The 1,153,433-nt window shown below is 42.5% G+C and overlaps 39 protein-coding genes, 1 long non-coding RNA gene and 1 pseudogene across 62 annotated transcripts; 26 read left to right on the top strand and 15 right to left on the bottom strand.

Moving 5' to 3' along the window:
* The first annotated feature begins 35,763 nt into the window (after positions 1–35,763).
* On the top strand, positions 35,764–96,253 carry LOC122395279 (zinc finger protein 768). The gene is made up of 3 exons (XM_043392723.1): positions 35,764–35,770; positions 43,710–43,810; positions 94,467–96,253. Exons 1-3 carry the CDS (start codon positions 35,764–35,766, stop codon positions 96,126–96,128), a joined length of 1,770 nt encoding a protein of 589 aa, XP_043248658.1. The 3' UTR covers positions 96,129–96,253.
* A 167,101-nt stretch (positions 96,254–263,354) lies between these two features.
* LOC122395337 (serine/arginine repetitive matrix protein 2-like) lies at positions 263,355–264,533 on the bottom strand. Its single transcript, XM_043392812.1, has 2 exons — positions 264,390–264,533; positions 263,355–263,891 (listed from the first exon to the last, which is right to left on the bottom strand). Exons 1-2 carry the CDS (start codon positions 264,531–264,533, stop codon positions 263,355–263,357), a joined length of 681 nt encoding a protein of 226 aa, XP_043248747.1.
* A 107,015-nt stretch (positions 264,534–371,548) lies between these two features.
* On the bottom strand, positions 371,549–471,269 carry LOC122395420 (WD repeat-containing protein 47). 5 transcript variants are annotated; one of them, XM_043392979.1, is made up of 11 exons: positions 471,209–471,269; positions 438,879–439,578; positions 438,054–438,657; positions 437,514–437,862; positions 426,777–426,887; positions 426,507–426,585; positions 387,752–387,948; positions 379,268–379,437; positions 378,055–378,362; positions 375,993–376,215; positions 371,549–374,885 (listed from the first exon to the last, which is right to left on the bottom strand). In XM_043392979.1, exons 2-11 carry the CDS (start codon positions 439,557–439,559, stop codon positions 374,740–374,742), a joined length of 2,868 nt encoding a protein of 955 aa, XP_043248914.1. In that variant the 5' UTR covers positions 439,560–439,578; positions 471,209–471,269; the 3' UTR covers positions 371,549–374,739. The 5 variants fall into 5 exon arrangements, with proteins under 5 accessions (XP_043248914.1, XP_043248917.1, XP_043248915.1 ...); XM_043392982.1 differs by lacking the exons at positions 437,514–437,862; positions 438,054–438,657; positions 438,879–439,578; positions 471,209–471,269 and adding an exon at positions 429,177–429,722; XM_043392980.1 differs by lacking the exons at positions 426,507–426,585; positions 426,777–426,887; positions 437,514–437,862; ... (1 more) ...; positions 438,879–439,578; positions 471,209–471,269 and adding an exon at positions 418,202–419,864.
* LOC122395421 lies at positions 441,491–444,329 on the top strand. The gene is made up of 5 exons (XM_043392984.1): positions 441,491–441,610; positions 441,940–442,296; positions 442,455–442,626; positions 442,848–443,221; positions 443,732–444,329. Exons 1-5 carry the CDS (start codon positions 441,590–441,592, stop codon positions 444,146–444,148), a joined length of 1,341 nt encoding a protein of 446 aa, XP_043248919.1. The 5' UTR covers positions 441,491–441,589; the 3' UTR covers positions 444,149–444,329.
* Positions 471,270–471,781: 512 nt separating the features above from the next.
* On the bottom strand, positions 471,782–788,093 carry LOC122395262 (E3 ubiquitin-protein ligase MYCBP2). The gene is given in 51 exon segments (XM_043392706.1): positions 471,782–472,824; positions 472,925–473,295; positions 473,359–474,131; positions 474,211–474,435; positions 474,500–474,871; positions 474,942–475,370; positions 475,427–475,617; positions 475,687–475,801; positions 475,868–476,274; positions 476,352–476,481; positions 476,553–476,938; positions 477,018–477,189; positions 477,246–478,787; positions 478,922–479,151; positions 480,404–480,594; positions 480,667–480,847; positions 481,082–481,439; positions 481,520–481,948; positions 482,020–482,226; positions 482,298–482,660; positions 482,867–483,089; positions 778,659–778,803; positions 778,945–779,154; positions 779,233–779,339; positions 779,420–779,745; positions 779,825–780,111; positions 780,179–780,446; positions 780,518–781,153; positions 781,228–781,370; positions 781,451–781,585; positions 781,652–781,841; positions 781,921–782,101; positions 782,177–782,403; positions 782,480–782,607; positions 782,679–783,122; positions 783,202–783,454; positions 783,532–783,728; positions 783,811–784,011; positions 784,111–784,245; positions 784,317–784,399; positions 784,458–784,623; positions 784,694–785,083; positions 785,168–785,369; positions 785,445–785,663; positions 785,744–785,911; positions 785,987–786,304; positions 786,374–786,576; positions 786,652–786,805; positions 786,872–787,114; positions 787,186–787,249; positions 787,742–788,093. Coding segments are annotated over 51 exon segments (13,929 nt in total). The 5' UTR covers positions 787,837–788,093; the 3' UTR covers positions 471,782–472,708.
* Positions 485,925–515,983, top strand: LOC122395263. The gene is made up of 4 exons (XM_043392707.1): positions 485,925–486,606; positions 511,928–512,347; positions 513,250–513,542; positions 513,980–515,983. The coding sequence occupies exons 1-4, from the start codon at positions 486,388–486,390 to the stop codon at positions 515,736–515,738; spliced, it is 2,691 nt and encodes an 896-aa protein (XP_043248642.1). The 5' UTR covers positions 485,925–486,387; the 3' UTR covers positions 515,739–515,983.
* Positions 755,703–777,590, top strand: LOC122395264. Of its 2 annotated transcripts, none has more exons than XM_043392709.1 (3): positions 755,703–755,775; positions 763,192–763,924; positions 771,638–777,590. In XM_043392709.1, the coding sequence occupies exons 2-3, from the start codon at positions 763,763–763,765 to the stop codon at positions 772,991–772,993; spliced, it is 1,518 nt and encodes a 505-aa protein (XP_043248644.1). In that variant the 5' UTR covers positions 755,703–755,775; positions 763,192–763,762; the 3' UTR covers positions 772,994–777,590. The 2 variants fall into 2 exon arrangements, with proteins under 2 accessions (XP_043248644.1, XP_043248645.1); XM_043392710.1 differs by having other exon boundaries at positions 755,729–755,775; positions 763,195–763,924.
* A 2,768-nt stretch (positions 788,094–790,861) lies between the features above and the next one.
* Positions 790,862–791,844, top strand: LOC122395430 (DNA-directed RNA polymerases I, II, and III subunit RPABC5). Its single transcript, XM_043393001.1, has 2 exons — positions 790,862–791,153; positions 791,519–791,844. The coding sequence occupies exons 1-2, from the start codon at positions 791,059–791,061 to the stop codon at positions 791,625–791,627; spliced, it is 204 nt and encodes a 67-aa protein (XP_043248936.1). The 5' UTR covers positions 790,862–791,058; the 3' UTR covers positions 791,628–791,844.
* A 143-nt stretch (positions 791,845–791,987) lies between these two features.
* Positions 791,988–805,148, bottom strand: LOC122395429 (proton-coupled amino acid transporter-like protein pathetic). Of its 2 annotated transcripts, none has more exons than XM_043392999.1 (10): positions 804,863–805,148; positions 795,520–795,562; positions 795,356–795,432; positions 795,168–795,266; positions 794,696–794,846; positions 794,484–794,605; positions 793,910–794,274; positions 793,658–793,841; positions 793,363–793,529; positions 791,988–793,267 (listed from the first exon to the last, which is right to left on the bottom strand). In XM_043392999.1, exons 2-10 carry the CDS (start codon positions 795,520–795,522, stop codon positions 793,026–793,028), a joined length of 1,410 nt encoding a protein of 469 aa, XP_043248934.1. In that variant the 5' UTR covers positions 795,523–795,562; positions 804,863–805,148; the 3' UTR covers positions 791,988–793,025. The 2 variants fall into 2 exon arrangements, with proteins under 2 accessions (XP_043248934.1, XP_043248935.1); XM_043393000.1 differs by lacking the exon at positions 804,863–805,148 and adding an exon at positions 804,280–804,407.
* On the top strand, positions 804,500–824,395 carry LOC122395427 (ras guanine nucleotide exchange factor B). 3 transcript variants are annotated; one of them, XM_043392997.1, is made up of 5 exons: positions 804,500–804,627; positions 821,384–821,494; positions 821,799–822,029; positions 822,123–822,383; positions 822,741–824,395. In XM_043392997.1, exons 3-5 carry the CDS (start codon positions 821,838–821,840, stop codon positions 823,938–823,940), a joined length of 1,653 nt encoding a protein of 550 aa, XP_043248932.1. In that variant the 5' UTR covers positions 804,500–804,627; positions 821,384–821,494; positions 821,799–821,837; the 3' UTR covers positions 823,941–824,395. The 3 variants fall into 3 exon arrangements, with proteins under 3 accessions (XP_043248932.1, XP_043248931.1, XP_043248930.1); XM_043392996.1 differs by lacking the exon at positions 804,500–804,627 and adding an exon at positions 819,970–820,811; XM_043392995.1 differs by lacking the exon at positions 804,500–804,627 and adding an exon at positions 819,970–820,943.
* LOC122395278 lies at positions 808,459–813,434 on the bottom strand. Its single transcript, XM_043392722.1, is given in 8 exon segments — positions 808,459–808,700; positions 808,770–808,899; positions 811,383–811,587; positions 811,643–811,824; positions 811,908–811,959; positions 812,405–812,594; positions 813,212–813,353; positions 813,426–813,434. Coding segments are annotated over 8 exon segments (1,152 nt in total).
* Positions 814,318–815,973, top strand: LOC122395277 (the record flags this gene model as incomplete). Its single annotated transcript, XM_043392721.1, has 2 exons — positions 814,318–815,202; positions 815,563–815,973. Coding segments are annotated over 2 exons (1,296 nt in total), but the record flags the coding sequence as incomplete, so codon positions are not given.
* A 353-nt stretch (positions 824,396–824,748) lies between the features above and the next one.
* Positions 824,749–825,665, top strand: LOC122395426 (uncharacterized protein KIAA1143 homolog). Its single transcript, XM_043392994.1, has 3 exons — positions 824,749–824,942; positions 825,229–825,361; positions 825,462–825,665. Exons 1-3 carry the CDS (start codon positions 824,832–824,834, stop codon positions 825,629–825,631), a joined length of 414 nt encoding a protein of 137 aa, XP_043248929.1. The 5' UTR covers positions 824,749–824,831; the 3' UTR covers positions 825,632–825,665.
* Positions 825,666–826,436: 771 nt separating this feature from the next.
* On the top strand, positions 826,437–838,061 carry LOC122395194. 5 transcript variants are annotated; one of them, XM_043392588.1, is made up of 11 exons: positions 826,437–826,551; positions 827,938–828,085; positions 829,005–829,104; positions 829,464–829,556; positions 830,058–832,442; positions 832,540–832,628; positions 834,056–834,193; positions 835,379–835,555; positions 835,766–835,888; positions 836,141–836,245; positions 836,357–838,061. In XM_043392588.1, exons 4-11 carry the CDS (start codon positions 829,487–829,489, stop codon positions 836,669–836,671), a joined length of 3,402 nt encoding a protein of 1,133 aa, XP_043248523.1. In that variant the 5' UTR covers positions 826,437–826,551; positions 827,938–828,085; positions 829,005–829,104; positions 829,464–829,486; the 3' UTR covers positions 836,672–838,061. The 5 variants fall into 5 exon arrangements, with proteins under 5 accessions (XP_043248523.1, XP_043248521.1, XP_043248526.1 ...); XM_043392586.1 differs by lacking the exon at positions 829,005–829,104 and having other exon boundaries at positions 836,357–838,060; XM_043392587.1 differs by lacking the exon at positions 829,005–829,104 and having other exon boundaries at positions 826,440–826,551; positions 827,961–828,085; positions 836,357–838,060.
* A 1,037-nt stretch (positions 838,062–839,098) lies between these two features.
* On the top strand, positions 839,099–842,738 carry LOC122395077 (poly [ADP-ribose] polymerase). Its single transcript, XM_043392390.1, has 3 exons — positions 839,099–839,340; positions 839,673–839,814; positions 839,899–842,738. Exons 1-3 carry the CDS (start codon positions 839,227–839,229, stop codon positions 842,613–842,615), a joined length of 2,973 nt encoding a protein of 990 aa, XP_043248325.1. The 5' UTR covers positions 839,099–839,226; the 3' UTR covers positions 842,616–842,738.
* A 147-nt stretch (positions 842,739–842,885) lies between these two features.
* LOC122394978 (eukaryotic translation initiation factor 3 subunit I) lies at positions 842,886–844,756 on the bottom strand. The gene is made up of 5 exons (XM_043392217.1): positions 844,608–844,756; positions 844,094–844,340; positions 843,731–844,011; positions 843,455–843,655; positions 842,886–843,209 (listed from the first exon to the last, which is right to left on the bottom strand). Exons 1-5 carry the CDS (start codon positions 844,608–844,610, stop codon positions 842,961–842,963), a joined length of 981 nt encoding a protein of 326 aa, XP_043248152.1. The 5' UTR covers positions 844,611–844,756; the 3' UTR covers positions 842,886–842,960.
* Positions 844,757–845,291: 535 nt separating this feature from the next.
* On the top strand, positions 845,292–847,749 carry LOC122394977. The gene is made up of 6 exons (XM_043392216.1): positions 845,292–845,524; positions 845,819–845,995; positions 846,064–846,475; positions 846,547–846,740; positions 846,829–847,287; positions 847,364–847,749. The coding sequence occupies exons 1-6, from the start codon at positions 845,330–845,332 to the stop codon at positions 847,436–847,438; spliced, it is 1,512 nt and encodes a 503-aa protein (XP_043248151.1). The 5' UTR covers positions 845,292–845,329; the 3' UTR covers positions 847,439–847,749.
* Positions 847,750–849,575: 1,826 nt separating this feature from the next.
* On the top strand, positions 849,576–853,995 carry LOC122395469 (AFG3-like protein 2). Its single transcript, XM_043393086.1, has 13 exons — positions 849,576–849,854; positions 850,538–850,658; positions 850,736–851,057; positions 851,150–851,243; positions 851,308–851,473; positions 851,559–851,685; positions 851,856–851,974; positions 852,066–852,341; positions 852,428–852,655; positions 852,732–852,958; positions 853,097–853,273; positions 853,363–853,581; positions 853,658–853,995. Exons 1-13 carry the CDS (start codon positions 849,771–849,773, stop codon positions 853,919–853,921), a joined length of 2,424 nt encoding a protein of 807 aa, XP_043249021.1. The 5' UTR covers positions 849,576–849,770; the 3' UTR covers positions 853,922–853,995.
* Positions 853,996–856,741: 2,746 nt separating this feature from the next.
* On the bottom strand, positions 856,742–857,776 carry LOC122395175. The gene is made up of 2 exons (XR_006258958.1): positions 856,936–857,776; positions 856,742–856,783 (listed from the first exon to the last, which is right to left on the bottom strand). It is a non-coding gene; the product is annotated as an uncharacterized LOC122395175 (long non-coding RNA).
* An 8,349-nt stretch (positions 857,777–866,125) lies between these two features.
* Positions 866,126–874,061, bottom strand: LOC122395174 (cell wall protein DAN4-like). Its single transcript, XM_043392559.1, has 4 exons — positions 873,722–874,061; positions 867,639–868,820; positions 866,515–867,006; positions 866,126–866,185 (listed from the first exon to the last, which is right to left on the bottom strand). The coding sequence occupies exons 1-3, from the start codon at positions 873,885–873,887 to the stop codon at positions 866,567–866,569; spliced, it is 1,788 nt and encodes a 595-aa protein (XP_043248494.1). The 5' UTR covers positions 873,888–874,061; the 3' UTR covers positions 866,126–866,185; positions 866,515–866,566.
* Positions 874,062–909,649: 35,588 nt separating this feature from the next.
* Positions 909,650–925,744, top strand: LOC122394945 (protein snail). Of its 2 annotated transcripts, XM_043392140.1 has the most exons (4): positions 909,650–910,122; positions 923,009–923,675; positions 924,058–924,060; positions 924,707–925,744. In XM_043392140.1, exons 1-4 carry the CDS (start codon positions 909,804–909,806, stop codon positions 925,341–925,343), a joined length of 1,626 nt encoding a protein of 541 aa, XP_043248075.1. In that variant the 5' UTR covers positions 909,650–909,803; the 3' UTR covers positions 925,344–925,744. The 2 variants fall into 2 exon arrangements, with proteins under 2 accessions (XP_043248075.1, XP_043248074.1); XM_043392139.1 differs by lacking the exon at positions 924,058–924,060.
* Positions 925,745–949,277: 23,533 nt separating this feature from the next.
* LOC122395436 (juvenile hormone esterase-like) lies at positions 949,278–952,825 on the top strand. Its single transcript, XM_043393014.1, has 10 exons — positions 949,278–949,555; positions 949,645–949,776; positions 950,288–950,447; positions 950,521–950,706; positions 950,795–951,006; positions 951,093–951,249; positions 951,345–951,481; positions 951,555–951,702; positions 951,797–951,926; positions 952,223–952,825. Exons 1-10 carry the CDS (start codon positions 949,352–949,354, stop codon positions 952,422–952,424), a joined length of 1,668 nt encoding a protein of 555 aa, XP_043248949.1. The 5' UTR covers positions 949,278–949,351; the 3' UTR covers positions 952,425–952,825.
* Positions 952,826–959,792: 6,967 nt separating this feature from the next.
* LOC122395069 (juvenile hormone esterase-like) lies at positions 959,793–963,261 on the top strand. The gene is made up of 10 exons (XM_043392375.1): positions 959,793–960,076; positions 960,383–960,514; positions 960,955–961,111; positions 961,188–961,373; positions 961,449–961,660; positions 961,753–961,909; positions 962,065–962,201; positions 962,274–962,421; positions 962,504–962,633; positions 962,804–963,261. The coding sequence occupies exons 1-10, from the start codon at positions 959,882–959,884 to the stop codon at positions 963,042–963,044; spliced, it is 1,695 nt and encodes a 564-aa protein (XP_043248310.1). The 5' UTR covers positions 959,793–959,881; the 3' UTR covers positions 963,045–963,261.
* A 702-nt stretch (positions 963,262–963,963) lies between these two features.
* On the top strand, positions 963,964–967,710 carry LOC122395070 (juvenile hormone esterase-like). Of its 3 annotated transcripts, none has more exons than XM_043392377.1 (11): positions 963,964–964,061; positions 964,190–964,412; positions 964,687–964,818; positions 965,348–965,507; positions 965,585–965,770; positions 965,875–966,086; positions 966,175–966,331; positions 966,574–966,710; positions 966,786–966,933; positions 967,026–967,155; positions 967,238–967,710. In XM_043392377.1, the coding sequence occupies exons 2-11, from the start codon at positions 964,218–964,220 to the stop codon at positions 967,449–967,451; spliced, it is 1,671 nt and encodes a 556-aa protein (XP_043248312.1). In that variant the 5' UTR covers positions 963,964–964,061; positions 964,190–964,217; the 3' UTR covers positions 967,452–967,710. The 3 variants fall into 3 exon arrangements, with proteins under 3 accessions (XP_043248312.1, XP_043248314.1, XP_043248313.1); XM_043392379.1 differs by having other exon boundaries at positions 963,966–963,997; XM_043392378.1 differs by having other exon boundaries at positions 963,988–964,061; positions 964,175–964,412.
* Positions 967,711–970,540: 2,830 nt separating this feature from the next.
* Positions 970,541–973,542, top strand: LOC122395276 (juvenile hormone esterase-like). The gene is made up of 10 exons (XM_043392720.1): positions 970,541–970,735; positions 971,202–971,330; positions 971,463–971,625; positions 971,694–971,879; positions 971,975–972,186; positions 972,389–972,551; positions 972,641–972,777; positions 972,848–972,995; positions 973,078–973,204; positions 973,326–973,542. Exons 1-10 carry the CDS (start codon positions 970,541–970,543, stop codon positions 973,540–973,542), a joined length of 1,677 nt encoding a protein of 558 aa, XP_043248655.1.
* Positions 973,543–974,275: 733 nt separating this feature from the next.
* On the top strand, positions 974,276–977,839 carry LOC122395275 (acetylcholinesterase-like). The gene is made up of 10 exons (XM_043392719.1): positions 974,276–974,482; positions 974,761–974,898; positions 975,027–975,186; positions 975,340–975,525; positions 975,986–976,185; positions 976,399–976,561; positions 976,730–976,881; positions 977,023–977,170; positions 977,362–977,494; positions 977,599–977,839. Exons 1-10 carry the CDS (start codon positions 974,276–974,278, stop codon positions 977,801–977,803), a joined length of 1,692 nt encoding a protein of 563 aa, XP_043248654.1. The 3' UTR covers positions 977,804–977,839.
* LOC122395361 (juvenile hormone esterase-like) lies at positions 977,806–987,144 on the bottom strand. 3 transcript variants are annotated; one of them, XM_043392855.1, is made up of 10 exons: positions 986,939–987,144; positions 985,979–986,116; positions 985,425–985,584; positions 985,170–985,355; positions 984,447–984,655; positions 984,037–984,199; positions 983,814–983,920; positions 983,545–983,692; positions 978,396–978,528; positions 977,806–978,064 (listed from the first exon to the last, which is right to left on the bottom strand). In XM_043392855.1, the coding sequence occupies exons 1-10, from the start codon at positions 987,137–987,139 to the stop codon at positions 977,875–977,877; spliced, it is 1,635 nt and encodes a 544-aa protein (XP_043248790.1). In that variant the 5' UTR covers positions 987,140–987,144; the 3' UTR covers positions 977,806–977,874. The 3 variants fall into 3 exon arrangements, with proteins under 3 accessions (XP_043248790.1, XP_043248793.1, XP_043248792.1); XM_043392858.1 differs by lacking the exons at positions 983,545–983,692; positions 983,814–983,920; positions 984,037–984,199; ... (1 more) ...; positions 985,170–985,355; positions 985,425–985,584 and adding exons at positions 978,605–978,752; positions 978,869–978,975; positions 979,621–979,783; ... (1 more) ...; positions 980,407–980,592; positions 980,664–980,823; XM_043392857.1 differs by lacking the exons at positions 983,545–983,692; positions 983,814–983,920; positions 984,037–984,199; ... (3 more) ...; positions 985,979–986,116; positions 986,939–987,144 and adding exons at positions 978,605–978,752; positions 978,869–978,975; positions 979,621–979,783; ... (3 more) ...; positions 981,117–981,254; positions 981,787–981,997.
* A 2,810-nt stretch (positions 987,145–989,954) lies between these two features.
* LOC122394989 (solute carrier family 26 member 10-like) lies at positions 989,955–1,007,050 on the top strand. 4 transcript variants are annotated; one of them, XM_043392234.1, is made up of 14 exons: positions 989,955–989,978; positions 995,925–996,038; positions 997,955–998,116; positions 998,519–998,629; positions 999,238–999,410; positions 999,494–999,661; positions 1,002,189–1,002,290; positions 1,002,550–1,002,683; positions 1,002,759–1,002,921; positions 1,003,743–1,003,919; positions 1,004,469–1,004,741; positions 1,004,939–1,005,100; positions 1,005,615–1,005,741; positions 1,006,004–1,007,050. In XM_043392234.1, exons 2-14 carry the CDS (start codon positions 995,942–995,944, stop codon positions 1,006,177–1,006,179), a joined length of 2,025 nt encoding a protein of 674 aa, XP_043248169.1. In that variant the 5' UTR covers positions 989,955–989,978; positions 995,925–995,941; the 3' UTR covers positions 1,006,180–1,007,050. The 4 variants fall into 4 exon arrangements, with proteins under 4 accessions (XP_043248169.1, XP_043248168.1, XP_043248167.1 ...); XM_043392233.1 differs by lacking the exon at positions 989,955–989,978 and adding an exon at positions 992,061–992,189; XM_043392232.1 differs by lacking the exon at positions 989,955–989,978 and adding an exon at positions 994,754–994,812.
* A 293-nt stretch (positions 1,007,051–1,007,343) lies between these two features.
* On the top strand, positions 1,007,344–1,008,148 carry LOC122395181 (signal peptidase complex subunit 1). The gene is made up of 3 exons (XM_043392569.1): positions 1,007,344–1,007,475; positions 1,007,613–1,007,672; positions 1,007,744–1,008,148. The coding sequence occupies exons 1-3, from the start codon at positions 1,007,431–1,007,433 to the stop codon at positions 1,007,924–1,007,926; spliced, it is 288 nt and encodes a 95-aa protein (XP_043248504.1). The 5' UTR covers positions 1,007,344–1,007,430; the 3' UTR covers positions 1,007,927–1,008,148.
* Positions 1,008,149–1,015,892: 7,744 nt separating this feature from the next.
* LOC122395274 lies at positions 1,015,893–1,017,643 on the top strand. Its single transcript, XM_043392718.1, has 3 exons — positions 1,015,893–1,015,913; positions 1,016,883–1,016,941; positions 1,017,397–1,017,643. The coding sequence occupies exons 1-3, from the start codon at positions 1,015,893–1,015,895 to the stop codon at positions 1,017,641–1,017,643; spliced, it is 327 nt and encodes a 108-aa protein (XP_043248653.1).
* A 1,162-nt stretch (positions 1,017,644–1,018,805) lies between these two features.
* LOC122395273 lies at positions 1,018,806–1,020,654 on the bottom strand (annotated as a pseudogene).
* Positions 1,020,655–1,023,601: 2,947 nt separating this feature from the next.
* Positions 1,023,602–1,026,275, bottom strand: LOC122395272 (glycine-rich protein DOT1-like). The gene is made up of 5 exons (XM_043392716.1): positions 1,026,270–1,026,275; positions 1,026,006–1,026,197; positions 1,025,387–1,025,396; positions 1,024,255–1,025,035; positions 1,023,602–1,023,775 (listed from the first exon to the last, which is right to left on the bottom strand). The coding sequence occupies exons 1-5, from the start codon at positions 1,026,273–1,026,275 to the stop codon at positions 1,023,643–1,023,645; spliced, it is 1,122 nt and encodes a 373-aa protein (XP_043248651.1). The 3' UTR covers positions 1,023,602–1,023,642.
* Positions 1,026,276–1,032,987: 6,712 nt separating this feature from the next.
* On the bottom strand, positions 1,032,988–1,042,145 carry LOC122395487. Its single transcript, XM_043393110.1, has 2 exons — positions 1,039,837–1,042,145; positions 1,032,988–1,038,619 (listed from the first exon to the last, which is right to left on the bottom strand). Exons 1-2 carry the CDS (start codon positions 1,040,250–1,040,252, stop codon positions 1,037,872–1,037,874), a joined length of 1,164 nt encoding a protein of 387 aa, XP_043249045.1. The 5' UTR covers positions 1,040,253–1,042,145; the 3' UTR covers positions 1,032,988–1,037,871.
* Positions 1,042,146–1,042,565: 420 nt separating this feature from the next.
* LOC122395488 (acanthoscurrin-1-like) lies at positions 1,042,566–1,052,524 on the top strand. Its single transcript, XM_043393111.1, has 3 exons — positions 1,042,566–1,050,026; positions 1,050,388–1,050,455; positions 1,051,304–1,052,524. Exons 1-3 carry the CDS (start codon positions 1,049,847–1,049,849, stop codon positions 1,051,764–1,051,766), a joined length of 711 nt encoding a protein of 236 aa, XP_043249046.1. The 5' UTR covers positions 1,042,566–1,049,846; the 3' UTR covers positions 1,051,767–1,052,524.
* A 116-nt stretch (positions 1,052,525–1,052,640) lies between these two features.
* LOC122395271 lies at positions 1,052,641–1,053,969 on the bottom strand. The gene is made up of 3 exons (XM_043392715.1): positions 1,053,943–1,053,969; positions 1,053,714–1,053,784; positions 1,052,641–1,053,536 (listed from the first exon to the last, which is right to left on the bottom strand). Exons 1-3 carry the CDS (start codon positions 1,053,967–1,053,969, stop codon positions 1,052,879–1,052,881), a joined length of 756 nt encoding a protein of 251 aa, XP_043248650.1. The 3' UTR covers positions 1,052,641–1,052,878.
* Positions 1,053,970–1,066,335: 12,366 nt separating this feature from the next.
* On the bottom strand, positions 1,066,336–1,067,149 carry LOC122395236. The gene is made up of 2 exons (XM_043392664.1): positions 1,067,098–1,067,149; positions 1,066,336–1,066,862 (listed from the first exon to the last, which is right to left on the bottom strand). Exons 1-2 carry the CDS (start codon positions 1,067,125–1,067,127, stop codon positions 1,066,599–1,066,601), a joined length of 294 nt encoding a protein of 97 aa, XP_043248599.1. The 5' UTR covers positions 1,067,128–1,067,149; the 3' UTR covers positions 1,066,336–1,066,598.
* A 1,078-nt stretch (positions 1,067,150–1,068,227) lies between these two features.
* Positions 1,068,228–1,070,808, bottom strand: LOC122395154 (palmitoyltransferase ZDHHC3). The gene is made up of 7 exons (XM_043392526.1): positions 1,070,576–1,070,808; positions 1,070,286–1,070,452; positions 1,070,042–1,070,227; positions 1,069,837–1,069,973; positions 1,069,538–1,069,622; positions 1,069,259–1,069,471; positions 1,068,228–1,069,187 (listed from the first exon to the last, which is right to left on the bottom strand). Exons 2-7 carry the CDS (start codon positions 1,070,364–1,070,366, stop codon positions 1,069,026–1,069,028), a joined length of 864 nt encoding a protein of 287 aa, XP_043248461.1. The 5' UTR covers positions 1,070,367–1,070,452; positions 1,070,576–1,070,808; the 3' UTR covers positions 1,068,228–1,069,025.
* A 94-nt stretch (positions 1,070,809–1,070,902) lies between these two features.
* LOC122395153 (vacuolar protein sorting-associated protein 26B-like) lies at positions 1,070,903–1,076,169 on the top strand. The gene is made up of 6 exons (XM_043392525.1): positions 1,070,903–1,071,329; positions 1,071,447–1,071,590; positions 1,072,594–1,072,988; positions 1,073,084–1,073,190; positions 1,073,396–1,073,607; positions 1,073,698–1,076,169. Exons 1-6 carry the CDS (start codon positions 1,071,327–1,071,329, stop codon positions 1,073,965–1,073,967), a joined length of 1,131 nt encoding a protein of 376 aa, XP_043248460.1. The 5' UTR covers positions 1,070,903–1,071,326; the 3' UTR covers positions 1,073,968–1,076,169.
* Positions 1,076,170–1,077,509: 1,340 nt separating this feature from the next.
* LOC122395152 (motile sperm domain-containing protein 2-like) lies at positions 1,077,510–1,080,080 on the top strand. The gene is made up of 9 exons (XM_043392523.1): positions 1,077,510–1,077,722; positions 1,077,996–1,078,139; positions 1,078,247–1,078,424; positions 1,078,502–1,078,871; positions 1,078,962–1,079,037; positions 1,079,101–1,079,207; positions 1,079,299–1,079,499; positions 1,079,574–1,079,711; positions 1,079,787–1,080,080. Exons 1-9 carry the CDS (start codon positions 1,077,641–1,077,643, stop codon positions 1,079,964–1,079,966), a joined length of 1,476 nt encoding a protein of 491 aa, XP_043248458.1. The 5' UTR covers positions 1,077,510–1,077,640; the 3' UTR covers positions 1,079,967–1,080,080.
* A 1,445-nt stretch (positions 1,080,081–1,081,525) lies between these two features.
* Positions 1,081,526–1,088,731, top strand: LOC122394993 (transcriptional repressor CTCFL-like). 3 transcript variants are annotated; one of them, XM_043392243.1, is made up of 13 exons: positions 1,081,526–1,081,747; positions 1,083,795–1,083,967; positions 1,084,054–1,084,277; positions 1,084,348–1,084,712; positions 1,084,824–1,084,993; positions 1,085,081–1,085,217; positions 1,085,339–1,085,489; positions 1,085,591–1,085,732; positions 1,085,819–1,086,091; positions 1,086,159–1,086,295; positions 1,086,565–1,086,707; positions 1,086,787–1,087,014; positions 1,087,239–1,088,731. In XM_043392243.1, exons 2-13 carry the CDS (start codon positions 1,083,838–1,083,840, stop codon positions 1,087,290–1,087,292), a joined length of 2,154 nt encoding a protein of 717 aa, XP_043248178.1. In that variant the 5' UTR covers positions 1,081,526–1,081,747; positions 1,083,795–1,083,837; the 3' UTR covers positions 1,087,293–1,088,731. The 3 variants fall into 3 exon arrangements, with proteins under 3 accessions (XP_043248178.1, XP_043248177.1, XP_043248179.1); XM_043392242.1 differs by having other exon boundaries at positions 1,087,230–1,088,731; XM_043392244.1 differs by having other exon boundaries at positions 1,081,528–1,081,747; positions 1,086,589–1,086,707; positions 1,087,230–1,088,731.
* Positions 1,088,732–1,106,390: 17,659 nt separating this feature from the next.
* LOC122395269 lies at positions 1,106,391–1,153,148 on the top strand. The gene is made up of 2 exons (XM_043392714.1): positions 1,106,391–1,106,772; positions 1,152,231–1,153,148. Exons 1-2 carry the CDS (start codon positions 1,106,701–1,106,703, stop codon positions 1,153,146–1,153,148), a joined length of 990 nt encoding a protein of 329 aa, XP_043248649.1. The 5' UTR covers positions 1,106,391–1,106,700.
* Positions 1,153,149–1,153,433: the final 285 nt, after the last annotated feature.

The raw sequence follows: 1,153,433 nt of genomic DNA, 5'->3' as shown, positions 1-1,153,433 counted from the left end.
CGATTCGGTTCGCAGAACCTTTCACGACGGGCGTGTAGATTGCACACGTACACCGTGGATGTCGCATTATCGAACAGCTAGTCCATTGAGAATAATTTATCACACCCACACACGCCAGATATCTCTTCTCAATTATCAATCCGCAAGACCGCGCGTCGAAAAAGAGAAGGACGCGACGCGCGGTTGATGAACGAGCCGCTTGAAATATCGTTCGTAAACGACGCTAAACGATCGACGATAATTAGCTAGCGCTTCAATGGCTCTAATTAAATCCAGAAGCTTTGCTCCGTCGCCTCACGAGCCCGATCAAGTTCACCTTGCAATCGATTTCGTAAGTTGCGCTCCATTTGTATAAATCGTGAAAAATAATTTCTCGCAATTAACCGACACGATCTTCTTCGATCTAAAAAATAAATTGTGTGGTTTTTTTCTGTGGATATTCATAACCCTAGAAAACATCCAACGTCTCTTCGAGTCGCTATAACTTCGATAAAAAGATCGTATATAGAACCGGAGACTTTTCCTTTCCGAGATATAAACACGTTTTATTTACGATGGAGTAATTTAGAAATGCTTGAAACGTCCTTAATGAGTTCTGGATTTTTCTCGACCTGCCTATGTATCTGCTTTTCAACTCCGGGGGGTCGAGCCTATCTGCTTCGGTTAATTGTACCAGATGGGAAAAATCCAGTTTCTCTAAGTCGACGATGCGTCGAAGAAAATGATAACTTTTAGCGGGACATCGTTTCTGAGAAAAGGTCTTTCGATAGAGACGTCGATCTTCCGTGGTGTTCCCGTTAGTTCTTCCATTCACGAGGCGAATATCTGCCCACTCGATATTGAAATAAGCCATCTTAATAACACTCTTAATTATGAAACGGTTAGACACAGACTGATTTACTGCGATATACATTGTCTCGACTGTGAAACGTTTAGACATACATTGATTTACTACGATGTGAAACGTTTAAACATAGGCTTACTATTCTACCCCCGAGCAAGCCTTATAGATTCGTTTATCGTATGTAAAAATTATAGTTCCTAATAATAAATCAATCAATAAAAGCAGACATTAATAAAGTTACGTAATTTTATTAGTAGAAATGAAGAGACACGTATCGTTTCGCTATCACAAAGTTGAGCATAGATGCAACATATTTATGACAGATTGTAAACGCCTACGGATAGATTCAATTAATTTCTTAGCGGTAACACGCGAGATATTTCCACATAATTCCTTAACTATAATTTTAATGCTGAAAAATTATTTTGCCTCGAGGACGTGGCATATTTTCCACCATTCCTGCCAAATAGCATTGTAGAACGTCTTTATACATGTGCTGATTTATAGCACCATTAATATGATAAATCTCACCTGTTCCATAGGATGTCATACACCCTCGTATCACGATGGAGCCTCCGTCGTGTTTTAATGTTTGCTTTAGACGCTGACGCTCGAGACCTTCCCTTTTTCAATGCCAGGTTTCGCCATCCATACGTACTCGATTGATTTTTATTCCGATCGATCGTATCGCATCCAATCTCTCGTTTCGCAAAATGTCATCTATATTTCTTAATCGCGGGGCAAATGAACCACAATTTCTACAAAGTTATTTTTCTTACTTTCTCCTCGGCGGACGATTCTTTGTCCTCCTTTGTCGCCGCTATCGCCGTAATTGCAATCGTTATATCGAAAGTCGTTTCACCGATATAAAAAAAGACGTACGATTGTCCACTTAACGAAAAATAATTGTCTATGACACGCTTCGAGCGGCGAGTAACGCCGTTCCCATCTTCTCCGAACCGGTCGAGTACGGTCGTTCGAGTTTTAGTACGTCCACTCGAGGTAGAAGGCACGCCATCTCGGATCCTTTGTGGAATATTTCATCGTCTGATTAACGCTCCGGCTCTAATCACTCACACGCGCGTTTCTTCTTAACGGGCTCCACGGCCGGTCGATGGTTAAGCCGCGTTCACAGACAGAGGCGAGTACGCGACGGCGCGCGCGCCTGGCACACGGGTGCCTCCGCTAGTCCGTCGTGCAACACTTGTCACGCCGCGATAATCTGACACTGAATAATGAACTGTGAATAATTACGCGAGGCGAAAGGCGCGCCACCGGCTCGTCTGGTCGTTCGATGGCCGGTTTCGATGCATTGGTACTCGTGGCCCCGCGGGGACCATCGGGGTTGTGGGTGAGCCTTCAAAGTCGAGGTCACTGGGCGGCCTTCCAAGGTAACGAAGAAACTCAAGACGCGAGCGTGGAAATAAATACCGGTTCGCAAAAACGAACATCTGGTTGAAGTCTTCGGCTTAGACGTACGTACGAAGACGTACGCCTCCTCGTTCTCCAACCGACCATAACTCGAATACAGATTTTCCATAATCGATGGGGTTTCGTCGAGCTGGACAATTCTTATCGATAGCAACTGGTGGAATAACTACGTTTAACTTTAATTTCACTGTACTTTTATCGAAACCTCTTCAAAATGTTCAAAGGGATTCCGGCAATCTTTTTAGCAAGATTTCTATTTTGTTGTGCGTCTACCGTTATCGCAGAGCAATATTATAAAATCTAAAGTACCTTGCATTGGCTTACGCGGTATCGTGTTAGACTAGCTTGCAAGTTATACGTCTGATCACACCCAAGTCGTAAAGATACGATAGTATCTACTCTGGGCCTGGTGCAGACACCCGAGGTGTTCTCCAAGGGTCACATCTTGGCCCGTTAGACTTTTCCATATTTATTAACAACATTATTAAAATTTTCATGAACAGTTAGAGCTCACCGCTCGCAGATAACTTGAAAGTCTCTGGTAGAATAACCTCAGAATTCCCATTGTCTACGATCCAACCTTTGCAGACTTGAAACCTGACGACAGGTTACAGTCAATAGTTCAACACAGTTCGAGAATCCCACCCCCTAGAAATCATAAACAAATATATTGAATTTTCGACGATCATTTAACATTTGTCAATTTGGTAATTTAGTCGACGTACATTTTTCCTGAAAATAGTGCAGGATAAACATAGGAGATACTACGCCAATAAATCTGGCCACCGGTTCTCCTGGTCTTCCACGAGTCCCGGTGATGTGTTTCCTAAGGATTAACACCCTTGACGAAAGAAGAACTATGTTTGTCCTTACTCTTCTCTACAAAGTACTCGATGGTCGCATAGCGAGCTCACAATTCCCCGAGGAAATTAACATAAATGCGCCAGAAAGACGAGTCGGGCATTTCCTTTTGTTCGAACGTAAGTTTCATACATCTCGATAAGAACATACAAATTCTATTGCCGGATTATGCAATTGGAAAAACAGCGATCGTTTGAATTTCGTTCGAGAGTCTATTAGATCCATACTTAGAGAAACATGTATATTCTACAGATTTCACTTTTCGATAGGCAGCAGTTAGTCGTCGGGATTAAAACATTTTTTTTAATGACATACATAGTTACGTATACTTATTCGATCGAAATTTGTCTTGATTTGGAATTCTTATTTATGATTTTCTGAAACAGTAATGGAAGTTATAACTCGCGTGCGTGGAAGGTAGCACCGAAAACGTTTTCAATTATTCCTGCAAATATTCCCACATGTATTTTCAACGACTTCAGCATCTCATTACTGTGCGTTGTGACGACAATGGGCATTAAAATCGACGTAGAAGCTTATAAATACTGCAAGAACCAAGATGTCCACCGTGTGCGTATCGAGGAGGAACAAAATGTCTGACGGACGTAAACGTAAAAAACTAGAAGCAAAATAGGCAAATCTCGTCGCGACTCTGCACGTCGATGAATAGCCGACCAGAGACAAGTCATTCCGTATTAATAACGCGAGCCATAAGTCGAACGCGAAAGGGTGAAACCAGAGGAGAAAGGACCTCGAGCGAATTCGTTTCGTTTCGAGTGAAGGATCGGTGCGAGCACGTACGCCGATGATTTATTTGTGAATCAACAAGCGCGTCTAGGAGCGAGGCGGGTCGAAACGGCGCGGGACGAAGACGAAGCGAGTCGACTCCGCCGACTCATTAATTTTCTCTATTAATGACTACAATCAGCGGCTGCGAGTCTGCTCGGTGAGCGCTTAATTCCGTTCTCGATTACGAATGAACCACGGGACGCGATGTTGACGCTTGACGGCCATCGAAGCCAGGCAATCATCGAACGGTCTAAGATCTCTGTATCAGCCGCATAATACCTTCGATAAGCAACCCGGTCGGAGATTGATGCGGATTAATCAATCCCACCGAGTGTATCGCTTCCGAATAGCTGATCTGGATTAGAACTTCGAAAGACTTACCTTTTACGTTTTGGTCGAGTTTCTTAAAAGCGTGTTCTCCTGGTGATTCGAGATTATTAAGATTCTAGAAATTGGCAAGGTTATGGGAATCGAGAGGCAAGAATATTGATTTTGAGGCCTCTTAATGCAATTAGAAAATGTGCAAGGCTGATGTACGACGAGCGACCCTTAATAAAGCGGCGTTGTTCAAAGGCGGGACCACCTCGTGGTATTTTTAGCACTGGGCCAGCAGGAGGATAATCTTGGCACGGAGGGGTGGTAGAATGCATCACCCTGCTCCTCTCTTTCGCAAGCGAACTCGTCCTTCGTTGGTTCCTTCCTTCCTGTCCTCAGCTGTCCGCGTTTCCCACAGTACTTCTCGAAGGGGTGACCGTTGTTTTGGATACGGATAAATTTCGACCTCCTCTCGACCATGAAACTTTTCCCCTCCGAGAAACCATTGTCGGTTTCCACGACGCGCAATTTATCTGGGACATGTCGTAAAAGTCTTCGATTGTGTTTGCGTCCGGTTCCCTGAAGCGACCGGTGAAATTTCAAGGGTAGACGGAAAACTCGTACCCCTTTTCTCCGCGGACACTCCGGTCCGGTACACGCTGGAACTGATTTTCTGATGTGTTGGAACGATACCACCTCTTCAACCCCTTCGTGCCCGCAGCGTCGCTTTCGATACACGCCAGTTTCATAGAGTTTCTATCGTTGTAATATGAATCTTGTGTCCTTCTTTTATGGACTATTTTTTTAGGGTGATGGAATCAATTTGTATTATAAACACTTGGACAAGAGATCAGTTCTCACGATCGGATAGTACCATCGACCTTCCACTTTTATTGTTTCCGTATCCATCTACGTCTTTCAATAAATTGTGTAGGGGCAGTAGCCCTAATATGGAATACTTTTTACTTAATATGGAATACTTTTTACAAAGCTGATGAACTTACCTTATTAGGTATAATATTAGATCAAATATCACCTTGCAAACACTCAGACTGCAGTGTTCCAAATTACACCCTATAATTCTGTGTAAAATATTTTGAAAATATGTAACTCGAGGATTTTAAAGTATACCAAAGTCCCGGTGTCCCCGAGATCGAAAGATTTAAATTTCTTTCGAATTAAAAAATATCTCCAGTAAAGACCAGGGGCGTTAGAAAAGAGGGAGCGTCTCGAGTGGTGAACATCTGTTCCGAAATTCCTTCACCCTTGCATCTGTCCCCCGTGACGTAATCTGACGTTACACCCGGGTAACGGGTCCCTTTTCCGTGACGTCAGAAGGGAAGAGAAGAGAACAACCCTCAGGTTTTACCGCGGGACGAGCGCGCGAGGGGAAATTGGCGCGGGCATACCAGAACACCGAAACTCTCGTCGTTCCATGAAAACGATTGCCGGTCTGGATCGTTCTTATTCTCGATAAAGTAGCGGGCAGAATTTTTGCCGCCTTTAAATCGCGATAGTAAACGGTCGTTCGGGGTTGGTTGCGCGTCGCGGCGGCCGCAAGAAAGCCGGCAAGTGTTTGCACGTTCGAGTGTTCGTACGAAGCGGAATGTCGTTCGGCGAAGCGACGGTACGCCGAAGAAATCGTCGAGGGAGAAGAGGAATCGAACGATTACCGAACGTGACTCCTCGAGACGGCTGTAGTAACTTATGTTAGAACTAACCGGCAATAAGAATAACACAGGAATTCTGTTTTTCCGTTCGACGCGAGAATTGAAGCGTCTCCCGCGTTCCATAATCGTCACTTTCGTTTCAATCGCGATCGATTGATCGCCACGATTCGAAACGCCCGCGCGAAAGCAAAGCGATCGTGATCGAGGCGTTCGCTTGTACTCTGGCTTGATCGTTAAATTTTCGTTCGAAACATGTTTTTGTGCAACATGTAGTTCGTAAGAAAAATTACAGTCGACTGGTTCGGTTATATTCAATTTGGATATTTGGGGGAACTGACAGGTTTTATAAAATTTTACCGTCTAATATAAAAATTACAATATTTGTGTTTACTTTAAATACAGTAATAATAGTAGGCCTCTGTTGCATACGCTTTTAAAAAGAATTCAAAATTTGACCTGAACTACGATTTAAACTCTTCCTTGTTTCGCGCGAATTGTGACGTCTTTCGATGTCATCGATACTCGTGACACGAAGCGCAAGAACCGATCGATTTACTCGCCTGTAATTGCTCATAATTGCTCGTTCTCTTTTACATTCTCGCAGCATATTCTCTAGCGTTGCTTTCACACCTGTTTCTTTGCTGTATATAAAACGTAAATAATTTCGCAATGAAGTTGTCTCTGGATATAAGAGTCGAATGATTAACTGTATCAAATACCTTGCAGAAATCGGTATAACTAACATCAACTTGCAAACCTTTTTCAACTGAGTTTTTCAAATGATAGTGATATTCAAGGGATTATAATATTTTTGCAGAGAAAAGACAGTTTACAAATATTTTTGTACGAACCGCGTGTCAATTGTTCGAATAGCCTGGTGCGTGGAAGAGGGGAGGGAGGAAGTTTTCTCGTGGGCGTTTACGAGGATCATTTATATTTTTTCGCGTTCGACGATATGAACCGGGAGCTCGTTAATGCGCGTGCACGCCGGAACATAATGCGCCATCAGGCACGCTAATAGTTGTTTCGTAGCGACGACAACTCGGTGAAATAGGTCCTGTCGCGGATCGTGTACGCGCGGAGTCGTCGCGTCCGTGTAAGTGCCTGGGTCTGCCCACGCGTTCGGGATGATTCACGCGACGCCTCTTCGAGGAGCCCGCGGAATGGTAAAATTCCCCGCACTTTTCCCTCCCGGGGCCGTCGGTTTCATAAATGGAAAACAGAAGCGCCGCGAATGCCTCTCGTCTCCTGTTCCACGGTTAAGTGGAACGGGAACTCCGGGGCACGGCTCGACGTTAAGAAGTTTTACACGCGTCGTTGGGCAGTTTCAGCTACAGGCAGAAAGAAAAAAAACCTTAATCGACGATACACGACGACGAACCAGTCGTGAAGTATTGGATGAAATCGCCGTCGCGATCATTTCGCTCGGCGTATACGCGCGGGAATATTTCTCGTGCCCGAACGAATTCCCGGCGTCTACAAATCTCAATTAACCGACCGGGTCGAAAGTATTATCAACGTTAATCACGGACGCCCTACCGATAAGACGCGTACTCGCTCTAGATCGTAGTCGAGTTTCACGACCACCTAAACGATACCTCTGGTCGCAACGACGCTCGAGCCTTCCCTTCCAATTAACTTATCTCGGCAATTGAACGGAGCCTGGCACCTCGCTATCTTAATCCGCGCGATCGTTTCGCGCTATTCGACGATCGGTATATTCAAGGACGATATTCCACGACGACGACGCCTCGGGGCTCGAGATTACCCCGGGGGATCGGTCGCGCGATGGTCCTCCTCGGTGCTCGTCGATTCGCGCACGGACGCGTGTAACTCTCGTTGTAACGAGCACCGTTACCACGTCGTAACGGCCAAGTAATGGGACCTCTTACTAGAACAATGGCGTTGGCGACACGCCGCGTACAACGCCGGTTAGACACCTTTGCTCGTGGGCAAACAGACTTCTTTGGCTGGCGTCCTTTCGTAAGGAGACACCGATGCGTGGCAGACGCACCATTGTGTCCCGAGCGTTGTCAGCCACCCACGCGACCGAGATCCTTAAAACCGCGATCCGCGAAGCGCCTGTACCCCTCGCGAGTTTAATCCGTCGCTTACATCGAATCGACGGCTCGCATAAACGGCCACTTTTTAACCCTTTGCACTCGTGTGTCACCATTCTACATTTTATTATTATACGCATATTTACATCAGTGTTTCATTCTACGGACCCCTGTTACAATGTTTTCTTTTAGTTTCTGCTCAAATGTGCGAGTAAAAATAAAATAAAATAAATAAATAAAAGATAACAGAATTTTCCTCTTTTGTCCTGGCTAATTGACAAGTTAAATTGTCATTCTGATTGCATATGAAACAAAATTTCGAGTTGATTGGTAGCCTTCTCAAATATAGTTAATTTACTCATCGATGATATTAATCTTATCGATAGACGGTGTCTCCGCAAACAGGTGAACAAACGTTTAAGACTTGGTTTCTGTTAAAATCATCGATACAAAATGTCTACTTCGGCGAACGCTACGGCTGTGTTCGTCCATAAATATCGATACACAATGCGTAGTTACGCGTCGAGAGCATAAAACAGCGAGCATTAAAAGGATATAATAAATGCATAAAAGAGATCTACGGCCACGCGATGAAAAGAATCGAACTTAATAAGCATTCTTCTGCCGTTGACATCGACGTACAATGTACGGTCTGGTATAAAGGCTCTTATAGAAGCGCAGGATTTAAACGCGTTAAATTTTTATATCTTCGCAAATCACTTTTATCGGCTGTTATTGTCGAAAACAGAGAGGCGCAGGTGTTTCGAAGAATCGTTAACTACGTTCGGTTAGACGTTTGAGATTCGAGGCTGCGCCAGCCTTCGGATTTCCCAGCAGCCCCCCCCTCTATCGCAAGGTGGGGTAATGACGTACCCTGTGCAACGAGGGTGTGTCACGAAAAAAGCCCAGCCACCTCGGGTTCCGTCGTGGCATGCACCGCTAAAGCTGCTTACTTGCATTCCCACACGTGCTCGCCCTTCTGCGGGATACGTGGTTTGGGGGGGTAGCGACATACCCCACGTGGGAGTGCATGCTTGAAAAATTCCTTCACAATACTCGTTCCCCCACGGCCTGGATCCAAAGAAATATCATTGTCCTCCGCGTAACGCGTTCAGTTATGCATTGTTTGAGCGCGAAAACCTGAATTCCCATAAGAACCTCTCGGGCATCCTAGGATTACGAAACTATTTTTCGAATTCCCTCTAGCGCTCAACTCTATTGTATTACGTACGTCGTCTCGCGAGTCTGCGTATTTGCGAACTTTTGGTTTCTCTCGAATCTCGAATAAGATGTTTACATGTGTAGAATTTAGTCCTGAAGTGTGTCTCACATGATACGAAACACACTGTATAGTTAAACCATGAGACGATTTCTTTACGTTCAGTCTTTTACCTCTGATACGAGTGTTTTGACTTTGATTCGCCAGAATTTTGCAACAACAAAGATTAATAAAACGATGAGACGACCCAGAACTATGCGAACGTAGCATAGTTTTAATATCTTCGTTTTAAATCTTGACGAACAGCTGTAAGCTTCGAGAATGTATCTCGGGGATTTCCAAGATAGCACGTCCCGGGGTCCCCAGGCGGTATTTTTGGCGGGAAGCAGCACCCTCGTGAACCCTAGTGCTCGATGTATCCTGCAGGACGGATCCCTCGTATTGTTCGAGCAAGGACGATGACGTGGCGCAAGTGTGTAACTAGTGACGTAAATGGGTCTCCACCGGCTTTTTGGCGGGAAGGAATAAGGTGTCCCGGTTCGGGGTACGCCTGCGCAGCTTGCGCGATTCCCACACGAGGAGGCTGCATGCTTCGAGATCCCCCTGGTCGTTCCTCGTTAATAACTCCCTCCGCGACAATAGACGGACCGCTTCTCGTGTTCTTGGGGAGGGGGATGGCGACTGGAAGGAGATTGCCAGTTACCACCTGGAGGCACCGTGCGCTTCAACGTGGGAGCCCCGCGCCTATGCCACCCCAAACGAGAGCCCAAGCCTCTATGGCGCGCTCCGGAGATTCTCGTTCGTGGAATTTATGGTAAATGTCAGGTTGCGGAAGCCACCCGTGCCGGGTGAACGTTTCGTCGTCCAACGCGAAACTGCGTTCCCGCGCGATCTGCCCACCGGCTGACATTCTCGGGAATGAACGTTCCGGGAGACGGTAAACAAATCTCGATCGAAAAATAGCTGGGGGGGAACTTGGGTGGCGGGCACGAAATACGCGCACTACGTGCATCGTCGAACGACAATCCGAGGTCACGAGGCTCTGACTCATCCCGATCCTTATCGTTCCTGTCGACTCTCTCGTTGCACAGGAAAGGTATCCGAGACAGGTAACCCTCGGTTGCTCGGAGATAAGTCACTGCATGTCTAAGCGTCGGACGATTATCGTCCTCGTCGATCGTGCTTGATTATCTGCAATTCAAAATGCCACGAAGACGACGACGACGACGGCGCAATAGCCGAGCGAGAACCATCCGCCTTTATGCGGGAGTCCCGATGCCACCGGGGTGCAAACTTTTCACTTGCCAATCAACCGCTATTACGACATCCTGACCAAACCGTATCCCCTTCAGGACGCGAGGCTGGGAACGCGCCACAGACTTTCTGTCGCGCGACGGCGAGATCGGGACGACGAGATCGGGACGACGAGATCGCTCAGGCACCAGAGGACACGGCGCGACATTCGATCCCGAACACGATGAAGAAATCGTATATACTTGCAGGGAACACTCTTTCGATATAGCTATAACCCTCTGCTGAATATTTTTATTTATTTACGGTTAGAGCCCATTTATACGCAAAATTACTTTACTGCACACTGGTTAGACCAATCTTGCTACGATACCTACATTCACGCTCTTGAAGGACCACAACACAAATTTGTACGCTTGGCTGCTTACCATAGTGGTGAACACTTGAACACCGCAGAATAGTAGCTGACTTACTATTTGTTAACAGGGTATCTTTGTTATGTAACTATCTTCTATACTTGTAGAAGACTGTTGTTAAAGTATAGGAAGAAGAACGAAGGAATCGAACGTTCAAATAATGGAAGGGAACAAAGTCAAGGATGAGGGAAAATGAATACATCCATTACAGTATCTGCTAAAGATCTTTATTTATTTATCTATGGGTAGAATCCATTTATATACAAAATGTAAAAATTAAAATGGATTAAACCGTTGAAATTAATTTAATAAAAATTCGATACATTCCTAGCGTAAAAAGCTTCGTATAGAACGAGTGCCGGGTCGACTCCACGCGACAAACAACGGGGGATAGTTTGTTTCACGAGTCCAGCAACGAGCCCCAAGAAGGTCCGTTGTTAACGTGGTTCATTCTTAGATCGAGACCAATAGAATCACGTCTGAATCTTTTATAAGTAGGAACAATTACGACTCCGTAGCCGGGGCGGCTTACAATCGCATTGTTGGCCGCGGAAGAGCGACAATATTGGAACTTAATTAAAATACTCGACCGCGGGCACGTAGAACAGACCCTACGGAGGGCGGTCGTGGGAACGGCGCGGAGAAGGGATTTTCGAAAAAGGATATCGAGAAACTTTTTTTCTCTTTTTTCGTTCCGCCTGGTTCGGTCCGCGACGGGACACGTAGCAACAGTTCTGAATGCCTCAGGGTCGCCGGGAACCCTTTACCCGGCAGCGACGACCCCTTCGAGACGCGGACGTCTCTAATTTGCATTCGCATGGCACAATCGTGGCCTCTTTTCTCGCACGTGTTCTCTCGTCGTCCTCCTCCGTCGTCGTCGACGAACACGGAGCAAAACGTGACGTCACGAGGTTGGAAGGAACCACCCCGTGCCGGAGGAGAACAGCTGCTCGCGATTTCTCACGCGCCCCGAAAGCCACCGCGAGACAATTGAACTTGATTCCGGTTCACCCGGGGTGGTTCCTTCAAAGCGTACGTGAGACGAGAAGGAGGAGAGGGAGAAGGTCCACCCATATGGGCACGCACCTTCCTTCCATGCTTCAACCAGTATTCCTCTCTCTCTTCCTTTTCCTCTCTGTCTCTAGCTTCCGGAAAAATCGATAGACAGGTGGAGCAGATGTAATCAGAATCTCGCCCCTCGCGAGAAGACCGATCGAACGGTTCTTCTAGATGGAGGACTTTATTGTCGCGGATTACTATCCAAACGATGTTCTCGCCTAGCGCTCATCTGTTCGACGCGAAACATTCTTTCAGAGGGGAACGAAACGATCCACCGCTTTGATGTTTTCCACGAAACAACGATCTTCGGGGGTTCCTTCGAAAAATGGGCGATACGAGTGATTTTCTTCATCGGATGAACCTTGTGATAAAAGGATATTAGTGTACGGAGATCCTCTTCAGCAATAGTGATTATTAGGGGTGTGCGAGATCGAAACGAGTCCTCTATAGTATCTTGTTAATCGAGAATATCGAAAATTTCGAAAGTTCAAAGAGTTTGAATGAATGATAACAGGAATATACAAAATAAATGCCAGGAATGTAATTAACTATAATACTTTATTTAGAATTTACATATAAAAATGCTAATTTTTCTATATTGCCTGATAATAGCATATGTATTAGAACTCAGTACGTGACGTTGAATCTTGCATCTTGATTCTGTGAAACACCTCCTCGATGTCCAGCAAAATTGATTCCTATATTCCCAGACAGCAAGTCTGTAAAAAATAAGTTCAGTAACAAATTATGGGTATGCTAGTTTCCAGGTGTCTAAAAACAAAGTTTCGTTTCCGTGGACAATTTGAGGGGCCTGGCAGTCAAGGTGTTAAGATATCTTTGTGATAATGCGTACCGCTAGATACTTAAAAGAATGAAAGCCCAAGAGAGAGGGTAGCATAGCGAACGCGGTGACATTCTAGGTGCCTTCGAAATTTTGTAAAAAATATTCTAAGCCCCTGCTCCATAAATGTAACGCTCAATCGGCGTATTATTCGCGAGGCGAGCTCTCGGATTCAGGATTGCCGAAAACCTTGCGGAATATTCTGTCACGATTCTTTTTGTAGGCTACGCGCGCAGAAGCGCGTTCCTCCTCGATCCAGGATCTGGATCCTGATCAAGGTGGCCCGACGGCAACCCGGCGTTTATCGATACCGAACTATCTCCAGACGATTCGGCGGTTCGGTCTCATATTCAGAGCAGAGGTCCTTGCATCCTGATCCCGCTGTTTGGCTCGGCTAGATATCCTGAGGTAATATGCATTCGCCGGCCAACCGAATGAATTATGCAGAATCCGAGAGACTCGATCCGCAGTTTCTCTTTATGCATCGATCTCTCTTCCTTGTCTCGTTTTCCTTTCTTTTTTTTTTTATCTCCGTGCGTCGCGCGCTCCTGCTGACCTAGAACCTAACGTCTAGGAGTCGACTCTCGTCTTCGTTCTGTAGAAAAATATTTTTCGAAAAAGTCCGAAAACTGTACTGGTCTTCTTGAAAAAGAACATTAGACGATAGTTGATAAATACTTGTATGAAATTTAGGTGAATAAAGGATATTGGACGCTACAGGATTAGCCGGACAATAACGGTGTCTACTCGTCATCGAGTCCCTAAATCTATTCTTTTTGAAAAATTACATTAAATCGTACGTAAAGGGGTTAACGATGTATGTATTTTATAGTATAATAACAGAGAGTCTATGCTGTTGGTATTCGAGTACTCATCGCGGTGGGATTAAATGCGATCGCCAGAAAATGGATAGTCGTAACAGGTGAAGGTTAGCGATACTGACGTAAGATGTGATTAGGTTATCACGTTAGAGTCGTGTCATACCTTTTCGTTAAACACGCCGGACACGTTGAACCACGCAAGATAGAAATCAGCCGCGAGATCTGACGGAAAATGAACGCCGATACACGGACGGCCGCCTGAAAGCAATTAATTTCCCTCGCGACGGGCGACAAGTCGGCGTCTCTTTTTTTCTAACAACGGTTACACGCATGTTGCTAAGCGAATCTAGGTCCTCCCCGACGGTTGAAACTGCACTCGATAGGCTCGCGGTATCTAAATTCATTTATTCGGCCGCGTTGATCGACGCAGTCCGATTTCCGCAAACGATGCTAATGCCGGGCAAACCGGAGCATAGCAATTCGTCGGTTTGCAATTGCCTCCCACCACGACATTCTACGCGATCCCGAGATCTCTGTCAAAACCGTTCTATGCGTCGCCGAATACCCGTCTTACACGATTTCGATTTTATTCGCCTCGACGTATATATTTGACCTTTTCGCATATAAAAGGGGGCCGCTTCAACGATGGATCGGGGACACCAAATCAGCGAAAGCAATTTTTAATATAAAAACATGCGTAGGAATACGTCATTCTTTGGGGAAATATTTTTTATCGCGTTTGGAAACCACTGTATCAAACTCGATAATTCGTTGAAACCCTTAGAATCAATTGCAGGAATTTGATGTTATACACTGTATGTGGTTTACTCACGATGGTGTATCGTTACAATTTAGCAGAGTCGCCAAATAGTTCGCGAAAGTTTATCTAGAAAATGGATAGGTTGTGCAGGTCCTACGCGTACCCTAAACTTACATCCACCGAATTTCCCCGATGTTTGAAAGATTGAGCAATTGTACGACACAATGACTCGCGTTTGGGCCGAAGGTGGCCATTCGAAACACTTTCTACAAAGGTAAGCAGCTGCACGAATTTAGAAAAATACGTAGCTATAATACGAGAAGAAGATCAAATAGGGGACTTCTCTCGAGCAGAAATTTTCCTTTTTGTTTGAGAAAGTTACCCTCCAAAATTTTTTGGAAATGTCTGTTTTATAGGTCTTCGAATATCGTAATAGATTAGTTACAAAAATGGGTTACATGAAATTGCAATTTCTTAATCATTTTTCCTAACGCTAACGATATATTTTAAGGAAACTGATTTGCATCGACACCCTGTATCACGGTCGGAAAACAAAGCGTGAAATTATTCAGTTTACACCTGTAACATAAATTCTTTCGGGCTCATGCGTATGCATAACGCCTCGCAGAGATCGTTGCCGATAAAATTAATACAAACGAATGCCAGTTAGCACACTTCTCTTTTTTTTCCACGCCCCTCCGGCTCTTCGATCGCGTACGACTTTTCCGTAACTGTGTCGTCGAAATTTCTGTAATACGCTTCATTCTCTCTCGTTCTTATAAATTTATAATCAAGTTCCACATTTCGTGTGTCTTGTTTTATCAACGGTTTTTCTTTAGAATCGTTACGAATCGAACGTTTCAATCCTTTGTCGATATTAGATTCCGAAACGGGGGCGTGACCTCTAAGGGTGACGTCTCACAAACCAAAGGGGTGTGACAAAAAACTTTTAACAATCGTAGAAATATACGTTTCTCGTGTCGTTTTAAACTCAACACGTTTTGCAAATGGGAATTTGTTAACAAGAGGCGTTTTAAAAAAAAAATCGATGTGTCTTTTGAATAAAATAAGTATGTAGTATCTTGTTGAATATGTAGACGCCGTTTTACGGACGTTTGGATTTAACGAAGAGCCCCTCCCCCAATTAGTCTTCTAAACCTCGGTTTTACGTTGTAAAATCAGTTCTCTTTTTCTGGGCCGCGTTACATCGAAACCGTGTAAAAAAAGACCGCGCAAAAAGAGAATCGAGTGTACGCGACACGGTCGAGTGGCCGGCTGCGATCGATCGATCTTGACCACAGCGCGTATAATGTCGCGAGAGAAGGTGCGGAGCCGCAATATTCATGCATATTAAGCCGCTCTCTAACCCGTGGCTGATTACCGCAACGCGAAAACGGTTAATTGCCGGAGCGCCGACAACGCGAGAAGGGCAATAATTATCGCAGGTGTCTGCAACTATGTTGCTTCTCCGATAATCATTTATCGGAGGAACGGTACTTTGGATTCTACAGTTCCTGTCCAATAAATCGCGTCGTCTCGATGCTATCTATCGGGCACCATACATCTCGCTAGGTCCTGTTTTCCGCGAACAGACAACTCACGCGGTCATTTATTTGCCCCGAAAAGACGACCAAAATCATTTCGTTGATCCGATAGCAATTAATTTATACGATATATTAGTTCTCGAAGGATAACGCTCAAGTGGACTCTCAATCTCAACTGAATTATTTTACTTAATGTTGATTTTGGTAAATCAACTAATGGAGGATTACATAAATTTTGAAACTTGCAGAGGCTCCAATAATCCACTTAAGGGTTAAATAATACTCATCCTTTCGATCGCTTTTGGTTTTATTTGCCATTCTTTCGGAGTAAATGTTCGAGTGCTGAAAAAATGGCAAATCTCGAGATGGTCAAGGTTATCAAGGCGATTTGCACGGTCGCGCGGGTTTACACATATCGTCTCATGAATTTCTTTTGGGCTCTGCAGAGTCCATTGACTTTTAGATGTTCGAAATTAAAAGCGAGCGTCATCGAGCGTCGTCAGGATTTTCGTCGTTCCGTTTCTAACCCAGACGAATAGCATAAACGGTCAAGGACCTACTTTGACTGGCAGATCGAGAAGATGTCTAGCGGACTCGTTCGCGACTGTCCGAAACATCTGGCGCGAGAAGTTTCAGGATCATCGATCACTATCGCTCCACGAGCGATCGGTAGAATATCGGCAATCATCGTGTAACGAATTTGCATCCCGTAACGATGTCATTTCGTATTCGTTATCGATCTGTAGAAAATTAAGCCCGGTAGACCGACTCGTCGCGTTAGAACCGACACGAAAGAAAATCCTGAAGACACTCATTTTCCAACATCTTTAACTTCGTCCCCTTCCATTGTTTGAACGTTCGATTCCTTCGTTTTCCTTCCTATATTTCGTTTAGTATCGAATATCAGGGTTAACGAAGAAGAAGCGTCGATACGTTTGTCCCCGGTGCTGACGAAACGTCACAATTAACGAGACCATTAATGAATTTGCTCGACCGAGAGTCAGGTGGATACCGTTGCCGAGAGATACTTCCAGCTTCTACTTCGGCCCGTTAATGAAACGTCCAATTGTCGCGATGCTGATTAATCGTCGGTCTATCGCCGGGGCGAGATCTCGCTTTAATTTAATTGCCATCATCGAGCAACTCGAGGAAGCGACCTCCTTCTCGCTCTCGGTCGTTCCTTTCTCCCGGTCGGGGAGAACTTCCCGGCCCCCTTGACGCCGGTGGTTAATTAACCGAAGAGCCCAGCAAACGAATGAGAAATAAACTTTCAGCCATGACGAAGGATCCCTCGAGCTTCGATCGCCGATACGACGCGCCGCGCGATTTAACACTTCGCCTACCGGTCTGTTTAGGTCCCGATACGCCGTACAGTGTTCCAAAAACGGCCATTTAGACATTCAAACAGTCCAATTTTTGACCATCTTCAATCATTTTACTTTAGATGTCAACTCCAGTTTAGGACTCGAGCCCGACGACTCTCAGAACAGGTGATTTATCACGAATTTCTTTACAGAAATCTATCAACGGTATCCAATCAAACTCTTTTTAGCATCTATCCTTAAAATACTCCTTTTCCCATTATTCCTGTTTTCTATTATTTTCTTTATTATTTACATAGATTAAGTATCTACGATCGTTCCTAAAATTCTTTTCAATCGAAATTCTACAACCGTGGACGTTTAGTTTTCGAAACGGAAAATCGCCGAAGGGTTAAGGTCACCGGGACCTGTCGCGAATCGACTTTCGAACGTCGAATTTCACTCATCCATAATTCGTCGGGTCGCGTCCGCGGAATACGCTAGTCGCGCAGCGTGGCTCAGAGAACTCATAGAAATCCTCGCGGAGAAAAGCAAAAGGGAAACCTGTCCACGAGGAAGACTTCTATTCACGGTGTCGACGAGCGAAACGGCCGCGACCGAGTGACACGGCGGACAGGTTCGTTTGTTTATATCGGGCAAATTAGATTAATATTCCGCGAACGTACCGAGGACGATTCTATGGATTTCACGCGTGCCTGCCATGCAACGGTCGGTTCCGCGACTCTTGGTCTCTTTCTCTCCTCGGAGAGACATCGTCGAGCGCAACAGGAGGATTACACAGTGTCGTTGGTCGCGGCTCGACAACGCGACAGCGACGGAAGATGAATGCTCCACGCTTTCGCGAACCCGCTCCCTGGGCGGGACGCGTGTTTCCTCGGCCCGCGAGCGCACGCATCTATGATGAATGCTCGATGTTAACTGAAACAATAATTCAGTTAAGACTACCGCTACTCTCGCCCCGACGCGGCTCTTTCCATTATATATTGCACCAGCGCTTGCTACGCTTATTGTTACGTCGATGTAATGGATTCCGAAGACCGCTCGAGTAATTCACGTACAACGCGATATTACTCGCGGAGCTACTCCAATTCGTTTTGTACGTCTAAAAGATAACGTTCGTGCTCGGTGCCAAATGTTCGCTGTCTGGAATCTGCCTTAAGAAAGATTACGGTGAATAGGAATTTTCAAAGTTCTACAAATTCTTGACCTGCTTTTTCTCGCAGATTTAGAGTGTCTAATATAAATTATATTGTCTACGAAATAGTTAAAATTCCTACAGAAAAAAGGCTATTTTTTTTTTAGGTTAATTTAAATTTTCCTCGCGCGGGGAACGACGTTTGCAAGCCAAATGGCGCCAAGAACGTCGCGCTGGTCCATTAAACGGGGTCTACACGCACGGCTTCTCCTCACACGCATGCGCAGAAACATGGATATTTCTAACATGAGTGTCGTTTCTTTATTTGCGCAAATATTTATCAATTTAGAAGACAGGCTAAACCGACAAGTAGAAACATTGAAACAATTTCATACGTCGGAAAAATAGAAATAAATGCACGGGCTCATTTGTATTGCTCATACTGTAGAGAAGGAATTCGACTCGCGTGCTGACAGTGCTGATGGCATGAAATTCAGAGTTGAAGCGTATTATTTGTATTATCTGTCCACGGAAGGATTTTATGCACGAGACAACCGAGGTGTAAGATCTTGCGTTGTAATAAACCATTCCGATTCGCGTGGAAACGTATCGGTGTGGTCGTATTTACGAGTGGGGGGAGGGGGAGAAATACATCGAGGACACGAATTTTGTACGTATTGCACGCGAAATAAAATCAGATATCGTAGAGGTGAAACGCGTAGAGTGAAATGTTTGGAATAGTTGCGTATCATCAACATAGGTATAGATAACGCAATGTCTAGCAATGTGGCAGTTCCATGTTGTATGGATACGTTAAATAGAACTTGATCGGTAGAGAACCCTGTAAAACGCCACGGTAGATATACTGCTTGGAGGAAAACGTCGGAAATGGATTTAATGCCGTAACTTGTTACAACGGAGGTGGAAAATATGTGAGAAACCAGTTTAATGCGGTATCGATTATAACTTAACTATGTACTGAGCTTTACCTGCAACAAGTTAAAGCAACACTTCGCTTAGTTGTGTTCAAAGGCGGACTTGTTGCAATCGCGCTCGTCTTATTTTAAAAATCAATTCGAACACTATTTTGCAACGAGCAACGGAAACGTGTAAAACTATAATCAAACTTTAAACGCCATAAAAATATCGATTACTTTTTTACAATCGTCAACAGTGTTTTGGTCTCTTTAGGGAGAAGATATTTTCTCCAGAGAAAAATTGAATGAACGGGGAAGTTGGATCGATTTCGTTCGCCAAGAAGTAAAGTTTAGAGAGATTCTCGAGGTGTTAAGGACCAAAGTAATTTGTAGGATCGGGGGAACGAAAGTGGTTTCGGAGTATACGAAAATCATCGTTTCTACGTTTCGTCTGCGTGATCTTGACTCTCGCGGGAACGACGACGGAGCGTAGGAGACGAGGGTCCCTCAGCAAGTATAATTATTAGTCACGCTGTGGTCAGAGAATTGTATATACCTGGGTGCAGCCACAGCCTGGCTGAAACCAGCGTAGATTCCATGTTATTTCCGCTGATTACATTCATTATCGGATTTAAACTTAGTAGACCCTTAGTTAGAAGCATTCCGAACATCTCGTTGGTCCTAACCCACGAGTAGAACCGAAGACTTTGGGACCCAGGCTAGGCAAGAGCCTCGTATTAGTTTCATCGAATCGATCGTTGCGTCTTCCCCTTAAAATTGGACCTAGACGTCCGTCGATCTTAATATTTTCCAAAGTCTCTTCTTCCAAGGCGTCTCTGCCTCGAGGCTCTCCGCTCCGACAGACTCGAGCACGTTATTTACGAGTTTCGGTTGCTCTTATCGCGGGCAAATGTTACGCCCACGCACGATAATGCAAGGCGTCAGGCGTATCGCGGAGCAAAAATATTTCGCTCGCCCGAAAATCGGGACTTTCGTCGGTCGCGAGGAGATACCGGAGAGGCCGCGGCGAGATCGTTCGAATCGGGTCGCCGCGGGTCATCGGATCAATGCAAAATATTTACTGACACGATACGTGTTTACTCTGTGCCTCCGACGAATCGTGCTCCATTTTTCAGAGAACTTTTTTCCAGGAACCGTAGAGGAAAACTCGCGATGACATCGATCGAAATCAGTCACGGATCTAGATTTATCTATATTAAACTCTCGAATGATCCAATTCAAATTTTATTACTGTGATATAGATGCAAGTATAGAAGATAGTTACATAACAAAGATAAACAGAAAAACAAAATTGAATGTTATGAAATATGATACTGACTGACAAAGAGATGCCAAATAAAGAACATTTAAATGATAGAATTGAATGTTTAAAAACGTTGATCAAACCATGTGCAGTAGAACATATGATTGTAAGGGTTATAGAAGCCATAAAGTGTTCCATGTTTGTTATTCTAGACGTGAAATTAAAATTGTATTATCAACTCTGTAGACAGAATAACGATGGGACACGATTGTCGCGAGATACCATGATCTTGATGTTCGAAGTATTACGGAAACTTTCCGCGTCGTGTGGAACGACAGATTCCGACGTCGGTCGTGTCAAGGCGGTCGTTTTCGTCCAATTACCAGTCGTTCTTGACCGCGAGCGAGTGTTTTCGCGGCGGGTGGCTGACACGGAACAACAAATATCGTGACGATGCATCGCCGCGATCCGATCGATGATCGACGCGAGTGAGAAAACGCTCGAATCAGCGAATCGTTCGCGACGAATTTTAACGTAGGATTAAAGACATATAGTACACTGAAAATGAAAATATTAACGCAAAAAATTACAAATAATATATAAGTGGTATCACCAAAATTCTAAGCAATTTACAATGTGATTAAAGACCTATAATAAGGAGCAAAACGTTGAAAATCGCAACAACGTTATTCTTCTTTACTCTTCCGTTCGCCGCAAATCGTACTGTTGAATTTTATATTTGTGAACATTAACCTCTTGCCTTGCGATTTAATTCGTGATTGTGTGTGCCACGGTTAGGCGCTGAATTTCTCACGCATTGGAACGGACGTTCAATCTGCATTTGTCAATCAACTACCAGCCAAAAAAACCGTGACAAGAGGGTTACAGAAATTTTTTTAACAGGGAGTATCTTGTTTTTTGGGTTTCTCAAAGTTTCGTAAAACAATGTTTAACCTCTTGCTTCGTCTATACCACTAAATCATTTTTCCACCGAACAACGGGAAGATTCCTTTCCTATTTCGATATCTGCTCGCGTCAGAGCCAGCTCGCGAGTACCGCGATCAGCGAACAACGTCTGAGACGCCCACACCGATAGTTACGCAAACAACGATAATCCCTGCTTATCGGCATTTATTTATAAATCGCTCGGACGACTCGTTTAAACCTTTCCTTTGATCGACGCGCACCGGTTACCGTGACGAACAAAGAAACGGCGCGTAAGCAGAGTCTTCGACCAAGAAACCGAATCCAACCATCTTCGAACTTCGCCTTAGGGGTGGACTCGAGCCCGACGACTCTCATAACAGGTGATTTTTCACGAATTTCTTTACAGAAAGCTATCAGCGATATCCAATCAAACTTTTTTCAACATCTATTCTTAAAATACTCCTTTTCAAGCTTTGTTTATTATTTACCAAGCAACACCTGTCTGTGCTCAAAAGTTTACATTGAAACAATTGATTTGAGCATTTAGTTTACTATTTCTGGACCATAAAAGAGGTTTCCCTCCTCATTGAAAAGACTCGTTAGACTCTTTAATTAAGTTTGAAGACTCAGTAGCTATTTTTTATTATAATTTGCATCGTTGAAAATCGAAAATAAACATGGTATGCTATCCAGAATGTAAGAGACTCGTTCGTAAAACGCGAATTAGTGCCGAAACGCAGCCTCTGAAATATGAAAAGTTGCCGGGACCGCAAAGGGTTGAACCGTGATGCACGATCCTCTTTGAAGCATAAGTTTGACTCGCCGGGACACCTCACGAGCCTAAATAAAACTCGTCGAATCAATATCGCGAATTCTCTCACGAACTCGTGGCGCGTCCAAGCAACGGGGACGACCCTTACACGAAATTCGACAACTCGTCGAGTGATCATCGCGTGCCGATCGCGTGCTACGCCGTAGCGTTTCGTTTAAACGACCGCTATCGACCAGTCAATTACCACCTGGAATATACATTCGATTAACATATTATATTTACTCTGGTATAATTAATCGAATTCGGGCCGACTGATCGCGGCGGCGATTCAACGCGAGGGGATGGGATTTCGGGAAGGGGAAAACAATTAAGGCCGATTCGCACCTGTAATTGCAATTATTTTAATATCGTTTTGTATCTACTGACATTTTATTTTGTCCAACGTCACAGTCATGTTAAAATACATCTTAATTCACATGCTCCCTGCAAATTGTAATCCTCGTTGCACCATCGATGCCTAATGTACTGTGCAGGTCTGAAAAGATGTCGAGGCGAGATTATTCCTTTGTCGATCAGAGAGCAGTACTCGAGACGCTATGTTTTGTATCGATCGTACTTAACCCTTTGCCATACAATGACGAGTCAAGTTTCGCAATCATGAGACTACACATTTTTACATTCACGAGATATTCGTCAACAACTCTATTCTTTTGCGTGACCATTGTACGAATAAATATAAAACAACATCAAATAGTATACGTTTGAAAAATTACATTAAATCGTTCGTTAAGGGGTTAATTATTTTTAAAAGTTTAGTAGGATGTAAATTTATAAAGTTTCAGGGTACGGGGTGTTTTCGAACGTGAAATTTAACGTGACGTAATTTATCGAGCATCGCGTCGTTGAAGATACCGGTGCGAATCGACCTTAAGCGAAGAGCGTCGTTTGGAGAGGCTGCTGGTCGGAGGAAATCGCGGACGAAAGCTGCGTGGTTCCTAATTATTATCGGTGGTCCGTTGCGTGGGCTTGGACGTTGAATATATCGGCTCGGAAGAAGCTCGATATATCCGTGCTCGGCCGCTATCAATACATTAATTAAAACATCGTTGCACGGGCGCGGCTGACAGCGCGCTCACGCCCAGGACCGATCGGTCGAATATAACGCCTGGCGGTTTTATTTTTATCCTCCACCCTTCGAGTCATCTTATTTTCCCGATCAATTTTTATCCCTTCGGGCCCATCGAGTTCTCTTTCGCTCGGCTGCTCGCTCGCATTCCACCGCGGTCGCCTGTACGGCGATCGCGCGCGTCTTCCGCATGAATTAATCACGCGGCTCCGCGGGGCCACGCATCATCGAGATACCGTCGTCCCGAGACGTGTAGATCGGAATTGCTCGCGTCTCTCTGCTTCCAGTTAAAAAATTGCCGAATCGACGAATCACTGCGCGCGTCGATCTACCGCGGAACCGTCAACGGCCAAGAAAAGCTCGATTTTTATACGAACTGTTCAAACCCCCTTAACACATATGTATTTAACTCCTAATTAAAGTATTAACCGAAAGTTTTACTTATGGCTGTACGCCCTGTTACCTTGGTCCATTCAAACGAAGTATGAAAATAAGATAAGATTGGTCATGAACAACTCAGAACAGATTCAAGAAGACGTTGTCAAATACTCAATGTAAAGTCCTGAGTTAACACATTGGACGTTTCAACGCGTACATACGTGTTCGAACTTGGATCGCATGCTAAAACATTCGAATGTTTTTATTTATCTCGACCAGTCTCAGCCCTCTTTGTGAATTTTCCAATACAGACGAGAGGGCGAAGGATTTTGTTCTCCACCCTTCGGTACCGAGTGCACGATAAAAAGGGAGATTGCGCAACATCGAGTGGAATTGCGACGCAACATGTGCTCGCCACGTCGCAGAACCGAGGGTGCAACCAGTTGCATATCCATCGACTCGAGCGCCACGGAATAACGCGCTTCGATCAACCCTAGTTCGAACAGGGGTGGCGGAACCGTGACCGTGGAGGAGAGGGCGAGGGAAATGGGGGTCGTGGTTGCTCCTCGGGCCGAGTACCTTTTGCAAGGGAGGAGTCCGCGTCGGTGACGTCGATGAGGAAGCGGAGGAGGTGGAGAAGAAAAGGGGAGGAGAGGAATCACAACGCGGCGTGGGAATCAGAAGGGAGAGACCGCCTCGCCACCCCTCTTTCCCGGTCCCTTCAGAGGGCGAGTTTTGTAAATCCGAGACACAGTTCCCGTCGACGATAATCGTTGCTACTACGTAGTCTCGCGTGGGCCATCGGTGACGCGCGCCAATTTATCCCCAAAAAATTGCCAAAGGACTGTACTGCGTTTCGTGCGTCACTTTCTACGAAAACGTGTTCTCCGATCAGATGGAAGTTACTTTCGTGAACATTTCACGGCGCTTTTGAGTGTTTATCGTGGTATAACACAGTGTGTCAGTTTAATAATTCGAGATCTGGTTTCTGGTTTTCATCGAATCGAGAGTGAAATTTTTGGACGGTGACTCACCGTATGAATTCTTCCAAGTTCACTGTCAACAATATGGTATCGGAATGGTCGAAGTAACTTACCCCCTGGAAACTCAAGTGAAGAAAATCAAGGTGGTAAGTGAACTACTTCGTTTACTACATTTCTTCTTCTGTCTATCAATCTCTGTTGCACCTAGAATTTCGTCTACGTCGTTTTGCAACGTTTCAGTGATATATCGACGCTCGTAGTACTATCACCTTTCGTTGCAATATAAAATCCAACTGTCTCGAGTTTCTCGTTTCTTCGCTTTCTTCGCTCGCGATGTCGTCATAATTACTTTCACAATTTTAATTGTCAACGTCGGGAACATCTGGTTTGGAAGTCTCTTTGTAGACTGTCTATGAATTCCGACCATCTCGAATAGTGCTCTCCTACCACCGAGAATCCGTTTGCGAACACGATAAAAAATTACTTGCGTACTATCACCTATGTTGACCCGAAGCGACCATATTATATAAATAGATAAGCAACCTTCCGAGCTCCTGGCAGTCCCAACGCGAGAGTACTCAGACAAAGAAATACCTGGAGTGGGGGTCGTGAACTGCGATCACTCGATTTTGTGCCCATTCTTTTCGAGAGACGTTAAAAATATGTATAAAAATCAAACACAGCTAGATTTCTCATTATCTGCGAACCGATTAGCGTGCGTTTTTCTAATCGCGTTAAAAAGAACTGTGTAAAAGTAGAAAATAAAAACACAACCATAGGGTCAATTGCCTTAATATGGCAATATTAATATACTTTCCATTATACAGATGTTTCACTTGCTTGCAGAATTTTTATAAAAACTTAAATATTATGAATTTGAAGGAAAGTTTATGCTCTTTTGACTGGTAACAGTTTAGAAAATGTTTACATTTCTTACTGAGCTCCTCATTTTCAAGATTCAAGATACATATCGCTAAATAGACTGCAATTTCAACAATTTCTGTCTCGCTGAATAATGTTCTTCAAGCAATTTTCCAGACTAAATTGTTGAAGCTTTCGTTTGCATTCTGTCAAAATCCTTATTTTTCACCGCAACATCATGAAACTTTGTCATTTAATTTCCGAATAGTATTACTCTCGAAAAAAAAAATTCGATTTTCCTGGTCCCCTCAAACCGAACCCTGAACCGCACGGAAAATCGCGCAGGACTTGTGACGGAGAAAACGTTCGTGCAGGAAAGCGCGCTGCGGAGAAGAGTCGCCCCGCGTGAACCGTCACGGAGTAGGGGGCCCAGAGGAACGAGGGGAGGTCATCCCCTCTTCCGTTGACCCTCTCTATCCCCCCACCATACGGCTCGTGTCGCGTGTCCTACCTCCCACTCCACCTACCCCATGTACCGCACACCGACGCGAATCGGCGTAACGCACACACGCTTGGGCAGCCGTGAAACGAGTCAATGTGCACTGCGAGCGGTTTGCAGTTGGTGCGCGGTGTTCCGCGGTCGGGAGAGACGAGGACGCAGCCGCTGGCGGGAAAGAAAGGAAAAAAAAGGGGAGGGTACTGTCGGTGGGTTAAGAACCATTGAGCGGGGGGGAGGGAGGGGGCGAGGGAAGAGCCAGAAGAGTGGAGTGCAGAGCACCGGCAGAGGGTAACCAGGGACAGGGGAGGGGGCGAAGGAACGTCGTACGTGTTTCGAGGTGCACGCACGCACTCGTGTGTTGGCGGCCACACGTGCGGTGGAGAGAGAGACACGACAGGAGAGCGGTGCGAGAGAAGAGACGAAGGAGAGAGAGGTGACTCTCCTCAGGGCTTTAGTTGCCGACTGTCCGCTACTACGCGCGGTGTTACGCCATCGTCATCGTTCGCCCTTCTCCTTCTCTCCTCTGGCGGCGCTCCTTTCGTCTTCCTTTTCCGCTGAGCGTTCTCGCGTCGCGGCGCCGCGTCTCTCTCATCTGTTGCCGGCGCGTTTCTTTTAATACGCTGGTTTTCGCGCGGCCCTCCTCGCTTTGGCGCGAAAAACTTGGACGCTGCCACCCGGGGGTTGGTTCGCGCGCGGTTCCAGCGACCACCGGACAACGAGACACAGGGATACGGAAAGTGAGTGGCGAATGCTTTCGTGGCGAGACGGAAGAGGGTGCACGCGCGCGCCACAGAGGCACCGACGACGATTCATGAGAGAGGATTCGCGCGGAGACTCGAGAAGGTCGAGGATAACGACAACAGCGATCGCCGAGGAACGTCGAAATCTCGGCTCCGGAAGGCGTCGCGTGCCGGTGACACGATAACCGACAATATTATGAAGACTTTGACAGGGACCGTGTGGGGGAATCCGAATTAGAAACTGGCGCACGACACCGGTATCGGCATTCGGAGTAAGAGGATCGTCGTCGAACGTCGTGACTTCGGAATAATTCGAGATTTTCTGGACGAATTCCAGGCGAGGAAATTGCCGAAGAGTGCTCGACGGAACAAAAAACGCGAACAAGTTTCATGAAACGAGTGAAGTGGTGTGCTAGAAGTGACGGGTGCCTGGTCGAGCGTGTCTTTCGTCGCCACGATTGAACGACCGTCGACAAACAGATCCACGCTGCCGTCTGCACGAGAGGTGAGGATTCTCTAGCGTCCATTTTCTATCGAACGTTTTCTAACCCGATTTACTAGAAACCGCGCTTAAAATAATCGCGAGAAATCATCGAAATTGATTTCTATGTACTGTTGCACAGAGGGTGTGTAAAAAATATTTTATTATCAACTAAATACCGAATAACACCGTTCGAATCGCAAATGAATCGGTGAGAAAATGGAGTGGCACCCCCTCCATTGTATTCCAGGGTTAACCCCTTCGAACGTGCTGACAACATATGTGTACAATGATATTTTGGAGCGAATAATTTTGAGATATACAATATATATTGTGAACGTTTATTATATACATTTACAGTACACAAAGTATGCAATCATTTTTCTCTTAACATTTTATTTACGAAATAATTACTAGTTTAATATTGAGTCGATTATTATCTATGTTATTTCTTTCGAGGAATGAACTTGTTGCTTCATTTCAAACTTTGATTATAAAATATTACAAACGGGCAAAGTTTTAATGTTGCAAGTATCTGAAGAAACGGTAGCCTACGATAAGATATAATCAACGATGCAAAAAATTGATCTTGTGTAATTACGTAAACAGTAGGTGGATATTTGTCCAACTTCGTTTGGCAATACTAGCAATCTTCGGGGACTGTAATTTTCTGACAATGATCAAGATAAGCAGCGAGGAACACTGTTCGAGGCACGTCCTTGTTTATTAAATACAAGTATACAATATTTAACCCACCGGACGCAGGCAACGTAGAAACCATGTTCTGCACAGGAGCATGCTACTATCGCGTTCATCTTAGTATTTTTATTGTTTATATATTACCAATTTTAAATAAGAAATATAATTTATTCTGGTGTTTACTCTGGTGTAAATCGAAGACAACAAAGATACGATTTAAAAGATATATATTAATATAAAAGCGATGTACACTTTTCATATTTAACGAACAAGGAGTCTCAAGAACCATCGGAGCTGAACGAATAGTCCAACTGCTATTTACACGATTACTCATCAATCTGATGATCTGTGACCGAATCACAGATTTCTTCCTACAACGTATTCGTTTAAATTTATTTTGTATCGCTAGTCCTCGATATAAATTTATTATTATTCGAGTGCTCCAAGTATTTATATTTAAGAAATCTCTGGTTCCCTAAGGAATTATTCAATTACATCCGACGATGATATCGCGTATCATTTATGGTCATAGGCACTTGTCCGTAGACTTCTATTTCTAATTTCCTAGCTAACGTTATCTAGCTTTGATTTTACTTGCATTTTGTATAAAACATCCACCGTTGGAACATAATCCGTCGGGATTCTGCTTGCATATTCTCCAATAGAATAGGCGAATCGGTCAACGGGAAGTTAGATACTTTTATGCCATTTCCTGTAAACTATAACGAGGGTTTCCTTATTACTACAAATAATCGTAGCCTCGGATCTAGTGATATCGACGAAATGTACGTCGTCTCGAGTATTCCGGAGTTTGTTGATAAACACGCCCAACGATTTCGACATTGTACAGAGCTGTCGATCCTTGGAATGTTTGCAACATCAAATGTACAACGTGTACTCTAATACTTTTTACTCGGAATACAAATTTATTTATAATATTGTCGCTCATTTCGTTTCATTGTTTCATTTAGCGACTCTTCAAACTCGCTCATCGGATCCCACGTCTTCTGAACTTCCTGTCTCTCGTCACTTAAGAAATTCTTTACCATAATATTGCATCGAACCTAACCCAACCTTTGGTAATGTTACATGTGGTTGTTTCGATACAAATTCTTAAGGTGTTATTTTTCTGTTTCCGGTTGTAAGCCGCTGGCGTCCTTAATAAACCACTCGGGGGTTGAATTCTATTTTGCGTGGATGGCGTAACGCGGCGCTGCCTCGTCTCGATTAACTCATTACAAAGTGAGCGCTGTAAAACAGTGGACGTCGTTTCGCCGTCGTGTCGAGACGTCGTAAACCGACGTGAAACGTTGTCGTTGACGTGTAAGCGTCGTTGAATGCGTCAGTCGTTTATCTGGCCCGGGTATCGGAAGACTGTAGCGTACTAATTGCTTCGAGACGGGGGTGGAATGCTAGGCTTAACGAGTAAAGTCGTCATTAAGACGAACGGTTGTTTTGCTTATCGGGGATCGCTAATTACCGGCACGGTCGTCGCTGGTATCTAGCTTTCCATCGCCGATACTTATTCACTGTGCTCCTTTCCGCGTCGGTAATTAAATCACTCTTTGTTCTATTACATTCCTCGCAACCCCCCGCGGTACAGGGACCCGGCAAACGTAAAGCTGTCAGCGAGATAAGAGCGTTAACTTTACGGCGCGTTTTCGCAAAACGCATTCGGGCTGTAAGAGAGAATGCCTGTCGGGTGATATCATTTACGGGGAAACGTTCCACGGAGAGCAAGTTTAACGAGCAGCTATAAAAATATCTAATAAGCTACTGGGAAAATAATTAATACCGGCAATAGCATTAATCGTGGCCATTGGTGCGGTAATTATATTTGAAATACTACCGTTATGTCTATCGTAAAACTATATATCGCGGACGATTGTTCCTCCTTTTTGGGTACCGGTTCGCGGAGCAGCCTGCCGGCGTTATTTTCGAGGTATTAACGGAAGAGAAAAAGATCACCCGGTGGACGGGGTCGTGCGTCGGGGGAAAAGTTCTGCAAACGGTTCGTCGAGTGCTCGACTGTAAAACAACGGGCGGCCGTGTAAATCGAGCGGTGTTCGGTACAGGGGGGAGAAAAAAAAGAAGGTAAAAGGCGAGACAGTGGGTCCACAATGCAGCTACGCGTGCCGCGGGTAACGCATAATAACGATACTTTCATAATTCACGTGTGCGCGCGATTCCAAGCTTTTACGTAACCGGCGAACACAGCAAATATCCGTGGAACGTCGCGCGACCAAACCGAGACCACGATTCCTACGATTTTCTTTCATAACCGACGCGATCCTCGCGATCCTGGTATCTTGGACACACGAAGAGATCATTTTAACGCTGGTCTGTTGGATTATTAATAAATTTACTGGCTTATTGTACGGTAAATAATGGGGTTAAACGTGCAAACTGGAAGTCATTCTAAGCCTACCAGGGCAAGGATTTCAGGGGTAGGTTCAACTTTCTCTGAATCAAACTTTTTCCTTTTGTCTGAAAATCTATATAAATATTATATTACAAAGAGAACATCCGTTGCTGGTTACTTTATAATCCCCGCGGCGTTGTAGAACATATTTCGTTACGTTGTTTCACGAAAGAGCCGAACAGCGAATAAAAATAGCCAGATCGTGAAAAAAAAACACGTTCTACCTGAAACTACATGGCTAATCTATTGGTTATATCAAAATTACTCGCGTCCACTCTACCTGAAACCGTACAGGCTGGCTAATCTGTTCGAGATATATCGAAATTAGTCGCGGTCGTTCTACTCGAAACAGTAGTCGATCACAAGTGTATACAGATCATAGCGCGCTTATCCCGAGCAATGCGTAATTCAGCTAGTAAATTACATAATAGATATAAATGTCATTTGTAAATATATAAAAGTCAATTAATAAACGTTTTATGAATTCCAGTTCGTAATGAGGAATGGGTTATAGAATAGATAATAATTCGTGAATGGGCATAGCCGGGGTAACGAGGTATAATATTCTCATGCGCGTTAAATGTAATTAGGTATCTGGTAAAATAATAAAATTCTAGAACATAATTCTCGTTGGCGTAAATATACAATTTTATTACAATGATCAGAACGTCCAATTAGTATTGTGGCGATGCATAAATAAACTATGTATGTTTTGACCTAGAGTAAAATAGAAATTAAGGAAATAATTTCGCCCAATATTTTTATTCCAGTATATACATATACACTGATCGATCGTGGGTGTATTCTTGGTCATCTTGTTGGCCACGTTATTCTTCAACATTTCAAGATACAAATATGTTTTTTTCGTTCCTTATGTCGACGGCGTTGATCGGCGTGCGTGCTTTGATCTAGAATAAAAAATTATTATTTCAACCAAAATCGATTGAAATGATGAAGAATATACGTGGAAGGTGGTGAAAAGTTTCATGAACCCCTTATGCTGCAAAAAGATTGTCAAACATCGCTTCTCGTTTTACCACTTTAGATGAGTCTCTCCCCTTAAGAGAGCACGGTTGGTAACCCTGTTCAGGGGCAGTCTTTACAGCCGTGTACATTACAATGCCGTGCGTTCAGCCAGGTCGCGGAAACGTTCTGTTCTTTCTCTCGTCCGACGCGTATCGCGGGTTTCTCCGTATGCGGCTGCCCCGACCCACGTGCTTTTATTTTGCGCGGGAACATAATTATTGCTTTCCATTAACGACCCCGTATTATTACCTGGCTATTAAAGACTCCGATTAATTGGCTATATAGTGCTATACGTGGAAGGTAAACGGCGGTAATAAGCCGTTCCGGCGATCACGGAACACAGTGGAGCACGTTAACCGAGTTAATTAATTTATTTTCGATCAATGAAGATGACACCGGCGAAAAGTTCGTACTCGAACGTCGACGCTCTTTTTCGTTTCCTTCGACCCGGGGCCTCCGGAATGACCGAGTAATCCTCGAGGTTGATCCTTGGAGCGCAGCAGGACGTCCCCGCGACAGGACAGTTACAACGGCATTAAAATACATTCGTGAAGCGGTCAGCGTGTTAGCGTCGTAAAGAGATTCCAGGCGTCCTGACGTCGCGCGTTAACATTGTAACCCCTGGTTGGTATTCCGGTAGCATGGCAACCGTACCGACCGTACTTGCCCCGTAGCATTTATTACGATCTTGCTATACATGTAACGCGTAGAATCGTCTCGCGTGCCCAAAGTCGTTCGCCGAGATCTAGCGTACGCACGCGTGTCTCCGATTTTGCATGCAACCCGGCTAAATTATGGCACGGCTGCCGGCCTTCCGAAGCGAATAATTACTTCGGGAAATTGCCGCTTTAAAAAATTGGTTAATAACAGCCCGTACCGCGAGGAACACGCGGCTAGGATGCATCTCCGCCGCCAGCTTCCTGTTTCGCCACGAAACCGAACGTACCGCCAAAAATATTTACACGTTACCTACGGGACACAAGTATTGGTACAGCATCGTTGTGTGCTGGTACAAATGCTTATAACTGCTAAAAAAATTGATTCAAAGGAAAAACGTTTTGACTGATAAACTTTACATAACAGAAGCAATAATATAAATACATTCATTCACGAAACAATAAAAATGTATTCATTGAATATTTTATGGGTGGACAAAAGTATTGACACATGATGCTAAATGTAGTATATCCGCATTTGTTTGAAAAATTTCCGATCGTCATTTTGAAATGTAGATAGGAGACTCCCTAATTGTCATTTTTAACAACGATCATCCTAAAGTTTAGTCGTCTAGCAACAGGGAAAGTAGGAAAAGGTAATAATGTCAGGAAAAGCGAAAGAAACCACAAGTGAAACCACAAGTAAAATGTAAAAATCTTATAGTGAAATATCACAAATTGTTAACAGAAGTCAGAAGTCAGAAGATTTATAAATTAATTAAATCATCAAACCACAACAACCATGCTGTGCCAATACTTATGTCCAGCATTGTATATTCGATAATAACGAGAAAACCGTCCGTTTAGAGTTCGTAATAAATAACTTGGGTGGGTATTCGACAAAAGAAATGATCTTTTATCGAGAAATATGGTGAACGATAAAGCGATAAACGAGTTTACGATACATTCCAAATTATTAAGTTTGCACAAATTATATAGTACCGTACGTTCAGACCTTGTCGGACATAGTTTGCCCCCGGTGCGGGCCATTAGATATTTTGTACGTAGTTAAGTTTTTTAAATGGCCACTAACGCACCTATACGACGCGTATATGTTTTACAAGCTCAGGAATGCGAGGTACACATAACGAACATCGTGAAACGGAACTCGTTCGTAAACCGAGTTGCCTCTGTAACAAAAACTGTGTAACATGTACCAAGTCTTATGACCGCACGTGAGCGAACCACGTCAGCACGTGACCGTCACGGGCTGGACACCGAGGGGGTATTCCCGTTTGGGGACGTCAAAATTATTATGCAATTATAGAACAAGGATCGTAAAATTTTTCATTATCTTTATTATTCTCACAGCCAACCTATTTTTATTTCGACTCGCTGCAAAGACGAGGTCCAAACGTTTACTAGACCACGAGATTGCAAATTCATTTCTGAAGATCTCGTTCCTCTTCTATTCGGATAAAGTTCCGGCAATCTTTGGCGCCAAATTGTACTAGCTCTGGAGAGCCAGATGTATAGCGCGAGCATTTACATCTCGACACGCGAGACCCCTCCGACTCTTTTCTCCGGAGCTGTTCGTGGCCTCTCGTCTGGCTCGATTCTACAATCAGCCTGGTCCATTGTTCCGCGTTCGAGGATCGTCTTGCGTGGGCCATCGAGCTTCTTCCCCAGGCCGATCAGCTTTTTTCGTACACACAGAGCGCGAGATCTTCCTAACGCTCGAAGGCTGGTACAAGTGACAGCGCGCGTCCGGAAAATAATTACATTATAACAAAGATCGTATCCTAAAAAACATTTGATATTTTCATTTTTCGACGTCTACTGATATTTTTCATCGGATATTTATCGTTGAACGCCACTTTAGCCTCGTTCTTTCCATGGAAGCGAGACAGCTGTCGGAGCATTAGATAAATCGCGTATCGAGACTTGGCCGGAAGTTCATCCTTGGTCGTGGAAATCTGTCCCCGGCGCAATCGGTTGTCCGGCGTTCGCAGCCGTGGCTAACGACGAGCGATAGAATCGCGATCGACGAGTGACTTTTTCGCTATCTCGAGGAATCTAGAGCCCGAAGAGGGACACGTACGAGGCACGTGCGATAGGGCAGACTTGCAAATTCGATCATCCTAGGAGCAGCTGCCGTCCAAAGAGCTCGTCGAGTATCGTAGACGGTTCGGAGGCCTAGATCCGCACGGGGAGACGGAAGATGGTCTGGGCAGACAGACAAACGGAGAGAGAGATTGACAGGCGGAAGGTCCTGGTTGTCCAAAAGATTACGACGTCGGTAGCACGTGCCCCATTCAAGCCAACGTAGAGGGGAACCACCCTCGTAACTTAACCTAACCTAATCCAACCTCCTTGCCGTGGCTATTCAGACCGTGACGATGCAGGCTTCTTTGTGACCCCGGGTTCAATCCGAGAAGCCAGCGATTCAACCGTCTATCCGTCTCCTTTCCTTTTCACCTTCTCCCCCACCTCCATCGGGCTTTCTCACTTTTTTATCGCGCCACGCATCAGGAAGTTATAACGTCTGCCCTTCGAAGTTCTGGCTTTTGATTCTCGAATTCAGACGGCCAATTAGAGCGAAACGCGCCGCGAAAGAGGAAACCGGCAGAGGCTGGTCGCGACACGTCGTGTTCCTTTTGAACAATTTTTAATCATAAATTTCTTCGTTGTTTAACACTTTGACTGCCACGTCACTCATATATGAGTGACAGAACTTTTAACGGTGGAATTGAAACGATTAACTCTCAAGTTGAAATGTTAAAGAAAATAAATTTTACAGAAGTTACGAAAGTAAGTACTACGACAAGTCTGAAGTTTACGATTGTTCAAAGTTTTAGGCAGTCAACGTGTAAAATGAACGCGCTACGAAGGGAAGTGTATATTTCCAGGCCACGAAAAAGTTTGTCGACCCTTGCATCTGGTGGATGACAATAAAATCTTAAGCACGGTATATAAAATAATAATAAAAGCGCCGCGTACTAAGGAGGGTAATTTGTCAGCGAAAAACGGTTCCAGGGCGCTTCGTGCACATAAATCACAGGAAGTTTCGGATAGTTAGGCCGTTTACACGCCCTTCGGAGTCCGCGGGACTCCATTTACGAGCGTCTCGTGAAAGAGTGCGCCGCCGAACATCGGTTTCGCAGCGACTCTGACTTTTCTTCGTAAGGAGGCGAGCAAGAGGGAGGCATTGTGAGCAAGGCCACCCGCCGATACTGTTTGGCCCATTTAAAATCGGCACAATGCTAACACGCCTCGAAATTGTAACGAACACCGATGGTACTGACCATTGTCCGGCCCAAGGAGGAGCACGAGCTCGTTCTCGCGCAAGGACGAAGAAGAAGAAAAGGATCTGGGGCTTCACGAACCTCCTTAGAACCATGTTAAAGTCATTCTTGCGAACTTTTTGGCGTCAGGATTTACCACTAAGGAAATTACAAAAATAAGTGCCGGAACAAATGTTTTGTTACGTAGTTTACAGTGGTCTAAAATCAAAATTTTAGTGTCACGGAATATTATTCGATCTAGCAGCGAACTTAACCCTTTGACGTACGATTTCATTCCAAATAATTGTTTAAATCTATACCATTTAATTTTATTTAAATTCGTGCAAGGAATGACTACACAGAAGAATAAATTTAGATACATAAGGCTGGATGACGAGTGAGTAGCTTCATGATGACAGGAAGTTAAGGGGCTTAACGATCGTTCCATCCGAATGAGACTGTTTCGATGCTCTTTGCGATTTACAATATCGCGAAAATGAATGTTTCATGCGCCCCATGGTCGTTGAAAGAGTCCGAGAAGCGGTCAAAGGTATCCAGGAGGCAGTAACTTAATATAACTCCCGCTCCCATTATGTATCCGAGCAAAAGAGAACAAATAGAGACACCAGAGGGTTACATCGCACCCCCACGGCTTTGGTTATGCCCGTCGCCATTGTTTCGCGGATAACGCGGCCGGTCGAGTCTAAAATAGCGCATATAGGAACGGAACACACACGCTCAGTTTACACGGCAAGCTGCAACAGCGTGCCTCGTCATAACGGTCGTCGACGAGGTTACGGGGAATACGGGCGACAGGACAGGCAGCCAGGGCCATTATTGTGTACGGACGACGATCTTTATGTAAGATCTTACACGGGGACCCATGGGGTCCTGCGGCGCACGCCCATGCCAGTGGAGGGTGGCTGCGGTTTCACTATTTCTCTCCCCCTCTTGCTTCCTCCTTCAGAAGCACCTTTAATCTTTCTTCTCGTCCCTTCTCTCCCTCCCTTTTGCCGCCTCGTAAATCTCTTTAGGTGTTGAAACATTCGAAGGTAGGACGGGTTTTGTGCCACGGGGTCGAACGCGTCGAAAAGAAACACGCTGCTACTACGGGGACGATAAGGACCTTTTATCGCCTCGCGAACGCTCTGGACATCCTTGATACTTGGAAGGAACGTTTCTTTAACTAGCATAATCGATAAAACCAGCAATTTATTCTATTTAAGGGGTTAAATTTTTTATATTAGGCTTTCGAGATAGACTTACGGTATTCATGACATCGTTTCATTCTTACACGTTGAACGCTAGGGGAAAATGTTTGTTGAATATCTCACGAAACACCCTGCATAGTCGTCAAGTAGACTCTCAGTCTCAACTGAATTATTTTACTCAATGTTGTTTTCTTCAAAGCATTCCAAAAATAATGAACTGATGAGGAATTACATTGAAATATATTAAGCAATTATTAAAGTTGCATTTACGGGATAAATGAGTACGATACTCATGAATCGTACTCGTTCATTCATACCCGAGGCACATAAATCAATAGTATATCGCGATAGCACGTGACAACCAGAAGCAGCAGCATTCATAATTTCGCGCGTAACGAGACTGTCGCATTGCTTCGCCGCGTAACAATTAAGCCAAGTCACTGACACGTCTTAATTATGCAAAAAATCAAATTAATGGTCCGGGAGTTGAACGGCTCGCGTCCACGGTGATGTATTGTTTAACAGATACGCGATAAACGAGATGATCGTCGCGATATACGTCGAAAATTAATTTAAAAAAACTCTCGGAAGAGGTTCGAGGAATCGTGAGGAATTTTAAACGATAAAGTTAAGAGCAATTTGTTCGATGCGATAAAAAGTTGTTGGTTTACCATAATGGCAACTGTCTTGATTGATATAGTCGTACGGAAGCTTCCCCGCTTCGTTTGGCTATATTGAATTATGCGCAACGAAAGACGATTAAGTTGAAAAAAAAAATATTTAAATTCGTTACGGTCGATTTGCTCGGTTTCACGGAGAAATCGCGACGGCAGGGGTCCCGCGAGCGAAAGCAGCAACAGGTGGTAAAGAATAGGAGACACGAACGCGTGCGGAAACCAGTTGCGGAATCGAATCCTTTTCCTGCGCGTTTGTTGGTCGTCGGGACAATTGCGTTCGATTATTTCGATTCCCCCGTTGCGGGGAATTGGCAAATTTTTCTGAAAGGGCTCGAACAATAATGGGTATTGTCAGCCAGAAAGTAATGCCCAGGAAATTATCATATTTATATATAATGACAAAATTTATACAATTTTTATCTCAACAGTATGAGGAATACAAATCGCACGCGAAGACAAAGTTTGTAAAAATTTGAAAGATTTACTTTTTACGTGCTTTGCCTCCTCTACTTTTATTCCGATACTATTGGTGTTGTTTTTATTGTTCCTCGTTGGACCAAGGGATTTTTGACTCGATGGAACGCAAGACCGCTCGAACCAGGAACTCGATTAGCACCCTGTACCCGACGTCGTTCGAAATCCTCGAAGTAACGGGGCGGTTCGTCGTAAAAAGCGAGATCAATCATGTCACAAGCGCCTTCGATCTTTACGGTCGACTCTCACTCGCAATCTTCACGGTTGACAATTGACACAATCTTCGGTCATTAACGATCTTGTAGCTACACGGTTGCTCGTCCCAGATACTTGTGTCTTCTTTCAGAACGATAACGAGGTCTCTGGATCTCAGCGAAGAGTTTCTCTTGTTCTTTGAATTTTCCGTGTTTCATAAATATTATAAGAAAATTCAGAAAATCTTAACATATTGTTAATCTGCAATTTTACCCAGAATTCCAAACAGAATGAACAAAGTTTTTTGGAATAGAGAATGCAAGTGACCGATCCAAGACGAAGAATATTTGTAAAAAGATCGACTTTGTCCTCTCGAGAGTAGCGAAAGAAAATTGTATGTCGTTTCGTAAGTGTCGCGCGTACGAACACGATCGGTTGGTAGTAGTAGCGGTAGGTTGGTAGGGGCGAGCCCTAATGAGGATCCCCTACCACAGACTGTCGACCGACCGCCGCAAAGTAAATGAGCAGGTGCCTCTGGTATGCGCCCCGCCTACGCTTTCCACTTGCTCTTGTCCTCTGCACGAGTTGTCCGAGAACTTCTTCCTCTTTTTCGTGGCTGCCAGGAGATACCATCGCGGAAAAGTGGTTCTTGATATAGTACCAAAGACGGCCTGTCGCGACAAATTATTGGTATTCTTCCCCTCCTTTTCGGAGACTCAGATCGCATTAAAGCGTATTAAGCACGGCTAGTGTCATAATTCAGGATTAATACCTCGGTGAAACGGCTCGGTGTCTTCGTTAGTAAGTCGGTGCTTGGGTACTTTTTACCCAATCGAGACGAGCAAAATTGTATTCCGAGTAATTGGTGAGCAATAAGAAGGACGCGCGGCAATTTATTCGTTTACTCGATCGAGCAGCTTAATTCTTAAACGAATATTCCAGGAATTATCTTATTTCGGATCTTCCTTAAGTATTCAATGTTTATACACTAAAACAGGGGTAGTGGATTGGAGATAGTTAGGGAATTTAAAGAAATTCTGAGCAAATGGCGTCTCGACCAGGATCTTCGATCTATTTCGCGGGGAATTCGAAACTTCTAATAGTTCGAAAACAAATATTCGTACAAACGATGCTAACTCAGTTAAAGAGTAAAGAGTAAAATTTTTATCCGGATGAGAATCCTGGTGGCGTTGATCGTCGAACGGAAAGAGTACGCGTGTTTCAACGATTAGACCTACGCGGAGTTTAAACACAGGAGGTTCAGGAAGACGTATTTGTACGATCGATGCTACTCGTCCATCGCGATCAGCGAGTTTACCTGCCCGTCGTCGGTCGTTAGACTTTTCAACCTTGAAGGAAGACCTTCTCAAGGCGAGTAGACGCCGCGACACGTCCGGCTAAATCGGGAGGAGAGTTCTCGGAGCTAGACTCCTCTTCTGGAGTATATACGTGGCCGTGAAGTGGTCTTCGAGACAGAGCAAACGCCCCGTGATTTTTTAAAATACGCGGCTTGTGCTGTTGCGTGTCCGCGAACGAACGTGCAGACGCGACCACGTGTTTGCTTAAAATCTTGACGCATGACCGGGACGATTTGTTTTTCCATTTCCAGGGACGCGGCTACTTGCCCGTAATAAGTATAATAGAGATCCAATATTTTCACGATTCCGTGTTTGCAACAACCTCGAAAACGCGGCGAGGCACGAAAATTTCAATTATTTTCTTAGATGACAGAGGTACACAGATTTCCACGTGGAATTTATTAAACACTCGAATCGATAACTCGGTCAGGATCGTATAAAAATTCCAGTTTAACCAGTACCTGATTGTTCCACCCCTTTGCTCAAAATTTCGTTGGTTTTTGTTTACTCGTAGCAATTATCGAACGATTAGGACGAGATCCGATCCTGTTCGTTCGCCAGTAGAAGAGTCATCGTCCGTCCTTCGTCGATCTTGCGCTATTGGTGACACACCGTGTTCGTTTCCTTCTTCTCGATCCTCTTTCGTGACCAGTACCGGCTTCAGAGAAGGACAGACCTACGCGTCCTACGGACCTTCGTCGCGGTATGTACTTAAATACGTGGAACGAGAAGGCTCCTCATCTCGGACGACCGACCGCAGTGCATCGTATCGTATTCTGCCGCCATTTGTCTTCGCGATCCGGGATTACGTTACCACGATGATACACGATGACATTTATTTTGGGATTTGTACGGGTCGCCGTGGCCCTTTTCTCCGCGTTGTATCCCGCGTGAACGCGTCTTTCGTCGGACCTGCCTACGCATACGTCGTGTAATGACCGGGGAATGTTCTTAAAGTTCACCCCGTTAATGCATGTTAAGGGTATCGATAACGATCGTGCATCAGCTGTGACGAATCTAGCGAAAATATCGCGAAAAAGATTCAGGGGATTTCGAGGATTCGAGCATCCTCGCCCCAGCATTTATCTCCATTAACGATGTAGGGTGAATTTTAACCCTTAAGTGGACTTTCAATTTCAACAGAATTATTTTAGAAATCAATTTTCCTTTAAAGCATTAAGGGTTAAAAATACTGTATAAAACATCAGCAACTGGAAATGGTGTCTCCCCATTACCTCGAATAACTACTAAACGATCGGAATTTACGACCGTTAACACGCCTCTTATCTAAACACGTTGCGACAGAAGATCGATCGATCGTGGTTCGCGATCCGAAATTTAACAATCCCGTAAAGATTGTGTAAACGCAGATGCAGTTAAGAAGCCAGCCCTACCCCCCGAGATACGGAATAAAAAGGGAGCGCGTGGCAAAGATCAAACAGCTGGATCATCTCGTGCGTGCCTTTGGGTAAGGATCTTTTTCTTGCGGAAAAGGTGGGTACGCGCTCGACCCAGGTGCAACCTCGGAAACCTTGGAAGGCGTGCGTGACAATGCTCGTACGCGCGTGTGGGATTCGTCGTGACGTGAAAGTCGTTCGGAAGAAAAGAAGCGTACGGCTTCTTTTCCAACGGAAGATGACGTTCTTGACCCCCTACCCCATCGGTACCGCAAGGAAAACAGAAAAACTAACCGCGGCTGATCGACGGGCAACCTTATACGCTCCAATTCAAACGCACCTTGTTGATAAGTTAAAAAACAACAAAGGGAATGATTTTTGATACTAAGTAACAAATTGCGTGGTCGATTCGTTGCATTTATTGAACGTTGCCCAGGCAAGAGCATACAAAGTAACGACGAAAAAGACTGACCATTGTCTCGCCTACAATTTCAAGGCTTAATCTACAGCCTTGAAGGCGTTCTAAATAAAAATATTAAACCCGTGTATATATTCTAGACGTTTTTTAAAAATTCGACCGTGAACAGTTCGTACAAAACAATGAAAACAATAGAATCAATCTTTTCAAACAGTGTAAAAACACCGAGTAAAAAGAGGATCGAGTCTGTTACATTTCACCAGTTTCTTGACCTTTGATGATCGTTTCAATAACAAACCGATTCGCATTATTTCATACGTGTATGGGGGTATTGTATTAATGCCCGGTAAACGAGCTGCGTAACGTTTAAAAGGAAATAAGACGTGAATACATTCACGGCGCACGAGCTCCTAAAATAAATCGACTCGAGTATTCTGCACTTTACGGTTCTCCGTGTGGTATCGGACCGACGCGTCGGTTCTTCCGTTAAGAAAAAAAAAAGAAGGTAAATACGAGCGTCTAGAAAAAATTCAAATGGTCGAGCGTCCACTTAGCGAGTACTCTCGACATAGTGGACACGTGTCTAAAGCGTGGCTAGAACCTTAACCACGTGTCAATATCTCAAGGGACGTTTGTTTACGAAAGTCATAGAGGAGGCGAGACGCGTTAGAGATTTTTATCGAAGATCGTCGGGAAAAAGTCGACGAGCACTCACTTACGCCTACCGCGCCTATAGGTCGTGAGTTCCTAAGCGCGTTTCGCGGTGCAAAAAGAACTGGAACTAAAAAAAAAAGAGTTGATCGTGCGTGTCTCGTTTCTTTCGCGCGAAACGATCCGCGAAATCGGACTCTGTGGCGGGGGCCGTTCACCGGGTGTCATCGAATTCTGGTGTTTACGAAACGCGCTCGACGAGGAGGAAAAAAAAACCGCGGTCACGTGATCGGTACAGGCGTACACTTGTTGCGCACGCAGGGAAAACGTAGCGCGGGCAAAAATGGATGCCGCGGTTCGCGACTCATCGGTTCGCCATGACGCGCAAGAAACGGCCACGATCCCCGTTAATTCCTAGGATTCTCAGCGTCCAACGCGACGCGTTCCTTATCGAAGAGCTTTTGCGCGCGCAAGCACGCACCCTGGGCGCGTGGGCAGGCCCGAGCGGAGAAACCAGTAAAAGAGAGACTTCCCTCTCTGTCGTTTCGTTCCTTCTTCCACCGGCGACCGAATCCGCCGCGGTTCCCCGTCTCTGTTTATCCATCGGTTACCTTGCCGGTAAAAACAGCACGAGGTGGTCGGTCGTGCGAACGCGGGTAGGGGGATAGGCGTGGTTCCATTCTCGTAGGTGCACTCGGAAGCGATAGTGTTCGTGCGCCCACCTCGCGCCTACTGAGCTCGGTTAGGCCGACTCGTACACGAAGAGGGGCGAGTCTTCCCGAAGATCGCGGGTGGTGGGGGTAGCTGGCACGGTGTCGCAGAGTGGGGAGAGAAGGGGAGTTAAGGTTCGCACACACGAAAATCAGTGGGGATGCTGCCTGTACACGTGTAGAGGAAGAGAGAGACGGTGAGCGAGAGAGGGGGCGAAGGGGGTCGAGCACGGCCGAAGGTGAAACCCGCGAGCCGTCCTAGCCTCGCAGTCGGCGCGAGACCGCGCTACTGGAAGGGTCGGTGTGTTGTCATATATGTGTATGTACGCAACGCCTCTCTCAGATTCTCTCTTTCCACCACTCTCGCTCGCAGTCGCCACGCTCAAGCGAGACAAGCAACAACGACCAAACAAAACCATTAGACGAGCCAACGAGCTTAGAGAAAAGACGAGGAAAGAAGAGACGAAACCGTGGCCGCGTGTCGCGAACCACCCTTTCCCGCTCGTCGAGTGACCCGGACGAGAGAAAGAGAGAGAGATTTTTTTTGTCAGCTCGTGCGCAAAATCGCGAGTCGAGGCATCGGCTCGCCGCGCGATCGAACACGAAAACGCCGCCGATCGGTCTAGGATAAACTCGCGGTGTTCGATATCGGGCGCGATCCGAAGAGACAACGCACGATCGGTCGTTGGATACCGACGGGACCGAAGAAGTCTGTGATTCCGATGTGCCTGGTTGTATATTATTTACGAAACGTATCGGTTCGCAGCGTGTTTGTGCGAACAGAACTGGGGAAGGAGTGCGTGCGCACGAACGTGTGTGTTCACCGAGCGAAGGATACGCTTTCCGGTGACGTTCGATCGACGATCGACGAGGAGAACCACCCCGTATCCTCCGTTGTTCGTAGTGCCATTTCTTCGACAGGAGTAAATAAATTAAGTAGTGAGAGACGGAAGACGAGTGACGTGCTGCCCGCCGCAGAGATAGGGAAAACGTAAACGAGAGATAACGGAGGCGCGGCCGCGTATTGTGTGTGATATTCGATCGCGATCGATCATCGGAGGATTCGTTGGTGTTAATTGTTGTTTAATGATAGTCGTATATTATCTCTCGGGTTGTGTTGCCGTCCGTGGAAGAAACTCGTTGCGACGGGCCGGAGACGATCGCTGGCTGTGATAACGAACGCTATTCGTTCGAGTAAGTTTTAGTGCCTGCCTCTGTGATTCGTGACATTATTGCCGTCGGTAGTTACGTCCGTAAGCGGCCGTCGAGCCCTCTTAAGTGTCACACGCTGGAAGGAGTTGAATTTCGAGAGCATCGGATGCGCGGGAGCCTTTAACGACCACCGGGTAAGCCATTCAAAGGCGACTTTACTTTATCGAGTTGTATCGTAATTATTTGACGTTCTCCGATTAAATTCAACCTACAAATATATTAAATTAAATAAAAGAAAAATGGAGCCCATACTGGTGAATCGTTAAAATGCTAAATTGGTATCTTAACACGGCTCCAATTTTAGTTCTTTTGCTTTTTATCAATTACCACGTGGTACTACCAACACTCTATGGCTTCTGCTCTTTTTTTTTATTTCTCACGACAAGTTTACGATCTTCGTTGGGTAAACGATACAAAGATTCGTCGATGTTTTAATTACCTAAAACTTTAAAGTTTACAAATAGAATAATAAATTTGAAAAAAATACTATCGTATTAATTAAAAGGAACGACAAATAATTATGGTAGAACACAGTAGTTCGTAAAGTTGACATTGACGTCAAAGAGATACACGCGTTATCTACGTGTGAAGTGCCCACGCAAAGGGTCGTGCAACCTTAATTATCGATACGAATTATTGTGTCCGTCGAATCGAAAATAAATCAGTGGCGCGTTCGATCCTATCGTTTTTACGCAACGAGATGCGCACGCGCGTTATGCGATTCTCAGGCCCTCGAATTACGCGATCCGCGGCAAGTGTTTCGCACAGAGATGGGCAGAATGTGATTCGAGTAATGTACGATGAATAATAACTCTATATAGTGATTTCCTCGCAACTATCGTTTCATTGAACGATAATTCAGGTAAATCTTCACTCCTGCACTGTGAAAATTCGATTACGTTAAATCAGACCGCAATTTTTATTTGTTTCGTGAATTTGTATAGGACTTGATCGTAACAAAAGAATTTAAGTGAACGTAACGAAAGAAGTCTATATGATTAAATAATTTTAACATCGAAATGGAGTACGTTATACATGGTGTTTCCCACGTTTCTAGTTAAATCGTAGGAGTGTAATTTATAGAAAAATATTATACGAAGTTAGTTTGTAAACGTATTATTAGAAAATTATAGGCAAATATTGGGAGCAGTCTGAGACACGTCAAGCTCAATCTGTCGATTGTGTTTATACTACTTATATTTATACAATGTTTTTTAATTTAACAATGATCGCATGAAATAAAATTTTCATTTGAAAATTGCGACATCGATATACATTGTATGGAATTCATTGTGCTCCGAAATATTTTACAATTTTACTGCACGTCAGAAATGGAGCATTCGTTGCACGAGTTCTTCGTGTGTATTTACTCATGTATCGTAAACTTCTTATTTTAGTACTTCCCCTAAGTAAAAATTTAAGAAGCGCGAGTGACTTCAGGCCACGTTCAATATTTGCCCATAACTTTCTAATAAAATATTTGCGAACAAACTCCATATAACACCTTTTTCTTATTTTCGCTCGTAGATTATGCTCCTACGGTTTGCCCAGAAGAAACGGAACCATTGAAATCGTTTAAATTATTCGCCAATAATTATTGACAGAAGAAACGATAAACTTAATTGGATCACGAGTTTAATCTATTCATTAAATAATGAAAAACAGTTCTATTAATCACAATACTGTTACAGTCAAATATTTGAGTAGTTCAAGTACTCCGATCGTCAAACAGCCATTATATTTGCACAACAAATAATTCGTCAATGAGTTTCTATTCCTTCAACGATCATTTTTAATACAAAAATTAGGTTAATCCGTCTGTCTTGAAATCGACACACTTGAAGATTATAATTAATCGAGACCTGTTTATCTTTTATTCTTTATTCGGAAGCTTCGTCTGGATGAGAATTGTGCCCGTCTCTGCGTCGTTCTGCGCGCCTGGATGCGTGCAAATTGCACGAAAATAAAGTTTCGCGTGTAAACAGTTTAGCGACGCGATCGCCAATAGTTGATATCAAAGCCGCTTTTTTTGTTCACCCTCTGTGGAGTGCGTTTATAATCCGTGTCAGCACAACTCGCCTCCCATCGTCGCGTGCGAGGGCGGTTTAGCATCGTGCGCCCCGGGCTCGTTGGAGCGTCGCGGTGCTGAGCGTCGGAAGTAGAGCGGATGCGCGCGTTAGGGCGGACGCGTATGAACATCTCTTTTCACGCTCGACCTTTTCCCTTCTACGACGTCGTAACGAATTTATAAACTCGTTTAATTTTACCATCGACAGATCAAACTGTACGGTTTCTCTCTGCCCAGCGACGATTCTTTACTCGAAAATTTACGATCGCCCGATCGTCGACCATCTTGTTCGTCGTTTTCGAGTCAAAATTCAGGGAGGCAATATTTGCATCTCCTCGTTTGTCACAAAAAATAACCGTTATTATATATTCTTAATTCGTTTGCCCTCGATTGGTCCCCATTTGTAAGACTTGTTAAGGGTACTTGGGAAGTGCGTGTAGATTTCGAATTAAAAATGGTCTTGTCCAGGATAAATTATAGAATTCAATTAAGATTTAATTAAACTGCTCCCTCTTGTATGATTTATTAAAATGTTGCGAAAGTTTCCGTGAAAATTATTAATCGCTTCTGGGTTCGATAGCCTTATGTACAAAAACTAATTTATTCGAGACACATGTTTAAGGTTCGGAGCGAGTGTATCGTCGAATTAGTTCGAGTCGAGCGACGACAGATCGACAGGTGCACGACGCGTCGTACGCTCGAATTCGAGAGGGTAAATCACCCTATTCGCGCACGAACCCGCACGCATGGCAATAGAAATGATCTATAACTATAATCAGCAGAAAAACTAATACGTTAGACAGAACGAAAGTGTGTTACAGTCACAATAATTTCTACATACTGTTTGGGCATTGTAGAATTTATACAAAGATGAACTCCTATTTTCTATAGTAACCGAGTTTTGAAACACGAAGTTTCAAACAAAAATGCGTGCATAACCGTGCACGATTTTACAAAATATTGTCTGAAAACGATACGTTTAATTATATCGAACGTCCCGAACCCGGGGAAAGTTCGGAGCAGGGGAGTTCGCGGCACGTAAAGTGTTAAAAAATTTGAGTTGCACTCCGTTTGTTGGTTTGTCGGGAAACTCCGTGGGTCGTGCATCGAGTACCTGCGGCGTCACGTGCGAGGGTGGCTTAATGTCGGAAGTGGAGCGAACACGCGCGTCAGCCCAGCCACGTAGAACGATCTGCTACGACCAATCTCTTTTACGCGTCTCCCTTCACGGCTCGTGACTTTGATGCGCGTGCTAAGCGTGACGTGCGCGTGCTAATCCTTTGTGTCGATGTTGCCAGCGTACGAGCATCGCGCACGACCGTTCGACTAAAAATTCCCCTCGCGTAAATGAAATTCGCGCGCGTCGCAGAGCAGACCTGAATTTAGTCTACCCTTTTCCTTCCACTTCCGTTGTGGTGTCTCGATCGTTTCTTTGATACGTATCCACGCGCCGCGATATCGATCACCAGACAGACACCATGCGATTCCAACACAAATAACTCTGGACGATGACTTGGCTATTCAATTCAATTCTTTGCCTACCTCTGCTAGATTTCGAAAAATTTAATCGAACAGGTGTTTCGACCCCTATTTTAAGGGTGGTTTTCACTCCTTAGGATGGGCCACATTTTGTGTCTTTTCTACTACTAAATTAAGCACACTTTCTTACGAAATAGATAGCAAATACTCTAAGCAAACATATTTTGTCCTATATAATCACTTTAAAACAATAATATCGTTGTGTTTCCTTAGAAGGTACATCCAAATGGAGTTCGATATGGTTTGTTTTAAGACTCTAGCAAAGACTGCTCGAAAGCTAAGATTATAAAAACTGCACAGTCGAATAATAATCAGAAAAATGGAGGAAAAAAATGGTTTAAAATCGTTTGGTAGATAGTGGAACTAAAACATGACCACAGAAAACGGAGTATCGTGTTGCCCGTGCATGGATCGCGATCAGAGTTTATTGACGCTCGCTAGTGGTCAACGCAACGTTAATCGTGCGAACCGTAGCTCTATTGTCTTAATCGGCCCTCTCTACTGATAAGCGAATAAGTCGTCGGTGCTATTTCGTCGCGTGAGAAAGAGAGACGAGGCGAGACGGTGCACCAGGTGTCAGGTGTCACGGCTGTCCGGTTTCGTTTGCAAACACGCCGAACAACAAAAACGTTTCTTGTCGATCCTTCTCGAGTGCTCTTCCAGGTGGTTGCCACCGCGTATGCTTCTGCGCGACGCGAGAAAATATTGTTTTTGCTCGTTGACTCCATAAAACGCTACTCGAACCCGATCATTTTTTCTATTTCCTTTTAGTCATCGGGAATCGTTAATACAGCAACGAAGGGTACTGTTACCGTACATTCTATCAGCCAATACGAGCGACAACGTTTTTTGCAGCGTTAACGCAACGTGGACGTTTGACCTGCGCGACAGGCGTGCCAACGTAGTTCTGCGTTCCATTGGTCCGCGGTTCTCCATTCTATTTCATTCGGAAAAGTTCCAACGCGAAGCTCTTCGATCGGTACCTTGGAAAGTCGCGGTGGCCATTTTGGAGAACGTATAGGTTTCCTGTCAAATTCCTTTAGAATAAAGTCTTTGGATATTAATTCCAAGGAAACTGCTGCAAAGGCTTTCTCTTTTATGTAACACTCATTTGTATCCTATAGAGCGAGAAATCTTTTTTTTCTAGTATACGTGTCGTTAAAATAACGCACGGGGTTAATTGAAGGGCCATTTTTAAATTCCGTTGGCTGAGACTGATGTATGTGCTCTTAGAATTGGTTCTTTTTGTGCGTAATAATTAAATTCGTAGTATTTAAAGATTTTATAAAAAGGGGTTCTTAAAGAAACGGATTTAAGTAGCGCTGGTCTAAGGCTAGGCGCACATCGAGCGCGGAGCAACGCTTTGCATCGTATAAATTGAATATCAATTTATTTACACGAATATTCATTTTAAAAAACAAATAGATACATCGACAAAGTTCGACAAAGATTCGATCGGATCGGTTTCAACCGGTCGATACCGAAAAAAGAACGGTATGCAACGCGCGAAGGCCTCGGGCAATAATTAAATTCGAATAAAGCCAAGATGCAAACACTGTTGATAAGGCTATTAATAACCTTGTACAGAAATATTAAATCGGCGAGGACAAAACGATCATGAATAGTCAGTAGCTTAAGACGATGCTGAATAGGAGCATAATCGTGATCGATTCCGTCCATATAGCCGACCCAACCTCTACGCAACAAACCACAAGAATTTATGCCGAAGCTGTTCGAGCGCAGCAATGTATTTCGCTCGATGGGGTGACCAAATTACCTTCGCACGCTCCAGCCAGAGTTGCTCAAATTTTATTTACGAATAACGAATACAAATTTCAGATTCGTTCGTGAACTAAATCGTTTCCGTTTACGATTCATTCGCAAATTGTAACCCCTTAATTTCTTTCTTAATTCGTCGATCGGAAATAGCTGGAGTATTAAATCAATTTTGAGATTACTGATATTCTTCGGAGCAAAATTGCATGGTAAGTGGAAAAGAAGGATGACTTTATGAATTCACATGGGTCCAACAACTAAACTAAGATCGAGAGTCCACTTAAAGGTTAAGGGTTGCATCAAACTTGATTTACGCGGTAGAGTTACATTTATCGGGACTAATGTCTTCACAATCTCTGGTTCATTTCCGATCGAGTTTCGGTGGGAGGAGTGCGTTGGGTGCTCGAACGAGGACGAGGAGGAGGAGTACAAGTTTTCGCGAGCGTCCCTGTAGGTCGAGCATCGGTGCTCGGGAGACAAGAGTACGCGCGCGAACGACAAGCCGTGCGCGTAATCGTCTTCGGATCCGAGCCACGTATAATCTTATCGGCGGAGATAGCGCGCACTTTAATCCTCGCTTATTCTATTTCTGCACGGCGACTGTTCCGCCGCGATGGAAAGAGCGAGAGACGACCGATGGCGGAGGGGTGGGAGACAGGGGGAAGATTGCAGGGGCTGCGTCAGGGAGCGACCGAAAGGCCTTGGATCTGCATAGCAAATTGGCGATCGATATACGGTCACCGTACGGGGAATCGCGCGAGCCTCGAATTAAAGCTTATAACTTTCATGTCCGGCGCAATGTATCATTATGCGCAGGACGGCCCTGGTCTTGATGCAGCTGCCCGCATGCGGCGCGCAACCAACGCGCCAGCGACCGGCGGGCGCGAATATGTGCATAAAGCACGATAAATCGTCCACAGGAGATACCGATCGACGAATGACAAGTCGGGCCCCGATGGGCGGCGCTACGCGATCTTTTTCGCTTCCGACCTCTCCGATAGATCGGTCCCCGAGAAATCCTCAGTCCGACACGTTGGGGTCTATTAGACTAGCTTTGAAGCTAGGGGCACGATTTGTAGAACGGCACAGACGAGGTATACGAGTAGATCTTACGGACTTGCGGACCTTATGAACTTTAGTGGCCCAATCTGATTGTCATGCCGACCGGAAAATTTTTCGGCGAAAAAAAAATTTTCAAATCGTTCTACAAAAATTATTTTTAGTTGCAAGAGTCAATTACAATCATTTATAGTCAATAGACATATCCCCGAAATCTTAACCATTTTTGAGAAAAAAATTCTGTACCGAAAATAGAATGTCTGACCATGGAAGATGATAACTTTTTAACAAAGCCTCAATGAACAAATTGGTATCCTTGATTTTCGTCTTATTTCGGCCTCTAGAATCGCCCATCTTTCTCTGGCGAGTTTGGGAACATCGTCCTAAACATCACTTGACCATCTCTAGAATCCAAAATCTTTCGAATATCCTACACATACACGTTGAACGTCTTCTGAATCACAAATCGAGGTTCCTACGTTCCTTCCACGTTGCTTCCCCAGAACTCTTAGTTATTCTATGGCGATATAGAACCACGAGTCAGAATGGTATCGTCGATAGTTTCTTGACGCGTCCGAGTATCCAGGGGTCCAGTAGCACTGCGAATACGAATTCGTTCGCGTGGTGTCGATAAATCGATCCCAGGGGCTGATTGAACCGGATCCACGGATGAAATGAACGTCTTCCTCGGCGGCCGCAGACGCACGCTGCCCGCCAAGAAGAGAAAGAGAAAACGGTTGGGACCGGTATCGGGATCGTTGCCGATTCGTTCGTGCGGGGATGTTCGAACATGAGCAATCTCTTGTGGCGCGGCGCCGCAATTAGGAAATCCATTTGGCGTAATTGCGCGAACGAGCGTTGCTCGCCGGTAGCTCGCCGGCGCGCAGCTACCGCGCTTAATCAAACGCCCGTAGTCATCCACTTGGCCATTTACCTATACCTATAGACCGATATCGAGCTGCCAGGCGTACCTGTTCCCTGTTCGGTACGCGCCACGGATGCACACGGTTCGCGAGATACGCATCGGGCGAGGTCTCGCGAGCCGATTCCATCGAACGATTCGACGAGATCGGGTCCAGTATCCGCGCCGATCTCGCTAGCCAATCGTCGATCCGCGCCGTGATCGACGGGGACGATAACAAAGATGACGGCGTTGATCGTTGACGATCGTAATGGCCTCCGATCAACGATTTAACGATCACCATTTGGCACTACGCGAAACTGGTACCGTCGAAATGCTGGCTGTACCGGATTTTAACGTTGGCCAATGTTAGTAAATGACACTTTATCCAAGAATATAGTGAAATAAATCGGTATATAATTATGGATTCTATAGCTGAACTGTTAGTTAAGCTAGACTGTTCTGTACCCTGGAAGGTCCTGCAGACCCGAATGATCCCCGAAAGAGGGAAAAGCCGACCAAAGTGTGTGGAAACTGAGCTGAATCTTTAAGATATCCATTGATACGCGTTAGACCACCTATCAAGGTTAATTTGCCGCGAGCCTTTTTACGGCATAATGCAAAGGAGATGGTTAGGAAACCGGTTGTTCAAATCGTACTCGACTGTTCCCAAATTTGTACCTCTTTGAACGCATTCACTGTCCGTGACCCGTACATGGGTCGCGCCGCTGCGCTATTGGATCGGCCGTCGAGTGACTGGACAGTGAACGCATCGGAAGCGATTAATTTGCGATTGAAAATAATACAAAAAATCGATTTATACTTCTATTTGAAGTTTCGAAAGCGAGAACGGCAAATAAGTAATAACGTTGCAAGAGAAAGTTCGCGGAAACACAAATTTTAATTTGTATCTGCGAAGTGTAGGTTGAGCGTATTTATCGAATATCACTCTGGCGGAACGATGATTTAGAAAGACGTATTGTTCTGTCGAGGTTTCGATGGGAAGGATGCGTCGGGAAGTAATTTAGGAACAGTACCATTTAAATTTCAAAATAGAAAGTGGACTCTAATGAGATTGAAATTAAACGTTCGGTTGTTACGCGCAAAGAAACAGTGATTCATTAGACTATTCGGAACATTAGAAGCACTCGACGAGTTCCAGGAAGCGTTTTGCGCCGCGGCAATTTTCGAATATTAGTCTTGGGGAAACGAGTTTCTTCTTTCGATCGACGACGTCTCGATTCCTCGCTTCCAGTTCCCCGGCTATAAACAGAGATTTACAGTTCGAACATCGAAACGATCTGTTGTTCTTTCAGCAACCACGACCGTTGCTCGTGCAATTTCGAGCGTACGCCCACGGAAATCGGATGACGCTGGCATAATGATCGGCCATTATGGTAATCGTATGCGAGGGCAAATCTCACGCGATGATACACGCCGTGAATTGTCACCTGCGTGTGCAAAGAGTGTACACGCATCGGAGATATGTCATGCAAATTGCACCTTCGACGCGCTCGTAGACCGCGCTATAGGCTATTACGTTCGAAATGCAATCGACTGCATAAAGGACATTCTGCATTGTTAGTCTAATGATCTAATGAACTAAACAGACGTCGACGGAAGAAAAGCTCGAATGATACGTTTGAACCGCGCGAAACGAGGCTACGACGGCGAAAAACCAGCGACAAAATTTAGGTTACGAACGGTACTCGAGGTCGATTAGGAATTAACACGTTCCAGGAACGTGTATCTTTCGCGCGTCGCGTGGAGATCATTTTTCGTGCGTCGTTTGTTCCACTCTATCTGTCCGTACATAATCAGCGTCGGTGGCCGGATAAAATATTCCGGGTTCGAAGCAGTGGTTTTCAAATTTTTCTTCATCAAAATTCGTCGACATTTAACTCTTAAATGGATTATTGTTTAATATATTATATATCCAATATTGAGTAAAATAATTCATTTGAGATTGAGAGTCCACTTAAGGGTCGATACAGTTAAAATACAGTCGTGAAAGTGTTTACTTCGGATCGAATTTTGATAAAATAAAATTGGTACCCATTGCCGTCAGCCATTAATTGTTCTACCATCGAGAGATTACGAATGTTAAGAGCCACTGGCTCAATAAGATTTAAAACGCCAGCACGATACCGGCGATAACAACAACTTTGTAGGAAATTATAAGCAAAAAAACAGCAATGGACGCAATGGCGCGAGGCGTGTGAATCCTCGCGCGTGTAATTCGTCGAGCGGACGATAATGGTACCGAACGGACCGGCTGCGTGGGTGGCAGTCCGTGGAGTTTCTTCATCGGCTCGCAGGTGTAACGCTGGTTAACATACGACCAATCCCTTTTGACGATATTTTATCCGCGTTGTCCCTGAGTCGATTCTCGACGAGAATCACGTGGAAAGCACACGCTTGCGTAAATCCCGTCCGTTTCTCCCGGTTTCTTCTCTCCTCGTGTCCTCGGGCGTCGTGGATCGTCGAATTATTGTCCTCGTGAATCTGTCCCCACGGCGTCGCGGCATAAATTTTCATTTCGTGCGTCGAACACCGTCAACGTTCACCGTTATGCTAATTCCGCCTTTCTCCTACGCCGTCCCGAACGATTTCGTTTCCTCCGTCGTTTCGAGGAAGCCCCGATTAATGTCTACGATCGAAACCGACGAACGGTGCTCCTTAAGGGGGTGGACGGAGAATCAGAATTTTAAATGCCGATCTTTCTTCGACCCATTGACCGCGGAGGACTTCAAAGCAAAACGCTTTCGTTTAGCATATATTTATCTAATTTATGTATCATCGAATATAATACGGAAAAGAAATTTAAGTGGGTGGAATAAGTTACGTGATATTCATGGAAAATCTACGCATGCATAACTGATCGGTTGTGCAAAAAATATGAAAAATAGAAAGCGCAATACGGGTTGCATAAACCTAATCGTAAACGATTCTCTTTGTTTAGCGATACAATAGCGTTGGTATTCGTCTAATATTTTATAACCATTCACTTTATATCTAATATATATATCTAATGTCTTAATTTCGGGGAATTTTTCGATGAATCGTAGCCGAGGTTGCGCTGGAAAAATTTAAAGAACTGTTTTCGAGGCTCGCTCGGTCCCTTTAATTCGACGCGATTAAACATTTTCATATTTTTTATCTGACCGTTCGGATCTGCGGATCCGCTGGCGCGCGTATGTGCGCATTACCGGTTCACGGTACGCGAAAGAGGTGGAGTTTCGAGAAGATAGAAGCCGCGATAACGCGGAGGCAAAGGATAGAGTTGTTAACCGTACCGTGAAGCGTTGTGCAGGCGTTTGCCTGGCAGCGTACCCGGTGGATGAAAGCGAGGGTTGGCGCGAGAGAAAAGCCGCGGAGGGGTTGTTCCGTCGACCTTGACCGTGAATTCATCCCCGCGCGCCAGCCAGCCAGCCAGTCAGCAGGTTGGTCGGGTTTGCACGCCAGGATGCACACCGGGGACTATCTCGTCTCGCCGTTGCTCCCCTCTGGAAATCAATATCGCATTCTCCTGTGCCGGTAGAAACTGTGCCAGCCTCCGATCTCGTCCGGGATACGCGCTTACGCAGCCCCCGTCTCCTCCACCGCGACTATCCAACTCTAAAATACTCAATACTATTGTCCATCCGCGAGATGTTGGCAAGCAGAATGGCATAAGGGACAGAGAAGAGTAGCTTGTTCTACTTATCCCCACTTTCGTCGTTTCACTAATCGAACTCACATTCCTTTCACTTGCCATCTTCTCGACTTGCTTCTATACATTCGTAGAAACGATCAGATCTCGTGTCCACGTGCTTAGTTATTATATTTTATAATAGGACTGCTGCGTGGGATAAGCAATTTCGTCGACAAAAAATTATTATTCCACTATTTTAATTAAAAAAATAAAAAAATAAATATTGATCTTTACAAATTTAAAGAAAACGATTTCTTATCGAGACAGCACCTTTCGATAGTCAGTTTTATAATCCACGAAAAACCTACCAATTTGTCCAACACGTAATGTACACATTACGTAATCAGGTTCGAAAACATTTTGAAATTCGTTTCACCTATTTCTAGCCACGTTACGTTGTTGCGGTTCAACGTCTGCGGAGTCCGTTACAAATGTTGCACGGAACGGTTACGCTCGATTCTCACTATACAGCACTCGAGGAGCGCGACGTTTACGATCGACCGAAGAAATTGTAACACACGCTCCTGCTGAGAAGTATTTAATTGCTCTTTATGCACAGAGGCGGCCGGAAACGAAAGTAACAAATTTTCATGGTAATTTTTTTCTGACTCGTTTTTCCATTAAGCGTAACTCGGTGCACTAAACGTGGGTAATTTTTATTCGATCGTACCGTTTACGACTAATCGTTATAATAAGGTAATAATTTTTTGTATAAATATTTCTGCTAACAAGCCATTACTTTGCATTCTTTTGTTGGGGTTATTTATAATACACGTATTACGTTACTTTTAATTACCAACAAATTTTCATCTTTATTGCAATATACATCAGCCTTGAATAGGTTAATGTGTGCAGCGAATGGGAATGTGGGATTTTCTTATAAAACTTTTTATTCAACGTATCGTAGAATGGTTACAGATGGGCGAATCCTTTTTCTTTCCCAAATTACGTCGTGTCCCTTGAGCGCAGATGAGAATCAAGCTTTACGCAGCACGTTCCAGTATAAACCACGTTCTCCGACGAGAAACGGTATTTAAGCCGAGTATGTTATTATGTAGATTTTACGGCAAGCATTGTTTCGAGTTAATGAGTAGCTGTTTTTAACGAGGGCAACTGAGATAGTTTGGATCGGTCAGCGCGTCGATTTAATTAATCGCCCTATCGATGAACCGTTTCCTTCTGTTTACGAATTTTATTCGAAACCCGTCTTGAACTTTGTTTATGTCATCCTCTTTGTGCTAGTGGATTTCGTGAGCCAAACGCTACTAAAGCCTTTCCGCTTAACGAACAGAACGAATCCAATCTCTTACATTGTTGACTAGAATTCAACAGTCCATTGTTGCAGAAATCAGGTCGCTACGAAACACGTTGAGCAGAACAGACTTCTACGAATTCTCCTACCGAGTATAATAGTTCAGGAAAATAATTCTTATTCACAACTTCTTCGTTTTAGACGTGCAGTACTGTTTAGTATAGTGTTATTAGATATTCAAATTGAACTTCTTTCTATATTCTTTCTCTTTGAAACTGTAACTGCAGATCAGCGATACCGACATTGTAGACATTCGTGAAACGTAAAATTAATGAATGGCATAGACGATGAAATTTAATTAACCTTCAGCAACGATTGTATAATCGTACATTTGCTGTGAAGTTCAGAGGGTTAATCGCGTAATTATGCTATGTTAATTTGATATCCAGTATTACTGAATTTGAACAAGCGTTGACAATAATCCCAGAACACCTCTGTGGCGTTACGATACTGTTACGTTGGGCACACAAGGCTGCAAAACGATCGAGCAGAAACTTAATTTTCGTTCGAGATTTACGATCGAACCGATGTGAATTTCAATTTTGCAACGTGCCGGGGAACGACCGCGCAGAAATTATGTATTGCTCGCTATCGATTGGCCGGACCGTGATTTTGCGTCGACCGAGAAGCAAAGAAAAAAAACGATAAAGAAAAATAGGAGGACCGTGTCTATCCCTGGATATAGCGGTGTAATATACTTACAAGTTGGACCGATAGTCGCTCGTATCTGTCGACGTTCCGTGCCCACGTCTCGTGTCATACTCCCACTAACGCGAGCTGGTTTTAACGGAGTAATTAACGCCCACGCGGCCGCGCTTAGCTGCCAAGCGCGATTGACTTTGCTCTCTCGGGGACAGGAAGATTTGTCTGCACGACGATTTTCGCGAAAATCTCTCTCGCGGGCGCGCCAGAAGCTATTTCGCGAAGAATCGTGCCCTCCTACGAGCGATCAATCCCGAAATATTAATAACAGCGACCAGAAAATCTTATACGAACTACTTGCCTGGAGTAAAATGTCTCTAAAATTGTTTCACACGAATTATCGAAATGAAAGATGGTCCAGGAGCATTCCTCATTAGCGTTTCAGAGCAATTTGTATGAAAAATATAAACGTGGAAATCGAGGGCGGTGTCTTGTCGATGTATCGTACATTGGCAAATATTGTTGTCGCGAATGCATATACTTGGTAACAGCTCGTTCAGATCGGACTGCTTCTAAGAAATTGACAGGTGAAGGATAATTTCATAGGTGTTGGCTAATGAATTAATTAAAAAGCGAATTGAACGAAGATTGGACTTGGCCGGATTGCAAAAGCACGCTACCAATGCCATATGGAATATAAAAGTTCTTCGAAACTAAATACGAATCTATCGAAGCGGAATAAAAGATTGAAACGTTACTTCTTGCTCGAAATAAAATTTACTACGTTTAAGATGATCTTCTAGCAAAGTTGAAGTCAAAAATCCCGCTTCCTTTTTGTTGTCATGATTGGCTAAAGGCGGGTGGGACCTTAAAGTCGATCTTTAAACGACAGTGGCTTTAAATTTCGCTGCGAAAAGGTGCTCCTTTAACGTTTGGTATCGAACGGACGTTTCACCCCGGTCGTGCATCGCGAGAACCGCGTTCAGCGTGGTGAGCCACGAGTTGTCCCGACTACGCCGCTCTCTCCCGGAATTCCTGGTGTTTATATAGGTCAGGAGAGGCGCGTGGCGCCTATCGATCGACCCTGGAGTTGGAGTTCAAGGTCGCGCATCTCGTTTCAGAGGCTGCGCCGCGCGCGACTCGCACACGTGCGATCCTGTGAATCCCTCGTCGCTGGCTCCGTTTCGATCCCATGCGTTTCATCGACGAAAAATGTATAGTTCGACCAGCCTAAGTTGGTACTCGACGCAGTGGCTACAATCTAGACACTGGAACGATAGCGTGGAATCGCGAAACATGTTGGAACTCGACAATTCAGGATAATCCAATTCTAATAATAAATTTTGCAGTTGCAGTTTAAGTCGATAGCTCAAGTTTAATGAGATTCTTGAGTGCTTTGAGCCGTGGAGCAGTAGTAAGGATGTGACCAGGCATTGAAACTATCGTTCAGACTGGCTATCAACTGTTATCTGATACCGTTTAAAAGAACTAAGACCATGAAAGGAGATGTTTATTTAACTTGTCGACTCGTACACAGTATCATTAAATAGAAAGCAAGCTACGTCACGTTGTTCGGTTTTTTGTACCGTGACTCTTATTTATTCAAAGACACCGATTTTTAGGAACGTCCTATCTTATTAAAGTAAAATACGTCGATTAAACGTCACGTACATCGTGTCAAAAACCAGTCTCGGAAAAACCTGCGTTTCCAGTTATTAGGCCTCGTATTAGACATTGTAACAAAGTCTTTTTTTTTTTATTGTTTTGTCATTCACGGAGAGACGCGTCTGCTATCGACGCAAGCTTCGGGAACGTCGTTTTATAAATAGCAAAAATAATAACGGACCAAAGTGGGAGCCCCGTGGCGTGCCCCAGAGGAAACGGCAACCGGTTTCGAGTAGTTACTGTGAATCTTAATTATCTGTAGACGACCTAATACATAGTTAGGTACCTGTCCACCGCAGTACGTTATCGCGATTACCTAAAAGCGGACAATTTGCAGAACAGAATATCGTGGTCAACCATATCGAAAGCCTTATTACACCGCGTATAAATTACATAAACTTTGCTCATTGAGTGCAGATACAGAGTTGGAAAGTAACGCAAGATTAGTCTCGGTGAAACCACGTTATTTCTCGCATATACAATAATGCTAGCTACTAAGAACCAGAGTTTCCGCGCTGCTACAGATTACAGCAGTTTATTAAAATTTTCGCCTCGACGTTTTTCACTTGTTTGCAGAACTTTTATAAAAACTTAAATATTATGAATTTATAGAAAATTTGTTGCCTTTTTGACTGGTAAAACACGTTTTATGTAATCAAAATGGAATCAGAAGTATATGGTCCCTAATATGAAATATAAAATATTGAGATTGCGTTATTTTCTTCAATATTCTTTTACGAACAATAAATGACAATCACGATTCTTTAATATTGCGGTATTCCACATTAAAAACGTAATCCACATTAGGTCAACTGACCCTAGTACAACCGGCGATCAGTATAAGTAGAAACAGCGAACAATGAACAGACGCGCCAGCCAAATCGTACGCGTATACGAGTAATATTAAAACCGAATTATCTTTGGAACAAAGTGTTACGAGAAAAAATTTTATTCTGCGTTTTCGACTTATTTTAGCACGAGGAATCGCTCGTTTTTTTAACCAGACGCAGTTCACGTAATTGTTATTATTTTTCGTTTACAAAAATAATTTGTATACTTTAAATATTACTAAATACGTGTGCCATAACCGATGCACAAGCAGTTTTATAGTTTCTTTAAAAAAAAATCCTGAAAAAGCTGTAAATATCACATTCTGGACAAGTGTACCCCCTTAAAGCGTCGATGAAACCTAGGCGATGTGGTTGCAAAATTAAAATAGACGAGCGCGTGGATAAATAATTAGAGTTTAGAATTAATCCTGGAGATAATTAACGAGATTGCGTTTACAGGGAAAATTAATACCAAAAGGAAAGGAACGGGGGACTAATCGTGGATGGTCGTGGTCGTGGTCGATTTACGATGGTCGCTGTCGATCGACAGTTCATTCCCGGGGTCCGGTTCATCCCTCGATCCGGTTATTGGCATCGGTTATTTCGTCCGTGGTTTCTCTAGCGACGTTACTCGCTTCCGTAACGGCCGCTGAACGATCGCCGGCGCTAGAACGATCGTTCTCTATGGTCGAACAGGTAGCTGGGTTGGGCCAGGTCGTTAAGAAGGTGTACATACCTGGCGCGATCGCGAAGTCGCCAAAGAGCCTCGGCTACCGGAGTTAACGAGTCTCGGCGATGCCTGAACGACATGGTCTCCTCTTCGTCGTTCTCGTCCGCACTCTCTCGTCATCGCTGTTGTCTTCGTGCTGTTCCCTTTTCCCTTTTATTCGATCCGCGCCAACAGGTATTTGGCCTCGACCGCGCGTGGGTAGACAGATACGGCCCGGGACGTGGCGGGGGAGGCCGGGAGGCGAGGGGAAGAAACGCATCGAGATATCGATGACCAACCACGCGCCTTCGGCCGAAAATGAGGAACGACCACCTTACCCTTCTCGTATGCTCCCAGAGAGAAGGAGAGTGAGAGGGAGAGACCAAGAGAGTTATCGACGATCGGATCTTCGGTTCCTCTGGTTCTCGAGGTGGGCTCACGCTTGACGTTCCCCGCTCAGTCGGCCAGTGGTTCCCAAAAAAGAAGTTGGTCGTTGCCCTTGCCGGCCGGGGCAGGGGTATCTCTACGTGAGAACGGTCCCCGACGCGTCCTTTTCGAACGCGATAATACCGTTAATACGCGTTTTTCGTTACTTCATTAATCGGCGGCGACACCTGCCCCGCGAGAGACCCGCTACCCGGCCAAAACACGAAATGGACGACGGTCCTCAGCTGCGGGCATACTTTGTAATAAATTATTTCGCATTAAAGTCAACGAGGCATTTTAAGACCCCGGGTATATCGAAAGCACGCGAATCGACGATCCCGCGGCGCGCCGTTGATCGTCGCCGAGAGCAAACGCTTCCCATCGCTGCGCGCTACTTTTAATTAATCCTCACCGTCACCTGGCCGACGAAAAAATTATGCCATTAACTGTCAAGACTGTAAATCCGAGTTTCACGTGGACGCTCAGGTGCAGAGGGCACTGTCCACGGGATGCTCCGCGGTCCGTGTACACCTGTTACGAGCTGGACCTCTCGCTCGCCCCTCATTTGTAGGTATCTTGGCCCTCCCACCTCTCCCGTTATTTGTTCGTGCAGGTACCCTAACTGCTTATGCTCGCTCTTCTCCTCTCTTCGGGGACCCGCGGCCTCGCGCGGTCATAAATTCTCTTCGCTGCTACTTCTTCGCCTTGTTCTTTCCTCCTTCTCCGCCTCCTGCTTCGCATGCGGGGCCACCATATTCTACCGACAGTTTTTCTTCGCCTTATATCCCGTCTACGCGACTCTCCATTGTGCTGCGCCGCCTTTAAAAGGCACTTTCGTGCGTCCTCGCAGCGCCGACCAAAGGGTATCGATGTTCGACAGTTTTCCTTACGATCGTCCACGGTGTTTACCTGTGAGCCCGGACTCAGGCAAGTTTTATTTCCGTATAACGGATATAAACGTTACGACCTTCTCCTTTATGCTTCTACGGTCGCAAAATTTTATTTGTACAACGAATAAAAATTTTGGATTCACTTGTCCTAAATCATACATTGTGCACATTTTTGGAACGTTCCAAAATTATCAATAAAAACGAGAACTTTTAATACGTTTGCTACGATTAAAATTAATTAATAACTTCGTTGCTCGTTATTGTGAAATAGACACGTAATGTTTGAGTAGGTTCATAGCATTTCGTATCTCTTCGTGTATCGTGTTTCAGTATTAAAATATAAACAAGTACACGGACGATCATCTTTAGAGGCTCTACATGTTTAATAAATAATAGCGCCGATAGCAGGAACAATAATTTCAATTAATTCCGGAAGTATTTACATTCCTTCCCGATAGCGCGGCGATAGTTTCGTTTCGATCCCGGGCTGTCTACCGTAATTTATTCGGCATGAAACTTCCACGATCCGGTCGCTGCTTAGCGCGTCTAAATCGACGATGAATACTTATAACCGTAACGAGTTAACCGATAATTATCAGTCGAGACTCCCCAGCGTCGATACCAGATCGGCGTTATCGATAGATAGGCGTTAAATATCGTAATCGCGAGAAAATAATCGACATTCAGGTGTAATCAGCGTGTACCAGCTGCACCGATAAGAATTAATTGGCGTACGTTTTCATTTTCTTTTATATTTTCCGTCGTTTTTCCAGCTTCCCTTTGTCACTCTTCGATGGTAGCCCGCGGTGGATCGCGATTATCGCTTCGATCGATCTCGAATCGATATTTCGCGCCATTGTATACGAGGCATGAAATCGTGCTATCGATCTCGCGACTCAACGAAATTTCAACGCGACAACGAGTTTCGATGGTTGGAAGGCGACACTGTCGAGCGTGGACTAAGTTCATTCGTACGACTTTAATGACGCCAATTGCAACCGGTTATTATAAAGGGCGAGTCGCGTGAAAATTTGTGTCGTCGCCAGTAGCGAATCTAGACACGGACTTGGGGCAAATTTTACTCACGAATACAAATTTTTTTAATGCCTGTTTAGTTTCTTGGAAAAGGCTCGAAATCTGGGGAATATCTCTACCGCGTTACAAACGTTCGCGAGCCTTCTATTTCCATTAATATTTATTCATTTATTTATTTCTATAAACAGAGATGACCAATTAGTGTACATTAAGTTATGAATATTACAATGATGTTAGAACGTGACGCAACAAGTTTGCACAGTGAGTACAATCCGGTAGTTGAGTCTGTGGGAACGATTTCATGAACAGTAGATCCGAAGGAGATACAGGATCCGTCAAAGAAGTCTAATTTGCTATTTATATCCGCGAGATTACGTATTCCGCTGATAGGATCGGTATTGTATAGTGTGGAGTCAAAAAACAACGAGAAACCTGCCAATGACTATCATTTTGTAATTATACCTCGAGTATCATAGATGGAAAAAATGTTAAACTTTTGTATAATTAAAGCGATATAATGTGATTTTGTAATTCAGCTAATTTTCCGAGCAAATAACGTATCGAATGTTGTTATTCGAAATGTTTGTCTAGATAAGAATTTTGCCCATCTTTGGCGCCAATCGCGCGCTATCGTAACTCGCGTAATTGGTGCTAATCATTAAAGACACGTTCCGTTGGAGTTTTTACGCTGTGCGTTCGTCACGAATGTTAATCGTTTCCGAGGCACGTTCGCAAATAATTACGCGTAGGGCGTGATTAAAATAAAAAAGGTATCGTTTCTCGCGAGACTCTTTGTTTGAGATCGTTCAGCTTGTCGGATAACTTAGAATATTTTTGGGGGCAATCGAAAATACTCGGCGACACTTTCGACTTTACAAGAGACGAAAAAAGAAAACAAATCCCAGAATCGTTGTAGAAAAATAAAGGAAACGCCCGATGTTTCTGAATGCGTGCGAGCTTCAACGATGGAACATGTCGAATTATACATTCAAATGGGCGGAAGACATATGTTGAACATTTCTTACGATGAATAAAAATATTCCCGTAACGTGAATGTGTGACCACTTTATACAGACGAGGTACATCGACGATAAACTAAGCGTTAAAACCGCAGAGATAGATGGTTTTTACATAACCATACTCTTTCTCGTTGTACTCTTTCTAAACTTCTACGACGCGAGCCGCAATGTAATATTCCCAACTGTTTTTATCGTTTGCGTGACTAACGACGATTTTCAGTGTTCACCATTTAATCAATTTCATCATTAGCAAGTAATATACAAGATAGCACAAGTAATTGCAATTTTATTTTGTTAAATGAACATTGCTGATATATCGAAACTAACAAATTTAAATCACCCCACTCGACGATTTATTTTCAAAGATACAGAAAACGGTTATGGGAAGATAATTTTTCAGGAGCAACGTCTCTAATGAAGGTAATTTTTTCCCCAAGACTGACCACCATCGACGAGTCCGTCGATCGTTAATTACCTTCCTGGAAAGCCCCGGCGAGAAAAAGATTCGATTCCTCGTAGCTTTAGCCACGGAATATCCTCTTAATTCGGTTCCATTCGTTAGGCGCGCTTCTCGCGAGTAATGTCGATCGTCGGCGTCCAAGTGGCTCGGTAACGGGTCTATAAATTCGCGGGAGAATTAGTCGTCGAAATAGGAAGCGACAGGATTACCGTGGCCGAGGAAGGAAGGAGGAAATCCCCGGGGATCGATACTCCGCAAATTCGAGCAACGTCGATTAATTTTAATTGGGCCGTTCGTCCCGTCCGTCGCGCTTACTTTTTCTCCTTTTCGAATATCCGTCTCGCGGAATATCTTTATCGATCGTGATTTACGTACCGCGATCGTTTCTTTAATCGGATCTGCGTACGCGAGGCCGCGTACACGGCCCGTAGATTATCCGCGGTGAGATGATGGATAACGTGTGTCCCTTTCGTCAGCGATCGACGATTCCCCACACCGTCTCGATTCTTTTTTCGCCCTCCAAGTACGGAGTTCCCCATCGAAGGTCGGGATTGAGATTTCAAGCGACACACGGTGTTACGCGGGGTGTCCCCGTTGGGTCGTGGTCGATTTTCGATGGCTCGTTCCCTCCCGATTTCTTCTTTTTTCCCCTCCCGGTTCCCCGGGAACTCGTTCGTCCCGCGAAATAAGAAAAGTCGCGTGTTACACCGGCCTCCTTGGCTGGGACTTTGCCCTTTGCAACGATTGGCCCGTTGCATTACGTCATCTCTCGGCTACCTGCAGTCTTGAAGGGAACGAGAAAACGAAGAAAAAGGTAGCGCCTCGGGTCTGATGCAAACGAGCGAAGTAGGTCGTCTTCCTAAAGCCTCGGCGTCATCGGAATCCTCGGAGACCCTTCTTAGGGGTTCTCAATCTGGTTCACGGGTCTCGTTCTTCCCTTTTCTTTTTAGCGGCATTGCGGGTTCCGCCGCGTTGCATCGTTAACGAGTCGCGTGGCGTGCGACGGTGCCTCGATTTTTCAAAGATCGTTACCCTCGATGGCGAAATAAACAAACCAGAAACCGTCTTTCGCGTTTCCGGGCGCCTCTCGACCACGTCCTTTATCGATAAGGGCGCTTTTACGCCTGAAATTGAGCGCAATCTTCAAGGGAAGCGGCTAACCAAATACGGAAGTAGGTCGACGTATGATAGTTGGAAATCGTAGGTGTGTTTCACAACTGAAAATGTCTGCCCGTACTTCCGTTAAAATTTCGAACGTTCGGAGCGAGCATGCAACACTTTTTGTCTCGTGATTACTATTTATTAAACGGTTCTATTATTCTCGAGTCTGCTTAAATATTTTTATTAGCGGAGAAAATTACATAAAGGGAGATTTATTATGGAGTCTCGAATACTTCGATATTTTTGCTCCTCGTAGTTTGGTAACCGTTGAATATATATACTTTTCGACGAACCTCATGTTCTTCTAATACTCGTAAAATTATAGTATCATCGAACTATCGAATATTTCTACGTTTCAAGCAATAATTTGATGTCAGTGTAGAGGATGAGCTTATTTGCTACTCTTTCCCGAGTATCCCATCGAATCAGAGTCGGATGAGTCAGCTTGAGAACCGTCGTTCGGTTTCACCTGCTCCATAGAATCGTTGGTCGGTTAATTACGCGAGTTAGGAGGCGGCGGTCGGCGGTAGCATCGCGCTATCATCTCCGGTGGTTCTACCTTTCAATCCCAACCCCCTGTGCCCCTTGTTTCCTCCACGGGCGTCTCTCAGCTCCGAATTCCTGAATTCCTGAACTCTCCGTTTACGACGAAAGTCCATCTAGGAGGCCCGTGGAGCCCGTGTCCCATTCGTTATTGGCAGATAAGGCAGCTTCTCGTCCCACGATACGTTTTTAGTCGCGACGAAACGGCCGACCGGAGAGATTCGCGTCCACGTTCCTCTCGTTACGATCCTACGTTGACTCGCAACCACTTTCACCGTTTCCCGTTCAACATTGTGCCAAAACTTTGTTCTCCAGCGAACGTTTCCGCATTCGTTCGCGCAGGGTGCATTCTGACGCGCGGAATTCGCTTCTGGGGGCCGATTCGGACGCAAGATCGACGGAAAAAGCTCGTACAAACGCGTTTAAAAAATTCTTAACCTCGAGAAAATTATTATTGTATCGTATCAAATAGATACGACGAACTTGACAACCTTACACAAATGGTTTTAGTATCAGATTATGCCATTGAACAAATTTAAACGAGTCTTTGTTCGCCACTAGAATCAATGGACGAACACATACTGATTCTATCAGAAGTATCTATAATAAGGATTGATGTGTGCCTTGTTCCACGTTGTTTTTCAGGTATTGAAGATTCTAGCCTTTCTTGTAGAGGTTAGCATTGTATACGAATAAAAACGAGTGAAAAATTTTCGAATATAAATTAGGATTAATTTCGAATAAGAGTTTTTTAAACGGATACCTTCTGAGCAATTTGGAGTTGGCAACCGTCGAGTAAGATAACCTGTTACAGAGGACAGTATTTCAAGTAGCGTTGTTTGAAATATTTCCAGGTCTGGTGTACAGAATGCCGCGGGTTCGCGACCAGGAGTTTATTCCCTCCGCATTCTCGGTTTGCGTCGCTGTCGGCGGAACGCGCTAGCGATAGAAGTCAGTCGGGTGGCTTGTACCTGTTCTGGGTTTAATGGATACGTTTTGACGCTTTTACGATTCGCCGTGAGGTCGACGTCTCCACTCGAAAATAGATCGTCATTTGGGACATTGTCGCGCGAGTATCTTCCATGCGTTTGCACGGTGGCGAGTGACGAAGACGAGAGATGGAAAAAGAGAGAAAATCGCCACGGAGTGGCAGTGAGTGATTTAGAAAGCGACGCGTCCGCCAACGCGTGGACCGATCCTCGAGATAAAGCTCGTCCTACGCGTCGAGCCTCTGCACCTTCGTTCCGATCTTCTGCCGAAACGAGGGTCGCGTCTCTGCGACGAAGTTGCATTAGATTGCACCAAAATGACCCAGAGAACCTTATCAGGACAGTTACGAGATCGGATCGAAGAGTTCGAGACTAAGAGATTCGTTATTAATCTTAAAAATAATTGCATACGATTGCTTTTCTTCTAAATTTGTTTCGTATTTTTTTCCAAATTGATTACCAAACAAAAGCATCGGAAAAAAGGTATCACAGTGGGTGGAAACAGTTGAGTATTCACCAGCTCATGATTATAGCGTCATAAGTTCTGAGTTCCGAGTGCCTCAAGACGGGTTCACAATACGTACTGTCCCGTGAATATTTTGCTGCGTCGATCAACGAACCGCGATAAGATAGCGGCGATGATTATTCAATCTCTAGCACTAACGGAATCCGATAAACGGTATTTAGATCTACCAAGAAATTCAACGATGGTTCGGAAATATTTTAACCAAAAGCGATCTTTCGCTAGAAGTTGGCTTTAATAACGAAAGCAAGTGTGTTGCTTTCGTGCGATAATCGAAGCGATAAGGCAAGCAGAAGCATAAAATTCGACCGTTTCAATAATTTCTTACAACGTGTGATAGATCGCACGTCGTACTCGTATTAAATATGAATTTATTTTTTGCTTTATTCTTGCAAAGAAATTCATATTACGAGGATTGAAATATATCAAAGTCTAGCAAATATACTCTCCAATTTTCTATTAGAATTTCAAATTATTCGATTTTATAGTATCCAGGTAAAAAGTTCTACTAAAAACACCGTCTTCGTTTCGCTTATAAACGAGAATCCACCCCTAATTGGTAGCTCGTATTTTCAGATGTCTTGCAAGTAAAATGTATTGGGTATCGTGGAGGTTAAAAAATGGCAAAGTACTGGGAATATACTCCACAAATTTACATTAAAATTTCAAATTATTCGATGTTGTAGTTTTCCAGCAAAAAATTTGAGGATACGCCCTTAGAACCGGGCTGGTCGTCCTGGCGGACTAGCCGAAAATTTACGAACTTGTCACGCATGCCGCAGATAATTCCTCGCGATGATTAGCCGTAAATTATCCAAAGACTATCGGGCCAGAAGGGGTCCTGGAGGCACGAACGATCCGCCGCGGACGTGTTCTAAGCCGTCCCTCTCGCGTTTCTTCCGTCTCATGCGCGTTTATTTCTGCCAATTTAGAGAGGCACCGATGGAACGGAGTCCGGTGCCACGGAATTCTTTCGGGGAACGACGGGGACGACGTCGCGTGGGGCCACCATTACGTGGCCCCGTCGAACAGCCGTAATATCGCGCGATACGCCGCGGAAACCTATAACGCAATAATGTGCCGACTTTATGCGACGATTATCGCAACGGCTCGTGGTGCAGAAAGACGGCGAGATCCCATTAACCGGGTATGGTGGGCGCCCCAGCGTGTGGCACCTGTCCGGAATTGCGTGTCCGCCGCGCGCTTGTCTGACCGCCCTCTCATCCTTGTGTGCCGTACTGTTTTAAAAGTCTGACCACGGCCCCTTCCTCCGAACGACGTTCCTTTTTGCCAGGCGACAACCTCCGTTGAAACACTGGCGATTTACCCCGCAAAACTAAATCGACAGCCGGAGAATCTGTCCCCTTTTTCCGTAACTTTTTTAAGGAATTTTTAAATCGAATTTGTAAATTTGTAAATTGAAGATTACTGTCCTTGTGTATACAGCAAAGTTAACCCTCGAGTGGACTCTCAATCTGAACTGTATTATTTTGCATTTAAAAAATAGTGAGTCCTGGTAAATATTTTTCGGTAAGAGTGAACCCATTGTACCTTGTAAATGGGATTCGAGCCCACGAAGTTTAATTTCTTACGTTTCTAAAATGATCTACCGATAATGGTTTGGAAGCCAGCAACCGAGACACGCAATCTCTTACGGTAAAAGTAAATTAAAATCGAAGGGGGACAATTGCGGTGGTTGGATCGTCAGCTCCCTTGGCTACTTTCGCGCTACTAATTCAGCCGACACGCGAATCGGTCGGCGTCGTTCGATCCCAACGATAGAGCGTATCAAAGCGATAATTACCCTGGTCGATAACAGCCGAGCCGGTAATTGACCGGGAGGCTTCCCGCCGTGTAACGTTGCAACTTATTGTGGCCCCCGACACACGGTGCCACTTTAATCCCGCAATATTCATCCCGTGGCGGCGTAGATACGCCCGCGTAGCAACAGCGGGCTTAATGAGACGGTCGGTGTTTAATTTGTTGCGGCGAGTGTGCGTGTAACGAGACGGGAGTCGCGCGGGACCAGGGCCCAAGGAAGGTTCCGCCGGAATTCTCGCGGCGATCTCAGCCCGGATGAAAGCGGTTACGTTCCGTCGAGCGATAAATCCTCGGTATTAACGAAGTCACCGGGATGCACGCGAGATGAAAGTCGATGAATGGAGATCGTTAACTCTCCGTCTCTCGTTTTAGCAAAAACGTATCCTTGGCGAGGGTGGCCGCGAGGAGGGATCGTTTCTCGGAAAAAAGCCGGGGGTCTCCAGGTTGATACGCGACCGGCGTACTCAACGATCGTCGTTAAGTTAGCTTAAAAATCGCGATTCCTACCGTATCCTCTTTCCTTCTTTTCTTCGTCTCAATATTAGAACTAGCGATCAACGGGGGGATTGCAACCGTTGAATTTTCAAATAATTACTGGAACTATCTGAAAGTAAAATGTGTAAAAAATTCAAGAAAGATTTTATAAGCATTTTTCCATTGTAAAGGAGTTCGAAGTGGCGGTCACCGGTGACCACCGTGGCAGCGAGCGCGTTAATCGCGGCGATTCGATGCCCCGTCGAGCGTGCGACGCGATGGAGGGAGGAAATTTAAAAATATACGGCGCAAAGTAATGACGAAGTCCGAGACAGCCGTTAGTTAAAAATAATAACGTTCTCAGGATCGATCGATGTATATGCCGCCCGCGAAAGGGGGTGGCGGGAGGGGGCGGAATAAAATCGACGACGCGAAGAGGAAGCGGCCGAGGGGGAGACGACGTGTAATTAAAACACGTTAATTCGAGTCAATTAAACCGGACGCTTACGAAATCACGGCCCGCCGGAGCACGCTGCCCGTATTCTTAATTACCTACGCCCACGAACGTGTTTCTTCTTCCTCGTCCGCCCTTCCTTTCTTCTTTCACCGCGCGCCACGATCGAATACTCCAGCGCGATAATTAAGGGCTCCGCGCAAACGGAGCGATTTTTAACCAGATATTAGACGAATCTGATAACAAACATCCTTACAATTTTTATTTATTTTTCGAAGATACGACAACTTTCATTTCTTCTTATTTAAAATAAAAAAAAATTCCCAAACAAGCTATCGAACGTTAACCCCTTGGCGTACAATGAGGAGTCTGACTCGTTATAAGTACTTGACATCAAGTTTTACAATCATGAGGCTACTCACACGTCATCAAGTCTTATGTATTAAAATCAACACATTTTTACATTTACGAAGTATTCATAAAACAAATCTATCAAGGGGTTGATCGAGATATAATAAAAGCGTATGATTTTCGTGTGGGAACAAGGATAGATCTACCGATCTTTAAGGGTCGAAACTAGAGCGTTCGGTGATGTTTTGGTCGTTCGCGGCGCGAATAAACGCGGCTCGATTGCCGCAATAAAAGCGTTTCACGTGGTTTCCTTTCGCGCTCGGTACACGACGCGGTCGGACGGGGGGAAAAAGGTTGTACAAGAACGGAGGAATCGAATGCTCGCGATTCCCCGTCAAGGATCGGTTGGCCAACTCCGAGAGAGGCTGCACGGAATTCTGGGCTGCGCCCACGACGATACAATGTAGCGGGGAAAAACGCGATCGACCGCGGTGCGCTGCGGTGCGCGAAATTTTTGCGACGATAAAAATGAATGGAACAAGAGGCTTCCGCGGACCTTTCAGCCCGGGGAAACCGCAAAGCGAGATACAGAAGCGGATCTTGCTCCGAACGCGTCTCGTATCTGAAAGCGCGTTTGTTCTTTGATCGCTGCCCGTCGCTTTCTACCACGGAAGCCTCTCTTGTAATTCCGCCGCCTTTGTGCCCCGGTGGGATTTCTACCTTAAACCTTACACGATAATAGGATATGATCAACGTTAGTCCTCCCCGCTGTTAGGAATATTTATTTAGATAGAGAGATATCTAAATGCACTTTAATCTCTGAGAATCTCGATAAACAACGCTTCCTCGATCAGCTGAAGGTTTGGTTGAATATTACCTCCCTTCTAAAACTTATAAAACAATATCCTTATGACCACCAACCTGTCGATTCTTTCAGATTAGAATTTTTTAATATCATTCTATTATTATTTACTTAGTTACATGCAAAAGAGGAAGTTGTAACCGCGTATCCTGTTCCCTGATCAGATTTCGGACCAGCCTCTTTGCGTACGCTCCTTCTAGCTGTAAATTTCTTTCTCCCCCGCGCGAATAACCGCGAGTCAAGATTGATCGTTCGGTCCCGATTCGTTGTAAAAACGTTAAGGATAAGTTTATCGGACGAGGGACGCTCGGAAATCTCGTTGCTAGGCAGCTCGTGGTGATTTTCTGACATTCCATTCCCATTCAGCTATGCCAGATGCGATCCTAGCGAAGCGTTTAATCGTTCCGCGTGGTGAGTCGACGGCTGACCAACGACCGGAAAAGACTCTCGTGGGCGGACAAGGAACTTTAATAATGAATTTTCTCTCCTGCGTAATCCCGATCGAGCACAGCCACTGTGCGTGCCCCTTTTTTGCGCGGGTTAATAACACCGCGCTGGCAACTCGGTCGCGTCTGGCGCGCGGCTCACAAACACTGGGGAACATTGTGACGGAAAAGGAATACGGATCGACGCGATCGATCTTCCGTCGATTTTTATTCCGACCGCGTAAATGTTTTCTTTTTTGCCGTGCGATATAAATTCCCCGAAAGGAGGCGAGGCGGTTAGTTTTTCGAGACAACGGACAGACAGTAGTAAACGAATAAGCTTAATAAGAAAAAAAATACGTTCGTGTTAACATGAATTTTTTTTTTGCGTTAAACTCATTCATCGTCCTTTGCTATGGTAATGGGATATATTTTTTCTTACACTCGTTCGTTAACAGGAACGTTTCTTCCTTATCCCGCGAGTAACAATAAATCTAGATAGGACTTACAGATCACAATGAAGTTGCCAAACTTCTGCGAAAAAAAAATGTTGAACGTGGGCCTTGTAGGAGCGTTTTACAAAGTAAAAGATCTCCAAAAAATAATGAAAATAAAGGAAGCGGAATTACGGGTTTCGGCTAACGAGGCGTCGAGATCGCGTCGCGGAAAGCTCGTTTCGGCGGTGGTCGCGTTTCCGTCTCGTAAATCGCGATGGATTGCGACACACCTCTGGATATCTCGTGGAGCGTAGGCATCGGGCAAGAACGAATCGACGCGTTTAGCCGCGAAAAAATGGAGGATACGCGTTCATAACGAGGTGCAGTGGCGCGGCCGTAGCATGCTTCTGGCGTGGCACATACAATCGTACGAAGGATTACTTAGCGCGGTAATGACGATCGGTCGGCAGATGGCGGCCACGATAAAAACTCGCCTCACCGCGACCGTACTCGCCATATAATACCTTCTCCATCCGTCCATCCATCCTTACGTGTCTTCCTCCCCCTGCCCCCTTCCCGCGTTCGTCTTCGCCGGTCTTTCTCGCTCCACTTCGTTTGTCTGTTTAACGGAGGCCTCTGCGTCGCGACTGGTCCTCCATTTATCATGTTCCAATAATTCCGTGGGTAATAAGATTGATTTGTTCGGGCCTCAACGATCTCCCTTATCCAACGGGACCAGATTTTCAATAACCATCCGTGTGCTCGACACTCCCAGAAATTTGGAGGACACGTGATATTCGTATTAACCCTTTTACTATGGTCAATTTTAACGCAGGCACAAGTTGTGTGCGGAAAACTTCTTCACTACTTGAGCAACACCTATATAGAACACTCATGGGCGTTATACACACACGTCTTTAGTAGTCAAAGGGTTAAAGAACCCTTGGAGTCCTGTATCTGCCAACCTTGTTTTGTTAACAGTGTATTGGAAAACTGTGCGTAAAAGTAGAGTTTAAGTCGGACCAATAGTTTTATCGAAGGTTTTATCGAAATGGGCGACTGACAGTTCGCGGTGTTCCCACGTTAGTAACGGCATTGAAGTCACCGGTTTTCGAGGTCTTGGAACGTTTACCGAAGTGGTGCGCGAAATCGACAGATGGTCACGCAACGGGGTACCAATTTTCTCGAAACTTTTTGTGGAATCTGGCGCCAAGCAATCTCGCGACGCAACATTGTCTCGGGGATATCGGTTTCGCGGTGGAACGATCGTCGAACGAGCTTCGAAGTGCCGCAACGACGCTGTACAGTGGTCGGCAGTCACACGAATGTGGTCGAAACACCCTTTCGTGATCTTAAAAATCCCATACTTCCGAATAATCGATTATAACCCCTTCTCTTCTCTGTTACTCGTAAAAAATATTTGTTCATTCGATATTGTGACCTTTGTGTCTTGGATCCTCTCCAGAAATTACACTACCTTGATTGTTCTACTAGACTATTTTTAACCCTTAAGTGGATTATTGGATTAGTGGATTATTTTTTAAATGCTTTGAAGGAAATTTGATTTCCTTGAAGTAAAATAATTCACTTGAGATTGAGAGTCCACTTAAATACAATCAAAGTGAAATTTTAAAAGGCTTGTCCTCGTATGCCAACCGTGCATATCTGTAAAATTGTTGAGGTCCATCAGGCGGCTTTTCGGAATTCCGTGGCGTTTCGACAGAGCAGGGTTTGAGAAACACTGTCACGCGGTTAATCAACACTCCATTCGACGAGACGGTTTTTGTCGTTGCCGCGGCCCGGTGGCAATTTCTTGTCCCGCCGTGAGATTTAATTTCGTAATTTTATGAGCGCAACAAGAAGCGCACGTCCTCCTCGGGACCGCGGCGATGTGTATCGGCGCACGGTGTTGTTTTCATAGAGGTAGGAGATGCTTGACGACGCAGTGGACGCCCACGCCGCGCGTATTAAATGTCGAGTAAAGATAATCTCGTATTGATTTACGCGTTTCTCTCGTCGTTTCTAGCTAGATGTTTGTTTCTACGCTGCTCTCGCCTCGGTACGCGCACGTAACGGTCGACACATTAACGAGAGGAAATACAAAATGTTCAAAACTATGGATAACTCTGCCAATTAAAAGAATATAAAATATTCCGTTCCCAACGGAATTAATTAAAACCATTTTTATGGGGTATTTAATTCCCTGTCAAACTCAAAGGAAATGGCCTGTGCAAAGAAAATTTTGCAAGACACTTTCTCGTCCGGAACATCTAACAGTCGTACAAGTAGAGCAACTCATTATTAAGCCTGAGTATTAATTGTTTTACGGATGCCTAAACGATCATGGGATAATTTCTGTTTCGAAAGGCGAAATAAAATTTATGCGATGAAGGGTTACGGGAAATAGAACAAATCGAAAGTAAAACGAGCAGTACTCTTTTATTGAAATTACGCCGAAAGACATTTGCCGCTATGAAATTACGTGGAAAAAAAAGGTAAATGGAGCTCGACATTATTTAAAATCCGTTCGATCACTGGGTAGATGTACTTAAAACTCTTTTTATTTCTTAATTGCTTCCTTCTTTTTTCTTTATTTCTGTGCCATTATAGGTTGGATAGCGTAGCCGAGTCTCACCTATTACACCGCTCTGTGCGTGTACCTTTTTATGCTCCAATAAAGATGTTATTATTATTATTTGTTGTTATTACGAAAAGCGATCTGTAACACCAGTGCGTTATAATTTGATGCATTTTAAGAGTTTAGTCTACTTAAAATAATAAAAATAATTATTATTATTATCTGTAATAAGAATCTGTGTGTGGTCACTCGGTTAAAATATGTAGACAATTAATTCTCGAGTAGAAACGTTAAAGAAATTAGGAAATAAATTTGAATAGAATTCGTGAATTTTCAAACAAGACTTTTAGGTTTATAGTTTCCCAAAGTTTTGGTCCAGTGAACAATTATACGGTTTTGATCTGGCAGTAAACGTGTTAACGATGCATGAATATGCAGTAAAGTAACGTCTGTTGCCACGATAATAAAGAATGGGGTATCCAGTGGAGTCGATAGTCACAGTCGACGTCCACGGTTCGATTCGATATCTCGATAAGGCGGTATCGCTCGGAGGAAGTTTGAAAATCCGCGGGCAGACTCTGTTGGGTCTCGGGAGCCATATAATTTCAAAAGGCTCTTTCGACGTCCGTCGGTGATTTATGTAGGACGCGTCGCGTGTTGCGGTGTACAGAAACTGCCGCAGTCGACGGGCAAGCAGTACTCTGCTCGCCGATTCCGTCGCGGATAATCCTATAAACTCTAGTATATTTCACGTTTACGGTCCTCGACGCCGCGCCGTTGCGTTTTAACGGATCGACAAATATTTATCGTTAGTGTTTAAAAATGTCCTTCCAAGCAATTTCTTCGAATTTATTTCAAACGTTTCCACCGCTAGTTTTATGACCCTCCTCGAGCCTCTCCTCTCAATATTTAACGTCGTAGACTTGATTTTTTTTGTAATAACGAGTTGCAAACATGTTCTCATTGGTCGCGAGCATAGTCAAACAATTAAAAACAGGCTTCGAACGCTTACTTTGAGAAGGCAAATCTTTTTCTCTAATAGTATCATTTAAAAACCCGTACACACGGTCACCGTAACCTCGAACCAAATACTTCTAAAGAGGGCCTAAAAATAGAGGTCGAAACGTCGGCGGAAAATTTAAATCAGGTCTGACGAAATATAAATGCACAACGTGCTCTGAAAGTCCAAATATTACTTTGAACAATCTTATAAACCACAATCGCAGAGCACCGAAGAATTTTTATATTTCTTATAAACTTGCACCCATATTGTTTATTCCTGATTATAATTGAAACTATTATTTATTTATTTTTTTATCCTATATTCTAAATTTCTGTCTAGACAAGAGATTCACTCGTTTCTTTGATTTATATCGTTTTATTTCTCCATTTTCTCGGATTCGTTTGTTCAAGATCTAGGTGTTCAGGTATCCCAAAAAGAGGGGTGCGTAAAAATGCAACAATTCGATAGAAATCCAGGGAATCCAAACGATGGTTACCATCGCGTTTAACGTCGTTAAGCCCGCATAACGGTGACTGTCCCTTGTCTTGTCCAGTGTTTTGCGCGAGACCGCACTGCTGAAGTTCCTTTCCGGTCGTTCTTTTCCAGCCTCGCTTTCTTGGCTCTCCGTTTTTTCCCGATACAAATACAAACAAACCTGTACACGGATTCGCAGCCTTCTACCGCATTGTTTGCTAGATAAAATCTAATACATGCATCTGCCTCCACGAAGGATAACTTGTTCCATTCAAACTTTTTTTTCTGCGTTTTTCGGAACAGGTTTGTCGTTTCCTTGCAGTTAATCGACTCCCTTTTCCCGTGTCTTTCCGGGACGTTCGTATTCGCTTAATCGCGTATCGTTAAAAATAAACAGAACATTTTGTTTCTAAATGTCTGCCACAGAAATTGTTTCAGAAATATTTGTAATTTATTCGTGGAAATACATTCAATTAAAAATGATTTAATTTGTGGTAACTCCGTGGTTCCTCGATCTTTTGGACGCCGATTCGCGGATCGCGAAGATCGTCGTGTCTCGCAGGTGCATCGCGAAAAGCCGTGGACTGTTAAACGAATCGTTTTGTTTCACGGAATCCTCGCGATGCACGCGCGCGAGATCTGTCATTTGCATCTCTAATGCGAGAAGAAGTGCCGGGAACCAGTCATGGAAATTGGTCGTATTTCGATGTTGCAACGCGAATAAAGTATCTCGTTATTAGCGTCGTATTTGTTATTTATACGCGAGATGTCGACCGTTAAACATTTCACGCAGAGAGCTCTGCCGATTACGAACGACTTTACCGCCTATGTTCGAGACGTTGAATGCGTTTCTCGTGTTCTACGTCGTTTTTATCCGTTCCCGAATTACGCGCATCCTTTCGACCCGTGCAACGCGATTTATACGCAATAACGAAGACAGAAACGTTCCCGCGGATGGTCGATTTCGAACGCGCGTTCGCCAGAAACAATTACGATCGCGATTTTTCTGTCGCTGATAAGCAAGTTTCGCGACGAAACGAAAACGGCCGTGAAAAAAAATATGATTATTCGACGTTTCCGTCGAGAGCGTGCTCGATCGCCGGAATGCAACAATAACAAAATTCCGAAAATGCGTACACGCGGCACGCACGTTCACTCACGCGTGTTCGCGCGAGTAGGCCATCGTTTGTAATATTATTCTCAACACGGAATAAAGGATAACGAGTCCCGAAGATTTAGTCGTGAATTTTATTGGAATAATATTGTATTCCTCGTTTTAACACGTTGACTCCTCATATTTATTTTTCGAGAATTGGAAAATATTTGTTAATTTCAATTTGTATCTACATAAATAACAATTATCGATTAGCGACTAGACTTAACTTGGTACGAGGAAGTGAAATCGATCGTTCGAACATGGAATCCCCATTTGTTAGTGATATCTGCTCGTAAATGAGGACCCGTAAATAAGAAACGAACGAAAGAGATCAAAAGAACCCGACCGAAGTTTGAAATATACGGCAGACTGTTGGCTTAAACGCGCGAGTTAAATTTCTTGCGCGAAACGTGTAATTTGGTGGTCGGTTGTTCAGTTTCTATTCTGGGCCCGGTTCGTTACATTTCGTCTCTTTTTCCACGGGGGGGGGGGGGGGAAGGAACGCTCGAAGTCCGTTTCCGTTAAAAGGGTCAGATCGCCGGTGTACCGTCGCGTTAATTAATCGGCCCCGTTTAGAGCGCCTCTAATTGGAAATTTCCATTTTCCTTCGAGCCTGTGCACTTGACTCTGCGATTCCCGGCGCGTTTAGCATCGACGGGATTGGCAACCAGCGGGACGTGATCGCGATTTAAACGTTCGGCTAAATTGGCGGGAGAGGCGTGTAACCCCCGGTGCAGCTGGCATTTTTCTGCTCCTCAGCCTTGACGGAGTTTACAAACTCGCGCCCGTTCCAACGATTCCGCGTGTTTGCCAATATTTGCATCACAGACCCGGAATCGCCGAGAAAAACACGAGGATCCTTCGATGAACAAAGAAACGAACGTCTGTTTTGGACGTTCCTTCTTTTCTTCGTGGCTGTCAAACTTGGCCAGAAACAAGGAAAAATCGGACGAGACAGGACTAAAGTATTTACACTGTACGATTTTTTTAGTTTTCCGTTCGTTTTTCTCGAAACTTCGGTTACTTGGACACAAGCGTGTTAGCTCGATGAGGAAATTGGGAAAAAGATGAATGTTTTAATTCACATCCGGAGGGCAGAAAATTGAGTTTACCCTCGAGAGACTGACAGTTGACCCGTATGCAATTTCGCGTGAAATTAGAATTTTTCAACATCGAAATTGGGCGTACTTAGTTTAGATCTGCGACAGGGCACGCGACATTCATTAAGTTTTTCGAGGTCAACCGACGAGGTGGGCCGTTTTTACACGAGGCTCGAACGGCGCCCCGTGTAATATTGCGTCCCTGCCCTCTTGTTTCTGACCGCCATTCAGCGCCGTCCCGTTGGGGGTGGTTACTTTACGTGCTCGCTAATTTGCACTGGCCACTCATCAACGCCCGCCGGCTTATTACTCGGCTTCTTCTCCTCGTTCTCGTTCCATCGTCCTCTCCTGCTCCAACCTTCTTCCCTCACGATTTCCATCTTTCCATTTCCGACGCGCAAACGATGCAAAGTGGAAATAATAATAATATTTCCAACGAAACTTGTGTTTCTTCTTCAAAGACTCCACATCGTTGTCATTTTTATTAAAGTCGTTTTAAGTCTACAATAGTGGAGTTTAATAACTCGAGCATGGGCTTGGTTGGACGCCAGGGTAAGTGGAAACAGCGGGTAATACGCAGACGCGTAGCAGAGAAATGTTTAAGATAAAGAATTTTGTTCTATTCGACTGGTGTTTCTATACGAAATTCACTAGTGTTCCGTGACACCGTGTATATTTCAGGTGATAAGTTGTCGAAGAGGGCCCTCGACATGGGTCGAAACGTCGCGCAATAAATCACCCAATAATCGTATCTGTGTTTTGCTCTGCCAAACATCAAGCAGTTCTTCGTTCCTCGTCCATTACTAATTTGAGAATTTACGAGCAAAAGAACACGGTCTTTTTTACGACATAAATTAGTATTCCAGCTCGAAAGATAGGCCTGTCGAGCAGTGTAGTTATTGAAACTTTTCGGCAACGTAGTGTCTCCGACGAGCACCGCAGTCAGGAGTGCTTCAAAGGGTTACATTTGAATAAACCTTAGAGATGGTTTAACCCCTTGACGTACGATTTAACTCTAAATAATTGTAACATACTTGTAACAAGTCAGACTTGTCATTGTACAGCAGGGGGTTAACATAGGTAACACAATTAATTTGTAGACTCAATAGTAATATTCTTGCTATTTTAAGTAATTGAACAATCTCTAATAGTGTCGACTGCCCAGACCAAACCCCTCAAATTGTCCACGAAAACGAAACTTTGTCTTTAGACAGCCGTTAAACTACTCGCAATTTCTCATGGAATTTATCTTCACAGCCTCGTTAGAGCTCCAACAGTTTCGTTTAGATTTATTTTCTTTGACGTCTAATCTCGAGAATTTTTTTAACGACTCGACAGTCGATGCGTTAAGGTGCGTGCACGCGTCTATCTATCAGTCTTAGCTCGTCATAGCTTGAACACGTTTGTACGCGACAACGATTACGCTGCAGATGCTGCTAAATCGTCGAGATAGCGGGTACTGAATCCCTAATCGCGACGAACCCGTTTCGTCGACGGAACGTCTCACCGTCCGCGACACTAAATAACGCGTAATGGGCTTGTAAAGGCGCCGGGTCCGCGGACACGATGGATATTAAATGAGCGGGATTAGACGGGACATCGGATGCTCGTTCTCCAACGGCGGATAATTAAGTTTTGAGTGGACTGGATTCGAGCTGGTCGCGCGCGTCGCGCGGTTTTGCATTTATTGGCTCGCGCGGTCGGGATAACCGCGGCTCGATGTTCATTTTCACTTAATCGTCGATAATAACAGGCGCACCGCGCGTAAAGTTGCATCGCGACGCCAATTACCGGACGTCTTCTAGTTTGTAACCGCCTAACCGCTCGTCGCGATCGAACGTCTCTTCACGCCTGACTGTCCATTGAGTTTTTTGTGTTCAATGAATCAGACGCGTTTCTATTCATCGTTCGCGTCGTCGCTTAATTCTCCGCGGCAGCCGTGGTTTGTATTTTCTTGCGAACCGCGATCGTACATCAACGTTTCTGAAATATTAGTCGCGAGTTAGGCGATAAGGCTGATTTATGTTCGCTGCTCCCGGGCGCTTGATTGCTCCCGGCCTGTCAGTACCGCGCGATACTTTTGCAAAATCCTGATGCACCGTGAAGTTCTTTACTTTGTATTAGCGACGCGCATCCGCGATGCGTCCCCCTTACGAGAAATCGTACAGATTTTATTGTGGAACATCTCCTTGTAACAGTTTCCAAGACTGATGACCGAAACTTTGGAAAGTGGCTTCTCGGTCAACAAATAGGAGCTTTTTTATTTTCGAGTATTTGGACAAGCTTTTTTTATTAATTTCGTTCGCCTTTGTTCGGTATTCGAGATAATAATCGCGCCCTTTGATGCGAGGCGCCCGGTAGGTACTTCGAAGCCCGCCAGAAATTACGAGTCTCTGGCTTGGGAGCAGCCAACGCCAACCGACGCAAAAAACGAAAGAAAATTACGATCGAGAAGTGTTCTAGAACGAGAGAAGAATTCGTAGCGCATCAACCGTCATCAATCTCGACTTACCGCTCCTGCATCCGTTCCCTTGAACCGTACGACTACCGTCGTGTCGCGGGAAACCGATTTATAAATCTGCTCCCTAATCGTTCCGCAATTAGGTTCACGTATCCAGTGGCCCGTAACTCATCCGCACGGTAGCAACTCGTTTCGCGATCGCGAAACGATTGCTCGTTGGTTCGTTTCGAGGATCGCGGCTGCACGATTATTGGGTCATTCCGAACGTGCGTAGGGGTTTTTTTTTTCTTTTTTTAATTTCGTTCGAGCTCCACAAATAAAATTATCGTACTTCGCTTGTAACTTCGCCTCGACGATGGAAAATATCGTTTCGTTTAACGACTCTCGCCGTCTGCCGGCTACTTTCGTAATTGCGTTTTCAAGAGACTTCTAATTGCTTCGAACCGAGGCTCGTACCGCCGTCGTCTCGCGTGCTTCCATTCTATTCAAAATTAGACTTCGATGCGAGGCTTTCACAAATCAGAATTTTAGTTATTTATTCGTTGTCTTTATTACACCGCGTATAATAAAGTAGCTGACTTACTCTTTGTTAACAGGATACATAATGGTCTGATCTCGTGACCGAATATCGTTGAAATGTTTAGATTTAATGTTCATTCACGCGAATGCTGCACATGGTTTGATCGATGTTTTTAATCGTTCAATTTTATCATTTAAACGTTCTTTGCTTGGCATCTTGTAATTATTCACAGTCAGTCTCATACCTCATGTTACTCAATTTTGTATCTCCGTTTATCTTCTATACTTGTGTCTCTTTCTGTATTAATGGGTATTTAACCCCGTGAATAAATAAATAAATCAGTACAGAAACTTTAAGTAAGATGAATATCTTTTATTATATACTGTACATGAAAATATTCAGTCCATAATTTCTCTTCGTATGAAAACTAGCTTCTGCATCTCAAAGGGTCAAGTGATCTCAATTATATCTCACTGTCCCGGGACAAAAGATTTCCCCTGGATTTTCCAAAGACGTAGACCATCGTACGAGCTAGAAATTTTTCTCGGTATTCGATCGAGTCGGTGATCGGGCGCATAATGGAGGCAGAGGGTTAAGTGCGGGAGCTAACATCGAAGGGGGGAGGGGGGCGCATAGCCACTAAAGTGCGCCAGACTGCGTTGCTATTTAATCTCTGCTCGAGCGACTACCGACATACACACACCGACCGCGGGACTGCTTTACGCGATGGCGTGCAAACTGCTCCACCGCTGCGAGGGAAACAGGGAAATAGAGAGGCGGGAGGGTGAGGATTTGCATACGAGAGATCGGTGCTCCGCATATGAGGGGAATGTTTACGATATCCGCATAATGAGGGCGTGGGTGTTTCTATTAAGGCGCGCGGTCAGACCCTGCACCGGGCAATCGTGCCCTATCCGAGCCACCGATCTCTCCGTTTCTCTTTCCCTCCGACGCTCTGCCCTCCGTCCCCCTCTTCGTTCGCGTTCCTGTTTTCCATCTTTTCTGTTTTCTGCTTCGTTTTCTGCCTTCCTAGCATTTCCCTCTCGTCGTCCTCTTAGTTCCTTACTTCCTGTGATACGACTGCGCCACTGCATGCGTCTCCGCTGTACACAGGGTGGCCTAACAAGGGAGTCACGGGATTTCTCGGCACAATGGTCGATCGGCGATTTAATTCGTTTAAAATGGAATTTTCTTCTTTACGTATGGGAAACTCAATGAGACTGGATTTTATAATACTTTCTCAGCGATTAAATGGAGAAAAGGCAATACTATAAGCAATAAAAATGACCAGCAAAGTATTGTATACTGTTTCACAGGAACCTCCTATTCCTTCCCTCTCGTTTCAGCGGCAATTGTTATTATTTTGGACGGTTAGGAGTGGTATCTGGTTGGCGCGTACGTCGCGGATAAATTATTAGGCTAATGCTTCGCTGGAATCAACTTAAATCAGTCATTAATCGGTAACGGCCGAGGAAATTACGCGGCAACCGCTGGCCTAGACGAACGGAAAGAGACGGAGCAGTCGGGTAATAAATGACGTTGTCTAACGGTATGGTAGCTAAATGGTTAACCGCACCGGGTTAGTTTTTATCGTTATTAGCGATTTTCATGCACGGATCGGATACTTTCTCGCGTTTCTAGCGTGCGACCCGGACTTTTCCGTGTTCCGGTGAAACACGGTCGAGGAAACGATCGCCCCGTTGGAACGACACCCTTCTCGACTGTCGTTACGATCCTTGAACTATGTGTGATTGTAATAAAATTCTTCTCCTCTCGTTCAGCGTTTGCACCGCGATGTTTGGTATTTGAAAATGTCTGTTCTGTATCGCGTTTAGATCGAATCGAAGATATCGGGACTGCGTAAATCATCTACGACGGATCGTCGTGTGTAACCAGCTCGAGGAATCGCCCACACACGCGACAACGTCGCTAGCCAGCCTCGAATTAACCCGCAATTACGCGATAACGATCCTCGTGCGAACGCTGTAAAGCTGATACAATGAATGTTATTCGTCTGCAAAACTGAATATAAGCGTTCTCCATTAATCAGATATCGGATTGAATTTTATTTTGAGTCCACAGGACCACACCTTAGGTCCTATTACACCCACTTTTCCAGGTTTACATGCTTTTATAATTGTTTTCTATCGTTAGTCAACGTCTGTGAATGTTCCTTGTACGCTAAACTTTGGTTTCTCTTGCACTGTTTTGTATAAAAATAGCGTAAATATGTACTCGGTATTCCACGATGTCTTGAACGCCAGTTACAGGAGAATATGATTGAGAAATACGAGTGAACGTGGATGTTCGATCACCACGGAATAGAATACCTCGGGCTGTTCTTCGCCTGTTCTGAGATCTGAATACATATATTCAGCGTTTCAGATGTATCTTAATTACAAAATCATTCGAATGTGCCCATCCCTGCCTCGGGACTGCAACAACATTCTACGTCGAGGGTCAGCCGCGTCATCTATCGCTTCATGGTCGATCTCGAACAGACTTGACAACGAGAAAAATAGATAATACTCGGAACGTACAGAAATACAGCAAAGTTCGAAATCTCATATTCATTTTCGATCGACGCTATTTCGAAAATTGGTATTTAAATATTAATTAGAAGTACTGCTACTCGAGGACCACGCGATATCCCTTTCGAATCTTCGTAAAGCTCGTGCAACATTCCAGATGGAGGATCGGTCGCTGTGTATCGCTTCGACGGTTGATCTAGACTTACATCGCCGACTTGGCCGCTCTTCTCCGAGCAAATACTTTATTCTCGACCCTGTCGAACATCGACTGTCGAAGTAGGTTATTTACTTCGTCACGGTTTGGACGAGTTACTCGCGGCGCGTTCGATTCCCATTGACGTTCGCCGCGGGCTGATTTTCTCGTTCGATTCATCGGCGATCCGAGATGCTCTCGCGATCGAAGCCAAGCTTTCTCCCAGATTTTTCTCCAATTTCCCGACCGTTCTGTTCGTCCTGCGCGCAAAGTCCAACGTCTACCAGGTCTACGCGTTCCCGTACTCACGTGCTATTCCCCTGTCTGCAGTTCTGCTGCACTGCGGTGCCATGATTCTCCCGATGCGGCTCGGGGACAGCTTTGCGCAGCGTGCTGCTGCATTACTGGCAACCGTTTCGAAGCGCAGCGTAAAAAAAAATCTTTATTTCCACGAGGAATCCCGCGGCCACCCTACCTGGGCTCAAAATTACCGCGGTCGTTGCGATAACGTGGCTTTCGCTAGACTTTAATGTGCGCGCTCGACTCGGGAATTTTAACAAACTTGCAATTTTGTTCGATGAATAAATAATCGATGAGACCAAAAACTATGTATTCGTCTGATCATAGTGTTTTCAATACAGATAACAGTTAGCAATTAGCAAGTACCTCCCACGATTAACGGGTAGTCGGTGTATTTGTGCGAAAAATTGTCTTACGTAAAGTTTCCCCCGTTGGTGAATCTTGCGACAGGGAGTGACAAAAGCGACAAGAACGACGGTTTCTCGAGTCGAGTCCAATTAAGACGACTTTCGCGCTTTCGATTGTCCTCTTTCGAGCGTTCACCTCTCTATAATCAACGAACTCGTCGTTTCCACGGGAGGCGCGGCGCCTTTTCCGCGATTCAGGACTCTTTTTCCGCGGATCCGGACTTCTGGTAATCGAGGCGCGGCCGAGTTTCACGTTCCAGTTGTTATTACGGGTCCGCGTTATCTGCTCTCCGGAGAGGATTTTACGAGAGTCGTTGCATTATCAGACGTCGTTGCACGAACCACACGCTCCGCAAACGACGTTGCTTCTTGCGCGGTCAATGTTATTAGTTCGTGGAATGCTCTAGCCTGGTGACGCAAAGAATCGGGAGCAAATAGGCAAGCAGGAGCAAATGTTAAACGAACGAGCTATTTATTTTCAGCGCACGCGCGTCACTGCGCCCGTCTAGTTAAGGAAGCCGACCGTGTTCTGCCATGCTTGTTGTCACGCTCATTTTCATTTCATTAGAAATTCAGGCAAATAAGCGTCTCGATCGATGCATGTAATATCTCGAATTATCGGAACGTCACCTCTTCCGTGTCTCTGAATCCGTGAACACGGACGCTTAGGAATTCCTCGATCGGCCTCGCCGCGACTCCCAATGATCCAAGAAGTCGCGTAGATCGGTAATTTTGCAACGTTATCGCTCGTAATATAACCATTTCGAATTTAAATTCGCGCGGAAGGTAGACCGTCAATGTATTTAATTTTGAATTTGTATCGATCGAAATTCAAACGACCAGCAGGTTATGTACTTCACGGCTATTCGATTACGAGATATTCACTTTTGCTTTTCGTACGAGTGCTTTATTAACTCGGTACATTCTATCGATTCCTTTGAGATGCTTTTAACGAGGCCCTTCGAAATGTCTCTTAGGAAATCAAGTTCCCCGGTAATTAGAACGTTTGCTGGCATTCCTTTGATAAGCAGTATTCCAATGTAATTCAATTAGTAACGCAAGTCGAGGTAGCGAAAGTTGTAGAATAAAATTTGCCCTGAATTATTTCCAGAATTTATATACGGAATACCCAGGTGTCCGAGAGACAAAATTCATTGACTCCAAGAGCTTTTTAGCAGCTTAGAGCAAGCCGTTTGACTCACTGTGCCGGGTCTCGAGAGCGTTAAATCCGTCCCTGGCGAGTTGTACTTTGATCCCAAAAGCGGATCGTGAACGGTGAGCGGTTAGGAGCGAAGATGTCGGAAGGTCTGTTCGCGCGAGCGATCACGGAAACGAAGAATCCACCCGCATTAATCACTCCCAGCAGCCGGTACAGGTGATTCCCTGGACGAAAGGGCTGGGGGCAGAGGCGTTTCTACGGATTCTCAGCTGCTGGTAGCCGGCTCCTTTTTAGATTCCGGTCTAGTGACGGATCGCTAATGATTCTCCCCGCGCTGTCGCGTACTGCGTCGGTAGAACGAGTCGACGGAGGGTGGATCGGCGCGAGTCGTAAAAAGACCCGCGGCTACGACGACGGGGGAATCGCGAGAGTTTAATTACCAGCGGCCTGCTCACGTCACGGAGGATGTCAACCGTGGCCGACCGACTAACGACTCCTCGGCTATCCACCAGAGAGGTGGAGATTCGCCTACCGATAACGATCGTTTCAGGAGCGCGTTTTCAATGGCGCCGCGCGGCTCGAGGCTGACGCGCGCGCCTTCCTCCCATCCTTCGTTTCTCTAATAGGAGAGGGAGCGCCGGTTAAATAATTACGCCGCGGTTCACCGTCCCCGGCATTTAAATAAGAACGTCGTATCGAGGCTCGTCCATCTTGCATGGCGGCGAGCGAAATGACGCGTTAAATATTAACGCGAGAGCCGTGGCGCACGCGCGTCTACGCCACCGCAGAGACAAGGAAGGGAACGGAAAATGAGAAACGGAAATGGAAATGAGTTAAGTAACGTCTACGGAGAGAACGAATCGATTTAGAAACGGATCGAGATACAACGATTCCAGCCGGTAGAAAACCTTCGAGGGAATCTATTGGATCCTCCTCGCGATTGAATATAATTCGCTTGAAATATGCTAGCGATAGCGTCTTTCTTCTTTTATTTATAATATAACCAACGTAGAAGGCGGGAAAGGCAAACACCACTCGAGTTCCGAGAACCATCGAAGGGGAAATAACCATACATAAGTTAATTAACATAGTAATAGCTTTCTTCTTATTGCCTTTAAGTTTCCTTCAAATTTTTGAATAGTCAAGTTTAAATTGATTCGTACTAAATTAATATCATTCTTAACGATTTTAAATGTAAACAGACGAAAATGACGTCTTATTAAGCGACGGATTACGTCGGCCAGGCCGGTCGTTGGGGGCATCAACAAGTGGAGGCGAAGGGCATCGGCCGTTATCATGGCGTAGTGATTCAGCGAATTCCCAGCGTCCCTTTACAGCGGCACCGGCCAATCGATTACACGCCAATCGGATCAACGGATCGCGCTAACTAGATCGTAAGAAGAGACCGGTGCTATACCAACTTGTAATCGCGGTTCGTTCGCTACCGCCGGAGCCCTCGACCTGTCGTCGGGTTGCTCGTCGAGTCATCGGAGATCGGCGTCGTCGTAGCGATCGTTCGATCGTAAAAAAGAAAAGAAATGGTCGCGAGGCATCTTTCAGTGGGACCCGGAGGAGTTTATAATACCTATTGGGTCGTTTTCTAGCCGCTTTATATGGGGGCGGAAACGGAGAGTAGAAACCGCGGAGAGTACAGATTTATGGAGCTTCGATCTTCTGTTGATCGTCGCTACAAGAACCCGTGCTGCACGAGTTACCGTGTACTTGGACGTTTAACGTTTGTTCGTACCAGTTCTCTTCGGATTTTGGTTTCGTTCCATTTATTTGTACGAGACGAATCCTTTTAATAACACAGGCAATTTTACTATTTTTCTTGCAAAGATCCAGCTATGTTCTTTAGAATCTGTGTTACGAGCGCGACTAGTTGCATATTTCAAGCGCATAAACGTCCTTTGCATAAACATCCGCAGTCCAATCGCGAGGCAAGGAGTCGAAAGTCTCGCTCTCGTTTGAACTATCGATCCTCCCTGTTCGGTCAACCCTCGATACCGAGGAGTATCTTCCCTTCTGACCTATTTTTCTCTTTTTCTTCCTTTCGCGATAACCTAGAATTATATCCAAACTATCTGTTCTTCCGTTTGTTAACAAAAATTCACACATTTTTTAAACTACAATAGTTGTCGTTCGAATAACACTGGAATGAATCTCGAAAAAAATTGTAGGTGATATCCCTAGATATTTAGCGATGGTATCTTTGTGGTATGTTGGTGAACCGTTAACGAAGGGACGTAGGAGGAATCCGCGTAGAAGCAACAGGACTTCCTCCTCGGCGTGTACCTTTTGGGACAGTTTTAAGGAGGCGACGCGGCGAGGCGAGTGTCGCGCGACAGATTTTATCGTTGCTGGAAAATTACGGGTTATCGACGCGGTGATTAATGGCCCCCCTTTAGATATCGGACGGTAATTAAACGCGCCGTAATTTGTGCGCCGCGAAAGGGAACGCGCGCCGCTCGGCTGACAAGCCAACTAGGGTTGATTTAAGGAGCTATACGACGCGAACCTGCGTTCCTCTTTTCTCTCTTCGTCTCGTCGGACGTTTTCCTTTTCTCCTCTCGTTGGTTACTGGCAACGCGCGATCCACGGGGGTTGCAAGTACGAAAACTTCGTCGGTCGACGTTGCAACGATGCTTTCGCCGTTCATTTTATTTTTTTTTTATTTTTTTAAATCGCGACTCATCGGCCAATAAATAACGCTCGACCGTCGCCGTTCCCGGGAGACGCAAAAAGCAACTATCATACTTAACGTCAACCGGGAATGGTTGCAAGTATTTTATTATGTAAGCTCCCTTCCCTGGACGTCTCTCGTTCTTTTCGCGACGCCGATATCTCCCCCATGAGGCCACGAGCCGGGCTTCTTTTCCACGAAAACACGTCCTGGTTCTTTTCCCCCCATCGCGTTGGCACCGGAGTGACGACTTGGACGACAGGCCTGCGCCCCGCGGTTCGATCCAGAAAATCTCTGCGCAGATCCTACGCGCACGCGCAAACCTCTCTCGCACGCCACGATCCTCCGATGCGTTCCGCTTCGATTCCACGCGCGCGACACGTCGTCACGCCGCACGACGATTATTAATTATCCGTCCTGGCGTGTTCGATCCCGCCGATAACGAAATCAATTTATCCGACTTGGTCTCTCTTTCCGTCCGACGGGCGCCCAACAATTGATTTACCCAGGCGCGGCGATGGATCACCATCGACGAGAACGATCTCTCTTTGCTTCGTTGACCCTTTCGCTGAATCAGAGTCGACTGATTGCGAACAGACACGTCGGTTCAAATTACTTCTACGCCAGATTTTAGGCTTCGTTAGTATCAATGTTTATATTTAATTGATTACCTAATACTCTGTACGTATGATTTCTCTCGATGTTCCAAGCCTGACATTGGTCCTAATTCCCGATCTCGTTCCTGTGGAAGAGACACGTACGGACGGTTTCTCTACCCGTGGCCTATGTAGATACCAACGATCAGCTTCTCTTCGGTAGCCCGTCTGGTTTTTTGGTAGCAGTTTGCCGGAGACCCGCCGCCACCGAGTCGAGCCTGCCTGCCCTAAGGCCACCTCTTTCCTTCCGAAGGTGGAATGGTGAATGGACGCTCTAGCGACGGCTTCGAACCGTTCTCGGTCTAATCTACGTGACCAAAACTAGATCCTAACAGAGTCGAACAATATTTTATTCGAATATGCGAGTCTCGGTTTTTGCTCAAAGAAGAACTTAGTTCTATTCTTGGAGGAGTTACACCAACCTTGTAAAGTAATGACTAGATATAGGAAATGAACCTTGTAGATAATTAAAATTTATTCACGTCGAATATTTTAACGTGCCACGCTCTATTCGTAAAATCTGACTACCTCGATCTCTTATTTTATTATATTACAAACTTAAGCAGCAAACTGGATCCAAGAGAAGACTTTCCTACGCCAATTAGAGCCTGGTGGGACTTCTAGACCCGTTCTTTTATGACTCGGATAACGACGAGGGGGTCAATTATTTCGAATCCCTGGTAGCGCTTCGCCAGGGGGTGGAATACGTTCGCGATCTTCAGATTAGGAAGGTTATAGACAAGCCTGGGTATTACTAAATGTATCTGCGTTGAATCGACGCTCGTTCTACGCAAGAACATATCGAAAATATTCAATATAATTTTACTTTAGAAAACACTGGTCCGTGGAAAGTTAGATGGAATCGAATTAGTAATTAACTCGTAAACAGTATGTTGGATCGTCTTTGCGATCGTCGATCTGTTGGCTCGTAAACTTCGATGCGGGCGACCGGTGGACTCGAGAAAGGAACAGTTTACAGCTGTTCGAGATAAGTTCGCGGATATACAATGGCAAATTGCACGAAAGAATTTCTTTCTCGTCCCTTTCGGGACGACGAACGAGTCTCTTGATGCGGGCGACGGAACGAGTGGCTTTGAAGTTTTCTGCCGATCGAAGGAAGGCGACAGAGGCTCCGTCGAATGACCAAGCGATTCTCGCGGGTGATGTAACGCGACGCAAAGAAATTTCGGAAATAACGGGGAGAGGTGAGGCCTTTAATAAATCTCGCTTCTTCGCCATTCGGTTTCGAGAAGACTTCGTCGACCTTCTGGCGAATAAAATAAATTTTTACGCGGTTTCGAAAGAACGATTACTGAACCGAACGTGGCCGTGGCGACCGTGTCGATCGAATTTGCAACTGTTTAAATCGATGGAAGGCAAAAGACATTCGAGATTCGAGACTCTACATTTTACGAATTTCCACGCCACGATGTTGAATTTGTTGGACGAGATTGAGACCGTTTAAAAATGATTCGCGAGCGGATCGCGTCCATCGCCAGAGCGACGAAGCACCCGGTATACGGACGGATCGCGCAGGAGAGAAAGATCAAGCGCTCCACCCACGCCCACGTCTCAACCTGTTCTGTTTCTCCCGTCGAGCCGCGGTTACAGGTGCCTCCCCGAGGGCATTCCTGCTGGAATTCTTCACCGATGATCCTTCGCTCGACCCTTCTGCAAATTCTCCTCAGAGTCGCGTCGCGGTTCAAACGGCCCATACGTGATCCAAGTTTATCGGAGGTTTGCCCGCAGGTTTGATACAGTGTCCTCATGAAACACAGCGCCAAGATGGTCCACAAATCCCGCGGGTAAGCCTCCGATACTACGTGGAAAATGACCCGTTCACAAGCTCGAAGTTCATTGAAAAGTTGTCTCGATAGTTGGATAGACTTTCAGAGCAGAGAGTTAAATGATAATAAGAAAATGAATACAATTCTCTGTTCGATTATTTTATTTTACAAAGTATATCTCTCTTTCAAATGCAGTGACTGACTCCTTGTGTAAACATTCACTCTTTTCGAGAACATTTTGAAAATGGAGGATGTTGCTTCTCCTGGGTGAAAGATGGTGAGGCTCCGGTTGGGTGCTTGATCCGCGACGAAAACTGAGAAAAGACTCGAGGCGTCCACGGGACATCGACGCGGAGGAATCTAACCAGTCGATTAAGTTTCTCCTCTCTAATGAAACACGGTAATCGGGTTACATAATCGGTGACGCAAAGCGACGACCGTCGCCGGGATTGATTTCTACGAACGGTCGACGCCGCGTCCAGGCGAATCAGCCTCAAAACGTGACCGGCCGACCATTAAGCTTTCCCGAATGCCCTTCGACAGAGTGTCGGGGAATAAAGTCCCCCCGGGTGGCGGAGAAAGGGAAGTCGGACGAGTAGAAGCACCGGCCTCTCGAGTTTCACGTGAAACTCTCTCGGTCGGGTCTCGATCTCTCGAAGCGTGCGAGCGGACTGCTTGAAATAATCGTTCCGATGGTAGAAGAGGGGGAGTTCTCGATGTCGCGAAGGAACGAGGGGCAAAAAGGAACAGCGCGGGGAACACCGAGTGGAAGCAGACGATGCCTGAGAAGGGAGGTGGGATGATGTAGAAGGGGAAAGCGGAGAGGATGGCAGCAACCGTACGCCCACACATCCTCGACGGGGACCTGTTCTCGGCTTTTACGTTCTGACATCTTTTCACTCCGTTTACGAGTCCCCTTTACGTTTTACGACCGATCATCGGGGGCCCTTTCTCTCTGCGAGATTCTACCGACCGCGCGGACGGCCAACGGCAGAAGGGAAAAGAGAGAAACGAAGGAAACAAGAAAACGATCATCGCCGCGGTAGGAAGAACAGGGACGCCCGGGGACCGCCGTGAGACTCGCTATCCGCTGCGGATCTTTCGATGCCAGATACGAATATTGCGTCGAATGGCCACGAGTATCTTGCCACGGAAAATGGAAGTCCATCGACGGTCGGATACAAAGGAGATCGCATCGATAGCGAGACGGTTGTTGGGCTCTCGGAACCGGCGGATGCCCGGCCGGTTCGAAATGAATGTTCATCGGTGGCTCTCGATACAATGTACGGTCTCTATCGTGGCTCTCGATGCGCTATGAATATTACCCGCCAGCTCCTTGACGCGTTTGCGCTCGGTGGATCGATGAATCCCAAAGCCGGTTCCCTTAACAGGCCCGGGGCAATCGTGTTCCATATTCAATTACACCCCCATACGATTTTTTACTGCGAAACGAATTAAATAGCTCGATGTTGTAAGAATTATTGTCGTTGGTGTCGATGATGTATTTAGGTTTAGAAAGGTTTTTGAAAGGTTTGTCCGTGATTAATCTTTTTCACGAAGAAGACAATCGATCCGCACCTGTGGGCAAATCTCCGGGTAAACCTCGACCGTGTATGGGCCATTTAACTCGACGGTCGTTGCCGCGAGCTTCCGCGCGCTTTTCTGCGTTAATGCCGGTCAGGCATTCGGCTGTTTCGCCATGAAAGGATCCGTCGGCGCGAGGAACTCGGGATCAAATCGATTTCAAAGAGCGGTGACTGCGCGCGTACGCAGAGGAATGCGATAGGCTCGAATCGCTGGAAAGTCTTCGTCGGGACATCTGTGTCGCGGCCGCGCCTTCCGGGAACGCGAATTTCTATTCCGCGGATGCGATTAATTGTCGCGCTGGAAAAGTCGTCGTCGGGGATACTGGACGGAATTCCGGATACGCGCGATGCTTCGAAAATAGGGCGTCAAACTTCGAGTATAGATCTTGGAAACCTTCCTTCTCAAGATTCCTTCAAGTAGGTTTAATGTTGAAGACAGTTTATGTTTACATAATCAAATGCGATTTTTAATCTTCTAAAGTTACGTCGTTCGTTTCCTTTGGTCAGATATACGATGCTTTCTGATTCGTACTATATGTTCTTTTTTGGACTCTGTAGAGAAGCAATTTGAAACTATTTTAAAGTTTGGTTGCGCACCTACGATGCGATTACGAATTCCCTGCGTTCGATTACTTGGTTGGAGGGGACAGCATCGAAGAGACAGGCAATATCGCAAGTTTTATGGCGTCCCCGGACTAGTCCGGCAGCTTCTCCTCGGAACGGAAACTCGCCTACACCGAAAAACGAGGATTCAGCTCGATTCATCGTTCGTACACGTTGATTCATGCGCTCGGTGTGCGCCGCGCGCGATTTAAATTTCAAATAGTCGCCGGATACACCTCTCGGACTTACACGTGGTTTTATGACAAAGTGCCGTTGTCGCGTCGAACAAGACGAGCCGTGTGGTCCGCGGCCACATTAAAATAAACAGACAGAAAAGGTCTAAGCGACTACGCGAGCGAATTTCTGCTCGATCGTGGCTCGTTCCGTGCCGTATCTTAAAGACTATACAACAGATTTTGGTGTAATTTGGGTGTCATGTAGTCTGCGTAAAATTAGGGAAGTTTTAAGTCATCGTTTGTCTCGTTTCGAACTTATTTAAATAGTACAACAAGAAGATATAGAAAAGCAGTATAGAAAACTCAGCGCATTATTCAAAGGCAATCTACTACTATTTTTCAACGTTTCTTGTTCAAAATAATTTTCCTATTAACACTGAACATCCATTAATTTAAAAATTTCACGAAAAATGTAATAAAACCAACGTATACGTAGGAATGAAACAACTTGAAAATCGTGTCGCATTTTGAGAATCAAAGACGATCGAAATTGCGCGCGCATTCAACGATACGCAGCGACATGCGTAGCAGATTCCGGAACTTTGCGCGTCACCGATGCCATCTCGGAAGCGCATTCGATCGCGCGATCGTGCACCTTTTGTTTAATTGTTACGCGAGGCTCGATGACAGATGGTCGGCCGACACCGTTCCAACGCAAAAAATCAAGCGGATGCTCTAATGGTGATTTACTACGACCGCGATTCGAGTTTTGGCTTTCGTTCAACGTCGCGTCCAGTCTTCTGTTGCCTCGATAGATATCCCTGCGGGTCGAAGGTCCACCCCTCTTCCTGTTTCTTCGTCGCGCCTCTGGCGCGTTGCATCCATTCGGTGAGCAACGATAATCCATATGGAGTTTTTGAAAAATTGAAAAGAATAGAAATTGTATGCCTTAAATACCACTACGATACGTACTTGTACAAAGATCGAAGTCTTTATCGAAGCACAATGCAACATAACCTAATTCATTGACAAGGACAAAATTAATTATGACGTAAGCACGCTCGATCGAAATTAGTATTTTAGCCTCGTTTTTTCCTAAACTTCACCGCGGTGCTTCTTCGGTTCGCGTAATGGCGGCCGGGCAGCGGACGACGCGAGATAAGCTCGTGGGCGTACCGCGTGCACGGAGGTGTTCCGCGTGTCCGGCACTAAAAGGATGATTCATAATATTACGCGTAGCCAGCGATTTCATAAGCAATCGGAAATGAGCGCGCGGGTAGAGGCTGTAATTTAACAATATCCGAGATTACAGGGGATCAAAGAGAAGTAAGAGCGGCGTTTGGCTGTTTCAGGACGAGGTGGGAGGCAGTACGGTGGTAGCCGAGGGTGTAGTAGGCGGCATAAGGGGCCCAGGCGGCGGGTGCCGCGCATCCTCGATGACGATGGCCGAGAGCGCCGTGGAGGACGCTGCAGCCGCGCCCCCAGGTCCGGCCAAGCCGCCACCGCCCTCCTGCACCAACAACAACACCCTGGCGGCGACTGCGAACCGGAACCATCGAAACCTGCGGAGACGGAAGCGTCTCGATCAGGTTCTGGACATCCTGCAACATCGAAGTTCGCCCAGCGAGGGCGAGGTGCTGAGATTCGAGGGCAGCGGTCCAGTGTCCGAGGAGGAGGAGGACGTGTTCGGTTCGCCGAGGTCGTCTTCGAGATCGGCCGTGGACGCGCCGTCAGGCATAAGTTTGCTGCCCCTCAGGCTGAAGAGCGAGGAACCTGTGACGCCCACCGAGGATGAGAGCACCCCGAACGACGCCGATCAGCAACAGCAGCAGCAGCAGCAGCAGCAACAGCAGCAGCAGAATCATCATCCTCATCATCCGCACCATCACCCGCATCATCATCGTCATCGGCACAGGCATCATCACAGGAACAACGCGAATCACGCGTACGATCACCTGCACCCGTCTCATCAGAGATCCTCGGCGCCCAAGTACGCGGGCTGCACCTGCGTCCAGTGCTCCCAGTCCGTCACCCCGCCGATGGTGCTGCCTTCACCGATCTCTCCCCTGACGCCCCTGACGCCGCTGACGCCGCTCACCCCGCTGACATTGCCGCCCCTCACGCCCGGATCCCTCTCGTCGTACAGCTTCGAGCACTACATGCACACCAAGTACCTGCCGGACATCTTCCGTGGACGCAGCCACTCGGACTCTGACCTGGTGCCGGGATGGGACCAGAAACCTCTGCCCTCGTCCGTGTTCGTCAACCATCCGCTGAGGAGCGGCTCTCTCGAGAGCGACACCACCAGCCCCCAGGAGTCCCCATTGGATCTCTCGATGAAGAACCTGATGGCGACGGCCGCGGCGGCAGTCGCCGGGAGACCGCCGGCCCTCCAGCTGCTGCCACCCGGGATCGTATCGAGGAGCTCGGTGAGCGTACCCGTGGTGAAGGGCGACGTCGCGTCCCCGACAACCAAGGAGAGTGTCGCCGTCCGCTACAACCTCGAGGTCTCGCCCGTGGTGGAGGAGATGCCACCGGGCGTCGACGTGGCTTATGTCTGTCCCGTGTGCGGCCAGATGTTCAGCCTCCACGACCGTCTAGCGAAGCACATGGCCTCGAGGCATCGCAGACAAGGGCCCCAGGACGCGTCCGCAAAGGCGTATCTCTGCGACGTATGCAAGAGAAGCTTCGCCAGGTCTGACATGCTCACCAGACACATGAGGCTCCACACGGGCGTAAAACCGTACACGTGCAAGGTCTGCGGCCAGGTATTCAGTAGGTCGGATCACCTGAGCACGCACCAGAGAACGCACACCGGCGAGAAACCGTACAAGTGTCCCCAGTGCGCGTACGCGGCCTGCCGCAGAGACATGATCACCAGGCACCTCAGGACCCACGCCAGATTCCCCGACGTTCAGACGCCTAAGAGCGAACCCGGCCTCCTTGCCGGCGAGGACAGCCCCACGTTTGCGCAGGAGATGGTCTCCCCATCCGCCACGATCAAGGCCGAATGACGACGGTCCGCTGGATGACCACGTTTCTCTGCCGCGGTCCACCGCGGATCTCGAGGAAGGGGACGTCCGGCATCGACGGAGAGGCCCTTGGCCACCGTCCCGAGGTCTCAGCGACGTCGACGACAAGACAGGGGTTGAAGAGGTCAACGGCGGAAGGCAAGGGACGATCGATCCTCTCTGGACCGGGTCGCCACACAGGGATCGCTGAGTCTAGAGTTCAGTGGGCAGTCTGGTACTTTTCTGGTTCTTCGTGATTTAATCATTTTTTCTTGTAGAAGGCACGAATTAGAGACATAACTCTTTTAAACGCTTCGTGCGTGGACATCTAAACGCAGTCTTCGATATTTTTTCTTGGTAAGTTTAATGGGATTCCGATAGAGGAATAAAGAAGAAGGTGCGAGGCAAACTGATTTCAGAATCTGAATATTTTATTGGAAACGTACATTGTTTGGTCACAAAGGGGTTGATTGTAGTTTAGTACGGGATATTTTTTGTTGGTTTGAAACGGAATAAAGAAATTATTAATATTGACTACCTCTATCGTCAACCACCGTGAAGTCAAGATTGAAAAAATAATCAAAGTAGCACCACTCGTATATACAGTTTCTTAGTCTTTCTTCCTTTTCATAAAAGAGTTAAAAAGAATTCGATTTCATAGTTCTAGAAAATTGTCAGTTTGTCGAGTTTCACAATTTTCAAAACTTCAATTCTCTCGAGAGGATCTTCGAGAGAACGAGACAAAATCGATCCTTTGATCCGAAGGTACCAGACTGCGTTTTTAAAGGAATTCTTCGCCGTGGCGGAATTCCGATAATTTCGGAAAGAAATTTGCCCCGCGCGTTAAAGTCGATCCGTCGGTCTTCGAATTTTACGCGAGTCGTTTTAAGGCGCGTTTAAGGCTTTTGACAGTATTATCGTATTTCCTCGTCTTCCCCGTTGCTTCCTCCGAACTTGCGCGTCGCGCATCTTCCGAGGTTCTCTGTCGCACGTCAAAGTCGCGGTTGCTCGTGGATTTCTCCAGCAATGCTTGACGTTTCGTTGAAATATGCGTTTCGTTTTACACGCATCAATTTTGTTTTTTTCCTTTTTTTATTTTATTCGCGAAGAAGAAGGTTCCCAATTTCTTTTCATTTTAATTTTGAGTCTCTTGTCCGTAAGGATCATTCTTTTTCTTGCGTACATTCTGTAGCTTTTAACGCTTTCGATGTTCGGCCATGACTTCGAACGAAATTGCGATCGTTGCTGGAATCTCTTCGACTGCCCAATTTCCGTTAACACATTGATTGCCAGTTTGTGAAATTATAGAGTGAACATTAGACGTGTCAAATATTTAAATGGTTTACTTGCTATTTTACGGCAAGAAGTTACAAGAATTAGGATTCGTTGGAAGATAAGCAAAATTCTTGTTTATACGTTACTCGTTATATAAAAATTCGTGTTATTCGTAATTTATAAAAATTTGCCCGTCTCTGATTCCAATCGGTGGGAGCGCTTCAACTCCTAACTGGTATTTTAACGCCCTAATGTATACTATTGACAAATAGAAAATATCAATTTCCTTGTACAACTGTTATTTTATACAGTTGGGTAATACGATATTAATTTTAAATACGAAAGTTATCGATATCGGTTAAGGGTTGAAGAAATTTCGAATGATTGGAGCCGGGTCACCAGGGACCACCATGGCAGTCAAAGCGTTAAACGATCTCTTCCTCGATCGATACTCGTAGACTCGAAACCCAAGCGATCTGAAAGCATTCCCACTGAAGCGCGCGCCACGAAGATCCACGGTGAAAACGGTGCTTGAAGGCTGGGCGTCGATATCGGTTCGCTGGTATCCGACCTGCGATCGATCGCGATCGTATCGCTGTGCCCGAAAACGCTCGTGAATCTCGCCTTCCGTCGAAGCGTTCCGTCGATTCGCGAACGAAGTTAAACTTGTGCCAAATTTTGTCGATCGAGAAATCGTTGGCGATGCGAATCTGTTAGCGATGTTCCTTTAGCCCAGCGTGGTTGGCGTTGGAAAGAAGCGAACGATTTCCAAACGAGAGACGTTCGTTTATCGGCGCGGTTCCTCTCGACTCGCCGTGTAAAAATTCGCTCTAGACGTTGACGCGCTGCCCTCGAGACGATTGTTTGAATGTTTAGACCGGTTACCGAGGTTGCGTCGGTAGAGTTAGTTGTTAACGATCGAACAGGAGAGAATGTTTTTTTATTGTGCGTTGCGAAATTCCTCTTGAACGGCGTCGTGATATAATATTTATCGAAAATTCGTTGTTACGCGCGACTGAGAAAACGGTTGGGAAAACGCGAACGAGGAAAATCCAAGCCCGATGACGAAGGACTAGGAGCGACAAGAGGGCTGGGAGTTCTTCCTAGCGAACGGATGAAAGTAGAACGAACGTTAACCGTACCTGCAGAAAAGAAAGAAACTTAAAGCATAATAAAGCGTCTAGACGTAACGTTAATTAGTGGGTAATATTGATATTATTATTGCGTTTTTATTATTATTATGAATATTAATATTATTATTATTAATATTATTCGCATTGTAACTGTCGGCGTGAGATTGTTTCGACGCGCGCGCGCGCACGCGGAGGAGCAGAGAAGATATTTTTTTATACAATGCGAAAGGATCCGCGAAAAATGTAGGTGGAAAACCAGCGGAGGGGGAGGATAAAATCGTTCGCAACGTTTCACCGAGCGCGGTGTGCGAGTTGTTTCGTTGATAAAAAAATTTTGTTAAATCGAAAAACCGCAGCGGAAATGGCTCCGTCGCAGCTTCTCCTCCGGGTATTCGCCATTTTTCCCCGATGGAATATGCTCTCGCGATCTATTGGCGTTTTTCGATCGACAGATCGATCCGACGAATTGCGGAATCTCGTCGACTCGGAGTATCGAATCACGACCGTTGTTGGACGATTCGTGCTGCAACGAGCTGCAAGGAATGCCTCTATGATGTTCGCGATGCGAGAGAAATCCGTCTTGTCGCGCATAAATTTCGTTTCTACGACGGTAATGCTATTAGTTGTTAGTTGGCGCGAAGAGACATCCTGACCAATGACGAAGTGACCGTTTTCAAAAGTTCCGATCGCTGAATCTGAATCGTAAGGGGCATTCTCTCTGGCTCTCCGGTAGAAATACTCACAACTTCGTAAGGCGATTGCGGAGTTTCGCGGTTCGATTCGATCCACAGGACAGCTCTCTGTCTCGAACGCTTTGTCGACGGGCGTTTAAAGTGGCCTTATTAGCGAAACGGAATGAATTGGCCGCTCAAGGTCGTCGAACCGTTACCCCCACCATTTGGCTTCTGATGAAATATAGTTAAAACACTATATTCGATACATATCACTGTTACATTAAGTTACGAATGCACACGTTTGGATAGGGATGCAAAGAAAAGTCAATCTCAAACAAATAATTTTTTTTTACGTGAACACGTATCAGTATTTTTCTTCATATTAATTATTTGAAATTTGGTACATATTCTCTGTATTAGAATATAAACCAGACTCCTAGCAAAGTTTGGCGAATAGAAATTTTGTTCTTTTGCTAAAAGGCGCCTTTTAAAAAAGCGGAGGGTGTGAGGGAAGTGTCCCCGAGCGACCAATTGATTCCGTCTCGACTATAGCGGCGGTGTTCGCGAGAATCGGTGATCTTGTTAGAAATTGGGTCACGTGGGAGAATTTCGTTTAGTCAATTTAGATGTAGTGTCGCGAAAATCCTGGGACAAACACTGTTTCGTCGACAAAGCGCGTCGGGCATAATTTTGCGCGCGTATGCGAATTGGCTGGAGACCACGCGTGGTATCTACCACTTCAACCTTGCTCAACCTCGACCGTTTGCCTTTTTCCTTGCCATAACTCGGCCGTTGTCCAGTGGGTCTCCCGTTCGTGGCCGCGGTAAGAGGCATAGTGACGAATATCGCGAGTCACTCCCGTTTGTAAAACACTTACGACGCTCGTTCGTATGGACACGCAACGCATACACATACACGCACACACGCGCGCATACACACGTACACAGATACACAGATACACAGTGAGAGGGAAAGAGAGAGAAACACACACAGGTGCGTTGTAAACGAAACACGGTGGTGAGGTGTGCGTGCCGTTTGAACGCGCACACGGGTATGTATATCTGTATTTTTGTATACCGAGGTTTTTTTCTAATTAGTCTACCGTTTAAGCGTTTCGAGGAGGAACGGAACGAGTAATTAGCCATTAAGAAGAAAACTGTCGCTCTCTGCTTGCCATTTTAGCTTGCCCCTGCCGATCGAACGATTACTCGGAAGGCGGCTTGTCGGAGGGACAAAAGAAGAACACGCGAGGGGGAGACCGCGAAAGGCGGAAGGCCTCGTTCTCTTTTTTTCTTTTTTTAAATAGATACGGGCAAAATTCTTATCTGAGTAGAAAATTCCTAAAAGATAAACAACCGTTACGATTCGAACGACGCAAGTAAATTTATTTGCTAATTATTATTCTAGCAAAAATTTGCGTGTTTCCGATTTCGTATATTTTGAGCCTTTCTCGCAGTTTTGAGAATCGCACGACGATGTTCGTCGAGATCGTCTTTTATCGCGTCGCGATAATCTCTTTAGTTTGTTTTTTTTTTTTGGTTTTTCTGTTTTCTGTTTTGTTTCGTACTACCGCGCTCAGCGGAAGTACCTTTTCGCCTCAGAAGCGAAGAAAGCACGTTTTGTTTCGATGTTTGGCAAATACATATTTGAGTTTCGTTCGGTACTGAGACTTCCGGCTCGACGCGCCGTCCTTCCCGCGATTCAGCCTTAAAACTGAGAGAATCTCTTGCGCAAGAAGCCCGTTTAACTAAACACACGAACAGAAGAATGAAATGGAGAGAAAGGGAAACGATGTGTAAAACACGTTCAACGTGTCTTCAGGCAATTAAGCGATCGCCGTGCCAGACAACCTGTTCTTGTAATTATTAACACTCACTTAGCCATTCGTACGATTATAATTATTTCTATTATTATTATTATATTATTATTATTAATTATTACGCCTAGTTACGTTGTTAAGTGATTAATCATGTTTAATGCTTCTATTATTTATTTTGTTATCCTATTCGCAAGTCAAGCTTCCTATTTTTCGCCCTGTTCTCACATTCACCCCCCACATCCTCCAGCTCCTTGTTCCTCGTTTCATCGAAACAGCCCTTGCCCGTTTTCATCGTCGTAAGGGCGGAGAAGAATGCTCCCACTATCGTGTGCACCAATGGCGCGCCTGCATTTATATAAATTCATATCGTTCGTTCAGTTCGTGCAGTTCGTTTCCGACGTCCACGACGGTGCAGCCGAATTTCGAGCTTCTTCTCCGCCCACCTGTGATCGTTCTGCTTTGCATCGAATAATCGATGAACAAATAAAAAGAGGAAAAAAAAACAAAAAATAAATAAATACGAGGGAACGAACGATGAACAAAAAGGGCTTCCCCTCCAGGACACGTTGCGATCACGTGACTCTCGAGCGAACACGCGTTCTGTTTTGTTTTTTTCTTTATTTTTTTTTTTTTTTTTTTTTTTTTTTCTTGTAATAACGACGAACGAGTAGGAAACGATTAAACGCTCACGAGGGTTTCTGTAAATTATTGATGACGACGATTGTGTATGTTAATTTATAAATTATGTTGTGTTTACGAATCGTGCCAGAATGGAACAAAAATATAATTTTTCAACGAACCCGCCCCGCGCCTTTTCTCATTCTACGACCTCCACGATCCATCCAGCGTTGCTCCTAGTTTTAGTTCGGTCTTTTTATTCTTCTCCTTTTGCATTTCTATCAGCATCGATTCCGAATTAGAGCCACCGTTCCTCTACGTGTATTATAACACGCATGTATTGTGCACGGATCGTTTGTTGTCGACTAATCAAATTCTCTGTACCACCATTATTGGTCGCATCTATAAATGTATTGGAAAAAATCTAAAATTGGGGATTTCTGAAGGGGATTAGGAGATTTTAACCCCATCCTCTTGTTTCCTAGCACTCGACAACTTACGATCTTTGAGCAGTACGTGCCGCCATCGCGGAGAACACGGATAGATGGCAGTGCCTCTTATTTTACGTGTATTTAACCCTTGCGGATCAGACGGTAAGATATGTATATACGTTATTTGCAAGTAAATAATTTGTGATGTATAATATACAGGGTGGTTAACAGGTGAATAATCTTTTAGAGGGTGATTTTATAATACCCCCGGCGCAAATGAAATAAAAGTAAGATTGTATGTTATCGTATAAAATTTAACCTCAATTATAAGTGAAATTCGTAACAATGGAAGTAAAACTATTGGAAATAAACGTTGGATACGATAAAGACAACGTTGGAAAGCCAAACGTTGATATTATTGTAAGTGAGTATTGAACGTACCGTTGACTTTTACAGAGATTTACGGGAGTTAAATCGCTGCGCATTCTTAATCGTAAAATCGGACAGGAATAGATTTTCAAAAGAATATTTATCGCCGCTCATCCTTTTATAGTTATGGCGCTGTCATATTTTATACCACTGCTATAACCATAATCCTTACCACTGCTAGCAAAGGTTAATATTACCTCTCAGGTAAACGCGACACCGTTAATTAAGTACGAGTTCGTAGTATAGTCGGGCTCCTTGATAAAGCGAATCGTGATCTTTATCAAGCGTTTACGTTAACTTCTCGTAAACGTTCGACTAATTGCTAAAATCAACATATTTCTCAACGATCTTAACGGGAATTTAAGTAACGTTCATCGGGGATCACGAATTCTTTCCTCGTCGAAACTAGACATACTAGAATTAACAAATTTTTCAGCAAGTGACCTAAACAGAAACAGCTCGCACGAACAGAGGAGCGAACAAAATAAAATCAATTTCTAATTTCGTATTAAGGAAGTTCCATAACTGTTTCGACCCTTGACTTTTACCACTTCCATCGAACCAAGTCGCTCGTCGGTGAATCGATAAAACGTTCCTAGCTCCGTTTTGCTGTCGTTTTTTGCCCAGCACCTGTTCAAAGGGCCCGAAAATGTGGCGCGAAGCGCAGCCAATCGGAACGAAACGGGGCCTCTCTTTTGGTCCGGTTGACGAATTGTAACACGGACGATATTTCGTTCGACAACGTGCTGACTCGATACGTAGTCCCCGGCCTCGTCGCCCGATGGAAATAAAACGACGGCGCTGGATGTTCTCGGATCGAAAATATTATTCCGGGGCGTTCTCCGGATGATTAATTTTCGCGGTGCACGCGATCGGCAGGTTGAGCGTTTTCTGTCCGCCGCGAACATCCGTGGACGTGATTCGCGTGTATGCGCCACGGGACCATGAGTATCACGTGATTACGACGGGGGCCGTTTATTTCGTTCGCGTCCGGCTCGACTGACCCGAAATTGAAAGCGAGAGAAAGGCAGGCGCGCGAGTATCGACGTTGAAATTCGTTAAAGGGTCGTTTTCTTTCGCTGCTTCTTTTTACCGGTCTCTCGTAATCGCGTGACGAAATCCACTCTAATAATCCCCCGTGTTCCTTCGTGAGCGAATCCCTTTTCGCGACGAATTCAATTTGTCCTCCTTCTCGAAATCGTAGAGTCTCGAACGAATTCGAGAGACGACATCTTTCTTGGTCAAAAGCGCGGAAAAATTAACGGTATTTTAAAAATTGATTTTATCGCTAATAATGAGAAAGTTGTGCGTAAAAAATTAATCGCGAGTGGGTCTTGGTTGCACTTTACCTGTAAATAATCACGAGCTATCTGCTAGCATCGATAATAATTAAATCGAACCCAGGAAAAAGGAAGATCGACCGAGACATCTCGAGAAATTCGGCGAATTTATCTCCGCCCAATCACGGCGCGTACTTCCTTCACCTTTCGACCCTCGTCCTTAAATCTCGCCGGTAGATTACACGTTTAATTATGGGATCGATTACGCCGCCAAAAGATATCTCGATCGATACCCCGGCCCCGACTTCTCGTTCATCAAAGCGGCTTTCTGTTCTCGTTAAATCAAGATCATGACTTCCGACTTAAACTGCATGCGCTCTATTTGATCGATATCGCTATTGAACGGTCATCCGAATCTCGTTTAAAAACACCGTGATGGACGTTTGACGGCAAACAAAACTAAACGGGCAACAAAAAATGGTAGGTAGAGTGACCATGATTTTCCCGTTTGAAATTCTGCTGTCTCACTTATCGCGATCTGTTTGATCGACGCGGCTACTTAACATTCGTTTCGAGTCTCCGTCGAAAAATATCATTTTCCTGCCGTTTCGAACAACGATCGAAGCAAAGACGAACCAGAACTATTTATACGATCGATTTTATAATATACGGCGAGCCGATTTGTCACGGACTATCAGAGATAGCGGTAAAATTTTTTCTCGATCCGTAGAACCATTATGTAAAAGATTTTTTGTTATTTTGCCTAGTGGCTATTAGATACAGTAATGTTTGGTATCGTTCGAGGAACTATTAATTATATTCTTTGGGCATAGTTTTCACAACAAAAGAATCGAAAGTCAGCTTTGACATAATTTACGTAGAAAATTCCTGAATAACAACGACGCGAGCACCCTGCGTAGAAAAGGAAAAAAATTCCTGCGAATTTTGTACGATGAAGAAATGACTTGCAACGTAGTCGGAGGCGAGGGACGACGGCGGATAATAAGATGAAAAAAGAAGGTAGAAAAGTAAGAGAAAGGGCCGATGGTGTATCGAGTGTGCGAATGCAATACCGTGACACCCGCGACGTTCGAATTTTACGAAAAGCAATGCAGGTGACGGTGCATTAAAGGGTGTACAAGGTCGTTATCGCGCGAACGCATAATAACGTTCGGGTTGATTTACGCTACGCCCGGGATTTCAGGTATATGTCTCATTATACGAGTATTATATGCATATAGATAGGTGTGTACATGCATATCGACGCGGTCGTATCCTGTTCGCCGCGATCGATACCCCGGATAAGTGGTAATGGAATAATCGACGTTTCGTGTAAGGGATATTCGGATAATCAGCCATCCGATGCGCGATATCTCCATAACAATATCCGGTGACATAGTTTTTCAAATATTCACCATTATCGTCGAGTATCTGGACGGCGAGACGTCGTGAGCAGATAATCGGAGAGAGGGAAAGTTATAACTGGATTAACGGACCATTGTCAAGCTTATCTTAATCGTCGTTTATAAGCTACCGTTGTTCGTCGCTCGAAATTGCAAATCGGTGTTCGACGTCCTCCCGTCGCGAATGTCAAAACACGATTCCGTTGACGTTTCGGAGCGATGCTACGCGGGAGGATCGAATTCTTTAGGGATTGTTGGATAAACAATGAAAGAAACTAGTGTCAACATGTGTCATTTTCAGTTTTGCTCTTTCGACCAGCGCGGTGTTCGACGTTTACAACGATCGAGTTACGCGGATTGCGTGTTTATTTTCGCTTTCAGTATTTTGATATCGTTCTCAGATGCAGGGAGAAAGAAGACGTTCTAGCTATCTTAGAAAGAACGTGACGATACTACAGTATCCTGAGGATTACGAGCCGCGGAGCCTTGGAAAAGTGCTGACGAACCAAGAGGGTCATCCACCTCTAATCTTTCCTCGGCAGAATCTTGCGATTCGTAAGTATATCTCTTTGCACAATAAGAAAACACGGGCATCTTAACCGTATCGCAAACTAGTTGAATCGATCTAGTTGATTGGCCTCTTTCGAGGGGATATTCAGCTCTTGCGTTTGTATCGCCCACATCAAAATAAAAGAAAATAGATACACCGTCTCTAAAATGTTATTGTTCAATATTTTGGACTAGCAGAGCAGCCCAGAATCTTATCATGATTCTTAAAATGAACTCCAGACGTGATTCGTAAATTGAATATTTCTGCCCCCATTTGAAGCTCAACGATATCGCTATATTTAAATATCTGGTGTCGAATTTCGCCTCACCGTCTCATTTTACGAATCGTTGCTGTATTTTCAGCAATTTTAAATATATTCGCGCGAAAAAATATTGTACACGCTTGTTGAATACAAGCGGACGATCGCGCTACGAAATTCTAACTCGGATAAAAATGTCGTCCGTCTTTGGGGCGCAGACTTTGTTGGCGCGGAGTGGCGCGATTCTCGCGAGCCGTCCGCGTCGTTTTTACGCTTTTTCTCGCATGCACGCCGACGCACGCGCTACGCTGTCCTCGCGGATATAAATTATGGCGGGTCCGCGTCGGCCCGTTCCGGGCTGGAGCAAAAAATCCGCCGTTGCCCATTAGAAATTATAAGTGCTGCCGGTCGACGCGGCTTCGAGCGACTCCGTCGACTTCTATCACTCCTCTCCTTTTTTCCCTCCCCCGCGCCCACTGTTCCCCTCGCCGGCTAGGCTCTTTTTCTTCCTCTTCTTCCCTCGATCAGCCCGGTGAACCGGCTGATCGTACTACTTGTCACTGGTCCTCGTTCCACCCACGCCGCGCCACGCTCGCCTTTCTACGCCGTGGACCGGTCCGACTTTTTGTCGAGACCACCTTTCCCCTCCCTCGACCCCCCTCCCCATCCGGATCTTTCTCCTTTTACTCTATTTCTATCTAGTTCAAAGCTTTCGACCATCCAATTTTGGTTCTATCGATAGCCTATCGAACGAACGATAACAATTTCTAAAATGTTATCGTCGCGTTGCAAAATTCTGCAGCCACCGCGGCGCGGGTGGTCATAAATTCTGACATTCGAAATTATGTAGCGAACGGACCTTCCAAAAACGTTTGACGACCAGATATAACACGGTCAGTTTTGCCCCGTTGCGTTGGTTCCGCTAGCTTTTTCGCCCGTTCGTGCCCAGTCGCGAACAATAGAGCTAACAAGGAGAGGATCCCAACTGCACCACTTCGATTTCATCGAGTTTTTGTAAGACGATTGCATGCTCGATGTTACGTGTGAAACGTTTGACACAGCTATTTCATAGTATCAAAGATGTAAACAACTGAATTTACGTAGCTCTTCGTCTACTGTACATGTTTTAATGTTTGTTCATATTCTGTGCTTTTTACTGCACAATTCTCCTCCTATTGGAGAATATTGGTATTCTAGAATATAAAGAAATATTAAATCACGTTGCATTATGCGGAGAAACGAAGAAAAATCCCTGAATAATGGGAACGTGGTACTACAAGTAGAATGAGGATAGCGTTGAGTTACTTTGTCTGACTATAACGTCTGACCCAATACGTCTCTCGCGGACCGTCTTCCCTTCAACACGCTTCGTAAATGCACTCAGAATGATAAGAGGAATTTTTGCGAACGTTTTATAAACGTAACTATCGATCTTCGTCAGGATAAATAAAAATGAAACAATCGTAACGTTTAAACTAACTACAGACTTGTTTGTATCCGCTAATAGCGTATGTAATTTTTATCGACGAACGAGCATTTCTATTTCCAATTTATACACTTCCTCTATCCTGCCCCCTTTCTCTTTGTCTTCGAGCCATGCCTCGTGCCACTCTCGCGGAGAAAAATATCGATCTTGTATCGAGATACGCTCCGACCTGAAATGTGTTGTCGCGCCCGCAAATCGGCACCGTCATCCGGTCGTTACACCTCGCGATAACAAGCTTCGACGTTTTCGATTATTCCAGCAGCGTTCTTCCTGGCCCGAAGACATATCCGATCGCGAGCTACGCAGCTCGTTCCTTTCGTTCGTTTCCTCCGGGCGATTCTACCAGCGTCGAGCATATCTTTCCGCGTTTCGTGCTGGTGGAAGTCTACTTTAATCCTTTACAACCCTATTTCTCTTCGAAACAACCCAAAAAAGCTTTGTACTCTTTTGATAAAATTCTTCCCCGAGGCCCTGATTACAGGGATTATTTAAGTACGGTTAAAACTTTAGGTACGGAGAAGCTGTATTAGAGATATCTAGGAATTCTCGAGCGAGTATAAATTGAATAACTCTGAACTCTATTCCTAACATGCGATCCGGACGGAATGGAGCGTGTGAAAGTACTCGAGTACGTTTTATCATCCACCGTAGTACACAAAAATCAGATTCAATTCCCGGTTCAGCTACTGCACAAGCCGTTTTAGAACTCCGGCTGACACTTAACGGATGTAATAGAACTCACTCGGAAGAGGCGAAATTCATTTACGGAACATAAACTTGTTTACTGTATATCGCGGCGTTTGCGGAGGTTTAAATGCCGCGGTTTTTAGAGGTCGACGTTACTTGCATTTCGAACAAAATAATTCAAATCTACAGAGTATCTTCGATCCGAAGATTCATAAGAATCGCATTATTGAGAAGAAATTTGATTCACATATCAAGTTTGGGTAACTTGGTGATCGCAAGTACGCTAAAACGCAATTGACATTTTACGCATTATTAAGTTTTAAAATTGATTTATCACTCAGAAAATAAACAGAACGTTACTATGTATACTTGTAGTTACACAAACTTTGTAGTCGCGTCTCGGTAGGATTAAAATTAAGATTAGGGATTAATGGAGCTCGTAAAAATGCAAAATTCTTTTATGGAACATAAACTTCTTAAGATTCGCCGGGTTGTAAATACCGCTGTTTATAGAAGTCGAAGCAGCGTAACGTGCTTATCAGCGTAATCACCGTAAAACGACCGATGTTCGTATCGCCGTAAAACGACCAAACCGACCGGGCATCCGATTCTAAACTTTCAATAGCAGTTTCAAGGAAACCCGTGACCGAGCCAAGTCCCAGATGCTCGGTGCGTGGAGCATCGATTCCATACAAGTCGACTCCGATCGCCGGTCCGGGATCCCATTCAAAGCGCGGACCCAATAAATTGTCATTCATGACAAACTGAGGACAAAGTAAAGGCGCTGCAGCATCGACGTGGTATCCAGGATTCACGACGGACGCTCCGCCGTGCCGTGGTGGCCGCGACGTCGCGGCGTTATGCCGTATCTCCGTGCAATAGATCACCCGGTTGGCGTAATCGACGAGCACCCACCGTACCGGCTGTCGACGTCCCGACGTTCCCACGACGCTAATTTCTCCACCGTCCCTTCCGACGGATTCTCCCCTCGCGCGGCATATACTAATTGTGGCGCCACAACCGAGTCACACTCTGTCACACAACCAATCGCAAACCTGGATATCATCCACAGTGGACGTACCAAAGTTATTTTAGTACCGATTTCTACTCTGCAACACGGGACGCGGTAAGGATGCATGGAGAGTGGGGTAATTTCAATATGGACGAATCATAAAACTATCGTTTGGTATTGTAGATCGTTATCGATCTTTTTTATGGGAACATATTATAATTTAAGTTGTTGGTTTACTAGAAAAAAAAATAATACTAATAATGTAGGATGACGACTATATGGCGTCATACGAGCGCAAGGGTAAAACCTATAAAGTACGAGGAACAAATAATTTAATAAGAACAGTTTGCAATATTAATGTTATTGCAAGTATCCTCAGAGCCTCGTAATCTAAAATCCTGCAAAGTGGACCGAAATCGGAGGATGACAGATCAGAGACCTCTTCTTGTTAGTTTTTCCATTAACCGAGTCGTCCTCTCGCAAGAAGTTCCCCGACTTCTGCGGCTACGATTGGACACGTTTAACGAAGCTCAAATAACAATCAATTTCTGACCGTTCAATTATCAACGAACGTCGGAAATTTGTGGAAGAATTCGTTTTTCAACGGTTGATTCGACGCGGAGTGACGGACACGAACGAACGCTAGTTTCTTGCAGCAGGTTCGTTATATCCGGCCTCGCGCGCGCAAGGACTCGCTCGTCCTGGCCGTTTCTGCGCGGATGCCCGCGACCCGCGGAATGCGTTCTTTCCGTGTCGAGATTTACTGCGTCATCTGGCACGGACGGCAGCACGCCGTGGAATGTCGACTGCTCGTTGCCGCCCCGTACGTAGATATCGACCGAACGTACTCAATTCTCTTGTTACGTGGCAAATACGCTCGAAAAAACATCAAATACAAAAAAAAAACACAGTAAAAACAGACGTACTCCTCGCGGCAAAACACGGGATTTGCTCCGTAGCTTGCAAAAACCAGGTATTGTGGACAAAAATATTTACGGAGGAGAACGTTCGAATGAATCGGGCAAACATGTTTTGATGAAAAGCTAAATATATTTAATTCTAAAGAATATAAAATTCTCTCTGAAATTTATAGTATTTTACTATCCCACGAGAGCTTACGAACAACGCGTTTCATCGTGCTCGAGAGCGGGTCCTCGATAGAGTTTCGCCAAAGTCCTTTGTCAACGAGCAAACATCAAAGACCAGCGTAATCTAGCAAAGTCAATCGCATTCCTTCGACGTGGTCGCCAAACAACTCGCTACGCACGCGAAACGAATCCCACACGTCCTTACCGTGCCAATCTCGATTCAACGCCCCGAAAGGAAACCTCGCGACGCTAACGCGTTCCGTGGCCGCGTGGGCGATTCGTGATCTTATCGGGGATCGCAATGATCGCGAGTTACCCGTGTCTGTCCCGGTTGTTTCCTGTGCTACGCGCGACCGGTGACGAAAAACTCGCGTGTATCTGTCCGGCTAGGAAGAGATCGGGATTAAACGATCGTTCGCTATCTGCCTACAAACCTTTTCGCATTTCGGTGCTTGTAGAGCAACGATCTTATCGAGTCATGGCGGACTCGCGTGGCGTGCGCTGGGCGAAACCGGGCGACCGGATCGGCTCGGCGGCCAGAAACTTTTCCAAAACGGGAACCACCGGTTGCGTGGCACGGTTTCGTCCGGCCGGTGGTTTTCCGTCGCGTGGGCGTCGCAGATACAATCTGAACAGTAGTCACATCGTGCTCGTACGAGCGTCTGTCTCTATTAACCGATTAATTTCTCTCGACACGGCACCGGAATGCACTTAAGAGATTACGCCAGGTGGTACATGAATATTAAATTATTCGACAATATTCTTTTTATCAATAATAATCACGGGATCGCAGAGCCGCGGCCGATCTTGTAGCTTTTGCCTGCCGGTTCCGTTCGCCGAGGACGTCGGAGTATCTAGTAAAATTAGATCTGCTCTACGTTGTAGATAAAAAGATATCGATAGAAACGTTTCAAAAAAAATCGGATGCCCGAATATTGGTTGGATTTGCACAATTGTATCTTTAAACGAAGGTCTCACTGTGTAAATATAATTCAACAACCCGTAAACTATAAATATTAACTATGATATTAACTATAATCTTATCTTATATTAGTCTCTGAAGGGTAATATCGCGATACAGTAATGATTCTGAAAATGAACACATGATTCGTAAATTGAACATTTGTTTCTTTTCTGATTAATATCCGAATTATCCGGATACCGTGAAGGGTCTGAATTATTTTATTACTATTTCGAGTATTGGAACGTCGTGATTATCCGTCAAATGCCTTGTTAATCTTGTAAATGTTGATAAGAGGCGCGGGAGAAGGTGGGATTGAGACGCGCGACCACGGGGCGCCTGAAACTACGCGTGGAACTCGTTCGCCGATGGTGCGTCGCGTTAATTATAAAAAATGTATAACGCTCGATAATTTTAAATATTGCCAGCGACAGGTGCGATGCGCCTCGCGTGAAACCGAACGGCTTAAAGCTGGCCGCCGTTTATCGAACGGTGTGCGTGGACCGATCGCACTATCGCGCACTTTCCTATGCGAGTAATTGGCTCAATTTCATTCGACGCACGCCGCCGCGAAAGATCGTGTGATAATCCGCTTCCGTTCGCTCCGGGGGAACCTGTTCCGTTCGGCGCGATCGTTCCGTGCGAGAAGAACCGTGAAAATTGCCCGTGAATTGTGGCTGACATTCTGTTTGCCATACTCTCGCTATCGTTTACTAGATCTTACGCGTTTGTTGCAAAATACATCAACTCGGAAATCGCCGTGCTAATCTTTGCGGGACTCCACCGAAAATCTGTTACGAAAGGGACGATGGAAAATTCGTTGTTTTTTCTCTGAGATGTAAGATGAAATTCATTGCTACCTACAACTTTGCGTATATATATTACACCGGGGCTTCACAGATAAGACACTCTGCAGCGCGAAAGAGAACGATCGCTCGTTACCTACTCGCAAACTATTATTAATTTTGCCTTGTCGATCGATTCGCAGAGATACGGATCGAGAAACGCAACGATGCGCGCTAGATGGTATTCCGTGGCGGCGCTAATTGGTAATACATACAGGGTAAGTACCTGTTCGTTTCCGTAAAGATGGATAAGAAACAGCGGAGGAGCGTGCAGGAATGATACTAGTGTTATTTTGCTTTATCATTTTTGCAAGTTCTCGGTTTCTAATCAACAACATTATCAAATAATATCACTACACCCTAGTATCCCAACTTTGTTCAAACAGAAGACAGGAGTTGGCGAGTTTTATTTTTAATTTAAACGTTATGGTGTACGAAGACGAGTGGGAATAACCGTGCATCGTCCAATAATTCCCCGGGCAAGCGGTTCTTAGACTCGATTATTAACCATTCGAATCGTTTATCTAACGCGATCCATCCGATTAAGCTTCGATCGGAGGATCGGTTGAGTTATGGGGCACCTCGTGTGTTTCGACTCGTTGCAACCGAACGTGTCCGGGCGGCACGTCGATTCCGTCCCGGTGAAATTCTTGCCGCGAGAGTCATAATTATTCCTTACAGTCATTAGTCGCAAATATATCAACCGGTTGACACGTGAAAACCGCTGGGTAACGTTCACCCGTGCGCGCGCCCTCGCTCGCACTCGCAGATATTTATCAGCGATATCTCACGCGCACCTTTCTTCGTCGTTGCGAGAGCCGCAGGTGAGTACGCGTTCCTTCGCAGCCTGGCCAATCGGCGCTTTTCAACGCGGTGATACTTATTTATCGACGCGAAGTCTCCTCGCAGCCGACTTTCAGCGGCGGCAGCGGCGGCGGAATGGAGGAAGAGACTTCGACGGCGGATCGGCGACCGCGAGGGGACGGAGGGCGCAGGATCGGATGAAAAGGATAAGTGTTGGGAGTCTTCGAGCGTACTCCGTCCGTGAGGATAGCCAGATTCGTGCCTTGAACGCCAGAGCACTTTGTATTAGTAACGGCGATCCATTTGAACGAGTTATCGAGCCCGAGACCTGTGGGAAACGGGGATTCTGCGCCGACGGCGCGTTATAGATCAGATCCTCTTAACCCTTTGAACTCGCGACGATTTTCATTTACCATCTACAAGGAAGGAAAATTTGGAAAAACTTGCCTTAAGGGGGGAGACTCATGTCAAATGCTAGACTGAAGTCGATAAAACGTAACGAAAAAAAAATATTTGTATCTTGAAATATTAAAGAATATATGTAGAAAGTGGCGAGAAGTTTCATCAATCCCTTATGCTTTAAAAAAATTGTCCAATATCACTTCTCGTTTTATCATTTCACCACGCGTTGACTATTTATGAGCAAAGATTATTTTGTTAAAGAGTATGTCTCGTGTCAAAATATTTGTCGGTCGCAGGAAATGTTGAAAGAATATAAAACTTGGTTATTATTACTTTCTATATAAAAAATGTAATTATACAGTGACTGTTATTATATCGATATATTGGTTCCTGAAAAACGCGTGTCTTTTAATGATTTTATGTGCGTGGCACGTAATTCTGTCGGTTTCTCGTGGTTCGAACCACAGTAGCACCGAACGGAAATGTTTTAAAGCAGAAGAGCGTTAAGATAATTGAAACGATAATCGTCGACAAGATCAACACCTTTTAAATGTATGGAATAAAGTTGCCATTGGACGGGTACCCGCTTTCTACGAGCAGCAGATGCAACAAGATGGGTTGAAACGTGACGATATCGATTAAAAGAAATTTCAAGCTTGCAAAGTTTTATTAAAATCGGGAGGGAACGGTTCGCGAGTGCACCTCGCCAGTCACGCAAGTTTCTTCGCGTACTTAACTGCTTGAAATTAAACTTTTTCTCGTTCTCGGACTACCTACATAATTCCTATTTGTAATGGCACGAATCCTTTAAACATTCCACGCGAAGATGTTTTTAATGCCATTAACCGTAGTTTTCCTAATCTTACGGTACTTTTCAATTTAGAAATTATTACGCGTCCTGTTTTCTTGTTTGCCCCACGCGGTTCTACTTTACTGCAAGGTATTATTAAATGCAAACACATACGTTGCAATTTTCTTGCTGAATTGTGCCGATCGAAGGTAGTTGTAGCAGCAGAAGAATGTTTCGATAGCAGGAGGGATACCCTGTGAAAACGTGTTGACGTAAATGTTGCAATTATCGACACATTTTGCGCCGGGCGGAAGTTCGCATTTGAATCGCGATCTAGAATTACATCGTGGCTTTTATATTCTCCGTTAACCTGGCGTACCCATTCGATAAGTTGGATGTAGGTTTTTTGTTAGGCTAAATCAGAGTTAGGTTTCATGTTTTCGTTTTTTTAGAAAAGCCAGAATATTGTACGTATCCCTAGGTACAGGTAGCCCTCCTACAACACGACATCCTATAACACGGTTTCGCTCTAATACGATAACAAAATTGCGAAAACTTGTTTTATTTAGAAATATTAAATAAAGTATTTAAATTTAAATTCTATAGTAATGGACAGTTTTGCTTGCTCTTGTAATCGTGTTTACCGATTTCTCTGTCCAAATAACAGAAACCAAGATGGCAGAAGCGCTCGAGTGGCAGGAGTTCGGTTAATGGTTCTACTGTAATCGATAAAGTGCCTACGATACGAGCCACTCCGGCCCGAAACACGCAACAGAGTCACCGAAAGCGATCGGCGTTCTCGCGCAGCTTCCACGCCGGACTCTAATTAGTATCGACGTCCCTTTTAACGGCGCCGGCGTCCCAAATCAATAAGGAATCATCGGAAACAGGGAGTGTAGGCGGTTGGTCGTTACTGTCGTACATATAAACGGTACTTTAAAGACTACGCTCGCGGCTGTTTCGATCGGTCCCCGGGGACCACACAGAGTCACCGAATCTGGCGGCCTTAATTAATCGGCGTTAATTCTTTCCGGCTCTGTGGCGAGAATCCAGCGATCGTCGGAATCGAAGGCGGATGGGAACTCATGGGTAATCGGTGGAAGATGGTCACGGGCCGCGGCAACACGAAGAGAGAAGGAAGAAGAAGGGCGACAGGAAAGGCAGGGTGCAAAGGGAGGATCGTAAATTTCCGTTATGGGACTCCTCGTAAAGCCGGCTCCGGCCGGCGCGATAAAAAGGCCAGTCCACAGGTTGCTGCTCCCGAGAATGATTCTTCCTGCCTCTTTTTTCCCTATTTTTTCTCCTTTTTCGATGCCCTCCCCCTCCATCGCGGGAAAACCGTGCGGCGAGGAGAGGCGGCTGTCGTGCGCTCAAAGGTGTCCCTTAAAATTCGTGGGACACCTCGATCGGTAATGGAGACGAAGAGAGAATGGGCCCGAGGGGGCAGAGACGGGACAAGGGAACCGCTCGTTAAGGCGGCTTCGCTCATCGGCTCGTCGCCAGGGTCCGTAATTGCCGCTGCCGCTCGCCCACGCAAAATCGCGTCAGGCGTAAATACGGCTTAATGCCCTACTCCGCCCATTCCTCTTGTTCCGTGTCCCTTTTTCTTGCCTGTTTTAGCCGATGGAATTTTTGTACGCCCGATGGGAATCATTTGGCTACGGATCCTCGCGCGACGAGGCCAATTCAGTCGGTTTAGCATGTTCGTTTCGAGGTTTCTCAACCGGTGTTATATGAATTAAGTACATTGTTCGAGCGTTGTCTTTCGCAAGCATCCTCGAGGCAGACTTCGTCGATCGTTTGTCGAGACGATGATTGCCGTGGAAACGAATTGAATGTCCTGTGCGTGTATTCTCTCGGTTATAGTTGTTGGTTTTCGATGCTGTTTCGCAGCAACATCCGGCATGTTCTTACAAGGGTGATAATATTCGAAGATGGTCGCTCATATAACTCGTCGGGTATAGAATGCAAATGCATTAAAGGAGGCGTTTTAAAACGGTGCCTGCAGAATTTTTAACGCTACGGGTTACCAAAAGGTGTCACAAATTGGATCCCCGTGCGAATTTAATGACGTTCTAAAACAATTACACAAAACATGTCTAAGCTCATCTCTAAGCAAATTTGCCGATGCTTCGTCCATCGCGAAGTCAGTGAACGGGATTCGGAACCAGCTTCTCTCTGTCGGGAATTAATCCGATTCCGGCGATCCCGGAAATATCCTGTTCCCGATTCCGCGCCGGCACGGCTGACGGATTCGGTTATTCAGATTCTGCACGGAGATCGTCCTCAATAATAAATCAGCTCGCTCAATTAGATTACCGCGAGTGTCAGTTATCGAGGACGATAGCTATATCTTGACAGCGTGTCAGACTCACGCAAATAACTTGACACCGTTGATAAGTTAAGCCGCGTATATAGACCTCCCGCGGTATGAAAAATATAGAACGATCCCTGCCGTCTCGAATTTGCCTTCGAGTTTCCACCGCCTTGGGCGATATTCTTGACGAAGACGGTTCTGAAAATTTACTTACGTCAAACGGTGCGACGTTTATCGGTTCTAAAAATAATTAAAACTTCTTTATTTCCTATTAATCTAGGAATTGTAGTAAATTTAAGCTTATTGAGTAGGTTCCAACAGAATAAAAATTTACTCAAACGTCCTATTATTCTACAAATTATTGTTCTTTTTTTAAAATCGATGATACGTCCTGAAGGTGCAATAACAGCGACCCATATTTTGCACACGAAATATCAGTTTAAATATCGTTAATGTAGGTTGATAAACTGTCTCAGATCCCGGCTACGTCTCGAAGTACGTTGGCTAATAGAACCTGATTCCTCCCTTTGTTTTCCCGATTAAGCAACGACTCGTTCGTATTGGCGAACCGGGTATAAATAATGTAGAGGCATCGGTCGTTAGTTCTAAAAGAGCTACCTGGTTGCTCGCGTTTCTTCGGACCGTGGTTTGCTTTTCATTCAGGGACAGATTGCCGGGAAGAGCGACGTCGACGTCAGTCAACGAACCGGTGACGGTGGTCCAAGATCACTTGTCGTCGAACGAACGAGATTAACCAACCGGAGAGAACGCTGGCTAGATAGATCTGTTGTTTCAACTTGTTTTAGATGGAACGGGGCACTCTTTGATGGAAGTCGCGCGTCACGATTATTTTGTATGGTACTTGTAACTAAGTTGCGCTCGCTTCGAGAAGATCCGTTGTTTGTTGAAACTGGTTAAAAGGACATTTGAGTGACAAGAATGCTCGGGGCTCGAGTCGCGGAAATAAATACACTCCGTTGCGAAGGACAGATGGCGTGAAATTGGCGGGAATTCGTGTGTTCCTTCACAGGCAAGAATAGCCATTTTATCGACGACAGAAATATATTAATTAACACGGCAATTCCACGCGTCTAATTTATTTTCATTCTACGTTTCGACTATCCCTAACCCTTTGAAACAACAATGGATTCGAATATCCAGTTCGATACGATAATTATCGAGCTTCCAAGAATTTTTCATCGATTCCTAAAGTTTAACGACCTCCCACTCCTCCGGTTCCCTAGGAGTCCTAGGGACGAGGAATCGAGGAAAGTAACGTGTTCGCGAGGCCGTGGTATCGTAAACTTGAAAAATAAGCTAAAATGATAAATTAAAATAAGAATACGCCGTCGACAATACACGCGAACGTTCGTCGCGTACACGGCGTCGTTTCCACAAATAACGACCGACCAAAGGCGACTCGGCGCCGCGTGGAAAGCGACATGAACGATCACGGCGTGACCGTCGCAAACTGGAAACGACGCGATTGGTCGGGAAGATAATTCAACCGGCCGTCGATCCGCGCGACATCTTAGCACCCCGACAGTCCTGCTGACGCGGAACACGATCCCGCGCTCGATCGGTTTAAATAATTCCCCGGCCGGCGATATTAATCGACGGATTCCGTGATTTTTCACGCGGGGAGCGGGCGTAACAGGTTGTTCTGGTGCGCTCGCGCGGAGGTCGGTGACTTCCACGGGGAACGGAACGACACCCGCGACAGAGCGGTTCCACGCAAGCCGGCGAGGGCTTTTCGATGTCCAGGCGGCGGCTTTCGTCGACAGATACGTCGCACGAACCTCTACAGGCGAGTCGATCGATCATCCGTGGCACGAATGTAAATCGATCGTTCCTGACCGATGTTCGAACGACGGGGACGTCCGACACGAGGACGACGCCGAGTACGACCCGACGACGATCGTTCCTCCCGCGCAGACCGTCGACCGTCAACGGCGGTACCTCGAGAAGACCGCCTACGTCGAGACCGGATTCTCTATTTGGCAACTTGGCTGCCCCTCCCCCTCCTCACGCGCGGCTGTACGCTTCGATTAGGTTTACTTACGACCGATCTGCTAAGGGCACGCCGGGTTCCACGTCCGCGGGGTACCTGTCAGCGCTTCCGTTTACCACGGTCGATCTTTAGTTCGCCCCGTGGGGACATCGATAGGCGCTGTATACGCTTTTCTGCCTCTGCCCTGACAATTCGATGCAGTGGCGTCGCACAGTGTTCGAACACGGCGATTTAGATGCGAAACAGTCCAATTTTTTACCATCTACGATCAGTTTACTTAGTAGATATCATTAAGTTTGTAAATCCTAGAGGATCTTAACTTGAAACATTATTTATCCCTAAAAAAAATATTACAACGATTTCATTTTGTACTGTACGAGTCTTGCACAGGAGGGTACACACTTTATTTTAGAATAAAAACAATTGATCAAAATTTATTATTTAACAGTGTTAATAATCGTTCATAAACTTGTTCTTATAGATTTATGCACTCTATTTGTGAAATATAATTTTTCGCGTCTAAATCGCCGTTTTCGAACACTGTGCGTCGCGAGCACGGACGCCAATGTTGGCACAGTGCGTACAACGTGGTGGAACCGACGCTCTTGACGCGTCTTCGATGCTTCCGAGTACTGGGTGCCACAAATTTCGTACACGTTGCACTGCCAGACCAAAGCTTTCATTTAAAACAAAATTTAAAACATATATTAAAATTTATCTCGGTACTTATTTTTGTTATCACGCTAAATTTCGTTGATATTATTCAAATTTATTTGCTTTAACGTTTTAGCTTGAGAATTTTTTTGCTTTAGTTCCAGCATGAAAAGTCTTGTGGAGTACGTACGGATGTACTTATCTTGAATTAATTCTTTTAATTAAGGTCGAACACAGTTTTAGCGAGCGCGAAATATCGGTCCTGGATAAGGAAATGCGGACCGTATTGGGACAGACGCGTCAGCCAGCCTTCGCGACTCCCGCGACTAATTGTAAAATCGACACTGTTCGCGTTCATTTACTTGTGGTGCAATATTTTTAAACCAGGATTGTGATCTTGAGTATTCGTATTTCGCTTTGATACTTTAAAAGTTAGAATTTTGTGAATCTCATCTATTAATCTTTTTGGATTTTTACTCCACTGCTCGATCGTATCTCGTTTCTCAACATTGATTTCAAAAACCTGAACATCGAGGATAGACAATAGAAGAATAACATTTCCCAAGTCATTCTCTTAATATTTAAATAGTTCCACTAAAGATATACTTAAATAACAGAACAAAATGCCACCTAGATCGACGATCGAGGTTTCTCCTGCAAAAACTCGCGCGTAATTGAGTTCTACTTAAAAAGACTGAAATGAACGTTGCTGGAGATCCAATACTCGCCTCGATACACCGAAGTCGCGAATCATCGTTCGAAACGAGCAAAATTCTCCTTTGGATAACAATTTCTAACGAATAGAAGATAAACGATTTATCCGTTATGTCTCAAGCAAGAGTAAAAATTTCGACAACAAAGCGAACTATTTCTAACTAATTGTTCCGAATGAATTGCCGTACTACGTTGGTCGGATCGGTGATCTGTCGTTCGAATAAAATTTTTCTGGATTCCGGTCTTCTAGATACGCTCCTGCGAAGAACGATCGTTGCACAGGGATACGTACGTGCACGCACACTAAGCGCCGTCCGGTTGGCTATCCCATTAGGAGTGTGTCAAACCCCGCGACATTTATTGAGCACCGGCGGAATGTCCCGAGCCCGAGCGGTCTCCGCTCGGCGCAGCTTGCCTGCCTGCTGATTTTGTCCAGATGTGGAGCTGAACGCCTGGCGTCGCGCGGCGGTTCGCCTAAAATGGCCAGGCCTTGGCCAATCTATAAAACATCGGTCGCTCTATCAACGGCCCTAAACGCTTTTGCGTTCGAACGCGCCCGCTTCTTGCCAGTCCTGTCCGTAAACCGCCGCCACCGATGACACCGGCCGCTCGATAAAAACGGAACAAGAAAAACCCGCGTCTACCGGGAATACCGCGGTCGGGAACGGCCGTTCACGACAATATTCGTAATAACCCTTTAGGGAAACCGTATTGCTCGGCGTCGGAGCACGAGCTTCCGACGGGCGTAGCGTTCAGCGTGCGTGGCGCGGTTTAACTCTGCCTTTACAACCGCGGGAATCCGCAAGAAACGACCACCGTGCGGCAAAGAACCACCAGGCGTTTTTATCAACCGTGTTTCGAGGAGGCGGTTGGCGAACGTTTACGGCGACCGATCGATCGGTACCGCTGTCCCGATCCGCCGCAACGTGAATCTCGTTATCGTTCGCCGTCGTTTCCGGAAGCCTGCTTCGAACGCACCGACCAGGCGATAAATTCGAACGAACCTTACGATGCCGAACGAGAACGTCGTGAATATCTCGATCCCTATCGCGCTTAGTTTTTTCCCTTTGTCAGTCGATTGGGAAAATGCGGCACTCGTTGACGATTTTAACCGATAAGCGTCTTGGTAGCGGCCTTTATCGTTGTTTGGAGCTTTCTATAACGCGCGATGGCAGTGGGGGACGAAGAATATAGAATGGTGCTTACACAGGGTGGGTTACCAAACAGGGAGTTCGGCTGCTCTAGAGCCCCATTAATACGCGTTGTTTGCATGTTGAAATATTAAAATCCTCCAATCCGTTCGAAAGTTATGATGTTTTGAATATACGTATGAAATTTCAGGGGAATCGGAATTTTAGGGTCAGACATTGTATTTTCGGTAATGAATTTTTTTCTCGAAAGTGCGTAGGATTTCGGGGATATGTCTATTGACCAAAAATGACTATAATTGACCCCAGCAACCGAAAATAATTTTTCCAGAATGATTTCAAACTTTTCATTTTCGCCGAAAAATTTTCCGATCGGTATGGCAGTCAGATTGGGCTACGAAAGTCCATAAGGTGGAAGGTCTACTCGTATACTTCGTCTGTGGTGAGAACTACTAAAATATAATAATGAAATACATAGAGGCAACGGTACACGGACAATTAATTTTTGAAAGAGTCGCGTAACGGTTCTGTCGACTTCCCCGTCGATTCACGATTGTTCGTAAGAACAGAACGCGGCTGGTCAATTGGTCGGAGCGGTCGACAGGTAAGAGGAAGGCACCAGAGTGCAGTCTCGGTCCAGTAAACCGTATCCTCTGTTTGAGAAAGTTCACCGTATCCTGGCGAAAGCATTTGTACTTTGTTTCGACAGACGTCGGCGCTGCTAACAATAAGACGAAGTGCTCTACGGTCGATTTCCTAGTTTCTATCTCGTTTCCAATAACCGCAACGATTACCGTCCGACGTACGATCGCTTTTCGAGCTAAGAACGTCGAATATGGATGGCACGGACGAGGGAACGAAAGGTGTTCCGTGGAATGCGAAGATCCATCGGGGATCCAGACGTCTCGGCGCGGTGGTACGCGAGTTTCCAGCCACGCTGTTCCGCGAAACGAGCAATTCGAAGTCGAGCTTAGGGTAGAGAGAAAAAGCGTCTATGCCCGCGCTCGTAACTCCGTCCGAGAGACAGAAAGGATAGGCCTCGCTCTATCGCCTGGGATTTTCCCATTAATTACTGTCCGCGCCGGTGAGAAGCAGACTGAGAGGAGCGTGCAGCTCTCGGTCGCGCAAAAACCACGATGGTGCGAGCGGGACGGCAGATCGGTACGATTTATTGCTAAATCGTGCAAAACTAATAACGCTCCCCTCGTCCGTCCGTTCCAATCGACCTGTTACACGCTTCTGGACTGACTCCATTTTTTCCCTCCCCTCCTCCCCCCGCTCGTCTCTCTCTATCTTTCTCTGTTTGCCGTCCGAACCGGAGACGTTCACCGTGTGCTCGTCGCCGATACGATACGTCCAGCCTGCTTGTTGTTCCCGATTGATCATGATAATTACCGGCCCGAAGCGGGGCTCTTATTTACAAATAAAGACGGAGGCCTGTTACGCGGTTTTGTCGCGGTTTCGCAACGCGTGCTTCGCGTTGCGGTCGCGTTTCTGCTCCTCGACGGAAACAGGAAGCCGCTCGGCGATACCTTCTTCGATCAGATACAGATTGGGTACAGTTACCGGCGTTTTCATCCCGCGGACTAACGCCCCGCTGGAACGGTCTCCGTACCGTTTGGCGGTTTCTTCGTTTCGGGGCAACGATCCAGTTCAATTACGAGAAAACTTGTTCTGTTCTGGAAACGAAGCTGCGCGACGACCATCCAGTCTTCCGTCTCTGGCTAGCTGTTTCGAATCAATGAAAAACAATCCGTTTTTTCCTCGTCCCTTCTCGCTAGCTGTCCTCTTCTTCGATGTAGCTGCATATAAATATTTACTGACGTCGAATTTCGCCCCCGTCAACCCCGTTCGTCTCAAGAATTATTACCGTAACCCGCGTTTCGGGATGTTTAAAGAACAGAGTACGATTTCCGCGGGATCGTTCGCCTTGGCAGGACTATTCTCCTGAAAGTTTAGCCAACACCTTTCGTTCGACAATCCCGCCCGCATTCTCGGAACGTACGTGCGTTCTCGTGGGTCGGTCGTTCCTCGGTCTCGAACGACGATGGTCCCTGTTTTATTCATCACACCGCGAAACCTTTTTCCCGGGAACGCAGGATCCCAGGACGAGGATCGAATGTCCAACCTCCTCGTCCGCGATCCTTGGACGTTTCTCCCGCTCCGTGGTCTGGAATACGCGCAAACGAACGCGCGACGCAGCGACCGTAAATACGCGCGTAGAAGGGAGGAACAGGAGGAGGAAGAGGGAGATTCGCGGTTACGTTCGCGTAGCTCAAACGTATTTCTCGTGGATCGTCGGCGTTCGTCCCGCTGAAGGGAGGATTTATTCTTCGTCGATTTACAATGCTTTATGGTGTCGGTCTCGCTGCTTCAACAAATAATTGCCAATTAAACGTCCCGCGCATCGATCGTTGAAGGCTGCCGGTTGCGAAAGCACGGATATCCTTCCTGTCGACGGGGCCCCGAGCTCCTTGTTCTCCGTATTTCTTCGTGTCGATTCGTAATTTTGCGTGGGTACCATTCAAGACGAGCCCATGGCTCTCTTTCGTCCCTGATGAACATTGCGTTTCACCGCCAGCGATGCTCGTTCGATTAAGCACCGCGGAGCGAATATTTGTGGACTGTGAAAATGGCACTCCGGGAATCCGGTGACTTCTTCGCTTTGATATTCGATCGTTTACTGAATTTCGTTTTGTACGAAAAAGTAGTATTTACACGTTTGCATCTATTTAAAACAGCGTTTGAAAGGGTAAACTAAGAGTTTCAGGCAAGTATGAAGGGATAATTATCGCTGCATATCTAATATATCAGAACAGGATGCTTGGTTATTACACAGGTGTATCCCAGCTGCTCAACAACCGTGAACATTTTGGTTGGTCACACAAAAGTTAACCTGCTCGTGTCTTTTTTTTTATGAAAGTTTCAGGATTTATAATATTTCAGCAACGTTGTAACATCGATCGAGTAACGAATCGAACGATAATCTGCTGCTGTTCGAAAGTCCATTGAAAATTTTGTTCAAAAAGGAATTAAGCAGTTATGATTCTCTCATCAGTAAGTGTGATAAATCTTAGCCTGTCCATGATATGCTTGTAATTATGGTCCACAACGGACACGGGGTGACCGGTTTGTAAGAAGCGTACCTAATAAATCTGTGTTGAACCCTTTCAAGCTACGTTTTGTACTGGACATAGCGCGGAGAACTAATTACCGATGCATACCAAGATGCGGAAGAACTAGAGAAGAATATAACGTTTTAAGTCAGCGCTTCTCAACCTGTTCTCCATAGTCGGTAAATACAGCTTCGAAAAGATTGAGAAGCACTGTCTTAACCGAAGAATCGTCACGAGTTCGGTACCACTTTGAAACGGCGTCTCTCGGTGGCGATCAGGAATAGAATCCTCGTCAAATTCGATTTGTAACGTCCCGGTAAAAGGGAAAACTCGTTTTTAATACGCGCTGAAAGCCCGACGACGAGATAAATTTTCGAGAAGTTCGATCACGATCGTCTCTCGCTGTGCGAGCTCGCGGCGTGTTCCGATGCGGCGGCGCGAGAACGACCAAAACGCCCCCGTTTCATTGTCTAGCGGCGGGCAGAATACAATACTCGCGGCTGCCTAACATGAATAAATGTATTTACGATTTGACGTAGGTGTGCCCGCATACCCGGCCCCGGCAAAAAATCGAAACGAGCCCGTGGTTGGATTCCGCGGTCGGAACGACCGGGCCGCGTCTTCTTCGTCCGCCTCGTTCGAGGAAACACGCAACCCGCACACGGAGGACGAGTTTCGTCCTGCCGTACGGAACCAGAAGAAAGAATCCTGCATCGACAGCTTCCAATCGCTCTCAAACCGTGCAATTGTTACTGATCGTTCGCGAAATTTACAATGATATTTGGGAACCTGACGATTGTTTCATCAAGTATTTAGGGAGGCATTGGGCACATTAGTTTTAAAAAATTTGTTTAACACGTTCACTGCCATATCGAAACCATATAATATTCTGCAAGACTAAAATTTTGATTTTAGACCTCACCCAAAATTCATGAATCCTATTCAAATGTATTTCAGGTAACATTCTAATCTCTTATGATCCATTGGAGAACATTAGACTGAAAAATTGTATCCTACGGCATTTTTCGGAATTTTTCGTTGGACGCGCGTTGCAATAAAGTCGGCGGCGATTTGCTCGAGCGGGTAAAGGCGGTTTCGTTTGGTCGATGGACATCGAGGTACGGTGACGGTTCGAGAGTGGTCGGCTCGGTGGTCGACGCGCACGTCCTTTCTGCTTCGTTTCTGGCGCGTCTTGGCAAGAAAGGTGCTCCGAAAGTTTATGGCCACGGAGAGGAAGTGAAGGAGATATATGCGCGCCACGCCGTACACGGGGATGCACCGCGTGTATGCAGACGCGTGCAACGCGGCATAGGTACTTCCACGCACGTCCGAGTGAACCGGCGAATAAATATAATGCCTGGCGTGGGCGGCCATTGTTCGCGAGCGTAAAGTTGAAACGCGCGAGAAACCGACCGTAAATCGAAGATTTCGAAGTTAATGGTTAACCGAGAGATGCCTCCTCCCCGTGGGAAGATCTTCCTCCTGGACGACGTATCTGTTTCAGTCCTACTTGTCCAAGGTAAACCTTTTGTGTTACACTTTTGAAAATGTAAAGTCGCCCCTCAATATTGGACGATTAGAATATTTTCAATACTGGTTGCCCTTTAAATTCATTTGTTTCTCAGGCCAAAACGCAAAAATAAATTCATCGATAGTATTAGTCGTAGGGAGAGTTAGTCAATAAAGTGTTAGTGAAGCAATTTTATACAAAGAAAAATATTTAATAGCTCGAATATCCTTCGAAGTTGACAACCACTGGCATACGGACAACGGTTCAAAAAAAAAAAAGAAAAAATGTGTCGCATAGTAGTTGAAAGAGTTTAACTTCTGCGATTAACATGCGTTTGAGAAATAAAATTATCTTTTATAAAATACTTCACTTTGTCGTTTCGCAGATCTCGAAGCTGAATCATGAAATTCGTGATCAATCATCGTGCTGTATTTACAGCTACGCTAGCTTATAAAGGTTAATATTGTAATCGATCATCGGCAACGTATACCAAACAGCACTTTTCGCGTCTCTCTAGAAACAAGATCGGGGTCTGATATATCGGGTGTATGTTAACGCGCGGAATCTACTTCAACGGTCGATCAGAAGTAAAAAAACAATGAAAAAAGGTGGCCTATTAAACCTTTTACCCCGAATTATAGAGACGATATTATAAAATTTCTAAATAGAATAGTAGTTTTCGATATGTACATCGATTTTGGAGGACCCCTTTGATCGAAGATCCTGGATAAATGCCTTTTTTGCACGTAGTATAATGCGCGACTGCCTGTTTGGCCTTGTTTCCGAGTTATAGCCATTTATGTCCTCTAGTAATGTATAGCTGATTACCTTTATAGGAAGTTCTCTTCAGCTTGAATGCAAGCCTGCAATCGTGTTATAGAGTTTCTCAATCTTTCAAAAATTCCAGCTGTTTGTCGGAACATTGGTAATGGATATTGAATAAACGATCAAGTGGGCCTAAAAATAAAAACCTAGTGGATTTACGGTATCGAAACCGAGCATATTAGGGAATAGATGTACGATCCAGCTATTACAAAATCTCTTCAAGATTTATGCAGCCTATATATCTAGTAGATCTTCGAGTAATTCATGTAATAGAGTACTTAGGAAATTTACATAAGATGTACTTGTTAATCTACCTATTAAGAAAAGCAAAGTATCTTGGAACATTTTATATAAACAGGTTGCTAGAATCAGTTATAGTAGATAAGGTTGCGATTCAAAGTAGTCAGACTACAAAAATTACAGTAACTCAGGAAGACTGTCAAATAGAATACATGTTTACATGAACATTCCTCGTTCTTTTTGTGTATCTAATCCATCATTTAAGCGATTCACTGTTCAATTATTAGACTATTTTAGTTGCGTATGTTCTACCTTGTCTCCCGACTGTTAATACAGTAGCGATTCTTAAAATGAACAGCTCATCATTTCCTACATGTCAGGAGTTCATTTTAAGAATCATTATTTGCAAGAAAACTCCTCGTTCCAAAATCCCAGATAAATGCAACAAAATGAGCCTAGGCTATAGTCGGGCGATTAATCTTTGAAGTACCGATTTTCAGCTCGCGATCTATTCGAAAGGATCGAAGAAGACCGGAACCAGTTCGATCGGTGCCGCAAACCTGTCGACGCGAGTTCGATGGTTATGAATGGCGTAAGGCGGATCGGAGCCGGGAAACGAGCACGAAGAGGAGCATCGATCGGCTCGTTAGACGGTTTCTCGAGTAAGTACACGTGTCCATACACGCGTGGCTTACGTGTGAGCAGCATGGCGCGAACTGGCAGACGACCTCGGTCCCGGTACGTGTAACGCACGGGATCCCCGTGCTGCAGGGAGCCGCTTATTACCGATGCGAAATCAATTTCAATTTCGCGCAGCTTCACCACCTGCGAGCCCATTCGCGGACCCAACAACCTCTCGCGTCTCGCTCCGAGATTACCTGGGCATCCTTGCGTGCGCGTCCATGTACCAGCACGATCCTACGACCAGTGCATTAACCCATCCATCTTGGGACGCTGTGTTTAGAACGTAGATTTCAAGATCGAATCTAAGGGGACTCCTAACTCTGGCTCTAACGACGAAAAATGCTATTCATTTTTTTTTGTAGGTTCAAATTTAATTTCAATTTAATTTAAATTTTAATTCAAGTCTTTGCATATTTGTATATTAGAAGTTTTCTTCCCTAGATAAATAATTGTTGTTTTAATGGAGCCAGTCACTCTCGAATGACCAATAGCCCCACGCAATTGCAAGATCTCTACTTTTGTTTGTTTTTCAAACGATATTAATTATTGTGCAATTTGTCGACGCGGTTAAAGGGATAGAGGCAATCGTAAGCAAAGCAAACGGTACCACCGTGATCGGTAGCATTCAGCTGGCCGCGATCCGCAGGATGAGGCTGGCCAAAGCAGTTATAGAAGCGTAGCAATCGCCACGAAGGAGGTGAAAGAGGACGAGGCGGTGGTCGGTGTATCTGCTCCAGGTTGATTGAGGTTCGTGGGTGGCCCTGGCGTCGACGCTACCCGGTAATGCCCCCTAATCACGGCCAGCCATTCACCATTACGGTGAAATGCGATTTTGAGCGATACCGGCAGCACCGAGACCGGCGCAATTGCGCGCAGTCCCGCTGTTTTGTGTATTTTGCCGTGAAAATGAGAAAAACGCGAAATTCGAACGACGCGTGGAAAAGCAACCAGAACGGCCACGTTCCGCAGAAAAGCTGGCGAAAGAAACGCAAGAATTGCAGAGGGGCGATTATTTTTTTCAGTTAAAAAGCAACCATTTTCGGTGGAATTTCTCTTTGACAGTAGATTCTACGAAAGTTGAAGAGATTTTTAACGCCATTTTAAAGCAAGCATCGAGACCACGACGTCTCGAAAAATGAAGTTTAGGCCTCGTTGTACAAGGTAGCACCAGGGTGGGCCATCGTGGCGACACGCTTCCGAGGTAATGGATCCAGTCAGGATCGGGCGTGTAGTTTTTAAGCGCGGACATCGATAGCGCAGTAATGACCGTAATGATAATGATGCTTCAGATAACGATCGGTGAAAACAGAAACAAAACGTCACGGGGTATCGACGTGCATATAATAAGGGAAGCGTGTTTGCTCGTTTTTCGGTGCGCGAATAGGTATTTATAGCGGCTGCTGCGTTCGTACTCCTCCGTGCAAGACGATCCTAGCTTGAAAAAGTGTTATTGGCATGATTAATGTCTGGTGAACGCGTACTGGCACTAATAAAACGAACGAATGGGTTTTGGACCCCATTTCCCCTATCCTTCAATTTCATTTCTGATTTTCGTATAGCCGGCAGTTTAGAGTTCAATGCTCTTATATCGAGTAAAAAATTTCGTTGCAACAAGGGGAGTTCTATTGCATATGTTGCATATATGAATTTTCGCCATAATTAGCTTTTTGTTCGCCGCGAGTATGTTACGAAATGAAAATACATAGTCGTAGACTATGGCCGTGCAAGAATTGCCGTGCGTATTTGCGCGAGCACGGTGAACGTCATCAATGATGAAAGGTTCGCGAAACTTTTGATACTTTCACCGTTCGTTCGAGAAGACCATTGACATGCATAGAATTCCTTTGTGTGTATGTAAGTACGCCTGCGCGTTTACGAAATTCTAACGCAGGAATGCTCGACTTTGTTTTAAACGTTGCCGGCATAAAATCGGTAACGATTTCTCAGTGAACGTAAGTTGCAGTGAATAAAATCAATTAACGGTTTTCAAGCGCATTTTCGTGTTTGCGCAACGGGGGCATAGCGAGGCGAACGTGTTAGCAGGACATAAACTTTAGGAGCAAAAATGACAAGCGGCGCGGAAGTAAATTTCGCCGGGCGCAAAAATTTGCTTCGTTTAATTCCAACCCGGAGAAAGGGATACTGGATCGAATTGAAGAAAAAAAATATTTTTGATACGCTTTGAGTCAGTGAGTATCTCTGAGACCAGGTATCGAAAACGTTTCATGGTTAATTGTTTTTCAACGCTTATGGTTCTACTTGACTTTCTATTCTCTTAGATAAATCTGATTTCTTTTAATCATATAAACGGTACTTAACCAGACCTGACCGTGTTTACCAGTTTTCGCTTTCTCCTTTTTTAAAATATGAGTTTCGAACGATTATAAATTTGTTTAAATTGTAATCGTTTCAGATCTGACGATGATCGAGATACGGTGTCGAAACATTGATAGAACTCTACTTGTCCGAGACTGAAGTTTCCTTTTTGTTTGTCTAGAATAACGAAAAAAAGAAAAACTCGCACACTTTCCATCGCATTATACGACAATACTTGCACGAGCAAATCAAGATAGAATTAACTTTCCTATTGTACAAATGATAGTGAAAGAGCATTTGTACGCGCTGATATATAAGCTTCGAGCGTTGGAACCAGTTGTACCGGTGACACGTTTAAATTCACCCGAAGGCACGAACAATGAGTTACGCTGCAAAAGGCGGCCAATAATTAAGTAACAACCTGTATCGGTCTGATCGATGAACTTATTAGAAATTTGCCTCGCTCTTTATCGATTATAAATATTAAACGAGCGGAAATTTCACTTCTGAAGACTGTAACCAATAATAGACGGTTAATTGTAAGCTACCGTGCTTGACAATTCCGTACGCCGCGCGACTCTAATCGGTGCAATTAATTTTAAATTTATAAGGTCATTTAGTCCAAGCACATATTTAAGATATTGTGTGAGATTGCGTGTGAGTAATGTGACGTAATATTTCTAGAAATAATTAGCCATAACCGCGTATTATTCCAATTATTAACCGGTTTTAATTACTGTTTACGCTAACGGGAGGGTAGTATAAAGAAAAATCTGAAATTTCTCCGATCTATCAAAAAGGTTCTCGCTTTACAAAATGGTAGCGACGACAGTAGTTAACGAATTCTACGTTGCTGGCTACAAATATCGAATAGATCCGCGATTGTGATCGAGGTAAACGAGTACTCTGCAATTTCTTGCTCCCTAATTTCGGTTTCGCAACGCCCACGAATCTTTTCGCGCGTGCTCCCGTTTCTCCGCTCCCTGAATCCGAACCCCAGCCACCGTCTCGACCACCGAACGGTAGCCCGGAATTGCACGTTGCTCTCACCAGTGGACGATGGATGCAAGAGAAACGGCGTAACATTAATAATTACCCGGCACTTTCCCTTGGAAAACCAGGAAAGCCTGAGGGACGGACTACGACCAGACGAAAGCGCCCGATTGCGACGATAACGCGGAACGTTCGAATTACCATTCGTCCTTTCACGTGCTGGCAGTTCCAATACCGCGGGCCGTTTAATTTATCACATCGCATTGTGCCGCGACGGGGTAGCAATTCCAAGAATATAAATCGTTTCTAGTCTCGTGAGCCCATACCACCGCAATCTAGGCTGCTCGTGCTTCACCCGAACGCGAAAACTGTCCGATCGCGAATCATCTTTATTGGGGATTAATCGAATCCGTTTACTTTTACTAATACGAGTCGCTTACGAATTTTAAACTCCTCTGTTTCGAGTCAATATTTTACACAAACATTCTACATTTGACGCGCGGGTTTTGAAAATTTGGATCATGTAATGTGCGTCCACGAGAAGTTGGCTAGCGTGACGGCACAGGGGACAAGGGAGTACTTCACTTGTTCCACCCATCTCCACTTTGAACCAATAGCGACGATACGTGGGGATCTAGGCGCCAATTAGACCTGCATTCTTTTCGCTAGCCAACTTCTGGCGGACGCACAGTAGCTGTTGGGTGTCATCCGACACTGTTTAACAGAAATAACACTGTAGAAGGATAAGGAAATTCTAAAGGAATGCCAGGAAAATGTCACGATCAAGGATCTGAGTCTTTAGTCGTGTCCATTGCAAATGTTTGTCGATTCCTGCAAGGCGAGGGAAGCACCGGTTCTCCTTCGATCGGTGAAGCTAAGAGGAACGTGGACAGCGAGCAGTAATTTTCGTTCGGTAGTACGCTCCTCGAAGGCTGACCACAACGTCTGATCCAACACGACTCTGAATCCCTTTCAGGACCGATCTCACTTTCTCTCATCTATACCACAAAACGTGTACTGGATACGACGAGAAAAAAGAAAATAATTACGGGGTGTCGATTCCCGAAACCGAGACGATACTTCGTTGCGTGACTCGGTGGCTAGTGGACTCGTCGTACAATTCATTTCGTACACAAATAATGAAAGGAAGATGGAATGTCGGTCGCGGGATGCGTGCATGAGCCGAGAATAGGACGAAGGGGAAACGGTAGACGCGAGACAAATTTCAGACCGATCGTTCGACCGGGCAAACGAGAACGCGTTCGATTTCGACTGCGAGCAGACCACGCGACGCTTCGCGGATTCGTCTCGGTTTGAATTCAATTCGCCGCTTCCGTTTCGTGCGTGACCGACGGCCACCGGAGAGCTTCGATTCGACGTGCTCGTTAAATTATCTCATTATAATTCAAACCTTCGTTCGATCCACGAAAGTGGAATCCACGTAATCGAATGCAACGCTCCCTCTGGACCACAGGAAATTTGCGTACGGGATACTCTTAGCGCGTAGCTAACAAGACTGTTAACCGCTAAATTAATCAGCGGCAGAAAAAGCCTCCGTGCTCATTTCACACTTTATTTAATAATCGTAATTGCGAACGTGCGCAGAACTTGTATAAAATTCTTGATTCTATGAGTTCCAATATATTATTAAAACATTTTAGTACTGTTTGTTGATTCGTTGTGATAAATTAAACGTTTGATGTCTAATAATACAGGCGAATACGGTTCCAAAATCAGCGATATTTCCAAGGTGATGCAATTTCGATGGCCGCTACTATATCAGACGTTCATAAATTATTTGCAGCGGTCGATAGACGTCAGAAGCCGCAACGAACATATTGGCCAATTGACGCCTCGGCCACCGCGATTGCTGCGCAGTTCGTCCATTCCGTAACCGAAAGGGTTAATCTTCCATTCGAATCCCGGTAACGGTCTACATCTGCGGTTTAATCAACATCCGTTGCATCTTCTGCATAGTCGAACCGTCACGGTCGAGGAAACGAATGAAGCGAAGCCATCCTAAGGAGTTTGCGGTGGCAGGAGAAACGTGCTTGGAGGCTGTCGTTTCAAACAATCGAATGCTGTTACACGGCAGAACCTCCGTTATCTGTATTAATAGGCAGACAAAAATGCTCGACCGAGGAAATTTCTTGATAACAGAAATCAATGGCGGACGTAAGCGGGGGCAAATGGGTCAATTAAAATGCGCATCGTTCGAGAGTACATAATTTACAAACGAAGATATACAATTACGTCCACACCCAACGCCTTTAAAGGTGGCATTTGACTCTCCGTGCAACGTCTATTATATCTATCTATCGAACAATCCAAGCACCAAATGGCCCATATAACAACTACCAGCATCGATATCCAGCTCGATCGATACGGAGGATTAATCGCGTCCCGGGTCGGTTTAAGTGGTTGGCCAATCTCGGCGGCGGTAAGAAGTCAAAAATCATTCCTACGTCCGCACCCCCTAAGACTTGCACGAAGCTCGGTCAGAAAAACTCGATTTCCGACAGGAGTCGAGCGCATAGCGAAGGAGTAACGATCGGTACGATAACAGCGCGCATTACGACAATACCAGTCGTTACGAGCCAGAGCCAGAGCCAGTCCAGGAGAGGTCTTTTGCTTAAGGCGAGCTCTCGGCGTGGTTTCTTGCTCCGACCCCTTCTCGTCCGTTCCTTCGGAATCGATTTACGAGCAAACGCGTGTACACCGCGCGTTGCGTCAGTCCTGGTGAACAGCGGCAGCAACGGCGGCACACCACCGCCACCGCCACCGCCATCGAGACAACCTCGCGAAACCTCGGGCAGCGCCACTTGGACGGCACGTGTGCACACGCACACACCACCCATCCGCGGCTTAGACACGCTTCGTACCACGCTCTAGCGTGCAACGCGTGCGTACCGCTAGACGGGAGGCAAGTGGCCTTACAAGGACGTGCCGCGACACGTTCGGCCTGCAACAGTACGAATGCACCGCCGCTAACGCCACTGCGCATAGACGATTTACATCGGCCGTACCGCGCATGCGCGATCGCTACCGCCTACCGGCACGCGCACATGCGCGCTGCACGAGACACGCCACTACCCGAGACGGGCAAAATTGAATTCGAATAACAGATGACCAATAAAATCAACGCGCGCACGATTCTCTTTCTGTGCGGTAGACAGGAGAGAACGAGGGACAGTATCATGTTTGAAACGCGGCTTTGTTTTACGCTGATCTCTAATATTTTCTGTAGGATTGTAGAATGAAGAATGTGGAATCTTTATAAGAAAAAACAAAGCACCGTCGCGCGTTCACAACGTCGTCAAACAAAAACAAGTAAACGACGGTTGGCAGGCCGATGCTGACGTAGTCATGTACTGATATTGATTTTATTGATTGCATCGGCGTTGCATTCCAACATTTTTTATGTTAGTAGTTCTGAACCCTTAAATAATGCCCGCACCGTCGCGCAAAAATTGTTCGACTACTTCGTGTACCACACTCGCCTCTGTAAATATTTGTACGCGTCAGTCGACGTACATATTTTTTTACTCTGTATGTACACCGACTCTCTTATTAAATCTATTTACACGTTCAACATTTGGCGATTGCTGGGACTTTTAAACAGGCAGGGCGATTCTACAAACTAGGACAAACTGTAAGCTTTCTAACCGTAGGTGAAGATTTCTTAGTGGGAAAAGTTGAATCTCCAAAATAACAATTAATTGTACAAAGTGTAAAATGTTTAAACGTTCATGAAATATGAAACAGCTTGTAAGGTATTGTGTTTTTGATCGTTTTTCTCGACACTTTTATGTGGAGAGCAACGAAAAGGACTGATTTGTGTAAATACAACGAGCGCGGGTGTGAGTTTCGTTTTGTCTTCGCTTAGAAAAAAGGCCCGCGGTTTGGAATCCTGTGCGCCACAGTTTTGGAAATTTCGAAATTCGTCATGTACAGAATCTTAAAACGTTTTCATTGTACAAACAGAGGCGACCGTAAACTCTGCGGGGCTATTTACACCGGTCGACGTGTATACACGGTTCAGCAGGTCCACGGTACCCGATGAGCATCCCCGACGTAACAGCACGTGCTTCGAAGCCACCGATGACGCAACGCGTATCGCGTCCCCGGCGTTCCGGCGATGAAAACAAATTATTTCCTTCCAATCCCGCGGGCCGCGATTACGGGAGGCAGGTGGCCGCATGCAAATAACGCCTGGGCGAATCATTCGAGCAAAATGGCAGCGGCCTCGGCGTGACGTAATCGTTCGAATCGTACGCGCGTGTCCAGCGATGCGGTTGATAGAACGAATCTCCGCGTTGATTGCACTCGTAACTCCGGCTGCGCCAGCGTTTTCGCGCGTGTTTACACGCACTGGGCGCCGACGATTCGAGCAGGAAGGCTGCGAGCGATTAATAAATTAGACGATACACGCGCGAGTCATCGTGTGCGTTGCGCGACTCGCGAATAATGAAGACTTTTCTCTTTAAATGCTCTTTAACTGCCTGTTCGCTCAGTGGCAGCCTCGGCCAGGGGTTAGGACAACGTGCAAGAATTTCACCGTTCTAATTACTGAATTATTATAAAATATTTAATCTATCACTCTTGTGGATCAAATTTGGATTTGAAGAGTGTACGCAAAGATTTAGCATGCTTTCTCATAAGTGCTCGATTGACCACTTATACGTACACTCCTCGGTCATCGAATGCCCCGGTGTCTAAGGCAGGAAATGTTATGGTTGCCTTACTGATGAGTTCACTACTAGGCCCAGAAGTATGCCTTTCATGGGGTATCGATCAGAGAGTAAATATGGATAAAGAAGACATCCCAAATGAGAAAAATCGTCAGAAAATGAAAGACGTTTAGACGGTTCGTTCGGTTGGACTGGTTCTGGCACACCGGAACGAGAAACCCTCTTTCTCCGATCCTGCCACCCGCTATATCCCTCCGTTCGCGTCACTTCCTCGCGATATCTTCGGCCGCGGGCAGAACCGAAGACTGTCGAAAGTGAAAGGAGCCGAAGAAATCAAGATGGATCGCGCGTTCGTTGTAACGCAGGTTTTCTCGCTGCGTGCTGCACGCACCTCCGCCTTCCACCTTCTCTTCTTCCACTGGTTCAAGGACTCCGAGCTGTGGCAGTCGATACCCGGGCGTCGATAGCATCTCTCGCTCCTCGTGGATGACGAGGTGAAAAAAGACGAGGCCGGTTGTCCCGATCAAGTGAACCGTGTTAACGTCAGGCCTGTTAACGGGGAGTCGAATTAGTATCGACGAGGGTGAATCGATCGGTCCCTGTTCTCCTCGTGCTCCTTTTCCGTCCGCATCCTTTCGTGGACCGAGCCGCGCGCTCCGCGGTGTGCCGTTAGAAAATACTGCGCGCCGTTCCGCGCGTTACTTTCGGCACTCGGGGCCACGTTCCAGCGGATTCCGTTATGTTTCTCTCCATAAACCCTAAACGACGGCCTTTATAATCCGGCGAGCGTGGTTTAACGTCCCTCCTTTTAGTCTTTCCTCGCGTTCATCTCGACTTGTTATTAGGTTCCCCCGGCGTTGTACGCTGGTTCCTCGCGGAGTATGCGAAACGGTCGTTAAGAGAAAGTACGTAGGCGTACTTGTCCAGAATCGTCGGATCTTTATGACGCGAACCAAGCGGTAGAGATTCCTCCGCGGTGGATGTTTCGGGGTCTTTGCGAGAAATCGGGGGCGGGGACGACGCTGACAGGAAACGGACTTGGGGACGCAGGTTGATTTTATTTACCTCGGGTTTTGTTTGCAAAACGTTCGTCCGCTTCACTATCCGATGACGAACAAAACGCACATTCTACCCTTTCGCACATAAACTAGCGTTGAATAAAATTACAGCGCAAATTAACGATAAAAATCTCGTGCATTATGTTGTAACGATATGAATGTAGTTACAGTACTATGTAAGTACATTTGTATGTATTTGAACAAGACCAACATTGCTTTATATTGCAGATCTCGAGGAATCGTAACTCGCGTTTAGCTCATAAAAAGTAAAGATAAGCACGTGTCTGGTTTAAAACTGTACTTAACATAATTAGAACGTAATCAGTGTTAGCAATTGTAATTAACGAACCGCTTACATTCTGAACGGCATTCCAGGCAGGGATCTACGTACGAAGAATGATCACGGTCCACGCGCCTCGTCGAGCGAATCGATTCCCATCGACCCAGAATGTTCGATTGCATTATGCTTCCTTTTTTTCTCGCCAGAATCGATTGTATCGCGAACAACGTTTACGTCTTTTTACGTAAATGTCGCGGACGCCACCCGTGTAACGACCGTCCGCGACGCGTAACAGGCGAATTATTCGACGTTATTACCCATTATTAACTACTCACCCGTGGCGTGACGAATTTGATAACTCCGAGGCCCTAATTTATTCGGTCAAGGCCCATTATATTTTCAGCCGTAACAGCCAGCCCCGCTCATTATGCGTACGCGAATCCGTTAGCCCGCGAACGGCCGAGACGTATCGCGGTCGCGTCGCGCGAAGCGAAACTTTAACGACCACTCGTTACGTCAGTTTCGACTGATTGTTCCGCGCGGATAAAAGGATCAGCCCGTGATGAAGTCGTTCGTCAAAAGTAATCGGACAATCATCGCTGTCACACGATTCGTGGCTCGAAACTTTCCAGCGTTTGACCTTCTGTCGCAGTGGTTTTCAAACATTCTGCACGGCGCCCCCTTAACGTAAAGAAAAGAAAATTTCTGCGTCTCGTCCTTTTTCGTTGAAGATTTTCTTCCGCGCCCCCTCCCACCCCCTTCATACTCTTACACGCTAGGGTATACACCTGAAAATAGTAAAAGTCACTTTTACCCAAGTTTCATAGACCCGTTTAAAATCGAACGATCGAAACGTGCATATGCTTCCATACATATAAATAAAATGACAATTTTGGAGAGGCTCGATACACCTTCGGAGGTAAAAAAGAAACATTACAAGATTTCCAAAAGAACCGGTAAGGTGGTCCGCGGCAGACACAAACGGCCTCCCGAAAGGGCAGCTCCCACATCGAAAAGCAGATAATTCGATGTTTATGTTAATTCGTGCTTACCACAAACAGAAGGTTTAATTTTCTAGAACTTCGTCCCGTTACGCAATCCGTGCATATCATTACGTTCGGATTTCACCTTTTCTCACAGCACCATAGCGTCGGATTATCGGGCCGTGTCATCTCGAAAAAGTTTCGATCCCGCGCTTCCCCCGCCGCCTCCATCGAAAATCACGAGGATGATGTCGACGAGAAAAACGCGTAGGCCATTTCCCGATTGGATTTCTGCCTTCGTATTTTTTTTTTCCTTGTCCCTCGTGTGATTTTTTTCCTTTTAATTAATTCTGCCGGTACGAAAGGCAGGACGGGAAAAGAACTGTCGAGCGACGTTTGTCCTCGAGGCCGATCTTTCGGAGCAGCATCCCGGTCCAGACTTTCACGGCCCGCGCTCTCCGTGTGCTATTGACCCTTTTTCACTACAGGTGAGCTGGGAGGGGCCTTGGACAGGTAGATACACCTAACCCGCGTACCGTAAGAATCGAGAGCCCCGTCTAACGGGTGTTCGTGTGCGAATCCCATTATACTCTTTTTCTGGCGGTCGGTGCTCGCTTTACGCTACGCCACACGCGGTAAAGGGTTCCTTGCTCCAGATCGTGTCATTCTCATTTCATTCTGCAGGATAATTTGCATTTTGCTAAAACATATTTTTGCTTACTGTGACTTTACGATGACGTAGTTCAATATCCATTTTATTTTATCCAATGATTTTGTATAAAATCAATTTGTTTTTTGTCAAAAGACAACGAATTTTCCTGAACTTTATATTCATCTGCTCTGTCTCTTACACGATACATCTCATTGAATCGGTCACCTCGATTACTGCATTAAATGTTTCGAATCCGCTGTAAACGGGCTACAGAGCTGGACGAGCGCGCGCGTCAAAGCAGAAGCAATTAAAGACCGCTATCGACGGGCTGGGGTCTTCGTAAAAAAGTCACCCGGTATGTAGCGTGGAACGATGCTGCGTAGATATGCGGCGAGAGTGAGCATAAGGTGCACAAACTACCATACATGCCCTTGCACGGTGCTCGCGTTACGACACACGCGCTCACACATGTATTGGTCGCGCGTGTGCGTGCTGGCCATCGCTGTATCGTTATGGCCATTAAGTACATTGTGCTCGAAGGTGTTTCCTATAATGGATTCCTGTTGTTTATTAACGGCAGGCCCTTCACAGAGTGCTGCCGTTCCCTCTTCAACGTCGCGCGTCCGCCTTGAGTTATATCGCTGCTTCGATTTCGTTCCAACGGATCTCTGAACGATCAAGGCCGGCCGGAAAAGGATAAGAAGATCGCGGCGTCGATTTATAGATCCCGCGACGAGCCTCGACGATCGCTGCAACAGCAGCGAGGCGTTAGAAAATTAACGCGCTGTACTACGATTTAATTGTGAGTAACTGTACGTGGTATTTAATGTTGACATGCATCTCGATTGTGGTTACGTTGGCAACAGTGTTTAACTGCATCTAGTCATTGTGTATAGGGCTATAAAAACGTTGGATGAAATAAATAAGCCTACTTATACGGTGGTGATGAAGGAACTTCACCTAACGTCAATATTACTTTTGTGCAATTTATATAAAGTGTATTTAGGTTGATAGACTGCAAAGCAGACGATTGTGTTGTGAACTACTTTTATTAATATTCACACGTATAAGTTTTATGTTTACTCTAGGGACGAGGTACCAAAATGGCGGCGTTCTCATCCGCGGAGGGCTAGTCCCTAAGTTTCTAGATCTTCAGCTGTAACGATCGACACGAAGGAAACAAAAGAAAGGAATAGAGAGACGCGATGGCTGAAATATTAATCCTGATAAAGCGTCTGTTCGCCGGGGCTATAGAAAATTGCCTCAATTTAGTCGCGAGATAGCTATCGGGAGGCTTTTTTCCCCGCTTGAAGGTATTCGTATCCTGTTGTTGATTATCCGCGACGTTGCGTAGACAGTCGGGCCCCTCGTGTTCGTTGGGTCGGTGGCGTTGCGGCATCGACGCACGTGCGTCCACGCGGAGCGGAGCGGCGCGGCGCGGCGCCGCGGGAAAGGCGCGTGCGGATTGCGAAATAACGAATTTAACGAAGCCGGATAGAGAGAGAACAGGTGTACGCGGCACGATATTGGAAACTCGGGCCGCGCGAGCGTGTTTTAATAGTGTTTCCAGTCTTCTGGCCGACCGCGGCATAATAATCAGAAACGGGGCAACGCGGAACCAGGACCGCAACGAGTCGTGCACCGTTCACCAAAGGTAGGCAAAATTTTATTCGTCTTTCACCTTATCGACCAGATGAGCGAATCAATTCGAGCGACACGATAGTCAAAGTGTTAAACAAATAATTATGCTTTCCCTCATCGAGTGGAAGTTGCTATTCTTTTGTACCCTAAGCGAGGGATCTTGATAATATTTGTATTTGTCCCAAAGTGCATTCTATTTCGAGCATATTAAAATAAAGTGGTCGATTGAGATCGGTGACGGGTAGAGAAGAGTAAGTTCCCTTGTTAGAATTTTAACTCTGGTAGCTTTATCTTCCGTAGAGAATGAATCGAGGTTGAAAGTAGGCTAATACGAAATTCTTCGTTCGTAATCCATCGAACGACGATAAACTAAAATTAAATTTAACGCACGATTCGATGGGGAACAGTCGATAAAGGGGGTGATATTTTGCTGGTAAGTATATGGAATTAAACAATAGAACAGAGGTTGTAAAAATCGCGTAATAGGAAGGCGAGAATTTCGACTCGAGCAGACGCAAAATAATCGGCCGTTTTATACGTTCGACAACCGGTATTCAGTTTGAGATAAGCAAAACACGAGCACCAACGCCCGAGGAAATCGTGGATGTCCTGCTGATAATGGCCAGGGAAATATCGTGATTATCGCGCTACTGCCCGCGGACTGCTTTGATCGTAACTGGCCGTTCCTTGAATAATCTAACGGTAGCCGCTCGTTTCTGGCCCGAGAATATTGGGTTCGTTTAATGGCGCTCGTAAAACAGCTCCCTCGCGAAGCGCGTTCCTCTGATCGACGCGCACCGTCCGCTTCTTCAATCACTTATCAATACCAGCGGGTAAGTGAAGATATTTGCGTTCGACCTTGACTTTTAGAGAATTTTGTGCAGCCACGGGAAAGGGACGGTAAGTAGGCGCCAACAATAATAGTTACGGGACGATAATCCACGTCCCATAAATACTGTGATCAGGGCTCTGTACGGTCGGTCGTTCGATTTTAGTTGCGCGTTTCAGCTCCTTCGATCCAGCGGTTCTTTCATCAAATTTACAAAACAAGAATATTATTATTTTTTCGGTAGCACCTTCCAAAACGACTAAAATTTCTACTTCGACTTCGTCGTATCCCTTGAGATTGAAAGTTAACAAATCATGCCAGCAACAACGGAAGGAGATCCCTGTGGCAGATCGCGCGCCTGATTGATAATCGCATCGTGCAAATATCGCAATTATCTCGCGTAACCCGAGCACGAACCTCTGTGCCAGCCACTGCAACGCGTTGCTGGTTCTCCGGTCGCCGATATCGGGACTCGTGCAGTCCTCGAGCCCTTTGTTGGCCATCCCTGCGGCCGTGGCGTCCGTTCGATGCAAGCTGGTAAATATCGAGGCGATGAGTCGCCGTAAATTTCCATTTCGCGATTACGAGCGCATCGTACGGCGAAAGATCGAGCATCGAGCGATACGCTAATTTGATCGGTCTATTCAACGCGCGATGCTTCGTTAAGGAGCAACACGTTCCTTTTTTCGGTGCGTGCCGGTTTTTTACGGGAACCCCACTTTGTCGGTGAACCACCGTTCCTTCCGTTCACCCCTTTTTACGTTTATTATACGCAGAAGCCACGGGTCCCCCTCCTCGCCAACGCGATCCAATTTTTTCCTCGCTTCTCTTTTCTCGCGACGCGACGATCCGATCGAGCGATCGTTCCGGTTATGCGTGCCCCTTTGCTTGCCGGGCTTTTCATCGTTTCACGGTCGCGACGCCTCTCGATTCTCCTGGAGGCAATCGCGTTCGCGAGCGCTTTTTGCTCGGGCTCGCTGGAACATTGTGGTTTCCTCGGGCAGTCGCTGTTTCGCCGATTCTAATTCCGACACGTCGCCATTTTTTCGGCTTTTCTTTCGCCGGTTGATTTTTTTGCCTAGGCTCGATCGACGAACAACCACGACCGTCTTCCTTTTGGCTTCTCGATGAGATTGTTTATTGCTCCGGAGGATATTTGCGTAACGCGGCGTGCGGATCTCGACGATCGCCGGGGGACGTAAAAAACACCGGAGCTTCGATAGAATGCTTCGTTCTGTGAATGAGGTTTCTCTTTTCTCAAATTTCGTCGATGTTTCTACTCCCGTCTTCTTGTCGATGAATATCTGTTTATACCCATTAGAGTATATATTCCGTTTCTACGTAGAAATATCTCTTTTTGAAGAAAGATGTATTAAAAGTGAAACATTTGAGTAAATATTCAATGCCTTTGCATTTGCTACCATACGATGAAATGGCTATTGATTTATACTATGTGGTAACGCGTTAACGAGCAAAATAGATGCAAAGTAAATAAACGAGTATACATTTCCACGACTATTATTCTTACTGCGTAATGAAAGGTGTTCTATGCTGCTGGCCGTAGTTTGTAAAAATCACTGATATCTTGTACCATTCTATTGAGAAAACACATAATGCAGCGAGCTCCGTTCATGCCTGAGCACAGTAATTATGTTTCATCATATTTGATGACCAGAAAAGAAACCGTGGAGTTGAATAACGTTACGCGCACTCGGAATGTTAAAATACCGTCGACGCGAACAGGTACGCCGCAGAGTCGATGAATTTTTAAACGGTTGGAAAAATTATATGAAGTTGAATGGCAAATGTCTGTTAACCAATGGCGAATCGTTGCACCGTCAGGGACGAAATCTATGCGGGACGATGCGTTAGCGCGAACGATCCCTTTGTGCGATGGCATTCGTGGCAGAGAACAGTCGGAGGAAAGCAACAGGTTGACAGTTCCGCGTGAAACGGTAATTAAGGCCTGGCTGGTTGACTCCAGCAATCGCGCGATCGAACCTTGTAATCATGTTGTAATTACCGTAAAGCGATAGAAATATCCGGCTGCCGCGAGATGAGTCTCCTTATTTCCCCCTCGGGTTTGCTTCCTTTTTGCGGGGATCATCACGCAAACGAATTATCTTAATATAACCATATCAAGGATGGGACGGTGAAAAAAGAAACGCACGAAAAAACGACGACTGTACGTAAGTCGTCTGTAATCATAGCGCTCGAACGTACTCATCTTCCAGTCAGCGCCGATTACACGTACAGGTTGACCAGAACCAACGTTGACAAAATATTTTTCGTTCTTCTAACGTTATAGTTCTTTCATAATTTGTATATAATGTATGATTATTCAAACGAACGCGTGATCCGTAAGTTTAACATCTTTCCTCTTGGAAACAGTAAAACGTGAAAGATGACTTAAAAAAAACTTTTCTTCGATTGCTATAGAGTGATGTTTATCTTAAGAATCATTACTGTACTCTTTTCAACATTTTCTACAGAGGAGGAACGTGTTCGCGAAGAGACCATGCTCGATTATGTTAGAATTGCTCGTATTGTTTTTATTTTCCTCGCGAGCAAGGTGGACATAACGCGATTTAATGGCGGGAGAAATCGAGTCTCGGCGGGCGAACGATAAATTTCAAAGGAATTCTGACGACCGCGACGACGAGCCCGGGCAAACGATACGATTTCAAGAAATAAAGCGAGAGACCTCTGGGGCCAACTTTCCTGAGATTCTTACGTCCGGTTATGTCGTAATTGTTTAATTCTCCGTGAGGCTGCAACGGGTCAGATGAAAGGCGACAGATAGGGTCTTCCGCGGCGTGGTCGTTTTATGGTCGAGCTGGGGGGAGAGCAAAAGGAGAGGTCTCAGAAATGCACGTAGGCAGACGTCTCATTAACGAAGCGTGGCCAGGTAACAGCGACTGGTTACGAGTGAGCATTTACACGTGGCAACGTGTTACACGGATATTATGGTAACTCTTATCTATGGTTGGCATTTGCTCGAAGAATCTTCGAAGATGTTCCGCGGCCCCGAGAAGATGCTTTCTGCGGAAGCATTCCTACCAAACGATCTTACGAACGTCTCTCCAGAAACGAATTATCCCGATCGTTTGACCGTCTCGAACCACCATTTTGTATTTCGGTAACGAAACACTTCGTATTTAGGCTACCATATTCTCTCGATATTGTCGCAAAATTCGCACGAATTATTTCCTAATCGTTTCTATGTTCGTGAATTAATTAATAGCAAAATTAAAGTAATTACAATTGTTCTGACACACAATAGAAAAAAGTTAAATACGAATATCTGAATAACAATCTGAAAATTTGTAATTTCTGAAGAGAACACGATCGTTACAAAGCCCATCCCCGAATTTATATTTTACCAACAAAGTTCAGAGAGCTCTGCCAAGAGCTTTGAAACGTTAAGAAGTTTACCGAGATGCTCGTGCATCGCGGAGGATCCTGAAAATTATTTCGAGCACGGTAGAAGTATCGTACAGCGTGGGACCAGGTGGATCCGTAAAAAACGGAAAATATGGCGCCGAAGAGAATTTCTTAGAAGCGAAGGTACAACGTCCTAGCGGGAAACGTTTCGGGCCCACGCTCGAAGCGACCGTTCCGCGTCCTCCCCGCGCCACTGAACGTCGGTGGATCGAGTACCACGAAGAGCACCATGACCTAGAACCATGAATCACATCACGGCCGAGAAACTTCAAGATCTTCAGGGTACCTCGGGGAACAACACCGTCTTATCCGCGACGATCTTCGTACGGTGAGTTTCAAGAAGCGTAGTGCCCGGGCCCCGGGACGAGCCGTAACACCTGATTTTTCTTATCTGAAGAATTAAGGAACAGGGCCGATGACGAGGTCCGCGGCGGAATAACGTTCCGTGGAAGTGATACCCTTCGGCACGCGGCAAAGGGGCCGACCGGACCGGGCGAGGGTGTTAAAATCCTCGTTATGGGAGCGCAAAGGGCCGTGAGTAAGTTCAACGACCAACCGGATTCATGATCCCATTCCGGATCGTCGTATCAGATTCTGGGAAGACTCGTTCCCTGGCGTCCTTTACGATTACCTTCGGCGTGAAAATCTGTCAGAAATTCGACCTTTTCTCACGCTCGCGGTCCAGCGTCGCCAGAGATACCGTTTCCGCGCAATAAATACCGCCTCCTTGCCTTGGTTCAAACGAGACACGAGGGTGGCTCGACGATAGGTACTCGACTAGTTTTATCCTGATGGAGATATTAAATATTGATAATTTATGATGGTTCGAATGGTTCGCGGCCAGACAACACTTTTCGGACGTAATACTTTTCATATGTATTTTATTTTGCTTATTTTTCTTCTGTCAAAAATGGCAGTGCATATACTGAGAGAGTCAAGTTATTCTACCCCGAACAATTTATATTCTATTAATTTCTAGATTCAGCTATTCCTTTATGCGAGAGCAAGTATAAAAAAGGATCGACTATGGTCGCAAAGTACCGGACTGGTTCGATGCTCAGCAGCGAGCGTCACGCATCGCCGAGCAGAATATCAGGAACAAACGCCAGCGCCGGTGGAATAAATTCATTTTCGAAGACAGTATCTCTTCGTCCGTGCTGCTCTCGTTCGTAGATCGTATCCCCGGCGGCGAACCGAGTAACAAAAAGGCATGAATAATAAAAAATAAAACGAGGGAAGAAGAACGAAGGCAAGAGAAATAGAACGAAGGGGGAACAACGATCTGCCTACGCCCACGCGGCTCGCCCACAACCCCCGCGAGCAGAGGGAATTACTTGGAAGAGTTCTCTCGATAAGCCTCCCGTTCATCGGTCACGTCTTAATCGACGCGAGGCTCTCCGACAGCCGCGGTTGGGGGTCGATACATCGACGTAACCGAATCGTTCGTCGAACCGAGACGATGCCCGCCGCTCGTGGCACTCGTGGCACGAACAAAACGACAGAGAAAGGTATTTAAGAAACGGTCGGAAACGCGGACCGGGCCAAAGGGCAAGGCCCCTGCTTCGCTGTTCTACACGGATCGGCCATCACCGGCGCGCTCGTACGCGACGACCACCTGTGCGCGCTCGATTAGACGAGGTCGCTTATTAAGTTCCAGAAGAAAAGTAATTGGCCAACGTAGAGCGTCGATTGATTGTCGCGCAAGAACAGGGTCAGCGATAAATCAATTCCTCCTGGTACCGATAGGCTACACGCTGTTCTCCGCTCCGTTAGTCATACTCTTCCATTTTCCCCCTAGCCAACGCCGCGACAAACCTCCGGACAACCTTGAATTAATTAATATGAAACTCGTCGAACGCATGTAAAACGTTGAAAGATTTTTTTTGGACTTTCCAGAGTCGATTATAAATTTACTGGTCAGTGATTTGTAGAATTATAGGGGTAGTTCAAGTTACGGTTTTGCCGATTTTGAAATTCTTTTAGAAATATGCGGCGTTAAGTAATGCGATTTTACATTCGAGTTGAATCATCAGCAGTCTTTGTATCAAATGCCGAGTGCGTGAAATGGAAACTTTGGCCCGTCCCGAGCCGAGGGGGGCGAAATAAACGACCAAAAATCAGATCAATCCGATGATAAGAACGTTGACTTGCCACTAAAGATTCGATTTGAATACCGTAAAGTCAGTGTCCGTCGAATGTTAGCCCGAGGCAAGGTTTGCTCGATGAGGCTTACTAATGACTCCAACACAGCGAAACCTTAACCAGACGTCAATTAATTTTTGTGCCTCCGATCGGTACTAAACAGTTACTTTCTTTACGTGTATTCAAAAGAACCTACAAGGTCGATAAAATTACAATAAATCAGTCATTCGTACTCATTTTTTGGCCGATATAAAAGTTCCGTTATTACAAGGTAGTATTCCCAACCCTTATTTCATTTATCGGAAACTAATTAGGCATAAACTATAAAAATATAATTTAATATGCGGGTAACTTGGCGTATTTGTGAATTCTACAAATTCCGTTTCATCAGAGACCCTAACAAGCTCGAAAAGGGATCGATTTGGCGGGTGGAACGACCCGTTACACCTTTATCCGGGATTATCCGCGCGATTGCATGTTGGATAAGGTTTTTTGTCCCTGATCGCCAGGTAGACGTCGACGGTCCCTCTTCTGCGTTCGTGTTGCGGTCGCGGACCGAGGAAGTCGCGGGGACCCAGGGACCGCAGTCGTATATTTTCGTCGTGGATAAGCGTGGGCCCGCTCCGGACCACTTATCGCGCCGCGCCGGCTCGTATTATTTAATTAATGAATACTCAATCGGCGCCGATTGACACGCGGCGATAACTGTTATTACGATTTTTACACGCACGGGTGCCAGGGAATACGTGTCCGGCCGATATCCCGCGATAACTCATGCGCCGTACAAATGGAATCGTGAGACCACTTAGCCCCGCTGGAGACGTCCGACTACATCGACCTAATGATTCCCCGAAACCAATTTTCCAATGCTTTCCCCCATGAGATTGCGTTAACGCCGGAGCGTGAACCGCGACCAGACGTTTTAGAACGTTCCACTAATCTGTGAGAAGTGTCAGCTTGTAAATGGTGGCCGAAGAGTGGCTTAATGGCGCTCTTTTTAAACGCGACCTCGCTCGTTATCGCCACGGGACGTTTCAATTAAGGTAATTGCGCCGGTAGTCGACGGTGCGTCAACGGTGGACAGTTTTCGAAAACAAAACGTAAAAACTTACAATATCGGCGGCGTCACTTCTGCCAAATAGGGGCGGATCTACCGTGGCGCTAACGAAGTTTCAGCGTCGGTTAGGAACATCCAAGAACCATGTACTCGTTGATTTTTTCTCATCAATAACAGATGTAATCTCGTGGACGGGTCAGAAGATTTAAATATCGTTACCCCGAGTGGGCAAATAAAGGATCGCGTATTCCGAGAGTGGCGTCTAAAGGAGAAAATAAGTCAGAGCTAATTGGTGTGGATGACTAATTGATTCAAGCATTTATCGTAGAACACTTCTTCGCGAATAATAAAATTTACCGATCGGCTACAACGTCGCCACTAGCGATAGTAGAAAGTATCTATAAAGATATTATTTTAATAAAATACGGAGAGGGGCGCTCGGAATATAAATAATAATTTAATGAACACATTACAACCCGCTGAAATGCGATAATAAACGAGCAAAAGTCGGGCGTGCATTAACCCGACGACTTTTATTAACGATCCCGAGGATCCGTGCAGCGGATTTCGTACCCGCGGAGTGATTCATTACGAATCCATCGACGGTTTCGACGTGTGCCTCGTAAAATCGATATTCCCCTTCAACCGGATTTCAACCCCGTCCCGGGCCGTGAAATAATAATCGACACCCGACGGGCGGGGCAGAAGGGCGCCGTTCGCGTGTGACTCGCGTTAATTACGCGCGACCATTAGCATTTAAATCGTTTTTTAATTGCAAACCCCGGTGCTATCTCTCGTGATGCGTTGCGTTCTATACCTGTTCCACGAGAGCTCCGAAGGATTTCGAGTAGCGCACGCCACGAAACCGGCCATCCGTCGATTATTTATGGTTCGCTATGAGATATTAAGTACCGTGGGACTCGGACGGAGCCCGTAGAAGCTAATCCTCCGGCGAGTGTCACCTTTTCTCTCGCATCCCATTTCTTTTCCGCTCTGTCTCCTTTCGATCTTCGCGTTTCCTATTATGTAGATGTCTGCCTTCTCCTTTACTCCGCGTCCCTATCTGTTCCTATCTCATTCACCTTCTGGCATCGGTGCCCGACGACGAGACCTTGATGACAAATCCAAGTACGTCGTACCAAGTCGACAGGTGCTCCAAACACGCCTCCACGAGATTCGAGCGTTTTCTAGGAAACTTTCGAAACACCGTAGCCGTGACGTAACTTCGCATAATACGCTCGTTCTTATTAATGTATTCCAACGACCTGCTGGAAGTCGGGAGGTGTCCCCAGTTTGGGTTCTCCGGGTCCTCTGCTTCTTAGGCCCACCCACTGACACGCGCGAATGTCAAACCTGGAACTGGCGACGTTCTAGCTCTTGGCTGTGGTTGTCCAAATCATCCTTCGGACTACGTCGCATCGTATTTGCATTATACACCCACTCTCGAGCTCTTCCTTCTCTCTATTTCCATACATTCAAAATAATATCGATGTTTGGTTGATGTTATATAGTATTGAGCATCGATCAATTATTCGTTGCAAAAGTAACAGCAAATAATCAACCTCTGCTTGAAGATAATATCTGGCTCATCCATATGGTCCAAATAATATTCAGAAAAATGTTTCTTATTACTTCGATACAACTTCATTTCAGCTACTAGTTCCCTGTATAATGAACTAGAATATATGAACCATACGTTTGGAGAAAGAACAAGCTAGGTCGATCATTTTCGTAATTACATTTGCGTGGTAAAAATTATGGTCTGCCGGGACTTTCGTCCAAGAGTGTACGTAATTGCGCGATGTCGCGCGATACCAGTAGCGATTGTCAGTTCGCGCGAAATCGCTTGTAACGTAACCACAGCCTTTAACGCGCGATCGATCAACCTGCGAAGCGTTCCTTCGTTTGCATTACGAACGAGTTGCATTCGCGCGATCGGTGAATTACGACTCGATGCAAAGCGCGTACGTGCGTAACGATCGATGGATTTTCTCGAGCGGCTAATTAATAGCCAACGAGCAAAACGTACGCGTCTTTCTTACCGCCAGGCGACTATTATCTCCGGAGCGGCACGGATTAACATGTAAGAAGTTTTTGCGATCCAGCCGCGACGACCAATCCCTTTCACTGAATCGATCAACCGCACCTGTCCACTCTTTCCACTTTCCGAAATACAGGGGCAACGTATCATCGGCCATTTTGTACTCTCGGGCGAGCTTATTTCGGGGCGTAAAACGTAAGAATTTGGCCATAGTTAGTTTTCCAGTACCGGTAACAACTATATTAAGGCTGAGATCCTCTAATATTACTCCTGATCCCTAAGCAAAAAATTTCTTCCGCTCGTCGACGATTTTTTTTGTTTTAATTTAGAAGAAATCGATGAAAATTAATGCATCCTAACGTTCGATCGCACAACGACTAGTTCCAACGAATCGTGAACCAAGGTAATTGTCGACCATTTTGTAGACTATTGTCCCCGTTCGAAACACCGCGTCCGTACCTCGGTTTCGCGAGAATTAATTTTGCGTAACACAAGTTACTTTCCGCGAATGATCGAGTTAACACTGCGATAATAACTCCGACGGTTAACGTTTACACAGGTGCATCGAGCGTGAACGTGACTCGGGCAGCGTGCTGCCAGCGATGCTTTGCATGCATCGAGCATTCGGTAGCTACGATAGAACCCCGCTGAAACGCGCATATTTACGACGGGCATTAATCTGCGAAGGATTTCGCGGGACGACGGAAACGCGCATCCGAAGATTTTAAGCGCAATTTTATAGCGCGAGTAGAACCACAGGAAACGAGCCTACTTTTGTTATGTCCGACAACATAACGACGAAGGATAAAGTTGCAGGAAGATCACATGGTTCCTGGCAAACGCTCGATTACCCCTGCGATCGCTAACGAGTCCATTAGGCCACTAATTTATGGCACCGTGGCACACGAACGGCATTTGTTACGCTAGCTGCCATGTCAACTGCAAAGCATCTTGTAGTTCGATTTGTTTTACTAATTTTTTCTCTTTCTTTTATCTTTAATCCTTTGCACTCGGAGACTTTTCTATTAACTCAATCACTTTAAAACAATAATATCGTTGTGTTTCCTTAGAAGGTACATCCAAATTCTTTGCTGGATGCCCCTTCAGAGGGGGCAGCCGAGTGCAAAGGGTTAATACTTCGTGAATATAAAAATATGAGATTCGATGACCAACGTCGTGACTGTGAAACTTGTTTTCAAGAAGGGGTTAATGCCACGATTTTTGTGTACTGTACGCGAACAAATACTTTTTATTTAATAGTCCTGAGTCAACGGAGCTAGCGAACGCGTTGGTTCACGGAAGTGGGAAGTTCCTAAAACCGTTGGATATCTGGCTGCTCGGGATCTGTCGCCCCGGCCGGACAACATATTTCTCGATCGTACGATCGGCGAAGAGAGGTCCTCGTACGAAAGAGAAACGAAAAGGGGTAAAAAAAGAAAGGAGATCTCGAGGAAGCACACGGTGTCCAGGTCCGAAGGGCGGTGTCCCCTCCGGGGCTGTGCGAGCATGGGAGGCAGGGTGCACACGGTACTCGCGCGACGCAACCGGAGATACGCGGCCTGGTAAAAGGTGGTACGCGGTAAGCAAGTACCAGCGGTGCTGCCCTGTCGTCGACGAGGATATACGAGCGATCGCGCGCTGATGAATCGCTCGAAACTTCGGGACGCCCTGGGACGGTCTGGTATCGGCGCTGGTGTAAACGGAACCGTAAATCCTCCAGACGATAAATGACAATTGCGGCTGACACGATCGGCTGCCGTCCGGAGTGTCGAGTCACCGTGCTAAGCGGGGCGGCGAGGGACCAGCGCGGACGGGGTGCTAGCGCAGAGGTAGCCGAACGCGTGGGTGGACGCGAGATAACGTGTCGCATTACGTGGGACGTTAATAAATTATTATTGCGCCCCGCGAGATCCCCTGCCGCGGAATGATATCTCTATTGTCCTTCGACGAATTAATAGCCTCCGCTATTGGCGTGCGTGCACCACGCGCCCGTACGCTCGGAATCCTCGCGGCCGCTCCTCTAGCTTTCTACAGATCGCGGGACGACGATCGTTAACGCTCTTCTACCACTGTATCCCTGTACCTCGTCCACGGTAACCCACCAGTCTCCGTATGCGAAAGTAAAATTAAAATGCTTTATCAAAATTTTGTTACGCATAATTTAAGGGGAATTCGAAACTTTATAACTCCAATTTCTAAAATTTTTTCGAGCCCCCTTCCCTCGATTTCCAACGAAAGCCAGGAGAAAAAAGAAAAAGTTGCTCGGACCGTCGAGTCATCGGTATAATTTAAGGTAATTGAAATTGTCGAGGTGTACCATTTCCCATATAATTACCCAGAATAAAATTCACCCAACAATGTCGACTTGGCCCCTGGGATTTGCTGGCCGGGCACGAGGCAATGGTCGCCGTGATGCGATGTCGCTTGATAAGTCGACGTTCCCGTTCGATCTCGCGGGACCGGCGGATACCGTTCGCATAAATTTTCGCCGCTGAACGGACGAACGTTTTACAAGGCGTTTATGGGGTATCAGAGTCGGTGCCGTTACGCTGTCGTGACAAGCGTCCCGTGTCCGAGAGAGTAAAGAACGAGGAAACTTCGACGCGGTATTGTGAGATCAGTTTCGTGCCCCGTATCGTGTTTCTCGTGGATGTTTCGTTCACGACGAACGTCGAGGCAGCTCCACGAGCGACTCGAGGACGTCTTCATTGTCGGCCGATTTCGTCGTGAGACCCATCCGTTAACAAAGCGAGGAAACCCGACATCGACGATCTGTTATCTAATGGGGAACGAGTTTATCCGTTTCTTGCCCGCGACGAGAATACCGTGTCAGTTGTGGCTGGCTTGGTATTCCTATCGGGACCAGACGCTGAACATACTTCATCGCGGAACGAGAAGCGGCGGAGTATCCATCATCGTAACAATTAGCGAGATTCGCGTTCCTTTATCGGCTGTGACGTGGGTGGTGTACGCGGAGGACGAATCTCCGTTTCCGAGGATGATTCAACCGTACGATTGCGCCCATGGAGCCTTAGGATGCCTTCGTCCCGTTTTGGTAGCGGAAACCATGCTTTATGACTCATTGTCTGCTTTGTTTTCGGTTGCCCGCGCGTTTCAGCAAAAAAGACGCTTCGACAAGGCATCTTAAATGGGGTATAAGCGAAAGCCCCCATCAAATTTTAAAGAAATGCCATTGCAAGCACTCTTTTTAATTTTACGAGACAATAATAGTGATACTAACGATGGAAGACAGAATACGAAATGTGTATATTCAAGGCATAAAACATTGGTAGCAGCCACGTTGCTCTGATCGGTAGTGTTCATATTTTCTGGAAACTGGTTCTTCATAGTTTCCTATACTTACAGTATCGGATAAAGTGTCAACGATTAGTCGCTGCTGTCGATAATTACAAGCTCGGCGATTTTATTATTTTCAAGGTGCCATAATAACAAGGTGCGTAAAAAGTGACTGATATTACTTTAGATGTAGCGAAAGTAGCAAATTCCGTCCTTAAATGTGAACTCAACGACAAAGTAGCAATTAAAAAAAAATGTATATTTATCGTCTGTCATACATACTACTATCAACGATCATGGTAGACGCAAAAACGGTGACAAAAAGTGCTTCGTTACGATATGCAGAGCAATAACCAATAGCTTGGGGCTTGTCAAAATCACGTACTTATCGCGACGGAAAGGTTCGACTTGAAAATTTTAACATTTATTCGTACTAAATACATCGACGCCATCGCAAATCTCACGTTACATCGGTAAATCTGTTCTGTCGTTTTTATGTTCTCCCCTTCTCTTCGCTGGATCCCTTCGTGGCGAGAAACGGCTCACGCGAGGGTCGACCGACGAACGACGTTGATGTCCGGTTTGGCAACGTGACAACAATTAACTACTATATCGCTAATATTGTCCACACTGTATCGTCGTTGATTTACTACAGGTACTCGACGATTTCACCTACCACTTACTTAAACGCCGTGCAATCGGACGTCGTTTGCGCAACGTGGCGCTCCGAACGAAGGGGGAAAAAGGCAGAAAAATGGCGTCGACGCACTACTCCACCGGTCGACACGTCCGACTATCTTTGCCGAGATTAACACCGCGACGTAATCATATTGATTCCACGGGTACGGTAATATAATTGTATAAATACACGGTACCGCAGTTCGAAGGAATCTCGTCGTTGCACATGGGCGTATCACATTGTCGTACTCGTCCATTAGGCTAATGAGTGGCTGCACCGTCCGCGGCGAACTCGATTTCGCGATTAGCGTCGTTCATTTTGTCCCATTGGCCCGAACGAAATTATCGTCATTACCTTGATTTAACGATAGCAACAAAGTTGGAAAAAAAACTGCTACCGCCGCGTAAACCAGACGGAAGTGACCGTTGCCGTCGTGCCTCGGGCCTCGCTATCGACTCTCCTCCGCTCGAGAATTTAGTCGAGGACCGCCATTTTAAAAAGAATCTTTATGGGGACGCGCTTACTCGGTCGGCCGCTCCTCGGCCATAGCGCGATGCTTTTTACCACCGTCTAACCAACGTTAACAACATCTGCTGCTGACTCGACAGTGCCCACCTATTAAATTAATTTGATAATGCAAGAATTGGAAAATTAATCTTGGCGTATCGAAGAGAAACTTGGATGGAGCTAACAGAATATAAGAACCGTGTCGACTTCTTCCCGCGTGATCCGCGGGCTTAAGAAGGTTAAGCACCACTGGATCAATCGATCGTTATGCAAGGTGGCGCGTATTTCATAACCGATGACTGATTTATGGTTCCTTAACAAGTGTCCATGCATTACACGGCGCATATTTTTAAATTAATGTCGTCACCGGCGCCACTGACAACCCTGTCGATCGTCCATTTCCGTATCCTGTTGCAACGTTATCGCGTGGCACTATTTTATTCCTCCAAGGACATCGGTAATTACGAACACTACATCAAAATCGGGCTAATTTCTCTTTGTCCTGGCAATAAATTCTTCCGACATCCGCGGCCGAAGATCATTCTGCGCTCTCATCTCTCGATTCACCTGCGGGCGGCGCAATCTGGTAGCACCTGCCGATCGAATTGGTCGGGCGACTCGGCGAAAAATAGTGGCACGCATGAAACCTTCGTTCGTAGTACCACAAACGAGGTACACGAGTAGAAGTTACCGTTCCAATGTATTTTGTGGGCCAATTCCCTGGGACTTTAAGGCCCCATTATCGTTTCGCTGCCACGTACAGGAATTCTTTTGTTTTTTTTAACGGGAGGAAAGGTGTACGGTCTATCGGTAATACAATTTTTAATCTTTCGATGATAATTTGATACGACACGAGACAATTGTACACGAATGTGCGTATAAAAAGTGGTTCCCTTAACCGATCGACTACTAATGCCTTCGCCTTAATAGCGTTCGCGTACGAGCGTGACGCGAGTTGCACGTGTCTTATAAATAGACAGCGGCGTTTATGCGTTCGGTCGCTAGACAGTGGTGCGATGGTGGTTTCAGCGTGCACGTTGAACCGCTATTATAAGGACAACCGCAAACCTGTCAGCGATCCCTGCCGGACGTCGAACGCACGGGAAGAGGGAGGTGGTGTGGGCCAGCAAGCGCAAGCACGCGAAAATCCCACCTCCGTCGTCGGCTGGCCAGCCCGAGGGAAAGCTTCCGGTTCGGTCAGGTAGAGAAAACGCCACCTGTCGCTCGTGTGTCTCTCCTCGATTTTGCCCCTTGCCTCTTTCGACGTCCTCGGAGGGGAGAGATAACTGATCGTGATGAGAACGATACCTGATGTTGCGTGTTAGCGCGTAAGTACGAAGAGTTCAGAGGGAGGACGAGATAAAATCGCGACCACCGAAGAAGAAATATTATCCAAAGATGTCTGGATAGCTAAATTAAGAGAAGCACGCTCTTTGCTATATTAGGATATTAGCTGTATTAATAAAGGTCACAAATAATTGGACCGTGAGAAATTCTCCCTATTTCGTGGAATCTAAATTTACGTCACCGTACGGTTATATTTTTGCACCGTAACGTAGAATAATTTAATCGTTTTACAAAATTACTATACGGTTCTAATAATACGAAACACAGAAAACGCGGTGGGTAGTCAACTCGTCAAAGAATTTCAAGCATCGCGAATAGGTATACAGAGAAACGTGGATAGATAGTTTTTCCTTCCAGGAGCAAGAAGACTCCCACCGACGCCCGTGTATAAAACTCATGATGGGGGCAGCTGTTCCCCGTCGGAGATACATAATGCTAATTAAACAACGGATAATTTGTCCATTACTATTTTCGCGGCCGGTAACGCGCCACCTAAACGACTGTCTCCCGGGTCTATATATAACCTTTTCGTTAGCCGTTTCCATGAATCAGCGTCGCGAACCGCAGCTATCTCATTGAAACCGCGCGAAAACGGCTGAATGAGTTTCGTGGAAGCGTATAATGGAAGCGTAGCCACCTCCACCCATGTCGGTGTTCGCTCGCCAATTGCGTTTCTGTCAGCGTCGCGATGCCAGGGCTCATCGGCGAGCTCGTCGGCAATGGTATCAGTGGAAACCGCCTTCGTCGCGGAACAGTGGCCGTCGTTGTTCGCCTAATGGGCTCAGCATTTCTCCGTCTGCTTTCACAGCTGATTATGACATGTTGGTCGCGTCTGCGAGAATGACAAAGAGGGAGAGGAAAAGAGAAAGAGAGATCGGGATACCCCATACTACGTGCTCCAGGCACCGTAACGTCATTTGCCCGACTAATGACTCGCGGACACTTAGCGAGCAGCCTGGCCCTTCTTCGCGTTCCCGTGGCGTCGAGACGGCTCTATTCGAGAGGAAAGTGTCATTCGCATTAAGCAAATCCCGGTGCTACTATGTACCAGGGCACCGCACATAATTCTTTGGCATTAACCGTGCCGCTCGATGCACGATTTATAACGGACGTCAGTTTTCAAATTTATCGTAGAATACGGAGCCTTTATCGGCGAGGAAAGTCGTTAAAAATTTCGACCGATGAAGCATCGAGTGGTAGTTGGAAGAGTTTGGTAGCAACTCTGTCATTTTTTTTACGAAGATAAAACCCCTTACGTTCACAAAAACTAGTTCTTCTTCGCATTCTCGTTGGTTTAAGATGACTCCGTTCGAGAGGAAAGTGTCATTCGCATTAAGCAAATTGTAACAGGCCACGGTGCATAAATCTTTGACGTTAACCGATACATAACTTAAAATGTACGTCAGTTTTCGGATTTATGAAACGATGAAATCTTTATCGGAAAGTCTATAAAATTCTTGCTGTGTCAGGATCTAGAGACACTGTTGCTGTACGAGATTTCACGTTATCGTAGCGCTTTATTAATGCCCATGTTAGAGACTTTCTTAGTTCGAACCTTGCCTATTCTTAGACACTTGGAACGCAAATGAACACAGGATTATAACAGGACTAACGAGAATCAATAGTTCCGCTAAAGCTTGGGTGTAAACTTCTCTGTCCAGCGCTTTCGGCTCTAGTGACTTCTGCCGCGTACGTTGAAGGATTACGCCTCTTCCGTTGACCAGAAGCTGGTAATGACTTGACGCTTAGCGAACGGTCCGGGTCCTACTTTGCGCCCTCGTGGCTTCCAGACGGCTCCATTCGAGAGGAAAGTGTCATTAAGCAAATCCGGTGCTACTTTTTACCCGGTGTAATAATTCTCTGTGCGTTGGCAGCGCCGCTCGATGCATAACTTACAGCGGACGTCAATTCTCAGATATACAATACAGTAAAGTCTTCGAAATTATTGCCCACGCGTTGGAGGGACTGAGACAGTAGTCGGAAAGAGCATTACGAGGACTGGTAACTTGGGTGTGGAGAAACTCGTAATTATTCACGAGTAGCAAACCTGGTCCTATTTTGCATCCCCGTGGCTTCGAGACGGCTCTCGTTTGAGAGGGAACTGTCATTAAGCAAATTCGATATTACTTTTGTGATGGTGTTTCGTTCTGAGTCTACATTAGACACACTTTTTACCAGTGCAATAATTCTCTGTGCACTAATAGCGCCACAGATATCAGTTTTCAGATTCGTGATACACCCAAAGTCTTTATCGATGTGACTTCAAAGTTCTTGTGAATAAGCGTCGAAGAGGCTGACACGGGAGTATTCAGAAGTAGCAATATCGAGTCTGAAGTTCGAGCGTAGGAGAACTTCTTAAGCTTCTTCGGCTTATCTCTGGTAACTCTAGCTGTACGTCGAAGGATAACACCTCTTTCGTTGACCAAACCTTGTAATGACTGGACGCTTAGTGACTAGCCAGGCCCCTCTTTGCGTCGTCGTGGCTTCGAAACAGCTTTATTCGAGAGGAAAGTGTCATTCGCATTAAGCGAATCCGGTACTACTTTGTACCAGTGTACCGCGTATAATTCTCTGGCATTAGTCGCGCTGGTCGATGCATGACTTACAACCCGCGGCTTATCGCCGGTGTCCACTCGCCGTCAGAGGTCCGCGTGGCCGATCCGCGACAACGGAGAGGAGGAAAAGCCGATCCACAAACGAACCGATTCTGGTTCCTGCGATTTTTCCTGATCGACACGCTGTGATAGATCGTAGATAGTCACGGCGATTAAGGGACTTTTCTCTGTCGGCAAGCGATCGGGTAGAACGGTAGCAGGTGACAACTTCATTCGAATTGGAATATACTGTTCACGTTGAGTGCACTCGCTCGCCGATAGATAGGACTTCGCCGGATAATCAGCAATAAATAAGTCGACTTTGAACCGTAGCTGCTTATCTGCCGCGCAGTCAGGTTTAATGAGATTAGCGATCACTTTGGAACCGGTAGAAAACCGTTTCGCCGCCGCGAGGGATGTTATTAACCATCGGGACAGTTTGGCCACAGACGAGATATACGAGTATACCTAACATCCAATGTATTTCTTCGGCCCATTTTTATGGGACTCTAGAGCTCCATTAACATTTCTTCTTTTATTTCCTAGTCTTGAGATGCACTCCTTCAAAGTGGAACAAAATGTTAAAAAGGTCGAGCATTAAATTTCCAGGGGATCCTTGTAAGATTTTTAATCTTCGACATCATGGTGGTTTTAGTGGGTCGTTGGTTATTCCCTTGTTAACAATGGTTAGGCAATGGTCATCGATGGTCAGCCGTGAGGCTGACATCAAAATCAAAGGTCCAGGAATGGCCAAGTGGTAGGACCAACCGAAATAGTTCTTCTATAGACCAGACTGTCCTTCACTGTCAAGTTTGTCTTTGCGTCTCCCCACTCTTCTACCTTAGGAAGAGGTATGTGGAGAGTCACTGCTAACATACTCTTTCAGTACCTCCAGGACTTTCAAGCGGATCGGGTCTAACGAATTCGGGCTCTTATCTCTGGCCATTAGTGAACCGGGCTGACCACTGGTGACCAGAACTGACCAGGACTGAACAGGACTGACCAGAACTGACCAGGAGTGACCACCACTGACCACTACTGACCAGTGCCGAACCGTGATGACCGACGGTAAGAATTGTTTAAAATTCCTCTTCTCACTTCTAGTTTATCATCTGATTCCAATTTCGCTTTAACGAACTGCCTACCTACTATTGTCATAATAGGAATATTTTCTAACTTTACAGCTGACCATTGGTAACTACCCAGTTGGGAATCGGTTATGACGGGTCTCCATTCGCAGCAACCTCCACGTGGTGAGACCTGGGTAATATTATTTAGCGTTTAATTAATAATCGTATCACTCTTAGCTGAGTAATGCAATTATTAATTAAAAACTAAATAATATTAGCAAATTGGCTGCGATCCGCCTTGCATAGGTCATCATAAATATAGAGCTTCTTCACTAGATTAGTTTAGATTCTTATTACGTCTCCAAGATTCAATGTTTGAGAGTCAATGATCCGTGTAAATGTTCAGGTCGACGAGAGTGTTTGTGAATGTTTCGTATAATAATGGTTATCACTGTTAGTAACAAGTTACTAAATTCGTACATGGGTGGTAGCTTTATGGTAAACCTAAACAGCGAAGAAAGTAGTAAGGTGCAGTTTCGTCGGTGGCATGTTAAGTCTCCGGTGAGTCTATCGGGTTTATGACGCAAATAATATTTCCTATCTGCTACATTGGTCTTGCCTGGAATAGCAAGCCGTTCGTGAAATATATTTTGAATAGGTACGACGTGCCATAAACTTGGATGACGAAGGCAGCACCGCTTAACTGCGACAGTAACGGACTGTCGAATAGCCCGCACGTGCTCCGTTTCGCCTACCCCGAGTCTTCCTTTAGAATTTCATAACTTCCTCACACGCGGTCCCAGGAATCCAGGCACGCGGCAGAAAATCCTCGGAGTTGCCAAATATGGCACTCGTCGATTTAAATACCAAGGGAAACCTGGCACCTTCGTAACTCCGCTATTCTGACATAAAATAGTACATCGACTAGAGTTCCAAGCGGTATAACCTTCTGATCCAAAGATGGCGAAACTGAAACTGACTTAGGTACTCGAGGACTCTTCTTGGCCCAAGCACATTTGATTCTAAGAACGTTTTCTCTCGAGTTTTTCTTTCTAGACCCGAATCTACACTATTTCAACAATTAATCCAAACCAGTATTATTATTTTCTTCAATAATATTGCACATAAATCTTAGCTTTTGACTCAGGATAACTTTCGAATACAACTCTCAACTCAAACTATTTTATTCGATTCCAATTGCAACCAAATTGTAGTAACTTATCGATTCTAGATCCTTGGTTCAAGAATGAAGTATTCTTATAAATTAGAACAGAGAGAACAAGCTCGAGAGAGGATTCGAAAATGTTGAATTTATCAGTAATAGCGGCGTCGACGATCGAAACGACGCGGAAGTCATCTCGGGGACGCCCCCGTCCTGCTCGCAGGAAACGATTCCGTTCCGTCGCGAACGTGGAAACGCCGTCTTACACCTAGGCGGTGTGACGTCGCCAATTATTCATCGCGTATGGTTGCGAGTAACAAATCGCCAGTCAAGTGGCAACACCGTCGTGCAGCTTGCGCAAGCGGGGCGAGAAGACGCGATCGCGAGAGAAACGGAGAGAGAAGCCGACCGGTGAGGCGCGCGAAGGGGTTTCTCGATAGATAGAGAAGGGACGAGGGGGGGTAAGGCGAACTCCTCCCACGTACGTCTAGATACGCGTCGCCAGAACGTAAATTTAGCACTAACGCATTATGCACGCTCGGGCTGCGTTGCATTGGGCGTGCGATACCAGTAACAGTGGCTTCTGCGTACGCTCTGTCTCGAAACGTTGCAATGTTGCGCGCGATAAAAATGGAAATCAAACTTGTTTCGACCAGGGGGGAGCAGGGGAACCTGCCTAGACGGAAGCTGGTATCGTTTCGACGGACTCCCGTAAAAGAGTCCAAGGGACGAAAGCGATCGAGGGAGAATGATTAATCGCGTCATGATTCGGTATCAACGCCGAGTGGCACGGCGTAAAATCGAGTATACAACCCCGGACAAACGGATAATGCAGCAATAAATTTTACGAATTTTTATATTCAAACTCAAAGTTTCGCAAGCAGTTGATGGCACGTGTGTAAAAAAATTAAGTACGAAGATAGCGACTTAATATCATTTTATTCGAGGTCTAGCAAGTTTAACCCTTTACCGTACAATGACGAGTCTGACTCGTCACAAGTTCTTTATGTCAAGTTTTACAATCATGAGGTATTCGTAAAACAAATCTACTCTTTTTCGTGGCCATTCCTTCTACGAACGAATTTAAACAAAATTAAATAGTATACGTTTAAAAAATTATTCAGAATTAAATCGTACGCCAAGGGGTTAATAATGCGTTAAATTTCCTTCGTTTTGTATCAATTCCATCATTCGTTTCGGCAGTGATTAATACGAGGTTTTCGTTTTTCTTTGTGGAAGTTCGTGCAATTCTCGTATAATGCATTCCTTTAATTGCATTCCTCGATTGTATCGAATTGCTCCAACGCGAAACGCATGCTTCTCAATTTGCTTCTCGATTAGTTTTTTACGTGTTACTATTAGGCAGATATTCGACGCTGCGCGGTAAATCAGGTTCAACGAACTGGCAGAAGCGATAAATAAATAATCTCCGATACGAGCAGAGTGAATTGGAAGTAGAAGAAAGGCCGTCCCTTTGAAAATAATCGTAAATCAGTACTAAATAACGAGCGCAAGGTCGGCAATTTCGGTTTTTAGTTCGTTCGGAAATCTTAATTAGTCCTTTGTGTACCCCGGTGGACGCGGTGGCTCGCAATCGGTTTGATTAATGCGTGGTTTAGCGTGGCTCCCTTTGTGAGCGACGTTAGCACGCTTAAGAAAACACAATTTACACCGGGCGTTGTCGCGGTGGCCGTTTTGCGCGTCGCGTAGCCCGCTAGCCAGTCTTTGTGCCCGGCATTGAAATCATTATGATTTAGAGATCGGAACGGGAGAACGAAAATTGAGTCGGTGGAAGCAACGCGACATTACTCTCGTAATTATGGTATTTATACGCTCGTAATTTTCTGTCAACTTGATAAATCCCGCGCGATCAATGGGCGAGACAACGAGCGCATCACTGCGACCACGACGACGGCGTCGCCCGTTGAAAATGGAAGTTCAGGCCTCGACGAGCCCCTCGGCGAGATGCCGTTTCGTTATTTTCGCGCGGACCCTTTCGTCCTTTCGCACACGAAATATTAGAGGGGCATCGATCTCTCGCGAATCTAATTTACCCACTTCCCGGCCGAGCCCAACCGTATTTTCACGCGTTATTTTCCAACCGCACACTCCGCGCGAGCACCAGTTCGGTCCCACAATAGTAACACGAAGACAAATGTTAGCGATAAAGTCACGCGAATTGATGTGCGATGTACAGTTACTACCTTCCCGGTTTAGCGATTATTCGTCCTATACTTAAACTGTAATAGTCATTTTACGTTCGACTTTCCCGCTCCGGTGCAATCTTCATACTTTCTCTCGTCGCGAAATTCCCTGAGATCTAAATCTCCAACGAAAGTGTTCCCGACCTGTCCCATTTCTATTTATCGACACGAGTAATTCTCCGCGCCTCCCTGTCAACGAAGGATAACAGGAAAGAAAGAACGTACCAGTGTTTCCCAAACTGGGGGTGCAACCTCTAAGTAGGAAAGGTGCAAAACAAAAAATTTTTTCAGAACGATCAAAACTATTTTTCTTCCTGTTGTTTAATTACATATTTGCAACTATAGTTTGTCTAGAACGATTATCGTAAATTCGTGTATTCGCAATTTTGGAAGAGACGACGGCGAGGGTGGTGCCAGACAAGGGAAACAGACTACGAAAGAACCGTCGAGAAATGGCGGCTAGACCCGACGACCGAACAATGCCGGTGCTTTCACTCGATTCGTTTCTCCCAGTCCCGTGTTCTCTCGTGAGTTTTTCGTCTTTCGATCGCAGCAGTTCGTGGCGAGATAACGTCGCTGCAACGATCCCGATTTCGCGATAAAATGCGGTTGCCACTATCCGTTAAAGCTGCCATTAGCCCGAGCTAATTTATGCATCGGCGTTTACCGTTTCGCGTGCAACTCTCTCCGCGGTCGTTCGATGAAGCCGACGCGGATTTCTCGGGATCAGGAAATGAGACACCGAGATCAAAAAGCGTCGTGGCGTTCGCCGATACCGCGAGCACACCGATAAACTAGATTCGGTAAAGAATAATTACCCCTGGCACTTGGGAACGCAATCAGTGCCAAGGTAATAAAATAGGCGCCACGAGCACTCGTCACGTACTTAACGATAATCGGTGCTTTCGCCGATAAAGGTTAGGTTAATAACAGCGTATAGCTCCGCCTCGCCTTTGTGCCTAACGTATACTTAGGTTCTCCATTTTTCTTCCGTTTAATTCTAATTTTTTAATGCACGTCGGCCCGATACAGAGGTATTATTAGAATCCCACACGCAAAGATCGGAACAGACATTTGTTATTGTTAGCATCATTCAGTATTTATTATTATTTACGCGTTCTGGATATATTCTGTTGCATTCTGAAGGTAATGTAATGATAGTTGAAGTTACATTGGTATACTTTGATAATTTAGGAACCCTTAAGTCTTTGCTGATGTTTACCGAGTCCTATTCGTTCCTCCTGAATCTCTGCTAAACTTTACAAGGAGTTGACTCGAGTGGAATGTCTAGCCACGGTAGCAAGGTTATTTATAAATAGAATAAATAGGAATGATCCTAGACCCAACCCTTGGGACATCGGATGGAGTACCGGATTGGAGAAGCTATTATTGAACTTTGCCAGAAATGATCCGCCGGATAGATAGTTGGAAATCCACGAGAGTACATTGCCTCGAATGCGTATGATTCGGTGTTTCTCAACGAGAGTTGCATGAAATTGTTTTAATAATTGGTTCAGAGTCCATAGATTTATTTTCTGTATTAGAAACGTAGGTGGGTTTGGATCGTTGGTTGTCGAGGCTCTCGCGACAAAAGCCGGACTCTGTATTTCGGCAGAGTTAAGTAAAATGTTTGCTTTGCAACCATAATTGCAAATCATTAATCGCGTAACATTTTCCCCGACTACGAGGCTCGGTTAATACGGAGTAGGACTTCAGTTATAGAATCGCAGAGAACAGAGGCACGATGCACGCGTCCGTGTGGATCGCGCTCACCGATCTCGCGCCTACTTGGGATAATTGCGTCGAAGACGGGGTGATTAACTGACTAGTGTGACTGCATGGATTGTGGGTCGGCGATCTATTTCGATCTGGCCACCATCTTCCCTCGCAAAAGAGATCTACGGACCGCGTCACATTGTTCCAATCCGACTTCCGGTAAAACGATCGTTTTTCATTGGTATCGTTTCGCAGAAAATCTGTGACTACTCAAAAAGAAGATAAACAAACGCGATTGCATAATATTTGTTTATCGATTAACATCGACGAGATCGTGTATTTTACAGATACTCGAACACGACGCTTAAAATAAACGACACTACGGACCGAAATTGGGCGCACCTTGAATTTTCAAGGATTCGAACAATTATGTAAAATCATCGTATTACATAATGGTGATGTAATCAATTATATTTCGGCACTATATTATTAGCCAGGATGAGTCATTCGAGGCAGGCCATTCTAATGACTGCCACATATTTGGAGTTGTGACGGCTAGCCCGGGTTTCTAGGCGAAAGCGATGATATTTCAATTTCACCATCGTCTTTTTGTTCCTTTGGCGACGTACTATATTATTGTATTTATTTATGCATTCTTTTTTTTTTATCATTCGACGCTTTCGCATTTGCAATAATATTTATAAAAGTTCTTTTTCTGAGGCAGGCGCTGGGAATTCTTTAGTACCGAAGATGGTTGTAAATATTAAAAATTAATCATATTCGTATTTAGAACAATGACGCTTAAAGCGTATATGACAAGGTTGTACTCAGGCATTGCAATCAAGATGAATTTTCTTTCAATATACAGACAAGTTTCTCAGATTAAAAAAAAAAATTGCAAAAATATATCTTCGATCAAAGTTTTCCCATTCAAGCAACGAACAGCAGCTGATTCCTAAGAGATCTAACAAGCTTCGTAAATACCAGTACGATGGATAACCATTGTATCCGAGTATGTCCCGAGGGGATTCCCGTATCGCATCCTGCACCGACCCGTACTCGTACCCGGATAATCGTAACCCTGGTACTAATCGGTTAATTGGTTAACAGCCGAATCACCCTATTATCTTCGAGACCTTTGGCTCCCATTGTTGGGGCGGACACGGTAGCTCGCAATCTCGTCGAATTACCGGGCCGATATCGGTGTAAGAGATAATTTTTTTTGTTCGTGGCAAAGGTCGCGACGAACACGGCTCACCCGCGGCAACGCGAACGTAGAAGCGAAACGAAAAGAGAAGCGGTGGCACGCGACTGTTTCGCGCACTATTATTTGCCCGTAATTTATACAGCGGCCGGGATAAAGTGAGTTATCTCCCGTGGGTAGCCGAACGCGCGAGGGGAGCAGCGAAACGCTCGGCTCGGCTCCCGGCAAAAAGAGAATCCGTCGGGTTTTCGCGCATCCGTGCGTGCATTACCGCCTCCTGATCCCCTTCCATTCGCTTTCATCTCATTACACCTCACCTTCTTATTGCTCCCTTTCGCTTTTGTCCGTCATCCTCTGTCTCTCTTTCGCGGCGCATCCCCGGCTCCAGCGTCGCTTTCATTTACCGCAAGCACGCGAACCCGAGCGGGCGGAGTCTGACCTCCTCTGGCGAACAAAAGCCGACTCTGCCTTTCGGGAGCACCGTGCAACTCCTTTTTTCTCATTCCCCGCGACGCACAGGGAGCAGCCCAGTTGGAACAAAACGGAACAGCAGGAAAGTTTTCAAATTTGCCAAGGATGTTTACAGAGGCACGTTATTGCGTGTATAGATAAATAGATGGAAATTGATTCATCATGAGTGTATAGTAAATTGATTCTGACCGTGGTTCGAGTTCTTTTCTCGTAATATGAACGTAATTCGTAAGTTGAAGCGTTTCAAATCGCCACCCGCTGAGCTGCGAGGAAGTTCCCCTAACTTGAGAAAACTAGAAACGTTCAACTTACGAATCACGACTGGTTGATTTTAAGAATCATCGTTGCAAATCCTTTTCCTCGGGACCCGGTGGTAGCAGGCGGTCATTCGACGGCTATCGGAGGAGCTGGGAACGTCTATTTTGTCCCGATCATCAGGAACCGTGCTATTTTCGATTTGTACGAGGCGCACGGCTATTCAACGACCGAGGTGCCGTGTCGCGCACCGGCAGCTTCCTGCTGGCCTCTTCCACGGTCCCTGACGAGTGGGGGCTTAATGCATTCTCGACTGAATGGAGAGCGTGGAAGCGATTTTCCTCGGCTGCTCAATAGCGGTCTCGTCGTTTTGCTCGTGATGCCGTGAAGCATCGCGGCGGTACGCGGCCAACGGAGGGAGGACGACGGCGACGACGTAACATACGCGTTCTGCTCCCTACGCCGCCAACTCGAATAATTCACATTGTCCGTCGGGAATGGTAGGCAGTCCAGGGTTTTCTTTTGCCAATTATTTCGGGACACGTTGGTGCGAGGAAAGAAAGACCCGCGGTAGCAGAATAGATCGCGCGATTTTCTGCGGACTAATTTAGCTGGGCGCGTTTAGTCGCGTTCGGTCCTCTCTGCGTCTCCTTCGACCGCACGGGGCTCCGTCACCTTTTCTCTCTTTCCGTTCGATGTTCTCCTTTTTTCGCGGACACGCTGACGGACCGTCCTGTTCCCTTTTTCCCCGGGGTGGAAGCCAGCTCGATTATTCCCCTCATTAACGCCATCCATATCGGTATTCCTCCTTTCTCATTCGACCACACCCTTGGCAAGCGAGCGATATGTTACGCCGGATCGTCGGTGTACATCGTTCGCGTATCGTCGCGCTCGAAATCGCGCCGGAGAAAGCGCCGCCGCCGACGCCAAGCCGGCGCTCTTTCGACCAACGTCCGATCTTTATCTGTAATAAACGATAGAAGGGCCGATATGATGTATGGCTGTTTGCACTTCCATACTTTTAATTACGACGCCGGTCGTTCGGCGTCCGAGCAAGTCTAACTTTAGAGAGTCGATTTATTCCGGTTCGCGTGCTCGCGCGAGCTTCTCTTCGTCCCGTGCCACGAACCGCGGAAATTTCTATCGAAGTCGATGAATCTGCCGGATAACGGCAGGATTAATGGTGCTCGGATCGCTCCGGGCCGAACGGACCCGACGCTCGGCTGTTTCCTTTTTGACATTTCTATATTTCCAATCCGCCCCGATGCTCGAATCCTTCAGCCGCGATGCTCATTTTCTCGAATCTACCGTTTTCATCGCAAATAGTCCATTCCTGCGCTCCGCTCCACGCCCACACGACAATATTCAAGATGGCGGCCATTTCAATTTTCGCACGATGGCTTCCACTCAGACCCTCCATACTCCAATTGCAATTTTTCGAGAAAATTAAGCCAAGGCGAAAGAGTTTGATCTGCCTTCCCTTAAACCACTCGGGTTAACACCGTCTTCCGCGTATAATCTTCTAATTCGTTCACCATTTTGGTCTCTATTCTGCTAGAACCCTGTTTACTCCTCGCCACGCGCCATTAATCATCTTGTAGTACCTTTCTTCGATCGTGTTCATAGCACTTAAACTATGTCAAAATGGTCGCAGAAGTTCAGAAGTTCACTCATCCTCTTCCATCCCTTATAATGATCGCAGAAGAAGAAGAAACGAGCAGGATATCAGGAGGGAAGAAAACGAAAGGAGCGTTTCGTCCTGGGTAGGGACATGTATAGGAATAGGTGGACGGTCGAGTACTTGCGAGGGAGTGTAGCCCTCTGCTAGCGAGCGCGGAAACTGTCGCTGTGATTTAACACAGAGCTAATCACAAGTAAAACTAAATCGAAATTGAAGCAAGTAAAAATGGTATCTAGGAACAATTGGAAGCTTCTCTATCGGTGTTCCTCGCGTTCCTTCCGCAGTGGCGGGTTCCGTGGTCGTTCGGTCGCAATTTTCGATACGCTTTCGCCCATCGAATTAATGCTCGCGGTGTTTCAGGGATCGCGCGCGCCATTCATAACGCGAATGTTATTAGTGCAGATCGCAGTCAGATATACCGCCTGGTCGGTCGTGTGGTTAAAATAAAGATGATGAATGCCCGGCCGTCCCTCGCCGCGGTGCTGGATGTAGATTAATATCGACCCTCGCTCACTCGCTGCACCGCGAGTCCCCACCCTTCCACTAATATCTCCTGAGTCTGGATGGTACCGTGTCCGTATAATACCGGGTATCCTGCAACCTATCGGCGACGTTCGCTCCCGCTAGATTAGTTCTCGCGTCCTGACAGTGGCTCCTTGTCGGGAGGGAAACTGGTCGGGGTGGAGCAAGGTGCAGCGCGTTCGAACTTGGTCCTTTTTGCGACATCACAGTCGGCCGTGCCGATCGAAAAATCGTCCGCAGACCCGCGTCCTGCATTGTCGGATCGCAATCTGAGAGATCGTTCGAGAACTGGTCGAGGATGTGCCTTTTACTTGTTAGCCGCTTTCTCGTCGTTGACCGAGCGGCGCGAGGCGGACTACGGCCGTCGGAGGTTAAGTTACGGGAACGGGTCGAATTAGAATAATTTTCCGATTGTCCAACGTCCAACCTGTAGTTTCCATTTGCGAGCAGCGCGCTGGTTCAGGAAGCAGAAGCGTACCGTCGCGCCGGTTAACTCCGACTTTAACGCGATGTTTATGCGGGTCCCGTTTGCGGTTGTCGCGACGCTTCCCCTTGTTACGAGAGTACATAAAATCGACAACGATGTCGGGATTTTTTCCTAGATATATAGCGAAGATACGGTCGCGGAAACGCGTACTCGAAACATTTAAGAGCTTTTCCGCGTTACGTGGCGGCTAATATGCACCGTGCGGCACGGCAATTTTAGTTTAAGCCGGGATCAGGGCGGCTGATCGACGGCGCAAACTATCCCGGTTCTCGAATCCCGCTCGAAACGATCTCTCTCGGTTCTCTCATTGGAGAACGGTTCGATGCATCTGACGAAGGTGCTCGCCTCTGCCGACGGCTGCCTGCATTACTATATTACTTTAGCCGGTGCAACGGCAGCATGTGCAACCACATATACGACCCGGCCTAGCGCGCGACATCATTTTAACATACGCGGTTCGTTAGAACATTAAGGACGACAGCCCGTACCCTCCGTTTTCTCTTAACCGGCGACTTCTTTGGATCCCAGTGACTCTCATACTTCGACACTGAAACGCGTTGATCGAAATTACATTCGAATAGCGGATAACGCGATCGCTGATATTTTCTGTTAGAATTTATTTTTCGAGACAATTACTTATTTTGACAACTGAAACTCACGAATCCCATCCATATTTATTTTAGCCCCTTGGTCAGATCTATCAAAAATATATGGGTGACATGCTAATTAATCTAACTATACCCAGATTCGTTCTACATTATATGGTTTGTATAACTGCATTAAACATATAACAGTCAATGTCGAGTATCTCTCAATTAAATGGAAGTCTAGAGTTAAATCCCGAGTGCTTAAACTGTGGAAGTTGTAGGGTCTTTGAAGATCGTCGGTCTAGCAATCGTTCCCCGGTTCGGAGCGAATATTTTTGTCCCGTGCGAAAATGATGTTTAACGAGAAGGGGGCGTACTGCTCATTTGTCAGGGGCGAAAGGGGGGAATAAGGTTGAACCTGGTTATTCCACGATTCAAGCGGCCGTTCATCCAATCGCAAACGAGTACTTGCGCCTGCGTAGGCAGCAGTCACGAGCGCTCGAAGGACGAACGATAATGTCCTGGCGTCACTTGAGACGCGTTCCAGATCCTGTTCGCGTTATCCGGTCGAGATGGTTCTTTTTGGCCCGACAGAAAACGCGTTCGCGTACACTTGACTAAGCTCGAACTATCGTCTTGAACCTCAGATTGTAACTCATAACAGAGATCCGAAGATTAGATTCTTGCATCGTAATGCACGCGATATCGTGGACCAGCGAAACGAGGGCTTTTGCAACGGAAACGATATCGACGATCGATAAGGTCGAATTATTAGAGATTACAATCGTTAATCGGTGCTCGATTAAGCGTATGTCACTGGCGATTGGAACTAATTGATAGCAACTTTCGGCGATTTATATCATTTTCGACAGCTGCGTTGAACAGTTGATCCAAAGATTTTTAGATGGAAACGTTTCTTGCACTATTATAATTCGTTATTCTACCACGATGTTATCGCGACGACCTGATTCATTAGCGACTCGTGAATGGTCTTTTTATTTTGAAAGATCATACGAGATATTTCCCTTAGGAAAATACCCACTGTGATTCGACGATAGCGTAACACAACCGTTAAATTAAGGCGAATGGTCGTCCGAATCATACGAATCTCAGACGCGTCCTGTCGATCGATTTCTTGGTGTTGACGATTTTAACGTTTTTTCGCGCAGTACGATTAACGTCGATAGTCGCGGGGTTATTAAGAAGCTCGTTATAACGCATCGGGGAAATTAGTTTTAGCGGACGACTGACGGATGCTAATGACCGAACAAGGTTCAGTGGGAACTGGCAAAAAGACTCTCGCCGAAATAGAAAGGTAAAAGTGGAGAGGCGAAAGTATCTCTAAATCATTCCCGCGCGGCCACGGAATTGGCCAGACTGGAACATTACAGAAGAATGCAGGTTTTCATTGGCGAAAATTTGTGACTCCGCGAGTCCAGTGGCCCCGGTTAATACGCGAGACATTCTCAGACGGCGTCGCCGCGAATTAATATAGCCTCGACGCCTCGGTGCATCGGGGATTATAATTGCCTGAGAATAATGAGAATATCCCCCGGGAATTATACTCGCGACGCTCGGCCACCAAGTGCCTCTAATGCAATTCCTAATAAATCCTAACCGCGTTTGAGGTACAAATGGCTTGCTTGTCTGTGTCAAAAATTTTATCCGTACTTCCGTTACGATTTTGCACCGTGTCCTCGCGCGTCTCGTTGCCTTTCTATGCTCCGACGAGCATAAAGGTAGTTGGAACAACGATTTGTTTCGAGCCTCCGCGCTTGTCGGTGGTTCCTTCGCCGTGAAAGTCAAACTAGACGCGAAATAGTATATTTTACGTTACCGTACACGCGTCTCTGACCAAAAGAGTTTTCGAAAAACTTTGATCTATACCAGGGATAATTGGAAACGTAAGACGATATCTTGAACAAGGAATACTTTTGCTCGCTTTTTTGGTAAGCCTGTTCCAAGAAGCCTCCTTTCCCCGTTCCTGCTATGTACTTAGGGTTCAGCCTTACGCAACCGTCCCCGTTTAACGCGCTAACCTCTTTCATCGGTGACAAGGGACGAAGGAGTTGTAGCCATCGGGCCTTGTAACGTTGGACGTTGAGCGATGCCACCGAGACGAGCGATTGTGTTCGCAGATATTTTACTAAGTCGGGAATCGGGCTAAATTTAGGCCACGAAACGCCACGCGAGAGATCAGGATAGCGTCGACGAGTCTTTGGCTCGTTAATTGTTCCCCGGTCCGTCGGCGGGGATCGAGAGACGCTCGCGAAACCGGCCCCCGGGAAGGTTTCATCGAAAAGTCCGCGTAGAACCGGGGGTGAATGAATTTAATTCCGTGCTGGATACCATTCACCGTCGAATCCTCTCTTTCCCGCTCGTTGTTCTTTCGCTTTGTTCGATCAAAGGGCATTCCTGATATTCCTGGAACGGCCGGACCCGGGGTTAACGGCAGATTAAGGCTTGATTGATCTGCTGGTCCGCGGGATTAACTCTTTGAATCGGTATGCCGGTGGTTGTTTTCGCGACTAAAGATAGACGCGAGCGCGTTCTAATCACTTCGTGAATGACCAAGCTCCCGAGAGAGCCCCGCTGCTAAACGGAGTTCCTCCCAAGGGACCAGGCCATTCGCCATCAAAATAAACGGGGATCGACGATTGGCTAGCCCCCGACCATCGATTATTCTCATTCCGAATTTAATCGGTTGCTAACGAAGGTGAAGAATGCAACGACTTCTACAGGCACTCTAGGAAGAACCGCGAATGATCTTTGGAGGTATATTTATTTATTCGATCGAGTGTTTGCGAGAGAGCATAGTCAATGAAAAGAGTTTCGATAGAAATAGGATGCAATCTGTATCTGTAAATCTAGCGCTAACAGTAATAATTTAGTAAATTTCTGGTCGCTAGTCTGTTTCCCGTAAGTCCGGAGGGACCAGTCCGTCGACGCGGGACATTTTGAACAGAAAAGGAGTCGCGGTGGAACAGGATCGGCGGCTCGAAGGATCGATTGGTCTCGTTATTGGTTGCGGTGTTCCCGCGTCGCGGACTGCTAATTCCCGGCAATTCCCTTTCCTCGCGTTTGGAAAGGAGCGCGCGCGTCGCCGAATTCGATTGGCCGTTAACGGTGCAACATCGAAAGCTGGCCGGGCAATAATTACAGGTTCCGGGCGATCGTTTTGAGTGGCTGGTCGGCGTTTTATCGGCGCGGCGTCGCGACTCGCGCCGTGGAAAGGCGTAATGAAGCTAATGGCGGAGGCACGGTGGTCCCGGCGATAGCAAAGGTCCGATTATATCGATCTCGATCGGCGGTCGTCGAAGCCTGGCGGACGTTGGACGAGCACCGGGACGGCGGAGGAGGTCGCCGCGGCGCGGTTCGCTTGTAGAGGGGCGCGCGAACGTTCCCAAGGAGGGTGGGGAGATGTTGCCACAGCGTTACAACGAGGCGGACCATTAACTATTAAGCGTGCAGATATGCATATGAGACGATTGCAAGTGCGTGGGCTCGCTCCAATCGGCGGCCACGATGCTGTATATTGCCGAGATAATATCCCGATCTGATTGGACGGTTATAAACGGGATATCGCCCGCGCGGCTTTAACGCCGTAACGCCGCGTGCAGTCGATAATTTTTCGAGGGTGCCAGGCCCGATATACGATATGGGATTTCGTAAGAGCGAGTCACTGCTCCGGTCGTGTTCATTTGCAGCAAAAGGAGCAACGACGTACGAGGAAGCGTACATTGTACTGACTGGATTTTTCGCTCGCGTCAGCTTCGTATCTCTTACCCCCACCTGCTCGTTAGGGAGTTACAATTAATAGCGTGGATTCAATACGCGCATTAGGAGATAATGAATTTATTGTTCGTAAACGGACGGCCGGGAGACCATAACGATAAATTCTGATTGACGCGAGATAAGCGGGTGGAAATGATGCACAGAATTCGGTGCGATAACATCGGTATGGTGAAACGGTCAGAGATACGGAAGATAGGAATATGTAGATTAACCAGAAGATGATACCGATACGCGTACGTAAGAGTCCTATGGCGCCGATGGTTCTCAGATTTTTTCCGTCGGACCGGTAAATTTGTTTTTAAAGTCGTAGTCACCGGTAAAGAAAATAATATCGGTACTGTACGTTTAATTGAGAACAGGTTGTTTGCACTCTGCTCGGAATAAATTCAAGTATGGAAGAAAGTCGTAGATTGAGATTAAACTCTTTTTTTTTATTGTTCAATCTCGTCGCTTTGGTCGTTGGAAAGATGTTCTTATACATTAAAAGAAACGAAAAGGTCTCGACGTATCCTAAACACCAGTCAGAAAATTGTAAAACCTGATTCAACCCGAGAAAAGTTTGTACATTTAACCCTTCAGTGGACTCTCAATCTGAACTGAATTATTTTACTTAATGTTGATTTTTACCAAATTGGTAAATGGGAATCAAATTTAAACTTGTGGAGGGCCGCAGTGACCAGAATAATCCATTTAAGGGTTAAAACTGAATGCCCGGGCATTTGCCAAGCCATCCACGAAGAATAGAAGTTTAAAAATCCCAATAACAAGTAGGCTAACCGACGTAGAACTATGGGATGCTCGAGAAAGAACATCTGTGACGCTTCGAAGCAAACATGCGAGGACTTCGCTATCCGCCTTTCATAATCGTCAGCTTTCATGGCGTAACGTGTTTACATTGATCGGATCTCCGATAGACTGCCTAGCTTCCGGAGCTGCGATTATTCCACCCAAACTAGGGCGATCGTTCGACCTAAAAGCGGATAGGGAAGGCGCTAAACGCATAGTCGTGGAATATTTATGAGCCGGAAATCGGTGTTAGGATGTAACGATCACCTGCACTGGATGCACCAAGCGACGCGTACCGATTTCCTGGCGAGTATCCTCGACGGCGGCGGGCGTTTCCGAATAAATATACCAAAGGACCTGTTGGTCTTTGAATCCTCTCGAGAATCAAGACGTTTCCTCTCAAGCTTTCATCATACCGAAGGGTTAGGCGCATCTGCTTTGTACCTGCTTGATCGATTTACGAAAGGAGTGCTCTTCTATCCCGGAGCAGGGTGTACGCGGTACAAAGGGGAAAAGCAGCGGGAGACGATGAAAAAGGTCGTTTATTCGGTTTGGTAGATGAACGCAGGTTCCTCGGGGTACGCACCTTCATTTCGCATGGTAATGATATTCAAACTGAAAATACACACCGGCCGATCGACGAGGATCCCGGCAGCAACACGGGCCCCCCGGATACCGCGGCGATCGACAGCGAACGTGACTGTCCATCAATCTCTCCCGCGTTATTTTTCGTAATCGTCAGGATACCCGGTTTTACCAGCAATTAGGACCGACTGTCCAAAGGTGTCCGGCGGTGGAAACGTTCACTCGGGAACGGACACCCGGTTAGGCGAACCTTTCGAGCAACGAAACATCATTCCGCTCAGTCGAGCACCATTTCGATTATGTTTGCGTAAGAATTTCGCAAAGTAACACGGTCTGTCACCGCGTGCTCGATCACATGTCGGCCGTTTACTAACGAGGATTAAAAATAAACGCTATTCGCGGCTATCGATACACAGTCGTTGCAACCGTTTGCTACGGAGCAGCAACGCACAAGAACTCGTTCTACTGGATGCATTTTACGATTGATCGTTATCTCGCGTAGGAATCACTCCGCTATTAAACCAATTTCCATATTCGAGAGACAATGTTGTAAGACACCGGGCGCCCGGCGAAAAGTAAATCGGAATCCCAGCCTGTTCCCTATGGCCAACAGTATCTTATCCGGTCGCGCGAGCGCGTTTCAAACACGCCTAGCTTTTATCTCCTTTTCGTTCCTCTTCCTCCCTCTACTATTTCCTTCTCGTTAGCGTTCGCTGACCGCAATAAATTTGATTGGCATTGGTTTATACTCGTCGTGACTCCTAGGTTCGTTCGTTTCATTCCGTTCCCGTGGATATTTAGGACGGCTGCATTTCGATTAATCCGGAGTCTCCGTCGGGGACCAACCGCGCGTTTTTATCGTATTCAAACGAACTTTCGAAACACGGTAATATTCTCCAAGACTGGAATCTCGAAAAAGGCCTATCATTGAAAACGTCGTTTACACCGTGAATGCTAATCGTATCCAACTAAAGGTTATTAGGTACGAAACGGTAACTGCCTCTGAAATCCATGATCTATAGTCGATGAATGAACGTAGGAATGCGTATTTTCCATTTAATCGTTTGCATATGGAAATATAAATTACGTTCCTTTATTATATTTATTTCAACGTTTGTCGTAGTCTTTCGAAACTTTTTCACAGCGTTCGAGATGGAACGATTATCCCCTGATAGTTGGCTACGGTATTTGTCGAATGTTGAATTTCTGGTTTCTTACAATAAGTTTAATATCTCGAAATTAAATCGGTCGAAGTAGCGTTTGTCCATTAGGTTTCGTGATATTTACCACTTTGCTCATGGGCACTGCTTATCCGTAACGAGTTCGCGTATCTGCTTTGGAATGTTGTTAATGTTTGGGGAGGCTTGGTTCTGTCGAGATGTCGAGGTGTCGAGCTCAGCAGCCGTTTGTCGAAGTATGCGCGTAAATGATATTCCACTGCTGCACCTAAGTCTTCACTTTTTGGTTTAATTGTTGGCCCCGCATCGCTTTCTAATTCCAATTGGAATTTATCTCTGTCATAACTTGTTCTATTCTATTTCTAACGAAGAAATAAATATTCCTTTGCAAAAACTCGGCTGTGTCGAGTTCAAATTCAAAGAGTATCCACCAGTTTTCATCCCTCGATGATCGCGTTAAACAGCGAAAGGATTAACGTCGCTCGTTGGACGATATTAGACGAAACGCAGGTAATCCGATTCGTCGCAGCATGGATCACGGAGCACGTGTAACGTTTCGTGCGGTTCGTTGGACGTTTCTTGTCCCCCCCGGTTCGAGGTATCGTCGAGATTCCCCCCTGTTCTCTCGCAAAAGTACACTTACCTTGCGCAGGGTAGGTCAACCGAAACCTCGACTACCGGGCCAGGCTTAAAGAATATAATGTAAGGATCGTCTGAAAGGAGGGAAGGCACGGGACAAGATTCTTTTATACGTCGAATTCGAGCCCGAACCGTTGGCGAATGCCTCGGGTACACACACGCGCGCCGCGATTCAAAGCGTCTCAGCCGTTTCCATCTTCTTTTTTTTCCACCCGTGGCTCTGTCCTGTCTCGGGCCTGGTGGACTTCCGATTTTGGCACGCGTCCCTCGGTGGCTGAAATCCGTTGATGGAACGGCTGCTAGAAGACGCGTGGAACGAGTCGATTTTTTTTCGCGGGGAGAAGAAACCGTTGGCGCGATTCGTATGCATCGACGCGTCCGGACGGAAAGGGAAACCGGGAGACTTCATTTTTATGGACCTGCGTAGGAATGTGCGATCTGGGAGATCCGAACCGCTGTTACGGTAACGCAATTAAAAGAAACGTGTAGCGTTTACGAACATGGTTACGAGCATTACGAACGTTTCGACCACTGGGTTTTTAATTTGACGTAGTAGCTTGGTAATTGTGAAATTTTTAGGTGATTTTTATTCAGACGTATGGTTAAAAGCTTTTAGAATCTTCGTCTCTTTCTCGTGATGCGTGTAATTGCTGGTCGTAAATATAAATTTAGTTAAATTGAATTATTTTTAATGAAGACACGAAATATATTATAATCCTTTTTTATCTAGACTTTTATTTTGATTTCTTTGATATTTCTCTATTGACTTTCAAGGGCCAAGTGTATGAGTTGACCTACTTTGCATGCCCATTCTTATTATGTTATATTTTTCCTATTTCATCGAGTTTTGATTCGTTAATGTTGTCAGTGAAGCATGTACACTATTATTTCGAATTTATAAGAATAAATAAACGATGCCCATAGATGTCGATGACTCGAAGCTTCTAAAAGTCTATTTTCACCCGTAAATCTCGAGCACGTGGCACAACCGCCTTTAATAAATCGTTTAAAGGGCACGTTCTCGCAAACCGAGAGTTCCGGGGCCGCTTCCCGGTCTTTTGGTGCGTTCTTCCGAGCAGGTACGTAGATCGTACGTTACGTAACAGCCCCTGTAACGTATACGCGTCTACCTGGAGCCCCTTCGGAGTGAAAGAAAGCAGAAAAAAAGGGAGTTAGGAGGCAGGGGGATGGCACGTGCCAACCAAACAGGGAGGGAGGTGGCCCCGATCAGCTGCAGCTGCGCTTTCGGTTTTGCTCTTGGCTGGCAAGCGGCCTTTTGCTTGGCTCCCAGCCGATCTTGACCCGATCGTATCGAACGACGCAGTCGGCCCGCTGTCATCCGAAAACGAATGACAACGTTCGAATCTCCCCGGAGGCCACCACGGCGCTCCTCGCAGAGGCGATAATTTCACTTTTCCCTCGTCATTTATATATTTTTGGAGCGCCTGTCTCCAACGTCTCCACAGAGAAAACTCGTACAGAGCATTTAAAACAAGACTGAAATTTTGTTTTCAACTGTAAACTACGCAATCTAAAATTCTTGCGGTACTTATTTTTATATCCCATCCAAATTTATTTCCCTCAACACCTCAACTTGTCATCCACGTATGACTAACGTGGCAGTCAAAGTGTTAAGGGCGTAGAGGACTAGCGTAATATCGGTCCAGGATTCTTTGGGGTAACCGAAAGGACGAAGAACAATTTTGGATGTTGGTATTGGTCCATTCATCGCGTCTCCAAGTTTCGGAGCGTTTCATTCCGAGTTCGACGTTGCGTTCGACGTAATGTCAAGCTAACTAACCGAACTCAATGTTTCTCGTTACGCGAAGAAAAACGTTCCAGGGCATTGATTGCCGTCGATTTCCAGTTTCAATCGGTGAAATTAATCTTTCAGGTACACCTGGCTAAAGTGCTTCTCGGCGAGCACAATGGCTTTTGTTGGAAACGCTGTAACGCGTTTGACCACCCTCGCGGGGTTTCCGTGTTTGGACACGGTCGCTTTTCACGTGATAAACGATCGTGGGTGGTTGGTCAAACGGTCAACGTACTATGTCGTCGTTTGTCGTCTCATTGTGCTAACTACAGGAAAACACGAGACGCATAGACGTGTGCACACCCTCGTAGAACCTCCGAGGAAGCCCGTTTTCTATACTCCTCGCATTTATATCACCGGACCGTGGACGGCTACCAGCTGGCAACCATAAGACTCCCGTCATAGGACTCGGATTTTTCCTTCTATTGTCCCTTGAAACACCTTGCGCGAACGTTCGTTCGACACATGCCACTCTACGACGGATGCGAGCACTTAGACACGAGATTCTATTCCTCTATCGATCCTGGAGATTCGTTTCGAGGTGATTACGAAACCGTCTTCCCACACTTCTCGGTGATTTATTATGAGCGAACAAGGAAACGCGTAACTGTAAAGCATAATTGACCGTCCAGACTGTTGCATTCGATCTGTCTTTCCTTTCGAAGCCCAAATGAAAATTTCGATTCGGATAAATACTCGCGAAAATCATTTATTTCTCTTCAACGGCCACGTCAAACACGTGGCCCTCGACTCTCAGAATTATAGGCACAAATATACTCGATCGGTAGAGTCACGAAAAGACTAAAAGGTAATAATATTTCTCGACAATATTAGGTCAATGGTCGAACCAAATCCTTTTCGTCTCACTTTCGTGAGTTTTACTACTCAATTGATTTCGAACAAATAATACTTGAGTAAATTACACAGCAACCTGGAAACTCTCGAAGCATTTATCGAGCGATAAAGTCGTTCGAGGAGGTATCGTGTAGGTGTCTGCGTAGAGTTGTACATTAAATTCAACAGCTCGCGAAGTACCGTTTACCTAATTCTCGGGAGTCGAATAAATATTCTTGGGGATCGTCTAATGTGAACATCTGGATTGTCGTTGCACCATCGGAATGAAATAAGGCCTGTCGTCGACGAAGAAGAAATATTCGCGCGTTTAATATTCGAGGAACGAGGTTTCGATCGTTGAATCGCGCGGAGTGACTTATGGAAATTCTAGCCTTATCCCGAGCAAATACAATGATAGGAATGCATCCGCGATTCCAGGATTTACGGCCAGCCTCGTGCATTGCGTTCCGCCAACCGTCTCTTTTCAAGTTGACCGACAAATGCGCTGCTCGTCCTCCTGTATAAACATTAATCGATATCACGCTTCCATCGTTTAATGGTTTATTTTTTCACGGCGAGATGCGATCGACCGTGATCCACGCGATGCACGTGGCAGATACAAGAATCGATCTGTATAAATTCTTGCAGCCGTATAGATCGGACCATTATTTATTCACAAGTGAAAATCGTGTAGCGTACAATGATACTTTGTAGCAATTTACAAACGAAACCGAGGATCGCGTGTACGGTGCTCTTTAGAAGCAACGTAGAAAATGAAGAGAATGTTCATTTAGTACACTCTAGATATTGGATCATTATAGGCTAGAATGTTGTACCTCCGAACAGTGCTTGTTTTAATTGGTTTCGATGATTCATAGCGGCAGCGAATAAAACTAGTAACGTACATCGACCGGAGCGATAGTTGCAATCAATAACAACACGAACAATAAGTTGGCTATTCGCAATTAGCGAATTTTTGTAATTTCAAGATCTAGAACCGTACTTTTTGGTTTCCATTTTATTTGTAACTTTATTCATGATGTATAAGGTATGCAGGCGATTACGAATTACTCAAGATAGACAGTAAGTAGTTGCAATTTTTGATTAACGAGTTGCCAGTGAGAGAACGATGCGTACGAATTGCAAATTCCACAGAAAGATTTACGAAGCTTTGCGTAACGAGAGTATTCTGTCAAAATCAATAGGAAATATTCGCAATTTATTCGACGATTAATTTCAAACGTTACCGGACATACTAAGCTTGAAAACATAAGTAATTCCTGAAGTTCGAATATATTATTTAGGGGAATGTGTATAAGCGATTCTACGAGTATCCTCCGAGAATCGCGTAGTGAATTTCTACGTTGCCCAAGGTTACGCGACAATATCTCATTGTGTAAGAAAATTTCTTCAGCGACGGTAAACGCTTTAAAAACATAGCGATCGCCTTGCGATGGCCGATCGGAGGCGCGTGCTTAGCGGAAAAAGCACAGAGGAACAGTTACCTGTTAATTCTCGCCGTATTTACGTTTCTACTTAGGATTAAGGCGAAAATATCGGAGATGTCTTTAGCAAAGCGCAGTATATCAAATAAAATGCCGTTAATTTATTCTACGACGACTTTCATGTGATTCGCGAAGAACGTGCTATCGCTCGGTCGTCGTATAACATTCAGGTTCTTTGCTCTGTGCGTGTTCTACTATCCATGCGTATTTACAATACCGATCAAAAGTTTCGACACGCATCTTTCTTGTTTCTGAAGTACACGTTGAAAAAAAAACGAGATACCGATACAGCGATGATTCTTAAAATGAACACGCGATTCGTAAACTGAACATTTCTGTCCCTCCCAACTGGAGGGATCCCTCTCGTAGCCAGCGAAGCGCTAACACGACAATTGAAACACGATACGATCTGTGTATAAATATCTGTTGGTGTTGAATGAACACGTCGACCCCCAGAGTATTGTTCATTTTAAGAATAAGTGTTTATGTAATTAGATGAACGTATAATCATATTTTATAATATTGCGTTCAGATAATGATTATACAAACGCGTAAACATAAGGTTTACTTCGACAACGAATTCGAGCATCGAATCGAACGCCGCCAAAACTTTTGGTTGATAGTGTACCTGGTGCGCGCGACTCACATTTTGTTCATGCATCGAAATTGTGCGGACCCTTCGAGGTCAGCCGATACTCGTTAATTAAAATAGCGATCTGTTAGCCCGGTATTAACGCGGCTTTATTGCCGCGCGGAATTCATTGAAGCGTTCGTACGCCGCCAGTCAATGTAATTACCCTTACCGTTTCTGCCAACGGTGATCGCTGGCGATTCTCGTTAATGTCCACCCGGCGCGTAGAAATAAACGCGCGGCTTTCAAGTCGGTCTCCGTATACGCGAAAGAAACGACGCGAGCGGCCGGCACAATTGCCGTTCCGTTAAGTCACCTTTATGACGGGTTTCGTTTCCTATCGTTGACGCGAAATCGGGACACCGCTGAGCGCGAACCGTACGAAGCATATTATTTGCCCGTAATGGCGGCCGTCTAGCGCTCGAGCGGGAAACACCATCGTCCGGCGAGCGAGCCTCGCAACAGGTGAAAATTACACCGTGAAATCGTTGTCTCGTTGCACCTTTAACGTTAATAGATTCGCGGTAACGTGCGCGCGCGAATAGAACCGAGCGACGCCGTGGATCGATGCTGCCACGCCACGGAAGAAAGTCACGTGAAAGTGCATCAAATTTCTCATTAATTTCGGGATAATGCGGTACACGAGCGTGTTCTTTTCCCCCTGCCCAGAAATTAATATTCCACCGAAGATTCTCCCTTGCGCTTAATTCAAAATGGAGCAGCTCGCCGGGGCAGCTGGTTTCGCAACGTGCCGCTGCTCACCGCGTCGTTAATTAAATATCCAGTTCGTATGGGTCCTGATCAGTCACGGTGTAAACGCGGAATGAAAGTACCCGACGGAGGCATACGCCGCAGCCTTGTATTATTTTCAGCGGACACGCGCTAATCTCGCAGGAGCTGGTGGACCGTACGCGCAACCGACAACGCGGTACTTAATAAAGCCTCCGCACGCGTAAATCACCGTCCCTTCGAACGAGCACGTGCCACGATAAATATTTAACCGCGAGTGACGTTTCTATAAATCAGTTCTCGATCTACGTTCGCCGCGGCGCGCCAGCGTTTCGCGATCTGTCACGTCGGAAGCATATTTTCGTCGAGGGTTGCTCGAGGCGGTGCTTTCCAACAGGTGTGAACAGTTGTACACCGGCGCGCGGGTGTGCCGCGAAAAAGATTGTAACAAGTCGGTGGTAGAATATTATTTCTTGCTATTAAGCGTAATAAACGGTAGCGGGACAAAATTGTATGCATTTATTGGACCGATCCTCTTGAGATTCAACCTAAGATTATTCTCGACTCGAGTCCGATAGTGCTAGCCAACGTATAAATAATTGGAGAAACGATATCTGTCTTGAACAAAAATGACCAAACGTATTTTTTAGCTCCCGATCATGTCGTAAGCCCTCGAGTGATTTTAAGCGTACATAATGGGACGATTTAAGTCCACTGTTTATGCGACTGCCTGGGTTTCATGCGGCCAGATAATCGCGCGTTTAAATTCGATGCGAATCATCGGAATAAGATTTTTGGCGTGATAGCGAAAGAGTGCGGATGCGATGAAAGGGCGTAAGGTGCAAGCGTTTTATGCTTCGTCGATATTCGACGTTCCCTCTGCCCTTCTGGGTCGGCCCCAATCATGTTCGGGAACAATTTGACGGCAGGTGCTCTAAATTGAAAACCTCTGGTTGCACCTTCGTCCACTCCGCCCCTGAAACGCATCGGCCCCGGCGTTCATTAGGCGGGGCCACCTACGACAGCGGCAGGAGAGTATGAGAATGACTGTGTTTCTGTCATTACCGTCAAAGTACAAGGTAAATTCTTCCGGTGGTCGATCGGCAGATCTTATCGCGACCAATGAAATTACTGGCGGCTTCGCGATGGGTAAATTCCGCCAGTGGATTAGCATCTTCGGTATTATTCACAAAGTAGTAGATAGTTCTGAATTTATCTTCAATTTTTCACATTGTACTCGTCTCGTCAAGAAAAGTAACCCTAGCAGGTCCTAGATTAGGACCAATAAAACGTTGCCCGTCTTCGCGCGCGAGTAACTTGGCGAATTATTAGTAAATGAACGCCGTCGGGCAAGGCACACCGTTATTGGCCGATTGTATATTTCGCGCCGGCAGCGTTTAGAAGCTAATTGACTTCGGGGACTAGACTAGATGTATTTAAGAAAGCCAGATCGCATTAGCGGCTTTTAACGTAGCCCGCGGTACCGGGTTTCGCACCAGGTGGCGGTGGACGGTGGTTAAAAGCGGAGTGGTGCCGGGCCGCTTATGTCTTCCTCTGGTAATCTGCTGGTACCTCCTGCCGGTCGAGACCTCGTCAAGTTATGACGCGGTGCACCTGCCACGGGGAACGATCATGGCGTCCGGTTGATTCCGGCGAGCCGCAATGACGACGCCGTCCCGCGATAGATTGCCGATAATTTATTTATTAACGAGCCCTCGCTCGCGGGTCAAGTAATCCTTGATACCGGCGGCCACTTCGCGTGGTTAATTCCTCTTTTTGCACGTTGTTTTGCTCGCCGTTAGGGATTAATTACTCCGACGATCGGTGGGCGGTAAGCGAACGCGTCATTGCGTCGACTCGCACGACCAGACGTAGCCAAGCAATAGCTCGAAGGTGTTCCTACGTTAGAGGGGAGGAAACGTATCGATCGATCGGATCGAAAACCGATCTCGATTCGATCTCACTTGTCGGATCGTTAGTACGCGCGACTAATGATGTATCGATTGTGCTGCTCGTGTGGTCGACAGGTTTCCTCTAACACCTGGATTGATGTAAGTGCGACCGCCTTTCGGTACACAGAGCTACCTCGGTTCTTGCATTAATCTGCGTTAGGGATACTTGCGATGGAATCACTTCGAACGCCGTTGATGTTTCTGCGGCTCGAGCGGCGGGCAGCTGTGCAATTAAAGCCCCGAATTAAGTATATGGCGATTGTTTCGATCGATAACGCAAAAATTTCAGTCGATATGGTCGGGAGAAAAAGGCAAACTTCTTTTGGTCGCGAGAACAATTCGGAATGCTCGCGACCAAAAAGAGTATTGGGTTAATTAAGGTTACATGAAAGTCCGCGGGCTTGAAAAATATGGCGTAACCGAGCCGAGGAATGTAAGACAAACATTTCTACTTATCGAACGTCAGCATTGTCATAGGTTTATTTTTGCATTATTAGTTGCATTTGAAGAATCTAACAATATTTCACGATGCGTTTCGTACAGTTTTTCTTGGAAATCCGAATCGAACGTAAAGTCTTGCGCAAGAATCGAGGGGAAAAGCGAACCAGAGAACTACGAAGCTATTTTTTCGTACGATTGATACAGCAATCTGCGTTTGTCTCGCTTATTATGTGTGATTACGTAGCTACGAATCGCAGAAACAACCGCGATAGAATCTCCGAGAAAGGGGGTGGATAATGAAAGACCGCTTCATTACAAGTAATTACGCGATTGTAGCGAAGATTACGATTCGCCGGTGATACGCTTACACGTGTACCTATCAATTTAACCATCCCACCTTTCTAACTAATATCTGGATCGTGCCTATTTGTTACGTTTAATGCTCGCGCGATTCGCATCCAAGTACAAGAACATCTGCATGCTTTCGACGAATCGTAATACAAAATACGAGAATATTGCTTCAATTTGCAACCTGCATTCTATAATCCTTTGCACGATATGGCGTATCGAAGCGAAAAACAAGATTCCCGCCAATAAATAACGAATGTTAAACCGATTTGGTATCTATGCCATCACGTGTACCGTAATTACGAGAATTTTGCGATGCTGCGAGTCTCAATTATGCGTTTCTGCGACGATACAGGTATTTCTCCGTACGTTTTACCGCAAACTAAGCGCGCGAAACTAATTTAGAGGGAGAAAAACATTGTTTTTAATTCGACACACAATTATTATCAGTGTACACTCGGTCTAAAAAATTTCTAAAATATATATTAGACATTCAACAGTCCGAACATAAGGAATGGAATAACAAATACTGTTCGAACCACTTTCGCTATAAAATTGAAGTTACTCTCTCTTCTGACAGTATGATTGACTTTTCACTCGTATCGCCTAACGTACAACCATAAAGTTTGTACTTGCGTCAGCGAAATAGGAAGCAGATACCAGCGTTTCGTTGTTAAAGATTATCAAGTATCTGAACTCGCGCGAAGAATTTTGCGGAAATCGAGCGCGCCGCCTATTACGGAGCTCGACATCGTTCGTTTCAATGATATTAATAGCGTCGGGTAATAGAACCGTTCGCGAAGAAAGTAGATGCGCGATAGTAACAACGATATTAACACGGAAGTTACAATTTCATCGGAGTTTTTTTTACCAGACTTATCTTCGACAGAGCCCTTCACTTCGCGGCGAACGTTCGAAACCGACGATAAATCGAACATTGTTACAATCATAAAGGACCCACTTTCACCGAGGTTCGACGTTCGTGCAAGTCACCCACGCCCTATCCGAGCCAAAGAGTTTCTTCTTTCGATCAACGAAAGAAAGGCGGACCGTCTCCTGTGAGACATTCGACGAAAGTGCGAAATTCGCGGTCGCGGCGTGATTAACGCGTCGCGAGCAGCTTAATGCCCACTTTGTACATCATCATCGGCACGGTCGGCCGAACCTGGCAGGGGACAAATGACCGTCGAATAAAATACACGATCATTATCACAAATCACGCCGACAAGCAGCGCGAGGCCGACGAACGACCGTGGATCTCGCGCGTTCGTACGAATCCTCAAACTTTTTCCAACTTTCAATCCTTTTGAACGAAGGCTCCAAGCCATCGTAGACGCGTAAAAGAAACGACACTGGATAAAATGTAATAAGAATAAATTATTTAAAAGTCAAACGTTGACCTGATGTGTCTACGATTTCTTCTACGGTCGCGGTTGCTACCTGAGAAACCCTCGATTACGCGCACAGCTTATAATTGTATTAGAAACTATTATGCGTTTTCATTTGTATCTTTACCAGTAAGTTTATATTACTTAAAGTTGGATGTAATTACTGACTAAGGCATAGATGAAACGCACATTTCTTGCACTCTTTTCTTAACTATCTTTATAGGCAGGTTGTAAATTAAATTAGATCTATAGTTAAGTAGGCTATTATAGTGGTCTCACAGACAGATGGTTCATAAGAAATAGGAAAGCATTGCGATGTTTAATTATGTACATTGCCATTATATAGGAAAGCTATTTATATTTAAGTACGAGCGCGCAGTTACGAGTAATTAGTATTTAGCAAGTAATTAATACCTGTAATTGCTCATTTCTATTTAATTCTTGCGAAACATGATGCTTCATACTTAATTGACTTATGTTATGATGAGCCTTTACCAGGCAGGTTCTTTTGAAATCCAATTTCTTCCTTGATTTTTCGAACAACGATCCAGCTACGATCGTTTTTCAAATATGTTTGGAGAATATAGACAAATCATATTAAAATTCTTTACATCGCGAAGGAAGGGCAGTTGGAATGTTATTAAAATTACTTTTTGCGTGCAATTGAGCACGACCTGAAAAACGTGTCTCTCCAGTACTAGTTATTTCTACTTGTGTTGGTATTTTTCAACATTGATTATAATACGTTATTATCTACTTTTCGTTGATTTTACCGGTTTGTAATTTGATAGGATCAGTTGCAATAAGTTTGACCGCATCAACATCGATGCTTACGAACAGTCAACACAAGTAGAAATAACGAGTAATGGAGAGACACGTTGTGTATGTTGGAATATCTAACTACATATTTCCCAACGTAGAGTCACGTTGAGAACTCCCTTGCAAATTTTGTGTCATCCCTATAGTCATCGTGAATTATCGCAAATATTTCGGCAGTTATCGTCGAGTATTTGGCTTTAGAGCGACGATCCTTGGCGAAACTGAAAATTTCCGGGGCGCTCGTGTGCGTCGGTGAGGTCAGGTCCGGGTGGGAGGACGCTTGGTGGAGAACGCATCGAAGGGACGGGACGAAGGAACGCGTTTCAAGAACGACGAAGAGAGATCGACTCGCATCGACGCGTTTTAAGGCTCGCGCTCACGAGTAGAGGGCGGTTCGTCCCATTTACATCGAAGGCGGCCCGCGGAATGGCAGTCGAAGGCACGAAGGCCGGCAGCAATAAATAACGTAACTCCGCCCAAAATATAAATTGAACGCTACCGGTGTGTGGTCCCGTATGGGTGCCTCTGTACGCGAGCTACCAGCCACCTATTAAAACCGTGCGATCGTGTGTGTCGCGACCGCGCTATCGTTGCCTCTGCGCACCACGCTCGCGTTTACACGTGAATATTAATACCGCGCGGGTTACACGCTATGAAATATCGACTGTTTTCGTACCGCGTGCACGTCGCGGGGCCTCCGTCCAACGACAGGTCGCGTGATCCATATAAAACGCGAATACGGATTATAAATCGTCCATAGATCGAGACGACTCTCATCCCTCTTCTCGAAAATCGCGCGGTCGACCCTCGAGTTCCGCGATCTCTCCTAATCTTACAAAATACTGTCAAAATATAAAAGATCGCAACTCTAAATGTAATCAAAATTAGATCATTAATAATGCAAATCTCTAATGCAAACCACGATCAGTGCTTACTCGCGACACTACTCTGAAAGCAAACGCGAAAATATTTATGGTTCGCAACGCTAAAAGTAATCACGATAAGGTCAAATTATGCGCAACGCTATCTTGAAAGCTAACGCGATCATTTGTATTTAGCAACAATAATGCAAACCGCGACTTGCCCCAATAGACTGGTCGTTGTGATACAAGTATCATCTGAAAAACTAAAACTACAACTACAGGCGAACATAATGACATAGTAGTAACGATGACACTCCATCCTCATCCGAAGATGAAGATGAAGAACCATTTGTTGTAGCCCACTCTTGCGACAATTTGTCAGGGCCTCTTCAACTCTGAGAGTCTCTTCTTTCTTCGGCGGTCCTGCCGAAGCCTGAAACTTAAGCCTAGACTCGAGATTCCGTGCATTACACAGCCGGGTGTGGAGAAACTCGAGCGGGACGAGCGTTTCGAGAAACCTTCCGCGACAGAGAACGCGAACGCGAAGAGCGACTCTAAAGTCGCGCGATTTGAAGAATCGAAAGTAAGACCAAAAGAAATAGTACGATATGTATGAATCAGCTAACGATTCGATTCTCCAAATCGAACTACAGGAATAGGTCTGCCACGGAAATAAAATCTGTAACAGCCCTATCATCCTGACCCTACCTACTTAGGTCTAAACACACACACCAGAAAGTAAGCTACCTACCTACCTAATCCCATATTTAAAAAATAGCAAAACGCATTCTCGCAAACAAGCACTCCACGGTTCTCACACATAATGGCCGGGCGCAACCTAATCTAGAGAGGACACCCCGGGGCGCCTCCGACACCCGAACATTGAATACAACATTCACAGTCTAAGGTACGTACCAATTTCCTGAAATCGGCTGACAAAGGCTAGTGACTATTGCGTTTTAATTTTACATAGTCTGATAAAACTATACGTTACGTCGTACATGTCCGTGAACTCTTCGACAGACATTCCTTACAGATCGTCGTCGGCACGTAATTCGAGGGGTCTACAATTTCTTGTACCCATCTCGAGAAAATGTCGTAAAATTCTCAGGCTAATATTATTAATTACCCAAAAATTATTTGAAAAATACGAAATAAAAGTTTAATAATTTTATTTGATTTCATAAAAATATATTATTACGAAATACAATTTCATTTTTAAAATATAATAAATTTTTAAACGACGCAATTTCCACGTCCTAACCACACACACACACACCCATGAGGAAAGTACGTCGTACACAGTACGCGTTTTAATTTTACATTGTCTGATAAATTATATTTTATATGTATCCATCTGCTTTCGTTACGTCGCGTCGTACGTGTCCGTGTGCTCTTCGACAGACATACCGTACAGATCGTCATCGGCACATAATTCGAGGGGTCTACAATTTCTTGTACCCATCTCGAGAAAATGTCGTCAGTTTGTTCAAAAAATCCCCAAGCTAATAATATTAGCCATTCCATAATTATTAGAAAAATAAGAAATAATATGTCGTCCGTGTGCACTTCGATAGACATACCTAACAGATCGTCGTCGGCACATAATTCGAGGGGTCTACAATTTCTTGTACCCATCTCGAGAAAATGTCGTCAATTCTATGAAAAAGTCCCCAAGCAAATATTATTAATTACTCAAAAATTATTCGCAAAGCAAAAAATAAAAGTTTAATAATTTTATTTGACTTCATAAAAATATATTATTACGAAATACAATTTCATTTTTAAAGTATAATAAATTTTGAAACGACGCAATTTCCACGTCCTAACCACACACACACACACATGGGGAAAGTACGTCGTACACAGTACGCGTTTTAATTTTACATTGTCTGATAAATGATATTTTATATGTATCCATCTGCTTTCGTTACGTCGCGTCGTACGTGTCCGTGTGCTCTTCGACAGACATACCTTACAGATCGTCATCGGCACATAATTCGAGGGGTCTACAATTTCTTGTACCCATCTCGAGAAAATGTCATCAGTTTGTTCAAAAAATCCCCATGCTAATAATATTAGCCATTCTATAATTATTAGAAAAATAAGAAATAATATGTCGTCGGTGTGCACTTCGATAGACATACCTAACAGATCGTCGTCGGCACATAATTCGAGGGGTCTACAATTTCTTGTACCCATCTCGAGAAAATGTCGTCAATTCTATGAAAAAATCCCCAAGCCAATATTATTAATTACTCAAAAATTATTCGCAAAGCAAGAAATAAAAGTTTAATAATTTTATTTGACTTCATAAAAATATATTATTACGAAATACAATTTCATTTTTAAAGTATAATAAATTTTGAAACGACGCAATTTCCACGTCCTAACCACACACTCACACACACACACACATGGGGAAAGTACGTCGTACACAGTACGCGTTTTAATTTTACATTGTCTGATAAATGATATTTTATATGTATCCATCTGCTTTCGTTACGTCGCGTCGTACGTGTCCGTGTGCTCTTCGACAGACATACCTTACAGATCGTCATCGGCACATAATTCGAGGGGTCTACAATTTCTTGTACCCATCTCGAGAAAATGTTATCAGTTTGTTCAAAAAATCCCCAAGCTAATAATATTAGCCATTCTATAATTATTAGAAAAATAAGAAATAATATGTCGTCGGTGTGCACTTCGATAGACATACCTAACAGATCGTCGTCGGCACATAATTCGAGGGGTCTACAATTTCTTGTACCCATCTCGAGAAAATGTCGTCAATTCTATGAAAAAATCCCCAAGCCAATATTATTAATTACTCAAAAATTATTCGCAAAACAAGAAATAAAAATTTAATAATTTTATTTGACTTCATAAAAATATATTATTACGAAATACAATTTCATTTTTAAAGTATAATAAATTTTGAAACGACGCAATTTCCACGTCCTAACCACACACACACACACATGGGGAAAGTACGTCGTACACAGTACGCGTTTTAATTTTACATAGTCTGATAAAATATATTTTATATGTACCATTGATTTTATAAAAATGTATTATTACGAAATGCAATTTCATTTTTAAGTTATAATAAGTTTTTAAACGACGCACATCCACATCCTAACCACACGCACACACATGTGGGATGTACGTCGTGCACAGTACACTAACGCAATGTCAGCCGCTAATAAAGTATACTCTTATAGTCATCGTGCTCATTGCCTTTACTCATGCAAGTAGCACCTGGGCACTTGGACGAGTGCAGCCAACGAACACGGAAAAATAACCTGAAAAGCCTGAACTAAAAATTTGATATACATTAATATTGAGAATTTTATTATGAAAGAAAATTGTTGCCTTCAAAATTTGATTATTTAAAAGAAAAGAATTTAATTAAGATTTAACAAGAAAATAATTTAATTAAAAAGTTTAAAATAATTCATTCAAGTAATTTTAAAATTTATTAATTTATTAATGAAAATATTCAACTAGCCTTGGTACCGTTCCGTCATCAAAGTAAATTTGCTAAAATATGAAAACAGCATAGAATGTACATTACTTTGATTCAGATCTACCCATCAGAAATCTATCCATTACGAAATGTTTTCTTGTACATGAAATTCATAATGTTTTTCAACGAACAACGAAAGACTTTAGTATCCTTCATAGATAATCATCAAATTATATTTTAAAGTGAAGTGAAAGAAATATAAATAACGATCACTATTCAATATGTGAACAATATTATCAATAGAATCATTATTGCATAATTAATGTATTCAAAAGTAAAAACATTTCCATATTGGATTCATATTATATACATTTTTGTGTAATTTCATTTTAATAGTACAGAATTACATGCTTAATTTTACATGGAGCATTTACCACCTTAAAAAACGCGGAGTACAAGAAAACCCTGAACTAAATAACAAAACAGTAAAAGTTACTACTCGCAGGTATGGAAAATACCCGCGGTCATTATATTCGCCAACCACGTACACAATCAGTCACCGGGTGTCGATTCGGACCTTTCGTCCTTCGACATGATCGGGGACCAAAGGAACAAAAGAATTCATGCGACTCACCAATCGTTGAGTGCAATGAAATAATACCGTCGTTGATGATGTTACCCGCTCGACTCTGGTCCAGTGTATGTATGTCATCGGCGAAATCGTCTGCATAGTCCTGCCGGATTTGTGGATGTAATGATGAAATCTAGAAAAACTGTGAACAAGTAGAAAAAATTAGAAACTGACATTAAAATTGTAAACATTTCATAATTTAATATAAAAAATTCTACGTTCAAAACTACTCACAAGTTTCCGATAATTTAGACAATTTTAAACTAACAGCAAAATTTGAAAATAACATTTTTTTTAAAAATGCATAGAAAAATGTATGATATACTTACGTTTTTTGCTCGTAAAGCTTCGCTCGAAAATCGTCTACGGTGATACACTGATTCTAATCCCGATAACGAGCAATATTAATATTCAAATAATAATTGAAAAAAATAATAGAGACAATAGTATGCTAACGCGACCGAAAATCAAAATCGGCGTACAAATGACTCTGCGCGAGTAATAAAGTAACGAGAGCCACGATGCTCTTTAAAAGATTTATTAATACGCGGTAGACACTGACTCGACCTTCGCGTTTGCCTGAAATGTAAACGATACACTATTCGAAGCAACTGTGCTTCAAAAAAACAATAAACTCTTTACGAAACAACAACTGTTTTTACCGACCGCATTGCACGCGGTCATCAAAATATCTGAAAGAAAACCTGGAATGAGAAATAAAGAACAATTAAAAAAGTTTGTTTTACTGCTTTTTTTTCTTATTACGTTTTCATTTCTCATAAAAAATACTGTATTTTAATCAAAGTAACTGTTCAATGTGAAAGCATTACATCATAACCTTTAATTATTAACACATACCCGACATAATTCAGAATCTATTTCATTTCTATCTCAACTCAGATCTGGCACCTGTGTTATCGATTTAACTCTACATTAAATACTGAATCGACAAAAAAAACAACGATTTATAAATATTTATAGATACATACTCACTTGTTAATACAAAGTTGATTTTATCGATATCTGACTGCAAATTCCTTCGATCGAAGTTTATAGACATTATGGCGTCGTGTCGATGTTGTACCGGGTAGTGTCCCCACCCCCCGTCGAATTGCACCAATGTTCGTAAAAGATATAAAACACAAATTACGATTCAATGCATTAAAATAAATGTACCTATCTGTTAATACAACATCAACTGAATCCGAAATGTGACCTCTGAGTTGGTACATTCGTTCAAAAATATCATTATTGACGACAATTACATGTAGAGGAGAAGACGCGAGGCAAATTAACCTTTTTTCGCGATTCCGAATGAATGTATAATAGAAACGTGTTCATATTAAAGAAAAGTACCAACACAAAGTAGCGAGGAGTAATAGTAGCGATAAGAAATATTTATTGAACAATAATTAAAATAAACGTACCTTGTTAGACAGCCTGTCAACGTATCGACAGAAGCCGTGGGTGGTGGGGGCGAAGGGGTTACGTAGATCAACGTCTCGATTCCAGATATGTATCTTCGAAGGAAAGGTTAAAACTTATATCTTAAATAACTGAAAACAAATAAAGTAAATACAGAAAATAAATAAAATAAATACAAATAGATGTTAAACAAACAATTAATTACCTAATTTATTAAATTTATACTTCTGTGACGTCACAATGTGAAGCAGCCAATCAGTGGTGCTGCTTGAACATCGAATATCGATCTGCTATGCAACACATAAGTAACTAGATCGATTGAAATATATTAATTCTAATCATAGAAACACGTAATGTATAAATACTAACTTTCAATGTAACTTTGGCAAACGAAATTTATTTAAACAAGAAAGCAACAAAAAATTTAAAACAACAATATCAATTACGTTTTTACGATGTTTGTACTTTATGTTGTAGAATACTGACTCCCACTAAATACTGTCGTAGTTTATTATTTGTTTGTACCTATTTCTTGTGTATTTTACAATATATTTTCAAAGTAATTTATGTCTGGCCATTGCTAGAATTCGAAAGCCAGAATCAGTAATCCGATACACTTTTTATGTTCTGAACGCTCGGTTAGGTTGTGTTTATATTCTTGATTACCGGCCTCTCGTCTTCACCTTAGAGCTGGACTGCCGAACTCCTTGTCCGCGTGACACGAGATACTATTGTTTTTCACGTCTACACAATGCAGAGTCTGTGGCCTTAATCAGTGAGCAGCGAAAAAACTCTCGTTTGGGCCGTCTACACCATGCATCGTTTATGCCTGGATAGCAGACTATTAATTTGATCTACATACAGTGCATAACCTGGTGGTTACCATTATTGTGTCAAGCCCAATGTTATCGATACAGAATCAAGATAGAGCTTTATATAAATATCTAGTGAGGATTAAAATAAATAACTTTAGAAAATATACTATACATGAAAGAAACATTTATATGAGAAACGAATTGAAATTTAGATTGAAAATCAATGTTTACGTATTATATGTTTCTACAGTTAGAATGAAAATCTTTCAATCGATCTAGTTACTTTCGTGTTGCATAACAGATCGATATTCGATGTTCAAGCAGCGTCACTGATTGGCTGCTTCTCATTGTGACGTCACAGGAGTATAAAGGTAGTAAATCATTAAGTAATTAATTTTTTGTTACGCAAGAGATAGTTACTGACGAGTAATAGACTACGACAGTATTTAGTGGGAATCAGTATTCTACGACATAAAATACAAACATCGTGAAAAATGATTAATCTTGTTGTTTAAAATTTTTGGTTACTTTTTTGTTTAAATAAATGTTATTTGCCAAAGTTACATTGAAAGTTAATATTATTTACACATTATATGTTTCTATGGTTAAAATTAATACATCTTAATCGATCTAGCTACCCATGTAACCAATAAGAGATCGTTATTCGATGCTCAAGCAGAGCTAATGACGGCTTCGCATTGTGACGTCACAGAAGTATAAAGGTAATAAATCATTAAGTAATTAATTGTTTGTCTAATATCTTTTTGTATTTATTTCATTTATTTTCAGTTATTCAAGATAACCTTAACCTTTCTTTCGAAGATACACATCGAGAATCGAGACGAGACTACGTGACCACCTCACCCTACCCCGCACTTATGAATTCGCGCAGTAAACGTGTCTCATTCCTCGTCTTGAAATTGGTGTGATGAGGTACGGTGACGTGTTTAAATCGCTATTATTGTGTTACAGGTATATTCATTTTAACGTGTTTTGAACGAAAATTGTGTTTTACTTTTGTTACAGCCCGTGATTGCAATTGAAGCACGTGGAACGCTACCGGCATGCAATCGTCGCCATTGCTTCGAAATATTTGATACTTGACTGACGTGAGTATATGTGCATGTATATAAATTTTGTATATATTTTTATCGAGTTCTTTTATTATATTCATTGTAAGTCTGCTGCAAGTGTGCTTAGTTAACAGCTTCTTTGTTTTTCAGACATTTAAATGACCACGTGCAATGTTGTTCGTAGAATCTGCGTTTTTTTCGTTTAATAGTTTTCTATTTCTCGAAGCACAATGGCTTCATTTAGAATATCGTTTAGAGGTTAGGAAAACGTTAAAGTCGAGTCAGTGTTGTGCGCTTGTAAACTTTTTCCCAGAGCATCGAGGCTCTCTGCTTTACGAATCGCGACAGTAGAGTCACTTGTTCGCCGATTTCATTTTCGGTCGCGTTAGTGTACGATTCGCTTTTTTTTTCGATTATTGTAAATTAGAATTGCTCGAAACGGATATTAGAGTCAGTGCATCACTGAAGTGGAACAGGAATTCCGGGCAATGCTTTACTAGCAGAAAATGTAAATATTATTATATTTTATACTATGTACAACACTTTTAAGAAAAAGTGTATACTTTCAAATTTTAACTAACTGCTCAATTTAAAAATGTCACATTATATTAATAAGAACTAATTAACTAAGCACTAGAGTGCTTTCCTACTTTCTTTTTTTCTTTTTAATTTATTGTTTCTGATGGGTCATACAGTGTTTTAATAAAAGTAATGGTTCAATTTGAAAATATTATACTATATTAATAAGAAACAATCATGTAAGCACTAGTGTGCCTTCCTACATTCTTTTTTTCTTATTACTTTACTGTTTCTCAAAGGAAATACTGTGTTCTAGTAAAAGTAACTGTTGAATTTGAATATTTTATATTATATTGAAAAGAAACAATTAAGTAAGCACTAATGTGTTTTTCTACTTTCTTTTTTTGTTTTCACTTTACTGTTTTTCATATGGAATATTCTGTTTTAATAAAAATAACTCTTGAATTTGAATATATTATACTATTTTGTTAATAAACAATTGAATAATCACTGGTGGGCTTTCCTACTTTCTTTTTTTGATCTCACTTTACTGTTTCTCAAGGGAGATACTGTATTTTAATAAAAGTAATTGTTGAATTTGAATATTTTATATTATATTGGAAAGAAACAATTAAGTAAGCACTAATGTGTTTTCTATTTTCTTTTTTTGTTCTCCATTTACTGTTTTTCATAGGGAATATTCTGTTTTAATAAAAATAACTCTTGAATTTGAAACTATTATATTTAATTAATGAGCAACAATTAAATAAGCACAAATGTGCTTTCCCACTTTCTTTCTTTCATTCTCCTTCTTACTTTTCTGTTACCCCTAGGAAATTCTGTGTTTTAATAAAACTAACTATTGAATTTGAATATATTATACTATATTATTAATAAACAATTGAATAATCAGTGGTGGGCTTTCCTACTTTCTTTTTTTGATCTCATTTTACAGTTTCTCAAGGGAGATACTGTTCTTTAATAAAAGTAACTGTTGAATTTGAATATTTTATATTATATTGGAAAGAAACAATTAAGTAAGCACTAATGTGTTTTTCTACTTTCTTTTTTCTTATTACTTCACTGTTTCTCAAAGGAAATACTGTGTTCTAGTAAAAGTAACTGTTGAATTTGAATATTTTATATTATATTGAAAAGAAACAATTAAGTAAGCACTAATGTGTTTTTCTACTTTCTTTTTTTGTTCTCACTTAACTGTTTTTCATAGAGAATATTCTGTTTTAATAAAACTAACTCTTGAATTTCAAACTATTATATTTAATTAATAAAAAACAATTAAATAAGCACAAATGTGCTTTCCTACTTTCTTTCTTTCTTTCTCCTTCTTACTTTTCTGTTTCTCCTAGGAAATTCTGTGTTTTAATAAAACTAACTATTGAATTTGAATATATTATACTATATTATTAATAAACAATTGAATAATCACTGGTGGGCTTTCCTACTTTCTTTTTTTGATCTCACTTTACTGTTTCTCAAGGGAGATACTGTTCTTTAATAAAAGTAACTGTTGAATTTGAATATTTTATATTATATTGGAAAGAAACAATTAAGTAAGCACTAATGTGTTTTTCTACTTTCATTTTTTGTTCTCACTTAACTGTTTTTCATAGAGACTATTCTGTTTTAATAAAAATAACTCTTGAATTTGAAACTATTATATTTAATTGTGCTTTCCTACTTTCTTTCTTTCTTTCTTCTTCTTACTTTTCTGTTTCTCATAGGAAATCCTGTGTTATAATAGAAATAATTTGTTGAATTTGAAAATAATATGTTATATGAATAAGAAACATTTAAGTAAGCACTAGTGTGCTTTTCTACTTCCTTGTTTTCTTCTTAATTTCCTGTTTCTCAAAGGAAAGACTTCGATTTAAGAAAATCTTATATTATTAAATTATAATAAATTGAAAAGTTGCTTTCAGGAAAACACAGTATTTCCAGTTGGAACCAGAAAAGTAAGAAGGATAAAATAAAGTAGGGAACCACACTAGTGCTTACTTAATTGTTTCTTATTTCTGATTCCAATTTTTCTTTCAGAAATTTTTATGACAGTTTCCAATTTGTTCTATTGTTCCACAGTTTCCATAGATTTCATCATTCCATTCACAAATCCAGCAGGACATTGCAGACGACTTCGCCGATGACATACACTGGGCCAGAGTTGAATGGACAACATCATCAACGACGGCATTATTTGATCGCACTCAACGATTGGTGAGTCGCATGAATTCTTTTGTTCCTTTGGTCCCCGATCATGTCGAAGGACGAAAGGTCCGAATCGACACCGGTGACTGATTGTATACGTGGTTGGCGAATATAGTGACCGCGGGTATTTTCCATGCCCGCGAGTAGTAACTTTTACTGTTTTGTTATTTAGTTCAGGGTTTTCTTGTACTCCGCGTTTTTTAAGGTGGTAAATGCTCCATGTAAAATTAAGCATGTAATTCTGTACTATTAAAATGAAATTACACAAAAATGTATATAATATGAATCCAATATGGAAATGTTTTTACTTTTGAATACATTAATTATGCAATAATGATTCTATTGATAATATTGTTCACATATTGAATAGTGATCGTTATTTATAATTCTTTCACTTCACTTTAAAATATAATTTGATGATTATCTATGAAGGATACTAAAGTCTTTCGTTGTTCGTTGAAAAACATTATGAATTTCATGTACAAGAAAACATTTCGTAATGGATAGATTTCTGATGGGTAGATCTGAATCAAAGTAATGTACATTCTATGCTGTTTTCATATTTTAGCAAATTTACTTTGATGACGGAACGGTACCAAGGCTAGTTGAATATTTTCAATAATAAATTAATAAATTTAAAATTACTTGAATGAATTATTTTAAACTTTTTGATTAAATTATTTTCTTGTTAAATCTTAATTAAATTCTTTTCTTTTAAATAATCAAATTTTGAAGGCAACAATTTTCTTTCATAATAAACTTCTCAATACTAATGTATATCAAATTTTTAGATCAGGCTTTTCAGATTATTTTTCCGTGGTCGTTGGCTGCACTCGTCCAAGTGCCCAGGTGCTACTTGCATGAGTAAAGGCAATGAGCACGATGACTATAATAGTATATTTTATTAGCGGCTGACATTGCGTTAGTGTACTGTGCACGACGTACATCCCACATGTGTGTGCGTGTGGTTAGGATGTGGATGTGCGTCGTTTAAAAACTTATTATAACTTAAAAATGAAATTGCATTTCGTAACAATATATTTTTATAAAATCAAGGGTACATATAAAATATATTTTATCAGACTATGTAAAATTAAAACGCGTACTGTGTACGACGTACTTTCCCCATGTATGTGTGTGTGTGTGTGAGTGTGTGGTTAGGACGTGGAAATTGCGTCGTTTCAAAATTTATTATACTTTAAAAATGAAATTGTATTTCGTAATAATATATTTTTATGAAGTCAAATAAAATTATTAAACTTTTATTTCTTGCTTTGCGAATAATTTTTGAGTAATTAATGATATTGGCTTGGGGATTTTTTCATAGAATTGACGACATTTTCTCGAGATGGGTACAAGAAATTGTAGACCCCTCGAATTATGTGCCGACGACGATCTGTTAGGTATGTCTATCGAAGTGCACACGGACGACATATTATTTCTTATTTTTCAAATAATTATGGAATGGCTAATATTATTAGCTTGGGGATTTTTCGAACAAACTGACGACATTTTCTCGAGATGGGTACAAGAAATTGTAGACCCCTCGAATTATGTGCCGATGACGATCTGTAAGGTATGTCTGTCGAAGAGCACACGGACACGTACGACGCGACGTAACGAAAGCAAATGGCTACATATAAAATATCATTTATCAGACAATGTAAAATTAAAACGCGTACTATGTACGACGTACTTTCCCCATGTATGTGTGTGTGTGTGTGTGTGTGTGTGGTTAGGACGTGGAAATTGCGTCGTTTCAAAATTTATTATACTTTAAAAATGAAATTGTATTTCGTAATAATATATTTTTATGAAGTCAAATAAAATTATTAAACTTTTATTTCTTGTTTTGCGAATAATTTTTGAGTAATTAATAATATTGGCTTGGGGATTTTTTCATAGAATTGACGACATTTTCTCGAGATGGGTACAAGAAATTGTAGACCCCTCGAATTATGTGCCGACGACGATCTGTTAGGTATGTCTATCGAAGTGCACACGGACGACATATTATTTCTTATTTTTCAAATAATTATGGAATGGCTAATATTATTAGCTTGGGGATTTTTTGAACAAACTGACGACATTTTCTCGAGATGGGTACAAGAAATTGTAGACCCCTCGAATTATGTGCCGATGACGATCTGTAAGGTATGTCTGTCGAAGAGCACACGGACACGTACGACGCGACGTAACGAAAGCAAATGGCTACATATAAAATATCATTTATCAGACAATGTAAAATTAAAACGCGTACTGTGTACGACGTACTTTCCCCATGTATGTGTGTGTGTGTGTGTGTGTGTGTGGTTAGGACGTGGAAATTGCGTCGTTTCAAAATTTATTATACTTTAAAAATGAAATTGTATTTCGTAATAATATATTTTTATGAAGTCAAATAAAATTATTAAACTTTTATTTCTTGTTTTGCGAATAATTTTTGAGTAATTAATAATATTGGCTTGGGGATTTTTTCATAGAATTGACGACATTTTCTCGAGATGGGTACAAGAAATTGTAGACCCCTCGAATTATGTGCCGACGACGATCTGTTAGGTATGTCTATCGAAGTGCACACGGACGACATATTATTTCTTATTTTTCAAATAATTATGGAATGGCTAATATTATTAGCTTGGGGATTTTTTGAACAAACTGACGACATTTTCTCGAGATGGGTACAAGAAATTGTAGACCCCTCGAATTATGTGCCGATGACGATCTGTAAGGTATGTCTGTCGAAGAGCACACGGACACGTACGACGCGACGTAACGAAAGCAAATGGATACATATAAAATATCATTTATCAGACAATGTAAAATTAAAACGCGTACTGTGTACGACGTACTTTCCCCATGTATGTGTGTGTGTGTGTGTGTGTGTGTGGTTAGGACGTGGAAATTGCGTCGTTTCAAAATTTATTATACTTTAAAAATGAAATTGTATTTCGTAATAATATATTTTTATGAAATCAAATAAAATTATTAAACTTTTATTTCTTATTTTTCTAATAATTATAGAATAATTAATAATATTAGCTTGAGAATTTTAGAACGAATTGACGACATTTTCTCTAGATGGGTACAAGAAATTGTAGACCCCGCGAATTATGTGCCGACGACGATCTGTAAGGAATGTCAGACTATGTAAAATTAAAACGCAATAGTCACTAGCCTTTGTCAGCCGATTTCAGGAAATTGGTACGTACCTTAGACTGTGAATGTTGTATTCAATGTTCGGGTGTCGGAGGCGCCCCGGGGTGTCCTCTCTAGATTAGGTTGCGCCCGGCCATTATGTGTGAGAACCGTGGAGTGCTTGTTTGCGAGAATGCGTTTTGCTATTTTTTAAATATGGGATTAGGTAGGTAGGTAGCTTACTTTCTGGTATGTGTGTTTAGACCTAAGTAGGTAGGGTCAGGATGATAGGGCTATCACAGATATTATTTCCGTGGCAGACCTCTTCCTGTAGTTCGATTTGGAGAGTCAAAACGTTAGCCGATCTAAACGGATTGTACCGTTTGTTTTGGTCTTACTTTCGATTCTTCGAATCGCGTGACTTTAAAGTCGCTCTTCGCGGTCGCGTTCTCTGTCGCGGAAGGTTTCTCGAAACGCTCGTCCCGCTCGAGTTTCTCCACACCCGGCTGTGTATTGCACGGAATCTCGAGTCTAGGCTTAAGTTTCAGGCTTCGGCAGGACCGCCGAAGAAAGAAGAGACTCTCAGAGTCGAAGAGGCCCTGACAAATTGTCGCAAGAGTGGGCTACAACAAATGGTTCTTCATCTTCATCTTCGGATAAGGATGGAGTGTCATCGTTACTACTATGTCATTATGTTCGCCTATAGTTGTAGTTTTTTAGTTTTTTAGATGATGTATCACAACGACCAGTTTATTGGGGCAAGTCGCGGTTTGCATTATTGTTGCGAAATACAAATGATCGCGTTAACTTTCAAGATAGCGTTGCGCATAATTTGACCTTATCGTGATTACTTTTAGCGTTGCGAACCATAAATATTTTCGCGTTTGCTTTCAGAGTAGTGTCGCGAGTAAGCACTGAACGTGGTTTGCATTAGAGATTTGCATTATTAATGATCCAATTTTGATTACATTTATAGTTGCGATTGGTTATATGCCTCGCGTTTGCTTTTGGTGTAGCGTTGCGAATAATCACTGGTCGCGTTTGTTTTGATGTAGAGTTGCGACATATAGAATGCCTGAAATATGACATTGGTATTTGCTTCGGCTTGGTGTGACAGTCAGATTGGGCCACGAGGCTCCATAAGATGTAAGATTTACTGGTATACCCGGTCTGTGCTTCCACATAAATCAATGATCCACGACTACCGGCTCGATGGGAAACGGAGCATAGAAAATCACGGGGTCTCCGTCGATCGGACTTTAGTTCTCTAGCTGAGCGCAGTGCGCGCCGAGACAACAATGGTGGCGCATTAAGACGTTCAGGCGCTGCATCCATGGCTCCCCGCAGTCTCATTGTCTACGGCGCGATTATCGCGTCCATTCGTGGCAACTTTTTTATCGGGCGCGTTATGTCGCGGAGAACAATGACACAAATAATAAGTACGAACGATAAGAAAGGGAGTTTACAATGGCCGGCGCGTACGTTGCCTAGGAACGGAACGCCGAACACGCTGCACGCGCGTATCGAATAATAAAAGATAATTACGCGATACACCTTTTGTTTGCGTTACGGGCACGACGTTGCGCAACACGGCCAATTTACAGGCGATTTACAGCGCGGTGGTGGGCGTTACGATACCGACGATGGTATCGATATTCCCGAGAAATTGTGCCGCTGTAAAATTAGTCTCCCGTGGCAATACGTACGACCGTCGAGCGAGAACGAGCGCGAAACACCGCGTATGTATTTATAAATTCCCCGTGAACTTTCCTCGATCGACGGAGGGAGAAAGGACGCGATAAGGCGTCGATTGAATGGTTTGTTATCTCCTTTGTCACGGACGAGGGAAAACTTGTAGAATGCGCGCCGCCGATGAACATTTTTTCCCGTAAGATATCGGGCGCCATGGAAATGTTGAGTCGTATTTTTCGGACTGCATATTTCACAAGTGTTGGTTTTTCTAGCTCAGGGGTTGACAAACTCCTCGAAAGGGTCGAATAATAGGAATTTTAAATGTTAACCACTGTTAACACCATCTCAGATTGTTGTCGCAACCATCACATTTTGGTTCTCTGTAACTGTAATTTCCTCGTAGATGAATTTAAAACAATTTTTATTAACGAAAGAAAACGTAAGTAGTATCTCGAAACGGAGTTATTAACTACGCTGTGCCACGCTTAGAAGTTTCCGATCATTAATTTCAAATTAGGCGCCTAATTTCAGATATCTCTACCATACTCCGTCCCGACCGCGTTCTCATGTTGTAGAGATACCACTACCAGTTTTCGGTCACATTTCATTCGTACGATCGGTCACGTTAATTCGATCCCCCCTTCGAAGGAAAGTCATTAGCGTTCGACAACTCCAAGCTGTTTCGTGTAGGAGTGGAAACGAAGCCGGTGCTAGTGATTTTTCCTTCGTAATGGGAAACGAATTAATATGGCTGGTTGTACCTACTTAATTCACATCGTGTCTCGATGTTCGTTTTCGTCTTACATTATACCACGCGACGAGAAGCATTTCTCGTCTTACGATGATACAAACAACGATATTATTATTATCATTTTCCATTTGTTTTGAAAGAATCCGACACTACTGAGTATAGATCTCCGGTAAATTTGCAAAGTTTCATTTAAACTCTGCAGTTTCAATCGTTCGTGCATATATTTTATTAACCCAAAGATTATCAAATTGATCGAAAGCGTTTATTTTTTCAACGATGATATCTAAATTTTGTTACTCGAGTACCCAAACATACGTATCTCTTTGTTTATGAACGCGCAACATGTGACCAGTCGTGATACTTAGACAGCACGCTCCAGAGACCGTTTTAGCGGGAGTTCGTTTCGAGCCGCGGTCGAAGCCAATATCCTGCTTGCCAATAACCGTTTTCCAAGCTCTTTGTCCACGGCGATAGGTGTACAAGCCCGCGTACACGGAACCCGTTTACACGCTCGCAACGTGGAAGTGATTCTTGAGTGATTTTACACGCTGCGAGAAATTCGCACGGGCGACGCCCGGAACGAATTTACGAGTCTCCCATTCTTCGCGAACTCGAGGCGAGCTGGCTATTATTTCCCGACACGCGGAGATTTCCACCATGTTCGAACGATCTCGTGCCTCTGGGCGATACGAAACTAGGTCTCGAGGTCTAAGAAAATTATTCTTCTTTAAACCCAATTTTATATCGTATTTTACCACCTACGTTCTACGCAACGTTTCTATTTTTAGAAAAGAATCGTTTTCAGTTATAGAAAAGAGTGCAGTTTTCCTACGATAGAATCACAGATAATATGATAATACGATGATTTAGAAAATAATAAATTAGCTTTGACACAGATTATTACAGTAGGGCGTAGAGGGGTGATGTTATTGCATTGGTATTCAAAGTTTACGAGTAATATTTGAATATCAACCGAATATCTACATATTAGAGAACTCGAATAGCCCCAAACCAAGAGAATCTTGAAACCAAGCCGCGCCCCCCTGGACCACGGTAACGGTCGTTCCCGACAAGCAGACGCGATCGCGATCAAACATATCAAACCGTTCGGATTTAATAGACCTCGTAGACGTTCAATTAAAATCGCTGTAATATCCGTCACGAGGATTTTTCCCCGCGGATCCGTGATTCAATAACACACTGTTATCCGATCGTGTAACGCCTGGTTGCAACATGGTAGCAATTCACGGTTCAACTACTGTGCGCCGACGATTTTCTTAATCGCCGCTCGCCTTGTCGGCCGCGTTTCCGTATCGAAAACGAGCACTGAAAATTTACTTTCTAAGCCAAAACCGTGTACCACACTTTTTTCCGAGTTTCTCGTTTTTGTACTCTTGGGACAACTGGAATTATCGTGTACATATCTCCGCGATTGCTCTTGGAATAAATTAAATAAATAGATGTTCTCGATGTCACTTTCTTCTTCTCTTTATTGGCGTGTTAGAGCCAACACAACGATGTCCTATTAGCGTCTACACGCGCTATAAATTCTCGAGAATAGCACAATTTATACTGCAGCGATAACAATGACAGTCGACAACACTAGGACGTTGAAAACGCCCTTTGGAAGTTTATCGATTCTCGATATCAGGATTTTTATGCGCGTGGAATTACATAAGGGTGTTCACTTTTAGTAAAACAAATTCAACACCAGCACGATTCTTGTCATTAAATCGGCTGTCTCGATCGTTGGCGGAACCTTGATCGCTGCAAGAATGCGGGGCCCCGATTTTCTGCAATAATCGAGGTTCTACTGTACACGAGCTGGGAGCAGAAGAGGAGTGATGGAGGTAGCGAAACGGAATGGCTGTCACAAAGGAAATCGAACGATGAAGATTGAGAGAGGGAAGAACAGCGAAGGATGAGACATCAAGCGACAAGGAAGGTGGAGATCTCGACGATCACGCGGGCGAAAAAAGGAGCAAACTGGTAGGCTTCCTCCGGCACTCACGATGCTTCGCCTTAATTACTTCGCTCGGTTATTAGTCTACGGACGTATATATTCGTCGGTGCGCGTACATACGTATCCGCGGCAACCGATAAGTGATTCGTATTAAGATCTCGCTGGGCGTGGTGATAAATTACACGGTGACTTACACGAGGTTGTTCGCGTACGGCAGCAGCAATTCCTGTGCGTGTGCAGCCTTCGGCGAGAAACCATCTGCGTAGACGCGAACGTCCGAACACAAACGGAGACTCGCGGGTAATTGGATAATCGATTTCTACCGTTAGCCAGAAAATCAAACAGAATGGAAAGCTACGAGTGATTTGTTAACGGGATTAATATTCGTTAGCGGGACCAACGGCCTGCGCGAACTCGAGAGAACTTATGAACAGCCTCGGTTCGAACAGAGTCCAAATTTCTTCCGTCGTTCGAGCCAACGTTTCTGTAAAACACGAAGAGGGTGAAAGACGGCGAATCGAAATAGATACACGCACGAATAAATCTTTCCTCCGAATTTTCGATATTTTTGGGTTCAACCTTACTTCGTTCCGCCATAACTCGAAAACTGTACAACTGGTAATAGCGTCGCATAGTTTACGGTGAGAGTCGCACCGAGTATCTCGCGATAGGTGCTGTTTGAAATAATGTCCAACCCATTGATCGTATGAAATAATGGCGTAGATTTGAATACAAAGGACCAGCGTATCATGTGATTATAATCCTATTCAACGTTTACAAAACGCGAGAAATAATGAAGTTGGACAACGTTACACGAACATTATCTTAGCACCGATGCATTAACCCTTCCACGGTCGTGTGGTTTGTGGGCTGACTAGCCACGCGATCCGTTGGTGAACATTCTAATAAACGTACATATTTATAGTTTCACCCCTTCCGGGTGAACATCGAACGGCGGAGTCTCGGCGTTTTACATGTACAAAGAAGGACCCACCAAAGACGTTAGCGAAGAAATAACGGAGACCTAGGCACACAATGGCGAAACGTATTGCCGGCGTAGAAGTTTCTGATTCGAGGAATGGAAATTGCCAGCTCGTGCCTAGCGTAACGAGAATTCTTCGGACTCGAAACACGCGTGTCGCACACAGGTGTGTACCTGTAAATGACGCACAGCAAGAAAAGGACTAGCAAGGGGAAAAAAGAGGACCAGTTGACATGGAAAGGAAGGAGACGAAGAAGGAGAAGATGAGGAACAAAAAGACGAAGACGAGGAACAGCGGGCGCTGCCACTCAGCGGTCCATAAACCGTATGAAATATTAATAATGGCGCCGCTCGCCGGTGGACTGCAGAGCTCTCTGGGACTTTGCGAAAGAGGGACACGTCCCACGGGACGATCGGTTCGTTAACCCAACGTCGGTGCCTACCGATCGACGTCCCGATCTTCCGGCGAATTTTCTACGATTTTTCCTTCGCTTTGCGCACCGATCGTTTTCATTAAGGTTTATCGCGGCTCGACGAAACGTTAGCATCGACGTATTTTAACGGGTAAAAGGAAGAAACTTTGCGTTCGAGCGAACGACGCATCAACGAAGCAAATCTTCGATCACGTTCGGTAGCAAATAATTTTTTCCCCCTCACTGTATGATCAACAGATGCTGCCCTTGTTGACAGTATACGCGATCGGCCTGTCGCGAGACAATAGAACGCAACCATTTTGGAATTTCATAGTTTCATCAGAGTCAGTCTGACGTATAAATTCACCGCGCACCTGCTGCGCGCGCCTTTTGTTCATCGGCCATTGTTTCTCAGTCGTGACGGTTCGGTACCATCCAGGAAATTGTGTTTCTTCCATGAAAGTATAAAATCGTCAATTACTAACTGGCGCGGCATGTAACTACTTTATCAGAGAAAATGAAAACGAATTACCATCGAGAAGCAACGAATCGAATTAATTCTTTAGAAACTTCTACGAGCACGAATTACTTTCCTGGAAGTACACGATCACGTCTATTTGATTCTCGTGTTTATCATTTTTCCTAGTTTTCGTATCGCTTCGAACCTAATCGTAGGTACCATGAGAGGGTATTTACGTTGGCATTGTTGTAATTATTTCGTAGGGACGATCGTAAAGACCGACGCGTTGTTGCATGGCTGCTGTGGCCTCTTCTTCTCGGACCTTTTCTTCTTGTTGGTCGTTCCTTTCTGCTTCCTCATCATCGTCGTCGTTCGCTTCTCCTTTTTCTCCACCTTCTCCTGCACTTTCTCTTTTTCTCCCCGGGAACTCGTCGCCCGTGCGAGCACTACCGATCCTCTCTCTCGGGCAGGTGAATATTATGCATAATGAATCGTCCACCGTTGCGCGCTCTTACCTGGAAACTCGAGGCGTGGTTGGTCGCCGGAGAAAAAGGAAGCGCGCTCGATGGCCTGATCGCGATCGACACCGCGGTTCCTGGTTCTCGATCGGAGATACACGTGATTGATACTCGACTGCCGTTTGCGTCAAATAATTCGTCCACGGAACGCCGAATCTAACCGCCGTAAATTTGTAACTTCGTCGCAACAGTGTAATTCGGGGCAGGCATTCCGCGATAAATGGTACCTGCATATATTTTATCGATTAAGGTATACGCGTAAGCCGCTGCCCGAAAGTTTCGAGCACCCTTCGATCTTTTACATAAACGAACGTTCGTGTCTCATATATGCAAACGTTTCACCGAAAAATATCGTCCATGCATATTAATTGGGCATTACTCGCGCTTAATCTTAGATGAAAATTATAATTTAATTACAATTTATACATTTTATCGTTTCGAATTTTGTAACGATCTTTCTCCGCGTTACTTCTTCCGAGGAGCGAAAATTTCGAGCAACGCGCAAAGTCGTACGAGCGCGTTCGAAGCAAAAACTTAAACGATCGAGTCGGAAAAAGTCGTATCGATTACTTTTGTTCGCCTAACGACCGGTAAGGTGAGATAATTGTTCGATAATCGGTGGGGTTAATTCGTCGTGGATGAAAAAACCGAGCGGAATACTCACCTTGTCTAATTAAGTACGCGTTAATATAGATTAACCTGTTGCGAAATTGTAAGGTGCAAATTTATCGATTCCGCTTTTTACGCGGTTTCGGGCAAAGTTCGATAGGTTGAAGATCAACCAAACACGGAAAATGTTAGAGACCGTCGTGTCGCGGCCAATCGGCGACAGTCACCGCCTAGTCGATCGAAAGAAGGGAGCGAATCCGAGGAAAGAAAGAAACTGTCCAGGACTCTGGCGCAAGGATACCGATCTTTCACCGCGCTCGGTGGGGAAAACTTTTAATTGCGCCGATTCCAGGCTGGTCGTTTTTAATGTATGACGCTCGAAAAGAGAAACAGAAGAAGTGGAAGTCGTGTTCGGCGTGCTATTGGATCACTTATTAGGTTCGGTAACCGGCCGCGTAAGGACGAACGTTACTACCGCAGTTCGGTGTGATTTTACGCAGTAATTTCGCGGAATGAACGACGTCGTTTGGCGTGGCTTAACACCGTCGTCGGGGCTTGCAAGGTCCCAGGCATTTCACTAAATCTCGCTGGAAGAAGCATCGACTATTCCGCGAGAAGCAGTCCATATTTAGTTGGACCCTCGATGTCGGGACATCGGGATCAGGCGGTTACGAACATTCTCCTTATCGTTCGCCGGGATCTGTTATCAGCCGGCGAAACTGTGATGCGCGACAGAATAGCCCGATAAGAGATAAACTTTATGAGATTCGGCTCGTCGATAAAGCGGCGTGTCTGTACGCGGAAATACGGCGGTTAGTTGGTTTACGAAACGATCGATCGTTGACGACCGCTCAAGGTGCTTTAACGAGGAAATTAAGAGGAGGCAGCCGGGGCCCCTCGAAGTTACGAACTGGGATAAGTGTATTAAAGACACGTCTGCCAGGACCGAGCGTTAGCTCTTTCTTGGATCCATCGATATACCGGTGATTAGCAGCGTTCTTCCAATTAACGGTGCGCGCTTCTGTTGTTGCCGAGTGTCGTTTATTGAAAATCGAACGCCAGCACGCTCGTGTAAAAGGTGAACGTGATCTCGCTAGATCTGTTCGTGCATACTGTTTGCGCAGAAAGTCTTCCGTGGATTCTACTAAATTGTTAAATTAAGTACCCTTCGGTTGCTTTTCAGGAGCTAGACGTTAACGATCCTCGATCTCGTAATAAAATGCCGTTTAATGGTTTTTCTAGTTGCGCTGCATCGACAGCGGTGAACGTACACCGCGGAAAAGAAGTTACGCAGATGCTCGCGGATAACGGGCAGCGCGGATTATTTGTTAATCGAATATGCCACGGACGCGGTCATGAATATTCAAAGAAAGGCTTCTCGCGGGACGGTTTTTTGTGCGTACTTTTTCTCGTGAACGATGCAAGAGACTGGGGGACAGGATGGAAACTGGGCAACGATTATGGCGCATAGCTGTTCTTATTACCAAGTCTAAACCAGGAGTACGATTATGCTGAATGAAGGCGCTACCATTCTCTCTCCTCTTTATCGACGATTTTTCTTCCTCCTCTTTCTCCGTGGCGTTTCCATAAACAACCGTTTACGAGCGCGCGTCGGAAGCCACGCGTTCCTTTAAGGTCCACTCTCCGATTTTATCGAGACCGAAGTTCTTCGCGTTTATATTTTATAGAGTTCCCCCGTTCGGCTTTAGCACCGCGAATTCCTGACGGACCAGCCGCTATTTATAATTGTCTCGCGGAGACGTTCGTGTCCTGTCATCGAGCTTCTTTTTTCGACAAATCCGGCATGCTCGAGTGGTTTGGACTATCTTGTATCCGTAGAAGCCGAGCATTTATCCTTTTCTCTCCGCGCACAGTGGCTGTTAAATGCCTACGCGACCGCAAGACATTCCTAGATAGCTGCCCGATTTTTCTTCCAAGATACGTCGAATTAAGGTCTCCTGGCTGTGCACATTTATTTATACATACGACGCAAACCGATGGAATTACTCTAAATCTGTTATCCATCGTCGATATTTTATGGAGAATGCTCTCCTGCGAGATATCTTGTCGTTTCGAAAAACAGCTTTGAAGTTTCGCGTTAGGACTCCAGGAACACAAGTTCTTTTAAGTATGGATATTTTGAGTAATCGGCTAGTTCCGCCACGCAATCATTTATCGAAGCATTAATGCGTCGTTTGTTCACGAAATAAATGTGTTGGCGTTGTCAGAACGGTTTCTTTCATCGAAACACGATTCCAGCAGTTGCTGAATCTTCGCTCGCGTCCTCGATGTTTTGCTAGCTTCTTCTCGGCCATGATTTACGTTCGCCTGTCGGGCGTAAATTATAATCAACTTCCACCTCCTCGCACTGTCCAGGATACTAAACTCCATCACTGATAGTTTTCCTCTTGCTTCCCTCCGACTTTGTCCTGCATTATACTCAATCACAAGTGGTTGCTTCGTTTCGGTAACGAGCGCGGCGAGCCAACATGGCTACTTTTTCTTCGGCTACCGTCTTTTTTCTCACCAACTTTCGATTTTATGTAGGTCCCCTGTTCGTACAGGGTGATTCCTTCGAGTCGAGCATGATTATCGAACCGGTAGTCGAGAAACGACTACCTGCAAGATTTTAGGATCTTCTTTTTGAAGAAACAATGTTCCTTATAGGACGGTTCACACTTCTTGGTCTTGAATTATTTTTAAGAAGTATTTATAATTAATTGATCGAGGTGTAACAATTATAATTACATTTATCGAGCTATATTTTTTACATTTTTATTAAATTGACACGTTTCAGGATACGATTTTTGTTATACTCTCTACTCTTTTGAAAAGGTTTTGTTATCCTACATACAACCTTTACAACCTCCATTAGCAAGAGTACAAGCTTTACATAGCATATTAGTAGATCCTTATCGTTATCGTTACTGTTATTCTCATTGTTGTCGTTATCTGATACCTATGTATGATTAATTACGTTATGCTATCGTACTCGAGCAGATTAGAATCGTGTTGACGTGCTTGCCATTTCATTCCAACATGTCCTCTCGCAAGTGACATTGAATGGCTGTGTAACTTGGCGCAAAGAATTTGCTATGTTTATACGACTTCCTTTTACGTCAAAATTAATACGATATACAGTTACTTCCACTCGTGTTTGCACACTATGTATACCGATTCGTTGTACATGAAAAGAAACTTGTATCTTATGAATTCTTTCCCACTTATTTTTACCAAATGTTATTTACACTGTGTTACTCCTATCTACGAAGTAGTTCTTTTTTGTTTTTACCCTTTATAATATTTACAGACAAGTATAAACAAAATTACAGAAATACTTACCCTTGCAGACTTATTCATACGCATCTATGATAAAGAAAGAGGCAAAGTTTAGGCCTCTAGAGAGTTAAATAGTTGAAAACTTTGTATTGTTACTTATTGAATTCCTGTAAAAAACGAAGACGTTGATGATGCTTACAAAATTGATACCGACCGTGTTTACGTAACGATGATTTCCACGATTCCGGTAGCGAGTACTTTTATAGTCCGTCGATTTCCTTCTCGCATTCTTTTTTTTGCATCAGGTCCGCGCGTTTTGCGTTTAATTGAACGTGCCCGCCGGATAGCGAATAATCTCGCGGAGTAAAATCGTTTTACAACTCTGTACGACGTTCGTCGTCGTGCAGAAATCGTCCCGGGAATCGGCGTCGGAACGGCGAGGGCGCTCGTTGGCGAAATACGAACCAGCGTCATGCCGCGATTAGCGTGGTTAATTTCGCCCGGTCGATCCGCGATTAAAATTTCATTCTGCTCGAACTAATTGCCAATGTTAATACCCGCGTTCTTGCCACGGCGGAGGCTACGTAACCGTGGGATTAGTAAACGTAATGAGCTCCCGGTCTTGCCATTAGAGATTTGGTATCTGCTAGAGGGATTGATACGGTAATTTACGACGCCGTCTTTTATTGCATCGCGGTTCATGCCAGTTTCCTCGTAATTGCGATTCCGTTTCAGAGGAAGCACGGACTCGGTCGATCCGTGGCACGTTTACGTAAGTCGTCCAAGATTTTAGGCGAGATCTCGTTTAAAACACAGGAAATCCTTCCACCCTTATGGATTCACTCCAAACGGGGCACGTTTCTGGCTTTTACGTCATTTTGCATTTCACAGAAATTTTCGATTCTTCTTAAGAAGGGGAAAAAAGTGAATCCACGAGGGGGAGGATTTGTCTTTGAACGAGATCCGAAAGTTTTTCAGATGACCGGTACGGTCTCGAGTACGGTTTCGCAAGAGAAAATAGTTTAGCGCGCGGATAAGATCGAGAGAATCGATGATTAACATCTGGAAAAAATGTTGGACACTGGATAATCTTGTCCTCGTCATAAGTTGTCCAGTCGACCATGCTGAGCCTGGTTTGCGCTGGCAGTTAGCTTATCGCGGTAAGGTCAGCCTACGTTTGACCTTCGTCGTCTATCACCGTGCTCGATGGCGTGTAGGAGGCAGTAATCTCCGCGGTACACGGGTTTACCACCAGCAGCGATTCGTAACTGCGTCTCGGCTACCAGGAGAGCCGCGTCTGCGTCTGGATTTCTCTCATGAGGCCTCACGGCGTCATAGTAACGAACGTTTCCCAGTTATTCGTAGGTGTACTGTTCGCGATAGGAACGACTCCCGCGAAGTTGTCGGTTCGAACACGCGGTTACGTGCTCGTCGCTAATAACGCGAACGACCGCTTCGGGCGAAATACGCCTCGGAGAATGAATGAACCAATTATAACGTTTCCGTGTTACGAATGTCTGCGAGTTATTCGATTATCGTTCGCGGCCGTTCGTCTTGCTTCCGATAAATTATCGACCCGTACTCGGGCCAGATGAAACGTTATTATCGAAATAGCGATTCACTTATGAAGATGTAATCGCCACGGGATTCCATCGGCATTTCCATGCGAGGCGATCAAGCTCTGAATACGTCGGCGTCACGGTAATAACACCTGGTAGTTTCAGGTTAAGTTAGCCATCAGGCTAGCTATTTTTTATTCGACTGTATTCGCTGGATCTGAAAGAGAAAACGAGGCAGACGCGCGAAAAACATTTAATTTTATGGGAGCGAGGTGGAAGGCTAAGGTTCGCGGGACTAGCAACCCAACTTAACTCGCAATCTAACTTGAACGTAAGATGAAGGATCGAGCGCGAAAAGATGAAGATATATTAAGGCGAAACGATGGCGAAAGTAAGAAGTTAGATTTTATAATATATCGCGGATACTTACGCGAGCGTACACTGGCGATCGAGATACATAGATCACGAATATTTATCCGACGAATAAAAGTTTCGAAGCGAAACGGAGGGCAGTGAAGAAAGATCGGTCGCGCGAGGCGGATTCTGGGTCCGATACTCGCGTACGCGTTGAACGTTCCATCCGAGGAACCGTTATTATCGAAAGCAGCGATTCACTTATGAAGATGTAATCGCCGCGGGATTCCCCCGGGGTTTCCGTACGCGAAGTGATAAAGCTCTGAATACGTCGGCGCATTAAGGCGGCGGATGCTCGACTCGGAACGGGCTGCTATTAAAACGACGGCAATTAAACGGCATCTATCAACATCCTCGGCATCCCGGGAATTATGAAAGCCCCCGACGAAGAGTTAAGTTTCCGAGCAAACCCGACGCGTTCCCAGTCTCGTTTTACCCATTTCACCATGGTGTCGTTTCGACCTTGTAATTACCTTATCCCTTCTCGCTTCCACTTTTAGCGGCGGGTAACGAGGCAAAATTTAACGCTCGTCCGGCGATGCTTCTCGCTTCCCTGCCTCCTTCTCGCTGGCTCCGATTAAAAGTCGGAGACACGCGGGGAGGACATCAGACTGGACAGGCCAGTTTCGTCCCGCGCACTTCGGCTTCTAAAATAAACCCGCCGAGGAATAACTCTTCGGGCGCGCGTGTGTCGCCGTCTTGCTCGTCGTCGTCGTCGTCGTCTTCGTCGTCTTCGTCGTCGTCGTCGTCTTCGTGGTCGTGGTCGTCGTCGTTGTCGTGGTCGTCGTCCCGCACGTACGCGCGGTCCGGTATCAGGTGCGTACGCAGTGCGTCATTTCGATAGGATCTCTCGGCCTCGGTGTACGCATCTCGATTCGATACGGCCGCTGAACATTCCGCCCACTTGCTGCCACGGCTCGTACTCGAGAAACTCGTGGGATCTTCATCGAATTTCGTCTCCCGCGTCCCGTCCGCGCCGAGATCCATCCTAGCGATTGCCGGCTTTAAGACGCCTCGGCCGCTGACGAGTCGATATCCCCTGTAATGAGGGCTATTACAAGGACACTGATCGACACGACGATACTCCGTCGTGTAATTAAGTCGCAACGAGGTTCGCGCGCACGCGTTTGATTAATAGAAAATATTCGATCGTTCGGGGACCCGAGCTGAAATGGGACCGGTCGTTCTCAGGGTAAAAACGTATTAACGACTACAAAGTGGCCGTCGATATTCGTACAGGGAATGGGAATCGACGTTCAGAGGCGTTGAGGAACGTACTTTGATCCTCGCGATTGCTGAAACGATCCTGTTGTATAAACTCCGCGGGAACGAGCAGTTGTCGTTAGACGTACGATTTTATGTTCGGAGGTTTAAACGTAGGTTGTGCCAGTGGTGTTTAAATATTAACAGTTTCGCTAATTTGATAGCGTACCTATTTACAACGTTCTAAGTTTGATCTCGAAAAGTGATTTGTCAGAGCGGACTTCTATAATTTTGTTTCTATAGATGTATTTAAATTTTCCTAACGCTCGCCGTTGGGCCGAAGAATACTCGTGTGGTATTCATTAATCAAATTATCAGCTACAATTCAATGTAAATGTATGGGTAGGGATAATTGGCGATTAATGTAATCGGACCTGTTTTCCATGATACGAGATAGAGGGGTTAATCTTATGTCAATTTCTTGAGTAATCGATCGCACGAGTTATTGGAAAAAGTTTCATTAAATGCCATAGGTCACATGTGGTTTATGCATAACGGTGCACCGTCATGTATCAACCGACCGATCGGACAGATCTTGGACGAAGTATTTTCTAATAGGTAGATCTAATAATAGACAAGATCTATCGTCTGGCCTGTTGGGAATCCCTGAACATATCTTTGTTTATTCAACGGGTTATCAAATTCGGCAAATTCTTAGAATGTTTGAAAGATTGATATATCATAGGCTTGAATTTATTCAGGCGGCCATTTTGAACACTTTGTGTCAAGAAAACTTTACCAATAGAATACTAGCTTAGGGAAGAAAATAATATAAGGTTTATATAAACTTTTATGCGTCTCCGAAAAATGAAAGTTCACGAAAGGAGGGGAAAACATTAATTCGTACACTTAAAAACAGGTTGATCCAGATAGGTATTGAGTGTGATTTGTAGTCGTGGAACGTTTTATCTTCGTTTCGTTCAACTAGTTAACGACGTCAAATCGCGTATCGTAAAAATGTATAGTTAAAAGTATTGTTTCGCGAGTATTACCGTGAAGCAACCATAAACATAAACGCTCCTTGCAACAGGATCGGGTACGGCGATTGAATCATAAAACGAGAAAACCCAAGCGAAAAGTCACTTGGATGGGATAAGAACTGTGCGACGAAGAGCTAAACGCAACAGTCGACGCGTCGAAACATCCCTAGAAATCGACGGTCTCTCGGATCGTCGTTAGATTGGTTTATTGGACGAATCGGCACTTAACGATCATTTCTCAGCGCGCAGTCGGGCTCGGGACGAGTAATCAAGTTGCTTCTGACAGTGTGCTCGGTGTTTTCCGTCTTATCTCGTATTCCATTACGCGGACAAGCTCGAGGACGACGGGTGGAAAGCGGCTTTAATGGCGGCTATCAGATCCAAAACCAATAACCTACGCAGGATAAGCCGGGTCGGGATGGATGGTGTGGGCAGATAATCACGCGAACCACGGGCACCCCGACGCCACACGTCCTTTCTCTTGCCGCGTGGCTCCTTGGGCGTACCTTGAGCGCGTGTACCAACACTCGAACGAGAACGCGATACACATAAGTAGCGGGCGAGAGACGCAAGTTACAGCCGGATCCCACATCGTGGCTCGACGCCGATCTTTTCCCAGCTGTCGTGCCGATCAAAACTTTCGATATCGATTGGATATAATGACGCGCTCGTAACTATTGGATACTGCGGCGAACCGCAGCCCTGGGTTATACCGCTGGTAGGCCTGAAACGTAAAAAAGAAACTCGCCTCCACGCAGCGCACGCACTTGTATGGAAATCGCCACCGCGGCGACCGGCAGCGATCGACCGAGCACCCTTCCGCGAGGCTTGATCGAATTCCGTGGCGATTTTCAGAGAACCGAGAAAACGTACAGAGACAGGGGTTGTACTTTTCTACTCACCGTGAGTAAATTTTGCAAGGCACGCGAACTATTCAAATTAAGAAATAGTTGTTTTGGGACTACCTGATTGGTCAGTGGCGTCGAGTGTTTTTCGATTTAAGGGCGTAACGTCACCCCTTGAAGGAAAGTTTACGCATAGTTAATTCCCTTATAAAAGTCAGGCATTCGTTAGGAAAGCACTTGCTGTAAACTCGAACAAATCGATAGAATTGCTATAAAGTTTATTACGACTTACATTTTATATCCGTATATCAACGATATCGTCGATAGCGATTTTATTACAAACGTCTCATTCATGTTTCTCAGCGCGGACAGTAAAATTCATTCACGTTCGAACAATGACGAGCAAAAAGTGCTTAATGGAAATTTTTCGCACGGCGTTTTTGCGAAAGTATTTTACCCCGGCGTTATCGAATCATTTTAATTACCAGACAGTACTCTTTATCCGGTTTCATAGATACACACTCAAACAGGGTTACAACTGTTTCTCTCCGTAACCGCGGTTCTTTTCTCTCTTCGTTCCTCGCGGTTCAGTTCACTCCCGTTTTTATTCCGTTCTTCACGGTTTGTTTAACAGGATACGGGCTCGCTACCGCAAACATTCTACGTTACGTTCGTGGATTAATTTTTTCACCGCGGTTATCTCTTATCGATGCATACACTGTGGACGATGCACGCGTTCAGAAATCCGATAAGTTTTTGCATCCCTGCGTAACGATTCGCATCGTCCGGAACAGAGGCGAGAATCCGTTCAAATTGAAAAATTTTCATTCAAAATAAAACGTATCGTTCTCTCTTGTGCTATTTTAAGGGTAGTTTCGCATTTTCATTTAAGAAGTCGCACGCGTTGAAAAAACTCGAATCGATTAATTATTTTTACCCGACAAACCAGAGTCCCCCGGTCAGGTACGATCACGGTAATCGGGAAATTATGCGAAAACGTCGCGGCGAGCGGGTCTCGGGCTCTTCGTTCCCGATCCAGGAGGACGGAACGGGAACTGCTTTATCGAGCTCGACGACGATGCACAATGCGTGGAGACGAAATCCGCGTTTCTCGGTAAAAGTTGGCCTCGTTGCAAAGAAAGCGTGCCTCGGTCGTACATCACCGTAGGATTACCGGCGAACTCGTCACGGACGTCTCCGTGAGGATAATTCAAACGGTCCGGCGCGAGAAGAATCCTTGCCGCCAGTTTTACGGCGCGGCGTGTTCGTCACCGAGAAAAATCTGCCGCCGTCTCTGGCTGACCGTGACAAAGTGAGTCCGCGCGGGTAGCGTAAGCGCATTTAGCCGCGGGGACCGCGGACATCTCCATTTCCTGGTTAAACGAACGACGGACGCTTCGCGGCGTGACGCGGCACCGCGTAGCCACCGTTGGTCAGCCGGTCGACAAATTAATGTCAAAGGCCAGTAATTGGAGAGACGGCGAGGGAAAGAATGCCCGACCGTATCCACGAGGCGGAAGCCCGCGTTCGAGGATCCTCCGTAATTCGACGCTAGATCTAATCTGCGTTTAATCCCGGGATTGTTCGGTTCCCGGGACACCGTGCGCCGCGGTACGTTTCTACGGGCATCTCGTCGGGGCTATGAATTTTTCTCGAAAACGTTCCGCTCGTCGTGTCTTAATCATGACGGTTTTATCCGTCGGATCTCTCCTCTGCCCACGGGTTATGTGACTTTCACGTATTAATTAGCGGCTAACGCGCGCAACCAGCTGGACATTTACAGCGTGGGCAGAGACGTTCGTTTGCGCTACGTCGACGATGATACCTTTCACGCCATCCTCCGTAGCTGTCCGGCTCGATGGGCAAAATTCTTATCTAGATTGCTGAATATGATTATCCATTAAGTCGTGTACAACGTCGGTTGTAATATATTTAGTATAAACGGAACGGGTCTTGTCCCTGGGCGTCTAATGAAAAATTTACCTGGACCAGAAAGCGAAATACTTGAGAGAAAACGTTCTTAATATTAAATATACTTGGAGTTAAGAACTACGTAAAAAGTTTCGTATTGAAAACTATGAGGGCTTGAAAAATATTGCTCGGTCGGGGTACCCTGCCAACAGTTAATTCGCTACTGGGTCCAACGATGCTTAATCTCTTTGACAGTGAAACTGAGAATATAATTTGTATAATTTTTAAATGCCTCTTCCTGACATTTGGGGGCTCCTTTTTATTTACGAAAACAATTACTTTATTATTTGGAACATTAGCCGGTTCTCGGCGCGTGTAAATTTCGGTCGGAAACGACGCTCGCGATAGCTATAGGCGAGGCTCCAGGGTCGCAGCGAGCCGGACGTTCTTTAATAACGAAATTGCGAGGGTTTTACGAAGAATAATCGTCGAACAATCGCGGTCGAACCACGGTGGAAAAAAAGACAATCGCCCTCTGAATCCTACGGGCAGTTTTGCGGAACGAAACACGAGTCTCAAAGCCAGAAGAACATGGCTCGGAGGCAGTCTACTATGTCAGAGACTCCGAGTAACGTTTCATCTTCAGCTTTTGAATTCTGACTCCTCAAGGTCTGGGTAGACAGCCACCTGACTCGCCTGCTCGAGGGTGCAATCATGCGCACGCGAGTCACGGAACGCTACTTGGCCGTCCCTCGTTCTTCGCGCTTTGCTTGTAAACATTTGGTCCAGCCCCGACGGAAATTCTGTGCTATAATTGCGCGCCGTTTTAAGAGTTCAGTCACTTATTCTTCTTTCTTCGTTCCATATTCTCCCTCCTTTTGTTCAGCGATACCATCAATTTGGTTCGATGACTCTTTATTAGAGATTTCTGCTAATTTCCATAGAGGACTTCGTTATTAACCCTTTGGTACTTGCAGTGCGATTTTTCAACCATTTTTGCCATTTAAATTGCTTATAATCGAGTAGATTGCACAGAATTCGATCCATGCAACTTTTATACGATAACATTTAATACTAGATTTACGGGCATCGATTGCACATATTTTTATTTAAACCGGTTACGTTGACAGTCCCATCAAAATTCTGCTTTTAATTAGAACATACATTTATATCTTTATCTAGCGCTAACACAGATTAGTCGAGTCAAAAGTTATTTAAGGCGACGTAGTATTCGCCCTGTGTGGTAATCGGCCAGCCGCAAAATCAGCTGCTAATGGCAGAAAAAGTGACCAACAGGTTCAATATCTAAATCGCCTGATCTAGAATCTGACGTTCCCCTCGGAGGTGTCTACCCAGCCTATGGCGGACTTGTTCACGTGCAAATGCGCGTATCTGGAAGGGCCAATGAAATTACTGATTCGACAAAGTGGAGGGCCCCGAGATCCGTGCGTGACCGTTGCGTTTAGATGACGACGAACGATGCAGCTCCGACATATGCCCGAACTGCGCCGCACACAAACGAGCCCCGCCAACATATGGCCGTCGCGCATATCATTAACAAATCGAAGCTTCGTGCGTCCAGCGCGCTATCGCGGAACGAGGAAACGGTCTTTAATCGTGTCTCGTGGTCGCGAGGGACGTCTTACTTTCGACGATTCCCATTGAACGATTTTATCGGTCCCAGAGACAAAATGCGGTCGGCTGTTCGCGACAGACACACGCTCGCGCGCGCGTTACCGCCGTCAGCTTCGACTTTTACACCTGTGACATCGTCCATAAATATATATTTATCGAACTCACGCACCCAAACACCATCCGGTTCGATTATCGCCACGATCCCACCGACGGTCCCCGGGTTCGGGTCCGTTCTCGTCCTTGCAACGGAGGGGGGCCAGCTGCGATCGCGCGTCCTGTTCGTTTCACGGATAGCCATATCTAAAAGCCGTCCTCCACAGTGATACGTAAAAACTTCATCGTGCACGCATGTGCCCAATTTACTCCCGTTTACTGTTTTATTAGCTTCCTTCCTCGGTCGTTCTCGTAATTGCAAATTGATATACGAATCTTTCTCTTCGGCAAAATTGGGGATTCGCATATATCGATAAAGTTGTAATTTCGGTTTGCAATTGCGACTTTTCTTCGGAGATTTCGACTTGGGCGTTTAATTTATAGATGGAATGTTCGGGTTTCATGTTCGTTTCAATGTACAGTAATGATTCTTAAAATGAACACCAGACGTGATTCGTAACTTGAACTTTTCTATCCTCCCCTATTGGGAGATCCGCCTCGGGGCCAAAGAACCGTGTCGAATTTCACCTCCGCTGTACGAAAGATGAACCCAATGTTCATGTTAAGAATCATTACTGCCCAGAAGTCTGCGAGGCTGTAATTTCCTTACAAGTTCGCGTCGGATAAAATACGGAAGAGACTCGAAGGTGCAAGATAAAATTTTTTTTTCGCCGAGCGTGGCGAGCGGCGATTTACATCGTTTCCCTTAATTCCCGAAACAAGCGATCGGAATGCTTTGGGCGATGGGCGTCCCGGCGCGACAAAAACCCAGCCGCGGCGCATTATCGTTGCGCGTAATTTGCAAGAAGGACGGCTAATTATACAACGCTGATAACGCCGATTCATTTTTTCTTCTCTCGGTTTCGCGCTCCGTCCGTCTCACGTTCACCCTCGTTGTTCCCGTGCGGATGATGAAGCAGCTGCTACCTGCTCGAAACGAGAGCACTCGTGCACGCACCGGACGTCGGGCAAACAGCTTGATCGATCGATTCGTGGATCGATGGATCGTACAAGGGGAACAATATTTGCCAGCGCATACGATAAGGCATTACACTGACGACTCGGCTCGCCGTAATTAATTACGTCGTCCCGAAAGAAAATAAATTGCCGCTCGCAGCAATAACAGCGGTTAATGCGGCAACAATTATTGATGATACTGCAATAAATGCTGCTTGTCGAAACCGCAATTTATCCGAGATTAATAATTGATCGTGGTTTGATTTTAATCTAAACGTTCTTCTAAACGGTCCACTTAATATCCACCGTCCCTACCCTCAGAGACATCGGAAACGCGAGGCACCTGGCTCCGTTAGGTGCATCCGTTCCTTACCGAGCGCAACGATCACGGAGAAGATCGAACGGACTATAGAAACACGGCTCTATTGCTAATTATCACGTTCCTTGCAATTTGTCGTTTCTGGCGATAAAAAACGAATGAGTAATGCCTCCCTTCCCATCGCTTGTTTATCTACCGATATTAGCGGTGATCTATCCTAGATCTCCTAATCAATTTCACGTATTTGTCGTCCTCTCTTAGCTTCATTATGTCGATAAATATACTGGGGAAAGTATGTAGATAATCTTCGTCATCGCGTTTGCATATTATACTATCCTGTACGCGCAGTGGAATCCCGATTAATCAAGACGACAACTCTAATCGAGAACCACTGGATAATGTAGATGATAATAGTAATTACCTCAAAAATCTTCTTTACCTATTTAATTTACTACTTTCGAATAATAATAATGCTCCAATCGCTAGGATCTATTCTGTCTACTCAAAAATAAATAGATAATAGATTTGTTCTCCTCGCTGAATAATTACTAACTTATTATTTGCCCGACCAAGATCCTTGGTGTTTGCTTTTTCCTTTCTACCTTTCTTGTTATACGTCGCGTTAGCTCAGAATGTTTGCTGATCCGAAGATGGTATCTGTAATTTTGTCCAGTACTGTACCCAAAGATGAACAGTGGTTGTCTTAGCAAAAAAGTCGATTTTTCATCCAAACCAGAACTCTTCGTCTCGTCGACCGTGCCCTCTGTTAGCCTCGTCCTAGAAAAGGCGAACGAAGAAGAGGGCTCTCTAGCCTCATCCTAGAGAAGGGGAGCGAAGGACAGAGTCCTCTCGTCGGAGGGTCCCACGATGATGGATGCGCGTTAGCGCGGGAGTGCGCGAAGACAAAGATCCTACGGATTCCCTCCCGGCGTGCGCAACGTGCATTAGTTCGTGTCGCTCCCGCTGTGCGCAAATTAGACCTGCGAGTGTAGCGGTGTACTGCTGCACCTCGTGAAAACGAACGAGGGAGACGCGGAGGTAGAAGATGAAGCAGAAGAAGCTGAAGAAGAAGACGAAGAAGAAGAAGAAGAAGAAGCAGCAGCAGCAGCAACAGCAGCAGCAGTAGTAGTAGTAGTAAGTACAGAAAAGAAGACCACGAAGAAAAGGCAAAAGAGGAGGAAGAGGAGAAGGATGGTACGCAGATGGAGAGAAGAGGGACGCAGGCGAGGCCGCGATGAACGACCGCAATCAACGCAACACCGCCCCGCGAAAATTGCCTGGAATACACCCGGAATATATTATCCACACGGGTGTTCCTGCAGGCGGCGTCCTCCTTTGGGTCAAGAGGTCGCGGACTCCGGAACGGACACAGCCCGAAGGAAGAGAAGCGTGCCCGTGAACGGACGCACGATCGGGGCCAGTGCGCGGCGATGGATCACGAGGACGAAGCTGCAGTTTTACGGTTGCATCCACGGCGACCACCCCGAATTATGCGTTGCGCGATCACGGCGATACGTGCTTTCCTACCCGACGGCCGTGAACTGTTTTAAGGGACAGGCAATTATTAATCGTGCATCGTAAGTAGGCAGACGCCGCGGGTCGGTCCGTGAACGGAGACGGGAGAGTTCGTAAAGGTTGATTTTTCTGGTATTGGATTTGGAATTAAGTGCTCGTAAAATAGTCCGTCCGGAACGTTATGGGATGCGGGGACATTAAAGGCGTTAGAATTTGGATGCCAATACAAATACGAGGCGTGGCGTAATTTTGTTCGCGTCGACAAGAGCGACGAGGGGACTTTTCCCGCTCGTGGCCAGCGTCGTAAAACCAACCAGGGCCCGGTCGGTTTAAAAACCATCGATACGACCGAGCACGATTTTTTATATTGATTTCGACGACGCCTCGGGGATAGATGTGAATCGTCGACGAAGGGTGTATTTTTATTCTTAAAATATTCAAGCAGAGGTTCTCTCATAAAAGCGAGGTTAAGATTTGTGATTTGTATCGTGCGCAATTTCTCCCAGACACACAGTACGAGTAATATTTATTTTACGATAAGGCAAACACGTACAAAACAGAAACGATAGTGAGTTTTATCGAGGAACATAGAACTATACTTCGAGGATTTTTGATTCGTGGAACTCATTATCGGTGACATATAGCTGTCGATGGTAACGTAAAATAATCCGTGCAACGTTTACGCCGAGAGTGGCCGCCACCTCGATGTTTCCCCAGGGGCGATTTCCGTTCGGTTGCAGCGGAATCGTTTATGGACTTCGTAATTTCAACCGTTCAATACGTGCGTATCGATCCAGATCGACTAATGGTCTACGGGCGCGTGTAACTTGCGTGGAAATCGGACTCTGATTTGCCTGCTTTAAAAGGACTCCCTCGACTGGATAACTTTATTTAGCGGACTCGAGGCTCGCTCGTACGCCGGCCCGCCAACGTTGTTGCTTGATTGCGATTAAGTGGCTATTATGTATAATGCATACTGTGCTTTTTCAGGGGCAGATCATTGCCGGCCTAGAAAGAGTAAATATAGTACGGTCGGGATGCTGGACGCAACGGCGTCGTAGATATCGACGCCCTGGCTGAACGATCCGAGGTTGCATGATAGCGTGCAGTTGATTACGCCCGAACGATGTTACTATCTTAAATGTTTCTTTGTTTTAACACTTTCGTGGCCGATAATATACCACTAGGATGTTTAGAATCTAACCTAGAGTCGATGAAATAGCACCGGGTCTTCGCGATTCCAGCGATTAGTTGCTTGCTCGGTTTGTTCAGTCCATTCGTAGACGGGTAAATCGTGTACATAGAAAGTCATAACGTGGTATATGTAAATTTATACTTACGTGTAAAAAATTTTACGATGATATAATGCATAAGTTATAACTACCAAGTGGACTTGCAGTCTTAATAACAAGGTTTCACTTTGTAGAATATATAAATGAATTTAATTAAACTAACGATATTTGCTAGGTGCGTTTTTAATAAACTTCTCGAACAAGAAAAATAATTTTAACGCGATCCTCGATACCATTCGAAGTAAACGACGCGTAGCATCGTACGAAGACCACCTTATAATTTTCAGATCGCTAAGATCACCTTTGTCGATAAAAGAATAAGAGAAACATTTAGTAAACTCGACCGAGCGAAGTCACCGCTGCAAAGATAGTCGATGTTGTCGTTATACTCGGTTGACTCTTGCAATTAAAGACTGGTCTTGGGGATTGCAGCCCGGGCCGCGAATATTAAATGTTGCGTACAAGATCCAACGATAACGATCCGTAATAGTTTCCCGGAATTCCGGCCAGGGACCGGTATTTTCGAGCGACGCGAGCGAATTACGACGACGAGGTCGTCGTTGGGGCTAACGGGCAGGAGGGGGAAGAAAAAAAAGGAGCAAATTTCGCCGGCGGAACTAATGATGATTTTTGCGATGAAACTCACGAATTCACGGTCCCCGGGGGGGCTCGCAGTCTGGCCTTCACACCTGCGCCTTAACCTTACCGATTTATTAGGGCCGGTTCGCAGGAGGAACTCGTTCTCGCGATCGCGTTTAATCCACCCGCGTGCTTTATGCGTCGAACCTTGGCTTCGTGGAAAACGGCCGCCCGCGTTTCATGCCCTACACTATGGTGCAAAAGTATAATCGCGTCTTAAATTTTGCAAATTTAAAATTACAACGCGTAATTGAAATTTAAGAAATAGTTGCGCGAGAAATGATATCTTTGCTCGAACGATTTTGGGTGGGAATGACCATTATAAATGATTACAATTTTGTTTGGTTAACATTTCATCGTTAATTTTTAGTAACATTAAAATCTCCGGAAAGTGTAGAATGAAATTGACAATTAGAAAGAAAAGCTTCGTGTTTGGGAAAAAAGAAACGGAAAGGAACGGACGAACTGAAAAGAGTTTCTTCGTCGAATGCGGCGGAGGAAGGTTCCCTCTTTTCCATTCGACAAGCATAATTACGAACAGCTCCAACAGTTAATCATAGCGAGCATGGTTCCTCTTAAACAGGCTCTCGCGGTTGGACCTAATTTCACCGTGAGAAACTTCCAGTAAAGTATAACTTAGATACATCGATCGACCTGTTATCCGAGCTGTGTAGGACTGGTTCGGCCCCGGATGCGTGGGCGTTTGTTGGAGCCGTCTTTCGGTCCCGGCTTCTTTGAAAATAGGCGCTTCTTTAATGGAACGTACCTGACAATCACTCACAGGTGCGGACCCGTTTCGAGAACCCCGTGGAGATTATAAAACCTTCCACGACGAGTTTGGAAACGAGAACGGAAGCTTGCAACCTAGAATATGTACTATGATACTGTGTGGAGCTATAAAGATTGTCCTTGAGTAATGTTCGCGATGCGAGGAAAATCTATGAGGCCCCTTTTACCAAATGTATTATAAAAGATCCAATACTTGGACGTTTGGGGACACATTAGAGAATTTTATTTCTCTGTTATATGTACATCTCAACAAATTCGACCGATTGTATCAAATTGTAACAGTCGTATCCAAACATTGGGTTTCTTTTTCACCTTTCCTGCACAACGAAACAGGAAGTGTCTATCGACGACTGTTGTTTTAAGCGACAAATCGACATTGTTCGGGGGACGCTCATTACGACTGTTAATAAACATCCGCGCGGGGAAGTAACGGAATTAGCGGAGCCGTTCGGCTCGTTCCATCGCGCGTTTTTAATTGACGGGCCGGCCTGTCGAATAGCTTGTGCCAGAGTAAATCGACACGCATCGCGGGAATTCATAAAGCAACAGAGCCCGGGGAATGTGATTAATCGATCGCGGGTCACAGGTTCGATACGTTGTTGAGAATCTCGCGATCGGTTTTCGTTTCGCGCGTAGTATGCATATGAGCTCGTTCCATCGGCGCGGCGCGAACGAAAAGAAAAAAAATCAATTTCTTCAGTCGACCGCGACTGTGTACGGCTGTCGATCGTGTATATAAATGGTCGGATTAATTGTGAAGGAACGGGCCGAGACACGCGCAGCCTATGCGTTTCGATTATGGTGGACGCACGATCCAGCCACGTTGCGCAATAAACGTGTTCTTTTTCATTCAGGGTCGAAGGTAATCGATTTGTTTTTTCTTTTTTTCTTTTCCTTGCACCGCGAACGTTGTTAGCGCCGTTATACACCTGCGTAACGACTTCGAAGGCTCGCAGCGACGGGGCCTGTCAACGACATGTGTAAAATCTCTCGTTCCTCGTGTCCGTATCGCTCCCAGGCGTCTCTGCTGTCCGAACGCAGCTCCGTTCGCGGACAGAATCTCTCGTTCGATGCATTTTCTGTGACGTTTAATCGCGAGTATCGAATCGTCTGCCACGTTCTACTCGTCGAAAATACAGTGGCTCTCCATTATCCATCAATGTTCTCGTGGTTATAGAAAAGAAAAGCTTTCGCGACCAACGCGAAACTATTTTTCATAATGCGTACATGAAAGTGTACCAGAATCGAGCATCTTTCAAAGCGACAAGAAAGTTTTCACAAAGTTAAATTTCTAGTTTTGTTATCATATTGATAGTCTTTAAGAAGACGTTAAAAATTATCAATAGCTTTTCAATTTGCGACGAATGTTCTAATGTCGCTCGAGGTACGACGTCATATTGTCCGACGTTCCGCGGGGAAATTTGAAACGTCTTTCTAATATCTGTCCATCTTGTCTGCTCGGATCGCGCAGCGTATTTACGAACATCGGATAGACCACGATCTGTAATTCCGCGCACGCGATAACCGTCAAGCACGATACGTCTTCCGATTAAAATTAAAGAGTTCCCCATACACCGTACGAATATATATTCGCGGCAGCATTTACATTGTAGAACGAAAGCGGTGTCTCCGGCTCGAAACGTCCGCGGAATTTCTGGGGCGAACGTAATCTGCATAGATTCGCAGGATGGTTGCACGAACTACGAAGTTGCAGTCTATTTTTCATTGTAAACCGAAAACGGTCATCGAATTAGTCAAAGTCACGGAACTCTTGCAACTGTGTAGGACCCTTGGATATCCTTGTACGAATTTTTTATCAAATTGTCGGTAAATTCTTCGACATGGACCACTGTGCGTTGTTCCAAACGTGCATCTATCGCGAGCAGACGCGAGGACACACTGCCCCTGATAACGATTTCGTTCGAGGCGAGAGGGAATCGAGGGCCGAATATCAATGGGCCATTATTGGAGCATCGAAGCCACGGAGGGCAGCGGGCGACGGCGCTTGGAGCGCGATAAATAACCCGAGTATCGCCAATTAAGCGTATTTCGAAGGCGCTGTCGCCGCGTGGCGAAGGGGTTGGACGTCATTAGGGGCGCGATGGTGATTAGGTCAACGTCGCCGACTGTCCCCTTGTCTTCGGGAAAGAACGGTAGCACGATCCACCTGCTCCCGAGCGAAACAGCTGCTGTCGATCCGTGAGCGTACCTTCCAACGCCGCGCGCAGGGCAGAACGCTAATTAGCGATCGACCTCTTCGCGCTAATGACGCAGAGAATCCACCGCGACGAGCTGCCGTCTATGTCCGCGAATTAATCGAGCCGTTTCACTTGTTACGCGTCTGCGTACATAGTTATAAAACGTATTAAGCGAAATTGCCTCGCTCGTCGGGAGGGGGAGAAAAAAAGAACCCCGTTTATAATAATGGACCGAACTTCGTCAACGACACTCGGCCCCTTCGATTAATCGGCCCGTAACGACGAATGATTATACGTTTACGTTTCACGCAGTCGCGTATATGACGCGCGGTTACGGCTGTGTGTAATTAACGCTCGCAGTTTCTTCTCTCGTTCCTTTTCGGTCGGTTTCGCGGAAAGAATGCCAACTCGCGTCGCACGAGTTTCTTCGTGCTCGATCCGGCTCTTTTTTTGCTTCGTCCGGATCCCAGTCGGGCTAAATTTTATTCTAATAACGAAACACGAAAGATTTTTAGTATCGTACGACTTATACAATGTTACCTTTTTATTTTGATATCGTCGGTCTCGATGCTATTTAGACTGCAGAGGAAAATGTTATGAATAGTAACGTTTATTTTTCTAGGATCTTTACATTTTTCACGAGTGCAACGACGCGTCTGGACACAATGTTTAAAAAACTCAGTATTGAGTGGGACAACCCCTTGCACTCGGAGGTTTTTCTTCAACCACCTACTACTAACTCAAGCACACTTTCTTACGAAATAGATAGTAAATACTCCAAGCAAACATATCTTTTTTTGCATTCTTCGTTTATGTATTTTGAAACAATATTGTTGTGTTCCCTTAGAGGGTACATCCAAATTCACAGTCGAGTGGAAAGAAGGTAAAGTCGTAGAAAAATCAACGGTACCGTTCCAACTTGTTTTCGCGAAGTAACCCGTTTCAATCGCGTGACGCAGAGTGTAAATAATGGATAAAGCGTCGCGTATCTTTTATTCGTTATTCGAAATTTGTATCTAGATAAGAAAATTCGGGCATCGCCGGTCTGTACGGGGTCAATATTTCACGGACGAGCATCGAGCCGAACGAGATTCTGCCGCGAAGCGGTCTTCTTGCGCCGATAAACTTGAGCGTAACATCCGTTCTGTTCGTCATCACGAGCGGTCGCGTGACCCGGTTGCATCGCTGTACACCGTGCGCGGCGAACGGAAGGAATTAATAGAAAACACGTTTACATATCGCGTGTGGCGAAGGTGATAAACGACCGACCGCTCGACGCAGTGCACGAAGCTCAGCAACGACTGTTAAGCGCGCTTTCCTCTTTCCTCCTCGAAACGTTGCTACGCCTCTGTCGCGAGATGCCCGCGTCCATCACTCCGTTGAACGCACCCCGCCCGTTGCAATTATGTGCAACTCGTTCGCGTGCACGCGAACATCATTAACGCGACACTTCGGTGCCACTCTATAAATATTTCTCGTTGCCTGTTCGCGAGCATCCAATTATCATTCGATTCTAACATAGGTGCAACAAGATCGTGTAACTCGATGCACTGTCGTTCGACATTACGAAAAAAAATTTTCTTCTAATTTGATTCGTGTATTATTAAAAACTCTTTATTTTCGTTGTAAAACCAGGGGTTTAGTGTTTTCTATAAAATTTCATGTTTAGAATATTGCTTCAAGTCGTAGTTCCCCTAATATAATAAAACAGCTTTCTTATTATCTAATATCTGCCGTGTTTACTCAAGGAAGATCTTATTTGTCTCCGTGAGCATATTATCGGTCCTTCGATACTGCTTCACAAATTGTAGTTAAATCGCGATGATTATTGTGTGATAATAGTTCGAGATACAAGGACACTGGAGACGAGATCGGTGTTGGAGTCGATATCAGGGGCAATTAAACGACCGGTGCCTTATCTCGAAGCGCTTAAAGCGCCCCCTTTCATTACGCTTCTCGCGGTTCTCGCACTTTAAGGAGATCGCGCTAGAGATAGGCGTTTACAGATCGGCCGCGAAACCGTGATAAATACAAACGCGATTAAAGAAAGTATAAATCCACGGGGAAGGATCGTCCGGTTATATTTCATTGTCGAGCGGTCCCATAAAGCCAGGGAGCATATAGCGCCACAGAAACGCTCGTCGGAATCTCGTTATCAGCGCGTTGCCGATCGCGAGCGAGCAAGCGAGTCGAGCGTCGGCGCTGATACGGGTCCGCCTTTTGCCGCGAGAAACGAAGATTCAGGGACGCGCGCCGCGACGGAGACGCGGCCCAAAGAGAAGGAGGACGAAGAGGGCAGTCGGCGGAGTAGTCGGTTTAAGGTAGATCAAAGGGCGCCGGCAATAATTATAGAAATATGCGCGTTGATGCGTGCCGCTTTGTCGGGTAATCCTCGAAAGGGGGTTGCCTGCCGATCCTGCTGCTGTTGCTGCTGCTGCTGCTGGCGTCGCTTGCCGTCCTCTCTGCTGGATGTTTATCTGTCTTCCATGCTCCTCCGTCGGTAATACAGTTATTTATTCGCCACCCGGTATCGTGGTGTAATCTATAAACACGCTGTTCCTCTTTTATCCCTGGCGCGCTACCTTCGGCAACCTTCTGCCTTTCCTGTCGCCCAGCTCTGCCAGCTTGTCGCGGACATAACGCGAGTTCAGGGGATCGCGTTCCACGCGTCACGCCTGCTGCCGCGGAAGTCCTCCGATATCTTTGCTCGTAATTGGCGGGCTTTTTCTCCGCGATGGTTAAGGGCATTCCTACGGATCTGACTCTAATTGAAAAAAAAAACTATAAGCGTTTTGACTGTTATTACAAAAACATGTATTGTATGCTTCCGTTACTACTGTTCGAAATTCTATATACAATAGCGACAATACGTGGTGATCTAGGCACTAATTAGAACCGCATTTCTTTTGCTAGCTAACTTCTTGCAGACGCACAGTGCAAGTGGAATCCATTTGTTTAATTAATGTTTTGATCTGTAATTTAGGCCTCTTTCTTTTCGAGTACTTAAACATGTAAATGTAAAATGGTTGTATGAATTTGATAAGAAGACCATCACGCAATTTCTGGAACATAATATTTGTACTTTTGCCAAGTGCATCGTACGCCACCCAAAATATCGGCTCTAATTTTTTCATAACTCGAACAATTTACCATCGAATAATTCTCGAAAACGTCCCAGAGCTTTGCAATTCTCCGCGGTCGGAATCCGTTGGCAAGCATTTCACGTTTCGAACCGCGAGCGTTTTGATTAATAAATCCGCGTGGTTGAGAAGACAAAGTATTTCTACGTGAATCTAAAATACCGACACAAGTTACAAGCTAATATTCGCGTGGCGCAGGTGAGTTTATGCGAATCCCGCGTGTGATTTACGAACCACTGATTTTACTACTGGTACCTTAAGCAACGGGACTTTAGTCACTCGGGTGCTTACGTTGTCTCGCATTTCACTATCAGAAACCTCTTTTAACCCTTATTTACTAGCAGTGGCGTATTTTATCGTGACATATCAGACGCAAAATTTATTTTTGGAAAATAATTTTGCCCAATAAATTGGTTAAATTCTGAATCCTCGATCCGATGAAAATAAATGGTACATTCGGGAATACGGTGTTTGAAAGTCGCGGTTGTAACTAAGGGGTTGAGCAACATGGAAGCATTTTTATCCCACCGATGCGTCGACGCGTCGGATTCGTTTGACGTTCCAGCAAAGGGTTAAAAGTGTTTCATTGTTTCGAGTCATGCCAAGCTTCGCCCACCTTCCGTCCTGTTGGCCGCTTCCACCTTGTCGGCGGACAATGAGCCGCGCTGGCGTGCATTCGGGGCGCACAGGTGCGTATTCGGACCTGAGGGGCGTTAAGGTCCGTTTTCTCCTAATTGGCAACATTTTTCTTGCTCCCCGGGCCGAGCGTACACCGCGTCAGACAATTGCATCAGGCATCGCGACACGCATTGAAAGAATTCGTAGCCAATTGCCATTCCAGGCGGCCGAGCCCGCCGGAAAAAACGAACGCGTAGAGATCGTTCTAAGATAATTTCGCGCGGCGATTGAGCAAGCGGCGCAGCCGTCGCATATTTCTCCGGCTGTCGAGTATTAAACGAAACGCCTTAAATCTTATCCTGATCATGAATTGAGCCGATTCCGGGAATGACCCAGAACCCGCTCTCGTCGCATATATCCTCGTTCATGGTTCGTTTCACATCCGCTGTACATGACTCGTATGCGGGTCACAGCTTCATGCTATTGGATAGTCCGCTGGTGAGGTCGGACAGTGAAGAACTTAGACTCGGTGCATACGTTTAGTTTTTCTTTAAGTCGAAAACAATCGAAGATAGATGCTCAAATTGGACCTTGTTAGCTTTTGGATTCCATTCGAACCCCCATGTAAACTTGTATTATGTTAAACGTTTTTGCTTATTACTTGTGAGAGAACGTAGCCCTCTACTAGCGAGTGTAGGAAGCGTCGCCACGCATGGAACAGTCAGATCGCGGAGAATACAGTTGAAACTAGTAAGAGAACTAAATTTACGTCTTCTTACGAAGGGGGAAGCGAGTACAATTCTAAAAAGAATCGATTCGGGTTAAAAATTCTAATAATTCCCACGCAGAGGTCTAAACTCGGCGCCGTTGAATACCGATCTACGATAGTAATGGCACCCATGACTCGTACGGTGTCTTGGACGCAAACGCTGTTGCGTTTACGTGATAGTCGGTCGTAATAATAACGTCTTAACGGAAGCTGGCAAACGCGAATACTTTGTTCTCGATCGACGATCGGACCGATCCGCTCCGAGCGCAGATTAAGATTCCCCAGATGATCGTTATTATGCGCGTCGAATACCGGGAAGCGCGTATCGCGTCGCATTCTTGCTCGCTGACCCCGAAACGTAAATTAACATTATACTCCGACGAGACATCCGCGGACTCGATTCCAACGTTGTCGGGGTAAAAGGACGAAACGAGCGAAACTGGTAAAGTTATTCGATCGATAGAATCCGTTGATCGGCGATCGGCGAAACCGGCGAGTTCATTAAGCGCCGCGCTCTTTTCCCAACGTCTCGATCCCGAGAAGAACCGATGGACGATAATTTATGATAATACGCTGCTTAAAGCGATCGTTACGTTATTATCTCGTCTCCGGACGATTCCGGGAGATAAATTGTACGACGGATAAAAGAAACACCGTGCGTTTAATAGAATAGTATTTTTATTTACCGGTTAATCTGTATATTTTGTTCAGGCCGTCGAGTACCGAGTAAATATTCGTAGTCGGTAATTGTTTTGTCCAGTGGAATAATAATAAGTCTTCATTGCAACCGGAGAAAAATATGTAGATATTATGTGCGTGGTAATCAAGAGTTTCTTAAAATAATATACACGAGATTAGCGTAATTTGTTTCTGCATGTAGATTAGCTAATTCCATCTTTAAGATGAACGAACTTCCTTTCTTTGCACACGTGCGTATATTTTATGGAAAATATTATCTGAGAAAAAAAAACAAAATAGAAAATTACCAATAGAGAGTTCATTACTGAATAATGATTCATCCGCTTGGGTAAATCAACAGATTAATTATCGAGGGAAGAGGATCTACCAGGGTGGTTGAATTAAAATAGAAAAATTGCTGTTCGATTACTCGCTAGACAGAATCTATCGCGTCTCGTAGCTCAACGGTCGCCGAGCAAGCAAAATATCAATTCGCATCGTACGAATTAATAGAAGCGAAACGTTAAATAGAATTAGCGCGATGCATCACGAAGGCAGAAAAACGAAAACCGCGAAGATTGCGAGCGTTAAATAACGATTGTGTGGGAATTTAATTGCCACGAGCTGGAGGCAACGGAAGGATGACAGGGTACAGGCAATAAGAGAGAGGGAATTATAGTGGTACGCGGAGCTACAGTATGAGGGATAATATTTTGATGCGCGGCGAAAAGGAACGGATAAGTCATCTGCACGCTTGGCAGAGGGAGATTGGTCACGGTGACATTCATGGTGATCAAGGAGTAAGTTGCATATACAAGGAAGACAGAGTTTTACGCATCCGAGTAACGCGGACAAGGAATTAGTCTTTGCTTAGACGGACGAATCTTAGGCCTTTCTCCCATCACTGGAGACTACGCGCCGGAAAACATTCAATAAGTCCTTTTTTATTAGTCGTCTAAGAAAGTTCCTCTGGCTAACTGGCGCCTAACCATGGTGCAGTGAAATTCGCATGTTTTCTTCTTTGTCGTCGGTTGAATCGGTCAATTTGCGTGTCAATCGACGATTCGACAGATAATCGCATAGTTTAAATAGATAAAAGCATCTTCGTAAGCTTCGTTATTTTCGAAACGGTGCAAATTAATGTGACAATATTGCGTCGAAAAGAACGTTCCGGGTTAGGAGTTCCAATAAAAATTGTCGGAGCTACTTGTGTGTATCTGGCGAGATGAAAAAGATGTATAACGTCCTTTTTTTTACCGATTACAATGGTCACAGGTGGACACTATAGTCGGCAATCGAGTTGTTTGAACACGGCACATAGGAATAAAAGGCTTGTGTCAGAAGATGAAGTAAAGTCATTTTGATTCACGACAATACGAGACCACATGTTGCTGCTGGGGTCACAAAAACAATATTTGATCTCGAATGGGACGTCTTAACACAGAATATTCTCCAGATATCGTATTATCATTGTTCAAAACTTAGACATTCGTATGGAATCTTTATCTTTCCAATTTTATTTCTGCATCAGCTGCAGAAATTGACGTAAAGGATGTGCTTTGCCACAGCTAATCGAGACTAAGAGCTAAATGCACTCTTTTAGGGAATTGAATAATGTTCCTATATAGAACCGTTCAATTTAATAAAAGCATGTATTTAGCACGTGTCCCCAATTGGCTGCAGTAAAGCACCTGCTTCATTTGCATTTCATAGTTCGATATAAGGGCAAGAAAAGTCACTGAAGATTTGATTTACTCACACAAAACGTTACGACCTGTTATAGAGCGATTTTGATCGCAGACTTGTAAACAAGTTAAATACTATAAATATCGACGGGTAAAAATTGATCCAATATAGAGTTTAATTTGTAACTAACGACTCTGTTCGTCCAATAATAGTAAAGAAACAAAATGTCCGGCCTTTGATCCGGCCGATCTTTCGAGCGTCGATTTACCAGTCACGTCGAGTCTGACGAAACGTTGAAATTTTGACGAAATGGAGTGGGAGGGGCAGAAGTGGCAGTAAAATTAATTTTGCACCCATGACGGGACGGTTTACGGGCGGCGATTATCGTAAAACTTTCCTCCTGTGTGAATTCGCGCGCAACCGATGACCCAGTTTTCACGCGACGGCCGACGCCGCGGCGGACAACAATTATATTTGGCGCCTACGGGGTGCAACGGGAGCGAGAAAGAGGGGCGGAGCGAGAATGAGAAAGAGAGTGGGGGAAGAAAACGTACCAATATTAATCTCGGCTACGCGAGCCTGGACGATCCTCGTGACAAATGCGGGACACGGCGCGATCGCTTGAATTTCGACGAGCCGCCCAGGAACGTCGAAACCGGCCACCTCGTTACGTTTTCCCATTTATTTATCGAGCTTACTCGCTCCTCGCTCTTCTCTCCATCCCTTTCCGCGGCTTTCGGTTTAAACCTCACTCTCGATCGTATCGCGTGCTCCTCGGACTCTCCATTACGTGCCTCCATTTACCGCGTCCGTGATAAACATTTAAAAGAAACGGGAATCCACGACTCCCGAAAGGGGAGAACATGTAATAATAGAGGAAACGCACCAAAGTACGGAATTCAGTTTTTATTCGAGATAAAATTAGGTTTTCGACCGCGAACGATCCTTGTCAAATGTCAAAAGGTGGTTTGGAACAAGTTTCAATTTTCCGATAGAATAAAAGCACTATTATGTGTATGTAAATAATTGCAGTTGCTGTTTACGTTACGTTGCAAGAATGCTTAAACGAACGGTGGGGTAACTTAAAAGTTCAGGCCGGTTCCACGTTCCCATCGGCAATTACTCACGTCGTTTTAACTAGATTTTCGACGGACTAATGCGTCGATTGCCAAATCGATTTTATAAAATTATCCCTGAGAACTGCTTCGAGTTAATCTATACCAGTGATTCTCACCAGGAGCCCCATATCCGGTAATTTCATTCAAGTACTAGGAAACTACGATTTACCCGGTGCATCTGTTCATTGCTCGCTATTTCTACTTATACAGATATTCAAGATTCTATTACGTAACCCATAAATTTTCAACGACGATGTTACGTAGAATCCCCTTTTTGATTTTCAAATACGATTCTCTGAACGTATGATTCACGAATCGAAATTGTAAGATCTATGGAGCATATATCGAAAGTCAGAAGTTCTTCCGCGATTATTGGCCCGGGTAAACGGCTCGGTTTCACCGGGCCGTAAATGCAAAAGTCCCAAGGCGCGAGTGTCTTTTTCAAGGAATTCTACTTAATCCGCGCGATGCCTAATCGTCATCCCCTCGATCTTTCGGCACGAACAATTACACGAGTCTCAACGCGCTCGCGATAGAAGAAGTCGAAAGGCTCGAGGCGACGTCCCGACGACCGGCTACCATCCGATTCCACGCGTTAATACCCTCGCGGGCTTCGTAATTACCGGTTAGATCATTCGTTAAAGCTGTCGCGCCTACGGGATGGTCCTTAATGCTCGCCAGGATCCTTCGTTGCCACCGAACTCCCCGCGGAGAGCGTCGCTTAACCGCGAGATCGCTTAGCATCGAAATCGCGAATCGTAGAAACGGTTTTCGCTCCAAGGACCCGTATCGTTGCTTCATTACAGGATACATCTGTTTCTGCCCGACTTGGTAGCGCGTAATCAAGCCGCGTAATACGAATGCACGAAAGGGAAATTGCCGATTAGCCGTGTGCGCGTTTCTTAATCGCCGCTGACATTACGCTTCGGGGCGCGAAACCGACCTGCTCCGCGGTTTTACACGATCTCCAGAAAATGGTGGGGACATTTTTTGGTGGTGGTCGATCGCGTGTGAGAACGAAACGCTATCGTTCCCGTTCTGGATCCACTAATGCATTCATTATTCGATCGACTCCGAACAAGTACGGTCTGTTCGACTGTTGTCACCATCAAATGGAAATTAAGGCAAGAACGGGATTAACTTGCCTGCCGTGCGATTTGAAAGTCTCTCGCTCTTTTTCACGAGAATTTCGTGCCAGTGTGTCAATGATTTCTCGAAATACACTAACATTGTTTTCTTCACTTATAAAATTCCCCTTTCCTTCCAATCAAAAATCCGTTTTGTTTCCGCGATAACTTGGTCTTTGAACAAATTTCAATCGGTTCCAAAGGTCTCGTTCAAGGTTGAGCCTAGGAATTCAGCGAAAGTCCAAGTCCCCGGAGGTCTCAGATGCGCGGAATCGCTGGGTTTCGCGAGCAAACGAGTCCGTCGGCCAGATTTCGCCGAGCAGTTCCGTTCGCGGTGTACACGCTGGCAAGACGTATAACGGATGGCGTCCTAAATAATGCAGCCTGCCGGATTTACGAGTGAAAATCGTGCGTCTTCATCACCGGAGTCCTCGTTTGCCGGGTCGCGGGAGCTTCCTCGGAGCGAAGTCACGCGTGTAGCGTTGATACGTGCGGGGATTACGTTTCGTAAACCGCACTAAATCACCGTGCTCGCATCGCGGCGACGTATACTTATACGCGCGTTCCCTTACGCTGGGCCTTTCGGACGGGGACGCGAGAATTGTTTCGCCAAAAGCTTCGCGATTGATTTACGAAATCGGAAACCTTCGTCACGCCGGACGACGCCTCGAGAATCTTTGAGTTTGGACGATTCGACTCTGAGATTCATAGCGGTGTACCCCAGACGCAATACGTTTTGACAAAATCATGCTTTTCAGTTAGCTCGTCGAAAAGTCTTTCGTGTTTTTTTCTGTTCTGAAAGAAAGTTACGTACACTTCTTTTGTACGATTGTGGGTTATGTTTCTAAAATCTTACTATAAAATCTACTATTTTATGAAATAAGAAAGATATTCTGTAGAACAGAATGTTTATTCTGTGAATGTTTCATTTTATTATTCTAAACATTGCCGGGAGAATTGTCGAAAAAGTGAAAAGTCACACAGAACGTCCGTAAAAATGGACCGAATTATGAACCGAAAGGCAGCAGCGGATGCAAAGAAAATGACTGTCGACGTTGCTGGGGAATTGGGAGTACAAAATTTAGCGGATATTAGTCGTTGCATCGTGTTGGACTTTTTGATCATGAAGGCTAGATTGGAATTCACTTTCGACCAACATTGAACGTTTGTAGATTGCAAAATAGTGGCCTTTTCTACTAATGTATCCGGTTGTGATAAAAGACAGTATATTCGATGTCAATTTAAATATATACGAAGCAACAAATGGTAAAATAATATAACAATATCCTCGTACGACGTAACCTCTGTCATAAACAAGGTTTACTACAGGGTCCAGCGTCACACCCGATTGGCTTCGAATAGAATTATAGTATTTTCAGAGAAACATATCGCCCGTAGTCTTGAACCGTAGCTCTTTTAAACGTAAGAAAGAAAATTGCCAGCTACACGTAGAATGGTTTGCATAAACAGATCCGTTTTCGTAAATACGTACGCGTCGAAAGGTCCGTAAAAAAATCTTGGAATTCCCAACGATTATTACGAAGGACAGCAATAATTTGAAATCGAACGAGAACTCGAATTTCCGCGTGAAACGTCAGCAATGTGTCGGCACGAAATTTGCATTATGTCCACACACGAGGGCGCGCAACATATTATTACTTCCTGTTGCAATATCGTGCGAGCGTCGGAAATGTTTCGGTTGGAAACGACAGGCGTAAAGCTTTCGCTGCGTACATTTCCAGCGACGGATCGATTTACGTTTTCGAGCCGTAAACTAGCGTAAATCTGCCGCGGAAACGAAGACGGGTCCGCGTTCGTACCGCGATGTTCGAGAGCTCGAAACGATTACAAGGGATCGCGTTTCGAGTCGAAGTACGATGACAACGCTGACAGTATACCATTACGCGGTAATAACTACGCATCAAGCGTGCATATGGTCGTCATCGATCAACGGAATCCCACTATTTCTACATCGTTGAAACACATCTGATCGTAAGGATGGGAAAATCGTCGAATCCATCGATGCGTGAACGACGAGCAGACCACCCATCCTTCTATGACCAGTTGCGGTAGAATTACTCATTAGTTTAGATAAATGACAACTCGACGATGCAGCCGCCACGAGTTCAAACGTTTATGTGTATGGGGTGATTATCGCGTTAGACGCGAAACAAAACAATCGAACGTTGGTCTTCGCTAAGCAGTAGTTAGAAAATTCAATAGGTATTTAGGTTGGTTCTTAAATGTAAAATGATACCATCCAGGTTCGTGTACTTCGTATATTCAAAGGTGGACGTTAAATTTATTGTTTAAAAATTTACATTTTAAGGTCAGTCAAAAATAGAAAAAAGTCAGCATCAGGCATTGAGATCTCTCCTCGCGATTCTCTATCCGTATCCTCGAATTTTTTCTAGAAGCCAAATGTGATTTATTTGATAGGGGGTTAGTTGTTCTCCGGAACATCCGATCCATCTATCATACGCGCGCAACAAATGGAGAACAGTGAATCTTCGCGTATCGATGTGCCCGCGTGTCGCGTAATCTGTGGTTCGAGGGAGTCCGGCAGCGGTCCGCGTGAGCGTCGTTGCGCCAAGAAAACGTTACTTCCGCGATAAATTATTTCGCCCTGTCGACAATCCTATCGGTGTTTGTCGCGCAACGGGAGAAATGGTCCGTGCGCGCCAACAAAGTCTCCCTGACGAGTGTACAAATCGATTGCAACAAGAGAGACGACGAAACAAGTTCCCCTCTGTGTTGGAGGTCGTCAAACCTGCGGAGGTTACGTAAAGCCTTCCACGCTCGCATCCTGGTACCTACGCAGACGAGATATACGACCGGTACGTCGATAGTATACGTCGTCGTGGCAATCGATCACCGACTTCGAAAATGTGGAACGTTTGCCTGTCTAACGTTTGCCGCTGACTCTGATAAGCTACCGAGGCCTGGTCTTGCCGCGAGCATCGTCCATCTTGAATTCGATCGCAATGGCCGGCGATCGACTCGTCGAAAATTCGTTCGTCCGACGAATTCGCTAATTATTTCATTCTGGTAGCTACGGAGGATAATGAACTCGACGGTAGGGCTGTTTCATTGGTCTCATTTTTGGTGCAAAGATATACTGTCTTGAGGAGAGTTCTTTGGTAGTTGTAGAGACTGTTGTAGAAAGGATAGAACGATTCGTCTGTAAGACCCAAAGGATCTATTCGAAGATCTGGTCTCAAGGTTGCAGGGATTAGTGGAAAGTTTCCTGGTAGGCTAAAGACGTCTCGCGAGAGTCGAAGCGTTTCGTAAACGAGGATTTAATAAGAATATTACCGTGGTATTCTTCGCGGAGTCATCACCCACCAACAGCTCCCACGGCTAATTCGATTCCGCCGCGGCCGTTGTCTCCGGTTGTTCATTATCGCGATTGTCTCGCGAAAATGAACAGTACAATATGACGTAGGCGTTTGTCATCGGCGCAGGGACTTTGCAATTCAGACATGTTCCGCGTTCGCTCGTCGAGGGAAAAAACTTCCGGTGCATTACACGGCGTATTTTCCTCGAGCGGATAATTCCGCTTATTACGCGACAACGGTTCAATAGGGCGACTCGCGAGCATTACTCACGCCACGTCGCCTATTACATACAGGGAGAACCGCGTAACGCGATCGCCTCGGATTATTACGTTGCCGGCAGATCGATAGAAAATTTTTTTGCGCACCATAACGCTGTTCAACCCTTAAACGTTGGGTCTGGGATTTAGAGCTCGTCCCATAACGTGGGCAAAAAGAATATTCACAAAATTCAATCATCAAAGTCCCAACAATAAGCTTCGTATTTTAATTCTACTCAAAGGTGATGGTGCCTTCAAACCTTCATGTGCCATTCGAAAAAATGTTGGATTGGTCGCCTAACAGGAAAATAGCCTCGAGTGGTCGAGTAACGCGGTTCACCCTGTATATGGTTCGCAGTAAATGTATCATGAACGTTATTACCGCGGGTGTGAGAAGAGAAAGCGAAGGAAACGTTGGAAAAATGGGCGGGTTAGAGGAGGATAAGAGTTTAATTATCCACGCAAAGCGGGGTATCCTCTTCTTAGCCCCGGCTGGAGAGGGTCGATTAGGTTCGTAGACTCGGGGTCCACCTGCGTCCGCACGCTCGTACGTATTTTCCACGTAGGTACGTATCGTGAGCGCGATAAATCTCACGGAGTCAGGTGGACGATGGTCATCAGCTAGTCTCCGCGTGTAAGAGAGGACTGCGAGCACGGTACCGGGTTTAAGCCTGTTCTCATGACGCTGGACGGCCTAGCAACGACCCACGACCCTGCTGGCCACAACTTACCACATCGTACACCCGCAATGCTTCCTACGATCCCCCACGGCATTCCTGACCCGCCGGACCAGGTCGGAATACGCAATCCCGACGAGAAAGCACGCGAACGCGTCGGACACCACCGGAACAGAACTCGCCACGGTGGTGTTGTCTCGAACACGACGCATTTACTAATTGCCTTCATCGAGGGTACACAGTAGTTAGGTACCAAAGGGTTAGGTACCAAAGGTTGTCTCCTCTTTTATGAGATAGAAAATAATGTCTTATGCATTTAACGCGTAAACTTGTCGAACTCGAACGTCGAGGTGATATATATTCGTTTAAAAAATGGTGGTTATATCGATTAATACCGGAACTGCTAATCACGAAGATCCCGCATCGCGTCGAAGAAAGTGATAGTAATAGCGCCGAAGAATAGCAGCGGCAGAGAATGTCGGACATCTGTACAGCGTTCAACGAATGCAAGCACTTAACGACGATGATCCGCCTCGCAGAACTAACTCTTCCAGATGTTTATCGCCGATTAACATTTTCTATTCGCTGTTTTATTGACTGAAGAAACTCCATTCACCGTAGATAGAATACTCAGCTTGCTATTCTCCGATCGAATCACCAACAACAATTCAGTGTAAATGTATGGGCAGGGATAATTGGCGATAATGCGATCGCGCTTGTTTTCCTTGAGAGGAGATTAACATCTGAATCTTATATCAATTTCTTGAGTGGTTAATTGCGTGAATTATTGGAAGAAGTTCCATTAGATGTTGCGCGTCGCGTATGGTTTATGCATGACGGTGCACCGTGACATTTTAGCTGAATAACCAAACAGTTCTCGGACGATCGATTTTACAACCGATGAATAGGTCAAGCGAATTTACATCCGATGGATTTTTATTTTTCAAGCCGCTTTAAAATGCTTGTTTGTCTCGTTGCATGGGTTGAAACAGGAGGGTTGATCGATCAGCAGGGATACAGACAAATTCTTAAGCGCATTTGGTAATAGACTTCCGAGATACGTACTGAATGGAATTAATGACATTTTAAGAAAGTGCTGCCAAAGCGGTGTTCCTTCTAAACAAGCAACGTAACGAATGTTTTTGTTGCGATTGCTAAAATTTTAAAGAGCATCGTATGCAAATTTCGACGTATTTTGCTGTTCGCTCAAATCAGGGTCGCGATTGCGAGCGGACCGTGTCGTGTAGTGTTTCGATCAAAAGGGAGAGTACAGAATGCACGGGACAAAAGGCTTCCTTCGGCGCGATATCTTGCTGCGATCTTGTCACATCCTACGATCATAATGATCGCAAGGATCTTAAGGCGGTGATCGTAAGACATCGAGAGGCGCGCTGGAACCCGCGGTGCAAGATAGGATCTCGACGAGCGGCCACACAATGCCAAACATATTAATTAATATGCATCGCCACAAGGGCCACCACATAAAAGGGGAGTGGACTCGAAGAGGTACCCTATTTTTGCGGGCTACGGTGTTGATGCACACTGTACGCATAACGGGACGGTGAAAAACGTGTCTCGAGCAGTTTTGCATTTCTTTCTGGCGCCCCAGGGATGAAAAATACGAGGGAATAATACAAATTGTATAGTAGAGATAGTTTATTACTAGTTCAGCCTTCCGTTATTATTTTTTACGTGATAGTTAAGATGAATTCTTTAATTTCGGGTGTTGATGAACCAAACAAAAACAAATAGAATGTAACGAAGAAACGAGTACTTGCCTTAATAGTAAAAAGGTTTCGATGATTATACATTATACTAGCAGAACGACCCAAGGAATTAATTCATATAAAAGAATCAGATATTTCCATCCGAAAAAATATAATATAATTACATTCAGCCAGTGCATCGATGCATTTGAAAAAATAGAGGCCGTAAAATCATACGTAATTATCCTCCAAGGATTATTTTTTAGTTTCACTTAGAACCGTAGACAGGCGTGGTTGCTATGATTACCCTGTACAGTAAGTCATTAAATATCATTACGATCGTTCGAACAAATAACGCGAAATATAAAATAGGAATATATTGTTAATACAATGACCAATCGTCGGTAAGAAAAAGTGGATAGAATAGGTTAGTAAGTCGCATTCGGGCCGAACGAAGCGTCCTAAGTTCAGGGTGCGAACTCTTACGCGCCTCCTCATTATAGCTTTTTACTGCGGCAGTTTCTTCGAACCATTATGGTCGTTAGGTGGACGGCGGCGCGGCATCGTAGTGCCCGCTGCAATGTTCCGACGCTAGTAAAACGCAGTCGGTCGGAAGCACTAAACGCGGGACAAAACTATATTGATAAGCAAACTGGCTAATCTCTACCCGTTACACTTTGTGCGCTATCAAGACGAAACGTTTACGAGGACTCGATAATTCATGACAGAATATCAGGTTTCCCGCTGATGTCTACTCCCGATCCTCACGGTAATTCCTCGTTTAACAGGCTAACAAGACGCGGTTAGTGTTCGCGAGGCCCAGAAACGAGCCTCCTACTTGCATTTAATATTATATTTAATGTGTTACAGCAAGCCACTCAACAGCCGGAAAAAATAGAAACGGCACCTGTTAAGCGGGAAAATTTTATCATCGTTCGAAGCGACACTCGGAACGATCAGAGATGATTCCTGTGCGTTTATTACGTGTCAACAATTTTAGGAAGTCACGCTAGAGTCCTTCTACCATTACCGTCCCATAATTTCAGATATATATGCTCTCGACAAGCTTGTACGAACAACGCTTATTCCTTTCAATAGTTAAAATTCATCGGTTCGTAGCTCTTCGTAGTCTAAGTAATTCTACGTGCAAAAGTAAATTGGAAACGTAGAGTGAAACTTTTTCGTACATGGCTTCGTTTTCGAAATAGTTGAGTTTGGAAATTAGCACGCGTGCGATCGAATACGTTTTGCCTGGCGCGTCTGTCTATCGCTCGCTATTTCTACTTAAGCTGTTGTCCAAGTCGAACTCCATTACCACGCGCGGTCTTGATCATCAAATTTTGTGTTCAATCAAACTCAAAACTATCCTAAATTTCACGGGGAAAATAAAATTACAATAACGTCTATATTTACAGATTTGTTTACATATGTAAATTAAAATTTCAATGTTCCGAGAATGGTTCGAAGCAAGAGACAGAAGACGTTCTAACGCTATGAATGTTAATTCAAACACAAGCTTATCATCCCGTCGAATTGCAAAAATAGAAATATATACGTAAGAAGATGGCCGTGAAAGTGCATCTGTTTACGATTCCTCAACCCTCTCCGAATGTTTGACTCGATAACGGCCTCGCCTTTTACACCACTCCGCGTGCGCGTTTCTTTTTCTGGCCCGTAATAAAAACGTTCTTATTCTTCATCTTATTATTATCATATTTAATGTGCAACGGGGAGCCCTCGATACGCGGGAAGAATTTTACGACGTCCATTCGAAGGGACACTTGGGACGGCTACGGACGATTCCTCCGCGTTTATCACGCGTCTCCCGTGATTTTCCTTATTTATCGTCCGCCTTCTGGATCCTTTTCGCGTCCTTAACGAACGGTCCGCAGCCGCGGAAGGAGCGTTCCGCTGGCGGACGTTAAATTAAAGAGTCTCTTCTCTCGTCGTGCTCGCTCGCCGCGAGCGACGTAATGGAGCAGGGATCGTTTTCTTGCGTGTAATATCGCGTCATTAGTCGTCCGTGGAGAAGAAACGAAGCACCGCGCTTATCGTACACCCGTTACCCTTCTGTCCACTTCCCTTTTGCCTTACCCGGTCGCGTGATACCGCGGCTTAGCGTCTTTTACGACGCTTTAACGCTGATGCTGCGCGACCGAGGACGCAATCCTCCACGGCGAGCTGCAATCTGAAAAATTTACCGTGACCAGCGGCTTTTTGCGAAGGGCTCCCCTGCGATTGTTTCCGCGAGAAGTATGGCGCAGCTGATAGGGCAGCTGGACGATTCGCGCCGTCGGATCGTTTAGATGTCGTTAGAGCCCGCTCGTGGCCAAGCACGTTGACGATGGAAAGCCAGAGATGGGCAAAATTCTCATCTGCAGAAAAAATTTTAACAACGAGCCGTAAGAACTAGTTCGCATTATTTAAGAATTTATACTGTTACATTTCCGCAGCCTCCATCCAGCCCTTAAAACGACGATTTAAACGATAACAACGAAGATTTTATTATGAAATAAGTAAGTCTTGTATGTTACGATTCCTAAATGTAACCCCTACGTTAGTAGTGTTGTCTAAAAAATAGTTACTCGGGAAAGAAAAAAATTTCGCAATTGTTGGAAGGATCCCCAAAAAACGAAAAAATAATCAAACGAATAAAGCGTTGTATAGGGTTTTTATCCATCGTCTATTATTCGAATAAAATTATGTCCACTCCGTGCTCCAGCGTTTGGTTAGAAAGGACTGTGGCGACCATTCTGCCGCTCGACATAAATGTCCGCTGAAACGAGTCCGTTCCGTCGATAATTGATGCAGTTAAATCGTAAACGCCGTTTAATTTTCATTGGTGCCCGCGAGACCAACCATAGGAAATTACCCAATCGTAATTTCATACGCGGTTTAACGAGCATCTGTTGAAAGTTGCGTCGACCCATTCTGCGATCGATTAATTTTCTTTGCGTCGTTAATATCGCGAGTTGTTATGGTTATTTTTCAATGGTAAGTGATCTTCAAATTTTCCGCTTCCTGGGCACATAAGTACGTCAGAGATAATCTTTGCACTGCGTTAAATTTGATTTATCCTGGACGATTCGCAGGATGCTCCAGGTTGTAGTATTTATTTCTCCTGGTTTTTTTAGGTTTGACGTTTATTAATCGGTCTTCAAATTTACACCAAAGAGATAGTCGAGAAATTTGTGTACTTCCACAAGCACGATTTAGCAATATAGTATCAATAACTTCGATTCAATTACCGTTTCTAAGAAACAGGATATTCCTTCTATGAAGATTTATAAATGCCTATAATATAAATTTTATTAATTCATTCCATTAATTCAGCCTGTGTTAGCATAAGCTTGAAAATGAATAAAATGAAATCTTGACCTTGTATCTTTAATACGCAGAATGATTCTATAAATCAATTCATATAAAAAGAAATAATTACGCTTTGCAAACGCATCGGTATTAGATACACCCTGTATATGGCATTATAGCGGCGCGAGCGTAATGCAAAGGGTTAATCTTTTTACACAATTTGTTGAAACTCATTATATACTAGTAAACTATCGAGTAATTGGAAACAAGTTTAAGGCAGGGCATGCTAGATAAACCTTAATTATAATCCTTATTAATGAATTCAATTAGCAATTCCAGGATAAAGCGCAATAACATTACTCTCGTACCAAAGACGATACCGATCGCACAGTATATAGGTGTTTCTTAATATAGTATGAACCTTTAAAAGGTAAATGACTCGAGCCTCTCGCGGTCTCTGAGAGGCTCTGGTTACAACTCAATAGACAACTTCCTCTCTGAAAGTTCTTTTAGAGCGAACTGTTTCTCGCTTTATCGCCGTTGCGGCAATTTTTTCGTGCTTACGTAAGAACGGCGATCGATCGCCATAATTTCCGATGCAACGCACTTGTTGCGAACTAGATCGCCGCGAAATACGTTTACGGTAACGATCTTGCGAGAAAATCTCGAGATTTAATCGCCGATCTGTCGACCTTCGCGGCACTCTTTCAATATGGGTTGTTTATTTCTTTAATCGGCAGATCGTTATCCATCGCCACGAGCCACGACTCAACTTCTCACATTTTCCTTATCCTGTAATTACCCGATTTTACACTATAATAAAGCTTAATGACAGGTTGACAGAAAGTTTATCGCAGACACTCGACGTCGGAATTATTTTGAGGAACAATTTTCCTCGCGCCGTTCGTAATCGGGAAATCGATCGGTTATGGCTCTTTAGTTTTTGTCGATAGCTTTCTTTCTGCCTTCCAAGAACCGCCTTCTACCGCAGGTGAGTCCTTCATATTTATGGTTAGAGCTAACGTACAAACATTATGTTAATGTTTGTTCAATATTTGTACGGCCTACGTGGGCGTTTAGTGTCGCCTACGCGTGCGCACGCCTTAAAGTGTACTTCGTCGAAAAGAGCGACGCGACCCATTATGCGGGCTCGGCTGAACCCGATGCTTAAGATGTCCACCTCCATGGCTTTCTTTCAGTCCCGGGAAAAGGAAAATATTATTACGATGTCGTGACATGTGTAACATTGTCGTACGGAATTCGTTGATTCATGTATCTTTGCAAAGGCCAATTCCTAACGTCCGACCTTGGAAAAGAAATACGCAGTTTTCCTATCGATTATTCAAATGGACAAATTGTAAATGAAAATATATTTTTGTCCCAATATAGATGATACGAGTAGTATATCTAAACCATATAATTTATTAGACTTGGTTCTTCTACTGTGTGTCCGCAAGAAGTTGGCTAGCGAAAGGAATGCGAATCTGATTGGTGCCTAGAAGCACTCGTGTAAGCTTCATTCTTCACTGTCATCTGATATGACTTTTGTACAAATTCCTCTGACATTTTTTCCCATGATTACGAAGAAGAAAAATTTTTAAGGTGGTGGAAAAGTGGTGGAGACGAAAAGGCAGTGGTTGGAATCAAAGGCGTAATTAGTATTCGATCGGAGGGAATCTAGTGGAGAAAGCTACTATTATACCGACGGCGGTGATAACCCGATAATACTTATTGTCGTCGGTTTCATTGTTCCCAGGACGTTGGATGGTGGCAAAGGTACACGGACCTCGCCCCGCGTGTTCATTGAAATCGTCGAACGAGCTTGTTTCGTCGCGTTTTCACTCGCACGTGCGAACGCGTGGGCGTTGCGTGATTTAAATGTCTCGACCGGGTCGCGTCACAGGCGATTTTCTTGATCCGGTACGAATCGCCCCCGTCGTTGCGAAACCGTGTTGCTACGCATTATGCGAAGCTAGCCTATCGGTCCGTCGATTATCCGCCTAATAGACGGTATTCCGTCGCCTCCGTGCGCGTTTATCGGCATTAGCACCGATTCCTTTCGATCGTCTAGCGAGTTTCTCTGTTCGGATATTTCGTTAACCGAGTTTCACCTAAGGTCAGAAGTTCAACGATGATGCCCGAAGCGATCGATGAGTAGCCTTATTTGGCGGACGAAATTCGCGCCGGGTTTATTTTACTCCGATGTTTGATTGCATTAAGTCTCTTAACAAATCGCGAAATGTCAGTATTTAGTTAAATTGGGAAACATTGACGAATGTATTTTTATCGCTCGCGGTTGGAAACGATTCTGGCGTACTAGAAAGTGTTGTCTATTTTAGTCGTGCAAGCTCATGTTGTGATATTTTTAAATCGAGTATCGAATTTGTATTATTGGAAAGTGTAAAAAGCAAAACACATGAAAAGTCATTACTAAATGATAAGGCTTATGGGGTAAACGTACCCGGGAGCAGACAATGACCCAGTGATTGACGCTTCCCGTGCTTTTAGTTTTTATTAACCCCGAGGGTTAGTTTCACTGCTCCGAAGTCATTATCCGCAGATGACCAGGCACTTATTTCGCTAGAAATCCACTTTGAGCGACGTATGAGTGAAGTGAACATGGAAAGGAAGTCTGTCGCATCGAAGAAGTCGGGACAGTAAGCCTCGCGGCCATATTGCTTCGCCTGGACGTTAAGAAGTTCGTTTAGTTTTGTTAGTGTTACCGCGAAAGCAAAGTAAACGTTACATAAAGTCATTGGTTTTCTTTTTATCGATCTTCCTTCGCGGCTATTAGATGTGAACAAGTCAATTTCGAACTCTTCTCGATGTTATAATTAAAGCGCTTGTGAGACCGTTACTCGTATAAGTAATTTCACGAAGCAGCAATCGAAGAAGAAGTTTCGGTATTGGAAGAAAAGTTAATATATTTCGTTGTAGTCATCGTTTACTGAATGAATGTTTTTGAGGTATCGTGATAGATCATTCACGTTCGTGAGCGATCGCTAAATTTTTCTGACCCTGTTTCGAATTATCCATCGAACACGAAATAACCGCTTCCACCCGTCTCTCGTCTGACAAGCCGTACTCTAATTAACGTCAATTAACGTACATAAATAATTTCCGGTAGCTGCATTCGGCTCGAAACCGCCATCGACAGGTGTAACCGTTCATTTTATTTTCTTCTCCTGCACGGACATCCGACATAGAGAGTAACTCGCAATCCCCGTTGCAATTTCCACAAGGCAACGATACCCGTTCACAATGCTATTATCATCGCGAGACGAGTCATGGTCCCCCAGCTGTGGAGAATCCACTTATGCAAACATTGACAGATCGTTGTCACTCAAATAGTCGCTATCCTCGTTACCATTGACGAAAACGACTAACAATCTGGCCAATTTTCTTCGATGAAAATTGTCGAATGACACATAAAATTATTCGAATTCAGAGTCCTTGAGATACTTTGTATTTTAAATATGGAGGAACATGAATGGTAATGGTATTTAAGGATACAAAAATACATGAATCAATATTAAAATTTGAACAGAACAACGAAGTCTTAGCTATTGAAAATCAGTTTACACGCTTGAACAATGGAACGCACGATAAAACGTAGGCACCAGAGGTTTAGTCTGAGACACATCTAACTCGGGGATGGCACACGACAACACAAGTCTATTTCTCTTGATAATGGCTGAAAACAAAGGCCAAAACTTCGAGATTTACTACTCTTGCAGACCATTACCACCCATGCTCCCCCATTTAAGATTATTTATCTCTCGTTAAGCATCCTTGTCAAGCAGTCTTTACCAGTTATATGGAATTTACGAATTTATGGACCGCTTATTTTCAAACTCAGCCAGTGTTGTGGTTGGCAGTTGCAACCGAAAACTGTCCACTTTATTTCCCGTTAATTTCTTCTCTTGCAATTTCTTAAATAGAAATTCGCGGATACAACCACAAGATTTCAAAGTATAAAATCCACTATATTTTTTTCGTTTATCTTTAATGTAATTTCTATTTTTTCTTTTACATAAATTCGTGTAACTTTTGGGTAGTTCCCAGTGAAATGTTACGCTACGAGTACAAGTTCTCAGAAATGTCCTAAACGTACACGAAACAGCAAGGTATAGAAAATGGCGTGTCTGCGCCTACCGATACGCTCTCTGCCATTGCGCGTTTCGCATTCCCGACACCACCCGCTGCTCGAGGCTCCAATAAATACTATCGAGCAGGCTATTGTTACGTTCCATGACCCGTGATTTGTGGCAATTAACGAGTGATTTGCTTACTCGTGGACGGTGACGCTCGCGACGGACGTTCGGTTCGCTTTCAACCACGCCGACCGATCGTTGGACTAATTTATGCCCTGGTTCGGCGCCGTGATCGGCTAATTGTTTTTTCAGGCCTCCCTTCAAGCCGCGTACGCGTTTCTCTAAGATCGTACGTCTTGTTGCGTGCTAGCGCGGCCGAGACCAGCCTCGATCGCTCATAGATCTTCGCGGCTCCCGATCGGGACGATCTGTGTCGCGGTTGCTCTTCGTGGTATCCTCTTTCCAATCCTCTCCACTGTTTCGCGACTCCTCTGTCCATCGATCTGACCGCCATTTTGCTTGCAACATCGTGCGTCCGCGCAAAAATCGCGGCTAGGATCGCTGTCGAGATTACGTCAACCGTTCCGGTTTTTCGTGTAAATTAGACGAGCGAAAAGGCGTTCCGGATTTCGCATCGGCGATTAGTTAATGAGGACGGGGATCAAAGTGCTCACTGTCGCCGATCTTGTCAGCGTGTGATTAACTCGGAAGGACGGTTACGCGAATAGAAAATTGCCTCGCGCGTGCAAACGGTGTCCATTGCACGGGTGCTTTTTTTCCTTATCGACTCTTTGGCCGCGCCTCTCGTGTTTCTTAACGTGTTTCGTAAATTACAATCTATGGATTTGCGCCGCTCTGAAAGCCATCAGGATCAACGAGAAACGGGAAAATCCGCTCTGCCATTGATTCTTCGTAATAAAAGAAAATAATCCCTTTTTTAAAAGTAATTTAAAAGCAATTTTTGTATACGCTAAATTATCATTATGATAAATGCTCACAAATATACAGTTTCCTTTCGGGGTCGATCAATCTTTCGCCATCCGCGTCTACTAGTTCGGTGATGACTTTTCATAATTGCGGTTCTTACAAGCGTCGATATTTCACCAGAGAAATAAGGTGAATTTAATTGATACTCTCATCACAGAAAAGACACAATCCGTTACGTTAACCTTGCGATACTAAATACGTGACTCGTTAACACACGAGGAACCGTATACTTCGACCAGGAAAATCATTTTATTAACCTGCATTACCAATTAAGCACCGAATAACGCAAACAATTTACTGTTTTGAACTACTAAATTCTGAAAATTCTTCAAAAATTTCGACTTTCTAAGCGTGACGTTTTAATGAAGTTAATTAAAAATACTAAACGCCTACCTCGAACAAATTGTATATAAACATCGCTGATTCGTAACTAATGATTGAATTCCATGAGTTAACTTCGCCTGCCCAGGTCCGGGAATAGTAATTTATGACGGTTCTCGTAGTTGGCTAAAAAAAATGTGGCAGGTCTTTTTATCGTAATTATATATGAATTTCGAAGTCAGCGCTGCTATTTTAATTAAAACGGTTACCATTCGCAACGCGCCGCGACGATATTGCGTCGAAAGACGAGAGTGGTATCGTTTAGGTGTATCTCCGGATAACAGCGAATATAAAGTAAGACCGTCAGCAGTACAGAGATTGTTAGAAACATAGACGACGAGTACACAGAACGATGTTGACCAACGGACTGCGTCGCTATAGGTGGGGTGAATTTGCCTTCGATATTTGCATAGATTTTCTCTATTGGTGGTTTTTCATACGGTCGAGGTGAATGTGTTACGAGCGATTGGCAGATGCGTATTGCGCTGGGTGTGTCCAACCGTATTTGGAGGAAAGGGAACTCTGTGGTTCTTCCTTCTTAGAGCTGTCATAGACCTCGTGATAGGTTAATGGGATACAGGCATTAAGATACACAATTTATTACACTGCTTCGAGTAATTAGAAAATCAAATGTCTCGATCCACGAGTTGCGTAAGTCAGACCTTTGGCGCGAATATCACCGTATCGAACGCGAAGTGCTATTTTAATATTCGATTTTTGGTCGGATCTCCTGGCTAATCTCACGAGCAGGAAGTCATCTTAAACTGCGTTGCTTTATTTATTGAAACGTTTCCAATCTTTCAAAGATCAAAATTTACCTGCAAGTAACCCGTAGACAGTTTTTTAAAATTATTTGCTGATAAATTTATGGTCGACATCGTGACTGATCATACATTAATATTTTTATCTTGAGTAATTGCAGAGTCTGTAATTATATTTATACACTCACGTATTTTATGTATGGTTTAATTATTACTATATAAATTGACTTGCTGTTACTTAGACTCGGAGACTCAAAGTCACGTCCCAGTGCGATTAGGGTTGGACAGAGAGGGTAGTTGTGCCTGGTAACCGATATATTGTACGCGGACTTGGACGATACGGAAGTAGAGATAAACTCATTAAAATTTACGATTCTGGATCGCATGACTGTCAATGATTACTCAAATCCTCCCCACCCGTGGCCATCGACGCTCGAAGTTATCCGTACCTTTCCGTTTCGGCTGCGAGCACCAGGCCGTCGAGGGCCCGCGGCGAATTTCGTACACGGTAAAATATGCCCGACCAGCATCCAATCCAATTAATCACCGTTAATTACGGGCGCGGGGGCAGTGCCGGTGAACGAGGACGATTAATGAGTAATTGATTTCGATCACGCCACTCGCCGACCGAGAAAGACCGCGCCACGGACGAAGTGGCTACTCGATCGTAAATTTTATATTCCGGCTTAAAGTGACGCTGCTCTTACGCCTGACGATTAATGTTTCGTCGAGAAAAAAACAATTTTCGCCAATCGAACGGTAGGACACGAGGAAATAGAGCCTCGAGAATTTTAATTTAAGACTGACGGACACGTGATGTTTGTTTAGTAATGTTTGACGACTTTGCCGCCACAAAATGCTTTGTTTTTAACCCTCCTTTCTGACAACTTTTCGGCTGAATTTCTGAGGCTATTAGATATCTCGACAGGAAAATAGAAATTTTATGAAAATTGTTTTCATTGCGTTGCCAATCGTAAAAAAATCGACGAAACAATTGAGATAATAGCGAGAGGACGATGGACACGCGTTCGCGAGGAGGCAATTTCATGCAACTGCAAATAGAAATCACAGAAAAAATTGAAGCAGAAATAGCGATTGTGCTCTTATATATGTTCCAGACAGGATGCGTAGTGTTCGAAGCACCGGGACAAATTAGCATGGAACATTTTGTGCTCGCCAGGACGAGCCCATAAATAATCGTCGTTTTACCAGCAGCGAAACAAAGAATCCCTCGTTTTGTTCCCCCTCGACAGAATCCTGTTTCGCGATAATCATCGGCGATATTATTGCCGATTAACGATCGCTGTCGCTACCAGCTGGACTAATCTCGGGTCAAGCAACTCTCTGGGGGCTTATGCTTCTTCTACCTGGGCTCGATTAACGACCTCCTTGCTCACCTGACTCGCAGTAATTCAAATTCGAAGGAGGTCGAAGGCCCGTGTATGTATGTGGCTCGCGTTGCGTGCCGCTCGCGAGCCTCGAAAGTATTAATTCCTCGATTTTCTTTTTTCATTTCGTCCCCGCTGGTCGGCGTTCGGTTTCATCTGGCCGCTCGTTCTCGCCGCTACACTCGAAGCAGAGCGTGAAAACGAGCGGAATCGCTTCTAATCCCATCTTGAGATCCTAATTCCGCCCTGGTTCGCTCCGCCAATGTGTTCGACTCGATTTTTTACGATATTGGATGGATCGCCATTTACAGATTCACGTGGTTAATTATCATGTTTTATCAGTATGAGAATTGGTAGTCTGAGCGAAACGAGCGTTTCATTCTACTCGTAATACGACCCTCGAAAGTTTCAAAATAGGACCATAAAGGGACGATATTTGGAAAGCTAAATTTATATTTAACGCAGAATATTTCAACGAGAAACTTTTGTAATTGATTCACTTTTAAAGTATACGTGAAATTTTTTAAAAATACATTTGTCAGGCCCTAATCCAATTCGTCTCCGACTTTCTTCGGTTCCCACGATTGAATCGGACCGATTTCACAAAAGGACAAGGGCGCAGTGGCCGCGGCGATTCGGGTCGACGATCGAACGATGGGACAAGCGGTTAATTAATTAACGCAGGGATTCACGGGCCATGAGACGTTGAATCCAAACCGGGATCCGTCGATCAACGATCGATTCACCAATCGATAAGCGAGCGTCGCAGACGGCGCGGAAAGCGCTGAGTTGTGATTACATTGTTTGGAGCTGAATAGAGCCGTCTGTATGGTGCATGGACCCATTGTGGGTACCCGGAGAACAACCTGCAAGTTTCTTCCTCCCGCTTCGCGTCCTCCCCTTCCCGTTACTTTCTTGCTGTTGGTTTATACTTTATATAAATACAAGACCGGTAACCCGGTGGTTCCGTGCGGATGGTTACCGGTTCCACGTACCGGAAGGCGATCGCCGACGATGGCCTTTTTCCCCGGCGTTCCCGATTAAAGATTATCCCATTAAATTACGATCGGTGGCCCTTCATTAGATTTTTTCTTGCTTTCACAATGGAAAATCCTGTTGCTCATATATGGCAGTCAAAGCGTTAAATGAAAGTTTCTATATTCGGCAGGTACGTCTAATGTCTTCTCATTGATTCCCAAAGAATCTTCAGATCCCATCGTAGAAGTCAGATTTTGCTGATTCCTTATTTCTTCGTGTGGAATATTTATCATTTCACAAGAATTTCGGGGAAACATTTCTGGCAACACAGTATATTTTGCGACAAAGAATTTTTTTCTCGAAAGTACATAGGATTTCGGGGGTATGTCTATTTACCAAAAATGATTATAATTGACACAGGTTCATCTTGAACAGAGACACAAACAAAATAAATCGGAAGTTCATAATTTGTACGATGCACTAGCTTCTAGTTAAACACAACAATCAACTGATTTTTTTAGCTATGTACGCGAAACTTGATCATTGTTTATTCTAACCCAACTATTGTTTATGCGAAATAACGATCGCATAGCGTAGTCCGGTACTAGGTGCCGTCCGGTTTTAGGAGAACTCTTTACCCACAAGTTTTAATTTTATCGAAGGACGTTCGATATCGATAATAATTAAAAATTTGCGCGTGACCGGTGGAAAACAGAGCGGTCAGCGATATCGACGTCGCCATCGGTCGGAGGGGCAAGTTCGTTAATTAACGATGCAAATGCGATTCTTCCTCGGCGACGAAGATGGTCGTAATGGGGAACGGAGGACGGAGCAGAGGGCCGGTGCACGGGCGTCGGACGCCTACACCTAGAAGCGCAAAAACGCCACCCGTATGTACTTGGCGTATCCGTTGAATCGCGCCTCGCAGGTGTATCGCTCCCTTCCGGCCAATCGTTGCGCGTCCCGCCGCTCACCGTCGCGTTCCGACCACGGCAGCCCACGTAATTTTATCTCGGTCGCTGCTAAAATGGAGTTAATTAGGGGATCCAGATAAATAATTATCGATAGGGCTTCCGGACGCGCGCACGCACGACATCCGGGGGTGGTGCCAGCTGCACCCGGCCCAGGGAGACAAATATTTCTCGCCCCGTCTCGTCGTTTCTTCGTTCACGATGTGCCACTTTATGGATCTCGTAAACGTGTTCTCCTGGAATTTGTGGTTTCGCGTGTCCTTGCTGCACCTTTTTCCGGTAAACTAACGGAGGGGCCAGGGGGGACACGTTAACCGATCGTTGCGCAAATAAGGTATACGTTGGATCGCAATTGAATTGCCCAGAGAAAAACGACCGTGCGTCGAGTTACCATAAATTTTCAGGAAGACGAGTTTCAGTGAAAACAATTCTTTTTAAAGAATTTAGAACCTGTCGTTTCTTTGGAAATAAAGGCGGGTTGTAGATTTTTGTAATTAGAGTATACTACTCTTTTATTATTTTTATATCTTATCAAAGTGAATGAGCTTCGTTGTATCGAGCTGTTTCTTTAACAATTTAGGAAATAAGAACACAAATAGTGCCACCAGTTTCTACGAAAACGTTCGACTAGTTTTACTGTGCATCGCGTCCCGAATCTGGCCGAAAGTCTCGAGAGCGAAACGAAGAATTTGCGAAAAATTCTGGTGCGCAAAGATGGCTTCGTTCCGGTTTGATAGGTCGCACGTCGTTAAAGCGCGAGCAGCGTGTCATTATTTCCAAACCTGTCGATTATCGATAGCGTGTAGCGTTTCGCAGGCACATTTTCATGGCTGATTTGTCGAATCATAGTTTTCTATTAAGGATTCACGTGCAACGACCGTGCGAGCAGATGATATCGTCCGAAGATTTATGGCAAATTAGTAAATCGTTAAGATGCGATCGGACGTTTATGAAAGTTCTCGAACGAACGAAGGGAAATCTCGCGTTCCGTTTTCTATCAAAATGCAAACGAGGCAACTAGCCTGCGTTTCTTTCCCCGTGTCGTTCGAACGGTCTTTGAAATCTTTATTATCAACTTGCCACGAAAGCGTGCTTCCAGCACGGGGAAAAGGAGGGAAGCGGAGTATCTGAAATGTAGTTATAAAACTTCGATGTCTCGTTAACTGTTTATGGGAACGAAAGCCCAACGGGGAAGGGGAGATGATCCTCGATGTCGTTCTCTGTATGAGAACTAGCGTTTAACTGTAAAAGATAGAGGATAATGGGGTCATCGCGATAATTACACCTTAGAAAAGATGCACTCTAAATTATGAATACCGTAACATCTAAACATTTTACTGTCTTAAATTAATGGCATGAATTCCATGGGCCATGACTCATATCCTGATTGCTTGCATAAGATATAACTAGTTGAAATCAATAATAACGGTTACTGAATTTTATCTGCAACAAATTTCAAAAGTTCACGATACACATTTTAAAACAGGCGAAACTTTTGTTACCGAGTTTGCTACACTTTGAATCCGACGATTACGCTACCACCCAGGCATTCAAATCTCCCGATTGCTACATAAAGCATTGGATATCTTTTCAATGTATAATCGTTTCAAGTATCAATTGATTCGTGTCTTATCTATCAACGACTAAAAAATACTGCGTTCCAGAGCTTCATCTCCCGTGCAGTAAACATTTATTATTATTATAAGGTAGATATAAATAAAATTATCGTGCATAGACGAAGTAGTCCAGACATTTAGAAACATTCTTCGATAGATTTTGCGTTCAAAGCCCAAACTTCAGGCAATCAGAGCGCGAATGATATTACGGAATATCTCTGTGCAAACATCGCTTGACTTTATAGAGTTTAACCTATCGTTTCTAACGTCGAGAGACAGATAGGGCGCGAGAATAATCATAACGTTGGGCTTGCACGGTCGACATATTCTCGCGACCAGAGACCATTATCGGTAAACCCGCTATTAACGCTGCAGTTGGTAGCCCTTGGCCGGTCGGGGAGAACCGTGTACCAATCTAGACTCATAAAACTGGCCGTGTGTCCGGTAATAACGTGCGAACGCGCTATCCATCAGCCGGGACAAAACAGTTAAGCGGTTGTACGGGTCTGCGGAGCAACGCCGTAATGAACGTCGGCCTCGCGAAATGTCGGTGAAAAAGGTTCCGGAACACGCGCTAAATCTTCTTCCACGCGTTGCGGCGGAGAGATTGGAACTCGGGAGTCGGTGGATCGTTGTTGAACCCGTGTAGAAATTCTTTCGCGCAACAGGGCGAGGATTGGGATCGAGTACGGTGGCTGTTTCGTGCTTCTAGAGTCACGGGGGAACGGAAAACTGTTTTATTTCGCGTACAACGCAGCCACAGAGCCCTTTTCGTCGCGAGAATAACGTTTGAATAACATCGTTTCGTCCAGGAATGGTCCTTTGAGAAGGTTTCAATTCACGCGCAGATGTCCCGCAGCATCCGAAAGAAGAGATTCGACCGATAATTAAGACGACTTTCTGTTAGAAGTCATCTCCGCGACGTTCCACTTTGCCCGAGACGGTTCATCGGGTACCGTATAGCGATCGACGAAACGAGGGTTCGATAAGCATCTGGACATCGCCGATACGACGAGAGTCAGAGTAATTCACGCGGAAGTGTCGCGCGCTCGTTAGTAGACGTCTTCTTACGAAACAATGCGAGAAGGGCCGAGTTTAATCTAGAATCTGGGACGCAATTAAGAACGGTCGTATTTAGAGGTGGTGCAGATTCCGCGCTAGTTACCGCGCTACGAGAGGACTACCGCTGACCCACGAGGAGTAATCGGAGGCTGAGATCGCCACCTGCTGATTTCGTATCATCGGCGTAGCCTAATTCGAGCACCCGGTAGTTTACAGTCGGTTATCTGGTCGCGCGGATCGCTCGAATTAAAGTTTCTCGCATGTCGTCTGGGCTCTATTAGCCACGAAGGTGGTGACTAATTAAATTCTTCGAGCTTGGACAGGATTAGGCGAGTTCCTACGGACTCGAGACATCCTTTTGCCCCTTATTCGCTGTATACGTCACGTGTACCGTGAAGAAAAAATGTTTCCTATCGTAGTTAATCGAAATTTAACCGACAAGAAATTGCAGTTGTTTAAATTCAGAAACAAATTGATTTTAGATGAAAAATTAAGGTTGCTGTTATATTTTTAAATGGACTAGTGGACTCTGAGGACTAGTTCGCGCTTCACTCTGTATACTGTAAAGCTTTTTTCTGTCTCATGTTTTTCTAATTAGAATAGTTTTGGAAAGAATCACTGGCCAGCGACAGCGCGAACTACCTGAGGGTTAACCAAAGCGTCTATCGGTTAGGAGCAACGTTTCAATACACGTTTACGCGAGCTTCCACGTAGTCGGTTCATGTAGCGTATGGTCTAACGTCTAACCTAACCCCGAGCTGCCTCTGGTGCGTACAACATAAATCTACCTTAATGATATCGCACGTAATGCCAGGGTGACGCTATCTCTCGGGTCGGTACACGTGAGAACACGGCTGACACCTCGATCCACCGTTTCGTACCGCGGCCATAAGAGCAATCGTGCGCGAAAGATCGCATCGCGGAGATTCTCAGCCGCTCTTCCTGCCTCGGCTCTCTTCGTCGTTTAGGAGGATTCACGTCGCGGATGACTCGGCCGTCCCGTGAGACCCCGTTCCGCTGAACCACGAAACGTCCAGGCGTCTCGGTTCTTACCGTTTCGTGTTTCTCCTCGTTTAAACAGCCAGAAACGATTTCGGCCGCGATTTGTCTTCAGATAGGTCAAGCCTCTTCGTCGCTCGCGCTTAACTCAACTTTTTGCCTCGTTTCCCTTCACGCTCTTACTTCGCACTCGGCGCTCGAAGATCCCCGGCTGATATCTCCGTTCGTACTGTCTTCGCGTCTCCAACTTGCTTTAACCTAGACCTCGAGATCGCCGGGCCCTCGCCGCGACAGAGTTATCCTAATTGATCTGCAAATGGATTTTAAAGAAAGTCACAAATTCTTACGCTCGTTGGAATGCTAGGTACTTTCCTTTTTAACCCTTAAGTGGACTCTCAATCTCAACTGAATTATTTTACTTACTTCCCTTTAAAGCATTTAAAAAATAATGTTAGTTTAAACTTGCGTCGTACGATCTTCAGGAAAATTGTAATTAAATTACAGGTTGGATCGATCGGTATCATTAATTTTGATGATCAGCTCCGTGAAATGGTAATTATTTTCTCGGGGACTGGATGATCTGGAATTATTTTGCGTCGTTAATAATATCGATTAATGCTGTACGTTATAAGCGGTAACCCTAATATTTCCAAGCATCTCTCCGTGGGTAATGTCTGCGACCCGAGGGTAAGATGATCGCTCGTCTTGTTCCCAAACATCATTAATATTACAAACACAGCATATGGATTGCTTGGATTTATAAATCGAAACTGTCACGTTTTCAATAATCCACCTGCCATAAAAACCCTATGCAACACATTAGCTCGCTCGCGCTAGGAATATGCAAGAGTTGTCTGGTCACTGCATCGAGTCACGGACATTAACCGACACGGGAATGTGCAACACAAGTTCCTTCGTTTTGCGGCTCGGTCGTTCGACGAATAATTATAATGATAATTATAAGTCGATTCCGTGGTATTTCAATTCGCGTATACTGGGAATTACAAAGATACTTTTCAATTTTTAGACCGGTAATTATCTCGTTAACTGGCACGAATTGCTTGTAATGTTAAAAATTTTACGTCACACTTTGGAAAAGCGTACGCGTTAATCTTCTTTGCGAAGAAAGTGAGATTTCTGGGATTCGACTTAAAAATCGAGTATGGCGGGCTGCAGAGCACTTCCCTGAACCGAGAGACCTGCTCGCGGACTAATTGTAAGATGCGAGGAAGGACCGAAGGCGAAGGGACACGAAACGATAACGGGTCTTTCAGCTCGAAACTCGTAAATTTGTCAGCGGCGTGTTGTACCACGAATTTTTTAGTCCGCCACCCTCCTGCAAATTATCCCCCTTTCAATTTGTCCGTTTCCCCTTATCGGCGACCGCGAGGTCTCTCCGTAGCTGTGCTCGCGAGGCGCTCGTTAAATAGTAAATAAGGCGTAACGCTCGAACGGGAAGAAGAGGGCCTCCCTCTGCACTGTTATCTTATCGCTGCTCGACCCTTGACTTATGCGCTGAACAACCACGGCGCGAGTTCCATGGTACTAAACGAGAATGAAGTTCGTTCTGCTCAGGGTGGCGCTCACAGAAACGATCTCTCTTCCAGGAATCACGAGGAAGGGTTTCGCGGGATAGAAACGTATCCTCGGGACGAAGATTCTGAAAGATCACACGAGCCTCGATTCGGCGTATTTCATTTTTAATTTATTCGATACCAGAAAATATCTACGTAAAGAAATCTTTGTTTCTTTGATAAAATCGCGTTCGACATCCTCCAAAAGGTTCTTCGATTTCTACGTTCGACGGTACTTGATTACAACTAAATTCTTGAACGTTTCCCCGATCATTTCGTAACCAATCAATATGCAAAGGAGAAGAAAATCGGTATCGAACGAATATCGATAACGGGCAAGTTCATATCTCCGGTACAGGTGTATTATCCCGACGCGCGTAATATATTCCCCATATATTTTTCATGGCCAGAGGGAAATCTGGAGCGAGGAATGTTTTCAGCCTCGTAAAATGGCATCGCGAGCTGCAGGGAATCGAGACGAGTGAGCTCGGAGTCGAGTGATTCGAGGAAACCGGTCGCGAGCAACGTGGATACACCTGTTGGCAGAATGTCGAGCGTGGGTGGAAACGCAGGTGATCGTAATTCTCAAGGTCGTAATCGTGGGATACCGAGTTATCGAGCTTCCATAAGTCTGCTCGGCTCATTAACAGCCCGGAATATCCCCTCTACCGTCTCCGTTTCCAAATAATAACCCGTGTTACGAAGAGCACACGCGAGGGAACGGTCGTAACGCGCGGCCCGTTTACTCGTTATCGCGCACAATGGGCTGCATGCTGGGCCCCGAAACTGCCAGCCAACGGACCCAAATTAAAGCCACTGCTTCGCTCGATTCGTGTCTCCGTCGTTGCACGGTGCAAACCGAGTGGCTGAACGGAGCTCGAAACACAAGAAAGTAAGCTGTTATTGTATTTTCCGAGACAGGTAGATTTATTACTATACTTGCGATAAATCACAATATCGTTGGAACTAGGTTCTCCGTTTGAGCTCAACGAACATCTTAATACTAGTAACTTTATAAATTAAACGAACACGCGAAGCTGTCATTTACCATGGAAAAGGATCCTCCGTGGCACCTTCCAAAATTCGATTTATTTTTCTTTCTATTTTTCGAAAACATATTCAAGACTGTTAAATCTTTGAAGAAAAGTTTCGTATAGTTATTTGCTGTTTAGTCACGAAGTCCCGACACAATCGGTGCGAAACGCGACATATGGTTTCCCCGCGAGCGTAGATCGAGATAGCCTTTCGTGGAGCCCGCGGCAGGGTCCTTTTCACCGGACGACCGAAGCTCTGGACCTCCGTAGAAGTTTGGGCACGGATGGAAAACGAACGGTTCTTCGTCGCGCGGAGAGAACTCTTTTGATACCGATGCTCACCGTTAGAATCGCATTAATATCGGCTGATGAATTCCCCTGGCAGTGTCGCGGCGACCTCCGAGAGAGTCCTGACGAAGAATAGGGAGCAGTTAGATCGCGGTATTGTGACGCTTACGATAGACCCCGCGGGACGTCCGAGCTGTACCGGGAATCGGCAGGCTCTCTCTCAGTGGGGACCGGTAAATACCACTAATCACTTCTCGATCCTTTCTAACCCACCTTGACCCCGCCGCTGGAAGAGTTATGGCCGTTGGTTTTATTCGGGCTACCTCAGTCCTGGACCCTGACCCCCGTTCGTGCCTGAAACCCATCGCTGTTCTCGTGGACGGCCGTGAAAAGTTGCCCCTTAAAAATCGGCAGGAAAATGTCCGGCCCCCGACAATTGACTCGTTCTCTCGGGGGCATATGGATCTCGCTCTTGATCGTAATTCTTCTACGCCTAGAAATCTCCTCCTTTCATCCGCGAGATAAATATTTCCACCCTTCGAAAACGTTTGAAGATTTTTTGCAATCCGTAAATAACAATATTGTAAAGCAGCCGGAGACTCTACACACGACAATTTATTATGAAAGACGGTAAAATAAAATGGTACAATATTTCTATAAAATAATGGACGGTTCGTCGACAGTGCCCGAAAATCGTAGACGATTTAGGCCGAGGCGACGAACAACGCATTTCGGGACACCTTATAATTAGTTTTGTTCGTCGAGTATCGCGGGGAATGTCGAACGATGCTGACAACGTGCTGAGAGATTGTCGCTGCTAACGATGCACGCGTATAAAGCATAAACCAAGTGGTTCGGGCGCATTAATCTTGACCGCGAACCTCCTGTCGATCGTCCGTCGCGCCATCTCGATCGCTGTTCGCCGATGATCGACTGCGGCTCAGGCTGCGTTCCTTGCTCTTGCTGTGCCCGCTTCGACGCTCCGCGTCGCTTTCCTTGTCGCAGACACACATGTCGTCCTCCCGGAGTTGTGGTTCCAACGAAGCGTTGGCCAAGGCCTGCATGTTCCTGATTCTCTTGGAGATGCACCTGCACCTGGTGCAACCCACCCGTTTCGTCCTCGCGGTTCTCCTTCTACCGCTCCTCCCTCTTCTTCGTGACGATCTTCGTCTACTCCTACGCCTTTTTCCACGGCTGCGTCGTCGACCCCTTCGTTGTCCGCTCCTCCTCCTCCTCCTTCCTCTGCCTCGCTTTCTTTTGGTTCTTCTTCGTCTGGATCGCTCGGCTGGCGCCAGGCTCGACGCGATCTGCGGCACATCCGCGTCCGCGTTCAGGAAGTAGTGGCCGTTGTTCTTCTTCAGGATACCGTAGTCCAGGCCGCGTTTCAGGGCCACTTGCATCTGTAGAAACGATTCCGATGTAAATTGCACGTTCGAGGAAATCGGAACGAGAACGTAATTTAGTTTGAGAGGCCATACTCCGTGCTGGATGCACGTAGTTTGCAGAGTCGTTGAGCTTACTCCGATGTAACCGAACGGGGAATATTTACTGCGTGTTTCGGCGGACATTAACGCGAAACTGTTCGCGCAGTAAAACGTTCCTGCGGAATTAACTACCGCGAAGTGTCTACTGTACGATATTTATCACGAATCATTTTGAACGCATTCTTGTAGCAGAACACTCCAAGCACCTTTATACGCAAATATTAAACTGAATTAATTACTGCTCGTCTACCTAGCTGCCTATCCACGTTACGTTGTACAGTTACTCTCGCTCGTATTCGTACACTATATATGAAAATTAAATGGACTAGATTACTTCGTTTATAACCCGTTTGAAATCACGTCTTTTTACGACGTTTAATCTTATTTTAGACCAAACAATTAAAGACCTTATACCTGTCTCTGTATAGTTGACTCTGGGGCGCTATACTGTGACGTGATGTAGCTTATGATTTCCTTGGACGTGGAGCCCTGTACCTCGCGCATATTTTTTATCGCGTTAACCACCAGGGTCGACATCTTCGGCACTTGCTTTCCCATTTTCCAGCTATCTTTTTCGTTCCCCGCGAATTGTAATCAACTCGTCTGGATCCAGGATCCAGGAAATTCTTAAAGAGTGCGAGGATGACCAGGGCCAGGATACCTCGTCGGTGCTCGAAACTCGAATTCCTTCGCGATTTTTCATTTAATCTTCATGTGAAATTTTGAAAACGTTTTGCACGTGTTTGGATAATAGGACTATTACGATAAAATTTTAAAATATTTCGCCAAAATCATCGCGACGCGAGACGACTTTTTAAATTCATGTCATCTCCAAGCGATTTCGATGGTAATAGACTGCTTTGTTTACGACGGTTTCCACGTTTACAATTTGTCAATTTACGCAACTTGACCCCGCTCGAAACTATCAACGTTGTAATTTATTTTCGTACAAACACTTTATTGTTATTTTCTTGTTTCTTCGAAGATTCGATACACTGGATAATATTACAGAAATTGTAAATATTATTTTTCTTTTCTTTACATAAGCAAAACGTAAAGAAATATTTATTTTGTGAAAGAAGTAGGTGTAGAAGAGATTTCCACGTTTCGACGAAATCGAGTATTATGTCATCGCGAATTGTAGCTAGTCGCCGTTAGAGCAATTTGAAAAAATCGTAGAAAGCCGTTCGATGCGTATATTGGAAGAACGCAGCTGTTGCAACGAATTACACGTGTGAAATAATAAGGAAGAGGAAACGAAATCGTAAAGACAGCAGGCGACGATAAGCGTATTACACGATCGGTGATGTTAGGTATCCCCCGTTAGTTCTTGTTCTGGTATTCCTTGTCATTCCTCGTTCTTTTTCTATTATTTGCCCAGCGTGTCGTTCGACCGGGTTGCGTTTGATCGATATTCTGTCACCGTATCAAGATTTAAAGCGTTTGGTTAAATTTAAATTCTATTGCAACCGCGTCTAGCGGTAACGACGACATGCGGACAAATAAGATATCGTCGTGGCTACTTTACAACATCGATAATAAACTTTTTGACATCAGGATGATCCTCCTTCGATGCGATTAAACGTTAACAACATAACGGTGGAATCTAAATATTCGGCATTATTTTAAATTCTTTTCAAAATCGCAACATAATTCTGTAATTGGACACCTGTTACTCCTCACACTTTATATAGATATTACTCAATACCCCACTAATAAGAAGTATTTATTTCTTGTATTCGTACACATAATTTATTTAAAAAGGAAACTTCGTGTATCATTGATTGTGGATCATGGTGGAAAGATACAGAAACACGAGTCCGCGTGTACCGTCATTTAGCCACGTACCTTTGGTAAAGTATTTTTAAAAAAGAAAAATTCGTACGTGCTTATTACTCGACCTAATAATTTCGCTGTACCATGCGTACGCGTTCGAAGAGGACCGTCGATTCGGAGGCTCGATTAATAATATGTTGCAGAGGTACGGTGACGACGCGTAAGAGGAACGATCGTTAAGATCGGCCGCGAAACGATACTTGTTACATTCGGCGATCCCGAAGGCGAAGGAAGGCGGTTTGCAGCCGGCTCTCGGTGCCACGCGAAATTTACCGATTAATTTTTCCCCTGTGCTCATTAGCCGCCCTTAATGGTGTCGGCGGCGTTAAAAAAGCCGCGATTCCGAGTCGCTGGTGGAACGCGTGTATCCCGGGACGAGACATCTTGCCACCTCGTCCGGTAATTGGATAGTCAGGGATGCCGCGGTTTACAAGAATAACGCGGCAATTTAGCCGGCCACTTAGCCTTCTACCCGACCAGAACCGATTCCCCGATTCGTTAATCAGCGCCAGGTGTCGCGGCGCGCAACCAGGCCCTCGGCCGTACACCTGCATGTAGATGCTCGCGTCTATACGCCAATGATTATTTATCAACGTCGCGCTTAGACCGGGAAACGACGGCTCGACGTCGCGTTTAAGGCCTTTTATTGTCGTCAGCCGGCGCACGCTTCGGTAATCGCCGCCGCCTCGTCGCTCTCGTACCCCTTTTCTCCGATTTACGGGCGCATCCACCTTGATTCCAACCTTCGGCGTCCTTTTTCCCGCCGCGTCGGGCCCCCTCTTTTCAACGTACGCGCGAAACCGTAATTCACGCGCGAATATTTACGGGCGCCGCGCGGAAAGGGAATTTATATCGAGCCTTATCGCGACGATGCATCATCGAGCACTATGGCTCGTTTCGACGAAGAGAAACGTCGGACTTCGGGATAGACGCGCGCCGACAAAGCGACCCAACGGGAACCGCGCGCTTTTTGGATAAAACGGTGCTTAAAATCGGAGCACGATGAATTATAATGTATCCGGTTTCACGCAAACTGTCCAACGTTTATTATTTCGTCGAACCCTGACGTGAATTTTTAGAAATATGTATATTTTTACGATTCCAAACGCCGAACGAGAATACATCGAAAATTGTTCCTGGAGAATAGAAGAGAGTATAACAAAAGACAATTACCTCCTTGAATGTTTTTGAATTATAAAAAATTGAAAAGTTCAACCCCAATTTCTTGCAATAATCGAGGTATGACTATTCTTTCAACGATCAAAACTCCTGTGTTTTCCACGATAACTCGAAAATATATTCTCTCTGCTCTCCACTATTCTGCGGGAGATGTTAAAGTATATGTTTAAAAATGAATTGTGCGGTGGTCGATGAATCCACCGCCGGGATATTGCTTCATCGAGCGACAACGGCGTGTCCAGAGTGTAAAAACCTGAACGTCCACGGGAGTAAGTTTGTAACGTGACGGTGCGGGGCGTCAGGGCCGATCAACGGGGCCCTTTGTCGACCAGGTCGCGGACGACGCCTCTTTCCAGGAGACGGACGAGTTCCGCCGGGTGACAGCGGCTTAACAAATGTTGCGCGTCAGGATAATTACCGAGCGGAATTTGCCTCTCCCACGGGAGCCGCGACAGAGACGGCGACGGGGATAAGAGCTCGCGGGCCCCGATGGACCGACGACCGCGGAGAATTCCTCTGTTCCACGCGAGCCTCTGTGTGGGGGAGCCATCACCCTTCGCCGCAGGATGTCCGTCCGGATGGACACTGGTCAACCGAGCGTGACGATTCCCCGCCAAGACATTTTTACACCTACGCGTGTTCTTGCCAGCCCCGACCGGCAGCTCTAATCTTGCACACTTCGAGCCACTTAATGTTCTAAGGACGATTTTTCGCGTCTCAGAGACAATCGGAGTCCGTGGGCTCCCTGGCTGAACGGTCGTCGATGACGGAGCACGCCGACCACAATGACATTGGGTGTTTTCTGAGGGAACTGCTGCGAGGTTGATTGCGGAGAACGTCTTTCGGAATAGGATACTTTTTGTTTCGTGTAGAATGCAACGCGTCACGCGCCGAACGAGCCTCGTCCGACTAGATAACCACGATGAAGTGTAACCCTTTCAGAGACGACGGTGATGCATCTGTACGCGATATTTTACAGTCGATTGGTTCACGATGTCCGATATATTTCTGCACTTCTCGTGTTGTATGCCGCGTAGTTAGGAATTTTTTAACGGTGCCGACGCGACCGGTAGAATCGGACGAAACGTCATTTACAGTAATGATTCTTAAAATGAACCGTGATTCGCGAGTCGAACGTTTCTATCCCTCTCGGAGTCAGTGAAGCGCGAAAGACGACATTTGTACAAAAGATAATGCTTTTTCTCGTACGCTGTACTTTTCTTCGGTCGTCGACTATGGCCGTCGGCAAAAGATAAAAGAAGGAAATATTTGCTTTCTGTTCGACACTGTTTTGTAAGAAGAAACAAGCAAGTCCTGTGATAGATTTTCCATCGGTCTTAAAGTAATCTGGTTGCGTTTGGCAAACCATAAGTTAACAAATGTTACTTTATAACTAGTAGTAGAATAGCGCCTGGGGCCACATACATAGTGAAAGCAGGTTTCCTGCTTTTTTATAAGCGGCGTCTACTGGTGCTGATTAGCGACGTCTGTACACGCGAACACAGTAAAAAGCGCACGGAAACTGGTAAACACTATCATTTACCATCGTAATTTAGAAAAACGATACTTACCTCATCGTTAGAGGAAGATTTTATTCTTCCAGGTAGCGTCATTTCGATAATAAAAGGAGAAATTTGAGACACGTCATTATCCGTGATTGAAAACACTTTGAATATATTTGCCAAACTGACACAAAGTTCTTTTAATGTATATGAACGAGGTGAGAAATTTTCCAATGTATTTTGGAAGAAGTAAATCGGCATTTAATGAAAGCTTGGTGTAACTTGCATAAGTATGCATTGCATGAAGACAGGTTTGCGATTACTTTGTGGCAAGTATTAATAATACTTCAGCTAGATCAGACTGGAACGCAAACATGCTAATTATATGAAATTGCCTACGTAGGCAACCGGCAAGACCAACTAGACTACGCTAATATAAGCTCATACCTGTTCTCTACCGTGTCGTAGCATATTTTAAAACAGAAACGGTCGAATTTTTAACTTGAACAACCGTTTGTTCGTTACTGGGAAGATAATAATAGAAATTTTATTTAGGAAGTGGAATATTATACGAGGAATATTTCACAAGTAAAGTTCTGTACGTTAGTTTGATTTTATGGAGTAAATATTACGAAAAATTATTATTGCGAAATATTCTCATGAATTTGCAGTTCGCAAAGGTAGCATCTATCTTATTGACTTAACATTACTACTCGTTTTTTCAATGCCAGATCAACGCATAAATCTTGCGTAAATCTTGTCAATATTCGATTATATAATTTGTCGAAAGGTACATTAACTAGCCTCTCTAAAAAGCTCAAATTTTCCAATTTATGCAGCGTAGAAAAATGAAAATTGCTTTCGACCTAAATACAATATTAAAACACAGTCTCGAAAGATCTATTAACGATTCAGTCACTAGGTGATGGATCATTCTTCCTACCGAATCCTATGCGAGATGAGTTCTCCAACGGATCTAGGACGAAATGCTATAATTTGTATAGCTCTCGCAGCCAACTAACTTTACTTATCCTCGTCGAGGTTAAGAGCCATCGAGGAGAAAATAAATCAAATAATTTTTGTGCGTTGAGCAAGATATCGGTGTACAGCCGCAGCAGATCCAATGATCGAAACCGTATTCCGATCAAAAGCGATCATTCGCGGCTCTCATCGTTCGGACGAGTCTGTAGCCTCGATACGCGTCGATATCTAGGCGTCCTTTTAATTTCCATCGGACCGATGATCGAGCAAACGGCGTCACGCGGCGCGGCTTGCATCGGGACTTCGACCGGGGGTCCTCGGCTCTATTAAAGCGGATAGTGGCTCTCTCGCGGATAGAGGCGACACTCGAGAGACGGCTGCCAGCCAATCAACGGCATTGTACCCGCGCCGCGCGATGATTGCAATTGGCTGATTAACGACCTTCCCGCGTTGCGCTGCCTCCGCCACCGGGAGTCGCATAACTCGAGCGAACTCTCCGTTTTGCATACTCGATTGCACAGGTGAACCCGTACGCGTCGCCCGTGGCCGCTACGCTGTCCATTATCGTCGCGTTTTTGTCGGCGATCGATCGCCATTTTGGATACATTATCGCGGATCGTTAGGCTCCGCGAGCCGCGACAGAAATTATCGATCGGTCGCCGTCGCTTATAAATATTCGTGACGCAATTAATAATTAATATTCCGCGAATGAGCCGAGATAAATCGCCGCGTTTCGTATTCATTAGCCTGGCTTGACCTAGCCCGGCCGGGAAACGATTAAAGAAGTCACGTCGATGGAAATTATTCGCGTGGACGGCAATCAGAAGCACCGATTGCCGTTTATTTGCAAGGCTGTTCGCGGTTCTGGTTTTTCCTTCGTCCAGACGCGGCGCGATCGTTTTCACCTTGTACGATTCTTCCAGCCAATCGATCGTTCTCACCTTGCACAATTACGCCATCCAATCGAACCTCAGCTTTTCCTATTCCGCGCCGTAGTCCGTCGGGTTTACAGTCGTCCAAGAGTCGTTCCAATTCCAGCAATAACTTTTATATTTCAAATTTGACTTCAGGAACTTCTGATATTAATTTGCTTAACCGTAAATAAGGGGACGTTTGCTCTAAAGCAATCGAATCTCTATAAACTGATGGACTGTTCGCACCCACTATGCTATGGAGGAAGGCAAACGCGTTGTCGAGGGAGGTACTAATCTATTGATAGAGTAGCAGGCAAAAGCGAAAGGCGCTGAGTACTTTAGATAATTATTGAACAATAATCTTATTAAAAATTGCAAGCGTCCACCGACTTGTAATCGACAGTGTACGTCGGGCGTGGTCTCTAGGGATGGTAAAACTATGATGTAGAGCGGTTTCAGGCATCCGTCCGTGAAGGGTTAACACCGACCGACTGTTCATGGAATCGTGTCGGTATCACGAATCCGAGCAGGGCCCCCGATCGAGCGTAACTCGGACCCTTTTCTCTTCATGGGAAACAGTTTCGGCGCGTTAAACCTGTTCCGCGGTTCCTCGAATCTGCCGTGTCCTTTGATCACGGGAGCCTTTGAGACTCGAACGGTACACACGGGGGCCGATGCACACGGCCGGTGCATCTTGCACGCGAGCAAAGGGACAGCTCGTGATTCTTCCGTCTCGTTCTCCCTCTACTTTCCTCTCTTTTAGGCCTCCGCGGCGTCTGACGGATTTTCGGCGCACGGGGTATCGCGGCAAAGGGTGAATTAATGCCGATGAGAGCGGGCGCAGTTAATAAACCGGACTTATTAAACGATTACATTAACGCAACCGTCGCCGGAGATTAATGCACTCGGCTCCGGAACGTCTCACTCGTTCGCGAGCGGCGAGTATATATACGAAGAAAGGCAGAAGCCGACAAGAAATATGATCTACACGGTGTGGGCACCGTATCGCGGTAGCTTCGAGATAATTACGGCCATGACCGGCGATAATTTTTGCGTATCGAAGGGCCAAAAGTCCCGACGCGAAAGTTGCCCGATGAACGATCGCGTTAACGTCCCCCCTCTACACCCTTAATTGGCGGGAAATCCATTAGAAAGGCGTCGAACGGGCGCAATTAGTGAAAAGAGACCCTCTAACCGAGAGCAGGACGTTTGTCGCGTGCAAAGCGGCCCAAGAAGTCGCTCGACTCTCGCTTCCAGCTTCTAATTACATTCTTGACAGGGAAAGTGGGTGATGTCGTGGTTTATAGAATTTGAAAATGGGAAATAGCAAAGGAGACAACACTAGCAGACTTTGCCTTAGACATCTGCTATCGAATGTTGCCACAGTCTATTTCCAATAATAAAGTAAATCGTAGAGACCATATTTTATTATTTTATTCGATCGAAATGTTTAGGTGGTCGAGAATTTTGTTCGGTTCCGTATTTAGGCAGTCGGGGTACGCATTTAGGCGACTGTTCCCCGCGCGTAATCTTAGATCGCGATTCACCTACGCGTGAGGAGGCGCGCGTACGAGGGACGTTGGAAATTCGTATCTGCGGAAACGAGGGAAGTCTCTCGGCGGAAAGGAAGCCCGCGGCGTCGGGAATTTAATAAGACGGACAGAGAAAAAGGAAAATGTCGAGCGGTCGGACGAGCCGGAAGGGAATAAGAAGGCACGCTCTTCGTCGAGCAGTACATGCTAGCAGGTGGACGAGAAGAGGCGAGAACACGAAACTACTCGGGCGGCAGCCACGGGTTTTCTTGGCCCACCCGCACCTACCACTCGTCTCGATGTCACGTGTTTATAAATAGTGCATCAACGTAATGCCCGGCGGCTGTAACCACGCCGAGAGATTTACGAACATCGTGACCACTATCCGCGGCCTGAGACGCGCTGAAACGCGGAAAGGAATTCCGCGATATAATAACGAGGGTGTCTCATCTCGTACCTAGTTAGGCGTTACCGATGACCGTCCGAGATTTTGCGGCTGCTTCGTTTTCTTTGATCACCGGCGAGATGTTCCGTGTCGCGCGTTCCCCTCTCGCATTCTACGCGTCGGAACTCTGATTCCGCCGACGACGATTGTTCCTGGGGTTTCGAGAATCTCTCTGAACAGAGAGAGAGAGAGAGAGAGAGAGAGAGAGAGAGAGAGAGAGAGAGAGAGAGAGAGAGAGAGAGAGAGAGAGATTCCGATTTCAAACATTGATATATAACGAATAGAAAAACATGAAACTCAAGGCGCAGTAATGCTCGTTTATGCCAAAGAAATGAAAACGATTCAAAGGAAACGAGCGTGTGTTTTAATAAAAAAAAGATCAGGTGCAGCTAAAAATGCTATTTTGTATTTCAAAGGAATACCTTCGTTAATTAACGCATTTTCAATTGCATCGTATACTTTTTGGTTGCGTAATATTTGTGTGATACTTTGAGAATTTGATAGGAAGCTGGGTCTCTTCGTGGTCGATGCGACGAAGATCGAGTATCGGTCTTGTACATTTTCATTCTTGGAGCCGAGAGATGATGATACTACGACATCCGAGGCGGGATAATTCAGGCCACGCGTCTTGCGGGCGGACAAGTAAAATGCGTTTCGGAAATCGCGGCTTACGTCTGAGACGGTAGCACTTACACGCGTGACAATGAATAATTCTGTCACGTGTCATAATTACGCGTCTACTGGCGGACGAAAACAATCCATTTTTCACGCTAATCCCCAGTCATAATTCCGAGAACCGTCACAGGAGTATCGTTCCGCGTCGAGTAACCGTGTGAATCGTGACAAAGCAAAGAGAATCGTGAAATAAATGCCTTGGTAATTAACTATTTCAAAGAAAATTATCACGGAAATTTATCTATCTTTTCTGGACCGGAAAACTTTAATTTTGCCTCGATCGACAATATAAACTAGCACATTTTTAGCATTTCTTCTCTATTCCTTTGTTTTCGAGAAAATCGAGTTCGACTCGGAGATCGGTAAAAGTAGAAACTGCGAGTATTGGACAGACGCGCCAGGAAAATCGTATTCGACAGACTTAAACATCGACAGAAGTAGAAACAGTGAGTTGTGGGCAGACGAGCTAGTCAAATAATATTTCAAGTAATAAATTCCATTGAATTTCGACTTTACTCGTACAATGAGCAACAGAAAATTTATCAACAATTTGAAAATTGGGAAACTCGTTTTTCCTTTGCTTCGTTGTTCAGATTTTCGTCGCAGAGCGTCAGATATCGGTGATTTTGCTTCGGTATTGCATTAAAGAGCCAACGACGAAAGCGACGCGAGCGATCGCGCGTTCGTGCCGTGCCCGGTGCCTTCTAACAAATGATACTTGAAATTTTCGAAGTTTCTAACGGTATACGCGCTTTGTCAACGTAACAACATATATTTCATGGACCCTGACTTTGCCGGATGCGCGCTTAGCTATTTCTGCGATCCGCGACAGCCGTGTCTGATGCGCTGCGCCCGCGCTAGCAACGTCATGCCATTCTGTAACGCGAGGAAGGCGTTCGCGGTTCTCGGCGAAATTCTTATCACTAGTCGTGAAACGCGATCGTTGCTTTCCACCTCCCGTGGAATTTATCGTCGAGTCTCAATCTTAGCTTGGTAATCGAATGAACGGACCTGGATGCCCGACGAAATTAGTCAACGTAATGAAACATCAAGACGCGGCTTGGCGGGAATGCAGCGTTGAGTTTCTGGTGATGTCGCGCGAGGAATCCGAATTGAAGAGGAAAGCGGAGGCCGCGTAAAAAAACTAATCAAAAACTGATTTTTCTATTTGCTCGCCCTGCATTCGCGTTTGTAAAATTTATAAACCGAGTTTACTTGACATTTTTATCTGAATTTTCCACTCATGGGGATGACAATTTACATTTTTTTCTTTTCATCTTCCCAAGCAATGGGAGTCCTCTTAACTATAGAACTTCGACGCTCGAGATTAAAACGAACATTTGTCGCGGGATCTTTCCCGTCGCGTTTAGCGTCGTCTCGTCTCGCATATTCGCCCCCGTCGCGAGGACACGCTCGAACACTTAAATTTGATGTACGGCAGACGCAACAATCGTCCGCGACAAACGTCTCGTAGACGAAACAATCGGTGACAATGGTGGACGCGTTGCCGTCCGTCGTACGGCAGAGAAATGCTCGCGCGAAATGGATACCGACGCGCGAGATTCCGTCTGCGCCTCGAGATTATGTATGCACGCATTTGTTGGCTTAATGGAATCCGCCGGGAGTATTACAATACGCGCGGAAATAATGGAACCCGCTTGTTGAAACGCGACCGATACAAAGTGGTCCGGTGTCCCGGCTGTCAAATTGCACGCGCCGACGACGGTACTCGTCGGACTCGCGAGAGAGTATCCATTCTCGAATCTGACGGGACACTCCTCCGGCCTCTCTGAATTCGCCAACATCTCTCTGAATTCGCCAACCTCTCGCTGCTTCCGGGTGCCTCCTACGAAAGAACCCGCCGACCAGTTTAGAAACAACCGCGCCCCGTCACTGCCACAGCTCGCTACAAACACGCTGACCGCGACGCGTTGACGCAAACGCGCGGATAATTCTTAGCAATTTACCGCTGCAGACCGTACGTCGTTCGTCCGTATCAATAACTTACCGAGAACGAAATATTTACTCGACAGAAAGATAATATTCTGATGTCGACAATAATAATTTATCGTAAGAGTAACCCAGTTGGAAATAATAAAATTCTGAGCGAACAACGGACTCTTTCGATGGAGAAACAAAGGGTCCCACGAACAACGGACTCGCTGGTCAATTTCACGGACGATCGATTAAATGGAGCGCAATGATTTGACGCGAAAGATCCAATTGGCCGCAATAGGCGTCCGCGGGGCGTTGAGTCGTTTCTAAAGCGAACGCGACGATCTTCTTCCGTGGCCAGTAAATCAGCCGATTCCGAGGCTCGGAGAGGAGAGTTTATAAATGTATCTCCCACGCCCTCCACTGTCTGGCCGGATTTCTCTCTTTGCTCTTCCACTTTGCTCCCCCTCCGTGCCGCGAGCTTTCTTCGTCGACACGCCGTTGTATTACGTGCGAACGCTTCGGAAGGTTAAATTAATTTGCTTCTTTCCCTCGACGCGGCTGTGTGCAAGGCTATTGCCTTCTCCGCTCCATTCTCTTCGTCGTCGACGACGACGACGACGACGACCGGGGAGACCCGTCGGCGTCGTCTCGGGCCAGCTAAACGCGCGAAAAAATGCCTTTCTGCCGGCAAGAATTACGGCGCGATAATGCGCCCCGGGAATTTCGGTTTGTCTAGGGGAGAGAACGATGGAGATTTATTATTTTAATGCGACTCGCCCACTCGGCCCCGCGAAAATAGTTGATGAGGATGTTGACGCCGTCGGATGAATTTATCGCTCGACCCCGGTCGTGCTCCGGGCGTCTCGCCTTCTCCTTGTTCACCTGACCGATGTGGAACGGATTCCTCGGCCAGACATCCTAGAACAGGGGTAGTTAACCCGCGGCCTTAACCCATTTATGTCTGTCGTTCTACACTGAGCGATAAAAACCCGAGAGGCTACTTTTTAACGACACCGAGCTCATTGAGACGTTAAGATTAACGAGACGGTTCCCATTTTTGGTTACGGAAGTTGATTAATAAAAGGAGGACGATAAAGATTGAAAGCATCGATAGTAATAACAACGTAAACTGAACGGTTCTTTAAATATCTCAATTTTCTTAGTATTTATTTGAGTTTGTATCCCCATCCCTAGATGATATTTCACTAGTAATAAGATGCAATTTATATTATTATCAACGGAAATCGTAACGAGATATTTATTAGAAACATATGGAGACAAATGGTTTGGCAGCCACAGTTTCACGCTTTGGCCGCCTCGTTTGTTTGATTTGAAACATTTGGAAGTATCCTAACCTCGAAATTGGTATTTTTGGACTAAGGTCGTCGACTACTATCGGGAAATATAAGAATCGTTCGAGCATTCTTGGTGTACCGAAACGAGACTTAACCTAGCGGCGCATTGCTTGGGCGTAAATTAGAAAATTACGATCTCGAAGTGGAATTTAATTTCAACTAGCATGGAGCAGCGTGACCAACAATCTGATCGTTAAGAATTTTATAGAGGATATTAATCTTCGTTTATGTATGCCTATAAAAATGTTGCGTTGCGTTCTATATGCACGTTACGTTCTCAGCATGCAACTCGATAGGATCTCGATTAAATAAGTTCTAGCCATTCGATAGAAAAAGATTTCCCACCCTTGTCGTAGAGGCCACTCGTGATCGACACTTTGACTGGCGTGTCACTCGTAAATGGACGACGCGTGCGTTCCACTGGCGGTCGTATATGGTTGACAGTCTTTTTCAACCGATCGTAAATGACGTTAACGAGTGCTTCCAACAGTATCCAGTAGAACCAATAAAATATAATGAAAGCGTAAGAATTGCGTTAGATTTATTAAAATTATGACATTCCAAGATAAAAGCCATTTTCCTCGAATCTGATCGTTTCCACGCCAAACATTTTGCCCCACTTGATATTACTTTGAGTATATTATTTCCTCTATTATAATTACTTCTTGCAAGAAGAACTAAATAACGTTATAGACATTTTAGATTTAGTAATTCTGTACAATTAACGATTTTATTATCCGTACATACTTTCCTACTCAATCACCATCGGAATTAATCATTGTCAGACCGACAGTGTACAATTATCCTTAATGGTTGGTTCGTAGAAAACACTAAGTTCGTCGTTCAATTTCCTCTGGCACTCTTATTTCCCCAATAATTACATTCTTTACGATATTTTAAACCACGATCTATAAATTAGAAGAAATATCTTTCTATTCTTTTAAACCTCCAATATGATCTTTCGATTTCGACCAACTCTAAGCATCGAAGGACTTCCTTCGGAAGGAGAAAACGCGATTCTGTTGGGGGGAATTTGTAAAACAAGACGCGTTATCGTTCTAATCCATCGCGACATCGGCGCTTAACGTCGCGAATTAAAACACACCAAGAGAAACGGTGGCGGTCCGCTAATAAAATGATAATTGAAGTATTAAGAGTATAATTAGCGGCGGCGATTCACGTGTCGAGGGATGACAACCGGCTCTCGGGTTCGCGGACGTTCGCGGTTACTTAATGACACTTATGACAGCCGAGTTGCGCGAGCCCCGCTGTTCCGGGGGCCGCGAAGTGGCTCGGCAAGATCATCTCTGGACTTATGGCGGATTAACGAAACGTACAACGTTCCCCGACGGTCTTCGCGATTAACTGCTGCCTCTATTAAATAATTACGGGACACGTATTTGCCGGTTGTCGGAACTGAACTCTCTTTAACGAGTTGCTTCGATGATGGACGCGGCGAATGCCACGCTAGACACCAGTTATCGCGGGACTATTCCTAGGATCCGCTGGGGGTCGTTGTTTCGTGCTCAGCGACGCTAATTACCTACGAGGGCAAAGAAAAGGAGTCGGAAGTTTCGTGAAATTGATGGGGAAGAACCTGATGTTTATAAACGATTTTAAGATTTGAATCCAGTCTCGGATACGGGAATTTTAAAGAATTTTAAAAATATTCTCCACACTTGCTCCCTTCATTTTATTTTTCACAATTTCTAAAACTATACCCATGGTTGAAGGGTTAATTCGCGCAATAGAGGACTCGCCAGTAGAGGGCTACGCTCTCTCACAAGTACTCGATCGATCATAGTACCTCCTTTTCTTTCCTCCTGCTGTCTCGCTCGCTTCTTCCTATAACAGCAGCATAGTTATCGCGAAAAACTGCCCCTTAATCGAAATTCGAGGTATTGTCAAATGCTGGTCCCGAACGATGATCGTTTGTCTTTCATATTTCGACCGCCCACGTACAGACGTTTCTTCCGCCGCTTGGGTTTAATTGCTGCACGGTCACGTAGCCGTGGCTGGATACTTATACGGATCATGCAACAAGGAACGACGCTGTTGGCGACGCTCGCGTGAAAATAGACGCCCGATGGCTCATAGTCGCGAGACGCAGGCGACACGCCTGCCAGAGCTCCGACCGCCGCCCGTGACGCTTGACTGTTATGAGCAGTTATAATAACAGTCGTGGCTGGCCGCAACGAGGAACCCTTCATTAATGGAACACCCGCGAGACTATGAATCGCCATGGTGAACCTAGTGAACGAACTACCGCGTCTGACGACGGTCTCTTGAACGCGGATGAATGTACCCGTCCCGTTGCCTCACGGAGGACTTCGTAGCGCTCCTATTGCAACTCCGATGACAATAATAGACAGGACCGGTGGTCTACGACCGCTGTCAGACGCTCGACCACCGAAATCGGACCATATCGGTGCGTTAACCCCTTCGCGTTAACGAGTGGTCACAACTTTGAGCCATCAATTTTATCGGGTCATATTTTACGTATCGAGCACTGGTTGATTTCTGACCGGAGATACGAAATTTTTGCCCCCATTTTGGAGAATTAATTTACGACACTCCATTGCAAACGTGGTCGTTGAAACACAACGGGTTCTTCGTGCACATCTAAATCACACGAGTTATTTTCGGACAGTTGTACTTTATACCGAGCAATAAATAATCAGTCGATTGTTCCGGGACGTGTATTTTGATCTGTGTCGCGCATTATGGAACTGAAACGTCGCATCAATAGCTCAATGGAGACGTTAAGATGATACAATTAACGACTTCAAAAGAAGTTTATTTAAATTTATACAGCGCTTCGAAAAAAGCGTTCGCGAAATTTATGGCGCTCTTAATGGTCGTAAACGTCAGAGGCGGTTCACCAGGCTACGTTCTGGAAACCCGAGCCTAAAAAATGGTGCTAATATAGGGACAACCACCGAACATCTGATAAACTGCACGGTTGTAACATTCCATAGTATCGGACCACTGTCATCCACTAAAATACAGTCGAGTTCCAGGGCAAGAATTTTTGCCTTCCTCAAATTTCGAACCAGAAATAGAAAATCGATCTCGGGAAGAAATTTCTAAACTACGTCTTGACGAAATATCGGTTTAACTATTAAGCTGTCGCTGTACCTTATTGTTATATGACATACCATATGTCATATTCCATCTTTTTCCGATTACGGTATATCATGGAAGATGGCAGATCCAAGTGACATATCACAGTATACGATCTTAGAATAATAAAAAATTTGACACGCGAATAAATAGTCACCTTGATTTTTCGTCAACTTTGTGACAAACAGGTTTCGGTTAATTAACTGCAGACAGACTGGAAATATCGCGTATCAGAATTTTGACGAAAAAGTGACATATCGGGTTCTGCTACCCGGGTACGGATCTATTGCGAAACACGCAAACGAAACGGTAAAGATCGTTAGGTATATTAATTAAAATGGCCGTTAATAGCCGGAGCCGTTATTCAAGATTTTTCCCCCTGCCAAATGTCGATGTCGTTTCATTAGCGGTAGCAAACGGACGCAGAAAGAGGAAAATTGAAATCGACGCCTCGTTAGGCGAGCAATCCCATGTTCGCGGGCGATTTCGAGACGGTCGATGATTTACGCGCATTCTTTTCGCCGGCTAGGATGAGAAATGGTCGGGCATCGTCGTTAGTTACTTTTGTCCGTAAACATCGGTACATAAAATTGGGACGTATCGCGCGGCTCGAGGGTTCGGCCAGACGGAGGCGACACGCAGAACGGAACGGTATCGTTTCGTTCGTTTTCAGCGGTTTGATTTACGACCGTCTTACGTGCACTCGTAAACGTTATATTGGTTTTCACAGTAGCGACGCTCTCCGTGCAACACGGAGAACCAATTAACTTCGCATCAGCCGCGATAAAAAGCGACGCGGCCCTCTACGGGGGAAAAAGCTGCTGCTTACCGAAAGATATATCGGCCTCCCTCGGTTCGAGAAAAATTATTGAGACGTCGAATCGGCCAAACATAATGAGATCCTAACGCGAATCGCGCTCAACTTTTAATCGAATTTTAAGCGTTAATTAATAAACGCAAGGTGCGTTTCCTCTCGTTATCGAGTAATTGTGATCAACAAGGGGTGGAGCCGCTTCGGTCGCGCCGGAGCAAGACGGATGGCAGCGATTAAATTCATTTCGACCCTCCGTTCTCGCCGTGTGGCTGCCTATTTAGAATTATTCGCCCAAATATTAACTCCACTTTGAACGATTCGTTATTTTCGAAAATGGTTTACTCGAAGTTACAAAACGTTTAACGGAATCATTTTTCGTGCGTGGTGTATTTCAAAACGTAACAGCAACAAAGTAATTTTCTGTCACTTTCTCTCCTCGTGAAAGCGGTTACTGGATCATTAGCAGAAGCAGCGATCACCGAACAGTTACCGAAAGTTATTTCATCGACTCTTTCTGCCAACACACACAAGTCGCTGGCTATTCGGGCGAGGGCGTGCTGACGTGGAACGCCATGACGCTGAGTGCGTTCCAAAAATACGACCGCACTTTGGCACGGCACACTGCGCCCGGTGAGTTTAGCGGTTGTTTACATCGATAAAGAAGCTGTTTCGAGTGCCATTCCGGGCCATTAGTGACCTCCTACGTTATCCTCGGTTCGGAAGTGTCTTCAAATCAGGAACGCAGGTCCAGGTTCCCTTTACGACTTTTTTTTACGCTCAGAGCTACCGATCGGACCCTTTGTCCATCGTCGCGTCCTTTCGAAAGATCGAGCTTCTTAATCGGGGATTCCCAATCGTCAACCACAGTCGATCCGATTATTCAATTCTTAAAATGAAATTTGATACTCGTGGGTCGAGAAAACGCAATACAGATGTTATTGGTTACAGTAACAGACGAAATTACACTCTGGGACAGTCGTATAAAAAATTAGACTCGATCATGCGAGAATAGAATAGAGTCAAGGGTCAACTTGCGTAGAAAATATAGTCAGTGATAATTTGTAGATGCTTTTCGACTATTCTAAGTTACGCGAACGTGACTAACTCACGAGTTGGTATTGCAGCGTTCCAGTGAAACAGTGAAAACGTACGAGTAGCCGTTTCCATTCATTAACAGCCACCATGCGGGAAAATTAGGTGACTCGGGGGACGTAATAACAATAAAATATTTCAGTCCGACCCGGTGGTCGACGCGCCTCGAAACGATATTTGTTTGCTCGGCCGTCCGTGTCGTCGAGTGACGTTTAGTGGGTGTTTTTGGTTTCCGTTTGTCTCGAAACGAGGTGTTAATTCGCTCGCGCGAAAACTACGAGCAGTCGGCGGTTTTGAATTATTATTGCCGGTGGTCCTGTCGTCGGTGCTAATAATCGCGGGACACAAACCGCGATTCCGGTGACATTTTTCGTCCATTTTGTCTCCGTTGTCTAGGTTACGACTCGAAATACAGAAAATGTTACGCAAAAGTAAATGGAAAACGTGTAATAAAATTCCTTTACAACTGCCGAGTCTAAATCGTGTTTTTTGCAGAATTAAAATTTTTGCTTCGAGCGTACATAAATTGGTTGAGTCGTTCCGAGGTCGAGTATCTGCACGGAGTAATTATAATCCAATTACACGCGTTGAATCGCTATCACAGGTTAATTGCTTCGCGAGCGAACGTTTTCGATTCGCGTTCGTCGAAGCCGCGACTTCGTGGGCCGGACTTTCTAACAATCGCCGGGCCCAGAATCGTTTTCGAAGCCGTTCTTTACGGCCAGTTAAAAGGACAAAGCGTGCCATTTCGTACAACTTCGCTTTTATAGCGTTTCAGAATTTGCCGGCTAATTTGTGGCCGAACACAGTAATCGAGTTAAAACGCCGTTTGCCGTAAAACGTGTGTTTCTAGTTTTTGCGCCGGTTGGCAAATCTTCTTTTAAGTGTTACCCATAATTTATCCATAGTCAGATGACCGGGTAGAAAAACGCCGGGCTTGGAAGAGCGTTCCATTTAGGGACGCTTCTTATTTATAGTCTCGCTGGCGAAGACAAGGGACATCGAGACGGGACTCTCGCCGGAGTTTCCGTACTCGGTTAATATTACAAGCTCACAAGACTGGGGGAGTCGATTGATGTTCTAAAAATAATTTTTAGTAACGTCAAATTACAAATTAAATAAATAACCGTGTATTAAAAAATTGTATCCCGTATAGTCGTGTAGCTGATCGTTTTCAATTTGCGAATAAATTCAATTAATTGCATACTAGAGATTAATAACGTGCACGATAAATGTTACGATCAACGCGTCGACTGGCAAGTACGAGTTAACTCGCAGCTAATAATCCGTCACCGGACGCTGTTTACGAGTATATAATGGGTAATAGGTGTTCGAAAGAAGAATACAAATTAGGATGCATTAAAAGACCGACGATTTATACGTAAATCGATAAAGCAAGTAACAAGTTAGCTCGTAGGTGGCGGATTGAATTATCTGATCCGAGAACACCAGTGGCAGTCCACGCGTTGATATATCGACGAGAATATTGCTTTGTTTAAATAGTTATTATCTTCAATTACGATAGTATTATTAGGGACGCGTCGGTAGGTTTTGTGAATTATTCGTTGTTCTTGGTTCGTTTCGCGAAGCCCGCTTAATGCGATCGCGGAAGGAGAGGAAAACGCTCGTCTCGCTAGGTTGAACACATCTGCCATGTGGGTGTTACCGCTAAATCTTGTGTGCGCGATATGTCGCATGCCCGTGTCACACGTTCCCCGTTCACAATGGGACCGACAGTACTTCGCCAGGCGTGGGTACGTTCGCGTGTTACAAGAGCACGCAAGACGAGCTTAATGCGGCCAACGACAGGCACACCCTGAAATCGAGAAACGCGACTATCGCCCGCTGACAAAGTACGAACCGCAGAATCGCCTCCTCGACCATGCGGAAAAGAACCTTGGACAAATGTTCCGCGACGGTTGTTTCTCGTTTGACGTCCCTCGTATCGTTAAAATTAAATCTACACGACACAGTTCTACGACACACAATTGCATCCTACGTTACTACTGATCAGCGATCTTCAAACATCTTACAGTTTACTATATCGAAAAGTATCCGATTGTTTTACAGTAAACAGAGTATTTTAAATGTAACTCACATGTTTCATTGAATAATTAACAAATTAATAATGCACAGTAGATTCGAAAAGGTCGAACCTCTGCTCGAGACGCGTAACATCGAGTTGCCCAATAATTGGGGAGTAAAAAGATCCGTGCCTCGAAAGGGGAGCTATAATAAGGCACAATGAATTTTCGGGCGAACACGTCGCACCTTGGGGGCGAACAAAGCGCGGTGGAAGTATTTACGTAGAGATTAATCGCGGAATCTATGTCGGTTCGCGTTGAATCCGTTTTTAATGCGAATATTAATGTCCCCCGAGGATGAAGGGAGCGTCGTCTGAGAACGGAGCGGAGGCTTAACGAGCATTAAAAATACGGAAACTTCTTTTTACTGCGGGCCGTTCGTCTTTATCTCTCCGACGCGTTTCGCTATCTCTGGCGAGGGCCTCGAGAATCCCCCACGGTTGAAACACAGACTAAACACTTTATCCCCCGACGGTGGCAAAAAGAGAGTTGTCACCCGCATTTTCGTGATGCGTGCGAACAATATCAGACGGCAACGGGCGAAACGGAAGAGAAGGAGGAAACGGGCCAACGAAACCGAGACGCGTCTGGGTCCTTAAAGGCTCCGGAGACAACAGATGTTCCCCTTTTTTCGACGGTCTGCGCATGCCACGCGAAAAAATTCTTCCTCTCACGACGCTGTCAAAATCGAACGAGGAGGTCTTATTTATTGGGGGGCCCTCGTCGCCGGGCCCGTTTCCTTTGCTCTCTTTCGCGTCGTTCCCTTCCACCCGGCAACGGGATATCGATATTATCCTCTCGTTTGCGTGTTATAAAATTCTCCTTTAATGAACTCGTCCCGCGAACTTATTTTTAGTGCGTGCCGAGGCACCCGACTTCTCGTTACGTGTTCCTCGTTTTCGAGAGCACCGTATGATCTTTGTATCTACGCTCGCTTATCGGGCTATTCTAAATTACTCGCGGGGCCCCCTTATCGTCGATAATTATGGTCCTCCGTGCGATACGAATCGTATAAACGGTACGTTACGAGAACTGGCTCTAAGGGAGGTTATTGCGACGGAAGTCGGCCACGACACTTTGAAAAAAATAATTAGCCTCGGAAAATTCATTATTCGATCGATATTATTGTTAAACGTCTTTACAAATAAAATGGTCTACAGTAAGTTAAGACTTGTTTCGGTTTATCCGTTGATCTTTAATTTATTTTTTGATGCATCTGCAGCGGTGGAAGTGCACGTGTGAAATTTGTTCGGTCCAATTTATTTTTGTATACGTTTCGCGTATTGAAACGATTATATGCTAGCGTGCAACGGGCATTTAGTTTCGTACAAGTGCTATTTCACGGACATTTGGTCTCGTATAAGTGCCATTTTACGGACAGTTGGGTTTAACAGACATTCGGATACAACGAACTCTGCTGCAATTAATTAATTCGCTAAAATGAACTTTAATCGTAAACAGGCTATATTTAGCTGGGTTCTGAGTCTATCTGAGTATATCTGTTAAATCTTTAAACGTCGTTTCGTCGATTCAACGACAGATCCAAATTACAATTGGGAACGGTGTGTACGATTCCTCGGTGCGTATAAATTTCGAATTAATCGCGAAACGACAGGTGCTCTCGATGCTCGGGCACGATTAGGCCGACAGCTCGAAACGAACGAGTATGTTACTTTCGCATTCTTTCCATGAGTGGTTCGCAGATCGTCGCGACGAGCTTGGCTCGAGACGCGCGGTCTAAGTTTGCCACAAAGTCGGACAACTCTGATATATTAGTTTCATGCATGGTTACATAACCGCGAAGAGTTGTTCGCCATCGCATACCCCACGTCAGCCACGTCGCCGTGGATGAAAAGTCGTTGTTGTCGTCTTCGTCGCCCGAGCCCGAGCCCGCGCCGAGCATTCGCGCGTGTTCTGGCGTCCCAGCTCGCAAGGACGTTATCACGCTATCAAGACGCATCGTTTTCAAGTATATACTGCGCTCCAGATCGTCAAAAATGCTCGACATCGGCCTTTATGTTCGCCAAGTTCTTAAGACGCACGGAAGACGGTTCGTGCGCGTACACTGTCACTCAAAAGTTTGGAACAAAGTTCTTCCTGGAAGTAAATTTTATATTTGAATTCTACATTCTTTTTTATAAACCTGGACAACGATGGTCGCCTCTATTAATTTTCTAGTTTCTCAAAATATGTCAAATATTATACGAAAAAGTTAGACAAATATTTTCTCTACTAAAGAATAAATTGAATAAAGTCTCGTACGTAGCATACTTAGAGCACATTAGGATGTATCGTATTACGCAAATGATTATAATTTTGTCATCGAAAGAGTTTGGAAACCACCGAGGATGGTGCTGGACAGTATCTCGGCATTATGTATCCAGGACAATGTAACAATGCCCGAGTAATATGTTGAGTCAAAGTTAATTGGTAACGGGAAGTAAATTTATTTGGAATTTTCGATTACTAAATTGCGACGATTATCGTTTAGCGCTGCCCGCCGGGGGTGCAGGAGAAAAGTTATTTTTCTCTTTCCCGTTACTTTTGGCCCATCCACCCCTCTCTCTTTTTTTCTTTACAACGCCGATACGTGAACTGGTAATTGGACCGTAATCATCATCATTGACAATTTTACGAGCGACCATACGCCGATGATCGTTTCACGGCGTAAAAGACCGCTGCAGGCCAGACGCGGGTCTTCTTCTTCCTCGACCACTAATTTACATGGAAACTATAACCCGGAGACCGTCCTACTATGCGAGCTCTTCTCGATACTCAGCCAGCCACTCTTATTTCATCCTTCCTCGATAAAAATCTCTTACGATTCTTGCGCCCAATTCCTGTGCCAATTTCTTGGAAATCCGAACGATCGGCTCGCGGGAGAATGCGATTCACGCGCCGCAAATATGGTAATCAAAATTCTATAAAAATGTATTAATACGTTGAAAATTGCGAGCACAAAAGGCTCGACGGGCAACGTATATAATATCGAATGAGTAGAATCGAAGATTTTTGTAATTTTATTATGCTATAAAAATTTACTCGACTGGATGGACGTTTAACTTTATCGTTTTAATTGCCGCGATGCAAATAATTTCCCTGTTAGTGCGATAACTCTTATCATTTAACTAACAATGTACACTCTACAGAGGAGACAAATAACTGTCGAAACAAAGGTTTTCCATCCCCGATCTAGATCATTTCGCAAAGTGCGCGGAGATCGAGATCGAAGTTGAAGGCGTGTTCTAAATGTCGTTCAGCGAAAAGAAACGGTGCAACGGGAAGTCTGGCGAACTCCGCGCGATCCTTGTAGCGACCACACGTCGCGTTTTCTATTGCCGCGTGTGTCTTACCGCGGTACGGATCGTTATCGCCGCGGTAATTTTTATTTTCTTCCCGCGAACGGGGATTCGTCTCGAAAATCGCCTTCCGTTGCGCGATGCTCGACGCCGAGGCACGGCTGCTAGGCGCGTTCGAAACGAGTTCATTATCCTCGTGAAAAAGCGCGATCCATCATCGTCCTCGTCAGATTAGATCAAACGGAGAAACAACGCGCGCGCCACGTGTTACCGTGTACACTGGTAGGAGGTAGCGCGGAACGCTGGCCGGGGCACCGTTGTTCCTCTAGAAACAACATGACAGTTTGGCATGATTAGTACACGTGTACTATTGTTCATTCATCCCGAGGCCACCCACCATAGAACGTACAAAAGGATCGCGCGGGGACGCCGTAGACAGATGTAGATCACTCCGTGCAGATACCGCGGATGAAAGAAGACAGCGAGCCGCTCTACTCATCGCCCAGCCATATTCCTCCGTAGGATATACGTCCAGCCACCTATTGGCTCCGGTTTTATTTACGAACGAGCCTCTTATCGGACGGCCGTACCACCGTCCACCGTCGCGCTGGGCAATCCATTTCTACGCCAGATCAGATTCGTATCGCCGACGGACTCCAATATCCTCGCGGACGACCGGACCAGGCAACGAGATCGCGCGAAGGGAAAATAGAGCAGCAAACAATGGGTACTCATAGGCGAGCGCTCACGGGGGGTGCCGGGTTCCGTCGATACCGGCGTCGTGATTACATGGTTCTGTTTGCTCGAAGGTGAACGGAACTGTCCGGAGTGCCTGGATCTGGATTAGGTCCGGGAGTCAAATAGAAGTGAGCCTTTAGAGCGTCGTGACAGTACAGTTTATAGCTAATGCTAATCGCTTTGGACAAGGATATTGTGGCGACTTGATGTTGCAGGAAGAAATGAGCGAGATATAGCAGGATTCCCTAGCAATTCCTGCCTTAGGGACTTAATAAAATATTGTTAGTGTACAAATATACCTGCAGATTTGCTTCTCGATAGCAATTTTTCCAAATTTGTATTATTGTATTTTGTTCTTATCGAAGTACTCGCTAACTTTTATTCCAAATGCTTTTTGGTCAGATTAGTGTAGAAGCCTTAAAAATCGGTGTGATCGTAGCGTGAATTCGAATACACCATGTAAATAACAAATTTCTATGTTCATCGGATAGGGGATGAAATATCCTTTAAAATGAGCGTTCGTTCAAGTCGATAGCGTAATTAGTTTCGGAGATAGAGCGATTTTAGTTTCAAGTCGATGGGGTGGCTAGTTCTGGAGATAAAAGGGTTCGAAGCGTTTGTTTACGTTTCATTGTTGACGTCGCGAGGTCATTGACCTCGCACGTGCTCGTAGTAAATAGTCAGAGACAGAGATAGTAGAATTGAAAAAAGCACCCCTTTACATAAATTACGATATCTTCAAAACGAAAAGTTGGATCGACATAATCCAAAAACCATTTTAAAGAAGAAGCTTTGCCGCTTCTAACAGTAGTACAATTATGGAGAAAACAGTAGTAACTTCGAAACTGCGCGCGTCTAAAGTTTTAGTACTTTCAATACACGTTACTGGGGTGTTTATTAAATTATTATAGCCTCTAAGTAAATTATTGTACCAATGAGGTATATTATATCTACGCTAGACGGGAAACTTCGTACGAAAGAGGTGCACCTAGAACCACAATCAGAGGTACTTTTAAACGCCCCGAGTCTTTGCAAAGCCCACGATTAGAACCGCCTAGAGCTTGTTTAGGAATAAAACAGGTAAGAGTGACACGAAAAGCGGGGGTGTCGCGCGTAGATTGAATGGACGGTTAGGTGGATGACAGTCGAGTCGCGTTCCGTTGTTTCCTCTGAAATAGCACGACAGTTTGGCATGACGGGTACACGTGTAGTATTGTTCGTTGGATCCGTGGCCACCCACCTCAGACGCGGTACATGCACGAGAGGAAGTGGAAAGATGGAGTAGATCAGAGAGAAAGGCAGGCAGATATGAAGCAAAGGGAGACAACCGGAGTCTCTTTACTAGCGTCCGGCGATTCCTCCGTGTGAGATTCACGGCACCGAGCGCGTGTATTATCGTCGCTATTATTACGCCTTCGCCACCTCCGACACCGTCTTGACGGACAGTACGACAGACAGGTTTCTGCCTCCTCCTTTTCCTTTCGTTTTTGGACCCGGCCGAACTGGTCTTTTTCTAGCAACCCCGGAGATGGAAACTCTGCTTGCATTCTCGTGACATTCTGCGATTATTAATAAGGCCGTGGCCGTCTTCTCAGTGGCTTTCAGATCCAGCGCCACGATACGTACATCATCTCGAACCTCGGGCTCGCGGACCCCGTGAAACGCTTGTTTCGAACGACAGTGGCTCGCGATCGAGGATTCGAAGTTGGAATATTTCTGTAAGAAAGGATTATAATTGAATTTCTGGAAATTGTCGTTCGCTTGCAACGTCGAGATGCTTTTCACAACAGTTATACGTAAGAAATAGTTGAACTCAATCTGCAGTTTGGGTATTGTAAGCGCGACGACTAGACGTTGTAATTCAATCTTTTAAAAGTGTTTAGGAGTATTTCGTAATAAAGCACCATCTCGATCCATCTTCGGCCTGTATCGCTATCAAGCTGCTCGCTGCAATAACCACAAAATGAAGGCGATATATCTTTCCAAGCCGAGCGACAAACTCCGTCTTGTACCAGGAAGACCGGCTCCGCGCCCGGAATAGAATTGTTCGTCAAACAGCGGCGATTAATATCATTTTGTGGTCTCACAAAAGAGCATATCGTCCGACAACCAGGCTTCCTGTAACTGTCCGCCAGAATCGCGACGCCCTCGTGGCTGAATAGTCTCGGACACGAGGCGCGTCTCATTGTCAGCCTCGCGAGCGAGCGACCGTCACGCAACCCGATCGCCGTAAATTATATTCTACGCGTGGATAGAACAATGTACATAACGAACACCAGGGACCAACGGCACGCGAGCCGAACGCACACTCTGCCTCCTCCAATCGTTTTCCTTCTGCTTTCTTCCCTCGTTCTACGGTCGTTCCTCGGCTTACTTCACCGTCTACCCCCTTCCTTGCTCGTCTTTGAAGGATACACTGTCAAAATGATTTTAAAATTTTTGTTATTTCTTAACATTTAACACTAGTTCCATCGTAGCTGACTATATAGACTCATATTATTTATTTTCTTCCCTCTTTGCTTGCTCTCGAAGACAGGACTGTCAAAATGTTCAATCGTATAAAACTGTGGGACTTTCCTCTCGACTCTGTCTGAAATATACGAAGGTATTAAATTTGTTGCACGTAGCAGATTTGAATAGTGCCAAGTTTGGTCGCCGTAAGCTGTACTCCCTCGGAGCCTCACCTCTTCGCATCGAGCGTTCATTTTTCTCTGCCTATGCGGTCTTCTTGTTCTTTTCTGCTCCCTCGCGCAACGCTTCTCGGAGAAATCGTCCGCACTCGGTTTAGTTGCATTCCTCTGGCAAGGGACCTTAAGCGTAATTCCGCGAGGCTGCTACGAGCGAGGCCAGCGTCGATGACGGCGTTATTGCCTGCCCTGCACGCCGCCGCTTAACGCGATCGCTGACTGAGACCAGCCGTTATCTGAGAATAAGCTACGGGCGGAGAGGCCGCGGTAAAATTGGTTGGAAATTATGTGTACTCGCGTGTACTCCGCGTACTCGTTTTTCGGGGACCACGTAACGGGTGGCGCCACACGTCGTGGGGTGGAGGAGGGTCGAGTATGTTTGCAAACACTTTGTCATAACGCGGTCGAATGTCAAACTCGGTTTGGTCCGGGGCCTACTTACGCTTTCGTACCATTTTATGCATTGCTTGGGTATTGGGTTACTCCCACTCGTATTCGTACTCTATATAGCTCGTGAATTCTTTCTATTTAATTCTGTTGTTACGAAGTAGTAATTTTTTAATATCAACGAGCAATGCTCAATTACAAAACTACAAAAAATTACAAAAAATTAAAATTTGGGTCTTCTATTTAAATAGAAAAAGTATTCTTAAAATAAAGCGTGCGATCTACGACAGAATTAAATAGAGTAATAAATTTGAAAGAAATTTAAAGCGAATTATGTAGGAATGTTCGTGTTCGTAACGTTCGCCAGTATCTGTCAATTCCCGAGCGTCTCGACGCTGGCTGTCATTCTGTTGAACCTTTCGGAGCAACCACGAGAGACGATCGTCGTCGGAGCACTCGGAGGACCGACGCGTCAGGTCGCGGTACCGTTCGCTATTTATTCGACGATCCATCCGCTTATATAAGTCGGGACAATATTTCGATCCGCATTTCAGCCACCAGACCGACAGCCACCCACGCGAGCCGGCTGGCTGGGTTCCCCATTTGTCTCCGGACGCTCTTTCTCTGGCCGATCGCGCGGAACGACGCCGTGACCGACGCTCGTCGCAATTCTCAGCCGTGGCAGCCGCCGCGAGAGGCAACGTTGCGCGAACCGTGCGAAACGTTACAATCTTTTTGGCTGTCTCCTCGTCTCCTTGGACGTCGACCACGGCCACGTGCTCTGATAATTCCTCGCTGCTATTAGGGTGTCCCAGAAAATACCGCGTCTCTTGGAACTTCAATTTATTAACGCGCTCGCTGCCAGACCAAAACCCTACAATCTTCCACTATGAGGATTATGGAATAAAATAACTTCAATATAACTCTCTATTCGACTAATTTTCTATAGGTAAAATAGATAAATCTTAGTGCACTGGTAATAAATGATACATTATAAATATATAACCTACAAGACTTCGTATTCCTCCCAACTGATCCCCCTTGAAGCCAGCGAACCGCGAAACGCATTTAAAAAACTGCTGGCGTTGAATTTCGGCCACCGAGATATGCTCATTTTACGAATCGTTGCTGTAGATCGATTCTTGCCATCGTTGCAAATTGAAACGACGCTCGAAACGCTACGTTCCGTCGTTTGTAACGCGTAGACGTCGTTGACAATCGGTTCGGTGTGTCTAGTCGCGCGGATGGCGGACGGTTTCCTCGCTCCGATCGGCGCGACAGTTCCGGAGATTGTCGCGGCGATGGAACGCGGTGAATCGGAGAATTCGCGGCGCGAAAGAGAGTCGTAGGAACGAAGAAGGAACGAGACTTGGTAAGCCAGACGTCGCCGGCAATAACTTGTTGCACCCAACCACTTGTTGCACGCCTCTCAAAATTCTTCACGCCTCGCCGAGCAATTTTACCGTAAATTGCCTCTTCGGGAAAAAAATCTCTCGCGGCGTATCTCATTGGCGCGAGGCCGGGACCGGGCACCGAGCAGGAACTGGTCGCGAAAGCGTTGCTCGTAACATTGCGACCAGTAAGGACCAAAAAGGAAGCCAATAGACGGACAGTAAGGCAACAAATTGAGAGATTTTACTACGACGCCGGGGTATTACGCGATCGTTGCGTCGTTATTTGTTTATCGTCGGCGTCGTTGACTTTTATACACCGCCGTGCGAGGATTTCCGCGGATTTTGTCGCCTCCTCCGCGCGGGTCCGTCGCGAGGCAAACGCGGATTTCGGAGTAGCGATGGGACCGAACCACCGTCGTGCTCGTTAATCAATTTTTTTCATTCGTCTGGTCAAAAATTAATTTTTTTGCACTATAATACGAGTCGGATATATCGGGGATTCTATATTTTTCAAAACTGCATAGCAAACGAAAGAAAAACGGTAAATGGAATAAGATTGGCCCAAAATAATCTTTTTAAATCTGTTCTGTATAAAATTCTCGATACCACTGTAAGTAACACGAAAGCTATTGAAATGGAAGTGAGATGTGTTAAGAACACAATGTCTACATGTTCCCGTATAAAATATCGTGGAATGGAACATATAAATCAGCGTCTAAAGCAAAGAAAGCATTCGACTGTTGCCAATGATTGTCACGAGCATGCACAAATCTGCCGGATAGGCGTGCCCATATATGTGTGTCACGGGCGCGTGCATTAAGGGGTTAATACCGATAAGTATCAAATTCCTGAGCGTACTCTTGAGGTCCCACCAAAGTATCGAAATAAATTGTCCTTGGTATTAGTGCATAATTCAATCACCCAAGTACCTAGCCTACCGCGAGAGTTGTATATTATTCGAACAACTTCGAACAGAGTAAATTGTTTGGTACTCTCTTAATTTTAACTCAAATATCTGTTCGAACGGTACATAGAAACAAGCGTTAAACTTTGGTATCCTGCTTCATTATTTCTAAGAAGCGAATGGGGAAAAAAACGAAATTTCCATTAAAATCTACTAGGAAGTGATCTACGAGCGGAGAATATTAATTTCAGTTCCTCGCGTGGCTGCGTTGATAAATTAGCTCCGCAAATGACCATGAATGTACCAGCGTTCGCATTTAACGCGTAGAAAAAAAAAAAGGAACGAGACCGATTAGATTGTCATAAGGAAGCGCAGATTCTTGTTCCTTCGCGTTGCGTGCGCGAATGCGTCGCGATTAGTCTTCTTTTTTTAAACGAGGCTGAATACCGTTTAATCGGTCGAATTATCTATCGCCGTTAACGGTTGCGAGATCATGTTGACTTTGTACGACAACCGTGACTAGCGATACACGACATTTTGGAAATATTTGAAAATAAGTCGCGATCACTTTTATATCGGTTTATTATAACTTTTAAAAATCTCATCTTTTACGTCATATTTTTCTTGCAATTTGTTTTTAAACAAGATCATTGTCGGAGTCTCGTACAGATAAACGAGGCGATATCAATAGTGGAAGAGATAAATCGTGCTACTAATTAATCGCCAGTTCGTTACATTATTTATTGCTACGCATTTATCTTTGTTTAATAATACACATTATGTGTTGGAGTGACGCTTATATGGGAGAAAACAGCACGTCATAAATCGATCACAAAACGTGTCTATAAATAAATAATGCACGATAAGAGTTGTTAACGGCGTCACTTATAACTAGTTTTCCAAACAAAATTCTTTTACAAGAACGCAACCCTGTGCGCGTCAAATGTCAAATCTGTTTCGTTTGGGCAATATTAAATATATTTAAATTTGATCGAATTAACAACGTGTTGAGTCATTTTTACCGCACGGTATACTGATTTTGAGTTATTCCATTTTATTAGGAAAACATAGATTCAGATGCTTGATTTGACATTAAAGGTTTACGACAAGCTGTCGGCGCTACAATTTATTTACTTTCGTAAGAATTGCCGTATTCTAATGAGACATTTTCCTAAAGTATTGACTTAAGTGCTACCTTAGCGACGCATTTGCATATCTTATGGTATGTAACCGGCACTTCAATTTTTCATACCGCCTAATGAGATATTCTTTATTGCCACTGGTTCAAAATTATTCTATATTTTTTTTTAATCGAGTAGTTCTGGTATTATCGATTCTTTAATATTTTTTAATATTCCGAGAGTATTAAGTTTTACGCATTACGCTGAGACTTTTTGCAAAGTTAATACCGATTCAATAGAGTAAGTCTGCCGGAGCACGGACAAAGATCTCATGTTTTATCATGATCCTCTTTCATTAGATCGACATCTAAAGTATCTTACTTTCAACGTGCATTTGCATCGAATTTACAATTTTTTAAAAATATGCAAATAATCAAAATCTCGATGTCAACTTAATTTCTTTTCTACTGGGATCCTTAATAACGGGTTTGGTAGAGCGTCGAACGTGTTAATAACGATTCAGTGGAATGGCCGCGTTCCTGCACAGACAAATAGAAGCCTCGTGTTGCGAATTGTTGTGATCGGGGTCAGTTTCGTCGCGAAAGCTTTGCGGCGAGAATAAAGCCTGGTGACGACGGAATTCTGAATCGGTTTGAAACCAATTCGGTTCGGAGTGCCGACAAGTCACCCGACTTTTCCGAATCGGAACGGTCGCTTTGAAAGACGACCGGTCGCACGTGGATCTATCGAACGTTGAACGACGTCGAGTACATCAAAGCGAGTATTATTAGGTCGGGACACCGGCTCGCGAAAATAGCGACACCCTCGCACGTTTGTTTCGGATTTCATCGGATCAGCGAACAGTTTCGCGATGAGCGCCCGAACCATTGTTCGTGGAATTTTCGTTCCGCGCACCAGAACTCTTGCCAGCATTATTTGATTATTATTAAAAACCCTTTTGGTACAAAAAGCAGTAGTATCCAAGGAACAATAAAATAAAAATTATACGGAGAAAATATATAGACTTTTTAAGGATTATTAATCGAGAACATTTACAACTATCGTTTAGTCGAAGAATTCAGAGAGAATCGATACGTTTTACTATTTCGTATTAGTTTTTCGTCGATTTTATAGTTGGAAATCCTGATATCGATAATGATTGAATTGCGGACCATAACCGATCGTAAAGTGTTCAGCGACCGAGATCCTTGCGCGTCGATATTGCTGTCGAGTTTACGGTCGAACGGTGTTCATCGGAGGACTCACGATCGATCGATCGCTCGGATCGATGCGATCTCCGTTGGACTAGAGATATCTCACTCGGTCCTCTTTCTCCACGCTGCTCGCCACCCACCGGACTAATAAACTCGTACGACACTGCCAGGCTCCAGCTCAGCGGCAAAAATCGTTTTCACGCATGCAAACGAGCGACTCGGCATTAATTAGCGTCAACGTCATCGTGCCGGCGCTCGCTGGCCTGTTATGTAAGCGTGTAATAGCTCGCGCACGCGGCCGCTTCTGCGTGTGCGTGCCACTAACGATAAACGTTTATGTTCGACGGGATTTTCTGTCGACCACCGATTAGCCATGTTCGATCTTTCTAAAAAATCGATTTCCCATCAGATTACTCGAATCGATTCGAAGAATGTCTCTCGTATAGTCATAGGGTGTCCCAATATTGAATCGAAAATTCTCTCAACTCTGAAAATCTAATGTATATGTATTGGCAAATTTTTAATTATAAATATGCAGGGTGTACGGCCACCCCTGGGAAAAATTTTAATGGGAGATTCTAGAGGCCAAATAAGACGTAAATCAAGAATACCAATTTGTTGATGAAGTTATTAACACTTAAAGTTCTGCATGTACTGAATTCTTTTCTTGAAAATGTCGTCTCAATTAAGACGTACAAACTTTCGTGACCCATCGAGATATAAAAAAAAAACGCTTGGAATAATATTCGAAGCTTCTGAGCCTGAGATATTGCACACGTTTTCGAGAGATTCGAACGCCTGTCATTAACGGTGACAGTTTCGTGTCGTTCTTTCGATCGTGCGCCTGTTCGGTGCGACGACTTTATTAATACGATCCGCGATCATTGTGATTATCTTATCGCGGAACGAAAGGCAATCAAAGCAGCCGACTCGAGGTACGAATCAGTTTAATTGGATCTCATAATTTGCCGGAGTTTTCGCTTTTGCCCGGTCGTTTGCGACGCGTCGTTCGCGTGCTGGACGGAGTTGATTAGATTTTGATCGATCGCGTCGGGTCAGGGGTCGATACGACACGGGATAACGATCTTTCCCGCGAGGTGATGAAGAAACGGAGAAAATTTACGCGAATAGCCTAGCGCCGGGGAAGCAATATTTATGAAGCAACGAAGTGTATATCCTTTTTGTCAGGATGTTTTAAACGATACGATACTGGGTTTGACTTTTAATTGCCAGTCATACGTACACTTTACGAGGCTCGTGGCGAAGATGTAACGTGACTAAGTAATTTGTGAACGTTTGCAGTGCTGGTAATTCTTGAAGACCAGTTTAACGTCCTGTCAGTTGCGTATGAAATGTGTGTGTGCATGTTCGGTAGCAGTAATAATTGATGGGTAATTCAGCGAGGATTGTGGCAGCAAAATTAAAAGTATAGTACCCAGTATTGGTCGTGTAAATTGCTACCAGAACTTTCGGTAGCCAGACTTATTTGGACATATTTTTATCTGTCAACTCTTGGAGGGTTGTTGTAAAGACTTCCCCCTTCGATCTTATTGCAAAATGGAACCCGAAAAAAATTTATTACTCTTCGTAGAGTCGTTTGATGTTACAGAATTTTTTTCGAGAAGAGTGTGGCGACAGTTCTTGCAGTTGCCAGCAGAGGGCCACGCTCAACCCTTCTCTCTTGCAAGTGCTCGACTGACTATCTATTCATACAACAAAAATTGAATTCAAAATCGAACAAAGTTACAGCAGTTCGCAAAATTTACATATATTGATAACTAAAAATTGCATATAAGATTCTGTTATATTATTCGAGTGAAATCTCTGCCTCGGGGCCAGCGTTGGACGGGGTCGAGCACGGAAACGGTCGTTTCGTTGCATCTTTCAGTATCCAACGTCGGTTTGGAACGAAAAATAAACGATTCGCAAAATTGATGACACCTGGTATCCATAATAAATTCGCGAACTTCTTCGACAGAACTTGACGATCCTGCGCCACGGTAGAAATATATTCAGCGAAGGCGATTGCTGCGAACAAGAAATAAACATCGAGGGGTGGAGGGGGGGGGGGGGGATCCTTAACGAAATGTTACTTTCACGTCATCGTCGTTACTTCCGCTTCTTCTTTTTCGTCCATCCCCCGGCACCATCGATCGCGGGCCTCGCATCGCGCGAGCGTCGCTCGGCCGTCGCGACGGACAGACGGACAAAGGGCGAGAAAAAGTGCGCCGGTGGGTCGAAACGATGGTAGAGGATTCGCGAACGCGGCGCAGATATATCAATCCGAGTCAGTATGAATCTCGTCGACAGGTTTAAGGCTCGTGGCGTGGACGAGTCCCGGACAGGTGCGAATCCTATGAAAGACGCGCGACTCACACTACACGCTTTAGGCCCTCGTGCGTGTGAGCGCGTATTATCCGCGGCATAGCTGGTCGCGTTGCCCGTTGAATTAGGTGGAAAGGCAAACAAGACGCCTGGCTTCGAGGGGCCGGTGACATTTCGCGGGAACCATTAATAAACCGAACAGCTAATCGGGTATTTCCCGTTCCTCCTCGCGGGGACCTCCATTCCCCTGATTGCCAGTGTTCGCGTGATTGTCAGTTGGGGGAATGGAACGTCCGAGCAACTCTGGGAATCTTCGACGATACGCTGGTACTCGATTCCTGTACGTTTGGAATTGATACTCTCCGGCGAATTTGATTTTTAAACGCATCTGATAGATTCTGAACCAACAGTGCCAAAGTTTAGCCCCTTCGTCGATCTATCGACTTGTCTGGTACATTACAGAAGCGTAGCTATTTTGCTAACAATTGTTATTTTGTTTGCAATACCACTACAGAGAAGGTTATATCGATGGAGGAATTAGAGAGCTACAGTAATATTCCTTTTCTATTTCTCCCAGGGCAGATTAACTCTAGTTATTTTTAAAAACTATTAAAAATTGTGGGAAGGGTTCAGGCTGTAGCTGTCCCTGTCGTATTGTCTAATTATTTATCGTCTCCCGTCGCTTCGACTCGTTCGTTGTGGTTGAAAAACGGTAGCATCGCGCCGCTAGCTTACCCTTTTTCGAACCGTTTTTCGCCTGTCTCGTAACATCTTATTCTTGGCGAGTCGGTTCGTGCCTCTTCCTGTATCAAGGCATTAATTACTGGAATCAGTTCGACAGGCTCGACGTCAATTGGCGTCAAAGTGAAAGCATTTCCGTCATGGGGGACGCCAATTAGCACGTGTTAACCAGTTTGAAAAATGTAGGAACATTGCGCCGCTTAATGTGCGATCACTTTGGCGTCGATTGACGTGCACTGTTGCGTACATCAATGTGCGTATGTTGCAAGTTACAATTATCGAACTATTAACTGTTGGTAACAGTACGCGTGACGACTAAATTGCGAATGGATGTACACGTTTCTGTCATATTTGCGGCTCGAAGCCTCGCGTTTCAATTCGCACCGAGCTTATTCAATGACGTTCGTTTGTCATTTATTCGCCTCCGTCGACTCGTTGTTTTTCTCGAGAAACCTTCAATCGCCTACGCAGTTTGCCATGCTTCTGTCGTTAATACAATAGTAGACCCGTAGTCGTTAAAAAATTAAATTTAAATTCAATTCGAAGCCAAAAGTATCGAACAATCGTTGCTAAAGAGTTTTCATTCACTGCCATTATAGGCTGTCTACGACCAGGATGCCACAAAATGTCTGCGCGGACGCCTCGGATCGGAAAAGGGAAAGGGAAGGACGGACTGGCTCGCACCGCGATGACGTACGATAAAAAATCTCATTTTCGTTGCACCTTGCGTGCGGTGGGCCACGCCTGCTAAATTACGTTTTTCCCAAATTGCCCCCAGTCACGCCCACTCGTACGTTCTCGACATCGAGAAGGGTTGACGGTCATTAAAGCGTACACGGTCTCTCGCGCAACGAGCATTCGTTCGACTTTTAATCCTCCGAAAAAGCGAGCGGTTTGTGGAATTGCCTGGCAAATTGTTTCGTTTGACTTCTGCCGCTTTCAACTTTGTATAGCGGTTTCCTGAACGCTGATTTTGTGTCTTTTGATTAACACAAATTGGGGACCGCCCATGCAGTGCTTTCTTTTCTATAAACTATTAACCCTCCGTGTAAGTTTGGAGCCATGATACGCACCCATACATCGGAATCGACTATTATTTGATAAATTAATTTACTCAGATTTACTTTTAAGCTACACAGAATTAGAGAATAGTAGTTGTCTTGGATCACCAAAATGGGGAAACTCAGAGGCACGGTCGAACGTTGTTGGGAATAATAGCCGAATTAGTAAGGTCATGCCAATGTCTATTCTTAACGTCCATTACACTCGGTGCTCGAAATCCGGCGGTAAATCCGTTATCGCGACTAAAAGCCTGCTCGTCGAGCGTCGCGAAGTGAATTATAACCAGAATATGGAATCCGTCGCGCGTCATTGGCGAAAACACGTCGATTAGATCGTTTGACTCGCTGTCGTGGTTGATTCAGATTCACTTGAAAAGCAAATCTCACTCAATCACGCGTTAAGGGAACCGAGGTTACCACGATTAACCCTTTGTAACGCAAATTATGTTACATCCGAAGTAAAATTCTGTGGTCATCAAATAATTAACATACAAAAGAATTTTTGCAACCCCCTGGCGACCGTTCGGAGGTGGCGAGCCACAAGTTGGGAACCGATGCTATAATAGAACCGATGTTGTGGAATTTTCTGGAAGGTAGAGGCAAGGGATAGCTGTCGCGAGGCTTGACGAGTTGTCCGGAACTATTTGACGGCATGATTAATCGCGACAGGCAGCCCCGTTTCGGGCCGAAAGCTAAGAAGTCGCAAAGGGGGCAGGTCGAGGCTCGCGACGCTGTGACAAACGCGAGCGGCGTTTGACGCTCGATCATTGTTCACTTCGTTAAAAGCATTAGCGCGGCTATTAGTCACAATTACCGAGCAAGCTGTCTCGCAATCGCCGGGACACGACATCGCGAGCGCGCCCTGTTTTCGGCCTCCACTTTCTATTACAATCGCGCTAAGCATCCGACGACCTGCTGACCGATTACATAAAAGATTATCTGAAAACCTCCTCCTTCGATACAGGATTCCCAGCAACGATAAAAGTGTGAAATTAAAAACTCAAATACTCCTTCAAGATTAAATCTACTGTCTCATTGTGAAATTTTTACACGATTTTCACTTAATACATCGATACGTATTTAGAATTTTCGTCCGTGTGTTTATTTGCTCCGAGTTGACTGAAAGTTGAATTTAAATATTTCATCCAATTTAATTTAGAAACGTGCAAACTGAATTTAAACGCCGGCTAATTCTTGGACCCATTTTTCAATTGGCTTCGCGTATAAAGAGAACCCGCGCGCGTCATATGGACGATTAGGTATGGATTTATGGCCGCCCGTGACCGAGGAACGTTGAAGACGTTTACGCGTAAGTATCTATCCGAGGAGAAAAGTTCATCGCAGGTTAATCTTGAAATACGGCGACCAGGCGGGGGGCAATATAGAGAAAATGTTAATCCGCGTTAAACGATCGATCGTGGTTAAAGTACCCGCGCGTTACGATCTCCCATCCCCGGGGTATTATGCCGTGAAAATGCAGCTAATTTATTGTGGCATTTTTGAAAAGTCATGCATATACGTTCGACGCGTTTAAATCTCTCGAAAGTTCCATTCGAAGAGACAGGCTGATCGTCCGATTGATTCCTTCGTTCCACGTGCAAAAGTAGCTCTAAAATCTGGAATAACATTGTTCAACATCGCCGTAACTTTCGTATTTCGATTTCTATTTATTATTTTTGGAAGCGGGAGCTTCTTTAGATCCATCACAGAGATTTAATTCGATCGTATTCCACGTCTCGCGATTCTCAGAAATAACATGTCCATAAACAGAGAACCAAGCAACGCGTATACATTGATTTCTCAGAAAAATAATCGAATCGATCGACCTATTCCCCGACCAATTCCATCGAGCAGACAATGCCCGAGCCGCTCAGGATGAATGGAAATCGCGTGAATGACCGCGGAACGCCCTGACCGACCGAGAAGAAGCAGAATGAGCGGCGAGTCGACGTGCGTGATCGAGGATGATCGACTAACTCTCCGCGAATCTCTCGATCTGCTCGTTGCGCGGTGCTCGGTTCGAGAAATCGACGCTGGAACAATCCACCTCGAGGCATGAGCGCACCAACACTCGCACGTAGCGAGTGAAACTCGACGAGAGAGAAGAGGAGAGCGAGAAGAGCGTTCAACGGACGAGGACGGGGACTCAGAAGCCAGGAAAAAGACAGGCCCAAAGAAGGGTAGAAAAGGAAAGAAAGAAATAGCCAAGTGGAAAGTGGCAGGCCACCGTTATTGGTTGGCCAAAAACGCGCCGCCTCGAGGCGCAGTATGCAAACGACGCTTTAAAACGGGATATTTGCGCTTCTCGCGCTCCTCCAGGTACCCACGCACACACGCGTTCCGACGCCTCTATGTACGGGTCTCTTTTGCTCGGCCAGGTAACCGCGGTTTTACTGTTTCCCCGATGCTCGCTGCCGCCGCATTAGGCCCACGCATCTGGACCTCGGACGGAGCCGATAAAAAATGCCGAGGAACGAACCGGCCTCCTGGACATGCGACCTGTAATCAGCTCCGAGACCAAAGCGAGGAAACAAAGCGAAGAGCTACGCGTCGAGGCTCATACGCACCGGTTGATTAGGATTTACATTTAATCGCGACGACGATGCTCGTTCTTCGGGGGGCCCGTAAAATTGATAAAGGATGCAGAACTTGGGGGGATCTTTCAAGCAATTTCATTTCGTTTTTATGCAGAAAATTGTGTTATGCAGGATCCTCAATTTTACCCCTATATTAAATAAATAACGATCGAACACGTAGAGAAACGCTCGAGAAAAATAGAAAGCAGACGGTACCGTACAGGGAGTGACAAAGTTGCGAATAAATCTGTAGGTACGATGCATCGTAGTTGCAGGGTTGGCTCGGAGACCCGGCAAACAAGGTAGCAGAGACGAAGAATCCATCTCTGCCATCCGTCGAAGCAGCCAACAGTAGATTACAGGCGTAAGATGGCTGTGATTTTTAGGTGCTAGAACCGCCGGGGCCGCAAAAGTGTTAATTTCTTCTATCAGCGCGCGTCCCGAGATCAGTCAGCCGCACATCAGTGTCCATCATCGAACTCTCGGGCATTCGAAACGCGTCTCGTTACCAATTCGAGCTGGTTCCGTTACGACGTGCAACGCGCGAGCTTGGAGAAAAAACGGCGAGCGCCCGAGCCTCGGGGGAGGACCTGGCCGAGCCAAGAAGAGAGACTACCGAAGATCGTGGCAAGGCAAAGGAAGGAGAGGGTTGCTCCACATATAAAAGAGCCGTAGCCCGAGGCGCGACTCTGCTACCGACGTTCCTCTCTCGCGCACCGCGTATAAGACTCGTGGAGAAGCAGCAGCAGCAGAAGAAGAAGAAGAAGAAGAAGAAGAAGAAGAAGAAGGAGTAGAAGGACGAAGACGAGGAGCAACGGGGGAACGTCCATCTCATCCATCCTCCTACCGTCCCCTCATTCTTGCTTCTCCTAATGATAGCGTGCACGTTGCCCCCTTCGATGCACCGTCGACTGCACCAGCAGCAACAACAACAACAACGCCAGGCACCATCGGTCGACGAATATATACACCGAGAAACGGACGGTGAAGGCGAACCTAACTACCAGAGCACGCCTCCGCCTCCGTGCACTAAAACATTACCACGCCGCCAGCGTCGGCTGCCGTTCCTGCTACCTTGTAGGGTATCATCCGAGGCACGTATAGGGCCCTAAGTGCTGTTCCAGGGCCCCGAACCAGAGCCACCCCTACCTCGTTCCTCTCCTTCCACTCGGAGATTCCACTCCTTTCTATCGTGCCCGAGAGGGAGAGACGGGTGGGTAATCGAGCGAGACCCGTGATTACCCATTGAGGGTGGAATTCATTATAGCGAAATCCACCTTGATACGCTGCTCCCCGCAGCTCACCACGGCCTATATAGCCTCTTTCTTCTTACCGTTTTCTCGACGTGCCTTCGCTCCTGTCCCCTTTGTTGCTCGCCTCCCTACTTTTTTCCTCCGCTCTTCGCGCGATCCTTCTCCATCTTTCTTTTTCGCGCTTTCCGGGGCAATTAATTTCCGCGGGGCCTCTAGAGCGCCCTAAACCGTTATTCCTTCAGATGGATACATATCACAAGTACTAATTATGCCCCTCGTTCGATAGTCGAAATTTTTGTGGCAAAGAAAAATGTCAAGGTTACGACTGTGGCCCTGCCCGGAATAGGTCGATCGAGAACTTCAATCGTGGTTTTTATCGTGATAAAAAATTAATTCCTATAAAATTGTCGATTGAAACAGCGTGTATAGTGAAATCCTTCTTCTATCTAAACCTACGTATCCGTCCCAAAACGATGAACTAATTACTTCGGGAAAAAACAACGGTCGAAAATGTCCCGAGCGGGTCGAAAGAAACGGGGATTGAATCGCCGTGGCCAGAAACGAATCGAGTACTCGCGAGCAAAGTGGAAAGAAGCGATTCGAGAATAGACGAAGGAAATTTCCGTATCAAAGCGAGGAAGCATCCTGAAATCGGTTGTCGGGGAAGGGTGATTAACGGGCGTGCAGGCGGCGGTCTCGTCTGGATACAAAATTCAATTTGACGGAAAGGAAACGATCGTCGGCGTTCCGGACGCGGGCCACTCCTCGACCCGGCGTCGTTCTCCTCCTTCTCGTCCAGGTTTTTGCTCGTCGACTTCTCCGGGCGGGGTTTTTGCGCGGTTCTCGGGCAGAAGGCGCTCGTTTCCTGAGCGGGTCTCGCCGGTGAACGACGACTTCGGTGTGTACGTGACAACGATAATCAGCGAGTTTAAGTGGGGTTTAATTTCCTTTGGCGCGGGCGGCGGAGAAAGGCGAGGCTGCCGCGGAAGAAAGGGAGCAGGAAGGAGAGCAGTTCTGTCAGAAGCGAAGAAGGGCAAGGGGAGGGAAATGCGTGTATACACCTGCCAAGAGACATGCAGGCTCGTACACGGCATAGGCGGACCTTGCGGCCACGTGAGAAGGACCCAGCGAACAGAAACGGAGGGAGAGAGCGAGAAAAGGGGCGGGAGAGCGAAGAGAGGAGATAGAGGATGGTTGAATGCGAGCGAGCCTCGGACAGGGACACAAGAACGTCCTGAGTACGCCCGCGCCACCTGTAATTGGGTCCAATCATCGTGGTTCTCATGTGAACTGATCACCGTCATCCCGAACGCATCCTCAAACAGCAGGTTGATTGGGGCCCTAATCGTAGAAACGATATACGCCAAGTCCGTTCCTTTTTTGTCGATTCTACGCATTCCGAGCTCACTTTTACCAACGATATTCGCTCGTCCCGACCAGGTGTTGGTAAATTTTTTCCGAGAAGGGTCGTATAGCAAGTATTTTAGGACTTTCTGGCTCGGAGCTGACGTCGAGAATACTTTAACACGGTTAATAGAGACGGGCTTAATATTGCTCGAACGCTAGCCAACCAATTGGATTATTATTTTACTTTTTTAACATTTTCGTTTATCTATTTCTGCCTCTGGTATAAACTCACGTACAGAACGAGGTGCAACTGAATATTTTTTGACGTACGGTAGAACCCCGATTATTGCAAAATTTCAGAGCCCACTTAATTTGCTTTAAATTAAGTTATGTGATCAAATTTTTCCCATCTCTGCTAGACTTCGTGGATATCGAATGTTTATAGTTTCGTCAACAAATACACTTAAAACCATTATCAATGGTTTGAATCTAGTCCTTTGACGTTAATTCTCATTTAGTGTCTATGCATGATAATTAGTAATCGACGACAGCCAAGGTATTCTTCGGTTTCGCGACTCCTCGACACTTCGATGTGTCAAGCTCGTCGAATGAGAGTTGCTGGTTGACTGCTCGTACAGGAGCCACGTCGCATCTCCAAAGGCAGCTGCCTTGGCTCCTTTGCCTTACCTACACGAATTGCGTCTATCCTACGACTCTGCAGAGCGATGGATTAGAACGCTGGTCGATTCTGTCCAAATACATAGTCACAGAAAGTGAAAGTTCGTTTCCTTCCCAAACTTGTCGTTCGAACGATTAAATGTATCACGCACGATCGATCCTCGCGTACTAGATTGAGACTCGTAATTAGTCAAGTACATGCATATTCACCAAATTCTTGAAGTAAAATGTTATCTCTTTATATTTCACAAATAGTTTCCCTAATGACGATGAGCAGATACTTTATCGCGTTCAACAGCCACGGTTACTGAATTGTCCGGAGGATGCGAACAACACCCAAGAGTCAATATCTCGAGCAACATTTCATAAATTGGCGAACCGAGCCGCGAACGATCGTCATCGGCATATAACGGACGGGAGGAAGTCGACGATCGGAAAAATCCACATACCGTCGGTCGGTGAAGATTATCTCAATTATGAACGCGTAAAAGAAGCAAACTCATGCCGGCGTGCTCGGTCATCATCGTCGTGAGAGCGCAATCGCAATGCCTCCCTATATCCTTGCGCGTATATAAACCGCTCCTCCACCTTTTCCTTTTCCTCATCCCCCTTTACTCCCCCGTTTTTTCTTCCCCCCTTCCTTCCACATACATATACGCCTCCACCTGCCACTCGACGATGAACCGCCTATAAAACCAACCGAGGGAACGACTTTTATACTCGTACCTATGTAGACAACGTCCACGCTTCTTCTCTCCTCGAGAAGAAACCTCCCTCTTTCTCTCTCACTCGTTCTTCTCGCATGTTTCAAATTAACCGCGCGGTTCTTTGAAAGATGAGTTTCCTCGATTCTCGGCGCTGCTCTCCGAGAAACGCCTTTAATATTCAGTTCAATCACCTAGCGTAAAAATACGTAAGATAAAGGCTGAATGGCTCGTTGTCGGCGCGTATCGAGTCTGTAGTTAATGAAAAACGTAATCCATGTCTATGTACATACGCAAGAGTGTTCCGTCAATCTTGAGAATCTCAAATATCTCGTTTATTATAATAATAAATACTAATGCGAAAGGAGAATCAGGAAACAAATAGATTGCGTAGCAGTGAACAACGAACAGTCTTCCGCGCAGCTACCTTGCGCATGTCCACCGCTCGGGCGGCCATCTTATGTCCACTGGTGGCGCTAGCGTCACCGTAGACAGTTCGTTCGCGAAAAATATCATGTATACGCCACGGAGGGTCGAACGGAGCTTTGGATAACGGATCTTACGAAGCTCCGCAGTGTGGAACCAAGGAGTAGCCTTATGGGAGCACGGGGAAAAATTGCATCGTAACGGGCGATAAGGCCCAATCCCGAGGTTCCCTCGAGGTGGCAAGTCCGGCCAGGATTATTTCTCTCGTATTCCGCGCGCGAATACTTTCGATGCTCGGAGCCCTTTTCGGTCTCGCGCTACCGGCTCGGTATCAGCGGGCGTAATCGGTTGGCATTCTCCGCGGACGCCGTGAAAGAAACGGTGGAACAGGGCCGGGGAACTTATGGCGGCGCCGCGCAATGACATCAGTAAACCGGAACGGGTCCGTACGTCATCGTTGCGTACGCGAGATTCCATAGATGAGCCGTTGATACGCGGTTATTAATGCAACGCGAATCGCTTCTGCCCGGCGCGAGAAAAAGAAGACGCGAAGGTAGCACGGGGCGAGCATCGGGTCCGACAACTTCTTCGACCGGGTGAGGTGCCGATAAAGTTTCACTTCGCGCACCCAATCGGCAGCCAGGATCGCTGGCTCGCCGTTGTTACTTCTTATTCCGACGCGGGGGCGAGCTTATCGGAGAAGACGACACCCTTCGCCTTGTCTACCGGCTGCCGGGGCCTCTTCCCGCATTTTATTCCCTTCCGCTCCCGGGATTATCTGGTTCTCGCGATCAGGCGTCGTCCAGCGGAAACTTCGGGACGCTGCAGGCCACTATTAGCACCGGAAAACTGTCGATCCTCCGCTGTCCGAGATTATACTCCCGTTATTGCTTTTTCCAAGATAATTCTCGTTTTTATCTCGAGCACCATTGTTTGAAAATCACTTCAGCGATTCTAGTTGAACTTGCTTTCGAGTTATGGCGAGTTTTATTCGAGAAATTCGAGAGCGATTACTTTGTCTTTCTCGCAAGTACTCGATCGATTAGCTATTCTCGACATATGATTAAATGTCCGGCATCTAAGGCAGGGCCACTACAGACTCAACCAAGAAAAATGCCATCAAACCAAAGTCGAGCCTCATAAATCACCTCCTTTTACATTCTCGATCAATTTCCCTGGCTGGAAAAAGTAATTCTCCGGGGGACCACCCGTTCAGAAAATTTACCCAGTCCCCGAAGGCGTGTATCGTCGCGATCGGGACTGCGACTAGAAGTAGCAGCGTAGAAGCCGTCCACGGAGTCCCCGCGCGCATTCCCCGTAGCCGCGTTAAAAATACCGTGGTCGTCGAAGAAGGTCAAAGGCATGCGGGGTCGTAAAGCGGACGTGGGCCCGCCACCCGCGTGCAACGAATAATAATAATTAAAGCCGCTTAATTACCGGCACGTTGCCGCGAAGGTTTTGGACGGGCGATAACTCAGCGACGACCGAAGAATCCCGGGAGGGTTCACGCGTCTCGGCCGCAGCGCGCGTGCACCGCAACAGGGTGGATGCTTGTCGGTGTCGCAAGGGGCAGAGATAGGCTGCAGAAGCACGAAGCAGTTAATATTGTCCTCGGAGGGCATATTTTACGGAAGATACGATCTTCGGGATGCCTCGCTAAAAGCTACACGTGTTTATCAGCGTAAGTCCTTCCTTTCTATCCTCTTTCAGCCGTGGCCATCTCTCGGGTCCCCCCGCCCCCTCCTCCTCCCCCTTGGTCTCACGCGGTTTCGTTCGGGGTAACGTTTCGCGACGACGTTCGATCGCGGTCCCCCACGCCCCACCACCCCCTCCTTGATCTCTACCCGGTTATCGAATCTGTATCTAGGAAAGCGGCCTCGATCTCGTGTCGTCGAATTTGTATTCGTGCGTACCGGGTCGCGCCACGCCATCGATAGCCGCTTATGGGAGCGTCGAGTGAAAGTAATAGACCTCTGACGCGGCGGGGACGTTGATGAAGGGGCTTAAAGCTGATCGATGCAACGACGGAGCTGCTTAAAGGTCGTCGCGGGGGTTTTAGGCCCCGTAGAAAACGGTTGATAACGACGCCGGGTTCGATTCCACCGCCTTGGCCACCGGGAGTCCACCGGCCGCTTCAGATAAATGCGCGAGATAGGCCAGTACAAATGATCGAGGACCGTGATCAAACGGTTCGACGTACGAACGGAACACGCCGCGAGGCGTTCGATGTCGTTTAACGACGTAACGGATTTCAATGTAAGCTAAACGCCTGATGCTAGAGAGCGTGTGCTAATAAACCCGGGTATCCACTTGTTGCGTATCATCTTAAGATAGGGATCTGCTCGTTACCTATTCGCGTATCGTATCAGTGTCGACGGGCACGCGTTATTTGCTTCAAACATATATGAACGTGATCCATCGGTCATTTGTTCGTTTTTCACCATCGAATCAAAATGATGGTATTAGGCTGACCTAGCGTATACTAACTCTTTGTATTGAGGTATACTTGTTAGCCAAACTTTGTTACACGTATAACCGTATATGTTGGATCGATCAAATTTAAACAATTAATATTGTATAACTTTGACGGGCGACTATAGTCTTGAGGTAGCGAAATTGTATTACACAATGATAATAGGGGATAAAATCACGGTACCGTATCGCTGAACGATACGTAACGATACCAGGCTTTAAGGTATTCACTTGTTACGTACCCTCGTATTGTATCTTTGTTGCGTAGGTTGGTTCAAACAAGACCAGTAATTTAGTCGAGTGACAAGTAATTTAGTAACTGTGTATGGACAGTAAAATTTAATCGAGCCATTTAGTAAAACGATTTAGCCGAGTAGATCTATTTCGTTGGGATTTTTTCTGGTCGAGCAGTCTTACCCAACACCGATCCTGATCTATCAGCAACCGCAAACAATTATGTTAATGTTCGGACTTCCTAATGATCTTGGTTGTTGAAATCTACGAGAACAAATACACCAAGAAATAAACGAAAGCATATTTAAGAAAGAGAGAAATATTCAAAACGTCTAACTTTATTCTACTTTTGCATACGCGTAATTAATACGCTTAATTAGAATAATAATGAGTCACGGTCCCTTGAAATATTTAATATCGCCGTGGATTTTTTGCACAATATCGCGGTCCACCGCACCGTGTCATTAAGCAGATTATGATGTCTATCTTTATTGATCATTCTTTTTTAACGCGGCGCGTAGACCAACGCAGATTTAGTCGAGTAGAACACACGCTGAAAAAAATCAGATGATTAGGAACGAAATAATGAAATGCTTCGGGCAGAGAAAAATCATTAACCTACTCACCGGAAACAAATTACATACCATGGAGCCTAACGGGGAACGACTCCAATTAAATAATATATTGGACGGCTTTAACGAGTACATTGATTTTAACACTGGATAGAACACTGTCAAGCAGTGATTTACGATTTTCTATAAAGTCTAATCTATCGGCAACCGCGTTACCAAAAAACGATAAGCGAAATTGTAGCGTTTTGCGCATGAAGCCTAATATAAAATGTGAACGTTCGTTAATCGATTCTTTCGAAAACGGTGGATTCGTTATTTTGTTGCATAATTGCCAACGCTCGTGCTTTATTACAAGTTGCGAAACAATTTTATTCAAATAACACCCGGGCTCATAAAATACGCGCACGAGGAAAATCATTGGCTGCGTAATGATACCTCGCGCAAAACGATACGCGTCCCAACCGTTCATCTCGATGCACTCGTACACCTTTCGATCTTCCTGACGAAATCAGGTTCCCGGTAGCCGAATTTTACATATTACGTTCGCGTTCGGCTCGAAACAACGCCCCTACGACAGTGTTTGCATCATGTACACCGGAATTAATTGTTCGTAATCTGGTTGCCTAATTTTACAGTCGTGATTGCACGCTGCACGGTGCACACGGTGGCCGGTGTTATCGTTCGCTTTTTAATGGGCTCGAAAATTATCCGAGTAACCTAAAATTTGGATCATGAACAGGGTTGAGACGGTCGATTTGCCCGCATTTTCGTTCGTCTCGGTTTCTCTGTTTTTCGCGTGTATCCTGCGCGAAGAGCAGCTTGCATCTCTTGATGATACGGTGCACCTATGATTTTATCCCTTTTAAATATTCAGATGCAACGAAGTTGATGCGTGGCCGCCTCTCGTTCGGGGGGGAAATCGACTCTCAGCAGCGACTCGCGAGAATTCTTTTCTTTTGCAACTAAAATTTAACATAAATTACTGAAAAGTAATATTTACGAATTCCGTGATCGCGAACCACGAATGAAATTTAAAGATCCAAACGCGTCGACGAGCCCTTTGTCTACCAGTTTAATTTTAAGACCGCGGTTGACGTTCTCAGCTGCTTTGATTCGCGTTCAAAGTTTCGCGCTGTGTACACGGACGGTACCCAAGGTCTCGGATGCATCGCATGTGAATCCGAGTCATAATGCCGATAAATCTGGACGAACACGAGATTTGTTTATCGAGAGATTCAAGGGCTGCGATCTCCGGCGACATCGTACACGCAAGTACACCTTTAAGCGGATTGCCGCGTCGAGATGGCTCGATCGAAACGGCAAAGAGACAAAAGGGACCCCGGAGCAGACCGAGCAATCCGACTCGGATGGTCGGTTTCCGTTGAACACCGAAGAGATACGGGGCTCAGCTCGAATAATCAATTGAAGTAGAAATATGATGCAGAAAACGACGTAAATAAGAGCAGGTGCTTAGTCAATTATCACCGACGGAAACGACGTTACGAGGTGAGATTAACGACCGCTCGGGCCTGCCAGCCGGGGACAAAATACAGCAACCGAGTTCGTAAGTTTCACGGTGAAATTATTTAATAACGCCGCGTTCGAACGTTCTCTTCGGCTCCGCTGTCTCGATCGTTAAGCTTTTTTATGAATGAATTATCGCCATAAACGAAGGCCGTGAAACGCAAAGAGAGACGTCCGGGCGGAAAGAAAGAAAAAGGGACCAGCAACAATCGGTCGCGCGCGCTCGCAAGAGAAACACGAGTCGCGTTTAATGGCCCCCATTAAGTTCTAGCGGCCTGGTCGCGGTTATAAAACGAAATCACTCGAAGGAAAAAAAGGGAAATGATAATCGTCGGGTCAGTAGAATAGTCGTGTTAACACATTGCTACTCGATCGGATAGATCTCCCTCTTCGCCGCTTAAGTGTGTTTATATTAACTTCTGCAACCTAAAACGAAAGATAACGCTGACGGGCGTTATTAGATAAGGGTCAATTTATGAAGAATATACGCACGGTAGACCCTCGCTAATGTTCCCTGCTTCTACCCTTGATATTATTCACGGAGCCATCAAATTGCAAAATTATCGTGCGGTAGCTCAACTTTAAAATATCGAAGGTTGATTTGTACGTTCGATGTCATTATTGAAATTAATTTAAATCGCGTATCGGGCACTCCGGATAATTTTCACACGCGAGAAGCACCACGAACAGCCAATAAATTGTCCCGAACGTTCCGCAACACCATGTTTCACTCGAATCGTCAATGAAGTATCGGAACAAACAAACGTTTCGCGCAATCATTATTTAATTATATTACCCGAAAGGGCCGTCGTTCGAGGGTTAAGGCATGTTATTGCGGTGCAGTTTTCGAGAAGTGTGCGGTTAGCGGAGTGTTAAGTGATAGGGTGAGCAAAGACCGAGCGATTGAAAGAAAGGATAATTGGTCGCGCATGTCCCAAGGGGCTCGCGGAATAAGGAAACGCCAGGAGGCCCCGAAATAAAATCGAAGATCGTGCACGGCGAACAGATAAACGTAGAGGACCGTTCGCTCGCGTACCATTTGCATATTCACCGCTCGTCGTGTTACAACAATAAAATGGCGGTAAACACGTGTTTCGTGGTACGTTACGGCCTGCCTTTCGACAGTGGGCACCTTACTTTCGGGACGGTTCCACCTTTCCTGCCTTTTTTCGCGAACGGGTTACACGCTACCGCGACCGTAATCGCAAATTATTCGACCCTCTATCGTGTGTCAACCCTTCGCTTCCCGTTTCTTCTCTGTTCCTTTAATTGTTTGTCGCGGGACACTCGCGATACGATTCGAAACCTTCGACCAGAAACCAAAAATAACAGTCGTGCCGAAAATTCGTATGGAAAATATCGTTAACGAGAAGCTTGCTACATCGGTCGAGGACCAATAATCATAAAATGGGACGTAAACTTTTGAAAAGTATCATTTTTTTAAATTTTTCATTGGTTTATTACAGTCGTCGGTGTCTGTACGTGACGTAAACATTATTTTAACCTATAATTAACGAACACGATGATAAATGTAACATTTTAATGTTATAATATTAAAAAGCAATGAAGGTAATACATAATACAAAAAAACGTACGCGAGTGCAGCTGGTAATGGCCGTCGAGATTAATAAAATTTAACGCAGGATACGTCAGGGAATGTTTAAAAGCTGAATGTAGAGTAGGTCAGTAAGGTAATGACAATGCACGAAGTTACGATAGTAGTAAAAATCAGGTTAATCGTAACAAACGTAACTCTTGCCTAAAGGGGAGACGCGAGCGATCAACGACGATAATACGGATTTGTAAAAGAATTATTCGCATATTTAAAAACGAGTAACTAATTACAAAGTCAACGAACATGTTAAACTCGTTCCATCAATTTTCGCGAAATGTACAAAATTTTGTCGCCGACTGTATGCCGGATTCGGAGTCGGTGGCTTACGGTTTGACGTTTCGCGAATGATTTCTGGCCCACTGTGGCGACGTACGCGATCACGAAACCAACAGAGATCTGGCGTGGCCGCGTGCATAGGTGTTCGGCTGCGTGGGCGAGCAAGCGATTGTCTGGTCTGTGCTCCTTTTTTGCGCCTAGATAGCTCGCGGCAAAAATGAGAATAGCTCGGCCCGCTCGCGGCGAACACTTTCCTCGCCTGGCGTCCGCGATTTGCCTACACGAAAGGGTAGGCAGCCGCGTGCTCGCACGGTGGAGGCGCGTGTAACACGCGTGCACGACGTGCACGGTACCTTTAATCCGGCGCTGATTTACTTACTGATTTACGTACTGCAGCACCGGCTAAATACCGCCTCGGGTTAACGCGTCGACCCTATTGTCGTTCGCCCGCATGCACGAAAAAGGTGCAAACCGCCTGCAGTCCCCGTCCGACTCGCTCCAACGGTCCCCAACATCGGGCTCAAATTGCCATTTACGCGCGAAAACAACGTCTTTCTTCTCAACAAATTTCGCGTTACAACGTTTATGTTGGTTTTGTGAAACAATTGACAAGATCGCAATTGTATATTCACAATACTTTATGTACAAAGAAAGAAGTGTTCGCTTTAACTGCCGACAAACGACTGTACAGAGAAAAGTCTTGCAAAAGTCGTTGCATAGAAATAAAAAAAAAAATTCGAGACTCGAATGAAAATACTCCGGCGATCGAGAAGGAAGGAGTCGGTTGAACTTCTCGCGCGAACCCGCCGCAAGGCGCGGCGCGTTTCGTCGCGAATTCCTTCATAGTTCGCGCGGTGCGTATTGTTGCGCGTTCGCGAGAATTTCGCGTGCCATGCGCGGCAGCGGCGGCGGCGAGTTTATGCGTCCGATGTAACGGGTACGACAACGACGTCACGCGTCGTCGATAGTCGAACGTTGGCCGGGGCTCGCGTGGAAACGGGGGCCGATCGTCGACATTTTGAAACCGGTCTTCGAGGTCCGGAACGACTCCTACGCTTCTGTGGGCGCGGGCGCTCCGGCCTCGGCGAAATCGATCGACGTGCGGCGAATTTCGCTGACGCGCCCGCCGATTTCCATTACGGCGGCACGTGTTTCGAGATAATATCGGTATAACCTCTCGCGAATAGCGTTTCCCTTCCCGGGACCAGATACCGCGGCGATAAACCAGGCCAGCAGGGTGCAACGCCGCATCGTCATTTTTAAAATACGCGCCCTCTTCTCAAATATAAACTAACTATAAATTATTTTCACATTGGAATTTTAACGCTAGTTGTATCGGTAGAGGGATGATTTCACTTGAAATGGAAGTGGTTCCCTCGTTCACCAGCAGAGGGCTACGCTCTCTCGCAAGTTCTCGACCACCTGTTGAATTTAAACTTGCCTATGGGTTTAGTGGTCAACAGAAATCTTGTTGTCGAATGATCACATTGTAAATTGAGAAAAGTCGACACTTCTACGATCGAAGAGGGAACTTCCCAGCACAAAGATTCTCCTTGCTTTATTCAAGAGTACAAACAACTTTCCAAGTGGACACTCAGGTGTATCAGTATATGTACCATGATCGTCATGTTGCATTCGCGAGCCCGGAATCGATAGATGCGAAAGTTCAGCTCGCGGGGCCGAGGAGTTCTCACAGGGCGACGATCGACGAGCAAAAGAACCTCCCCCGTCCGTGTCTCTCTCCGTCTCTTTCTCTCGCGATGCCGAATCGGTTCGATGCATTACCACCCTGACATGGGCGCCGTCGTCTTAATTCCCATCAAGCTTTTCGGTTCTGATACTAATCTGGCAGTCGGTCGGTCGCCGTACGATCACGATGACTCGCGCCTCTCGCTCGCCTCCACCTCTCCCCCACCGATGCTTTCCTCCTTCTTTCATTCGGTCGTTCCGAACCGAAATCCAAACGTCTTAATCCGACGTACAAATGGACGCCACGGCGGCTCCTTTCGTCCCGCCTGCACCCACGGATTTCTCGGCCGTCTCGCGTTTGATGGTCTCGTCCCGATGTCTGCAAATTCTCGGTTCGATCTCGCCCCGCGAATCCGGACCACCCCCTTCGTTCGCCCTGCAATCGATACGGCCTGCGCCGCTTCTTCGTCGACGAAATCTTATTTCGATCACGAGTCCCTCGACGACGTTCATTGCCAATACACGAACTCGTACCCGATCCTTCCGGAACATCATTTTTGATCGTACGCCAAATTTGTAGGTGAATTTATGTCATCCCTTCTCGAGACGACGAGGATACAATTTTTTTAATTTATAAAATTGACTCCCTACAAAGCCATTCGTTCTTAAGTACGTAATATATACCATATACAATTTGAATCGATCGACCTCTGGGAATCCCCGTAAGTAGGAACGTCGGTGCACGAAGCTCGTCGAATTCCATAGGTGGTATTTTTCGTTCCACTTGTAGCAATTCGAGCGGCTCGAGCCCCCCCCTGTCACTCGAATCTGTTCGCGGATGCAATTTTTGCACCGCTCGCGGTAGTTATCGGGAATCGAGGCACAATCGACGTATTCTTCTCTGCCTGAACTTTTCTCGGGAAAGGTCATCGAGATAGGCTCGTTAGTCCTGGAGACAGTCGCCGTTGGCATTTCTCGATTTGGGAATTTCGCGCTTTCTCGGGCCGGCTCCGCTCGTCCTTAAACAGTCAGCGTGTCCATTATCCGCTCGTTATCACGCGTACCCGTGTACAGGCGGACGGACGAGCGTCGACGTTGGTGAACGCTAATCGAGAGAGCATCCCGCGGACGACGAAGACGAACGAGAGGAATCCTTAAAGGGGGGGTCCCCGTCAGCGTGTGTATCTGCCGATCAATCTGCCCGGGCGCAATAGCGAGAATGCCAGCGGAGGCATGCCTCTTTTCTGCCCTTTGAATGGTACGGCGTTCCAGCCGGATAGGAAGAGGAACCTCGGAAGAAAGCGGGGAGAAAAGAGAAACTGACAGGGGGGCTGGGGGGCCGACTGGCTTCGCCGCGACGTGGAAAAATTCCACCTATTTGCGCCCCCTTTGCTTGCACAGGGATTACGCGTCTATCGGCCCTTTCATTCAGCCGTACATTATCGAATGGCGCACAATAGCCCCTGTATAGCAGCACCTACTGGGCCCCGATTGAGTCGTGCAAAGTCCGGCTTATCTTCAACCTTTACCTTCCCACGCGTATCATCGACGATAGCGGACCTCGGTACATAAGCGCGAGTTGCGGGAAGCCTGGAAACTCGGCGACAAACTCGTTTATAATGAGAAACTTCAAGCTTTAAATCCAAAAATATATTCTGGCTCTCTTTGAGAGTACAACAGAAACGACTGAGGGGGATGTTACGTTTTGTAAACGACGATGGAAAATTGTTTAATTTAATCTAGGTTACATAGCATCCTGAGATAGGATACATAGCATATTCAACACGTACTCGAAAACATTTATAGGGGGAGTCGATTTCTTTCCCCTTCCTTTCCCTGCCTCCTAAATGCCAGATTTGTTAAAAAAGAAAAAACGAACGGTGTCTCGTGCCCCGTTGGGGTGTCAATCACAGGAACCCCTCGGGGATCTCTTACTTACTTCCTCCCGGGGCAGACAAAACGGAACGGCTCGAATTCGCTTTACGACAGTAATTTCGCGGGCATTACAGCCCCGGTGGAACGGGTCCCGTCTCACTTCCGTTATATTTTTCTCGGTACGCGGCGCGGCGACGCGCGAGGCGAGCCAAGAGGTGACTAAAACTTTTCACCTCCGCCTTAAACGGGATAATTAACCGTCTCCGGCTGGCTAACGGTAAAAACATAATATTTCAACGGCGGGGCCCTCGGTGTCGGTGCAACGTGAGCCACGGTACCGTACACATTGTAACCAAAGGCCGCCATGGCCGCCGGCTCGTAACCGCCCCTGCGATGCTCGCGCATTACGCACCTTGTAATTTCGTCCAATTAAAACCGCCCGATAGCGACGGTGCACCGTGCCTCGCGGCTTTGACCTAGACCACGGACGTGCATTCCTATTAGCGCCGATAATTGCCGCCGCACCTATGGCCCAACAGGAAATATTTATCGCGAGCCTACGAGAACCACGAGCCTCGAATTGTCCGCGAGATTCACGAGCGCGAGCCTCTTTATTGTCTCGATTTTCTCTAATTGCAACTCCGCTGACCAAACTGTCCTCGAAGGTTATCGTCGTAAACCTTTTCTCGAGTACCAAGGGAACAAACTTTGCAAATGCTTAGCAATTTAAGAGATTGAGTATTGCCCGAGTAATTATAAAGGATTCCAAAGAAAATAAAAGACCCGTTCAACCTAGTCTCCATTAATCATCGAGTATTTCTTCTGTATCGCTATGTTTCTCGCGTGGTCCACGCGAAATTGTCGACTTTTTCAGCCCGATTCGATACCTCTATCGTCGAATAAACTTCGGTAGTCAAAGCAGCTGTCCCATTATGTCGGCCCCGGGACATGATTCTGACAGTACGATCAATTCTGGTGAGCGATCGGTATTCACGATGACTACAGTGTTGCGAGGAAAATTATCATGCTCGTCTATACTGGCGGCGGTGCACCTGCGTTCATTATCCGCCGCGGCCGCCTAACGAAACGCCGTCCGTGATAAGGATAACCAATTTAAACGATCGTTTCATAATTCCGTGTCGATGCACCGGGACTGGAGAATTTAATTTCCAGTTTACCGGGGCCCCGCAGCCGAGCCACGTAAACGAAATTACGGGCCCGGTCGAACGTTTCTATTCCCGGATTGAGCCCAGCGTTGCCCCATCGACGGTTTCTCGGGCATCGTACAAGGAAAATCGCGATATTATTTCTACGGTACACGATTGAGCATCGACCATGGGTTCGATAATGGCGAGCCTGTGATTCAGATATGGGCTTAGGTAGATAGCGACTTTCCTAGAAATAGTGGAACTTGCCTCGGGAGCGAACGCAACCAACCATGGCCGGGACCTGCCGAACTGCAGTCGACTCGATCGAACCGGACCGGACACCATTAGACCGAATAGAAGTTTATAACGCCTAAATGGACAAGTATACACGTCGCAGAAGTCGGGAACAGTTAACCAAATCGCAGAGAATACGGGCTGGACGTCGAGACAGTCTCGCGAGGCACGCTAGAACCGTGAAACTCGAGTCGGGGGGAGAGCACAGAAAAATGTTGTCACGCTAGAAACGATAGAATTTATGTGGACGTCATAGGGACCGAGATAATTTACAGGGGTTGTCCGCGGCGATGAACCGTTGAATTCATGAAGATTTGAATCTTCCAGTCCCTGGCTTCGACTCGTTACCGGAATATCAAGTTCAGTGAGATTCTGCGAAACCAGACTATTCCGGCGGTATCATGAACGTGTTTCAAAGTGGTGTTGGTTCTTTCCACATTTTTTATATTCGTAACAGCGACTAGAATAAACGCGTTAAACGATATAATTGAATCAAGATACGAAATAAGTAGCAAAATGGATCTGTAAATCCGTTTCTTGGGATATCCCGTTTCAGAAAATATCTTGATCGGTTTGCTCGTAAAATAACAGAGGTATTCAAAATATGAGTAGAACCTTTCCTCTGGAGAATTTCGTGCTCTTCGTTTTCTATAATAACTTCGTTTACCGTAGAAGCGAAGATTCGCAGGATATTTGCAAAAAATAGCCACGATCACGAGCCATTTTCTTATTTCTAATCCTCCATGACTTATGCGTTCGATGGTACGCTTCGATAAGTATCTCTGTTGAATTTTAAAATCCTCCTGCTCTTTTTATTTGGACTTTGTTGATTGGACCGTTGCGGCGAATCGAGGGAGATCGCGAATTGCGCGGACTAAAATGGACGAAGCACGCGGGATCGTCCGAATCTTATACCCGCGGCGGTATACGGTAAGTGCACGTAGCGCTCATTAATAACGCGATTATTAGGCGCGGCGCCAGCCCCGTTACGCTATTCGGATCCTAACCTAATTGGCATGGACAATCGGCCACGCCATGAGCCGTTTCGTGCGCCGATGAATTTATCTTCTTTCTTGCGGGCCGCGATGCGAGCCATAATTCTCCGACGGTCCCGACGTGGCTCCTTCGACGAATAAATTTTTCCCCGTCGGAATAGGCGCCGCTATGTTACGCCCACGCCCGATCACGATACGAACGGCCACGGCTATTTTCTAAATGGTACCAATTAACGCCGCCCTTGCACCAAAGATTCTGTAATTTCATAAAAGATCCCATTTAGCTGGAGAATCGTGCGTTTCGGGAAACTTAGCTGGATCTGGCTCGAAAAAGGACGCGATTCCAAATGAAATTCCATCTTGCTGTCCAATACGATCTATTTCATATTTTTCTAATCGAATATTACAACTTTTATACAGGAATTGATGAATTCAGGAGTCTTATCGTTGGCCGAGAAAACGTTTAAAAAATCTAATGTCAAGGGAAAATAAATTTTGTTAACTCTTGGTGGAAGGCTTCTACAAAGTTATTACACGGTAATTATCATATATATACCTCATTTTACCGTGTAACATGTAATTATATATTATAAGTATTTATGTAATCACTGTGTAATCATTATGCTGTATCATTATCGTGTAATTATGGTGAAGTTACTTTGTAGAAGTAGGCGTGTCAAACGTAATCAGATTACATTTTGCACAACGTTGCAGAGATCCGTTCGTTATCTACGTTATTTAAAATTTTTAACTGTCGAAGTTGCTCGAATCAACATTACGAAATTGATATTCTCTTCGTCCGTCGATTGCACAGGGCAATGTCTCGAGTGAATGTCTTCCAGGCGACTCTGTTTTCTTCTTTGGTCTCTAAGGAAATTTTATTTCACACAGGGTTAAAGAATCAATTAACAAAACTCTACCGAAAATAAAATACTAAAATGCCTTATCTTTGCAAACTTTCTATCGAGTTGAATTTCATCCCCAACGTAGAAGCGACATGCGCATCAATTTGACATATTTACAACCCCTGTTCTATAGAACTTTGTGTCCAGTAACAAAGTAGAATAATATTTGGATACAACGCTGATGTATTTACGTTCGTTCCGATCTTCTTTTCCAAAAATCTCGAAACAACGCCGGGACACCTGGACGTTGCCTGGCCACGCGATTTCGTTCAGTGGATTTATATTCTTCCGATGGCTGGCAGCTCGTTGATCATCGCGGCGTTCCTTTTGCGGCCCGTTTCTCATTGTATCGGGCCAAAAGTTCCCGCGCAAAAAATCGTCACCTGGTCAGAACGAAAGGAGGGGGGGAAGGCAGACCGAGGCGCGTTCGGTTGTATCGGCGTGCACGGAATGCCGGAAAAGGGATCCATGGATCATTGTTTTTGCGGCGGGAGGCGAGACGGGGACAGAAACGGAGGGCATAAATCCCTCGGGCGACTTTCATTGAGCGTAATTGGATCGCGGCCAATCGGCGCGATGCGTCGTGGTCGTCGACGTCTCGTCGTCGAAAGCTTTTCCCCTCTCGTCAAAATTGAATGGCGGCCAGAAATCGCGATCGAGCGTCGATACTCGCCTGGCGCGCGACGCTCCAACATTTTATTTATTTAATTCCATTACGAACGGGATTAACCCTTCGACGAAATGAGGTTACATCTATACGCCATCGAGGAGCTCGATAAAAAAATCTAATCCCAAGTATGTTCCAAGTGATTCTTTTTGTGAAGTGTAGTTTATAATTTGCAATAAAAACAAGTCATAAATGACCTGAGAAGGCCAGAGTATCGTAGGTCAGTAAATTCGTCTCAAAATAGGCTACATACCTAGACAAAATTCCATTAAAAAAATAAAGATCGTCTTAATAAATCGAAACCAAGTCCACCTAGGCAAGATTTGTTTCCATCGTAAGATTATCCCTCTCGAAACAAAGTCGACTCTAATTTCAAGCATTTTGACTATACTACTTTACGATAACGAGTCCCTTGGAGTGGTAGTGCCAAGAGAGCGATGTTTCTTCGAAAAGTATTAAATGGCCGCCGATGCGGAGGCTTTCTTAAAGTCCGTGTACAGTATATCAGGCTGATTGCTCGATTTCGAAAGAAACCGGGCTCCTAGGCTTCCGGAAGCGCGAAGGGAGGAGGAGGAGGCGGCTCGAGCACAAGTGAATTCTATTCTAGCGATTGGATCTCGAGGAGGTAACGAGCTTCCGGTCGATCGCAGCTCGTTCCACAAAGTTATAATTACAAACTGGTACGGTTTCTCGGAGAAACGGCTGCCGAGAGGATCGAGAGCTGGTTATCAGTAGCTGTCTTGTTAGGGCCGTATACATTTCCGATGATAACGATTCCGATTAAACCGCTGGAATTAATGCATTCGCCGTGAACCGTGGACAGATAATCGCGCGGAAAAACGCGTAACGTATCTCTGTTACCCGTGAAATTTGTAGCCGTTTATGTTTTATTTTCTATTCTGCGTGCCGACGGTGACTTAATTCGAGACGACGCGACGTACCGAATGAACGATATGGCACCTGTTATGAGACAGCTACTTAGAAGATGAGATTATCTATCTTCGTTCAAGGAACGTTGTATCGACGCCTTAATGGACGTAAATGTTACCTCTTTCCTATCCATAACGGTGTCGCGGCTCGAAAGTTGATATCTTGACGCCTGCTTTCCCTAAAAAGGAAGATTTTCTTTATCGCGGCGCGTATATTATGTTCACCGTTCGTTTAAGAATATTATCTTCTATTTGTCTTGTCACGCCTCGAAATTATTCTTCCTTTAAGATCAGAGTTGGCGCCGTCTTGCTTTCACTAAAGAGGACAAAAATTAATCGTGCTATACCTCGGTGAAAATCATTTCTCCGGGGCAGTTTCGATTATTTGAATATTCGTTCTAAAAATAAGTGATTTTAAACTGGGTTTGAACGAGTAAACTTGGCCGTGTTCTTCCCCGATTCACGGGCCCAACCAGGACGGAAACCGCGTCTCGTTTTCCGGCTCCGGCGACATTATAAACATATTAGGATTCCATTGTACCGGTGAAACGGTGCCGGGTGTTTCCAGTCACGTATCCCTCGTCTAATAATCGCCTGATCGTGCTACGTCCCCGTGTGCAACACGCCCTGCGCTGCACTACCGCGAATGCAGCGGCGATTTGCATACAATCGCGCGTTGCATGGCTTCGACGTATCGTTTCGCGCGTTTTCAAGACTTCTTTTCCACGCGCGTTACAGTGCACCTTAGTACGTCCCACGAATGAGATATAATGCCTATAAGCCGCTTGATCTGCCACTCACTTATTTTTACTGCCCCGCTGAAAAGTATCAACGATTGTGTCCGATCCCCGTTCAACCTCACGCCGGAATATACCTTTTATTATTTACTGTATCACAATGCGCGGCGCGTCCGATGCTAATTCGATCGTGCGCTAAATCAATCGCGCCCGTTTACTGTTCCTGTTCCCGTTCGGTCCATTCATCCACCTCTCTACGATAACACGTTTGCTAATTTACCGTACAACTCTTTTATTCATTTTTTATTCGAGCTCCTTATTCATCGTTCTAACGAAAGAGTAAACTTTAACAAACAAATTAATTTAAAAAACAAAGAAAAATAATTTTTATGATTTCCTGCCTCGAATCTTGTTAATTTCGAATATTCCACCACATGATATCGATGGAATTGCTTCATCCTAACAGTCCCTGAATACGTTAAATAGAAACGACGATAACAGGATTTAGAAGAGATTTATAAACTATTGGAGGTGCGAAGAGAAAAGATCTCGCGAGTCGTATTGGGTCAGACTTTGCAGTCAGCAGTCGTCAGGCAAAATTACCGACGCCGTACACATTCTACTTGCTAGTAGCACCACATTCCCCTTAATCCAGGACTATTCTTTCTTTCATCCTGCGATATATGCGCGTGACCGTACGTACGAGCGTGAATGACAATGTTTGAAACGCAGATCGGAGTATTCATATCGAGGCGTCTATTGCGGAAAGAAAGTGATAATGAATTTTAAGAATGCGCGCGGAGTTTAGGACTTCTTGGTGGCACGTGACGCGAGTATGTGATCTATCAAGAGTTTGACGAGGTCGTCGAATATTTTTTTACTATCGAAACGATGAGATTGTAGAATTAGTACTTTTACTACTTAAAAACGTTAGATATGATTGGGTATGTTTAAATTCTTCGCTGTGAGCGCGTCCGGACGTGGGTTCTTTCTAAAAAAGGCAGAAAATATTCACGGTGCGTGACGTCCAAGGACCGTTACACGAAGAAACGGTTACGCGGCAATAAATCTGCCCGGCGACACTGATTGCTTTCATAAATCGATGAACTTATTAAATCAATTAAATCAATTTATTAATTTTGACACAAAAATCGAGCGGCTCCCCTAGCCCTTTCGCCTCCTACCCTCTGCTTTTCTTTCCGTGAGCTGATTGATTTATCGGCCGCAATCAATTTCGCGCCGAAAGTTTCGCATGTATAAGTAATTTTTCTCCTTGCGTGGTCCCTCATCTTTGGCACTCGGCCCGGAATTCGTCGAACGCTTTATCGACTAACCCCGCGATGGTGACAGCCACTTGATAGACGGCAACGTGTTCTGTTTTCGCGGATGAAACAATTTCTTGGAAGTTGCACAGGTGAAATTCCTGCTCCTGGGCAAAGGGGAACTTTCGATCAAAACTATTCCACGATACTGTACACTCTTCACTGGTTATTTCATGTATTTGTCATATATCACTTTAACAGTTAGTTGGATGCAGAATGCAAAAATGCAGGAAACAATACAGTTTTAATAACGTATGTAAATTAATTCTTTATTAAAAATTTAATTGACGATCCGAAAGGCCCGCGTTCTGACCTTTTAGCGGTATCGAACCGCGATCAACGATAACTGCCCGCAATTAAAGGCACGCTGTCATTACGTATGAACGTTCGCGAAATACGATGCACGTAATAAAATAATCATATCCTAAAGTTTTTGCAAGTGACAGCCGAGAATTTGTTCAATTTCGGGCAGTCGTTTCGAGGCCCATTTCGTCAAGATGGGCCCATAAAAGTTCACCGAATGTTTTATCGTCGACTATCCTCCAAAGTTAATTGAGTTTTAGTACCCTGCAGTTTTCTTAAAGTAATTGTTACTCTTAATAACACGACATACGGGCACGTTGCGCAATATGTTTGTTCGAGTGTTTGCACGAAGGAGCTCGTCGTTGAACTTAAAAACACTCTGAATTTTTCTGCTCGTAAGAAGCTCCTATAAAACAAAATTAATCCATGCCTTTCAGAGGCTGTGTAATTCTGATTCTGATTGCAAAGTACCGTGCTGAGCTTGCAAGTTAGTATCGGGGAAGCAACGATATTGGTTATGATTCTTTTTCCAAGAATTCTCACTTTTATCAACTTGTCCAGATGCCAACTTTTCAGCTCTACACAGTACATAGGCATTTTTCTTTCGAGACGCCACTGAGAGTTTAATGCTGTTTTCTAAATCCCAAGGCGCCTGCACGACCTGCTGCGTGGGATCTGCGGGGACCTTGGACGGTGCAGTCCTTTGTGCTAGGAAAACGGCCCATAAATTTTATCCTTTCATTTTATGCGGGGTTACGAGGCGTCACGTGCCATTGAGAAAGGCACGGCTAGACAGTTTTCCCTGAGAAACAGTTAAGTGATAATTTCCAGTCGCCCTCGAGTCTGCACGAAACGAATCGTCGATCGTACTAAACTCAAAATGAATTTTCAATCTCGTTTCGAACAAAAACTTCAGCGTACCCATAGACGATTTCTCTATTATCATTTCACTGTCCAACAATGTTTTTATCGTGCAAATAACTATAAGAGCTACACCATATGTACAGAGAGGGTGGTCCCGTGCGTTCGACCGCCACAGTATAAACTGATTTGAGAGGTGTCGAAGCCTTCGGGGTCCACGGCGGGGTTAATTTACACACAAACGGATACTTTTGAACGACCATACGGTGCAGTGTCAGCGCGGGAAGGTCTCCGGGTAAAGGATGCTCGAACATTCGACGACATTCCACGGCACGGAGCCGCGTCTTCGTGAAAGTTCACGTCCATCACCCACGGCAACCTGTTTGGTACCGATTTTCACGGTACGTTGCGCAACAGATCGCGAATGATCGAACGACCCACCGGCGGACCGACGAAGCGCATCGATCATTCGACTATCGAGACGTCGATCGACCGTTTCTCGAAAGTATCAAAACCTTATGACTTCTAGATCGACGGACTCTTAAAAACGCTACGCCGCCGCTGGCCGGACGTACGTGCGATCGTTATCGATCCACCGACCCCCTCGGGCTGTTTGTGTACATTACATCTGCGTCGATCTTGATCGGGCATCGATCTTTTATCGACGCCGGATAACGAGGGCGTTTAGCGCGCCGCGTTACCAGCTGTTTTCGTCGTCATCCTCACCGCTGGAAGGCGCGGATTCGTGTCGATGTCTATCTGAATGGCACCCGACTGTCTTCGGGTGCTCCAATTTGTTTTCTGGCACACACGAGTGCCACCTCATTGGACCTCCCATCGTCATTGACTGCTTAAGTCGCATTCAGAACTCTTAAATCGCGGCTCTGTATCGATGCCAAGGTATCTGGCTCCGATGATTCGATTTAGAAACGGCACCCCGACGCGATTTCGGGACAGCGACCGAGGACGGGACGAAGATGCTCCATTGTGACCGTCGTTGATGCTTATTTTAATTTTATTCGACAATATTTACCGTGTAAACAGAGTATTCGAGCCCTCCGCTGGACTGAAAGATTACTGTTTAGAGAAAAACATAAATACCCGTCTATTCGATATTCGATGGTCGCAATCTTGATCGCAAACGACAATTTTAAAATTCCAAACTTGCTGTAGTAGGAAGAACATACGCTACAACAATCCTAGCAGACTTTGACGTTCGATGGTCGATCGAGTACTTGTGAGAGAGCGTAGCCCTCTGCTCACGATTTTAAAAGACGCTGGTCAAACGAATCGAGCAGTATAGATACACAGAATCCTTGCCCAGAAAATGGACAATTTTCGATGGAATATACGTTCGATCAAAATTACAATCTCAAAACAAAATTATAATTGAATGGATAGAACCTTATTTAAACCGATAACGTATCATTCCGAACCAAATTGAACTCGAATGCGTTTAAGAACCTTTCTAGAACGTCGAAAATCCAGGAAACCTAAAATGAACCTAATTCCAAATAAAGGACCGGTGTTTCCACCGACGAGGGCCAAACGAGCAAGTAGAGAGACTCGAAAACAAGGATCATTGTGAGCGCACCTTTAATCGCCGGTCCCTGCCAACTCTGCGGGATGCCATGCCTCGAGTCAAGCATTCCTGACACCCTGAAGTGGCTGTCGGAACCAGAAATGGAAAGAAAGAGAAACAGCAACAGAAGGAGACCGAGAATTGAACCGAGAAACCGAGAACATATCTCGAGTTCCGAGATAATAAGAAGAACACTTTCCACTTCGCGTCGGGGTACCGCGAGCGGAGGTAACGTCCGAATCCAACAACACACCTAAGCGAACGTCAGGTTTATTGCGGATCCTCGATGCTTTTGTCCTCTTTCGCGGCGATACGAACGACCGTGATTACGAGAAACAACGTAATTGAATTCGCGCGTCGTCTATGGGTCCCGAACACGCGTGCTCGCGTTAGGCACTCGGCTCTTGGTTCTTTAATTTTAAAGATACCTTCTCGACGAAGTTACAGAGCGATCGGATGGCCAAGAAGAATCATGGTCGTCGTTTCTAGCGAGTTGCCCATTGACGGTTTGTATATACATATGTTGGAATTAAAATGCTAGCCAACGGCTCATTTGGGGCAGGGTCTGCTAGAAGGCTTCATCGACGAGTCCACTAATCGTTGTTGTCGAAATAGACAAGATATAATGAATTATTATACGAAATGAAACGCTTCGTTTTAGTATAGTTCATGGTGTCGACGACTGGAGGAGACGAAGTCATTTTTAAATCTCTGTTAAATTCAAATCTAGATAAGAGTTTCGAATAACGAACGATGACTTTGAAGCCTGCAATCATTATGCTTCGCCCCGACGGGGGTGACGGTGGGGGCGTGTGTGACGAGGACGAATCTCATGGGAACGCAATGCGGAAATTTCAGGTCGGACCACCGCTCCTTGTCCTCTCCTTCTTTTTCTCCTTCTTTTGCTTCGTTCATCGAGTCTCTCGATAACCCCATAATGCACCGCGACACCGAAATGACAGCGAAGGGGGACACCACCTCTCAAAAGTGGTTTGTAAAAATGCCGATAATTGGCAATTTTTTTCTGACACGATATAATATATACTATAAATTTTTCGTACGCGTGTTAAAAGTACACACATCGAATAGTATTTCTCCAATTTTTATAAAAATATATTCAGTCGCGTAGAAAATACTAATAGTAGGAGTTCTATAATCGAGTTGATTTTTCTGGTTCTAGAAATCTCTAATAAATGAAATTAGAATCTTTAGGAAGTATATGTATAAATACCTTGTATCAGATATCGATAGACTTGTATCACTTTTATTTTCGTATCCTTTTATTAAAAGTTTTACACTGTCAAGATTATACGGACGCTCTTCCATAACTTCGATTATATTTATGAGCGTTGGTGTAGTTTATACGAGCCCCAAGTGTATTAAATAGTAACACTTCCCCGTGCACTAAGTGATATGTCTGGTACGAGAAGCAATATTATTGCACTTTATCCTACATCTGTTAGTCGAACCGATCGATAAGGCTTATCTAGTAGATTCTGCCTCGTACGTGACGCCATTAATCGTTTCAATAGTTCTCAATTACTCGATAGTTTAGATAGTAATACGTAATTAATTTGAACAGGTTGTGTTTAACGATTAATAGCGTCATGTTTGAAGCAGGATTAGCTAGATAAGCCTTACAGATGAGTCCAACTAGCGGATCCGGGGCAAGACGATTCTAAGTTAATTGTCCTAACCTGTGCTAGTCCTAGTCATTTTTGTTTCAACTACTTTTAAGCAACAGTAACACTTGTTTCTGGCAGAGAATTTAATCTAAATTAAAAAATTTAAAGAAAGAGAGAGGAAGAGAGATTTCTTTTTGATTGCTATGTACCTTACGAGAAGGCAAATGTGAGCCTTTCTCTCTCGACTTCCACGAGACAGTCCGAAATTACTTCGAGTAGCTTCGGAGAATCGAAAAAGAAGACATATGTCAGTTTGCCTTTGTCGACTCTCCGAAACTCTACGAGCTCACTTACGCGTGATCTGGCATAGTGTGAGAAAGTGGAATGAGGTGTCCTCGGTGCACCCGGGGCTCCGTCTAGGATCTCTGTGTTGAACTTTTAATTAAATCAATCCGAGCTTTACGCGACATCTGTCAAAAATAATCTCAAATAGCACAGAAACGTTGCGACCTAAGAGCAATTAAAATAATATTTCCCACTACGAAACGTGTCTCGTGTCGCATGGGAAATCAAATTTATGCTTTTTAAATCTTAAACGTGTTACTTGAAACTTCGATAAATATATTTTAAACTCGATTCCGGTCTTTCCAGGGTGAATCGTAGAGTTTTCATCGCTATCGGTCTCAGCTCGAAACGATCGAACGTTTTCTGTGCGTCACTCTGGTTCGGAGTGAATGAACAATGCCCAGAAGCCGTGTCCGACTTCAGCAGGTAATTAGGGATCAGATAGAGCATCGAACTGGCAGACGGTCCCCTATTAATAGTAAAAACTCGCATCGTCGGGGTAGCGCGGCAAAAATAATAGCCAGACGACAGATGGAGTCTTGTTGCACGATATTTTAAGTGATATCAAGTTATTAATACACCGCGTTAGGTGTCCCGCGTCTAAATATACATCATTGGCGCGGACCCAAGTGATCTCTGGCTGGTTTTATCGCGGGGGGATAATGTTTTACCCGATAATTAGAAACTGTAGATCTCGGTAGGCGGAGCCGGGCCAGCCCGATAAGTTTTAATTGGGACTGAACCGGTGTACATAATACGTCTCTTGCCATGGCCGCGTACTCTCGACATTCCTCACAGACGGCCGCGAACGAAGCCCAGATATCTTAACAAATCGGTTCGAGTTTCCTTCGTTCGACTCGTTTTTTCCATCCGCTCCTTCCTTCCTCCCCGTGGTTCGATCGTTTCACTCTCGATCTTCGCTGGATCCGAGTGATCCTTCGGTTCTACGGGATACTCATTAGCGTTGCCAGGCTGCCCGTTTCGAGACAGAAACCGAAGATCCGAGATCCTCGATCATTAAGACAATGTTTATTAGCGGGCTTTGCATAAAGATATTTATTGCCCCGACGTCCACGCGAGCATCAACCATCTTCTACGACCCGCTTTTCCTGTACACCGTGCGAAACGACTATGGTAACGCACGGACGACACTGGTCCTATTATTCGTTTATTTGCGGGTCGTGACCCAGTTTTATACTTCGCAATAACTAAACAAAAATTGGGGTCGTATAACGTTGTCCTGAGAAATTTCACAGGATCATTGATTGCATCCCTGAACCTATACTTGATAAAAAATTTGATTTCTCTTGAATATCCAACATTGGAAATGGCGATCTAAATAGAACACTACTATTATTTATTTTATTTTATACGATGCGAGTCCTAGAAAATGTGCAAGCAGGAAACAAACACATAGAAGTATATTTCGATCGACCGACGTTTTAGTTATATGCTACTTCAATATGTAGTAGCCCACATTATAATATTGATATTCTTGAAATCAGATAAAAATCATTCCACGATGGCATCTCTATTTATGCGGTTCTCGCATCGTTAGGATTGCGAGGCGCGCAGAATTTTCCCCGATGCCCAATTACTTTTCACGCAAATATTTGTACCAGATAAACCAGACTACGGTTTCTAGCGTGCACCATAAATGATATGTAAATCTGATCACATATAATTATCTATCTAGTTGTCCCCGTTTGTGCTACGTTATTCAGGTTTCAAATTTTTAAAATCGATAGATATTCGCCCATTAGTATGCTAATTTTGTTCTTTTAATTATACTTCTTCGAGCAGTTTTGTCATTTCCCGTTGCAAAACTCTTGTTGTTCGAACATAATTCAATCGCAGGTGTCCCAATTAATATCTTCCAACGTACCCCTGCAAAACTTATCGTTCGAAACGTAGCAGTAAAACCCTCGATAGACACGCTGTATAATCTCGTGGCTATCCCGTAAAATCCCGTTTGCGAATTCCCGCGGTTCCCGGGTTCTTTTCGCCCTGCTCCATCCCCTCCATTCTTGTTCGCTCCGGCCCTTTCGAACTCGACTTACCGGACCCACGATCTCGGGACTCATTAGTGCTGTCAAGCTGTTGGGCCCACAGTAGAAATCAAAGCTAACTAGGGTGCTCGATCACTCAGACTTGTATTAAGGATATTTGCATAAAGAATGCTTTTATCGGTATTAGAAATTCTCTCGGCGAGGGACAAGAGGGGAAAAGCTCCTACCTCTTGGTTTCTCTTTTCCGTTCGTTTTGCTCCGCCTCCGTAGAAACCGGGGCCCCCTTTTGTGCCACGCTGGCGAACGTTTAATTTCGATGGGACATGTTACCGATTAATGGGACTCAATTAACTCGGTTTGTTCATCAACGTCCGAACCGCGATTGCGACGAGAGAGAGAGAGAAAGAGAGATAGAGAGAGGGAACAGGGAGAAACGGGTACCCTTTCAAGTAGACGAAGGTTAATGGTCTAGCGAAAGACGCTCGAAGAAGAGGTTTCTGTGACAGGTTCGATGGTAGGCAGAGAGAGACGGTGGTTGGTAACCGAAGAAGCGTCTGTTAACGCCCGGTATTCACATGTAAATCAACCACCAACGAGACGAGAAATAAAAAAAAGAGATGGACGTTAACCACGAACTTGAGGCACACGAGGGATGAAAAGGGAGATGGCAAAAGGGTGGTGGCAACCGATGTTAAGTGTCCGTTATGATGGACGCATAGGTGCGTCCTGGGCACCGCGAGTTGTCTTTCCGATCGGCCCTTCGTAATAGTATTCACATACCGGTAGCGTCGATCGACGATACGCGGATCGATTTTTCTCAGGCGCGCCTTGGACAGTGACAGCCATCGAGTGCATCTGATGTTCAGAGTGCTCGAGATCGGGGCTCGTCGGTGTTTCTGGTCGTGGAGCGCTCGATCTCGATCAGCGACGTTTCAAAATGTGCTTTCGCGAGAGGGTGAGTGGACTCGATCGACGCAGACGAGAACAATTTCTGTTTAAAAATTGCACAAGGTTACAGAGAGTCATTTTATCCATTCTTAGATCACGAAAGTAACATTAAATTAAATTAAATCGTTCATCGAACGACCCTGTTAGATTTAAATTTTGAAGAACGAACGATAAAAAAATCTTCGTTATCCGATCACGTGTTTATTCTTTCCAAGTTTCTAAATAAGCGCGACCCACCACGAATTCCCGGACCGGTGCCAATTTCATATTTTCTCTCATTAACTCGGCGCCATTATTGGTAGCCTGTGCAGAAACGAACCTTGAAAGACGAGAGGCTATAATTACAGGTGTAACGCGTCGCTCGTTACGAACGATTTATTCGTCTTTCTCGGTCCCGTGGAAGCGCGATCTTGATTCCTGCTAATATTTCAAGCGTCGCTTTCCACTCGGAACGCGTGTAATTAATGAACTTCTAATGTTTGTTTAAAGATCGTGCGATTAAACCGCGTGCTTGCTGTTCCGAGAGAAAAAGGAAACAATTACGCCGGGAATTTTTCTGTGTTTCGCCCAATAAACGAATGAAAAAATCGATTCAGGCTCGACAGATCGCGTTTCGCGGTTCCGACGGCGCCGATTTCATCCCTTTCGTTCGTATTTATCGACTGGCTACGGATAATAGCGTTCGAATATTTAAATAGTCTCAGTCTAAGATTAAACCAGTTACCCTCGTTTTCCACTTTGCTCTCTACGACCGGTCCGTTCCGACGTCCATTTTTTCCCCGTTTCTTCGAAAAGCGTTGTCCCGGATAATTTTAAAAGGCAAGGTATGAATGCAACGAGACACGGTTGAAAATTCTCGAGTCACGCACACTCCACGTCTCTCGTTGTCCGCCAATTACGAGAAGTTGCTTTTCACCGTTCCACCTATACTCTCGTCGTACATTTTGCTCGGACTCCGGAGTCACGGTACGAGTCTAAGAGAAATTGCGGGTCTAGAAAACGAACAGACCGATCGAGCCAAAGGTGGAGAAGACTCTGCCATCATCCTCCTCGACTCCACCTTCCCCGTTCGCGTTCGCGTTCGTTTTCGTTTCTGGCTTTCCTCACAGCCTCTTGTATTTCCAAACACCGTTCAACTTTTTAATTATAATACCCCAATTATCGACCAATAATTACTCCCAAAGTACATTCTATTCGACAGCTGATAACGTTCTTATTCCCCTAGTGTCTATGGAACAGAATCGCGATGGTTCAACGCTAGATTCATGGGCCATCGATTATACATATTTTTATCGAAACCTTCCACGTCGAGGATCACATTAAAATACAATTTTTCTTTTAGTTGGAATATATATCTATATCGTTGCATCGATCAAATTCAATATAAATTGCTGTAATTCTAAATAGGGAATCTGGTACTAGTCGAAATAGCAAAAATTCTAAAAATACGACACTCTCTACATTGCTTTACATAACGTCGACCAAATTTCAAAATACCAAACGAGACGACGATGAAAATAAAAAAGTAAAAAGAATATTGAGCAACGTGTAACGAAAGGTTAATTAAACATTTGTGGGATCTTCCCTAAGAGAGCTTTCGTGCGGAGCTGCGCGTGGGCACCGTCTATAGACGACAAAGAGGGTAAGTAAGGGTTGAAGGCGTATTACACGAGCAGGGGGCCCCCGGTATTGGAGAGTTTGAGGTCTGCAGTCAGGTGAGCCGAGGCGCCCGGAGCGCCGCTGATCACTTTGACCCGTGACCCCATCAATCATCGCCAAATCATACACCACTTATCTTGGCGCGGCACGAAAGCGGCGCACGTTCTCGTAATGCACGTAACAGGTAAGGGTGCGCACACTCGCCTCCACCTCCGCCTCCGTCTGTCCCCCTCCCATCGCCAGGAAGCCTTTTTTCGTCCGCGTTTTCCTCTACGCCCACGATACCTCTCCCCCGGCAATTATCGTCGTCACTTTTTTTCGTTTCGTCATCCAGGTATCCGTGATTGCGTGTTACCGTGTATCGCGTTACTGTAAGGCAAACGTTGCTGTAAACCTCGAGCACGCCACCTTAACCCAGGATCGCGTTTACGCGTATTTCAGCACGATTGTTTTCGGAAACAATAATTGAATGGCATTAACGAGGCTTGGACGTAGGTCCCGTAGATTTCTAACGAAATTTAAAATCATCTATTTTCGAACGGATCCGTTTGTTTTGCGGAAACACTTCATCGCGAATCATCGACGAGACTCGTTTGATCTGAATCAGCGATTTTCGCGGGATCCGCGGCCGTAAACAACTGGCGACGAAATTATGGCTCGAGTATAGCGCACGGTGGGTGTGTACTCACTAACTCAACGTGAATCATCGTCGTGATCTCCTGGACCGCGGCCGCGCGTCCGTGTAGCTGCTACGTTTCCGAGAACCTTCTCCTCAGTCTACGACAAATTGGCCTAACCACCCTCCCCGCGCGGCCCAAGATTTCTCTCCACCCCCTCTGCCCACGTCCTGACGTAGCACGGTGAATATAAACCGCACCATTAGTCAAGCTTCTGACTAATTCGGGCAATTAAGATTGCCCGAGCTGGGACCAACCGGTGGACGAGAGGCTCGCTGGGGAACTAGGAGATAGTCTAGCCGCTACAACCAAAATAAAAACCCAGAGAAAAAGAAACGCGTGCATATATAATTCGATTCGTTTGAAATTTCACTGAAAACCGAAGTCTAGTGTACGTATTCTAATCACTGTAGCTGGAACTCGAATAATTTCGAGGATCTAACGAGGAACAAGCGTGCTACAGAGGGCTTATTTATCTAGATTTTGTGAGCACGCTGTGCCAAAAATTACGTAAACACAGAGAGCGTGTCACAGTGATATAATATAGGTATTAATAACGTGTGTTCCCCGCCGTTTGGTGTCAAAGTTCGCCGTGCACGCATTCTGGTCCCAACGAGCTCGCAAATGCTCGAGCACCGATACCGGTTTGATATTGGGCTCCGGAACGAGAACAATCGATCCTCTGATAACAGTCACCTACATCCAGGGCACGGATATCCGTGTAATTGGTCACGTGGAGTTTCACCGTGTGGGCGAGCAATCCGTGCCCATAGCAGTGCATCGACACAGAGTGATCTAGAGACAGCCCTGCGCGTGACACCGTTTCGTATACGAGGCGCGCTCAGCCCTGACTAATTAAGGCGTTCGCGTGCGGTCATTACGTCTTGTCTTCGGGGACGTCGAAATCACGATAATACGCGGAGCCACGTCGATCCTAATTGCCAGCGACCGCTCTGGCAACGAGCAAACTGCTTTGTTTGCCATTTTCATTCCACTCGAGGCGGTTAAAAATTCGGGATTTCTTGTTTGCTAATTTCTGCTCTCTTTACTTGGTATTTATATATCCTCTGGTATCGATATTACGTTCGCCTCGCGCCTTTCTACTCTGTTTGTATGCTATTGAAGTGGTGCATAAGTGTTTCCGTTTCTTCTGGTATTATTTTGCTACTTTGATTTGTATCTTATCCCCTTGCTATGCAATAACAAGTCTGACTCGTTACAATCTACATATTTTTACATTCACGAGGTATTGGTAAATCTATTCTTTTTCGTGACCATTGTACGAACGAACTTAAACAAAGGGATTAATAGCAGTTTTGAAAGTTATATTTGTGTGTCAATTGGATGCAACTAAATTGATAGAATATTGCACTGGATACTTGACGGGTCTGTCAGATTTGGATAAATTTTACTCGCGAACAATGAATAAAAATGTGAAATTGTATCGACCTGTTAGAACCCCGTTCTCGTGAAATAAAGATCTCTTCTCAACAGCGAGTGTTCCAGCCATGCTCGCCCGATCGTGCTCAATACTAAATCCCGCCACGATAAAGCGAATTTACAACAAAATCTGGATGTTGGAAAGTGGCGGAACAATCGGTTCGGTTCAGCTGTTCACCGCGCTTTGTTCGTGGACTCGTAGCCGGCCAAGGCGCGTTGGTCGTCGTTTAATGGTAAATCAATGTAAGGTGTCGTGTTTGAAGTATGGTGCTTTCTCTCGGTTTTGTTCGAGGCGTGTTTATTGGACTAATCGTTTACCGCCCAACGTTAATCCGTGACATTTGAAATGGCATCTAGATGAGATACAACAGATTTCACAGCGTTGTCTAGATAATACTTTATTTTCTGAGAGGACAGGTGATCAATCATAGTAATAGCCGGATGATGAATGATACGGACGCGAAAGACTGTGTTAAACGTCAGTGTAAATTTAAGCCTGTCGATGAAACATTTTCCGACTGTTGAGTCTGGTCTCTTTCGGTTCCCTGCATTTCCGTCCTCATGCCCGAAAATTACCTAGGAGGACGCGAGCGCGTTAACAAAGTAATTAACTCGGTTGTGCGAGGCTGCGTGTACAGTATCGCTAAAAAGTATTCGTATTCCTACGAGAGTTGAGGAAACCACTGTGACGATTAAAAATAAAGGCAACTTTCAAGAATTTTTTGGGCGTAACTATGAAACATTTTCTAATAAATGTTTAATGTTTTCGAAAGTGCCTTTCTTGAACTATTTCTTGCAAAAATTTCGTATAAAAAGCGTGAAAGGACCCCAAAAATTTTTTAGAAACGGGCAGGCGTCTAATTATTATAAAATGGTGGAACTTTGAAGGAAAAATCTGAAGAAACTGTGACGAAATCAATATTTCTTTTAACACCACGTCGAAACTAATTATTCGATCGAAAATTCAAGCGTTGAAAAGAGATAAAAAAAAAATTTCGAGTTTTTCAATCCGTCACAGCAGTTTCCTCCCTTTGGTTATTCAGTTTCATATTGATTTTCCCCAAATGTCAGTACGTTTTTAGCAGATCTTTTCAATTTTAGTTTTGACAAACATCTGACCAAAGGAGAACGGGAACGCTGGAAACGAAGAAGCCCACGCGAACGTTTTTCGTTGGGCATCGTCGGGCCAGTCACGAGTAACGAGGACTGCAGTAATCCGGACTAATCAATTTGGGCCTAATTGGAGATTACGGCGATCCTCTCGGTCCTCGGCTCCTTTTTCCCCTTACCTCCCCCTCCGAGCACCGGGTTTCTTTTCCCCCTTTTATCCTTTATTCGCCGGGCACGGCGGGATGCGCGCGGCCGCGGCGCTAATAGATTAATTTATTACACCGAAGCCCTCAAAGACACCGCCCGACGTCGCGGACCGACGACATATTAGTATCGTGTCACAGCGATCATTAAACAAACGCGACAGAGAACCCGCGAACCGTCCGCCGTCGGAATGTTAATTCCATCGAGATCTGCGCGCCCGATGCGTACGGGAATGTACTCCGGCGTGGGTGAAACTTAATATCCCCCTTTTTTTAATGCGAGTTACTTTCGCCCGATGCATTCCGAACGAAGATGGCTGCGAACCGACGCTTCGTTCCAGGCCCTTTTATCACCGCGATGCGCGGGACTCTAGTTCGAAAACTTTGAAACTAATTTTATAGACGATACTCGCTTTGTTGGGAGGGGAAAACACAACTATTTTATTTATTTTCAAATTTTATCCTGCAAGGATGTTTAGTAAAATACAAAATTTAAATTCGAAGAATCGTGATAGCTAAATTGAGATACGCGCAAGAAGGAGCGAATGCTTTCCGGTTCAAAGCAATATTAACTCTTGCCAATAAATAATGGCTCGAGCGTAAATCATACTTTTATAATTTTTGTATGCCCCGGCAAGGTGATTTAGTACTTCGTTGTATATTAAATGGAAGAGGTAGCTCGTATCTTTAAATAAGTAGTCGTAAGTCATGATATTGCATAATGAAGCGGGGTCGTGAAATATTAAACAACAAAGGGAAAGGTCGAGTACCGTCCATCTTCGATTCTATTATTTACGCGGTTCTAATTACAGAAAGTCCAGTCCGGTTTTCTATTCCCAATCAGGCGGCTTGGATTCAATTCCACCCTCGTTAGAAGTCTATTCTGTACTTTTCTATCTCGCGTCTCGATCTCATTAGCCGAGTCGAAATCTCAATTAATCAATAGAAATCCTTTCTGTTCGTCAGGTCAGCGGGCTCAATTATTCTCGTGCGATTAAATCGCTGAGAACACGCCCCGGGAACGATAATTCCGGGATCGATTCAATTACCTCTTTCGCGATCTCCATCGCTGGTTACGTTTCAACTGTACCTACAATAATTGACACCGAAGTGGCGCGCTCGATATCGAAGTCTCGACGTTTATTAATCGCTTCTTACTCGACCGTTGTTGGGGTCATTGTTGCGCCAATCCTTTCCCATTTTCTCTCTTTTGCAGTCGACCATTTTATTTTCGTTCAAGCTTCTGCGGGTTAAATCGAGACGTGACCGCGACGGAAATTTAAACAATTTTAAAAACCAATAAAACACGATACAAATCTCCACAATCCTCATTCTATAAATTTCCGAATTAATTTTTCAGTTATTCTTAGAGAACAACAAACTTATAGATATTTAGACTATGATTTATAACATGCTGGAAGAAATTTGTAGAGGTCGTTGGCTAATTACGAAGACGATTATCTTACGGTTAGATCAAGAAGAACCCGTAGCGGAGTCTACGGTGTCTTCTAAAGTAATCGCAGCAGAAGTAGCGACGACGACGAGTGACGTTTAAATCGATTAATGCAGAAGTTGGATTTTTAAGAATTGCTATTCCTTTCGAACCTTTATTTTAAGGGTAGTTCTTAAAAGAAGTGAACTGCATGACTCACGTGTGGGAATAAATATTATAGTCCAAAGTATGTTTGAATTATATGGGACTTCAAGAATGTAAATAATGGACATGTATCTTAAAAGTTAATTGATATAAGTAGCATGGACAGCCACAAGCGAGTCAAAAAAGGAGTAACGCAGCGTTAGAAGTCGACTATCGGCTTTCAAATACGATTCGCAGCCATCGCTCGGACGAAACGGTACCTTCTTTTACCCGGTAGCTGTTCGCCAGCCTCGAAGAAGAAGCGGGAGAAGGTTGAGGAGGCAACAAAGAACGAAACGCTCGAGTCACTCGCTCGTCTGGAAGTCTAGGAATCAATCAATGACCGTCTTTCCATGGAATCCAGCCGGCTCGTAGGCGGATATCTCTTTCTTCTTTCCCTCCCTCTCGTTTTGATGTTCCCCTTTCCTTTCCATCCGGCTGTCTCGACGCGATCCCGACTACACAGCGTCCACGGTTTCTCTCGTTTCCTTGGAATTTACCCTCTCGACTCCGGTTTTTGCGCTCGGATACCGAGCTTCAGCGAGAATCTGGCAACCATCGACTAATCACTTCATTTTGTACGCCGTCGACGATAATAGGGGCTCATGTCGGTAATGAGGACGACTCCGTCGCGCATCGATCGTCGTACTTTCCTCGCTAATTCCGGCCTTTTTCGAAAGAACGCGTCTCGTTACCGGAAAATTGGTCCCTGGTGGCCACCTGTTTGGCGGAATAAAAAGTTTTTATTGTGTCGATCTTTTATTTTATTACTCGGTAATTCGATCGCTGAAGACGTTGGTACGTCAAGAATATTAAGGCGAGAGTTTTCTGTATAAAAATTATTCTATACTTCTCGAGTTTAAGGGAAGTACAATTTTAACCTGTTATGCTCGTTTAATCATGAATAGACTCTGATATAAGGCTTCTTCCTTAAAAACAAAATGAGATACAGTCCCTAGGTTGGATCAACGAACGTTTCAGCAAAGTTTCGTTGAAATTGCTGTCTCAGAATTCGTGGCGTTCCCTCGTCAACCTTAAATTTCCCTTTGAAGTGACACACAGGCACTTCAAAGGTACTGACCGATTTTCCATAAAAAAGAACACGCAGGCTGGCCTAGAAAGTGACTGAGAAAATTGTTACCAGACAGGGAAGCTCCGACAACGAGGCGAAAAGAGGGAAAAATGCGCGCGGATGATGCGAAAGAGCCCTGTCCCTTTATTTTCCCAGTCTTTCACTCTTCCCCCGACACAGTTGCACTCGACCTTCCCTTTCATCGCGGTTATAAAGCGCGACGGAGTTCCAGTTCCTGCAAAGATAAGAGAAGAGATGTTTACAACGAGTAACAAGCGCGCCAACGAGTACCACCGATAGCGGGTTTAATCTACTGCCTCGTCTTTTCTCCGATAAAATTTCTCCGAAACCACCCTATGTGGCACGTTTTCGAATATTAATCAGGTTGAAATTAAAAAGTTTCAAATCGTTCTGGAAAAATTATTTTCGGTCGCGGGGGTCAATTACGATCATTTTTGGTCCATAGACATGTCCTCGAAATCCTAACCATGTTCGAGAAAAAAATTTGTGCCGGATAATCGAAATTTTACTGTATAATAGTGATACTGTTCGGAACGAAGCAAGTTTAATTTACAATTTTCTTTTCTGCGGCTCGATTTACGAGAAGAGCTCGCCCACGCATTTCGATCTACGGGATCCTCGACTCTCAACACCATAAATCCAGCTCGCGCGGCGTCATTAGCACCGAATAACGAGGGCGATGTTATGGTTGCTCCAGCTGGAGTCCCATCGTCCGAAATAACGACACCCGTCACCCGTGGAACCATGGTGTGCGTCAAATTCCCGGAGATCCTAAAATAAGTAAATTCGCCCTTCTTACGCTCGACCCATTTGCATGGAGATTCCTTCATTCTCCGAGCCATCCCTTCTCCGTGAGAAAATCCTGTTTCCAACCTTTGGACCAGGTCTGGGTCAGCTTTCGTTCGTTGGAGCGTTTTTCGCGACGGGTTAAACGTAAATCGACGATATTACGGAGCCAATTTCAACAAAAGCTCGTGTACATATAGGGCAGAATATTCTTTGTTAATAGTTAATGTTAATAGTGCGTAAAATACTCACATTGTTAATTTACGACTGAGAATAGGAGTTCTTTGAAACTAAAACAATTAATTTTCAAGACAAAACGTTGAAGGAAATAAACGCGTTAAAGAGTATTTTTTTTTTACCGATGACACGATTACACCTCCGGAGTTTTGACTCTAGAAGCATACGTCTCGAATAAATTACATAATTCGTTCCGGGTTCGGAGCTTCAAAATAAAACAGTTACAAGAATTAATTGGTGTTTCGTCCAACTTTTGCTGGTGGGCTCGTCAGTGAGGCTGACTCAGCGAACCTCGCCTTAAGTGCAACAAAGATTCGACAGACTTTGGCTTTAAAGCGTTTAAGTCGAATCTTTAAGAACCGACGTTCTTATCATTGGCTCTCCGGATGGTGACCACACGGAAAAGAAACTTTTATCGTGAAGTTAACGCGGTGAAAATCGAGCTTCGAGCAGAAATCGACGGAAATTGTACGGGGACAACATTGTGCAACAATATGACGTGTGTTGGGAGAAAGTTGGCTTTGCAACATTCGTTTCCAGGGTGTTTGTCTTGCAGCTGCACCCCTTCCTTCTCGTTTATGATTTAAGCCCGCAGCACGTGCACCAGCTTCTTCTTCCTTCCTTTCTCTGTCCCTCTTTCCACGAGAGCGATCACGACCAAGGATAACACGGCGAGAATTTATAGATGCGTGGTCTTCGGTAAAGCCTAACAAACAGAAGACTTCGGTACGCTTTCCGCGTCACGTTGACGATTACCAGCGATAATTCGTCAAACACGGTTTTAAAACCAGTTTTTCATACTAGCTGACGTTAAACGCTTCGAAGCCAAAGTCTATACGCCCACTAGTATCTTCTCCATTAACGCGACTTAAAAGCCACCAGTGTCAAGTTTCGACACAAAGATGTTTTATAGAAAGTTGACATTCTTTACATCTACTCGATTAACTTGTATCAACTCCAAGAAAAAAATAATAGTTATTGATCGATAGTCGACTCGAAAAATGTTGGTAACGCGTTACTAAAGTCGCAAGGGGTCTCGAGGGGTTAAATTGCAATAAACGCGGAATGAATTCCTCGTCGACAGATGCACCTGCAAGTTAATCGAAGACTACTAACTGCCAATGAATTAATGATAATTTTCGCGGAAGAACACGATCGTCGATGCAACATTAATTATGATGGATTTATTTTCCAGCTCGTCCGCGATCGTTTTGGAAGATATATTCCTCGTATTCCGAGTTTCAAATCAAAGTGGACGGTGTTTACGCGGTAATACGAGTTTCCACTCTTCTTAATCGTCTTTTAATTATGCCTAACACGACGGTAGCCGTGTAATCGCCGACGGCGCCGATACCACGGCTATTTAGCTACGCGCGTCCCCGCGACGAGGACGCATAGAAACGATGAAGTTATGAAATACGACGGAGAATGTTTACCTACGCGTAATTAGAAGAAGAGCGAATTACGCTACTAATTTATCTCCCTGACATCGGCGAAATAAATCACTTTTAATGCAACGCGCCGGCGCGCGCATAATCATCGATATTCCCTGTGAAAATATTTCCACCGCTATTCAATCCACCGACAAACGTCGTACTTTTTCACGCGTGTCATGTCACACGGGTTCAATTAACTGCTAGCGCAATATCGTGGCCGTGAATGTACACGATGATTCTCGATACCTGTGGAATTACATTGTTTTCAACGTTGCCTCGATTGAACGATTTGCCAATCTGTCAGAAAGACAATAAAATATTCTAATTCTTGCCTTCGTAGGCATCGTTTGTTATAAATATATAGACGTATTGATTGTCGATTTATTTAATAAGTTCTGAGTACTTTGGGAATTGAAATTGGGACAAAACTTTATCGAAGAATATCTTGAGAAACGTTCGGCCCCGATTTGAATTAATAGCAATTCAATTAATAATGTACGTCGGTGTCTTAAATCCAGATCGAAGGTATTATTAAAGAATATTAAATATTACTCGAACTAGTTTGTCAGCAGACCAGAAACGGCACTTTTATTTTTGGAGAAAATCAATTTAAAAACATGTGCAAACCTAATGCTCACTTCCTACTTAAAGTAATAGTCGTGCAATTAATCAGCAATGCATTTCATTATCTCAAATGCAAAAAAGGGGCATTTTAAACGACAATTTTTTCAATCTACATAAAGTTGTACCTACTCGATATCGGGTAAACTCGTTTGTCAGTAGACCAGAAACGTTCATTCTCTTTTTGAGGTCTCCGGTTCTGATTTAAACGAACAATTATATAATTAAGTGATAGATACTTTAAACGCACGAGGATCACATAAAATATCAATGTTTCTAATCTGCATAAAGCTACATTTTACGTCGCTCTAATCAATTTACCAGTCCCCCGGAAGTGGTAATTTTATTACCAAGAAACGAATAATTACGCAATTGATCAGCGATGCATCTTGATACTTAGTGATCTTAAATGGAGGAAGTTGGTAATATCGAACCGTTTCTCCAAAGTTACGTTTGTCGTCGGAGAAATTGGACAATCCCGAACGTGTCAAGAGATATCTTTTTCGTTCGCGAATCGATTCCGCGTATTCGGTCGTGCAATCAGCGTGGAATTTTAGGCGATTATGAAAATTGTGCTCGCAGGCACCTAATCTTTTCGCGGCGTTATTACGGTAATCGTGACGGTCCCGCGAGCCATTATCGATGCTTTCATATTTTCGCCCTCCCCCGCCGCGGCCGTGGGTCTCGTTGTACGCACGGGGCACCGAAATCGTCGTGCAATTACTCGCTCATAAACGAGCGACGCTAAAGGAAGTTATGCGCCCGGCCAATAAAAGCAGCGTCAATGACACACGCACGGCCGCCAGCAAAAAGCGTTAATGGCCGGCGTACCATGCTGTGGCCACGAGCACAATGTGTCCGGGTTGTACAGGTCCCTCCATTTCAGACGAACCGTCCGAAGGATTCCGCCTCGAGGGGTTGCAGCACTTTGCTAGGAACTCGGAGATTACGCACTCTTTATCTTTGCCACAAATTGATGCGTTTTCTCCTCGGGAGACCCAACACGTGCGCGGCCACATTACACCGGAGACAAAACAGACGATCCTCCGGTTCTCAAAGATCGTTTGGAAAACTGTAGCGCGTCACGTTGGATTGGCAGTAATTTTAATCGATCAATATGTGTCCACGTATTAAAAAAAAACAGGACTTAAAATTCTTTGGCCTATTCGGCCTATAGCGACGAGGTATCCTCGAGACCCAAAGATTCGATGAAAATTCAAAGTGGAGGGTACAGGAGAGTTCCCCGTGTTCACTAATTATACGAATATTCTACTATGTAAGCTCTCTGTTGTTCGAATGGTAGAATATTTGGAGGCTCAACTATAATTTCATCGTTTTATAGAGGCGCGTACAGGTAGTTAAACCTTATCCAAAGTCGATGAAGAAGACTACAATAACCGCGAGGACGACGGTCGCGTTGACCATAAAAGCTTCCCGGCCGGACTACGCGGATAATACCCGCATTAATAATTTATAACTCGGCCGTTAACAGTTCGGTTTTTTTTATTCCGGTCGACTTGTGTTTTTGTTCGTCTCGTTCGTTGGCTCGTTTTGTTTCTCCTCGAGTAGGAGGATCGGCCTCTGCGGATCCTTGCGCTTTCGCGCGACAAAAGGCACCCGTCGTCGGTGTATCCAGGCACAGGGCGTTCGCGTCGCGGCGCTCAGGGACGTACGTTCCCTCGCCGAATCGATTCCGTCGACCATTAAAATCAAGCTCGCCCGCTCGTTCGTTACGTTCTTTAAATGAATCGGGCTTACGCTAGCGAGATACGCGCGGCGGGACCGTACCGATGATATACGACGACGCGAACGCGCGTGTACGGCCGGCGATTAGCGTCGTCGCGCTTGTAAAACTTTATGGAAACGCGAATGCTAGGAGCAAAACGAGCCAACGGGCACGGACGAGCGGACGGTCTCGCGTTCCACGCGATATTGCTACCGCGAACACGAGCTGGAGCCTAAGAATTGCCTTGACAAAATTCCGAAATCGTGTCTTGGTTTGGTAGATTCTTTTAAATAACGAACTTGAAAGCAAAATTGCCTAATAATAGTTCTACTTCCAAATTTTTGTAGAGATGATTATTAATTTTAGGGGTGGTTCAACAGACGCCAATTCAAACAAGACTCGTTAACAGTGTTATTATATCGAGTTAACAATCTCGATTGCTTCAAAGAAAAATATTGTTTCTCACTTTACGGGCGATCTACAAGTGAAAATATTTATCGAGCGCGCCAAAAAAATGTAGATTATCAAGCAACTATTGCTGCTCGATTATTCCATATATTCGCCATTGATCCTATAATAACAAAGAAATAGAAGAGGTTTCGGTCGTTGCTCCTCTACGATGGACAAGAAATTAAGAGAATAACGGCACATAGGAGCACGGTGTACCGATCGTGAGAACACGGCTGCGCCTTTGAGGCACTCGAGAATTTCGGGTGCGCAATACAATTGATAAATTTATCGATTCGTTTCGGAACATCAAACGAGAAAGGTTACGAAAATATAAACGCCGTTTCTAGGTATTAACGGTCGTCAGCGAGACTGACTCAGCAAACTCAGCCTTAAACGTAAGTAAATTTTGACCGACTTTGAAACTTCAGCAGCCGTCCCACTTTTGTAACCTTTTCCGTTTGATGTACCGAACCACGGAACGAATCAATTAATACATGGCATGCTTGTAAGTACAATCTTGCTCTCTTGTAATTCTCTTTTCTTAAAGAGAGTAATATCGTACCTACATCTACCACTCTTATTGGAAATAAAATAACGATCATCTCATGCCAAAAATCTCTCTCGCGTTCTCGATGGATGATTTAATCGAGGCGACTCCGCCCAGTTCTGGTAGCGCGATCGTTAAGCGTCCAACGGTTCTTCCTGTATTCCTGTTCGTACAACGAGGAGGAAAAAACGTACGGGAGAGGGTTTCTGGAACACTGGAACGTGGCTCCGGGGCGGCTCGGTCGGCGCGATTACGTATCGGAAATCAGTCATTCGCGGGGACCTCCGGTTTCGCTCGGAGTCGCGGAATCGCGTGGATATCGCGCAACGGGAGAGCCAAACGAGCGATTATCGTCGGTTCCAACGTTCGAAAGTCTCCGCGGCGTGGTTTATTTTGTCAGATAAATCAGGCCAGCGCGCAAGTGCCGGACCAATAAATTTATTTCGCGTTGCGTCCGCTCGATGATCGATAATTTTTTTCCCTCCCCTCTCCCGCGACCCTTGAGCACGTTCGGGGAAACGATCGATGTAACGATGAAGATTTCTTCGGGCCGATTTCCTGGCAGCGTCAACTTTTTATCAAGCCCCGATACCCGGGCTCTCATTTACATCCGTAATTAAGGGATTTGATTTTGGAAAACGAGTTCGATGCGCTCCTTGATTGGCGAACAGATACGGGGGAGCGTGATTCGATATTCGACTAAATGCGCCGGGGACAATCGTCTTAAACGCATACAGATTTCAGAAAAAGACACTTTAGATAAACCTTTCTACTTTTTTTTTTAATTAGTCGATCGCTCGAACGTGTTGTCAGCGACTGGGGGACTACCTCCAAATTTTTCTATAGCTGTTCAACTCGAGGATGTTTCAAACTATCTTTCATAGGGCTAGAATTAATATCGAAGGATAATATCGCTTTGCCATTTTTAATTTTTCAAATAGGAGATTCTTTTTATCAAATTCGTCCTTAATGAACAGTAAACTACTCGTGTTCTGTTTCTAGAAGTCTAACGTTTGAAAAATGGTGCAACGATTCGGTGTGAACGGCGCCTCAAGATGGCAGGCAGCGTGCTGGCACGTCAACAAAGGCATATTTCGCATTCGCTGAGCATAAAGAGAATTAACTCCAAGAATAGTATGCGTGGGCCGGTCTCCCACGTACGCGTCATACGCGGCAAAGTTGTTCAAGCTGGAAGTCGAACAGGTAAAAGGTCCGTTCGTCTTCCAGCTCGAATTCCGCGGTAGCGAGCATGATTCCTGTTAGGTCGTTTCGCGGATTTCAAAACGCAGCTTGCAGTAGCGCGTCCAAAGGGGTTCGAGGAAACGATTGCTCCCCCTTCAATTATCCATTTTGAAATCATTACAACTTTGTTATACTATTTTTCTTTGAGAAAAATTCGTTTTTCTTAATTTTCAGCTGCATTCCTATTGTTAAATTTGTTGGTACGCCATTGGGAGCTTGCACGCGTCCGCTGACAACCAGAAACGGAATCTACGCGGACGACATTTTGATCGAGATCTCCCTTTGTCGGGGTTCCTTGTGTATCGAAATGACGTTACATAAGAGGAAAAAGAATCGAACCGACGATCGTTGCACCGGAATTCAGGCCTAGATCTTTCGTTCGCCGGGAGACTGATCTACCAATTTATTTATCCAGGACGTAGACGAATCTCCCTGAACCGAGGTTCAATTACAGCCTACGTTTGTTACAATACGAGTCTCAATTCCTTTCAGGACTGATCTTTCTTTCTTTTGTCTACAAATCGTGTACTGTTAGAACACTGTTTCAACAAAAGACTATCCCGCTTCCTTTTCGCGGCATAAAGGAGGAATTATAATCCGTCACGCGAGAGATTGGCTATGACAGTTTTCCACCTCAAACGTCGTGCATGTCAAACACGATGATTTATTCAATTTTCTGCTTGACCTTCTTATTACCGACGTTATTAGATATCGCAAACATTGGATAATTTAGTACATTAGAGATGTATTTGTAATGATTCGAGATCTTCGTACTTTATATATTTAATTCAGTTTCCTTTCGAGCAATTTCTTTTAAATTATATTAAATTATCAGCGTGCTTTAGATTTCTATACAAATAATAGCAATAAGCACTTCTACGTCAATTTTTCATTTTTTTCTTCGACATTCTATGTTGAAAAATATCAACTGCGTCAGTTTCTATATTATCAAGATCAAGACTCCAACAAACAAAAGATAGTTAACTATTGAGAATCAATTGACCTCGTCAAATAGTATTTTTTAAACGGATAGAGTCTGCTGGAGTATTCTCAAGTAACGACAGAAAAGTATACAGGTTGTTTGGTGTGCCTTTCGATGTCTGACTAAAATGTCTGACCCAGTATGGTTAGCAACTCCTTCCAAAACTGATCTCTCCTTCTTTCTACGATGCACTCGATAAACTTTCGATGCAGAAGCGAATTAAAATTAAACCATACCAATTCCTTCGTGAAAAGAAAGCTTCATGCTAAATATATACAAGGACAAAAGAGACATAACCGTGTATTTATAATACGAAATTGGGCAACCGTGTGACTCGCTGTGCTTCTAAAACGCCGAACGAATAAATTATTTTCGCGTTCTTCCTCGCGTAGCGATGACGCAAGATCTTCGATCGCGATCGATTGCGCAAGGAGACGGTCTACGGTGGCCAATGGCGGGCAGCGTTGGCGGATCGATGGTTGATTTACAGCACGTCGGATGTCTCGCGTGCTCCGCGAGGGAGAATCGAGTACGCAACGCGTAATAGGTCGTTGCCGTTCGATATCGTGGAAGGAAACTGACTTTGCCTACATTTCGATGTGGGTGTCGGCGGCCTTTTTTGTGGGAGTAGTTGATTGGCACACGCAGATACAAAGGGAAACCTAGTATAACAAATGGGTAATAAACCAGCAATGAAATTCAAGCTGATCGCGAGGAATAACGCCGAGAGTAGGCTGTGTGGCGGGCTTCTTTATTTGTCGTGCAAAGCGACAGCTTTCGGTCGTTTCGTCGCGAGATTTTTAAATAAGAGATAGAAATATTGCTTTGCTTTTTCAATGGAATGTCCTTCGACCGATTTCAGACACACGAACATTACCGAAAGCTTCGAATTCTTGGTAACTGGGCCCCTAAGATTTAAGGAGATCGAGGAGGTATTGGTCAGACATCCCAAAAGTGCAGGATTCAATCAGAAATTCTATTATCGAACTGTGTCATCGTTTTGACGATAAACGCGTTTAAAATCGAAGGAGGCATGAATAATATTATAAATGGTGTTAATTTTATAATTTACATGGTTCCACAGTGTTAATTCGTTATTATTCTACGTTAGAGTACCTGATGACTTATAGACGTGTTCAATGACTCTTCGACCCTTCGAATGGCTTTTAACTTGTTTACTTTAGCGCTCTATGTAGCTGTTACGCGTTCGAAATTTTTTTAAGTTTACATACGAGACAGTTGGATGCAAATAGTTGGGTGCATAAATAAGTTTGTGGTTCTTCTCGTTTCGACAATTCGCGGAGAAGGTGGCTTCTTACGAATCTCTGGCAGCTTGTCGCAGCGAAGAGCGGTCGGCCTCGATTAGAGTCACGGAATAAATTTCTGCGGAGTGTGGGAGCGAGGCAGCCGAGGTCCTCGTCTCCAATTGACCCCACTTTGCTGCGAAACTCAGGCGACTACGCGGGCAGATTTCAGTCGGTGCACGGGCATGCCTAGATTTTCGCAGATTGCGCGCGGTTCCGGGCCACCGGATCAGGTAAACACACACACATTTTCCGTTTCCCACCGTCAGAACCTCTCGAAGAATTCCGCAACCATAAACGGTAACATCGATCATCGCGAAGACTTTAAATATCTTGAATTGGTCCAAACGCGAACGACTGCTTCGAACTACTTTGAATGTCTCTTAATTTCAGGAAGTGTCACATTACGTGATCCTATTCGATTTGATTATAAACTAAGTTGTCTTCTTTCTGAAATCTAAGTTAAATTGATCAGACTTTGTTGAGGTTTCGAGGTGCAAGGTACAAGTCTTCCTATCAATTAAAAGAACATATTGAATTCACCAAGGATTTTGAAATTGAAAAGCCTGAAATCATCTGTGTCTTCGCTCTAAGTAGATCATAGACCCACGAAAACTGAGATCACCAAAATTTCCTATCGCGATCACAGGAAAGGAGTCTATTTCCACCAACTGTAAGGGAAGATTCGTGGCAAGTCGAGACCCGTAAAAATTGTTGTAAGGCCTCCGGAGGCAATTATTATCGAATTTTGTTCTTTCCGTGGCGAAGGTAAGCACCGCGACCGTGGTGATTTACGAGCAGCAGCCTCGGTCTCGTCGCCGTCGTCACACGAACGCGCATTATTCCGCAGCGTCGTATGAATCAAGATCGGTATCGTCACTGGCTCTTATAAGATAACAAGCGCGGCTCTTGTTACGAACAAACACAGCATGTCGAGCGTCGTAGTGGGTGGTGGTTTCGTGTGGACGAGTCTTTAAGCGTTAATTGAGACAAGAGCCGCGCGTTGGTGGTCTAAATTCTTCGCTATTCCGGGAAGGCTATTTCCAGATGTATCTACGACAATTCGCCAAGTCCAAGGAAACGAGGGGTGGAGGATGACGTCCGCGGATATATAAATTTTCTTCGTTTAGGATTCGGCACACTTACGCGGTTCTCGTGGACCCGGGCTTGGCTTTCCTCCGGTCGAATCGACGCGTTTGGCTCGATCGAACCCGAAAAAACGATAATTAATATCGATTTTCGTTATCCTCTTTTACCCGTAAATATTAGATTTTCGTGGATTTAGCGAATTATGTACGACGTGACCGGGATAACACGAGAATCTTATTAGCATTTTCTAACTGTACGCTACCGTCCATAACTCACTGTGCACATGCTTGCCCGCCACGGAGAATGTAAATTGAGACACGGATACAATTTTCTGACGCGATCGAATTACGGCTATTTTGACGTATTAACTCGCGCGTGTTATTATTTTATGATGGAAACGAACCTGTTCAAGATCGGAGTACTCGCGAATGGGTCGAGGAATATTAAAAAATTTTAACCGTGGTTCTTTGTGGCTTTCTTTCGTGTGTTATTGGAAACTAGAATCACATCGTGATTATATAAAATAAATATCGAAGCTGACAGTAATCGAGGATCGAAAGAAGATTATTTTTCTAAATGGAGTACAAGAACTATGATGCTCGATGCTTTTGGATGTAATCGATCGAGGAAATACGGTCGTTACGAGGGAAAAGAAAGGCTGGACAACCAACGGTGTAACTGGCAATTAATCCTTTGGGGACCATGGACTACGGGAACGCAAGAAGTTTTCCCTGAATCAATACATAGGATTCCTTTAAACAATAAATGCTGCTATGCACACGGGGGCAACATTTTATCTCCCCGTCCAGACAGAAGCAACGTCATAAACGTCCTTATACGATACTCGTCCACCGTAGAGGGTTAATATCGACGTCCTGTCGGTTTCCAGTAGAGTGATCGATGCGTTGCAAACAATCGATACCATCTATGATTCTTTGCAGACTAGTTTCTTACGTACTGGACTGTTTAAGTTCCAAAACGGAACCGCGATAATTCCGCGCGAGATTTACGACGGCTGTTTTCGACAGGGCGCGTTACGAGGAACGAAAGTTTGAAATTGTTCTCCGGTGTCGCTAGATACACCCAAGACCGCATTCCGCGATACAATACGGAATCCAACGCAAAGGGGAAACCGAGAGGGGCGTGCAACTCGTTCCTCACGAGAATCGGTGTAATTAGAATTTTTCGCGCGGATCGACCGCGGTTATAATTCCCCGATAAGAGCACGTGTGGGATAAGTAATGCTTATCGATCTTTCCCCGATGTTTCCCGGCGACTTTCTGCCCGGACGGAGCACGAGGCGTGGGAGGATAGGGACGTAATGGCCGTCGGATAATAACAAACGGATATGCACCCGATCGACCACTGAATCAGCCGCGGCTGCTTAGTATTTCACGGTTTACGGGTTACGAACACAAGGATTGCGATTATTGTTGCTATTATCTCCGGACCACCTGCGTTGTCTGCGGCGCAATAAGGAAGTGCTTGAAACGGACATTCCGTTTCGATGGAAAATCAAACTTTTCAACCCCCTGTCGCTTAATTTAATTACTAGTAATTTTATTTAATATTTCTTCGACCATTTCACCCCCTGAATTGTCTTTGCAAGCTTGATTTATTAACGATCCTCCTTAATCGGTTAAAAAAAACAGAAGACTAAAACAATTCCACGGACGATCTTTGGGGACACGAATTTTAACGATCCCGCTAAATGGGTTGAACTTCGTTTCCTCGACCTTAATTTCGACGTTATTTTTCGGGTCATAATCTCGGAACGTATTTTTGATTTGTGCAATAAAAAAAAGAGACTTTTCGTGCCCGTTACGCTAGGAGCCCCTCCTCGAATTAATTGTCGCCGCCTAAATCGGCTTAAGCAGTCGCGACGATAACGTACGAGCGAATTTTCGTCGTCGACCGTGCTTAATGTCGCTCGAGTCCAATATCGTTTAGATTAGCTCGAAATTGTTGGGACAAGGCGCTCGGTCGATTCGACCGGCCGTACGCCCACACGTGAAACGTCGTCGCATCTTAAGTGGTCCCAATGAAAAAAAGCACGCGCCCGAGCCAGCCAGCTCAGGCCATCCAACCACGGTCTGCCCCCCCTGACCAGCCCGGTTGCATTATAATTACTACAAATTGAATCGTTTAGCCGCTTTTAAGGTCGTGAGATAGTGTCCGGGAATGCGACGCTCGAATAAATCAATTCACGGGTTCCTCGTGCAAGAAGCCATTCCTTTTTTTTGCAAGCGAGACGAAATGGTTCCTCGAGGGAACGACACGATTTCATTTTCCACTCCCGCGGGCCGCCTGCCACCGAAACTCGTCGCGACGCTTCGACTTTCATGTTGAAATATTAAAAAGAAAAAAAGAACTACTCATTTGTACTAAAGAAATTTGGTACAAATTGTTGAATTCCTTAAACGTCTCGTGATGATACAAAAATCATCTCTCGTAACGATATATGTATCTAAAGTTTCTTTGGCCATGGTGTTTAGTTTAGAAATCGATCTCAGACTGACTGTAAGATATATGTATATTGAAGTTGGTTGTACAACCCATAGCCCTGCAATTCCACTACAAATAAATGGGAAAGGATTTATAGTAGTCTACGAATACGAGTGGGAGTAACTGTAAATAAAAATTTCTTACAAGCCCATCAAACGTATATATAGTTGCAATTAAACGCAAGGGTCGTAAAATTCTCACAAGCTCTCGTGCTCGTTTCGAATGTATTCTTGTAACCGTTTGTACTTTCCGTTCTGTAAAACGGTATGCATGACACAACAACTCGTCATCTCTCCAGAAAGCGACCATCGTGAGAAATCGACCGTTTTCAAAGCCCTGTAAAACAGTTTTCCGGCTATCTGTAAGGACGCATCTGCCTACATAGTTATCCAGTGATAGAACAGAGGGGAAAAAATAAGAGAATCCGGGAGAGTTACGTTAACAGCGTCCGCGGGGGACGGCGCTTATCGCGCGATTGAAATTTTATTACGTATAGGAATAGGACGGGGCTACCATCGGAACGAGTATCTTTCTCATTCGTTACGCAGTTTATTTCGACGACTGTTTTTTCCCCCCTCCGTCCATAATGTCCCGCCAGTTTCTAGTTTACGATCGACGAAAGGAGCGTCGTTAGACGTACCTTTAATCGAGGCGTGTCTATGCCCTGTTGAACGTTTGTTTGGTCCGTGGGGATATTTCGCGGGACGGCCAGGGTCATTGCCTATAAACGTCGTGGACCCCGGAGATCGGTAATTTACGACCGTTGCCCTGGAAAACGAGCGGCCCGGCGATTATCGCTCTAATTGTAATTAACGTCTCCCGGCACCGAGGCCAGCGGCCGATCGTTTATCGTCCCGCGCATATTAATGAGTTTTCGCGAATCACTTGTCGACCGCCACGATACGCTTTCGACCAGATACATCTGTTTACTTTCGCGACCGGTCGGATCTGCTTCGATGAAATCCCGCCGCGCGGACGTTTATCATCGGCGAGTGGTCGCCAAGGAGCTCTGAGCGTGGGCGGTTCGAAACTGAAACGCGATCGACCAGAGGCATCTATTCGTAGATAGAAATTAATGGAATCTGAAACTTTTTTAAAATATTTGATATATTTCTATTTTGCAAAGAAATCAGATTAACCCTTTGACTACACAAGTTTCGCGCAGAAATCTTTTTCGTGCCTTGAGCAACGCTCTTGTGCGTTTGACGCACGTAGTCAACTGACCTGATTTTAGTAATCAAAGAGTGAATTAATTGTTAGAAACATCGTTTGACAAAAATGGTCGTGGACTTAAATCTGATCGAACGCTGGGAACAATTTGCATTCAGTTCTCAAGCGTGATGAATATCTGTTCTAAATACCTTATACTGCAAAGTATCATGCAAAATTGATTGATTATACTTGACGTTTCATCGAACGTATTTCACAGACTGTTACTCCAATTAACATTCCGTTTAATTATTAATAGCCTGCTTTATCGATATGTTTGTGCATATTGCTTATTTGGCGCGACGATCTGACAACTCAAGTAATTGTTGCGTGGGATTAAAACGTGTAGGAAACGTTATTAGTAGGTCATTAATTAATTTATCGAAAATACGGCTATAGCTGATCCTCGTCAAAAATTTGATAAAACAGGAAAATTCTAAGTATAGAAATAGGACGCTCATTAAACATTAATGCGGAAATTAGTTGAGCACGGAAATAAATCACTGGTAATCAATTACGTTTTAGATATTCGTGTCTCGTTTCTCGTGAATATTCATGGCGGTAACGACGCAAATAATTGCGTGGTAATAATTTGAGAGGTCTAAAGGAGCATAGACGAGTCCTTCAGGGTTCATTTATTTTCCGGAGCGAGACACACGATCGCAAATTGCGTCGAAAATCCATAACGGGATTAATATATCCGTAATAGAAAAAGTGTACAGTAGTTAAAGGGTCTTCGTACGCACGGAAAACACGATAAAAGCTTGCGAGTACTTGAGCAACCGAACGCAATAGTCCGTACGACGCTAATCTCGATTCTTAACGAGCAACGTTAAGAATAACACCGGCTAAAAGTACGTGAAATACGATAAGGAGCACGACATAAACGTTCGAGCAGACAAATGCAAGAATCCAGATATCATTACGAACGAAGCAACTTTAATGAAAGATATTAAAAACAGCATCCGTAAAAGATACATAAAACACGACAAGGATTATACGTGCCTGGCTCGTGAAAAAACTCCCCTTTACTACTAGGACTGTGTAGGCGGACTTCGACTTCCGGTTGACAGGACGCGGTCGGATGCATAAACGAGTTGGCTTCCATTTCTAGTTAAGTACGTGTATCGTTTTTTATCCTCCCGTTAGTCTTTACAATTCTCATACCGCTAAGAAAAACTTTAACAGCACGTTTTATTTGTTTTCAATTTGTTCGACTTTAGAGTTTTCTTCTAAATAAAATCGAATGTTTCTGATGACTTTACTTCGACGTTCATCGAAATCTGGAGTTTGATATTGTAATCGGTTTCATCACAGGTGTCTGTTCAAAGACGAATTTTCGACAACAGAAAAGAGACACCTGCAGAATATTTTGAACAATTTAATTTCGTAAAAAGGTCCGCGCGTAACGGTTGGATAAAGTTGGTTGCAAGACGTATCCATGGGGCGTCGGGGGAGGAAAACGCGAGGGACCAAGAAGCTCTGCAAAGTGAAACGTTCGTGGCACCCACGCGACCACCAGTCTAGATGAACTGTTTGTTGTTGCGTTTCAGTGAATTATGGCCGGGCCGTGGCCCCGTGCTACGGAGCCGTCGTATATTAGCGGCTGAAAGCCAGCAAATGAGATCCGGGAAACATTACAATTACCATCGCAAACAATATTCCGCCGTAGCACAGAGCCGAGAAAACGGTTATTTACAGCCCATTATATTCCCAGGACAAACCGAGGGAGGAGGCTGCCTGCACAGTGCATCCAATGAGACGCGTCCTTTTGCTGGACTTCGTGGGGAGGATCCTTAACCCTTCTTTAGTTTGGCCCACGGTATCTGGAGAGCTCCTAATTTTGCAGGGCCTTTGATTACGTTGTGTAATGAAATCAAAAATCGAAAAGGAACTACAAAACAGTCTCCTTGATCCTACTATTTATTAACTCAAAGCTCGGTAGCTTCCTTGATTCGACTTGCAAGTAAGAACAATGCAAGAAGGTTGAATATTATTGTATCGTATGCCCCTTTTTTGAACTCGTCAATGCTTTTTGAAATCTTGACTGTAAAAATGAAACTGTTCACAAAATTTTATACCCACGAACGCGTGTTCGAGTTGTGCTCTGTATGGGGACCTCTATATACGAGACATTAATGACATTAAATTCTTTTCCTCCCGTTTCAGTCTCAAAGTTTTACTTTCCTGGCTGTTGTTAGAACTGTTTATTGCCGGTGACACCAATTTTAACTCTGGGAGCGTAATTACGGACCCAGTAAATTACGCAACGCGTTTTAACTTCGAAATAAGAGTTACAAAAATTGATTGGAGTTTCGTTGCGGCCGCGGACGCGTCAAGTAAGGCTAACCCAGCGAACGCAAAGTAATTTATTAGAGACACGATTGTACTCAGAGAATTAATATTCTGGAGGCGTAGTCGTGTCACCGGTAATAAAATGGCTTTTAAAAACCATTCGTTTTAATCGTTGATTCGGTCATTAAACGACCGACGGTCTCGACTATTTGCACTATTGTCATTGGGCAATGAAACGCCAACTATAACCCTTTCTTATGCAACGAAATACGAAAGATTTATATCCCGTTGACGATGTTCATCGTTAACGTTACGGTTCGAGATTAATCTTAATTTTACTGCAATTCTGTTTGTTCAACGCGTGTTTCAAACTCGAATAACTTATCTAACAGTGAAAGTTTTATGCAAATCTATCGACAGCCTCTTCGGCACGACGAAACGATAATTCATGAATTTACTTTTCCAACGTAATGATTTATGTAACGATTTTGTTTGTTTTGTCATCGTACAACATTTCCAGCCACCGACGTATTATCGTTATAAATTCTCGCGCGAGGCGTCTAAGTTTTAAATCACACGGAATGTGGCGAATAAATGATCTCTCGCGCGCGGATTCGTAAATAAATCATTCACGCGAACGACGTCGTCGGGAGGCAACATTGTGCGACCGAACGATCATATTTCTTTTTTTCACGGATTTTAGTACTGGCACTTCGGCTGCCGGGCACCCATAGCGTTGTAAAAAGTCGAGAAACCCGCGCGTGGGATGTGTTCAACAACATCGTGGCGGGGAAACACGAGCTTCGAGTTGTACTACATCATGTTCGTCTTTTAAACCCCGAAGGTGAAGTCGAAATTTTTATTTTCCAAAGTGGGAAACGACTTCCATGCAAAATAATCGAACGAATGCATCCTCTCGGGCTTCGTAAAAAATAAAATATTAATTAATATTCATTTACGATGCAATAATTTATGTGAGAAGTGCCTACACGTTTGCTCGCGACTAGATCTGGTATTAAGAGCGGTGCGTGCAAACGAAAGGCAATGAATTAAAATTCATTAACCCTTCGTTAGTCGCGTGGGTGACACGTGTCACTCCTACGTTTCTCTTCGCGGTTCTAAAACAGTCCGAGTTAGCGACGTATGGTCGCCAGTATCTTTTCAGCAGGGTACAGGAAAACGTTTTCTGTGTGAATAAACGTGTACATTTTTGAAAATTAAAGTTTCTCTGGATGGCGACTGTCTTTGTGAAGTCATGGTTAATATATTAGTTTGAAAGATATCATGAAAGTGATAAAAAAACTTCGAGACGTGAGAGATTCACATCGCTTGATCCGACAAGTAGAGTAAATGCATTTTAATCGTACCTCGGCTTCGTATCGAATTCAGCAGGAATTGCAACGCTGTCGACAGTGAAACTGTGTCTGATACATAGTCAGCTACGTGACACAAAACTATACTATGAAAATGGTAAACATTTTTGTAATTAATATCTCGTCGTAAAGTACCATTTGATACACTAAAAATGATGAACGTTTCTTTGCAAGCATAATTAATTAGAAATAGAGACCAACCTATTTCATAGAAGTTCAAGTATATCTCAAAGTTCTAATCAGATTTTGTTTCATAAAAATTAACGATTAACAACCGTCGTATCGATTCTAAGCGACTCGAAGCTTCGGTTAAACTTTTATCAATACCTTTCACGAGTCCAGTTAACACTCTGGATCCAGATCGTTTACAATGGTGTCGGTATAAATAGCTCCGGGGCGGTTCAATGCGTGATCAATATCGCTGACAATGAAGCCGAGATTGCATTCAGAAATTCGCCCCGTCGCTTTGGCGCGAACCTCCCATCGATATCGCGACTTTTCTCTCTCTCGGGTTGCCACCGCGCATACTCGTTGGACGGTTGGATTTTCTACGGTGGATCAACGTATCGCCGGAAATTCCAGCGCTATCGATCGGAATCTCGAGATCTCGGGCAAAGGGTGGCTGCTCGTCGCGCCACGGCCTGGTCCGCGCAGAAGGAAAAGTCAACGTCCGGCATTAGGCGCATTCAAAGCGTTCCCTAATGTTTCACGCGAGGATTTATAACATATTTAGCGGGCTGTACCGCGATACATCGCGAGATAACGCCGGCGTCCGTGAGCGCGCGCGGCACACACACGCGCCCGTTGTTCGGAGATTTATGCGAGGCGCATGGAACGCGCCGTTGTCGCCATTGTGCGAGCATTAGGTAACCCGGCCGGTACTTCATCATCGCCGATATAATAAGGGAGGGGAAAAAGGTCGGTGGGACGAGCTGGAAGACACTACTACCACGGGGGAAACGTTTCTCCCGTGGCTGGTCCCGTGGGCCGGGGAATTTTTTAATCCTTGGTCCAGGATTTCGCGGATGAAATCGATGGAAGTGGCAGAATTTCGCGGTAGTTTCGCACCAAAATGTCATTTACATAGAAGGCAACCTAGCTTGAATTTTCTTTACTGTTTTCAGAAAGTCTGGTATCGTGTCGTGTGTTTACACTTGACTGAGAGACTTGTATCAAAATTTTGTTATACAAAGTTTTCTTTTATAAACTTTACAAGTTGCTTTGGTGAAAAAACTTGTAATTTATTATTAAAGTAGACCAATTGTCTTACTTTAATAATAAAGGAGAGAGGTCTATTAGTGGACTCATCAGTAAGAGAACTCTAAGGTCGAGCACTTGCGAGAGAGCGTAGCCCTCTGCTGGCGAACACCGGGACTATCACTACAGTTTAGTCAAGCTTATGCCTTCTTTAAATCTCTCTTTTAATATTCCTTGCTCTAGTAAATAAACCTCCAACAACTTTGCTCCGAAAAATTGAAACGTTCCGTAAGGAAATGTCTTCGAATCGTTTTTCCAGAACGTGGTCAATTTTTTTCGGAACTTGCTCGTCCACGTGTTTGAGAAGCACTGATCCAAGTGACGGTCTCTCGCGCGACAAACAGTACACCGTGATCGTGTACGCGCGCGAACAGGTAGCTCACGAGCAACAGGTTGTTGAACGCGGACAGTCCTGCTTCACATTCGACTAGCAGTAGTCCTAGCAAGGCCGACCGGCGCGGCGCCGAGAAGCGCTTATTAGAAAGTCCCAATGCACCGGCGGTATGCGATTGTTCGGCACGATTGTGTCTTATTTAGATTCCTGCCGCATTCCCGTGTTCCCTCTGACCGCCTCTGGTCGTCGGCGAACCGCGCCCGGCCGTTTTCAGCGCTGCGACAAGCGTTTTCGTGACGCGGTACGATCGTAACGGGCCACGCGCAGCTCGCATTGTAGTCTAGCCCGGCCATTGTGCCGCTGTCCACCCGGGATACCTTTTCATTCTTCGATACGAGCCAACGGTTTCGCGTACGACGCGTACTCGATTGCCTACGATCACCCCACGACTCCCACTTTTCATCTCGTTCGAGGCTGTTTCGAAAATTGTGTCATGTCGCTAGACAGGGATCATTAAATAGACGCTCTTTATTGCTTTTGGTTCACTTATTTTAACCCTTAAGTGGACTCTCAATCTTAGTTTAAGAAGATCAAAACTCATTTTGGTTGTAATCTCGAAAAACAGTTTGAAAACGAGGAGGAATATTAAAAAAAGGAGTCGAAGGATAATACGAGCAACGCGTACGGTAAAACTAATTTTCACAGTGCCTTGTTTTAATTACCAGAGAGACGTATTTCGGGAGAAACGAACGAAGGTTACTCGCGAGGTCCGCGTATATTACGGCTGTTTAATTATTTTACCGGAAAGATCGGGGTCCTAAATCTTCGTATAATTATTTTGGACCACCCTGTACATAATACTGTGTAAGAGTCTGAGCTCTGCCACGGGATTACTTCATTTACACTTTATAATCGCGTCGCGAATACAGTGGGAAAGGGCTGTAAGATGACTAGTGATCTGGGATCGGGTTCCACTGGTTTCGAGGGTCGCTTAATTGAATTTAAGAGGTCCGCCCGTGACATTGCGCAAACAGAAGATCTCCGGGTGAGTTCCAGTTGTGGAAACAGGATTCGAGTTACGCGATTAAGGATTATCCCGTTGCCCTGCGAACGTGAATTTTAATTGTCTTGCAAAGGTCTGATTGTTTATCAAAGCCCTTGTTTCTAAATTCTAGTAGTTTGTTCATTTTCACTGTTTAGAGGGTTCTGTTGTCTATAAGATGGAACTAATCAAACGTCGTATTATCTTGAATATTCTTGTCAGACATTTCCACATGATATATATTATATAAATTATAACCTAGCATAGTTACCAAAATTAATTTATCAATTTTTAAATACTAATAGCAAGACAGGCTTCCCACTGACCGAATCAGGTGCACCTGGCATATAGCTGTTTAAAATCCCAGTTACGACTTCGAGCAATAAAACCGTTCCTGTGTACGGGGTTTCGAATGGCCCTGAATGTTTAATTTAAGAGCGTACAAACGAGAGAAATTCTTATTTAGACGCTTTCGAACCGCGAATGGAAGATAAACAATCGCCTCTTGCTCGTCGAAGCTAAAAATTTCAATTATGGGATGAAATATTTCACGAGCAAATACGAGTTTTATGCTTTCGTTCGATGTATGATCGCATGATTGATCGTTAAGACAATAATTCATTGGTCATCTCAGCAACAGACAAAGGAGTTTATCCGTTGTTCGAACGACGATGAATTATTGTCTCAAACGTGTAGCTGTCTGATCGAATAAACGTCATAAATAAATTGCTGCGCGTTGGTCTTATTGGTCATCTATTATTCCAATAAAATTTTTCGAGGCGCTAGTTAGCGATGGGATCGAGTATCCTACGAGTAGAACAATAACGCTTTCTTCACGGTGTACGCTATTTTAATAACTGCAATAAACGTTCACTTGCTACTCCGAGAAATTGAGAAATATTACATATCAGTGGAGAAAGATCAAATGACTCAACACTGTTGGATATTCACAGAAGTATTTGAATTTTTGCAGACGGAGATCCAGAAGCTTTTCTCAAGTGATGTTTTTTAAATTGCAATTATATCAAGTTCGTTTTAATTATATCAGAATTCATATAAGTGGATGCTCAAATACATTTGTAGAATCTACTCGTACGATTGTGTTCATAGCTAAAACGGTGAGAAGAGTTAAAAAATTAACTCGTTAAAGATGCAAGTAAAGTAAAGTTGACCTGCCTCGAATTCGAGAGCGGGCGGAAATCGATCCCATCGCTGGCTGCAGCCTCTACAATGAAATCCTCAATCAACCCACAGTGTTCGACGACGAGCTTCTCGTCGTCGTCGAGTTTCGAGCGGCGTTTCTAGCTCGGAGCCCCGAGGAAGTAGCGCGGGCACGAGCTCGTGGGACGACGTTGATGCACGAGAGCGATCATTCCGCGTCGTAACAGGGCGGCGTGCTCCTCGTCGTCGTCGCCGGACGAAACGAACTGCCCGAGGAATCGGTCGTCGCGTTCTCCATAGACACCTCGCGGTACCGGGGCAGCTGGCACGAGTGAAGCCTATAAATACGGGCCAGTTTGCATAGCGATCGTCGTCCGAGATTGCGATACTCGCGTTACGGAAAAACCGCGACGACGATCAGCCCTCCGTTCCCTCGACGCCACCGATGCTCCAGGAGGCTGCGCCCTTCCATTTCGAGCTGACGGAGGACTCGAACGGTGAGACGTCCAATCGGCGTCGCGGCGTAAATGTCCACCCAAGTAGCCTCACGTGCGCATAATACACGATCGTAAAGGATCCCGACGGTGAACCTGTCGACAGGCTGGTTCTCGAAACGCTGATGGGAACGGGGATACTTCGTAATAGAGGCTCGATATCGAGGACAGGATGCTTTACGTGGAACGCGGCTGTTACACCGCGATTCTTTACTTTTTTATTGCGCTTTTCCGGCTAGAGTCACTTTTGAACACGTTGTACGGTGATGATTCTTGGAACATCGGAAGCGATTCGTTGATTGAACGTTTCTATCGCTTACAACTTGAGGGAACTTTCTTTACTTTTACTTTCTTTACTGAGGTCCTCAGTTTCCATATTAGGCTCATAGTGCTCGTAATATGGAATACTATATGTGTCTAATATAGAATAGCATAATATATCGAATTTAGTAGAAATGTATTATGAATTGTTACTGAATTTGTAATGCAACTACGAAGGAGGACAATTGTTGCTCAAAGGCTAAAGTTAGAATTTTATCTATGGAGGAATTAGAGCCACAGTAGTGATTCTTAGAATGAGATGTGATTCGAAAATTGAACGTTTCCCATTTGGGGGATTTCGTGTCACCTGCTGGTTACCTTCTTTGCGTTGTCCTCTGAGTTTCTAAAGACTTCGAAAACAAGTTGGAAGAAAAGACAAGATAATCGAGTCACGATATTAGCGCGCATTAATTGCTTGGATGACTATACAAGTCGTTCGATGAAAACATCCCTCTTGAGCCCACCCATCTTCTCATTTTACTGTTCGTACTTCAGCGGTAATCGCGAATTCTGCGATCTCACGCGAACTCAACTTCGTCATGGCCACGATATCGTTTTATTTTCATCTTTGTTGCAGTGTTCAGCAACCGTTGCGTTCAAAGATTGTTCCAAAAGAAATTTTTAGTAACGGAAATTTCTACTAGATTTCTATAGTAGTAATGATCTTTGGTACGAATGCGGAAATCTTCGAACGGTGGAAAAATAGCTTAAATCAATAGGATTGCTTGCGCAATGACAAAGATTGCGATACCAGGAAATTAGGAAGAGAGAGGGTGAAAGGTAAGCAGAGGGTGGAATCACCGTTTTTCTAAGGATTCCCATTCACTCTCTATTTCACTTTTCCCTTTCTATCTACATCCACGAGGCACCTGTTGCGCTTCAAGTTTCAAGTCGCAGCCGCTATGCGGTGCCACCAATCAACGATCACCTAATCGATTCATTGTCTTCGAAAACCCTAAAATTTTTTATTTATTCCAGTTCGAACCAAAGCTACCATTTTAGAGATCATTAACACCTACGATTCTTTTTCCACTCAGTTTTTGGAAAGAATTCGTAAGAAATCAGATTCATTCCATTTATAGTAACTGTGTGGTAGGAACCATGGTGGATCTGAGGTTCTCGAGGCCCGAGTTCTTATCGATGCTCATCCATACCTTTAACCCTTAACTGGACTCTCAATTTCAACTGAATTATTCTACTAAATGTTGGTTTCTACCAAATTGGTCAATTGAAATCAACTTTCCTTCGAAGTATATAAACAATAATGAACTAATGGATTGCAAAAGGGTTAAAATACCTAGGCTTAATATTTCACTAATATAGAAACCTAGTCCTTCCCTCGTTAAATCGAACCGACCCTGCCTCGCACCCACGCCTAACGGTAGAATCGAGGCGTTCGTCGACAAAAAGCCACGAAACGTCGGGGTAAAAAGGCTGTGGCCAGCGTCGTCGTAAAAGAAAAAAGTGAAAGACGTCGGGGGACTCCTTCAATTAATTACGCGGCTCAGCGTCTCGATTTTATGTCCGTACCCGCGCCTTTTATTTCCCGTCCCGATGGAGGACGTGTCATAAAGTGGCGCGCCGTTTCCTCGGACGCGCGTATACGTCCCCGTTCACGGTGGAATTTATAGGTTTATTAGGCGAGGCGATAATACACAGGGAACGCGAGAGACCGGCGCCTCGCGCGGTCGTGTCTAGAATTTATTGGTAACGAAACTGGCCGCTTCTCGGTACAGCTGCGACATCCTGGAAACCTCGTTCGTCCGCCACCGGCTATTCCACCCGGGAAAAGGACGGAAAGAGGAGGGAAACGGTCACCGCCATTTTCGGGCCGTGCTCGTTAAAGCGCGCCGCACACCTGTCATTAATTACCCACGCGCGATCCCTTAACCGTTTTCCCGACGATGAAATTTATCGCGATCGTTCGAACTACGCGGAACGGCTAATTGTTAATCGCGGGGATGAGCAACTCCCGATGATCGAAACTTCGCTCTCGAAACCTGGTTTGGAATTACGGGGGGAAGGTAACCCTCGGGTTTGCAACTTTGGTCAGAGAGGTGCTTCTCGTTCTATGTATAATGCGTGGTGCCCCATTTCTTGATCGCTTCGTGCAGGAGATAAATGCAGTTAATTTCGATAAAATAGACGATACGTACTCTTCTTCGAATTATAAAACTACAGATCTCGAGGCTATGTCGATCCAAAGGGGTTGTACGAACAGAGTCGCGAAATATTCGTAGGAACTTCTGTATTTGGAGGGTGTAGAAGGGGTTGACGCGAAATTGAAAGTCGAAACGAGTCCTCCCGGGCAGAAATTAGAGAAATTAGATTCGCCGCGGGACTCTTTCGGTCGAATCCGGGAGCTGTCCCTCGCAGGATCAGATATCGCCCCGGCCGAAGATTCACGCAGGGGGGGCGACTCCCTCGAATCATCTCACAGAATCTCGTCTCGTTCGTGGTCGCAGGACGTTCTCTCGCGGCGGGGCACCGCCGCGGCGCTCGTATCCGCGCAGGAGCAGTCGTTTATAATCAGGATCAGCCGCCGTGTCCTTTTTCGCGTCTCCTCCCGCGGCACACGGGCCCACCTCCTTTCCGCCTCCGGACGTCCCGCTGGTCCCGCGGGTGCACGTATCTTCCCGGGACACCGGGGACCCGGCAGTAACCTCTAATTAAAATTAACGATAATAAGGACCGCGAGGTAGCCCCGTACGCGTTGCCTCCCTCGAACGCGGCTACTGTCAATTAGGCCGCCGTCGCGCGGACGCGACGTATCTCACCCACCCCTCGACCCCAACTTCGAACCAATGGAACAGAGGGACTTTCAACACCGCCATCTAGCTTATGTTTCTATCCACGGCACTACGAACGTTGATATCATCAGGCTGTTTCAGATTCAACACGTACCCGAAACTTCAACAAAATCCAACGTTCGAAACTTGGTATTCCTCTTTTTATTATTTGAAATTAAATCGTACGTCAAGGGGATAACAACGCCCACTGTTTTCTGACTTACGTTATAATACGTATTTGAAGTCAAGATTGGATCTCGTTTCACCTTTTTCGATAATATGGAGAAGGTTGTAAGTTTATTTATGCATTTCGACAATTTGTACCAAAGACGTTGAAACGATAGACACGTGAAGAAATCACAGAAAAATCGTGGTAAATTTGCAAAACCCCAGTCGAATAAAGTAACAATTTTCATTTCGATTGCTTCGGTAGATCTAGTGTTAATACGCTTCTGCCAACGACTAACAGGGTTACGAGTACCATTTTTTAAAATCTCTAAACCTGGGTTTACGGAGCCGAAGAGGATGAAAAATGACTAGTCGAACGATACAGAGTGTGAAACGTAAACGATATTAGGGGGTTCGGTACGATTCGACGGAGCCACGAGTTTTTCCTCTCCCCTTGCGAACGAGTCGCCAGAGGGGTTCCCGACGCGTCGGACAATTAAATCTTTTTAATCGTCCCGCGTAATTGGACCGAATTAGCGATGCCGTCCATCCAACGGCGGATCCCACTCACTGATTATCGCTGGTCGCCCGGGCCAAATAACAGAGAGATAAAGCAGCATCGGGACGGCCCGGATGGAAAAGAACAAGAGGAATGGGACCGAGGCGGCCAGCGAAAGAGGGACTCTAGAGCAGAGGGGAGCACTTAGCCGGAATACGTCCCGGTGATTATTGGCCGTGATAATGATCGAGTCGCTGCGAGTTGTCTATGGCGTGATTGCAGGTCGCAACAGTGATCCTTAGGCCATGTGCGAGGGTGGTTATTAAGAGCGACCGGTTCCAACGGAGAGCATCAAGGACCCGGATTAGAGACGACCGAGCCACGCCGCGCGCGGTTGGTCGCTACGAATGCTCCGCTTTTCTATTATATATTCTACTTGACATAGAATCGACCAAACAGATCAGATTTATTCGATCTTCCACCGTTCAGAAAGAACGATGCACAAATACACACGTCTCTTGCTCCCAAAGTGAACAAATCCAAGAATTACATCAGATATTTTAGAACTCTCACAGTAAAACTGTCAGGAAAATAATTATTCCAGAATTTTTACTTGCGTTCATTCACCGTAGACGATGGATACAACTATAAGGAAGGCAGAGAAAATATTGCCCGTACCAAAACCTTAATTTATTAAGCGACAACTGCGACAAAACACGATTTCAAGCACGTCGATCTATTCCTCTATCGCGTCTTCCGTCATCGTTTCGAAAGCAGCTGCATTCCACGGCAATGTCACGCTGGGGTTTTCGAATGCAACGCGCCGCGCGTATTCGTGTTTTATGCTGTCGTTATTGCCGAATCACTTCCCGCTCGAAAACTTCTCCATTGACTGAACGGCGAAGTGCGAACTATACTCTGTCGCGAATTAAAACTTTAACAGTAGAAATGCTATTAATTTAACGACGGGCAATTACGATGAATTGTGCAAAATACGAAACGATCACTGCAAATGAAAAGCAGTTATGTTCAACTACCGGCGGTTATCTCTCAAAGTCATCGAACGTCGGAGCAATTAAGTTTCCATTTGCTTTCGCCTCGGTTTTTGAAACGAAAAAACAGGCGAAGGAAGTACGTTTCTCCAGTGATATTATCGTGGACCGATAGAATAGTAAAGAAACACGATTACGCGTTCTTTGTACAGTCCGTGGCGAACGCATAAACCTTATTAATAACCTCGCGTCATGAAGAGGATGGCAGCTAACAACAGCAACTCGCTAATTCCGAGCAGGATTCGCAGCCAGTGTTTACTCGTTGATGATTTCCGAGGGGCTGAGATTCTTTCCGCTGACGGGGGTATTTAGTTGGACGTATTTACCCCGAGGAGACAATGTAATGGGTCAGCAATTAGACGGGGAACGATTAAAACTGGCCCTTAATTGGCCGCGGTAGAGCCTCCTGAGGGATTCACACTCGCGTTCTTTCATCCCTCTTTGTCGATCGTCCTTCCTTGCCGGTCTGTCCTTTATTTTCCCCTCGATCCTCTCGCTTACTCTCGCCTTTTCCCCGTCCGTTCGAACAACCATCTTCTCACCGCCTCCGCCGGCCACCCTGCGGCGATAAATCACGCGAGCTCATGTAAGTAGTAACTAGTAACCAATTCGTGTTTGTACGACTTCTGTGAGATATTAGCTATTACAAAGACTTATGGCGCGGAACCACCCTCGCCCTCTGGCTACGAAACACGGCAATGATCGTGATCGACCTTGATTAATTGCGACGCGGGGATTCTAGTTCGCTGTTTCAATGAACGCTCCAATGATAAACTCGAAAAATCACCAACGAAACAAGTATAATCTTTCCGAAATTTGGGGCTGATCTTTTAAAAGTAGGGTCAGTTGCCCTAATATGGAACACTGCAATATTAAAGAATTGTGATTTTGCCATCTATTGCAACACGTGTTCGTAAAAGAATATTGAAGAAAATAGTGCAGTCTGAATTTTTGCACGGTGACCTAATATTAACAGGAAAAATGAATTGAAAGATTGGTCCTCATGGAACCATATTCGAGGCACACCCTTCTGATTGGATTCAGATGGATATCATTATTGATTGGTTTAAACATTATATAGAACACGTTAAGCCTTATAAAAATGATCCAGTTCTACTAAATTCGATATATTATGCTATTCCATGAGCCTAATATGGAAAAAGACGACCTCAGTAAAAAAGTAAACATTTCCTAAACCATTATTATATTTTAAATTTGACTGTTACCAACCAAAAGAGCATAAAATTTCCTATAAACTACTATTCTTTTACAACGTTGAAACTATGTTTAAATAATTTTTCGTTATAATTTCCTCGTCGTGCCTCTTTGTTAATCTCTTTTCAACCGTTCTCTGGTTTCGTGTTCGCGTTACACGATCAGGAGCAAATTGACGCGACGGTTGTTCGCTTATGAATTCATGCAAATATTATCGCGAAAATACCTATAATAATCTCGGCCCGCAATCAATTCCTTTTTTCCTGGCCATTGAAACCCGGGTTTTTTCCGCCTTCCGAGTCCTTTCCGAACTGTTTATCATGTTTTGTCACGCGAAGACTTTGCTCGCGCTTCTGATCACCATATTTAAACACAAACAAATTTGTTTTTCGTGGAACGACCGGCGGTTTAAGTAGGTGCGACGAACGAGCCGAGGAAATTATGCGTTTCGCCATATTATATTCGTGGTAATTACATTCTTTTCGCGGTGTTTTATTTACAAGTTCGTGGCACGGAAGATTAATTCGACGCGGTTGCGACAACGCGATCTACATATCAACGAGTCGTTAATCCTATACCACTATTAAATTATTTAATTTCTAAAAATTTACTAAGAAATCCAGAATACACCCAGAGAGCTGAAGAGAACATGTTGATAAAATTCAGATGTGGTAATCGGAATTTTTGGAATTTACGCAGATTTTTCGCGGTTTTAAGATAAAATTCGGCACGAAATAAAATAGAGAGATATTTTCTGGAGTGTTATATCAATTTTTTATGGTGGAAAGTCCGTCGAGAGAAAGACGTGCTCGCCTATGCGGTCGTTGAAGTCTCCGGTGCTCGCCCGTGTGGCAACGCGTTGGCCATCTCGGCGAGGCGGTCGCAAATTGTTCGCGTTTTCCTTCGCGTTTCACTCCGGGTAGATGATCGTGTCTCTGGGCAATCCGCCCGGGGCACCATCCCCCCGGCGGTCGGTGATTACGAATTTCTGGCTTCGTCGTTGGAGCTTCTGCCGCGTACGAGGACGTCGAAATCGTCTTAAGCGGTAAATTACACATATGCTAAGTGGGCACGATTCAAATTATTATTATCATCGTCATCCCTCGGCCACGGAATCGCTCTTCCGAGAATAATTACACGCGCTCGGGGACGTGGCGCATGCTAAGGCCCGTCTCTCTGTTTTCGGGGCCCCTTCCTTTTGCTCCGTCCTTTCCTCATTTGTATGCGATTTGGATTGGCAGAGGTGCGCATGCACCTCGCTCCGGGGCCCTCCCGACCGATTTACCGCCCTTCACTGGACTCCGTTTAAGCTTACACACTGTTTCAACGTTTCTTTTCTCGAAAAGTATTAAATAACCACCAATTTTAAAAGACTTTTCTTTGATGAAGCGTTTCATGAAAATTATATTTACTTATCTTCGTTAGAAAGCGAAGAAAACTTTATAAAGAAACTCAGTCGCCCTTTTTTTGGTAGTACATTCTAAAACCCAGCCTAAGAGACCCAAACGTTACGAATAGCAATAATGAAAGAATCAAAGATCACATGTAATCTTCGTGCAAAATATAGCCACGAGCAGTTCTGTGTAAACAGAAACTGATACGAAGAATAGGATGATTATTCCGTTAAATTGCGTACAGTTTAAGTTTAAAGGACGGTAATGATAGTGATCGATATAATTGTCGGAGATTTAACGGCTAATGCACGCGAATGAATTTTTAGGAGGCCCGGAGAACCACTGTCGAAATGATAGTGTGCACAAAGCAATTCCCGCATTCGAGCCCGATTGGAGGCGATTCTCGTAATACGTTATTAATTTGAATAACCCCGCGCGCGATGAATTATTTAAACGACGTGATTAGCCTAATGTATCGCGCGTCCTCTTCTATTAAAACAGTCTTTCGACCGTAAGCGTCCCGGTTCGTGGCCGATAGGCGAGACCGTTTTTACGTGATTTCGGTTACGGTCCCGATCCTGCGGTTCTTCCCTCGATTCTTTTTAATTGCGATGCTCGATTAGCGAACGAAATGCAAGGATTCTTCTCGGAACCGTGGCCCGACTGATTATTGTTATTACGTTTCGAACGTTGAACACGTATCGCGGAATCGTTCCACTCGATAATTTCACATTGATGGAATCGTTCCGGGGCACGTGCCAATTATATCACTCTGCTATTTTCTCGTGAGCTCTTTTCTTTGGATACCTTCGTCCTTGTTCGCTTAGGTGCGATGACTCGTACGTACGTCTCAGCCAGGTGGTCCTCCACAGTTGCTGAAACCAAACATCGTGCTACTTATGAAATGTTTTTTTTTTTATCTCTTTTCAATGCTTGGGGTTTTAAGAATGACCCCCTAAATATTAAAGTAAAATTCGCAAAAATGACAAAGTTACAGGAGATTTAGAAGACGTAGAAAATGTAATATGCATAATGCTTGAAACTAGCTGCTCTTTACTTTTGGACATTCGTTTGAAACTCTTTTATTATTTCTGCTGTGGTAAAGGTTTGTAATTCTTTTTCGTGGCCATTTTTTGTACGAACAAATTGAAATAAAATTAAATAGTATGCGTTTAAAAAATTGTTTCACTGTTAGCTAAATATAACTATGTAGGATACTGAGATTGGTCACGATGAACAGTTTATTTGTCAACACTATGGTAGGTCCATTTAATTGAAAAGAAATAGGAATTATCCTGTTGGAAGTTGATCGAATATTTCCAGACGAATCGGTCGCAAGAATTCGAAACTCACCCCGTTCGAGTGTCCGACGCTGATTCCTGGCCACGACTCGCAAGGCCCGGGGACCACTGGCCCTCCCTCGCGCCGAAAACGTAACATTACCGCGAAACCGTCGCAGCTCGGGGGGCATTCCTGAAGCCTGTGCAACGGTCGCGTCACGGGCCTGCCAGGGGATGGCATTCCGATCGTAGGTGGTACCGAAGCAGGGAGGAAGGGGTACGGCCTTTGTCCTCGGGGACCACGAGACGCGTATCCGCCAATTAGGGATCCTGGCCCGCGGTGAGGATTTCAAGAACATTCGCGAACCGACAGAGAACCCGGAGTTCGTCGAATCGACGAGTGCCACCGCCTAGGAATTTCGTGGGTGGGTCTCTGCACCCCAAGATCGTGTGGCCCACGGCGCCTAGCGGGGCAAAATCGTCCAAAAATGGGCAGGAAACGAAGCATAAATTCCTAGTTTACGGAATATTCCTTTGTTCTCAACGATTTATCAGAAAACATTGGCATAGGAGTCAAAGAACTTGTGAATTTTTTTTTGGAGAGAAAGTATACGTCAAAATAACGTTTCGATCGAATATTTTAACCCCTTGACTTACGATTATTTCCAAAAAATTTATCAAACGTATACTATTTAATTTTGTTTAAATTTGTTCGTACAAGAAATGGCCACGAAAAAGTATAGATTTGTTTCATGAATACCTCGTGATATACATATAACGTCAGACACGTTATTCTATGGTAAGGGGTTAATAACACTTTACCTTTTCGTTGCAGGAATTAAATTTTTGTGGTTGTCTCTTGTTTTTAGGTTCTCTTTTCGACGGTAACAAAGAAGAATCGATCGCTTTATTACGATTACGAGGAACGAAACATTATACGAGAGTAAAGTGTTCTTCGATTTTGGGATACAAGCGACCCGATAACCCCGTAAGAGTTAACTCGACGAATTGGTCCATTTTCTATCGGTTCCAATCTTCTTCCCCCGCGTCCATTAACTTTCGGACCGCGCGTTTAATATACCGTTTCACAATTTCGTATACAATGTTCGCGTTTCGTCAGACGCGTTAATTCCTCGGCCATACATAAATTTCTTCCGTTCGAAATTGCTGGTTCTCCCCCTGGGGCCAGTGGGTGCTAGTAATGAGGGCAAATCTCGTTTAACGTTTCGTAAACTAGAACTACGGGTTCACGGAATCGGTGGGCCCGTAAAACGCGCGGGTGGAAGATTACATGATTGCCCGGTTATTATGGGAAATTTTCGAAAACTTCTGGTCCCGGTACCCTTTCGACAACACGGGGGTTAACCTCTTTTACCTTTAATCGCGTCTATTACCGGAAATTCTGGAAAGCCGTTCCTCGATCCTCCTTTGATCGCACCGACTTCGTTCCACGGAACGCGTATTGGATCGACGTTCGAAAGCGACGATTTTCCGAGCGTTCATCGAAACAAAAATGGCTAGTTTTATATTTGTAAATTTTTTAGAGTCTTCTAAGTGCAATGACGGGTCTAAAACAGCTCTTGAAACGAACGAAGCCGAAAAGTTGTTCGATTAGGCACGACGACTCCTGGACGTTGCGAACAAACCACGTGGTTTAATAACGTAAATTTTATTGTTTAAATTAGACGTGACAGTATTACGTCGTATCTACAGGAAAAGTACAAAGTTATAAGTTACGCTATATGTATATCATATATATTATAATACGATAATCGTACGAGATAGCGAAGAGATTTTTACTTTAGCGTTTTACGAGTTTCGATGGGGTTGGTATCCGGATGGGAAGGTGGGGATCGTAGTTTCGATAAAGAGTGCAGAGGGGGTGTGGGAAACGGTTAAGTGGTGGACGTGAAAAATATAAAAATAAACGTGAATCGACGGAAGCAGCCACGACAGAAGGCACGACAAATTGCTACACGGAAGCGGACGCTTTGCACGCTCGGTTTCTTCGTTCGTTCGTTCCTCCACGATTCTCGAGCGTTAATTTCGCGAGTCGAACGAATGATTTCTTTACGTCGAGAACGCAGCGAGGAGATTCGATCGTCCATATTTGGATCCGCCGCGTCCTTCCTTTCGCTGCTTCTCGCGTTTCTTCCCCGATTTCCTCTCTTCAGCGCCGAGTGCGTGTACGCGTGTGGTTTTCAGGTGCGATTATCAGAATGGAAACATAAACGAGGAGCGACACGGACGTCGTCGACGACGATCACCGCGCGAAACGTGTGTATGTACAAGAAAAGACGAGTTTCGTTTCGTGATCTCGAGCAGCCCGAGGCCTCCGCTCTTCCGGGTTCACGGTTACTTTGGCGATTGCGACAAGCAACAACTTAAACCTACGTTTTTTTACTCCATGTTTTCGATGACTTATCCAGCTAAGAACGTCGCCTCGCGGTCGGTTCTGTCCTTCGACGCTCGGAGAAAATCTCGTTTCTCATCACCTTATCGTTCTAGTCGGTAAAAAATAGCGATTAATATGAGCGTACGTATATGTTGTCATGATCCTCTTAATACGAGTAGGTATCTATATATTATAATATGCGTAACATGCGAATATTTGGCGTGATTTCGGGGATCGATGAGACCGGGACGAGTATTGGGAGAAAACACGTTGCTCGGGGCAGTTTAAATAAAAGAAAAACGAAAAAAGAAAAAAAAAATGGAAGACGAATATTAAGTTGGCGTAGACGAAATGCGACGAATAGTGTCCTCGATGAATAGGACTGATTTTGCAAACATTTTGAGAAACTATGTCTTGACCTGGAACGAAGTCTGCAAAAGAAGTGTAAGTGTAATTGAGGGGGAAGAAAGACTTGGGTTGAGAGTAAAGGAGACAAAGACAATGTCGATTAATGTTTGCTTAGTCGAAGGGTTGACTCGAACGTCTAATCCATTAGGACTCGTAATTTCTTCCAGGTCGAATTTCTCTTCTTTTCTGCGATACATTTGGTACACGATCTCAGTTTCAAAAGCCAATCGAAGTTAAGTAGATCTATACTGCTTCATGAAAAACGACTGGAGAAAAGAAACCGTATTTAATGTACATATAAACACATACACACATATCAAATGTGTACGGTAGAACCTCGATCATCGCACGAGAGCCTCGTTCGTTGCGTCGACAAGGGGAGTTATTCTCTAAGCTAACAAGTAAGTTTAGGGGTAATAGCAGGGAAAGCTAATATTTATTTTGTCGTTTGCCTCGATTATCGCAGGAATTTTCCAATAATAGAGGTTCTACCGTATAATAGGTGGCCACACAATCGCGTATCAACGAATCTAATATCTGATTTTTCTTTCATCCAAAGTCAAATACCGTGTAGAGTTCACATTCGTTACGAAAACATTTCGTGTGCACCAGCGTAATACGATCAACTCAGTAGAAACGATAAAAAATGTAAAAGAAAAAGCTACAAGCTAACTTGCTCGATTGATCCAGATCGAAAAATTTACAAATGTTGTTAAAGCCTAGGTATATTTGCAACTAAGAGTGACAAAAAATTAGCGGGGCGATTACGCTACGCTAACGTATGTACATCGGGGGCAAACACGATCGCGAAGAAATTCTATATAAAAAAAAAGGAATACAAAAAAAAAAAAAAAAATGAAGACGTACACCGCGAATCTACGAGAAAACTGTTCGAACCCAATTGGTTGGTTCGAAAGCCACGATGCTCGCAAACGATTCAAACGATCGAACTACCGTCCCGTGAGACGGACTTCCGGTTTCTTCCGCAGTCTTATGATTCCTACCAGACTGTCGATAAATGATCGAACATCACGATCGACGTCGTCTACGCGAAAATGCACTTTCATTCTTGCCCTTCGAGACTCCCGAAGCGTGTAACATTTGCTCAGAGTAATACGTTACTATATATTTCTCTCTCTCTCTCTCCCCGCGTGGCTGTAATTGTTATCGCGAGTTGCACGTCACGCGTTGCATCCGATTACACTTTCCGCCACGTTCGCGCGTACCCGCGAGATTTCAGGAAGCTTTAATTGGTCATGGTTGAATTATACGCGAATACATGAAACTTTCTTCCCGTTTGTGTGTTACGTCGATATCGCTCGCGATCGCTCGTTCTCGTCTTCGACGCTCGTCCGGCGTGTTTCCGGCAAAAGGATTTCTAATTTCCCTCCGATAAAAATGTATCGCGTGTACCTCGCGATCCACGGCGAAAATTTAGCCACGCGTTTCCTACTCCGTTAATTATACACTTTACCGACCAGCCATCGACGGATTTTAACGACCCCGCATCATGTACAGAGAAACGTGCAAATTTCTTAACTAGACAAAAGTTTAGAATCTAAATTACACGGTGTTTTCGTTCGTCACTTATTATTGCAATGAAACTCTTCTCCGGTCGTTGGTTACGTCACTCGGCGTCCCGGAGTAAATAATATTCGTTACTCGCTTCTGGTTTTTAATATGTAATTATTTAAAACTTAAAATCGTTTATTCTTCGTGATTGCACGTTCAAAATAAATTATAATTACTTATTCGAGAGGTTCTTCCTAGGAAATGCTTCTAGCTACGGGCGACCCGACCCTCGCGTGAGCCATAGATTCACACTCGCGAGGGCGTGCGTTATATTTTAAAAACTAATAGTGAAATGCGAGTATTTTTTACTTGAGAAAGTTCCAATGACCTTTCTGGAGGCCGTTAAAGTTGCCGGTGGCGTTGTTAAGGTACGCAATTGCTTCTCTTTTCGCGTGTATAAAAAAAGGGGTCGTGAGGATTCGTCGGGATCAGAATAGAGAAACGAACGATCGCAACCGTCTTAAAAATGAAAACGATGAGCGCGAATGACGAGCGAACGGCGTTCAGCGTCCTAGACCGGTGGCAAAGCCCACAGGGTCGCTGTTTTGTCAGCCGAGGTACTGAGGAACGAGAATTCCGTCGGGTGCCATCGTCCGGAGATTACTTTGTCCTGGTGTTGGGCGACCACCACGCTAGGCAAGGGCATCGTCAAATCACCTGCAAACATACGAACAAACTTATAAGAAAAATAAAAATTGCTTCGCAATTGGTAGAATAAAATAATAGAATTCGAGTCATAAAATGATATCCTGACCTAACCAACAATAACTTACACGAGATAATTACACATCTCCGATTCCACGTTTTCGTGTGTTTCGAGAAAATCGCAGTGATTCTTAAGGGGAGAGAAGACTCATGTAAAATGATAAAACGAGAAGCGGTATTTGATAATTGATTTTGACAAAAATGTAAGAATCATTTCTTTGTGCTCAGAGCCATGTATCTTCGACAATTTTCCATTTTTTCAACATCAAAGAAAAAAAATGCTAGAGTGCACGTAGATCAACACCGTCGACATAAGGAATAACATTTATTATTTCATCCAAAGTTGATGAAACGTAACGAAAAAAAACAATTTGTACCTTGAAACGTTAAGGAATATACGTGGAAAGTGGCGAAAAGTTTCATCAAACCCTTATGCTGTAATAAAATTGTCAAATATCACTTCTCGTTTTACCATTTAACATGAGTCTCCTCCTTTAAGTTTGGCAATTTATGGATTAATTAATGCCCGAATAGAACAATCGTTGGTGCTGCAGGGCGATTCGGGAGAGACTGTCGTTCGCGAATCCATTATAATGTCATTAGCGAACTTTACTGGAATTTTCTTCGATGGGTCGGACTATTAAACAGTAGAAAGTTATGTGTAAACATATTTTAAACGTGTTGACCCTATTTGCGACGCTCGTAGTAAGATGTAGTGAGAAGCAATGTTGTTCTATTATTCGAAAACATAATTTAAAGAAAGATTGCATCCTTGAAATCTACATAACTCGAGGAGTTTTAGGATTTTTGAAGAATTGGGAGTCTCTAGAGGAAAATTACGATGGTTTATGCTTATGGTGACTGACCTTAGAGGTAAAGTGTGAGATGTAGTAAAAAGCAATGTCGTTCTATTATTCGAAAACGTAATTCAAAGAAAGATTAGTTTACGAAGGATGTTGTATTCTTGAAACCTGTATGACTCGAGGAGTTTTAGGTTTTTTGAAGATTTGGGAATCTCTAGAGGAAAATTAGGATGGTTTGTGGTTTATGGTGACTGACCTTGAAGGTCCGTGAGGACGAGCTTGTTATCGTAACCACCGGTGAGCAGGTAGTACGCGGAAGGTGAGAAACGTATGCTCCTGATGTCGGCGGCGTGCGGTTTGAAACATTGTACGGTTCTGCCGCCCCGGATGTCGAACAGAACGCAGCTACTGTCCTCGTGTCCGGAGACCAAAAGACGTCCAGAAGGATCGACGCATAGCGCCGCCACCGGGCTGCCGACCTGCAACGGTATCAAATGCTGCTCAGACACGCGATACTGATTCCGTTCTACATTGATTCGTAGGACGTCCGATAAAAGTTCGATCCTGAGAGAGAGAGACAGACAGAAAGATGTGGAATGTGTGACTGGTGAACAGGAGGTATGATCGGTGCGATTTAAAAACGTGGGTCGAAGGTTTATCGGACGTCGAGCTAAAAACGAAACCCAAAGAACAAAAATTCGATGTCGTCGGTGCATGCTGGATGCGCCGTTAATTACGAAAATCTAATCCAAATCGTTCGTGGTTCCAGTTAGATTTTTGATCCTCCACTTGAAAGTTCAGTTACCCTGGACGATTCAAAATTGCGTATAATTAGCCTTTAAAGAATTCGCGAGAGGAAACTTGAACACGCTCGTATAATTAGATTCTAATTAAAATCGTGGCAGCGAGCACGTAGGTGGAGAATTATAATAATAGATGGAATGCAAAAAACGTGTATGATGCTCAAGTTAAAAGTTTGCTATCTTGTTTATATTGGAACCAACTGTTACTGTTACTGTGTACTTTAGAATTACGAAATTATTTTGATTGGTAAAAGTTAAACGAAGAATGAACATTTGCAGAGGATCAAAACTATGTACAGTCGCGAATTATTTGGATTAATTTTCTATAATAACAAGCATTATATATTTCAAATTACAGCAATCCTTTCAATGCTGTTTCGAGAACGATAATCACAGATACTTGCGATGCAATGTCCTGTTCCCTGTGCTATGTATATTAGATTGCATTCTGAGGATTACAAATTGAATTAGAAAGGACTCCTGCAACCTGGACCGATGGCAGGAAGAAAGCTTTAACCGAGCAGGGAATAAATGGATCTGTTTCCAAGATCCAGTTATACTCTTCTCGACAAACGATGATAACTATCTAAAACAGGCCTGTTCACGGATGTAATCTAACGTTTCTGTTCTCTCCTAATAAAGAATCATCGCCAATTTTAACAAAACTTTATATAAATTTTGGTCGACTCTGAAACTAACGTAGTACATTTTGCAACTATAAAATCAGTAAGCATATTTCATAGTAATAAAATTTAATTCAATGCTACATAAAATGTTATACTTAAACTTGGTTCGTGACATCCTGGTAGGATTAAGGCTAAAGGAGAAATCACCTCGCCTGTCGGAGCCAACCATTTTATAAATGCCTCTTAAATTACGAAAGATATTCAAAAATGTTTCTCGTGAAATATTCTATATCCATTTGTTTGGGGAGTCACTTAAATCTCCTATCCATACAAAGTACTTCAAGGTCAAGTAATGACATTAACAATTGACTTCATTGAAACGCGTATCATCGTCTGAAAGTTGTTTCAGAGATCTAGAACACAGCTGGGGCTACGTTTGCTCCGTTCATTTTCTAGAAACGAAACCAAGAGTCGCAACCTCGACGCCGCAGAGGCAATTACACTTACTTCGTTACATTAAGGCCAATTTGTCTCCATTATCGTGAACAAGCCTGATCTAAAAGACTGAGAGACCAAGTGGTACCAAATTGAAAACACCTTTTGCTTAGGTATTCGTATCTTCGATATTAAAAATTTTCTAAGGGTAGTAAATATGCTCCACGATCTTAGGTTAAAATCTCTAATTATTCGCGTGTGCGTAGATCTTGCAAAAAATTATTAAAGAACATCTTTTCTTTTCACCCTTTGAAAAACGATGTTTCACGTTGAGTCGAGGTAAGTTAAATATTAACTATTACAATTATTTACGAAACTGCATTCGTACCACTTGGCGATTAGTTACGTTGGAGAGTAAGGAATCATGATGTACTTTAGAGGGAGCTAAACTAACCCTGCTGCCAGGTACTGTCGCCGGTGTGACCATATTGACGCACCCCCTCGTTCTCAGATCCCAAAATCTGACGGTTTTGTCTTGCGACCCGCTCACGAACATCGCTCCACCCCAGTTGTAGAGGGTGAGAACGTGGCCACTGTGACCGCTCAGAGCCTGGAAGGGTGTTCCCGTCGCGCAATCGGTGACGTATATCTTGCAATCACCAGCGCCTCCACTGATCAACAAACTCGACTTGTTTGAGGTGTCTTCGAGGAAGCATAAATCGCGCACTGTGCCGTCGTGCATCGTAAGCTCGACCTCTTGACCTAAAACAAACGTACGGTTATGAAGACCCGACCTACAAATTTTTAAGGACCAACTGCAAAATTCGGACGTGGGACCCATTCTATACAAAAATTCTTTGATAAGAACGTCCTTTTCATTGAATTCAATTTTCTAATTATAATTGGGACAAGACTAGGCGTTTATTGTGCGTTTTTGGTCATTTGTTTCACAGTTTCGTAATATCTACCTTCTACTGTAAGAGTGTATTTTATATTGCTCGTTAAAAATAACATTCGAGTCGAAAAGTAACTTGACCAAGAAAGTGTCGTTAAGAGAGATTTTTGAAGAAATTTTATTACGTAAGGATCGCGCGAAACAATTTCAGCGACGAGTAGGAAATTGTTGAAAATTAACGACCGTCCCGAAACGTGCCTGCGAGAACTTGGCGCTTGTAATTTTGTGAGGTCATGACGGTCTCGTTATTCTAAAGTACATATTACCTTTCGCGTTGGATAATTACGAGTAGGGGAAGTGGTAGAATTCTGCATGCTAGCGCCCGTAGAAATGTGTCGCGTGTATTGCTACCTTTACGTTGCGCTGAATCGTGATTACTTAATCGCTGATTATTCCATCGTAACGGACACGTACCACGAGTCATGCTGCTACGCGTAACACTCTTTCGTGATATCAGCGTTTAACGTCGAGCGGTCGTACGAAAGTTACAATAAATAACAGCGTGTCAAATAGCTGGTTCCTTCACGGTGTTACAATTTTCGAAGCAAAGAGCAAAGTCTTACAGGTGTATCGGGATCGTGTTAATCAAGGTTGTCGTGATTAAATGGTAAATACAAAATCGCAGGACTTCTCAGGGAAATTTTTTTACAATCAGTTTGACAGTCGATCGTGTTAAAGACTTTGCTGAATCAGTGTTGGAACGTTTCTTTACCTTCGAGATTCGACGTGTCTGCGTTGAAACGCATCAGTTTGACAGTCTTGTCGTTACTTCCGGTTGCCATCAGCTGCCCATCTGGCGTCCATGCGAGGCAATATATCGAGCCCTTGTGGTGTTTCGTTCTCTTGAAGAGAACCGTGGGCTGATACGTCTGATGATCCTCCCTGCAAAAGAAAATCCAATAGACGTTAACGGTTTTCTGGCATAACATTGCTTTTTCGATCGACGATCGAGCAACGTTTGTTCCATTCCACCGAGCAACTATCGCTAAAACAACTAAACGGAATCACGCAACGACCTCGCGTCGGCCAGCCTGCCCGCGAATTGTTTCACTTTTTCTTGCTTTTCGACTCGACTTTCCATCTCGATACCACAAATTTCAAGGTAAATTAATGGAAGATAATTCCAGAGCAACGGGAAAAGTTTTCACCTGCGAAATCGACCAGTTATTCGTTCGATCAAAATTACGATCTAAATTGTACGATAAAACTATATTTCGCGTTGAACGAGTGCAATTTTATCTGGATAATTAGTGAATCTAATGAACTACTGTGCAGAATTTTTAATCCAGAATCTGGATATTGTAAGGAATTGTGAAAAATTGAAACCCATCTTTTATTGCTATTAGCTATTAAGTTATGCGATAGATAATCGTGGAAACAGTCAAAAGTAGTTTCCAGCTACTATACACAGAAAAATTCTACCAGTTATTAATATAAATCGGTGGTGAATATAGCTTGTTATGAAAAATAAATCCTAAAAATAGCTGATCAAGCACAGTATAAATTACGTTACCTAAATGGTTCGATTTTTGTTATTTTTGGTAATAAACAAGTTCGTTGTTATTATAAATTTAAATTATCCTCGGTTCAAGCGATTACGTCAAAGTGACGACCGTAAAAACGTTACATTAATAAACAGTGTAAAATCATACGTAGAAACTTGTGCTAAAGACCATCATTACGTGACTGTAATCTATCATTGGTGTGTCAAATTAATAGCCTAGTCCTTCTCACCGTTCGATTTTGTAATTACGGTCACCCCTCTGCTTACGTAAGAGATATGTTTTCCGAAGATCCATACGTAAGTAAATTTTACGTAACTCGGAAATGATTAATACAATGTTGCTATATTTTTCACGAGTCAAAGTTTCTAAGAAAACCATATCATTAAAGAAGGAAAGCGGGCATACATTACGAAAACTAAAAAGCACGGTGACAATTGCTAAGCGTATGAAAATCACACAAAAATATGTATTATCCTGTAAAAATTGATTTCGTACGTTTTCACTGTGAATTATACAGCAAGTATTATATCTTTACGTAATTCAGGGAATAACTGTACACAGTATGAAGTTCTACAGAAACGTGTTATCGATGTGTCGAGAAAGAACATCATAACTTTTACAAGCGGGTCGGAATTCCGTTCTTGTCGCGTTATCGACAATATCCACGTCGAGATTGATCCAATCTTGTAACGTATGTGTCAGCCGAGATCCATAACAACTAGTCCAAGAATGCGTGGAATGTCGCGAAGAAAAGCCGTCATCGGATGCACCGTCTTCGTCGGTTGCAAGTTTTTTCGTAAGAACAAGCAATATTTACCATGAATTTACGATGCACTTAGCGACGAAGACAGTGCGACCCGGGCGTCGTTTCTTTGCGACGTGCCTTACGCTCATAACTTACTTGTTATGGATCGTGGCTGACACGTGTGTTAAAAGATTTAATCAAACTCATCGCGGATATTACAAGAAAGGAATCCGTTTAAGTGGAACTTCATCCTGTAGAATTGCAAAACCAACCGCAGAAGAACAGAGCTATTAATTCGGCGCGCGGATGACAGGTTACAGTTTTATCATCACAGCTTTCAACGTTGCTCAATGTTCAAATTTATAATATAGTATTTTTACTTCCACCATTTTCGATTTCTTTCGAGTTGGTATTTATTAAAACGCAACTTTGCCGGCCAAAACAGTTTCACTGGCGTCGATCTCTCCCGCGCAAAGAGAACCCCGGTCGTTTCTCATGCGTTGCTTTCCATCAGCCTCGATTTCTGTGACGTTCCCAGGTCGCCGTGGCTGCGCCTCGGCCCTAATTAAAACACGGAGGATGCGAGCAGGCAACGGGGGATCGCGTTTCGGCCGTGGAAACGAGGGAGAGGATCGTCGATAGGACTTTAAAGAGAAGCAACGCCGCTTTCACACCGGCTGCTCGTTTTTGCGTAGAATTTAATTAGCCGCGAGTTTTCCCAGCCGGAGCGGCGGATCCCGTTCGTCGATCGAGCCTGCAGCGATCGTTCTTTCTCGCGATTTCTGGCCATTCGATCGCTTTCTTCCGTGGAAACGCGAGCATCGCGTGATCAAAATTATTGGTCAGCCACGATCGCGTTCCGGAGGAGTTCTAGATCGGCTCTAGTTTCATTAGAATCGATCTATTTTACTTTCCCTGCGCGGCGAACGATTAACGCCACCACCGGAAGAAATCGCCTTAAGAGTGAAATCAATGAAAATATAAAATATTAGAGAAAAATTGGAAGAGAGTACATTAATAACGAGCTGGAGGACCATTTTATAAACGATTTATTCCTGAGAGATATTCAGGGTGTTAAAGAAAAGTGTTTCAAGAATTTGAGGACTTATGCTACTCGACAAGAAGAGTAAACAATGGTCAATCAACACAAGTGATACGTTAAGCCTTTTGAACAATTGATTTTTATATAGTATAGAAGATAAAACGCCCTTGAAAACGAATTTTTTTTCAAGTCAAAGATAGTAATTACACAAACATCCTGTACACAAATATAAATTAATTTTCAATTAAATGATCGACTTATAATCGAATTTCATCGCACACCAGTCGTATAATCGATAGGAATTGTTGAAACCTCTTTGGGTATGTAGCGTCAAAGTAAATATCAAAATAAACATAGAAGATAGCAAAAATTATAGTAGGTGATATGATCATTAGGTAGGGGATGAAATGCCCTTTAAAACGAGCGGTCGAAAAAGTCGATAGCTTTATTAGTTCCGGAGATACAAGGGTCCGAAGCGTTTGTTTACGTTTCATTGACGCGAGGTGAATGACCGCGCGTGCCTTCATAGTAGCGCGTAGTAAATTCTTGGAAACACTACGCGGAACTAGGTCACGACAGTCACGTTCGTAGGGTAGGTCAACACGACGCACGTGCGAGTGAGAGGTCCGACGCGTCAGACGAAGACAGAGATAGTCGAGTTAAGAAAAATTACCTTTTACATAAATTACGATATCTCGAAAACGGAAAGTCGAATCCATATAAAACAAAAACCATTACAAAGAGGAAGCTTCACCGCTGCCAACGGTGGCTCAATAATGGATGAAACACTAGTAGTTTCGGAACTGCACGCGTCTAAAGTTTTAGTATTTTTAATACGCTGTGATAGACCTAAAAATTACCCCTTCATTTAAATTACGATATCTCCAAAACGGAAAGTCGAATCCATATAAACCAACAACCATTTTAAAGGGGAAGCTTTGGCGGTTCTAACGATAGCATAATTACGGAGAAAATACGATTAGCTTTGGAATTTCACGCTTGTAAAGATTATCATTAAAGATATCGCTGGAAAATCCAATCTTGTTAATCGTATATAATGTAAAAGTGTCCAAATGGATTTACGAATTCAGATAATATCTCTAGTTCTACGTAAAAGAAAAAGCATATAATTCTACTTGAAAAACATCGGCGATCTTAATTACTTCGAGGGAAGATAGCCATCGGAAAATCTAATATTCACCTTTCACTTGCCTTATAAAAATCCATCTAACGAGTCTTTGGCGCTCAGCGTGTTTTCCTATTCTTAACAGCTTAATTCCCACCGAGTTAATTCGGATAAGAAGTTTGTGTCTAAACTTCAAGTAGAAATATCAAATTTCAAGCAATATTTATACTGCACTTTCGCTCCTTATACGCTTTAAATCTCATTCCTCACTTTTTTATTGCTACGCGTGTACTTTCTACGAATCTTTATTTTTTCTATAGATCATCGTTACACGCGCGTGCGCCGAATGCGTAAAACAAATGAATAAAACACGTTGGAGAAGCGAATTTCTAACGCGTAAACGATTAAAACGAGATCAAAGTAACTCCTATCGACGTGCAATTTCCGAGGCGGGGATCCCCGGTTGTCGTTGGTCGCGGCCAGCAATTTTCGACGATCCTCGTTTTTTCGAAAGTTGACAGGTAAGAGTGCGAACGTCGCCGAGAAGCAAACAACGAACCGTTGGGCTTGGCGATACAGTTCCACGAGACGCTCGGCGACAAATGAAGAGCCACTCTCTCGCTTATCAATCACTCGCTGTCAGGCGACCGCGCGTTTATCGCGTTCCACGGAGCCAATTTACACGGGAATGGAATGAAACGGTCGTCGTTGCAAAGACCGCGCGTAGGCAAGAGTAGGAAAACACGAATAACTTGATGGATGAATCCAAAACGACGGATTTCTCGCGGTCCGAACCTCGTTCCATTCGACAGGGACGCTTTGTCTCTCTGTTCGACGATTCCACTCGCGATCAGTCAATTGCAAGCATATCTGATCAATTTTCAAAAGTGTTTTGCAATTTTTAGTACAATAGATTTTATTCAAATTTTTTGGAACCTTGCAAAAAAAAAAGAAAATTTCTATATTCGATAAGTTTGAGTTAAATTTTCTTTTTTCCTTAAATGTGAAGTTACAGAGTGAATCCAACGTTTTTTTTAAGGAAAATGGAAACGTCAAATAGTAGTCGTACCGCTATAAAGAATTTTCGTGGACGGTTGCCATAAATCGACGACCCAATCGTGCCCAGGGATCATTATTTAACTTGCTGATCTATCCGATTCCTCGGCGTTTTCCCTCGTAGTTTCCTTAACGATTGTGGTCGACCACGAAAAGATAAGCCAGTGAATATACTCGTGTCGATCTCGTTTACCGCGTCGAGGGAGGAAAAACGATCGTTCGAGCGATCGATTTCTCGAAGGTTGGCATTAACCAACCGTAAGTTCGATCTCAGCTTCCAGACAAGACAAACGATTTCCAATAGATCGTAATTGAGCGACTCGACGTTTTAATGGCGGAGTCCGCGGGAACCTTGCCTTTGACGCCCGTTTCTGGCGTAACCGCGCGTTACAAAAAATCACTTCCTGCAATTTAAGAGCTGTGCACGATAGAAATTTACGTACGTCGCGATCACTATTATTTACCATCGATTCGATACCTAAAGCCAACACTGAAAAGAATTTTAACGAACGAACTGTACACAGTCTGTTGCAACTTCTGATCTCAAGAACGGAAAAGACCGACTGGAATTGGATTTTACCTTTCAATTATCTCATATTGCATCGGATTGATACCTTTGTCGAAAATTACAATAATCCTGATCGTAAGTCTGCCTCGTTCCGCCATCAGTCCAGGACTTTCACCTCGACGTAAATATTAATTTTAAATGTAACGCGCCTCGTGTTGGAAAGCACGTCATTTTATTTATGGCTATCGTAAAAGCAGAGATCATATCCGTCATAATTTCGACGGGGTGTACAAGCACTCGATCATATCTGATCTTCTGTCAAAAGGGTTTTCAATATCATACTTCCACGCTATTCGTTCTCGCGTCGGTAGGATTGCACAATTTGCAGATACGTACCGTTAGATAGAATAACGAAAATTACTTTCTTTTTTTGCGGACGCCTAATTCCGAAAAATAACACACATAATTATATGTCCGTTCGTGATTTACGATCTGATCGCACGCGTGTTCCCTTTCCCTTTCGACTAGAAACCACATAACTGTAAAAACTTCCAGTTACTTCATTCTACGTCCGGTTATAAAGAATCCTACAAGAAAATTGTTCCATATCAAAATAAAAAATATCTTACGTTTAAATCAATTAGAAATGAGTAAAAATATAAAGACCTTCTGGCAGTAACTTTCACGAAATTCACTTTTGTTTTACCATTTGTCACTTTGATGGAACATGGCAGATTCATCAAGGATCGGTTTTCAATTTACCCGAACGTAATTCTATTTGCTGATTCCTTTCGTTCTTGATCAAACGTAACGAGTGTGCCGAGTATTAGTCGCAAAAAACGGTGTCTAGATTTTCCAATAAATTTCTTTGGATCGAGTTAATCTTAATTCAACGTGGTCTGACATTTATGTGCCAAGTCCATTAACACGCGACAGTGGCTTATCGAGTATCGCGATAGGAAAGAAGTCTCGTTACTTAGGAATAGAAGCAAAGGCCAGGCAAAGTGCAGCCACGGGGGATGACGACTTCACGGTTCGGAGGTAACATCGCTCGAAACCTGTTTAAGATAACGAAAGAGGAAGATGGTTTCGTTGGAATCGCGGTGGCGAGCAATAAAAGAATCGCCAGGAGCATACGCGATGCTCGTGTATTCAGGAATGCTCCGTTTGGTATGAAGGCCTTCGCCGTTCGTTAAGTCAGCACGCTTGCGTAAAATTAGTCCGGTCGGCGCAAAATGTGCCTCGACAACAGAGCTGGCCAGTAATTAATCACTTTATAATTGCGTTTAGAATTGATTCTCGAAAAGTAATCCCGATAATTAGAATCGCTATCGTTGGAGCCAGCAATCTTTTAATTCCACTTTTGAATATTAAACTCGATATGGCGGAGCTACGATAAGGGTGCTTCATAAATCGAATACTTTGACTTTTTCTAGTCAGAATTTTAAAGGATGTGAATAATTAACGAGTAATAACGAGTAATCGCGAACGATAAATTATTGCAGCATTTCGAACGAAAAGGAACGACGAACGACAGCTTAACGCGTGTTCTGTCGCCATAAATTTTCACAACGTTGCTAGACCGCTCTACTTTTTGTTCGATTAACACTTTTCTGATTTCACGACAAGGATCTCTGCTACGAAGTATTCTGTCTAAACGTTGAGTTAGGAGGTTCGTAAGCGCGGCGCCTATGGTTGCTAGTTTTCAAATATAAACTCGTTCGACCTACTTATCACGAAGATTGCACCCGTCGTGTGCAATCCAATAAATTTAACGCAGCAATAACGGAGAAAGGAAAATAAAATAAAAGTTTTAATTGTTAGTATTGGAAACCGAGTCGAACACGTTGATATACGTATTCACGCTTAAAGGATTTGCTTTGGTACTTTTTATAGGGGTTTTATCTTGCAATATTATATCTTAAATCTTTCCATAAAATTTCGTTCGATCCTAATGCATTTGTCTTCGTTATTTAAAATTTCGATCGTGACTCGACGCAAAAACGGCTTTCTGCCTTTTGATCTGGGCCGATTCTTGCCGGAAACGTATGAAAGCGTATGTCGGTGGCTGAGGAGACTTTTTTCGCGATTCCCGTTGGCAATCAGCGCGAAAGGAACTGTCAGAAACGCGAACCGTAATGAAATCGCTGCAGGTCGCGTGGTAGATCGAGTGTCAGTGGTGATCGGTGAACGTAAAATCAGAAATCTCTGCATCCGGTGCGTTAGATTTCCTGATAACAGCAGCTTCGAGTTAGAACTTACGAGCAGTCAGAAATTGGAGCACAATAGAGATACAGAATCTGATCGACTTTGAGATAGGATCCCGAGAAGGTGAGAATTGCAGCATAAATTATATATTCCAGGCGAAAAGAAATAAATGTAGGAAGTAAAACCTTCACCATGCACAACGGAGAGTCAAGTGTGTCGGAGTAAGGAAATAGAACGTTAAGTTTATATAACCGATGGAGTAAGTTTTACACTATATTATCTAAAAATGATTGTAATTGACCCCCATAAACGAAAATAATTTTTTTAGAATGATTTTAAATTTTTCAATTTTGTCGAAAAATTTGTCTACATACTCGAATTTTTTCCTCGAAAGTAGGTAGGATTTCGGGGGTATGTCTAATAACCAAAAATGATTATAATTGACCTTTGCAACTGAAAATAATTTTTTTAGAACGAGTTGAAATTTTTTTTTTCGTCGAGAAATTTAAGCACCTACCCCCTGTCGATTTTTCTTAAAAATTCATTCTTGATTTCTAGTAATTTTGGTTGGCTGGTACAGAAAGGTTGTTTAATACTTTTCTGTAGGTATCCATGAGCTCTACTTCCCTACTAAATTTCAATGAGATACGCTCACTATTATAGGAGTTATGGACGTTTGAAAATTGGATCACTTTTATGGGGGTTTTCTCACTTTACGGGGTCAAGGAACAACTTTTTCAAGATTGTTAGAATTTCTATATATTCTTCACTAAAATACGCGTCGTTTGCACTTTGAAACATTAAAATCCTTCAATCCGTTCAGAAGTTATGATGTTTCAAAGAGTCGCCACGAAATTTGGGGGAACTCCACATTAGATTTTGAGTAATAAATTTTTTTCTCGAAAGTGTGTAGAATTTCAGGGGAATGTCTGTTCACCAAAAGTGATTGTAATCATAAAATAGTATCTATCAACGCACTGACTCTGCTAAAAAGATTTATTCTCACCTGACATCGTGGAGCTTTGGATAGGAGCATATTCTAAGGGTCTTGGAGTTCGATCCCACGGCGTAGAGTTTCCCATGGGGGTGAAATTCGGCGCACCGGACAGCCTGCACGTCCTCGAGAGCCGTGACAGGCACGAATCTCGGTCTACCGCCGTTGCTGCTTCCGTTGCTGACGTCCAGCTCCGGCCTCGGTTCTTGCTGAAAACGAAATAACGACCGGCTCGTTAGTCGATTCCACGCCGACGGACAAACGGGGGCTCGGTGCTCAACATTTGTCAGCGATTAATGACATTCCACGGTGTCACGAAAAAAATATGGATATCCGATACGATCAATGTGGTCGAGTCTCCATAAATGTCACCGGTAGAGCATGTGCGTCACGGCACGAGCCGATTTTGAAATCGCTACGAATACCGTAATTTTAAAGTGGCACGCAACGCGTGGTCAAGTTTTGGATTTTTATTCTTATTTTTATCGTTACATTTCATGTTCAACGCTTATCGAAATTTCTGAATCTCGAACGAAAGTGGAAACGTTCGTTAAAAACCCATTAGTCTTCCTCTCGACGTTTACATCTTCACGGTGATTAAATTACTTTCATCGAGAACGAATACAAAAGCATTATCTAATTTGTACTCGAGTTTAAAAATTGTTTCAATGGTTGGTTAAACCAACGAAAGTTGCAGTCTGGTTGACACTTTCTGTGAGAAACACGCTAAGAGAGTAGGCGGCACGTATCGTAAAACGAACCCATTATTTTCAAGAACCGAACTAACATGGTATTTTAATTCAAAGTACAATTAAACACGTGCAAGAAAAGTAAGCTACTATTTATCTCTGTATTTTTGAGTAGGAACTGACAGCCGACCGAACCTGTCACCAAACCGTGTTTCGTTAGAATTGACACCTTATAATAGTGACTTTTACAATTTTTTTACCACTGAAAACTACCCGCTGCCAACTACCAGTGCAATTACCCTAATTGCCGGGTTCAAGCATCGTTCGAGTTCGCTACTTCGGATCGATAAGAGAACTGTCTCGGGAGAAAAGAAAAGTGGACGTTGATATAGGTTCTCGCGAGCCAGGGAAATGGAACCTAATTCGAATAAAATTAATCGATGACCAGCAACGAGCAATAAAGTTTCTGGGTTTATGGTAACCGGTGTTCAGCGTTTACGACCGCGACATTAAAACCGTTAATAAGGTGTTAATATCCGCTAGTTCCGGGTTCTCGGTACTTTGGGGCCGTTTCCTTGCGTTTCGAAGCAGCTATAAAGCGAAACAAAGTTACGATATTAATAACGAAAGGATCCAATTACTGTAACTTTCGTTGGCAAAACACGCTCGCTCTCTTTCGGGAACGTTTCACTTTTAAACCGACTCGCCGGTCCATTAAGTCACCAATGGCGGCCACTTTGACCCCCTCGTGCGTTTTATGTAATAAAAGTCGCACGATTTAGGGTCGTTTTTCCTACGCGAACCAGTTCGTTCCCTGTAAACCGGCGCGTTTCGACCGGCGAACGTAACGAACGGCCAAAACGCCGGAGGAATTAGAAAGTCGGACCTTGAAAGGATTTCTAACGCCTCTCTTCTCTCCGCGGCCATTAAATTTATTTGTATGCTAATCCTAGAAGCTTCTTGGCCCGCGGCGTATTGTCGTTTGAAGTTATGGCGAACGTACGTATAATCCAAACTGTGTGCCTCCTTGTTACAAACATCATTGTATTGTGTGTCCGCGAGAAGTTGGCTAGCGAGAGGAATGCGCGTCTGATTGGTCGAAACGACGAAAGATGGGCGGGGCGAGCGAAGTACTAGCCAACTTCTCGCGCACGGTACACTAGAAACTGCAATTTCCATTGTATGCGGTCACCATTACGAAGAGTGGCTAATGAACACATTATCGTAATTACTGTATCATAAACTGCTGAAATCTCGTTTCCATCGCGGCCATAAATCTCCAGCGCAACGTTTAATTTCCATAGTGAATAACCTGTCCTCCCATCATGGGGATTGTTTTGCACGAGACACGGTGTTCGTTAAAAACCAATTCACGTTGTGTTTCACACCATTATCGTTCGTAAAACATCCCCGAGAAATCTACTTCCCACAACGATCTAGGAAACTGGTAATTGCTTACTTTCGTTGATAGGAGTTCTGAATCACAATAACTTTTGCGTCAGCACGATGATTCATGACGGATACGGGTATATATAGATTTCGAGGGAACGTTGCGGAGAGAAGCGAATATATAGAGTAACTCTTGGATACCTGAGCGATTAGTAACGTCGATTAGAGAAATAGAATCGATTCCGTGACTGTTGTTCAACTCTACTAGATTTTACCTTGATTTTAAGTTTGTAGAGAAGTCCAAAAATAAGTCGAAATCCGAGTTATAAAAATTCAAATGCCAAAACAGGTTTTATAAAGTTTGTTACAAAGCACTGACGAGTATTAAAATGATCGAAAGGGCGTTCGAGCAACGATCTCCGGATACCAAGGCTCGATCAGAAGGGTCGCGTAACCTCGTTATGAATATTTATCGCTCGGTCCATTAAATCATTTATATTGTCCGTGCGTTCCCTCGATCTTTAATTCGATTTACTTCTGCTCTGTCACGGAACGATACACTTCTGTCGCAATAATGGCAACGATTGCGAGAGGTAGGACGTTCGACGGACAACGGTATCGCGGTGCAAGCGAATTTTCCTCGCGCTTTTTCCCAACGAAACCGAGGGCAACCCGAAATTATTTCGCTTCTCGCCTTGCACAACGTGTTTCGCGCGTCTCGCTACGCTTTTACTTTCCGAGTTCCACGTGTTCCCCGTACGCGGCTCGATTATCTCGACGGGAGGAATTAGCAAACCAAATGAGGACGGTCGTTGTTTATTGTCGATGTCGTTGTTTATCTCTTCTTGGCAAACCGCGGTGAACTCGAGTTTTACGCAAAAGCAATCCAACTTTGTTTCTGAAACGAGAGAAAACGCGTTGGACCAAAAGCAGCGACAGTTAATTCATCGATCCAAACCTTAAACGATAGACAGTGACATAATTAATTTCATTAGTAGACTATTTCTGAAGAGATTTTATAATATATATATGTGGAGAGTGTTTTGCTATTTCGATGGAATAATTATCAGAAACTCGCCTGTCTTTTACCGAGAGAAGACTTCAGGAGTATTGGAATTAATACGAAAGCTAAGGAAACGCGGACTCGACGGATTGCATGTTTCAGAATTATGGATCGAGAAGGCACACGACTCGATTATTTCGTCGAACGTTGCGTCTATCAGTTTTCCATGCCAACTAATAATTTCATCGTGCAGTGCAATGGACAGCTGATTTCACGTGCCAGCGATAATTTCGAATCCGTGTCTCGACGTCGGAAACTGACTAGTATCGTGATAACTTGGAAGCGTTCTGTGAACTACTTACCGAATTTTATTATTTTATTTATTATTCAATTGTTAAATGTATTTAATAGTTCAAAATCGCTCGTATATCGTACCGTGAATGTTGCTTTGCAGCAACGGAATAGATGTGCTCGGGAAAACACGATTGAATCGGTGTTTGAGTAACGCGGTTCCAATAAAGAATCGGTTTAAAATGGAGTTCGAAAGATCTAGGACGAGACAGGTGTAAAGCCATTCGGACAAACATTACAACTCAACAGTACCAGTTGCTCAGTCACGAAAGCCGTTTCTCCATCGATGTTCATCGTAGTGTATCGTTCCTAAAGGAACACTAAGAACGAATCGATCAAAAGCGAAAATAAGCACGTAACCGTCGAATAAGTCTATCCGAAGACAATTTCCAACCACTCTGTGAATCCTCCGTGTCGCAATTAATCCTTTCCCTCCTATGGAGTAAATTATGCGTTTTAACGCGACAATTCATCACTCTCTAAGCAGAGAAAATCGCGGGTTCTCGATAATTATGCAATCCGCCAGGAAAATCTTCAAGTTACAGCTTGGAGTATTAGATTTACTTCGATACCTGGATTAAAATCGTCCGACAAACGAGGCACTGTTATTCTTATTTCAAAACGAACAGTCGAGCATCGTGGCCCATGAAATTTCAGGATCCGTTTCGAGGAAATAAAATCGACAGTGCGACGAAATGATTCAGAATGGAACGTCGAGACGGTTTACGAGTGAGAACGAGGTCGTCGCTGGAATCGATCGTCGATCCGTCTCGACGATTTAACTTCGTGGAAATTTCATCGACGAACCTTCCTTTCGGACGGTTTAACGAACCGGAAACAGTTCGGCGGCGAGCCATCAGGAATGAACGATAAATTTCAATGGGGGATCCGGTAAAAGCCTAGTTTCTCCGAACGGTCACTAAACTCGCGAATTATTGGCACTTTCTGACTCCTAATTGTTCGATGGGTCGAATGATTTTTCGCGAAACGAGAGAAACGTCGCGGCCGCTGGCCGTGGAAGTAGCACGATTTACGATTATTAAGACTAATTTGTCTAATTGAACTGGTTGCAACTATAATTGTGAACCGGCGAAAATGGGACAATTACGTGTCTAATTCGATGTCTCCTCGCATTTTCTTTTCATAATTTACTATGGAGGTCGTGTCAAACTTATTTATAATTATTTTATGCTGGTTAATAATATTTCCAAGGCAATTTTAAAAGGATGCCTTTCTTCCTAATACAAGTAGAAATTGCTCCAAGACCAATGCTAATGAATCTTGCATCCATTTATAGCCTAACAGACTGAGAATAATTGATAGAAACCACAGAGGAGACATTCTCACGTTACAAAAGTAAACGTTTCGCGGATCAACCGGGCAATTTTATTGTTCAAGGATCTCCCCCGATGCGTTGTCATTATTCGACTCATTTTCTTTGCGGGTCAATTTGAGTTAACTGTACGAGGAATAATGATCGGCTGCGAGATCGTCTCCTTGATGCATTCAAAACTCGCGAGAAGATTAATAACATCAAGACTCCGCGGTGCGTTGATTCATTATGCAACCTTTTGAACGACTATGGGCAATCGAAAAACGCGAGATATTTTTTAAACCGTAGAGACTGAGTCATTGTGCTGAAAATAGAATTCGTTAAATACTATTCTTTCACCTTTTTTCACTGGTCTTGTTTGCCTTTGATTCTAAGAGAATTAATCTCTTGAGATTAATGGCGAGCGAAAGGCGAAATTGTTGCTTCTTCGATCGATTCCATCATCGAATTTGCGTTTAGAAATAATCGATGCCCGATTGCAGCGAGGAGCAAGCTACCGATCACTTTTTTCTACCAATTTTCGATAATTGTATTCAAATTGCACAAACTTACGAATTAATCGCGATTCGTCCGTGTTTTCAATGAATTATTCATATCTGTGCAATTATTAAACAGCGAGCAACACGACCGATGCTGTCGCTTTCCATCGAAATTGCTCCAGTGCATCTATTTGCGTTTCTACTACTTTCGATGATAAAGCGAACTCGGCCTGGATTCACTTTCTACGGACGCTCAATTATCGATTTCGTTCGTACGATCTTTATTTTAATTAATAAATTGCGGGATAATCGACTCGAGGCATCGCAACAATCCCAGTCTGATATCTTTACTGCTTCTTCCAGATTGAAGTTTTCTACTGTTCGAAGCATACGAGACGTTCGCGTCTCGTTGATTTGGAAGTTGGACTCGCGAAATTTCGATTTCTTTCAGCAACCATGAACGAACGATACTATTATCGAAGGGGGTGTGTCGCGGGAGGATCGCAGGATCCGCCGGAAGACACGAAGGCCTTCGATCGGGCATCCATCGCGTAGAATTCAACGATGCGTGGCTCAACGAAAAACAATTACCGATCAGATCAGCCTTGACCCATTGTTTTATAGTTGCATCGAAGGAAACGATTGGAAAAACTTTTCAGAATCAAATATTAAACGATAATGTAGTTAGTTCGCTGCAAATATAATTCGTTCTCATAGTAGTTGGATCATAATTGGTGCATGATTCTTAAAATGAGCAGGTGTGATTCGTAAATTGAACGTTTCTGTCCCATCCAATTTGGAGAATCCCAAGAGCCCACCAAAACGTGAAACGCAAGGAAATTCGTCTCAGTTGTACGAAAAATGAACGTGTCAACCCCGACACGATGATCATTTTAAGAATCATCAATGTATTATGAGTTTGATTCGGTATTATAGCGTAAAGGGTCGAAGCAAAAGAAGTTTAACGAAGATTCCCAACCGATTCTGTTGCAAAATAATTTACAATTATTCGAATATCGTCGCGTAAATTCGCGATGGTGGTTCGCGAAGTGAAATCGCGCGATCGGAATTTCCCGGTCGTGCCGCGTCGAGACGATGTTATCGATTGCTGGCGCTTTCCTCCGACATCCGTTGCCACAGTGGAACTGGAACGCACGAAATCTGCTCGTCCATGCGATTGGGCGTTGAAATTTTCACTCTTCACGAAGAACTGGTCGAACCAGACTCGTCTCCGACGTTGGTCCTTTCTCTGTTTCGCGAGACGACGCTGCGTTCCGATGGATTTTCAAAACCAGAAACGGTCAAGAATCTTGTTTACATAAAAATGTCGAATCCACGCTCTAAGTATGTAGACTGCCACGGTGGTCACCGGTGACCGGGGCTTTAACTTCACAAGATTTTCTTCAAATTACTCGTAAACTTTTAATTACGTAGACGCCATTAGCGGCGCTATAAAGCGACCGTTGGATATTTCTGTTTCTCAGGCTAAAAATGGAGAAAATGTCGATGACATTTCCAGACACGAAAAATAGGCGAAGCCGTAAACGTTTTAACGAGCATGCTCGAATCAACTCGAGCAGAGAAGTAAAAATTTTAAATAACGTGTAATTAGGAGTTAAATAACAGGTGAACCATTTAACTATCGAAAATTGTCGTTCAGGATAGTTGCAAGAGACAATTTCTTGTTAGTAGACGAGTGGGTGAATGAAACTACTATTCTCTATCTTCGATCGAGGACTATATTGAGGTCTCTATCGATCCCTCGGTCTCTATTGTTGCTGAGTCGTCAGATAGTAATAGAAAACAAAGTGACCATCGACGAGGGGAACCGTGACTGCTGGTTTACAAACGCGGACGATGATTCGAGAGGATCGAGGTACCATATTTACGTTGCAATGTCCTGGCGAAATCGCGGATCTGGGTTACGGCACACTTTTTCAGCCGTCGGTGTTGTTTCAGGAACTCGATGACGCGAGCACGGGACACGATTTAACAGATTCGAGATCGACATATTGTTACAAGTCTATCTCGCCAGTCACTCGCCAGCGTTCTTTCGTTCGTACCAAAACAAATTGGTCGAAGCAACGACTCGAATTGTTATAATTCCACGGTCGATCGGAACACGACTATCATCGTGTATTTGTATTTCCCTTGCTCGCTAACACGCATTATCTGTAATGAGTCGGTCAGAGTTGGATGCAGTTACTCGTTTAAAGACCGCATTAAGTGATACACACGAGCCGCGAGATTTCAAAGTCACGATCGTTGCGCAGCGACGTTGCACGAACGAGTTCGCATCGAGTATTGCTTCCACTAAGCAAGTTCCATGATGTCTCAATTTTAATAGATGCTCGACCTTCCACGATCTGAACGAATTAATCTTCAATAATTAGCCACATTGGAAACAGATTCCAAAGAGAAGACGAGGATGGAACACGTCAATTAGACGAGGGAGTATTACTTGGAAGATAATTTGGAATCGACGAACGAAGTATTTTAACTGTTAGTGACAACAGAATAGAATCTGCAATCCTTTGGAATCGTCGTTTAAAAGGTGCACCAACGAGCATTGACTGGAGAGGCGATAATTAAAATATAATCAGAGATAGGAACTAGTTTGAAAACGTGTGGAAGAAAAAATGGAACGAGAATAAATTCAGTTCTGGAACGCGAAAGGAACAACATTAAGGCTGCGGAGGAATTTTACAAGAGGTAACTTGCACCGAACGAGTTCTTATCGCGAGCTATCGAACCGGTGTTGAGGTGTACTTTTCTCCGCGAAGCTCGACATACTCGACCGGCGATTTTTCAAAACCAGAGGCCTTTACGCCGACCGGTCACGTAATAGTTCAGACGATGGCCCCCTCAGGCGTAAGATGTTACATTCAACATATGCTATACGCACGTTTAAGTTCCGATTCAACGTTCACCCCAGAGAAGATTAAATCGAAATAAAATATCAACGCCTGAATATATCCGATTTATAATCAATTTAATTTCTTATGAAATATAGTGTAAGTTTAGCTCGAAAAGAAATCTACCATCAGAGTCGAGCAAATTACAATTCACGATCAACGAATAAAAATTTCAGATCCATTCGTAAACTATTTTTTGCTTCCTTAAAATTTTTATTCGTTATTCCGTGAACTTTGATTGTTACGCTTTATTCTCCATTGAATTCTGATTGAATTGGTAATAAATCACGAATTTTTCACCCTCCATTTCGAGTAAAAGCAATTTAATAAAATTCGCCTCCGAAAGTACGAAGAAACGAGTTCGAAACCGTATCTAATATTTTTATTTTCTCTTCGACTCTCTAACGACAAGAGCTTTGAGATTTCGTCTTTAGAACGAAAGGCACTTTGGTATGATGAAATTTTAAACAGAAAGTTACACCGTAGGAATCCAAGTAAAAAACGAGACTTACCGAGTAAATTAGTTATCACGTTCGCGTTCCCCGGCAGAATGTTGTTAATTGCGGCGCAAGAAGTGCAGATCGAGTCAAATGATTCAACAATTTCACAAGCAGAAATTAAGAAGGTGATAGGTACGATGAATCTATCGTTCATCGTGCACTCACAAAGGACTATATACTCAATCATTCTTGGGTAATCCATTTTTTCTCGATCCAACAAACTATCATTTACGATGCATTAAAGTTCCCTGCATTTATCAAACGATCCGATAACCGTGTTTTATCTATTTTTTCCGCCGTTCGGTGCCGGCCACTTCCTCCTTTTCGCGCCAATTACGAAAAAGGGAGGAATAGAAGGGAAAAAAGTGGCAATTACATCGGTGATTGTAAACTGTTGCAATCGTGGCAGGAGTGAGACGTTAATTAAGCACCTCATCTATCGAAACGAGTACTCCTCCATCTATCTGTTCCGCTTTCGACATCCGATCGATCGCGGAGCAACATAAAAAAAAAGCCTTAAAAATCGTTCCCCATAATAACCGTTTACGTATATCGCGCTTCGCGACATGATTGCTCGTCCTCGTTCGCGTCCAACGATTGCGCAATTCGAGCAATTCACTTTCACCGGAAAAATGCTTTTTCGAAAGTTTCATTCCCGTTGCAGCCGTATCGCGACATATTTAGAATTACTTAGTAAAATATTATTATTACCCGCATCTTCGAGCCCCTAACTTTGTTTTATTTTGTAGAAAGATACGGTAGCAATTGTAGTGTTTTAAAATTTTATAGGTGCACTGGAGCACGAATCGTTTAATGTGATTATGATAAATACCTGGGATGGAAAATTTCTTTGGACTATGTTTAATTTTCGTGACTTACCTGAAACAAAAAGAGAACAAAGAGTCAGTGACAAAGAATAACAGTTTTTCTTTTTAATCAGAAAAATTTTAAGTGTAAAGGTTTCATCGTTTGTGGAACTCGTTTTGACTAAAGTAAATAATAAATGGCTGCTGGCAGAAATAGAACGTTTAGCGAACAACTTACGAGACCGTTAGTCTTTCTTTTAATTGCTTGAAACGTTACGGTGACTGCAGGTATATTTATTATTAATGCGGACAGAAATAAGTGTTTCATAGAGCTTATTAAAGTATAATTGTAATTTAAACGTGTGGATATACGTAAATACCCTAGAAAATTGCCTAACCTTCTTTAAAAATATATAAACCGAGGGAACTTTATCACGTTAAAAAACAAAAATATAAATTTAAAAATTAGAATAGTTATTTCCACATTCCATAAAATGAGACGTACATTTTGACCTGACATTTTACGTAACATTTTTTTAGTACCAAAGTGTCCTACTTTTCACTGTTTAAACAGTGGCAACCCAGATTTCTACATTACTGAGCTGAAAATATCTAATTAATCAAAAAATAATAGTTCCAAATTAATCGTATCTTCTGTTGCAGAAAAGATATTTACCCCCATAAAGAATCGACTTCGTAAAATAAATGTTATAGTCGGTGAATATGTAATTTAAAGCTGAATAGAACGTGTAATGGGCGTTATTTTGCCAATAACCAAAGTTATTTAAATGATCGTTCCTGTCAACTATTCTGATTAAATCCGTATAAGAAACGATTAAACTCGAAACGCATAAATTCGATAGAAAATTTCTCCTCGTATTCGCGGACTGTTATTATAATAAACGATGGTCTTTTATCGTATAATGAATACATAAATGACTAATTATGATCGACGGTGCTCGACGACTCGACATTACGCGATCGATCAAAATCATCGTTCCTTGGATCATCGACAGAGTGATTAAATATGCAGTATTGGGTGTCGATCGGGAATGATCGTAACGAATGATTTCGAATCGATGAAAGTTTATCGAGTACGAAATTTTCCGTCATTCGGAAAACATGAAACGAAGAAACAGAATCGTAGGAAACGATCGACAACCATTGTTCCTAAACGAAATGATTTCTTTCTCCTTTTAATGAATAGGTAACGGTGGATTAACTCGAGGTTAGCAATCGGGAACACTTTCTAGTCGCAGCAGGCAAAATGGTGTCTCGTTAACGACATTTTGTTATTTTTAAAAACAGCCTCGACAGATTCGAAAACGATTTTTCGACACGTACGACGAAAACTACAAATATTTCATACTCGAAGCAAATATTTAGGTTTCGTTAACACGCTTCGAAGTTGGTCCGAATAAAGATTTGTCTAACTCTGGCACACAGCTCTGGTGATTGGAATTCCAATTAGGATAAACGTGGTATCTTCTTAGAAAAAGTACAGAGCATATTTCTTATGCTTTTTACGAGATGAGAAAATGGTGATTACTGATCGCAAATACGATTTTAATTGCAGGGTAATTGGTCTAATTTTTTATAGGAAAACCGTGGTCTATTATTATTTTATATTTCCTGGAATTAAATAAAAAAGGAGAAATTTTTTTAAACGTCCAGATTGAAATATGAATTCTAAAAGTTATATTAAATCTTGGAAACGAATATCAAACCAGTTGAAGTAATAAAAAGTTTATCTTTACGCTCCAACTATGTTAAGCTAACGTTCTCTATTACATATTGAGATTCATCGTACGACTTATGGCAAATCCAGTTGTATGGAAACTGCAATTAACTGCAATTAAACCTTTTTTTATTACTTTGAGGAGTTACTTCACACGTATCCTTTCGCTTAGTTTTGCACTCTCCGATCCAATTATTTATCATTATACCAAAAGGTTGTCCACTCATCGAATAAATACATTAATTGCTATCAACTACAGCAAATGCACTGAATTTTAAAATTAATACCAATTTGAGCTAACTCTAAGAGAAAATTTCAACTATAATTATATAATTTATAGAATAGTAAGGATTCTGAAATATATAATTTACTACTCAATTCATGTTATGCCCCTTTACCTACACAGTATTAAACCATCATTGATAATAATAATTTAGATGCAGTTGATGCAACATATTTTCGATCGAAGATAAAGAACAAGACTTTCTATAACAGAAATTTAATCGAACCCAGAGATAGTTATCGAACAAAATAAATGATCATCTAGTTTCCTTGCTCCTTTAGCATTTGCAAAAGGCGTCGAGATTCGCAAGATACAACAAACTCTCGCGAAAGTGGTCACTTCGAGAGAGTTTTAACCCTAGTCCGTTCGTACGCGTCGCAAACGACGCTTAATGGATCAAAAGTCGCATAAATTTTCGGTGCCGGACTTTTACCAACCATTAACCAGAAATATGAAACTGGAGAAATAAAACTCGCCGAACGCTTTCCACTAAAGGTTGCTCCCGTTGATTTGCATACAAGATACGACTGTCTAACAAATACATGGAATAAATCGGAACGAAATGCCCGGTAAAAGTGGTTTCAGCTTATATTTCCACCTACAAACTGTTTAACAGACTATAAAACGGCCAGGTGACTTTCAATTAGCTCGAATTTTTTCCACATCGTCCATTTTTTTCTGTCGATAGGTCGACGAACGTGGTACGTTTATCGATAGTTTAATCGGTCCATTAGTGAAACGAAACTATAGATCATATGTACGTATAAAATTTCGTAAGGAACTATCGCCATCTTAATCTTCCGTTATACAAATGAGATGCTATTATATTAAATTATAGTCTATTGCAGGCGAGCATAGATTACAGTAAATCGACGGAGATCGATTCTACCCTGTAAATTCATTCGAAAAATTGCTTTGCTTCGATCATTCTGTATGGAGTAAAATCAACTTGTACGTTACTACAATTGAGAAATAAAATCTGCAGAATTGATAGGCAGGATTAATAACATCGACTAAAGAACTCTACTTTACATCATATTCCCCCTTATTAATATCGAATAGGAAGCGAAAAAGTACAGATATTCTTTCTCCGACGACCTCAACAAACATTTCTATCGTCAATTTCAAGGAACGAAAGTTCACGAACCATGTAGCTGCCGCGTCTTTTCCCGGGCTTTTCGTTCTTCTTCTCGTCCTGTTTCCGGCATCCTCTGCCGATCCTCTCGAACGTGGTCATTTCATGTGGTTCGTTCGCGTCGACGTCCAAAAGGTTCTCCATGGACCTGCGCACCTGTCTGTAAACGCCACCGTTTTTCGAGCTTTTCCTCTGCAAGTGATTCCCGTTTTCGTCATGGCAATCCTCCCACTCGCTGACCTCGCTCCTGACGTCCTCCAAGGACCTCGTCCTGCCCACGGAGCAGGTGCACGGAGGCGCGGTGCTTCTGCAGTGACCTCCGGAGCTTTTAGCTCGACCTCTGTGCGGCTCCATCATCATCATCCTCGGGGTGCAGGCCACAGGGGACACCTGAAGGGGCGACAACGCCTGGGGCGGTGGCATAGCGTTTCGGTACAACGGCGCCAGATAATAGTAATCTCGACCCTTGTTAGGGTTCGAGGAGCCGACTCTGGCTGGCAAGTAGTTGTAATCGGCCATGTGAGGCGTCATCCACTGCGCCATGGCGTCCAGGGGGACGGGTCTGTAGCAGAACGACGGTCCTCTGGACGTCGGATGATTTCTGTACATCGGTGGCCAAGGTCGAGTTTGCTTCAGGTCGAAGCGAGGATCCATTCGCGGATCCAGCACTCGGATATCACCCATTTCCCCGCCTGGCTGACGGTGACCGGGTTCCGAATGACAGCTGCGGATCGGAGGAGCGGTCGAAAGTGGCCTCAACGAACGACGATGCCTCGGACGTTCATCGCGGATGCTACTAGTTCCGATGATTCTCGACAGTCATGCTACAAGATCGCGGCGTCTCTCGTTTCAGTGAAATCTCGGAGGATTACCGAAGTAGCCCACGCTCGAATCCCAGAGTCGTATCCGGACGGATCGGAAGATCGTTGAGCCGCCTTTGATGGAATGGCTAACAAAGCACGGGAAACGGATTTTCACCACTTTCCAACGGAGCACCGTGTGTAACCTGCCCGGGAACCACTTTCGATAATCTTTCCTTGGCCCACACTTTTCACTTCACTTTTGGATCTGCAGTCGTAGGCCTTTGTAGATCCTTCGATTGGCGAATCGTTGGATCTCGTACTCGTTTCGACGAGGAGGCGTTCGACGTACGAATTTCAGTTATCGGCGCGAACGATCGAGAGAGGCCCGTGGATCGTGGATCGCGGATCGGAGACGACTGTGCTCAGCTGAGTGCAGCGAAGGAGTGCGTAGCCGACACGTTCTCGTCGAGTGACTTCGGCTCGTTGAGAAACGACCCACTTCTCCTCCGCGGGATCGAAACTTCATCCTCCCTACCACGACAGGCGTTCTAGACTCATCCCTAGTTCCTCTCGCGAGCGTTCGAAACCGCGATGAGCCCGTTCGCGAATATCCTCGATATCTCGACGGGTGGTCTTTCACGGGACATCGTCCATCGTAGATCGCGCTATCGTTGACCCATTATGGATCAAGCGGAAATAACGCGATTTGAGACGGAATTAAATCCCGACTAAATTTCATGCAACGAATTTGGGAACAGTATTTGTAAATTTCTATATTTAAAAGGAAAGAATGGTTCACCCTAAAGATACGAATACTAGGATCAGTTGCCCTAATATGGAATACTTTTTTTTATACGCATATTTCACTTAAATGGTATGAATTTATAGGAAATTTTATGCTTTTTCGACTAGTAACAGTCAAATTTAAAATATAATAACGGTTTAGGAAATGTTTACTTTTTTTACTGAGATCCTCATTTTCGTAATATGGAATACTATATGTGCCTAATATAAAATACCATTATATATTGAATTTAGTGGAACTGGATCATTTTCCATGAGGAGCACCATTTTTCAATTAATTTTTCATGTTTCTGCGAAGAAATATTATCATTAAATTCCATTAGAACTCATACGAATTGCTGTAGTAACTAGATTTCCCCTTTCTGCTGATGTAAGTGAACCAATCTGTTTTTTTTTCACGATAGTTAGACCTGTTTCATCACAATTGAATATTCTACTTGTAGGATATTGATGTTTTTCACATTCACTTTCTAATAAATTAAAACAACCATGACAAAATCACGATTCTTTAATATTGTAGCGTTTCAAATTAGGGACGTATTCCATATTAGGGAAACTGACCATATTCGTACACCAAATTTCTATATTTACAAAATGGTTCACCTCAAAGATACGAATACTATGATTTCTTCAAACGGGATAGAAAATTTGTAGATCTGTAGCTGGCACCTATGCGTGACGGTGTCGATTGATATACGAAAAAGCCAGCCATATTAAATACGCGTATAATTTATTTCGGTATAATAAATAACTTTCCCCGGCCAGCAATAATATTTTCACATGTCCAGAAAAAAGAAAACCGCGATAAATTTTTACTTATGAAACATGAGAATAAAAATGTTATCTCTACGAACGGGTGGAATTGTGATACCTTTGTTGCTTTAATTTCACTTTCTCGTAAATATAACGATATTCGGCTTAGAATTAAGCGTCTGAACCGATAAAATTATGCAGAATTTAATTAAGTATACAATTTCGTGAAACAGAAATAAAATGTAGATCGCCTTGAGATTTCCAAATGGTCCGATATCGATCTACGGGAAAATAAATAGCGAATTTTTACGACCAAGAGTCTGTGATCTATTTCATTCACGAGAGAATTTGTAGGTCGTGCAATAAAAAGTTGGGGTCAATAACGCGACCAGTTTAGGTCTAATAAAATAGTAAATGTAATACGAATACGAACCGCCGCTCGAGTGATTTCAATGCCTGGTAATAGCGTTGCGTCTCGAATACGTTCTGCGTCATGCGTTGCACACGTGGGAACGTTGCTCCGGACCTTCGTGCGCAATCGACCGAGGATTACTCGAAACGAGAAGGGAGCCTTCGATACTGTCAGTCTTGACAGTCAAGACACTAACGAGAACTCAAGATCTTTGCAAAATTTTTATTCGACGTAAGCTACGTTTTCTACTTCAGCGATCGTTAAATTTCTCAACACATTCTATGACGATCGAAACGATAAAGAGTCAAAGAACTAAGATCTAGTAATAGCAATCGGACATACAAGGTGTATCTATGGTACGATCGAGAAGGAGTTGATTGCAATGAAAAAGAAAATCGAAAATAAACTTCTGAGGAATTAAATAATGTATGTGACACGAAGACTCGATAAATGCTCTTATTTAGCATTTACAAAACGTGTGATAACTCATGGACCGGAGTTTATGTATATAAATAACTGTCGACCATTATCGATGATCAGAACTAGATAGAGAGCATAAAACTAAGTTTTATGAACAAACAAGCAATTGTACGAGACCAAGATGCAATAATTCACGATTATACGGACACGCGTTCTAACGTAGAATTTCACTTGGCAGAATAACTTCGATAAAACTTTACGTCGTAAATGAGAAATCTTAATAACGATTCGCGAGAGATCTCGATTAATACGCCGTAGGATTAAAGTGATACACGTTGCTCTTCTATCGCTCGGATGCTTTCACTGCGCCGTTTCGATCCTCTTCAGCGACAGCCAGGCCCATCCTTTCGGGTTCGTTTTATTTCAGATAGAAATCGCGCAGGAAGTAAGAAACAGGCGGGCGTAAAGAGTTAATTCACCCGCGAACGCCTACATCGCGAGTTCGTTAAAAGAAATGTTTAATCGCCTTTACGACTCGATTGTAAAATTTCAGAAATTATCCTCGTCCAGCGAATAATCCGTTCTTTTCGTGTCCGTCGATTTCTTTCGCGATTCACGACCGGTGGTCACCGATAAGCTTCGTTTTTCTTACTTTATTGGCGTCGCTAGGCCGCCATTCTTAAACGTTCAAGTTCTTCGGAGGACCTTGACGTATATCCACGATTCAATTTACCATCGCGAACTTTCTCCGATACGCTCCGTTAATAATTCGCGACGATGCGGCAATCCTCTCTAGCTTTTTTTCTCTTCCTCCATTTCTCGTCCCGTACCCCCTTTTCTTTTATTTCGCCGGGAAACTATCGCGTGCCAGCCGCCCACGCGAGATTTCCTTTCGATCGAAACGCGAAGCTTGCGCGATAACGCCCTACGTGCAACGATTCGATCGGTTCGCGAGATGCAAACGGAACTGTACGTCATAAAAAAGCTTAACGTTACTTTGTAACGAAATTAGAAAGGTTCCAACGTTGCTATAAAAGAATTTTAAACATTTTTAACAGACGGGAAGATAGAGTTTCTTCCATGATGCAACTAAAAATAATATAAATAATTTATGAATTGTTCGATGACACGAATGAAATACGAGCTAGAATTGATCCATCTTCGTTGATGAAGAACGATCGCTGTCGGTAGAAAAAGGCATTTTGTCTGGGGCTGTCTGTGGATTCATTAGGGGGACCGATCTAGCAGCCTTTTGCCACAAATGCAATTACACGATGTCGAAACGAGCTCCCATGTAGAAGAGTCACGTACCTAATTAGCTCGTGAGAAAGTAAATTAAGAGAGTGTCACTCACTGGTGTTATCCAGAGGCTGAAGTTATGGTCTGTTTCCATCGAAACAAAATTAAAATGGTTCTAGCCGGTGCGCTTCAAATATTGAAATAAAACAAAATTCGTACCAGCGTGGTTGTATATTTTCTTCCCGAGAAAAATTTCAACGAATTTTTAATGGGAAAGTACGCTTCCTACGGAACAAGACGTTTCGATAAGACTGGAAATTACATGCTGTCGAAGCGGATTCCTTCGTAGAAGTCACCTGTTTAATTAACTTGTCGGAAAGTGAATCAAAGAGAATGTCATCTAGCGTTGTTATCTGGTAAGATTATAGTATCCGTTAAAACGAAATTAAAAAAGTTTCAAACAAATAGAAAAGGTGTTCTCGGCGATTCTGACGATATTTATCAGTCGATCGAAACGCAGACCGTTTTATATCTTGAAAGAGAAATTAATGGGCCCACGGCCACTTTCGTAACGAACGATTCGGATGTTCCTATTATTTACGTTTACGATTCGTAAGAAATCGAGTAACTTTCTCGTTTAGCTATCCCGATATTTTCTGCTCTGTCGCGTAATCGATCGATTGTCGCGACGAGGGGGAATCCGATCGATCGGTCGGAACATCGAGTAAAAGTGATCCGATCGAACGAGACGGACGGCGTCGGTGAAAAGACGATCTACGACGATTTTCTCCGGTAATTCGACGCGTCGTTGGTCAAAATCGTCAGAAAATGGGTCGTGGAGCGTATAATTGAGAGACTCCGTGGACGACGCCGTATTGGTATCGGACGTGCGCGTTTAGAGAAAGTCCCGAGCGATACGAAAACTAAATTGCCGTGATCCGGCGATGGTTTGCATTTACGACGATTATCTGATCGGCGTCGAGCTATGAACGACAATATTTTTGCCCCTTGTGTTACCCGGCTCGTTATTCATTCCTTTTGTCAGAAAGCAACTTTCGATAAACGTGTTTCGGTCGTAGCGTCCCAAGTTGCGTTCACTTTTAGCGTGGGCCACATGACGGTGGTGTTCGGTCGTTTCGAATCGATTTAGATACAAAATGAAACAAAGAAAGTTGGGAGTAATTTTTAGGAATGGCCAACTTGTTTTGGACGGTGGACTTTCATTCTGTTTCGACAAATTACTATTAGTCACGCGTTGGTTCTTAATATCTTTATATTCAAACATACTAAACAGTAAACACTTGAAAAGTTACCAGCAATTAAATTGCACGCCAAGGGGCAAAAGCTATTTGTCATTTTATTATAAACTATTAATTTTCTAGTTGTATCATGCACGTTTAAATAGATAGTTATTCCAGCTCGTCGATGCAAATATATTCGTTAATTATCGTAATATACTCGCCATGAAATTGAACAGAGTGAGAATGGATTATGTGCAATGTATACGAATATTACGGGGTTGTCGCTAATACTGTTACGAGGTTTCTATAATCGGGCTCGACGACTGTACTTTTCTTTCGTCGGCGCGCTATTACTCGAACAGCGTGAACATTACCGTGAACGGTACTTTAAATGCGCTCGTTTCTCGCGGAGTTTGCTTTGTAACGTATTAAAGTACGATTTACTTGTAGAAATGGTAATTTACATTCGATATATACAAAGTCTGTCGAATAACTGGACCGACGAAGTCAATTTTTCTTTCTTTATTCTTCGAAACATATGTCGAGCAACGAGTGCTCTTTGAAAAGGATCACGGTTGATCGTTACGTACGAGCCATTATCCAGCTACTCACTCAGGTTCACGCATTAGGGTGACTTTGTCTTTTCGTGGATTTGTTTGACAAGAAATAGAAAATCAGTAAATTAAATAGTAAACGTACAAAATATACTTGTAATTAAATTGTACTACAAAGGGTCAAAGGCTAATTTTTGAAACTATCTTCAAGCAAGAAGATGAATTTCCTGAATTTCTTGAGTTATTAACTAGGAATTTATAAAATACCCAAAGGCAAATTCTAGTGCATCGATTTTCCGCTACGAATGGCTAAAGAATTAATTATTATCCACAGAGTATCCACTCGAAGCGAGCAAACACTTGCCGCGGGCGTCGTATTTAGGTTGCGGAGAAATTCAAACAAGGATCTTATCTGATCGCAGCTATTACCTTCCGGAACAACCGAAGGTCGATCAAGGATCTACCGAATCTCGGTAACCGAGACTTTTCCATAATGGGCGCGCGTGTCCAGCGTCACGGGGCGATAGCGATCTTTTCGCTCCGAAAACCAACGACAAGTGACGGTTTCAATTAACCGGTCCGTTCGTCAGCTATCTGATTCGACATTAGTCTTACGCGCCGACCGATCGTGTCGCAATTTACCTGCCCGCGAGCTCGGACAACAAACTGACTCAGTTTACACGCCGCACATTTTTACCATACACATAGGTTCAACGCGTTGACCGTCGAACCAGAACCATGCAAGTTTTTACGAGACCAAAGCTTCGATTTCAGACAATCGTAAACTATGGACATTAAAATTTATTTCCTTTCACATCTCAACTTGAGAATTGTTTCAGTTCCACGGTGAAGAATTCTGTCACCCATATACAGGGTGCTCGACCCCTGGTAAAGATTTTAACGAGAGATTCTGGAGGCCAAAATAAGACGAAAATCAAGAATAGCTATTTGTTGATTGAGACTTCGATAAAGAGTTATTAACGTGACATATCGACAGCCTTACAGTTCTGTGAGTGAGAACCACTATCACGCTTTGAACGTTAATAACTTTTTAACGAAGTCTCGATCAACAAATTGGTATTCTTGATTTTTGTCTTATTTTGGTCTCTGGATTCTCCCATTAAAATTTCTCCCAGCGGTAAAAAAACTTTGTAAGATCGATAAAAAAATTTAGGCTAGGAGGGGCGAATCGTGTGATATTATGGAACGCCTTCTTCGAAACGTATCGTGCCAGTTTGATAACGCCATAAATTCACGCCGATCGTTTGGTACGTGCACCGAGTATATGATCGATATCAGTTAGGTGTGCAACCTGTTCGTCGGTTCGGGGCAAAGCGTACGCGATCGATTGCGCAACGATCACTGGCGAGCAACGTAGTTTCTTCCCTCCGATCTTTTCGCTCCCTTTCATCCGGCGCTTGGGAAAAATCCCTGCATCAGGTATTACCGGATCGCCGTTCGACGCATTAAAAATATTAATAACAAGCCGACCGTGCGCGTGCGTTCGCGATAAGCGACCAAACCATACGCGGACAACGTGTGGTTTGCTTTACGACTCCGTACGCGCTACTGTAATTACCTTTCGTCCGGTCGTGGTACGCGGACCATGACTTATCGCAGTACCGCCCGCCATCGCCCAAAAACTCACCTCGAAAGCGATGCTGAAACGAGCGTGTGGAAACCCGCCACAACGGACCTTCGCACGCTCCACGCGATTAAGAACAACTTCCACTTCGCACGTTACCAAAAAAACGTACACTCTTCTTTGTAATCTTCTCGAACTCTAGGCCCTACTTAACATAACGCTAGATTTATGGACATCGATTGCTTATACTTGGCAGCAGCCCCAATAATCCACTAAAGGGTTAAATATGAAATCTGATGTCTATAAATCTCTTAACTCGGATATCAGTTAAAATATCAATTTTTAAATCCTGAAAAATACAAATTTGAGAAAAATTTGTGTATCGCAATATTAGCCCTGTTGAGCCAAGCAAGATTGGTTTAATGCTCCTTTTGCAATCGTCGAGTGATTCATATGGCCTATATTAATCGTTCCACTTTGCATAGATCTTCCAATATCCCATCGAGCGAAAAATGTACTCGATTTCAATATCATTTGCAATCGTTTCGCCCGAGGCTCTTTGGCGTTCTATACCCTATTATCTCGTTTCGAAATTTTCAACGAAAGGCTGCTGCCACGAGCCAGTAAGATTGAATGAGTTTCGGTTTTACTGGCACTAAAGAATGCCCCCTGTCCGGGTCATTGTCAGTGAACTTGAATGCCTTCGGTTTCGTGCTTTCACTGTCATTGTTTTCGTATTCAAATTCTTTCTCGCGTTACGCGGCCGCGAATTGGTATTAATTGGAAGAAAGTACGCTCCCCGCTGCACTTGAAATTGTAGCTGGAAAAATGCATACGCGGCAGAATACTTTGTTTCATTTTCTGCATCGAATAGAAAGTCGATCGATCGAGATTCGTTTACTAAAGACGTAGGTTCTGGATCGTTTGGTTGTTTCGTCGAACAAAACACTGCGATATTATGTGTTCTATAGTGGTTAGAGTCGATTAACGTTATATAGGGTGGAATGCACGATATTTGGAACAACGTAATCCTGTTGTACGCGCGCACAGAATAGCAGCATGGATGCCCGGTGATCTGTAACATGTTTCCAACCTTAAGGCTGTTTAGATGTACGAGACGTTAGGATGATGATTGGGAGAAAACACCGAGCTTGTGAAAATCACAAAGAATTTACAAGAAAGTTGATGACCATTAGATCCGCCTGGTCGGACTTGTATCCCGACAGTTCGACGTTCGTGGCCTAGATTTCTTCGAGGATAAACGTTGGGAATAAAATTCTTGTTATTTCTGGTATATATTCGAGTGGTTACTTTCATTGTACGCGGCAGTAATAATCGGAATCGCGTCCGAGCAGAAGTAACACGCCTTCCACTTTATGCTGAAATCGAAAGTCGCGGTACCAATGCTCGGTTGCTAAAACAGAAACTCCTACGATGACTTTACTGGTAGTCGGTAAAGCAGTAATCTCGAAAGCAAGTCTAACTTCATAGTTTCCCTGGGTTTCGAAGAATAGGTTATAGAGAGGTTCCTTTAGAAAAGGATACAAATCAGGGACAAGTTTTAAGATAAACTGGACGTTCAATTGGAATTTTTTAATTTATGAATTAGAGCAGGGGAAGTCCCCCTTTACCATCTACGCGTCACACCCAACGTTATCGATTCACATTCGAATGATTGCAACGCTTTGAGCGGCAAGAATTCAAACAAACTTCTTCGTCACCCTTTCTTGTACAGATTAGTTTAATTGTTTATTATTTAATTTTTCTGTTAAGATAGTTTATATATGATACAATTCCCCTATTTCCTTCAGTTTCTCTGTCATAATTATTTCTTCCAAAATGTTCGTTCGTCAGTCGTCATAAACAAAGAGTAAAAATATTCTAAAATTAGTAAGACAGTGACAGTGTAAATATTGTTGTGTTACCGAGGTATTGTTATGTGTTTAGTGACAAAGACGTATTATTATAATAAGAATTTTGTCTATTTCTAGTCAGACGTCCCGAGTCAGACCCACGCTTGCGTGGCTCGTCTTGGAATGCGTGGAGAAATGGGAAACTCGTTTCACGGGCATCTTGCTCTTCAATCAGACTCACAAACAAGGAACCACATGACGCGTTACTTGCTTATTTCATCGAACTTCCTAAGCAGATAGAGAATCGAGAAATATTTATGCAATTTACCGAAATATTAAACAATTAAAATTGCACCTAAAATATTTCAAGTTTCCTTTGCTTTGACATTGCAGGAATCGTTTAACTCTCATCTAGTTTGATAGATATCTTTAAGAATGAATGGAGTTCACTGTATATTTTACAAAATATAACAATATACAACCACAATATTGACTGAAACGATAGATATCAGAATTGCAACAGCAAGGCCAATGACAAGACGTCCATTGTTGCGAGAACAAAAAATAAATGACTGGTCGAATTGTAGGTCGTATTAAGAAATTGAGGAGAATGGAAAATCAGTGAAAAAATCGATGGGTGTTGTCGACCACCTTGGTAAACATGTTATCGAGCGATGCCTACGCGAATTACTTTACATGGAAATCCAATGACCAGCGAGTTATAACAGGTGACGAAACAAAATGATTTTGCAAAGTAATCTCGGGCGACCGCGAACCGTAATTCTATCAAGAATTATTGTTAACCTTGTTCGCGATTATGCGTACTCTTGAAAACCGTGTGCTGCGACTGGTCTAAAAATTAAACATTTCTGCACCAGCGTCACGACGCCATTACCAGGTCAAAGTTTACAGTATCACACGTCTTGTAAACTGAGAATGTTTATCGCAATTATTGGTGCAAAAAGTTGCATTTATCTTTGTTAACACGCTTTTAGTTCTTCCGTCCAGCGAGCATCATTCTAATTGCTCATTTCATGCGTTTTAACGTGGCTAGAGGGCTTCGTTAAGTTAATTTTTATACTCGAGACAATTTAGAGAGTTATTAGCGCGTATCCTATGAACGCATCCTTGTTCGGTACTTCGACTCGTTAATGCAGTACTAAAATTATATTTGCAATTAAAATGAGATTTTCCTGCGTCGTCGATTTAGCAGGTGAATAATACTCGAAAAATTATACCTGAGACCACTTAATCCGTGTATATTTATCAAATGTTAAATATACATTTTATAAATCGTCGAAGAATACATTCGATTTCACGCATATTGGATGTTACCTTTACTTGATTCATCAAAATCCAATCAATCACGAGATATAGCTATGTTTCAGTATATTTACACTCGACGTATCGCTTTAAAAGCGTGTTTAACACGTAAACGACACCGTTTTTTGCACGATGTTTCTTAACGTCGCTAGATCCAGTACCGCTTATCAAACAACCAAGTATATATTCTGTAAGTCTTAATCGTCTGGCAGACTCAATTGGCACGTTGACGCTAAGACGAGAGAAGAATTCTTGGCAGAGAAATGTCAAGGTTCACTAGCCCTGGTTTGTACATTTACCGCATGAATCACCGATTTCTTCGCGCGATACAGCTCTGAACTTGACCCTATTCCGTGTGCTTACGCCCCGTGCATTCTAATTGCATTTGTCACGGCAAATCTCTGCGATCTGTTATCGCATGCTTAACGCAAAAGTTTCACAAACTCGATCAAACTTTCAAACAAACTTTCCTATTCTTTTCAAATCGATTTAAAAGCTAACAATTTCCCAGGGAAACGAGGAAACGTCGATGAATACTGGGCCTCTGTTTACCGTCGATTCGAAATTTTCAATAAAAATTCAACCACTCGAGTTTATGAGACACAATTTTAATGGAATTTCTTTCAACAACTTCACCCATCAAACGAGAATAGGTTCAACGAATAAGACTATTTTACGATCCAAATAAACAGTCGATCGAATATTCTGTGATCGAGATTTTTATTTTCGTTCATCAGAATTGTGTTATCAGTCGAATTTAACAAAGTACCTACTGCCGTACACTTCCGTTTTAGGTGCTCGCGCGTACCCATCCTCGCATTCGCTACGAACTCTCGAACAACGGGACAACTTTCCATTTCTTGGGTCTCTCGCGGTCGCCGTGTGTTAGAACTCCCGAAGCTCCGGTTACACTGCTGCATCAAATGTGCATTGCGCGCATGAAGGAGATTCGGAGCCCGCTATGCTGCAACACGCTACGCGGAAGACATTCGAAGCACTTACGAGCACTTTGTTTGCATGGAGAGCAGGCACGCTCGCAGCCATATGCACGCGATATTTTACCCGCGGAAAACACGTGGAACTAAACGTGGGCGATCCTAGATTCTTGAAACACAAAACCCAATGACCCTGGCCCCCGTAAACCCAGATACACGAACAAGACCATAGCACGCGTCCACGATTACTCTACGAGTACTGTAGATTACAATTCTGTAAGTTTCATTCGATATCGTTTCTGGATCGAAGATACAGTTCGGAAGAATTCTGTTTCCATGCAGTTACGTTTTATGGAAGTCTTGAAACTTTCATTCTGGGGACTCGAAGAACCTCAAGTACACAATTGGCGTCACCAGAACTCCAGAATGCAATGGAGGATAAGTTCTCTTTAGACATTACCAATTTCAACAAATAGTTGCCAAGATTTAAATATTGCCTTGTTATTTAAACTAATTGACAGACTCTGTTCAAATGGATCGAGAAGAGTACTGGACGAATACGATTTAATCTAGTGACAGGCACAGTTCGATCGAGCCTTTGTCTCCAACAGCAATAATTAAAATAGAAATCAGAGTACGAACGTCATTCGTTCGAAATGAAATTCTACAGAAAAGAGAGTAACAATAAAAAATGTACGACGAAAATTTCATTTCCAATTAAATTGTCTCTCATTCCTCCCGAATCTTTAGAGACGAAACATGGATATTGGATCGTACCGTACAGAATATAGTAAATAAATGATTTTAGTATTGGGAAAAAACTAGTTTTTCGAGTTGAACGTATTTGTTCAACGTCCCTGGATCTTCGGAGGTCGTCGTTGACATAACGACGAGTTCCTCACGAGGGCAAGTCGCCGGGACGTGCAGGCAACCGGCCACTCGCGTGTTTATATGTCAATACGCGTCAATTTTTGCTAACGGTACCAGGCCTCGATCGGTCAATCATCTCGGATGTCGTACCGTGAGATAAAACCGTTTCGTGCAGCGCGACACGAACGAAATCGGTGCTCGAGAACGCGACGCGTGCAGTTGGAGGCGTATCGCGGCCGATGCACGTGCAACGTTCCGAAGAAGTAAGCCGCCAAACAACGTCACGTGCCGTTTTCGACTGAAATTGTCGCGTGGAAAATCAAATCTCTGGCGACCAATTTCCCTAACAGCATTTTAATAGAATTCGTTCCTTAAAACTTGCAAATTCCGAAAGGAGCACGATCTCAGAATCGAAACGTGGAACTTGAATTTTTGCTCCGATTTCATTTGACATAATTTTGTTATAATAAACATATATGGAATATCGAATCTCTACTTGCTAACTTGTCCATACCATTTTAATAAAATTCTTCCTTAAAATTTGGAAATTTCGAAAGGAGCTTGATCTTAGAATCGAAACGTAGAATTAGTGCCTTTGCTCCGATTTCATTTGGCATGATTTTTTTTTTTTTAGTGTCGTAAAGTTGGATGCACCCGTGGATTGCATAATCCGTTTCCTAGTCGCGGTTCGATGGCGTTTTTAATTGGACGCGGACAACCGAATTTGACGATAATCAAAGTCGAGTCTATCTTTGATCGTTTGACGTTTCCGTAACATAATTGCCGGTATCTGCTCGTTGTCTGCGGATTAGCCTTTCATTTTGTTTCGATGCACGGCAGTGTTCGTTACGTAAAGAAAAAAAAAAAAAAAAACTTTCCCGCGACTTACGTAAAACGAGGCAAACTTCGATTTCGAGGAAGCTCGTTCTCGTCGATTTTTCGCGCGAACAAATTCGTACGTTTATGGCGGTTGTTTCTGGACGTCGATGCAGATTACGCTTATACGTTCCCCGACACCTGGATGCAAATTAGCGTTTGCTCGCGAAACAAGCTACTGCGTCAAACAATTCACCGTTTCTCGTTCAACGAGCCGCAAAGCGATTGTTCCGCGATACGCGTTTATCCGTTTAGCGAGCTAGTTCTCGACGATCGGCCAGCTCTAACTTATAAACGATGCTACGCAGAACTCCCCGGACGCCCAGAACTTTCGTAACAATTTCGCATAATAGTCCAACAACCGGTGCAAAACATACAATTTGCACTCGTTTTAACTCGCTGAAACGGGAGGGCGAATTATATTCGCCGTCGAGACACTGTTTCGAGTTTTGTTAAACCTCTTAATAGCCCAAATTATATTCAACGAGATTGAAATATTCAACTAGACTTACTCTAGCACGAGACATTATAAAGTAGCTGTTTCATACCGATTCGATGGTTTAATCGATACATATTGACAATAGAGTTACAGAAGGTTGACAAATATTACATGCAATTTAAAACAAAATCCCGAAATGACTCTATTGTAAACGAATTTCCATTTCATCGGAAAAAACTCACGTTCCAAATCGAGGTTTCACTGATTAGAATTATGAAACGCATCTACCTATAGTTGAAACGATAGTTGAACATTAAAAGCGTGGAGTTAGTAGTTACAAGTCCGGAGAAAAAAGGAAATATTAAAATTCATACGCACTTGGCATCGTGAATAATTCGACATCGTGGAATTCGAATCGACGACGAACCAAATAAGACGAAAGATGGCGATCGCGATGTAATAATCCGTGTGATACGTCCAGGACGACGCGGTCGCGCCCGTCGAATCGCGTCAACGTAATGACACAGACGCTACTTTTAAATCGACGTCGTTCGGAAGTGGCCATATCGAGGTCCCCGGGCGTGGGTCGTCGCCGATCGTCGATCGTTGCGCGCGATCGCCGTTTATAAGGGATCGTTTGTAAGCGATCGAAGACGAGGAGGAAACGGGACACACGGCGGGAATGTAAAAAATGTGAGTTACAAGCGCCGCGCAGGTGAGTGTGGGTCGCTCATGGCCAAACGACGCGTAGGCCTCACCTGCGGCAATCTGGTTTCAGGAAATGCGCGCTACCGTTGCGCTCGCGTCGCGAATTACTATCGAGCTGCGCCTCCGAGTGCTATGCCCACCGATAGCAACAACACCGTCTCGAATCGCCTACAATCCAACTCGAAAAGTTCTCAAAACGACTGATTTTTCGAGCTCGTGTAACAATTTTCAGTATGCGTCGATTGTCTGACGAAACTTTGGTCCTAACGTTGCACAACACGCTGCATAATTTAGGGAACGAAATAAAATAACAGAGATCGACGTTAGGTAATTTTCTGTGAGACAGAATTTCAAATATTCTACTTTACGATTTAATTCTAGCTCCTTTTGGAACAGAGATCGGTTACTAAAATTATCCTATAAACAGTATTATATAATGCACGTGGGATTCATAAAAAATTTCTTGAAAAGATTTGTTAAGGTTATGTGGCTTCCTGTACTCGCCAGTAGAGGGCTACGGTCAATCTGTACCTCTCTCGCAAGTGCTCGACCTATTCCTATATAACAAGGCTGTGGGAAGAAGCAACGTGCAATGTAAAATAGAGTGAAAAAGAAATTACTAAACCGGATACATAGTGTAAAAGATCTGTATATAAGAATCTAAGCACCTGATAAAGCAATACTAAAACGAAAACTATTCCTATATGTATTTCAACTTCTTCCTACAACAGCAAGCCACCACGGTTTAAAATCTGATTGCACGAGAGTTTTATAACTTGTTATTGGCCGGAACGATAACATCTTTTATCCTCCGAGTGTCGAGAGATTGCAATCTTAGAAAGCACTCGTGGATAGAGGTGTAATCTGTAACGAACAAATCGATTGATATGGCTTTGAGTGTACGGCGGTGAACTATCAATGATTCGACGATACGAGCATCGAACGAAATAACTTTCTTTCTAGTCCGCTTTCGGATTCTAAAAATTAGGAGAGCCACGATTTTCGACTCGTCGCCTGGAATAAATTTAGGCGATGAGTCGTGTTCGCGTCCGAGCGAAACGCATCGAGAGGCCTACGAAATAGGAATACAAACATTTACTAATCGACGACGTGAATGATGTCGTAAATAGCTGTGACGACTTTTCCTAGAAACGCCACTGGCGAAATTTATTGCGTGCAAAATGGCAACGAACGACTAGAATAATGATGACAGTGGAGTACCTAGGGAGAAGCAAAAGAGCAATTGCATCTCTGGAACGAATATCCAATCTTTTATATGCAAGATGGCACGTCCTTTGTAAATCTTCGTAACATTTTTAACGAAAATATATCGTCATAATATACAGAATAATACCGAGAAGGGGGATGATCAAGAATAAATTGAATTTGAAAATTTAATACGCGTTGCTCCAGTGTCTTCAAAGTGGATTCTTTGGGGAGCGATAAATCGTTCGAAGGAAGGTATACTGACGATTTCTACTAATTTCATTCTCCCATGAACGAGTACAGAACGTTTAGGTTTTTACGTGTTCTTAATGATCAACGTGCGGGGATTAACGAGATCGAAAGCGCGTATCCACAGCGGCGGTTGATGCTTTCATAATCAGTCGATGACTAACGGCGTACAGCATATTCCATACCGTGCAAGGCACGTCGATGACGTAAGTACGCTAACACTTTGCATGTACCCGGCGCCACGTGCAAAGCACCTCGAATGCTTTCGACCATCGTCGTAAATCGACGCTTCCGTGAAATTCAGCCGACATAACCGACGGGAAAAGAAAGTATCGCGATCGTTCCTAACTCTCGCCAATTGCATCGACCGATTCGTTTGGAAATTTTTCGAAAACACGTCCCCGAGGATCGAACATGAAATTCCGTCGCCGATAAATTTAAGCCGGCGATCGGTGACACTTTGTGGACTGTTCAATACGTTCCCACGGTTGGCTGAACGCACCTTTACGGAAGGAACTGTAAATTCTGTGCAGACCCTAGATGGTGTCTAAAGTCTGCTAGTATTTCCGACAGACGGATTTAACGTCGCCGTCGATTCTCGTTTAAAATAAATTCGAAACGTGGATGTTATTAATCCAGTGGTTAACGTCCTCTCGAGCGTTTTGTTTACTTGCATATTTGTGCTCGAAACTAACGCGTTTTTAATTACGGTTTGAGTAACACAGTGTGAAACAATCGCTGCTTCTAAAATTGCTTCAACAATGGAATAATAAAATCTGCAACTCTGCAACGAGAGATTGTTCAATATAAGAATGAAATGCAATAAACGAGGAAGCAAGGAATAGACACAGTTCTCTCGCTGATGTTTGCCAAGAGCATCTCAAAAATTATTTATTACCGTTCATTAATTTTACGGTAGAAAACTCAAAAGACCTGTGTTCATTATCCGGCACGGAAGATCTTACTGATAAATCTATCATAAATATAAATTCTAACTACATTTATGTACATAATTCCCTTCTGTAGCAGTTTTCGTATTAATGCAGTATGGTTTAATATTAACGGATCATCATTTTTAAGCATCTGACGTCTACCGATTGGAGAATTATACACTGTACACAACTATATTGCATCATAATGACAACATAGTATTTATAAAGCAAATGTAACATTAGCATTTCCAGGCATCTCCAATTTTTAATAATTAAATCTGCCCGCGCCTGGTCGATAAACAAAACGAATGATCCTGAAGATGACTCACTCCGGTGCTAGTAAAGGACAAGTTTTTTACGTTTGGCACAGGTAGCTACTAATATCCATGTTATTTTTGATATACCTGATTACAGAAATCCTCAAACGGAAATTATGATTGTGTATACATTTGTGTATACAGTTCTACATTTATCGTACACGCAAATGTAGTCATAAATAGTAATGGAACGTTGCACGAAGTGTTTTTCTATGTCCTGACGTACGAATAAAAATAAGATAAAAACTCGTAATTGAATTTGAAAAGTATCTTCGGAATGAAAGTTGGCGCAAACTCCAGGCGATCTAAATAATATTTTTACCTGATCGACGCCCGCGTCGAACGTTCCCTCCTCCCAAATAGGATCGTCCCATCCTCCCGATGATCCGGAGGAGCCTCTGCGACCTGGATCCCACGAGTTTCTCTTCGTATTATCCAACGAGTCCGTGGAGAGTCTTCTTCTGTCGTAGGATCCTCTTCTGCCGGAAACAGGTATACCGAGCTTGTCTTTCCTGAGGTTCCCGTTCGAGCCCATCGAAAGGTCGGTGCTCAATGTCACGTTCAAGTTGCCTCTGAGATTGCCGCTGGACCCGGCCATGCAGCTCTTCAGGTTGGACGTGCTTTTCGCCTTCAGATCGCTGCTCGACGAGCACAGACCAGTCTTCAGCACCGCCTGGGAGGCTGGAGAGGTCGCAAAAAGGCTGGACAAATTGTTGGCTTCGCGTCGCGAGCTGGGTCTCTGAAGACTCGACATAGACTTCGCCACGTAGTCCCGTCTCAACGGTGAATTGTAATTCGAGACTATGTCCTTCTTCAAACAACCCATCGATCGACCTATGGGCTCCCTTTTCAGCGCCAAGTTACCCATGGTGTTCGAGTAAACGTCCCTTTTCGCGTGGTTTATGGCCCCCATCGACGCACCCAAAGGATTCTTCCTCAGAGTGTTTGGAAAGCTCGATGGGTGCAGCTCCTTCCTCGGCGGGGACATGGGCAGTCCAAGGGATCCTCGTCTGCTGGGCGATGTTCCCAAATGATTGTCTCGACGACTCAGGGAATCCCTCCTCGTCTGTTGCGCGTTCCCCACGGATCCCCTGCGATTCCAGCAATTTTCCTTCGCGTGCCTACCGTGAATATCGCAACAGCTCGAGTCTATCTCCACTTTGACTATCTCAGAGTTGTTCTGTTGATGATCCAGCTTCACGTCCCTGAAGAGGGCCTCCAGTCGACGTATAGCTGCTTGCTGATGCGTGGACGTCGACATGTTTACTTCTTTGTTAGGTTATTTCACACTTGGATTCAACGACGCACTATCATCGAATTTCTAGCTATTCCTAGCTATTTTTCAGGAGCAACTACAGAGTTGTACGAGATTCGAGGCGAGACGTTACACTGTAGAAATCGTCGAGAGACGCGAGCCAAGGTGCTCGGCTCGACGATCGCGAACGTCGATAGAGTTCTTATCTGTTGTTTACGATAACGTCGCGTCTACGGACGTTTCAGCGAACGAAAACAAAATAGAAACGTATCCAACAGGTATCGTCACTGACAGATGGCACAGAGGAATTCACTAACCACCCTATACGAAGGCTGGTAGAGACGTGTCCCGTTAAAATCACGGACGGTTCACGGAACGGAAACGTAATCGTGGTTACATGGAAACGCGTGTGCGGCGTAACACACGTCCGGTGAGGTACTGGGGGACTCCGTGAGGAGAGAGACCCGAAGGCCTCAAAGGAGCTCTCCATACGGATCCCCACCAGAGCAGTGGCATTCGCAAAGTCCAAGTCTCCATATTAGGTCAAACCTTATGGGTTTGTCGCGCAAAACTGCGGGTGAACATCGACACGACCCTGACGTCCGGCGTAATCGGGTCGAGTGCCAACTTACTTTGCCATTGTGAGCTACACTTTTCTCTGTTTATGGCCTATCTCCCGCGCACGACGCGTTCCCACTATCGTCGACATCGATTTCCACGTTTCGATACCTCGAATACCACTTTCAAACATTTTGCACTTCGTGTTCCCTTTGAGACAGAGATGCAAATATGTGAATTTTTGAGACATCAAAAATAAACAAAATTGGAGCTTCGTATTTCAGACTAATTAGATTCTAAAGGCAGTTGTTATTATTGGCTATTATATGAATTGTCTTCTGGAGCTTCAAGTGAAAATTTAATATCCATCGGATAGGATTTAATTTCAAATATCGAATTGTTTTTCAAAATTCGATATTGTATCGTTCTGTCTTTTCTTTTACGAAATAGAATTTTGTCGGAAATTTTATATTTCACTCGTAGAGATCGCAGTTGTTGGTGGATAGAATTTTGAACGAAACATCATTCACTCTTTAAACTAGAAATGCCATAGGACCGAGGGTTTTTAAAATTCAATATGCGTCGTTCCGTGTTTCCTTTGAAGGGACAGAATGTTATCGATGTTTTATATTTCAGGGACCTACACGACCGTGACTCGTGACACGAATTTTCTATGAAATATCGTTTCATGCTTGAATTTAGTGTCCGAAGAAGACAAGATTATTGATTATTCTTTCGTGCGAGCAAGATGGATCACAGACTCCTTTTCCAATTGTCGAAACGCATCGAAAGTAGTATTTATCTGGGTTTCTTTGTTAACGGTTACAAATTTATGTTTACTTTTTTTATATTCTGGTATATCCTTGCACACCTGTGTAAATAAAATTCCTTGAGAAGACTCTGGTCGCGAGTGAAAACGTCGAACGATGAAGTTTGTCGAGTCTTCTCAACCAACCAGTAAGATTTATCAGATTTTGATAAAATGATTTTATTATTTTTAGTTCAATGAATTGCAAAAATAACCGTGTACTTTGCTCTGTATAGATTTACGATATACACGTAACAAAGAATGAAACATTGACCGGCTATTAAACGATAATGATTTTATTATTTTTCGTAACGTAATTGCAATCTAAATTGTTGATTAGTCGATTACCAGCAATGATATCTACGACTATCAGTGACGAAGCGGATGATTAATCATGTTGACAGTATCATTGTCCAATAATTACTTGAACATACTCCGTTACAGAGTGGATTACGTATTGTTGATTATTATAACATTTATGTGATGGACAGAATTGTATTGGATAAAATATTTAATCTCATAATTCAAATTCCAATTTTTGGTCTAAAAGTGACGATTAAAATCTTGTATACTTCTTTATTATACAAAATTCTTTACCTAAATAAGAGCTTTGCTTCTCTGAGTTGTGGCATAGTATTAAATACTGAAAGTGTCGAATTTGTGGCTTCATTCTATATTTAACTTTTCAACCTTTACAAACAAACCCGTATTCTCAGTACTACGATGAAATCATTGGTATATTTTTTGTGGTTAGAGAAGGCTCCGCCTTTAGCGGACGTACAAAAGGGGAAAAAATTGTTTATTGCTCGTCGCTATTTAGGAGCGAAAACGTCAGTGAGTCACAGACAACCATAAGAAACAGTGGATTCGAGCCGTACTGTTTTACGAAAATATTTAAGACGTGGAACAACCTATCTAGTAAAATATTACTCTACAGGATCATCGATTTAAATTTAATGAAGGTCATTTCAAGACGAACCTCGACCCGAAAAACAAGATCAAATATATAATGCAACAAAGTAATACAATATTGTACATAAAATGATACACGGTAAATTAAAAATTCTTTTACTAGGAACTAAAGAAAGTATCCATGCTAATAGAATAGGTACTAATGGACGACTATGCAAACTAAAATTTGGAATTAAAAAAACAATGGAAAGTGTTCAAGATTTAAATAGTTCTCACTTGATCTCAGCGCCGGTCACAAGTGGTCAGCTCTGGTCAACTAGTGGTCTGTTTTGGTCAACTGGTGGTCAGTGTCGGTCAACTAGTGGTCAGTACTGGTCAACTAGTGGTCACCAGTCGTCGGTAATGGTGCTCGAGTGGTCAGGGCGCCAGAACAGGACCCAAACGCGGAGATCCATCCGTCTCGGATGCTTCAGGTAGAATGAAATTTTCGACAACAGGGTCTGCGTATACTTTATGGTGGGGGGAACAGGATGGTAGGGTACAACATCGACTAGGCAGTTAATTCGGCCGTCGAAAAATTAATCTCTGCACTCTGACAAGCAATTATCGAATAAATAATATTTTTACTGTCTTATTTTACTTCAGTCACCACTGCTTATTTGTCAAAAAGACACAAAGTAAAATTTCTATTCTGTACCACATCTGTGATGAAATGTTTACTCTGTACTTCGTCTTTGGTACTGATATTCCTCGGTGCTTGCTAACTTCAGCGAGTGCAACGAGATGGAGCTGCAGTTCTCTTCCACGATCTTTGTGCACTCTACTTGCATCGCGTACAATACGCGGACAATATAATAAATAAACGAAATAGATTCTGTGAATATTATAAAACCTGCCTTCAATTTTTACGAATCTTATTTAATTTTTCGCAAATATAATTGTACGTCAGAGCGTGTAATAACTCGCACGTGGCATTATTAAGTTACTAGGCGACTCTTCGACACCCACATGTCGATTCCAGTTCACCTTGACGGACGAAGGTGTATCACGCTTTTAGTTCTACTAGGAAAAGGTGTACCCTTTCGGAAAAGTGACACGCTCGCAGGTGTCGAGTTTCTAGCGGTACACACCGTGACAATTGCGTTAATTCTCCGATAAGAATGCAAAGAAAACGACTATCCAGCGAATAAATTACGAGATTATTAAATTTTCCAAAAATTACAAGCTCGAAAATATATTCTACTTAAATCGAATAAAATTTTAAGTCAACTTGCCAACGAAGACAGAATACTATTCTACAAAACCTACCTTTACATCAAAATATATTTGGTAAATTTAAATTAATAAAAATAAAAATGTTTCTCATCTATTGTTCGAATAAAATGTTGCCCATTTCTGGTTTAGAGTACGATAAATTGAATCTTACCGTAATTAAGCTAGTCTATTTAGATTAATATCATGGCTCGTAAATATGAATTACGTTCGTATCAGTCGTATGAATATGTATATAGTGAACCAGTATAATTCCCTCGAGATTTTTTTCTTCCGATTACATCATAGGACGGTCATTAATATTAAAAACAGAATTTGTCACAGAATCGTGACCAATTACGCCGCGCGACAAAAATCTCGGAAAACTATGCTCGCCCACGCGGAACGACCATTTTCGTTTGCACCATGATGCGTCTTCTTAATTGTGCGAGGCAAAGGCGCATCGATGCGCAAGTTTGCATCGATTTGCATCTCTCAACTGCGTCATCGCGCAACATGATCCAACGACGCCCGAGAACTAGCATTAGAATTTCGTGTGTAGGCGCTCGGACCTTTTCAGGAGTTTACCAACACGGTTAATTTGCAACATTCCGCACGCAATAACAAAAAAAAAAAGAATATGAAAAACTGGTCGCTGAAAAGTGGGTATATTTCACTCGGGGAGTCCTCGATTATCCGAAGTATCATTACCTTACTCATGCTTCTTTTTAAAATTCAAGAAACGTTGAAGAGTATGTTACATAATACGAATATTGTCTGAAAGTTGATACAGTTTGCGCGCAGTTGGCGGATTAATTATGACACAGGCTTCAGGAAGAGTATTGTCTCAAACAACGCAACGCTAACCACCGGCGAAAACGACGACAATGAATAAGAATTGTTAATCAAACCTGGCACGAGCTACAGTCGCTAACACAAATTTGCATACACCGTCCTAACATGGTATGAACGATCAATGTAGGCTAAGAATCTACGCTGTTGTACGATTGATTGATGTTTACCAACAGAATATTAATGCGACCACGTGAATATTTTCTGTAAGCTTCTATCTATGATATACGTTACGTATTACAAAATCTACGAATATGAAATTATACAGAAGACAAAATTGTGTAACAGAAAAAATGAAATGAAAACAGACTTAATCAGCTAACACTTCTGAAAATATAAAAAATTCTAAGAACATCGTAAAAACGCAGATTTTGAATTTGATGTTAACAGTAACTCCATAGGGTGTACCTGGAGATTTATACTCGACACTCTGTTCTTCGAGTATCGAAAAAGAGGAAACGGATAACCGTGTGTTACCAATACGTATCCGACACCTACGAAACATAGATTTATTCCTCACGTAGTACGTAGAGATACGCGCGTCCGCGGATGTCGCAACATTTCTGCTCTCAAAAGCAAATCTTGTATGGATCGATGGACTAGTTCGCGAAGCTGGAAAGGGACAAAACAGGCCGTGACCCATTGACTCATTAGCACGCCCAAAGACAGACAACACTGCCAACAGCTGTTGGCGATCGTGGCGATCACGTACCGGGGACATGAAATCGGATCGAAGTCGCATCCGTGCGCTTCGGAACACCTGGTCGATCATGCTGCAGTTCTACGAAATGATTGCGTTGCATAATCGGATCGTATTAACATCGCGGATGACGCTCCTAGAATCACGGTGACTAATTCAACGTGATGTGGGACCGTTCTCCAATTCGTTCTCCAAAGACTCGAGCCAGCGACAAATACGTGGATACTTTTTTAAACAAAATTTTAGATCGATATAGACTACTGGAAATATATGAACAAATTTAAAACAAAAATTAGATTACAATATTTTTGCTCTGAAGCTGAGCCTACTCGAGATTCGTAGCGACTCCACTTCCGTGTTATCAATTACTCTTTGCTAGAAATATGTCAACTATATATTTTTTATTTACTATGATATAGTTCCATAACAATATTCGTGCCATAAAATGAATAAACAGATGCAAAATTTTCAGTCACGTGATCTCTGGTGTTAAACCTCCCAGAGACAGATTTTGCACAGAAAATCGTATTTTCCAAGCGTATAACAGACAAAGCCCTCTCCATCTCTCGCTGATATTATTTCTGACGCGCGTCTGCGAGAATTTTGGACCCCAAACACTTTGAAATGCCCGTTGTTTCGTTTTGAATGCACGATGACGTTATCTCGTTTCGCCAAACAGCTTTGAAAAGAATAATCCCGCGCTCGAAACAACGAAACGTTCTTGGAAATTGTTCGATGTACGGAATTAAAAATTACAAATATAAATCGCCTAACCCAGATCTGCATCATAACTTATCTGATCTATTCGACACGAAAGGAAGGCCTCTTTGTTGACCAAAGAGTGACGCAACCGGACGTTTCGCGGGGAACAGATTCGAGAGTCGAACAATTATTCCAACGAGCGCGCAAAGTTTCGTTGCTTCGACACTGAATTGTCTCGTTAAAACGTTATCAACGTTTTCTTTTGGAACGTTTTATCCGCGAACGGAAACATTACGTCCCCGCGATAAACATCCATCGAAGTTTTCCGCGCGTTTGATATGTCTCTGGTTGCATCACGGACTTTCCGGAAAAGGATTCGACACAGTCGAACGAAGACAAGAGCGGAGAAGGGACGAGTTATGCGATCAACTGCTAATTGCGTCGATTAGACCGTTTAATTGGCAATTCGACGATTAACCAATCGATGATTACGGGAATTGAAGCCGGCGTCGGTCCAGATACCGAACCACCGTTTTTCATCGTCGAGAAATTTATGGTCGGTAAAAGTTCTGACAAAAAAGAAAAAGAGAAAATCGACGATGATCTAAAAATGAACGAAAATTTTTCACGCGATTATACGAAGAATAAACAAAATGTGAAAAGCCTTTTCGTTTACGCTCGTAATTCGCCGACTTTCCTTCCTAATTTCTACCCAACGTTGAAAAAAAAATCGTTAATAAAAAAGACCGTTAAATTTCATTTATGCGCGGACGCGGTTTTTCTACGCCCGTCGGATAATTTTGCAAACTTTAATCGACTTAGATATTACTTTCACCGTCGTATCACGTATTAATTTGCCACGACGGACAGCGTGGTAAATTGGCATGACATTTGCGCGGAACAGTTTGAAAAAGTTGACCGTCCGGTAACGGAAAGCTGCGACGTTTTTTACGAACGTTTGAACGCGGTTACACTTTTTGGAAAGTATATCGAAATTACTGGTTTATCGCGACGAGGGAAGACGGAAGGGATCCGTGTGCAACTGTTGCAACGATTCGTGAAAATTGTTGGTGAGCCAGTTTCTCCGACGCATTGCAAGTTTAAACGGGTCACGGGTTTATAAGAGCGTCTATGGAAATAAGGAAAGGTGGATAGAAAGTTGGACGTTAATTCGATTCTTTCACGATGATCAAAATGCTATTTGCGGGCACCTTTCCTGCGGTTAAAAATCGTCACCGACGATTTCCTGCTGACTTTTTTACGCGATCGACCGTGTTGAGGTCGCCATTAATAAACATGAACGATTTATTGCACCGCGAATTCGACTAACGAATCCAGCGATTATTTCTCGCGTTATGAAATCGACAATAAAATTTCGTCGGGATTTCAAACTCGTTTCAGCTTGGCGTGAAGTTACATCGTACGATTTATCAGCGTTGTTTGCACGTCGATCATAATTTAATCGCGACCGTATCATCGTTCGCGGGAAAAATAAATACGAGAAAATTTTAAAGCACCGACGAACGAAGAGCTATTTCAGAGCATTGTAGACCGAGCGTAATAATCATAATCGCATTTTATTGACTTACCTTCAACGGCTTGACGACATCGTAGTGACTCTCCTGCGTTCTGGAATCGTAGGTTGTCGTCAACGTTGAGTTCTGTCGCCTGCAATTAAACACGCAATTAAATACACAACGTTTCTTGGAAACCTCGATAATCAACATTTTTCAAATACAAATTGCTAATCAACGCATAGCGATTTATTCGATCGAATGGTTGAACATTTACTCGTGAACTGTATCGTGTTTCATTCGTGGGTTAAAACATGATGAATATGATAAAATTAGGATACTTACGCCGCCGAATCGGATCCATTGACGGTAGGCTTCGGGGATTGGATGCCCGATCGAACTGGCGTACCCATATGAACAGGCGAGGGTCCTTTGCTTCCCAAGGGTTGCTTCATGCTGCAATCACGGAAGAAAATGAACGATCAGTTCCCAAGTAACGGGCAGATCTCTAAATTATGATCGAGCATCGCCCATTCTGCGTAATTGCACGCTAATTCTGCAAAATCAACAACGTCGAATCGTTGCACGTAGTAGTTACGTCAAATTTCTACGTCGATTTTGAAACTACCATTTCACGTCTAAGCTTATCGTCGACCCCAAGTTGGCGAATGTTTAGAGGGCCACCGACAATCAAGATTTCCATCGGAATATCATCCGGAAGGGACGATGGGGTTAGAAAGGTCACTCGAGGCACTAGTCATTATTCAAGCGAGACGTGATTTATGGAAACAAGATATTCCAGCGTCCTTTGTGGCCGCAGAACGGATGCAATCTTTGTCTCATTCCGTAACAAATACAGTCAGTGTAACATTACTTAACATAAATACATCTAATTTGCAAGATGCACAACATGGAAACAAATTCAAGTAAATTTGCTTTGTGAAACATTGACACTTTCGGATCTTGCATTTTTAGACTTCCAATTGTTTTTATTTTGGATGTTTTATAAATATGGGACACGAGTGAAAATATATATTGTAGAACATGAGGGAATAATTAATTTCGAGAAAATTGAGAGAATGCGAACACGTTTGAAAACTCGTATCTTCAATCTGAAGTAAAATAGATGACTCGAAATTCTGATTCGAAATTTGTAATTCCGTGGTAATATCCACGTTTAAGCAGAATAATTTTCCAAGTACACGATGTTTCGAGTTTCTCGAACGCTGTTCCCTCGTTAGAAAGTTACGAAGGCAGCGTTACACACATCAAATTTTGCATTTCTTTGGCGATGTTGAAATTACGAGCGTACAAAAATTCGCAGAGAAATTTCCAGCCGACTGTCTGGAAATATTTACGACCGGAGCGGTATCACGTGTTTACAGAACAACGCCGTGGAATTCAATACGTGTTCTGTTTTCTATTTTTTGTTCTGTTTTTTATATCTTTCGACAGTCGCGCGATTTACCGACGTTTTCCAAGTCAGTGTCGAACGGTTTCTATAGAACCGACGCTCGATTTTCGAGCCCTGTGTTCCGTTATATGAAATCTCGCGGCGTCACGACGCCGTGTAATATTTTTTATCGCCGTATTTCAATATATGTCGTTGCTCCGACTGTCAAATAAATTGGTCGTCTCGCGACGCCCTTCGTATTGTATTTATTACATTATGACTCTGGGCTAAATAGAACTAGTTTCTATCCTTTCAATTTGGAAGAATATTTTTTTCTTGAGGAGAGCTAAAAACACTCGAATTAAATTTTGAAGAGAGCTCGAGAATCAATTACAAGGAATCTCAAACTTGTCCACTATTGTATAATTCACATTGTCATTGAAAACAAACATTCTGCGTATAAATTCCGAAATTGTATAAACCAAACATTGTATTGTTTCCTATTTCTATTGCGGATAAACACATGTTATTCCGAAGAAGACATCGAGGTAGGTCGAGAACGTTAAATACACAGAGTCTCGTAACTGGGCCAGGTTATCGCTTTGTTCCAAGCGAAGATAAAAATTTTTCACTGTTTAACAAACGAATAAAGTTTAAATGCACAATATTCGCTCCAAATGCTTCGTCGCGTCGATTAAATTTATTCAAGTTTAAAACTATTGCCCAAACGCGTATTAAATTTATTTAATCGAGGACTGGACGTTAACAGATTTAATGGCGTACCGTCTCGCGTGATTTTCGTGGATGGTCGTCGGTCTGAAAATCAGCACGCGTGTCAGTCGCCTGACGGGAACCGAAAGCGGAAACTGTTCATAATTCAGCGTCGCATTTTAAACGAACGATACCGAACCGCCGTGACGGTGCTACGGTAGAACTGTCCATTCGTATGTAAAAATCCTTGGTAAAAAAAAGAAAAGTTCTCTCAAAGAAAATAAAACATAACCGATAGTGGGAAGTTTCTGAATGAAGTAAAAGGAAACAACCGTTTATATCCAGCTCTCGTATTCCCAGCTCTATGTATTCATCATTGTTGCAAGCGTACATAGTTGGAACTCCAATTAATAATTCTCGAATAACTTTCCATATCTCGCGAAACGAGAAATAAAATGTGAAAATAGTAAATAACAGGACGACCAAAGTCGTGAATTTTGGGAGCACTTTTTGGTCCAGTTACGTTAATTTCAAGCAAAAGGTCCCAAGTTAACTCTCAGCCGCGTATTCGGGAGCAACGATCTCCGATGTTCGATCTGTTCGTTCGAATCAGAGCGTCGAAAGATTAATATCTGGCGTACCGATTGACGCAAGGCGGCGTGGTCCCGGCGCTCTTCAAGCTGCACGTGCTACCGTGGCTGTTCTGTTTGGTATAAATCGGCCGATTGTTGGGGGCGACGCTGACGCGCTCCGCGATGCGGAATCGCGGTACCGTTGGCTTGTGATAAATCATCGTTCCACCAGTGGACAATTCACCAAAAATCTCGAACGAATTCGAGGCTCACTGTTTCATCTCAGGCTTCCACGCGATGCACGATCGACGAACACCGATATCGGTTCGCGTTCCGATCGCGACGTGGCCACCACTGCGTCTACTATGCGGACCCGCGAACACCGAACGAAACTCTGACGGGGATCGTTCCACGGTCACGTGGCGATTTGACCGCTCGGGAAGTCGTGGAATTCGAATTGCTCGCGTCTTATTTAGGGGAGCACGATCGAGGACCGAACGGAATCCGAGGATCGCGACGTGCACACTGCGTCGCGGCTGCAGGGAACGATGCTGCTACCGAGGAAGCCCGACGTGGAGTATCGAGGGAGCCAAGCGACGGCCACGATTTCGCCCGCCAGCGGCATTAGACACGACTGCCCGTCGAATCACTCGCTCCGCTCGTAATAACAAAGCGTATCGCGGCCTATCAGAGGCTGACTTCGTTTCCCGCGACGTTGTTCCCTTCGCGTGTGCACCGCGGACCCTCGATCAGCTGTGCCGAGTGAAACGCGCATTCGAGGAAATTTTACGGCGGATTCGCTTCGTCCCGAATTGGAACAAAATGCAACGCACTCGACGATTTACACGGACCTGTATTATAGTACTATTTAAATCTACCGAACAGATGCACCCCTTTTGGTATTAAAAAAAATTTTTCTGAGATAATTAAACCGACTAGCGTATACAATTTATTGATTTTTTATTTTTGGGTCGAGCTTCTAAATCGGTGGACAAATATGTCCCACCAAGCGTGTGGAAACGTACAGAGAGGATTTATGAAATTTTGGAAATTTACTATTTCATCGAATAAATTCGTATCTTTCTGGCAAAATCCCAGTTTCGTGCTCTAGCTGTGAACCTAATAAGAAGAACTTTGGTTAGATTTTAATCGAACAGGATCTAAGGTGTGGACAAGTTATGGCGTTGATTAAACGCGGGAAAAGCGAAGTTAGATCAGAAAGTGAGATTTCGAATTCTTTTTCCTTTGCTTCCCGACTTAACTTACGTTTATGTTTCACTTTCCTCGCACTTAATTAACACCATAACTTACCCGCAGGATGTTGTTCGATTACGAGAAATAATCGTTTTTCCAATTACTCGCTAGTTTGTTCTGGTTTCTTTCTTTTCCTACAAAATCGTTCTTGAAACGTTACATAAGCCCAATTTTTGGTATTTGGAAAAGAATTGCAAACATTTATCCAATATTAAAGGAAATAAATCATGCAATTCCAACATAGTCTTGTAAAGATACTTCTAAGAATCTGGCAGGATGCCAGCAAGGACAACGAAGTATATTAAATGACATTATTCCCAATTTCAACAGAATGCAGTTTATACTCAATTTAAATACATAAGCAGTATAGATTTTTATGTGTCGTACAATACAGTTTTCATTTTTCATATGATTCCAAAAACTTACCATATTACATGATAATTATAAGAAAAATGACATTGTCCACGATGTCGTTCCGATATTTTCGTAATGAGTGACTTTCACGATAACAACTATAACTGAATGTACCCTAGATAGAATAACTACGAATAAATGACGACTGCGTTCGATGAAGTATTAAGAACAGTACATTACGATACCTATAAAAACAATTGAGGGTTTGTTACAAGAAAATTTATCTTGGATCAAAAAGCTGATTTTAAATAATAAATTCTTTTTAAAATCTAAAAAACCTCGATGCAATACATCGGTTTATCGCTGAGAAAAAGAAAGAACAGAATTAATGGCTCTACACGCAAGTAGAATGTGGACAGCGTTGTGTAATTGTACCTTACGAAGGCTGACTACAAACGTCTGACCCAATACTACTCGCACGGAAGGTTTTTTCCCCCGCGGAATACGCGTATTTGTCGTCAACGAATTCGATGGAAAATTTTCTAGCAAAACGAGAAAACAACAAGGTGAACATTAAATCATCTCCTTCAAAAAAGAATAAATAAAATGCATATTCTTTAAAACATTGGATCGTTTGCTTTAACAGAGAGAACTGTGAGCAATTAATAAAAAAATACACACATTTACCGTTAAAAAATGGAGGCTCCACAGGAAAGTCTTCGAACATTTGTTGCCAAGAAAATTTTCCAATGGATTTCGCTCACAAGAAAGTGACCTGATAAATATCAAATGATCCCCTTCGAAAGAATGAGGAATATATTCCCATTATTCTTGTTTTAATCAATGGACAATACCATAGGCAATTATCGTCGGTAAATCGAGGTTCCAAAGGGTAGTTTCCAAGCATTTTGGTGGAAAACGAGAAAGTGATAGGGTAAACGATCCGTTTTGGCGGAATGGCGTCGCTCAGCATCTGTCTGATGCGTCTCGAGACTCGACGAAGCAGCCGGTGCAACACAGTTATTTCTCGCGTTCAAAACGACACACGTTTCTAGTATCCGCTGGCGGTAAACTATCCCGCGCACGAGTCACAGTGAATTTCACAACAGGTTGAACGCACTGCCACACTTTCCGCGGGTACACCAACGTGCGAATTCCTATAAATTCTCAAACGTCACCGCCGAGCTCCGAGAACGAATTCTTCGTTCTGCTTTCCTGCATCGCGCCAAGATTACGCGTCGCCGCGGGAAAACCGTTGTTTGCATACGATTTGCATAAAATGGTACCTGGTCCCACGTGAAATTTATCGACGTCAACCCGGGAACGTCCTTCACATTTTTACGAAGAGAAGGATTGACGTGAGCGCAACAACGTAACAGCCTCGCGTCGTTCCGCGTGGGCGTCGATCACGGTTCAAGGCAAATTATCGATAAAAAATTCAAGTAATCAGTGAAAGTCGACAAACTCTGTCGTTCATTCGATAAAAATAGACAGGGTGGATCGTAAATTTTCGTTATTTATTATCAAAAATTCTGCCAATCTCTGATCCGGTCAAAGCACGAACTCGGTGGATGCACGCGCCAATAGCGAACATCCACGCATACTAATTTCGCCAGTAAAAGTACGCACACTTGATTAATGGCGTTGTTAATAAGTATATACGTTTGTTATTTACATTTAGAGAAAATGCATAGCAAAAGCTGAAAGTTTCACTGACGCGTCGCAGTCTGGCGATTCGACGAAAGGAAAAAAAGAGAAAGAAAAACATTGCTCGACAACAACTTTTTCGAGAACATTAAAAGCTACTTATAAATTGTCGTTGGTATGAATGTATGGATATTTATTACATGTATTAATTCATGAAATTATTTCGTGATTTGGTTAATGGCTGCCTCGGAAGAAATTGTGTGTCTTCCAGTAATTTTAATTTTTAATTCGAACAAATCCCTTCGAACGACGATTCTATTGTGCTTTACGAATGTACTTAAAGCGACTTCGAAGTAAAGAAAGCCCGAAGAGGATAGATCGAACGTGATTTCGCGAAACATGAATTGACAACAAACAATTGCGAAAGAATGGAGCATTCTCGTCTCGCCTTAAGCGGCACCTGCAATCGATTCACCTTGAACCAAACCGAAGTAACCTACTCTCGATGCACCGTTCCACATAAGACATTTACAACACCTGCTATTCTTCGACGCTAACGAAGCGTCGTAATTCAAGATAGACGCTCGTTCCGCGATTTCCCCTTAATCGAGCGAATCTCAAACAAAGCCGCGTTTGTGACCGATCTCGGCCGGTCACGCGCGCTAATTAAGTGCCACGACTTGCCAGTACGTGCAAGTAGGTGGATAGGTTGTTGGCGAACGTTGGAGAACCAACCATAATCTCGAACCGACCACTCGAACGAATGAATCAGTGAACTTTTAAAAATTTTATCTATCGATGAATGTGACAAATGTTACTGTCTCCGTTCTCGAGATGGAAGTAATCTTCGGTTTGAAACGCGACGCAAAGAAAGGCGCGAAATAAAAGCATGAATGGTCGGTTACTTGGAACGAGAAGCAGTTTGTTACCATTTCGAGGAATACACTGATGGAATCAAATACTCCCGAGCCCAGTGAATCATTCGGAACGACCTCGTTTATTGAACCTGTTGAAGGATCAAGGACTACCGGCAGCCTCCTATTTCAACGACCACAAAACGAACGTTTCTTGACGTCTAAATACGTCATATTTTGTGGTTAACGAAGTGCCAGCCACTCGAAACGCCTTTGGACCGCACTAATTTCGCGTGAAGCGTCAACGCGTACGCTAACCAGCCTCGTTAGTACGTCTACAAACGTGTAGTATTGAAAGAAAGTCTCGTTAAGCCTTGTAACTGCGTCTCGCAACCTCTTTAATTCTCTGCGTTTTTTAACAGAATGTTTCCCTGACATTAACAGGATCGATTTTCCATACGTCACGTGCGTGATATCATTTTCTTAATTACAAGACGCTTCTTGCTTTTCGCGTAGGCGCGCAGTAGCAATTAATCCATCGGTGGATACGTGAATCGATCCTCTTAATGGATGAGTCAATCGAAGTCCCCCAAGAGACAAAGCGAGACCTCGCAGAAATTCGATATTGCGATTAAATGTTTCTTCTGATCGAACGATTGCGCAGATAAGACAAACTTTGAGTCAGCTCTGCGACACTGGACTTCATGGTCAGCTTGGGTAATAAACGTAAACAGAAGGAAAAGGGCAATAACAAACAACCAACATTTCTTGGAAATTATTACTCGATCTTCAATACAGTGGTAGCCAACCTGGAAGCGTACAGGAGCTTGAATCCCATCTCTGAACATCTCCCATTTGCAAGTAAATTTGGAAATTATTCAAAAGGATAATCTGTGATTTGTTATTCGTTAAATTATAATTTAAAATATACAATGCAATTGAACGAATAAAACTGAAGAACTTTTCGATGGACCAAACGTTGGCATCTATTACTCGAATAAAATTGCGACCGTCTCTGGTTACGTGAGTCTTGTTTTAATATGCTATGGGAAAGAAACGACTGAAACAATCGAGAGACGAATCCCAGGTCGTTTGAACAATAATTCAATCAGACGTCAGCATCCAGCAGTAACATCATACCGATTCATCGTTTATGGCTCGACCACGATGGCCTCTGTAACACGACACTGTTTGCATATTCACGTGCAATACACAAGGTCGACCACCGCAGGTTTGTCACGTTGCAAATACTACATTGTCGCTCCTACGATAACCTGAACTTTGATAAATTAAACTCCATCGTAGCTTACGAGACTCCTCGATACTTGGACAAACTTGAAACTAAAATATTGCACGTATACTGGACCGTTGAAAATCGATGTTAAAAAATTGTTGCTATTTATAATTCTACCCGAAAATTGCAAGGAATTTTATTTGATTACCGTGCAAACGGAGCTACCTGAAGTCGCTTCTTAAATGTTTGCGAGACAATGGATGTTTACCCGAGCAAATCTTTGCTTTGACTTCGCGCAGACGGTGTACAACAAGTTTTCGAAATACAAAAAATCAGACGTCTAGACGTCGTACCAGAAATATGCACGCTCGTACGAGCGTAACGAGTGTCTCGTGTGCGTAAATGAGACAATGAGACCATAAATATGTATAACGAAACCATGGAGCGAGAATCGTCGATGGTACGCAACCAATGACGAGGCTGCACGGTCACGATTTCCCCCGTGACCATCGTGCACGTACTATTCCTATATATCCGGTATCCGGACTTGGAACAATGTCAACGGTCGATGCCAATGAACCGCCTTTGAATTCCACTTTCATTTCTTTGACGCACCTGTACAACACGCGAACTGCCTCTTTCACGTCGACGTCATTGAAAGTTATTTAGGTTACGAAACCGCGCGAACGATTGCAAAACGCCGGATAAAAGATAACGAACCGCGATCTCCGACACGTAATAAGGTAGACACGTTCTGTGCAGAGAAACGTTTTAATTCTCTAAAGGCTAGCGGAAGAGCAGAGAATTGGGAGTATTTAATATTCCTATAAATACGAACGGACCAATTACGCAAGCTATTGCGATCGGATCGTATTTACATTCGAATAAATTGAAGTTCCAATTCTCCATTGTTAGGATTCGTTTTGGAGGAAGTTATTATTGGCTGAAAACAATCAGCCTCGATCGATGGTTAAATACGCGAAGCTGAACAGAATGGAATTGGTCCAACAAAATGTCCGCGACGTTGACGAGTCGAGTTTTCGTTATTATCGCCGGATGCGACCGATATGCCGTTGCAGAAAAGATACATTGCACTTGACATCTCGGGGAGCTGGTAATTTTAGCCAGTTACACGACGTTTACGAGGATACAGCCGGGACCATTTATTCGTACGTAAAAAGGTATGCGAGCGACGCACACGAGGGATGACTTCCCGCCGCTCCTGATTTGTCCACCGTGGAACAGTCGATGCACGTGGTCGTGGGAAAACAGACCACGGATACGGTGTGTAACTTTCAAACGAACCACCCACACAAAGCCCTAAAAATAATCGGGGACGAACAAACGTCTGTTCGCACGGTTTGGCTAACATTGAAATTTTTCATCGACGTTCAAGTCGATGTCTCGTTGCAACTTGTAACATTTGCTAAAAAAGTTAAATTAATACCAAACAATTCATTTTTACTTTGAAATTCAACTAAAGATCAAATAAAACATCAAATTACGTTGGAAATAACGATGGTGATTTTCTATTTTACGAACTGTAGTATCACATATGTGTGACATTATTCGGGAAATTTAGTCGATCTGTTTAACACATTTTATTTGTAGGTAGCTTTTCGACTGAATGACGGTAGCGAATGTGTTAACGCTTAGCCTACGGGAGACGTACTAGTATAGTTGAGAGCTAAACATAAACGGCTGAGGGACGTACTGGTACGTCGTTCTCAAACCAAGCGTAACGACGGGAGACGTACTAATACGTGAGTAGTTTAGGTTTGAATCCGGTTGCCCTGTTATTTTTATCAGATGTGTTTATTTATCTGTCAAATGAACTCTGTTTTTATGCTGCTTAATCTTACGCATTTTGGCGAATATTTTTGCTTAAGCGTTAAGCCTTCCAATTGTGAAAAACAAAGTAAATTTATAATATAAGTACACGAAAGATTAGAAGATAAGTGGATAAACCACAATGAATTATGATTTTATTGAGGATCTTATTTAAAGTTAAAATTCATCTGCTATCATATGAATTTTGACCAATATTTGCACGTTTATCAATTTTTCCCGGGCGATATTTGTCTTTTTTAAGCACCTCTGTTATTCGTTTGCGTCGTTAAAATCTTCGCGGGGCTAGCGTGGCGCAAAGTGCTTTGCAGGGGCAAGCCCCTAGTTAAATAAATAAAGAAATATGGTTCTGATACGACGACGAATGAGAGCGAAAAGAACGCCGAGGACAGTGGCGTAATCAGCAAATCTGTGTTAAAATTAAAAAAATTAAATTTCATGTAACATCGAGTAAAAATAATGTAAAATTTTCACTTTAAAAAAGAAACTAACATTTCTACGTACGGTAGATTAAATAAAAATTAAAATATTTTTGTTAATAATAAGACTTTTCCAATTGGAACCGCCAGAAATCAACCGATAGTATTTTCGTTTGTTAAAAAGTGCCTGGAATTCGGGGTCCAACGCGTTGGTCTGTTACGCCACTGCGTCGGGGTCACTGTCAAGTCGTCAAAATAATTCCACTTTCTTTTCGCCGGTTCCCGGCGTGTGTGGCTATTTCGATCGGCGCCACGTTGCTGTCTAGACCGAACGAGTTATTCTCGACTCGCGCTTTAGTGCCATAATAAGCGCGACAAAGGCATTCCGTTGCTGCCATCTGTTAGAGAATGTAGCCAACCGGTCGGTTTGATTGACTGCGCTCCGCGGCAAAACCGCGAGACGCGGCTCGCCGGAAAACAATATGTATTTTGCCTGGATCATGTCGGTTCGAGCACAACTCGCTGGGAACCGAGCCAAAGTTAATTCGAACCATCGTGTACCATTTCTCCGCGATTCCACGGCGTTGATAATCGCCCGGTATTCCGGACGATGAGCAGCACCAGGGCGCACCGAAACGCCGCGGAACAATAAGCTTTTGTCCCGTCGTTTGCTCGACCGTTTACCAATGGCGGTTCCTCGTTTAAAAAACCGTCAGTCGCGCGTACGATTCGTCATTTATCATCGTTACACCGCTACGCGTCGATAAACGAATGGATTATTGTTAATGCAGCTTACCCGTCGCCTTGAAGCCTATTATCGACCACCTGTGCAGGTAACGGGGTCGATAATTGTCTGACCAGGTCGTCCCATTCCCTTTCTCTCTGCTGGAACTTCTCCTGCAGCCTCTGTTTTTGCTTCTGGTACTCCTTGAACAAGTCCCCGTTGTAGCTCTGCTCGAGCTGCTCGCCGCCCAGGGAGGTTCGAGCAGGTGTCACGGTCGGTTCCGTGATCTTCGCCGCGACTCCCGTCGGTTTCTCCGCCAAGGAGTCTCTCCTGGAACTCCTGGCCGTCGATGGCGCCGGTGATTCTCTGCCAGCCACTCTGCGCTCGGGCGTAGAGGTTGCAGAAGGATCTGCTTTGATACCTTTGCCAACAAAAATTGGGCATGCACGATGTTAGAATCGTCGTCGTTGGGGAATGTTATTATTTGAATGCCCTGGGAAATAATGCACTGATTGTTGAAACTTTCAAGCATTGTTAGAACCATCCTCAATCAAAGGGGGTTAAGAGCTAGCAAATATTTCCTGGGGCATTCTGGTATTTGGTTAGAATCACCATCCGGGCTCTTGGACTGTCCTCTCGTCCTAGGCGGCACCTTTGGTTGGCTGTTGGTGGTGGCCTCCTGTATGGAGGGCAGCTGCTGGAACTCGGCGTAGCTCGAGCTGAGGAAGACGTCGCCCTCGTTCTCGAACAGCCTGTCCACGCTGGTGTTCATCAGTTTGTTGTTCTTGAAACCGGTCAGATGAAAGCTAGCGAAAGACGATCTCGACATGGGGTTTATATCGCCGGTGGACAGCGCCATTAGCGCCGCGGATGGTATCGGTGTATGTTTAGGTCCGGGGCTTCTAGGTCCCAATCCAGCCTCCAAGGCTGGCACTAAGCTGCGAGACATCATGTCGGCGGCGGACCGTGGCCTGGTGAACGGCATCGCGCTATGCGGGAACGTCTTCGGCTTAATGGGAGTGATCAGCATGTGCTCCGTCCAGGAGGTCTCCAGAGACGGTCTCTCCAGTCGTTCCACGTCCACGTTCAGCGTTCGTTGGGCGAACGGCACGGCGAAGGTCTCCGGCGGTATGCTTTGCAGCCAGGAAAGCAGGCTCAGGTCCGAGTCGCTGAAGCCCACGGAGCCGTCCAGCAGTCTCGAGAAATTCATCTCCACCTGAGAAAAAGAAACACCAGACACGTGAGACGATGCTTCAACCTTCCTGGTACGAGCATACCTCGCGAAGCAGTCTCGCGTTTCGATCGATAAGTTAACCGGTTAGAGGTGGCGACTAGAAACGCGTTACGAGCAAGCCCGAAGCCACCGATTAGCATCTAGCCAAACATCGTTGTATGATTTATACCCGGGTGTCTTAGGTTTACAAAATCTAGCGTTACCTGCTCGCTCTCCTTCGAGTTGGTGGCTTTGGCCTGGCAGTAATTCACGCAGGACTCGTACAGAATGCCCTTGATGATCAGCTGTATCAGCCGGTCGTTCTTCGCCGAGGTGACCGGTTGACCCGGGTCGGTGCTCTTCCTGACCCCTGGCAGAAACTTCTCCACCAGGGGATAGACCTCGCGGAAGCACTGGACTCTGGCGTTGCTGGGGTTCCAGTCCTTGTACTGAAGGTGATCCGTGAGCCGCGGAAGGGTCAGCAACAGACACAGACTACTGTACTCCTCCTTGGACGGAGCTACCTTCTCCAGGTCGCTCAGAACCTTGACCACCTCCTCGACAGCGTTGTCGACGCTGCCGTTCGTCCCGGCAGCGATCACGTTCGCCTCGGACTTGATGCATAGCAGCTCCACGTACTTGTGACGTAGGATCGAGTAGGTGAACTTTCTCATATCGAAATCCGGCAGCGCCTCCAACGGCTGAATGAACTCCAGCACGTCGTCCCATTGTCCGTCGAGGATCAGCTGACGAAGGAATAGGACATCGTCGCTGTACTGACCGTTTATTACACCTGTCTCTCGTTCCAACGAGAGCTGCGAGATGTGAAGGTCGCGGCTGTGGAGGAACTCCAAGGTTAGTCGTACCACATCCTCCTCGCGCAGCGTCAGATGCGCCGCCGGCATCACGTACCGAATACGCAACCTGGACAATTCCCAGAGATCACAATTACAGCCTCGACCTTCTCTATCGAAACCCAAAAGGGCTCCAAGTTTCATTCAGGATACAATTAAACACAATTTGGAGGCCTCAGCCTCCAAAAGATTGATTCTGATCATTTGCAATGGGGTATATCAGAAAACATACATACAGAAATATGTATCCTGTGTTGCAAAATGTTTAAAAGAAGCTTCTAGGAATAGAAAGCATACGAGAAATCTTTGTAAAAAATTGGAAACATAGAATTCTGTGGCTGGACTTAGATTCGGTATAAAAAAATATAAGTTTCGTTCGTATCCCCAGAAAGAAATTTTCAAACCCCTGAAATACCCACAATTTGTCGTAGAACTTATTTTTATTTATTTTGATGAAAAGTCATGTCACCCATGCGTGGGTGGTACTACAGTGTTTATCAAATCGAATCGCGAGTAACATTTCGTTGTGGTCGCGATGTATAGAAACGTACATACGTGTAAACGAATCGAGAACGCAAGTGAACACCACAATTGTTCCGTTCTGTCGTAATCTGGATGATAATTCTTGTGTTCAACGTAACACGATCTGATTCGGTGGAATTACTGTCCGACTGATACGCGATATTGCGAAACTAACTAATGGTATGCGCGTATGGAATGCGCGAAATCCTTGTTTTTACAAGTTCGTTGCACTTCGAGGCCACCGGCCCTGCTGACATGCCCTGATTGCCACGTAAACTGGGTGGATAGATTCGGACGTTGATCCAGCGTTCTTCCACTGAACTACTCCACGAACGTGAATATTTAAATCGCAGCCAATAAATTAACCGCGTCTATTTTTCTATTCCTAAGTGCTAGTCTAATGCACACATTTCAAAATTAACCAGCATGGGACTCGAACCCTATTAAAAACTAATATTTATCTCTAATAATTAAACAGTGTTTTCCAACGTGGGTGGTAACATCTCCCAGGTAGTTATAACCACTCAGAGAGACACTAAAGTTACTGTAAACATTTCGAAGACGCAATCTAGTAATTTTAATCCACTGTTTAAATTTGTCCCAAATTTATTAGTTTCGTTTAATTGTAATTACATGTATTTAAACTTTGCACGATTATTTCTCTCCGAAACACGCGTTCCTAAAAATGATTTTATCGCCCAAGCCTTAAAACGACGAGCAGGATTTACATGAAAGTGGGCATTATGCATCGACCATATGGCGGCCGTACTCCGTCTCGTCGCATTAACACTCGAACATATTAAAGTTGAAACGGAACGGCGGAGCCCTGTATTTCGAACCCTCTAAAATCTGGCGCTTTACATTCCCCTGGATATCCAACTCCTCGAGAATCGGTGTGCAAACGACACCGAGAAGGCGTGGGGATCACAAATCCATGGAAAATAGCTATCGACTGGCCGCGTACGACGTTGGAAGTTTGTTCAGAAGCAGTTCTTGGTGGCAAGGTCATAAACTATGAATCGCGTCCCGCAGATAAGATAAAACACCACCAAGCGAAATGCTCCTTTTACGTGACGAAGAAATCCTCGGAAAAAATCATTTTCAGACTGTTCAGTCTCGACAAAACGTCGTAAATAAACGTCTCGTTAATGAAATAAAAACTACAGAATATAAGAAATAGAAGATAAGTTGGAAACTAAACTATCTGAGAATATTACTGTAAAAACGTTACTGCAATACTCCAACTCTAACGCCATTCAGAAAGTCCTCAATATTTGGCAATTTTTCGAGTCGAATAAGAAAATAATTTTACGTTGCAACGATCGCGACATAAAAACGAAGGAATTCGTGAATCTAGAGTTTTTGCTGAGGCGTCTCGCATAAAACCTGACAAAGGTAGCGATTCCATGAATTCGTTCGATCGACGCACATATGCGCTGACTTGACAAAGATGCGTATTACGCCAAATAGTGGCGTCAGCAGTCGCTTCCAATAACTTACGAACTCTCAGAGTCGCGAATTGCAGTTCCGATCGAAATTTTGAACGATTAACAACAACAATGATGGCGCAGTGGACGTTGGTGAGTCTTCGATCATTCGTATAATTCAACCCTCTACAGTCCCAAGTGACTCTGAACTCACGTACTCGTTATCCACATTCTTGAAAACTGATTTAATTTACCGCAACGATATCTTCGTGTTTTACGAGTAATATTCGAATCTCAAACTTCGTAATTTCCCTTGATACGACGCTGCGCTGAATTAGGCAACCAAAGTCGCCTCCCGAGTGCAAAATGTTAAATATTGACGGCCCGAAAGCTCATCGTCCGCGTACTTTGGCTTGCAAAGGAACCTTCAGCGTGGCGTTTCAGAATTTTGCTAAAACACTACGCGTGACATTTTCTTTCAGCTTTCGGTGGCTATTCTCGTAGCCGGCGGTGCCGTAGCCGATATTCTGGTGCAACCTGGATACGAACAACCGCAACCGATGCTGCAAACGCAACCAAGAATGCAATCCGAGGGATTGCAGCACCGCGAATCTCTTTCGGGGTACGCGCAACACCGACCTCCCGTTCTGATGTATCGTCCCAAACATCATCCGGTGTACGCGACCGTGCAACAGCCTATGGGTGGGCTGGCGTACTCGTTCATGCAACCGCAAACGTCGTACATGGCAAAAGCTTACGATCGCCAGCTTGCTTCGCAAATGAGAACCCCTGGGCTCGATGGAACGCCTGGAGTCGTTCCAACGCATTACCTCCCTATGGTAAATGTCGTGTATTCGAATTTATATCGTCTCGATAAAAAATTCTACTCGATTAACAAATTATTCTTTATAGTGCAAGTAAATTTGCTAATTCCTTTTAAACGAAATTTAAAGGGTGTCTTTAACGATAACATCGATTAACTTAGCACTTTTCTCAGGCAGTACATAATCGGAACAGAAGATCAAGCGATGACAAACCCGATTCTAGGGCAGGCAGGGGGGATAAACGTGAGGAAGCTGATGTGGCCGCGAAGTCGACCTTAAACGAGCATGTCCCGCCGGTCGTTGATTTGCAAAGTCAGAACGGAGAAGCTACGGAAAATTTTGATGGTAAAATAACGAAATTGTGCAAAATAGAACTCGAAAAACTAGGAAAACAGAAGTAATTTTGCGTCGAGTACATCGAGACTAGTCGATAGCAGAGTATCTCTATTTTCTTTAACGTTTTTTAATCTGTTCTATCAGCCATACTATTTACACAAACTGATGGTATTGACCATATAACAAATTACTAGTATTTAAATGAGAAACGATACGATAATTTTTAACAGAGAAACAGGCGGAAGTACGTCAAAGCAGAACTGTTCAACCATCCAGAGGTAGTCTATTAGGCCTGAATCCATTGAACATGTATCCCGGGATTCCACAACAGTATCCCATGGGAACCATTCCGGGAATCTCAGTTTACAACGGTCGTTCACAAATGATGGGCCCTCTGATGCAACAATCACCGTTCATGTCTCAAAGAAACGTCGAAACAGTGGCGTTGCAACAAACTCCGACGCAAAATCAGGCTACAATTTCGGCGCAGAACGACGCTGCGAACCAACAAAGACACTCGTCTGATTATATATCCAATTACGATAGTCTTCAAGCACCCACAGACGACGGATCGAGGGCCCGCTTAGCATCTCGATCATCCATAGTACGTACACAGTCTTCTTTCCAAGAAAGTTGCAAATTCGTAGCTAATCCTAGAAAGTCTAAAAAGAGTCTCTTCGAGCTCGCCTATGTACATCGAACGTGACAAACTCATTTTCACCCGAAGAGCCACTCTGTATTTCGTTGCCACGCGGTGGGTTGCACACGTACAATTATTTCATAACTGTAAAAAATATTCGAGGGCTCGGTTTTCGTACAAAGTAAAAGAAGACGATAATTTTCACGAAAATTTTAAACATATTTATTAATTCTATTAATATTTATACGCGTTGTAATTGTTGCGTTGTCTACCGAATTATTTAAAAAATTAGAGCACGTATATACATATTAGAAAGTATGGATGTGCTAATTACTAATATTCCGACTCTCGCAATTACAATGAGAATAAATATTAATCAGTGTAATTTATAACGGAATCTTAAGTTAACGTGAACGTGCTCTAAGAACCAAATGAATTCTATATAATCGACGATTGTTAACTCTTCGTTTACAGAATGCCAAGAACGACATCGCGAGCAACGACAAAGAGCTGGTGGGCACGAAATTGCAAACGTACACGGAGCCAACGAATCGTTTACACGCAACTTTCGGAGTGCCTAACTACGCGACTAGTGGAAATTACCCTTGTAGCTGCACGAATCCCGGCTACGTCGTACAGAACGTCAACGACGCGATGTCGAATAATTTAGCATTGCAGCAAACCGGCGCCCAGCAAATGCAATACGTTTATCAAGTACCGAGCGTACTGGGAACGAATTATTTGTCGAACGCCAGATACGTCGTCGTGCCACAAGCTTACAACAATTATCCTACCAGCTACAACTGGGGATATCAGTCCACTCCCACGCCGTTTACAGTCTGCTTGCAAAACTCCGACACGACGCCGTCCGTAGCGTATCAGTTAGCCTAAGCGATACCCCAATAACTCAGCAAATCAAACGACCGCAGGTTAATTAACTACTTTATTTATTATATTTTATACTTGTCTCGTAGCATCATCGAAATACCCGGTAGCCAGTACTTACACGGTCAACGGTTGTAAAACGATGAAAATAGACGTCTCACCGAGCAATGTCTCCCAATAAACGTATGACCATAAACAACGTCGCGTCGAATAAAAGCTCCCCTCCCCGCAATTCCATAAAATTTTACACCGGCTAACTCGACGCCGCTAATGAGAAACCTGCGTTTAATTGGCTTTCGGTACGCGCGCGCGAACCGGATTTAAGCGTCGTTTAAGTAATCCTATCGCTTTTAATCGCGGAAGTAATCCGCGAGAGCGGTTGTCGACCGATAACGTTCGCCTAAATCCGCGCTCGTTACGCAACGGAGACGCGAGACTCGTCGATCGAGAAACGAACGGTGTTCTTTGGCCTTATCAAAGGGTTACGAAGTTACACAATTTTGTATAAATGGATTCGAGTCTCGAAATTAATATGCAGTTGGTACCGCGACAACATCTGTCTTTAAAGTGGTTTTGATATCTCTTATTGAGGGGATTTCGCTCTCCAGATCAGTGTTTCTCAACTTAAGTATACTTCTTTATTTCCTATTCTAATTTAAAAAGCCTAGAACCCCAGGACGGCGAGATTAAATAAACAATACTGTTAAATAACCATAGAGGGTTCGAAGAGGTTTCGAGGAGGAAATTCATTAAGGAGGCTCCTTTCAGCTTGCTAAACTGGAAGACCTTCGCGGCGTCGACGCCAAAAGGGACGAAGTTTCGACGACGTCGCGACTCTGGGGCATCGCGACGCTCGCGAAGTAGTCGAGAGACGCGACGGAACGACAATCCAATTTCAGACAATTTGCCGGGAGCGTTAATTGACCCGAACGAAGAGGCGAGAAGTTTCGGGTCGGTCTGCGAGTGGCATCGAACGCTTGGAACCGGAAAAGGAGGGCAAACGGTCGATCGACAATTTCTGATTCCCGGCTCGATGCCCACCCACGCGTCCCCGTTCGTCGGAATGCAATTTCTTCGGAGCGACGAAATTTAAACTGTCGCAGGCCCGTCGGTGTTTGCTGTTCGTTACCCGCTTCGAAAGTGCAAGCGACGAGAGATAAGGAAATTACTTCGAGTAACGAAGTTCGGTACGTGCCACGGAGGACACAGAACTCCGTGCAGATGGAGCCGCACGATTAGGGGCACTGTATGGGGAGCCGACGACGCCAAGGTGAAAACATGAATGCAGATAAATTCTGCATTTACGCCTATGGAGCTCCCACGCGTCCTGGTGCACAGTGGAGGGCGCCATGGAAACGGCGAAATTTCGGGGAGGACCATTTTAGAGCATCCGGGCAATTCCTGCTGGGCGAGAGACGCCGTCTATTTATGATTTTAGCATAAATGACCCGGCTCCGAATTACCGTGCTTTCTTTTCTTTCTTAAAAGCCTCCCCAGACGATTAAAAAGTGCATTTCTCATCGCTTCTTCCTGAAATTTTGTGTGGTACAGTAAAATTCCGATTATCCGACATACTCGGGGCTGGATAATTGGACTATACTTACATATGAAGTGATAAAAACGAGGAATTGGATCATTTTTATGGACTTTTTCTCTTAGATTTTCGCAGAAATTTTTTTCTCGAAAGTGAGTAGGATTTCGGGGGTACGTCTAATGACCAAAAATGATTGTAATTGACCTCCGCAACTGAAAATAATTTTTTCAGAACGAAGTGAAATTTTTTTTGTCGTCGAAAAATGTCCCACCTACTCGAATTTTTTTCTCGAAAGTGGGTAGGAATTGGGGGGTACGTCTAATGACCAAAAATGATTGTAATTGACCTCCGCAACTGAAAATAATTTTTCCAAAACGAATTGAAATTTTTTTTTTCGTCGAAAAATGTCACACCTACTCGAATTTTTTTCTCAAAAGTGGATAGGATTTCGAGGATATGTCTATTGACCAAAAATGATTGTAATCGACCCCCACAACTAAAAATAATTTTTTCAGAACGAATGGAAATTTTTTTTTCGCCGAAAAATGTCACACCTAATCGAATTTTTTTCTCGAAAGTGGGTAGGATTTGGGGGGTATGTCTAATGACCAAAAATGATTGTAATTGTCCCCCGCTGCCAAAAATAATTTCTTTTAAACGATTTGAAATTATTTTTTTTGCCGAAAAAGTTAGGCACCTACCCCCAGCCTATTTCTCTTTAAAATTTGTTTTTGATTTTGAATACACAACCATGGGTAATATGGTAATACAATTTATTAATAAAAAATAAAATATATCAAATTCCTACGCTTTCTTGGTTAACCAATCGATTTAAAAATTCGGATTTAGCTGTAATTCACGATTGTATTGCAGGTAGAAGGAAAGATAGGTATTATGGATGACGTGGTAATGTGAGTAACTATGGAATGTGGACGTCGTCGAGGAATTTTGCCTAGCAAAGTCTGACCCAATGCAACTCGCCGGTCGTTTAGCTGCCCAGAATACCTGATCAGAATACCGTATCTATTTGTATGCCTCGTGCGTTTAATACCGAGGGTTTGAACCTTTGAATGAACTATCGTTAGCGTTTATTAAATCCTTATACCGAGCTTCGAAAAGTTTGCGAAATTACGGGAGCTGAAACCGTGCACAGATAATAAAGTAGGAGCGCTTAATTGCAATCCAAAGGTGGTTCAATTTATTTACGATATTTTTATTCGCGTTTAACGAAGACGATGGTGTAATTAAACTAATCACTAATTTCAGTAATAAACTTTATTACAGTATACACAGTTGCTAACACGAATAAAACTATCGCGTGTTGCGGTTGTCTAACTTTAACCTTCCCAAGGATACTGGCACCGAATATTCAGGTTCGAAGTTATTTTAACTATCATAAATTGAAACCGTTAGAAATGCTAAAAAAGTATTCGTAATTAAATTTTCGATTTGATAAATCAAAAGTTAAAGAAATATCATAGGTCAACGCCATTTTTCACAATACTATTTCCTACTTGGCGTCTCTAAAAGCTCGATGAGCCAATCTTCACGAAAGTTGGCACAAATATGGAGTAAGTGCATCTTAATGGTCGTAATCACAACTGGCGCGACAGCAATCGATCTACTTTTATTTTAAGAAACGTTTTGCTTTTTCTGCAAAATTTCGCTGTTGTTTTTCTTTAGTTCTAAACGTGAAACTGTTGCATTATTTCTTCGATAAATCAATACTCCTTTTCTAGAAATGTGCAAGAATTGTCCACTATCGATAGTCAGTGAGTACAAAATTAATAGCATCGTTAACTTCCAGGTAGAAATCTAATTTCGACGGGTCGCTCCTACCGTTAATTGCAAACGAATAAGAAGCATGGATAAATCTTGTAAATTTCCTTGTACGGCGTAGAACAAAAGACAGCTAGTGTTACCGCCGTGTTATTCAGAAGCCACACAGCCTGATCGCCAATTGAATCCGATAAAATCAGGCCTTTATTCGCCAATCGCGTTCGTGCAACTTAATAGCTCGTTTAACCTAGCAACCGGCCGACGTTGTGCAAATGGAAGAACAAGTTTACCTGGCCTTTTGTGGATAACAAACACTCGCGTATCGATGTACACGGAATCAATAGGGGCCCCATCGATGAAAACGAACGACACGAGGTATTTTCATCGTTTTCGCGAAGTCGTACCATCGATCTCTCTCATCTTTTCCCTAGCAACGGATACAACGAGGCTCGAGTCCCTCGACGTCTCGTCGTTAAAGAAATTATAAAACCGTATACTATCCGGCCGCAGCATATAAAATATTCACTCCTTAAATAATCCTGCGATACAACATCCAGTAACATGAAATAAAACGCCACTTGTATTCCGCTGTCGACGCAGCAAGAACCAGCATCGCTTAGCAAACAGATTCTTACCTTATTCGTGACGATACTAGGCTACAAATTTCGTTCCACAAGAAACGGGTGACCTCGTATATGAAATTTATGCTTCATCGAATGCCATTTTGCCTGCTTTTAAAATTCATGGCGATGCAAAAATCCAGGATTCTGTACGAATGGAACGGGGGCCTTGCAAACAGTCTTGGCACGAATGGCAACGAAAACTGTTTTGTTAAAAACGCTTTGCGCTTTCGCTTCGACCTAAAAACAATGGCGTTTTATGTATAGGAGTTTAACACACTCTTTTAATTTGAAATTATAATTGTCAACTTCGAAAAGAAAATCAGGGATTCAAGGTACCTTCGAGCAAAGAATTGAAATCAATAAATATTACACTCCCAAGTTTTATAAAAATCAATTTAAGATAAATTATATTGAAAACCGTATAATTGCAACGAGAATAAACTCGACCAACGCCACGTAACAAAGTGAGTTATAATAAACGTTTAAAACGGATATTTCAAAGGTAGGTCTTAACGAACCTGTTGGGGGTTTTTTTTAAAAGAACGATTGTAAACTGGTAGCATAAATACGACAGCAACTACAGCATTAAAACGTTTAAAGTGTGTTGAGAATTACGAAACGAGACGCAGAAGGTATGCAGTGCGTTTACACCTGCGTGGTTATCGGTGCTTCACGCTGTATAATTGAAACTGAATTTCGCAACGTTTCCGTTGCGCTCGGTACCATGACGGGTTCTTGGTTTTCGTTATCTCACGAATAATTCGTTTCCAATTTCATTCTAATTAGACATCTGCTCGTGATGCTTGGATTTCGATCGCAGGCTGCGCAATAAATTAATTTTACTGTTCGTGACCTCTGCATTCTTTATGTTCCCATTATTCCCCAACTAGTGAACTTTTTAACGATAAAAGAAAAAATTAATATCATTGTTTACATTAATTTAATTTCGTAAGACCTCTTGGTAACGAGTTTAACCTCTTTCTGAACTCGAACAGAAAATTCTGAGAGGTAATGCTGACCACAAACGCTACTACCGAGCCTTAAATTGAATGAAATAGTGTTTCCGTAATAAATGGAAAACTTAATTGCGAACAAATAGCGAGCAGTGAGCTTTTTTTACGATACAATGGCTCGCCGTAACCGCGTCTAATGAGCAAACGTAACGAAAGTATCGGCGCTAAAAGTTTTTTTCAGAACCCGTAGCCTTTCAGCAGAAACAATTCGGTATGCAAATTAACGCCGGGCGTTCGTAATTCACGAGCGTAGTTTAACGTCGGCGGAGCTGACCGACTACTTATTAAAACGGTTAATTGATACGAAATCGATGGGGAAGTGCGTTTATCGAGCGGAAGTTAGGAATCGTACGCAAATCGTTCCGCCGCGTTTACCATCCTATAATGGCCTGCACGAGCTCGCCGTTATTCTCGTAACAAGTAGGTCTAACTGACTATAATTAACCATTAGTTAAGGGGAGACGGTTTTTATCGAAAGAACTATCGATCGATGTTCAGCTACTACTAGACGAAAGTTACTGTTATAATAAACAATAATTAGTAGCAAAATGCTAGTTTCCTTCGCGCTTAATCGTTCGGTCGTGCGGGCGTTAATTAAACCGCGACTCGTGATTTTCTGCACTACGAACACCGCTGTTTCGTATACTTATTGTAAACTCTTTTGAAATTCGGGTAAATAAATACCTATAATATAAAATTTCAACTGAATCGAAAGGAGTGGGGTACTATTGAATAAGAAGACCAAAAAAATGAAACTCTAGACTAGAATAGCAAAGGATAAAATTCCAAGTGTCTGATTTTAACCCCTTAGCTTACAATGACGTCTCAAAGACGTGATAAGTCTACCGAGCCAAACCTTGGTGTCGCTTTTGGCACGCACAGTTGGAAATTAAATCGTAAGGCAAGGGGTTAAAGCCTCTTAGTTTTAGTCTCAATTTGGCCCTCTGAGAGGATTGCCATTCACCAGAGATCCCATATGAAAAACAACTAGCGTACGCAGTTGCCATGACGTCCGAATATCAATGCAAGGTAGTGGACGACGATGTGGGTCAACGCCCTCTGGTGTTCTTGGACCGATTCGGCAGATTTACCTGCGTGCCGTCCGCCAGCATGATAGTGATTCACAAAAGGGTATCCGGTCTCTTTCTCAGTGAATGACGACGCTGCGTCGCGAGCTTTCTTCGCGACGTTGTACGAGTAAAGGAGCCATTACCCACCCAGTAATGGAGGTATTCAACCGGCTCACCTTTGACCCGCGTGCACGGCACCCAGGCGCACGTTTACCCAAGGAGATAGCCGGTCGGTGACAAACTTTTTCCTTCCTTTTCGGTCGACACGAATTCCTCGATAGGCGCGCGCGCGCGGCCAACAGCCTCCGGGAAATCGCGCGGGTCTCGTTTGTCTCGAAAACCACCTCGTCACGGGGCCATTCGTCTCTTTCTGAATCGCGAGAGGCACCTCCGCGTTAACGGTTACTAAATAAATGTCAAACGATTACCGAAGCCGCGTGGAAAATCGTCGAACGCGAACTCGCATGACGAACGTGTTCGCCTCGGCGATTTCACGGCGTTTGGAATATTACAGGATTTTCCCGTTTGCGGGACGCGCCGTGGCTATCGAGGACTTTGGAGTTTCCAGGACAGCTTTCTTCCGAGCGGCCATTCAACGAAATTGAATTTAAGCACTAGTTAAAATTCGAAGTAAAACGCATCGATAAATTAGTCGTGTCCGAAGAGATACCTGAAGCTGTTTGCCAGCGTCGATCGCTGGAAACGAACAGCAATTGCAGAGGTCGAGCGCGTAGGCAGCATTCGTGGGAAGCAGAAAAATGGCGAGCATATTGTCGGGCTGTTTCCCAATCGTTCGGACGGCGAAAGAGTAAAGGAGCAGAAGCGAACCGCTGCCAGGAAAACCTCGAAAATGCTCGCAGACTTTCCGGGGTAATCTTACAAAGTGGCTAGGCACGAAATCTGCCCTCGTACTATTTCCATTACGCGATGAACGACGGAACCGAAAGATTTCTTGATCGATCATCTTCGGATCGCGTTGACCTCGAAGTACTGACTTAATCACGTTCGAAATTGCGTTACGCGATGAATGCAAATTCTTAAGGAGCGTCGGATCGTGCTAGATCAGACGTTTTAGTCGGCCTGATTTTAATGTTACGGAGGAAGGGGTTATAAAACTAAAGATTTGGTGCATCGTCCAGGACTTGACGTCGTTTATTGTCAAATTGAAAGGTCCCATTCGCCTATAGCTGTTCGATATTAGCAGCTTTCGAGTAATTTCGAGGGATTATTCTGCGTCGTGGCAAGTGCTCCGACGAGGGAGATCAACGTCCTGTCAATCCGCGGTAAGATTAACTATCGTTTCTCCGCGCGTGTGCAAGGAAGAATAGCAACGTAATTCGTCAGCAACATGACATGCCATTCACTGTAGGGCAATCGACGGTACCCTTTTGTTCGACGAGTCTCCCGCGCGTGGAGAGCACGGGATCACGGATTTTTCTCATTGCCAGGAATGTCTGCACCAAGATGAACACGGAAGGGTTCGTCCCATAGCGATCCACGTCGTTCAACCACGACAGACACTCCACGCGAGAGCCTCGGATTCAAGTTGGAAATTTTCTAGCATTTTCAAGATTGAACCTACGTACAACCTAAATTATACTTGCGATAAAAGAATGCAAGCTCACCGACGATCGAATATAAATGGAAAATTAAATTTGAACAAACACAAATTTCCAACAGCAGACAACCTCTAAAATTATAATTGCTACGCGTTGATAGTGGATAATGGGTGTCGGAGTCAAACTATAATTTTCGATATTAATTTGCATACAAAGTGGTACCAAATAGGAAGTATAGGATGAAATATCTTAAATGGTGGGATTTTGGCAACTTGCCTCTACCGTTCGAGCGAAAATCCTAAGGACTCAATCTGCACTTACAGTCGAGCACGAGTTTACAATTCCACGTGTATTTCCCGTGGCTGTTTGGCCGCCGTTGTAAACATCATTTCTCACCCGCGCAAGATCTGAAGAACGGGAGGAACATCCTCTATCCCAGAGGTCTCTTTTTCGTCGTATATTTAGTCCTGACCACGAGAAATATTACTTCGGCGCGTCTACCCCCGGAACATCGTGGAAATCTCCGACTAAAACGCAAATAACCACCGAAACCGTACACTTCTCAAAAATAGTTTTCGTTCGACTCATTAATCGCAGGAAAAATTAGATCAAGTACGATGAACTTGGAGACCGATTCTGTGAAAGTTCAGCTAAGAGCACATTCGTTAGTCGATCCTTTCGACGTATATTGCGTTTATTAGTGCGTTTATAAGGTGGCCTTGGTCTTGGGGTAGATCGAGGCCTACTCGAAACCGCACCCCATCCTTTCGACTAGTCCTCACCACCCTCGTCTATTGTTTCGCGAACGAATCGACCCCAGGCGTGATCGATAAAACGCGAAAGTAGCTCGACTACGACTTGTCGAACCGTCGTTCTTTATGGCCAGACAACATCGAACGAACCAAGTTCAACGGCGAGGTTGTTAAGGAGTCTGTCTGGTTTGCAGCCCCAAAAATATCAGGAAAAGCCATTGGAGATCGATTTCAAATCTTGAACACGTACGGGAAGTATACTCTATGATTTACCGAGTAATTTTCAGTTTATTTATCGCAAAGGAAGATATCAAGGAGGCTCCTTCGAACAATTTGTCAAATTTTATTGTACAGGATACGATTTATAAAGGATATAGTGTGACGGATGGTTATCTGAAGAGGACCGCTAAATCAGGGTCGAAACATTCTATTCTACTGGACCCCAAACAGATCGCCATAAAGGAAGCCGTCAAATTGTGTTTTATTGACCCTCGCTCAACCGACAGAAACACTCATCGTAGACTAAGTCGTGAAAAAAATCCGGATGTTACATATGTATGAGTAATGGCAACAAATATAACATCTATATATATTGTAAGCACTACTAGATAATACTTTGGAAAATGTACAATAAATCTGGAACATCTATGGGTCAAAAGTGTAAATATGAAATCGAGGCTTAGTGGAATGGCTTTAAGTTTGCTTGAGTTCAGTCGCGAAGGATGTTGGATCAAACCAACGAGGTAAACCTCCAACAAACCTACGGTGTATGGTTGCTTTACGCGCGAATACACGAATTTCCATGGGGGCACGGTCGCGTGTAACGGAGCAGAGAATGACACGTCGAGAACGGCGACACATGTATCATTGGAGGTACACAAACCGCGATACGTGTATCTCTGGGAACACGATCTGTCGGTCCGCATCCCCCATGCAATCTTTCCGCCGTTTCACGGCTGAATCGTTCGCTAATATGGCTGATAATGCGCGTCGGGAACAGTTTGTTGCGGTCTTTCTGCGTAAACGACTCGATTACGTAATCGGATCAACGCACGATGGGCCAGAATCCCGAAAACTCGGATAAAAACAGAAGAAGTCTTTGAACTTAAATAAATGGAAGATTCACAGTCAGTTTCCTTTTACAGGAAAGTTTAGAAATATTTTTAGTGGGAAAGGATGCTTTTTAGTAGAAAAAGACCTGTTTGTTTCCTTCGTATTGCAATTTTTGTCAACCCAATATCTGCAATTTGCTCACGGTGCAGGAATATATAGACAAAATCGAAGAAAAGTAAATTACTAGGAGAGATAATCAACATAAATCAGACGCGTTCTGACACGGAATCGGATGGAACGACTTTCAAACAGTCATCTCGTAAAGATGAATTGACGTACATTGAAAACGGGGCAACAGAAATTGCAGATGACAATGAATGATATTAAATAATATTGAAAACTAAGTTTTCATAGATTTAACGTTTGATTTCTAGTTCAAGAAACAGTTTTGGCCAATTTTCTAGGATATCAGAGCATCGTGCTACGAGGGAACAGCAGATTTCGCAGTTCTGCGTGCAAATTGCACGAACTAATGATACGCTTGAAGGGAATTACCACACGAGTCGATCGCTACGCTATAGAAAATGTCACGGGATATCCTTTGATCGAGAAACAAACGCTTAACTCCGCAAACGGAAAAGGGGAGCAAATCAAATATCGAGGCATGGAAATGGCGTAACATTTCTACAAAAACTCAACGAATCTCCAGGAAACGAGTCAACGCACAGTGCTAGAACAATGGACGCTGGGCCTCGCGGAACTGTGCAAATTTATTAAAACGAATTAACCACGAATTATTACGTTTACACGCCGAGTGCGAGGTCCCGCGAGAGTTTGCAGCTTCTCATCACTTTCGTTTGAAAAAATAAATTTGTTGAAAAGACTCGAATTAAAAATAGTCCTCCACACGGATCGAAAGAGAGCAAAAATCACATTTTGGAGTCACGAAATTTTTATTCGATTCCTTCCTATCGAATACCAAATATATCTCCGTCCATACGATCGATCGTCCTCGAACGACAAGAAATATTTTACTTAATATTCGCATTTAACGGCGAGATGTATTCTTCGAGAGGTTCGTGTATTTGCATTACGCTAGAGAAACTCGAGTGTCTCAAGGTATTTACTTCCTTTTGGCCGTCTGCTTGTACGCCGTGGACATTCACGTGACACGTAAGGAAGTCGAACAACTCACTGTAAGACGCATCACACACGCGATAACACGAAGAACGGAAGCACGGAACCGGAAGCACGTGGCTGGGCCGTACGAGCGACGTCGCACGGCATACTGGCTCGACGCTGGGCGTCAGGTCGTCTCTGCGACGGCGCCCGTGCTCCGAAACCATCGCACGCGTCGAAAAACCGTCGTCTACGTAAGTACCGTGATGAATGCGCTATCTGGAAATACGAGACCGCTGAATCGTAATAACGTTGCGTGAACGACGCTTCGCGGATAGTTCCGACGTCCCGACGCCGTTTCTAAGAAACTAATTTTTTTTCACGTTCGGTTGGAACTCGTTTGCCAGGTGGTCGACATCGATTTCTGATATACAGTCGGGCGCAAAAGTCTACGGACACCCGGTGTAAATTCCGATATTCCGGACGGTACCTTCATTAGTCTCGACGACGCTTCAAGTTTCGACGTTTACCAAAATTCACGAGATTTACGCGAATCGACGGACAATTTTTCGATAAAATAAAAGCAACTATTACGCAGAATTTGATGCAGAATTTATATGTCTATCGTCGAAGAGATTTCTCGCTCATGCGTGAAATTAATTGAAGTCGACAACCCGAGAGATGCGTACAGTGTGCTTGAATCTTGATCAGCGTCGATCACTCCGAGTGATTCGTTACTTTTAGCGCCGATCGACGTGCACTGCTCGAAGAATGCGGTACTTCAGACACGTCAATTAACGTCAGGCTTGTTGCAAATTTAATTGCCCGATACTTGATATTACGGATACAAGTTTTATCTTCTTTCTCGCGGCGCTCTGTTATGGATACCGACAGAAGTAATCATACACGTCTTGATCACCACTTTCGCCAACGTTGGCAAATACAGTGACGAACGACCGCGAGTTAAACCGTCATCTTTCACTCCTGATTGCTACAGAAAGCCTACAGTTTTAGAAAAATGTTTGATCGATCGCACAAATATCATCGTGTATCGTGTCTTGATAACAAAATGATTTTATTGCTGGAGGAATCACGGTCACGATCAAATTAAATTCGAACAAAAAGCTTCTCGAAGATCGTGATTCATTTTTCAGACGATTGTACGGCCCGATATTTTTGGCCTGAGTCTACCACAAATTTTATACGCGCTATCCACGCAACGTGCTACGAGTACACTGTGTGGAAGACGGTGTTGGAGAGAATCGATCTCTAGAGAGTCTGGCCGACTGGTGGTGAACGTAGACAGAGGATAAAAAATGACTCGACTGCGTTCGCTAGAGAATTCTTGGAGTGCGGACCTATATTGGACGAGATAAAATTTTCTAATTAACGGTAACGAGCAACACGATGAAAGATGAGTTTATATCGAGACGAAAATTCCAGGGAATACGGCGCGGGTAAACTTTTTATTGACCGTCAACCCCGTACTATTTTCAACGCGAAAACTACCAAATGGGGAAGCACAGGAAATCGATAACATAACTCGAATCGAAACTGGGTCAAAATTTCATACAAATCCAGTTCTTTTTTCAATGTAATATTTTCTACACGACTCATCAATTTTTACCATTACTGAATTCCATCGTAAATTCTTCGAAGCGTGTTTGCTAAATTCGCTGACGATGCGTACACAGCGCATGATTCATAAACAAGCAACGGAGATTAGTTTCGCATGACTCGGCTTTCATCGCGCCGATTATCTCATTAAGAAAAGAGGAACGGGCCCCGTCTCAGCGTTTTATATCATCAAGAAATAATATGCGTCAATTAATTTACGTTGTGTGCCAGAACGGCGTATTACGATCTCCCAAAACGAACAAATAAAATCAAACGTGAAGTATGATCTGATTATGATAGAAACTTTCAAACCGAGGCTCGTTAATCCACCACACAACCGCTGCTTACAAATTAATTTGTAAAGTGTAAATTTATTTTATCCTCCAGTGTTAATAACATTGTATAATTTAATATTCCCCGTTATTTTACGTCATCTACTTTTTACTATAGTGCAACTTTTACTCGTTTCTCTAAATTCTATACTACTTCACGTCGATAATAGATAATGGATGCACGATTATCGTGATACAAATGCTATTAGAAGTTACCAGCGTCTTCGAGCAAAATCTTTGCTTTCAGACAATGTTTCGTGTCGGTAGGCTTCAAACACAATTTACTGGTATTGTTTTAGCGACGAAAGGGTTAACGGAGGAGCGTGTACCCTTGAAGAATGGAGGCTGGATGAAGTGTCTACCCCTATTCACTGCTCCAGCCACTCAAGAACAGCAGCTACTTAGTTCCCGGAAGTACTCGATGCGCACTGTTCGTTAACACTTCGATTAACATATAGCGCAGTAAGCAGAACCCTTCCATTTTGCAACTATTATAATAAATGAAATCTTCCGAACCATTAGCAATTAATTAGTGGATAATAAATACCCAGAAAACATAAAATGAATCAACTTTAAAGATATCGATGAAGTATCGTGACATTTATTTCTTCCTGCAAGTATGTTAGAAAAAAAAATGCAAAATTTAATCGAAACACCAATTAAACCCTAATAAATTCGGAGTTTGACTCGGATAGATTACGCGGAACAAATAAACTTTTTCCCATCCTTTTGGCGTTTACTAGACGTTATAAAATTACATAGCTCGGCGAATAAAATGATACTTAGTGCGCCGTGCTAATTAGCGTGGTGTACGTCTGCGCCGCGAAACAGCCCTGCAACGTTTCCGCTCTGCGAAGAGAATTAAATAGTCCCTGGCAATCATCCTGTGTCGCTCCTCGTAATCGCCTTGCATTCCTGTGGTACGCAAAGGCAACTGTCAAGAAATTGCAACATCATTCAATATAAATACCGTCTAGCAGGAAATTGTACCGTCGAGGGAAAATTGTGGTCGCGAATAATGAAAAATAATAAAATTAAGGAACGAATAAATTACAGAATCTTAGCAACATACGGGATTTTACTGGTTTCGCGACAGAGCATACTTTGGAACAGTATTTTATTAATAGACTTAGCTACTGCAAGTCAGAAAAAACTAACGACAAGTTAAAACGTTTCGAAAGTACAACGGAGGAATACGATCCGTCTGTTAAGGAAATCTTGTAGTTGAAAGGGTACTAGCATTAACATTTCTACCGCAAGACAATAAGAATTACAGCCTGCCGAGATTTACGATGGACGTTATTCCTAATTTCACTAACCACACCGTGGACCGTGAATTGTAAAACGGGATGACGAGCGTTTTCGAATTACGATTAAATTGCCTTTCAGTTATATTTAGAGTCTGCTTTCACGGCGACACACATGCCCAAAGAGATATCGCGGCGTAAGGTAATAAAAGCGGAAAGAAAGTGTAGATAATGTAATCGAGACTCGAGACTGAAAAGTGAGAAAGGTGTATAATCTCGTATAAATGAAGACGCGCAAAAAAAAAAACGACGTGGCAGGCTGGTCCAAGTATGCCAAGAAGCTTCAATGCCGTCTAGAAAATCGGATTACTTCGAGTATAAAGTACGTGCCCCGAAAACCTATGGAGCTACCCTCGATCCGTTCCACGCCGCCTTGTTTCTCGGTGATGAGCATGTTTTATTCATGCTCGCCATTCATGGCGTCTGAACGTCCAAAAGATTTACTACTGCCGACGATCGTGTCGCGTCACGGATTTTAATTTTCCGCACGTCGATGGCTTAACGATCGAGGTTAAACTTGACCACGATACGCACAATCGCTATACGATTACCACTTTCCTCGCGCGGTAATAGAGAAACATTCTTATCCGTGGAAAAAATCAAAAAATAAATCTCGTATATCTTGTCGAAGGTGAGAACTTATCGATAATTCCGACGATACTTGTCAAAATCGATGTAACTTCTACCATTCCGGATTCGATGTGCAATAACTGTCGCGATAAACATTAAATATTTTATGTTTCCCCCCCGAGCAGGAGATTATTACTCCGTGGGATCACATCGGAACTATCGGGATAGCTTAAACGGCGCACGCGAATCACGAGACCTTCCTCGTATGTGATACCGGTCCCTCTGACCTCTCCTTGACCTTCGCTTACACGTTGAACTTCACCAGCCACGGCGGGCTTCCACGTAAGAAACATATCGATGTACTGTCTTCGAGCATCCTCTCGCGCAACTGGCATTCCCCTCCGAGCCAACCTTTACGGAATCCTGCGAATCGACGACCGACCGAACCAGGAACTAACCGCGATCCTCGAACACGATTTAGTCAATGGCACTTATGGCCTCCTTGGAATTGACACGGTTGCGCTTATAAACGACCCTTTGTACCAAGTTCAAGGACATTTTCTTCTCATCGAATCCTCAGAAATTCTGTGATTTTCCGCAACGAACCTGGCTCGTCAAAAATAATATAAAAGATAGTCTTTTCAAACAACTTTGACGTTACCTTGAAAAATGCAGAAGAAGATTTATCTAACCCTGTCAGATTCTACGTGATGAATGGTAAGGAAAGTCTTCCTAAATTAATTCTCAAGATGCGAAAATAAATCTAGACACGGACTAATGTATTTTGACGAGACTAACAAAATAAACATTGTTACGTTGCGTAATTTTTCATTCTGGAAACGAAGTCTACAAGTTGAACTTCTTTAGCCAAGAAAGGCTTCCACGTTAAGGAACAAATAGATTTACAGTCGGTTCTTCGCTTACTAAAAGCTTTTTGCGTAAATTCAATTATACAAATACGCGTATCCCTTATTTACATTTTCAATCCTATTACGAATATTCGAACAGTTTTCAAACAACGTTCGATCATGGATCGACGCCGTGGGGAATTATTTCCGGCGTGCCAGACAGCGACAGGTGATTTTTCCCCCAGCGAAAGTGCAGAGTTAATTGGCAATTAATCGAGTGCAGAAGCTTCCACGACAATTACCTACTCATTAACCGAGCGCGTTTAAGATACTCTGTCGATAGTCATCTTAACGATCAGAAATACAGGGGATTCGGTTAGACGTGTAAATTACGAGCAATTAGGAAAATTAATTGAAACTGATAGAAATTTCTGGACAAAGGAGCGTTTTCGAGGGCTCCTGAGCGTCCGTGAATTTGCATACGATCGGCGAGCCTTGACCACAAGTATTAATTAACGAGATGGAATTATACCTCGCGTACGAAATTGCAAAGGACGATACGACGTACTAAAATAAAACGAAAGTCAAGACTGTGGAAATTGCGTTCAGACATCTTTACTTTCGTCGTTTCAATTCCTTCCCAGAGACATTATTAGCCTACTGAATTTTCAATTCTCCGCAGAAAGGCTGACCAAAAGAAGGCTATGCATATTCGGTTTTACACTGATGCATCCGCGAACTGAGACGCTTCGTGGAGCAACGTTCGTTCCGGACTGTGTGCTTCCTTTAATTGACCGTGTGCTTTTCCTCCTCCTTTGCCGCGAACCACCACGACGGTTCCGTCCTATCTTTGGCGTTTTCTTTGCTGGGCGGTTAAACCGTGCACGCAATAAGTTGCGTTTCCTCCGGTTGGAAAATCGTGGAAACGGTCGAGAGACGACCAAGGGGACGAGAAATTGCTTCTGTTCGAGACGCCGGGAAGAATTCTAATGGCCGACCACGTGCACGGGACAACCATTTTCCGCTCGTTTTTATTTTCGGTTCGATTGATTCTTTCCCTGCTTCCACGCTATCGAACCTTCTCGACTCTCGATTGAAATTCTGATAAAATAATACACGATACAAAATTTATTACAAAAACTATATAGCAAAAAAAAATAATACAATTTTGAAGGAACTGTAAAAGTGATACTTGGAAATGACACTTGCAAAAATTAGGAAGTATTTATCTGGTAAATTCGAAATATAAAGTTGAAAGTTTGTCATTTTTCATGAGACGTTACATGAAACATTATGTTTGATTAGTGTATTACTGTAATTAGGTGTATAATATACATATATCGCGAAGGTCAAGACTCGGCAATCAGCCGCTATTAAATCTAACTCCGATTATAAAATACGAGCAATATCTCAAGTGCCCCAGGATACAACGTCTAGATCCATTAATGTTCAATCTATCTATTAATGATATATCTACCTTGAACAGCAAATCGTTATTACCTGCGGTTGGTTTGAAAAGATTCAAGAGAGTAAACTCTGAAAGAGACACTAGACTTACAAATAGATCTTGACACATTAAGTGCACGGTGTCGAGTAAAAGAGATTACATTCAATATAGATAAACGGGATATAATGAGATTTGCGAGGAAGAATATATCGTGTACTTTTCTCGATAGGGATAATGATAAGGTATCAATTCACAGAATGTACAAAGTAAGAACCGAGAGTTATTTTCGACTCTTTTAATTTCAAAGAGTTCTTAATTCCATTCTATGTTTTGCAATTTTATATTGCACATAGAAACCAACGTCTGCGTGGAATTTGTTTCAAGGTTCGAGAAAATTGCAGCGTCCGCGTAGAAACTTCCACGCACGTAGAGCTCGGGAGTTGTTTATTTATTCATTACTCTAACGGGGACAACACCCCTTTGGTAAGAAGTAAAGCAGACGAGATATAAATAAATAAACACAAGGATACGATGGATAGACGCGTACAGGTACGAAAAGCTGATATCAAGATGAAAGAAAAGAAAGAAAAACAATATTGACCGTGATTAGCAAGTACGTGTACATGTCCTTTATTGAGAACGGAAAAGACGACGCGTTTGTAGGAAGATAAGAGGAGAAATCAGGCGATAGCTGCACTTATTACCTAAAAAGTGCATAAACGACGTCTGCGCTAGTTTTCAACGCTCTAAACTTATCAACGAACGTCAAACATTTGGAACGATTTATCAAAGAATTGATAGAATCGCTGGTGATCTGGATCTGAGAAATCCTGATCCGTATTTACTTATCGTTTTATATAACAAATACAGCGACCTCGAATGCTAATACGGTCCCTTCTCGAGAGAAACACAATTCCAGCAATCTGTCAATCTCCGGCAAACTGTTTTATTTAAACTGTGCAGGCCACAAGCCACCGTAATAATCGATACCGGTTCGAATGGACCATTAAACGGAATCCTGGTGCGCGTAATCCTCAAGTAGGTCTACGTTTTATCAATGATTCACCGTCGCGAAGCTTCGTCACACCGGCCTCGCGCTAGGATGCAGGTCGACGCGATTCGTTTCGAATGAGTAATCGAGCGTGCCTTCCTTCCGTGTAACCGGTATTTCGACAAAAATCCGATCTTGATAATAAATCGAGGTTCGACCATTCCCGCGTTCCGAACAAGTTGCGTCGACAAATTGGTAGAATTCAATCGATGCGTTCTACTTAGACGTACGAGGGATCAAAGGATACGAGATCGATTATTCTCATCCGCCGTTGAAGCGCGATGATTTTTCCTGGAATAATTCATGGAATTACCGTTGGTAACGAACGATAATTCTACGGTGTTATGCAACTTGTCGACGTGGCTGTGTTAGATGGCAATTACGACGCTGCAACTCGGAGTACACGTTACAGAACGAATCGTTACGTCTATGGTCTCCGATCGAGAGGGCAGTTTGATAATCATATTGAATGCTTTTAAAAAATTTCAGTCGCTTGCGTATCCCCCGACTAAAATCCAAATATTCCAAACTTCACCTATTTCTAGACACTCTGGGGTGTCCCCCTTTAAAGCTGATCGATCGACGGCTCTTTGGTCCTCGTCGAACCGAAATTTCTCGAACGACAGTCGGACAAAGGAGGAAGCGAGGCGAGCAGGATGGATCTCGACGCCGAAGGAGGCCAAGTTCGTGGCCGACCTTCGTTTACGCGATTCGAAGCGAGATCGTGACTAAAAGCCGAACCGAATCTACTTTCGATCGCGCTCGGCGACTAGCAAACGCGATGCTTTATCCGCGACGGAGAAACGACCCGTTGGATTTCACCGACCTAAAAAACATCCGTACGTTTCTTTCCTGTCGTCTCGTGAATTTCAACGATAAAGCCGGCTCGCGTAGAATAGAATGCTCTCGTGGCAAGAGGCCCTCTCGAACCGTGCTCTTTTTTCCAATCGCTTGGACTCGTTTCGGAGCGCAAGATCGCCGGCTCCGGGATTCCGTCGTATAGAAATCGTCGACACCGCGCGTTAACAATACCGTGAAATAATGTCGTTTCTTGCCGCCGAGACGATAAGTGTGGCTTCTTGTGCGTTCGTTCCGATCGTCGTACCCGTTAGACTCGGTTTACCTCCGGAGACGCTTGTGTAATTTCGCGTAACTCGAGCAGGACTTTGTCCCTTAACAGAGAACATTTGTGCGTCACGCTTCCGCGACAATGTAAACGATTATGGGAGGAACAGTATCGAACGTTTCCTCTCTCGAGAACTCGACTCAAAAATACCATTTACACTCCCGTCTGTAAGTCACCGGAAATTTGAACGTAGAATAGAAATCGAGGGAGGTACTATCGAATTGTCGATCGTTGCCTCTGTTAAGCTTAAATCGTTTGGAAATCGAAGTTCAACATTTATAATAAAATAGTAACTTAAAATGATTAAATGTACAGGAGGGATATAATAAAGTCGCTTCTGAAAATTTAATTGTCTACATTCAACAAGAGAAAATTTTGGGACTCTATAGAGAATCGTTTCTTTGGATAACACTTACAATGATGATGTCTATTACAATTATTATAATTGCGATGCAGCCTCGCTTAACGCTACCCCATATAACGCTGCTAGTATGAAATACACGCGATCAATTAGTCGATACGTTGTAGGTCTGGGTGTGTTGCAGTTCTGAGCTGTAGGCAACAAAGTGACCGATTAATAGCAATTGTCTTTTCTTAAGAACGATTTATCGAAGGTCGACCACCTGCAGAGACTCTAAACAGTGGCAGTGACAAATCAAAGACGTGAAGAAAGAATGATATAGGTCTTCTATGCTAAGAATGCTAAGACTGTTAAACTTACCGCACCCATATTATTTTCTAAATGTGCAAACGATCGTAATAACGATCAACGAAAATCTAGAGATCGTGTCGTACCTTCCTAACGTGTCCTTTGAAAAATCCTCAATCACAGTGGTCTCCGACGAAGCCACGACGGTCATGGTAGAACTCCTCTCCCATATCACAGGATTCACTAATATTTTCTTGCCTGGAAACCTTGACTACCTCGACCCGTGCACTGAACCCGATATTATCACAGTCACGCTATTTTCAATCCCGTATACCAAGCATCTATTTCATCGATCCGGCGAAAAACACCTCACCAAATAAAATTCAAGTTCCGGAATAACCGTGATCACTGTCGAACGCACAAAACACACACGCTCGATATTCGAAATCGAAGTCTAGCAACGCCGCCAATTAACGGCGAACGGTGGGTATATGTTAATGAAAACAGAAGGTTGCGGTTCACGAGGCTACCGACTCAATATTCATGGAGTCCCGGAGCCTAGGTCAGTAACGAACTGCCTCTCAGAGTGCGCGGAAACGACTGACTACCTGTTTAGAAGGGACGCTGAGGATCGAAGCACCGCGACGAATCAAGGATGTCACCCTTGAAGCGTTATCGCCTACGGCGTACCACTCGGTTCGCTTCGACGAGTTCCCTCGACCTTCACGGCGACTATCCTTCACCCTCGATGTCCCCGGTACCTCTGTCCCTCTGCATCGCGCCTCTCCGGTCGTCTTACGAGCGTTCCTTCTACTTCCAGAAGAGAAGAAGCGGTTCCCCCGAGCGACGAACAATCACGGTTCGCGAGAAACATTCTAAACCGAATCACGGCCGAAGACTAATCGCTATCCCTCTCGCTGGTTCCACCTGCAACCGATCCGGTCTTCCGCGGCGCGCAACCACTACTTCGTGATCAAAGGAGGGCCGTGAAATGAGCAACTCTTCGAGTCGCGTCACGCGAGACCCCGGAGCAAGCTATGCAACCGCGCTGTTGAAGCCAAGAAGAAGAAGATACGACTGAAGGTGCTCGCCGGCGTTCAAGGCGCATTCACCTTGGCTCCACGCACCTGTGTGCACGCGTGAGCGAATCTCCGCGCTCTCTTTGACCATCCTCGTCTGGCCAACACGAATTTTACGCTCGCCTCGCGAACCGGTAACGAGTCTCGCCGCTAAGGGCTTCCGCAAACCTTGATCTTCGCTCTCGAGACGTTTCGGACGTCCGCGACCCGCGATCGGGGCTCAAAAGTCCTCCATTGACACTGGATGACCGACTCGAGACCACGGGAGACGTAAAAGAACGCGAAATTAAGGGAATTTTAGTTCGGTTCAGACCATCTCTGAGATCTGAGAGTTTTTAATCAAACCATTTTGAAACTAAGTCGAATGGAGGCTGTTTTTAAAATTAAAATTACATAAATTTTGAACGTGGGAACTTTTCGTGTAACGTGGTATCGATCGAGAACTTCGCTTTCTTGCGAGATAATTAATTCTCAGGGTGCTTGTACGATCTTTAAGGCCTTCGTCGCTCGAGTACAGTCTCTAGCTAGATGGAGGACAGATATAAACATAGTAGCAGCGCATCTTCATAATGCTAACAGAAAGTTGGAGTAGTATTTCAAAGGATACGCAAGTTCGGTTGAGCTTAACACGTTCCTGGCCGCGTGATTCACAGACGATCCACTATCGTAAGCAGAACTTTAATCAAACGGACAAGCATACTCCATGGTTAATCTTGACTTGAAACAGAGGAAAAGCAACACGAAACTACGAAGAATCTAACGGGTTATTAGGTATCCTCTTCAAAGTATACAGGAATAATATACATCTACGCTGTACAGAAAATTACTGTTAATATGGAAGATGAAATTACGATCGTATTCTCAGTCAATCGATATGTTATCGTACAAGAATATTACAGTTTTTTCTATCATTTATTCATCGTAAATTAAGTACACGCCCAACCATGCTTATAAAAGAAAGTTCGCCAAAGTATTTAAACATTAGAAGAAATCGATGATGCACTTGAACCACCATTCATTTCAACCTTCTTTAAGATAATGACCTGTTCGCGACTATATTTTCTTCGTAGATAACATGGAATAAACCACGTCCACGAGTGGATCGCGTTCGTTTAACATGGACATGAAGTCAGTGTCGTTACAACGTGTCTCTAACGCATCAATTTGTAATAAACACAGCGGAGTTGCAACACGTTTCATTTCACACCGACGTGCAACAACAATTTGCGCGTAGCTCTTAAATTTCCATTAAGGTATGTTTCTTGCAAACTATTTAAAATTTCCGCGATTCGTCCCGGCGACGAGTAGCCAACGCGGCTTTTTATCGGCGCGTTGCAAGAAATCGTTGAAATCCGTGTGCTCGAGTTGAAAATTTCACACGTAAGTAAGCCGACAAAGCACAGGCTCGTCAGAAAAGGGCAATTAAGCTCATCGGAAGGAGACCAAACGAGACCTTAAATAACATACGAGAGCAATTAAAATGCCGTTAATCTCGGTAATGAGAGCGCAGGCGTTGACGGAGCTTTAACGCAATTACAATATACGGTGCACAGTCACACTCTGAATGCGATGAAACTCGAGATTTAAATAACGTCTGCGATCCTGTCCAGTGATACACTTCGATCCGCCCGCGTGGAAAGAGCCGCCATTGCTGATCGTAAGAATTCTTCGGTTCCTCGAGAAAACAATTCTATTTCTGGATTCTCGATTCTCCCCCAAAAAGAAAAAATTCTTCGCGATCTCGAGAATTTAAAAAAAATATATGTACGTGACTATATAAATTAGTACCGATGACTATGCCAAAGAAATCTGGAAAATAAATATTTACGAGGCAACGAAAACCGTGATGGCCCGCGATACGATCTCTAACACGATGTTGCACTTTTAAATCAGAGTGGATCTAAATCTAGTTGTATTCGAGGCAAAACGAGTTCGACGTACGAACCGCCAATTTTATTTTTGCATCTCTTTGATGTTCCCTGCGATGGAATGTTGCTTGACGAAAGTTACTTTCTAAATTTGTTTAATCGGTGAATACTTTCTGCTTTTTAAAGAGTTAGTTTAAGAAAAACGATGAATAATCTTGGTATGTGGAGCAGTTAATTTTATGAGAAAATACAAACGTATAAAATGTAAATAATAATGTTCGACTCTCAGGGGGGGAAAAAATACCGAGTCGCTAGCTTTCATGAAACATTTGAACCCTCTATCCGTCCAAAAATTTGTTAACCAAATCCATGATGATCCTCCGCGACCGACCAGCCAGATTAATTCGCGATCGAAAGTCGCCCGACCGTCGCAATTTCGTCAAACTCGTTCCCCGTCGAAGTTCACGCTCGAAAGTGTTTTGTTTTTAAACGAGAACGCCCGGCGATTTTTGCACGTGAAAAAAAAAGACCGTCGATCCTGTATATTTTATGAGCCTCGGCCTACACGAGGAGACATTTATTGAGCCATTCGTCGCCGTGGCCGACGCGCGTCCAATTAATGCACTCCGAGTGTCCACCGATGCGTTAATGGCGGGTTTGCAACTTTCTAACGCGATGCAAGGAAAGAAGACATCGCGGTGAAAATTTGTAAAACATAAAAGGCCAGCGTTCGACGAGCATTCGAATTCAGAGATACGTATGATCGGAAACTGATAAGATCGATATCATATTTCGATCGCGAACGCCCAGCTGCAAAAAAAGATGGAAACAAGTCAGCTGTTTCAAAACGATAATTATCGAATAACCTTGGAACTTTGGAAGAATATCTGGAAGTATGGTCGCGAAAGCTTTCGTTGTAATTACTAAATGTTTCGTTGGAAATGACCACCTGCAGCTTTCGGCGAGAGAAAGACTGGCTACCTAACATTGTAAGCCTGTAATTCCTTCGCACGCTTTCACTATTCTCTACTTTAATGATTGAAGTTCATTAACGAGTGCTTCATACACTTTTTGCTGCAGAGCACACCATAGAAAAAAAATTTAACGATGTTGGATTCGAAGAATGTAGAGATCAAGCTACAAACGCAACACGAACGATCCATCTTCTAGGAGAATAAATATTAAACCACTGTCGGGGACTTTCTGCCACAGTGAGCAGTTTCAATGGAAATCAGGAGTTCAATCTCACGTACAAAGAAATGTTTTCTAAAAGGTTGTAAAAATCATTGTTAAAAAATTCGAGATGTCCATTGGTATCTGGTAGAAAATAGGGTTCAATTAAAGCAATATTCATTAACGTTACGCTGACGACCGAGATATTCCGATGTCATTCGTTCGTACGGTCGTGCAACGTTAGAAGTCAGCATCTCTCGATAAAAAATAAAGGGGAAAAACTGCAAAAGAAGTTCGAGGAATAAACCACCGTTAAATCCCCGTGTAATCTAAAGAACGACTTGACCCAAAAGCAATATCAAGTCAGAATATTTCGAATTGTTTCACGGTTTAACGAAGCGTTCGATAGAGTGTAAAGTAATATGCAGATTACGTTTAAGGAGCATTCCCATTACAATCTGATATTTCGTGCGACTTAACATTTAAGTGAAAAAGTATGTACGGTGTGCGCGTACGAAAATACTGACCGACAAGATGGTTAATCGGTTAACGGAATATAACGGAAATGTTTCATCGCGTTAGGTCGTTATCTCGATGGCACGCACAAAACGTACGTAAAAAAGAAATATTCGCTTTCACGATCGTGACGAGGTAATTTTACTGTCGTGACTCGGTCCGCGAAATGCATAAAAGTTATTGCTATTTTTTGGCGGATTACGAGACACGTAAAGTAAGACAATTAAATTGAGACCAAGCTAAAGCAACTATAGTGTGCTAAAATTATATTACAACACTTAAACTGGCTAATGAATAACGCACTCTGATAATGACTGTAGGCAATTAAAAAATATTACTTTGAACTCGTTGCTAGATTCGAGATAATAAAAAAGTCTCGATAATTACCAACGTCCCGATTAACGTATTTTGTAAAAAAAGTATTTCTAGAATGAATTGAAAGAATGTTAATGCCAAACCATTAAATTGTCTAACACGGTTAGTTGATAAAGAGTTGTCGAACGAAGGTCGGTTACTCGGAGAAAAAATTTTACAGGCTAGAAACTAGCCGTTAGAATATTTTTGACCGTTATAAAATAATTGTGCATCTGTGGCGAGATGGTAGCAAACTGCAAATTGGCCCTTGAGCGAAAATGAGTTTAGCATGTCTGCTGTACGGGCATTGGTCGCGACATATGGCATGGTGCAATGCGTGCGTATCAGTAAAAATAACGGGACAAAATGATCTTCCACTGAAACTGGTTTTCAGAATACTCGCGATATTAATTTCAATTACCGACTGGTCTCACCCCGGGTTAATCAGAGGTATTCCTGTTACGTTAACTATCGGACGAAGGTGTCCAAAATTCCAACCGACATCGTCGGAGTAATTAAACGCGAACGACATCCGTACCTCGCGCGAGGCGAGAGCATAATTACACTCGTGAAACTCAATCTTAACGAGAGTTAAGTGTAGAAAAGAAAATAGAGGAGTGCATGTTGAATTAAATGGAACAAAGAATAGAATACTGTAACATCAGTGTCAGCTGGTCTCTCCTACGCTCGCCATTTAAAGCAGCGTTTCTCAATCTCTTGAAAAAAAAAAGAAAAACATATTATATCGTGGGATAACAAAACTTTCTTTCTAAACATAACAGTTTCAAAAACACAAGATCAAATAAAAAGAAATATGTATGGAATATTTTTGACCCTTCTACAGATCTGCTGGGCTTTGCTAAAATCGGCATTTAACACTTCAGTGTGGTCCCTTGTTAGTACGAGCACTACTTCCTACTTCGTTTCTGAGAAACAGCGTCATCCATCTAATTAAATTTAGGTTTTGTACACACGGCCAGAGTAATTTGTTCTAGCTTCAAGGAAAAGTGACTAGAGTCGGCTTCATCTTAGAGGTTTCCTGCTTCCTCTTCTCCTTCACGCTTGAAGTTAAATGCTAGTGTGACTTTTCCTCGAGACCGTACATGGAATTGCTGTTTATAGTATTCTGTACGTTCTAACGTATAAAGTCGACAAATAATGTTAAAATTAAGAACAATACAAAAATGGCGTACCCTACGAATATGCAAAACTCTAGCGTTCCATGAAACACAATTTTGAAAACGTTATTCTAAAGAATCCGTGAGAAATTGGTAATTATCGAGGAGGTACGTGACAAAGTAAAGTTTGAGAGACACTGGCCTAGAGCAACGCGTTTCCCGAGAAAACGGAAACAGAGAAGAACGAGTCATTCATTATTACTGGCAAAGTGAACTGTCGGCGTGGATGATAGTGTGCGTACCACACTCGCTTCGTATGCTACAGGCGCGTGCTCGACTCTCGGATGCGTGAGATGCGTGAAATGCATTAGACCACGTGGTACGCACGTGTCTAAAACCAGTTTCACGTGAATCTAAACGGCTCCCGCGAAGCGTATTTCCCATCGGAATGTCCGAGTCACAGGCTTCCCCCTGGTCGCCTGTCGCGCCACCGATTCGTTACGAAAGTTCGGGGCACAATGTCCAGAGCGACGATAATAAACGCGCCAGCGGTTGAAAGTGTACAAAATTAAGCTAACAACTACGGGCCTATTATGTTCGTATTAGCAATCGCGTCGCATGCACGATCAAGCTGAACATGTTTTGCTATTCACCTGAAGCGAACCGCTACCAAACGGAGCAGCAATTTACTACGCAGGAACTTACTTTTGCGGCACTGACACTTTGATCGTGATTCACGCGGCGCGGTGGTTAATATTAAACCTTTATGTAAAACATTCGACACGGTAACTTCTTTCGTACCGGTCGAAAATAAATATCAGTACCTTTCGATGCGCTGGAACGTTAAGAAATGCTGGTCAAAGAACACTTCCGTACTGTGCCGCGGTAAAACGGTGTGACATTGAATTCTATAGGCGGTATCGACTTCCGAATTCACAGGACTTATAGCCTCGAAAACGTCTATAACGTGACAGCACTCCGAGTTAAGTGAGCAGAGTGAGGTTAAGTATCGACGGCAGCAGACGACAACGTAACACGAATTCTCTGGCCGTGACAATACAATTTTGGAAAAAATATTCTACAAACACGAGTCAGAGAGACAGCCTGTGCGTGCACAATTATTGTCCAAATACAGATGAGCTAGTTATTGTTTCTCGCGGAGTATTTCGTCAAGAATCGGATCGGTACGCGGCAATTGTCGTAAATCTTGACTGGAAAATTGTTCTATGAACGGAGAAGGAACGTAATTCTGATAAATTAAACTATTACTCGGCTTGTAATTGGCTGCAATTCGTGGTAAAAATAAACAGAGCGAGTTGACAGCAATGCTGGCAGGGTGGCACGAACGTGCGTAGGAGATCATCTCCGACCGAGCGGATACACTATCGTTTCCCATCAAAAAACACATATTTCCCGCCAAAGGCTGACCAACGAACAGGTACACACGACTCACGCGACTCCGGAATTATGTAACTATTGTTGCACGACTCGTAAATAAAGGCTACTTACCGCTGATCGAGGCGAAAAACGTCAGGATCGCGCACACACACACGTTACACCTAGCACTGCTTGCGCCAAACTGCCGTGTTGTGGCGCTACTGTTGGCCGCCATCTTGGATCGATCGATTAGCAGTCGAAATATGCGCCGCTTTTGATTCTCGAATTGGTCCGCCATCGTGTTCGAAGAAAGTGAGTGAAACGGACGAGTGAAAAACAGGATCTTTTCGCAATCATTACTTTCATTTAATCTGCACAAGATTGAAATACAAATAATAACAATCGTCGCTTAATACGCGGTTATCGTTCACACGTTTCATTCGTATACGAATATACACAGTGATTCTATCATGTTCGCCAGCAGCGCATGTAGTACAAGGCAATTACACTGATAACTGAACAAAGACCAGGGACATAACGGTACGTATACTATTCCTTTGGAAAAGTACAAAAACAAATAAAAGTTAAAAAGACGTAAAATGCATAATTTATGACTATCTTTAGTGACGACGATTTCGAATGTTAATACATTCTGTATAGCACAAACTGTACTATTTTATCAGAGTTTATATTTTTTTTGTTTAATTCACAATTTTAAATAACACACTTCTTTCACATACATAATTTACCTACATACATAACTTATTAGGATCATTGTCGATAATAATTAAATATTTCTCAAATAGTGTAGAGAATTATATTATACAGTGTATCGTCTTAGAAACAAGTTACCTTAATATATTTACTACTTTAAATAATAGGAAGAAGTATTACTTACAAGAGTTGTATGGTTGTGAGAAGAATCCACTATGATGGCAACAGTTTGGTGAGGTGTGGTGTGGTGAGTTAAAGGTTAACTTAATACTTTCAAATGGATTACTAATATAACTTGAAACTTATGATGTTTGCATTGTCGTAGAACTGTTGTCCCGTAACACTTTTTTCTATTATTTACAATAATGAAGGTATTAAGGTGGTTTCTTTTAAACGGGACACCCTGTATATTAAATTAAACCCTTATATCTAGAATATTTTATCAAACAAATCACTACACTTTGCATGACTTACGCAGCATAAGCTCTCATTGTTTGCTTTGCATGGAAGTTTAATACACTCTCAATTTTCTCCCTATCTTTTCTCTATGCGTTTCAGTAATTTCTAAAATTACCAATAAAAACGACTTATTTAATACTTAACAAGTATTAGAGTTCCACGCATCATCAGATTCTCACTCATGATTGTAGCTACTCAGTTCAGACTACTTGAGTCCTCTCGCATCATTATATTGCGTCAATTCCACGATTGCGATCATTATAAGGATTATCGAAAAATCGATTTACACGTAGCCTTTACTGCAAATAGAGACGCGTAATTGTTACGAGGATCAATATATCCACTTGCTTGCATTAAATATAGTTGCATTGTTAAGATCCACCAAGAATCACCAGCTTCATTATATCGAGTATAAATCGTGAAATAGTTTGTGTCCTGTATCTAATTATTCGAAACTGTTCAGAAAGTGTGTGCATTGCCGCAAATACCGCAACCTAACGCGAACTCTTCTCCGGTTGGTGGATGTTTCACATGCAATGGGCATTCGTCGCCATCGAGTTGTTCTGCTTTTGGTCCTAATGAAACAAATATAAGTGGTTATATGATATTTTTATATTTGTATATCGTAGATCGAAATAGGGCATAAGAAAGTAGAATGTTAGAAAAGAGATTGACCTGCGGGACACGAAGGTAGTTGACCTTTTGGAATGGTGGTGACACGTTGAAAGTCGTCGTGGCAGGGGGTACAGAAGTGGGTAGTTCCAAAGCAAAAGAAGACTGCCACCGAACAACAATATCGACACTTATACTCTAGGAAGTCTATCCCGTGCTTTGGACACATCTGAGCCCTTGCCACGTCGCTGCAGCCTCCACACACTAGTTCTGTGGGATCAAACGTTTCTCCGCCTACTTGTGCGTCACACCGTGCTTCACCGCCGTAATAGGCCTTTTGGCATTTGTAACAAACGTAATACGCGTATCGTTCCATCGCGTACGCGGCAGGATCCTGATGGTATTTCCCAGTTGGACCAAATATCGCTTCAGCCCTGATACGAATAATAATATTATAATCTTGTAATTGACGTTAGTTGTTCTGGACTGGTACTTACTTGTGTAATCCTTCATACTCCAGTCGCATTAAAGCTTTCCTTCTGACGTCCTCGTACAATTCCTTAATATTTGCCAACTGCTCCATCAAAGTGGGATGTTCCATTGGTACTTTGCAAATTGGGCACAGAGAGAATCCGAAAGTTATTCTCGGTCCCACCCAACGTTTCATTAGAACGTGTTTGCAGCAATGTACGTGGAAAACATGGCCGCACTGTAATTGAATCGCTGGCGCTGCTGATAAAGCTTCCGTGAAACAAATCATACACATGTCGTCGACGTCTTGCTTCAGATCGGTGCCTGGTAAACATCTGTGAAGGCACGGTAAACAATTTTTCTCGTTTCGAACGCCTCCACAGATATGCCCGCATGGATGCATTTTACTGCACGCATTTTTAGCGTGTTCTTGGCAATCGTGATCCGCGCAAATGTTCCCTATCGCTAATAAGCCTGTGTTCCCAGTAGTACCACAAAATCTACAGATTCCTGATGTAGCACCAACTGGTTTCCTCGGTGACCCATCGCGAAATTCTACCAATGCTTTTAACGTTCTGCTATCGGCAAGGGCCAAAATCCAAAACAGTTTCGTTCGGCCACAACCTTCGTGAAGGTCTACTCTGATGGCTTCCTCCTCTTCTTTACAAACTTGCCTTATGTGCATTCGTGTTCTCCTATGCAAATGCAAGATTCGATCGCATTCCGCGCATAAATTCCCGCAAACGTTGCACTGGATAATAGCTGTTGTTTCGCCATCGTCGTGATTGCTACATGTTGGCTAAATAAACAAAATGTTTGAATGGCAGACACGTAGAAATACAAACAACAAACCGATAGAAATAATTCAACACTCTTACTCTGGGCGGTGGTGGTTGACCTTCTGAACCACTCCACTGACCAGAAGACAATCTTTCGACATGATCGGAGTCCAAAACGCACAAGGAGGATAGAGCTAACCATAATGTTGGTGTTCGTAGACATTCCGCGGGATCGCGACTCTTCTCATCTAATCTAGTGAGATTTAAAATATTCTCGGCAATAGCTGCTTTCGTTACAGACGCCCATGCATCGGATAATTTACCCTGAAAAGATACCAGTAACGAATGATCGTTCAAATGCTATCGATTGAATTCGATTTACACTTACCGATGCCATGTCTTTTAGAAGTTGAATTATCATTTCGGCTAACTTTCGAGTCATGCATCCTCTCAACCACCATCTTGATCCAACATAACTCTTTGGATGTATGCTAGTAGCTAATGAAGCAGTTTGTAAAGCCTTCCCATTATTTTCTTTACCCTTTACTTTAACTTGAACTGTTAATGATTTGGCAATACAACTTAAGAAAACATCGAGAATTCCTGGAGTATGTTGATCAAAGTCCGCGCTATGCGCGAAACCGTTATTGGCAGCAGAAACAATGCTAAAATCCGTGGGTGGCAATCGATCGACGTTAATAACACTGGCCAATGTTTCTGGCTTAATTTCAGGCAAAATTCTTTTTAAAAGGGATGTTACCTAAATAATTAAAAAACAATGTTTTTAAGCGCCACAATAGAGAAGAATCTATAAGAAGTGGAATACATACTTGGCGCTGCACTCTAGCTGATCCAGTATGTAACAAGCTCAATAAATCTTTCAATAATCCATATTGATGTGACAGATAATACTGTCCTACGGAACTGCCACTTAAAGCAAGAACCATAGATAACATTTCAAAGCAATATGTATCGGCTGCTTTCGGTAGATCGCTGTTGTCGCTTAACAAACTATTTGCAGGCGTTGGTGAACATAAGAGTGTCTCCCACTCTTCCCACAGGCGAATCGTTTCTTTCCTAATAGCTTGAACAATATGTGTGCAGACTTGCTTTTGTAAATGCGTCAAGTTATTTCGGCTGAACAAAATTCCAACCATATGCTCTCGAAGGTCATTGCTATCTTCCAAGTCTTCGTTAACTCCCTCGCCAGTTTCCACTTGCTGTTGAGGTTGCTCCCCTTGTATAAGTTTGCCAAACACCTGACAGAAATTAAACGTGAGAAATTGCATAAAGTCACGCGCAAAAATCAACTTACTTGAGAAGTGATTAAACGAAAAACTTTCAGCGTTTCCGTTTCGCAATTTCTCTGTTGTATCCTTTGTGCACTTAATTGTGTTCCAAGCTTTAAAATTTCCCCTTCGACTTCGCCTAAAATTCTTATTTGTCTCACTCGTAAAGAATTGTCTGGACCCTTTAACTCGAGACCCACAACGACATGACGTAAGTCTACAGAAAATATAACATTAACATTTTTGACGAATTAATATTGTAATCAAAAGTATGTTATGAAATTACCGGTGACCGGGCAATTGATCCAACCGGCTGATCGGCTTTCGATTTCCACGGTTCTTAGTTTGACCATTTCGTCCACGTTACTACCCGCTTGAAATGTGACGCTGGACACCTTGTGCTGCGATACAAGCGCGACAAATATCAAATTGCTGTTGTGAAAATTAAATTTCGTGATAGGACTTACCGTTAAATCACGACAATTATCAATATGGATATACACGATCCGGGGAAGGGAACGAGAACTACAGCTGATAATAATCGTTTTGGTTTTATTGCGATCCTCGTCACCAGACTCCCAGAAAGTTTCTGTCGAATTGTCGGTCAAACTACCGATCATAGCCTGTCTGCTCGATGCTTTGATTTCGACACCGCATGTCAAGTCTTTCAAAACTTCTACCGAACTAGTTATTTGCTGAGAATGAGTCGATTGATGGCTTTCGTGCATGCTCATCGTAACGTCTTCTTCTTCTTCGGATCTTGAGAGTATTTTACTGATATTGCTGAACACGTGACTTCTGTGGAGAAACATGTGATCCGCAGGGGTGAATTTAATGCCCCAGCATCGAATAGCAGCTTGCTGCAGAGGCGATCCTAAAAGTAAACGTGTGACACTACTCCAAAATCGTATGAACATTTGACGCAAACTGTACATAATATAAGACATTTACCAAGCGGTGGTAGAAGCATCAGATCAGCGATAGTTTGTAACAAAGTATGAAACACTGTCGGTAGCGGATTAACAGATTCGCCTGCTATTACTAAATCGCTAAGAGGATGTTCGCACACACCAATCATATCCTAAGGAATAAATAATTCTCCATTGTATCAAAAAATCTGATTAACCAGCGCGAGTCAGTCATTACACTTACATGATCATCTTTCTTTTCAATTCGATTGTCCTCGTCGTTCGCGTCTATAGCCTCCGATGGTACAGCCGGTGTCAGAGAAGCAACGAACCACCAAAGTAAATCGTGGAGACATATTGGTTGTGTGACGCTTCTTAGCAACCAGTTCAACGCTTGCATCGCGTAAACTCGACAAGCAGCACGACGTAGCGATTGCTTCATAGCAAGTTGCAAATGTTGCAAGTTATGTTGTTGAAGCACAAATAGCATTACGGGCCTCATGAGTATTTCTATTCTATCGTTATTAGTCATTTCCGCTTGGCTCGTAGATACAATTGCCGATTGATCCATCGACGGTACCAGTTTCTGAAGCGCCGCGGAAGGATAACAGAGGAGAGACGAACCGCCATCTGTCGTGGGGGAAAAGGTATTTTTCTAGCTTTGAAAATATAACGTTTAAAAAAAAAATCTGCAGTTTTATATATATACCATTGTTCATTTCGCTACTACTGTTATTTCTTTTACGCATCATAACAACTCTACCGTCGTTAGAATTTCTGATCCAAGGGGCGCCGGTAGACATTGATACCGATCGATGAAACATGCCACGACCTTTACCACTTTCGCTGTCGCTGTCGCTCATGGGGTATTCCGATACCGGCTACAGAGAAGATTAAGTTACAAAGCGAAATCGTATAAACTATACTAATTCCTTACCCGTCCGTTGGTAGTATTAAACATGCCAGTATTTCCATCGTAAACGTTCTGTTGTCCGTTTTGACGTCTCAACGCTTCCTCGTAGTACCTCTCGTCGTGGCTTTGCGAATGATGAATTCCTAAAGCTTGCAAACATTGAAACGGACCGGTTGCCGGAAACGGTCCAGCTGCTTCCGGTGGGCTGTAATTTTCAGCCACGGACGATAATGTCTGAGATGGTCGTCTTTGTTGTTTAGGAATGTTCAAACCAGAGGCACTGGCCAAGTCTAGGAGGAACATAGCATTGTTCTTCATGACGATGTGCGTTTCGTTCCCACTAGGGCTGGTAATTGGCGATAAGATCTTCCCAGCGCCGTTCTTTCTTTTCGATATTCCAGTTAAGAATTTCTTCGTGAGCTTGAGCTTCCGCGCTCTGAGATATTTATCGCGGCACGTATCACAGATGAGATACCACGAACTACCACCCACACCACCGTCGCCACAATTCCCTGCCCAACCGATGCAATAATTTCCGCCGCTGTTGTATCCCTTTCCACCCGCGTGCCACCCACAACCAGGATGCATCATTTTCATGTGGTAAGTCACTGGATGGGGAAACATCAGACCGCACAGTTCGCATATAGTCTCCCGTTCTATGCTACCCAACACTTCGGCTCCGTTCCCCCTGGCAACTGGTTTCCATTCTTTCTTCTTCCTGCTGCCTTTCTTCTCGCGTTCCTTCAGCTTGTCTTCTCGAGGCCGTTTCTCCGGTATCGGTCGTTTGCTCAACTTCATCGTTTGTATTTGCGATATCGGGCTAGGTAAAACCGACTGTTGCTCTATAGCTTGAAGGCAATTGGTGCTGAGTTCCTCCCACAGGAATACCAAGCTTTTCAAAGCAGGCGGTAGAACCGCCACCGTTTGAAATTCCGGAAGGGAACCAAGTTTACCGTTCGCTTGAACCTCTTCCTTGATAGTAATTTCCTGTTTCTTTCTGCTCCTGTTCGCGTTCGCGTTCGCAGCCGAGCGCGTCAGCGTTTCCAACGTGCTGGGTTGTATGTGCAAATAATTACCAGCGTTTGTCACTTCGACCGAGTGTCTCTGCCTGGCTTTCTGTTCTTGCGTTTGCTTGTCGTTGGCCTGCACCACCGCTTGTCTTGTTACAACGAGAGCGCCCTGCTTGGGCAAACTAGGATGAAACTTGAGAAAACTCGCGCAAGCCATGGCGTCGTGGACGATCCCTTCGTGCCAGAGGAACGCCGCGAACACGGCTCTCAGACACTCGGCTACGGATGGGCTAATGGCTTCTTTTACTTTCTCCTTGCTCAAGTTTAACGTTCGACTTGGATTCGAGTTTTGATGCGAGCTGGCTGGAGACATCGGCCGCTTCGCTCTGGTCTTCACCATTTTGGTGTGATCCCTTCTGTTTAACTTTGGCGAGTGACGTTCTTCTTTAGGGCCCGCGGAGCCGATGCTAAAGTGACTTTTCATGGCCGTGGTCGCGCTCTCGGGACTCGTTTGCGTCTGTGCTTGAGAGACTTTTCGTGGACTTTCTTGAGAATCCTTTGGAAAACAAATGTTCTTGATGTCAAGTTTCACAATTATGGGGCTGTTCACTCGTTATCAAGTCTTATATATTCAAATCAACACATTTTTACATTCACGAGGTATTCGTAATAGAGTGATTAGTAACTTACGCCGCTGTCTTTCTTCGGAGTATCGGGTGGACTAGCTATGCTACCCTCGGACCTCATGTGTAAAGAACTACAACTTGGACTCGGTGAGAGGTCACGAGTGTTGGCAGTTGTACTGACAGCGCTGGGAGACTGCGAAGGATCCCTCGTTAGACTACTGACCAAGGCACTTGTATCGCTTTGCGTTGATCCCCGTCGTTGGGAGGTGGTGCTGTCCACCATACCGCCCGACACTTGAAAGAAGAAAAGCGAAAGCTTCGTTGGAAACGGTTACGGTTGTTGGTAAATGTATCGCTAATGTCTCTGATTTCTATCGCAGGAGTATTGCTACCTCACCTTGCGTTTCAAAGACAATGGACACAGAAAAAAAAGTAGTACGCTTTTGTAACATTCTCTCGCATAAAGTGTTAATTTCGTGCAATATAAGTACGTGCGACTTTATCGTGAACGAATGAAGTGAAGAAGATCGAACGAGTTCACCTTCGAACAAAGTGCTATGCAATTATGATTTAAGAAAAATGACCGATACAATGTAGCAATATTTATGTAAGTGTAGAGCCAGAGAGTTTAACTGTGTGTTGTTATCCTTACCTAATGGGGAGAGGCCGACACTTCGGGGGGAGCCACATAGCACAGGGCTGCTACTGATACTATCTCCCCCTCCTATCAAGCTTCTCCCACCTGGTAATTTTTTGTCACTTGTAGAATTTATATGTTGTGTGTTATAGCTCGTTAATACTCTAGCATAATCTCTGTGTATACACTTAATATGCACTATCTGAATCTATAATTCGGAAAGGATAACGGTGGACGTGTGTTTGTACGTGCATCAACTGACTTATACATTGTACAGTTCGTAGTACTTTCTCTGCATGCAGTTCGGTCTTCGACGAAGAGAAATTCTACTGTGCCATCGCATTCGTTGAGAACTGTGATCGGTGTTAATGTGATGTGTAATACGTGTTGTCAACAACATAAACACTATACACTATTCTTGACTGTACAGACTGAGGATTATGTTCAGTAGGAAAGGAGCGAGTACCTGGTGCATGAGCAGCAGGAGGGAAGAGGCAATTACCAGAACCAACTGGCTGCCGACTGGACCCAGCTAAGACCAACATCACTATTTTGTTATAACTAATCCAATAAAGTATGTTTTATATTTATAGCCTAAGATCATTCGTTCAACTAGAATAGATAAATCAGAAAGGTGTGACTTATGGTGAGACTTAGTGGTTTACTCTAAATATCCATTCCACAGAGTAGAAAAACGTCTGTGGGACGCTAAACAGTCTTACAAGTGTCAGTTTCGGGTCTCTCAGCTTCTGAAATGATTCCCTCCTCAGACCAGTTACGGTGCCGAAAGTGTGAAGTAAGACACACACATGAATGTATGAGATTAACAATGAGACCGTAGGAGGAATATAAAGATCCGTCGAGTACGGCAGCGATTCGTTTAAATGTTTTCATGTGGCGTATACGTACCAGGTATCTGTACCGGACTAGAGGACGGGCTGTGAAATCTTGGTGACCCACCTTGGGGATTCTTCGGAGACGAGCTTCTCGACAGTCTTTTCGGTGTCTCTGGCGGCGTAGCTCCGTTCCCGTTCGCGCGACTCTCCCCCATTGCTTTTACCAGTTCCTTCACAGACACTCCGACGAACTCGGAAAAATCCCTGCAAATTCCAAAACTATATGACGAAACTAATCTAACTGCACGTATCGCGACGTTCATTCTTTTTATTCACCTGCCAGGGGAACTTTTCTTTTCTCCGTGACACTTGTCGTCGCCTCTCAGCCACTTCTGCAGAACGCTGAATTTCCCACCGCCCCCTTCCCTCTCCCTTTCTTTCGCGACTCTTTCCTTGGAATGAGGCTTGGAGAACTTTGGCGAAACGTCGGTCTTCTCCATTGCAAATCTGTCGCTCCCTACGGTGAAAATATTTTCAGTCATTTTCAGGCATTAAACGTGATATCGCAAGAAAGCCAATAAAATGGTTTCTTGGCCAACACGTTTAAAGAAATGGACAGTTTGAATGTTTGCTAAGTTATATATTCTGGTTGTCGGATCTGTCGATTCATTACCTTAACTGATTCAGAGGAGTTAATGCAATGATTGACGATCTTAAAAATAAAAAGGATGCACTTTTGATCGACTCGTACCTGGTGATTCGTGTTGATTGTACGTGCCAAAAATAAATGGATTCGTGTTGCTACCCTCTCCAGACTCAGCGGTTCCCGGCGTATAATTCTGCGTGGTGAAATTGAATCCCTCGTGGCTCACGGAAGGCACGGAGAAATCGAAACCTTTATGACTAGGTGAAACGGACGGATCTGCTATGACTAGTTTCTTTTCCATCGGGTCATTCTCGAGATCGTGATCGATCTTTATATATGCCACGCCGTTTTTATTGATAGCCAGGGTCCAGGCTTCGCCATCTGCCACGCGACCTCTGTCGAAGCAGTACTTGGCCATCGAGTCGTCGTCGATGCGCACCCAAGTACCTTCGCTATTCACAAACTAAAGATTTTTCGAAGAAAACGTGTTCACAGTTTTTATCCCTTCGTTTCCGTGAGAAAAAGAAAAACATCGAGACTTACGTATTCTTGTATGGTCACCGTGTTACCCTGACCTAACATTCCTACCGACGCCGCCTTCAAATTTGGCCTGCTTCTGATATTGTGACCGGATGCACCGCACTTTACGACGACCATGTTCCTACCAGAGTCGAACGTAACCGTTTTCCTTTTACTGAAACGAGAAAAACTAATTGCATAATCACGTAGCGACTACCGTAAACAGAGATTCCGTCGATCTACGTACTCTTCGACCACTTCGGGCCGTTTCCGTAGAATGGTTTCCTTGATGACTTGATCTAGGATAGATTTCGGCTCCTCAACCGGGAGGAGCATGGTCTTTCCCAAGTGTTGGTTGTACTGCAGACACCAGGCTTCCAAGTGACTGCTACTGCAATACCGCTCTATCGTTTCCGCGTTTAGTCTTAACCAAACACCGTCGTCGTTGTGAATCTATAAAAATAACGGTTCCAGTAAAATCTTGACAAGAAATTTAACCATAACAAAGACGGGAACAGAATTACCTCGTCTATGAAAGCTATAGTGTCATCAACCGAAACAAAGCCAATTTGCTCGCTCTGGAGAGAAGGATGGGCTCTGATTCTCAAACCAGCGCTATTCTTCGCCACGAATTTCCTGAGTCTGCTCGGTTGATGCTGCGGCTTCTTCACAATATTCTGTGTCGGTGGTTGCATTCCCTGTGGCGGCTCCTTCACCTCCACCTTATAATTCTGTGGGGGAAAATTAGGATCATCGATTAAAAAATCATTTTTTTAATACGTTACTAAATTCGAGTACTCACGTCCTCCATATTGTAACCGTCCACCGTGATCATAAGCGAGTACCATCCAACGGATGATGGCGTCCAGGTCGCGCTATAACTTCCATCGCCGTTAGGTCTGACCAGCATGCTCTCGCTTGATCTTTTTATAGCCGGTGACATAAACCTTAACTCCTCGAACGAATAGTTCTGATAAGCCTTCATTATGGTAATCGCGTGGAAGCATGTCTTGTTGTTGATCGTGACCTCGTACGGTACGTCCAACGAAGGTTGAGGATGACCGCCAAAGGTCATTGGGTCGGGCTGAGAAACACGTCGAATCTTTCTTCCTTGTTCGGAGTCCGTCAAGTCTTTTTTGTCGATGGGAATTGCCTTTACCTCCACCTGCGGAACATTCGTCGCAAAAATTTGTTGTGAATTTTAGAGAATCCTTTCTTCGATGATAAGTCGATTAACTGCAGTTATTTCACGGTGAAAGTGTCATAAGATTAGCAAGAATACATCATTTTTGACAGTTAAATACATAGAGAAACTCACGTGTTGCTTTTAATCGTTTCTAAAGTTACGAAGCACTTTTTTAAAGGTCGTACCTTTAAGTTGGGTACGTGAACGACGTCTCCATACTGATCTCTCGTGAGTATTGTAACGATGGCCGGCCATCCACATTTCATTTCGTCCTTCGAATAAAGCGCCTCGCATTTCGACGGGTCCACGAAACTGTCCGGTTGCAACCATCTCGCCAGGCGACCTCCGCTTGTGCTGGCCGTGCAGGAGACAAAATCTCGTAGAAATAGCCGTTCGTTCGAGTGACAACTGAAAATAGAAGAGAAAATTCCCTGGTTACAGTACTCCCGAACTACTTCCCGGTACTACAGAAAAATAACAGCCCACGAGAATTTTTATCGACAGCGGGGATTATCGAATGCAAATTGAAAAGTCTGCGTGGATGGACGTTTCGCTAACAATGGAGCTACTTTCATCCGGGTTCCGATAAACGCAACGATATTGTTACTCAATCGCTTATGAAGTAATTTGCCCATCGTTCGTGGTACACGGTGAAATCAATTTCTACATAGCTGCGATAACTTTTATTTTTCTTCAATTTCTTTACCGCCCAACAGTTTTCGTTCTTTCTCTCGAGTTGTCCAAATAAACGACCAACCGCGGTAACGCAGTCGGCGCGTTTAAAAAATCACGAGTAGCAACCGGTACGGGGTCAAAAAGTGGTTTCGAACGAGGCCACGATCGTTGCAGGTAGCTGACTCGTTAGAACGAGTTCCCGAGTCGCAATGCCCCTAATTGGTGCTCCGTTCCGCGGATCTCGTCTGGGTAGATCACGAGCAGAGGACGATGCTCCTCTGCCAGCCAGACAATCGCTGCTTCCCCTAGCGATTCATCGTCGGACTCATCCCTAATAAGGCGCAATCACATCGCAATTCTGTCCCCCGCGGCTCGACAGCTACGCGTTCCCTATACTCTACGCGCGATCATGAGTACCGATTTCGCGATCGACGTGCCGTTGGAACGACTTCTTCCAGACTCTTGGACCCGGGCTGCTTTCTAAGAGACAGGCGGGACCAAACCGGTTTTGAAACGGGCCAGATGTACATTTAATCCAAATGGATTAAATGCAAAGAAACGAAATCTATCCTTTCGATTATTTGCGAGGACACACGATGTTTGCGACGTTTGCCTAAGAAATTGCCAACGGGGACTCCGAAACCTGTTTCCTGGATCGGAACGCTTTTTCCGAGAAAGTTGTTCAGAATATTTTCACAATTTTTTGTTAGCCTCCTGTTTCGTCCATATACAGCTCGCTTTTTATCTGTATTCGGCGAATGAGGCTTTTAAATACAAAAAATAAAATAAAACAAGAAACGTCGTGTTAATTTCTTGCAAAATTCACCTCGCCTCTGCATGGGGCCCCTGGGACCCCGTATCGACTTGTTCGGTGGGGGATGCGGAGTAGCGAGTGGTAGTCGAGACAGGAGTACAACATGGATCTAGTAGTCTTGTTAACAATTCAAAGTTGACTGGAAAAAAGACCCAAGAGGATCCTTACATGCGATTGTACATGGAATCAAGATGAGTCGCTTGTGTACCCATCCTCGATGACACGGAGAAAACAGGAGAAACCTGGTATTTCTTGGAGTAGATTGCACGTTTATGTAATCTTCGACCATTACCAAATGATCAACATTCTACCGTAACCGTGCACCGAGATTGGTCTTGTCCATTATGACAATACGGACGCCAGGAAACTCGATATCGCGACAATTTTATTCGTCGTAAACGTCGATACGTATTCTTTAACGCCAGGACCACCGAACACCCTTGAGGTGAGTTTCGTTTTACCGATCGTTCGAGTAACGAGAGACGAAAGAGGATCGACGGAAGGAATGCGAAACGCAATCAAACGCCAGTGGACGGGGGTATCGGGGAAAGATTCGTCCGCTGGAAATAGGAAGGGCGGCTTTAAGGTCAGCCTCGATGTGACGTATGGTCAGCACGTGGTCATTTCGGAAATGACCAGTTCAGCTGGCGTCAGGTGCTTCCTGGTTTGAGAAGAGCGTTATGAATGAATGGACGTTTCGCATGTGCGACGCAGACAGGACGGGACGCCGGCGGGCCTCGAGTTGCACGGACACGGGCAATTTCTCATGGGAAATTAAATGGCCAGGCTTTTGCTCATAAAGCGAAGAGCTACGGGGCTATAGCGCTTTAGGGAAACGCCCGTCTACCATGAAAAGCGACGTGACTATGAAGAGACGCTTTCGAGGCTGGGCGGTCTTGTTTTTACGGCGGTCTGGAATCCGCGTTGGGTTTCGAGTCTTCTACGAACTGGCTATAAAAGAACCTACTCTGCTCTCCGGGCCGTCCATGTTGCATCTGTTTCCCCTATTAATTTTTTGGTGGATATTAAGATATGCAGTCGACACCGATTCCCATTAAATGCAATTCGCACGGCTTCTAGGACCGGCATAGAACTACGAACACGGACAATTTAAAGCATATTCGTGGTGGAAATTTTATATAAATTTCTATTCATTCAAGAAACGTTAGTCTCAATGGACACGTACAATAAAAGGAGTTAAGAAACACTGCCTTAGGTTTACCATTTTACCTGTTGACCGATCACCACAAACAATATCGTTCAACGAAAAAAACTAAACAAACGGAAGAATCGGATAAGTGTCGAGCCTATATCAGTTGCACTTGAACGGAGAAACACAGGTGCTCTCCCACGACCGTAACCTGGTTCGCCAAACCGCACACAAACACGCGTTACGTAAACCTCGGTCACGACGATCCGTGTTTCGCGATGGACGGAGCCGTTTGGCTGGTAACTTGGTCAAGGTCGGACCTTGGAGGGCAGAAAGTGCGCCGACCCTGGTCGACCTGCTCGAAAACCGGTGGCGTCGCCCTCCCGGCGCGGCCCTTCTTCTCTCTCTATCACAGTCCGGTCAGGACGAGCCCTACCGAACCGGTGTCGAAGCGTTCGCCCCTCCGGGCTTCGCACCATCGCCGTGCTTTTTATCTTTTAAAAGACCCCGAAGGGGGAGAGCACGCGAGATCGTACCAAGCCAAGGAACACGGTTCTTGGTGGGGAGGAGACACCGATCGTGCATGCCACCGGCCACAGTTTGAAAGCAACCTCCGTCATGATCGCGTCAGCTGGCCTCTAGTCGCCCCACCTCTTCGTAAACCAGCCGTCCGCGCGCGTGTTTGGAGTTGCTCGCAGCGGGCACTCGTACAGTTTTGCGTCGGCCTCCAATCGCCTTCTCCGCGCAGGATTCCTGTCAGCCGTCCCCCTCAACGGACGTGAAATCCGGTTCGAAGGGATCGCGCGAGACGAATCGATACGGAATCTCGAAACGCAATCCGCGACGTCTTTGTTCCGCGTCGGGTCGTGATAATGCGCGAAGCGAACGAGTCGGGCTCTCGAACGATCGACGCGAATCGATCGATCTAGCCAGATGTGACCCGGTTCGAAGCCGCCGTGCGAGATCCAGAAACGGATGGACGTGTGCGTCTCGCGCGCGATCAACGATCCGTCGTGAATGATGTAAGGAGGATCGAAGGCGATCGATCGCGGCCCTTTGTCCCGAGGATGCTGGAGGATCGCAAGATGAGGAGGAAAGTGTTCGCCGGCCTGGACGGGCCGAATTGTGATCGTGCGATCGTATGGTCGGTGTTGATGTGGTGTCTAGTATCTCTGCCCGGTAACGTCAAGAGTGCACCGCCCGGGATATGCGCGATGGACGGTTGCAACTGCACCGTCAAGGCGCACCGCTGGATTAACGTCAAGTGTGTCTTCTCCAACGATCAGGTGAATGAGAAACCCAGTACAGATTGATTCGTGACTAACCTACGGTACAGAGATCGGCCAGAGATCTTTTCCGCTATCCGGTTTAGTTGCCGGAGATCTTTGTCGCTACCGCCATGGCAACGATGGTGGAAACGTGCGACGCAAATGTGCGTCCCGATGACTAACTCTTTGGGTCCCCCAGCCTCGTTCGAGATTATATGTTTCGGTACCTTAGGATCGACCATGCGGTCTAAAAATGGATTTGTCCCGCGATTACGAACCACTTACTCCCGCTCGAAACTCGAAACTCGCGAAGAGAAAGGTTTCCGGGTATCGCTGGAATTCTCTTCGCCGAGTACCAAACTAGAAATATTCCGTTGTAAAATTACTCGAAAGAACGAACCGCGTATCTCTGCGGTGCACCCCAAATTGCTCGAAATTGCTTACGACCACTGTTCAAGGTGAACACGCGCGAGTCCGCCAGCTCTCGAACGGTGAAAGTTTTCGGAGCAAGGGACTCTGGGGGATCGTGTTCCAGTTGAAATTAGCATATAAATCATTGGTCCGTGAATATGGCGGGAATCACACAGTAGGGTGCACATGGGAGACTTCGGCTGTACAGTGTACTCCGGGCGTCTTCTATGAGCACGTTTCGGTGCATTATACATATCCGTAGTTCCACTTGCCGGTCCCGTTGTCAGCTGCGCTTGGCTGGATGCAGTCCAACCGATGCACCGCGCCTTGGAGGAGAGAGACCGTATTACGACGACGCGTCGCGCCGCGACGCGCACCGACCGGCTTTGGCTCTCCTTCGCGCTCCAACTTCCGCGAGAAACTTGAAATCGAGTTAGATGAGGTCGCCCAGCCGCTAACGGGACGACAAATTGTTATTGTCGTCGGCCGCGGTATTTTCTATCGACGATCAAAGTGGCAACGAATCGTTGCACCGTGCTGGATTCGGGAAACGAAAACTTTGAAATTCACTTACCGGGGAAGCACTCAACTACCTCCGCTCCTATTTTAACCCACTTTTGTACCACGATAGGTTGCTAGACTCTGTTGCTACGTTGAGAATATTAGGTTCCACAACTTCGTTATTTTAGAGACAAAAGTTATTAAAGTTACATACCTTGCAATTTATATTACGAATATTAAACTGTTAGGGACGTTATGCAAATGGTTTGCTGGAACGCTTCTTTTTCCTTAAAGGGGGAGTCCTATTAGGAACTTATTAGTGAACCATGTGTAGTGAACACACTATAGATTCCTTAAGAAGTAGATCACTAGTACGAATGGAAAAATCTTTTTCTATGCTTCCTAAAATATTTAAAATTTATTTTGGGCGGAGTTTAAGGCAATTGCAGGAGCAATGTGTGTCACCAGCAACTCAGATGGCAAACATTGATATTCACGGTACACATTGCACGGTTTGTAACTGTAATTACTTGTATCTTGTATCTGAAATTACCGAGTTATTACACCTAGTAATTTCTACAAATATCAACAGAGGCCAGTAATTGACGGTTCTGCAAAAGCAGATTAAAATCGGTAAAGGGGTAAGCTGAGTGGTTCCATTGTTGAAAGGAGACACCGTGAAACTCGTTTCTGCCGACGAGGATCTCAGTTTCGCGAACGTTGCTTCGAGATGCTGGTTCCATCGGACCGGTACGTAACGCGTCGCGGAATTGACGATGGTCTCGATTTCATGAGGTCGACTGGCCGGGTTAAATATCGACGCTACGCTTCTCGACTACGAACTGGGCCCCTGCTTATTGTCTATCTTTATACCGATCTAAGTGCTTAGAAACGCAAGGATAACCAGTTCTCCGCAGCGTTCGCGTTTACGAAATAACGTTCGCTGTTCGTTATGAATTTTATCGTTGTCGTTGCCTCCTGTAACGCGTTTCGAAACTTCGCCACGACGCGTTTCACGATCCCGACAAACGGCTGAACTGTCCCTCGGAAGTTTGGAGCACCCTCCAGTTAAACGAGTAAAAAATTCTTATCGAGCTTGGAAATCGTCAGAGACTGGAACGTAATCCAGGAAATCTCGGTGTAAAATCTTCTTTAATGTAGTTTTAATGTTCGAGGTCGTTTCAACCAACGCTACGATTAGGCAAATGGCAAATAAATTATTTTCCTTATTCTCGATCCACACGTGCACGTATTATTATTATTTCGTTTTTTATTATTACAGATTGCATTAACGTTCGCGTATGTTAGAAAGAGATCAAAATAATAGAGATAGTGACAACCTACGCACCGAATCGTTCTATCATCGGATATTTTACTATTTCTTTGCCAGCTACAGCTTCTCTGTGAGCCGGCGACCATGCCGACTGTGTTTCGCATTATTGAAAGTAATTTCTGTCGGTCTGACAAACGCCTGTCGCGACTGGCGTAGGCGTGACACGCATTGCAATGTATACCGGGTGTCTCTGATCGGGCAGGAATAGGGAAACGATTAACAGGGAAATCATTCGACTACGGTGTCCACCGCCAGTTCGTTGACACTGTTAGCCCGCCACGAGTCGCTCGGCGAAATATACTTCCTAATCGAATCAGATCCAGCCACGACGTCACTTATCATTCCACCGTCGTTAATTCCATTTACAGGCCGAGCCGTCGCGGTTGTTTGCGTTAAATGCCCGGGACAGGCTTTCTTCAAACGTGGGCTTCGTGATGGCTGCGTGCCGATCGTCGTTCAATGAAATACCGATGCGATTACGAGCGATGGTTTCGTCAGCACGGCGTTAACTACATACATTCACACTCGTCGTTTAGATTCTCAGAATCGAGTCGATAAGATACGCGATGAAAATCGGAGAAATCTTATCGCGAATAGATACGTCGAAAACCGAACAAAAATTAAAGCATTTCAAATAATCGTAAGAATTGTAGGTGATGCAAACGAGCGAGAATCTTGGTTTGTCTGCGAAATTAGTGAAAAGATCGTCGCGGATAAGGCGTTAAAATACTTCCTCGGCGATGCACGCATGTCACTTACATCAGAGAACAGTTAAACAGCGTTTCGAAGAATCTCGCGGCACGAACCTCGTGTTTGTACATTCAAAGTGGCTCCGTCGAAGGCCGAATCCGTGTAGATCGTCGTGATAGGTCCCACGAAATCGTTGCTGGCTTCGCCTAAACCTAGCCGGCTTCCGCCGCGCGCAACTTCCGGTCGAAGGGTTAGCCGTGCTCGAAGTCACAGCGCGTAGAGGAGAGCGACGCATTGTCATCGCCTCGACGATATTTTCTCCGTGTCTGAGACCGGGGGCATTGTTCCTCCATCAGCGCCAGTAAACAGTTTGATCTTCCCCTGTTCGCGGTCGGATTTGAAAAATCGAAGATTAACCTTATCGCGCGCGGTCGTACGTTGACCCGAGGCTATTATACCACGACCACACGAGTTTACGTCTGGAACTAATCGAATAATCGAATATTTGAATACTTTAAAGGCATTCGAAAACCATGAACCAACTTTGGAATATTTGAGCAGAGCTAGTCGGTTAACAGTAAATCGCTATACGATGATCTGCGTTCGCCGCGTGATAATAAAAGCACCGAGGCTAAATGTTTTTACATTACGCTGTGAGTACGAACGATGGGAGCATCGAAGAATAATTCCATACCAGACTTAAGTTATCAAACAAGCAAGATCATCTGTACTGAATTGCTTAGCATTCCCATGAATGCGACGTCTACATTAGCGAGATCCGCTCTTTTCTTCGGGCCGACTATCTATAGAATTAAGCACAGCCATAGTGACCCCTATCAATAGAATCTGCAACATCGCAAACAATCTAAGTCACCAGCGTAGGTCTCTAAGCAGAAAATTCTACAGGACAGTGCATTGTAATCGAATGCATTATCGTTACAATTTGTATACGGATTAAATCTTATTGTACGCACTACAGAGTTGATCGTAATTGAACCTTCGTAACGTGACCTCTTAAATTGGGTGGTATTTCTCTCGAGGAAACGTCGGGATAAACAGCGAACTCAGAGTTTGCATCGCTTTATGCTCTCTAAAATTATCTCGAAGTTACTGGCCCGTTGGTATTTAAAGAAATTCTCGTGCAAAAGGTTAACAACCGCCGCGTATCTTCGATGAACGGGCCCCAGTGTGCGTCGTTAATTCAATCGCGGGCCGATATCGATTCGATCGAAACGGACGGACCCGTCGATTACTGACGGAGACGACGCGTGTCGCGATTAATTCCGTTGCATCTGCTCGATACAATAACGATGGAACCGTTATAATCGTGCGACCGGGGAGCAAATATGATCGGAAACGGGAACGATAAAAGCCAGTTGTAACGGAAACGAACGTTCCACGAACAGTGGCTCCCGACCATACGTCGAGCAGATATATTCGACGACCCGGTTGCGCCTCTAATTAGCTGGATGCAATTATCGTTCGCGGAGGTCCCCGAAAACGGCGCGATCGTGCCGTCAGGCGACGCCCACGGATTTCACGATCGTTTCCACGTGTCACGGAGGAACAATGGTTCGCGTACTCGAGAATCGGTCGCACCTCTGCGGGCCTTTTATTCGCTCCGTCGGTCGGACGTGTCCAACGCGGTCGTTGGATTAATAAATTGACGGGGCCACGGGGGTACGCGATGGTGAGAGGGGGGCAGGAGGCAGGGGGCAGGGTCCGCGGTGGGAATTTCGAGCGCACAAAACGAACCACGCGGATAGCGAGAGGACAACCGCGTCGAACTCTTCTCGTCCGCTGCCCAATCCTTGCTCCGGCTCAATTTATTCACAATAGGCCCTTTCAACGAATTACACTTCGGTCCACGACGAATCTCTGGGTGTTACCGAGCGACCATAGCGCGATCATGCGGGCGCGCTGTGCGGACCGCGAGCAGGGAAGCGGGGGAGGGAAAAAATTATGGGTGTCGTTTATCATCGCTCCCCGGCGTCCGCGGGGGCTTCGCTACTCTTTGATCCGAATGCAACGGCTTGTTTTTGCGCCTTACACGATCTCTTTTCCTCCTCTGCTTCGCCTCGTTTACGACGATAAGACACGGTATACTGCAACTTAGGCACAGTGTCAATGTTTCTAGACTCTTGTAACTCGGGAATCTCTGTATCCTTATCGCCGAGAGTGGAAATTGTAAATACACATTATTTTAGTTAAATTTAGATAAATTATTAGAAGGCATTGCCAGACTTGAATTAACAGATATGCTAACCTTTAAGTCTCTAGAAACAAAAGAAAATGGACTTGCATCACTTTGCTCCAAAATAAACGGTCCATATAACGAATGAAGTTCTCTTGCAATAAACGAGGTACTATTGTACCTACTTCGGTAGTGCACTCATAACAAGCGATTCTCTGCTTATTGACGTCATCTAACGAAGTTCTCGTGCAACAATCGGGGTACTACTGTACCTGCTTCGGTAGTGGATAAAGAAACGATCCGCGTTTGTGAAAGGAGATCGCGATGGCGGTGGGAGAGATCGGTGTACGTCGATGGAACTATGCCCAGGCATGCGTCATCGCAATTAAGCCACGGAAATCCTTCGTCGAGCGTGCGGGATCTAAGCTGGCACCGGTTAACGCGGCAGATAACTTCGATAACCCAATAAATGGCGAGGATCGAGATTGCGGGGCACGCAGCGCATTATCGGTCGACGAGCCGATGCGCGTCGCCCCGGCGGGCAGATAAATTATTTTAGGACAGGCCTCGGTGCACAATACGTGCACGCGCATCTGGCCCGATTGCGGTTTGCCCGCTTTGTCTGGAGAATTCGCTCGGGGGCGTAGATATAACCGACATCCTGCTTCGTTCATTCCCGACGATAATTCTCTGTAACACCCCGCGAGTACACTCGAGTTATCGCGATTGGTCACACGTGCGAAGTGGCCCGTTCTTTCTTTCTCTCTCTCTCTTGCTCCGTTGCTACGACTCTTTGCTCGCGTAATTCACTGTGCTTGTAAAATCGCGCGTGTGGACTACGGTCGCTCGACCGTTCCCCGAACGACGCGTCGATTGAGATTCTCGTGGTTTCGACCACGGCCTTGTCGAGTTCCTTTTGCCTCGAGGCCTCCATCGCGATTGTTTGGACTTTGGTACGTCCACCTTCCCGCCCGAGAATTCGAAATTGCTTCGAACTCGGGTCTGCTATCTTTATCATTGTTCTATTATTCTCAGATAGATACGAACGATGATAATTTCCAGGAAGATGTTTACTCGGATCAAAGGAGCCGCGAGATTACATCGATGCATTATAAATCACAGGTATCGCGTTGAACGGTTCAAATGGAACATAAATTCTATTTTCTCCGCGAGCAGCACTGAATTCGGATCCAACCGACTTCGGGGCTTTTCTCGTCTTCGTTCTGGATTCATTCCAATAAGAATTTCTCCTTTTGGAGCTTCCTTTCTTCCTTTTCTTCGAACGCGAACGAGACGAGCATCTCGTTTGAACTTTTTACAGAATCCTCTTTCGACGTTTTTCTTTTTCCGCGGCGATAAATCATAATTATATGCTCGACTCATCAGCCTGATAGTACCATCCGTCGACTAGACGACACGTTGTTCGGGATAACTCTTCTGGGAATTCCAACGTGATTTTTCCTACGCGTTCCGATTTCCAACGGAGATACCAACGAACGTGTCGCGTGTCGTGTGCGATTACTCATCGACGACTCCTTAACGATTCTGAAAAGACATCCACTAATTGCGAGAAGCATTCGTACGACCGGTAGAACCAACTTGCGTGCACGGTCGAGATTCTTTGCGTCGTGAAAGGAAATTTCGTAATCCTGACCGTGTGCGTGAACACGTATTCTCGCGTGCACGTCGATCCAGGCGACTGTTGAAATACGCGGCTGCTTCTAACCAAGCAAACTATAATATTCTTCGAAGATAAAACCTTCCGCGAAGTTCCCAATCATTTGTCAAATCGAGCAATTGATGGAACGTCGAACCTTTTTAAGGAAATAAAAAGTCCAAAGCAACGTGTGTGTATTTATACGTTAAATATGCAAGGTGGACCACAAAATATAGAAAGAAAATTATTCTATTATTATATGTGCCTCTTAGAGTATCCTGGCTTTGTTCTAAATAGCTCTTTCAATAAATACCAAAGAGATATTTAATTCCTTTTACATGATACAGCCTGTACAGCAGATGAAATTTTCTGGATCAGAAAGATTTCTATAGTATTTACGATAGAACGTATTTCGTACATTTGTTTCGTATACTAAACAATTGCTGTATTTTAAACGCGAGGCACCTTTCCGAGCGCCGCAGAGGGTGCCAGTACATGACCATTTCGTTTGCATCCCCCTATCGCCATTACCATTTACGACCGGCGCTTGTCTATCCACTCTATAACAGTATACACCTAGTTTGCATTTTGAACATCCCTCGCACTTTAAACAATACCGAGTGCTGGCGCCGCGCTACGTGTCACGGGGAATAGTGGCACGGTAATTATAATACATCATCTCCACTCTCGCATTATTACTCGTGCTTACGGCGAGTGTGCGCCTATATCACGCCGACTAGTTTATATTTCAAACATTTCTCATATCTTAAATACGAGGCGTTGGCGCGATCTCTGACACCCAGGCCATTGAAAACGTCCTCCAATAGAAGTAACACTATTGAAAAATAAAACAATTGTATCTTTGAGAAGAGCTACGAGCCTCCAACCTGTCTCAGTGTTTAGAATCACCCTGTATATCAGGCCACGAAGTTTGCAATTCCCTCTCGTATACTGATCCGTCTTTTTGCGAGCATTGTCGGCACTTCGTATTCCCGGAGGAAATTGAACCAATAACGGGCTCATTGTTTCGAGTCTGTGTGCATCGACGATGATCTTAAACACTCGACGAGCAAGATCAACCAAGCGTCAGTAGCGTGCTAAAGACGGGGGTGGAAGGTGCTCAGATTTTGTTCGAATCGTTACGAACCACTGGTTTCCCGTGCCAGGAACGAATTACACGCCCGTCGAAGTGTTAAATTTTCAAGTTGTTCGGAGGCGTGTCAAAGGAAGGACCTGCCGCGAGTGTCGAATACTTTGGATACGCCTCTGTCACGTGTACCAAGTTTTTTTTTCTACAGCCTGTTCCCGCGTTTCCGGCTCGGATGCGAGCTTCACGAGGTTTCCGCGGAAGCTAAAATTCGTCTCGGCTCGTTTTACAAAGGACGCGACGCCGCGCGTGGGAAAACACATTCGAACGTCTCTTGTGTGATTTATCGAGTACGATCTTGGTCGGGGGATCTCGTTTTTTGCCTCGCAACGGTGATTATCGTAGAAGGCTCGCGTGCATTCCAACCTTGAAACGATGGATATTGAACGTAACCCTGTAAGTACGCCGAATTCAAAGAGTTGCGATCGAATTAAAGGCGAAATTGCTGACAGGAATATCGGCCGTAGCTTCGACCGTAGAGAGACACTTGAGGTTCTCAAGTACTTCGCGTAACCCACAATCTCCAGCACTGTTTAAGATTTCAGACGTCGAAAGCACGTGAAGGACGAAATAGCTATGGCCGTGACACATTTGTCACAATTATCTAACGCGTCGATTTATTCCTAACGTAAACTCCACTAATGGATTCTTTAAATCTACATTCATTTCTATTCGTCGTTTGTGAATAAATCTTCCCTTTGGATAATATTCTCTAGTAAAGTTATTTAAATTGAATGGTACTCCGACGTTTTCGTGTCTGTTAATTTCAAGTTGCACCCTTCGCGTCGATCTCTGGACGCGCCCATTGCCCCCGGGAGTGCATCGTGATTTTCGTTCCGATTATACTTCGAGCAACGCGTGAACGTTTTGTTCCTATAACGAGGAGACGATGGTTTCATACGCATGAAAAGCAATCTCGTGTCGGAGGAATAGATTGGAGAGGAACGTTTCCCGAGAGGAGGCGTGACCAAAATGTTTAGAGAACAAGGTTTCCAGGAATACTGTCAGGGTTGAAAGTCTTTGAGCTCGAGGTTTTGTTTGAAAAGGAATTTGAGTATACGTATCTTGTGTTATGTCGTAAACAAAATATAACATCCTTTAGAAAGGTTTCGATGGTTAAAAATCAATATTTGTAGCATAAGGGGGGATGGAATTGCTACTAAATAAATAGATGAAGCTATTCGCGAAAAGCTGGTGGGCGATCTTCACACCAAAGAGTACCACTTTAGATCACGGTTCTCCCAGCCTGACAATTAAACGAATTATCCCTCGGACGGGGGGCCCCGGTTATGATGGCGGTGGATCGGATGTTTCTCTCGGTTTCGTGTGTCGCTAGCCCATATGCTGGACGAAAGTAATTCCGTCTGCTGCAGGGGAGGGACGTCAACGCGTGCACCGTCATTCCACGAATTAACTTCCGGCATTCCAGTGACAACCGTGACGCTTTCGGGGCACGCGAAATTCGCGCGGAAATGCACGCGTACGCGTAAATGCGGTGGTTTTGCGGTGCAAACGCTGCGGTTTGACCACCGGCGATGTTATAACACCCACGCGCTACTATTTAAAATTCTCGCCGACTATAAACCAGAACGATATTCGTTCGATAAAAATGTTTGGTTCGTTGGTTACTTCGTACTAAAAAACAGATTATCTAAAATTTACAAAGGTCGGAACGAAGTTGGAAAAATTCGTGCATCTTTAAAACTAGCAATTTTCCTCCGCGATCTTCCCAAATACAGACAAAATTGCGAATTTACCGCGGAATACCGATACTCTGGCATTTCTGGGTTCCAAGTCGAACAACTCAAATATGTACATAGAAGTCGTACAGAAGTTCCGCGACGGTTTTAACGTGGAAGCAGCGTTTTACATATCTCCGGGGAACTCTCGCGTTGAAGTTCATCGGAATTACAGTGATCGATAAACCTCGATTCCCAAGGAATTCGAGGTCAAAGTATATCCGCGTGAGCGTGTTGCGGTAATTTTGACGATACGAGCACCTACTATCTAGGGCGAACTGGTCTCTTGCAAGGTGATCCATCGATCGGACATTGAACCCTGCTTGCACTACCTGGGATCTCGTGTTCACGAGTCTCTCCTTTCCGTACGTACACCGATTCGCAACATGATTCGCAGTAAACAGCAGCTCGAGAGCTCTGACTAATCCTGTTCCGAACTATCGATTATCGCCTCGTGACTATCTTCGAAAACACATCTCGTATTCCGAGTAATTCCTGTGCAGCAACGTTATCATTGTTTCACTCGCGAGTCTAGCTGTCGTGTCAAGTTGAAACGGAACTTCCGTTCCTGGTAGAAATGTGCCTGACAGCGCAAGCTACAGTCGCGCTTCTGCCGTTTGCTTTGGGTTATCTTATCGTCTTCTCGTGGATTTTATGTGAACAACTAATCGTAAATCCACGATGACTTTTCTTTCTAAATTTGTCTCCGAAACCAAACAAGATTTCATATGCGATTCTGTGTAAAAATATACGTTTCGATGAAATTTTACGAACCACATTCGGAGAGTACGAAGTTTTCCATCTCAGTGATTATTATTTGTAAACGAATAAAGCTTAATGTACCGAGGAATCATGGAGCGCAACGATTTTATAAAGCTCGAGACCGATTCGATACGCGGAACGTGGAAATCAGATGATTGTCGTTCGAAAACTCTGTTCCATATTTTTCCATACATTTCCTGACAATGAAAGCGCGGGACAAATCTCACAGCGTGAAAGGAGAAAACAAAAATTCCGTAGGAACACATGCAACATGGCAAACTTCGGGGTAGAATTTGAATTTCGTTGCATGAAGGAAGCACAACTTGTCTTGAAGTCTCGGCTTTTTTATGTAAACGAAACAGGAGTGAGTTTTTCGTGAAAATTTATTATTTGCTATTACAATACTGTTTTCATTTTCCATACAATCAACCTCGATCGAACAAATCTGAGTTAAAACGATATCGATAAATCAAATTTTCTAATCAACCATGAGATTTAATCACAATCGATCGTAATGCCAGAACCTGAACTTTTCTATTACCGAGAGCAATTTATATCTCCCAGAATTGAATTAATCTCGATAAGAAATAAGTGATTTCAAAGTCGATCTGAATTTTATCATAAAATATGGAACTTGATATTGGAGAAATTTTATTCGATATTTTACAACAGAGAAACACATTCGAAATAAGAAATATGATATTGCGAGTCGAGGAAACCCTATCGAAACGTTTATTCACGGATGATAGCATGTTTTGTTTTAAACATGGCGAAGATAATCGTTGGTCCGCGCCAGCTGGAATTTAAAATTCGACTTAGCTTCCGGGGCAAAGTAACCAGACTCCTGTTTCGTTCGAACATTTGCTCGACGGCATCTGTGTCGCGTAACGAATGCCCGTTCGACTTCCAATACTCGATAAAAAGAAACTTTTACACAGCGCTCCGACTTAAGATTTACCAGAGATCGAACTCTCGAACCCCTGGCTTCTCCACGACGCTTTTCCTACCGCAGAATTACCATAGAATCCCATTCCCTTTAGCTCATTTTCTTCCGTTGTCATACTCCGTCCTCCGCGACTTCGTCTCTATGCAAGCTGTCTCTGATCTCTGGTTTCAAACTTTGAAATTCAAAGTACCCGGGCAACAACGTTGTAATGGATATTTATCTCGCAAAAGTTAACATCGCGGATTATACGAGAGGACGGAGACTTTTGTTTCGTGGCTACGGCGATGTCTCGATCATCCATGGCAACGGTAGGTAAAACGGCCATAAAAAAAAAACCACGAGACATTTAAAGCATTATTTAATTCATAATTCTGCCAAGCTTTCTACTCGTTTAATTATTTTCATTGTTCGCTTCGCTGACGTTGTTTCATTTTCTTCCGTGTTATTACCGCGTAATAAGAAGTTGCAGACGCAATACAGGAGCAAATTATTTTGCTGGGAATGAAAATATAATATAAATCTCTGGGAATAACAATTCCAAGGGATGAAAAATTCGAGCGTTCCGCTTTTAGTTTATTATTTTTGGTTAGCGTGCTGTCAGTTTCGCGCGAAATTATTATTATTACCGTCTGTGCCGCGAGCACAGTGATAAAATCTACATATATTGTCGTACAAAGAGCAAAACTTGAAACGTGGAGAATCACAGGCTGCTTTTGACGAGCCCCTAACGAGTTCTACCGTAAATAAAATTGAGACTTCGGCGGAACGAAATTATAGTCTTGCGACATCTCGCGAGCAGAGGCGTCCTTGATACGAAAGGTTTCGCCGATTGTTCGTTTCTTCGGCTCTGAATCATGCAGATAATATCGTTATCTTCGCCATTAGGAGCTACGTCCCGCGGTATTCGCGCCGAGACGTCGCGGAGAAGCTCGTCGCTTTGTCAGAGGAAAAAAATAAACGCAGATGGCGAAACTTCTCCCGGACGAAGTGTCGTTTTGAGGAAGCTCGATAAGGCTCGGAGAAAATGCGTTTCGCTTAGAAATAGATTCGCGGAGTTTGCGAACGCGGCGGGGCACGACGTCCCATTCGCTCGGTTAGATAACGAAATTATCGCCATCGAAGACGATTAGCAGCGACCAATTTCCCGAATATCAGGCTCAATATTTTCCAAGATAAAATTATACGCGGATCGTAAAGTAACGAAATCGCTTAGACACAAATTGAAACGCGAGTTCCAGCGGGAAGCGAGAAGATACGTTTCCATCCTCGTCGCATCGATATTTTACGAGATAAATTTTATCAAGATTTGGTGGATCGTAATTGTTTTTTGGAAATGGAATTCGGGTTTGACGTCACGGACTCGATTAAATCTGGTTTATTAAAGAATTCGAAGGATTTAAGCGCGAAACGCGTCGTCGATTTGTTTTTATCCACCGACTAGAATAGGATCCGTCGATATGAATCGATACAGAATGACTATTAATGGTTTACGGCGTGGGACACGATCGAGTTTCATCGAATACAGGATGCACGAACCGGAAACGACAATTGAGACGTGCGGAGGAAAAATTCAGTACTGTTAACTCTATCCACGAACAAGACGGTATTTCCAACGCGTCGGGAGCAGTTAATCGAATCTCGAATAACTCGATTACCGTCGTCTCAGCTTGAATTACAACTATAAACACCGACCATCCTCGAGCAGAAAAGGGTAGTCCGCTTCTGGGTTTCTTCATTTAGCTTTACTACTCACGGCCAATTTCCACGTCGAAGGAAACAGAGACGTAACTTTCCAAATACTTCTGAAAGCTTCGTTGTTCCCGTCTCGACTTCGTTATGTTTGAACCCATCGTCGTGATAAAACAACGTGTCGGCGTCACGGTGATCCGTTGCTATTCTACAATTTGTATCGTAGGAAATACTCGGAAAATCTACGAAAACATTTCGACGACAATTCAAATCATTCACAGACATCACTGCCCATCGAACACCAATACGATTCCGAATTATCTCTGCGATCATTGAAGAGGAATTTAGTACCCTTTCCACGCGCGTACACGAAAAAACGAAGGTATCGTCCACGTGATTCCGTCGAGATTAATGTTTGTAGGCTTTCATTCTTCAACAGGTAGAATTTCGTTTTTTGTTTCAAATAAAAATTAGGTTGTTATGCAGTTGTCTTCCACGTGTAGAAGAAAGAGACTAGGAAGAGTTGACGAGGGGGGTTTAAAAATAAGTGTCTCCATTGCAGAAGGAAATAGATGCTTAGGGTTAAATTGCCAATGACTATTATCCTAGCTTTTGTTACCGTTTTGCGTATGGATACCTAAGCATCTCTTTATCTAGTCATCGGATGCGAGATCTTCGTATATAGGTCACAAAACTTCTTTGCTTGAAAGAGGAGCAAAGTGATAGTAATCATCCACTTGCATTATGCAACCACCTACGCGTCCTTTTCATGGCTACGTACATGTCAATTTTTCGAAATCTGACTTTCAATTGACTTGAAATTTTATCCGCGTGTTCTATAAACACATACTGAAAAGGGAATATTTCTCTTATTCCAAAACGCACTATGAAGCCTATTTTATAGATTAAAAATTATTTCTAACAGAATAAGCGCTAATGTAAACACATCTTACGGTCCAATCTATAATTTTTGTGTTGATAAATATGTACGTAAAATTCAAGATGCAGGAATTTATACCATACTCATTTTTTATATGCGGACTACAATAGTGCACAGCGTTTACTAAGCTCTAAATCTTCGATCCAATCGTTTAATAATGAGTCTTGCTTGGGAATTAATTTATTATGGCGTCCACAGCTCGCTTGGTAGGCGTATCAAACGGACGGTATAAGCAATCTCGATGCTATATTTTTCGTCGAGCGTGATCGTCGCGTCCATTTGGCGCTGGTGGGAATCACCTATTATAATCCAGGGAGCACCATTGTCGGTCGTTCGTCAATTCCGATTCAACGGACGGATCGCCGATAGTTCGTGACTCGTAGCCTTAAAATCGAAACGGCTGGGCGGCGCTTGTGCTCGGCATTCGCGGCACGTGTCTCGAAACTGCTTAATTATTTATCTTCTCGATCGAGTATTTCTTCTGCCGTATAATTTGGGGGTCGACGGGTGCTTCGAAATACGACTCGAAAGAGCCTTCGAGGCGAAACCTCTTTTCCCGCGGTGCCCCGTTCTCCTCAAACGAAGACATTATTCCAAGAGCTGTTTGCGTTTCGAAGAGTAATTTCTCCTCGTTATTTATATTTGTAACTATAAATTATACTGCTTTTCGACGTTCGACGTTTCGACCATAATTCGAGTAAATCTGTGGACGATGCTCTTTTTATCCGAATCGATTATCCAGGCGATCGTTATTGGAAATGTGTCGCGAATAAAAGTTTCAAGCGATTGGAGGTCATGGCTGAATTAAAGTTTCCGAGACCTTCGCTCCCCTTGATAAGGAAAGTTGAGGATGACTGACCTTATAAATATTTATAAAAGGGAAAGCATCGTCGTAAAAAACGTTCCTGAATTGTTTGAATATTTCAGTTCCACTAAGATCTTTCGAATTCGCAAATTCTCCGACTGATGCTTGGGACAACGAAATTTGAGAACGTTTGGCGAAAACTCGGTCAAGCTTCGATTGTTTTTCGAGAAGCGGTGTTTGATCCGCCATAATTTATCTTCGACGGTACTGTTTAACGCCTCCGTTCGCGTCCAAACAGCGTGGTCGGCCTATTTTTCGACCAAACGCGCCACCAGCTTCCGTCCCTCCGTCTACGGGCAAAGGATGGCTAATTGCGGGCTTAATTAAACTCGGTTTGTGTCTCCGAAGCGTCGGTTCTCGGTGTTTACCGAGATCTCGTAGCGCTGGAACGCAACATCCGTCGTTGCGATCTTAAATCATTTGTTTATCCTTGGAACAGGGAGTCAGCCCCTGTATAATTTCGACTTGCAACTCGTAGGAATGCCTTTCTCGACTCCCTGGGGGCCCCAGAACCATTCCAGGGGACTTTGTGTTTCCTTCCGTTTGTTTTCTTTCTCTTCAGACGACGCCTCGGGGCGCAGCTCCTCGTACGCGACCCTTCGTCCGAACGACTGCGTTCTCGCTGCCCATGGCAGCGAGTTTCACGGGGAAACCTTCGAAAAGCGAAAACCCAACGAACGAGGGTTGTAACATCATCCCTCTTGTTGCTTATGACCCGGCCGACGACTAAATTCGATTACTCCGTTAGGATTTCCTCGCTGCTGCAGCTATCCACCATCCCTCCCCATTGAAACTTTACACCATACGGTGGCCATCCTTCTAAAGATTCTTTTTTTCTCTTCTTCTTTCTCTCCTTCAAAGGTATCGCGCCGACGTTGCACGGTTATGTGGGTTGTTGATAACGAGGTAACGAGCTTCAGAGTTTTTTCGTTGCACGAACGTACGTTGCTCCAAAGTAAGGTGCACCCTTGGTGGGTTAAAACAAATAAACCTGTTTTCGTGCGTACGCGAAGGCTTTAAGGGAAATACTATCACATATCACTAACATTTAAATTATTCCCACCGCCGTTGAAAAGAGAAAACGACGAGGGGAAGTGGTACCAAAGCGTACATCCTGATGGCGACAACGAGAAGCCTAACATCTGTTTTTCGTTTGGATTAATAAAACATTTTTTTTAATTCTAATTCCCTGTGTATTTTGAGACACTTTCTTTCATTTTTTGAACAATGAATCTTCAGTATTTTGAAAGAAGTGAAAATTGTATACGAATAAAAAAGCTTTCCTGTTTGTCCAAGGAATATTTGCGACTGGCAGTTTATATTTTGTATCATACCTAACTAATGTTCTTTTCACCCCTTGCGGTCCTACGTCTAGACTGTCTGGACATCGCATTTCGTTCCAGCCGGTCCAATGTCGAGACAGTCTGGACAAAGAAATTTATGATACATCGTATTCACCGGAAAATACTAAACCGACGGTGAAAATTATATTTGGACGCTGGGAGTTCCCGTAACACGTTCGTACATTTTCTAGAAAGAATGTCACCCTTACAAAGTTCGTTTCTACAAAGATAGAATAACCGAACGTTGGGCGGCAGTGTAAATATCGCCGATTCAGCAACCGGAGGAAGTTTCTTGCACGAGAAAGTGAAAATATACACTTGATTCGTAACGCGTTGCATGAGTCGGGCGTTGGAAAGTTTTCGGCGCTGTTTGGGGAACTTTTATTACCCTCGAAACTTCTTTATTTTTACATTCTTGTAAAGTGTTTTCGAATTACGTCTCAGGATCAATTCCTGCGGTTCGAACTTCAGTCGACGGCATCGAGACTGTTGAAATCTTTGAAACTAGCGATAAACAGAATTGTTTCCTCGAGTGCTATTTCGGTTACTTTTGTAAGATACTCGACAACGTGAAAATTCGATAGAGAATCTTGAACCGCCATTTCTTCGAATTTTCTTAGTTTTCGTTATTAAGGATCGATCGATCGGTGAAATCTAACGTTCCGGATCGCGTGTTCGACAACCTGTTCAAGATTGCAACCACTTCCTAGCGTCACCGCAACTTTGATCGACAATACGCATTTATAACGTGTCGAGCACCGCAAGCTTTAAATAACGGTCCAGGTGGTGCTCGTACCTACTACTAAAAACTGGTTCCTCCGCGTCGAAGGCCAAACATTACCCAAGAATATACCAGCGTAACGATTCCGTGGTTATTATTTTCTTTGATAACAGAGCCATTATTCTTGTTCCCATAATTTCGCAATTAATTCGCGAACTAAACCGGAGGTCGGGGCGTCGAGTTCGAGCGTCGTCCATAACCGAAGGTCCTCTTTGTGCCGGGGCGGCTAGATGCAGAAATAGCCGGCGTTATCCCCGTCTCATCCTTTGAGTCAGCGCGCAAAATGGCACGAATTTTAAGAGCGGTCTTAGTCATTCATCGAGCGTGGAAACGGGTCCCTGTATATCTGGCGACTCGCGTACGAAACTGGTAGGAAGCGTTTCCCGTCCGTTCGTGGCCCCGTTCCTTCTTTATTTCGAAGATCCTCACAGCTGTTCCGAGCGATGCACCGACCGTGACGTCACCGATGCACCCGAGAAAATGTTTCGAATCTCCTGTCGCGCGTTACGAGGAATCGCAAGCATAAATCCCCTTCTCGTATTTTATCCTAACCGAGACCCCGATATATTTAGCGAACTGGCTTCTTAATTGATCTTGCCCTCCGCGACTCCCATCCTTGAGCAGCGTAAAATTTTTAAATTTTTATCCATACGAGAACTATGCCCTTGTGCAAACGATATAATTTAGAATAATAGGGACAGTCGATCAATTATTTCTAATCCGTGGAATTACCGAAATCGAGGATTTATCACGTTTAATTTATGCACCCGCGCGCGACCCATAGACCGTTTGTTTCAATGCAAAGATTGCGGTAATAAGCGAAACAGAATGTAATTCGACGGTTCCGTTCCGAGTTCATTTCTTAATGGAGCGACAGGTCAGGAGTGGTCGGCAGGAAGCACTTGCAGTCGCCATCGCCGCACCCTGTCCTCGATCGTTCTTGGTCACGCGATCGGTTTCGTCTTCCGTGTGAAACGAAATTTCAACGCTGGTTAACCCCTCGCCTTACGATTTAATTTCAAACCATGCGCGCCGCAGTAGAGCGGGGCATTTCTCACGCGCTGGTGCAATCGTCTAATCTGCCTTCGACGATCCGCTGGAGGCGTATTTAAAAAATATCAAACAATAATATCATCTGGGTCACGAGCGGGACTAGTTTCCGCTGGAAACAGATTTACGAAATGGATAATTTGACACCGCGTATGAATTTCACGATCTTTCTAGGCGTTGTAATTTCATTTTATCCCCTCGAGTTTAGTCATCGTCAGACTGACGCCAACTTACAAATTATGTTAATTCATCTCGAAGTAACGCACGCGACGATGAGTTCTCGTATTTACCATGCAATGAAATTCTATTCAATTTTTGATCGCCCAGGAAGAAATGCATCTTTTAAAGAAACATAGACAAAGCTTCCGTTTGTCTCGTATGCCCCCCAAAAAACGACAGGGACTCGATTACGAAATACTCCCATCGTTTCTTGACGTGGACAAAAAGCCTCGCTACACTTTTCGAGGAAAGAAGCGCGTAGGGAAGCCGGTTTGTAACGAAGTGCCTTAATCGAGGCTGCGATCGCTGAACAGAGTCCACGGCTGTTAGCTTCGAAAGACTTTCCAGGCACACTGGCCTGATTGTTCTCGGCGTCGGATTCCCTGACACCGTTTTCATTCGTTTGCAACCTACGGCCGGGTTCGCCCGGTCCAATTAACAATCATTCGCGTGGGTGTCAATCCGCGCGGCTGGCGTCGTCGTCGACGAGTAGATACTTTGTCGACGACGCGCCACCGGGACGCGATTCCTTTCCACCTGAGCTCGCCGCGAGTTCAAGGCGAGCGCGTCGGTTGAAATCGAGCCGGTAAATCGCGCTGGATGGAGAATGGCGAGGCTGAAAAATAAAAGGAACACTGTAGGAGCTGGTGGAACACGGCTTCGCGTTACCAGCGACGTAACAGTGCTAGGAAAGCCCAAGTTAGAAGCGCGGAGACGCGAGACGGTGAATCATCATCGCTAATGAACCCCCCGGATGGTTCTCTTAGCTCTTTGAGGCGCGTTTGAATACTTGAGAATCGTTAATTCGGGGGTTCCTCATATTTTGAGACAAATTGCCAACGAAAGTGAAGTCCTCGTCGGAGAAGCAGACTTCATTTTCATTCTTTTTTTAAATTGTGCAGAAGAGCGCGTAATAAAGGATAATAAAGTGCATTTTCAGCGTACGATGCGTCTTTATTATCGTAAAAATGAAAATGTCGCAGAAGCGGAGAAACAGATTTATGCTACGAGCGAGAGTACCGTTCCGCAAATGGTTTTCTCAATTTAAAGCAGGCAATCTCTGCCTTCGAGACGCGAACCGCTCCCACAGACGGTTGATATCTATCAAATGAAGATGTTAGTGGAAAATAATCTACGTTATGCATAGAGAAAAGGATCTCGATAGTTCGTGCAATTTACGTTTAAGCTCCACTATATCGAGGTAATAGTGAGCAGTGTTTATTTCTTATTTGGGTCACTGTGTGCGCTTTGAAACTGTTTGGAAAGGAGAGAAAACGCGCAATAATCTCATTTGTCGACAGCGTTGTTCGTTAATTTGGATAGGAAGCCCTGTCCTGGGAAATCTTGCTTAACAGAAAAAATCGTAGAGCAAACAAGATGGAATCCTGTTAGAAATTGGATCTTCTCGCGGAGTATCTTTCACACTGAACGAAAACCACCGCGCCGTGGAGTACGAAGTGCAACCAGATGCTGCGTCGTGATTTACAAGACCGTCAGCGGCGCAACAATTATTTAATTATTCCTCGCGCGCACTTTCCGCGGAAAACGATCGTATTTCTTTCCGCGGGCTTCGCCGAGCGCATTACAATGAATCAAGCCCGGTCGCGGCTAGAATCGCTTAGCCCGCGCGTTCCAAATGGATGTTGTGATATCGCGCGGGGCCAAAAATATAACCAGATAACGAATTTAGCTCTCCAAAAAGGGGAAGAGTACAAGGTGAGGGGGCAGACTTTCAGCGGTGGCTCGACGAGAGGCGAAACGCCCGGAGGACTCGTACCGAGAATAGCGCCACGGGGAAAGATAAACAAATTTTCGGAAACCCCCCCTCGAAAAATAGGAAGTCCGTGGAAGTGGTGGAAGGAGGAAAATCTTCGAAACTTCTCTCTGGGCTCTTAACGTTAGCGCCGTGCTACCGACCCTCTCTCCATCGACGTTCGCTCGATGCGGTAACAGGCTGGCTCCTGGATACTTTTAAAATGCAATGTACTTTTTATGCCGTGGATATGCTTCAAAAAAGAGTGCAGAATTTATTCCTCATCTTCCAAAACCGTTGTTAAACGACAGAGGAAAATTATTTGGCAAGAAAAGAGTTTCAATTGTGATTTACTTATTGGAATGTACTTCATATTAGAAATTATCTGTTCGAGACTACAGTAAAATCTCAATTTTTAAACAATCGTCCAATTTAAGAATAATATAGGAAAGAAGTGGGCAATATGTACTAACATAATGTTTCATGATGATGAAATTCATTTTATCATCTGTTCATTTCCCAAGGTATTAAAAAAATTACTCTGATGTAACTAATTGTAATAAGAACTACTATCTCCACATATTGTTTTCGCCAGTTGAATCGCTATGAATGAAAAAATATTATAATTATATTATATCTCTGTATGCATCTACCGTTCCTAATTAACGTAAAATTCATATATCAAAGTCGAGTGTAATTGATCATACTTAGCCTAGTCAAGGAAAGGAAAAAGAACCCCTTTAATCGATGCCTGTCCAGTGCAAATAGAAATTGGATGGAACACAGATAATCTATCGTTGGAATAAAGTCTCCCAGGGTGAGAAAAGGACCGGAGCCGCGAGGGTCGAGGGTTGAAACTGACCGAACAAGCGTGTCTTGCCACGGATTTCGATCATCCTCCTCAGAATGCTCCCTCGAGCGTTTCCAGGCGGGTACTTTTCCGGGTCGTTTCTGGCTGGTGTTTTGTAGTGGCACAGGTTGACGAGGGCGGGAAAGTTTCACCGTTGTCGCGTTGCCGTGGAAAGGGCACGAGATACGAGGGTATTAAGGGATTAGAGCATCTCTAGCGGTAGACTTATCCCGCGGATTGACGCGACGCGTCGACTCTGTCGTTCGACCCGCGGAAGCACCGAGCGTAAGACTCCTCGAAACCGGCTCCAGACACAATGAACCCTCCTATCCCGGAGTCTTTTGTGAGGGAACGCCCTTCTTCTTCGAGATACCTGTTCGTCGCTCGAAAAAATAGCCTTCTGGACGCTCCCCTTCATTCTTCGCGCTATCGTTCCCATCGACGACGTAACAGCAACACGGTACACCGGACGCGCGGGGGCCACGCGTTTTCACATGTAAATTTCAAATTCTCCCGCGACTCGTATCGCGTTTAGATTTCTCAGACCTTTCTCCGTTTACGCCACGGCGGGCCAACACCGTGGGAAAAGCGTTTTCGAAGCTTCCACGAAACGTTACCGGGGAAACTCCCCCGGAACCCGCTCCACCGTTTCCGCGAAGATAAACTTCGCGGCGGGGGCGAATATAAATCACCGGGGGCGCGCGCGTGTTCGGGGAATCCCGAGGAAAAATGAGGCACGGCCGATCCGGAGCGACAAGCGTACTCCATTTTTCTACCCCCCCCCCCTCGCAAATTGGACGGAAAAGTTTCCTCCTGCGAGCGTTAATATTACGCCCGGTGTTTCCCAAGGTGTCGCGACCGTATCGTCTCTGTCTGTCGCTAATTTGTTCGACGGAGTTGCGCCCGAGACGCTCGCGAATTACCTGCCAGCAAACTCTGAATTTTCTTTCGAAGTTTCAGCAAAGTCGTGTTTGTTTTTAGTTATTGATCGATTTCAGCTTATGAGTCCGGTTCAATCTTGTTTCCTTTCGTTATTCTTTTACTCGTTTAACCTCACGGGATGGTACACTGTTATAAACCGTCTGAAAATGTGTAAACGTACCGTGGAAATTATAATTCTGTAATTACAACTATAATTACCCACTGTATAGTCCAGACACTGGATAGCCGTTTCCTAGAAATGGCGGATGTTTTGAACGAGAGGTGATTCGATAATGATGTAGGCATTACATCTACGACTACGTGTGATTTTTTGCATGAAAGAAACTAGCATGTGTGTAATACTCAAGTGTAAAAATATTCTGTTTGATTAATCTACTACTATAATTATATATCCATCGTACAGAAAATGTTACTGAAGCTTTAGAGAGAGTCCTTGACGAGAGATAGAATTGAAATGATTCATCGAACATTATCAGAGTGCTCATAAATGATTCATAATGTCGCGCTGTAAGATACCGAATCTCAGTTCTAAATATACAAACGAATTGCGCTCGGTTTGATGCCATTAATAAAACATTGTGAATTGTTAAAATTGTAAAATCTGAGGTAATTCGATAACGAAAATCGGCAGGGCGGCTATTTATATGAACGTTCCTCAATATTTGTGTCGAACTCGCCTCCGAAGTCGTGCCCCGTTTCACGAAACATCCTGTTTGCTAGGTTAATTGAAACTGACTGCGAGTGAGATTTAATTGAGAGCGTATCGACAACCGTTAAAAGTCGAAACGTAATTGGGGCCCCTGAAGTTTAAAACGACCATTGATCGAAACATAATTAACCATTTGTGCGCAGTCCCCTGCTCGTCGACAGTAAAACGCGATCGCTTAAAATTCTAAAAAATTTCATAGATCGTCGACGAATAATATCGTTGCAAATAGAATTGTTTAAAATAAAAATTCCGTTTGTTCGATCGAACCAGCCACTCGTTGAACGCTTTGTTTTGGTCGTACGACAAATAACGGATCGTACGTTGTTCGCCTTTCGTTCCCTCGAAATTTTGCCCGCGATAACGACTCCCTCCGAATGGAATTCTCGATTTCATAATTCCGTATACGGGATTGCGACTCGTTTCGCGTTCCAGCGTTTAAAAGAGCAGAGGGGAAACAGCGGAATTATTGCTTGGCATGGCGTTCGAACATTTCATTAAACTGGCGCGCTGACAAACGTACAGATAGCGGGGAACGGCCAGGAAGCCGACGTCAGCGGAAGTACTTTTAAAGGTAACCCGTCGTGGGCCAACAATTTCTCTCTCGCCGCCAGTCTCCCTTGCTCTTTCGCTGAGAACGTGATTAGTATGGCACCGAAAACACAAACGCCCTATCGACGTATGCGTGCTAATGACAAGCGAGCCGATTCGATCGCCGTCGACGACTCTCGACGCTGTCCATTTATAATCGCGGCGAAACAACGCTCCGCGTTTCGTTTACAATAAATCCATAAATTTACATCGAAACCGTACGAATTTTAACGACGACTCGCGAACGAGCTACGAGGGAACGAAGACGAGACAATTGGCTCGTTTCGTGGTTTAACGAGAGACAAGGGAAAATTCGATTTCTCGCGTTACTTGCTTATTCGAATTTCTGGGCGGATTTTTTCCCCCGTCCTGTTTTATCGTCGGTGGTTCAAAGGGAACAGGACTGCAAAGCGACGCCCATGACTTCGTTAGCAGTCCTTTTCCCGTTACAAAATGGCAATCCTGGAATAGCATCGGTTCGCCGGCGTCTCGTTACGACGCACGCATTATATAATAAATATGTAAACGCAGAACCTTGGGCAAACGTTGCACGATACAGATATTCTCGGTAATTGCGTGTTTCAGCTGACGTGATTTACTTTTCACGAAGACTCGCGCTGTAAATGGCTTCCGCCTCATTACGGATTCATCTTCCGGCCCGTGAACATAGAGAATCGTTTCCGAGCGTACTCGATTTCGAGGATCTTTCGTGTTTCGGGAAACGATGCTGCCGAGGGAACGGTTTTGAAGAGGAAAATTCAGTGGCGCATCGATTATCGAAAATAATTGAGCGATAAAACGTTTCTGATAAACCAATTTCCCGATAATAGAACCGCGGAAATAAAAATAGAATATTCGTACCTGGAGAATACATCGATTATGTTCTTGAAGACTGGTATAATAACGTAGATATTAATTTCAACTTATTAATATTACAATACCATTTATTAATAATCGTCTCCCGTTTCGTGATGTTATTTTTAGTTCTGAACGCATACGTTTCCATTTTCTACAAGGATATTCTGCAAGGATATACAACGTAGAATAATAAAACCTTCTCATGGTAGAACATTTTTCTACCACATTCCTCTCTATTAAAATAACTCTAGAATATTTTTAAATATTCAGGATTGTTCCCTATTCTATGCATATTCAAGCTTTTGATAAATTCCCTGTTCTGATCTTTGCACTTGGTCCCGTTAGTTTCTCGGTGACCATCTTTAATTTCTTGGAAACAGAGAAGTTGGTATTAAGAGTATTCGTAAGAACACAACTTTAGCACAAAATTAGCACGAGTTGGATATTACTCTAAATTCGCCGATGACACGCGACCCGTTGCCGCATTGATGTTACAACCTAATTGAATTAAAATTTCACGATTACATCGGTTCGACAACGACGGATGGGCCGATTGCGCGAAATTTGATTTCGATCGGGGGAAATTTAATTGAACCGGGAATTTGTAAGGGTCGATGGCACGGCCGATCAATTAACAGCCGAGGCATTAATTGTTGCGTGACGTTAATTCAAGAGAGCGTCCCAGTTTGTCGCGTTTTCCTTTTTCCCCTTTTTCCCCACCGCGGGCGGTTCCGCAATTGCCACGAGTAATTCGCTCCGATAGGAATTCACTTGTTGACTTTAAAACGCGACAGGCCAAAGGACTTCCGGCTTCATTATGGAGATTTTTAACTATCTAATTACCATTCGCCGCCGGCGGACCCGTAATACGCAAATTATTCTCAGAAATTATTCTCGAGCGGTCTATTAAAAGACCCTCGTCGACTCTTTTCATCGTTACGGAATTAGAGGGAGGATGATGCTTATAACAGAAATTTTATGACAACTGTAATTCCACTTCCCTTTCGTTCGACCGAGGTCGAATGTCGACTCCTTTTAGACTCGGTCAGCCACAAGTTCTCTAAACTATTCACAACCGCGTGGGTTATTTTTCTTTTTTTACTGTTCACGACTATAGCGAGATCTCATGGATACATTAACAACAACAAAATTTGTTTTTCCTACCCTCGTGATTCAACGCTAACGCTTTCTAAAACATCTCGTACAAAGCAGTCGATCTACCTGTTCGCCACACAATGGCGCACCGCAGGATCATCCTCCTAACCCTGCCAGAGATTAAAATACCTTCTCCTCCGATCAACGCCCCCGACAGCCTAACACGTCCAGGTTCACCGTCGTAACGACCAATTTTATTTGGATTTTTTGTCGGCAGGACGTGGAGTTACTGGAGGGAGCCATTCCGGTGGACGTGATGGACGTGGAGGTTTCCCACTGCAGGGAGTTGAGGATCCAGTCAGGCGCGTTCGCGGACGGCGCGCCTCTGAAGCGGGTTCACGTGTCGGGTATTTACAGCCTGGTGGCCAAGAGGCAGGCCTTTCAGAACCTGAGCGCCCCGAACACGCACCTCGAGGTGTCCGAGTGCAACAGCGTCATCCTCGAGAGCCACGCGTTCAGGAACTCGCGCGGGACGCTGAGCGTCTCGATATCGAGATGCAGACACGTGGGGATCAAGCCGAACGCCTTCTCGCGATTGCTCTGGATAGCGGTCAGGGAGGTGCCCACCCTGGAGCTGTCCAGCAACGCGTTCAAGCTCGAATCTTCTCAACACGGCAGGCATGGACCAGCGACCAAGGTCAGTGGATCAACCGAATCCCTTTATCCAATGGATAAAGGAAATTAAGGACTGCTTAACAGTCTTCTCTCTTTGGATCCATTTAATCCCTTTATCCGGTGGATGGGGAAACGACTTCTTTTACTCGATATCTCACGTCGTTAAAGAAACTTTATCTACTCTCTTCTAGTCGACAACTTTTAATTTTAATTCGTAAATTTTCAACCCCGTACTTTGAATGTTCAAAATTGTACCCCTTTTGCACGGATCAAATTGCTCGTAACTTCCCACATAGTACGTTAACAAACATAACCGTAACAGTTTCAGCCACATCGTAGGGATTAGAGTCGCGAACGACCAATAAAAGTTTCAGATTATAATTAAATCGAGGCTTGGATCGATCCTGCAGTCCAGTATTCTGTGCATCGTTGCTCCGGTTAATCTTTTATTCAAACATGGCATCGCAAAATCAATCAATTAATTTCCCGTACACATTTTATTTGTTTTCCTTCGTCATCCGGGCATTGCAAACTCTGGAAAAATATAAAAATTTTACTGTCAATATATTATCAAACCGAGTCGAAACGCGCGATACATCTGTTTACAATTCCGCACGTACGCCGTTGTATCGATTCCAGGAAATTGTTCATGTACGCGCGTTTAGTTGGAAAATTGAAGAGTATCCGGTTAAAAGTTACACGATTCGAATCTCTTTCGAGTCAAAAATTGCGAATCCGTCACGTTTATAAAAAGACGGAACCCAAACGCGTCTGTGTTTATTTTCCCGTTTGGCTTGGTGGCAGCAACTATCTCGTCAAACGAGCGGGAAATAAGTTCGTTTAGCAGTTGGCTACTTTCCAACAGCTGCACGAGCCTGACCGATGATCTTCCCATAATCTCGATTATCTGATTACTCGGCGCAGATTATGTTCCAAAGCGTGAGAATCACGGAGCTACCGACGGCGGTCTTCCCATCGGCGATCGCGGAGGTCCGCATGGACGATATTTGGACGAAAGTGATACGCAAAGATGCATTCTGCGCCATGACGATCTTCAGCGTGACCATCAGCAACGCGTCCATCCTGGAGATCGAAACCGGCGCGTTCAGCGACAGGGCGCTCATCCAGAGCCTCGAGTTCGTCGACGTTCGATTGAAGAGCATCGAGAGAGGAGCCTTCAAGGCTGGTCACGACAATCTCACGATACAATACTCGAGGTATGACTTTTATCCGTCGTTTTGCCTGTGCACTCCTCTGTGCAACACCTAGGGTCACCCACGCGAAGATTTATCGATCACAGTTCGATACAACAACTTCTAATCTATTACTGAAAACCTTTTATGGTTGTCATTTTATAACACGTTTCTTAGCATGTAGAAGTGTTTTTGTAACTTTAATACGTGTCTGGATATTTTTTAAACAACGAACGCGAAACATCTTTTTACGCAGAATAGCTAACATGTGACTTACGCCACTCTCAACTCGCCATATCGCCAGTCATATCCTGGACACCCGGAGCAAAAGGTTAATCACGCGCCAAGTTATTACCTCGATATCACGCGAACGTGGACACGGACTAACTTTCACTTCTCGGGGCAATGCAACTTGTATTCTTCGCAAATAAGTTAAAGAAAAGTTCTTCTCAATTTCCCAGATTATCCGACGTGGAGACCGGTGCCATCGACATATCCGCGGCCACGGTCAGCTTCAACAACAACGAGTTCCAGAACCTGCATCAGGGCGCGATCGTTCTACATCAGTGGAACCACATAGCCATCGATTACAATCTGTTCGTCGATCTGGACACCGATGCGATCATGGCAGAGGTGGACGCGACCTCGGCTCCTAACTTCGAGTTTTCCTTTACGGGAAATCATATCCAAAGGGCGCGGCCCGGTTCCCTGAAGTTCGCCGCGATTTCCCAGCGAGTGAACACCGCCCGCGTGGGCAACAATTATTTCAAAGAGAAGTGCAGCTGCAACCTGGACAGTTGGATACGCGAGGTGACCGGCAAGAACAGTTCCGTCTCGTGGATGATGGACTCGAGCTTCTGCGTGGTCGACCAGCTCCTGGACAGATGCTTCAATCTGCCCCAGGGCTACATGTCCATGAAGAATTTCACCCAGATAATATGCACGGCGGGCGATCACATCAACTGCGAGAAACCGTCCGCGAAACCGAAGCCGAGCGTCAGTCCGCCCAGCGTCGGTCCTCACGTCTACCCGCGTCACAAGGGGTACTTCGACCTGGAGATGAGCGACTCGGAGCAGCTGCAACGCGAGAAGAGGATCATCGTGGTGATCTGCGTGGTGGCGGTGTTCATCGTGTTGGTGGTGATCCTGGCCTCCGGGATCCTCTACATGCGCAGAAGCGGCGTGTGCCCGAAGCTGACGTCCGGTCATCTGATGAATCTCGCCAGCTGGTTGTCGCCCAGCAGCGGGATGACGGCCGCCACCTCGGCCAGATCGATCTCCAGACTGAGCGTGCACGAGTACGCGGGCCTGCAGCCAGAGACCAGGATCCTCGAGGTGGAGACCCAGCCAGAGGCGACGGAGGACGACGAGGAGGGCGCGGATGGGCTCTATCCCTACACCGAGAACAAGGCCACGCAAACCTTGCCCGAGGAGCTGACGGAGGAGTACCTCAGAGACCTCAGGGAGAGACTAAACGATCCCGACAACTACAATCAAGCCAGGGACATGATAGAGCATCTGTACGATCTCATCAAAGTGGAGGAGAGCTGCAACAACAACAACGACAGACAGCCTTCGGACAGGGAGGAGAACGCGTACGACGTGATCAGACCCAGACGGAAGAACAGGGGTCTCCCCAAACCGTCCGTCAGCGTGGGTACCAAGGCCCCGTCGTTGGAGAAGCTGCTGCCCAGTGGAATCGAACCAAGGCCCCCGTTGACCGAGTACACGGAGCCCCGCGATCAGAAACCCACCGAGCAGAACTACTTGTACGCGGAGTTGCCCGGTGACGAGACAGTGCCCAGCACCAGTCGACTGTCGCAGCCTGTCCTGGCGACTCTGGCCGGAAGAGCGCCGCAACCGTTGCCCCCGGACGTCGTCAACGATCACCTGATCAACGCCCATGCGAGCCAGTACGGCGGCACGAAGATCGGGAACCACAGGCCCCCCGACAGTCCCAAGTTCGAGCCACCCAGAAACCAAGGCAGGCCGATGAGCTTCCTGAAGGCTCTGGGCGAGAGCATCCTGGGCACCAAGTCTAGCAACAACAAGAGGCCCAACTCGCTGCTGTGCGAATACGCCGAGCCCTCCGACGCCACTGCTCACCTCTACTCGGAACTACCTGAGCCCCAAACCTCGACGCCCGCCAGCAAGATGGCGAACAGGCCGCTGCCCACCAAACCCGACCAGGATTCCGTCAACGCGACGAGAGTCTCATAACGACGACCGTCGTCGATTGTCTGTGATATAAAGTGTACGATATGGAGAACGAAGACTAAGCAAAATTCCTGTTCTCGCGTTCATTTTCTCCTTAATCGTTCGTCGGGAGTAGACGAAAAGTGCACGCCCTCGAGCAGCGAAACGGGGACGAGTTTTATTACCGGACTATTTTAAGGATTGTAAAAAGATAGGGAAAATTTACGCGGAGGATCAACGTTCGCTCGGTTTGATGTATCGTTTCCCGTTCGCGCGGTGTTGCTCGATCGGCCGCCGTCGAGGAACGACGAGAGACGAGTTCTATTTAAACGGGCGGTCACCGAGCCGCGGGATGTATCATAGATTTATATATATTTGCTTCGTCAGGTATTATTAAAGGAGTATTTCACATCCTTCGCCTGGTTTTTCATTCGAGGTATCCTTACCAACACGATATCCTGATAATTCTAGGGTTCGAGGAGGTAGCATCGAATCAAATACTGATCTGAAAGGGAAGACAATCTGTGGCGGCGATAACCTTTATTCGAGGCCTAGTATCGAATTTTACGGTCATTCTTTAAATATCTCGCGAGCATTAAGTGCCTGGGTATCGGCGCTATCTGACTCCATAGGACTCGAATCGTAAAACGGAAACACGAGGAAACGAATATTTCGGTTAACCCCTTTGACCACCCAAAGATAAAAAACGACAGGTTTAAATATGAGTACGGCTGAGAATAGCAACTATTCTTTCGATCAGACTCTCAGGAATGCACTTGGATTCACGACTGATATGGAAACACTATATTTCGAGATTAATCGAATTCCGGTAGAGGCCCTGAATTAACTTCAGACAAGAAACCCTTAATTTACAAAGCAATTATCAAGCCCATACAAATTTACGGTTATCGAGCTACCGGACGTGACAAATAAGAGTCACGTTGCAAAATTAGTAGAGATATCAAGATTAAATTTGTAGCAGAAAGCAAGATTAAAAAATCAAAATATAAAAATATAATAATCGTAAATTCTGCACGAACGAGACGATTCCTACCAAGAATTTACCTGTTGATCCCTACTAAACAAGTCCTAAAGTTTCTCGAAGATAATGAAAAGGAAAAAAAAGTCGCAGGACCAAAAGAGCAGGTAATTTTTGCAGTATTAAGTTTGTTTTGTTCTGCCCATTTCTGGACGATTTTGTCCCACTGCGCGTCGTTTTCTTAACTCGAGGAACTTTATAATTTCAGCGTTGCTCCCGATCCGAGGCCCTCCTCCTGGCGTTCCTCTCTCGGTCGAGAATGCGTTTCGAGTTCAAGGGTCGACACGGATATTTTTTCTCATTCTACGAGGAACAGTGGTGCTCGCCGCGAGCGTCTCGTTCGGAGGAAACGGTTCGGCTCGGTGGCCACCGAAGCCCTCCAAAAGATATTCTTAATCTCTTTCGTTCTCTGGGCGTAGTCGGTGTATATCCGCGGCGAGACCAAACTATTCCACGAAGAATGTAAAAGGAGCAAATAGAGACGGCTAGCTGGGGCGGTCTGCGATGCAGCTGTTGATGTTCAAACGGCTGTTGCCTTTCTGTCTCTCTTTTCTCCGATCCCCGATGAAAACCAGAAAACTTGCAGAGAGAAAGAAGAGAGAAACGACACACGGCGGAAAAGTCGACGAGGGACGAGCGGAACAACGGGCATCGCCCGTTATCCGCGATGGTAACGCGAACGTAAGTAGACGGAAAATTAATTTATCATCTGGGTCGATCGTTAATTAACTTCGCGGTATTCCCGCGAAGCCAACAAGACGTGGAACTGGTCTTCGGAAATTGATCCGGTGCAAACATTTGTAGTGTGTTCGTCACACATTGGTTCGAGTCCGACGTAATTCTGTTTCTGCTTGTTTTAAGCTTCGGTGGTGGACCTTTGCTATTTGCCCCGCCGTTAACTTTGATTGCTTAAAATAATTTTGTCAATTTCGTGCGAGAAAATCGATTACAAGGTCAAAATTCACCAACGAGAATTAATTTATTTCCACGTTTTGGTCTCCGCAATTATTTTCGTTTTAAAGAACTTTTAAAGCATCGAGCCTCGAAATCGAACGGACCCCTATCAAGGACAATGTACCGTGAAAACGTTCCATCGAACGACCGCCGGAAGTCCACCGTAACCGGGAAAAACAAGCTCGATATTTCTTCCACGGCCGATTCGGCCGCGCATCGGTCCGCAGGGTGCGATCTTTCGCGCGCTTTGTCACACGGTAGTTTGTCGACAGGCCACCACCGCGATACCGAGTCAACTTATACGAGGCGATCCCCTACGATTGTTTATGGCTTCCTATTTCTCAGATAAGGGCGTGATTTTTCTCGACGACCGGTTGTACGTGGCGGTGATCCGTCGAGGATGAGACTAACCGGTTTCCCGGACGACCGCGTCGTTTCTTGCCGTCTCGTCCACTTTCGATCTTCCTGCTCCCAAACGATTTAATCGATCCTCCAACGAAACGACTGTATCTTTTGTTACAGTTGTTACAGTGTCTTTAACAAAATTAATCCTTGAGTTTGGACGTTAAAGAAAATAAATCTATGATAAATTGTGGGCATGCTAGTTTCCAACTGTCAAAAGGGATTGTTTCTTTTTCACTGTCGAAAGCTAGCGAGTTCCCACGAGAACCACGGGTTGGGAAACACTTCAATTTAAGAATGTGTCCAAACACCGTCGACGGAAATCGACCCGTTGCGAAGGGAAAGTCCAAAGGTTCGGTCTAGCCGGAAGTGTTCGGGGATCGTCGGTATGATCTATCGCGTTACGCGACAGAATAATCCACGGCGAGGCAGCCGAGGCGAGCTTCTCTATCAGGTTTCATTAGCGGGCCAATCATCTCATCACTTGGATACGGTCGCGCTGCCGTCGCTCGTACGGCAGCCTAACCCGTTTCTCTGGTCCCTGACCTAATCTGCGTCGAGATAGTAGGAGAATCGATCGAGGATCGCCGGTGGACGTCTCCCCGTGGCACGATCAGCTTATCAGAATACTGAAATCACTAGCGGAGCCGGTCAACGGCTTATATTAAGTCCCGGCTTAGACCGTAAACGCGTTTTCCATCCCGCGGTGCCGGGTCCCCGCTAGTCTGCGAAAACAGCTTACGTGGGATATAATGTATCGGGGCATTGTAATTGGACGGGACTCTGATATATTCTGCGACGCGTCAGCTAAACAGTAATATCGACCGATATTGTTTCGAGAGCGGCCGTGATCTTACAACGTCGACGCCCAGGACCGAGAAAATGCTCCGTCGGTGGAACCACGTAGCCATTATTAACCTAACCCACGCCCAAAAACTAATTCTCACTACCTTCTACGTTCATACCTCGACTATTGAATTCACCCTGTTGCAAGGAATATTCGAGAGAAATTCAAATATCTTCATACAAAGCGAATTGAGCGACACGATTTTCGATTTTAATTTATTTAAATGGGTGCGCAAACTGTGTTTTTCGATGCTTCTCAATTGTTAGTATTTTCACTCGAGAGGATCCTGAGAAAGTGAGAGACGTTTTACTAATGGCCGCGTCAGCAACGTTACCTATAGTTGAATTAACATCAATTGATCTCCCACTTCCTACATTATGTATCATACCACACACAAGTACTGTTATGTCATGACAGCTCGCTCCTCTGCTTGGGAGACAGAGGTTGTGTACCTGGAGATTTGAGTGACGGGCATAGCCAAACAGTATGGTGGGAATAGTGTCTCCTTGAACGGCTAATTGATTTCCATCTGGCTATAGCAACACCTTAAATCTTCTTCTATGCTCTCCTACACTGAACCGTATTATCTATTAAATATAATAGTCTCACTTGGAAAATGTCAGTGAGATACAAAGATACAAAAATCATAATGATTTTTGTTTTGTAAGGGTTCACCAGTCTCTCTGTTAGCATGGTGCACAAAAACTATCTTCGATACAGCTGTGGCAATACGATACACGTGGCAAATCAATATGTCCAACCTATTCTAATCATCCTATTTTCGACACAAGTAATCCCCAAGAATTAACGATTAATCGCGAATATGCTGCTGTAGGTATTACTTGAAAGCATTCTCCTTCGTTAAAATACGACTGAAAATAATTGAACTCTTCGTCTATCTTCGGAACGAAACCAACCAAAGGTTATTAACAGTACAATTCGAGACAATAATAAAATGTCACATGAAATTAAAAATACCTCGTCTGTTCTTAAGGTGTTGAGTCTAACTCGAAATATTAAAATGGTCGTTTTGCTCCAAAGAGCAACATGGAATTTAATTATTCCCAACCACAGTATTTATTTTAATTATTTCAAATTCTTTGGCTTTTATGTATTCCCTCCCACGAGATAAAAAATGGCCCCTGCGAGAGGCGTCCTCGGTTATTACAAATTTCACGAAGGCCCCAACGTCATTTCTATCATCATTTTAAACTTTATGGAAAAGCGCACTAAGGAACGTTTCAACGTATACTACCAGGTGACACCATCCTGATCGACGAACGGCCAAACTTTCCGTTCATGCTTCTATCCCGTCGTGGTCATATACCGGGTGGCGCGTCCTTAATATCCACCGAGTGTTCCTTACGAGCCGGTGTGTCACGTGTCGCCTGGATATTAGACCCCGGGTCTAATGGACCTTTAAGCCAAAGATCTCACTATATAGGTTTACGTGTATCGCCTGCGATTCTTCGTAGTTTCCAATTGGATAATCGTCTCTTTTCAAATGGGCAGCACGTTTCGTGGAAAATTCGCTTTCACGGCAAAGTCGTTAGCAATGAATGGCCAGATCCTTTTCAATGTTATTAGCTTCGTCCCTACTTAAACGTTTCATTTTTGAACGGAACAGAGCGACGATGAAAAATTGAAAAAGATGCGTAATAAATTTCCCATGCTTTGGAAGCCCGAAAAAAGTAATAATTTTTATTATTTCTACTGTTATATCGACACGCGCGAACGACACGTTTCGCGATATCGGACCCTTTCGCTTTGTACGCTACTCATTATTTATAATTATTTACGTCACGCGACCGGACATCATAACGATACAGTGTTTCGAGAGTCTCTCCGTTGACACGACTCAATTGCAACTCTAGTTAAATCAATATTGACTGTCAATCATGGAGCGGCTATCATTTTGATTTAGTAAATGAACGTATATACTCGGCGAATCAAAATTATTGGCACACTGCATGTAACAATATTATATACTGATTGCATTGTCATCGATTTACCATTATATTGCACGTCCAGTATCGCTATTACTACCTGCTATGGTATTTGTAACATTCAAAAGTGGAGCTAGAACTGTTCCAATATTATTACTAAAATAAGACAGTGTTCCCTTGAAATTATATTAATACGTAAAAGGGGAGATAATAGCGAGTGATGAGAAGCAGGCAGATAGATATTAATAGTTCCATCAATAATATTCGAATTTGATTCGCGAAAATCTGGATCACTGGAACGCTCGAATATTTGACAAACAAATAATTCGACAAATCCCAGCTCTTTCGGGAGGCCTAAGACAAACTTTCATTTGCTGATGCTCGTACTTTAATCTTTTTGAAGTCTACAGAGTCTTTGACAAGTTGAATAATAAACGCAAGATCGGGATCGGCTTTGAACGGAATGTCTATTCCCTTGACATCTCACTCGAAATTTCGGCTAGAAAATGGTGAATACAGTTCACGGAATTAAACTTTGATTATATAAATTCTCAGTATAATTACAACTCCCCTTTAGTAGTTTTCATTTCTCGTTATCTTGTCCACTATTTGTCGAGTTCCGATTGCCGCATAAAAAGACACTTCAGATAGCACTTTTTACTCTTCGTTCGATACACTTCGAAACCGATTAAGAAATATATTATTATAGCATGAGAACACCGACAGATAACGATGTCAACAACCCCACTTGTACCGATACATAAATATACATGAACTTAATGTATATTATGCTTACATTTTAGTACTAATAAATGAAAGTATGGCCGTGGAAGACGACTTCTAATTTTAAATTGTCACTTTATACGTCGATCGAAATTCGCAATCAGCAAAATAGTGGCAGACAGACGACAGTATGTACTGTGTTCGACCAACCCTGAGAAAAATTTTAATGTAAGATTCTAGAGGCCAAAATCAGACGAAAATCAGGAATATTAATTTGTTGATGGAGGCTTCGTTAAAAAGTTATACAAACATTTCCGGCCATACAGTATATTTTCGGTAAAGAATTTTTTTCTCGAAAGTACGTAGAATTTCGGGGGTATGTCTATTGACCAATAATGCTTGTAATTGACCTCTGTAACTAAAAATAATTTTTTTAGAACGATTTGGAATTTTTTAATTTTGTCGAAAAATCTCACACCTTCTCGAATTTTTTTCTGGAAAGTGGGTAGGATTTCGAGGGTATGTCTAATGACCAAACATGATTGTAATTGACCCTCGCAACCAAAAATAATTTTTCCAGAACGATTTGAAATTTTTTCTTTTCGCCGAAAAATTTCACACCTTCTCGAATTTTTTTCTAAAAAATGGGTAGGATTTCGAGGGTATGTCTATTCACTAAAAATGCTTGTAATTGACCTCTGTAACTAACTATAATTTTTTTAATATGATTTGAAATTTTTTAATTTCGTCTAAAAATTTCAGTAACTACTCGAATTTTTTTCTCGAAAATGCCCAGGATTTCGAGGTTATATCTATTCACCAAAAATGCTTATAATTGACCCCCACAGCCAAAAATAATTTTTTCAGAATGATTTGAAATTTTTTAATTTAATTTTTTAATAACTTTTAAACACATAACAGGGGTGGCCAAATCTGTATATCCAACAATAAATATTTTATACGAGACAAATATATATAATTCTTGATATATGGAGGTTTCTCCCCATCTTTTTGACAACTGTTAAGGAATAGTAACCGAAGAAAATTATGAGTTTTTCACGGATAGCTATTTTAAACCACTGTTCGTCGACCTGATATTTTTGCCAGCGTGGGTGGGGTAGGTGGAAAAGTTAATGGCAGAAAGCGATCTACGGTCGTTCGGCGTTCGCGGAAGGTTTCTTCTTCGAGTTTTCGTGGGTTGTCGACGCGTACCCGAAATGACGAAACGTTTGCAAGTCACGTGTTGACGATCCCGCGGCGGTTCGCGCGCTAGCAAAACGAAGAAAGGCCGAGAAACAGGATGTCGCCGCTGCAGACGCGCGAAAACCTCGGCCAGCGTTAATTATAAATATGAACCAGAAAACGATGGTCGTACGGGGCGCTCCAGAAATCCAAAAATAATACCAACCCTCGATCCGTTCTACGTTCCAACGTTTTTCGTTTATCGAGAACTTGGCGATAACTACCCCTGGATCCTCGAAAAAATTGCGATTTAAAAATTCAAATAAAACAATATTATTTTTCAAGACCCAAGTCCGGGGACTCTCTTCGTCGAAAAATAATTCAATTTACCGAGAAAACCGAGATAACCTGAACCATTAATCACAGTTTGTCGCATTAATCATCCCTTGTTGCTATTAATCACATTTGCAAACTTGAACGTCCCTAAACTCGAGCGCAATAAAAACACTGAATTCTTAACCTTAACGAACTTCTTCATGTATCGGTAGTGTGTATTTTAAAATGAAGAAGTTTGGAAAATCTCGATCTTTTAAAGTCGTAATTAAAGTTCGGAAAATGTTTGGAAAATGAGAAATTGCTTCAGCTGCGAAGTTTAGGAATACGGTACTTCCTATTATCTCGTACGTAAACAAACCGATTGCAGTTCGATCTACCCCTATCGAACAGTCATTTACTTGAAGCTTCTTCGTATAAAGGAAGACGTGTGTATTTTAAGTGGTACAAAATCGGTCCGTTTATCGTTCGTAAAAATATAGATGTTCGATCGAAAGCGGAAATTCGAGTCTATTCGAAGTGGCCGTATCAACAAAGAGGCGAAATTCCTTTATTGCGACTCATTGCTGGGGTTTCGGCGTACTTTGCAGACGGCGTATCGGTCCGAGCAACTCGTAGTCCCGGCTCTCTCTTCCCCATTGAAATCTAAATATACCCCATGATATTAATAGCGTATGGTGTGGCGATGGCAGAAGGGCCGTTTCATACGCCCGCGATGCAAGTCGGTTTTCTGCATTCTCCCGACGATACACAAACCCCCAAGACGCGTTTCGACGACTGGAAAATGCATCGTCGGTTACTATTTCGCTGTATTCCGCTCCAAATCTGCACGCGGACTCGTGTCACGGACTGTACGTAACAACCATACGAGCGATATCATCGTCTTAAGCACGACTGTGATAGGAAACTCCGATGACTAGCAAAGATTAGGTAACTACTTAATTAGATAATTCTGTCAAATAGTTGGAGACTATATGAAATCGCTCTGTCAGTGAACGAACATCCTTACATACACTTATCCGTGATCTTAAAGTATCGTAATCACGCGTTAATGCACGCTTACCGGTCACACGTTCGACTCGGAAATTTCTGTATCGTTGATTGAATGTTTATTGATTTGAAAATTTATTTTAAATAAAATTTGTGAATTCACTCGTGCTTGTTATTTTATAAATTCACAAAGAACATTAATAATTAGGAAAATATCGAGGATAAATCTTGAACCTTCGTGGTGTTAAAAAAAAATGGTCGGCGTTCGATCTCTTAAAAACAAGCCAGACAATTTCTCATAGCCGTGGGCGTGTGAAAAAAAAGTACGCCGCCAGAAATATTCGACAGATCCGAAGGATCCGATGCGGGTTCCGGTTCGCAGCTCCTTTCATAGACGCCCAGACGACACGCCTACGCGTTTCGACCCCCTGCTTCCTGTTCCGGACCAATTTTTCACAAACTCTTTGAGCCTGTCAAGCACAAAATACAGCGATGCATTTCAAAACAAACTCGCCACTAATGTACATAAGGAACTTCCTGTCTCATTTCAAGTCGTATCGATTACGCGTTCCATGTTAGAAATTTCAGACATTTACGAAACATTACACATAATTACAGATTTCACAGCTAGAAACTTGTCTCAGTTCTTATTTTCGAATCCAAATTTAACGTTTCAATTTGATGAAACACTTTGACGGCCGCTGTCACGTATACGTGACTTTGCGAGCTAGCAGACGTTGGCCACTGTCACGTGTGCGTGATCTACTGTATCAGCCACCATTTTATCATACATTCAATTTATTACGTTTGTTGAGGTTACATTTATGATTCCTTATAATAATATTCCTAGCATCTTCGTGTATCTCACTTTGCCATTAAAGTGTTAATTGTTTTAGTTCCAAATTGAATCTTGAGAATGTTTCTAGCTCCACACGTGACACTGTCACCGTGTTAACAGGTCCAGAACCAGTTTTTGATCCTAGTTTCGACTATACTGCATCGCGTTTCGATTCCGGGTAAAAATTCCCGCCGGCCGCCGCAAAAAGTGATCGATTCGGCGCGGAATGGCGCGGAACCGTTTCCGTTTGGACGAGGCGCGTAACGTCGGGTGACCGCGGCGCGATAATCAACCCCAATTACGAGGTTTGCTTTCTACCAGGAAATTATTCGCCGGCGACTGCACGACGTCGCCCGGCCGCGGGATAAACGGAACCGCATACTCGCGTGAAAACGCAATTTTCAGGCTCGCGTGGCATCGTTCCTACGAATGCGATTGTGTTACTTCGTTAAAACGAAACCAGCTGAATATCGCGCCGGGGAAAAAGGGCGCGGCGTAATTCTCGCGGAGGAAGCATTAACAAACCGAGAAATGGGATTTGGTTGGAACTCGTTGTCGGGCAGAAAAATGATGAGGGTCTTTATGACGAATGTCGTTAACGTGAAAGAGACTCTCTTTACGGAGAAACGAAGCCGAATCCGTTGTCGTGGAAGAGCCCGGGATATTATACAGGGCGAGTCACACAATTGGGCAGACTCCGGAGGTGGAAAAATGTTGTACGAGACAAAATTGAATGGCGTAAGAAGATCTGCCCCTCGCGCAGCCTCCCTTTCTTCGTCGACTTTTATTTTAAACGAAATTGCGTACCGTTTCTTACGCAAATTCACTCCCGTGGATATTTCGCGAGAATAGCTCCATCGTGGAAAACTTGATATTTTTATATTTTTATTAGGACGATCGAACACTACGATTTGTCACAGTACTCGATTTTTAAATTTATTAAAGTCCTATGTAGATTTATTTTTTTAGTTCGCCATTTTATCATAAAATTGGTAGATGTTATGAGTCAGTATCGATTTGAGGATTTCTCAATTAATAAAGCGATTTTATACATATTTAAATTACCTAAGAGACAAAATATTCCAGTATTTAATATTTTTATATTGTGACGATCGAACACTACAAAATCTACGATTTGTCATAGTACTTGATTTTTAAATTGATTAAAGTGGACAAATCCTATCTAGATTTATTGTTTTAGTTCGTCATTTCGTCACAAAATTGGCAGATGTCTAAAATACATTTGTTCTAAGAGACAAAATATCCTTTTGATGGGGATCGACGGAGATCTATCATTTTCTTGAGAAATGCGAATAAAATGGACGGCGAGCGGGTCAGAAATCGGGCCGAAATTCCGACGAACGATCGTACGTCGGTCTGAGATATGGAAGCGATTTTTGAGAAGCCGAAACACAAGCCAAGGGGTCCGCCATCCTTTCTCGTCCCCATGATTTCGATAATGCCCGAGAGCTACGTACCCGTTATATCTTTCACTGATTGATCGTCCCGCTTGTCGCGAAGACTTATCGGCCACTCTCTGCCGTGCTGGAAAGAGTTATCGGGCCACTCGATTTTCACCCAGAACCGTTCTTAATAGCTTTCCAAGCCGCGGCGCCCGTTTCTTACGTAATGCCGACCGATTACGCCGATAAAATCGACTTTAATGAAACGCGGGAAACTTGCTCCGCGGCTCGAGGATCATTGAGAGGGAAAAAGCCGTGACACTCGGCGGTCGTACCAGTTTAACGGACCGTCGTTTACGTCGTTCCACTTTCCTCCGAAAACGTTATCGTTGGCTCGTGATTTTCGACAATCCGAAAACGACTCCTTTTTGAAAGAATAAATCCTCTTTTCGCAGACAATCAGAGCCACGAGCACATCCATCGATCTCAAGCCTGTATTTATTAGACGTCAGAGTGGAAAAGGAAATTCTTGAACAAATTTGAATGCCAATTTATTCCAGAAAATAAATCATTCTAGCCCTATTCAGATTTATAAGCGAATTTATATAGTAGTAACTCCAGTTTCAGCTAATAAAGCATCTTGTTGTAATAATAACTACTTAAAATTAATATTTTTAACACAGACTAAGTAAGTCAAACTCTTGCCCGACAAAATGGAAGCTATAAAGGCGCTAATGATGCCCTCGTTCACATAAATGTGGCATTAAGTCAATTAAACGACGACCAAGCTCTACTAGAGTCTTGTTTCATCTTTCTTAAAAAAAAAGAATAAAATATAAGAGATCTGAAAAATGTGGAACCTACGTTCCAAGATTCCGGATCTCCGTTTGTCGTTGGAATATCGTTTCGAGGAGCTCGACCGGGCAGGTGTGAACGTGGGAAAGGACAACGGCGATAAAATCGTCGGAACGGAGTCTCGAAAACGACGAAGATCACCCGAGGACGACTATTGTGTCTTTAATAGACTTTCCAGCACGGGAAGAGAAGTAATTCCCTCTAATGGCAGCATGCGCACCGATCAAATTGTAGGAGGAGGGATGAGATCATCGCAGCGGAAGCGATCTTTGAATCGAGTCTAGCTGAGAACTTAATTCATCCCGTTCCCGCGGCTTCTCGTCTACTATCGTTCTTCTTATTCCCGCTACGCCTCCATTTGCATCCATCCTCCTGTTTTTTTCGTTCCATACACCTTCTCCATCTTAAATATTATTACGATATATCAAGATCTTCTCGACCACCTTTACCTGTTCAAAGTGGTCAAAAATGACAGAAATTGATAGCATTTCCACTTACAAAACACGTCAGAAATCACTGATATAAGCTGCTATTCGTTCGACTTATTTCGTTCGGTCGTAAAACTCGGATTGCAATTTTTAGCGAACAAGCAACGCGTCGAGAGTTATCAGACGAGCATTTCGACCATCCGCGTCGCAATCACGAGGCTGTATTTTGGCATATAAAGAACGGCCGTCCGGCGAAACGGGGCTGGTTCGTATCGCGACGCCGCGACGGAATGTAATTTGTACGTGGATCAAAATAAATTGCAATTGTCCTGACATCAAAGTTATTACTGTCGTCGATTGCTACGAAATTGTTGCATCCACCAAGGACGCGAGCGAGCATCGCGTACGGAACCTTGGACGCTTTAGGAACGGTCGGTCGGTTTTTGGAATTCGCGAAATTGCGCGTTCAGGAAAATTGTCGAAGCAGTTTTCATTTGCAACGAATCCCTGCGCTGTGAATTTCCAAAGTATGGCTGTCGACTGGCCGAGTCACGAGCTGATTTTTAAAGAGGTAACGCGACGTTTTGTATTCAAACCGGCCCCCTTTCCTTTTGGAACGCGCATCACAATCGAGAGGGGCCGTGAAAAATGACGATTTTCGATAGTGGGCGAGTCTTAGGAGGGATTAAAATAGATACAACACCGGTCTGTAATATATTTTATCGATCTGGAATATACTTTAAATAAATTATTTTCAATGCATGCGACACCAAGGTGAATTATTAAAGAACTGTAATTTTAATACGATTTCAAATCCTCTGTAAAGAATTACATTTCAGAGGTCCCATATATCCCAGAAGAAATATTTATGGTGTCACGATAAATTTCATTTAGGAAGTTCGCGGGTTGTCTGTTTTTCAAAAATTTTACGTTCGCGAGACAAACAGTATTTTTATTTTCGTGCAATTTTGTACAGTTACGTTGGATATCGCGGCGGCGCCATCACGTCCACGTATTTTATTTTTCTCCCAATTTCATTTATCTAGTTACATCACGTAACCGGTATTTTTTCAAACTTTCATTCTCTTTCGTAGTGCGAATTGTCACTGTTATATGCTGGATCAGATAAAACTGAAACGTGGTGTTCTGGGGTTAATGTATCATTCAAGATATTCTCGAATAAAGAAATTCAAGAATACGCTGCCACCCTAAGAATCGTAATTTATAAAGTACAGTACGGCTTGCGTGACTTGTTCGAGTTAATGGCCAGTAGAATACGTTGCCAAAACGTGTCTGAATATTTCAAGCACGCCCTGCTTACTCCAGAAACGCTGTTCGGATTAAAAAATCATTTAAAATTATGCCTCGGGATCAAATGCTTGCTAGTTTTTCAAGATGCTAAATACTTTCGTTCCAATGTGAACTGTGTATTGTTTACATCAATAAAAATGTAAAGATACACGCTGACTGTTCTCTCGAACACCGACCTCGTGAAAAATTAATGGTTTTACAGCGCTCTCTACGTTTAAGAATGGCGACTCCAGCAACCATAATCAACTCGACCACCGAAGTCGGTAAACTTGGAAAACTGGTCACCATACCACGTCCCTGGCTCTCTCGGTTATATAAAAGATTACTTACGTTAACAGCCACTAATAAAGTTTTGCATTTCTCTCGGCTTACCTGCAACAAAAAAGACAAAACAAAATTTTAAAACAACGTCCAACGACGAAATCCTGCAACTAAAAAACATTCCCAGTTCCATTTGCTCTCGCGCAGCTGAAATTTTTCGATCCCCATCTATTTTAACGTCAGAGTATTTTCCAAAGTCAACAAAATAGTATACGTAAATATCAAAACCACTATCGTTACATGTCAACAGTCAGAGAAACATAAAATACTTTTCGAAGCTATTTGTTTCGATTCTTGGCGCTAAAAGCTTTCCGATCTTCTTGACTCTGACGCGATAATGGGTGCTCTAAAACCTCCCGAGTCGTGGAACAGAAAGTTCCATCGAACGCACAGTTTATTCTATATCTCGTGTTATCAAAATTATCAAATAGACGGAAATCTGGAAGCGAAGGATCTTTTAACGCGATAGAATCTCAAAATCCCTCGCAGCTTTGGACGCTGCATTGCACAGAAAGCTTCAGAGCCTCCTAGAGGCGGCTTCCGAGGTATCGATGGAGCGGCTGAATAAAGAAACCTCTCGAGGTCGGAGAGTTTAATGCCGTCTGGCTAGATGGCAACACGATGCAGACGCTCGCGCGCGCGGAATCAAAGGGTCAAGGGGCCACTGGGTCATCTCTGATAAACGCGGGGGACAGCTGTTCGCGAAAAATCCAGCCAATAAATCGCGTAATTAAAGCTCCACGATCGTAATCGAACACTGTCCGCGATAATATTCTACTAATAATTAATAATCATCGAGATTCGTGAAGTTTCATAAATTGAAATTCTTCCATAACTGCAACGAACAGCTTTCGAACTTAAATTGAAGTATAATACGTACAATATCGTCTGTAAGTTTAATATCACTAAGCAGGAAACAGAAATTTGTCACGAGATACTAATTAGAGGGGTTGAGATATCAGTCATGTTTTACCTCGTTGGATTAATGTTTCCATTACTCTTCCTAATGGTACCATTTTTTACCACACAACTCTATTTACATGCATAAACTACGCGACATCGTTCGTGGACTAACAATAAGGTTGCAGTTATATCTCACCTTGGCAAAAGGAAACAATTTAATATCTTCGGTTTTTTTTCTACTGGTGCCATTTTGCACTCCATAACTTCACTTTCTTTTCTGTTTGTAAATAAAATGGGGGCTCAATTTACTCGATTTATTGTTAAAGAAGAAACTACTTTTAAACGATAAATAGTAAAGAATATTTTTCAAGTATATTATCAGTAAATTGGGGTTTTATTATTACTGAAGGAAACAGTCTGTGTGTTACCGCGTGCCCAATTGCCATCGCTATTTTCGAAACGAATCGTTCCAAAAACCAGCCGCGTTACAGGAAAACCGATGACGTCTCGGTGGAGGCGTAAATAATGCAAAAATAATCGACGCCGATGCGATTGAAATTGTGCCAATTCTCGGTTCGCGTTAAACTAGCTATAAAATTTCCACGAGACTGCCCCCCTCCCCCCCCCTCGTCGATGGGTTAATTTCGCTCTAATGGGAAACTTCGAACGAGGAAACGGCACTCCTCCGTCCCCGGTTGCCATAATCGAGGGGCTGGGAACGAGACAATTTTTTCACGTGGGGGAAAATTCGAACGATTTCCATCGCGACTCGTCGAATCCCTGCTCGCGCATATTGATGCGTGTCTTCGGACGTTTTTATCGTTCGCGAAATAGCCCGATGATTACGTTCGTTCGTTGCAATCGGTGCTCCGGTCCACGGCCATATTTACATGGATTTTTAAAGACCGTGCAAACAGACGCTGAACAAACAACGAAGCGTTCGACGTGGACGGGCGGCGCTTTCCCATAGCAATTTTTAAACAAAACATAATCGCGCATAATGGCGAACGCGAGGGAAAACCGACGCCATAGGGGTGAATTTACGGTGCGGGTAGATCGGATTGTAATTGACGATTCCGTTCCGCTATGGGGATTTCCGGCACGATTGTTCGTCCCTGCGAAATATTTCAGGGAATTATTAGTCGCTGAAAATTCACCGACCGTATAAACTATTTTAATTCGTAGTAATATATATTTATATTAATTAATTCGAAACGAGGGTTGAAACAGAATGTCGAGTGTCTTTATTAACTGACCCATTCGATCGTAACAACGAATGTAATAATTTCGTGACAAACGATTAACATTCCCTTTGATCGCTGTTTGTAACTGCGAAACCATAATGACTGCCGAATAGCATCGTGCATACGACGTGTATTGCAATTTTATTTTAGGGACATCATTGCACCCCGGTTTTTCGTAGCGTCTCTTTTCGTTTTTTCTTATATTATTCACTGGCACTTTTGCAGCTGGTCCCCTTTTCTTATTCTCTTGAAATTTTCCCTCCACAGGGAGTGAATCAGGTCGTCCTCCTTTTTTACTATTTCCTTTGTTGTCTTGACAGGGGAAGGCAGCAATTTCTATTCCGAATTTTAAAATACTACATCGACCCTCGTTGCTTACGTTGCTTGATAAAAAATATTCATATATTCTTTGCTTGTTTAAATAATGTGAATACAGTTGTAAATAACGAAACCACGTAACGAGGTTCCATTACAATTCTCGAATTACTTTCAATAAAACTATTCCTGAAACGAAAAACTGCCAATATTCGGGATTCAAAGCGTCGATCCACTTCTACGTTGCACAATGCAAATTTAATATACATAACAATACCTTTGTCTATTCCCAAATTAAATTACGTCATGCTGATAGCAAAATCGAAATTCTGCGTGGGTATATCGATGGTCGTTCATGGTATCGTGATCATTTTAATTAAAAAACTGCTCGCAACGGATAGATCTGTAAGGCACAAAAAGTTCGAACGCTGGATGCAGCTTCCGTTTGTGCTTATCAAAAGAATTGGAGCATTTTTTTTTTTATTTAAATCCTCGCCAACCATAGTCGTTCACGAGCGCGTTAACGCCAGCAGGGATGCGTTAAATTATAGCAAGAATTATCAGAACGTCCCAGACACGACAAATTGTCGACAATTATAAAGAGATAAAATCCATCTTTCAAATTTCATAACTTTGATTTTTAAAAATAAAAATAAATATCCAAAATGACTGAATTTATCTCTGATCCACATTATACTCGAAATGAGAAGAAAATATATAAAAATTTATTGACTCAAGCCACATTCGTAATCGCTGTCGGCGCTGGCACGTATTTGTGTTTCAATTTCGAACAAATATCAGAACACTGAGTATAATCGAGCATCAACGATCTTCTATCTAACAGACGTAATTTCGAGAACCGATCCACGCATTATGCATTCATTTTCCCATTGTACGGAAAATAGCTTGCTCGTTGGCCTGCATTATTCAGCGTCCTTCGTAGCTCGTCATAATCGCCGCGTTAAATAATGAATCGGACGACGTTCGATGCATTATTCCCTCTTATAAACCGCGCCAGAATTGATTATATTTGCCTACCATTCGAAATCCCGTGTAAACGCCAGAGGCGTAAATAATTAATCGACCGACCCTTGTTTGGCGCGGTTCGCCGCTCGAACGTCCCATCGGGCGATATTCGATCGTATCCTACGAAACGATCGTCTTTTATTAGCTGCAAACAAAAACAAGAAGCTGCTAACATCTTGGCATCTCAAACTGGCAACGCGTTGCAAAATTACAAATAATATTGTCGTTAGAAAATAAAACACCATCGAACCAACGAATGCTTTTGTTTTCAACCGCGGTAATATACGTTACACGTTTCTGTTTTCGCGTAAGTATGTACGAGACTCCTCGATGGCCTTTTATCTTGCCCTATTATACGTGGAACAATAGGGAGACTCGACTTATCGCGCGGAAGGCACAACTCTATTAAAGAAAAAGCACCTGTATATTGCATTCACATTTTCTCTTTCGCCAACTTCCATTATCTACGGTTTAAGAAGACCTGCGACTCGACCCAGTTTCCGGAATCTTTTCGCGGAGTTCTGTACTTCTGCATAACGGCTGAAAATTTTAAGGGGGCGCTGCATGTGGAATTATTTAAATGGTCATAAACAAACTGCAGCCTGCGTACCGCTTCCTTGAAAACAGAACCATGAATTTCCGTCCCCGTTCTCGTTTTTGAAAGATTACTCGTACTATATAGCGACCTTTTTTTAAATGTCAAACAATCGTTCGAAGATCTACTAAAAATAACAGAGGAATCCGTGCAAAATTCAAAGCCTTTAATTTGGATAGGTGAAAGTGAAGAGAGGCGAACGATAAACGTTTTAAATTCCTCGTTAATTTATTAGGTTACTAAAATTTATTCTCAAAAAGCATATGTGTACGATTTACGTATATTTGTTCTCTTCTATTACGCTGGGTACGATCGGCTCACGATATTTTTGGTACAAAGAGCAAGTATTACCGCGATTCCTCGTGGGTCTGCTAATTGGACTCATCAGTAAGGCTTATCCAGCAGATCCTGCTTTAGACTCGACGCGATTAATCGTTTGAAACGTTTCCCGTATTAAGAGATTTCGGATCAAACTCGGCGTCCAGGAAGCGATTCAAATCCTCCGAACCGTTCGAGTAACATATTATCGCATTAAATTTTTCCGAAATATATTTCAAACTCACGATATTTATCCTACCAAGTAGTATCAGATGACCCTCGATATTTCTTTTAAGCAATGTTTGTGCAAGTATACTGGCTTTTGCCACGCTCCTTTAACGACAAGAGTCAAAGGTTCAGGGGTTATTTACGCCCAAAAGAAAAATTAATAAAAATTTATAATTCGCGACTTCCCTCGCCGAAAATACAACGAAGCGCAGCGTACGTGAAAATGAGGGTAGTTACGGTGATTTCAAACAGTATTTAATTAAATACCGCGGACCCGTCCTCTTCCATGGCGCGTAAAAAGAAGAAATTTCGACGAGAAAATTACCACCGAAAAGAGCAACGCTTCGCATGCATCCCCCTCCCCGTATCGCGCTCAAAACGCCAAAATCTGCGACCGTTTCGCGGAAGCCGGATATCGCAGGCGGGGGAGGAAATAGAAATCAAATTTTCAGGCGCATCTCGAATCCGCGCCCGTTCAATTAACGTAATCGCGCGGCGTGCACCGGCGGAGCGGGCCCGCTGGAAAAAAGATCAATTCAATCCCGTGAACCTCTTAGCCCACGCGATTGCCTCGTTTTCCCTCAAGAGGTCTCATCCCCCGGAACAAGTGCTCGCACTCGTAGCAATTTGGCGAAAAAGTCAGCCGGGGGCTGCGGCGACTTCTCCTCGCGGGCACGCGCTCGCCGAAGAGAATCGCTGAATTCATTATTCACGGCTTTAGCCCCGTTTCGCCGGTGTTCCTAATGAAAGATAAACATAATCAATCCCACAGCGGCCGGAAGAGGGAATATTATATCGGGTGGGCCGTGTAATTTCGCGGCCCGCGGGACGCCGCGCACCGAAACCCAGACACTGCTGTGTTTTCGTTTCATTATACCACCCCCCCCCCTCTTGCGCCAACGGTCATCATCGTGCTAATTATCCGTTCAAAGGGGCGACCCGTCGAATCTCCAACCCCCAGAAACCTTTCATTGACCGTCCACCCTCTCGATTTATGGATAAACTGCTCGCGAGGGCGAAACAATCGTCTACGGCCAGCCATCCGTGCCGGGGCTGCAACCCTTTTCGATCCTATCGTCGTTTATAATACGGTTTAGACGAGATTAAGTCGATTTCTGTTTAGTTTTCATAGTTAGATGGCGTTGATCTTCGTCTGATCGGAGGCAGCTGTTTCTCGCTATATACAAAAGCAAAGACCGATAATATCCATAAAAAAATGAGTAAAATTCCGATTATACGGCATATTTGGGACTTGTGCAATGCTGGAGAATTCGACTATACTTATATATGAAGAGATAAAAACGAGGAATATAATCGCAAATGAGGTATACAATAGACCTTACATCCAAGAATTTTTTTCTCGAAAGTACGTAGGATTTTGATGGTATGTGTATTCACCGAAAATGATTGTAATCGACCCCTGTAACCGAAAATAATTTTTCCAGAACGATTCGAAATTTTTTTTTCGCCGAAAAATTTAGGCACCTTCACAAATTTTTTTCTCGAAAGTGGGTAGGATTTTAGGAATATGTGTATTCACCAAAAATGATTGTAATCGACCCCTGCAACTGAAAATAATTTTTCCAGAACGATTTGAAACTTTTTTTTTCGCCGAAAAATTTAGGCACCTTCACGAATTTTTTTCTCGAAACTGCGTAAGAATTTGGGGGTATGTCTATTCACCAAAAATGATTATACTGGACCCCTGCAACTAAATATAATTTTTCTAGAACGATTTGAAATTTTTTTTTTCGCCGAAAGGCACCTATCCCCTATCGATTTTTCTTAAAAATTCGTTTTTGATTTTAAATAAACATAACCATGAGTAATGTAGTAATACAATTTGTTAATAAAAAGTGAAATATATAAAATCCTGCGCTTTATTCGTCAACTGTTTAATATCGACGTCACTGCTGGATGCACGCGGCTGTGACTCCTGTGTTTGTTTGAAACATAATCCGTAACATTTACCGAAGAATAGTGAGGATAAATATTCCGAATAATCCGGAAGTCCTGCGTAGATAAAAATTTCGAACAAAGAATAGAAAGTAGAGAATTTTTGTCCATATTAAAATCGAATCGATCGCGTGAACGCCACGAATAAATCGCTACAAGTTGCTTTGATTGCGTGTTATTCGAATAAAATTTCGCCCCCTCCCCCCGGGCGTCCATTAAGGAGAAAAGGGAGAGAGGCTTCCTGAAAACGCAAATTCCCGCCATGGTCGGCGGAACAAAAATTTCGAGGCGCGGAATATTCAGAGTCGCCGGTAAATTTTGCAAATTCGTTCGGCCGCGGATGTTTGCGAATGTTAATTATTTTCGAGCGACGAGCCGAAACGCCAGTCGACAGTTCGCCGCCGTGCAATATTCGTTCCGTAGCGGAATGAATGACGTTAATATTGCATTACTGGCCCTTTGTCTACCGGTGCTATCCGCGTTTGTTGGATTTCTGCGCGGCGGGCGCGATCGAAAAATCAGTCTACATCGACGCGAAATTATCGAATCCACGTCACGCCGCGCCGCGATCGTTCGACGTTATAATAAATCGACGCACGCAGCCTGTTACATTTGAACGATTCCTAATTAACGTCATTTTCGGCCGAATAGAAAATCACACGACCGAGGAGCTGTGTGCAAATGACGCTTGTCAATCGCCGATGGCGTTCGATAAATGCATTCATAGGCCGCCAAAATTCTTACTGGAATAAAAATCAGAATTTCGATTATAGAATAACTTGTCTACATTTGAACGTAAAGAAGGTTCAATTAAAATTTCATGTACGATGATTTTAAAAAGAAGGAAAACAACATTGTTCGACTTTGAGGTGTACGTAATATAGTTTCTTCGTTGGTCGTTCGATACGAGCAAGAAACAAACGTTTCGATGGGAATCGACCGAAAACTAATATTAGAGATCGACAGCATGAATGGAGCACAGGTCAGAGAAGACAGAACGTAGACGACAAGGAATCTAGACAACGAACAGCGAACCGACAACAGACGCGTCCGAGTCTGGCGAACAACGAATTTCAACTAATTAACACTCCTCCCCGAAAACAAACAATTAAAACGCAAATTCTTTAATTTACCCGTCCGTTCGTAGTTTCGTGATGCAATTTCGCTGCAATTTATTTATCGAAACAAGAACAGTAGCCGTCGGGGGTTCGCCAACCGTAACACGAATCTAACATAAATCACCACCACGAGTATAAAGTGCACGGAGCTGCCAGTGGGCGAACGAAAAAAAAAAAGGAGAAGGAAAAAAAAAGAAGAAATAGAAAAACTAAATAAAAAGGTGGAAACGGGGTCATGAAAACTTGTTTCTCGTCCCTCTGCTCCTTCTTGCACGTTTCCCAAGTCGGGGATTCCGGCGTGGCTCGGTTATTTCGACCGGGGATCGCGTCATCCCCCTCGAAACATTTCCCCTTGTCTTTTTTTCGCCGGTATACGACAGACGGACAAACAACCAGCGTGAAGGGTGCTCTCCAGGGAGAACAACGGAAAAGGGAGTGGAACGGTGACCAGCCATTAACCATTAACCCCAGACAAACTAAGGGGAAAGTCAACTGTGGCGGTGCCTCCCATGCTCGCCGCCAGAGGGGTCGCGCTCTCACAAGCGGTCGACTGACCCCTTGGTTGCGACTTCCCAATAACCGCAGCGACTCAGCGTCACACAACCAGTTACAAATATCAAACGCTTATTGCCATCGCGACGAAATTAGTCGCCTCCTTATGGGGCTATTCTAGTCTAAAAACTTAAAATTCTCGACTTTTCAATTTCATTCTATAGGTATACGCCCTTCCTCCCACTGAACAATATAACATAGAAAACAGAAATGTTAAATGATCGTAAAAATGAAAGATGAAAAGATCACAGGTGAAATTGTGACACCGACGCGAAAGCTGACTTTTTCCACAGCGACGAATTTTTGCCTGCAGATCGTTAATATCCGATAATTCGACGATATCGCAACGCATGCCAGTGACCAACTCATCCGCTAATACCTTTTCCACGGTTATCCGTGTTCCCCATCGATGGTCGCGAAACCTGGTCCCCTCGAAAACAACAGGTGACAGGATCGCTTTTCAATGCGAAAGGTTCTTGTTTCTAAACCTTTTATTCGTCGCGTGATAAATTTAACGCGTTGATTTTGAAATGCGCTTCGAAACGGTGAAAAGCAATTTTATTAGTTATTTTACGCTTTCCGACATTTTCTGTATCCATACTATATTCTACAATATGTATAAAATGAAAATATCGATTTCTTGTTACTGTTAATAACATTTACACTCCAAGTCTTTGTAACATAACAAATATAATTAAACTCGAAGGAAATCGTGCTTTCATCCCACTGCGCTCTAAAACCATCTATTACACATGTGCATATTATATGCACTTGCCACGTATGTATCTTCTTATGCTCGACACTCCAAAACCATCCCAAGAATTTATTCAGAGATGCGTTCCACGTGAAATTATAATACCCGGCATTCACGGCTGATGCACGAAAACTTCATTCGCGTGCAACCATGGGTGAATACAAAGGCCTAGCTGAAGGGGTCGAGGGCCAAATATGCGAAAGTATATCTTTGGATCCTCTTTTGCACGGTTCGAAATTTGTATACGATTCAGTTAATAATAAATTTATAGAAGCAGTGGCACGCCTAGCATCCAAAATGAGATTCAAACAAAATTCCCGCAGCCAAAATTCAAGAAATTAATTGACTCGCAAGATGTCGACGGCTGATAAGCAAGCACGTGCTTCGTGTCGCTGCATAATTACTCATTTCGCGCTGCACTTTCACCTATTAATTGCTTAACAACGCGAAACACGCACGCTTATTAGTTCAGAGCAATGTTTCGTTAAACCACTACGGGTCTAATTAAGCAACGGCGCAAAAACTTGGCGCTACCCCGGAAACAAAGTCGCCTTTTCAATTCAGAGCCGAGTGGTTTCGTAATTTCATACAAGCTCCCGCTGTCCGGCACGTCGAAAAATAAGTTTCAAAATTTCATTCCGCGTTCCCGGAACGCTATTCTATCGCGCGCACCCGGCCCTCCCGGGGCAAGCATTAACAAGTATAATTATGCCGCGCGGAGATGCGCCCGGCGAGTTATCCTTCATTTTTCCCACAGTACGTTTTCTCAGCGCGGCCTCAGGGCGCGTTTACGTTGCCCCGACCAGTCGACGGTTGGTATTTTGACGTTTGCTCTCCGACCGACTCCCGTCGGTTTGAACGACTCGAAACGAGAAGATCCTCGTTCATCTCCAAGCACGCGTAACACCGTGGAAAGTTCCTGCCCTTTGAACAAAGGAACAAGCCATCGCGGTATCTCGAGTGGCCAACCGAGTTCGATCGAATACAAAACGAACACGCAATTTTGTTAATCGATACTTATTTCGAACGTGAGTGACAAGCGTTCGAATCGGTTGCAAGAAGAGAGCGAATTCTGAGAAGTCGTGCAGGCACGTGTGTGAAATGTTCTAAAGAGGATCGCGATCGCGAAACTAGAGGAGTTTTTTGTCGCGCGGGCAGAAGAGGTGGTCGACCTCGGGAAGCTGCAACGCGCTCAACTTCCAGAGAGAATCGTCTTAACGTGATCATAACTACTATTTCTGAATTTTACTCTTGCAGGAGTTGCATTCTGGTCAATAATTAAGTCGAAGATCCAGGTGTTAAATTAAATTGAATTGAAAATTTCGATATCGAACGTTTCGATTTGGAATCAGAGTTTCTGAGTGATACGACAAGGAAACGTTAAGACGTTAAAGAAATCTTAGATAGGATTCTGTGGCGCTGCTGGCTGAGGGTAAGATCTCGTGAGACCTAGTGAGAGATCTAGTGGACTCATCAGTAAGGCTTTCGAGCGCTTGTGAGAGCGCCACCCCTCTGGTGGCGACGCCACAATTCGAATTTTATCCCTAAAATATAATAAAAAAATAGTCTCGAATAGTCTGAAAGCAAAGTTTCGTTTTCGCGGAGGATTCAGGGTGGTAAACGCGTTAAGAAAATGTCGCAGCGGCGCGAACGTGCCCTTAGATGTTTTTGCCGCGACCTGATTCTCTCTTTCCCCAGTTCCGCAGTTTCCCCCGGGTCGTTTCGGTTCACGCTTCCGCTCGCTACTTCGAGGCGAACGCCGGGTAAAAACCGTATTAACTACCCCTTTAATTACTAGCACCGGGTCACGGTGTTTTACAGCGTCTCGAGACGGCCGTTTAATTCGAAAAGCGTCCCGGTCGCCGATAATTTTCGATATTACGGACGGGTTACTGTTTTTCGTTGGCGCCCGGCCGCGTCCCGGCCGGCTACGGCTGATAAATCGCCGCCACAGAAGTTGTCAATTAATTTTCTAATTAGTTCGTGGCAAGTTGCCCGAGATCGGGTCGGTGCACGGCTCGGAATGCGGCTTCTTACCCCGGAATTTGCATTCGCATCGTTTTTTACCTCTCCTCGTTTTAACTTGTCAGATTGCTTCCCCGTTTCGGCAACAAATGAGCCATAATTAGAAAACCGTTGCCTCTCGCCTGAGAAGTTTAATTGCATCGTTTAAATTTGTTGGGTGCGGAATAGTTTGGGAAATTTTTGTTTTCCGGAGGGGAAGGGTCGTGTCTTCTTTCGGTCGGGGAACGCGAATCAACGAAATTAAATCGCGAGGCAAATAACGCGAGATATAAATCTTCTTACAACGGGCGCTTCTTTTTAAAACCACGGCAGAGATTGGAAGATAATGGTCAATCTTCTTGGGGGGCTCGTGGCGCGGTTTAGAGAAGAATCCAGAATTTATTATGATAATATAAAGTCGCTATTTTTTTTTTTTTTAAGTAAAATTCTATGGAGAAAAATCAACGTGAAAGAGCAGCGAGTTAACAACCATCGTTTCGCGTGTATTTTCTGAAATGCAAGTTTTTTCTCGTTGTATAATATACACGCTTTGATTCACTGAGAAACGCTCAATGGAATCGTTTAATGCGCGTCGGTGGACGTTTTTCGTACAAACTTGGGCAAAAAGAATGCCGGGGAGTTTCCGCTCAGAAAAACACGAATGAAATATGACAGACGGATTGTACGATCCTGGCAGTGTCAAGCGAATTCCGCGCCATACCGTTGCCCGTGGCACTAATACTGTGGGTGCTCAGAGTGAAATTGGAAATACCTGTGGAAATAGTTTCCATAAGTTAGTGTAAGATACACTGCTGTTAAATCGGTTATCCCGTGGCGCGTTCTACTTTCCCAGTTTTAAAGCACCCTCCTAAGAATGCATAAGTGGAGAAGTCAATCAGTAATCCGTGCTTTGCCTGCACTGAATATTTGTATCTGGTCAGGCACCTCGATCCAAACACCATTATCCAATATTTCGATTTTACCTTCGTAATGGAATATATAAAACTTTTACTCGCTAAAATACACTCTTTTCCAAGCACCTGTAAAAAGAGACCCAGGTGTATTTAAAGTTCCAATGTTAGATGATTCTAGTTTGGGACAGGAATATCAGGAAAAATATTTGCCTTTTATTATCCCCCCCTTCGCGTTAACTTAACTTTCTGTACACACATCTGTTCGCGACTTTTTAATTTGCGTAACTTTCCTCCTTTTTTTCGTTCTAATTATTCGTCTCTCGTTTCTCTGTACCATCACAAGTTCAGAATGAATTCATCGCTTGGAGTATTAGAAACACAACGTCTTTTCCGTTTCGAAATAATTCAGAGGATAACAAGAAGCAACGAAAGGTTAAAATACATTAAACTATTTTACTAAATTTAATCAGCAGCGTCTGGAAATAATTTTAAAGACAGGTACGGTCGCATACATCGAACTATAAATTTTGCCAACGAATTATCGATCATTAAAAGTATCGTACGGATCCGGTCGAGTGAAATCGTGAAAATATCGCGTCCAACGTTGCAACGTAATCGTCGATTCGTTCGCGTTAACCGGATTATATTAGGTCGTTAAATTGACAGTAACCGTTGTCGGACGATCGACGTCCATTGTCGGTGCCTCGTTGAAATTAACGAACGTTTCTTCGAACCGGGACGTTGCAAACAGTCGCGGTGCTCTTCGTTCTTTTCCGCCTCGATTTTCCTTCCATCCTTCTCGCGAGTTTACCGTCGCGAACGAAACAAAAAGAACGAGAAGTACCACGGCGCTCGAGCTTTAATCGCCGATGGAATTCCGTTGCTTTAACGAGGTAATTCGGTTTGGCTTAACAAAGTCGACTTCATGGGGGGTTTTCTTCCCAGTCCAGCTGTCCGCTCGATGGAATTCCGGCATTGTTCGACGCGAGACATCGTCCGTTTGATTTCCGTCCTTCGATTGATTGCGACAGGAAAAGTACGTCCGACGAAAAGGCCATCCTGCGCTGTACACTGTCGGCTTACCACGAGACTTGCCACTCTTAAAATCTCCGATCATTGATTTTCACACCGTGACGAATAAAACCAGCGTGAAACAATACTCCGACGCTTCTCTTCAACGCGGAATATATCGTTCTGTGATTGAAATTTATTCGATTCGTTATTAAAAATTTTTATTTGGTCAAGGATTTGTTCTGCAGAAATTCCCTGTACGCTGAAACACGACACCGAGTGGTTTTCTACGAAATAAAAATGTTCTCTAAATATTTTTTAACGGTAGACTGTACGTAGAATTTAGAGCATAAACGGGGTTAAGAGACGACAAGTTGTTTCTCGGAGTTTCAGATATGCAACGCGGTAATCACTTTATAAAACTCTCGCAACTCGTGCAGCGAGGCGATAATGTTATGGATACTCGATTCCGGAAACTCATACATCGTACCGTTTTTATATCATTTCAAAGAGCATAAATAACATTCTGCGTATAAAAATTCTTCGATATAAAATTGTTTGCTCGGAGAATTCTAATTATACACACGATCTGTTTCACCCTCCACGCGTCCAATTCTTTCTCGTAACATATCCATGTGTAGATTACGATCCGCATGCACGGGCCAAAGTATACATTGTGGGATAATCACAACTGCGACAATACGTCTTTATTGCGTCAGAGTCGTAATATAAATCGAAGGATTAAATAAAATACGATATGTAGACGCGAAGATAAATATAGAGTAACGTTGCAAAGGCGAGCTACAGCTATGTAATATGCTGTTATTAACCTAACCTAGATGTGCAGATAAAGAGCTGGTTCTATGCTCGGCCATTCATTATGTACATACTATGTGGAATACATACATAAACGCGTGCACGTGAAGCCATACTTTTCTCATTACTGGTACAACCGACAAAGCAAACAAGTTCGGAATTATGAAATCTTAATGATGTTCTAAAACTTCGTACGCGCGTCTCATTCGCTGCAATTACATTACGCTGCCGAGAGCAGCGAATTTTAGGTTAAAAGGCTCGTAAATAATAAAAACTTACCAAGACTTACGGGGGGGATAAAAAAGAAGCCGATTACATGCGGCGAGACCGGAGACGGGGAAAAATTTCAAACGGACAATGAACGACGAACAAAAGCAACGCGTTGCGATTTATTCGCGAGACTTACTCGATCGGACCATTATTCGAATAAGTTTTCAGTCCCTTGAAATGGAAATTCATTTCACTAAGACTGAGTGCAACTGACGTTCGAAACAACTCGTTATTTATTGATTTCACAGCACGTGCAGGATTTTTTGACCCTTTGCAAATATCGTAATACAGCTTTCGTTCGAAAGTCAGAAACTTCACGGTGATATCTACTTTTACGAAAGAGTATAGAAATAACGTGGTTGGGCAATTTTTTAAATGTCGTCTTGGGGAGGGATAGGGATTCTAACGGAAGAAAAACATTTTAATCGTTAAATACAGCGAAATTAATGGCTTTGAAATATAGATGTATGTTGTTATCAGGACCAAAAGGAACTCGGGAGGTGGACTCATCAGTAAGGCTTCCTAGGAGACCCTGCCTCAGACGACTGAGATATTGAGAAATCGTTCAAGGAATAGATATAGTAATCTAGGGGTCGGTCTAGCGCTTGTGAGAGCGCGAGCCCTCTGGTGGCGAGCATGGGAGGCGTCGCCGCAGGGTTAATTGCCAACTCGAGCCTCGAAATCATCGACGTGGTCTCGATGAAGTCATTGGTATCGATCGCGGTGGAAGATTAGAGGGCACTCGGAAAACGAGATAATTCTATGTCGTTGGGGACCCCTCGGGGGAGCAACCAAGGACAATAAATTCATTATAAAGCCGCTTCTAATTGTCGGCTGGTTCGCGAGGCCGGAATGAATTCGCCCGGATCCGCCTACGTCTCAACCGCGCCCAGTTAGCAAATTGCAATCTTCCTGCGGAGTAAACACGCCGGGAGGTATGCTTCTTAGCCAGCCCCCTAATCGCGCGACTTATTTATGCGAACTAATTAACAAGACTTACGGGAACTCGCTTCCGGAAACGCGTTTTGATCTTCCGGCGTTTCCTTATTTACCGCGAGCTCGGTTCATTTTTAGCATCCGGATCTGTTTCGACCCGCCGCGAGAAGGGGCGCTGTTTTCTCGACGTATTTTTCCACGCTATTTTCCGCAAACACCTTTCCCCTCCCCGTGGAACTTGCCAGTTTTCCGGAGTGCCTTCGTTGCACGAATTTTTCCCTCGAATGTATCGTGGGGGAGTCTCGTTACTCGAGGTTTTGGCGGGGGGGCTTGCTGATTGCGAATCCAGAAATACCACATTCAACACGCAGATCCAACGTGTGGTAGATACGACCCTTAAAAATGTCTATAGAAATATTTCCTCTCGACGCATCTTATTAAAACTTGTTAACTAAGTATTTTCTGGGACGTATCTAACATAGTACTATTCCAGGCAAATACAGTGATTCACTGTAAATGAAAGGAAACTTGTTTCTCATGAATTTTCTTTCCATTTATTTTTACCGCCACGTGTTGTTATTACTTCTATTTACGAAGTAATTGTTTTTTTAAATATTAACGCGCAAATAATGCTTAATTACAAAACCCATGGAGAGGTATAAAATAATATAAACAGTATACGGTACTGTCAACAATACGTTATGTTTTCCCAAGCGGTCATGCTGGTATTGACCGCGTCCAACGTTGCTTCATTTCCGTGACACGACTGCTGACAAATTATATGTTTAAGTTATTAAAACACAAACCCTTAAATACCTCAACGTATAAAAAAATGAAACAGGTTTTCTTCATTTATAGTTTATCAACAATATTCACTTCAATTTGCCCATTTTATTTCCGTGGCTGTTCAAATTCGAGCCGACGTGCAAATTTTGCAAATAGTTCAACTAATACAGAATTTCAACAATTTCCGACTTTTGGCTGTACGGCTAAACTTCAGTCGCTGAAGCACTATTCACAATTTGTATAAACGAATGAAAATTTCGCGACTGGCAAATTGTTTCTGCTATTTCGCATCTCTCTGCCGGAAGTTGCGAACGCTCGTTAAATTCTGCTACCGAGCTGAATTTAAAATTAATTCGTTCGATTAACTTCGGCCAATCGTACAATTTCCACGGTGTTGTTATTTCATCTTCTAAGGCTTTTAACGAGCAAACTGCTTAAACAACCTCCCCGATGGAAGAATACTTATCGCCTTCTCGTAGTTTTCGTTGAACGGAAAGTAAATTCTCAATACGTATTTACTGTAAACAGCACCTATTACAAAAGGATACTATTAATTCTAAAAATAGTTACACTTTACACACTTTGTTGTTAATTTATTATTAACGAGAAAATAGTGCTTGCTTACCTTATCGATTATAATACTGACCCCACGAAGTCGTTGAATCAGAACACTCCCGGAATGAGTCACAAGCGTAAATGATAAATTCACGAACGATTCTCAGCGGAAACTTCTTTAAAATTACTCCAAAAGAATTCGACGTCCGTTCGCGTCAGTTATTCGTCTACGACTGCTTTGATAACGACCTAGGACCGTTGGTACGTGTTACGCAAATACAAAGCTTAACCTCACTCTCTCTCTCAATGTTGTCATGCTGCTCTAAGATACGACGCAAAATTCCAACAACACCGTCGAAGAAGGTTTGTTTTTATAGACTCGCGTGTAACTACCTGGTCCCGCAATGAGGGCCAATGTTTAGGAATTTTACAAACGAAAACTATCCAACGTATAATCGTCAAAATGTATTCACTATTTATTATAGTACAGAAAACACATCTTTGGACAGTGTTACAATATTTTAAGGGGCACATGTAACGATTGACAAATTTTTCCTGAAGGTAATTTATAAAGAAATTACATCTAAATGTCATCGATACTTTTTTACGATTTTTTGATCCTTTAAATCCCTGTCTATTTGTCTTCCAAGAGTCAAATAACGCGTATTAAAAATAGTTAAACTTTAGACGCGTGCAGTTCCGAAACCACTAGCGTTTTATTAATTATTAAGCCATTGTTAGAAGCGGCAAGGCCTCCCCTTTAAAATGGCTTTTGGTTTTTGTCGATCCGACTTTCCGTTTTCGAGATATCGTAATTTAAGTGAAGGCGTAATTTTTAAAATTCCGCTCTCCGCCTTAGAAAAGGCTATTAACGCACATTAAAAATACGAAAACTTTGGACGCGTGCAGTTCCGAAACCACTAGTGTTTTATTAATTATTGAGCCATTGTTAGAAGCGGCAAGGCCTCCCCTTTAAAATGGTTTTTGGTTTTTGTCGATCCGACTTTCCGTTTTCGAGATATCGTAATTTATGTGAAAGGGTATTTTTCTTAATTTGACTATCTCTGTCTCCGTCTGACGCGTCGCGCTGGACCTCTTTGTCGCACGTGAGTCGTGACTGACGTGACCTACTTCCGCGTAGTATTTCCAAGAATTTACTACGCACTGTTTACTATTTTCACGCGCGCGAGTTCATTCATCTCATAACTCCGAAACTAGCCACCGCATCGACTTGAGACTAAAATCGCTATATCTCCGGAACTAATAAAGCTATCGACTCGTTCGAACTCTCGTTTTAAAGGGCATTTCATCCTCTACCTAATGACCATATCACCAACTATAATTTTGTCTATCTTCTATGTTTATTTTGACATTTACTTTGACTCTATCCAACCAAAGACGTTTCAGCAACACCTATCGATCATTATTATATATTTTATAGTCTACATTAAAAATATATTCTATTCACCGTATCGTGCAACCGTAATATACAAAATACAATGAATAAATATCAATTAGGTCCGAGGAAGTATTTTCCTATTGATTATACGACTGGTGTGCAATAAATTTTTTATTCAATTCAAAATGAATTTAAATTTATATACACGAAGTGTCGGTCAGATTTACGTCGGGAAGAAAATATTCCAACGACGTCTACGGCGACTTTCGCTTCGAACCACGTCCGTTAAACTCGTCGCGAGCGGAACAGCGGAAATTCGCGATGCAGACTGGCAACGGTGGATTAATAGTAATCATTTCGGCAACGCTGATATCGTATTACGGAGCTACGTATTGGTTTGAATAATTCACGTTTGATTGCGTTTCGTTTTCCCCGGCGTCGTTCCTCCTCTGTCCGCGCGCGCTTCGTCGTGTTTACGCTCGAAAAGTTCATTTTCCCGTTCATCGATTTCACTCCGGTCACCGTTTTCACGATATCAATTTATCGTTATCTACGCGGAAATAGAATTCTCCGTTCGGAACGCGGCATTTTGTCCCCGGCCAGCTTTTAGCCGTTGACGATCGAATTTCTTCTCTTCTTTTTTTTTCTCTCTCCCACTCTCCTCTCCCCCCCGGCATTAAAGCTACATTCGTTTCTCGCGCGGAATGGAGAAACGGTCCCTCGAGGTGGAACCATAAACAAAACGAGAGACGGCAGCCGGACGGAGGGAACGATAGTGTTTTCTTTGCTTCGTTGCCCCGAAAGAAAACGTACCCGCCTCCCAGAACGTTTTAATTCCGAGTACAGCGGCGTGTCAAAAATAACGAGTTTCTGTTAATTTACGCCACGGCCCCGGCCAGGGTTAATCGATCGCGAAGAGTTCTTCGGGGCGACGGACCTGGTTAACGAGTTTAATTAGCCTCTTTCCTCGGCATTTATAGCTTCGTCGAAGGAAGACTGAAAGCGTCGTTAGGTATTTTAAGAGGGAGAATTTTTCAGACAAAGACGTCGGGAATACCCCTGTTAATTCGTCGCGGCGGTGCTCGCGCGATACCTGTTAATTGCAACTTAAGTAAGTCGAAGGATTTTAAAACGAAACACGCATTAATTCATACTGGTGCATCAAAATGACTGTGTGTCGTGTGGCGCTGATTCGCTGAGGGTAGAATCTCGGGAGAATTTCGTAGGAGGACAGAAAAGAAAAGGAGGGGGCACGTTTCGTCTGGGGCTGCTAGTGGACTCATCAGTAAGGTTTCCTAGCAGGCCCTGCCTGAGACGACTGGGATATTGATAAGTCGATCGAAGAATGTATAGAGCGCTGTGAGAGTGCGACCACAGTCGTATTAAAATTCCATATAAAATGTGATCTCGAAGATTGAATTAGAATTAAATATTCTGGTGTCGTTCCTTACACCAAAATTTTTAGACATACTCTTAAAGCAGGTGGTATGGGTCTGACTTTGGCTAGTTTTCAGTATAATATTTTTTTCGTTTCGTTTGCTCGGGCCGAAGGTAGCTATCGTTAAAATCGAGCAGCCACTTTTCCGCGAAGATTGCGAGAAGAATATGGAAATTAACGGCGTACGTACTCCAGCGAGGAAATTACACTGTTAACAACTCATGGACGGTTTGCATTCTCAAACACCCTCGATTCCACGAGGACACGGGCTCACACAAACAGGCGTGTATCGCACTTGACACGATTACTAGTCAAAGAGCTTCCGCGTTACGAAACAACCCCTTAATGGATCTGAGATGCCGCCGGCGCGATAAGCCGCATTCTCGTGAACACGTTGCTCAAAGGAGCTTCGCGAGCGCTATCGATTCTTTTTAGATATTCCCTTTCCTCGTACCTTCGCCCTAAAACGCCTTCTCCGCATCGAACCTCTTAAAGCTCCAACTTCCAGCAGACATCGAGATTGTCCCCGACGAAAAGTAAACCGATAGCTGGGAATTTCAACCTTCCGATTCCCGGCGTCTCGAACACTTTGACTGTCGCGATACGCGGAAGGAAAGTTGTTAATACGTAAACCCAATCTTTGCTTTGGACCGATTTTTTTAAAAATATCGAATTAATTACCTTGAGCACTATTCTCGTTCTCGAAAAAGTTTTCCATTAGCAAATTTTATCTTTACTTTTTAGAATCGACTATTTTATTCAAGAGTTTCGGTTGTACAACCAGCTTTCCACAATATTTTTGTACTACCAGCATGTATGAAGCAGGTGAAGCAACTGTTTTAAATCTCGTACAGAATTAATGAGGGTAATGTGAAACCTGGTTCTATATTATCAACGATACGAAGTTATAAATTTATATTTATGAATAATACGGAAAGTTCGTGAAATTTCTTGTTACCACTACGTAAATATGACTGTCGACTATTTTCAACAGACAGCAACATCTATCTACGGTTGGACAAATGGAAATTGCCGATGTCCAAGAAATTCAGGGGAAACTACAATTTGATGCAGATACCTATAATTGCCTCGCACGAGTAAATACACTTGAAATTCGTTCGTTTCTATTCTCGTTTTATGTTTTCGTCTACGTTCCACAATTCCATTGTCGTGCAACATCGTTTTTATTGTTGGATTCCAATTTACCGAATAAAATGCTATATTCCAGCCGACAGTTGTCGTAGAAAACTTTTATTTCGATGATATTGTCAGATTAATTGACCCAGTCACGTGTTAATAATTCGTTAAAACGAAACAAATTTGCCGTAGAGAAATTTGCGCGAAATTTTATTCAATGACTGCAATATTTATATAATAAATCCTGAGAATTAAAACGTTGGAATCGATCCCCATCCCACTGTGAAGACAATTTAATTTATTATTAAATCATTTGGAAAATATTGGTCCAATTCTTCCCGTCACATTTTTTTATTTAATTATCGGACCAACGGATTTGCGTTTTCAGTAGAATTAACTTATTTCTGTTTCGATGTGGACCTCTTCAGCTGCACATTTTACTGTTTAGTCTGTTTAAGAATTTTTTTCTCGAAAGTACGTAGGATTTCGGGGATATGTCTATTGACCAAAAATTATTATAATTGATCCCCACGACTAAAAATAATTTTTTCAGAACGATTTGAAATTTTTTTTTCGCCGAAAAATTTGTCCACCTTCTCGAATTTTTTTCTCGAAAATGGGCAAGATTTCGGGGATATGTGTATTCACCACAAATGATTGTAATTTTCTCCCGTAACCGAAAATAATTTTTTCAGAACGATTTGAAATTTGTTTTTCGTCGAAAAATTTGTCCACCTACTCGAATTTTTTTCTCGGAAGTGGGTAGGATTTCGAGGGTATGCATATTCACCAAAAATGATTATAATTGGCCCCTACAATCGAAAATAATTTTTCCATAACGATTTGAAACTTTTCAATTTCGCTGAAAAATTTAAGCACCTACTCCCTGTCGATTTTTCTTAAAAATTCGTTTTTTATTTTTAATAAATTTGTTTGACGGTGTACAGAAATATTGTCTAGTACTCTTTTGTAGATATCCATAAGCCCTACTTCAGAAATAAATTTCATTGCAATATATTCACTATTGTAGGAGTAATGATCGTTTGAAAATTGCACATTTTATATACAGTTTTTTCAGTTTGCGAGGCCAAGGAATAATTTTCTTCGTGTTTTTGAAATTCCTGAATATTCTTCAATAAAATACACGTTGTTCCCAATTTGAAATATCTGCATTCTTTCGTCCGTTTAATAAGTTTCCCCAATATTTTCACGAACGTTAAAATTATTTACCGTTAAACTTACTTCGGAGCGAATTATCGGTTTCGGAGTTATTAGCAGGGGGACCAAACAGATTCTGTCGTTCGGAATGTAGGAAAACCGTGGCGTCGCATGTCCACATTAATCCAGCCCATTCGCGAGCATTGATTTGCACGCGAGGACTGAATAATTTATCCGGCCAGTTAACTGAATAATTGCACGTTATTCGAATGGCCCGAAACTCTCAATGAGCCAGGTAATCGTTCTGTTTATATTTCACTATTTAGAGAATAATTATAGGATCAACCAATGCTATCGAACGACAACGAATTATTAATGAAAACACGACCGCGGCAAACAGTTACCCGGACAACGTATTAATTATTGTACCAATACAATATCGAAAACTAATCACGCGTTTATATTAATAGCGGCGCCGTTCCGATTCTTTCTGCAAATAGGAACCGCGACTATTCACGATTACAATTAACATTTTCTGATCGTTACGCCGCTAACAATCGTTTCCGTCGCTCGAGACCGCCGTTCGTCCGGGAAATTAACAACTGTTAGCGAACAATTATTCAACGAACAGCCTGCGGATCGCGTTCGACGCGTTCTCGCAATTATATACGCTCTGTGCCATTTGAAAATTCACACCAATATAACAGAATCGCCAACGAAAATTATGCCTGTAACCATGCTGGTTGAAATATTCGAATTCCGAAGAAAAAATTCGATGATCGATGGACTTGCAAATGAAAGACCAAAGTTATTACTTTCGTCCAATTTTCCTCTTTTTAATTTATTTTTACAACTTATTATTCTATTGAGATATTTAAAGAGAAAAAAATAAAAATTGAACAATTCGAATAAACGTCGTGAATAAATTCTGGCCCATCTCTGCGTCGAATATCGCCATGTTTAAAGCATGATACCTTATCGACGAGTTCAGGGACATATCCAGTAAGATTTACGCTGATTTCATTCCTGGCCAGCATCTTTCAAGCTCCCTACAATTTTTAGATAGAGGTCGCCCAACGTATCATTGCATTTCGCTTTTACGTTGTCATGTACTCCGAAATCAGTATACGATCGCTGACAACGGTAATTTTTCGATCTAAAACTGGTTTGAAAATCGTTACGATGATCGTAGAAATTCTGACGAGTCGTGAAAGGCCAGAATGTCCTAATTTTATTTCTTTCTGGTTTCATTCTACCATCAGAGATGATTCAAGACTGAAAAAGGTTAACACTCTGAACTGAAATCGTCCATGTATGAAACTAAAATATTCGTAACATGCATAATTTGGTCGAAAGAATTTCCAGGTGGCCTAAATAACACGATCAGTCGAATCTTTTCTTACTTCATTCGACGAGCAAATACAATAGAAAGGCGGTTTAAATCCCTTGGCTCGGGTCTTCGATCGATCTCCACCGAACGCCATTCACCGAGCCCATTCAATTCTAATTCCGTTTACGAACAATCCTAAGTAGACCCGTCCGTGAAAGTTTGATACGCCTATCGCGGTGTAACTTCGAGCCCCAAGTGCTGTTCGTCCGTGCTCGTGGGGGCCTTATCTGCCTCGCTAACTCGGAAAGTTAACAGCTGACGATGTCCCACCGCAGGATACGTACAAATGCTGCTCCGCATCCTGAATAGCCTAACCGCTAAGAACGATAATGACGACGCGCGGTGAACGAAGTGCATGGTGGAACGTCGTTCCACGAAATGTCTGCTACTCGCGTGGAATTCAATCACACGACTCGACGGGCCCTAAATAAAATCAAATTCAAACGGTGGTGTATACTGCTTCCTTTTATCGCTGAGATCCCTTTTAACGCGGCGTCGAACTGTTATTAGGAAATAAAACGGCGCCTCCGTGATACTCGATCGTAAAATCGAAGCACCAAAACTTTGGAGCAATTTTTCATTAAGGAAGAGCAGTGTCTAGTATAAAAGATAACTCGTCGACTATCAGTACATTCTAATTAGCGGGAAAAAATCTATTGGAAAGTTTCTTTTAAGCCCTTAGCTCACAATGACGTCTCAGAGACGTGATAAAATGCGTTTCCAAGGGGCACGAGCGATTGGCGAAATAAAAATTCAATTTCACCGGACAAACGGGCAGTCGATGATCCGACGACGAAAATGAAAACTAGGAGAAAATTAAGAGGGAAAAAATCGTCTCAATTATAAGCGAAGTAGCTCGAATTAATTTACAGACGTCTTTAAAGGCCTTGCAAATTCCATTAATACGTTCCTCGGTGTTCGGAATTCAAGGGAGACCCTTTAAAGAAGACCTGTTCGTCCATTGAACGAGACGAAGAAATATTTACGGGTTCCCATCGTCAACGGAAACTACGCTTTGCGAACTGAAATTGCGATTTTGATTTAAAAGATTTAATCGTAAGGAATCAGAGTCAAATAGTACTTGACACGCCCATTTGAAGAAATAAGGAGTAAAGAACACTTTTGGAATTTTTGTTATTTTTAACGACTGACAGTACTCCTTAGGAGAGTATAGAAAAATAAATAACACTCGACGAGGCAAAGAAAGTTGGGTATCGTCGACGTAACGAAACTCAATTGCAAAATCGAGCGCGGACAAACAATTTCCTGGGTTTCTCGTAATCGCGTACGGAACGTATCGTTGTCGATGTCCGGGGATTTTTATCGGAAATCGATCGTCGGCCCTTCGCAAAGCTTTAATCGTTATCGTCGAGCGAGTCAATGCGGGCAAAACTCGCGTCGCGCAGTTTCTCTCCGGGGCTCCCGTTCTTCGGTGTCTCGCAAGTTTCGATGGAACTTCCATATCGTGCCGAAGCGTCGAACTTGTCGCCGTATAGGCGGCTGCAAAAACCATGGAGAAATTGACGGTAAGACGGCGGTACCCGTACGTAGTTAACTGCCAATCAGGATTAGCGAGAGGCGCGCGGTATTCCGTCGGTCGCTTCTTAACTACGTTGCATAATTCCGTGACGAAGTTTTGCGCGCGGTTAATTTCCCCGCGAATAATCAATCTCGGCGCGTCGTTAGGCATTCCCGCGGACTGAAAGTTGAAACGCGGCTACCAAGACAAACGGGGAATAGACGTAACGACAAAAACTCGTTGTTTGCTCTCGCGAGACAATCGTGTGGGAAGACACGATTACAGTAAACTTCCTCCTAACCGGTCCCTGCGGGACTGTGCCTCCGGTCTGCCACGAACGAATGGCTTGGCTGGTACGAAAATATATGTCAAATATCATTCGTAGGTCGAAAGGAAAATAAAGCGTTTAGATGCACGAGCTGCGACCACGGGGGTTTCGAGAATAATTCGATTCATTGTCAGTTATTAGTAGACGAGACGCGAGTTTCAATGTGTTAAATGTCAAGATTCTAGTGGGAAGATCGTGACACATTTTTGGGGGAAAAAGAGATTCTCACTCAAAAAACTGTGAGTCTGTCGATACGTCACTAAGTAGAGTTTCTCATGCTGAGTGAGAACCACTATCGTGCGCACGCAGCTGTACGCAAGTTGCCTATCTACAGGCGCAACTATAAACGTTAATATCTTTTTAATGAAGCCTCAATCAATAAATTAGTATTCTTGATTTTCGTCTTATTTTGGCGTCTAGAATCCCCAATTAAAATTTTTCCCAGGGGTGGCCGAACACCCTGTATATAGATGTTATTTATATACAGGAAACACCCCTTAGTATACAAATTAAAATTCAATTGTATTGAAATTTTGGGAATGATGTTACACTCGATTTTCTAAATATTTAGAACAGGAAATTGGCTTCAGTGGAACGAATATATTTAATACAAATTGCAGAGTGTATAGTTTCGTGTGCAGGGTAACGTTGAAAGAATGGACAGTGCTAACATGTATAGTTTGACAAGTTTAATAAGATCCCCGAGGGAGTGTCTAGAGGCAATGGAGGAGTGGCAACGATGAGATCAGGACAGGAGAGTGTATCGCTTAGGCTACGGGCGGAGAACATTCCGACAGTGGAAGGCTGACGTTTTGCAAATAAACTTCAGCCAAGGAGACAATTCCGCCAAAATAATGCAGGTGATATTTACACGAATAGAAACTAACGTCATCTTAGAAATTTATAAACAAACGCCTGCACGTTCTCCACCATTTGTGCACTGACCGAACGGGAAATAGAACGACGGATTCAGAGTCCATTAATTGAACTTTGCGTCGTTCTATATAAGCATCTATATATAATTGGTAACAAATGCCAAAATACTTGGAACTGGACGAATTAAGATTCCACGATGACCGATGCCGCGTCACGACCGGATGTGATGCGAACACCACGAAAGTTAGGTTAAATCATGTTACCGCGACGACTGTTCCAGGTGTCTATTGCTCTCTTCCGCGAGAAGATCGCTCTAAGGGCGCTAGGAACGGTAGAACGCGAGCTACCGATCCATGGAGAAGCAAAATCTTCGCTACATGTTAGGGGAACTGTTCGGTAGAAGCAATCAGACTTCATATTAGTCTAGAAGCAATCAGGCTTCATATTATTATAGTACCCGAAGCAATCAGGCTTCGCAGTTTCAATAGTAATACGCGGCCCAAGAAGTAATTAAACTTCATCGACTGCAAGAGAAATTAAACACATCGGTTACACCCGGTTTGTAATTGCGCAGTTTCTTATATTCGATCATTAAAGGCGTTGCTATAACCGCGAACGCGTTTCCATTACTCGGGTTATACGAGTTCGGATATTCGGTGGCAATTTCGCAGTTCGCGTCTACTGCTAACGCCCACGACGTCCTACGCCATTATCCTTCGTCTTTTATCTTTCCCGGTACGAATGTCGCGTTTAGTGTAATTCGCTGTCGACGGAACGATTCGAAACAGCCAATATCCTCCCGTTTGACCGTTTCCAAGGCTATCCGTGGAAACGCTTATTTCGTGTATTCGCGATTTCCAGCGATAAAAAGGTCGCAGAAAAGGATCGATGGAGGGACTTTCCAGCGTGTAACGCGTGCGTGTTATTGCAAGGGATTCGCGTTCGACGGAGTACGCGCGTCGAGCCGTGAAAACTGGAGCGGACAGAAACGACCGGAATCAATTCCGACGTAATGGGCCGATGATTCGACGCACGTTGTGTATCGGCGACGTTAAATCGGCTCCGTTTGACGCCGGGATCCGACGATTTCACGAGCCGACGACTCGCGAACTGACTCGACGGACCGCAAATCAGATTGCAGGATACACCGCGACGCGGACCGCTCGAGGGAGTTTGTGCAAACGGGCGCCGGGGCGGCTACGTAGACGATTTCGCGGATCCCGGCGCGTTACGCTGCCCGCAAAAGCCAAAAGTTACGATGAAGTTGTGGACACGCGTGGAAACCCGAGTTTCGGTTGGCCAACAATAGGTTTCAACGCACAGGCTTTGGTTACACACCGATTTTCACGGAATTCGATCGTTCGCCAACGGGACTTTAAAGTTGAAACAGTTTTGACATCGGGAAATAAAAACGTTGAAATTCTTTAAAATTCAATCTGTTGAATATTTAATTGCTAAATAAATGCTGTTCTTAGCTTGACTCAGGGGGTACAATAGAGTGTCCTCCTCAGGTAGACCTTCGCAAGAGAAGAGGCTGTACCAATGAATACCCATTAAAAATACAAACTTTCAAGCGACACGAAGAATTATTTCGAATATTTCAGGATCAAAAAATATAAAGAAATCGTACTCTGTTATGGATACACAGGGTCGTCGAAAGTAAAGGGCTCGACAAATGGAGGAATAAAGTCCCAATAAACGCGAAAAATAAATACACTTGGAATTTCACCCTTTCGCTTGGTTCCTTCGTTCTGCTGGTTTATTTTTGTTCGGTGAATAAAGTCGTTGAAAAAAAAAGGATGAATCCAGTAATAGGTTCGCAAAGATTTAACGACCAACGCAATGCGATCACGGTAGTCCCGTTGGCTCGTAAATGAAAGCTTTTCGTGCTTTTCAACCGGATCCTGTGTGCCTCTGTATCAGTTATCTCGCGCGCCAGAGAAAAGGAAGCACCGTTGCGCTTATGATGTCGGCTGCGAATGAAAATCTCCGCGAAAGATACTTTTATTGGACGGACCTCTTTTGGCCACGTTTCGACGGCGATGTAATATTTTGGTTGGTTTGAAACCGGGGACGCTGGCATTTTTTGTCCTATCATTTTCAAGCATATTACTTTCCCGGGCGCTGCGGTTGCAGGAAACCGCTGTGAAAATGCCCTGAAAATTCTTTTTGCGCCCCCGTCCGTGAAAAGATTGTTCCCGTCGTACAACGTTGGCTGGCACGTCAGGTTAGTTTTTTTAGAAATGTTATTCCACTGCTAGAAATCTTCTCTTCGCTAGAATCGAAACATCTCTGTTCCAAATTGGAAATTACGATTTGCATTGCTCGACGCAGACGAGCACCTGCTTAAAAAAATACTACGTCTAATACGAGCTCCGAATTTCGAACGGAAATTCTACCCGTGATTAAATTACAAATTAATGCAATTAGAACCGTTGGCCGTTTCGAAAACGTAAACATTCTTAAGTAGGACAGGAAGTTCGAGTTTCCACGCTGTGTAAATTTCAATATCCAAAATGCACGTACGAACTTTGTCCGCGGTCCAAAATTCTGGGTCTCGATAGCACCTGTTATTAACTGCTTCCCAAGTCCATCAAACGCAATATTAACGCTCGTGTCTATAATTCCAGGGAAACAACGAGCAAACGTCGAATTCGAACTTTCGACGCGGACCAAACAGGAATCCCTAATCACGCCCCTAATCACACGGTCCGTGACCCGCCGAGTAATCATTTCCAGTTACGATTACTTCTTTCCTAAATCCATTCCGAGATCGCGGAGTTAGTGGATTTCGATGTCGCTTGTCTAACTACCATCTTTATCGGGCTTTCGCAAGCACTCCGGATGGTAACCGAGATTCGCCGACTACGAGGAACTTCCTTTTCAATTTTAAGCCGTTTCAAAAGATCGTACCGGATCCCTCGGGAATCCCAACAATCCCCCCCTGTGGGTCCCCGCCCCTCGTCGAGGAAGCCGGTCGACGCGGCGGCGTTTCCCGGATAGCGGTTCTCCGTTGCGTCGGGTTCGATTACGAAGGTCGTAAGCGACCGTGAGTCAGGAACAAAGAGCTACGCCTGGGCCGGGGGGAGGGATCCAACCCTTGACAACTATCGCTTTAAATCTTCGCGCGCGGACCAAAGCCGCCTCTGGTGTCCTGTAACTGCGAGGAGGTTTCGTTATAAAAGCTCGGAAATTGTTTGCGGCGCGTCGATTCGAATATCCGTTTGAATCTACTTCTGCGTCACGCAGAACATTAACGTCTATTTAAAAATTACTTTACTCGTTCGTTTTAATTTAAGCTTGGAATGCATGGTATCTCAAAAGTGAAACAGGGTCTTTGACTCCTAATTAAAGTATTAACTGAAAGTTTTACTTTTGGCTGTGTGCCATATTACCTTGGTCTATTTAAACGAAGTATGGAAAACGAAAAAAGAAAGAAGTAAATCAGCAGGCTTTTCAATATGCCATTTAAAGTGACGATAAAATTAAATTTTTTGGAGATTTATTCTTGCTAAAAGGATATTTTATGGGTAACTGTATATTATGCTGATGTGTCTGATTTTTGTAGCAAGTATTCATGAGCAATCAGTATCCATTTCTGAGTCATAATACAATTATTCTACCTTTCCTGACAAGGTTTCGGATTGGTATTTGTTGGGAGAAGTCCTGTATTACATAATGTATCTTGGTTTGTCGAGTTCCACGTTTCATTCCATTTGTCTCTATTTTATGGATCGATTTGGGTGGTTTGGTTCGATGCAAAAGACGATTGTTGTGTCTTTGCCTCAACTATGCCTCCATGGAAGGGGACCCAAATCAAAATTACATGTTTTATTTAATGAGTTCCGTTGAAGTTTCTTGTACCGTTTGTACAATTTCATGTTTCGTGTTTGCCATCGTGGAACAGAACAGATATTCCCGAAATCAATCCTGAACGCTCGAACAGGTATTATAGAATGATATACCGACGGAATCGCGAGCGCGACAGAAACGAGACGCGAAAGTAGGAATAATGGTATCTCGACTATTTCATCGTGACGTTAACCGCGATTGTAATGTGGGTCGAATACGGGGAAACCGAAGGAAGAAATAATTCTCTCGGCGTGCAGCGGGACAGTCGACGCATGACTTTCCTCGTTTCCAAAGACCCAGTTTCCAGGACTAGCTAGCCTCTCCTTTTTCTCCCCCGTTTCCTTCGAGCCCCCTCGAGCGTGTCTTCGATCGGAGGATCCGAATATTCAGGGTGAATTCGAGCCAAAACATCGAACCCCCCACCACCCCCATAGTGATTTACCGAACTCGTTGCCTCGGAGTCGCTAGGACATCGCGGGAAGCAAAAGAACGATCGAACGAGAGGGCTGGGACGTGTAAACAGATCTTCTGCATTCTGGCCTCGCCGCTGTCGCGTTTACGCTAGAATTCTGGCCGAAATCAGAGGAGCCACCTGGAATTCCGAGCTACCGGCGCGGCGTTTACGACGGCTGCGGAATTCTGGCTGCTTTTTACGGGGAACAGAACCCGAGCGTTTGCTACGAAATCACGACGGGGAAGCACCAAACTCGAGGCAGTTGTTTCCCAATTACGTTGCTCGGAATTAAACTTTGGTTCGCATATTCGAATCTTTTATCGTTGAATTATCAGGCTGAGTTTTTAACATTATCGAAAAATAGCTTAACGCCAGGATTAATGATCCGTGCAGGCGATAAATTAAAGGCGAACGAAGCTTTCCAACGCGCTAATGCGACATCTAGCGAAGCTTTCGAAAAAATCCGATTATCGTTTGAAACAAATTCGGAGGCTCGATATGCGCGACACGTTCTACGCGCGTTTCCCATTATTCTTTCGATTCGATAAAAATCAACGGGAGCAATTAATTTTATTAAAAGTCACTTTACCGACGATTTCTATCCAATTTAACGCGCAACGGTTTAATCGCTTTTGTGACTGTGACCGTCGCGATATAAGAATGATCGTCGAACGTACAGCTAATTGCTACGCTCTAAAGCGAGCGATAATCGCGTATCGTATTCGACGAAACAATCGCGGGGATTCAATTTCATCGGAAAAGCCTTCGCGAGAACCTGGTGAATCGAACATTTATTTATTTGCAAATGGTACATATAGAAATTATATATTTTTTAATATAATTTCGCTCGTCTTTGCTCACGGTATAATAGAAGTAGATTGCAATTTGACAAATTACACACGTTTCACAAAACGTTTTTCAAAAGTCACGGCGCGCGGCATAAATTCGAAGACTGTCGTCGAGGGGGGAGGGGAGCACGGTTGGGGGGAGGGAAAAAAAAAATTTGTACCGTTGGAAAACGGGCGCACGACTTCATAAAAATCTGCTGCCGTCGCGGGAACGTTGTCCGTTTTTACGCGCGACGGTAAATCGTGGAAACGTCGGGCAAATTTTTCATTCGGCCGCGTCGGGAAAAAGTGCATCGTGTGCAGCGCGTACGCTTCAAAGCGGCGGCGAACAACTCGCCATTAAAAAACAGAGGCTTTCCCGCGCGAAATGGCCGGCTGATTGCGAGGACTCGTCCCGGATTCGTTCTACGTCGCGAACGAGGGCTATTCTTCCCGCGAATCGATTCCAACCGGGGACTAAGAAGAGACGGACGAACGTCTTTTCCACAGAACGACGCTGAATACACTGGTCCCCCGTTAATGCTCGCTACTTTTCCCCTCCATATTGCTCGCGAAGACATCCCCACCAATTCATGCAACTGCATCGACGATGTGAATGGTGTAAACTTGGTTATCAGATATTTATCTGTGGGACAATCTTTCTTTAAAAAGATGCAAAGATTAAAAATTTGATAGAAAACTGTTGATCGTTGGCGAATGAGTTAACCCCTTGACCAAATAATTTTGTAAACTCTACTATTTAATTTTGGTCACGAAAAAGAATAGATTTGCTTTATGAATACCTTGTAAACGTAAAAATGTGTTAATTTTAATATACAAATTTTTTTAATTTTGTCGAAAAATTTCACACCTTCTCGAATTTTTTTCTAATAAGTGGGTAGGATATCGAGGGTATGACTAATGACCAATAATGATTGTAATTGACCCCCGCAACCGAAAATAATTTTTCCAGAACGATTTGAAATTTTTTGATTTTGTCGAAAAATTTCACACCTTCTCGAATTTTTTTCTGGAAAGTACGTAGGATTTCGAGGGTATGTCTATTCACCAAAAATGTTTGTAATTGACCCCTGTAACTAAATATAATTTTTTTAGTATGATTTGAAATTTCTTAATTTCGTCTAAAAATTTCATTAACTACTCGAATTTTTTTCTCGAAAATACGCAGGATTTAGAGGTTATATCTATTCACCAAAAATGCTTATAATTGACCCCCACAACCAAAAATAATTTTTTCAGAATGATTTGAAATTTTTTAATAACTTTTTAACGAAGCCTCAGTCAAGAAATTGATATTCTTGATTTTGAAGCTTATGATTGTGAAACTTAACATCTTGTAACGAGCCAGACTCGTCATTGTACTGCAAGGGGTAAGAGATACGAATAAAACTTTTCTAGAATTCTAAAAGGCAGAAGGCACGGCGATTAATTTTCGTTTCAAACAGCCAATTCGATCGGCGGTCCTTGATTTGCGAATTATTCGAGAATCGAATTATCGGTTTGTTTGCGACACGGATCGATGGGAGCTCGCGTTTCGATTTTTCCCGGGAAATAGTTAATGAAGACCAGTCGAATCGGAGCGATCGTTGTCGACCCTTCGCCCGTTGATTGCAGGAACTAATCGATAGGTCGCGTGGAATTTGATCAGTTCGATGGTGCTTGAAATACTCCAGCTTTAAATTGCGTTTCCGTCTTTGCCGTGCTGTAATTTGAATAATTAGAATTGAAAATGGGATGCAATTCGTCGCGGAATGCCCCGTTGCGGTGTCGTCGCGAAACGGACACCTTCGTTTACGGTGTACCGTTACTTTCGCTCATTTAACAGAGACAAAAGGGAAAGAAAAGAAATTATAGAGTTCTGTGGCGTGCGACGCGGTAATCGATAGAAAGTTCTCATTATCGCCGCGGGATCCTCGTTTGCCGCACGATTTAATCATAGATCTCGCCGTACGAAAACGTATTTTCTAGGATCGAAGGACTCGGGTGTAAAATATATAATTTCAATTATCGTAAACTTGTCGATGCTCGTTAAATGTTATCGCTGAACCGTGGACGCTGTACAAAATATGCCATGATTCCGCGCGAAAGAATCGGTCGAAAATATAAAATAGAATTTTTTCGTGTACGTTAAAATTTATTGCCCCGCTAGAGAATCGAACGAAATTAATTCTTAAAGGCGAATAAAATATCGAGTCTTATCTGCTTGAATATTCAACGCGGCTGTTTGCGAATTGCAGTTCGGGAATGCAGCTCCAGAAGCTTGTCACCTGGACCACCCCTAATATATAGGGTGTTCAGCTACAGGTGTCAGACACTTTAAGGCGCGATTCTGCATGCTGAAATAAGATGAAAATCACGAACAACTAAACTGCGTTTGAACCAGCTACCAACCTATAGAGATGGTGTTTTAATAAATACAAATTGTTAAACAATTTTACAAAACTTTTTGCGAAAAATCCAGTGGTATTCCATGGAATTTTACAGCTAACCTTTTTATTCTATTTTCAAAATATATTCTGTCGAGCAACCCTTATATTTTATTACACCGATGAATCTCCTCGGTGCAATGTCAAGTTAAATGGTTTATAACGTCCAGAATAATACTCTCCCATAGATTCTTTGTTTCAATTCTTCCCGCAGGAATTTTCGACTTTTGTTTACCACGAACTCGTCGCGATAGCATTGTCAAAAGGTTCTCTATTGGATTAGGATCCGGATTTCGCGATAGTCACTCTAAAAGTATTATTCGACGGTCACCGAGAAGCTTTTAGTTGCAGTTGCAACACGAATCTAATCGTTATCTTGTTAGTGCATCGTGTTTTGACATCAGGGACTCTTAACGATTACAAGTAAAATAAAAAAAAATGCACAATGTGAATTCGTGGCTTCCAAAAACCTACCATCCAACCCATCAAATATTCAAACGAAGATTTTCTAAAAATTCATACTGTTATTATTTCCTATTCATCAAGGTTTGTTCGTCCAACCGAGAGACTATTTAAACGACATTTTAAACAAAGAAAATCGATAATTTCCGTACCTATTAAAATCTACCAACTTGAATTTGCAAAAACAATTACATACGTATTTTCGTTCTTAATAAAACCGAACGATTTAAGAATTTGTGGCGTCACCTCCCATGCTCGCCACTAGAGGGATCGCGCTCTCACAAGCGCTCGACCGACCCCTGGGTTACGACTTCCCAATATCCCAGTCGTCTAAGGCAGGGTCTGCTAGAAATCCTTACTCATGAGTCCTCCTACTTCTTTCCTTTTCTGTCCTCCTATAATTCTCACGAGGTCCAACCCGCAGCGAAACAGCGCCACAAATTACTAACACATCTAAAATTCAATTCTGGAGCACAGTGTGGGGGGATCTATCGTGTTAATCGTCGATCACGGCCATTTTGAGCCGATCGAATCATCCCTCGGCCGATTAATAACGGGTGAACTATAAAGTTGCAGGCGGTGGCCGGTTCGACGCGCGTTATCGCGCGGTCCTCGAACATCGGGGGCGCATAATTTCGTCGTTACGCAGCCACGGGGCGACAAAGGGTCCGTTTAACGGTGCCGTGGGGGCGACGTATTGATACGTCTTTCGGAACTCGAGGGGCGTTTCATCCCCGCGGCGCTGGTCGTCTCGTTATAAAATTCATTGACGCGGTCTACGTCGTTGGCCTTATCGGCCCGGTCGTCTGACCGGGCCTCGTTATCCTTTGATTCCATTACGGTCGTGGAAAACCGGTCCTCGCGTATTGTACCGCATTCTTGTCTCTTCCCCGCGGGGGATACCGTGCCAACGCATCGTTCGAGATCGATCGGCCACTTCTCGACAATGAATCTTCCGCCGGCAGGAATTACCATCCCGTTTCTCCTTTTCGGTCGCGCTCGTTCCTTTTCCGTCTTGCCAGCGTCGATGTTCGTCCCGGATAGTTAACCCTTTCAGTGCTGCGAACGTATATACGCGTTCGTCAGTTTTTTTTATCTCTCGCTTGCAACACGATCGTCGGTATTTTAAAAATTATTACTCGAGTCACGGGTGTGTTTTCAATATTCACGTATCCGATAAAAGCTTTCGATGACGACCTCGATAGTACCGTTTAATTCGAAAATAAAAGGATCCGTCGGATCTTCGTTGCAACGACGATGCGTTGGTAATTAGCGTTGCTTTGAATATCGACGCCCGGCAATGTGGGCTATGTAAGCCTATAACCACCTGATCCGGAGATTACAAGCATGTCATCTACCCCCTGGGATCTCCGCCAGCTTAGATCAATAGTTACTAGCCGTTTCGACGCTTCGTAGAGAAATGGTACTCGAATAACAATCTCTTCGACTTCGTGTACTCTTGCGAGACTCTTGCGTTTTTACTTGGCTCTTTTCTCTCTCTGTATAGAAACAGAGTACAGGAGTTAGCAAGCTGCAATCTATTAGCATTGGGAACCCCCACAATTATTTTTTTTAAACTTCGCCCATGTATGGATATAAGGAATATTCACCGTGAAATTAAAAGAATTAATTTTCCGGTGGAGGCGTTGAGAGAAATAAATCTGTCGGAGATTGAAGAAACAAGGAAGATTTGGGTGTGGCCCGGCGCGTGTGAGGGAGTCAAAGAAGAAAAGGACCAAAAGAGGAGTTTATCGACATTTTCGAAGGTGAAAGCACCCTTAACTGCGCGAGTGACGAGGATCGATACCCGGCGAGTATCGAGTGGCTTCGATACGAACAGAAGCAATCGCCCGGCGATTAGCGAGGCCAGAGAACCGCTGGATTCTGTGCCTGTCAGCGTTTATCTTCTCCGTGGCGTTGGCCATTAAAAACACCTTTTTTTCGTCCCCGTACGTCTCCCCCTCTTCGCTCCTCTTTCCCTAATCCGCGTCGGAAAGCTCCGTTACAACGGCGAGCGAAAGAACAGCCGGGCTCCGGGAGGTAGATTGAATCTGCGTTCGGCGACGATTTATCGCCGGGGACGTCTCCATTTCCCGACTCTTTGACTGGATTAACATCTCTCTCGTCGAACGTTCCGTATCGCGATAACGGGAAACGTAGCCCCGACTCGACGGTGTACGATCCCGTAGTCGATGCACGGAACTGACATTTTCGTGGACACGTCTACCTCGATGTAGGCTCGTTCGATTAACCCCCTCCCCCAGACACGGCCAACACGGACACCGCACGCTTCGAAATTGTTGTCAATTTCCGCGCATCGTGGCCATTATCGCGTTCGTCCATCTCGCTATTTCTTTCTGTGCACCATCGTGCAATCTATTAAAATCGTCCTCTTAATTAATCGTACCATTTTTAGACTTTGACCCGTCTAGCTTACAGGTGTACGTCGATGTTCGTCCCGGATTATCGGTATTTTAAAAATAAATTTTATTATTCCAGTTACGAGTATGTTTTCGACTTCCGAAGTATCCGATAAAACAATTTGTTGTCAATTTCCATGTACCGTGCCATTATCGAGTTCCTCCATCTTGCTATTTTCTTCTGTGCACCATCGTGCAATCTATACGATTAAAATCGTCACTTTATTAATGGTACCTTTTTTAGACTCTGACGCGTTTAGTTTGCAGATGTAGAACGTATCAACACGATTTAAAAATAAATTTTGTTATTCGAGTTACGGGCATGTTTTCGATTTCGAAGACTTTCAGAATCTTTACTTTGATACATAAATTTTTTAAAACGAAACATTTGACCAAGTTTCGAGTCGGAAGTCCTCGAGCCGCTCGCGATGGCCAAAGAATGGTAGAAGCGTCCTGGTTTGGTCCGCCCCCTTTCACGCAATTAAACGGAATTTCGATCAAATCGTAACCATCTCGCTAGAGCGTCTCGTAGGGAACTAACTTCTGGAAGATTACTTCGTCGACCCTTACTCCGAACAGCAGAGATTTTTCCGCTGTGTCGGGTACGTGACCCGATCCCTCTCCCGATCTCCCGTCGTCCCTCGCGCCCTCTCGGTCCGTTTCTTTCCCTTTCTTCGTGAATTTTTCTTCCCCGACGATGGCGGAGTCCTCGCGTAGGAAGGAAAGTCCCCTAGTTACGCGAGAATACTCCCGAGACTTTAATGAATTCCGATGGGAGGAATAAAGGGGAGGGTAAGAGGAAGGATAAAAATGGTAATTACGATATAAAAGAGCCACCCGGATAAGAATACCGCCGGTAAGAACGGCGTAAAAAGCGAGACAGGATGGCGGCTGAAGAGGGGGTTGGAAGACGAGCAGGGGGGGGGGCAGAGAAAAGGAGGCGGCTCGAGAACCACCGAGTTACGAACCGTTCGCAGACGTTTCGTGAAAAGAGAGAACTGAAAAGGGACAACCGGAACCTTTGCGAATCGTTGCGAATAGCTTCGACAGTTTATTAAATATTGCTCATTATTTCGGCCCTCTTTTGTCCGCGGCGCAGCTACGATTCAAAATTGTTTTAAAAAGGCTCGGCTCACGCCTTTCACGTATTTCAATGGGACGATGAATTTTTTACTGTTCCCCGCGACTCCGCGGAAGACGGAACGATGGGAGATGTTGGTTTTGTAGCGTTGGTAACTGCTTGTAACGGCCGTAGAACGATTGCTACGACTCCCGACTTCCGGGGCAATTTTTGTTCGAAACGAAGTTTATTCGGAACGACGTCTCTGTCGTTTATTCCCCGCGACGCTTTTTCCGGAAATAATCGAAACGTGAATTTATTTGAAATACCAGGCTAAATAAATCATTACCGTGTTGTGCATTCGTGACTGAAACGTACGATGAAAAATAGATATGGAAAATGTCGGTGAAATACATTTATTACATTTTTTTCTGTTTTGTTACGTAGTAACAATTTGAGAAAAATATTACTATTTCAAACAGAATTTTATTCGAATATTGTTATTTTAAAATTGCCCTGATGAGTGAATGAATAGCCATTGTAGTGAACGAGTGGGAGTATCTCTTCGATGGACGTCGTTCGACCACCATTTTGTTCCAAAGTGGAAAAGATTATGCATCAAATTGTAAGGGGATCCTCATAAGAAGGCTTTACTCTTCGTAATGGTTTTAATGGGTCGATGATCGACAATGACTAGCTTATGGTCAGAGGTGGTCAACAGTGAGGTTGACATCAAGGTCAGCGGTCCAGTGAAGATCCAGAAATGGTCAAGAGGTGGGACCAATCGAAATAGTTTCTGTGTAGACGAGACAGTCTTACCTGTTAACTTCAACTTTGGCTCTGACTGGTCTCCCCACCCTTTCATCACCTTATCAGACATATAAGCAGGGTCACTGCGAAGAATTCTTCAGTCGCGTCGCGAATTCGGGAGTGTACAAACAGCCTGAAGAGAACTGGGGACCGCTGCTGACCTCTGCTGGCCGCTGCTGACCACTACTGGCCAGCGCTGACCACGACTGACCATGGCTGACCAGTACTGACCACTACTGACCAGTTCTGACTAGTGCTCCTACCACTACTGACCACTGCTGACCACTACTGACCAGTGCCGGACGGTGATGACCAACGGTAAGAACTGTTTAAAAATTCTCTCCCCTCTTCTATTCTATCGTTTGATACCAATTTCGCTTGAATGAACTGATTTTGCCTTGCTTGCCTAACTGACGTTGCTATAATATGAATATTTTCTTACTTTACAGCTGATCCAGTGGTAACTACCCTATGTACTGACAACAAGTAGTAAGTCCACTCCACTTATTTATATTTTATTATTTTTATTTGTTTGTTTGATGTGAATTCAACTTCATTTATCTATCTGATTCTATTTGGTTACTATGAATGTTCCTTTTATGTGTTTCCACCTTTTACATTGTTCTTCGAATTTATGTGATTGCTTCGATATGTATAATATTGCAGGATATATTAATGTAACATTAATATCATGAATTTTTATTATTAAGCTAGGTGATAGGTCATTTTTAAGTGTTTAAAAACCTCCTTTTTAACCCCTTAGCTTAAAGATGTTTCAGAGACATGATGAGTCTATCGGGCCAAACATGAACAAGACGTCTCAGAGAAGTGATAAGTCTACCGGGCCAAACCTTGATGACGCTTTTGGCACGCACAGTTGGAAATTAAATCGTAAGGCAAAGGGGTAAAACAATTGTTGTATACGTGCTTTCTTGGGCAAGTGTAGTTAGTATCTTTTGCTTAAAATTATAATCTTCTTGCACACCGCGATTTTTAAGATGACAAATGTCATAGTAGATTCATTTTTAATTTGACACTAATTTTAAAATGAATATATAATGAGTATATATACATATGTGAGTAGTTCACTTTCTTTCGTCCGCTTGTTCTCTGGTTCTCGCTTTCCGAGATTATGTTTCGACCGAAAGGACCGGAGAGTTTTGCTCGATCACCTCTGTTTGATAGAATGAAACATGTGACGCCTGTGTATTAGGTGTGATAGCTCTTACCGCTTCAACCCTGGTGCAGCTTGGTTCAGCTTAAGTGGGGCCTCGCCGAGCGCATATATTCTCCTCTTTATACGGAAAAGAGAATGACCTCCGGCGAGAGTCCTTGACCCATATCCGTTCTCGAGTACTAAGCGGGTCCTGTTGTGACCGTGTGTCCTCCAGGGCCCGGCGGTTGTACGTAGAGAGGTCCGATCGACGTGGGTCAGGGGCGCGACTTGCTTTTCTGATAATCAAGGCCGGGGGGGATCAATCTGATACCCACACTCACTGCACGCTATGAGCACGTGTCGCGTCGCGTTTTATTTAAGCGTGCGATGTTTTTACACGCCGCAATTTTTAATATAACAAATATCGTAATATCAATCGAAAGTAGAGTCATGATTTTAATATCTTTTATAATACTTATAATTATATTCATTTTAGAATGAGTATCAAATTAGTAGCTTCCGATTGTTCTTTACATTCTTCAATAATTAAATTCACTTTCATAATTCAGTTGACGACTTTGGGTATCCTCGATATCGAAGATACCCAAAGTCTTTCATTACTTATTAAAATATATCATTAGATTGACGTGCAAGAAGATATTTCGCGACGAATACATTTTAGAGTCAAAGTAACCTCGTGTAGTATGTACTATTTTTACTTTCTCACTGCACTTGCCTGTAGTTGTAGTATTTGTAGTTTTACTTGTTTTGTTTTGTTTGTTCCCTTATTAATCTATTAAAGAAGTTTCTGTTACAGGACATATTCCTATGGAAGTTTTAGGTTTATGGAAGTAACAATTAAGAATTGTTACAATTTTATTTGATATTGCTCTGTTTGTGTTTCAGGAAATCATCGTGGGATAAATAGAAGATAGAAGAAAGAAGAATGTATTTCAAGTATTTTGTTTCAGATTGCTTAATTTATGTTTTAATAATTTAGATTTATAGTTAGGTAAAATGTAACAGTATGATTCAGGAAATTTTCGTCGAAGGATCAACAAGGAAGAATATATTTTCTATGTATTTTGTTAGATGATTAGATAGGTAGGACGTAAACGAATTTAGATTTATAGTTAGGCAGGAATTTCTCTGTATTAATCATTATATCAGGCAGGCAATATTGTCGTCCATTTCTCTGTTTTGTTGATGAGAATTTCGAGACAAATTCTTTCTCAAAAAATTCTTTCGTTGGTTGTTTCCTTCGTTGGTTGCACTTTCGTTTATTGCTCGTCACAGAATATCTTTATTAATGGAGGGTGGTCGGGAATCGGTTAGGGCGGGTCTCCATTCGCAGCAACCTCCACGTGGTGAGACCTGGGTAATATTATTTAGCGTTTAATTAATAATCGTATCACTCTTAGCTGGGTAATGCAATTATTAATTAAAAACTGAATAATATTAGCAAATTGGCTGCGATCCGCTTTGCATAGATCATCATAAATATAGAACTTCTTCGCCAGGTTAGTTTTGATTCTCATTGATTCATCAAAGATTCAAGAGTATTGTCACAGACGAAGTATGCAGGTAGATCTTTCACCTAATGGATTCTTTTGACCCATTTTTATGGGGTCTCGAAACCCCATTACCATTTTCCTGTCATTCGCAACGTTACCTACAGATTCAAAAATGAGTTTTAATCCCTTCCATAGTCAACTCACATGTATTTACGCATACACTACAGCTGTCTGCCCATCAATGCTAATTCAATGAATAGTTTCTCAACTGACCGCCATTCGTGAGAAGAGGCCGCTAAAATCAGCTCCGAATTTTCAGGTCGGTATGGCAGTCAGATTCGGCCTCGAAAGTCCATAAGGTGAAAGGTCTACTCGTATACCACGTCTGTGGTTCGACATTTTGCAAGATATCCCAGATAATTGGTACGACTGGTGACTCGAACGTTTCCAAGCTCCGGGTGATTTTAGAAATCGTGAAGGATCACGAGATAAAAAGTTACCCCAGAGGGAGTTTTGGCAATCTAATCTTTGGCAAATCCTCTTAGGCGGACGGAATAAATTGGAAAGCGGTTTAGGCACGATAAAATTAAATTATCTTCCAATAATCGAATTTCGACCCTTCGAATATAATTCTTATAATATGGAAGAAAATACACGAGTTCAAAGAGACAGAAACGTAAACCAAAATTTAAACCGTGGTGCCTTCGAGTAAAAACTAAACCCGTTCTGTCCGTTTGCGTGATCGTTCGTGCACGTTCGTTCGCGCAACAGGGCAATTATCCGTAATCATTTCTCGTTGTACGAAAGTACGAAACACCCAGGTCGAGTGCCAGAATAAATACCTGGAAGCGGGGGCTCAAAGGTGAGCCCGATCTCGCGCGGCGAACGAGATGGCGGAAATTATTTACGGTAATCGCGTCGAAGGTAAGTAATCATCGACGAGGATGAACCGTAACTCCGTGGGCTGGCTTTCTCAAAACAGGGGAGCTGTTTGATAAACTGTTTCCCCAACGTTTCTGGGCCCCCGCGAGTTCCTAACGACGCAACGAACTTATTATTTTCGCACGGTGTATCGGTTGTCGGGGGTGAGGGCGAAAACCGCAAAATCGATTTCCACGGCAGAGGTGTGCTCGCGTTACACTGAACTTTCGAACGCAATTTATTGGAACATCGAAATTGGGTGCCAGTTATGTCGAGGATCTCGTGGTTCGTCTTTAAAAGTCATCCACTGATCGTGAATCTAGCTTTTAATTACGAGACGGAGAAGACTTTCAGATTTTAAGTCCATAGGCTCATAAAGATTTATTGAGGTCAAATGGATTAGAAATGCAGAGTTATCCAAAAGTACCTTTAGGATGTTGAATGGTCGATTAATTTCAAGGAATGGTGATTAGCCACCTCGTTCCTGTGTTTTCACCCCACTGGACTTTTTTCTTTGGGGTTATTTGAAAAGTAAAATTTATGCCAACAAACCAGAAACAATTCATGATCTACAAAGCAACATTAGAAATGAAATTGATGAATTAAATAAGCAAATTTGCCAAAATGTGATCGAAAATTTTGATGTTCGAATTGATGTCTGTAAACGTGGTCGTGGTGGTCATCTGATAGATATCGTCCTTCACACATAATCGTCATGGATGATACTTGATAATTAAATGGTAAAATCAATATAATTTAAAACAGTTTGTTTTCTATTTAAAAAAAACTTCCTATAGTCTATTTTGAATAATCCTATATACCTCTACAAAAATGCACAGTTGAATTAGAAATTGTCGAACTCTTTTGAATATCCCATCTGTATTGGAAATAATAGCGAATGCATTTTCTGCCACGATAAATCGTAAATGTCTTTTCCAATGGAGCATTTTCCCAGCCTCTTTGGACACTTTGTACAACACGATGAAATAAATACTGTGCCCAACCCCTCGACGAGTTAAGTTTGTATAAACTCATTCAGGAACATTTAATCCCATAAACTGGAATTCGCATTTTAATTCGATCGCGTGCCAGATAAATGGTTATTCATTTTTTATTCGAAGCTTTCGCCCAACTCGAGCGCAGCAGGTCTGAAGAAGTCAAACATCCTCGATGCGAAAGAATGCTATCCAAGCTGTCGACAGACACCCTTCTCGACAAGCATAACGCCCAACCGTCAGCCGTCTGTGCAATTAGCTTTCGTTCCAGAGAGAAGGGTTAAAAAGCTTCGTAAAAAAGAAAAATCCTGCGCGAGGAAGAGTTCGACTTCAAAGCGGGCGCGTCGCGGAATCGAATCTGGCTGCGCGACAGGGGGATGCACGCGTGCACCCTTTATGGTAATTACCAGAGATCATCCCTCGTTCTCAGCCGGGAAGAGCACCGGGATAAACAAGACAGGGTGCCACCCTTCCTCCTCCTCTTCCCCCCGCTGCTCGGAAGTTAATCTAATCCCGTGTAATAAGGCGGCAAACGAAGCGGCGAGGAGGCGAGCCAAGTGGTCTCGAAACGAGCGAAGAAGAGAACGACGGGGGGTGGAAATGGCGGGGGACGCTGCGGAACGATTAAGATGCATCGGTTTATAACGATACGCCGACCACGGGAAGCGACCTCTTCGCGGCAGTTTTCAGACCGCGGAGCTTAATTACCGTTTAATGAAACTCCTCCGCGAAATGAAATCCTTATCGCAGTGATCGCCAACCACGTCCCCCGTCGTCAATTTACCCGCCATTATTGTACCTCAAAATGTCAAGGAAGAGTGCTAGATTCATTTCAGACTTCGAAACTGAAAGTGCATTTTATTGTAAATAGGTGGTGGAATAAAAATAAAACAGTTCAAACACTTTATAAATTAAAGGTTTGAAAAATTCGTCACGTACCCTCAGTTACAATCGGTCCTATTCTAAATAAGTCAAGGAAGGGACGTGGCTGCACACTTTTGACTTGTGCTTTCTCTTTTTGAAAGAGACAAACCAACACATTACAACAACTATATCGTTAATAGAAACGTTTGTACGTTTATATATTTTTTGACTCTGGTTCGAAATTATTTTTCTCGTTGTTTGTTATTTGGATCGAGGCGTGTGCTTCGTTTGGAGAATTTCGAAGGTTCCTGGGAAATTTTGGATTCGTGTAAGGGTTTGTACAGGGACCCAAGGGTTCAAGGTTGGCGACCACTGTCTTATCGGATCGAGTACGCCGACGGTCCCTCGCGGGCGAATTTGACGCGAAAGAAGATCCAAGGGGTTGTCGAGAGCCCGGGGGCTGCGCAAACCAGTCGAGATTTCCACGTTCCGGGGCTCGAGCTCCGCGGGAATTATTGTTCGAGGGGTGTTTTAGGAAAGGAGTCTTCGAAAATCGCCATTTTAGTAAAGTTCGGGGTCGAAAGTCATGAATTGAATTTCCAATTTTTGCGAGAACGGTTGTAAAGAAAGTCTTCGCACCCTAAGTTAACTTATAATATATAGGGTGTCCACCAGGGTGGGACCAGATTCTACACATGAAAACAATAAAAAATGTTCATTTAAACATACGTCCTATTCGATCTTGTTTTCGAGCAACGACGAGTTGTATGTTGATATAATTATTTCGAAAAATATTAACAAATAGAGCTCAGTATCTGCTTAAACGTTGTATTCTGTAAATATTTTCTCTTAGTTCCGCCTATGAATTATTGGAGTGTTACTTGCAAATACTGGATTACTGAAAATGGAAAGTTTCGCTTATAACGAAATGACTGAGATGCATCAACAATTTCTCGTAATCTTGTATTTTAAGCACCATGCACAATTATATGTAAAATAAATAATATTAATTTGCTTGTACCGTGCAAAGAATTTACCAATTCAGTTTCGAAAGTAAACTCCACCCTCCGTTTTCTCCATCGAGAAAAAGTTAGAATAGATTTTACAATCCGAAATTTTTGTAATTCGCGCGCAACTTCCAGGACGATTATTTCCAACGAAATAATACGATCGATTTATCAACCGGACGTATCCGGGAATCTGAACGGAGAAAAAGCGTCGCAGTAAAAGGTGCATCGGCGTACGTAGGCTTAGCGTCGGATGTGTTTATCGCGAGATTAGCAATTTTATTGCGGCCACATTTATGCATACGGCATATTCAACGAGCGCGTTCCTATTTCGATTCGGCTGCAAGGATCGAAAGTAGATCCTCTTCCCTGAAGAGACCCCTTTTCTCGGTCTCCCGATGCTCTTCTCCCCATCCCACCGACCAGACTCTTCGACTCCTCTTTCGAGCACACGGGAGAGGATCTACTCCTGCATCTCGACTGCCTGCTTTTATTCTTATTTCCACTGAAAACGCTCGACGTCGAGAAAAGGACGATGGCACTACAGTTTTCCCCGAAGAAAGAATTCGTGCGCGCCTCTGTGTTCCATCGCCAGAATCACGATCAACTTGCCGCGTCGATGTTCACGCAATACGCCAATCAGATGTATCGGGACCCGTGAAAAGCTGTATCTTCTCGAAAATGAGGATGATCATATATTTTCTCATAGATTCCAACTTGGAGCCCTGTCTAAGCATCCCTCGCGACAGTCAGAGATAAACTATTCCCCATAGGACCTAATTAACTCGATGTTTGCATTCCAAATAATTGGACTCTGATGCAACACGGTAAATCATAAGAGATATTTCGCGTATCGAGTATTTTAAAGAGAATGAATCCTGTACGAGGCACTCAATCGCGCTGAAAGTACGACACATAATTCCGTGAAGCAGACGAGACCGACCTAGATTCCCGTTTCTGGTCGCTGGCGATTCGCTCTTCGCGTAGGCAGTGCACGTCACGGTTAAATTTTTCAGTTTGAACGATGAAGATCTGGTTGAGAATTCGAGTTGAATAATGAGAGCTGCTCCGCGGGAAAACTACGCGGCTATATTTCCTGTATCGCTTATCCAAACGATTCCAAATTGTGGGCCACAGAGATTGCCCCATTCTTACCTCTCTATTTAGCAAACACGTTTCGATTAATTTTCGAACCATTTTCAGAATATTCAAGCTTATTTTTGGCTACCATATAAAATAAGAAAAATTGCAAAAAATAAAATTCCCTTTAAGAAATTTAAATTGATAACGAAGCCTCGTATTTGTTAAAATAATCTACAGATAAAATTGAACGCCTTTAAAATATTAAACGAGGGACCAGGAAAGAGAAGCAATGTGTATAAGCTAGATTCTCTTAGTGCACTTTTGAATACAAGACGCATCTTAAATGTGCGTTTCCTACAACGGAATCCAAGATTGGGAAGCTGGGGCAGAAAATTCTGGAGAATATCCCTCGTTATAGTATTTCCAGCCAAGTCGCGAGGTTCTTTTTCCCCCACTCGCCAAACGTTTTCGTTTTTGTTTCCCCTACGAAAATGAACGAGAAACACCGGTGCATTCAATATTTTTTAATTAAAATTCTGGACGTTATGAGTTTTAAAAAATTGCTCGCTTCGACAATTCGGGACCAAACAACGAAAGGAACGGTTCGAAACGAACTTGTCGTTTTTAAAAATTGAAAAAGTAGACGAAGTTAATTAACGAGTATCGTTTCTAAGGCGTAGCGAAATATTGCAACGGACAGCGAATATTTCCGGGCGGTGCGTGTTAATTCGTCGCTTTCGAAAACGTCCTTTCCACGCGGCATAATTAATTCGAAGTGTTTTAAACTTTTCGGCGCGTAATTGAAAATTGGACAGACGACGCGAATGTATATTTTGATCGGAATGAAAATTCGCAGAAAGGCGTGTCAATTAATTTTCAACGGATAATGCGTTTCATCTTTTATGTTTCGATCGAAATTGAAACTTTCCCGTTAGCGTGTACCCGTCATCGGAGTTAATTCGAATTGACGCGATTGGCTGTTGACGCTGCTCGTGGAAATACATGATCGTTCATTAAGTAGACACTTGTTGATTGGCGTGACACCAGCAATCCAATCGTACGAGGCGAAATCAACGAAGTTCGAACGCAAAACGAGTATTTTTATTAACAAAGAATATAAAAGTCACAAGATAGGAACGATCAAGCTAAGAGTTTATGCGATTAAAAATTTTTAAAAAGTTTAAAAACACCGATGGGGGAGGAATATTCTGATTACTTTTAAACAGCCCTTGTTTCCACGCTATTCCATATGTGGAAAATAAGTATAGAGCAGGTAGGTTCTTTAGAGGCAGCTCATCAAAACCATTCAATGGACGGGTAAAATACCGTGGCTCATCAAAACCATTCAATAGACCAAAGGGTGAACAGTTTCAGCCCCGTACGAAACATGTGTGTCGTTTAAAGAAGACTGGCCGGACCATCGCGATCGAGGCGCACTTTAGGATGGCAAAACCGCGCGCTTCTTCGTGTCGTTGGCTGGAAACCGTGAATCACGTGCGTATTCATGCATATTGGCTCCGATAGCGGACCATCGCGATCGATATATCTGTGCATTCCTCTCGTGCATCCCCCAAAGTGCATCGAGAATTTCGCGATTGGAATGCCTAAAGTTCCACAAGTAGAGCCATCAGTGGCGTTATTCATCCATCGTTCGTAAAGGGGCTTTACCTTCCGATGCGTGGCATTCTTCGGGCTTGATCGATCACGTTCAACAATCTTCCTCCTGCAATATTTACGTAAAATCACCTGTTCGTAGCACGGGTCCAATGGGAAGCAGGAACGATTAGCTCTGGATTCACGTTCGAATCGCTGAATGCAACGACGAGGGGCGTTCTTCATTCTTTTCATTCGTTCCGCGCGTATTTAAAATACACAAACAAGAAAGTAGAAGGCACGATTAATGGGGGCATTGTTCGTAAACGCGACGACGCCGCAAGAATTTTCTTTCAGAAAGCAGTTATTGTGATGCCCACGATCCTCCCGGTATCTATAGATTCAAACTAACGGGAGATCGTTAATAACGTCGTCTTATGAAAAAGGATCACGGGGTGAAAAGGTTTAAGAAGCCCTGTTGTACTACATAGCTGTAATTTCTCTTTGTCTTTCGGTACCATTCTTGTCCCACCCTCGTGGAATCTTGCACCCGCGTGCATCTCGCTAACAGGGTCCACATTAAAATCCAAGACGTTTCGTAAACACGAACGTCTGCGTGGGCAAACACGACGCCGAAGAAAATCCCGTTCAATTCGCTGGCGTTCGTTAGCACCAAGGTGTCACGTCTGACATTTTCCGGGGAAATTAGCGCACGCCTTTGCACAAGGATCGATTCGAACCTGCAAACCTTATTTCAAAACGTATGGTCCGGTTCTTGTCGATTATTTCGTAAGGATTGTCGAGGATGGTCGTATATTATTTAATATTTACTAACTATTTAACATGAAGAACACAAAAGAAAGACATAAAACGTAAACCGTAAAAGATTGTGGCGTCGCCTCCCATGCTCGCCACCAGAGGGATCGCGTTCTCACAAGCGCTCGACACATACACTTTTTATAATCTAGAATTTAAATATTTGGAACAGCAACGATGTAGATAGCTTGGATAATTGTCAGGAGTAACAAGACAAAACATAATCGTGAATCTCACTTGTGCTGGATTACTTATTAATTATAGGTCACTCTGCTAATTGTTCTCACTCTTCTCATTACATATATAATTAAAATAATACATTGCGTGGTAAAAACCTCAACAGTAATAGTAAACAGTATTACGGTATTAAATTTGAGAGACTAATACAAGATCCGAAAGACAAATTGCAGAGAAATCTCGTTACGGAGACTACCGTACATGGTACCGGTTTAAAGAGGTTCCCCCTCGGGTCGTTTGTGCCACTGGAGCCTCGATACGGCTCCTCCAGGGTCCCTTGCTATTTATCGACACGCATTATGAACAACATGGCGCGTGGCCCGCGCCATAGACGTCGCCGAATATTAATCAGCGCGATTAACCGACGAATTAAATAGCGCCGCGTCCACCGCGCGTAATCGCGCGCGCACGCCGCCGCGATATTTAAAGCGACGATTTATCGCCGTGGATTTATCATTAGCCATGAACCGCGCGCGGGAATCCCAGCGACGCCGGATGCGGAAATCGTGCTCGGTGAAGCTGGTTCCCGGGGTAGAAGCAAAAAAAAAAAAAAAAACACGACGAAAATCGCGGTTACAAATGGCCCCGTCTAGCGAAGTAAGCCTGGGAGATATTTTTCCGTGCAGTGAATTTTTAATGTTCCTCCCTTAGTTTTCCATTCCTGTTCTGTTTCCACAGAGAATGAAACACACCTCTCTGAGAGTCCGGGCTATTGCAGGTTGTGTTTTTTTTTTGTTTCCTCGTTTGGCGACGCCGCGTTAAGTGAAACGCGTATCAATTAGTCTGATCTCAAGTTTATATAAGACAATGGGAAATGTTTAATGTGAGTAAATGCAGAGTCTAATGGAACGTACGCGATGATGCTCTTAAAACGCGTTAAATTTAGGAGATATTCATCGGTTGGGTAATGACATTCTTCGGTTTAATTGGGCTTTGTTATTTGCGGAGACCGTTTAGATTTAACCTTACGCGTCGGGTAGAAAGTGGTTTCGTGGCTCGAGATATTCGTATTGGCGAGATAAGCAAATTCTTATTACCCATTTGCTGCTGCAGATGCACCTTTCCCGGAAACAATTTCAAAGAAATAGGTCAGATGGTAGAGAGAACTTCTTCGGCGCGATGTTATATTCAATTTGTAGCGAGGAAAAGCCAATAATGGCACTAAAAGCAGAAGTAATTCGAGACACTGTTATTAAGGCGTTTAAGCGACTTATAAGTCAGGTAGAAGATTACGTCGGACAGTAAGGCATTTTAAAAGTAGCTGGAGGATATTGCAAACAATTTTTTAAAGGATTATGTACGACAGTCTGAAACACGTATTTATGTACAATTTCAGTAGAGGGACTATCCATAATGAATAATTGAACAGAGTATAAATACTTGAAAAGTTTTTCCTAAAGGTAATTCATAAAGAAATGAAATCTAAATGTCATCGATGCTTTTTCACGATTTCCTGATCCTTTAAATTCCCGTCCCTCTGGCTTACAAGAGTCAAATAACGCGCATTAAAAGTATAAAAACTTTACACGCGCGTAGTTCCGAAGATATTCATGTTGTATCCATAAACGTACCGCTGTTAGAAGCGGCAAGGCCTCCCCTTTCAAATGGTTTTTGGTTTTTGTCGATCGGACTTTCCGTTTTCGAGATATCGTAATTTAAATGAAAGGGTAATTCTTAAAATTCCGCTCTCCGCCTTAGAAAAGGCTATTAACGCGCATTAAAAATACTAAAACTTTGGACGCGTGCAGTTCCGAAACCACTAGTGTTTTATTAATTATTGAGCCATTGTTAGAAGCGGCAAGGCCTCCCCTTTAAAATGGTTTTTGGTTTTTGTCGATCCGACTTTCCGTTTTCGAGATATCGTAATTTATGTAAGAGGGTATTTTTCTTAATTTCACTATCTCTGTCTCCGTCTGACGCGTCGCGTCGAGCCTCATTGACCTGAGGCGCGCGAGTTCATTGACCTCAATGAACGTAAACAAACGCTTCGGACCCTTATATCTCCGTAACTAGCCACCGCATCGACTTGAGACTAAAATCGCTATATCTCCGGAACTAATAAAGCTATCGACTCGTACAAACGCTCATTTTAAAGGGCATTTCATCCTCTATCCAATGAATGTATTAGCTACTATTATTTATGCTGTCTTCTATGTTTATTTTGAAAAATACTTACTAAATAATTTCCAATTAGATTTTATTTAATTTCAAGTATAACTTTATTCTAATTTCTATTTAACCTTTGATGCAGAAAGTGTTACGTTTTACATATTATATTAAATTTAGTGTTTACACAGTATTATTAAACTGACCAACAAATCGTAATATAGAAAATTGAATAAAACAATGTTTATCGGTTTACTACAAAACAAAGCTTTTCAGCGATGTAATTACATATCTCTCGCAATGAAATGTTACAATTCTGGGTCGTCGTGTTGTTCCAGCCCGGTCAAATTACTGCCAACGATATTCATTATTTTTTAATAAACATTTGCAAAATTTACGCGGAACAAATACACGATACGTTCGAATTGCTCCCTGAAATCAGAACGTTTTTCCAACGGGGAGAAACGACGGGTATAACATTTCGTAATTAAAGCACGGCCCCGTGTACACCACTGTTACGCGCTGTAATGCAGTACAATGGATACGGTTTTTTATCCAAAGTTGCGGTATATAATTAAATTTCATCCAAACGACTATACGATCCAGTTCAAAGAAAATACATCGAAGCAGAAAAATACATTTCGCGGAAAACGAAGTTTCTCGGAGATGTAGATGGAGACGGTGGCGGCCTCCTCCGCGGACGCGTCCGGATATGCCTCGGGGAGCGTGTTTCCTGGTCCTATCGGCCGCTCGGGGGCGATTCGGAGCCCGTCATTTCCGGTGGGTAAACTAGGATAACGATGTGTAATCACGGTTGTCGAGCGGGCACGCTCGATTATAAACCGAGCGATGCTCGTGGGACGTATAAATAACGCGAATAACACCCTGCGACACGCCCTCCCGACCTTTCCTACCCGGTGCCCTTGCCCATCGCATAACCCGATCCCATCTTTCTCTCCCCCTCTCTCTCTCTCAGCCCCCCGTCTGTTTCTACTTGGCGTAGATAGCTGCACCGATAACGCGAGCACTCGGGGCGCACCGTCTACTCGCGGGAGGATAAGCGGAGCCACGAGGTCGACCAGGAGGATCCGGGCGACGACGGTGGTCCGATATTTGTGGCTGGCGGTGCAACGACTGCGTCAACGGCACCGCGCGATAGGGTTGAAAGCCCCGTGAAATTTATCCGCGACGCCTCGAGCCGTGCTAACGCGGCCAACACCGTCCGGAGGGGGGACAACGGGGAACCATCGAATTTCGTTTAAAGTTAACGCGCGCCTCGCGTTTGCTCTATCCGAGCGGACACGTGTTCGAGCATTAAGCGGACCCGCTCGCAGCGTTTCCCGGGGAAATTAATCGGTGACGCGGAGGCGTCGCTCGAAAATACCATCGACATGGACCAGAGTTATACCAGAACGTTTTCTGAGGGGGGGTAAAGCCATTTTTTTTTTGTTTTTTTTTTAGTTCACGCGTGTCCGTGAGGCGGAATACGGAATACGGAATACGTTTGTTCGTTCCGTGGAACGCGTTTATCGGTTTTATTGTTAGCATTTCGCGCCGGTGTCGTTAAAGCCTCGGTTATTATCGGCCGTTGAGCCGATTTTATGAAAACGTCCCTGGGAAGCCAGGCTCGATTTCAATTTATCAGCCGACGATTAAAAGGAACGGCCTTTAAATAGCGCTTTATTACTTTCGCGATTTTCGGAGCCAGGTGCTTTGTGATGGAACCCTTTAAAATTCGATTTTTGGTTCTCGTTGGGTTTTAAGTATGTCAGGGATGGTTTGATTCCGGAAAAATAGAAATGAATAAATGCCTGAAGCAGGTCATGTGTTTCTTCTTGACGCGTTTCACCCTCTTAAAGGAGGATCGGTCAGGGTACTTGGTAAAAGAAGGGCTGTACTACCAAAGGTACCCTCGCGATCCTGGTTTTCTGTCAGGGTACGAAATTGTATTGGCTCTTGTCGTGACTAGTCGCGAAATACAGAGTTTTAGAACGTCAATTTTATTCAAACGCCCAACCGCTATTCTGAGTGAAATCTCATTTTTCTTACATAACGATATAAACTATATTATCTAATACCACAGTAAACTGTTTGTACAGTACACGACATAAGCGTGTGACGTCGCCTCCCATGCTCGCCACCAGAGGGATCGCGCTCTCACAAGCGCTTGACCGACCCCTCGATTGTTATACTATATATATTCCTCTAACGACTTCCCAATATCCCACTCGTCTAAGGCAGGGCCTGCTAAAAAGCCTTACTGTTGAGTACTAAGTACTAGTCTTACTAATGATTACTTGTCACGCCTCCTACGATTCTCACGAGTTCCACATCGCAACGACGCCAGCGCCACAAACGTAAAAATCATAAACGACACTTCTCTCGACCAAAGTTCGATGCAGAGTGTTTCTCTGCTATAAAAGTCGAATCCTCTCTACGGTCAAGTGTATACTATTTAATTTTGTTTAAGTTCGTACAAGGAAAGGCCTCGAAAAAGAATAGATTTGTTTTATGAATAACCTCGTAAATGTAAAAATGTGTTGAGTTTAATACATAAGACTTGATGAGCAGTGAGTAGCCTTATGATTATCAAACTTGACATCAAGAACTTGTCACGAGTCAGACTAGTCATTGCACGGCAAGAAGTTAAACGAGCTTGAAAGTCATATAAATTCTGGGAAGAAACAGAAACGAATACATTATTATAAACACGAAAACACTCTATATTTACGAATATTCGAACGCAAAATGGTTAAGAAGATCTTCCAAAGTCAGATATCTCGAATATCGCGAGCCGCAAATCCAACGCGATTTAATGCAAATTTCTCCGGTCCCATTCGTTAGCCGTGTTTCGTCCAACCAGTCGTTCAAAATAATGATTCCTTATCGCGCAACGACGTGCATTTTGCATCCTCGAAACAAGAGCTAAACACGATCCGATTTGCCGGGGACGAGGGTCGAGCGATACGGCCGCGCACGGCTGGGCTTTATGGATCATTGAACGGATTGTAGGTTAAACGTTAAACAATTTATGGGTCCGGGAATTATTAGGCAGAAACACGAACGGCCGATGGAGGCCACCGGGCGACGGGTAGCCACGGGTCCGTGAAAATTAAACGCCCGCGAATTAGTCGAGTTTACCCTTCGTTTTAGAACGCTCCCGGTCGACGGCGCAACAGAAAAAAAAAAATATTCACCGACCGTGGAAGTCGTGCAAAGAGAGGACGGAATTAAATCGCGGATTATGGGATAAATGAGGTGAAATTAGAGTCGCGATGCAGCTGCGCTAATACGTTCATTTTTCTCCGGAATAAGTCGACTTTCTAAAGGCGGGAGAGTTTTTGCCGCGAGATTAACCGTGGAACTTCGCGCGCCCGGGGATCGACGAGCTTCCGCGTCCCGAAACAAGAGCCGCGCGATGATAAATAATTTCGAAAGCACCGGGGGGGGCAAGAAATTTTGACCGGTCGATTTTAAACCGCCTCGAACTTTTCTTGCCGCTTTTGGAAGACGACGTTATTAACGATCCACGATCTCGCGAAACCCGCGACCATCGCCATAGTCTTTCGCGTATATGGGAATTCGAGACGAAAATCATAACTGAAGTAATTAATTTTAAAACATGCATCGAATGTTGTATAAAAATATATACACTTTCCTAGAAAAAGTGAGATGATCTTAAGTTTCTTTATTGAATACAAAATTGTTGTCGATTATAACTATTGCAATTTCTTTACAAGTAATTACTGACTAATTTTCGTTCGAGACAATTTTTTATTGGATCAAAGAAAATGCCTGAGATGGAAATCATAACTTTGTATTCATTCTCAATTTTCCTTTTATTTATAATGTAATGACTAGAGTAGTGGCGGTGGCTAACGTAGGTTCGGTAGTTCGAGGTGAGGGCGCTGCGAGCGCGGACTAGAATAAAGTAGTTTTAAGGTTAACCATGTGTTTCTTATGATTTCACTACACATTCTTTCTTTAAATAATCAAATATTATTTATGACTTAAAAAGTATGTGAAAATAAATGTATAACAAATAATATAACAAACATAAAATAGTTAAATATGACGAACGTTATTTTTTAACGATTTCGAATATTTCTACCGTATCATGTAAACTTGGTTAGCTAAGTTTGACGGTGACTTAAAGTTCAGTATCCTGTTAATTAGTAAAAAGAAATATCACGGAGTTATTTGTTACACTTTTTAAAATTGACAAACATTGAATACAAAAAATTGTTAATATTCCAAAAAAAATTAATCAGCAGAGTTTGAAAGGTTTTATAATACCGAGCACAATTTATAATAATGAAGTTCCATTGCCATCAATTTTGAAGCACCATTTTCCAGTGTTAATTTGCATTTTCCCGGACAAGCAAAGCGTCCGGATGAATCATGGACGCCCTAGTGAGCCTATATCGCGTACAATATGGAATATCGCTATCGATTCCTGTTATTATATGTAGAAACGTCAAACCCTCGATTACCACGTGTCATAGTAAACCGAGTTTGGGTTATGTAAACCGCCGCGTGCGGGTTAACACGCTGTCTGTAATACCAGGGACTCCTCCAGGATTACCTAGTAGCCTTTCGACGGTAACTCGAGTTAGGGTTGGGGTCAGACAGCGGTTAGGATACCGGATCGAGGGAGACCCGCGTGCAAAAATATTGGCTACCGCGTCGTTTCTCGGCAACCGATCGCGTATATGATTTTCGTTAATCATTATCATACGCCGCGGTTAACTAACACGATACTAATTGGAACTTTGCATCGCCCGCGGGGGTAAACAGCGCGAAACGCGAGAGCTCAGCCCAGCGCGAAGAACGGGATTACGCTCGATAACGTAAAAATCAACAGACCATTAAACCGTGTAACGTTTAACGAGATTTAATTCGATGTACGTGCAACGATCAAAGCAAACCGTTTAGAAGCTAAGTTACGGTTGTTAGCGGAGGCGACGCGAAAACGACAGAAATTATGACCCACCCCCTCCTCTCTCTCTCTCTCTCTCTGCTCCCTGGGAATTTATTTATCGCGCTAATACGCCCCCGATCCGTGAAAATGTGTCGCTGCAATGCGCATTCGGCCGCTGGAAATTTGTTGCGCGTTAACGGCGATCGAGTATCGTCGCATGGCGTGCAAAAACGTCAGAAATGCGGACAAAATGGCATTTTTCAAAGCAACGAATCATAAAAATGAACGAGAAAACCAAAGTAGAAATTTCTTGAATCACAGTTTTGTGTCAGCTTTTATTAATTCAAATGATTTGCAAGATGATGAGAATTTATTGAGTCTGCCTTTGATGGGTACACTTTGGAGGTAGTTTAAAGCGTGAAAGCGTGGAAACCGTGGAAAATTGAAAAAAACAAATTTTTTTAAATCTATAGCTCCAAGATCGCACATATTTATATCAAAAGCCACCAATGGGAGCGTGACAAATTCTTCAAAGTTGTGCAATTATTTCGAACCGGCTGCGTTAAAAGCTAAAACACACCTTTGTGCGTTTTTAGTTTTACGCGCCGATAAATTCTTCGCTCGAACCCAATAAACTTTCGAAACGAATTTTTTGTTGGAAACGTTTTTGCGTTAAACTTTCGGAACGAGCTCGAATATCATGGCGACCGATTCACCGTGGCCTGTGTATCGTTATTGTGCTGTTAGTTTTCAGAAATTTCGGGAAATATCGGCGTCTGTAACGTTGCATCGAGGAAGCCTGTGGCGCGAACGGGGTCAATCAATTAGGTCGACGTAAATATTGCAATGGATTTTTGCAAATACGGTTTCGGGGGATACCGCTGCTCTGCCTACGTTCGATCGATCATTAATGCATCGGAATTGAAACGTTAACGCAAACTATGGAGCCATTAACTTAATTACGATACGCGGGTTCGCGGTGCAAACAAAATACTGAATCGTTAAAATTAATCGTAATTCAAACAGGAATCAGTGTCGATTTATGGGCCTACCTCGCTTTTCTTATCTCCTCGTTATTTGCAGAAGATATTAATTTGATTATTTAATTTTAACGCGATCGATAATTCAGCGTATATAAATTCTGAACTAAAGAAAGAACCATCAAAAGGCTGAATATTTCTCTAAATGGTTTTATTTAGAACCGTGACGGAGAATAAATGTTAGATTTTTATCAACGATTATTTTCGAAGTTTTATTATTAACGCAGACCAGACAACGAGCACCCGGAATGAAACTGGCCGGGGAAGTTCGTCGCTTCGATTTCAAATATCCATAGAATGCAATTTAAACATACAAAATATCACATTGTTACGCAATATTCAATAACAGTGACCGGGGGGAAGCTACTACCGCCGGTATTCGACTGTTTGCAACAGGAAAATGGTACATTTGGGCCATGGTGTCGAATGTTTTTCTGCTTCCGATACATCTGTGACTACCATTCGACGCACTATATATCGCTATTGCAGTTGTAAACGAAACCAATTTGAAAAAAAAAGAATTCGATAAATGGGGGAGTTCGCTCTCGCAACCCCCCAACATCAACCGCGTATTTAATCATGCGCGTCGGGGCAATTTCGGTACAGTATAGTTAAAATTACATTCCGATAAAACTATAATTATTTATGTCTTCAAAATTATTGAGCACCTATCTTTATCTAATCCACCACACAAGGCAGAAATAAATTCAAAAATCTACACGAACGAGTGTTAAACTTAAATTGTATTTTGTAAAAATGTGATTATTTGTTTAGAAAATAAATAAGAAATAGGTTGGACCAGTTTTAGAATATGGCAAGCTAATCCTTCTACTTGAAGGATCACAACACAAATTTTTACTGCTTATCATTAGACTGCGGATGTTTATACATTTATAGGCAATTTTAATTCTCAAAAAACTACAGAATCCACTCAGTATGCAAAAATATAAGAAATACTTTAAATTGAGACAACTCTCTACAAAGCTCCTATTTCATTAATTCTATTAATAAAACTATGAATTTGCATAAAGATTCGTAGTCTACTTATCATAGTGATGCCTAGATGTTCTCATAATTACGATTATGTTCTCAATAAATTTGACAACACTCGAACATCGCAGAAAAATAGCTGACTTACTCTCTGTTAACAGGATACTTAATGGTCTGATCTCGTGTCCGAATATCAATGTTTAGATTTAATCGACGTGCGTTACGAAAAGAAGTATGTTTCACAGTTTCCATCGAAAACTAGCACGTTACACAGTTCGCCACGAACAGTAGTATATTTCAAACACCGCAGTGAAGAGTAACGCGGTTCATTTGTCTCGCGGCAGACTGCTGAAACCTGCTAGTGCTTCGCGGCAGACTGCTGAAACCTGCTAGTGCTTCGCGGCAGACTACTGAAACCTACTAGTGCTTCGCGGCAGACTGCTGAAATCTGCTAGTTTTCGCCGCGAAAAAACACATGTTACTTTTCGTGGTCACAAAGTTTAATGTGTTAGTCTTCGTAAGAAAAATGAAACCTGTTCCTTCCAGAATACTACGTCGTTCTGAATTACTTCACATAGAACACCATCGAACACTTTATAGTTTCCATAACCCTTATAATCGTATGTTCATTCACCCGAATACTACACATGGTTCGATCAATGTTTTAATTGTTTAAATTAAATATCCGCAGAAATAAAATTATAATATCGAATACACATATAACCATACCTTTCCCTTTGCCTTTCCTTGCATTCCCAGTTCCCCTATCCGACGTTCGCGAGGCATTTATAAGAAACGGGAATCCCGGGGAAGGATTCCGTCTCCGAAGAAATTCAACTTGATAAAACCCTTGTAATGAGTAGGAAGATAAATTGTAAGGATCGCGACCCCGTTAATTAAGCTTCTTTGTCCCTCCCTAAGGCTTTATCGCGGCCGTGGACGCGTTTCCCGCGCGATGTCGCGAAATATTTTCACACTCCGGCGACGAAACGAGCGTCCGCGCCCGTTAATCAGAAATCTCTCGACCGTGAACGGGAAAGAATTGTCCGCGCATATTTTTCAGGACGCGGGCCCCGGGGTATCCGTTCCCAATACTTAATCTTTCTCCTCCTTCCACCCACCCACCCCCCGCCTGTTTCCTCGCGTGTCTCGTCGCGCCGAGAATATTTCCTAGGATCGTTTCCGGTCTCGTGCTCGGGGCTTCTTTCTTCTTTCTATCGTGCCCCTTTATCCCCGGCGGTCTCTCCGCTTATTTCGCATCGTCATTACCGTGAAATACCTACCGAAAATCCCTGCCCGCCTTTGGAGTGTATTACTTCTGCAAAGAAGCCTTTACATATATACGTATTTATATATTTCCGTCGGCCGGGCTGGGTGGGGCGGGGCTATGTACGTATACACAAAAGGAAAAGTAGTCGAGCAATTTCCGCAATTACTTCCGTTTCCGCGCAAACGCCCCTTTTCTTCCGTCGACGTTGACGTTCGTCGCTTTTGGAGGAGAGCCTCGTCTCCACCCGTTTCAGCTTTTTCTTTCATTCCTCCGACCAGGCTTCGTTCGACGACGGGGGGGGCGGCGAATTCGAGACGTTCTACGCGAAATATTATGCACGAGCCTCGTGAAAACACGCTAATAACTCCGACGACGACGGCTTTCACCGACTCCGATTCGCGGAATTACCCTCTAACAAACCCGCGCCGGATTGCGATCTACGATTCCGACCGATTCGCGCGAGAAACGCGCCTTTCGCGCCCCTTTAAAGGGGGTTAATTAATTGCTCGGTTTCTACTTGCGCCTCTGTCGACAGATCGATACGAGGATATTCGATCGAAAGGAAATATCGTTAACTCGATCCTTGCCAGGATTTACCATCGCTGATTTTATTCGAGCTCCAAGGGTTATTTATTTATTCACGGGATTAAATACAGAAAGTGATACAAATATAGAAGATAGTTACATAACAAAGATAAACAGAAATAGAAAAGTATGAAATATTAGACTGAATAATTACAAGATCCCAAGTAAAGAGGTATAAAATGCAAAATTTGGTAAAAATAAATAAAAAGAATTAATGAAAAACAAAGTTTGATCCCATTTATACTAAATCACTATTAGTTGTACGAATACAAGTGGGAGTGTCTGTATATAATCGTAAACAAATTTGTGAGAAATTCCTCGAGAATTTAATGGTAACCATCGTGTTTGAGAAAGAATTTTCCGAGCACGATTCAGCTGGAAACATTGTCAATGGAGATTGTGTTTTCCACGGGCGAGAAAAGTGCGCAATTTCCGAAGTAATTTCGCGTGTTGCCTTGACGAGTAAACGCGCGAAATTAAGCCATCCGTCCGCCATGACAGGACTTTTCTTCTTCCATTCTCGATCACTCTTTCCATTCCCGAAAGATCGAACGAGAGTTACTCGAAGGCAGGTTGTAATTAATTTTCCAGCGGATAATTGATGAAGGTTTACGCGTCCGGGCCACATAATTCCCTTCCGTGTTCATTTTTCTCCCGCTGGTTGCCCTCCATTTTTTATCTTCACGCCCGTCGCGACTAATATCGTTCGGGTGTCAATATCGCGGCTGATACCGCGTTAGCACAGTAATTTCTTGCTTCGAGGTAGAAAAAGTAGAGAAATTACTGTTTCGTACAGCCTCGAAGATCTTTCAAATCGCATTTGAACATCCTGCGAGCACGTAATTGACCATTCCAGAACGTGTTTCGAACTGTTCATCGAATCGCGAGAGAAACGAACAGATTCTGATAATAATATTTCACGTAGGTTGCATCATGACTACTGGAACATTCTGTCTACTAATTTATACGTCAAGTCACTTTGTATAATGTCAAATATTCATTACAAATTTTCGTTAAAAATTTATAAATATATAAATGAATATTTGGTATTATACAAAGTGACTCGAAATAGGTTGCACCATGACTACTGGAACATTCTGTGTACTAATTTATACGTCAAGTCACTTTGTATAATGTCAAATATTTATTAAAAATTTTCGTTAAAAATTTCTAAATATATAAATGAATATTTGGTATTATACAAAGTGACTCGAATTACCAGTAGGTACCATGACTACTGGAACATTCTGTATATTAATTTATGCGTCAAGTCACTTTGTATAATGTCAAATATTCATATATATTAATTTTTATTAAAACTTTCTAAATATATAAACGAATATTTGTCATTATACAAAGTGACTTGACGTACAAATTAATATACAGAATGATTCTAGTAGTCGTGGTACAACCTGCTGGTGATTCCACGCGAAAGAATAATCGCAAAACGTGAAACGAAATTTGTTCGTGCGGTGCTTCGTTCCCAAGATAATTGAATTTGAAAATTTGTCTGACACGCCTGGCGCGTCTGTCCATTACTCACTATTTCTACTTATGCGGATGTCGTACGCCATGAATATTCAAAGTCAATTTTTTCGTGGAAATCTACCGTGGTTTCCGTGAATTTTTGAATCGCCCAAATTCGTAGGACGCCGCTCCAGATCGATTGGAACAGGAGAGAAACTATTTACGAAACTTTTAATAAAGAACGTGAAAATGATTCTGTGAAACGGGCATCTTGGCAAGGCATCGGTGACTGAAACCTGGTGCCAAAGGTTCGACGTGAAAACGTAAAAATGGCGCATGGTTCGAATGAGGAGAAATTGAATGTTCGTCTAGTCGTTGGCTGGGTGCTTTATTTTACTCGTTGTCGACGTCCTGAACCATCCTTTTCCAGGCATTCGTTCGATTCTGATCGATTGCAGGAAGAAATTCTTCGTTAACTCTTGGCGGGTCCCCGTTCTCGGTCATTAAGCGAGGGAATACTGCATCGAAGCGCAACGACGCTATAGAAACGTTCGGTTCAGAATTTATTTTAGTATATCGTTGTTTATTTCTACGATTTTAACACGTTGACTGCCAAACCAAAACTGTTAAACTTTTCACGAGATCAAAACTGTGATTTTAGACAATTGCAAACTATACAAATTACCATTTCTCCTAGTAATTATTTTCATGAATCCTATTCAAATTTATTATCTTTAGAAGGACCAGGGAGTCAAATTGAACCTATTCGTAAGGGCTTATTAAAACTGTTAGGTATAAATAATTTCCCTTTTACACGATATATTGGCAGCTTAAAATGTACACGAATACAAATTTTTATATTGCAAAATGTTGTCAAACAACCATGTAGCGAACACTTAAACAAATTATTTTTATTTTGCAGTGATTTCTCGTCTCCAAGTGAAACGAATTAAATGTACCAAATGGAAAAATACTTGGAATAACCTCTGCTTTGCATTGAACCTATTTAAATATTATTTCCAGAAACGAAAACCTATTTTGAAAACAAAAATTTAAAAAAAATCGATTTCCTGACTCCTTGGTCCCCTTAACATTACCAGCTTGAGATTTAATTGTTTTACTTTCAATCTAAGAAGACTTGTCATCTCATACATGGATGACGTGGCAGACAAAGTGTTAAAGCTCGAGTTTTCTTTCGACTTGAACGTTTTTTTAAATTTCCCAAAGAACTATCGTAAAATACACGACGCAACGTCTCTCGGTTAGCCTACGAATCACGAATTCCAGATCCAACAGTTTATTCGCAAGGTCCAACAACGAAAAGACAAACAACAAGGTAGAAATTGCGCCCGGAACGATGGAAGAAAAATAGAATGTTCGTTCCTACCGCGTTATAAATATCCACTCGCCGCGTTTCACGGTGGCTGCTAGAGCCTTACCCGCGAAAGTTGGCAATATGTCTCTTACCTGAAACGGAGAAAAAGAAAAGGCGGTCGTTTAAACGGAACTCTCGCCAGGGCGGGGGTGGTATCAGCTTCGAGGGGGCGGGTCGCGGCCGAAAAGTTGCCCCTGCCCGGAGTTTAATCGTTTCGTTAAATTATTCTTTTTCCCCTCCGCGGAATTGCCCCCCTCACGTTGGAAACTTCGGTCTTAATCGTCGCGAAAACTCGCTGCAACGGCTGCGAAAGGGTTTAAACCGTTCCAAATAGCATCGTTGCAATTTCTTCTTTCCCGTTCCCCGCGACGATAATCGTTAGAACGTCCTTAAAGGAAGACGATCTCGACTCCTAAACTTACCAACGGTGGCGTGCCGCAGGGGAAGCCCCGATAAACGAACACTGTTGCTACGACGAAACCAAATCCGGTGCATTCCGTTGTAATTTTTGTGCGCTCGAACGCTCCCGACAACGCGGAATTAAACTACTACTTCTACTTTGGTTAATTTCTCTCGACTGTGCTCGACATCCTCGGGAACTGCGGAATGGAAAATATTGGATTTTTATACGGAAGAATCTTTTCGCCCCAAGTTATACCAGAGATAAAACTGCAGAGTGAACCTTTCTATGGAAACTTGTGCAGTTCTACGCTCAGATTTTATTCGCCGACATTCGCGGTTGCAAAGAATTTGACCCAGTGACCCGGTCTACCGTTCGACGCTGAACGTGGCAGAAGAGTAATAGGTCCTTTTGCGATCGATGATTTTAAACGTCCGGTATAACGCTATTCGTCGCTAAACTGCGTGTATTTAAAATTACAGAATGCACTTAATATGCAAAAATATAAAAAACAGAATGAGATATTTGAATTATTATATTTAACGATTGAGACAACCCACTGGGAATTTTTCCATTAATTCTAGTAATACAAAATTTGCACAAGGGTCTGTGGTTTTTGTGGTTACTCATTTAACTGTTTAACGCTGAACGTGGCAGAAGAGTAACGAGTCCTTTCGCGAACGATAATTTTAAACGTGTAATGTGGAAAAATATAAAAAAAACAGAGTAAGATATTTGAATTATTATATTTAACGATTGAGACAACCCTCTGGGAATTTTTCTATTAATTCTAGTAATATAAAATTTGCACAAAGATCCGTACTTTTTATGGTCACTTATTTAGTTAAGAAGAACACGTAGAAAGAGAAAGATATCTTCGTGGGAAGATAAAAAGAAGGAAGAAGTCAAAAAAAAACAATGGGATAACGGGGAAGAAAAAGAGAAAGCAAAGACGGAGGAGGTAATATCGAAAAAAGGAGAGTTCAAATTCTGAAGTTGAAACGTGCTACAGAGAATTCTCTGAAAGCGAGTGGGAGGAGCAGCCGAATGGCAGTGCTCAAGAATCTCAGCAGTGGAAAGTACGCAACCGGGGCAAGACCGTGGAAGAAGAAAATACCAACGAATAACGTTATTTTCACGCATGGAAATGAACCCTTTTCCACCTTAAAAAAATTCTTCGACTCAAAGCGACGATCTCTTCGGTGGAAAATCCGACGAGCACCGGGTTTACACGCCGGCAAACATTGTAACTCGCGTCAAAGGGCCGACAAAACACGGCAAACGTGGAATTATCTTTTCTGCTACCGAGTCGAGCTTTCTATGGAGCTGGCTGACCAAAGGGTTCCCTTGGAAATACCTAATTATACCTACAAACGTACCTTGGCGCTTTATTTTCAAAGTATCAGCGTTGTGTGTGCTTTCGTTTATCGAAACAAACAGCATTTCCTTGTTACGAAAATCAACTACCGAATAAAATGAAGATCAAACGCTAACAACTATAAATATATAAATTCTTGTAATTACCAGCTGCTTTTAATTTGGTAGACTGCATTGAGAGTATTATCGAGTAAATATTGCAGTGGACGATAAGGTAAAATTTACTCCGGGACATCGCGGTAAACTCTAATTTTAATTAGTGAAATTTCCACCGGGCAGTAAAACCTAAAAATCCCAACAACGAACGGATCTCGTGTAAAAAGCCAGATCGTTTCAGGGTAATTTTTACTAGACGTCACCGTATTAATGCGCAGAGATGATTTTTGTTCCTACGTACGCGCGTGCACGGAACTCGGCAATACGATGCGCGGTGTTACGACGTACAATACGCACATTGTTTAAGTGATGTACGACCGGACGATTCATGACATGTCAATCGACAGACGCTCCCCACAATCCCCGTCGTCTGGAACAATGCACGGCGTCTGGAGATATTGGATCCAGCCAACAGCCAGTCAGCGAAATTAAAAAGCTATTGTAACGCCGTTAACGAGACGAGTCTCGATTCCCATGCGTACGTCAACGTATCGAAATATGCTTCCCAACCAAAAATTTCCGACTTCGATTCTATTCCACCTTTCCCAGAACCCCGTAAATCATCGGTAGACGTATACAAAATATTATTTTTCCGATTAAAATGCAAGTAAACATACAAAGTCACGAAAGTAAGTAAATATATGTATTTTTGATATTCAAATAGAATTTTGTAAGTTTTTTTTTTTAAATAGAACATTAAATAATTTAAGTTTTTTTGATTTAGTTACTTAAGTACCTTTGTGGCCAACTGTATACTGTACCATATCAATTTTCAACGAATAAGAATTTTCTTGGCTCTAAAATTTAACTGACTCTTTTGAATAAATTTTTTTTTTAAGATAAAGTGTAAAATCACCAGCATCCCTGTTCAACAAATTTCTTTATGTAATATCTATCCAGTTAAAGATTTCATAATGTGCAACGAAGAGTATCGCGACTCGTGTTAATTAAAATCACGGTTAATAAATTCAACTTTATGTAATTCTATCTCAGATTTTATCTTTGGACAGGTGCAAAGGATCTGGCCCAGTGACCCAGTCTGCTGCACCGAAGACGGTTGATGCTATCTTCTGAATAAGGAACAAGAGTAATTGCTTCTCTTGGTTTCCCTCGTAGACGGTGATTTTGCACGTCGAATATAACATTATTCATTTCTATTTAAAGTCCTCTATGCATAAATCATCGAAATAGAAAATTACCGATTGTACGAAATTTAACTAACACTCCGCACTCAGAATTATATTTGAAGTTTGTTACCAGCAGCTCCCAACGCTTTTAAGTGTTTTATTAACTAAAAAATAGGGCAATTTTTCAAATAAATATCTGTTTTATTTACACTATTGTTGCATTTTGTAATTTTCAAGTGTATATCTCTCTGATTTGAACTTGAAAAAATGTGAGTCACACTCGACATAGGAGTGCAAAGGGTTAAGAAACTCTGCCAACTACAAATTTTAATATCTAATCCTGCGATTCCACCAACAATTAGAAGAAACTATCGAATTTAAACATTCTTGGGGGATCGAGTACCCAAGCTCCACCCCCGGCAATAACCTGTGGCGTCGCCTCCCATGCTCGCCACCAGAGGGATCGCGCTCTCACAAGCGCTCGACTGACCACCCCCCTCCTTTCCTTTTCTCTCCTCCTGCGAAATTCTCCCAAGATTCTACCCTCAGCCAGCAACGCCACAAACCGCTGGCGCGTTTTACGCGCGAATACGAAAAATTTACGATCCCCCGAACAACGACGGAATAAAATTGTAGAACGGGACGCTTCGCGAGTCGCGATGGCGCGAAAACGAAACGACTGCGTTCGATTTTGTCACCGCGAGAGAACCCGCGACGTAAAAGTCTCCTCCTTTGTCAGCGATCTCGTAAATTTCACCCACGAATTTTTACGCGTCGTCCAGGATCGTAACCGAAATCGTACGGGGAAACGACTACGTTTCGACGGGGAGTAAACGCGGAGGGGGCTCGAGGGGGCAGAAAAGGCAAAGGAAAACGCTATCGGGCGTAAGAAGAACGTCCCTTCGCGTTTCTTCTCGCTTACGTTTTTTCCCCCTCCCCCATCTCTCGCTAATGAAACCATTAAACACGTTGTCTTAGCGAGCCCCCGTTCCTCGGACGATCTCATTTTCATCCCGATGCCTCGGAGACCTGTCCCCCGGACTCTTTCCAACCTTTTTTTTCTTTTTCGTTCCGCTTCTTCGCGCGAAACTAAAAGCCTTCGCCGGCGAAACGGTTTTTCGCTGAGAACGCCGGGCGTCGATTTAAGTCGCGTCCCCGGGAAAATTGTATTATCCGACTCAGCCGTGTGAAAATTGTAATGTAAATTCTGGAAAGCGAAGAAAAACAACCGTGAACACGGCCCGGGCAACGGCGAACTATTATCCTCGTACATAAACTCGGTTAAACGTTGCACGGACAGCGTTTAATGTTCCCGATTATCGAAAATTAATATAAATTTATAAAAATTTCAACTCCAATCGGTTCTCAGGTGCCCATTTCAGGGATAGATTCTACACAAAAAAAAAACAATAACAAAAGTTATTATACAAATATATGTTCTCTTTGAGCCCAATTTTCAAGTTATAGCGAGTTCTATGTTGAAAACTTTTGAAAGATGAGGACAGTTGGACTGATTTCACTCAACTATTTATGAACGGAGCTCATTATTTAACGTTCAATCTTCTATTTTAATTCTGTAAATACTTCCTGTGAAGATTAGAGTACACAGAGTTGTGGTAACGCCTCCCATGCTCGCCACCAGAGGGAGTCGCACTCTCACAAGCGCTCGACTGACCACGCTTCGGTTGCTATACAATTCTCCACCGATTTCCCAATATTCCAATCATCTAAGGCAGGGCCTGCTAGACCATGAGTATGGGTTTATTATTATAAATACTACCTTAACAAATACAGAGAGCAAGACTCCAGACTTATGTTTACACACAAGGTGGTCATTTTGAACACCTATTGTAAAGTTTTTATGAAGACATTTCTTACAACTTGAAAATAGGGACAAGTAGGACACATGTTTGTACGAACTTTTGTTATTGTCTTCTCGCGTAGAATTCATCACTGGTCCACACGCTACGGGCCACCCTATATATCTCGTAAGCCACGGACGCGTTCTTGCCGTTGACACAGTCAAAGTTCGGTCACTTTCCGGGGCAAAAAGTCACAGCTACTTCCCCAAGACTCCTCTGTGGCCAGCTATATCCCCGTCTCGAACTCGAGTTCAAACCAGAAGGGCCAGGAGTATCGCAGGAGCTTGCAAAATTCAACAAAGCACGGCACGCTGGCTTTTTGTCAAAGCGTTCTCGGTGACTGTTAACAGACTCTGGAGACCAATCTAGCCTTTGCATTGTTAACCACAGGATGCACTTTATACAGTAAATAATTGACTCCCTCTTGAAGCTTCTGGGCTTCTTCGCGAATTTGCGTCGCAACTCGATAAACGTAACGCTGTCTGCCGTTGTCTCGGCTTCGAGCAGTTAAAAACTACCCGTGTAACAATGTTACCGGAAGTGGACGCGGTCGGGAAACGCCCTTTGATCAATTTCAGAACGTAATTTAAATCCATGGGAGCAACCGTAATAGACCAGCGCGAAGAATCGAGGAAATTCGAGACTCAATTCCTATTAATATTCAATACAATCTATACAGGGCAAGTCTTGTAACGTGACGACTTCAAATAACTCAACAATGATAAAAATTACATGATTTTTAGACTGATATTTTCTATAGTTTCTTTTCATACAACAAACAATTCATGAATTATTTGAAGTCGTCATGTTATACGTCACCCTGTATGCGTCCATATTTTCCTTATGCCGAAGAGTTTGAAAACTACTGTGAATTCTGTGAAGAAAGAATTTTCATGGTAAAAGCGTGCGTAAATGAATATCGTCGTAAAATGAGGAATATAATTTTCTTTTAATTTACTTAGGAAGAATGGAATGAGAATTATAGTTGGAGCAGCGAGCAAAGGTGTACAGAGGCTTTTCTGATCGCCGAGGAGTTTCGTGCGAACGCGACATAAGCCCTTTCTCGTGTCGCGACCGCTCAAAGCGAAAAAGGAACGCAAGGGAAGTGGGTTCCATGGATGCGTGTGCACCAGCGTCCCGATTGCCGAGAGGGAAATGGCAGAGGAAAAATATTTCCCGGCGTCGATTTCAGACCGTGGATGTCGCGCGAGGTCAGCCGGTGCGCGCTGCGTTCCAAGATTCGAGCTGCACCCGGTTAAGTGCAGCCCCGACGCGCGCGTGAGATGCTTAAACGACTTTTCCCATGTGTCTGAGAAGAACGACGCTCGATCCGCGCTATGAACAACCATTCTCGACGAACGGGAGATCTATTTCAACGTTCACCACAGGTTACAATAATTGTACGACTGAGAGCGAGTACAGTTAACCGAACTGTGAGAAAAACGCGACTATACCGATTTTTATGAAATTTTCAAGACACACAGTGGAGAGGGGAGGGCTCTTTATGAGTCATTTTTAAACACGCAACGCGTTGACTAGTTCTTGTGTGTTTGTGTATTGTAATAAGCAACATTCGGTACAAAATAAATGGAAAGAAAATTCACAAGAGAAGAGCTTTTACCATTTATAGCGAATCACCGTAACAGTGTACATAACTGTACTTGTCACATCCATTTTTCATGGCCAACGTTACATATGCGTGACAATGACTACTATGCGTGATAAGCAAACGAATGAATCGTCACGTTGAGTCGATTTAACAAATGCATTTCATTTACACACGATTGGAAACATAAAGTATGTTGGTACTGTAGCGTCGCCTCCCATGCTCGCCACCAGAGGGAGTCGCGCTCTCACAAGCGCTCGACCGACCCTTCGGTTGCTATATACACATTCCTCGAACGACTTCCCAATATTCCAGTCGTCTAAGGTCCCAATATCTCCTACGAAATTCTCCCGAGATTCTACCCTCAGCCAACAGTGCCACTGAGACTTTCTACAAGTCTCTCGACATCTGGGAACCCGTTGTTAGGTTTTTCCCTCTTTTGGGGGCTGTTTGGGTTTTCAGGACCTTCTAGTGTTTAGCACAGTCTTGTTCAGAAATCGAGGCCAAACAGTGACAGTTTTAAATCCGTTTAGCTATAGAGTACACAATCATATACCAGTTTAATTCAGCTTATTATGCAACGTATATGTAGAAAGGGATGAAAGAGCACGAAACGAGTTTCCAATTCGAAGCTTACGCAACGTTTCGAGCATCTGTCGCGTCAACGGACGTTCTTGGCAGGGAATCAACAGGGCTCGCGTGTCGGCGAATCTCTGCGTCGTCCGCGAATTCATTCATCGGTCGCAGCACATTGTTAACCGCGTAGTGGCGCGTACCAATTATAACTGGCAAACGGCCGAGTTCATTGCGCCAGCTGGCTGCGGCCCGACCATTGGAACGACCATCCGGTTGATCCTCGATGTCCGTCACGTTTGCATGCCGGCCATTGATACGGGCTCGTACACCACGACGCGACGGTATTTCTTTCGAGATATCGGCACAATCCCATCGGGGAAACTCGTAACTCAACCGCTAATTAGATCCACCGCCATCGATCAAGCCCTATTCTACGCTCGACCGGTGAATGGGATCGGAAATCCCTCGCGTAATGGATTTTATAATTAAACTTTTCGCGGTTAATGGAACTCTTAGTCGATCCTCCGACGGGTAACATCGACGCGTCAACGCAAACCACGCGAGCAAAATATTCATCGTTTCGTTATTCATTATTTCGCGAATCCTTCATGACTCGCCTCGAAACCCTATTGTCGTTAATTGTTTGCGTTTCTTCAGCTCGTCAAACTTCACGATTTATCTAACTTCTTTACTCCAATCGAGGCAGGATATCTGAATTTTAATTAAAGGTGTATCGAAAGTCGAATCAACCCACTATCTCGACTAGAATCAAATAAACATACACATGCTAATATGGATAGAAATAGAAGATTTCCCGTGTAATATACAAACTTTTCAGAACGCATCTCATCAACAAATCCATCAAGTCTCCGAACGCTTACATCCAGTAAACGACAGAAACGGTAATAAAACCGTTTAACACCTATCGTCGTGAACCTAAACCCACGTCGCTGGTGATGAATATAGATAGGCGATCAGAAGTACCGAAAACGTTGGATCGATTGGTCCATGGAAGTCCGTGGGTCGCGCGCGTTGCACTCGATCGCAGACGCGTCGAGTGGCGCGAAATCAAACGGAAGACCCTCGTGTTCAAAATTAAACAAGTGTATTCGACGTGTCCCGTTGTCCACCCCCCGCAGCGAGCAATCGATAAACTTGGCGCCATTTTGACGAAGCGTTAAGCCAACACTCGGCTACGAGCACATCCACGACACGGATAGCGGATCTCCGGGTATCTGGCCCGGCTGCTAATCAACGCTTTATTGGCTATAGCCAATTAACGGCTGCAATTGGCACGCGAACAAAGCGAGCACGTTCCAATAGGTCGACAGAGGCTTTCTGCTACGCGTGGCCCCGCTGGCGCGATTGTCCGCCCGCGAGTATTACCGAATGCCCAGCTAAACAATTCGATTATCCGAGCGGTCGTGTCCGCAGACCGATGGATTGTTCCGCGGGGCATCGGTACCAACTGCGTCTGAAAGCCGTCATTAGCTCTTTTATGATGGAAGGTGACGCTCGGGGACCCGCTGTGCACGATTCGATCGTCGGAAATTGAGGCGAAACATCCTGGCTCCGACCGCTCTTGTACGCCTCGTCTTTGTTAATCGACGACGATAGAAATGAACAGGAAAATACTAACAGAAGATTTCTAAATGGCGAACAATATTACCATAAGCACAATGGGTGCTCAAATTACGTCAGTTGCCCTAATATGGAATATGTTCTTAATTTGGAATATTGCAATATATCTATCGATGACGATAGAAATAGAAAAGAAAATACCTCCTGACGCTTCCTACACGATAAACAATATTCCTGTTTTCTTTTTTTACCGAGGTCCCCATTTACAATATTAGGCTCATTCACTCCGGGGAAAAATTTTTCGGCGAAATTAAATAATTTCAAATCGTTCTAAAAAAATTATTTTCGGTTGCAGGGGTTGATTACAATCATTTTTTGTCATTACACATACCCCCGAAATCCTACGTGGTTTCGAGAAAAAAATTCATTACCGAAAATTACATGTCTGACCATATTATTGATATGTTTCACTGAAATTTCATGCGTATCTTTAAAACATCATAACTCCTGAACGGATTGGAGGATTTTAATGTTTCAAGAGGCAAACAACGCGTATTTTAACGGAGAATATGTAAGAATTCCAAGAATATTCGGAAAGTTGTTCCTTCACCCCGTAAAGTTAGAAAAACCCCATAAAAATGGCCCAACTTTTCAAACGGTCATAACTCCTACAATAGTCAATGCATTTCAATGAAACTTTTTTCTGAAGTTGGGTTCATGAGTACCTACAAAAAAGTGTTAGACAACTTTTCTATAGGACGTGAAATGAAAGACGAATTTTTAAGAAAAATCGACAGGGGGTGCTGAAATTTTTCGGCAAAAAAAAAATTTCAAATCGTTCTGCAAAAATTATTCTTAGTTACTGGAGTCAATTACAATCATTTTTTATGAATAGACATAGCCTCGTAATCCTATCCAGTTTCGAGAAAAAAATTCAGTAAGTGGACTAATTTTTCGTCTAAATTAAAAAATTTCAAATCATTGTAAAAAAATTATTTTTGGTTGCGGGGGTCAATTACAATCATTTTCGGTGAATACATATACCCCCGAAATCCTACGTACTTGCGAGAAAAAAATTCTTTACCGAACATATACTGTGTGGCCGGAAATGTTTCTATAACTTTTTAACGAGGCCTCAATCAACAAATTATTATCCTTCATTTTCGTCTTATTTTGGCCTCCAGATTTTTGGCAAAAACTGAGACTGCGATATTTTCTTAAATATTCTTTTACAAACGTTGCTTTGGAATTCGGGTATTTGCACGTTAGTTGCAACGAATGACGATCCTAATCGATTGCATTCATCGCCAATAGCAATATTGCGGTGTTTCAAGTTAGGAACGTATTCCATATCAGGGCTGACTCTCTAACTGCAACCCTTGACACGGTAACGAACTATAAATTGGTCCTCGTATCGAAACAAGTTGGACGCTCCTCGAGAAGATCGCGAACGTTTCTGGAAAACGACTGGCGGATCCTAGGTCTCGTGGTACACATCGGAAGTGTCCTTTTCCGCTTTAAATATTTGGCGCCGTGACGAAAGAAAATTCTTGTTCCTTAGCAGCGTGTGTCGTTCGTGAATATTTCACCGAGGCCGCGCGCGCGGTCGGGATCAATCTACTTATTCTTCAAATATTCACCCGGCCTTATGGAGGTCGGCTTTATCTAATGCTTTCCTATGCACGCCCCCGTTCGCCCCCACCACGGGATCCCGTAATTCCGTCGGGTTTAAAAAGAAAATATCGACGTTCGTGTTCGCCGCGCGACGCCGATGGCCGCTGGGCGACGCCACTTCAGAATTTCATACGTCCACTTTATACAGCGAAAGTATCTCGTCCCGGTCGTCCCAATCCCGCCATTTCTGCGACGCAAGAAAAATATTCCGCGGATACTTGCTCGCCTCGGCGGAAACTCGGTAAAATCCTACGTCCAGGGCTCCCATCTATGGCCTCCTCTCGCCCTTTGTCGTCCATTTTATTAAATTTTTCTTCCCCCTTCTCGTCGATCGCAACTAATTTCTCAGGTTTGGTTTCCGTTTGCTCGAGCACGCTGCTCAAAACGATTACAGGACGCGAAAGGAAAAAGAGAAAGTGTTTGGCTTCTCGAAAAAGAATTAAACGATATACTCTAAAAGTTAGATATAGTGACATGAATTCTATAGAAATTTCCGTAACACTTAACGCTTCGCCTTGGGTATTAATTTTTGTATTTTTAAAAATCGATGCAACCAGAAATTATGAAAATGGACGGTGAAGTCCGATAGGTTCGTAGACTCGGTGGAAACGGTGGACGTTAAACGACGCCAAGTCGAGAATTTCGGTCGAAACGAGAGAACGGGGGGAAGCGCGTCCCGATGATTAAGCGTCGCGAATGCCCGAGTCCATTTATTTCACTTGTTTCCTGTGGATCTCTCCTAGCAATCGTCGACCCCTCTTCGTGGACAACTTGAACGAGGAGGATCAAGAGAGGAGCCAACCAGCTTCCGAGACTCGCGATACGGTCACGCTGGTTGAAGGACGAGGTGAAAAGCACGGGAAAAGGGGTCGAGCTTCGACCGTCCCGGAGAAATGGAAGCGGTCGGGGTAACCTCTTCTTGGCCGGGCACTCCATCCCCTCCGGCCGTCCGGTGGCCGTAAACAATGAAAGCTCAAGTGTCCGGCTGGCCTAGAGGGGCTTCTCGAGGAGCAGCCACGGGACTTCCGGTTGCCCGCTGGAAAATAAATTTACAGCTAAGCTCTGTACGGTCCGCGACCGCGCTCGGTCTCCGGGATAGACCGAAACCGCCCCCGAAACACCGCCCGGAATAAGAAGAAAAGGCGCGATCCTCGTTTGTCAACCGGAGAATTCTCCCGGAAAGATTAAGAAAGAAATTCCGCTAGAGTGAATTACCCTTCGGGACGAAGACGAACTATGCAACCCCCCCGAAAAATCAACTGCTCTAAGAAAGTATTCTTAAAATTAAAAAAGAAAAAACTGGTAGTGGATGTGCATAGAACTTTCGATTTTGGATAAATCCAAAGAGACTAGCTCGAGTTTGTAATGTAACACGTGGTACGTATCAACGTGGAGCTAAAAGACAATATTATAGCCGCCCCTGATGAAATGGAATCCCAATTATGTAATAGAAAATTGGGTAAAACGAGTGGGGCTCGTGAAAAAAAGGTGGTCATTTGAACGACGATCTACGATTAATGTTATAAAATGGACTTTACATTAAAATAAAGAAACCTTAAATATCTCAAATAGTTTGTGTTTCATTTCAATTTAAAGACGTGACTTGGATAACCCTATATTTGAAAAGGCTACAAAGCTTTTATTTATTTTACTAGAGAGAAAGGAAATCCCTTGTCCCTTGTACAGAAGTCCACGATTTTATTTGTTTCGCGAAAAACGACGAGTGGGCATCGATCTGGCCCCTCCGAGGAAGGGTAAAGAATTAGATAAACGACCGAAATGAATATTTGATGGGTTTAATAGCTAAACGCGACTCTCGACGTCGACCCTTTGGCGCGTAATTATCTGACCGCGTCTAAAAGGGTAGAGCGCGCGCCGCGAAGAATAAAGTACCTTCCGTCGGGGGAGAGGGGAAGTGCAGAAAGCATACCCCTTTGTGATGTCTCTAATGACGACCCTTATCACCCTCATAAACACGGATTTACCTTCACGGATTTCTAACGCTCCCGTGGCCCGTTCCATTCTCACCCTTTCCGTATATGTATATTCGCTCTTAGTGGCTGACGAGGGTGAAGAGGACGTCTTCCTCGAGCCTTCCCCCGCCACGCCGGTTTTCCCTTTGCTCTTTGCTCCTCTTTTCACCGCGCCCTTCGCTTTGAAACGCCGCCATTACGAGAGAGAAACCCGTGAATCAACCCCGTCGCCACCGAGTACCGAAATCAACCCTACCTTTATGGTACTGCGGCCCCTTCGAAGACGTCGGATGTTTCCGTGCACCTGTTTTCCACGACCGGGCCCCGGGGATACGTCCAGACGTCGGGGGGCGTTTTCCGTCGTACGGATATCGACAAAAGGAAAATACAGATGCCGCTTTAGCCGTTAATGGACTACCGATTAATTAAACACGGTCTGGCGATCCTCCAAGCGTTCAGCGTTGTTTACCATACGAACGGATCGGTAAATCCCCGTTTTGCGTGCGCCATTGTGAGATATACTGGGTGCATCCTCGGTGATGGATCGAAGCCACCGATCCCACGGAAAAAGTTCGTGTAAAATGGCGCGTGTCTTACTCTGGTCTTCTCAAAAGTAAATAGAACTAAATTAAATACGTCAAATTTTTATTCGAATCAATCACAGTGTCGCAATTAGGGGTACTGCCGGACAACACTGTCTGTTTATGATAAAAAAAAAATTGATACATATTTTTTGTTTTATTCGGCATTTAATAACTGTTTTTCATACAAATTTGTAAGACTACACTGCATTTTTTCTTTACTGCAAAAAATATATGTTAATATGTAAAATAAATATTGCAATTCTCTTTCACAAAAAATAACAAAAAAAGGAAAGTGGTAACAACGTAACAAATTCTTCATTAATGATTGAAACAGTACTTTCACCAGACGAGTTATCTGGTTCATCATCGTTTAATTGCAATAAATGTTTCACTTTTAATGGTATTGCGTTATGTTTCTCTTTACGAGGCACTCTGTAACTGTTTATTACAGGGACAGATAAAACCGACAACATCATTAACAATTTCGAAACTTCAAAATACTCTGCGATAAAGGATATTAAAGATTATTATTACTAATTTCCGCATATAAAAATTTATATCAAGATAAAGTTTACAGTCTATTCCAATGTTACCAACAAAAATTTTCGGTGTTTATTGAATACTCGAAAGTGTAGTAGAAGCAGTTATGTGGGTCAGTTTGCAATTAAGAATGAACGGCGCACAAAAATGGCCGCAACTTTAAAACCCGGTTAGAATGGAACACGGTTAAATAGAGCACGTGTTTATACGAACGTTTCTCATTGTTTCCCGCGTCCCCGATCCACCGCAGAAGTGGGCTGCGTTATGACACACCCTGTGTATCGCGAACGCGAACGCAATATACTGGGTGCACGTGCGTGGCTGACAATAAATACGGGGGCATATTTGGCGAGTTCCGTGCACCGAATAATGAAAAAAGTTTGCGCGAATTTCTACGCCTCCATCCAAGTATTTCATCCCCGGGCCACAATCGATCCGTCATCTTCCCGATTATCGTTTCGACAGCTCTTATACTTATCTGTAATATTACCTTTAGATCGTATCACCGTTTCCCATACTTGTTTTGAAAATGCTTAAGAGGGGATCTTTTTACAGAAAAAGTTTCTTAATCTCAACATTCCATATATATATATATAATATATATATTTATGTTTGCTATGTTATGAATGTTTACAATTTTTTTCTAGCGAAAATAACGATGACCAAAATGATAAAAAAAAGAGTTTTCTTTATTGCTTGTCAAGGAAAATCGATATTTAAAATTCAAAATTCATTTTGTTAATACTCACTATTTTTTCAAATCATCAGGAGGTGAGAGAAATTAAATCGTATGTTAAGAGATTAAACGAGAATAATAAAATACGTCAAGTAGAAGACGTTCATAAAAAATTATAACCCGGATTGATAAAACGCTCGAAACACAAAATCTGAGGAAACTTTGGCTCAGGATAAGCAGAAGATTCGTCTTCATGCACTTTACGTTCCAGAATGCAACGGCGTAGTCTAGGCTTCTCGAAGCGTAGATTGTCGGGGGGCCACCTTTGAAGAAGTGGCAGCTATATTTACCAACACCTGGCATGCATAACCATGCAACGCTAATCCGTTCGTGACACAGACCGTGTACGTATTTGCGGACAGCGACCGCGGCTCCTCCCAACGTCGACGGCCATATTTCACCGGTGTTAAATGCCTCCCCGGAGTACATCTTCGGTGGTAATCCAGCGGGGACTTGGGAGGTCCACGAGTTCGGGAGTCACCTGGCCGACTCCTGGCAACGTTTGTACGCGCGCGCCCCAGGCTAAGACACGACGAAACGGACGCACGGCCACGGACAGCCCCGTTAACCCTAAATCAGGGAGATCTGCGGGACCCCCCCGGGCGAGATGGTCACACGGAATAATTATTCGGCGAATTTGCATGCTGATTTTGAGGTCACGTTTACTCCGCCGATGGCCCGGCCCCACCTGGACGAGCCACGGACGGACAACGGGTATCTACCTGATGGGCAAACGAATTGTTTCCGGGCGTCCGTATTGTTGACAATGATATTGCGTATGCATGTAAATCTCGGATCTTCGAGCCGGGAATTCTCGCGGTTACGACCCTTGCAATATACACTAAACGCCAAAAGTTTCGTAACCATCATTGAAATTACTGTATATTTTATTTCTCAAAATTTTACCTAACATTTTTGGGTTCTCGATCTTGGCTATTCGAGGCATTTTATTCTCGTTGATGTACCAAATAGATAACGAGGATACATAGAGTGGTCCATGCAACTGTTTCAGGTCATAACGATATTAAAATCGGTAAAACGTAACGAAAAAGAAATATTTGTATGTTGAAATGTTAAAGAATATATATGGGAAGTGATAAAAAAATGTCACTTCTTGTGTTACCATGTCACATGAGTCTCCCCCCTTAAGATAACCAGGCAGTTAGAATGAGCCTTTTTTATTAAAAAAAAATGGTTAAAATGGAACTGAAGCAAATGAATTTGGGATACTTGCATACTAAACATGGTCGATCAGAGAGAGTAATATTCTATTCACGATAAATACTACCGATACGGTTGTTGATCGTCTCGAATAAATGCATTGGTTTCCACGATCGCAGAAAATAATTAAGACAGGAGACGACATACTTGAATCACGATGCTGTCGAGTAAATAATATTCCAAAGTTCTGAAAAATGTCTAGAGCAGTTCGAGCAGTTTTAAGCGTTTCGAAAAGGTCCGTACGATAAAAAGTTACGGGACTGTCGAAAGTTTTCGAACTTCTAAATCGTAGTTCTCAGTAACTTAGTTGAAAACATTGGAGCGAAGAGAAAAATGGAACCAGGGACCTCGTTCGATCATTGACAAAATTCCCCCACTCTCCGCTTTAAATTTTACGGGTTTTTAAAAGTCTCGGGGCAAATAAATGGCTTTAAAAAACCGGAATCACAACTTTCGTGAAATACAGGATAATTCTCGATCGCTTAGACGATTTGGAAACATAGTTATCTTCGAGCTACCGCTTTACAGAATATTCTGTGTGTGTTTCGTGCGGGGGAAATGGCGCGTTAAAATTTCTGAAGACGCGCGGTCGTCCAAATTATATCCGCGCGCAAAATACCACATAAGAGCGTGTGACATACCCGCAGTTACCGCGCCATTACGAAATTTACAATTATTTGATTTAATACATCCGACAGTGCATTCCATTATGTCTACCGCGATGAAAATTTAATGCATTTCGAGTAGTGTACCGGATGCAATTTTGATTTTCCCACTGCATACTGCATACACGATTCATAATGAGAAGCTCCGGGTGTATATTCTTCGATACTAACACAACATGCACAATTGCTTTTAAACAAATAATTATAGGTCGTGTTAACGGTGAACTATGAAATTATATTTACCATACGTCTTTCATAGTTGATTTATATATTATAGAGAAATTATTTGAAAATTTAGTAATAATACAATGTCCTTTGAAATATAAATTTCCATCGTGACAGGTCTTGATAAAATCATAATTGGAATCCAGATACACCTGTCGATGAAAGTTAAATTTTTTAATTATAGCAGGAGGGGAAGGTAATTTTATCGGTTTTGAATAACTTAACCCTTAAGTGGACTCTCAATCACCACTGAATTATTTTACTTTATTTTGATATTTACCATGTGGCGTCGCTTCTCATGCTCGCCACCAGAGGGGTCGCGCTCTCACAAGCGCTCAAAAGCCTTACTGATGTGTCCACTAGCGCCCCCTCCTTTCCTTTTCTGTCCTCCTACGATTCTACCCTCAGCTAGCAGCGCCACAACCAAATTGGTAAATGGGAAATCAACTTTCCTTTAAAGCATCCACTACATAAATTTTCAAATAATTACATTGACATGTATCAAACTTGCAGAGGGCAGGATTGGTCTCAATAATTTACTTAATGGTTAAATAAATAATATTGTGCCTATATCGAAGCCAATAAATTGTGTACTTTTATTTCAACTTCTTTTCGAGCAACGTATGTCCAGAAATTTGTTGTACAAGTTAATGTAACTAGTTGTGACACGTTCGATCTGAATTACGTATTATGTTTCGATTGCTTTTGTATCTCGACGCGATCTACGCATAAATGAATCTATGCATCGGATTGGATCCGCCGAAAACGGGCGTAACAATTTAAAACAGCCCCAGCGAACCTAAACGCGACGGGTTCAACGGGGTCAACGAGCATCACGCAAAATCCGACCGGCGGTGTAAAGCAATCACACAGAGTGCGTGTCGGATGTGCAGCGTAATTTCTGGCCGCGGCGTCATTTCGCTCCAGCAATTAGATCCGGCAATAACAAATGGGAACGATCATGGCCGATGCCCTGACGCGGCCACGAACCCCCAACGGGGCCGGAGGATGACGGGCGATCATCGACAGCAAAACTCTAATCTGACCACCAGTGTCCAACAAATAAAAGATAAACATCCCTACATCTGGTAAACCTTCCACGGAAATCACCAATCTTAATTATAAAAATAAAGATTATATTTCGAATCCAATCGAGACTTTATTCGTTGCTTAAAAGATTGACAACCTAAACGAAAGATTGTTTTCAATACGTCATGTGTAATTTGTGTAAAATTTTGCCCAGGTCTGGTATTCCAAAACGTGCATAGAGGAAATGCTCTTATAAATGTAATAAAATGTAAAAATTATTTGAAAATTAATTTTAAAATCCACAATGTGTGTATACGAAACATACCTGTTCCTTTTAAGCTTAATTTTAAATCCGATTTACTTCAAATTTTGTACAGTGATTCCCAATACTACAGTAATTTTCGATCGAACAATTAGTTTCGACGTGGTGTTAAAAGAAATATTGATTTCGTCAGAGTTTTTTGAAATTTTTCCTTCAAAGTTCCACCATTTTATAATAAATAATTATTTTAAAAAATCCTTGCGTACAACCGAAGCTACTGTCTCATAGTTTAAGAAAATTGCATGATTTCTTGTTTCACAACTTGCAGTGAAAGATTACACGTCCTCCGTTTCTAACAAATTTTTGGAGTAATAATAATCTATATTTCTATACGAAATTTTTACAAGAAGTAGTTCAAGAAACATACTTTCGAAAACATTAAACATTTAACAGAGAAAGTTTCACAATTACGCCCCAAAAAATTCTTGAAAATTGCCTTTATTTTCAACCGTCACAGTGATTTCCCTTCTTAAATTTCTTCGAACGGGGGCTCGAATTCGGTCATTAAGCGAGACACTACTGCGACCGAGTGTGAACCGAGGAAGAACACGAACACGAACACGAACACGCGTTCTCCGACTGGTCTCGTCGCTAATCGAATCGCGCGGCATATTTTCGATTCCCGCGAGTCGAATTTCAGTCGGCGGTTTTGAAACCGGTGGACGGTGAACGCGTTTCGGATCGACGGCGGCATCCTCTCCCGATCTCTGCGGTGATTTCGTCGCGTATCACGGGGAAATACGATTACAGAGGAGAATCGATGGCCGCGGTTACAAGTTTGGATTCGGCCCGGCTGGAAAAGCCGGCTTATCTGGCCGATTACCGGCTCGCGCGTAAAATATATTCGGATTCCGACCGACAGTTTTCGCCGTGCGATCGATACCGTCACGGCTAAGAGGGAAATCCCTCTTTTATATTCTTGTTGCTCCTTCGGGGCACCAGGCGATACGTCCTGGCCAAGAACGAACGCAAAAGGGCGGCACGCTTTGATGCCACGACGCGGAACTCTGTGTTCAGAGATGAATTGATATAGGAGTACCCCGCTTCGAGTTAACATATACAGGGTGAGGCACCTAACATGGTTCTGCTCGCTTGTAAATTATTGAGTTCTATGAACGATTGTCGTATACCAAAGTTACATGGATTCGAGGGAACCATCGACTTTTCTTCTTTGCGATGGCGTTTCGGAGATTTCAACGTTCCTTGCACTGCGTATACCATTTTTATGGCAAAATTCGTGTGCAACCTAAAGATAGTAGTATCGAACTAGACAAAAATCTCAAGCTGAAATATTGTGGGGAATTCGATAGGATTGGCAAATTTGATCGAGGTTACAAAAATAAGACTTGCAATGAGCTGAAATCAAAATTGTAAGACTCTGAATGCGTTAAGGGTATATTTGACTACCAAAACATTAGACGTCTTATATGTATTTAAACTCTCACATCGTATATTTTAGAGCAGAGATCAACTCGTGAAACATTTGTAGCTCGCCATAACATTCTATGGGTGGGTGCCTCTTTTAAATAGAAATAAGTATGTTAGGGTAAAATATGAAACATGAAACTGTTCATCAACTAATTAATTTGCTCGCCAAGACTATTTATCGTTTAACCTTCGCGTACGAGAATTAACACGGAATAGGCGGGTTCTTTCCGAATCCTGCAACAGTCACGTTGACAAAACGAAACCAAGACCGTGTTATAACTGGTTCCCGTAACTTCATTTGCGTCTCGGCCGCGTAGCAGCTCCCCTTCGTTGATTATAACTTGTGTGTTATTAAAAAACTTCCGACACGCTGAATCGCGGCGAGAAGTTCGCGGAGTTTAGGCATTACGCGGCCGTATTTCACGCCCGTAAACACAACCCGAGATTATTATTTACTGCAGCGGCCTCGTTCTCGACGACCCGGCCATCAGGAGTCCCCGTAATCAGCGCGCCAATTAGGGGACTTCAAGGAACAACCGTCGATGCTGCGAGGCTCGAACGGGGATCGTTCGCGGGAGGAAACGAAACTCGCGAACGGGCGAATAAAATTCCGCTCAAGGCCGTTTCCTCGAGCCCCGTGGATCGTGTCAGACGTCGCTTCAACTTTTATACCGCGCCACCTTGCATCTTTGGGGCACAGGAAACGTGTGCATTCGGTGGAAAAATATAGTAAAGTCGTAAACGCTGCGTGAAAATGGTTATGTGCTCTAACATCTAGGACCAAGCTGCCACGGAGGAATTCTTTATATTTTCCGACACAGCGTGTATAACAAAATTTAACGCGAAACCTAGACCACGGACCGGTCAAATGACCGCTTTTTAAATTTCGTCTAGAATTTCTAACCTGCAATGTTATTTTAACGCAACTTCACTTTACGACTTTTCTTATAGAATTTTTATTGTTTCTTTCCTTTTATATCTTTTTGATAGGAAGTATTTATTATATTTTTAAATAGGAAATATATAGCGAAGATGATAGAGGATCTACTTAGAACAGTTTAACAATGCGTATTAAAAATAGTTAAACTTTGGACGCGTGCAGTTCCGAAACCACTAGTGTTTTATTAATTATTATGCCTTTGTTAGAAGCGGCAAGGCCTCCCCTTTAAAATGGTTTTTGGTTTTTGTCGATCGGACTTTCCGTTTTCGAGATATCGTAATTTAAATGAAAGGGTAATTCTTAAAATTCCGCTCTCCGCCTTAGAAAAGGCTATTAACGCGCATTAAAAATACTAAAACTTTGGACGCGTGCAGTTCCGAGACCACTAGTGTTTTATTAATTATTATGCCTTTGTTAGAAGCGGCAAGGCCTCCCCTTTAAAATGGTTTTTGGTTTTTGTCGATCCGACTTTCCGTTTTCGAGATATCGTAATTTATGTAAGAGGGTATTTTTCTTAATTTCACTATCTCTGTCTCCGTCTGACGCGTCGCGTCGAGCCTCATTGACCTGAGGCGCGCGAGGTCATTGACCTCAATGAATGTAAACAAACGCTTCGAGCCCTTATATCTCCGGAACTAGCCACCGCATCGACTTGAAACTAAAATCGCTATATCTCCAGAACTAATAAAGCTATCGACTCGTACAAACGCTCATTTTAAAGGGCATTTCATCCCCTATCCAATGACTATAACTACTGTTACAATTTATTCTATCTTCTATGTTTATTTTGAAATTTACTTTGACGCTACATACCCAAAGAAATTTCAGCAATTCCAATTGATCATACGACCGGTGTGTGATAAAACTGAATTATAATTAGTGTTCCGACGATTAGGGATCACCGCAAATCCACAGATTTCGAAATTTAAATTAACAAAGTAGCCTTTCACAGGGGATCGTGAAGGGCTCGAAACAAAGCTACATAGCGAAATGTTACGACAGTTATGGGTTGTCGACGGGTATGTTGATTTCACGTCTAACGTCGTCGAGGAAAAGCGTGTCTCCGGGGCTGAATCTTTTGGAAAGTAAATGGAGCGCAGCGGAGACAGAAAACGGCGGTTCTACGAGTGGCTACGGCGCAGTTATGAAGTCTCGATGCCACTCGTTGGCTGACTCTTTTTATTCGCCTCGTCCCAGGGGGAGGGGATTGTCGTGAAGTTCGTCTTCGTGGCTGGTCTTCCAGGTCCGTGAAAGGAGTTCGCGACACATTAAAGATACTCGTCCGCCCCGAGAAGGACGACGATTTATCATTCCTCGCAGATGCAGCAGACCGGACGGGAAAAACGTATTTTCTGCGTCTCCTTCCACGGCCGTTCCCTGTTCTCCTGCAGTTTTCTTTTGCTCCTGCAACGTACCGGGGAACTTCGAGGGATCGATCCATCCGTCGCGCGGGACGAATTACCTGCCAACGCGGAACCGAAACAGATATTCGCGAGAAAGGGACCGTTTCCAGGCGTCTCGCGTCGACGTCCTTAAACGTTTTATTCGCTGGCTCCCACCTGCTGCTCGATACTCGAAATTCCCCATTGCGACGCGTGGCTAACGGCCCTCCCAGTTGACCCAGAAATCGCGACGTCCCGTTCCGCCATTTTTCTACAGCTATTTATCGCAATTAAATACTCTTCAAACCCTAAATACACCACAGTTTTTTAGCAATGTTAATTCCCTCTCTGATGTTACTTTACGAACAATTTTAATTTCACAAATATGAAATAATATTCTTCGTTCACAGTTCCTTATTTATTGCAAAGTTCTGAAGTTTCCTCGCTTTGCAACTTTCCTAAACTAATATGGAAGAAGTTTCGAAAACAGAATAATAGCTCGAGACTGAAATCCATAATTGCGAGTCTCTCGTCCGCGTCGCGCTTGTTCGTCGTCGACAAATTTATGCGAATACGTCGGATATTATCCTTCGACGGCGATAAGCGCGCAAACATCGTATCGCCCGCGCGACTTCGCGTCTTCTCGAGGGTGAAGCTTAATTTATCACCGCGAACCATCTATCATCGAAGACGCTAAACCTTGTCCCCCACCCCCCTCTTTCTTACGCTCTTCTTATTTCCGGCTGTTTCTTTAGCGATTTCCGCGTCTGGCGCGCCTTTCGAACTTCGCTGCTCCGTTCGTGTTTCTCCGGGAGACGCAATCCAAGAACCGGGTGGCACGTGACGAGAAACAATGAAACGAACAATGGATCGAGTCGACAATGGCGTCCTCAAAATTCCCTGCCTCTTGCCAAAATCCTCCCGGGCGCCGATCTCGTCGTCGCAATCCCGCCACGCGTCCAACGAGTCTGAATAATCTGAATAGTCTGACGTATGCTGATGCATCTCTGCCAACTCAACGTATCAAAACATCATGGACGGACTTCCGGGTTCCCTGATGCAATCTTACGTACCTTTCGAGCTTCTTAAACGGAGAGATGTAAAATGGTAAAAGGAGAAGCGACATTTGATAATTTTTTTACAGGATAAGGGTTTCATCAACCTTTTCGCCACATTCCTTAACATTTCAGAATGCAAATATTTTTTTTTTCGTTACGCTTCATCGACTTGTTATTCCTGATGTAGATGGCGTTGACAGTCTAGCATTTATATAGAATAAAAGACAGAATGATATTGTGTTCTCCTTCATAATAATAATCATCCTTCATAATAATAATTATTTAAACTACGTTTATTGCATAATTAAATTAGAATAATTTCGTTGTGTTTAGAGTCGTGTATCTTCGACAATTTTGCATTTTTTAAGCAGGATTTTCACCTCCCAAATCCTTATTTTTCACCACAACGTCATGAAAATTTGGCATTTAATTTCTGAATAGTATCGCATTCGAAAAAAAATAATAATTTATATCTAAAAATAAATAATTCCACTTTTAATTTAAAAAAGAATGCACTTCGAGTCTGAACAATATAATTGTTTGTAATAACAACGCATTCCCCCGCCTCGAGAATAATAGTTTACAGTTAAACATGTTCGTTTTCGATCCCATAAAAGTTCGTGGTTAATTAAACCTTCCTCTTAGCGTAATTATTGCTTTCACCGCGGATCACCTTTATTTTAGATGGTAGATTACTAATTGCCCGTTTGATTATTTCGAAAACTATAAACGTAAGATGCAGGTGAGAAGGAAGCCCACGTCGTCTATAAAACGCATTTTTACGATAATGTCGGTGTAAAGATAGGCAGCGTTCCAGTTAATGGTATCGTTACTTTTTAAGCTCGGTTTAATCCTCGTGATTTAGACAAGCATAAAAATTCTGACCAAGAGACGCGACGTTTCGCTTAAAAGAAAAAAAAAAGATGCCTCCTATCTAACTACCTGCTAAGTTTTTGGTCCCCGGGAGAGTCGGAGATAGGGATGTTAATTAAATCGTGAACATACATTTCCACTCCATTAACATCTTCGTGTCCAACGCACGTGGACTTTCAAATTATTTCGCAAAACAAAAGGATCTCTCAAACTTTATTCCTTCTCTTTAGAGAAAATTTTTTCTCATTCACTATTTCTAATTATACAAAGGAAAAAATTTTTCAAAGCTCGATATTCAAAATGGCTCTGGCCCAACCTTCCACGCAACTCCGTTTACTTTGCTAGCAAAACGGTGGCTATAAAATCTGGAAAATTCATTTTTGCTCGCCGATGCGGAAAACATTTTGCCAAAGACGCCCGTCTACTTTGATCCCCGATCTCTCTATTTTCTAAAAAGAATTCTATCGCGCGGGGGACGCCCGATTCGTAGAACAAGAAAATTCCACGGACTTTAAGGCACGTTAGAAAGAGGAACACGCCCGTGCGTGAAAATACTAGCCGTATATAATGTCTACGAGCGAAGCTTCAAAGTTTTCACTGGTTTTTCAGGACGACTTCCGACAATGCGGAATTCCAACCCGCTCCGCGCAGCCCTCTGTCTGCGTCGCGTTTGATATTTCACGGGAACACGGTACGGTACTTTCGCGACACGTTGCACGACCATAAACACAGACACGCGACCGTGGCACACACGCAATACGTTAATGAGCAACCGTGCGGAGGGACGCGTGGCGCGAAATTAGACGACATCCCGGGACGCGTTGTTTCTCGGTCGAAGCGTGACTACGCGGGACGAGACACGGCTGACGAGTCGTCGACTCTTCGGGAAGTTCCGACGAGCAGGGATTCCCAAAAGGCGCGGAACGAAGTTGGAAACTTCCGTAGCGACGAGAAAGAACGCGTCGTTACCGCGTCGGGTCGCGATTGGACGCTACTCGATCGAAAATTTCAACCGACTTTTTACGCTTCGACGTCCAGAAACAAGGGGCGTCTTCAGAAATTTATAACGAGGAAACTACTAACACGATTGCATCAAAGCTTGTTGCGCGTCTTGGTTGACCATTGAGGAACGTGCTCCCACTTTTATTTCGCTAGAAATTATTTTTTAAGAAGTGATTGTCGAAGCATCAAAAAGAAATCTCCCCTTGTGGAAATTGGGAGGCGAAGTTTTAATTGTTTTAAACTCAAATGATATTTAACTTTTAAATTAAGTTCGGGCCTGCTAGTGGACTCATCAGTAAGGCTTTCTAGCAGGCCCTGTCTCAGACAACTGGGATATTGAAGTCGTTCGAGGATGTATAGCAACCGAGGGGTCGGTCAAGCGCTTGTGAGAGCGCGAGCCCTCTGGTGGCGAGCATGGGAGGCGACGCCACAGTACTTTGATTAAATCTCATACCTATTTTCCCTACTTATTCACCTAATTTTCTCCGCAACTGTACTTCTCGATGATCGAGAACTCCAATTCCTAGCGTCCCATGATAAAATGTATCCGTGTCGTAACAGACGGAACAATCCTTCGAGGGGAAGTGAAATCAGACACCGAACGATTACGGGGTGTACACGGACCAACGTCGATCCCTGTCCCGTAGGGCATTTACAATTCATAATCCGTAAGAAGGCATTTGCATGGGATCTATAGAGTCCCCGAACGCGGTTGTAATTGAAGGCTCGTCGTGAAAGGCGCGGGTGGGTGGTGGGCGGACGCGGTGAAACGGCGCGCAAAATGAATTTCCCAACTTTCGGACGACACGAGGAAAGCAGGGTTTTATATTGGTTTCATTAATTCGCGTACCTTCTAGTCCCCGCCCGGGCTTTGATTATTCATTACGTTCCTCGATCGCGGCGGGCGACGAACGGTGGACAAACAATCGACGGCGTTGCGTTCCATGCGAAAACTTCGCGGCCGAAAGCACAATGGGAACCCGATTAATAACGCGGCAATTTCGTCCGCGTTAATTATTGAAATTCATCCAGAAATTTTTCCAGTGTTCTCGACGCGTCGTTAACGTGCGTCGTAAACGAGACTCTGTAATTCCGCAAACCGCAGAGTTTGTTCGTTCGACGCAAAGTTGGGCAACGACTGTTTTATAGTTACTTTTTATAGATTATATGACAGATCACGATTTTATTATTTACACTGATTTTTAGACTTCTTCCAAGCGTAAACTATCAATTATTTACTAGTCATCGTTATTTTTTAATAGGTCCATTTCGATGGCGTTCCACAACTATAGAAAATCGAATCAACACGTTGACTGCCAGTTTAAAACTGTAAAATTGTTTACTAACTTTGACTTTAGACAATTGTGAACTGCATAATTTAAAACTTGTCGTGGTACTTACTTTCGTAACCTCACTAAAATTTATGAAGCCTATTCAAAATTTATTTTTCTTAACATTTCAATTTGAGAATTAATTGCTTCAGTTCCACTGTTAAACGTTCTGTGACCCATATACGGGTCACAGAACAAGATTTTAATTTTGTGAAAAATAAATACAGCGTGACAGCTGACAGTTCAGGGTTATTAAAAATGGTACGCTATACGAAAGAACAACGCGTCTTCATTGTCGAGAAATATTTAAAAAATATTATAATATGGAATATTGAGTCATAGAAAACAGTCATGGAGGCCACTTACTCGATATTCCATACATAACCCTATATACTTCATGAACCAATAAAAATTTTTAATTAAAAATCTGTTTTCTATCAGAATTATTTTTTGCATGAATTTTGGGGCAAAACGTTTGGAAACGATAAAATCTGTAGGCTCTTCCCATATATGGAACCAAGGGTTGAAAACCGTGACACTCGCGCGTCTTCAACACGCACGAGCGTAAGCTTTTTCAGCTGCTCGTTAATTTCGATCGACGACTCCGGTTTATTGGCAGTCCGATGGCCCTCGATCGCGGATCGTCGATAACGAACCGCGGCGAACGACTTAGCAACGGTCGTTGCGTTAATTATGCGCCCGTGAAACGGTCGTTTGAGTCCTTTAGCGCATTCACGTCGAACGGGAAGCTCGCCGTGCTCGACACGACCGAACGAATACGCGGAAAATGAAAGCGGGGATTATAAGCCCGACGTACGAAAATTATAGGAACACCCGTTGCGGAAAACCTGAACGGAAACTCTCGCTATGATGGGAACTACTCGCCTCCACCGTTGTAATTATCACCGTTAGTTGCTCGATCGAACATGTTGAGTGGTATTTCAGGGAGCATTCTACTTTGGAATTTTTTTAATTCATCGTCTGAAAGTAGATATTGTTTCACTGTTCCCTCAGAAAAATTTCAAAGAATGATTGGAAAACAACGGTTTTGAAGTAGGAACACTTAACACTGGAACTACCAAAGCACTGAAGAAAATGACCCAAAAACTCGGCTGAATTTTTGGAAATTTACCGTAATTTTGTAGAAGAGAATGAATAAACACTTATCTACCCTTTCAAATTCTTTGGTAGAAATAAATTTGGTAGAATATAATTGTCGATAGTTCTAACGTTAATAGCTATACAGTGGAACGCCTATCATCGAAATTAAAAAGATAGAAGGTAGTTCCATATAATTAATTTTTCATCGTCCTAAATACAAATAGTTGAAATACACGTTTATGTAAAATAAACAAAATAAAATAATAAAAATGGACTATAGTTCACACTGTCACACGTGAATGAAGCTGCCTATTGATGCGAATCGTTAAGTGTTAAAATCGTATAAAATCTCCATGAAAAAATAGGAATAGGTGTAATACACGTTTATATGAAATGAACAGAACGATACAAACAAAATAAAACAATAAAAATGGACCAAATGGACTATAGTTCACACTGTCACACGTGATCAAACCTGCCTATTGATGCGAATCGTTAAGTGTTAAAATCGTATAAAATCTCCATGAAAAAATAGGAATAGGTGAAATACACGTTCATATGAAATGAACAGAATAACGCAAATAAAATAAAATACTAAAAACGGATCAAATGTGCTGTCATACATAACTGAAGCTGTCTATTGATACGAATCGTTAAGTGTCAAAATCGTATAAAATTTCGTATAAAATGTGAAAAAAATAAACATTTCACGGTTCGAATTGACCCAGAAGATATTATCGGAGAAAGGGAGTGTTTACAGTGGTTTTGGTGGAAGAAACGCAAACGAGGCCGCGATAATAATTCTATGGCGGGCAGAACGAGAGGACCGGGAGACTGGAACAGCAGTTTCGAGGGGCGTCCTCTAAATCTCCTGGTCGACTAGATTGATCCACCGCAGGATTATAGGGAGCCTGGTCGGGTCGTTAACACGAACCCTTTACCAACATCCTCCTCCCTCGGCCCCTTGGATCCTGGCACAATGCAGGCTACCTTGGCGGCGTTGCGCGGGCGCGATCGTTTTATTAGAAACGCCACGTCAGCTTTCGCGGTAACGGAGACACCTCGGCAATAACGCCGACAGCTCGTTACAACGTTGATAAAGCGTCGCGCGCCGGCTAAGCCTCGGCGACGACGACAACGACGACGACGACGAACAACACCGGGGCTGGAAAACTTTGTCCCTGGCGCCACCGGATACCGCCGGGCCCGGCGCGAAACTGCAACTTTCCGGGTACCGTTGGTTAATCGATGCCACGAACACCGATTAGCCTTAATGCGATTAAATTTAACGCGAAAATAGAGAAAGGGAGCCCCATCGTGCTCCGAAACGGACCGAGTGAAACTGGATAGGGGGATTAAAACTACGCTAGTCCGGGTTTTAGCCACTTTTGCGGGGATTTTTTAACGCGTTCGGTCTCACCAACGTCCACCGTGACTATCAGATTCGCCTAGCGATAAATACTCCACTTTCTTCCGACTGTCCTGATGGATAATAGAGCGTCGCTACCAAATTAATCAAAAACTTTTTACTCTCGTCTCTGCGCTTAATCCACCGATAGATCCTCTTATAAGAGAATTATTTTAAGTAGAAAACGCCAAGATGCACTAATAATCTGAAATTTATCATGAAGCTATGTAATAATCGTTTGAATTAAAGCTCAGATGATATAGAAGGTATTATATCGTTGGTGAAAAAAAGATAAATTTATAAACACGTTTAAACAGCTCCAAACAAAAAATTTGAAACCTTTTATTCCCCAATTCTTCGTCTTCAATATTTATAATTTATCGAACGCGAGTCAGCAATGTTTTAAATGTTAACAAACCCTGCAGAGCGCTAAAGACCAAGCATACAGAAATTACGCCCAAATTAAAAGTATCACTAACAAAAATGTCGGACTTGGCACGGAGTAATCCGACCCCGTTGATTACGCGACTGTGAAAGTTTGGAAAATCGAGAAACGCGCGTTGCGTCGACAATTTTTCTTTTTTTATTCCGACGCGGCTGTTATTTCGCGTTATTTTTAGCACGCGAAGTCGTAATCGTCCTTTTCATCCCGCGGGGTATAAAGTAAAATTGTATTGAAACATTTACAAATCGTAAACGCAAGAATGGCTGTCGACGTGGCGGCGAAAATTGGAAAATCGTATCCGAGTGGTACACTCCGCGTTCCATATCTGTCGTTTCGATTCGACGACAAACAAGAACATTTTTAATCGACGAGGCTAAAAGCCGACGATCGATCTCTGCTCGCCCCCAACATTTATCAACGCGCGTTTTTAAAATATTTCGAACGATCGACGAGAGTGACCGACTTTTCCGAAGGGAGATTGCGATTGAAAGTGAGGCAATCGAGCAATATTTCTGTATAGCTTAATTGTTTTAAACATTTCTTCCCTCTGACGCAATGTCACGAATTAAATATTGGAAACAAATCGCGAAAAGACGGAGCTAGACATCTTAAAAGTAATTTGAAACACAGCAATATTAAAGAATCGTCATTTTGTCATCTATTGGCGGTAAATGCAATCAATTACGAGTATCATTTGTTCGTAAAAGAATGTTGACTTTATTATATTTTAATCTCAACTCGATAGAAAGTAATACGAGAAAATAATTGTAAAGTAAAGGGTAGAAATTTCTAGTCGTCTATCGAAGGAATTTTTTTATAAAAAAGCAACTTTCTGGTAGACGTTGCTTTAAGCAACTTAAAGGGGATGCTTTGAATCTTTCCACCCCCAATAGAAAGTTATTAGTTTATAAGAAAAAATATGATATTTTTACAGTCGAGGTATGGATTTATGATTCAAGAAATTTGAATGGTAAAAAATGAAAATAAAATTATAAATATTCGCGCGACGTATACCTAGTATCGAAGAACCCCATAGGGAAAAGGAATTCACAACAACGAAATAGCAGCGGTACCAACGACAGTGACACGAATAGGACGTCCGGTCAGCGATTCAAAGACCGTCGGTTCAAATTCCCGTGCCCTTTCCTCGCCGTTCGCCAACCATATACTTTCCTTGGACTGAAATGTAGGAATGGCGGTATTTATTAAACGTAGGAGTTCACAAATATTTTAAAAATATTCGTAATTAAATTTCCTCCCAACGATAAAAAATTATTACAAAAGAATAATTAAATTTTTTCAGCCACATTCGATGTTTATTTTAAAAGAAAGTAAATTGAATTGTTCAATCAAAGATTTCATCGTTACTTTCTATAACTTTAAGCCATCTTCCCTTGTTGTAATTCATAAAGAATGCAGTGTTGGATATGCACCTTATCTGTCGCCATTTTCGACTCTGCTGAATTGAATACTTTTTAAGGTTATGTTGGGCCTTTCGCTAAACTATCTTTTGTTTTAACTGGCTATATGCCAACACTATATGACCGCAAAAAAAGCGGGAGAATCTATTGACTTTAAACTTGATTTTATAACTGCTTAAGATAATTTGTGCACCTAATAAAATTTAAATTAAAAAAAAAAACGAAATATAAATACGAATTCTGAGCAACGTGATGGAATAGAAAATAGGTGTTTGGAGGAGACGTTAAAGTATTTCAGCGAGAAATGCCGGTAATCGTAGCTTTCAGCAATTTGAAGGTTATGTGTCCCCGATGGCCCCCCAGCGCCGACAGAAAAATTATTGGTAGCCAGGCATAGTCCTCCGGGTGGCTCGTAGGCCAGGTCCAAGTATTACATTAAAGTCGCTTCTTATGTCTAAAGCCTTTTTCATGGCCAATGCATGACCCCTGGAAGAGAAGTCTCTATAAGGGGACGCGGCACGCGATCCATCTTTCATGAAACGCATACCGCGGCGTGCAAACCGTCGCGCCGCAGCAATAACGGCGGCTTAGGGGGCATAAAGTCAGCCCTCTCTCTGCTGAGAAACGGCCACGAAGGGGGCGAGGGGATCCTTACTGCTGCCGAGGTTCCCGAATTCCCGCGAGATTGAACCCAAGGTCGAGCACTCGGGGCTATACCACCGGGAACACGAACGTGCCGCTAATATCGCACGTCTCACAGAGCCTCGACGTGCACGTTATCAGGTTTGCTCCTTTGCTCGAGTATTTATACAAGGCGTTCCTGAAATATTTGGCGAAACTGTATTAGCATATTCCGTTAACCGTATCATAAACGCCACCAGAGTGTCACGAATCGCCGATCCACCTGGCCAAACGTAACCATTATATTTTCTAATATTTCGTACACAAACTTCGATTTTCTTCCCTGTAAACGAACACTATTACAAATATTTTCCCTGAGTATATCTGCAATTCTCTTTTTTTTTGGAAACATTAAGTGTGTATTTTAAAATATTTCAGTTTCAATTTGGAGTTGAATGTTCTGCGAATAATTTTTTGAATTTAATAGAAACGAGTTAAATCAATTTTTTATTATCTATGTAGATCAATATACTCTTTGAACCTTCGATTAACGACGTGATGTAAAAATAGATGACCACAATTTTAAAAAATATTAGAATAGACTTCTCAGTTAGAGATAAGACGATTGCGTGTACCAATATTCCTGAAAATGTCGAAGGGAGTGTAATTCGATGAGGATTGTATTTACAAGTCATAGAAATATAACCCCAAACTGTAAAATGACTAATAATCGTATTAATTCAAATACTTTGATAAATTTCTCGATTATATAACGAAATGAATGGACTCTGAGTTTGCTTGAATTCAAAACAAAACGCGTCGCGTATCAAAATTGCACAACTTCGACGTAAGATTCTTGGTCGAAGAGACAACTCTCAGACCGCCATCCGTTAGCTGCGACAGTTATTCTATGCTAATTATGCTATTTCACGTTGCACAGTGTGACTCCTATGTTTTACGAGAGCAGTTAGTGAAATACGTTAAGTTCGCTGGAACGCTTTAGAAACGTACCGTATTTTGATTTTACACCTACAGGCACACGCAAGCAATTTCCAAGAAATAAAAAATAAGAACAAAATAACAATAAACTTATACAGAAGAAAAGTCGAATTTCCATCAATGAATTCTATTTTTATTTGTACGAGAAAATATGCAACGTTTGATTCCAGTCTTTGGCCCAGTTTTCTGTTTGCTGAATAAAAAGAATGGCGTTTTATAGGATTTTGCTTGGTAACAGAGAATCATTAAGAAAACCAGAGTTCGCAAAATTGCGAGCTCTCTCGTAATGTCTTAGTTGATAGTCGATGGTGCAAGAAAAGAGTTCGCGAACAAGTTTCTTCGGTCTACTTTTGTCTTTTAACCCGGTCCCCGATAAACTGATTACCGCTGGCAAAAGTTCAAACTGTAGTAAAGGACAATTTGAAGTAGTAAAAAGACCATGTAAAAGCCAAGGGAAAAGTTTTCGAGAGATATTTCAGGCAATTTATCGTTGTTAAACCGACCGTCGAGTCTCGAGACAATAATGCAGAATAACAACAGTCTTTCGATGCTGCGGCTAATTCCATTAAAGAACCATAATGAAATACGATCAACTTTACGATACTTCGCGGGGACGGTTTCAATAACGGAATACTAATATAGAACTCGGTGAAAAAAGTTGAACGATCTTTAAACGCCGGCGAGTTTCACTGGTAGAAAATTAATAGGTCGTAACTTCCTTTTTTAACTTCTGTTCCGCGGACGTACGGTCACAGTGAAAATACTTGGAGCGTTGAATCCAATCGTATTAACATAAATTGGATTTACAAACGTCATTCAAATTACGCGCACTAAAGGGATTAAACGTAAATCAGACTACTTTAATGCAACTATGTTACTGCGTTGGCGAATTTCATTCCAATTCAATTTAAGCCGATCGCTATAGAATTCCGAAATTTCATCCAAAAGTCAACCGTATTACGGGAACCTTTTGAACGAGCCCTGGGTCCATCCAGTAAATGGTACGCGCGAATATTTATCGAACCAATTGTCCCGTTCAACATTGACACGAGTCATTATCGAGAATGCTAAAAACTCTACGATAAACGATAGAACGGATGCCCCGAAGCCGCCATTGTCCCTGTAACTGTTATTTCGTTCATCCTACAGGCAGATCAAAACCGTTTAATATTCTGTAAAAGTAAAATTTTGATTTTAAAATTCGCTTCGCTATTTATTTTTGTGGCCTTGTTAAAATTCATGAATTCTATCCAAATTTATTTCCCTCGACGTCTTAACTTGAGAATTAATTTTTCTAGTCTCGTGGTAATTCCTGTCAGCCATAGCTTTGGACAAAAATGGGATTCGTAAAGAAACTCGAAACGCAGAGATTTCGAATGTGAATGATTAATTTTATTAAATGAAGCAGCCCATATTTTAGAAAAATAACACGAGTTGTAGGTGTCTACATCGAAGTTTGTTACGAGAGATGTTAATATCAAGGTTTAAACCGATACAAACTTAAAGAATCGTTTACTGGGACAGCAGAACCAATAAAATCGCGAATAAATTCACGTCGAACGCGCGTTTCAAATTCTTCTGTCCAGCGATAGATCCTTCGACGAGGCAATACTTTAGCGTAAATGAAACGGCTCGAACGACCGATATATTTCTGGATTTCACGAGGACGCGATCCGCGCCGCGCCAACGATGCAGTATCTTCTCGCGATGCGATTTCCAATCTATGCATAACGATTTGTTTCGCGGACTATCGCGTCGATCGTCGGACAATCGACGCTGATCCCTGCCGCATAGAGGGGGCGAAAAAAAAAGAAAAATGTGAAAAACGTTGCGCGCGGATCGCGTCCGTCAAAGGGCGAGGCGGACAGTCGCGTAAAAAATCGAAACAAAGTTTTCCCCCATCGAGCACTGGGGCACGCAAATCTAATTAACGAACTGCGCTTCGAACGATAATCGACAATCAACGACTGGGACGGTCTGTTTTCGGCATAAATTCCGTTTGATCGCGAGATATTGCGGGGCGGATTGTTTGTATTCCTGGATTCGCGGAAAAAAATAAATAAAGGGTCGAGAGCTTTATTTGACTCGAAATGGGTGAATCTTGCAAGGTTATAGAGATTTGATCATTCTTTTTTAAAACTGTGATCAAATTCAAAATGGTAGTGATTCTTGAATCAGAGGAGTACGAGGACTTGGTCATAATAGGTTGCTTCAGAGTTCTATCCACCCACTTCTAAAATTGTCAAACAAATAACAAATAAACGATAAAACACAGAAAATACAAAGACCCATTTGTTTTACTTGAAACAATGATTAATGTTGGCAGGATTATAGAAAATTTTCATTTTTTGTAAATTGTGATTAGATCACACTGATGGTAAGTAGTACACCTTGCAAGGTTGTAGAAAATTGCCACTTTTCCACAATTATGACTAGATTACTGATAGTGGAATCAGTAATATATGAAGATTAGCCTTAATCATGATTATATCTTTCAAGTTGCTACAAAGTACAATACAAAGTACATACAAGACCCATTTCTTTTACTTGAAATTGTAAACATTGCCAGATTATAGAAAATGGATCATTTTTTTAAAACTGTGACCAGATCACATGGTACTGATACTTGAATAAGGAGACTATGAAGATTTAGTCATAATAGGTTGCTTCAGAGTTCTATCCACCCACTTCTAACATTGTCAAACAAATAACAAATAAACGATAAAACACAGAAAATACAAAGACCCATTTGTTTCACTTGAAATGGTGATTAATGCTTACAAGGTTATAGAAAATTGATAATTTTTTCTAAATTGTGACTAAATCACACTGATGTTAAATAGTAAACCTTGCAAGATTGTAGAAAATTGTCACTTTTCCACAATTGTGATTAGATCACCCTGATGGTACTGATAGTAGCATCAGAAATATATGAAGATTAGCCTTAATCATGATTATGTCTTTCAAGTTGCTACAAAGTACAACACAAAGTACATACAAAAACCCATTTATTTTACCTGAAATAGTATACCTTGCAAGGTTATAGAAAATGGGTCATTTTTTTAAAATTGTGACCAGATTACATGGTACTGATACTTGAATTAGAAGACTATGAAGATTTAGTCATACTAGGTTGCTTCAGAGCTCTATGCACCCACTTCTAAAATTGTCAAACAAATAACAAATAAACGACGAAACACAGAAAATACAAAGACTCATTTGTTTTACTTGAAATAGTAAACCTCGAATTTGTTATAGAAAATTGGTCATTTTTTCAAAATTAAGACCAGATCACATGGTATTGATACCTGACTCAGAAGACTACGAAGACTCAGTCATAATAGATTCCTACACTTGCTGTATTAATTCCGTTAAAATAGCCAAATAAATAAATAAACGATGAAACACAGAAAATACTTAATACAATCACCCTCTGACTGGGCGATCCCACAATTCAAAATACCCAGAAAAAATCGAAATTACCCAAAACACCTAGAACCACAATCCTCACTATTCCTGATGGAAATACCAAACCATCGAACGAAAGAGGGATCACCAAGAAAATTGAGATCCACCGCCCCCGAATCGAACGACGTTTTCACGCAGAAGAAGATCCTAAGCCTATCGAACGATCGCCTCCGGATAGAAACGATCAGGAAGCCGTGAATGGGCATGAATGAACAGAGGAGACGAGGCACCCGGGCCATCGACGCGAAACGGAATGGCAGAATGGCGGTCGGAGGCCGATGGTCACCCGGACCGGTCACCAGAGAATTTCCTCCGGACGAAAACAAAAATCGAGTTTGGCCCGGAGGCCCGGTACGATCGCAGCCGGGTCGGGTCCGGCTGTGCAGAAGGTACAAACTCGATTTAAAGCGCGACACGCGACACGCACCGGCGATAACCACCACGGTTAACGACATTTCCCCGTTGGCGCGTCGAGCAGCGAGTAATTTGATTGCATTGGGACAGGATGCGGGCACCGGGAGAGGCAAAAGCGAAATGGAGGTCGGCCCGGGGACAACGGCCACGGGAACATCGTCCGCTGGACCGATAATACGACGGCCGTGCGACAGAATTTTCTGTTTGCACGGAGTACCCCACCCTCGACAACGTCCCGGTGTATATGAATCCTGCGCGTTTATCGGCTGTCCGCGAACCCCTGTTTACCGCGGGGGCGGAGGAATCCTTCGAAAACGCCGTGGGACAGAATGCATTAAACATATCGTGAGAAACACGACCATTTACCCATCTATTAACCCTCGAGTGGACTCTCAATCTCAACTGAATTATTTTACTTAATGTTGTTTTTTACCAAAACATTCAAAAAATCATGAACTGACCACAATAATCCACTTAGGGATTAAGGGGGCATTGTCATTTTTTCGGGCTTTCTTGTGATTTTTTTTTTTAAGGATAGATAGGCTGTTTTGTATTGAAATTTTGGAGATATATTTATGCATCTTATGAGTACGTACAGTATTTTTTTCATAAAAAAATATTGAAAATTGTGGGAGTTATAACTTCCTGTTTAAAGAAACGCGTTTAAAGTGACTTGCATGATAGATCAAGATCTAGCAGACCGATTGACTTTAAATTTGGAGAGAATATACAGCAGACATGCATTCATCGCTGGAATTGGAGATTTTAAAAAATATTGAGTTTTACTATATTTTTTAATATGCTAAAGCCAAGAGAAAGTTGAAGCGTCGCCATTTTGACTTCTCCCTAGTTCCTGCTATAACTACATAAAAGAAAACCAGGATTGCAACTTGAAAATAGTTTCAAGAGATATCATACAGTTAAAAATTACAAAATACAACAATAGTGTAAATAAAACAGATATTTAATTGAATTTATCTTTTCCTATCTAAAGTATCTTTGGTTCGTGAGATCGAACCAACGTCGTTTCTGCGAGGAACGACGAAGCGCCAACGCGATCTTTTATAGCGTTTTGGGGGCCCCGGTATAGCGGGGAGTAAAATGTTTACGACACTTGTGTCTTTCGATGTTCGTTCGGTAATCCGTATTGCATACCGTTTCGAGGACTTCGTCATTTCGATGGAAGACCATCGGTACGGGGATCAAGGACCGCGTAGTATGGAAATGGCTGAAAGAAGAGAACGTAATAGGATATCGAACGTTTATGATGTACGCGCGGCGTAGACCGAATATTAGGTACTCGATATCGTTGTTTATTGACCCTCTTTCTTACCGTGCCCTGGTATTCTGTACCCTGCCTCTATATTCCACTTATCCAATTCAGAGTCCGCCCCGCAATCGACTGGAAGCAAGAATTTATGTATCGGCTACCTTCCTTCCCGCGAAAGAAAGTTATTGTGGCAACAAAAAAAGAAAAGAAAAGAAGAAAAAAAGAAACAGAGGTTCGTGGTACAAGAACAATTTCTCCTCGATGCACCTTTTACATTCAAACTCCTATCGTTGCGACGATTTCGATGATTCGAACGATGTTCGCTTTAAAATAGACCATTTTCTCGTACAGAAAAATGTGAACGAGTAAACTGATCTAGGTTTTTAAATTAACGCAGCGTTCGGGAAACGAACAAAATTTCAAATAAAATTAAATTACGTTCTATGGATCTGTTATTGTAATCTGAAATTTGAAGTCTGTCGATCAACGTTCCCTTGTAACAGCACGTTTACGCAAAAATTTCAGCGATTCAGCTCTCGCGCACTGTCGAACGAAAGCGATTTTATTTTACATACGAGAATTCGCTATTTTGTACTCTCTCGTTCATAGTGCAAAAATCATTCCATTACGATAGAAGTATTCGCGCTTTCAAGGATACCTATTTTTCCCTCAGCTATTCACAAAACACGATGCATGTTCTCACTTCTGATTTAAAAAATTAAACTAAATTAATGGTGCATACATCCTAAATCTTTGGAAAAGAAACACGTTCTAATAATTAGAAATGGGAGCTTCGTAGAGGGTTGTCTCAACCCCTGAATACAATAATTCTTATATATTTGCATTACACTTCGTTGACAATTAAAAATTCTCACAAATGCATAAACGTCCAAGGTCTAATAGTAATTAATTTCACCGAAAAAAAGTTTGAAGACGCGAACGGGACTGATAATCACGCACTCGAAGCGACAAGACAAAGAAACAGGGGAACAAGATAAAGGGAGACGAGCAGAGCCCCCGAACGAGCCACGTCTAATTAATCGACACTTACGGGTTACGTGGCAACACTCGAAATTGCACGCTCCGCTCGGTATATCACTTTGTTCCTGCGTCCGCGTCTTCCTCCGCGGAGGCGTCACGCCGACGCGTCTCTTCAATTAGGAGAATTAAAGTAATTGCACGGCGAGTTCCCCCGCCGCCACTCGAACCAGCGCCATTATCGTATCTTCTTTCGCGAAGTCGAAGCACATACCTCACCCTATCTCATTCGCGATCCGACGGATACACCCGCCCCACCTCCATCGCGGTTCCCTTTCAATCACTCTTTTATCGTGCCCCTTTCATACCGCCTATCTACGCCGTAATTAATTCACCGATTAAAACCGCGTGCGTAATTAATAACTACGAACGGGCCATGAATGTCGTCGCTGTCGACGCGAAACGCTGCACCGAAATGTTGCATTCAAAAATACGAACGAGTACAGCGACGCTTCGCTGTTCAATATTTTGGAAACTACTCCGTCGATTTAGAAAATTTAAATCGTATATTGCACGAAGTGTCTGCCAACTGGAACGGGGGTTTTTAACACTACACCTAATAACCACAACTGGTCAAAAGATGAGCCATTTTATCTCTTCTATAAGGCAAAAGACTTCTAATTTCAGCATTGTATGTACAGTGATCCGCTGGCTTGAAATCCCGTGGCAGAAATGCGAGAAAAGTTGAAGGGATACTATTTCCACGTACACGCTGAACTCTAGCTCGCTATTCGTCGTGAAAGTTGTGTTTTGAAATTCATTCGTAAGATATCTCTTTTATGTTGCATATTTTTCCATGGAGCATGCATTTTAAGAATTCGTACAGAAATATTCAATACTCCTACTATAAGCGTGCTTACATAGGACTCTAACTTCGTACAGAAAATTTAGAAACTACGTGGAAATTTTTTAATTTTCATTAAAATTCATCATTTTCATTAAAAAGTATTAGAAGATAGAACGCTCTTGAAAACAAATATTGTTTCGAGTCGATACCGTGGTTAATTCTGGAGAAAACAATTATTTACGAGAAAATGGCATAGTAATTATGCAAACACCCTGCATAGAAATTTTAATTAATTTTCAATTAAATAAACAATTTATAATCCAATTTTATCGCACATCGGTCGTATGATCAATTGGAATTGCTGAAATTTCTTTGGGTATGTAGCGTCAAAGTAAATTTCAAAATAAACATAGAAGATAGAATAAATTTTAACAGTAGTTATAGTCATCTGATAGAGGATGAAATGCCCTTTAAAATGAGCGTTTGTACGAGTCGATAGCTTTATTAGTTCCGGAGATATAGCGATTTTAGTTTCGAGTCGATGCGGTGGCTAGTTCCGGAGATATAAGGGTTCGAAGCGTTTGTTTACGTTCATTGAGGTCAATGAACTCGCGCGCCTCAGGTCAATGAGGCTCGACGCGATGCGTCAGACGGAGACAGAGATAGTGAAATTAAGAAAAATACCCTTTTACATAAATTACGATATCTCGAAAACGGTGAGTCGGATCGACAAAAACCAAAAGCCATTTTAAAGGGGAGGCCTTGCCGCTTCTAACGATGGCTCAATAATTAATAAAACACTAGTAGTTTTGGAACTGCACGCGTCTAAAGTTTAACTATTTTTAATACGCGTTGTTAGACTGTTCCAAGACAGTGGAAGCTGAAGATCCTTTCCTTTCATCTTTGCTATACATATATATTCTATTTACATCGAAAATAACCAGAATTTGATGTCAAATTTTGCCCAGTTTCTTACAAAAAAAAATACTAACCATTCAACCAGTCATGGTAAGCAAGACAGACTACATATTTTTCTCAGAAAACAAACAGTAAGAACAGAAGTGAATATTGTAAAATATCATTGTACATATACCTATTATAAGAAAAATCGTGAAGTTAAATGGCACAATAATATTGTGTGTTAGCAATTCTAAACGAAGTTTAAGAATCATTTGATCAGATCGTGGTAGGTTTAGTGTTAGCGAACCTTTTACAATTTTAACCTCCAATTTCTTTCTTCCCCTGCAGTTGGAAAGCTTCGAATTACTAGAGTGATAGAAACCATTGGTATAAATAAAAATACCGGTGCATCTAATTAGCCCAAAACTCCGAAATCCGTCGGTTATCGAACAACCGTGAACACAGTTTTGGTCATCGACGCGAGGATTAATGGTTTTCGTCCGGACGCAAAGCGGACTCCTTTATTTATCCGTCCCTTTATCTGGTGTGCCTCTATCCTCGCAATTTCTCTTTGCTCGATGTTCTCGTTCGGCCTTCCAGCCCGCGATATCCGTCGGTTTTTCTCTTTCACGGGCATCCACTCCCCCAACAGGTCGACAGCCGCTCGACTGGAACAACCGACGACGAGATTAAGGCGAGTTCTCAATAGCGGCGGACCGTCGCGCAGACGGTTATCCGGATTCATCGAAATTCAGAGCGGATCGTCGGAGGCCCTCCTAGGCTAATCCTCGATAAGAGGGCAAGGACTCCGGTATTGGCGGGCACGTCGTTGCGTCCTGTCCTCCTGTCGATTTGCATTCGCGATTGTCGTCCCGTCCCTCCAATTCTTTCCACTGGTTTCTGTCAGCAGGCCGCCGCCCGTTTCCACGTGGGCTAACAGTATCACGTGCCCGTCTTTCCTGTGGTAATTTGCCAGACGTCTTCGAAGCTCCGGCGACGTGCGTCGAGCTGATTGAGAGAACGATCGTCGCCCGAGAGGAGATTGCCACGTTTTCGAAAGACAATCCGACTTCCGCCGTCTCCGTACCGCTCTCGAGGAATCTGGACTTCGACCTATAACCTCGGAAACTTCCCTCCATCTGGCACGCGCTATATACAGAAGAAGGTGTCAGGACTTCGGAATGAATAAACGTTTTCTCTTATTTTTGATGCTAACAGTTTATCTTATCATAGAGACTTGGACGTTGAGGACATTTGGTGGTCGATCGAGAAGTGTATATGTAGGAATAGGTCGAGCACTTGCGAGAGAGATAAGAGCGTAGCCCTCTGCCGGCGAGCGTGGGAAGTGTCGTCATGAAAGGAACCACAAAACACATTACAATGTGTATATAGTGTACGGTTAATTTACATTTTTGAATGAACGAAATTAGATTTAATTGCCCTGCCTTGGTCTATATATAGGAGTAACGTTGTCATTCACATTATAATTTGTACCTTTTCTAAAATAAAATTCAATCCCCAGATACGATTATTTTCGAACCTTGGAAAATAGCTTCGTCTATGTCTCGCATTCCTGTGTCAGACATCCTACCAAAGGAAGATAAATATCGATATTAGACACCTCGATAGAGTCCCCTATAAATTTACTTTATCGCGTGGCGAGCGTGGACTAATAAGAGAGCGATCGAAACTTTTGAAATCGTAGAATACCGAATGTCGTTCGGGATCGTAGCGCTCAGAAGTGCCCGGCGACCATAACTTCCTTGGCTCGAAGGCCATGAACGTGTTCTACCCCCGACGCACCACTGCCAGCAAGTTATTGGACTCGGAATAACTAGTCCCCCTCTTCGTTATACGAGTCATAAAGGAACGGGTATGGAACACCCGTCGGAATCTAGCGGCGTAAAGAATTTTTCTGCGGGGTCAGTCTTACTGCCGGAGTCTAATATCATTCGCTCCCCCTCCCCAACCCCAAAGAACGTTACCACGAGCCTGAACGTTCTCGCCAAAAGAGTCAAATCTTGTTTATGGCCCAACGAATGGCACCGATGGCTTCATTTTTTACGTCCTCGATAAATCATTCCGCGTTTCTGTAGCTTCGTTGCCAAGCAACGTTCGTTGGAAGACCAAAAAAATATTAGAATACAAGAAAATTTGAAAATTCATATAGAAAGTGGAATCGACATGTTCAATTTTTCGGGTTCTCGATAACAGTTACTCTTATTCTAATCTAGTATGCGTTTTTTTGTAAATGTTTCATTGATTTAGACTCTATTAATACTACTGGCATGTATTAACACTGTTCGCCATGGAACTATGAAACAATTAATTCTCTAGTCGTAACGTCAAAGAAAATAAATTTTGATTTACATTATCGGAGGCATAAATAATGCACATTGAATTTCAAGTGCAATTCAAGTTGACAGAACTATGGAACTATGAAACAATTGAACAAAGAAATAAATTTTAAATAATATTCATGAATTTTCGTATAATTAAGAAAGCAAGTACCAAGACAAAATTTAATTTACATATTCCAGGGACGCAGTGCTTACGTTTCGATGTTTCCAGAGGCGTAAATAACGCATGCGAATTGAATTTCGAGTACAATTCAAGTTCCCTACGCTTGAGCCCTTTACTTTATTCCAGAGTCCACCTATGCCGTTGCAAAGGAACCCGCTAACGCCCTGAGGGACGTCTGTCCCCGGACCCTTAATCGAGACCGACAATAAAATTTGTTGTTCTGCGAGTGGAATATGGGATGGACCCGTTGACTGAAATTCCGCCGTAGTAACTCGACTCTGAAAGGGACACGTTGTTGAAACTGTCGGCTAAATCGAGTCTGACGCGCGACGATGGCGGCCATTGTTCCCCCGAAATCGCTGTAGGAAAACATTGGACGACCGTGTTCGAAATTTTGGAAACGGAAATCCGACGGCAGACGCGCGCCAAAAGCGGTTCCGGGTTGATAGAATCCCGAGGACAGGAGTCCTCGGAAAACAGAACCGAACGACGAAGGGTAGACCCGGGTTTATCGGTGGAAACTTTAGATTAAGCAATTTAGAATTATCGACGATCCACGCAGATAAACGCGACTCTGCTTTCCGTTCCGTCGTTCGTTCGCGGGATCGTCGTTTTTGCATCTAGCTCTTGAACTACGAGGCGAACTGGGTCATCCGGTGACAGGGACAACTCGGTGTAATTGCGGGAGACAAATATGACAAGTAACGCGCTGTTATGCAACACGTCGAGATCGCGAGGAATATTGCTGTCGCATTAATGTCAAGTTCTTGCGGAGTGTTACTTTGTCGTGTCCGTTATTGGAATACTGGGATTAAAGCGGATTTACTCAACGTTCCGTCGTTAAATCTCTATTAGCTATTATTCGACGACGACGCGGGGGCTAAATTTGTATTCGCCGCGCTGTCGCTCGCGGCAATAAATTTGATTACTTTCGCCGGTAATGGATAGTCCTTAAAAAAAGAGATTTCTCGAGGGCTCGATGCAATTTTCACGCGTCGTTTGGAATATTTCTTATTTCTCGTTTGACGACCACCGATTCGAATCGAAACGTCGTTGGATTAAACTGGACGTCTTGTTCGTAGCGTGTCCTGTTCCTCGCCAGAGATTACCCCGTTTCCTCCCGTTTCCTGAGGATGAATTTCATCCTCGCGGGGCCTGAAATCCGGTAACGCGTAACTCCGTACCGCGAGCTTAAGAAAGCATACGTCGCAGAGTCAGCTTTCTCTGTAATACACGGTGTCAATTTCATACGGCCCGGGTACGCGTACCGTCCTCTTGCTACGTCGTGTCTGAAACTGTTCGTCTCGTGTGTCTCTTCTGCCTATCTCGCGGGTCGACGCCCGTAGGGTCCGAGGTCGTCCACCGGAGAAGACCTAAATGCTCCTCGTACGCCTCTCGTCGAGCGACGTCACCGCGACGCCATTTCTGCTTGGGAATTTTCGAAATTGCCCGAGGAAATTGGACGAGATTCGGGGGGATTCGAGCAACGTTCACGCAAAAGATGGCCCGCGTCATCCTGAGTCAGCTCGTGGACTCGAAACCACCGCTGCAGATCGGTGCACAACAAGCTATTAAAATGGTAATTTACACGCCCCAATGCGTACAAACGATCCACGAGAATCGTCCATTTTTTCGGTTTTCATATTATTATTTTTATATCGTACTTCAGACCTGGCCACTTCTGAAATAACATTATTTGAATAATATTTTTTAAAAATTTAGCAACGATCCTCGACCATTAACGATATTGATACTAACAAAGGAGAATTCGATATGGTAAATATTTAAATTGGTATTAAATAATTTGCTCCAATCAGTTCTGTAATTCGTTCGAATACAAAATTCGCGAAACATTTGTTTATCTTTTCGCCGCAAAACGGGAGGTTCGCTTAATTGGGTCGAATTGTTCGCGTCCCGATATGTTCCAATTAACCGTAATGAACCGTGCTTCTATTTTTGCTAATCTATTGCGTCATCGTAGCTCGAGCCACGTCGAATCTGCGGAATCGTACACCGAAACGCAGCGTTCCTAACGACTTTTATCCCCGACAGGCTCTCAAAACAAAAAACTAAAAAAAAATCCTCGAAAACCCGGATAACCGCGGGAAGAGTCTCTGTATTTTTATCAGTTCGCGTCAATATCGAAATTCTATCGCCGAATCACCGCCAGCAGGTCTCTATTTTGTTATTTCAACCACTGAATATTTGCCAGCGCACTTCCATTTTGTTATTTCGACCACCAAATCTTTACTAGTTTGTTTTATATCAACATCGTGCCCCGGCCACTGCATTGCTCTCGGTGCATTGCACCGCGTACTGTATTTCGTGCGTTAAAATAACACGCAATTTTTATTTTAAACTACACTGGGCGCGCGAGAGGCTGTCGCTGAACACGCGAATCAAAAATTCCCTATAAAAATACTGAAAGACAAACTGCCTGGAAAAGAATCGAACTTGTTCCCCCATTTTTTAACAGGAATACGTTGTTACCAAATTTACATATTATACTCTGTGCAATTATCGTTTGGACATCTTCGAAACCAAATAAAAAATAAATAATATTCTCTCTAGTTTCTTTATACAATTATATATTATATATTAACCTCTCAGATTTTAATAAATATTTATTACAAGCAAAATACTGCAACAACGCGTATGGAAACGCATCTGATCAGAAAAATTTGAGATCTTGGAGCCAAACCGAGAACTCTGACCCCCATTTTCGGGTCAACCGATGTCCAGACGAGGACTTGCAGGGAAAACGACTGAATGGGAAAAACTGTCGGGGTAGGAGGACTCGCAGGAACAGGACTTCGATGGAAAACTCTCTGGGTGGAAGAGGCGTCGCCGACAAAAAGCGGACGACCGTAGAAATCCAAGTAGCTTTCGAGCTTCGCGGCCGATCGACGTGTTCAAGCATTGCGTCGAACTTGGCGCATCGAGGCTCGAGGATCTAGGAAAAAGAACTAGAAGGGCCCCCCGGATTGGACTGCAACCAACAGGTCGCGTACGTCGTTAACAGACGCGACACGAACACCGATTCTACCGGGGTCCCGGACCAGGGAAAATTAATAACAACGCGTTACACAGTTTCCCTATAGCGCTGCGATATTAGATGATTCATGGCTCGTAAATCACGCAGCTGGCCTCCTCGTCTTCGTAAATCCTATCGAGCGCAATTTAATTTGCGAAAGACAAAAAGAACGCGTCAAAAATAGTTCTTCGATATTAACATTTAGTATGGATATATTCGTGTAACGATTAGCATGTAGTTTCATTAAACAGTGCCTTTTACTGAAAAAAGATGATCAAAGACATCAAGGTAGTATTGAACAAATATTATTGTGTTTGATCATGTATCAGAGTGAGGGGTAATCGTTACACGAATATGTTTATAATAAATAAGTAATTACCCAAAACAAATGTATTTTCATTAAATAGTCTGTAGTAAAATAGAATATATTAATTTTGAAATTGACATCAAGGGAGTATTAAACAAATACTGTTGTGTTTGATCAATATGTCCATATTAAATAAATAGTTACCCAAAACAAATGCATATATTTCCATGAAACAGAACCTCTCATTCTAATAAAACAGAATCTATTAATATGAAGTTGACATCAAGGGACCTTCGTACTAAACTTCTTTATAACCACAGTACCCAAAGAGCTTCAACTGCCGTACGATCGAAAAAATGAGACTCTCGAGACTCGCTCGGTGGCAGGTATCATGTGAAAAGCGACTCTTCCCGTTCGCAGAATCCTCCCGCGGCGGAGGAAAAAACGTGACGCGTGGTATGAAAAATTCCAGAACAGTTTAACAGTCGGCGCTGCGAAAACGGTCGCTCGATGCTCGAACTTCCCGATTCATCGCGTCGACGTTGCATCTCGAGTGGCCTCTCCCGTGCCGTCGACGAGGAGAAAACACGCTCCGACTGTGGGCAAGGCTTAAGGCCCGTTTCTCGCTGCAAAACCGTGGCGGGGATGCGGCGGTGCGGCCCTCGTCCGGTTCTCGAACCGAAGAGACCCGGTTCGTGACAGTGTCGACGATGCGTTTGCAGCGTCTGCTCGCGTCCTCGCGCCGCGTATCGCTCCGCCCACGCCGCGAAATCCGTGCACGGTGTGACGTACGACAAAGACCATAGTCCGTGAACGCGTCCACGAATGGATTACGAGTTCCCGTCCAGGTCGTTTCGCTGCTAGAAACAGTCAACGAAAGGTAAATATCCCAAAAACGCGTCTCGTCACATTTGGGGAGCTTTCGCTATAGAAGTTCTTGATATCAAGTTTCACAATCATGAGCCTACTCGTCAAGTCTTATATAGTAAAATCAACACATTCTTTACATTCACGAGGTACTCGTAAAACAAATCTATTCCTTTTCGTGGTCATTCCTTGTACGAATAAGTTCAAACAAAATTAGGTGGTATACGATTGAAAAATTGTTTGGAATTAAATCGTACGTTGAGGGGTTAAACCGGAAGCACTTTGACAGTGTTTCTGATAATATTGATGGTATTTAAATTCGAACGTCTTGAATCTTCATTCCAATTTTTTAATTATGAACTGCAATAGGATTCGTTTCGGTCGTATTTCGAAGACCGATGTCTTGCCTGTGTTCCTAAAAGAAAATTAGCCGCTACTGCGAAAATTACAGAAATAAACGTTTAAATGAAAATTCTACGCGACAGAGAAGATTCGACCCAGGGAACGACGTTTCGATCGACGATCGAAACCCAATTTCCACGCTTGATCTCTGGCGTCGCGACGCGATAAGACCCGTTCGCCGAGCCGCGCGACGCCTTAACGAATTTAGGAAGAATCTAGCCTGGCGACAAGTCGAAATTGTTACGATATCGGGGGCCCCAGGCGTGTTTACCGCGCGAGTACCGCAGTCTTCCCACCGCGCCATTTCGGTTTCAACGAGCTACTTGCTCGAGTGCTTCGTAGGGTTACGGGGCAGTTAGGTTTTCCGGGAGGGCCGTTTCCCTTAACCGTGTTACGAGATTTACGGGTTTCGGGAAGCCCTCCTTCTCGCTGTGTAGTCCCGTGCTCTTGGAACCGGGGTTCCTTTCTCTCGCGTCGCCGCGGCTGATTCTTTTTACAGACCACGAGTGACGATTTTTCACCGAGTGTCGCCGAGTAATCCACTTCCTCGAACCGTTGGCTCGGAGCCCTCGCGTTATCTGACGCGCAAATACTCGGTTTACTAATGAGACGTCCAGGCAGGAAACACAGGAGTTCAATTATTTTCTCCAGCTTTCGATGAACAAGGCGATCGAATAATAATTTTCACGTTCGACGAGTTTCGAAAATCACAGGTACTCGAGGAGCGTTGCAATATTAGAGAACAAGGCAAATTCTAAAGGCTTGGAAAGTAATAAAGAGCAATAGGTCCTGGAAACAATGTCGAGCGTGGTCCCGTAGCTGTTTTACGGCTTAACTGCTTTGCAACGACTTTCTGTTACACAGGGTGTTCGGCCAACCCTGGGAAAAATTTTATTGGGGGATTTTAGAGGACAAAATAAGACGAAAATCATGAATCCTAATTTGTTGATGGAGGTTTAAAGTTCCGTCCATACTGAATTTTTTTCTCAAAAGTGGGTAGGATTTCGAGTGTATGTCTAATGACCAATACTGATTGTAATTGATACCTGCAACCAAAAATAATTTTTTTAGAACGATTTGGAATTTATTAATTTCGTCGAAAAATTTCACACCTTCTCGAATTTTTTTCTAGAAAGTGGATAGGAATTCGGGGGTAGGTCTATTGACCAAAAATTATTGTAACTGACCCCCGCAACCGAAAATAATTTTTCCAGAACGATTTGAAATTTTTTTTTTCGTCGAAAAATTTCACACATTCTCGAATTTTTTTCTAGAAAGTGGGTAGGAATTCGAGGGTATGACTAATGACCAAAAATGATTGTAATTGACCCCAGTAACCTAAAATAATTTTTCCAGAACGATTCGACATTTTTTTTTTCGTCGAAAAATTTCACACCTTCTCGAATTTTTTTCTAGAAAATGGGTAGGATTTCGAGGGTATGGCTAATGACCAAAAATTATTGTAATTAACCCCAGTAACCGAAAATAATTTTTCCAGAACGATTTGAAATTTTTTAATTTTGTCGAAAAATTTCACACCTTCTCGAATTTTTTTCTAGAAAGTGAGTCGAATTTCAGGGTTATGTGTATTTACCAAAAATTATTGTAATTGAGTCCCGCAACCAAAAATAATTTTTTCAGAATGATTTGAAATTTTTTAATAACTTTTTAACAAAGCCTTCATCATCAAATTGGTATTCTTGATTTTCGTTTTATTTTGGCCTCCAGAATCTCCCATTAAAATTTTTCCCAGGAATGGCCGAACACCCTGTATACAGGTTCTATCCTCGTAAAACATTTATAGACTTCTGCGCTTTATTGTTTTCTAGGATATAATTTTCTATTATATAATCCTTGTTTACCCGAGGAAATAATAATTAAAGGGTTGCTCGATATCACCGGACAAGTTACATCATTTGAAACTCGAGCTCGAAAGGCAGAGAAAAAGAAAACAAATCTTAATATTAATTAATATCAAAGAAGGTTTTATATTGCAAGCCTGGAACGAGAACGATAGCCGATATCTTTGTATTTCGTTCTAATATTATTCGAATTCGACGCTATTTTAATCATGGTCGATATCAATTTCATATTTTGATGAATCGTGCAAACACAAATGAGCACTTCTTCGAAAAAGCACGTCCCCTATTTTATCGCCAAATTCGAACCCATCGAAACGATGACTTAAACCCTTTCTAATTTCACCCAGACTATATCATATATCAATTTCACCAAAATCTCTGACACCGAACGCAAGCAGCGATTGATTCGACGCGGAATGACCCAGCTGCTGTCAGTCGGATACATTCATCGAGCAACCATCGTGGAGATTACCGCTGATAGTCGACCGCCATATTTAAATCGTCCACTGACGTTCGCCTCGACACGGGTTAATACAGTCATTTCGATACGATTTGATTTTCAACCCCGCGGTTCGATATTATAATTCGATGGGTTGGAGGATTTCGGGGCAAACACGGTCGAAAATTACGCGATCGCGACACGCGGCTTACAACCGGAAGCCTGAAACAGTACTAAACGCGATAAATACGCCGATAAAACGCTATCGCTCGCAGCGCCTGCAGTTTTAAGCCTCGATCGTGCACGTGAAAACTCTGATTTAGGCTGCGTTTGCACTGAGCTACCGATCGATCAAATCCGTTCTTAACACTTTACCGACCGACAAATCGACCTATTAATCGACTTTTTTACCGACCAACGCTTACCGGCCGATCGCCTATTAATCAACTTTTTTACCGACCAACGCTTACCGACCGATAGCCGATTTATCAACCGCTACCGGTCGGTAAAGTGTTAAATTCGTTCTAAAATTCTTTGAAACTGACTGAATTTGTTGAACTCTGACACTTGACTGTCTTGGTGGTCACTGGTGACCGGCACTTTAACGCTAGATTTACGGAAGCCGTCAATTTGACGGATGTCTGGTTCCATATTTAAAATTGCAGAACGCGTAAATATTACTTTTTAACAACTTATGTTGAATTTGATTGATACAATAGCATGAATACATATTCTAATTAAAAGAAAAATCGTATTCTAAGGTAATCGTCAACATGAAAGGTATCAATAAATATGCGATGGAATATTGTTTATGGGAGCATTCTGATATTTGTACAATCGTAGATAGATATACTTTGATTAAGAATTTTTTTAAATGCTTTTGAATCGTCAAATTTCTATGTTTCGTAATAATTTGAGCAAATGGTGGGGAAAAAATTATTCTATCTGGAGAAATAAATAAAAAATATAGAATGAGAATTTCTCGTATGAAACCTAGTTTCCTGCATAATGGATTTAAAATATTTATCGATTAGATGAGTGGGTGAATACAATTCGTCTGACGTGTCTGCCCAATATTCGCTATTTCTACTTATTCTGGTGTCCAAGTTCTACTCTAAGAAGAATTCCTCCATATTTCTAAAATATTCCTAGAATCACCCCTATCCTGATTGCACCACGATTATTGGAGTAAATTAAAGTACAGGTTTAGTTTAATTTACAATTATTTGCGTTAAATTAAGGGCGGTTTAAAATTTGACTTCTGAAAAATTACAGGATAAAACATCGACTGAAAAATAATATTTATGCGTATATATGTAAGGTAAATTTAACATTTAGTACACATAGGTTTATAAAGAATTATATTCGAAGAACGAAAGACGTATACAGAATTGGAATAATCCGCTCACACAATGATTTCTTACTAACATCGAACAAAACTACAATTCCCCAACTATTTGACAGAGCAAATAAACGTATTTCCTGCCGAATAAAAATATTTCGAAGACAATTCAAAGGCAAGCGACCTTTTCATAAATGAAGAACGAAGTTGAGTGTCACTGGGACCGATAGAAACCACGTTCGACGGAAAGTAGAGGAACGAGCAACTTCTGGTCGACCGATCAGAAGTCGTTCGAACTTGATTGGAATCCTGTTTACACTGGAGACTTTGAACGACTCCGGGATAGATCGATTCGGCGGAAAAGTTGTCTAGTGTAAATGCCGCTTTACGGGAGCCGTTCCGACGATCGTGCAACCTTTCCGTCCCCGGTATATCCGTGGAGTGCGTGGGCCTCGTAAGTCCACGGACGATGCAACACGAACGCGCTTAGGCGTTCTTTTATCGTCGCTGATTTATCGGCGCGCGGCCCGTCGTGCGTGCACACGTGTTTCTATTAATAGAAAACGCCTAGACCACCGTGATCCTCCACCTCGCGGCGCAACGTACCTTTAACGAACGCGGCCACCGGAAAATTAAACTGGAACAATATCAGTACGACGGATCCAACGTGTTACAGATACGCGGTGCACGTGTATCGCGTGCTGCTTGATTGGATTTTCATATGTTTCGCCGGTCCGTTAAACGTTACGATTCGACGCCGATCTCGTTGCTATCGAACACACATACACACACGTTCCATCGTGGATATAATATCGATGCTCGACGGTACGATCAATTAACATCACCGCGTGCTTGAAATCATCGCGAGCAATGCGGCTGTGGGCCTCCACCGCGGCTCGATCGCTACGTTCGAATCGTTTCTTTTGCTCTTCTTTTTTCTTTTTCCACCACCCCCTCCAGCCACCGTATTTTTAATTGGAATCGGAACGATTTTCATTCGCGAGAACGTACCGCCCGCGATCCCCGTAGGTAAAGGAGGATAAACGGGGTCAGAGGCGAATCGAACTTTGATTTCCCCCGGAACAATGGTTACGTTTACGGCGATGAATTTTCTTGATGGCGGCGCGGAGGTAAAGTTTTTGAAGTTTCGTTCCTGTGAAACACGAGCACGACGAGGGGAAACCCTTTGTCGAACTTTCGACGTTTCGAGCGATGAAAATTTCAGCCCAGTTCCCGAACTCGTCCACCCCGGGGGAAGGTTTCGTTCCTTACTGTGTCGCTTCGAGGGCGGATTCTCATTACCAACGCGCATAATTAGGTAATTATTGGAATTCTTTTACTTTCCCTTGGAATTATGAAAGCAACGATATCGATTTAAATTTTAAACCATGGAGTTTAGTTTAACGTTGAATTTGTCGTGATAGATTCACAAAATTCTGATACGATTATTGACTCGTAACGCTTATGCTTTTATCTTACAGAAACAATGATTTTGTTCGGCCCAGTTACCCGATTTTACCCTACCTTCCCTCTATATTGGCATATAATTCATAATCAGGGAATCAATTTCCGTATAATCGACACTCCGGATAATTAGTGTCAGAATAATCGATATCCCAATAATTTAACGCGCTACCGTGGTTCAATTACCATAAAATATATCAAATGAAACGTGGCAAACAAATTTTTTCTACTATCGATGTAAGAAAAACTGATAAATCTTTGCTTGAAATATAAGAATAACCGGAATATCAAATCCTATTAACGTGAAAAGGATCTACGACACCAAGATGCTCTTTTGTCTATTTTAATGCTCGATATGTATTCTGATATGTTTCGAGGGACCCTAGAGAGTTTATAATAATAATAAAATCATGATTTATTAAACTCTTACAGTAGTCAATTTTGAGTGTAATTTTGGTAAACACTTTATGTTTAATTATGTATATGGTACACTAATTATACGAGCAAAGTATGGAGAGAACATCGTAACTGATTGATATTACTTTATTTGCTCGAAAATGAATTTCTACCAAATATGTGGAGCAAAATTAATTTAGCTACAACGATAACTTATAAATCTGATAGATTTAAACACTAAAATATAACTATTGTTTGCAACTTGAAAATCTAATACGAAATTGCGAATTAAATAAATTTTGATAAACTTTTGCCGCGAAGCTGGACGATCTTGGCTGATCGATAATATAATAATGATCGAACGTGGGACGTAATCGACCGATGAGCCGTCGACGAGCTCATCATAGCGTGCTGATTAATACGATGTAATGACATGCGATAGATTGAAAAGAACTATGTATCCGTAAAGGGTAGATAAGGGAAGTTTCGACCAACCTGTCTTCGTCGGTAATAGCTCGGAAAATCGAACATTCAAAAATTGTGAAAATCACGAACCGGGTAATAGATTATGTCGTTATAATTATACGCCTGTGCGTCGACGTTTATTTAATCCTTGGACTAGCAGGGGCCCCGGTCTCATTATTTCGTTAATAACTCATTGGCTCGATTGAATTAATACTTGCTCATTTTAGATAATCGTCTCTTTTAATCTGCTTAATACTATACTACGGTCACATGTTTCTAAGCTATTTTAAATTGACTAGAATTAAATAATTAAAGCCTGGGGTCGATCAAAGATAAAGCAGATACGCGTCTATAGTTTCAGTTACGCGTAAAACACGAGAATTTATATACTTTTCCCTGTTATAAGCATTTCTTACCTGAAATTTTTGTAATATTATTTGTAATAAATTATGTTGATATGTCACGGTAATTATTAGTATGGTTAAAATCGACATAAAATGGAAATATGAATAAATACATTTACAATAGTTATACAAAGATTTATGATTGAATCAAAAACGAATTTTTCAAGCAAATCGACGGAAACTTTTCGACGAAATTAAAAAATTTCAAATCGTTCTAGAAAAATTATTTTCAGCTGCGGGGATCCACCATAACCATTTTTGGTGGATAGGCATACCCCCGAAATCCTACTCAGTTTCGAGAAAAAAATTCCTTACCGAAAATATAATGTCTGACCATATTATTGATATGTTTCACTGAAATTTCGTGAGTATGTTTAAAAAATCATAACTCCCGAACGGATTGGACGATTTTAATGTTTAAAAATGCAAATGACGCGTATTTTAGTGAAGAATATGTCAAAATTCTAAAAATATCCAAAATGTTGGGAAATGTTGGAAAAAAGTTAAAAAAACCCCCATGAGTATGATCCAATTTTCAAACAGCCATTACTCTTACAATAGTAAATATATTTCAGTGAAACTTTTTTCTGTAGTAGAGCCAATGGGTACCTACAGAACAGTATTAGACAACTTTTCTGTAGAGCGTCAAACAAATTTGCTAAAAATGAAAAACAGATTTTTAAGGAAAATCCATAGGGGATAGGTGCCTAAATTTTTCGGCGAAAAAAAAAATTTCAAATCATTCTGGAAAAATTATTTTCGATTGCAGGAGTCAATTACAATCATTTTTGGTGAATAGACATACCCCCGAAATCCTACCCACTTCCTAGAAAAAAATTCGAGAAGGTGTGAAATTTTTCGACGGAAAAAAAAATTCAAATCATTCTGGAAAAATTATTTTCAATTGCAGGAGTCAATTACAATCATTTTTGGTGAATAGACATATCCCCGAAATCCTACGCACTTCCTAGAAAAAAATTCGAGAAGGTGTGAAATTTTTCGACGGAAAAAAAAATTTCAAATCATTCTGGAAAAATTATTTTCCATTGCAGGAGTCAATTACAATCATTTTTGGTGAATAGATATATCCCCGAAATCCTACGCACTTTCGAGAAAAAAAATTCATTATCGAAAATATAATGTATATTGATGAGTGGCCAGAAATTCATAAATTTCATGCAGAACTTTAAAAATTCATAACTTTTAACGTGTGATATTTAATCCTCTTGAGAATACGATGGGTTACAATCATTTCGAAATAAATGATTTTACATTCAACAATTATCGAGTAAAATATTCCAACATTTCAGCACCTCAGAAGAATCGTGATGATTATTAATAATACTAATGAGTATTAACGGTCGGTGCGGTATACACACCGAAATTTAATCCGCGTGTAATCCTCTGGTGTGCTCCAAGATTTAACGGTAACCACAATGTTACATTGTTTGGAAAGGCAACCACGCGTTTCAACAGCAAATACGAATATTAAAATACATTATTTTCGAGCATGGTAAAACAGGAGCGAGTATTTACTTTATTGTTGTTAATTTATTATTAACGAGAAGGTAGTACTCTTACTTACTTTGTCGATTATGTAATTAACATGTACTATCGATTATTGTGTGTATATTTTATAATCTACATTAAAAATATATTCTATTCACCGTATCGTGCAACCATAATGTAGGAGATTTCTATTGAATATTTGTGCAGCGCTGTAGTTTTGTTGAATGTTAATTTACGTGAAAAAGGGTCGAAGGTGTTTTGTTCGTGAAACAATGGGTAACCAGGGAGAACAAAACAAATGAACATGATTTTTATATAATATTAATTTGCATAAGAAGATTGTGCGCTTCGTGTATTTTAAATTCGTCTACATAATTATATCGTTTGTACATTCGTTCCAAATACAATTCTCTTCGTTAAATCCTCCAATAATATACAAAACAGAATGAATAAATATCAATTAGGTCCGGGGAATCCCAGTGCTTTTTCGAACTTGTTCGAATACTCACGAGCGGTGCTTGAATTATCGTCTGAAAATATCATTCGGAATTTTGCTCGTTAACATTTTATTGGGGGGTTTCGGTCCGCACTTTGCGCCATCGAGGCTGCAGCTTGAAACCGGCGTGTATCGCGCAGCAAGAAATCGATCAGCTATCGAGGCACTCGACGTAAGGATAAGGTCCCTTATAAGCAGCGATCGAATTAAATCGAGCGCATCGATCGAGTCGACCGCTGGCCGTGGATCCCCTCGACCGAGGCGCAATTAAATTGGATCGACGGTATTTCACAGGGCGGCGGTACGGGATCTCGAGCCGCGGGACGTCTTCGTGGATCATTAAGCCGGAGAAATCGAGCGTCGCGCGGCGCACGGGCAGAGAACGCGCCTAATTATTTCGCGCACCGTCGAGCGGCCGCGTTATTCCTGCGATTCGTTAGACTCGAGAGCCCCCGCTGGTAATGCCGATGTAAACAACGCTTCCCGAGCCAACGGGGGGAAAAACCGTCAGCCAGGTGTGCCCCCGTCTCGCGAATAATTAATTCCCTCGGAGCCTCTCCTCGAGGATTTCTCTTGGTTCCACGAGGACTCCCCGATACTTAGGGCTGCTCCTTTCACCGGATATCCGTCCCCCGGTCCGTCTCGAGGAGGCTCATCACGACCGCGGATTCGCCAATTTCGCGGGCTGCTTTCCAGTTTTCGAGCCAACGCCCCAATTATTCCCTCGTCGATAACTACAGTTCGTTGCAAATGCATAAGGAACTCAATCTCCGTCGAATGGGACCCGAAATGTTACGCTCACGTACTAAACGATGTACGAAAAAGTCGACCAACCCTTAAGTGAACTCCCAATCTCAACTGAATTGTTTCACTTAATTACCAAATTGGTCAATGGAAATTGACCCTTTGCACTCGGAGACTTTTCTCCGGCCACCTACTACTAACTCTAACACACTTTCTTCGGCCAAGATCGAGCTGTAATCCCCATCAAGCAACGTACCTACCTTAGCGGTTCTATTAGTGTTCATTAGACTAATCGAGAAGTAGCTCTCGCGTAAAAGCTGACACAGAACTTTCGCCGTCAAGGCAACCTAGCAATAGCACTAGTTCTGTTAATTGACCATTGTACTTGAGCATCGACTGGAATATATTCAAGTAGTTATCCTCACTTGCATTATTCACTTAATGCAACCCTGAACTCTGTTAACAGTAAGACTAGGGGTATCTCACGAACCGGGTGTACCATTACGACAGAGCAAGATCCTAAAAACATCTTAAAAACCTACGTGACTTCCAGGGCCCTAGGTAGCTAGCCAGAGAGGTAGGACTGTAAGGCCCCTGGTTCGTCCACTCCTTCTAACGGTTCCCAGGGTATAGAGCCCCTGGTTCGTCCGTGGAACCATACATTTTCCTTATAAATCTAACCCAGACCTAACCCAGGGTATGGAGCCCCTGGTTCATCCACGTAAGCTCCTCCTACGGCTCTCAGAGTATAGAACCCCTGGTTCATCCACTCTTTCTAGCGGCTCCCAGGGTATAGAGCCCCTGGTTCGTCCGGAACTCGTCGAGTACTATCCAGAGATGACTTGTTGGCTAGCCACCCACAAACTAAACGGGGCAAGGGCAAGGAGAGAAAGTCTACGCGCCACCATAGAGGCCCGCTCTGACGTCAGGCTACATAGTAGTAGGGTCTCCATAACCGCAAGAGATACACTTTTGTTCCATTCATGGCTAGTATTTTGAGCGTACAGTTGCACCAATGTCTCTCAGTCTTGTCCTATCCTACTCTGTTCGTATACTTTTCGTTCGCGTCCTTTGTCACGCGATGGAATTGCAGTTGTGAACGACTCAGCCAATCATTATTGGCATTACAATGCGTGTGAGAGCAGGCGTCGCTATTAAGCTACGGCCAATCTACGTGCCTAGCCATCAAGTCATCGCTCGTAACAGTGGGTTGAAAAGACGACGGAAAATAGAGGATACTTTCTTGCACAAAGAACAATTACACATTCTGAGGCGGTCGTTTTGTGGTGTTTGTCGTACCACTCGCGTTCCGCCGTCTCGACACCTTTGTTTCGCGCTCGAGAAGAGTTCAAAGGTCGATCGGGGGGAGGGATCGATTACCAAGCCACGGTGAAAACTTTCTTCCCTACCAGCGCGGAATCGTTGTTTGCGGCCTATATAGCCGACCAAGGATCCGATCGCGTTAATTAATCTCGGCGTAACAGTCTGAAACGTCGGCGTCTCCGGAGCTACCGGAGACTTATTAATGACCGAACGACTAATTGAAATGGATTCGATAAACGCGAGCCTCTCCGTGCCCGGGTTAATCAAGATCGGACGAGCAAGAAGCGCATTAGACGGGAACGTTTCATTTGCATTTTCATCGACGATGGAAATAAATGTGGACAGGGCCAACGAGCGAATCGACGAAACGGATTTAACGTCGGACGGCGGAATGATTATGTTCGTCCTTTGACGAAGACCACCACCACCACTCCCGCCCCCCCTGGTAAAACTACTCGGCGCCGGCACAGGAATTGTTAATTACTTAAGTTTTAATCACGGGCACTTTCGTTGTCCGTAAACCAGAATAATTTATCGAGATTATGGAAAGTGGACTTTACGTGACGCTATGAAACCGGGACGGCCGCGAGACCGAGGATTTTATTATTAGAGTTTTACGGATAAACCGATATACAACCAACACTGAAGTCCACTAGGATAGAACGAAGAAGCATCGAAAACACTATATATATTCGATATATTCGCGTGGCAAGTATTGAATCTCGTTACTTCGTATTCTGGTACAAGATTCTTAAATTAATTTCTTGTATTATCGTACTTCGAAATTCTTCGTTTATTGCTGTCCTTTATATATTAGCCCTAATCGGACCACGATGTGACTCAGAGTCACATTTGAACTTTGGACTTGATCCATAAATCCTTTTAAATAATTCGAGATCGAGAAATATGTGACCTTGGTATAATATTTTATGTTTGTATATAGCTTGTTTGGATAAGTAAATGAACTTAAACTATAAACAAAAACAGTAACATTTTAATTATTCCCATGATTCTTATAAGTGACTGAGAGTCACATCGTGGTATGATTCGTTATAAAAACACATGGTACGAATAGAGCTAATTTGAAATTTCGAGGCGCGAAAGAAGTCCTATTTTACACGTTTAATAACTAATCTATTTCCGGGTTTACTTCAACCCCAAATTTAAATTTCGTTACTTCGTATTCTAGTAGAAAATTTCTAAATTAATTTCAGCATTATCGTATTTGGAAATTTTTTATTTATTATGTATTTTGATTCTTAAACGGGTCCCGATATGAATAGAAGCTGGGAACAAAATTTGTATATTAATTTGAAATTCTGGGGCGCGAAAGGAGTCGTATTTGTCACATCTTATAATCTATTTTCGGGTCCATTTCGACTGAAATTTAAATTTCGTTATTTCGAAATCTAGTAGAAGATTTCTAAATTAATTTCAGTATTATTGTATTTGGAAATTCTTCGTTTATTATGTATTCCGGTTTTTAAACCGGGTTCGATATGAATAGAAGTTGGGAAGAATACTTGTACATTAATTTGAAATTCCGAGACGCGAAATAAGTCGTATTTTTCACGTTTAATAACAAATATTGTACTTGGCGTTCCCCGCCAATTTTAATGAAATCTTACCGACTTTCCTCTCGCGTAAGACTTTCCAGCTCGACGCGGAATAATCGCGGGGACAGTAGGCGACGTAGGACTCGGTTAAATGATCGATCGGTTCGCGGAAACTCTCGTTAATCGTCCGCTTCCGTTTCGAGCCTTTCCCGGTTCTTCCCCCGTGCGGAATCCCGCGAGAATGGTTTTCGGCCCCGACAATTCCGATGAATTCCTATTTCTCCGTCCACCGACGCGCGGCGTTCCTTCGTCCACCCCCTCCCCGATTCGGAGTTGTGGATCTTGCAGACGACGTCGCCAAAGACGGATTAAAGGATCTCGCACGGACGAATTCGTTTATTTCCGATAACCGCGGAGGAAGGGAAGAATTTATGACCGCTGAGGACGAGTCGCTGGAGAAGTTTATCCACGCTCGACGAAGGTACCCCACCGCCACCCACCGCCCACGCTCGTTCGAACGTGCCTGAAATTCCTGTCGCTCGCGGAACCACTTCTTTTCATTTGCACCGGCCGCGATCGCGGACAACCATCGCCGCGGAAAAGGGAACACCGACCTGGATGGAACGTGGAAGTACTTTCGAGATTTTTCCCGTTATTAACGATTAACGTGACAAGATTTGTATTTTATTCGATATTATAATAATAAATTTAATGAAGCTTTGTTTCATCCTTGCGGAGGATCCCGCGTTACGTAAATGACAATGAAACCATTTCTCATCATTTTTAATCTATTATTACAAATTCAAGCCATTCGAACGAATCGATTTCTACGTAATTCAATTCCATAGTTCCGCGCATAAAAGCCTGGAGGCCATTAAAAAAGTATTACTTCGTGGGATCATTTTTTATTCCTGTTCCAGCCGTTTAAATCTTCTTTATTCTATATATATATTTCCTTGGAATTTTATTCTTAATTTTTGAGTAATTTTTCATTCGTAAGAAATTTCGAGAAAATTCGAGAGTGAATCAGAATGGGTCAGAAGGGACCCAGCGTCCATGTTCTCGAGAATTATAAGAGGCTGCGATATAGTTGAACGATTTGAAAACGATTTCCCTGGCCCGCGATCAATGTCGGAACGAAGATATCAGGATAATTGTGGCCACGCGAGTCCATCGCTCGTTCGAGTGGAATCACAGAAACGAGGCAGTAGTTCCATGAAATGGCATTCATTGCATCCCGTCCCCCCCTCCCCGGACCCTTTTCCCGCCCAGATATCCCGTCCATCTTGGCTACCTCGAGATCGAAAAGTCCGGGGTCGCGAGGACGGGTCGACCATCGTGCTTTTACGACGACGTTCCCATGGCTGGTCATAGAACGGCGATAAAAATCGGTCATGAAAAGTAAGAAGTTTGTTCCCTTTCGTGCTTTCGCTCCTCCTCGTCGCAAAGGCCATCAGATTTCTTTCGCTCTGGGCCCTTTTTTACGATCGCACCTTCAGCCTATCCGAGTCTCGAATTAAGTGGACCCCGAAATACGCGCGAAGAACATTCCATCCTACCATCCTTGAAAGAGGGTGATTTTTAATTTTCTTCAAATAAAATAAATACTAGGTGTACAAATGAATAATCCAATTTTTTGAAGGATGTGATTGAAGAAATTATAAATGTAACCTCAATAAACTGATACAGTAGATCACGCGCACGTGACAGTGGCCGACGTCAGCTGGCTCTCAAACTCACATATACGTGACAGCGGCCGTCAAAGTGTTAAGATAACTTGAATCATTCATTTGTACACCCAATACATTTTGCAAGGTTACAAAAATAAGTATCGAAACAAAGAGAGTTTAGAATCGTCTCAAATCAAAATTTTAATCTTGCCAAATATCCACGAGTTTAGAATATTCGTAGCTGATTCTATCGACGATGCACACCGACCGTCGTGTCTCGTTACAACAATATTAAGTTTGTTGTAATGCAGAGAACGACAGGGGGAATTAATTGAAAAATAACCCTGATTAAAAACGCAACGCGCGTCATAAAGATCCAGCGGTTCCATGTTCCACAGTCGAAATAAACGAACAAAGGGGCGCACCGATATCGTTGAAAATTTATCGTCAAACAGGGTCACATTATCCTACGGTATACGTAGCCGGCCCTCGGGGACGCACGGTTAATATTCCCCCCGCCCTCTCCGCCCTTTGTTTGACGATAAAATATTGAAAGTCGCGGAAGGATCGGCATTACAAACTGCGACGAGCGTTTCTTCGAAATCTGGGATCCCCGCCCCCCCGTGCGACATTTTACTCGATACAACGAACGGACTCTTCGATTTCGGATGTTCGATGTTTGTCGAGAAATACGGTTGTTGATCCTCGACTCTCCCCGAAATCCCACGCGCTGGACGACTTTTAATACCCTCCGTGCCCTCGATCCACGTTTGGAATCGTTCCGCTATTTCACGAAATTATTAACGTCGAACGAAAAAGAGACGTTATCGTTTCGAGCAAATATCGAATTAATATCAATTTGCGGTAAATAAACGAGTATCAATTTATGTAAAGTAAATTAATATCGAATAATATAAACTGGCAGAATTACACGCGGGACGGGGATCAATTAATCCGCGCAGCGGGAATTCTTTTTCAATAATAATTCGACTCTCCCCCGGTTCGGGATTAATTATTTTCCAAAAGGAATTCTACTGTGAACTATTTACGTTTCGTCGAATTTAAGTTTGGGATGTTTATGTGCGAAATTACGGGGGTTAAAATTGGTAATTCGACGTGGAATCGTCGATTTGTAATTTAATATAGATATATGTATTAAAGTAGTGAACATTTGATGTAATTATAGGTCCGTTTAATAAAAATTCGAAACCCTATTTTTTGACCCATTGCGTTTTTCCGACTCCTCGAAATCGGTGAATTAATCTAAATATCAGTGCTAACAAAATTTCTGTTTTGGATTGGCCTGCACAGAGCCTCGACCCACTAGAACTACCAAATCAGTCAAAATGACCCATTCGTAAATTTTTAAAAAAACTGTGAAAAATTTACTCGACTGAATTTTTGAAAATTTAATTTTTTAATAAACACTTATTTCCATTGCATAATACATGTCTTCACACATCTATCGTTTCAATTTCTTTGATACAAATAAAAACACTATAATTGTCGGTAATTCTAGTGTTAATGTATGCTAAAAGACACTTTCAGAAACTGTTAGATCGTGTGAAAATTTTGAGGGTCACCAATTATTGAAATAGGTAAAATTTAAAAATGTTTCACGTACCTCTACTCTATAAGAATACTTTAACTATTCGTATTTACTTTTGTTGGATAAAAATCTTGTCGAAAGGGTTGATTCTACTACTGTGCAGAGTAACAGAATTCTATTTAATATACGCCTGTAGCGTAGCCTCCCATGCTCGCCACCAGAGGGAGTCGCGCTCTCACAAGCGCTCGACCGACTCCTCGGTAAATACAAAAATATTAAAAATAAATGACATATTAAATACTGACAAGTATTGGACGTGGTGCAAAACCGAGTCAAACGAGAAGACATCAACTATTGAAAGAATTTCTAATGTTACTTCTGTTTAGTCTTAGCAATAAATAACGACTTGCACAAAACTCGTGATTATCGGTTCAGTTATGCTCCTCGGTGCACGTTCGAAGCGGCGGGGAACTGGTTCGCCATGACAACGGATAATTTGAAGCTGGGAAGTGCTCCGGTGGAGATTCACGATACACGTAAGCGCGTACCGCCTCCCGGGAATACGTAACGCAGTTACGGGACAAGGAACTCGTACTCCGTGTCCTCGGAAACAAAATTTCAGCAGTTGAAATCTCGCGTGTTCGCCCGGTATTTAAACTTCGCTGGACCGCTTCGCCCGGAGGAACCGACATTCCGTATAATATCGCCTACGGGCGAAACCCCGGTGGCGAACCCAGGTCCCCACGGGCACGGGGAATTCGGTTTGATAAAGTCATTGTACCTTTGTCGAAGTAATCGGCCATTTCCCACCGACAGGAACGGAGGAAATTGAAGATCCTAGGACGAATCGTCGCGCCGGACTTACGTCACGTACAAAAGGCGTACGTGAGTTTCGACGGTGTCTCGCGTAGGATTGGGGGCAGAGGAGAAAAGAGGGATAATTAAAGGGGAGGAGGAGGGGGGGACAAGCACGAAACTGGACACTGGCCATGTCGCCTCCCGGGGGCCAGAGACCGGGTTCCCGAAAATTCCCTGCTGCACGACGAAGTAGAATTCGTGGACGCGGCGGATGGAATACCAAAAACCGGCCCGAACGGATGCAATTGCACACGTGGCCCGCGACGCTTGCCAACGAAATTTACATTTCTTCGAACGGCCACGGGAAAATCGAAACGTAGAGAGAATGGGGGAGACCCGGAGACCAAGATCGAAACTACGTAGAAACGGGAAGTCGATTGGAAACGCTGCGACGCTCGGGAACGGTTCCGGACAACGGCGATATAAAATCCGCCGTGTAACCTGGAGTCTGTGATGCAATGGTCCTCGAAGATAGAATCACGGGATTGTTTTTGGTCGTTCTTTTACCCCGGTGCAACGTCGGGAGGTGAAACGCTCTGGAATATTTTGTCTCCGTTTAAGGGAACGTTCTGGATCGCGTACGGACCTCGAGTCTTTCAACTTTGAACTCTTAACACGTTAACTTGCAAAACTGGAATGTTTAACGCGTTCGATCGATGTTTTTGACCATTCAATTCTATCGTTTAAATGTTCTTTACTTGGCATCTCCTCGTGATTATTCAAAGTCAGTACTTCATATTATTCAATTTTGGAGTTCTGTTTATCTTTGTTATGTAACTATCTTCTATTAATGGGTATTTAATAAACATTCAAATTTATAAGTCACGTTATCGTGCATTCAATTCTATATAGTTTTTATCAGCTGCCCTAATATGGAACACGTTTGTGGCGTCGCCTCCCATGCTCGCCACCAGAGGGAGACGCACTCTCACAAGCGCTCGACCGACCCCTCAATTCCCGACTTCCCAATATCCCAATCGTCTAAAGCAGGACTTAATATGGAATAGGGAATACCAAACAACTTTCGTTTGAAACATTTTTGTGTTATACAACATGTAGTTTACAAGAAATATTAAGGCGAAAGAGTTAAATTACTCACTCTGTACATAAATATACAATAGTATTCCATATCATGAGCAAGGAAAATGAGGGCCTCAGTAAAAGAAGTAAACATTCCCTAAACCGTCATTACGTTTTAAATTCGACTGTTACCAGCCAAAAGAGCATAAAATTTCCTACAAATTCATACCATATAAAAGTTCTGCAAGCAAGTGAAACATGTGTACAAAGAAAAGGCAACCGACCCTACTTAAGAATTTCTTATAGCAAGCACATTGAATCGCAATACTTGACTTGAATGACCATTTTATGATCCAACTTTAAGAGCTGAACATCAGTATCTTTAGATGAAAGTGTTATTCGAATGTATGGACGATCAACGTACCAAAGAATCCGAGGAATAAGATTCTTGGGAACAATATTATTGCTTGCACCCCCTCAGGGGAGGCAGAAAAGAAATACCGTTCCGTTGTAAACGTAACAAATTATCATTGTTGCAACGCCGTGGCGTCGTTAACGCGTTAACGACCGACCGGTTCGAAGCAGGAAGTCGGGAACGCGCGTCGAGGAACACGACGCCCGGGCCTAATGCATGGAAATATCAAGCGTTACACTCGTCCCGGAGGCGTTCGGGACTATTTGCATTCGACTCGATGAAAAATGATAATAGGCGACGCGAACGAGAGGGGAGGGGTAAAAAAAACGTAAGCCACGCGGTGGTTTCTTTGTCATTCCGCTCGCGGTTCCTCCGGTCCGCGCGATAAGCCCCGCGTATCTGGAGGTGCCTCGTAGCCGCGGGCCAAGGCTAGCCTCGCCAGAGAAGAAGAAGACGGAGAAGAAGAGGGGCGGGGAGGGGCCTATAAAACATTCAGGTACCCGGAGTAACCGGTGAATAATGCATAACCGAGGAAATGGACCGCTTAGGCGATTTAAATCTCATAAATGCATCGCCCGTTTGTTCCCAAGGACACGTACCGTTTTGTCAGGACATTCGCCTTCGCCACGCTCGACTCCTTGATTCTCCATCGGCTACATGTCGCGAAATGCGATGGAGCTAAGTCGAGAGGCATCCCGGCAATTTTTCCGTGCCCCGAAGAACCCGGGATTTAAAAGCGATCTTCGACCCTACGGGAATGGACTTCTCGACCCGCTCCACTCCCGAGACCATTACTGAGCTTAACGACCACGCGAAACTATCGATTATAAACTAATTTCACCGTCACGGATCCGTACGTGTTATTGACTGGCTATGGAATTCCATCTCGATACATCGATTAAAAGAACACTTTCTTGCTTAACACTTTAATGGCCGCACCTATCACGCGAAGACTGATATTGTAGACCAAAGTGAGATACACGAAGATGTTAGGAATATTATTATAAAGAATTATAAATCAACAAACGTAATAAGTTGAATGTATGATGAAATGGTAACTGATACAGTAGATCACGCACACGTGACAGTGGCCAATGTCTACCAGCTCGCAAACTCACGTATACGTGACAGCGGCCGTCAAAGTGTATCAATTTTAATTTCGTTTTCTTTCACTTCTATTATTCAAATCGATTATTATACAAATTCTTTTACTAGTATAAACATAAAACAGTGTTTCGTCTCGGACCTGTTTAGGCTTCAGTTTTAATAACAGTGATGCAGTAGCCAAAAGAGTGACTTTTCAAGTTAAATAAAGACTATGTAGACTAAATTAACTCCTTGACGCACGATGTAATTCCAAATAATTTTTCAGACGTATACTATTTAATTTTGTCTATATTTGTTCGTACAAGGAATGGCCACGAGAAAGAATAGATTTGTGTTGATTTTAATATATAAAACTCGATTACCAGTGAGCAGCATCAGAATTGTGAAACTACCCAATAGAATTGTAACAAGTTAGACACCTCATTGTACGACAAGATTAATCTGGTGTCCCTAGAATCCTTGAAATTCTGATTTTTTGAAAAAACTAAATTCAGATTAAAATTTATTTCGAATATATAATATCGAAATTCGGACCGCGAGATTTTCTTGCATTATTCGCTCCGAAGGGCAAGTTTTCTTTCCAGCAAACCAGGGATTTTTTTAATTAAAATGTTAATGTCTACGGAGATCAGAAGATTACCTTCTCGGCAAGTTTCGAAATTTGCATAGGAAACAAAATTTCCCAAAGAGACGCAGGATGGTATTTCGAATAACATAAAATATTCCTCCCCCCTCCCGAAAAATTGACCGTAACTGACATCGCAGGGATTTATTCAGACGTTGTCGCGGATGTCCCCGTATAAATAAAAACCACCCACAAAGAAGCAGAATGCGCAAACGGCGTCGGCGATTCATTCCCCGTGTAACAAGTTTAAACTTCACGCAAAACACGCACGCGTCGCAGCGGCTCACGCGAGCTGGCGTGCGGCGAACGTCTTCCGAATTTTTAATCGCGCCGTCGGGATCGCGAATCGCGCGAGACCGCCTGATCGCAAAACTAGTGTGAATTTTAATACGCCGTCGCTGATAGGAGAAAAGCGACCGCGGCTCGCTGCACCGCGGAGGAGGATAATAGAAAGCGTTGCGCAAAAGCACTGGGACGGCCGCCCCCCCCCGCGAAAAAAAGCTCGACCGGTGAGACCGAGCGGTTGATCTCGTGAGAGATAAACAGCGCAATTTAATACAATTCCGTTTCATTACGCGCAGCAGCAGGCAGGATACTGTTAAGTCTGGTTACATCTAACTTTCATGTTCACCGGGAACGATGGAAACCATGGATTTCGCCTTCTATTTTTCACCGTTTTATCGCCGCCAATTCTTATCCGCAGCCGCGACCACGCAATTTGCTGCGACCATTAAAACAGAGAAAGATACAAAAGTTTCATTTGGAAAATATACAAATGGTTTTGGGTACAAGTTTAGGTGTTTTTTTTATAATTTCTATTGTCTCGACGCTCGACCCAGTTGCGCAGGATGGTTTCCATTGGATAGACATTGGCGTTCGTGGAATTTCTCGCAAAAATCGCTGCATGACGACTGGTGATGGTTGTAACGATTATGGATAGGATGTCGATAGCCTGTCGATAAACTATAATATTCATCGATATTGTTAAGATAGAGCTACGTAAGGAACGCAACGATGCAAAATGTAATGGGTTGTGGCGCTGCTGGCTGAGGGTTGAATCTCGAAAGAATTCCCTAGGAGGACAGAAAAGGAAAGGAGGGGGCACTAGTGGACTCATCAGTAAGGGTTTTTAGCAGGCCCTGCCTTAGACAACTGGGATATTGGGAAGTCGTTCGAGGAATATATATATAGCAACCGAGAGATCGGTCGAGCGCTTGTGAGAGCGCGACTCCCTCTGGTGGCGAGCATGGGAGGCAACGCCACAGGGTAATAAACCTCTTTAAAGAGACCCACGAAGCTGATATTTTTAATTCTATTTTTCTGGGATTTATTAAAGATAAGTCGAAAGTGATCCTTTGCAGATCGAAAGTAAAAAATGAAACTTTGGAGCTCTACTGTTGTTTGCTTCTGGCACTCTTCAAGTTAACAAATGATAATAACGATAGAATTTACGATTTACGCATCGGTTCGCTTATGAATTATTAACAAATGTTCGTTACTTCCAACGGGGCACGAACAAGTCAGCAGTGAACCCCAAGATGGGGTACGCGTTGTTGAAACCGAGAATAAAGGCAGCGAGGTATTAAAAACTTCCGAATCGCTGTAACTTTTCTGCAGTTGCGGAGTATTACCTTAATCAAAATATTTCATTCCACCGTTGGGGTGGGTATTAAAAGCAAAACATAATAACATCCACCGCAATGAAGAAGTAAAATATTTTTATTAAGACGATTCTCCATAACTGTATAAAAGTTACAACGCTCGGAAGTTTTAATAGTTCATTGCCTCCGTTCTCTCCTCTTCAACACATGGTCCTTTTCTCGTTTACATCCACCGCGACTTCGTCCTAGGAAATAATCCCTAAGTAATCCAAAATTTAATCTCTCTCCTACTAAAATTATTTTAAGAGAATTCTCGTCGTAAATAACGATGTTTATTCGTTTCTTTGCCTTCGAAGACCAAGTTTTCTTCTCCATTTTCATCAGAATTACTTGAACTTGTCTAAAAATACAATAATGATTCTTAAAATGAACGTCACACCGGGATTGGCACGTTCATCTTTCGTACAGCGGAGGCGAAATTTGACACCAGTCTTTCACGCTTCGCTGGTTCCAATGGAGAAACGTTCAATTTACGAATCACGTTCATTTTAAGAATCATTACTGTAAACTACAATATATTGCAGTGTTCTTTATTCGTTCAACAAAATATTTCTATCCTCGCTGAATTCCTACCTTGATTAATGATCGAGAAATTACGTGAATCGCAGACGAACTTAAGCTCGTCTATAGTTCCGTATCGTCTTTTCCTCCCGGCGACCTCGATTCGTCTTTCTTCCCATGGTCCTCGAGGCAAAAAGACATTTCTCTTCGACGGACACGGAATTCTTTTCTCCAAAAGATTTAAATTGCATACTCTCTGCAGCCATCCACTTGACGAGCGCGCACGTCGTACGTGCTCGCCGTGGCTGCACGTCGAAACAATGGCGCGCCGTCTGTTTGGAAACCAACAGAGATTTTTCTCCTCCGAAACGTCGAAATTTAGAAACGAGCAAAAGAGTAATAACACACGGTCCCGTGCATTCCTCGACTTAAAATTTAACGAACTGAGAATCGACGTACGCTTCGACTCCTAACCCCGAGACGAAACTCGTCAATTTTCAATTACGTTAGAAACATAGCTACACCGTAAAATTCATATAAAGTCATATCAATGATTCTAAGTAAAGAAGGTTAGAAGTAAGGAACAGATAAAATTGGTGCTCGTCGTTCGAGAGGCAAAGTCGCGATTCATAGTCGGGACGAGAAGATCGCGAAAAGGGTAAAACGTTCATTCAAACGTTTCATCCCTGACGGGACCGAAACGACCGTTTCAAGTGGCTCTTTTCAATCGGTGAATCCGTCGTCGACGCGAACAAGATCGGGGACGTTCTGGCAATTAACAAAATGCGTTAACGACCGCCACCTTGGTAATTGCGACACGCCGGGAAACAAACGGGGCCTTTTCTTCGCGCGTGGAGTCCCTCGTTCCTTTTCTTCCCGGTCCCGCTTTTGTTTCCACCTTTCGTTTCGTCGCCTCCGTCCCGGCGAAGTAGCGCACACGCTCGAGGGAAAAAGCACCGGAGGAGCTTCCTCGGTGGTCTGGTCTCCTAACAGTCTACCGACAGTTTCGAGAGCTCGATTCTCCGTGGGTATCGACGCGAGAATGTTTTTGATCGCGGCCGGCTCGTGAACGAGGGAAATCGAGTACCCTTTTGAGAAAGAAAGCACGACGATTAAAGTTTCGCGAAGAAAGGATCGGCCAAAGAGGCGAGCACGTACTTTCGGCTCTGATTAAACGCTAAAGAACTTGGAGTAATTAAGGTCTCCGGCGAGGAGCGCGGATTTTCGTGCGTAAAACTTTCACGTTAATTACTTGAAAATTTAATCGACTTTCACGCTAGATTCGAAACGCAAAGTGCAGAGCCCCGACACGGTGAATCGTGTTTATTTTTAAATACTGAAAACGAAGAACTGTAGATTTAGAATTGAAAATTGGTATATTCGGTAGCAATTGTAATATTACAAGCTAGAGTTTTTGCATCTCGTGTTTCGAATTTTTCAATTTTCCGAAGATATGAAGATATAGATTAAAATTTTTTATTCGATAGAAGTTACTGGTAACGTTACAAGCCACGGTTTCGTTGCTAATATTTCACGGTGCAAGAGCTTCTGCGCCTGACGTTTCGGATTTTTGAATTTCCTCCGTTCGGTGTAATCCATTACAAGCTTAAAACTGACAAGACACGACGGAGGTCAAAATTCGAGAGCCAACGACTCGAAATGAAAATGGAACGTGACCCCGTGTGTGTGTGGGGAGGAGGGGGGATGGAAAAGAGAGGAGAAAGTTTTTATTCGAGCGAAAGGCACGGATGGCGCCAGTCCGCGCCGTGGGTGTCTCGTTTTGGTAACTCACTTTTGGCGCGATTCGAAACGCGAAAACTCGGCTGGAACTATTCCCCGCAGATGTACACGGCCTCGACGTGCAACGAGGTCGGCGTCGCTCGCGTGGAAACGAGTTTGCGCCGGAGTGGTCCCTCGTAGAGAGGATCGTTTGACCCGAAAGAGAAACGGGTCGACGTTGCGCGAGCCACCCCGCCAGAGAATGGAAATGAACCATTCATTTGGTAGTCGTTTGGGCGAAAAAAAAAAAAGAATGGAAAAGAAGGAAAAAAGAAACGCTAGACACGGCCCCGAAATGAGAGACGCGAGTTCCCAAGTTTGTCAATTTCGCGCGACAGCCGGGATCCGGATCTCACCGATTTGGAAAAGAGCCTCTCTTTTTACCCCCCCACCCGGTTGGCTTCTATTTTTATTTATTTCGTCGCGGTCGGTGGAACGCGACCGACCGAGCCGTAGAAAACTAGACGAGAACGAGCAATTGTGAACTCATCTCCCGTCGCGACTTTATCGCCGTTTTCCTTCGGCGGAGCCGTTCGTGCGACTCCTACGAGTTCACGCTCGGTTAAACCGAAATCCCCCTGCGGGGGCGGCGTAGCCACGCACGGAAACAAACAGCATCGTTTCTTTACATCGATTAAAACGAGCTTCACGGCGAATTAACCCGAGAGGAGCGCTTAAACACGTTGGATTTTCCTAATGCGAACGCGCCCCGGTGGTCGGGCCGAGTCTACGATGCTGCTCGGCGATTAAACTTGCGTCGCACGACGCGAGGAGATTCCAAAATTCTGGCCCCGAAACTGCTCCCGTGCAACTACGAACTCCCGTGATCCAAATAACACGAGGCGTCCGTCGAAATAAACTTTTAATCAAAAATTATTTTCTCCTTCCTCGAAGAATGTAAATTACAAATTTAATAAATATCGTCAGTTTTCGATTGCACAAGAACTACAAAACTGTCCCCGACTATGTACCAATCGATGTACTGTGCGAAGATCGAAAGATGTCGACGAGTCGAATTGGCGGCACCGTCTTGTTTACAAGCGCCTCTCGCGACGAGGATCAAACGATCTCTAAGAATCTAAGAATGGGGATTTGTGCAGTCACTTGACAACTTGTGATCCCTGCACAGTACATTTTCTAACGCGTTTCGAGTCCGAACGAGGAAACAGAGATGCTTGAAAGGGCTTTGAGGCTTCCTGAATCTCGATAAACTAAAGATCTCGAGAGAACACGATCACTGGGAGCGAAGGAGCACCTTTCCCTTTGATAGTGGCGCGAAAGAATGAGACACCAACGGAGATACAAATCGCTCAGGGTCGAAGGGGGAGTGTTCGGAAGCGAAGCCCTCGTATTTCGTGGCCACGTGACAGGCTAGCGTCCCTGTATAAATGGTTTAATTTCCTTATTCAGACGGCAAACCACTCCGAGTGCCGTACCAAGCATACTGATGAAACAACGACGGTATGCCGGGGACAATCAGGAGGGTCGAGACGTTTACTACAAACAGCCCTTGTCGGGAGTGTGCTCGAAACTTCCGCCGGTGACCCTTTCCTGGCCATCGTTAGCCACCGACGCACCGTAGCTGGAAATCTCATAAAGATTTGTCGAAAGCATGATTTTTTTTTTTTTCGCCGATATCGCGAGGATATCGGTAAGAAATCTGAACTATCGTGTGCTCTTGATTGTATTTATACACGATAGATAAGGCGGTTGGCCTGGCGATCGGGCGTGCCCCCCTTATCGATCACTCGACATAGTTTTTTTCTAATATTAAGAAAATAGGTTGAGTTCGATAATATCTGTAAGTTTCATAAGATAATATAATATTAATTCCGTACTTTGGTGACACGAATACCTTTGAAACGTGTTATTTTAAGGGAGAAGTGCTTTCTCTAGATTATAAGATTATACGACTTTTAACACATTACCGATGGGAGACGAGAATTCTAAGATTATTCCAAGAAAATTTCAATAAAACATATTAATTAAAAAAATACTTATCACATTTTTAATATACACATGTTGAAAAAATTCTATATAATTAAAATCACCCGTCGTATAGGAAAATTTTAATAAAAATGCCCCGTCGTTAATGTGTTAAGGTAGAATGATGGGCTGAGAATAAAAGCAGGAAGATTTTTAAGCTGTTTAAAAAGTACACTTTTTAACCACTCCGTGTAAAAATCTCTAGGAAATTCATATAAAATTAATTGTTTTAATCCAATTCTGAGGGGCACGCCGCTTTAATGCCCGTTCCCAACAATCGTTTCAAATTGTATATTCGATAAAAACACGAGGTTTTTTTATTCCATCGAATATCTATTATCCTCGTGTTTTCAGCCACGGAAACGTTACATTATTGAATAAATTGTCAATGGCCAAAAACACGAGTCGTGTCCATTTTTACGATATCATTCGATGGACAAACGTTAACTGTTATTACTAGACTGCGGATGTTTATGCATTTATGGGGAATTTTAATCCTCAAAAAACTAATATGCAAAAATATAAGAAATATTTAAAGTAAGATACGAATTATTATATTTAGGGGTTGAGGCAGCCCTCTGCGAAGCTTCCGTTTCAGTAATTCTATTAATAAAAATGTGAATTTGCATAAAGATCCGCAGTCTAGTTATTACATTATGCGCCAATAAAATCGACACAGACGAACACAAATTCCCTGTTTCGTACAGCGGCGACTTCCGGCCGTAGAATCGATACCAGATGACCGTAGGATTAAAAATCATTCGTTTCCGTCGCGCGCCGTTCGCGAAGGAGGCGTATCGAGATAACGCGCGGCTGATACGGCTCGCAATTAGCCGACAAGCTGGAGGAATCGGCGCGACTCGACGCAAAGCGCGTAATGTTAACAAGGTGGACAAACGGCGGAACGGCTCGCGTGCAGCCTCCGAAGCGAAATTCTGCAGCATCTACGAATACAAACTAAGCAGCCACCGTGAGCACTTCACCGAGGGGTGTCCGCTATCTCGGTTCGTTAACGTTAATTAAGGGTAGACGTCGATAAAGGGAAGTCGTTATGTACCCTCTATCGATCGCGAAGCAACCACGTCGGCGTCGATGGCTTATCATTGATTAACGGATAAACAAAACGTGTACGCGAGCAGGACGTTAAACACATTTACGCCGATATTCGCGCGCGCGTCTAATGACGCATTAACCCCTTGGACACCGTAGATAGAGAGTCCAGAGGCGGGGGAAACGGGGCGCGGGGACGACCAGCAAATTTTGGCCATAATCCTTGCTGACTTTGATCTCCCGATCGCAATTTTTTCATATTTTTTTAGCCCGTAATCGAAATCGCAAAATGACGAACGCAGGTTAAAAGACATAAATTCCTCGATACTTCAGGGGGTATAAATGTGTTGAAGAGTGGAAGGAAGTTATTTAAATTAATGTAGTATCCACTTGTATACGAATGATACAATGTAGAATAATTATACAGGCTTTCAGAAATTGTTAAAAGGAATGGTTCGACTTACTATACAGAGTGACAAAATCGTATTAAAAAATGTTTCATGTTTCTCTACTCTATAAGAATAAATTGAATATTCCTTTTTTCTTTTATTGGATAGAAGTCTTGTCGAAAGGGTTGATTGTACTACTGTGTAGAATAATAGAATTCTATTTAATATACGCTTGTGACGTGGTCTCCCATGCTGGCCACCAGAGGGAGTCGCGCTCTCACAAGCGCTCGACCAACCCCTCGGTTGCTATATATACATTCCTCGAACGACTTAGCGATTTAAGCGACTTAAGCGCCACACACTTACAGACACTTACAGAAACTGTTAAATCGTGTGAAAATTTTGAAGATCACCAATTACTAAATAGGTAAAATTTAAAAATGTTTCACGTGTCTCTACTCTATAAGAATAAATAGAATATTCGTATTTACTTTTATTGGATAAAAGTCTCGTCGAAAGGGTTGATTCTACTACTGTAGAGAGTAATTGGATCGTATTTAATGTACGCGTAAAGACACAAATGGGAGCAGAGTTAGTGTGAGACTGCGTACGTCGAGGACTCCCGGTACACTCGAGTCTGTGAATCGCCCCGGAGCCCCATGAATTTCCAGGACCAATTACCCCGGCCGCGGAACAAGGAGAGCCGTGATTAAGAATCCAGCGGTGAATGAAAGTAAACATTCGCCGGTACAAGCCGCATTAGGTATCATTAGTTTCCATTAGAACTATCGCGCGGCTCGCGATCAAAGATTCCATTCACCGTAGCCGTTGGTCCCGCGTGTAACAACAAATCAACTATTCTCTTTTAATCGATGTACGGCCGAGGCCGGTGTGTTTACTCGGAATACTAATCGTACGAGCGATCAAATATTTGCCGGTCCGGTTGCCGGGTGTCCGCGAACCGGGAACGCGTACTGGCGAGCTGGTCGAAGGAAATTAAAAGTAAATTGGACTCCTCTCGTCGAGGATCGAAACGAGAGCAGAGGAGACAGAGAATTTCGAGATCGCGCGATGAACGCGAACGGTGATTGAATTTCGGCCAGCCGCGAGCTACGATTTCAAGTGGAAATTTCATAAATCACGTGAGGGGGAGGGGGCTTGTATCAGAGGCCTCAAAGGCCGCCACGGTCCGGTGAATTTCTACTACTTAACATCGCGCAACAAACGAACGGCAAAGAGCGAACCTTCGCGAGCGTAACACGATTGTCAATCCGCGGGCAACGCAATAAATTACAGCTTCGTTTCGCGATCATTTTAAGGCGACGGACTCTATTACAACCCTCGACTATTTTCTTTCGAAACTTTCGCTGAAACTAAACTGCGTTCTGAACTAATAGTTTCTGAAGCAATGACACGGTGCTAATTGAAAAATAAAATAATTTGCAGACGGCGTTTTTTTATCTAAAGCTCACGTTCCTTTGAATGTTGCATATTTATCGCGATAATGTTTAACCTCAAATGACACATTCACATTTTAAAAGAATTTATCGGACCCGTCATTTGCCAGGAAAATAATACGAAAAATATTCGTCAACGTCCTCGAAACGTTAAATTATTTTCATAAATGGATCGCCATCCAATACGCAGGCAAACACAAATATTTTTTTTTCAATAATTCTCAAATAAAAGAGTTAACCATCATAAATGCGATAAACAGTTCACGAGTGGAATATTCGAGCAATACAAATTTTACACAAAGCAAGTACTATAGCGCTGTCTCTAAACAGACAAATTGAAATTTGCGCGATAAAGGAACGTTTGAAATAAAAATGTAAGAAAATTATTTTTCGTTTCCCGCGCATCGCCAATGTCGAAATGCTTGATGCGATATTGTATTCAAACTTTCATTAACGACGTCAATTTGTTCGTTTACCATAATTTATTCCCCAGAACAATAACATCGAAAGCTGTATATCACGGATGGACGTGTTCTTGGCGAGTTTCGATCGATTCTACGGGTCTCCCGCCAGTCGATCGATCCACGACCCATGAGAATCAAGTTAGTTTAATTACATTCCCGTCGAGATGCGCCCATCCTCTCGATCCACCCCACAACGGCAGCTAAAAACGTGATTACATTTCCTATAATGCATGCAACGCTTACACGCGTTGCGTTTAACGTCGAACATTTACGGGCGGAAATTGCGCGCGCCTCTCTGGCTTTTCCGTTTCCATCTAGCCGGAAGAATATGAATGGCGAAATATAATTACATCCCAATAGCCCGTTCGAGGGACTCCGGTGAACCGAGGAAAATAAATACTCGTGGAAATTCGTTCCCGCGCCCGAAACGAACGTGGCGCGAAACTGTTTTTCCTTCGACGCGATGGAAACCGTTTGCAAACGACGGATGCCATTCGTCCTCCAAATTTCTCCAAAGCATCGATATTAGAGAATAATTGAAGGCTGAGATTTCTATTTCCATGCGCATAATAGCAATCGTTACGGGTGAAATTCGTTTTATGGAAACGGGTGATTGAGAAACGTGAATTTTGCAAAATTTTAAATAATTGTTTCAAGCATACGTTCTAACGGTGTATCTTTTGAAAAATGAAACGACTGTTCACCAATATTGAAATTATAATTTCATAACAGAGACTACGTTAGTGGAAATTATATTTTTAAGATGCTTTAAAAAATCGCTGACAATAGAATAATGTGCATAGAACTGTGTTTCCAGGTGTACACAGTCGTGTTTATAAAATCTCGTATCAAAAATGAGGAGGAAAACGTTGTTGGCGAAAATGTAAATCCCCCACCCTCTCGATATGCCTCTCGAATAACCCGGAGTCCCATAAAAGAGCCGTAGATCTGCTTTTCAAAAAGGGTAGGGAAAAAAAAACCAGCGAGGAATGTTCACCGAGCCCCGTGTCGATTCCCATTTTCACGTTCGTATCGAAAAACGGCAGGAAAATAGATCTCCATATTTTTCTGCGGTACGACGCGTATAGATAGATCGACAGATTGATAGACGTACCATCCAAACTTTTACCAGTCGATTGTCAACTGGTTAGTTTTTTTTTTTCCTTTTTTTTTTAGTTTCCCTCCTCCCACGCGAACAGACGCCGTCCAATTTTTTTTTTTGGCAGACTTTTTATCTCCCACTCGAACGCGATCGCGTTACGATACGAGACGGTTTAATTCGACCGAAAGGGGTCGTCTCTTATAGAAATCGAGGCAACGTTATTTACTGGAAAAATGTTTAGAAAAGCAACCACGACGATTTTCATACGGGCTTCAGCGTCGAGAGCGATACCGCCGTTTGTTTTATTCCTATTCATGCAAACTGCATCGGTGGATCGACTGACCTGGATACTGTCGACCGCGGCTAGATCTTTCGCTGCGCGAAATTCGATTCGAGATATACCTCGAAACTCGAGCAACTCTTGATAGCAGTCAGCGATACGCGATTATCTACTTAAGAAATGCTACTCGCGAAAGAAACTCAATGAGAAATATCGACTTCTACGCGAACGAAACGACTCTGACCAATTTTTGACAACGCAAGAAGCATATAATCCAACGAGAAATTGCTGCTTTGGAAAAATATCGGGAGAGCAGATTAAAATAAACTTGTTATTCCCGACTTTCTTTCCTGTTTTGTAAATTCCTGATGAAATACACAAATATTCGCAAACTTACGATCAATGATTTTAGTACACTGTAAGGAATTAATACAAAATTGCAATAACCAATTAATTAAAAATCTACGTCTCGATTGACCTGTAGACTTGCAGACTGCTTTTGAATAAATTGATTAGAGAAATTCGTAATAGAATTTTACAAATATTCTCGACCTTGTGATCAATGATTTTAGCACACTGTAAGGAATTAATACAAAATTGCAACAGCCAATTAATTAGAAATCTACGTCTCGATTAACCTGTATTCTTGCAGACTGCTTTTGAATAAATTGATTAGAGAAATTCGTAAAAGAATTTTACAAATATTCTCGACCTTATGATCAATGATTTTAGCACACTGTAAGGAATTAATAAAAAATTGCAATAACCAATTAATTAAAAATCTACGTCTCGATGCACCTGTATACTTGCAGACTGCTTTTGAATAAATTGATTAGAGAAATTCGTAAAAGAATTTTACAAATATTCGCGACCTTATGATTAATGATTTTAGCACATTGTAAGGAATTAATACACAATTGCAATAACCAATTAATTAAAAATCTACGTCTCGATTGACCTGTAGACTTGCAGACTGCTTTTGAATAAATTGATTAGAGAAATTCGTAAAAGAATTTTACAAATATTCTCGACCTTATGATCAATGATTTTAGCACACTGTAAGGAATTAATAAAAAATTGCAACAACCAATTAATTAGAAATCTACGTCTCGATGCACCTGTATACTTGCAGACTGCTTTTGAATAAATTGATTAGAGAAATTCGTAAAAGAATTTTACAAATATTCGCGACCTTATGATTAATGATTTTAGCACATTGTAAGGAATTAATACACAATTGCAATAACCAATTAATTAAAAATCTACGTCTCGATTGACCTGTAGACTTGCAGACTGCTTTTGAATAAATTGATTAGAGAAATTCGTAAAAGAATTTTACAAATATTCTCGACCTTATGATCAATGATTTTAGCACACTGTAAGGAATTAATAAAAAATTGCAATAACCAATTAATTAAAAATCTACGTCTCGATGCACCTGTATACTTGCAGACTGCTTTTGAATAAATTGATTAGAGAAATTCGTAAAAGAATTTTACAAATATTCGCGACCTTATGATTAATGATTTTAGCACATTGTAAGGAATTAATACACAATTGCAATAACCAATTAATTAAAAATCTACGTCTCGATTGACCTGTAGACTTGCAGACTGTTTTTGAATAAATTGATCAGAGAAATTCGTAAAAGAAATACACAAATATTCTCGACCTTGTGATCAATGATTTTAGCACACTGTAAGGAATTAATACAAAATTGCAACAGCCAATTAATTAGAAATCTACGTCTCGATTGACCTGTATTCTTGCAGACTGCTTTTGAATAAATTGATTAGAGAAATTCGTAATAGAATTTTACAAATATTCTCGACCTTATGATCAATGATTTTAGTACACTGTAAGGAATTAATACAAAATTGCAATAACCAATTAATTAAAAATCTACGTCTCGATTGACCTGTAGACTTGCAGACTGTTTTTGAATAAATTGATTAGAGAAATTCGTAAAAGAATTTTACAAATATTCTCCACCTTATGATCAAGGATTTTAGCACACTGTAAGGAATTAATACAAAATTGCAACAACCAATTAATTAGAAATCTACGACTCGATGCATCTGTAGACTAGCAGACTGCTTTCGAATAAATTGATTAGAGAAATTCGTAAAAGACGGTTGTCGATCCGTTTGAGCGCGTTCGAGCGGAATCAATTAGGAAATACGAATCCGAACGCTAACGACGAATAACCGCAAATTATCTTTGAGACGTGCACCGCGCGTACGAATACGAATTTGCGAAGTTTACAGAAATGCAGCGTGTTACCAACGGTACTTGTAAGAGGTTCGATGTGTACTAAATTTGAAGTGGAATACTTGTGAGGTTTCCACGGTGAAACATACACAAGAACTACCAATTTTCTATAGGCCAACACGGAAGACTTCATAGGTCAGTGGTCAGCGTGTTTGTTTGCGAAGCAGAGGGTCTGGAAGCTAACTCGACCGGCCCTTGGAACTCATCTTTCGCGAGTGAGTTGTTGCTAAACGAAATATACACAACATGCTCTTTCGACGTGTGCGGAAGGAAGATCGAGATCTTCGAAGCTTCTGGTCGTTAATATTTCATTTTCGATCGCTTATCTTGACCGTAACACTTTGTAACGATAAATTTAGTAAACGAATTTTCCTTTTTCCTTCTAAGAGGAGCCCCAGGGGTTCGCCAGTAGGAGTTTACGAAATATCGACCTAATATATCCAACGAAAGGTTAATTTTTGGACACGTTAGTTGTATGTTACAATCGATTCAACTTGATCCAACGTTCGCGACGCAAACAAGTCGTGAATATCACGCGACTTGCTCTGTTTGTCGCTTATTCATAGCCCATCTTTCCTTACCCTTGGAAACACAATCTCGCGCAGCCTTCTCTTTTCGCGATCGCGTTTTTCCAGCTGCGAGTCGACCGCGAACCGACGTGCATCCATCGGTACAGTGATTCTTATCCTCTTCGATGCTCTACCAATCGATGGCGGGAAAAGTCTCCGCCATTAAATTAATTCCCACGATTTGTATTTGGAAGTACCAGCAAAAAGTGGAATATTTTGTAAAATTGTGCACGAAAAAGTCTGCTGTTTTTTTTTTACCTTCGTTATCTACAATAGAATCTGTTACTCGTGCTCGAGTATTGGGACTGTGACAATTTTATTTCCTGTTTATTGCATCGGTGGACTTTACTGGAATTAAGCACAGTAGGATAATAGATAATTAAAATAATTAAAAATCTGAAACAATTTTTAAAATTGTTTCTGGGCAATATTTTTCTTGATTTTATGAAAAGTGTATTATAGAATTCCAGTTATAATTATTCAGGGATACAAACTGTGTCAGGTTCGTTTTCACTCTGATTCGTGCCGTTAACCTAAAACGTGTGAGAATTAGCTTGGAAACTGTGCCGCGAGCTCAAAAAGGCGAAGAACCACTGCATTAGGAAGACCGGTACCGCACACGCGGACAAACACGACCCTGGCGCCAGAGCCGTGTTTCCATCGCGACGATAGCAACTTTTGCGAGAGAACCAGGCGCAACCTTGCCCGCGGAAAAAGAAGACTCGTTCAACGCGGAGAAACTATTGTGATGGAGAATCTGGTTGGCGCTCGCTACGGTCAAATTTCCACCTTCTAATTTATTCACGCGTGCGTTTCCACCGCGAAAAATTACCTCTCGTCGACGCAAAGGACGACATGATCTCGGTAAACATATATTCACCGCGCGAATATAAACGTAAGAAAGGAAACGGAATAAAAAAAGAACGAAAGATATAGGCGATTCTAAAATATGAGAATCATTGATATTCCACGACACAAATTTATATGGGGGATTCTAGAGGCCAAAATAAGACGAAAATCAAGAATACCAATTTGTTAATGGAGGCTTCGTTAAAAAGTTATTGAGAATTAAATTTGAAAATTTCAAATCGTTCTGGAAAAATTATTTTCGGTTGCAGGGGTCAATTATAATAATTTTTGGTGAATAGACATACCCTCGAAATCCTACCCACTTTCTAAAGAAAAATTCGAGAAGGTGTGAAATTTTTCGACCGGAAAAAAAATTTCAAATCGTTTTGGAAAAATTATTTTCGATTTGGGGGGTCAATTATAACCATTTTTGGTGAATAGACATACCCCCAAAATCCTACCCACTTTCTAGAGAAAAATTCGAGGTGTGAAATTTTTCGACCGGAAAAAAAATTTGAAATCGTTTTGGAAAAATTATTTTCTGTTGCAGGGATCAATTATAATCATTTTTGGTGAATAGATATACCCTCGAAATCCTACCCACTTTCTAGAAAAAAATTAGAGATGTGAAATTTTTCGACGGGAAAAAAAAATTTCAAATTGTTCTGGAAAAATTATTTTCGGTTGCAGGGGTCAATTATAATTATTTTTGGTGAATATACATACCCCCGAAATCCTACGCATTTTCGAGAAAAAAATTCAGTATGGGCGGAACTTTAAACGTTAATAACTTTTTAACAAAGCCTCCATCAACAAATTAGTATTCTTGATTTTGGTCTTATTTTGGCCTCTAGAATCTCCCATTAAAATTTTGCCCAGAAGTGGCCAAACACCTTGTATAATATTTTTTTACAAATTTCGACTCGACGTTGGGAATCTTCGAATTTTAGAAAATTAGAACAGTAGTTCTAAAATAGAAAAATCTAGGAATGAATTTTGACCAACGCTAAATGCATTCCATACAGAAAACAAAAAAATTTAGTACTAAGAGAAATACAAATTCGATAGATGGATTTTAAAAAATATAGTTATTGCAAGTGCACATATAAGTGCACGAAAATATTGTACTACTTCGATAAACATAACGTCCATTACATTAAACCAACCGCGAAATTCAATGGTGGCTACACCGTGGCCCCGGGGGTGTTTTTCTAAAAATGAAACCGGACCTCTCATTCGAACTGAGCAAACATGGATCGTTACGTGTACAAAAATATTTTGAAACCCCGTGTGCTGCCTTGGAATAATTTTCCAACGCGATAATAATCGAAAAATTCGGTCAAGTTAATTTGGAATTTTCTTACCTGACCGTAAAGCGACAGGATCATAGTTACTCCCCAACAAAAATGAATCACATTGGTAAATCTTTTCTGCAATAACGTAACCAATTTTCACAGAATAAAGAAAAATAGAAAAACACTGCTTTATTTTAATTTATACAAACCGTAGAAATCTGTAAACAGTAAGTATAGATTTCCCAATAATAATTCCGTTAATTAACAATTCCCAAGACTGTTTACAAACAGACAATTAAAACGAAATTAATGCCAAATATTGTGTTACAATCGTTTCGCAGTCCAATAATTTATTTTATTTCCTTTTGCAGTTATCGAAATGTCTCATTTCCATAATTGCTTATTTCATTGCGTTGCTCGTGTATTTATCGGCACAATACATTCCTCCGCGATATATTTTCATATTAAAAGTATATATTACGAAAAAGTACGAAAGTACGTGTACCTAGTAAATCTTTGTTTCTCCTTAGAATCCTCGCGAGTATCGAAGATTCGTAGGCCGTTCGTAGCGAATTTTAAGAAACCCAGCCACCAGATAAAAGTCGAAGGTGGGGGAGGGGAGACATCATGCGAGAATTTTCTGTTTGCTTCGAGTAAACGTTTTCAGCCGGTGTTCTCCGCCATCCTGGCAGTCCTTAGCTCGCTTCGCTCTTTTCTCGACTCTTCCCGCGTGCTTCCATCCCGTGTCCTCCGACAAAAACCTAACTTTCGGGGTCTCTTTCCGAGTCGAGGAGATTCGATCAAATATTAGTTGCCTCCTCCTCGCTGCCATTCCTCGCTCGACCGACGATCGACACGTTTCTGGAGTGACCAGTCAACCGAGCCTCGAAACTCTCGACGACAGATGGACGAAGACGGTTTAAGAAAAACGAGGAATCTCAATTTCAAATTTTTCGAACCTCCACCGCCCAATCTTTTCGCTTTGAAACTTCTGCTCGAAACGCTTTTCGAAAATATTCCAGCTGGTCGATTCATTTTAAACGCGTCGCTCTCCGCGTTCAAATTCTTCTACGAGAGTGATTCCGCGTGGAAATATTTCTAGAAATATTTTAACATTCCATAGTTGCTCGTTTCAAAAATGCCTGTATCCTAAATAGCTGGAATAAATTTGAAAATCTGAACAAAAATGTCGAATATGGCTTCAATTTTTTTTCGCATCGGTTTACGCGACGATAAGCGTAGACAACTTGTTTCCACGACCCTCGAAGCTCCCCGCAACTGTGTCGATCGCAATAAAAGAAGTACGATAAATTATACCGGGGGTTGGAAGAATTACGACGGATGAACGGAGACGGTAAAAAGCAGAAGCAAATCGATGACGACAAATTAAACGGAGATCGATTTTCTCCGGGGTCTCTCGTGTTTTTCCATTTAAACGAACAACATAATACGCGCGGCCACGACACCCTTGGCCATTTGTCTTGCGCGTTATAAATTATAATTGCAGGGAACTGGGTCGGGTATCGTTACTGGGGCTTGTAGGAAGTTCATGAAATTGAATAATTTCTCGATCGAGGTATCGCGCCGCGACCCGTGTGTGTTCCGTTGTTCTTGCAAGAACGATGCCCAGAGATTTACGAGCCCGTTATTTACCTTTCCGGGACCAGAGAATTACATTCTCAAACGTTTGCTGTTCGCTAATGATTACCGGATAGTTCCCACGCGATACCTTCTGATTTATTAATTACAAAAATCCTATTAAACAACCCATGTTCCTCGATGACTCGATATTAGATACCGAATTCTCTTTCTACGAAATAATTTCCACCAACAATTTTAGCTATTATCAATTTCTATTCATAATTTAAAAATTAGAAATATTTTAGAAACTTAAATATATATTTTTCTTTTAGTTAGTAATTTCTTTTATTCCAGGGCTGGGGCAGTTTTCCTTTATCGACAGCATCCACAGGTAGGTGGATTTTAGGAAAAATTAATATACAGCGTGTTCTAGAGGCAAAAATAAGACGAAAATCAAGGATATTAATTTGTTGATTGAGTATATTTTCGGTAAAGAATTTTTTTCTCGAAAGTGTATAGGATTTCGGGGGTATGTGTATTCACCAAAAATGATTGTAATTGACCCCCACAACCGAAAATAATTTTTTTACAATGATTTGAAATTTTTTAATTTAGACCAAAAATTAGTCCACTTACTGAATTTTTTTCTCGAAAGTGGATAGGATTTCGGGGGTATGTCTATTCACCAAAAATAATTCTAATGGACCCCCGCAACCGAAAATAATTTTTTTATGATGATTTGAAATTTTTTAATTTAGACGAAAAATTAGTCCACTTACTGAATTTTTTTCTTGAAAGTGGATAGGATTTCGGGGGTATGTCTATTCATAAAAAATGATTATAATTGACTCCTGTAACTAAAAATAATTTTTGCAGAACGATTTGAAATTTTTTTTTTCGCCGAAAAATTTCAGCACCCCCTGTCGATTTTTCTTAAAAATTCGTCTTTCATTTGACGTCCTATAGAAAAGTTGTCTAACACTTTTTTGTAGGTACTCATGAACTCAACTTCAGAAAAAAGTTTCATTAAAATACATTGACTATTGTAGGAGTTATGGCCGTTTGAAAATTGGGCCATTTTTACGGGGTTTTTCTAACTTTACGGGGTCAAGGAACGACTTTTCGAATATTCTTGGAATTCCTACATATTCTCCGTTAAAATACGCGTCGTTTGCCTTTTGAAACATTAAAATCGTCCAATCCGTTCAGGAGTTATGATGTTTTAAAGATTAGCATGAAATTTCAGTGAAACATATCGATAATATGGTCAGACATGTAATTTTCGGTAATGAATTTTTTTCTCGAAACTACGTAGGAATTCATGGGTATGTGTATTCACCAAAAATAATTGTAATTGACCCCCTCAACCGAAAATAATTTTTTTACAATGATTTGAAATTTTTTAATTTAGACGAAAAATTAGTCCACTTACTGAATTTTTTTCTCGAAAATGCATAGAATTTCGGGGGTATGTCTAATCACCAAAAATGATTGTAATTGACTCCTGTAACTAAAAATAATTTTTCCAGAATGATTTGAAATTTTTTAATAACTTTTTAACGAAGCCTCAATCAACAAATAGATATTCTTGATTTTCGTCTTATTTTAGCCTCTAGAATCTCCCACTAAATTTTTCCCAGGAGTGGCCGAACACCCTGTATATAAAAAGTACTCAACGCGTACGTTGATGCAATCAGGTTAAATGGATTGTACATGCAAACGTAAAATATAATCTGTTCGTGCGATGTTTTCGAAAAAATCGACGTTAAAGGATCATCGGGAATCCGCACAGTAGAGGAGTTGAACGTCGATGAAAGTAGAACCAGCGAGTAATGGACAGACGCGCCAGCCAAATGGCGTTCAATCGCGCTCCCGTGCCCACCAAATTTTCAAACTCGATTCTATCGAAAACGAAGCATTGTACAAAAAAATGTTATTTCACGTTTTCGACTTATTTTTGCATGTAGAACGATCTGTCCGTTCGTACGAACCGGGACACTCCATACAAAGCGATGCGTTAAAAACTGGTCACCCGAATAACTCGCGAACTTTTTGTGACGGATGAAAAATGCTTCGAATAATCCTTGTTTGCTTTTCAAACGGCAACATTCTTTTTTTCGAGATATTTTTTCACCGTCTATCGAAGGAATTCGAGATTTTTCAGAACCCCTAAAATTACATAAATTTTTAAACAATAAAACACGTTAAATTCTCGACAGATATCGTAGGTAAATTTTTAAATGCAATTTCACGCAGGTTGCGTGCATCAAGTTACGAACTGAATCGAGGATTCGAACGTTTCGATCCTTGTAAAGTCACTCTGAAAGATGTAACCAACCGGTATCGAGTAACGTTCGTTCCCCGTCGAAAACCCGGTCGTGAAATATTTTGAAAAGTCCTGAAGATGACGTTTTGCATGTTGCGAGCAAAATCACCTCTCCCGAGCAAGCTTTTGTCGATCCATACTCGGCGCACGGTGCGCGCAGATGCATCAACGTCGGTCCGAACAACAGAATTGCTTGGCTGCTCGCGGAAATTGCGTGGATAGAACGCCGACGCGGAGAACGTTACGTTCGGGAATACATTGTTGCTTCAACAATTTGCTTTCCCCGCCGCTCTGGAAGAAGCTGTTACAGATAGACCAATTATCGAGCAAACGAAAACGGACGGACAAGCAACCGGCTATTTAATTGGCTCGACGGACAGACGGGGCCCGTGCGCGTCATCCGTAATTTACGTCTCGTTAAATTCTGTTTCTTCCCGCGTACGGAAATTCCAGCTGTTTCCTGGGGCACATTTTTCACGGTGAACTGATTATCGAGCGATCCTTAACCCTCCGCGAGTCAAATTAAATTCGCCTTCCTGAAAGGATGCGAATCGAGAGGTAAAAGACCCCCGCACAGATCTTATGGAAAATGGCCCCCCGGTTAAATTAGCTGAACTTCCAATGAAGTTCCAATGGGCCCAAGATTCGGGGGATCAAAAGACTACCACGTTTGAGAATATTTGAGTGTAAGAAGCACTGTTGTACACTGTCCATTTATTTGACCCCTTAAAACTCAATAGTAGTACTACTGTGTGCCCTTAAATATTACCCCTTGACAAAATAAAAAAACGCCCATTGGAACTTTTCATCAACACATAATGAACTACATCGTATCAAAAGTTCAGCTAATTTAACCGGGGGCCATTTTCCATAAGATCTGCGCGGGGTCCTTTTTCAGACGAAAACTGACTTTTTACTTTCGATCGTTTCCCGCGTATTTCGAACGCCACGAATCGATGCCGGGTAACGGACTTTGCGCGACGCGTGTATACGTTTCGCGGTTATTGAAATATTTTACCGGCGCGATGGAAAGCAAAAAGAAAAAATGTTTAATCCAGCGGGCGCTTTATACCAGGAAGCGTTGAGCATATATAGCGCGCGGGCACTCGAAAATTGTGGAAGTTAACACAGTCGCGCGGTCACAGAGACCGCTTGTATATGAAAATCATATGGAAAGCGTCGGTGCATGGAGTGCTTACTTTACATACGGAAAGTCGTCTGGGATTTAGGAAGGTACTGGAAAGTATAACTCGTTAAAGACCCCTGCGTGATCCTCGTGGGGTCTGCGAAGTTCGATCGTTCGAATCTAATTTGATCTTTGATCGATACGCGCCAATTGTGATCACGACAGTGCAAACGATGAAATTAATTTTTCATCGAGAAAGAAAATTGAACAGAGCATCCGTTGTGGTGCAGCGAATATTCCTAATTCGATTATTAATTTTAACGAGGCCGGTAGCGTTAAAGAAAACAAATCCACTCGCGAACCGCGGAAAAAGGAGGTAAAAATACATCGGCTCGCAGTAGAAATGGACAAAGCCGTTTCATGTTCTTTGTTTATGGGAAGATGTCGCGCGGAGAGAGCGTTTCCACGTTTCCTACGACTCGCGCCCTTTTCTTCCGCCGGAGTTCCTTTTAGTCGGGCGACAAAACAGTTCCTGCGGGCTCGTGGAACTCGGTCTTTGACTTGGCAATAAAAACAAGCCAGAGAGGTAGAGAGAGAGAGAGAGAGAGAGAGAGACGGGGGATACACGAGACTGAACGAGGGAGAGAAAGGGAAATCAGGGACAGAGGAACCGAGTAAATACGTCTTCGCCAGCTGCGCCACGGTTTTCGGGGCAAGAGAAGCAAGGCACAACAAGCCCCGGTGCAATTAAATTATCATCATCCCCTTTCACCGTGTTTCCTCCTTCAACGGCAGCCCACGGCTCGCTGCTTTTATTTAGAACAACGCGACGCGGCAATTATGTGTATTTATTAGGCGATTAAACGGGCCCGCTTTGTAGCGTCGCGCATAGTCGATGAACGAGACTGAACAGATTCCCTCGAACGCGGAATACGGATACATTTCCCGGGAAACGTGGGCAAAATTCAACTAATCAATTCACGGTCACGCTGAACACAAATATAATTAACCCACGTCCTCTCGTCGCTTCGCGATCCTCGCTGTTGACGATTTTCGATTCGGGTCTCGTCGTTCACATTTTACGTAATATTTATTTTTTTAAGAAGGATTTTAGTTCACACAACGAGTAGTACTATTATGAACAAAATGTCGTTCGAGTTTTTATTCTATATCAAAGGGAAAAAATGCTAGACTGCGATCAACATCGTCGACGTAAAGAGTGTCATTTATTATTTCATTCAAAGTCGATAAAATTTAACGAAAAACAAATATTTGTATCCTAAAGTGTTAAAGAATATATCTGGAAAGTCACCAAACCCTTATGCTGTAAAAAAATTGTCAAATATCACTTCTCGTTTTAAAATGAATCTTAAATATCTGGAAGAATTCTATTGATTGAAGCTACAGTAATGATTCTTAAAACGAGCCCCAGATATGATTCGTAAGTTGAACATTTCCACTTCTTTCAACTCTAAAAATGAACATGCCATCTATAGAAGCTCGAGTTTTCGAAAACTTGCATTCTAAACAAACATTGACTTTAATATTCTCGACATCGCTGATCAAAAACTTGACAAGTATCGCAGAATTAAGACCGTCGCAATTACGGAGATTTTATCCCACTGACCGAGACAAGGTTTCGGTTTCGCAGAAACCGGAGCTCGGTGGATGTAGATCACTTCCGGATCCCCCGGAGCGTGGGTGGAAACGGATTCGGTCGGCGGGCCAGAAGTCGGGCGACTCGGCGGAACGAGCCCCGAGACCCGAGCCAAGTTCCGTCAGAAAGGGTGCAATTAGAAGGGAGAAAGTTTCGCCAAGTGGTCTCGATTAAGTCGCGATCGATCGCGCGGCTTGTTTTAAAACCCTCGGCGTCGATTCCTCGAGGGGCGCGAAACGGGAACGCAGCCGGATCGACGTCCATGAATCTTCCACCGACGATCGGGAAACGCCGACTTCGAAATTACCCCCGGCTGTTCCAACGTGTCATTAACTCGCGGCCAATAACAAGTCCGCGAACACGTCCGGGGGACGGTTGTACGAGCGACCGGAGAGTGGCCGGGGTCCAATTCGATTCGGACTTCCGCGCCCCGTTTTCTCGTCGGGCGAAACGATAAAGTCCGAAGCACAATTTCTCCGTGCCGTTCTTTTTCCCCTCTGCGGGGGCCGCCAGGACGCGCGACAGCCATTATATTGGCTGGTCCACACGGTGACCTCGCCCCCGTCCGTCCCCCGCCGCCACGGTTTATCGATACCAATAAGGACCACGGCAGGTCGTAGTTCTAACCTGGCCATCGAGTGGGTATCTAACCCAACCTAACTTTCCGGGATACGCTTCCAGAGTAAGACGACGAGAAACAGGAGCGGATAGAACGACAGCCGCGGGGAACAAAGAGAAGTTGAACCTTCTACACTCTCGCTACGGGCACTCTTGGAAACGTCGCCCGGGGACGTACACGGAGAACGGGTAGATCCGCCAGCCCGGAAGTTGCCAAGTCGCGGAGGGGTATCATCATCGTGACAAGTTGCTACATACGCGAGCCGTGCATACGTACACGTACGATACAAGACGGAACGAGATCGTCGCGATGTAAAACATCCGCTAAGGAAGATAATCAGAATGCGAGAACCGAGGTGCACAACGATCCCATTGTTCGCCCCGACGCCATTACCCGGGTCAGAACTTACAGAGTTAAAAGACCAGTCCGACGCAGGATGAAAAGAGGCGCTTAATCCTTAAGTAGGCACGCCAGGGGTCTACTAGACCCCCGACAGGGGTAGATTATGTACCCGTGCCTAATATGGCTCGACTATTTTAATGAGACATTATGCTTCTCTCTATAACTGTCTTGGCGATCTTTGTGTAGTTTTGTTTTACGGAGAACGTGGCTCTCGGGCATTTTAGTATCGTCGATCGTGCAGGTGTAATTAGTGTAAATGAACATTTTCTAAAACCGTGGAATTTTTTGTTTTTAGACGATCGTAAACTTTAAATTTGTCTTGGTACTTATTTTCGAAATTTCGACAGTATTCGTGAATCCAATTCAAATTTATTTCCTTTAACTTCGTCTAGGTTGATGAATGTCTCTTGTGGTTTCCTGGTTTCCCGAATACACGGTATATCTCAGAACAAGTAGAATTAGTGGGTAGTGGACAGACACGAAGGAAATTTTCAAATTCAATTATCTCGAAAACGAAGCCCCAAACGAAAAACTTTTATTCTCCGTCATCGATCTGGTATTTCACGTAGAATCGCCCCTTCTGGGTTGTACCATCGATCCCAAGAACTGTGTGCTCGTTATTTCTAAAAATTCTGAAACCCGTTTTAAAGGAATCTTTTTTAACAAAGAAACAAATTAAATGCAACGTTTTAATTAATATATTGACGAAAATCTTCGTCTTTGTTGATTTTAAATAACTTACGGTGTTCGAAATCCTACGGTAAGGACGTCGACGCGTACAAAGGAATCGTATTATACAAAGACGGTATTCGACGGAATCGCGGAAGAGATCTCCGGGAACGAGTCGTCGGGAAAACTGGAAACTCGCGATGGCCTAGGTGTAAACAGGTTGAAAGAGTAACGAGCTCGCGGAGACAAAAGGGTTCTTGATATTCCGCGAATGGAAGTGGGCGCAGGATGAAAGAAAGTGGATCACGATCTTTTCGAAACACCGCGAGACGCGCGCGTTCTCCCGTAAAAAGGAAAATTACGAGAGAGACCAGGGTTCCCCGCGCGAGTAGCCACGAACTATTCGTCCCCGCCAAGCCGGGCCGGGAGACAGACGGGAGGGGTGGGGGCAAAGGTCAGGCAAATCGGGGTCGAGCGACTTCACCCGAGAACCCTCGTAAGGAGAACTATCGAGATTATCTTGCACCGGGAGGATCGGATGTTCCAACGAACCTGGAACAAGGGTTGAAAGTGCAGGGGTTGCTTGTAACACTGTCACCAGTTCGCAAGTTTAGTTTCTTCGAAATTACTAAGGTTATCATGACTTCTAAAATATTGAATATTTTTGTATGGGAAAAATTTCACCGCTTCCTCTTAACCTGTAATGGTATAGCAGAGATTTTTTGACTAATTTTTGTTTTTATAGCGATAAAAGTAGTCGGAAAAATATTCTTTTTGCAGCTTTTGACGATCAAAGATAATTTACTGTTACTATTTCTCAAATAAAAAATATTTAGAGAAAACTATAAAAGTATCATAAACGTATACAAGGGTCTTTTAATTTTATAGTAATATCTTGTTTTATAATTATAGTTTTTTTTAGCCCAATGACTTCAAGACAAAAGTGAAGAGGAAACCATTGCAGAATTGAGGAAATAATAAACTATGAATTACAAGAATTTAAAATATTTTACAATTTTTATTCTCAACTGTTTCAGTAATACGTTTGTGTCATGAAAGTATACTATCCCGTTAAAGATTAAAAATTCCAACCACTAATAAATTCTAGAGAGGAATGAACACTTTTGACTTTTATTTGAGATAGAATACCTATATAAAAATTGATCAGAGGAAGTTATCTCTCTATATCTGTCTCCCTCGCTATTAAAAAGTAAAAGATCGTGAATTTACGGTAGCGACGAGGATCTAAGAGAATCATCCCTTCGCTCCGGTGTATCGAGTCATGGTCAATGAAAGACGATCTAGTTAAAATTGTTACTTTTATCCGGCGGATCGGTAGCATCCGAGAGGGAATCAGCATCGAGGTAGAGAAGAATAAGAAAGGCAGTCGAGCAAAGAGAGGTCAGGTATTACAGCTTGACAAGTTGATGCATCCCTCTCGTCTTTCGTATCGGATTTCTTGAAAGCACTATAGCGGAGTAGGATCTTATCGAGTTCTGCCGGGGCGAGCAGGGAATCGGCGATAGCAGATCGACGTGCCGGCTTTTCAAATTCTGCTCTCGAGTCGATTTTACAGTAAACACGCGTACGATGGGAAACAAGGGATCTCGATTGGTCAAGTGTACGGAACCGGGGGAGGATGCGAGATTCTTCCAACCGGGGATACCTCGTCGTGAATAAACCTTCCCGAGGAAGTTGGAGTGGCCCCGATAGGAGTCGCGACCGCCACGAACGATGGAAATTGCACGCCAGTCATTCCGGAAGACGATCAAAGTCATCGAGAACCACGACGGAGAAGTGGTCGTCCGGAAAAACGAACCTCGCAGCGATAAAGTTTGCATAAACATGAACCCGGTGATATTTCCGTTGTTCGATTCTGTTTGCGGGACGATGTTTATTCCGCGCGGCGAAAGAGTAAAGTTATTAACTAACGAACGGTACGGGTTCCGGATTCGCGAACAATATCGTAGCGAATTTATGAAACATAATGCCAAGAGTGCGAGCAACGCGGCGGAGTTTGCTCGCCGGGAACGCCAATTCCAATAACGGGCTCGCGGAATTTACGTAATTCATTTCACGACTCTATTTGTAGTCCGTTTCCATTCTTCTACCGGCCCCCGACCAGCGAGGAAAACGGAACAAAAACAACGACGGACCGTTTCTTATTGCGAATTCGACTCGGTCACGGGAACAAAGTCGGTCAATCCGTAAAATCACGAGCATCGCGCGCTGAAGAAGCCGGCTCGAGATTTACTGGAGTGTGCCGTGGAAAGGAAACTCGCAAGAAGAAACAAGGAGAAGACGAGTTCGGTCGAGCGGGGGAGGGAAAAGGTGAAGGAACCGGATAGAATAAAAGGAAAGAAACGATCCGCCTTGTTATAAATTGGGAAAGATGTTTGGATGATCCTTGCGATCCTTGCTTCTAATTTCCTTAAATCGAGTGGAGTCGATACCGACTTCCTAACGAGGATATTGGGTAAATTCATGAGGTCGTTATTTCGAACAGTCGAAGCAAACACTGGACAACTTGCTACAAAAATAATAGCAAGAAATGATGGTTTTTTAAAAATTATTGCAGTCTTCCGAGTTCTAAAAAGTCTGGGACCAGGCAAGAAACTGGTACAAGTTTCGTTTGGTACGTAATCTCTTCGATTATTGCGACATTGTACGTTGGCCCGTGTCCTCTGCTCTCGTCTTGCAACCTGCATACAACGCGTTCAAAATTCTTGTCTCCGGTTCGTGTACAATGCTCGTAAATTTGATCGCATCTCTTCCCCCCTTTGAAAAGTCTGGCTGGCTCGACACGAACCAGAGATGAATCTTCCATCTTTGTGGCCTCATCTACAAGATTCTTAACACCGGTTCTCCTTCTAAACTTACCTATCTCGTCCGTACCAATCTTTCATGCTACTCTGCTAACTTTCATCCTGCTCCTCGGTTATCTGTTTCCGACCACGCTTCGCCATACTTCTATATTCCAGGGCCACGTTCTCGCGTATTATTGCAGAGCATCTGGCCCTCCCGAATTCCTTATCGCACGATCTGGTCAGCTTTCAAATTTCGCGCCCGGATCTTTTATTCCCTGACAATTCCTACATTTCTACAATCTTTTTCTACATTTCCATCGCGAGGAAATTTCACACGATAAATGATGGAGATCACCAATAAAAAATAAGGGAAAAACTTGCGAGTGCAATGTGGTCAGCTTTCAAAATTGGTGTCAGATCTTTTATTCCCCAATAATTCCTACAACCTTTTTTTAAATTTTTATTGTGAAGAAGAGTATGTCTCCCACGGATTTTAATAAAATTTCACAAAATAAATGGTAGAGATTCCCAATAAAAAAATTCGAAAAACATGCGAGTACATACTATTCTTTGGGCAATCTGGTCAGCTTTCAAGGGCGTCAGATCTTTTATTCCCCAATAATTCCTGCATTACTACAATCTTTTCCTACATTTCCATCGGGAGGAGAAGTATGTCTCTCATGGATTTAAATAAAATTCCACACAATAAATGATAGAGATCTTCGATAAAATATGAGGGAAAACTTGCGAGTGCAATCTGGTCAGCTTTCAAAATTGGCACCAGATCTTTCATTCCCCAACAACGTGAGGAAGAGTATGTGGCGTCGCCTCCCATGCTCGCCACCAGAGGGCTCGCGCTCTCACAAGCGCTCGACTGACCACCCCCTTCTTTCCTTTTCATGCCTCCAACGATTTTCACGAGATCCTACCCACAGCGAAGCAGCGCCACAAGTACGCCTCTCCACGGACTTTTAATAAAATTTCACCCGATAAACGGATAAAGATCCGAAATAGAAAATATGGAAAGCTCCCGTTGTTGAGGCAAACGCGACTCGATGTTTCTCTAGTTAAGAGCAGCCTCTGAATAATCGCCTGGTCACTGTTGCAAGCTACTCTTTAGGCGATAACGTATGCACGCTATGCCTACGCGCGCGATAAAGACGTATAATAATTCTCTGGCCGCGGTAATGTTTCTTTGGGAACGAGCCGGGGAACGGCATCGACGACGAGGACGGGCGTTCGACTCGCGAAACAGCCGGGGGATTATTTCACGCGGTGGCGGAGAGAGATTTATTCGAACGATGAAAGAAAATGGGCTCGAGAACGGGCCGCGGGAGCCACGCGGAATGAAATAGGGGGAGCAAGCGAGGAAGGAAGGAAGCGCGAAAGAAAAGGCGAAGGAGTAGCGGGAGAGGTCGGAGGGCAAAAAGCCACCCCGAGAACTCCAGCAGTTTTATCGGGTGAATTGTATCGGTGTCAGACGTGCCGAGTCCCGTCGGACTGGATTCCTCTGGCCCTGCGGAAATTACATTCTCCGATAGAACGTGGCGGCGCAAAGGAAACGCAGCAGGTCTACGAAAACGGCTGGCGAGGAAAAAGAAGCGGGCGAAGGACGAGCCCCGCGTTTCGTTCGGCGATCGCTATGCTCCTGGAATTAAATTCTTCGAAACAATGTCCCCGGAGGGTGCAGGGACGGGTCCGTGTCGCGAAACGAAGAAAACCGGCTCGATTTTCTACTCGGGATTACCCGGACTGGGGAGGGGGGGTCATGCCAATGATTGCGTCGATTGTACCGAACCGGAAGACAATGTTCCCTAAACGATTTCGGAATTGAATTCGAGCCGGAACTGGGCCGACGTCGCTTGATTCCCGACGAACTTGCCCCGAATGACCGATCCGTTCGATGTTTTCTCGGCCTGGCTACGAAAGCTAAACTAGTTCCGAAACGTTGTTTTTTTTCTGCGGGAGAAACAGTCGATGGGATCGTGAATGTTGAAATAATCTCAAGCGAGTTGAACGACCGTAGAATTAGAATGAAATCAACCCTTTGCAATCCGGAAATTTTCTGTTCTCCACGAAAGTTTACGGATGCCTATAATTTAAATTCTATTCGTGTATTTCCGTAAATTCAATTGGTGTTATCAGAGGAGAATAATTTAGTCGAGTCGTGGTACGTGTCACGTATGTATGTCGTCGTAGCGACCCCAATGGGGTGCAAAGGGTTAACACTATGAAGCTACGTAAATTACAAAATGTTAACAATTGAAATTAATAGTAGAAGAATATCAGCAATTATTTTTTAGTCCTTCTTCGATTTTATTTCAATTTCATGCGAACGTTATAAAATTTACAGTAAAGTAGTAGCTTGAAACGGCTAAACGTGTCCGTGACTTAATTTACATTTTCCAAGATGGACGAGCAAAATGTCCGGTGAATTATGAACACCGGCCGTAGATACAAAGTGGCTCGCTAGCCTCTTTCTTTACGATCGCTCGACAAGATTTCCGGTACAATTTTTAAATTATACTTCCGCGACGCGCGAAAAAGAACACCGAACGAGCTCGCACGCAATTACATTTATTACTCTTGAGGTCTAAAGAACCGCATCTCTCGGGGTCGCGTCGTCCACTTTGGAAAAAAAATTGCTCTATTAAATTTTATTTCATTTCCCTACAGAGAAAAATGCTTCTCGTTCGTGCATCTTTGAACTAATGAATGCTCGAACCAAACAGCCTGTAAACGCTCAAGAAAACATCGCGCGCGAAAAAAACACCGTACCACGAGCTTCCGGCGGCCCGATTCCGCCCAGCGGAGCTCTCGACAGGGAAAAAGTTTGCGATCGATGTCACCAAATTGCCAAAGTTGCGACTTTTTAACGAAGGTGGTACCAATTGGACGACAAACGAAACCGATCGGATTATTTTATCGACGACGAACTTTCCCCGACGATCGACGAACTTTCGACGTTTGCAAACATATTACATCGGGTCGATTTCGATCTCGATCCCTGGAAATTTTACACCGCGCACGCAGAACACGGTAACTTCGTGGACTGCGTTAGAAGTGCACTTTAATTCCGTGTAAATTATTTATCGGGCACGATGGGACACGGGGACACACGGAGCGCTGGAAAAGGGAATAAAAATCGCTTCCGAAAAGCAACGTGCATCCCCGTTCTCTTACGAACGTCCCGACAGTGATATTTCAAGTTTTAACAAGCGTACCGGAAGCAAATGCATCAACGAAAACGGAGGAAGCCAAACGAAATTCATTTCTCGTCTCTGTATCCAGCGATAAAAATTGTAAAAAGATGCGGTTAATTAGGCAGGTGGCGAAAGCACGCTTTACGAGGTTTGATTACGAAACAGTGTTCTCCCGCAATTTCTTCTTTTAAGACATTTTATACTGTGCTTCGACTGGCTTAATTACAGCACATTCTTTTGGTAAATACGTTAAGATTCGCTAGGAATTTCGAAGCGTTCAACTCGATGTTACCGAGCTGGGAAAAATTGCAAAACTCGTTGTATTCGAGGTACTTTGCCTTGCATTTTCTGTTTCGTATATTAATATAATACTATAATATAATATTCTAAGATTAAGAAGGATTTTAGGGACCTTGCATTTCCTATTTCGTACTAATATAATACTCAGATATAAAATTGTAAGAGTAGAATATCTCAGTAAGAAATACGGTTAAGAAGGGTTGTAAAAAATCCTACAAAACGTGAAATGTGTCTATGCTGGTGGCTTTCAGAAGGCGTATTAAACACGGTTGCCAATGGCCTTAAAGCAATAATATAGATTACGAATGTACAGTTGCTGGTGTGTTCTTAAGTATGCGATTGCAACTGTATATTAAAAAATGGATGCCGGCGGGCATAAAATGCAACGCGTGGCCTGCTCGCTCCTTTTGCGTGCTCGTTGCAAACACTACAAACGCACGAATGTTTCAGCATTAAAATCATAACCAACGGAGGCCTGGTTACATTTACGAGCACGATATTTCCTCGAGGCGACCGGTCATGAACGCGGCAATAACCGCTGCCTATTATTTTTTCTATTATTTTTGCACGCTGGAAAACGAAACCGCGATCGACTTTTAAACACAATAGCGTGTTTCGAAAACACGTGCACCATGGCTTTCGCTCAATTAATTTACCAAACTCGCGAATAGATCCGATCTCGATGGACCCTCTTCGGTGGCTCGAAGAAGAGATCAATTTTGATATCTTCCAAAATTTCGTTCGTTAATTTCGCAAAAATTTACACGCTATTTAGAAAATTAAACGATGAAGATTAAAAACAATAAAAAAAAAATTGGCAACGAACGAGGGTCATCGTTGAACCCTTTTAGGTAGCTCGAAGAAAAGGTCAATTTTGAACTGCTCCAATGTTAATTTCGCAGAAATCTGCACGCGATTCAGAAAATTAATGGGCCATTCTACCTTGTAAGTACGAAAAATACATGTTTCTTTGAGATTTTTTTTTGCGGGCTATTAAAGAGCGATTAATTCCGTGTTTTGTAGATGCATTTATTATATATTTAGCTATATTTACGAATTTTTGCAATGCATAATATCTATTGATTACGCTGTTTTTGTTGGTCAACAAACAACAGTTTTTACGAACAGCGCCTGATTGCGTATGTGATATGCGAACAAGTTATCCGAAATCCAAAAACCAACGATATTCTTAATGTAGATGCGTGTGGTTATAGCATGATCTAGGATCTATTCAAAAAACAAAAAATGGTAAAATGGTAGCTATTTTACGAAAAAATACTTAATATTCTCATATATTCAGTTGCTTTTTTGTTAATAAAAGAAAAAGGATTGCATATATCGCAATTATCCTAGTTCATGCTATAGGAAGACCAGTTCTAAAGATACTTTATAAATTTCATGTTGATATCTTGAACAGTTTTTTCGTTATCACATACGCAGTGTCGAAAAATGTAGTTTCGAGAAAAACAGCTTTAAAATTTCACGTCCAGTTGTTATACCTGCGCGCGGTACATTTCAGCAGGCTATAACTTCGTTAGTTTTTCAAATTTCAATTTAATATTTGGTAGATATATTTTCGAGACTACATACTAAAAGAAAATGCAAAAAAAAAATTCGATTTTTTAAATCCCACAAGGTAGAAAGATTAAAAACAAATAGAATCCATCTAACGGATTCCAATTAAAATTTTCGGGAATAATTAATCGCATCGACGAGTCTAAACGCTATTCAGGAATTAAAGATTATAAACAAAAAAAAAAAAATTGCCAACGAACGAGGGTCATCCTTGAACCCTTTTAGGTAGCTCGAAGAAAAGGTCTATTTTGAACTGCTCCAATGTTAATTTCGCAGAAATTTACACGCGATTCAGAAAATTAAACGATGAAGATTAAAAACAAATAGAACCCGTCTAGCGGATTCCAATTTAAATTTTCGGGAATTATTAATCGCATCGACGAGTCTAAACGCTGTTCAGGAATTAAACGACGTTAAAAACAACAGAAAAAAAAAGGAAATTGCCAACGAATGGTTGGCTACTAACGAGCGCCAATTTAAACGGGCCCGTGTGTTTCGAGCGTCGGCCGGTTAAACACCAACGCAAAGGATTAATTTACGTTTTATATAGCGCGGACAGTGTATCAAGCATTTTCTACGGAAAAACATTTCGCAGGATCCGCGCGCGAACAGTCGTACAAAGGATCGCCGTGGACTACCGAACCGGACGGTCCGCGAAATTAACTTTCAAACCTGCGTGTCTCGTGACTTTTTCGCGTTTCTTTCCGCGGGTCTCTGCCTATCGTTTCGAAACAGCCCCTGTAAAATGGCTCGGAAAACTGTCGTCTGCGGTCCGGGGGCTGAAAGAGCGAATCTGGGATCCGCGACCGAGCGAAACGCAAAGCTGAATGGAAATAACGCGGCACAAAGGGGGGCAACGAGAGCCCGCGCAAATACGGTCCCTCCTCTGGTTCTCCGTATATCTTCGCGCGGCGATTCATCGCGTTTTATAGACCCGGTTGCGGTTCTATTCTGCCGGCGTCATATAATTCCGAAAATCCACGGAACGGCACCGGGTACACGGATAATGAGGATTCTACCCGGCAGCGGAGCCGAGTCCAAATTTCACGAGCCACCATTTAAAACGGCGGAACAAGTAACCCGCTGGGAATCGCGGCGGGGCTTTATTATGAAATTATTCCCTCGAATTATTTTCGAAATACGAGCCCCTCAAGGCCGGATCGAGGATCGAGGATCGAGAAATACTCGCTTCCGAGAGATTACGGGAGGGGGTGGTTGATGAAAACGTAATAACTGGTTAGAAACTAATTGAATTTCTGACATAGTTGGGAACCGTCTTTGTACGAACCTCCTTCGCCCAAATACCATCGAATCGTGTACAAAATACAGTGGCGAAACGAGGGGCACGAAAAATTCTCTTATCGTTATTCGCCTGTAGTTAAAAATGGTACTCGGTGTTTTTTAATACGCAAAAGTGCTGTTCATTATAACCGCGATAAACATAATGTACTTGCACGGGAGAGCTGCATGCTGAGAGTATATTTTAATTTTAAGTTCGCAAAATGCATGGCCGAGCGTATTGTTATTTTTAACGTATTACGAAACAATATTTGCGCCACATTGTATAGTTTAATTACACGCGTACGCTTAGTATGTCTGAAATAATTATAATATTTAGCGGGCGCGTTGCTGGTGTCAATTATTTTTTAATAATCGCGTATCTGAAACGGGGAGACTGATTGGATTGATAATAACTGGAGCAGAAAACAGCATGGACTCTCGTGTCTCGCGATAACTGTGAAATTCTTTACTGACACCGTTACTAACGCAAACATATTTAATAAAAAGAAAGAAGAATTTAATAAATATTCCTTTTTCAAATGAAATTTAAATCAGGTACAGAAAATGAGTATTAGGATCGAATTCGACTACTAAGCGGGGAAAATGTTTGGTCAACGAGCGAGGGAATACTGCGAGAAATTAAAAAGCTTGAAACGGATTTTGCAGAAATAATAATATTCGATTAATACCAACTAATTTTCGCGAAAAGAACGAGCATGAAAAAGAAAAGGACCCGCGCGTCGATTATTGATATTTGCCTGACCCAGAAACCGCGAAGGCTCGCTAAAACGAGCTGACGTTCGAGAAACAATTGGAGCAAATTCACGATTCCCGTTTAACATGCGAGGCGCGCCGCGTCGTAATCCAGACCGTGGAACGCTTTGTCGGGATATTCGTCGGCGGAATGCATGTGAACGTCGAGGACAAGGCGGATCGGCAGGATGTTGCGTCGGTAGAAGACGCGCTTAAATCTTAGCGGCTAATTTAGAAGCACGCCGCTCCCAACAGTAACAGAAATTACCGTGGCTCGTTCCCGGTGCCTCCCAATTGTAGCTCCGCGCAGTTCGTTATAAGTCAGACGTTCGTAAATCGTACGCTTCCGGTCGACTGACCCGCACCAATCCTCCGTACCTTGAGCACGGTTACTTCCGCCTTTTTCTCCTTATTTTCCATCTCTAACGAGGAATTACGGGAACGGTAAAAAAAGGAAACCAAAACCGAACGCATTTGCATTCGAGTGTTTTCTTATTAGCTACCCCTCCTCCCATCCCGTAAGTTTCCACTGTCCTGATTCCGCGAGCAGACGGAATAATTTCCTGCCGGCCAACAAGAACAGTATTATCCTTTCCTTTGAGCCGCGTTAATCTCTCGCGCGCTGGATAACGTCGAAAGTAAAATTTTTGAAGTCGCGAGTCGGATTCCGATAAAAGATATTCTTTAAAATAATAAATGATTGTTTCATCAGTAGACTTTATGGGATATTTAAATTTTCGAAAAACTATAGAATACACTTAATATGTGAAAATATAAAAAATACTTGGGGATATAAATTATTATATTTAGGGGTTGAGACAGCTCTCTACAAAGCTCTAGTTTTCATTAATTCTATTAATAAAAATATGAATTTGCATAAAGATTCGCATTTATCAGTAGTTTCCTTAACTTTCTCATAATTTCTTGGGAAAATAATGTTTTCCAAAATTCGCGAAAAATTCTCCACGTCTGAAATCAAATATCGCGGCGAATGGTAACGAGGGGCCGGATTATAATAGAAACGGTAAGCGTCCGGGATATATTTCAGAATCTATTCGACGATCTTTTGAAAAAGCTCGAGTCCGCGCGGACCAGCTCGTGCGCGAAAAGGAAAATCACCCTCGACGGGCGCGCTCGTCGAAGAGGAAACGTAAGAGCGCGCGCAAAAAAAAAAATGGAAAAAAAAGAAAAAGAACAGAGAAGCGAAAAAATCTATTTGTAGACTTAGGGGGAAAAAAACCAAACCAATTATACGGCGTGCACTGTGCGTCCCTAACGAACCGAGAATCGCTGTCGGCGCTTGTGCAAACGCCCGCCCCGCGATGGCGCCAGAGACGCTTGACACGTTCAAAGGGAAATGAATTAAATACTCCTTGACTTCGCGAACTATGGCGGCGGAATACTTAGGCCGGGAAATGAATGGCTGGAAATTTGAAATTAGAATCAACGGGGACGTCCCTTTTGTTTCGGGACCGGCTTCTTAACGAATTTCCCGCGATAATTAAAGGGCTTAAAAAATGGCAACGAACCGTCGGAGACGTGACTTCCGGTCAACGAGGAAACTATAATTCAGAACAATTTAATTATTTGAGAATTCTCGAGCAAAAGAAGGACCTCTGAACGAATAAATATTAATAATAGTATCGGAGGGCGGACCGATCGTTCGCGGGGGCAACGTTTTAACGCCCCACACGTTGAAATTTCGCGAGGGCATAAATTTCGTTCGCGGCCGGCACGCCGTTCGAAATTCCCAATGAATTTCCCGTCCGTATCGCGAGTACGCGCGACAAAACGAATAATTTATCGCTAGCTGCCAGCGGCACACGCCACTTCTTCCCGAACAACTCCTCGAGGAATAATTCAATCTTCGCGGGAGCAGAACGATCGAAAGTTTCGAAAAGCGCGTTCTTAGAGATTTTCGCGATGGCTATTGGCGGACGAGCACCACCACCGAGGTACCTATCCTCTCACCCTTCTATATCATAGCAATTTTACGCCCGAGCGGACGCGCCGTTTCGAACCTCACCGAACTCGCTCGAGAACTTGGAATGATTTGTACCGCGAGCCTGACCTCGCCCCCGTTGCTCCCTGTGACCCGTGTCTGCCGACCGGGGGCGTCGTCTTAATTCAAATTCGAGCCTAAGTCGATCGTTCGCCGGGACACGAAATCTCCCCGGTGGCTCCTGTAACGCGAACGACTCGTTTCATACGAAACGAATTAATTTTCCTTGATCGAGATTGTTGGATTAACCCTTTGCACTCGTGTGTCGTCGTACAGGCGTCATATGGCGGATTGAGAGCCATAATGGCGTAAGTCAAATGTTAGCTATTCTGTGTAAAATGATGCGTTCGTTGTTTAAAAAAAAATCCAGACACACGGAGAAAAAAACGAAATTTATTTATTATGAAAGTTTCACTGCTGCATAACATTTTGAATTATATAATGTATGGAAATAATGAAGAAAATAATAGAAAATAGGAACAATAAAAATAAGATTCGCTAACTTTAAAGTTAGCAGCTGATTTTCAGAGAAACCAAAGACCATCGTGATGGAATTTTGACCAATCGGATAACTTCTATTCCAAAAAAAAACTACAATAACTGCATATTAAAATTGATTCTTCTTGATTACCTGTATTTAAATTGTAATAAATTTTGATGAATTACTTTTACTCTAAAATAAAGTGTGTACCTTCCTGTGGAAGATTCGTACAGTACAATATCATTATTTCCTAGAAGGAGAAGTATGAATTGTAGCGTCACCTCCCATGCTCGCCACCAGAGGGATCGCGCTCTCACAAGCGCTCATCGACCCCTCAAAAAACAGATTTCCAAGAAGAATAGAAACGTCGAGTTTCTGATTAAAAATTAACCTATTTAAAAAATTTCTAAGGACAAATAATGTTTCGAACGAAGATCCTCGATTCTCAGACTTAATGACACCTCCTAGTAAACTGATTGGAAATGGTAAAAAATTAGACTTTTTCGTCTCTAAATCACCGTTTTCGAACACTGTCGTGTTACTTAAATTCTGTGGTTATAATGTCTCCGGTCAACTTCGCAGAGGGATATAAAGAGCCCGAAAGGACCGGGTGGTAATCTCCGCGAACGAGGCAGCTCGTTATTTCCGTCGCGTGTGGAAAAAGGCTCGAGCATCGCCGTATCGTATATTAGTCCCGCTAGCTTCCAAGTTAACCGAACGCTGGAACGTAATCGTGACGTGTAACGTTTTTCCCTGCCACTTTGCCCCGTCGAAAGAATCACGATACCGTCCCGACCGGTGAAATCTCCCCGCTGATGAAACCGCCGACCGTGTTCGCCAACTTATTTCCACGATGCTCGTCGTTTCTCCGCGAATATGCGTTGCTCTCCGCCGGGGCTGTTGCCAGAGAATTTCTGAATAGTTATCGGAACGCCGGGAACGGTTAAATCATAAATACCGATGAAACGGATTCATCCGGGTTGGAGAGCAATTCGTAAAAATATCACTTTTTTGCACCATGTGTACGTCGAGCTGTTTTCTTGAAAATCAATGGAAGATGTCACGTTCATTTTTGTTAATTAAATGGTACAGAAATGTTTATATATTTTCAGCTCTTATTAAGTTGAATTTTTTATGAATTGAAATCGATTCGTTATAGGCGAATTTGTTCCGCGTAAAAAAAGCAGCTTGTAACGCTTCATTCGGACCACGTGAAGTTGTTCCACGAGCCGAAATTTCTTCCAGTCTTGCGCAAACAACTTAGTAAAATCGATCGGTAATCAGGTTTCTCAAACAAGTTCTTTCCTCCGAGCATAGATCAGCACCAATCCAAAAACTTTTACTCGGCTACGCTCCAATCTCCGTGCGGTACCTTTCTAACCGCATTGGTCACGTTCGTGCCACTGCCGAATACAGTTACACTATGCAAATGCAGTCAATAGTTATTACGACGCGAGCAGCCCCTCCAAATAACCAGTATTTCCCAACGTGGACCACTGGCGTCTTACTATTCGGCGCCTGGGATCTTTTACGCGATAAATCCTACGGTTTTACTTTCTTTTTCTACGTCAGACTACGTCTGATTCTTGACTTCAAAATAACGCATCGAGGAAGTTATAAAATAGAGTGTTTACGAATAAATTATTTTATAAAAACTCAATAACTTCGTTGTTGTATCTGGAATGATGATTACAGAATCGCTAATATCAATGAACACCAAGTACAGAGTATACAGATAATAAAAAGCATAATGCTTACGTTGAACTGTCATTAACGATATTAATAAAACAAATTGAAAGTGTCGATGTGGGCTAGCAACGAAGTCGGTAGCACTTATCTTATATTGCCCCAGATTACAACCCTCTCCGAAGGATGCGTCAAATTTTTTGCCACTTAATATTGCTGCTACAGCAAATGCTCGACAGTTGTTAAGCCACTTCGGCGCGGATAAGCCCGAACGTGTAAACGCGTATTCGCTTAAGTAGGAGTTATAATATCGAGGCGGCTAAGTCGAAGTTAGATGCCGTGTAAACGTGGCCCATGATTCAGTCTTGTCCCTCACAACGACGGAACACGGCTATCTCGACGCGGCCGTACTGCATTAATTTGTAACGGAGACAGTGTACATAATCTCGCCATAAATTCTGTCCGTAACTTCGACGCGTGTAGCAAAAAAATCACACACAGAGGGAGCCAATAAAGTATACATATTTTGTAAGCAGGCAAAAAATTCTGCAAAAACTCCGTACGAGGAGCGAATTGTTACGCAAATACGTAAATTCAACGGCTGATCGCCGATCGATTCATGCGCTCCGCAGGAAACTTTTAAAATTCTTTGTTAAAACTGAAACACCATTTTGACGGACTCTCCTTGCAAGTAATTGACAGTCAATTATTGCTAATGGTTACATACTTGGGCACGAAATATGTACATTACTTGGTGCTTTGAAACTATGGATAGAAAGTTTAATTGTATAGTTCGATTTTCAAAAGAAAGGTCTTGGAAGAAATGTACCACAATACACAATTGGTATCCCATGCCAGCAGGCGCATACTTGGGTGCAAAATACATATGTTACTTGGTGCTTCGAAGTTTTGGATAGAAATTTTGATTGTATAGTTCGATTTTCAGAAGAAAGGTCCTACAAGAAATGTACCACAATACACTGGTATCCCATGCCAGTGTTCACATACTTGGGTGCAAAATACATATGTTACTTGGTGCTTCGAAGTTATGGATAGAAACTTCAAATGTATAGTTCGATTTTCAGAAGAAGGAACCTACCACGAAACACTAGTATCGCTCTCCTGTCATCTTAGGCTAGACTCGAGCGAAACGACTACAGCTCGTGGTCCTAGAAACGTATTCCATTCAGAATACATTAAAGAAAATGCGGTTTTCTCGGCTGGTTCTTGGCCTTTAACGTACGAGAGAGTTCGATGAAAGAAGGCCTCGAAACGCTTCGGGACGGCGTTCTCGAGGCGCAATATTCTTTCTCCCTAAGCCGCGACACCGCTTAATGTGGCGTAACGTTACGGAACGTAAATATTAAAGCGCCTGCACAGCGTGGACCCGCAGTCAAAGCAAAAGATCGCCTTACGAGGGCACACAGGGACGCGGTGGCTGAATGTAACGGCGTGAAAACTTTTACGGTGCTTCGCGCGCACGCGTAGGTTAAAGAGCCAGCCAAGAACAAATCGGATACCGTGCGCGGAACAAACGCGGAAACCCATCAAAGCTAACAGCGAGCTCCAACCGCGGTAAACCGTCGTAAACCGTTTGTGACTCGCGTTTTTAGAAAATCGTTCAAAATGCAACTCGAAATCCCAGAAAAACTACAAGATTTTTATCGCTATAAATGCCGGAAAAGGTATAAAATGATTCTTAAAACGAACACGTGATTCGTAAGTTGAACATTGAATTTCGCAAATATCTCGGAAACTAAAGCCTTGGAAAAACTTGTTTGGAATGTTGAGTTTTGTAATATATTTCGGTGAGGTGTCCCCTACTCTGAATAATTAAAATACTGACAAGCTTTTAGAGAATCTTACGCGTCACTCTTTCGAGAGTCTTGACCCACATCTGAATCAGCGAACAGCCAACGTGTTAATCGGAGTTTGTATTGCAAAAGGGTATTGTAGGAGTGCCCAACATTTCTAGTGTTTTGCCAGGACTTTCGCTTTTCTCGGACGAGCAGGGCACTCGAGAGGCCCTCGGGAGTACGTACCGTAGGCCGAAAAATGGAGTTTCAAATGTACTTGACTACCTAGGAGTAGTAAACTTTCCCTTCTACGGCTGAAGTCCGCACCTTGGATGACACTGTCCCTACGACGAGAGTAAAAAACGACTCTGGCAGAAAATGGTCAAATTTTTTATAGTTCCATGAGCTCCAAGAAATTGCAGAAGTACTATTTTGCATTATAAATAAAATTAATATTTTTGACAACCACAAATAAACTATCAGGTATACGAAAAATATTTTGTAAGTTGGTTGAAGCTTTCAAAAATTGAGGCTCGTAAATATGCACGTCGAACTACTTTATTTTCCCGAACTGTTTCACTAAGGAATATCGTGCAGTATTCCGAGACCCAAGTTTTGCTCGCGTTGGTTAAAGATGACTTTCGTTAGTGTGCTCGAGGCGATACCAAGCTGCTTTTATTCACGATGCCGTGCACTGATCTACAAAACGTTCTCGAACTACGTGACCAAACTTTAAAAGCACGCTTCTGAAGATTAAAAATGTCCAGCGGATACGGAAACCTCGACGTTTCCTTGCCCGGTTATAGTTACTTTTCATTTGCATTCGCACGAGCGTAACAGGATCTAAAGAGTTCCGGAATTTTTAAGCTCTGGAAATAGAGAATGTAAAAAGAGCAAACTTACCGACTCTTTAAAGCTCTTCTAACAATAAGTGTTCGAAATCAAAGAGGAAAAGTTAAATGTTGCTGAACACGTAACTACAAAAGGATATTACTACATTTATTCGCGTCTATCAAACCAGCGAAGAATTCCACGGACACGCGAGAAGCTCGAATTCCATTTCCTTTAGAAAATTTCGCTTACGTCTCGACGCCTTCGACTTTATATCCAATCGGTGTACTCCGACATAACATTAGGAAGCATTACGACGGCGCCCAGCGTTGAAAATTCAATTTTGATTAAGACCGGAGGTACCGTTGCTCTTATTTTCTCTTCCCTCTCCCATTGTCTTCTCTCGTTTCCGCCCTTTTTCGAAGTTAACCAAGCAGTATTAAACGTATTATGCGCAGTCAGACGTCGCCATGTTTCCACAGTTCCTCGCCCAACGCTCAAAGTATCGAACCGGATATAATAAAAGACGGAAACGGGACAAACTATCGCGTAGAAAGCTAATCACAGGTAAAAATATCTCGAATTCACAGTCAGAAACAAATAAGAAACGGGGTGTAGAATGTTTTATTTTAAATAAGAATTTTCCTCCGTCTCTGCTTCGAGCGAATTTTTACGTGTCGATGAATAAAATACACACGACTACTCGAAGAGGAAGTGTAATTTTTTTCCCCCTCTGAAATCAAACGCTTCGATGCGCATGGTATTGAAACAACGAACGATCGAAGGAATTAAACGGGAACCTTGGAATCGAATGATGTAAGATCGCGATCAAAAACGTGTGAAACTGCGATGACGACATCGCGAATACGTTTCCTCCGTCGGTTCTTAATGTCGAGTGCATTCGTAATCCGACCTTTACGATACCCTAACAGGCCTCTGGAATTGTGACTCGGGCTTCAAACGACTGAAACATATTTCACTCCCAGATACTTATGGCAGAATATATTGTTTCCTTCTCGATCCTACAAAACGTTCACTGGTGATGTAACTGCGAACAGCTTGCTATCCGATACGACTGTAAAACAGTCTTTAAAACACGACTGACTGTGATAAAATAATTGTAAAAGGGAGCGGTGGTCGTACTACTAATAAAATTAAATTATTTTTAATTTAATGGGAAACAATTTTAATAGGAGATTCTAGAAGCCAAAATAAGACGAAAATCAAGGATACTAATTTGTTGATTGAGGTTTCGTTACAAAGTTGTAGAAATATTTCCGACAACACAATATATTTTAGGTAAAGAATTTTTTTCATGAAAGTACGTAGGAATTCGGGGGTATATTTATTCACCAAAAATGATTGTAATTGATCCCCACAACCGAAAATAATTTTTTTACAATGATTTGAAATTTTTTAATTTACACGAAAAGTAGTCCACTTACTGAATTTTTTTCTCCAAAGTGGATAGGATTTCGGAGGTATAGGTATTCACCAAAAATGATTGTAATTGACCTCCGCAACGGAAAATAATTTTTTTAGAACGATTTGAAATTTTTTAATTTAGATGAAAAATTAGTCCACTTACTGAATTTTTTTCTCGAAAGTGGATAGGAATTCGGGGGTATGTCTATTCACCAAAAATGATTGTAATGGACCTCCGCAACCGAAAATAATTTTTTTACAATGATTTGAAATTTTTTAATTTCGACGAAAAATATGTCCACTTACTGAATTTTTTTCTCGAAAGTGAATAGGATTTTGGGGGTATGTGTATTCACCAAAAATGATTGTAATTGACTCTTGTAACTAAAAATAATTTTTCCAGAATGATTTGAAATTTTTTAATTTCGACCAAAAATTAGTCCACTTACTGAATTTTTTTCTCGAAAGTGGATAGGATTTTGGGGGTATGTGTATTCACCAAAAATGATTGTAATTGACTCTTGTAACTAAATATAATTTTTCCAGAATGATTTGAAATTTTTTAAGTTAATTTTTTAATAACTTTTTAACGAACCCACAATCAAGAAATTTACACTCTTGAATTTCGTCTTATTTTTCCCAGGGGAGCCGAACACCCTGTATAATATTTCAAGACACGAATTTCCTATGTTACGATGAACAGTTTCTACACATTTTGTACACTTTAAAGCACCGGAATGGCGGCATAAAGTTTTAATTTAAAACAAAGTAGCACACGACTAAACGTAAGAGCACCGAATTAATATTAATGTTCTTTCGATTATTAAGTAATCGAGATAACCAAAGTGGAGATTAGTTTCACGGCGTAGCCAGACGAAGCACCGAGGCTGATCGAGTAGACACTTCGAAAAATGATACAACTTTTCAGGCCCGATTTGCTCGTGCGTCGCGGGAATCTCGCCGGTGCCAGGAGGACGCTCGAGAAACGGAAGTTCCGGGCCTCCCGAACTTCGCGCCCATTAAAGTAACTCAGTTTGCGACGTTTACGAACGAGAGTAGCCGAAGTTTCGAGCGTGTCTAGCACTTTACGGCTGGCAACGTATGTAGACCAGGCGGTGTTCGCACGCATTCCATCACGCGCCGTAATCCTGCGGATTTAATCCTCGAAGAAGCGCCGACTACAGCAGACGGCGCTCGAATAGCGCGCCGGAATCGTTTACGGAATATTCGTGATCTCGTTGGGCACCCACCCTCGACTTGGCGAAAATTAAACACCGAGAAATTCCCCTTTCCCCCGGCGGCCAGGATTGTTAAGAAAGTTGCGCGCCCTGATGAGATTACGTCTGTAAATAAACGGGTCGTATCTAATTAGAGGTAGCACGCGTAAAGGGCGCAAATTACACAAACTGCTAGGTGTCAGGGTAGCCTGAGCTCACCCTGCGCGACGCGTTCCCCCGTTGTTTTCCCTTTTTCGCTTCTGCATTTCCAACAAACTTCAGACAACGTCTGATAACGACATCGACAACGCGTTGAAACAATATAGCATTGCAAATTTGTCCAGAACCGTGAAACCACCCTCTATACAGGTGCAGACTATTGATCTGTCGCTCGCAACTGAGATTGCAAATAAATAAAATGCTCGTAATTCACAGATATTTTAATCCATTTACTACAACACATAACCCTCGATCTAATTTATACGTGGAACGATAAAAAGGTTTAAGATCGTATCAAAAACGTTTACGTTCGTTTCCTCGTAGAAGATTCGCGAGTTCCACGACCCGGTTTCGCGCGATGCACCGAAAACCTCGGCCTCCGGACAAACGACGACGGCGAATTCCTTTCCGCGCCATTTTTTTCGCCGAGCTTTCTCTACTTTTTGTCTCGAGTCATAAAAGTCCGGCGAAATTACCGAATCTCCTCTGGGGAATTTCCTCGTCCGCCTCTCCCCCGCGAGTTTAAAAACTATTCGAGAAGTAAAACGGCCCCGGATACCTTCTCGCTCCCTCCGTGCCAGAAAGGACTACGGAATCCATTTAACTTTTATGATGCCGTAGCTGGGGTCTTTACTGTTTTTCGATGGACCGTATCTATCCCGGGGAAGAAAACTGTGCCGAATACTCCGCCCTCTGTCTGTTCGGCTGAGCGACGTGCCGCGATTTCCAGCGACATCCGAGAGGAGCCTCGAACGATTCCCTCGATGAGAGAAGAAAAAAAAAATAAAATGTAGAAGAGGGTCTGGAGTAATTCCAGAGGCACCGGGAGCCCCGCAAAGGATATCGCGTACATCGACGCGTACCGATCGGAAATTCAATCTCGCCGTCGGGAAGCATTTTAACTTTCGATTCCTCGAACTTGAATTTTTCCCTTTCGCGCAGCCCGCCCCCCTAGTTGGCTGAAATCGAGGAAACCTGGCCGAAACTGCTTGACGAACGATACTCGAACGTTACACAGGGTGTGGCAGCATTCGACGTGTAAAAATAATTTGAAAACGAAGAGGAAAATTTATTCGTAGAAGCTTTCGAGAAAATTCAATTCGAAGATTAGTCTAATGAACTGTGGTTTAAGTATCTTTCCTCCACCATCGAGGAAAGGTACTTAAATGATATCTTGATTCCGAGTAAAGAGTTCGAGATTAGTTTATTCCAGGAACTCAACTAGGAACCAGACTCGAATCTAGTACGAGTACAGTGAATGTTTTGGTCTATGACCACCTAATCCCGTGTAATCTACCAGTAGTTGCTCCGCCACCAAGAGGATTAGACTTGGAATTACCAGTTCTCTTAACATTCTTCGTACCATGGATTTCATAAAGTCGTGCATCATAAAAGTTTAACTGTTCGTTGCGATAAATTTCTGTTATTTGAATTAAATTTGGTGCATCTTTGTGGGACGTTGGCTTGCAGAAAACAGTTCGACTCTGGTGGTCCATAAAAACCGAACCAGGAGGGGAAAAAGCTGTTGGTGCGCAACGTAAAGTGCGAGGATTGATAGATGGATCGGTAACACGGTCAATGGACGGTTCCCCGGACGCAAGAAACGCCTTTGTAGATTGAACTCCGGCGCGCAATTACGCGGAAAAATGATCGTGGCCGAACGTTGCGGAAACTACGCACGGACGCGAACGAGAAGAAGAAAACCGGGAAAAGAAAAGCTACTCCGCGAATTGACTCGACTCGGTGAAAAAGCGAGAGGTGGATGAGGCCGAGGCACGGATGAAAGACAGCTGTACGTTACAACGGTGAATTTAACGTCGAGGTTCGATGCTATATCATGGTAATAACCGTCTTAAAAAAAATGTAAACTACCCCTTCCCGCGAGCGTAAAGCAGAATTTTAAAAGTCACCGCGAGGCGTAGCGACAGCATCGTAAAAGTCTGTCTTTCTCGATTTGCGTAATCTTTTCCTCGAGCGTTCGAAGATGGCAACCAGTTTCTCCGATCGTCGAACGAAAGCAACTTTCGTCGCGATATTCTTCGAGGACGAGCAAGTAAAACGGAAGCTCGGAAAAATCCTTTACCGGATGGATGCAAACGTTTATTTTTGTATCTGAGAAACAAACTACGTTCGTAATGATACTAAAAGTATTTGAAAATTAAAAAGATTGTATGAATGCGAAGATCGATTCTTTCCCTTCATAAAATTTATTTTCAGGATAGTAACGCTGTTGATTAAACGATTTCGATGCAAGCACGAATTGTGCGCGAAGAACTTTTTCATCGATTGATTGACTATTGGCGTTTTTAGTAGTTGAAGGGTTAATTCACACGATACGAAATCTTATGTATATAATCTATCTAGAAGCGATCTTTTCGACCCCCTGACGTTTACCAAAATGCCAATCAATCAAATTCCCCCCAAATCTCGAATCACGGGCATCGAAATTATGGCAACCCCTGTCCCGTTATTTACAGTCTGGCCGTATCGAGCGTCGAGGATCGCGGTGAATGTAGATATTCGGATAAAAGCGAGTCGGGGAACTACGAAGCTGCGAGACACGTAAACCATACGCGAGTTTACGTCGAAAGAGAACCGCACGGTAGCAGGTGTATCTAAATGGGGTCTACCCGGTTCCGGAATCAGTTCTAACGGTCACGTTTCGGTATTTATGCGCCTCCAACCCTCTTTCGCGCGGACAAACCACGGTCAACCATCGATCGGCCGGGCAGGTAGGATCGTTTGAAAACCAAGGTTGGTTCGCCGCCGCGCGTTTCTCAACGTGCACCTCCGTTTCGCTGAACTTACGACCGTGGACGTTCAAACGGCACGACGGAGGGAAGTAAAGTTTAATATTACGAAGAGGTCCGCCGCGCTGAAATACGACACGGACTCCTTGGTATTTTTATGCCCAGTTACACGTACAAACGAAACGATTCGCGACTCTACAGGCACGCCAAATAGGCTGAAATATTTTCAAAAGACTACTACAGACTGTCGAACTTAATTTTGTCAAGCCTGCGAACGACTGTGGTTCAGTGACCTCCCCTATTTATCGACACCATGAATAAGCGAGATTCTACTTGGTTGTATAAGTTTTTTCCATTTACCAATTGTCTTATTTTATTTACAATTTACTGTTAGAACAACCACACGAAGGTTCGTGCTAGAATTGTTCGTCTTAATTATTTCAATCTCGGTTTCACGAAAGAATTGATATCCGCGACCCGTTCGATATATTCCCTTGTTCCGAGATAAAGGCAGAGGATTCGTGAGGCAAGGGCAGAATTCAATATAATCGGTAGGCAAATTCGAGGAGAAGTCAGGGAAACGTGATCTTTGGAGCGGTAAAACTGGCGCAGCAGATATCCGAAACGGCGTTCGTAACGCGAAAGTAAAACACGGAATATTAATTGGAGGATTTAAACTAATTATCGCGGCGCTCTGATCCAATTAACGAGGCTGCGCCGTAGCCGATGTTCTCCGGAGACTTGCTCGCAGTTAACCGAATTACGAATTCTTTGCGCCGCGAGCGCGTAACCCGTGATTTTCATATCGAAAATCCGCGACGCGCCGGGCCGCGGCTCGCTTTGAAGTCGCGCGGAGCGGTCGTTGGGAAATGAAAAAATCATATTTCGCGCGGAATACCAAAGGAAGCGAACGCCGCCGGGGCGAAAAAATGAGGAAAATGTTTCGCCCGGCGCCGTGAAACATAATTTTACGGTCGATTTGCGCGAGCTCCTCTTGTCCCCGATATTCGACGGAGCTTCGAAACGGCACTGGGTCGTCGACTGAGAGCGGAAAAATCGGCTGCGTCATTTTCAATCAAAATCCCGAACGTTCCGCCGGTACATTCTTGTTGATCAGATGCCGAGCACTCAAAGCGTTCTAATTACTCGAGGCTGCCTAGTCATTAGTATGAATAAGTAAGCGTCCCCTTGCGACCGTGAGGAATTAAAGTCTTTTAATTAAAGAGCCTTTTTACGGTGAATTTAAATTGCCTGATTTCCCGGAGTTGCCTCCTAGGGCTCCCTCTTTTCCATACAGAGACCCCTTTGCCCGCTCGCCGTTTCTACCACAATTATATATACAGAGAGAACTTATCTACTCCGAGAAGTCCCACAATTAATTTAAATAATCTCGGTAATTAGAGTAGTCGCTCTTTCGTGACGTCGCACTTTACCGCGACCTCCGATCGACAAATCACCGACTATTTTTTTAAAGACTGCTCTGTCTCGCGACAATTCTTCCCTCGAACGTTTGATCCAGACCTGTTCGACCAGTCGATCGCGATCTTTCGTACTATTTGCACTTTGAATCGTGCTTTAATCGATCACACCCGTACGAACTAGAAACGATATCGGTCGTGTTTTAATTAAGACGCTACTTTATTAACTAGCGTTATCTACTTTGAACGTGTAACTCGGATTTGCTCGACCAGTATATCGCTATGTGCGTTTTAGTAGATCTTTCGCGTGTCGTTTATTTGTATAAATAATTACGATTCCATTACGAAGTGCATGTTTCTAATTTTAATACGTGCCTCGTTTCTTGGGCTAAAACAACGCAGGATGTGTGCATAAAAAGATTGAGCAGCGCTGATTAAGTCGAGTTCCTAGTTGTAAGAATCTCTTATTTCGCAAGTTTGCAACAAGAAATAGAAAAAAAAGACAATTATTCCGTATATACCAAGTGAGGATAAAAAGATCGACCCACTTTCGCTGCAAATCTGCCAGATTTCCCAAGCTCGATACCCATCGATGGAACATAATTCCTGTTATCGCGAATTCTGTATCGACAGTCGCGAAATTAAACCCGCATTCAGAAGCGGGACCGTAACTTAATACAATATCAACTATGTTGCTACTATCTGCGCAGTCGGGTCAAACACGATAATAACGTTTCAAGTTGTTTCGGCCAGATACGCGATACCTGCGCACAGTGGTCGTTAACCGTGGACAGAGGGGTAAGTTTCTCTCTCACGGACACCGACTGAAAGCCCCCCAATAAAACGCAACGGTTCAAATTGATTCCCGAAATTTCATGGTACACGTCACAACGAGACCGTGTATCATCGAACGACTTGCCGCGAGGCTGTCGCGCGTATGCATTCGCTATTTGATCCTCCATATAGGATCAAATGTTCCACTTCAAAGAGTTTGCAACGTACACGCGAAACGGTACTTTATATTTGCGCTGTTCGATCCGTGCCCATTAGTTACACGCTTCCCGCGGAACAATATTTAGATACAGCAATATTCAAGAATAATCGATTGGTCTCGGGAGTCGAGCAACGAGCTGGGCAAAAGTGAATTGGAAAATTGATCATTCCGGAACAGATTGCGCTGGGAAATTCTACCAGACGACGCGAAAGTACGGAGCGATGTTTAAGTATCGCGATAGCCAAGAAAAATCGAAAGACTCGCGAAAACGAATTGGGAAATCGATTATTCTGGAATTGATTGCGCTGGAAAATTCTACTAGACGACGCAGAAGGGGTAAAGTCGGAGAATCGTAGATTCTAGATTCGATTACGTTTGGAAAATTTAGGTTGTTTGCTTGTAAACAGGAAGTTACAGTCGGATTTTAGTGTAATATTGATTCAACTAGGTCGAAGCTCCTGTTGTTCATAGCGCTGCTTTCGATCAGATTAGTCGTGCATAGACGACAATCATTTTCCAGTTAGGGAGAAGGAATCTGTCGATGGCCTAAATAACTCGATTCGTAGAGAAATTGCCAGACGAACGACAGATCTGGGTTCCACCGATATGGTCGAAATTAATACGTTGTGTAACGCAACGCTATTGGATGAAATTGTTATCTCGGCGCGACTATCGAACAACGAAAAGAAGACAAACAATTCCGGACTCGTTAGAAATTAAATGAAAATTCGAAATCGAATCATAAAATAACATTTTTGTTCGAGTAAAATTTCGCACGTTGCGTAAATCCAAACACGAGACTAAACAAATTGCGACACAACGCGAAAGTATATTACTAGAAAATTATGGGACATCTTCTGTGTTCGTCCGATTTATCGCCATTTGATCACCGTTCGTTCGAGCAATTTTGCTCGCGAATCACGATTAATGTTTCAGATTCGATCGTAAAGTAGCTTTTGATGGGATCCATTATTGGCTTTTAATTTATGAATGAAACGAATAAATCTATCGTATTTGTTATTCGGGTCGTTAGGAAACCATTTGAATGGACGAGGATTTGGGAATTTTCGAAGCAATGAAATATCTATGAAGGATAAAAACGTTGAGAAAAGATAGAGAATAAAGGGGATCGTAAGCAATTTCTATAAAAATACTATGTTTGTATCCAATTCATGGGAAACGTAAGGACTTTCGAAAACACGATTCGTTCGCAAATTTCAAAAAATCCATTCCCGTTCAATATTTTTATTGCCATTGAGTGCACTGGCTCGAAACGTCGCGAAACAGTATTTACGTTTTGCTGCACCGCGTCTGCATCCGACTTCTCGATTGTACGGTCTCGTTCACGCCCAACTTCGGCGTCGTTTCAACCCCCCCGGAAGAACTTCGCTGCCGGCTCTGCGTAAAAGTGTTTGACTTCGACGGATATTCCGACGAGGCGTGTACCTCTTCGACGAAAAACGGAGTCGCTGCATGATCTCGCGCGTCGAAGCACATTAAATATTTCCAACGGAACATCTTTCTCGGCGAAGAGAACGTTCAAGCGTCCGTGTAACCGTCGAAAAGACTTCCTCGAGTGGAAAATTGAAAAATTCCTTTCCCGCTAACTAGCCAAACGGAAGCAGAAAATCACATTATTTGACTCGCGTCCACAGTTTGGGAAACGATTTTTAATTTTGGAGGCTCACTTGTCGACTGACGAAATTTTCCACGAGGCGAAACTACTGTAAATAACTTATTTTCTCCGACGTTTTACCTATGAAAGATCAAATATTACCAGTTTAATAGAGAGTTTAGTAGAGCATTTTTTTTTATTAAAAAGTTGCAAAAGAAACGACGTAATTTTGCAATTTTTACTTTAAGCTTCCACTATTTTGTCGATTTGCAACATAAATTAATTATTTTGGTACGGGCGATAACTGTAAACCTATCACTTTAGTCAATCTTGATAGCTGCAATCACCTACGCCAGTGTTTAAACACATGTTCACTGCAAACGTGATAACAACATTAAAAATTAATAGAAATTAATAAAAAAATTACCTTGCATTCCCAAAGGGTAGCTAAATAAACTGCAAAAATGATTCATAACGTCAGATGTAACATTTCCTTAAAAAAAATTAAGAAAAATGGTTCAATTTTTTATCATTCATTCCCCCCCTAAAATGAAAATATCGACCAAGCTGGCAATTAATTTTGCACTCCGATCGATCGGTTCGTCGATAAAATTTTCTTCCCCGCTTTACGAGGCTTCGAACGCGATGTGTTAACCCCTTAAGACGGCGGCAAGGCGTTCGTTAATTTTGCGCGAGCCGGAAACGCGGCGAACCGACTGCAAGCTGCTGGCGTCGAGAGGGAATACCGAGACTTCGATGGACTTTGGATGCCTTAATATTGCATTCCTGGTTTCCTCGTTCCGCGTAAGCAGCACCCAATGCCAGGAACACGCAGTTCCGGTGTTACGCGGGCCAATTTTGCGCATCCGGGACACGACGAGCAGGAAACGCGAGAACCCCCTGCAGGGAACGATAACAGACGCGAACAGCTCGGGGTTTGGATCATCTTCGACAACGTTCACGAAGAATCTATCGTGAATGCAAAGGAGGCGGTACGTGCGAAGAATGTCACGTCGAATGAAACGCATCTGACGGATGACGTGCTCCCTTTTTCGTGTACTGCAATATTGACGCGGGGGAGTGTATGAAAATACTAGGGGAAGCGAAAGGAGTCGATCGATCATTCTCCCCGAGCAATTTTTCCATCGATTAACCTATCTATCGGTAATGGTCTCTATAAATATAGAGCCTGTCAGCGAGTCACTTCTTTTAAAGGGTGGAGTTACGTACCACTTTTCTCACACGATATAGATAAATAAATGAAATAATAAAACAAAACACGTTCCTAACATTGTAAGTTAACTGCAACAAGACTAATTTACTTCTGGTACTTTACGAGTTCCGCGGCTCGATAATTGATTTGTTTGTTTGTTTTAGTTATATCGATTTACGATTCCTTGAAAGTGTTGCGTGCGCGGAGTTCGATGAACTCGTAAATTTAGATCTTGCGCGCGTGTGGGTAGAAATATGTTTTCTCGATGAATGGGAGTCGCGAGCGTGCGAGCGTGTGCGTTTCAACACGTTCTCTGTTCGTGCCTAGAAGCGTGAATGCCGGTCCAACGTGCAGGAAGTCGTTAAGATTTTCATAATAATTGAATAACAAAGAAGAAAAAATAACCGATACCGATACGAGGTGTTCGAACCGCGCGTAGGAAATATTCGTAAGTGGTTGTGAATTTGATACGCAAAGTAGCCTGCGTGGAGGCTGCATTAAATTTCGACGAACCCGGAGGCCCGATCGAAGATCGCGACTTCGGTCGAGCAATCGTTATCGACGCAATTAATGCCATCGGGTTAGCGACTGGGTTATACGAGAAACGTTCTCGATAGATTCAGCGGGAGGCCGATGAAATATCTCGCAATTCAGGGAAAGTTTCTCGCCCACGTAAGTGTAAAGAGAACGCGGAGACGGCGGAACAGGGAACGTAGGATGATTTATAGGCGAATAAAACAAGAGGGAACCGAACGGGAACGCAGGTGAAATGAATCAACTTATGAATTTTAAACAACCGTTCCGCCCGATGATAAAAAGAACACCATCGCCTATAAAATGTCTGTTTACCGAACGAGACGGTCTTGTATCGACGTCGAATTAATTTCAACGCGAAATCAATTTCCGTCACGGCTCACGTCGATATCGCGAACCGGTGTCTGAACTCGCTGAAAAATATTCCCCCGATCGCGGAAACTCGACGAAATTTTCGCCGTTTCTCGCGATCGAGCCGGCAATCGGGGCGCAGTCATGGACGGCAGTCGCGAAACCATCCGCAGATATCGTCTGTGAAGCTCATCTATCACGACGAACGACAGTCGTATCGCGAAACGCGGGCACGGTGTCCACGTACGCGCGTCATTAACATCGTTCACGATTAAGCGTCGATCGTCGCGTCGTGTCCCCGTTCGAAGCCCCCGTTTTCATCGGCTGCCACCAGATACAAATGACGTTGTCCGTTGTTTCGTGCAGCTATAAACCCGACGACGGATATTTGAAAGCCATCGACGAGGAATTAATGCAAATAAAAGCGAAACGTGTTAACTAGTTCAGACGGTCCGTAAAGTGTCCGTTGTTCGGTGCTCGCGATACTCCCTCGCGCGTTGACCGAACTCTTTCCCCGCCGAGAAGACGCCATCAAAGTTATATTCTTTTTTTTTATTATACAGAGTGGAGCACAATTTATTCCTCGAAATGTTTCTTGTCCAGTATAACATGATTCCCTAAATTCTTTTATAGTTCTCACGGTGACATATAGTTTTTTATAAAGAAATCTTTTTTACACTTATCGTTCAGTGTATAGTCGGACGAATTCGATAGGAATTCTCTCCTATTATAATTAAAATTCTGTTACTAGCTGTTTCGAGGACAAAGTCCCCTAACCCAGAGCGTTGTGGCGGTCCCCGTTCGATTGCAATAAACGAGGTACTACCGCGTGTGCCGGTGTCGGATATAAACGTTTCCACCAATCTCGGTGAACCGCGCCGCGCAGTCACCAGACAGCAAAAAGAAGCGCAAGATTTACAACGCCGGAGAACGCTAGCCGCAAATTGGATTTTGCAAATCCCTTTACGGAATAACCGAGCTCGAGCGTCGTTTATTGTCGCGGCGCCGGCAACCTTTCGCCGCAGTTGGATCAGAAATATCCCCGCCCGGTTCCTTTCCAGCCGAACGTCGTCCACGAGCCGCGCGTGCACGCGTAAACGTAAGCTCGAGGAGAGGGGACAGAGAGAAGAAAAAAAAAAAAACAATCGCGAGAGAACGAAAGAGGACCGAAAACGTAGAAAAGGGAACCGGAGGCCTGGCGAAGGATTACCCCCGGTGGCGACACGAAAATACCGAGAGAGGCGGTTTAACGTCGCCGTCGCGCAACCGAGAACTCACCCCCGGAGACATTTTTATATCCGATCCCAACGGGGACAGCCCCCACGATCCCACAAAATTACAAGGGACCTCTCACGGTACGAAACGTCCTACGTCTAGTAACTTCCCGCTTCTGATATACATTCCCGATAAGCCTCGCCTTCGAATTTTTCGAAACCCCGTGAAGTACACCGACAATGATCTCGAGGAATTTCCCCGAGGAGAATAGATTAAGAGGGCGTCGAGTATTTCTCTCCGAAATCTTCGATCCGCCTGGCGGAAAATAAGACATCGCTGCCAGGGAGGGCAATCGGATTAAGCCAAAATTACTATGCGGGACGTGGACACCTCGAGGAGCGGGGCAAGTTGACGGGGAGAACGGAAATCTTTGCTAAAAATACATCAACGATCGTCTGTCGTTTGTTTATTTTTATTTTCTATTATAAATTCAGTTTACGTTGTTGGAATCCGGGTGGTCAAGTAATGCTTCTTTTGTAACATGAGAGTTTATTCATTTACGTTGAACTCAACTGTGAAGAATAGCGGAAATTGCAATGGAAGTTGACTTCTTGTGCAACTCTAAGGCCCTGTAGTAACTAACGAGCCTTGTGACTAACATGACGTATCGATGTTTGGCCTATTGGTCATCCAACAACGTTTTGGATAACAATTGCAAAGTTTACGATAAAGTTTAAAGACTGATGGTAAACGGTGAACAAGGACGTTTCTGATCGACCGAGGAGATTGCAAAGTTTTTGCAACGATATACAAGGTGTTCGGTAAGTGGCGGTACAACCGGTTTTCAAGAAAATCGAGTTTAAATATTCGCGGGGTACGCGTGCACTTGACTGTATCTCGACTCGATAAATCTCGCGGTAAATTACTGTCCTGGCTCAGATTTATGTTTATAAACACTCACGATGTCACGAATTACTTTGCATCGGTCCTGCTATCTTATTTTCCTTGTCACGAACAGTCGGTATCTATCAGGTTGGATTGGTCCGCGGTAGAATAATAGCTCAGTCGCCGACCGCTCTCCTGACCTAATTCCCCTCCGCTTCCATCGATGGAGTTGCATTATACTAATCGTGTATTCCGTGGAAATTACAAATGGCCGGCGATTAAAAGACAAAATTAAAGCGTTTGGTAAATTGTAACGACAGAACATGGCTAGCTAATAATTCGTAATTTTGACATTCTAAGACACCAAATGAAATATTCTAATAAACGTACTATATTTTCGATTTATTATTACCTACCAAACACCATGGTATATTAGAATATTCAATGAAGGGAGGATTACACCCTCACCCAGAGCAGGAGGTTCGACAAAGGGTTTTTGGTGAGGCGTATCGTTTCCCGTTGCCCTTGGAAAAAAACGATACCAAAGCGAGGGAACGCCTCGAGAGGGGTTGAATCCACCACCGACGAGGAAACCGTAAAACACGCGAACGTCGTCTGCTCGTGTTTGAGGAGATCAGAAGTTGCTGGGCGAGAACGCGGTCTCAAAGTGGAAACAGCAACGGGGAATAATTGTCTCGTAAATATTTGTCTCTGTTTACCCGCGGCCCCGTAAATTCTGCTTACGCATCTCTTCACTTTCCAAGGCGAACCAAAATTCTTCTTTACGGCGCTAAGGGGGATGGGCGTAACGTCGCGAAAGACGGGTAAGAGCGAGAAGGGTGGACGCCCCGGTTGTTCCAGAAAGACTTTGTCGCCGCGTATAAACGCGTATTCAAACATTCTTGTGCAAATTTGACCGTCTTTTGTACCGTGGTTTTTTTTTGAAAAAAAAACAATTAATAACCCTCATGAATTTCGGCCCCGCGTCGACCAGGCCGCGCGACACAAAGGGAAAGAAGAAACGAAATAAAGTGGAATGCTAGAGTATATGCGGTACGTAATAGGGTAACAGGTAGCAACGGCGAGAGCACAGCGAGGCAGGGCTCAGCGAGAGCTCAGGGCCGTAGTATATATCATGAGGTAATGGTCCCGTTGCGGCGGGGGCGACAGCGGCGCGCTAAAATATCTGCAGGGGCCCCGTTGCTTCTCTACACCGCGGCCTGACACGGAAATAATAGCCTCTCTGAATTAGACTACCGCGTAACGCGACGCCCTTTTCGAACCCTCGGTTAACCATCAAAGGGACCTCAAGGTTCAGAAGGTAATACGTGCTGCTCGAAAAAGGGATCAACCCTTAAATATTGGGGTGTTCGGAAAGCAGTTTCGCTTAATTGTATTTTTAATCAGCCAACTTTGTTCTAAACTTTATTCTGATTATATATTTTCGCAAGTGACACTTCAAGGCTTATTTGTAAAACATTTTGTTTGAATCTATGCAATTGTATTTCTTTGCATTTTCGGCATAGTTTGCTTTTTTATTACTGAAAAGGTAAGAATGCTGTTCAAGCAAGAGAAGGTTTGTGTGACTTGTACGGAGAAGATGTTTTAACAGAACGACAGTGCCAAAACTGGTTAGCAAAATTTAGTTTCTACAATTTTTATATTGAAGATATCAAAACATTTACTTTAAGTGACGATGTCAAAAGTCATTTGGACCAGTTTTTTAAATAATTCGAACCGAAAGAGTGAATAAAATTATACAGAGGACGGTGAACAGCTGTTAGAATTATTTACCTGTACGAAAGAAAGCCCAAGTAACAACCAGCGTAACAAAAGGTACGTTTAACGGTTCTGTCGCACGAAACTTTCCGCGTCAAAAGCGCAACCCGTGGCTCGTAAATCAAAGATAAATCGTGTCACCGTCCTTTCCCTCGCAAAGTTCTTCGCGGATACGATCTAGGGGCGAAGCGTCGCCGGAAACTCGACGGAAACGCCGAAACGTAGCGGACCGTTCGTGACACGGAGACGCGGGGAGGATCGCTGGATCATAAACCGCTAGTCGACCGTACGAAATTCACAAGGCCGCGAGCTTCGGAGGCCGTAAGTATAAAATCGAAGAGTCGACGGCGGCTTTCAGCCCGGAAGTCGACTCGCTCGAAGCTCGAAGAGCCGCGAACACCGAGCACGTTGCTCGAACTCGTTTCGCCGCGAGCCAACACACAGGGCACGTTTCTCTCTCTCTTTCTCCTATTTTATCGACGATTCGCGGTAACTCTGCACCGCACACCAGCCATGCAACCGCATCGCCACCGCGCCACGTGTGCACGCCACGGTTTAAACGCGTAAAAAATATCGCGCTCCGCGAGTTACAACGGCGGAGATCGGCATTTTGTTGGGGCTACGAGGCGTGATCGAGCAGGTAGAGTTGGTACATTGCGATCGAATCTCAGAAAATACCTTCGATAATATAAAAAATACCGAGGGTGGTTCATTGTGCACGCGGTACGCAAATATACAGGGTGTTTGGCCACCCCTGAGAAAAATTTGAATGGGAGATTCTAGAGGATAAAATAGGACGAAAATTAAGAATATTAATTTGTTGATTGGGGCCCATTTTTCTGGGGCTCTAGAGCTCCATTAAAAACGCATTGTTTGAATCTTGAATCATTAAAATCCTCCAATCGGTTCAGAAGTTATGATGTTTTAAAGTTTCAGTAGAATAAGTTCTGGTCAGACATTATAGTTCCGGTAAAGAATTTTTTTCTCGAAAGTGCGTAGGATTTTGGGTATATGTCTATTCACCAAAAATGATTGTAATTGACCCCCGCAACCGAAAATAATTTTTGCAGAATGATTTGAAATTTTTTTTAACGAAGCCTCAAATAAGAAATTGATATTCTTGATTTTCGTCTTATTTTTGCCTCTAGAATCTCGCATTAAAATTTTTCCCAGGTGTGGTCGAACACCCTGTATACGGAAATGTAGGCCAGATTCTTTCGACGTCAACGTTTAAGCCGCGAAACTTGCGACTGCGACCCCCGCGTATCGAGCGAGCGCAAACAAGTCGGTAATTACTCTCTTCCGACGAAAAGTTTTCGCCGTTGACTGGGTCTAAGGTAAATAAAAGGCTTGGAGGCGCGACGGAACTTCGATGGTTCTGCCTCGATACCTCGCGAAACACGATCGACGAGTCGTTACGCACCCCCTGCGGGCAATTTTTCCTACGGGGTTGAAAACTTTCTCCCGAAACCGACGGGGAGGCACGAACCGGCGAAAGTGGATCGAAACGATTCTTGTACCGTACAGAGTTGGAAAAATGACTAGCAGAGCGGTTCATTCGATGTTTGACGCTCCTTGACTCGTAGTATTTTCAAGGAAGAAAAAAGTAACGAAACACTAGGAGGTGTTCAGGTCGTTCATTCGTCGTCAGGGATGAAGAATTCTATAATTAAACTCCTGATGGATGTAAAGTTTTACCACGTCTTTCCTACAGTTTGAACCTACCTTTCTGCAACCATCATACGTTCTCTCGACAAATTTTCTAACAGAAAAGCATTTAAAAAACAATGATAATATCAAAGTAACCCTTACAAAAGAAGAACCCGGAGACTTTTGCATTACTAAAACGTAAACTCGTAGAACGTTGGAAGAAGCTTGCAGAGATGATTGTTTGTACTTAATAATTCAAAGTAAATAGCCAGCCAATAATAATTATGCGTTCGCTAACTTTTTAAGTGCGGAGTTTGAAACTGGCGAACAAGTAGAAAGCGACAGTCCTCGGTCAGACGAACTTTTCCGCGCGAAACACGTCGCGGTTCGAATTTGATTACGAGAATAGTTCACCGCGTATTCGTGGTAAAATCTTGACGTAATCGTTCCCGATTTCTCTCGTTCGCGCTGGCTAATGCGCGTAATTATTCTACGCGCGGACTGAACTCCCTCGAGTCCGGGAGCCATCATCGAGGAATCTCGTTGACCCGCGACGTCGGTTCTCCCCCGGTCGCCGATGGGAATAGCAGGGAAAACGGGTCCCGAACAACATTCTGGCACCGTGCGCGATTTCATATGCAAACACACAGAGATACAAGGCCGTGCCTCTCCGCACAATGGCTTATGTCATATTCTTCCTCGACCTCCCCGCGTACGGCTCTTCCCTCTGCGCTCCGTTCTCATCCTCCTCTGCTCCTCGACTCTCTACTCCCGTTCCTCTCGTGCTCACCTTGGGTCCCTGCACTCAGCCCGTGTTCTCTGTTCCCTTGCTTTCCGTCGCTCTGACTCTCTTCCGACTCTTTCTGAATGAACGCGACGACGTAGCCCCAGCTGCGTCGCCGACGTCGTTGTTCCCTATTCTATTTTTAGAGTGCGCCGTCATTTCTGTCTCTTTGAGTAGCTTGTAAAGTAGTACGTCCCGGCTGGCGTGACTGCTGATTGAATCGGGCACACCACTCCCGAACCTGCACCGGGGATCGTTACGCCCGGTAATGGCCGCGATCAAAGAGCAATTCAGATCCTCGAAAATCGCGTTCACCGACTACGTTACGGCCCCGAGAAATTAAAAGACGTAGAAATTGAATCGGTAGAGGATTTTCAAGTAAATTTCGCCTATCGAAATTCCTAAAAAAATAACGCAACAACCGTGCAAGCGCGCACGCTCCAGACAGAACTCGTCTCTCGCGTACCTTTGTACCGAGCGTTGTTAGAACTACTAGTAAGGTTTAATTTACCGTAAAACGATAGCGTGGTCTCGCTTCGAGCAATCCATTAGTATATCGTACGCAAAAGCCATCCTCCCGTTACGCGTACAAATTTGTGAAGCACAAGGGACTCGTAGAAACTACCGCCGACAAAGAATAACCGTTTCGACGAGCCATTTCCGAAACGCGCCGTTCCAAAGTACCGGAGAATTGTTGCACAAGCGAACGTAACGCAACGTTCGCGCCCGGGAACGCCGCTTTTTACCGGTTACGACGGCTTCCAGCGCGCGTTGATCAACCGAGCCGCGGTAAAAACAATAAACCACTTGCTTAACGGTAGACGCCACCTACGGCGTACCGTTTTATAGGAGCTGCTTTAAACGTTTAACGTGGCTACGACTTCCCAGGTCGCGTACTCCCTCGGAGATGGGCCAACGGTGGCGCGGTCGCGACGATCGTGTACGCAACGAGACTTATAGGCTGAAATAAATCTCGGTAGTAGGTTCGTTGTGGCCGCGTGGCTCCCATTATTCCGGAGACACGGAAAGGAACGGTGGCCGTAAAACTAATAAACGATGCGGCCGCCGATCGGGGACGTTTATTGAGTCTGCGCGCCGCCGAGAATTACAATCTTTCGGACGATTTCCAGCACCCTACGCCCCAAACCTCTCGAATATACTGGCAAAACTCGCGCGATCCTGTCGTCGCCTTAGTAAAATATACGCCGTCGTTGCTATCGAACGCGTAGAGAGAAATAAGGGTCCTGATACTTTTAAAATTAAATAAAATTTAATAGGAAATTATTTAATAAATAGATGGTCGATGTATTCATCGGATAGAGGATGAAATTTCCTTTAAAACGAATTTTGTTTCGAGACGATAGTTAATTCCGGAGAAAATAATTATTTACAAAAATGGCATAGTACTTAAGCTGTATACAAATTTAAATTCATTTTCAATTAAGTAAACAATTTATGATCCAGTTTTATCGCACACCAGTCGTATGATCAATAGAATTTGCAGAAACTTCTTTGGGTGCATAGGGTCAAAGTAAATTTCAAAATAAACAAAGAAGACAGCATAAATAATAATAGTTGGTATAGTCATCGGATAGAGGATGAAGTGCCCTTTAAAACGAGCGTTCGTTCAAGTCGATAGCGCGATTAGTTCCGGAGATATATGGGTTCGAAGCGTTTGTTTACCTTTCTTTGTTTACGTAGCGAGCTCACATGGGACAGAGAAACAAAATTAAAAAAATTACGATATCTCTAAAACGAAAAGTCGAATCGACATAAACCAAAAACCATTTTAAAGGGGAAGGTTCAATTGTGCAGAAACCATAAGTGACTTCGGAACTACACGCGTGTAAAGTTTGTACAACGCTTCTATTTCTGCTCTTGCACGACTCCAGAATAACCGAAGTAGAATGTTTCGTACTAGGTCTGACAAGAATATCTCGAACTACGTGTATTCAGTCATACCATACTTATCTCAAGTATTTTGGTATTATCAGAAAATCAATGAATCAACTAATCGATTATTAATTATATAAGATGTACATTTACTAACCACTTATTCGTATAAATACACTTCTCGACCGACCAAAAAGAAAGTAAGCCAAATTCCATCGAAATTAGCGATCGACGCTGTGCGACAAGAAGTTATGGGACGGACCCGACCTAATATTCAACCCGTGATAGCATTTAAATTCCGCACCCTAGTTCTACGGGTACGGACGTGGGTCTGAAACGACAGCCACGACCGGTCGCGTAAGTTTCTCTCCACGCAAGCGATAACGGCGTCGCGTACGATCGAGCGTTTCCTTCTCTTCCACCAGCCCCTACACACCACCCCCGGGTCTGTGGTTCGCGTACACGACTTTCGTATCGATCGTAAATTATAATCGCGAAAATATGGCTTTTCGGGACATTGAACGGCTCTCCGGTTCTTCCTTTGAATACGAGTGTTGGTCGCCGAGATGATTGAACGAGAAAAGGGGACCGACGGGTAGTGACGTGTAGGTGGTAGGGGTTTAATGCGGCGCGAAGAGGTTACGGAGCGGACCAACCGCGGACCCAGCCTATAATTTCTGATCAGCATAAATCTCTCCCTCCACGTGACGGCATCCCTCGTGCAGCCGTTTCCTTCCGTCGACTCCACGGTCAAAGTTAAACCATCTCCCGCCGTGCCACCCTTTCGCACGATGAATATCCTCCCTCGGGTGAAGGGCTCCCCTTGCGCGCAGGGCAACGTCGATGCCACTTTGAGGCGGACACCCGGGCCAATAGGAAGCGAACGGGATCAAACGCGCTTTCCAGATAGCACGAATTGCAAATTAGCCGCCTAATATTATCGAAGGGGGGCCGACTGTGGCGCGGTGCATAATCTTGACTGGCTGCGAAATGGATCGAGGACCCGCGCGACCCCTCGAATTCGTAGACGTCGAACGGCGTAACGAGATCAGACGGCCGGATTCCGCGACTTCGACGAGACGATCGGGGGGGAGGGCTTGCGATTTCGATGCGGAAAAGTCTGGCAGCCGGCCAGCTCGCACGGCGAAACACCAACCGTACGCGCGGAGACGCGCGCGGAATTCTGATTTCGAGTTCTTGCGCGACCTCCGGAATCCGTGAACGCGTCTCGACGCAGCTGAGCCACGGCGTAGATATGCTGCTCGCGACGGGAGTAAAATCTAACGGTGACTAGAGCCAGTCGCACGCAACGACGTTCCGCGGTCTTTGTACGCCGCTAGCGAACCTCGCGATCGAAGTCTGCCAGGAGGCGCCAAATAATCGTGAATATTTCGAATCAAATCTGCCCGAGATTACTACATCGATCTTCGTTGGAAATATGTATACAGAAACGAGTATTGTTCGAATAAAATTAACTCCCTGTTATAAATTCCATGTTTCCGTTTCTGCGGATCGATTATCGGAAAGTTCGTTTATCAGGAACGTTTTATTTCCCCATTATTGCTGATAATCGACGTTCCGCCGCACCGTTATGGATGGCACGGAATTACACCGGAGTTGTGTGTTTCCCGTATCGAGGAACGAACGCACGGCGATCCACGTGAATAAATGGAGACGCGCAGTCGTTGGACGTCGACGAAGCAATTAACCATCTCTGTAACGACAGTTGCTCCACCGAGACAAACATGTTTTAATCGATTGCAGCTCTTTCCTCGAAAACCTATTAAGATTATGTCGCGTCGCGAATAACTGTGGTCAGAGAAGGGAAACTTCCTGTTTGAAAAACAGTAGAATACTTAAGCTGCTGGAAATGATATACTGAAACAAACAAGATACAACTATCAAATATAAAGTTCCACCATATAATAATAAATAATTATTTTTAAAAATCCATACGTGCAACTGAAGCTACTGTCTTATATTTCTAACAAATTTTTGGAGCCTCTCACGCTGGTTCCTATTGTGGCTATAATAATTCATATTTTTATACGAAATTTTTACAAAAAGTAGTTCAAGAAACGTACTTTCGAACACAATAAACATTCATCAGAAAGAGTTTCATAGTTAGGCCAAAAAAATTCTTGAAAATTGCCTTTATTTTCGGTCGTCGCAGTGGTTTCGTTACGAACAACCGAGAATGAAATATATGATTTCCGGTTCGAAACGAGACCAAAATGGAAACCGACGAAAGTTTCGGGGAATCCCGAAGGCCCGTGTTTTTTGAGGGGGTCCGGAGAAAAAGCACCGCGGCCACATGGGAGAATTCTGTTGGGAACCGACGGTCTGTCACGGATGGCGCGACGAGATGTGGGCGCCATTATTTAGTCGAGGCGGGAGAACCGCGCGGCCTGCGGGCGTGTCGCGATTCCGGCAAGGTCCGCGCGTATCAAACGGAGCACATCGAACGAAATACAGCGATCCGGTCAAAGAGATTCCCAGACGAGGGTACGAGTCGAAAACAAGCATAGCCGACGGTCACCTCTGTCCCCCCTCCGACCGATGCCATCCGCGTTTCCATCGACGTCCATCGCGGTAAATCCCTTGTTTGCCGGAGCTCCTTTGCCTCGAGAGATTGGAAAGCTTTTTCGCTTTGAAAACCGCGATTTCTCTTCCTTTCCCGGGACCGTTCACAAAGGAGGAAATAAATTAGATTCCTCTCGGTGGTGTGTGGCTCGTGTGTGTCGTTAAATCACCGAAGGATTCTCATCAAAGCCTGGCGCGTCTGTCCGCGCGTGTTTTGTGTGCAAGCCCGGGACGCCGACGTGTGCGCGACCGTTTTGTTTGCGTCGCACAAACAGGTGCTCGAGTTGCCTACGCGCCATTCTGACCGACGGAAAGGGCAGCGATCGCCTATCGATCGATCGATGGATCGGGCCAAACGGTGCCTCGTAAATGCATGAAAATTTTTAAGAAACTGGTCCCACGAAACGGGTCCTTTCCGACCCATTATAGTAGCAAAAGACGCTCCAAACTGCTTTCGAATTGCTATCGTCCTGCTGTTTCATCGCAATACTAGTTGCAGCATAATCTCAGGACTGACTCCGAATCTCTTCGGGGTCGATTCGCGCGACTTCTCTCGTCGAACGCTAATTATTCGACGGATTACGCCATTAAACGAAGTTTGACTCCCGGGCGCGGAATAAGTGGGTGAACGGAGCGCGACCACGTTATCCCGATAGTTCGCAGACTCGTTATGTACGTTTCACGTCGAGTCTCAAATCGAATTTCTGCGGTGACATCCGAATTCGAATAGCTACGGGCGTAACTTGCCAGGGAACCGGGGCCGAGTCGGTGATTTTTCTCGGGTCTGCCTCTCTTCGGTAATTACCGCGAAAGTACAGCCCAGTATGTGGGAAGTTTGCGAATCAGACACATATCCGCTTCCTGTCGACGCCGAATTCAATAATGCCGATCAACGTTGCCGGCGAGCACACGCTCCTCCCGCCCAGTGTCGAGAAATTAATCGATAACCGTTTCGAGATGCCGGCCGCGTCATCGACCGACGAAAGCTTATAATTAATAGAGACTGTATCCTCGTCGATTTCAACTTTCTTCCAAGTTGCTACGACGTCAAAAGTACGTTTTTTATCATCAAAAAAGTAAACAAATTTAACTTTGATATAGGAAAAAAAATTCTAAATAATAAATTACGGGAGGCTCGCGCGTGTTCGTCCGGTGGCGTAGTTTCGATTGTTATTCATTGTTTCCTCTTTACTTTGTGCTAAAAGAAGTTCTTTTCGGCTTTATTTTGTTATTATTATAACTTTTCCTTTTTGTATTTATAATTGATAAAACCACTTAGCTAGGGTTTACGCCGCGAGCGTCAAAGGAAAATAACCGAGTGCTTCTCAAAGCGTAGGTGCCGACTTCAAACGATATATACACAGGGTATTATAAAACGTGTCCTAGTTCAGAGCCAAGTAGAAGCGCGGAAACCAAACTCGCATCAAACTTCGCAGAATCGAATTTTCTTGTGAAATACGCGATTAATTTATGAAATTGGATATAAAAATCGTGTATTCCTTTCGATCTGAACTTTCATGCTTTGAAAACGATTACTTTGACAGCGAAAACCAAAAGCAACGGAAGTGTTTTCTATTATTAAATGTGTATTCATAAATTGGATGGTTTCGACCATCCTGCGTCAGTAATACGAACGTAGACTAAGCGTGAAAAGGTTACACTTCAAAGATAATCTGACACTAATCTTGCGTTGAATCTTGACCCAAGGGGTCGTAAATAGATTACTCAAAGTTCGCGAACTCGCGCACGGAAACATTAAATATTTACTTTCGTTGCATACATTATAGCCAAAGATATCAGCTTCGTTTCCTGTAAGACGAAAATTCTCTATTTCCCAAATGTCACGCGACTCTTAATCATTTGTATCTCGATGACAGTAAAATTGAATGTAGCGTGGAATCCTCGAAAAAACAAATCGAATCTTTTATTTAACCCCTTATCGCTTATGCCCGAGTCTGACTGCTTTGATGATAATATTTGTTGTCCTTTTATTTATACGTTAGATACAACATTGTAATTAATAAAAATCGCATTTTTATATAGCTTAGAAAACTGATCATTCATGGTCAACCCGAAAAATATGAGCGCTAAGGGGTTAATTATCTTAAAAAACAAGCTCTCGAGGAAGAACTGTCCGCAGACCTAATTACTGCACGTTAACCACACCTGCACGCGCTCGAGTGGCTGTCTCGCGAAGAACCGCCTCCACGCACGCCCAAAACGAGTTTCACGCCGAAAGAAAAGTCGGTCGAGGCGATTGGTCCGCGAAAAAGAAAGGGTTAAAAGATCGAGCGGCCCGAACGTATCAGCGCGACGAATTCCCGAGTCCCGTCGCGTAAAAATGTGGGCAGTTCCGCGGACAAAACGATCCGGAGCAGGATCGGGGCAAACGATCGTTAGCATCGCGTGGAAAATTGGTGTTTCCCGTGTAGTGGGCGTGCAGCTAACTCGCGCCGGGATATTAAAGGCACGTTATCACTGGCGAGTAGCTGCATTAATGAAACCCGATGAAAAGGCAAGATTAATGCGCATAAATATCTCAGTCTGACGGTATAAACGCAAGCTGTTGGTACAGGCGAGGGTTTCGAGGAGTGTACTTTACGCGGGTAATTATGTAAGAAATATGCACATAGATAGCGCAGTCATTAGATTTCCACGGCGTACGCGGGGCCGCTTTTCCTCGCTTTCCCCGTCGGCGCGCGACGGCCAACAGCGACAGAGAAAGAGAGAATTCCGCGCAATTAAGCAAAGGCGAGACAACGAGGCGCGGCTTTAAAGGGAGACGAGTAAAAGTAAACTGCGCTGACGGCACTCGCCCGGGGGGAAAACTGGTCGCAATAATGCACGCTCGGGATAACAAAATTCACCGGCGATAATGGCCCGTTCGCGTGATACTTAAATTTTCGCGAGTCTTCCGACTGGAATTACCGGCGATCAAAACGCAATTAACAGCTCGAAAAGGATTACGACGTTGGCTTCGACGCCGGTCTCGAAGCCCGTGGCGTCTCGCAACGTTAACCCTTAACGATCGAAGAGCCTTCGCTTTCTGGGGACGTTGAGCCCGCCCGCCGTAGAAAACGAAAGCCCCCTTCGTTTTCGGTCAATTCATCCATCACTGTTACGGTTTCGGATAATATTTTGCGTCTTGGTATATTGCGTTGTTATACGGTCGTTCACTGATAAGAAATATCAACGTTTACGCGGCGGATAAAAGATCATTTAGATACGGGATATCAATTTTTCATACGTTACGTACACGTTTATCAAATGAACAAAATCGTTGGCACGTGTTTGTTATTTTGCAGAATTATTAATGTCTAGATGATTTTACGGAAATATCCCAAATAGATCAGTGTTATCAACATCGTATAAAATATACAATATTGAAATTACTAAAATTTACGACGTTTTTAACGTACTTGCTGTACCATTTAACACCAATTTTACAGTATAAAAATATAGTTTCTTTTATTAAATTATAGAATAAAAATATAAAATAATAAATGACTGCAGAATATGCACCAACTTTCACGTTTTGATGCTCTCTGTTCGAATTACAAGACTTTACTAATTTGAATTCGTGAGAAGTCGTCTAGGCATCCCCTTCGGTTAAGATTTTATTTATTTTATAGTTATAATAGATAAGATGGTGTAAGAAAATCCGAGGTTTTGGACCATTTCAGATACCAGTCTGGCAAATAGGCGAGTAAGAATTATGAACACTTGGAAGTGCCTAAAACAGTCTCTGGAAGGCACTTTTCAGCTAAAATCGTGCCACAACTGCATTATAGACTTTATAGTTTCGGAATTGAGTCTTCGAGATAATACTGTTACAAAAAGATATAAATCGTTCAACCGGTAAAATGACCCGTCGTGGTAGGTAAGACAGACTACAAATTTTTCTCAGAAAATAAGTAAAAAAAGAAGTGAATATTGAAAAAAGTATTATACGTATATTTTAGGAAAAGTCGTGAAGTTTAAAGACGATGCAAATAAGTTGCATTTTTACGTCATTTGATCGGTCGTGGTAGGAATAGTGTTAAACTACAACGAATTAACATCCACGAAATCGCCACGGTTGAACTATACCGTAAAATATATTAAAATTAGTCGCCTGTCAATCCTCGACAGCATTTAGGACTTCTAACGATTTAAAATACCATCGCACGCCTGTCCAACGCCGTGAAACAGAAACAACAAAGGTGTCAGGGTGCGAGAGAAGGGGCGAGTCGAATTTTTCCCGCCGCAAAAGCCCCGATATTTGCCTCGTCTCGGGTCTCAAACAACTCGTGCGTCCCGAATTCTCGGACAGCTACGCCGGCGACGCATTTATTTGCGCGGAGCACTTTGAGCACGAGAGGAACCCTAACGAAACTACCGGTAGGCGATAATTAACTTACGATTCCAGCGTTAGTTGCGCAAGTCAAACATCGACGGAACCGGCGAGTCCGTATTCGCATCGGCAAACAATTAGGCAAACGTCTCTCACGAGTCGTCGACTCTCGTGTCAACAGCAACTTCGCGATCCGGCCATATTTTTTCTCATTTTTTCCTCTTCCCAACGAGCGAAGACGCTTTGCCAGGGCGCGAGAGGGGCTTACGAAGTTTTCGGACCACGCCTCGATAACAAATTGATTCGAAATCTGGGACACAATGCGGCTCCTTCTTGGCGCCTTCGCTCCGCGGAACTTGGACATTTATAATTAATAGCCCGGCTGCCGAGCGCCTCCGTTTCCCGTCACTAATTAAGCGGAGGAAACGATTATATCGATAGCCTGGTTTAGTGGCGCTTTTACGAAGTGACAGGAGCCACCGGGGGTTACCGATAAAGTTGTTAAATCATAATGAATTCTCTTTGCCGCGTTTTTTTATCCCCCAACCGCGCCGATAAACGAGACGGGACGAGGAACTTCGCCTCCATGTAACGTCTCACGGCTATAATAAGTCCAAATTGCTACTTACGGCAACGGTCTCGAGGTACTTCCGTCTGTGTGACTTACCTGAAACAAAGAAAAAGGGTCGTGAGAACGTTGCAAATTAATGTAATTTTCTTGCTTCGTTAGTCATACAAGATATAACGCGATCTAGCACGATTTCTTCAACGTTTCTGACACTAGGTTGCGATAAAATAAAATATATACTTATAATTTAATTATAAATCGTAGACCTATTAGAATTGAAATTATACAAGGTGTTAAAAAGCCTTACCAACAGTCGTGAAACATTGTTTACAAACACGATGGACGCCATACATCACACACGAGTAACAAACTTGATCATCTCGAAAACGAAGTAAAAATTGAAACAATTTTGTTCTTTTATATCTCAAAGTCGATTCAAAAGCGAATTCCAACCCGTTGCACGTCTCCTGTTGGAGTAGTCGCGTCGATATCGTAACTTCGGCGTAAAGCAGCGTTTACGCGGCGCCAAACGTCGGTAATTACAACACCGATGCCATAACTCGCTGCTACACGAGACCGTGTAAACGTGCTCGATGATGTAGATCGAATGACAAAGGCAGCTTAGCGCGACGCGAGGCTCTCTCGATTTCGACTGTAGCTCCGCCTGGTCGGGTGCTTAAACTTCCGGAAATACAGAGCCGTGGGACATATACCCGTTAATACACCGATAGCGTGTACGGCGAGGAACGTCTTACAGTCGTGCCGTTTCGTAATTGCGAGCGTTGACGTCGTCTCGCGTTACAAGATAATTCGGAAAGTTCGCCGCGACGCCGAACGAGAGGAAACGGCGTATGATGTTAGGCGGGGTTAAGCGCGACAGAGACATGTCGCGGGGGTCAGAATGGGCGGACGACGGGGAAGGAAAATTTGCATCTACACGACGCGGCCCGTATAATGGAATTAAAACGAGGTGGTGCTGCAATTAGCTTCCTAACTAATTCTACAGGCGCGTCACACATCGCCCGTGTCTGTCGCGCAGAGAGAGAGAGACGGGAAAAAAAAAATCGACTTCTGGACACAGTTCACGAATCCGGTTTTTCTGAACGCTAGCACGCATGGGCGAGAACGTTGGAGCCTGCCTTTCCCAGACGCATAATGATCCAGTACACCCACCTGACCGCGAAAAACCTGTAATTCCGATCGTTTTCCGTTACCTAATTCTCCGTCTCTTTATCCGGTTAGCCGCTGTCGAGAAACAGTGATAATTTTCTTTTCAAAGTTTTAAAACGGTTTCTCTTCGAACCCTAATAAAACTTGGGTCAAGTAGGGCTAGGTTATAAAACAACCTTTCGCCTTCGTACCCTTCTCTTACGCACATTTTTCCTTTTTTTGTTTTTATTACACGAGGTCGTCGAATACGGAAATAAAGCTTGCGAGCTCCGTGAAAGACGATCGATATACAAGGAATAATATAAGTCACGTGACACTGAACATAACCGATGAAATATAAATTGAATATAGCTTGAACCCTCTGAACGTCACGTTCGACGCCCAACGATACTAAATCTCGCGGCCGTGGTGCGTGGCGGAAAGCAAACGCGGGAAACACCTTTAAGCGCGCGGATCGAATCGAATTTTATTGCCCGGGCTCCGACGACTAAAGTTTACGAACGGATTGTCTTGGAAAATGGGCGGTTTTATACGAATCCCCGAGAAATATTTTCCCGGCGTCGACTAAATAAACGGATACGTACAGGAACACGGCTACGTAATGGCCGCCCCCTCGTCTACATCGCAGAGTTAACTTCGCGTCGGATAATGAACTAGTTAGGTTCACAAGCGACAAGGGGGATGGATGAATCGGCGTGGGCGGTGCAGGTTCAAGAAGGTTACGGAACGGAAGTAAAGTTAAAGGGGAAGTAACGACCGAGAAACTAGTGGACGAACGGAGCCCAGTTTTCAATCTCCGTAAACTTTGGTCGAACAGAGAATCGCTGATAAATTGTTTACCTAAACGTTTCTTTAATTTTTCGATACGATCCGGGGTCCATCTTGTCGACTTTAACGGGGATCTACGCGCGCTTCATCCAACAACCTCCGTCCAAGAAATTATTCTCGAAATGAAAATTGTATTTCCCGCAGTCTCGTATATTTTTGTCTTCCATTAAGCCCCGGATACGGAACCCGGTCCGTGTAAAATAATCTCATTCTACCGGAGCAATTCTCTACAGAATCTCTTCGTTAAATTACATTCTCAGCGTCGCGAATATTTGCGCGAAAGTAATTCGAAACGCTTCTTTTTAATCTACGCCCGACGTTCCTGTCGGCTAATGTTTTGGAAGTCGTTTGTCGAACCGTTCGACCATGATACGATCATCTGTACCGTTTTGTTTCCGGATAAAATTACAATCTGAATTATATCCTATTGTACAAAGGGCTACAAGTGTCTATTAAATTCGACAATGGTACGGAGGTTTTGTTCATCATAAAATATTCCCCTGCCTTCGGTTCGCGACCGATCGATGGAAACAGCCAATTTTTCATGATCCCGAAATGCCCGCTACCGCGAACTTAATTTCGCCGACGCGCGATTATAAACGATCGACGATAAATTCTTTCGTTCCGTAGCGAACAACAAAATGCTCGATCGTGTAACAAACGATCTCGTTAGCGCTCTGTGTGCCGTCGTGTACGCTTTGCAACGTGCCTAGATCACTGGCTGTCCGGAGATTTTGCACAGTTTGCGTTTCCCCGGTCCGTGCAAACAAGGACCCGGTACATCGATGACTACAGACGGCTGAAAGGATTCACGGCTAACAGAGGTGGAGTGACGGTTACGCGCGAGGGAAAGAGTGAGACGAACACGGATAGAGCAGAGACAAAGGATGAGGCACGAGAGGCTGTTTCCATATAATTACAATGCACATCGTCTAGGCCGTGTGTATTCTGGGGAACAGCGACAAGCAAACTAGATGGTGGCCATCCTAACTACCAATCCTCCATCTTCGTGTTCCCGCCCCTCCAGCACTCCGTTAAAGGCCCGTGAACCGGTAATGATACGTTAATATCCCCACGGCGATCTATCAACACTACGGACGCGAGAAATACGCGATAACTTGCAGATTAACGTTCGAATAGCTGGACACGTACGTAACTCGAAACAGAAATCGAACAACGTAGTCAGTTTTAGAGAAAGCAATTATTTAAGAAAAAGTACTGGCTAGTAATTACGCAAACATCCTGTACTCAAATTAATTTTCAATCAAATAAACAATTTATGGTCCAGTTTTATCGTACACCAGTCGTACGATCAGTAGGAATTGCTGAAACTACTTTGGTTATGTAGCGTCAAAGTAAATGTCAAAATAAATATAGAAGATAGAAAAAATTATAGTAGGTGATAGAGTCATTGGGTAGAGGATGAAATGCCCTTTAAAACGAGCGTTCGAACAAGTAGATAGCTTTATTAGTTCCGGAGATATAGCGATTTTAGTCTCGAGTCGATGCGGTGGCTAGTTCCGGAGATATAAGGGTCCGAAGCGTTTGTTTACGTTCATTGAGATGAATGAACTCGCGCGCGCGACAGTAGTAAACAGTGCGTAGTAAATTCTTGGAAATACTACGACTTCCTGGTCACGTGACTGTCTCGACTCACGCGCGAGCGAGAGGTCCAACGCGACGCGTCAGACGGAGACAGAGATAGTCAAATTAAGAAAAATACCCTTTTACATAAATTACGATATCTCGAAAACGGAAAGTCGGATCGACAAAATCCAAAAACCACTTTAAAGGGGAGGCCTTGCCGCTTCTAACAATGGCTGAATAATTAATAAAACACTAGTGGTTTCGGAACTGCACGCGTCCAAAGTTTTAGTATTTTTAATGCGCGTTAATAGCCTTTTCTAAGGCGGAGAGCGGAATTTAAAAAAATACCCTTTCATATAAATTACGATATCTCGAAAACGGAAAGTCGGATCGACAAAATCCAAAAACCACTTTAAAGGGGAGGCCTTGCCGCTTCTAACAATGGCTGAATAATTAATAAAACACTAGTGGTTTCGGAACTGTACGCGTCCAAAGTTTTAGTATTTTTAATACGTGTTGTTAGGCTGTTCTAAGACAGTAGAAACTGAAGATTCTCTCCTTTCATCGTTCCTAAGCATATGTTTCCTACTTATATCGAAAGCTGGCCAGAATTTAATACCAAATTTTGTCCAATTTTTTACAAAAAAAAATACAAATCATTCAACCGGTCAGATGAATACTGTGAAATTCATTTGTACATATACTACAAGAAAAGTGGTGAAGTTAAATGGCGCAAAATAATATTATGGGTTAGAAATTTTAAACGAAAGTTTGGAAACGGTCATTTGACCAGTCAGTTAACCCGAAATTGATCTTTCTTTTTAAACAAAAATAAGCGCGTTCACGTTGTCGATCCTGCGAATCGCCTTTACTTTCGCGGCCATTAGGCAGTCTAATTCACGCTTTGGCGGGGTTTGGGGGGCTCGGAGGGTCTCGCTGACGCGTTAAAATCCAAAGACAAGCCCCGCGGTGTGTTTGATCTCGCGCAGCTTCCTCGATCCGGCCTAAGTACCGAGTTTCTTTTATGCAGAAAGCTCAAAGAGAACGATGCGTTCTTTCGCGTAGTCCGCCCAGCTGCGACGAGTTACTTGAATAATAGAGACAAAACGAGAAAGGCAGGACGGGCAGACAGTGAAACGGGGGGTGAGGGGGGTAGGGAAGAAAATGGAACGGCAAGACGGCGGGGAGGAAAGGGGACGAAAGGAAAACGACTTCTCATGGGACGTTAACTCGTGCGTCTGTATTCCGTATCCGAGGACTATCTTTCCTGATGGCGGGCGCATGCGACGCCGCCGCAGGACGAAGGAGCACTGCGATCCCCGTGCATTCGGGAGCATCGAGGCGCGAGCCTCGTTCTCCATGCACTTTGCATCCACGGTGCATAATTTGTACTGTCCGAGGGACCGCCCCCTATTTCCTATACCCGGCGATCGATGGACATCATCGACCGACCGGTCCACGTTCGCTTTTCAAATACACAAAGCCCCGATACGCGTACGCCGCTTCGCGTACCAATTATACGGCGCGTCCGTGCGCCAGCTTCGCCGGGGAAGATACGTCCGCTCCATGAAAATATTTGATTGAACCGGGGCCGAGCACCGGGGCCAATTTTAACAATCTAACGGCGCAAAATTATCGAAAGGTTGTTTATCGTACATCTTTGCCCGGGACTTTTGTTGACTCCAAAAATTGACGTCAGTTTTAGCGCGGATAGTATGAATATAAAGATTCGAAAAGTACGGACGCGTACAATATTCGCGCGGAGTTTTGTACTTCAATTTATATCGATGTTTTATGGAATTTTATCGAAATTAACCGGTTCTCGTTTGACGTTCGACACATCGCCGCTATAAAATTTCTTTGATTTTTTTATTCAAATTTTGTTCAACGCTGTTCTTTATTGCGTTGATATTTTTAAATTGTCGCTGAAAAGCGTTGCATTCGATATAATAAAATGATAACCGCGCGAGTGTGACAACAATTTTTATCATATGTGGTCTGACGTTATCGTGAAAAATTACTGTTTCCATGCAGTGGTCTTTCACGCTACACGCATTCAACCTGACCATAATATATATCTGACGTAATATTTTCATTACTTGGCCGCAATTCAAAACACAAAATAATTTCGCGATCTTAGTAAACGCATGGAGGAACTTTATGAGAATGTAAAGTTGACACGAACAAAACTTATGCAAACTACTTTTTCACTTACGATAGTAGTGCAAGATCCATTTTTCGTCTCCAGTTGTTAAATAGTTCAGCATCGAAGATAATGATTCTTAAAATGAACTCTAGTGAAGCATAAAAAAACAATTGCAGCATTACTCGCGTTATTCTCATCTCAGAAACAACCTGTCTTTTCACGGACAGTTCCAAAATGAATTAACAAACTTTATCGAACATTTGTTATTTTTCGATGGGAGAATTATTCCAAAGTTTAGCCGACATACCCGCTATCTCGCTACGTATTCAATGATAGTTTAAAGCAAGCGTTTGACACTCCCATTTCAGGAACCGCGGAGCCCGTTCGGGACGTTTATTTTGCAAACATAAATTTTCATTCCCGAGATCGTCTTGAATTTCGTCACTCGGCTAGAATTCTCTACACCAATATTTAACATACATTTGCATTCTATATTCATCATATTTAACGACTATATCCTGCATTAACTATCCTCTGATAAATATTATACAGAGTGTTCGATAATCCCTGGGAAAAATTTTAATGGGGGATTCTAGAGACCAAAATAAGACGAAAATCAAGAATACTAATTTGTTGATGGAAGCTTTGTTCAAAAGTTATTAAAGTTTAAAGCTCCGCCCGTACTGAATTTTTTTCTCGAAAATGCGCAGGATTTCGGGGGTATATCTATTCAGCAAAAATAATTGTAATTGACCCCCGCAACCGAAAATAATTTTTTTACAATGATTTGAAACTTTTTAATTTAGACGAAAAATTAGTCCACTTTTTGAATTTTTTTCTCGAAAATGAATAGGATTTTGGGGGTATGTGTATTCACCAAAAATGATTGTAATTGACTCCTGTAACTAAAAATAATTTTTCCAGAATGATTTGAAATTTTTTAATTTCGACGAAAAATTAGTCCACTTCCTGAATTTTTTTCTCGAAAGTGGGTAGGATTTCGAGGGTATGTCTAATGACCAAAAATGATTGTAATTGACCCCCGCAACCGAAAATAATTTTTTCAGAACGATTTGAAATTTTTGAATTTTTTTTTTTAGCCTCTAGAGCCCCCTATTAAAATTTTTCCAGAAAATAATTCCGAATTTCCTTCTCTTGACCAGACTCCATCAATTTAAACGACAAATAGCACGGTTGTGATTGTGCGGGGGTCGCGCGATTTCGATCGAACTCGTCGAGGCTGCGGAGTCGCGCACAGAGGGGCGGGATGGAAGAAAACAAGGAAAATATTTCTCTTGGTTACCGAGACGACTGTGATTGGCAGCATAACGGTTATTGACAACGACCGTACGGTGCACGAAACGACGGGAGCGAATTCGTGGTTTGGGATTACGCCGAGCGACGGAGGGGAAGGGGACGAGATCGATGAAACCGCTCAAAATATGATCGAGTGGACTCGCGGCTGGTCTTTTTAATTCGGCCGCATTCACCGGGGAAAAATGGTACGTTAGTGCGACGACTTTCGGCTGGACATGACGTGATTCCATGGTCGACGGCCGACCGATTCGCGATCGTCAAAAATTGCGCACGGCGACGAGTGCCGCGACGAATCAAATTTTTACGTGGTCGAAATCGAGGCCGACAAAAATGAAAAAACAAAAAAATACCATTTCTCTGTTTTAGTAATTTCTGATCGAGTACCTTTTAAAATCACCCCCGATCTCTCAGAAACTCCAGTTATATCAAACAAACGCTCGTTGTCGTGCAACAATTCGATACGATATTTGGTTGCAAAACATTCGCTAACACTTCACCCTTTCGCTTTCATGTATCTATATAAAAATTCACCAATTTGTGACAAAGGAAAGCAGGCGTAAATCGCATAGAATATCGAAGAAATTGCTTGTCGAATATTTTTCGAACTGTTTACGTCTTTCGGATAAAGATAAATTTTCGATTCTTCTGGATCGTGGAAAGTAAGCGAACGGATGTCGAACAAGTGCATACGTATCGACGTCGAGGGGAACACTTTGGTCATCGACGATGACAGATCTTCTCGTAATAAAAGATGGCGGATTCCTCGACCGGAGCGATCCCATCGATAAATCCTTTTCTTTCTAGCACGGCGAGTGGTAGACGTACCGACACGCATTGTTGTCGGCCCGGTAATATTTATCGCGAACGGGAATCGTATATCCCGCTGGAAATGGTTACAAGGATATTCCATGCGCGGCTATATTTTTAGTAATAAAGAATCCGTTTCGCAGTGGACGCGTCAGCGTCAGCCTCGAAAAGGGAATAAACATGGAAAAAGAGGATGATGTTACGGGTCTGAATGAACCTGAGGGGCTCCGTTTAAAACACGTCACATTCAATATTACAGTCTGAAAATATCAAAGGCTTTGGGAAAATTTATCTTCTTCTACGCGGGCACCAAGAAGAGAGAAATTTTCCTATAATTACTATCTTTAATGCCGCGCTTCGTTGAATAGGCGCAACGAGCCACTAAACTTCTCGCAGCTGTGATTTCAGCGACGAATTCCTAGCGGGCGTGTAATCAGCGAATTTTTATTTAATTTTTAATTTAATTTAGTTTCGTTTATTCAACGCGACGTACTCTTTGATACCGGGAGTAAGAGAAACTAGGGAAACGACAAAAAGTACAAATAAAGGAAAACAAGCGTGCACAAAGGGGTAAAAAACAATCGGTGCACAAAGGAGGAAAGTTATGAATTACATATTGCGAAGATTACACGGTTTTTTCAGGCGAAGAAGATAAATACAACCGAGAATTCTGAACGCAGAGTTGGTTGTAGACGATGACGATAAAACGATAGTGTGCCAGAGAAGATAATACCTAAGTCGTAGACGATATTGACTGTAGATAAGAGTGCGTTTTTAAGAACGTTAGGATATATAATAGGAATTATTAAAATACAATTTGTTCCTTCCACACTAAGATGCAAGCCTTGCAAATGTTAAAATACAGTTTGTTCCTTCTACACACTAAAAATTACGTCTCTGTTTGTAGAACCATGCATGTTTAGATCATCGACGTAAAGTAAACATTAGAAATATCTTTGATAAATGGGATCCTTTTGAACAATTCAGACGAAAGTCATACAGGAGTAGATTCGTTAAATTTCACCATTTCTGTTGAAAAAACTACACAGCCGTGTAAATAAGGTACCATGAATTCTAAAAGCTTCAAGTTTAAATGAAAGAATGGGATGATTCACGGAGTCAAAAGCTTTACGGAAATCAGTATAAACGGCGTCGACCTAAAAGCCTTTCTCTATACTGTTGGATGTAAGGTGGCGTTAAACCAGTAAATTCGTTAGACTACAGCGTCCTATAGATTCACATTGTTCGTTAACAATTAAGTATTTAATAATTTAGACGCTTGAAGATAACTCTTTTAAATTTAAATGATACTTTCACAATCGTTTCTCGCGTCTGAGAAAATTACTAGTTGCATCACGCAACAGTAAGATAGTTGAGACGATACTATAATTTGAACAATAAATAACGTATAGAACCAACGTGCAATAATTTATTTCTGACGTTTATTCGATCGAACGGTTCAATTTTTGGTCATCCATTATGGAATATTTCATTCCATAATTCAGATATTAATTTTTTATCTCCGCCAAGAGGAACGCGATTATTGTTTCAATTTCAGCAAAAGGGAAACAAATTGTTTAATATTTACGGGACTCGGTTCGTTTCCATCGCGAAAGAGCGATAAATGTATCGCGATGATTTTCCATCCGCGATCTCTGTTATTTTATCGGCGAATTTATATCAATGCGATACCGTCCAACGGCCACGAATGCCTATAAACTACCCTAACGCGATGTTAACGCAAACTTCGCGGTAAGCTCTCGCGAAATTATTACCTTTAAACCCTCTATCGTCGCTGAAGGGAGGAACGGAAACCACTTTAACTCTCTTCGCGATCGCGAAATGATAGCCCGTGTCAAAATTATTGCTATCCATCCGACGATATATCCAACGGACCGGATACCGGTGCACTTGCACTTGGACAAAGTATAGGGCGAGAAAGTGGCCGACCTTAATTGTAAAACGGAAGTCTCGTTATCGATCGACAACGTAACCGAGGATTTGCGAGGCCTCGCGACGTTTCGCGTACTTTATCAGCCAGAAGTGAATTTCCGAACCGTTTCGATCCTCCGTGAATCGACCGCGAGTTACGTACGCGGCGAAACTGGAGAACTCGAGGATCGTAACGACATTAACAAAATGGACGTTCATCGTGGTCTGCAAAATCAACTTGCTCCAAGCGTGATCGACAGTCACGAATAACTTTAACAAAATGTTTCACGTTTATTTGGATAAAAATTGTCTACGTAAAAATTTGAAGTACTTTTTACCCTCCGCGATGCCTATTTTTGCCTAGTTTCTGCCACTATTTTCGCAAAGTGCGACGATGATTACAAATGATATATTTTCTGATGGATTTAACAAAATAGAGGAAAAGAGGCGAATGAAAATTGAAACGATAACCCGATACTCGGGCGGGTGCCTCGTAAGGGTATTATTGACAGAATGATCGAACGCGCGTTTCTGGTTTACTTCCAAACAAAACGGATATTGCGTGCACCGTTGGCGCGCGCTTTTCTTCGCTAGTTTTATCTCGAAGCTCGCGGAACTTGTAAACTCACAAGTTTGTTCGCAGAACCGAAGGGCGTTGGTAATTTACCATGGCTCCGGAGAAAATTTTCACGATTCTCGGAACCTCCAGCGAACGTTCATTGTTTAGGTCAGTGTTCCTGAAACTCCCCTAACAAAGTACAAAGCATATTATTAGGTCGATCCACGAGTTCGTACCATTCTCTTTAGACAGAAAAATAAAATTGATCGACTCAGGGAACGTCTGACATTTTTTAAACACCAATCATAGGGATTTATTTTCGTAGAAGCATCGTCCAAACTCATATTTCAAATTATTTTTTTCACAGCGAAATAATTCTATTTCCAGGTAGTAAAAATAATAAATACGATATTAAATATTGTCAAATAAATTTCAGGAAAATACGTGCGAAGCCGCGACATTCCTTTCGCGTTTATTTCGGCGGTGGTAAACAACGCGGACAGAATTTAAATTAAAAAATATGAAAGTATTCGGATTAAATTGAAATTTCTAAAGTATGAATATATTTGTTGTAAAGACCTGTTTTAAAATATAATAACTATTATTTAATACTTCGCCGGCGAGACTGTCGACGATTTTCATTCAGCGAAGCTGAAATTTCGAAAATACAGATTGAGGTCAACTCCCTAGTAATTTATTTTTCAATTTCGAAATTCTAAACCAAGTTTCGATTTTCTCCGAGTTATTTGCAATTATTCCGACGAAAAATTGATGACGATGTAAAGAATGGAATTTAGAGGTTTCTTACGAAATTAGAAAAATTGTAGAAAATTGTTGATTCGTATATATAGATATATACGACCTAATAATAATAATAATCTTAAACTTTCTTCGTGCAACGAACAGAGAATATCGATCGCCGATCGTAACGAAAATAATCTTAAATGCAAACTAAACGGCGGTAGAAATAAAATTAAGTAATTCTGCTTGGGAGTACTTGACCCCGGCAAAGTTAACGTAAACTTTAACGCTATCCGCGAAGTTCAACGAAATTAACGGGAGATTGTGCAAACGCGTCTGATTGCTCGATGGAAAGTTTCCCGTTTTAAGTTACAAAGAATAAATATTTCGAAAGCCGCAAAAACGGTTTGCAGTGTCTAACAATTTAAAAGCTTGAATCGAATTCGGCATACAGTTTACGCGCCACTGAACGTAAGATAGAAAGCGCCACTTAGCGATCGCAGACGAATAAAAAATACCTATAGATAGATCCAGTTGAAATAACCTTTCATAAAGTCATCAATTTTCAGATTCGTGATAATCGTCGGCAAATGTGGATTTAAATATCCGGATAAGCAAATATCGTTTCATGTTAAATATAACTTGTACAAGCATATTAATCCAAACAGTATTTAGCTATGTAATCACATTATCTTTCTCTCTCTAATATTGCTTTTAACTTTTCGCCCTGACCTTTCATCGAATTTTAAAAAATAGTAGTTACATTCAACTCGTTTTTAACGAAGAAATTTTGACAACAGAAGTAGAATCCACCGAAGAAGTCAATGTTGTTTATGTTAATGTTTTAGCGTTGCACAAACTGGGAACAAAGGAGAGAATCTCAAACTTGAGGCCGTATATCATTACCATAGCGACGATACTACATCATAGTATTGCGTACACACTTGTCCACGGTTAGGTTAATAAATTCCGTTTAGAAGACTGTACGGTTGACGCTAATAATTCTTCATTTCACGTGCCTTAACCGGGAATAAATGGCACCCGTCGTGTTTCTCGATGAACCGCCGGTGACCGTAAAATAATTATGTATTCACAGCACGACAAAGAGAAGAAAGAACTACGTATCCAGTTTAATACGGCCTTTAATTCCTCTTTGCTCTCTGACTTTTTATTTCTTTCGTGAATTTTAAGTTACCGATTCGATTCCCACGCGATGGAACGAAACGTCATCTAACATTTACTTGTAAAGAAGAATCCGATCAATAATTTTCGCATTATTACTCACAAATTTCTTTGAATCGCTCGCAAGTATGCGAATGCTTAATGGATCGTACACACGCGTACTGTTTGCCCAGTTTCTTTCGTCTAATTACGAAAGGATTGCAGAACGAGCGAGAAAGGAAGAAAAAAACGCGCCATAAAGTCTTGCAAACGTTGAAATACTGTCGCGGGTTGCGCGGAATAGCCGCGTCTCGATTTATAAGCTCCGCCAAAACGGTCGATACTCGTTGCCCCGCGCATGATTAAGTTTTTATCGAAATTCGAAGTCCCGTGTCACTCATAAAGTCGGCGGAAACGCACCGAAATTCGCGTGCACCGTATTTATGCCATCAGCTGTGTGAACAAGGGATCGTGTTTGCGTCCAACGTCGAGGGGGGAGAAGGTAGGGGGCAAAAAGAAAAAGAAACAATGGAGAGGGACGATGGGGAGGTAGTAAACGCGTTTCGTGAAATTCCATTCATCGACAGCTTTAAAGCCGATTAAAACGCTGTCTCGTAACACTCGAGCACACCGACATTTAATTATGGAAAGTCGCGGATGCGTTCCATGCGCCAGACCTCTCGCATTATTCAACGCATTTACGAACAAATCCGTGAATATGTTTTCGGATGAAGGAACGCTCGCGATAATCCGTCGCGAAAATATTACGACGGCTCCTGCGTGTCGAATCGAACACTTTTTCCAGCGACATTTACGATTTAAGGGATGCAGTTTTCGATGAAGTCGGAACAGAGGACGTCGTTTTTAGAATCGGAGCAAAAATGATTACCTGTCGGACGGCGAGAACTTGTAAATCGTCGATTGAAATAGTGAAACGTGTGCATCAGTTATAAAATTCTCAAAAATTAATCATTTTTTATGTTTTCTCAAAATCTGAAGTTCTAGCCCTAGATATAGATCGAAGAAGCAACAGAAATAGATGATACAGACGAATTTTAAAAACACTGACCTATATATAGACAATAAAAAAATTATTTAAGTAAACAAACTATGAGTAAAAATAGTTTTGGCCAGCTTTTCCGAACAAATGCTCCACTGTGCGACGATTAAAATTCACTATTTGGGGAAATGTGTTCGATTTGCATGGTTTTAAAATTCCCCGAAAATACGAACGAAGTTATGGACCCGATCCGATACAAAGTGTTGTTCGAAGGAGGGTTCGATCGAACACGGCTCTCTGTTTTCTCGAAACGTGCGGCCCGCTGGGTCCCGGGTTAGGCGAGTAAAAGGAAAAATCAATCGCCGGGGCGTTCTTCCGCTCTTTGCGCGGAAAACGTTCTTTCCCGCGCAACGAAGAATAAATTCCGAGGAACGAATTTTCACGATGTCTTGCCGCGGGCCACGGAATATCATTCCTACGGGCAGAAGCTGCGAAATACGAGTTCGCGATAAAGGCAGTCGCCGGTCGGCCGACGTTCGTTAGAGAAACTCCGTGTTCTTTCCGTGTTCCGCGCGGCGACACCGATGCGCCGTTATTACATCGCCGCTATTACAATTTTTCCCCGCGAGGTTTCGACTCGGATTGATGGGAAATATATAAAAAGAATCCTCGAGATCCAACGGCGGTCGAGAACCGGGGCTGAAGGGTGACGGGAACGGAAGAGACCATTAACGCCGTTCCAAAAGATGCCTGAGCGACGTGATATTGGAAATCCTCCTTTTTACGCGAGTCCTCATCCCTCGGGAGTGCTGAGCCACTCGATTTTTACGTTACCCTGCCCCCTCCGACGCTCGTCCCACGATCGCAAACGCCTATTCTCCTCGATTTCGCAGTAACTATCGTCGAACGGAACTCTCCGACAGATATGTTTCGAAGCGCGCGAATCCGTTTCGAGCGCGACCTTTCTCCAGGCGAAAAGGTCGCGAACCAATCGTCGACGGAAGCTCGGTGAACCGGATGTGTTCGACCGCGCGATATTTCGGAGCCACGGGTTACGCGTTCGCGACTGGCTTAGCAAGACGGCCCCGTTTTTGGAATTTTAAGGGAAAAAAAATTCCTTCTATACGAAGATATATTAAATAGTTATTCTTTACGAGTATTTTTTCCATTAATATCCATCCAAACCATTCAATAATATTGCCCTCGAGGCCCCTCGATTTTAAACTCGTATTTTATCAAATTTATAGTGAAGTAGTAACTCAATGATACACAGGGTGTTCGGCCACCCCTAGGAAAAATTTTAATGAGAAATTCTAGAGGCCAAAATAAGACGAAAATCAAGAATACCAATTTGTTCATGGAGACTTCGTTGAAAAGTTATTAGCAAAATTATTGCTAAAACCCATTAATAAAATTTGTCTACCTACATGAATTTTTTTCTCGAAAATGCATAGGATTTCGAGGATATGTATATTCACCAAAAATGATTCTAATTGACCCCCGCAACTAAAAATAATTTTTCCAGAATGATTTGAAATTTTTTTTTCGCCGAAAAATTTAGGTACCAATTCGAATTTTTTTCTCGATAATGGTTAAGATTTCGGGGGTATGTCTATTCACCAAAAATGATTGCTATTGACCTCCGCAACTAAAAATAATTTTTCCAGAACGATTTGAAATTTTTCTTTCGCTAAAAAATGTAGGCATCTACCCTCCGTCGATTTTTCTTAAAAATTCGTTTTCGATCTTTAATAAATGTATTTGACGCTGTACGGAATGAAATGCGACATTTAGTCGATTTCGCATTTGCGTCGGAACGGACTATTAAAAACGTGAAAGTAAGGAAATAACGTCCTCGTCGCGTCTGAATGTGGAAACGAAGAGGTTAAAGGGGGGTGAAAATGTCGCGCGTTCGAGCGCAGATATCGAGCCTCGAACTTTTATCCATCCTTTCAGCTCCCGTCGCTCTCTCGGTGTGTTCGGGTTTTTTAAAAGCTTTAGCCCTGGCGTTCGCTTCTTGGCGCCCCCCATCCCCCTTTTGGAACAAGTTCCTCCGATGCCTCTTTGGTCGCGTCTCCGCCCCTCGCGAGGAAACCAGTGGCATAAATCGGCGGAAATGCATCTCGCGCGTCTATCGCTGGTTTTCAGGCCCCGGCAGCGTTAAAACATCAAACGCGCGGACCGGACCGCCGCGGACAAAGATCCCGCTAAAACGGAAAAACAGGAAAGGCTGAGCCGACGGGGCGGACTGAAAGACGTATAAACACCGGGAACAGAGAACAGGGAACAGGGAACAGGGAACAGGTAACAGGGAGCGGAGAACACGAGGAAACTCGGCGCAAAAGCTGCGCGAACGTTGGCAAAGGAGGATCGTAGGGGCCGTAGGCGTAAGAGGAAGAGAGAAAAGAGGGGGTTGGCAGAAGTGTCGGTGGTAAGTCTCTCGCTCCCTCTGTTCCTTTACGGGGGGATGAGCGTTTGCTTCGCTCCGTCTCGGTCCGTTTTCAGACCGCGCCGGTACAGAGCGAGGGCGAAGGAGCGCGTTTGCAAATTATGCGCAGTCTGAGGCGACTTAGGGACTTTCAGAGTTTTAATTACTCCGGGCGCGCGAGGGCCGACTTTTCTCTTTCTCCCTTTGCCGCGCTCGCGTTCGCGTTCGCGCTCCATCCCCTCGGCGTCCCGCCGCTTCCCGGTAGCTCCTCTCTCCTACGCGCGCCTATTCCCGACGTACTATTTCAATTCCGCGAAAGAGTTCCGCGCTTTAACGTAAAAGGGAAGCTCGATTCCAACCGGGTTTCCTTCCATCCGATGCACCACCCCCCGAACGGCTGCATTTAACCAGCGCAGTTAGCCAGATTCTCGTTACGACGATTGCGCCCAACAATCGCGAAAAGATTTCACGACTTTCGGAAAGGAAGCTACCCCCGAGGATCGCTGAAACACTCGAATCCTTCGCCGTTCGAGAGCTCGGTAAATAAGACCGATTTCGAAGATTTCGACTGGGGGCGGAACAATGCGATTTACAGTCACTTTTCTTCTTCTTAGCGTGTCCGACGATGTTGAATTTCTCGGCGCCAAAAGCTGATAAAAGTGTCTTCTACTGTAAAACGCGTGTTTTTACGTTCTCTCTGACATTTTTTTATAAGAAAACTATGCAAGTTCTGAAACATTTTGCAGCAAGTTTATGTACACATATTATATAGATTTTCACTGTTCAAGAGGGGGTAAGATGCAGAGTATTTTTCTATACTTTTTCTACTAAACCGACAAGTTAAATTGTAATATGTACAAAAATTCCAAGCTGATTGGTAGCCTTCTCAAACATGAATACGAGTGCAAAGGGTTAAATGACAAAGAAAATAAATTTAGATACGGCTCTCAAACTTTAACGAGGCTGTAAAAATAAGTTCTACAACGAATTGTGTTTCGTTTCCGTGAACAATTCGAGGGATTTGGTCTGGCAGTCAACGCGTTAAAAATTCAAAAAATCCAGACAGAAGTACCCCTTTAAGAGGGGTTGACACATCGTTCTATCGAGGGGCGACTTCTTCCCTATCGTTTGGAAGATGTAATCCGCTCCGTTCGCTATTCACCTCGCGCGCGCGTGACTTAACATACGGGCGGCTCGTTAAACAACTAATACGCGACACACATTTTTTACAGGTCACGTTCTCCCTACCTTCCAGCCGTTATTTCCTTCGTAACGCCGTCCCATTAGAAAAAAAAAATCGTTCAGGCACTTACGAGCACGCCAGAGTATCCTCTCGCGACTCGCGCCGCCTCGAGAGCACGCTAGACCTCGTGGGTCGCGGCGATAAAGCCGAAAAATGAACGGAAAAGGGAGAAACAAAGCCGCTTGAACGAACAAGAAACACTCCAGATATTGCGACATGCAATGAACACGATTACGTATGTCGTACTTTCATATCGATGAAAGCCATTTAGAAAAACTTACTTCCGCGTTCTTAGACGCCTTCAACCCCAAACAAAATACCTCGATTCTTGCAAAGGAATCCTTCCACTAACGTACAAGAGAAAACAAGGTAAAGAACAGTGCTTATAGATCATTATTATGCAACCGATCTGAATGTCGAAATCAAAGTCTCGCTGAAACCTCTCCACAGGAAATCCGACGATCTCGATTTGATTGCAAGAAGCGAGGCAGCTCTGTGCTCGGTTCTTTTGTCCAGACTTCGACGCGATATGTTAAATGATAGAGTACCGAACGAACTATTCCTGCGTCGATTGTGAACGACGAGTACCTATCTACGATCGAGATCAACGGTAACTGGTTCGCGAGGATCGATTTCGAACGAACGCGCAGGGATGAGAGACGTAGCTAAATGCATCGTGTGATTTATGAATTCCAATTATATATTCGTTTCTTTTTACCGTCGGGGAATCGTTAATTCTTAATTATTCAAAGTGGTTCGCACGGGTCACCATAAACCTCTAATCGTTGGTACTACGCCCACTGTGCGTTAAAATCCTACTTCGTGCGTTCTACGCCCCGGCGTGTCAGCAATATCTTCCGCCGAACGAGAGTAATTTTTCAATCTGGGTCAAATTAACATTGTCGTGCCGGTTACGTGGCGGTCATTTTCTCGATCCGGTTCAGGTTGACCGAGAACAAAAAGTCGAAAGTCTTAGAAAGGCGGTCCCTTTGTCGACGTACTTGTTAGCATAAATTCAACGGCATCCATGCCACTTCGATCTGAATCCTTAATGAACAACCACGGCCGCGGAGCGGTATAATTACACGAGGCGGTGAAAAAAGCGTTACCGACGTGCACAACACCTAGCGGCAGAACACGTACGGCTATCGTTCATGGCAATTTCCACGATCCTGCGTTTCTTGTCGGGCACGTAAGCCACGATCGGAACGATCGGCCGACAGTGATGAATGTCGCGTTACCGGTGGTCCGTCGTTGCAAAAAAAACTCGGTGTTATTTTGCACAGAGCATTCCCCCGGTTCAGAATTTCGCGTGAATCGCCGAACGCGATAGAACCGACGTCGGCGATCGGGCTGCCCCCCCCGGGCTCGTCCCCATTTGAATTTATGCAAAACAAGTATTGAATTTCTTTCGTCGGAGTAACGAACCGTATTGCAAAAACGTCTTCGAAAGAAAAGCACGGAACTCGCGTTGATTTCGTCGTAAAACCTTTAAGTTGAAACGATAATTTATGCTTTTTCCTCGTATCGGGGCGCGACGAAGCTCGGGATCGATCCCGTAAGCACGCCTCGATTTACTCTGCTTAGTTTCAGACAATCTTTTCCGCGCGCGGGAGTTTCGCTAAGGCTTCTATACACAAAGATCCGTTTGCACTGATGTAACAAGCTCCGCGGTATACGAGACACGGCCCTAGCCCTTCTTTGGGCGCGTACAATTATCTGTCTCTTTCTACGAACCACCGTTATGAGAATCGATGTTTTACATAATTTTGTGAAAAAAAAGAGAATAAGTGGAAGAAAGTAGGACTCGATGAGCCGTGACCCCTAGACGCGCGGAACGAGACACCAATGATCTCGAACTGGTGGCATTAGATAGCCCTAGACTCGCAAAACTCGATTCAGACGAGACCGGTCGCGTAGGACCGGTTACGTAGCAAAGGCTCCAAACATGGGGTCTCAAAGGGACGATCTCGGACACGTACGACACGATAAACATGACCCTGGATTCATGGGGATCGGATAGAAGCGATTCCCAGCCCGAAGGATACGGGTCGCGCAGGACTAAACAAAAGCGACGTTGGATTAATCGTAACCGATAGAGACGACGTCTTGTTTGTCTACGAAAAACACTAGGGTTTCGAATGCGTTTCGTATCGTCTACACGCGCGTGTCGGAGAGTCAAGAGTCGGGCCACACGCATCGTGAATAAATATTTATGCATGCATACTCGTGGCTGCGCGTCACGCGCGCCTCCCTCGGTCCAAGAAGCGACGAAATGGAAAAAACGCGCGGAATGCAACAGAAATTTCAGTGGCACTTCGCTGACCTTCGCGACTAGAAACCATTTGGAATTGTCTTTACTCGACATTTTTTAAATTTGACGCTCCATCTGATCGACGATCGTCTACTACCCTAAATACGATGGACGAAATTTTTATAGAATTTTATAATACTGTTGTATCAGAATAAAAGTTTCGAGTTCTGAAGAAAAAATGAGAAATTTATATTTTTTCTAAAATATAATGCATTTTAAGTATCTTCCCGTGGGTCTCGATTATCTGGCGAGTCGGTGACGAAGTTAATCGAGTTTCCTCTGTATTCGGAGGAAACCTTAAACGTCCGCCGGCAGAGTAACTTTCCTTACTGAAAACGAACGGGAAAGGAGTCTTAGCGTTTAATTTCCAAGTACCCACGGCCACGGTTGGAATCTATTACGGGTTAACGGTCGACCGAGTGGGACTATAGGAAGAAGAGCGAGATAATTCCTAGATATTTCACGAATTATAGGCCGTCGTTGGTTTACGATGACTTTTATTCGCGCAATTTACAACGCGTTTTCCATCGACGGCGCGATCGAGAAGCCCCGGTGCATCTGAAATATGACGAAAAATATTAGGTTTTACGAGCGCCCAACCTATGGCACGTCGACAGCGAAAGGTAAGCGGAAGCAGCCCGAGGAGAGGCAAAGTAGGAAACGGCAAATTTATCGTTAGTATTTTTCTTGCGCGCAAGTGTGCGGAATCTCGAAGTTTCGCGCGGACGTTCCAATATTTTTTCCTACGGGAGCGCGCCAGACGCGGCAGCCCTTCGGGAACTACGGAAGAACAAGCACGGAAATTTGCGGCCCACGGCCTGGGGAAACGGTTTCCCTATTCGGCCGCGCGATTACGAACTTTCGCGATGAACAAAACCGAACGGAAAAAAAAACGAATCGTTGCTTCAATTCCGCGTGTCAGAAATATTCGGCGGTGGCGTCGATGCACAGTGGACGCGACGGAATTTGTTTCTGATGAAAACTTGAAAAATTTTTAATCTGACGATGCTGTAAACCTTCGACAAAATAAAACAGGTTTCATTACGAATAGTGTTTAAGGGGAGAGAAGTAACGAATCAAAAATATCGATTTTTTTTGTATAAAACGATGCTTTTACATCTCAAGAATGTTGTGTCAAAATTTCGAAGTGAAATTATTAGTCGTTTTTTAGAAAAACTAAACAGGAGCTAATAGGTGGTGAATATTGACACCCTCTTGCTTTTCATCTTTTTGTGTTTAGAGCCGTATATCTTCGACAATTTTGCATTTTTTAAGGAGGGTTGTAGTTCGATAAAATGTATTGAAATGTTAAAGTTTTATGCTGTAAAAAAATTGTCAAATATCGCTTCTCATTTTACCATTTTACTTGAGTCCTCCCCCTTAACTCTTGCTATATTATTTCTAGGGGTGCAAAGTATCGTTCAATCGCGATTCTTTCACCTCAAAGGTGGCGTACGTAACCCTGTAACCTTTTCACTGCTGAATTAACCCTTCAGGCACGACCCATGTGTGTGTTTGCCGGAGGCTATACGCGATACCGATCCAGCGTATCTTCGTTTTATGAATGAAGACCAACGTACTTTTCTAAGCACTTGAAACGTAAACTTTTAGAAAATGTTTACGCGTTAAGTGGCATTAACGTCGACTACCGACGAACAGATAATATTTGTGATTCTGTAACTCGAAATCTGGAACGCGAGACCCGTCGAATCGACAGTTTTCGTAAATCTAGCGTTAAAGCAGAGTCGTACGCCAAAACGTAACCAGTCGACATGCGAAACGAGCAAAAACGTCACTGTGTCCGCAACAAAGTCCTCCCTCGAACAAGGTGTTCTCGAAAACGGGATGAAGCAGAGACAACGGTTCGTCTCTTCCCGGGGGAATCGTGCGCCAGAGAAACTCGGCAAACAATTATAACTTCCGGCGAGAAACACCATAATATAGTCGAGCCGCTGGCGCGCGTCGTTTCGAAACGTTACACTTATGGCCCCGTTGGTGTTACCGAGCACCGAATTTCTGCCTTCGGAATTTCGGGTTCCGCCGTTGCGGTCGTTCGCCACCGATCCCTTTCGTCTCGTTTCTCTCTCGTCCCTCCGTCACACCAGACCCCGTTGTCTCACGGAGACTCTATCTTCCTAACTTCACCTAATTTATCTTTGTCCGGCTGGATCTACTCAATCCAACTCTCTCGACCGTTTATTTATTTACCCTGCTACGGGAACACAATACTCTATCGCTGAGCATCGTTACTCCTCTCTGTCTCCTCTCTTGCGCATTTGTCCCCATTGATGGGTCCAACGAAATCTCCGATTGCACGCAAAAAATTGTACGAAACGTTTGCACGTGTGATTATTGAAATGTCTGGTCAACAAATGGCAGCTACGAACCTCGAGTATGGACTTGTTATAAATAATAGCTTGTCAAACAGAAAGGGTAAAATAGCTAATGGTAGAACACCTACTGTGAAGGTAAATAGATACTTGCTATAATTTCGAAGTAGTCAAACAGAACACACGTTCGTGTGAACTTTTGTTATTGTCTTCTTGTGTATGTATTAAGCGAGTGTCATCTGCGAGGGCAGAACGGATCCGGAATCGGAAATAGCAATCACGGATCGCGGATCGCGGTGGCGTACCGTTCTGTATCGGTTGCTCCCGGATGAGGAACAACGATATCTTCGGGAAGACCTGGCATCGAGGTTATTGGACTCATCGAGCTTGCGTCGATGGATGCTGGTGGTGGTGGGAAGCAGCCGAGACGCCGCCGGACGCCTGGCGCCCTTTCAGCTGAACGCGGACCACCGCGACGATCGGCTGCACAGACTCCGGATTCCCGTCTCGACGGAGTCCTCGAAAACTCGCTATAACGCGTTCACTGTAGCCAGAACAAACCCCTCGAATTGTCCACGAAAACCGAAACTTTGTTTTTAAACGACTCGACTTATTTTTATAGCATCGTTAAAGCTCAGCGACCCTAAATTTATCTTCAACATCTAATCTTGAGAATTAATTTTGTTTAGCTCCTTAACCCCTTTACATAGGATTGAATTTCAAATAATTCGTCGAACGTATACTATTTAAGTTTATTTAAATGTATTCGTACAATGGCCACGAAAAAGAATAATTAAAAAGAATTTATTTTTTTAATAACTTTTCAACGAAGCCTCAATCAAGAAATTGATATTCTTGATTTTCGTCTTATTTTGGCCTCTAGAATCTCCCATTAAAATGTTTTCCCAGGATTGGCCAGACACCCTGGATAAGACTCGATGACGATTGAGTAGTCTCATGATCGTGAAACTTGACATCTTGTAACGAATCAAGATTGATGAATCTTATACGGAAAGGGGTTAATGAAAAGCTCGAGTCACCTATATATTTGTTAAATTAAACTAACTAAAATTCTGAAGACGCTTTGAAGTTCGATCGACGAGTTTTTGCATCCACAACCGCTAAAGAGTCCTAACCCTCGAACCGAAGAAACATAAACAACGTGGACGGTTCGATCTCTTTAATCCGTTGCTAGAGTTTCAGCTTAAAGCGAAGAATTACTGTGAAAATATAATGTCGAGAGGTACGTGTGTACGTCGGTCGGGGAGATCGATCGCAGGCTCCTCCGGACTCCACCCTGGGCTATGAATACGTCCATAGTTCTCTACCCTTAACTCGGCTTACCAGTATGCCGGACAAGAGCTGCACCACCGTCGCGGCTACCCGTTTGTCGCAGGTCTTATTTGCTTTTCATCGCGGCTGGTGCTCTCTCGGCGTGTTCGTCGAATCCCTACCAACCCGCTTTTTTCCACTCTGGGTTTCTGCGCACTGCGTCCGGAGAAGTAACACTTGTTGATCGGGGCCCATGGACTATGATTTAACGAGCGAACGTGACACGGAATTAATCAGCTGGCTCGGCACGGCTCCGCTCGAAAACACGAGTGGCCGTGTTGAACTCGTTTCAAAGACACAGGAGAACCGCTCCGACTGTGTCACGGACAGAACGGGGCCGCCATCGATCGTACTCGAACGTTACATAATATACGTGCATAAGGGAATTCGGAGTAATATGGTCACCATTGTTCCTGCGCTTTCGATATAGCTACAGATCGCTTCTTTCGCGCCATTTTCGAGCGAAACACGGGGCAAAGAATTCATTTGCCACCGCCACCCTAAACTGCTATACGATAATAAAATTTTTTTTTTAATAAAAAATTTTACGTTCCTCTCGGCACAGTAATAACGAGCAAGCTTTGCTTTCAGCGAAAGGCTCTCACCGACAGTTTCCACGTATCAAAATTCCCAAAGAAACCTTAAGAGTTTGGAAACAACAATTATCTTCGCCAGCCTTTCCGTAAAAGCGTAATCATTGCCCTAATTGATGCTTAGACTCGAAGTGCTGTGCTATCGGTGCTGCAACCCCACCAGTTCGACGCAACAGCTGGTATAAAAGATACAAAGTTTCCTTTGAAAATTGGGCAAAGTTTTAATGCCCGTAATAACAGCTAGTCGTCCGCATTCGTAAACGAGTGATTTAACCGGCTACGAACGGTATTACCACGTATTCCCGTCGATGATAAAACGATGATAATCGCGAAAATACCTTACGACAATAATAAATACGATTCATCGGGAACATGTTATCGAAACGTAAACAATTTCCAACGGCAGACTTTGCATTATGTTTTCCGATGAAATATAATTAAATTCGTCCAACCATATTCCATGTACTGGTTCTCAAATTACCCCATTATGTAGGACATACGAGCACTCTTACGCTACCATATTTCTTCTCGTAACAGCTACCAGTGCGGATAAAATTCTACGCGAAGGTAAATTATGTTCCAACGTATGACAGTTATTTATAATATGAGAATGAAAATGTTGTATCAACAGAAAGGGGGAAAAGAAATTCCACAATTTTAAAACGCATCGCTGTAGGAGTTACGTATGTACGTTCGTTGTCCGACACGGTCCACATTAATAATTTCTCATATTATTAATGTCTGCAGCTTGGGTATATTTATTATTCTAGCAAAGTTAAAAGCGAGCTTTAAAATTAAATCTTCCTGCCTGTCGTGTTTACGTGGATAACAGAGAGTTTCTATCGATATATTTTTATTTACAAATGAATTAAAAATTTATTTATTTTCCTGGAGAATCGGATTATCAACGACTCTCGATCGCTTCCAGGCGATCACTTTTTTTAAATTAGTGACTCGAAGTATTAGTCCCTGCGTTTAAAAAAATGGCGACGACGCACAGTGTGTTCAGCAATGGACAAAAGTAAAAAATGTTTTATAAATTCTTATATCCCAAAATGTTAATAACTTTTACTGCGTTTACCAATTTGTTGTGGAAAATGATGCCAGAAATTTATTGCAATTTTCGGTGCATTTTCTTAAACATGTGCCATTTACCGAAAATTTGTGTTTTAATTTCATTTTTGCAAGTTGTGTACACTATTATAGTACCTTCCAAACTGCTAATCTTTTTACAATATTAACAATGGGTCCCAATTTTTTATGTTAAATGTTTATCAACTTTGAATTGAGTTTAAAAAAAAATACCTCGATGATTTTTTGTATATTAATTTAGGGCACATTAAACTTTAATTTAAGTGGAAAATTGACTAGTTCAGAAGCTATGATTTTTGTTCCGAATTCCCATTTACGCGACACTCTGTGGCAGTCCCAGGAACGGTACTGATGGAAATAATTACCGATGGAATCAGCCTAATTTCTCACGGCCGTGTCTCGCGGCGATCGGTGGGACTGGAAATCGGAAATACTCGAGGGCACGATTAATTTCAGTCCAACCGGAACGCAACCCTTTCGATATTTTACCTGCGCGAGACCGGTCGTGGGGGTTCGAGGCGCCCGCCACGGCAGGAAACCGACGTCGTAGACAAACGAGCAGGACGACATCTTGACGAATCGATCATCGAAGGCGTTTCTTATCAGCGGAAGGGGGGTCGACCGGTCGCCAGGGTCTCCGCGAACTTGAAGGTGAAAAGTCGAGCCGCGATCTCTCGCGTGAGATTTCGGCCAGGATTTCAACGCGACGTTACGTTATGCACGACACGATCCATAAGGGTTGGGGTGGAGGCCAGAAGGTGATAGGGAAAAGGGGCAAACGCGATAGAAACGGAAAGGAAAACAAAATAGAAACATAGATTATCCCCCCTCGAGAATTCGTTTCGAATAAATAAATTTCCTGCAAGAGGCCCTCGACGTTAAACGCGAGTTTCAAGCATGGCTTCGTGGTTTTTTTTATATTTATATTAGGTTCGTGCTTTTGTCTACTTATCGTATTCGCTTAAAACAATTACCGTGTACCGATTGTTTTAAAAAGACTGTTTATCATCGTTCAGAGGGAAATGAGTAATCTACGATTTATTCGCAAAGAGCCGATAAACTTTTGCAAAAAAAATCGCTGGGAACGGGGGAGAGCTCATCGCCGGGCCGATAACCACGAAAGCGTTGAAAGCTGAAATTCCTCGACCGCGGAGAATTTCAATTTGAAATGCTGTGCCGCTCGCCAGATTCTGTCAGGGTTTCAGAACGGCTGCGTATCATCCCTGACGCGCAGACAGAATGATAAAAGGCGTAACTTTATAGTTGTTAGAGCCGAAAGAGGAAGAGACGCGATACACCCGCGACTTTTTCTCCTCGGACGGGAAAGCTTATTTTACCGACAGATCAAAACCGACGAGGACTGAATTTCCCAAGGTTTTTCTAGGCCCCGGAAAAGCGTAAGGTAAAACACCCAAACACTCGAACGTTCGAAGAACGAGGGTCGCGATAGAGAATTTGTCAGACGTATGAATCGAATTGTATCAACAAACCGAGTTTATTTTATCGGTGGAAAAAGAGAACGTTTATTGGATTCGTTAATTTTGTAAGATATCGAGAATTCACAGACTTTATAATACTCTTTCTTCCGAATTGTTTTTATCAAAATCCGGAGGAATCGTAAAAATTCTTGAAATTATATTTGCTTTTAATTGTTGCATATTTGAGACGATCTTTTGCGATCGTAATTTAGATTTAGTTGGCGGTTAATCGTTCAGAAAACTAGCGAACGGTTACGGTCGGATCAAAATCAAGTTGGCATTCAAAGCCACTTCCGCGACTGTGAATCATAGCAGGCCTATCTGTTCGAGAGACTAGCGCGAAAAGATAGGAGATAAGAGAACGGGGTAGCCAAACGGATATAACGGGTATAACCCTGTTAATGGCCTTGAGCGACCGCTTGATTTTGATCCGATTATTCTCGTTTACAGTCGTTCGGGATTGTTGGTTCAAAGTTAACGTCCCCCGCAGTTTCTACAAATTTTCGTTGGCGATTCTCGGTCAACGTCAGGAACAGAAACGTCCCCGGCTCGCGAAGTTTTGAGAGAAATTAATCGCTATCGTCCGCTCAAAACAAGCATCCTCGTGAAGATAAAGACGCAGCTCCGTGTACACCGGGCGATAAATCACGCGACTGGCCGTACGCGAGGAAAAAATCGTTACGCGGATTGAAAATGTTGAAAAAACAGACGGGAGAAGGCCGCGGGTAAACGATCGTGTGGCTCTTAACTGACCAGCATAACGCGATTTCGTGCGGAGGGGAAGTTTTTTTGTACGAGACCCTCACCATAATTAATCACCGGTTAATTAACGTGAAAAATCCTCGACGAAGGCCGAAGAAACGACAAGGGTCAAGCGTAATCCAAACGTATGCTATTTTCGTGGGTCTAGATGTTCGAAACATTCGAGACGTATTTCTTCTTTTAAAGCTTAAATATGAAAATTAAAAATATTACTCATAATAATCGAATAACATCGAAAAATGTTATTGCTCGGCGCGCCCAAAGATATTTCCCACTTTTATTTTTAATTTTTAGATATTCGAGCGAAAGAAGCGATTCTAATTATTGTTTTTCTCTTTGTTTGAGTTTTGCGACTTTTTTCTGCGCCCGTTAACGATCGCCGTCCCGGGTCCGGCTGGGAATCGAGGATTAGGCGACTGCGAAACGGTAAAAATCGTGATCGTCATTATGGGAAAGCGGATTACTTCGATGCTCGTTCGCGTAATCACGCGCGATGTTCGCGCGCTGAAAGAAGTCTCTGAAAACGCGCGGATTTTACACTGCGGCTCAAAAGTTCCAACTATCTTTAAAATATACTTCACTGATAATATTTCCCCTAGATATCAATTAATCAAATATAAATATAAATAAAATTAAACATTTTATTCCTGCAAAGCCTTAATAATCTCTCTCTCCTCAAACTACATGAAACAAAATTTATTGACACGGCTATAAAGTAGTTTTCTCACGAAACAGCTATCTGTAAATTATATTTTTATAAGTGTCAACAATATGCAATAAAATCAGTACACGTATATAAAAAGAGCTTAATTTCTATAAGGATCGGAGGATGCTTGAAACTTTTGTGCTGCAGTGTACATCGCTTAGGTCCATATTATCGAGCTCTCTGCGCGTTCGTTGAAAAATTCGCGATCCGTGCGATTACTAGGAGACAATATATTTCCTTTTTTTTTTAATACGGACACTCGAGAGTCGTCTCGGGATCGAAGGGATCGGTGTATTAAAAGCGATCAGAGAAAGGTAACCCCGGAGTAAGAAATTTAATGGCACCTTTGTCGCGAATAATTCGAGGCAAGCCGATAACCCGATTAGTTTCGAGTGACTGTTAAATGCATCGGGACCATACATTTTTACGTCAGTTTCCGACACTGTCGATGAAATGGAAAATCCTACGCTGTCGGAAACTAGACCGAGAGCTTCTTCAATTTTTACGTAATTAATTGGATAAACCCAATTAACCCCTTTGCTGTCCAGTCGTTCGAGGAGACTGACACTTGGAGGCATCGACGCCGTATTGAAATATATAAAAAAGCTCGCGCACGCTTGCATTTTTGTTAGGGCGTAACACGTGAAATTATCGATGTTTGATCGGTTGAATATCGACTGCAATTAAAATATCCATTGCACTGTAGTATTTATTAGACTCTTCGATTTTATTTACTTATCGAGAATCGTTTAACAATACCAATTTGTACTAAAATCTAAAATATAAAACAGCTAAGTTGAACTTGGGGGAGAAAAAAATTTTATTCCGGGGATCTGAACATGAAAAATGAGCCTCCTGGGAGGCTCAAATCCGTCTTAAACGAAGATCGATTAAGGATCTATGGTGGAAGCTAACCCACAAATAATAAATCAAGGACTTGCAATGGACTTGGGAGTTGCCACTATAACAGTCGCAATAGAAAAGGTGCAAAAGCAGATGATGAGCACGGAAAAATTGAAAATAACAGATTTTTCCCAAAACCAACCCGTATCGATTAACAGACACGAACTTATAGCTTTGCGCAATAGTCGATCGTATACGTCACAAATTGCAATTTGGCTCGGCTGCAACGACCTATGACATTTTGCCCCATCCAGCATACTTGCTGAACCTTTCTCCGGTGGTATATCACCTTCTTCGCTATTTGGAGCTCTTTGTAAGCAACAACACGTTCCTCGATCGACGAGGGACTAGAAGATCCGAACAATTTATGTGCAATTTAACCTGTTAACTGGGGAGTTTCTCCATCAAAAATTTCCAATATTCACGCAGTGGTAAATAAGCAAATACAAGAATGCCTGAGTTAAATAAATAACCCACTTTTTATATAGTATTAAGAAAAAAATCAATTTTCAACACGCCTAGCCTTGTTCTTCATACAAAAATAAAGAGCATCGATTCTTCGATTGCAAAATGCGTATATCGACTCTGATTCTTGACAAATTGCAAGCTCGAATTACGTCATGACGTGTCGATAAACAAATGATAGATGTCTTCGAGTTAATCGTTCCGTTCAAACTGTTCAAGCTACTAGCGTACTAACGCCGTTCGAATCATTCATGGTATTCGTGTCACTGAACTCATTCAAGACAATCGCGTCCCGTTGAAGAATTTCAAATTTCTAGAACCGATTCCGGTCTCGGTATTTCAGTCTCAAGACGTTTTAAATATCCATTCTTCGGTTAGCTAGCTACAGGTGACCACCAAACGTCAAACGCGGTAGAAATTATTTAACCGGGTACGTGTATGCAACTTCGAAAGCTGAAACGTATAACGTAGCTCGTGGCTGACGAAATGATCGCTTAAAATAGCAATCGTGGCTGCGAAAGATTCGAGATTTAGCAGCGTCATCTGTCGCGCCTTATCAGTCGTGGCCGATAAGCGGAGCTCCCTCCTGCGTCGCAGAGAAAGCAACCGAAGGGGGAAAGAGAAATGGAACGAGACGGGAAAGACGATGATTTCATCGTCGGATCGCGCGAAAAATACCATACTCTCCACGATCAAAGGAAAACACGACTTTTTCCCACGATTGTTCCGTGCGTGACGACGCGTCAGTCGATTAAACGGACCGTTCTAATTCGATCAACTCCGATCCCGTAGCTTTTGCGGCAAACGAAACGCATCGAGGGCCACGCGTTCGGCCGCAGCCGCAAAAGTTTGCGCCCGGCGTAAAAACAATGTTGGCGTAGCTCGATACACGGCGCACCTCTACGGTAGCTCGATGAAATGTTGAATTAATATTTTGCCAATGGGGGGGAATTTTAGTTATTTTTCATATTTTTCGATTCGAAACGCGTTTTGGTAATTTCGATGGATGAACAGAAACGCGATGCGAGTTTACAAATTTTGGCACCCTCGTAGGGGCGGATCGAAGAAATTAGACGGTTCAGACTTCCTCGTAGTTACTTTCGCGAGTAACTGTACGTGCAAATATTCCGTGCGACGGACCGCCCGGCAATCTACGACTTCAGAGAGGAAAATCCGTGCGCGAGTGGCGTGTCGCGCGGGCAAGTTAAAGGTGCAAGGGCAAATCGATTTGATGCACGCGAAAAATGGAACAGAAACGAGACCCGATAACGGCGCGCCGTACAAATATAAATTTGTTGCTCGATGAAACTTCGTCCTCGCTCCGCGCCAAGAGAAGGTGGAAGAGAGACCGAGAGGCGAGACGAAGACGAGGAGCAACGACACGCGTCCCAAGACGGCAAAAGACCGACTGAAAAGCACGCGAGGGAGGGAACCCGCCACTTGTACGGTGGGGGATACAGTTTGCCGTGCAGCAACAGACCGAGCGACGGAGGGAATCGCGAGCAAGAGGGGAGGGGGAGGGAGAATCTTGATCGGCGGGTGGGGAAACCGAGAGAGGAGAGGGGGTACTCGTGTCGCGCGATAACCGACGCGAGGTGCAAACCAGCCGCGAATTCGAAAGGCGGCCAGTTGCTGTTCGCGCGTCGTCAGCGTCGCGTCGCGAGAATATCGAGTCGAGATATCGAGGTAAAGGAAAAAAAAGCTCATCATCGCGCAATCATTTTTTACGAGCGTCGTGACCTACCCTCGTAACATTATTCCCCCCCGCTCCACGGTCCCGCGAGCCATTCCACGCGATCAGTGATTACCGAAAAGACGAACGAAAAAGTAAAAAAAAGATCAGGAGCACGCCTTTCGGATACGCGAAAGTGCGATAGATCCCGCGGTAGCTGGTAACAGTGGAAAGTTCGCTCGTGGATCACGCGACGCAAAGGTTACCACAGAGGCGTCGATCCTCCTCCGGGGCGCGTTCCTGCAGGAGGACCGGCGTCGCGCGACCTTCCATCGAATCGAGCGCCGGAACATCCTCGAGAAATCGTTGCGTAATCTCTCCGTTTAGAGGCGTCGCGGCACCGTACGCGGGGAATTCGTCCCGCGGACGACGCAAACACAGTGGGTGTGCCTGTCCCGGGTGGCACACGTCACCGCGAACTCGGTCAACGCGAGTCGCGGCGTTATCTCTGACCACCGGCGTCGCGAAAAAGAAGCGGGACACCGAGAGGGTATCCTCCGGCCGGATAGATCGGTGTCGGATAATCCACGGTGTAACGCATGATTTCCCACGTGGCACGTACGTGCGTGTGGCCGCGTGCGTGCCTGATGGTCGGCCATCCGTGACTCGTCTTCGTGAAACCTGCTTCGGAGGAGCCCCCGATTAAATTAGCCGTTCATTGTCGCACGCGTCCCCTCTCGTTTTCTTCTTACGTACCGTTTTCCACGGCCACGTAAGTACGCCGGGAGACACGAGCTCCCCGGCCAATAACGCGTCAGAGGCTATCGTAATTGTTCGCGCCAGACGCGCCGCGGCCGCTCTCGCAGCTGTCGATCCACGGGACCGTTCCAGTAACATTTTTCTTCGGCAGCCGCAGCTGCAACGACCATCCCGCCTCCCGAGATCGATTCTCGATGGGGACGTTACTTGCATCTTCGTCGACGTTCCAACGGACCTTCTGTTTATCCTTGGACGGCGCCAGAAATTTCGCGCTCCGACACTCGAGCGTGACTTTTTGATCCTGGCAGTACACGGGCCCCACGGGCGTAACGATTAATCGTTCGAGACTACGTGCTTCAGACTTTGACCACGAAATTTCATTGAAAAATTTTACCAAAAATCGTACCGTCGCGTTACGTTACATCGACCTTGTTTCACGGATTCTAAAAGTATATTTTTATCGTCGATTTTGACAGTCAAATATTATGTAACCGACAATTAGGTCACTCCGATGTTTCGTCCGGAAAGAATAGTACAAACATCAGAGACCGTTCCTCGTCCAACGAATAACTCGAAGAGATAAAAATAAACGCGGAACTCGTTATTTGATTTATCAGCGACACGATTGTATTGCGAGAGTGAAAATTCTTGGGGCGTATCGTCGATAAATAATTCCTTTTTCTCTTTTTTCTTTTTATCAAATTTTGCATTTTGTGTAAACTGTCGTCCGACACTTTGTGATTATCGTTCGTAGAATCCCGTTTTTCCCGATTTTTCGTCGCCCCCACCGGTATCTCTCTGCTGGAGGCGAAAAGCGCTAGCGCGGTAAATTGACTTTGCCCGATGCACGCGCTTTATCGCGCGTAACGATTTGTGTAAGAACATAATTTCCCGACAGGTTCGCGCGCGAATAAAAATAACGATCGCCTCTCGTCTCTCATCGTCTCCGTTCCCTCTCTACGAGCAAACAATATTCCGAATGTAAAATCTGTTTCCGTAGGGAGCACGATTCGAATAATCGCTGAACAATTGAACTGGGTCAATTTGGGAACACCGAGCACTTATCGCGGATTAATGCATTCGAGACGACTGTATCGCTCTTGGTGGATTATATTAATCGGAATCTGATAATTCGGGTGTTCGAATCCCTCTAAATAATCTTCTCGAACGAAAACTCTTGACGGATCGAAACAACGCGTAACGATAAAAATTCAGATCAGAATTTCGATTAGAATTCCCTTCCTGGCTGTTACGTACGGGTAAAGGGTAATTTCCATTTACTCGTATAAATAAATAGCTTTTGTGCATAGTAACTCATCCCGGTGTGCAGCAGTTCCGTCATACTATCGCCTCTTTCGAGCAACAACGCGTACATTTTGAGCGGGAAGTGATTCAACGATTACGACAACATCGCGCGTAGCCTTTTGCATTCAAAGACTCAAAGGAATGCAATTGCTTTCAGAACGATGACAGAGGAACGTAGTTATCGCTTCGTAAACCGAGCTTATAAAACGCGCAATATTTTCTGAGTCATCCCGACAGTGTCGGCTACGTCTTCGGAGGATTATCTTCTCTCGATGTCAATAATAAACAATAGATAAACACGATCGAAAAATATACCAATTATCGTTCCAGACTTCGAACGTTCGAGCACGATTCTGCTATTTATTGTACGATAAATCGTTGCGTACGTGGCCCCTATTGGGAACAGGTCTTCGTCCAAGACAACCCTCGCCCTTTTTCTCTTCGAACGATTAACCGATGTATCGGAACAGAAGCTCGGTCGTGATTGCGGGATTAAACGTTGTCCCGCGAGCTTAAGGGGGAGAGTTCGACTTCGAAGATATCCGATCTTAATCCTTCGCGTAAGAAACTTTCAACCCCCTCAAACGATCGGAACGACGAGGGCAAGGGTGGCTCTCTCTCTCGTTTACCGTTATCGCTGTCTGGAAATTGCGACTGGTTCGCCGTTCGGAGAAGTCGCCACGATAACCTTGAAGGGACGATAAAGAGTTCGCGACGCGAAATAAAGACGAGACGGAAGGGTTAATGGCGCGAGCAGACTCGTAATTCACGTATTCGCGGGGAAAGAAACAAAGAATGCTGAGTTATGTTCTCGACGCGTTAGAGATTCGTGCTATCAACGACAGTATCTTCGCGATAATAATTAATCATTACGATACGGAAGCTTGACTAATAGTGGACATTTTCGAGGCTTTCGAGATTACCATCTTTACTTTGCTTAGTTTTACATCTTTGAACCAGCTTTTTCGACTTCTTTAAGAAGATACCGTCTAATATTTTCGTGGAACCAACTTTGAGAACAAAGAAATGATAACAGAAGTAGGGTATCTCGATCGAAAACATCAACGTGTAAACGTATTAGGAAAATAACGTTTCTTTCCATGGAGCAGTCGTGCTAGTGTCGGAACCTGTCCTCGGACTGTATTTTCTCAAAAGTAACTGTCGACTGCCGGTGCAATTATCGTAACCTATTTAAAAAAATCAGGGTCATTCGCGCTAGCAAGTATGAACGCGTGTACGGAGTTGGACGATAAAATTCAGATTCGTTCCTGAACTCGATTATACCAGTGGCTTCGCCAATTTTGTGTACCTGATTAAATTCTAAATATTCTTCCTTCGATATTTAAAGGAACCAAAACTGCTTTTCTTTCCCTTCGAAGCAGAAAATGTTTCTTCGCGTTTGGAACGAGACGCGAACAGAGTGTTTCCGGACCGTAAAATTTGTATTCGATGGAACAAAATTCGGAGCTCGGAGCCACTCGACTGCGACAGAAAGACGGAGGGAGGAAGAGTCGCGTAACAGGAAGCGATTTACTCGTGCGTCTCGTGGTTGTCGCGTGTCGAGGAACAGCCGAAGCGTGGAGCGCGTGCTGGCGTGCTCTAGGATAGCAAATACCTCGGAATCCGAATATATGAATATCCATTAACGAGGCGTAAATCAACCGGAGCGAAATGTTTAATCAGCCGACCGCGCGAATCGCTCGTGGACGAGGGCGAATAATTTGTGTACGCTTCCGACCATCCCTCCGCTCTCGAACAGTCGCCTCTTTCTCGCCCACGGTCGACCATCGATTCGACCATCGACTCTATCCGTTTCGTTTTTCTCGTTACGTATGTACGTCGTCCTCCGGTTCTCCCTCTGCTCGTCGCGGTTCGTTTGTTCGTTAGTTGTTCTAGCCGTGTCGCCCCAGAAACCAACGTCTGGTGTACGCCCGGTGGCCAATTAATCGCTCACGGTCGGTCGCACTCGTGCTCGGTGTGTTGATCGACGCCGGGCAAAAATGCGATTCAACGCACCGAGATTCGAACGATAAAACCGGTTGCTCGTTTTTATCGTTGTCGTTTTACCCGCGAACGTTCTTCTCAAGATCGGTTCGACTCGAATTCCGAATTTTAATTAAAACGAATCGTCCATAAACGTCGCGGAAATCTGATCCATAACTGTCGCGTGGTCGTTCCCGCCGCGTCTCCTAGCAAACTTCGGTGTTATCTCCGACACGCGACAGGTTACTAACGAGTTCCTCGCTCCGACTGTGCTTAATTCTCGCTGTAAGAGCAATCAACCGATCGCAAACATTGTCTACCCCCGGTGACGCTAACTTCGCGGTGTTATTTTCGAATCATAGAAGATACTCGAAGTCGCTCGAGACCTCGCTTCTTGACCCCCCGAGTACGTCGATCGTAAGGATGTTTTCTCTTGGATCTTGCTTTCCGAGAGTCTATTATTTGCTCGAGCCTTCCGAAGGAGACCCTTATTCGTCGTACACAGCTGCGAGCCAAAGAAACGTAAACAACGACAGGGTTGATCCCCGTTGCGAGTATCCCTGACGCAGGAATTGCTCCGAATCGTCTCGTCGCGAGTGAAATAATTAAAGAGAAAAAACTGGGAGGTGTCGTCAAAGGAAGACGAATGAATCGAGCTGAAAATTGTGTCCGCCTCACCCCCCCTGGACGCGCGTAAACATAATTACGTTTATTACCGGCCGGTGACAGAGGCTAACGAAGATCTTGTCAGTCGGCGTAATGACGCGTTAAAAATCTTTTAATTCCTCGAAGCGACACAATCGGCCGGTCGACGGAGGACCCGGCGGGGGGGGGGGGGCTGAGCTCGTTAGATTAATCAACGCTCGCGCGACACTGCTCGGACCGTCGACTTTTTGATATCGCCGAAAGCAACGAAAGGGGGACGAAGAGAAAGGACCGGAAGAAATTAAGAGCAACGACGTCGGTAGAAGTCGGGCGCGAAGAAAAATTCTTCTCGAGTCCCTCTCGAATTGGGCCGGCTTTCATTCCGGCCACTCTTTTCACCCGTTGATGCACTCTTTTTCTCTTCGTCGATCCCCCTCCCCCCGTCCCGCTGTGCGACCAATGGGAAACTTAATTCGTTAAGATCGCGAGAAGTTTCTTCGTCGTTTCGGGCCGCGCGTTTCTTGTTCCGGTGGCATTGTTTACCAGGAAAAGGGAGCACGGCGACGTTCCCCCGATCCGCGATTTTCCCGAGACTCCGAACGGAAATTACGGGGCCACGTACGACGCGAATCGATGGCCGGGCCTCCGTGTGTTCCCGCGGCCGTCAGCCGTTGCCGTGCTCCTTTTATTTCCCAACGCGCGCGTCGTTGGTTAAACACTGCAATATTTAACAGGCGACCGCATTGTCGGGCACGCGACGCTTGTAAAAACCGTCGACGACACGTGCGTTCTCGGCCCGGCGTCCGAGAATGCCGCGAAATTGCGGCTTAACGAACGAACGTTTCATAAAGGAGCCGAAGAAAGGAGGAGCTACGAGGCGATTCGCGTACACGCTGGGACCCGACGACAATAACCGTGCATCGTTGCATTTTACACGACGCCCGAGTGCACTTTTTAACGGAGTCGTACCCGTAAACCTGGATATACGCGTGTCAGTGAAATTTACGAATACCAAGTGTAACATAAAACGTGCCACGAGATATCTTGGAACGATATCAGCGAAGGTACGGATAGAGTTCGGGAAGTATTTCAGCCAGCGCCTTCGTCTGGCTCGAACTCCGGCGAACGTCGACTGGAAACCAAATTTCGCGCGTGCATTCTCTTCCAGGGCGATTACGAGGCACGCAGTTGCGAACGAGGTCGCTGGAAAGTGCTCGAATCCGTGACAGTTTGATCTCTCTAATTACGCAACGAGCACGGCCGTGTTCTCGTAGGACGCTTCGCGGATTTGCATTCTCGCGATTTACGCGACCGGATTCTCGAGAAATACGGGACGAGGCTCGAACCTGCTCTCTCGGTGTTACCCGTTTGAACGCACAATGCGACCTGGCCGGCAGCTTCGGGCGATCGAGAGAGTTAACCAGCCGAGAGAGCAACCGCGATCGTTTCCCGAAGGGCAAAGTGTTTAACTTCGCGGAGTGTATCGAGTGCGCTGACTCGAAGGACGGGGCACGCGTGTCGTTACTTTCGAGCACGGGAATCGTGGCAGTAGGAAACTTGTGCGCGCTCGGGATGCACGTATAGCTCAAAAGGTGCAACGAGATCCCCGAGATAGAGATTCGAACGGGCAGAAACGAGTCGCGAGTAAGAGACCGGGCGATTAGGTGCGCGGATCTACAGCCTGGCCAGAGTGTTATCCGATATTGCTTGGAAAAAAGTTTTATTAACCGATGTTTCGTTGTAACAGTGTTAAAATGTGGGTCACCCACGGGTTTGGAAAAAGAAATTCTGTAAATTAAAACGGTTCGTAACCTTTTGAGACTCGTGATGCGGTTCGAGAGAAAATTCTTGGGATTTTTTAATCGACAGTTTCTCATGCTCCGCGGCCAAAATCTCCGCGTACGTTCCACGAATCCATTCCCACGCGCGCCTCACTCTCAACCGATACTCTAATCTAAACATTTGCTCGATCCCCTCCGCTCTACCCCAAACACTTGTCGTTCACACTCAACCCTACGACGCGCAAACAACTCTCGTGCCTAGAATAGTGCTAACATCGGAGGCCGTTACCCTTCTAAGGAACGAACGAAAGATTTGGACGTAGAAATCTTCACTTTATTCAACGAGCGAATACGATCTAGCGAGGTGTATTTTTGTCCAAGGACCATTGTTTTATGATCCTTTTCGCTATGGAACTTGAAACCGTTTTGCAATCGTTTTGTTCTCAAGGACGATCGACGGCTGACGCGAAAAATCGCACGTTTCACGCAGATCGTAAAGAATTAAGTGGAACGATCCGTCGCTGGTCGCTCGGTTCGATAAACGACGGCCACGAGGCACGACAAAGTCCCCGATAAGGCTGAAATCTAGCGAAACGGTCGTAATTAGTCATGCGAGGGTACGGGAACGCTATTGTCGCGCGAGATTACGGAGCAGTCGTTGCAACGAGATCACGAGGATTTTCCATCGCGAGATTTACCATCGTGTGATTCGGTTTTTTCCAAAAATTGTGAAACGGTAGGGAAAGGGGAGAAAGAATCACGATTACGTACATAGTGGATATATCGTTGAACGATAAGGGGGCCACGCGGGCCCTTGGAGTGGCTCGATTTATCAAAACCCAGACGCGTCGACGGGGAATTTCCCGTGCGAGAATAAAGAAATCGTTAGAATCCGCTTTTCGCGTGTTACACGAGGGGTGGATCCTGGGGAGTCTGACCATTTTTCTGTCGTTCCAGCAGTGGCGTTTCGGACGGTCAACGGAGCGGGCGAAATAGAAATCCGAAAAAGCTGTTCGTGATGTTCGACGGTGACGCGCGGCATCATGGATATAATTGGACGTTTCCGCTCGGAAGAGGAAGAATAACGACGAGGATGACGTCGTAGTCGAACGGGTTGCACGGTCTTGGTCGAGGCGGTCAAACGACGGATGCAGCCACGAAAATTTCTACGCGAGATCGAGGATCGTGACGGCAATATGATCGACAGAATCACGTAGTGCCGCGCGGCGTGTCGGGCCGACACACACGCGAGAAACTTGTTCTCAGCCAGTGCGACGAAAAAAGGGGGGTGTGTAAATAGTGTTTTCGACGCGGAAAAAGGATTTCGGTCCAGGGGGGTGGGGGGGTGATTGGATTCGTCGGGAATCCAAGTCGCAGACATGTCGGGGCAACATCCCGGTCGGCTCGGCGTAGAATCAGCTGGCTGGGTGTGAACGAGGCGTCGATAAAAAGAGACCGGGGGGGAGAGAAAAGGGGGGAACTCTGCGCCGAAGAAGAGGGCGGATCGAGAGCGAGAGCGAGGCGCAAAATGGGAGCAGCGAAATTCCTGCTGGGAAGCGCTATCCTCGGACTCCTTTGGAGCAGCTTACTCAAGGGTGCCCTGACTAACTCGACGAACAGGTGCGACTACCCCCCGTGCTTCTGCGATCACCATGGCAGATTGACCTGCGAGTGTAAAGACGAAGGAGAGGTATGTTCCACCCGTACACGTGTACTATGCGTTCACGAGAAGTCGAAAAGCGAGAAAGCTTCTCGCGAGCGCACGGTAACCGACCCGACGAATCTCTAGCGGAGACGAACGAATAGAAATTTGCAACGGTGAAGGGTTGTGAATTACGAAACTCGAAACTCGTCGCGTTTAACTCGGTTCCCTTCGTTTCGTCGATTTCGTTTGGCGCTCCGGGCCAATCATCCTCTCGAATCTCTCTTGCCCGGTATCCTTCCCTTCCAGCGACCGTTCCCACGAATTCATTCGGAAACCGCGACCCGCCCTATCTTCACGAAAAATCGCGGACAATGGCGACGCCGGGTTCTTTGTTCCGGTCTCCGAGTTATCGGGAGAAGGACGAGAAACCATCGCTCGGCGTTCCGCCGCGCGAAGAAACAGAACGGCCGCGAAACTAGGGGTTGTCGAAATAAAAACAGAAGGCTGTAGGGGAGAGAGAGTCTAATCTCGACGGCCACGCACAGGGGGGTTCCCGCGTAAATTGCGAGGGTGGTTGGTAGAGAGAACGAAGCCTCCATAAATTAGAACGCGTTTACGCAAATCGTCGGTCGGACAACGCTGGCGGACAGGTAAGGCTCTCGACGCGTCCACCCACCTGCCTCGACCGCCCTTCGTCCCTCTCGAATATTTATTGCGCCGGACGGACGCAGGTAGGCAACTAGAGACCCCGCCCCAAGGAAAAATTCTAACCTGAGAAAAACGGTAGATCAACGAACACCGCCCTGTTCGGTTTCGGGAAAACCGTAATTTTATTTAGCGCGTTCGGGTCGCGGTAGTTTCCTCCGTTGAATTCATAACGCGGCCGTAAAGGTCAAAACGACCCGTACTGAACTTTCGTGTATGACATACTCAGCAAATAAGCTTGTAGACCAGTGGTTCTTAATCTTTTCAAGCTCGCGGCACAGTTTGGAGGAAGAGTCTTAATCTTGTTGAGCCGATGGCACAGTTCGCTAGAAAACGTCCACAGTTCCGTGCAGCGAATTATAGTAACGATTTTTTAAGCGAGACTTCTTTGTTTGTTATTCGACTTTTTACACGAAACACGATAGTTGCTCTCCTATGAAATAAAAAATAAATTCTCTTTCTATTATAGATGCTAATCCACTGTCGCAGTGAGATTTAAACAAACAAGTCCAACAAGGTTCGCGACACGGTATAATCGACTTAACGGCGGCGCAAACGATGAATAACGACTGCATCTTTCAATTAGGCTTTCGTTCTTGACGTTCACGCATGGTAATGCCAACAGAAATGGCCCGTAGATTCTTTTCTGGCCGAGTTATACTTTGGACACAGATATCGTCTTAGCACGTAACGAAGGTTAAACGAAATATGGCTAGCACGGAACGGAGGTACGATACGGGGGCATATATGTCCCGTGCCGCAGTGAACGTGCTAATGCAGCGCAGGCTTCGAAACTATGTACAAGTAAAACGTATTAAATAGGCCAGCCGTACGTTCCAAACAGTATCGCGCGTAATGCGACACCCGGCTCGTTCGATTTATGCGATGAAATTTACGCGGGACGAACCTTTTGATAAGAAAAGTAACACGTTCGAGAAAACGAGAGAAAAATAAGCCAACCATCGTATTACAGAACAACTAACGATGTTTTCCAAACTCCCTTGATTCTTGGTGATGGGGCTTTCGAAAGTAATCGTATCACTTCGTATCGTTGAACGTTCGAATTTTGACTTTCGTCCGCGAAAGCTTTCAGAAAACGCGATTTAACACCGTCCTTTCCGATTACAAATTAAAAGGGCTGCCGCGACGCACTCGAAAGAGGAATCGTCCGAATCGAACGGAACGAAACGCTCGTTTGCTTTCCGCAAACGCGATCGAGTCTCTAACGGGTCATCGTAATTCGAACTTTATCGAATAGGACTCTCTCGTTCGAGTTCCGGCAATCGCCTATCGTTTCACCTACGAATTTCGGTGTGCAACGAGGTTACGTTTATCGCGTGCCCTTGGAGACGTCCAAACGACGTTACGAGACGAGATAAAGGCGTTCTTTGTCCCCTTGGAGACAGGTTCGTGGCGGTACCCGGGTGCGTTACGCCATACGCCGTGTGTGCGCCCGTAAACTCGATCCGTAAAACTCCTGTCCGCGACGAAACGACCGCGGGAAGTAAGCTCGAGCAGCGGTTACGCCGCGAAAACCAATCGGCGTACGCTTCGGCCATTTCCTGGTCGACGTCGCGAATCGAAAGCGTTAAAGAAGCCCCTAAAGAGGCGACAAATCGCCTGCACCGAAAGATACGGCGTTAATTATCGCGTCGATTAGGCGTTACGCGATCCATACCCCCTGTAAATCTGAAGTTTAACTTTTTACAAAATTAGATAAGTTATAGAAAATTTAACCCTTTGACTACTGAAAGCGCGCATAGGCGATCAGTCGCCATGAGCGTTCAACGTGTGAAAAAGCTTTCCCTACACAACTTGTGCACGAGTTGAATAGGACTCTCGAGTTTTAACGAGACTGTAAAAACAGTTTCTAATTAAACAATTTGAGGGGTTTGGCAAGTAAACGCGTCATTGGCGAGACACGGTGCTGGCGTAGGCGCCTGTTGTCGCGTGCGCGGATAACGGAAGCGGTCGATCGCGGGTCGATTAAGTTACGGGATCGAATGTCATCGATATCGAAGATCGTCCCCGGCTATGTGAGACCAGGTTAACAACGACGCGTTCAAGGACGCTGCCCCGCCTTTTTCGGCAACGCGCGATAACCGGTCCAATTACCGGCAAGTTTCCCGTGGAGAATTCAAATCGACGTCCACGTTGAATAATGAGTAATGGAAGTCGGGCGGTACCTTTTCGCGCTGTCTGGCAAGTTAGCGGGCAAAAGGGGTAAAACGATGACTCGAACGAGGGCACAATATATTCCGCGTTTCGCGAACTCGTTCCCGGGGAAAACCTTAGCTAACAACGACGAAGAAGAAGAAGAAGACGTGGGCGGGGACGGGAACGGAAAAAAGCAGAAGGCAAGAGAAAGAGGCGAGAACTTCTCTATAATGCATTGCGGACCCGTGAGTTCTCCCGTGGATTTCGCATAATACAGCCGGCGTTTCACGAACACGCTCAGCCAATTTGTCGCGCCGTCAACTCGTGACTACGAATATATCGAGAGAGTGGACTCGTCCTTCTCTCTCTCTCTCTCTCTCTCTCTGTCTAGTTCACGTTTTCACGCGCCACTTTTCCATTTCCGCCGCGCTCATTGGAGCTACTTATACGTCGACGACGGAGGAACACGACGAAATCATTACGACTGTAATATGGTGGTGAACAAAGGAGGACGGGCGAGGTCTCGAGCAGTCTATTCGGGGGACTATTCCATGGCACGAAAATTGCCGGAGTAATTCAGAGTCGGGGAAATTTGATTAACGGGGGGGAAAAAAAAAATTTTAGATTCGTTCGAAAACTGTCTTCCGTCGAGTTCACCGGCGAGCTGGTTCACGAACGAATCTAAAATTTGTGTTCGTTGTTCGCGTATAGAAATTTGGAATAAGACTCCGATGTAGACTCGTACCTTTATCCAAAAAGCGAATGAAATTCGCGAGCAGTCGAGCGTTACTGGGGTTTTCCAGAAGGCGCGGGGTCGTCCGGACCAATATTTCGCGAGAAAAAGCCTCTGGACCGTTTTACAGCGCAGTCAACGTGGGCAAAGTTGTCAAGCGCGCGGGTGGCCGCTGAATAATTGACGATGCCGTAAATAATTGAGAAAACCTTTTAGCGAATGCAGCCTTAAACTCGCCCGAGTTCCCGTAACGAGAGACGACGAAATAAGGCACGAAAGGACGAAATAAAGAACGCGTGCCGCGCTGCCGCAACGACGGAGCCTGTGAGGCGTGTAAAAGTAACAGCTGTAAGCACCGAGGGAAACGTAAGAGCGCCATTTACCATGGAAAACGTGCTCGGTTATGAAAATACACGGAAAATGGCTACGATTGCAACGATCGCTAAAATTACTGTCCCATACTTATCCCGTACTTGCGAGAAAAAAACGTTTTAGCCGAAATGATAGCACCGAGGTCGAAAGTATAAATTAAGTTTGACGACGCGTTAATCCAGGTTTTCCGGGAGCGCCGGGTGCGCGCGATCGATTATGGTGTCCGCAGATTTCAGATTGAAACGCGTAAATAAAAAAGAACAAAGTGGAGAGTGGAAGGGGGAAAGTAATTGAGAGAGTGCGCGATAATGTCGAGCAACGAAGTTCCCGCGAACGAATCTGCTCCAACGAGGGAAATTGTTTCGCATAAATCCTTTATAGATCGTAAAAGAGCCTTTCCCCGTTTCGCGTTACTCTGCCCGGTTCCTCTGTTTCGCCCTTCGCTCGCAGTACCATCGCGATTCCGTAAACCAGAAGACGCGGACTTAACCCACCGTCGAGTCGTTTTCATTTTCATTTTCGTTCCCATTTTCATTCCCCCGTTTCGGGAAGCGAGCCGAGTAATTGTTCCCCGGTAGACGCCGATGAAACTCGACGAAATCCTCCGGCGTTCGAGTCTGGAACTCTCCCGGGGTCTGGTATAACTTCGAATTAAAATTTACTCGTTAAAAAAAAAATAACAGTTTGTCTCTGGAAGTATAAACGCGGTTTGATTAAATTTTTCAACTATTCAAAGGAAACAGAGACGATATAAATTAACACTAGATTTACGGAAGCCGTCAATTTGACGGATGTTCCATATTTTAAATTGCAGAACGCGTAAATATTATTTTTTAACAACTTATGTTGAATTTGATTGATGCAATAGCACGAATGCATATTCTAATTAAAAGAAAAATCGTATTGTAAGGTAATCGTCAACATGAAAGGTATCAATAAATATACGTGCGATCAATGCCCGTAAATCTAGTGTTAAATGAATTTCGACCGATTCGTGGACCTTAATTTCAATGTTATTTTTTAAGACCAATGAATGATTATATCTTAACGGATCGAAAGAGAGAACAGAGAAGCAGCGATCGGTTGTAATTCCATTGGAGCTTTCGACGCGTTTCCCATCGGCGTCGCGGCGTCCCGCGCGCTAGAAACGCCTGGGGAGACGCGGGCGCGTGTCGAGCAACGAGAGTAATCATTTTTCTCCGGTGCGAAATCGTCGATACGGCGTGTCGGAGCATGGAAAAATTTGCATTCGATTCCCCGACGGGGATCGCCGTCGATCCGAATAATCAAGAAACGATCCCTCGACGCGTGGGAGTCGCGCGCGACGTTTCCTTTTTTTCCACCCTCTGTCGTACACGAAGCGCGTAGGAAACGTCTAGAGAATACACACCGGGAGCGTCGTATCCCTCGACAGAATTACACGCCGCGGAAACTGCGCCGAGGGCTTACGCCGGCAGAATAAAGGCGAGCCGTTAAAAAGGAATATCGCGTTGTCCTTGTTTTCTCTAGCGCCCTCGTGCATAGCCGTCAGCCATCCTTTGGTCCGACGCTCGCTGGAGAAATAAAACTCAGATTCCCACGGAGACCCTTAGAATTCACCTTAGACCGTCCTCTCCGCGCTCCATTCTCGCGATTTCACGTTCCGAGGAGCCGAAAACTTTACACCAGTGTTTACAGGCGTCGCGTAACGCCTGGCCTGTGTATCTTTTCCGCGAAACCGATACTCGAAACGCGATAGAATTTACCTCTTTTCTCAAACAAAGTCGATCGTTTCGTGCCTCGTGGCAGTCGACCAAAACGCACGTGACCACGATCTTGATTCAGCCTGAACGTTCGTGGAAACGGAAACGCGGTCGGGTTCGCGCGTAATTGTCCGGGGACGTGAAAAACGAGCCGTCGCGAGAAGACAAGCATTTCGGCTGGTAATCTGTGCTCCATGGTCGAACAGATTGCGCGGCCGGGAATTGGCCAAGAACAATGCAACGAGGAACAAAGGTCGGACACAGACAGGAAGGGACGCGCGTCGGGTAGGGATTGTGTCGGGGCAAGACGGTAAAATGCGTGGTGGTACCTGAGAAAAAGGGCCACAAAAGGTTTTCGTTTCTATCGGCGACGCACCGCGCGCGCGCGGTTCCTTTATTTTCATCCGTTCTTTTCCTTTCTCTTCATTCAAACCCGCTTCTCGTTTCTTCCCCGCCTCCCCCCAATGTCCATCGGTCGAACGCCTAAACGTTTCGTCCGTGTTCGCACGAATCGATCGAACAATAAATAATAATCGCCATCGTGTACGCGTTATAAAGCATCCCCAGTGGTCTTCCAACAGAATCCCAAACAGATTATTCCGCTTTACGCGCAAAGAATGTCTGGCTTAGCGTATCTCGCGAGCAGGGTGGCTTGAAAGGTTTCTTCTCTTCGCGGAGAATGAAATTCGCTCCCTTTTCTCCATCCCCGGGATTTCAAACGAATTTTCAAACGAGCTCCGGGAAAGAGTTTGATTCCAAGTACGAAAAACGAAACCGTTGTACCGGGTTTGGGATTACTTGAATATTCCACAGGTATTTAAACGGTACGAATATCATTATTTAAATATAAGAGTACAGCTCTAAAATTATTATTGGATCTTCCAACTTGTATAACGAAGTGTGAAAAATTTGAACCAACGTCTAGATATACAACGTAAAAGGATAAAAATAAATTTTTTAAATATAGATACAGAAGCGTGTGACGTTATTATAGCGCTACTTTAACGCTTCATTGTATAATTTTGAATGAAAATACAGAAAAATTCGACAACTAGATAGCAGAGTCGAGCCATCGAAGTAGATTTTTATAGCCTCACGTTCAGCTTTTCGAGACTACGTTCGATGAATCATCGACGAAATCAACGCGACGCTGATTACCGAGAATCGTTATTCGTTATCGGGGCTTCGTTAACGAGAAAGATGCGATAATCTGTGATCGAGCGAGCATGGCCTCGCGAGCAACGCGAACTATATCTTTTGCTCGGCGATGAAACGACGCGACAGGTATGCGCGAGCCGTTTCGCCATCGATTGTTTAACAAACAAGGAGCTCCGAGTGTCAGGTGCCATCGAGGCCCTCGACGGAGCAGCATCGATGCTTGCCGGGCGTGTACGAATGAATTAATAAAGAAGCAGAATGGACGAGCACCTGGTTACGAATAACACGGCTGAAAGCCCAAGTTGGCAGACTCGTTTTCGTCCGGTCGAAGAAACCGCTATCTCTCTCTTCCTGTTCCGGTTCCATTTACTCTGCTCCTGACAAGTTGCTACGCGGGAAACCCGCTGTCCGTTCGGACGGTACTTTCAGTTAGACGCTTCAACGGACCCAAAAGTTCGAAAACGTTCTCGCGTCGAGGGACATTTCACCGACGACGCGAAAAATAGTTGGACGTCCACGCTTTGATACTCTCAGAGAGTCAAATAGAACGGGTCTTTGATCAGAATTTAAAAAAAAAAGGCAAATTGCATATCTCGTTTTCTCTAGCTCGTTGCGAATAATTTTACGACATAATTTGCGGCGAATTATCGAGGCGAGAACGTGTCGCGGAACGTTTCAAGCTCTATCGACGATAGAGCGTCACGACACGGGTGAAAAAGGCGCAAAATACGAGGCTCCGTGACTGGGTCTCGTTAACGTTCGAGGTTTTCTCGCGGAAATGGGAAACTCGAGATCGCGATAACAATAGCGGGAAAGTTAATCAACGATGACTATAAAAAGGGATCAGATCCGTTGTTTTTAAACGTTAAAAATCAATTTCTCTCGTTTCAGGAATTGGTGTTGACCACGGACGGCGACAAAAGGCTGAGCCCGCACACGAGCCGGATAATGGTGAACAACTGTTACTCCGTGATTCTAACGAACTCGAGCCTGGCCTCGATGATCGGGCTGCGCTCGGTGGACCTGGTGAACGTGGCGAACCTGACTCTGATCAGACAGAGCTTCGAGCTGTCGCCGCGCAGCCAACGGACGCGGATCACCGTGAGGAACAGCAGCATCGACGCGATGCCCAGCTTCGTGTTCCGCGGCGACGTGGAGGCGATCAGTTTCGAGAACGTGAGGATCGGACAATTGAGCGCGTTCTCGTTCGCGAATCTGGTACAGACGGACACGCTACGGTTGGAGAACTGCCGTATCGAGAACATGGAGGCGCAGGCGTTCAAGAAATTCGACGTGGGTTATCTGCACGTGATCGGCGGTAGTTTCGGCGATCAGGTGCTCAGCCGTACGATGAACGACATCGAGGTGCATCACAAGTTCATGCTGGACGGCGTGAGAATGGGCACGGTGAGAAGCGACGCGTTCATAGTGACGAGCCCGCGGACAGTGGCGATACAGAACTGCGTGGTGGAGAGCCTCGAGAGCGAGGCGTTCAACGTGACCGCGCGCGGAGCGGTGATCGTAAAGAACAACACGTTCGGTAGCCTGAGCGTGGGCGCTTTCCTGGGGATCAGAGCCGATCAGGAAACGAGGACGTCGCCCGGCTCGCTGCACGATCTGATCTTCAAGAACAACAGCGTGGCGAGCTTCGAGGAGGGCTCGATGATGTTCGACCGGGGCAGCTTTCGCCTGGAGCTGGACAATCTGCTGGTCGACCAGCCGTGCGACTGTCAGATGCTGCCCGTTTGGAAGAACAACATTCTCAATTACACGAACGTCTACTCGAGGTTCTACAGCAGACAGAACTCGGCGATGCCGCCTACGTTGTCGCCGCAGGAGGCGATCAACGAGACGCCGGAGACGTTCCTGTGCGTCGACGGCGAGGTGAACGGCGTGCCCACGAGCTTCGTCGAGTACGAGACGCGTCACTGCTCGCTGGGCGGATCCATCATGGTTTTCGTGCTGGTGGTCGCCGGTCTGCTCGTGCTACTGATACTGGTCACCTGTCTGATCGTCTGGTGCTGCAGGAGGCGTCGTCGTAACAGCAGGAAGAAATGGATCAGCGTGCCGACCAACGCTCCGGACGTCGTCTCGAAGAAGAACGGCGTGATAAGCCGCGAGGCGGCCGCCTCCGCCGCCCCGGTCGACAGCCGGATAACGATGGTCGTGCCTGACGGCAGGCTCTACCGGGAGACCGAGTTTCACGTGATCGTCGAGAAGGCAGAGCCTCTGACCACCGAGTTGTAACGAGAACCTTCGCGGGGCTCGACGAGGCCCGCCGTTCACGCCACCGTCGAACAAGAATACGAGCGCGCGGGCGCGTCGAGCCGATTCCGCGTGTACAAGCTCTGAATCTCGTCCAGGACATACGATGTGCGACGAAAACGAAGCGGTGCACCGGCTGCGACAAGTGCGGTGGTCCGAACGATTCAAACGTCGTGCACCACCGGCGCGACGAGATTCCCCTGAACATTTTTCACTGTACCATTTACAATAGTTAAGCCGAGTTTTGCGCGTCTTTGGGAACGAATACAGAGCGCGAGACTCGATCTCGAACCTCTTGTTTTCACTTTAACCGACTATCCTTTAACGCAAGGCAGTTCGTAAGCTTCCATTCACATATCACGAACGAACACCGATTATCCGTTCGTGGTTTTCTGTCGCGAACGGATCATCGGGGAACGTTGTTAGTTAAGTTAGAAGAACTTCAAAGCTTCGTCGAATCGACGCCCAGAATATCCGAGACTCGCGATTGGATCGACCTTTCGCGCCTCGTAGCTCCGAGTTTATCGATCGATAACGGCGCGTCTCGACCCCGAGCGTCGCGATGGTCGATCAAACGTTTCGAAAAAGGGACCCAGCGTCTACGAGTCGGATCGAACTCTATCGCCCGTTCAAGGCCGCCTCCTGGTGACCGTGAATACGCGGCCAGACGCACGACTCCCACTTTTACGCCCGCGACGGCTTACCTCTACGCCGGGGAGCGAATGGTTTGCCTGCAGGTTGCGCGTACGAGCAACCTGGTGGGGGTAACGGCACGGTGGCCTTGACCGGACGACTGATTTTGTCCCGAGTCTAGGCAACGCGATCGCGCGACCACCCGGAAAGCAGCGAAGCAGTGCCATTCCTATACAAACGCGTCGATTCGCAAAGACTTTCGATCGTTTCGAAGAGGAAACGAAGCAGAAGACGACGGAGGAGTATCCGCTACACCCAACAGGGAACCGACTCGAAAACCAACCCCGTTCGGGCTTTGATCGCGTTTCTCTTATCTGCTTGTAACGATAATAAAAGAAATATTACCCCCAAACATTCCTCGACGAGACACGGACACGAATCGAAGCTACGTTCGACGTACAACCACGAAAGCTGCGAGACGATCGAAATCAGACATTTGTCGTGCCATTCGCGGAAACATCTCGGACCTATCCCGCCCGCGGAGCCGTTGATTTACTGTATTATTTTGTTACTGCGTTTATTTATGACCTCTGGACATCGCCAATAAATTGTTGTTATTGTTATCACTGTGATCGGTAACTAATTTTGATGAACGCGGCAGCGGGTCACCGCGAAACGGGTATCGATTCAGTTCGCGGCCCCGTTAATCTCGAAACGGATCCCTGAGTAATGCGTTCGTTTACCGTAAAACCATCACCGTGTACCAATGCTATCGCTTGCTATTAGTCCACGTTTTAACCCCCTATTGCTTAACGCGCCAGATCGAGAACCACGTACAAACAATCCCTATAACGTTTCACCGAGATGATCTTACAAAATTTTCACGCGATGTTTCCTTGCGAAAACGTTTAACAGCGGATTCATTTTCTTATCGTTTAACGTTTTAACCCCTTGCCTTGTCGATTCGATCCACCACTGTACGCAATACCGAATCCCTTACATGCTGGAATAAACCTACGTTTGACGAGCAACTAGAAGCCAACGGAAGCGTGGTGAGACATTTTCAGGAATTAAACATTTAAACAACATCGATCGTTGACCCCTTTCCCCGAGATGGGCAAAATTTTAGTCGACAGATAACCAATAAAACCAATATTAACAATTTATTCGTCGAGTTGTGTATTCTGTAATTGAAATTTTTCACTTGGATAAGAATTTTGCCTAACTCACACGGTTTACATCTTCAATATTTTAGAAGCGTAATAGTTTCTGATTGAGAAGAATCCGGTATGCAACTAATTTCTGTCGTTTCTGAGCCAATCTGTGTCACTCGTGACTCATGTTTGTCGTGTTTGATCCGTGATATAAATCATTCCTGGAGCCTCTTAAAATAGTATTTCAAATAACATGTTATCTTGTTCTTCGATTATTTCGTTTTCTAAATACGGTCCTGTTACCCAATTTCACGAAATAGCTTCGAAATTAATAATTTTGTATTCGAAATCATTTCTGTGACGAAATACTCCCGAAATATGTTTCGTTAGTGTACCAATATATGTTTAATTGATATTTCGCGTATCTATCATCCGTCAAACGTATACGTAACTTGCAATATACAATTTGGTACTGATTTATATAAGTAATAAATATACAGGACGTCCAACAGGTACTCGTGCACGCTTTACTGGAATATTTTATGGATAAAAATAGAACAAAAATATTATATACTCCGTTGAAAAAACATCAACTTCTACGTTACGTCAACGCTTATTTCAAGTACCTGGTATGTCGATTATTTCCAAATAACGCGGAGAAAAATGAAAGGTTGGAATGTTATTTGAAATAACCATTTCATATTTTCGTTTCAAATAAAAGTTGCCCGAGTTTGATACGCGCCACGAGTTTAAATCGATATTATAAGGCAAGGGGTGAATTCGTGAACATATAAATAACCAAGAAATAAATTCTTTTTCGGGAAACGACATAAATCGGGACTTGGCAAACTAGGAAAGAACCATTTTATGCAGAATCGTGAGATTGCTGTTTCGGTTTCCACAAAGTAAAATTAATATGACACAGCCATGCCTATTCGTTTACGTGTTCACTTGCATAAATTTTAATACTTAACAACGCTGCAACGACGAACAATTGCAATCTACTTTAACGACGAGGAACGCTACGAAATATAATATAAACATTTCTCGAGTACTGTATATTTGTCGTTTAACCATCAAGCTGGTATAGTTACGTATCATGTAATTGGTATCGTTGGGTCATTTGCGATCCGTTGGTGTTTTGTACGAAAAATGATGAATACGTGTTGGACTTCTTTCAAAGACGAGAAACTGTACAAGACAAACAAAAAGTAACATGGAACATGTTTTTTTTCTTAATTGTAGAGAGGAACGTGACGTACACGATTAAAATAGCATATGAAAAGAACGGAAAAGGAGCATAAGCTGAAATGTTATCGGTAGAATAAACCATTTTGGATTGGAGCAAAAAACCTGACATGGCGGTGACAATAATAAAAAATAACAAACACGAAACATGTATGTGGTGCTAATTTTTCCAGGCAATGCAGATTAGCAAAAACTGCTACACTAAACTATCCAAATAGTCCCGAATCCTACTAACGAGCTGATTAGCGACCATAAAAATATTACGTTATTACGTTTACGATAAAAAATTGTATAAGTAATTTTGATCATTGTGGTGTCTTTCAATAAGTTTGCCAACTCCTGTAATGGAGGGTCAAAGATTCCGTTTCCAGGCAAATGAACAATACGCGGCGATCGTCGCGGAATTCAGCCAGCGAATGGAAAGCTTATCTGGAATTCGAGCAACGGGGGAAACGGTTCACGACGGCTGAACGACTGTTTGCGAAAGCGGCGATTCGTTTCAGCGTTACCGGCGAGCCGACCGTTTTGCGTTTTAAAAGTACAATGCGAGCACCGCAAGCGACGCTTTTGTCCCCGGCGTGTGCGACCATCTCGCGCACGTGCGAGCCATGCATTATTGATGCTGCCGCACTTGCCGCGTAACGACTTTCGCGATGTTGTTTCGCTTTATCCCCGAGCAACGGACAGAAATTGGTCCACGCAGCGTTCGAGATTATTCGACGACCTCCGCGTCGATTGCCTTGCGACGCGTCAAGGTGCGTCCAATTAACGTCACCGCGCGAAGAGAAGCCCGGACACGATCGTCGACCAGCGATGGGACTAATGCCGTTACCGATACCAGACAATAAAGTATCATTTTCTATCGAATCGTTTCCATACCTGCACTATGGACAAGTATCGAGGCATGGAACGCTAGGTATGTGCGCAAGGTAGGTGCGCAGAAGATTCCTCGCCATTTATAACGAACAATCTCCCACGTGTCTGCCTTACCGTACTCGTAGCGCCAATGTATCGTACTAATTTTCGATACTGATACTTTTAGAACGAACACGTTCACTAAGTTCGCCAGTTAAAGTATGGAAATCAATGGTTCTTGGAGACTAAGAATCATGGTTCACGCTTTAACTATAACGAACACGTATCGATACCAATACCGTATATTGATATCGATCGACGTCTATCCGATCGAACCATTAAATTTTCATTTAACAAGCAACGGATGAACAATCGTTTATCTTTTGATCGTCGTTCGAAATTTCTATCTGGATAAGAGTTTTGGCTTTCTCTGGTCTCTGGAACAACGGACTACTTTGGTATCGTATCAAACCCGTCGTTAAATTCATCATCGCGAGCAGAATGCGATCAACGTATACGAACTGAAACTAGACGTGTGCAATTTTCGTATTTCGGCGGCGTATTAAGTTTCGCAACGACGATTTAGTTGTAATTATCGTGAGACTGTGATATAACGACAGCCGACTTGTATAATTTGTTTTACATTGCACGTCGTGACCATCGATGAAAGGGAGAGAATAAAAAATGAAACTGACATGCATGGAACAACGACGACTCAATGGCTAATCGATATTCCCAAAATATATCTTTCGCACGCTTCCTGTAATCCACCCCCATTCCCCCCTTGCCCCCCTCCTCTGTGCACATATATGCATTGTAAATATGAATATTCGCGTGGGTATATAACGTCAAAGTTCACGGATATTCCGCTGACATCGATGATTGGCTATTTTTGATTACTCGCGGAGAAACGCGTAAGCAAACGAATCTATTGCACGCGTATGACGCATCAGAATTATAAAGGGTGATTCGTGAACCGTGACCACGACCGGGAGCATAAATTCAATACACAAAACTAGTAAAAAAAGTTATTTCCGTTTGACTTTGTTTCCAAGTTTACGGACGATTAAAACCTTTAGACTGTTTTCTTTTCGAGCTGAGGTAACTCGGATAGATACAACTCGTTCCAGAACGTTTCTCGAAGGCAGATAACGCGCCATAAATCAAGATAAACTCCTGACTCGTAGGGCGATTCTAGAAACTGCGACAAACTTTGCTTCTTTTCTCGATGAAGATACAAAACGTTGATACAAGAAATACCCAAGCAAGGCTATCTTTTAACGATATTAATTTTTGCTCTGGCACAATATGCACTTATACTTGTCCCTTCAACTGGAAACATCAAACGCGCTACTAAAAGAAAACCTCCAACTTGGAAGCAAGGTTCAAAAGTCAAACATTTACGTGAACTTTAATATTTTTGTGTACTCAACCCAACTCTAAAGTTGTGTTCACTTTTCTTAGAACACCTTGTATATATGTCCACGAGTTGCGTTTTAATAACATGGTTACATAACGGATCAGCTATTTAACTTGTGCCTAAATGGGTTTCAATGAAATTGATGCTAAAAAGGAACTAAATAGAACGAACAAAAGTTTTGTGTTATTAAACGGATTCAGTTAATTCGTTGAAAACATTTAGCGGTTAAGTCAATTCCGGTTATCAACAAACCAACGAAAATGCAAGTTCCTTTTTAGTTCCATTCTTTTACCGACAAATGGTTGTGCAGAATCGAGTAGTGCAATTGGGTACTTACCTGAATGGAAGAACGCCATCGAGAGCCTGGGAGACGGTAGGTGGTGATGCCAGAGCGAATCCTCGTCCTAGCAGCGTCGAGTGTACGGAGAAAATCCTCTTTGCAGTTTCTTGCATCAACTCCAAATCCTCTTCCACTTCTTCGTCTGCAAGCACATGGAGAAACTCATTAAGTAGCGAAACAAACATCAAATGTAAACGAACATTTCTAATTACGTGCAGTACAAATCATTTTGTAAGATAAAATTCATTTTAAAAACGGAGATTCGGAGATAGAGCATACATACTTGACACAGGCGGTAATGCGAGGTTCTTCTTTATGAGACTCGCGGCACAAGCTCCGCCGAGGAACGATAATTCGGTTTCCAAGTTTTTCAAACCATTCCCCGACGTTATCCAGTCGTATCCGATAACTAGACACTTAAACCCGTACGTAACAGCTCTCTCGTTTTTCATGTAATCCGACGCAGTTTCCAGCGAGAATATCACTTCGTTTCCTGAAACAACGAACAAGTTGATCGGTTAAAATGTCTATTGTAATGCTCTCGCTGTTTCGCGAAGCAATAACGATTTACCTGGTAACACGACCGCGTTTTGTGGCCACAGGCTTTGCACGTTGCTCAGTTTGTGTAGCACGGGCCAATGCAACGGTGTATCTTCTACCGTTGCATTCACGTTTGTTCTAAGGGTACATAAAAACAGCTTGGTGGTGATTATCTCGTTAAGAGAGTTGGGCGAAAAGTTGAATTAATTCTTATTTACCCTGTTAGGGAATTGGAAATTATATTCGGAATGTAGAGTTGCAAATAATCCTCCGGCTGTGCGGTACCACATTCTGGAGTGAATTCGATGGTCAACCATTTAACCGTGTCCGGGAAGGTAACTCTGTAATGGGACACCGTAGCAGGTTTGTAAGGATGATCGCTTTCCAACCACGTGTAGTGATGACTGGTGGTGATGGGCGGGGAAACGTGGGACTGAACCTCGCTCTCTTGAGATATTTGAGACGATCCCATTGTAGATAACAAATTAAGCGCCGTGACATGGGGAAGCATCTCTTGCATCAAAGTAAGAACCTGTACCCCGCTCTAAAAAAGAAAGTAATTACTTGAAACCGGATTTTAAAACATGTGCAAGAGTTACAAAATGAATATGAGAGGTCTTTACTCTGGGATCTGATGTAGCTAATGGGCTGATGTGCGCCATAACCAATGGTAAAAGGGTCGTCACGAATGTCGCGTTCCCGAGAACTTCAGTGGCTACCACTTCTTCTGCTCTTTCTCTCGCTAGCGCGAGGATTTCATTGGATCGTTGAATAATTGTGGCGGTCATAGCAAGAGTAGACTTTCTTGCTTGCACTTCGGCCATCGCCTTACTTGTGTGTTGGCCATCAGAATCTTGAGGATTTGAGTAATAAAGGATATGTGGTATTTGACCTCTGGTTTGTGTTGTACCTGCACAGATAAAATGCATTACAGTTTGTTCGATAAACTAAGTTCTATTTAGTCTTCGTAAATGTACCGTTGAAGCTCAAGGAACAAGCCGTAAAAGTAAAAGTTGTTCCGTCCGATCCTTTAACAACGCTCAACCCTCCATCGCCATTACTCGTACGCCCGCCGCGGTTTCTCAATCTAATAGCGTACTTTATGTTTTCCTTGATGGGTACAGGTTTATCAAATTTTAATTCCACTATGTCGTTCACGCAATCGTCTGGCCCGAAAGAGCCGCGTGTAAAATCCAAACTGCTCCAACGTTGAGTGTGAGATGGATCGTTGCCTGTATTATTTTGCTACAAAACGTGATATTCGCGTAAATTAATATTCAGTCTCGCGTTAGAGCTTAACAAATAGTAATACTCACATCGTCGAGTAGCTCCAATTCGTAATCATAGACTCCAACGCCTCCGTAGATGCCCACTCCGGTAATAACGATACCAGGACGATCGACCGAGAAGCATATTGCATCTGGTGAACCGTTACCGGTATTCCACGATCTTGTCTGATTCACTCGAGTGAATCTTGAGGGTGTAGTGTAGATAAGTCTGCCACAAGCAGCTTGAAGTTCATCTTCGTTCCCGCTGGATTGTACCGCCAATTCGGCGATAACCCGTGCCAGCAAATAACAACAATGAAGGACCAACTCTGGCAGTGATTGGGTCTTTTCTCTGGAAAGAGTTTTCTTCACGGGTACTAAAATCAGGTCCAAGAGCCTATCGAGGACATCGCGGAACGTCCAATTTATGCTCTCTTTGCCGGAACTTTCCACTTGAGACTTGTAACTGATCTGCTCGACCAAAATTGGATACTGGTGATTTTCGGTTGAGTTTATCATCAGCAAACCGGTATTGTCGGATGGACTGAGCTGCCGATTTATGCTGTCGCTACTATCCATAATATTATTTAAAATTGGAAATGTACATCGTAGACGGATAGCAGGATTACACAAAGAAGCTAACACGGCCGATAATAACCTATCTTTTGTAGTCCTTCCTTGATCCTGTGAAATGCCACAAGTTTTGGATTATCCACCCATCCCTGCTTTCTATTTATAAAATGGTCGGAAATACTTACTCTGTCAATTTCAGATAACAGTTCACATAAACACGTCCACTTTAAATATGCTGTAGGATAAAATGCATGATAACAAGCAACGAATGTTCTATGACATTCATCTAATATGCTGTTCGGCATCTTATTGTTTATGGCACTCGAACCTATTTGACATTATTTATATTTTACAATATGATAAAAAGCGCATTTAAAAATAGAATATACCACGTACGTGAACACTCACTTTTACTTAGCCGCGTCTTTCCTTTACTTTTTGTATTTAATGGCACAGTATCGGATAATATTTGATGCAACAAAGCGCGTACTTCGCCTATGCATTCAGCTAGGCGCACTGACTCGGCTGGAGTCTTCTTGCCGACTGCAAATTATTAACAATATCGTACTAAAAGATATTCTAATATTTAGAAGAGAACAAATTACGTACCTTGATTTGGATAAATTTCGCTGGTGTAAGTTCTAAGTAATCTTAAACTAGCTTTACTGATATAAACCAAACGTTCCATTTCAAGCAATGCGTGAGATGAGGAAGTAGCGTGAACAATAGTATCATTTAATGCTGCTTTTAGCGTGTTCCAACTCCATTGAAGTAGGGATATTAATGACTGAAAACATTCCTGGAAAAATATATAATAAAACAGAATGATTTTTCGTGTGATTTTCGCACGTATAACAGCAGCAAATGTAAATACATACTTTGGTGACCGTCCTACTGAAATCTCTCTTTAATACATAAACCGGTTCAACTAAATCTCTTTGCCTGTTAGGAGCTTGGTTTTCGAGTGTAACAACTCGATACAATAATTGTGGTATTTGTCCAGCATTCACATCCGTTCCATTATTAGATCTTTTCGAAGATTTAAAGTAAAACATAACTCTAAAAAAATATTATACGGATTATAATCTACTCCAAACTTTAATTACTTCTAATAAAAATGAACATTTTACTAACTGATCTTCCGCCGTAACCATTCCTTGACCCCCAGATCCACAATCGCTGGAAGGACCAGTGACTTTAGCCCATGCAACATACCATCTGTTTGCTTGCAAAGAAATTGGTTCGTCAAATAAAATTGAGTACTTTTGTCTCGGCCCGCATTCATATGGTATTTCTTCAGATTCTGCTAAAAGTTCACCGTCATTTTCTTGATCTCCTCCGTCCATTCCAATATCAAAAAGCTGTAATAATAACATAACACGTATAACCACTTCAAGGCAATTCTTGAGATTTTAACGTGTAATAACAAATATTTACTTTTATTTTTGCCGTATATTCTCCACGGCCTCCAAACAAGCCATATCCACCAAGTAAAATATCAGTATCAGGCATAAATCTGATAGCCTCGATTGAATGACCAGAATAGCCCCAACCACCACCGTGACCTAAACATATACATATGCACTAATAAAAACAGCAAAATAAATAAACTTTTTTTTATCTTCTTTATACGCACTTTCAAACCTATTAACCGTAACGAAGTCTTCGTGACTGTATACTTTGCCATGCGTTGTTTGATTGCATTCGTTCTCTTCAATTATACACAAACTTTCATCTTGCGCTTGTGTGAGGGTATCCAAACAACCCAATAAATGCATCGCAGCTTGAGAACGCGTTACGAAGCAATTCGATACTACAGGCAATGCTAAGCCAGGACTAAGAATGGACACTTCTAAACCAGGAATCGTTCTAGTCTCCGTTGATATAATATTGTACAAACTTATTTCATTATTTATCGGATTGAAAGTCCAGATTACGTTATACAAAGGATCTAAGCATGCTGCGCAATTATTGAAGTCAACTTGATCTGTCCCGCTGTAACTATTACAAGTGCCATCCCTTTTGCTTATGACTAAACATTTGAACGAATTTGCTTGATCGTTTTGATGTGGAATTAATACTGAAACAATTTTTTTACAGTTAAGCATAAGTTGCAGTATAGTAATGGTGGTGCGATAATTTACAAAAGAATAACATACTTATGCAGTTTTTATTTGCCATAACAGTACTCCTTGTTAAACTAATAGAATTTATTTCATCAATTTTGACATATGTTTGATCTCCAGTCGCGCCAACCCATGTTGCCCGCCTACCCCATCGTGGACCGATATTTGGAACTATATTCGGAAAGCTATGCCACGGCTGTGTTCTATCGGAACGACGACTGGCTGGAGAAGTGGTATTTGAAGATTCGTTTTGTCCATTCCACCAACTCATGCCCAACTGTCCTTTCTGTGTATAAAAGATGTAAATATAAAAACATTATAATCGATCACCGCTAACAATCTAACTTTAAAAACAATACGAACTTGATAAGCTCCAAACGTAAATACTTCGCCCTTTGATGTAAGTACAACGGTATGATTACTTCCAGCGGCAACCTGCGTAGCTATTCCTGATAATTTTACGTGAACCGGTCCAGCGTGCGCTGCTAAATCTCCCACGCCTAATTGACCGTACGCGTTGCTTCCAAATGTGTAAACTTCGCCATTTTGTAAAAGCACCACTGTACGTAATGTACGACACAATTACTGTTAGTTCATTTTATAAATTTATTATGAAAATATAAACTATGTCTCTGCACATACCCGTGTGATGCAGACCACATGATACTTGAACCACGGGACTCTCGCTCGGTATAAGAACTCTAGCTGGCGGTATACTAGCAATTCTTGCTGCGTCGCCTCGTTCTATGTCGCTTCCTCCAACGGCTTCTTCGGTCATTAAATTGCTACCCAATCCCAGTGCCATTTTTCCAGGGCAACTTTTCTGTGCCACGCTCGGCCCAGCTATTTAATACAAAATTTATTGTTATATTAAATTTCACATAACTACGTTTAATTTTGATTTATATATACACGGTACACCTATTTTATGAAGACATCTACCCAATCTTTGATTATTCGGACCTTTCATCTTCATTCCATACTTTGCAGTGCTTGGACCTGCTTTGGTTCTCTGTCTCTGTTTTATTTCTCCCAAACGTCTTTGTAAATATTCCCGAAAATTTGAACTTATTCTACCTAAAATGCAGAGGTAACGCGTGAGAAAGTTCAAATGGCGTTTACGTAATAATTTGCGATTCAATTTTTACCGTTATTACAACTTTTCCTTGCACAAGTACGACAACATCCACATTCTGCACATCCGCTATCACCTTCACCGCATCCACATTCCCTAAAAATATATAGTTTAAATCTTTTGTACCTTTGTGAAACGTATTAGAGACACGTACTGGCCTGGATTCCGATCTGGGCGTACACCGCTCAAACACGATATACTGTAACCGGTGCATTCCCGACATATCGTGCAAACCATACAAACACGATGTCTCCATTGATGTTGGCCGGGAGGACACATCCTACTTATTTCTTCCCAATCTTCAGCAGGCTCTGCGACATCTAAGTACGAATATCAGTGTTACTCCATTATATCAAACGGAGAAATAATAACTTTATCGTATGTAATTACCTTCTTCGGTTACTAGAAGTTCATCTTCTGCTGTACCCATTTCCATAGCTACCACGGTGGTATCCTTATTAATAGTGTGGACAGTTGTGAAATCTCTACCACACTGCCCTTTATTGTTGATACCAAATGTATATAAATGACCTTTGTTAGTTAATGCCGCGGCGTGAGCTTTTCCTAACGAAACGTGTATAATAAAGACATCTTTGAGATCAGTAACTATTCCAGAACTTGGGTCACTGTGCAATGTATCTTTGCCAAACATTAACAAAGAACCCTCTTTTGTGACTAAAGCCGTCGATCCATTATTACAGGCAGCATCCACAATGAATTGACCTTCTACTTTTGCTATCTTTTTTGGTTTAACTGGCTTAGATTGACGGCGAATTTTGTCTAAAAATAATAAATATGCATTATTTTTAGAAAAGTTTCGAAACGCCTAATTAATTTTATATTACAAACTCATAATGCACTCACTACTATCGCCGTCTTCTCCGCGTCTGGCGGTACCGGCAAACAAAACTGAACCATCTTCTAGGATCATAACAATGTGTTGACCATCGTGGCCGGCTGCAAAATTTACAAGTCTTGGTCCTTTTCCAACGGTCAATTCCACCCATCTGTTAGGCCTTGTGTTCCTTTCCTTCCCAAGAGAGGTTCCTTTTCCACTATATAGTACCTTAAAAATATAATATAAGATGTGTTTCACAATAAAATAAAATGTTAAACACTTCAAAGGTATTTTATTATTTACTTTTCCAGACACGGTTTTTAATACAGCAAATTCCTTTCCTGCCGTAACGGTAGCAATTTCATCATCACAGCCTGTATTTAAAGTGTGAACAACTTGTTCTTCGTCAAAAGCGGCATATCCAAAAACGTCTACACATTTTCTTGCTAATTTTAGTGGCAACTCTGATGCAACTGTTACTGGATTACTTAACGTGTTTATTGTTCTAACTACAAAACCATCCTGTTAAAATGAATAAAAATTGATGTTATATACCAAAGTATTAAAAGTTTTAACATAACTGATTAATATGAGTAACTAACGTCTTTTCCAGCTGTTATCATTCCTAAACATTCGCCGTCAGAAAACATAACAGAAGATGACCAATCACGACCCTCTAAAACAGCAATTCCTGTGACTACAAGAGTTTCTGCATCGATAATTAGTAATTCGCTCTGTTTTCTCGGTGTGCATTTAAAGTACAATGTATTCTAAAAAAAAAACAAAAATTGTCAAGAAAACGTTTTTATATTTGCGTAGTAAAGAACAGATTTTAATTAACTGACATTTGCATAACCAAGCCAACCCGTTTCTGATGGGTAAAAGTCTGCCTTCTGAATGTACACATGACCCCAAATGGTTCCACCATGACCACTACCAATCTTCAATAATCCTCTACTTGTATGTAGATACAGGTACTTTCCATCGCTCACAAAGCTTCTTCCATTCAGAATTATATTATTTATATCATTTGGTAACTTAAGCGTAGAAGTATAAATCTTAGAACATTTAGGAACTCCATATGTAATCCAGTCTGGTCGCGCTAGTTTTCCGAGTAAAACAGCTTGTACACTTCTTTGTAAGGATGTCAATACACATGGCATCTATGGCATATAAATTATAATGTCAAATACCAAAAAGATAGAACAAATTAATACAGGAAGAATAATTACTTGGATATTCTGAACTGCTAATGCTCTGGGACACATGAGTAAAGCAGCTGTTGCTGCCAACAAACGACCAGTGTCACCTCTAACAACCACAAGACTCAATAAACAGGCACAGGCAACAGCAGTCAAATGACTACCGTCATTGGCCGCTGCTGATTCAGGGCCATGTGAAGTTGCAAGATCCAACAACAGATCAAAAAGTGGATCTATAAAAAATCGAAAATTTGTGGAAAACCAAAAATTTTTAATTCTTTAAAAAAAATAATGATTCTATGTTTTACCAATAACATCATCTGGTTCAGATTTGAGGCCTTCAGGAAGTTGTCCTTGTAATATATCCAGTAAAGCCGATAATGCTTTCGTACATAGAAGAGGTTCAATTGTTCTACTTTCCCGCATTAATGTGAAAACACTTCTTAAACCAATACCTACAATCTGAAGATGTTTGGATTTAAACAAAATTCTTATTGTATATACGTACAATAAGCCCCCCTTTAGTACCTTTGGTAAGCTCTGTATAGTTGATATCCTATCTTCATCATCGCTTTCTGTATCAATAGTTTCACTAAGCTCTGGTGGTGATGGAGAATTACAATTTGATGCTCTATAAACTTCATTTGTTGTCTTAGCATACCTTTCCAAAATAGCACTTCTAACACTAGCAAATACAGCAAATGCAGAAGCATTGCAAGATAATTCTATTTCTGGTGGATTATTGTAATTTAAGTCTCCGCTTAAATCAATCTACAAGTATTGAAAATCTAAGTAAAATCAGATTATAAAACATGTACAAAGATACGAGCAACAGATAATACCTTTTTCTTGTCCCTCTTACGTATAGATTTATTTTTTTTACATTTTCTCCATTCCTCTTTATTCCTAAAAATTAAGATACGCAATCTAATATTTAAAACTAACACGATATAATAAAAAAAATGCTATATGTTTACATTTATAAAAATAAACGTCATAATAACAGCAACAATAATTTTGTACATTTATCAAAAACAATACTGTGTTTAAATATTATGTTTTTATGGATTTTCACATTTAATAAATACAAATAACTGAAAACATTGAACATAGCATGTTTGAAAAATCAGTTTCTTATTTACACGAGAACTGTCAAACTGACAATCTCTAAAGCATAGGTAAACTTCAATAAACAAACTATTTTAGGTTACTTCGAAAACTTAAGATATTTATCATATATTTGAATGGTGTTGTAATTTTGATCAGCATAATGTGTAACAATAAGAATAAGTTATCGCATATTTTATCATAATTATTGAGTTTGATAAATGACAGATGAAGTCACCGCCAAAAGCGTCAAGTAAACAAAGCTTGAAGGAGGTTATACGCGTTTCGCACCTCTGTGCCTCGGCGATGCTTTTGAAGAGGTCATAAAAACATTTCACGTAATTCTCCGGTTCGGGCATCAATCTTTCGTGGTCCCCAGACACCATGTTGTGCACAAAATTTTCAACGTACGAATCACCAATTCATTTTCGTAATACTATTGATCGTTGACATTCTCCTGCCTTCCCCATGTGATTGCATCGCACGGTTTATAAAAAGGGCCATTCGATGATTTGTATGAAAGTATTTATTTGCTTGACCTGCGGTTTCAAATTCACAGGCGACAGGGCAGCTTAATGACGTGTTACTTTTGTAATATTCGAAAACGGCCAAACATTTGCCTTTGATGTATCTTAAGAAATTCGTCTTGAAAGTACCAGACTCAATTCTGCGCGATCCGGCCACACTGCGCGCTACGAACGACCGCGTTTCAAATTCTCAAACCGCACTTCTCGTGCTTCGTTCGACTTGATAGACGCTATCAAATTATTCCGGAATAATAGTTTCGATGATTTCGGGCTTGCACGATGCATTATTATAGACAATCGATTGCGAAAGAAAAATACGTCGCTAGTCAAGCTATTGCGTTGAATTTAAAATAATTGAGTCGGGACCCAAATCATTCGGCTTGGTCAAATACTTTTAACGGCATTCACGATGCAACAGGCATAGTATTCCTAGGAAAGAGATTCGCAAATTCACTATTATCAGGCGGCAGACAGGTGTCCGAAAGAAACTGCCCCTCCACTTACACACACTAATGCATAGCCACCTTGTATATGAGTTCTGGTGCTTGTATATGTTTAGTATTAATTGGTCCTACTTAAACGTACGCTTGTATTTCGCTAGTATCCAACAGACATAGCGCTTGTTTCTTTATTTTATGACGTAGATACTTATAGTGACCACTAGTAATAATAACTATACATTTATACATACAGGGTGTTCGACCACCGCTGGGAAAAATTTTAATGGTAGATTCTAAATGCCGAAATAAAACGAAAATCAAGAATATCAATTTCTTGACTGAGGCTTCGTTAAAAAATTATTAAAAAATTAAATTAAAAAATTTCAAATCATTCTGAAAAAATTATTTGCGACTGCAGGGATCAATTGCAATCATTTTTGGTCAATAGACATACCCTCAAAATCCTAGGCACTTTCTAGAAAAAAATTCGAGAAGGTATGAAATTTGTCGACAAAATTAAAAAATTTCAAATCGTTCTGGATTGATTCTATGCTTGCGTTTCCTTAAGACGTGAATGACAACCGACCGGGGTCACTTTGCCCCGAAAAACAACTAATACTACGCACAAACACTGAAACTACCGGCCGCATTGCACGCGACCAACAAAATTCCTGGAAAGATAACAAGGTAAGGTATCCACCAACGCTCGCGAATTGGGGAGGCGTTCCGCCGTCGGAATAGCTTTTATTTCGAACAGAAACGAAATAAAAATGCATTAAAGTACATGAACGATAATTATAATTAAGGATTAATTAAATCCAAACTGTATTACAAGAAATCGTAATTAAATTCAGAGAGACATGTTGATAATTAACACCGAACGAATGTTAGAGAAATCGCGCGAAACCCGATTCCGATTCAATTTATAGTAGCAACGTATTAATATTACACGAAAGTACCGTTAGAGAGTAAACGAGTGTAGTAACAATGATGAAGTATCAACAGATTAGAAATTTGTACCTCGTTAATAGCGAAACACCGACAGGTCTCGATAAGTCTCGACACGTCTTTTCACGCCAATTTTTACAGGCGAAATGGCGCCCCCTCGCTGTACCTCGCGAATTGGGGAGGAGTTCCGCCGTCAGAATAGCTCCTTTTCGAATCCTAATAAGAGACTGTAACAGAAACGAAATAAAAATGCATTAAAGTACATGAACGATAATTATAATTAAGGATTAATGAAATCCAAACTGTATTGCAAGAAATCGTAATTAAATTCAGAGAGACATGTTGATAATTAACACCGATCGAATGTTAGAGAAATCGCGCGAAACCCGATTCAATTTCTGCCACGATTCCGATTCAATTTATAGTAGGAATGTATTAATATTACACGAAAGTACTGTTAGAGAGTAAACGAGTGTAGTAACAATGATGAAGTATCAACAGATTAGAAATTTGTACCTCGTTAATAGCGAAACACCGACAGGTCTCGACAAGTCTCGACACGTCTTTTCACGCCAATTTTTACAGGCGAAATGGCGCCCCCTCGCTGTACCTCGCGAATTGGGGAGGAGTTCCGCCGTCAGAATAGCTCCTATTTCGAATTCTAATAAGAGACTGTAACAGAAACGAAATAAAAATGCATTAAAGTACATGAACGATAATTATAATTAAGGATTAATTAAATCCAAACTGTATTGCAAGAAATAGTAATTAAATTCAGAGAGACATGTTGATAATTAACACCGATCGAATGTTAGAGAAATCGCGCGAAACCCGATTCAATTTCTGCCACGATTCCGATTCAATTTATAGTAGGAATGTATTAATATTACACGAAAGTACTGTTAGAGAGTAAACGAGTGTAGTAACAATGATGAAGTATTAATAGATTAGAAATACGTACCTCGTTAATAGCGAAACACCGACAGGTCTCGACACGTCTTTTCACGCCAATTTTTAGAAGAGGAATGGCGCCCCCTCGCTGTACCAACCAACGCTCGCGAATTAAGTGGGGAGTGGGGGAGACTCCGATGTCCCGCGAAGTTTATATTTCGAAAACGGATAAGGATACCTTAGGTAGAAATCGCGGATACAGAAAAAAAGATGAAAACAAGGCGAAATACAATCGGTGCTAATTCGAACCTTTCGTCTTATGACATAGCGCGACCGTCTTAGATATATTTCGACAAGTTTACTTTCCGTGAAGTGTTTTCCTGGAATTACAGCCCTTCCCGGAACCACGACCAACGCTTATCTCTTATTGCTGAAAACACAAGGTTAGTGTCGCGAAAGAGAAACGTTCTCAACGACTGTGAATATTTATTTACGGTAGCTATTTCGTTAGACACATAAGTACTTACGTATGTAGATCGAAAATTAAAAATGCCTCACGTAGATGTGTCTGTGTATTAGTATGCGTAAGTGGAGGGGCAGTTTTCTTTGAGCATCAGTTGGCAACTGGCAGTTGCCTGCATTACCAGTGGTGCTGTCTAATAATATTGTGTATAGGACGCATTCGAAGACGAACAAATTCGAATGTTTCTATTTATTCGTTTGTTATTGCGAAGATTAAAGTGTATAACAGCAAACGCGTCAACGTGAATTTAAAAAATCCTGTTCAATAAAATTCGCAACAATGATCATACCCGTACGTTGTTTTACCTGTGGGAAAGTCATCGGTAATAAATGGGAAGCATACCTTGGTTTACTACAAGCAGAATACACGGAAGGGTAATTAGAATTATTATAACATACTAAAACTTCTAAACTAAATAAAATACCATGTGTATCATGCAATTTGTGGACAACGTTTACATTACGAAAAAACCTAACCTCAATTCGCAGAATACTTTACAATACTGAAATGTTTAAACATAAATCGCAATGTAGTTCAATATTCTTAACAATAAAATAAAGAACAGTTTTCTATGTGTACATTTCTATATTGTTAAAGGTACATTATATACTATTTTTTAAAACTTATACAGTGGTCCAAAAAAGTCTTTATACCACTGTCTGTATTGAAGTAATATACATCAAAACATGTTGGATATGATGCAATTACTTATGTTCCGTATGGTACATGTATGTTGCAGAGATGCTCTTGATGCTTTGGGATTAAAACGATATTGCTGTCGCAGGATGCTCCTTGGGCACGTGGATTTAATTGAAAAACTTCTGAATTATGCACCATTAGAAAAGTAAATGTTTCACAAAATTCTTATTTCCATATTTCATACTAATATATATATATTGCTACATAATTGTTTGAATTAATTAAACAAATTCGTACAATTCTAAAACAAAATATGTATGTACATATCGGAACTATATAAATAGTCTAGAAATGGTGTTATTTTCCTCTTGCAAATGATTACACCACACTCTGAATTTTATATGTAGAACTAGGAGAAATAAAATACACAAGCTATAATGTAAAATGATTTGTATTTTATGATTGCATTTCTTTCATTTTTGTCATCTTAAAAATTTTTAACATGTGTATAAAAAGTTGATAAGTTTACAAAAAGTTTATAAATAAAAATTGCTTTCAAAAATGTTGTGTTTTTATTTTGAAAATATGTATTCACATTAAATGCAACATAGAAGAGTGAAACATTTTATACACTGTATTACATGTACAGAACATGCAACAGGAACTTACTGTAGATATAGATTTGTATACATAGAAAATTTTTCTTATAAAGATTTCAAATATTACAAGGATACTTTATTACATACTGGTAGTTTATGTCATTATCTTTGAAATATAGAAGGTTATACTTTAAGATTTGGTTCTTTAAGTTGTAGAGCCAGCTACACAAAGCATTTGATTACTATTTTTTAAATAAGAAGCATAAATATGGACGTAATAAACTTTTGTATATCATTCAATCTTGATTTTAAATAAATCACATAAATTCGAGGCATCGCTAAATATATTTTGCATTAGACAATTTTAAACTACCTTTGTCAACGAAATAAAATATTTTTTCATTTTAATTACTTATTTTTATTTTACTGTTCAAATGTAAAAATAATTGAAATACTGCCAATGTTTCTCAGTCTATGTCTTTCTCAGATAAGATAAAATTGATTTTACATTAACTGCTAAGAGCAAAATAAATCGTTACTTACACCTTCAAATTAATTTGCCACTTGATATGTTCGTAAGGATTAAATTTTTTCATATAACCTTCACTGACATTATTCGTTGTATTTTATAAATCATTTGTGCGTAGACATAATTTTAACTACCGTTCACCGAATGTCGGTTTCTCAGTTCTTATTTGTACAACAACCAAAATAACATTTGTTATTGTAACAAATAATTCTTTTCATCTTACTAGAGCACTTCATGTAGGCACATAAATAGCAATTAAATTTCTGATAGAAATATTCGTGTACCACACATCTGATGGAAGTTATTGCAGTTGGTGTTTCTGAATCTTTAGTATTTTAAAATTTGTATGATTGTCTTTCGTAACTATCAGAATTATCAGATACTTATTACGTTAGACTCTATGAAGTGGTTTCCAAACATTTTTAGTTTGGAATACTGGAATATGTACATGTCTATTTATATATGTATAGGCAACAGTTTTAGCCATATGCTGCTATAATTTGTATTAACGCGCTGCGAGATCCAAATATTAAAGCCATGAGACCAATGATACAAATAACGATGTTCTTTAACGCTACCCAATGGCATGGGCCGAAACCAACGTCCCAGTAAGTTACAGTTTCGACGAACACGGGAATTAAAAGTCCCAAAATGGAAAAGCAAAATGCACCAATCAGTCCAATGAAAGGTTCGATATTTGGCAAAATCACAGCCAACAGAACTGCAACATACAAACACATGTTATTAATAATACGAACATCGGATACTCTTATTAAAGTCGTTATTAACGTATCAATCAAAGAACTGAATGCATACCTGCGCCTGTAACCATAACTGTTCTCAAAATATAATTTGCTAATAGTGGCTTTTTCTGGAATCTATGCTTTATACTGTTCCATGCAATATCAAGACAGACGTAGAATTGTAAACCAAACGTGCAATAAACTGCAAGAGGTATTAAAATCTTGACAATTTGGGCTGGTCTGAAACAACGTATTTATTACAGATCGATTGATATACCACCTAAATTACCATAACATAATTTTTTTTTATTACGTTCTAAAACGTGCAAAGTGGCCAATTATTAATATTTTACTGTTATAACACTTACATTTCTTCCGTCGGGAAATTTAACGTGATAATGTCCATAGTATTGCTCTGGTATTTTATGTAACCCAAAAATCCCAGTAAAATGTATATAAGGGTAACCCCAGACATTCCTTTGTTGAGAACGCCGCAAATACCGACGAAGTGCTGCGGTGTTTTCATATTATTTTCTAGTGGCATTACAACGCCTAGAAAGAGACTAATTAAGTAACATTCCCCTTTCTTAATTAAACATTCGAGGTAAAGTAAATAGTACCTATTGCTTCCATTGCAAAAATAGTAATGCTGAAGAACCGTGGAAAGTTCTCGATAGGCGCGAATAAAGGCACATCCGATAGCGGTGGGAGATCCCAGACCAAATAATAAAAAGTTATTCCTAAACCTGTTCCCATGAATATATTGGCGATCATAGAAACAGGCGCGAGGTATTTTAAGTTAGGTATCCAGCTGAGTAGTATCATAGGGACCAGCAAACATGCTGTCATTAACCTGATACTAAACTGGCCAGCCTCAGGATCTTTGTAATGTTCAATGATTTGTTTGAAGTTTGCTGCAACGATAACTGTATACAAACTGCAAGTGCCAAAGTACGTTGCAAATAAACTAATCTGTATGAGGTACCTGCGAACAAAATTAATTGAATATTACATGGTTGCCATTTATAAACGAAGTTCATGCCTACTTTTCAAGTTTTCTGTCTTTTTGGGGAAACGCGGGTGCTGTTTGATTCTTTACTGGAGCTTTTGCCATGTTAATTCTTCTTCAACGTATTACGATATCACTAACGTTAGTACATTACACTTGAATATCATTGTCATTGGGAATTGTACCTCATTGGCTTTGAAAATTTCCTTGTCCATTCCGGCCCCGTAGCAAACGCTACTTCGGCTACGTCGGCGAAGCTCATTTCTGTGCGCCGCGTTTTGTGATAAAGAACGTGCGCGCATTTTACCTAAAGTATTACGAATTTTATTAATATTATTCGGTCAGGCGTTCAATTAGTATCTTAATCGTTGTATTTAATATCCTGACGCTTATTTACCAAAATATATGCGCAATGTGTGCAGACAAATGCCACAAGAATCGTTGCAAATACACCAACGAGGAGACCAGCATTTTTAAAAGCCATTGGCATGGACAATATACCCGTCCCAAGCGAGGCTTTCAGTAAATGCGTTAATGTGTCGCAGTCGCTGAATAAAAACAAGATAAAACTTTAATTGATGATGACTTTTCCACATTTATGATTGATATTAATATCTATGGGTGACTTGGATCAAGCCAAGAACTTCTTTCGATTTAAAACAGGACGTTAATATAAAACGAGATCCTACAATTAGAAACTCTAATTGTTTTGTCGTACATACGAACATAGGTGTGTATGTAAATCGATTTAGAATTAATGGAAACGTTCATTACGGACTATCGAAAAAGATAATCGGCACAAATAAAGATGCGAAGGTCAGATACGTTCTAAAATAGGCATCAATTTACTATATCGATCGCATGCTTACGTCGTTGGATTATCAACTTTTCGTTCGCTAAAGGGATCGAAAATCTTCCCGTCTCCTTGTGCTGCTTCCACATCTCGTGGAACAACTTGTACTTTGTATCTGCAATGAACATAAAGCATTAACATTCGTCATATTAAAATTTGAATTTCTGAAAATAGTACGTAACAGATAAAATTAATAAATCTTACTTGGTTAATACGCCATCTTTCATGTTAGACCCATCTTGGGGCAAGAAAGTGTCCATTTCCGTAGGCGGTTTGTTATCCTGCAATAAAAGCATTTAAATACAATTTCACAAAAATTTATCAAATAAAGATGATTATTATTATTATATAATTTTATCGAAACATACCATTTTGTTGTGTTTGTGGTTTTCTGTATCTAAGATGAATGATCTGCAACAAGAAGGAAATCGACTTCTTTAAACAACAGCGATAATATAAATAAAAAAATGAGGGATATAGATTTAAAATGATTTACAATAATTCGAGTACTATGTATCTACCCAATCTATTGTTAAATACTGCAGTGACTGATAAAGCGACTGATAAACAGTACTATAACTTTTGTCTTACATATTATTATCATTGTAGCCTTTTAATAGCTACACTTTGATTTACAACGTATAATTATACGTATCGTTGTTATCAAAACATTGATTCGTTAATCAATTACACTGTGCAGGCAATTTAATTAAAGCATATTAAACGTAGACATTTTTGTAATTGACTTTGTAGCAATATACCCGAGGCGTCGATTAAAATCATCACGTGTTAATTGTTGTCGCGCCTGCGAAGGCATCAATCTAACTCGATGGTTGCCATTGATTGATAGGTGGAAATTATTTATTCACGGATAGCTCCAACGCATATATCAAGTAAAAAATAGGTTTCGAGCCGCGAATTTGCATAAGACAATTAACATAGCATGTAATGCACTCGCACAAATGAATTTTAATTTCGAGTAAAAACATTTCCAGTAAAGTATAGGAAGGAAATCCCACGTGGAACAGAAAGAATTCAATTTATTTCCGTGAACAGAAAGTGCGCCGTACTTGGGGTACATTACTGTAATAAGATACTTAGCTAGTGGCCTGATAAATTCTCGTTCATCGAACATTACGTTTCTCATTACCTTATACATATTGCTATATCCGTCGATAAACCGTGCATAATCTAACTTCGTCAAGATACCCCTTTGGCATCGGTTACGTAAAACAGAACATATTGAGAGACTGCGTTCAACTTTAAGACTTTGGCCTTGCGAATTGCGGGTCTGCAAGTAATAAATGTGCACATTGCGAAACTACGGGTATCGGTAACGGTGAGAAAAACTGCTATAATTATGTAAACGATGTTTCCATTAGCAACTATCCTTACAACAATGTAAACAGAGCCCACGTGCAGTAACTTCGGTCAACAGTAGCTATAATTAAAGTTTTGGTTGCACTGATAGCGATTTGCTTAATTTATTTTTCATTTGTTCGAATAATAATAGAAAGGTAACGTTTCGAATCGAACAATTGTAATATATTACATTTTGACCTATTTGTTGTGGCTATTTTTGCAATATTATCATTATACTAACATAACATGGTCGGTGCAAAACTGCAATCATTTTCTTGAACCGTTAGACGTCTACCTAGGTGGCTAGACATTTGAATGGTGAAATCTCAGTGTCAATAAACTTGAAGGCACACTTTATCAATGCATCTCATTTATGACAAAATTGTCGCTTATTTTATTAATTTAGATCTTTTTTTAAATATACAATGTTAGCTGTTTAATGTGTACAATTTTTCTGTGCATCATATGAAACTTGGTTAAAGATAAGTTCAATGACATAGAACACAATAATGTTTAAAATCACACCAAATCAGAAATGACATTCTCTGTAAACGAACAGCTTTTATCACATTGGATTTATTTATTAATACGTATACACAGTGTTGCAAACGACCATTATAGCAAAAAGCCACATAATGACGCATGGGTGTATTAGGTTTCAAAATTATCATCAATAAAAATAACTTCGATAATTAATCTAACTGGTTTCAAATTCTAAACACGATTGATAAAGTATGCAGCAAGGAATATTCCGACTCGTCTCTTCAAAAAGTTAATCATAGTCGCATAGTTGTTGCATGATGGACTCCAATTAATTTTCTTGTGTCTACAATTTTCGCAGAGTGACATTTTGGTTCCTACCCTCGCTAGAAAAAATGTTTATATAACATTATAGTTGATGACATGTTAACCTCAATGTGCGCTTGAGAAATTGAAATAATGATATTATAAAGTGTATGTAGAGATCTCATAGTTCAATACTTGGAGTTTGATGCTTTCAAGTCACGACCCCAACCTTTGAGACCGTACATACGCATTAATACCACTGTATATTTTTTCTAACAAAAAAATCACTAGACTAAACTCATCACGCACAATTTTATATAATTGACATTACTTATAATCAGTGGATCTACGAAATACGTAATTAACGATGTAAAAGATGACGTTTAAAAAATACGAAACGCATTCCATATTACAATAATATAAATATACTATTATTTAACATTGTCCGTAAATAGTTCCTTCGACAATTAGCCATTGGATAATTTGTCACTGCGATCAATGAAAGACTCTTTGTTTCCTAATTTTTTATTGTTAAAATGCGCTTCGTTGTTCTCGTCGAACAAAGAATGGTACTGTTAACCTCAGTTGTCTCGTCTTTTTTCGTGAACATGCACAAAGCACAACATTGAAATCTATCTCGCTTTTCGATGATATTTCTCAATGACGTTAAAAAGGAAAATATAATGGTATCTTGTCAATAGATTCATGAAGTATGCGATCCATCGTTCAGTACTCTGACCCGTTTACCGACTTTCGACTCTATAATTAGAGTATTAAAGCGGGAAATTTAAGAAAAGTCTCAAATCTCGAATGGCAGCTAGTTAAACTTAGACATTTATTTTGGTGTAGCATTACGTAAATTCGTTTATTTGGGGATTCTTCTTACATAATTAAAAATCCAGTACTTGGCAGTTTTCTTGAAAGGTTAAAAAATGCATGGAAATATCCGTCTTCAATATTTTATTATTTACGAGCTAATTATTACGAGTTAATAAACGACAGCACGCGATAATTAAAAAGAAAATGTGTTCGTGTAGACATCTGACAATCATCGATCGTACCTAATGGATACGTGCGCAGCATCTAAATATAGTACAAAACAGTCTTGGAATTTTCAGCATTATCTGGACCCAATAACATTTCGCGATTACGGAAACGAATAACATTTTCTATCTTGTATTCGATAAGCGACTGCAGAAGTTATATATCAATCATACTTAAATTTTCACCAATCATAACGAACGATTTATTGATTAATACTTGTCAGGATATTCGATTGAAATCTTATTCGTCATTGATCGTTCATGGTTAAGGCGACGACGCGTGAACCCGGTAGGGCAACTTCGACTCGCGACATCTGGTCAAATTACATGTAAATCACGCATTTATCATGCGGGAAGTCTGCGCACTAGTAGGAGAAACATTAACTACGCGAGTTTCTGTATCGCTTGTGCTCTTATCTATGGTATATTTCGAAATTATTCGTTACTGTCGTACTTTGTCAGAAACCTAATATATTTATTGCACGACAGATATTTGTACTTGAAACTTGCCATTGTCCTTGCATTGGCACAAAGGTCAATATCGTAAACTGGAAACTATCTGTTTTAGATAATCCGTGTTGCCGTTGATCGCTCTCTACTCGGCAATCTGAACCGCTTCAACGTTTCTTCGTAAGATAAACGTATTGTCTCGCTTTGCACAAAACAACTGAAACGGTACGAGATTAAATCGTAAGTTATTTTATGTTTATATTATAGTAATAGAACAACTACGTCTTTTCAACCTGTAAAAAATTGGCATAAATCGAAGTTGTGGCTTGCAAACGTAAAATAACTGGCATGGTGCCGTAAAAACACACGTGCTTGGCTATTCTTCGTGTGCGATCGTGACTGCGTTCGAAAACGACCCGAGGCGCCACGTTGAACAATACAATAACGTAATTGCATTCGTCGCAGAAGTGCCAATTAGGTTCATACGAATTATTATTCCTTTCAGTTATTGTGCACTTCGTTGCTGGAATTACTAATAAAGACGGTTTCTGCGGAATTACGAAATTGCATCAGTACGAACGATCCGAAGAAAAAAATTATAAGAATCGAGAATTTAAGATATAACGTTACGTAGTGTGTCAATAATCTTCCCCGTCGTGCTGCGATCTATGGCTACAAGTATACAGGGTAATTACAAAATAACAACAAATTCATAGCCATAGTTTTTAGCTCGAGATTAAAGAAAAAATTCTAACGTTCGATCGAGAATGTTAACGTTGTATATTATCAATTCAAAAACAGAACTTGTTTCGCCCTATTTTTATTTTTGTACTTCCTGATGTAGATACGAAAATACTGTAATTATTATACAGGGTGTTCGGCTACCCCTGGGAAAAATTTTAATGGGGGATTCTAGAGGCCAAAATAAAACGAAAATCGAGAATACCAATTTGTTGATGGAGGCTTATTAATAATTAAATTCAAAAATTTCAAATCGTTCTGGAAAAATTATTTTCGGTTGCGGGGGTCAATTACAATCATTTTTGGTGAATAGACATACCCCCGAAATCTTGCGCATTTTCTAGAAAAAAATTCGAGGTGTGAAATTTTTCAACGGGAAAAAAAAATTTCAAATCGTTTTGGAAAAATTATTTTCGGTTGCGGGGGTCAATTGCAATAATTTTTGGTGAATAGACATACCCCCGAAATCTTGCGCATTTTCGAGAAAAAAATTCAGTACTGACGGAATTTTAAACGTTAATAACTTTTTAACGAAGCCTCCATCAACAAATTGGTATTCTTGATTTTCCTCTTATTTTGGCCTCTAGAATCACCCATTAAAATTTTTCCAAGGTATGGCCGAACACCCTGTATATACAATGATTCATTAATTTAAACTTCAAAAGAAAAAATGAAAACTTCTATTTATTCATTCGTTTTCTGTTTATCCTCGTTAAAGGGTGACCGAAAAGGTTAGAATCACAGAACATAACTCGAGTGTATAATTGAATGTTTCACGCGACCGCGTCCGAGCTGCAAGCGATCCAGCCTTAACGATTTAATTTCATTTGCTTGTCGCTTGAGATGTGAGAATATATTGCAAATTCGATAGTGTCGGTGGTATCATTAAAACAATCGACCTTGATCATTATTACACTGTAACGCGATACAGTTCCACACAAGAATATGAAATATGGTTAAGGTGGTAATTTCTAAGCACGTACGCGTCAAACCAGTCATCACGGCGACGAGTACTCGCGGTCTCTTGCGCACCTGTCTCGAGTAAATGAAATATATAAAGAACATTATGTAATCGCGGTGTTTGCTCTTACATTGATAGCGAGCCACAAGCGGCGAAATACCGCTTCTGAATTTTTTCTTTATTCTCAGCCGCCACCGACTGGCATAAAATCAGATAAGACTAACTATCATAGGCGTTTATACTGTCGATTCTCGCAATCCACATTGGAATTAATCCTTAATCTATCCTCGTTGAGGCTACAATTACCGGGGTGAGTGTTAAGTTGAAAATTAGGTCGTTCAACTTTCAGAGTTAACCTTTTCTTAATTGCACTTAACCCTCGGACTACGAACCGCCGCAATACTTGCACACACAGTAGAATCCTGTGTGAAATCTGTTTCACAGCAAAATTACTTCTGTACGCTAATTGGGAGTTGTAAGTCAGATCCTTGCATTCCGTTCGCACCATTATTTCGATCCTCGATGGGTTTCAAAATGTATGGGAATTGTTAAACTTCTAGTTTCGAATTCCTTAGGGCGGATTTAAAAATTGCGCGCCTTTTCGTTAGGGAATCGTACAAGCTAAGCCAAACAAGATTCTTATGTTCTGAACTGTCAACACGGAAACACAGTTCGAGCATTTCGACGCGAAGAATGTACAGGGAGAGAAAAAAGTAACAAGGTAAACAGAACGCGACGCGACTCTGAAATAAACACAGTGGTAACGAACAGGTCATCGATTGCCCAGCGTCTGTCGTCAGAGGGTTAATGAACAAATTCTTGACTAATCTTAGAGAGAAAATCTTTGAAGATTTGATCACTCTGTAAGCAGAGAATTGCAGAGAGTGGAAAATACCGAAATTGTTTATTTAATTCATATCTAGGTGTGTTTACAAATAAGAAGATAATGTTATTGCTACCGAGCCGCAGGCTCGAGTATCACGAGATTCACGAGTCATTGGAAATATAGTTACTGACAATAATTTACGATAATTCCTTGTCGACGGAAGTTCTTATCGATACAATTGTTTTGTTGACCTGTGTCAACGGACGTGCATCAATGTGTCTCAAGAAACATCTTTAATCTAAGTTTCACCAGCTTTGCAACCAATTTAGTTTTTTGGTATGAAATTTAAGTGCAATTATTCGTAACTTTACTGTAGAAACTACCGGATATTGAGTATTTATTTACGTTAGGGGTTGTCGAGATGTAATTGTATGAATCGTCATATGGATGGAATTTAATGCAGGCATACATAGTTATAAAGCCAAAGCTACGAACGCTATACACGTGTGACTTATCACTTCGATAATCCATCTATACATTATCGATATAATGGACGTATTTAAAATAATGCTCTACGAATGGCAGAATAGATAAGATTGATAAGATTAACGCCTTTAATGTAAATGCTTAGAGGAAGACACTATCTTAAATTATCTAAAAATAGGTAAAGTTTGGGAATTCTTTGTATAAGTAATTACCGAATAAAGTATATAGATTCCTTGGAAAGTTATTCACGGTTCTCGAAATATCGATTGCTAGCCGTTTGATTCGTCTATTGTTTTACGGAAATTGTATTTATATGTAATTTTTTAAGTCCATCAGAGTATCCCTAGAATTGATCGATCTCGTCAAGTTTTAAGAAACGTTTTAATCGTGCGTGTTTATGATCTTGGCTATAGGCACTTAATAGACGTGCACGTGATGCATTTTTAAAGTAATTTGCGTTGCAGTTTGATCGATCTCGCTAAATATGTTTGAAAAGTAGGCCAACTTTGAAACTAGGTTTCCTAGTTCGTTGCCACGGGTGTCAAGGTTTATTTGTCTGATCAATTCGCGAAAGAAAGAAAACAATTTTGTATAAAACAATTAATCTTTGCCGTCAATTAATTTTGTTCGTTTTATCGTGACAGCCTCGTTATTATCTGTTTCATAATTCACCTAGTAACAACCGATTGTAATAGCCTTACCAAGCACAAAGCTTAGCGGCCTTAAATTAATTGTGATAAATATATATTAGTAGATGTTTATTTCATAACAGTTTGGACATTGAGTATCTCCCGAAAAACAGGAAAGAAGGCCAAGATGAATGAAATGCTTACATACAAATATTAATTAAACGAGATGCTTGGTAACATTTCGATGCATAAATCACTCCGTTACGTGAATACGTAATAAGGAAATTCAGTCGGTACAGTTATGTGCGATAAGTTCGTAGTGACTACAAGGCCAATGAAATTATTCATACCGTGTAAACTGTAGAGATTCTTGGGTAGTTTTGCCTCTGACCAGCATGTCAACTGGTTTCACTTCAAATTCAAAGCGTTCCATATCTACTTAGATTCGATTTATAATTATCTCGCGATTATTCTAAAAAAATCTTTTCCAATATTCCGGATGAAATTTTCAGAAATACTACAATGTTAAATTTTTAAAAATATTTATAGCAGCCTAGAGCAGTTTTTCTCAAACTGAAAATCATGAATTGACGAGAGTTGCAACAAAAATATAAATATATTATTTGAGCATTTTTTTCTGGTAAACAACGTAGGAAATGTTTGAGCTAATTTAATTTAATTCTACCCTAGGTAGGAAGGTGAAGTTTGAGAAACGCTGGCCTGGAGGATTTTGGGAGGTAACGTCCCGACCACTTTAAAAGGTTCATGTGGCTTAGACGGTTGACCGAGCCCTTCCATTCTATTCTGAAACTGGATTGAGACGGGGCTCTTTGCGTTCCAAGAATTGTTCCCATTTGAATACATCTGCCGAAGTAATTTGGCAACATCGCAAGTATAATTCAAAACTAGAAATATTTACAACGTTTCCAATTCTTTCGAAATTCTGCGATTCACTTTAATAAGTGCACGATAAATATAAAATTAAAGCGATCTGACAAGTCTGATTAAAATTTTTGGAATTTCAAAATTAAAAATGTTGCATCATCACTTGTTACTAATTATTCTACAGGTAACTGAAATGAAGTTTTGAAACCTTCAAAATAGAGTAAAAAGCCAATATAAAGTTGTATTCCTAATGTAATGCAAAAACCGGGTCTTTAATGATTACATTTGAGTTCAACCATTACGTTAACATGATGCAACTTGCGCACTAGTTTCTTACGTTAATCGTTACACCTTTGTATTTTTGTCGTCAGGCGATAATGGGAAACCGACAGCATTACAGAACTTCGTGTTGTCAGGTTAAATAACTACAGCGTTTTGTGCAGCCTGTTCTTTTAAACGCGATAAAGGAGAGAAAATTTAAATACGACAAAAAATGCTGGCAGACAAACAGAATTAATTACAAGGAAAATCGATTCCCGTGTCAGACGGTGCAATGAACGAATTCACCTACATAGAGTCGTAGTTTCGATATACAGGTCCGAAATATCGATGCGAAGTTACATCATGCAATCCTACTTGCGAAGGAACCGCCATCACGAACCATACAAGTCGCGTCTATACAAACTTAGCACCACGTGCTCGCGGCGGCGTGACTGTACTAATGAAACATAGATTATTTTCTACGTACTAAATTTGTCAAATGAATCAGGATATTCTTGGGAAGAATTTGTCGAAATTGTCCACTGACTAAACCTTATCGTCGGTTATAACTATTTCTACAATATGGTTGTTCGTGGAAGTCGAGGAAATTTATTTCGTAACGTTGAAACTTCAAAGTTCCGAAACGGCATTTCTACAGAATGACAACCACGTTTCCTTTCTCCGAATTTTGTCCTTACCTTCTTCGTCAATGGTACGTAGGATTCGCCGCGAATAGCATTCGAATGCAGCTGGTCAACCACGCGCACAAAAGATTTCTAAAATACGCGCTGCTGACAATCGGGATTCGAAGAAAAGCACAAAGAGAACCGATAGAATTGTAAATGACGGATAATACTAAAACCAGAACGGCATCCTGTGCGCGTACGAAAATATACCGCTACCGTTCACGACGGAATACTTTATCAGTTGTATCCATCGTGCTTCGTACAGTATGGCAAATTTTTAAACACTCGAAGAGCCAAAGTGACAACGTTATTACACCGCATGACTAACACAGATGGTTAGTTACACAATTAATTATCGCGGTAAGTCACACTCGCAGTTACAAACACCTGAATTTAATTTATTGCTATCGATAAGCTTCGACGATTTACGTTGAAACGAAATTGAGATATCGATAAAGCGTGGTTTTAGTTACCGCTCGAAGACCGTTACCTTTTTATTTTGTAATTGAAATCGAGTGTACGGAACTTTAAATAGTACCGGACGGGGTGGACGTCCAATAGCGGATTTCAACTTGTAAACCGAAGTTGTGCTTACCTGTGATGCGGTGTATAGAAACTGCTTGTTTACGGTGAAAAAGAAAACAACGTGGTGCGAACGGATGGATTCCGTTTCTGGCAAACGCCGGTACGTTCGGTGTCACAATGATCGACGAGTTTATCGCAATGTATATGCGACAAAAAAAAAGTTCACAGCACCGAGCTACACGTACCGGCGCATACCGCCGCGAACACCGACCAAACGAGACTGCCGTTCAGACGCACGCCGTTCAAGAATAAACTGAAAGATTTTGCCCCGGAAGAGCGTCCATAGCGGTTCGCCGGATGACCACCAGAGGTCGAGAGCCTAACCCGACCTTCGATCGAATCCCGCTTGTAATATTTTTGACGATTTTAAATTACTTCTAGCTACGCGATGAACTTTGTCGCCGAAGTACATAAACAATTATTTATTTCTCGTCTTTTACTATTAAATTCTGAAATTGTTAAATAGAAACTAGTAATTGAACTTACGTTATAACTAAGAATGGGATTATTCTTACGTTATAACTAAGAATGGGAATATTGTACAGGTACTCGAATACTACAAATAAACATTGAATATTTGAATATCCGAATATCATTATTAAAATATTATTACTCGAATAAGAAAGTATTCATATATTTGTAGTATTTAAACGAAGAATATCGAAACGAAGTTTTGAAACTTAGGCATTTTCCCACTCTGTTCTACTAGTATGGTCATACGCCGACACCATGCCACGCTACACAATGGCCGCCCAATGTGAACATTTCCCGCGAAAATTGGTCTATCACCTTTTGAATTATTAACGAAGCGTTTAGCAACAGCAGGAACAGGCGGCTTAAATACATATAATTTTTTGAATATTCGTTTAAGTGACATTTTTTTCTGAAAGCTTACGTCATAAATGTAAATTCTTGAAATCATTTTGTATTATTCATTGTATGTCATTAAGTACAATTTTTCCTGTAGGATACCAATCATGGTTACTGTGCAGCAAGATAGTTGCAAATAAGAAGGTTCTTTAATTTTTCTTGAATATTTGAAAAAGGAGGGTGCCATTACAGAGTTAATAAAGTAAACGCAGAAGTTATCTGCGTATCTATCGTACTATCTGTATTAATATTTACTATACAGGCGCGATTTCCGCGTACAATCGTGCGCGTCCAGCGAGCACGTGGGAAGAACCGTATGATGAAATTCTAGGCGAGATATTACAGCTACCATATGACGTCGCGATTCACGAGTTCGAAACGTCAATCAATTACGTTAACGATCAATAAAAAGTTTGAACCGTTATCAACATTAAGAATAGTGACCGACACCGAGTTTAATATCTTCAGCTTCTCTGATACCGATAATTGCGAGCATGACTTTTCTATTATCGTCATTACACAAACAACAATAAGATTTCCGGTGATATGCTTTATTGCATGTAAAATTATTGCGACATGTACATCATTGGAACGATTGCAAAATAATGATGTTAACAGTCATTGTTCGCAGTAACATTCACCGTACAAAAACGAGCGTGTTAACAAATTAAAATGTCCGTGAACAATTTTCAGTAAAATGATCTGGATCGAAGGGAGACACGTGTATGTAAGCTTAATCGCCAACATCGATTCATTGATAAACGTACTGTGATATACATACATACAATACGCAAGTGCAATGTGACACGCGAGAAATGCTACACGCATCTAATTATACACATCGACGATATTTTACTAATTTAAATACGAGTTTTGCTTTTTGCATACATTTTACGAACGTATTTTCCTTTTCACGCGATCAATATGAGCTAATAATAGAAAAGAGCAAACTTCCAGTAGTATTTCGGATAGTCGTACAACACAGTTTTCGCTAACAAGATCCCCGCGCTGTTTCTGGAATTTGCAAACATCATGTGAAAATGAAATGTAACCGTATCATACGTATACAAGGCGTAATTTAATAGGCGTGAGTTCATGATTAATTTCACGGCGTAATATATTATATGTGCAACGTTAACTGTCTAGAGACCATGCTAACAGCGAAATTATACTCTTGCTTAACAAATTTAAAACTCGTTGGAATTGAAATTGTTCTATGATGTGATTCCATGTTCAAAATTGGGCGCTCCACCCCCCTTGAAGGGTTATATAAACAAACTATTAAACCGAAAAATTGAAAGCTTTCCATTAGAAGGGTACATTTTTAGAAATATATTTCAACGCTTAAAAATGCAATTAGTGATGGGTAGCGCGGTTGCACAACACCAGAAGCGAGACCTTGTTCTTATGAATACACCTGTAACAGTTTACATAGTGAAATATTGCCCTATGTAATATTTAGTAATATTCTAATCGTCAGTCTCTCATTTCTTAAACACATAATCAAGGAATAATAAAAAAAACTCATTGAAACGAAAAAGAGAATAAAATGAATGAATGAATGAACAAGTGGTATTTTACACTAAAAATGAAGAACTTGTTTTGCTTTATAATGAGAAGTTGTAAACATGAAACCAACCACTGAGCGCCAGATTACTAAACGTGTCGGATTATAGAGACTGTACTATATTTGAATCAAGATAACTGCTTATTTTCAGAAAATCGATAAGCTATTTTATTAAATTTAAGTCATACTGTATAGGCATTGGTATTTTACATATTTTTACCAAATTCTCGACACGTGGTAGATATTTAAATTGTTTTATAGCATTCTTTAGAGTGAAACGAATTTTATTCGTTATGATTGCAATTTCAATATACGATTGACCAACATTATGTAAGTTTAGTATTATCTTTCTATTTTTAGTTGTCATTATCGTATACCCAGGAAATCGCCACTTTCTATTGATTGAAAATTTGCTCGGTTCGTTGCTTAAATGATTGAATAACCGACTATCGTGGGTTCCGTTTTCTGTATCTTAAAATAACAACTATACTCTTCAATATTCTTCAAAATCTTTATATGATTAGAGTCAATAAATTTTATTCGTGACTAACAAATACAAATTTTAGATTCACTTAGTTTATGGGTCGATCAAAAATGATTTATATTATTGATACTTGTTGCATAATAAACTGGGGCGTATACAATAATAGTTTATGGATCAAGGTATCGTGCAGTTCAATTCTTTTCGTAATTATGATCATTTGTGCCTTTACTTTCGTTCAACTATGTAATTGTCATAGTATATTTGACTGCATTAACGGCTTCATATATAAATCGTTGTCGACTGAAAACTGTGACAGATTTGTGCAATACGTTTTATGCCTATCGTGCTACTGATTTACTATCTACTACGATAACGCTTCTTCTTGGCACAAGGTATATCATTTCAACCTATTTCTGTACAATTTGTATGAATCGTCGTTTTCCAATACACGAAAATAACAACCACTTTCAAAATAAATATCTCGAGTTTATTTTAAATATTCATAATAACAATAATTTTTATACCGCAGTTATTTTTGTAATATAACGAATTCATGCTTTTGACAAAGACCCAAAAACTAAAACTGTTTCCAATTTACTCCTTATTTCGATCAATTTGTAATTGCAAATTTTCATTTCAAAGAATTGGTAGGATAAATAGGGAAATGTCTTTCAAGTTTGATCTCCTACCCCTGTGATCTGATAGGTAAAATGAGTTTCGTTGGTTTGTTCCTCGAGTACCACGCGTGCAAATCGTGCAGAAACGGTTTAGTTAATTTTCGTAGTTCTTCCTGTCGTTCCAAATCAGTTCCTGAGAAATCTATCTCCTCGCTGAGCGGTTGCCACCGTTCGTCCCTATCGAGCAACGTTTTATCAGCGTCCCGCGCGAACTGATTCCATTTCGAGCCACGAAGAACTGGAACACGTGCTACGAAGTAAATTGTAAAATTATAAACAGAGAAAAAATAGTTTAAAATCGGGTTCGTGCACGTACGACGTTTTCGCACAGGGCAATCGCATTTATCAATCGGTGGACCATCGTCTGGCAAGGTTTCGTCCATTCTTAGAACCACCTTAAAAGCATCTGCTTGGTCGAGGGTGTCCTTCATACTTGTGTCTTCTGGATTCTGTTCAAATTCAATCGCTGTGCTAAATGTTATATATAACATCGAGTGTACCGTAGAACCTCGATCGTTTGGTCCAACGAGACACTTTCCAATACACGAATCGAGGATTAATTAATATTTCTCGGTTAAACAGCGGTCGTAAAGTCGAACGTTGGTTAGATATGCAAGTTCGAGCGACAGAAGTTCTTCCGTATTATGCAAAGTAAATCACCACGAACGTAAACGTGTAAAGCGCATCTTGCGTGTCCCAGCTAACGCGATATTTGCATTTCACGGCTGTTACGCATATTTTCTAGGCCGTAATAGCACAGCCTTGATACGTATCCGATGCAAAATGCATGTGAAGCGTTGTGCACACAATAACGTGGTAACATCAACGAGGACGACAAATAACATACGCAGCTGCCATTTTTCTGACACGGAAAATGTTTCATTCACAAAAGCGTGAGAATTGATAGATTGTTGCATAAATTCTTCCCTGTTGTCTTTTTGCTAGATAAAAAACTGTAAACGTTCTGCATAGAGTATAAACAATTATTCAAAAGAAAAAATAAGACATCGCAGATGTTCAAGTTAGACGGAACATTCTGTACAATAACAATGTGCATACAGTTTCATTCCAAGTGCAAGGTATTTTTAAAAACTCAGTTTCGATTTTAAGTTTGCAGAATTTTTGCATCAACCAGATAGATCACAATTACTATCGATACTCCGGATCGGATAGTGTCGTTCGATTTTCTATTACGATGCGTCAATTCCATAATTGGACGAGTAATGATTGTTCACTTTCGCGGTAATAAAAGATCCAACCTTGATCTATTTCGCACATCTTGCAGGCTAAACGACAAGCTGTGATTTTTACGCCGTGGAACGCCTCGTAGATAGATAAAAAGTTTACGTATGCGTTCGCCAATTGCGTTGCATCATTATGCCCTCCGTAACTGTCTTCGTTCATGTAATATTCCGGATATTTAATTTCGCGGACTCTGTGTTTTCGCGCAACATTGCGATGGACGAAGCGTTTAAGCACTTGTGCCCAACCTAAACTTAATTACTATTCTAGTGGACGTTAAAAATAAAATTCCAAATACTAATAGCAGGTAGCTAGTGGAAGGAGGGGGCGGTTCGCCCCCGTGGTGATCTTATTAATATACAGGGTGTTCGGCCACCTCTAGCAAAAATTTCAATGAGCGATAGTAGAGGCCAAAATAAGACGAAAATCAAGAATACCAATTTGTTGATGGAAGCTTCGTTAAAAAGTTATTAACGTTTAAAGTGCCGCCCTTACTGAATTTTTTTCTCAAAAATGCGCAAGATTTCGAGGGTATGTCTATTCACCAAAAATGACTGTAATTGAACCCTACAACCGAAAATAATTTTTCCAGAACGATTTGCAATTTTTTAATTTTCTCGAATAATTTCACACCTTCTCTATTTTTTTTCTCGAAAGTGGGCAGGATTTCGTGGGTATGTCTAATGACAAAAACTGATTTTAATTGACCCCCGCAACCGAAAATAATTTTTCCACAACGATTTGCAATTTTTTTTCTCCGTTGAAAAATTTCGGCACCTAATTGGATTTTCAGTAAGGAATTTTTTTCTCGAAAGTGCGTACAATTTCGGAGGTATGTGTAATGATAAAAAATGATTGTAATTGATCCCCGCAACCGAAAATAATTTTTTTAGAACGATTTGAAAAATTTTTTTTCGCCGGAAAATTTCAGCACCTACTCGATTTTTTTTCTCGAAAGTAGATAGGATTTCGGAGGTATGTGTACTCACCAAAAATGATTGTAGTTGACCCCCGCAACCGAAAATAATTTTTCCAGAACGATTTGAAATTTTTGAATTTAATTGTTAATAACTTTTTAACGAAGCTTCCATCAACAAATTAGTATTCTTGATTTTCGTCTTATTTTGGCCTCTACTATCGCTCATTAAAATTTTTGCTAGAGGTTGCCGAACATGTATACAGGGTGTTCGACCATAATAAGACGAAAATCAAGGATACTAATTTGTTGATTGAGGCTCCGTTTTTTAACGCGTATCAATCTTTGTTTTAAAGGAATAGTATGGTATAATACTCTATTTGCAACAATTATTGAGTGGGTACAGTTGGCAGTTTCTGGTTTCCCAATAAGAGCCATAGAACTTTACTATAAAATGAAAACTACAAAAGATAATCGAACGATGTTTGCTTTGAGATAGTCAACAGTTTATGGTTTGTTAAAATAAACAAAAGGCTTAACATGGTCCCGCAAGAAAGAATGTAATGGCACCAAGTCGAAAGATCTTGATGAATAGTTGACAGCTGCATTTCTCAAAATAATCTTATCATTGAACTTCGATCTCGGTAAAATGATAATGTATCTTTCCATGACTCGAATGAGTAAATAACAGCTATGACGATTGAAAACCTTATATTTATATTCCATTTATCAATGGTGAATGGTTGTAAAGAGTTAAATTTATTCCTTCATTACTTTTATTCGATGAATCGCGCCCGGTATGTATTTCTTCGGATGATCCAAACGAAGTCTTTCGCTGATTTTTCCACCGTCTTGGACGGATTCTTTCAGTTTCTCGAATCTGTAGTCGTCTATGTTTCCTACAGGAAAACTTCGAAGCCTTGTGGTTTTGTCCTTCCACCAAAATGGCGGTTTCAGCAAACCACAATCGTCGTTCGTCCTATCGAAAAAACTATTCAGTTTTTATCGTTGTATACGATAAAAATAAAACAGACGTTTACTTGGTCGTTTCTTCTCTTTTAGAGCATTCCACGGTAGTGGCTTTACGTTTTGCGAATTCCTTCAGACGTTTGTCGCGAATATACCACAGTTCGTACTGCGGCGATCGCGGAAAAATTGAGAACGGAGCTGGAAATTGGAAAATTTTAATTGCATTAGAAACGTGTCTCGATGTTAGCTATAGATTATTAGGTTTTCTATCAATCTTCAAGTAGAGTCGTAGACACGTTATCAGAGTTTGCGTTAAAAATGTCTATCGACCTTCCCGATGGGGATTTGCGACCATCGATCAAACTCTTTTCCTAACGTCTCGCTAAAATTAGGTTACAAATCACTCGTGACTCATTAGCAAATTAGTGTCGTACGCGAAGCATTTCGTCGTAAATTGATTCTTGGACGTCCTATTATTCGCATGGCCGATATTCGATTGATCGAAATTGCCAGAGCCGTACGTGTTCCTCCATTACGTTAAATGGTGAACAATTATTATACCAGGCGCTTTTTAAGTGAAGAAGAATGTTCGTATTATATTAGGCAGAATGAGTGGCCCCCAATGTTGGAAACGTAATGAATCCGCTTTAAATTGCTGTCGATGGGAACCTGTTTGCTATATTTAGATCGAATTTAAACGGTTGCTCTAAGCCAGTGGCTTATTCTTTTCATTATTAAGCAGAACGAAATAAAGTGAAGTCATATTTTCTATGGGACCAGATTAAAACAGAGAGTCTAGCTCGGTTGATAGAATCATTCCTCGTGGCTAATTATAATAATAGTACGTACACGAATGCGACGTATGTCGATCACGTTTCCACTTAGGCATCAATTTAAGTGTTTCGTACACCATTCCATCATCGCGACCGCAAGGGTCCACGTACCCTTCCTTCTCCTTTTTAATCCATTGGTTTAAAGTACGCGAGTCCAATACTTGTATTGGCGCTACTGGGTCGCCTGTAACAATTACATCAACTTTCGCCTAATTCGATCGCCTTAACTCGATTGTGACGTTCATCTCAAATGGCATCGACCATGAGGGATCGACCGAACGATGTGGGAGGAACGTTTATCGCGAAGTTCGTGACCGGCACGTGAATACAATTACCGCGTGCTTCGAACTGAATGGAAGTGACTTTTATAGTCGTCAAATATGATTCGAGATTCTAATTCCGACCAGTTAGCATTTAATTCGCCATCTCGACGGATTTAATTAGAGACCAGACGGATGGAAAAGGTAACAATTGACCAGTTTAAGACGACGCACAGCGTGTCCAGCAAATTCTTTTATCTTAAAATACTAATAAAGAAACGTAGATTTTAATACTATTCTGATTTTAAGTACATTGTTTTAAATACGTGGTTCTTAAATATAAAATTAGTCTCATCGTTTCGGTAAACCGATTAGGCAGTTACGGAATCAACAATGCAAAGGAATAATCAATAAAGGAGAGGCACTGGTTCCGGGTATAACTTTAGAATTTATTTGTCATTGCCTTTCTGGGAATACTTGAAAAAAAATTGCTTTATATTGCTATATATTTGATCAAGATTGTACGGAGCGATAAACTGACTTAGAGTTCTTTTGATAGGTTTCAGCTGTTTAGCCACGTATTTATGGGTGGGGGCTGGATTTCCATGGTGAAAAATTCCATCCGACAAATACGCCTGAGAAACGTCGGTTATGTAATAGTCCACCGGCGGTGGTTCTGGAAACTAGACTATTAATAAATCACACCGTAAGGTCAAAGCAACGTAGATGCATACATAATTGTTTACAAAACGCACCATAAACATTTCTACGCGTAGAAATGCACGGAATAGAGATTCGAAAGGAATGTTCTTGGAGAATTGCAGGATTTGCAGAATCACATGGCTGAATCGATGACTCGACAGAATTCTATAGGAATTGCGCCTTGATCGTTATTGCGGGCGAAAATTATTTACGGATGGTTGATGGCGGAAGTACGATAATCGACGCGTCATCGTTAGTCTCGAAGTGCAAAATCCTCGTAGGAAACTTACTTGTCACGAGTTGCTTAAGTTCACCTCGACTTAAGCAACGCGACGCGTAATCGTGACGCTGTTCAAAGACGAGTGTATTATCAAGATAAACCAGTTTCCCAAGGTTATGGCGTTTCACTCGAAACCTTGTTGCAACCAATCGATCAATCTCGCGCGAGCGGGAAAGTTTGCGAAACTTTCGCGAACTTCACGGAAATGTTCCCGCATAACCCCGTTATTAAAATGTTACGAAAATTTTAAATACAGTACCCCGATACAAAATCTTCGGTGAACGCCGCTGATCTTTAATTTAATCTACGCTGTTCCGTAATAATGGAGCGCGGGAGCCGTTCGAAAAAGAAATCCTCCAAAACGGAAAGGGTTAAGGGGTTACACCAGGTTGGTGAAAGCAAATAATTTGAAATATTTCTACCAAACTTTATCAAATTCGATTCAGTAATTATAACCATCCCTAAAAACCCTAAAAATACAAGCAATGACGTATGCCATGATTTTTAAATGGTTTTCGTCGCGCTAAATCAAGGGCAGATACAGAAATGAACGAGATATTTTCATTATGGTTTCTTGCTTCGAGAAATAATTTGTATCGAAGGCAGCCTCTTGAATTCTATTTTCACGATATGAAACTACTATTTAAGCAAATACAAACCCTTAAGAAAAAAGACCAACCCTATGGAAAGAGATTTTTTCCAATTTCGTTCAAACTTTTAATCTGGTGCAACCCCATAAGAAAGAACCGAATGCTGGGCTGGCGCTGGGGAGCCGCGACGACCCTCTACCGGACGTCACCGAGCAGTACCTCTTCCTCTTGGAGTTTCTGGTGCACCACGTGACCAGCGACCGATTGGCAAAGCTCAACCAAATGTTCTTCGTACCAACGACCATCTGCATCGATTTCCTCAACTTCGTCGGGGACGAGACCGTCGAGATAACGCCGGTGGATCCCCTGTTCAATCCTCAGGCGGGGGTCGCGGACGACGTGGAGTACTTCTACTCGGGCCAGTCCGTGTTGTTCGCCATCGATCAGCGAACCGCCATCAACAAGATCGTAGATTTCGTGGTGAGGCTCTGCGTCCAAAAGAAGATGCCCGACGGGGTGAAACCGGACATTCTGATCGGCAAAGGCGAGCTGGATCTGTCCATGCACTTCGCGGCGCTTCGTAAAGAGATGCTGCAATGCTGGCAGAAAATGGCGCCGCCGCCAAAGTGTTTCGAGGGCGAGGTACCGTTGATGTGCAACGACGTGGAGGTCGGCTGCGTGTGCATGTTCGCGCGGATCTCCGCGTTCGGGCAGACCATCGTCACGGAATTCGAGGCGCCTCCAGACATGGACGTCGCCGCGTACATATTCAAGGGCGACGAGATGAATCAACGATCGCTGAGCTACAAGTGCCGCATCATCGATTCGAAGGACGCGGACATCGGGAGAGACTCCGCGGAGGATCTGACGATCGGCGGTCCCCCTTGTCGCGTATGCGTCGTGGAAGAGCATCCTTGCACTCCGTGCGGGCATACCCGCGGGGCCACTCTGAAGCCTAACGTGAGCCACAGTGAAATCGCTATACACGGAACAAAATTTGGTATTAAGAGATTTACGGTATCCTTGGTACAGCAATGCACGCTTAACTTTCTTCTACTCAGGGTCCTCGAGCTTCTTTTGGGTTCCAAATGCTAGAAAAGTTAACTATGCATCGCTGTATTTATAAGTTCCAATGCAGTTGTGCTCTTTTAATACCATTTTGGTGCTTGAATATTTCATAAAAAAAGTGTCTTTTCGATGCATTGTGAGATCAGGACCACCTTATTCGACTGTATTTGAGTTCAGTTTCTACCAATATTCTAAAAGCTAGAATAATCGATGAAATCTCATTTCCAAATTGTCTTCCTCGCAGTGGACCAGCAGCAGACTCCTGTGATTGGCACGCAATCGAAACCCGAGACTTGCTCCGAGGTGCACAAGAGCGGTCTGATTCAATCCAGCCGTGGTCCCGCTCAGCCTTGCGGAAAAGCTGTCGTTCTGAAGGTATCTGGAGTGTTAGACACTGGAACTGACAAGAAACCGACGGTCACGGTGGCGTCGGAGTCCGAGGCGACCGGCCAGGACGCTTGCGATCCAGACCACGATGTTTTCGTTCTGAGAATCGGGAAAAAGGGCATCGTCGGTGCCGACGAGAAGTCTGATATTCAATTGGAGATGAGGACTCCCAAGGGTACCGAGAAGGGACCACCGATCAGACACGAGACGCGGGAAATGCAGACCGACGATAGCAAGAGTGCAAGGAAGCGAAAGAGGAAGAAGAAAAAGAAATAAATGCCATCTATTTATTTTGAGAAATAAAAACACGTTTTGTTCGCATCAAAATTTTTTATAAATATCTATTACGTGTGAATTTACTCTAAATGTTTCGTATTATACGGCAATGCACGATTAAATTGCAATAGAATTATTTCACGTAAATTATAACAACTCTGCTCCACCATTCAAAATCTTGAGCTTGGTGTAACCTAAGTTGGACTTATTTTCATCGGGAAAATTTTATTTTATCGTAATGTACACAGCATCTCTTTGAAGTATCGAGCCTCCAGCGTATTCCTTGAATAAAATCGCTACGCATTGGAATTTACGCGTGCTTTACTGTATTTCGAAACGATGAATTTAAATCGAAGAAATTGTAACTATTTTTGACGATATATGAATGATTTCTTTATTTTTCTCTTCTTAATCTTAGTCTTCTGTCCGCTGCTGTAAGCATCAAAATTCCTTACCGATGATTTCGTTAAGAATATGCTCTTAATCTCTGTTTCACTTTTGACACAACACACATAGTAATTTATTTATGCGTCGTCACGTGCGATAACATCGAGCGTCCTCTAGTTTTTTCCCGAACCTCGAAATTTCACAACACGGTCATTGCACGTGTATATTTAACTAAATTAATGGTTTAACGAATAATTTATTGCATCCAGCAATAAAAAAAAAATCTACAAAAACCATGAAGTAAATCTTGAACGACAAAGCCGCGTAAAATTTAAGATATGGACAACGAACAGCAACTTTTTCTGATCGAATTTTTAGTAGACAAAGTTAAGATCCCGGTGATAAGGGCGATGCAAGACGAAGTATTGCCCGCCTGCACTTGCGTTTCGTTTCAAGTAATGTCCTAGTAACGTTTATGCTCCCTTGCGTATCCGATTACACGATCGAAGCTTACGTTTTCGGAAACCATAACCTTCGGAAACGTATCGCTTCGCCATTTGTGCACGCTGTTACGTAATTGATGCCATCGTGATCGACAGATTCTCAGTCTGCCGCCCATCGATATTTCCCAGGATGCTTTGACGGACGGTTGCGGTTGCAACGACGGCGACACTCAAGTTTTCAAGAAAGGCAAATCCTGTCTGTTCGCGTTGCCGTCGATAGTCCTTCGAAAACCGGTGTCCACGTTTCCGATCAAGATGTCCGTCTACAAGAAGCTACCGCCCGGAGTGTTGCCGGACGTGATGCTGGTCGGATGCCATCAAATCGAGGCCAAAGCCTTGGTAAACGCCGTGCTGAGCCAGCAGGTTTTCAAGATACCGAATCCCTGTCAAACGATCAAAGACACGTTCAAAATCACCACAGCGACCGGCCAGTGCGTGGGCTGCGTGACTGTTTACATCAGGGCTTCCGGTTTCGGCAGGAAGATCATCACCCAATTCCAGATCCCGCACAACAGGAAACCGTATCTGTTCAAGGGCGCGGACGAAAGTCCTGTTTTCCAATGCAAGAAGATACCTTCTGCCTGTTACACTCCCGCCCCGTTGAAGTGCACTTGCGTGAAGAACTGCACCGATGGCAGTGGCGAATCCGCAGGAAGAACCTGTTGCCCCACGCCTGTTGCCCCTTGTCCTCCACCGCCTACTAAAATCAAACAACCGGATTGGGGTGCACGGCCATGCTGTCCCTCGCTCCAACCCTCTGCTGGGTACGTGTCTTTGTCTATCTTAACCCTTTGTACGAGTATAAAAAAGAATTCTCTCAGCTCCAATACCTACAAAATTTTTATTGATTATAAATGTTTCGTAATTCACAGAAGGCAGCCTCCGAATTGCTCGTCCTGTTCGCCGCCATCGTGTCGGAGGGATCAACGTGCAGATTCTTCCGGAAACTGTCCGCCGTGTTGTACGCCACAGCCTAAACAACTCGTGAAGTACGGTGCATCGTCTGGTTCTTCCCATCAGCAAATCGGTGCCGACAGAAAGTGTCATCCTTGTTGCCCTACCGAACTGTCGATGCCGCAAAAACAGAAAGAAGCGTGTCCGCCGTGCTGCGGTGCTTCCTCTCCCATGGCGTCAGGACATAAATCATTCAGTAGCTTCCTAAACGAAGAACCTAAGGTGAAGAAGTGTGGCTGCCCGGTAAAGGAATACAGTTGCAACTGCGGGCACACGAAGTAAGGAAAACGCTTCTGTGAGAAAGTAGAATGGAGCTCGTTGATAAAAGAAACAAGACAGAAGAGAAACGATAGGAGGTAACTAAAACGTTTATTGTTTGTTGCAACATCGATAACAGAATTTTTATCAATGGTATTACATACTTTAAACCAGCGACAAGTTTATCTATGTTTATTTATAAGAAACTTGCTAAAGCACTTCCTCAGTTTGAGAACCACTGCGTTGTAGTATAATTGTTTCCAACCGATTGCCGTGAAATTGTCGCTAATTGCTCGTGCACATTTCGCTATTTCGCTACGTGAAATCATTCGTTTCGTACCCGAACAAAGATTAAATTTTTTACAAGTATGGCAAGCATAATAGAATCGCGCAAACCGAACGAAAATATCTTAAACTGTTCCACGGTGATTACACAATATTCATCTTAAATCCCACGCGTTTTTAACGCTTTAATTGATCCCCATATTTGATGTCCAGATAACCTGTCTGCTAGACGTTTTAGCGAAGATTGTAATCGAGAACGTTTTGTTAGCGTTGCAATGGGAAGCAATACTCGTGCGTGCGGTCCTCGATCCGAATAACAAAGAGACTGGCGTATTAACTGCGACGAGAGCAGAGACTTTCGCGCAATTAAAACGACCGGAAGTAATAATTAACGAGCAGCCTTGGGAAAGGATAGACGTCGGAAACGCGGATGACGTGAAAACGACGCAACAGGCTGGAAAGAAATGTGGCAAAGGGACGAAGAAGTCCAGCCGTTCGAGGAAGAGGGAACGAAAAGAGCAAGCGGAGAGAGAGGCGAAACGGAAGCAGGAGGAGCAAGAACGTTTACGGAAATGGGAGGATCGTTGGGAAAAGGAGCTTCAAGTACAGGAAGAACGTGACAACGCTGAATGTTGCGCGGCCAGGGGGATGTGTTTGAAGCCAAGAACCCGATCGAACGTCTGGATCAACGTGAAACGTGACAGATCGATTCAGGAAATACACATGACATTCAAGTAAGGAAATTTTGATAATCTGTTAGGTTGAGTAAAAAACAATATTCATCTTCGGGTGCTCTGAAACGCAACCAACTTTGGTTCAAATTTTAAAAGCACATTTAACGTGTAGACATGTTCCGGTCCCGAGACCAAAGCCTCCGCCTCTGCCACCATTGAAAGGACAGAAGGCACCCGAAGAGATAAGTACTGTAAAGAAAAGTGACAAAAATGTCATGGAGACAGGTACTGTAAAGAAAAGTGACAAAAATGTCACGGAGACAAGTACCGTAAAGAAAAGTGACAAAAAGGTCGGCTCCATGTGTAAGAAAAGGATACAACGGATCCATTAATGACTTATTATGTAATGTATAGTTCCCTGTGTTACCGCGAGTTTTAATCAGAAATTTTACACAACAATTTGGAACAATTATTTTCAGAAAACAAAGTCTCGCCTGAACATCATCACGTAAAGTCTGGCGGTCCCGATTTGATTGCAAAAAGAGAACTCGCGATCAATTGTCTCGGATATCCCATAACTTTTTATTTACCCTACGCGCGTACTGCTCTATTCATCCGAACTGTTTGTAAAAATACATTGGACTGCGGGCGACTGCGAGGATGTGACGTGTTATTCTCGTCGTTGGTAGTACATTCACCGAACTACCGAAATGGAAATAGTCGTGTGGCGGGAGAACGAGAGTGATCGCGACATCGCTGTGCAGAGGCGTCTCGTTCGCTGTCGGGGTACGTTTTTCTACAAAAGTTTTCGCTTGCAAACAAATGAACTTTCGAAATTGAATTTCAATAAATAACGACCGCGTCGACAGCAATACAGAGTAGTTTGTTCTTCGAAACGTCTGATAGAAGATTATTGATTTATGGATTTGTGTTTCGAATATTGGCAAGTATATTCTATAGTTCGCAAGAGTAATGTAGGTGGCTATATTTTCACAATACTATGGATCTTAATGAAAGACCCTTTCCATCGAATATATAAGAAATAAAATTAACTAAACTACGCAAATTTTACATAACAGAGACAATGCCAATGTAATTGTTTTTAAGCGTATTTCCGCCACTGTAAGAGCTACGATTTCATTTTAGACCATGCTGGAGAATTCCGATTGGACGTAAGATCTGTCAATAATTGGGACATTTACCTTACCTAGATGGAAATGACAGTGCAAGTGCAAGGACGTTACACGCCGGGCGTTATTCTTGTCTCGTGGGTACGCTCGACCAGGGCAGGGAATGGAAGGTTGGTGATAAAAGGTGCCGGAAGGGGGTGAAAAGCGCGAGAGGAGGGACAGAGGATGAGACTGCGCCTGCTCTCTCCTCCGCCACCCTCTGCCGCCACGGACACGGACGGGGTTGTAAGCCGATATTGTCGGGCAGGCGCATTGCCCGGTAACAGCGGAAAGGAAGATGACAATAAAAAGAGCATATATAAAACGCGCCTAAACGCACGTTAACCTCGGGGCTGGCTGGCGCGTCGCCTCCGAAAATGTAAACCGGCTATGAGAGGGAAAAGAGAAAGCGGAGCGTTTGAAGTGAGGCTTTGTGCGCGTACGTCCACGGTCCCGACGGCCGCAGACCGCCGTGCTGCGGGCGATACCCTCCCGTACGACGAGGAATCATGAACAACTCGCCGCAGAATACGGAGGTGGCCGGGCAACAGCACCGGGCCGGCGTTGAGAACAGCGACGAGGAGGAATGGAGTGGTGTCGTGGAATGTGTAATGTTATTGCATCGACTCGTGTATCGAAAGAATGATTTTTATTTGCTGAAACAGCCTTCCTCGAGCAGTTTCTTGTTGCCCATTTCGAGTTGTTTTTCGTGGTCAAGGAAATTCTGTGGGTTGCACAACGTGTGTTGAATCTTTATTACCTAACAATTGCACTTTTTCGTTGTTGTTATTGTTGTTGTTGTCATTGTCGTTGGTGTTATTGCACATTATATATTATTTGTTCATACGAGATATATACACATTCAATTATTCACCCTGTCGAACGGGTACCATTATCTGTTGATTCTGTTTATTCCACGGTTACCGCGCTAAGCTGGTCCAAGTGTTCCAGAATACGCAACAAAAGTTCTGGGCCGCACTGTTTTCTTTCGTTTGTTTCGTTGCGATGCACTCGTTCATAGCGTAGATGCGTTGCAAACGACACGCTAGTCTGTTAGAATTCTTTTGCCTCTAGCGAAACTCACGATATATTTTCGTTAATGAGAGATATAACGTCTCGAACGGTGAAATTAAATAATACGTTTGTCGCGAGCTCGCTACAGTAACGTGTTCTTTCATAGGCTGTGCTGGAGAGGTCAAAGTCAGATCGGGTGACACGAACGGATGAAGATAGACGACGTCGCACTATTATTGTCGAGAAGAAGAATGGCACGTACGGTTTCACCTTACAGGTAATGCACCCATACACGTGCCCGTGGCTTTCGCAGACTGTACAGAATACGTTCTTACGCATCTTCGTGTAGCAACAAATTTATAGTCAATATTTAAAACATACTCGTTTAACAACTCCCTCTTGTTTCCCATTTCTTTGATTTTTCATTCAAATTTTATGCAACACTGTTGAAAGCGTCGAACTGCACAAACTCATAGTATGACCTAATACGTATCTACTGTGGTTGTTTCTGATACAAAATAGGATTTCACGTGAAATGATACATTTGTATTAATAATATCGATGCGTGTGACATTGCACAGAGCTACGGCATACATTATAAACGAGAGCAGGAAATCGAGATGGTCACATACGTCGACTACGTCGAGTACGATGGACCAGCGTTCAAAGCTGGTATGCGCGAGGGTGATGTGATACTCTCGATAAACGGTCATGAAATGGACAGAGCCGACCACAAGACGCTGGTCAATTTCATAAAGAACTGTGATACTAGGATGAGAATGGTCGTGTCCTTCGAAGACTGCGTAAGAAAGGTGAGACACGAATACCGTGAAACATCGACAACGATCGACGATCGTGCATAGATCGGAACTTTAATCGATCGCGACATTGACGATCTCTTCCAGGTGGAATTGCATATGCGTTATATCGAGTTGCAACGTGCCCTCCAATCGCGTCTGGGTGAATTGGAAAGACTCTGCGAACGGGAACGGTCTATTCTTATGGGTCGATGGAAAACCCATTCACTGCCAGCACGCAAGAGAACGCCGAACAGTGGAATTACCAGTAACCCCAGTCAACCGTCGCCATCGTCGAGTTTCAATTCATCCACGATCCAATGCTGTCGGCCGGCCACGTCCACGGAACATCTATTGCTCTACAACGTGGTATTTTAAAGCTGCCAACCGACGCTGATACTTGTTGCGATACAATGTTTCGATATAAGCAATGGGTTTAAACTGTCGACAGACCATGCAGGCAGTAACGCTAGCGATGGATCTAAGCGAATAACTCGTTCGACGTTGTATCGTCACTCTATTTTCCAACATTACGAGAGCTATAGACTTAAACCCATTGCTAAAACAACGCCCGAACATACGTAACAAGATATCTGCGTGTTCGAACAAAAATATGCGGAATGCCGCGTACCAAGAGCTTGTCGCAAAACGCAAGAAAAACATTCCGCATGTTTTTGTCACCAGCATGGCAGTCCACGTGCTAACAAAGGATCGCTGCTTTTACAGTTTTCCGACGGCCGACCGTGCTTGGTTCCTCGAAATGCCGCCTGTTTGGTGGCAGTAGGACCGCCGCGTTCCCGCAGCGATCACCATCACTTTCTGTCGAAAATGTCTAGCGAATCGGGGATGACCACTTCTTCGCGGCACAGCTACCACCAAGCGAACGGAATGAGCAGCACGCCAGCGAAATCGAAATCGCACAAATCCTGTCAGCCGCAACAGCAACAAGCGAGCGGAAGCGGAGAACCGTCGACTATCCACGCACCGCCGCAAAACAGCCTTTGCGTCGCCTGTATCTCAAGCGCCAATCGTCGCAGAGAACAATCAGATAACGGCAGTTTGGACGCGTACGACTTGGCTAGTCCATGTTGCGATCCAAATTGTGTGCCCAGTCGTCGACGTCGGGAGAAACAGAGACGCGCACGAAACGAACAGAATCATCATCAGCAACAGCAACAGCAACAACAACAGCAGCAGCAACAACAACAACAGCAGGTGCAGCAGCAACAGCAGGTGCAGCATCATCATGTACAACGAGAGCAGCCGCAACAAGCACAACAACAATCGCAACATGGTACGCACAATTGCTCGCGCACGTCTGGACATAGTCTGCACTCTATCACCAGCAGTGACGTCTCGACCATCGCCGACACCGTTGCTTCCTGCACGACCAGCCTAAGCACGGATACTCTCTATTGGGATCCATCGAACGTGCATCAACGGCCACCACCGTGCCTTCAGTACGCCAAACCAAAATCCTGGGACAATCTGACTACCAAGGCGTTCGGTGGCTATGGTTTTGGATACGGTTACCTGGACACAGCCACTGCGAAAACCCACAGTGCTGAACGGCCAGGGAAAGGTTCGCATGGGCGAGCGAAAACGCCAACCGGCACCGTTCAGAGGAGAACGAGCAGCAGCACCACTTATTCTGGAAGTTCCAGTAGACACTTTCAACCGACCAAGTCTACCGAAAGTCTTCTGATACCGCCGCCTTATCAGAGCGAATTAGATGCTAGTCTGAGCTGCGAATGCTTGGACGGACCGACCCCTCGATGCGTACCGGTGATTCAAATGGAGAAACACAGCCGACAGGAGGAAGGTGGCTACATAATCAGTACGCACACTCAAGTTCGACATCGCCGGTCTAGTCATTCCGATGGGAAATTAAGGCCTCTAAATAATTCTGAAGTGACGCGACTATAAACCGTCTACCCCGTTGGAAAACGTATCTTAATAAATTACTCAGTATGTTTAACGTATCAGATACCTGGACGACGGCGCAACGGTATTAATCGAACGACGAATCTATTCGCATTTAAATATTTGTATTCAGCTTTGTATCGTGACAATGGAAACAATGTTGTCGAGGCGTATAGAAAGAATTAGTATTGTACTCGTCGAACAATAGAACGGACCACATTTTTTAAAACTTTTTCGAGAATACACGATCGATTACGTATTTAGTTCATTGAATTGTTGCTTGACCAACGAATGATTTTCTAACGATGTTTTCTGGACGATTGATACGACGTATCGAAACACGCGGTGCTTTTAAAATCTTTCTTAAATTTCTATGGCCTGTTAATAGTGCGATTGATCGAGTACAATTTTAAACTGTGGTAAACGTTAATGGTAATATCAACGTTATCGTAAAAATTATAGATTATCAGACTGTGTTGTTTCAAAATTAAAGCGATATAATTACCCCTGTAATTCCTTACAATGGCGAGATAAAAGTAAAAAATAAACGAAAGTTTTTACGAGAATTTAAACTTAAAATCAGTTACACTCCAATATTTTAAAGATTCTGTCTTTTTTCTTTTTAATTTTTGTAATACTAAATATTTAACAATCCTACATTTAAGACCACAAATAAATTGTAGTGCAGAAAATACCTTCCCCCACTGCTTCATTGATGCTGACCAATCAGATACGGTATACTAGTAACTTTTACTAAAAACATCTCACTTCCCGATCTATCTAATACACAAGTTTATGGCTCTACATAAAATTATTTTCTAACGTACTTAAACTCAAGATAGGTTATATTGTGGTGTTTTATGTTTAAAAGTGTAACGAGAAGGATAAGAAGAAATGTCCAGAAAAAAGCATAACGTTTCGTATATTAAACCAAACGAACCGAAATTTTTACGCGAATTAAAAGAACAAGTTGGTTATAAAGAAGGGCCTACAGTTGACACAAAGGTACAGTTTAATATTTTGCATTAAAATTTAAGTGGTAATAATTATTTAATCGTTATGTTATGTATGGTAGTATAATTGCATTGAAAAAATAATTTTCTTTGACTAAAAATGTTCAGAATATATGTAATTAAAGCTACAAAACTCTAATTATAGCAATAGGTATAATAATTCTAATATTTATCATTTTTTTAAAATTATAACGTGTTAACTATAATGAAATAATTGTTATAATTAGTGCTTATTTATAACTAGCATAAACAGCCATTTAAATGACTTCTTAAAACAGAGAGAAGTATTACCTCAAGATTCAGACGATGATAAAGATGAACGTGAAGAAGAGAAGCCTATTGTGGTTGTATTAAAATCTGGTGATTTAACTGCAGAAGAAGCAGAAGTATTTCAAAAACAAAAAGAAGAAGGTAGATATAAATTTTATTTAAATAAGAATATTTATAATTTGAGAACTAATAAGCGATAAGTCTGTTGAAAAACAAGTTATGTGTGGATCCTGAATTATAGAAGAAGCCAATGCTCCAGCAGATTTATCTAAACGAATTATATTTAGAAAAAATAAAGTAGTGGAAGGAGAATCAGATACTGCGGATAAGCCAGTGAAAAAGAAGATAAAAAAAACAAAACAAGAAAAGGCTATATTGTCTTTTAATGATAATGATGATGACTATCTTTAGTATTTGCAAATATGTATTTAAGTATTTTTTAAATGGGCAAAAATGAATTTTATAAAGTATATAAATTGTTATATAATAATTATTGTGATGAAATATTTACATGTTTGTATTAGGGTAGTGTGTTGTACAAAATAGAATTTAATATAAGAATTTTGTATATCCAGTTATTCGCGTGTATATATTTGAATGTAAATATTGTTCATATATGTATATAGACCTTGAACTGTATTTCTCAGTAGCAACATAAGAAATGTACATTCAATGAATTTTAGAAATGTTGAAATCTAATAAATTTAATCTTACTTTAAGATAAACGTAATTACGATTAATCGTGTGCCTGCATGAAACAAATTATTGTAAATTCAATATCGTAATAAATAAACCACAGAAAATCACAGGAAATATAAGGAAAAGTTCTATTGTTTCACGTAGTATATACATATGAAAAAAAACGTGTACTATACAATAAATTCGACACGAACAAAATTTATACAAATTTAAAATAAATTTGTAACAATCTTGCGTGAATTACTTAGGGGTGTGTGTATTAAATGATTCCATAGAATAGGGCGGGGACTTATTAGTCAACCCCATTGTTATATATTGTTGCAATTGCAGATTGCCCTTATTCTTGGGAGGGCCTCTCATTGGATGTGCACGTGTACCCGGTCACGTGACAATGTATAACAAACGCTACTGGTCGTTTTGTCCCTTTAACATTACGCGTACGTCATAAAATTTGCGGTCACGTGATTATTGTCGCCATCTTGGCAGTTTTCGACGACAGAGGTAAGAAGGATCCGTGACGTCGAACCCAAATAAACACAAAGTATATGTGAATAATTTTAGTATAAAAATTGTGTGTATCAAGTGCCGAGGGAGTCGCGTGTGTAGCCGAATATTTGTCGGTGTTCCGAACGGTCAGTGGATTTAAATAGCGCGGCATTTGTGATGCGTGTGTGTTTCGATTATTGGTCCTCTTTTGGGGGAATAATCGCGATCGGCCAGCGACCACCACGGCAGCTGTTCGACAGCTAAGTCAGCCCTTACGAAAGAAATGGCGGGAGCTTTCTAAATTTTGATAAACCAGTAAAGACGTCTGGTGCACCCTTTAACCGTAGACAAACAATGATTAATATAAAGCGCCAAGGGACTTGCGATTGATTTGTTGGATTTTATGATTTGTATAGTTGTGGTGCCGAATAACACAATATAACCAGGGCCGTGACGATCCTCTCAATTTCCCTACGCATCTCCCATGCACTAATTCCTATTTAGATACAGTCTCTGTTAGATCGTAACAAAATTTGTTTCGAACAGGTATGCTAATGTGTACACTCCTCTGGTAACTTCTGGTACGAATAAGTTACTATTGTCCACAGTAATACGATGTATTTGTGACATATCGATCGGTACCAAATAAAAGCAATGGCATATTAAACTTTTGTCTCGACAAAATATATTAACATTTCTTATAAATTGGAAATTATACGGTGAAATTTTCATTCAAGTTAATATGTCGTTACATTCATTTAAATTTGTTAGAATGGTCTGACGATGAAGCTTTTCGTCGATGGTTTATTTTGGTTTAAGGCCGTATCAAAGTACAGTGTTTATTCTTTCAGTGTTATCTTCGTACATTATAATTTTGCTTATCTAAGCACACCATCAGCGAAATAAACCAGTAGATGTTTCTAAAGAAAAAGAGAAGTTCCATACGTGAATTGTGCAAATCGTGATCACCTCCAAATTAATTATATAAATTGAAACGTTATAAATATATAACAATATTTACAAATTCAATTATTTAGTTGCATTTATTTTTCATTTCACCGTATACGTAGTTCTCGAAGAGCATAGTGTGTTAAACAGTTTTATTAGGTTTAATATATCCCGTATTTCTTTCCAAAACAAAAAAGAACAAAGAACAAATGTGTTCAATATCAAAAGTACTTAATCAATATCGTTGTTTGACTACCATTTCAAGCGATGGGAATTCTAATCCACCAATGAACGTTAGCAAAAACAGCAGGGAGCCTCATTTTTGAAAATAATGTTGTCTCTTCAACACTCTTGTAGGTATTTAAACGTGGAAATAACGACAATGATGTAGCTAAAAGTATAACGCCGATTGAATAGCCATAGAGAAATCGTGAGAAAAGCCTCTCTTCCGTTTCACGACCCCTTCTTTCTATTTCGTTTCTACTTAACCCTCGTTGAAAAGAGCCCACGACTTTGCGACGGCCCTGGGCATAACTTTTTAACGTTTCCAACGTCGCGCCTGCCCTCTGGTGCCTAATTTTCAGCGATGAATGTTCACTATTTACAGGTTTTGTGAATAAATCGTGTATCGTGCGTATAAGGACGAATCGTAGCTCCGTCGCCGCCACTGAAGATTGCAGGTTGTGAAAATGTCGCGGTATCAGAAAATCGTTTAGGAGAGCAAACGGTCAGGTGCGTATATTTGTGCCTGGTGACAGGATACGGATGGAGTTCATACGCGTTCCATTGCCTCGTAGAACCGCCGGGATCCGTGAATAGCGAGTTAAGTAGCACGAGACATGCCCTCAACCGAGCATACTGAGTGCGATTCCTCTTATTCCGAATTACCGGTGTCTCGTGAACTTTGATATTTTTCGAGTTTCAAATAACATGATCATTGTCATTTCGAACGATGATGCATGCCACATCAGGATGAACATTACTGTAGGTTAAAAGTATGCTCAGCATCTTTTTTAAGAACGCTATGTCCTTCGAGCGGATCCATAGACAAGGCTTTATCTTCGTTTCTACATCGTTCCTCTATTAGATCAGTCTTCAAACGAGATTTGAAAATCGTTTTGACACGAGAACAAACGAGATAATTGAAAAGAAATTCTCGTCGAGTGTCTTGAATAGGAACTTTGATAGTTGGGTGAATCGGATCTCTATAGATAATCTGGCAAAATGGTCCGCGTTTATCTAGTTTCTTCTTCGTCACGTACGTTGAATCGTATTAGTGACCATTGGTTGTTTGTGTTTTTCGTAGTCCCGCTAGTAAACCCCATACACCCGTAAATTCTGTTGAATGTTTATAAGAAAAATTGGTTTGTGGATAATATCGTCGTGGGAGATCCGTCTGACATGATCGGATTCGGTAGGTCATAGGGTTGTTCTGTAGGTGGTTGGCGTGTTGTCTGTCCGGCATGTAGTATAGAGTTAGGAAGGTTGTGCGCGCGCGCCCATGGATAGCGAGTTGATGGGTCGTATATGCGTACGGTTGTATATATATATACATATGTATATATAATATATATGTATATATATATATATTCTTCAGTCGTGTGCATATGTATGAAAGACGAAAGTTCGATGTGTAAAGCTGTAGGAATAGGTGTAGGTTGGTAGGTTGCTACGAAGGTTGAGAAGAGAGGTACGCGGAGGGCTGACTGACTGACTGGCTGGCGCTCGGACGCGGTGGCTGGCGAGTGCAGGTGACTGAGAGACGCTAACCATTCAAGCTACTTTACAGGACTCTCCTTATCCGAACATTTGTCCACGCATCCACGAGTGACTCTTTGTCTCCTAATTATTGTTAGAACTGTGCGCGACTAAGATTTTTTGGACGAAGCGGGCGTATTTCGGTAATGCTCTGACTGGAAATCGACGACCACAAACTTTGTTGGTTATGGGAACAAGGAAATAGGAGTACGGAATTCGCAGCGCCATTTTGAAAAATTCGGCCCCGCTAAAAATTCCCTCCCTCTCCCCGCCCTCGCGTTCATGTCGTGGATGTAATGAAACGCGTCGTCGCCACGAGCCGCTTATTCCTGTGTTCTTATTAATTGTTTAGATCAACTGTACAGTGGTGGCCCCATGGAAGGCACATTAGAAGAACCCCCTGTTAAGGACTCATCTGAGGCCAGTCCTGATAAGGTTCTCAAAGGTATGCTCTGCCCTTGCTTGGATCTATTAAAGCAATTCTTCTAAATATTCCAAGAGACTGACTTTCTGCCTACTTTATGCTATCTAAAGTTGTTGCCACATGATGATACTGATTTTGACATTTGTTTTGTTTTTGGTTGATGATTACTGTATTGTTTTACTGTAGTTTGCGATGATTCATGTGATCGAACAATGTATATGTTACTAAACAGCACACATATTCCTTAAATCATGTACCAATAATTCATTGTAATAAACTTATGTGAATGTACATTCTGTTATATTTTTAAGTCATGTATTTATATTGTATGATTATTAATATACTTTATCGATGTATGATGATATAATTAATATTCTTTATTTTACTTCTTGGACATTCATTTTCAAAGTCATTGTATAAGGAATTGATAATAAACACATTTATGACACAATATATTGATAATAAATATTTAATATTTTTAGATATTGCTATCTCAATAAAAACAATTTTTATGTTTTGCAGATGTTGTGATACCAAATGGTGTTAATGGAAATTATAATGACAAAGAAGAATTCATGGACGCAGATAATGCATCTAATCTTGTGTCAAATGAAATTAATAGTGCAGCTGAAGGGGATGAGGATGACGAGGAGGAGGAGGAGGAGGAAGAAGAAGAAAATGGTGAAGAAGATGACGAGGACGAACATAGAATGGAAGTTGAAATTGAAGAAGGAGATATAGAATCAGAAGATAGTGAACAGGATAGAATAGATCCAAGTAGGAGTAAAAAGGATGAAATCTCTGACTCAGAGACCGACTCTAAAACATCCGAACCACCGGAAGGTGTCAGTGAGACGAACAATTCTAGTGAAGTGTCTAAAACTGAAGATAAGTGTAAAATCACATCTTGTGAGGCTATGGATGTTGATGAACAGAGTAACAACTCTGATGTGGAATGTCTCGATGAAAGCATAACAGAAATACAATTTGATAATGACGATGTGTTCACTTTGAAAAATTCTACGCTAAAAGATGACCAAAATTTATCAGGTAGTAGTGATATACAAAAGATTAATGACAGTAGCGAAATTACTGACAGTACTTCAGATCCATCTGATGTGAAAATTTGTGAAGAAAATGGAAGCTGCGATAGTCCTGATATTGAAGAGATAACAGATAGTGCGAAGAATGGTCATAATTCTTCGTCGGAGCGTGTCAATAAAGATCCGACAAAACCAAGAAAGCAAAGAAAACAAGTAGACCTTAGTAGTATTACGCCAAGGAGAAGTTCTCGTAATATAAAGAGGACAAGTTACATAGAAAAGGAAATAGAAGAGGAAGTAGAAGACGATGGCTCTGACATAGAAGAAATTAAGCTAGAAGATCCTTTGGCTGGTGTTGACAGTAAGGATAAAGAGAATTCTAAACTGAAATCACCAGTCAAAAATAGTAAAACTACTATTGTAGTTAATGATACTAAACGTTTGGTAGAAATCGCGGCTGGTAGTAAATCTGTGAAAGGAGGGAAAAAAGAACCCACCTTAGTTATTATAGACACAAATTCTATACTTTCTGGGCGTGGTGGTGTTCCTGTAAGTAACAGTAAACCTCATCATACTGTCTCCAGTTCTAGCTCTTTTTCGGTAGTTCCAATGGGTATGCCAACACAAACAATGTATCCCAATATGAGAACAACTATTACACCAGTACCCATGACATCAAAAACTGCACAGTTAAGTCCTAAAACGAGCAGTATAACTACAGTACCATCTACAGTACCTCCTATATTACCTACTTTAACTGATGATATGTTTGTGGTAGAGGCACCATCTTTTATAGTACCATATGTGTATGAAAAACCACCTCTAAAACCATTAAAAGATTTTGTCACAAAACTAGAGCTATGTTTAGAGGAGAAAGAGAAAGAAGAGAAGGAAGAAAAGAGCAAACAAAATATAGAAGAAAATAAAGGAGAAGAATGCAACGAAGACTCGTCGGATTCGAGTCAGAAGAATAAGGATAAAGGCGAGGAGAGTGATAATGAAGGAAGTTCTAAAGGGAAGAAAGATGGAGAAGATAGAGGTGACAATTCAGCAGATGTAACTGAACCTGGATTTAGTAATGTAAGTGATAAACACGATGTAAGGCAAGAGGATAGGAATAAAGTACTAACTTACTTTGACCTCCCATTGGGAAAATTTTTCATGCAAATTGGAGTGAATCTTGTTCAAGAATATGTGCAAACTGATCTTTTACGGACTCAAAAGCGTAAACAGGGCAAAGGTAGCACATCAGCTGAAACTCAATTAGCTATAAATTCACTCATCAAGAATTTAGAATTTAGTAAAGAAAATAACGAACCATTCCATTTAGAACTGAAGAAATGTGAATTCTGTAATTTTAAAACAGAGTCAACCTTAGTCATGCAGCATCATTTAGAAACTCCACATATGCGCAACTATGTCTACAAATGTAACTTTTGTCCGATCGAAGTACGTAGTCCTCACGATATCTTATTTCATATGGAAGCGGAACATAATACTCGTGGAAGGTTGGAACGTGGTCCAGCTTTTCATCAGTGCCCTAATTGCCCATTCGAAGATAACCAAAAAGGCAAATTAACTCGGCATATACTTGCTTGTACTAAGAAATTCAGACCAGAAAAGAATTTAGAACCAGCTGCTGATTGGGAACCTCCAGCAAAGATTCCTAGACTAAATCGAGCAAGACCTGGACCAACTAATCCTAACGCACTTGCCATGGCAATGGGTGGTAAAGGACCACAACCGCTTTTACCAAAATTACTACCTGCTCCTATCACGGGTCGTGGAAGAGGACGGCCACCTATGCAACCAAGGTACTCAGATTTGAAAACGTTGCGACCGGGCGGTACGACAATGCGGCAAGGTAAGTGTCCGCTATTTAAAACTGATAATAATAAATCAAATTGAATTAAAGCTCTTCTATAAATATTAACGATTACATTATATTGCATATGTTTTAGATAATGTTGCAGGAATGATGTATCGTCCAACATCTTCTGGTTTATTGGTCCCTACTTCATACCAGTTTGGTAGTAACCAAATATTTCAGGTAAAGATTATTTTCATTTTATATCATTCTTACACAAAGTCATTGAAAGTAAAGTCAAATTGTTCTTTTAATAGAAAAATTATGAATGATTTATGATTAATTTCATGTTATACAAGGTGTTCCATACAAAACAGTTAGTTAATTATTTTCTTTAGCCGTGATAATACGAATAAATATTTCATACATAACTGAAACCATTTTAAAGGATGAGAAAAAGAAAGAAGATTTCTTTTCTTAATGTTATTTTCAAAATCACTAATCTCTATTTTTTATATATGATTACGTATTTTGTTTTCTTACATGTTTTTGCCAGTAATCCTTAGATGACCGCGCCGGGGCCATTGACGGCCCCCTAGCTTCATTATTTCGTTAATAATTCATTGACTTAATTCAGTTAATATTTGCTGTTTTAAGTAATCCTCCCTTTTAATATCTTCAATCCTATGCCGTGATTATGTTTCTAAAGTATTTGGAATTGACTGAAATTAAATAATTTAGGCCTGAGATTGATTTAAAATTCAATGTACTGCGTTATGTGTTTAACAGACTGGTTAGAAGAATCAAAATTATGAATTTTATTTTTATAGGATAAATTAAGTAGTTATGTATATTTTTAGTTATTTATTTATGAAGTACATAAGAATGTACATATTTTTTGCTTTTATAAATATATTTATTGTGAAGTATTTGTAATATTATTTTGTCTAATAAATGATGTCGATTAATTTATCTAACTAATGACCACATTAACATTAATATTGTCAAGAAAACTTTCAGTACATGACTTTTTTGGTGGGATCCATTATAGACCCTATTGTGTAATTCACGTGAAATAAAATCGCGTAATTGATTGACATACGGCCGTTTTAGTAATATGACCCTAAAACATTCTTTCGCGTTGTCACATCTAAAGGAGATAATAGGTGACCTGTTTCGTGTAGGACATCCCGTGTATTAACACAATGTGATGAGATTTTATTAAATTTCATGATACAGTCAAAGGGCAATGATAATCTTACAAAGTCATGCCCCTGTAATAATATATTTTAGTTATAATGTATAGCACACCCATGATATGCATAATACACCTATACTTTTATATTTCCTTGAAGTTACATATGGCAATTAATATTGATATTAATAATGTGTAAGAAACATTACATCACGAATTTAGTTTTCTAAACACTGTGTTCTATTTTCTTTAACAAGAGAATAGTATACTTATGTACTCTGCTTATTATGTAAAATTTAGGTACTCTACTTTTTATTTGTCTATTACACAAGAATACAGCAATTTTGATCTGTACATACAAATCAGCATGTTCTTTTTTTTAAAGATATCAGTGTATGAATAAAAAATACAGGTTCACAAATTCAAGTAAATATAAAATTTAAGAATTAGTAAAAAAATATATGGGTGGTGACAGGTGGTGGGTGGCTCTGGGACTGTCATGTCGGCTGTCTCGGGAGTGAGTAGCAGTAGCGGCGGCAGTTCCGGTCAACCCACACCCATTGCACTTGTACCCAACGTAATCGACTCTCTCTCTAGGTTGTCCTCGTCACAGGTAAATAAATATTGGAAATTACCAGGAAGGTTAAATTGATTTTGTAAAATTTGTGATCGCATGGATGATGTGTTTTCTGCAGGTGTAAAAAGCTTTCATAACCGATTTCTTAAGATTTTCTATAATTAAAGCTACATATAATTGCTTATAGGATTTAACCGTGTTTTTTAAAATTATAGCTACATATCATTAGTGTGCAATGCAACTAGTTTTGCAATTATTGATTTTAGCAATGTTTTTTGTTCTTGTAGTACATTGCATTATGAAAACCTGTCCAATATTATATTAATATAATCTTATTATTTATATATTTTTAAAGAATTGAGTGGTAACTTTTGATAAATGTGAAAAGATTTTCTTTGGAAATATTTAAAACTGTTGTTGTAATGTTAAATAAAGTATAAAGAAATTTGAAAAGAAAAAAACAGGATACTTCTAAAATATATAGTTTGATCGTATAATTTTAGTGTAATGGTATTTGAAATGTAATTCCAATAAAAATAATCTATATATTTCAACGTTTTGTAAAATTGCTGTTAATGAATATTGAGTAGCATATGAAGAGAAATTGTATAAGTACATTTATTGTTTTATTTTACAATATTGAGTACAATAATATATTTTATACAAATAACAGACTGCTGGTGATAAAAGAATTGGAAATTTCAATTTACACTTTATAATTTTTTAGGTAAATACTACTTAACCGTCGGACGGCGGAAAATTCGACGTTAGGGTGCAAGATGGAGCCGGGTCATATTTGATCTATGGTAGAATTCCTTATTTATAATTCCAAGCATAAAGTTTCTCATCAAAATTTTATCTGAATATCTTAAATTACATGCTTGTGAAGTTTAAATATAGAACAGTACGATGCTGTAGCCAAGTATGGAGAAATCGTTGGAAAGATAATGATTGCTAAATTGCTAATAAGAGATACAAGCTATGTTATCATTGAACTAGACAATGGAAGAAAGAAGGGTTTAGATAGAAGTAAGACGCAGTTCCATCAGTGACATAAAACATTTTATCCCAATTATGACATAAAATAGCGTGGGTTAAAATTGACCCAGCTCCGCAAGCGGACGATTAATACATTACCTAATACTTTGTATGAGATAATAATGTTTGACAATTTCGTATACGACTACTATTAAAATAACTAGTATGCTTTATATTTTTCAGAATACAACAACCAGTACGAAAAATCCTACAGCAAAGTTGTTGAGTCAACCAAGTATATCTATAACTCCGCTACCGCGTACAACATCTCAAACCTCTATTCCTGGTTCTGGAACTTCATCAAAGGCGGGCGGGAAAACTACATTTGTTATATGTGAGATCTGCGACGGTTATATTAAGGTAAGATACGTAAAATATACTTTAAAAATATTTTTCATGGTTTAAAAGTTCATACTGTAAACAGTGGCTGACTGTAGGCGAAAAAATGATCTATGCCACTGTTTATGTTTTTTCGGCCAACAGTAGCAAAAACTAAACTCGGCTAGCCAAAATTTAAAATAGTACCACGTTGTATCTGATTTACTATACGAAGTTGAACATTCTTTTTAGGATCTAGAACAACTACGTAATCACATGCAATGGATCCATAAAGTAAAAATACATCCAAAGATGATTTATAATAGACCTCCATTAAACTGCCAAAAATGTCAGTTTCGGTTTTTCACAGATCAGGTATGATTCTATTATTGTTCATGTAATTCCTATTTGCGCAATTTAATAATTTTGTATGTGATCGTTATACTGTTGAATATATGTGTTTCCGTAATGTGCTTTTTCTTTTTAATAGCGTTTGCAAGTTTTAAGAGTATAAAGTACTAACTGAAATGTAATTTTTTGTTTATTTTATTTTTATCATATGTTTTATGTTTTGAATATGTTTGTATAAAATTAGACTATAACAATATTGTATTCATACATCTACAGGGTCTTGAAAGACATTTACTTGGGTCACATGGGTTGGTTACATCCAGTATGCAAGAAGCAGCAAATAAAGGGAAAGATGCTGGTCGCTGTCCCGCTTGTGGCAGGGTGAGTTTATTCTTTTCGAATTATTCAACGTACAAAATTGTATATGTTTGAGATTGAGAGTTATAAAATTAAACAGCATGTTACCTGAGAGTTGTGGATCTTAATTTTTAGGTATATCAATGGAAATTACTAAATCATGTCGCGCGAGATCACGGAATGACACTAAAACCTGCGCATCTATCTTATAAATGTACAGTTTGCACTGCCACGTTTGGAATGTATAAGCAGTTTGAAAACCATGTTTATTCGGCACATAGTGTCGTAGCTAAAAGAGTAATGGATAAGAAGAATACACCTTCATCTCCATCGTCCAGATCCAACGACTCCCTTTTAAAACCACTGAAGATCAATGATGAAATTACGATTATTCCACAACCAGCAAAACCTACAACCAGGTCGGGTGCATCTCAAGGCAGAGGAAAATAGCAATGATCAGCAGAGTGATACATGTGTCTTGTCTTACTGAATTTTACGTAACTTTGTGGTACTCCATACCGGTCATTGTAGTACACAGTGACTTGACGTGCCGTGTACATGTGTATGCATATTATGCTTAAGACGCAATTACAAACACATAAACCTACAACTCTTGGCAAAAACTAGTTGATTGCGTAATAATATTCCATCAATGATTATACCGATATATTTATTTAAGAATTTTTATTGTTGTTATCGGACATACATAAAATAGACTGTAAAATATTAAAGGGTGGCCTTCAGTCTAATTCCTTGGTTAATCCTAGAGCTGCATACTCCTGACCTACACGCCTATGAAACCTATAAATACTAAGTGTATTTACATTTTATGCGACACTCGCAGGTCATATTGCGGATCACTCTTACATAGCAAATTCACTATAATATAAAATTCTTTTTCTAAGACAAATATATTTGAATTAATTCTATTTTGTTATTAACGCTAATACAATTACGTAGGGCAATGAACGATAAATTGTCCTGACTCTACATATTCGATACGTTTACGCATCATGTTGCGAAACAATTTCTGATTGATATACGAAGTAACAAATTGTACTAATTAACCAGAGTGCCCTAGACTGTCCCGCGATATCTGTTGGTGCTCTACCAATAGTTTCGCCTCAAAGTTTTTCTATCATGTACACTTTTTTTTTTAATTTCGCCATCGTATTTTTAAGCGACGAATGTGAAACCTTATAATTCGCTGCTTAATTTGTAAACGTTTCGTAAAGTTGCGTGTATGAAATAAGTTTTAACGTCAAAGACCTTTAAAGTTGTAAATTGTATCTATTGCTATAAGTTGAAATCTTTGGTCACAAGTATTGTAATAAAACATTCAGTTTTATTTTTGCGCTTTTATAAGAACAAAAATGTACATTAACATAGAATATAATATAAACGATTATATCAATAAAATAGGATGGCACACATAATGTGTATACATTTTTTCTGTTAAAACAATAAAATTTGTCATGGAGCATTGAACTTATTAGCACACATCGCGACATATATGCATGTTATGTATGTGTATATATAATATATAACAAAATATTATATATACAAATACATAAAATTATTCTAGTATAGTGATAGCGTGATATAAGAAGAGACAATTACTTATCTTCTTGTATGCACTCTGGATTGATAATAGGCTTATACTGATATGTAGATAGTTGAAAAAAGTAACAGGTTTAATTTAATAATTTCGATTCATTCTTGATAAGTTTTGTACGTTATTGTAGAACATAATTTTAGAGAAAAAAATGCATTAAATGAAGAAAATAACATGGTGCGTTTTTGCACTATATGGCTGTATTATTTCATTCTACCACTTGCCAGACACTGTCATGGCAAGCCATGTTGGTAAAACAGAAAGATTCATAAACGTAATTACAGAAATATATAGTTTACTGTAATAATTTGTACAATATTATATGATTATTAAAATAAAGTGTACCAACATTGTATTACGAGTTGTAATTTATTTCGAATGCTATTTAGATTATAAGAAATCGTCTATAACTTTATCAACAACTGCCAATTTACTTTAAATAAATTATTGATGTTAGCAAAACTCTTTAGAGTCTATGATGAAAATAAATTTGAAAAAAATATTTCACTCTTGAGATACGACAGTAATAAATAAGAATCTATAGAAAGATTTTAAAAACCTTTCCAAACCTTAAAACTTGCGATATTGCTATATCGTTTTCCTAAATTTGAAAATTGCTAGAGGAGTGAACGATCCTCCAGCTTATTGATGCCTTGATGTTTGAAAACGATAGAGCACGTGTTAAAATGAGTCCTTCGCTAAATGCAAAATGAAATTTTTACAGCTTTTGTTTTATTTTCATCGCATGTATCACAGTTTTTTTCAATTACTTCCGATTAACGAGGTGTTAATAAAATAAAATACAATAATTACACTATGTTTCAATAATGATACATTATAATTCTTGACTTAAGCAGTGAGTAAGAAAATGTTTGAAATGTACAGTTTTTTAAAATGCATTTAAAACGACTTACATTAAAAAATTGAACAATTTAATTCCAATGAACCAAATTAATTTAACTAATTTTTAATTTATCATTTAATTCTGTTGTAAGATCATATTCAGAAAAAGTATCATAAAGGTGCTTAAATTTCATACAAAACTGAATTTGATTTCCGGTTTAAATTGCGATCAATTAGTCAATTTACGAAACTTCAGTAAACATTATACGTTTAAATATTTATGTCGAATTTAATGTTACATTTATCGATAGAAACGTTGTAAAACTAAAGTATGTAATTTATTATCGTTATGTTGTAATTTGCTATGCTGTACCTACACGCATACATATTGCGTCTGTAAGAGGAAACGCATTGTGTTCCTTCTGAACGTACTAGAATTTGGCGGTTAAACAGGATTACATTCACACCGATCTACGTCAGTGAAGAAGTCGCTATTGTCAGAGTATTTCACTTTAAAGCTGAGATCGTTGCAACAGACAACAAAGCGATGGATAATGATTTACCTTACTCCGTTGAATATGCGAAAAGTTCGCGTGCTTCGTGCCAAAGTTGTAAAAATTCAATCATGAAAGATACACTAAGGCTCGCCGTTATTGTTCAGGTACGCATTAAGTATACACGAATACGAATGTTCGATAAATTTACAGGTTATTATTAAGACCGGTATTGAACCTATAACTTGTAACAATCTTTATTTAATTAATAGTTAATATTTTCAATACTGCATAATTTATTTGTAATTAACTACATATACGCAGTAGAATGTATATGGAAATTTATGGTATTTAGCGAAATTTATTATTCTCGTAAATTGTTATTTTACTTACCTTCAATTGTAATATTACTATATTGTATAAATGACTCAATTTATCATCAATATTTGTCTTTACGTTTGAATGATAATTTTATTGTTACATGTTTTTAAACTTCCAGAGCCCTGTTCATGATGGGAAGATACCTAAGTGGTACCACCCTGCTTGCTTTTTTCTGAAACAAAGGCCAAAATCTGCTGCAGATATTGCAAATTTTGATAATATACGTTGGGAAGACCAACAAGAAGTCAAGAAGAACATTGGTTTGTTTATTGCAACGTTATAGATAATATTCAATGCTGCACAATGCAATGGCAAGCTTTTACTTAGCACATTTTCTTTTACAGAGGAAGCAAGTAAGCTTCCATTACCTGCTACTGGTAGAGGGAAAAAACGTAACAGTACTGCAAAAAATATTGGTCTTGGAAATGACTTCTTAATTCAATATGCAAAATCTAACAAATCACTTTGCAGAGGGTGTGAAGAGAGGATAGTGAAAGATGAAATAAGAATATCAAAAAAAGATTTTGAAAGTCAGGAAGCCAGAAGATTTGGGGGCATGGACAGATGGTATCACCTTGAGTGTTTTGCAAAACTAAGGGAAGAATTACAATTTTATGAAGGTGGTGATATACTGCCTGGTATAGCAGACCTTTCCAAGGATGATCAGAAAACAGTTAAAAGTACTTTACCAAAAATTAAGTCAGACTCTGCACCACCCATAAAAAAAATTAAGGATGAACCTGAGGATGTGGAAGATGCGAAAAAAATGGAGAAGCAAAACAATGAAATATTTAAAGTTAGAGATATGATCTCTTCAATGAAAAAAGATGATCTCATTGCTCTGTTAAAGAAAAATGAACAGGAAGTTCCAGAAGGTGTATCTGCTATAGTAGATCGTTTGTCTGATGCAATCTGCTTTGGAGCTTTAAAACCATGCCCAAAATGTAGTGGGCAGCTTGTATATAATTCAGGGATTGGATACAAATGTGTAGGAGACTTAACAGAATGGACTAAATGTGAATACATAACTCAAGACCCTAAAAGAAAAAAATTTGAAATATCGTCGGATCTGATCAAGAATTATCCAAATTTGAAATCTTTAAAAATGAAAGTCAAGAAAAGGTTAATAAAGGTGACAGCACCATCAACGTCTAGCCTAATTAAAAAGGAAGATAATGTTGATTCTGGGCCTAAAGTTGAAGCTAAACCAAAACCATTGAAGCATATGCAATTTGTTGTTATTGGTCGTACAGAAAAAGATAAAGATACTTTGAAAAGGAATATTATGCTTTTAGGAGGAGACGTAACTACAAAGATTCACGAAAACTTAACCGCCGTTATATCGACTCAAAATGAAATAGACAAAATGAGTAAGAAGATGGAAGATGCTAAAAGTTTTAATATTCAAGTTATTACCGAAGATTTTGTCGACGAAGCAAAAGACTACACAAAATCTGCTGTTTCGCTCATTAAGAAAAAGACCATTTCAAGCTGGGGCGGTAATTTGTCCGATAGGATTAAGACTGTCGCAGAAAAATCCTCTGCCTCAAAAAGTAAACGTAAAAGTGGCTTTGAAAAGTCAGGATCTGGTACAATGAAACTGACATTAAAAGGTGGTTTAACTGTTGATCCACAAAGTGGCATGGAAAATGATACACACGTATATCAAAGTGGTAACAATAAATATACCGTTACATTGGTACTTTCAGACATACAAACTAAAAAAAATAGCTACTACAAGTTACAGATTTTGAAGCATGATAAACAAAATACGTATTGGTTATTCAGAAGTTGGGGTAGGATAGGAACGACTATTGGCGGTACAAAACTGGAAAAATTAGCATTAGAAGACTGTATAGAAGAATTTGAATCTCTTTACCAAGAAAAAAGCGGGAATGACTGGAATCGCAGAGAACATTTTATTAAAATTCCTAATAAAATGTACCCAGTTGATGTCGATCTTGGGGATGAAGTACCCGCACAATTATTAGAATCTAACATTAAAAGTGATTTGGAACAGCAAGTACAAGATTTGATGAAATTGATTTTTAGTGAAGCAAATATGAAAAAGGTGATGACAGAGTTTGAAATTGATACAGATAAAATGCCCCTTGGAAAATTATCTAAGAAACAAATACAGAAAGCATATGCGGTATTAACGGATTTACAGGATATATTAAAAAATGAAAATGTCGAACGAGTTACTTTGATTGATGCATCTAATAGATTTTATAATTTAATACCTCACAATTTTGGTGTATCCGAATTAAAGATTTTGGATACAACTGAAGAAATCCATGCAAAGTGTGAAATGCTAGATGCATTGCTTGAAATGGAGATTGCATACTCTCTTTTACATAGTAAGACGGACGACACGAAAAATCCACTCGATGCTCATTATGAACAATTGAAAACCGATATCAAAGCATTAGATAAAGAAACTAAGGAATACCAGGCTATTCAGGAGTATGTAAAGAATACTCATGCAGAGACTCACACACAATATGAACTTGAAGTTGAAGATGTATTTGTTGTAAAAAGAAAAGGGGAGGATAGTAGATACAAACCATTCAGGAAATTACAGAATAAAAAATTACTATGGCATGGTTCTAGAACAACGAATTTTGCTGGTATACTTTCTCAGGGATTAAGAATAGCTCCACCAGAAGCTCCTAGTACAGGTTATATGTTTGGTAAAGGTATATATTTCGCAGACATGGTAACGAAATCTGCGAACTATTGTTGTACAAGCAATGAAAATCCTACCGGATTATTGTTACTTTGCGAAGTAGCATTAGGTAACATGTACGAGAGATATGCAGCAGATTATATTGAAAAATTGCCGAACGGCAAACACTCTACGTTTGGTCGCGGACAAACGCAACCCGATCCTAAATCTGTATATAAAACAGAGGATAATGTTGAAATTCCATATGGTCCGCCTGTACGTGCTAAACTACCAAAGAAATCGACTCTATTGTACAATGAATACATTGTATATGATGTTGCTCAGGTAAAGGCACGATACTTGTTAAAACTAAACTTCAAGTACAAAATGTAATATTTCTTCAAGTAAGTTTGATAAGATTATGATATTATAATATTATAATACTGAATCTATTTCATATATTATGCTCAATAAAACTTACCTTCGCATCCTCGATATTTAAATATACTCGCGATACTACCTCCTACATGAATCTCAAGAATATTGATATTGTTCTTATAGATACATGTATTAATTTTTTTTATGTACGTTTTGGAAAATAAATTTATACAAAATATTCGGATGTTTTTATTCGTGTATCCAACTTTAATCAAGATTTTTAGAGGAAGTTTGACAAAATTAAAATAATTTACATTAATTTCTTAATTTATACGTATTTATTTTTGTTAACTTACAACATTAATACTCAAAATGAAAATCGAAATAAGATTGATCAAATGTATTAATACGAACGTAACCATCCTCTCCGCCTGTGGAAATGCTACGACCATTCGGATGGAACGCAAGAGAGTTAATCGGACCAAAATGTCCTTTCAAACGTGCAAATTCTTCTTCAAATACTAAATGGAAAAATCGAGAATCAAATTTTCCTTGACGAGTGGATGTTGTTGTTACATCCATGGCATCTTGACCACCTCCAAGAGCCACCTACAAAAACAATTATAAAATTTGTACTAAAGTTCGTGGCTTCCGGATGCATGCCGGGTCTAGGTTTCAACAATTTCTCGACGTTTCGCAAACGTTACAGTTTGCATCTTCAAGGTTGAAGGCTCTGATCAAATTGCTGAACCTAGATGCGACATCCATCCGGAAGTAATGAACTCGAGCACAGACTCGGACCATGATATATTATACTTTATGAATTTATTTTTACTATTATACACAAAACATACATGATCATATATAGGAGAAATTGTGGCAGAATTCACAGGCCTTTCTGTCTTGTATGTTTTTAATACCACCAATGATTCACTGTCAAACAATTTTGCAGTATTATCTTTTGATGCAGTTACAAACATGGTCCCATCTTTATTGAATTGCATATCATTTATTTGAGATTTGTGACCTTTGACACTTGATAATTGTTTCCTTGTCTATAAATAAATAAAACTTACAGATTATTCGCAAGTACTGTAATAATGATATGTAAAGAAAAATTTATTACTCACTCTCATGTCCCAAAGAGTGATTTCACCATCCTCATGGCCAGTAATAACTGTTTCATCTAATGCACCCCATAAAATAGCAGAGATTCTAGGGCCACCAACTGCAATTCTAGAAATTGCATCATCCTGTGATAAGACTGCATCAACATTTCTGATGTCCATGATGAACATTTCACATGGGTGCCCCAATGCTTTGTCTGTAGAATAAACAGCAAGGTTTGCTGAATAACTGAAGCTACATGTTCTTACTGAACTGTTTGTGTGGAGTAGACCTATTTCTTTTCCTAAATAAAGATTATTACATAAATAAATTTAGTTAAATTTTAATGGAAAAAAAAAAAAATTTAATGAAACTGAAATACAGACCAGTTTGACAATCCCAAACTCTTAGTGAATTATCACCACTACCGGATAAAAATCTTGTTGTGTCCCAATTAACGTCAATACACCACACTGAACCATTATGACCATTGAAAGATCCAAGGCGTTCCCCGTTTAAAGAGTACCAAACATTTGGCTTTTTATCTTTACTCGACGAAAATAGTAAATCACCTTCTCTATTATATTTGATTTTTGTTATGGCACGTTCATGCCCATGTAACATCAAAGGTTTCTATAATGAAATTTATTATTTCACCATTGTATTATATCGTAATATATCGTAAAGTAACGTAAATTTATAGTTTAATAATTATTTTATACAAGTTAACATTCGCGAAACGAAATGTAAAACTTTTAGTTACTTCTACTTAACGAATTGTGACATTTTTAATAGTAATGTCATAGAGGTTACATTGTCACATGTTTTCATGCATTTTACGTTAGACCATAAGTTAAAAGTAATATACGAAACTATCTAGTACTGTAAGAAGAAACTAACCATTTTGTGTTAAAAAATATATAATACTATAAAATGATTAAGGCGTCAACAATCGAGCACTCAACAGTCAAAGGCAATTACAATACTCTTCACTCTCGAACGGTAAAAAGACACGAATGTTTCAATAGGTAGAAAGAAGCGACCATATTATGGTTACCATAACCTATACGCATTCGTGCCAACGTTATATCAGTGAATCTGCGTTCAGTTTAAATAAAAGGAAACAAGAAATTATGTTAAAACGATTAGATATCGATTTAGAAGTGTAACTAAATTTCTAGTTCAAATTTACGTTAATTTAATGTTAACAAAAAGAATGTATTATGTTTCGTATCCTTTATATTTATTGGTAGATATTTTTAGATCGCGGATTGATAAATTTTGTTGTAGTCCAATGCAACGTGCACATTATGACTTTCTTCTGCCAATAACGATGCGTTTTTAACTAGCAATCGATCTTCGCTAGAATTATTTCTACCAAAATTTCCAGAATGAGGATGTTTGTACGAGAGAACTTGAAATAAAACGGAGTAGCACGATTGCAAAATATTAGTGAATTTCTTTAGAGTTTTTTTTTGGGAAAATTGAAGGTCGTCGATGTTTTAGGAAAGTGCAACGAGCAGCCGAATTAAAGTGTCGCATCTTAGTTGCGAAAAATTCAGTCCCGTTCCAAATTCCGGTTGTGTACACGTCATTGGAAAAGGAAACGAAACTGAAACGACATGTCTGAAGTTGTTGGCCAACATGATATTAATCAAAGCTATTGTTTCAAATGGAATGATTATGAAAACCATTTATCTGATGTAGTTAGACAACTCTTGGAGGAAGATTGTATGGTGGATGTTATATTGGCTGCTGCCGGAGAACGTATTCATGCTCATCGTATAGTTCTCTGCGCTTGTAGCACTTTGTTTCGAGTAAAGAACCTTTATATTTTTAAGAGAAAATTTTAAATGCCATGAATCCGAATATACGTTTCGCAATTACTGTTATATGTTCGTAGCCAATACATTAATATAATCAAATTTTGATCCTGTAAAAATTTTACCTGTTTTTAAGTAAGTCGAAAAATTTGATTGTTGTACAATTACATCTTCAATACCATTCTTGTAACGGGTATTAGTAACATCATTAAAAAGCACGTACATTGCATTTCGTAGCAAAGGTAATTCTGCATAATTTGTAACGGATATTAAATTTTTTAATTATAGGAGGTTTTAAGTCAAGTGAACGAGGATCATCCGACAATAATATTGAGTGATATCTCGGCGCAAGATATCAAATCCATTATAGAATTTATTTATTATGGCGAAGTACGAGTTCCAGTCGAGAATATTAGTAGTTTACTGGACGCTGCACGTTCTTTAAAAATTTGCGGTCTTGTTGAGGTTCCCCCTTTTTTCAATACCGAATGAATACATCAAATTTCCTTTTTTAATATTATTTATGTTTGTAGATCGATGGGCTAGACGAGAACGATTCGGTTGTGAGTGCAAAAGATTTCAACGATAATAACGAAGAGCCGATGACTGTAATTGGCGAGACAGAGGAAAATGTCATTAATGCATTGCAGCATGGCTATGAAGATTTAGAGGATCAACAGGAACAGAAACTTTCTGAGAATTCCTCTTTGAATAAAAGAAAGAAACGCAGGCGTGATACAACAAAACGAGATTATAGCGATGATATGTTAGCGTCGGCAATCGACGATTTAAAGTCAGGGCAAACGTTAATAGAAGCTTCGACTAAACACAATATACCACGTTCTACATTGTATATGCGTGCTAAATCATTAGGAATACATTTAAATGCATCTAGAAATGAATATCCAGCAGAGTGTATGAAAGCTGCTATAAATGCTGTACTAGGTTTGAATCTGTTTTGTATTTTAAAACTTGTACCTTTTTGTGTTATTTAGTTCATTTCGTTATTATCGTAGGAGGTTCAAGTTTGCAACACGCGTCAGAAATGTTTAGTATACCAAAAACTGTATTATGGAGAAGAATTCAAAAAGAGGGTTACCACATACTGCGCTCGGAAATGAAACGGTCTTACGGTTCTGACAAACGGGAGGCTGCGGTCAAAGCTTTAGAAAGAGGAGAGAATTTAACGAAAGTTGCACTTGAATTCAAAGTAATATTGTTTAATTAATTCTCGATAGAACAGCAGTTTTTATTTTATTAAAATCTTTTGCGAGTATTGTCAGTAATTATATTTTTAGATTCCAAAGACCACTTTATTTAGGGATAAAGCTCGGTTAGTCGACGAGGGAAAACTGCCATTATCATTTTGGAAGAAACGCAAAACGGAAAATGAAGAGTTAAAAAAATCACGGTTGGAGGAGGCTGTCGCCGCTTGTAAAGGCGGGAAAATGTCGCAAGCGGCAGCATCGATGACTTACCGTATTCCTAAAACAACAATATGGAGACGCCTTCAACAAGACGGCAAAAAGTCAGAACGTTTAACGAATTCGAGAAAGCAACGAATAACGGATTCTAAACACAACATAGATGTTAAAGCCCAAGAAGGATCCGATTTCACGTATTGCGAGGTTTCGTCAGAAATTCCTATAACTTACATAGACGAAAATAGTATACCTGAAGATTCTGTGATAATATTAACGGCAGAAGATATGGATGGATTGAACTTGGAAGAAGGACGACAAATAATTGTTAACTCAGTATGCATTTTTATTTACTTATATTCAGAATTAAGTTGCTGCAAATATGTGTGTTTTATACATACATTTTTTTCAGGAATCAGTAGAAGAATATGTTCCTTGTACAATAAGCATCGAAGAAAATTCGAATTATTCGCAAACCGAAAGTTAGCACATTAGTTCTAATTGTATATCTAAAAGTCATTAATATTCTTTTTGTACATACAACAACACTATACTAATATTGAATGTCAGTAACAATTGTTAATAAAAGGAGTGAAGCAGATCAGTGTCCATGACTAAACATGATCGAGTCTCGCCAGAGGAGAGCATACTATTAATTTTAGATCCGATTAGGCGGTTTTGAGACTATATACGGGCCACTATGATTATACCTTTTGTTTTTTAGTTATTTTGATACATAGGCGTTATTTATAACAAATTTTTTAAATGTTTTATATAAACCTTAAGAAGAATTAAGTTTTATATAAAAAAAACGAATAAACTTTTTCACTATCTGGAAGAGAAAAAAATCATATACATTGCATACCAATTAAATCGCATTAAAAATGTATACCACAAATGTTTTAGAATAATATTATGTAAAATATTACTCATCGATTTAATTTATTTATAAAACATGCTATCAAGATTTCGAGGCATGTTTTTATTTAATAGAGTTAGAAATGTGTAAATCATTCCTTATGTTCATACTGATAAAAAATAAAAATCATAGTCCATATTTTCCATGCATTTACATCCTTTTCCATTAAATTCGTAATTTTTATAATCCCTTATAACTACTCCAAATATAATTCGAATCTAATTAAGTTCTTCAATCATTTCTTTATACATTATTTCATGTAATTAATAAGTTATAAACGATTAATGGAAGCGATTCTTATTTCAATATTGCGCTAAAAAGTGCCGGAAAATAGTGTCGCCATCTAATATCAGGGATTCGTACTGCTAAAATCGTGCCAGGATCACAGAATGTTAGAGGAGGTATCCGGAGTACAGGTTCTCCCGCTCCTGGTACTCCTGTTACGCAGTACCTTGATTATTCACTAATTATTCCTTCCCTGGGATTAAATTATGAACTTTTAGAATCGAAGAATGTAGTGTAGACCCTTGGCTACATTCAAGGATACTTTTTATAACCATTCCGTCCGTAATTAAAACGTTATTAACGAATATCGGAACCTAAGGTGTCGCGTTAAAAGGTTAGAAACAGTGGGCCGACTTCCGATATTCGTTAATAACTATTTAATGAGGCATAGAATGTTTGCAACAGGCATCCTTGAATTTTGTCAGAGGTCTATACTATATTCTTAAACTCTAAAAGTTCATAATTTAATCCCAGGAAAAGAGTTATTAGTAAATTAACGAGCAGCACTTCGTTACAAGCCGAGAAGTACATAGTACACTGCTTTCGCCACTAGTTGGCGCCACGATATAAATAATGGCTTTCAATGAAAGGAGTGGGGGAACCTGTACTCCGGATACCTCCTTTGGCTTTCTGCGACTCGGATAACTTTTTAGTAGTTAGAATCCCCTTTCATAGATGGCGAAACGTGTTTGTAAAATTAACCATGAAGATTGACGGGCAGTGAAAGCGGCAGAGGGGATAATATTTAAGAAAGAGGTCGTAGAAAGGGAGAGATAATAAGGAACGGTATATGGAATACATTGGTGTGTACTGTGTAGGTTATAGGTCCTAGCTGTCCTAGAGATATAGTCCTTTGCACCCATATTAAAAATAACCTGGAATTTTTAGCGCAATGATTAAAATAACTATCGCTTTCAGTAATCATGTATAACTTATCAATTACATGAAATAATGTATAGAGAAATGGTTTATGTGGAGCAGTTATAGGGGATTATAAAACTAGAATTTATAAAAATTAAGAAATTAGCATAGAAAATATGTACGTAATCGTTATTATCGAGAATCGAGAAAGAGCACTTATCCGAGGCAGCAGTATCGATCACGTAAACATTTTGTTTATATTTCCCGCTAATTCTACGAGTTATACGTATTTATTTTATTGCAACAGAATTCAATGAAACGTCGTAGTAAAGCATATATGTGATAATAGAAATAATATTTCTTAGAAACTCAAGAATATCTTTCTCCGTGTTTGGTTCTATTCTTAACAGTGTTACACATTTTCCACATGCGTTACATCAGTTACATCGTTCCCTAGAATTTATTTATTGAAGAGCGAAAAGGATAGGCTCATATTCGCCTCCTTTTCCAAATCTCTGTAGCTACCGTAGGACGGAGCTCACGTGTTACGTGGCTATGTATTAGTGTACGTAAGTGGCGAGGCAGTTCCTCTGGGCACCAGTCTGCCATCTGGTGACAGTGCACTAGTAGGTGATTAAGACTGGGGATATTTATTGGAATGGTGACTGGTGGCTGGTGATGTGTTATGCGGCAATAATAGGAATAGAAACTGCAAAATTTCCTCATATTACTTGATTATTTATAAATAAAAAATATGGCTCATCAGCTATTATTTTCAACTGCTAAATTCGAAAGGTTTATGTTTAAATCCGCGTACAAAAATGTCGACAGAATTCAGGTACAAATGTAATTTAACATAACCTTAGTTCTGGATTATAATATAACCAAATATTTCAAATATTATTCGAAATTCAAGTCTTTGAACTAATTATCTTTTTTATATTTTATTGTCACTATATTTTCTAAAAACTGTTATACATTTCATTTTCAATTATTTATGTATTTTTCACCTGTAATGAAACTGAATCTTCTCATTATAAAGTATGATTAATTATAGATGATATCGAGAGAGCCAATCGTAATAACAAATGTAGAGTAACAAAATTAATTGTGTACCTTGTTTTATCTTTACCTTTTTCCTATCTCTTTTTTATTTATAATTTTTATGTATACTTTTTCATTCTCTTCTCCTTGCTCGATGTGCTTCAATGTGGCAATCTAATTTTGGTTTCTGGCTTCTTTACTTAAGTCATACTCTTTTTCTTACGTATTAATATTCTTGATTTTGCGTTCTTCGACTTTTCCTCTATTAATTCTAATTTATCACTTTATCTATATTCTTTTCCTTCCTTCTTTTTTTTGATAATTTATTTTTTACGTTTTAAGTCATATATTATTCATGCATATTCTACCATTAACTAACAGTGTTTAATAATAAATTAAGTTTAGTCTAGTCGAAAATTTATTTACTTATTTGAAACTATCTCTTATAGTGTATGTATGTTGTAAAATCAATTTTAGTTGAGAAGATATTTGTCATTATTTAAAAATGACTGCGAAACAACCATGTTTGAACAATTACAACGACAGGCGAGGTTATTGTGTAATCAACCACCGAAAGGATTTGAAAAGTTTTTTAAAGGTTGTTGTTTGATTTGTCTTTTACAAAATGTCTAGCAAACCTTGCATCGTAAGATATACTATATTGTTTAATTGCAGGAAGTGGAAAAAATTCTCCCAAAACTACTGAAAAAGTTGAGGAGAAAGTTAAGGAGGGATCAACCAAAGAGGCTGCCGCTAAACCGCAAACAAGTACCACATCTTCTGGTTCTTCAACCAGTCCTAGTGGTAAATCGTCTGGTTTCCAGTGGAATTTCCAATTTAATTTGGGTGGACCAGGAGGAAAAAAACCATTAGAAGGTGCAAAAAATGAGAAAGGAATGATGATGGTGGGCATAGTTTTTATGGCTGCTGTTGCTTTTTATGCACATCTAGTAACAGATGGTCCAATAGAGATCACATGGAGAGATTTTATATCAAAGTAATTGAATATCTTCTTTTTAAATTAGCGGCGTAACTAAAAAAAACTGTTTTGTTAGATTCGATCTTTTAACTAACGTCTATCGCCCGTAGGTGTTTAAGTAAAGGAATCGTGGACAAATTAGAGGTTGTCAACAAACGATGGGTCCGTGTGAAACTATTACCTGGACATTTAGTGAACGAATCTGTAAGTTTTATGACGTAAATCTAAATTCATTTATAAAATATAATTTGTTTTACGTATTTTTTAGAACACATTGTGGTTTAATATCGGAAGTACCGAAACATTCGAAAGAAATTTGGACAATGCACAAGCCGAGTTAAACATAGAACCACACAATTATACACTAGTTGTTTATAAAGATGAAATTGAAATGTCTCAGATCATAAAACTAACGCCACAAATACTAATGTGGGGTGCGTAGCCGTTAGGTTTTTTAAATGTTTTCTCAGATATGCGCATCGATTCTTGCAGGTTCTTATATTAATTTGTTAATTCTAGGTTTCATTTTATACACGTTACGATCATCGATGTCTATGTTTAATTCGAAAGGGAAGAGACTTTTTGGTTCGGTAATGGAATCGACTGCAAAATTAATCAATTCCAAAGATATTGGTGTTCGATTTAAGTGAGTGAACAAGTGAACAAAATTTGCAAACTGTCAGAAACTGTAGACAATTTCCTTTTACTGTGAAATTATTTTTTCCGAGCATGTTTTCAGTTAAAAGTTTCAATTAATCATATTTGAGTAACGTTTGTCATTTTCTTATTACAAAATTACCATATGTACAAATATAGGGATGTTGCTGGTTGCGAGGAAGCGAAAATTGAAATTATGGAGTTTGTAAATTTTTTGAAAAATCCCCAACAATACATAGACCTTGGTGCTAAAATTCCCAAAGGGGCGATGTTGACGGGTAAGTATACATTATAATGATAAATAATTTAAAATTTTTCGATTATTAATGCCATTTTAGGAGAGACACAAATTTTATGATATTTCGACAGGTCCACCTGGTACTGGTAAAACGTTATTAGCTAAGGCCACAGCCGGGGAGGCGAATGTTCCTTTTATCAGCGTGTCGGGTTCAGAATTTTTGGAAATGTTTGTTGGCGTTGGTCCTTCAAGGGTTCGAGATATGTTCGCAATGGCACGGAAGCACGCACCGTGTATATTATTTATTGATGAAATCGATGCTGTAGGAAGGAAAAGAGGTGGTCGTAATTTTGGCGGTCATTCTGAACAAGAAAACACACTCAATCAACTTCTAGTTGAAATGGATGGTATATGATAAAATCAGTTGAAGATAGTATATATAATAACATATAATAACGTTTAAACAAATGACATATATTTTTCTTTTCTCTAGGATTTAATACAACGACCAACGTAGTCGTATTAGCAGCAACTAACAGAATAGATATATTAGATAAAGCATTATTACGTCCTGGAAGGTTCGATAGACAAATATTCGTTTCCGCTCCAGATATTAAAGGACGGGCATCCATTTTTAAAGTGCATTTAGCGCCATTGAAGACTACGGTAGATAAAGATCAATTAGCTAGGAAAATGGCTTCCTTGACACCTGGTTTCACAGGTAGAAAAATTCAATTAATCGGTGAAATTCGTTGAACAATATTGATTGCCAGAATATCATACATCGATCTTTTTAGGAGCTGATATTGCTAATGTGTGCAATGAAGCAGCTTTAATAGCGGCAAGAGACATGAATGATAATATTCTTCTAAAACATTTTGAACAGGCTATTGAAAGGGTTGTCGCCGGTATGGAGAAGAAGACGAATGTTCTACAACCCGACGAGAAAAAAACAGTTGCGTATCACGAGGCTGGCCATGCGGTAGCAGGTTGGTTTTTGGAGCATGCGGATCCACTTTTGAAGGTACGTTTCTCGTCGAACAGTTCGAAGTTCTTTTTATTTTTGTCGCGAGTTTGTAAACTCGGTGGCTTAATTCTTTTTTATCAGCGATTTATCAACCGTTGAAAATCAAACCATAGCGTTTCATTTTGCATCTAACAGGTATCCATAATTCCTCGTGGAAAAGGGTTAGGTTATGCTCAGTATTTACCACGCGAACAATATCTTTATACAAAGGAACAGTTGTTCGATAGAATGTGCATGACGCTCGGCGGACGAGTGTCGGAAGAAATATTTTTCGGTCGCATAACAACAGGAGCGAAAGACGATTTGCAAAAAGTAATGTTTCATGTCTGTTTATTAACACGATTGTCGAATTCACATCTTATTCGTTTCTTAAAATGCCAAAACGATCTCCATTTTATTAGATAACCGATAGCGCGTACGCTCAAGTGATACAGTTCGGTATGAATGAAAAAATTGGAAACGTTAGTTTCCAAATGCCACAGCCGGGAGACATGGCTTTCGATAAACCGTATTCCGAACATACCGCACAGTTAATTGACAGTGAAGTACGTGAATTGATTGAAAGCGCTCATGTACATACCCGCAATTTGCTTTTGAAACACAAGGATGACGTATCTAAGGTAGAAACACGTATCATTCAAACGATTTTCTGTAGCACGGAAATTAGCGACTTACTTTCGCTGTTTGTTTCATTAGGTGGCCGAACGATTATTGAAACAAGAGATTTTAAGTAGAGATGACATGATAGAATTACTTGGCCCCAGACCTTTCCCTGAAAAGTCAACTTACGAAGAATTTGTCGAGGGTACGGGATCGTTCGAGGAGGACACAACCTTGCCAGAAGGTTTGAAAGAATGGAACAAATCGAGAGATTCTAAGGACGAGAACAAAGAGGCAATTCCTTCATCGGAGCCAGCTTCGACTAGTACTCCTAAAGATAAACCTCAACACCGATTATAATTATACAGTTTAGGTTATAGTCTGCTAAGTACTTTGTATTATAGTTTGAAATATATAACTGTAATAAGTAATAATATATGAGTGTGCATTCGATTGCATCGATTGTATATACCATATTCTTATATTTCGTAATCCATGAAGCTATCACGTTCAAAATGCAATCGAGTTTTACGTACTATTTTACAAAATACTTTTTGGGTAATAAAGTGTTTCCATTTTTCAAAGTATGTCTTATTTGTTCGCTGACATCAGTTTTTCATAATGGCGGTATTTAAGTTAACTGAGAAAGTATACGGTTACGTAAGTTTTTAACAATTTTTTCATTCTATATTGCATTTATAAGCATAAGGTATTGCAGGATGCAAGATGTAATGATATAATCAGGTAAACATATACTCTATTATCGTTCTTTTCTAATAAAAATTTAACCAACAAAACGATAGTGATGGGTAAAAGAAATAACATCCATAATTTGTTATTTTTTGCAACGTATAATTAATAAAGTTTACAAATGTAGTGCAATTAAACTGTTTCTTCCTTAAGTATTGTAAGTACATTGATAATTTGTTACGTTACTGCTTCTGTTGTTAATTCTTGGGTTTTCGCTTTTGGCGCAATTTCTGGTGTACTCCATGAAAACATACCGTATGTGTGTTATGTGTGTGTGTAGGGGGGGGGGAGAGGGGAGATAAATCGAATCCTTGCTATTATATTATGTTTCACTCTTCGAACGAAAATTTAAAAAAACCGAAAAACAATACCATTTGCATTCATTGTGCACGAAGGTTCGTACATATTTTTTATGACAAGATTAAAAAAGTTTTAATACGACGAAAGTCTTCTTCTCGATAGGGTTCATGGCTCTAGGAACAAATTTTCGTCCCGGTATAGCGTCTTGAATGCGATCAATTATTTGCAAATGTTTAGTCACATCTGTGATGGATTTTTCTAAATTCTATTATTTTTTGTTTCGTATTTTGATCATTAATACGGTGCAACGTAATTCGTTTATTTTTATAGTCACTATTTCGAGTAAATAATAATTGAAACAGATTCCAAGAGAAATTCTAGATCAATAATTTCCGGGAAGAAAACCTTTAGGAAATCTGTTCAAAAGAGAACAAGATGCGTCCATGAAAATGTAAAATGTAGACCTTCGTCTTTCTTTCTCTCTCTCTCTCTCTCTCTCTTTCTCACTCTCAATACTCATTATATCAGAACATTCATAAACGACTTCAGTAAGTTTCGAGCTCGTTTATACATGGATTTAAGTAAATCAGAGCAATAGATGTGCATGCATCTCAATATATCCACTATCAGTCTTGGGATTTCCATTGAAATTTTATTTATATGACTCGAAACGCCATTGGGAACGAGTTTGAACGTTTAGTCTCGAAAATAAAGTATCGTTTGATCGAGAAGCTCGTTCGCTATTTTACTTTTGTTGTGTCGTTTCGTACAAAAAAAAACATGGAACGGCGAAACAATTCCTACGCGTTTTAGGCGACGTGTTCCGCATTGGAAAATAATAATAATACAAACGTATTAAAGAAATTCATGGGTGCTTACGTTTGTATAAAATTTTAAACAGAAGTATGTATATTTTTCTACTTTGTAACAACTGTTGCAATACAGATTGTGACTTGCATACAAAACTTTAAAAAAGTGAGGTTATACATTCGGCAGAAATAACACGCGCACACACACAATGGCTTAAATTCATTTTGTAACAGCTTGAAATGAAAAGTTTAATAACATATTAACAGTTTCTTTTTTATTAAATGATGCGTTACGATCAAATGCGCGCCAATACAGGGAAAAATCCGTTTACTTTTGTGACATTACAAAACGCGAATAAAAGGTGCCTTTAAGCAGAGTTTCTCAATTCGTCAGCCAAGGTGTACAAAATTGTGTTTGCTTTTCACACGATTGCGGCAGATTTCAACGGATCGCGCAAACATCGCCGCTATATACGTAATGCTATGCAAAATTTGGCAAAGATAACTGCGATATTTATACGCGTGAAACATATTCAGTTTAAGTTAAAGAAGTTTCTAACCTGTAGTCTTCAGCGCTTTGTCAATGTTTCGTCTTGTTTAGAATTGTTTCATCGGAAAGTACTTGAGCGAAATGTCTTCTCGATTGATCTATCGATTGAAAAAGAAAATATTGTTCAACGTATAAACTTCGTATTTATGCAGTTGTTAGTTCTCGAAAACTGTTTTTTCTTATTGTTTGTCAGATTTTCGATGACACATTCGAATTGCGTGGTGCTGTGATTGCAGACGGGCAAGTGAACAAACAATCGAAAATGTGAATCGCAGTTCGATTCAAACGAATCGACGGTATTCTTTTCAATGATATATCGATACGATGTATCGCTTTCTCACTGAAATCATCGAACTGTAACAACGATTTGTAACCAACGATATTCGCGTATCGACAAAAATCATGTTCCGTGCGAAGTATGTTACGTACTCAGGAAAATCGAATATTTCAATAAACGATTTCAATAATTTCAATATTAATTCGCAAATCAAAGCGTAGTTCGGCAAAGGAAAATTCTTCGCCTTGAAGTTAGCCTCAAGTTATTTTCCATATTCGATTGGCCACAGAATCTTCGCCGATACGTGACTTACAAGGATGGCAGAAAAACAATAATGTATTCGAACGGACAATTCCTACACGTGGATGATCTCGCGAAAGCATTGAAAAAGTTTATCGTCGATCCAGCCTTGCACGGTTCGCCTAACCCTTTCCCGACTTTCGTCGCGATAAATCTTTGATCCCAAGACATCGTTTTCTTCTTTTTTTGTGATTTTCTTCTCCGAAATGGCGTGTCATCCCAGCGTTTCTACAAAACTATACGATTTATCAAGTAAATGTTTATACGTTCCGAAATTTTACCATTAAACTTAGCTCGCTAACTCACTAATCAAATATATCATACAATCACTAAATTATTGCTTTGTCGTACCTTGTATCACACTAATCTAAACCCTATTTTTTGTTACCTTACGTTTTTTCTCGTTTCTCCGTATTTTTTTTTCTTTTTTTTTCTTTTTTTTTTATTCTTCTTGCGACAGCCAGGTTTACTGATGATCATGCCTGCTTCCCTTCGGACTTATTTGTGTCACGGATGCGTCTGCGGTGTTTCTTTTTGTATGCATTCGTTCGATTGTTCCGTGTCGTGTACCTGTGTATGTATGCGTGTACGCGTGTGTAACGACTCGATGACGTTATGAAGCACAGGTTTCATATTTATCAACTCTGCATGTGACTTGAGCGAAATCTAAATTATCGTACGGTGGCGAGCTTGGACCACGCTCTAATTAATTTCGTAATTGGATTTCTTAATGGGTAACCTATTTCTTATCCATCGCTTATAAGTTATCCGCTTAATTATGTAACGGATAATTCATTTTTCACGCCCCTTACGTCGCCGCGAATAATTTCGCTACGAACTACGTATTTAGACAGCCTTGAGAGAATGGTGCACACGTTCGATCGATAATAATTACAAAATTATGAACCTGTGTCGTGAGCAATACAGTGTTTCTGTATCATACCATGGTAAAAAGTGGTAATCTTTATAAATGTATTTAAAACGATAGTACGATACCGTTGGAAGGTTTTAAACTAAATATTTCTTGATTTTAGTAAGAAACCTCACGAAAGTAATACATAAATTCACAAGAAGAGGTCGCACCTGTGGTGTTACCGATTTTATCCAAACCTCTTCCGGCGATTCTAGAGCAAAAATAAGGAGACACGTAGCCCAGTTTTTTTGGCAATGCTCATTATTTACAAAAATATTTAATTTTGGAATTTCTGTGCATACAGGGTGCTCGGCCACCTCGGGGTAAAATTTGAATGGGAGATTCTGGAGGCCAAAATAAGACGAAAATCAAGAATACCAATTTGTTAATGGCGGCTTCGTTAAAAAGTTATTAACGTGTTAAAGTTCTGCCCGTACTTAATTTTTTTCTCGAAAATGCGCAAGATTTCGGGGGTATGTCTATTCACCAAAAATGATTGTAATTGACCCCCGTAATCGAAAATAATTTTTCCAAAACGATTTGAAATATTTTTTTTCCGTCGAAAAATTTCACAACTCGAATTTTTTTCTAGAAAGTGCGTAGGATTTCGGGGGTATGCGTAATGACCAAAAATGATTGTAATTGACCCCCGCAACCGAAAATAATTTTTCCAGATCGATTTGAAATTGTCGAATTTAATTGTTAATAACTTTTTAACTTGGTATTTTATTTTGGCCTCTAGAATCCCCCATTAAAATTTTTCCCAGGGGTGGTCGAACACCCTGTATATGTACTTTATCAAGCAATTACAACTCCTTGTTAATCCCATTGAGCAGAGAATATTGAACTGTACTTTTAAACATACATATGCATAAAGTGTGGTTAATTTTTTCAAATACTAAAATAAATTTTTACAAATATTTAACTTTTGGCAAAGACGACCAATTTGAAGATAAATACGGTTGGTTCGGCATTAATGTTATTGAGCGTCGATTTGTTTTGAATAACAAATATTTTGTCTCTTGCGTATTTTCGTTTTTCGTAAAAAATACCGATGCGATCGAACTTGCGCTATCAATCAATCAAAGTCGACAGACGTTATTATAAAGTATCCCATAGCGTCACGCGAGTTTCGAGTTTCGAAATTAATCAGAGGTGATCGTCATCGGTGGGGGGGTGTGTGGGGGGGGGGTAGTTTCTGTGTGGACCATTCGACTAACATACACGTACATATACATATATAATATCTCGGGTGTCTGTCTAATAAGTTAATTAATTACATTTACACGGACAATGTTTGTCGCGTTTTCGTTGTTCTTTTTACCGTGTTCTCAAATATACAGTTAACATTCGGCTTACGTCTCCATCCATCTTTCTCCGCGTCGCTTCACCTTCAACCCTTATTGACAATGCGTTATCACCGCGAAAGCGATAATTATTTATTACATTACATTTATCGCTGCATTAATGGCGCCACGGCACGGGCGTAGTAACGTTTAAGTACTTTGGTCCTCTTTAGAGTCTTTTCTTTTTTTTTTTTTTTTTCTTTGTTTAATACTTAATTATGCGACGAGTCGAAAAGGTAAATCGGTCTCCCGCGATTACGGAAGCGGTAAAGAAATTTCTTTTTACATTTTCTCCGTCTGTGTGTGTGTCTGTGTCTGTGTATGTATGTGTATGTGGCACGCGACTTCGGTTCGCTTATTCTTTGTTTCCAAGTTTAATTTTACAGTCGGGATATATTTTTCATCGAGGTTACGTTTAATCGTGCTCGTGCATCGGGGAGGGATCGGTTTTTTATCTAACAGAAAAAATTCTGTTAAGCGTGGGTTCGTGACGGTAACGAGTACGACGCGATCCGAGGAATTAGACGCGATACAAAAATGCAACGTTTGTCATAGGTTAATCGACAATTACACCGATAACGTAATTGCAATTATAAAGTTTTTCTTAACTAGGGGATGGCTTACGAAAATCTGAAGTGTATATAGGGCATTTACAAAGTAAGGGTCTATTGCAGGCTCAAATTGCATAATTATTAATTCTTTGCTATTCACCGATCATCCGTCATCCGGCTGTTAAATATAAAACCTTATTCACGAATGATAACACACGACTCCAGCTAAAAAGGTTCCACGACCCATTTATGGGTCGCGACCTACAGGTTGAGAAACACTGCTCTATTGCACGCGTACTCGATGAGTGTTTAAAATCGATTTTTTCGAAAACGAGCACCGCTATACGAACAAATTTTGTCCTACATTACGAGCGTCAACAGACACTTAACATTTTTACGTATAAAAAATACATAGCCCTTTAATTTAAGTTACCGTTAACAAAGCCTGTTTCAAAATACCCTGTTTAAAGAGAATATCGTTAACGTTGCGCCAATACTAATACTCTGACCATTTTGTCTCCCAACGTAGGAACAGCGAAGTCTACGAAGGAATCAACGGAGAACCCCCGCTTTCTACCTTGCAACGAATTATTCGAAACATACTACATAGTGATATTTATTATTACTAATTCAAGTCATCGACCAAGGAAGCAAGCGGGGATAGCGACACGTCCCCCGAGCTGATTCTTTCGCCGACCTATATACAGAGTATTTCCAAAATGGCGTCTAAAAATTTACAGGCGCATTCTACATCTCGAATCTAAGAAAAAAATTGTAATAATCTGACACCCTTAACTTTTTGTTCGCAGGGCATAGCCGATACAATACAGGTTCCAGCGCGAACGCAGCCCACCGTAATTGCGCAAGTTACCGCCAGAGGCGCCCAAAATGGCCTCCGTCGCCAACACGGACCTCCATGCTTCTTCTGCACGTTTGAAAAATGTTCGTCGCGTTTCTAATAACGTTGCACGTAATCCTTCGCCGTTTTTCGTTAGCTTCGAACGTGTTATCGACTTTAAACGACCACCGTACCAAATAAAAAACAGAAACAAAACGGCGGAGATTAGAATCAGGCGATCGAGGCGGCCATGCAATTGGTCCACCGTCGACCTCGACATTTCTTATCCGATACGAGCAAACGTGCTAGCATGTCGGTGACTCGAATCGGCATACATCTTGGAAATAAGATGTTTCCAGACTCGCGATTATTAATAGGTTTTCTTTCGGGCTCGGATCGTCGTCGTACGCGCGGAAATGATTATTTGTTCGAGCACGCGGCCAATGAGAACGATCCATCGTCGCGGACAAGAGGCATGATCGTCCAAGGGGCCTGGCTTCAAATCGTTACGCGTGTCTAAAAAATAGTGCGTCGATTCGCCCCCTCAAATTTCATCGTTTACATCGTTATTAATATTAATTACCATCTTTTTTTCCTTTTTTCTTTTCTTTTTTTTTCTGGTTTTGTTTTCATTGTTTGCTTTCGTTCGAGTACACTACGGCGGATCTAATAATTAGTTTGTATTTACGGGTACTCAGTTCTGCGGCTTGCGATATATTACTTCTCTTCGTCGAATCGATTCCGCGCGCTGTTCGGTGTCGCTGTTGCGCGCGACCCCCTTTTTCTCTCCCGCGAATTCTTCTTCATCTTCTTCGCGAGTACGGGAAGCGCCGTGGAAATCGTGTCGGCAAGCCCCGAAGCTGCGATATAATTTCGAGAATACCTTCCACGGCGAAACGGTTCTTCGACGAGCGGCGACTCGATCGTTGGTAAAAATATGAATAAAGTTTCGCAGATCTCCCTGCCGTTAAAAACCATTTTGCCGCGACGCTCGTGAATTTTGAAACAATACCGTGGAGGAATCGAGTCCGATCTTTGATCGTTTCCATCGTGGTCGCCGCAACGACGAAGAACGTTTCGTCCGTGAACGCTATAGCTTCTCTCATTTTGGTTTTATTATTAACTACCGTTACGAGGTTAACTCTAATTATAGATTCAATTGACTGTCGATAATTGTAATACAGTATGAAGACGAGACTGGTAGCTGTGAATATCATTAAGTGTGCGACCGAATTGCAAACAAGTGTCCGATCGTTTCCGGATTTGGTCGGCTCCGGATCTCGCGACATAGGCGTAGGCTCAGCGCGTGTGGTTTTCATTTTTTCCCTTATTGGACATGACTCGGTGGTTCTACCGTATGCTTCGCGGTATATTGCCGCATAGAATCGAAACGAATGCACGAAACGATCTTCGGGGCAACGTTGTTCCCATTTCAACGGGGCTCAGTCAGAACCAGACTCGCTTAACAGATCCAATGAACAAAGAACGATTACGGCTAGGAACTCTACGTACAATCACAAATCATCTTATTGCTCGCGTAATTGTTCTGCGGAAACACATGGAAAAATAATGGAATTTATTTACAGGTCGACGATCACGCGTTTGATACGGTCGTAGAATTGAACGTGTAGCGTTAGGCAAGTCTATTTCTGACTTTCTTCCAGCGACCTACGAGTGAATCGGAATCGTCAACGAAAAAACAGAAAAATCACTTTGACGGCCATTGTCACGCATACGTGATCTCGTCAGTCATCGTCTGTTTCAGTTTTAACTTGCATATTAAATTCACACAAGTTAACCACAGATTTCGTTTCCTTCGAGTTTATAATTCGAAAATACAGTTTGCAACGAAACGAAACTGATAATTGCACGTTTAATTTATGAAAACTTCGTGAGGACCAGTGTACAATGGTTGTTAGATTCCGTGCCACTCGTACGTTGCTCGCATTAAACAAACGAATAGAGACGTTGGGACGTTCGATCGGAGAATAATCCCGGGTAAACAATGGAGCGAGGAAACGGATAGACAATTTGATGCCGGTTACGTTTATACAACTTAAATCACTAAAGCTCTCCGGAGCGTAGATCGCCGCGTAAACTACGTTAACTAATCGATTAAGTACGCACGTAAATTCATTCGTCCCCTCCCTCCCCCTCTCTATCGTACAATCGTTCAAAATGTCTCGGTACCAAAATATCTCTACGTCATTATAAAAACGCGGTTTCGCGCGAAAGCAAGAGAGCAACACGACGACGGAACAAAATACGATTACATCACCGACTATACACGTGGCCCCTGGCTAGGGGGCAACCTAAAGATAAAACGAAGCGTAGCTCGTTGACTAGAGCGTAAAAGTCTCTTTGGTTTCGTTCGCGAGAAACATTCCTCGATTCTCGCACGTTCGGGCATTCCTTTCGTCGCTTCTGCTCGATACGACGAATTATTCGTTCGTATTCCCGCTTCGTCCCGACGATAGGATTCTAAATTAATATCACATTGGGCAATTTGGTGTCTTACGAGCAAGCACGAAGCATTCTAATTCGTCCCTATTCAGTACCTACGTTGCTTGCGTCGCCACAAATGCAACGAATTCTATACTCGGTTCATCGAGAAGATAGAAACGACAAAACGTCAGCCATTCGCGTGATCGGTAGTTGGTCCGCTGTGTGGCATCGCCGATAGCGTAGCTAAAAGGGGGGCGAACAACGAAATAAGAAAGTTCGTTTGATTATTTCAAATAATCTCTAGCCAAGTACGATAATATATCGAATGGAGGGACACTGCCTAATCTAGCTACGCCACTGGCCAACACAAACTCTACGCCTCTGTATATATAAATAATAACTTGTATAAATTCTATTGTATTTGTATCTAGTCGGTGCACAGACCTCTGTTTCACCTCTGTCACCTGGCTTCTTCTATCTTCTTGATCTAGTGTCTGTCGTTGCAGTTGTGGCGCGGACAAGATTTTTGCGTCAATGTCAGGTGATCGACGAGAAGCGTTCAAGAATTCGAAAATAAGATTACTGCACGCTTAAACGCGACACATACGTGTAAATACGATTACGAAAGTGAACTTTGGAACGTTCCAAACGCGTCGTCTCGCGAGCAGGCGAAGATCTCGCGCGCCAAAACTCTTGGTTGCCTGGGAAACGCATCAAAATGGCGCGCATTCTTCCCGCCAAAATATAAGACGTTTATGGTTCGTTTTCATGCGACGCGAGGCCATGAAAATTAAACTAATAATTGAACAACAAACTATGTTAGATTACATGTTATGCAAATAATAGAATAAATAGAAAATGGGGAACAAGTATCAACAGAAGATATCGTGACGTTTGTGATGGGAGTGTTATGATAGCGTGATATTTATGTTTTCGCGATGATAAATGTCATGATATCGAATGTCACGGCATTAGAAGTCGTGGCTTTATGTCACGTGAAAACGGACCTTTGCATAGTTTAATTTGCCCAGAATATATCTCTTTGGCGACGAGAGAAAAACAAGGCTGCGAGTAGGCAAGACAGAACAATTACACCTACGTCAGTTGTGTGAACTTCAGTCGGTGAAGTGTGATAAATTAAAAGTTTTTAAGCGTGGCCTTCTTGGGACTTAATTCATACTGTTTAATAGCACTGAATTCTTAAACACTTTATCTCGAACACCTTGGAACGCGTTAAATAAATCAACTAGCGACTAGACAAAGGCAAACGCAACTATCCAAGCTTGCTCTTATCTACGAAAATATACGAAGGTTGATTGGCCAAACAAATTTAAACCTGCATTTGATAACCACTAGTGTCGAGTCTAAATCGAATAATTCTAAGTTCATTGAATTCACTTTATCTTGGGATCAATTTGATCAATTCCTTTCGTCTCGAGCATACTTTATGGAATTGGAGACTTCAGTTGTCAATCAACCCTCGCACAATTCGTCTTATCGATTAGCAGCGAATTAACGGAATAACTAGATCTACGACTAGGTTCAAGTTCGTCATGAATTAATGGCTCTTCACCGGCGGTACGCTTCGAAAATTATTATTCGAAACGGGGAGCTTCCGACGCGACGACAAATGAAAAAGCGTCGATAAGTTTTATGCGCGAGCCGCAGTTGGTCGCGATCGCGTCCGCGCATTTAACAACGAGAAAATTACAGGAGGATGTTCTATAATTCAGGGGAGCAGAACGAGCCGACCCTTTCGCCACCGAATGGTCATTCCGGCGTTCAACAGGTGGTCCAGTTTACGTGAAATGTTGATGAAAACCTTCAACGTGTGCCCCGTCGCATTGTGCGACGAGGACGCTGATGGAACTTCGAAAAAAAAAAAAAAAAAATAAAAAAAAAATGGACGCTTCCGGAACGTCGAGCCCTAATTCGGATCGAAAACTTTTCTCGAACACGCTCGAGGCCCGCCTCTCCCTTAACCTCGGTCATTTACCCCCGATAAATCGATAGAATCGTTCCTTCGAACGAATTAATCAAGACGTATCAAAATATTGGTCTTCGTTGGATCACGGTTCTTTAATTATACATTTGGAAAGAATAGAAGTTACACCGACCAATTTGAACTTCTATTTTTCTGTCCAGACGGCGTTAAGGGCTTCACGAAAATCGATAATGAAAAATCGCGATTTCACGAGGTCTCGAAAGCGTTAAAAGCTACGTTTTCAAACCGTGTCGCGATAGACAGAGCTTTTCCATCGTTCTCCAATTTTCATTGTTTCCGTCTGCTCACGGAGCCCTTTGACCCGACCTCTTTTCTTCTCGGTCGTTTCGCGTGAATTTTCTTCGAAATTAATTTTACTCGGAAATTGATGGTCCCTCGATAGTATTGTATCGATTCACCGTCCCTCCCGCGCCTCGATCGAGACGGCCCTCGCATTTTATCGAACAGGAGCCTTAATTACGATCGATCGGGAACGAACGACCGTCGTTCGTTTCCCTCGAAGCTCCGCGAGTATCGATTTCGCGGGCAGAGGGACGAAAGGAATGCCGCTCGAGTCGCGTCGGTTCGAGCGCGATCGATGCGAAGAAACTCGCGTCGTCTTAGTTTCGATATATCGCTGCGCGTGATCGATACCCCGAACGCGCCTTCTTCGACCACGGTAATAACATCCACCCTTCGACGGGTGATCCATTGGCGTCGCGCGAGGAACCAACCGGAAATTTAAACCGTGTTTGCGCGTTGGTTCGACGTCCACTGATCAACAGGGCGCTTCCGGTTTTAACGGACCAATGGAACGACAAACGAAACAAGAGCAAAGTTTATATAAACGTACATCAGAAATAAAAAGATTATCTTAACGTGAGTAAACGTAGACAAACGAACACTCAGTGACAATAATAAAATGAAGAAATGCAGATGCAATTGTTCCACAAAGAACACGAATAGATTGTTGTATGTTGGTGTAACTGGTTATAAATCGAATAAAATTTTGCTCGTCTCTATATTCGAGTCCGTTAAAACTGGAAACTCCTCCTGTACAACAAATCTTGTACCGTCCAGCGCGAATTGTATTTTCAGTCGCGGTTTGAACCGTTGCTGGAAAAGATTCGTGATCGCTTACCCGGATGTCGTCTGTCGGCGCACGATGACGTTTTTGGCGGGAAGGATCGGCCATGGCGTCAACAATGACGGCGAGAACGGTACGTGGCGAAAGTTCCCATAGTCATCGGGACAATTTCGCTTCCTAATTTCAAGGTCCTCGATCGAATCTTCGAGCACAAATTGCGAGGATTCCCAAGTCGATTCACGTCGAACGAAGGGAAAGTGGAAAAGTAGGATGGAACTCGCCGTCACCGTTGAAGCTATCGAATTCCGACCGTTTCAGACCTGAATCGATCTCCATTGTCGTATACGATGGAACCAACGACTCGAAAATGTTCGTTCCCCACTTCCTCGCCGACGCGCGATATGAGCTTGTGCAGCGTGTTGCAGTACCTCGATGAAATCTGACGATATAGTCTTTTGGTTGGAGCGTCGCTGGCTGAAAAAGATAAGTTTGAACCGCTGGTTAGTGTCGAAATCACAAAACACAAGCACTTTATTACTCTCGTGGCGGAGTTTTGCTGGTAGGAAGGCAGAAAAGAAAAGGAGATATTGGGTAGTTGGTCGAGAAGTGTATAACGGAGGGACTAGTCAAGCGCTTGCGAGAGAGTTAAGAGCGTAGCCCTCTAGTGGCGAGTACGGGACTCAAGCTTTCGGAATCGAACTTCATAAGTTACTCAAGGAACTCAGCTCTCAGTGTCTCGAATAAGAAAATTCTGACTACTCAAAACATAATGTGCAAAGAGTAATTCGATTCAGCAAGTTTACCTGACGATCAGCGACCGCGCGATCTACGCGCGTCCCTCCAGAACACGAAGCCTTAGAGCAGCGTTTCGACGTCGTTGCTGCACTCGTCGCTCTCCCTCTGGCAGGAGGACTCGAGGTGCTTGTTCAGGTATGACTTCAGGGCGAACGACTTGCGACACTTGTGGCACTCGTAGTTCTTGTCGGAGGAGTGGGTCTGCATGTGCGCGCGTAGATTCGACCGATCGGCGAACGCCTTGCCGCAATGCGCGCAACCGTACGGCTTCTCGCCGGTGTGACTTCTCAGGTGACCTTGCAACAGCCAAGGTCGCGAGAACATCTTGCCGCAGACACCGCAACTGTGCGTCAACTTGTGCGTTAGCACGTGCATAGCCAGCGCTGGCATGCTGACGTACGCCTTCCCACAGTGGATGCATTTCTTCGCCGATTGAGAGTCGATGCTGCGATGGGTCTGTTTGTGCCGCGACAGGTTCGACGACGTGGCGTATTGCTTGCCTGAAACGGAGAACAGTTTTCCCGTCATTCTGCACGCGAGGCCTCGTTTCCACGAGACGGGGCTTCGTTTTACCAACGGTATTTGCTCCTTACGATAACGCCGTTACAGTAAATCCCGCTTTCAAGTGACGATAACAGAAGCTTTCAAGATTTGAAAGCGGGCTTGAACTAATAAGGAACCCAACTGTAACAAACCGAGTTTTAAGAAACTTTGCACACAGGTAAAGTTTGCCAAGATTGCATTAGATACCGTGTTCGTTTTAGCGAGTTTTACGTTTATCAAGTGTCTGACTTGTTACGAGCCACAATTAATTCTCATTGTTGGTTCGATAACTAGTGGGGTCTGGACGGTTACGGTATAATCTCCTTCGTAGAGGCTCAAGTATCCAGCGCCTACAGTGAGTAGATTATGACCGCATCCAATGGCGTCATCTCCCGTACTCGCCACCAGAGGGGCCTACTGACTATGGGATATTGGCTAGTATATAGGAATGGAGCTAAGATCGTAGCCCTTTGCTGGCTAGTACAGGAGGTAAGCCATATCGTAATTCGCACTTCTACTAATAGTAGCCACGACAACTATCGTTTGTTCCATCGTACATCTATTGGATCTTCGAATCTCTAGAACGTACCGCACTCGCAGCAGACGTAACGTCCAATCTTGGACGTCTCGGGCGCCTCGACAGGTTCAGCTTCCGGGATCTTCTGGCTGGGCGTGGCCTTTTTGTTCTTCGACCTGCCATCGGCCACCAGCAGAGTGTCGTACGTGTATATCGCCAGCTTGGCCTCCGACTGCTCGGTGACAGTCTGCACCTCTTTGTCCTTCTGGCTGGGCTGCGAGTTGGGATTGTTGTTCTCTATGTCGCTGCTGCACTCGGACGTAGGCGGCGTTAGTGGCGGCGCCGCCTCGATGGCCTGGTGCTGTTGTTGCTGCTGATGGGGCGGCGGTTGAAGCGGTTGCTGGGCGACGATCGGCGTGCACGGGATGGACGGTGTGCTGTAGGTCAGTAGGATCTCCTGGATCGGCGACAGAGGGATGAAAACGCTTCCCGTTTGTTGCACTATCGTCGTGCTCGGCTCGTAGATGATGCTGGCGGTGGGCGGCTGCTGCTGCTGATGATGGGTGTAGACGGCGGAGTTTGCGAGGTCGATGGTGTTCACTTGGTAGATCGGTTGGTCCGGTTGGTACACCGTCATCTCTTGGATGTCGGTCGCTGGGCTCTCTATGACGCTTTGGGGTCCGATGGCGACGCTGGGCGGTGGCAACGGCGGCAACGACCTCGAGAGCTCCAGCAGATCGTGTGCAGCTTCCGTTTCCGCCGCGGAACGGTCCTTGAACATCGAGGACACGTGACTGGTGATCACGTTGCCGCCGGATCCTATTCTGGCGTCAGGCGTCGGATGGTTCGCGGTGTCCTCCAGGTGGTACGGCGTGGCGGTGCTCGACGGAGGCGACGGTTCCCCCGGTGGCGAGTGGTGGTGGATCGAGATCGTCGTTGGCTGCTCCACGGCTGTTCTGGACGGTGACCTGGGTGTCGTAAAGAGTAACGTGGACGTGGTCGTTGTTGCGTCCTCTACGGTTGAGCTGATCGACTCCGTGGGCGGCGTGATCGTCGAGGAGGATCCCGTTGTGCAGGCGATCACCGCTGTCACCTCCATCCGCGCTGACGCCGGAAGCTCCGTCGTCGCGTTGCTCGTTGACGATGGGCTCGCGTCGACATCGCCCGGCTCGTTTGTCCTCTCCTTCGACGCGTTCCGTTTGGCTGTCTTTGTTCCCGTCGCTGTCGTATCCTGAGTCTGCGTGCTCAGGTATTCTGTGACATAAAAACAATTACTGTATCATTATTCTTAATTACTTAAAACAACTAAAACAAATGATCTAACGAAATCAGCGGAGGAAGAAAGGAGACTTTGCTGAGAGTTTCATCTGCTCACGACAATACATTTATCAAAATTACTGGAAGGCTCACTCTAAGTCTGTTATAGTTGTAAAGGAAATATAAATACAAAAAGAATTATACTTTTTACAGTGATCATCACAGTAGGGAGGTATAAATTTGGTTTAAGGGGTTGAGTAGGAGGTACGCGTCCTGAGAATGAAAGTAAGGTTACAGTCAGTCTGTGACGTCACCTCTCGTATTCGCCACCAGAGGGCTATGCTCTTAACTTTCTCGCAAGCGCTTGACCGACCCCTCCGTTCCTATACACTATATACGATCCTACACGAGCAAAAGCGCGCCACAAGTCCCCGTAGCTCGACATATTTCGCATTTGTTCGCAAAGAGACGAACTCGTTTTCTCTAAAATGGGCCCGTGTCTCACGCTCGGGAAGCCCGGAGAAGGCACCCGTTAACCGTAACTCCGCGGAAGAAGCGGCGGCATCGATCCCCGGGTCCTCCTTTATGCGCAGCAATTAAACTTTCCGTGCATCGGGCAGAGGCGAGGAGCCCCTTCGATGGAAAATGAGAAGCCCCGGCGGTGAAATTTAATAAACCCGCCGGGTGGGGGAGGTTAGGGGAATTTCGTTTGTAATGGAAAAACTTTATCTCGAGCGGCGCACGGGGTACGTCTGTTTCCGTTCGGAAAGAGGGGCAGAAGGAGGTAAACAGAGAAAAGAAACGGAGTCGTCGAAGCGGGATAAAAAAAAAAGTGAAAAAGAAGACGAGGAAGAAAAAAATTCGTTGTCTCTCCGTTCGCCTCCGCTCTGTCGTTTCTTTTTTTATCTCCTTTCCCGTTCATGGCAATATTAACGGGACACCGGAGAAGCGCGTAACTCGATTTCTTGATTTGACTTTTTAATCGGGACTTAACGAGCGACGATGAAAAAGTGGGAGGAGCATCCATCCGAGTCCCGTTATCGGCGTGCCAAGCGTGGAGCGTCGAACTACGTCGGAGAAGCGTCACGACGGTGGAGAGGGGGGGATTGTAAAGAAGGGTGGGAGGAGGTTGGGGCAACGGGGCCGGGATTATGACGGCAAGTATGTTGGAAACGAGGTCAAAGGGGATGAGTGGATGGCTAAGGAGAGTCTACGAACGAGCGGATATAAAATCTCGCGATAACTCGGTTATGAAACTGCGCGTTTCGTTTCAACGGCGGCCGGCTTCCGTGCGGGGAACCGGCTAGGCGTACCAACCCTTCGAAATCGTTCCCGAGTCGCTGTTGCTCTCCGTGTCTGCCCCCCCCGTCCCGCGTCAATCGCGCGGCACGAAACTTTCCCCGATTAAAGTCGAATTTACACCCCCTCGTCTGCGACGATCATCCACTGTGACAAGTAGAAACGTTGCTTTTCAGCCAAAGCGAGCATAGAACCTCGCTAGAAGTAAAAGAATCATGCCTCTTGCAACTGCTTAGCTACACAGTTGAAGAAAATGCCTCCAGGCTCTCATTTGCAAACAGAAATCACATCGTCAATTCTGCAACTATTCTTCTACCCAACAAGAAGGAATTGCAAATGTCTTGATTTGCATATTCTTTAAGAATAAAATTCGTTTTAGTATGATCTTCGTTTTTATGATCCCACTTTGGCCTACAAATGGAGATAATTGTCAAAGGACAAGGTACACGAAGGAACGACTGTTGTCGACAAGAAAGTGTCGTGCAATTTCACGGTGACGCCTAGGTGTTTATTCGCATTCGATTGTCCCGGTTTCGCGGCGAGCGATGCAAGCGTGCGCAGGCATTGTAACGAGTCTTAAGTACGGTCGTTGCAGCTCCATTAACGTCTCCAGCAAGTTTCGCATGACACTTTCTCATTCACTCGATTATGAACACGAAGCATAAACCCGAGGCTCGCAAAACGGGGCCGGCGTCGTTGAAGTGGGAACTGCCACCGGGAACGACGATTCAGACAATTAATGCAGTTTTGCTACGAGGAGCAACACATTACCGCGAAATTACACCTCGAAACTGCCACCGCGACGAATAACGTCTTCCCCGTTTAACGTTCCTCTCTTTTTCGAACGCCTTCGCGTTTTCTGCGGAATCAAACAGGTAAGAAGACTGCCGCCGTCGCTCATTAGGACCGGGAATTCTAAGAAAAGGCGTTCCCATTCATTTCGTTTGCTATCTCGCGGTCTGCAATCGCTCGATCCGTAAACTCTAATGAAAATGAAGTCAGGAATCTATTGTTAAAAATTTTATTTAATAATAATTCTGAGTCTCCTTGTTTATAGTGAAGATGTTAAGGAATCAAAGTTTTACATGTTTCAATGTAACATATTAAATGTAGGTGTATAGATGTTATTTTAAAGAATCAGAAAATATGCAAAAATGGCAACTAATTAGTATTTTGAGTATTCTTGTTACACAGGCCACAATTCCGTACAAACATCAATTATTTCATCTCCGACTAGTATTTAAACAAATATACTGTGCAGAGACTCGATAAAAATCCCATTCTAGTGTTATGAAATGTAGCCGTAGTATATGAACCATTCATTCGGTAAAGACCGACAGTGATTTAATGAAAAATCTGTTGAAACGAGATCGACCAGTATGTTGAATACTATTCGTACCATACAGACCAGAAATTCGAAAATAATTCCACTTAAATGCGATTAACCTGTGTTCTGAAAAGTAATTATACTGTGCAAACCGGAGATTTGTGATAAATTCGACGTTATTAAAAATACGTTTATTTCGTTCTTCGTGTGGGATCGATTCACGCGGATACGGGATTCCGTAAATATTTTTGGCAGCGTCAACAAACAGTCGGTCGATAAACGTGTCTCAATTTTCGCCAGGGCGCTTTCGCATGCAGAAATTTTTCTTCCCTGCGACGAAACACTTGCCTGTGTGCCGTACCAACACGAGACGCACGATATATGGCTAGAGGGTGAATCAATACCGCGGGCCTTTGGAACAAACAGCAACATTCACATTAATTGGACGTAATAGCCGCAGCCAAAATATTGATTACCATTTTCCTTTCCGCGTTTTCGATGACGGATGAACCGGCCCGTGGCTGTCGACCTGATTTTGTTTCAGATTTCCTCGCACGAGATATTACTGCTCGTAATTTTACACGCGCATCGACGCGAATGACGTTCATCGAAAAAAAAACGAGAGACAATTTTTCCCATCCGTGTTAATATTTTAAAAAGTCCGTTAACAAGAACGAGTCTTCGCAGACAATTTTGATTAATCTCGATTGTTATGTTTTCAGAACAATTGAATTAATTCTTCACGTTTACCACGTACGTACAAAGAACCAGATTTACGAATATAAAAACAAATGGAAGAAGAAATATAAAGGCGCGCGAGAGGCGAGGCGTAGGTAAATTGCTGTTATTAAAACTTAAAGTACGCTCTCTAAGGGTTGAGAAAGGAGAAAACTTTACATCGCGACAACTAATACATGAAAATGATCGCGGTCGCCAGAAGTTAACTTTGAACGTGTAAAAATACTGTAAAAGGAAAGTGGCGTAATTACGTTTCCGTCGTTTTGTCGGCCCTCTTCGTAACGTTTAATTTAAAAGCTCGCGGTCGAATGCAAAAATTAGAATTCTTTCTTAATGTGCACGGAACAATGCCAATGCCATGTCGAGGTAAATAATTGCCACGTGTACCGACAGATTCTTGAGTAATTTAGCACTTACCGGTGTACTGTGTCACATAATTAGCGTGGAAGTTCTCAATTTTGTTAAAAAAATATCGATACTAGCAGTTGAGTCATAATCGACTTTGTTTCAATAAGATATACAAGATTATTTAATTGGATGATCGATTAATTATTTAGAGACAAGTAATTCTGTTATTATTTTCCAGGAAAAAATAATTGTTGAAATCCAAACAAAAAAAAATGAATTTTTACTTGAATCAATTATGCATTTAAAAACCCACGGTGTCCGCGTAGAGTTAATATTAAAATATACACGCACGACTATTTACATAAAATGTTCAATATTCAATTTTTTGGTTTACATATCACGTTTGAGTATTTAATTTTACATAACGCGTCGCGATTTAAACAAATACAAGAAAATTTCAGTTTATTTGCTCTTTTTTTTTCTTTTCTAGATCAGACGAAGTCAACTGTTTTAGAGATACAGTTTTCCTTAGTCATACGAGACACCCTGAATATAAATTTTGATTTATTCGCTATTCACGAATCACACTAGTTTACTCGTTACTCGTGAATTACAGCTAAATCTCGATATTTTAATAATTTTCTTTCTACGTAGAAATTGGAGATTATAACAGTAGAACCACCGACAATTATGGTGTATTCGGGGGTCTTGCGCCTCAAACGTGCGTAGGAAGAGGGGTCCACCATCGCGATTTCGATTATTATGAAGATAGAAATCGAGAAGGAATGTTTTTTACGTTTACGTTTTATGTTCTTTTTTATATTCTTTATGTGAAATAGTGTTAGTAATATTAAATAATATAGTTTATATAGTCACGTTTATTGTCCAAGTATTTGAATCCGTCTACACGTCTCTGACCACCCTTGACAATCCTTACAAAATGTTTTGGTAAATTTTCAAAAATCGAGTAAATTATTTATAATTCGTATTAGAAATTATAAATGGGTCGTCCTGGTAAGGACAATGCCAAGACAGATACTCGTCGAGGGCGTCGTCGAGGGTCCCGAATCACGAGGCGTCAGAGATCGTCCCTCAGTCGCAGGGACGTTCAATTATCGTTCCTGGGGGTTCACCAGTCGGACTTATAATCGCGAGCAAGGGAAGGGCTAATAGGACCGGGTCGTACCTTGAGCAACAGGGGGTGCAACGCTCCCTTCTATGGGCGAGACCGGGATCTGCATGATGGTCGGCGATGGCGTGCTCCTGCTGCGACCCCAGCTCTCGAATCCTCTGGCAACGCTGCTTATGTACTTGTTGCACAGGGCCTTCTTCACCATGTAGCACCGCGGCATCTTGGCTGTCTGTTTTCGGCTGTCTCGTCGGCGAAAGCTGAATAGGAACGAGGATCTAGCCCCGGTTCAGTGTCTCGGTGTACGAATCCTCGGAGCACCTCTTCGCGGCCGGAGGTGTTTACGAATCACCGGGTGGCGCATCAGTCTCTCTTAGCCACCGCGGTGCTCCGTAGCTCCTCTTCGTGAATTATTTATCCGTTTCACCGACCGACAAAGCGAATATTCCGGGAGAAAGACACCTTAAAGGCGAAGGAGCTTCGTCGTGGCTTCGGTCGCGCGTTCGTGGGACACCTGGTAGACACGCCGACGGTTTCTCCAGCGATCGTCGTTTGTCACTCGATCGTTCGATCCCGTGCGTCGAGAAAATGTCGTTATGGCGGTCCCCGGCGGAGGCAACCGGGCTCGCGACGCGTCCCTCGATCCACCGATCGACCTTTCAACCGATCCGGTCGGCGTGCTGCTTCGCGTGCCGCATTCTCGTTCCTCCTCCGGGCGAGCACCTTCCTCGAGCGTCCTTTCGTGTGCTGGTCGATCGCGTTTGAACAGTCTGTGCGTCGTTTGCTCCTGTCCCGTCGCTCAGCAGCGTTTCGTCGCCTCTCTCGGGCGGTCCCGTAATCGGATATCAGTCCTTCGTCGCCGGGGAACGACGCTTCCGGTCTCGCGTGCCGGTCAGATCGGCCGAAAACGCACGGATCGTAGGTAACCGCGACGTGTTTCGCGGACGTCGCTGGCTTTAAATCTAGATGTCGTTGCACGATCGTACGTGTATATATAGATAGATCTGCGTGTACGCGTCCCTCTCGGTGTATATGTACAGGTATATATGTAGACGCGTGTATAGGTTCTCTATTAAAATATCTTTCGGCGAAGCGAGTCCAACCCCGAGTTCCGGGTGCCCCGGAAATCGGTAGCTCGCGATAGCTGAAGCTCGTGAACGAAAGCGAGGGTTGGTTCCAAAAGGGGGGGGGTGAAGATCGTTCGGGGGGGAGTTCCGGGATGCGAACTGGGTGCAGCTTGCCTTGAACTAATTCTTTTTTTTTTCTTTATTTTACTTTATTTATTTTTTTTTTTTCTTCGTCGCTTTTACCTTGTTTGTAATATTGCTTTCGTTGTATTCACGGGTGGAAGATTACGTCATTACTGTACGACGCTACACGTGCACGGTGTGTGCGCGCGCGATACACCTGTCACGGTGTCGAACCTCCCTCGATCATCTACTTCTGTTTCCTTGCCGCGATAATCCCTTTGTACGACGGCAGAAGCTTCCTTATCCTAATCGTTCAGTTTCTTCTACGATTACATCGTTACTTATATATTCGTTCTCTCGTTCTTTCATCGCACGTTCCACTGAAAAACTTCCGTTCGAAGATACACGGTTTTCACAGCGCTGTGGCGATCCTCATCCTTTGGGTTCGCGTGTACACGTCTCGGTATCGCACGCGATAAGTCTCTGTCGTGGATCGAGTCTCGTTTCTACTCGCCCGGCTGGTCCGAGCAGCGTTCCACTCCGCCAGCGACGCCGTCGTCCGGTACCGTGGTCGTCGGGCGTGTCCGTTTTCGCGACGGTGCCCTCATCGCGGCGATTTATCAACGTAATATCGACGGACACTGATCGGACACTTGTTGAAGCGACGATGCGGTTAATCGCGGATCCTCCTTCTGGCCCTCGAAGCTTCCTCGGGTCCGTTTCCGCCAAGGTCCAGCTTCGACTCAGAGCCGGGTAACGGGATTTCGATGGTAGAACTGCCAGTGTTTACGGGCATTTCGTCTCATCGAGGTCGCAGGTCGAACCCGAAACCGAATCCGGCCACGACGAGACCCGGGTCGTTGGTCCTTCCTTCTTTTTCGAAAACTCGTCGTCTGTCGTCGAGGTGGGCGGGTGTGCCTTTTGCAGGGACGAGCAACAAGTTGGACAACAGGTCCGCGATGTTTGTGTATCCGTACGTGTGCGCTGTCGCCTTACGCGCGCAGTCGATAACTCCCTCCGGTAAGTCGACGAACCCCCCCTCCTCCCGCCGGCGTATTTCACGAGCCAGGTTCCTCCCGCTTCTTCGCCCTTTTTCGGGTAACCGAAAGGCCAGAGCAGGGTGGCAGGACCGCGCGAAGCTACAACTCTGCCCTCGTGCGGCTGTTCCTCAGGCTCCGCGATCCAACCCTCGCGAGATCCGCGGTGCTCCGCGGACGCGTACGGTTTCAGTCTTTCTCCTTCTCTCCTGCTTGGCGGTTCCTCCCTTCGTTCGTGGTGCCGCCGTGTCTCGCGGTTTACGCGTGAAATCGAACGCCGAGCGGAGGAAAAGCGGCGGCGGGCGGCCGTCGAACGAAGCTCACGCGACACCGACGCGCACGAAGCGTAACCACGACGACGGCTGGCGACCAACCGCGTAACCGTGTATCGTCGCGACGTGGACGACGTGGCACGTACGTCCGGGACACGAACGGGCTGGCGGCGGTCGGACGACGAGACGCGGTCGGCGTCTACGCGGACGAAGATCGAAAATGAAGATGTACCACCTGTGGGCGCAGAAGCAACAATTGTCCGCCGTGTATCGCGGTGGAGGGTAGCCCGACTACATGGCTCGTACCGGGTGTGGCTGGGGTGCAACTGCCAATGCAGCGTCGTCGGCCAGCGTCGCCCAGCGTCCTGGGCGCCTGCGTCCTTTCCTCCTCCGCTTCGTGCAGCTCCTTCACCCTCCCCCGCGGCGGACTGCGCGGCGTTGCCCTCTCTTTTCTCTCCTCTTTTCACCCTCTACCGTTGTTCCCGTCTCTCTCGCCCGACCACGGTCTCGCGTGTTTCTCCTCCCGCCCCGACGTTTCTCCGTTTCGCTTTTGCTCCGTTCCACCTCCGGGCCCGCCGTCAGCCCGGCTCCCTTTCCCGTATCGAGGGGTTGGAAACGACCGGAGGAACGAGGAAGCCGAGCAAGAGGGTGGCGGTGAATCGGCAGGGGAAACCCCTCGCCGCGACGCCGATGTGGCTCTTGCCCATCGATTTTGTACGAGTTCGGGGCCGGAGCAACACCTGTTACCGCGCCGGATGGAAACGAGTCGGAGAGCACGGGGCTAGAAGGAGAAACGGAGAAGGAACGATAGGGGGAAGGGAGATTGCGACTGGAGAACGAGGGTGGACGGAGAAAGATGTACGAGGGTGGTTGAGAGGCTTCTGGCGGGACAGAGAGGTGAACTGGATGGACGAAGGGTGACGACGCGATCGAGAGAGACGGGTTTACGCGAAACGACGACGAAGACGCGGGACAGAGTCGATCGAACGAGAACGGGGATAGGTGGCCAAGGGTGGCGAAGCAGGATGAACGAAACAGTAGGTGAGAACGAGGGAACGGGAAGGGGTGCACGCAGAAGAGGGCGAGCGAAGTGAGAGAGAAAGGCGAGCGTCGGTGGCGAGCAAATAGCGACGTCGAGGAAACGCCGACGCCAATCGATAGCGCCGACCCCGGCGTCGTGCCGCGTTCGCTGGCAGGGTTCTGCGATAGCGCATCGCTCATGTTGCCTTTTCTCTCCCTGTGCAAAGCCCCGTCCTTCTCTTTCCCGCGTTTCTGTTGCCGATCCACCCCCGTCAGCCTTCCCCGTCTCTCTTTCCGGGCTTCTTCGTTTCTGCCTTCGATTCCACCCTCTTTCTTCCCCGTTTCGCTGTTCTGCCCTTAGCACGCGTATTCAACCACCCCCTCCCCATACCGTCGCTTCTTGCAGGTGTCCCCCATGCTCTCGAGGGCCTCTCTGTCTCCTGGCTTCGAATCTCCGTTTCGTCTGCCCTCTTTGTCCACGTGTTTGCGTGGGAGCGAGAGGAATCGGTCCTCGTCCGTTCCTCGCTGGCGATGGTTTGTACGCGCACCTTATAATCTCGACGCTTATTCTCGGACGTCGTCCAACCGCTCGTATCGTCTGCGTCGCATCGTTCACCTTTTTTCTCTCCTCGACCCCATCCCTCCTTCGTGCTCTTTCTCGTCCTTCGCGTCGTCCTTAGCGGGGAGGATGATCGCGAGGGTGTGCAGCTTCTTATCGCCGAGGCCCGTTTGAAAATCTTCCTCGAGACTAGCTTCTTTCGGGCTAAAAAATTTCCGACGAGAATTGGACGAACAGGGGTGGCTGCTTTCAACCCCTCTGCGTTTGAAAAAATCTCTCCGACGAATCCGTCAAAGCACACTTTGCCTCTGACCCGATTAGTCGAACGTTTCTTGTTCGCGAAACTTTATAGTTAATTGTGATACAGGGACTTAGACCGGTATTATTTATTTATTCAATAAAGAACAAGTTCCCTTAGTGTACAAAAGTAGTAGAATATGGAATTAGGTAATCAATATAAGGACAAAATGTTAAAAAATGTTAAATGCACAATTTTTAAAAGATGCAATAGTTCCCGTAAAGAAATCCAAAGTTCAATAAGAATTCCTTATCAGACAGAGACGATTGAGTGGATCTACTGCTCTCAAATCTGGATCTATCTTGTGGGAGCATAAAGATCTATTAACTCCAACAATTGGGAGCAGTTAATATTGCCGTTAATCAAGTTGACATATCTGCAACAATTCTCCTAGACTCCAGTGTCAATAAATTAAGTCTGATTGAAACCAGGTTACATCGAAAGGCTTGGTTTCAAACAGTGAATCTTTTCAGAATTTTTTTCGACGCAACCAAAAATGCTCTAAGCTATAAAAAACAGTAATTTTCTATCAATATCCTTCGACATATAGTTCCGCAGTGCTCCTGGCTGTGTTCTGTCGGTGAAACCCTCGTGAATTACGGAGAGAAATATTCGGGCAATCAGCCTTATTGCCCCTCTGACAGGGAATTAGTATGTTTGCAGGAGCGTTCCACGTCGGTGGAGCAACAATTCAGCGAAAAACTCTTTGTCGCCGTAATGGAGAAGGAAATTTAAAGTCCCGTGGTTCGAAAGGTTAACGCAATTGAACCCTTCGCGGTCCGATATATTTTCCAGGCCACTGTCCAGTCAATTTAATCGCGCGAAAGTTGGTCGCGGGCAGAGAAACGTTACAAATCGGTCTGCTTTATTTTTGCAATCACCGACGTATAAACGTTCTTATTAATATTTATCGAGCATCGAAAACCGGCCAAATACTACGTAAGCCCCCGTGGATTAAAAGATGGCCTGATTAGCGAACCGTGTTATCGTTCGATCTCTCATTACGCATGTACGAAATTTCCATTATCGTTCCGCGATGACCGCTCGAAACCATTGCTTTCGAATAATATTTTCGCCGCGGGCACCGATCGTATTTTTCCTCGTGAAAGGTCTGGTCAAACCATGGAGGTATATCAACGGAAGCATGGTCGAAAATAGGTCTGCAAATGCTTTTCTACCGAGTTATAGTTTCTGAAAGTTGTGCACCAGAGGGGGAGCGTTCCGAGTGGCTTCCTTGCAGGTTTCCCGGATCCCAACTTCTCGGATGTTTTCGTTCGGGGACGTCTCAACGAGCTTGTTTATGGAAGACCACTTGCCAGTCTACGAGATCTCCGGTGCAGGTGGCGTTCCTACGGTTCAAAGTGCTCTGGATTCAGTAATTATATTATATGCAACCATAACATATAAAACAACGCGTCTGTCGTCTTAGAAATCGGAGACAAATGGGGTAGAATTTTTTTATTTTTACCTGCAGTAACCTACAGTACTATCTAATCACTCAAGAAGCGTTTCCAAAGATTTCGATTTTACTTCACAGTATCTTTTGCTAGCTTTCAGGGCTGTGAAAAATAGTTACACAATATCATTGTGAAATAAGAATTTCATTAAAATATATTTGAATCTGAGTGTAAATAGTATTTACTCATGCAAATATGTTCACTATTTTATATCCAATTACTTCAAATTCTTCCCAGTCCTGCTAGCATTAGAATCGAGTCTGTCAGATTATGCAACAGTGTCAGCTTCTCGAGATTTCCACGGAAGCTGTCGCTAAAGTAGGAACATCCGGAAAGTTCGCGGAAACGGGGGGCCTTGAGTGATACATTTTGATCCGTGGTACAGTGTATCGGACAGCAGAGACGGGCCAGTGTCTCGCCTGAAAGAGCCCTTACGTTCGATCGCGTTAGACGGCCGGGTAATTGGGGGATACATTCTATTTTGCAATCTCCTCGGTAACTCCCACTTCGCCGTCCGTTGGCTCGTTTTCGCCTGGTCGTACGGTAATTGCGCATATTCACCGGTTGCTCGGCAACCTCGGACGCACGGCGCCGGGCATCCCGGGACCGGGATGACGCGAGCAACGTTCTCAACTACGCAGATACGCGGTCCTCCGAAGTCGAGAACTAATTAATCGGGACGTCTCCGACTGGACAGCCGAGCCTACGTGTCTCCGCCTCCGTGGAACTAACGCAGGGGATTCCCCCTTGTAATTTTTTCAGCCGCGACGGGCCAGCCTGTTACGCTGAACAGCCTGAACGGGGTCAGAACCGGACACCCGGAATCGATCGGCGTCGGGAAATCGTTTTCGTTGTACGGATTATTCCTGTCACGGGCGGTCTGGCCTGATCAGCGTATTCTACTTGTTTGGGATTCTACTTCGAGGTAAGTGCCGTGCTGTCCCTAGTGGTTTCCGTACCTGGAGGCACTCTCCCGCCCCCTGGCTAGTTGCTCGGCAAACCCTCGGTCCGAGAATTAGGCAGCATCGTGCCAGGCGACTAGCCATTCAGGTTAAACTCCCACGATGCCTTATGTGTTTAACCCATTTGCTGTTGGAACGTCCTTAAATGTTGCCTATCAGTTTCCGTTATACGACGGAATATCTAACGATCTTGTGAATAGTTACCTTCGAGTAGACCTTATAGGTGTTGCACAGGGGGCCCAAGTTACGGGGGAATATGGATTCGTGTTTCTAAAGATTGACCAAATTGTCTGACCTGATATGACTCTTTCTCTCTATGTTATTAAAAATATTTAATATGTGCCATGTTATTTACTGTTAACTAGATTCTATCCATGAAAATATTACAACCCCTAAACTACTTTTATCGAGTTATCTGTTGATAAAGTTTGCGTAAATGATTGCGGAATGTTACTATAATCTTCAGGGAGTACGGTTTAAGGATAATGTGCGCCATGCTATAGACGGCCAGGATCGTCGAGGATTAAGCTGCAACAGGAGTCTTCTATTATACTCAACAAAAGACGTACTCCGAGTGTTATTCGATACAATAGACTACCATCCACAGTGAATAACAGAAATCGCTGGATCTCTAAGTCCGATTCGATGCTGTAGTTTACTATCTCGTAGTATAATAGCAGATAGAGGTACTGGTAAATACTACTAGGTATAATCTACTACCCCCTAATGCAACAGGAGGTGGAGACACTCTAAGCGCTACTTGATACAATAGCATACTATTCCACGATGCAATGCAAGATGATGGAACTCTGAGTGGTACTAATAGTACTTTGGCAAAGCTTCCCGCACTCGTCGGCAGAGGGCTGCGCTCTTAACTTTCTCACAAGTACTCGACCGACCACCTTTAAGTACATATTCGCTTCTCGATCGACTGATTGTGAGTCCACTAGGCCCAGGACGAAACGCTACTAGAAGATTGTAACATTCTGAGTATTATACTGATACAATACTTGATTAAATGAAAGTACTCTGAGTATTAAACCAATACACTAGTCTATTATCCTTTTATGTAACAAAAGTTGGAGGTATCTTTAAAAGTGCTTCTCGATGAAATCCTTCTACTGCAACACAAGATGGTGGAACTTTGAGTGTTCTAAGTCTACTACCTCGTGATGCAATGAAAGATGGAGGTGCTCTAAGTACTGTACTATCGTAATATACAATATGACGAAGTCCCCAAGTGTTATTTGATACAATTGCCTACTCTCTGCAATGGAAATTTCATGCATCACAGAATATATAGGCGTCCACTGTCTCAGGCTGCAACAGTAGACGGATGGAATCTACTCAATACAGTGGTTTATTATCCTCCAAACGCACGGGAAGATGAATGTGCCTCAAGTATTACACGACGCAGTAATCTCCCGGCTTACGACGCAACAGATAATGAATGTACTCTGAGTGTTGCTCCCTAATATAATCTGCTGCTCTATTATGCAACGGAAGATGGAGACACTTCGAATGTTAATCGATACAATAGCGTATAGTATCTATCCCGGCAATGCTCTCGCTGAGATTCTATCGTTAATAACGGAAGCCTGAGCGTTTGCTAGAGCAGGGGACACCGAAAGAAGACGTCACGGTACTCGCGTAGACAGGTTATCGCGTTATCCTATCGCGACGACGATGGTCGAGCCCCGTCGGTGTGCTCGTCGATGAATTGGTCGTTTCGGTTTTGCTTGATCGCCGGAAGCTAGGGTACCCGGTAGCCGACGATACTAGAATTGCTGGTCGATTAAGGCTACCCGACGGATTCACTGGCTTACCAACTGATCACGGGGAGAGGCGAAACCGTAGGTCTTCATAAATCAAAGGATTATGCGGGGATTACTCGAGAGTGAAACACACGCGGCTGGAAGGAGCCCGCGGACCCGTGGATTCCCGGTTGCTCGTTGAACCGAAGTTTTCGGTGTAGATTGCGAGAATCTTGTTCTCGTCGCCTGCTCTCGAGACCCCCCTCGTCTCACGACACGTCCGCGGAACGGTGATCCAGCGAAATTGCTTACGTAAGTAGAGAAACGGCCAATAATTCTCCGGCGTTTTAGAGGCGCGCAATATGCAGTCAAGTTACCGTGGAGATGGACTCCTTGGAAATCGGTGCACGTTCCCGTGCACCTCTACGTGGATACCGGGTCCTTTCTACGTGATTTAATCTACATACTAAAAATGCGACGACGACGGCGGCGGGGGGAAACAGACGTATGAATAAGATGATATCCGGTTCCGTTCGTGCGGTTCCGGGACTAACGAGAAATATTAACCCGCGGAAGACGGATAGTTTCGAACGAATCCAGGATCGTGTTTTTACCCATAATAAAATTTCACGCAGGTTTCAAGAAGAAATTGTTCATCAAAGTTTACGTACATTTGAAATGTACAATTAGCCCCATCTATTTTTTTATACATCAATCGATGCACGTTTTTATGCTCTGCAAAAAAGTACGGGGACACACGTGTTGAAAAAGCTTTGGTTTAAAAGATATTTTACGGATTGTTTTGCTCCACCGTGCGCTCGATACTTTTATACTAATTGGTCGAAAAGAACGAGGAACCGACCCGAGTCGTCTTTCGAATATAAAATATGGTCGAACGGGTTCCCCCATTTATAGATTAACGGCAAGATTTATGTTCGAGCGGGTACCAAGGGATGCATCGTACGAATTCGAAGTAGAGTAAGTATGATCATGGTCAGACACGCCAAGGAAACTTACGGAGGCGAGTCAATTCTACCTAAAGACGTCTATAGGTACGCATAATGGCTACGTGGACGTTACAATAACAACATTGCACAGTTGGAAATACATAGAAATTATTGACAAAAGCGAGTGCCAAAATTAAAATATGGTACTCAAACTTTTCAGTTCTTTGAAATGAAAGAATCAATGAAAACCTTTTGTATCAATGTTTGCTTCAGTAAAAATGTGTAAGTAGAGTATTCCAAGGAAAAGTTGCATTTTAATATTATTCATATATTTTCCACGATCGATGTCGTATACATTTCCAAATGGAAAAAATTCCCAAGGTCTGAGAACGAAGAAACACTGCAAAGCTGACGAAGTAAGAGAGGTGCAACTTTCCCGACTCGCAGTATTATCTTAAACGTTCCCACCCCTAAGGAGATATAGGTCTCATCCCCTTTCACGGTCCCTGGCACTTGTCGGTCATCCCAGGGACTTTTCTCGCCGAGTTCGCATTCGATCGGCGTTCGTCGTCTTTAATCCACCGGCTCTACTGATTTCGGTCGGTTGTTTATCGGTCGTATTCATCGGTAGACATCAGAACCGGTGATTGAACGGGTAGAATCGAGGGGATCGCGTCGCGGAATGCCCGATGAGCGTCGTGATTCGCTGGAGCCCCGAGGATAATGCAATAATATCGCGGTACCTGCTGGGCATCGACCGCCTTCGGATCCCGCAGGATACACCCCGGTCGACGTATGAAGAGATTACGGGCCCGCGGTCGCTTCTACGCCATTTGTCTTACGTGTGTCATCCGTTCTAACCGGTGACTACAATTTCGCGCGATAAATTATTCCGCTTAATGCGTCGCGCCAGCCGCGTTCACGCGGCGTCGAGCAATTCGTTCCGCGGAATCGCGAATTTATTGCTCTTGTAATTTCACGGAGACCTCTTTTTATCGTGGACATTAATATTTGCATGAGACCGCCGTACGACCGACGAATCGCGAATGGCTCGCGTGGAACCTAATAGGCAGCCGCTTGCACTCCAGAGACTCGTAAGACACGAACCAGACGATTTTGAATCCGTGGAAAGTTAACCGTGCATTATTCCATCGAACCCCGTGCGTTTCACGGTTGTCGGTGGGGGGGTTGTACGAATTCGAGGGTGGCGGGACACGAACCGGTCGACTTTGAATCCGTGGAAAGTCGAGCGTGCGTTATTTTATCGAGCCCCGTACGTTTCGCTGTCGTCGGTGTGGAGTTGCACGAATTCGAGGGCGGCCATGTTGGATCCGCAGGAGCCACTGGTCGTCCGTTTTGAGTACGTGTTGGGCGTAACGACCGGTATCCGGTTTGGAGGGTACAGTGGCCCCGGCGTATCGATTCCTACGGGTTTTCTGCCAGTCGCGGGAAGCATTGTTCGGACATTAATAATAACCTCCGTTTTAATTTGACCGGAACAAGCCGATGTTCGCAGCGAAACGTTACCAACGACAGTCGTTTCCGCGCGCGTACCGCCGTCCTTGTTAGCCCGGCTTGACGTTTCTATCTCGTCGGCGCGGGGACCAGCAATGTTGCTGACACCGGAGTTGCCGCAGCAACACGGGCGAATTGATGGAGCGAGAAAGAGAGGGACAGAGACGGGGAAGTGCTCTCGTTTGAGGCAGTAAAGTGCCTACGTTACCGTGCCGCTTGAACGTCAATGCACTAGGGGATGACTCATCCTATGCCGCGGAGGTCTGCTGAATCAGGAATGACTGCGCATACATTAAATACATCGGCGAAGAAAAGTACCTCTATGAAGATACACGTGTCCCTGTGAAAGGAGGGACTGCGGGTTAGAGTGATTAATTTTGTTGAGTTACTCTATAATTAACGATACGGAGCACTTTCGTCGCGTTGCCCGGATGAAATTCTACATTAGTAGCCGCGCAGTGCTAATTTATCCATTACGTATTAACCGTGTTATGGAGTTCTGTTTCCTACGATGCTTCTGGGAATGTTAATAAGCGAAGCTCGAAACGAACGAAATTATTCAAACGAAAGCGAGAAAATCGCGCCCGCGATTCTCGTCGCGATAAAGTTCTGTCGCAGATATTCAAATTAATGGGCGCGGAAACACGCGTACGCGAGAAACGTGTTCTTCGGTTACGTGCATTCTTTGACGAACGAAGGGGATCCGTTATTACGTTTCGTTCTACCTCCGTCTTTTTATTTCGTGCCTCTTTCCGACTGCGCGTTTCTCATATCACGAATCAGTTTCTTGCTACTCTTTTGTGCAGCCATCGATCGTCGTTTCTTTCTTCGTGTTCTTGCCTGGTCACGTTTGTTTTGCATCGCGCGTAAATCTACGTCGGTTAATAGCGCGGAGGAATACGTCGTTTCGGCTTTCGAAGAGCTTACGTTACCATGGCGCTCGAGTATCATGTATAAGGGATAATTTACCCCCGGAATTACGGCTGGGTATCGCCGCAAAGACACTAGAAACGTTATTCTGTCATCCCCTCCGCTGCTCCGTCACGCTTTACGATGCCCTACGTTCTTACACCCCCGCACAAACAAATCGAGCGATAAAATGAAGAATAACGCGAGAGTGGTGGGCTCCTTTTATCATATAAAACGGAAATTTTGCGACGGCCATTTTCAGATTCCTCTTTCGACGTCGAAATAATGCGGAATTCGCGTCGAATGGCCATTCGAAGTTGAAATGTATCCGGAGAGCAAACATCTTACCATGTTACTGTTCGATCACGTAGTACTACGTTCTCGACCATTACGAATTGCAGTGGCACGTTGGATCGGTTGCAAGAAACGGTGTTTCAACCAAGAAAAATTTAATTAACCATCCATCACGTGGTACTACATCATTTGTCGATTATCAAGTACTGTTTACTTTGGCGTAGATTATCATGCAGTACTACGTTCAATGTATGTTACCACGTATTACTACGTTCAACGTAAATCATCACGTATTACTACGTCACTCATTGATTATCAAGTCCTGTTGACTATCAAGTATTGTTCACTTTGACTTATGTTATCCTTCACTACTATGTCCATTGTATGTTACCACGTATTACTACGTCCAACCTAGATTATCACGTACTACTACGTTCAATGGGTACAATTCTTGCAAATGACGAGCCAACCCCTGTTCCGTTTTCGGTAAGATTAACGAACGAAATCCGAGCCACACAGTACTACGGGGGCATTCAACAGTCGCCCGCCGTGTCGAACGCGGAACAGGGTAAACTTTTTTTCAAGTTTGCATGCCGGCAAACCGACGGAGTTAAAGTTTCGCGGATCGTACGCGACCGGAATAAATTGCGTCGCCCGTATTTCTTCCGCGCCTCTGCTCCTTTTTCTCACGTAGCATCTTCCCGTTTTGTTGCTAGAAGTTACAACCCTTCGTGCAGCCATTCCGACCTTTTCTTTATAAATACGCGGCTGCGTTGCGGGTTAACTCGCGCGCAGTAGACGAGGACAACCCTTTCGGTGCAAGCGTGGAAGTATTTCCGTTGCTTTGTGGGGAACGATACACCATGAAAGGTTAAAGAAGGGTTCAGGCCGGGACGAGCAGTAAGATCGTTTTCTAAGATTAGCATAACCGGGGCACAAAGTAACTATAAGAGACGTTTCGCGACGAATCTGCCGTTTCCTTCGACGCCGCGACGCTTTCGTTCCGTCTGGGCTCGAATAATATTTGATCGCTTCGCGTTTCGTCTTCGCCTTGCCCTCACAACCTGGATCGAATTGGACGTCGTATTACCTCGCTCCAGCGACCGTGTCGTCCAGCAGAAATAAAATAGCATTGCGTTCATTAAGAGGCCGGGATTCATAGACGCCATTCTTTTGCATTATCGTACCAGGTTCTCTAATCCAATCCCCCACGGTTAAACGATCGAAAATTATCTCGACCCGAATGTCCTCGCGTTCTTCGTGCCCCGATTAGCGGATCGTTTAAATTAACAGCCACTGCGCTTTAAAGCGGGAAAATCCTGCATAGTTGCTTGTCCCCGAAAGGCGCTATTTATCGTCGCTGTAAAAAGTATCGACGTTCGACGGGGCTTCTTCCACGATTTTCACCGGGGGAACAAATACCACGAGTTACGTTGGTGTTTTTTGCGGTAATCAAGGCGCACGGTCGAGGAACACTAGACTAAATTGCACGGTCGTTTCGCCAATCGTCGGGCTGCATCTTGATATAAGAGAATACAAATGGATTTGCGTCGACGAGAGAGGCTCGACGCTCATCGACGACCCCCGTACACCGTTTACGCGGATGCACAGACGAGGCCGATTGCATCGCGGCATGACTCACCCCTGGAATTGCACCAGGGTACACTGCGAGCACTCTTCTCCAAAGATTAGATCTCCCTCCCTAGGTACACGTATATCCAAGATAGCGTCGTGCTCTGCTCCCGATTCGCGATCTTGGAATTCTCATTCGGGAGATACTTCGTTCATTAATTTCTAAAATTATTGATCTAGAGGATTTTAGTAGACAGCTTAAATTATCATAATGCAAGATGGTGGAACTTCGAGTGGTACTAATAGCACAGACGAGGTACGCGAGTAGACCTTTCTAAACTTTGAAATTTTTCGGCCCATTTTCGAGATTTTGTATGAGATGAGGACAAGAGCTCTTTCTCTCTCTTCTGTTAACCATCAGTATCTCTGCTAGTGGACTCCATCCGGTACATGTTGCTTTAGTGGAATGGCCCATTTAGAAGTCGGTCGAAGAATGTATATATAGAAACGGAGGGTCGATCGAGCGCTTGCGAGAAAGACAACAGCGTACCCTCTGGTAGCCAGTATGGAAGGTGGGTGACGATTATTGCGTTTACGTTTGCTCCATCGGTGTCTCTCGATACCGATATACACAATTGTGGCACTACTTTTGCTAGTGGACGACTGCATCCGGTACGACTTGCTAGCAGGTCGTGCTTTAAGCGATTTTTTTTATTTTTTAGTTGGAGAAATCCTCATGGATAACCGCGGGCCCTCCCTTCGGGCGAGTAGTGCCGGACTCTTACCGGCTAAAACCTCACGGTGACCATTCTCAGACGTCTGGCGGCGGACCGGGAACTCTAGTGAGTCATCAAAGAGTCCTCCGCTGTGTCGTGCCTTTTCAGGCCCCTCCAGGTGGGAAGAATGCCTCCCACCGCATTTCCAGTCAACCTCAAGTGCCTGGTCACCAGCGCCCACGGCCCCGTGACATGGGACTAAGCCATCGGCTGCGGGGTCACGTTGGCCGCAGGACTCATTCGCGGCCTTGGGTAGAACCTGCGGCAAATATCCAATGCCCCAGCCCACCCACATACACATTCATACCGATGAATGGTCCGTGGTTGCTTTCGCTCCGACCTTCGGGATGCCATGCGAGGATGCGGCCACCAGCCTACTCAAGCTGATGATCCCATCCCAGTGGCTGCCCCTATCCGCCACTTGCGTGACGTGCCACATAGAGATTGACCTCCTCTGCTGCTTGGACAATTAAACGGGTCACCAGCATTTTGGAATCGAATCCTCAAAAGTATGAAGAAGTAGTAGATCATCTTCTGGTCTACGACCTCATAATACAATACAACGTGGAGGTGCTCACACGAATCTAATAGTCTGTGGTACTGGATAGAGTGTACCATCCTCTAATACAGTCTAATATGCCTACATTTCTTGATTAAGTCCACTAGCAGGCCCAGGACGAAACACTCGTCTGATGGAATAATTGTTCATTGTTTGGTTCACATCTAATTTATAAGTTTGGTAGATCTCTTTGCTACGGAGATCACCTTAAAAGCGATCGTCTAGACCGGAATATCCCCTTAAGCCTACGTTTTAGATCAAATCCGTGAAATATAAATGGCCCCGCGGGTCAGCGTCTGTAACAAAAAACCTGCGAGGGCGTCTCGTAAACTAAAAGGAGAAAGGTCATGGTGATGAATCGAATCGTGGGAATTTTTTGTCGTGGCTCATTTTCAGGTCTGAAAGGAACAGATATATTGCCGGTGTGGATGTTAAGAAATATTTATCCTTTCTTGTGGAAAGATACATCCATTATATTATACTTCATCCTCACATTTTTCAATAGGGAAAATTCTTTAATATTTTACGACAATGTCAAGTGCAAATATATTCAATGTTTTTAAACATATTTTAAATAATTATTTATCATTCGCTTTATTTCTATTGAACGAAAAGTTGCTGCATTTTCAGTTGTCTCTACATCTGCTACATCATTTATTTCTAGTTATTCTTTCGTTTTCATACCCTTAATTATTCTTTCATCTCTGCTCATAATTAACATTTAGATATGAAATTTGAAACCTGTAAATCCTGTGTCAAAAGTTCCATAAATCTAGTGTTAAAAATCTATATCTATGGGGTGGTTTAACAGTTTCGTAGTTGATCGTAATGAAATCTCCACTCCTGCGGGATGCGTTCGATTAAAGCGAGCGAAAACAAGGACGAGTGGAAGAAGGAAGCGGAAGGACGAGTCGGAGGAGGATCTCTCGTTCCATTCCGCTTTGGGGGTGACACGGTAAAGCTTGCTTAGCCCCACTCAACCACCCTTAGCTACGTTCCTGCTTGGATCGCGCGTTACTCGCGGAAATTCCGTCGGGGGCGGCACGGGTAATCAGTTTCGATGGAACGCGGGTCGGGGGAGGGGGGTAAGTTTGCGCGGGGGATGGAAAATGGGAACCGTAGGAATGCGCCTCGCTCTTATTTCGAGCACGGAGACGAGCTTTTCAGCCGGACTCGAGCCAGGCTTTCGCGATCCCGTCCTTTTCCAGCCTCGTGTCTCGTGTTCCCGCGTCGAACGGGGGGTTGAAGGGGTGGATCGGGGCCAGGGGATGGACATACCCGACGAATGTCGTGCACGGTGAAAATATCGGTGCTACGCCGGAATTTACTGCCCCGGCCTGGAATTTCATGTACTCCTCCTTCGTGCTTCTTTATTTTTCATCCCTTCTCCGCAACCCCCACCAGGGATCCTACAGTTTCGACGGAGCAACCAATCGATTTCCGTTTGACGAATTACGGCCTCGCGATCTCCGGGAGGGTCGTTCCATTTTCTTGCGCGCGGGAACCTTCAAGGTCGACCGATGATACGACAATTTATAGCGACGATGGCATCCTTAACCCTTTCGAGACGTACGCGGGGCGGCTTTGTCCCGGAGGGTCGTTGAGCCCCAAAATGGTATCGACCAGCTTACACGAGCAATTTATTTCGTTTCAATTGGTCCTCAAAAATGGTCCACTCGTTTCTACAAAATTTCGCCACGTCCCTTCAACACTTGAACTGTCGACAATTACGGTGTATCTATTTCTATCAAAGAAATTAAAACGATAGATACTTGGAAAAATGTATAGTTCTCTTATAAAAAAAACCACGGTAAATTTGCAAAAATCCAGTCGAGTAAATTTTGTAGGGTTTTTGTTAGAAATCACGAATGGGTAATTTTGATCATTTCAGTAGTTCTAGTGCTAAAGTATTATCTTTTGAAAAATTTTAATATTTCCTTGTTTCACGTTCACATATATCGTTAATAAATTCATACTCTCTAATGAAAACCGGACGAGTTTCTTTGAAATGCGTTCGAATACATATGCAAATCGTACGAATCCTCGTCGGATATTTTTTTTTCGAAAAAAACAACAATTTATACGTCTATCTTTCAGCGCGCATTTTCCATGCAATATCGCCCGGGCTAATTTCTCCAATAAAGGTCGGACGTCATTTTTCTCCGGTACATGGAAAACGTTCGTCCTTTTGGAACAAAACACCGGAAACCGATTTCATCGGAAATTCAATATAATGACCGTTCCGCGAACAGAGCAGCTAATTAACGAAATTTAATGAAGAGTATCCCGCGTATAAAACCTGTCGATGTGCTCCGCGGCTGTGCATGGAAAATGAAATTGTTTCTCGCGAAGGCGCATATTTATTACGGCGGGCGAAAATTGTGACGGGAGATATTGCGAGCGGGGGCGTAGCGCCATTTTACAAAATGAAAAATTACATTTGATAGACTTGTTGATGCGAAAAGCCACGTGAGAAGTCCCCCCCAAAAATCTCTTTTATTAATACGCGGATAAACGTGTTTATTGTCACGTACAAGCGCGTACAAACACGATGGGCGCAGAAAATTTTTGTAATTAACGAGGCACTACAGCAAAATGAATACTGTGTAGGGCTTCTACTCATTCGAGTAGAAACTTTGGCAAACTCAATAATTACCTCTTATATTAACACATAAACACACAGATACTGTTATTTTTATGTTCTGTAACATAGAAACGTGGATAAACGTGTTTTCAGTCATATACAAACACAATCAGTGGCAGAAAATTTCTGCAATAATCGAGGTACTACTGTAAAATGAATACTGTGCAGAGTTGTTACTCATTGGACCATGTATAGTCACACACAGATGCATTTGAACACGATTTTTACACAAACAAACATACGCGAACATGGTCAAACTTAGTAAAGTTTGACCCCTCAAACACTGTTGTCATATTCTGTCACATAGAAATTCAAATAAACGTGTTTTTTCCCAGAAATTTCCCCATTCATACAAATGTGTAAATTTCTGCAACAATCGGGGCACTACAGTGAAATAAAAACGAACCAGCAAGAAGGTAATCTTGATAGATGGAACGTAACCAGACGAAAGGAGACGGTGATAAAAGATTCGCGTGGTCCAAGTCAGTGTCCCCGTTTCGTAAGTGGCGATTAGCGGAATGCCAACACGGGGATAAGCGTTACAAGGCGATATTAATATCGCATGCAGCGTTACATAAAATTCCGCCATTAGCGGCTGTTGTTCTCTGCTTTCGTCGTCGATGGCCCGATAACGACGTAGCAAATGAGAAGGAGCGTAATCGCGACGCGATTGTATCGCACGACAACGCGGCCGGCGTTATGATACTCTCCGTTATTACCGTTGTATCCGCGCCGGGAAGAGTAACGATTACGCGAGATCGTTATTAATTACGCGCGTGTTAAGCTTATCGCGCTTTATCGGGGGCACGGGGGGGAGGGTGGCTTGAATCATTTCCCAAGGAGAACGCGTGCCCGGGGCCTCGGTCACGTAGACTATTTACCCCCCCTCGTGCTTTTGGGCCACGGAGCCACGATGTTCCCCGAAGAAAAATGGTCTCCCGCGGAACGTTTCCAATTTCCTCTCTCGCGGTTCGCTCTCAACGGGGCTGATAAATGAAGAACGAGGACGCGAAACAACGTACGCTCTCTTAGCGGGGGGCGGGAAACGATGGATATTATTTAAGGCGCCATCTCGTTGCTCCCGCGCGATAAAAACATGGCGAACACAGTATTACACGCGAAATGATTCCGTTGTTTGGGTGGACAATGGAAGCGATTTGGAGTCAGAAGCACCGGTAGTTAGAATTTGTCAACGCGAGATCAGTTATACGGAGTCCCTTTGTTCTTGAGAATTTTAGGGAAACATTGCAAAATCTATATTTTTTTTAACGGGGTTGCTAATACTTATTTGTCAAAATAAGGGAACAGATGTTGGATACAGTTGATAAAATTTGCACTTTTAAATGAAACGAAATGAAACACACCCCCTTTATTTTTAAATAGTAAAAATAGCAAACTATTTTCTTTCTTTTGACTAGATTTGTAGTTACAGAAACATTTGTCCGGGTCAAAATGACCCGGAGACCCGTGTCTTGTGTCTCCTTTTTGGGGGGTGGAATTCGCCGCAAGAGGTTGAAGCGTTATCTCCCTTCGACGCTCGAACCAATTTGGTCCTCCACGCGCCCGTTAAGATATTTTCGACAGATTACCAGACACGAGCGAATGGCGTGTCGCTGGCGATTCGTATCGGCTTCGCGGACACACGACGGGCCTAATATCATCCCGGCGGCGTGCAATCTCTCCCACCGGGCGGCCGAAATCGGGACCTAAATCGGATCGGACCGTGTCTCGTAAATTATTCGGCACACGCATACGTCTAGGCCGATCTTACCCTACGCGACACGCTCCAAGCAAACGGAACAAAGCCCCGTTCGGTTGGCACAATGCCCTTCGAATAAACAGTCCTATGCAAAAGACGGAATTTACAACTATATGCAATAAATATCTTATAATCTATTCGCTGTCGAAACCGTTGCAAACGTCGTCGAATAGATTATACGATTGCATATAGTAAATATAGTCTTTCTAATTACACTATTACACGTATTCATACAACGAAAATACACTCACAATTGTAAGAGTTACGGACGTTTGAAAATTGGACCATTATTATGGAGATTTTCTCACTTTACGGGGTTAAGGACCAACTTTTCGAATAGTTTTGGAATTTCTACATATTCTGCACTCAAATACGCGTTGTTTGCTTTTTGAAACATTAAAATCGCTCAATCCGTTCAGAAGTTATGATATTTTAAAGATACGCATGAAATTTCAGTGAAACATATCAATGTATGGTCAGGCATTAGATTTTCGGAATTTTTTTCTCGAAAGTGCGTAAGATTTCGGGGCTATGTCTATTCACAAAAAATGATTGTAATTGACCCCCGGAACTGAAATAATTTTTTTAGAACGATTCGAAATTTTTTAATTTTATCGAAAAATTTCACACCTTCTCGAATTTTTTTCTCGAAAGTGGGTAGGATTTCAGGTGTATGTCTATTCACCAAAAATGATTGTAGTTACCTTTGCAACCACAAAATAATTTTTCCAGAACAATTTGAAATTTTTTTTTTCGCCGAAAAACTTAGGCACCCCTTGTCGTTAGTATTTTAATAAATTCCTTAATATTTCTTAATAAACTTCTTACGTAACTTATTGCGTAAACGTGCTACTACGTTTCTACGGTGAACGTACTGCTACGTATCCGAGAGCTTTGGAATAAATGAACTGTTACTATTACGTGTCTACAGTAAGCATACTACTACATACATAAATGAACACACTGGCTACCAAGAAACGTACTATTACGTGCTTGAAAAACGTACTGCTACGTTATTACTGAAAGGTATCATTACATCCTAGCGCTATAACAGCCTGCCGTGCGCATTACGTTCCCGATCGAACGTACTACCGCCTTCAATAACGGAAGTGAGTTACCGTTTCCAGGAAAACAAACATGCTCCTATTGGGTGTCCCAGAAAATATTGCACATTTCACTCACTGTACTTCCTGCTATTTTTAAGCCTTCTATAGAAATTGAATATATGCATCGATACATTGTTGGAACGTATTCTGCACCTATTTGCGTTTGCATTTACAACGAAGAGAATTTTAATTTTCGTTGCATTTCTTCCAATATTGGAAACGTAATTCATGCGGAACAGTTTATTGGAGCAATTCAAAGCAATCAAATTATACTGTTCACGCTGTGAATTGAATATTTTTATTGTATGTATGTATATTTCAAATTTTTATTTCGTCTCTTTTGGTCGTCGCGACATATTAATTTCGTCGCGACATATTCACCGATGGGGTCAAGGTTGAAAATCTTAGCCCAGACAAACAGTCAGAAATGGTATTGATATACAATCTTCCCACTTAATAATGAAAATTCTTCGCCGATCTAAATATAAAATTTCTTAAAACGATTCATCAGCATCGACGAATTATTAAACGGAACTGTAATTCTTTTCTACTTACACCGAGTTCTCGATTATTAATTTATGGTCACGAAGGGCGAATAGATCTCTCTTGGCTCGCTGTGATTTACTATATTGATTTCACGACCCGCAGATTGGGAACACCGGTTCTTATAGATTTAAGACCACACGTTATTATACTATTTTTTCTGATAAAACCAATTTATACTCTGTTGTCATGTGGTGGGACGTACAATTATTTTGCTACTATCAATCATATTTTAAATCCCACCTTTCTCTTTCAAAGTTGAGAAACAACAAAACACTTTGGTCCTTAAAATTAATGTTATATCTTTGCATCCAACAACATCTTTTAAGTATATAAGAAATTGAAATGATAGATACTCGAAGAAACATATAATGCAATGGAAATAAAAGCCACAGTTCTGCAAAAATCCAGCCAAGTAAATACTTGACAATTTTGATTTGTCATTGGGTCATTTTGATCAGTTCCATAGTTTTAATATTAAAAAATCAGGCTAGAAATATATTTACACGAGAATCCAACGTTAAGAAGCATTCGAAACCGTCCGCCATTGTGGGGCCACGAACGAAATGCGTGGAGCCCTCGACGCAAGACCGCAAAGAGTTAAATTAAAGTTTTAAAATGCGCATATATTTCCCGGCCACACTCGAAATAACTTTTAACGAGGGAGAAACATTGTGACGGGGGTCCCCCCTCCCACAACCCGGTCGATATAATACGCCGGAATACGATGGGAAAAAAGTGATACAGAACGTTTGCGGGTTAATTATACGGCAAGCGGGTGCGGAGGGGGGGCAGAGCTCATTTGGGACCGATAACGGTAAAAGAAAAGTTACAAGAGTTCGATTAATCGCGTAATGGTCGCCGGTCGCGGGAATGAAATTCGCGTTATTGAAACTTTATCGCGCATAATTGGTGGCAGTGGCTGGGGCGCAGCGCGGAGTCACTTAAGTTGCATCCACAGGTAGTTGATTTCGCTGCTGGCCGCGTTTCGCAGGCTCCGGAGCGCACGGGAACAGATGGCAACTAGTGGCTGAATACGACGCCGAGAGATCTCAAAAAATTTCAGACCCGTGGCTCTCTCGACGGCTCGCCCTTTAATTAAATTCTTCGAGGCACTTCCTTTACCGGATTTAAAAAACATTCGCCCACCCCCCACCCTCCCCCCTACCCCCATTCTCGCCGTCTCCGCTGCTTTCCGCCAAACCGTACAAATAACCGGGTCTCCACCCCGCCATTCCTCGTCGTGCAATTGCATCTCATGCTCGACGCGGCTAACAGCGTTCGCGTTCCACTGAATTCTTACAGGAAATTTGTTTAACGAGCAACTCAGTTTTTCGCGTCGGGAATTTCATTCAGCCTCGTTCCTTTTATCGCGACAGCCGGCTAGTCCCGAAACTAGAGATAACAAGTTTCTTAAACGCGAACAGAAATAACTGAAAGGAAATAAGTTAAAAGCGCCGGTGGACAACTTTCAGCCATCTTTACTCGGGGAAACTGCCGCGCTAGCTTCTCGTTGGATCGCCCTACCGAATGGGACTGAACTTTATTATATTTCACTTCGCGATAAAAGAAAATAGTGTCAATTTTTAGAAATATAACACGTTACGGAAAAAGGGGAATTCGATATTGAAAGGGTATTTACCCAATAAGTGAATAGCTCTTGAATAAAATAATTACTCTCTTTCATATACACGTCGACAGACATTACCTTGCAATATTAGTAAAACGAAGCTCGATATAACACGGGATAATCGCCAAACTTAATTTTTAAGGGAACTTAATTGAAATGGACGCGAAATACGAGAATGATTCGAAAGATGAATACGGCCGTGGAACGAACCATCGAACGGAATCGGAACAAAGCGACGCATTATAAGATCGCGTAAGGGATTTATGCGACGGGATTAAATCGACAACAGGGGTCCCCCTAGATTTATTAATCTCGGATGCGTTATTCTTGCATTGACCTTCCACGGGAGCGTGCTCGATCCGTTTAAATCGCTTTAAGCAATAAATCTAACGGGTAAATCCGTTTAAGCGTGGACACATTAGTTGCGCTCAAACGACATATTTATGTTTCGGTTTACTTGAATTATTCCAGCGAGCTCGTATCGTACCTCCAAACATTTGCGTGCTGGTTCCTTTGTAGCATCCTCTGCTGTTGTTGCAAATTATTAAACGACACTTCGTCCAGATTAATCTAAAGAGTATTTGCGTATACGTGTAGCAGTATTTTTTATCATTAAAAACGAAATTGAAATCATAAAACAAGTACCGGGAGTCGGGAATTATTCGAATAAATTTCTCCTCGCTATCAAAATTTAATTTTAAGATGTTCGTTGCGCTTCGAATTTTCCAGCGTGATTATAATTCTTTCACCGTCTTCGCGAAGAGAGTTTCTTGCGCCCTCTTACCTTTTTCGCCTCTCCTCCATTTAGATCTGCGGCCGAAGACGAAATTTCTTAGCGGCCCTAATCCGGCGTTAAGCTCCACCCCGGAAAAGCTGCAATTCCGACCGAAACTCCCCAAAGAAAGGGCGACCTCGTGTCGGGAAGCTCGCGGCAAGAGAAACCAGACAACAACGTTGGAAACGAAAACAACGGCGTTTCTTACGCTCGAAAACTTCACGCCGCGAAACAGGAACCAGGGCATCGTACGGTCTCCCTGTAACAAAAAGACAGCGAACTCTTGGAAATTGCATTATGGCTCGACAACCATACTGATTGTTATATTTTCGTGGATTCGTAACACCGAGACGCGCGTCTTCGAAACTATTTTTCACTTCGTCGCGCAAGAAAACGTAGCGCCACGTTATCGTACGCGAAAGCGTAAGTGTTTCCGTGGCTTGGTGGCACTATAACGAGTCAAGGTTCCGTAGAATTTTAGGAACGAGGCGAATCGATCGTTCTGCTATTCCGCACGATACAAAGGTTCCATTTCAATACCAAATCCCGACGTCTCTTTACGACGAAAAGGATCAAAGGGTAACGCGATGGAAAGCACGTGCTTTTTCGTAATTGACTCTCACCCCGTTCGTGCCCCGATTTTTCACGCTTCCCTTCTTTCTTTCTCGAAACTGTTTGCCCCGAAAAACGAAACATTTCAACAATGCTTTCGAACCTCTCTTTTGTAGTATACTCCTGTCAAAAGGGCGTTCGCTTTATTTTCTTCCTTTTTTTTTTTTTTTGTCGGCTCGTTTCCTCTCTCTTTTCTGTACGTCATCGCGGCGTGAAAAGGTTCGATGCAAAAGGGAAACCAAGTTCCATACGAGCGTGGAAAAATGGGCAGTTTATTTCCTGAGTATCCCGGCCTCGGCTAATCTCGTATTAATCCCCCTCCTAGAACGGATTTATAATCTGCAAACGAGACTCGTCGTTTTCAGCAACAAACCGAAATGAAATTGCAGACCGAAAAAGGATCGTTCGGGCCCTCGTTTACGAGTGGTTAAGAAAATACTCGAGTGTTGAAGTCGTTGCTCCTAGAGTCAACCGTACAGCGTGCAAACAATTATTTACAGCACAGAAGGGAGGGGGGGGGGCCAACCCCCCCGACAGCAATTTCTTAAATAAAGAAATAAAACGAAGCAAATGGAGGAAGCATCATTGCACGGTTCGTGTGACTTCAATCACCAGCCCTTTGGGGGCGCACAATTTACTTGCATCGAGGAGAGAGATCAAAGGGCCTCTATCATACGTCGAAAGTACTTCTGGGTTATTTCCTTCCTCCTTGCCCTTCTCTCTTTTCCGTTTTCCTCTCTGCTTGAATTTTCCTCCGCCAGACCTCGTTTTCTACGGCGTATAAAATCTTCCGTAAAACTTCGCCAACGAAACATCAAATTATTGACTCGCGCGACGGAGAAAAAGCATGCAAACCCGATACAAATATTTTTATGTCTCGTATGTTGCTGTTTTTTTCTATCGTACCAAACCGAGAAAAATTTGTCGAAAGAAACTTTCCTCTCCCACGGTTGAACCATTCGAGAAATAAAACTTCCATATTGGAAGTTGATCTTTAAAATAAGTGATACCAGAGTTTTACCAAAAATATTAGTTGTATATTAATTGGGTTCTGTTTACTGTTGAACTAGTACTTGTTGCTAAACTAGAGCACTCGAGATTTTCTTTTAAGGGAAATTCGTGAAGTGTGATTTCCGTGAACAGTACAATAATTCCCGACTCGTTTTTCTGCATTTTCCCCGTCGCCCCGTTCTTCGCGTTTCGAGCCTCTTGATTGCTTTTCTTTAAAATTCAATTACGCGCCGTCCACAAAGGAACGAGGCCCCGAGTTCCACGGACGATCGATTAGGAGGGTTATACAATTTTCAGAACGAGATCACGGAGTTCCACGAGCAGCCGAAACGACGCGCGTTTTCATCCCATTCCTCCGTTTTCCTTTTTTTTCCATTCTTTTTCCAATCTAGCGACTCCTTTTCACGACGATATTTACGGTGCTTCCTTAACGCCTCGACTGTCGCGCCGATTCGATAAAAATTTCCCTGGCTATTGTGTTAATTTTTCCAAAATTCAAACAAAGTTTCGTGAGAATTTGTATTCAATATTGTATTAAGAAACATTGTTATTATAATTGTCAATATCAATGTGAATTTGACACATGTCTGACCACTGTCCACTGTTTCTACTTACATGCAGCTAATTTTCTATTTTCCAAAAATTCGAGCAAAAAATTTCACGAGAATTTGCATTTAATATTGTATTAATCTCTGTAGGGATCATTATTATTAAACTGTGAATATCAGTGGGAATTTGTTCTGACATGTCTGACCACTACTCACTGTTTCCACTTATGCGCAGCTCATTTCCTACTATCGAAGAAACTGAAGATAATTCCAAACTAGAAGCAACTTAAATGCAAATATTCGTCTATATTTGTCTTGTTTTTAATAATATTAATTATTCGTTGTTTAGCGACGAGTAAGGAAGATAATTAGGTGGCCTATTTCGAGACATCTTCCATAAATACAGAATCCTACTGAATATGTAGCTCCGGAATATTCTTATCTTATTGTTATTTTTATATTTTTTTCTGGCTCGATTAAAAGTCAAAACTACGAGTCGTTGAGTCTTATAATCTGTTTAAACGTGCAAGATTAATCGATTAACGTAGCTTAAAAATTTCGAACGTTTAATTTCGCCGAATGGTCGTCCATCATTTTTACGATCCCAGGCTTTTCGCGGATGTAAATTGCAATAAAGCTACCTCCGATGCTCCGGCCTCGTCTCCTTTTCTCCTGTCTTCGCGCTGAAAGTTCAAACTGTTAGCGACCGATCGATCAGGAGGGGCATAAATTAATGGCTTCCTCCTTCCTTCGCCGTTGCGAAAATCAAGGACGACAGAGGGTGGGAGGGTGGGAGGGTTCCGGATACGCCGACCTTTGTGAGCCAGCCTGAAACCCCAGCCCCATCAACGAGAAGAAAGAAATAGAAAGGGAAAGGAAGAGGAAGGGTAGGGGGATGAGTCATTATGGGTGACCTGATGCGGCTGGATCTACCATTAACTTTTCTCTTGCCCAAGGTAGTGCAGGATGTTGGTGTTGGAAAATGAGATCTTTGTTCGAGTGAATAAATAGGAGCCACGAACTGGACGTTAATGCACGTATATTTCACCCAAAACTTATGAAAATAAAAGCATATTCTTCTCGTTTCGACTCACAAGCTTCATCAGAATACATTTAATTGAGAGGCTAGCCTCAGATCATCGAAAATTTATTCTCTGGTTTTCTAATCACACTAATTTTTGAAATTTTAATTCTGTTTCTATAATTTTTCAATAATTATTTTGAGGAGTAAAAAACTTGATATTTAAAAAATAGTTTTAACTTCAAAAATTCCTATGGTCTAACCAGAACAATAATAACGTGCCCCCCAACAAAATCATTTATGGAAGCTTGAAAAAATTCCTGTTACTAGTGAAAATATCAGTAAATACGTGTGAATATTCACAATTGATATGTCCAAGTTAAAAAAAAAATGGTCTTGAAATTTTTAGAGCTACAAATTGGATGGATGTTTTTAAGGTTAAGGGTTGGTCGATCGGCCATTGAGAATCGGAAGAATTATCGAAATTCTGCAGTAGAGAATCGGTGTTATCGTCGGACAAGTGGTTTAGGGGGTAGATCCGCTTCGCAGGAAGCCGAAGATTTATGCACGGCGTTGCAGATTATCGCGAACTCGAAATTATCTTCTGAAAGTGGGGTAGCTCCGTCACGGAACAGTCGCATCTCCCATGGCGCGAGTGTTTTCACCCTCCTGTAAGTGCGTGCCAACTGTTATAAGGACGGGGGAATTCTAAAACAATACGAGCACGCTGCCGGCGTATTCACGGTACTTTATCGCGATGCAGGACAGATTTACGATTTTTGAGGCGGCTGGGCAATCGAGACTGTGATTTTCCTGCACGCCGTATCGGACGAAATCGATACGGATTGCTCTTCGACCCTCTATAACTCAAATTACGAAAGAATTATACGACAAGGATGGATTAACTATGGAAGGATTAACTATGTGCATTTTAATAAACACAAACTTCTAACTGTACCCTGTTAGCGTGATTAATTATACAAAAATCGCTTTAGATCGTACGTCATATTGTTGCTTCAAAAGTTTGTACGTATATGGAAATATAATCCTGACCAAACACGAAAAGGATATTTCTCATTCTGAGAAATCGGTCTCGCGAAGCGTACAGAACGATCCACTTAGGACTGAAATATCTAAGTCTATACGTTGCATTTCGCGATATAAATCTCGTTGGGAACGAGGTTGCATGAATCGATTAGGTAAATATTTCCCTCAAGGACATTTTCTACTCGGACGTTTCACGGCCACCATTTTCTTTTCGTCAGAATCCTGTATTTTACATGCACGAGTCTTCGCTAACGTCAAATAACTTTGAATTTTGCTTTCGATTCGTAAGGGTTCTAAATCGAAGGGAAAGTACGCTGTACGGATCCAATCTGTTCTTTCATACATTTCTCTTTCGACTGGTCGACAAATTTGCATTTTGATGTAACAAATATTAAGCTTTTTGAGTCGCCGGCGGGAATATTGCCTGCAGCGCGCTTCGACCAGTTGCGCATTCAGTGTACCTTTACATTTTAACCCCTTGAGGTCGAAGGCCGGAATATTCTCTGCAGCATATTACTTTCAGTCACCCCTTTATAGATTTAAATATTACTTCGTGACATCATCGCTGAATATATTCGTTCGTGACGTTTTTATTACTTATATCGGGACGATAATTTGTGCAAGGAATTTCATTAGCTCGACGAAATTTATTGCGCTCGAACGTTTATCACTTTCATTCATGATTAATCGATATTCAAACTTCAACAGAAATAATAACAAAGACATTAATTAATTTCAAAATTCATTTTCTTGTAAACTTCATGCAAAATTAAATTTTATATTTTCGATTGCTCTTTTCCATGGTAAAAATCAGGGATCGTGAGCAGATTAAAATAGAATAATTTTTCACAAAATACTTTCGAGTAAATTATCTTTCAAAAGAGCGATATAATATCACCATTAATGACGCTTCAATTGTCCCAGTAGTATTACCATTCAAATAGTATCCAGGATAATCGATTCTGGTCGTGATAGCCGCTTTTACCGTTTGATTCGTCAATGAATAATATTAGGTCGTGCCACATGAAATTGCCGTTTTCGTAGGTCAACGCGAGAGCGTTCTATATTCAATAAATTAAATTTTAGTACATCAAAATATGCACCACACCGAATAAACAGCTTTCTTCCAACAGGGGGTTGTAAATCGATAGAGCGGGTCTTTGAAGCATCACTGTTCTTTTTCGAGACTTTAAAAACAATGTTTCATGCAGTTAAAATAAAAAGTCACCCTGACATTTAGGTCTGGGGTAGGTTTTTTATAGAAGATTTGAATCTGTTAGATATTTAATACTGTTTACTATACGTTCTACTGAAGTGAGTCTTTGTGACTCTAATATTCTGCAAAAGGGTGGTCACACTCTATTTTTCATAAATTCACATCGAACGCTACACAGAGACCTTAATTCCTACATTTTGTAAAGTCGTCGATTTTTTTTCTATATTTAAGTTTCTGTTAAATAAATAAATGTAACCAGGATGGTAACAAACCTGAGGATCGTTCCTCCCACCGACAATAACGCAAACATTTACCCCGACGTCGTTTCGCGAGGGTCGATTCGCGCACCTACAGGGCTAAAGTGAATTTTCTAGTTACGTAGGCGGAGCTCGAACGTATCTGGAGCTCTATCTGATCCTTCTTACGCGGATCTCTTGGCATCCTGCCCTCTTGGCTCGCGGTGCCGGCATTGAGTGGTAAAACGTCGAAATAGAGCCCTGCACCCAGCGAGATTACTCAATGACGCGTTCGCGCGGGGGTTGTTCAATTCGGGACGCCTCGTGTACCTCCAGGACTCCACCGCTGCGATGTAAAAATCTTACGATCCAAGATTTCCCAGTCGCGTTTCGTGGATCACGGCCAAAACGTACGACAGTCGTTCGAAAATTTCACGACTTCAAAACGAAAACGTGCTATTACATTTAAACTGATTTTTATTCTCCAAAGCCTTCACGTCACCCCTAGTCAACTGAGACAAAATATTACGCAACTACACACTGTTTCGAATGAAAAAAATAGTCCTTTAATAGGCAGTTACAATTGATTTTCCTTAGATTTTGTGTCATAGGTTGGTGCGTTTGACAAATTCCAAGAAGTCTTTAAATCTGTATCTGTATCCTGGTCCAATAATTCCCGACGAACGAATTCGCTCGAAGTAACAAGTTTCTAATCCAGGAACACCCTTTATGCCCCCCGAGAGGCGTCTTCAATCGTCGCACACTTGGCGAGAAACGTATTTCCACCCCCCCCCGTTACTTACGAATCTCTGTTGCCAAGAGCAAGGATTTAGATTACGAAAGCAGTTTTCGTGGGGGACGACGGGGTCGGGGGGTTCCCGGATCGATCCCGGACGACACGATTGACGTTACGCAATACTCGACGGGAACGGAGTCGAGGGAACGGGCCGATTGTCTTCGCGATCGCGGCCAGATTACGAATTCGAAGGCGCGGCGTGCTCAGCAAAAATAGACGTCCCCGTCGTCGCTCGCGATATTCCACGGCAACGAAATTTCCTACCACCCCCGCTCGATCGAAAATATGCCACGAGTGCGTCCGAGAGACGAGGAATTCTAATATTTTCTTCACTTGTTGACTCGTCGACGCCCCTCCCACGCATCGTGGAACGATACGGATACAAAAATTGGGTTCAAAACTTCTACGTTATACCTTTGCGTGTAGATTTTCACATTCCTGCCATTTTTGTGGTGAATTTTAGATAAACTTTACATATTTTCATTGTATAAGACTAATAATACGGGGTTTTCAATAAATGAGGTGGAACTTTCGATCGTGGTGGCCGCCATATTGGTTATTCTTTCGTTCGAGTCATGAGATGTGTTCAGGGGTGCTCAAGGTGTTGTGTTTATTAAAATTTAGTCTTTTGTGCACTCTTTATACAATTGTTTGTATTTTTTACTATTGGCATACTATCTTATTAGCATTATTCATTAATCATTAGGACATAATACGAACATGAGAACAAGCGTCAGTATCAGTATCAGCATTATTTCGTTCATATTATTAGCATTATTATTATTATTATTATTATTATGCGGTTTTATTGTAGGCTTAGTATATAGTCACAAAGGAACAAGCCGAACGAAGAAAATGGACCGAATTAAAATGGAAATCTGAGGTTACAACACGTTGTGTCGGTGAATAAAAGATCCCGTGGCACATTTGAAAGCCGAGTAGTCGGGGGATAACGAATTTCGGGTAGGACGAGGGGACGTAATAATGAGAATAAAGGTAGGAAAATAAGGCCTGGGAATTTAAAAGTATATTGAAGTGGAGTATAAATAGATAACTGCGAACGAGTGAGACGAGAGTCAGCGAGAGTGGTATGAAAAATTGGAACGGACGAGATTGACGAGCTAAGAAGGAGAACCGGTGTTAAGAGTTCTGCGGATAGGGCAACAAGGATGGAAGATCTCTGCTTCGAGTCGAGCCAATTTCTCGTTGAGCCAGTGTCCACAGCCGCGTCGGAAAATCAATTTTTCCTCGAAGATTCTTGGGGAATACGCTCATTATTTACGCCGACTTTGGACAGATCTAATCTAGATCGTCCAAGATACTCGGAAATGTAATTTACATAACGCTCAGGAATCCTTAATTCCGGTCTGGGGGCTCCGATATTTATTTTTGGAACGCCAGCGCAGGATTTTGTAAACTCGATCGCTAAATCCCTTTTATTTCTTAGCACAATTTGCTTTTGCTATTCCATGTTTCAACCCCTACAGAGTGCAAGGGATTTTATAATTTGACACAACCTTGTTATGTTTTCTGTGCAACATGTCTTGCAAATTATTTTTATGCTGAAATTAAGAATTTCTTGCTTCTCGAGGGTGGTAAGGGAGATGATAGGATATCTTGCATAATTTTTAAACGAATTAAAAGGAATTTACCATCGCGGAACGTGGACGATAGGCGTAGTTGCACCTTTCGAGGGATTTATTTTATCATCGCGGACGGCACACGCGCGCAAAGGGCAGGTGGGGAATCAGGAAAAATACCGGCGGCCGTGTGGCGGGTCAATAAACGAGATTAGGTCGTCCAAGAGCGTGTAGGCGTGACAGGGGGAGGCGCACTGCCAAGGATGCATACACGCGGAGGTCGGTTAAATCACGGCCGAGCCGGGGAATAGCGTAATAAGACTTGGCTCGCGCCGCCGTTTAATTAGCGATTGATTAGATACGCCGGAAAGATGAATGCGCGGCGAGATAACGGCGCGAGGAGGAACGCAGGGAGCCGATGTAAAGCGCCGTGTAATCGAGATCGGAATTAACGCGGTTATAGCGGCCGGTAAATGAAACAGAGCTCGCGACTCTTTCCCAGGTAAATTAAACGGGGCTATTACCAGCCACGACGAGTTTAGCCGTCTAGAGAAAGGAGTTAGCAGAATTGGACGAGAGCCGGGGATTATACCCTGGGCAAAATGCGTTCGCGTCGTTGGCTACGATTAAAGGGTTACGGTCCCTTTGTAACGAAACAAGATTGAAACGACCTCCGTTTCATAAAATGATAGCAACCGTTTTTTCAAAATATTATATCAGACTGAAAAGTAAAAACCACGTGAAACTAAAGACATTCTCGTCGATATATTCTCCACCCAATTTTAGTATACTTCTTCAGTGTTCTTCAAAGCAATAGGCTTGGATGAAAAATATTCTGGAATTGGTGTTGAATTTCTATGCTATTTTATAGTTGAAAAAATTGAGAGAAAGATGGAAAACATACTTTGGTATAAGGAGCGCTGTGAAAGTAGCTTGGATGAAAAATATGGTGGAATTGGTATCGAATTTCTATAGTATCTTAAATTTGATATAGATAGTTGAGAAATATCTGGAAAACATATTTTAATATAGGGATCGAATTATGTTTTCAGCTCTGGTCTCATGGGATGCTAAAATATAATCCTCGTTAATCTTGCCATCGTGCAAATTTCCCTAATTCGACGCAACCTTGGCTAAGTACTACTCAAAGTACAACGTCTGAGACACACAGATTAGAAGCGATGAAGCAATATCAGTAGCTAAACCGAACTTAACCCGAAGCCAGACGCAAACTGTTTAAAATTACATTAATTAGATAATGCTTTGTTGGGTGGGGACTACCGAACAATCTCGATTACAGAGACTCTCAATCCACAATAAAACGATTGGTCTCGTGAATCGATATAAAAATTGGACTTTAAAATACACTTTACTATTTCAAAATAATTATACACCATGGCATAATAGCAAAATTGGTATTCTGATATGTCAAGTATAATAATTGTATCTGGACAAATTTTAAATATTTCGGGAGCAATTAGAATATTATCGGTCACCTCCGTCGCCGATGTTCAAACAGTTTCGATTTTAGAAATCCTACTGTTTCGTTTCGCCCTTAATACGCAAACAAAGACCTTTCTAATTAGAGGAGACGTAGGAGACGGGGCCTCGATGAACACATTTCGCCCATCGATCTTGCAAATTGAGAGGCAGCCGCTAACGCATCAGCTGTTGCGGCACGGTTTTGTCATATGGCGTGGTTATTACGCGACGCCACTTAGAAAGTTTGCACCGCCGCTGGAAGAACGACAATAGTCGGTAAATGGGACACGGGCGATGAGGAGGTTCCGTGAAACAAGCAGGGAACATCTGTCCCGCAAAATAGGACTGGAACCAATTTCGATATTGTCGCGCGACGATCACCGGGCTCTTTCCTTGCGGGAGACATTGTGGTCGATCATTTGCGGTTTTTAACGTGACTGGCTGCGAGGAAAGTTGCTCGCGACGGTTGGTAAGAATCCGTACAAGGGTAATTCATTTTTTGCTCGGGACTCACAACTCGCGAAATCGGGCTACCTGTTAAGAAAACTTAATATTTTAATTATATCTTACACTGAAGTGTTTAACTAGATATAGTCTGATACCATCTATAAAAAAATTCTCGAAAAAAGTTTAAAAATTGGCCTTTTAGACTGACATCCCCTTGAGTGGTGGTTATGTAAAAAAATAAAACTACCTACAATAAATTTATTTTACTTTGAGATCAGTTTCGATCAACCTTTATAAGTACATACATAGCTATAGTGTACATACATACAGGATGAACAGATGCACGTAGATATTTTCTATTCCCCCAACGAGCAACAAAAATGGGAATTTCGTCCCTTAAACAGCTCGATAAATTCGTGATCCGTGATTCGAACATTACTTTTCGCGATGGACGCGTGCCCCGAAAGTGTCGAAGGCGCCCGGCCATTACCGAAACCGCCTTGTAACAGTCCGGTTTCGTCCGTCCCATTAGGTGTTCTCCAAGAGAGAAACGATGAAAGACATCGTTGGCGTGGGTCAGTAGACAGGACAGGAAGGCCAGCGTGATATTCGATACGAGGGATCGCGTGCGCGGGGTGGCTGGTGCCACCCTAACGTGGCACGTGGGGCGCTACCAGGTGTTGCCTAGACGTCGGGTCGATGCCGATCGTTGGCGCATGTGCGACCTCCCCCCTCTCTCTCTCTCTCTCCTGCAACACTCTCCTAACCCTCGCGGACCTTTACATCCCTCTACCTAGCCGACATTCTCGTTTCTGGCTCCTCCACCCTCGACTTTTCCCCCCTTCTCGCCCGAAGGGGAGATAGGAGCTGGCCCCTCGGCGTTCGCCCCAACGTGTGCCGCCACCCTCCCCCCTCCTCCTTCGTCGCCCACCAACACCGACAACGCGTTACCAACAAGTCCGCGTCGCGTATCGGCGACACAGCGTCACCACTATGCAGCCAATCTTCCATAGGAATTACCATCGACCTCCCCCTCGGGAGTTTACACACTCGTCGCGAGGCCAGGAACGAGGCCGGTGCCCGTGGCACCCCAGCCAGCTGTTCCCTCTTCCGTTCTCGATATCTACATTCGACACGGGCTCCGAACCGCGCCACGAGGACTGCCGTGCATCCCCGTCGGGGTTCGATAGCCTCCATCCACGATGGGTCGATTTAAATTTCCCACGAACACGAATTAATCAAAATTAATTGGATGTTCCAAACATACGATTACCACTACTGTAATTCCTTGTATGAGAGAATCTGTATCTAAAATATTAATACTGCATAATGCTACCCTCTCGATACCGGAACTCTGGTCGAAGGGGAAATGTCGAAGCAACTGTTACTGTTACTGTTACTATTACGCCTCGCCAGAAAGCGAACGGTTTGATTCGGTGCCAGCGAACTCTGCCCGCGCCAATGGCGATGTACGCGCGCGCGCGAGGACGCACACAATCGAAAGGCCTGCAGGAACTAGCATCGGCACCCTCGAGGGGTTGCGCAGCCATCCCTCGCTCCGGCACGAACCGTCGGCAGCGGCGGCGGCGGCGGCGGCGGCGTCGGCGGCGGGCGACGATGGCGGCAACAGCAGCGCCACCCCACGATGCTGACTCGAGGGGAGCCGCAGCGGAGGGACGACGGGGGGTTCGTAGTACTGACGGGGAGGTCGGTCGGATCGGTGGCGCGCGACGAGGACGGAGGGCAACGTAAGGTAGGGGATAAGCAGCGGAGCGGCAGCGCCACCGACTAAACAGTCGCACCCCGTCGTCGTGATCGTATTCGAGGGCACCCCCTGTCACAGGCGAGAGCCGCGACAGGGAGCGACCGAGAGAGTATTTCGACGGACGGACGGACGGACAGACGAATGGACGGACGGTCAAGTCAATCAGTCGGTCGGACGGTCCACTCGGTCAGCCAGCCATAAGTCGCGTCGAGAAACAAGAAAGGGAAGAACAACGAGGAGCAACCGCGTCGACCGGAATCGGTAGTAGCCCAACCCCCTACCCCTGTACAGTAGTTCTAGTGGTAGTCGAAGAGATCGCGATATTAGCGAGAGGGGCGAGGCCGGAAAAGTCGAGGAGGTCTCCCCGTGCGAACCAGGCTGGCATGGTGGCGGTGCATCCTACGAAGGAGCTGCCCTCGCCGTGCCGATGACGAGGCTGCAGATCACGCCCCAACGTGAGCAAGGAAGGACGAAGAGGAAGCCGCGGCAGCCACCGTCCACGGGCACCCTGATCGTCAGGGAGGTAAACCGGCTACAGATACGCACGGCGCTGCTGGGTGACGGACGGCGGCGACGGAGACGACGGCGTCGCGACATCGCGGACGACGCCGTCGACGGGCTGGGCGTCGCGGTAGTCGACGTCCTCGAGATCGTCGATCGGTACGGTGGTGCGTTTGGTGCGGTTGGTGAGGGTGTCGGTAGTGGTGTAGCGGCGTTCCGCGACAGGGATACTTCGGGCGATCGGCTCCTGGTGGCCGTATCACCGTACGGTGACCGGGACGAGGTACAACTGCATCAGCATGCCGCGGTGCCTCATGGCAAAGAAATGGAAGGCCTATCCGTGGCCGGATCGCGTCGAGGACCCCCAGGAGGAGACCGATTCCTCGAGCCTCGTGCAGGAGCACGCGACCGAGACCCATGAGATACAGACGTCTGCCTCCTTGGAGAAGAGGCAGCACAGGCACGAGCCGGAAGACGAGGAGATCGACGTCGTCGGGGACACCGACAGCAGACAGGTCGATCATCAGCAGACCTGTTGGGGTCCCCACAGTCCTACCGCTGGTGCCACCGCACCTAGCCCACCGCCTCTCAACGCCTCTGGTGCTCTTTACTATCACGGTGAGTAAGATCCTCGCCTAATCTAGATAGAAAATTCCACGTGGGGGGGAAACTAAAATCCATAGCATCCACGACACACCAAGGTCCCTTCTGTTTGCATCTGCCACGCCCTGCCTCGTACAGATACCACTTTAATCCCGCTCGATCGTAAAAGAAAACGTCGAAGGTGGATTTTTACCCCCTCGAGAAATTCGACCTTCGGCCTCCGCCGAGTCTGGCCATGCGTCGAGCCACGGGGGCGACACACCCGCCGATTGGCCGATTGGCTGTGCTATAGAGAAATTGCGGTAGTCGGCCGCGACGATAACACGAGCCCCTGGTGCCCCGTGGGACCGACGTCGAACGGGAATATCGTTTCGGGACAACGCGTGCCTCCTTCTGGCGCCCGTTAATGATTTTCCTCGTTTCGGCGACGGATTACGGCCATGCGTCGCACGCACACACGCCACGCCGACACACCCGCCCGATCGTTGATTTTACTGCGGATCTTTGGGTGGATCGAAGCAAAGGGGAGGAATGATCCCTTCTTTCTATCTCTCCAGCCCATTTAGGTCACGTTCCTTTGACGAACAAAGCGTTCGTCGGGGGGTCTTTCTGTCGCTCGCTGGGAATCGCTTTCCGCTTACGTTTCGCAATCTCCTCCGCCCGAAACGAGGACGCTGAGATTTTGGATTTCGGTGTCGACGGTTCCGTTTCGAACGTTGCGGCTGTTGCATGCGATCTGATCGAAAGTCTCGCCATCTTATTGGCGTCGTTTGACGAGTGGGTGCTTTGGGATAGATCCATAGTCGTAGTAGTCGTAGTCGAGAGGGTAGTTTTAAAACTTTGATCTCGCGAGGAAATATGAAATTTGTGTAAGGTAAGTGTTTCCGGAACGTTGTCATAAAATCTTATGTTTTTCTAGATTTTTTGGAACGATCAAAATTGCAGAATTCCTCTATTATTTTGCAAGGTTATGACTTACCTAAAATAATTCGTTAGACACCTGATGATGAAAACTTTAGACTTGGCCTCCATTTTGATGCACAAGTTTTCCTTAATAGGAATTAAGTACAGAAGAAAATGAGATTTCGTTGCTAATACAGTTTCAGCACTGTGAACGATGCCATTCTGTAGCTAATGGCCTCGGTTTTTATTCAAATCTGGTGCAGAGTATGTTGTCTCTGCTTTAGAATCTCTTGGACACTGTTGCTCGTGATTTCACGTTCGAAGGAACGACGACAAAGATACACGAGTCCAACCATGCACAGACACACTGGATCTCCCGAGGAACAGGTGATTTCTCGGTTAGCGAGGTATAAAGTTGAATTTGAAAACTTTGAGTAAGTAAAATTGAGTTCATAGAATTTCTAGAAACCCACGAATTGTTCACATTAGATAAATATTCATGATTAATTAGATCTGGTTAACACTAAAACTACCAAAACAGTCACAATAACCCAACAGTAATTTCTAATAAAAATTGCAAAAAATATACTCGACAGGATTTTTGAAAATTTATTGCAATTTTTTATAAGAAAAAGAATAAACATTTATTTCCATTGCATTATGCATTTCCTCAAATATCTATCGTTTTAATTTCCTTGGTACAAATAAATACACAATTGTCGGTAGTTCCAGCGTAAAAGACGATTATGTTGAAATTGACGGTCGGTTATTTCGAGTGGAATTTGAAAAATCATGCATCCAGAAATTCTTTAGTGTCCCATTTGGGTCAAGTTCCTCCGAAAGAACAGCAGTGCTCGTGATACTTTTAGAATCGCTTTAAGCCTGTCATTTGTGGTTCGAAAACAAAAGGAGAAATTTTTCGACGGCTTGTTTTAAACGATGCCCGCTCCGAGGGGCTGGAAAATCAGAATGTTCGCGTTTCGTTGGATATGAAAAACTAAAGTTATCGAATGTTAGAAGGCAATAATCACAATTAAATGCATCAACGATAATAATAAAGCAATTTTATTAAATCGAACGAGTTGCTTGCTTCGGACGAAAGTTGTCAGGTTAACTAGAAACTCTATAACAGTAAACTAGGACAATCGTTCAAATAGGTTAAATAGAGTTGTACGAAGTATCTACTAGTTTGCGGAACAAATTGGACCTTCAATTTGCGCTAAAACAAGTTATCTATCCAATAGTAATGGAGGGACGTTCGAAAATACCATTTGTCATAATCTACAATGCACAAAGCGATTCCTGATGACCACTAATTTTTCGTTGTTTCTAAAAAGAGTATTTACTTCTCGACTCGTCGTTTCAGAACGATGTTGCAAATTCCTGAATAACTATATAAAATTTTCTATTACACGTGTCGAAGGTGAAATGCATTCCCATTATCGATGACCCGTCGCGATTTGAAAAATAATACGTCTTTTAGTTCCAAAGTGGAACTTCGACGCGAGGATGGCTAGATCTACGTGTTGAATGCGTTCCACAAGTTGATTTATGTCAATGAGCACGGAAGTCGTGTGCCTCGTTCCATGGAAGAGTTCAAAGAAATTGAATATATTTCTCTTCTTTTATTTACACTCAACAGATGCAATTCAATTTCCTTTTCGAGAAAAGAGCACGGTTCAATGTGCAACGTTACTAATGTTTCGAATTCGTCGTAATTCTTTTGATACACTTTTGCACAAGACTTTGAAGCTTCGAAGGGCTGCACGAAGGAAAGAAATTGAATAAGAGAGATTTCTTGAGCCCCGTAGTCCAAGGTTCGAGTTACGTAACCGCGACATTTCAAGTAATCGTGTCAGGTAGTAAACTGTTGCGAAAATCGTGCGGGAGCTGTTGTTAATTGAATTTCGTTATTGATTATAACGCCTGACAGTCTGGTCTTTAACATGGCGCGAAGTGTTATGTAACACGCGTGTTTCTGCGACAGCGTGGGCGATACTCGACGGAATTTATGAGAATTAAAGCACTTGTTCGGTACTTTTCTGCATCGACATTTCTCCAAGCACTATTGTTGGGAATTTTCAAATTTTCATTAACATTTAAACACGATCATTAGCTGTTAACAAACGAAGTTAGGTTTCAATAACAGCACTTCAACTACACACTAAATTATTTTGTACTTCCTGTTTTAAACTAAATTTAAAGATCCGAGTGTTGAATTTATTTTGTAATAAATGTATGTAAAAAATTAAATTAAGCATCTAGAATAATATTACTCATATTATAAATATACTGAGGAAATATAATACTAAAATAATATGTAAAGTAAATGTCAATTCTATCTATATATAGTTTAATTACTAAATAAGATTAAATAGAAAATGAAAGGAGTAACTTGTTCTCTTTTGAAACAACGTTTGTCTAGAATTTTCCTTTATTTGCTTGCTTTTTTACACAGAACAGAATTATTTTTCGTAATATAGGGGTTCGTTTGATTTGAAAAGCCCAGTTTCGACTTGTTCATGGAAGTTGGTGCAGGGAGATCAGAATTCAGGTCGAAAATATGTAACAACGATGCGGCATCGATTAAACGGCTTCCCTTTGCTGTAATTCCATCATGAATAACGAATTGCGTTTTCCTCGTGGTCACGTAACGCTTTATGCCCACGGTCTGCACCACGCGTCAGCTGATCCTCTCGAGTATTTTTATTTCAATATTGCACTTTTAATTAATTAACAGCGCGATAGATCCCCTTTCGCCAAAGGTTCCGTTATTATCCGTTAAATGTTTAACGACACTTTCGTCCAGTGGAAAAAGGTACGGCTCTTGAGTGCGCGCGTTTCCATAAAGTGCTCTTTCGAAACGATAACTCGAAGGTCAACGAGTCATTTCGAATTATCGATATCGTTTGCACGGCGATTCTCACTTTCGAGCGACAAAATCGGCACGATGTATCGCGAACGATTTAGAAGAGCACTCACTTTCTAGCGATAAAATCGATTTTATTACCGTTTTTAAGCGACAGAATCAGTACGATAAAGTCGAAACGATACATAGAAATTCCATTTACAGTAATTTCTACGGTATCTACCGATCTACAGTAATTTCCATTTACATGTGATAGAATCGTTACGATGTATCACGTACGATTTACAGCAGTTTCCTCTTTCTGGCGATAAAATCGGTACGTTCAATCGCGAACGATTCGCGGTAATTCCAGTTTTCGAGTGACAAAAGTGGCACGATGTATCGCGAACGATCTCCAGCAATAATGAATCGCGAATGATGTATACTAGTTTCCGCACTCGAGTGACGAAATCGGTACGATGCATCGGGAATGATATACGGCGGAGACCGCTTTCAAGTGACAGCGTTAACACGCAGGATCGCGAATAATCTGCAGTAATTCCCGGTTTTCAAGTAACAATATTCACACGATGTATTGCGAACGATCTACTGTAATCCCCCTTTCTGGTGACAAAGTCGATACGTTCGATCGTGAAATACGTACAACAGCGCCCGCTTACAAGTGACACAATCAGGACTGTCAGCTTGAAAGCGGGGTGGATTGCGATTATTATCTCCAACGAAGATGACATCCACCAATTGCGCTAGTTATATGTTCCATAAGACGTGTATTGGACTGTTGGGTGTTGGATCGTTGCATGTATCCCTAACGGGTCTTGTATTCTTTTCGTTTTTTTGCTCGTTTAAACACTTACAAATCTGAAAGAACAGAGGCAAGTTACTCCTAAAAATTTTCACAAAATATTGCAACCCTTTCGAATCGCAGATGACATTCACCAATTGCACAAGTCATATGTTACATAAGACATATAACATATTAGTGGGCTGTTGAGTATTCATGATCGTTGCATGTATCCCTAACGGATCAAGTATTCTTTTCAAGTTTTCTATGCTTGTTCGAACACTTACAAATCTGAAAGAACAAATGTAAAATCCAACCAAATTTTCGAGAACCAAGCCAAGTCACCCCAAAAATTTTTTACATAAAACCGTGAATATGGCAACCCTTTCGGATCGCAGCGATACCGACTAATCCTGGTACTGATACACTGTTGTCTCCCAGATACTCGATACCGGGCGTATATCGCCGACAAACTCGACCAGACTCCGCTGCTCGTATTCGCTGTCGTTCGAAACGATCGGCGAATAACAATGGCAAAGGACCTTACCGTCGCCCTTTGAAAGGCTAGAATCAACAGACTCGTGGGAGCGTGCGGAGCGTTCATTCGACATTATTGATTCTCACCCTCGCCCCTGCCCCTCCCTTTGTCTCTCCGCCGCGCTCCACCCACCCCCCTTCGTCCGCCTCTTTCTCTCTCTCTTTCTCTTGGCCGCTGATGAAATGCACTTCCAGACACGGCCACTCTCCTTTCCACTCTGTGTTGACTCCCTTTTATTTCAGCCAATAATAGATGCGCCGGTTGATCGATCGTCAGCACAGTTTCCTGATTTATTGCTGTCACGCGCCCATCCCCTCCCCCCCACCCGCTCTTGCACCCCTTTCACTGACACGACAACCGATCCGAGGAAATAGCCCCTCTCGACCCCCGACCGGTTTCGAGGAGATATCTGATTGGCAAGACCATCCGATCTGCATGTCCCCCGGAACCGGATGTCCTCGACCATTCTCCCGGTCGCGGAGGGCCCTGACCTCGTCGCGATAAACCGAGCGTGTTCCTTGTTTTTTGGAGTTCGACGGGGGCGCTTGGTCTCCGAGACGAGGACTCGAGGGATCTGGGCAGATTAATGGCGAGATACGCGCAATTAGTCGCGGACACCCGCGCAAATTAATCGCTCCTGCGGACAGCGATCGCAGCAGTCGGACGGCGCCTGCGTCGCGACGCCGAAAGATTCGGTTACCGGGGCGCTGTTGCTTGCCACGTTGCTCATATCCCGGGGCTAAACTTACCGAATATACGGGGTTACGCAATTGGTGAGGTTTACATGATTTGGGTCCCCAAACATCTCTGGGGGTGGAATTTTACTTTTCATTGCCCCCATTATTATGGTAGGAATGTTTATAATTCAGTTCATTTTATTTCTTTTGTGCTTGAAGTATGTCCTACTATTTCCTATTATATTATGTAATATTGATATTATAGAAAAGATTTTGCCTTACATATGCAACATCATGGCGGACGTATAGTTATGAACACTCTTGAACCTCGTTTTTAAGGCACTTTGACTATTTAATTTGTCTATACTGTATTCCAGAATTAAAATCTAGTAATCACGAGCAAGGGTAGAAATTAAATTAAGGCTTCTTAAAAACATCATGGCGGACGTATAGTTATGAACACTCTTGAAGCTCGTATTTAAGGCACTTTGGCTATTTAATTTGTCTATACTGTATTCCAGAATTAAAATCTAGTAATCACGAGCAAGGGTAGAAATTAAATTAAGGTTTCTTAAAAACATTATGGCGGACGTATAGTTACGAACACTCTTGAACCTCGTATTTAAGGCACTTTGGCTATTCAATTTGAATAGTGTGTATTTCAGAATTAAAATCTAGTAATCACGAGCAAGGGTAGAAATTAAATTAAGGCTTCTTAAAAACATCATGGCGGACGTATAGTTATGAACACTCTTGAAGCTCGTATTTAAGGCACTTTGGCTATTTAATTTGTCTATACTGTATTCCAGAATTAAAATCTAGTAATCACGAGCAAGGGTAGAAATTAAATTAAGGCTTCTTAAAAACATCATGGCGGACGTATAGTTACCAACACTCTTGAAGCTCGTATTTAAGGCACTTTGGCTATTCAATTTGAATAGTGTGTATTTCAGAATTAAAATAGATGAATCGAAATATTTGAAACTCGAAGGTTTCAAGAACATTTGCAGTTTCAAATAACCAATATGCCAACTTCTGGACTCGACACTAATGTATTTTTAATTACGGAGCAACGTCCAGACTTGTACATACCAGAAGGAGCACGTTAAAAGAGAAGATTATTTCTGCATTCGAGCACTTGAAAACAGAAATACTCTTTGTATCGATAAAAAAAATTCTTTCCTCTCGCTATTGACCCCCGACTATTTCAATTGATCCAACCAGAAATTGATATTCGTCGACGAGTTTTCAATTTATTTGGAAATGGAACTTCCGAATTTACATTTTCGATTGATTTTCTCGTAGATAGCGGGTAGCAGATGCAACACCTTTCGTTGTATCGTCAGTTCGAAAACAGTTCGTATGAAAAGGTGGAGATTGTGAGTTTGATTGCATATGTTCGATGATCTCAAAAATCACTGACCCGATTTTGACGGGGGCTTTCATTTCTGGCTTCCTTACAATCACTGGGTGTAGCATAGTGTGTGTTTCGTCACGCTTTCTCATCAAGGGGCTGAATAGTCAGCGACAATGTTGGAACACGCCGGAGAAAAACGTCCCTGTTCTACTTGAAACATCATAGAAATACATACATCGAAGTAAAGAATGGTTATAGAAATAAAATAATAAGTTTTCTTCAAGTTTAATCCAATATTTATTATTTTAATTAATTTAAATTATCTAATATTTATATCAATTTGTACTCATTCCTTACGATTATTTCTATTTACTGTACGCCATGTTGATTGTTTTAGAAGACACTTATATATTAAATTATACAATCATTTTGCAAAGTGGCTACTTGAAAGTACTTTAAAGAATAAATGAAATTATTTCGAGTAATGGTTCACCAGGTACACGTCTCTTCTCTGCAAGCGAAGACCCTTTAAAGATTGCAAGGTTACCTAGGTTATACATCGATCGATTCTCCATAAAAAAGTTATTAAAGTAGTTAAGTGGAAAGATGATCAGTTTAAAAGATATTTTAACTCCGGTGATTCAGTATTATATTTGGATTTAAGCTTGAAACTTTCTTTTGTACTCCTCGTGTGTATTATGCCTCTGTACGATACGATTTTCGTGATGCACGCAAAATCACAATGTAACGATGCTTGTGTTAACAATTCGTGATTGTTGTTGTCTCTAGAAATCCTAAGAATAGACACACCTGTTTCGAATTATACGGAATTATCGATAATCCGCTCTTCAAACTTGCTGCAACCAATCCGCTTAAGACAGTTTACGGTCACGCTATAGCCGAGGCGTTAATTCGCAAACCGTGATTTATTAATTGTTGGATCAAACTTGGAATTAAAATTCAGCAAAGTGTATAAATTCGTACGAAATTATAGAAAAATATACAAGATTTCTAAATTTCTATGATACTTGTAACTTACAGAAATATATGTAATAAATTTGTGAATGTGTACACAGCATTTGACAATTTGTACGATATTTATAAACTTATACAACATCGTAAACATTTGTAAACTTGCTAACGAACTTTAATTCACGAATAATTTTGTATAATATATTTATGTTATTTTAAATTGTACTGTTTTAAATTTATTTATTCGTATCAAAATTAATGAGCACGTACTGGTAAAATATACTGCCACACGACACACTTTCGACAGTTTCGACAGATAAAAAACCAATATCAGAATACTAATTGGAATCGATATGTTCAATTTAGTAATTGTTGATCGCGAGCAATTGATTTTCGTAATCAAAGTAGTTAGCTGTCAATAATAACTGCGAATGACGTTCGCTCAGTTGTAATTGCTGCAAGTAATTGATTCTCAAATTTAAAAAATTAGTTGCACGTTGTAATTGACAATTGACGATTTTATTTTTGTCAATCGTTGATTGAATTACGTTCTGTTCAACATTGGTGGTGATTTTATGCGTTCGTTCTCTAAAAAAATGAATTTTAAAACTCAGACAAATAACTCAAAAATAAAATACAGTAGTTAATTTAAAGTTAACAAATTCTGTGCATTGTTATAGATCGTCGAATCCATTTATGTGCGAACTAGTAAAGAGACGTTGATTGACGGATCGTATAATTCCATTTTAAATCCGGGGGGAGAGTGACCTTTAAATATCAAAAGCGACATCGACCAAAACGAAATCACGCTGACCACAAGTGGATAATCGGAGCGGTGACCTTTTAGAAAAATTGATGATAGTGTAACAAAGAGGCAATGACATTGCCACAATATCGACTCGGTTACAACTGACATTGTTGCGACATGCTATAGATACGTGGCTTTATATAATGTTCATAATACTAGGGCATTCAGCGTCGAATGCATGCATAATCGTACCGCATTTGTCAGCTTTAGATAGCTGGAAACATTAATTTGACCTTCGATGATGGCTCTGTTAGCCATAATCGGTCGAAAAATTTCGTTCTGGGTACCGAAATCTATTTTAAACCAAAGTCAATTAAGGGTAATGAAAGGGGAGCTAATTCGAGGCTTTAAAGCAAAGTTAAGAATTACCCCTGTGGCTCTTGATCGAGACCTGACCACTAAACTGGACAAATTGGACCAATTGGTGTACCACATTCATTGACGAATGGTCAACAGCTTAAATGGTCAGAGTTATTATCGTTTAGGATTAGAAATAATAGAAACTCATTTTTGGGGAGGGTTATGGCTTGTGAAGAAAAATGTTAGATGTTTGAAACTACCCCTATGATAAAAAATTATTTGATACTAATCCAAACTTAAGCCAGACCTAACCTATTATTAAATGATCAACAGTTGAAATGGTCAGACTTATGCTTATTGTTTAAGATTAGAAATAATAGCGATTATTGTGTAAAACTACCCCTACGATAAAGTATAGTCTCCTAGGTTTTTTTAATACGTTCATTTTACTCTTTTATTTCTGGACTAACACGAATAATCCTTTATATCGAATTTACATTCATTCTAAGTAAGATAGTTCGTCCCTGGAGCGATTATATATACATAGAAATTTGCTTCTCGTTACGTAAGACTAGCACAGATGGAAATGAAACAGAAGGAAATGATAAAAATGAAGAGTGAGCACGACGAGGTTATTAAAATAAATTTTTTGAATACATGCGTCTTTTTGTGACAATTTCACCGCAAAGTACGGGGGATATTCGATGCTCTATTGTGTTTCAATTCGAGTAACGCCATCTGAATGCTGATGTCGATGTCGTAGCGATCATATTCGTTCGGACAACGGAGATTTCATCGTACCTTCCCGGCACGTTTTATCGATCGCGGCTCCCGTTTTCTCGGTTGGGGGCACAGAAACAACAAGAATTTCCACCCTGTCGTCGTTGTTTCGCGGAGACGCGCTCGTGGAAAGAGCACAGCTGACGGAGGAGGGTGGAAGTGGCGCGGTCGGCAATTCCTGCGCCCTCGTGTTCGGGCTCGGTTCGCAACAATGCGAATGTCGCGTTACATTGTCGCAGCGACCGTATCGATCGCATCCGGTGGAAGGCAACGTGGCATCGAAGGCTAACTGTCGCGTGTCCTGTCGCGTGGACAGCGGCAATAAAAAAAAAAGAAGCGAAAACGAAGGGTCGCCCGGGTTAACTCGTTCGTAACGCGTAGAAAAAATGAAAAATAACGCCAAATTCCTTTTCCTTCTCGAATTCAACCCTTCGACGGACGGTTTGTAAACTGCAGAGGAACGTAGGAAATTTAGGGGTAGTTTTCGTTAGCCTTCGACCTCTTCTATAGCTGGCGCGAAACTGGTGGCTCGAAAAAATCGAATAGTAAAAATTGCCTTTTATGGGCCAGAATCGAGGTGAAATTTAGTTCGAATAATAGGAAACACATGAAACCGCCAGTCGTTTATTCGATCGAACGGAGAAATTGAAGTTTCGGAAATTGAATTGTGAAACACAATAGAACGTTGATTATCCGAATCAATAGAGGGACAATTCTCTTCCGATACTCGGTCCGGGGGAAAAAACCAAAGTTGCAATTATAGACGGAACAAAGTGAGAGGTAAAATAGACAAATTTTACAGAGAATGCAATTTTTGAGGGAATTCCGCGAACAGAAAAGATTTTAATATAAATAGAAGTACTCGATCGAGAGAATAATAAAAATTCGTCGCGTGCGTGGCGAAAAGGTTGACCACGAAATCGGGGGGCGGAAATGGTTGTCGAAGGTGTGCAAACAGATACCCGGGGCGCGATATCATACAGAAACCTTTTTGCCCTCTCGGTTTTTCTCTCCGTTGTTTTCTCGTTAACAGTCGCACATGGCGAGACCAGCTGGCGTCGTTTCGCCGTCACCAGGAAATGAAACGGCGGCACCGGGTTCCGTGTGATTCACGAATTCAAATATTCATGGCGAGGCCAGGGTGCAAGGGAACTGGCGGCGCAGGACAGGGGAGGGAAGAAATGTTATGTTATTGGTGTCCTTTAATTTTCGTCGTCTCGGCGTTCCGTTTCGCTCGAGAGAATCCTCGGGGATAATTAAGGGCCGTCGTTCCGCGGCTCAGCTGGCCATTGTTTCCGTCGATTGTTCAGAATGCGACACAGCGAATCGTAGAACCACGCGAAATTAATTTCCCAACGTTTTCAACGATTTAGCGCTCGACGCCCAAGTTCCCTGTAGTTTCCTTTGCACACAGCCTACCGCAGAAATTTCCAACATAGTTCTGTACTTAACTAATGCATCTCAACTTCCTTATTCGAACGCTCCACAAAATTATTTTATCGCATTCTTTTAAGCAAATACATATTCGATGGTTTTATTCACTGGTGACAGACATTTGAATTTGAATGGAGGATTATATAAGAAATTTGACAAATCAAAATCTCATCAGTTAATAATAGATTTCTTGATGAAGAAAAATTAACAAAGCACGAGTTTTATGTAAATGTATGCACTTAGATTTAAACAAAACAGTTGAATTCTATTTTCAATCTTCATTCTTAAAACGTGTTTAGTTCCACTTTCATTTTAATTAAAACTAGACATAATTATAGTTAAATACTATATATGTTAGAAATTTATACATTTTTCTATACTTTTACATTGGGATAAAAATCAAACTTGAAAAGCAAGATTCTACACGATCGATCGATTTGTTACGAAATTGTTAATTCAAGAATCGTCTTGACTAAACTGTGCAGGTGCAACGTCATGCGTAAGCTACGTTTGACGTACAATAACACGTAGGACTTCACCTAAAACCTCATTCAATTGATTACTTAACAAATTGACGTAGAACTGGGCAGTTAATCTTTCAGTCACAGAACTAACTATTTTACTGTACTTACTACTGTTTTTTGTATTAAAAATTTAAGGATTTCTGTCTTAATATTTACGTGATATATACGTAATAAATAAAATATATTTTTGCATTTCAAAATAATAAAAGAAAAAAAGTAATTTGGCTAATCGCTTTACCAACTCAACTACATCATGTTTTATAAAATAAATATAAATAATTCATTTACTAGGTGCATATCAAACTTTAAATGAAAATATCTCGAAAATGAAGGCCCATTGTGAAGAACTCTATTAGGGTTGTTTGATGCTACATATATACTATAACTTGCACCTGCTATCGTTTCAAAAGCAATGTCCACGACTGTGAGGTCCCATTGTCAGCTTGCCATTGAGAATTGCAGAATTGCCGTATATTTTATAAAAATTCTCTGCCACTAAAGTAGGTGTGTTATGATACACGTTGCATATATAATTTTTTGTCAGTTGTATTATTCTACAGTGATCCCTCGTTAATGTTCGCTGGTTAGGCATTATAGGGATCGAGGGATCACTGTACAATAATGGAACTGACTATTTCTTGCCAGATTCTAGTTGGTCGAGAACATTGTATAAGTAGGGTGTATTTTAACCTATTTTAGTGGCAGAGAATTTGTATAAAATATACTGCAATTGTCTAGGTACCCAATTTCAACACAATTTTGTTACTCGTGGTAATGTCCATAATTTTATAACCGTAAGATATACCTATTCTTCTAAGACCAACTGCGAATTATTGACCCTTTACTACGGTATAACATAGTCCAATAATTTCTAAAAACTTTACTCATTCATTATTCCGAATAAAAAAAAATGTTTAAAAATTTCATCCATCATCTTTTCGTAAATTCTTCTGTCCAGGCTACACGCACGAGTCATGGATCAACCACGAGGAGCCGCCAAAGTACGCGACGCTTCGTTCGGCGGCGGAGCTGGCCCGCCCTGTGGTTCCGTCGCCGCCCCCGCCAGCGGCGCCCCAGGAGTTGCCAGCGGTGGTGACCGGGTCCAGTCTGCACCAGCCGCACACAGCCCCGACGACGACCCCCTCGTCGTCCGCGTCGCTGACCTTGCCGCCCAGAAAGAGCCTGTCGATGTGTTTCACCAGCACCGGGACAGCGCTGTCGCTGCCGCCGAAGAAGAAGGACATCTATCGGCCTTATAGTCTCCAGCCGACGTCGGAGATCCGCACGTCGGCGGAGGAGGACCTGTCGGCGGCACAGGCGATCCTCGACCTGAGCGCGTCCCCTGCTGCGCCCACGCACTCGGTCTTCATCCACACGTTGTCGCCACCACCGCCGCCGCCGCCGCCGCCCACGCAGCAAACAGCGCCTGGGGTCGCGACGACCGGCCAGTTGCAGCCGACCCAGCTGCAATCGGTGCCCACCGCTCAACCCATACCGGTCTCGGTGCTGGTCCCGGTTCCCAGCTCGCAGAGCAGCCAGTTGCGACAACAGGAACAGACGCAGCAGCCCCAGTCGCCGGCCACCGCCGAGGCGAACGCGAACAACTGCGCCAGCGGCAGGGATGGGTGAGTATCGATGAGAGCAAACGCGTCGAAATCGCTGGTCGATTCGGCGATAAATGCGATTGCTGGTTCCCGGTGGGCCCTTGCTTGCACACCGATCGCGACGAAGGGGGAGAGATGTATGGAAAGGTGCGTGTCCGGCCGATGGATGGATGGCTATGCTGTTCGATGTCGCAGTCCTGCTTTTGTGCACGATCGCTTGTTGGGTGTCGCGTTTGGCATTGGTCGGAGGGTGTTGATCGATTGATGCATCCGTACGGTACGTTTGACACGTCTCGATAGATGTTTCGTTTACTTTGTTATTTTGGTGTGCGTGTTTGCATGACCACGATACCGTCGAAAGTGATTATCAAGACGGAGATGGGAAAGGGTAGAGTTGAACTAGGTCGTCGATTGTGGCCAAATTTGACTCACGATGGATCCAACGATAGAATATCAGAATCAATTCTGTGATAAGCTTCAATTGTTTTCGCAGTATCTCTTCTGAGGATTCCTATTGATAGTGCAATTCTTTATATTTTTCGATTCTTAATATATATGCACTTTTTTGTAGCAATACTTATTTGCATGAATTAAATAAGAAGTCATATCTGATGTCTTTAATCTTCATTGAATTGTCTTCATCAATTACAGGTGCTGCTTGCCCTTAATATTTCTGCGGGTCTTATAATTGTCGACAAGTATTGAGCATGTGGCAAATAATAAATTACAGTATAGCCACGATGCACCAGAGTTTTCACGTAATTTTCGTACTCGATCAAATACAGAAAATAGACACAATTTCGTTTTCCCCTGTACCTGCCATTGCGAACAGAATAGTCGAAACTTGGCACAGAATGGTCCATCGCAAGTCAAAGGTCACATTTGACCCCCCTGTTACTCGACTACACCCTTCATCCTCCCACACACCTCCGAGACAAAAAATCAAACCACCTTGAACGACTTCTCTCCCCTCTCCCGCTACGCGTCCGATTACCCGAGAAAGCTGTGCCTGCCCACGATATTCCAAAAGCACCGAAATTTCTCCCCGACAGCGGCAACGGCAGCACGAAGACGGTCGCGTACACGTACGAGGCGTTCTTCGTCTCGGACGGTCGTTCGAAGCGTCGCGGCGGCAGCACGAACGGCGCCGCGGTGCCCGAGAAGGAAGCCACGCAGCCGGACAGGCCGAAGTTCGCGTGCACCGAGTGCGGGAAACAGTACGCGACCTCGTCGAACCTGTCGCGGCACAAACAGACCCACCGTAGCCTGGACTCGCAGTCGGCGAAGAAGTGCATCCACTGTGGGAAAGCGTACGTCAGCATGCCAGCGTTGGCGATGCACGTGCTCACCCACAAGCTGGCCCACAGCTGCGGCGTCTGCGGCAAGATGTTCTCGCGACCGTGGCTGTTGCAGGGCCACCTGCGAAGTCACACCGGCGAGAAACCGTACGGTTGCGCGCACTGCGGCAAAGCGTTCGCCGATCGTTCGAATCTGCGCGCCCACATGCAAACCCACTCCGCCGACAAGAACTACGAGTGCTCGCGGTGCCACAAGACCTTCGCGCTCAAGTCCTACCTGAACAAGCACCTGGAGTCCGCCTGTCTGCGCGACGACGAGATGCCGCAGCAGCAGCCGGGCGCCATCAGCAACGCGACGCAGCACCAGCAGACCAGCAACCGTGATTTGTAGCAGCGCTTCGACGACACGAAGACTACGACCAGGCGCCTCGACGCCCTCGCGGACGCGGTTAGGGAGAGCTAGCGGTCGTTCCCGGCGATGCCCGGCTAACTTGGGACGGGAGGGGACGATGGCGATGAGAGAAAGAGAGAGAGAGAGAAAGAAAATAAAAAGGTTTGCCGTAGGTTTTAAGTAGAAAAGTGCCAGTAGAGAATGGAGTAGTAGAGTGGTGTTAACAAGTAAACAAAAAAAAATAAAAATTTGGTAGAATGAGGAAACATGACAGGTGGTGACAGGAGGAGGAGGTATCGGTTTCTTAAATAATGTCTAACATTAATAAAAACGTCCAGTAATGTTTAAGTCTTACGAAAGATTAAAAAGAAAAAAAAAAAAACGAGAACGAGAGTGTAACGAGAACGGAAAGAAAAAAAAAAAAAGAACACGTCGAACCGGTGACGTCCACACTGCAGTCTAGTCACTCTAGTCGATTATACCTATTACATTATGATATTATATTATTATATTATATATATTATATTATTATTATATATATATAGTATATTTACTAGCGCGTACGGTTCTAGTCGCGAGCTCGTTACGGAGACACTATTTATTAATACTTAGCTGCCTAAACGATGAAAATAAGAAAATACTAAAACTCTCCATGGATGATGAGCGAACAAAATGGGGGGGATTCGAGGTACAATAAACGACGCTGAACGGCTCGACGTTTTGGGACGAGCCAACCGAGATTTCCGGGCCGGTTTTCGATTCTGTCACCCTTTGACGACGCCGATCGCCGGTACGGTTCTCGCCGGGAATCGAATCCTGTCCAGAGATCGATCGTCCCGATCGTCGGAACGCACAGTCGCGGATCGACGACTTCGTCCTCTTCCCAAACGCCTTCGTACGGCCGTCTCCCGAACGAGACAACGACCCTCTTGCATGTTCCTCTTCGATGGATCCCTTGTCGAATTATACTCGAACCAGGGATCGATTCACGGACGATCGACGTCCTCGATCGGAGTCGTCGATGCACGTCCGCGCGTTCCGTTCGACGACAACGAAACGCTGCATGCAACCGGCACGTGTAACGCCTGACTTTTGTTCGTTTCGCTTCGCAATTCATCCCTCGACTATAAATCGGCGGGCAAACGAAAGTTCCGGGCGCGTGAGACGGGATCGGCAAATTTGCATCTCGAGAGAAGCACAATAATTCATTCTGGATTCGAGTAACGTAATCATTTTATTTTGTCGCTTGAAAGCGGGGTTTAGGTCCCGAAATGCTCAAAACCTGTAAACTGGAGGATTCGTTGGAAATTAGTACAAACTCGTAGAATCAGAAGAAATTGCGCGTTTAAAATCGTCCTTGTAAATTTGAACTTTCCTTTGCCCACCGCTGGCTATTGCAAGTAGTTCAACGCGTTCGGTGTCGCGGGATATTTGATCTTGTAAACGGGAGGGAAGATTATAAAATAATGTTTAACCCTCTACGATCTCGTGTCTACACATTCAAAGTCTGATATTTATCGTTTTACCAATATTCATCATTATGGCTTTTGAAGAAATATTTATAACAGCAATTAATTAGAATTTCTCACATCAACGTGGATATCCCATTGTAATGTTTTTTAATTTTTTCGAAGAGCCAAATTCGGGGTTACGGAGGGTTGACTGTATCTCCTTCCTGTTTTGTGGATCCGGTAATTTTGTAAATAGAAAATATTTATTCGAGCAAATATTATGGGTCGTCGTCGACCCACGCGACACGCGGACATTGGTCGATCTGCTTCGAGATCATCGTGCTTGCAAATTTTCTTTCGTTGTTTCTCTCGTTACGGCGTTACACGGACTGGAATATGAAGGCTCCGGGCGCGAAACGGAGGAATTCAAAGACGCGTACACGTACACTTCACACGCAAACAAACACCGACACGTAGGATAAACAGTCATACATACGGACACGCGCGCGTACACGCATATTTAGAGCAGATTCGAGTAATACAATAGATGCGTAACATTGTTATACACATATTTTATAGAAGCAATATAACGAGTAAGGGAATAATAAAAAAAAAAAAAAGTAATAATGACGACACGTACGGTCAAAAGCAATGTTTCGACACAACGAATTATATAATTATACATATAGAGGCGAACATCGAAGTTTAACGTGATGGATAACGATGATTTGCTTCGGCGCCGAACTTTTTTAATCGTTGCGCCACGCTCTTCCGGGATCTGACGTGATCCATGCTTGGAAATACCCCGAAACGATACGTGTTTCGTTGTCTCTTTTAAAACGAATCTTTAGAGTTAGCATTTTGCTTCATTTCGTCGATTTCTGATCAGTTTTAGACGAGCATAGAATTAATTTTTAGCTACAAATATCTCACAATCGTAGCTTGACCAAGTTTTTCTTGCCAGTCGAGCGTTTGCAACACGATTACTCTCGTTTGCCTAATCTTTGGATGATTGTACAACGAATTTTCGAAAATACTTTTCAAATGTGGTAATTGGTGCCCCCGTAGGAAAATTTCAGGATAGCAACATTTAATCGCGTTATTGTATTACTCTTTTGAAATATATTTTTTCTAACGAAGCTTTGTAAAGTAGATCGCGCCGCGTATTCGGGGCGTGAAACATTTTTTGATAAAACCAAAGACAACGAAATCGCGCTTAACTCGCCGAATCGGTTAAAGTTAAATCATCACGATTACGCGATAATATTAGTACAAAATTTACAACGACGTGTCGGTAGAGCCTGCGATTCTGTAAGTGCGTTAGAATACATGTGTCAGAGTATAGCTGTAGAATCCGTCGCAAAAAACACGTGGATACGTAGCGCCTCTTATTTCAGGTGACACGGATTCATAGAAGCAGAGGCATTTAGATGCACCTCTTATTTCACGTGCATTTAACCTCTTCAGACATGAATATTTTTTTCTCTGAGCACAAAAAACCATTCCACGTTTGCTTCAAGTTATTTGAAGAGTCATAAATATAACTTAATATTGAATAAATATTTATTCTATTAGTTGTGGTCTGAACTATTTAATCTAATAAGATGCTTGGTTGCATATATTCCTAAAAAGTACAATTTTAACATGGACGCTTGAAATAGTTGGCTCTACCTCTCCAATGCACTAAAATTCTGCTTGAAAATCCGACCATTTCGGTTCGATCAGTTTTCAGAAACAACGATTGCATCGTTAAATGGTTCGTACATAGGTTGGAGGTTTATCGGTAGTTTCGACCGTGTTTGTCGCGAAAAAGACGATAATCTTCCACGGGTATATTCTAGGAAATATAGAAATTGGCAATGGATCGCGATCGCGGAGGGGAACAGAGAAGAGCGTGGATCTGTCGTCGATTCGCTGAGAGCCGCGCGCGACGATTCAACGAGTCCTTTTGTATTAATTATTGCCGATAAATAATTACCGCGTTGCATGTACAGAGTAGCCGACCTCACCGCCAAAGTAAAAGACATATATAAAGAAAAGGAGAGAAAAAAAAAAACAAGAAAACGAGAAAAAAATAAGGAAACCGCGGAAACCGAACGACGAGCCACGAGAATTTTCGCGCAGCGCCGCGATCGATCGTGCGCGATAGATCGCGGCGAGCAAACCGATCCAAACGGCGCCAACCGGTCCTGCCATTGGTCGACGTTTGTTCCACGAGTATTTCTTCGCGCTGCGCGCGTGCAGCGCGCGAACGTAGAGCAATAAAACCTTAAGCAATATTAATTAATTAATTGATTAACGAGTAAATTTAGTCAGTCGGTTCGGGTAGAAAGGGAGAAAGCGAAGAGGGAAAGAATAATAGACGTTTAACGGGGGAATTTGACGGTGAAAAAAATAACGACCGTGAAAGCGAAATGCAAACGTGTCGCGACGTTTTGACGCGTGTCTGTTAATTTAGCAAACGGCCAAACCACGATCGGGAATCGAGCGAGGACGGCGCGATCGAGAGCACGGATGCTTTTCGTCCGCGCTACGTCGATCTTCACCGCCGATCTACCTTTTCCAAGCTCGCTTCGTTTCGAAAATACCTCGCCGACCGTTCTGTCCTCATGTTTCTTTTTTTAGATACGGATTAATTGTTCTTACATTTACGGACCGTATAATAATTATTTATTTATTTTTTCTTATTTGCGAACTGTTGTCAGTATTATTATTATTATTATTAATAATGGTTGCAGCATCGTCGTATTTATTATATTTATTATTATTATTAACATTGTGTACTTTATTTATCCTTACGTCTGATTCACCTTATCTCGCTGTTTTATTGTCATTTATTATTATTGACGCCGTTTACATTCTGTTATTATTATTACTATTATTATCGATGGTTATTATTGTGCTGATACAACGACCCGGTGCAACGATCGGTATCGCGTTGCGTCGCGAAACGCAACGAAGAATATTACGAAAACATGTGCAATTTCCGTTTTCCGTGATCGCGGCCGACTACAAATGGAACCGCCGCATCCCATGCGCGATAAGGCTGCTTTATTATACTAGTCTCGCGTGTACAGTCGATATAATTGAACTTCCGGAAATACTCGTATCGTACACCTACTACTAATACATTCTTATACACACGCAAACGTATTGGTACGCATAGATTGTAATTCGCGGTTCGAGAAAGACGGAGAGAGGAGAAGCCGGGCTTTAAACGCGCTCGAACCCCTGTCTGGAAATTTCATTTCACGACTCGATTTTCTGCAGCCGCGTCCACGGATATATCCAATCGATCTGATTGTATTTTTGTATTAATTCACTCGCCGGAGCGAAATATAATGGAATAATTATTAACAGAAAGCTACATTTGTCTCAAATTTTATTTATCTTCTTGCAATAAGCTTAAATACGAAATTGTAAAATTTCAGGATTTAACGAAAAACGTGGAGGCGATTACTGATGCTATTATATTTAACAAATTTTTGACACGTTGACTGCTGTATGGATTTTTTAATCCAACTTTCATTCAATCAAGAATTTGTGCAATAATTAAATTAAATATATTAATGAAAGAAGAATTAAAATTTGAATAACAGAATAAAGTTACTTTTGAAATTGAATAATATTTAAATCGAAATTATTTAATAATTGGAGGTCAAAATGCACATAGAAAACAGTATAAATTGTAATAGTATATTGATCGAATAGAAAATGTGGCGCCCTTTAAAATGAAATTTGTTTCAAGTCGGTGGCTGGTTTATTTAAAAATAAACATAGAAGCCTGCGTTAATTATAATAGTTGTTACGTTCAACCGATAGAGGATGAAATTCCCTTTAAAATGAGCGTTCGATCAAGTCGATAGCTTTATTAGTTCCGGAGATATAGCGATTTTAGTCTCAAGTCGATGCGGTGGCTAGTTACGGAGATATAAGGGTCCGAAGCGTTTGTTTACGTTCATTGAGATGAATGAACTCGCGCGCGTGAAAATAGTAAACAGTGCGTAGTAAATTCTTGGAAATACTACGCGGAAGTAGGTCACGACAGTCACGAACTCACGTGCGACAAAGAGGTCCAACGTGACGTGTCAAACGGAGACAGAGATAGTCAAATTAAGAAAAATATCCTTTTACATAAATTACGATATCTCGAAAACGGTAAGTCGGATCGACAAAAACCAAAAACCATTTTAAAGGGGAGGCCTTGCCGCTTCTAACAATGGCTTAATAATTAATAAAACACTAGTGGTTTCGGAACTGCACGCGTCCAAAGTTTTAGTATTTTTAATGCGCGTTAACAGCCTTTTCTAAGGCGGAGAGCGGAATTTTAAAAATTACCCTTTCATTTAAATTACGATATCTCGAAAACGGAAAGTCGGATCGGCATAAATAAAAAATCATTTTAAAGGGGAAGGTTTACCGCTTCTAACAGTGGTTCAATTATGGATAAAATATGAATATCTTCGGAACTACACGCTTGCAAAGTTTTAGAGAGACAGTAGCGATTGAAAAGTCACCCCTCCAATTTAAACCACGATATTTTCGAAACGGAAAGTCAGATCGACATAAAACAAAGGTCATTTTAAAGAGCTTTGCCGCTACTAATGATGGCTCAGTTATGCAGAGAACATGAGTAGCCTCAGAACGACCTAATAGATACTTCTGCTACTCCTTGACATATCTAATTTCACATGAAATTAGGATTTCAATATAATGTTCACAAACATGGCAATAATTGGGTTAAAACACAAGCATCTAATTGAAAACAGTTCATTAGTCCACGTGTTAAAAAACGTTCAAGAAATTTCAATATCGCTAAAAGAAATTTGATTTCTCATATCAGACACGATAAAAAAATCGATTCGCGTAAATATTAGCAAGGAAAAGACCGGTGTTTCGTCTCAAATCTATTAACGACCATCATTCGAAGAAAATCTAAAATTCTCGAGACGATTCCACTGTGAATTCGCATTTTATCGTAATAACTCGACAGTCGAAATGGCTGAATGGTGGCGAGTATGATTGCATCGATTTCACTATCCCACACCCACCCCCGTTCGCGTTTCACATACTTATTTATTCGCGGAGCCCTGGGTTTGCATGCTTAAAGCTAACGAGTGCGTTTCAACCGGAACGGAACTCAACGAGCTGTTGATCTCCAATTAAATTGGTCGACGAAGGGAAAACGGTCGGTGGTGGATGCAAATATTCGCAGAAGTAGCATCAGGGCTGGTCGTGATCGGAGTTCGTTACCAGGAATTGCGCCGATTCGTTAGGAAGGCTCACAGACAATTAAAGTGCTTTAACTGACCAACCGCCGGGGCCATTACGCGTTTGTCCTAACATCGCGGGCATTATTAACGTACGAAACGAACACGTTCTCCAATTCTCGAAATAATTAAGAGTATTTTTTGCGGAGGAACGCGTGGCACCAACAGCTTCTAATTTCGAAACAGTCGTGCGCCTCGTTTTCGAGGGAAATAATTGTTTACTTCGCGTTCTCGTTTAACGAAACCATCGATTCAATTACCAATAAACTACTATTCTAATTAAATGCTCTGGTTCGTTGAAAAGTTACGCAAATATTTTTTAGCGACACGAAAATACAGACGCGTTAAATTCCAGTATATTCGGGTGTCGGAATCGTAAAAGTGTAAAAATAGAGAAGTAAAAAATTGCAGAAGGTCGCGGTAAAAGTTCCCACGTACCAAACTGGCGATATTGTTTCCCTCTTATCCGCCATTTCGAAAGAGTGTCCGCCTCAACTTCGCACCCCTCGGTACTCGTGGGGTGCACTACCAACCGGAAATGCCGCCTCGATCGAACACCGTGCTTTCGGCGGTGCAATATACACTCCGGATGGCGGCTTTAAAATATATAACCTCGATCAAAGACCGGGGACATTTTATTCGAACGATAAAACCAACCCACAGCAATTTTTTCGCGATGTTGATTCACGAAATACTCAATTCCATAAAAGAAATTTTTACTCGGAAATATTCGTTATTCGAAATTTATACCAAACAAGAATCATGCCCTGTGCATAACTATCGTTAAAAATCTTCGTCATGCTCGCAGCCATTCGCCATCCAAGATCCAAACTACTCTATGGCGCGTGAATCTCGAGACGAAAAGGGAATTTCCAGAAAAGCCTTAAGAAAACTGATATTTTAACAAAAAAAAAAAAAGAGTACGAACTTCCCTCTACAGCCAATACTTCTCGGGGAACGAGCTCGTCTCGCCCGTTATATTATGTACATACACACCGTACGCATGCATACACGTAAGGCATAATGTATAAAGACCTTCCTAGTACTTACACGTAAGGAGACACTTACACTTTACGCGCGGACACAACCACGTACGTTAGATCTATTACTCTCGTAACTCGTAACTAATCTAATCTTCCTCTAATTAAGCGACCGTTCGTCGCGCTCGCTTACCTATCGACTAAACTTCACGCTCGATGTTTTCACATCGCGGATGCAGCAACGAGACGTTGCTCAGCGTCGATCTTTAATTTCGAGACTCTCTCCCGCGGTAATTATTACGCGTGGATACGCGAGACCGCGACTGATCGCGTCGATCTTCGATGGCGATCGATCGACCACGATGATCTCGGTCCAAGATGGAGATCTGCATCATGGACTCACGGTTATGGTTGGTGGAACAATCACGGTACTCTCTGGTTGCAATCTTTGAGTTGCAAGCAGCGAGGGAGTACTGCACAGCGATTTGAGTTAATTTCGAGTCATTAAATGACGTTTTCTCAGAAGGGTGGTCTATTGGCTGACAGAAGCCTGCTTATCGAACTCTAGTTAGGTTCATTAGTATGTTTTTGTCTCTAATGACCATCTAATGGAAAAACGAGTCCTCCAGGACCATTTTGACGTCTCGATAGCCTAACAAAGCAATAGCAAAGGTCGCTATAATTGTTCCATCGACTATACCGCCAGCGTTTCTACTATTTTCCATCACTCGTGATCGTCAATGTTTTCTTTCGGACGAGTCCAACGCAACTGTCGCTGTTTCTAGCCTTCGTGTCTCCTCGACTGTCCGTGCTTTTGATTCCTTCTGCTCCTATCTCGAGCGTCTGTGCACTTTCGCGCATTTCTGTCCGCGGCTGGTACCCTCGCCGCGCCTATTTTCCTGGTCAACTTTCAACGTCGGCGATCCACGTCATCGGGAATCGGTCGACGAGCTCGTCGAGTCGCTATAATCAGGGCTTGGGCATGCTAGAGACTTTCAGTCGTACGATGGTTCGGTGCAGATTGCACTTCGACTCGAAAAAACGGGCGGAGCGGCTTCTACTGTTCTTTAATAGCCATCGTTGAGAAATCGTGGCTATTTTGCTCGATCCCCACGGTTTGATCGCTGGGAAAAACGCTGGTAAATCCGAGCTAAAATGTTCTCCGATTAACCCTTTCGCTATGGCAGAAGACTCTGTGTTTGGATTGGTTAGATTAAACCTACAGGGATTTGACGCAATAACACACCTGCAATTGTCTTGTTTCTGTGATGATTTGGGTGAAAAAACTTCAACCACTGCGGCTTTAAAGAATAGAGTGAGAACTTACTCCTACAACGTTAACAAAAAAATCAAAAGACATTAAAATTATTCAAAATAAATCTATTCCAAGCAGTGTGACGATATAATGTATTTGACAAGTGTTTAAACTATTTTGTCCCGTCTCTGAGAGATCAAAGCTTGTATCTGGTAACCACGAATGCTCTAAAAATGAAGCAATGTTGGTCTGAGAGGCTATAACGAAAGGGGAGACTCGGTTGTCGCTAGATTCGATACTCATAATCCCAGGCGATCATCCTGGCAGAGATCTCTTCGAAATTCCCCGCGGTCCACGTGTTATTCTCGTTTACACAACACGGTCCAATTGATCGGATTCCGATAATCGACGGTCCAATTGGGAATCGCGTTTTTCGCCGACCCCGTACGCGACGCACGTCGATGGAACTTCCGTGGACCCGCGGGAAGGGCAATTAATTTTAATTGGAAATCGCTCGACGAGCTTTCCGCGATTTCCGATACGACGCGCTGCGCCGCTCTATCGAACGCACGAGCGTTAAAAGAACGATCCTTCGAGCCTCCAGAAAAACGATTCCCACTAAGGAGAGTTCTCGACGACCAAAGACTATACGCCTCGCCCTATCGTCGCGGAAACCTCGACTTCGCCTGAACTTCGCTCCTTCGAACGCTTCTAATCGCCGCGACTATCTTGATCTTCTGCTGTAGCCTCGATATCTCCGCCGAATCCGCAGAGTCGAAGGGAATCGGGGAGAAAATAAAGTGATTTTAAGTGAACCTTGCCCGTCAGAACGATGCAACGAACACCGTGGGAACACATTTGCGATCGCTGGCTTCGCTCGCGTATAGTCGGAACTGAATCCACTGGCTGCTCAAGGCCACTCGTGATCCCCACTTCCCGTCCCACGTATGGAATTAAATGATATACTCGTTAGCAAATCTGATATTTATTTTTATTTTATGCGAACTCGATTAAAGCTAGTACTCGATGCAAAATTACCAAATTTGTGGGGATATAGAATCGTGAAAATACAATTTTTAATATATCAAATCTTGTGTGCTTGCTTAAATTCGTAACATTCAGTGTGATTAGATAGAAAATTCAAAAGGTTACTAATTATGTTTTACTTTGAAATTAAATGTATGCTAACAAAGCTTATTTTATATACAAGTCCCAAATCTTTCGAAGACGTTCCACAGAATAGTTTGACAATATGTATTAAGAACAAACAAGTGTTTGTGAGATAAGATTGCATCCAGAGCTTTTCTTTCGTGAATCTAACCGTACAAACGCGACCTTGAGCGACCAATTCATTTGGTACCGACTGTACACGCGTTTCAAAGCGAAGAAACAGAGGAAGGACGAACGAGTGAGACTCGTGATCGAACAGTGCGATCCCTGCTGCAATTTTAAGGACGAGACTCTCGCCCCGATAGTGTCGTTCGTCAAATAGGGTGTCGCGTCAGGGCGATCGAGCGCCCCTTTGTCGATCCTCGGGCCGAAAGATCGACAAACGGGGGCGGCCCTCACCCGTAACGCGTCGCGTTTTGTAATCCTTCCAACGAGAGCCTTGACAATTTTTTAAACTATTCGTTAGTTGCCTTAGCGTAAACGAAGGGAGGAAAAGAAGGGGGAGGGGGGGGGGGAGAAGGGAGAAAGACAAGTATAAAAAGAACGTGTCCTCCGGTCCAATTTAAAGTGATCCCTGGCGCCAGTGTTTCTCAGTCCGCGTTCCCACTCGGTGGAAAGTTCGAACCATCGCTGTTTTCGATGAACAAAAAAAAAATAAAAAAATGATCGTGGACCATCGCAGCGTCTCGCAGCCGACTGGAGGCGCGGGAAACACTAACGCGAACGCAACGACCACCGCGGCAGACCATTTTTACGCAACGCCACGTTCCATAGACGAACTCGACGCCCGGTTACGCCCCCGCGTCGCCGCTTACGATATTTCCACGACCGTTGAAAACGGAGAACGAGGCGAACAAAGACGCGATCCTTCGTCCCGACTTAATATAGCGATAGCGTTAATTTAGTACACTGACATATATACGATATATTATTACATATAATATATTTTATATATTACGACGTAAAAAAAGCGATAACAGTTAAGGGAAACCGTGTAGCTTCGCCAACGTGACTTCCACAAACGTGACACGCATAAAAGGAACCGTACCTTCTCGTGTGTTTCCGGCATGCTCGTACGCTGAGAGCAGAGGGGTCGTAAGACACCCGCTATTCCAGCGATTTACGAGGGGGCCGAGTACCTTAGACTCCGTCGATGATAATAAGATGCGCTTAACGGCACGACGTCACTTAGAGAACGATGTGTTCAGGATCTAGTTCTAGCGTTAAGTACGTACGCACCAAAGTAGCCACCCACACCCGTATGCGTATTTTTCACGATCGAATGCAACGTTCTTCAACGGACATTAATTGCTTTCCCCGGTCTCTGAATCGGTCTCGCGATATTCCCGTGATTGTCATCGAGAATGCACGCATTTCGTTACTATTTGCTCTTATAAATTCGAGAATGCCTCGATAATTTCATCCGATATCACTCTCAGTTTAATATCAAACTATATATATACGCTAGATTCACACGAAGTGTGAAATTTATTCGTGCACGTGCTGTTTTCAGCCGAAATATGTGAGCCATATGCATTATGCAAAGAATACATTTTCAGGCCCCACCGACGACGAAATAAATTCCACCGTGAATTTTCTGTAAAGACGTGCACCAAAATGATCACTATTTCGTAGGAAATATATCATTCGAGTCTTCCCTGCTTATTAAAATTTCAAAGAAACTCAACGAATTTCCCATGCAAAAGTTATCATAAAAAATTGTCCGGTACTGAATCGAATTATATTCAAATTCGTTTCGTGTACATACCCTGGTTCACAATCGCTGCGCTCCAAAGCACGCGTGCAGATGGTTTCGATCTCCCCCGAAAAGTATCTCCAGTAGTCACGTTCGAAATTCGCGGCGAACGTGGGTGGAGAAACAGCGGCGAATGTCAGATGCGTATCGCTGACCGTTAAGTTTCTTACGTGCCTGCACATGGAAACACAGCATTAGTTTCGACGGTTACGTAAGCCTCGTTCCCGCGACCCTTACGGTGCTCCAGTTCCGTTTCCGGTTGACCAATCCCCGAACAGAATGTTTCGAAACAACAACGACGCCCGGGTATGCTTATTACGTCCCGCCAAAACGGTTTATTTACGCCACGAACACGCTCGTGGCAACCGTGTTTCGCGAACTGCATCAGGAAATGCACACGATGCAACGCGGAACGCGTGGCCTTTGCATTCGTTATGCAATACAATTAATATTTACACCTTCAGGTTGATCGATGAACGTACTTTTTCTTTATTCAATCAACAACAATCGAAGGTACGAACGCCGTCGACTGCTGCAAAAGTACTTCAATGAGCCTCTTCGTCGTTTATTTATGCCAACAGTGGCTCATACTTGGCAAAATCAATTGCAAAAGTTCCACAATGTAATATTATTATTTCTCTACGTCAGTCGATTTTCTTTGTCTTAAATTTCTTCCTAATATCTACTTGCTCTTTGGTATAGTTATTATTCTCGATGCTTCATTTTGGAATCTTTTTTGGATCATCACCAAAGTCCAAATTGAATAGCAATAATCTTATATCTTCTACGTCAGTTTTATATGTACTTGCTCTTTAATATAGTTATTATCGAATCTTTGCTCGAATCTTTTTTTAGAATATATTAAAAATTGAAACGATAGCAATATTACATTAGCAATAATAGTACTCAAACGCAGCTTTGATATCACAGCTGTTTTCTTTTTAATTAATTTACTAAAGGCCTCCAAGAAGGGTGCGTGCATTTTCCATGAAAATCGCGTGTAAACGCTGTTTGACCGCAGATGTACCAAAGTCGATAACGAAAGACGACGAACCGCCAAATCTTGCTCGATTCAGTTCCTCGCTCGTCGCGCCATTTGCAAAATTGCCCCGGAAGTAAGCAACCAGAGCGCGTGTACGCGCGGACGGCGAGCGTCGAAGTTGCACGCTCGTGCTTCGACGTCGAGCAACGTCGAGGGAAACGAAGAGACCGCGCGAGAGAAAAAAAATATTGGGGGACAAAAAGGGAGAAGCGAGAAACGCGGCAGAGGGGCATAGGAAAGGGAAACAAAGAGCGGAAAAAGTAAAAAAAGATTCTATTATATTTTAACAAAAAGATGCAACGAAGGACGTGTTCGTTATATTTTGAAGGATACAACGAACGAGGGACAGTCGCGTAAACCCGATCGCTCACGCACATTCTTGATGCATAAACATAATTATATTATATACACTTATACATCTAATAATATTATATACATACACGCGTAGCGGATAAACGAAAAACTCGGTCTATGTATCGCTTATTACGGATTAAAAGTACCCATTGACGCCGTTTTATCCGGTCGTTACATCGATCATTTTTCGTTCGATCGCGGTTCGTTTTTCACCCCCTTTGTTTCCGTAAAGTATCGCCGCGTTCTAGATTGTAAATAAGAGAGAACCGCGTAGAAATACCGATGTGTAACGTTGTAAAGAATTAGTAGAGTTTTACGATAGTAGTGATATTAAAGGTGAAAACTTTAAAAAGCGTATAGTAAGTATAAGAATCTCACTAGGCGAGGTAACACTATAAAGTAAGTAATGTTATACTGGCGAGAACTGGGTCCCCAGTCGGGCCAATATTCGATAAATATCGGTGTGAAGATCTGATTATTTCGTTTTTTCGTCTCCTTGGTTCCCCATCCACGATCGCGCGACGATCGTTGCTTTTATCCGATCGGTGGTCGACGTTCGAACCGATCATTTTTTCTTTTGTTCGGTTTGTGCAAGCGTGTGTGATACAGCAGCTCGTGTTTCTGCACGTTTCGCCCAGTTTCTCGAACTTCAACGCGTACAATATTTTGCGGCGATCCCGATTAACATTGCCGGCTATAAATATCAAACGTAACCGCTTCAATTATGACCTACGCGCGGCAATAGTAATTTTAATCCGGAGTTGATATCAATCCAACGCAGCCCGTATCGGTTGTTGCTAACACCGACCGCGACACGCATTAATCAACCGATAATAATTGTAATCGGTATCGATCGGCGCCTGAAATGGCTAATACCGAGCCCAATCTAAATTCATCAACCAATAATGACTGCGTCGGATGATAGTTACACTCGATACCCACCGACGAATTAATCGAAACAATGATAAATACGAATTCGAACGGAACCCGATCGTTCTGGTAAATTTCGAGACGCGAATTTTTTCAAGCTCGACGAGAAACTGGGGGCAACGACGCAACAGCAATGTTCCAACCACATTGATAAATGATACGGGACGTGGGACACATATAAATCTTACTCGCACGTTCGATGATTAAATATTGAAAGGATGAACGTCGAAATTCGCGATCGTTTTCACGTCGATAATTATTCGAAATCGTGGATATCTAAACGCAACGAAACACTATACTAAACAGCCTTAAAAAAAAAAAAAGATGAGAGAAGGGAACCTGATAGATGATCGAGTTAATCGAAAACTTCACGAGGGACACTTGATACGTTTCCGTTGTCGTTCGAAATTTTCAGTTCCGTTCACGAAATATCGTTCACGAACGTTGACGCCGGGGTCAACGATGACAAAAAGAAATTTAAACGAACTTGTATTTGAAGCTATTGAGTTGCTCGCGATAACTGCAAGGTGGACATCAGTTTCGAGGATCATTGCGTCGCGTGCAAGTCTTTCACTCAACGCGCGTGTGTGTGAACGCGTAAGTTTGCGCGCCCACATCACGTCGAATAACGCTCAAAACGCGAGATTATAAATGGCTACTTTTGTGTAACCGCATTTATGTCGTCGATGTTTAAATGTACGTGGAACAAGAAAACGAAAAAAAGTGTGTATTAAATGTTCAATTATACTCGGTGTTATACTCGATAAGGAAATAGGGGGAGGAAAATAATAAAAACGTGTCAATAATATTTAAAGTTATGGAAACGTGAACACCAATGTTTTTTAAATTGAAACGACTGGACCATTCGGACGATCGTCGCGGCGACGGCGAACGCGACGCGTTCCTGGCGCCCCGACGCGAGCTCAAAAACGAAAAAGAAAAAATAATAATAAAAAAAAAAAAAAAAAAAAAAATATAAAAAAGTGATACCTTAATTTTGCTGATGAATCATCGATTCGGCTCGTGTCTGATAAATAGAACATAATCGTACTCCAGTCAGATCGAAAGCAATACTCGATGTAGAATAATTTTTCGCGCGTAATTGTCCATTGAGATGTACAAAATATTCGAACACCCGTTAAGCGTGGAGACTTCGACGAATTGACCATATTCGGTAATTTGATAATTTGTCGCGAGTGAAGTTTGCGGCGCGAAACGACCGACGGCCCCCGAAACTCGCGCCAGATTACGAGAATAACGAAGTTATCACGAAAACATATAAAAAGAATAACCTCGCCGGGGAGAAGCGAGTCGAATTTCCCGCGGGTGAAAAATTACGATGTAAATTTCCTTCCGCGGGTGGCGCGAGAAAAACAAGGAAAATCCAGCGGGCGAGATTTCGGGCGTCCACGTCGTATCGTCGTCGCAAAGTAATTAACATAAGCAATAACAATACTACCCCGCGTAACGATCGTTTGAAAAACGACACCCGGGTTCCCCCGTGTAATTCAACAGCGAAACGCCAACCGAAAATGCGCGCGTTCGCCCGGCCTGGATTGCTCAAGAAGTAGAAACGAGTCAATAACGAGTCAATAACCTCATAAGAGCCTCGTTAGTTCGACTAACGATCGGTAGCAAGTCAATCGTTTATAGCAGTGATATTGAGTACAAAACGAAAAGCATTAAAAAACGAAAAAAAAAAAAAGAAAAGAAAAGAATAATAACGCGTCGACGTTTGTTTAAATGTAATTTTCTTCGCTTTCGGCGCCGATCGCGCGCATTCTCAGTCGGCCAAGATCGGACAAAAGCGATCATCAATGACGTCACGATAATAATCGAATGCGATGAATCGATGTGTCTTCGATTTCGATGGGACGCGCATGTGTGTGCTCGATAACTCGAGAGGGAATACCGTTCAAAGGAAGCGTTCGATCTCTCGAAGGTCTCGTGATGATCCCTTTTCTCGATTCCCCTGTCGCGAGAATTTTCTCTCTACGACTCTCACTGTTCGCTGACACTTTACACTTCGTTTGCGACTCGCGCGCCTGCGTCGAACATTGGTCGCAAACCTGCAAAGCGTTCGCAATTAATAATTAAACAAAAGCGCGGGTGTACATACATACACGTCGACTGTAATGACACTAATGTTTCGCAGACGCGGGAATCTACCTGTATCGCGCCATTTTCTGTTTTTTAGAAGAACAACACGAAAGGCAAACATTGGCGGGAGATTTAATCTTCAACTGGTGACGCCATTTTTTACTATCACTGAACAACATATTTTCTAACTCTGTTGATTTGGAAAATAATTCTGCAGTTTGAAATCCAGTTATAGCAAATTAATTTTAATGTAGTTTTATCCACTCAATAATGATAATTAAAATTTATTTTGTAGATACCAAATTATAAAATCGGTTGAAGATCAAGCTACTTTTTGTATTTTGAAAGTTCCTAAAAAATTCGAATAAAATTAGACCCTCTAATAAACATTTCACATCAACTAATAACCGAGATACGAGTGAATGGCAGAGTAGTGTGGCCGCGTCTGGGAACAAGTGTGCGGATGTAACAATGAAGTACTCTTGCTCGAAATTCTACTGTCTGTCGCTGTACCCGGAGCATTTCCGGTTTCGATTTCCACTTTCCATTTCCGTGTGAGCCCATTCACACCTTTATCAGCCGCCGCGCAGCACGATCGTGTCTCCTCCCAAAGGGAGAAACGTATCACGCGAACCGTAACCGAAAAAGGAAGAAAGGGATGTTATTGCCGCTCGAAAAGAACGAAACTGGAAGGCTGTTTAAAGGTCAAGGGTCACGGAACGACTCTTCTATACCCGCTCTAATTCCCGGGCCCTTTCATCGTCTCGATGTCCTTTCGTAGATTGAAATAATTCTGTTGACCACGGTCCGTCCGATGATTACTCGTCGGACCGAGGACCTGCGAGCTTTCCTTGGCGAAAGAGGAACAATAACTTGGGGTTGGGTAGATAAAAAAATTCGTAGCGCGGTTTGTTGTTTGGGACTAGCGTAAGAGCGAGAGAAAGAGAGAAAGAGAGAGAGAGAGAGAGCGAAAGAGAGAGAGAGAGAAAGATAGAGATTGCGCGTGGAAATGAAGGTGGAGAACGGAGGAAGAAAAAAGTGCCTATACACCAGTAAAAATTATTTGTTTAGTGTGTATAATGCGTTCCAAACGAGTACGGACAGTGTCAATTACAGGTTTAAAAAAAAAAATAAATAAAAGCGACAAACGAAATGCAAGAGACGAAAAAGCGATAGGTGACAAAAAGAGCAAAAAAACGACGAGCAAAACGAAAGCAATATCGAGCGACGATCCGAGATTACAAACGCTTGCGTGTACCAATTTATTAACAACGACGACGACGATAATGATTGCGAACTATGATTATTATTATTGTTATTATTGATTGCGAACCTGTAAACTAATGAGCTAATCGCCGTGGCGCGCGTGGTTCGAGATTCCGGGGAACGCGAACATGGCGCCCGTGTCGCTGGCGATCGATTGGTGATTTCTCGATCGAAGATCAAAGAACTTAAGGGTATTAATAGTATAACGAACGATAAAAATTCATGTTGAAGAGTGAGATAATAGATTGCGTTTGATAATACAAAGGGAACGTTTACATTGCAAGAGGCGAAAGTTGTTTGGAACAAAAGAGGTTAGAAAGTTCCCGGTCGAACTCGTTCGACGCGAATCACGGCGCGTTAGGGACGGATGTGATATAAGGTGAACCTTAACCTTACCTATAACGCATATAAATATTGAATATTGTACGCATTGTGATAGTACCCTCGAGGAAAAACAACAACAACAACAACAAGCACACACACATACACACACTAACCAAAAGAAACCAAGAAGAAGAAAAACAAGTAATAAACCGCCTAACGATAAAGAAAAAAAAAAAAATCCCTGCCTCCTCCGAAGTACGACTGATATTTACAGGATATTGTTCCAATTGGATGCTCCCAAGGAAGCCGGGGTATTCAAAAGCAATAACTTCGTAGGCGGTCGCGGATCCTCGACGAGGCAAACGCCGCGACCGATTTAATATAAATAATAAAGAAACGGCGCAAGGAAAAAAATATGCGAATAGGCCGATGAATTTTTAACCTTAATAATTTTAATCGTAACGACGACTTAGCGGCGCAGGATCACACACCGACACGTACTCGTATCAACACACGCACGCACACACACACACACACAGGGACACATACACACGTATGTACACTGTAGCGACTAAGGGTTTGTTACTCGTTACAATAAATGAGCTGTCGCATAACGAATAAATTAGCGAAACGCGAGAACAAGGGAAAAGAGAGAGAGAGTGTAAATGAGTAAGAAAGCGGTAGGAATAGAGATAACGAAACTTTTAAAACATAGTGTAACACACACACGGACACGTATACATACACAGTGCGCCTAATAAACAGTTTTAGTAAGACTAATTATTGTAATTAAACGAAGAAGACGGGGGGAGAGTAGCGATGGCTTTTATAAGACGAAGTAATACGATGTAACGCAACAAACGTGCACCACTGGTTACATTGATATACATAAATCTATTATATATATATTATATATAATACATATATATAAAAAAATATATATATATATATTATAATAATTCGAACTTCGAGTTCGGTGGAGAAAAATAAACGACGACGCGACGAGTGAAATAGAGAGCGCAAAAATAAATACTACGCTTCGTCGTGGAGATTCGAGAGAAATAACGGAAAAATGTCGGATATGAGAAACAAGAGGGTGTGAGAGAACGAGAGAGAGAGAGAGAGAGAGAGAGAAATAGAGCGAGAATGCGTGAAAGAATGGGAGACAGAGCGAAAGGAGAAGAGTAAATAGAGAGAAAAAAAAAGATATTGCGCAGGTATCCATATTTTATAGCTTTTACTTAAAAGTACAGTACACGCAGAGTGCGAAGTTAACTATATTTATAGAGATATGTTGAAACGGTATTACCGATGAAATTATACCGAATTAACGGTAGGCTGGTATAATTGCAATGATTTATCGCTTCGATTATTATTATTATTCTTATTGTCATTACTACTATCGTCAGTAAACATCGTAAACACGCCACGATTAATCGAGAAAACGTTCTAGCGCGACAAACCCCCTAATTTTCCTCGGTGTTGTTAAACGAATAATTGTCCTAGTTTCCCATTTTTATCATCGTTACGACGGAGTCGCCGTTACGCGTCGCGAGTCGCGATTATCATTGAACAACGATGATATACCAGTTATATTCTATCTATTAACGAAAAAAAAAAAAAAAAATTATACCTTGCATGACTACGTAGGGCTATACTGCCGCCGAAGCAATACAAAGAGCAATATAGAGTTAAAAAAAAAAAAAAAGGTAATTAACGAAATTAATGGTACTAAAGGTAAACGATATTAATAATTGAGATGAAAAATGCCGTAGCCACAAACACCTTGTCGACATTCACACGTTTCCTCTATCACCGACACACGTCACACACGATACACACGATACACGATTCACGTACGCGTGATTATAGTTACACCGACTACCCGGCCCACAGAGGACACGAAACAATTACATTCACACACCCAGAGAACACCTGAACACTCTACACGTGGACACTATGTATGGTCATTAATTTATTCTGACCGTAGTGCTAAATGTATTTAGCATTTACGTAGACGACACTAATTGCCTAGGTCGACAGGCTCGTCCGGGGTTCCCGTTGTCGTACGCATCGCCCCCCAAATTCCCGCCGCCCCCGCTCGTCTATTATCTTCCCGGCGAACAAAAGCAAACTGTCCGTCGACGTAACACTTTTTCTACGGGGGCGGTAGTCGCGTAACGACGTGCTCGGCAACCCTGGCCGATCGAATTTCGCCTAATAAAAAAAAAAGGTAGTGATATAGAGTTATCGTAGAGATCGCTAATGTATTTCACTCGGTGCCTGTGACAGCTAAGCTCGCTATCTGTTCAAGAACGAAACGATTGACAATACACTGTTTGATTAGAGAGCAACGTATTCGGACCTGTTCCATCCCTCCTTCGCGGCCATCGTTCCCTTTTTCTTTCACCACCATCCCCGAACCAACGTACCGCGTTACCGGTTTATCGTTCCTTTTCGATTTCCCTGTCGAGGCTCCTCCCATTAACAGGTTCACTGATCCGAGATCGCGTTTTCGGTCTCAGGGTTCCGCAGGATCGCGAAAGGGGGCTCGGATGGTCGGAGCGTTTGGTGCATCGTGATCATTATCGTATCGCACGGAACGAAAATGTACAAAGAGCGCAGTTTGAACCTCGAGTTCTCGAGGCAATTGAGAATGCTAGGTGACATTAGTGTACAAATTACCTTTCCCGATCTAACATTTCGTTCCGCGTTCCGTCGACAAGTAAAGAAAATTACTCATCGACGCCACATTCAAAAATTTTCAGTTCGTTTTAGATCACCGTGGGGTTCTTCGGAGGGAAAAGTTCCGTCAGTCAACCTGTTAAACCTGAAAACGAATTTTCCAGCGAAGGTGGATCACCGTACGAGTCAAAATGGCCCCTCCCTGCTTGTAAAACGATCGGGATGATCAACCCCCCGTATTTTCGTCTACGATTCCTCTCACGTCGGGTAAACACGTTCGACCGACTACGACACGGCTGTTCACGGGTACCACCTGGAACACGTAGTATTAGCATGGTGTGAAAACGATAGTGACGCTAGATGAATTAGCTTTAAGCTTCTTTCTCGCTAAGAGGGAACCTATTATTATAACGAATATTTACATACATTTGTATTATTTGTAAACTAGCGCTAATACAAAACTCCAATTGTGCATCGACACGCGAAACAAGAACCCCCCCCCCTCCCTTATTCCAGCAATCCTGTATACCCTCCTCTGGGCCCACAGGCGCCCGGAACGATGAACAAAAAAAATAACGAAAACCACCCCCCCGATTCCCAGTTCCTGTTCCGCTCGATCGAACGGACGATTTTGTGAAACCCCGGAAACTTTCGTTTCTCTTTTCAGTCTGTAATTCTGCTCTATAACGTCTCGTCTATGTAATCTTCTCTGTATATCGGGCCTTTCCTCCAAAGTAAGACGAAGAAACGATGATGACGAAATAATAAGAACGTGGAATAAGAGAACACATTACCTATCCTGATATGCTTCTCATAGTGTTGGATGGTAACGTTACAAGACAAAAGGGAAAGAAAACGTTAATTGAGCATTGTTATCTATGTAATACAACATAGGATGTTTTGTATTATATTTTCATAATAAATAGACACGTAGAAAAAGACGTATTAACCATACCAGCGTTATGTTTCACTATCTACCGTTCACCCTTAATTTTCTCGAATCCCTGAACGTCCACGGTTTCCCTTATTTTTTTTTTATTTTCACGAATGCCCTAGAACGCTCTGAAATACACGATCGAAGTTAACTGTTCACTCAAGGTTGCGTTTCGTAGTTCACACGGTTCTAAAGTCGCATGAAATATTCACTAGCGTCGAGTTGTAATTTATTACTTACTCTATCCAGCTTCCTCTTTCGTTACAATGCCGAGTCAGCTGTTTGGAAAGCAAACATTATCGAACGACGCAGTCGCTATACACGTAACGCGACTTCTCTTCGTCATTGCTTCGATATTATATAATTATTCTTTCACCGGCGATCCGTGCGTCACGTGCCACGTAGTTAATAATGATTTTTTACGTCAGGAACGAAATTGGACGAGCGTAATAATATCGCGGGACTATTTTTCAAGGAAATGGAACGACAGTGGGCGGATAAATCAAAAGCAACGACGCGGAAAAACGCGCTGTCACGGCTACGAAATATAATAAGTTACGTAAGAGCGACACGTGTTGCGAAGTGTCGAAAGTGATGCATAAGCTAGCCGCGATGGGTTTCGATCGATTCTGCGGTTCAAAGCAGCCAGCGAACTCTTATAATGACAAACGATGCGGAAAAGCAAAGCAGCTGAGAACTGTCTGCTCGAATACGTCGAGGGATCGTGTATAAAAAAGTCAATATCGACAATTTCGGTGAAGCTACAACCCTTGGACCAGTTAAACGATGCACACTGTACTCGGGAAGTGGAAAAAACAGTGGCAATTTCACTGGAAGATCTCCATATCTTGTATCGAATCATTTTCTATCTGAAAAACACTGGCAAATGTCTCCAAACAAAAATCTTTTTAAATGTATTCCCTAATTTTCGTGGGAATTGTTTTCTTTTTAATTTCACGCTTTACAACGGCAATCGTAAAATAATTATGCGGTGAAAATTCCCGTGAAATACGAGCGAAAATGTGCCCAAGGGCGGGAACGACTTTGACACGCCTGAAATTAATTCTCGACATGCAATTAAATAACAATTTAATCTTCGAATCGATAACCTGTTTTAAGCTTCACGTGTCCCGGAGATATCGACGGATCATTGTTGCGTCGTAGCGTTTTATGCGACTTGTTAGACATTCCAGCACGTTGAAGTGGTTCTGTACTACGGTCGACGCGACATAATGATTTTGCGCGGCCAAGTAGCGCAGTCGTCGATGCGCAAGCTGATTGGCGACGATCCAACACGTTTGTGGTAACACGGACGAGATTTTAGATACGTGTTAATACAATTATTTTAAACCAGTTTCGTTCAAAATTCACCTTTTAATATTCTCTGCACCAAAAGAAAATACTGCCTTAATGGAACATCTTAAAGCAGAGAATGATAGAATAAAACCAATCAAATCGAACAGTTAAACTTCATTTTGTGATTAATATGTTAGCTTTTGCTTAACGACTCGTTTACAGTTTTGGTTGAGAATTTACAGGTCCAGTTGCAGACACGATCACGAGTTAAACTGTAATTTATTAATTGTGACTTCATTTTGCGATTAATATGTTAGCTTTTGCTTAACGACTCGTTTACAGTTTTGGTTGAGAATTTGCAGGTCCAGTTCCAGACACGATCACGATTTGTTTCAGCGTTATATTCGCCAGAAACGCGACAGATGTACTCCGAGGAAGGGTTGCGAACAGTTTCGCTATCGAGGCACGTGTTATCTAATGGCTCGCGTCTCTGCGACACAAGAGCTCACGAAAAGAACCTATACAGCCGGTCACGTATTGCCTCTTCCATTTTAAAGTAACAACTTCGGTACCCTTTTCCGCTGGCTGACAATAAGAGCTTGCACGTGTTGAATTCAGGGAGGCAGTCGAGAGGCATCGATGAAGTTCCTGTAAAAGCCAGCGAGAAGCTGCGAGAATGTGGAACGCAACTACGAACCTTCGACGTTAATTCGAAAGTCAACGCGGCCACGAGAAAATATCAATTGTCTCGGCTCGAGAATCTCTGAGAAATATATGAATTATTAACGATAAGTGAAAATTCGAGGTATCGCGGACAATGGCGCGAGTAGAATGCAAAGAAAACGTCATGGAATGTTTCTAACTGAATGGTTTCGATATAATAATATTTAAAACTTGCGCAATATAAATCGATCAAGAATGACGGACGAGACAATTCGCGTGAAACGGTATAATAATTCAATTGTTTTTCGCATTATGATTTACGCGAAAGTGTAATAAAATGTCCAGTAAACGACAGCAATTAATTTTCAATTGTGGAATAACCAATCCATTAAAGTACATTGTATTGTTCGATGGGGACATATGGCAGGCCAGATGCTATATAAAACGATTGTTCCTTTTCGCGGTAAAATAATCGCCGCTTATGATCGGGTGAGTGAACATTTCGGTTAAAGAAATCGATCTAGGAGCGAAGATGAAGTGCACGTTCGTCTTGGTAATCGCGTTCCTTGCGTTGGCGGTACAATGCCAAAAGCAGACAACGTACACGGATATCATACAAACCCACAAAGGGCCCGTTCGAGGCAGACAGGCCGTAACTGCGTTCAACGAATACGAATATTCGGAATTCATTGGCATTCCGTACGCGAAACCACCTCTAGGAGATCTGAGATTCAAAGTAAGACTGATAAAAATAATTTATTCCGCTAAAATTCTACTAATTCTGCTTGATTCTTTTATTGTGTACGTAAAATTGCTGTTTTGTAGGACTCTGTTGAACCAGATCCTTGGACAGAGCCTGTAAATGCCACGGTCGAAGCACCTATGTGTATTCAGCCGTTCCTCCTGGGAACTGCAGGAAGCGAAAATTGTCTATACTTAAACGTATACACCCCCGAAGTAAGTATTTGCGATGTTACTTTAAGAAATCGTCTTGAAAACAAAATGATTCGATGAAGACATTACTATTCGAATTTATACTTCCTTATAGGCTAGCAAGTAAACAACTTACTAAAATTTGCTCTTTAAAAATAACCATTGTTTTTTTCATGGAATATTTTCTTTCGAGATTCTCCTTTTGTCCACAAATTAAAATTATTGAAACGACTGTTTGAGCCACTGCGCGTCGCGTAATACAACCTTGTTGCAAGTATCCCTAACGCGGATCGATGCAAGAAGCGAGGCAGCACAGTATGCTTCTTAGATCAACCTCTTTATTATCCCTAGTGCATTATTTTATTTTACTGTAATTCTGAATCTACTTCGACATTAAAAATATTTATTTTTGATGTGTTCTATGTGAAAAGTTTGCAAAGAATCATCAAATACGAACCACTGTCTATCATCGATGAATTTTGAATAATATGTTACTGTTGTAAAATTGAGTTATGATCTATTCGATTGCCAACAGACTGATTTCGGAGACATGGAAGACTTGAGACCAGTGTTGGTTTGGATATACGGTGGTGCATTCGAACTAGGAGGTATACTACAGGCTATGTACGGTCCTGACTGGTTCATAGAGGACGACATTGTCGTGGTGGCCATGAACTACCGTCTTGGTGCTCTAGGTATTTACGAAGTGTTTAAATTTGAATTTCAAAATTGATTCTGCAAATCGAGACTGACTTCATGACATCGTAGGTTTCCTGGCTCTGCAACATCCTGATGCACCGGGTAATCAAGCTCTGAAGGATCAGATTTTGGCTCTGCAGTGGGTGCAGAAGAACATCGCCAAATTCGGAGGCGATCCAAACAAAGTGACCATAATGGGCGAAAGTGCCGGAGCCGCCATGGTGATGTATCACGTATTGTCGCCTATGTCGACTGGTAAGAACACTGATATCATCTTCGCGGGAATAATTATTTATTATGCCCGGAGAACACTTTCGATTCACTCTGAATCGTTTCTTTTCAGGCTTGTTCCATCAAGCTATCGCTCAAAGTGGTAGCCCCTTGTGTCCATGGGCGTACAAACCACCGACGGTATCTAATGTAGCAGCGTACGAATTAGGAGCCATTTTAGGAATCGCAGCCGCCAATAATACTCATTTACTGGATAGATTGAAACGACAACCGGCCATCGATATAGTACAGGGCTCCAACAGAGTGTCCGTCGCCAACGGATTCGTACGTTTGCAATATTTATTTTACAACGATAGGAATCCTCTTCAGGTAATCTACGCGTTGTTATAGAATCAATTTCGTTGTTAAAGACCCCGATCATCATACCTTTCGCGCCCACGATCGAAGTTGGAACCGAGAACCCGTTCATGCCTCAATGTCCCATATCGCTCTTGCAATCAGGAAAGTTCAACAAAGTTCCCGTACTGCTCGGTTACAACGCTGATGAGACTGTTCTGTTCGACATTGGTAAGCATATAACAATCACATTGGTCTGTGATCGATGTACTATGTGGTGAATGTAAGTTGGAACGTTCTCCATATATTTTTTTGTTTCTGTGCAGCTGGAGAAATTTTCAGAACACAATTGCACGCATTAATGAGGTTCCTCAATAACTTCTTCGATCCATTCGGTTCGTCTCAATATCTCGTGGATGTGATGGACAAGATCGCCAACGGCACTCAGAAAGAGATGTTGAAGGTTTGTTGTTTCGAGCTCCGTTATTTTCACTTTGATCTGTAATTCATTAATAATTCATTATTCTTATTTCCAGGTGGGAAGTTCAGTTATGTTCAACGCGCCCATCGATCTCACGCAGAAGCTGCTGTCCAAGCACAATGGCGACAAACCTATTTATTACTATCGACTGTCGTTCAACACGCCCAAGAATCTCCACAGACTGATTCAGCCTAGATTAGAAGGTGATTATTTAGTTTCTAAACATCCTCTAATCACATCACATTTTGCCCAACTCCGTCGAGTGCCTCGTTAACGCCGTAATGGCGGTTGTTCCAGGCACGGCTCACTGTGACGATCTTCCTTTGCTGTTCCACGTCGGTTTGTTCAATCCTGCCGATCCGGATGCACCGTACAATCAATACAGCAAGAGAGTCGCTTCATTGTGGACGAACTTCATCAAATACACGTAAGCAAATATTAAATTTCGTGTTCCGGCGGGCGTCTGATTTGTCGGGCAACGGAACGAGTCGTTTACAGGATCCTGTGATTAATTTTACGCGAGTGCATATATTCTGCATACGTTTAGCATATATTTTTAAATTATAAACGCATAAAATCACAGCGCAAACTTTGAATTTCGAGCGGTTATTTGCTTCCAAGAGAGTTGACATAACGACTAGAATTTTATTCTACGTTTTTGATTTATTTTCTCTTTTATTATCTCGGCGATTACAGTATTCTAACGTCGTTTTACGTTTGCAGAGATCCTACCCCGCGTAATAACACCGTGAGCAAAGCAAATTGGGCGCCATCGACCAAAAAGGGAAGGCAGCTGGATATTGGAAACGAAGAATTCAAAATGCACGACCGTCTCGCCGATCACATGGACCACAAGCTTTCACACATGTATTCCACTATATGGCCAACCTGCAGCGAATGCAAACATTCCCATAATAAGCAATAAACGATACTGGAACACGCTACAATACTGTCTGTGACTTCTTAGAGAAAGCACGACCATTTTGAGAAGCGTTTCTTTGTCGACCTAAAGACCTAAAATTGAAATTATAGTTTTTCTAACGAAGCCGTAGCTGTGTATAACTTTTCCATATCAGTATTTATTGTAAGTTTTGTAAAGACATTACATGAATATTATATACGGTGAAGTTGAAATACATTATAGCTAAGTAAGATTGCATCATTAAACTGTACTCTTCGATACACGTTCTTTTTCCTCCCAGATATTTCACACGAAACAATATCAAATCATGTAAATTAAATTGAGATAAATATACTTTTATTTTTTAAAGAAATTTTGAAATACATACGTTCAATTCTAGTCTTGCTGATCGGTTGACAAGTTTTTTGTGACTGAGACTTGTTTCAAATTGGGTGTCTTACTACTCGTAGTATTTAGATACAATAAAATGTCGTTGTAGGAAATATTAAATTGTTTGAATAACCCTCCACCAACTTTAGTATAAAATAATAATATATGAAATTAATTGCTCAAAATTCTAAACAAATTTTAAATCGTGCTAAAGTAGATTCAAAAATATACTTTTGGACAACAACTTTAGTATTTTCATTTCTCAGTTGTTTAATTAATCATGTGAATAAGTAATGTAAATAAGAAAGAACCTAGAAGTTTCTGTTAAAGAAGATAAAATTGTCCTTCAAGTTTCCCCTACTCACAAGCAATTCATATTATTTCTACGAAGTTTCAACACTTGTGTATTAAATACCTACAATTATTCACTGTCAAATTAAATTGATGTATTAAATGTTATTAATTATAAATGACGTGCAGGTAATTCGAATGAAATTCAGTTAGTATTCATAGAGTATAGGTACAGTATAAGTGTGGAATATTTTTGTATGAAAAAGTGTATTTTTTAAGTGTGCCTAGATAAATATGCAAATTTCGAGCAAGCCATATCTATTACTTTTATGAAATAAAAATAGTGTTTGAGTAAAAAATTCATAAAGCAACTCTGACTTTTTAATACACTAAATTAAAAATCTCCCTTAATAAGAATGTGGGATCGGGAAGATAATGACTCCGCTCTGTTCCGTTCCGCACAATTTTATTGTTGCTGTCGTACAACGACGTGACTCGTGGTGCGGGTTACGCTCGACTCTCTGGTACGATCATCGCCACCGTACCAAGAGGCCTTCAAAAACAAAAGACGGTCAGAGACGACGACAACGGCTTTTCGGCTCACGCGGCTCTGGTCGTCTCGTGTGCAACCATCGTCTCGTGTGCAACCATCGTCTCGTGTGCAACCATCGTCTCGTGTGCAACCATACATTGTAGCGGCTTCGAACGGCTAAGGCGTATGTGGTGCCTTGGCCGCCACACTACCCCCCTGCCAGTAATTGGCACAATTACGAAAAATTGACCGACTACATTACCACTACCATTTACTCTATTATATAAAATACGTTATCCTAACTAAGATTTACATTACAGTATTTGAACAGAGTTGAAAAAAAAAGGAATTTACATGGAGTTTAATATATAATACGTAATACCTAAAAATACATGAAAGTACATAAAAGTGATGGATAAAAATAAATGGTATATGATACTTATTATAATAATGCGCAAGCCTTAAGTACTACCGCGTAATTTGAAATCGATCGGGAAAACGTACGCGTCTACCTGAACGCGTAACACGTTGCTGTATAACCGGCGCATTGTCAGGTACGTTTGTTTGTGTGACCGGCTGATTTTCTATGCTCACGGGATCCGGTCTGTTTTCTGCTAGCATATAAGCAGGCTTTAGCCTTTCAATTGATATATTTATTTCCTTACCTCTAATGTTTATTGTAAATGTTTTTTCGCCTCGGCGCACTACGGCGTATGGACCTTCATAAGCGGGTTGTAAAATAGTTTTGGCTGAATCTGTTCGGATGAAAACATGTGTTGAACTGCTAAGATCTTTGAAAACGAATGTACGATTAACGGAATGGCGTGATGCATTAGAGGGACTCAATTTAGAAAAATGGTTGCGTAGTCTATTAGTAAAATCGGAAGCATTTTCTGTGCTTTCCGCTGAATGCGAAGACAAGAACTCTCCCGGTAATCTTAATGGCTCGCCATAAACTAATTCCGCTGAGGTAGCGCCGAGGTCTTCTTTCCAGGCGGAACGAATACCGAGTAGAACCGTCGGAAGTATTTCTGTCCACCTGTCGGATCCGTGGCACCTTATAGCCGACTTGAGCTGTCGGTGAAAACGCTCTACCATCCCATTGGCCGCTGGGTGATACGCCGTTGTGCGAAGGCGTGTGGATCCAATTAAATTGTTCAGCGCAAAAAATAATTTGGATTCGAACTGCCTACCCTGATCGGTGGTAATCCGTACGGGAGCACCAAACCGCGCTACCCAACCGTCATAAAAGGTTCGAGCTACGGTTTGGGCCTCCTGATCGACCATGGGGAAGGCTTCCGGCCACCGCGTATATCTGTCTACACAGGTCAGACAATACCTGAAACCTTCGGACACCGGTAAAATTACTATGTCTAAATGAATGTGTTCGAATCGCGCAGAAGGTTTAACAAATGTAGCCAATGGTGCAGTCACATGACGGGAAATTTTTGATCTTTGGCACGGTATACAGCAACGTGTCCACGTGCGAACATCTCTTTTAATCGACGGCCAAACATAACGTTGCGTTATGAGCTTGATCGTCGCGTTAATACCTGGATGTGATAATACATGTAACATATTAAAAACTGCACGTCGGAAAGGAGGGGTGACATAAGGTCTTACATTCTTAGTCGAAATATCGCAAAAAATTTCGGAAGACGTGCCAGGCAACGAGACTTTGCGTAATTGCAGGCTAGATTCGCTATTCAACAACCGCTGCAACTCCTCATCCTGGGCTTGCGATTTTGCCAATTCTTCGAAATTAATCGAGTGGTTAACCGTTTCCACTCTGGACAGTGCATCGGCAACGACGTTGTCTTTACCGGAAATATGTTGAATATCTGTAGAGAATTGCGCAATGTAATCTAGGTATCGGAATTGTCGAGGAGAGCATTTATCTAATTTCTGTTTGAAAGCGAAAGTTATGGGTTTATGGTCTGTAAAAATCGTGAAATGTCTGCCTTCGAGCATATGTTTGAAATGTTTTATTGCTAAATAGATAGAAAGTAGTTCCCGGTCGTAAGCTGAATACTTCTTTTCGGCAGATCCTAATTTCTTAGAAAAGAATGCTAATGGTTGTCGTTCGTTGCCGACGCACTGATGTAAAACAGCTCCTACGGTGTAATCAGAAGCATCGCAGGTAACCGACAATGGAGCGTTGACCGCAGGATGAGAAAGCAGGGTTGCGTTTGCTAAACTATTTTTGGTATTTTCGAAAGCCTGACGCGCTTCCGAAGTCCAGGCTATCGGGGTCTTGCCCTTTAAATTGCCGGCTAGAAGGTCGTTCAAGGGTGCTTGAAAGCGAGCGGCATCTGGGATAAAACGGCGGTAAAAATTAAGCATTCCCAAGTACTGCCTCAAATCCTTCGCGTTTTTCGGAAGGGGAAATGACTTTATGGCTTGTACCTTGCCGGGCAAAGGTTGAGTGCCGCTTTCATTTACCCGATAGCCTAGAAATTTAACTTCTTCCTGTCCGAACGTGCATTTATTCGGATTAACAACAATGCCATAATCTTTTAATCGTTTAAATAATAATTCTAAATGGCGCAGGTGATCGGCTTGGGATTCTGAGGCGACCAAAATGTCGTCTATATACGCGTAACAAAAATCGAAACCGCGTAAAATTTCGTCGATAAAGCGCTGAAATGTTTGCGCGGCATTTCGTAACCCGAACGACATGTACGGGAATTCAAAAAGCCCGAACGGCGTTGTAATGGCCGTTTTTCCGACGTCTTCCGACGCAACCGGAATCTGATTATAAGCTCGGACGAGATCTATTGTGGAAAATACCTTTTTGCCACTCAGTTGTTGCGCAAAATCCTCAATGTGACGCACGGGGTATCGGTCGGGAATTGTCCGTGCGTTTAACGCTCTATAGTCACCGCAAGGCCTCCAAGCTTCTTCGCCCTTCTTCGGAACCATATGAAGGGGTGCTGACCACGCGCTCTTCGAAGGACAAGCGATGCCCATCTTCACCATCGCGTCGAACTCCTTCTGGGCAGCCCTGAGCCGGTCCGGTGCAAGCCGCCGCGGCTTGCTGGAAACGGGTGGTCCAGGGGTTGTCTCGATGTAATGCACCGTTTGGTGCGTAGTCCTCATCGGGGTGCCGCTAGGCCGTGTAAGTTCCGGCATCTGCATCAGGAGCTGGTGGTAAACGGTAGTCCCTGCTACTGTCTTCACCGACGGCGTTTCATCCTCGGCTCGTGTTCCGCGGACCGTTAACGACGTGGTCCGATCGACGAGGCGACGATTGCGGATGTCCACCATAAGATCGAAGTGATCGAGAAAGTCTACCCCGATTATGGGTTTTGTAACATCCGCAACCACGAATCGCCACACGAAATCCCGTCGTAGGCCGAGGTGCAGGTTTAACGACACTGTCCCGTAGGTGTTAATTACACTCCCATTCGCCGCCGCCAGCTGGTACTCCGATCTTTCTCGCAATCCGCCTAGCAGGCGGCGCGGAAAAACGCACAAATCGGCCCCGGTATCCACTAAAAATTCCGTCTTCGAGCTGTTGTCTAAGATGAAGAGGCGGCGTGATGCTGGATTTGTGTCGCTGGCCGCCATCAACGACTCCCCAGGTCGTTTCCCTGATCCGTGGCGTTCCAATTGCACGGTGCAACGCACCTCTGCGCGACCGGACCGAGCCGCCAATGGTACCAGCATTTCCCTTGATGGTCCATTTGTCCTCCCGCGGGCCGCTCTCGCGATCGCGATAGAGATCGTCTGCGGTAGCGCGAGTTTGGATGATTTCGGTGGGTCCACCTGCGACGGGAAGATTGCCCCTGGTCCACCAAGGATTCACGGATGGCAGAAATTTCCTGCCTCAAGGAAAGAGCCAATTGTGACATCTTAATGTTTAACATGGCCTCGATGCTCGGGCCCGGCGGGGGTATTTGGCAGGATGAAGATACGCTCGTAATCGCGGCCTCCGTGACGTGTACCCGCGGTGTCATCGTATCCGCGACAGCGTCTGCCAACTCTGCCACCTTATCCAGCGGGGTGTCCCGCTGCGTGGCTAAAATCACCTGCATATTAGCAGGTAGTCGGCCCATCCAAAGCGTCCGCAATACACCGTCCGAAAAAGCCGTACCGGCCAATCCGCGCAGGTGACGAAGAAATTGGGACGGTTTTCTGTCCCCGATTTCCTCGTGTTCCAATAACCGCCGCGTTTTCTGTTCCTGCGACGCACTAAGCCGGCGAATGAACTCATTTTTTAGCGTCGTGTACGGATCCGCGGCCGGGGGATTCATGATAATGTCTCTTACTTCCGCGGCGTGTCGCGCACCTAACGCGCCGAGAATGTACCCGAATTTCGTGGTCTCCGACGTTACATTGGATACCTCAAAACTTCTCTCTACCATTGAAAACCACATCTCCGGGTCTCCCGGACAAAACTCGGGTATCCGTACAGCGACGCGATCAACTGCCAACGGCACACCCACGGATGTCCCTGCGTTAACGTTAGGGTCAGTCATTTTACCAGTCTTGGTCACAAAAAAAAAATAGTTTCACCGCACACACACACCGCGCTTACTATTTGTCAGACCGTGTCCTTTTCTTATGTCCTTAACACTATACACTTATTTCTCTACCCTAACTAATATTGTCCGTATACGAAAAATGTCCAAATTTTCTTTAAAAAACTTTACTTGCGCGGCGAGATCACGTCGGGGTCACCAATGTGGGATCGGGAAGATAATGACTCCGCTCTGTTCCGTTCCGCACAATTTTATTGTTGCTGTCGTACAACGACGTGACTCGTGGTGCGGGTTACGCTCGACTCTCTGGTACGATCATCGCCACCGTACCAAGAGGCCTTCAAAAACAAAAGACGGTCAGAGACGACGACAACGGCTTTTCGGCTCACGCGGCTCTGGTCGTCTCGTGTGCAACCATCGTCTCGTGTGCAACCATCGTCTCGTGTGCAACCATCGTCTCGTGTGCAACCATACATTGTAGCGGCTTCGAACGGCTAAGGCGTATGTGGTGCCTTGGCCGCCACAAGAACATTTATTATGCGCAGTTTCTTCTCTCATACCATTCCGTGTGAACTTTAATATCCCTTTTGACGTGAAAGTATGTCTTTTCGCGAAAAAGTGGTTGGTTTAAAATAATTAAAAATAAACGTAAAAATATATTTTATTTGAGCATAGCAACGATGACATTTTGTGTCAATGATAAACAGTTGGCCGGGAAAATCGTCAGTTCGAAGTTGACAGTTATTCTATACGTTAAAAAAAAAAATTGGCACGCTTTGCAAAGTAAATTTAAAAAAATGACATTCGAAGACTTTCGAGTTTGGTGTGAAATTAAATCATATGGACTGAGTATAATCCATGATATTTTAAAAGCAGAGATAAAAGTTGAATTTGTTTGCAAAGCTAACGTGAACAGTCGATGAAATCATAAATATATAAAAAATAAGCCGAAAAGAAAGGATAAAAAGCGTATAGAGCTACAGAGTTGGACTTATAAGTAGAAATAGTGAATAATGGTCAGACGCATCAGCCAAAACGAACTTAATCGTATCAAATGCTACTTTCTAGACACATGACATGTGTGACAGGAATTTATAATGTATAAAAATTAAAAAAAATTAAATATTTACATGTCACGAAGAAGGAAAACAACTATTCCACATATCCACGTAAATATTCGTAACAAACCGGTATGGTTGGACCACGAATAACAAAACATGTGATATTATTATCTACATTTAGCAACATAGAATAATTTCTATAAAAACAATTAATTTTATTATTAAATAAAATTAAATAAAAAAATTTTTTATTATTAAATAAAATTAATTAATTAAATATTACGAGAATATAAATTACATTAAAAAACATTGAAACGTCTCTGCACTACTATTTACCAACATTATGCAGACATTAAACTAGCCAAATGGCATTGACATATTCAATGTACACAGAATGATTCATCGGGTCAGTTGCGACATTATTTGAACATCCAATTGTCAAAATAATTCAATTCTTTCTCGCATTGTGGTGGAAGCGAAAGCGCAATAAAATACGTCGAACCGATGACAGGAAATAATTTGTAATTTACCCAGAACAATAACCAACCTGATAAAAGCCATATCTATAGTAACATATAATGGTGACACGCGTTGCATCTGGCACGGAACATACTATATAAAATAGAAATAATTCACCTGTCGCGTTAAAATAACTTCCACTTACTTCATAGTAAGTGGATACCATCGATTATAGGGAACCGTTTCAGTATCTAAACAGCGAAGATGAAGTGCACGTTCGTCTTCGCAATTAGTCTTCTTGCGACTGCGGTAGTGTGCCAAATATACACGCCAGTCGTTCAAACCGACAAAGGGCCAGTCAAAGGGAAACTCGCGAAAACTGCCTTTCACAGACGCGATTATTCTGCTTTCCTTGGGATTCCCTTTGCGAAACCACCAGTAAAAGATCTCAGGTTCAAGGTAAGAATCACTAAATCTGTCATTCGAACGATACAATTCCGTGTAAAATAAGGTAGCTTTTTAGAAATTTTTTATTTTGGACGAGCATGTAATTTTTTCAAATCTATAACCACTACCTACAGAAAGTATATTGGGCTCCAAATCCACCAGGATTTTAAATTTTAATTTAAATTTTGTAATCTGACCGATACGACTGTCTGTGTAACAAGCACAGACCAACATTCGATTATTAATAATATGAGATAAATTAGATTTAGTTATACAGTTTATTGTGTAATATGTCATTCTTTTACTCGGTGACCGTAGGACCCTGTTGAAGCAGAACCTTGGAAAGAGGTGCTAAATGCAACAGCTGAGGCGCCATTATGTATGCAGACGTTCCTCATTGGGCCCATTGGAAAGGAAGATTGTCTATACCTAAACGTATACACCCCTGACGTAAGTATTCACGACACTACAATGCAATACACTATGCAAAATTGAACATTGCTTATGCACCGAATTTGAGTTAACGTAAATATGCGTTATTACTAGATTGCGGATGTTCATGCGTTCATGGGAAATTTTAATTCTCTAAAATCTACGAAACACACTTAATATGCAAAAATATAAAATCACTCAATGCTAGAACTACCGACAGCCTAGAACTTCATTCTCTTCTAGAAAACTACGGTCAATTTTCAAAAACGTAGTCGAGTAAATTTTTTACAATTTTTATCACAAATGGGTCATTTTGTCTGTTTTGGTACTTTCATTGTTAAAGTAAGCTCTTACTTGGATAATTCAATTAATAAAAATATGAATGTCCATAAACCTCCGCAGTTTAATTATTACGCTCCGTACGGTTAAAATTGAACGACGTTTTCAATTATCAACAGACGCAGTTCAACCAGCTCGAACTGAAACCGGTGTTAGTATGGATATACGGTGGCGGGTTCCTAACTGGAGGCATTCTAAAGCCCATATATGGCCCCGACTGGTACATAGAAGACGACATAGTCATGGTTGCCATGAACTACCGTCTTGGTGCCCTAGGTATTTACAAAACGCCCTAATTCCACTCGATTTTCCACAAATCGGGTACAACCCTACTGACTCTTTGACATCGTAGGTTTCCTCGCATTGGGGCTTCCCGATGCGTCCGGTAATCAAGGTCTGAAGGATCAGAATTTAGCTCTGAAGTGGGTGCGGAGGAACATCGCCAAATTCGGAGGCGATCCAAACCGAGTGACCATAATGGGCCAAAGTGCTGGTGCCTCTTCAGTGGTATATCACACGCTGTCGCCTATGTCGGCTGGTAAGAACGGCTGATACCACCTTTGCAAAATTGTAAATGTGAACAACTAATTATTTTAACTTTGTTTCTTGCCAGGTTTGTTCCATCAAGGTATTGCTCAAAGCGGTAGTGCGCTCTGCCCGTGGGCTTACAAAACACCGGTAGAGTCTCTCGCGGTGGCCTACGAGTTGGGTACAGTTATGGGATTGGTACCCTCCACCCCCGACATATTGCTCAAAAGACTAAAGAAAGCTGACGCCTTCGACATCATACAGGCCGAAACTAAAGTGCAACTAGCCAATTTGATCGTACGTTTCCGATACTAATTTTGGTGATTATTAAACTGTAAAGCTATCGGTTGTTCTGTGTGTCGTTGAACGATTTGTTTTTTCTGTTAAAGACCCCGATTTCAATACCGTTCGCGCCCACGACTGAATTTAAGACCAACAATCCCTTCCTGAGCGATTGCCCGATATCGATGATGGAGAAAGGAAACTTCGCCCACGTCCCCATGTTGATCGGTTTCAATGCAGATGAGGCAATGTTGTTCGCAATATGTGAGTATAAACGTCGCTTTTTTCGCCATTTTCGTTTTAAGCTTCGCGATTTATTCTGATTTGTTGACCACCATTCGTTTCACCCCCCAAAAATGTTCTCTTATTCCTGACCAACGATTTTCATTCACATGTTTGTTTTCTTTCCGTGCTTGCAGTGGCGGAAGAACTGCGCCAAGAGGTGCACATGATTATGAGATCGTGGAACAGTTTCCTAGACCCAGCTGGTTCGACTAAATATCTCGTGAACGTAGCAGATATGATCACCAACGCCACCGAACAACAATTTATAAAGGTAAGCTATCTGTTACTCACGCTAGTTGCTTATCAATTATATATTTATCTATTTAATTTTTCTTATTTTCAGATGGTAAGCTCGTGGTGGTTCAACGCGCCTATCCATCTCACGCAAAAATTAATGACCAAATACAACGGCGACAAACCTGTATATTTCTATCGACTGGCGTACGACACGGAGAAGAATTTCCACAGAATTATCGAATCCCAGTTGTCAGGTGACCAACTGTCCAGTTTTGAGCGATTAAACTATCCTCTGGCTCGAGTACTCCATTACCGCGATATTCTCAATTGTTTTAGGCACTGCTCACTTGGATGATCTTCCTTTGTTGTTCTACATCTCTGTACTGAACCCTTCCGACCCGGAAAATCCGTTCAATCTGTACTGCAAGAGAATCGTCTCTATGTGGAGCAACTTCATCAAATATTCGTAAGTAAATGCATCGTTTCGCGTTGGATCAGTACTGTATTCTGCAATTCACATCGTATTTTCTATTTTAAAATTTAGCGTTCGCTGATCACGATAATACCGATCGAACAAAATTATTTGATTTAGTTTTTCTCCAACGTGAGGATTCTAACGTCGATTTATGTTCGCAGGGATCCTACCCCGAGCAATAACACCGTGAGCAGGGCAAAATGGGTAAATTCTGGCAAAGAAGGACTGCAGCTAAACATTGGAAACGAAGAATTCAAAATGCACAAGCGTTTCCTCGATCCGATGGATGTAGAGTTCGAGCTACTTATCGCCGCCAAATTAACGAACGATAACACTGGCTGCAAAGCCGGCGTCGCGAACAAAGTCGCAGCTCCAGTAACTCAACCGACTACTGTACTGTAATTAATAAATGCTACTAGCGTATTTGCAAACATACTGTTTATGACTTCTTCGATAAAGCGCAACTATTTGATGTTTCATACCTATCATTTTAATGAAACTTTGTAACACATTGGCAACCCAACATTATCTACATTAGCTTCTCGAACAGTGAAAAATTTACGGAAATTCTATGCGCAAATGTGAAATATACGACGTATTTAGTTTTAAACTAAAAACGTTATAATAACATTATATACGTTGAAATTATAATAAATAACTGCAAGATGGCATTTATAAATTGTACATGTTCCTTTTCCATTCATAATACGTTCATAATTCTCATCCTCGAACTCAGTGGTTCACGACTCTGAATTTGACAATCTAGTCGTAATTTTATATTTTAGAAATATTTTTTTTAATAGTTGAACGGATAAACAACGTTAAATAGATGTCGGGTAGCTTGGGTTTTCAAGGGTTAGCGTAATTTCGATTCACGATTGGGAAGACGACGAAACGAGGAGATTCAAAAATGGCCTAATCGAGACCCTTCAGTGGCTGTTCTATCCTTGAAGAAATCATTAAAAAACTCTAAAAAAAGCTCCTCACTGACATCGAATGGTTGTCAAGCTGGTTTACTTACTTCGGGGAAAAAACTAAAAAATATATAAAAACGATTTTACTTATTTCGAAACCCACTTCCTTGGTAGACACTTTAAGTAGACTCGAGGCGTCGAGTTTGCAATGACGTGTCCCACGTATGCTTTGTAACGCAGCAAGGACGACTTTATCGACGAAATTAGATACTTTTGCTACCATTCTATTGACCTTAAACTAGCCAAATGGCGCTATTTAATCATCAAATAAGAATTTACATAGAATGATTTATGGGCCAAGTTGCATATATATTTGTGCATCGAATTGTTACAATAACTCACTTCTTTCTCGCACGACGGCATAGGCGATAGCGTAATAAAGTACGTCCATTCGATGACAGGAAATAATTTGTAATTCGACAGAACAATAACCAACCAGATAAAAGTAATATTTTTAAGTAACATATAATGTGTAATCTGACGCGATACATACTATATAAAATAGAAATGATTCAACCATCGCGTTAAAATAATTTCCACTTACTCGGTGGTAAGTAGATACCTGGATTACAGAAACCATTTTGGGATCCAAACCGCGAAGATGAAGTGCACGTTCGTCTTCGCAATTAGTCTTCTTGCGACTGCGGTACAATGCCACACGTACACGTCAGTCGTGCAAACCGACAAAGGGCCAGTCAGAGGGAGACAGATGAGAACTGTGTTAAACGAACACGACTATTCAGCTTTCCTTGGGATTCCCTATGCGAAACCACCACTTGGCGATCTCAGGTTCAGGGTAAGAATCACTAAATCTATCATTTGAACGATACAATTGCGTCTTCATTATACCAGTGAATGGAAATAAAGATGCAATGTGAAATAAGGTAGCTTTTAGAAATTTATTTGTTTTATTCTGAGCATGCAATTTTATCGAACGTATGGCCACTACCTACAGGGAAGTATACTGGGTTCCAAATCCACCAGAATATTATTGAAATTTTAATCTAAATTCTGTAATCTGATCCATACGACTATCTGTGTAACAAGCATAGACCAACACACGATTGTAGGACCCTGTTGAAGCAGAACCTTGGAAGCACGTGATAAATGCAACAGTCGAGGCGCCATTATGTATGCAGAAGTTCCTCATTGGGCCCATTGGAAAGGAAGATTGTCTATACCTAAACGTATACACTCCTCTGGTAAGTATTCACGATATTACATCATATCATACATTTTCATGTATATTCATATTTGTGCTTTTATACAAAAAAAACATGCATTACTTATGGATCCAACTTGTTTACTTTCGAAATTTTCATCTCTGTCAATAAACTAGAATTACGAAAATAACTGTGGACACAATACTGTTTTACTTTTTGCAATCAAATCGAGACCACTGGAGTAATAGTAATCGTGAAAATAGAAGACAGTACAGTAAATATTTTTTTATTAACTTCTTCCTTACCGTTACAGTGAATTATTTTCATAAATTTTATTGCAATTTCCTGTATTTCAAACGAGGTGATTCTAAAAACTCTGAAAGTTATATTAAATGAATATGTATATTTATACACATAGGTGTTACAAAGCAGTTGCGTTATATATTGTACGTGAAAAGTATGCAAAGAAACAATAGATGTGGATCATTGTTGGCTCGATACGTTTAAATTATCACATTATCGTGATAAAACCTAGTTAACATTATACAATGTTCTCAATGATCGACAGACCAAGTTCACTGGTAAGACCAAGTTGAAACCTGTGATGGTTTGGATATATGGCGGTGGATACATATCAGGAGGCAATCGACAAACCATGTATGGTCCAGACTGGTTCATAGAAGACGACATAGTCATGGTAGCCATGAACTACCGTCTTGGACCTATGGGTATTCACGAAATGTCTCAATTTGAATTTCAAAATCGATTATGTGAATCAAGTACAACTGATTCTTTGATATCGTAGGTTTCCTCGCATTGGGGCTTCCCGATGCGTCCGGTAATCAAGGTCTGAAGGATCAGAATTTAGCTCTGAAGTGGGTGCAAAAGAATATCGCCAAATTCGGAGGCGATCCAAACAAAGTGACGATAATGGGCGAAAGTGCTGGTGCCTCTTCAGTGATATTTCATATGCTATCGCCTATGTCGGCTGGTAAGATCACTAATATTATCTTTGCAAAGTCGTGAATGTGAGAAATGAATTATTTATATAGTCTAGAAAACGCATTCGGCTAACTTTGTATCGTTTGTCTTCAGGCTTGTTCCATCAAGGTGTTACTCAAAGCGGTTCTGCACTCTGCGCGTGGGCGTACAAAACTCCAAAAGAGTCTCTCATGATAGCTTATGAGTTGGGCGCAGCTATGGGATTCCCACCCACCTCACCCGAGACACTTCTGGAGAGGCTAAAGAAAGCTAGAGCCTACGATATCACTCAGGCGTCTGACAAAGTGCAACTAATCAACGAAGTCGTAAGTTTCCAATAACTATTTTGGAGATTATTATCCGTCCATTTTCATTTTTCTGTGTATCGTTGAATGATCTGTCCTCCTGTTACAGACTCCGATGTTGGTACCGTTCGTAGTCACGACTGAACCTAAATCTGACAATGCTTTCCTGCCTAATTGTCCAATATCGACTCTGGAATCAGGAAAGTTCAACAAAGTTCCTATGTTGATGGGTTACAATGCACAGGAGGCCATTTTATTCTCAATACGTAAGCATAAACGTCACATTTTCGATCCTTTACGTATTCATTTCAGAATTCATTGCATTCAGTTGCACACTGTATTATTATTATATCGAATTCACAAATTCTGACCATTTGGACCATTTTAGTAGTTTTAGTGTTAAAAGAGAATCAAAAGCAATATCTTTGTATTATAAGATTCCAAAACAAACGTTTTATTTCTGGACAGTGATTTTCATTCACCGTTTGTTTTCTTTCTCTACTTGCAGTGATAGAAGAACTACGCCAAGAGCTGTACATGCACATGAGGGCCGTTAATAATGCCATAGATCCAACAGGTTCGTCTCGACAGTACGTAGACATATTGGATGCGATCAACAACGGCACCGAACAAGAAGTGATAAAGGTAATTCGTTCGTTACTTGCTCATCGATTATACACCATTGAATTAAGTTTTTAATTTCATTTTCTCTGCTCTTAGATGGCAACCTCGTTCTTGTACATCGCGCCTATCGACCTCACGCAAAAGTTACTGACCAAACACAGCGGTGACAGACCCATTTACTACTACCGACTGTCGTTCAACACAGACAAAAATTTCCACAGATATATCGAGCCCCAACTTGAAGGTGATTAAATTTTTCCTCGCTGTTCGTAGCAGCGTGGTATCATCAATGTATTCTTTCGCGTGTACTTACCGCCATATTGGCGATTCTTTTAGGTACCTCTCACGAAGACGACCTTCCGTTGCTGTTCTACATCCCCCTGATCAATCCTACTGATCCGGATATTGAGTATAACGTGTACAGCAAGAGAGTCGTCTCTATGTGGACGAACTTCATCAAATACACGTGAGTAAATGCAGACCAAACGTAGATACGATTTTAATTTGATTTAAATATTAAATTGATTAACGTTATTTTACGTTTGCAGGGATCCCACTCCAAGTAATAATACCGTGAGCAATGCAAACTGGCTGCCATCGGGCAAAAAGGGAATGCAACTAGATATTGGAAACGAAGATTTTGTAATGTACGACCGTCTGACCAATAAAATGGACGAGGACTTTGAGGATATAATTTCTAAGAAATTGAAGTATGACAGTGGCTGCGAAGGCGATAATGCGAAGAAGATGATTTCACCATAATTGATAGACGTAATTAGCGTATAATTACCATAGCGTCCGTGGCTACTTATCATTAGGCAAAACACAACGTCAAGATTGATATTTATTATTCTAAGAAAATTTCGTATTGATTGCGAACATAATATTAGTCACTCTACAGTCACACATTCGTTGAAATTCTTTCGAACCAGTACCTTTTGATATTAATATTTGGTAATACTGTCAAGATGTTATAATATGTTTATGTACGCTGAAATGGAAATAAATAATTGCAAAACTAGATTGAATTTATTCTCTTTCCTTCCAAATATTTATATTAAAACAATATGGAAGGATTTATGTTAAATATGAGGATGCGTATATTTGTTTAGAAAGATGCTATTTTTTTTGTATTAAAAATACAAAATGCATAACCGTTTGGTCGACAACATGGATAAGTCTTGAATCTGGCTGTAATGCTGGTTCCATGTACAAAATACTTTCATTATTATTAATAGATGCTTTTAGTAATTAAATTTCCTAGATAAAACGCGAGCATTTGGACAAGTGTTTCATTAACATTGGTAATTCACTTCGTTAGGTAGTTTGATATCTATTATGCTAACAAAACTTCGTATCACTTTTTCATTGGAAAATTAGTTGCTCGTAAAACTATGTATATAGCACATTCTGTTTTGAACGCGTACCATCCTATATTGATACTTACGTATTAAAGTAATTACGTAATTATGCGTTGACAAGATAATTGAAATCGAAGAAGCAAAAAGAAAGTAAGTAATTGATTTTGTTGCCTAGTATGTCTAAATTGTTTAAGGTCATCTAGGGGATTAAAAAGTCGCTTTATCATTGTGTGTGAACAGAGAATCAAGTGCGACACCTTTATTTGCACAACCGTTAACAAGTCGTGCGTAACTTACCTGCGCGCGGAGAGTGTATTATGAATAGTTCGTATCAAGGCAAAACGAAATTTAGTTATGATTACAGGATACATTGAACTCCGAGTGCTTAATGAATACGTTGAGTTAAAGAAAGGCTTACGTCATTATGAAATTAGTTTCTTTGTGAATTTATCTCGATGACATTCTTTCAATTCTCGAACGATTAACGAACAACAAATTTCAATACGACATACTGCTTGTGTACTCATAATGATTCAACGTGTGCATGTTTCAAACCTCTTCGAACCCACAAAAACATATTGAACACAAAGGGGCTACATGGGTCAACAATGTATCATATTTTTGCTGTTTGGTGATTAATTGGAGTTATTATTTATTAATCAATAGTTTCAAAGATTCGATTCCTGCGTGCAAAATATATTTCGAGTCATCGTACGTCAAACCGTGAAAGTTTTTCGCCGTAAAGATTAGAATGTGCTACTTTCCGTGGGGAAAGGATGTGGTACGTCAGCTTTCGTAGAACACCAAACGTGCTAATATTCGTAGGAAACGATGAAATGTACTTTTTTATTTGACAAACCGAAACGAGCTGTCCTTCGTAAGAAAAATGAAATGTGTTACTTTTCGTAACACACGTTGGAATATGCATAACTTAACCTCGTTTTTCTAAACTGCACCATAACTAAATTGCCTAATAATATGCTTTATCAATCGTGTTAATTGTTTATATTAATAATTGAATGTGTTTAGTAGAATTTAAAACATAGCAGAACTATAGAAATACTAAATGTTTCAATTGCTGAACGAAGTAGATACCACATACTACGGATCTGACTCCTCCCACGCATTGAAGTCTCCCAAGTAAGGCATACGATAACGTTACGTTCATGATTTTATTCCACTAAAACTGGATACGTTATTGTTCTAAAATTGTCTCTGTATAATTAAGAGTTTATTCTGCAGTCAATGTAAACATTTCAGACCTTTAATTTTGAAAATTCACGAAAATGAAACACTTTGATTGAACTTTAAAAAATCTATTGCCAAAGTGAGTCACATAGAAGACTTGAAATTCACAGTATTAAAAATTGCAAAGTCATTCTTTCTCTTTCATATCCTGGAGGAATGCAAATTACAATAATAATTAATCATTTTTATATCGATAAAATGAAGATAATTGAAGATTTCGCGATTTTCATAAACAACGGAGTTCGCCAGAAGCTTTGCAACTGTTTTAACAAAAACACAGACGATGATTGGTCCCACCCACAGTCTCGGTACATAAGACTAATTGTAATGTTGTTTTATTGCCATTTTTATCATTCATTCTTTTTTATATTGAAAAGGCAGTTCGTGCAAGCCTGAACATCTAATCAAACAACAAATCCAAAATCAATGAATAAATGTCAGTCTTTTCAAGCACAGTCAACTATGGGCAAATGAAAAAGTCAAACTACAATTATATTTGCAATTGTTTTTGAGCAATGGCAAATTTTTAGTTGTTAGAACTACGAAAACAGAAATAAAAAATGGTATTTGAATAACTCTAAAGAAGGAAGTAACCTAGAGAATAGTGTCATAATAAGAAATGAAAGCTGATTCTGCTAACTCGAAGCAAATGCGTAAAAGATCGAGGAATCAGGTATGATTCAATGTTTGAAATGTAAGGCGTGGTACCACACAGGTTCTGTAAATGTTCGATGAAATATTACTGTAATAAATCGTCTGCAGATATTGTATATTTATATAAATAACATGCAAAATTAATGTCATTTGCGTGACAATCTTCGTTAATGATTATCAGAGAATACTATTTTACAAATTAATTAAAATCAACGCACGCTGAATGGTATTTTTCTTTAATCTATTAAAACATAGTACTTTTGGTATTTATAGTGTCCTTCATTGTAACACCGTCGTTATTTCAGGCTCGTCTAAATTTATGTCGACACAACTGAGCATATAAAAGTTTTGATATAATTCTCGATCAAGGCCCAATTGCATGAACTCCGATGAACGCAAGACGTTTCGATTATTGATTAAGTTTACCTACTAATTATAAAATGACGATAAGATAAGGTCACGAATATTACCATTTTTGATTAAAATTACGTAACTGCGACCACCTGAAACGCGGATATCACGAGTATATAAACCGGTGCATGATCTATACCAACCATGTTGCGTCGTGTTCACGAACTTCGAGCAAAGATGAGGTATTCGCTGTTCCTGGCCATTGCTCTACTCGCAACGGCGGTAAAATGTCGAAATTTGTCGCAAGTCGTGCAAACGAACAAAGGGCCTGTTCAAGGTGTCGTGCTGAAGACTGCATTTCATCAAAAATCCTATTCTACCTTCTTCGGGATTCCCTACGCGAAACCACCAGTAGGCGAACTCAGATTTAAGGTAAGACAAGATATTACGATCTTCTAAAGGATCTATATAATTTACACAATATTATTCTACCGATGTATCTGTATAAATAAAATTGTGAGATGTTCTACAATTTTTAAAAAATTCAAATTTAGGCGTATCAACTAAAAATTGACTAAATCAATTTTTATAAAAATTTCTTTTACAGCTCTTCAAATTTTTATATTTATCGTATTATTCCGTAGCAATTTAATATTTGTTTTTAAAATACTAAATTCTAATTAGAACTCACATAGAATTGTAAATTTTTTTCAAATATGACAAGAAAAGATCTAAATTCAAATATTACATTTTACTAACTACAATTTACCTCAACAAGCGTGACAGAAGTTAAGACATGCATAGTGATTTTTTCTCAGACAAATTAGAGCTTTTTTACTGACACTTAGAGACATTTTGTACTGATTATGAGATCCATTCTTTTACCTGTCAAATACAGGCCCCGGTTGAAGCAGACTCGTGGACAGACGTGATAAATGCTACACAGGAGAGTCAAATGTGCCCGCAACTTGTAAATCAATCAGTTGCTGGAGACGAAGATTGTTTGTACCTGAACGTATACACACCTGTGGTAAGCATTTGATATTAATTTCATATAAAATATTCCATTACTAAATTCTAAATAAAATAGACAATTTTTTTGTTACCCCATTCATATGCCATTTTCGAATTTACTATATCATAAATGTATTTATTGCAGTTGGATTTCAATAGTAATATACAGGCGCTGAAACCGGTGCTGGTTTATATATACGGTGGTGCTTTCCAAACGGGAAACGATGGAAAGGCTATGTACGGACCTGATGGGTTCTTGGAGAAAGATATTGTCATGGTCGACATGAACTACCGTGTCGGTGTTTTAGGTACAGAGAAAATGTTATTAAACGATTCGAAATTTAGGTAGAAAACGATTTATCGCGAATTTTCTTAGGATTCCTGGCATTGGGAGTCCCCGACGCGCAAGGAAATCAAGGTCTGAAGGATCAAAACTTGGCTCTGCAATGGGTGCAAAAGAATATCGCCAGATTTGGCGGTGATCCTAATCGAGTGACTTTGATGGGTCAGAGTGCTGGTAGCGCGTCAGTGACGTACCAGGTCTTGTCCCCGAAATCTCGCGGTAAGAATGCTCGTAACATTTTTCAAAATTGCAATTGGCAAAATACTTTGCATCAGGGATAAGCAAATTCAACAACAGTGAATCTTTCCTGTCAGGTTTGTTCCAACAGGCCATAACTCAAAGTGGCACTGCTCTGTGCTCGTGGGCGTACAAGACGCCAACTTTTGCTCTTTGGAACGCCTATGAGTTAGGCAGACGGATGAACATGACTGTCCGCAGTACCTCCGAGCTACTGACTAATCTGATGAACGTCAATGCCACGGACCTCGTAATGATTGGCTCGGCCATGTCATACATGAATCTACCGGTATGGTCCTAACATAGAGCATTTTCAGGAATAAATTACGAAAAAACCACCCACTGAATCGATACAATTTTTATTTTATTAGGAGAGTAACTAAATTTTTGAAATTTTCTAGCGAAATTTAAATAAGCTAATTATAAAAATCCCCCTTTAAATTGCCAAAACCGAAAATTTGCTTCATGCATGATCAATTCTTCTGTTAAAGATTCCAATTAACATAGCGTTCGCGCCTACGTCCGAAGTAGGGGGCAATGTTCAAGATCCGTTCCTGACCGACTGTCCTGCGTCGTACTTCGAATCTGGAAACTTCAGTCACATACCTGTTTTGATGGGTTACATGTCTAACGAGACCATTTTGTTCTCGACTGGTAACGATCAATTATTCTTTCGTATTTTAATTTTTATACAAATATCATTCTAACATTTGAATATCAACTATCATTTTTCCGTACGATAGGCTTAGATTTCAAACGACAGGCACTCCAAGACAAATTACAAGGTCTCACTAGCCTATTGGATCCAACCGGTGTGAACGATCTTCTCTTACGTACAGTAAACTCTATCGTAAACAGCACCGAATGGGAACTCATAAAGGTATTTCTATTGTGATTATTTTTATACATATTTACACTTCATCTCAACGATCTCTTTTCCCGAATTTCAGGCCTCGACTTTGTATTATTTCAAATCGCCCATCGATCTCATGCAAAGATACTTCGCTAAGTATAACGAGGACAAACCCGTCTACTATTATAGTATGTCGTACAGTTCGCAGTACAGCGACCACAGACGATCCGACCCGAACATAAACGGTGAGTAATCCACTAATATTTATACCGTTTAGTAGTTTTCTTTGCTCTTGTATCTTATAAAAACCCTAATTAACTATTTTAGGCGCTGCTCATGGCGACGATCTTCCTCTGTTGTTCCTGATGGACGGCTATCCCACCAATCCCAATAGTACATACAATAAATATTGCGATAGAGTCAATTCGTTGTGGGCGAACTTCGTCAAATATGGGTAAGGGTTATAATAATTTTCAGAAGCCAAAAATAATATAGATTATAGAGGGTTAACTCAAGACAATCTTATTCAGACAAATTTGCTTTTCCTAGAATCTAATGTCATATTACGTTCACAGAAATCCCACTCCACTGAATTCCGACCAGAATAGCACATATTGGGCACCTTCGGGACCAAATGGATACCAACTGGATATCGGAAACGAACAATTTGTAATGAACAACCGTTTGTTGACTTCGAGCGACGAACTCGTTCAGAAGACGTATTACTTTGGCTTACCTGCCGTCACTACCTGTCAGAATTATCCCATAAACGTTACAAGACTGTTTGAATAGACGTGTACAGAGATTTTTGATACATTTACCATAAAATTTTGCTTCGTAAAGTGTTAAATAACATTGTCGACTTTTAATCGTAACTTCGTCTGCAACTATAGCTTTCTACATGATTTCGATTTTGATGTATACTTTATAGAGTATTCTTAGAATTTTTATCAGAGTGGACTGATGTTGACTTGCGTGTCAAATTTTGTACCCAAGACTTGTTTCTAACTTAGAATATAAGTTATATTTTTCTTAAACAAAAGGCTGCACGATTGTATTTGTGTGTATTCTAAGATGGCATTATGATAAACTTAAAAAAAATCACAATATTAAAGGACAATTTTTTATACCGCATAAAAGAAATGAATAAAAAAATGGTTTTACAGTAATAGAGTGTTGTATTTTTCCTCCAAGGTGAATTTGGGGTATCTTTTATTCTCGAAAAAGGGACATCGATAAGAAAATTGACGTATCGTGTTTTGCAACTTGCTAAAAAAAATATTTTCTTTCGCGATAAACGTTCGACGCTTTTGCAATCGACAAAATCAATACCGTTGGAATGTGACGAGTTAAGTACACTACGTTCGAAGTTCAGCTGATGGTACAATAAACCGGCAGAAAATAATAACAATTTCGCAAGTTGTGTGGCCTGACGAGTCAAACGATTTCAAGCAATTGCGTTCGCTTCAGAACGAATTAAAACGATCGAGGGGATATCCGACGCGTGTATTGTAATTTTTCGAAGATGAATCGTACAATATGGTGCACTTTCGTGTTATTAATATCTTGGACGGAGCGTCTAATCGCTAATTCGCGTCGAACGCCCGTGGTGTATACGAACAGTGGACCTGTGCGTGGTTTGACATCGCACACTGTGTGGAACTCGATCGAATATTCGTCTTTCAAGGGAATCCCCTACGCGGAACCACCCACTGGAAGCCTTCGATTTCAGGTAAAGAACCGCGAATAAATTTTTGGAACAGCAATGTATTTTTTATCTGAAGAATTTTTTTCTAAGAGCATTAGTTTTCAAGATAATTTTTGTATTTACACTCACAAAAACAAAGTGTCACTTTTGACAGCTACAAATAGCTACAAACCAACCATGTGGTTTTATGGTTTGAACTGAAGTTAGTTGCATTTCTGAGTCTCTAAAATATGAATTTTTTGACCACTCTAATACTTGGCAATGAAGTTTGGTTTTTAAAAATTTTAATGATCACTGTGCAGCCTCCAGTGCCCGTGAAAGCATGGAACGAAACGTTAAACGCATTCCAAGAAGGAAACGTGTGCCCTCAATTGGGCTTAGAATCGGGTGTTTTTATGGGAAACGAAGATTGCTTGTTCCTGAACGTTATTACTCCCGAGGTAAACATTAAAACAGTGAAATTATGCTTTAAAACTTCCCTTCTACTGCCATAGGGACAGCATATTCTAATTTGAGCAAAATCTCTAAACGATCTTGTATTATCTTGTACTAATTTAAATTACGATAGACGCAGTTCGAGGACAAAATGAATTTGAAACCAGTCATGGTCTGGATACACGGCGGTGGATTTTTAGGTGGAAGTAGCAACCTAGCGTTGTACGGGCCTGATTTCTTCATAGAAGAGAACATAGTCATCGTCAGTTTCAATTATCGCATCGGTGCTCTCGGTACAAAAATTTTCTTTAATTCAAACTTGATTTCCTTTGATTTGGTCCAAAGAATTCGATTCAAAGTTCTATAATTTTGCCAACGTTTCAAATTATAACAATTCATTTGTCGATACATATTCTTTGTATCATTTCATTTGTATGATTTTCCAGGATTCCTAGCGTTGAATCATCCACGAGCAACGGGCAATGCTGGCCTAAAGGATCAGAATCTGGTTCTACGATGGGTGCAGAAAAATATTGCCGCGTTTGGTGGGGATCCAAAACAGGTGACGATTTTTGGCCAAAGCGCGGGGGCTGTATCCGTGGGTTATCACACGTTGTCGAAAAAATCGAAAGGTGCGTACAAAAATGTTCGATTCTTTACCAACTGGATCACAGAGAAATATTTTTGTAAATATTTGCAATCGTACTAATTACCACGAAGCTATTACTAACAGAATCAACCCCAAAGATACGTAAAATCGAAGTTATAGTTGCTTGAGAAATATTGTCGATAATTATTAAAAAATTTTGAATTGATTTTCATCGAGAAGATGTTACAGATATATTGGTAATATTGTTGTGAAGATTTAAACATTCTTCCATTAGTAAAAGAAATATAAACAAAAGGGATTGATTCTGTTACTTGAATTCGGGGTGAAAATTGTCACTAAACAGCGGAGATTATTGCATTACCATTCACGATGGGACTATAGACATCTGTCCTTAATTTCGATAATTGTTAGTTTTGTATAGTATAATCAGTAATAGTTGTTATTCATAATATTTGACTAGCTTTGATATATCATTCGATCAGGTTTATTTATACGATCGATCAGTATGAGTGGCACACCTCTGTGTGTGTGGGCATATCAGACACCACAGGAAGCCACTGCTAATGCACACAAACTTCTGCGTATTCTTGGTCACCTACCGAAGAACAAAAATGACATACTGAATTTCTTTCTCCACACTCCTGCCTCGGATATTGTGATAGGAGCTACGAAAGTGTCTCTGGTAATATCATCAGTATTTTTTTTACTACTAATATCATTCACGAAGACCTACAACCGTGGTCGAAATAAACTGTTTCGTCCAAAGTTGCTCTTAGATGCTAAAAAGTAATATTTATTTGCCCTCGAAGCCTCGTAATTCCGTTTAAATAGCACGCTAATTTTTTTAACAATGATCACGATAATAACTTCATTATGCTTTCTTTACAATTTCCAGAACTTCCTTCCATTTCGACCGACGATAGAGAATCCTACCATCGCGCCTCGTAACAGTGCATTTTTGACAGAATGTCCAATAACGAAATATCACAGTGGAAAATTCTATCAGCATTCTATGATAATGGGTTACACTCGCGACGAGATCCTTCTGTTTATGGGCTGTGAGTATCAGAAATGCTACTAATCGAATCGATATTGTCGATAGAGGAATTGCGTTTTGATTGCTCAAAATGATGATGAAACCTAGCAATAAGGGCCATACATAGGCGTCAGAGGGTCAAGCATTGTTACTACTTAATTCTACAACGAAACTGTGTTATATCTTGCAGTTAAATTCAGTCAAGTGAACACAACAAAACAGGTCATCAAGCTTTTACAAGACAGAGCCAAATACGAAGAGAGCAACAGTGTCAAAACCAGGAACCAAATTGCAAATCGTCTGAGGAATAATTCTAAAACGACTATCAACAAGATAGTAAAGGTACAGCCGTGGCAATAATTCTAACACATATTAATTAAATTGTTATGTAATAGTTAAAGAGACCAAAATTTCTGTCAGGTTTTGACAAATTTTTTAAATGTCTGATATCAGGAGTTTCTGCAAAATTTATGTTATTTGCAGATTGGAACCGACTTTTTTTTTAGAATTCCCATCGACTTGACTCAAAGAATGCTGGCGAAACGTAACGAAAATCATTCCATTTATTATTATCGACTATCGTATCAATCTGAATATTCGATGCACGGATTGTATGATAATCCTCTGAAAGGTACGTTATCTCGTTGATATTATAATAAATTATATACAATTTTATATTGTTAATGTTTCTTTGGCTTAGTAGCTTGAGTATAACAAGAGGAAATACCTATTCTTTTAATAAATGGTACCTCGTATTACTTTGACAAAAAACTATCATCACGAACCGAAAAATTAATATTGCATCGAATATGGTAATTTCAGGAACAGCCCACTTGGACGATGTTGGCTACATATTCAACGTAAAACAGTTACAAGCACCTACCAATCCTGCAAATTCCTTCAATCAATTTCGAAAGAAAATGGTTACTCTGTGGGCTAATTTCGCTAAATACGGGTATTCAATAATCTGTAAAAATTGCCTTTAAAATACTTTTTGCTATTGTAAAATAAATATACAAATAAGTTTAATGTCTGATATATATTTCTTTTTCGTTGCAGAAACCCAACACCGAACAATACGAGCGACCTGGTCTGGACAGACTCTAGAACCTCTAGATCACAATTGGATATCAATGAAACCTTCACCATGCATGATCGTTTGATCGATGGAAGGGGTGAGAACTATGAAAAGGGTCTATACACTGCCTTGGCACTCGTCAGTGCCTGCAGACACAAACCGGTGGATTACAAAAGTATTTTCTAATATTGTTACTGAAATAAAAGTCCCTTTATTTATTTTACAACATTCAAACGCGTCAATTCAATTGATACAATTCAACTGCAGCCAGATATATAATGCGCGATAGAATAGACCAATTTTTGGATAAGAAGAATCCGTTCGGTTATCACATCATTACGATTCATCATGTCGAAAGTTTCACTGATGTTAAATACTCGGCCATCTTTTCCAGATGGCTCCCAAATTACGCCTCCTAGCTCTTTATCGCCTTGCGGTGTAGGATTCCTGTAATGATCGCCTTGTCTTACACGGAATATCAATTTTTGTAACGACGAATAGGATACGCGAGACTATAATCATGTTTAAAAGTTTGAATGCCTAATAATCAAGAAGTTCGCAACTATGAAACTCCAAATGACTAACGAACTATCAATCTAACAATTTAAAAATCTGTGATAGTCCATGTGCTTATAAATTTAGGAATGCAGGAGTCTGAAAGTTAAAAGCAGATTTTATGGATTTGACTGGATTTTTCTCTCGAAAATCTGTAAGGGCCGCATCTGTGAAATTCCTCGCAAGAAATCAACAATAAATGTTCAGCAGTAAAGTACTTTACCCATATTTGGCGAAGTTCGTCCACAACGTGACCACCTTACTTCGAAATTGATTATAAGGATGTTTTGGATCAGTGGGAGCATGCAATATTTCCATGTTGAAAATGAACGAGACGTCATCATAATGGCTAGCTCCTACAACATAAAATGTCTTGTTATCTCGTAATCTAAAAATTAGATTTCAGCGGGACGGAGAATTCAAAATGTTTACCTTCTATTGAAACGTTAGCCATATGGTGAAAGGCATAGGGCGAACTGTACGATATTTGATAAAAATAAATAGGATGGCCATCGTTATTCTGTTCTATTAATTCTCGAGTGAGATCGATCGGTGCCTTAAATACGAACTCTTGTCCAATCTGCAAGCATTAACGTTTACAGTCTAACATATACCTAAAGGACCTTTGCGTCACACTATACACGATTGATTCAATTTTTTGTTGTATATTTGCTATAATTCAGATATTAACATTACCGTCAACAGTTCATTCAGCGGACCATACCAATACTCAGGGATGAACGGAATATACTCGAAGAGTGTGTTCCATATTTTTGCGAACCTATCTAGTATTCGATAAACGACTGCAATACACAAAATAAAGAAGCGTGAGTAATACTAGATGAGACAACGAATTTGTGTAATTTTTAAAACGTTACAAATTAAGTTCATAGTGAGTATTGTCATTAACGAGGTGTACAAGTACACTCGCACATCATATTTTCGGTAAAGAATTTTTTTCTCAACACTGCGTAGGATTTTGGTGGTATGTATGTTCACTAAAAATTATTGCAATTGACTCCCGCAACCGAAAATAATTTTTTTAGAACGATCTGAAATTTTTTTTTTCGTCGAAAAATTTAGGCATCTATTGATTTTTTTTCTCGAAAGTGGTTAGGATTTTGGGGGTATGTCTATTCACTAAAAATGATTGCAATTGACCCTCGCAACTGAAAATAATTTTTTTAGAACGATCTGAAATATTTTTTTTCGTCGAAAAATTTAGGCACCTATTGACTTTTTTTCTCGAAAAGGGTTAGGATTTCGGGGGTATGTCTATTCACCAAAAATGATTGTAATTGATCCCCGCAACCGAAAATAATTTTTGCAAAACAATTTGAAATTTTTTTTTTTCGCCGAAAAATATATTGGATGTAAGGTTTATTTGCATACCTCGTTTGTGGTATTGCACCGAGGAATTTATAATCTAAACTAAGGTTTACACTTACAGGGCAAAAACGTAATGTATTCATCTTTGGCGAAACCCAACATTACGTCGTATTTGTGGAATTTTTCACTTTCAAGCACCTTTATCGGACATTCGGACAGGAATATGTCTTCGGGTGCAGCGAGACGGTTATTTTCCGTCGTAGGGGCAAACGGCAGTGTAACCTGCGAATGTACATAAAAAAAAGAATTCCGGCGACCCACGTACGATGCTTTCGATTACTCGAAAAGAACGCAAGAAATTTGGAACAGTAATCTTTTAATTAATATCAACATATTCGATCCAAATATCTTACAAGACGCGAAGAACACGAATGCCTTGGCAGAATGCCTGAATCTCACGTATGCAGTGGCCACGCCCATAGTCTCTGTTTTCTGCACGATATCCTGGGCAGGTGCACGAAGTAAGAATTCCAGGATTTCCGCTGGATTTTGTGACGTGAACCCGAGGGTAGAAGCGAGCCTAACAGCATTATTCAGCGCCAATTCTGGCGACGAATAGAGAGGGAACATCGGTGTACCGCTTTGGGCGATGATCCGATGAAAGAGCCCTGTAAAACATACACAGAGTCCAATATCGACACAATTATGACACCAACACGTTCACTATCTCCATTCTACCACAGACCACGCAACATTTGTTATAAAACTCGCTTTAAATTCTAGTAGAAAATTCGGTACAAACCTATACATTCGAGACGACCTAATATATTCCTCAGAAATTTCAAGAATTAATAGATTAGCCTGTACATTTTTGAATAGTATAAAACATCGAAATTACATTGTACCTCGCGAATGTTCTGACAACAAGTGCAAAGTCACGGACGTGGCGCCAGCACTTCCCCCAAAAATCGTCACTCGGCCCGGATCACCCCCAAACGCTGCAATATTTTCTTGAATCCATCGTAACGCCATAGTCTGATCCTTCAAGCCAGCATTGCCTAACGCGTCAGGATGATTCAAATTTAAGAATCCTAAAATTTCAAGTTTGGCGTCTCAGTTGCAGCTAAACGAAGCTGTTCGAGTGTCGTGAGAAAGTTATTACCGAGGGCACCGACGCGATAGTTGATGCTGACTATGATCACATCTTTCTCTATGAAGAAATCCGGACCGTAGTACGTTGTGTTGATGAATCCCGAAACAAAGGAACCACCGTACATCCACACCATAACTGCCCGTGGAGTCATGTTTCGATTAAAATTCGTCTACCGTGAACACAATATAAAAGAACCTGATCACTCGGTGGAACAAATATTTATTTTTATTCATTAAAATGATGTACGTTATATCAGAAGCAGATGTATTTGTAATAGTTTCTTTCGACCTCTTTTCGTTGCACTGATTGCACACACTCTATGACATGTTTTGTATCAACTTCTGCAAGTCCTGTATCTATGCAACAGTTACTCGATACTATAGACATTTTTCTTGATTCGAGACTGATCTCCCTTTCTCCTTACAGTACATTTCACAGTATGTTGTTATCACTAAAAATCACCTCAGGAGTGAATACGCTCAAATACAGGCAGTCCTCGTTTCCCATGTAATGGAAATCGCCGAGGAATACTTGAGGACATGATTCTGGCTCCTCAATGGCGGCCCGTGTTGCGTTCCACGGGGTTGGCGGCACAGGTGGCTACAATAATAATTTTATAAACAAAGAACTATTAATCAGTGTCGATTTAATAATACAATTACTGAATACACGTGTTATTTGTAGATAAAGTAAGATAAATTATAGAATTATTCTACAGGTACTCCGTCTGCATCAATAATCGGTTTCAAAGACCGTGTCCTGGGCAAAGTAACTATTTTTTATCCGCCATGCTATCCATCAACCAAACGACAATTTCTACAAACTTAACATTTTTCAATTAATAACTATGATTCAGCGCAAATATATCAACAGAAATTGGCTGTAATTTCTTGATGAATAATCGACTAATTTTATTTAAATTTTTGAGAAAAATTAATCGAACGAATTTGGAACCTGTTTAACACCTAAACTATTATTGACTGAGTCATAGAAATATTGATAGATCTCGGCCCATAAATTGTAAAATCAACAAGATATTATCGTTTGCAAAATTGGGCCAGTTGTTAAAAAATCGATGAAAGTATTAATCTAGTAATTTAATTAATATTTTTTCACGCGTTTAGGCGAATACCTTGAACCTGAGGCGACCAACAGGTGGTGTTGCGAACGGAATTCCTTTGAACGAAGAATACTTAATCGAATTCCACACGGTGGACAAAACAGCACCTTGCACGGGTCCCAATTTCGTTTGAATCGCGGGAGTTCGTATCATACCGAGAGATCGATACGACGATGATAACGATACAAGTGTAAAAAGGATTAAGACGTTCATTATCGACAGATTTTCTAGGACAAATGACTCAATCCTTCAACATAGCAGAATCATTTATACTATCCGGAAGAACGATTTTATCAGCAAAAAACGAATTGCAGAATGATCGAAGAGATACAGATACTCGCTGTTTTGAATATTCTATTAAATCAGATGGAATAATTTGTTCCCATTCTTATCAGATTCAAAGTACATTTTATAATGCCGGTAACCGCGCCGTTAAAATGCAATTATACCCAAGGACAGTATTGTTGTTATTGAGATTTATCATAACAACTTCCCGAGAACCGACGACTTGTATTCTCTGTGAGTAAATGCCACGTGCATGCTAAAAAGAATGCTAAAAAGAATACTAGAAAAACTAGTAATTGTTCCTAAACATTTCTCTAACACTTATACCTGTGTGGTTCTAAAAGTTTATACTATCAACTGATCCTGTAGTGTTTGAAATTAAAACTAAATCCTGGGAGAATTTAATTATTTAATTATTTATATTATATAACGTTTAGTTGATGACTATGAATCTGCAAGAGAAAAACTATGGAATTACAAACATTTTATAATATAAATATAACGTGACAAACGTAACACTAGCAATTTTGTAAAAATAATAATTTTACTAGCTTCGATTGGAAGTAGAATTCTGTTAAATATATTTTTCTAAAGTGGATGATGACGAATGATTAAAATGGTATTGTACATACTGTTCGTGAAGTTGATATGCAAAGAAAAATTATCATAGATAACGCAATCGTTCGATACATTTTATTTACACAATGTACAATATGGAAAATATTCTAATTATAAATACTGTATAATTAAATTACAACAGAATCCTATCGCAGTCAGAAACATAGTGCAGGGTGTAATGCATGATTGATTCGATTAGGAGAATCCGTTCAGTCATCACATCTTCATGGTTCAACATGCCAAAACTATCGCTGATGTTAAATATTCGACCGTCTTTCCCAGACGGTTCCCAAATTACGTTTCCTAGCGGATTTGCGCCTTTTGGTGTAGGATTCCTGTAATAATCATTCATAATCAACCCCCGTATAACACAGTATTAACAGCATGACACCCTAGAAGCATAACATTTCGAATCTAAAACTGTAAAAGAGTAGAAGTAATCTAATAATCTAGGAGTTTATGTGTCTAGTAGTCTAGAAATCTAGGAATTTATTGTCCAGGAGGCTAGAAGTCTAGGAATGAGGGAGTTTGAAAGTTGAAATCATGTCACTAAGGAATCAACAATCTAAGGATTAAATAGTTTTGTCTCACATCCAGAAATCTGAAACTGAAATATTTGTCTAGCATAAAAATAGTGTACCCATATTTGGCGAAATTCGTCCACAAAGTGACCACCTTATTCCGAAATTGATTAAAAGGATGCTGAGGATCTGTAGGAGCTTTCACACGCTCGATATTGAAAATCAGTCCGATATCGTCTAAATGACCAGTTCCTACGATACAGATGAACATTTCGTTATTTCGCGATCATGTATCTGCCATAGAAAACATTTGGTTCGAGCAAGGTGGAAAATTTGAAATGTTTACCTTCACTCGTAATGTTGAGCGCTTTGTGAAGGAGATAGGGCGAATTGTACGATATTTGATAAACATAAATAGGATGACCATCGTTATTCTGTTGCATTAATTTTCGGGTGAGATCTATCGGCGCCTTAAAGAAGAAATCTGTTCCGATCTGCAAACATTAACGTGAAACCTGTACGAGTAATATCATCGTTTACAACTCTGATTGCGTTGTATAACTGATTCAATTTTAAATCTTTTTTTTCAATATTTGTTATAATTATGGACGTTACCGGTATTATATTATCTATCAGGCCATACCAATCCTCAGGATAGAATGGAAAAGCCGTGAACAATCTGTTCCATATTTTCGCGAACGAATTTAGTATCATAGGAATGTCTGTAAGATAGGAGCACGAAAAGCTTAATACAAATTTATTTTGTTTGATTTTAAAATTGCAACGACTGGCTGTTACGGAGTTAATAAAAACGGGATTAATTAACGCGAACACTTACAAAGCCAACCTGTGATAACTTCACTGTCGTTGAAACCCATCATTATGTCGTGTTTGGTGAATTCGCCACTTTCGAGCAACGTTATGGGACACTCATGCAGGAATATATCTTTCCGCGATGCGATTTGGGTATTTTCTTTCGTGGGCCCAAACGGTAACGAAACCTGTGTAAAAAACAAAAAGAACTCTCCAAACCGGATGGTCGACTACTTTTAGGGATCAGAATATTTTAGAAACTTCTTTAAATTTTTTACTGTTCGAGTAAAACGAAGAACAGAGTTTGACGTTCAAAATGGCCACCGAGTGACAACTCTTTCGGTCGAGAATTTGAATGAAACTTCTTGGACAAAGGACCGGGGAAATATCAAACTATGTTTCTGTGACTTCACGAATATTTCGATCGAATCATACAAATGCAGTGATCACGTTCACGGTGTCCGCCGCTTCCACGATATTTCGGACAGGTTGATGACGCAAGAAATCCAGAACTTCACTGGTATTTGATGACGAGAAACCGAGGATATTGGCCAGTCTAAGAGCATTACCCTTCGATGCGCTTGGCGCCCCATAGAGAGGGAACAACGGTGCACCGCTTTGGGCGATGATCCGCTGAAAGAGACCTGTAGTAGATACAGAGTCTAATAACGACGCAATTATGACACCAACACATTCACTATCAAGCGTAAAATACGCTTTAAACTGTAGTAGAAAATTCGATACGAACTTATACAGGGTGTTAAACTCTGGAAAAAATTTTAATGGGAGATTCTAGAGACCAAAATAAGACGAAAATCAAGAATACCAATTTGTTGATCGAGGCTTCGTTAAAAAGTTATTAACGTTTAAAGTTCCATCTGTAGAACAGCAATCTGCGAACAGCTGCGTTGGTGGTTCTCACTTTAAACGTTAATAACTTTTTAACGAAGCCCCAATCAATAAATTGGTATCCTTGATTTTCGTTTTATTTTGGTCTCTAGAATCATCCACTAAAATTTTTCTTAGGGATGGTCCAACATCCTGTACATTCGAAATGACCTAATATTATTCCCCAGAAATTTCAGGAATCAACAGATCAGCCTGTACGTGTAATATAAACATTTTCGAGTACTAGAAAGCATCGAAATGCTTCCGTACCTTTCGAATGCTTTGACATCGTGTGGTAAATGACAGACGCGCTGCCAGCACTTTCCCCAAAAAGCGTTACTTGGCCCGGGTCACCCCCAAACGCTGCAATATTGTCTTGCACCCATCGTAACACCATCGTCTGGTCTTTCAAAGCGGCGTTCCCCAACGCATCCGGATGATTTAGATTCAAGAACCCTGAAATTTCATGTTTCGCCTCGTAACTACAATAAACAACTCTGCCTTCTTATGTGGGAAACTCATTACCAAGAGCGCCGAGACGATAGTTTAAAGATACCACAACCACATCCTGCTCCATGAAGAAATCGGGCCCGTAAAACGAGGTGTTGATGGATCCCGAAACAAAGGAGCCACCGTACATCCACACCATAACCACCCTTGGTGTCATGTTTCGATTAAAATTCATCTAACGCGAACAGAATATTAAATTAAATTTTTTTAAATTAAATTTTTTATTCGCTAAAAAAGGTGAACGCGTCTTTGAGGTTACGTATATTTAAGTTTTGAAACTAATTAATACACCTCATTTTATGACTAGTTTCTTCAACAAATTGCTGTTATATCAGAACCAGATTAATTTTTAACAATTTCATTCGACCTCTGTTCCTACTTCTAATTACACAAGACCATATAATATGTATTGTAAAGAAAAATCAGATCTAATGGTAACTCTAAATCGTATTAGGTCAGACATTTCAGTCAGCTTTTGTAAGTCTTGTATCTATGCAATAGTTCCTCGATACTATAGGACATTTTTCTTGATTCAAGACTAAAAATCACAATTTAATATTTTGTTTCACCTCAGGAGTGAATACGCTTAAATACAGACAGTCCTCGTTTCCCAAGTAATGTAAATCAACGATGTCTAGTTGGGGGCATGCTTCGGGCTCCTCAATGGCATCCCGTGTTTTCCCCCATGGCTCTGGTAGCACAGGTGGCTGCAATAATAATTTTATAACCATAGACAGAGTTTCCAGGTGTTCTAGATTAAACGCTAGGATTGTGGTGTGCTAAAGTGTGATGTAATGAAGTAATGCAAACGAGATACGTCGAGGTGAATATATTAAAGCATTGATGAGTGTGTGCATTACGTCACTATGAATGTGCTTTGCATGCGTTATATGTGTATATATATAGCAATCCAAGGATTGAGCTCTAAACTGGAAGTTTTCTATTTTCGAAATATCAATCGAATTTGATTATAACGAGCATGAAGCAGCATTAAGGTTGTAATTAGCAAAAATCAATAATCATCTTCGTTTACAAGTATTCTCGTGCAATTAATCACTTCAAAAATGATATAAAATGATATTTATTTCGTTTTTTACAACTACGTGAGAAATAGAAATATTGATAAGTCGAGGAAAAATACTATATTCGAACTATCATTTAGTTAGCAAAAATGTTGAATGGACTGTTTGAAATTGGACTTACGCTAATTAAATAAATGTTATTCCTATACGAGTTCTAATTTTAGGCACCAGAAGGAGTTCGTGCGAGTTTATATCACAGATTTTAAGTAATCATAACGCTACAAACTCACCTTACTGTAACTATAAGTGAACTATTAAATTTAATTCGTTCACCAACTGTATCCTTGCATAAACAACACAATGTTGAAATAAATTAAAAACTTGATGAAACTTTGATACGAACACTGTCACGATGACCTTTGATAAATTTCATTCTAACAGAGAAAAATCGCACGAACATTTTCCTGTACCTTAATGGTCGTTGTTTTCGTGAACCACAAACTTCACCTTAAATCTGAGGTTTCCAACGGGCGGTGTCGCGAAGGGAATGCCTTTGAACGAAGAATACTTAACCGAATTCCACACCGTGGTCAAAACGGCACCTTGCACGGGCCCCGATTTCGTGTCGATCACGGGAGTTCGAATCACACCGAGACAACCACACAACGACGTCAACAACGCAAGAATCAATGGGATCGAGACGTTCATCGTAGACGCGGATGTTAGCTAGAATGTCTCGATCGACTGGCATGATACTATCATTTATAGTATCCGTAAGAACGAGTGATCTTGAAAAAAAAAAAAGAATTATAAAGTATCCGCGTGGAATAGCAATCATTGTCACGGATACTCTATTAAATCGCGGTTGAAACGTACCACAGCCGTGTTTACCAGACACAAAGTGATTTTATGAAAAAATTATAATTGCCAATAAAATCGAGGAAACAGTGGATTCCAGAGTTTGTATTTTTCCTTGTATTTTCAATGCCCATACTTTCGTGATTCCTTAAAAAAGGTATTACAAGAGCTTGGTGGACGATTGGTGGATAGAATGGGAAATCGTTTAAAAAAAATCTTCGTTCTAAAAATAACTGTTGTTTGCAACGTATTTGCAGAGACCATAGAACTTACATGGAGACAGCCTTGCCTCGAGCTTTTCGACTTATCGAAAATCTACCCGTCGAAGTGAGGAAAACTAGACTACTATTTTGCTATTTACGACCGATCCGGTGCTCTTGACCTGATATCCGAGATCTATAAATCCCGATAGGCCTACTTTACGGTGGCAAATTCCGCGAATGTTATCTCGACTGATAAACAAACGCAAATAAAACGTAAGAAATAAAGGATATTCGGCATAATAGTCCCTGGAATGGTAAACCTTGTCAGCCAAACCCGAGCTAGTTGCGATTTACGTTTGCAAGCATAAATATTTGTAAACTATAATCGGTTGCTGCAACGCGAGCTGTTTACTGTGAAAATAGGAAACTACGGTCGCGGTATACTTAATCGGCCTTAATTGGGATAGGTGGACGGAATGGCGATAGTTTGCTCTGGTGACACGGAGAATGCTGCTCATAGTGAACCGGTATTGCTCCGTTAAATGTTTGCAGTCTGATGTGGACAAAACTCGTTTTTATCCAATCCTTTGCCCAAAATATATTAACTGAAATTTTGCCACTGACCATGTTTCCTATTTTTAACTTTTAATACTGCTGAAACGATCGATGATATTTAGAGAATTTAAGTAATAAATAAAATTTGCATGGTTTTAACAGGAATAAATAAATGTATTTGTGTAAACGCCTAGCTATTAGAGTAGAAGAATACATCTCAATTAAAGTTCTTTATTCGTTCGTTATCGTAGTTTGCACATTGGCGAACAAAGTTTCAAACAGTTTTATATAATGATTTGCTTTGTTCTCAATAATGTCACACTCATACGGCACGGGAACACGCAGCCAAGCAAACAAAACTGGAAGACGTTCTTACGTTATGTCATCCAATTTATTACGGCGTTGTTTATTGAAATGTTTGATGTTTGCTTCGCGGCGGGCGACAAAAGTAGCTTCTATGAAAGGAACACACCACAATCTACAATCTACTCCTAAAACAACAGGTCATACTAAATAGATTCTACTTTAAAATGCTAACAAAAATATCATATAAATACGTGTCTGTATATGCTAACTACTGGCCTCGAAAATTGTACACCAGTGGTAAAAATCAGCATTTAAATAGACCTTCGAACGTGCAGATATTGATTTTCGATCGCGTAAATAGGATAGTGAAATATAAATAGTCATACTTAGTCGTGCGTAGAAAAATAGTTCGGCACACAGAACATACTTCGGTTACCTGGAATTTTTTCTAACAGGTATAATATAATTTTTTTCATTATATCTAGTATGAATAATGAGCGTGCAAAATATTTTTTATCAAATTCAAAAAATGGATTTGAATATTGTTGATTTTTTACATTATGCTGAAGATAAGGAAAAAAGTTCTCTGGTGACTCATCATCAGCTGATAAAATACAGAAATAAATGCATGTCATCTAATGATTTACTGGACAGATGTCTTGGAAGACTCAAAACAACGAGAATTGTAACATCGCCTCGTGGACATTCTCTCTTAAACAAATACACAGAGACTCGACAGTGATTAACATTGCAATTTATCCGAGTACTATTCTTGTTCAATGAATCTTTTATTAATTTTCAGAGTATTTTATAGCAGACTTTGGCGCCAATATCAAACTTTCCAAGCGAATGTCACTTGTTTCTGTTATTAGGAAATAGAGTTATTTTTTTTTTTTGACTAACTTTTCTCAGTGTGTCGCGTGTACTCAGACTCTGATTGCCTTTCGAATGGAGGACTAAAAGATGGAGAACTCGATCCACTTAAAAAATGAAAGGTAGCCAAAAATTTCACCCTCTTTTCCATCGATCGGGGCTAAAATTCGTTTCCAAGGGAGCGTGGAAATTAGAATTTCGACCAACTTTTCGGGACTCTGTCTCACGGCGCGCCGTTAGAATAGATGAAACAGATAAGAGCAGCGACAACCATAAATTTCCAGGCTCCGGTGCCCGCGATACGTCTGTCAACCTAAGACACTTTTACGAAATTTCAACAATATTTCGAGAGGTGACACGTTAGATTAAATGTTCGGGAGAACGGGTGTCCTCGTCGATTCAGCGGAACGAGAAACGCGACACAAGCGGCAGAAACGCCTTCGCGGTGATCCGCTTGCTCGATCTACCGTGATCAAGAGTGAAATCCAACCGATACCTAACGTTTCCTGCATGTATCGCGATTTTAGTGCACCTTCGACGGGACGCGTGTTAACATTCGTCGATCGCTATCGTGACATGAGATTATCGGTGTCGTTTCCACGCGTAGAAGCTCACTGACGAGCCTCGATTCTTCCTAGCTCCTCGAGCGATGAACTTTCGTCGAGAAGCTGCGACCAACTGACGGAGAATTTGATACACCCGTCGAATTTAACCTGACTTAAGTCGAACTCGTGAGTGCTGTTCAGTTATCGGTAAGCTCGACAATTATTTTATTGAACGTCTGCGTTCGACGCGATAAGCTCGAAACGACGACGAGGAACGCGGGGATTTCCTCTCGTTGCGGCCGATTTTTACGAGCTTTACTTATTTAAAATTTTTTGTTTTATCGCCTCGATAAAACCCCCTTAGTATACGCGAGAATAACACGAAAGTGTCGTACAATGGTTAGTTCTGTAATTAATTTTGTGGCAGTGAAGATTCGCCATAGAAATTTAGGAAAATATTACGAATTATTCCGCAAAAACAGAAATTAACAGAAATTAAATTTCTTAAGAAATTTATGATAAGTGAAAATGTGAGTCAAACAAGCATATGTTTCATACAAACTTTGCTATTAAAATTTTTTACCAGTTTGCAAATATTCCGTTGCCGAGATCTGTACGTCCAAAAAGATGCATAATTTTGGTTGAAACGGAGGGAGAAATCTCACTGATCGCCCTAGGGGCAATTACCTAAATTTTACCGAGAATAATTGGCCTAGTAATGAGCCCATTCGGTTTAAACGGGCTAATTACTGAATGCAACTCGGATCGACGCTGTGAAAGGCTTTTATGAGGTCTGTATAAACTGCACCAGCTCGGTAGCCTGTATCGAATGCAGTTTAGACGGACGGTTGCAAAATTTCGCGAAAGTAGCGCTAACGAGTCTCCTAGACATGAATACTGCACGTTGAAAATAGTTTTGGACACTAGGGAACACAATTTGCCGGTGAAAATACCCTCGAATATTTTTGGCATGACATTCGGGGCGGAAATAGGTCAGTGTGGCTAGTTACGACCGATTTGTTGCCAGATTTTAATGTGGGGGATTATCGTTCTACATTTCCACCATGAAAGAAAGAACTCGATGCTCGACTTTTGGTACAATACTAATAATAGTACAAATATAGAATTTTATTTCACGAAACGTGCTCGAAAATGTAATCATCATTGCATAAAATTGCGTCTGCATATCGGAATAAGTGAATATATTCCAGTAAACACGTCGGTTCGAAGAACTTTGGATTACAGAGGATCAAAGAAGATATAAAATACAAAGACCTAACGTAGTTGAAGTGTCGACAGTACAAGCTCTTCAAGTGTTATCTATTAAGCACTTTATCGCACTGAACGATACTAATTAAACGCTTCGATCTCCAATTCAATTTTTTCGTCTTATCGTATTTTCTGAGACGTATGTATCTGTTTATAAATAAAAACAACACTGTACGAATTGAAGTATCGAAACGAATAATTAGAAATAGTTTACTTAAAATGGAGCATACATAATGAAAGATTCATTCGCTATCAAAAATCACCACCTAGCCCGCTTTCAAGTGCAACGGTGGCCTCCATCTTGTCACTTGAAAGCGGGGATACGCTTCTATCAGTCCCAACACGATCGTCCTTCTTTAGGAATGCTAAGGTCCATCACGACGCGATGAGGAAAACAGTAAAATGACCGATTTTTCAAAACAACTTTAACCTCCAGTTGGCAAAATATTAAAATCAAATTATTCGAACAATCCCACAAAAACCGGTCTGCCGCTTATTATTGTACGGTAAGAATAATTGTTAAACAACTTTCACAACAGAATCATAAAACGTAAACATACCCCTTCGTTCATAATAGTCTAGGATGGATAATACGAATTTCTGATATTGACTTTAATTTTAATATTATTTTAAATACATAACAAGCAAAGTACAATGAATTTTATAAATCTACATATTTTTTTAAATTTCTGGGGACTGGTTCAATGATCAAATTGCAAGAAAGAATATTCGTTCCGTTTTTGGACAATTTCACTGTCTCAATTACCCTTTCGCGATGGAGGAATTTACTTTACTTCCCGGGAGAGTAATCAGTTAATCGCGATTTCACGTGCGTCGTCACGGTCGGCCGTGATGCTATACACACGGCGTTACGTACGTCTCTCCTCGACACAGAAATTCGTTTATTCGTCTGCTTAGCATCCCGATTACTGACACGTGACTAAATGCCAAAGAAAAATGCAACCGACGAGAACATTCACTCTCGTTACCTTCGATTCGTTAGTAAGCGATAGACGACGCGCGCGTTATCACTCCTCGTGACTTCGATCCGGGTCGATCTTTTCCCGCCTCATCGCTCCGAAGCGTCTCAGCGTCCGAAAGTTGCTCGCGTCAACGTCACGGAGTTCCATCTCATCGCCACGATGACAGGTTTTCTGTTCGATTCATTAAAACCGTTCTCTCGTGTCTCGTAATTGAAAAATCGATTTTCTTTTCACGAAGCGTAGAACTGAAACGTCAACCCAAACAAAGAGCTTTCGAACGATCGAAAACAATGGACAATTTTGATCTTTAAGGCAGTATTTTTAACATTTTATCATTATTTTATAGTTCCATAATTATACATGTAGATCTACATCTATGAATTGTATTATACATTGTAAAATTAAGGACTTGTATAGAAAAAACCATTTACTGTCAGGTTCGACAGGTTCAAAAATATTGTACATGCTTGTATTAAAAATTGAAATTGTCTACTAAAATAGTGAGTGAAAATTACAATAAAAAAATTTAAGTGTTTTTCTCGAATTGATATGTTCTTAAGTGACGAATACAGTACCTAAATAATTGATCGACTTGAAATTTTACTTGCTTATGTGTAAACTATGGTTACCTAAATACATTAAAAAATTTTTGTAACGCAAAAATAAGGTGAAAAGCTAGTAAAAGTGCCCGTTATTTTGTCAATTATTGAGTTTTTTCATTTCTTCTATGTCAGACGAAAGTTACACTCTAATAGAACAATAATATGTGTGTACTTGTCTTTTCTAATTAATGGATCATGGTCACCGATTACGATGACACTTTTGATACAGCATTGCTGATAACTCGTGTACTAGTGAAAGAAACTAAACGAAAAATTTTGTCCAGTGTCTTTATAATTATATTAATAAGCACAACCATATACTCCAACCATATAAAAACATGACTTCTATTTCTTTACATTTTAAGCAAAATTAAAGAAATTATAAATAATTACATGCAGTAAAAGTCGATGCTCTTTGCGGTTATGTCTTTGTTTAACAGTTCAACAAAAACGTGACTCAGTTTATTACTTAGTATTCTTATTAGCATATAGAGAAAGATATGATGCGATTAAACTGCTCAATGAATTTTAATAATGAATTTGTTTTACAATAGTTCTATTCTAAATAAAGATAAAAAAAAGTCGTGAAGGAAAATTTTGAACAGTTCAATGACCTCTGTTATTCTATAATATAATGTTTTCTTTGAGTAATCGGTGTTTGTTGTTGAAATTGTTGACTAGTAGATACTTCTTTTTTTGTTGTATCAGTACAATAGGTGATTAAATTGTTACGATCACTTCAAAATTATCACCTACTCGAAGTTTAAACAAGGATAAACGTTTTAATAGACGGAGCTTTTTATAACACAAAGTATTTATCATGTTTCAAATAATATTTCGTCGCGTCATATCTCACATCTATAATTGCCTAATAATCGTGTAACTAAAAGTGGTCGAAAACATTTGTCGTTTGACTGATAATTGTTACTTGTCACTGAACAAAAGGAATTGATTGTATTAGCCTTAAATTCAATGTTATTTAGAATACGTTGAAGTTGATTTTAAATATTATAATTAACCAAACTAACACAGAAGTATTGAAATAAACTAGAAAGTAAATACAACAAGCTCTATGATAAGCAAAGATAAAAGCAATCTTAGAAACCAAATATTGTTAGAAAGTGACAATGAGAATTTCTATTTAATTACAGCAATGTGACTCTAATAACAATTTAACTTGCATACTAATACAGTCACCACAAACAAGAGTTAATAATGACTGATTGTTCAACCTGAAAATTTCTGCAATTTTATTTTCATGGACAGACAAGTGCTTCTTCCCGACAGTGGAATATTTAATCGGCATAACGAGCACATATGGCATATAGAAAATCCTGATCTTACAACGAGTACAAAGAATCAGTTAAGATATAGCATGTATGTGTTGGGAGTGGAATTCTTAATACGTGTCTTATCGGATCATATTCTTTCCGCGCTCAAACATGTTAAACAAAGAACCATGTTCACATTTCTTCGAGTTTAGATCTTCCTCGCTGCTAAATAATCTGTCGCTACGAATAAGATTCAATTTAAAGTACAGACTGTCTCGACAGGTGTACAAATATAGAAGAAAGAAAAGACTTTCTTAAAAATAATAAACAACTAAAATATAAAACAACTACAGTATTTTAGACTCTTGAATTTCTTTTCAGGTGTAGATTTTGCATTTTCGAAACACCTTGTTTATTCAACAGTAAAAGTATTAATATCTGTATTTATTTTTTCTTTTTAAATGGTCCAAGACTTAAGAAGTTCATCGATCATTGCAAAGAATATTTAATGAAAACGAAAGAATTTATTTGGAAATACTCAAGTCCAAGATTGCACAATACAATATTATCGACAAGATTACTTGGTGGACGATTACAATACGAGTCCCCAAAAGAAGTGTTTGAAAGTATACAAACCATCACTCACATTTAAATTACCGATTGAATGTGTTCTGAGATAAAATATTATAGTTATATCTTATCGAGTACGACGTATCGTGATTTGCTTTCCGATGTTTCTGTTATGTTCTGCCCGTCACGATCGCAGGTCGACTGTGCCCGTCCGAGGACTTTACGAATTCATCGCGACGATCCTCGAGTTCAGTGGGGATTATTTACTTAGTCGAACGTGATTAGTCCTTCGATTTACCGAAGATGAACGACCAACGTTCTTATGGCACGTTCAGGGCCGACCAAGGTGATAGTTTACGATTGTTTGTTGTTCCACGGGTCGCAAAAACCTGGTAGCGTCAGTGTAAACTCATGTTGAGCAAAGTGTAACCTGATTACATTCGTCATAATTGCTTCTACAAAGTAACTACAATATAATACATTGAAATTGCACGGTAATTGCGGTGTAATTGCTTTTTAGTCGTAAACGTGTGTCGTTATACCGTATAATTAACGTGCAGTTATGGTGCAATTAATTTGTACAGTGTAATCAGCGTACATTTTGCGTAACACAAGTAAGAAAAATGCAGTACAGCCTCCAGTATCCGAACACTCGATTTCATGTAATTGTACTATATTTCTAATAAATCACTTATCACGAATCAGATTTATTTGAAATTACGATTATTACTTTTCCTTTCTGTCTATTCAAAATTCTTTCAATTAAGGCAACAAAAATTGTGCTTATTTTCGTTTCAATCTTGATTGTTATCCATATGATATACGAGTGTACCAGTCTTCAAATAAGTTTGAAAAGAAAATCGAAATAATTGATCTAAAATATTACATTTAATTCTATTCTAAAAATATTCTATTAGATTCTAAAAATATTACATTTAATAACGAAAGGAAAGTTCCACGCAGCCTGGAAAGCGTCAAGGGTTTAAGGAAAGGCTCAGATTCAGCGAGGATGAGGATTAAAACACGAATGCATCGAAGAATTTTGGTTGTTAGTGGCCATTCAACTGCGTGCTATTCGTGAAATCGTGACGAAGAATCTAAAAAGTGGAAAGTTCCCTCTCGCGCTCTACCACGTGGCCGATCACATTTCTCTGTTTGCCATTGTCGCGGCCGCGTGCACGTTCGGCCAGTTTTGCGCAAACACCGTTTCCGCAGGCGATAAACCGCGTTATCCGTCAACTTCCGAGCACACTTGTTTGCGGTTGACTAGTAGCACATAAACAAACAGCTTAGCCGGTATACGTTTCACGGTTGCTACCGATGATCCGCAACGTAGACGCGATTTACGAGACGCGGGCGACGTTCGAACGTGCCCGAACGAATGCAGTTGCACGTGCCAAAACGTATTAAATAGAACGCTTAAACATCCGAGGTTCACGTGTTGCCAATTATTCGCAGACTATCAGAGCGACGAGATGTCGGCGATCACGGCGGAATTAACGGTGAGGAGGCCGATCTATCAACAGGACGAGCTCAATCACCTGTACAAATACGTCAAGCCCAAACAGGCACGTAAGTATCCTTTTTGGGATCGAATCGTTCGTTCATTAACGACACCTTGGCTATTTTGAATATGTAAAGGCACGAATTAACTGTTCGAAAGAAACTTTGAACGTCTTGGACATTCCACTGTTCGATATCAGACGAAGAGCGATAGTTGGCTGAGAGAATTGTAAATTTGGACCACCTTATGCCTTTGCAATGGACCAAGTAGCTAGGTTGAGATTGTTAGCTGTTGGTGTACTAACAACACCTTATCTATTTTAAATATATGAAAACATTGGTTGACTATACGAAAAGAAACTTTAAATGTCTATGAAATGTTCCAATGTTCAATATCAGACAAAGAGCTTTGTCTGGCTGAGTGCAGAAATTGCAAATGCAAAAAACGAAGGTTGAGATTCAACAATAGCTAGCAGTGGATGAATTTTATATCTGAAGAATCCATGGGAAGAGAGGGAATTTCAATTTTGATGAACTTTGAGATTAACATTTATTTGTTGTATGCTTCTCTATGTGCTATTTATCACTGAGTATTTTTCGGAGTTCTACGGTTATAAGAAATTTAGAAAAAATGGGGAATGTCGAAGAGAAAGAATGCAAAAATGACTACAAATGAATCTTGAATTTTTCTTCGCTGTTCTAGAATAAAATTGTCCAACTTTGTCTTTAACCTCTGCGGTCGGAGCACGCTGAGCGATAGACACCCCTAATGCAGGGAGATAGAAAGAACAGTTTCAGATTAAATAAGAGAACTATGCCTATACTTATACACAATATCGTCGAATGTCAAATGTACAATATAAATTTTCTAATTCGAAAAAATCAATTCTGTGGAATACAAAAAATTCTATTAGGTATATTCGAGACCAAATAATAAAACACACTTTTAATATAAATGGTTTCCCACATACATTTCTCTCCTAAACAGGGTCAAGATAGTAATTTCTTTGTTCAAACATTCCAACAAAATTCCACTATTTAAAACTTAAATTAAAGTTAAGTCTTGCCTCTCCCACTTTAACATTAATTTCTCAAATAGATTGTAAAAGAAACGATAAATTAAAACAGCAATTATATTTTATTTGAACTTATCAACTTGCTAAAGAGGAATGTATTTCTATAAATAAATAGAACCTAGATACTGTCGAGTAATTTTTCTTTATAATAGCTGTGACTATCGTGTCTAACTCACTACGACCCGCACGAGTTATTATTTTTCTCTAGAGTGCTCGTCGAGAGATCAGAACACTCTCGGTATCTAGTTGGTGTGTTATCGCTGCTTTAGTATCACTGGGAAATGAAATCGCTGCACGTGTCTGTTTGCTGGAATTATACTATATTATTCGATCAACAAGAATGTCAAAGAACATTTCCCTACTGATGACACGACTATGCCTTTAAAATTTTAACTGTGAAGAGCATATTTATATCTGCAATAAATTATGTAATTCCTCCAAGTATTGATGCTGGCAAAATCGTATGAAACACTGTGTTATTAAATTAATACAATATAATTTAAGGCTTGGGCTCCCAGAATTAACATTCTAGTAATAATAGCATGGTCTTTAAAAATTGTGCTATTTTTATTTAGCAAAATTCTTCATTTTTTAATAAACAAACGCAAAATATAATTACATACATTAGTAGTTAACGATAACATGATATATAGAGTTTGGCATAACTAAGGACAAACGTAATAGTAATGGACACGTTAAAGAAAATAACACTACTCTTGAGACTATGATAACGTATCTTTTGACGTATATTTAAAAACCTAACGTTAAAGTAGTATGTATTACCGTTAAATATTTAACTGTCGTTGCTGTAATGCAATAAACGTTATATAAAACAGAAAACTTGCGAAATTTATAACGAGGAGAAACAAAATCCTCGCTTTCCTTATTTAATAATGACAAATGGGACAGTTTTGCAGAGCATATCGTCGAGATGCAAGAAAATCAAGCCTCTGACGGTTTTGAAGAATTCGGTACCCCTTATCGACTGGTTATCGAAGTACGATTGGAAAAACGACATACTGGGCGACATCATCGCTGGAATTACTGTCGCAGTGATGCATATACCCCAAGGTACGTTCGCCATTTTCGCATCATTCGCGATCAACCGTGTATGAAAATACGCTTCTTCGCTAACAAAACCGAAAACACTTGTTGCTAATCTACCGCGATGACGCTTGCACTAAATTATACTTTGAAATTAATTACAATGCAAATAATTACTCAAATGAAATTTTATCTCTTTCGCTATCCTTGATATTCACAAAAAAAGTTAGACCTTCATTATTATTCGTTTCGAAGTAAATTCGTCAAAAATAAAAATACAAATCAAGTTAACTCCTAGTTGGGGGAGTAAAGGTTTCTTGTCAAGATTGTGGTTTTCAGATGCAACTAATTTCTTCCGTATTACGTAGATTCGTATGAAACAAACCAGACACTATAATTTGAATCGTAACGAATGCGTCTTCTCTGTAGGAATGGCGTATGCAATCTTGGGTAACGTGCCGCCAATAGTCGGCATCTACATGGCTTTCTTCCCCGTTCTCGTTTACCTCTTTCTAGGAACGTCCAGGCACAATTCAATGGGTAAGTAAAGTCATAGTACAGCGATTCGAGGACTGATATTGCGCAATGTGGAAGCTTCGAATCGATTACAGTAGTAAATGGTCCCCGTTTGCAGAGCCGATCGTGTCCTTTCGTATCCACACACAGGCAGCATTCCTTTTAACTTTCGTTTCGGCTTTCTAACGTCGTTAGATTTACCAATACGACCACGAAATTGTTATTTAACGCACTGAAATCCTACCGCGGCGTTTTATTCCTCTTCCTGTTCCCGGAATCATCTCTGCAAGGGTTACGACTTCCTATCAAATATTTGAGTCCGCGCGCAATTAACGTAGATAGCGGAATAGGCTCTTTGTTGATGTGCGTGTTTGCGGACTAATTTATTATGATGGGGACCTTCTCGAACTCATAAACAACTAACGACTATCAACGAAAGTTTCCAATTAATAATAACACCCTTTTAATTTTATATTTCAAGTAAAATAACAGAAACAACAATTTTTTTACAGTATGTGAATCTCACGTGTGGTTGCTAGGTTGTGTTCGTTTTATTCCTTGGAAAATTTAATCCTTTTTTTATTTTGATTTCTGATAATGGTTCGATTTGAATTTCTGTTCCTGGTGTCAAGGTACGTTCGCGCTGATTTGCATGATGACCGGAAAAGTGGTCTCGACGTACAGCACTCACGGACAATCGTCCAGCAACGGAACCGCGGAGAACGAGTCGTTGCTCGCCACCGACAATCAATATACGCCCGTGGAAGTTGCAACCGCGGTCACGTTCACTGTCGCTATGATTCAGGTAGTTATTCCAATTCGTCTTTTCTTCCTTAGCCTGTTGGAACAGGACGGCGACTTATCCAGAACGAGATTCTCGTGTCCTAGCTGGGGATGTACGTGCTGCGGTTGGGCGTCATCGCGTCTCTGCTTGCGGACAGTCTCGTCAGCGGATTTACCACAGGGGCGGCCATCCACGTGTTCACGTCGCAGGTGAAAGATCTGTTAGGACTTACAGGCCTACCCAGACGAAAGGGACCCTTCAAATTGATCCTGGTGAGCTCCATATTTAAACATTCTTCACATTACTCCAACAATTTTTCTTCGAATAATTAAAATAGAATCTTTTCGTACACGAAACATCGAATTTCATCCACTGATGAAAATGATATATCAATATGACTGCAACTTTAATTATCGTGTCACATCAGTGATCAAAAAGTTTCACTCTCAATTGCATTACAATTTTCGTCTCCATTTTGTGCCCCATATTACGACAGAAATTAATTCGTAACAAGTTAATTAACGTGTCTCCTGATTCGCGCCAACTGTGCCCACCCACTGAATAAATATTTTGCGTTCGCGTCTTGAGCACAAGCGTGAGGTCTCGGTGAATAATAAGTATCTTATCGATAATTTTCTATCGAAAAGAGATATCATCTCAAAGCCAGTTGTATGTCGGCGTGACTTTATCGTTGGCGCTTTTCATCGATCACCTGTTACGACACCGTAATTGAAAATTAAACCTTTCACCGCTAGAAATGCACATAATCACCGTGCATTCGTTCGCCGTGAAGTAACATGTTAGAGAAACTACGGCGAGGCGAATTTTTTCACGCGTTAACGACGTGCGGTCGTTCGTCGACAAGCTTGACAAACGCCGTCTGTTTTCTTATTGTTGCAACGATCACGCAAAGCACGCACATAATCGGTAATATACAGGGTGTTCGGCCACCCCTGGAGAAAATTTTAATGGGAGATTCTAGTGGCCAAAATAAGACGAAAATCATTTCCGGCCACACAGTATATTTTTGGTAAAGAATTTTTTTTCTCGAAAGGACGTAGGATTTCGGGGGTATGTCTCTCCACCAAAAATAATTGTAATTGACCCCTGCAACCGAAAATAATTTTTCCAGAACGATTTAAAATTTTTTAATTTTGTTGACTTTGTCCACCTATTCCAATTTTTTTCTCGAAAGTGCGGAGGATTTCGGGGGTATGTCTATCCACCAAAAATGATTGTAATTGACCCCCGTAACCGAAAATAATTTTTCCAGAACGATTTGAAATTTTTAGATTTTGTCAATTTTGTCCACCTACTCCAATTTTTTTCTCGAAAGTGCGAAGGATTTCGGGGGTACGTCTATCCACCAAAAATAATTGTAGTTGACCCTCGTAACCGAAAATAATTTTTTCAGAACGATTTGAAATTTTTTTTTTCGCCGAGAAATTTGTCCACTTACTGAATTTTTTTCTCGAAAATGGTTAGGATTATGGGGGTACGTCTATTCACCAAAAATGATTGTACTTGACCCCCGGAGCCAAAAATAATTTTTTCGTGAATGATTTGAAATTTTTTAGTAACATTTATAGAAACCTCAATCAACAATTTGATATTCTTGATTTTCGTCTTATTTCGAACACCCTGTATACTGTGATTGAAATAAAATAGCTCTATCGAATGTAGAAAACAGTCACATAGTTAACAACGCTGACAAATATGCTTCATATTCGAGGAAATAATAATTTAATATAAATTTATGGATAATTAATACATATATACATTTGAATTCATAATAGTTTTCAATCCCTGATCTGAACATCCATAAATGGCATTTAGAATATCAACGTTTTATAGAGGATTAAACGAACGTTTCTTGCACAGTTTCAGTGGAAAACTGTTCCACCGCGATCCTCGTGATAATTTGCAGCCTGCAGGAAGCACTATTAGGAAAGTGGGCTAGTAATACGGTGATAATACGAGTTTTATCGATCGTTATATCGCCGTAGGAAATTACGATCCTTGAGATTCGCTTTCGTACAAATTTGTTTTTCCCTGAACGTTCAACGAAACGTATCGATAGACCTCAATTCGAAATCTCCGGTTCATTATCCGCTCACGCATAGCATTTAAACGAGAAAACGATCGTTGAACTTATACGTCCTTCCGATCGAAGGAGAAAGAATTTTTAAACTCTAGAACTGGGACTATTCGAGAAACTTAATATTCGAATATTTTCTAAAAGATTCCAGACTCGTCTCTGATTAGAAATTATCGACGAAATTAAAGTATAACGATCAGAGTACGTCAGTATAAATTACAAAAATCGCGTAGGAAAATGTGATGGTTTGTTTTCGATGCTCGGAGGCTTTCCGTTCGCGCTGAGGATTTACAAGGCAATCCGGCCGCATTTCCGGTTGGTCTTGCATCATTGGGATGGAAAAACCGTAATAATCGAAAAGTAAAAGTCGCTAATTGGCCACAGACTGGCTTCACTTCCTTTCGTGCCAAATAAGTCGACCGAAGTTATCGTCCCATTGGCAATTATTCCATTGGTCGTTTCCGACACATAATAGTGGCTTAAGAAACGTTAAATAATCATTTCACCAAACACACAGCTGCGCGTAATAAATTAAACAAGAAAATTGACAAAACAGACATTCTTATCAAGGCTAAAGATTTTGTTTAAAAATGCCTGATTCGAAGACACCAAATCATACTAATATCATTAGTATTCGAATTTTTATTATTAAACTAGAAAACCATTAAAATTCGAATTTCCATTGTTTGCATTTATTTCAGACTTACTTGGACGTCATCAACAATATCTATAACGTCAACTGGGTCGCCATCTTGCTATCCTGTGTCACCATAGTCATCCTCGTTATCAACAATTTCTTGAAGGTTACCCTAAAAGCAATACCGTTTCTATGACTGAAATATTCCATTGAAAAAAATCCCCGTATCGTTGAACTAGCAACCCAAGTTATTTTCTTTACTTAGACGCAGTGACAAATGAAAAATTTGTGTTGTAGAAATAATTGTACACCAGTGAATTATTTACTGACGAGGGATCGCAAAGTTAAGATCAAAACGTTATAACTAGCACGAGTAACTTTTTAAACGTAAACTGGAGAAATCAACGGTAAAATTTTATTTTTAGCCAAAGGTTGCGAAACTGAGTCCTTTCCCCGTTCCCATAGAAATGATGGCGGTCATCATCGGCACTATTCTGTCTGTGTACATGAATCTCGAAGACGCTTACAAAATCGTGACCGTCGGTCACATACCAGTAGGGTAATAATATTTCTTCAAAAATATAACAAACGATCTTTATTCCATCTTGATAATTTCTTTTCGTCTCATTTCCAGTTTGCCAGTTCCATCTGTACCACCGATGTCGTTGATACCGTACATTCTAGTCGATTCCTTCGTGATCACGATGGTCTCTTACACGATATCCATGTCCATGGCGCTGATTTTCGCGCAAAAACTTGGTTACGAGGTGGACTCGAACCAGGAATTAATGGCACAGGTAAATCTAGACATTCTACGCCATATCGTTTTATGTAAATTAGCGCTTCGACCCTCGACCTAGTTCCGGTTTCGAGGCATTTCTGAACCGAACTTGAGATCCAGTTCCGCAATGGCCGACGCCTTGATCGCGCAAGACCTCGCGATCCGATGCACTTCGATTCAAACTCTATTATTCGAGTCACAGGTGACCTAGTTCGGGTCTAGTAGATCTCTTTGATCTGGCAAGGCTAACTCCTTGGCCGCGATAATGTAAATGTCGCAGTCTGTGGGACCAAAAATAACACTTCTACCAATTAATATTGAAAATATAAAAGAAAACTACGTCCTCTCTTTATTTTGATTAGTTATGAGTGATGGGGCTAATCCAATGATGTGCTCACCAATACCGATACGTATCGATATTGCATTGTGTCGATACGTCGATCAATCATCGAAATAAGTAGTTCATATTAGTAAGACGTACTTATTCCTTGTAGTATCGTTATAATTCCAGCGTCAAGTATCGTTAAGACCTCAATGAGATAACGGAGTAGTCTGTTTTTATGATTAAAGATTATTTGAATTTAAATACGTTACAATTTCATTTAGCATCTGAAGTATTAACCACGTTAAATGTGTTATTAGTTTTCATAGAACATAGACTTTAACAGATCGCCTCTCTGTAATAAATTTCACAAATCCACAGTAATAATTGAGCTTGACTCTAATAGATAACGTTCCTAAGTACCATTTATTGGTACCAAAGCGTACCTCGGTCCCATCACTAACAAGAGACGATAAATCTGAAATTGAAAGACGTTCTGTGGAAATGTTTTTCAGGGCACAGGTAACCTCGTCGGATCCTTCTTCTCTTGCATGCCTTTCACAGCTTCGCTGTCGCGATCCTTGATCCAGCAGACTGTCGGTGGACACACTCAGCTGGCCAGCTTGATATCTTGCGGGATTTTAATCAGCGTGCTGCTGTGGATCGGCCCGTTCTTCGAGCCTCTACCACGGGTAAGTTCGATCGAGTACGTGAAATCGTTCGATGAAGTCAGAGTCCTCGGATAGTAGATGACCCTTGACTCGAAGTAGCGATTATTTCCTCAGGCACGATGCGATGCAGCCTGCTATCTAAATTTGTGTAATTTTCACGCGAGATATATCAAATAAAAAGCACTGAGACAATAGATACAATGTGATCTTAAATTAACTTAGATCGTTCGGGTGTTCAACCTTACAATAGGAATCGAATAGGCTCTACATTCTCGACTTGTTTGTGCAACTTCCTGGTTCGCCTTTTCAGAAAACCCTGCAACTTATTATGGCGACATCGAGCACGTTTCACTTCAAGTTTGAAGAAAAAATATATTACGACACATTGTTGTCGCGTTTACTTTTATTTGTCTTATTGCCTGGCGGTGCTAAGCGCTTGAGACAATATGGTGGGCAATTTCAAATCATTCGTAATAAAATACTTTCTTATACGAGTTGTACTTAATATTAAGGTAGACTCTTCTTCAAGTAGACTCTAGTTGAAACATAAAATTCCTCTTTGTTGACCAGTGCGTTCTGGCAAGTATAATCGTGGTGGCGTTGAAAGGGATGCTGATGAAGGTGACGGAGTTCAAAAGGTTCTGGCAACTGGACAAAATGGACGGTGCCATCTGGGCGATGACGTTCACCACCGTGGTCCTGATGGACGTCGAATACGGCCTGCTACTGGGGATCATCCTCTGCGTGGGCAAACTGGTCCTCTTCTCCGTGCAACCTTACACCTGCACGCTCGCTCTAGTGCCCGGTACCGAGCTTTATCTGGATATCAAGAGATACAAAAGCGTACGGAGTAACAGCAGTACACTCTTATCTAGCTGATTTTTACCTCTTCTATTGCCACTTTCACCTCCTTGGGCTCAGTTCGTTCGAAACGAATTTATTATTCGCGTTTCACTTTTATATCGCAACATTTCCACGACACTCAGGCCGGACCCGACCGTTTCGCGGAAGTTCTTAACACGAGAGTTGCGTTGTTTCAGGCCGTGGAGCTGGCCGGCATAAAGATATTCCACTATTCCGGAAGCTTGAACTTCGCCTGTCGGCAGTACTTCCGTGACCAGGTGCACAAAGTCGCCGGTCTGACGCCGAGGAAGGAATCGATCGCGGGCTTCAAGCACGACGAACTCAGGGAAATTAAAAAGGTAATATCCTTTTCACAATGTGAATTTATGAATTTGTAATTTCAGTACAAGTTAATTTGTACTTAAGCTTGTTCTTCCTTGTCAAAATTGGTATTTCTTTAAAACAAGAAATTGCACGAAGCGCCGACCTTCGCGATGACAATTAACGCGTTAAATGCTAGTCATTAGCATGAGCCAAAAAAATCGCGTCGAGCAAACAAAGCGTGTTTGTCTTTAACGGAAATAATTCGTAAACAAATTCAGATCTTTTAGAAAAATAACACAACTAACATAAATTGTAAAATTCGCTTGGAATAGAACATTGTACGTCTTCCAGCGTGTATTCTGTTATACATATATGTTTATTCATTAGCAATTAATTCGCTGTCGATCGCGGGATCTTAAATAACGCGGAGGTTCGCTAGACGACAGACAATCGCCGCTATAATTCATCGACTCCAAACGTCTGCAAACCACGAGACGCGGTGTTGCGTAATCGAGTCACGAGAATGTTAATTTCCTCGTTGCGTTGCAGTTACAAACCCTGATACTGGACTTCACCGCATTGAGTCACATAGACTTGGCGGGTGCAACAACCGTAAAAAATTTGATCAACGAGTACAACGAGGTCGATATCGCCGTATACGTCGCAGGCTGTTGTGGTGAATACGATTTATCTATCCATAGTTTACAAACTTTCTGAAAGGTGCCCCTCTAACGCTAATTAAAAGTAACTTGTCTTACGACTTAATTTGCAAACGATTTTTTTCGTGGTACCTTTGGGTTAGTAAAAGACTCACACTTTAAAAAACACTGATTTATTGCGTGCAGGAAGGGGTACCGATCAGAAACGTAAGCATCGACAATCGGTGCACGCGATACGAAACGCAACACATATTCAACGTCCGATTTGACGCATTGCAGGACCTGTGTACGAGATGATGAGAAAGTGCGGACTGCCTACATGCAAGGAAGACCTGTTCGCGATGTTCCCCACCGTCGCGGACGCGGTGCATTTTGCAAGATGCAACAACGAGCCGTCCTCCACGTTGGCGTGGAACTCGAACGTGCACGAGAGCACCTCTATCGCGCGACTGTGATCTAGAATACCAATCGACACGGACAGGGGGAACGTTCATTCATGGCTTCCAAAGATAAGCTGCTCAATCAGGGTACCTCGACACGTTGGATCGATTTTACGATAAACGAAGTCCTACAGGAGGAATATTTCTATGTTGTTCTAGGATTAGGATAGAGATTGGACGAAGCTGATTAAAACGTCTGACCCGGTGCAACTCGTTGTCAGAGTTGGGGAAAGATTTATTTGGAATCATAGATGATCGATGAAATCAACGTATGCAAATTATTATGATTGCAATTTAATGTCTTTTAGCATTTGAATATTTATTTAATTATGTACAGACAAAATAAAACATCGTCTACTACAAATAGTTCATAAACCTCGTGGACACTAGTGATCTTAAATGCTAAGTTTGTAGATTTTTAGTAAGGTAGCCCTATACAGGAAAATTACATAAAAAAGTAATGGAATCGTCGTTTCGTAAACTCAACCATTTGATTTTCTTGCTCGATGTCGATGCTCTGGCATGCCCATAGATATTTTATCACGATCTCGTTTTGGATTCAGTGCATGCAGAAGCACGTGTCTGTCTCGTCATTAAACATCACTGTGAAACGCGAATTTCTAACATAGTTGTATGCAATTGCATCGCTAGAAACACGAGCGGATACTCAACACTACAGTCTGATGTTATTGTAAAAATAAACATTGTTTTCCTGTTGTGATTAAATTTTTAATTCTCAGGTACACCGAACACTGTCAATTATGACACTCTAGACTGCGAAATAACGTCGAATCGAGTACTATTCTTTCGTACTTGAATTATGCAAGGACCCTTTTAAAAATACGCGACTGTTTGTAACAAAGCTCAACGATGTATTATTTATACTCCGCGTCTATTTAATTTATGTAATATAATTGATTACTTGTTACTTGTTGAAGTAAGTCATTCGTGCAACGACAATTTGTACTTTGTAAAAGTCGAAAAAATAAACTATAATATTTATATTATTTATATATTGTAATTGAATGTCTCCTGTTAGAATATCTTAAAGAAGTATGTTACGCGTGTAATCAACTTTAAACAATTGCTTTTTCGGGATTGTAATAGATTCGATTTCGAATTGGTATAATTGAAAGTCGCGCCACGGAGAAACACGTGAATGTTTTGCGCTTGCGCGAGCAACGTCAACGTTTTGTGTACGTCGATCAGTGAAATTGAAGTTTACTCGCACGAATCCTGCCGGGTAGTCTGAATTATTTATTTACGATGAATTCGTGGTTGCAATATATTACCTCCATCCCTACGCATATGGTAAGTTTACGAATTGTCCATAAGATAGTGTTAACTTCACCTAAATAAGTATTTAACGCCCTGCAGTGAGGTTATGTTATCTATCACAACAGGTGTTCTTATTTGTTCACGTAAGTTGTTATTAATTTTCTTTTCAGGACTATGATGGTCAGGGCCAAGCAGAAAGATTGTCAAGGCTTATCATAACATTATTCGGAGTAAACTACGTTTAAAATATATATGCCCTACGTATTTGTAGAATATTGTTTATATCTAATTCACATTGTAGGTAGTTGGATTTATATGGGGATACGTTATCCAACAATTTTCACAAACAATATATATTCTTGGTGCTGGATTTGTGATGGCTGCGCTAATTACAGTACCACCGTGGCCCATGTACCGCCGTAAGCCTGTAGAATGGCAGAAACCTCAGTCCGAGGTTAGCGTTAAGTCAAAGAAGAAGAAATAATTGACTGCTGTCTGGTATTGTATTTAAAGAACACGTGTTATCATGTATCACATAATACTTAATTCGATGGAAAGATTAAATTTGTTCTTGTCACTCTACAATAAAAATCCTGTATATAATTAAGAAATGTAGCATACACACAGCGAGGAATTGTTCTCAATAAATCTAATCATGATTCAAAAAGAAATGCTAATAAAAGTAGTAAATCTTAAGAAATTTTAAGTACACATTAATAATTGGAAATAAATATTTCTCTCTGTGAAAAATTATATTCCTATTTGTGCACCTTGTACCTCTTATTCCATACTTTTCGTAACCGAAATCTTCACCTTGTCTCTGATGGACAATACAACTAGCGTTTCGTAATTCTTAACATTTTCTTACTTGATTTGAATGCTCTCGTAATACGATGTCATCCTTGAGACATTTTCCCCGAATCTCGTTTAAATTCTGCGCGAGTAAAAGCACGAAGCCGGGCTTGTGTTGGTTTCGCTTCTAAACAGCTGTAGAGAGTATGAATTACTGACATCGTTGTACGCCGTTAAACCGCTAGAAACGCGGTTTCTAATCGATGATGACACCAGACACACGGATAAAACGGAACCCCTTTAATTAACAATTTCCGTTTAACCGATCAGTGACACGATCTTCGGCACGAACGACGATTTCCGATTGTAACTTCTTCCTGCAAGTGTCTTGACCAATTGAAAGAACGTGAAGAAATTCTAAACTGCAATCCTCTTGTAACTTTGTTATTACAACAACCATAAATTAAAGGAATTTCTTTAAATAATTTACTATTAAAAACTTAATTGAGAAGAAGCACGTTGCGCAATTTGAACCGAAAATTTTATGGCAATATGGCTGCCACTTTACGTTGCGCCATCTAAGGTGAAATACTTAATTACTGTCATTTAAACGACTGAAAATATTGCATTCTTTTCTTGTTTATTTATTAAAAACATAATTTGAGAAGAATGTTTTGAATAAGATTTAATAAATAAAGTTTCTTCAAATAAAATGATATTAAAGCAACGTGTCGGATAGTATTATGACTTTTGTTAATTTTTTATGTATTTTTTGTGCTTCTTTTACGTAACATAACATAAATGTTAAATGGTATGTAACTTATTGTTCGTGTCTGGATTTCTACCCTAAATACATACCACGCCTTTTTCGTGTTACATTTTCCTGAATGTTAATAGAAAAATTCACACTCGAAAGCATTAGAAAGTGCAATGCACGTAACGAATTTATACATTGTATATGCAAGATAATATATCATAGAAATTACGCAACACGGTTCGTTAAAGGCAATTATAAAGATCCAAATGATGAAGCAATCGATTATATGAATTAGACATAGACTTCACCGTTTACTATAAATTGCGAAATTTACTTAGTTCCTCTTACAATTAGTTTTCCATAAATGATAGTAGCATACATTTCCACATATGTATACTTATGAACTTTGTCAGTAAAGTGATATGTATTATTATTAATCGTTCACATGACATTGCATGATAAATAAATTAATAAACATTCAAAGTGATATTTATTAAATCGCCACTATATTCACTCATTTATATCAGAGAACAGAATTAAACAATTATAGATAAAACTTAGCATTGTTTACCATTACAACACAATGGTTTAAACAATTCTTAACAATATGTGACATATGAATAATGAAAGGGTCTATCAGTTTACGTAAATATTAATTTTTCGTGAAATAATTCGTGATGGCTTTATTTGATCGTTGGTTACTCAATGGTCATGGTCATCTATGGTCAATAGTGAGGTCGACCTCAAGGCGACAATGGTCCAGTGAAGATCCAGGAATTACCAAGAGACAAGAAGCGATCGAAATAGTTTTTCTATAGAGCAATCAGTCTTAACTCTTATCTTTGACATTGAGTAGAACACGTCGTTAACCGTAATAATTGCTTGGTAAAACTAAATTAGAAGATCGAAGGAACTCTGCTTCCTTCTATCTCTCTAGTTTAGTAATCTAGTTTCTAAAAATGTAAAAGGGAGATCGATGGAACTTGGATTCCATCTATTTCTCTTCGGGTCTCCAGTCGCAGCAACCTCCACGTGGTGAGACCTGGTAATCGGTGTTACCCACGATAGAAAAGTTCTTCTTCGTGGGTAACACCGAGCTAATGGCTGCGAATTTAAAAGTTTTGTAAGATCTAAGAGCACATAGACCTTGAATGCTTTAGCGAAATTAGCAGATTACTTTTACGAGGATGAAAAATGAAGAAAAATGAAGTTTCGATATGTTCCCTTATCAGTAACATGACTTCGTTCCTTACTTTAATGGCGCTTGTCAGAGTGAATCATTCGAAAGTTACACATGTACTCGTGTATCAAATGATATGCATTTATCAATTATAAACTCACAATTTGCTACAGGCTCGCTTTAAGTAATTAGTTCTGGAGATGTAAGGGTTCAAAGCATTACATGATCGCCACGCAGGTCACGCGATCGAGGTAGGTCAGCACGATGCAAGCAAAGAGAGATTTTTAAAATTATGATTTCCATGTAACACAACAAATTCAAGGATACGAAATAAAATAATATTATACAATAAATAGTAGTACTCACAAATTCTCTGAAAATAAATAAAATAAATTGAACAATGTTTGTGGTTTTCTTCGTGCAGTTTTAATTCAACGCGATTAATTTCGTTGCAACGAGCCACTGATCACTGCCTTCGAACATTACGAACGTACGAACTTAATCGTCGTATATGGTTAGTCTCGCTTTGTCGCGTAACAATATTGTTTACCACTGGAAAGTAATGGTTATTACGAAACGGTGTACGAACGGAGATCGATGTAGACGATCTCGCTGACCCGTCTGGGTAAAATATCGGACTCAGAATTTCCCTTCCGCTTCGGAACCGGCGATTATATAATCGCTAAACCGGCAAGAGGAAGGAGCCCCGTAACAAGGTTGATCCAGCGCGATCTCTCGCTGACCCTCCTTCGATTCTGTGCTCGGTAAATCCGCGCACACCTCGATCGATTAATTACCGTTTATGATCGTGCCGCGCGCCGTGCACCACCCGTTGGATCGTTTCCAACGTTTGACTTTCATCGGCCGCGTTTCTCATTTTCTCTCGTCGCACGCTAACCGAAGCATATTTCCCTCAAAATCGGCCTACCGAGTGACTTTCACGGGACGGAAGAGGTAGAAATGTTTTTTAACGGTGGGGATGATTGCTGGCGATCCTTATGTAAGCCAGGAGCGATTACAGGTAACATCGAAAACACAAGATGCCACAACCGCTCGGGTTCCGGTCCTCTTCCCCCTCATTCGTCGCTGTCGAACGCTCGAAAAGGGTCTTCGTGGATCTTATGTAACGGAAATCGCTGCAGAGGGTCCCTTTTGTGGGCACAAATTTCACGAGAATAGATCGCCTTTACGATTTAGATTCGTACTTGTCAATAGAAGTAGACACGTATAGAAAGAAATTCATCTTATGCATCTAGTTTGCATGCACAAAATTTTTATGTATTACAAAAAGAAGCTTCATTGAGATGTCTAATGGGGCCACTTGAGAATAATTATTTATTCAATGTCAATTACCATGTACACTAAGGCTGCTAACAGATTCGATAAATGCGTGAAATTGTTTAGATTCAATTGATAAAAATGCATCCAAACTCGACGTCGTTTGAAGAGCATGTTTCTGAATATTCTAAAACGGTGCCCCACCTGTCCATTAAGGGATGAAATTCCTCACATAATACACATAAACAATGCTGATGATTCTGTTGCTTCAATATGGCGTTCAAACTGTAACTTGTACATGTTTTATTTGAGCGTAACATTGAGAAATCTCTTCCGCCAGGAATTGATATAAAATTTCAAGTTGCGTATAAATTGCAAAGATAATTATGAAATCCCCGGTTACGTGTTTTATTTCCTTCGTTTCATTCTCTGATCGCGTTACGGAACCACCGCTCTCACGGGTTACGTTCGGGATGGTCCGTCGAAAAGGTGGACCGAACCCGTGGAGCTGTTGCGTAATCGTGACTCAGGGACCGCCAATATCATCGAAAATCGCTTACCTTTCTCGCCTCGCCTCATTATTGGGTGCACTGGCTACGCAAGATACACGCAGGTACACAACGAAAAGGTTACGAAACGCTTTCTCCCTGTATGATGGATATTTTAAGTATGCAGCCTGCACCGCTTCCTGCAACACTGGCCGGGCCAGTGGTGCATGTACGAAAAAAATGGATGTAATCGACGCCGTGCAACATGGTCTCGATCGTTACCTTGGTCTTAACACTGACTCCTTCCTCGAAAGAAACGCTGACGGTCCGCTGGAAAGCGCGAGAACCCGGCGTGTCCCATCGGGAGCGCGTGGAATTCGAACCACACAAATTACGATGTTTTTCTTTTCGTTCTTGCGCGTTGCAAGCATTCTGAAATGGGAATGTCCACTGGGTCGATCGTGAGTTTAATTCACGATGGAGGATCTTGGTTCTTCCTCGATTCCCAAAGAAAATTTGTCGAAATCGCAAAACAAAATTACAGAAATATCTACTCCTGCGGATTTATCTATAAAATATAATATTTTTTCCAAGAAGTCACGGATCCCTAATTAAGGAAATGCCGCGCCAAGCATTAACACGCTCTTGACCGGAACAAAATTGGAAAATTAATGGGTGTATATGCGAATTAGAATCAATAAAATTGTGCAACTGCGCAGGAAGTTGCAGCACGCTCGTTTAATTCCTGCCTGGAAATTTTATCCTCGATTAACACGGCAAAGAGTACACGCGGATACGTAAATTCGCGGCTTCGATCGTTTCGTGGCCAACGAGGCCGAATCGGTGATTACGGGAGTAAAAGCGTTTCGCGGAAAATGGCTTCGAAACGCTTCTGTGATTCGTCGTACGCGAACATTGTATTATCGTCGGACGATTCGCCTTAGAAAATGACGATGCACCGAATTCGAGACCGGAGGGAGAAGCTTTCGCAATTTTGGGGAGGAACGAAACCGAGGGCTGCAATCTTTTCGCAATTAACCGTCCGCTGTTTGACGAAGACGACAAAGTATGCTCGAACGCAAAGTTTGTTATTAAAGAGTCACGGATAATGAGATTTTCCTGTTCCACTTGGCGTGTTACGGTCGACTGGCGCTGAGCTACATTCGCAATTGCAATGCAATTAATAGATAATAAACTGGCGCGACGCGTTCGTTGCCTGCGTTAAGGTCGCCCTGTGATTATGTCACGGGCTGTGTCGACGTTCGCGTCGATGAAAACGACAGGAATCGGCCTTTCCTGGTTGTTTCAGAGGTTTCACGACACGCAACCGAATTTCTCTTTTTCGTGAAAGAACGTGTTATCGGGCTGATATGGATAATTTTCTCGTAAAAGCACTATCGAGCTAAGCGCCTAAATGGTTCGGTGTTATTTATTGCAGGAGTAACATTCTTCGTAGTAGTGATAGTTATACCACACTAACTAAAATATTAAATTTAAATCTTAGAAATTGGGTGTAAAGAACAATCAGATATAAAGAATTTTATTAATTCGACCATTAAGACTAATATTGTTTCAGTTTTTTATTTTGAGACGTGGTCGATCATTAACAATTATACAAACTACGTTTCTTCTTCGAAATCACTAATAGACACAAATGTATTCGGAATTTGGCAAGGAATAAATTAATACCGTGGCTACGTTCGATTATATATTATTTTCGAATAATTTGGGTGAAATCGATCACGTAATGTAAAAATATTCCACCTGTGTTTCCATCGTGTTACGTGACGCTTGAGTGACTTATCTACCAAAACCCGAATCTCGACATAATTTTTCGATTTAGCGGCAAAGGATATCGCGAAAATAAGAAAACGTTTGTGTAACTCTAGCTTGCCTGCTTCCCATCGTTTACACATAAAAAATCAGACGTCTCCGAAACTCTTCGAAAGAAGTTTCGTTTTAATTGACATTCAACTTTCAATTCCTCGTTTGCAAATGGTTTCTACAAAAACGGAAAACATGACCCGAGAGAAAGTCACGTAGCGAAATAATATTTTCATGTAGCAAATTCAAAATTCGATCACGATGTTGAAATTAAGTGTACATGGAAACGATTGGTTGGGACTCAATATTTGAAGTCTGTTTGTAGGTTTTATTTTTGTGACCAAATGCATCTTATTAGCTCTGGTTTTATCGTTACACATTGTATCTATTAGTACATTTAAGAATCATGCTAACTTATAATAAATTTAGTAAACCAAACTTTCTCTTTGCCATCGTGATAGATATCGGCGTTTTCTGCAAAAAATTCATTCGATGGCCGATTTCTAATGCAAATAGGAAACGATTTTGTTTGAAAGTAACCACGAGGAAACGACATCTACTGTTCTCCTTTAACTTAACTACGGATTGACCGTGATTTTTGGTTAAAAGTCCTAATTTTCCATCATTATCTATTTTAATATTGCAAATACATTGTTATTTGTGCATCTGAAAGTTTTTGAAAACTGACTGAAGACAATAATTAATACTGAAAAAGGGACCAAAATTGAATGTCTTCCACCCCAAATATAAGTTAGGATATTACTTAATACCGAGTTTGAGTAATTCTAAGATCAGTAAGTAATTTATAACTCAACGATCCATAAAATGTCATTAGTACATAAATTTACCTATTAGATCCTACAATTACCCAAACTCGATCACATTTCTGTAGAATTAGGGTTAATAAAGCTCACTCGGACGAGTATGAATTATAAATATTACAAGACGTTAACCTAATCTCCAATTAAAATCGACTTTCCGGCCTTAGTGGCACGTCCACGATTCGGAAAATGAAGGAAACGACCGCGTTGCTGTTTTCCGGTCGACGACGTAACAACGTTAACAACGCGCCAGCAAATTAACGCCGCAATTACTTTTTACGTATTACTTTCACGGCTGTTATTGTATACAACAGTAAATATTCGACCTCCACCAGTTTTCTGCACTTCTCGATGTTTTAACCCATTAAATGACAACCTTGTTACGAAATTTTTATGCAATTTTTGTATAGATTCAATCAAAGTATGTTTTTATAATAAAAATGACCTAAAAAAAATAATAAAGAATTCCCAAATCTTCGTTTTGGACACGATATTCTGCCAAAGGTATATTTTCTTCGCAGAAGCTCTTACTCACCTACTATAATTAACCAAGAAGGCTAGATATTTGAATGATGTCTACCTTAGAAGTACAAAATGTTTCTCGCGAAATTTTAGGGAGAATTTTACGAGAAAATCTTTGATGGTCACAAAGAATCGATCTAAACCTGACAGTGAACTTACTAGCAGATAGTAATACATTCTGTAATTAGTAAACTGGAAAGAAAAAAAATTCGATCGTTATAGAATTTAAAGATGGCTTCGTTCAACGTGTTAAATTCGTGGTTGCAATGGCGATGATCCATTTCGAACTGAATAATGGGGCACAAAATTTTGCCCCATCTCTGCTTTCCCATCGATACGATAATATCGGGAAAGTTCTACGTCAAGTTCCGTTTTTTTAGCTATCGGTCTCGGGAGCAGGATTACCCGGGGAATCGGGCACGTGCCGTACGCATCGTACGCGGTGTGTTACGCAGCCTGGGGGAACGCGCGGAACGAACGTAACCATCGGCGTGCCGCTTCCTAGCTTTTACGTAACCGTAAAGTCGAGCGACTTTGCTCTCCCACCCCGTGGCTTTTCACCGGGTGGTTTTGACCACCGCGGTTCGTCCTTTATAAGCACACATCCCCGGCCGTTCAAAGCCAGAAACGTGTCGACATCCGTAAAACGTCAGTCGCGTGGTCACAGTACGAACCTACCGTTTTAATTTTTTCGCCCGTTCAGTCTTCTCCGGTGTCCATCGTCAGTTCGTCAGTCGGGTGAAGTTCCGCGTAAAGGAAAACTACCACGAGAAACGGAAACAGCCAAGATGCGCTCCCAGACCTTCGCTGTGAGTACGTCCCCCGATGGACGATCTGTGAAACGATTTTATTTCGTCCCTTCGCGACAACAGTGATAAAACGGGTCTACGATGTGTTTCTTTGTGACATTCGATTGGATTCGGTAGCATGTATGAGACTCGAGAATGTGTCATTCTTGTCTTTATGGCAAATTAATCTTTTTTATTTTGTTTCGTTGGATTTAATTTATTTTTTTTTTTTATGCATGCATGAGTATTGTTTTCTCTATTGTTCTCGAAAATTGCACTCGATGATAGGACTTACGTGGATTAATAACGTAATGTTTTTATCTGATATTCGTCTCTATGGAACTATTCAAGATCGAAGTTTTTTGAAATTTGTAAAATTATTTCTTATTAAATACATTGTCCTCTGTTCAATTTTCCACAAAATGCAAGAATTTATATTTACTTTTGAAATTGCAAGAATTTATATTTACAAGAAGAATTTTGTTCATTTTATCGTATAGATAACGTCATTCTTCCTGTAAAATTACATTTCGATCAAAATCACCCATTAGAAAATAGTAAAGACATAAAAAACGAACCTACAAACTAAAAAACGCAGTTTCATCAACATAGTTTTATACCACACACTATAATATGCTCTTTAATTGTAAAGAATTTTGATTCTAAAATCAGATAAAATCAGTTAAAATTCTCGTGACTTGGTTTAGATTTCTTTTCCTTTAAACACATCGAATAATTACTGTACGTTCGAAAGTATCGATGCTCCGATTTTGTAAATTCATTTGACATCACCGAGACAAGTTTGGTCAAAATTAGAACGAGATACTTTCACCCCAAGCGACGCGTGATCGCGCGAAACACGCGGTACGAGCAGTGAATCTGCAAAAAGGCAAAAAAAAATACCGTCTTGCATATAAACGACGCACACGACGAATCGCGGTGCACTCGCCGCCGTCACAGACGTATCACAAATTCACGTTCGTGTTGCAGTTAATCGTGTTCGGAATATTGGCCGTCGCCCTGTCTTCGCCGGTGCCAGGCTACCACAGGTGAGTTGACAAAGTGTTCCGTCGTTTGACGCAAATTACTGTTTACGGCTTTTGATTCGCGACAAAAGTATTAGAACCCTCCTCGTTCTCTCAACCCTCATAACTCAAATTGTATTTAACTTTCGGGGAAAAAATTGCACGATTGTATCGTTGACAAACACTGACAACAGAATGCAGAGATGAGAATTTTATTTGAATAATACATGACGAACGAAAACTTTCTATGGCGATTTATTCACCGCGTTCATTCGAGTCCGGTATATTTTAATTTTTATTAACATCAAAGCATCGTGATGTCAGAAGTGTTTCTTGCCTTTTACTCGTTAGTTAAAGTTGTTATTTACGTAAGAATATTTTATTCCATAATATATATTTTTTGCTTGATAAGTGATTGATTTGAAGAGGATGAAGAAGAAATTACCTCGTCTTTAAGGAAATCGATTGCCTGATTTCAGTTCACACCACCACGTACGCATCCACGTGCCTTATCACGTGCACACGGTCCATCATCATCATGTGAAGAAGATACCTGTGCACCACGTCGAGAAGGTGCACGTCCCCGTCCCAATTCCCGTCCATCACGTGCAAAAGGTGGCCGTGCCCGTGCCAGTCCATCACGTCGAAAAAGTACACGTACCTGTTCCAGTTGTCGAAAAGGTGCACGTGCCTGTACCTGTTCACGCGGAGAAGGGGTGGTGGTAATGGGAGCGCCTCAGCTTTCGGCTTGTTATTATTTAGGTAATTATTAAACAAATGATTTCAGTATACCATTCGAATCGAGTCAAGTTTAATCAAGTTACAACGTCAATTTAAGTTCAAGTACATAAGTGACTTTCTTTCAATCAAACTTATGGTAAAACGAGTAGTTTAAGTTCTCGATGAAAGGATCAAGTACACAGTTTGATTTTTGTTCCCGTTTGTTCGAGTCAAGCCCAAGTAAGTCAAGTTGAATCAAGTTGAGCCAACTGTCAAGTCGAGTTCAAGTATATGAGGGAATGAATTTATATATAAACTAATAAGTAGCTTATATTTTCATTGAGAAAAGCAAGTATACAGTTTTAGTTAAGTATATTCGAGTTCTGAAAGGTGAAGTCAAGTTGAATCAAGTCGATTCAAATTCAAGAAAGTGAGCCAAGTCAAGTCAAGTCGAGTCAAGTTTTAAATGAACAAGTATCCACATAGTTTCAGGAACCAAAGAGAACAGCAATGAATTCTTCGAGTAACAAATTTGTCAATGAATACTTGGGTTTTTATCATGTTGTTTCTTTATGTATCGTAATGGATTTACGTGCAACGTGTCCCATTACTCTGTTGCAGGTTATAAAATGAGGGCATTCGAGTTACTAGCATTTCGTAAATCTTTATTTGTGTTTTCACCGACCATACCGTTCTGGAAAGTTTTTCGCACTAGAAGCAAACAGTGGGAGATAGTACAAAACAAACCGAATCGCCTGCTTTAGTCAATTAAGTGTGTAAAATATGGTATCACTCGGTATGCACATGTGTGTGCTTAGATCAAAGATACTTGTACATACTGTATCATGTTACATTATTTTTTTATACAATATATATGTTTGACAAATATTATAATTCTGTGCAAATACCTCTCATCCTTATCTCTCTGCAACCTTAATTTATAAGTGAAATCATAATTTTCCCGGAAGTGCTAACAGATTAAATTTTAAGCGCAATCAATTTTCCCGGTAGGTGCATTTTCTTAACATCGTTTTATTTAACGTAACATTATTTCGCTTCAACAATCAATAAATATATACAATTATAACATAGCGATCTAATACATATATGGAAGCATAGCTTAAGGAAATATTTTACAAACTTCGCCGATGCAAAGAAATCCGAAATTTCACCATTCCTCTATGTGCTGATGACCATCGTCCCCGTCGTCGTGCTTCACGTGATGGATCTTCTTCACGTGCGTGTGATAATGTTTGTGAATGAGTTCTGGCACGTGAATGACGAAGTGCGTGCTGGAATTGCAATGATAGTGAATTTTATTGAGCATAAAACGGTAAGTTGTATAACTCGATGAAATATTTACTGTTCGTGGTGGCCACCACCACCTGGATAAGGCATCGAAGACACAAGGGCGAATGACACAACCAGGACAAAAAGGAAAACCTAAAACAGAAAAGTGCAAGGTAAATTTATTAGTCATTGCAGAAAAGATTCAATTCAAATATCATTTCAATTGCAACTTCTTCCTTTTTAAAAATTTTAATTCTACTTGCTGGAATTGATTATAGAACTTTTCTTTGAAACCTATCGAAAATGCAAGTTTATAAAAAGTAATATAAATAATTCTGTTATTATTTGAAGTGTTTATCGATTGATAAACGTTAGGCAATTCTCCCCATTCGTTTTCTAATGAGACGTTCGACGGATAGAATTACTGTAACCGGAAATATAATACATAAAGAGAAGCCTGAACGGTGAAACCTTGATCGGAAATATTTCGAGCAAGACCAAAAAAAATTGATCTACCGTGTTGCGTTACAAGTTCAGGTGAAAGTGTCCGAGCCTATGATCAACTGGATCACCGTTTATTAAGCCTCTGTTCGGTGGAATGATCGAGTCTTCGAGAAACACCTTTCATTGTTTCGAGCCCCATATTTACCGTTCGCTCGACATCTTGTTAACGATTCTTCATTTTTCCCGTTAATATGATTTCACGCCGGGGAACAGCGAAAGTCATAGCAAGTTTAAAATATTCCCACGTTCGGAATAATCGTTTTCTTATTTGATTGAAAAATTTGTATTCGTGTAACAAAATTTTATTCTTTAATATGTTTACTGTTCCTCGAAGCTGTATCCTATTATAAAACCTATAGTATCAGTTGACACATCTTTGTACAATTGTTAGAATAAAAATAATAATTTCAGAAATGTCTCCGAGTAAGGAACATCACTTTTACACGAGCAGTTTGATTAAGAGAAAATAAATAAATTTTATACGAATCACCAATGTCTTCTATTTCATGTATGAAGCACCTTTCATAGTAAAATACACCGTAATACTTCGCGAGTTTATCTCTGCAATACACAATTTTCTACGCGAATTTTTTTAATCGCCGATCCTGATAAATAAAAAATCTTCGCGAACGGAGGGTTAAAAGTATCGACACCCACGCGTGTTCTTGGCTTCTCCATGGCTTTGGCGTCCGCTCCGCGCAGGATCTTAGGTGTTTTCCGAGGCTGCTCTGCTTCAGGAACTAAAGGACGCAATCCAGGCAAGCCTTTTAAACGGAAGCATAATCAGTGAACGGTACGGGGAACGAGCAAAATATTTCCTGCGTACACCCCACCCAACCCTGTTCACTCTCACTTGCGATTAACACGGAATTTCACGAGCACCTTCTATCATTGTCGTAGACACCATCGCTTTAGGAATTCTTACCCCTTCCACGCCATATCGATCATGACAAAATCTGTCCAATAATCCAGAAAAAAATAGTCTATCACTTGGTATAGCATTTAATATATTTAAATCTTTTCATTTTTAATTCATTTTTAAAATCGTAAGATTGACACCATGTTCAAAAGTGTCGTTTACTATTAATCACACGTTTCTTAAAGGCCTTCTATCGCCTGAATTCGAATTGTAAAACGTGCTATTCGTTTTACGTATGGTGCTGAATCACTTCCCAACACTTATTACCTATATTACGCTGGCCATTTGTTAACTCGGAAGCCATCACATTGTAGAATATTTATGTGTAAGTGCACTATTATCCACGACTATTTTCTCTTCAATGTGTTCTCTGCATTCATTGAGGATGTCAAGTGAATGGTCGAACGTGATTAGTTCTTAACAAAAATTATTGTGTCTTTAATCATTCCATACAATGCAAAGTTATGTTTATTTGCAAGATAATTTTGACGTAAATACACCGACAAATGTCAACTTTGAAAAGTAATATCGACGTTTCGGTCAATTTGTGACTTTTAGTAATTGATTTGTAAATTATTACTCAACGTCGATTGCTTAATGAGTCATTGTTACAAATTTCTGGCGAAAGGAGGCGATAGCGCCCCTTTGAGAATCTTCGATTGATCTGAAGCTTATGCTCGCTTTCTCCGACGACGCCAGTTGCTGTAATGTGAGTAATAACGCATTGTCGTAATATGCCATTCGTAGAGTCATTATACATTTATCGTATTAAACATTTCACTACAGATCTACTCATAATCCAAATAATGTATTTTAATAGTGACACTTTATGATTTTTTTAATTCAAAATTGACCGCTTAAAAGCACTCTTTTTATTTCAAATTGTCTAATAAAAATGGGGAATATAGAAAAAATTTAAATAATTGATAGCTAACGTTTTTAACTTGAAAAAGAAATTCTGTTCGAGTTACAGGATCAAAATTTAATGCTTTCGTTTATTCTACGCCTATGGGGCGAAGAAAGTGAACGTTACAATTTTTTTTTCCAAACAAATGGTCTCCCCACTACTGAATCTGTTGCAAGTTATAATTTTGTTCAGTGCTTCCTCTATATTCTTAAACGAACATGTTAATAAAAATTCCTTATTCGATAAATAGACATTTTGCAGGAAAACCACGAAAATCTAAAAATATCGTTGGGCCAAGTTTTTTTTTAAAATGAAAATATTAAGTTGTACAGAACAAAACTGTCGAAAATTCTTTTTTTTAACGATTTGCAAACTATAATAAATTTCCAAAGTATTTCAAATCTGTTGGTAAACTCTGAACTAATGTAATATCCAACGATTTTTGAATTCTCGTTTGTTGCCTTCATGGACAATTAATTCGAGTTAGTTACAAATTTCTCTTTCAATTTAGCTATCGTGATTAAACGTAGGATCTTGGATGCACATTGTAGCAATGCAGCGTAGAAAGTTCGTTTTGTACTTCGAACCACTGCGAATCTAATTAATGTAATTTGCATTCGTATCTGCAAATGCAATATTAATGGATTCCAACTTCTATTTACTTTCGCTGCATCGTTATGTAAACTGTCGATTATTTTCTGACGATTTGCTTCACATCATAATAGTACCAGCAATTTCATCGATTTCCAATCGTTAATTTTCTAATATAAAGAGTTTAAATTACAATAGTACACTGTGGTAAATAAATAATATCAAACTTAAAAAATATAAATGCATGGGTATGTAACTTCAAAGCTACTGGACATTAAAGAGAGTTAAATTATGCTTTGCAACTATGTTTTACTCGTGTAAAACATATAACAAGGATATATTAGATAATTAATAAGATAACAGACTCCTTCAGATCCAAATCAGTTGGATTGATCACGCTAATCACCGAGTCATTTACTTGTACATTGATGGTCAAGTACGATTCTGCGTAGACAAAACAAGCTATCATAGATCAAGGCCAACATCCATGTTAACCAGGATTCAACATGTCGAGTGAAATCGTCCTCCTACGTGCACCAAAACATCTGCTCTCTTTCACTTTCAACTTACTTTCCATTTCGAACTAATCCCAGCGCTCAGGAGCGATTATAAATATAGAAAAATGCTTCTATTACGGCGAACAGGTTTTACGCGATCGGAAGACTCGCGAGACGTCATTCTGATTCCCAGAATCGAACGTTTCCTGTAATGTTCAACGACCTATGAAATGAAAGATGCAACGAGACTTAATTCAGAAGCAGACGAGAATGGAAAGATCAATTAGCGATGGGAACCTATTAGGTTGGACAAAGAGTCTTCTAGTGCTTTAAAAAGAAATTGTTTTTCAGAATTTTTGGACCTGAGCATCCATTACTATATACTGTAATAACACTGTTTTGTTCCACGTTGATTAAAAAATGAAATGAAATATTTTGAGACAAGCAGTTGTCTTTAACTAATTAAACAAATGCTTACGTACAAGCCTATCCTTAATACTAAAAAGAAATTAGAAACGATTTACAAAAACGTACAAAAGAATTTATTACGAAGTAACATAAAAGTATATATTAAAAAATAACAAAGGTATTTACAAAGTATATAATATGTACAAAACGTAACAACAGTACGAGAATACTCGCGGGAAGTCATTAAAACAACAAAAACGCAGCACGAGACTATGGTGCCTAAAGTATCGCGCGACTGATCGATGATACTAATAAATTATTAGTAGTAACAATTAATCGTTAGCTGTGAAACGTTTTCTTGAATTCAGCTACGGAGTATTCTTTCTCGCGTCCAAGAAAGTTCATACGATCGCGCTATTGTTAAAGAATACTGTGGAATCTTGTTCGCAAGCGTAAAAGTGTCACTTTCAGATTAGAGTATAAAAATAAAAAAATCAAAGATAATTTCTCCTAAATTAGTAGAACGATACTGCAAGTTTCCTGAGAGTATTTTACACGACCGGGTCGTTAAACCTTCAATATCGTTTTCTGTGATTTGTAATAGCTTATCGTTAACGCGCGATGTTTACGAAAATAAGACGAAGGACAGAACGCGCGTAGAGAATGGAAACCTAACCCAGCGGTCAAACGGCAGGTATCGCGGGAAATCGGAACCGATCGTCGAGAATCGGTGCTTTGTTTTGTATACTGGCAGAGCTGTACATTGAATCGCGATCGAAAGTCACGTAGCAACGACGATCGCGTGATCCTAAACGCGACTGAACGATCAGTGACTGTTGAGTCGACGTCGGAAGTTGGTCGAACTGGCCGATCGGAAGCCCGATCTGTTTTATTTCTTCTTGTGGTAGCCCGAGAAACCGCCACCGTGACCACCGCCACCGCCACCGCCTCCGCCTCCACTGTGACCACTGGAATACGAGTCGTAGCCACCGCCGGAACTGTAACCGCCTCCACCGTGACCACTGTAATAGAAAATTCGTCAGATTTTCTTGGAATGTTATCAACAACGATTGTGAGCATAAATTTATTGACTATAATCAAAGTTATTCGAAGGACTGCGATGAAGATGATACACTTTATCAATGGTACTAGAGTCTGTGATATCATGTAAAAGTTTATAATATCTTGGTCATAGGAATTCCCCTAAAGTTAATATTTTCATCACATTCTTCGAAGTAACTTCCTTTTGATTGAACATATTTGTTGCTGGAAAAGGCCATCGATATTAATGGTCGAAATGTTTGGAATGAATTTAAAGAAAATAGAAGTTTCAATTCGACCAGTTTTAAGAACAAAGTCTCAACCAAACCTCTCTACATGAAATTTAGTGATCCCAATTTAATTACAAGAAGAGAGGCTATGTTAGAATTTGTTTCATTGCGATACTATGTGAAATTTGTAACAATTTCCACAAAGTTAGTATCAATTAAAAAATGCTCACCTGCTACCGAAACCAGATGATATACTGTTTCCGCTAAAGGAATGGTGACCTCCACCGCCTAAATCGCCACCACCTCCGTATCCACCGCCTCCAAATCCACCTCCGTGACCTCCTCCGAATCCACCACCGCCTCCTCCAAATCCTCCTCCACCGTGATGGTCATCGAATCCTCCTCCGCCGCCTCCGTATCCACCCCCGTGACCACCACCTCCGCCTCCTCCGCCTCCTCCTCCGAAACCTCCACCTCCGTGATGTTCGACTATAACTGCGCCACCTCCGTGACCTCCTCCGCCTCCCCCACCTCCGAAACCTCCACCACCGTGATGGTCATCGAATCCTCCGCCACCACCACCGTAGCCTCCTCCTCCGCCTCCTCCTCCGAAACCTCCTCCGCCGTGATGTTCGACAATAACTGCGCCACCTCCGTGACCTCCTCCTCCTCCCCCACCTCCGAAACCTCCACCACCGTGATGGTCATCGAATCCTCCGCCACCTCCATATCCACCACCATGGCCTCCACCACCTCCTCCGAAACCTCCACCTCCATGTTGTTCGATGATAACTGCGCTACTTCCGTGACCTCCTCCTCCTCCCCCACCTCCGAAACCTCCACCACCGTGGTGGTCATCGAATCCTCCGCCACCTCCATATCCACCACCATGACCCCCTCCACCTCCTCCTCCGAAACCTCCTCCGCCATGGTGGTCGTCGAATCCACCGCCCCCGCCACCTCCTCCATAACCACCTCCGGGACTGGATATAATAATAGCTCCGTGGCCACCTAAAATGAGTTCTCGTTAGAATTGGGAAACAATTATTAATATAAATATATAATACTACTTTTTATATATTAAATATTAAAAATTAATCTTATAATGGACGAATAGTTTGTATAAAACAAGGGATTAAAGATACTCTTAAGAGAAATCCTAAATAACTATAAGTCCAATTAACAACTTGATTCTTCGATATAATCGACTTTCGATAGATTTACTGATTCAAATGCGAGCAGTGACGTTGTCGTAGGAATTTTGAAACCTAGCTACCATTAAGTAACATCGTTACATGAACTTGTAGTGTAAAGAAATTTACAAAAACGATGGAACTTCTAATAAGGTTACGGTCAACGTACGGTTCACGACCTACAGCGTTGTAAAAAATCGACAAAACGACTCGTTACATGCGGTGCCGTTCGTGCGATTATAAGACAAACTCTCGACACCGAATCGAGCCGGAAGTGAAAACCCACGAAACGAGTTCCGCGGCACGAACAGCGTTAAAGAGACGCGAAGAGAAACAGTGAAGGTATTCTCCGCGAATAAACACGATACAGCGATCGCCTAAGGGGAACGTGGGAAAAGGTTTTACCATTATCTCCGACGAAACACGTGAAACGCACGAACGTATTCAACACGTCATACGACTCGCGATTTTCACGCACGACGGCCGAGACTTTTCTCTCACTTTCGGAAATGAAAAACGATTCCAGGTATACACGGTCTACGCAACATTTCCCACATCAAGATTCAACGTTGCAGGCGTTAATGGTCTTATTAAAATAAATTTCCAATTGTAAATGTAACAATTATGTGAACGGATCGTTTAACGTTTCTCGATTTATGAAAGAAGAAATTATTCAAAATGTAGATTGAATTTAATGTCCATTCATTACGTTTCACTTTTTTTAGAATTCAATTATATTTCAATTATTGAGCATTTTTTTGCTTAAAAAATACTGTTGTAGACCTTACCTCCAAATCCTCCTCCGCCTCCACCTCCGTGACCACCACCGTGACCACCTCCAAAGCTGATGTCGTGTCCTCCACCTCCACCAAATCCTCCTCCGTGTCCACCTCCGAATCCTCCGCCATGACCTCCACCTCCTCCTCCGTGTCCACCCCCAAATCCACCCCCAAATCCTCCACCTCCTCCTCCGTGTCCACCTCCAATTATCGCAGGACCACTGACTTCTATGTGATGATCGCCACCGCCGCCACCACCTCCTCCGTGATCACCTCCATGGTCTTCGTATTTTATAATCTTTTTCTCATCGTGCTGAATTATCTCCGGTACGTGGACTCTTATATGCACGCTAGAAAGTTAATCGACCGATTTTACATCGAAGCTATCGCCGATCTCTCTATAACGAGACTTTGATGATTCGTGGCGAACAACAATCGATCATAATCGTAGTTTGAATTATACTCACTGTTCATGACCGAACGTGGCAAGGGCAACGGCCAATGTCGTCGCGAATATCAAGCACCTCGTCTGCGAACAGAAGAATTCTCGTAAATCATCGCGATCCTTTCCTAGCGGAGCTGTTATTTTTCCTCGGGGCTTATTAATTTTATGCAATAAGGTGCACCGATGTTCGCGTAAGATACAACCACTCTATCATTTTGCGTGATTGCAACGCCGAGACTATCGGGCTATTACTTAGACGCAAAGACGTTAAGTGCATCATTAGAATTTCATACCAAGTTCAACTGCTCTATCATTAGCGTTTAATACCACAAACAAAGTGTAACGAACCAGGAACAGTTTAGAAACTTTGTCGTCCAGCCATCGCAAAAATTATTCGTTTAATATTGTAGATAATTCCAGTGTGTTATATTGCTATCACAAATATCTCGAATTACTTTATCACTAATTTTAGTGTTCCATTGTCTAGTATTCACGAAGAGGTATACTGCAAATTGAGACTTTAATTGATCTATCATTTAGGTATTATAAATATAACTCTTACTGATCTGTTAGCAATTTTACTAAATTCATGACTTGTTGCAGTTTGATCATCTGGACACCACAAAACATAATCCTACTCTATCATTAACTTTACTGTTCAAACCTTTCATCACTCTATCATAAATTTACTACTTTGAATTCCAAGTTATTTGCAATCGATCTACATCATTCATATAAATATAATTTGCATCGTTAAGTTTTAATGATTCAGATTAGACGTTTAGAGCCACAAAAACGAAATGGAGAATGTACTTATTAATTCTTTATTACTCTTGACATTTCTGATTGATTGCTGCACTATCTTGTGCTGGCCTTTGGTTTCGATACTAATTAGAAATTTGAAATTGAAAACTATGAAACTTGATTTTATTTTTTGGAATTTCGATCGTTACTCTTTCATCTTTTATTTTTTCGTTTCAGAGTTTGTTTTGATTATATAAACTTCCCTAATTTATACCCGAATATTGGTCTTCTATTTTTAATTTATATTTCAAATTTGTTAATCTTTTTCCCGTAATAAATTCTAATAATTTTGTGTTATTTTTTCGATCTCATGAAGAGGAAACATAGATCGATAGAGATATACTATTCGTATGCGAGGCAGACTTTTTCCTTTCCAAATAACTTGCATAATCCTATCAGCAATTTAAATAGCTCTATTATCTAGATATTACAAATGTGACCCTGATTACACTACTCATTAACTTTCCTGTTCTATTACTTTTACTATTTTATTAGAACCGCGAGCTAATGATACTGTTGATGTGACTACGCATTCACTATTATATCACAAACAGAACTCGTATATCACTCCATCGACTATCTAATACCCTAACTGTCGCTACGTTCACGAGAACCCGACCACCCAAAATCCCTAGGAACCCTATCCACGAAGATGACGGCACTTCCTTACAGCAACTTTAGGCTCCATAGTCCTCTCTGTCCTCCTCTCTTCCTGCCTCTTCCTGGATCGGCTAGCTTCAACGGTCAGGAACACACTGTCATATATATCCAGCCGTGATCCTGCCTATATATAGCAGGCCCGAAGGAAGTACCGGAAGCCAGCCAGGTGGGGAGGCAGCGATGATCGATGCCCAACCAGCGGAGGAGACTCGAATCGAAGGTGCACGCGTGCTGGAGACGGTGCACACCGACTCCGTGGTTGTGATCCCATGGAACTGGACATTATTGTGTGCGTTTAAGGAGGAACGACCGTGACCTAGAGCCGGGCACCAGAGAAATTCGCGCTCCGGGCGGTCTTCGGCATCGGTGCCCTGTGGGGCAACAAAGAGAGCTCTTTCTGAACTTGCATGGACGCGGAAGGTGAACGAGTAGCTTCGATTTCCACATGTTTCGATTACGGAAACGTCGAACGCGAGTTCACGATCGCGACAATTCGCTCCGAAGAATTTTTAGCGGGGAATAACGATTACAAAAATCGAAACAGTAGTGGGGACTTTTCAAATAAATTTTTCTTATTCTATTAGAACAGATAAAAAATTCCAATGTGGATAATACTTATAAAAAATAGGAGTAAAAGTTCATTTAATTAATATCGTGTTGTAGAAAACACTAATTTTGTTAAGTAAAATTGTTTTTTAAGTAAATTACTATTAATAGCAGGATATTTATGGTAATTAATGGGCACAGATTCTTATTTGAGATTTAAAGTCAACATGTTCGTTTAAATAGAGCGCATAATAAGCTGCTGATTGTTTTGTTTAGTAAGATTAGAATATAGACAGAAATCGCTAATTTTCCCGCATGCTTTCTCAGAGATTATTTTATCAAAGAATTATTATGTGAAGAGAAAGGAAACGAAACATAACAATCATTCTTTGCCTCGAATGAATTTTTCGTTTCATATGTAAATTATAGTATAATTGGACCCATATTTCTTCGAATATGAGCATCGTTACCTTCATTTGTCGCTTTCTATGATTGCTAATTAATATTCTTCGCAATGTTTCTTACGCGTAATGAAGGTTAAGAGTTTCACCTACAAAACACACATAAGTTTCTGCATTTCATGCATTTTTTTCGAAGTAATGATCATTCGAAGTAAACGATTTCCAATTTTTCGCTTCATACACTTTCCACTTTATTTACTTTTTCTATAAACTTTCCCGTAATATTTTCTATTAATGATCACACTTTTACAATTCCTTGGGATTTGTAAAAATTATATTTCAAATTTTACTTAAAATTGTACTCAAATTTTAGGTACTTTTAGGCAATGCATAAACATTTCATAATACTACTTGCAGCCCCTTTGATCAGTTGGAAAACCGTTTTCTACATTCCCAGTCATTTTATTTATCATATTTCATGTTTTTTGGTATGTGTAAATAAGATATGCGATGTTAAGTAAGTCATTTGAATATTTTAAATAATTTGTGTGTATGACAGGCGATAGAGAACATTAGTCGATGAACGAGAGTAGGTGAAATTGTACTATTCGGTCGGAATAAATTCTTCTACCGTCGCTGAGGATCTTAATGCGCGTTGCAGCGTGTTTCTCGTCGTCGTTTTGACGATGAAATATGCGACAACTTAACACGACCCGTCAGATTTCTAGAAATTGACGATTCAGATGTTAAAATAGCAGGTGAAAGGTTTCTTCGACTTGCCTAAGTGAAAATTGATATGCCACAGTATAATATAACGGAGACACGTAAACTGTTGCGATTTAGGGTATTTAATAATGTCCGATTTTCGAATAATCGAAAGTTCTGCGCCTAACGGAGAATGGAAAAATACTATTTAAGTCGAATGAGGTTGGTAAACAAAGTGAATGATTCCAGATGGTTTTACCCTTAACCCAGTTGTTCGATTTCTACAACAATGATACGTGGTACGCAAAGAATGCGTAAAACTTACTAATGGAACGTGAGAAGCCATTTTGCAACTGAAATCGCGTTCTCACGAGTCACAATAAAGAATGCAAACTTCTTAATTAATCTGCCTTATTTATTGTTTCATTTTCTTTCGATTTTACAAATTTTAATTGGAAACGCACTTTCACTGCTTTTTTCCTGCGACGCGTCAGCGCGTTCGCGATCGCATTCTTTTTTCGAAAAACGTTTAATACTAAGTGTTTCTATTATCATTGGTAATAGCGAGATTCTCGGGTTAACGTAAAGCCTACTCGACGAGAATTTCTACGTTCCGGACATTCTCGAATTCAATATTTCCTCGATCTATAATAGTTGATTTCACTTCTAATACCGTGAACACTAAATTGATCGCGAAATTAAGACCAACGAACAGTTTATTTATGTCGTGAAAATTTAAATAAATAAGAATCTAAGATGGAAGCTTCGATGAGTCGAAAAAGTCGATTTTTTATGAATATTCCAGAGGTATTCGTGTCTCGAGAATTTGATAATAATTATAGAATTTACAATGCTTTGGGGGAAGTGGCACTCCCTGTCTCGAAAGCGGTAAAACTGAACGTGTTCCTGTCAAACCCATATTTCTCCAGCCTGTCGACACGATATCTCGTGAATTATAGATCCGATCGAGTGGAAATTTTATGTACACTTAAAGTAGATGTCTGTTTATCTCGCCTGTCGCTCTTGATAACAACATTAACAATAATAATACGTTCTTGGCGCAAATTCGTACAAATTAAGAAATTCAGAATCAAGTGAGAATAAAAAAAATAAATATATGTTAGATCTGGTTAACCTTGAAAATGATAAAAAAAAAGCTAATAAAATATGCAAAATTACTGATTCAAAAGGTTTGATTGATAACTTTCCCAGGCGTGGAAATTCTTTTTTAGCTTGAAAACTGTTCGCAAAGGATGGTCCAAAATGGCGTCTCGAGACGTTCAGCCCCGTCGAGTATTCTTTTCTCTTCCGTACGATGCGAAACGGGTATTCCTATGCGTCACAGGAGATATCATCCGCGGTGTGCGCGCGAGGAGCAACGTTTCCCGTTTCACTTTTCATTCGCGCGCGCGACGATTCTCGCCGACGATGCATCAATTTACTTTCCTCCGAAGGTCGTTGCATAAAACGGGAGTTTTACGGTACGGGAGCACGCGCTTTCCCCGATTTCCAGAATAAAATGAAACAAAGAATGCATTAACGGGGCCCGGCGCGGGCTCATCGCGATCGCGGGAGAAGTGTATTTTCCCGGGGAAAAGTGTATTCGAAAAACGCACGTTTCTCTGCGCCCATTTGTTAACGGTGGATGCACTTGATCAGCAATAAATTTGCCCCACTCCGCGTCGCGAACCGATTTCGTGGTGTGCACAACCACGAAAGAGATATCAAATTCCTCGCTGGTTTCCCTGGTTTCCCTTACGTGAAATTCGCGCATAGTTCGAATAACGTCGCGTGGAAATCTACGATGGGTCTCTGGAATGTGTCAAATTCTTGGAGGTACTCGATAGAGTGAGACATAGAATCGGATATAAGTCAAATTGCAGTCTTTATTAGCAAAATTCTCGCTCAGTGGTTCTTGAAACGAAGAAAATATTGTTATTGTAGATCAAAGTGTTGCAGAAAATTCAAATTTATCCATTTTGGATACCACGACGTTTTCAAGAATTATAATTCCTCAGACCTCTATATGAGGAATTATATGTAAAGACTTGAGTCTTCGTGATTGCAAGATGCAGTTAATGTTTGTAAAAATGACATCAACTATTTATTTTTAAAGAACTGGCGTCAGAGCACAAAAATAACTCATCTATTTGTGTATCTTATTCAAGCTTCTCTGAGAGTTATAGCCAGAAAAAGGTCGATTGGCTGGATTGATTAAATCCTGAGACTTAACCATCGACGTCGCCGGAAAACCCTTACTTGGAGGATTTTATTGTCGCGATCGACGAACGCGCGCTGAATCTAAACTCGCTAAAAAAGAAAAACAAGCTCCCCTGCTTGAACAAACGCCGCTTGAAGCAAACCTGATGCTTGGCTGACAAATTGCTGGGAACAGGTGAAACCGAGAGTCAATATTATCATTAACGTCAGTTCCGAGGTTGATCGTTTCGAAAAATATTGTTAGGTCGCTACAAATAAAATGACCCTTCTCAAATTTTTACAAATTGTTGGAAATTTTATTAATCGAAATTTGAACCAGTCGAATTTCTCACAGAGGCATACAAAAAGACGTCAAACTCAAAATTCGTGAAAATTAGCGTTCCCCGTTTTTCCAAACGGGGCCATTCTCGTGTAGAAAGCGTCCCAAAAAAATTGAATAGCTATTGTCAGCGTCCAGGACAACAACCTCGCGGAACTGCCACGCAATCCAGCCTTCGCTGAAGGATTACGCGCGTGGCCGCTTCCTTCGCGAGCAATTAAGCACAGTGTGCAACGTGTGTTCATCTTTTAATTCGCGGGCAGAAACGCGAACGACGTCCGAGAAACGAAATAGAAAGTGGCGATACGAAAACCGTTGCTGGAAGATCGTCGAGGATGTAACAGATAGGGGAAGAGAGATCGAATATTCGTGAGAGACTGCACCATGTGATACGCGTGCCCTTTCACTTCCATTTTCGCCTTCCGTGGCCCCAGAGACTCTTGCTCCTCGATGTTCCTCCATTCCGCACACTTCCTTCACACTGACCCTGAAAGAGACTCTCAACTTGAACCAAAACGTTGGAATAGATCTGGCAATATTCCAATGTTTCTTAATGTAGCTGAAAAATAATAAATATTGCATAGTGTTCTGAATATATTAATACTAGGGAGGCAATTTTACAATCTTCGAGGGGCAAAAGAGAAAATTTTTAATCTAAAAAAGTATAGACAACTTAAATATCACTATCTATAGATACATTAATCATTGTTGTACCATTTTAAATATGCCATCTGAGTAAATGTTTTCATTCATAAATTCTCTAGGATAGTAAATAAATATTGATTAATTTCATTTAAAATTCCCCGTATTTAATTCAGAAAATTTAATTTTCAAGCATACAATTTCTGTTGTCTATTCATAGTTAACTTTCGTTGTATGTTTCAGGAGAAGCGTCGCTTTCGACCAGCGCTAATTGAACCTTTAATCGCGAGAAGAGCGACAAGCCGCGGCGATTAGGCAAGTGCACTTTCAATCGTGGGTAAGTTGCATAGCTGGTTGCTTAAGTCGCTGCTCTCTGACATTTCCCTTCCGATAGAAACTCGTAGCGTTCCGACAGACCAGGAAAAAAAATTCTGCTTTTACTTTCAACAAAGTAGCCGCCACGATGATACCTTTACAGCAGATATAGTTATGGTCCTTCGTGCGACGCGCCGTTTCGAGAAATTACAGTTCGCCGTACAGTAACTTTTCATTTTGCTGTTCCGGCGTGTTCAATGCGGAGCGTTCTCGGAACTACCTCTTTAATGCGTTTGTTTACGTGACCACTTCCGCTACATCGGGAACGGTTATTAGAAATAATTGTTTCAAACTGTTTCGCGTATATTCTCGCTGGACATTGTTAACCCCTTTCAGATTCTAATGCCCTGTAATAAGCTCGATCAGATTCAATTATTTTGCAGGAAGTCCACGCGCTTCTAGTCGTTGCAAATATGCATGCAAGAGATATCTGTGATCGTAGACGTGTACTACATTCAGGGCACGAGTTATGGTAGTCGTATGAGTTTAACCCCCTCGTTCAATTTAATTAATTTTCAATCTTGTCTAATTAAGTAATCCTTTCAATTATAAAAAAAACTATATTTATCGAAAGACTCTAATAGATGGATATGTCGTTGCAGAAACGTCTCGATGTCTAATAAAGACTCTTAATTGCTATAATTACAAATAGCAACAATTCATGCGCACAAACGCCATTTTCTCCTTTCGCGATCTACCTTGTTCGCCAGAACTTGTCCTGCTTTGGAAAAACCTACTGTGGCTCGAGTTGCTTTAACAAGATTTTTCTAGGAATATAATTTCCAGTTACAAGCTTGTTCGCGCGACAATCCTTACAAAGTAACAATCTTGCCCGCTGTTATCAAGACGATGTGCCATAAATATCGCCTGAAGTATCGTTTAATAGACTCAAGTCAATTACGAGGGTGACGCGTGTCTTGAAAGAATATTAAATATTATATATAGAAGTACATTTTATTTCTCACTTAAAAGTTGCTGATTTCCATTTTAATATTGCTTTCAACCTTGTTTGAAGAAGCAAGGTAAACGACAAGTTTCAACTTCCGTTCCCGTATTTTTCTCTTTTTTAATTGGCTGCAACTTAGTCACTTTCGCAAATTAAATAAAGTGGTTCTCGTCTTTACGCATTCTGCGGAGCAAGAATCAAAGTTGTCGAACATGGTACTTCCTATTCCATTTTCTCGAGTAATTAAACATTACAACTTTTCTTTGCCCCTCCTTTTTGGATTATTTCTTTATTCTTAATTCCTACCTTTGAAAGCAAGATTTATACGTAACTGTATCTCACTGATTAACAATGGTACTCTCCTTGTTTCCTTGCAATCTTCTAAAGTAATATTTTCTCATTTTGTCAAGAAGTTTCAAAAAGGATTTTCAAACCCAGAGAAGCTGGAAACTTGAAAGAAAGAGGAGTAAATTTTCGAACCTGAAGGAACAAAAATAGGGAAAAATTACTTTATAAGCGATGAGGAATTTTTTTATGAGGAAGGTCACGGGAGAGAGAACGCTGCCATTGTTCTTACGGTGAACCATCCAGCTTCCGCGAGAATCCAGGTTATAAAGTGTCTTCTCAGACTGTAGGCAGACGAGGCGGGGGCGGCGGGTCGAAGAGATCGAGAGGACCTCGCGATGGAGCAACTTTCTCGACTTTCGAACGTTCATCCGGTCATCGGACCTTCGAGTGAAAGTAAACGGGGAAGATGTGATCCCCGCGACCGTGGCATTCGATCGTTGCTTCGTTCTTGTTCGAGCTGATCGCTTTATCCGCGATGATCGTTGGACCGTGCAGCCAATAGCCGCCATTAAAACCGTTTACGACCACGTAAATCGAACGTTCGTACGTGAAAATTCTCAAATTTTTAAATACGAAACGTATGTATTAGGATCATATTATAGATCAAAAAAATTAAAATACGGACCGTGCAAAAGATTCCAATCTAAGCCCGTTTTACGACTATGCAAATCAAATGTGTATGTAAATTTTAATTTTTCACGCTGCACGGACGAAAATTATTCAATGTATCGTGCAGACCATAATTGTGGATTAGGATGGAAATTTTTTTCCAACGAGCTTTTGTATTGCACGCAAAGTATAAAAGTACAAATTAGTTTACATGAAATATAGCTTCCTGTTAGGCGGTAATATTTTTGTCAAATGGTCAGGGACTTTAACTCTTGTAATTTATAACATTTGGATGATAATGATTGGTTTCGTGAAGTGAACGTAAATCCGTACGATGATGACTTAATTGGGCGAATGTTAACGAACGAGGTCATAGTTGTAACAGTGAGAGAAATCACAGCGAGTGTATCGTGTACTTTTAATGGAATGCTGCTTTAATGACTTTGTTTTGTCGATTTCTGGTGATTTTCTTATATCGTTGCTATGTTTGACAGAAAAGAACTAATTATTTTTTAATATAATTGCTGCTGATAAATATTAGTAATAAGAGCAATTTTAATCATATGTAAATGAATTTCTCGAACTATCGAATGTGTATCGACACATATGTAGAAAATCTAGGACATACACGAACAATAAAACCATGATCATTTAAATGTAACATCGATATCAAATCACCGTGCAAAATGTAATCGGAAATTTCAAGGTAACTTTCCACGAGGAGAAGCGCCTTTCTCACCTTTCTGCTTGTCATTAATTAATAGACAAAAAATAACTTTCACCGACATGTGAGGAACATATTACGACCGGTATGCTAATCGGGCTGCATAGAGTCAAATAGTCTGTTGCATTCGCCCGCGTCATTACAAACGACAAAGTAAATAGAATTTCTTCGACACTTTCCTTCGCGTTTAAGGCTACGTTGCGTCATCGAAGAATTCTAGTGGCAAGGGCAATAGAAAAGGTGCAATCATTATTACGATGACAGTTCAAATACAAGTGAAACTTTTGCCTTGTAAGTTCATTCGATAAATTAGCATCCAAAAATTTCAAGAATTGCTTTGAGTTTATTTTATTTGTAACATTTCAACCATTAATTTGTTTCCGCAAGTATCATCCCAAGCATTGTTTCAAAATTTTGTCTTCAATATGAACATTGACTGTGTGCAAGTCGTTTATGAAAAAACTCAAAGAAAGCACTATTTCTCTCGAGTTCTGAAAAACCATAACGACAACGTGCCAACTGTCGAGTTTTGACTTTCACCAGAACTCTCCAACTTATTAAACGCCACTTCATACTGAACCGGTTTGTTTCCGGCGTATAGTGATGCACAGATGATTAATCGATTAAATACGGATCCAAAATTGTCTAAAAAAGTGCGACAAGATATAGACGTGGAGGAATTAAATCCAAATTTAAATTTATACACGAATTTCACTTTTACTCATTGATCACCTTAATCGATAAATAATCCACATGTACATGACTTTACAAACATAGTGCTTGGTTGAAAACAGATTTCACGCTTAAAATTGGTATAAAACAAATGCCATTATTCAATGACAATCTAATAAATTCACGAGGCAACAACGTAATATCGTAATTGTATAACTATTGTAAAACTATATTTAATAAAATAATTTAAATTTATTTCTCGGGACACTCTGGTATTACCAAAGCTAACGAAGTTAAACTTCTACAAAAATTGGAGCCACCAAACCCCAAAACACCAACTTGACGAACACCCATTCCACGACGTACCAAAATTCCACGATTTGTACACTTAGCTGTAACCTAATTGCGCATGGAGTCCTCAGCCGTCCTCCATGCATGTCATCCATAAAGTATCTAACACGAGGGGTGGGGAACCATTCAGAATTCAAAAGTTGCATGGTCACTTCGCAGATTCCTCATAAGGTTGCAGAGTCGACCCTCTGTGCAGAGCTGGAAAGACAATTAGTGAATTAAATAACTTCTGACATTCATCCACCATCATTGTCCACCATCCAATAGAATTAATTCGCTAGACATAATCGTCACATTATAAATAATAATGAATAATGTAATTCCAATACTTGACCATTCGAATATTTTATATATCTATCTGGATATTCGTACTATATAAGTAGTCTCAGGATTTGTGTATGTATATAAATAGATTATTAGAGTATTTTCGAGTTCTGATATCAATATCAGCGTTATTGCAATGCTTACAAAATATCCAAACATTTTCATCGATCAGTAACAAATATACCAGTGTTTCCATATTCGAACATCGAATGGTCAAATATTCCAAGTTCATTCGTATCATTCGAAGACTCATAAAATATTCGTCCATCAAATTACTCGAACAGTCCCAGCCCAATTACGACCCTGTGATCAGGGGCGAATCTAGTGACCTCCCCAGGGTCATGGGGGTCTATATTTTTGAAACTTCTTCAGCATGATTTTAAATTTCTTTCTATCTTGCCTATTAATATTATTCATTTATATAGAGATTAAATATATCTTTCTTAAATATCATAATTAGACTGTGGATGCTTATGCATTCATGGGAAATTTTAATTCTTAAAAAGCTGCAGAATGTACTTAATATAAAAAATATTTAAAGATACGAATTATTATATTTATTGGTTGAGACAACCCTCTACGAAGCTCCCATTCCAATTAATAAGAATACGAATTTGCATAAACATCCACAGTCTAATCGTAACACTCAAAGAACGACCCCCAATCAACTAGATTCGACCCTCATTCGCAAGTAATCGCATAAAAAACAAAATATCCAATAACACCCGAAAAATTCCCACAGTCTGGAGGTTCCCCATCCCCGTTTTAGCCTAATCCCCGAACGCTACCCGTGGACCGTCTGTGACAAGGACGGGAGGAGCGGGTTCGTCGGCGGCTGGTACGCCTGGAACAGGTTGGTCCGAATGGGCATGGTTCTGAAGTCGTGAGGGGGCTCCATGGTGTCCTCTTTCACCGCGTAGCCTTGCTTCGCCTGCGCGACGTTCAGCGGCCAGTTGATGGACCCAGAGAAACTGGAAATCGGTTGACCGGCCGCTGGGAAGTTGCTTGTCACCAGCTGGCTCTGGTAGCCGCCGGTCAAAGCGGTCCCTCCGCTCGTCAGGATCTGTGGCCACATCTTGGTCATCTCCTGGAGCTTCTGGTGGTACTCGTCCAGGGACACGCTGTCCCTCAGAACGACGCCCTCTTTGCTACCGCCAATGGTAGCTGGCGGGATCTTCGACGGCCACAAAACACTCCCTTGCGTTTGGTGTTGTTGCTGGAGCGACAAACCATTGTAAAAGTCTGTGGGTTTTTGAGGTAAATGGAGCAGTTGCTCTTTGCCCTGCCCGAAGGCGACGTTGAAGTCGATGTGATTGTTCGTCGACAGGTCCTTCTCGAGGGACCTGGACGAGTAGAACCGTTGCCCGTCGTTTCGTCTCTCGTTGACGGCGCTCTCCGGGTCGGAGTAGTACATTTCCGCGTGTGAGGACTCGTACGAATGTCCTGGCAAAGGATACTCCGCTCCCGTGGCTGAGTACATGCTCGATGAGTACAATGGCTCGGAGTGCACGTGCTCGTGAGAACCTGGATGCCTGAGATGAATTTATTAATTAGTGAAATCCACGGGTGAAAGTGACGAATCGAATGGATTTAATTCTCAAGCGATACGATCTACGTTTCAGAGATCGACAGCCTCGATGGTTATTTAAATCATCGCGTTTCTAGATTCGTGTTGGATTATTTAAGTTTCGTGTTTGCGGAGAATTTTTATTATTCAAACTCACGATGGTTTCAGTTGCATCTTAAATTTGAATGTAAATATTTTGAAAAGTAATTTTAATATTTCTCTGTATACATACGCTCTAGTAATAGCGACGTAAATGAATTAGTGTGGAATTTCAATTTTTTTCATCTGTCATGAAAGGGTTAAGAGACGTGACTCTCCAAATTGATATTTTTAATGTTTATGACGGGGAAAATGGTAATATTTTTCATTTTTTAAGAATCGATGCATCAATGTACATCAATCGAGCCAATCGAGCTTCGCTACTTGTGGAATTTAACGATTTACTGGGCACAGTAGAATACATCGTGTATGGTCAGACATGTCTGCCCTAAGATACTCTGTATCACTTCGCGGAACGTTTCTAGCTTTGTACGTGTCATATAGTTATGAATCATTTTCTCTGGAATGCCACACTAATCAATTGCAATCTACTTGTCGTATAACTCTGACAATTAAAAATTTAACAACATTGGTGTGTCTGCATTCCAATAGAAAAATTATTGGAGACATATATTAAATCAAAAACAGAATATGTTTTAATAATTACTGTCAAATAATATTCAAAAAAATAAAATAGAAAATGAAAATACTACGAGAATTAATATCTACAAGGAAACGATTTAAAAATTCACTAATATCTGGATCGTTCAAAGTATAGAAATTGTAATGAGCGTGTCTACGTTAAATGTTTCATTTAGCAATGGGCAAAAATCAGTAATCAGACTACATTTGCCACGGTTACTTCTACAAAATAATTGCACCGCAATTCTACTGTAATTACATTATAATTACTCCGTAATTACATTGTACGTTATACGGCAATTTAATTCCGAATTACGTTATAAATACCTCGCAAATTATACGGTATTTGTACGGTTTAATGGTTTACACTCATAATTACACAGCAATTTGGCTCCAATTACCGTGCAATTACTTTGTAGAAGTAATCGCGGAAAATGTAATTGAATTAGATTTTCTCCAGAAATGGCGATGATTGGGTGAAACATGAAAGCGTGCTCTTACCTTTCACGGCCAAACGAGAAGCTGCCTTTCAAGTGATCGTAAGGGACGTATCCTTTGCCGTAGGATATCGCGTGGCTGACATCTTTCCCGTGCGGTATGTGCACGTGGTTCACTGTTTCGTGACCCTGGTCGAAGTCGTCGCCTCCATGGGGAAACGGGGGATTCGCGTACGCTGGCTTCCTAGGCTGATAGTGACCCGGGGGTCCGTGATATCTGTGATGGTAGTCGTTTCCGTGGGACGATTTTCTGTATCGCGGGGTCCCGGATCGCCATGGAGGCCCTGGACTTCGTTTTATTTGCTTTGGGACCATTACCACCACCTTGGCGCTGAAAACAATATCAATTCCTTGCGTCAAATACTTTGCATCGTGGGAAAATGGCTCGCGATTATATAGTAAATGCATGGTCAAATTCATTTGAATTGTACGAACGATAGTTTGTATGTAATGTGAATATTAAGTGGGGTCATTATATATGAATCTACCCTGATTATATGAGCTGCTTACCTCCCACAGATTCATTAACACTTTGACTGCCACGTCACCCATATATGGGTGACAGAACTTTTAACAGTGGAACTAAAACAATTAATTCTCAAGTTGAAATGTTAAGGAAAATTAATTTTAATAAGCTTCGTAAATTTTAATGTGGTCACAAAAGTAACTACTACGACAACTTTTAAATTGTGTAGTTTACAATTGCCTAAAATCAAAGTATTGGTCTCGTAAACAATTTTAGGATTTTTGACTGGCAGTCAACGTGTTAAATAATCGTGGCATAAAAATTCAGAAAATGCCAACGAATCAATTTTTCAAAGTTTGTTAGATAATTATTTATTTGCATGCATATCGTGACAGTCAACACGTATCGAGTTTAAGATTTGTATACTTACGCGTAGACGAACAGTGGCTCGCTGATCGCCAGCACCAGAATGCAGAATACCTGTGAAGATTAATTAAAGATTAGTTGCGCAGTTTAAGGATAGAGACGATTTTTCGTGAGATTTTGAACCTATTGGGAAACGAAAATAAAACTTTATAATCAATATAAAAAATATTCGTAAGTATATATGTGCAAGACAAACCATGAAGACGACTACAATCGTTGCTATCTCGTTCACGTTTTAAGCAAATGGATCTTTCAAGTACACAATGCCATTAAAAAATCACAATTTATTCATGCCCTTCCTATATTATCAAATAAGTCTACTGTTAAGAAGTGTTCGTATACATTTTTAACGATTCATTTCGTCCAAATTTTTTCGAGAAATTGTTATTGGTCCCTGGAAGTAATTTTGAAGACACTGATCGTTGAACAACACTCACCGACCACCGCATGTCGAGTTCTGTGAGCAACGTCAGCCAAACGCGAACCCTCGGGGTAAATCCTTGGCTCAGGGTGCGTGGGCGGTTCGTGTCCGCGTGGTCCGTGTGCTCCAGCGGGTGCAGATAAATTGCGGGAGGTCCGTGCAGGCCTCTTCTCTTTTATACAAGATAAAAAGAGCATAATCGAGGCCCGACGCGCGGACGGGCCGCCTCCCACCGGCGTCCGGTGGCCCTGGAAAGAGATCGCGGCCGCTGGAATTACCGCGACGATGGGATACGATGGGCGCGGGCACCGGGACGTCTGGCGTGCAGACGCGAAACGGACAGCCGGGCACGGGCCGTCCGACGCGTATTTTTGTTTAGGGGGAAATCGACACTTTCATCGGTCGGCGTTCACCGGTGCCGTCGCCCCGTTAAATACGAGTGCATCGTCTATGATCGGGCGCGGCCCAGCCATGCTTTCCAAAACGCGACCAACAAGAACGGGATCGCTGTTCTACATTTCGTGGCCGATACTACCAGCCGACTCGATCTTCGTCGATCCATCGCACATGACGAATTTCTCGACGATTTCGAATTTGCTACATACACTTGCTAATCACAGCTAGCCACGCAAAAGTTCACCTTGAGGCATAGATATCGCATGAGGCTTCAAAATTGCTATTAGTTTCAATTCTCGTAACAGTTATGGAAATTGAAATGATAACTGTTGAAGGTTCTAGCATATATCGGTTCTGGTTCGGTTCAAGTGGGAAAAAATTTGAGTAGGAGATTCTAGAGATTTGTTGATCGAGGTTTCGTTAAAAAGTTATTATATAGTATATAATACTGTATATGCAATAAAAAGTTCTGTTTGGGTATCAAAGTTTACATAATTCGTTTAGTAAATCCGAGGATTTGAAGGATAATTTTTAAGATTCCGCTCTACGCCTTAGAAAAGGCTATTAACGCGCATTAAAAATACTAAAACTTTGAACGCGTGCAGTTCCGAAACCACTAGCGTTTTATTAATTATTATGCCATTGTTAGAAGCGGCAAAGCCTCGCCTTTAAAATGGTTTTTGGTTTTTGTCGATCCGACTTATCGTTTTCGAGATATCGTAATTTATGTAAAAGGGTATTTTTCTTAATTTGACTATCTCTGTCTCCGTCTGACGCGTCGCGTTGGACCTCTCGCTCACGCGTGAGTCGAGACAGTCACGTGACCAGGAAGTAGTAGTATTTCCAAGAATTTACTACACACTGTTTACTATTTTCACGCGCGCGAGTTCATTCCTCTCTTCGGACCCTTATATCTCCGTAACTAGCCACCTCATCGACTTGAAACTAAAATCGCTATATCTCCGGAACTAATAAAGCTATCGACTTGTACAAACGCTCATTTTAAAGGGCATTTCATCCTCTATCCAATGACCACACTAGCTACTATAATTTATGCTGTCTTCTTTGTTTATTTTGACATTTTCTTTGACCCTATGCACACAAAGAAGTTTCAGCAACTCCTAGTAATTATTGTAGGCATTAATTGCTTCGTAGAAAGGAACGTTCTCATCTATATTCGTCTTCTGATGATTCTTCGACAGTAAATAAATAGAAATGAAAATTAAATTCTTTACATGCTCACATAGGGTGTTAAACAAAAGTGTTTTAAGACTTCAGGGACTTATAAGACAAGGTATGCAACTGAATAAAAATCTATAACTTGCCTTCGAGAAAAATATACAAACAGAATTTTTCCTTCGTAATGTTTATACGTTTCCGTGAATTTAATCGTGGTATTTAAAATATCCAGCTTATTGTCTTATGAGTTGTGAGATTCAATTGTTGTACTGTGAAGAAATGTCAACGTATGTCGACTCCAGGAATGATGAATGGAGCAAAATGTATTTTTCTATTGTAAGCATCTGTTTCATACGACAGTGGAAATTGTGTAATTTCGTTACGTATATTATTAAATAAATTACACGTGGTACAGCGCTTGTGTCATACTTTCTCAGCGTGCGAAATCGCGATTTACCACACGCATTCGGGGTAACACTGTTACGTTAATTCAGAGCGACAAGACTGTGTGGCTGGAAATAATCGATGATAGGTCGAAAATTTCACAGATGAAGTCAGTGAGCAATGAAAAATCATATGAATAATAAATAATTTTCTTGGCTTTAAGAGAGGATTCCTATTAAATATTATTTACGTAATTATTGAAATTTTTGGACGTAAGGTTTGAGGAATATAAAATTTTATAGAAACATTTATTGATTTCTAAGTATATTTTAAACGATCCAAACTATGTCACATTACTCAAGGAAAAGTGTTTTTACTATTTAACACGATTTGTATCCTCGCACAGATAGGACACGGATAAAATACATCAGAATGAAAAATATTAAAATATTATAGCAACATTTTGAAAAATAATTTCAGTTTCATCTCAATTTTATTGACTTTCCACAGTATTAAGAAAATAGAAACTTTAAATGGACCCACTAACTCACTTTCGGTTGTAACTATGAACAGATATCTACTTTGCATGCGTACCAGATATCTTGTCGATAGTCCCAAGAAACATGATTTCGGAGAAACCGAGTTGAAACCTGTCGGACGGTGCGCTTAAGCAACCTGATACGCTCTCATAAATATTCTATAATTTCGTTAGCCTTTCGAATTTAAAATGTAACATTCATGAATGCATTTTTTGATACTTGAACAGCTCAAGAATGTAAAAAAATTATTCCATTCTGTCGATCCTGCACCATAATTATTAGAACCTCGAAAAAGGCTTTAAACAAAGTAATACTTTTGATACGGTAGCAATGTTACTATGTTTCATCCAGTGTCCTAAATGTTGCAATGTTAATATATTCGACAGAATGGGGCATCGAAAGTGCACAGTTGGATTCTTTGACGCGCGATGGATGAAATATCATCGCGTCATATTTCCGTGTCGACTATGCGCGGGATTTTCACTGAATAATTTCTTTCTCCTCGCGATACAGTTTCGCGTTACCTTTCGTTACGGTCCACATACACGAAATTCTCTCGCGAGTAGGCGTCGTACAAAAGGTACAAAAAGCGTGGGCATCAATTAAGTCATTCACGCGACGAACTTTCTTGCGATCGCTTCGCCCCGCTCACGGTCAAGGATATTAACGCGTTCGAAAGTCATTCACTCCTTAAACGCGCGATTTTCAAAGCGTATTTTAACCGAAGAGGGGAAAAAAGGCGATCGCCGACAGGAGAAAGTGTTTGCGTTGAAAGTCCGGGCTCGCCCTGCGCGGTTCTCTTCTATTTCTATTTTCTGTTCCTTCCGATGCGCATTTACATAAACATGAAAAACGTTTCACGATTCACGATCGATCGTTCGATCGTCCGGTATCGATCGGTAGCCGACTCTCTGACGGAAGAACCGACTTTCGGACGAATAATTTCTTCTATCGTGATCGAGAAATTTATAATCATTTTATGACTTAATCAATACTTTTTCTCTAGATAAAAATCGACTGATAAATTAATGAGGATTTTTATCTGAATTATCCTGGTCCTGGAGACTGTTTCAAACAGGATCTGCTGGACTAGATTCGCTGTAAGGTCCAATTAACATTCTGGAACGAAACGTTGCAATGTTTCTTTTGGTACAAAAATAGTATTATTATGAAATTTACACGATTCTTGGTTCTTCTAATACACGAACTGCTCGATTTCTGATGTCAAATGCAGCAGTGTTTCTCACACGTTTGTCGATGTTAAACAATATAGCAATGGCTACATTTCCTAGATAAATAGACTCTTTTTACAACCTGTATGGTTATAAACGATCACTTTCTAACACTCTCCCATGGACTGCGTTTCGAAATCAGAACACGAATAATCTCCAGTCGAATGTTACTGCTCATTATGCGAATGAATATAAATTAATTAATAATGCCTACATAATGTTATGCAAAAAGGTATAAACGGTTGGACGAGTTGGCGACCATAAATATAGAAACGTATCTCGAGAAAGTGTTTATGTCGTTATTGACACACCGGACGATCATTCGTATTTCACACGCAATACTTACATGGCGGACAACATGTTCTGATTAGGAATAGTTTCCGTGAAAATCTTTACAGTATATGCCAAGGATTATGTACATAAAACGACAAGTGTAAATAAATTTATATATATTTATAAGACAAAGTTAGGTACAGAAATATTACAAATGTTACATCTAAAAAAGAAAACATATGGGTCTATTAAAGGAAAGTGTTATCGTAGTTTGAAAATGCATCGTTGCACTCGACAACGATCCAAGGTCCAAAATTTATTTTATCTCCAGCAAAATGAAAGACACGGCTCGTTGAAGTTGCATGATACACCCTGAAACAAGTACAATGGTTTTAATAACACGGCTCTGACCAGAAATTCAGAAATCTTTGGTGCATGATAATAGAAGCTGTTCGTGTTTCGCGATCATTTACAACTACAATGTACATGAAAGTTAGAAAATCCCTGTCCAACGCTGGAAAAAATATTTTATAATAACTGCAGATACGAAGTACGGTTCTAGGAGAGAGCGTGCGGTTTGGAACCATTCGCAGAGAAATCCAACGTGAACAACGCCACGTTATTAGACACATTCTTCGACGCCATTAATTGTGGCGAATTTGTGGGCCGTCCCCTGTCTCGATCGACAAAACATGATCCTGAACACTTGTAGCTGTGATTTGTTTCTAATCTGTCGTATCAGGCGATCGTTAGTAACGCAATGAAAATACAATAATTCCTTAAAAGAGTCAAACCTTAAATTTATTGAACAAATAACCCTTCGAAAGTCCTTTACCTTTATTCGTTGCTCGAAATTTTTATATAAATAAGATCTTTTACCATTTCTAAATTCGAGAAATCAGCGCCCAATTTTCTTTACGTCTCTAAAATTCAAACATAGATACTGATGAATAGTTCTGTTTACAATTATTGGATTACAATAGTGCTTCAAGAATTTTGTTTAATTTTGATGTTACGTGTTTCTTTGTGAACCAGTAACGTGAAATATATAAAAGATAAATGGAAGTTATTTAGTGTGTGATCAAATTTAAACAAAATTAAAGAATTCACTATGATAAAGATTACAACCCAAGTTTTTACTGGAACTTATTAAATCCATAAATCATTTCGTAAAACGACGAATCGAAATTGGCGACTGTCGGATAGAAACTGCAGGGCGTTGATGATTTCAACGATCAATATTGCATATCAGAAGTAACTTTCTCGCGTGCTCTGCTTAGGTAACGAGCTTTTCGCTTTCGAAAGTCGCGTATAGCGGACAATCCGTGCGTCACGTTATGGCATCGCTAATGGCCAATGTAACAAATAATTTCACTCGAATCCGTATCGCTCGAAGTCGACAAAAGCTTTTCCTTGAAGTCATTGTGCATCGCCTATAACCAAGAAGAAAAGCATTTCGAAAGACAAACGAACATAGACTGCCTGAGAATAGTGAAACTAGACTATATAGAATCCTACTAATACTCATAGAATTTACATCGATTATCACAAGAATTTTTACTGGTACACTATTTTACTCTCATCCTGATTCGAGATTTGAACAGTAAAAACGTTATTATTTTATTTTATTTAATAATTTTGCGGAAGAGGTTGTGCACCACTGGTTTAGATAAATCGAACGCCTATCTCCGAGCACGCGGAATCGAATTCACAGATCGACGAAGTCCGAGTGTTCGAGCGGAAATTCCGCCGGTAGAATGTTCACTGTCACGGTCCCGCGATCCACGAGGAAAAGGATAACTCGTTGGTCGTTTTTGTTTTCGCTCGGCCTCGCGTTGGAATGCGCGTACAATTCGGTCGCCGTGTACGTTTTACGAGGGAAGGAGATCGGTTTCCCTTTCTCCTATCGTCTAGCAAAAATGCACGCGATCCTAGAACGCCGCGGACGTATCGGTTTACCGTTCAACGATTTCTATGGATCCTCTTCTGGCGCTTCCAGGACGATTCACCGGATCGGTTTCGTGAAAGGGAATATTTCAGAGAGCTCGGTGAAATGGCACCGCGAACAAGAAACTAACAATTCGAATATCACCGCGCGATCGTAAGCTTGTATCGATCAAAGTTGCGTCTATGTTTCGAGACTCTCGAAATTGTTCTTTCTAAAGTTTTAAATTTAATACGTACAGAGACTTTGCTAGGAATTAAATAAAACTCACAAACATATGAACATAAACTATGAAATTTGGAGATAATATAGACTGAGTATTGCAATTTCGAAGCGAAGTACATTGCAGATTTAATGCCTCGAGCGATGCTACTCACCACGCATTGAAATCTCCGCCCATTGAAATCTCCACGCATTGAAATCTCCGCGCGGTCTCTATTGCAATGTTACGTTCGCGTTCTTATTCCACGAAAACGGACCAAGCTTTCTTCTTAAATTTTTCTCTGCATAATCTACAGTATATTTCCTCATAACTCTGAAAATTTCAGCCTTCTATCTCAAAAATTAATACAGATAAAAATGTTTTCCCTGAAAAGAAATCTTTTGGCGAAAACACTTAAATAATACTGAACTTTCAGTGTTAAAAATCAATTCCAAAGTCGTTTTCTCTTTCCCACGTATTCGAGAAATACAACTAACAATAATAATTAATATTTTATTTAGCAAAAGGATACTGACAACGCGTGTATACTTTAAATAATCATAATTCAAAAAACCTTTCCATCCTTGGATCCTCTTCGATAATTTTGTTAATCTAGAAACTACAGTGTAAAGAAAATTACTTACTATTGAACAAATAAAAATTAGAAGATTGATTCAAACGATTTTTATGAAATTAATGTTCACCAGGCATCGTAGATTCTATTCAACGATCGAGAACGTTACTCACAGTCCATTCTGTGCGAAGTCACCAGGCTGAAACGTGTAACGTTTACAAGCCACACGTTCCATCTTATATGCCAGGCAAGGAGTCGTTGAACATTAGGAAGGGAGCGGGTAAAAAATATTCAGACAACTTTCATTAGAATTCGTTCGACACAGGTGGGCGTCTGAAACGCATTTAAAACTTTCTTAAGTACGTTTATTTTATTTCACCGGACATCGTATGTCCGCAAAAGCCGATAATCGTAGACAGTATAGGCGAAAGAATTCTCTCTTTCGCGTTATGTAAATCCCGCGAAAGCGGCCGGGGAATGATAGGACGCGTTTAATTGCGATGTATACGGTCCTCTTAATTATGCATTTTCGCCGTAACGTTTCGAACAAACAGCAAATGCGATTACTTGTGTCCAATTGGGTGTTATCTCGATCTTAAGAAAGGCTTGAGAAAATTTATTCCGATCTTCGCTTTCGACAGTTCGTTAAAGAATAATCGAGACACGGGCAGATTTTTAAAACTGCAATTAATCCAGATCGATATCTAAGCTCGTACACGACATAAATTTTGCTCGGAGAATTCCGCGACGCGGTTATCTCGCTCATCGGCGAGTGAAACGGCAGCTGTAATGAGTAGAAATTATTGCAAACAGCAATTACATTATGATATCAGGCGGTTCGACGACCTGGCTCGCATTCCTTAGCTCCAATCGCGCCGAGTTCGATTCGAAAAGCGTGATTTTACTTTCGAGGAAACGGATACAAGTCAATAAATTTCTTCAATCATTAATAAATCCATTCAAAGTAAAATAAACCAAGGAGTGTGTCTAGATATTTTGAAATCCGAGCTTCGATACTGATAAAATGAGACTACGATCAAAGTTCAGTACTCTGAATCAATGCAGATTATATCAATACTCGATATCAATTTTCAAAACGAGTAATCATGTCAGACGACTAAGGAGGAAGAGGAGAAGATCGAAACCACAGAGTAACCGCTAACTTCTCCTTGATCGATAGAAAACCACGCATATTAGTATCTTGTCTTCTAGAAATGGCTATTGCCACAAATGAAACGTGTCACGGTTAATTCTAAAGCAATCAGAATAATTGATTTTATCATTCGAGGCGAATTTCGTACTAAAAAAGCAATATTATAGCTAAGCATGCTGAGCACAACACAAAACACACAACAACTGTGAAACATCCAAAAGAGACATCCAAAAAAGAGAACTGAACACAAAAATCATCGCAAAGAATTCAATGGATCGTGCGTGAGCGTCTTTAAAATAGTGCCACAAAGAGAATAACAGCCTGAGGATACGAAATGTTCAGGATCTAGACTCGAATAGACGCGAAAGTCGTCGAACGCGAGAAAAGCGGAATTCGCGTAACTCCGGAAGTCGAGATGACACACGGACGTCCCCTGGTCGAGCGTCCAGCAGGTCTAGCTACGGGTAAAAAGTCCAGAAGGTGTCCCAGGTATCGATCTCCTCGTTCCCAGACGCGAGAGACGAGTGAAACGATCCGCGGGTACCCACCTCGTATTACGAGGCTGATCTTGATCTTGGCCGTTCACCTAGCCGTAGTCCAGCTTTCATTAAAAAGACCAACAGCCGCGGGAATTACAGCGTCGCGGCTCGGCAAAAAAGAGGAAACGAACAAAACGACGGATCGAGGTGAAGGGTAGGCCACGTGGAGGGGCTGCTGGTCCTCCGCTTTTTACCACGTCTTCTCCATTAGCCCGCTCCTTTCACGTGCGCTGGCAGCGGGTGCAAAAGATTCCCTTTCATTCTTATCCGACTCCAATCACGTACATGTATAAAAGCGGCGAGCGCGTGCACAGTGGACAGCAGATCAAAACAGCGGCTGAAACCGCCAAGTATATCGCGAGGAGGAACCGGCAGCTGGTCCTCCGGCGTCCACACACATCGTCTACACGAAATCGATTTTCGCGAACTAGCAGCGAGAGAAAAAGCAACACGATGACCAAGCTCGTGGTAAGTGGTCCCCTGGGACACCACCGTGAGTTGTTACGCGATTTTGCGAAAATTCATGATCACTCGGATAGTCGAAAGAAACTTTTGTCCCCGTAGACAGGAGTCGGAGGAAGTCTAAGTTCTGAACATCAAGGATTTCTAATTTCGAGTTCCCCATTGATAATTGCGTTCAGATGCTCTTGGTGAGAGTCATAGAAAGCGAAGTAAATTCCACGTGTAAAGATCGTGCGTAAATTAAGCCAGCGAGAGACTAGTAATCGGTTGAAAAAAAAAGGAATATTTCGTCCAAATTCGAAAACTGTTCAGAGTTTCTCGGATCGACGAACTCGCGACACTAAACGAACACTTTTCTTTGCAGTCGGCCATCTTTGCGGTAGTCTCGCTGATCGGTGTGGCCTCTGCTGGAGGCGGTGGCCACGGTGGACAGTAAGTTCTCCATTTTTTGTTGTTTCTTCTTAAAAATAACCACAACACCGCGGATAACGATCGCGCGGAACCGTCAGCGTTTCCACGGAACTGAACCTAACAAAGCGTGTCCCGTATCGTGAGAGGCGTCGTTAAAGCCGTGACTTTCTCCGCTGGATCCCCTTATCGACGATTGCTACCATTTTCTGCGATCATTATCGAAAGCAACGATATAAACGAGACCGTCGATCGCCGCGTGTTCCGCGCTCGTTGATTTTTCCCTCGTCCAACGACCCCGGAAACGGCATTTCCCACCCCATTACACGCACAACCGTCCGTGTCGATGACGCATCGATATTAACGAATCAGCGATCGCGCGTAATTGGACGACGTTTGTTGATACGCGTACGCGACACGGTGAACGTGTACTTTCTTCTTCGCGTACACTATACTTACGATAGCAGCGCCGGTGTAAATATTCTTTTAATTGCAGCGGTATCTTGATACGCGCGCGACTAATTGGAATTTGGTAATTAAAATTGTTGAAAGTACAATGTCTCGTCGAAGAAAAGGACAAGTAGTTGTTTCTAATTAAAAGAGATAGCTGGAGAACAGCAGATCGTAACAGTAACTAGTTGATCGCAAGATCAACACTTGAAATACATCACTAAAACACACCTCAACTTCAACCTGATTGATTGGTCACAAGATTAAGGACAGCATTTACATTATATACAAGAGAAACGACCTAAACTCATCGTTCAACGACAAGTCTGCGTCTACGTTATATTTTACATACATCGTTGAAGCACTCGACCTCTCATCCCAACGTGAGACAAGCTAAACTAACCATTCACTCGACTTTTCAGCGACCACGTGGTGATCCATGTACCCTACAAGATCAAGACGATCCACCACACGCATACGATCACCAAGCACATTCACCACGGAGGCGGGGGTGGCGACAAGTACGAAGTGCTTGGATACACCGTGGGCCATCCGATAGATCTCGGCCACGGCGGTGGTTTAGGAGGCGGCGGTGACTTTGGCGGCGGTGGTCACGATTTCGGTGGCGGTGGCGGCGGCGGTGACTACGGCGGTGGTCACATCGAGTACAGTGGCGGCGGTGGCGGTGGCGGTGGCGGTGGTCACATCGAGTACAGTGGCGGTGGCGGTGGCGGTGGCTACGGTGGCGACATAGGAGGGGGACACGGTGGATTCAGCAGCGGTGGCGGCGGTGGATACGGGGGAGGCAGCTTTAGCAGTGGCGGTGGATACGGTGGAGGCGGTGGCTTCGAAAGTGGTGGCCATGAAGGCTGGGGAGGTCATTGATGACTCGTCGCGTCGATGTTGGGAGAAATAGGGTAGTTCTCTTCGCGAAGACTCGGTTGGTCGATTGAAGCACGCTCGATGGATATTTTAAAACGATTTTTTTTTTATTTATTTTCTACTCGAACGCTAACTGGTAAAAATCTTTCGCTATAGAATTTTGATGAACAGTGTTCGTAGAGTCGATAGCTTTTCCTTCGAGAACGACGGTAGAATAGAGACAGAAGTTTCTTGGACAAAATTAGATGATCAATATTGCTAAATTGTGGTATCGAGTCGTCGAGCTTCAAGGAGCCAACCAGCACCCCCCTTGCACGACATTTTTAGTTTCGTTTAAGAGAAATTGTTTTAGAGAGATAGATATTTCCTCACTTTGACTGGTGTTTCCCGGGGAGTGCTGCAAACATACCTTAGACACATCGACACTTAATCACCCTGTCTCTTACCTCTCGTCCTAGTCTCTCATTAATCGTTTGTACTGATACATGTAAATATTGTTATCCGTTTACTTGTTTATATTATTGTTATAAATCACTATAATGTTGTCTCCATTATTTCCGTATCGCGGCACGAGTAATTTATTAGTATGTATCCCGTGTCGCGAGGAAGTTGAATAAATTGCGTGCGTACCTGAAGTTTTCGATTCCATGCGATGTTCTTTCATTTATCGATTACATTTTACTTCGACGTGACGGCACATCACATAAAAAAGAAACTTTCTTCATTCAATCAGTTCAGTTTATTTGCACAAATCAATCTCTACAGTATAAATTCACAATCATAAACATTTTATTCACTCTTACGGAAAATAAACACTAGTATTGTTGTATTAATTTATAAAATATTTATCTACATACATTTTGCACGTGTTTTTCACAATAGCAAGCGTCATAAATGCCTAAAATCTACTATATATCGATAATATTTTAAACAAAAGAAAAGTGTTCGTAAACCATACTTTCTTTTTATATCAATATCATTATCTTGTTCATCTTTCAAATATTATAAAGATAACGCGTATCGATAAGTATAAACTCGTCCCTGAAAAGGTTGACACTCGCGATAATTAAAATATTTATCTACAAAGCTATATACACATTTGATTTTCCAAAAATCTACGCCCCTTTAATTCGTCGAAGTCTTCGACCTCCCTCCCGTTTGTCCCTAGTATTTTCGTACTCCACGTCGTCGACCAGGTATCTTCCAGCGTCGGTTTTCTCGTGGAAATCCTCCCTGAATCCATCGTGCCCAGCTTCATCCTGTTCCTCGTGCTGATCCTCGTGAAACTTGTTCGTCTGTCCAGTTCGAATATGTCCACTCTCAGTCTCTAAACCCTTCTTGTACCCTTCCTCGTAATTGTAAGACAAAACTTCCCTGTTAGGAGGAATGTCGTTCACGTCCTCGTGAACGGCGTACTGACCATGCTGCCGACCAGGATTAGGCTCCACGTTGTTATCCTCGACGTACGATTGTGGAAAATAGGAATCTTTGTGGTACGAAGGAAGCTTCTGTCGGATTTTGTGAGTCTGAGGCTTCTCTGTTTCCACCTTTTCGCGATCATGTTGATCCTCGTGATCGTCTGAGTGCTCGTACTCGTGCTCGTCGTTGTAATCATGGTGACGACCATAACTCCAGGAGCTCCAGTTCTCCTGGTGATGCTCCTTGTGGTTGGTCTTTGGCTTTTTGGATGCTGGCTTGTGCAGATGCACGAACACCACCTTCGTGTGAATGTGGTGCTTGATGATGTCTGGCACGAGGATCTTCAAGTGCACTCTGTCAAACAAATACATTGTTGATCATATGTACTACTATTAGGATATTTGATCGAAACATTTTTATTGTTGTATCGCTTTCCACTTATCTCATTCTTTCGTTCTACCGTGAATTATTTATATAGAGACATAACAAGTGCTGAAGACGTGAAAAGGAAATTTAATGTCAGGTGCTTACCGTCTCTTATTGGCACTTCCGTAGCTCGTGATTTGGATCAGCAGAGCAAGGAGGAGGTAGCAGGAGATCTTCTGCAAAAAATGAAGTAATTCCTTTAAATGAAAATTATGGAAAGATGAATACAAAAATTGTTTGATTTCCAAGGGAACATTGCAAGATATAATCAACCATTTTACCATGACTTCGAACGAAGATGTTCCAAGTACTAGTGAGGAGTGACAAGTGATACCAGCAACAGTTCAATGTCGTTTGACATTGTCGAGGATGCTCCTCCTTTATATTCCGCCTCAATTGTCGTCGGTCTATCGTTACCATAGCGAACGCCGTGGAACCTGCGATCAAAACCTGGGATATTTAACGGCTGACCGAGCACTTTCGCCATTACAACGAGATATGCACGATCTGCCAACCCGCCGCCAATGATATGCTCTGGAAAAACGTGTCTACGAAGTCACTGAAGTTCATTGCCACCAGGAAATTGAAAAGCATTTGAGAAAATATGACTGACACTTTCGTTCCAAATAAGAAGGTGACTGGTCTTCTTTAAGGAATTATTATTTGTAAATCGACAAATAAAATTGTCAAAAATGAAAATCGAATTTTTCAGAAAAATCGACAGGGGCTGGTGCCAGAGATTTTTCGAAAAAAAAAAAAATTTCAATTTGTTCTGAAACAAGTACTTTTGCTTGCGGGGGTCAAGTACAATCATATTAGGAGCAAAAATACCCCCAAAATCCTTCCCACTGTCGAGAAAAAAATTCCTAAAGGAATTGAAATTTTTGATGAAATTAAATGTTATTTTATCCCAATTATTTTTTTAAACAGAGCTTGAAATACGTCCCATGGGTACCTACAGACACGTATTAGACTATTTATTATTCTTATTGTTAGTCGAAACGTCCTTTCTCAGACGAAAGAATGTAATTTGTAAAACTTAAACATTTGAAAATATGTTACACAGGAATGAAAATAATCGAAGTGAGAGATGAAAAATCTATTTTTTTCATAATAAAAGTCTCTTTCTATTTCTTAAATGAATAAATATTGTTGTTTCGTAATCAATACTGATTGACATCAAACATAATTTGCGTAGAATAATGGAAATTTAGAATAAAGGAACATCGACTATGAGATTTATTTAACTTTAATGCTTAAGATAATAGTAACGCATTTTCAAAAGCATTAACGCAGTAAGAAGAATATCAATCTTTTTTTAAACTCACAAATAAGACTAATCGTACTGTTTCCCAGAAGTATAGTAAATGTTTATAATTCTTTCAGATGAACGAAAGTATATTTTACACAATGCTACATACAAAAAGTATCAATAAAAACATAATATCACAAAATATGAAAGGCAAATATAAGAATTAATACCTACAAAAGTTTTAATTTCATTTCGGCGTAAATAAGCATAATTAAACCATTTTTTTACTTGCAATTCTTTTTAACACTCTATTAATCATGATCAACAAGAAGATAAAATTACTAATGCATAAGTATCACAGCGTGATATCGTTAAAATGAAAATTGCCTGTCAAATCGTTTGTTAATTACAGATACAGATGTACAGATAGCGTCTGCTAATTATATTTCGAATTATCAGATGCACTCATCGTAGTATATTCCTTCGTCTCGGTTTTATTTATGTTACGTTCTTTAAACGGTAGAAATGAATTGAAATATTTTAAATATATCTGAGTACAAGTAAAAGAATTAACAAAGACTGTCACATTAAGATTCATTTCGCACTACACTTTATTAACTTTGGTATTAAAGATATATACATCTAGTTTTTAATAAACTCACTAGATACACTATTATTCGAACGTATTTCGTATAACCTAATGACTATTCTTTGTGTGGTAATTTATATTTCTACGTCGATTAGAATATTTTCTCGAATTCTTCGTTAGTTTAACTAAATATCGTATTTGTCGTCGTCTTCAGAGTCCTCCTTTTCCTGATAATGGCTCTCGTACTTCGGTACCACCATATAAACCGTGTGCGTGTGTTTCATCTTCTTCACTCGATAAGGCACGTGAATGGTCACCTTTTTCCTACAAAACGAACAAAGAAATATTAATTATCGTCAATCACTGGAAACATCAAATGCAATTACAAACAGGGAGCCAAGATTTATATCAAGATACATGCGAATTAAATAAAAAATGATTGCCATAGGATTGGAACCGTATACTCACGAGTTCACAGGTTCATGCAGCAATACGAGAAACACCAGCAAAGCAATGGCGTACTAAAATAAAAAAAAAAAGAATATAAATGTTTTAAATAATTCTATGACCAGATGGATGGAGTGTATCTATGATTTAATAACATTGCAACGCGAAAGGTTCGACAAGTTCTTATACCAAAAACTTTCCCTTCATCTTGACAGAAGACGATGTTCATTTACTCCTGAAACACACTCGACAAATGGATGATTTCTGCGCGTGCAGCAACAAATCTAACTTTTATATACATGGAGCTGAAATTACCCAGGCGAATCGCCTCGCAGAAGTATTCCAAGAAACTCCCCCCAGCGTGCAGAGATCCGCGCTGCTACAACTGCATCCAACGGCGGTTCAACGTATCTTTTCACTTTTCACCGAAGTTTAATGCGTTTTGCACGCGAACTCATGCCATTCTGCAATCGTAGGAGCAACCAGCGGAACGGTTCTGCGAATCTGTAACGAGATTCATAAACGACGATTAAAATCGTGGAAAATTCGTCGCCATTTATATTCCGATCGGTATCGTTATGTAAACGCGAGTTAATCGAAAACTGCACTCACGTTTCACTCACCGCCGTTGTCGGATCCATATTTCACGGTCTGCTGTCCGATCGAAATCAATTTAAATCACTGAAGTTTCCGCGGCGCACGTTTAAAAAAACGAGAAACTTCTGAGTCTGGAAATCACGCGTTTGAAAAGTCGTTTGAGTGATTATTATAAAACGGAAGGAACGTTGCTTAGCACCGACCTTTTAAGGGGAAACGCTGGCAAAAGCTTGGAAGATTGTCGACGACGACGGCAAGAGACAAGGCGTATTTGTTTTTACGTTCGCGGGGCGATGCTTGACAACCGGAACGTTTGTGCCCCGCTGAGAAGAAGCCGAAGAACTGACTGCATCCAGGAAGCGACAGAAACCGCTGCACCTGCGGTTCTTTGAGACGAGAAGCCTAACCGCCTGTCCGATGTCGTTCCATTCCTGGCACGTACGCGAGCAATTGAAAAAGGGGTCGTCGAAGGAATAGAAAGCAAGATAGGGAACGCGTAGAGCCTGTAAAAAGACTTGGTAGAAGAGACATAGTGAAGCCATAAACACTACAAGGAACAGAGAAGGTAGCGCCATTGAAGTCCAGGTGTCAATACTGAGAGACAAGACCTAACTTCTTGCTTAAGCGAGGATTCTCATTAAGAACACCGTTATTAGGATGACTGTTAGAATATTTTTAACGGAAAGTTTAATTTCTAGATTCTATGTGTACTGTGTGAATTTTTTTTTATGTCTTGGGAATAAATATTTTGGGTATTTTTAATTTTCATGTTTAATAGCGTAAAAAAAATGCATGAAATAAAGAAATTATTAAAGTATATGAGCATGATAGTGCCTATTGGAATGGGAAATGTAATTTGATAAAATTGTAGCATTTTGAAGAAGTAACTCTAACGCTATTAATAGTACTTCAAAGGGTTCTTTTTATTAAAATAGAAATAACAGGTGTGGTTAAGTACCTTTATTGATTAAATTGCAGATCGAGAAACTGCAGAAATATTTTAATCGTATCCCTCTAATCGTAAATAAGCAACATTCCTCAATAAAACCAAGAAACAGTTGTACAAACGAAGAAAGTGGTTTTAAGGAACGAGATTCGCGAACCGGCTCCCGCACGAGAACCACATCATTCAACCGCATCCGAATTAGATAAAAACATGTTCGCTTTCTATTATTATCCACGCATACTCTTATCAAACGAGTCGCGAATCGCACGCGAGCTTTCGTAGATTATCAGTCATCGTCCCGATAGTCGTCGGACGCGTTCTCGTTAATCCCAACGCACATTCCACGCTAACAGCTCAATTCCCTGCTCGCGGTGCCAATTAGTAGTGAAAATTGCCGCTGAAACGAAAAGTGGAGGAAGAAAAACTCGACGTTTACTTTTACGCGAACAAACGACGGGTGAAGAATCGTAAAAATCAAGTGTACGATTACAATGCCGTGACTGTCACGAAAATGAAAATTGTTTATTCGTTAATACGCTAAACCGACTACGTGACTTTTGCTCGTCGAGGTTTCGCTCTCGCTCTCTTGCTTCCAAATAAAGTTACTCGAAGGTACGATCGCGTCTTCCCCGAAGGCGCGTTTACGGAGATGGAGAATGGAGAAAACAATTATCTTGAAAGTACAATTATCTACAGAAAATAAGAACTCCCGCGACAGTTGAGCAAGCATCTTAACGATGTGAGCTTGCCACCATTTAAACGAATTACAATGTGGCGGAGCAATCGTAAAGGATAAAACGAAACAGTTTATCCGTGCCAGTTCTCAAGACAAAAAGCCCCAATTTTCGACATTCACGAGGGAGCACCCGGGGAAGACTTTAAATCGCTAATATGGCTGGATTTTATACGATTAAGTCGTGAAAGTATATATCAGTACCAACGTCGCTCGAGAGACTTCGATGCGTGGTAAGACGAGTACCTCTTTTCATAATAAAGGAAACTTATCGACAACGTCGCTCGGGAGACTTCGATGCGTGGTAAGACGAGTACCTCTTTCCATAATAAAGAAAACTTATTAACAGACAGTACATCGCTAACGTCGTCAATAATCAATGAAAAATAATAAAAAAATCAGTACGAACGATGTACAGAAAAATAAATAAAACAACGAATTAATTCTAAAACACAATTTCACAATATTTTCGAAGCAAATATCTCGCGAAATTAATTCGAGGAATCGAAACAGATAGAACTATAGTGTTTTAGAATATGCACGAATTTATAGCCTCTAAATAGACAAGTGTATTAAATCTGAGTGAAACAGATCAACAAAGAATAAAAACGCAACTAAATAGAATCTTCGGTTAAATTTCAGGAGTTTCTCGGTTTATCTGAATTTCTCTTCGATTCTAGCGGCTTCTGCGACGACAACTGTTTCGAATTAACCGACGCTGCGCCCGATACGGGTTTCACGGTGGTCTGCGTTGAATTATTTATGCTCGACTCGTGCTGTTTGTCACTCTTTTTGTCAGAGCTCCGCGAATAATTACTTTCCTTGCTAGAGAGGGTCTTACGAGCTTCCCAAACCCCGTCGTTCCTCTCTTGCGGATCCTTTTGGTCCCTCATCGCGTTCGTGGACGATTCCTGTACCCTCGAATTTGCAGTTTTGAACGTTTCCTGGCGTCCATCGACGGATCTCGTCAGTTTCGGTGCTGCAGGGTTCAACACCATAGGCTTGAACCCTTTGTCGTCGTCTGTATCATCGGGTGTATCAACGCTGCCGTCCAAATTCAAATAACGCATCTTCTTGCTCGTGAAATCGAGACTGTACCGCGGCGCGGGCTCGCTGGACCTGTTCACCGCTTGATACATACTCGTACTTGGACTTCTCGTCGGTAGAAATGGACTGTATTCGTTCGTGTTCGAAGACTGACCATCGAAACTCGAGGACGGGCTTCGATGGACGGATTCGTTGGATTTGAATTGGATCTGATACGGGGCTTCGAAGAAGTTCTGTTTCGCGGGTTCGGGGCGGATGTTGAAGTCCACGTGAGAGTCCTTCGTCGCGGGAGGCGGATGCTGGCTCCTGCTGCGATGTCGTACGACCCTTTTGATGGTGACGGGCTCACCGTTCTTTAAATTCACGCTGTACGTACCGGAAACGAACAGTTGATTAGGTCGATTGGCTGGACCAGTGAGTTTTGGCGATTTCGAGACTCGAATCACATCTTTGGTGGGAGACGAGCTGTCAGAAATTGGTGGAGAGTTACCGTGTTGACTGAAGGAGCTTCCAAGAGCATCGATCGAAGAGTATTTGGAATGACTGTACAGATCGTGACTGACTGAGTGTGCTCCAGAATGAGTCAACAGATCGTGGCTAGCAGAGGAAATCTCGTGAGGTATGAAATCGTGGCTGACATGGGGTATCTTCGAGTGAATTTTCACGTCGTGGTTGACGATGGGCACTTCAGAATGGAGATTCTTATCGAAGGATTCAACGTCCACGACCGGAGAATGCGATATCAGTCTGATCACGAGATTGTCTGGCTCGACAGATTCCAGAAGTCTGATGTAGACTTTGTCACCCAGGCCTGGGAAGTGAAACGGCCCAACCAGTGGGCCTAATGACTTTGGCGGGTCGACTAATTGTCGCAATATACCGATCAAGGAGTCGACGAAGCCCTTGTTCTTGGACATTCGATAAATTGGCTCGATGTGGATGGCTCCCTCGTCGAACGCTTCCAATGGTCCCTGGATGGTCTCGACGTGTTGATCGACGTGATTGTCTATGATATCGTACGATCGTCCCACGCGAGGTGTTTTGCCACCGTACTTTTGCAATTGTCTACGACGCCGATTGGCCTTCGAACGATTTGGATTTCGGGGTCTCGACATCGAACGACTCGGACGAACCTTTGATGGCCTCTTCTTGGGCTCTTGGCGAACGTGCGTGTGCATTGAATTTTGACTAAACGAAGACAGTTCTGGCCGTATAGTGGTGAAGGTTATCTCACTTACGGGAAGATCGTCGGTCATTGGTTGCGGCGAGCGGTCCTTCGATTGCGGCCGTCTGAATCAATAGGACGAAATCATTGGACAGACTGTTCCTCGAAGCTAAGTTCGCGAAACACGTCGATTTTACGTGTTTCAGAGTTTATTAAAGCTACAGAAATCATGAATATTTTGGTAATTTATTGTATATTGAATTTGGTTGAAGAAATTTTACTTATGAATATGACAATCAGTATCCTCAACACTAAAACAATTATTGTGCATTTATTTTTACCAAAGAAATTAAAACGATAGATACTTGAAGAAATGTATAATGCAAAGGAAATAAATATTTATTCATTCTCTTATAGAAAACTACGGTCAATTTTCAAAAATCCAGTCGAGCAAATTTTCTACAAGTTTTATTAGAAATTATGAATGGATCATTTTAACTGTTTTGGTAGTTCTAGTGTTAAATCTGTTGTTTTTATGATTCTAGAATAGAAGGGGTTCAACCTTCCAGAAGAAAAATATTTTTTATTTGAGAGAGCAATTATAAATATTATTTTTATTTAAACTATCTTTCCTCGTACAAAGTATCGACCTAAACTAAACTAGTCTGAGTAAAACTGTCCACATTCTACTTACTCGTGGTCCCCCGTTCGAATTTTATTTCATCTCTCAGAATAGAAATTGTTTTATGAATTCAAATATGGAGTATATATCGATATATATGTATACGAATGATTTTCAAGTTTTTTGCTACGATGGAATGCAAATGAAAAGCACCTATAAATTACAAGGTACTCGAAGCATGAACCTAAGCTATAATTACTACCTACAGGATAATCGAAAGTCTGATATTATCTATCTGATTATAATTTATAGGACGTAAACTTTTGCCAGTGGTTTTACAGCCCTGCGTACTAATTATATCTCGTACTATTTGATTTGTAATGGTTGATTATATTCTCAATTTATCAGGTCTGGTGAAAAATTTGAAATAGGTTTTAGACAAAATACTAAACACTAAATATTTCTATAAGCAAACATTATTTGCAATTATTGTTTCATTTAATACTTAAATCATGAGCAAATATTATTTATTATTTACACTCGGGTTTAATGCAAATAAATTTTGAGTGAAATGGGATAAAAATACACTCAAAAATAGGGGTAGTTTCTAAATCCTTCAATAATACTTATATAACACGTCTTTAAATATAGTCAAGAATAATTTAGTCACCACAGTTGAAAGTCAACGAAAGATGTAATTCTACTGGTGTTCATTAAACGAAATAATGAATTAATTTAAAGATTGCGTCTCGTGCAAGGTCTAGTTAATCCGTAAATAATACATTTCAATTAATTATACTCATTCAAGAGTCGATGATATAATTTTTATTTTCTTAAGTAATGACGTTGCTAACGATACTTAAATGTCGTGAATAAATTAACATCCATTCAAGAAAACGTACCTCTCTGAATGCACGGTTTCTGCACGCCGGAACGTTGATATTAACGCAGCGCATACCTGTAATCATACAATCATAAGGATCTAATATTTTCGTTTCTGTCAAATGAAGCGAGAGCAACTATCACCGCGTTTCTCCGATAACAATTACCGTAAAAAAAATATAAAATTTTCGAGAAACCTCAACATGGACTTTCTAGACACGGAGATAGCATGAAAAGAAATTAATGCGAGTAGAATTTGATACGCACAAACCGGTACATTTACTTCGCTACATTATCCATAATTTAATTTCTAAATTAAAACGGAACCGTCCAGCAATTAAGACTGACATAATAATAAATTGCACTGTTCTAGACGAGGTAGATATCACGTTAAACATTTTGTTGCAACGTGAACACTCTCCACGCGAGGGTTGAAGCAAACTCTGACATTTTCAAAGAATTATTTAAAATAGTCTCTCGTCAGCCGGCACACTGTTTCGATCGGTATTTACGTTATTATCACATTGTTCACAGTAATGATAAGCTCACCGTAACCACATGCACGACCCTCATGTTTGCTTGATCACACTGAATCCCACTAGATCACTTCACCGGCCCGACTATGGGAACGGTTGTTCATCGACGTCTTTTAAAGCTTCCACGGAGCGGCTGACACGACCACTGTTATACCAGGCTTGTCAACATTGTTTTGCGTACACATTCACACACGCTCGCGGTACCCTTGCCGTTAGTTTTCTCTAATGGATGGAAAAAAGCTGCCCGATCCGGTTAAGTTCATTACACTTAACTTCCCTGGAAGTCTTCGAACGGGTCTGAGAAGAAGAACTATCCTCGCCTGAACGACGGAAATTGAAAGTTTTGATTGAGTTGTCGGGGTCGCTGTTTCCAATCACAATCTCGTTTAAAATAATTTCCAGTCGTCTCGATAACAAGAACCCTCTACACAAAACGATAAACGTTAAAGTATCTTATTTCCTTTCATAAAACAAGATTTAACCCCACAGAGATGCGTACGATTTTTATTTAGATTCTGAATCGTTAGTTTTTCTATAAAAATTACGAAAAGTTTGATGGAACAAATTGCTGTACAGTTTTTATTCGTCTTTTGCTATTCGAATAAAGATCAACAGTCAAAGTTGGTTATAACGAACAGTAATATTACAGTAAATTGATAGACAAATAGGAACTATGTTAGGGAGAAAAAATAGTGAATAGAATTCTATTCAACGTGGTTTTTAATTAAAGAAAAATGATTTGAATTTAATATCAAGTGCATGGTGTTTATTATTGCTCGTTCTCGATTGAAATCTGTACGAATGAATAATAAACACGATGTTTTATTCGTGAATAGTAAAATTCGCGTTTAACGATTTCACCTTAATATTTCTCTAATATTCCAAAATTGGTACGTTGAATCGATGCAGTATCCTCGTTATAAACTAAGCAGCTGTATACGTAGGTTTTTGCTTGTTAGTCGTGATTTCGCTATATCCATACTCGTTGTAACCAAGTTCGACTGCCAATAAAGACACGCGTCGAGAATGGCTCGTGCTTCTCGACTCTAAACCATTTTCTTATATTCGACTGTCAGAAACTTGCTCAACGATGCACATTTTAAAATAAAAAATATTGAAAAATCAACAATTTTTACCAGTTTTAAAAATTGCAGGTTGCAGGGTTAAAACAGTCGATCGTAATGAATGTAATTAAATTTGTTACGCAAGAAACGCATGGACTAGCTCGAAACGGTAAATAATTACTCGAAGATAAAATTAAGATTTAATCTAAGAACGCAAATTGCAACTAACTTGGAAACCTATTCTCGTGGTTACTGTTACGATGTATATCTACTCAGAGAAATCAAGATTAAAGGATCGACTTACTAAAAAGCTCACCAGCAATATGAAACACGAAATGACACTTGGGAGAATTAAACTATCGATTATATTTTAAAGATAAATTATTAAGTAAAAAGTAAAATGAAATTATTATCAACGAACGAATTATTCACTAGTCAGAACAGTCACCGAATTAAACAGACACAAAATTGAAGAAAAATCACAGTGCCGCGGTTTAGAAACGCATGATTTATGATAACGTTAATTAACGAGTAATTGTACGACGGAAGTCCATCTTTTACGTACGCCACTATCGCGAAATATCTGATTAGAATCGTTCGTAAAACGTCCGTAACTTAAACGTTGATGGTGGCGCGTGTATGAATAACTGACAGTCGCTTATTCCTCTTATCCATATATATATATGTGCCCCGGTGTATATTCGTAGGATCATGAATATTTCTATTGGTTTCCACCACTGACGGCCGTCAATGGCCTCAACGAAAGTGAATTTCCCTGGACAGAGCCGCATTAATTAGCAGAATCCGCACGCGTCTGGTTCGTGCAAATATGGAAAACCGTTTGCGAAATCGACCATTCTACGTAAGCAATTACGGGCCACAGGTATCACTTCCAAGCATCGTGGGCGCAGTCGTCAGACCTGTTTCTAAATCAGCTAATTGCCATGGACTTGAAAGCGGCCCCCGGACCCGTCCTGGCCAAGAAAACCGTATCCCCGTAAGCGGACTTCGGTGGAGAAAAAAAAAAAAACGGCGAGGTAAAAAATGAACTGTTCAGAAGTTTCATTAAAAATACACCGAGGTAGCCCGTATTGGCGATAAAAAAAGGTCGACGAGAGCCAGGATCGACGCGTTAAAGGAGTTTTCCTCCGCGCGACGACCGATAAAAATCGGCATCTATAAGTGGAAGGACGCGTATCGAAAGCGAAGAAAATCAGAGAACCAAGACCAAGAGCATCGAAAGAATTCCTGGAAAGTGGTTTCGAGAAAAATCAGCAACCATAAGTGAGAGATAGTCCGAGTGAAAATTTCAAAACTGCGAAATATCATTCACGCGTTTAGGTATTTAATTAATTTTAAATCGCACGTCAATCAAAACTAAATGAATTCGTCCATTTTGTTCGTACGCATGTTGGCTCGAGAATAAATTCTACGGTTTAATAACAAAAATATACTGGCAATAATAGATCGCTTGCCAATAAATAAGGAATTTTTTTGAATTGAAAGGCCTCGAAACGTGGTTTCTCGGTGAGAGAAACACTTAATTAAATTATTAGTTTCTTGGAAACTTAGTTCCTGCTTCTTCTTTATTGGATCTTTTGCTTTTAGATTAATTTAAACTGTACAGCTTTCACCGCGTCTATTTTCTTTTATATTTTTAACTTTCCTAATCTGAAAGGTTTTCTTCCTTCTGTTCCTGTTCTGATAATAATTTTTAAGTGTACGCTATGCGTTGGAAGCAGCTGCAAGAAGAAATTACACCAAGGTGGTAATTAATTTGGCTTTAAATACACTCGCCTGTTCTCTGGATAAAAAAGTCAAAAAACAGGGTACGAGATATGTGATTTTGTTATTAAACGAGATCAACTTTCAACTCTAAGATGTATTTTCCATCCAATTATCGAATAACAACTGAGTCGTTGCTCCTTGGCATGAAGATAAATTCTTCTTGCTTATGCTGCCTCACAAGCTGAGGCTAAACAATATTCGCGTAAGTTAATGTCCAAATAATTTAAAATTATTTTTTACAGCTATTGTGTAAACCTAACATCTATAATAACAAGAAGAAAACGTCAAATAAAGTGAGACGGAGCAAACAACGCGAAAATTCCATCGTATTTTTATGATTTTGTTAAATTAAAATTCAAGAACGAGAGGCATTTATCGACTGATATATTTACATTTCTCTAATCAACGCATTTACAGTAAAAGGTGTTTCAGTTATCTATATCTTTCTACGAATTTTGTTTCGCGCCACTCCTTAGATCACAATCCTCTCCGTTCACCATCCGTTAAAAATCACTATCTCCATTGCTCCGCGGTTTTATTTTATGTATATGCATTAGTATCGAACTTACTCCGGTATAAGTTCTCGATTTGTATCAAACGTTCGATGCAAATTAAATCTTATCAAGTTTCAAGCCTGTGAGAGGCGTATATCAAAAATGAGACGCGCGTTAAATGCTTTAGCGAATTAAAGATTTCTACACGGTTGACAAGATTGAGTCAAAGATACATAAATCGTAAAATTATATCGTGCAAAAGAGGTGTTTTGGGCAGAATAAGATATAGAAAATGTGGCTGTTTTAAACAAAAACATCATTTCTTCAATTTGATACTGTTGGTCCCAGGAATCAACGCCATTTAAAGAAAAGGTCAGGGTTAGATCTGGGTTATTATCATTAAATAAACAAGTGTTATATTTTCAATCGTATACTTTATTATTCGTACTTTGTATAAACTAAAAAATTGATACAGAAGAATTTCAATTATTACACAGGAAAATATTTTTTATCAATTTTCAACCTTCCATTTTTACTGTACCGATAATACAGGTTTCTTCCTCGAGTCTCGAAGGATTACGAAAAAGATCACGAACGGCAATCGATAGAAATCGTTCTTCAGATTAAGAAAACAATATCATCAAAAAGAGAAATGTAATTAATCGAGAAATTCGGCTCGTTTGTGCTAAACGTAAAGCACCTGATGCATAATACATTGCATGTATTAACCGTTAATAACGCCGTAACACGAAACATCGCAATTTTCTACGTATACGCTTAAGATATTACAATCGTTTGCATTAAACGAGTCTCTGGGCGCGCGTCGGCTTAATTGTAGTTGAAACGGCGCTTTCCATCGAAGCGGAAACCATAAGCGGCGCTGTTAGGCGCGCCGACGAGAGCGGGGTTTTTGTACTGATGGAACGATCCGTGAAGATGTGCCGGCCTCACGGCGTTTTGTTGCTCCTCCTGCGATCCTTTCAAGTAAAACGCCTCGAACTGACCCTCCGGCAACAATATGTCCTTCAACGATTTGTCCTCCGGGTCGTAGCCCAGTACACGTACCGTCATACCCATAAAAAGCATGACGTGCTGCAACCACAAACAACCCATTAACGCTCCGCTAATTAGCAAAAAAACCAGAACATATTAAACGACATCGAACGATGGACAAAAGTAATTTTATTTATTTTTATGCATCGATGCATCTAAAAAATGTATTAAAGTATTTAAACTATAAATTATCTTTGAATAATTGATTCCACCAAGGTTTTGTCGAGCAGTAAATCCATTTCTATATTCAAATCAAAATTTAAGAAACACGTACCATTAGTAAGGTAAAAACGTTTAAAGCCATCCTCCAGTTTGAAAGTCGATCGACTCGCTGAAACAATTCAGAAAAAGAGCCACGTGTATGTAATTAAAGAAACACGCGAAAATGGTATACCAAGTCAGAAAAAGTGCGTAGGCCGTAAATATAAATAAATCAAGCTTATAGTGTTTTAACGACGCGTATACAGAGTAAATTAACAAGGTGCGTGCCAGGATACCGTAAACAATCTCTTGCAATTAGAATTCGCGATTCTCAAATTAGTTACGCACCTCCTGCACGAACGACATGTTATGAATTTTCGAACGATACGGACACACCTTATTGAGCACGACGAACGAGACGAATCACTTTAGACACGTTAAATTCGCCAATTTGTTCATTCAAATACTTTTTTTCATTTCACTATTATGCCTTCTTTTTTCTTCGTGGAACACACGGAGCCGCGGACGACAATTTGAGAACCACTGTTTCGAAATATAAATTTCCGTAGCACCGAAAAGAAACGAAAACGAAAGAAAATTTCATTTACTTTAAAACGAACTCTCGTATTATCATTCGATTGCACGGACAATTAATTGAGTTTTGCTTTCGTTCTTTTGCTCGTTAATGATCGTTTCGGAAGATGCAATTAAGACGACCGTATCAAGTTCGCGTTAAACCGTATTAAGGTTTGGCTTCTATCATTAAAAATTGCAAATGTACTAGTTTTCGTGCTTCGAACTTACCGAGCAGCCGTAGCAAAAGTGAAAGCCGCTTGAGCGATCGTACACAACAGTACACTGCCCGGGAACGTTTCCTCTATCTGTGCACGTTTAACGACCTTGCCACTGTAAGCGCCCCCACGTCGAAGACCAAGAGCAGAGCAGCTTCGCGATCCGCAGAAACGGAAGCCGATGAAAGTGGAAATCGAGCGACCTCGGGTTTTCGCAAGAAGCGTCAGATCGCTTTTTATGTTTCCGCTAACAGACCGTTTGAAACGCGGGTTCGGTTCGCGCTAGAAATCGTTATAAAGGTACCACGCATTTTCAATAATTTAGAGCCACTTTAAAATTATATCGTGTCATGTCTATCATGATCTAAACTATTGCTCGAATTAGGAACGACTTCGTAGTCGGTGTGTGTGATGTGCAAAGATAATACCATCGGTACATGTAAAAAACTGTACAACAATTTATTTATACAAAAAATCAGGTATCTCCATATAAATACAAAAATTGAAAAATAAGAAAATAAAATTAAATGGTGATATGCCTCTCGGAAAAGAAGACGTACAAAAAGCTTGCAGCTGCCACAAGTCGCCAGATAGTTTATATTTATTGTCTAGTCGAGACGTCGTTAATTAGTAAAATGGTTGCAATCGGTTCCGAAAAATAATTTCTTTTTGATCGTTAAGAGTAAACTAGATCGTTAACAAATACAATATGCTACGTATCACAATGTGCCATATAAATATCTAGAGTGCACGGAAATCTCGATTTCAAAATTAATATTACATATATTCATTGCCACGTATAATACAATTGCGTACATTTATATGCTAACTTTCACGATAATCGGTTATATTAGTACACTAACATTTTAGTATCACGGATAAAACATCTTTTTTTTTTCTTCTTTAAATTAGTCATGTCACTACCATAATACACAATTATATCAATGTCTAAATACAAGCTTCTCGAGAGATGCATACTTTGCATATGCTTGCAAGTTTACAATTTTCGTAATTAAAATATATATTAAATGCTACTCGCCGTTTTAAGTACTTTTCGAAAGTGGTCGCAATGAAGTGAAAATATTAGAAAACTGTATAAAATTACAAATATTCTATTGAGTTGTACATGACTTTATGATACGTCATAATTATGTAGTTTATATTTACATATATTAAATATCCCTGGGACGCAGTTACATAACCTAACATATTACACGGAATATAAATAAGAATCTAGCTTTGTTTTCCCCTTTGGGGGTGAAGTGAATGGTGAAAACCAAGCAACTGAAAACCTTCCAAATACTGCTTGAATCGATTTCCATTTGCTGTTACGAACCCACCTGGCTTCCTCCTTTTTTAGTTGCTCAATGCCCTACAATAGAAATTCAAAAGGTGAACGAAATGTTTAAAATTGATACAAGCCGAAGTATTTGAACTACGTACAGTTTCGTCGTTCCAAATTGCCTGCAATTGGGTTCCCAACATTACAGCAGTAAAAATGGCAAATAGAAGTGCTTCGAAAGCCAAAAAAAGTAGGAGCACCACTGTCGCGGGTGGACTAAACGTAGAACATTCCTTCCATTCTTGTCTTACGCACGTAGTAAATTGTTGTATACATAAAAATAAGGATTGTAAGGACATTCCTGCTATATAGAACTGAAATATATTGTATAAAAATCAATGTATGCTCCACTTTTAGTTTATGTAAACAGCAACACATACAGTAAAGAGTACAAAATACTTTTGATTATTTTCCCCGACACAATTGTTAACCCATGGACAATGGTGGTCCATTTTTCTAATGCATCTACAAACAAACAATGTAAGTATCTACCACTAATTATTCTTTGTACTTTATGGGCTACAGCAGTGTCTCTCAAACTTCACTATTCCACTGCCTCCTTTCTTTCTTCCAAGAGCTTGCTAATCTCCACCAACATATTCAGAGATTTCCAAAGATCCATAAACCACAGTTTAAGAAACACTGGTCTATGATATTTTCTATGCTATGATAAATTTACCTTTGGCAAACTGAACAGTGATGTGCTCTATCTGGCTTAATAGAACAACACTTTGGACATTTAAAAATTAAGTCTCCATCCCTAAATCCCATTTGTTCTATCATTTCTTTTGTAGCATTACCTTTTGGTACTGCACCCTATATGCGTAAATCATTTTTTTTCTCTTATTATTTTCATTGAGAACCCAAGCATTTATTGTACTTACTGGATCAGTAAACATTGTCCTTAAGTGAGAAGCAAATGCTAAAAAAGTTAAAGATTGGAATATTGCAGTATTTAAACTAGAGTATACAGTGTTTATCGTAGGAATAAGGATAACTGCCATTACTACAAATTCTGCATAAATTATTAACAGCCATGTTAAAACAGCACATATTATGCCACATATATCCTGCAATAAATAAATACGTGGGAACACATTACAAAAATGAAAAAACAATAAAACATACCTTGATGCACCACAATTTTCCACCGTAACATTTATTATGAACATCCCTTTCTCTTTGAAGGCAAATATAATCATAATCCATGATTTATACTTTTCCACTAAATAATTAAGCATTAATCCTATAAGGAGTTACCAATAATGTTTACTAATATAACCATGGTTCCATGCCTGAAATCAAGGTTAATGCAAAAATCAATAATATATCATAATACTCTATGGTATATTTGTCAGAAATTTCTGAAACATTAAATTTAATCGACATTTTAAAGTATAACCTAAACGAATACTTACATTGTAATTCACAGACTTACAATAACTGAACAACACATAACAATGTTTATTTTAATTCTCTTTATTTATTTTTAATGCGTGTACAATGAATATCAAATAATAAAATTGATTTTTCCGTTGTCACCTCTCGTATAATTGGACCGAGCATGTATACATCCATTAATAAACAATTGTGTCAGATATATAAGATATCCTTTAAACATCCACGGGCATACCGTTCATAACGGTTCAAATATAGCATAAAGTAAACGAACTGCAAACGAAACTTGAACACGTTATCACGTGTAGATTACGATAGTTCGGTTTCTAAACGTCAGCGATATTCGCCATTGAACGGTATTACGAACGCACCTGCCTTTCGTACGGGGCACATGGTTTTATTGAAATTATTTGATCGTAAATGTGATACGCTATCAAAAACAGGACCAAGAAAAGTTAAAAATGAATGTAATTGGATGTAAATAATACCAAATACTACCAATTCGGATCGTCGAATCGCGGGGTTCTTGCACGCGACTACAAGTTTGACAGTACGTGGTAAGGGTGGGGGCCACAGTGCGCGGCCATATTGGCTACTTGTGACTTTTGGGAGGCAGTGAGTAAAAAATAACCCAACTTTTCTCGTTTCTACGTGAAAAAAATGTTACCCTCGAGAATTTTTCATTAATTTTACACGTTGGTCTTATCAGCGCAAACACGATTACGGTGAAAGGTGTGATCGTTTGTACAAGGTCATCCTTTTTTACGAAAAATGGTACGTTAACATTTGATTAATAGATTCCCCGTCATCGGATACTTGAAATTGTTCGTTGTAAAATTCAACGATTCGCGAGTACGTTATTCTTTTACTTATTTTCCTCTTTCCCCGTAGAGTTTCTTTGGGTTCGGTCAGTCGGCTGACATTGAGATTACTTTGGATGGTGCAGAGACCAGGAAGACTGCAGACATCAAATCTGAAGATGGCAAAAAAGAGCGCCACTTGTTATATTATGACGGAGAAACTGTGTCAGGAAAGGTAAGGATGATTTTTTAATATATTGCCAACGGTATAAAGCAGTAAATGTAATTAAACAATGTTACCTGTAACCTACAATAGCTAATCGAAAAACTTCATATGTATCGAAGTAAAGTATAAAGTCAAATCAATTAATAGTGTTTGTGTATTAATTATTCCACTTTAATCCTCAGAGAATCTTTTTATGTCTCTTATGTTAGGATTTTTAGATACACCCGTATATATTTCATGTAATACAGATGTATTGTATGTGGAGTGGACCAATAACAATTACCACCTTAAATATCTTTAAACGTATCCAAAGCAACGAGAGTAAGAGAAAAATTGTTTTATACATTTAGATAAGGAGTTATTCTATATATTTGAGTAGAAATTGTGTTTGAACTTCTATGACCTTCAAATATAAGTAATATATTTAACATAATATAAGCAACTTAAATTTGCATATACATTCATTTGTGTTAAGGTATAATTGTTGAGCATTTTTACAGTTTTTAAGATACTCAAAATGGTAATTGTTATTGACTACTTTCTATACAGGGCGGTCGGCCAACCCTGGGAAAAATTTTAATGGGAGATTCTAGGGACCAAAATAAGACGAAAATCAAGAATACCAACTTCTTGATCGAGGCTTCTTTAAAAAGTTATTAACGCTTAAAGTTCCGACTGTAGAGCTGCGTGTGCGTGATAGTGGTTCTCATTCAGTATGAGAAACTCCACTTACTGACGTATCGACAGTCTTACAGTTTTGTAAGTGAGAACCACTATCACGCGCACGCAGCGGAACTTTAAGCTTTAATAACTTTTTAACGAAGCCTCGATCAACAAATCGGTATTCTTGATTTTCGTCTTATTTTGTTCTCCAGAATCTCCCATTCAAATTTTTTCCAGGGGTGGCCGAACACCCTGTATATGTAAGTTGTAATGGAATGTATTTTGAGTGATTGGTATTATCTTATTCAAGTTATTAACCAATGTCTCAGTTTACAATCATTATTTACAGATTAATATTAGTCTCAGAAAAGCTGGTAAATTGGAGCATCAGGGTGTTAAAGTAGAATTTATTGGACAGATTGAATTGTATTATGATAGAGGAAATCGTCATGAATTTGTAAGCCTAGTTAAAGAGTTAGCCAGGCCAGGAGAATTAACGCATAACACTGTCTATACTTTTGAATTTGCAAATGTAGAAAAATCATTTGAAAGCTACACAGGATCTAATGTGCGGCTAAGATATTTTCTGAAAGTGACAATTGTTCGAAGACTTAGTGATATTGTTAAAGAACTTGAATTAGTTGTGCATACTCTTAGTTCCTATCCAGATATGAACAATCCTATTAAAATGGAAGTGGGAATTGAAGACTGTTTGCATATCGAATTCGAGTATAACAAAAGCAAGTAAGTTAATTCATTACTGAAAATATAATTCTTTCGTATGTATTCGGCAATGAATTTTTGTGTAAAATTATTCCATTTGCTTTATCTTTCTTCAGATATCACTTAAAAGATGTCATTGTTGGGAAAATATATTTCCTTTTGGTTAGAATAAAAATCAAACACATGGAAATTGCCATAATAAAACGAGAGACGACTGGTTCTGGTACTGTATACTTAATCAATACTGTTTTTTTATATGTATATATTTAAAAGTAGTTACAATAATCATTGTTATAATTTGTATACTTTTGTAAAACTTGATGTTCATATATATGTAAATATATATTAGAGAAAGGGTTTTGTTTTCTCGATATTCGCGTACTCGCAACTTATTGTACTAAAGTAATAATTAGAATACATATTTGCAGGTCCGCATACATTTACGGAGAATGATACTATAGCAAAATATGAAATAATGGACGGTGCGCCAGTTCGCGGTGAATCGATTCCAATAAGAGTGTTCTTAGCGGGATATGACTTGGCACCTACGATGCGTGATATTAATAAAAAATTCAGTGTTAGATACCACCTTAATTTAGTCCTTATGGATGAGGAAGATCGTAGATACTTTAAGCAACAAGTAGGTTTACAAATGTGATTGTGCATTACTAATTTTTTTTTTCTATCATTGCTCGAGGGGACATCTACAATCAGATCGTTTTAATTCTAGGAAATAACGCTCTGGAGAAAAGGCGATAAGAGTAGAAAATCTCAAACCGCTTCACCACATATGCCATCGCACTTAGTATCGGCAGAAACGGGATTTCCGCAAGGAGCTGCTCAAAATGGTCCGCCATCCGTACAATCGTCTGTACCATCAGGACAACTGCCATCCAGTAATATTACCAATGTAGAAGATACACCAGCTCCAATAGAAGGCATGACACGCGAAGAAGGAGATGGTGAAGGTGAAAAAGAAGTAAATCTTGAAAGTAACTGAATTTTTGCATATGAGACAGTTATTGAAGACAATGGAAGTCTAACTAGTTCAGAGAATCAGTAACAACATTGGGAAATATCACGCGGAACTAGTAGTATCGAACAGAATTTCTCTTGTACTGTGAAGGGAAATCGAGTTTTAAGAACAGGGGCGGAATCGTTACACCTGCGAGCAAAGTTGTAAATATTTTGGATACCTATAAAGAATGCAGGTGGATAAATTGAATAAGTAGCCAATTATCGATCAAAATTTCAAATTATTGAGATCTATAGGTAATATACTACGTCGCCTGATGGGACGGACCTAAAATGAATTTAAAAAAGGTAATATTACTGAAAAGAATGATGCAGCCACATAAGATGAATAATCGTAAATGGACAATTTAATAATCGAGTATTAATCAGTGGTATATTCTCGAATGGCATCTGAATGTTACAGTGTTCTGAATATTTTATACAAACTTATTCTGTGTTATGCAAATGATGCCTTCAACCACTAGATTTTTCTTGAAATTCGAAGTCACTTGTATGGCAACTTAATGTCATATAAAAATTTTATAAATCTGAGATGAATATACGTATACTCACAATGGCTGTCTTATTTTAATCCACTCATCTAGTCTACAATTGATATAATAAAGGCAATTTAAAGGCATGCTTCGATGTACATACTATTAAAATAATTTATGAAAAAGTGTGGTTTTCTATAAAAATTTGTATTAATATTTGCACAGCATGTAATAATATAATAATCAATAGTTCTGTAACAGGCTCTAGCAATATTGTACATATATAAATTACTAAATTGTATATGCCGATTAATTTTTCAATTACATTTTTATGTCTTAGTATGTCTGCTCAATTTTAACATGCCTTTATTAATATGAGAGTGGACTATGATAGATTAAAAAATAGGATGGCCCCCACTTGTATTTATAGATATATACATACATATTACAATATGTGTGTGAATATATATATACATATATATACGTATATGGGTGTGTATATATATATATGTACCTACACATAGATGTGTGTATATATATGTATATACACATATACATATGCATATATATGATTTTTAATGATAAACAGTGCAGTAGCTACAGACTGGGTCATATATATATATACACACACACACACAAATATCAACATCTATTATAACAATACTGAAACCAGTAATGAACTAATAAAATGTGTTCTTCTATCAAGGTAGTATCATGATTACTACCAAGATGGAAGTAATGTCGAACGAAAGAGAATATCCATCGTTTTGTATGATTCTATGTTAACATGGGTCGACTGCGAAAATCTTGTTATAAAAGTGCATAATAGTCAACCACGTGTATTTCGAGAAGTTTGTTTTGTGTAAATTAAAATTTTCATACTTCACACTTTTGTTATTTGTTAACAAGAAAGATACATGTGTACAAGAGAGAGAAAAACAAAAACTATTTGTGAATTATTTGACATGTCAAATATTGTATATACATATACATATTGTCATACGATATGAAGCTAGTTGTATATTTTAATGCCCACATAAGTATATTATATATTGTATACAGTGTGCCTTTGTGTACACGTATATTGAAAAAAGATTACTTCGTTTATACATACACCCTTCCTACTATTATACGTAACCGATACAGTGCAGCAAATTTTTGTTATTATTGTCTATAAGTTGCTTTTTATGTAGAAAATTTCAGAATAACAAAAATCATGCAGTCGAATATCATTAATTTTATGACGATTTATATAAGATGGAATTAACTAATGGACTAGAATTTTATAACAACGATTAAATATCGATTTAAATGTCCCTAGTTCCCCAAAACAGTTCCTTAATTAATATAAACATAGTTTGTTTCATTTATCGAATATTTGGTGACACAGATTCCTGCCACATAAGGGGAGTCTTAAATTCAATCATATTTCTTTCATTACGGTACACTCTCTAGTACCATATGGACAAAAGAGAGGATGGTGCTATTTAAACTGTATTATAAATTATCAGTATAATGAACAGATCACAATGTATTAAATACGTATCCTTGCATTTTAATACGTTTGTGTACATGTAATTAAAATAAAATATGTACAATATTAGTAACATATATCAGAATTTATTCACAAAATAATACGATAATTATTCTATGCAAATTTCTCTACAAAGAAAATGAACAGAGAAATTGCATAACCGCAGATGAAATATAGAATAATTTATCGCCTTATAGAATTTAGTATCTGTTGGTGTTATCGATTCTGATTGGAGTAAAATGTTCACGCTATTAAACCTAGGAATTAAAACTAAATATGGCGAGAGTTTTAATTGAGGAAGCAATCGAAATCACTATCATACACGATATAATTTTATCGTTAAAATAACAAAAGTACATTAGTTTATGTCCTCTCTATGTTACGAATCTTAGAACATATTCCATGTTTTATGCTTTTTATCAGCTTTATCGTGAAATGGAAGAAGTAGAATTTGGTAACTTTCCCCTCATGCGACACGAATCGTATTAACGAGCATGATCACACGTATTATCCTTAATGCCCCTTTCGTAGATGGACAATACATTAATTGCAACGACAAAAGTATTTACGATCAACAATGTGATCCAAACCGGCTTTACGTAAAAGCAAATAATGTATTGAAATGAAAAACTATTTTAATACCTTGTCTGTCACGATGGTCACTGTTTACAATGTATTTCAAAATGGTTCACAACGAAGGAACCAATTTTTGTAAAATATTAAATAAAACTATTATTATTAAGAATAGGTACAACATAAGAAGTACATCATGGAATTAGCGAATATTTCTATTTTTTATACTATAATTTCAACACGTGACGATATCTATAGATATAGAAAATTGACGTGGTAGTTAACTTGCTGATTAGTAAAGATAACACGATTATCACACCCAAGTGTAACTTTCTAATTTAAAACCGAGGAAAGTAAATTTTTAAGTACCGTCTGCGTTTGACAGTAATCTTAATTATCACATCTTATCGAATACCTACCAATTTAAGCTGAACAACTCAACTTTCGCTTATTTTTAATTTGTAACACGATTCAGAAGGTGGCTCGTGAACTGAAAGTTGTATCGAGGCGTTTAGCAATTCTAGCACCAATGCTGAATATGAATTCTACTAGTTTCACTTAATTAATCGCAATAGTCCATCGATACATCGTATAAATTAAGGGTTCGAATTCTAAAATATAGAGAATTTACAATCGGATCTACTTTTGTTTTTACTAAGGGATATTAATATGTACACGTAGAAATCAAGCTTAAATAAAAGTAACGTTGCTAAATTATATGTATCAAGAGTTATGGCTCTTTGCTTATAAATAATTTATAAATCGTCTCGCGAATGTTGCAATACTGATTACGTGGCACATCTGTGTACAGGTTTAAATAATGCAATAAGTAATATTCGCCAATACGCATCTATTAGTAAATCCATTAAATAGCTATCAAGAAAGAAATATGTACATCAATTGAATTACTTCGATCTAAAGTCCGAGTAGCATGCGCTCCACTCTGTGCGCAGATCTGGTGTCGGATAAACAATTATTGTCTGGATATCATATTATAGTATAGTTCACTGCCGGTTAAAGCTTCGCCGCCTTCGCGTTCCGTAGTTTGTTAAGTGAAGATGGAAGTACGGGCAGAATTAATTACAGAACTTCGTGAAAAATTTTTTAAAAAGTTGGACGAAGAAGAAACACCAGAGCCTAGTGTGTATACTTAATTTTGCTCAGTAAAATTGATACTTAATTATAGGTTGCATGTACAAAACGTCAAATAACTAGAATGACAAAATGTAATCTTTGTTTGATGCATCAAGGTCAATGTTTTTATTATTTTGTCATACAGAACGATAAACTAGAATAATTTGAACAAATATTTATGACAGTTTACGTATCAATTACTAAATTCTATTATGACAGTTATATTGTGCATGAAAGTACACGAGATTTAGTTAATTTGTTAATCAAATTTAATTTTAGGATTTCATCCTGCCGATATTGCCAAAGTAAAAGAGAATAATGTGTGGTTAAGGAGATTTTTAGAACATACAGAGTGTAATGTGCAAGATGCACTCAATATGTTATGGGAGACTTGTACTTGGAGAAAAGGATTTAATGTAAATGGTAAGCATTTAATAAATTCAAATGTACAAATACTTTTTTTCTTGTACAAGCTTGTGCATCATTTAAGTAATATATAATTATATTATGTCACTGTTACCTAATTATAGAGATTACAGAACACAATGTAAAAAGAGATTATTTAGAAGATGGATTTTGTTTTGTCCATGGTAGGGACAGAGATGGTAAAATAATGTTTGTTATTAGATCTAAATTGCATGCAAAAGGAAGCAAAGATTTAAATGAATTAAGAAAAGTTATTGTATATTGGTTCGAGAGAATAGAAAGGTAATATAATATTTGCTATGTCAAGCTCAAGTTCATATATTTAAAGTTAATGTAATTAATCCTTTTTACTATTTCAGAGTAAATAATAACAATCAAATTTCACTTTTCTTCGATATGACAGATACCGGCATTTTGAACATGGATATGGAGTTCACCAAGTACTTGATCGGCCTTTGCAAAAATTATTATCCAAATTTTTTAAATTACATCATTATTTGCGAAATGCCGTGGATATTGAATACTGCTTTCAAGATAATAAAATCATGGTTGCCACCTAAAGCAATTCCAAAAATTAAATTTGTTAATAAAACAAATATCCAAGAATATGTAGAGTACAATGATATTCTTACAATTTGGGGTGGTACCAATGATTATGTTTATAAATTTGTACCGGAGGTACAAAGTAATACAGATGCTATAATGAATGATAAACTTGATAATAAAAAGGTATATGATCGTTCGTTAAGGGGAATAAAAATGTGATTAGTTCTTGGTTTAAGAGCTAATTTTAATCTTGTTGTTCCTTTAAAATTTTAGGTACATTTTGCGGAAGGTTCACCGATAACGGAACAATCTCCGAGTAATTTTGGAGATCAGACAAATGAAGAGGAATGTAAGTAATGTATGTAGTTATACTCTTACTTTTTACTAATATATAATCCTAAATATTTTTCAGGTTTGTCCATTGAACCAAAGACAATTACATTTAACAAAACTGGAAATGAAATTGCGGGCACAATTACACTCAAAAATATAACGGCAGATAAGCCTTTATCTTATAAGGTATAACGCGTATCTTTATCTTTTAATATGAATTTATTTATAGACTACCGGCAAATGTAAACCTTCTTTTCATAAATTTATAACTTCATAGATAAAAACAACATCGCCCGAAAAGTTCCGAGTACGACCAAGTACGGGAGTTTTATTACCTCAGGAACAACGAGTTGTGTCAGTAGTTTTACAACCTGGATATAATTTACGCGGTCTTTTACACAACGATAGATTTCTAGTTATGTGCCTTCCATTGAAAGACGCGAACATACTTCCTCAAGAATTAGTTGCTCTTTGGAAGGTAATAAATAATGTCGTAGTGTTTTATGATGCATTGAATGTAAAAAATTGAATTGTCGATTTATTTCTTTATAGGATGAAATACCAACAGAACAGCATAAATTACGATGTTGCGACGGCGAGACTGAAAGCAATGAAATACAAAAATCGCATTCCATGTTATCGTCTGGAATATCAGAAAACGGCAGGACAAAAGATACACTTTTCTATAGAGTAAGAAAAAAAAAAGTATTAATGCAAACAGTGCTGATAAGTATTGTTATTAACAAATAAAATGACAAATTGCAGATATCACAGTTGGAAAAGAGTAACGCGAAGCTACATAGTGACATCATTTTTTTGAAATATTTACTATTGTTTTCTATAATAATAGTCATTTTAATGGCTGCAATGGTTGTTTATATTTTGAGGATCGATATTCAAAATTTCGTGGATGAACAGGCCTGTCACATTCCTCATGGTATATAGGTTTTCAACTAGAAATCAATTTTATTTTTGCATATATATAATAGAAATTCTTACATATTTATGTTAAAAAAGTAATCCCGAATATGTCAGACGTTCATTTTCTCTATTTTTAGCTCGCACAGTTCCTTATTTTTTAGATATTTTTATTATGAAACGGTGTGAAAGTATGTTTTATCCCATAAATACTAACAACAAACTAGTTACTTTAATTAAGGGATTCTTATGTATAATATATTTAATATATCAGGAAGATGTATTATTATTGCTACGAAAATATACAACTAAATAGAATTATTTTTATAACGTTTAACATGTTTTTATTCGTATAGAGCATAAATCTTTTTTATCGATTGTAAATTATATTATAAAAATTACTTGATTTAAACTGTTGGCTTTACTCTCGCAACATGCCTAATCATATCTTGATTGTTGAACGTGTATTATAATACATAATATTATAATTGACTTGTTTTTTATAGTACTTTTTTATAATGGTGAAACTTTTATATCACATATATAATAAAATCCAATATTAGTACTAAAATTTACAATAGCCAAAAGAAATATGACATTTGACAATTCTACTTTGTATTCTATAGTAAGAATGACTAATAGTTGTATTTATATGTAAATATTTTATTAGTATTAACTTTATACGCTGTGTTAATAAAGTATATATTTAATATATTTATATTGAATGAAAATTGTGCACTACTTAACTGCATAATTTGTCCTGTATCATTGTATCGTATAATGTAAAAATTCATACAATGTAAGTTACATTTAAATAATTATTATTTAAGAAATTATGCAATAATTTGAATACTAAAGAATCAAATTACAGATTTTTTCAAAAACAGATGCCGATTCTACTTTTTTCAGTATGTACAAATTATACAGTTTTTTTACATGATACAAATTTCATGTAACTGTAACTCTTATCATAATGATACTGTGAAACGTTATTATCTCTATCGATCGATAATGTTTATAGGAATACGACATTTGTAAATTTGTACAAATTAATTTTATAATGATCTAATGTGAATATTTCTTTTAGAATTGTAGTCACCTAGTGAAATCCAGAAAACTATTACTTATGGCGGCACTAAAAATATGGCTGACAATTGTTGAACTCAACTTCAGTTCGAAAGGATGATGCTTCTAACAAATGAACGATTATCTCCTCCCCCCCCCCAAAATCCACCATTATATCCCCTACTCCAACTATGATTTTCCCGCTTTTTTCGCATGGCGTCATCTTTTTTTATTTCGATGAGTGTAACATCTGCTTGCACGTGAACGTAGCAGATTTGTGTTTCCTTCGAAATTACATTATCAGGTGACGTTACAACGTCGGATCGATTAAATTGTTGCGTATTTAAGAAAATATTTTCGCAATTAAAACGAAAACGTAAACTGTTTCAGAAGGAAACAATCAATCAAATTGATGAGTTCACGGAAGTTTCAATGCCCGGAAGTACCTAAAACGACGGTCGTCCGGTGTAAACACGACGAGTGTGACGCACACCATTGCGCAGCTACCAACGCGCAGCATTTGAACGTTTGCAGTTCGATCGGCCATATTGTTCTCCGGGTCTTACACAACGCCCTCACACGAACGATCAAGAGTTTACGAGGTAAGCGAATAATTTCGAGGTTTCGTGCGGCGATCGAGCTTGGAACAGCGTGCGAATACAATTCCGTTCGAAGAAAGACGATTTTTGGCGATACTGGAGGAAACCTGTGACCACTGGGCGCGAGCAAAACGTGGAAGATCGGTGAGTTGTCCGGAGCACGTAGCAGAACGGCCAGTATTCCCTTCCGTCGCGTCCTCCATATTGATGACAGCGCCGACGGTGATAATTTTCTGAAATTTTTGTCGTTAATGCCCCCTGTGTCCTGAAATCGAAAGCACCCGCGTTGTCTTAAAAGCTTTCCGACAGAATGCGCAACTTCGGAGCCTCCGGTGTTCGACGGGAGTCCGCGATTACGGAAACCTGGAGACCCGCTACGTATCTCCACGCGTTCCTTCGTCCATTGCGTCGCGATCGCATTTCGACCATGGCGTTATCCTCGTTCGCATTACCCGCTTCGGGTGTTACATGGCGTTCCGCGGCGGCGTGTGTCGCTCCTGTCAATCCTGTTGGACTCAGCTACGCGAACACGCCGATATGTTAAATTTCGGTGATCGCCAGATTGTGGTCCGAGTCGCCAATATTTCGTTCTCCCTTCCGTGAATGCGCCCGTCCGTTCTTTCGTACCATCAAATTCTTCGCTCAGATATTGATTTCTCCCCTTAATTTCATGCAACCGCAATGTTTTGTGCATTGCTGCTTCTACACCGGTGATAATCCGGTGGAAATCATATTATTCATATTCGTACACGTATTTGTACGTCCTGGATTGCAACATCGCTCACACTTGCGCATTATTAGCTAAGCGAGCATAGCTTATACGTTTATCGAACGTTCCGACCTCCATGTTGTGGTTTCCTTTGGTACGCGAAGTTCAGTTGTCCTAAATAATAAAAATTACGAAACATCGTTTTACTTTAATATCATTTTTAATTATTTAACTTCATCGTAATCTAAAAAAACTGTATCACTATACGTTTTCAACTGCGATTTCAATACTTTACAGTACAATTATAGTTGCATTAGTAATGAAATCACTATTATAGATACATATACATATAGTTGTACAGAAGAGGACTGTAAATCACAGCTGAGAATGTTACCAGTAATACAGCTTGTTTGGACTATGATGATGTCAAGTAATTTTATGCAAACAACTATGGTTACTTTCAATTACTCAGGACAACTGAACTTTGTATACAGAAGAAGGCCAAAGCATTAATGGTTAAAATGTTTCATTAATGTATTAAATTATGCTTATTTAATCATGAATCTTTTGTAATAACAATTTACATATATTATGAACTTACCCATTCTGTTGATACCCTTCTATTTAATTGCATAGAATGATTGGAATCTATATTCTCTTGTAATGATTTAGTACATAAGATATTCAAAAAGGTAGGATAAAACTTATAGTATGTCTTAATGAGATCAAATAGATGATGAAAGTTCCTATATTACTAAGATGTATGTTTATAAAATAACGATAAAAACAAAAAAATAGATTTAGGAATGTATTCAAAATGCATTTACTATTATTATTATTGAATATGAGTTAACACATAATATAAGTTTGGTCCTGACTTTTTTGGACAACCTATATATGAGAATAGTTACATTTGCTAAGAGATATTTATCTACACTTTTTTAAATTATTTTATCAAAGATTTAAGCTATATATAGTTTAATGGTACTGTTGGTTATAAGCTGAATTGATTATTGTCTGATAAAGTGGTAGAACACAATTTAATTTACTTCACTTTCAATGTACAGTGTGTCTCACAAACTGTGTCCATTCAAATATATTCCAAAGTGTTGATGGTATCAGAAAATGTTTCAGACAAAAATTAATTGGTTTTGAGGGTTGCATAGTCTGTTGTAATTTTCTTTTTTGCAAGTAAATGCTTGAAAGTCATATGAAGGTCATCAATGATTATTTTTTAATACATATTTTTTATTACATCATTCGATACAACTAGGCATTTTCTATGGTAAACTATTAAGCCATTTATGGTGAAAAATAATATGTTTAGAAAATATTTCAACATAAATATTAGTATTAGTATTGAAGATATGTAAATGTATGTTAATGTAGTTAATGTCCAAAAACAATTGTTTTAAGATATTAAACTTTATATACTAAATACTTTACATCATATAACAAAGGACACAACTAATAATATTCCAGATTAATGCGAGAAGATATACTCGTATAAATTAATGATTCGACCATGACGAGTAACGTAGCAACAATAAAATTAGAAGAGGGGCAGGAATCTGTGACAGAGATACAAACATATTTGGAAACATTTAATAAAGAAATAGAAGGAGGTCAGGGGGAGCAATTGCAACATGTGCAATGTTAGTATTTTACAATGTATTTTTCTGTGATCTATTTTGGGTATTCATAGTAAAACATGTGAGCATACTGTTATATCCTGTTATAGTGCAACAAGTAGAAGGATTGTCGGGTGGAGAGGAAGGTGGAACTTATTTTGTTGACCAATCTGGTCAATATTATTATCAAGCAAATAGTGATGAGACACCTGTAATGACGCAAGTGCAAATTCAAGAAGTAGAAGAAACCGATGTACAGAACGAAGGGGACACTTCTCAGGAGGAACAGTATCATGAGATTGAAGAACTTGAAAATGTAGAAGGAGACGAAGATGTAAGATATAATTATCATTTGAATGTTAGTTGAATATAAATTATTGTTACAAAAATGCGTCGCTCTACAGGGACAAGTGGGTAATAATGGAAATAATCAAGTTGTAATTAACTCTGGAGATGCGTATCAGACTGTCACGATCGTGCCATCCGACACCAATCCTGGCGAAGTCAGTTACGTGTTAATCGTTCAGCAACCCGATTCCGAAGACAAAGATAGCAGACCCGTGGAAAGAGAAGGAACAGAGGGCGAAGAAGGAGAAGGGGAACAAGATCTTACTGTCTATGATTTTGAAGACAATGAAGACAATGAAGTTCCCGTGGAATCGGAAGCAGAAGATGATAAAACCAAAATTATTAAATTTCTACCCAAAAAGTCCCAAACAGTTACTCAAGCTCATATGTGTAATTACTGTAACTACACTAGCCCAAAACGGTAAATTTTTTATAATGCCTTTCTTTCATCCTTCTGTCACTTGTTTCTATATCATATTATAACTTAATAAGTTAGTGCAAAAAATAAATTTCGTTAACTTGTATGACCTAGGTATCTGTTATCGCGGCATATGAAATCACATTCTGAAGAAAGACCCCACAAATGTAGTGTTTGCGAAAGAGGGTTTAAGACATTAGCCTCGCTTCAAAATCATGTTAATACACACACCGGGACCAAGCCTCATCATTGCAAATTTTGTGACAGTGCATTTACCACTTCTGGTAAGTGAAAATTTCTAAACATTAATATTGTATTAAAAAGTATTAGAATACAAAAGCATAGCAATCATTATTGGTATTTATTTACAGGTGAACTTGTTAGACATGTTCGTTATAGACACACTCATGAAAAACCACATAAATGTCATCAGTGTGACTACGCGTCGGTTGAACTGTCTAAATTGAAGCGTCATATTAGATGTCATACCGGGGAGCGTCCGTATCAGGTACATTATATTATTACTTTGCTTGGCACTCACATTATTACCGTGCTTGGTAATCATTCATTAGATATAATTGAAAGTCATTCATATACATAGTGCAAAATGTTTTTTCTCCTTATTACAGTGTCCGCATTGCACGTATGCGAGCCCCGATACATTTAAGCTAAAACGACATTTGCGCATACACACGGGAGAAAAACCATACGAGTGTGATTTTTGTCAGGCGAGATTCACTCAGTCCAACAGCCTGAAAGCTCATAAATTGATACACAACGGTATGTTAAGAATTATATATTTATTTATAAGATTTATAATACTTAAAATCTCATTTTATATCTATGTTATTTATGGTATAGTATAATACTATATATTACAGTTGGCGACAAGCCAGTATTTCAATGCGAATTATGTCCCACGACATGTGGACGAAAAACGGATCTCAGAATTCACGTGCAAAAATTACACACTTCCGACAAACCTTTGAAATGTAAACGTTGTGGGAAAACATTCCCGGATAGGTGAGCGCATAAAAATAATAATGCATTAAGCGAATAGCATTGTCGCACAATATTGTAAACGTATAATGCTTTTTCTGGTTTTACAGATACAGTTACAAATTACACAGTAAAACACACGAGGGAGAAAAATGCTATAAGTGTGATTTATGTCCGTATGCATCGATATCCGCGCGACATCTTGAAAGTCACATGTTAATTCACACGGATCAGAAACCTTATCAGTGCGATCATTGCTTTCAATCGTTCAGACAAAAACAACTTCTCAAACGACATTGTAATCTTTATCACAATCCCTCCTACGTTCCTCCACCGCCACAAGAGAAGACGCATCAGTGTCCCGAATGTGAACGTCCGTTCCGGTAAGTAACTTTTATAATACGCATATTAAATCAAGAAAGGACAAAGACACATGACAAATTCGTTTAGGCACAAAGGAAACCTTATTCGACACATGGCTGTTCATGATCCGGAATCATCTCTCCAAGAAAAGCAGCAAGCGCTAAAAATGGGTAGACAGAAAAAGATTCAAATCATAGACGGACAGAGAGTTGAAGTTATGACAGGTTAGGTCCATGATTTTTTTTCGTTACTTGAAAGTGTCGATTTTACTTAATTCGCTTATATTTGAATAATTGGTAATAGTAAATAATATTGGATAAGTAAAGTTCAACATTTCCGAAGCACTGCGTGTTTACATTTTAATGAATGAAGTGAATTATCGACACACATGACGAATGACCGACTATATAGAAACTTGTAACACAGGGACACTTACGATGTGATCTGTACACAGGTCATTGACTAATATCCATGTGTTGTGTTATGGTAACAGGTGATTTAGCTTCTAAACTTAAAGGTTATGAAGAAGAAGAAGAAGAAGACGAAGATGATATGATGGCGGTTGAAGGAAGTGACGGTCAACAATACGTTGTACTGGAAGTTATTCAACTAGCTGACAATCAGGGAACCGATCAGGTACGGAGTTTGTTTAACGAAAAATATTAATGTGAAATGTTTATGCGCGAGTATGTCATGATTTTATTCGTCTTATCAGATGGCTGTCGTAGCGAGCGAAGACGGAGATTTGGTAATGCAGGACCCTTTAAGTCAAGAAAATGGTATTGTAACCGGCACAGGGGAAGACGGGGACGAGGTGGAAGAAGATGAAGACGTAGAAATTGATGAACTAAAACTGGAGTCAGCGTCTACTAAATCATCTCAAAATACGCGAAGCGATCCAAAGTTACAGAAGGAAATGGAAACCTGTTTTGGATTTGACGAGGTAAATTATTTTTACTCCAGCCGTTAATCTCTTAATTTTCTATTTATATTATTAAGGAGTAAATAATAATGTCCAATGGTAGTTTATAATTCATTTGAATACCGAACTAATAACGATCTATATATTTCGGTAAATTATTTGTGTCCTTTTATAACTATAAATTACTGCTCGAAAACACGGTACATTATTCAGTGTATCAATTAACAACATTTCAGGAAGAGGAGGAAGAAGAAGAAGAAGCCAATGGCAATATAAATATATTGCAGACAATTTCGTAATAAGAATAAATCAAGAGAAAACTTTACGTAATAGTCAAATGTTTTATCTCTATCACAGTGTCACAGTGTACATACTGTGTGAGTGCAGTGTACTACTATGATATTTAAAAAAACTCTGCATGGCTTTAATGGAGCTATCTTTCGGGGCTAGAGTGGTCCACATACATGGTACAAGAACTTTTTTGCCACTAGTGCATTAGATGTACGTAATAATTTATGAAGGAACAGTAGTTTTGTGGTTTAGTGGAATATCAATCGAATGTACAATTATAATAATGTAAAACATCATTTTACCTTATTATCAGTGACATTTAACCTCCTTTGGAAGTCAACATAAACCGACAAAGCACCTTAATAATGAAAAACAAATATATTAGTAATATAGGTTGGCATAATATTTTTAAACAAGTTATTTAAACTTCAATATAAAAGTACAGCGCATACTAAAAGTTTGAACCGACCGACGTCGGCCATTGTTGGAATGTGGATAACAAAGATGGAGTTATAAAACGAAGTGAGGCTGCAGGTGTAAATAAATGCTTACTATTACACCTCATTTTATAGAGAAACACTGTGTTTTATGAACGACTAAAGGAAAAAAAAAGGAACGCTGATATTAATTATATCGATCGAATTTTATGGCATATTACATGAATAACACTGCATATGCATAAGTATGTATATAAGAATCATTAGTAACGAAGAAATAGGTTAGAAATTTTTTCGTTCACCTGAAAGATGTTACATTCGTGATTGTATATACGTATTTCGTAATAATAATAAACTGTCACTTTACAAATAAGTACCTATGAATGCTATTAATAATTGCGATTATTATACGAAAACTGAACTTTTTGTTCATATATAAATGTATGAATGGCAGACAGTAACTCGATGTTAAGTGTAATATTATGATCACCAGTGTGTTTACAATGCTTCTTTTTCATCCCACTTTCAACAGTTTTTGTTGCACAAAATACAGGGATTCTCGGAATATTTTCTTTTCCAGGTTAATTGCGTTTATTAAAGAATATAATAAAGAGTATATTTGTAAAAAAAAAAAAAATGAAATGAAATTATAATGGATCTGAGGTACCTTGCGTTGCTTCGTCCTTTAACAGTTTATCATATAATATACATTAGTGTGACGTCCAGAAATTGCAATTTATTATCGGTACGAATTATATAGGTTTCAGTTACGTAATCAAATTATTAGTGTGAACGTAATCTTACACGCAGTTTTTCGCACATGATTGGCTCTAAGTTATGCTATGTGTCTCGAAAAACTGTAAAATTACTGTAAAATTTTTTACACTTCAGCTGTAAAACTGTAATTGAGTGATTGATAATCATTGCGTGCGCTTCGGAACGAGGCACTTTCGTACATTATCCCAAAGAAAAGTGGTGTAGCATTTTCTCTGTAATAAATGTTATGTCATCGACAACGTTTGGTGATATTATTCCCAGCGTCACATTATTTTTGGTACACATCCCGTTACACGCGCGGGATGTTGTTTTTTTTTTATTGTTAAAAAGAAAAGCCGCAATCAGAAACCGATTACCGTTTATTTTCCTTTAAGTCCCATAAATAATCCACGACGTTCGATACGTTTGCTTCCACCTTTAGCGTTATTAGGAAAAGCCGCGCCCAACTGCACCCCTTAACGGCCGTTCACCCCATACATATTTACGTATCATCGTCTCGTCTATCAGGGACCATTTATAGAACACGCGATAGTTCAAAGTTTCTTAAATTATGGATTGCAATCCCTCGTGGAGTTCATAAAATATATTTTTTATTATTTTGAAACATTAAAATTTCTTTGTATACAGGGTGTTCGGCCACCCCTGGGAGATTTTAGAGGCCAAAATAAGACGAAAGTCAAGAATACCAATTTGTTAATGGAAGCTTTGTTAAAAAGTTATTAACAATTAAATTCAAAAATTTCAAATCGTTCTGGAAAAATTATTTTCAGTTGCGGGGGTCAATTATAATCATTTTTGGGGAATAGACATACCCCCAAAATCCTACCCACTTTCTAGAAAAAAATTCGAGGAGTGAAATTTTTCGTCGGAAAAAAATATTTCAAATCGTTCTGGAAAAATTATTTTCGGTTGCGGGGGTCAATTATAACCATTTTTGGTGAATACACATACCTCCGAAATCCTATCCACTTTCTAGAAAAAAATTCGAGGAGTGAAATTTTTCGTCGGAAAAAAAAATTTCAAATCGTTTTGGAAAAATTATTTTCGGTTGCGGCGGTCAATTGCAATCATTTTTGGTGAATACACATACCTCCGAAATCCTATCCACTTTCGAGCAAAAAATTCGAGAAGGTGTGAAATTTTTCGTCGGAAAAAAAATTTCAATTCGTTTTGGAAAAATGATTTTCGGTTGCGGGGGTCAATTGCAATCATTTTTGGTCATTATACATACCCCCGAAATCTTGCGCATTTTCGAGAAAAAAATTCAGTACGGGCGGAACTTTAAACGTTAATAACTTTTTAACGAATTCTACATCAACAAATTGATATTCTTGATTTTCGTCTTATTTTGGCCTCTAGAATCTCCCATTAAAATTTTTCCCAGGGTGGCCGAACATCCTGTATAAAAAATATGTTAATTAAATTCGTAATGTTTATAAACTTTATAAATTCGGGAGTCGTTGATAATTTTAATTTTGATTTCGAGTTTAAAAAACTCTGATCTAGTTCATGGAAGGTTTTTATCATATTTACAGTTATATCGGGAATGATTGTACCTTCGTTTTACACGCCCGGTGGTTCACGCCTTCCATTCGTATTCCCAGTGCGTCCGTAGGACGTAATAATAATCTCTCTTTCTAAAGAATGTCGATTGAAAGCGGATGTAACAATACGCGTATAATTTGGTGCGTGCAAACGATTCGCCCGATGTCGGCGAACTTTGTCGATCGCGAGTGTAAACGTTACCTAACATGATACGTTTCATAATCGTATGCACCCCCTTCAATTTGCTTAATTAAACGTATCCAACGATCACTCGATTTATGTAAAATGTAAAGTTACTTGCGTTCAGGGCGTGGAGTGCTTTTAACATTTATTTTAAGTAATTTATTACAAAGGGGAGGGCTACATCGATCAAAAATATCTATCATCTAAATTTTAACAAATGATTTTTTTTAAATTAATTTTTTACTCTTTTTAATTCCCAGTTTAACAGTTTGTTGTAGTCAAAGTAAAAGTTAATTTGTTCAAATAAAATAACAGGTAATCTATCTACGATCTATTATGTGAAATTATTTGTTATTTTATTTGGGTGAATTAACTCGAATGAAAAGTTATTTGTATTTCACTGGGAATAATGTTATTGTTATTTTGTTTTAATTAGAATGTGCCTAAGTCTGATCTATACCAGCTCGATGAAAGACGCGACTGTACTTATTACCGCCAAACGTTATTTCCCTTTCTAACGCGGGTCATCGATCTTCGCCGATTGTATTATCCCATACATAACACAACCTATAATTAAATATTACCGAACCGCGTTGTTCGCGTTACGTGCTATTTAATAAATCATTTTGACGATATAATGAAAATGTAAATATTAATCTAAGCGGTGCGCCGTATAATTCAGCGTTTCTCAAACTAGGTCTTCGTGCTTCTGTAAGGAAATATGTATTTTAAATAAATTTCTCAGTAAACGACGTAGATAAAATTTAAGAGGACCCGAAACTATTTAAATTGAACACAAAAGTATTAAAATATAAATATAAATGTTCCAAATTATATTACAAAAATCGAAGCTTCACTCTGCTCTAACAAAGATCTTGTAAGAGCATCTCCAAAGTTGCCTTCTATCGAGGGAATTCGCGAAAAGGTGAAGAAATGGTTTGAGAAATGCTGATCCAGTTTAAGACCATGTATCCGTGTATATCGAGAGGAAAATTGCGAGATGTTGATCACCGATAGCGAGTTTAATTAATGAAATCATAATTAGCGGGATTCTTTGTTTTTAATTGAAAACGGAGAAAGCTCTTCGTACGCATAGATTCGCGACGAATCTGTAGCGTTTCGAGCGATTTACGGTGACTGGTTTTCCACCAAAAGATAATCTTCACAGCGTTTACATACTACTGTCGACAAACGAAACGGACACGGGGACAAATGGACGTGGCACAGGATACAACGCCCACGCGAATGCACTCTCTTCGCCTCCCACGGTCCTTCTTTTACGCGACACCGAGTATCGGTGATTTTCACGTAGGAGAGGAGGTTGCAAACCACCTGAAAACCAAATTCATGTCGATGACAACACTTTTGAGGTAGTCTAATTTTGCCAAATCGTTTTCAGTTAGGCCTCTGACAAGTTAGAAGCAGAAGAGGCGCATCCCCTTTGGCCGCCATTGTTCGAAGGTTTGGATAGACGCGACAGCAAACAAAATTAAATTAATTAGATTAACGCTACTTCGTTTGCGAAATTTCATCCTTTCTAATGATTAATGAACCTGCTCGATATGCAATAACACGACCGAGGAAAGTTTCCTAAATGAAAGTGTTTTACGCGAAAACACGTAATCGCTTGCGTCACGTTAACGCGAAAGAAACGGTCGTTGCACTGGTCAAACGAACTAGCGACTATCACCATTGATGATGTCTCATTGATACTTATGTACACACTTTTCTTCTTGATAGATGAAAGAAAATGAGTGAAACCACAGACGAGGTACAGGATACTAATGGTCAGAGGTAGGTCTATTTGTAATCCTTTGTAGGATAACAGGCTGGTGGGAAGATGCAACGTCTAAGTTTACAATTAATTCGACTCTTTAATTTACAGAAGAACTACAGTTGGTCATCTATTTCAGTTGGTCTTCTTGGCTATTCTTGGATCTACACTGGACCGCCATCTTGGTAACAACCTCGTTCTTGACCATCGATGACCATAAACTGACCATCCTTGATCATTGAATAATGATCAACTAAAGCCATCACGAAGTACAAGATTTTTTTAAATCATGTATTTCAATCAAAACTAGGAAACAAGTTTGTCAAAATGGACTTTTGTCCTTGAGTCATCCAAATGTTTATACGTTAAATATTTTCATATATGTCGCCTTCTCTCTCCCCCTAGGTGTCCTCTAATTTAGAAACCTTTAGTGATCTAAGATGAACTGGTTTAGGTGAATATTTGAATTTCCGTTTGAACCAAAAGGAACCATACTGGCACCACTTGCGTCATCATTGATCCCATCACTGTACACAAGATAAGAGTCCACGGCGTATCGGTGGGCTCATGTCGCGTATAATGCGGCTGCCTTCTCTTTATGCGTTTGCTCGTGTGTCGCAATAAAACGCGCGTGCATATATTATGCAGTTTCCTTTTCACGAGGACCACCTAGACGGCCCATGAACATGGACAATGATGACCTAACCGTGTTCGATTCCGTTGGAATCTATGTATTCTTATACCCGTATACGCGCGAATCAAGCAATAAAATCCAATGAACGAAGGAAACGACCGATGATCGAATAATACAAGCTTCACTGTTAATATTAGTTTCGCAAACATGTTTCAAACCTCTATGCTTCCAATATATTCAGAAATTTTTTAATGAATTTTCCAGGAACGTTGGAAGCATACGTTTAAAATGGTTAATAACAGTTATTAGATAAAATGAAAGACATAGTAAAAAAGAAATGTTCAAATAATCCCCCCTTTTAATTTTTAGGCTTCCCAGGTGTACGTGACCCCTCAATAATTACCGGAGTACCAAAATGACTGTAACTTGGGAACAATGTCAAACGGGGCACACGTTTACAGGAACCTATTTCATTGTTCCTGCGTCCCCAATCCGCTGCTAAAAGTGGGTCTCGCATGCCACGATAGCTATACCTTTTATCCGAGCGATACGTATGGTACTCGACAAATGCCTTTTGTAGATATAAATAATGACGGTACGACTTCGGTAATTAAGTGGGAAGCGAGGCAGTGCTTCGAGCTACTAGACGTTAAGAGTCGTTCCTTTGTGGCCCGTACATATGCAATTTGATCCGGCTTGACGACTGACATGCGTACGCGACCCTTTCATACATTTAACTTGACCCCACGGCTACCAGAAGTCAAATATCTTGATCGTCGTCATCAGTCTCTGTCACTATCGTCGAAATGTCTCCGTATGTCTCTCCCCGTTGGTCAGAAACACGTCTGACGTCGCCTAGCCCCGAGAATCGGCATTTTTATCGCCGCTGGACGCGTATAAAATTGAATTTCAAGACAGACGAGACTCTTCGAACGTAAATTGCGACTGTACAATTTGTCAATCTTCTTCTACGTCTGAAAACTTTATCAGTTTTTGCGTGTAAATCGTCAGATTTGAAAAGCATAACTACGATCTTATTTTTAGGCCCCCCTCAGGAGTAGACTTGCGTATTAGAAAAATCTGCTCCACAAACAGTTCATCAGAGACTCGCAAAGGTCGAAGAAGCGCGTTTCCACTTGAGGTTTTCTCCTCGCCGGAGAAAGAACGGAAGCGGATAACGAGTGAAAATGATTTCACCGAATTCCACCGTCTCTATCTCCAGACTATTAGCCGCTCCACATCTCCGAGAACTATATCAGAGCAAGTACTTTAATTGCAGGATGTTGTTAACCCGTTGCGCGAATGACTTCATCCACGTACCCGCGACCGCCCGTGGAAGCCTATAATGCATACGATTGAGCATAAAATCGATTCGCGCAAAAATGTATTACGGCGATTATCTTACTTTGTCTCCTGGCGTTGGATCAATTGCAAAATCTACGCCCATTCGCGTACACGTGCGACATACGTGCGCGTCGTAGAGAGAAATAAAGGAAACGTTCTATTCTCTCAAGTGGCTGGTAAGTTTAGCAAGATTCGTTATAAAATGTGATGATCATAGTTTAACGATTCTTGGAGTACACGATGTCTTTTTGTCGCAGATCGTAGGTGCTGTTCCAGTGTTCCCGAACGAGGGCAGCCATTATGTCATTGACTGAGACGTTGGATCGCGCGAACGGGTCGGAGGCCTGAACGAAACGGAGCCGTGGACGGACGAAGAGTGTTGCGAACGCTGAAGTTTAGTTGCACAATGCTCAGGGACAGAGTTTACAGTATTTCATAACGATCGCCGCGGATTCTTTCGCCTCTCGAACGAACGGTGCGCGATAATAACCGCATATGCGGGACAGTGATCGATATTTAACCTGGGACAAAGCCGATGACGCCGATCCAAGGCCCTGTCATCGGCGCGGCTGTCATTACGTAACGCGAATTACGCAAAGCTGGCATGCAGGATCGCGTCAGCTGTTGGCAACACACGTTTCCTGGGGGAGTATTATATTCGGGAACAATGCTCTCTCATTAGTTCGTCAAAGCTTCTCGATAGAGTAGCGAGCATCGTTACCGACGCTGATTGTGAGACCAGATTAATTTCTTTATTTTAATCTCGTGTCGCTAATTCGGAATACTGCGGATAAGTCTGATTTGAAATATCCAGGAGGTAGAAATTATTGCCTGGCGTGTACATTATAATGAAGGCAAGGGAACAGGGAGTGTTTCCGTAGAAGAAGGAGTAGAACGTTCCGACGTAAACATGGTTACCATCGATTCGATTTGATTCTCTTGCACGGTATAGCTTTCTCCCTTTTGCATTGGAAATGTAATGCAGGAAGATCTCCCAGGGCTAGGCTCCTTGCTATTCGGAGAAATATCCGTATATTTTACTACGCTCCTCGTGTCGATGAGCGTGGTAGTCGTGCCTATTGTCTAACTTCGATTATGGAGAGGCTCACATCCGCTCTGCGTTAATTTAGTCTTTGTGTTCCTTGCCTTCGATGTGCCGCGAACCTATAATTAGAGTCGGAGAAAACTTGTTGTCGTTCGTTTTCGCTATCGACACGCATTAACATTTGCAGGTCGGGAAAAATCGTCGAGGTATACTTAAGAACGTTTCCAAATGCCAATTGTATCTATAATTATTATTCCATCGACCAACGATATTGGAAATTATATTTATTCCAATCGATCGTAAGAAATTCTATTATGTAAATGGCATGTACGGTCTGGAAATTAAGCAACGAGATTGTTTTTTTCATTACTCGAAGTTTATAATGTAATGTGATTACTAAAGTTGTGAGTTTAAAGTGGCGGTCATCAGTGACCACCGTGGCAGCCAAGGTGTTAATAGTGATTAACCTCTGCCTTATGACGCAATTTCACTTCTTGCAAACGATGACGCAATTGACTGATGTAGAAGAATACCGGAAGTGGCTATATTTTTACAACCACGGCGGATTTGACACATCTATCATTACACTTCAGACTTTCCTAAGAAACAGTTTTTTCTCGTACTCGATGATGTAAGTGATTTCCATCAAAGTCAGCGTCTGACAGTTCGCAGTATTTCCAACGAGAATGTATCGAGCTGATCGAAAAGTTCGCGCGTTTTTATTCCGAATAATTTCGAAGTCGTTCCAAGAGTTTCAGAAGCATTAAACTTTGATGCAAGCTCTAGTTATAATTTATGGCAATTGGAGCTTGCTGACGGGGGCACGAGGCTGGAGTGGGTCTTTCTGGCTTCAGCCAGGTCGAAAACCCCGATTTAGCTGATATTTTCTTATATCTGGGCTACTGCCTGGTGCGGGGAATTTCGGCGACGTTGGCGGGCCCACTCTGGTCAAATCCACTCACCTCACCTCCACGTGGGGCCCCTGGGACCCTGCACCAACTAGTTCGGTGCAGAGTGCGAAAGAGTGAGTGGTAGAGGCAGTAAAAGATGAGTCTAATTGTGCTGTTAACTTACAGATTCAACCAGACTGAAGAAGACTCAGAAGAAAACGTCCTCCCTTGCAATTGTACTCATCCAAGTATACATCCTTGTTAATATAAACTTAACAATACTCACCATCGTCTGCAAATTATCTTCATCTATATCATCTTCCTTACTTTACTGTTTCTAGTATGGGATCCATCGCCTCCCGTACTTGCCACCAGAGGGACCGTTTCTCTCGCAAGCGCTCGACCGACCATCCAGACGAAACGACCTCTCCTTTCCTTTTCCATCTCATCAACAGGACCCCACACTACGATTGTAAGCTCCTCTCCGAATATACGTGGAAGAATAATTGAGCTCGCGAAAAGAAAATGTAGCAAGAATGGTACACAGAGACTTTCCGTTCGAATGGATCGTTTCTAGAATTACAAATGGGCGGGATTAGCATTTCGGGATCTCCGACCACCTTGGGTACGTGGGTGAAACAAGAGAGAATCCGCGGTGCTGCGGGATGCAAATCGTTCCACGGCGAAATAAAAGCTTTAATGTCTCTGTCCTTGCGGGTCTCGTTGCAACGACGCCACGCCTTCGTTGCAAATTGGCGTTCGCTTTTTCGCCGGAACGCGACGAGCACGGGGCTACGCGGCCCGATAAAGACGTAACATAACGGCCGATTATGGCGTTGCTCGTGGGTGCGATTACGTTCCACGCACCGTAGTCGCGAATTCATTTCGTTTCGTGCATGGGGGACACGCTCTTGCTGTCGCTTCATATAAGGATCGAACCGTCGAAAGGGAAACTGGCAGGGACACGAGCCTATCCCAAATCTTGCGTAGCGATTCGGTTTCAAAGAGAGACACTTTGCCTCATCGACTCAAGAAAACAGTGCTTTAACTATCACAAAATTGTGCAAATTCTTTAGTGGTAAGAGGCTGATTTCTACGCACTTATAATCTTTTCTAAAACATGTGTATATGTACCGTAGGTGAAAACTAGTTGTCCCGAAGGAATCCGCGAGCAAGAAGATTAAGAATCCCGGTGTCTGCACCCTCGTCAGCTCGAGCGAGCCGAGCAACGATTATGAGCGACCGAATCATTATCCTGTCAGCTTCTTCTCGATGCCGTTAAAGAGGCTGTTTAATATCAAAGAGCATCGTGTATATATAACTGATAATAACCGATCCCATTCGCAATGGCGACGATCGTTGATACGCCCGTAACGGTAGCTGCACTCGACGATCGTCGAACGCGTGTTCTCGCGCTTTATACCCCGTGTATCCCTCAAAGGAGGCTAGCTGTCTGTGGGATAATCCATCTCGCGATCTCGATACACCGCAAAAGATGAGATACCGTAGAAAAATCGGCTCCCGGTTCCCCCTGCTCGACGTCTAATACGAAGCGCGGATTTTGCTCGGTACCGGAGATCAAAGCAGCTAACCGATCGTCAATCAGTGCTCGACCGTGCTTGTCACTGACCACATCCATCGTCTCTTTCAGGTTTTCGTTTTCCGTGTTACCGGAACATCGACCGTTTCGACGATGTCGGTGTTCCGCGTATTAAAATGTCGAAAGAAACGGTACACCGGCAAAAAACCGGTAGAAAATCCCGAGGCACGATCGCCTCGAATCAGAGTAGTCGACCACCGGCTTTCCTCTTTTTACGATGACTCATCGCTCGTGTGTCTTTTCTGGTCGCTTCTCTTTAGCTTCTTTCTCGCGTTCTTCTGCCTTTCCTCCTCCTCCTCCTCAGCCAACGGCTTCGACGACGTTCCCTTCTTCCAGCCTTTCTTTCCACGCTCGGTCCTGCTCGTTTTCTTCGCCGTGGTATCGTTGAACTTCGTACGTACACGCGTCTACTTCAGACCTGCTAGGTATTCACCGAAAAGAAAGCGAAGAGAAAGAAAATGGCCGCGCCGGGTGGGGGACAAAGGCTCGCGGAGACCCTGAACGCACGGCGAAGGATACACTCCTTCGCGGAGATGGACTAAATTCTTGTCTAAATAAAAAATTTCGCGTCTGTCTGTCCTAGGTATTAGTGCTTTGGAGATACAGTCAGCTTTACAATAACTGTCTGAAAACAGAACTCGACTTTGGATTCTAATCAGGGATTGAAAAGGTTCTGGAAATGTATAAAAGTTCTGGTCGAAACTTTTATGAAAAACCTAAATTTAAACCTAAACCTATATTATAACAGTTTTCAAGCCTTGATTTTAATCCTGTGAATACTTCTGTATCTCAGGTATGAATTATTATAGCACTAGGTGTCAGATTCCAAGAACTTAGAATTGAGAAGTTTCTTTAATTAAGGCAGTGGTGTTATGGTATTAATATTGGTAGAATTAAACCAAAATTGTTCCTACAGTTTTCAACTTGTTGACGAGAAAATCGATTTTGAGTATTCATTAAATACACCTGTACTTAGTTGCAGTGCATTGAGTAGTATATGGGCTCTTGAAAAATTGTAGAAAATCAAAGAGGAAACCCCAATTATTCACATGATTACTGACAGTTAATTGGCTCCTGTATATACTTTTTGAAGTTAAACAGTAGAAAATTGGATTTCTCCTAATATACCCAACTGGCACGTGAAAGTTAACGAGGCTTAATGAGAGTAAATATCTGATCTATGAATTACAGATCTTAAAAATGAAGATTAAATCTCGTACTATATTGCAATTTATCAATGTTGACGTGTTAAGCATGTTTAATATTGAGGAATAATCGTGATCTAAGTAGGACATACCATTTCACACGATGTTGTATACTTTGCAACATTATTTCATACTTTGAATATTTCCTGTAATTGGCAAACCAGATAATAGGCGTTCTGAATGAGGTGTAACCAATGTTTCAAATTATATAATAGCTAGAATATTTTTAAAATTTGGTGAAAACCTTGTTGCATATTTCAAGAATCTTTCAAGACCATTATTTGTTTTATCTCTCGAGTTATTTTTTCTTAGAACTAAATTTTATTCTTGAAAGTAGTATTTAGAAATGACTAAAAGGTATATTTATCAAAATAAAAAATAAAAATCATGGTAGATGGAGTAATAACACAGTGAAATATTTATTCCTAAAATTTAGTGCTTTTTTATTGGCGACGTTTGGTACATTTTTTTGTGAGACTTTTCAAGTGCTATTTTGGTACCCTTGCAGAAACCATTTTGTCAGCTTTGCGCCGACCAGGCGCAGGGCATGGTGGCTGTATCGTGGCCGACAAAAAAGGACGCCCCGTAAATGTTGCTTCGACGTAGAGCCGGCTGTAAAAAATAAAACGACCGAAACGTCCTGGTCTGGCCACGAGGTTTAAGTGCATCGTCGGCGAAATATCGACGATTCTCTGTCGGGAAAGAAAGCGAACGCCGGGCGTTGCCGCCTCCGTGGAACGGACGGACGTGCCACGGACGGCGATACGCAAAAAGTGACTCGTCGAGGGGCCTCGAAACTTGCGCGTAATCGCGCCGGGTTGCTCGCCAAGGCGTTCGATTTTCTGTGCTATGTCCAATGGACGCTTTTGCGTTTCAGGACTTTCCATCGTTTGGAATAAGGATTTACGAGAATCGATCCTCCAAACTTGCAGTGTGAATGCTCCTCTATAGGCACGATAAAACTTACAATAGTCATGACCGCCATATTGTACTCAGTAATGCTTTACAAGTTTACATACTTAAATAACAGTAATATACTCTCTACATAAAATACACGTTTCGAGCACTTAACAGAAAACTCTAATTCGTCGGATTTCAGACGATTTCCAAAGAAAGTGAGGATTTGAATCCATTAAAATCTAAAATCCGACAGGAATTCCACTGCACCCAACGTTAAAGCCGTTCGTTCCGACAGATTCGAAACCGGATTACCGCCCGAAGTTGGCATTAAGACGGGAATAGAGTTAATGCGAACGTTGATAAAAAAAAAGGAGAAGTTTAATCATCCAGAGTGCCCCTGTTCCACTCGATACCAGCGAGCGATTCCGGCGATTCCGTTCGCGTTCGGTGGGGGGGGGGAGCATTTTTAAGGCCGTCCGTTTCATTATCGGGAACGCGCCTGTGCGCGTATTTATGGGTGCGGAGGGGTTCCCCGATGAACGGTACGCGCTAATTGTTAAGAGGGCCGTAACCCCGTGAATGATCTTTCGTTATTTTCAGTGTAACCTTACCGCCGACCATGTAAGTACCTGTCGTGGCATGCACTCGGGATATAAAGTGTAACGTGCAAAACCTGCCCGCCGCCCGTACAACGTGCGGTACGACGGGTTTGCAAATGCGGCTCGGGGGTATGGGGTGCCATAATTCAGCCCTCGGGGCGAGAATCGTAAATACGCGGAATGTCGAACTTTTACGCGGCCCGCGCGGACCGTTAAGTAGCGCCATTCTCATTAGTTTCGCGTTCCCGTTTCCCCGATAAATTACGGGAAAACAAATTTTCATCGCGAGGAAAAAACCTTTTAAAATTAACTACGTTTGGAATATTTAGTCCTACGAGGTTTGAACACGTTTGCTCGTGGATATCTCGAGATCTAGCGGGCCGATCAACTTAAAATTTGGCAAGAATCTTCAGCAGACGTGGCTCCGTCGTCCCCGACAATAAAAATTAAAAAGTATCAGCACCCTAAACCCTGAGAGTTGGAAGGATCGGTAGGGGTTGGGATCCCACGGTGCCGCATGAAATTTACAAATTGCGAAACACGATCGACGCTCGGACTCGCGGCTAATCTAAATTGTCTAATGACCGTGTCCGACGGCTTGAGTAACACTCCCGATCGACGAGACGGAATCGGTCGTGGATAATAAGCGGCTTCTAAAGGGCCACGCGGCGGCTCTCGCGAAAGTGCCTCCACGGGGATCGATACGTAGGTGAATTTCGCCAGATCGAATAATAATCGTCGTCGTTACACTGGCTGGTTCTTCGATTAACCCGGATAACCCCGTGGGTCCCCAAGGATCGTGATAATACGATCTCCCGCATTATCTATCGTCAATTCGTGGCGCGGTATTCGTGGCGAGCACTCCCTCTTGCTCAACGGCCGAAGCAGTGATTCACGATTCGTGTTGCACGTTACGATTCCAGTGCGATACACACGCTCACCCGCACACGTACGTCGGCCGTGTTGTTGTGCAGGTACGTCTTGCGACACGTTAATCTACTCTCTAATTACCTGCGCTTCCTTCCACACGTCCGGGATGCATGTCCAACAACTTATAGTCTCATCTAACGGCATAGAAACCTTAATCACTCTCTTATTGGATGAGACTGACAATTGTCTTCTTGCGCTCCATCACGGCCGAGGAGCCTCTGACGCCCTTATTTTTTCAGGTGACATTCTGCCTAGGCGTCGTTGCGTCCCCTGCGATTAGGAACGTCCGCACCTCCGGTATTACGTCAATGTTGTTAGCCTCCTTTTCTACCACGCTCATTTCTTCCGCGACTCTGCTTCTCCGCTGTGTAGAGGAAGCGAGCTAGATCGCAGGAAGTCATATTGGATAGTCTGTCGAGGAACGGAGAGGTCAGTCAAGCGCTTGCGAGAGAGTTAAGAGCGCAGTCCTCCGGTGACGCCACGCTTCTATCAGATGAGTGGTTTCGTAGATCTTGCACAAAAATTCGTCCACTACTAATCGACGACAGAGATATCTATACCATAGATCTCTAATAGCAAGTTTAGAGTCATAAGAGGTTTACAGTCCAATCGCAAACTCTATTTATCGTTCCATACAAAGTAAAATTTACCTTCATAGAATATCGTACTTAGCCTACATACGTATAAATTAGAGCAACGACCGGCTCACGAGCGTAATTTGTTTCACGTTCGTGTTGCCAAACATCGGCAGTCTAAACAGTCGCGTCTCACGTAGCCGATGCTCCGCGTCCCTCCGGAACCCACGAAACGGTTGTTAGCTAGAAACGGTCGACTCACGAACGGTTCAGCCGTTACGATTATTATAAGGCGTAACGCGCGGCGGGCAGAAAGCGTTCAAACTTTAAACGCACTGCGGGGGAGTGACTCAGAGGCCAGCTATCTCATAGACCAGCTAGACATGCCTGTTCGTTGCCCGGCAATTACGATTTGCGAGGGTCGAGCGCGTTCACACGGGAGGGGTTGCTTGCGAAATAATAAACGCCAGGCTACTTTATCGATTCCAAGCACGAAAGTTTCTACGCGGCGGTGATCCAGGAATAGTCGGGAAAGCATTGACATTGCCGTTCACTTGCTTGGCCGTTGCCAGACTGCATTTTAACAGATCGATCCCCGGGACGGGGCACTTACTCGCTCGAGGATACGGCAGGACTTCCGTGTTCGTTCACGGAGTTTATCGTACTTTAAATTCCGCTTAATATCTATTACCGCCGCTTGACGTCTACTTTGAATTCAGGGGATCCAACGGCGTGAATCATAGAAGCACGTGGACGTCGATTGTCTATTAAAAGGCTCGACGGTACACCGCTCATCTGCGATCAATGAGTGCTGTTTACCATAACTTACGAGACTCCAGTGAACTCGAGGGAGTTCATCGGTTCTTCCTAAGAGAAACATGCATGGGAATGTTTGTTATTGATTTGTTTGCAATTCTCGTCAGATGTGTTTACCTTCTAATTATCAATGTATAGTAGAAAATTGTTTGCGTTATTCAGTTAGATACATAAAACATAAAATGAACTTTTGATAAAGTGGTATACAGTATTAGTGAAAAGACTTTGGGTATTATAATTATTCACACTTCGGATTAATTTTCTCATCAGGAGTCATCTCTTGTACGGTTGTACCACCATTAGTAATGATGGTCCAGTAGATATCCTACAAACCTTAAGTCAAAGTAGAAATCGTCTAAACCCAACGTGGATTAAAATCGTACTCCAATGGGCAAATAAAAGGGCAATTAAAGTGTCTCTTTCTTGTCACTTTCGTGCTCGGAATCGATGCTGTTTCCGCGGGGAAAAAGCAAATTTATACCGATACGGCCATTGTTTCGTTTAACAGACAGTCGGCCCGGTTATTTATCAGGCAGACTGCGTCTACCTGGTCTCGATGCGGCACTTTTTGCTCTTTGCCGTCACGGGCGTTCGATTCCTCTTGACTTTTCGACGCGCTGTAGGGTCATCGGCGTCGCCCACGAAACGGTTCGAACCGGTATGAATGAACGTCAGGAACCGAGGGCCCTTTTCGAGGGTGCTCACGTGCCTGTCACGTGAGGTAGGCACGCCCATTGTCACGCCGAGAATGCACGGTTGCGTGCATGTGCCGCGAGCCCGCGCATAGTGACACGCCGTGGCGCACACTAACATACGCGACGCACACATACGCGATCCGCACATGCACGTGCGGTTGGCTGGCGGCGGCACAACGCAGGTTACGAGAACGGTGGCTGAATATTAAAGAGGGGAAGAAGTAAAAGGCGATAGGATGTGGCGCGAGGTGGAGACAGAGCGGAAGTACCGCGACACCGGCGCTAATCGTGAAAGAGAACCATTTTGCCGGGGTCCGTTTCTTCTTCGTCCAAGTGCCTCCTCCGTTTTGTCGACGATCGCGTCACTCGCCCCTGACGCTTCGACGTTACCCCCTCGTTTTAAGGCGAAATTCACGGCACGCGAGGGCTGCACGTTCGCGTATTAAAGATTCAGCAGGCAATGGCGTCGCTCGAACTCGCGCACCTTCGTATATTACGCATCATTCGATGTAAAAGTACTTTCCCTCTACCAGAAATTTACAACATTTTTACCAAGATAAAGAATAAAACTATGGCAAGAGGGGGGCTAATGATAAATAGATACCTAGAACTAGAGATGAATAATATTAAAATACATATAATCCACTCGATGGTTCCTTACCAAAGTGTCTTTGACCCTATAGGTCAAGGTCATCGAATCTTCTTCAAAATCAATATACACCAAACATTTTTTAAACCTGACATCGAGTAAATTATATTCACGTCTAATGTAACTTTTTGTTCGGAAACAAAATTTGCCCGACTCTGCTCTGTTATTAACGCAAGGGTTAAAGGCATTCGAGGAACACGAAACATGCTTTTAAGGCGTTCCCGTGTGGTTCCACGGTATTACGCTGATTTTTTCACGGTCGGTTGCATACGAAACCGTTCGAAGGCTCGGACAATTTATCGATTAACGTTTTTCTGGGGTTTAGCGAAACGTATCATTAACACTCGGAATATGTCGGTGCTCGGACGTCATTTGCGCCGCGGGACATACACCGTGCGCGTCGGTGGTGCAAGAGAATAAAAAGAAACGGGGATCGATGCCGTAACGAGAATGGAGACAGCGGTTACGATATATTCAATAACGTGTAACTTTTACTCGTTCTAATTACGCGATCGGGGACTCGTCAACGAGAGTGGCTCAGGAAAGTTTTATCGACTGGTAAATCAATTGATACGGTTGCAAGGTATACGGATGGTAATGCAGTCGCGTATAATGCAGCGGCGAAATGGACGCCGTGCAGCTACCCATTGGAGCGAAAACAAACAAATGTAAACAAGAGAGGGCACGTGTGGCGAGGGCATCGAGCCTTCCGCTTGTTTAGCTCTGTTTGTTTTGGCTGCGCCGTGAGACACGCTGCTCCGCTTTAACTCTTTCCATCGTTACGTTACGCGGCGTTATATTGCTCTTTAAACGACGGTTCTTTTCCGTTTCGCTCCTTTTTATCGCCCGCGTTCGTTCGCGTCAACGGTTTACGATATCGCGTAGGGCAAGAAAAGTCGGCTGGAGATAAATTAACCTATATGGCAATGTGGTAAAGGTTGTAAAAACTACGTTCCGGTCGAAGGAGTCGTACTCCGTCCGCTCGAAAGAAACAAAATGGCGAAATTGATACGTTCACGTACCGGGGTTATTACTTCTGTAATGGATTGGACGGAAGTAGAATATTTATTGCGTAAACGACAAAAACTGTTATGGTTTATCATCGCTGATTACGTATAACCGTCGTCTCGTAAGTATCACATGTTATTGCTGAAGCAATTTTCATGTGATAAAGAGCTCTATTTCATTTTGACATTGTACGTTATCTATCTGCCAACGGTATCGGTGGCTCCCTACGAAGCTAGTTGATATCTTACACATCTCATCAAGGTAGACCCCTTAAATGGATGCGCATTAAGAGAAACGACCACGATTACTCGTTCCCATCATCTAGTATCGAAATTATTTATTTTATAGTTTATTATACATCAAGAACCAACGATATTAATTAAACGATATATCGTTCATTTTAGTAACAAATATCAATTTTTAATAAGCCTTTAATAAGTACTTTTGTAATTCAAACTTGCAACTTCTAAAGTTTCGTTTTATTTCTTATTAAAAATTTCGGTCCGGATAAGAATTTCGCTCACGTCCGATGGGGGTTCACCGAACTCGAGATATTAGCGATGCATACCCTAGAGCACGCCCTTTATTCGTATTTAACACGGCGTTGGGTGGTTAAGGCACGCCTAAAGTCACGCTGAAACGCGATCCAGGTATATATCGTTCCGTAGTTCCGGCGTTCCGGACGTTCCGTTTCATCGTTCCACGGTTCGAGCGCGAGAGTAGGCAGTTGCGTGTGTCGTGTCAGTTATATCTCGGCAGCGAGTGCCGTCAGGCGCACGGGTGATTCGACGCGCGCCGTTCGTTTAAAAGTCCTCGTGCAATTCTACGATATAATAATAATAAAAGGTCGAAAACCTTCGGAAGATGTTCGCCGTTTATCGACGCGGTCCCTACGAGCGATCGTCGCCGAAACGACTCGTGTTCAACGCGGTCAGTGTGCTCCCGTGCGCCGAGGGTGTTGTTTCGTAAACGCGATTGGTTACTCGAATAATTTTCCTCGCTGGTTGATCGATTGCCGTGACACTCGCTTCGTCGGAGTCTCGCGACACACGCGTGCAATCGAAGAGAACGCGCCTCAAGGTTAAGTTTACTGGTGGTACACGTGATCGTACGGCGTTTTCCTTTTTTTCTCGGAATCGCCGGACTGCATTTTTGTTTGTATACGGCGCCGGGGCGATTTCCATCGGCGGAAGCTCGATATTTATCGGCAATATCGCGCGCGTAGTACCGGTGACGGGGTACACAATTACCGATTGAACATTGTAATGAATTATGCAACGGATAGCGCCTGTTCGAGGATCATCGACTTTGTACGCTTCATCTTACCCCGTTGACGCACGGGCGGTATTCTATCGCTGCTCGCGCCGTTCGTGGTGAACCGAAGTGCCTTTGTGTGACGCGGCAGGATCACGAAAATTGTTTTTCCAATGAACGTGGCAATTCAGTTCGAGCGTGAAACAGTGGAATCGTAGAAAACGATCGTCGACGTTCGTCCAACTTCCTATCATCGAAACGGCGTGAAGTTCGTCGCATAGATTTCGTGCGTTGGTCTCGATCCGAAACGCGGGACACGTGTTGCATTCTTTCTAATCTAAAATCGTCTCTGAGAAATATTCATTTCGCGCGTTCCTCGTCGTCGGTGCTTTCGATATCGAGATGATGCGGTGCTCCTTCGATGATCGAACGGTCGCGAACAGTGAAACGCGAAGGTTAACCTTCGCGAGCTGTCTGTGAAAAAGGCGAGACACGTATCGCAGGGGAAGGAAGGCTACGAGACAACCACTGGCGAACGAAATCCTGGATAATAGTCATGGCTTACGTGCTCTGGCGGGTCTTCATGAAGAAATACTCGAAGGTGCGGCTCGGCATCAGGAATCTGCCGGTAAGTGTTGCACGGAGGTTCGTAATTTGGCGCCGTATGCGTGCACTTTAGTTTACGCGCGGGCGTGCGTGCGGTTGTTCGCGATGCAAATGCTTCCATCCCGAAGCGAAACCACACGGCTCGGGACGAGTTTCCATCGCGCCGCCGCCGCCGCCGCGGGAATAGAGATAAAACAGAGTTGCATCGTAAGTTTCAAGGTCAAGATTTTACGGTCGAACTTCGCCGCGCTTCGCGTCAAACGGCCGCTGTAATTGCAGTAGCCGATGAATAGATTATGCAACCGGCGCCGACCGGAAACCTATACTCAAAACGAAAATCGTCCACGATTTAACAATAACGATTTTCTCCTTCGTTTCTGATTCTCGAGCCTTGTCATTTCATGTTGTTAAATAATAATTGGCAACGACTGGTCTGGTCTTGGAATCTGACCTGAAACGCCCTCGTATATTTAGTGCCTTCGACTGCAACTCCAGGTCACTTCAATAATAACGTGTTAAAGTTATAAAATTATACAACATCGTTTTAAGTTAATTATTCGAATAATTTTGTAGCAATATATACAATTATTATACAATTTAGATAATTATTTTGTTCAATTTAGGTGTTATTGAAGCAGTGTGATGGAAAGTGTAATGGCGTCTTCGTCTTTGGTAATTTTATAATATTTGTATTTATGAATTGAAATATTTGAGTCAGTATTTAAGTATACAGTAAGATTTCAGGATAAACAGAACGTTCTGTATACAAAATGGTGGGACCATGATTTTCAAGTACGCGGAGACGAAGAGGTTTGTTTATTCCGAAACTTGAGGAAGGTTATTGCTTCTACGCTGAGATCCAATTTGAAGTACCTTGGAGATTCCATCGGAGAATTTAACATGGTCAATGATCTCTCAGAAATAAAAACAGTTACGTACATGGCATCAAGTATCGATAGCGTTGTTCTCGCTATGAATACTGATCGTTACGAATACCATAGATACCGAGCGTGCATCGTAAATACATTAAAAACAGAATCTAATTGGGATCCAGTCCCGCCACAAGTTGATAGGCATAAATTGAAATTTTCTATCGATGAAAAACAAGATATAGTGCCTAATTAGGAGAATTTTGCAGTTGTAAAACAGAGGGCGGCCGTACTGAAATTTATTAAGTATAAGGGACAAGGATAGATAAAGTATCTTATTTCAGTGGTGTACCAATTAGGAGAAATTTGTGGTCATCGATAAAACGGAGGGTGGCGCGTCACATTGGAATTTACGAAGACAAAGATAGATAAAGTGTCTTATTTCAATGTTACGGCAATTAGGTTATTTTATAGTCATCGAGGTATCTTTATAGTGGCAGACGCGCCATATTGGAATTTATGAAGCACAGTCGACGTAAGGTTACAAGTTTTCTTAATTTTAGAATAAATATCTTGTATATCATCGAAATAAAATTTTGCCCATCTTTGTGCGCGGAAAGGTCGCATCGTTCCAGCGTGCAATTATTAGACTGCAACCGGAGCTAATGCGTGCGCCGTAATTGGATAATTGCAGTCGGGGCTCGCGCAACGGTTTTTTCTCTTTCTTTTTCGGTACCGTTTCGTAGCCGACATCGGTGTCGATTTATATCAAGGTATCATGATCGATCGGATGCGTGTACGGTTCATTGGTTTTCCATCGAAGCAGAATTCTTTCGCGGGACCGTTTTCATCTTCGAAACCGACGATAGTCAATTTGCAGTCGTACGCTCGTGAAGCAGCTTTCCCTCTTTTTCTTTTTCCTCCATTCGCGTCAGGCTCGTTATTAATGTCCATCGGGTAACTGTCGACGAATACCCGTGTCTAATTTGTCGATAGATCCTGTTATTAAATTTTCCTGGTGAACGGGTCGACCGTTCGCGGTGAACACGCCGTCGACAGGCCTCGCGAGGCGTGTTTAATCAATCAAGGAAAAGAGGTTCCCCGATGGCCGGTCTGTGTACCTAAAGGCACACCCTGCTAATAAATTTCGTACAGCAGAGCGGAAGGAAAATATAACAGGAGGGGGGCAGGGTGCAATACAATTTACGACGTGTCGGATTGGATTACTTTGATCCGTCTAGTAGACGATCCACTCCGCGGTGATGCAAACGACTGTTTTATCCTAAAGTAACAGAAACGCTTTAAGAATTACGTTCCTTTATCTGTAAAACTAGGAATCGATACTTAAGGTTCTCTACAATAGTTTTCCATCTTTGCATCAAGTTTATCCCCTTCTCTGAACTTTGACCATTTACTCGGTGACCGAAGTCGTTGAAAAGAATAAATAATAAATAAGTAAGCATCGTCGGTAGTCCCAATGAAGGCTAAGAATATAAAATATTGATTATATTTGAAAATTTGAAGAAATTGAAAATTTTTTAATGGGAGTCCTTGTAATTTTTTAAGTGCCTTTTCTACAGTTTTCCATCGTCCTTGTGGGACTTCACGCGCTGTGATCAAGGCTAATAGTTTTTCCTTCAATGCCAGCTTCGGACTGCTAATTGCTCGTTATGAAACTTAGCAATTTGAATCCAAGGTGTACGTAGTCCTGGTTGATGGTAGTGTCATTAAGACGTTCCCATGATTAATTGCCTGGTCGTTTAACAGTTTTACACTGTGGAATATCTATTTGATCAATTCAGTTAATAAACTTTGAATAAAAACATAAATATCGGCGTTCCAGACGCTTAATTGGCACATTCTGCCTCAGACTTAATGCTCGTAACCATTATGATCTATGAGCTCGATAAAATTCACGTTATTTAAAAGTTAAATCGCGATTCGGTCGAAGGAATTGCTCTTTCCATAGTGATTGTTCGCAATTTGTTTTATAATAAATTCCAGTATTTTATTAAGTTTTATTCGAGGTGGAAGGCTTCGAACGTTTCGATCGTTTCATCGGCGTCTGAGGCAAGGATTACTGGGATTACTGGGTCACTGACGAGATCATAACCACCATGCACAATAAGAGCAAATAGCGTACAAACCTCGGTTAAGCAGCATTTGTAATAGATCGATCATAAATCGTTCAAAGTTGTGTGAACAAGGTCTCCAAGCAGGGAGAAAGTTTTCGTTTATTTTTGCTCAATCGTGTGAACAGTGTTAAGTCTGACGTTCTCAAAACACTTTAATTACATAAAATTAGTAACGCAAAATTAGTTTCTCTACTATAGTTGCAACAATCAAGGGGTGAAACCACTGTGACGACTGAAAATAAAAGCAATTTTAAAGAATTTTTTGTGGATAACTTTGAAACTTTTTCTAATAAATATTTAATGTTTTCGAAAGTACATTTCTTCAACTGCTTCTTGCAAAAATTTCGTATAAAAATATTAATTATTATAGACATGATAGAAATCGACGTGAGAGGCCTCCAAAAATTTGTTGAAAACGGATAGACATGTAATTTTTCACTGCAAATTCTAAAATAAGAAATCATGCAATTTTCTTAATGTATAAGACAGCATTCCGTTGCACATAGTGATTCATAAAACTAATAATTTACTATAAAATGATGGAACTTTAAAGAAAAGATCTGAAAAACCTGGTAACACCCTGTAGGAACTAATTATTCGATTCAAAATTCCCGAAAAAAATAGTATTAGGAATCACCATACAAAATCTTGAGTAAATCGGATGAAAATTGACTGAGTTATTGGTTCAAAAAAAAAAATTCCAGTCTCTCGAATTCGTCACAGTGGTTTCTCCCCTCAAACCCACTAATTATGATTCCCTTACGCGACAAAGGATCAAACAACGAGGTCTCCTAACATGAATCTTTCAGTTCTCGTGCTCTGGTGCGAACGCCGCTTTAGCAATCGGTCCTCCTTCGATCTAGAATCGGTATCGTACCACAGACGATCCTCTGCACAGATCCTTCTCGACTACAACGAGGCAACAGTTTCCACGCGTGTTACTCCAGCTCGGTGGAACTCGTGGCTGGTTTCGGTGTCTATCGAACTCACGAATCCGTCCCTAATAATCCCCGATGAGAAAAAGGGATCGCTCGGTTCGAGATCGCTGTCCCACAGGGCTCAGCATCTTAATAAATTAAGTGCACCGGTTCGTTCGAAGGGGGTGGAGGGAGGGCGTAAAGACGGGGTGGACGAGGGGGTAGGGAGGGGCAGTCGGAAAGAAAGGAACGGTAGGCGGTCAGAAACCGCCGGACGAGGGGGGGTGCGGGGCTGGCGGCGGGGGTGCAATTCAGTTTGCGGTCGTCGAGTCAGGTTACGTTAGGTTAGTCCAGCGGTTGGTCCCCGTGACCGTGAACCGCGGCTGACCTGCGACACAAACACTGCTTCTCTCTCTCTTTCGCTAGCCGCGTCTATCTGTCTCTCTCTCTCTCTCTCTCTCTCTCTCTCTCTCTCTCTCTTTCTCTCTTCCCTCCCACCTTCCATAAATCTACCTGCACTACATCGCGTCTCGTTCCACGGGCTGAACCGCTCTCGGGCTCTCTCGTCTCTTGCATTGTGCGCTCTTCGGGATCTTCGAGTGATAAATACGGCTGGCCACCCTCTCTCTACTCCTATATCTCGCTATCTGTCCTCCTCCGGCACGAACCTCCGTTTCGCCACGGCGCGAACCGTTTCCCGGTTTTATCGTAGTTACGAGCGACTCGAACTCCGGCGGAGACATCGCCGCGTGGGCGTCGCTGATCTATTTCGATTTTCTCCATCGTACGTTCCACGGTTTCGTTGGAACAACCACCGGGCTCCGGTATCCGTTATCGTTCCCAACAATTGGCCGCGAGATCAAACTCGGGGACTCGTTTCGGAACGTTTACTATTCGCTCTCTGCTAATTTGCAACGTCAATGATAGAATTTTTTCACGTTGACTCATGATGCCATGTTTTTTTGCGCGAAACGTTCTCGAAACGAAAGCGAAAGAGCAATCCACTCGGCGATTATTCAATTGTCTGGTCCCGGGCGCTAATTTAATTACACCCTCTGTAACTGCTACGCCCACGACCCGGGGGTACTTCCTCGCGTATCTGGAATAATTTGTTCCATTATCGGGCGTACTTGAATCGAAAGTGGAAACACACCGAGAAGAATGTTTCCTTTGAACGAATGTAGGCGGACAGATTGATCGATGGCTCTTTAATCGCTATTGTTAACGTTCATGGCCGTTGCAAATCGGATCAGCCATGTGAGATGAGTCTCGCAGTTGAACGAACGAGCTTCGCATTCTGTCCACTATGCATTTGCATACGCATTGCGAGCCATTTGTCGTCTTAATTCGGTTGATACTGTTAAGACAATACCTTCGTGAAAATCGACGGATAATCCCATAACAACAAACAGGGGTAAACATTGAATAACCCTCTAAAAGACCCACAGGAATTATCCTAATTTACTAAATTTGAAAATAAGATCGATATGAACTCTATAAAATTGATCAAAACAAAAGAAGAAGAAATCTATAAGTAAGCTAGAGCGTAGCTAATGTGAGAAATCTAAAACTTAATTTTTTTAAACGACTCGACCGTCGAATAGAATTTTATCGGGTCGACGTGACCAGGCAATTTTTGTCATACTTTCTCGACAAATTCCACAGCGATCTACTGATCCACTGATCCACTGTTTCTTTCGCGCGTATGTGTTCATCTCGACTCCAGTTAACGGAATATCATGTTAGTTTTGCAATTGGAGCGGCTCCAGGTTGCGGGACCGATGAGACCGGATTTGTTTGTGCATTTTTTTTTAGAAAATTTTTACCGCTTACAGGTGCTTGTTCTCTATGCGCGTGTTCTCTTTAACGCCAGCCAGTGAAACGTAACGCTGATTTTGTGTACGGAGTGGCTCCGAATTGTAGATAAATGCAATTGGGGGAAAAGCGACTTTCTTTGTGATATTTAATATCTTTAAATTAACACCACATACTTTCTTTTTTAAAAGAATCTCGAGCTACGAAACGAAATCGGTGATACTCGTCTGCACATTATTAAAAAATACACGGACGAGAGTCGTATGGGCACGTATATTCCTTTCTAAAAAACACTTTCAGTCTACAATTTAGAATAAATATTGAGCAGAAGTGTGAGATAATTTTGTTATAAAATTTTCATTATTATATTGTCAACTTTCTTTCAAAAGAAAACACAGTAATTACAGAATTAATTAAAGCGATAATTACATTAATAGAAACTGCTACAAATTGGATATAATACATATTTATATTACAAATATAGTGATAAAAAAATTTGTCTGAAAGTCATATTTTTCAACATTTCAAGATACACATCATGGTATGCATAAATACTACATTGCACGAATAAAATATTACCTACAATTAGATTTAGCTCAGATTATTCCGTAAGCTCGTATATTATTCGTGTTGATGTCGCTTAATATAGGTTCCTTATGAAACCGTTCTACTTTGCCATCCTTACGAAACTGTACCAATTTTCTTACTCCATAAAGGCGATCTTTGTTGTAAGTGGCGTGGACTTCAAACAGTGTTTATCGAATGTCAAGCACCGCGTTCAACGTTGACACAGATATATCGCTTAGTCTGTACATATTTGCCCCTGCGCCTTTTCTAACGCAAGCTTCTAAAATTGTGTACTCTCGTAGATATCTTGATTTATGGCTTTACACGTTCCCACTGCTACCGTCTAATCGCCCGTTGCCCAAGTCGGAGCAAAAACGAGGAAAGGGAAACACTCGTAAACGACTCGTCAAACAAAACTCCCCGTCCCATTAACTCGTTTCTGAACGTTTCAATTAATGCGTTTCCCCCCTCCTCGATCACTAATTGTAACGTAATCGGCGTCGATCGCGTTATCGCGGCCTATGAAACGGTTCATTTCGGAAGATCAAAAGGATGGTCATCGTTATTTATTTCGGAATATCGTGTCGATGATAGTAGAGACTATCGTAGTCGAATCACAATGAAACAACGGACGTGTTTGATATGGGAACGTAGACGGTAAATGGAGCAAGCAATGCGGGTTAAATGGCGAACTCGTTTCATTTTTCTCGCGGTCTACACGAACGATTACGATTAACCGAGAAAAACCCGACGGCATTCTGTGCAGTTGACTCCGCCGGCGGAAACAGCAGGATGCATCGATTCGTGTTCGTACAGGGATGCTCCGAGGCCGTAATGCGCCTACTCGTGCAATTTCACTTACTTTCGCCGCTAATTAATCGAGCGCACTTCCAAGCGGCCGACTTCCTCTCTTCGTGCGGGCCAGAGAAAGGTACTATGCAAATTCCAGCTAAAAAAACGAAACGCGTGCCCCCTTCACAGCTTCTTTACTTCCATTAAATATTGTTTATTGCGTCGACGCGTTTAAAATCATCAAGAAAATTCGCGAAAATAGATCCGTACAGTAGTCCCTCGTTTAATGACGAAAAATCGGGATTGGTCTGATGTTGGATGCAGACAATTGGAGCCAAACTCCGGCATATAAGTAATATGAGACTTATACCAACACTAATTTGTTGATTGAGGCTTCGTTAAAAAGTTATTAACGTTTAAACTTTCATTCCGACTGGGAAATTTTTCGGCGAAATTAAAAAATTTCAAATCATTCTGGAAAAATTATTTTTGGTTGTGGGGGGTCAATTACAATCATTTTTGGTCAATAGACACACCTTCGAATTCCTAACCATTTTCGGGGAAAAAATTCCTTACCGAAAATATAATTTCAGGCCAGAAATGCCACTCAAAAATTTCATGCGTATCTTTAAAACGTCGTAATTTCTGAACGGATTGGAGGATTTCAATGTTTCAAAATGCAAACTACGCGTATTTTAGTGGAGAATATGTAGAAATTTTAAAAATATTGAAAAAGTTGTTCCTTGATCCCGTAAAGTTAGAAAAACCCCATAAAAATGGTCCAATATTCAAACAGCCATAGCTCCTGCAATAGTGAATATATTTCAATGAAACTTTTTTCTAAAGTAGAGCTCATAGGTACCTACAAAAAAGTATTAGACAGCTTTTCCGTAGCGCGCCAACCAGATTTATTAAAAATGAAAAATGAAATTTTAAGAAAAATCGACAGGTCGATTTTTCGGCGAAAAACAAAATTTCAAATCGTTCTATAAAAATTATTTTCAGTTGCGGGGGTCAATTATAATCATTTTTGGTCAATAGGCATACCCCCGAAATCCTATCCACTTTCTAGAAAAAAATTCGAGAAGGTGTGAAATTTTTCGTCGGAAAAAAAAATTTCAAATCGTTTTGGAAAAATTATTTTCGGTTGCGGGGGTCAATTACAATCATTTTTGGTCATTACACACACCCCCGAAATCTTGCGCATTTTCGAGAAAAAAATTCAGTACGGGCGGAACTTTAAACGTTAATAACTTTTTAACGCAGCTTCCATCAACAAATTGATATTCTTGATTTTCGTCTTATTTTGGCCTCTAGAATCTTTCATTAAAATTTTTCCCAGGGGTGACAGAACACCTTCAGGTTGATAGACGTCGTGGCTGATAGTCAGTTAGAATTTTAGTTTACATTATGAATAGGTTACAACGATACAAGAAAATATACTTCTACGCTTGGTAAACTTTGATTAATGTATTAATAATAAAAATAGAACGATGATAAAATTTCTTTTAATTCCCAAAGTGAGATTTGAGGTTCCATCCCCCGTAAGTTGGAGAATCAGAATTTGAGAGACACTGTAGTGTCGCCGGTGTATCTCGGGGCTTTGTTCGTTCAGGCGGAGGAGAAACCTCGGTGGCTCGTGTACGGGAACTTCCGGCGCGTCGGGCAAAAACATTAATCGCAATTAAGACAATTTCACGGCAGGAATGGGCATTGTCTTGAATCCATATCGCGACCGTGGCTGGTCGCCGCGATGCCATAAGCTTCTCTACGCTTCACGCGCGGGGTGAACGCTCCTGCGAAGGATAGAAAGAGGCGGACGCCGAGCGTCTCCTCGAACGAGATGCGCCTCTCGCGGACTGTGCCGGGCAACGTCGGAAGATAATTGATGATAGTTGCTTAGCAGTCGACGCACAAAAGGTTCCCGGGTTCTCCTTCTCGCCCCGTCCGCGTTAGGCATAACAATTTAAATTAGTACAATGAAAGAGCATTCAGTTACGTTCGTACTCGAATACCGCGCGGACGAGGAACGTTATTGTTGCGATGAATTGTATTACAAGCAACGGGGTCGTATAATGAGTTCCTAAGCGAGGGGATACGTTCCCTTTCGATCTTGGCCTTTTTATTTCACTTCGAAGTTCGAAGACTTCGGTTTGCATCGACCCTTTTGACGCCACGGACGTTTCAGGATATTTTCTTCGCCAAGGCTATTCCCGCTTGCAATTAATCGCAGAAGCGTAGTCTGCTGACTGACAATTTTGTAATAGCAGCTTTTGTTTTGGGGATAATTGAAGATGGGAGTCAAATTGCTCTGGGCATGTCTGATCGCTAACCACTGATTCTACTTACGCCGACCAAGTCGTACTCTACTCGGTGGAGTCTCTAGAAATATTCCCAGAGAATTTTAAAAACAAACAAACTTAAGATAATAAGACTAAAACGAAATGCAATTTTGAGTCCTTAAAAAGTCCCTCGATCTTTCGATTCTTCGAAAGTTCAATAATTTTAATATTTCTCACTTTGGGCAAATGAATATTTGCAAGCCCTCGATGGACATTTTTAACGCTTAACCAATTGAATAAGAATTGATAAGATTCTCAGTTTAACTTCAGACTACTATATTTTTTGATAGAATCATTTGAGAAAAAAATGTTTTGCACGAAACTGAGTCATCACACATCGTAAAATTTATTGAGAAGTAGTCGAATTAAATTTGCAAGCTCCAGGAAACGATCTTCGTAATATTTTTATTAATTTTTTGGTATTTTTGGTATTACTTCCGTGACAAGTGCCTGTACCCTTTTCCATAAGACAAAGCTGAGAGCCTTGAGCGCGATTTTTTGTAACGGTATGACACCATAGGAAACGAGAGAGGCGTCTTTAAATTATCGTGTCTTCCCTCGTCGTTCTCGGTACCTCGACGCGCCGAGGAATCGTCCTTCCTTTCTTCTTTTACACGGCGCATCGGAGCGTGAATTCCGTCATAGAGAGAGAAGAATAAATTAGCTTGGTAAACAGGAGATTCGCCGATAAAATACCGGGGCTCTCTCGGAAACGCTGGTGAATCGCGATCGCGGATTATCTCCTCGTCTAGACTACACTATTCTTTGGTTGCGCAACTTGGTTGCACAATGAATTTCGTCCACGCGCCTCAATTGCTATTCTTTTCCCTGAAAGATGGGAAACGCTACACATACAAATTTCGAACGGTTAACAGAAAATAAACAACCTTTTGTTCGTTGCTCGTTAAAAAAAAAAAATACTTTTCTCTCATCGAAAGATAGGATCCAGCGCGAAATAAATGTTATTCCATCGAGCACGACTGCTTGTTGTTTTGTTTGAAACAAAATAACGTTTCTCAACATCCGCATCTCCGACAAGCGTCGCTGGATAGGCTTCAATGTCTTTATTAATCATATCCTGTGAAATAATATAAAATTCGTGCTGGATAATTCATCGAGGTAAAACAAGCAATTTAGAAAAACGGTAAATTCAGTTCGTGATACATTTGCATCTCGAGCGTTCTTGTTATTCCGACTTATTAACTGTGTTAGATTTGAATCAGCTTAAAACGTATCACAATGGGTTCTGCTAACAACGAGAAAGTTGATACGAAAGTTAAGATTAAGACTAATTGCTCGAGTACAACTGCCACGGAATTTAAAAAATGCAATGAAAAATGCAACGGGAAAAAACAAGTTAAAATATGTAGTTAAGCGATTAGATCGCAATGGAACATCTGTAATTGCTTGAACAGGCAAATTTTTTTATTTAAATAAAGTTTGATCAATCTGCACGATCAATTATTACGCCTGAACGAATTAAATTTACTTCCGCCGTTTAGCTCTCTGACCTATACGGGGTGAGTTTCGAAACTGTGCCGGCGTATATCTTTTGTTTAACTAGAGGCAGAAAAAAGTTGTACGAGAGAAAGTTGTATGGTATAAGAAGATCTATTTACGCACGGCCTCACGTTTTTTTTTCTAAGTGTAACGATGCATCTGAAAAATGCAGATGCACTTTTTTCATAAAAGTGGAACTGAACACTTTCTTTGTGCAGGTAGATCCTTCGATATATTTCTCATAAAAATTAACAAATCTTCATAATTTTTTTTATTTTTAGCGGTTAATGCAAAATTAGGAGTTTGATTATTTTTCTGGTGACGAAATTTTAAACTCACCGTCGTTTCTCGCGCGTGATCGCAGCGCAATGCCATTTCACGTTCGCGCAATCGTAGGGACTTTTTGTTCGGCGCATATTCAGCCGCCTATCTGCATACAAAACCGCGCCGGTATTCAACACTCGCGTTAATTAATATTAATCCCTCCACAATGGATTTTGTCACGACGAGAGCGTGAGACGGTTCTTGCCGCGTTGTTTGTTTTACGCCATCGCGATAGATACCCGTGAAATTCGCAACGCGATTTTCCCGTTTCGTCGGAGAGATCTCTTTCGACGTGGATACCGTTACGAGGGTTAATCGAAGAGCGTACTTCCGAAACATCTTAAATTGGATATTCATCGTTTTACCGATCGGCCTATTTAGGCTCGACTACGCGGCAACGACCGTATACTAGGTTACAACATTAAAATACAAATTAGAAGGAACGCTCGCTGTATTGTTCCGTCTCGTCTCGTTATCATTTTTAATTCTAGCAACGCTGGAACGATTTTTAAAATAATATTTGCAGAGCACATTAAATGCAACAGTCTTCTTTGAATAAACAACAAACACTAACAGTAGTCTTTCGATAAATGTGAAAAATTCAATGATCTCTTGTAAGCTGGCTGAAGATTGACCATTTGATGTTCCCTTTTTAATACTTAAATAGTTTGTAATCAAATATTATTACTTGGAGCTAACTCCCGTGTACACCCAATGAAAGAACACATTTTTTTGCAATAATTATCGCAGCAAACTCTGCAATTCTGATCACTCGTGGTCACGAATCCAGGGCAACCCGAGGTACCGTTTTTTAAGGAACGTTGATATTCGGTGCGTGGAAAACGGTAAACGGCGTAAAGCAATGAGGAAGCAAGTGCTCCGGGAATTATTTATTGCTATTGCTCAGGAAGTTGTTAGCCAAAGTTACGAGGCATTGCGCGTTCAAAAGGCCGTTTATGCCACACAGAGGGCTTTGCTTTTCGAAACCTCGATCGACGAAGGGTTTGGCGTAAAAAATTTCCGTTGTTCCATCGATCGCGGGCCGCGAGCATTGCGTGCTCTATCGTTCGCCAGAAAACGGGAACGCCGGTTCTTTTGAATAATTATTACATTCCGGGCGAGCGTATCGCTTTTACTGGGATATTCGAGACCGACTTGGGCGAGGTCAGTTTAGTGCGTGCATGATTGATAGCTATTAAATTTGTACCTATTTTACACCGTTGGCTAATGCTGCACGATAACAGCTCTAATCGTTTCCGACTCTATCGACGATCTGGGATTGAATTTATAATTCGAAACGCCAGAGGAAGGAAGTGGAATTGTGCATCGAACGAAAACTTACAATGGAATATCTAGAATAAATAATTATTAAGTTGAACTAATCCAAAGATATTGTGGACCATAAGAAATCAAAGTTCGAATAATTCGCAATAAATAAATTGGCAATATTAGGAATTTATGGAAATTATTTGGTTAGTCAATTTCAGTAGAATATTATAAAATTGTTATATAATTACACGTAGGTGTACGGTTTCCTTGTCTATATTTTTATTGAAAAAGAAAACACATTAATATGAGGAAATAATTGAAAAATCTGGGTAATTGGGCCAATATCCATAAGAAGGAGAACAACAAAATTAAATTAGAGAATAAATACATGGGAAGACTGTAACGTGAATATGTATGTTCATTCATTACTGAAATATGCTTAAATATACCAGACTGTGACGGACCGTATTCCTTGTTAATTGGACCTGTCACTTATTGTTAGTTAAAAATAGCTTCGAATAAGCATAATAGAATATTCAGTATTAGATACCTCGTGCTTTGTTTATCTTTGTTACATCTTTTCTTGCCATAGTTTCATTAAAAAAAAAAAACAAGAAAAAATTGTTTCAGGAAATTTAAATCTCATCATTTACGTTGCAACACAAGCTGTGTATTAACTTTCATTTAGATTCGATTATTCCTTCATGGAGAAAAGAAATTATATAGCAAAATATCAGACTGTTCCCTCAACAATTCTGAACTAGACAGGATCGATACTCTCGTTTCTGAACCAGATAACAACCACGATATGGGCCATCCTAAACTCGAAGGATATAATGGTCCCTTGGGACTCGATATTAATGACTCCAACTTCTGGAAGTTCCCGCCTCTCGAAGGATCTAACAGGCCAGAGATTCGGCAGCTTATGAGTTCTTCCAGTACCTTGAGAATTGCAGGAGGTGGTTTTAGAAGTTGTAGGAACTGCAGAGGTCAGACTTTTCGGAGCTTTCCGGGAATTTAAGATTCTTAAAAACTTAAGATAACAAGGATCTCTGGTCCTGAACTCTTTGAGATGTCTAAAACCTCCCAAAATTTATCAAACTTTTCACGAGACCTTTCAAAACACTTGAACCTCCAAAATCAACCAATATCTTCAGGATCCCAAAATCCTTGGAATCGTCAGATCGGTTTGAATTAATTTAGATTTATCTCTATCGCATCTATGTTATTCAAAGTTGTTTATCTATGAGTTTAGAGCCACCAATTTAATCCAGAGTCATTTATCTATGAGTCTACTCTATATCAGACTTCCTTTCAAAACACTTGGACCTCCAAAGCCAATCAACACCTTCATCCCAATGCTCATGGAATAGTCAGATCGGTTTTAAACAGTCTAGATTTATTTATATCGTATCTACGTCCAACGTTGTCTATCTATGAGTCTAGAGTCATCAATTTAATCCAAAGTCATTTATCCACGAGTCTAGTCTATATCAGATCGATTGAGTCCGGGATCGTCAGCGCGGAGTCCCACGGATCGTCGTCTGTATCTTATTCCACCGGTTCAGCTTCCACTGCCATGGCGTTCCATAGATCCCAGCCTTTATCCCCCATCGAGTCCCCCCGAGTCTGGCGTCGTCCATCTCGGATCCATCGATTCCGGGATCGCGTGTATAAAATTTAGTGCGTCCGGGATTGCCAGTGTCAGGACTCACCGAAGGCGGGGTTGCTGGTATCGAGTCCCACGGATCGGAATCGTTCTATCAGCCATGGGAAACGTTGCATTCGCTAAGTGGCGCGCAACTCAACGCACATATCCATTTAATTTTAAGTGCATTAAGTGCCCGGTCCTGCTACTCGCGGTAGAGCTGTTCAACGAGCGATGTTCGCTGCGTCTACACAAACGAGTTTGCTAGTTCCGTCGAAACTGTGTCAACTACCTTTTCGTTATAATTCCGAACTACACGTTACGTTGAAACTGCGGGCCATTAAAATTCTCAACTTCTGTTCGGAAATTCTGTGTCGGGGAGGACTTTCATCCCCCGTCTGATAATTCAATCTCACCGAGAGAGATCCCATTCGGATACAGGGAAGATTGGCCATTAGCTGGTAGGAAGCCAGCGGCCGAACGTTAATGAAGAATACTTCATAAGCATTTCAGAGGGGCACTTAATTGTCAGTTGATCGCGCGAGGGAGGGGAAGAGCCGAGAGGACTATGGTAAACGGACACCGTAGTATCGTTCGAGCATAGAAACGGCGCAGGGCGAAGAAGCGCGCAACGGAGATTCGTATCTTTATTTATAATGTTATTAGAGTCGGCGTTCACACGAGTAACTGTACACAGAGTCCTGGCAGGGACGATAAATTGAAACACTTGGTTCCTTAGTTGGCTTCTGTGTACATACATTGCGCGACGTACCGTAGTAAAGTATCAGAGTCCCCGGGTATCTACGCGTTTGATTACTATCTTCGTTTTGTTGTGGGACCGCCACCACGCGACTGCCACCGTTTTCGGTCCATACTCGTAAAATGGCGGACGCCAGGCGATCGGGGGCCTCGGCGAACCCTTAAAACGTCCACTGACGCACCGAGTCCCTCAAATTGTTCACGAAAACAAAACTTTGCTTCTAGAATTTAGTTTACAGCCTCGTTGATATTCAAGAATCCTAGCTTCAATATCTAATCTTCAGAATCGATTAAAAACTCATGTCACTCGGGTATGGTTTTAGTCAGTTTTTTGAAGAAAAGAAATGGGGAACAGTTTTTCTAATTATTAATACTCTATCGTTAAAATAGTTAACAATGTAGTCTATAATAACGTAGAATATTTGTTTTAGACACAATGGTTCTAATTTTGTCTTAAATATTTCTGACTTTTATTAAAAGAAAATTTTTCTTAATACATATATTGTTCTTAAAATACCCAATGAAATATAAATAGTACCAGAAATATTAACGTTTTAGAAAATAGGGGAAGAGAATGAACGAAGAAAATGAGTGTCATCTGGGTCCAAAAGACCCACCAACCAAGTATCGAAACAATTCTAGAACGAGTAGGTCAAAAACCGAATATTCGCCAGTACCAAAGTCTCGATAACTTCTGAACTGGTCAGCCATTTTGACCATCGAGACTATCGATAGAAAATGGCGCCCCATAGATGGCGCTCGTAGTGTCTACGAGAGAAGTACATATTTGGTTACTTGGAATTCGCGTCCCACGCTTCCGGCTGGAATTTTTGGTCGTTAAACGCGTTCATTAATTTTTCCGTTGGTCGATTTATTCCGGGGCGGTTTCTCGCGCCGGCTCGGTCCTCGTTGGCACTAAATCAATCGGATGATAAACGCGATAGCATATCGGAACAATGTACAATGGAGGTTTCTCGCCTATTGTTACGAATTATCGCCGGTGATCGTTCGTTTCTTTAATAAGCAGCACGCCTTTTGTTTAACGCGTATCGCGACCGGCCGGGCCGCTACGCTTTCCGCGAATACGGAAACGCGGCTGCAAACGGGTAGAGAACCCGTAGAAATTGTTGCCCCGGTCTCTCGTGGCCGATACCGCGGGACAACGACGACACACAATGAATGGCGCGTAAACCCGACCGTGGATTTATCGCGGCAGGAAGGAGTTTACCTACATAATTATTTATCTACGATAGAGGAGTGCTCGATAGACGTGCAACGGTCGTTTCTCACCGCGGGGGAACGGCTGGAAACGAAGTCCTCGCGTAGCTCGGTCAATTAACGTTCGTTAATAATAGCCTCGTCGCTGCAGACAAGCGCAATTACGCGACGATCGCCGATCGGAGACGCGCGCCGTTGACAAAGTGGCCGATTCGCGCGAAACTACGGACCCTGGTATCAATTTCTATGGTATCGAGCCTGATCGACGACTCAAAACGCGAACGAAAGTCTCATCTATGCGAAATTCGCATACGACGATCGATGTGACGCCATTTTGGAGAACGCGTCTCCGTTGAAATACATTCTGTACAATTTTTACGTATCTACGATATATTTGCATAAACTACAGTGGTCTGACTAGTAGGTGTGTGTTAGGTAGCTTGTTTAGAATACATTTCACCCGTTTAATTCGTCACTGAAATGCAATGAGATAACCGACAAAGCTACAGTCGTAATCTCCCAAGCGCACGAGATTAGATTTCGCTAATCGCTCCGAATTCAGCAGTTTGATCTCTCAAGACTGACTGTTGCATTCCTAAACGTAGTGCGTTTCGTAACAAATATTCAATTTCTTTCTCTATGCTCTGTTTGACGCCAGAGAAATATTTGTCGCGATTATTATTAGCCCACGATTTGTGATTTCCCCATAACTCTTCGGTTTTCGTGTTCCCACGGAGAGCACAGGCTGCTTAATTTGCAGTAACGTTAACTATCAATCATCCAGCTTCGAACGAGGGTTTTGCACCGAGTTGTAACGATTACAGATTTTAGTATAAATAAAAGATACAAAAATGTTTCCTCAAATCATTGCTGTCCGTCATGCTTGACGGGGAAATATGCTGGCGTTCAATAACAGTACAGAAAAGCAAAAGTAGAATTGTAAATTAACGACGAAACACACTAAAATTGACGGGACGAAGGAGCATGAGAAAATAATGATCCAATTAAATCGAACACGAACTCTTTTAAAATAATCGTGTAATGGCGTCTCAACGAAAATTTGTTTTTGTGTATGCATTTGTCTTCTCTAGGCAGACGATATTTCTAGTTTCACTCCATCGATAATGCGTGCCCGCAACGCATTCTAATTAGATTCGCAATTACTCAAGTATTAATTTGCGAGTTCTTTAGGATGATCCTCGTTACGACGATGATCCGTTTGACGGAACGGATTCCGACTTTGTCGGCGCGAATTATGCGATTCCGTTGCATTGTTAGCTCGGAAGAAGCGTCTCGTGATTAACTGTGAGGTTCTGCTTCGATTCACGATTGCTACCGGATTATTATGAAGATTATTATCACCGTCTAATCTGCGACCCGATCGTTAACAGGAAACGTTGAAGGTTTAATAAATTATTCAGCGTAAGCGATCATTGTTTGACAATCGGACAATTGTTGGTAATGATTCATGTATTGTCAAGGGCTTCCATTGACATAAGCTTCCGAAATATGTCGACAGCATAGCAATTATTAGTTCCCCGAAACGTTTCAGATTCTCGTTTCTCTTGCAATAAAAAATAGAAATATTTAGTAAAGCGTAACTAAAAACAAATTAGTGGTACAAAAGCCTCACTTAGCAAAATTAACACTTACATAAAAAAAAATTGTAGATCTTGATTAATAACACAAAATGTTCGATTAAATCTGCATATTTTTTTTATTATCAAGAATATTTGTCTAAAATGATTTCTGTTCACGTTGGAGGAAAGAAGAGGATTTGAATCGTTAGAAACGAAATTATTTCAATTAGCAGACGCATTTTAAATATCGAGGGCGATCGTTGTTAGAGAATCTGTTTCAACGAACCTTGACTTGAGAATTACGAGCTCTCGTCGTCTTATTAATTTTAGAATGTGGCTTTAATTGCAATACAGATTCTGAATTTCATATTCTATTATATTCTCATTTAATTTAAATTGAATTCATTCTCTGATACAACCGAACAATAATTTTTCCCATATTGGAGACTCCAGGAAACCGCAAGGCGCAAAGTTTATCTCGCGTTCCCATCCGTGTTCTTTCGTTAAAAGAAGGTGTACAGTAATTGATGGTACAATATTGTCCTTCCACGCGAATATAATATAGAATTTTTATGTATATTCACCTTTGTTTTCAATGTAACGTTGAAAATTCATCGCGTGTACGCGCGATTCAATCCGTCTAACGTGTCCGTCCATTACTGGCTATTTCCACTTGTGTTGGTGTTTAGTACGCGTTCGTGTTGGCACGCTATTATTTGTTTCAGCCGGTTGTGACCAGTTAGGAGACGGTAAGATCGACAAAAAACATGGAATTATCATACTGCAATTACTGTTTAAGAACATCTGCTTAAGTAGAAATAACTAGCAATGGACAGACACGCTAGCCAAATCCTATGCACACTCGATGAATTTTCAAAATTGATTTTCTCGATAACAAAGCGTGTTACGAAACAAGTCTACTCTACACTTTCGATTCGTTTTTTTTCACTTAGAAGAACCGTGTAACGGGTTTGCAGCACAGTTAGGAGGAGAAATTTCATAATACGTGACTTTCTTGCATTTCAAATCTTCAGATCGATCTGCTTTTAACGTTCTTCGCTAATGATTTTTCGACTGGAAAGTCTTAATTCGATGGATGCCTAGAATGGAAAGATATTTTCACGGTGGTTGAATCTGTAATAGAAATTTCGGACACTTTCGAGGATCGTCGATCCTCAAGATATAGTTCAATGTTGCTTTATTTGGAAATTACAGAAATGGAAGTTGATTTTTTATGCAGAAAATCTAATTTAGAAGACCAAGGTTTTACCCAGATAAAATTAAATTTAAATATATACGGTCGTTCGAATAGAAACTGGTTCGACTTGGGATTTATTTCTACTTTCAATTTATTCTCCACACTTTTCGATCAATCTCAGAGCGTTCGAAAGTGGAAAAGAACGGACTTGCGTGCAGGAAAAGGTAAAAAAACAGTTGACTGGTTTTGCTCAATGTGCGAGGATAATACAGAAGAAGAAATAAGTGTATTTCTTGTAACCTGTGCACTTACGACATGTATGCAGATATAACTTGTATAATGATTATTTTTTGCCGCGATGCATCAGCGCTGAGAATGGATGAAAAGCGTTTAACGAGATAGAATATCTCACGAACCAATCTAAATTATCAGGTCTCTCCATTTAAATTGAAATTGAAATTTTAATTAGTAAATAAATTATTAGTTAAATAAAATTTGGGTAACTTTATTCTAGTTGCGCCAGTTTTCTATTTCATCGTCGAGAGTCGTAAATTCGGTACGATACACTTTTTTCTTAATTGAACTAAATTCCTGGCGATTGAACGACCGTTGCAAGAAGCACGGATAAAATTTCACGCTGAAATTTATCACGTGCGTATTTCATTCGTGCCCGTGCACCTTTATACCTCTTAAATCAACCGGAAAGAGGACGAGGCGCGCGTCTAAAGGAGAGAGAGAGAAAGAGAGAGCGTGCATTATGCTGACTGACGCAAATCAATTGCGAAAGAAGCTTCCTCGGCTCATTAAGATCCTCGACGCAATCAGCCGCGCAGCCACAATAGCACGCGCACAGGAAACTTTGACACTGTTACTCGTGGAAGCAACGTGTGGCTTCTGGGTCCACCGTCGACTAGTTTTATCTAGATATCGAAGAACGTTTTATTTTATCTAGGAGATACAGACACCACAGAAACCGCAGAAAAATCACGCGTCGAACTGATATAGCACGCAATATTACGCGCGAATATCGCGCAAACCACACGAAAGTAACACACTTACGCGCGTTCCATAAATATCGCGCACATCGTATGTCAGATATTAGAAAAATGTAAATATTATACATGTCTCGCAGCAGAATTAGGCAAATTTTATTTGGGAACAGAGAATAGAATTTTCAATATTCGAGAGATCAAAGACTAGTAATAATACTTTTATTCGTTAAACCAGCATAAAATTTGCCTAATTTTGTTCCACACACTGTAAATTATTAGATGCATTATATTGAATTTAAGAAGAGATAGAACAAATTATAAGGAGAAAATTTGAATAGTATGATAGTATCTATTTTTCTACGATTTTACTTTGTTTTTTATGTGTAACCACAGACGAGGTAGATGCATCTCATCCGGAAACAAATGCAAATCTAAGCATGAGAGATGCTTTGTAACTAAAAACAAAGATGAGTTGGTCCACAAAAGTGAAATCAATATTTCGTCTTAATAGTTAATTTAGCATCAATAGTTCTCATAAACGTGTACCCTTTTTCCATTTTATTTCTGGTTAATAATCAAGATCTAAAGCTTGAATTTTTATTTAATTAAGTGGTAAACGATGGAAGTAAATGAGCTATGCGTTTGAATTGTGTCAAATAAGGCTTTGATACCAGCAATTTTTCTTTCAATTGCATCTGTATGCACCGAATGCACAATTTGCATTCTCAAATTTTCTACTCTTGCTTGGCTGTTTTTATCGAAGGAGCCTATATCAGAGGTGTGATTCGTCTCAAATTCCACGTAATGTATATACCTGGTGTCAATGTTTCCTGGTATTCAAGGATCGCCCTAGTGGTGGGGTCCTCGTATATTTAGAGCAGCGAAGAAGCGGGATTCGCACTTAGAGCGTCTGACAATTTGATTGCTATCCGGCAGCGGTATCGCAACATCGCCGAACCGGGCCAGCCGGGTACACCAGCGATTTATCTTGATTTACACGTGATCGTGATGCCGGTTACCCCGTAATTGAATCATAGCGCTACGCTCCGCCGTACACATTCTTTATGTCGGCCGTCGACTCGTGGCGATCGCCGTTCGCGATGAATCGCTCACGTGCCTCTCCACCTAGCCCCCCACAAGCATAATTTGCGGTTTTGGAGACAAGACGAACTGCTGAACCCGATCCTCGGAACTCGTTACCCGGTGTTTAGGCCAACGCCGCGAATATGCCCGTTTAATCGCGACCGCCGTCTTGCGTATCGCGTTTGGCTCCTCCGAGAGGAATCAAAGGACCACCCAAAATCCAATTTCAACGACAAATTAGCGCTAATACGCTTTGGCGACAGCTTATAGCTCTGTCCAGGTACTTGAAATTTCAATAAATATTTTTTTAATAAATATTTAGACAGCATAGTTGCGTTCGAGTTATATTTTTGGAATCAATAATTTGAATTTTTTTAAGTTAGTTCTCAGAATGTAGTAGAAAAGATTTTCAACATGCTTTTGTATATTAATTTGAAAATAATCAATTAGGAAAATGACAATATCTATTCAACTATTCTAACGTTTCACCCACTCTGAGAAAGGTAGATCATGCAGGCGTGACACAGAAGTAATGTCAGGTCACCGACCTGTCGCAGATGTGCCTGCAACGTGGGTTTTATAATACGCCAATTGCTACCGAGTCCCAGCAGCGTTGGACAAAATTGGAATCGACAATCGAGGAGTTTCCTAGAAGCGGAGTCCGCGAGAAAAACGATAAATTGCGTAAGAAGCTTCGAGGAAGAAATTTAAAAGAAAATCCAATCCTGAGAAAACAGCTCGTAACACTTTATTTTTATCACATGGCATGAATAACAATAAACTAATATCGTTCTTATTAAAATATTTACATACTATATCCACGAAGAATTTCTGAAGTTCCATAAGAGAAATTTGGCGTATCGTGGAAAAATAGACATTATCGTGCCATTGAATTTTTCCTTCTAAAGTTTTTCTCTATCTTTCACCAAATTCGAGATATAATCAGTTTTAATTGACGCACCCCGTATACGGTTTACTGGCGGTATTTATGGCTTGGTAAATCCACCTTTCCCGCGACGAACGAGTTAATTGGCGGAGAACGCGCGTTTCTTCTTTATGCAGGAAGTCGAGACGAACGAATTGTTCGCGATATTGTTGGCTGGCGTTGAGGGAAGCGGATAATGTGGACCGATTAGCATGCAAATTCGCGATGACTTTCTCGTTAGCGTCCCGACATTCCTGGCTCCTCTTGCTCTATCACGATCCAGTCTGCATTGTTGATGAAACGCGGAAGAAGCGTGCCTGACGTGCTGCGGAGTGTGGACTTGCTGTGGTAGATGGCGCCAGTCAGTCCGGGCGCGTAAAACTCCATTTCAATTTTATGCGCGCGCATTTCATCGTAATTATCCCATACAACAGCATTAGAATTTTGTTGTCTTTTCAAACTTCGAGGCAAATTATTTTTAATCTTTTTTGAGGGAACAGTACTGAATAGAAATTCAAATTCCTAATTTTATTCGCAAGTCAATATTTACATAGGTCATTATAGTGAATTTTCTTACTAAAAAGTTATTCATTTTCCTTTTATTAGACAGAGATAAATTTGTATATACTATCAAAATAAGTATAACTGGTAATATAGTGTCACTTCTGGTAATTCAATATAACTTAAATTTTTGTTTTTTTTTCGAACTTTTTGTTACATTTTCAAATTAAATTTAAATTGCATCCACTTTCCCTTTTTATTTTGCTTCCTTCATTCATATTTTTCGCTCTTTTTACGTCGAATAAAGTCGTTCAACAAAAAGAAAAATATTTAGTGTAGTTTTTACCGAAGTTAGCCAACCCTTTGAACGAGCTCTGATTCATTGTGTGTTAATTTTATCGACAATGTCGGTATTCGGGCATCCAGATTAGTTAATTGCCACGGTTTTTCCTTTTCCAACGTCGTGGCGTCGCCGTTCGACAAAAGAGGACCGGAATTTATCGGGTGCCGTGTTCGCCGTACTTATCTCGCGAATCCGTGGCGGCTACTCATTTCTCGTACTTTCATCTCACGCGAATCGATCGCCCGCCAAGTGAAAATCCTACATATCACGGGACGAAACGTCAACCATATTCACCTCAGCTAGTTTCTTCGATGTTCCACGATTACGTTTTTCGATAATAAATTCCCTCCCCGTTCGCCGCTTTCGCAACCCGAGCACGCCTCGTCGGCCATTTTACCAAGCGTCTACGTAACTCCATTTTCAGGGGAAGACAGGAAACTTACAAATTCAAAAGATAGTTCACACAGTAGAATAATTCATCCGTAACTTAAAATTATTTTTTTATCATAACAAGCCCCTCAAGTCCCTCAACTTTGTTCAATTTTGTTGGACGTTGAAAACGTGTGCCGAGAGTGTGATTTTCGCGCAGAAACATTGTTATTAAATTGTCTCGATAGGAAACGTTACGAGACACGGGGCCAGGAGTGGGAAAGTATAATGGACGCGGTCTGGAGAACAGGAGATTGAAGTCTGATTTGCACTGAAAGGAGTATGAATTAATCTCCATTGTTGAAATGTGAGTTTGAGGAAGCTATTGGAATAGCTTTCGTGAGCACGGTATGAATACGCTCGGCGCACAGTGGAACGTGGAGATTGAATTCGATAGCGCGATTGAAATAAGAATTAATCGCTGTGTTTTCGGTAAAGCTACGTGACTGGGAACAGTCACGACATGCTTTTGCCTCTGTAAATTGGACTCGAGGAAACGACGCGCTTTCCAGGCCTGAAAAAGTCTCTTCCGAAGGATTGAAACGTAATGGGGTTGGATAGAAGCTTCGTTAAATCTCGACTATAATATTTCACGGTACTTTTTCATAATCTGAAACAGGTTTAACGCGAATGTTATCGAGTGTCAGTCCTCCTTCAAATGCCAATGATTTGAAAAATTTGCTCGAAAGATGAATTCTTTTCAAACAAGTCTAATTAAACCGAACCATTTGCAAAAGAGAGTTTTCATTCCACGATTAAAATTATCATTTTTATCTATCTTCAATGCCTTATTTAAAGTTTACACGAGAGATGTGTGCAACGAAAAAGTTCTGATACGACGGGAATTATTCGATAATAAAATGCAAACGATAAAATCGCATAGAGCGCTCGGATACGCGAGTCCAAGGGGTCAAAGTGCCAAACGACCGAAGAATCCGTGTAATCGCACGATACGCTTTCCCACGGCGTAAGGCATCAAGCAAAGGCCACGATATTGTTTATCAATGTCGGGGAGATTTTACGGTTTAATGGCGCATTGTACGTCCCCGCGAGCGGGACAACGTATCTGCGTTGTATATCGGCGAGGAAAATACGTTTTGTCGGATTTAAAGCGACGATTGTCATCGGCGAACACAAAGGTTACGACTCTTCTACTCGTGACGCTCGCGTGACTATGAAATCACGGTCTTTAATGTCGTCGGTGAGCCGCGGAGGAGGCAAGAACGTCGCGGGGACTCCGGCGTGTTTCGTTAGATCTCCCTTGTTCGGTTTCATCGCTTCGCGACTCGTCATTCCGGACTCGCGGTTAATTGAATGACTCTTTCACGGACGATCAAATTGCCGTGTCACCACCGACGGCGCTTTCGTCGCGTTACGAAACCCCTTTGCTCGCTCATGGTGCCCGTTATTTCCGCAAATTTCGTGTTTCGAGATGGACGAACCAGGGTTGACCGGGATCGAACGCCATGCAAGACTGGAGCAACCATCTAAAAATTTTAAAATATATCTTCAAAGAGTTAAATTTCATTCTATTTCTATCAAGAATAGAATTGAAATTATTTTTCTTCGGCAATATTATATTAAAAATAACATGAGTCACATTAACAATTATTCCTTTTTGGTCGAAATATTCCTGAATCTTGCCCTTCACAACATCGATTTCAGAGTGGAAGCTTGGCAAAATACTTTAGATAATTGCTACTACATTTTTAACAGAAGACTATAGAAGATTATTTCTTTGAACCATACTTATTGTATCCAAAAATGAATACTGAGATAATAAGGAAAACATTGTCTTTAAATGGTACTAAGTCTGACAATATTTAAGAATATATAAGAATATGTGAATTATATTGATTAAGTTGTCAGATATCGCTACATGTATCCAAGAGAATTTTTTTTTCTCGTTATTCCCGGGTACATTGATTGTAAAATATGCTGGAGCCGCAAGTTTCTAGAAACTGAAAATTATGATTGATTCGCGCGAATTCCTATCGATGAACTAAAAGCCACTTGTACAGATGTAGCACCGAGCAATTTGAAACGAGCGACTCGAGACAGCTTTCTAGTTGTCACGCGAGGCGCACGGGAATGCTAGGAACATGATTATCAGGAACTATAAATGTTGATTTATGAGCGAATATCACTCAAACGTAACAAAATTAATAAGTCGAGTGGATGGGACGACCGAATGGGTATATCATAATGCAAATGGAGGCGTGCGATTTCAACTTCGTGATATTGCACGGGCTTGGTTCGTTACCTCCGATAATAGATTTTCTTGTAACAGATTAGGGCAAAAATCGAAATTAAGGTACACAAATATGTTTTTATTATGTGATGAAAATATGAATTTACCTGGCAAAAAGTTTTCGGTCAAAGCTTTCAAAGTAGACACAAAATTAGGTGGACACCGCCATTTTGAAGCATCTGATCGCCCCAAATTAATCAATTAAATATCCAAACTGTACATTCTTTCATTTTCACTGACCTCACGAAGTAAAAAGGTTATCATAAATTAAAAGCAACAGGACCACGTTCTCCAAAATGGCGTCCTCGATCGTCATCGAACAACTCCCCATCCGAGGTTAATTTCTCGCAAACAACACCATCGATGGCTGATAAAAAAATCTACCAAAATCCAACGCCCGTAAAATTGGAGGGTTTCGTAAATCTGAGGATCGAAAGTGCAAGTAAGGGGTGGAGGGAAATCAGAGCATCTTTAACGGTCCCCGGTGCGTCCTGGGAACGCGCGTCGCGTCTGTCGAATAAATCCCAGTCGCGACTCTCGGTAGCACGCGTTACGTTCATTCAGTGGGGCAACGGTCGAGAGTCGATGGCAGCGGTTCGATTATCCTCGACGGGAGAGCAGAGCGTCGTCATCACGCATGCCCGTGCTGTGCGCAGCTCGCGGAGCCCCGTCACGTCGTCGGCTCCTGTGGAGATGGCAGATATTTTGACAGTACGCCGCCCTGCATCCATCGGTTCGTGACATCCCCGGTCGCGTTCCATCCGGTCGCCCTTCGACCCCTCGATCCATCCTGAATCCGCGACTCGCGGATCCCGTGGTCGTCGGGAAGTCGAAATCCACGCGTTTCGCAGCGCCTCTTCCCGTAACCGGGTCAGTCGATAGAGTTCTACGGCGGTGTTTGTGCGCGATAGTGTTCAACGAACACAGTGGGCCCTCGGAGGGGAGGGTGTGGGTGGTCGTGGAGGATTTATGCGCGGCCGTGGCCGAAGGATCGTGCCGCGAGACTGGCTTTCTGGACGGAAAGGTGTCACGCGAGTCGCTCGTACGACGCAAAGGGTGTGCGGGGGCTGTCGCGTTGATCGTTCGGCCGGCGCGGTGCATCGATCGTTCGCGATAAAGGCGAGTGTCGGGTTGGTTGGATCCCGTCGGAGTGTTAGGTGCGCGTAGTTCGGTTGTGTAAATCGCGAGCGTGCATCGTCGCTATGGATACTACGTCGGGCGGTCGGGATCGCGAGACCCTACAGGGGAATCCCTGCGTGGAGGTCGAGTCGCGGAATCGTAGGATATCGTGAAACCCGGCGAGAATAGGGCGCGAAAATTGTCTCCTCGACGTGGACTGTTCCGCGAGACTGGCAGCGCCCCGGTAAAAAACGAAACGGAGAAGGCTCCGTAACGGGGGACGAAACGGAAAAATCACCCGGAAGACCTTGGCGAATAGCGAGCGACTTCTCGGCCCGGGGCTCGAGGAGTACACAGCTCGCGTGCATCCCGAGTGGGCGGATGCCGCTGTCCATACCAAGGACACGTATCCTCGGGCGCGAGACCGGAGAACAATGAGGATTTCAACGTGGAGGCTCGCGAGGATGCCGTGTCGGGAATGCAGAGTCCATAGCGTCTCGTGTCGGTCGTGTTCTTGGTCGTCGTCGTTCCCGTTTAGCCGCGTCAACGAAACCTAGCCGGGCCGGCCATTCGACGAGACGACGCCGACGAGGCCGCCGTGTGCACACCGTGGGAATAAATCGACCGACCGGGTGACACGAGAGCCGGGAACAGGACGAAAGGAGCCGCGGACGAGGAGGCGAACGTACCACGGTAAAAGAGAGGCTAACGAGCCGAACAGGATGAGTCACTTCGACTGGAAGCTGCTGCGCCGGAAGAAGGTACACAACGTGTCCTCGGACGCGAACACACTTTCCGTGCTCCTATTCCGAACTCCTGACCCCTCGCATGCCCCTTCACCGTTACTCGACTTATCGACCCGTGGAAAAATCACCGACCGAGGGTTGGACCACGCTGGACGACGCGACGGAACGCCAGGTAAATGGACGGCCGACCGGGGGCGTCGCTTAACCGTTACGATCCATTTGTCGACGACCGTCGATTTTTCCTATCTGTCGTCGCGCGGCGGACGCACGATCTCGTGGCAATTTTCGCGGATGGGCTTTTTAACGGAGGGGGGGGAGGCCACTTCCGGGCGATGATGTTGCGACTTTTTGGAGTTCGAGGGTGAGCGGTACGAAAATGGTAGTCGATTTCGGGGCGGAAATTGATGGGGAAATCGCCGTGTAATGATCGAGTCCTTTGTTAAAGTGCCTGGCAGATGTTAAAGGTGTTTAAGGAAGACGTTATTAATGGACCGAGGGAGTTTGTGAGATATTTTTGTAGGATATAATTGGGGAAATTAGACTTTGATAGTAATATACTCCACGATTAGGATCTCAAAACGACAGATTCTTGGAGAAATGTGCATATAATGCTATGGAAATAAATGTTTAGTCATTTTCTTATAGAAAAGTACAGTACATTTTCAAAAATCCAATCTTTTACAATTTTTATTAGAAATTACGAATGGGTAATTTTGATCACTTCGATAGTTCTAGTGTTAATAGACTGCAGAAATGTATGCAAATCCATATTTTTATAAAAGACTTCGACAAAAATATATTCCACAATCCGAGGATCTCGAAAATATTTTATTAATTTTGAACACTTTGCATTATCGAGAGTTCGTAAACATCAATTCGATTTCAGTGTCGTTTATTTTGCCGAATAATAATCAAATTTGCCAGTGCACCGTAACTTATCTGCTTCAGAGCCATACAATAAATCAAGCACGCCAAACACATTTTGGCCCCAGGGCCAGTTTCCGCGTTGCTTCCATGTCACGGGCCGTAATTACATAATTATTTTACAGCAGTCGAACGTGTTTTAAAAGCCATTTTTCAGACGCTCCGCCATCGTTCGTTGCGCGAGTAAACACGCGTAGGATCGAAAACAGAATAACAATTTATACAAAAATAAACAAAAATACAATTTTATTAAATACCAATTCTACGATTCTAAAATCTAAACATTTCACTTAGTAATTACATAAAAAATGAACTCCAAAGCTTCACTTACTATCAGACCGTGAATATAAAAAAAAATATTCTCAAAATGTTGCGATTTAAAAATTTAGAAGCACAGTGGTCGAGCACATTTTCTTGGTGATTGTCCTTGTTAATTTCTTTTAAGAAATCATTTTGTCCATCACCACTGCGCAAGAAAGGAGGTTTTAAAGCCACCTGGAGTCCTGTGCAACGAGTCAAGGTGTGGATCGAAGTCGAGCGAAAAGTGCACCGGCGGCAATCGGGTGGAAAATTTCCTTTCCTTTTCCTGAACATTCCTGTTCGGTAATAGCGTTCCCCGGGATCCGGGGCACCCGCGACTTAATCGGTTTTCTAGAAAGTTTCGACGCGATGCAATCGCGAGACGTTGCTGCATTCTTCGTTGAATCGCGGAAGCTGCGGTCTCCTTTGCCACGTTTGCTTTCGAATTTTGCCACATTGCTGGAACACGATCTTGGCCGGCGTACACGAGGTTCTCTTGTTGGGTTACACTGTTTACTTTCATCCAGATGTTACTGCACCCAAGGATCTCACGAGGGACAGACATAATGGGGAATTTCGTTGCCAAGCGCGGCGTCAAACGATCGTGAGCGAGAAGACGGACGACCGAGTATTGCACGAAGCTATAAAGATTGCTTCTGACAAAGAACAATCACGAAATATCCCCTCTACTTTCATGAAACGTTGCTGCTTTATCGATAACTCTAGTTTAGGGGTGAAACCACGGACGAGGTATACCAGTAGACCTCACACTTTATGGATTTTAGGTGCAGACATTTTTCGACAAAATTAAAAAATTTCAAATCGTTCTACAAAAATTATTTTTAGCTATGGGGGTTAATTACAATGATTTTTGGTGAATAGACATATCTTCGAAATCCTACGCACTTTCGAGAAAAAAATTCATAGGTACAGAAATTTTTCGGCGAAATTAACAAATTTCAAAACATTCTGAAAAAATTATTTTTAGCTGCGGAGGTTAATTACAATGATTTTTGGTGAATAGACATATCTTCGAATTCCTACGCACTTTCGAGAAAAAAATTCATAGGTACAGAAATTTTTCGGCAAAATTAACAAATTTCAAATCATTCTGAAAAAATTATTTTTAGCTGCGGGGGTCAATTACAATGATTTTTGGTGAATAGACATGTCTTCGAAATCCTACGCACTTTCGAGAAAAAAATTCATAGGTACAGACATTTTTCAACAAAATTAAAAAATTTCAAATCGTTCTACAAAAATTATTTTTAGCTATGGGGGTTAATTACAATTATTTTTGGTGAATAGACATATCTTCGAAATCCTACGCACTTTCGAGAAAAAAATTCATAGGTACAGAAATTTTTCGGCAAAATTAACAAATTTCAAATCATTCTGAAAAAATTATTTTTAGCTGCGGAGGTCAATAACAATCATTTCTGGTGAATAGGCATATTTCCAAAATCCTACGCACTTTCGAGAAAAAAATTCGAGTAGGTGGACAAATTTTTCGCCGAAATTACAAAATTATTTTTGGCTGCAGTTTACTTTTATTGTTTGTATTCTCAACATTTCTGAAGGGTTGATAGAATTTTACGAACAAATATTTTTATTCGGAGTCATATTTTACAAAATTCTAAGAACTTCATATATTTTTTAGTAGGAATGGTATACGTTCGTTGTAGCACATAAAAAAATAAATTTTGTTTTTATAAAACTATAGATATTGGATGACCTACGCGTGATCGAAAATGTATATATATAAAATTTACTTTTATAAACTTATAAAATTCCATTTATATTGGAAAAACAATATTCTTTTGAAACTCGTTCAATTCTTTCATTCTCACTTCCTGTTGTTCGTACTTGAAAGAGGGTTGCTACCCGCCCTCGCTCTCGTGGCGTGGCGTTTTGTTCGCCGACCCACCCCCCTATCCAGCCTCGCGCGTATTCAGCGTTTCTCGCATCGAACGTCGAGAATTCAACGAACGAGAGGCGTTTCGCTCTCGATATGAAATTTCGAGCATCGCCGGTTCCCGTCGCGGCGGTTGTTCGTTTCGTCGACTACGTTAGACGTAAATTGCCACTTCGTTACACCGTCGTCGGCGCTTTGGAAAAGGGGTGAATCCAGCGGTTCGTGCTTTTCACGCGTGTAGTTTTCTGCTTGACCGCATCGATCAGGCTTCTCGACTGGTGACGCGTAACATTCGACTACTCGTTGCTCTATTAAGCGGAAAATTGCGTTAGGGCAGTGAAATTAGGATCCTACTTCTGTTGATACAAGTTCGAATTGATCTCGAAGGTCCACCACCAAATGATCACCAAAAATTTGCGGTCTTCCTTGGAAAATGATATTAGGGAAACTAGGATATTTCTTAACTGGGGAAAAATCAAGAAAATATTAGAAAATTTATTCGATGCAAAGGTGGGCAGTGTGTGATAGAAATATGTATTTTGCGAATAACGTAGTGGGAGAGATTTTAAAATCGAATTAATTTTTGAAGTGACTATAATTTACTTCAAATATTCGAGTACTCCATGGGACTATTGAATATCTATCTATCTATTTGTTACGCTATAATTTGAAAAAATATCGAGGCTACCCTTAGACAACACGTTAGATTCTACACCTTTCTCTTGATAATGATTTTTGGTGTACACACATACGGCCAGACCATAAAATAACCAAAAAAAGTCAGCATAAAACTGTCTATCGACCAATTCCACCATCCCCCGGTTAACTGTCGTCGAATTGTCGCGAATCGCGCGAGCCAGCGAGCGATCATCGAAAAGTGTTGGTCCCGCAGCAAACAGCGTTCGCCCGGCGGAGCTTCGGGCCGCGATTCAACGACGGTAATTAGAAACGGTAAATGAATTAAGCTGTAAGTGGCTTTCTCCGTTCGCGTCCGGTGATAATTTATGCAGGAAAGTTTGCATTATGCCGCTAATAGGGCTGTTTCGATGATATTTATAGAGCCGTTTCATAATACGTTGTACGTTATACTGGAGCGATAATTAGAAGCACACCGGGGTACTACGCGCGCTCACGCACACACGCTCCAGGTAAATATCGTTCCACCTAACTTTTCCCATCCGTTTTTCAACGCGATAAAGCTGCTAACCGTACCCGGTGCATAAACGTCCGCGTATCGCGAGTTACGAACAACCGTGCTCGGCTTTCAGGTGAATCGGTTCGACGGAGGTGTCTTTGAGAACCGCCGATTGTAACGGGGCGCACGTGTGTGTGCGCGAGCACAATGCCACGGCGATAATCGTGTTTCATTAAGACGAATCGCGAGCGTTTCGCGGCCGGGACGGGCCAGGCAAATTTGAGAAAGCCAAGGAATGATCGGTGTAATCGCGTCCAAGCCTCGTAACTTCGCTCTTGTCTTCCCCGTCGCGGTATAGATAAACCTCCGAACGATTGTTAGCGGGATATCGGTGCGCGATTGTGTTCGCAGGGCTCGTAACAGAGACCTTACACGTTCAATAATACTGTCATTATTGTGCTTCATTACGGTGCACTCCGTTACTGCGTCGCTACCCCATCGTTACTTTCCCACATTACGCGGCCATTGTTGGCACCCGCAACGTTTATTTAGCGAATTAATTACGCTCGCGAGCTCTAACGGGTTCTCCGATAACGACAGACCCTCGAGTCGAAATAAAATTTAATTTACGAGAGGGAGTCTTTGGTGCTTCATTTTTATTTAAATTCGAATATTAACACGTCGCGTTCTTGTAGCCGTCGTGGAAGTCGTTAGCGATCTCGTACGACGGAAAAATGAGTAGAAAGCGGGAGGAAACGATGTCAGGCTATAATCGATAATGGCGCAAGAGCGTGATAGTGTTTTAGATCTGTACTAAATTTATTGCGTGCATATTAATTTAGAGATATCGCCGACAGACTGTAAATTCGAGCTTCAGAGTCCTGTTTTTGCTGATTCGAGAATGGATCTGACAGAAAATTTATTCAGAAACAATTTCTTATTAATCGTATAGAAATATAGTCGTGTAGAATTTTTATAAATAAATCGTTTTCAAGTTGACCAAAAGCATTCTTTCACTTAGTTTAAATAAAAACATTTCGAGAAGTCTTAAAAACTGAAGAAAACAAGGAAATTAAATGAATAATTCATTTAAAGAAGTGAAAATCGTAGTTTCCTCGATATCAGTTCCAGCACCGACTTAGAAATTGTACGTAAAAGCGTTTTACGATCCAGCAGAATATACCAAAGTTATTGGCACGTAACGTGGCGATCGTTTTTATCCTATCAATTTGCAATATCGCCGTGTTTCCGGTAAAATAGTTCCCCCCCCCGGAGCCACGCCGCGCGGTTATTACATAAACCGTTGTTCTGTGGTGTACGTTTGATGATATCGACACGCGGTTTCTAGTAATGGAAAGAGTTTTAAAACGTTTCGGTATTCAAACCGCGGCGGGCGCGGATCGTGCTGAGAAACTCGAGCAGCGGTCAAATGGAACTAAGTGTACTTTTATAGTGGAAGTTGAGAAACGTGTAACCGTCGACGGGTAAACGTGTTCTATCAACCACGAACAGTTCTATCGACGAACCTAGTCTTCCAGACGAAGCAAGTAGCATCTTTAACTTGTTACTTCAGAATTTAATTTATTACCATTATTTCCGTTGCTGCTTCGAATATTACAAAAGTTTTAGAAATCTAATTACTCTTTTGGAATTGTTTTGATTATTTGCATCCTTCAACGTATTTGATGGCAAATAAGAATATTCAAGCAGAGAGGAAAGTACCATTTTCTGTTTATTATCATTGGTGCCCATGGTTCGATAGTCTCCTCTCAACCCAACAATTATTCCAATTCTTAAGGTACCATTTTTATATCAATTATGGAAAGAATACTCAACCAGCAAAGAAATTGCCAATATCTGTTTATTATTATCATTGGTCCTCATCGTTGGTCCTTTCTCAACCAAGCAATTATTCCAATTCTTAAGGTACCATTTTTGCATTTTGTTAGATGGCATATAATTTCAATTATGAAAAAAATAACCAACGAAGAAAGTGCCATTTCTTTTCCGCAATCAAATAATTATTCCAATTTTCGAAGTACCATTTTCCTTGTTTTTGCTTTAGAATCCATCGTCCAGTTTCTACAAAAAGACTCTATTTTCGCTATGTAAACAATTTCGACCATGAAATTGTATCGTTCGCAATTTCAGCAAAACAGAGACCACTCGACGACGAAAGTGCCATTTTCTGCTCGTTATTGCCGTCCGGTTCGCAATATTCTCGCGGGTGTAATGGCTGTAGCCGTTCACCGAGAAACGTCACGTATTCCTTGGCAAACTAGGGAATCGATCTGGTTCCCGTGCATTGTATCTATCGGTAGACATCGAATTGTCGTCTCCTCGCGTGCGAAACTGCGAACAGTATTTCCAGTTGGCAGCGGCGAAGGTATAGCGTTCGCGTTAACATGGAATCAAAGTAGGCCAACAGAACCGTGCATTGGCCAGCACCGCGAGGGTAGAAGGAGGGTCGATGCAGTTTCGAATCAATAATCGTGTCTGCAGTTGGCTATTTAAGTTTCGTCGGGAACACTTGCTCCAGGAATAGCAAACGTGCTACCGGGGTTAACAATATATCCTGTTCGTCGATATTTTCTTACGTAACATCGTTCGTGAAACGTCGACAGATTTATCGACCTGTCCGCGGGTATATAATAATTAATAAAAGAACCAGCGGCCAGTAGACGGTGAGAACTGCGAGAGGCACGTTGCGTTTCGCCGATGTTGGTTCAAATCGTTCGCGATCGTCGATGGATACGAACATGGGACTGTTAGAGAAGGAGGACCGACCGTAGAGTTTTTATTTCTTCGTTGTTCGATGTTAAGGGTGTGTCGTAACGTATTAAAGCGGACCAAAGACGCGATAACGTCTGCAAAAGTGATCCGTGTCTGCAGGAGTATCGTCTTCAAATCGCAGGTAGCCTTTAAATAAGGGTTGCTTGCTTGGGGGTAAAAGTTGTTCGAAGTCTGTGGAATTCAATTTTTGGCAAATTTAAAAATTGTGAGCAAAAACTTTTGTGTTCAGAAACGTGTGAATAGTTTAAAATAATAGTGAAGATGTTAATTTATTTTGTTTTAGATCATTTTATCTATTTTGTGGGTAGAATGTTTTCTTTTCTAGGGCGACTCGCTGTAGTGCAATTAAAGAACCTGAAAATGCCGTATCTCGCGCGCCATTAATTGCAGAAAATACATTTCGTCGTTTGGAATTGATTTATTCGTAATTAATGAATAATATTTTCACGGCTCGTTTCACCGTAACGAGTATTGCTTTTTCTCCGTCGAAAAGGATAATTTGTTTTCTCAATTAAAGCGCGACGGTGGAAATTATTTGAACGAAGCCCCGTGGAAATAATTCCAAGTAGCAAGAGCGTAATAATTTCGAAAAATTCAGTATTTTCACGAGGCTCGATAAACACTCGACTAGAAAGAGCCTGACGGGATTGTCAATAGAATTTTTACGATATACACCCACTTTTACGAAAACAAATAACACGGTAGAAAAGGCGTTCCCTTTCAGTGTCGCTCGTGTGTTTGGTTTCTCTTCCCTCGCATGCATAATCGTCATCAATTTGTCTATTCTGAAAACTAGTAGAGAAAGTTTCCTTTTTTAAGCGACGTACGCGTTGAACTTCGCCTACTTGGGAACGAGTTTATTTTAAATCGCAAAGGAGACAAATAGCAAGAGAGTTGTTCCGTTTCTGGTGGCATCCAAGTGTTTCATTCAAACTTAATTTTAGCTTCCACGAGATCGATTCTGGAGGTTAGAGTTGACAGGAATATATGTTCTTAATTTATGAAGTGGACTTCTTGAGAAATTTACGTTCCTTACAAAAAGTTTTACTTTTTATTTTTGATGAACAGAAACACTAATTTATTCTGAAACCATAATAGGAGTGACTTTTTAAAAATGATCACTATTTTGTTAAAAATGGCAAGTAATTATTACAAGAAAACTATTATACATTATACTACACATGATATTTTATATGACTAAACGGAAAATATAAGTTTAGTATGTCAATATGTATAGCTCAGGTCAAGTCCAACCCCTATAAGTATTTTTAGAAAAGTTTTCAACATTATTTCTATTAAAGGGGTCGAAACCTTCTAAAATTTTAGCTTGAGATTATTTTCCACGTTTAGCTTCCCCAATAACAATTACTTCCCACATGCAATGCAAAAGACACCCTTCGATCGAAATACTCATGCATAAAACCGCGGTAAAAATAATGTTATCGCTCCTCCGGTGTTTCTATCATAATTTTCTCCAACTTGTCGGGGTTTCGGAACCGTGTGCACCCCTTTGGTCTTTCATGCTCGCGTTGTAGCGCAGTATTTCTGGGGTTGCGACGGCGCATCGCTCGTAAGAAGTTGTTGGAGCACGACGCGCCACCCCCGACCTCTCCCGGAACGATGGATGTTCCCGACAAGTGATATATTTCGCGATTTTCTACCCGCCTCGTCGTCGATAAAGTATCTTATTATAAAGCACGATATAGTGGTTGACAGAGTCCCTCGGCCTCGGTCGGCGATACGTCTACCAGCGCGAGAGTATCGAGGGCAGTGCCTCCGCTCCCTGTCTATCGCATCCGGGTGGGGCTAAAATCGATTCCGCGCCCCTGGCCGCGCATCCCCGCGGCTCCTAACCCCGGAGTCGCGGTCGCTTCGGGGACTCCAACCCCGTAGCAAAAAGCTTTTCCTCCCTTAAAGCGCCGTCGCTTTGTGAACCTCGCCGGCCCCCGTTCTCCTCTCTGTATTTTCCGGATCCCCTTTCGACCCTCCACCCTCACCTTGCCCTTGGACTGCGCGTTTCGTAACCCGCTCTTTTATCGAGCTGCCAACGGACGCGACTTCCGGCTTTCGGGCGCCTCTCTGTACCCGGTGGCGGACATTTAGGAAACTGGTCCGCGTTCGCGTTCGGGGGTCGTTTTGTCCGCCGGTTGGAGACTGTTCTCGCGTTTCCCTTTAACCCCGGAAAGACACTGACGAGGTCACCGAGCACGGCACTCCCGTGTTTGCGACTTCTTCAAAGAGGGACGTTTGCACTTCCGCCCCTGTTACGCTAGGAACAACGTTCATGGTCGATGTCCCAGATTCGGCTCGAGAAATTGAAGCACAAAGTCAAAGGGTAGTGGAAACGATTGGAGGCTGAGATAGAACTTGCTTTTTGGTTGGCTAAATATTTTCGTGGGGGAGCAATTTAAATTATAAGAGTCATTTCACTTTAGAAAATACAATAATATTCTTTTAATAAGGTTTGTAGTACACTAATTTCTTAATAAAGTCAGAGAAACTTTATTTTGCCATATGATTGAGAAAGATACCTATACAATAATTTGAAGACACTGATATCTGCATTTTTAACTCTGAAAGATAATTTCTTTCGATTCCTCCAGTTCTATAACACTGACATGGTGGTCACCAGTGACCGTCACTTTAAACTCACCGTGTTTATAACGAAAAATGCTTGATACCTGTGAAAGGTAAATAGCAATAGCCATTCATAATTCTATAAAATAACAGATACACTATTGAACTACCGAATATTTCTATTTTTCTCTATGGTTCAACGAGAATTGCCAGAAAATATAAACAAACATCTAAGTGATGAATACTAATTCGCAGTTGACGAATAAAGACGGATTTTTCTCATCGAACGAAGTATAGATGTGGAACATGGTTAATATTCTGAGACTCGAAGCGTTCAGCGAAAAGAACAGAACCGTCACGTCGATAGTGGTCATCACTTTCATCGCTATCGATGAATTTCGATAGTTCGAACGACTCGAAACGAGCACTCCGCGCAGAAAATAAATCGAACGCGCAGCCACGATTCATCCAATCCCGTGTATTATGATGATCACGTACACTCGTTACTACCGTAACGTGCACGACGAACCGGTACGTGGTTCGTGAATGAAATTCCGCTCCATCCGCGGCGAGTTATAATGGAAACTTCATCGGAGGATAGCTGGACGCGAGCCAAACTTCCCTTCCCTCTCGCGAATCGCGCAAACCTACGGAGAACCGAGCCCCGACAGATTCAATTTTCTCCAGGACAGTCCGCAGTAATTTTCGCGCGATTTCTGCGCAAACTTTTTCAACCCCGCATCCCAGCGAACGATTCTTTAGTTTACTATCGAATCATACACTGTTGCCCAAATGTTTGCAAACTCAATCTTCATAGACACAACGCAATTTTACATACAAGTACTTGTTTCGTTGGTAATTTTACTCTTTTATGTTAGAGGAATATTACTTAGGTCTGGGGGAAAAAATTCTGCAATATTTTCTGTTTCTTATCAAATTTGTTTAACTCACCCTGTATGGTCTACACAAAGCTTAATAAATTATAATAATGTTTATTGCGTTGAAAATTCGCACATAATTTTTACGAGTAAATAGAGATCGAAACAGCCTATTTTTCTTCATGCATTCTCGATGAAATTAAGATTACCTAGCCAAGGCAAAACATTAGGTTTTCTCCACCATGAAGGTTCGAATGCACGGTAAATATTAATAGATTTTTCTCGAGGTTTTGTTTGGTATATATCCATTTTAGGAACCCATCAACTTTCTTCGTATTTAATATTTCGCGTAAAATTGCAAGAGCGTTAACTGGTGTAACTGTTAAGGACGCCAGCCGACCGTTTCTCGCCATATTGGGAATTTTCTTCAATAAAATCTTCAACTTTCTTTACCATTCGTTGGTCGTTTGCTTTCTTTTGGTCTACCGCTGCGCGAATAATCTTCTAACGATTTGCCCGAAGAGTTTCGCCTACTCAGAAACCGTGGAAAATGATGGTATCCTTCATGCATCTTCGCCAAGTCCTGATGAATCTCAGTGACATTAATTCCTTTCCTTCGAAGCATCTTATTGCACTATCAACTTTTCAAAATGATTTTTAGCGACTATCTACTGTACACATCGTTCAACTTTTATTGAAAACTTTGTTTCCTCAGTTAGGGGATGAAAAACCGTGCGTCGTGTTAGAAGTAATACTCAGTATAATAAAAATCATAAAAGTACTTTCTATTCATTTTTCAAACTGTGTTGTTCTCCAAGATGACAATTTTCATTCAGTTTCCATACCAGCTAAAAATTATTCAACTTCTTGACGCGTACGTCTAATATGAAACGTCGAGACCAAAATGGCCGACCAACGAAGCGTCGCAGAAAAGTTTGGAAACCAACAATGGGCTCAAGAATGTCCAACAAGGGTCCCCAGACGATATTCGTCGACGGTTTCGTACGCAGGCCACCCGCACGGGTTCGTTTCTTTTCCCCCCCCAATCGAATTTCTCTCTTTTTTCGAAGTGAAACGTAGTACAGGACCCGCCGTGTGCTTGTTGCTCGCGGTCATCCGTGTCTACCGATCGATTCTCTATATATTCGCTTTAGCCGACCGCGATTATATCTCAATAACCTTATTTCACTCCGATCGGACACGGACACGGACACGGACACGGACACGGACACGGACACGGACACGGACACGGACACGGACACGTCAATGGTCTTGGGTGAAATTTAAGCTCGAATTTCACGATGTTTCACGCTCGAGTTATTCGGGGGGCCTCGATGTGCGGTGAATCGGCGGCCAGTAAAGCCGAGCCGGTCGTAATTACGAGAACCCTGTCCCCCGATTAAGATAATTAGCGAAATGGTGGAAAGAAAACCGTCCGATCGGTGTCGGTTCCCTCCGTTTCGATCGTCGTCGCGATAACTTCGCTGTTACGTGTGCATTCTTCGGTTTCCGGGTGTGGTTTAGCCTTGCGATAACTTTACGACGAATTTTTTTTAAGTTTAATATTCTCAGGAATCCCTCGATGCATTAATTCCCGAAGGTTCCCGTTACTCGAGGACAGCAGTCGTAAGAAAATGTTCCTAAAAATCGGATGAAAATGAGCCTCGTAAGGCCGCGTGACACAAACTTCGCACGTCGACGCTTAATTTTGATTAACGATACTGCGTTAAGGAGCCGTTCGACGCTCCTGGGTGCTCGTGCACGTTCCATGGGGTCTGTTATTAACCCGAAATCATGCAGGAACTGGCCTTTGTAGAAAGCGGGGGTCGAGCAATCTGGCACCGACGTCGCAAAATCATCGACTTTAATATCCTTGGTCGACAAACTTTTCTATACGTTTTCTAGGTACTGCATTCATAGGAAATTTAAAAGTATGGCACAAATTACTATATTTTGGGGGTTGCAACAACTCTCTGCAAAGCTTCCATTTCATTAATTCTACTAATAAAAATAGAGAGCCAAAGTTTAGAGATGAGAAACAGTTTCTCTTCCAGGATTCATCATTAGCGTTGCTTCAACTTCCCTCTTTCTTCATGACACACTTTCATGACATATTTTTACTGTTTGGAGATTTTTTCTTTTGGGGATTATCTATGACAAATTACTATATTGTCATATTACTATACAGAGAATTACCTCTAACATGATTTTGCATCCCCTAAAATTTAAACGATACGTACAATAGATAGACGCTAAGAGAAATTTCTAAAAGTTTGTTTTCACATCGAAATCAATATAAATAATAATTTTGCTGACAAAACAAAGTGTAAAACAAACATTGAACCTACAAATGGAACATCGTTGAAAGAAATTTAAAAAAAATTGTTTTCCCGCCAAATTCAAGGTAAACAATAATTCCGGTGGAAGTCAGCAAAGAAGAGCGTCGATTTTAATTCGTAATTGGTGCACCCCAGGTCACCCCAGTTATATTTGCCTACCATAGGCCCACGTAAAGCTTGCATCTGTTTTCTTGGGTAGTTTCTTTATGATTTACGAACGAGTCCTCGACGACGCTCTCTGCCGTTTCCTAACGCGATCCATTCGGCTTCGACGGTCTCCGGGCGACACACTGGAGCACCCATGTATAAATTACGCGCGGGGCCAATTAACATTGTCGCCGGACGAGTGGACGCCTCGCGAACCGGACTGGATACCACCTAGGCGCGGGGGTGGGCAGATTAATTGAGACCTTCCTCCCCCTCCGGGTCGCGGCCACGTCGAAACCGTGCTCCTGGGAACCCGTTGCGAGGAATTAATTCCGCGCGTAAATTGTACGATCGTCGTCGGCCTATCCCTTTTTACACCTCCGCGATAGCGAACTCCGAATCGTTCCCATAATTTCGTTCCCAACGACAGTCGACCGGCGGAGAAAAATTCGCGCGGCGAACACGGTGGATCGCAAATTTCGCGGGAAGCGAACGAGAAACACTTTGGCTCGTTCAGCGACGATTTTACGCGTTGGTTCGCGACGCTGCGAGGCCGTAACTCAATGTGCGTTCAAGTTTGGCGCCGTAATCGGGCTCGTTATCTAATTCCAATGGCCGATAAAATTCACCGTTACCGGTAGGCTGCGTTGATCCGTAAAAAGTTTCGCCCGTGAATCGCGGACCAGGTCGGCCGGTTGCGCGGGAAACGCAATATCCGCGCAACGAATTTCCGATTATGGCCGAGTTTATTGGTTTAGTGAAATTTACAGCCGATATTAAAATTGAAACGAGGGGATAGGAAAGTAAAATTGAAATAGTTCTGTGATGCAATGAAATTATTATAATTATTAGACGACCATAACCAAATACGATTTTATTAAGATGATGATCACAGGCCCCTTAATGTTTCGTTGTACTGTGTTTCTATTTGAGTAAATAGCCCCAAAATTCTATCAGATTTCTGTAGTTTAATAAGAAATTAATGGCGTGTTGGTCTTTGCATATTTTTGGCGTTTCCTTAAAACGTTCACGATGGATAGAGACTGGTGTATTCTGTTTACCGTGCGTTCCTCGAGTTCAGGAAATGCCTAACCGTTGAACGTCCCGGGCGACACGGTGGAAAGATGATCCCGGCGTACGCAACACCGGCAGCTCCTCTCGGCGTCCGCGATTACACGATATTTCATTGTCTCGTTGAGCATTGTTGCGCAATTATCCGCGGCTGTACACCCTTTTAGCGAGAGTGGTTGCGCAATGTCGTATACACAGTTACCGGTGTACCCATTTATAAACCCCCGTTGCGGGCCGCATTGACGATCGGTAACTTCTCGTTACCGCGACTACCGTGGCCTACGAGCGGCCGTCTCTTAACGGGTTTCCGTACACAGAACTCTGCGCACTTATGTCGCGTACACACGCATCTCTCACCCACGGTTCCGGCGGTGCGGTGATTTAACGCCGCCGAGACGGAATCGCGTAATGTGCCACGGTCGCCGGAACACGCCGATTTCACGTGTCACGCGGGGTACGTTGCCGCTCCCAGAAAGAAGATTTTCTCCCAACTATGCCACGGGGATGATAGTTACTCTGAACCATCGTCTCACGACGAATCGAGGATTCCAGTTCATACTATACGATGCAATTTTGGGATGGGAGGCCTCGATCTAGCGTGTGTTGTCTCCGGAGAACTAGCGCGCATGCGCGAGTGGAACGCTGCGTACTAGCGCTGCGTAGAGGCGTACTTTTCACGCGTCTCGACACGAGGACACACGGTGTTCTAAAACCTCCGTTTAGATGCGAAAAACTAACCTAGTAGCGAATAGATGGTCGCAGAAAGGTTGTATTATTGATTATTATAACGCTACTGTCAAACTTGCGTTTATTATGAATGGCTCAAAATTGGAACAGGCTCGTGATAATCATTATTCTGGTATGTCTATGCAGGGCGTTTCATTCGAGATTTCCAGTGTAAAGAGTGTGGTACAATTTTAAGATATCAGACAGCAATCTAGAACTCATAATTCTTCCAACACCATAAGTACGCGTTCGCGTGTGCGAAGTTATTACACTTTCTTGCACGTAATTCCTACAATGCAATGATTTAGTGCTATTGTAACGAAACAAGACCATTTCACATATTACAGTGTACATTACGATCTCAGAAGAAAAATGACTTGTAATAAAATCATTCAAAAATAATCGTCACTTTAGAATAGTATGTTCCGATGTTAAAGGACGCGATTTCAGGATAGGAAGATCTTGCGATCCAAAAGGGACATTTATAAAATTGCAAACGTAAAAAATCTGTCGATTACTTAAATACTTTACTAATACATCCAAAAGAAAACTGATCTTCTACGATTTAAAGGAAAAAACAAAGAAGGGGATGGTGTCAGTAGGGGTTGGAATTAACGTAGTACAATATTTATACTTTTATCACTTAAGAAATACCACTCCAAAAAGCTGTACTGATTAACAATGTCTTCGCGCGATATTTTGATCGTGGTTTTTAGTTCGTAGTGCATCATTCACCCGACTCTGGCAGTGTGCCTGGGCGCATAGAACGTTGTATACTATTTAATGCCGCGCATATATGCATTCCTTGCATACGGTTCCAGCGATACAGTGATTAATCGCGACTACGACGGAACTCGTCGATATCGTGTATCATGCAATATATTCTTGGGCCGAGTAGGAAGATGTCTTTTAAGTAATCGCGCATGAATGATCGTTACTTTGCTGTCCTGACGTGATATTTTAATCGCGGTTCCGAGATACGTTCGGAGAAAGAGATAGGAATTCGAACTCTGATCTTTGGGTGGCTGGCATAATCAATTGAGCCATCCGGATCACCTCTAATCCTTTCGACTTAAATATGTATCTGCTACCTACAACCCGTAGAGGGTGCCTAACACGGCTGGAAGAAGCTGTGTTTTTGATACAATTAGGGCCAGACATAAATGAGGTTGCATGTTGGCGCAGTAACAGAGTGCAATTGTACTGTGTAATTTTTGGGTTGATAATTTGCAGTTTTCGTTTAAGTATGAGTGTTTACTCGAAGGGGGGTAGAAGATATAGAAATATCCGTATCGTTCTAATCTGATCCTGAAAGAAAAATTGTACACTTACACGAAAGTAACACGAGGATGTGGAATACATTACACCACCAAAATTTGCCTAATAACACACTTTACTATTTTTAACCGTTCTAAAAATACAGTTCCACCAAGTTGTGAGAAGCATTTAAGAAACATGTATGAAGCATATTTTTTAAAATTGTAAAGTGGAAGACATCAATGAACTTCATCTGCTCGGAGCAGATGGCTATTTTTGGGGGAAAGCGCGGATCTCGTCGGAGAGAAAGGGCACCGTTGTACGTTCTATCCGTTTTCTTCTCACAATAAACTGCCACAGCCGTTTAATATTCTTTCGTTATTTTTTCCACCGTGTCGGCATAGCGGGAGGAAAGGCGAAGACGATGCTCGAACGAAACTTTCCCTCTTGATGGGTTCGGAGAAGAGGGAACCGGCCGGGGAGACACGCGCTTTGAATGAGCTGCTTGCCTCGAAAGATTAGCTTCGACTCGCTCCCACGCCTCATCTCGCTATCGCATCATCGCGGAGATTCAATCTCGCCGCTTCCAGACTCCTCGAACGATAAAACCCAGCCGGTCGCGCTGTCGATCCGCGCGGAGCGCGAAACGCTTGGCCGCAAAAACATGCAAACTCTGTTAGGCAGACTTATTAAGGAAGAGATATTCGTTCCTAGTTTCCGCGTTTTACATTGAATACTCACCGCCGACATCGGTGAATTGATGTCCCCGCGGACGAGCCAGCTTATCGATTTAGACGCAGAAGACGCGTAAATCAGGGGAAATATGAACGGAACCCCGAGATAACTGGGCATCCCGATGCATTCAAGCGACGTTGAACGATGATGACGTTTAACGCGGGACCATTTTTAAACGACGCGCGAAAAGTCCATTGGCCACTCTGAGCGATCCTCCGGGTCTCCGGGCTATTGTCCACTTTCCTCCTCGAGAGTCTCTTGAAATTAACCCATTTAGTATCAGTAACTCCAACTCCAAGTCACTTCTGTAGGTCACAGTAGACCTAGCAAACCTAACACAGTTCGATCTTTATTAAATTTTCCAATGGATTCCCAAATGTTAAGGACAAGTCTTGTGACTCAAAGAGTTAAGAATCGTTTGTCTATAGCAGACTCTAAAAGTTGCGAGTCCTGAGAGTGCAAAATCCAGGCGCGGTATTGTCGTTCGAAACGATAGCAACAACGAGCCACCCAAGGTCTCCCGCGGGGGTTAAAACGGCGACCCGAATGACGCTAATCCTCGCGTGTGAAGAGGACAGTGAACCAGCGCGGATGCACGGGTCCGTAACTCAGCCGCGTGACTCACGTTCGCAGGATCAGAGCATCGTTGTATTTCAGAATGCAGGAAACCAGGAAGTCGGTGTGCATTATGAAATCGGAGATATTACGCGGGGAAGTTGTATTCACGGGGATCTTATGGGCACGGTACGGGAAGGTGCTGCTGAAGCGTAGCGTAAAATATCATCGTTATGCACCGCTCGAGGTTAATATTAGCCGCGGCGCCGTCCGCGATATTTACTATAAGCCCCATTGTTTTATGCGGCGCTGAACCCCGTTGGACAGCCGCTGATACAGTTGTACGCGCCGCACCTCCGCCGCTACTTACTGCGGAACTCAATTCTTGCGAAATGGAATTGAATGACCGCTCACCGCGTCGCTCGCGTTCACCTTGGATCCGCCATTTTCAACCGTCGATACTTGCGAATTAATCGGTCTCTGCTTTCACGAATCAAATTCTTGTTAACGAGCATCTCTGTCACTTGGCTACCTTTGGGAAGAGAGGAATCGAACGTCAGTGACCAGAGCAGGCATAGTGAAACTCATTTTTACTCGAAAGCTAACTTATTTGCTACCATGTGGTGTGACACAGATTTTATAATACTCCGTGTCACCTCTCGTACTAGCCACCAGAGACTGACCCCTCTGTTCGACCGACTATCTAATATCCCAGCGTCCTTCCTACGATCTTTCTCAGTTCGTCCACTAACAGATGCAGCTAAAAGATAGTTTAAATCCCCTACAGCTCGATTTTTTTGTCGCAGGTGATACCGGTGGAGCGTCGGGTGCCCGAGAAAGAGGAGACCTGGACGCTGGCCCCGGACCAGCAGGACCCATGCACGTTCTTCGAGGATGTAGCTAAGTCCAAAGCACCCCAGGACGTCGAGAGCACAAGAATCCCAGCGGATGGGGTGCCAGAGAGTATCGAACAACCAGAAAGTGGTACCCTGCCCCGTAGTCAAGAGACCAGGAAGAGCAAGACGAAGAAAGTGAGAAGCTATCTAAGAAAATGCAAGGGCGCGCTGTCCAAGGGCGACGAGAGTAGCTCGGAGAAGAAACGTCAAGAGCAGTGTGCCTCTTGGTACTTGGACGAGTCCCAAACGTCCAAACGCCAAGAGGACACCGACGTCCTGCTCGAGAAGCAAGAGGAGTTTGTAGACGAGAGGATCGCGGAAGTGGATCTAGCGCCTCTGGTGTCGCAGGAGATTGATGACAATGAGATCGCGAGAGAGGATCCTTTGGCGGATCCTGCGAAGAGCAACGCTCAGGACGAGACCCCTGACGAGGCTCTCGCGAGGCTGCTGGACGAGGATCGCAGAAACGACCTAAGGAGGAGTCGGACGTCTCTGTACGAGGACGCCAGCGACTCCGTCAACGACCAATGCCAGGTCGACGAGAGCTCCAAGGTGGGAAACGACGTGGTCTCTCTCGAGACGCTGACCACGGAAGACTCGAACCTGAACAAGTGCGACTCCAGCGACACTTTGATAGCGGAAGCTGCAGAATCGACGCCCGCGTCTGTGCCAGAGTGTTCGGTGGTTGGAGAAGAGGTGGTAGCTGAGCAGAGGAAGGAGGAGGAGGAAGATGGGATCCAACAGGCGGATGGTGAAACGCTGCAGGCCCTCTCGCTGCTCGGGGTAAGTAAATCTTTGCTGAATGTTGATTATAGTGATGATTCGTAAAATGAACTTCAGACGTGGTTCGTTAATTGAACGTTTCTATTCTTCATAACTTTGGGCATCCTTATTGTTTGTATCCTTTAGGAATGTAAGAGGTGGCCTATCACTGCTATAGGGGGTGGGGAGTCGACAGGGGTTTTTGGTAGTTGCAGTGGAATAGTTCTTTGTTTTCGAGTAGGTGTTTAATTTGAAGGAGTTTGAAGACCCCGAGACACATTTAAACGTTTCCAAATACCTGCAGAGTATCCGAATTTCACGAAAATTTCGAGCGTCGTTCCAAACAGTGCA

The sequence above is a fragment of the Colletes gigas genome, unplaced genomic scaffold (assembly GCF_013123115.1).
Source record: "Colletes gigas isolate AHSC1104 unplaced genomic scaffold, ASM1312311v1 Colletes_gigas_Sc00005, whole genome shotgun sequence".
Taxonomy (NCBI): domain Eukaryota; kingdom Metazoa; phylum Arthropoda; class Insecta; order Hymenoptera; family Colletidae; genus Colletes; species Colletes gigas.
The sequence above is the reverse complement of the archived record's forward strand: the minus strand, read 5'-3'. Positions and strand labels throughout refer to the sequence as shown.

Bases quoted from the DNA above. Each gene is read 5' to 3' on its own strand.
- LOC122395174 (XM_043392559.1), bottom strand. From the start codon at position 873,887: ATGCCGCGGTGCTACATGGTGAAGAAGGCCCTGTGCAACAAGTACATA. The intron at 868,821-873,721 runs GTACGACCCGGT...TTTATGTCACAG, and splicing joins TGCACCCCCTGTTGCTCAAG to AATACCTGAGCACGCAGACT. The intron at 867,007-867,638 runs GTACGTTCTAGA...TCTCCGTTTCAG, and splicing joins TTACGTCTGCTGCGAGTGCG to GCAAGCAATACGCCACGTCG.
- LOC122395420 (XM_043392979.1), bottom strand. From the start codon at position 439,559: ATGCCGGCGGCGCATCTGACGCTGCGCGAGGAGGATGTGGTACGACTA. The intron at 426,888-437,513 runs GTAAGCTGCATT...CCGTGATTGCAG, and splicing joins AATAGGCTTCAAGGCGACGG to CATGAAGCAACCCTTGGGAA. The intron at 379,438-387,751 runs GTGAGAATAAAT...TTTCTTTTGCAG, and splicing joins CCAAAGCTCCACGATGTCAG to GGAGGATCATCAGACGTATC.
- LOC122395077 (XM_043392390.1), top strand. From the start codon at position 839,227: ATGGATAATGATTTACCTTACTCCGTTGAATATGCGAAAAGTTCGCGT. The intron at 839,341-839,672 runs GTACGCATTAAG...TTAAACTTCCAG, and splicing joins GGCTCGCCGTTATTGTTCAG to AGCCCTGTTCATGATGGGAA. The intron at 839,815-839,898 runs GTTTGTTTATTG...TTTCTTTTACAG, and splicing joins AGAAGTCAAGAAGAACATTG to AGGAAGCAAGTAAGCTTCCA.
- LOC122394977 (XM_043392216.1), top strand. From the start codon at position 845,330: ATGTCTGAAGTTGTTGGCCAACATGATATTAATCAAAGCTATTGTTTC. The intron at 845,996-846,063 runs GTTCCCCCTTTT...TTATGTTTGTAG, and splicing joins AAATTTGCGGTCTTGTTGAG to ATCGATGGGCTAGACGAGAA. The intron at 846,476-846,546 runs GTTTGAATCTGT...TTATTATCGTAG, and splicing joins TGCTATAAATGCTGTACTAG to GAGGTTCAAGTTTGCAACAC.
- LOC122395194 (XM_043392588.1), top strand. From the start codon at position 829,487: ATGGAAGGCACATTAGAAGAACCCCCTGTTAAGGACTCATCTGAGGCC. The intron at 834,194-835,378 runs GTAAATAAATAT...TATATTTTTCAG, and splicing joins CTAGGTTGTCCTCGTCACAG to AATACAACAACCAGTACGAA. The intron at 836,246-836,356 runs GTGAGTTTATTC...CTTAATTTTTAG, and splicing joins GCTGTCCCGCTTGTGGCAGG to GTATATCAATGGAAATTACT.
- LOC122395269 (XM_043392714.1), top strand. From the start codon at position 1,106,701: ATGGCTTACGTGCTCTGGCGGGTCTTCATGAAGAAATACTCGAAGGTG. The intron at 1,106,773-1,152,230 runs GTAAGTGTTGCA...TTTTTGTCGCAG, and splicing joins TCGGCATCAGGAATCTGCCG to GTGATACCGGTGGAGCGTCG.
- LOC122395264 (XM_043392709.1), top strand. From the start codon at position 763,763: ATGGGAGCAGCGAAATTCCTGCTGGGAAGCGCTATCCTCGGACTCCTT. The intron at 763,925-771,637 runs GTATGTTCCACC...CTCTCGTTTCAG, and splicing joins AGTGTAAAGACGAAGGAGAG to GAATTGGTGTTGACCACGGA.
- LOC122395276 (XM_043392720.1), top strand. From the start codon at position 970,541: ATGAGGTATTCGCTGTTCCTGGCCATTGCTCTACTCGCAACGGCGGTA. The intron at 971,880-971,974 runs GTAAGAATGCTC...CTTTCCTGTCAG, and splicing joins CTTGTCCCCGAAATCTCGCG to GTTTGTTCCAACAGGCCATA. The intron at 972,778-972,847 runs GTATTTCTATTG...CCCGAATTTCAG, and splicing joins CCGAATGGGAACTCATAAAG to GCCTCGACTTTGTATTATTT.
- LOC122395488 (XM_043393111.1), top strand. From the start codon at position 1,049,847: ATGTATAAAAGCGGCGAGCGCGTGCACAGTGGACAGCAGATCAAAACA. The intron at 1,050,027-1,050,387 runs GTGGTAAGTGGT...TTTTCTTTGCAG, and splicing joins GCAACACGATGACCAAGCTC to TCGGCCATCTTTGCGGTAGT. The intron at 1,050,456-1,051,303 runs GTAAGTTCTCCA...TCGACTTTTCAG, and splicing joins GGCGGTGGCCACGGTGGACA to CGACCACGTGGTGATCCATG.
- LOC122394989 (XM_043392232.1), top strand. From the start codon at position 994,770: ATGAACGACCAACGTTCTTATGGCACGTTCAGGGCCGACCAAG. The intron at 1,002,291-1,002,549 runs GTTACCCTAAAA...TTTTATTTTTAG, and splicing joins TTATCAACAATTTCTTGAAG to CCAAAGGTTGCGAAACTGAG. The intron at 1,002,922-1,003,742 runs GTAAATCTAGAC...AATGTTTTTCAG, and splicing joins ACCAGGAATTAATGGCACAG to GGCACAGGTAACCTCGTCGG.
- LOC122395274 (XM_043392718.1), top strand. From the start codon at position 1,015,893: ATGCGCTCCCAGACCTTCGCT. The intron at 1,015,914-1,016,882 runs GTGAGTACGTCC...TTCGTGTTGCAG, and splicing joins TGCGCTCCCAGACCTTCGCT to TTAATCGTGTTCGGAATATT. The intron at 1,016,942-1,017,396 runs GTGAGTTGACAA...GCCTGATTTCAG, and splicing joins CCGGTGCCAGGCTACCACAG to TTCACACCACCACGTACGCA.
- LOC122395153 (XM_043392525.1), top strand. The intron at 1,073,191-1,073,395 runs GTACTGTATACT...ACATATTTGCAG, and splicing joins ACGAGAGACGACTGGTTCTG to GTCCGCATACATTTACGGAG. The intron at 1,073,608-1,073,697 runs GTAGGTTTACAA...TTTTAATTCTAG, and splicing joins GTAGATACTTTAAGCAACAA to GAAATAACGCTCTGGAGAAA.
- LOC122395279 (XM_043392723.1), top strand. The intron at 43,811-94,466 runs GTAAGCCATTCA...TGGCTGTTTCAG, and splicing joins GAGCCTTTAACGACCACCGG to GACGAGGTGGGAGGCAGTAC.
- LOC122395421 (XM_043392984.1), top strand. From the start codon at position 441,590: ATGATGGCGCAGTGGACGTTG. The intron at 442,297-442,454 runs GTAAATGTCGTG...CACTTTTCTCAG, and splicing joins CAACGCATTACCTCCCTATG to GCAGTACATAATCGGAACAG. The intron at 443,222-443,731 runs GTACGTACACAG...CTTCGTTTACAG, and splicing joins TAGCATCTCGATCATCCATA to AATGCCAAGAACGACATCGC.
- LOC122395361 (XM_043392855.1), bottom strand. From the start codon at position 987,139: ATGAACGTCTCGATCCCATTGATTCTTGCGTTGTTGACGTCGTTGTGT. The intron at 984,656-985,169 runs GTACGGAAGCAT...TATCTACTACAG, and splicing joins GATGTCAAAGCATTCGAAAG to GTCTCTTTCAGCGGATCATC. The intron at 978,529-983,544 runs GTAAACATTTCA...TTTATGTTGTAG, and splicing joins GCTCAACATTACGAGTGAAG to GAGCTAGCCATTATGATGAC.
- LOC122395236 (XM_043392664.1), bottom strand. From the start codon at position 1,067,127: ATGGCTTTAAACGTTTTTACCTTACTAATG. The intron at 1,066,863-1,067,097 runs GTACGTGTTTCT...TTGTGGTTGCAG, and splicing joins ACGTTTTTACCTTACTAATG to CACGTCATGCTTTTTATGGG.
- LOC122395430 (XM_043393001.1), top strand. From the start codon at position 791,059: ATGATCATACCCGTACGTTGTTTTACCTGTGGGAAAGTCATCGGTAAT. The intron at 791,154-791,518 runs GTAATTAGAATT...TGTATGTTGCAG, and splicing joins CAAGCAGAATACACGGAAGG to AGATGCTCTTGATGCTTTGG.
- LOC122395069 (XM_043392375.1), top strand. From the start codon at position 959,882: ATGAAGTGCACGTTCGTCTTCGCAATTAGTCTTCTTGCGACTGCGGTA. The intron at 960,077-960,382 runs GTAAGAATCACT...CGGTGACCGTAG, and splicing joins TAAAAGATCTCAGGTTCAAG to GACCCTGTTGAAGCAGAACC. The intron at 961,910-962,064 runs GTGAGTATAAAC...CCGTGCTTGCAG, and splicing joins GGCAATGTTGTTCGCAATAT to TGGCGGAAGAACTGCGCCAA.
- LOC122395337 (XM_043392812.1), bottom strand. From the start codon at position 264,533: ATGGGAAAGCAAGTGCCGAAGATGTCGACCCTGGTGGTTAACGCGATA. The intron at 263,892-264,389 runs GTATAAGGTCTT...TCGTTTCTACAG, and splicing joins AGTCAACTATACAGAGACAG to ATGCAAGTGGCCCTGAAACG.
- LOC122395152 (XM_043392523.1), top strand. From the start codon at position 1,077,641: ATGGAAGTACGGGCAGAATTAATTACAGAACTTCGTGAAAAATTTTTT. The intron at 1,079,208-1,079,298 runs GTATAACGCGTA...ATAACTTCATAG, and splicing joins ATAAGCCTTTATCTTATAAG to ATAAAAACAACATCGCCCGA. The intron at 1,079,500-1,079,573 runs GTAATAAATAAT...ATTTCTTTATAG, and splicing joins AATTAGTTGCTCTTTGGAAG to GATGAAATACCAACAGAACA.
- LOC122395487 (XM_043393110.1), bottom strand. From the start codon at position 1,040,252: ATGAATTTGACCATGCATTTACTATATAATCGCGAGCCATTTTCCCAC. The intron at 1,038,620-1,039,836 runs GTAAGAGCACGC...AATTCATCTCAG, and splicing joins TTCTCGTTTGGCCGTGAAAG to GCATCCAGGTTCTCACGAGC.
- LOC122394945 (XM_043392140.1), top strand. From the start codon at position 909,804: ATGCCGCGGTGCCTCATGGCAAAGAAATGGAAGGCCTATCCGTGGCCG. The intron at 910,123-923,008 runs GTGAGTAAGATC...TCTTCTGTCCAG, and splicing joins TGGTGCTCTTTACTATCACG to GCTACACGCACGAGTCATGG.
- LOC122395154 (XM_043392526.1), bottom strand. From the start codon at position 1,070,366: ATGGATTATGATTATATTTGCCTTCAAAGAGAAAGGGATGTTCATAAT. The intron at 1,069,974-1,070,041 runs GTAAGTACAATA...TTACGCATATAG, and splicing joins GGACAATGTTTACTGATCCA to GGTGCAGTACCAAAAGGTAA. The intron at 1,069,188-1,069,258 runs GTACGTAGTTCA...TTTCTATTGTAG, and splicing joins CAATTTGGAACGACGAAACT to GGCATTGAGCAACTAAAAAA.
- LOC122395181 (XM_043392569.1), top strand. From the start codon at position 1,007,431: ATGAATTCGTGGTTGCAATATATTACCTCCATCCCTACGCATATG. The intron at 1,007,476-1,007,612 runs GTAAGTTTACGA...TTTTCTTTTCAG, and splicing joins CCTCCATCCCTACGCATATG to GACTATGATGGTCAGGGCCA. The intron at 1,007,673-1,007,743 runs GTAAACTACGTT...TTCACATTGTAG, and splicing joins TTATCATAACATTATTCGGA to GTAGTTGGATTTATATGGGG.
- LOC122395436 (XM_043393014.1), top strand. From the start codon at position 949,352: ATGAAGTGCACGTTCGTCTTGGTAATCGCGTTCCTTGCGTTGGCGGTA. The intron at 951,007-951,092 runs GTACGTTTGCAA...TCGTTGTTAAAG, and splicing joins TGTCCGTCGCCAACGGATTC to ACCCCGATCATCATACCTTT. The intron at 951,250-951,344 runs GTAAGCATATAA...GTTTCTGTGCAG, and splicing joins GACTGTTCTGTTCGACATTG to CTGGAGAAATTTTCAGAACA.
- LOC122395427 (XM_043392995.1), top strand. From the start codon at position 820,713: ATGAACAACTCGCCGCAGAATACGGAGGTGGCCGGGCAACAGCACCGG. The intron at 820,944-821,383 runs GTGTGTTGAATC...GTTCTTTCATAG, and splicing joins AATTCTGTGGGTTGCACAAC to GCTGTGCTGGAGAGGTCAAA. The intron at 822,384-822,740 runs GTATTTTAAAGC...CTGCTTTTACAG, and splicing joins ATCTATTGCTCTACAACGTG to TTTTCCGACGGCCGACCGTG.
- LOC122395426 (XM_043392994.1), top strand. From the start codon at position 824,832: ATGTCCAGAAAAAAGCATAACGTTTCGTATATTAAACCAAACGAACCG. The intron at 824,943-825,228 runs GTACAGTTTAAT...TTCTTAAAACAG, and splicing joins GGCCTACAGTTGACACAAAG to AGAGAAGTATTACCTCAAGA. The intron at 825,362-825,461 runs GTAGATATAAAT...CCTGAATTATAG, and splicing joins TCAAAAACAAAAAGAAGAAG to AAGAAGCCAATGCTCCAGCA.
- LOC122395271 (XM_043392715.1), bottom strand. From the start codon at position 1,053,969: ATGTCAAACGACATTGAACTGTTGCTG. The intron at 1,053,785-1,053,942 runs GTATCACTTGTC...CATTTTTTGCAG, and splicing joins ACGACATTGAACTGTTGCTG to AAGATCTCCTGCTACCTCCT. The intron at 1,053,537-1,053,713 runs GTAAGCACCTGA...TTTGTTTGACAG, and splicing joins GGAAGTGCCAATAAGAGACG to AGTGCACTTGAAGATCCTCG.
- LOC122395263 (XM_043392707.1), top strand. From the start codon at position 486,388: ATGCTGGAGGATCGCAAGATGAGGAGGAAAGTGTTCGCCGGCCTGGAC. The intron at 512,348-513,249 runs GTCAGTGGATCA...TACTCGGCGCAG, and splicing joins GGCATGGACCAGCGACCAAG to ATTATGTTCCAAAGCGTGAG. The intron at 513,543-513,979 runs GTATGACTTTTA...TCAATTTCCCAG, and splicing joins CTCACGATACAATACTCGAG to ATTATCCGACGTGGAGACCG.
- LOC122395469 (XM_043393086.1), top strand. From the start codon at position 849,771: ATGGCTCATCAGCTATTATTTTCAACTGCTAAATTCGAAAGGTTTATG. The intron at 851,058-851,149 runs GTAATTGAATAT...TATCGCCCGTAG, and splicing joins TGGAGAGATTTTATATCAAA to GTGTTTAAGTAAAGGAATCG. The intron at 851,244-851,307 runs GTAAGTTTTATG...CGTATTTTTTAG, and splicing joins GACATTTAGTGAACGAATCT to AACACATTGTGGTTTAATAT.
- LOC122395275 (XM_043392719.1), top strand. From the start codon at position 974,276: ATGAATCGTACAATATGGTGCACTTTCGTGTTATTAATATCTTGGACG. The intron at 976,562-976,729 runs GTGAGTATCAGA...TATATCTTGCAG, and splicing joins GATCCTTCTGTTTATGGGCT to TTAAATTCAGTCAAGTGAAC. The intron at 977,171-977,361 runs GTACGTTATCTC...TGGTAATTTCAG, and splicing joins GTATGATAATCCTCTGAAAG to GAACAGCCCACTTGGACGAT.
- LOC122394993 (XM_043392242.1), top strand. From the start codon at position 1,083,838: ATGACGAGTAACGTAGCAACAATAAAATTAGAAGAGGGGCAGGAATCT. The intron at 1,083,968-1,084,053 runs GTTAGTATTTTA...ATCCTGTTATAG, and splicing joins GCAATTGCAACATGTGCAAT to TGCAACAAGTAGAAGGATTG. The intron at 1,084,278-1,084,347 runs GTAAGATATAAT...GTCGCTCTACAG, and splicing joins ATGTAGAAGGAGACGAAGAT to GGACAAGTGGGTAATAATGG.
- LOC122395272 (XM_043392716.1), bottom strand. The intron at 1,023,776-1,024,254 runs GTGAGCATTTTT...TTTCTATTACAG, and splicing joins TCATCTGGTTTCGGTAGCAG to TGGTCACGGTGGAGGCGGTT.
- LOC122395070 (XM_043392377.1), top strand. From the start codon at position 964,218: ATGAAGTGCACGTTCGTCTTCGCAATTAGTCTTCTTGCGACTGCGGTA. The intron at 966,087-966,174 runs GTAAGTTTCCAA...CTCCTGTTACAG, and splicing joins TGCAACTAATCAACGAAGTC to ACTCCGATGTTGGTACCGTT. The intron at 967,156-967,237 runs GTGAGTAAATGC...TTACGTTTGCAG, and splicing joins ACGAACTTCATCAAATACAC to GGATCCCACTCCAAGTAATA.
- LOC122395429 (XM_043392999.1), bottom strand. The intron at 794,606-794,695 runs GTAAATAAGCGT...GTAATACTTTAG, and splicing joins CACATTGCGCATATATTTTG to GTAAAATGCGCGCACGTTCT. The intron at 793,268-793,362 runs GTATGCATTCAG...TGTATGTTGCAG, and splicing joins AGTTATGGTTACAGGCGCAG to TTCTGTTGGCTGTGATTTTG.
- LOC122394978 (XM_043392217.1), bottom strand. The intron at 844,012-844,093 runs GTCTGTATTTCA...ATCTTTATTTAG, and splicing joins AGTTTGGGATTGTCAAACTG to GAAAAGAAATAGGTCTACTC. The intron at 843,210-843,454 runs GTATGTTTTGTG...TTGTTTTTGTAG, and splicing joins TTTCTCCTATATATGATCAT to GTGGCTCTTGGAGGTGGTCA.